At 37.7% G+C, this 1,153,433-nt stretch overlaps 23 protein-coding genes and 3 long non-coding RNA genes across 51 annotated transcripts; 13 read left to right on the top strand and 13 right to left on the bottom strand.

Annotated features, from left to right (window-relative positions):
* Positions 1–7,899: 7,899 nt before the first annotated feature.
* On the bottom strand, positions 7,900–10,785 carry LOC5575171. Its single transcript, XM_021846587.1, has 5 exons — positions 10,650–10,785; positions 8,512–8,634; positions 8,384–8,456; positions 8,114–8,330; positions 7,900–8,046 (listed from the first exon to the last, which is right to left on the bottom strand). The coding sequence occupies exons 2-5, from the start codon at positions 8,567–8,569 to the stop codon at positions 7,915–7,917; spliced, it is 480 nt and encodes a 159-aa protein (XP_021702279.1). The 5' UTR covers positions 8,570–8,634; positions 10,650–10,785; the 3' UTR covers positions 7,900–7,914.
* Positions 10,786–21,950: 11,165 nt separating this feature from the next.
* LOC5575172 lies at positions 21,951–22,889 on the top strand. The gene has a single exon (XM_001655499.2). It carries the CDS (start codon positions 21,951–21,953, stop codon positions 22,887–22,889), a length of 939 nt encoding a protein of 312 aa, XP_001655549.1.
* A 5,356-nt stretch (positions 22,890–28,245) lies between these two features.
* On the top strand, positions 28,246–29,193 carry LOC5575173. The gene has a single exon (XM_001655500.2). The coding sequence runs from the start codon at positions 28,246–28,248 to the stop codon at positions 29,191–29,193; it is 948 nt and encodes a 315-aa protein (XP_001655550.2).
* A 25,029-nt stretch (positions 29,194–54,222) lies between these two features.
* LOC5575174 (A-agglutinin anchorage subunit) lies at positions 54,223–99,818 on the bottom strand. Of its 3 annotated transcripts, none has more exons than XM_021846586.1 (6): positions 99,588–99,818; positions 56,596–56,638; positions 56,382–56,393; positions 56,164–56,289; positions 54,575–56,108; positions 54,223–54,512 (listed from the first exon to the last, which is right to left on the bottom strand). In XM_021846586.1, the coding sequence occupies exons 1-6, from the start codon at positions 99,637–99,639 to the stop codon at positions 54,357–54,359; spliced, it is 1,923 nt and encodes a 640-aa protein (XP_021702278.1). In that variant the 5' UTR covers positions 99,640–99,818; the 3' UTR covers positions 54,223–54,356. The 3 variants fall into 3 exon arrangements, with proteins under 3 accessions (XP_021702278.1, XP_021702277.1, XP_001655555.2); XM_021846585.1 differs by having other exon boundaries at positions 56,382–56,402; positions 99,588–99,817; XM_001655505.2 differs by lacking the exon at positions 56,382–56,393 and having other exon boundaries at positions 99,588–99,817.
* Positions 99,819–123,471: 23,653 nt separating this feature from the next.
* On the bottom strand, positions 123,472–153,948 carry LOC5575179 (RNA-binding protein FUS). Its single transcript, XM_021846584.1, has 7 exons — positions 153,840–153,948; positions 139,908–139,962; positions 139,812–139,841; positions 139,565–139,733; positions 131,933–132,151; positions 124,182–124,462; positions 123,472–123,782 (listed from the first exon to the last, which is right to left on the bottom strand). Exons 2-7 carry the CDS (start codon positions 139,954–139,956, stop codon positions 123,664–123,666), a joined length of 867 nt encoding a protein of 288 aa, XP_021702276.1. The 5' UTR covers positions 139,957–139,962; positions 153,840–153,948; the 3' UTR covers positions 123,472–123,663.
* Positions 153,949–159,840: 5,892 nt separating this feature from the next.
* On the bottom strand, positions 159,841–166,315 carry LOC110676905 (hormone receptor 4-like). The gene is made up of 3 exons (XM_021846582.1): positions 166,133–166,315; positions 165,802–165,996; positions 159,841–160,132 (listed from the first exon to the last, which is right to left on the bottom strand). The coding sequence occupies exons 1-3, from the start codon at positions 166,216–166,218 to the stop codon at positions 159,973–159,975; spliced, it is 441 nt and encodes a 146-aa protein (XP_021702274.1). The 5' UTR covers positions 166,219–166,315; the 3' UTR covers positions 159,841–159,972.
* A 16,213-nt stretch (positions 166,316–182,528) lies between these two features.
* Positions 182,529–184,801, top strand: LOC5575180 (lamin Dm0). Its single transcript, XM_001655511.2, has 2 exons — positions 182,529–182,720; positions 182,792–184,801. The coding sequence occupies exon 2, from the start codon at positions 182,897–182,899 to the stop codon at positions 184,577–184,579; it is 1,683 nt and encodes a 560-aa protein (XP_001655561.2). The 5' UTR covers positions 182,529–182,720; positions 182,792–182,896; the 3' UTR covers positions 184,580–184,801.
* A 17,182-nt stretch (positions 184,802–201,983) lies between these two features.
* LOC5575181 (peroxisomal acyl-coenzyme A oxidase 3) lies at positions 201,984–254,200 on the bottom strand. Of its 3 annotated transcripts, none has more exons than XM_001655512.2 (6): positions 253,885–254,200; positions 213,672–213,850; positions 212,681–213,604; positions 212,141–212,615; positions 203,443–203,620; positions 201,984–203,376 (listed from the first exon to the last, which is right to left on the bottom strand). In XM_001655512.2, the coding sequence occupies exons 2-6, from the start codon at positions 213,804–213,806 to the stop codon at positions 203,004–203,006; spliced, it is 2,085 nt and encodes a 694-aa protein (XP_001655562.1). In that variant the 5' UTR covers positions 213,807–213,850; positions 253,885–254,200; the 3' UTR covers positions 201,984–203,003. The 3 variants fall into 3 exon arrangements, with proteins under 3 accessions (XP_001655562.1, XP_021702272.1, XP_021702273.1); XM_021846580.1 differs by lacking the exon at positions 253,885–254,200 and adding an exon at positions 246,596–246,832; XM_021846581.1 differs by lacking the exon at positions 253,885–254,200 and adding an exon at positions 239,332–239,526.
* A 5,340-nt stretch (positions 254,201–259,540) lies between these two features.
* Positions 259,541–485,319, bottom strand: LOC5575182 (leupaxin). 9 transcript variants are annotated; one of them, XM_021846570.1, is made up of 10 exons: positions 403,078–403,187; positions 400,874–401,233; positions 343,816–343,934; positions 334,804–335,020; positions 334,606–334,738; positions 334,428–334,540; positions 324,245–324,342; positions 287,947–288,354; positions 287,532–287,762; positions 259,541–261,027 (listed from the first exon to the last, which is right to left on the bottom strand). In XM_021846570.1, the coding sequence occupies exons 2-10, from the start codon at positions 400,959–400,961 to the stop codon at positions 260,761–260,763; spliced, it is 1,674 nt and encodes a 557-aa protein (XP_021702262.1). In that variant the 5' UTR covers positions 400,962–401,233; positions 403,078–403,187; the 3' UTR covers positions 259,541–260,760. The 9 variants fall into 9 exon arrangements, with proteins under 9 accessions (XP_021702262.1, XP_021702266.1, XP_021702265.1 ...); XM_021846574.1 differs by lacking the exons at positions 400,874–401,233; positions 403,078–403,187 and adding exons at positions 350,458–350,771; positions 360,058–360,124; XM_021846573.1 differs by lacking the exons at positions 400,874–401,233; positions 403,078–403,187 and adding exons at positions 350,458–350,771; positions 359,906–360,051.
* LOC110676904 lies at positions 422,363–423,124 on the bottom strand. The gene is made up of 2 exons (XR_002500817.1): positions 422,758–423,124; positions 422,363–422,701 (listed from the first exon to the last, which is right to left on the bottom strand). It is a non-coding gene; the product is annotated as an uncharacterized LOC110676904 (long non-coding RNA).
* Positions 424,208–448,304, bottom strand: LOC23687579 (ubiquitin carboxyl-terminal hydrolase 7). Of its 6 annotated transcripts, none has more exons than XM_021846569.1 (5): positions 447,976–448,304; positions 447,711–447,913; positions 442,448–442,750; positions 440,508–442,095; positions 424,208–427,620 (listed from the first exon to the last, which is right to left on the bottom strand). In XM_021846569.1, exons 4-5 carry the CDS (start codon positions 442,086–442,088, stop codon positions 425,884–425,886), a joined length of 3,318 nt encoding a protein of 1,105 aa, XP_021702261.1. In that variant the 5' UTR covers positions 442,089–442,095; positions 442,448–442,750; positions 447,711–447,913; positions 447,976–448,304; the 3' UTR covers positions 424,208–425,883. The 6 variants fall into 6 exon arrangements, with proteins under 6 accessions (XP_021702261.1, XP_021702260.1, XP_021702257.1 ...); XM_021846568.1 differs by having other exon boundaries at positions 447,711–447,956; positions 448,013–448,304; XM_021846565.1 differs by having other exon boundaries at positions 442,448–442,753; positions 447,711–448,304.
* Positions 485,320–490,326: 5,007 nt separating the features above from the next.
* On the top strand, positions 490,327–490,950 carry LOC5577630 (cytochrome c oxidase subunit 6A2, mitochondrial). The gene is made up of 2 exons (XM_001656578.2): positions 490,327–490,560; positions 490,631–490,950. The coding sequence occupies exons 1-2, from the start codon at positions 490,467–490,469 to the stop codon at positions 490,864–490,866; spliced, it is 330 nt and encodes a 109-aa protein (XP_001656628.1). The 5' UTR covers positions 490,327–490,466; the 3' UTR covers positions 490,867–490,950.
* Positions 490,951–498,016: 7,066 nt separating this feature from the next.
* On the bottom strand, positions 498,017–744,886 carry LOC23687858 (CD63 antigen). The gene is made up of 6 exons (XM_021846561.1): positions 744,224–744,886; positions 547,188–547,313; positions 512,935–513,007; positions 511,746–511,861; positions 509,194–509,580; positions 498,017–499,511 (listed from the first exon to the last, which is right to left on the bottom strand). The coding sequence occupies exons 2-6, from the start codon at positions 547,248–547,250 to the stop codon at positions 499,446–499,448; spliced, it is 705 nt and encodes a 234-aa protein (XP_021702253.1). The 5' UTR covers positions 547,251–547,313; positions 744,224–744,886; the 3' UTR covers positions 498,017–499,445.
* On the top strand, positions 603,628–605,713 carry LOC5577628 (dynein light chain 1, axonemal). 2 transcript variants are annotated; one of them, XM_021846562.1, is made up of 4 exons: positions 603,628–603,917; positions 604,016–604,127; positions 604,199–604,503; positions 604,572–605,713. In XM_021846562.1, exons 1-3 carry the CDS (start codon positions 603,763–603,765, stop codon positions 604,490–604,492), a joined length of 561 nt encoding a protein of 186 aa, XP_021702254.1. In that variant the 5' UTR covers positions 603,628–603,762; the 3' UTR covers positions 604,493–604,503; positions 604,572–605,713. The 2 variants fall into 2 exon arrangements, with proteins under 2 accessions (XP_021702254.1, XP_001656626.1); XM_001656576.2 differs by having other exon boundaries at positions 603,629–603,917; positions 604,199–604,576.
* On the top strand, positions 663,538–666,531 carry LOC5577627 (uncharacterized protein PFB0145c). The gene is made up of 3 exons (XM_021846560.1): positions 663,538–664,367; positions 664,426–666,115; positions 666,389–666,531. Exons 1-3 carry the CDS (start codon positions 664,030–664,032, stop codon positions 666,410–666,412), a joined length of 2,052 nt encoding a protein of 683 aa, XP_021702252.1. The 5' UTR covers positions 663,538–664,029; the 3' UTR covers positions 666,413–666,531.
* Positions 744,887–753,300: 8,414 nt separating the features above from the next.
* LOC5577626 (CD63 antigen) lies at positions 753,301–763,010 on the top strand. Of its 4 annotated transcripts, XM_021846557.1 has the most exons (8): positions 753,301–753,465; positions 753,831–753,996; positions 755,226–755,311; positions 755,391–755,579; positions 762,168–762,344; positions 762,414–762,516; positions 762,584–762,726; positions 762,795–763,010. In XM_021846557.1, exons 3-8 carry the CDS (start codon positions 755,246–755,248, stop codon positions 762,864–762,866), a joined length of 750 nt encoding a protein of 249 aa, XP_021702249.1. In that variant the 5' UTR covers positions 753,301–753,465; positions 753,831–753,996; positions 755,226–755,245; the 3' UTR covers positions 762,867–763,010. The 4 variants fall into 4 exon arrangements, with proteins under 4 accessions (XP_021702249.1, XP_021702248.1, XP_021702250.1 ...); XM_021846556.1 differs by lacking the exon at positions 753,831–753,996; XM_021846558.1 differs by lacking the exons at positions 753,301–753,465; positions 753,831–753,996 and adding an exon at positions 754,015–754,039.
* A 6,904-nt stretch (positions 763,011–769,914) lies between these two features.
* On the bottom strand, positions 769,915–774,306 carry LOC5577625 (cell division cycle protein 23 homolog). Its single transcript, XM_001656569.2, has 2 exons — positions 773,021–774,306; positions 769,915–770,690 (listed from the first exon to the last, which is right to left on the bottom strand). Exons 1-2 carry the CDS (start codon positions 774,135–774,137, stop codon positions 769,954–769,956), a joined length of 1,854 nt encoding a protein of 617 aa, XP_001656619.1. The 5' UTR covers positions 774,138–774,306; the 3' UTR covers positions 769,915–769,953.
* Positions 774,307–779,955: 5,649 nt separating this feature from the next.
* Positions 779,956–783,998, top strand: LOC5577624 (secretion-regulating guanine nucleotide exchange factor). 2 transcript variants are annotated; one of them, XR_002500813.1, is made up of 4 exons: positions 779,956–780,135; positions 780,201–781,177; positions 781,246–781,400; positions 781,434–781,811. XR_002500813.1 is itself a non-coding variant. In XM_001656568.2 (3 exons), the coding sequence occupies exons 1-3, from the start codon at positions 780,124–780,126 to the stop codon at positions 781,331–781,333; spliced, it is 1,077 nt and encodes a 358-aa protein (XP_001656618.2). In that variant the 5' UTR covers positions 779,956–780,123; the 3' UTR covers positions 781,334–783,998. The 2 variants fall into 2 exon arrangements, 1 of the variants encoding a protein (XP_001656618.2); XM_001656568.2 differs by having other exon boundaries at positions 781,246–783,998.
* Positions 783,999–786,942: 2,944 nt separating this feature from the next.
* Positions 786,943–803,175, top strand: LOC5573509 (protein FAM92A-B). 2 transcript variants are annotated; one of them, XM_021846555.1, is made up of 4 exons: positions 786,945–787,763; positions 793,008–793,040; positions 793,119–793,412; positions 802,216–803,175. In XM_021846555.1, exons 1-4 carry the CDS (start codon positions 787,098–787,100, stop codon positions 802,393–802,395), a joined length of 1,173 nt encoding a protein of 390 aa, XP_021702247.1. In that variant the 5' UTR covers positions 786,945–787,097; the 3' UTR covers positions 802,396–803,175. The 2 variants fall into 2 exon arrangements, with proteins under 2 accessions (XP_001654648.1, XP_021702247.1); XM_001654598.2 differs by lacking the exon at positions 793,008–793,040 and having other exon boundaries at positions 786,943–787,763.
* On the bottom strand, positions 802,640–804,143 carry LOC5573510 (heat shock factor-binding protein 1). The gene is made up of 2 exons (XM_001654597.2): positions 803,734–804,143; positions 802,640–803,673 (listed from the first exon to the last, which is right to left on the bottom strand). The coding sequence occupies exons 1-2, from the start codon at positions 803,839–803,841 to the stop codon at positions 803,518–803,520; spliced, it is 264 nt and encodes an 87-aa protein (XP_001654647.1). The 5' UTR covers positions 803,842–804,143; the 3' UTR covers positions 802,640–803,517.
* A 1,103-nt stretch (positions 804,144–805,246) lies between these two features.
* On the top strand, positions 805,247–808,292 carry LOC5577621 (protein-associating with the carboxyl-terminal domain of ezrin). Its single transcript, XM_001656565.2, has 2 exons — positions 805,247–806,557; positions 807,235–808,292. Exons 1-2 carry the CDS (start codon positions 805,421–805,423, stop codon positions 808,135–808,137), a joined length of 2,040 nt encoding a protein of 679 aa, XP_001656615.2. The 5' UTR covers positions 805,247–805,420; the 3' UTR covers positions 808,138–808,292.
* A 13,899-nt stretch (positions 808,293–822,191) lies between these two features.
* Positions 822,192–833,573, top strand: LOC5577620 (inhibitor of nuclear factor kappa-B kinase subunit beta). The gene is made up of 5 exons (XM_001656564.2): positions 822,192–822,947; positions 824,390–825,852; positions 831,593–831,942; positions 832,005–832,412; positions 832,475–833,573. Exons 1-5 carry the CDS (start codon positions 822,827–822,829, stop codon positions 832,515–832,517), a joined length of 2,385 nt encoding a protein of 794 aa, XP_001656614.2. The 5' UTR covers positions 822,192–822,826; the 3' UTR covers positions 832,518–833,573.
* Positions 832,715–834,803, bottom strand: LOC5577619 (transmembrane protein 242). The gene is made up of 3 exons (XM_001656563.2): positions 834,646–834,803; positions 834,348–834,586; positions 832,715–833,726 (listed from the first exon to the last, which is right to left on the bottom strand). The coding sequence occupies exons 1-3, from the start codon at positions 834,722–834,724 to the stop codon at positions 833,589–833,591; spliced, it is 456 nt and encodes a 151-aa protein (XP_001656613.1). The 5' UTR covers positions 834,725–834,803; the 3' UTR covers positions 832,715–833,588.
* Positions 834,804–842,177: 7,374 nt separating this feature from the next.
* LOC110676903 lies at positions 842,178–843,981 on the top strand. The gene is made up of 2 exons (XR_002500812.1): positions 842,178–842,847; positions 843,448–843,981. It is a non-coding gene; the product is annotated as an uncharacterized LOC110676903 (long non-coding RNA).
* Positions 843,982–913,481: 69,500 nt separating this feature from the next.
* On the top strand, positions 913,482–914,430 carry LOC110675921. The gene is made up of 4 exons (XR_002499920.1): positions 913,482–913,741; positions 913,806–913,891; positions 913,949–914,018; positions 914,093–914,430. It is a non-coding gene; the product is annotated as an uncharacterized LOC110675921 (long non-coding RNA).
* A 79,385-nt stretch (positions 914,431–993,815) lies between these two features.
* LOC5573506 (protein vestigial) lies at positions 993,816–1,153,009 on the bottom strand. Of its 3 annotated transcripts, none has more exons than XM_001654590.2 (8): positions 1,151,750–1,153,009; positions 1,132,749–1,133,590; positions 1,073,733–1,073,988; positions 1,065,478–1,065,762; positions 1,030,139–1,030,227; positions 1,029,890–1,030,068; positions 1,029,739–1,029,812; positions 993,816–994,444 (listed from the first exon to the last, which is right to left on the bottom strand). In XM_001654590.2, exons 2-8 carry the CDS (start codon positions 1,132,842–1,132,844, stop codon positions 994,395–994,397), a joined length of 1,029 nt encoding a protein of 342 aa, XP_001654640.2. In that variant the 5' UTR covers positions 1,132,845–1,133,590; positions 1,151,750–1,153,009; the 3' UTR covers positions 993,816–994,394. The 3 variants fall into 3 exon arrangements, with proteins under 3 accessions (XP_001654640.2, XP_021702245.1, XP_021702246.1); XM_021846553.1 differs by having other exon boundaries at positions 1,030,139–1,030,230; positions 1,151,750–1,152,996; XM_021846554.1 differs by lacking the exon at positions 1,151,750–1,153,009 and adding an exon at positions 1,133,664–1,133,727 and having other exon boundaries at positions 1,030,139–1,030,230.
* Positions 1,153,010–1,153,433: the final 424 nt, after the last annotated feature.

Raw genomic sequence — 1,153,433 nt, 5'->3', positions numbered from 1 at the left:
ATCTTGCAGTAGATTTGGGATTTAGAATTTTTCCTAATTCTCTTTGAGCAGTGTTGCCAGCTACATGAACATTTGGGCATCGACTGACTATACGGTATGCAACATCAGACTTTGGCGATCATTAGATAGATCTTTAAATTTGATAGTATTGTTAAATAACCCAAATAAGGTACCGTGGGGCAAGTGGATACAGAAAAATCAATAGTCAAATTCATTACTATGTACAGCTAACGTGAATAATGTAATTAAAACTTTTTTCTGTGGATAACAAACGAGGGGCTATTATATTTCAAATCATCGATTATTTGGATTTTTCTGATTGTTATGTATTGAGTATGAGGGACTTGAAAATTTGCGCCAAATAATCCATTTGCACCACCATGGTGGGGTAAGTGGATCACCAATAGAAAAAAATCTGTTCAAAAACAAATGTTATGTAATTATGTATAGTAAGAATGATATTACTCTCGTTCTTATTATTAGTGCCAATAATGATACATTTTAATACTTTAAAATTGAAAAGTATCTTTATTATTCAAAATATATTGAAAAATATGAATACATTAGTTTACACTAATTCGCACAACGAAAAAACATTGTAACTAGAATCATTTGAAGAAAATTCGTCCATTTATACACATAAGTTATACAGAAGTATTTTAGGATTATTCCTAACGATGTTTTTGAAAATCACTCGTAGTTTGAAAATATTAGTTACATTTATTTTTGAATAACAAACTGAAATCTTTTTATTTTATTTATGAATATGTTTGTATCATCTGTCTAGAATAATTTATATGGTCAAATAAGGCACGATAATATGCTTTCAATTGAAGAGTTAGAATATTATGCTCTTTTGCAACTCACCTTAGATAAACCACGAAAAATTTCGTGTGAGTTTTGAAATAATTATTTATTTATATATTTTTTTATACCAGAGAGGTTAAAAAAACTTTAAGGTAGATTAATTCAAATTCTTTTTGGCTAATTTGACAAATTTAAGCTGGGAATGAAAAACAAATAAAGGAAAACAACATTTGCAAATATTAAAACTTATTAAAATTCCCGTACGCAGTCTGCCAATAAATGATAATAATACTTGATCCACTTACCCCACACCATTAAAAAGTAGGGGTAAGTGTACCAAGTGCAATATAGGGAAAGAGTACCAGTTATGGCCATAGTGGTTCCCTATTTGGCCATATGTGAAATTTCGATGACTTTCACATTTTTAATCTTTTTGAATGTTTTAACATCAAGATATATCCTATATCTTACTGCTAAAACACACAAAACTTTTCAAAATGTGGAGACATTTAAGTTATCACGTATGGCGAAATAGGGAACCACTATGGCCATAACTGGTACAAATACCCTATCTGTATTTATTTACAAAAATCACATATTTTTAATTGTGATTCATTCAATTAGAACTGAAATGCTCACCTTGTGTCGAAAAAACTAATAGAATTCGATTTTAGACAGAGATACAATGGATTTTTGATTGATGGAAAACAATTTTGAAATTAATTAATTTTTGCAGCTAACAAGTTTGCTTGTGTTAGTGTACGTGTAGTACCAGTTTTGCAATAGTATGAGTGTGGACGTAAGAATATATCCTAAAACAAAGCAATGGTGCGAAAAAATTCAACATATTCAAGTATTTATGCTTAATATTGACGAATGATCCACTTACCCCACTGATACACTTCCCCCACTGTACCTTAATTCATTACGCAAGAGCACCGAAAAAAACAACAAAACCTAAAATAATTATTTACTAATGGATAATCCAGTGCAACAGTTTGGGATCACCCCCTCAAAAATATACAATAGTGTTTTGAAACTCTATGGCGCATTCAAAAGGCAATGAGTTTTCCTTACTACCTACGAAGTAAACAAAACCATGAGTTTTGTTTACAAAATTTTATTTAAAGTTGTGTCGTTTTTCGAAGACCACACTTAAAACATGTTTAATTTTCTCAACATTAGATACACCAATATTTTTTACCCGTTTGTAGATTGGCAATCTTATAATCTTTGCGAAGCACTTGCAAAAGATCGGCTGCAAAATCTGATAACTATTTATTTTTAAGAAAATAGTCATTTAAGTCAGCGTGCAAAAGTTTGGGTTCACTAGAACTTTCTTGAAACGCGAAAACTCTCTGAAACCTCTTAGCAATCATGACCGTACTATTATTTACGTGTAAATAAGCTATAAACTTTAAAAATCGGTTGAAAAACGGCGGAATTATTGATTAAAATAATTTGCGAGAACCCAAATGTTTGCAAGATGACTTGAATGTATGTTTCATTGATGTTGAATATTTTTCATATTTTACCGCCAATATTTTGCAAGTGATCTTCAAAGAATAAAAGATAACAGTTCTAATGACGCATCAATAATTGTCAATTTTGGTCGATCCAATGCTGAAAAAATTAGCTATGTTTTTTTTCAGTCATGTTTTTTTTTTTTGCACAATGTCACAACTTTGAGTAAAAATGTAGCACACAATATTCAAAAAATGTTTTTGTTATAATGTTATAATACTTTTATGAAAGTTTATTTCATTGTCTTTTGAATACGCTATATAGCTTCAAATAGATTTGGAATCACAGAGTTATGGACTTTTGTATGTTTTTGAGGGGGTAAACCCTAACTTTTGCACGGGAGTGTATGTTTTTTTTTGCATGGCTCAAACCAGTAAGCTCTGTTTAATGGAATAAAATCAGAAAAGTCATGTTCAATATTATTTATTTACAGCTTATTTTTAGACTTTCACACTATGTAACCAGCCCACTGAAGTCTGCCGCATGATTTCGTTTAATAATATTTGCTCTTTTTGCTTGTGTATCGCTGCTTGTGAAACGATTCTTGATGTTCCCGTTTTTCATCGTTTATTGTCCTCAGTTCTTTACGTTAAAATGATCGTTTTTTGTATTCTCAGCTACAATATAATTTCAACTGCATCATTGTCGCATGTCATAAGTGTTTCAAGATTAGCAAATAGATTCTTTAAAAAATACCCAATAAGTACTACCCAAGTTTCAATATCGCTAGGACACCCATTTTCTACACCTGCTATAATGTACTTTGTTAGTGTAGAATTCATCGTTATCTGCTTATTGATTTCTAGGTCGTGTTTGACTCAGGGCCGAACATCTGCGGCAGGTAATATCTTAACATGAACTGGGAAGGCTGATCAAGCTGATAAATATAATCAAGTGCAAGAATTGCAGCCGAAGTGTTAACTTCGTCTGTGAAATTACATGGATTAGAAAATATATGTGTTTCTAAATTTACTGTTTAACATTGCAGATTCTATTGCATATGCTCTTCGGCTTTGTAGGTAAATCATGGAATCGATCGCAACAAAGTGGAGCAGGTTTTCACTATCTTGAAGAAAAACAAACTAGGACAAACTAGGTCAAGCTCGCAATGCTATTTTTAAAAATACACCGACACGTTAATGATTCCAGTGGACGATTATGTCCTTAGAAGGAAGCACCACACTAGACAACGGACTAGCATGGAATGCTCAGTGGCACAGCCGAAAAACCTTCCTGACGAAAAGTTTTCCGGACTGAAGCGGGAATCGAACCCAAACTCCTTGATTCGAAGCGGCTAAATGATCGGTAACACTAATCACACGGCCACGAAGCCCACTAATTTACTATTACTACTTACTACTATACACTATTTACTTTATTTAAACGTATACGGTTGCATTTAGAGACAGAAGCAGGTTCAGTTGTGTTGATGCTGAGGCAGTGCTTGATGGGGATGTGACAATGGTGTTTCTCGTGTAGTAAAACACGTGTTCTTATTGCGATATTACCTTTCACGGAATACGGAACGCTTAGGAATCAGGAACTAACAAATAGAAACGACATTCAACACTGTTGCTTAATAAAGGCTTATCTGACTTCATCGATCCTCTCTTTCTTTAATTACTTCACCAAAATAAACATATCACGTTTCTGTAACCTAACACTGGAAAGTGTTTCGTAAAATTAAATATGGAGAGAAAATAATGAAATATTAATGTTTATTTGCTCTGTCTAAGACAATGATCTTTGGCTCTCTAAATACATTTATTTATGGACAGGAGTGGATACTTGCTTCGCTTATTACTCGAATAAACTACGGCATACTCCTGTTAGCTGGTCATTTAAGGTGGTAAGCTCCATCGAAGTTAATACGCCCATCGCGTATTAACTTCGATGGAGCTTACCACCATTAGTGTGAATACCGGAAGAAAAAGATACACAATCATGTGGAGGTTAGCGGTCCCGTGAAATACATCCGTGTATATTAATTCCGATATTGATGTGAGCGTACCAGAGCACCCAAACCATCCCTGATTTGAAACAAACGGTTAATACGTTAATAATTCACTATAAGAGTAATCACAGGCACTATTTTCTTTAAATTATTGTGCTGCAATTTCTCATATTTCCTCCTTCATTTTTCAAAATAACTACACTTACAGTTTTTTGATGTCTTAACCGTTCAATCGGTCTTACATTGAAAACAACATCAAATTAAACTTACACCGATAAACTCTGCAAAAACATACTTAGGCAACTCTGGTAAATTAATTAATTAATTATTAATTAATTAATTGATTAATTGTGGCTTCGTGGCCGAGTGGTTAGTGTCGCCAGGCAGTAATCGCTTCGTGTCATGGGGTGTGGGTTGATTCCCGCTTCAGCCGTCGAAACTTTTCGTCAGGAATGTTTCTCGGCTGTGCCATTGGAGCATGCTTGTCCGTTGTCTAGTGTTAAGTTACAGTCTGTGCAGCTTAATGGCTGAAGACGGTGTCCGTGTCTTTTTAAATTATGTAGATAGTAAATATTTCTTATTATAACAACGGTATTACTTATATATTAGTTTAGAACAGCTTTGCCAACTGTTTAAGCTTTTTAAGTACTCTTGTGTAATTTTAATATGAATTGTATTGAAATCTTTATTCAAAACTTCATTTCTAGATTCCTTCTAGGGGTTTTTAACCCTTTAATACCCAAATTTTTATTTTCGATCTAAATATCATTTTTCGTTATTAAAAATAGTTCTAAACACGTTTTGGGCAATGATTTATATTTATTCACAAATTTATGAATTTTGGTTTTTGATTTTTATAATTTTTCTTTTTAAACATCCCTATCCTTTTTCATGTTTTCTTGAAGCCACTTCTGGTTACTAATTTTTAGCTACAATAACAACTTAAGATTTAACAGTATTTTTGAAATTATATTTTTCAATTTTTTCTCTGGGATATATTCAATTTTCCATGCAACTAACGGAAAAACATGTTTCAAATTATTTTAATACCACCAGGCTCTTCTTCTGTGATAGGTTGGTTGTAGGAAAATATAAAATATACGGTTTTTTACATAACACGTTGATTGAACCCAAGGCAATAGTAGCTTATGAAAAATACAATTTATCAAACATTTTTAAAAATACAGAAAAGTTTTAAAAGTCATAAAAAATATTCCTTATATGCGTGTTATAAGCCAAGGATTAAGCCAAAAATCAAATCGTTTTGATTGCCGAGCTACGAAAAAATACACAAAATGCCAAAATGTACCTCGTCTAAAGGCGGGGTTGGGTATTAAAGGGATAATTTTCCCAAATGTGCAAAATGACCTCAGGAATCGAGTTTTTCATAATAACGGTCTGTCGGGGCACCGTGATTTGAAAAAAAAATCAATTTTGTAGAATTCTCATAGGGTAAGTGTACCAGTTTTGGCCACCCTAAGGAAAAATAGTGTTTATTTATGAATCAAAAGACCTTTGGTTACTGTCAATACATCAAACGAAAGCTTTCAATCCATACTCAGCAGGGAAAATATAAAAACTAATCAGAAACTTTGTTTTTGTATTAAAAATGGTGGTGGCGAATACTGGACCACTTGCACCAGTATTCGCCACGATTTCAATTTCGGTTCCTGAATTCGCCACTTACGTTGATTTCTTATGAAGGGTGGCGAATCAGGAACAGGTGGCGAAAAATAGGTGCAAAGGAGCCAAAATTTTAAGGAAAATGATTTTTTTCTATTATTTTCTGAGAAAATTTTGCGGTTTCCAAGAAAGTTTCCGTATCATCTTAAAGCAATTTAGCGAACACTAAACAACTGGCAACCATATATGTAGTAAAACGGTATAAAATCTAGGGTGGCGAATAACTGGTACATGGCGAATACCGGTACACCTTCCCTACACGCTTCAACTTCGTCGAATTGGATCTGTATTTTGATATTTAGATAGATATGTATAGATAGATATCTATACCCTTAACCCGTATAGGCCTGAGTGAAAGCAAACATACTGAAACTCTCACCGCTCATAGAATTCTTAACGGATTCAAATGATTTGTTGTCAGTTCACTGGCCCACATATCTAGTTTCCATAAGTGGCCAGAGGAACTTTGAAATATTCCTGTGGCCGGAGTTATTGTGGTGGGTTACTGGGTCAAGTCGGGTCAAAAAGGGCTATTTTTTGGTACATGCCAAGCTACCTTTATTTATTTGCAATGACAATAATTTAAATTTGCATAAATCATTAAGATCTGATATTCAACATTATAAATGAAGAGTTTGGCACCGTTTAATCTACCGGATGTGGCCATTCGGACGTAATGCCCGGAAAAACCGGCTATAGATTTGTTGGATACTAAACCGTTTCAATTCTCGAAAAGTAGAAATAAAACATAATTGTAACCTTAAATGCGTTCCCATAAGCTTAAAACAGATGTTCAAATACAAATTGGTTTCTTTATCGTAAGTTTGAGGCGTCCCGGGACCCAAAAATGGTCATTTGTAGGATTTATCTAAAGTAAAACTCATAGTTATCCAATTCAATCGTTTCACAAAAGGTTTACACTGATGCAATTTTCTTAAAATTCCGTCATGTAGTGGCCACATTATACCCGATTCCGTAAATTATCTGTGACTTGAGATTTGCCTACCTCCAGGGGCACAAACGCACTGTACCCTGCTCACCCGACCTGACCCTGTGATCCACCTGAATAACTCCGACCACAGGAATATTTCCGCGTTCCTCTTTCCACTTCTAGAAACTAGATATGTGTGCCAGTATACTGACAATAAATCATTTGAATCCATTAAGAATTCGCTGAGCGGTGAGGGTTTTAGAATTTTTGCTTTCACTCAGGCCTATACGGGTTAACTTTTTCACAACTTTTTTTTACAATTCCCTATTACAATAGCGGACCCAACAAGTTGGAATGTATTGTATTGCTGAAAAATCATCCAACAACGCCACTGAACGAGATTCCTAAGTGGCGTTGAAATAGTTTGTCGTTCGGCGTTCGTCGCTCCATTCGTTCGGCCCTACAATGAGCCATTTCCTAAGCAGCCGAGCGCTCTGCTCTGTCTTTGATAACGATCGGAAGCAGCATGGATGAGAGTGACAACTGTTTACTAAACCGTGATTGGCCTTCGGTAGGGGCGAGTTCGACTGGAAATCAAACAGTGCGATTCAAGCTTCCGTCCGATTGGGAAGAAGTCGCGTAGTTGCTTACCTCAGCGCGTTTGAAGTTTTAAATTCGACGACGTCATACAGGCGATGAAGTTCGTTATCGGTTTGCTGTTTGTGGTGCTGATCGTGTCGTCGGTGATCGATTCAGGTGAAGTTAACTTGGAATCATTCTGAAGAAGAGTGTGGAGCTGAAATGAGGTTCTATGAATATTGCAGCACCGCAAATGGATTTCCGGGAGAATGCTCCAGCGGCTGATCAAATGAGTGTGAGCGATACGGAAATGATCGGATGCAATCATCCCCCAATGGTTGTGGTGGATAAGGATGGACACCGCGTGGACTTTTCGGAGAATCCTCAGCAAAAATTATCTACAGAGGAGGAAGATACATAATTTAGTGTGTTTTACCTAAGCCCAGATTCTCCCAAGTATATTGAAGTTTTTGTTAATGTTATATGTTATGGTAGGTTTGTTTTGCGGCTCGGGTGGTGCATCGATATTAACGAGATCATCCGGAGAAAGAAAGCTGCTTCTGGCGTACTAGAATACAGTAAAAGTATTGCACATCAGGTTGTTGAATAAATATAGTTATAGTTGAAACACTTACAATTTCAACGTTCTGTACATCATCTTCGTCCGAATCCATTTCTGTGTATTTTTGGGGATCACTTTGGAATACGTAAGGCGGTTCCGATGGAGGAATCGAAGTTTCCGTAGTTGTATACAACGGTGGTATCCACAGTATATTTGACACCTTTTCATTGATACCGTTTAGGAACTCACGTTTCCTCTCATACACTCGTTCGCCCAACTGTTGTACTTTGCTACAAAATCACAGATGTGTTTATTTCATTCAGTGCAATTATGTTGGCCATACTTCATAAAATTGGGTCGTGCTTCAGTAGTTTCTTCATTTTGTCTCCCGCCTAAGAGCCAACCGGAAAATGGGACTGTAAAGTAGAGGGTGTTACATCTAAAACATGTTGGAACGGCAATAAATCTCACCAGCGGAAGTTACACTGAAAACACAGGAAATAATTCCTAAAAGCGAAACTACATTCATCGCTATATCAGTAATTTTCAAAGTTTTCTTCAAGCTAATAAATCTTCGTCCAATAAGTAGCACTACTAATCACTGATTATATAACATTCCCCAGAAAACCATTCCCCCGAAAACCAATCCCCAGAATTCCGTTCCCCAGAATGAACCATTCCCCAGAAAATCGTTCCCCAGAATGTAACATTCCCCAGAATTCCATTCCCCAGAATGCACCATTCCCCAGAAAGGTATATGAATATCCATTTTTTTCTTTTATTAATTATTGCTTTGCGTGAGTCACTTATGTGGGGGCCCAGATAGCCGTAGCGGTAAACGCGCAGCTATTCAGCAAGACCAAGATGAGGGTTGTGGGTTCGAATCCCACCGGTCGAGGATCTTTTCGGGTTGAAAATTTTCTCGACTTCCCAGGGTATAGAGTATCTTCGTACCTGCCACACGATATACGCATTCAAAAATGGTCATTGGCATAGTAAGCTCTCAGTTAATAACTGTGGAAGTGCTCATAAGAACACTAAGCTGAGAAGCAGGCTCTGTCCCAGTAGGGACGTAACGCCAGAAAAGAGGAAGAAGAGTCACTTATGTGACAGGCTAAGGTCTGAAGTGACAAAACAAATATGTAGGTAGGAGGGTTAGGGACATAATGAACACACGGGGCGAAATGGACATCCCCTTTACTCTCTGGGAATATGCATATTTCAAAAAAACTTTATAAACTGTACGAAATCTGTATTGTACATAAACGTTTTGACGGTATAAAAGTTTACGCTTTGCTTCATTTGTCCACTGAAATTCTACTATATTTTTTTCTCAGCTTCAAATTAGTTTATAAGCAAAGCGGAGGAAGCGGTGGATTTAATTTTAGAGCAAAGAAACATATTTCCATTCTATGTAAAATAAGTATTTACCTAATGTGTCCAATATGCCCCTAATCCCCCTATTCATGAGTATTTTGCATATTATAATAATACACCCTTCTTTTAATACATTTCCATAAAATATACAGACTATATGTTTATTTTTGCATATATAGTGATGCACCCTTCTTTCAGTATTATCTCATTAATGATATAGGCCAAATATATCGATGGAGAGCCCATATAGCATAAGGTCACTTGGCATAAAATGATTTGGTATAAAGCCATTTGCCATCCAGCCATACTTATGCTCCTTCTTTACAAAAAGGATGTTCTTCATGTCATGCCAAATGGTCATTGGCCAAATAACCATTATATCAAATGGTCCTTGATCATTTAATCAATCATGCCAAATGCCTTCTTGCCATTTGGTATCCTTACGGAAAATTTTGTCTATATCGTCAACAGGATAAGACTGAAAGAAGGGTGTATCACTATTTTGTGCAAAATTAAACAAGTCATTTGTAATTTAGACTTGACGCAAAGAAGGGCGTATCATTTTAATGTGCAGAATAGTAAGTTTTTATTCTGCCGAGTTTACGTAATCATTATATCGGAAACGTATAATATGATACTAACGTCTTTATTCTAATCGGTGTAGCCCTAAAAAGTAAGAGATGATGCACCTTCTTAAAACATTGATGAAAAGCTGCATACATCACTACATTTGATAAAAATTGGACATACATGTGAAATTATACATTTGGAAATTACTATACCGAAAGAAGGGTGTAGCTCTATTTTGTGCAGAGTTGTATATTCTTTCAAATAAATATTGGATATTGTGTTTCCCCATAGACTGATCTATCAGTCTTCATAAGTGCCAATAAAAGTGAAACTACTGTGATAGTTCATTTGCAAATGAAATTTGAATTATGCGTAAAGTGTTCATAATTAGCAGCACCAATGGTAATCTCCTCATGTACTTGTAAACAACTTTGTATGGAGTTTAATTTTCAAGTTTTTTAAATAGATTATTTCAAAACTTTAAAGTAGGTATATAATTTTCTGGGGAATGGTCCATTCTGGGGATTGGTTTTCTGGGGAATGGTTCATTCTGGGGAGTGAAATTCTGGGGAATGGTACATTCTGGGGAATGAGATTCTGGGGAATGGAATTCTGGGGAATGGGTTTCGGGGGAATGGTTTTCTGGGGAATGTTATAGAATCCTAATCACTGAATGCAGTCAACGGATGACCTATATAATTCCAATAACGAGGGAGATAATTGTGTGATGTTTTGCGATGAATGTGCACAGACATGTGAATAAACTGGCAAGCTCAAGGTTTGTGGTGGGAACGGATGGCGTTATCAGGGCTCTTCTTTTCTACTGAAGATTCTTCAAGAGGTGGTTTTTTGTATTTGATGTGATGATTGAAAAGTACAATGTATTACTGAAACCTATTTGTAACCTGGATCTAATTTAAAAAATACACAAACTTCATTGTTTATCGCAACGATCGCATGGATGGAGCATGTAGTGGAGTTGCTATCATCATTCATAATCGTATAAAACATCAACTTTTTTCGTATTTGAAACCATTTTTTTTTTTTGATTTGAGATATTTATGATTAAACACAGCTTATTTCATATACTTTCATAGCTGCCTGTATGTCTTTTCAATGCTCTGCACAGCAAATACATCTGCTTCAAATTCACTAGCAGTAAGTTTAATATGTTGATCATTGAAAACATTGCTGCCATACACGTAGCATGAAGATCAATTTTCAAACAATTTCAATGACAGGAGTACATTTGATAGATACATTCAAACCACTTTTTTACGACTGAAATTCATATTAACGACACTTTCAATCAATATATTAAAAAGTTATCAAAATGAAGGGTCATGACGTTTAACGAAATTGTTCAGAAGGTCTAAGATACGAAATTCTAACACCAGGCGATGCTAGTGGGCATCGATTTTTTGTGTTTCTGATATCTCAGGATCCTGACTACTTAGGAAGATGGCGTCTTCGGCAAAGTTTTTCAGAAGCTCAAAACTATCATTATTCTAGCCGAGAAATACGAGATTGTCCCACCAGGTGGCGCTAGTGAGTATTCAACTTTTGTTTTGGAAATATCTTCGCATCTTCACTACAGGTATGTTCCGTTTTTATCAACATGACCTGAAATTTTCTGTTGACAAAAACGGAACCGTGACAGAATCGGAATAATTTACTTAAATAAAATATTTTCAAAATCTGAAAAGTTAATTTCAGTTTGAACTGGAAAACATACATTATCATTGTAAACATGTATAGCATTTATGTAGCCTTATGTTTAAGGGCTGTACATGTTTATAATGACCTTCTAGTTTAGGTCTGCTCAACGCACGGCCTGCGACTTCATTTTGTGCGGCCCGCTGAGGATTTGAAGAGTCTTCTCATATTTTGACCCGTCGATTGTTCCACGAACATGATGTTAGAGCACAGCATGCAAAGGCTAACTGTTTTGGTTTTCAATTTAGCTTGAAACTAGTGTTACATCTTGTTTATTATTTAAATTATTTCATTTAATGAATCCTAAACAAAAGTCATCGTCATAAAGCTAAACTTTAAACATAATTTAGCTGAATCATAGACTACTGTTTTCGCAGGATCCTATAAATAATTCTGTATCTGTATTTTGATATTTTAAAGGAATTTTTTTTTGTGTCAGAAGTTTGTTTGAATGTTTATATGTATCATGACCGTTGCTCGACAGTTAGAGCCACCTGATAAAAAAGCTTTTTCCGTGTATATAATTCTGAGTAAGATTTTGACAGAATGTAGAGCAAATTGATTTATAAAAATATGCTTCTGAAATCCCAGGCAGCATTTTCAAAGATTTCAAGGATTTCGATACGAATATTGGGCGAGTTTCTGAAGGAATCCTAGACATAACTCTTGCGAAATCCAAAACACAATTTTTAATTATTTCTTTCAAAAGTTTTGGCCAAAGTTCTTCCGGGTCATAAGTCCTACAAAATCTCTCGCAGGATTTCGAGAAATCATCAATCGTGGAATTTTGTCTGAATTGTGAGTATGATGCTCATAAGATTCTGGGAATTATTTTCACAGAATTCAAAAATTCTGTGGTCGACTCTCAAAATATCATGTGAAAAAAACAATATCTTTCTTAACCCTCTAATACCCAAATTTTTATTTTCGATTTAAGTATTATTTTTTGTTATCTAAAATCGTTCTAAACACGTTTTGGGCATTTATTTATTTTTATTCGCAAATTTTTAAATTTTGGTTTTTGATTTTTATAATTTTTATTTTTGAACATCCCTAGCTTTTTTCATTTTTGAAGCCTTTTCTAGTTGTTGATTTTTGGCAATAATAAAATTTTTAATTGTTACGGTATTTTGAAAAAATATTAAATTTTTAATTTTTTTCGGAGCGTATTTTATTTTCCGTGTAACTAACGGAAAAACAGGTTTGACATTATTTTAATACCACCAGGCTCTTCGTTTGTGATAGGTTAATCGTAGAAAAATATAAAAGGTACGATTTTTTATATTACACGTTAAATGAAGCCCAGGCATTTGTAGGTTATATAAGAATGCAAATTTTCAAACAATTTCTAAAAATACAAAAAAGTTTCAAAAGTCATAAAAAACTTTTCTAATATGCGTGTTATGAGTCAAGGTATAAGCCAAAAATAAAATCATTTTGATTTCCGAGCTACGAAAAAATACACAAAATTCCAAAGTGTACCCCGTCTAAAGGCGGGGTTTGGTATTAGAGGGTTAATATTCAGCAGTTTGCTTAGCAAAATTATTTGTTTTTCGATTTCTTTTGTTAAACTTCATGCGAATAATTGTATAATTGAAAAAAAATAGCCAGTCATACAAAATTGCTGCTGCAATTTGGCCCACAGTTCAAAAAGGGTTGAGCAGGCCTGTACTAGATTGTACATACGAATGTTCGTAATGAAATTTTATTGCGGACTTAATCAATAAACAAATATGAATCTGCGATATATCGTTGATAGTTTTGGTTTGGCCAGAATGTCAATATAGAATATGGAATATTAGAACGATAATCACAGTAATGTACCAGGCACTATGATTTAAGTCACATTTGTTACAAACATAAACGCGAAAGGTTTTCTATAACTTATAACTTATGAACCTTCATGGCGTTCGTTTGAGAAATTCATTGTATGACTAGGTAACAAAATTCTTCACCAAAATCAAAAGCCAAACTTGAAAGCTTCAACAGTTATCATCATTGTGGCACAAAATCATAATTATTTATTCTGAAATTATCAAGTATGTTTGCCCCAGTGTGCTTCTCAGCCGAGTATTCTGATACAATCTCGCACTGAGAAATGTTCTTTTATTTTGCATTTGTAGCTCCACGAAAATATTTTCAGCTGACCGAGATTTGAAACCGCCACTCAAAGAGAAATACCATAATAGATTAAATGTGTTTTGAAACTAAAAACCAACTAAAAATGAATCCTTATTTATTATTTTTAGTTCTATAAAACTGATATTGATTAGCTTCATCTAAAACACAAAAGTATGTGTACTCCACAACAAGCATCTGCAAATTAGCCCTTCTTGTTTAGAAATCCAAGTCAAGAAGTGATGCGTATCTATTCAAAATTCAGGATCCCAACAAATTTAGGATGACCCCTGTATCAATAGTTTCTCAAATGTACAGCCATTTCAGTCTTTTCCTTAATTGTATGGAGATTTCGAAGTTTTCAATAGATTGCTTAGTTTTGCTGGACTTATCCCTTTGAATCAGGATGTTTGGTGTACTCGTTCGACGAAAAATGGGTAGAAGATAATAAATACCTGCCAATTCTCAACCAAACGGATGCTCCTCAAATCCTTAAGGTAGTTCATACTGAATACTGAAACTTCGCTGAAGACAGTAGTTTGTTATATCTTAACTCATATGAGACATCCCACAATATCATCAAATTGATGAAATCCCATAAGGCAATATCCATTTATTACTTAACGCTATAGTTGGAAATTTTGAGTTTTATCGATTTTACTCGATCAGTGTTGCCAGCTACGACATAATTTTGTACCATTCAAAACAAATGGATGAAAGTTGAAGAGTATTCCTGTTTTGCTGAGCATTACATTTATCAATTCCTTTCAAATTTTATGATTTTGAACTATTATTATTTATTTTTAAACAGTGTTGCCAGCCACATGGACATTTATGTTTAGGCCGATTGTGTAGCATGCCACAATAATCTTTAGTTATTTTTAAAATTTATTGGTATCTGCACATAACACCCCACATGATTGGCTCTTCTTAGAGCAATCGAGCACTGTTATCATCTATTATATGAAAACATTCAAGGCCATTTTGGAAATTTCTCAATCCATGCTACAATTTTGTAAAAAAAAAGAACTTTTCTACAACTTATATGGTCTCAATCGGCTCAAGGTAGCTTTGTAACCAACTAGTTACTCTCAGTGGTGTAGCTAGGGCTTTCAAGGCCTGGTGCGGAATCAAATTTGGGGGCCCTTCCAAATAGAGGTTTGTGCCAATAGATTAGTCAATTAATCGAAACCATAATATACTTTCAATCAACATTAATATTTGAGATTTAAAATAATAAACCATGTGATCATCTATTGTTGAATTCGTTATTTATTTAAGTATTCAAAATGTCTAACAATGCAGAGTAATACACCGATACAACAAATGCAGAGCTGATAGCGACTGAGTGTATAAAAAGGGAACTACAGAGACCATATGTCTGAAAAATGAAATCAAAATGATACTGAACAGGAGTCACAATAATCCGACCAGATAACTAAAAAAGCATTTTCTTAAAAGTTTCTGTGGGATTTAAAGATTTTCCTCACAATAATCATCAGAGTGTAATTCAGGTATTTGCTTAAAGTTTGCTACGACTATTAATTCGAAGATTTCTTCAGAAGTATATTGAACGTTTCCTGCAGAGATTTCTCAGAAATTCCCAGATATTTTATTCGAGGTATCTTGAAAAACTCAATCAGAACTTTCTTCAAAGATGATCGCAGCATTTTGTTTTTCAATGATTTTTTCAGAAAGTATTATAAAAAAATCTTCAAAGAATTTTAACAATATTTCTCTAAAAATTAGCCCAAGAAGATGTCAAGGACATTTTCCGATTTTCGGATTGGAGGAGATTCCTTTAAAAATAATCAAGATATATTTCTTAAATTAAGGATTTATAAGGATATCACTGATGAAATACATAAAAATCCCCCAAGACGGAAGCCTTTCAAAGATCTCCGGATCACTTCTGGACTCTGGAGAAAGTCATGGATGAGTCTTCAGAGAAACTAACAATGAAATAATTGGAAAATTACCGAACCACAATTTGCTAGAGGTAACCCCTGGAAAATCTCAAGTGAAACTCTTTGAGAAGCTACAGGAATAATTGCTGTAGGATTTTGTGGTTTTAAACACTAAATAAATATTTTAATTGAAGAAATTAAGTAAAAATTACTTTACAAAAAATCTATAAATCTTTGACAGGAATCCTTATGTATGGAGAGATATTTGAGGAATCCCCTGGCAGAATTTATGGAATTGTTGAAGCATTGATTTTTAAAAAGGCAGAAGTATTTCGAAAAATATGTCATATGAGATTTTCTAGGAATTCTGATATGATTGCTCGAAATGATTTTTACAAGCATTGCAAGAATAATCCTTTGTCATTTTCCTGGAAAAAAAAATGTAGGAATAGTTAAGGGTATGCCAAGAAAATTTTGACTGAATAAAAATTGAACAAATAACTTTCAAGCATACTCCAGCTAAACAAACTATTATTCAGCTATGAATGTTTCTTGGGATCTGTTGCGATATAATTAATGCAGTAAATTTCATGAGTAAGTGGGAACAAAGGTTCCTGTTGACAGACGAAACAGTTTAAAGAAGAGAAGGACAAAAGTCACCTGAAGGAATCAATTCAATATTACGTATAGTGTGAGAAAGCAGAGTTGATTAGAAGTTATTATCCAGTGACGTAATTAAGATCCGGATAGCCGAAGCCAGATACCTGTCGAACGAGAGTTAGGGTTGCAGACTGACTGAGAAATTATAATTTAGTAGTAAAGAACGAAAAGAAATGAACTTAATAAACATTTTCCTAGTTTAAACTTGTCCACTAAATTGACGGTTTTCAATTTTCCAAAAGAAGCTTAGCCTCTGAATCTACAAAACCCTTCCCTTCGGCAACAGGGTCTCTGAAAAAATCTTTACAGGGATTTCTAAGAGAATTTTCTTTGCAATTCCGTTGTTGGACTGCTAATCGATTTTCATGAGCAAATTTTGAAGAAATTCTTCTTAACATATGTATTTTAAGAAATCATTTCAAGAGAAATTTCTGGGAGAATTGCTAGATGAATTTCCATAAGATTTTTTGGTGGGATCCCTGAAAAAGTCTTCCTCGAGAAGTAAGCTTTTAAGTAGAATTGATGAAAATAAAAAAAAAAAACGAAGAACCTATGGAGTAGTCGCCTAGTAATCTCTGGAGCCTCAAGAATTTGCATCTAAGTTCGATGCAATGCGAAAAAAGGAAACGATATATTAGATGTTAGATTGCGTTAAAAAAAACTCTAAAGACTTTTGTTCGCGTTATCGAAATATAATTTGGTATTTTTCAAGAATGTTTAAAATAATGTGCATAAATATTCATTTTGGCTTGGTTTAGGACATTTTTCCAAACCAATTTCTGGCTTCCTCAGGCTCAAGTTATAGAGAACCCCCTGACATTCAATGAATACCAGAACAAAGTACTTTTGAATCCAAAACCACGATATTCTGTTCAAAATCAGGAAGCCGGATCCTATTCTTGGCACTTTTGATTCACGTCGGCAGCGGAGTTTTTTCTTCTTCTTGGCATTAACATCTTCTATGGGACAGAGCCTGCTTCTCAGCTTAGCACGGTGCTCCCCTGACCGTTATTATCAGAAAAAAAATCTCCATCAAATCTGTGCTCACCAGTCGATTTCTATAGCTAAGCTGCATGTCTGGGCAAAATTTAAAAAAAATCGTAGGGCCCGTTTTGAAGTTACGCCCTTTTGAATGTGTAAGTGCCCTAGTTTTAAGCAAATCTGAGATATTTAAACGAGTTTTCATTGGCTGTGATTATTAGGATAGATATAATATTAAAATTTGAATCAAAGTTGGTTTATTAGTTATTCGTTATTTCTGGGAGGAGTTTTGAAATAGAAGATAGACCAAATTTTGAGTTGGAAGCGTAACCATTGAAATCACTTATTTTCTTTTGATTAATTAGGCATTATTATACCTTTGAGCATATTCAAATGTTTTCAAAGGCACATTGCACTTATATGCTACCAAAGTATTTCACAATCAACTGATTTTCCATAGGCTCGAGTGTTTTAAGGCATTACGGAGCTAATTTCATCATGTAACCAAATTAGTTCTTGTAGCACAATATTCTGGCTAGCCTAGTGAACCCACGTACTCTCGATTCAGTTTATTTTACTTGCAATTGATTGTTACCTGGTGTACATTGAAGCGAAGTATACGTCAAGGAATACTTTACGAGTTAAGTTTTCGGTTATGGATAGCAGTGTATGGAATAAAATAAAATTAACAACGTGGAAAGCAGCGATACAAAATGGAAGAAAACATTGCAAAGTTTAGAACAACCGTTGTTATTTTGTTTAATGGAGTTCAAATTTGTAGTATTTACAGAGCTTAATTTTAAATGCTTGTCTTTGTCAATTTGGAAAACTTTGTGAGGCTCCCAAAGTATGATTTTTTTCGTTTATGATGAGTCAAAGCAGCTGGTGAGTCTTTACTTCACAAGCACAGTCTGCGATCGAAAACAAAAGTTTGTATGGAAATCTTCAGTTTGTGTAGGATTGAAACTATATTGTGGTAGATAGACCAGCAGGTAATCAACAGGGCCACAGAACAATTTACGATTTTCCGGTAATCAAAACTGGAAGTTACGTAAAATCCATGAACAACTCTGTTTTAAGCATATTTTATATATCTTTTCAAAATCAATTTTATATATCTTTTCGAAATTATTACCCTGAATACCCGAAGACCATCCCCACAAGTTCCAGTTTCTAGAATGGCATTACTTCGAATTGCATTATCACGGGACAATGTAATTATATATTCGGGACAATAGCATTCAGTGTAATAGTGCGTTCAGGGTGATGACACTCGGGTTAATGAAATTCGGTTTTATGGTATAGAATCTTCTCAAGAGAGTTTGATTTTCAAGGGAAACATGTAACATAAAGCTCTGAAAGTGTTATGATTTTAAATTCAATGAAACCAAATAATAACGAATGTTTCTTACTTTTCTTAAGCATATTTCAAGTACTGAGGCTTTCTCTTCACGAGTTACCATGAGAATGGATTGATTGATTTATACAATTCTTTCACTATTGTATTTAAACAGAGCTCTTACGTGTTTGTGTAATCGAAAAGACCGAGAAACCCAATGGTAAAATTGTAGATTATTGAAAAATATAAATGTAGTAGGTTGCCGGTACCAATGGTTGTAATGTACCAGTAGATTGGACTATGGAATAAAACGTCCATTTTTCGATAAAAACGACATGTTCTATATTTGGTGGATAGATCGCCTCAAGTTAAGTCGGTTTGCTAAATTTCAGCTTTAAATTTTATCAAAAAGTCATATAAATAATTAAGTTTACGCAAAAATTTGCTCCCTTGCACCAGTAGTTGCCGTCGTGTTCCAGTAGTGGATAAACGGATGGAAGCAGTTTTTAAAATGGATGTATAAATATGAAGAAAACCCCAGTGATGATCTTTATGCTTCATTGGAAAGATATTAGTTGCTGTTCCGAGGGAAAAATGTTCAACCTGTATAAAAAATTTACCATTTTGTTCAAAATTCCTTGTATTATTCCCGAACGTCTACTACTGGAGCACTAGCGCAACTACTGGAACACGTGTACCAATAGTGGCTCAAGCGATTTTATGTTAAAAAAAATTAGTCTTATCACTCTTTTTATATTTTTCCCATATAGTAGAAGTTGAATTCTGACGCCAAAAGATCTCTGTTAAAGCTTTTCGTTATTTTGTTATGATTTTTTATAGCTTAGGTAGTCCACTAATGGCGCCGGCACCCTAATGTATGCTACAAATGATCACAAAAGTATTGAATTGACAGTGGTCTAGAGTTCTATAGTTTGGCCAATTGTGCATTACTCAGCATTTGAAGTTTATGTTCTGAAGCAGTACAAAATTAGCCGCAATAGTCGGTAGCTTCTGCTTCTTCTTATTGGCATTACGTCCCAACTGGGACAGAGCCTGCTTCTCTACTTGGTATTCAATGAGCACTTCCACAATTATTAACTGAGAGCTTTCTTTGCCAAAGTGGCCATTTTCGTATTCGTATATCGTGTGGCAGGTACGATGCTCAGGAAGAAGACAAGGAAATTTTCATTACGAAAAGATCGTGGATTGATCGGGAATCGAACCAAGACACCTTCAGCATGGCTTTGCTTTGTAGTGTGATATACGTAACGTTAACATCGACTACGCGCCATGAAGGTTGTCTAGAGACTCTATTCAAAATTTCAGACTTACGAGTAACTTAGGTTTAACACATCTTATTGTTCTTTTTGCAATATTGTTATTCTAATCGGTGCTTGGAGTTGTCCATCAATTGGATTGAACCAATGACAGTTCAATAAGAGATTTTCAGAAAGAGAGAGATATAGGTCAGTAGTAAGACCAACATAGTGTGAGCATGTGTGAGTAATGCGCCAACGCTTGTAGCGGGATGCACTTGATGCTAGTCCAGTAATTCGATGCATGTGCATAAAATATAGACTAAGTTCAAGTCCCTTGCATAAAAACAATGTGTCATGGTAAAGAGAGGATCGGATTACGGTTGGTTACATCATGTCATATGGGAAATTGTAAGTTAGGGTTTTCTTGAGGTTATTTGATTTATTTGAGAATAGGCAATAATTATGAAGTATGGGGACTTATGGTTCGGAATGCTGGCGTCTGACTTGTGTTAAATGTGTTTGCCTATGGGTTTGTAGACTGTGGGAAAGTCTGACTCGTAGACATGTGGTGGAGAAGGCTGGCAATGATTTGGTAAGCTACATAATGTTTCTACGCTGGATGCTACAGTAGCCGCGGACTCTAATCAGTCAGCTGCCATTTATGAATTTTATATCAAAGCTTTTAATTGCCGTTGAAATTGTAAAAATGCCCTGCTAGTGCTTTCATGTTTGGCGGAAAACCGCATAATGAAATTATCTAAACTTAATGAAAATAAGTTGATTCCGATGTTTTAATTTTTTTTGTAGGTCCAATTATCCCTAATTTCAAATAAACCATGCGTAATCTAATTAAAATAAATTCTCATACTAAATGAAAGCAAAATGTATGATCAACGTAAGTAGCTTTCAATAATACTTGAAACTTGTGTTTCCTGGTGATAATATGATTATTGATAAAATTATGTCATTTCCAGACGACACTATGCAAAGGTTGCGATTTTCAATGCAGTAAAATTACAACTGTTACACAGTTCACATGGAAGTAAAAACAACAATGTTTTTGTGCCCAATACATTTATTGTCAATTTTCATTGGTTTCAACTTTCCAAAAGATTACCTACCCACTACCTTGATGACTACATCGTAGCGTCACGCCATTGGCGGGCGTATTGTAGAGCTTCATCTTCTTCGGTCTTGAGCGATACCTACTTCTTCAGTTGCTCCGAACGTTAGGGTCACCAGGCCCTTTTTTACTGCGTACAGCTAGCGTTTATGTGGTCTTCCATGAAGTCGGCTACATCGTCTGCAATCTGAACACTTGATTTTGAGCCATCCTGCACGTATTAGCCTAATTAGTTTCGCTGGAAGTCGAGTCTAGTACACGACACTGAGGTCGAAATACGCGTATCTGTCAAAGGATACAAACTCTAGTGGAATTAAATGGTATAGTACTAAATTCGCTGTTTTCATCTACTCATGTTCAGACATTATCTGCCACAGCCATTTCTTTTCACTGAATTGTACGCCACCTCGAAATCAATAAATACATGGTGAGTCTGTAAGTTATACTCCAGGGATTTATTCAGCACCATTCGTAAGGTAAGCATTTAGTCCGTTGTCGACCGGCCCTCATGAAAACCAGCTTGGTATTCGCCGACGAAGGACTCATCGAACGGTCTCAGTCTGTTAAACAGGATGCGCGACAGTATTGTGTATGTCTGATGTCTCTGTTATTGGCACCCTCAAGGCTGTGCCCTTTGTTGTAGATTGGGTGTGAGGCTATCCAAACAGCCAGCACCTTATGTGTAGACATATGTCTAGAATGCATAACTGAAAAGAGTAATATGGACAAGAATCGCGTATGCCGTATGATGCGTGCCATCCATACGATGTGTAACGTTTGCTGTTGTACGATGACGTAATTCATAATATAAAAGCCAACTTTTTTTACTGCAACCATTATTCAAATTTCGCATCAGAGCAATGAACCACCAACTTTTTATCACCTTGGCCATACTCTCGATCATCACCTCTTTAGCAGCGCAAGACTGGAACTCACCCCAATTGAAATCGTTTTCATCTGCTCAACAGGAGTGTGCTGTCTACCTTCTGCTATCCAACGAAACAGTGCAACAGTGTGAAGTGAATGGATACCCCGATGATTTCAATTGTCGTAAGCTAGTCAACTGTATCCTTGTGCAGATATACGCTTATGACGAACGGATCGGTATCAGGGACAACGTGATCACAAATTTTTTCGAACCTCCAAAATCGTGCAGTGATTATGTTAGTCGTACTCAGGAATGTCTGCAGACCACCGTGCCGAAACAATGCGGAGGACAACCGTTTGAGAGAGCCTATCTTTCGTTCCAGTGCTACTACCGCAACTATGGAGTTCTGTTGAAGGATGCCGTTCGCTTCCTTCCGTATGATCCTTCAAGTCCGAAATACTCAGTCAAACAAATCGTGGAATCCTTTTCCATTGCGAACACATCTTGCAAAGCCATTCGAAATCTCAGCGAGGGACGAGGATTCACTGTTGAAAATGTGGCGGATGCGTTGTATGCTTTCGGCATCCGAAATGGATTCTACGATCTTCAGCATGGTCTGTACGTCGATCGCCTGTACACGCAAGTCGGCGTACCAAATTTGCTTTCCGAAGCCACCCGCCAATGTTTGGCTTGTGTCTCGCAGCAGTACAATACGGAGCCGCTTAGAATTACCCAGTTGGTTTTGCAGTGCGTTGAGAAAGACATAGCGACACAGTTGTGGTTCACGCAAACTGCACAGGCAATTTTGGCATCGAATAACTCGTACTGTAATGTATGCGAACCATTGCGCTCGTGCGTTGATCCAACTCCCAGCACTCAGTGTGGGGTGTCACTGGTGACAACGCCTAAGAATCCATATCCATCGATATAAAAGGCAGAAAATGCTTACAAATAAAACTGTTGTTCTTCTTTATTTTGATAAAACCTGAAAGATAACTTTGTACATAAAACAGCTTGGCAACAACATTTTCAAAGGACGTAACTGCTTTTGTAAAGCACCATTCTTCGAATCTGACTAGCAATTTTGACTCCTCCCATGCAATCCACCCCACTATAAGAAGATAATGATATTATCTTTGTAATAAGTAGTGTCAGTAGAGCACTCGAGAGGGCTTGAATACGCTGCAAAACGACGTAAAAACGTGTTGTTTACAAAAAGCAATAACGCCCTTTTGCAATGTTGATACCTAACTCAATGTACATTATTTAAGAATGTTACCACATCTGACACCTTGAGAAGCCGCTACAGTAGCCGCTACTTCATGCATATGAAGAGCAAAGGCTCAGTACCAAATGCCGATAGGCATCACGCCGCCAATTTTGAATTTTCACGCCATAATAATAATATTATTACAAAAACAAAAGCACCAAAGCCTTTTTTTAATGTTTTTTATTAGTATCATTCCAAACAATTACATTCATTTCTTATATCTAGGTGTTTTGTGTTAGACAACACTATCATCCTAAATTGGTAAAACATATTTAAGATTTTATCAGCATTTTGTTAACAACATATTACATGTGATTTTCCGTAACAGCTCAGATTTTTTACAAGTGAGTAGATTTCACCTGCTTATAAAAGAAAAAAACACGTTTTTAATTTACTTAACCTAACTTAACCTAAACATATAATGCATTAATCGTGGCAATAGAAGATTGTAACGATTTTTGCCTGAAATTATTATTTATTTTATTTGAAATTTGTTCCAATGTTTCAACATTGGATTTTCTATACATTACCAGGGAGGAAGCTTCGGAATCATTTTCAAAATTTTATTTTGTATTCTCTGCAGAGCTTTCTTCCTGGTATTACAACAGCTAGTACATATTGGTACGGCATACAACATGGCTGGCCTGAAAATTTGTATGAAGTTCTAAAGCTTGTTCTTCTTGATTTTCTATTAATAAGGAGATAAAGGCATTTAACATATTTGTTACATTTGGCTTGAATGTCCTCAATATGATTATTATTAGTTGAATGTTGGAAGCATTAGGAGAAATCTTCCATTTTTGCAAGTATGAACAAAAAAATATCCAGACTTTTTTGCAATCGACTACAGATGACACGCAGGCATCGTCCTTTGACAGAGAGGCCTGTGTCATCCGCAAACAAAGATTTTTGACAACCTTACCTCAGGCAGGTCAGATGTGAAAATATTGTATAATATTGGTCCCAAAATGCTGCCTTGGGGAACACCAGCTCTTACAGGAAGTCTTTTAGATCTGGAGTTCTGATAATTAACCTGAAGTGTACGATTTGACAGATAACTTTGAATCATTCTAACAATGTATGTTGGAAATTTAAAAAGGTTTTCAATTTTACGATCAAACCTTCATGCCAAACACTGTCGATCGAATGCTTTTTATATGTCTAGAAGAGCAAGACCAGTAGAATAGACTTCAGTTTTGTTGGAACGGATCAAATTTGTTACACGTAAAAGTTGATGAGTTGTTGAATGTCCATGGCGGAATCCGAACTGTTCATTGGCAAAAATTGAATTTTCGTTGATGTGGACCATCATTCTGTTCAAAATGACCTTTTCAAAAAAATAACTGATGGAGGAAAGCAAACTGATTGGACGATAGCTAGAAGCTTCTGCAAGATTTTTGTCTGGTTTTAAAATTGGAACAACCTTAGCATTTTTCCATTTATCAGGAAAATATGCTAATTGAAAACATTTGTTAAATATATCAACTAAAAATGATAAGCTACTTTCTGGAAGTTTCTTGATGAGGATGTAGAAAATTCCATCATTGCCAGGAGCTTTCATATTTTTGAATTTTTTAATAATAGTTCTCACTTCTTCCAAATCAGTCTCCCAGGCATTTTCGAAAACGTTCTCTTGATTGAGAATATTTTCGAACTCCTGAGTAACTTCATTTTCAATTGGACTAGTAAGTCCTAAATTAAAATTGTGCGCACTTTCAAACTGCATAGCAAGTTTTTGAGCTTTTTCGCAATAGTTAGTAATAATTTGTTTTCCTCTTTCAATGCCGGTATTGGCTTCTGAGGTTTTTTCAAAATTTTAGATAATTTCCAAAAGGGCTAAGAGCCAGGGTCCAATTGAGAAATTTTATTTTCAAAATTTCTGTTTCTTATTTGAGCAAAACGTTTCTTGATTTCTTTCTGCAAATCCTGCCATATAATTTTCAAAGCAGGATCGCGAGTGCGCTGAAATTGCCTTCTCCTCACGTTTTTGAGACGGATCAAGAGTTTAAGATCATCGTCTATAATCACGGATTCAAATTTTACTTCACATTTTGGAATTGCAATGCTCCGGGCTTCAACAATGGAATTTGTTAAAGTTTCAAGAGCATTGTCAATATCAAGTTTAGTTTCTAAAGAAATGTTAACATCAAGATTAAAGTCAACATACGTTTTAAATAAATTCCAGTCGGCTCGTAAATAATTGAAAGTGGAGCTGGTAGGATTGAGAATCGCTTCTTGGGATATTTGAAATGTAACAGGGACATGATCAGAATCAAAATCAGCATGAGTAATCATTTGGCTACAAAGATGACTAGAGTCGGTTAAGACCAAATCAATCGTAGATGGATTTCTAGAAGAGGAAAAACATGTAGGACTATCAGGGTATTGAATTGAGAAATATCCTGAAGAGCACTCATCAAATAAAATTCTGCTGTTGGAATTACTTTGAGAATTATTTCATGACCGAAGTTTGGCATTAAAGTCACCAATGACAAAAAATGTTGACTTATTACGAGTCCATTTGCGCAAGTCAGTTTGGAGCAAATTAACTTGCTGTCCAGAGCATTGAAAAGGCAAATAGGCAGCTAGGAAAGTATATTTGTTTGTGTTTCAACAGAAACACCTAAAGTTTCAAAAACTTTAGTTTCTAATGATGAAAACAGTTGATGTTTTATACGCCTATGAATGATGATTGCAACTCCCCCACATGCCCCATCAAGTCGATCATTACGATAAACAAAAAAGTTAGGATCTCTTTTGAGTTTAGATCCAGGTTTTAAATACGTTTCGGTAATAACTGCTATATGCACGTTATTACCCGTAAGAAATTAAACAGCTCGTCCTCGTTGCCATTCAGAGAACGAGCATTCCAATTTAAAATATTTAAATTATTATTTGGATCCATTAGGAAAACGTATTCCAATAACAATTTGATTTGTAAATTTTACACCTACTTGGACTGCTTCAGTCACAGTGGTGGCTTTGAACATTGCATCAATTATTAGATTCAATTATTCAGTTAGAAAATTAAAATCAGAGGCAGACATGTCATGTGATTTCCCATTAGAATTTCCGGTAGACGAAGAAGCGGAGTTACCTGTGGCGGTAGGGTTTTTTCCATTTGATTTGAAACAAGTAGAATGGGTACCCATGGATCGAACAGGGGAGGACTTTAAATTTCCTGCTACGATATCGGCAAAGGATTTACCGTGGGTAGATACATTCGAAATTGAAAGATTCGAACGACTACCCGTCGAATTAAAATTAGTTTGTGAATGAGCATGATTATGATCTTCCTGATGGGTATGATTCCTAATCAAGCGATCGTTAACTGAAAAATGAGCATTGTTCGATACTCTACCAGGCAAATTCAGGAAACGACCGTTATCGCAACGGATATTATCTTTCATCTGCCTGGCACGAGCCTCGACGACTCGCCTACGCGAAGGGCAAGCCCAAAAATAGAACTTATAATTGCCCTTGCAATTGGCGCATATAAACTTATCGGTATCTTTCTTCACAGGACAGACGTCCTTAGCGTGAGAAGAACCTCCGCAAATCATGCATTTAGCATCCATGCGGCAATGTTTTGTTCCATGACCTCACTTTTGGCACCGACGGCACTGAGTGGGGTTCTGGAAATTTCCTCCAGGTTTCTGGAAATGTTCCCATGTCACACGGACATTGAACATAAGTTTGATCTCTTTAGGTGTTTCAAGATGTTTGAGAAGAAGTTCTCGATTTATAACATATTTCGGCAAAATGCGACGGTCTCCTTTTTTGTGGTTTGGAAAAAAACTTTGATTTTCATAATGGAGTTCAAGATCTCCTGTGTAAATCCCCCTAATTCGGAACAAATGACCACGATTGGCGGCACTTTTCGTTTCCTCAATCAAATCAAATAGCCTGGTCCAAAGGCTGATTCGATTTCATGTTCGGAAGGAAGCGTGCCTTCCGGAGGAACGTCCTTCCTTTCAAATTTTCCACGTTTAGTGATAGTTTTAAACCCCAGTTTTTTGGAAGGAAGTTGTGAATTCAGAGATTCACCCTTCCTTTTGTTCGTGGTTGCAACAATGTTTAGTGAATAAACGAATGAAGAAGAGACCTTCTAAGAGGTTTTTTCAAAACTGTGTCCAAGAAGGATTACTGCCGCTAGCTTTCACTAACGGGTCTAACGAAAATTCGAAGGCATGGATCCTAACAAGCATCGTAAAGGGATCAATAGAAGAAAAATAGTACTGAAAAGTATTATTTTTGTAGCACTGATAACTTCTCCGTATTGCTTTAGGTAGTTTTAAAAACTTCTAAGAGCAGAGAAAATTGGTGTACGCACAGCACGAAGGTACGATGAACACTGTTGAGGAACGAACTGAACTCATCATCTAGAGCAATAAATTATGCACAGTGCACTGGAGCATTCTTCCGGTGACGTTTTTAGCAATGTTCTGGCCTGGTCCATGTGAACTTAGTTCAACGGAGTATAAGTCAATAGTCAATTATGTTATGCTAATCGTTCAAAAAAAGTTGTTATCGCAGTGCGCTGTCAAACTGTAATGCAAGATTATGAATAAGATGTGCAAATGTTCACCGTGCGAAAATTCCCTGCACAGCAATTTAATGAGGAGCAAAATGCTCAAAAATCTTGGAAATAATTCATTCATATTCCGGATACTGGCATGGAAGTATATGATTTTCAAGAGTAAAAAAATTGGGAAGTGAACTATGAAATCTGATGATATGTTTTCTAGTCGGTATGATAATAATTATATCGGCTCGCCGATTGTATATAGACTGCGAGAGAGTGAAAAAAAAAACAAGAGCCGCATCGGCGTGGTGACCAACCCATCTATATGTGTGTTAAAACAAAACATTGTTCATGAAAATTTTGGGCTACGTCTTAGGTAACTCATAAATGGAGTTCATATAAATGTTGCGTGCTGTTTACCATTACATCACTTCACCATTCATAATATAAAAGCAAGCATTTTTTATACTGCGACCACCACACAGCTAAGAGATGATCTACCAACTTTTGATCACCTTGACCACAGTCAACATCCTCACCGTTTCGGCTGTAGAAGATTGGAGATCTCCACAGCTAAAATCGTTCTCGTCCGCTCAGCAGGATTGTGCTGTCTATCTTTTGCTGTCCAATGAAACAGTGCAACAGTATGTGATTAGTGGATACCCCGATGAGCTCAGTAGCCTTAAGCTGATCAACTGTATCCTTGTGCAAATCCACGCGTTTGACGAACTCACCGGCATCAAAGATCATGTCATTACAAACTTCTTCGATCAGCCAGGGTCGTGCAGTGAATATGTCGGTCGTACCCAGGAATGTTTGCGTACCTCCGTGCCGAAACACTGCGAAGGACAACCATTCGAACGGGCTTATCGTTCGTTCCAGTGCTACTACCGCAACTACGGAAGTCTGTTGATGGACACGGTCCGGTTCATCCCATACGAACAAGTCGATCGAATCAAACATCTAACGGAGTCATTCTCCATTGTGAACACATCTTGCAAAGCTTTGAGAGAACTCAGTGTGGGACAAGGATTCATCGTCGAGAACATTGCGGATCCGATGTATACCCTGGCCGTTCGATCCGGATTTTACGATCGTGAGCACGGTCTTTACCTGGACCGCCTTTACACACAATTCGGGAAACCAGCTCTACTTTCCGATGCCACCCGCCAATGCCTCGTCCGTGTCTCGCAGCAATACCAAACGGAACCACTTCGACTCACTCAGCTGGTCTTGCAGTGCGTTGAAAGCGAAATATCGACGCAATCGCTGTTCACGGAAACGGCCAGGCAAGTTTTGGCATCGAACAGTTCGTACTGTAATGTGTGCGAGCAGTTACCATCTTGCGTAACTATGACCCCTGGAGTCACGTCTGCTGCAGTGACTACCACTAGTGCGCCGTTGTCGACTTCAACCAGGCCCCCATATCCCTCAATTTAAAATAGTGTAGAGTATAATAAGGTTTAAGTGGTACCGTGAAAAAGATGTCTCAATAAATGCTTTTTCATAGAAAGCGGATCATTGTAGAAGAAACTCTCGATTTGTTTGACGATAACAGTAAGGAAATATTGAATTAATTCAAGAACTATACAAGTCTATGAAGAATTCCGTTACTTTCTGTTGTTACGTTGCTTTAAAACGCCATTCAAGAACATACAGTCGTTCGTATAAATTTATATGTTTTTCGGCTTCACAGTCTGTGGAAAAAGTGCGTTGACTATTAAAGTATTTGATGGATTCGACCGTGTGGTGCAGACGCTCGACCAGATTATCCAACCAGCTGAAATCAAGAATTTGTTGAAGTACTTAGCTCTCGTCTTGATCCCACAACATTCGGCTACAAAACAGCGGGATATCACGTAATGATTTTTGGATTTCCGGACTCCCCCTCCCCCTCGTGGTTATGAAGTTGGCAATAGATGAGCATTGCACAATGGTCGGAATAATACGAAGTTTGGCCAAAACTAGTTTTATCGCCTTAATCAATGAAATATGTAATCTGAATATGAAACGTTTTTATTGTTTTAGAAGGGGTTTTTCACATATTACGTAACTTTTTTAATAACAATTTTTTATATTAGAGAAGCAATCAAATTTGGCTGAGAACACAAATTTTGTTTGTATTTCACCGAATTTGATAAAAATATGCATATGCAAATATATATTTAAATCAACTTTGTATGGAAAATATCGTCAAAATGTATGAAAATATTGAATTATTCAAATAGCTCTAACTTGAAAATCAGCATAAACGTTTTTTGTAAGATATAAGAATGCATTTTGACGTGCAATATTCGAAATGGCGGCGACATGACGCGACAAGAGTTGTTTTTCATGTTCAAAATCATGAAAATTACTAAAGTGTAATATTGAATAGTATTAATACTTCAACAACATATTTTTTTACACCCTCATGCTTGATAAAAGTGTTGAACCATAAGCTTTCAGATAGTGCGTAACTTTGGGGAAATATTGTATTCCTTAAATATGAATTTTGTACTTTATTTTATTGGTACATTTTTCATTTTTTTGACTTCATCCAATTTGACATTATAAAAGTCAAAGAAATTTAAATTTAAGTTCATGAGGTATATTTTGAAATGATAAAAACCATAAAATTCTCCAAAAAAGTTTTTGGTAGTTTTGGCCGCCCCTTTATATGGAGCCCGACCATTGTGCATTGTCGAAACAACGATGTCTTGGCAGGACTTGGTGAATCAAATGACATCGCTCTGAAGCAGTGGAACGAAGATTGACAAGAGGTGATCATTTTCGAAAAGCGGCTTCATGATAGACTATCTGAAGCAAGGTTGCTTGTGAGAAGAGTATGAATGCAAAAAGAAAGCAGTTTAACGATGGATACTGCCCCACCAACCATGCACTGAGAAGTCTAGTATCATTAAGAACATTAAGTGATCTTCAATGCTTCCTAGAAAACGCCTAAGGGTGTATGTTGGGCCAGCCGTTTAGCAAGATCATCGTAGTGTCACGCCATTGCCAGGCGTATTGTTGAGCTCCATCTTCGTCGGTCTTGGACGATACTTTCAGTTGCCCCGAACGTTTAGGGTCACCAGGTCCAACACTGCGTACAGCCAGTGTATTCGTGGTCTTCCACCTGTTTCCTCGCTGAATATTATTTTCTTAATTCTTTCTTCTGATAGTCGCACTAAGTGGCCAGCCCACTGAAGTCTGCCGTATTTAACACGTTTAACATTATTCACATCTTTGTACACTTGATATAACTCGTCAATCGTGCGTCTGCGCCACACATCATTTTCTAGTTTCCCAACGAGTATTGTCCACAGCACTTTACGCTCGAAAACACCGAAGGCTTTTCGGTCTGTCTTTTTCAACATCAACATGCCATTTTTTACGTGCCCGTAGAGATCCACCAGAAGAATCAATGTTTTATACAGGACAAATTTTGTTTCCGTTTGCAAGTTTCGAGACCTAAATTGGATACGTAGTCTATAAAAAGCCCTTTTCGCAGAAGTTTTACGTCTTTTCACTTCGTGGGAAACGTCGTAGTCACATGTCACAAGTGTTCCAATGCAAAAACATTCTTCAACAACTTCAAACACACCTGCATCGAATACTAACTCAGCATCTACACCACCAAACCTACCTATATCTCTACCTGCAACCGTGTACTTCGTTTTAGTAGAATTAATGGTCAGGCCTATCCTCGATGTCTCCCTATTCAGAGGCACGAAGGCTTGACTTCGAACCATCCAGCGTTTCACGAATCAGCCTAATTAGTTTCGCCGGAAAATTATGCTCAGACATTATCTGCCACAGCGCATTTCTTTTCACTGAATCGTACGCCGCTGCCTTCATCAAGGTAATTCATCAGTAATTGGCACACTCCAGCCTGTGCCCTTTCTTGAAAATTGGGCGTGTGAGACCATCCAAACATCCGGTGGGCATTTTGTTACCGTTTGTAACAATAAGCCTGTTAGTTTTTAAGTTTTTGTTTCTTCTATTGTTAGTATTTATATGTCTCCGTGAAATTTTAAATTTAAATGCTATCATGCCATAAAAACACCCCTACACCTGATATAAAAAAAAGTACACTACACTACAATAAAATTAGCCATAAATAAAAGTAGAACAGTTAGAGTTCAGTGGAAAAAAAAAAGATGAACAGACAACCCAACGGTAGAGGGAGTAGGGAACGAAGAAGGATTGAGTCGGTCTATTTCCTACGAAGATCTAATTCAAAGCGGACGTTAGAAGTGATCAGGAAGATTAAAGAAATATTACCAGGAGTTGAGAAGTTGAAGATATTTGTAGAAGGAGGATTTAAGTAAGATTAGCTGAAGCTAATAAGTGAAGTGAGGAGCATTGATGCGAATCAGGTATGCTTGTGCCTGTAACCTAAAAGGTTAGACCTTAAACAGGAATATTTATGTATTTAGGGCCCGTGTAGTTTTATCCCGCAAACTACGAACGAGTTCTAGGGCAAGTGAACCTAGTTGGTTCTTCCCCAAACCCCAAGCGACCGAATCCACAGAACTCCTTGGCCGACGTTCCGGTTCCGAAGGACAGCAAAGCCGCGTGGACGGAACCCCTAGGACGGGTAGGTCCTAGTAGTTGGGTCCAACGTACGTCCATTTCCAGTACCCGTTCGGCGTTTCCACGCTGTCACCTTTACCGAAAGAGTTCCGCAGTCTACCGTACCACCATCCCTCCAGAGATCCCGAGCATACCGGCCGGTTAAGTAAAATTATAATTAATAACCACACTACACTATACACCCACCCACACAGTTATGTACATTTAGGTCAATATAAAAGTAAAATTGTGAACCACTACAGTTTTCATTACACCCATCCCAATATCCGAGGTCTGATTAACCTACTAGAGAACTCCAGCCGACCTTGAGACCAGAGGGGTGCTCCAGATCGCGCTAGCCAAGAAAAGAGGTCCTTGACGCACCCAACCTCAAAAGGCAGGCCGTTGCTTAGCCAAGCTTGCCGAGGTCTTTGTCCTGGTAACCCACGTGTTGCCCAACCTAGCAGTAACAAATGGCGCCCAACTAAATCAATCGAAAAGCTAATCAGATCTCAAAAAAAAATAATTGGCATTATTTTTTTTTCACACGGAGAGTAGGAGAGACAAATTGAACAAATTTACAGCAATACACGGTAATTAACCCCATACTTCTGATATAACGGAACCACGCAAAGGCGGCTTACTAGTGCGCGTACGTTTTCTGAAGAGAGTATTTGAGCAGTTGTTCGGTGAATAAGTGAGCGAGTGAACGAAGTTGGAACAAGTATTTCGAGTTTAGAACAAAGTTAGAAACGGGTCTTGATTCGATGATTTCCTAGGAACAAATTTAGCTTACTGATTGAACGATTCTCAGAGGAAGTGATTGCGATATTATCCCGCGAGTGCGGTAGCTTAGAATAACAAATTTTGATTTTCTTTATTGGTCATAGTTGATAGCTCAACATGGATCTTACAGCACAGTACCATAAGATGGACGTGTCCCATTTGAGCATTGATGAAGTAGAGTATGAATTATTCATTCGGAAAATTTCGTACAATTTGAATGAGCACGAAAGCGTGAAGCGACGCAAGCTGAAGGACCAGTTGAGGAAGGAGAGAGCGTTGGATAGTCCAGTCCTGATAGGTAGTGGTACTTGGTCCACCACATCCGATGAACTTCGAGTGATTTTCTCCAAGTTGATCACTATCGGAAGCCTGTTAGAGAGTTCCAAACTGGATGCTAGAAATAGGGAGAAATTGATTACGCGATTAGTACATTTCAGAGTGCGAATCTCACGATTACACTCAGCGTCGGACTCTCACAAGTTCGTTGCAGAGATAGCGAAATTAGAGAAAGAGGTGAATCACATCTGCAAGCAGCATTTTCCGCTACTAGCATCAGTGGCCGAAGAGGAAGATGTCGAGGTAGAACTATCGAAAGTGTTAGAAGAAGTTAGGACCGAGATAGTCGATTTGAATCAATCGATTGCTCCGGCTGAGTCTGAAGAGGCTCAGAGTAATGAACGTAGGAATTTTCAAATTGCAGAGAAGGAGAAAGAACTGAATTCGTCAATCAGACGGACGGAAGAAATATTAGGTCAATTAACTAATTATGAGAATGGACAGGTGGAAGATCTCCCAAATTTACTGAGAGCTTTCAAAGATTTTGTAGTGCAGACGTCAGAGTTGGACAAAAAACGTAGACAGAGGGAAATTGAAAAAGAACAGCAGAAAATGAAGGAGGCTGAACAGCATCTTCAGAATAAAATTCGACTCGAGAAGTTGTTAGCAAATCTGAATGAGAACCTAAAAGCCGATGTGGTTGTGAAGAAATCGACCGGTGAATCGTTGTCGTTAGCATCCATCGAGCCGAGGAAATCTGAAAAAGTAAGGTTTGAGTCAAATAGGTCTAGTTCGAAGTTATATGCTACAGCTAGCGAGAATGAAAGCTCATGTTCTGAGAGCTCTGTCTTATGCGTAGAACCCCGATACACTAAACCCACCAAAACTCGATCACGAAAATTGTCTCACGCTCCACGATCTCGATCCAGTCATAAACATGGCTCAGAGAGAAAGGGTAGGAAGAAGTACGAAAGCACAGACTCTGTCACAGAGAGTGAGAGTTCTAGGTCGTCGAAAAGTAGTAGTAGATCGTCGTTGAGCTCCGAAAGCTCTTCTGACCACCACCGGCGACATCGTAGAGGAAAATCTAAGCGAGAGAGGTCTAGGTCAACTAGACGAGTCTCAGTCTCAGAATGGCGACTAAAATACGATGGTAGAGATGAGGGTAGAAAACTTTCCGAGTTTCTCAAAGAAATTAAAATGAGAGCTCGAGCCGAGGATGTGAGCGATAGGGAGCTTTTCAGATGCGCGATTCATCTGTTTTCAGGCAGAGCTAGAGACTGGTTTCTCGATGGTTATGAAAACCGTGACTTTCGGAATTGGTCTCAGTTGAAACGAGAACTCAAGAGAGAATTTTTGCCTCCAGACCTGGACTTCCAATTGGAAATCCAAGCGACAAATCGTCGCCAAGGTCGCGGTGAGAGATTTGTGGATTATTTTCATGAAATGCAGAAACTGTTTCACACGATGACGAAACCTATTTCTGAGCGTCGAAAATTCGACATAATTTGGCGAAATATGCGTCATGAATATAAAAATGCGATGACCAGTGCAAACATTCGTAGTTTGTCCAAACTCAAACGTTTCGGTCGTACTGTAGACGAAAATAACTGGTATTTATACCAGAGATCGTCTGACAACCAGAAGTCAAGAAACCCACAGGTGAATGAAATCTCCGGGTCCAAAGACCGACCCAAGAAGGAGACACCGCCAAACAATACCAGAGTGTTTCAAAATTCTAAATATGCCACTAACAAACCGCAGAAGACAGATTCTGAAAAACCAAGACAGCCAGAACCGAGTAAAGAGAGTCGGCAGGAGACACAGCCCTCCGAGGTAATGGCTGGACCCTCCAATGCTTTATTGAAAATTTCACCCGATCAATACAAGCGACCCCCAAACGGTGTCTGTTATAACTGTCGGAAATCAGGGCATCACTACAGCGAATGTAAGGAGAGGCTACAAAAATTCTGCCGAGTTTGTGGTTTCTTAGATGTATTCACGAGTGCTTGTCCAGTCTGTTCAAAAAACGCGGAGAGTTCAGCTTGAGAGGGCAAGCTGAATTTCTTCAAGAAAGTCCCTCCAATGCAGAGATTTCGCAAAGCTTACGAGATAATGGCTTTATTCCTTTCGCCGAAACGGATTCTTATAAACCACCAGAGCTGGAAGAGCTCTTCCTTTACAACGATGGAGATGCTCGACCTTTCGTTAAAGTACAGATACTGGGGAAAGAAATAATTGGCTTACTCGATAGCGGTGCAGAACGCTCTGTGTTAGGCAGAGGAGCTGAAAAATTATTGAAATCTCTCAATCTCAAAATTCACCCCTCTACTATCACACTTGTAAATGCAGCAGGCAATAACATTCCAGTTATTGGCTGTGTTGATCTACCCATATACTTTGACAAACAAATGAAAATAATTCCTATGATCGTGGCACCAAAACTCCACCGACGATTGATTCTCGGAGCAGGAGATTTTTGGAGAGCATTCAATATTCGTCCCACAGTCCAGACGACCGTGGAGATCGACGAAATTGACCAGCCAGAGAACGAGCTCGAATTAACCGATCAGCAGATCAGTGAACTTGAGACCGTGAAGCAAATGTTTAAAATTGCGATCGAAGGAGAGTATCTGGACACTACACCTTTAATCACTCACCGAATAGAGATTAAAGATGAGTTCAAGAACTCACCACCAATACGCATAAACCCATACCCAACATCTCCCCAAATGCAGACGAAGATAAATGCCGAACTGGACAAATTGATTGCTCAGCATGTAGTTGAACGAAGCCACAGCGACTGGTCACTGAGCACAGTACCGGTTGTCAAACCAAACGGAGAGGTAAGGCTCTGTCTGGATGCCCGTCGTTTAAATGATCGTACCCAACGCGATGCCTACCCACTACCTCACCAGGACCGTATATTAAGCCGTTTAGGGAAGAGTAGATATTTGTCGACTATCGATCTCACGAAAGCGTTTCTTCAAATATCGCTTGATCCCACATCGAGGAAATATACGGCTTTCTCGGTGTTGGGTAAGGGTCTGTATCAATTCACACGATTACCTTTCGGTCTTATAAATAGTCCAGCCACCCTCTCCAGGCTGATGGACGAAGTATTGGGATACGGAGAACTTGAACCGGAAGTCTTCGTTTATCTGGATGACATTGTCATCGTAAGCGAAACTTTCGAAGCGCATCTCAATAGTCTGCGAGAAGTGGCACGTCGGCTTAAAAACGCTAACTTGTCCGTTAATTTAGAAAAATCCAAATTTTGTCTCAATGAACTTCCTTATCTTGGCTACTTATTAACCCCAGGTGGCTTAAAACCGAATCCTGATCGCATCGAAGCGATCGTGAATTACGAGCGGCCCACCTCAATTCGCGCCCTTCGACGCTATTTGGGGATGGCGAATTATTACCGCCGCTTCATAAGCAATTTCAGTGAGATAACCGCGCCTCTCACTAATTTGCTTCGTAAAAAGCCAAAGACAATCGTTTGGAACGAGCAAGCTGAAAAAGCATTCATTGACATCAAAGAATGCCTAATTGCTGCTCCAGTTCTATGCAATCCTGACTTCTCTCGACCGTTTCAAATTCAGAGCGACGCGAGTGATACTGCGATTGCGGCAATACTGACGCAGCAGTATGACGAAGGAGAAAAAGTTGTCGCATACTTTTCTCAGAAGCTCACTCCTGCTCAGCAAGCGTATGCAGCTTCAGAGAAAGAAGGACTTGCTGTTCTGTCTGCAATCGAAAAGTTCCGACCTTACATAGAGGGAACTCACTTCGTTGTCATTACTGACGCATCGGCGCTCACATACATCATGCGTGGGAGGTGGCGAACTTCTTCACGTTTAAGCCGATGGAGTATCGAGCTACAGAGCTACGACCTCGAGATAAAGCATCGACGGGGGAAAGAGAACATCATTCCCGATGCACTATCAAGAGCCGTTGAGAGCATGGATGTTGAAGACTCAGGAGATACCTGGTACTCCGATTTGATGAACAAGGTGAGAGAGTCTCCCGAGGACAATCTCGACTACAAAATCGAAAATGGAAAACTCTTCAAACTTTTGCCGACTAAAACCGATGTTTTAGATTACACACATCAATGGAAATTATGTGTGCCTCATGATTTACGATCTCAGGTGCTAAAAGAAGAGCACGACGACTCATTGCATATTGGTTTCGAGAAAACATTAGACCGAGTGAGAAAATTGTATTTTTGGCCGAAGATGTCTGCTTCTGTCCAGAGGCACGTCCAGCAGTGTAGAATTTGTAAGGAAACGAAACCGGCTAATGTTTCTCAACATCCTGAAATGGGGAAACCAAGACTAGTAACCAAGCCATTCCAAATATTGTCCATTGACTATATACAATCATTGCCCAGAAGCAAATCTGGCAATGCGCATCTTCTAGTCCTTTTGGACTTGTATTCAAAGTGGACAGTGTTAGTACCCGTTCGAAAGATATCCACTAGTCTAACCATAAAAATCCTTGAAGAACAGTGGTTCCGAAGATTTTCAGTTCCGGAGATCTTGATATCGGACAATGCGTCGAGCTTTGTCAGCCACGATTTCAAAAGCTTCCTTGAGCGATTCCATGTGAAACACTGGACGAATGCTCGACACCACAGTCAAGCCAATCCTGTGGAGAGGCTAAATCGTAGCATCAATGCGTGCATCAGAACCTACGTGAAATCGGACCAGAGGTTGTGGGACACTCGCATTTCCGAGGTAGAGCATGTGATCAACACAACTCGACACTCATCGACTGGTTTCACACCATACAGGATTGTGTTTGGACATGAGATTGTCTCTTCTGGTGACCAGCACATCCGAGAAGTAGACGTGAGAGATTTGTCTCCCGAGGAACGAATTGAGCAGAAGCAAGCTGCTGATAACAAGCTCGCTGATCTCGTTCGGAGAAACCTCGAAAAGGCACATGAGCACAGTCGTCGCAATTACAATTTACGGTACAATAAACCCTCACCGGTGTACCAAGTAGGTCAGCAAGTCTATCGTCGAAATTTCACTCAGTCGTCTGCAGCAGAATCCTATAATGCTAAACTAGGTCCAACTTACATCCCTTGTACAGTAGTCGCACGTAGAGGAACTAACTCTTACGAGCTAGCTGATGATCAGGGGAAGATCGTCGGAATCTTCTCCGCTGCTGATCTTAAGCCAGGAGTCGCAATTTCTGAATGAGTTGTCTTGTATGTCCATGTCAAGTCATTGTCAGGTCAGTTGGTGAATTCTACCCAATGTAGTATAGTCGTTTTGTCCGAGATAAACAGAAACGTCCTTAGTTCCAGTCAAGTGAACCTAGTTGGTTCTTCCCCAAACCCCAAGCGACCGAATCCACAGAACTCCTTGGCCGACGTTCCGGTTCCGAAGGACAGCAAAGCCGCGTGGACGGAACCCCTAGGACGGGTAGGTCCTAGTAGTTGGGTCCAACGTACGTCCATTTCCAGTACCCGTTCGGCGTTTCCACGCTGTCACCTTTACCGAAAGAGTTCCGCAGTCTACCGTACCACCATCCCTCCAGAGATCCCGAGCATACCGGCCGGTTAAGTAAAATTATAATTAATAACCACACTACACTATACACCCACCCACACAGTTATGTACATTTAGGTCAATATAAAAGTAAAATTGTGAACCACTACAGTTTTCATTACACCCATCCCAATATCCGAGGTCTGATTAACCTACTAGAGAACTCCAGCCGACCTTGAGACCAGAGGGGTGCTCCAGATCGCGCTAGCCAAGAAAAGAGGTCCTTGACGCACCCAACCTCAAAAGGCAGGCCGTTGCTTAGCCAAGCTTGCCGAGGTCTTTGTCCTGGTAACCCACGTGTTGCCCAACCTAGCAGTAACAATTTCTCCGTCCTCCCATAGCTTCAGTAGTTACTTGAAGGATCGATTGATAAAGCTGTTCACTTCCGTGCTCGACCTGGATCTCGTTCTTCTCAGGAACCTTACAGTTCTTCAGCTCGCTAACAACCTTTTTATCCTCTCCTATAGTTGATGAGTCTATAGCTCGATCGTCAACATCAACATTCACCCTGTTTATTGCTATATTTCCATTCTCGCCGTTCAACAACTAGTAAAAGTGCTTGTTCCACTTGGCAGCTACCGCCATTTTATCGGTTAGTAAATTTACTTCTCGAGCATTGCACATGGTGGGCACTGATGTAAACGTATTGTGCCGAGCGCCATTGACCGTTGCATGAAATCTTCACATATCGTTCCGGTTCATGCTATCTTGAGCTTCAGCTACCACACATCCTTCGTGCTGCCTTTTCTTTCTGCGGTGGATTTCCTTTTCTTTGGCTCTCACTTTGGCCTTGTATCGCTTTCTGTCTTGTCGGGTACCGTCCACAAGCATACGGCTTTTGGCGATATTTTTTACGTGTGCCACTGGCACTCTTCATCGAAACAGTCGTTTCGTCTTCGTTGATTGCACAGCACCAATTATTTCCCGCGCCGTTGTTATCACAGCTTCGTGAATAGGGACTCACAGGCTGTTGACATCTCAAGAAACGTTGATTCTATCCAACTGCTCGTCTAGCTGCTGGTGGTACTGTGCAGTTACTCCATCAGTCGACAAGCGATGGATGTTAAAGAGCAGCGTTCTATTAGTTTTGGAATTCGTGATGCTGGATAACCGCGCCCGAATTCAAGCTATAAAGAGATAATGATACGAGACGATATTTGGGTCTAAAAAGGTCCTGACATCCATGACATCTGAGAAATGTCGCTCATCAATCAGCACGTGGTCTATTTGGGATCAGGCATCACCACTCGGGTGTCGCCAGGTGTGTTTGGGGATATTGTATCGGCGTGCGAAGTAGGTAGTGCTGATTGCCAGCCCTCTGGTAACAACGAAGGTTATTAACCGCTGGCTAATGACCATCGGAAGAAGTCTTCTTTCCCGATCGGATTATCTTTCGTTGGTGTTTATATGCTGATCAGGCTGTAGTTGAAGAACTTGCCCTTCATTCTCAACACACAGATTCGGTCGCTTACCGGTTTCCGCCGAATAATTCTCGTCATCTGCTTCCCAATCACAATAAAGCCAACTCCACATACTTGAATGAGGTGTTGGCGGTGGGTTCCACCACTCGAAATTCACGTCCTCCGGTTTTCGGCCAGCGTATTTCCTGGAAAGGGCCCCAGATAGCCGTAGCGGTAAGCGCACAACTATTCAGCAAGACCAAGCTGAGGGTCGTGGGTTCGAATCCCACCGGTCGAGGATCTTTTCGGGTTGGAAATTTTCTCGACTTCCCTGGGCATAGAGTATCTTCATACCTGCCACACGATATACACATGCAAAAATGGTCATTGGCATAGTAAGCTCAGTTAATAACTGAGGAAGTGCTCATTAGAACACTAAGCTGAGAAGCAGGCTCTGTCCCAGTGGGGACGAAACGCCAGAAAGAAGAAGAAGAATTTTCTGATAATTTCACGCCACAGATCAGGAGTCAAACACGCGCAAGGTTCATTTAAAGTTCTCAAGTTTCGAGATCCGGCTTTCCAATCGTTGTTCTTTATTCGTTGCAGGGTCTGTTACCGTAAAATCTAGGGTTGCGTGACCTACATCGTGCAAGGGGCTGCCTCCTCGGTGCTGACACGATATAGCATTGTCCGTTTGATCTTAACATGATGACCATGGTCATAGCCTTCACAAGCATCCATCTTTAGCAGGGCTTTGGACCTGTACCTCTGGTTCGCAATAACATGAAGTTCTTTTGGAGCAGCCATGCGCTAGCAGAGTTCAGCAAGAACTGAGGTCAATTGTTCTCCGCAGTAGGATTCGTCAGATGATGATAGTAGCTGATTTCGAGAAATTGTTTTTGCAAATATGCACGAGTTTGGAGGATACCCCGATACAATGTGTACCGATCATTCCATGAACAAATTCCGTTTTTAAAACGAAATTCGGACCCACGATGCCAGGATCTGTCTCTGTAAAAACCACTGCAGTGCATTGTTTCTCGGCTACTTCGATAGCACCAAAAGTCTTTGAAAGAGTCAAAAAGGTGATGCCTTGTGCGTCAAAGCGAACGACCCAAGGACGTACACATACATCTTTAGAGAAGTGCAAGAAGACCTAAAGCTTAAGTATTAGGGAAGGTTCGTCGTAGATCCCAGGCACTCTCGGAAAAGCGTGAAAGTCTGTGTGCTTCGACTCGAATTCGAAGAGCTTGACTTTCATGAGCTGGTCGCAAAAACTCTGAGCAACAAAGCAAACTTGACAGCCGTATCATAGGACGGATGAAATCACAACTAAAGATGTACCTAGCAGATGGTCCTGTGACCATCCGCCTGAGCAAGTCTTATGGAGTAACTCGGAGACCCCCGAGCTGTAACGTAGCTAGGGAGTGCGGTCCGCACCGGTCCCCGGGTTCTTAGAGGCCCCGAGATCATGGTGATAATTTATCATAGTATTAGAAATTGAGTTTTTCACAAATTAAAATTTATCGAGGCAAGGAAAATCAGGTTTGAAGGGGCCCCTGTATCATCTAGTATATTGATAAGGGCAGCGTTTATTTCAACACTATAGAAGAGCACTTTTTAACAGAACATCGTGGTTTTGGATTGAAACATACACTATTTTGTCATTCGTCGAATATCAGGAAACATTTCATTATGAGCCATATCCTGAGCCAAGCCGAAATGAATATTTTTACACAATACTTTATATATTCTTGAAAAGTACCAAAACATATTTCGATAACACGAACAAAGATGACAAAGGTCTCTAAAGTATCTATTCTACGTAAAACATCCTATTTATCTAAAGTTTATTGTTCCATTTTCGCAACGTAATGAATCTTGATAAAAATTCTTTAGGCTCCAGATATCATATTTTTATCTTCATAAATTCTTCTAGAAAAAGACAAAGACTTCTCCAGGGACCCCCCAAGAATTCTTAAGGACATTCCACTAACAATTCTAGCAGGAATTTGTCTTAAATGATTTCTTAAGATGTGCTAAGAGGAATTCCTTCAAAATTTGCTCCAGAAAATCCTTTAACAGTCCAACAACGGAATCACAACGAAAATTCTTTCATAAATCCTTGTAACACTAAGATATCTTAATCCTACAGATTTTTTCCACGAAAATAACAAAAGTTTGTACTACGATTGGTGTAATTTGTGTAAATTATTTCTCACGTGGCATTTTTTTTTTGGAAGAAATACTTCTAGCCATTTTCGGAACCTATCTTTTAATAATTACCACACTGGTTATTTCAGGAATTGCTCCATCAATTCTTTCAAGGATTTTCATTCCAAGGATTCTCATAAATTTGCACTAAGGATTCCTCATACATTACTTTCAAAGATTTCTGGAATTATTTTTGAAATTGAATTACAGTTGACTCTCCACATCTCGATGTTCTACATCTCGATATCTCTCCCTATGTCGATGATTTCATAAGTCCCTTCAGTCTGCATACATTTTCACTCTCCATATCTCGATATCCTCCTTATCTCGTTATCTCCATAGCTCGATGTGTATCAGTTGATTTTTCGTTCTCAATTTTCTCTCCGTAGGTCGATATGATTAATATCGAAGGTTACTAGACCAAAGTTTTGGGATTCAAAACAAATTAGGAGCGCAAAATGACGTTTGTTTGTGTATTACTTTCTTGGCAACGGAGTGTTTTTTAATCTAGTAGTCATCAAAAATTGGTTCTTTGTCTCGATCTCTCCCTATCTCGATGGTCCCTTCGATATCGAGATCAAAACCACAAAAAAACCACAAAATCCTTCAGCAATTAGTGTTGTTGCTCCTCACAGTTCAACTCGAGATTTTCCAGGGGTTTCCTCTAGCAAATTTTGGTTGGGTAATGTTTCAATTATTTTATTATTAGGTTCTCTGAAGACTCATCCAAGACATACTCAAGAAGAGATCCGGAGATCTTTTAAAGACTTCTCTCTTGTAGGAATTCATCGTATCATGTATTACATCAGTGAAATCTTTACTACCTACTTCGTTTAGAAATATATCTAGATTTTTAAGGGATTCCCTCCAATAAAAATCTGAAATATTTCCTTAGCATCTTTTTGGACCAATTCCTAAATAAATCTTGTAACAATTCTTTAATGACTAATGTTCGCCGCAACAGCCCCTCGTACCGAGAACCTCTGTGATGAGCAACAGTGAGCAACTACCTGTTCTATTCCGCTCATCTGACAACTACAAACGGTCAGAAACGGTGACGAGCAAAAACAATAGTAAACAGCGATAGTGAATAGACTCGAATTATTGATAAAGTTATTGAATTACTAAAATTATCCTACAAAAGGTGAAATATTATTTATACTTAAAATTACATGAAAACTTACAAGCTACTTACAGGCTAAAGAATAAAATTTGAATTTGTGTTGTGGATAGATTAAAATTTAGAACGGAGACCGAATTGTAGGTAAACTCATGAATTAATTTATGATCACCATATTTGGACTTATTGGTCATTGCTGGAAGAACTCCCATCACATATATCTATCCCAACAACTAATTAAGAGTTTTTTGAGGGAATCTGTGGAAAAAAATCAGTAAGTATCATTGGAAAAAGTTCTAATTGAGTTTTTCAAGGTACCTCGAACTAAAATTCTGGAGGATCCTTGGGAAGTCTGTCTTCGAATTAATAGTTAAAGCAAACTTTTATGAAATACCTGGTTTGCATTCTGATGAAATTTCTTAATAAAATCGATAAATCCCACAGAATCTTTTAGAAAGACGCTCTGAGAGTTGTCTAGCCGGATTGCTAGAGGAATCTTTACCGAAATGTAGTTGCTGTTCAGCCTAATCTTGATTTCATTTTTCTGGCATGAGGTCTCTAAAGGTCCTTTCTTTAAATACTGATCTGCTACAGCCCTGAAGTGGTTGTATCGGTATATAACTCTCCATTAACTGACATTTTGACAACTAAATAAAACTTAAAAACGATTTCAACACAAGGTCCATTATTTTCAATGTCAATCTGTTGATTAAATGTATATTATTGATTGGCACATATTTGGAAGGGTGATTTGATTCCGGAAAGTGCGATTTTGATTCCGCACCGGGCCCCGAAAACGCTAGCTACGCCACTGCCTCAAGGTAGACTGTGGAGCAGTACAGTCAGGCTATATACATACATTTTGCACGCTACCTAGTAGTACCTACCTGGTTGGTACATGCTGGACGTGGCATACTTCATACTTCGTACAGCTTTCCTGGGAAACTCTCAAGATTGATTGAAGCAACGATGGACGGTGTGCAAACTGCTTGAAGAACTCGGGCGAACACTCCAGTTCGTTCTAGTCCCTCTGGGGACTACGACAAGGTGATGGACTTTCGTGCCTGATGTTCAACATTGCGCTTGGAGGTGCCATGCTGAAAGCCGGAGATGCAACATCTCTGGAAGTCTAATAACTAAATACGAAGGCGCGTCATGTACTGAAGTCGTGCCTACTATTGGCTCCAGAAGAAACTTTGGTCAAGAAAGATTCACTCCCGCATCAAATTCACGATGTACAAAACGCTCATAAGACCGGTAGTCCTCTACGGGCATGAAACGTGGAGATACTCGAGGAGAATTTGCAAGCTCTTGAGTTTTTCGGGGTTGGTGTCAGGCCCTGCAAGCCAGCCGTAAAAAAATCAAGCAACGAATAATCAACGAGAGAATACGAACCGGAACAATCGGCGAAGACCACAGCGACGTAAAGGGACTAGCGATTGGAAGCTCGGTACGTGGAACTGTAAATCTCTCAACTTCATCGGGAGCACACGCATACTCGCCGACGTGCTGAAGGACCGTGGATTCGGCATCGTAGCATTGCAGGAAGTGTGTTGGAAGGGATCAATGGTGCGAACGTTTAGAGGTAACCATACCATCTACCAGAGCTGCGGCAATACACATGAGCTGGGAACACCTTTTATAGTGATGAGTGATATGCAGAGGCGCGTGATCGGGTGGTGGCCGATCAATGAGAGAATGTGCAAGTTGAGGATCAAAGGCCGGTTCTTCAACTTCAGCATAATAAACGTGCACAGCCCTCACTCCGGAAGCACTGATGATGATAAAGACGCTTTTTACGCGCAGCTTGAACGCGAGTACGACAGTTGCCCAAGCCACGACGTCAAAATCATCATAGGAGATCTAAACGCTCAGGTTGGCCAGGAGGAGGAATTCAGACCGACGATTGAAAAGTTCAGCGCCCACCGGCTGACGAACGAAAACGGCCTACGACTAATTGATTTTGCCGCCTCCAAGAATATGGCCATTCGTAGCACCTACTTCCAGCACAGCCTTCCGTACCGATACACCTGGAGATCACCACAGCAGACAGAATCGCAAATCAACCACGTTCTGATTGATGGTCGGCACTTCTCCGACATTATCGACGTCAGGACGTATCGTGGCGCTAACATCGACTCTGACTACTATCTGGTGATGGTCAAACTGCGCCCAAAACTCTCCGTCGTTAACAACGTACGGTACCGACGGCCGCCCCGGTACGACCTAGAGCGGCTCAAGCAACCGGATGTCGCAGCGGCATACGCGCAGCAACTCGAGGCTGCATTACCGGAAGAGGGTGAGCTGGACGAAGCCCCTCTTGAGGACTGCTGGAGAACAGTAAAAACAGCCATCAACGATGCAGCTGAGAGCAACGTCGAGTACGTGGGACGGAGTCGACGGAACGATTGGTTCGACGAGGAGTGCCAGGAGGTTTTGAAGGAGAAGAATGCAGCGCGGGCGGTCATGCTGCAGCAAGGGACCCGGTAGAACGTGGAACGCTATAAACGGAAACGGCAACAGCAGACCCGCCTCTTTCGGGAGAAAAAACGCCGCCTGGAGGAGACGGAGTGCGAGGAGATGGAACAGCTGTGCCGGTCTCAGGAAACGCGTAGGTTCTATCAGAAGCTCAACGCATCCCGCAACGGCTTCGTGCCGCGAGCCGAGATGTGCAGGGATAAGGATGGGAGCATTCTGACGGACGAGCGTGAGGTGATCGAAAGGTGGAAGCAGCACTTCGACGAGTATCTGAATGGTGCTGAGAGCACAGGCAATGAAGGACGGGACAACGGAGGAAATGCCTTCGTCAGTACTGCAGAAGATGGAAACCAACCAACCCCCACTTTGAGGGAGGTTAAGGATGCCATTCACCAGCTCAAGAACAATAAAGCTGCTGGTAAGGATGGTATCGGAGCTGAACTCATAAAGATGGGTCCGGAAAGGCTGGCCATTTGTCTGCATCGGCTGATAGGCACAATCTGGGAAGCAGAACAGCTACCGGAGGAGTGGAAGGAAGGATCTCGTGAATACCAGGTCCCAACGCATCACCTTTTCATCGATTTCAAGGCGGCATACGACAGTATCGACCGCGTAGAGCTATGGAAAATCAAGGACGAGAACAGCTTTCCCGGGAAGCTCACGAGACTGATAAGAGCGACGATGGAAGGTGTGCAAAATTGTGTGAAGGTTTCAGGCGAACACTCCAGTTCGTTTGGATCCCACCGGGGACTACGACAAGGTGATGGACTTTCGTGCCTGTTGTTCAATATTGCGCTAGAAGGTGTTATGCGGAGAGCCGGGCTTAACAGCCGGGGTACGATTTTTACGAGATCCAGTCAATTTGTTTGCTTCGCGGATGATATGGACATCGTCGGCCGAACATTTGAAAAGGTGGCAGACCTGTACACCCGCCTGAAACAAGAGGCAGCAAAAGTTGGACTGGTGGTGAATGCGGCCAAGACAAAGTACATGCTAGCTGGTGGGGCCGAGCGCGACAGGGCTCGCCTAGGTAGCAGTGTTACGATAGACGGGGATACGTTCGAGGTGGTCGACGAGTTCGTCTACCTTGGATCCTTGCTTGATCCTCCAGAAGAAGCTGCGGTCAAAAAAGATTCACGCCCGCACCAAATGTACCATGTACAAAACGCTCATAAGGCCGGTAGTCTTCTACGGGCATGAAACGTGAACGATGCTCGAGGAGGACCTGCAAGCACTTGGAGTCTTCGAACGTCGGGTGCTTAGGACGATCTTCGGCGGTGTGCAGGAGAACGGTGTGTGGCGGCGAAGGATGAACCACGAGCTTGCCCAACTCTACGGCGAACCCAGTATCCAGAAGGTGGTCAAAGCTGGAAGGATACGATGGGCAGTAGACAGTTTCACAAAAATCAAAATTTCTGGGATTCAACCAGTCGCCTCCTAGTCCTAGTTGCAATATTAAAACAAACTACCTGACAAATTTTCATCCAATTTGGAGAAGATTAGGAGGTGCCTCAAGCCGAATTTGTGTTTTTTGGCTATTTTTTACATTCAAAAAATTCTAACGAGAATTTGGAAAAACAAAAATCAAAATAAATACCACTAGTTGAACATATCATTAGTACTTTACAACTTTTGAGAACACTGTATGCCGATTAGAGATGGTTCTGACCTCATAATATTGATTTCTGTTAATTAAAGTACCTGTAAAACATACATTTTTATACAGATTTTGTTCTACGAGATCCTTAACCTCATGCCTAATCTTAAAAGTTCTACCGTAGTTTCATTTCTTTGTCATTTGTGAACATTATTGTAGTACACCATTTTTGTATCCGAATTACAGATAAATTGTAAAAAATCATCGGAAATACGACATTCTTCATTCCCCTGCATTTAGAGCTGCTGCCAAATGGCGCAATTGCTGACATCAGTGATGCATTTGAACGCGTTCAGTTCGCGTTCCAGTTCAATTTTTTGAACGCAGCGATCAAGTAGGCTTGAACATTGAGCAGTTCAAAAATATGAACCCGTGCGAGCCAAAAAACGAACCCAATTGACTTTGACTGATACACGGCAAAAATCTATGTCAAAGTTATGTTTAGAAATTTAAAACAGCAAGAGCAGTATGATTTTTCTGTTCATGAAAATTTAAGACGATCAATTCATTCATTCATCACGTTAGAGCTCCAATCTAAATTGTGAACTGAACGGGCCGTTCTTGAGCAGCGGCTGGCTCTTGCTCGGAAGTTCATTGTCTACTGCGTTCTCGTGCAAATTTGGATCGGGCTCCGTTCACTTTTGGCTCGCGTTCAGTTCATAATGCATTACTGGCTGACATGTTACAAAATTGAACATAGTAGCTTTGCTTTTTCAATGATGGATGATGATTGAAGAAAACATCTATCAAATAACATCAACGCAGTTGTGTTTCAATCAACATTCGCATTTGATGCCAAGCAATTACATATGTGATATAGCCAAGAGGCCAAGCTTCTCGACTACTGATCTTGAGGATCAGAGTTTGATTACCGGAGTTCATTTAGAGTGTTGTTTTTTGCCATTAACCAATTGACATGAGGCCAAAAAATTTCATCATGATTTGTTGTTCAAAAGTGCATCTTGTGGCTGAGTCTTAATCAATAGGACTCACAAAAATCTCCCACTCCTAAGTGAATGAAGAGAAATGTTCAAGTAATGATTCGCGCCTTTAGTCCTTTTTCTATGCTGCATATAATAAACATTGGTTTCACTCGAAAAAAAGAATCATAATTGAACTCCGATCCTCAAGATCGGTAGTCGAGAAGCTTAACCTTGGGGCTATATCACATTTGCAATTGCTTGGCATCAAATGCGAATGTTGTTTGAAGCACGACTGCGTTGATGACATTTGCTAGATGTTTTCTTCAATCATCATCCATCATTGAAAAAGCAAAGCTACTATGTTCAATTTTGTAACATGTCAGCAATTGCGCCATTTGGCAGCAGCTCTAAATGCAGGGGAATGAGGAATGTCGTACTTCCGACGATTTTTTACAATTTATCTGTAATTCGGATACAAAAATGGTGTACTACAATAATGTTCACAAATGACAAAGAAATGAAACTACGGTAGAACTTTTAAGATTAGGCATGAGGTTAAGGATCTCGTAGAACAAAAACTGTAGAGAAATGTATGTTTTACAGGTACATTAATTAACAGAAATCAATTTTATGAGGTCAGAACCATCTCTAATCGGCATACAGTGTTCTCAAAAGTTGTAAAGTACTAATGATATGTTCAACTAGTGGTATTTATTTTGATTTTCGTTTTTCCAAATTCTCGTTAGAATTTTTTGAATGTAAAAAAAAGCCAAAAAACACAAATTCGACTTGAGGCACCTCCTAACCTTCTCCGAATTGGATGAAAATTTGTCTGGTAGTTTGTTTTAATATTGCAACTAGGACTAGGGGGTGACTGGTTGAATCCCAGAAATTTTGATTTTTGTGAAACTGTCTAATGGGCAGGGCATGTTGCAAGAATGCCGGACAGCAACCCTGCAAAGATGGTGTTCGCTTCGGATCCGGTTGGTACAAGAAAGCGTGGAGCGCAGCGAGCTAGGTGGGCGGATCAAGTGCGTATCGATTTGGCGAGCGTGGGGCAGAACCGTGGATGGAGAGACGCGGCCACGAACCGAGTATTGTGGCGTGAAATTGTTGATTCAGTGTTATCTGTGTAGATGTTAACTAAATAAATGAAATGAGTTTTTCGAATGCCGAGTGCTAAGGACGATCTACGAGCTCGTCCAACTCTACGGCGAACCAAGTATCATGAAGGTAGCCAAAACTGGAAGGATACGCTGGGCAGGGCATGTTGCAAGAAAGCCGGACAACAGTCCTGTAAAGATGGAGTTCTCTTCGAATCCAGTCGGAACAGGAAGGCGGGGGGCGCAGCGAGCTAGGTGGATTGACTAGGTGCACCAGGACCTAGAGAGCGTGGGTCGCAGTCGAGGATGAAGAGAAGCGGCCATGAACCGAGTGAATTGGTGAAAAGTGTTGGCAAGGTTTTATCAAGTTAATTGATGTAGAGCCAAAAAAATAAATCAATAAATAACGTATATCGCCTCCACTTCAGTACTCTTTTGTACTATCTTATAAGAGTTTGTGTTGCTAACTTACGAACGCTAGATTGTACAGCATGCCAGAAGTTCTGACTAAGCTGAATTTTAGGTTGTGTGACGAAGGCTCCATTAGCACATTGGCTGGGAATCTATCATTGATGTGACTTTCTGCAATCCGCTACTGGGAAGGATTAGCGACAAGTATACATATAATGACCATGATGCGATTTACTCCAAAGTTGGCCGGCTCCAACCCGTGCAGCTATGCTCACAGCACGATCAAACGATGTAGCTGCCGTCACTGTTCGATGATGATGAATCAGAGGCCGCAAGAGGTTGCTAGACATTAGTGTGCTTCTTGATGTAGCCAACCTTTGCAACAGTCTGAAGGTCGATAGCCTTTGCTGATAGCGTTCCCAGATAGGTTCAGGATAGTGCTGCAAAATGTCTGGCTTCTTCCCAGACAGACGAAAGGCTCGAATGCATCTGGATCAAGCATCTTACGAGCTCATATGCCTGCTAGATACTCTTGGGAAGCTTATTGATTTATTGGAAAGGCAGTTGGTTTCCAAAAAGGAATCACGACGGTGGGTCGTCCGGAAAGTCGTCAAGAGCGTAATGATGGAGAAGACGGAAGATACGATCGATTAAGTGCCATATAGTAAAGAACGTCGCGTTCAACAGTGTTGGCGTTGCACAAAATTTGAGTCCCAGAAAACTCGCACAATAGCTGAGAACTTATTTCCAACACCGATTTCTGATCTGGGGGATTGTGGAACGATTATCAACCAAAGCCACAGCTGGAATACCACAAGCCTTCATAATTGGCATATCCCACTAGAATGTCATATATACCGTTTTGTCTCAAATTCCGAACAGACTCATATTCCTAACACTCGGGTTTTGTATGGCGATTTGGTTGAAATGCTTCGCTGAAATATGTCATCGAATTGATAGCAAATGGCAGTCAATTGCAAATCAATTTAAACATATTCCCATTTATTTTAGACCTCGGGAGTAGTGAAGATTCGTTACCCGCATAAAAAAATACAATTCGCCTTATAACCTCAACAGTTTGTTTCTTCTAACCGTTAATGTTAGTGTATCATAAACAGTCGATTAAATGTTGAACAATTTGAAACCTAAAGCTTTTCACTATTAAGAACAGTTTGAGGCAACCAAATCAAATTGTGACAATACATCATAATGCTCAGTAATTGTAAAATTGTATAAAGATAAAAAATGTTGCGAAATGGTAGAAACATACTGCCACCTTTCGTAAAATGGTTTGAGCATATATCTGAACGACACACATACAAACATGTACTTCACAATATGATACTTTTATTCAACAGTTTGGCAAACAGTTGTATGTATTGAGATTAGTGAGCACACTATATATGAAAATTTGCAACATTTTGCTGCAAACTGTCATGTTTATTTTGTTGGATCCAGTCAGAGTAATTGAGAATCAAGTTTAAGTGAAGTTATTTAGTACTATAACACGATAAAATAGATCCTGTTTCCTCTTCGGGAACACCCGAAAATCCATAAGATAAGAAAATTATGTATGTACCAAGTGCAAGGGCCTCTCTCCATCGAGCAGCGCTGAAATTCCATCGCAGAATTCTGCCAGTATTCAAAGTCAGTTTTTTTTTTGTCAAACAGATCCGCATTCCAACCGGGTTCCACATTCTGATGGATGGTGCGAATTTGCATCCGTGAGCTGTTACTACTGGAGTGCATTTGACGAATCCTTGTCAATGATCGCCTGTAAATTGAGTGACTGCAGTGTGAATGCGTAGGTTAATATTCCGCCGGAAAGAAAATGGATTCAGACCAAGGATCAAGCTCAACAGCGGATGTTTTTTGGTTGGGCTGATTTGTGTGTTGTAAAAATGTTATGAAAATGAGCATATTTTGATTGAAATGTTGTGAAAAATGGTGCTTGATTTATTTGTATAACTTTATCGCGTAATGTCTCAAATAAAATTTAATATAATACAATCCATTGCTTTTCGTGTTCTTTTCATAAGTGACGTCATTCTATATTCAAACTAAAAACTAAAACATGTGTTATTCGAATTATGCTCAATTTTTGATGTATTTCCATGGTGATACTTACAATAACATAGGTACTGTTCAGGTTTTTAGTTTGGACATACTGTTTCTATTAGTAGAGGTTCACTAGAGAGCAGTACGGCATACGGTTGAAATACCATAACGCATCACAATCCAACAACTTCACATACATTATTGTTTATTTTTCAATTAAACAGGACAACTATTTAAATACGGTTTGCTTTACAGTGAATTGGGCAAAAATGGATAATATATTGACTGTTTGATAAATTGTAAACTAAAAATTTTGTTCAGAAAAATCGGCGTTTGTAACCATTCAAACATAACTTAACCGCCTATTTCCCACATTGTTATTTTCCTGAAAACCATTTACCAAACTGTAAAACCTATTTCTGGTACAGTTGTCATATAGTTATTTTTGGTGATTTTCAAAACTGTTTACATATTGTTACAAATGGTGGTGAATAGTATAGGAAACAGTGAATGTATGGTTTATGATTATGCGGGAGGTTAGTAGAACTAGCTCAGATAAATTTATTTGCGAAATTATTCATTTGAATACGATTCATTCGTGGTGTTCGGAATTTGAATCAAGGTGTTCGGAATATGAGACAGAATGAACGCAGTTTTCGGCATTTGAATCAAAATGTGGTTTTAAACTTTTACGTAAAAACAATACCAAACAAGTTTAAATAATCATTTTCGTTGGCATACCCAGCAGCCAACAGTCAGACTTGGCGAAGAAATTGAAATTTTCACAAATATCATCTAATTTTTGCCCATAAGATGCATTTGAAGTCACGGTTAACCTTAAGTGTTCGGAATATGAGTCAAAACGGTACCTACTCTAAAACATCCCAAAAGAGTTGAGATCGCCAGTTACACGCACGATTTCGTATTGATAATAATGATGGTTGAAGTCAAGCCCCAATTGAAGCATCACAAGTCTGAGTGTTTGTTGAAGACTAACTTCATAGCGGTTAAAGGAGTCGAGGGGAACTAAAGCATCCAGGAGTCATGTGTGGACGATCGTCTGTCTAAATTTCAACACCCGGGATGATTTTGCCAGTGGCAAAGCTACAAATACGGGAAGCATCCATTTGACACAGTTCTTATTTTAGTACATCTGTTTCTGGAAGAACCTGCACTGGGTTGAACATGTAATAATTACCTTTTGTGCGGAATATAAGAACGTACACGCTCAAAAAGAATTCCGAAAAACGTGAACTGTCAAAAATAGACCGTGAACTACCGTCGCGTTATCATAAACGTTCTCGGAACCAGGCAACACATTCATCTAAACATGATCTAGTTTACGGTGTATTTTTGCTTGCTCACGTGTTTATGACAGCTGTTCACGGATGCTAGAACGGATTTTTTTTTTTCCATGTAGATGAGTCATCAAAACACGTATTGGGTAAAATGTGTCGAAGCACTAGATTTTGGTTAACAGGGTTCTGACACCAAGCTCTATACGGAGATCTGCTATGAGATCGGCCACAATCTGCTGGTAAGCTCATGGAGGAGATAGAGGTATCGAAAAAAAGGGATGCGGGAGACTTTCCTTCCTCGGGGAACCATCCTCCAGACTAAGCTTAGGCAAAGTCCACCGCCTGGACTTGTCGAACTGTTTGTGATCAAGTGGTTGAAGGTCATTGGGCCCAGAAGAGCACAAGTCGTGGATTATTAAGTAAGCAACTGCGCCGGTAGGGTTTGAACTGTTAGTTGCTCTACATATCCACAGTTGTCGTGGAAAGGATTTTGTGTTCGACTCACACTAATTCATGGAAAGCGAACTGTCAGATTCAGAAATTGTGTTCCATGATATAGATCAAGTTTTTTTTTTTTTGAATATAAATTTGGGAAGATTTCTTTGTAATGATTGAAGCTTAAAAACATTAAATGAAAAAACGCCAAACTGGTGTCGTAACATTCCTACACAGAATGTTTCAAAGACCAGCTTGAAAATATGTATTTCAGTCAACGGCTCTTAACAGAAAATTACTAAAACTAGCAAAAACTTGTTCATTCCTTACGGCGTGTGCAAACTGTAGGTGCTAACTTTTCCATCATCTTCCAGCGTGGTGGTGGCCGCTTTGTACCCGGTCTTCTGCCCGTTGATATTGTGCTGTTCGCTTTCCGCTGTCGACAACGAGCTGTACGTTTTGACTTTACCATCGTCTCCATACTAGAATTATAATTAACAGAAAATTAGGTCATGAAACTATACAATCTGCCCACAGAACTCACCTTCTGTCCCGATGCCCACTTGGAACTGCTGGACCAAGATTTTGTTCGCTTGAATCCACCACCAAGACCTCCACCGATGTCACTGCTCGTGTCGTCATTGTTTGCAGCGAACCGATTCTCCAAATCAATTGCCGAACTGCCACTGACCGCTCCGTTGTAAGCGTTCTTGGCCTGCAGTCGAGCCAAACGTTCCGATTCGCTCATGATCGAGCTCAACTCAGTACCACTGCCGCCAAATTCCATGCCCACGGCACCAAATCGCTGACCCAAGGCGTCATTCGTAATGGGGACATACCCGCCAACTCTCTGTTGATTTAGGGCACTTTGCGAATCGTAAGCCGAGTAGCGAGATCCCTGGTTTGCAGTAGCAGCAATCGATCCTGCAGCAGGATAATACCATCCACCGGCATTCGAGCGGTGTTGTTGCGAAGCAGAGTATTGCGAGGAAGATGCGCTGCTTTCTCGTTGTCTTTGTGACTCCGATGTGGCTGCCACAGGGATCGGCACGTAGGATGCTCCCGACTGGGCACGCTGCTGTTCCTGCGAGGTGTATTTGGAAGCTGTTGAGGCGGTGTTCAAGGCTACTGGAAGGTAGCTGCTGCTACCCTTCCTACTGTATTCTTCATTATGTTCCTCTGCTTCCTCGTGATTAGAGGACGATGTCACTAGGGGAACAGTAGAGAATCTAAGATTGGTTCCTGTCTCGGACGCTTGACTGTGGGCTTCCTGGGATTGCTGGGAAGATGCCAAGTGATTGTTGTAAATTGGCTGATAAGTGGGTCGAACGAATTGAGCCTGGGAGTGTTGATTGGAGTGCGCAGAGAGATCCGAGGAAACACCGTATACTGGTTGAACGCCATGGATGACGTACGTTTGTTGATCCTTGGCAGCGGAATACTGATTGGACGAGGTGCGCGCAGGATAGACTACGGGAGCTTGATAGACAGAACCCTGGTTGTTCGAGAAACGGGCAGAAGTGTCGAGACCTCCGGTGCTGAACGGACCGTAAACTGGGACGGGTTGTCTGTAGACTACGTAGGTATTGGATGGCGTGTAACGTTGTTGATTCTCCTGTCTACTGGCGGAGGCAGCAACATACTTGGAAGCCTGATCAGTAGACGAGCCGTAGACTGGAACTGTGTATACACCTTGGTTTGAGCTTCGGCTACCACTGACAAAGCTACTTTGAGAAGCTTCTTGCCCAATAGGATATGCTGAGGCAGCAATCGGCTGTACAACGGCTGCTCCATTGGATGCCCCGAAGTTTGATCGTGTTTTGATACCTTCCTCTGCACCGATATAGTTTCCGGTCTGGGCGGCATTGACACTGGATAAGCTCCGGCGCTGAGATTCACTGGAGTAGCTAGATTTCGAACTACTGTGAACTGGATAAACGGGAACTACACCGGCAACGGATTGTTGATGGGAGCTAGCTTGATACTTGGAACTGCTGGAGCTGGAACCGGCCGAACCAGCATTGGTGAAACCAACGATTCCGTGACCAAGCGTTTCAGCGTCACTATTATCTGAAAATCTGAAACAGAAGGTTTTAAAATCTGGCGAGAAACATTTATCGAGTCGGTTTTTACCCAGAATTACTATAGCAGATTGCAGTGCTGCATGGATTTGTTCCAACGCCAGAGCCAAGCCGTGTCAAACGTTCAGCAGCTCCCTTTCGCGCCGCCATCACCGATGCTTCATGGGTAGAGAAATGCCTAGAATGCAGAAGAAGAGTAAGGTATCAGCATCGCTTCGTTTCCATCTATTAAGATTATCTGAAGTATTGTACACAAGCTGTGCTACTTACGTTCCCTTAATATTGTCCAAACTAGAGAAATAGAAAGCCCAATCCACAACGGTAGCGTGGGTAATAGAGAATGATGGTGGAAATGTTTCATGCATTAATTCAAGCCGCAGCAGCAAGTGAATAAGAAAACACCGTGAATTAGTGATACTCTGAACAATTAAGTTGATAAGAGCGGGTTTTTTTTTCAGAAATAAATAATACAATCAGCACTTACTTTCTGTTAACGTGTAATCCGGTGGTATCATCCCAAGCCAAATCTGAAAGCAAAAAATAAAGTTTTATCAACAATTGTGATTATTTACAAATTCGAATGGAACATAATCATAATGGGTTGTATCTCTGTGTTGGCAACCTGAACCCTTTTTGGCGCGCTCATACAAACAATGCATGACTTAAACCATTGCACGATGACATAATTAATAATATAAAAGCTACATTTTTTTTTCTTTCCCAGCGTACTAACTTCGCTGCAGCAAGATGAGCTACCAACTGTTGATCCCCTTGGTCACTTTCATTATGGCCAGCTCTTTGGCCGCAGAAGACTGGAAGTCTCCAGAGTTAAAATCGTTTTCATCCGCTCAACAGGAATGTGCTGTCTATCTTTTGCTATCCAATCAAACAGTGCAACGATACGTGAAAAACGGATACCCCGATGAATTCAGCTGCCGTAAGCTGATCAACTGTATTTTTGTGCAAATCCACGCTTTCGACGAGATCACCGGTATCAAAGATCATGTCATTACGAACTTCTTCGAGCCCCCGGTGACGGATAGTGACTCCGTTAGTCGTACCCAGGAATGTTTGCGAACCACCGTACCGAAGCACTGCGAAGGACAACCATTCGAACGGGCTTATCGTTCGTTCCAGTGCTACTATCGCAACTACGGAAATCTGCTCAAAGACACCGTCCGCTTCATCCCATACGAACAGGTCGATCGAGTTCAACACCTGAAAGAATCCTTCTCCATTGCGAATACATCTTGTGCGGCTCTCAAGGACTTCAGCGAGGGACATGGTTTCAATGTCGCAGAATTAGCGGAAGCTCTCTACGTGTTGGGCGTACGAACTGGATTCTACGATCCTCAGCATGGTTCCTACATCGACCGGTTGTACACGCAATTTGGTTCACCAAATTTGCTCTCCGAAGCCACCCGCCAATGCGTTAATCGTGTCTCGAAGCAGTACTCAATGGAGCCGGTTCTAATCACTCAACTGTTCCTGCAGTGTGTTGAGGACGACATATCGACAGAGGCACTTTTCACCGAAACGGCAAAGGAAATTTTGGCATCGACCCAATCGTTCTGCAATGTGTGCGAAACGCTGACAAGCTCCGTCAGCAGTAGCACTACGGAAATGGTTACTACTTCAACAGCAACCATCAGTACTTCAGGTGCACCGCTGTTGACCACTACTAAAGGACCCTATCCCTATCCATCCATGTAAGTGACGTGGGAATGGAAGCTTTATGTAATACGAATAATCAAGTGGCACAGGGAGGGCTTGTAACATCAGTGATGAGATTAGAGTACAAATTGTAGCCAACCTTTTTTAATAATTAAGATGGTGAGACGTTAAAGTAAAGGATCGAAAATAAAAATTTAAAAACTTTAAATAGAAAAAAACGTAAACATCCTTACATATATTAAAAATTCGGAGAAGTATAGTTTTTTTTTTCAAATAACACGAGTACACAAGCTTATTTAACAAGATCACAATTGTTCAATGATATTTTAGGTATCCACCAAGCATCACCTCTGAAAAATGTTTTGAATATTTCAAGTAAGCAAGTAAGTAGACTTCTCTATATTGAGTACTTCAGTTATCAGCTGCAAATTTCTTAAACAAAATCTACTTTGTATTCGGGAAGCTTTTCTCAAGCACTTGAGTGGAATAAAAAATTAATTTCTCAAATCCCATCAATAGATCACCAAGAATCTTTTAAGATTTTTCAATGATCTCGCCAAAATGGGTATCTCAAGACAGTGTTGGTAGACTCTTGCTTATATTACAATCAATGAGATCTTCCGCAGCCCAGTTAGCCGTGGCGGTAAACGCGCAGCTAATCAGCAAGACCAAGCTGAGGGTCGTGGGTTCGAATCCCACCGGTCGAGGATCTTTTCGGGTTGGAAATTTTCTCGACTTCCCAGGGCATAAAGTATCTTCGTACCTGCCACACGATATACGCATGCAAAAATGGTCATTGGCACAGTAAGCTCTCAGTTAATAACTGTGGAAGTGCTCTTAAGAACACTAAGCTGAGAAGCAGGCTCTGTTCCAGTGGGGACGTAATGCCAGATAGAAGAAGAAGAAGAGATCTTCCGCAAAAGCAAAATCCTTCGAATTTTATCTCATACTTCAGATTTCCCTACAAAATGCAAGAAAAAGAAAGAAAAATACGACAAAGATATACCTCAATTACTTGAGCATATACACCACCCCCATGTTATGGAATCGCATCATCTAGTATTGCAACACCCCAGTTGCCCAGTCAACATTATGGTTGGTATAGTTTTCGTTATGTATCATTCTATATGAATCAATTCAATTATAAAGAATGCATAAATAGGCTATACCCTGCCAAAGTGGAGGCTATATGCGCACTTGGCACGGCTTTTTCAGATTTTCTGAGACCAGAAATGCCACAATGGATGAAAACAAAAAAAAAAGTTCCCACCAAGCCTCGAACGCGGGATCTCTGGGTTATAAATCGAACAATTTACCACTGTACCTCCAAGGGATACATAACAAATGAGTGATTACTTGCCAATATTAATGCATGTTTCATGTACAGCTACACTTGTGTTGTTGTTTTTTGCAGCCCATTATCAGCAAATATCATGTTTGGTTGCTAAATAATTGCTAAAACATGACCAAATTAACTGCACACTAGCGCCGCGTAGCGGAAAGATGGCCAACTAATCAGTGCTTCCTGGAATTGCTTTCAAGCTTCTGAACAACTTTGCTGAAGACACGAACTTGCACCATGCAATAGATTCAACGGATCAAACACTACTTTCAATGCAAAATGCGAGAAAACTTTTGAAAAACTAGAAAATGTGTCCAATAAACTCAAATGATTCCCAAACATGGGGTATGAGAATTGGGATTTATTTTTCTTATACTGCCCTTAGGAACGAGAGTAGATTCATCTTACAATATTAACAGAATATTATCGCAAGTATTTTATCAGTAATTGTGTAGACAAAAAAACAAAACTCAAATTTTAAAAGTATTTAATATATCAATAATTTAAACTAATTTCTTCTTCAACTTCATTCACCAATCAAAAAGTACACTTATTTAGAAATCATCGCGGACCCCCTGATAAGTCGTCATGCTTTCATCCTTTCCATTAACACTTAATTGAAAGATCTTGAACTCCATTAGAAGAATCAAGGTCTCCTCCCAAATCGCATAAAAGGAGACTGTCACATGTTGCAGGAAACTCTTAAAGATCGCGAGCTTCTTCTCAAACATCTTAAACAGGAAGCACATTTTTTTACTTATGACGACAAAACTGAACGTTTGTTCAAAGTCGTCTTGAAAGTTCTCTCAAGTGACTATAAGTCACCTGAAGAGATCAAAAATGGAATAAATGATTTACTTGGATTTTCCCCAGTCCAAGTAATCATTATGAAAAAGAGAACCCAATCTGGTATTGTTCGGAAGGGGCTTTTTCAAGAATATTATTTAGCTCACTTTAACCCTCTAATACCCAAATTTTTAATTTCGATTTAAGTATTATTTTTCGTTATCTAAAATCGTTCTAAACACGTTTTGTGCATATATTTATATTTATTCGCAAATTTTTAAATTTTGGTTTTTGATTTTTCTAATTTTTATTATTGAACATCCCTAGCTTTTTTTTATTTTTTCTTGAAGCCTTTTCTAGTTGTTGATTTTTGGCAATAACAAAAAATTAAATTGTTACGGTATTTTTAAAAATATTTTTTTTTTATTTTTTTTTTTCGGTGCGTATTTTATTTTCCGTGTAACTAACGGAAAAACAGATTTGAAATGATTTTAATACCACCAGGCTCTTCGTTTGTGATAGGTTAATCGTAGAAAAATATAAAAAGTACGATTTTTTTATATTACACGTTAAATAAAGCCGAGGCATTTGTAGGTTATATAAGAATGAAATTTTTCAAACAATTTCTAAAAATACAAAAAAAATTCAAAAGTCATAAAAAACTTTTCTTATATGCGTGTTATGAGTCAAGGTATAAGCCAAAAATAAAATCGTTTTAATTTCCGAGCTACGAAAAAATACACAAAATTCCAAAGTGTACCCCGGCGGGGTTGGGTATTAGAGGGTTAACAAAAGAGATCTAAATAATATTAAAGCTTTAGAAAAAGCTAGACTAATGTTCGATATCCGTGTGACATGGGAACATTTCGAGAAACCTAGAGGAAATTACCTGAACCCCACTCAGTGCCGTCGGTGCCAAAAGTTGGGTCATGGTACAAAAAATTGTCGCATGGATGCTAAATGTATGATTTGCGGAGGTTCTTCTCATGCCAAGGACGTCTGTCCAGTGATGAAAGATACCACCAAGTTTATAAGTCCAAATTGCGGGGGCAATCATAAGTCCAATTTTTTGACTTGCCCTTCGCGCAAAAGAGTCGTTGAGGCTCGTGCCAGGCAGATGAAAGATAATATCCGTTACGGTAACGGTAATTTCCGGAATTTGCCTGGTAAAGTACCGTAATCCGGGGTAACATTGATCATTTTTGTTAGTTTTTCTTAAATTTTTCATTTTACAATACAAATGTTACAAGTTTCATATTTTTAAAACACCGCTCCTAGCTATGTACTTTATTTTGTTTTTCGAAAGATTTAAACATGTTTAAATAAATGTTTTAAGTGTATTTTTGATTCAGCTGATATGGGGTAACATTGATCACCCAAGTAAAGAACGTTCGCTAATATTGGAAATGTCGTTACTTACTAAAATCAGGGCCCCTGAAGCCGAATATGAAGACCAAACTCTTACAAGTCATTTACTTTTTAAGTTATTTCAAAATTTAAAACACCTTGAACCGCGTAATACGCCTAAAAGTAGGCAATTTCCTCAGGAAATTCTACATTCGTAATAGTATTTAGTTAATGTTGCCTAAATGAATAAACTTATGAAAGATTTGACAACGGAATCGTTTTCGGCGATGCCATTTTTAGTAACACCCGCATTTTCCTTGATCACATCGTCTGCAGAACTCATGTGAGACATGAATTTTCGGTAGTGTCAGTGAAAATGATGGAAATCATTGTTTCAAAAAGTTGACAAATTTGCGCATGAATTAAACGCAATTTTGGCAAAAACCTTAATTATCATTAGCTTATGAATATACGAAAGAGTGGCACCATTCATGGTTCGAAAATGCTTCATTAATAAATCTTTATTTGAACGTTTAACAAGATGAGTCATCCCGATCAATGTTACCCCGCTGATCAATGTTACCCCGGATTACGGTATCGAACAATGCTCATTTTTCAGTTGACGATCGCTTGATTAGGAATCATACCTATCAGTAAGATCAGAATCATGCTTATTTACAAACTAATTTTAATCCGTCGGGTAGCCGTTCGAATCTTTCAATTTCGAATGTATCTACCCATGGAAAATCCTTTGCCGATATCGTAGCAGGTAATTTGAACTCCTCCTCATTTCGTCCTATAAGTACCCATTCTACTTGTTTTAATTCAAATGAAAAAAACCCTGCCGCCACAGGTAACAACTACTCTGCCTCTTTGTCTACCGAAAATTCTAACGGAAAATCATCAAATGTACCCACTTCTAGTGATATGTCTGCCTCTGATTTTAATTTCCTAACTGAACAATTGAATCTAATGATTGATGCAATGTTCAAAGCCACCACTATGACTGAAGCAGTCCAAGTTGGTGTAAACTTTACTAATCAAATTGTTATTGGATTACGTTTTTCTAATGGATCCAAATAATAATTTAAATATTTTAAATTGGAATGCGTGCATATAGCAGTTACTACTGAAACATATTTAAAACCTGGATCCAAACTTGAAAAAGATCCTAACTTTTTTGTTTATCGTAATGATCGACTTGATGGGGCATGTGGGGAAGTTGCAATCATCATTCATAGGCGTATAAAACATCAACTGTTTTCGTCATTTGAAACTAAAGTTTTTGAAACTTAGGTGTTTCTGTTGAAACACAACTTGGTAAACATACTTTCATAGTTGCCTATTTGCTTTTTCAATGCTCTCGACAGGAAGTTCATTTGCTCCAAACTGACTTGCGAAAATTGACTCGCAATAAGTCATTTTTTGTCATTGATGACTTTAATGCCAAACATCGGTCATGTAATAATTCTCAAAGTATTCCAACGACAGAATTTTATTTGATGAGATATTTCTCAATTCAATACCCCGATAGCCCTACGTGTTTTTCCTCTTCTAGAAATCCATCTACGATTGACTTGGTCTTAACCGACTCAAGTCATCTTTGTAGCCAATTAGTTACTCATGCTGAATTTGAGTCTGATCATGTCCCTGTTATGTTTCATATATCCCATGAAGCGATTCTCAATCCTATCAGTTCCACTTTCAATTATTTTCAAGCCGACTGGTACATAAATGGAACATATATTGATTCTAATCTTGATGTTAACATTTCCTTATAAACAAAACTTGATATTGACAATGCTCTTGAAACTTTAACAAATTCCATTGTTGAAGCCAGGAGCATTGCAATTCCAAAATGTGAAGTAAAGTTTGAATCCGTGATCATAGACGATGATCTTAAACTCTTGATCCGTCTTAAAAACGTGAGGAGAAGGCAATTTCAACGCACTCGCGATCCTGCTATGAAAATTATATGGCAGGATTTGCAGAAAGAAATCAAGAAACGTTATGCACAATTGAGAAACAAAAATTTTAAAAATTGGACCCTGGCTCCAAGCCCATTTGGAAATTATCTAAAATTAAAAAAAAAACCTCAGAAGCAAATACCGGCATTGAAAGAAGAAAACAAATTATTACTAACTAATTGCGAAAAAGCTCAAGAACTTGCTATGGAGTTTGAAAGTGCGCACAATTTTAATTTAGGACTTACTAGTCCAATTGAAAATCAAGTTACTCAGGACTTCGAAAATATTCTCAATCAAGAGAACGTTTTCGAAAATGCCAGTGAGACTGATTTGGAAGAAGTGAGAACTATTATTAAAAAATTCACAAATATGAAAGCTCCTGGCGATGATGGAATTTTCTACATCCTCATCAACAAACTTCCAGAGAGCAGCTTATCATTTTTAGTTGATATATTTAACAAATGTTTTCAATAAGCATATTTTCCTGACAAATGGAAAAATGCTAAGATTGTTCCAATTTTAAAACTAGACAAAAATCCTGCAGAAGCTTCTAGCTATCGTCCAATCAGTTTGCTTTCCTCCATCAGTAAACTTTTTGAGAAGGTCATTTTGAACACATCAACGAAAATTCAATTTTTGCCAATGAACAGTTCGGATTCTGCCATGGACGTGTAACAAATTTGATCTGTTCCAACAAATCTGAAGGCTATTCTACTGGTTTTGCTCTTCTAGACATAGAAAAGGCATTCGACAGTGTTTGGCATGAAGGCTTAGTTGTAAAATTAAAAAAAAACTTTAATTGTCCACCATATATTGTTAGAATAATTCAAAGTTATCTTTCAAATCGTACACTTCAGGTTAATTATCAGAATCCAAATCTGAAAGACTTCCTGTAAGAGCTGGTGTTCCTCAAGGCAGCATTAACCAATATTATACAATATTTTCACATTTAACTTATCTGAGTAACCTCAGGGATGTCAAAAACCATTGTTAGCTGATGACACAGGTCTCTCCGCCAAAGGACGAAGTCTGCGTATCATCTGTAGTCAATTGTAAAAAAGTTTGGATATTTTTTCTTCATACTTGCAAAAATGGAAGATTTCTCCTAATGCTTCCAAAACTCAACTAATAATATTCCCACATAAACCAAAATGTCTTTCTCTTTTTCAAGTAGACATGTTGTCACGATGAGAAGGGTTTCAATAAATTGGTGAAATGTAACAAATATGTAAAATGTCTCTATCCCCTTATCGATAGAAAATCAAAATTTGGTCTTAAAAACAAGCTTTAGATATTCAAACAATTTTTCAGGCTAGCCATGTTGTATGCTGTACCAATATGTACTAGTTGTTGTAATACCAAGAAGAAAGCTCTGCAGAGATTTCAAAATAAATTGAAAATGATTCTGAACCTTCCTCCCTGGTATAGTAACAATGAGTTACATAGAATATCGAATGTTGAAACATTGGAAGAAAGGTCAAATAAAATAATTAATAATTTCAGGAAAAAATCGTAACGATCTTCTATTGCCACGATTAATGCGTTATATATTTAGGCAAAGTTAGGTTAAGTAAATTGAAAACACATGTTTTTTTTTTTCTAATAAGCAGGTGAAATCAACTCACCTGTAAAAAATCTTAACTGCTACGGCAAATGAAATGTAATATGTTATTAACAAAATGTTAATACAATCTTAAATTTGTTTTACTAAATTAGGATGTTAGTGTTGTCTAATAACACAGAACACCTAGATATAAGAAATGAATGTAATGCTTAGAATGATAATTATAAGTAAAATAAAAAAAATTAAACCCAGACACCTTCAGCATGGCTTTGTTTTGTAGCCATTAACACTCAATTGATACATTACCAGCCTCAATAACGTTGATGATGATCATTCCCTAATATAATGGTATACTTTGAAAGCCATTTGCTGACAGGCAGAAGATGATGAAAATTGTCGTTTACCATTCAAATGTGATAATCCATTGAGAAGCTCGAAGTTAAATTTCTTACACACTAGAGAACAAGGAAAAAACTCGACAAAAACAACCAAGCGACCAAACTTAAGTAATGTGTTACATAATAAAGCATTCTACCAGCATTATGTGATGTCTCAAACCAGCTGTCGACTTCGTTTAGTGTTGCTAACAGACCTCGCCACCCAAATAAACAATCCACCTGTTCCGTGCAAGCAGGTGTAAAATAATGTGAGCTACGCTCCTACATACACATCTACGTCATACTGTACAGTCACCTATTCATACATAGAACGCATCGTTGAATAAACCCCAAACTTCATATTTATTAGCATTCCATTCGTTTCGCAACACGTCCGTTTAAGGACAGGGACCATTGTAGCACGGCTGAGTCTTTGGCGGTGGACTCGGAGGGATGACACATTCCGGTGGATTGCCCAACACGTTGCTGGCTGCTTCCCCAATGGAAATCGCTGCAGGAAGGTATTGCACCACACAGTCCAGAACAATATGCGCCAGGCGATCCGGTTCCTTGCAGTACTGTTCGACTACTCCTGCGATGCACTCCTCGGTGTCATCGTCGATCAAATCGTCGTCTCCAAACTGAATGTACATCTTCTGGAGGTCAAAGCCAGCCGATTTGTTGTAGAATCCAGCTCGCACAAAATAACAGTATGCCAGATTTGGATAATCCGGATTCGTAGCAAATCCTCCCTGACAGTACTGCAGCAGACTTTCGTTGGATGCGTTGGTGATGTAGAGACAATCTTCCAATGTTTGAATCACTTCACTGTCGTGATAGGGCACCCATTCCTCATCCTCTTTGATACCGCCATAGTTTTTGTAATAGCACTGGAACGTTTGGTATGCTCGGCCCAATCGATCACTCGGATCCAAAGTCGCCACATTTCGATCTAAACATTCTTTCGTATGTTGCTGGTATAGGCAGTCAACCGTACTCGGAAGGAAATACTGACTAAGGACGTAGTCCTTGATCTGATTGAGCTTCTCATCTGCCGCATTCAGACCAATTATGATAGCACCGATAAGCTTGCGTACACTTGGTTCATCCGGATATCCACTACTGCGGTATCGCTCGAGGGTTTCGTTCGTTATGAAAAGGTATTCCGCACTCTCCAGCTCGGCTTCACGGAAAGACTTCCATCTCGGTTCTTCGAGATGATCCAAAGCCAGCGAACCGTGCAATGCCACCAAAGGTACCAGCAATATCAGAAAACCCCTCATTTGGGCCCGAGGAGTAGGTTTCTTATAGTATCCAAAAGACAAACTAACAGCCGGTCGGACATGGCACCCAACTTATAGGCTGGTATGTCGCCGAAATGTTTCATTTGTTTTTTTCCTCCGATGGCACGTACTTGGATTTGGTGCACTTGTTCGAGGCGGAAGCATAACCAAAGGGCATAGATATTACTGTCGATGACCGAGTGCCCAGAGAAAGATGTGTGTTAGTGCCGCAAAAATTATTACTCTTTTATTTTTTTTCAGTTACTGTTTAGTCTCAAATTCAGAACATGACTTGTATTCCGAATAGCGTTGCAAATATTAGTTTTATCCTTTCAAAGCGACACTGTTCGACATGCTCGGAATTTGAGACAAACCGGTACAATTTTTTCAAGAAAATAATCAATGTTCAAACGTTTAGTACCGAATGAATGCAGCAATCAAACTAATACAATTTAACATAATAGCATGGTTTGTATTATCCGGTATTCTAAGATTTTTCAAAACATCTTCGACTGTTTAAGCCTACGGTTGTCGATGCTTTTACCCTTTCGGAGGGGCAAAAGTTCGCTGACAAAAACATTATTTTGTTTTTCTTTTTTTTTTTTCTATTTTTATTATCGAGATTTAGGCCTTGGGCTAGTTCATCTCGGTGCCAACGGAGAAAGTCGTCACTATAATTGTTACGTCATAATTGACTAGGGTAGAAGCACCGGTTTTGGACATTTGCCAATTGTAGCCATAGTGGATTATACAGCGTTTTACATGGCCAATCGGCATAAAACCTTTTGTGTTCAGTAGATCACATTCACATGATAAAGCTACATTCATTTACTCGTCCAAGTTGAGCCAAAACATATGAAAAACCATTGATTTTCCTTATAATTTTAACTCCCATACACCTAACTTGGCCAGGGCACTCCTAATTTAGCCACTCTCATAAGAAATCAATGCAATTGGCCAATTTAGGAACCGAAGTTAAATCTCTGGCCGAAACTGGTTCTGGTGGCCGGAATTTTTTAAGCGAAAAATTGGTTTTAGTTCAGTTTCGATATTGTATATACATAATATGGATTGAAAGCTTGTCTTTGCCAATTTTGTAGTATAAATACGGTCTTCAATATAATTTTAATTGACATTTTCTCTTAGGCTGGCCAAAACCGGTGCTTTTACCCTATCTCGCGGATGTGATTCGACCCCAGGTCCACGGTATGAGAAGCGTGTGCTCTATTTGTCAAAATCTCCATTAATTTTGAGTTTTCCGATGTTGTTTCGATACAGATGTTTGATATAGTAGATAATATTAATTACAAAAAAAATGCAAACATTTTTTGTAAATGCAAATTGCAAACATCTCACCGGAAGAACTTTACTTGAATTTCGAAGCAACGGTTCCAGGGAACAGATATTTCCTAAACACAAAAATCGAGTAATAATCGGTATCTTTTTTATTGGTGTACCTAGGATTTTTCTGGAACGTACCAAAACATGTCCTGATAAAAATAATACAATGTCCCTTGATTGTTAGTTGTTGAACGTTTTGATGGTTGCAGCGGATATACTTAGTTATTCAATTCTTCCTTGAAGTTTAAAGACTATCCTACAAATTATTCCGAAGATCCTCAAGAATTTTTTTTCAGATTCAGATTGAATTACCTTCAAAATAACCCTCAAAGAATGGTAGAGAAATATTCAGATTTTTTTTACAAAAAATGTTCTAGGAAATCCTAGGATTATCCCCGCAATATCTACACTAACTGTTTTTCCATCCCTTCCCCTAGGGATTCGTTCAAAAGCTCCTACCAAGGTTCAATCAGCTCTTCCGAAATTCCAAGAACAATTTTAACAGTGAATCTTCCAAAAATTTCCTAGAATTCCTACAAGAACTCTTTAAAAAAAATCCTTCAATAAGTATTTCTTTAACAACTATTAAATATGTCACTTAAGTTATTCCGGTGTTTTCTTTTTCAGAAACAAAATTTGAAGGTTTTCTACAGAATCTTAAAATCTCGTAACAACATAGGGCTACCATCCGTCCTAATTTAGTAAGGCATTTTCAGTTTTTTTTTCTACGAAATTGTTTAACAAAATGTGTGAACACAGGCATATTTAAGAAAATATATAAAGTGTCCTGATTTTCTTGACTGTCCAAATTGTATCCCTTGTAACACATCCATTCCAAAATTGGCTCAAGAAAATTATCGAACAATTTTTTAAAAGATTCTCAGTACCTAAACTGATGAAATTCCATTTTTAAATCTGTGAAAGTCACACCTATCGTTGCTGTAGGAAAAACTGCTTGAAACCTGCAAAACGCCGGCTGTTGAAGACAATTCAGAACGAGTATAGAACAAATTCAGTTTTCCCCTAGTTTTCCCGCTTTTGCAGCATATCTGGACACAATTGATTGGGAAAACTCATACCCCCAACATAGGCCACTTGATGACAATCACGCTTGTTAAACTGTTGTAGCTAAGATATCCTCGTGATTATTGCAAATTTCAGTCACCTACTTTCACTATCTCAAGCCAACGCTATGTCTGAACAAGACGATTATAAAAATCGAATGCACATCGGATTTTCTCTCGCTAGAGATCAGCATTTGATCTATATTTTTGTAATCGGAAAGTTTTACAATATTTTAGGAGTAGGTGAAATGATTTCAAACATTTTGTATGAACTGAACTGCGTCGAAATACGGGTTTTTCGTGATAAATATGAAAAATAGATTAAAAATGAAAAAAAAAATTAAACTTTCACCGATGAAATAATTTAAAACTATTCCATTTTGAAAATTTAACCTAAATACTAAACTTTAGTGAGAAAAAACCTCGATGAACATTCGCTTTTTATAATCGTATGGTTCAGACATAGCACTGTCCAAAAATATTGCCAACGAATTATCAAGCATTACTTCTAACTGTTCTTCTAAACATTCTCCTGAAACTTTCACAGAGTTTTCTCTGGAATTTCGCCCTTGGATTTTTCTGTGAATTCTACAAGTGATTCATTTAAAGAATTTTCTTAGATAACATCCGTCAGGGAATCTATAAGAATAATAATTTCATCAATTCATCCAAGGATTACTTCAGCGATTATTCTAGGGTTCACGATAACAATAGTGGCAGTTCTAAAAAGATCCTTCCAGACATTCATTTATGTCTTCAAGAAGCTCAACGGTCTTAACCAGGGAGGCTTGCAGCCATAAAAAAAATCAAGCAACAAATAATCATCGAGAGAATATGAACCGGGACAATCAGCGAAGACCACAGCGACGTAAAGGGACTAGCGATTGGAAGCTCGGTACGCGGAACTGAAAATCTCTCAACTTTATCGGGAGCATACGCATACTCGCCGATGTGCCGGATTCAGCATCGTAGCGTTGCAGGAAGTGTGTTGGAATGGATCAATGGTGCGAACGTTTAGAGGTAACCATACCATCTACCAGAGCTGCGGCAACGCACATGAGCTGGGAACAGCTTTTATAGTAATAGGTGATATATTTGGCCGATCAATGAGAGAATGTGCAAGTTGAGGATCAAAGGCAGGTTCTTCAACTTTAGCATATTAAATGTGCACAGCCCTCACTCCGGAAGCAATGATGATGATAAAGACACTTTTTACGCGTAGCTTGAACACGAGTACCGTAATTTCGGGTGAAATTGATCATTTTTCACTGTTTTCTTGGTATGCTTTCTAAAATTTCTACAATATCATACAACTAAATGCAGGAAAACAAGTACGACGGTTAACCTCATTGGCTCATGCACCGACATTTTCTAACAAATCTGATATTAGTGCCAAAAATCAGCTCTAAAATTAAAAATCGGGGAATCCCATTTCGGGGTGAAATTGATCACTTGTCAATGTGATAATTGTAAGTTTTGAAATTAACTTTACATACTTAATTTGGACCTTCTCAATTCAAATATGCTCGCCAAATTCTTAACGAGACAATATTTATGGAAATACTCAATAATTAAATTTCAAGAATACCACGAAAAACGCCTAAATGTAGGCAATTTCCAAAGCATTTCTCTACTTTGTAGCAGAAAATCAAATTTTTCAACAAAACGAGCAAATTGGTAAGAGTTTTGATAGTAAAATCTGTTTTGGAGATATAATTTTAGAATCCTCACAAACTTTTAGGTTTACACCATGTCCAAATCCTTGTTTAGAACTAGAAGTTTATGGATGTCTATCAATTTCACACCAAACTTGATTCTGGAATTTTGCATTATTTTCATAGAAATAAACATTCTGGGACACAAAAAACTTCATTATACACAAATATACACTATTGAGGACAAACACCGTTCATGTAATATAGGTTACAATGAATTTGGTGCATTATTAGTAAGAAATAAAATCGTGTGACACGGTGATCAATTTCACCCTCCTGATCAATTACACCCGAATTTACGGTACGACAGCTGCCCAAACCACGAAAAAAATATCATAAAAGATCTATACGCTCGGATTAGCCGGAAGGGGGAGTTCAGACCGACTATTGGAAAGTTCAGAGCCCACCGGCTGACGAACGAAAACGAAATACGACTAATTGATTTCGCTGCCTCCAACAATATGTCCATTCGTAGTACCTAATTCCAGCACAGCCTTCCATACCAATACACTTGGATATCACCACAGAAGTTAGAATTGCAAAACGACCACTCTCTGATTGATGGACGGCACTTCTCCGTCATTATCGACGTCAGGCTTTCCTTTACCGATTGGTTAAAGTCCCGGTCGTTCCGAGATTTTTTCATAATGGAAATTTCCTTGACTTCCCTGGGCATGAAGTATCATCGTACCTGCCACACGATTTACTGATGCGAAAATGGCAACTTTGGCAAAGAAAGCTCTCAGTTAATAACTGTGGAAGTGCTCACAAGAACACTATGCTAAGAAGCAGGCTCTGTCCCGGTGAGGACGTAATGCCAACAAGAAGAAGAAGAAGACCTATCGTGGCGCCAACACCGACTCTGTTAACTATCTGGTGATGGTTAAACTGCTTAAAACCATCCATCGTTAAAAACGTACGGTACCGGCGGCCGCCCCGGTATGACCTAGAGTGGCTCAAGCAACCGTATGTCGAAACTGCGTACACGCAGCACCTCGAGGCTGCATTACCGAAAAAGGTTGAGTTGGATAAAGCCCCTCTTGAAGACTGCTGGAGAACAGTGAAAGCAGCCTTAAAAGATACAGCTAAGAGCAACGGCAGGTACATGGGACGGAGTTGACGGAACAATTGGTTCGACGAGGAATGTCAACAGATTCTGGAGGAGAAGAATGCAGCGCGAATGGTCATGTTGCAGCAAGGGACCCGGCAGAACGTGGAGCGTTATAGACAGAAACGGCAACAGCAGACCCACCTCTTTCGGGAGAAAAAAATCCGGCTAGAGAAGAAGGAGTGCGGGGAGATGGAACAGCTGTGTCGGTCTCAAGAAACGCGTAAGTTCTATCGGAAGCTCAACGCATCCCGCAACGGCTTCGTGCCGCGAGCCGAGATGTGCAGGGATAAGGATGGGAGCATTTTGACGAACGAGCGTTAGGTGATCAAAAGGTGGAAGCAGCACTTCGACGAGCATCTGAATGGCGCTAAGAGCACAGGCAATGAAGAACGGGACAACGGTTGAAATGCCTTCATCAGTACTGCTAGCGATGGAAACAAACCAGCCCTCACTTTGAGGGAGGTTAAGGATGCCATTCACTAGCTCAAGAACAATAAAGCTGCTGGTAAGGATGGTATCGGAGCTGAACTCATAAAGATGGGTCCGGAGAAGCTGACCATATGTCTGTACCGGCTGATAGGCACAATCTGGGAAACAGAACAGCTACTGGAGGAGTGGAAGGGAGTGGAGATATGCCTCATCTACAAGAAAGGCGACAAGTTCATTGACGACCGATCAACAACGGACCAGATCTTTACTGTACGGCAAATCCACCAAAAATGTCGCGAATACCAGGTCCCAACGCATCACCTTTTCATCGATTGCAAGGCGGCATACGATAGTATCGAACGCGTGGAGCTACGGAAAATCATGGAAGCTCACCAGTGGAAGTCGGGTCTACTATGGCCTCCACAAGAAGCTCCGGTCAAAATAAATTCACACCCGCACCAAATGTACCATGTACAAAACGCACATAAGACCGGTAATTCTCTACGGGCATGAAACGTGGACGATGCTCGAGGTGGACTTGCAAGCACTTGGAGTCTCGCAGGATTCTGTCGGGTGCTAAAGACGATCTTTGGCGGTTCGCAGGAAAACGGTGTGTAGTGGCGAAGTATGAACCACTCACATTTATGATAAAGTGCAAAGTCTTTGTGTTTCCCTGTTTGCACTGAGGAGATAGCAGCCCTGCTCATAGGATCATATTACTGAATTATTCGATTGAATTGTTGAACTCTATTTACTCTTAATTTTAACAAAAATAGCTGTTAGTATGCAAGAATTAGTGGCTGAAGAGCTCAAGCAGCATTTCTTTGAGATTCGTGTAGATCACCTTAATGAGTACAAGTTGAATTTTGAACTCGAAATCAGAGAAATAGTTTTAGATGATAGTGAATCCATAACTAGGAAGTGGTGAGTTCTCAGATAATTGCTTAAGAATTGACTTTTCAGGACTCAAGATTTTGCAGGAAACCTGGTTTATAGGCTTAAATGAAATCCGTCAGAGAATTTTCAAGCAGGCATAGCTAAATTTGCAGGAATTGAAGGAACGATGAAATTATCGGCGAAAGGGGTGCCACCCAGATATCGATCTAGACTACTTCATCTAGGAAACCAATTGATTCTAATAGAGGCTTCAATATCAGAACAAGAAAGGTTAAAATTGATTAAAATGCTCTCGTATTATTTCATATATTTGTATGGAAAGCGATCGGTTGTATCTGAGGAACAGGAGACTACGGGAATCGATAGGATATTTTTTAAGTGTGAAAATCCAGTAAAACGTCAGGATGATGCGATTGGCTAAAGCATCAGGGCCAAAGTCTTTAACAGGGCAGGTGAAAAAGGTGTCACTGTAAGAAGACAAAAAGGACATCGTCAAGTCCTTACAGGATTAGGCTTGCTAAACACAAATAATTTGGCGTGGAGGTAAATAAGACATGCGTTATTGTCTCTGGAGTATGAAATTGAATATAAATTAGAGTATAAAAATAAATATATTAGGAGATTTCGAGATTTAGTCTTCTAATGGACCTACAAATCAAAGGGGAACACAAGAAGCCGAGAACTTGGCCATTTTGTATGGAAAAACGGACTTTATTCTATCCAGTACTGTACTTTGTAACCTCTCAGAGTTCTCAACCTAAAATAATTAATTTAATGATAGCTTTGCAAAAAAAAATACATATATTTAATTGTCAGTAAATGTAAATTACATGCAGAGAAATGTTTTAATAATATAAAAAGTACCGACGACAAAATTAAATTTTCTAATCTCATTGATCTCGCCTGAAATTCTACTTCCAAAACTAGATAGGAAGCTTAACTGACTCAAGTGCTCGAACGACAAAGCTTCAACCGGTACCAAAACTCAACTGCTCGATTAGCCGAATCGCGCAAAGAAACCGAGTGTTATTGGGAGGCACGTGACTATACGAGGGGTAGGAGGAGCTGATCACACGATTCTGCACTTAATTTTGATTGAAACAGCAGAACAGTTGAAGTGTGAGGCTAAACCTTAAAGAGAAGTGGTTCACATAGCTCAAGTGACCGTCAATTAAATCGTGAAAGATGAAACGACCAATTCGGAAGACAGTATTTCTATCGCGTTTACCGCCTCCATAAAGGCCGAGCCGAATCGTCCTTCACCGCACACTGTAGCCGTCGCTGAAAAAACGTGATCGAAATTGTTTTGACCTTGAAAACATGATTTTAGTACTATAGTGTCTTCGGGAAAGTTTTTCCATAAAATAATCGCTATTTTATGAAAGTGTCAATTTGGTGATTAATCCACCTAAATGTGAGAACGAAATTTTATTTTTCGTATTTATGAGTTTAAAAATAAACTTTATTCGGGAAAGTTGTAGGTAAAATTAGAAGAAACAACTTTGCTGAAGACACCGTATGCATATTTTTTTATTTTCATGTACATTTGTGGATTTTTTTGTGGAACGCCCCTAAAAATCACTTTTTTCATCATAACTTGGTTGGATGATTTTGTACAATTTTCAATTGTTCTAGTGTTATTTGTTACTTGCAAAACTTTCTGCATAACTTTCTCCAAGAGAGCATATTTTTATCTCTCATACTTTTCGAGTTATTGAAGATTTTATAAAAAATTTCGCACCTTTTTGACACTAAAAATCATTAGGTTGCGCACATTTCCGCAGTCTGAAACATGCTCATCCAATGGTTTGAAACTAATACTATGAAATGCAAAGAAAGCCACTTTTATTTCAATTCAAATATATAGATGCAAAGGATTCGAGTAAATCAATAGATTCGACAGTTCAAATGTGAATCGATTCAGTAACATCGATGCTATGGAGAAATTTACTCAACGCTTTGTACACTGAATCCTTATTCGAGGAACTGAGGTAATTTCTTTCTTGGTCTCTATTGGACAGTTGACCGAAGAGGCTCTAGAGGATGTAACAAGGATATTAAGAATTGCAGGGAGGATCTCCAGAATTGATACTGACTAAGAATTATTACACTGTTTGTTGGCAACATCAAATCCTGTGATTACATCTATTAGAGCATTCCCGAGAAAAAAAGTGTTTCTTTATCAGGATGGTAAAATCTTTTGGTTAAAAAAGATAACGAACAAACCAGTGATAGCGAAGCTAAAAATAATGATGATAATCTTAAACATTAATATTTACTGATTTATGGATTGCATATGAAATTTAAAGGAAAAAATAAATGTTTCATAGTTATATTATACATTTTAGTTTTTGCTGTGAACTCCGAAAAATTCTCAAGAAAGGACTGAGACTTCCTGCAGAAAAAATAGCAATAAGTGTTTTTCTGCAAAAAATAAACAGCTAACGTTGGAAAGGTGAACGACGAAGAGTGTGTTGGATATGTTGTCTGTTTGTCTGTGATAAACTTGTCTGAACAGATTATTCCGACCTGTTGTTAATTGATTATATTGTTGACTTTATTGCATAAAATTCGATACAGTGATGCCAGATATTCAAGTTACGCCAATACAGGGTGTAGTGAATTAGTGTGAATTATATTTGCATTAAAGTAAACATTTCTTCAGACTTTCTTTTGACCGTCAGGCTAAAGCAGGCTAAAAGCGGCTTTCTCTGCATTTCATAGTATTAGTTTCAAACCATTGGATGAACGTGTTTCAAACTGCGGAAATGTGCGCGACCTAATGATTTTTAGTGTCAAAAAGGTGCAAAATTTTATATAAACCTTCAATAACTCGAAAAGTATGAGAGTTAAAAATATGCTCTCTTGGAGAAAGTTATGCGTTTTTGCAAGTAACAAATAACACTAGAACAATTGAAAATTGTACAAAATCATCCAATCCACAAAAAACTCCACAAATGTACATGAAAATCAAAAAATATGCATACGGTGTATTCAGCGAAGTTGTTTCTTCTAATACCTACAACTTTCCCGAATAAAGTTTATTTTTAAATTCATAAAAACGAAAAATAAAATTTCGTTCTCACGTTTAGGTGGATTAATCACCAAATTGACACTTTCATAAAATAGCGATTATTTTATGGAAAAACTTTCCCGAAGACACTATAGTACTAAAATCATGTTTTCAAGGTCAAAACAATTTCGATCACGTTTTTTCAGCGACGGCTACAGTGTGCACCGTACGGTTCTAGTGAATTTGACCTTTCGTCACCATATGGTTAACTGAATCCCGTGAAGATCTCTGAGGGGCTACCATTAGGAGGCCCCGTGACGAAACGAATTTAGGCAGATTTGAAAGTCACGTTAATTATAACTCCTCCTCCTCCGTGAAGATCTTTGTCAAGCCCAGGGCTGGTTCCACGTGTCAGCTCGAGCATCCCAAATCCTCGTAGTTCCGATGTTGGCGCTGGAATCCTCATTTCCGGCTCGGTTTCATAGGAGAGCCCCCTTTCTGGCAAACACGTGCTGGAATCCCCGCAGCGACAACTGAACAGGCTGTTCGGCACTTCATGAGCCTCAAAAGCGTAAGTTGAGTGAAGTAAAAATTCAGTGAGTAATTTCAATAAAAAGTTTCTTAGTTCAAAATTATATCCATTTCTATTAGTCACGTACTTTCTTTGCACGCATCAACTTAATTTGCAGGTTGAGAATTTTTTAAACAAAAGGGTAAGTTTTAGCGCGGGTTGCTATCGACCCTGAGATGAAGATCGCTAGTGAGCTGTCTTAGAGTGTACGGACGCCTACGCCACATACGCATGGGCGTCGTCAGTAGTTGTTACAACTTCTCATCATGACCATCTAATATAATGTGAAATAATCACGTGAAACTGCCCTCGGTTTTATTCATGTAAAAGTTTCGCGTTATTTAGACATTGCAGTTGTGACCTGCAAATAGTTCAATACATTGCACAGTGGTCCAGGAATCGGTTTTACGCGGAAAGATGCATTTTGAGCTTTAGAATGAAACATTAGACAAAAACGGTCTTCTACAAAGTTGTTTGTATTAGTTAAGCCCTTTGTTTGATGTTATTGAAAATTAGGGTGGACCACATTTTCATAGAAATTGTGTAACTAACTTTCTTATTTGTAGAAATTTTATTATACATGCTTCAGCAAAGTTGTAGACCATTCAATTTCAAGCCACTTTGCCAAAAAAAGTTTTTTTGTATCTCTTAAATTGACCGATTTAGAGCTTTTTTCATACGGTGACATAGGGTGGTCCGAACAAAACTGGTTTTCTGGCTCTAGAGTTTTCAATTCAAATTTCTCATCAAAGTAGTCTAAGAAACACTTTTAGAGCTTTAAAAAATGCGTATTTTGGTGAGTGAAGAAACTCGCTATCTCCTTCCATTTAGGAGTTATTGTTGTTTTTCTCTCAAAAACATGCTTACTTTGATTGTGAATATCTCTGATTGGAGCAAACATAAAAAATATCTTTTGACGGCATTCAAAAGATAAAATAAAATTGTATATTATATCAAAAAATTACAGATGTGTTATTTTTGTAACTCTAATAAAATGCTTTGAAAAACAAAGGATTTTAGGCAGAAAAACTTTAATAACTTTTGAACTAAAATAGATATCATCAATCTTTTTGCATGAAAATTTGCGTTTTGTTAAGTTCTTGAAGTCGTTCATAGAACGCTTTGACGAGAAATCCGATATAAGAAAGATAGGGCTCTAAAACTATTTTGAAGATTTTCATAGTATGTATTTTTTTATTATTTTGCATTTTCAGCATGAAAATGAAATTTTAGACAAAAATGATCTTCTACAAAATTGTTTCTTAAAATGTAAGCTAACATACTGTGTCATGCAAACTAGGGTGGTCCACAATATCACACATATCATATAATCAACTTTTTCATTTGCAAAAATACTGGTATATGCTCTTAGGCAAAGTGGTAGAACTTGAAATTTTGATCAACTTTGCCAAAAAAGTTTTTCTGTAGCTCAAAATTTGATCAATCTAGAGCATTTTTTCCTAATCATCGCAGGGTGGTCCAACAAAAATAAGTTTTTCAACTCTAGTTTTTTTAATATTATTTTTTCATCAAAGTCGTCTATGAACGACTTTTAGAACTTAACAAAACGCAAATTTTCATGCAAAAAGATGGTTGATATCTATTTTAGCTCAAAAGTTATTAAAGTTTTTGTGATTAAAAATAGTTGGCTTTCAAGACGTTTTATTAGAGTTACAAAAATAACACATCTGTAATTTTTTGATATAATATACAATATTATTTTGTCTCTTGAATGCCGTCAAAAGATATTTTTTATGTTTGCCCCAATCAGAGATTTTCACATTCAAAGTAAGCATGTTTTTGAGAGAAAAACAACAATAACTCCTAAATGGAAGGAGATAGCGAGTTTCTTCACTCACCAAAATACGCATTTTTTAAAGCTCTAAAAGTGTTTCTTAGACTACTTTGATGTGAAATTTGAATTGAAAACTCTAGAGCCAGAAAACCAGTTTTGTTCGGACCACCCTATGTCACCGTATGAAAAAAGCTCTAAATCGGTCAATTTAAGAGATACAAAAAAACTTTTTTTGGCAAAGTGGCTTGAAATTGAATGGTCTACAACTTTGCTGAAGCATGTATAATAAAATTTCTACAAATAAGAAAGTTAGTTACACAATTTCTATGAAAATGTGGTCCACCCTAATTTTCAATAACATCAAACAAAGGGCTTAACTAATACAAACAACTTTGTAGAAGACCGTTTTTGTCTAATGTTTCATTCTAAAGCTCAAAATGCATCTTTCCGCGTAAAACTGATTCCTGGACCATAGTGCATTGACACCAACGAAAACTTCCTGGCATAGATGATGATGTACTGAAAAATCCAAATATTGAAGTTCAATTTCCGCCTCGAATCCGTGTACGTGCCATTACACGAAAAGTCAATTGGAACATTCGGTGACATAACCACATATAAGTTGAGTGTCATGTCGGACCAGCTATTATTAAACCTTTTGAATACAATACGAAACGAGCTTTAGTCCAAATGAGGTGTTGTCTGATATTGCTGGTGTCACTGGTGGCATTACACAGTTCGCTTGCTCTGAATCATCTCGAGAATCCAAGATGGAAGTCTTTCCGTGAAGCCGAGCTGGAAAGTGCGGAATACCTTTTCATAACGAACGAAACGCTTGAACGGTATCGCAGCAGTGGATATCCGGATGAACCAAGCGTACGCAAGCTTATCGGTGCCATCATGGTGGTGCTGAATGCGGCTGACGAAAAGCTCAATCTGATCAAGGACTACGTTCTTAGTCAGTACTTTCTTCCAAATACAGTCGATTGTCAGTACAAGCAACACACCAAAGAATGTTTGGATCGGAATGTAGCGACTTTGGACCCAAGTGATCGTTTGGGCCGAGCGTATCAAACGTTCCAATGTTATTACAAAAACTATGGCGGAATCAAAGAGGAAGCGGGCTGGGTGCCCTATCACAGCAGTGAAGTTGTTCAAATGTTGGAAGATTGTCTCTACATCACCAATGCATCCAATGAAAGTCTTCTTCAGTACTGTCAGGGAGGATATGCTACGATTGCTGACTACTCGAATGTGGCATATTGTTACGCCGTGCGAGCTGGATTGCTTGACAAAACAACTGGCTTCAATGTTGAAAAAATGTACCTTCAGCTAGGAGACGACAATTTGAACGATGGTGACGCCAAGAAGTGCATCGCAAAAATTGTCAATCAATACTGCCAGGAACCGTATCGAACGATGCGAATTGTTGTGGACTGTGTGTTGATATACCTTCCTGGAGTGGCTGCTAATGTGATCGCTGCCAGCAATATATTGGGCAATCCACCGGAATGTGTCATTCATCCGAGCCCACCACCAAATACTCAACCCTGCTATAATGGTCGATGCCTTTGAGGCTGTTTTTTTTTAACATGAACCGAAAGAATAAATAATGAATGGTTAACTTGAAATTGATAACGATGCGTTTTGTGATTTTAGGGTTTACTTTTAATTAATGATATTTTTTTTGTAGAATCTATTTCAAATCCATAGTGTGCCTAGTCAATCGACGGGGTTGGTGGTCGCAACTCAAAACAGTTGCATAATGAGAAAGCGTTGCATAATTAATCATTACAGCACTGGTTTCAGTTGCATAATGACTATTCCCACACTACATACTTCAGTGCAGGAAAGTAGGGTGTTTCATGACAGATTGACGTGATAAAAAACAGCCTATTACGATGAGAAATTGCAAAAAAAAACCGTTTCCCTACGCTTCCATTCTTTCATCATTATAGCATGCCTTTCATTACGCCTGATACATCGGCAGTCTGCTAACCAAGCCAGCAAGCCTCTCTGCCATAAAAATTACCCCACCCCTTTTCCCTTCCGCTTGAACTGGCGTAGACGCAGTGGTAGGAGAAGGGGTGGTAAAATGAACACCTTAAGGAAATCATTTTGTTTCTGATAGAAAAACGAGAAATTTGTATAGTTCTATCGCACAACATCAAAAATAGGGATGTAATCTATAGCCGCGACATGGATTCAGACTAGAATAGCTATATTTTTACATATTTTCATCGCTATCAAAAAGCGATGCAAATGTTCATTTTACCTGCACTATGTGGGTAAAATGAACAGCGGTTGGTAATAAAACGAACACCATGCAAAATACGTGAGCAAAACAAATATTTCTGAAAATTTGCATTGCCCCACCGAAAATACATCCAATAATGATTGTAACCCATTCAAAAAGAATTCTAAAGATATCAGATTTTACCTCATAGCATAACGATATTCACCTCACTGAAAAACCTCAAGTCTTTAGAGCTGAAAGTTACGTCAGTTCTAATTTTCAAACGTGGTTTTCTAAAATCTTAGTTTTCGTTGATATTTTCACTTCAATTGACCTACGTATAAACTCAAACACTCAGATTTATGCTCTAAATCGTCCGTGCGTGATAAAAATTCATCGAAATTTGTTTTTTCTCGGTAAAAGGCACGGTGTTCATTTTACCACCCCTGTGCATTTTACCACCACTTCCCCTATATACGCTCTACCGTGGGAGCCAGTTGAATGCATCATCAACTCAACTCCTTCCCTTTCCCCTTCCCCTTCCCCTCATTGGTCGGCATTCTGACGTGGCAGGCACCATTGTTGCCTAAAAATAGAAGATCATCAGCACATATACACTGAGGGTGTCTGTTAATCCCAAGCAGTCATCCGGTTGGTTCCTTGTGTAAGTGCAGCTGATCTGGCGATACTGGAGTAGCAACCACGGGCGGCCAATCAAGCTCAAGCTCATGCTCAAGCTCTATTTCAAATCCATAGTGAATTATTGACGAAATCTTTCACAGATTGTTGCTAGGATTCCTTGTGAAACGCTTATTAGTTTCTCGTAAGAGTAATCCAACTGTGGACGCTCCTCGTTATTTTGCATATCAATAACTGTATACATGTACTACAAGGAAATATTGCATTGATAATATTTTCAGTAATTCAAAAACCATTGTTTGCTTCAAAAGATTACCCGAAATCAGTGTACATGCCATTGCATAAAAAAATGAACCATTCGGTATAATAATCGCCTATACGTTAAGTGCAGTGCCGGACCTGGGATCGAATCCCATCCCCGACATAGTCACTTATGACGTAAAAAGTTATAGTGACGACTTCCTTCGGAAGGGAAGTAAAGCCGTTGGTCCCGAGATGAACTAGCCTAGGGCTAAAAATCTCGTTAATAAAGTCAAACCAACCAACCAAGTGCAGTGCCCGAATGGATATTAATTCACCTCTTAAATACAACTCGAAACTAACTAAGGTCCAAATGAGGTGTTGTCTGACATTGTTGGTGTCACTGGTGGCATTACACAGTTCGCATGCTCTGGATCATCTCGAGAAACCAAGATGGAAGACTTTTCGTGAAGCAGAGCTGGAAAGTGCAGAATACCTTTTCATAACGAACGAAACGCTCGAGCGATACCGCAGCAGTGGATATCCGGATGAACCAAGTGTACGCAAACTTATCGGTGCCATCATGATTGGCTTGAGCGCGGTGAACGTAAAGCTCAATATGATCAATGACTACGTTCTTAGTCAGTACTTCCTTCCAAATACAGTCGATTGTCAGTACCAGCAGCACACCAAAAAATGTTAGGATCAGAATGTGGCGACTTTGAAACCAAGTGATCGTTTGGGCCGAGCTCTGGCGGTATAAAAGAGGATGCGGGCTTCGTGCCCTCGCACTACAGTGAAGAGGTTCAAATGTTGGAAGATTGTTTCTACATCACCAATACATCCAATGAAAATCTTCTGCAATACTGTCAGGGAGCACAGTTAAAAATTATGAAGATTACACGTCATGTAAACTTCATTTATGCGATGTAAACATGACGTCATGAAATTTATGTTTGAAATCATGTAAAAATGTGTTGTATGTCATGTAACCACAGAGGATCTTGCTGGATTACATCATATATAATTGAAGTTTACATGACATATCATGTAAATATCCATGATACTCCACGCTCCAATTATGTGCATTATATGTCTCAGAAATTTACACGTTTCGTTCGAACTGTGAGGGTATGCTACGAATGCTGACTATTTAAAAGTGGCATAGGGTAGGTGTACCAGTTATGGCCATAGTGGTTCCCTATTTCGCCATATGTGATAAATTTAATGTCTCCACATTTTGAAAAGTTTGGTGTGTTTTAGCAGTAAGATAAAGAATATTTCTTGATGTTAAAACATTTGAAAACATTAAAAATGTCAAGGTTATCGAAATATCACTTATGGCCAAATAGGGAGCCACTATGACCATAACTGGTACATTTTCCCTAATGTTACGCTTTGCGAGCTGGATTGCTTGACAAAACGATTGGGTACAATGTTGAAAAGATGTACTTTCAGATAGGAAACAACAATTTGATCGATGGTGACGCCAAAAAGTGCGTCGCAAAAATTGTCAATCAATACTGCCAGGAACCATATCGAACGACGCGTATTGTTGTGGATTGTGTGTTGAAATATCTTTCTGGAGTACCTGCTAATGCGATTGCCTCTGCCAAGACCACTACCAAATACTCAACCGTGCTATAATGGTCCGTGCCTTTGAGGCAATTTAACTTAACTCTAATGAATAAGTAATAAATGTTCAACTAAAATGTTACCAAACGATGCGTTTTGTAATTTTAGGATATCCTATAAATTTATCGAAACATTCTTTGTAGTATCTATTTAAAATCCTTGGCGAATTTTCGACCAAATCTATCACATATTGTTGCTAAGATTCCCAGTTATGCGTTGATTAGTTTCTCTTAAGATAACTCCTGCTGTGGACGCTCCTCATTATTTTGAATCAATAACTGTATACATGGACTACGATAAAAACTTCCTGATATCGATGACAATATTTTCAGTAATTCAAAAGCCATTGTTTGCCTGCTGCTTCAAAAGATTGCCCAAAATCAGTGTACGTGCCATTGCGAAAAAAAATGGAACATTCGGTAAAATAATCGCCTATAAGTTAAATACAGTGCCCGAAAGGTTATTAACTTACTTCTTGGATACAATACGAAACCAACTAAGGTCCAAATGAGGTGCTGTTTAATATTCCTGCTGCCTTTTGTGGCATTGAGGAGTTCACTTGCTCTGGAGCACCTAGAAACACCGAGATGGAAGTCTTTTCGTGAAGCCGAGCTGGAAAGTGCCGAATATCTTTTCATCACTAACGAAACTCTCGAGCGGTATCGTAGCAACGGATATCCCGATGAACCAAGTGTACGCAAGCTCATCGGTGCTATCATGGTGGTTTTAAATGCGGCTGACGAAAAGCTTAATCTGATCAAGGACTACGTTATTAGTAAGTACTTCATCCCGAACATAGTCGATTGCCTGTACAAGCAGCATACGAAAGAATGTTTGGATCGGAATGTGGCAACCTTGGACCCAAGTGATCGTTTAGGCCGAGCATACCAAACGTTCCAGTGCTACTACAAAAACTATGGCGGAATCAAAGCAGATGTGGATTGGGTGCCCTATCACTACAGCGAAGTGGTCCAAATTGTGGAAGATTGTCTCTACATCACCAACGCATCCAATGAAAGTCTGCACCAGTACTGTCGCGGAGAGTATGCCACGAACGCCGACTACCAAAATGTGGTGTATTGCTACTTTGTACGAAATGGATTCTACGATAAGTCGACTGGCTTCAATGTTCAAAGGATATACAATCAGTTAGGAGCCAACAATTTGATCGATGATGGTACCGAAAAGTGCATCACCCAAGTTGTCAATCAGCACTGCAAGGAACCGTTTCGATCGATGCGAGTTTTTCAGGATTGTGTGGTGCGATACGTTCCTAGTTCGGCTGCTATTACGGAAGCAGCCAGTAATATATTGGGCAATCCTCCGGAATGTGTTGTCCCTCCGAGCCCTCCACCATAGACTCAACCGTGTTACAATTGTCCATGCCCTTGTGGCGAATATAAGTTATAGTAAAGTGATTTGAATAAATGCTATAGTTGGAAATTATCAAACTAGATGCTTTGTATTTAATATGTGACAACTGTAACAAGAGGTTTACGTAACAATATGCAGAATGATGAATTTTAAAACATGTGTCGTTCAACGAGTGCTATAAAGATCGAATTCTGTGACGAGTTGCATACAACCCTTTTTTGCAATTTTGTAAAAGGCAATGGGGGTATTAGAAGACATATCGCGATATGTTCATGAGGTTGGTTTTCGCCTAAAGTTGATTCCTCGAATATCGTTCCTCTCACGACACTTCAACGACAATTTTCGCGATAATCCATTTCGAGCATCAAATATTTAGTTAGGAATAAATAAATCACTCATTCTTGTAATTACTTAAAAATTTTTCTGTCGTACTATTTTGACTCTGAAGACTGAATCACATTTAATTTTAATACATTGTCTCAAAACATTAAAAGTATCCTAACACTATCTGGCCTTCACACTCAATCACATTTTGCTTGCTCAGTACTTTTTTATATTGCACTTTTAAAAATAATGAAAATTACTGTGGACGTAATTCACGTTAAGACTGAATGACGTATAATGTAAGTGATGGAACGACACAAAAACGTGTTCTTAAAAATGTATTGAACAAAAAATGTAATTTTACATCACAGAGGACACAAAAACGATGGCACTGTGATCGACATTCTCCAAATCAGACACTAACGTATTTGAAATTTAACATAAATTTACGTCATTTGATTCGCTTTTTTATGTGCATCCAAAAGACGTACAATCACATGATTTTTTGCCTCAATTTCTAATTGCATAAGCTTGGAATCCAAAAATGATAATGCAGAGAAATCCTTTGTATCCTTTATTGCTGCGAAAGAGAAATTACATGAAATCAACCCTTTTTGTGGGAATAATGAGTGGAATATTATCATCAGCTTACCTTAGGAATCAGAAAACAGTCTCTTTAAAAAATATACTGTCTACTAAAACTAAACAATTGGGAGCAACTCCAAACAACATAAATATTGGTAAACTCAAATTACATTTTAGTTAAAACAAATGCATGAACTCCAATGTCGTATGAAACAGGTTCGGCTCTTAGTATTTTCTTCTTCTTCTTGGCATTAACGTCCCCACTGGGAAAGAGCCAGCTTCTCAGCGTAGTGTTCTTATGAGCTTCCACAGTTGTTAACTGAGAGCTTCCTTTGTCAAAGTTGTCATTTTTGCATTCATATATCGTGTGTCAGGTACGATGATACTCCATGCCCAGGGAAGTCAAAGAAATTTCCATTACGATCCTAGACCGAGCGGGATTTGAACCCAGACACCTTCAGCATGGCTTTGCTTGGTAGCCGCGGACTCTAACCACTCGGCTAAGGAAGGGCCCAGGCTCTTAGTATGTGCTTGCTTGTATTAGTCACGAAAAAGATGTAAACAAAACGATCAGCTGATGTAGACGACAAGCCGGCTAAAAATGTTGTTCGACCGCACCTAAAACCACATCACGTCAGCCGGCGTCTATGGACACAAATCAAGAGGGCTTCATTCTAGACAAATATTTCAAAAGGGCTCAAAATGTCTTGTGCCTTTTTTTTGCTGTTGAGCCCTTTTTAGCCCGCCCACGCAAATTAACATCACTATCAAGAAGATTAGTGTTAACTCTTCCTGACAGTAGTATTGGTGAGCGTGATAGAGTTGAATTGGGCTCAAGAGTGTCTTGCAAAGCCATTGTTTACCATATGTATGTCCAGAATTGATTGTTTAATGAAAAACTTACAACGATCGAAGCGCCTAAAACTTAGTTGAAGGCGATGCTTTCACGTTTTGAAAGAAGACGTCACCTCCAAACACTAGCGATTTTGCAGGTGGATGTTGCCGTTTGATCATGAATAGCTTGTGACGAATACACCTCATTTTTTTTAAGTACGTTTTTCAAATAGAATTTTCGGCTACAATGCTAGTATGCTCTAAATAAATTTGTTCAGCGACTTTCTGGTGGATAAAATAACATTAAATGCTTGATTTCATAATATCATTGTTTGACAAAACATGGTTGTGTTTCTCTTTTTGTTTCCTTTTAAAATATGAGGTAATTTTAATTGCTCGTCTTGAAGTTTCAATCTTTGTGCCCAAATTTGCGACATTCGCATTCAGTTCCATGGTGTAAGAACTGACAGAAACTGCGCGCCATATTCGCAGGAGACCACATCAGGCGACATTCTAAATCAAGCGTTTGCTAGAATAACGGCATAAGTCGCATGATCGATTTCACTTCATCGATCCTGTCTTTTGTAAATAAAGGTGACGAAATGCAATTTTGTCAGCATTTTTTCACTTCAAACCGGTTATCAGCGATGCAATCTTGCGTCCTGAGGTGCAAAAAAGGCTGGCAAACTTACATCAGGTTTATTCACAGAAGAGAGGATCGATGTAGAGAAATCAATCATCCGACTTACGTCCTTATTCCAGCACTCGCTTGAAATCGTCCAAATCATCCACACACTGCCCGCGCTGACAAACAGTGGCCCAACGCTGGCCAAAAGTAGAAAAATAAAGTTTGCAAATTCCTTATCGGATATTTTTTTTTAATTATTCAGTATTAAATAACAATTTCCCAAAGTTTCATATCGGTCGATGTATATTTCGATTTTTCACAACATGTGATCTAAAAAGATGTCAGCTGAAATTGACGCTTTTGAATTTTTCAACTTTTGTGAAGGTTGTTCTATAGAAATTGCAGTTTATGTACTAAATCATGATCAAATCTTCCTTAACCGGTCTCATTTGAAAGAATATATCTTATGCTCTGTTTTTAAGATGTTTCAAACCATATTTGACATGATTACTATTTGAGAATGCCAAGAAATGTATAACATAGAACTCCTTAAAAATAAGACAACTTTCCAAAAGTAGTGCAAGATATCAGAGAACCGTTCTAAAATGATCATTTACCCCTCAATGTGTGGCAAATGTTCCATAGGATTCGATGTACTATGGCTTCACTTGCGCTTTTTTTGCGCCAAGGTAAGATAATTTATGTTTTGGTTACAATGTGATTACAATGTGATTATTATTTATTGTCCTTATACTTCATACCCTCGTAATATCCTAGGTAACTGAAAAATAGTTTATGCAGTTGAAAAGAGGCTGCATTAATAACATTTTTATCTAAACAAGCTTTTTTTCAGCTACCAATGTTACTTTGGATGTCCTTATATCCCCAATCTGTCAACCCTACTAATTCCTTATTTATCATTCTTCTTCCACGGCATTGACAAGGCCCATCATAGCACGGTTAAGTCTCCGATTGAATGTCACACTCCGGAGGATTGCCCAGTGCTTGACTGGCAGCGGTTCCAATGTCACGTCCAGCCGGCAAATATTGGATCAGGCAATCCAGCACAATATGCCCAAATCGTTCCGGCTCAACGAAATACTGGTTGGCCACATTTGCTACGCAGCTCTTGGTGTCATCCTCGAGCAGGCCATCGACGCCGAACTGTATAAAAAGTTTTTCCAGCTGGATCCCAGAAACTGTGTTGTAGAACCCGGCTTGAACAAAGAAGCAGTATCCCAGGCTCGGGTAATCTGGATTGGTTATGATTCGTCCTTGACAGTAATCCAAAAGCGACTGGTTGGTATGTGGGACGATCTGCATGCAGTCATAAATGGATTGAACGATTTCGCTGAAGTGGAACGGTACCCATTTCAACCCAGTACTGATTGCGGCATAGTTTTGGTAGTAGCATTGGAACGTTTGATAAGCTCGACCAAGGCGATCACTCGGGGGCAGCGGCGTCACGTTCTCAGCAATGCACTCCTCGGTATGCTGCACGTATTGGCAGTCAACGAAATTCGGGAGGAATAACTGTTTGAACACGTAGTCCTTGATCAGTACATGGTCTTCATCCCATGCGTTCAAAGTTTCTACGATACAATCGATTAGGGTACGAACTTCCGGTTCATCCGGATATCCTTGGCTTCGGTATTGTTCGATCGTTTCACTAGTGATGTGCAAATTCTCAGCACATTCTAGCTCGGCATCGCCGAAGGATTTCGCTCTGAGTTGGTCCAAAGACAGACAATGTTGTACTGACAGAGTTAGCACTAGTATTATAAGGAAGCTCATCCTCTGGAACCAGTGTGTTTCGGTTTATAATGCAAAACGTACTAGCAAAGCAGTTGAGAGGAACAGAAGTTATACAGAAGATTCCAATTGATTTTTCTCTTCAACGCGGAAGCAGACAATCTACAGCTTTCCATCATTCTCCAGTACAAAAAAAGAAACTGCGCAGGCATTCCACTGCATTTCCGTAGGTGTGTTTTATTTTTCTCCATTCTTACACGTGCCGGCACTAGACTGATAGTATTTACTATTAGTTGGCAGCTTCAACGCTTCTACACAAATGATACGCACGGTGTGTTGGGTGCTCATTCATTCGACCACCCCTTGGAAGAGCAAAGCAGGTGCTGCTTGAGGCAAAAATATTAAAAATAAAACAACCGAAACCGGGGCCCTTCCTTAGTCGAGTGGCTGGAGTCTGCGGCTACAAAGCAAAATCATGCTGAAGGTGTCTGGGTTCGATTCCCAGCCGGTCCAGGATCTTTACGTAACGTACGTATCTTTACGTACGCTGGTAAAAAGTCAAAAAAATGAAGTTTGCAAATTCCTTCTCGAATATTTTTTCTTGATTTCTTTAGTATTGAATAACAATTCCCCAAAATTTCAGATCGATCGGTGTATTTCGATTTCCCACAGCATGTGACCTGGAGAGATGTCAGCCAAATTGACCCTTTTGAATTTTTCAAATTTCGTGAAGGTTGTTCTATAGAAATTGTAGTTTCTGTACTAAATCATGACCAAATCTGTCTCTACTGGTATCATTCGAAAGAATATACCTTAGGCTTTGTTTTGAAGATGTTTCGAACCATATTTGACATGTTTATCATTTGAGAATGTCAAGAACTTTATAACATACTCCTTTAAAAATAAGGCATTTTTTCAAGGTATTGCAAGGTATCTGAGAAACGCTCTTAAATAATAATTTACCCCACAATGTGTGGCAAATGTTCCAAAACATTTAATGTACTATGGCTTCACTTGCGCATTTGTGCGCCAAGATAAGAAAAACATATTTTTAATTATGCTGCGAATCAGACCATTAAACCCTCATACTTGTTATAAATATCGCATTTTTTACCAGTCTATGCTCCCGAATAGATTTAGAAACCACCTCGAGCTTGCCCACAATATTTAACTTCAAATTGGCATCCAAATAATGATGTTTCATTAGATTTTGATCTGGAAATGGATTTCACAGATTAAATTAAAAATATGCTATTTTAAACTAATTCTGTCAAATGTACCGGAAATATCGATTTTCTGTTTCAACGACTATTTCTATCAAATCACCTCTAAAAATCACGTTTGATCAAATAATTAGCATTTTTTAACGTTTTGAGTGAGAATTGTACTTTTGGCCAGCATTGGTATGGGATGCGGCCACTGTGCGACTGTTCAGTGACACAATAGATCCACTTTATATATTTAACTTAATGATATTTTCAGTAAGCATGTACCTAGGGAAAGAAAAGCGTCTTCTCCGATTTGATCAAACCATGGTGGACTCCTGAGCTAAGCTCCGAAATGGCTTCAAAAAATGCAAAAAACAATATATTATTTTCCCTCAAAGGCTGACAGAGCTCGGCTGCGATAGCGTTAAGCTGAGTACGAACAGACTCTTGTGTCAACGTATGAGAACTACATATTTGCTGGGGATTCAGTCATCAGTAAAGCAAAATCCTTTGTACTTCTGGGACTTTTTCAAGCAACGGAAATCCAACAACCTTATTCCCGTCTAGGCCAGTTTTAACGGAGGGACATCTCGTTCGAATATGGAAGCAGACAATTGTTTTGCTTCAATTTTAAGGGCGTTTTTAGCAGAGCCTCACCCGTCCAACGTGGTTACTGTTTTGCTCAGATATCGTCTCACGACATACATCTTCCACTCTTCAAGTTTTCTCAAAACGCGGTACGAAAGGTTCTAGAAGGACTGGACACCTCAAAGGGACCTGGCACGGATGACATTTCTCCAGTGTTACTAAAGAATTGCGCCAATACACTTACATTGTCCATTGCTGCTGTGTTCAATCGTTCGCTCAGAGATGGATTTTTTCCAGATCCATGGAAATTGGCGGCAACTGTACCGATCCACAAATCCCGCAATCTCAACTGTGAAACTATCGTGGTATATCTATCATGTACAACCTTAGCAAAGTGTTTGGAAAACTGGTTCACGAAGTTCTGTATAGTGCTTCTGCTCCGTATGTCTGCATTAGTCAGCATGGCTTCATGAAGAACAGATCAACGACAACAAACTGGTATGCTATGTGTCAGAAGGTTGAATGACAAAACGTCGAATCCCAATATGTCGAATGCCAAAACGTCAAAAGTTTGAATTGCCGGGAACCTTACTTTTATGGAAGAACGAATCTCGTCCGAAAGAATAAAATATTCGACGTTTTGTCCCTTTCAACGTTTTATGATTGGGCGTTTTGGCATTTGACGTTTTGTCTTTTGACGTTTTGTCCCTGAACCGTGTCAGAAATATCCCGAAGCCTAGAAACCAAAACTTGGTAGTCGACGCAGTTCATGTGGATTTTGCAAAAGCGTTCGACACAATACCGCAGATTATCGACAAAATAAAACATCTAGGTTTCCCCGACTAGCTTACAAAGTGGCTGTACTCATACCTCTCTGGATGCAGCGTTTTTGTAAAGCTGAACTCGATAAGATCAAGAAAAATCAGCATTCCACAACGTACCCGAACAGAGTCAGATCACTGTATGATATCAACATGATAACATATTTTATTATCTCTGTTATCATTTTGATATTCTGTTATCAATGATACCCGAATGATAACTTAATTTGTTATCATTGCATCAGAGACAGAAATTTTTGATAACAGTTTGATAACAAAATAAGTTATCACACATCTATCCTACAACATTTTTATTAAGCGTGTGATTTAAACAAAGCGGACTTTCGTCAAACACAATTTTGTAAAATTACTTGAAGCATTTAGTTAATTAATTAATGAGTTTAGTTAAAAAAAACTCATCCCTCAAATGTTTTCCTTGATTTATGACCATAAAATTTAAAAATATATGATGATGCAAATTGAGCTATCAACTTGAACTCATTGATAACATAATTTACCTTTACTTTGTTATTCGACAAACAAATTTGAATTCTTATATTTGTTATGTTGGCTGTTAATTCAGCCAAGACGATAACAAAATCAGTTATCAAATGATGATAACCTGGTAACAAGATTTGTTAAAATAAATCTAAAATCGGGAAAAAAAATTCAACAGGTTTTAAGTTTTATTTTAATTTAAGGGCTTAGATTTATGATTTTGTTAATATTAACATTGTTTTTTTACTTCAATTTTCTAAGTACCATAATCCAAGGTAATATTAATCAGTTTCTTGGATAATTATGAAAAAAATCAAATTTCAAAATGTTGGTCTATAGATGATTGTATAGACGTGGCCAAGGTCATAATTGACTTTATGCCCTCAATATTGCCAGTATAGACGTGTTTACTCTGAATAATAATAAATATAAATTTAAGGCTAACAAAATCGGGTCAAAAGGGGGCTAAAATCGGGGGTAGATAAAATCGGGGGTAGACAAAACCGGGGCTGACTAAATCGGGTCATTACTGTATTTTTTTTGTTTTGTTTATCAAGGGTTTCGACGTGTTTGTGTGTATAAAAATCCCAGGATATTCACCGGTAAAGTTGGAAAAACGAGCGAAACCGAAACTGTCATTTTATATGGGACGATCAAAGGTGTTTTTCACAGCCTACTTGATGACAAGACGAAGTTTGCCGGGACCACTAGTGAATAATAAAAATGGAATGGTGTTTATATGTCACGAAATGGCTCAAGAATGGGCCAATTTAATTACGTGATTCCTTCGCAGTTGCGTTCCTCAAGGATTGCGACGTGTTCGTACGTACAAAAAATTAATATTATTATTATTATTTATCTTCATTTGATTGGCTTTTCGCCCTTGGCGAGTTCGCCACTTTTAAACGGCAAAAATGCTGGCCAGACGGGCTAGCCTAGACGGATTACATTGAAGATTTTCACAGATATCACATTACTAATTACTTTACAGGTGAAATGAAAGGAACAATACTACAAATTAAAATTGGAATTGAATAAAAAAAAATCACTAGGGTCGATGTACCAATAGCCGCATAGCTAAGAACAACTATTCGTATAAAATCGAAAAATAACGCTAGCGTCATTACTTTTACATCATCTGAAAGCTTTTTATCTTGGTTTTGTGGGAAAAATATAAAAACTACGAAAACTCATATGTTTGTATTTATTATCGCTTGTGCCACTATAGGAATACATGTGCCTATAGTAGCACTATTTCTAATTTCTGTTCCTATAGTAGTACTAGCATCACGGCGTTGGCAAAATACTAATCAAAACCGTATTTTTTTAAAGCTTTTATATTTTTGCTTCAAAGTGTGGATCAAAAGCTTTCGGTTGATGTTAAAAAAAAGTACTTAAATCATTAATTATTTCGTATAATAAAAAATAATTTCTCTCAGTAGTGCTACTATAGGAACAATAGGTTTACTAAAGGCGTAAGGGAGCTCAAATTTTAAGCAATACTAATTATTTCGATCATTTTTGAACAAAATCAAGCTGTGTATCGATGGTACTTAGATAAATAGCTCCTGACCTTCATGTCAAAAAATATTTTGAAAAGATTTATAGCAAATCGGCCGTAAAAAGCCACTAGTACGACTATAGGGGACTGTCCACTAAGGGAACACTGACCCTACAACGTATATTTTACACGTTTCCTCTTTCTCTCTTGTTTCCACCAATTTCTGGCAAACTCCGGGTCTGTCCAAAACCGCCGAGGACTGGTTAGTCCCAGTGATGGACTCGTGGATCCCGATTTCGTCGAGGTGGCATCGTATATGGGGAAAATATTTTCTCACTTCTCGTCTCTGTGTTGTGCCGCGAAGATGGCTACGACGGGTGCTAGAAGGTGTGGGAGGTGACCACCCACCAGCTCATTGAACAGTGGGCGTTGGTCGCCAGCATTCCGTTCCTCCTATGAAGATGTGCCCAGCAAAAGAGGCAACGACGGGTGCGGGAAATAACCACCCACCAGCTATTGGACCGATGAGCGACCGGTAGCAGCGGTGAGGGTTCGGAAAAAGGTACAAAAAAAAAAATAATAAAGAAAGTCTCGTAACAGATAAACGAGAGAAAACTAATCTATCATTTTGTTTGGGAGAGTGCATGCTATTTTTCAACGGCCTACTTGATGGCAAAATGACGTTTGCCGGGACCACCAGTGAATAATAAAACAATAATAAATAATATACGGAAAATATTCCATTTCATAGGGTAAACACCATTGCTCACATAATTTTTATAGCTTTCGTTTTCAGTTTTTTTTTCAGCTTTCCGATGGTGATCTCAGAATTCGAAACAAGCGGTGCACTAATGGTAAAAATCGGGTTTTCTGACGAAATTCAAGATGGTGGCCAAATTCAAAATGGCCGTCAACATTTGTTTAGCTTCAAATGAAAGTTACTTCCTTCTTCTGTACAATGCCATTAAGTTTGTTATGTGTCCCACCCTTTGGTTTAAGGCTAAGTAGCCCGTCATTCGTTTTGGCAGTCATGTTCGCAATTTCAAATTGAAAAAACTCGGTCCTCATAGTTCATATTCATCCGGAAAAGTATCACTACATGCGCTGACAGGCAGAGAGTATTCTTATACTTTTTCAGATGCATCAGTGCAATACCAACTGATTTGAAATGTATAACCAGAGTTGAGAAAAGTCATGAGATTCACACTATAGCAGCCCAGCAAAGCCAATCACAGTCGGCGAAGAAAGTGAAACTCACATATAGGCCTATTCAAATGACGTCTCAAATCAGCTGATCGGGAAGCACTTTGACAGTTCTTTTATGAAAATGACAGGCCCGTGTTAGCACCGGTCCTCCACCGATGTAAACAAATGCATAGACGGATCTGTCACATGAAAAGGCCTATGGACCTATGCACGGGTTCATTATTTGACGTTTTAGCGGTGCCGTGTTATTTATGGGACCATGGCAACCAGTGAATTCGGCACCGCTCAAACGTCAAATTAGTGAACTCGTGCATCGGTCCATACTGTAGGCAAACTACGTTGAAATAAGCAGAACACCCGTTGCTAATGGCAACCCAAAACTATCGTAGAAAAATGTTCTATTTCCCACTGCATTTCCCGCATTTACAGCCTGTGATGACACTACTGATTTAGAAAATTCATTAGGGGTATTCACTTAAAAGCGTAAATCTCTGCGTAAGCCGTGATAAACTGTGTATCCTAAATATTTCACGATGTTGTGCAAACTATGAATGAAACATTTCAAATTATGAAAATAGGGGAATATCCAATCCAAGAATGCGAAGATTATCGTAGTAATTGCCATCGTGACGATCCCAAACAAACGCTATTCAACTTTCGATACTGCATATTTAGAGAATAAGTATTGCAATTTCAGAGAAAACTTTCCGTTTTGCGGTCCAACGAAAAGCTACCGCAGCTGTCACATCACTGATTTGTACTGGTAAATCATCAGTAGGCTTTAATGATACCTTCGACACCGTCTTGATGATTATTGTTTGTTGCTATTTTCCACACCGTTTTCTCTTTCAAGCATACTATGATTGAATTGTTTGCTTCAATGATAGAATGATTTCGAAGCTTGCGGTAGAACTTTGACAGCTGCGGTAGAACTCGGCGGCTACCGCAAACCGGAAAATTTTCTTAATAACCGTAATAAATCGTGGTATTTGCTGAAAGATCATGAAGGCACAACAACACTTTGGACGGAATTCAACGGATGCTTGCTGAACCTGGTGCGCATTAGTGTGGCATGCACTGTATTAGATAAGTTTTATTCTGAGATTAGGTGAAGCTTCGTAGAAAGCAGTCAGAGAACATCTCAAATACGGATGATCTTGCCAAACTGTCGTTGTCCCCCGTGTATGATTAGTTAAGTTGGGAATTTCCCGTGAAACTTGCCAACCACCTAGCGGGTTGAACTTCAAATTGTCTGATTTATTTTTCGAAAATTAAATGAATAAAGTTTCCTGCCTGTCGCATGAATGTAGTCCAATAATATCTGATAATTCATTGAATCTTATTACACAACAAACACACAAACGAGTTTTTTTGAATATCCTGACATGTTTTAATTTCATTTAAATAACTAGTTCCATAAATAGTATGGGATCTATTGGTCTGGAAAAAAAAATCAAACGAAAAAGTACAACCATATGCTTAAACAAAACACACATTTTTACGGGGTCTGTCAATCGTTTGTTTCGGGTTATTAGATTTAATTTCCGTATGTCATTGTATCGGAAGAGGAATATTTCACTTGAAATAATTCATTACTTATTTTACGCAGCATATCAGTTACGCAACTTTAAGTGAATACTCCTATTATCTCAACATAAGCTACTTGATGAGATTCACGTTTTCCAACTACTGTAGTGAGGAGAGCCACGGTAGTTTCGCGAAATTCAAGCCTACTAATATTACCAGTCCCAGCCCTGTGTAATAGGTTACGGCAATTATGAGTGCCAGAACCTTTTCGGTGAAGTGTGCTTTTCGGGGAAAAGAGATATTCGGAGAATTGGTATTTGGGGAGCTGGCGTTCGAGGAAACGACATTCGAGGAACCGATTTTCGGGAAAAAGTAGCACAACCATATGGTGCATGTATCTTGCAAAAGTTCACATGCTTGGGTTATCACACTGACTCTATCATTTTTTTTTTATATTTGAAGAAAAACAACTTGTCGTTTCAGCTGTTTCCATTGGTGAAAATAGGCGAGGTTGCTGGTGGGGTTCAGCTATCCCTAAAATTATTTAAGACCCCCCTCCACATAGAAAATATAAACGCTCAGGCAAAGTATGCAGCTTGCTTATGCTTTTTTTTTTATCAAATGGGTCAAGCCTTCGCTAGGATTTCGAGTTCAAAAGTTTAAGTTACGCTAATGGCTAGTTCTAAAACCAAACCAAACTTTGAAAATCAGAAGATACACTTAAAACCAATGGTCATTGGACATTGTGCTCTTCGAATCTTGTTGGAACAATCTCATTCCGCAACAACAGTTTATCACAATTTGAACAGAATATGACAAAGATCGCTCACCGCGTGCGTAACAATTTTCTAGGATTTGCATTGCAATTTTCGAGAGCTTTCTCCGTGTTGGTAAACAATTTTTACATGATTGAAGAGCATCACCCAACAAATTTGATCTTGTGTTTAAGATTACTAGTTAATCACGAGTTGAAGAGATTGCAACAATGTTGCCCCTTGTGTAGCTCAATCCGCAAAAGTTAGGACAAACGATTGTGAGTACGCTTGTTTCGCGACTGTTTCGATGACAATTTGATTCACTGCTTAAATCCCGCTATGTGATGGTGTAGAAAACCAAATGAATATTTGTATTATCTATATTATCGAGAGTTTTAGCCGATGGCAGGAAAGCCTCCAAACTAAATGGATAACCTATCTCGCGTTTAGTTCCATAAGGGCGTACCTGCAGTGATCCATTTCTACTCATCTATTTTCTGTTTCAGTAATAATTTCTCCAAACGATTTATTTCGACCATTATTTTTGTTCAGTAGTAAGTTCTCATCGTCCTTCTTCGTACTGCATTGAAAAACCTAAACCTAACAAAAATAGACTGAGTTTTTGTGTATCAATCCAAAGACTAAACCACTGAAGAGAAATCGATCATTGCCGAAACGTTGGTTTGATTCTCAAAGCGAAATATGCTCTTTGTTTATCTTTAAAACTAGACAAATATTGAAAATATTGTAGAGTTATTTTAATGTCTTCTATAAAATAATGCTACTTTTATTCTTTATCCTTAAAAATGTTTTTTTCTCTTATTTTAAAAACGTGTGATTAACTGCGTCCAACAAGTAACCCGAGATCAAATTTGCGAGAGAATGATCATGCGTCATCGGTATAATTTGATTTGATTTCAAATTAAAAGGCACATAGATAATTTATAGTAACATCATATATTTTTTACTTTTATCACCAAAAAAACAATCTTTTTGTGAAATTTCTGTTAATAAATAAATACAAGTGTTGATTTTTAGTATGCTAGTTCTGTAAAATGCGATGATAATAAAAATGTTTAGATAAATAAAACCAAGATGACGAAAGTCTGTGCCATTAATCCCAAGTAATCGATTTCTAAATTCTTGTGAATCTTTAACAGTCTGTTTCTTTTTGTAGAATGAATTTTGTAAATAAAGTCAGTGAAAAAGTTAGTAATCAAATATTGTTTGTCCATATAAAATTTACCAATTAGGAGATATAAATCTCAGCTTCTGGCTGAAATTCGAATGACATGAAAAATATAGTCAACTCGCTTTGCAGTCTTTTGTCAAAGAGTTTCAGCAGTTTGTTCAAAGAGTAAAGTAAGTATCCCAGAGATTTTTTGAATTTATTCAAAAATCGTTGGTGATGGTTGGTATATTATGCAAATTAAAGTAATTTCTGAAAGTGACAGCCTTGCCGAATAAACCAACCACTTACAACATACTTTTGTTTAATTGAATAAAAAAATCTCTCGGCTACTTACTTTTGTTGAACTCTTTCAAAAATGGGCCATGTTTAGTAAATTCAGGTTAAATGTAGTTCGTCATTTCAGTCAATTCGGACTACCAGAAGCCGAGATGCAGAACTTCAAACTTGAACATTTTATACGCAAAAAACGGCATTTTATTGCTAACTTTTGTCACTGACTATACCTTTGTCTCTCCAGCTGATATTCACTACAAGAACACAGAACAAGTAATTCGATAAAACCTAATCAACGAAACTTCCCTACAGTTCATCCTACTGACAAACATCATTGTAGCAAGGCTGGGTCTTCCGTGGAGGGCTAGGAGGAGGAATACATTCCGGGGGATTTCCCAGTACACTACTGGCACCTGCACTGATGTCTCGCACAACCGGAAGGAAGTACAGCAAACAGTCGACCACAGTGTGCACAAGACGGTCTGGTTCCTTGCAGTACTGTTCGTAGACATCCCTAATGCACGCCACGGTGTCTGCTTCGAATAGATCGGTACCACTTGGACCGCCACCGTATTGCACAAACAACTTCTCCAAATCGATACCAGTTGTCTTGTTGTAGAATCCAGCTCGTACGGTGAAGCAGTATGCTGCCGGTGGATAGTCCGGATTATCAGCAAACTTGCCCTGGCAGTACTGCACCAAAGATTCATTCGTTTGCGGAACGATACGGAGACACTGCCCTATTATGTCCACAATTTCACTGGGGTAGAATGGAACCCATTTCACCTCATCACTTATTCCAGAGTAGTACAGGTAGTAACACTGGAATGACTTATAAGCCCGGCCTAGACGATCATAAGGATCCAGAGGTGCCACGGTCTGATCCAGACACTCTTGGGTATGCTGCACGTATAAACAATCCACCGTGTTGGGAATGAAGAACTGCTTGAAGGTGTAGTCCTTGATCTGATTAAGACTTTCGTCCCATGCGTTGAGATTTATTAGGATACAGTTGATCAGTTTGCGGGTACTTGGCTCATCTGGATATCCACGGCTACGGTATCGTTCGAGCGTTTCGTTCGTGATGAACAAATATTCGGCACATTCTAGCTCAGCTTCACGGAAAGACTTCCATCTGGGTTCATCCAGATTCTTCAGAGCAGAACAGCTATGCAGTGCCAAAACGGACACCAAAACTAACACGAACCCCCTCATTTGATGCTGTACCAAATCGTAAGGTATCCAAAAGTAAACTAATACTTTTTCCCAGCAAAACATCGAACTTATACCAAATGTTCGAAAATAGATAAAAGCGGAAGTGTAACAGTAATACGACACTACACCCTCAAATCGACTTCGTTAGTTCAACGCAAATATTGTTTACCTGCAACGCACGTGCCGACAACCAGCAAAACTACCACTCCAAGCCTAATCATTTCGATGCTTCTACCGTTCGCCTCACTGAACTTGTGCACAAAACTTGTTCACTTTTTTATAAACTAATGTCCAGTCTCTACAGAACGAACTTTTTCCCTCAGCTCGAAATTGACTTTCACGACCGTTCAGAATCCGATCTTTCGACTAACGCGATCCAGCACGGACTGAGGCACTTTATAAGAATTTCTCAATGGATTGATTAGCGCCGCCGGCGATGCTCGTGTCGTGCAAGGAGTCTGTTTGTTCTAGAGCTTGACCCCTCGCTGATGACCTTTTTGTCGGAAAATGAAACCGTAGCCGTGCCTGGGCTTGATTTGCGAAGCACCATTTGGCTTGAGTTTTGCGATCTGTGTGAACAGAGTTGATGGACTTTAGAAGGCTTCACACTTCACCTAGATGAAGTTCATTGGGAGGAATCATTGTATTGTGATATCAAATATAAAAAATTAAAAACATGTTTTGTGAAAATTTCAAAAGAAAAGTTTCTTCATATTTTTAGACCAAAGTGTAAAAGTACTGTATAGTACGTTAATATAACTTGCAGACTCACCATCTGTTCATTGATTAGGCGACGAACGGTTCAATGAAAAAAATGACTGTGGCATATAATGTCTGAACATGGGTTTCTAGCGAAACTAATTAGACACTAACTAACGGCAATACTAACTAAACCTCCTGAAGTATTACTGGAGAAATTTATGGAAGAACCACTGGAGGAATTTCTAAAATCTCTGCAAGACTTATGAAGGATTTTTTTTTTGAAGAAGTCCTGCAGAAATCCTCGAGAAAAAATAGAGCATCATAGAAAAAATAACTTGAAAAGTTACAGACAGCATGCTTGCAGGTACTACTTAAAGAAATATTGAAGGAATGCCTGGACGTATCTGTGGAAGACATCCCAGAAGAAATAAATAGAAAATTTTCTTGAGGAATTCCTGGAGGGATATGTGTAGCCACTTCTGATGTAATAACTATTTTTTATACAAAGTATTATTAAAATTTTTGTAGGAATCTCCGAAGAAATTCCTACAATTTTATATGGAAGAATACTTGAAGGTTTCCAAGAAAAAAAATTCATAGGAATTCCTAAAGGAATCTCATCAAAAATTCCTGGAGAAATCCCTAATATAAATCCTGGTGGATCCTAGAAGAAATTTCTTGAAAAACTGTTTTATGAAAGCCTTGATTTATATGTGGAAGAATTGCTTTAGAAATTTCTGCTGGAATTTTTAAAGCAGAATCTGGAGGAATACTTGAAGTAATCTCAAAAGCATGTTTTTAAGGCTAAGTAGCCCGTCATTCGTTTTGGCAGCAATGATGACTTTTCAGCTTGCCTTTCAAAGTGATATAACTCAGTCTTGATAGTTTATATTTACTTGAAAAAGTATCACTGTACGCGCTAACATGCATAAAGTATGCTGATACTTTTTCAGCTGTGTCAGTGCAAAACCAACTTGTTTTCTTTGATTCGAAATCGTGAGATGAATTAGCAACAATCATCAACGACGCGTACAAATTTCAATGACGGCCTACTTCGCCTTAAGGAATCCTTGTAGGCATCCATAGTTTTATATCCTGTAAATAAGAATAAAATAATATGTTAATTAGTCCACAGTGCAAGAAGTCTATCTCTTCTGCACCTACGGTAGCCAGTTTTTGTTATGGTTTCATTTATCGAATGCTGGAGGAAGTCATGGACAAAAAATGTTGTTGTTATCCTAATGAGATGAATCCTTCAAACCTGATTTTTTCATTATGAAAATCAAATCGAACTTCTCAAGTTAGATTCATTTCCAGAATAATTTCAACCGATTTTAAACTCCAATCGACAGTACCTAAGCAAGCTGCAAAATACGTAAGACTAAGAGCTTTAGAACTATTCGATGTTATTCAAATGATAAGAAAATTAAAAAAAAAAAATCAAATAAACAATGAGCTAAACTTTTAGCTCCGATCTTAATTAAAATAAAAGTTAGCTGTCGTATATTCTAGCTTCAAGTTGGTAAGAGTCAAGGGGCCGAATATGAGAAGATTCTACAAAAACTTCCGAAGGCCGTACAAAATGGAATACGTACGTTGGGTCGGCGCGGTAAATGGCTGGGCATGGCGTACCATTGGTACCTCGCGTACCTGCAGGAATAAAATAGACCCCTTTGTGCGGTCCTTAGCCTCTTGCCCAGCAACTCCTATCCCTACATCCTCGTGGTACTGGCCGGGGTACGAGTAACCTTGGGGAAGATCGGGTAACCAACCCCCGGTGGGAACTTTGGTCGTATGCTGACAGGGAAGGGGGGGTTTGCTTTTGCAAACCTGGAGCGTCTGTACTCCACGTTAGGAGCGGCTCACAACAGCGTCTGTTCCCCATGTCAGGGGCGGCTGATCATCGTCCGAGTGCCAGAGAAGGACTCTAAGCTAAACTGCGCACTATGGCCCTCCGAACATTTAGGGGGAATGGTCCTCCGGAAATCTAGGGGGTTGGTGTCAGGCCCTGCGAGCCAGCCGTAAAAACACATTAGCACAGGAACGTCAACGAGAGAATACGGACCGGAACAATCGGCAAAGACCACAGCGACGAAAATGGACTAGCAATTGGAAACTCGGTACGTGGAACTGCAAATCTCTCAACTTCATTGGAAGTACTCGCATACTCTCCGATGTACTGAAGACCCGCGGTTTCGACATCGTAGCGCTGCAGGAGGTGTGCTGGACAGGAGCATTGGTGCGAACGTTTAGAGGTAATCATACCATCTACCAGAGCTGCGGCAACACACGCGAGCTGGGAACAGCTTTTATAGTGATGGGTGATATGCAAAGGCGCGTGATCGGGTGGTGGCAGATCAATGAACGAATGTGCAAGTTAAGAATCAAAGGCCGATTCTTTAACTTCAGCATAATCAACGTGCATAGCCCACACTCCGGAAGCACTGATGATGACAAGGACGCATTTTACGCGCAGCTCGAACGCGAGTACGACCGCTGCCCAAGTCACGACGTCAAGATCATCATAGGAGATTTGAATGCTCAGGTTGGCCAGGAGGAGGAGTTCAGACCGACGATTGGAAAGTTCAGCGCCCACCGGCTGACGAACGAGAACGGCCTACGACTGATAGATTTTGCCGCCTCCAAGAACATGGCCATTCGTAGCACCTATTTCCAGCACAGCCTCCCGTATCGGTACACCTGGAGATCACCTCAGCAGACAGAATCGCAAATCGACCACGTTTTGATCGATGGACGGCACTTCTCCGACATAACCGACGTCAGAACCTATCGTGGCGCCAACATTGACTCCGACCACTACCTGGTGATGGTGAAACTGCGCCCAAAACTATCCGTCATCAACAATGTACGGTACCGACGCCCGCCCCGGTACAATCTCGAGCGGCTGAAACAACCGGATGTCGCCAATGCGTACGCGCAGCATCTTGAGGCAGCGTTGCCGGATGAGGGCGAGCTCGATAGGGCCTCTCTTGAGGACTGCTGGAGGACAGTCAAAGCAGCCATTAACGACGCTGCCGAAAGCGTTGTCGGATATGTGGAACGGAGCTCAAGAAACGATTGGTTCGACGAGGAGTGCCAAGAGGTTTTAGAGGAGAAGAATGCAGCGCGGGCTGCAATGCTGCAGCATGGTACGCGGCAAAACGTGGAACGATACAGACTGAAGCGGAAACAGCAAACCCGCCTGTTCCGGGACAAAAAGCGCCGCCTGGAAGAGGTGGAATGCCAAGAGATGGAGTTGCTGTACCGTTCTCAAGAAACGCGGAAGTTCTATCAGAAGCTCAACACATCCCGCAAAGGCTTCGTGCCGCGAGCTGAGATGTGCCGGGATAAGGATGGGAGCATCTTGACGGACGGACGCGAGGTGATCGAAAGGTGGAAGCAGCACTACGATGAACACCTGAATGGCGCAGAGAACACAGGCACAGAAGGTCAGGACAGCGAAGGCGATGGCTACGTCAGCACAGCGGATAGCGGAAATCAACCAGCTCCCACGATGGGGGAAGTTAAGGATGCCATTCAACAGCTCAAGAACAACAAAGCCGCTGGCAAGGATGGTATCGGAGCCGAGCTCATCAAGATGGGCCCGGACAGGTTGGCTGCTTGTCTGCATCGGCTGATAGTCAGAATCTGGGAAACGGAACAGCTACCGGAGGAGTGGAAGCAAGGCGTTATATGCCCTATCTACAAAAAGGGCGACAAACTGGAGTGTGAAAATTATCGTGCAATCACCATCCTAAACGCCGCCTATAAAGTGCTATCCCAGATTCTCTTCCGTCGTCTATCACCTATAGCAAACGAGTTCGTGGGAAGTTATCAGGCAGGTTTCATCGACGGCCGCTCGACAACGGACCAGATCTTTTCCGTGCGGCAAATCCTCCAGAAATGCCGTGAGTACCAGGTCCCTACGCACCATTTGTTCATCGATTTCAAGGCGGCATACGATAGTATCGACCGCATAGAGCTATGGAAAATCATGGACGAGAACAGCTTTCCCGGGAAGCTCACAAGATTGATCAGAGCAACGATGGACGGTGTGCAAAACTGCGTGAAGATCTCGGGCGAACACTCCAGTTCGTTCGAGTCTCGGCGGGGACTACGACAGGGCGATGGACTTTCGTGCCTGTTGTTCAATATTGCGCTTGAAGGTGTCATGCGGAGAGCCGGACTTAACAGTCGAGGCACGATTTTCACGAGATCCGGACAATTTGTTTGCTTCGCGGACGACATGGATATTATTGGGAGAAAATTTGAAACGGTGGCAGATTTGTTCACCCGCCTGAAACGCGAATCAACAAGAGTCGGGCTAATGGTGAATGCGTCGAAAACAAAGTACATGCTGGTTGGCGGAACTGAGCGCGACAGGACCCGCCTAGGAAGCAGTGTTACGATAGACGGGGATACCTTCGAGGTGGTGGACGAGTTCGTCTACCTCGGATCCTTGTTGACGGCTGACAACAATGTTAGTCGGGAAATACGAAGGCGCATCATCAGCGGAAGTCGTGCCTACTATGGGCTCCAGAAGAAACTGCGGTCAAGAAAGATTCACCCCCGCACCAAATGCACGATGTACAAAACGCTCATAAGACCGGTAGTCCTCTATGGGCATGAGGCGTGGACTATGCTCGAGGAGGACTTGCAAGCTCTTGGGGTTTTCGAACGCCGAGTGCTAAGGACGATCTTCGGCGGCGTGCACGAGAACGGCGTGTGGCGGCGAAGGATGAACCACGAGCTCGCTCAACTCTACGGCGAACCCAGTATCGCGAAGGTAGCTAAAGCTGGAAGGATACGCTGGGCAGGGCATGTTGCAAGAATGCCGGACAACAACCCTGTAAAGATGGTGTTCGCCACGAATCCGGTCGGAACAAGAAGGCGTGGGGCGCAGCGAGCTAGGTGGATTGATCAGGTACACCAGGACCTGGAGAGCGTGGGTCACAGGCGAGGATGGAGAGAAGCGGCCATGAACCGAGGGAATTGGCGAAATATTGTTGGCGAGGCTTTATCAAGATAATTGATGTAAAGCCAAATAAGAAGAAGAAGACGTACGTTGGGTCAGTGGCGTAGCTAGGGATTTCCGGACCCGGTGCGGAATCAAATTCGGGGGCCCTTTCGAACAGGGATGTGTGCCAATTGATTAGTCAATTAATCGAAACAATAATATACTTTTAATCAATGTTAATATTTGAGATTGATAAATAATCGACCTTGTGTTCATGTGTTGTTGAAGACGTTTTTAATTTTTATATAATAATCAAAATATAAAATAATGAAGAGCAATAAACCGATACGGCCACTCCAGGGCTGAAAGCGGCTAAGTGTCTAAAAAAGGAACTTAAGAGACCTCATGCCTAGAAAACGAAGCCAAAATGAGATTGAATAGGGACCACATTTCGATAATGATTCCTCGAGTAATCCAACCAGACAATTCTTGAAGCGTCTCTTTATAAGTTTCTGTGGAATTTGAAGATTTTTTTTTCAGAAATTTTATTAGAAAGTTATTCAGTTATTCACTAAAAGTTTGTTTCAACTTATAAATTCAAAAATTTCTTCAGGAATGCATTGAATTCCTCACAGACTTCCCAAGGAATTTCTCCAGAATTCCAGGCTTCTTGTTTTTTTTTTCATCAATTTCCTCATGAAATTTCCAAGAAGTGTCCTCAAAAATGTTACAAGGTTTTTCTAGGAATTTTTCCAAAAATGGTAAGGTAATTTTATTTGAGGGGATTCCTTTAAACAAAAACCTAGATATATTTCTAAACGAAATCTTTGATATATCACTGGTGAAATTCTTCAATAGAGAAGTCATTCGAAGATTTCCGGATCTCTTCTGGACTATTGAGAAAGTCTTGGATGAATCTTCAGACAAACTAGTCATGAAATAATTGGAAAATCACCCAACCAGAATTTGGGGTAAACTACAGGAGCTAACGGTTAAATTGCTGTAGGATTTTGTGTACAAACTAAATAATTTTTAAAATTGGAGAATCTAGCTACTAATTGCTGAAAAAACAATGCCAGAAATTTTTGAAGCAACTCTTATTTATGGAGAAATTAATGAGGAATCTTTGGTTGGATTTATTGTTAAATTTTTGAAAAGTTCCTTAAAATTTATAAGAATAATTCCAAAAAGAATTCATGGAATAACTAGTGTGGTTATTATTGAATGATTGGTATTTTCAGAACCTGGAAGTATTTTCAGCGAGTTCTTGTATGATCTATAATAAACATTTTCACACGAGTTACACCAATCGTAGAAAAATCTATGTTATTTTCCTGTTCATTTTTGTAGGAATAATTTTTAGATATCTCAGTGGTATTACACTGAAGAAATCGTTACAAGAATTTCTGACAAAATTTTCGTTGTAATTCCGTTGTTAGACTGCTGAAGGATTTTATAGAAAAAATTTTGAAGGTATTCATCTTACAATGTCTATGAACCTATGAAGAAGTCGCGTAGTAATGTTTGGAGCCTCAGGAGATTACATAAAAAATCATTGCAATGCAAAAATAAGACTTTATAAGACGTGAAGACTTTAGATAAATTTGATGCTATGCGTAAAAAAGATACTTTAGAGACCTTTGATCACCTTTGTTTATGTTATCGAAAGATGCATTGGTACTTTCAAGAATGTTTCAAATAGTGTGAACAAAATATTCATTTCGGCTTGGTCCAGGATATGGCTCATAATGAAATGTTCGAAAACCTGTTCCTGAATTCATTAGACTCAACACGGCGTGTCTGGTAGAACAATATTATCACAAAAAAATAGGCATCGCTAAATCTTTCAGCATTCGAAAATATAGGTTTTTAGCTTTCATTTGACGGGTTCCCCAAAAAAATCCACCGAGGGATCCCGAACATTTTTTTTTATTTTAAATTTTTGTTCCTTGAAGTACAATATTTTCAAATATAATCATGGTAAAAGACAGTTTTTTTTTCTCTCAAGCTCGATAGTAGCCCAAATTTTAAATGAAAGTTGATATAACATAGATATATAAGATTACATATTGTAATAGACATAATTGTCCTATGTGATCTTGGGGATACGACACTTACTCGTACAGTGGAGGACACACTCAGTTGAGTTCAACTAATTTTCATTTTTTTACTAAGATCCGCACAGCTGAGCGGTGAGCAAATTAATTTTAACTGATATGTCAGCCTAACATCAAGTTTACTTAAAACAGCACCTGTGGGTGCCGTTACCAAACGTCACTTTTACTAAGATGTCAACAAACGACCTTTTACCGAGATTTGCACAGCTGAGATCGGCATTCGGATTTAAGCGTGTATTTGATTCTAGTGTATAACTGTTTCTGTTCATATTTAGAATAGATTAATTTTCTTTTCCTTTTTTCTGGAATTACACCCCTATTGAGACAAAGCCAGGTTCTCAAATAAGAGTTCTTCGTTTACTCATTAACTGAGAATTTGATTCGCCTATCATGGTTCTTTTTTTTATATTGTGTGTTAGAAAAATATACTCGACCGATGAGATCTATGTTTATGAAAATTCCATAAACTACGTAACGCTCTAGGGGGAGGAGGGAATAGCGTTTGATTCTTCCATACAAAAAACGTTACGGAGGGGGATGGGGTAAGGTGGTCAAAAATTTCCGTAATAAATGGACGCTGCCAAACAATTGATACAAAATAGAGCTCTTTTGAACCATTTTTACAAATCAATATCACTTACTGCTGGGTTAATATTGTCATATTTTCCACAATTATGATATAAAAAACAACATGCCAAAATAGTGACTCTTTGAATTGAAAATAGTCTTGCAGTTATGTTAACTCAACTGTTATATCATTGAAAATATCGTGGTCAACAGGCACAATCTGGCTTCATAAATAAGCAAAAATACCACATTTGAGGAACAGAAAATCTATTCAAGATTCAAGAAACGCCATTCCATGACCAAGTAAGTACTAACAGTTTGGGCTAGACCAAAAGAATCATTGAGTCATTTTTTTTTTTCAAACAGTACGAAACAGTCGATAAGTTCGATATCTTTGGAAGTTTGTTCATTATGTCTCTGCAACGGAAATTCCATGGACATCTGACATAAAAAAGGGACACATGATTTGAATTTGGAGATCCTAATTTGACCCCTCCTGACTTAAGTTTATGAAGCTACTGTAAAAACAGAGACAAAGCTCAAGGCAGACTCTTGAGTCGCTATCATCGCAAAACCCCCCAAAAAGCTCCAAAAGGTAATGTAAAATGCATGTTGTATGGAGCTCATTTTGCTACGACAAATAAATGCAGCCACTTGATTGATGTTGCTTTCATGAAATAATCCCCAAAAAATTGCAAAAGTTGCACCCTGTATTCGCTGATGTCCGCACGAATGGGAAGGTATCTTTTCGAGATATTGAAAGCCTTAGAATAAAGTCATAAAAATCTACTGTAAATTGCAGTTACTCAACTCTACGGGACAAGTGGGCACATGACATTTAACTTTTTATTTTTCCTCATAATACTTACCATTGCCAATAATCACATAATTAACCACATTTCATGTTGAAAACATATATTATATGAATATGATATAGATAGGAGTATAAAATGGTAAAACTTTCTTGTTTGTAGGCTACTTACGTGTTTTAATTACTGCAGTAATTGTGAAAATTGTATTATTGTTGTTCTGCTTGTCAGAAAACCACTTTCACGGTGGAATTATTTTTATTGATTTGATTTAACAGGAAATATCTTCCACTATATTCTTATTAAAGTTTGAAATTCTAAGCTAAAAACATCAAAATAACTTCAATACTATTGAAAAAGTCTGTGTAGTGTCACTTACTCCGGGTGCCTGGATAATATTCTTAATGAGGATTTTTTACACTTTTTGCTAAGGCAGGGCGTTTAAGCATATTCCATTTACTTTCGTAGGCCGTTGTAATGTTGATCCATTCTACTTTTAATCTCTAACGGTTGATTGGCAAAGAAAATTCTCAATCAATAACTAAGTACTCAACGAATTCTAAGCTGGGAAGCAGGCTATGTCCCAGCAGAGGTGTAATGCCAGACAGAAGAAGAATAAATTTAATGTATTCTAACCATGAAAAGAAACAGTGCTCGGTTAGATATACTTTCACAGTATGAATAAGTGAACAGTCGAACTTACAACATATCTAATCGAATAAGTGTCCTATAGTTCAATGAATCCTCAAAATCACATAGGACAGTTTTGTTTTTTACAAAATGAAACTCAATATATATGTATATATATTTGTTTTGTGAACTTTTATATGGAAATAAAACTTTTATCCAACGAAGCTGTCTTTTGCAATGATTACATTTAAAAATAATGTACTCTAAAAACAAAAATTTTAAATAAAAAAAAATGTTCGAGATCCCTCGGTGGATTTTTTTGGGGAACACGTCAAATGAAAGCAAAAAACCTATATTTTCGAATGGTGAAAGATTTAGCGATGCCTATTTTTTTGTAATAAACCTTTCCCATGTACACGCCGTGTCAAGTTAAAAAGGGCCCTCTGATGTTCTAAGAGTAGCAGAAAAATGTACTTTTCAATCCAAAACCACGATGTTCTGTTCAAAAGTACTGTTCCATAGCGTTGCAATAAACGCTACCTTTATCAATATACCAGATCAGTGATTCCCAAAGTGGGCGAATTCGCCCCCTGTGGGCGATTTTCAATGCCAACGGGACGAATATTTGTAAAACTGGAATTGGGGGCGAAAATTCTAGTAAAATTTTGAGCATCGACATTCGCAGAAGTCACTCATTTTACTATAAGATTATTTTCTCATACAATTAAGCATAAGCATAGATGACCTACGATTCGTAGTTGCTACTCCCCGCAGGAGCAGGCGTCGAGGTCGAAAAATCAAACACTACTGAACGATCGCGGCACTTTTTCACTTCACTCGACCGACGCGCGACATGCTTGATCCTGCCCTCATCGCTCGTCCCCGCAGGAGCAAGCGTCAAGGTCGAAAGATCAAACACTACTCTAAAAGATTATTTTCTCATACAAATAAGAATTATTAATTCCATGCCTCTCTTTGTTAATACTTCTAAGTATTCCATTTTCAAATCATGTTAAGCAAAATGCGCGTGTTTTTTAATCTTATGTGAATTTTAAAACGTATCACGGATATTTTTCAAAAATATACATGTTCTCCTGTTTTTGAAAAAATATATCACCTTTTAATCTTATCAATCTCTCTTCACCATTTATCTTAAATTTCTGAAACTTATTTTAAAAAAATAATAAAACAGGTGATGTATAACGAAAAACTAGCGAATCTTGAAAACCAGGAAGTGGACCGTAAGAGTGTATAGGCGGTCGCAGTCAGTGGCGTAGCTAGGGTTTTTGGGGCCCGGTGCGGTGTTCGATTAAGGGGCCCTCAAAAAATAAATGTGAACGCCGTCAAAATGCGAGCGCTAATGTGAAATCAACTGTTGAAATAAACGATGACCAAATTGTTTTTAGAGAATTATGACTAATATGATGGAACTTATGTAGATATGTTGATAATGTTGTTGTAGTCGTTTAATGAAAAAAAAATCAGGTAATGATTCATCTTCTTCTTCTTTCTGGCGTTACGTCCCCACTGGGACAAAGCCTGCTTCTCAGCTTAGTGTTCTTATGAGCATTTCCACAATTATTAACTGAGAGCTTACTATGCCAATGACCATTTTTGCATGCGTATAACGTGTGGCAGGTACGAAGATACTCTATGCCCTGGGAAGTCGAGAAAATTTCCAACCCGAAAAGATCCTCGACCGGTGGGATTCGAACCCACGACCCTCAGCTTGGTCTTGCTGAATATCTGCGCGTTTACCGCTACGGCTATCTGGGCCGTAATGATTCATATACAACTTTAATCGGGAATTCTATCGAAAGGTTGACACTTCCTAAATTTAGTGTTTTGTTTGATTTTGAAATTATTGATGGAAAGAAAGCCTTAAATTAATAAATTTGCCCAAAGTTTGCTTCAACTAATTACAAAATGTATTCCAATGATTTCATTAGGTGTTCGTTTTGTGATTTTCACGAACTTCCTAAAAAATATTATACCTTTAGAAATTCAACGTAGAATTCTCCTTAGGAAAGCCATAAAAGTTACCTCAGAGATTCCAGCATGAATTCCTTCAAAAAACCTTCCAGAAATTTTTCAAGAAAATCATGAGTACTTCAGGGATGTTTACAATGATATTGCTACCATTTTCTCAAATTTTCCACCAAGATTCCCGTTTACAATATCTTTAAGATTTCAAAAAGTATTTTTTTCAAAGGATTTTCAAGAATTTCCTTCAAATAATCGTTCAGATTTCAACCAGTAAATTCTTTCAGGTATTAATCCGGAGATTGATCCTAAGATCTCTTCGGGAATTAGAGAAAAGTTTCCAAATGTGCCTTCAAATAATTTCCCCAGACATTTTTCCACTAATATCTCCAGAAAAAAGAAATATTTGATTATTTTTTTCAAAATTTCGGGAAATATTTCAAAGGTTCCCAAATTCACAAATAAATGTCTGATGAAACTTGATTAAGTTTGAAAGTAAACCATGATGAACTTTCACAAAGTGCTCTGAAAGAACTATTGGACTCTTGAGGAAATCTTGAAGGATTTCGTAGATAAATTGCTTTGCTGACTGGAATTACTACAATATTTACTATGATCTTAAGAAAAAGCCATGAAGATTTTACTTGAAAAATACACGAGAAATCGTTAGGAAGAACCGCAGAAGCAATTTCGCATAAAATGTTGGGAAGTTTTTAGAGAGGAGCTTCATGAAGAATTCCAAGTAAATTTGAAGAAGAATTCCTGGAAAAGTATTGAATATATTTCCTCGGATAATCCCTGCAGTATTTTTTTGAAGCACATTCTAGGGTAAATGTGGGTGAACCCTTAAAAAAATCCATATACAAAATATACAGTACAGTAGTATGATTTAAAAAAAAAATCCTGTAGGAAGCTCTGGAAGATCTCCTCTAGTTACATTTGGGGAAATCATAATGGTCGAGAAAAGCTTCATAATGCTCATGTATTTCAAAAAGCAAATTACGAGGCAATTCCTCTAACCATCTCTTGAAACAATGCTGGAAGGTTTTTGGGAGACTTCGTGTTGGAATCAATAGAGAAATTTCTGAACTTACAGAAGTATACCCAGGGCTGGTAGCAAAAAGTAGTGAAAAGTTATTTTAATGACCAGATTTGAAAAATAAGTGACTAAATTGTGATTTCCGATTCTCGAAAAAGTGACTTAAAGTGACTTGAAAATCAAAACGTAATTAGTTTTATTTCAGTTCTACTACACTGTTTTACGATGAAGAAGGGAATACCCAAAATGATCTACTACAGGTAGTAGGTCTAGTTGACTACCAAATTTGGAATTTTTTATTGTACCTTCAAAATTTCAAGATATTGTGAACAATTTTAAACAGAAAAGTTAGCATTTACGTAAATAATCCTCTTTTAGTAGATTTCCAACCGTTTCAAAGTTTTAGAAAGATGCTTTGAAGAAGATTACAGATTGTGTCTTTTATATCACCAAAGTATTTTATTTTGTAATGTTAATTTAAAAAAGAGTTTGGTATACATGTGACATTTTTTTTCAAACTCTCAAAAAATGATATATTAAAAACCGCTAAAATTTAATTTATTACTTCAAGCCGATAATAATTATAGCGTATAGAGAAGTTGAATCATATATAATATTCACAGAAGGATACTTTCTATTAGTTTAACTAGATCAAGATAACGGAAAATGTAATATTTGGTCATCAATCAATATCCGACTCCCCACATTTCTTTGAAGAAACCATGCATGATTTGATGGCCGATTCAACGAAAACGATAAATTCTATGAAGTATTTCTGTATTACGTATTAATCCACTACCGTTTTGATTAATATTACAGACAGCTTCAAATTCCGGACACTCAACTTTGTATAGGTGGAGACGAACCAGCCACAGGCTGAAAGTCTCGATAATAAAGATGATAATAATAATAACTTTGTATGGGAAATATTTCACACGAAATGTTTCATTTTTTGCCGCTCAAATATTCTTACTTTCGAGGATCATTTTAGTAAACATTTTACATAGATATATATGCATGAACATACAACATACTAATAATAACTTAGATACTATAACAAATTAAGTGGAATTCTATGAAAGATAAACTTTTTTTCACAAAAAAAAACATGAACATGAGTTTTCATACAGACATTAAGTTAAATTTAAACTTAGTGTAAATTGAAACAAGGCCTCTTCGTAATTTTCTCTCGTGTGACTTTTTAACGAAAAAAGTGACTCACATTTCACACGAAATGTTTCAATTTTTGTTGCTCAAAAGTTCTTATTTTCGAGGCTCGTTTTAATAAGCATTTTCCATAGATACATATGAAAATTTATAATGCCCAACTGTATAAGACGTTTCTTCGGTGATTCAACGTTTTCAATTGATGATTTCACTTTTTAGATTATGATTTTCATTAGCTGTCCGGAATTCGAATAAAAATGTACGGAATATGAAGCAAAACTAAGGGAGCGTCCGGAATAAAAATCATGAAAATTCCACATATTTCTATTTATTTAAAATTATTCATGTTATGGAATCAAAATCTTCAGTCATCGCTCGAAAGTTAAGTGTTTTGAAGTTTCGATAACACATAGGAATCATACAGAATGATTAATTTTATATGCTTTATGATGAGTTATGCTTCACTGAGGCCATAAGTGTCTGTAATATGAATCAAAATGGTATTAGAATTTCTGAAGTTTTTCCTCGAGGAATCTGAAAAGAAAAACTCCTAAAGAACCTGTGAAAAAAATTGCTTGAAATAGAAACTTTCAAGATCTTCAAAATATAGCCTAAGCTAAGCCTAAAAAAAGAGATCTTCTACCAAACAATGTGTACAAACCATGTCCCGAAGATGGTAACTGATTTCTATTCTAAATTATAATTGAAATGAAAAACGGCAAGGTCATACCTCCAAATCAGTTTCAGATACGATTATGGGTCTCGCACGTTTAGATAGATCCGTATGAATTATATAATTAAACCGAGTTATCGAGAATGAGTTTTGAGGTATTTAAGCCTTTCTAATCACTAATACAATTGATTATGGGGCCCTACACATTGACGATCAACGTCACCTTCAAACAAGTGTTCATCTGCTTTTAATCTGTTAGTTTTCTAAAAATCAAATTCATTATATTTAATGAAACTCTTACCACGATTTGGGGGCCCCTATGAACTCGGGGCCCGGTGCGGACCGCACCCACCGCACCCCCCTAGCTACGCTACTGGTCGCAGTTGAGTAAAAAATAACTCCGAATCCAGAAATAAAAGCATAATAATTGTTTATTTTTATGTTTTAAATTACTAATCAGTTGATCATTTTGATAACACTGCGGAACACGTTTTTGTCTCAAGCACCGAAATACCGCTATTCTCCCAATTAAGAGTTGCTGAATCCATTACCGTTTTCAAAAATATCATAGCACGTCTAGTTTTTGAGATATTGTCTGATAAAAATGCAAAAAATGACTATTTTAGCTAACTTGCATGCAAGTTCGCCAGCTTGTAAGTTAATTTATTTGCTGAATTTGCCACAGAGTTCAAACTTTGTGTGTATAACAATACTTATCGGCAAAGTTTATAATACTTTCGATGCGGAAAAGTTATTTTTTGATGGTTTAAAAAAGTCTTGCGGTTATTTAATACAAAAATATAAATTACATATCAGGGGAGCGATTCTAAACTCGAAAACTCAATTTCTAGTGCCGAGAAATTTTCATCATGATTTCGGAGCCCCTAAGAACCCGGGGCCCGGTGCGGACCGCTCCCACCGCACCCCCCTAGCTACGCTACTGCGTTGGGCAGGCATACTATAAAAGCAACACGCCGTATCAGCCAGCGATGAACATGATGCTATTATTTCCAACGTCTTTCAGTTGTGATGCATAACTAAATGCTAAGCTTCGCTGTGTATAGATCTGAAAGCCGAGGGCTCGATGCTGGTTGTCGACTTTTTGTTTAATTTTATTTTTCGCCGTCTGTCAGATCGTATTTTGACATTGGATTGTTAATAAACTCTATAAACTTGCCAATATTGATTTGATCTTATAACATCTTAACAAGATATGATTCAATACTTATCTATACTAATTTTTGATCTTTAGTATATTATCTCCAATAAACTGTTTTTGATATTGAGTGATTGCTCAAGAATAACAATAGCTTAGTTAGATATTAAGTTTATGCTTTAAACAAAAAATTATGATATTGTTCAGCTTTTCCCACCTGCTCTGGAATGTGCATCGTATTGAAGTGCTTCATAAGCGAATCATGGAAGTACTGCAGGGCTGTCTATTGGAATATAACGTTTTCTATGTCGAGCTGTCGAGATAGTACTAGGGATAGAAACAGCGGTTTTGGCCAGCCTAGGAGAAAATTTGTAATCCCAACATTTACTGCGAATACGCCAACTCTAAAATTCCATTACATATTGTGTCTGAAAAATATCAGAGCTGAGCAGCAACCCTTTTATGAAATAAAATTCGCGTTGGTCAATATGGCTGGGTGACAAATACGTCCAAAACGTCGAAGAGGCAAAATATCGAAATGACAAAACGTCAAAAGGAGACTTTTTTTGGAAGAATCGTAATAAATCTTCGAGCTGTTCAGTTGAATACCTATAAGTAAATCAATAACCAGATTTATTACTATACCATTCAATTCCTTAAGAGTTTGTATCCTTTGACAGATACGCGTATTTCGACTTCAACTGTAAGGCCGTCTTCTGTAAGTGTCGTGTACTAGAATCGATTAGAAGAAATCCATCGTATGCATTGTATATTTAAACTAGGAATAGTCAGAATTTTCTTCCCCTTTTGCGCCATTCACTGGATAGTGAATTGAACACGATGCGAAAAAATAAATCAGGAAAATCCCTGCTGAAAATTGTCTGTTTTCGACGTTTTGTCTTTCATAATTTTATCCCTCAACCGGTCAATATAGTCCACCAGTATTCAAACTTTTTTCACAAGCGTCGGATTGTTTCGCGGTCTTCGGCAATATTCTTCATCGTACCCATACCTATCGAGGTCTGTTCAGAATTTTTATGGAGGTCAATGGGCGACCTCTGGCGTTTTTTCATTGCAAAACTAAGTTTTCCCATAGCAAATCCCATACAAACTTTGAACGACTGGCGCTAAAATATAGTTTCACCGATCGAGCTGAATTTTTGCACAGTTATTATGGGACCCAAATGCAATCCAAAAAGTGGACTGGAGCGAGAATCAGAATTTTGTCCCACATTAATGTCATCTAAATCCATAACATGTTGTAACACTACAACAATTTGATTTAAACCGCCCATTCAATGACACGCATTGCTTTGTCGAGAGAGAGCATAGCTACCCATCTTGAGCTTCATATTCGCCCATAAGTTGACCGACTTATCAGTCACCACTGACCTAGACCTGCAAACCGAGGCAGTACACGGTTACTCACTTCCTCCGAGCATTGTCCCCGTTCAAGGCACCTTTGTATGGGAAGGAAGCCGTCACTTGTTATTGTTGGTGTTTGTTTTGAGTTGTGATTGTAACGCAATTTTTCAGCGAAAAAGATGCCCGAAGTTCTACGAAATTCTCATAATATGGTGCCCATGGAAATTCCCGATTAAATTTTGTTGACTTCGTATCAAGAGCCTGCAGAAAATGTGCTGCGAATACGTGCATAAAGAATTGAGTCATATTCTTTAAAGATTAATTTTAATGATGTGCGTGTTCGTCATCATGCTTCAGAATTGATAAGGCAAGGGTTCTCTATTGGAAAAACTGGTTGTGACGTACGTAAGATTGAATTCATTTGAAAGGTATTTTCTTACTATATTCAATAAACTGTAAGCAGTTTAAAAAAAAAACATTATACCCTGAAATTTTGAGAACAAACACTATGCGAAAGGAAGTGATAGTCAACTCTTTCTAAATCGATATTGATGGAATCATCAAGTTAGTGAGATATAAAATCCATATTTTTCAATTTCTGAACTTTTCATCATTTTGGCAAAATACATTCAAAATAGTTATTTGAACGAGAAAAAATAGTACAATTTTATTAGAAAACTGAAACATAGAATCAAATTAGAAAGGTATCGAGTAAAGAAGTGTTGATTGTATATAAAAGCTCTATTAAGTAAAGATAATAACGCAATGTATTATATCCCCACAAGGGTAGTGCTGTATTTGAAAGCTTTCAGTTTGCGTTCCAGTTCAAACTTTTGAACGAGGGATCAAGTAGGCTTGAACAATGAGCAGTTCAAAAGTTTGAATCCGTGCGAGCTGAAAATTGAACGTAAAATGAAAACTGTCGTCATGGCAGATACATGACATATATCAATGTGGAAGTTTTGCAAAGGTGTTTGGAAACATTTATGGTTCCATACATTTGTAATGATATGAATTCATTATGTTCTGATGTAGTGTTCATGAGCAAGTGCAGAATCTTACACGAGAGTTTAATGCTTACTAGGTTCTCGTGCAAAATTAGAACGCGATCCGTTCACTTTTATCCCGCGTTCAGTTCAAAATGCATCACTGCTTCAATGTTCCTTATCCTGTTCCCAACTCCGTTCTTACGATAAATTCGTTATAATACAATGTTTCACTAAAATCATCATGAACATTTAAACTCCTGTTTCTACTAAGTTAAATTTTCTTGTTTCATACGTTTCATAAATATCCCCAGTGGGGCTAGCAAGTTTGGACATAAAATATTACTTAATTGAGTAGATATTTTCTATAATTAGTAAATATAATACATAGTCAGAAAATATCAATCATATTTACTGCTTCTGAACATCATTTAGAGCTAACAAGACGTGCCAGGTAAAGTGCATAAACAAAACCAATTGCCTATCAAAAAAATTCCACTTCTTATTGGTTGTTTTGACATAGGCCTACTTCCATAACGTTGAAAAGGATTACAATAGGGCACTTTGTTGTTAGCGAAATGCTTTTGTTTTAAACCTATAACTAAGTATGCTGTTTCACTCAAGAACTTGACTGCACAAGAAATTTGCCCTTTTGAAATGACATATGACATATTTGCTCTCAACTGCGTACTGCGAGCAGAAAAATGTGATTTTATGGACCATTTCTGAAAAGAAATTTTCCATACATCGAGATTCTAAATTCTAATTTCTAAAACAGCTTGCATGCTCTATTGCACTCATTTATTCATACCTGCCACAAATCATCAAATAATGAGCCTTCATACTTTACTGACCTTTAAGTCAGGGGTTTTGGCTGGATAACAACAGGGCAGTCGCACTTGAGATGCCTCTTCCTATCCTAGATTTAATGTAAATCTCACGACAATCAGAATCATCGTTTTCTTCTTGATAAAACTGAAAAGTGTGTTCGGTCGTAAGTTTTGAAATGTCGTTTTATTAAACAGTACCGCCGATGAGGATAACAATGAGTCAGAAAGTTGATAATGGGTCAGAACATAATAACAAATATCTCAGCAAAAATTTAAACCAAAGATGTAGAGTTTGAATGGAGCATTCTTTTCAGATGTCAAAAATTACCAACAAAAATTGGTTGGTAGAGGTAGATAAATTTGAATAAATCATTGAAAAAAGCTCGAAAACAAAGCCTTTTTAAATTTCTGATATCGAGAACATTGAACTTTTAGAACATGGCACTTTTTGAAGCGCCAATACTATGTACCAATACTACACCGGCCTAACTTCCCTTCCGAAGAAAGTCGTCACTATAACTTTTAAAGTCATAAGTGACTATCTCGGGGATGAGATTCGATCCCATGCCAACACCATTTCAACATTTTATATTATTGTCCATCCATAAAACTGTCATTTCTACCTATTTCAAATGATATTCCTTATTCTACATTATGACTGTGGTACCTTTTAGCTGTTCGTACCTAAGGGATTTCTGAGCTATAAATACTGGCGTACGTGACTTTGTGGCCTTGCGGTTAGCGGCGTCAGTCGTTTAGGCGTATTGTGTGACGAAGTGTAGGGGTCGATTCTCGCTCCAGTCGGTGAAAACTTTTTGAAAAATTCAACTCTGGGCCACTAGGTATTTCATGCTATCCCGCTGCCTAATACTAGTGATCGTTCAGTCTATGCAGCCTTTTGCTGAAGACAGTGTAAATTGTTTTCTTTTTTTTAACAATGACAAAAAAGTTTGAAAATCTATTTCCCATCCTTTGTGAATCGCCTTATCTTTGATCCATAGAATTGTTCATAGTATCCTACAATTATTAATCACAGCTTCGTGGAATAGCGAAGAGAAGAAAAATATGAACAATAGTCTAACATAATTGTTTGTGGAGCTTTATAGATTACTCGAGCAAAGTTCAACATCATTGAAAGCATAACAGAAGCTACCAATATTAATATTGAAATATATAAAAAATATAAATATATTGAATATCGAAATGATACCAACAGTGTACTGAGGCAAAAATCTCGCATGATTTTCATAAAATCACACTAATGAACGCATTTTTCATTATTATTACATTTTGTCGTTTCATAAGACACTTGTGTATTCCATACAACTAGATTGAAATTTACACAACTAGGGTCCTTCTTTATAGGGGAAGGGGTGGTAAAATGAACACCTTAAGGAAATCATCTTGTTTCTAATACAAAAACGAGTAATTTGAATAATTCTATCGCACACCATCAAAAATAGGGATGTTATCTATAGCAGCGATATGAATTCAGACTAAAATAGTAAAATTTTCACATATTTTTATCACCAGCAATAAAAGATGCAAATGTTCATTTTACCTGCACTATGTGGGTAAAATGAACAGCTGTTGGTGGTAAAATGAACATCATGCATAAAACGTGAGCAAAACAAAGATTTTTGAAAATTTTCGTTGCATTTCAGAGAATATATCTATTAATGATTGTAACCCATCCAAAAAGAAATCTAAAGGTATCAGTTTTAGCATCATAATGATATGATATTCACCTCACTGAAAAACCTCAAGACCTCCGAGCTAAAAGTTACGTCAGTTCTAATTTTCAATCGTGGTTTTCTAAAATCTTAGTTTTCGTTGATATTTCCACTTCAATTGACCTCCATATCAACCCGAACACTCCGATTTATGATCTAAATCGTCCGTGCGTGATAAAAATTCATTCAAAATTGTTTTTTCTCGACAAAAGGCATGGTGTTCATTTTACCACCCCTGTTCATTTTTCCACCACTTCCCCTAATTATCAATTGTCAATGCGCATCAAATGCGACGATTCAATGCGATATGTTTAATTGACAGAAATTAGCACTAAGAGCGTATGAGCGCTATTCTCGAAAATCAGGAGCAAGTATAGGGCAAACCGACCAGAAGGTGGGTACCAAAACGATGTGAGAAGGACAGCCGTGTCATTCCCCTGAAAAAAAACACGTGAAATACATTTTCTCAGTGCAGGAACTAGCGGCTTTTTACTGCTACCACTGCTACCCCAACGTGTCACTGGTTCTAAAAAGTAAACAACCATACAAAATTCCGACCAAACAATGGTGAAGGCGTAATCAATTTTCTAGAAAACATCCATTTTGGGAATTAAGCCAAATTTGCTGATCAAATTACCATCAGCGCACTGCAGTAGCACGTAGCAAATAACTGCTTGCAAATAATATCTTCCAAGCGCATTGATAACCTGGAATTTTGCGAATAATATTTATTACTTTTCCGCGTTAAGCCCTAAAACTGGTTCTGGACTTAGGTTGGCGGCTTTTCAATTTTACTCCCATTTGACAGCCGCCCTCCACCCTTGGTGCAGGTCTTTCACTATCAGAAATTCAATATATCTTCAATCAAATCTTAAGCTGAACAAATTTCGTCTGTTATTGCTTTTGCTGCTTTCACTAAGCTGTAACTCAACACCGTAAAAGATAGCAACCTAATGATGTGGAATAAAACTCGCCATCATTAATCCGGCTGCTTCTATACAATATGATTTGTTATGCTGCTCAATATATAATTAAGAAGCGCTTTGTCGTCAGTTATACAGCGAGCATACAGCAGTAAGCTGTAATACAACAACTTCTGGCGCATCTACTCAGCTTGTTAGATGTAAACATTGCGTTTGACGTTTCGCACCCTTTTACAGTCTGATGAAGTGGTGTAAGCGTGGCTATGACATCTTTTACGATCATTATAAAATATTGTGTGAACCGTTTTGGATGTAGAACAAAACGGTGTGTTTTCTTTGCCTTTCGATATAGACTGTGGTGGCAACAATGACAGCGTCGAGACTTGTGGATGCAGAGATCGTGAGTTCGATTCCAAGCGGTGGCAGGTAACGTTGGGAACATTAAATTCAGATACTTATGATATGAATTCCGGAAGCTGTGAAACAGCTTGACAATAATATTTAATCAATAATACAGCGAAGCTGTATAAAAATTATTCAAAAGTTGCGAAATGGTTGAGAAAGCGCCGTCCGAAGATGTTACACAGCTACTTGTCGTATAACTGTCGAGATAGAGCAATGATCGGTATGAATAAGAGCTGATAACACAGCTTAAAAGTAGCCTAGTAGATTCGCCAGATTTGTTGGTAAAAGGATGGCATAGAAGCTTTCGTTCGTATGTTCAGCGCCTTTACTCAGCATAAAGCCGTATAAAGAGGGCCTAAAGAATGTTTACATTTGCACTAAATGTTAGTTGGGTATGGCTTCCGAAATTGACGTGTTTGCTGATTTTCCGCTTATTGATTCCGTTTTTGCTGCATTAAAGGGTAAATATTTTCTATTTATCATCAAACCCGCTGTTACTAACACTTTCTTTCGTTCAGATTGAGGAATTGGATCCAAACAGTCATTACTTTTCTTCGAAGAGGACTTTCCAAACGTCTTGGAGCAAGCCAAGGAGAACTGGCTTGTTCATCTTATTTGGCAGTGTACCACCTGAATATTCCTCTAGCCTACCCAAAACAAATCCAAATTTGTGCTTTGATGGATTTCGTTCTTCGGAAATCTCGGCAAGTAACCAGCACGTCGGTGATGTTCTTCTAGAATCCGAAAGAGAATATTCAGAAGATATTCAGATCGATTCATCTATCAAACAGGAGATAAATACAATTGAACAAATTTTGACATTCAAACATTCTATTTCAATGGTAAAGTTTGTAATTTATTTGCAATTCTCCTCTACCCGGGTTACCTGGCATCTTTCGCCTCTCTCAATAATAAATAAGACATCAAAACTCTGAGGGATTGTCCATTAATTACGTGAGAAAATTTTGGAGATTCTTGAACAGAGTAAGATTTTTGAATGAAAAATGAAAACAATTTGCATGACGAGTATGAAGTCATAAACTCATCTCATCCTATCCCTTACGTAATTATTGGACCGCGTCTAAAGTAAACCTACACCAATTGAAGCGTTCTTCAAAACTTTTCTTAATAATAATATTTGGATGCTTTCTCGAAAACTGTAACGTTTTCAATATTTTTGAATGTTTAAACCTCAAGATATATTTGATATTGAACTACTTAAACACAAAGAATGATTAAAAAATTTAAGATAAACAAATTATCACATATGACGAAATAGGGAACCATTATTTCCATAACTGGTACACCTACCCTATTGAAAAATTGTTCCTAATTTTGCGAACATTAGAATAATGAGAACATAACGAAAAAAATGATACCACTACATCACAGGCTACATGATTTTGGACAGTCGCTAATGATTCTTTATCCATGAAGAAGATCCAAATTGGGATCGAAACGATAGAGCCAAGAAAATAAATTCGTGTGCCCTTTATAAGACTGCAAGCCAAAAACGATTAAAAAAATGCTTCACCAATCATGTTTGCTTGACAGTCCAAAAAATTTTTGGTATATAAAATCTGAACATACTTTTTTTTATTTTGCTAAAAATGTCTTAAGTAATACGACAATCTTTTAGTATTTGTTGTCAAAAGACAGTCATTTCTGATGTTTTCCAATATTTTCAAAGGTATTTAATTTTCTATTAATTAATTTACTATTGTAGCAATATAAAGTGAATAAATGCAAGTAATAAAATGAAAAAATGGACTTTTCATTGTTATGGTTTGTCGGCCTGCTGAAAACTGCGTTTATTTTATGCTTTTGTAACGGCAAAATTCCATTTTTAATAAAAATTTGACTCAGAAACCATTGAATGTATGAAAAAAATGTTTGAAATTTAATAGTAATTGACTGATAGAACTATTTTTGGGAACATGTGACAATGTTAAACAATCGTTTCGATGTGTAAAAAAGAATTGTCAATCTAATAAAATAAATACTATACTAATTTTGTTGTAATTTTGTTTATTGTCAAAAAGTCTCGTTCGAAACATATTGCTCGTTGGGCAAGTATATTCTTAAAATGTAAGTACGTTGGACGTTTTTGTCTTTTATTGAAGAAAATGCAGCATTCTTAATACTCTTCCATTGTTAGTCATCCCAATTCCTGGTCTCGTTTATTCTGCCAGAATGGCGAACATTAATTGCGCACGTGATAAGTAGTGACCTTTCCGTTGTCATTCACCGTCGTTGACGCTTCACGATGTGACTGCCCGTTGATGTTGGAAGATGACGAGAAGCTCGATACACCGACGAATCCTAAAATTGTAACAGAATTATTACTTTGAGTTATTTGAAGTAAGGAAGGAGTTCTGTTCTTGCAAACGCTTCGCATGTTTCCATGCAAACAGTTATTTTGACTATCACCTCTCGGTAGGCAACACGCAATGCAACGGGTATACACTCTTAATATTTTACACTGGTAAACATTATATACGCTCATTGTTTGCACTTTATGTATGGTAAGAAGAGGGTGAACTAAAATGCCCATAATAGCAAGATGACTAAATGTGTTATGAAATAAGTTCTTCATTTGGCTCCAGTGTACACAGTTCAAAGGGAGATTAAGGTTCCCCAAATTCAAAAAAAGTTTACTACACGATTAGTAACGTTGCTGAAGATTCCCTTCCAATGCAAAATTGCAACAATCATTATTACCTGGTCCTCCTCCCTGTTGTGAAGTACCTCCGAATCTATTGCTGACATCAACGTTCGGAGATTGAGGGTTTTGCGGATAGATGTGGGCCGTCTGGTGAGTTCCTCCTGGTCCATAGGAAGCCGAAGCTCCTGCGTATCCGGGACCACCGTAGGTACCACCAGAACTAAATCCACCTCCGACTCCTGAAGCGGCTCCTGCACCGGCATTAGCGGCAAAGGCCTGTTGCTGACGAATCTGGTTGAACAGTGCATTCTGATGGGCTAGCTGTTGCGAATACAGACTGCGGTGGCGATCAATCGTTCCAAGATGATTCAGCATGGTGATTTACGGATCGCCGATGGTGCAACCGAGAAAGAGAACAAATTAATGACGAGTTATCGTCGTTAGCGTTGAGTTTGGACGTTGGATATACAGTATTGGACAAATTATTTGCAACTTTTTCGATTTTCCATACAAACTGATCATCTTTATAGGGTTTTATCTCAGTCATTTATGGACCGATTTGCATGAAATTTTCACAGTTCTTTAGAAATAACTTTTAAAGTGATTTTTCCAATCACGAGTCCAAAAGCATTAACGATTTGACTAGAGTGAATTTTTCGACGATTTTTTATAATTGACATAACTAAACATACTGATGAAATAGCTTCATGGTATCTTCAGCAAAGTTGTAGATTTTGACGAGATGAACAAATTTGCTGAAGATAGTTTCTATTTGGGGTATCAGATTTTGAAATAAAGAGTTCTGAAATTTTCTTCCAAAATTTCACTTTAGTTAAATCGTTATTACTTTTGACTCGTGATTGGAAAAATCATTCAAAAATATATGTTAAAATTCAAGTTATGTCTGATGTTCTGTGAAAATTAGATTCAAATCGGTCCATAAATAACTGAGATCCAGCCTACCAAAGTTGGTCATTTTGTATGGAAAATAGAAAAAGTTTCAAATGTTTTGTCCAATACTCTATGTGCCATTAACGATGAACAATTTTGTCCGAAATATGATAAATCAAAAGGTGTGATGAAACATAAAAATCACGTTCAAAACATCTAACTATGGAAGGGAACGGGGGTTAAAATAACATGTTCGTGATTAATAAACGGCACTGAGACAGTAAGTTTGTATGTTAGTGAACAATGTTATGGCTTAATTATATTCAGTAACGTTAGGTGATTTCATTCACAAATTTTATAACGCCGAAAATGACCCAAGCCACCAATAACTCAGATTTTACTCAAGCAGTTATATAAAATATCAGCAGAAAAATATCACTTTAAGTAGATTTTGAATGCCGATGAAACTATATCGCTGGTAAGCAGATCTCAACGGGTATAAACAGGAATTGTTTGTCGTAAAATTATTGCTAAGAATCCTAATGTTATCTTCGGCGGACTTATTCGTAGTAAGCCAAGGAAAAAGTGCACCAAATACGTCGAGATGAGCTGATGTTAACGTGCACTTTCACCACACTTTTTCTGTATTCTACAACTTGTGTGATAGTCCAATTTGGAGTAACGTGCACTATAATTTATATTCTTATGAACAACTAGAAAATTTAAAACAAAATCGATTTGCATTGTTTCCTTACTTGATGACAAACATCATTCTTTATAAGTAACTAAGATGAACTTTGGTTAATTTCTTAAAAAGTGAGCAACTTAAACCTAAACATGCCCTTTTATCTGAATTTTTGCTTGCTTGGGGGCTATTTTTTGACATCCACCATCCTCATAATGCTTTTTGTATAAATATTTTATAATAAAATCTGAATTGGAAAAGTCAATTGTTCGATGATGATTCATTCACATTTTTTTTATATATAAATTCTATTGACGTCAAAGGTGCTAGTTATCATTACGGAGGGCTGCTTCGGACACTCACGTTTGGGCTTATTCTCAGCTTTAATGTTTACTAAGCAACTTTGTGTCTTCAGCACATTTAGGGTTTCTATATACGTCGTCTCAAGCGCCATTATTCGTCGTGTCTTACCTACAATATAGAAAAGTTTTTCTAGTGTACCGTTTTGACTCATATCCTCTGTCACAGACTTAATAATACTCGTTGAATGCTAGTTTAGCCTGTAATAAAATCATGTTGCAATTGTCTAGGATAACAACACTTTAAAATTGAAAAAGTATTACATTGATTAGCTCTGTGAAAGCATTTCCAGATTTTCCACAGATTCTCTAACTCAAATGCTTTTCATATATTTACACTACACAGAAAAAAATATTTAATTGTCAATGTGATGTTAACTGAAGTCTACTGTAAAAATAAATCAAATTCGTGTGTTGTTACAGCATCATGTCAATTTAAATGAATATACATTCAATTTTCAACTAAAAATGGTTGAATATTACATGATCGTGTAAATTAAAAGTGAATTCGATTGAAAAATAATGGATTGGTCGTTGAAATTTAGGTTTATTTTGATGCTCCAAATATGTGCATGAAAATAAACTTAAATTTACAACATTTTTTTAACTGTGTAAGTTAGTTATCACAAACTATTTGAAGCAGTTGTGAGAATGCGTAGAGAACCGACTCGACACTACACATTTTGAGGATTAGAAACACTCTCTTGGATTGGTAAATGATCCTCGATGATCTAAATCGCTTTAACATCTTCAAAAGGAAATCGAAATTATTCCAGCATGAGTCATTTCAGCTCGCAGCCACTTTTAGCATTGGCTACCATCCATTGTACCTCATATACCTACAAAGATTAGTAAATTATTATAAGTAAATAAGAAACGTATTTCGTATTTCGAGATCCTGAAAACAAAAGTGGAAAACTCAGACATAACAATATTACAACAATGATTTTTTTTTTACTTCCACAACGCTTGCTTCGATCGAACTATAAACATTTATAGTGTAGACAAAACCTGAGAGAGACTCGCGAAGAGGAAAAATATCAACGTCATATGCAGCCCAGATTCCCCACTCACGAAACGTCAAATGCAGCCCACCGTTTTTATGGCTGAAAAAGTGAAAAGTAGTGTGTTCAAAGTAAACTGTTATTAAAAACCTCAATCGGTGGAGCAGTTTTTTACAAAGATGCTGATAAATCTAAGCAGAAGAGGTTGTCTGCTACGTTTTCTGGCATGAAATTTCACTCAAACGGCTATTTATGATTCGATGTGATGCAAACTCAATCATTTTTTGCTGAGAGGTTCATGTGAGGATTTGAACAGCATGCGCATAATTGGTATAAACACAAAGTGGAATAAGAAAAAAACTCAGCAATCACAGAAAAAGAAGACCGTCTTCGCGAGTCTCGTCTCAGGACAAAACATGTCAGAAAAGGGTGACTCAAAAAGTATGGCATGCTAGCGTTAAAAGCTGGATAGGTTGGAACTGGGAGGGAGGCACCGATACTACACACGAAATTGGATACAATTGTTTTCCAAATTGCAAGATAACTCCAGTTTGCCAACGACAATCAAGGCAGGCTTAGTGGAAATCACTAGTTTTCATTTTTTGTGTACCTTCGATCTTTCTGGACAAACATTGAAAAAGGGCCACAGTTTTCTATGCGTTTAATTTTCAGTTTTAATAAAAACAGTAAAAAGAGCCTCATTCCAATAAGTTACATTTAATTAGATAAAAACGGTGCTCTTGTGACGTTACTTTTGAATGTTCATGAATTGATTCAAATTCGATTTTTGCTACTTTTGATGAAATGCAAAAATATGCTTAGGCTAATTACGCGCTTTTTTCATGTTTATCCATTGCTTAAGATCCGGGCTCACAGTGACAATTCGTGACAGCAAAATCTCGGCTCACTGTGACGTAGAGAAATTTTGTATTGGTTTCTCCCTCCCAGGGTTGGAAGCAGGCTTGATCTTGCGTCTGTATCTCAAGATCCTTATCAGCCGCTGTTTCGCTTAGCTCCCTCGATATTATCGTATTTTCTGATGTTGTGCGTTGTGATTTGAAGTGAAACTTCTGTAGACGACGAATAGTACTCCAGAAAACCCGGAATTATTGAAAGTGACATCAATTGTGGTGTTTTAGTAGCCGAAAAATTGATAGAAATTGAGCTGTAAACAACGATCACAATAATCGTATGCTGCAACAACACGCAGTTCATCTCATTGTTATCGCCAATTCGCTGTCTTATTTACCTACTTGTGTTTGAGACCGGCAATGTCAATTCCGTCACAAATAGGGTTAACACCATTGCAATGAATAGAATCTGCAAAACTTGCAAACTTGACTGCGTTGTTGGCGAGAACGTTGTTTGCGAAGGCTTCTGCGTGGAGATGAATCGTTTTCATGCCAAATGTGTCGGTTTGTCCGAGGATCAAGGAAGAGCCTGTTCTCAACGGAATATTTTTTGGATGTTCGACGAATGCACAGAGCTCATGGGAACCATAAAGTTCCGTGCCGTGGTGAATAAAATGCGATCTCATACCAAACCGCTTGAAATAGAGATTGAACGACTAAAATCGGATGCTGCAGAAATGCGGGAAAAAATGAACACTATGCAGGACCACGTAACAAATAAACCTGTCGCATGTGTGAATGAACCTACACATGAGGAAGAATTCCGTTTTTCACCTAGTACTAGTTATGTACCTCTTTCATCAACCAGAGTCAGCGTTAATCGAGCGAATGAAGGACAGAACAACGATTCTTTGAAATTGCATATTTCGAATGTTGCAAACGACGTTACAGAGGAGGAAGTTCTGCAAATGATTAATAAGGCTATCGGAGTTGAGCAAGTTCGTTATATCAAGTGTTTGGTGCCGCCATGGAAGGATTTATCGTCTTTAGATTATATTTCTTTCAAAGTTGAAATAGAACATTATTATCGTGAAACAGCGCTGAAAACTTCAACTTGGCCGAAAGGAGTACGATGCAGAGAGTTTGTCAAATTTGGGAATAGAACCTGGAGACCAATGCGTGGATAGAGGATCGCTTCATGTTATATGTTTCAATTTGATTGAATAAAATAGTTGCTGTTATTAACTATTGTGATTGTAGTTCTTTTTTGGTTTGTACGATTGTTGTAAATCGAGTTGATGTGTATAATTTTTGTTGCCTTGTTTTGGAAATCGTAGTTATAAGTTACATCATTGGGGCAAATGCCTGTTGATGGTTATCAAATAAATAAATAAATAGAAACTCCTCTGCGATGCAAAGAGGAGGTAATTTTGCCGTTTTTCTGAGGAGAAAGAAATGAACTCAAAATATTCAACACAGATCCTCAAGCGATTCGAGTGAGAGATTTTTTCAGGTACTCTCTCTTTCTCTCTCGTTGCGATGCTCACCATTACTCACACTTCAAACGAACTCTTGAGTCTGCCACCCGAACAGACAGTCCTCGGGGAGTTGTGAGAGCAACCTTTTTTGATGGAATTTTACTCTGTTTTGTTTTGTGCTGCATCTTCCTCGCTCATTTCGGAATTTGAAAAACGGTAATTTTTTGAAAGCTGTTATGGTTCGCACACCAAAAAGGCGATAAAACTGCTGTATTTCGATAAATAACTTCAGCTCAATTATCCACTTTGCATCTTGCTTTGCACTTTTTCACCGAAATCGCATGGACGAAGACGTATCGGGCGAAATCAGACTTACGATCCACTGAGCCATGCCACATTATGCGTAGTACGCACCTGAAACGTAATGCGCTCAAGTAAAATTTCTCTTTTTTACCAAAGTAATTTTGACAGCCGATACAGTAAGAGCAACGTGTCACTTTTACTTGCGGAATAATTGAGCGGCACATTTTTCCGTACGGAAAAGTGACAGCTCCATTTGATTTGTACAGCAGGCGTTACCGACGTTATGAAATCAACTCTACTTCTCAGCAGCGTACAGCTCAAGTAATTTCGGTAGCGGAATCATTCCTTGACCGTTTCTTGTCCTATCTTTTTGCACAGTACTTATGATCAGCGTACCGGCCATTAGGATTGATATTTCTTCCCACCCCTTTGTGTGACTTACTACACCGAAAATTGCAATGCGACGCCGAGAAAATCGCTGCGCACGCGGTGAGCGATCATTGTCATATTCTGTTCAAGTGGTGATAAACTGTTGTTGCGGTATAACATTCTTGCAACGATAATAGCAGATGATTTTTTTTTTTTTGAAAAGATTAAGAGGTTTTGTGCCTTTTTGGAAAGATTTCTACACCACTCAAAGGGTTTTCCTCTTCCTAATGATTATCAAATAAATTAATTATAATTATAAAATTATTAAATTTTCTTATTATGTTTATTAACAAAAAACGTTCAAAAACATCGCAATGGACTATAATCTCTAGAACCAGTTTGAAATTAATTAGAAAAAAAATCAATATAAAATTGTATTTATTTCTTAAACTGTCTAAAGTGGCCCCTTTTTTGTTTTGAAGGACACAGGGTTTTCGCTATTTACATTTTTTTTTCTTATATATGCAAGGATTATCAAAATTTATCCATACTTCTTAGACCTACAAATTCTCAAAGTTGAAGAATGTTGAAATACTGTTAAAAGAAGCCCGGTCTGATGGTATAACATATGTATGGAAAAGGCATTCTAAGGAGGATGTTTAAAATTTTCGGATGAAATTTGTAAATGAAAACACCTTATTGATGATAGTAAATGACAAATTTCACCCCGGAATCAAAAACTATAGTTCTAAAAATTGTTTTCGCTGTTATCATAACATTTTGTCAAAATTTCGTTTAGTATATAGTTTGATGAACATCCAACCAGTACAGGTTTAAAATATATTCGGTGATGTCAAAAATCTTTGTTTGCGGACGACACAGGCCTCTCCGCCAAAGGACAAAGCCTGCGTGTCGTCTGTAGTAAATTAAAATAAATGGATATTTTTTCTTAATACTTGGAAGATTTCTCCGAATGCTTCTAAAACTCGATAATATTATAATGCAACATAAACCAAAAGCTTTTTATTTGAAACCTCCAAGTAGACATGTTGTCACGACGAGAGGGGTTCAAATTGGTCAGATGAAGTTAAGTATCTAGGGCTATAGGCCCTATAGGGCTCATGCTAGATAAAAATTTAACTTTCGAAAATCACATTGGGAACATTCATGCCCAATGTAATAAATATGGTAAATGTCAACATCCACTTATTAAACTAAAATCAAAACATTGTCTTAAAAACAAGCTTTTGATCTTCAAACAAATTTTCAGACCAGCCTTGTTGTATGCTATACTAATATGGACTAGCTGTTGTAATACTAGGAAGAAAGCACTGCAGAGAATTCAAAATAAAATTTTGAAAATGATCCTGGAGCTCTCTCCCTTGTAAAGGACTAATGAGTTACAGAGTATGTCCAATGTAACAAATGTCGAATAAAATTATTGATAGTTTTAGACAGAAATCGTTTTATTGCTACGATTGATGTGTTACACATCTAGGTTGAGTCAATAAGAAGCGATTATTTTTTCTCTTATAAACAGGTATTATCAGCTCACCTGTAAAAATTCTGAAGTGCTACGACAAAAGAAATGTAATATGTTGTTGACAAAATGTTAATAAATGAATAATTTAGTTTGACCAAATAAGGATGATAGTGTTTTCCAACAAAGAACCGCTAGATATAAGAAATTAATGTAATGTTTGGAATGATATTTATAAAGAATATAACTGACATAAATGAGTGCAACCACAACTGTAAATGCATTTTTGACAAATTTAATCCCCATGTCTAAATGTTCGAAATAGTGCAACCACATGACAAACACAACCATGCAGTTTGATGAGTCTGTTTTCATGCTGTGAATTACTTATAGGCGTTGTCGTAGTTATTGAAACCATTGCCATAGTTGGTGTTATAGTATGAATTAGATGCCGGCGAATACTGCGGGCCGCGTTGCTGTTGAGGCACCTGTTGTTGGTACTGGTGGCCGTAAAGTGGCGCCTGATGATACACCGGATAGCTAAACTGCGAAGCCGACGCAACAGCCGTAGCTCCTCCCGTTGCGTAAGCCTGAGATGCTGCAACACTAAATTTTGTTTTTTTTTTTCGAGACAAAGAAGGTTAGTAAAGTTCAATGGTTTGCTCGGGAATTTTGGAGAGCATTCCGGTGGAATGCTAATTTCCGATAATCGAAAGCACGCGGCTGTGGCCGGAATTTTGATAACCTTTAATGCGCAAGTGCAGTGCATTTCGCTAATCAAGTTGCACGAGTCACTGTGCAGGAATACACTGGAACCTCCATTTGCGTGATGGTTTGGGGGTGCGTAAATAGAAATTTACGTAAATGGAATTCTTGCTCACTTGAAAGCAAACAGACTAAAAATAAGACCATGTATGCCAAAGACAGTGAAAAATAATGTCAACCATTTCTCGTATAACTTATGGTTTCGCCCTGAAGCCATTGGTAACCGAGTGTGTAGCTCTTTGGTTTTAAGCAAATTAATGTACCTCCATAGAAACTATCACCACTGGGAGATAGAGGAGAATCTTTTCTTCATCTCAAAATTGTTGAATAACGTGTAAATACACCCGTTTGCTCAGTAACAACAATCTACACACTCGGTTGCCAAAGGCTTTTAGAGCTAGATCACAAGTTGTGCAGGATTTGACAAGTTTGAAGAATTATGTACAAAGGTGATAATCATATGGACTCGTTTAGGTTCATCCAAGAACTACTAGGAATACAGGCCGTCTGATGAACAAGCGTAACGTGCGACCTTTTACGACAGTGCTAACCATGATAATTTCCGTACAGGCTCATATAGTTGAGTTCTACCATGTGTTCTTCAGTGCCACGGCTTGATATATAACAACTCCTTAGAAAACAGGTCTTCAAATCAATAAGCGTAATCAGTAACCTTTTGAAGGATTATGAAAAACATTTATAATTGTATAGCAGGGCTGCCTAGCGTACGGCCCGTTTAGAGCATACATAAATTTCTCGTACCTATCTGGCTCGATCTACCATGAATATGAGCATGAGCATGGTTGACCGCCGGCAGTGCAAGAACAGCTATACTTACACGGGAAACCAACAGACACTACTCAGGATCAGTAACATCCTCAATGTGTAAGTACTGGTGCTCTCATTACTATTACAAACAATAACGGCGCTGGCTGGGTCTAAATGCAGGTCAATTTGGGATTGGGCGGGAAATGTTGACAAGTTACTTGTTTTCTAGAAGCCGAGGAGTCCTCTGCACTTTCACAAGGAAACAATGGTAGTTTGGACATGGAAAAAGATTCGTTTTGGTAAACGATAAAGATATAATTTGAAACGAATACGAGAGCATATACGCGAATCATCAATACCGACAGTGCAGGCCGCGAACCGGATTCTGTCGCTTGCCAAAATAGGAGCATGCAACAGATTCAACGTTTCAAACACTACTCATCTCGTATCTGGCTCGATCTACCAACTTCAAATTTGAATTTAACGACGCTAATTGTTTCATCATTTGGCTTCATGAACTTTTAACAAGAGTTGTTGCCGTATTCTCACAAATTCATGAACATAAATTTTAAAATCTTTGGAGGGATCATGTCAGAATCTTGGGCTTATGTAAATTGAATAGATTTTTCCCAAAATCTTTGGCAGGGATCTACAGTATCTTGAACATGATTTTCACGGGAAGCTCTGGTAGGATTTTCACGAAATGTTAATGTTAAAGATAATTATTCCATTTCGGAAAAATTGAAATGCATGTAATGTTTTCCATGACATTTAACAGCACTGCCACTGATGGCTTAATTCGTTTTCAATTTGATTTCTTGATAACATTATTTGATATTTTAAGGCTGGTTTACTGATGGAAAGAAAAGTAATCGCCTATCTCGATGCGTGGAAAATTTCTTCCCAGGAATTTTCAAGAAAACCACATTTCCTTTATCGCAATACGAAGTTGAGAAGAAATGTCATTTCAAAGGGGGTTGCTGAAAAATCGCTTGAACCGTTAAGGATTTTTTTTCTTGAGCGAAACAGCATACTTGGCTTTAGCCGTTAAAATGACCAAAATGATAACAAGCTTCAGAGTTTTCAAAATCTGCGACATCACAGCATCAAAATTAGTATCCAAATTATCTCAGATTTACTCGATCATTTCACATAGGTAAACTATATGATGAATAATTCTGTACTTCTTCAGACATTGATCCGTAGCGGCGGGATGACTGTACTTAAGCAATTGAAATTGGTGTCCTGTATTTTTTCCTGTCATATTAACGGGAGATACCTATTCGTAGAAAAATACTTGTAAGGATTCCCAATTTTTAAGTATTTCCAATGAAAATGTCAGAAGGAATAACTAAACCCTGGAAAAATATCTGGATTATTGGTGGCAAAATTTTTTTTTTTTTTCTAAATGAGTTTTCATGAATATTGATACAGTTAACCCTCCATGAGTCGATGTTCCATGACTCGATATCGACTTATGGAACCGTACTAAAAATCAAATTTCATGGTTACTATGATGGTCCCCTCAAACAGCTTTCCATAACATTGCTGTTCCATGAATCGATTTTTCCATGAGTCGATGGTCCCTTCAATATCGACACATGGAGGGTTGACTATAGTTTGACAGCTTTTTAAAGAGAGGACAGCAACTCACTGACTGATGGAAATATTAATGACAAAAATCAAGGAACACTGATTTTTTTAGGAGATTCCTGAAATTGTCCCTGCAAAATTTATTTGAGGAATTCTTGCATGAATCCTAGCAGAAATTAATGGAGAAATTTCTTTGAATTTTTGTTTGAAAAATTTCTTTAATAATCTCTGAAAAGGCTCATGAAATAGTTCCTATAAAGATTCTGTAAAAGTTATGGAAGAACCTGAAGAAATCATTCAGAGATTATATGGAAAAATCTTCTCAGGCACCCATGGAGAATTAAGTAAAAGCATGCTTAAAGAAAATGCTAGAGAATTTAAGGAACACAATTTTGGAAAAAAAATCTTGAAGCTCTGTAGGAATTCTTGTATGATTATTCAATAAAAACAAATCCTGAAAAATTCTAGCAGGAAACCTATGAAGAAAATATCCAAAGATTACCTTGTATGATCTTCTGGATAAATCATCCGAAAAATCCCTGAAAAAACTCCAGGAACAATAATGATATATATTGAATAATCCCTGAGAAGGTGCAAGGGGGAATTACTGAAAGAATTCCTGGAGTGGAATGCTCCAGAAATAATCTATAATAGGATTATTTAAGAAATAACCTAGAGGAATAATTTAAGAACTATATCTAGAGGAAATTTTACAGGGCCCTTTTTTGAAGAATCGAATGGCAGTAGGTTATTATTCCTCCTAGTTCATTGTGGTAATTTTTGAACGATAATTTTTCAGGTAGGTGTCTCAAAGATATTTTCGAAGAAATTAATACAGAAATCCATTCAAAAAGTTCTGGAACAATCCTTGAACGATTTTACATAGATAAGAGTGAATTCATGATAAGAATCAAGGAGGAATCGTTATCGTAGATAGAATTTTTTAGATAATTTTCTGGATGTATATCTGAACAATTTCTTGGAGGCATCCCTGAACAAATAACACTGCGGAACACGTTTTTGTCTCAAACACCAAAATACCCCCATTTACTAAATTAAAGGTTGCTGATTTCATTGACGTTCTCAAAAATATCATAGCACGACTAGTTTTTGAGATATTGACTGTTAAAAATGCAACATTTGACTATTTCAGCCAACTTGCATGCAAGCTTGCTAGCTTGTACGGCACATTATTCGCCTAATTTGCCACATAATTCAAACTTCATGTGAATTACAAAGTTAAGTTCATAATGCTTCCGAGGTTAAAAAGTTATTTTTTGATGGTTTCGAAAAGTATTGTATATTGCCATATAAAAGAAACGAAGAATTTTGTATGGGGAGTGCAAGCTTGTTGGAAAAACCGATCTAATCTAAATTTAGTCGTGCAATTTCAACCAAATTATATATTAAATGAAAGCTTAAGTCATATATTGCATGCTTGAAGGATTAGATCACAAAAAAGTTTGATAAATTATACTAGATAGAGCAACCCCAAATCTACAAGAGACACTTAAATTTTGTAATTGTAAGGATTTATGAAGAAACTCCTGAAAGAATTCAATGATAATTTTATGATTAGCTTGTGTCTCTGGAGAACTGGCTTGTTTAGGGGTGTCCAGTTTTTTATGCACATTCTGAATGTACGTAAATAATTGAACCATAATCCAAAGTTTCAAAATTGTTTGTAAACTGGAACAATTTTCAAAATGCGTTTTAAATTAGTATGGAAATCACTTTTGAATCAGCCCTCGGCAAATTTTACTTCGGGACGAGTTGTCATTAGATGAACTGAAATGTCATTGATCCTACGGGTTGAAATCTTTTTCAATCATATATTAAGCTATTAAGGGAAGATTCAAATATGACGTCAATCGTTTCTCGGGATTTCTAGACCCCCTCCCCCCTCTGTCACGCTTTTTCCAATACCTTATACATGCACTGTCACACTTTCGTAGAACCCCCCTCCCATCCCCCAAACGAAGAACGTCAAAAATATGCTCTTCGATTAAGTCAGAAAAAGCTCTACATTTTTCATCACTAAACAACAAAACTTCCTTCCACTTATCTGAAATCCTCTAAGAATTTCAAGTATCCTGAATCCTTGGTAAATTATTTTATTTATTAAAAAAAATGATTCATGGAATACTCTTGACAGGTTTGAACGATGTTTATGGTAAGGGTGGTAAGGAAGATATGGGAGATTGGATTTTCAAACATTTTTGAATCCTGAACCACCCTAGCCTGCATGATTATTGGTTATGAGATTGAGCATAAATAACAGAGAATAAAATGTCACCGACTTAGCAAAAATTGTTTTTCAGGCTGGGTATCTGCTAAAGATGGGTCTAGATCAGGGTTCTGAATTATCGTATCAATGATGCGAAATCTACGATTCGCACGTAAGGAGAATGTTTTTTCGCTTCCTCACGTGAATATCTTTTTTCGCTCACACTTATTTTCCCTAGAGTTACGATGGAGGATAACCGAAAATCTTTCCACTCCGGGGTTAATTTCTTTTTCACCCCATCATATTTTTGCTCACCAACTTCTCCCGAGAATTATCACTATGTGGATAAACAAAAACTGGCGCCGCCGACGGGATTCGAACCTACAACATTGCTAGAAACAGCCGCGATGCGTGCACGCTATCCATGCTACCACATCAACTTGACGAAAGCAGCAGTTAATTTGATGCATAAAAGCAACTGCTGCTTGTGGCGATGGACACATGAAAAGTTCTCCATGGAGAGGAGAATGATAAAATAAAATTCTCACAGCTGTGGAGTTGTGCCATTATCTATTTTCGCTTTGTTTTGTAGACGGATAATTTCGCAAGGCAGCTTTTCGCTGATAATTGTGGTGATGGAGAAATCCATTATCGTGAGAGTGAGTGAGAATTCGGAAGCTTGGTATAGATGAATAAAGCAAGTGCCGCTATATAAGAAACATGCATTTATATTCGCAAATGAGCAGGTGCTATATCATGTATCCAGAGATTCCGTGCTCGAGACTAGGTGGATATTTTAAATGTTCATCAAAAAATTGTATTTCTATCTGAAAAATCCGTGCGAAGTACGTTTATGGCCTATACTTTGCTAGGCCAATAGCCTTTCCATACATTTTCTACGAGTTTATTGATTCATAGAATGATGTATAACAACAGTTATTGTCGATGTTAAGCATCCTCAACTAATCCGTCGCCGTAACACGTCCGTTGCTCTCAAATAAAACCGACTGATTGACTCATTTTTTTCCCTGTGATCGTTGCATAGTCAGACTTCCGATCGACTCTGTTCGAAGCCGTCACTCGCGCACACACTCTCGTTCTGTTCTTCACCGAGTGAGAGAGATGACTTCTTGTAACCCAATGTCTACACAGATTTAAATAACTCTCCCACTGAAGCCTTTATCTGATGACCAACCGAACGAAGCCCAAAGCGTTATTAATGAAAAGGTCCTAATTTTTAAATGGTAATTATCGATTTCATCTATTTTAGATCAAATTTGAATATCTATTTGTTATAGCTTTAATATATCATTAAACTGTCAACATTATAAATGATATATGAATCTATTACAACAGTTATAACAACCAAAATGTTGACTAGACCTTCAAAAAGATGAGTTCAAAAATAAAATAAAGCATAGTTTGAACTAATAACAGATGACTGATTACATTTGTTGATCCGAAGTCCTGTGTTCAACAAGATTCTTGTAATAACCCTAGTCACGTATCCGGGTCTCTGGTACTTGTACGGGGCACAGAATTCTGTTCCGTGGCCTCCAGATAATTATAGTTGCTCCAAATTGTTGATAGTGCCAGATGATTTCAGTTCTGATAGGAAATTTCTACATATTCAGCCATTTGGAAACCAATACAGATAAATTTCACGTCCCCTATCGATAGGATCGTATTCTTCCGAAAATAGCCAAACTTTGATCTGTTTGGCACCGATTCTTAACGGCCAATCTTGGTCAATCTTTGTTTCTGGCAAAGATTCGTAAAGTTTATAAACTGAGCTGAGTAAAAAAATTTGGTTGGGAAATGCCTGCAAAATTACAGTGCCAAATCCGGGTCAATATGACCTGAAATGCCTTATTGAATGCAACAGGAAGGTGAACTGAATACTTTTTGTGCCAAAATTGCTATTTTTGCTTTCCTATATCATATGGAAGGCCCAATGATACTCCATGCCCAGGAAAGTCAAGGAAATTTCTATTACGAAAAGATCCTGTATCGATTGGAATTCAAACCCAGCCACCTTCAGCATGACTTTTCTACGAGAGGTCCATGGTTCCACCAGTAGATTCGAAGGCATTCACTCAAATTAGTTTTTGGATAACCACAAACATATGTTGAATTCGAAAATCGATTGGACGTAAATTATTGAATCTGTTTTGGTGTAAACCTTATTCATTAACTTCAGAAAGCTTACCGTGAAGTTCTGAAGTCCTTATAAACTTGAATAACTTTGATATGTGTTGAACTCATAGCTGTCTGATCCGGCGTGAGACTTATACTCCAAACACTTCGTGAGGTAAAGAAAACCAATTTTCTTTATCAAGAAATGTTTTACGTAAATGGAATTTAAGCAAGTAGAAGTTACGCAAATGAAGATTTCAGTGTAACAAAAGTATGACGTAAAATATGCAATCCAACCGAAACGGATGCGCTAAGAGCAACTGATGTCATCTTATTCGAAGCGGAGCATTAAGTTCTGGAAACTGCGCTAAAACAGGTTTTGCGACGAATTTCAAAAAATAATTTATGGCAAATGAAAGCAAGTCGTACAGGAAAAGAAGAAGCGTTAATCATCAAAGCCGAGCGCGGCTAGAGCGGAGAAAAAGGCAAGTCGAAGCAGCAGAAGGTAATCTGAAAGACAGGAGCATTACTTGGCAAAGTTGGATTGCAGTCCCTGGTAGAAACTGTTGAAGTCAAACGCGCTGGGGAACGCTGGCACCGGCTGGAAGGGGGCAAATCCGGGAACGAAGGCTCCAGATCCAATAGAGGCTCCTACGCCATTGGGACCGGCGTACTGCGACGCAAAACCCCCGTTGTAACCTGTATTGGTATAGGGGTATTTGTCAGCATAGGCATTTTGTCCCGTGTTGAGCTGGTTATAGACACCAGAAGACGTACCGGCTCCCGCATACTGACTGCTGGCATAACCTGAGGAATTGGAAGCACACGTTTGAATACTGACAAAGAACGAATGTGGCGATTTTTGTGACTCACCTGCTGAAGCTCCAGCCACTAGGGCAGATATTAACACAAATTTTAGCATGATTACCTACGGATAGAAGAGGGAATAATTTTAATGGGATTATAAAACCTGAGTTTCCTGCGAGATTTCCCATGATCCCATGATTTTTTCGTAAACAAGAGCTTGTAAAACCAGTTTTAATTTTTTGGTGCGGACCTCTGAAAATGACGATCCATTATCTCATTCACACGAGTTACTTCTTCACTAAAGTGGATTTTTCTTTTATTATAATAGTTTCGGTAACGAGTTGAACGCGATGAAATCTCTAGCAATACTGAGGATAGTTTACGTTTTCAAGCAAATCGCGAGAGAACAAAAATGATGTCATCAAACTGTGCTGAGAAAGCTCTTTGAATCGCACATGAAACCGCTTATACAGAGCTAGTTGGATGCGGCTGAATGATGCTCATAGCTACGAGCCAAAACAGGAAAAAATAAATAAATAGGCAGACAACTCAACTGCACCGTAACGAAACGATAGCGAAAAACTCGAAGTGGGAGCCTTGATTGTCCAAAGTGCTAATTGGAGAGTCGAATTTCGGTAATTAGCACAATCTCTGGAATTGGCCAGTGTGATTCCATTCAGCGAACGGTTTATAATACTCTTCGATTGGAAATGAGCCCAGATGTGATAGGCAATCTTCTCAATTGTATATCTCTGTAGCATGTGACTCATCAGAATTAACGGGCATGATAAACGTGATTAGTTTAGCGAATGAAAGAACAGAACAGTGATTTCTTCAATAAAAAAAAACGTCATAGGCGTCTTCTGTAATTACTGCGCTTTTACAAAACATGGGATAGTGTAGGAATTCCATACAGCTTCCGATCTCGATAAGCTGCTCTATTCCTCAGAAAATAATTGCTATGTAAACAGGAAATAGTCTACGAATACAGTCTGATTGAATTATTATTGCATGAAGGTTTTTTTTTTTTCAATTTAAATAATATTTCCTCTAGCCGAGATATGGAACCCACAATTCCAAAATATTATGACCCCACAGTTATGGACCAATCAAATATTAACAATGCGTCACATATTATTGCAAAGAATGGCAGAGTTGGAACTGAGCGAGCTGAAAACCAAATTAAAACTTCATCTTATGGATAGTAGGGAAAGGAAATAGGAACGGATCAAAAAATAATACCGCTTTGACCATACAACCAAGATAAGGTAGCGGCAGACAATTAATCGTTCCATAAAAAAATATAAAATTTCCATAGAAAATGCAAAATTTTCCAGTAAAGAAACAAGGGTAAAATCAACAGAAAAGTTAAAAATTTACATAAAAAAATAAAGAAGTGCATAGAAAAAACAAAATTTTCCATAAATAAAAAAATTTTGAGCAATAAATAGATTCAAAAGTGCAGTAGAATCGACAATAATCTCACTAAAAAATATCGAATTTTACATTTAAAAACCTCAAAATGTCCCTATTTTCTTCACAAAAAGCAAGAAATAATTATAAATTTTCCACAAAAAAAAAGCCAAAATTTGCAATAAATAAATAATAATTCGCCCACAATAAATCAAAAATTTCCATTCAAAAAATCAAAAAGAGCAATAGCAGTAAATGCAAAGTTGCAATAAACAAACCCAACTGAGCAATTCAAAATGACAATAAATACATGAAAATGTTGTAGAAAATTCCAATATTTAAGTAAAACTTTCCATAAAAATAACGTAATTTTCCAATAATGAGTAATAATGTGTGTAATGGATTTCATAAATTTTCAGTCAAACTGAAGCATTGTTTTTACAATTGGAGCTAATTAGACGTCGTATGTAGATGTAGTAATTGCATTTTAGAGTTCGATAATTAATTACGTAAGAATTTAGGGAAGGGGAGAGGGAGGGAGAGGGTTTGAAAAAATATGTCTTGCCATATAGAAAAAAATAATGTTTCATACAAAAAATCATACATGGAGGGGAGGCGAGGTTTCGAAAAATCACAAAAAAATGTTTTTCAATGCACCCTATCGTTGGGAGCTACAATTTTAATTATTTCGGCAAAGTTGAAATGAAACATGGAACATGGGATATCTAATCTTCCAATATTAGGAACACTTATGTCACTACTTGGGTTATGTCCAACTACATTGATGGTAGAAGCTTATGCTCTCATGCCTCACCAGCCAGGGAACTGGTGTTTAAAAACATGGTGGTCAAGCAGGTTTGGGTTTTGATATACAAGTTGGTCAGTATACTTGCCTGGATGGTGGCGCTCCCGATCGCTGTGCCTAAACTCATGCTCTCAATGTATGATTTTTTGTATGAAACATTATTTTTTTCTATATGGCAAGAAATATTTTTTCAAACCCGGCCAATCTCCCCGCTCTCCCCTTCCCTTACGTAATTAATTATCGAACTCTAAAATGCAATTACTACATCTACATACGAAGACTAATTAGCTCCAATTGTAAAAACAATGCTTCAGTTTGACTGAAAATTTATGAAATCCATTACACACATTATTACTCATTATTGGAAAATTACGTTATTTTTATGGAAAGTTTTACTTAAATATTGGAATTTTCTACAACATTTTCATGTATTTAATGTCATTTTGAATTGCTCAGTTGGGTTTGTTTATTGCAACTTTGCATTTACTGCTATTGCTCTTTTTGATTTTTTGAATGGAAATTTTTGATTTATTGTGGGCGAATTATTATTTATTTATTGCAAATTTTGGCTTTTTTTGTGGAAAATTTATAATTATTTCTTGCTTTTTGTGAAGAAAATAGGGACATTTTGAGGTTTTTAAATGTAAAATTCGATATTTTTTAGTGAGATTTTTGTCGATTCTACTGCACTTTTGAATCTATTTATTGCTCAATTTTTTTTATTTATGGAAAATTTTGTTTTTTCTATGCACTTCTTTATTTTTTTATGTAAATTTTTAACTTTTCTGTTGATTTTACCCTTGTTTCTTTACTGGAAAATTTTGCATTTTCTATGGAAATTTTATATTTTTTTATGGGACGTTAATATTTTAGCCATAAGGTAGCCCGGGGCAAGTGAGAATCCGGGGTAAGTGAGGCGTTTCGTCATAGCTCAACTAGGAAAAGTTTTTCGTGGGGGTATTCTTCTAGAAAGTTGAAGATGCAATGATAAGGAATGTATTTAGTACTAAACATATTGTTATTTTATTACCATGTGGTTCATGTAACAGTTGTCAGTTCAGCGCCATTTTCAACTTGTATGATAAATTGTGACACGTTTCACGTCTTGCATTGACTCGCAAAAAATAAATGTGTTTTAAATCGAATTCCATCAGTACGCTATAATTTTAAGTATTATTACAAGCTGCTAACGATAAACCAGTATTTTGTTTTCATTTCATATGACATTTTCGATGGTCTATCTTACCCCAAAATATATTTGTACCTGGGGTAAGTGGGACCTATCAAAACAAAAGCCAGAATCAAAACTTTTCGTTCACGTTTCATACATTTTCGTAGAGAGCAGCACTAAAACATTCAAACAAATGATTTTTGTCAAAAAAGATCAACCTCAAATTACGTACTTGCATAAGAGGGAGAAAAAAAGTGTTATTACTCTTTTTTTTTTTTTTTGAAATACGACATCAAAGTTGAACAAACACACAGCTGAAATTTGAAATGCATCATGAGAAAGATTACTTTTCTATTTTATTTAAACTTTATATGTTATTTCTACCAAATTAAGTAGTAATGGAAAACAATTCCACCCCATAAGGTGGTTTTCTGCCATGCATATAAATAATAAGAAAACATATTTACAATTTCGTCAATTATTGATTGTTTATGTGCTACACATCAATTAACAACTTAAAAATTTTACATTTTGAACATGTTTAATTCCTCTTTACGCTTTTATTGAGGAATTTTCAGTTAACATTAAATGTGAGGTGACATACTATTAAATAAAGGGGTTCTTCCTAAAAGGTAACGTTTTTTTATGGTTGATCCCTTATGTACATCAAATATTTACTTAAAATTAAAAATCTATGACTTATCAATCCTATTATTGTAATGGTTGACTTACTGATATGGATTGACGCATGAAACTGGATGTGTCCCACTTGCCCCGTTTAGCGAGGTAACTGCGTCCAATAACTCATTCTAAAACTTTCTTCCAAGGTTTTCACAATTTCGAAATTATTCGATTAGTTTCATGCACACACCAGCAAATATGTGGCCAAAACGTAATTGTGTTGTTGGATTTGAAAAATATTGACATTTGAAAATTTGATTGAACAATTTGTTTGAACTATCGTTTTTTTCGTTCCCACTTGCCCCGCGGTACCTTAACGTTTTTGTTTTCAAGCATGTTTGATCGCTAAATAAATTGCTGCTCCTTATCTTCTGGAGACTTTTTGGTGATACTGCACGGAAGTAATTGAGATATGATCTGGTTTCGCTCTAGCTCTAGCTGTACTTCTTGATGTTGTAAGTGTTTTATGTTAAGTGCTGTGGCCGGAAAACCTCGAATAGGGAGCCGGATCCACAAATCATCATCATCATATCCATTAGAGTGGTTCAAAAAATCGTTTTTGCTCCACACCACTCATTCGATTCTAGATCAAATTCTGAGTGTCCTCCCAAAATTTAAGCTCATTTGGATGAAAACTGAGACTGCACAAGCCCTTTAAAGTTTATATGGGAATTACTATGGGAGAAGCAAGCAATTCATTCAATCGGTCATAGTGTTTGCCCATGTGCTCTTGGGGATTAGAACTACGTTGATACTGCAAGACACATTCATCAGCTGCAACTTTGTCGAAGACCGTTTTTAAATCGGACCCCCCAGTAATTATCCAAATGAGCTCAAATTTTTGGAGGACACTCAGAATTTGATCTAGAATTGAATGAGCGGTGTGGAGCAAAAACGATTTTTTGAAACACTCTATTATCCATGCGACAACGCCACATTGGTTCCAAAGCTATAACTAAAAAGACAAAAATGTGTGCGCCCAAACCGTCAGTTTTATGTATGTCATGTCTTTGGATTTTTTATTTATATTTTGCCGACATTTTCAACATATTTTTTCTCTCAACACTTTAGATTCCAGTTATGGTGATTGATCTAATATTGTCACTTATTTATTCAGTTTCTCATGTAGCATCATCACCATCATCATCGATGCTACAACGACGATGCAACATCTCGCCCGATCGGTGATACTATTTTAAATTACAATAGCAGCCCATTTGGCTATCGTTCCTTGAATTCAACAATTGGACTTAAATTCTATAGTCTATACAAATCTATTTTTTGACCATAAGAGGCAATGCCCTCAAATGTATATATAAACAAAATTTCCACAGTTTCCGCTACCCAGACAAAAGAAAAAATATTTTTTCTAATAACTTCCAAATGTTTAGGATCGGTTTTTGCTTTTCAGAATTATAGATATTTCGAATCAACCTTATTTTGAAATAACTAAGCAACCTTAATAGGAAGAAAATCGTCTCTAGCGACAAATAACACAGTATTCGAATGATTTAAGAGGGCTGTCATTCTTGCAAAAAGCATGATTGCGGTACATCATTCTGCGCGCGTTGCAACGATATATGGATCATCAGATGAACTGTTTATCGTAGGACAAACCGTTTGTCGGATGTTGTAACATGTTGCGATTAACGTGCATTAGAACGCATTTACGATGTTAAGTTTCGCTCAAACCATTCTCGAAAGACTTTTGGATCAATAATGGTATGCTAGAAGTCATATCGCAGAATGAAAGCGTGAAAATCCTCCAAAACTAATGAAATCGGTTTGCGAACAATTGATCGTCAGCTCACAGGCTGAGCATTATTTTTTCGCGGAGCGGATTTTGTTGTGATGGCTTGACGACTAAGGGTTTATCGTTGTTGCTATGATCGCATGATAAAGAACAACCACGATGCATCATTTGTTTTATCATGATCACTAGATTTCCATCCTTGGACAGAACCTTAGTTTATTTTGGTGATTCTACCCCATCACCCCGGATGCCATTATCCCGAATTCCATCATCCCGAATACTATTTGCCCGAATTTCCAATCATCTTGACATGATGACATTGATGATATTTCCGCATGATAGGGTAAAAGCACTATATTTCGACCCATGAAACCTGCATAGGAGTGGAAAACTTCTAAAAATCCGGCAAAAATCATAAACTAATATTCAAATTTGGCAACCGAATAAAACAACATATTATTTGTTTGTGTATAGCTTCTATCAGATGATATTTCATTGTATTTTATGTAATTTTGAGGATAAATGACTTTATCTTTTTGTGCTATTTTTCGACCCATTGTTTTATTTTTCGACCCATGCATGTGCTAATTTTCGACCTGTGTCAAATTGGAACAATATAATCGGTATATTGTGTGAGGAAAACACTATTCTACGAAATTTATATCAAGTTTTTGCTTATCTGAAGGAAATGAATTTACTTTTTCTTGCTTTTATCATTCAATGACAATATGGGAAGTTTTAAACATTGATGTATGTGCGAAAATTATCAATTTATTATAGAATATTATTCGAACACTTTTCTTCTTGGAATTCCATCCCAATAGCAACAGAGTATGCTTTCCATTTCAGTAACAAACTTTAAGATAAGAAGTTCCACAATTGTTATTTGATAGAGCTAAGGAAGGCTCATAAATGCCATAAATACTGGTTTTGTATTCCACTCACATCCTTTGAAGATCTCAATGTGGATTACATGGTACATTTTACATTTAGTTAATTACGAAGCATATTCTCATTTTCATTTTTCATTTTGCAGAATTACGATGCATATTGAATGTAAAATGTTTCATCATTTGTGGTATTGCGTGATTAAGTTGTGGACTACGATATTATGATTTAAGTGGAGATGAATCGAAGCCAAACCTCAAACTTTCAAGAGAACAAATCTGGAAAACCGAACATCCGTTTGAGCTGAAAAATTAATCGATTGGTCACCACCAGCTAGTGATCAACCGATTAACACAGCTAAAAATATGTTGAAATTTTCTTTTTATTTCCATGCACATATTTGAAGCATCAAAATAAACAGAAATGTCAACAACAAATCGCTTATTTTTTAATCGAATACACTTTAAATTTACACGATCGTGTAACATTCGTGCGTCTTTAGTTGAAAATCAAACTTGATGCTTTAACAATAAATGAATTTGGTTTACTTTTACTGTCTCTTCTGTTTACGCTACATTGAAATTTAAATATTTTTATCTGTGAAGTTTTCAGTTAAAACAGATGTTTGTTTCTCCAGATTTATGCTCTTGAACATTTGAGGTTTGGCTTCGATTCATCTTCACATTGAGCACAACCTGTATGACAAAGGAAAAACGACATTCATGGACACTAATATATTATTCTATCATTGAAACGATCTTACGTGGAACAAACTGCATTGCATTCTATTGTTGCGATAGGATATAGTACAGCAATAGCATATTTTCATTTAAACATTATTATTATTGTCTTTATTAACGAGACTTTCAGCCCTTGGCTGGTTCGTCTCGAGGTCATTTAAACATGTAACACCATTTTGTTTAAAACATTTATTTCATTCCATTCTTTAGAAGTTCAAATAAAAAAATCAAATTCTTCTTTTAGCACTCGACATTGTTCTTGTTTCTTAATTTTTGATTCCCTCCTCCGCTCCATTATAACAATCTCGCGATTTTATTTATCATACTCTACCAATTCACCTGGAGCATCAAGAAACCCTTTAACATACTCCGACTTTGGGACACGTTTCGCTGGCCATCCCCGTCGCTGACTGCGGATTATCCACACTTCAAATTCTGTCTTCTCCTCCATTGTGGACTATCCAGGACAAGAAACGGACTGCAAATCTTAAATTGAATACATGTAATTGCGGAATTCCATAACCGAGTCTTGTTGACTACCTGATGCTGCTGCCGAATGTCGGTTTCTGTGTAGACTTGCCTGTATTGTTCTGAGCGCTGTGATATATTAATCCATATATTTTTGATGAAATTAAAGCAAGATCCGTGAAAACCGTTGAAGCAAGCAATTTAACTCTAACAAAGAGGCACCACCTTTATGAACGATATTTACTTTTGATGAAGGGTCGAAAACTAAAACACATCACCTGCTGAAATCATGGCATGCTTTTTCGACCGGTCGAAAATTGAAACCTGGTGTTTCAATTTTCGAACAATTCCAAAAGCTTTTTAAAATATATTTTCGCTTATAGATGCACCTAAATCTATACAATTTGCCTAAATTTGATCTCTTTTTATCAAACTGTATCTATTAGGCATTGTTCTGATCCGTTTTTATACTGAGATGAGTTTTTTTTTCAAATGTGGCAGTTTCTCATCAATGAAAGAAACAGTAATGGCATATTCCAGTGGTTTACAAATGTTTCAAAATTTTAAATAGTAATTTAAATAACGTTTGTTCTATCAATGGGTCGAAAACTAGCACTGGGTCGAAAATTAGATCCCTTACCCTATTAGACATCGAGGTTATGGGTTGTTCGGGGATCTGGAATTCAGGCTAATGGCATTCGGGTTAACGGCATGGGATAAAATATCTTTGGGTAAAAGTTGATTTTTCAAAGACTACCCTAACTTAATCTATATAAATAAAAATGGAGTGGTGTTTGTATGTCACGAAATAACTTCAGAACGGGACACCCGATTTGCACAATTCTTTTACTGTTGTCTTCTTGAAGGATTCCGACGTGTTCTTATGACGAAAAAGTTTAGGGAAGTTATCGGAAAATTTGGTAAAACGGGAGAGTACTAATGTGTCATTTTGTGTGAGAGATTGCATGACATTTTTCAACAGCCTACTTGATGGCAAGACGAAGTTTGCCGGGACCACTAGTTGTTAATAAAAATCAGAACTCGCAAATTATAAAAGACAGAAATTTGGGTTCTTCGTCAAAGTTACTCCAAATTGGATGTACCAGTTGGGTTGGGGTTTGATATCTTGAAAATAATGCTTTTCCGGAAGGAATGTTTGAATCAAATATGAGGTTGAAAAATTTATATATAGTACTCAGGTGACCAAACCGCACTTTAATTCGCCCTGCGTGCTAATACAGTGCTGTTATAGAGCTCACATGCTCTATATTAGCTGTATAATAGCCCTATAAACCCAAAACGAGGAATTTGTGGGCCAGTGGTTACTTAGATAATGATGCAATAAAGAACATTCAAATACATTTGCATGATTACGTTCAATCGCTTTTTACCTGTGTTGTACGTTAAGGTCTAAGGAGCTAGCAATCATTGCATGTAGAAACATAATTGTCCAGTATTACATAAATGGCAATCCACATAATAAAGCTTTCTTCGTAATCTTTGAAAACTGAGGAATCTCGTTTTCAAGCATGTATATCCTCCGAAGTTCGAACATTTTGGCAAAATACTGAGCCAACTGTTAAAAAGGTCCAAACATATTTTGAAGGTTGTCGAACTTCACACACAAAATGCTTCAGTTTGATTTTAGTTAAATGCAAAACAATTTCGTAATTCATTAGCCTTACAGCACTGGGCAGAATAAATACTCGAACAAATTATCAACGAAATCATTTTATGTTCAGTGTTATTTTATGGTTTGAAGTTGCAAATAATTTTGTTGCTGTGATACTCTTCAGGGGTCTAAGAATGAAATGAAAAAGATAAAAGAAAATCATAAACCATCTGAGTGTTAAAACGAACCAAACAAAATACCCCCTCCATAGTTGTAGAATGTGTAACGAACTACGGAAATATACATGTGAAGCAATATATTTTTCTTCGGCTCTGGGGTGGGGTGGGTTCTTCATTGACCCCCAAAACCCCCTCTTGGTTGCGCCACTGGGTTGTACTAAAATATTGTAGAACAGTATTGTTAGCAATCATGGTAGCCTACACGTTTTCGCTGCTATTTGGTGGCGCTTCCCTTAAACATTAACAACACCAGCGATAAAACGAATGTCGGAAAGAAAAATGTCAATTGAATGCATCTGCACACGATAGCTTTGCAAGGAAACGTTACGGTTTTGTTAGTGTCATTTTTCATAAAAGGCGCTACTTTTACTATATGTGTGTCACGTTCGACATAACATGTATGATCCGATATGTCCGAATTCCATGCAAAACTTATAATTTATGCAAATGTCATCGTGTCAGATGACATTCAATTGACAATTTTTTGTGTATGTCAATGTTTTTATTTTTAATTCTTCATTAGTATCATACCAATCATACATTCATTTATTATATCTAGGTGTTCTGTGTTAGACAACACTTTCATCCTAATTTGGTAAAACAAAATTAAGCTTTTATTAACTTTTAGTTAACAACATTTCATTTGCCGTAGCAGTTCAGAATTTCTAACTAGTGAGTTGATTTCACCTGCTTATAAAAGAGAAAAAAAGCTTTCAATTAACTTAACCCAACATGACCCAAAAATATAACGCATTATTCATGGCAATAGAAAATTGTAACAATTTTTGCCAGAAATTATTATTTATTTTATTTGAAATTTGTTCCAATGTTTCAACATTGGATATTCTATGTAACTCATTGGTACTATACCAAAAAAGAAGCCTCAGAATCTTTTTCAAAATTTTATTTTGAATTCTCTGCAGGGCTTTCTTCCTGGTATTACAACAGCTAGTCCATATTGGTACAGTTTACAACATGGCTGGCCTGAAAATTTATTTGAAGATCAAAAGCTTGTACTTAATACAATGTTTCGATTTTCCGTAAATAAGTGGATATAGACATTTTATATAGTTGTTACATTTGGCTTGAATGCCCTCAATGTGATTTTTGAAAGTTAAAGTTTCATCTAGCATGAGCCCTACATACTTGACTTCATCTGACCAATTTATCTGACCCCTCTCATCGTGACAACATGTCTACTTGGGTTCCAAATGAAGAGCTTTGGGTTTATATGCGATTATTATTAGTTGAGTTTTGGAAGCATTAGGAGAAATCTTCCATTTTTTTTAAAGTATGAAGCAAAAATATCTAAACTTGTTTACAATCTACAGCAGATGACACGCAGACTTCGTCCTTTGGCGGAGAGGCCTGTTTCATCTGCAAACAAAGATTTTTGACATCCCTGAGGTAACTCAGGTAAGTCAGATGTGAAAATATTGTATAATATTGGTCCCAAAATGCTGCCTTGAGGAACACCAGCTCTTACAGGAAGTCTTTCAGACCTGGAGTTCTGATAATTAACCTGAAGTGTACGATTTGACAGATAGCTTTGAAATATTCTAACAATGTATGTTGGAAAATTAGCGTTTTTTAATTTTACAATTATGCCACAATGCCAAACACTGTCGAATGCTTTTTCTATGCCTAGAAAAGCAGAAGAATAGCGTTCAGTTTTGTTGGAACGGATCAAATTTGTTACACGTAAAAGTTGATGAGTGGGCGAATGTCCATGGCGGAATCCGAACTGTTCATTGGAAAAAAATTAATTTTCTTCGATGTGGACCACCATTCTGTTCAAAATGACCTTTTCAAAAAGTTTACTGATGACGGAAAGCAAGCTGACTGGACGAAAGCTAGAATCTCCTGTAGGATTTTTATCTGGTTTTGAAATTGATACAACTTTGGCTTTTTGTCCATTTTTCAGGAAAATAAGCCAACTGGAAACATTTGTTAAATATATCAACTAAGAATGATAAGCAACTTTCTGGAAGTTTCTTGATGAAGATGTAAGAAAATTCCATCACCACAAAGGTCTTTCACATTCATCTTCAAAATCAGTCTCTCAGGAATTTTCTAAAACTTTCTCTTGGTTGAGAATGTATGCAAAATCCTGAGTACCTTGATTTTCTATTGGACTAGTAAGTCCTAATTTAAAATTGTGCGCGCTTTCAAACTGCATAGCAAGTTTTTGAGCTTTTTCGCCATTAGTCAGTAATAATTTGTTTTCCTCTTTCAATGCCGGCTGAAGCCAGGAATTTATTCAAAATTTAAGATAATTTGGCTTAGAGCAAAGGTCCAATTGAGAAATTTTATTTTCCTAATTTTTGTTTGTTTTTTGTGTAAATCGTTTTTTAATTTCTTTTAGCAGATACTGCTATATATAATTTTCATAGCTGGATCGCGAGTGCGTTGAAATTTTTGCGTTCTAGTCACGTTTTTAAGACGGATCAATAGTTTAAGATCATCGTCTATAATCACATATTCAAATTTGTTGTTGAAGTATCAAGTATCGTTTGTAAAGAAATGTTAACATCAAGATAACTTAACAATATATGTTTCATACATATTCCAGTCAGCTCGAAAATAATTGAAAGTGGAGCTGATAGGATTGAGAATCGCTTCATGGGATATTTTCAATGTAACAGGAACATGATCAACATCAGCGTGAGTAACCAGTTGGCTACAAAAGTGACTAGAGTCGGTTAAGACCAAACAAACGTAGAAGCGTTTCTCTATACAAAAGCATAAGTAGGGCTATCAGGGTATAGCAATGAGAAATATCCGGAAGAGGTTCTGGAAATTTTCTCCAGGTTTCTGGAAATATTCCCATGTCACACGGACATCGAACATAAGTCTTGCTTTTTCTGAAGCTTTAATTTAGATCACTTTTGTGAAAGTGAACTAACTAATATTCTTGAGAGAGCCCTTTCCGAAGAATGCCAGATTGAGTTATCTTTTTTATAATTATCACTAGGACTGGGGAAAATCCAAGTAAATCATTTATTCCATTTTTGATCTCTGCAGGTGACTCCTTGTCACTTGAGAGACCTTTCAAGACGACATTAACCAAACGTTCAGTTTTGTCGTCATAAGTAAAAAATGTCCCTCTTCTCTTCAAAATATTGGAGAAGATCGCGATCTTTAAGAGTTTCCGGCAAAACGCAACAGTTTTCTTTCTTTGCGAATAGAGTTCAAGATCTCTTGAAATCTTGAAAATTCGGAATCACTGACCACGAAAGGCGGCACTCTGTAAAACAGCGTATGATCCACTATGGCTACGACTGGCGTATTGCCAAAATCGATGCTTCTACCCTATTTCCAAATATAATTTATTCAATTTTTACTAAATGTGTGTTTTGAGATAACAGAGTTTCTGTTCGAAACATTGTGAATTTTCTGACGAGTGGGGCTCATGTAATTTTTAAGGTGCTATGAAAATTTCAGATCAATTGGAGTACTAGAAGCCGAGATCTATGCCTCCAAACGTGACCATTTTTCATGAAAAATGACGAATGCGTTTTAATTCTGTCCAGCATTCTAAGTCACCGTACTTAAAGATACAATACGTAAAACTTCCAATAAAACAATTCCAACGCTAAAACGATTTTCTTATTTTAATCCTCCAGAAAACATGTTTATCTGCAGCAAACTCTTCCCAACACTGATTATTATTCAAAACCGGTCTTCGTTCAGCTGACTCCGGTCAGCAAATTGCGGTCACATCTTTCTCCTCCACCTCCCCCAACAAACAGAGCACAGTTTCAAAATCATTTGCTCGTCTGCAAATGTTGCTTTTAGCCTATTTCACGTCGAAAACCCAAGTTGCAAATGATATCCCCATTCCAAAAATGCTAAACATCTCCAACAACGATCGGGGATTTCCGCTCAACCGGTATATGGTTAATATGGAAGACATCTTCAAGAAACTTGTTTCATTAGTAGCAAACTTCGTCATTTGGTTTGTCGTGATACCACGACTGATCGTGCTTCGGTCCCACAGGATTTTTTTTTCTTATTTCAATTTGGTGGATGCGATCACCATTTAAGCACTATTGATGGTTAATAAATAAACATTTCACAGAAGATCGATCATGTTGAATGGAGTAACCCGGCGCCAACAACCAATCCCGATTCATCATAATTATCACACTACTCCATCGCACAGAAATAGACAATCCATTTTTAGACACACTCACAAGCAACAATAAAAACAACAACTGATTCTTACTTTCAAGTTCACGGTCTCACTGATAGTTGAAATCACAAAGCACAGAATAACGCTAAAGAAGATGATCACTTGATCGTCTCCAGTGTACGAATGAATCGGAGAAGTCCATCGAGAGGGTGCTTTATATGTGATAATATAGCGTGAGAGTCGGCGCTGAGCTTGGTTGATTGCGAAAAAGCTGGTTCACGAGTTGAGATTCTTCGCCTCTTGAGGAAGGTTGATAGATGGGCAGGATGTATGAATGTGAGGCAATTTATCTGCATAATAAATTATGAGTGCAACAAATGTTTGAAAACTACTATCATTGTTTTGCAAAAATAATAAAATTGTGAAGCTAAAGGTTACTTATTTTCTAATTCATATTTTTGAAGTAGAATTTAAGTACATACGTTATACCGTAAAATCAGAAGCAAACAAATCGATAAACCGGCAAACCAAATTCAAAACAAACAAGAGATTTCCTAAAGAGAACTAACCAAACCTGAGAGAGAGACTACTGTGCTGAGAGAATGAACTATAGTCGTTGAAGTTGGTTGATGCCATTTGGACTAGTGCCAACAGAAGAAGGGATTTTTGAACTAGGTTCTGCGTTGAATATATCGGAATGTGAGAGATCAAAAAAATTATGATAATTTTTAACTTTAGAAAATTTACTCAAAATATAATTCCAAAGGCAAGATGCATTTATAACACAGCATTCTTAGCAAAAAGAAAACTAAAAGAAGTCGAGTGACACGATGGAGCATCTGGCTCAGACGCACCATAGTTTATAAACAATTCGCTAGGCGTTTAATAACTAACGCAGGGTTAACACTATTGCGGAAGTTCATTGAACTTATACGTTCATGGGTTCAAGTTACTTTATTCAGCTCTGTCAATTGTTTATTCAATTAAAATCACTATATTTTGTCCAGTTATCAATTATTGACATATTTTTACTCCCATTTTAAATTGAGGTTCTAGCACAGACAAAGAGACATAATACTGCCGATATTCCAATCTACCACTCATTTTAAGATCAATTAAAATTCGCTATGTTACAAACCTGACAACCAGAGGCGCGCGCTTCTGTTATTTCATGTTTGACGTTCCACACTACCTGCATAAGGTATTGTTCCCCAAAACTCGATTTCATGCAACATTATGAGAATATGATGATGTTGTGAACTGGGCAATAGATTTTAAAGGAATTTGTTTTAAGTGATACATCTTTTTGTCTGAAGTTCTAGCATTATCTTCTCAGATCCTCAAATGCGTTACAATCCAGCCTAGGAAATAGTAACTTACGCAAAAAAAAAGTGCAGAATGATGATTTTTACAGCAAGAGTCGTTCATTTATTCAATGAGGATTTCCGAGTTAGATAATTATAGCGATTGGTGTAAAAATCGAGTCGCGTACAACATTCTTTGGAATTTAGTAGAAGCCCTCTTGAGGATATCAGAAATCAAATAGGAGTGCATTCACCATTATTTTACAATTTCTGAAAGTTGTTGTGTAATGATTCATTACGTAACTCAAAACAGTTGGGTAATAAAAAAGTTTTACGCAATATTCTTTATATAATTAAAATTGATAGCGTTATGATTTTTTCGCAATTTCTAATCATAACAGGCTGTTTTTCATCACGCCATTCTGTCATTATACGGCCTAATATACTGCACCTAATTATTCCGTATCGTAGTAGCCATTGCGCAACTGAAGTAAGTAATTACCAAACGCCTTTTCATAAAGCAACTGTCTTTTTTTGCGTAATGAATCGTTGAACAAAAATTTTAATAAATTGCAAACTAATGGTGTATGCATCCTGATTTTTTATACCGTCATTGGGGGTAAGATTGGACCAAAACTGCGTAGGGGGACACAGTACAGTATGGACACCCTAAGGTATTTGCCAATTTTGACTGACAAGACATAATTTTATATTGTTTTTTTTTTTTTTTATATGCAGTATGCTTTTAAGAACATTTAGGATTGTGTTAAACATTGTTGCATAATTATAAACAATTTATTTTGTTTCCAGAAAAAGGGTTAAAAAAAGCTTGTATTTGGTAGTCACCATTCAGCTAGCGGGGCAAGGTGGACACCCCTGTGAGGCAGTCTACCTTAATTTTTATAAGGAGTGTGTTTTATGAAAATTCACAGGACCTCAAAAAAAGGAGTACACACTCAGGCTATCACTAAGGATAGGTCAGCGTGCCACTCAAAGACGATTAAGCCCATTCGAAATTTTTTTTTCCTTTGTGATGCTTTCATTGTGTCCTTCAGGATAATTACAATCCATAATTGACGATTTTCAACCGATTTATGGTTCCGGATCATAATCATTATATATTTTAGATTAAATTTGTATTTTAAATACAAAGGTATCGACCGTGATAATTTTTATTTTGAATTTATTTATAAGCCTAAGACCTGGCTGTCTTGGTAGTGTCATTCTCAAAACACACCCAAGCCGTTCCCATAGGGGACGTTAGCCACAAGGAAGTGACGTTTCAAGTAATACTGTTTCATATGGTATGCCCTCTTCAACATCTAATCCAATTTCTCTCGCCGTTCCCTTACGGTACCTATCCATCTAGTATTCATTGCTTTCTTCTCCATGCTCCCTCTTACTTCGAGCAAAATAGACCGATATGCCGATAAATAAATTCAAAATAATTTGTATTTTAAGTTATGTTTGTTTCATTTCAAAGTGTCAGCTCTACTCTGTCACCCGGTATCCATTTTGCCCCAACAGGAGACGATATTTTCATACGAGTTTTTTTATATATTTTTAAATAGCAGAAAAAAATTAACTGTATTTTTGAATGCAACATAAATAATTGAAGATTCAACCAAAAGCTACATTATCGGACAATTTTAAGTCATTCGCCTCTCAAACCTTATTTTATGAGACGAGAATGTTATAATTTTTGAGCCCAATATAATCATGTTTGATATTTCGATCAAATATCAATGATAAATAAAAAAAAATGAAGAATCATAATCAAAATTTTGATCTAATTCTGAGCAGTTACTTTAAACTTATTAGTACATTGAAATGGGAACTTGAATGAAAAGGCATCCGTTGATTACTATCCGTAACTACAGGAATACTTTTTGCTTCTCTAAACGAATATTCCAACCTGGCTAATGACTGTTTAAATTAAAAAAAAAAAATGCTATTAATATGAGGATTGCTCGTTTGAACCAATTCCTCACAAACCCACGCAGAACTCTTCATAACGTTTAAAGAGAGGGTTGATTAATTAGTGAAAGGATAATTTCATGCTGCCGTTTCAAATCAGTTTCTGAAAGATATCCAGGCAAAATTTTCTTTGAAATCTTCTTTTGATTTTTTGGGTATATCCTGGAAGTAAAAACTTCCTATTTTTTCACTATACTACCGTGACAAAACTATGAGTTGAGAGCTCTCAAATGACGGTTCGCCAAGGGCCTCATGAAGTCACGCTACGGCTCTGTAAACAACTTTCGCAATTTGACTTGAAATGTTTTGCTGAATATGAGAATACATTTATTGTTAATGTATTATCAAACGTTGAATGAAAAATTGAAATTTCTTTGCTTGCCATTAAATAAAAAACTTATGAAAATTGGTCCAATCTCGCCCCTTCTATGGGGTGACATCATGGACCCAATGTCACCATTCCTTCACTAGATGTTGGTCCGGATGCCATTTTATGTAAACACGACCCGAATTTACAGCGGGAAAGGAAGTGTTTATCACGCTCAATGGTATGGGTCTGGGAGGAAGAAACCAATACGAAATTTATGTACGTCAAGGTAAGCCGAGATTCTGCTGTCACGAACTGTCACTGTGAGCTCAGATCTAAAACAATGGACAAACATGATAAAAGCGCGTAATTGATTAAAACATATTTTTGCATTTTATCAAATGTGACAAAAAATCGATTGAAAAGCTATTCACGCTCATTCAAAAGTAATGTCACAATAGCACCTTTTATCCTGATTGAATATAAAGTGTTAAAATACGCATTATTTTACTTTTTCCAATTAAAACGAAAATTAAATTCACAGAAAACTTTGGCCCTTTTTCCATGTTTGTCCAGAACGAGCGAAGTAACACAATAAAAGAAAACTAGCGATTTTCATCAAGTCTGCCTTGATTGTCGTTGGAAAGCTGGAGTTTTCTTGCAATTCGAAATAACTTTATGTCACATTTCATGTGTAATATCGGTGCCTCCCTCCCAGGTATGGGTGCCTTAAGGCCCAAACGCAATGATAGCGGAACGGCAACGGAATGCGGAACCGGTTCGCCAGCATGAGGGGATTTTTTTTTATTACCGTACGGGTTTGGGCCGAAGGGTCTCAGATTTTTATGAAACAGGCAGGGCTCATGGATATATGAATAAAAAAAAATTGAGAAAAATTCAGGGTCGCCTATTTTTCCGGAAAACTCAGGTGGAAATTTTTTGTTTTCCCTTGACACTACTTACTTTGAAAAATCATAACTCAAGAACGAAGCATCGTAGAAACAAAGTTTTTATATGTAAATTTAAGCAAATTTTCTCAAAAATCTTAAAAAAATATGAACTGGAAAAAGTTTTCCACAAAATTTTCCACCGTTGGGAAAATTCGTAAAGAAAAGCCCGAAAAGCTATGCCCGAACTCGTGGAAAATTTTCAAAAAAATATTTTCGAGAAGGTAGTTATAAGCTTTAATTACTGAAATTTTTGGAATGCATTTTTTTTTGGTTTTTGAGTTATGGCCAATTTTGTGAAAAATGTCCAGATGTGCCATATAAGACTTTTCTTTGAAAAATCATAACTCAAGAACGAAACATTGTAGAAACAAAGTTTTTATATGAAAATTTAAGCAAATTTTCTCAGAAATCAAAAAAAAATATGAACTGGAAAAAGTTTTCGACAAAATTTTCCACAGTTGAGGAAATTCATAAAGAAAAGCTGGAAAATCTCGCGGAATTTTTTAATAAAATATTTTTAAGAAAGAAACTTTATAAACTTCAATTCTGGTAACTTTTAGGATGTTGTTTGTTTCTTTACCAAAACGAGCACTTTACAATGACGAACTTATAACATTTCGCATTTTCGAAAAATAAGGGACGGCCTACTGTCCAGCACACCTCCTGCAGCGCTAGGGTGCCGAAACCGCGGATCTTCAGTACATCGGAGAGTATGCGTATGCTTCCGATGAAGTTGAAAGATTTGCAGTTCCACGTACCGAGTTTCCAATCGCTAGTCCATTTCCGTCAATCAGCAAATTTTAGGCGTTGATAGTGACACCGAGCAACTCTGGTCGATACATGGGCAAAACACTTTTGTATGTTTATAAGATGGTGACTCCAACCTTTGTACAAGAATATTTTTCGAAAGATATACAATTTCAGCTGACTCATAAGTGGCTCTTGGTGCAAAAAAAAAGTTGATAGGTCCAGAAATAAAAGCCGAAGTAGGAAAAATCGATGACAAAAGTTAAAATAATGTTTTCCGAAGAATAGACCATGACCATCATTTGGACACGTGACATGCGAGCTAACGTTATTTTTGGGCTTATGACATTCGAGCTACTGGCATTTGGGCAAGTGATCTTCGGTCTAGTGATGTACAATCTGCATCGCATTGTGCACATATTCGGTCTCAATAAAACAAGACAAATGTGTTTTACTAAGAAGAAATCTCAAATGTATTTTACTGAAAATGTTCGTTTTTATTTTTAATTGAACGCATCCACTTTTCACGAATCAAATTAAAATGTAAATCACTCGTTTGTTCTAAAATAAGATGAATATGAAACGTGATATGAACGATAGAACAATTCGAGTAACAAAGCCAATGACACCATCGATAGCTATTAATTGATTGGTAATAATGATCCTTTCCCTCAATTTGTTTATCTTTTTTCTCAGTCACTTTATTCCACTAGCACTTGCTTAGCAAATTAATCAAATCACGTTTGGAATTGCTGCAAAAACAGCCACAGCATGGCAACTACTACCCCAGAAAAAGAAACCAGTTTCGGTCAGTTTTGTTACTCTTCCTTTGATCGAGGTTTTTATTGCTTCGGATAACTTTCTTCTGTGCAGATTATAACACTGGCTGCGACGGGTGTCAAATTACTTTAGTGCAAATCTTCCCCAGCAGGGAACCGGATTCATCCAATGTTCCTGAAGAACTTTTGCCACCGCTTGGAAATGATTTGGAACGTGTTGGTTCCTGTGCTGCTCGATGAACTGGAAACGAGCGAACCAGAACCGACCGTTGCCTGTGAGCCCGCGTTCGTTGTCGAGGTGGTAGAGATGGATCCGCTGTGGCTGGTGGTGAAATGAGAACATTAGATGACATACTAAAAACAGTCACATTTTATAGAACTTTGCGAAAAGCATTTTCACAAATTGCGGTCATTTTAGTAATCTAATTCAGAAATTTCCATATAACGCTACAGGCCTAGAGGTATGTAATTCCCTATAAATGTAACAAATTCTTTCAATTTTATTGGTTTTATACTCTATTATCAAAGTAACCCCAAAACAGAAAACTAACTTTCGATTATATGAAAAATTATATATCCATTCAAAATAAATCTTTTGGCAATCTATCAACTGCAATCGATAGCTAGGATGCCAGTACTCGTTTTAAAAATATAAATTATAATTCTTTGAAACAGCATGCATAACTATTCAAGTTTTCTTCGAAAACACGATCAAAGTTACCCCGTTTTACGGTACGTTATTACTCGACTTACAGGATTTTATTATTACAGCAAAAAACATTAAAAATTTAGTATTTTTAGTAAGCTATTCTACAAATATGTCATTTTTTTAATTGTCAAAACGTTTCCCACTAATCTGAACAACGCAATGAAAAACTTGAGCAATCATATAGCGCTTCAAAATTTAGTTTAGAGTGTTTTATGTTTTAATTTTGTTAGGTGTACGAATATGGAATTGGGTCAGTTTAAGACACGGACTCAATACACTTTTCCATTATTCCAAAGATGAAAATAAATGAAAATAGTTTATGATTGCAGCAAAATGGATGACACCTATTCCCTTCTTTATTGATGAAATGTTTCGAAATCAAACTTCAATTTAATAGTGTTTAACCAACTTGATGTAAAAACAGTTCTCTGTACGAATATTAGTTTGAGTCACTGTATATTATCGGTTTCATTGATACTCATTAAGCAAATGCGTGCAAATCTCCCATGTAACTACAATCACCATATTAATCAGTGGCGCAGGAAGTGGGTAGGACAAGTAGGACACATAGTACAAACACCTGGGCAGAGCAGTCATAGGATTGTCCTACCCACGATTCATTCATTTGTTAGGAAATTAGAACTACCTCACTGGTGGTAAAGGCATGCATTTTGCTCTGTGTTTGTCAAATTTGTTTAATCAAATTGATTTAAAAAAAAGAATATAAATATTATTTAATATGAATGATAACAAAAGTTGATACAATAAATGATCCTAAAGACAGGACTGGTAGTAGGTTTCTTTTTATAGACTTGGTCTCTATTTTAATGCAAATCTTTATTTCTAATGAATGGTCTCTGAAGTGTCTATTTTAACCAAAATGGTACTTGCCTTGTTTCTTGATGCAAAATTGTACAGGCTCCAAAGAAACCTTCAGAGACTTAAAGGAGTTTATCATATATATTTTATTTAAAATACCTTCAGGAGACCCTACAGGGGTCTCTCCAGAAATTCTTTCAGATATTTCTTTACCATTTTCTCCAGAAATTCTTCCTGCAAATTTTCAAAGAATGGTTAGAAAAGTCCTAGAGAAGAATATCCCCTTAATTCGCTCCAGAAAATCCTTCAGAACTCCAAAACTAGTACCTTCAGTAATTTCCTCAGGTACTTTTTTTTCCTACAACTATCATATAATTTCTTTCACATATTTTTCACTAATCCTTAAACTGAATTCGGCAGTTGTTACTCTTGGAGATTTTCCAAAAATTTCTACAGAATTTCTTCCAAGGAAACCCACACAGGTTTACTCCAGAGTGTTTGAAAAAATAGCTTGCTTGTTTTTCAAGCAACAATTGTTCCGTTTGTTCATGTGCATTTCTTTAAGAATGCATCCACAATTCCTCCCAGAAATCTAAAACTTCTTGAGGTGTTCTTCGAACAAATTTATTATTTTTTTCTATGAATATTACTCCTGAAGCTTTACCAAACTTTTTTTTTATTCCCATGCAATCTGCAAAAGTTCATTTATTTTTTGTCACCAGTTTATACTACAGCTACAAATTACAAACTTGACGTCATAAAAGTCAAATAAATTTGAATTTTAGTTCAAAATGCTATCCCAAAATTCGATTGATTTTTTTTTCGATTATCATAGCAAATTATCATGCGTATGACAAGGTATAGACCGTGATTGTTTCTTATATTATTTTTGTTATGGCTATAGCGGTCATGCGACTCAAAGGTAAAGTAAGTCTATAGAAGATTTTTGCAAATGAAGGAAATGAATAGGTGGATATGCGTCGCAAGGGAGTGACAAGATTGAAATTGTATTAGGTGGTGAAAAATTTGAGCAAGCTATTGTATAGTCAGTACCTATGTTGGTAGCAAAGCTCAAAGCTTTGAGCCAACCCTTCTCCAGTAGAAAAGCTAGATAAAATACAGGGCACTTCGATGCTTACTGACCCTACAATGACATGCCCAAAATTTCACCACCTAATAAAATTTCAATTTTGTCGCTCCCTTGCGACGCCTATCCACCTATTCATTTCCATCATTTGCAAAAAAATTCTATAGACTCTCTTCACCTTCGAGTCGCATGACCATTCATTTTGTACTCCTAATTTGTTTTGAATCCCAAAACTTTGGTCTAGTAACCTTCGATATTGGTCATATTGACACACGGAGAGAAAATTGAGAACGAAAAATCAACAGAAACACATCGAGATATGGAGATATCAAGATAAGGAGGATATCGAGATATGGAGAATGAAAATGTATGCAGACTGAAGGGACTTATGAAATCATCGACATAGGAAGAGATATCAAGTTGTAGAACATCGAGATGTGGAGAGTCGACTGTATGTCGTTTTGCATGACACTTTTCAACTACTAACACTTCCTTAGAAATTTCAACCAAATATTTGTTTTCCATCCTCATGCTCGATAAAAGTATTGAACCATAAGCTTTCAGATAGTTTGTAACTTTGGGAAAATATTAGAATTCATTTAATATGAATTTTGTACTTCATTTTATTGTCATACTTTTCAATTTTTTACCCTCAATAAACTTGACGTCATAAAAGTCAATTGAATTTAAATTTTAGTCCAATTCCAATTAAGGATCATAATCATAGATTACATGAGGTATATTGTGCTATTCCTATACCTAAAAATCAATGCGCTCTCGGGCTAGGCATTGGATATAGGGTAGGTATACCAGTTATGGCCATAGTGGTTCCCTATTTCGCCATACGTGTTAACTTGATTTTTTTTCACATTTTGAAATGTTTTGTGTGTTTTAGCAGTAAGATAAAGGATGTATCTAGATATTAACACATTAAAAAATATAAGAAATGTGAAAGTTATCGAAATTTCACATATGACCAAATAGGGAACCACTATGGCCATAACTGGTACACTTTCCCTATATAGAAAGCGTTGTGTTTGGATGGGCATCTAATTCTTCCGAAAGAGGTGCACTTTGCGAAAAAGGACCACGTGATTATTGAGCTGAAATCGAATTCAGGTTAACTTCTGCGTTCATGAGTCCTCTCATGGCGTAGTGGTTAACACGCCCCAACTAGAGATCGGGGAGTCGTGAGTTCGATTATCACTGAAAAGACGTGTAACTTTTTCGCAAATCTTCACATCAATTTGTCCATCTAATCCAATTGCAAATTATATGTAATGTTTAGCTTTTCGGTAGTTGTTAAACTTCCACTCGGCTGGTTATCCACGATTCATAATTAAAAACAAGTATTCTAAACAAGTGGTTGGCCCTTTCTATAAATCCCGATCATTGTACAATGGTCCTCATAGAGGACATCACAGAATCTTCAAAGAAATGTACACAGATTCCTTCAGAAAGGTGTCCACAAAGTTTTCCATAATAGTTTCCACAGGAGTCTCTACAGAAAAGAATAAGTTGAAAAATACCTCTGAAGCGATTCTTTGTCGAAGCTGCGATTTTCATATTCGCGGCATGTCGTGTGGCAGAGAAGTCAAAAAAATTTCCATAACGGAGAGATGCTGGTCTGACTCAGACACCTTATACGTGCTTTCAGCCGTGGACTGTACCACTAGACTTCAGAGTTTGTTTTCTTCAATGTGCATTTACTTGGAAATAAATTTAACCAGATAGAAGCTTTCCATGAATTAGAAAAGACAATTTTGTTGTGATTTTAAAACCTCCCCCTTTCTCCCATAATCAAACTTTTTGTATGGAAATTAAAAACTATTTGCCTGTTACGTAAAAAAATGGACACGATAGTGTACCCCCCTCCGCCCACCTAATCCCTTAGGTAATTAATTAACAACCCCATACTTCAGCATATGCTTAAAAGAATCATTACTCGAAATATGTCTCTAAATGTTTCTCCCGAAATCCAAAAATTTCCAAAAGACTGGAAATGTCTACGAAATAATTTCGAAATTATAACTCAATTTCTGGGAAATTTTATCAAAGATCTTTTTGAAAAATCTTTAGATGCACTGTTGCGCTAAGTTTTGAAGAAAGTCTTAGAAAAATTCCATTTTTTTAGAACCGCTGAACGAATGTGTGCAGTCAGTCTTGTAGATAATCCGAGAAGGTAGAATGTTTTCCAGAACGCATAACTACAGGTAGGTTTTTATTAATAACTTTCTTGAAAATCAGAACGATTTCTTTCAGAAATATACAGATTAATTCATGAAAACACACTGGTCAATTTCTTTGAAAAATTCCTATAAATACAATAAAAGATAAATAAGGAATAAATTTCAAAGTGATCCATAATAAAACATTTGATGTTTGATGTACAGCTTAGTGTATAAAATTGGTTCAAATTGTTTTCAAAATATATCAAAAACTATAACTACAATAAACTTGATTTTTTCAGTAGGTTTTTTACTGAAATAAGAACCCTTCTTGAAAATGAAATAAAATGATTGCCGAGTTTTTCAGCCAATCTCTAATAATTATTCATCTTTATAATTTAAAAAAAAAATGACCTTTCTTATATTAGTCGATCAAGAATTCATTAAATATATTAAAAAGATACAGTATGAACGAGGTATCCATTTTAAAAAATGAACAGGCCTTACGAATTTAGTCCAATAGATCTTTATCCAATAGATCCTTATCTGTTCGTTTTCCATAACAATGAAACAATTTCGACAATGAAGTACGTTTTATGGAAAATAAATTCTAATATGAGGACAAAATTATTATTAACTTTTTATTAACACCCAAAGTTTAAACATAAAAATATACTTGGATGTTAGGTGTACCAATAATCAGCACCCTTAGAAAAATATTTATTACAAATCGGTCAAAAGACTTCCGAATACTGTCAATACGTTTAACGAATACTTTAAATCTATCATTAGCAGAAAAATATAGGAACTGGTCTAAAACGTTGTTTTTGTGTTCAAAATTTGGGTGGCGAATACAGAACCTTTGCACCAATGTTCGCCACAAAAATCGTCAACTACAATGGTTTTTTTTTTATGGGAAGTGGTGAATTTCGGAATACCATAGAGAGGTGCAAGGGAATTTAAGGATTTTAAGGATAATTATTTTTTTTAAACTATTTTCTCTGCAAATGTTGAGTTTTCTGAGAAAGTTGCCACATCACATCATTTTAGAGTGATTTAATGAACACTAAAAGATTTAGAACCTTGTATGTCATTAAACAGCATATAATCTGGAGTGGCGAATACTGGTACTATGATGAAATCCGGCACCCTACACATAAATTGATCAGTAATAAACTAAATATGTTGAGCCTTGAATTGCAACTCACCTCACTGCAATCGGTTTATTGGCAATAGACGTAGCTACCGCTGTCGTGTGGGAAACTGAAACAGGCGGAACAGGAGGAACAGGTGGCAGTACTCCTCCACCGGCACCACCCCCAATTCCACCAATTCCGCTGATGATGGCACCAATGATAGCAGGAGCCACTTGACCTATAACAGCCGGAATTATGATCTCAGCTCTAGTGGGGGATCAAACGACGCCCGTTCGACGCAAATCACACAGAAAAAAAACGAAAGAGAAAACAAAAATAAATTAACACAAATTTAACATCAGCAAAAAATGAATCAAATCTTCAGGCCGAAACGGATTTTTACCCAGGAAACGTTTTCGTATCTTCGGTCGAAATGTCCCGAAAACAAAGAACTAGCGCGATGCAAGTTGTTAATCTCGGGATTTGCATTTTTCTCTATACGAAGTCGCGCAGGTCACCACGGGGACGATAAACGATTCACACCGGAGTCAGCCAACCGAGTGATTTCGATTGCCTGAGGCGGATTATCCATTGCTCTGGAATTATTAGGTATCACAATCATGTGTTGGGTCCACCCGCGCCACATACTTAATATCTACGACTTAATTGTAGCCGGACTTAGCCGTAATATTGTGATTGAATGAATAAATTGATGGGCAATGTAACCGTTCTGAAGGTTAATGATCAGACGGCGTACGTGTGTAGTGGGGATCGATTCCATAGATGTAGATCAGATGAGCATGAAGAAGTGGTAATCGCATTAGACTTCCTATTTCGATATTGATGGCACTTGGTCACCGATATGATTATTATAGGTTATTTTTATTTTATTCATATAAACGAATCAATGAGGCTATGTCGAAAAAAACAAAGCAAGTATTTACTCCAGCTTGGTTAATGGTAAATAAGAAGTTTGGTCTAGAAAAATTGAAGGCCTCTTGCAAAGTTTTGTAATAAAACAACAAATATACTCTAAATTTTCATGCAGTTTTATTGACCTGGAATTATATTCAATTCCAATTATTCACTCCAGCAAGAAGTCGTCGCGCGGTATCAAAATTCTAGTATTGTTGAAGTCTGATTTTTCGATGAGACTAGTCTTCCGATGGAATTTACTCATCCTTCGATAAAGTGCTCCATTCGTTACTCTCCCGCTTGGTGGCACAAGTTAGCATGTAAAATTGAAAATTTTGAGCTTGAAATCAAAGGAATCATCCCGTTTTATAACATAATCAGTATTACTGCGGTTAGACGAAGCCATTGAAACCAATCTAGATGTGGAATATCCATCCATGGATGGTTGACTGTATCTATATCTCATGATTTAGATAAGATACAGTCGCCTCTCCACATCTAAATATCAAAGGAACCATCAAGACAGGGAGAGATCGAAACAAAGAGCATGAATTTAATGAACTCTAGATTGAAAATCACTCCGTTACTAGGAAAATAATAAACAAACAAACTTCATTTCGAGTTTCCAAATTGTTCTGAATCGCTTAAATGTGGTCTAGTAACCTTTGATAATGTTCATATCGACATATAGAGAGAAAATTGGGAACAAAAAATCAACAAGAACACATCGAGATATAGAGATATCGAGATAAGGAGGATATCGAGATATGAAGAGAAAAATCGTATGCAGAATGAACACTGAAAATATCTCTTCGTATTTTATCTAAAATCTATTTCGTAAAACAGTATTTCGTACATATTACGTTATTTTCATTCACCGTACGAATTATTTGTAGTTGACAGAATTTCGCGATTAGGTTAGTTTATGAAATATTCGTAAGATGCACGAATCTCAATTCGTAGATATGCGTTCTCGATATTCTTGCTTTTGTTTCTCATTGCCGCTACTCGCACTGGATTAAAATTCTCGAATATATATTCAAACAACCTTAAGTCGAAAGAGTAATCAAACTTAGATTCCACTCTGAACCAACTTCATTATCACTTTTATAACGTTCAAGTTTCAGAATTACGACGGAACCATAAATCAAAACAAAACAATACTTGAGTCATTCTTACATTGTAGAGTGGTCCAAAAAGGGATTTACGCGGAAAGATGCATTTAGAGTTTTGGAATGCAAACAGTCTTTTACAAAGTTATTTGGATTTGTTAAGCCCTTTTGATGTTATTAAAAAAAAGGGTGGTCCACATTATCATAGAATTGAAATAGCCAACTTTCTTATTTGTAGGAATTATGGTATACATACTTCAGCAGCCATCAACCATTCAATTGAAAGAAAATTAATCAAAATAAGTTATTTTGCAGCTCTTAAATTGACCGATTTATAGCTTTTTCCTATGTTCACATAGGGTGGTCCATAGAAAACAGGTTCTCGGGCTCCAGTGTTTTCAATTCTAATATCTCATCGAAGTAGTATATGAACCAAATTATAAAAGTACTTAAATTTGGTGAGTGAAGGAACTCGGTATCTCTTTTTGTTCAAGTGTTGTAATTTTTTCCTCGCAAAAACACGTCTACTCTGATTGGGGCAAATAAACAAAATATAATTTGACGGCATTCAAAAGACGAAATGACTTTCTTTATTATATAAAAAAATGTGTTATTTCTTTTCTTTCAAATAAGTGCCACGATGTATCATTTTGTCAATAGTTTTTTGCTGATAGAAAGGAGACAGCTCACTGACAGTTGGAATGTTTTCTTCCCTTGTTTGACTTATTTGTATACACAACTCAAGTACAACGGTCAGATGAACTTATTTTGGTCAAAATCGTATTCACTTTTTGTTGTTAACTATGAAAAAGGATATGAATATGAACAAATCAAATCAGTTTGCAAAAACACAACTCTGTTTACGTATTCAATTTTTTAAAATGTGAAACTATCGAAAAACACATAGAAATTTTAAATACATTTACTTGAATTTTGACGGACTTACACGCTCCGCCCTTCGAATGTGCGGTTTTTCAGAGACAGTAGGTGACAGGTTCCCTTGACTTTTGGGAGCTCGCAATCTTCTCTCCCTCTCAAGTTTTTTGTTGGGAAAATGATAGAAAATCCGAACTGAACACGTGCTGCTTACACGTAAAGAAAAAATGGCAAAATGTAGATTTACAGTCGACTCTCCACAAATCGATGTCTCTCTATATGTCGATAATTTTTACATTTCCTTCATTTTGAATACATTTTCACTCTCCATATGTCGATATTTTCCTCATCTCGATGTGTTTTTTATTCCCAATTTTATGCATTATCATTACCAAAGGTAACTAGCCTAGATTTAAGGGATTCAAAGCAATTTACGAAGATGAAACGAAGTCTGTTAGTTTTTAATTTTACTGGCAACGGCGTGATTTTCAGAGGACCTTCCTTAGCCAAGTGGATAGAGTCCTACAAAGCAAAGCTATGCTGAAGGTGTCTGGGTTTGATTCCCGGTCGGTCCAGGATCTTTCCGTAATGGAAATTTCCTTGACTTCCCTGGGCATAGAGTATCATCGTACCTGCCACACGATATACAAATGCGAAAATGGCAACTTTGGCAAAGAAAGCTCACAGTTAATAACTGTGAAAGTGATCATAAGAACACTAAGCTAAGAAGCAGGCTTTGTCCCAGTGGGGACGTAATGCCAAGAAGAAGCAGAAGAAGAAGGAGTAATTTTTAATCTAGTGTTCATTAAAAACATTTGTTCTATGTCTCGATCTCGCCCTACCTCGATGGTCCCTTCGATATCGAAATGTTGAGAGTTGACTGTAATTTAAAATAAATTAAGAAAAAAACAAGGCTTATTTCCTCTCAATCATTTGTTTTTTTCCTCCAAACCGTGGGAAAGTAATTTATATATGTCGATCTGAAAAAGTAATCGAGAATTGTTTAGTATTACGAAACTGATCGTTTGCTCTACGAAATCATTCGTTGTTTTCTGCAACGAAATATTTCATTCCTCTGAAGTATAGTGGGCTGGTGTTTTCATGTTTATGTTTCAAGTATCTAAATAGATCAAAGTGCATGTGAAAAAAAATACAAAAAGCATTATACAGTGCCTCAAACTCATATTTGTACAAGGAACTGTTTTCACATCAAGTTGGTAGAAAGCTATCAAAAGATATATTATCTTCGAAATAATTCATCAATGATAAAACTTGATTAATGAGAATGTATTTTAAATTCGTTATATCAATTGATCGGTATTTACCAACTTGATGTGAAAACAGTGCCTTGTATGGATACTAATTTGAATAACTGTATTTCTCCCAGCCCAGCAAATCGTATGTTTTGTGAGATGCACGAATCCATTTCGTCGAATGCACTAAAGCGCTAGCTCTTTTTACGAATGATTTGTACATTGTATGTTACTGTTCATTCTTTATACGAAATAATCGATTATCGTGTACAAAATGATTGGTCAATATATCAATCGCTGTTTGTTTTGGTTTGGAGCTAGAATTTTATTACGAAGCTGGTTACATACATTTTACGGAACTGTTTCGTTGCTGAAAACAACGAATAATTTCGTAGTTCAAACGAACGGTTTCGATATATAAAACAATATTTATTTTCAGTGAAGGGACTGAAGCAATCATCGACGTAGGAAAATATATCGAGATGTGGAGAGTCGACTGTATAAAGTTCAGAAAGTCTTGGAAGTGATTAGGGTCAGAATCATATAATATTATACATTATACAGGGTGTTTGGTTCCGGGTTTTTAATAACACTGCGGAACACGGTTTTGTCTCAAGCACCAAAATACCGCTATTAACTTAATTAAGAATTGCTGAATCCATTACCATTTTCTGAAATATCATAGCACGTCTAGTTTTTGAGATATTAGCTATTGAAAATGCTAAATTTGACTATTTCAGTCAACTTGCATGCAAGTTTTCCAGCTTGCATGGCAATTTATTTGCTTAATTTGTCTCGGAACTCAAACTTCATGTATATAAGTTCATAATACTTCCGATGCTCAAAAGTTATTTTTTGTAGGTTTAAAAAAGTTTTGTATTTTGCCATATAAGAGAAACGAAGAATTTTGTATGGAGACTGTAAGCATATTGAAAAAATCGATTTAATCTAAATTTAACCGTGCAATTTCAACCAAATTATATCTGAAATGAAAGTTAAAGTCCTATTTTGCATGCTTGGTGGATTAGATCCCAAAAAATTTTGATGAATCACTGTTTAATATTTATGTAAACATTAATAAAACCAGTGTTTTATGCAACTTTGGCGACCTGTAGCTAAAAATTGTGACGTGCTGGAACATTTCTGAGAACGGCATCAGACTCAGCAGTCTCACATCTACTAGAGACACATAATTTGATCCTTGAGACACGCAAAAATGTCATTTTTGTTACGCTGTGTAATTTGATGGTTGATAGGACTCTATAAGATATGAAAAAGTGCCCATGGAACATAGGGTCGCAAATCACTGCTAAGGCTCAAATTACGAAAAGTTTGCAAAAAGTGACGGAAAAATCAGAATTTTTCGACGTATTTTCATGAATTTTATAAAAATCATCGTAGTTAATAGCATAGCATAGCATAGACTGACTGTACGTGTCAATGGTTGCTACTCTGTGATTGATCCGAACCGGTAAGAATTGCACTTCAATCCAAATGAATAAGGGATGGGATTTTCCGCATATTCTCGAAGTGCAATTTTAGCAGCTCTCATATTATTGATCAATAACGGCACCTGCCAAGTCCTTACAGTCAGTTGGGAAGGGTAAGGAACGTTATTGTGTAATGATCGTTGTTTTAAAAGACCGAGAATACCTCTGCATCTCCACAATCATTACGGGACAGGTGTGGTTAGTGAGGGAGGAAAAAGATCTGGGAGTCACCTTTGGTCAGTGATGCGATCCATGGATTAGGAGGGAAAATGCGAAACTTAAAACTAGTGTTGCATTTTTGTATCGCAGTAAAAATATATTGAAAGAAATTATTGAAAAGTCGACATTCATAATATCGAACTATTCAAAGGTTATTTTTAGTAATGGCGAAGACAGAAAGGACTGTGTATTTTAAAAGTGTATGTAACAGAAATAAGGGTATTGTCGACACATGTAATGACGAACCATTCAAAGTTTGTTTGAAAATTCAAATAAAATTCAAAAAAAAGTTACGTTGCAACAAAAAAAAAATGTCTGACGTCGACATTCATAATGTCTTACGTCGACATTCATAATGTCGAACTATTTAAAGGTTATTTTGACCAATGACGAAAACATAATGGTATATTAAGCTTAAATGAAACGCGAAAAAGTCGACACTTGTAGTGACGAACCATTCATAGCATGCTTGAAAATAATATAAAAGCTGCTTATAGCAACGATAAAAATGAATTATCACGATCTCACCAGTACTTCATCCTCGGCTGAACACGAAGCTTTTAGCACTTGATCAACACGAACCGAACACGATTGGTCTTGACTCCGTTGCGCGTCCCACCGGAACATGCAACTGAATCAAAAGGCCACGCACTATTCTTTATAAAAATCATCGTAGTTAATGGTAAAAAAAGTTCTTCTACATAATATGCATTAACTTGTTAGCTACCAAAGCGTCTTTGAGAGCAAAAGTGTATCTCTTGTAGATTCGTTACAATATCATGTTGAAAGTTGTGCTTCAAACAGCAAAAAAAACTGCTGGTTATTCTATTCGTTCGTCCGTTCGTTAGTTGATGCCTCCGCGTGTGAATGAAATGCTCGGAGACGACAGATGTCGGTCGAGCCGAAGCGAAGGGAAAATGAAATCGCTCCGCAACATGCGTCATATTCTCTTCGCTGCGGCGTATGGTTTGCGAACAGTCGCATAAATAGATTAAGTACGCTCGCCGCACGACCATCGCAGTAGCGATAGTGTGTTGATAAAGACTGATCCCTTTAAATTCCTTGCACTAGTAGCTGAGCTACGGTGCAGAGCAGATGGAGGGTGCGTGCAACGAGAACTCAATTTATGTATTTCTTGCTTATGATGTTGCACTTTTGTTGCATTTTGGAGGGTTTTAGGTCGTCTATGAATTACATAGAGGTGGACAAGGGAGAGAAGAATTTATGACGTGCCATGCACGCCGCTGTAAAAGTACAACACTACCAAGTAAACTTCGCCCGTGATACACAGTACAAGCGAGGTGAATTCTAAGGTTCAATAAAGTAATTTAGCTATCGCAACAATGCTCAGTGTGAACTGTTGGAGCAGCAGGATGAAATATCTTTCAAAATTAGTGATCCTACTACAGCTTGTTAGTCCGTATAAGGTTGCTTACAAATTTTGTTCAATAGATCAATAATCTCTAAGTTAACTATTTCTATAAAATCAAATACTAGACCTACATGTAATATTCCATATAATTTGCAGTTGCGTATCCAGAAAATTGCTCAGGGGAGACGATCGACGTATTCAAAAAAATGTTTTTACGAAAATTGGGATGGCTTAAGACGGTTCAATCAAATCATTTTGTAATTTTGTTTTTGTTTTATCCAGCAAAATAATAGAATGACTGTATAACATATAGAATTTCTTTTGAAATTGAGACTTTGGAAGTTAAGTAGGTACTTTTTGCAGTTACAACAATTAAAAGTCACAATTTGTAGATGAGAACAATTCTTGAAAAAAAAAGTCTTGCAATGTTTGTAATACGAAATAAAATAATTTGAAAAAATCGGATATAATAAAAATTTCAACATTTTTACTTTACTTTTAAAACGATGTATGATATATTGAAAGAAAACGACACAGTTTTGTCAAGCAGGTTGATGTGTTTTTTATAAAAGAAAAAGAAAATAAAAACCTTTTGTTATACTCTAAACCAAATTGTAATCAAATCAGTAACTATCAAAATATTCTTAGTCCAAATTTTTTTTCTCTGTTGAGTTACTGAGCCTTATTTCAAAACCAAGAGAAGTGATAATTTTGAACGATAACATATGAAATATTTGTTGTTTGCTCTAATAGATGGAAAATTAGTTATCATATTGAATTTAATTTTAGAATTGAATCTATTTAAATGAACTTAAAACATTATTTTGAAAATAATCGTCACAACTAGAAATTGAAGCTGTTTTCAAACTTTAGTCAAGTTTTAATCGTCAAGTTTACTGTTGCTCTAGCGATGGCAAAATCATTTGAAAATTTGGCTCATGGAACCCATTTCAGATTTCAATGCAAAATCATTCATATCTATGCCGTATTTGTAACGGCATGAATGTTAATGATTTTGCATGAATTAGATGATTAAAACAAAATACCTGCTGGAAACTCACCAAAAGCCGGAGATATAAGAATATGTGATTTTTCAAACAGAACATGTTTCATGTTATTTGGAGCCCCCGTACCAATTTACGGATGCCAATGGTCGCCACTATGGCAAGCCTGTTAGCTTTCGTGAAGGGAAATACCCTTCATCATTTTGGTAATAGAACCTCCGAAGATACAAAATCTAGTGGAATTGAATGGTATAGTAAATTATACTTATTCCATTTAACAGCTCGAAAATTTATTGCACAATATTCTTAATTTTTCTCATGATCTCAATTAAATACTTTTCATACAAATCAAAAGCATGATATCCTTTGTCGGCCAATACCAGGCTGGTTTTCGGGAGGGCCTCTCGACAACGAAGCAGATATTACCAGATACATCTTGCGAATAACACTGCGGAACATGTTTTTGTCTCATGCACCAAAATACCGCTATTTACTAAATTAAGGGTTGCTGAGTCCATAGCTGTTTTCAGAAACATCATGGCACGTATAGTTTTCGAGATATTGACAGTTGAAAATGAAAAATTTGACTGTTTCAGCCAACTTGCATGCAAGTTTGCCAGTTGTACGACAATTTATATGCTTAATATGTCACAGAATTCAAATTTCAAGTAAAAAACAATAATTATCAACAAAGTTCATAATATTTTCGATGGTAAAATGTTATTTTTTTTTGCCATATAAGAGAAACAAAAAAATGTATATGAAAACTGCAAAAAAAAATCGATTTAAGTTAAATTTTATTTTAAATTTTATTTAAATTATTATTTATATTTATTCAACAATATTGTATCTAAATTGAAAGTTCTGAAAGTTCAAGTCCTATTTAGCATGTTTGGTAGATTATATCACAAAAAAGTTTGATAAATCATAAACTTCAATAAAACCAGTGTTTTATACACTTTGGCGACCTGTAGCTAAAAATTGTGAAGTGCTGGGACATTCCTGGAAACGGCCTCAGATTTAGCGAGCCAAAATCTACTAGAGTCACATAATTTGATCCTTGAGACACAAAAAATGTCAATTTTGTTACGCTGTGTAATCTTAAATTCCTGGAGTATAACCAGCAGACTCACCATCTGTTTATTCATTTGTTTGGATTGCACACGAGGTGTCAATATAGTTTGTGAAGTGATATGGAAGCAGGAAGACGCATATTGGAATTCACTGTTTAACATTGCACTCCAGAGTGCTATTAGTAGATCATGCGTGCAAAGAAATGACACGGTCACATATGCTCCTTGGTTCTTCCTGAATACCTCCAAGAAATCGTTGAGGATTATCTCCAAAACTTCCTCCAGCAATACTTTTAGAGATTCCCCCTGATATTCCTTCAAGAATTCTTTTATGAATTTCTCCAGGCTTTTATCCAGAAATTCTTTGGTAAATTCTTGCAAAAAATTCTTCAGGGATTTCCTTTGAGATAAATCCAAGGGTTCCTTCAAGAACTCCTCAAAAGTTTCTTTCGGGGATTTCTCCTAGCACTCCTTTAGTTTTCTAAGGAATTCCACAAGTGATTAGTTCAGAATTTCCTCTAAGAATTTTTACAGGAATTCTTCCAGAAGCTTCTCCAAAGATTCTATCAGGAATACCTCCTTAAATGCCTTCAGAAAAATTTACAAGGATTTCTCGTGTAATACTCCAGGAATTCCTTAAATTACATTCCTTCAGCATTTTCTCCAGAAATACCACCAAGAGTACCAAGAGTTTCTTCAAGGATTCCTTTAAAAATATTTTCAAAGTTTCCTCCACGAACTATACATGAAATAACTTTACACATTCTACTAAGGATAGCTTCAGGAATTCTTTAGGAATAACTTCATGGTTTCTTCCAGAAATACCTCCAGTTAGAGGAATATATTTCAGGACTCCTCCATAAATTACTGCTAAGATTCCACTAGCAATAGCTCCTAAGATTCCTCCTGAAATTTCACCATGGGTTCCTCGTGGATAAACTTCATGATATTTTTATCGATTTCTCCGAGGATTTGTAAAAGAGCTGTCTAGACCTCCAGTAACTCCTCCAGTGATTCTTTCGGAGATTCCTGCAGAAATTCCTTCAGAAAAACTTTCATTTTTTCCTCCAGGAATATCTCTAAGCACGTCTCTAGAAATATCTCAAATGAAATGTTAGGAATACCGTCAGGATTTTCTCTAGGATTTTCTCTAGGAATACCCCCAAGAATTCCGTCATGGATGCCTCCTGGAAAACGTACAAAGATTTCTTCGGAAATATCTCTAAGGATACCTCCATGAATGTCTCAAAAGATTGCTCTAGGTAAACCATGGAGATTTCCTTCAGTGATTCCTTCTGGAATTCTGTTTAAACTTCTTGAGAAATTATTCTGAAAATTTCTTTGGTGACTCCTGCAGACATTCCTCTAAGGAATTTTCTAGGCGTTCCTCCAAGAATTGCTTTAGGATTTCATTCAAAAATTTCCTTAGGAATCCTTCCAAGAATTCCTTCCGGAGCTCCATCATTGGTTTCTCCAAGAATTATTAACTTCTTAGATTTCCCTTGGAATTCTCTTGGAACTTCAAAGATGCCTTCAAGAGTCCTTCTTAGAATAATTTTAGGATATTTTTCATGATCTTTTCAAGAGTTCATATGGAGATTTCTACAGGAATTATTTCAAAGAATCTTCCAGAAGTGTCTCCACGAATATCCTCAAAGGTTCTTCCACATTTATCTCCAAACATTCCTCCAATAAAATTTCCAAGTTTTTCTTCAATAATACCCGGATACTCATCTAGCAATTTTTCGTTGAACTACTCCAGGAGGTCTTTCAAATTTTTCTCTTGTGTTTTCACAGGGTTTTTTTTTATTATTTTACTAGAAGTGCATTTATTTAGTTAACATCTACACAGATAACAGTGAATCAACAATTTCACGCCACAATACTCGGTTCGTGGCCGCATCTCTCCATCCTCGGTTCTGCCCCGCGCTCGCCAAATCGATGCGCACTTGATCCGCCCACCTAGCTCGCTGCGCTCCACGCCTTCTTGTACCAGCCGGATCCGAAGCGAACACCATCTTTGCAGGGTTGCTGTCCGGCATTCTTGCAACATGCCCTGCCCATCGTATCCTTCCAGCTTTGGCCACCTTCTGGATACTGGGTTCGCCGTGGAGTTGGGAGAGCTCGTGGTTCATCCTTCGCCGCCACACACCGTTTTCCTGCACACCGCCGAAGATCGTCCTAAGCACCCGACGTTCGAAGACTCCAAGTGTTTGCAGGTCCTTCTCGAGCATCGTCCACGTTTCATGCCCGTAGAGGACTACCGGTCTTATGAGCGTTTTGTACATGGTACATTTGGTGCGGGCGTGAATCTTTTTGACCGCAGCTTCTTCTGGAGGCCATAGTAGGCCCGATTTCCACTGATGATGCGCCTCCGTATTTCACGGCTAACGTTATTGTCAGCCGTCAGCAAGGATCCAAGCTAGACGAACTCGTCGACCACCTCGAACGTATCCCCGTATATCGTAACACTGCTACCTAGGCGAGCCCTGTCGCGCTCGGCCCCACCAGCTAGCATGTACTTTGTCTTGGCCGCATTCACCACCAGTCCAACTTTTGCTGCCTCGCGTTTCAAGCAATTATTCAGGTCTGCCACCTTTTCAAATGTTCGGCCGACGATGTCCATATCATCCGCGAAGCAAGCAAATTGACTGGATCTCGTAAAAATTGTACCCCGGCTGTTAAGCCCGGCTCTCCGCATAACACATTCTAGTGCAATATTGAACAACAGGCACGAAAGTCCATCACCTTGTCGTAGTCCCCGGTGTTCGCCTGAAACCTTCACACAATTTTGCACACCTTCCATCGTCGCTCTTATAAGTCTCGTGAGCTTCCCTGGAAAGCTGTTCTCGTCCATGATTTTCCATAGCAGTACTTCTAGCAATTTCTCCGAACGACACCTCCAGGAATTCTTACAGGCATTTATCTACAAAATCCTATGTAGATACTTTCAGGAATTCTAAGAAGAGTTGCTCAGGAATTTCTACCAGCAGCTCCTCTAGACAATTTTTACAGGAATTTCTCCAGGAATTCTACAAAAGATTTCTCTATTAATTTTCCAAGATACCTAAAATTTCTAAAGTATTTCCTTCAAAGATTTCTCAATGAATTTCTCCAACTCAAGATAAATATTTCTCTAAGCATTTTTTTTTCAAATCCAACAAAGTAGTGTTAGTGAAATATTTTCAAGAATTTTTGAGGAATACATTCCAAGCAAAGACGAAATAAAGATGGAGGTCTTCGTTCGGGGTTCATTGCAGTTACCCATAATTTTATGGCAAATAAGGTAATAGAGCAAAATCTATAATGTTTTGATAAGTGTACTGCGATCTGTCAAACTTGGGTATCTTTTGAAGTACCAAGGGACCAAATGCAGTACTAGAAATGGTACCCATTCTGAACCCGACTAATATAATAATAATAATACATCTCTATTCGTCTCTGTTCAAAGTTATTTTTGGGAAAATCCCTTAACCCACCGTCGGTTGCCCTAGTGTACTGAGTACACGCACTTTGCGAAAACTCGAAAAACACGTTGAAACCCCTTCAAATTGATCCGGGTGTTGATCCTATTCCAAGATCTACTCTTCTTCTTGCTTGTAGGGAAGAAATTTTTCGAAAAAATCAACGAAAAGTATTCGAAAACTTCGTGTTTCTAACCTAAGTTTTTACGCGTGTACTCAGTACACCAGTGCGACCGCTCGTGTAACTTTTTTTTACCGGGCCCGTCACACGAGCGGTCGCATCGTGCACTGAGTACACGCGGAGCATTTTTACTATAGATCTAAAACTAGGCAAGATAGAATATTGATGTCTTCGGCAAATTTCTTCAGTTCAGCGGTACCAATCGGACAGTTCTCAAATGAAACTTTGAAAATATCCTCACCCTTCAGTGGCCTTCGGAATGTGTCCCGGGGGAACCGATGAAGTGGACATTTCGCAATGCAACATCTCGAACACAAATATCTCAGGATCTAGATTTTTTAGTAAGATGGTGTCTTCGGCAAAGCTGTTCAGTAGATCAAGGACTAACATGGGATAGGCTGCTTGTTTCGGAATTCTGTCACCAGTTGGCGCTAGTGAGCATGTAATTTTTCAAACACGGATATCTCAGGATCCTGATTACCTAGAAAGATGCGGTCTTCGACAAAGTTGATTTTTTAGAAATATGGTGTTTTTGGCAAAGTTGTTCGATAGTTCAAGGACTAATACGTGATGATCTATTTAATTCGGATTCACCAGATGGCGCAAGTGAGTATGACATTTTTTGACATTTTTTGAGATATCTGCTCAGGATCCCGATTACCTAGAAAGTTGACGTCTTCGGCAAAAGTACGTCAAGGTCTAGCATGTGATAGACCGCCCAACTAGAAATGCTACCACCAGATGGCGCTAGTGAGCATGCTGTATATTGATCGCGGCTATCTCAGGATAGCAGTACCATACCGAAATACCGTAAGGTGGGTCCGGGGAGATAAGGGTCTGAGGCCAAGAGTAAGGTCGATGCACTGTACACAACTTGAGCAATTCAACAAGAATTGCTCAAGTACAGTGCATCGGCTGGTTTTAGTGGGTTGTCGTTGGTGCGGCAACCCCATACTGCCTGAGTTAACTTCTCAGGAGTCTGTTTGCAGATTTCCCTATTGTAAAAAAAATCTCAGGATAGCGATATTATAGCAAAATGGTGTCTCTAGCAAAGCTGTTTAGTAGATAAAGGACGCAGATATCTTTGGATCCTGATTCCTAAAAAAAAATGATCTTGAGATATTCTCATTACTGAGAAATATTACATATTCGGCAAAGTTGTTCATTAGACAGAAGCCTAAATGCGAAGGACCTCAAGTTTTAAAAATCATCCAACAGGTGGCGCTAGCGAGCATGCATATTTATGATTACTAATATTGACAATTCGAGTGACAATTAGAAGTTCGGCTGTCAAAACTTCGGCGAAGTTCGGCGTCGGCATTCTAACTTAGTGCTTCGCCGACGCATAAGGAATGCCTTTGTCGGCGTAGCACTTCGGTAGAATGCCGACGCCGAACTTCGGCGAACTTTTGTTGATGATATTTCATTTCTCTTATGAACTTCGGTCTAAAGTTAATCTGAATGCCCAATATCTGAGGATCCCGATTACATCAAAATATTAAGTTTTCGGCTAAATGTTTCAGTAAATCAAGTATAAACTTGTGATGGGCCTCACTTGGTTCGGAATTCTTCCGCAAGATGGTGATACTGAGTATGCTGTATTTCCAACTTGTTTCCAACCCAAATATCTAGGATCGTGATTGCATAATCATGAAAATGATGTCTTCAACAAAGTTGTTTATTTTGTCCAAAGCAAAAGTATGTTTAACATGTTATAATCCATTTGATTCGAAAATATGCTACCAAACGGCGCTATTCAGCATGAAAATTCCATAAGTAAATACTCTTAACCACAGTCGAATTTCCAGTCGATATTCAAGGGATCATCGACTCATGGAAATATTGAGTCATGGAACAGATATTCTTTGGAAAGCTGATTGAAGGGTGCATCATAGTAACCATGATTTTTTGTTTTTGTTTCAAGTATGGTTTCATGAGTCGATATCGAGCTATGGAACATCGATTCTTGGAGGTTTGACAGTATTTAGAAATATGGCGTTTTCTGTTCTCTTTACAAACTTTGTTGGATTTTTCTTGAAACAAATATTATTCAACTGCTTCCGGGATTCTATTATTGCTGTTTGCGTTTGACGTGCAAATCCAGTCTAAGTGAGCTTCAAACGCGGTAACACAAAATAATCAAAGGATACTTAGCAACCATGATCCATATCACCGCCAACCCAGCAAAAATAACCAAATTTCGACTTCGCCTTCCTTGTTAACAATCTAGGGGTAACTTTTTCGCAAAACTTCAAATCAATTTGTCCATATAATCCAATTGCAAAGTATATGTAATGTTTAGCTTTTCGGTAGTTGTTAAGAAAGTAGGGTTTATCCACAGAATTTGATTATATAGAGAAGCGCGAATACTGGAATCAAAGAACTGTCAAACGCGGTTCCAATCGAGCAATCGGCCTTTTCACGAGATGTTTCAAATGAACCGATTCGGAAGGTTTTTGCCGAAGACGTCAACTTTCTAGGTAATCGGGATCCTGAGATATCTGTGTTCAAAAAATGTCATACTCACTAGCGTCATCTGGTGAAAGAATTCCAAATTTAAGCGCCAACTGGTGACAGAATTCCGAAACAAGCAGCCTATCACATGTTAGTCTTTGATCTACTGAACAACTTTGCCGAAGACACCATCTTACTGAAAAATCTAGATCCTGAGATATTTGTGTTCGAGATGTTGCATTGCAAAATGTCCACTTCATCGGTTCCCCCGGGACACATTCCGATGGCCACTGAAGGGTGAGGATATTTTCAAAGTTTCATTTGTGCACTGTCCGATTGGTACCACTGAACTGAAAGAATTTACCGAAGACATCAATATTCTATCTTGCCTAGCTTTATATGGACAATCAAAATTGCTCCGCGTGTACTCAGTACACGATGCGACCGCTCGTGTAATTTTTTTTTGAGCGACTGACGGAAGGTTAAAGAATGCTTAAAAATATTTTAAAATGAACCGGTGTCGCAATTCATAAAAGAATTCTTGTAGCAGTCCAAAGACGAATTCCATAAGAAAACTCTTAAGAAAATCAATAAGAATCTCTGAAAAGCTTGAAAATTTCTTGAGAGTTTATTAGGATGAATATCTGGTGAAATTTCTAGTACAAATCATTACAGAATATCTGGTGAAACATGTGTATGAACTACCCAGTAAACACACGATCGTTTATAGTAACGTATAGGAGTACAAAATTGGAGGCGATATACGTACATTTTGCATGCAACCCTATGGCACATGTACGTATATCGCCTCCACTTTTGTACTCTTATGCACTATTTTTTACGATTTTGTGTTTACTGGGTAGTAACTTATAACTTGTAGAATTTCAGAAAGAAATTGTTAGGAAAAAGTTTTGAATGGAAGCCTTGACGACACACTTGAGGAAATTTCTTGAAAAATTACTTATCCCGTTATAATCATTAAGAAATTCATCTATCATCTATCGCTAAAGAATTCTGATTTGACTTAAAATGGTCATCAATTTCAAGTTATTGTATGTGACTGCACATTTTTTAAAAGGAAAAGATTCGCAAAAACCGGTAGATACAAACAACATGAAAAAGAAACTATTCAATGCATCAGTTTCGCAACGCTTCAAACTAATAATTAACATAAACAAGTCATGCTCATGTTTTAAAAACGCGAAAAATCTGATTTTCATCCATACTGTTGACTTATTGCATCCATCGTTGGTACACCTACCCTAATTCTTGTTCTTTCAATTGGACGCAAATGGGGTAATTATGGCTGTGACGCTACCACAGTTTACTTTTGAACATTGATCGATGTCATTGTTTAACTCTCACAACACATTATCGTCCATCTCAGTTCATCTCAATAATGTATAGAAGCGCGCTACTTCAGTGCATTGTAAGCCATGAGTGAGCGAACTGTACAAGCCGTACAAACTGTATAAATGTGATTATCATTGGCTGATTAAAATTTAATAGATCGTAACGATTCACGATCCAGGAAATATTTGCTTCAACGATATCGTTGCCAATTGCCGCTTGGTACCGGTAAGCAAATCAAATTAAATTCTAGAAAATTATCACCCACTTCCACTAACGAAACAATGGCTTCCTTTCAGTTTAACAATACCGAACCATCTATCCCATACAACTTGGGTGCACGTGATTGGCGTCAGCATCGATCAGTTTTGGCGCCTGATTGTTTGGCAAACAAGCGCACCAACATGTCGAGTAAATCGAAAAAGTCCGCGGCCAAACCGACTTCGACGTCCGGTGCTCAGTCGGTGTCCTCGTCCGCTTCTTCCGTGTCCAGCATGACGGAATCCTCGGAAACCGCCCTCAGTCCATCGCGCCGCAGTCGATTACACGAGAAGAACAGTCTCATGAACCTGAACGACCGTCTTGCGTGCTACATTGAACGCGTTCGCTTTTTGGAACAAGAAAACTCAAAACTGTCGCTGGAGTTATCCTCCTGCCAGGAAACAGCCCTCCGCGAGGTGGCCAATCTCAAGGCGATCTACGAGAACGAACTTGCCGATGCGAGGAAACTTCTCGACGAAACTGCACGCGATAAGGCCAAGGTCGAAATCGACGCCAAACGGTACTGGGAAGAAAACGATCAACTGAGGGTGAAGCTGAACAAAAAGATCAAAGAACTGACTGAGGTAGATAAGGATGCCCGTGCAAACGAGGCGAGATGTATCGAGCTGACGGCAAACTACAACAGCGTTTGCTCTGAGAAGAAAAAACTTCAGGAAGAGTTACGAGAAACAGATTTGGAAGCGGCAAAGTTGCGGAAGTTATTCGAATCCATGCGAAAGGATCTTGAGCATGAAACATTGATCCGAGTAGATTTGGAAAACAACATCCAAAGTCTTCGCGAAGAGCTTACATTCAAGGATCAAGTTCACAGTCAAGAACTTTCAGAGAGTAAAATGCGGCGGCAGACCGAAATCAGCGAAATAGACGGATATCTCATGGACCAGTATGAAACTAAGATGCAACAGACTCTACAGGAGCTTCGCGATCAATACGAGACTCAACTGAGCATGAACCGTGATGAGATGTCCGAACTGTACGATACTCGCATTCAGAATTTGGAAAGCCGTCTTGCCCAAGAACGCGTCCAACACGAAGAGGAGCGTCTAAAACTCGAAAAGGAGCTGAATCGACTGCGGGATGAGATGACTGTCCAGCTCAAGGAATACCAAGATCTTATGGATATTAAGATCTCGTTGGATATGGAGATAGCAGCATACGATCGGTTGCTATCCTCGGAAGAAACTCGCCTCAACATCACTCCCAGCGTCACCAGCACCACATCTGCAGGATTGAGCACTTCCTCGCGTCTGTTCCGCACTCCATCCTACAAAAGAAAGCGCACAGCAATGGACGATTCTGTGGACTACTCCGTCACCTCTTCGGCCAAGGGAGACCTGGAGATATCCGAGTGTGACCCCGACGGAAAATTCATCAAAGTGCACAACAAGTCCAACCAAACACAGAAACTCGATGGTTGTCAGATAGTTCGCAAAACTGAATCCACGGAAGTAACGTACAAATTCCCTAAAGGAGCAAAACTTGAGGGCAGCTCAACGGTTACCGTTTGGTCGGCTTCTGCCAATCACAAAGCCGATCCACCGAGCAATTTGGTTATGAAGGGCCAATCATGGGCCACGGGGGACAACGTGAGCACCCGCCTACTGGACCAGGATGGCGAAGAGGTGGCACATGCCGAGCGGATCAAAATGAAAGCGGCGGCTGGTTCGGCTGGACCCAAGGATAAGTACTTTCTCGAAGAAGGAGGTGCCAGGCTTGGAGTCAGTCGATCCGGTAGCTTACGATCGCCAGGACCATCGCGAGTCGGTCAAGAGGATAAATACGATGAAAGGTGTGCAATGATGTAAGCTTACTAGGAAGGCGTTTATCGTTAGGATTAAACACGTATTTTTTTTTTTGTATTTTTGCAAGTTAAATGTAAAAGTGAAATGCTTCAAGGTAGCGTGTGGATGTATTTTTTTGTAAATTAAGAGAAGATTTAAAATAAAATTGCATAATTTTATGATCAGTAAATAAATGGAAACGCATATAAGCAACGAATAAAATTACTAGAGGAGCTTACAATCAAATTTCAATGTATGTCAAATAATTCTTCTGGGGGTTCCACAACGATTTTTATTCTCAAATTCTACACAAAACTACCGTTTTTGGCACTTGCCAACATTGTTTTGTGAGCACTCTTCAACGAATCCTCGAAGAAGTAGAAGTTTCATAGATTATAATACAATCCCTATTTACAACCGTTATCGGGGGGTCGTTGAATTTTTTTTGATTTTTTAAATTATTAACACTTTTTTTTGTGAAGTGTTAAAGTTCAATTAGTAGTTTCAATTTTGGTTTATGATAAATGTCCGTGTAGCTGGCAACAATTTTTAGGAAAAATTTAAGAAATTACAAGATCCTAAAATTTAAGCAAAAGAAAAAGATAGAATGCTCAGCAATGTTGAAACAAACAAACACTGTAATCTAATGTTTCATAGAGGGTTCAAAATTATTGAACAGAAGGAAACACTGCTTCAAAAATCGATAAATCTTGCAGCGCCAGTGAGCAAGTAATTTTTGTTTCGCAGTTATTTTCAAATCCTAACTTAAGGTGAAGATGAATCGAAGCCAAAGTTCAAATTTTCAAGAGCACGGCTCTGGAGAACCAAACATCCGTTAAAGCTGAAAACTTAATCGATCGGTCACTAGCTGGTGATGACCAATCGATTAGGTTTTCAACTCAAATGGGTGCTCGGTTCTCCAGATCCATGCTCTTGAAAATTTGAACTTTGGCCTCGATTCATCTTCACTTTAAAAGATCGCATCTTCGGCAAAACTGTCCTGCAGCTCATGGTCTGTTTTTATTCTGACCAATAGATTTGAAATTTTGCCAGATGGCGGCTAGTGAGCATCAAACTTCTATTCTGCGGATATCTCAAGATCCTGACCACCCATAAAGATATCGTCTTCGGCAAAGTTGTTCAGTAGGTCAAGGACAAGTATGACTTGGGTCATGAGATTCGAAGTTGTACCACTAAATGGAGCTAGTAAGTATAGAATTAGCGGATATATCGAGTGCTGACTACTTAGGGATATAGAGTGTTTATCTTTGAAAAATTAGAAATATTTTCTTCCTAAAAGTTGTTTAGTAGGTCAATTTCAGTCATTACCCAATCCAGTATTTTTGAAATTTGAAATCCAGATGCCGTCAGTGACCATAAAACTTCTATTTTGCAAATAACTCAGGATTCTGATTATTTTGTCCAGTTAAATTTCGCCACCAAGTGATGCTAATGAGAATGAACCTTTTTTTTCGCTGATATTTCAAGATCCTGACTACTTAGAATATTGACGTCTTTTAAGTAATTCAATAACTGATACGCGATCAAAAATACATCAATGAAAATTCCATGCCCAATAGCGCCGCCTATTGGGGAAATTTCTATGCTGAGTAGCGAACCTGTTAATAGCGAAAACTATCTTAAAACAGATGAGAAATCATATTAATAATTTCTAAGCTAATTTAAGGCCTTAAGTCACCAAACAAATTTACTGAAAAAACTGGACAGCATTGATGATATCTCACCTATTAGAATTTTCATGCTCATTGACGCCGCTTGGTGGCAAAAATTCAAATTTACTTGCCTGAATAATGGTAGACCATGATCTACTAATAATTTCGCCGAAGACACCATTTTTTATACTCACAACCTTGAACTTATCTTAACCCCTCTACCGGCAGCTTCATTTTTTACCGCAAGTAAAAAATTCAAATCGCAATAACTTTTTTGTTTCTCGGAGTTTTTGCACATTTTTTTCACAAGTTCTCAAAAAAACTCTTCTAGTTTTAGAATCTGTGTTAACATTGATCATTGGTCAACTGGATCCAGAGATATTCCGATTTTTTTTGGGGCACCGACGCGTAACCATAAACCCACGTATATATCTCAGGCTACAGAAATTTTATCGTATTCGGATATTTACTCTTCGAAACAATAAAGTAATGAGAGTATGTTGTGAAAAAATGAAGCAATTTGGTGCAGCCGTCTTTAATTAATGAGCATTTATGTTGCTGATACCCCACTGGCCAAATAAAGATCTTGAAAACTTCAAAAAACCTCATATTGTTATTTTCAGATATCTCTAAGAATACTTAACCAATTTGTATGTTTTTTCAGAGTAGCTCCTTATTACATGTCATTGTATAGCCCACATTTTATTTTTTCGATAAGTTGACGTAAAACAAAATGGCCGCCTAAGACATTTTATATGGAAAATGTCGACCCCCAAGGAACATTGTAATATCTTTATAATCAGATTACCAATCATCAATATCGACACGGATTCTTAAACTAGAAGAGTTTCTTGGGAAATTGTGAAACAATTGTGCAAAAACTCCGATAAACAAAAAAGTCATCATAATTTGATTTTTTCTCTTGCGGTAAAAAATTAAGCTGCCGATAGAGGGGTTATTCTAATGCCTATAACTAATCACTAGAAGATTAATACGGCTAGATAACTCCTCCCATTACCCTCACAGGACGTTTTTTCTTAGCGCTTAAATTTTGCCATCTTAGATGGTTTGGCGTGGCCTACCAGCAGCAAACGTTTCGGCATAGTTGACGAAAGTCTACTACGTCCAACCCGTCAAGGATCATCGCTGACCTCTGGCCATTTCGGTCATAACCACAAAAGAGGTCCACAGCTCGGGGTACTCACCCCTAAACGTAAAGGAGCTTTCCCTTCTCAGCACGATCACTTCGGATCCGTCCTGAGCCGAGCCGATTGACCTTATGATGACCGTACAATTCGTAATTGCTACTCCCTGAGTGACCAGAGCAATCGCAGTTGCACAGAGATTTGATGAATGGGGCTTGCAATTAGGGTTTCAATGCTAGTAATGGACCCCTTAGTAGCTGAAATTCATTCTAGACGCTTATCCGCAATGATATCTCAGACGCATATACGTTTTGTGGAGTCTAACAACTAATTCAATGTCTTTACTTTATAGTACGTCTATGAAACATACAAAATCATTCGATTTTTCCAGCGAAATATGCATTTGAAAAACTGTTGTCCGAATGGATTGTTTACAAATTTGACGTTGCGTATTATGGACCCTCCATTTGATTCCCATGCGCACTTAAATTATTTCACCGATCTAAGTTAAATTTTTCGCCGAGAACCCAACAGCTGAGAATTCGGTAATTTTCAATGCCGAATCTCGGTATTTATTTTACCGAGAACAGATTTGTTCAGAGATATTTTCAAATAATCTTTGAAAGATTCCTAGAAAAGTTTATCCGAATCAATACGATGCTACCCAATCAGAAATTTTAAGAAGGATTTCGCTTGAAACTCATGCAACCGGAGCTCGCCAAGATTTTTCCGATAAAACCCTACAAGTACTTTTGTTGTTTGTTCCAGATATTAAGCAGTGAATTTTCACAGAGATTCTACTAAAAAGAATCTTTCTACAATAATTCTAGAGGTTTTCATATATTTCATCCGGAAAAAAATTCTGGAAGATCTTCCAAGGATTATTTTAATAATTAATCTAATAAATTTTTCAGAATTTTTCCCGAAGGTGTCCCCAGGATATTCTCAAGGAATTTCATCAGTGATACTTTGAATGAGGGGCCCAGATAGCCTTAGCGTAAATGTCACATGATATACATATGCAAAAATGGTCAATTGACAAGAAAAAGTCTCAGTTAACAACTATGGAAGTGCTCATAACAACACTGCTATGAAGCAAACTCTGTCCCAGTTGGGATGTAACGCCATAAAGAAGAAGAAGACTTAAAATCATTCATAAAAGTATTCCTACATATATTACCCCAGAGCAGTGATGCATTTTGAACTGAACGCGAGCCAAAAGTGAACTGAACGCGTTCTAATTTTGCACGAGAACCTAGTAAGCATTGAACTCTCGTGCAAGATTCTGCAACTGCTCAAGAACATCCCGTTCACTTCAAAATGCACAATGAAGCTGAAAACACTACATCATAACATATTGAATTCCAATCGTTACAAATATATGGCACCTTAAATGTTTCCAAACATCTTTGCAAAACTTTGCAACATTAAAATAAGTCGTGTGTCTGCCATGTTTTCATTCCGCGTTCAATTTTCACATCGCATGGGTTCAAATTTTTGAACTGCTCAATGTTCAAGCCTACTTGATCCCTCGTTCAAAAGTTTGAACTTGAACGCAAACTGAACGCGTTCAAATACAACACTGCCCCAGAGATAATCTACGGTTTATTTTTTACAAAAATTTATAGTGAAATTCTTGCAAGCTGTTCAGAACACTTCCATATATTTCTATCAGGGGCTTCCACTAAGATTCCTTTAAGCGCCAGATATTCCTCCGAAATTCGGCAGGAGGTCTCTTAAGGAATACTGTACGAGTTCTACAGGTATTTTGCTAGGGGTTAATTCATGTCATATCCCTTTCGGGACGGACTTTAAGTGATTATTTCAAAATTTACCTCATAAACTCATCATCTCGTAGAACAAAACATTCTTTATTTTGGCTATTCTATCACTCCATGAACTTTTCAGGGTCAAATTCAGACCAGCACAATTGTGCTGGTCCGTCCCCAAGGCGGTCGATGTTCGAAAAAAAAAAAAAAAAATTATTTTTCTAGAAAATTGTTCCAGTCATGCCTTTTTACAAAATTTTGGACCCGTATTTTTTTATTTCGTCATTAGGGTGCTCTTTCGTGGGATAGGGTGACCCAAAAAATCAGAAATTATATTTTGAATTTAAAATTAAAATTTTTAAAAAATATATCCTTTAATTTATGTGATCTTTTTATAAATGGAACGAAAACAATGTACGACAGATAAAAATACTTCATGTTCTCTCTAAGATTCAAATCATAACGTGACGATGTCGTTTATCGAGATTATTCAAGAACTAGTCCACGTCATATAAAAATGGGTAAATATACATGTGTGAATAACTTGAAAATTAATTGTCTCAATCAAACCGTCTTGGTTTTGCTATGTTTGTTTACATCCTCAAACATTATATGGGATTTTTTCTCAAAAATAATTGTGGAAGAAAAATAAAAATTGAAAATAATTATAAACCACCAATTAATAAATAAATGAAAACCGAATTTAGTACTGTACCATTTAATTCCACTAGAGTTTGTATCCTTTGACAGATACGCATAATTCGACCTCCACTATAAAGCCATTATCAGAGTCGTGTACTAGTTTCGAAAATTAAGTTATTTTTAGAGACATCCTCCAACCTCTTTCACTCACTTTACCAATCACATTTGAAATCATATAGTCCTCCTTCAAATGGTGCTTAAATGATGTTTTTGTAAAGGTTGGTAACTTGGAACTGATTTATTTTAAATAAATGGAATCATTCATTTTATTCCTAGAACTTAAATGGAAACATTAAAATATTCAGTCTGCGTAAGCAGCTTCCCTAAAAATTCATGTAAATTTACGTGGTATGTGCCCGACAGCTTGGACGTTAATTACCAAAAATGACGCATTTTTAAGTGCAAATAATTACCATCAAATTTCTTCTTATTTTTTTCTGACGTTACAGAAGCCTGCTTCTTAACTTCTCATGAGCATTTCCACAGTTATAAACTGACAGCTCTCTTTGTCAATCGACCAATAGCTCGACCATACGGCGCGGTAAATGGCTGAGCATGGCGTACCATTGGTACCTCGCGTACCTGCAGGAATAAAATAGACCCCTTTGTGCGGTCCTTAGCCTCTTGCCCAGCAACTCCTATCCCTACCTCCTCGTGGTACTGGCCGGGGTACGAGTAACCTTGGGGAAGATCGGGTAACCAACCCCCGGTGGGAACTTTGGTCGTATGCTGACAGGGAAGGGGGGGTTTGCTTTTGCAAACCTGGAGCGTCTGTACTCCACGTTAGGAGCGGCTCACAACAGCGTCTGTTCCCCATGTCAGGGGCGGCTGATCATCGTCCGAGTGCCAGAGAAGGACTCTAAGCTAAACTGCTCACTATGGCCCTCCGAACATTTAGGGGGAATGGTCCTCCGGAAATCTAGGGGGTTGGTGTCAGGCCCTGCAAGCCAACCGTAAAAACACATCAGCACAGGAACGTCAACGAGAGAACACGAACCGGAACAATCGGCAAAGACCACAGCGACGAAAATGGACTAGCGATTGGAAACTCGGTACGTGGAACTGCAAATCTCTCAACTTCATTGGAAGTACTCACATACTCTCCGATGTACTGAAGACCCGCGGTTTCGACATCGTAGCGCTGCAAGAGGTGTGTTGGACAGGAGCATTGGTGCGAACGTTTAGAGGTAATCATACCATCTACAAGAGCTGCGGCAACACACGCGAGCTGGGAACAGCTTTCATAGTGATGGGTGATATACAAAGGCACGTGATCGGGTGGTGGCCGATCAATGAACGAATGTGCAAGTTAAGAATCAAAGGCCGATTCTCCAACTTCAGCATAATCAACGTGCATAGCCCACACTCCGACGCATTTTACACGCAGCTCGAACGCGAGTACGACCGCTGCCCAAGCCACGACGTCAAGATCATCATAGGAGATTTGAACGCTCAGGTTGGCCAGGAGGAGGAGTTCAGACCGACGATTGGAAAGTTCAGCGCCCACCGGCTGACGAACGAGAACGGCCTACGACTGATAGATTTTGCCGCCTCCAAGAATATGGCCATTCGTAGCACCTATTTCCAGCACAGCCTCCCGTATCGGTACACCTGGAGATCACCTCAGCAGACAGAATCGCAAATCGACCACGTTTTGATCGATGGACGGCACTTCTCCGACATAACCGACGTCAGAACCTATCGTGGCGCCAACATTGACTCCGACCACTACCTGGTGATGGTGAAACTGCGCCCAAAACTATCCGTCATCAACAATGTACGGTACCGACGCCCGCCCCGGTACAATCTCGAGCGGCTGAAACAACCGGATGTCGCCAATGCGTACGCGCAGCGTTGCCGGATGAGGGCGAGCTCGATAGGGCCCCTCTTGAGGACTGCTGGAGGACAGTCAAAGCAGCCATTAACGACGCTGCCGAAAGCGTTGTCGGATATGTGGAACGGAGCTCAAGAAACGATTGGTTCGACGAGGAGTGCCAGGAGGTTTTAGAGGAGAAGAATGCAGCGCGGGCTGCAATGCTGCAGCATGGCACGCGGCAAAACGTGGAACGATACAGACTGAAGCGGAAACAGCAAACCCGCCTATTCCGGGACAAAAAAGCGCCGCCTGGAAGAGGTGGAATGCCAAGAGATGGAGTTGCTGTACCGTTCTCAAGAAACGCGGAAGTTCTATCTGAAGCTCAACACATCCCGCAAAGGCTTCGTGCCGCGAGCTGAGATGTGCCGGGATAAGGATGGGAGCATCTTGACGGACGGACGCGAGGTGATCGAAAGGTGGAAGCAGCCCTACGATGAACACCTGAATGGCGCAGAGAACACAGGCACAGAAGGTCAGGACAACGAAGGCGATGACTACGTCAGCACAGCGGACAGCGGAAACCAACCAGCTCCCACGATGGGGGAAGTTAAGGATGCCATTCAACAGCTCAAGAACAATAAAGCCGCTGGCAAGGATGGTATCGGAGCTGAACTCATCAAGATGGGCCCGGACAGGTTGGCCGCTTGTCTGCATCGGCTGATAGTCAGAATCTGGGAAACGGAGGAGTGGAAGCAAGGCGTTATATGCCCTATCTACAAAAAGGGCGACAAACTGGAGTGTGAAAATTATCGTGCAATCACCATCCTAAACGCCGCCTATAAAGTGCTATCCCAGATTCTCTTCCGTCGTCTATCACCTATAGCAAACGAGTTCGTGGGAAGTTATCAAGCAGGTTTCATCGACGGCCGCTCGACATCGGACCAGATCTTTTCCGTGCGGCAAATCCTCCAGAAATGTCGTGAGTACCAGGTCCCTACGCACCATTTGTTCATCGATTTCAAGGCGGCATACGATAGTATCGACCGCATAGAGCTATGGAAAATCATGGACGAGAACAGCTTTCCCGGGAAGCTCACAAGATTGATCAGAGCAACGATGGACGGTGTGCAAAACTGCGTGAAGATCTCGGGCGAACACTCCAGTTCGTTCGAGTCTCGGCGGGGACTACGACAGGGCGACGGACTTTCGTGCCTGTTGTTCAATATTGCGCTTGAAGGTGTCATGCGGAGAGCCGGACTTAACAGTCGAGGCACGATTTTCACGAGATCCGGACAATTTGTTTGCTTCGTGGACGACATGGATATTATTGGGAGAAAATTTGAAACGGTGGCAGATTTGTTCACCCGCCTGAAACGCGAAGTAACAAGAGTCGGGCTAATGGTGAATGCGTCGAAAACAAAGTACATGCTGGTTGGCGGAACTGAGCGCGACAGGGCCCGCCTAGGAAGCAGTGTTACGATAGACGGGGATACCTTCGAGGTGGTGGACGAGTTCGTCTACCTCGGATCCTTGTTGACGGCTGACAACAATGTTAGTCGGGAAATACGAAGGCGCATCATCAGCGGAAGTCGTGCCTACCATGGGCTCCAGAAGAAACTGCAGTCAAGAAAGATTCACCCCCGCACCAAATGCACGATGTACAAAACGCTCATAAGACCGGTAGTCCTCTATGTGCATGAGGCGTGGACTATGCTCGAGGAGGACTTGCAAGCTCTTGGGGTTTTCGAACGCCGAGTGCTAAGGACGATCTTCGGCGGCGTGCAGGAGAACGGCGTGTGGCGGCGAAGGATGAACCACGAGCTCGCTCAACTCTACGGCGAACCCAGTATCGTGAAGGTAGCTAAAGCTGGAAGGATACGCTGGGCAGACATGTTGCAAGAATGCCGGACAACAACCCTGTAAAGATGGTGTTCGCCATGAATCCGGTCGGAACAAGAAGGCGTGGGGCGCAGCGAGCTAGGTGGATTGACCAGGTACACCCGGACCTGGAGAGCGTGGGTCACAGTCGAGGATGGAGAGAAGCAGCCATGAACCGAGGGAATTGGCGAAATATTGTTGGCGAGGCTTTATCAAGATAATTGAGGTAAAGCCAAATAAGCAGAATAAGCAGCTCGACCATACTTGTAAGTTTTGGTTTCCTTTTCGTTTCGGTTGCATGGACACTCTTAGCTGTCAATCCTACCGTGGAAAATTGCTTGGAAAGCATTATGTACGATTATGGCCTTTAAAGGTTGCATCACACGAATCAACGGACTAGCATGCAACTCCAAATGGCACAATCGTAATACGTTTCTGACGAAAAAATATTGCAGCGGAAGTTGAACCTAAACTTCTTTGATCGATACAGCTAGTTACTCTGCAACACTATACGCACGGCAATGAAGTCCAGATTTTAATTTTTAATACATCAGCTTATCTAAGTCTCAAAATTCAAGATTTGGACAATATACTTTTTGAGGCGAATAATCTAGACTCTAGAGCAGCGGTTCTCAACCGGTGGTCCACGGACCCCTTGGGGACCGTGAGGAGCTTTCAGGGGATCCGCGAAGCCATAAGCTATAATTACTATAATCAAATAATATCCAGTGAGATCTTGAAAATTAAATACAATGAATTCAATAGGAAATTTCTGAAATATTTGTGGCATAATCCTTGGTAGATTATGCCAGCTCACTGACGAGATCCAAGGTTTTCAGAGATTCCCTGACAATTTTTTTTTGTTAATTCTCCCGACGGCAGATAGTTGGCTTCTAAGCAACCAACAAAATCTGTAGTTAACTCCTGGGAATTTTTTTGACGAGTTATTAGCGGAATTAGAAATGTTTGCATGTGATGTATTTAATTCTTTGCACCTCTGATTCACTGCGAGGTTTCTTTTTGGTCACAAAATTTTATGTTTTCAAGTGCTTCTTATTGCCAAGTTTCACACGATTCGGCCGAGAAAATTCCTCCTGTCAAAGTAGATTCGGAAAATACCAAAGTTCTTTTCTTTATTCTGAACCGTACATAAATGCGGCTTTCTGTTGTTCCTACTTGCCTTGTATGAATTGTTGAATTTTGTCAAGAACCTTTATGGAAGATCGTTGTCGTATTATTGGAAAAATACTAGGTAGATTCCTAACTCAATTCAAAATGGACTCCTCCGAAGGATAACAGCAGGATTCTTGCATTGACGATTTCTTAAGATCTGTTGTGGATTACAGGCATGATTTGTAGGAGTGCCTGCTCAGTACATCGGATAACACTTCAATATTCGTATTGTGTATTTTGTAAAACACAGTTGAAAAAACCTCTCTTTTCGTTCTCAGCAATAACGTGGTGCTTCTGGCGATGGTCAACCGCGTAACGACCGGAAAGATAAATCATTTTGAGAGATTTGGATTTTCCATAAACATTGGTTTTAAGAACATCTATCTCTAGGCGTCCTCTAGATGTTTGTAAAGGTTTAAAGGGGGTCGCGGCTCCGAAAAGGTTGAGAACCACTGCTCTAGAGCTTCATACATTACCCCCAGTTTAAAGCGCATTTCATACATCAACATCTTAAACAACATTTTTGCGAGTAATACCAGCAGGGGCCTTCCTTAGCCGAGTGGTTAGAGTCCGCGGGTACAAAGCAAATGCATACTGAAGGTGTCTGGGCTCGATTCCCGGTCGATCCAGGATATTTTCGTAATGGAAATTTTCTTATCTTCCCTGGGAATGTAAAAATGGCAACTTTGGCAGTGTAAGCTCTCAAGTAATAACTATGGAAGGGCACATTGAACACTAAGCTGAGAAGCAGGATTTGTTCCAGTGAGGACGTAATGCCAAGAAGAAGAAGACTAACATGGGCTGCTTATATCAATAGTATGCCATTTATAAGACTCTGCAGTTCAGAAGCAAATAGTAAGTATAGGTTTTCAGCTCCAGTTGTCCAACTTCATACATATTATAGCATAAATTGAATGCTGGTTGTAGAACAACAAAATGGATTATCGCGTCAACATGGTATTGACAAATTGTCAAAGCAAGGAGACATTCAAATATTACGTCCATTTATTTTAAGTCTATCGAAATCCTTTCTTTGCTCACTCCCAGACAACCAAAATGTACGTATAACGAAATCACCTGGAGACTTTGTATGTGCAAAATTTCACTTATAAGATGTCGTGAAATGGCCTTCTACGCACAAAAGTGGAGGCGATATACATGCATATGTTATGTGATGAATAATAGAATACAATGCGAGTGTATAAATTTTCTTCCGAACTAACCTTTTATCTTATGCGACTTAACTTATGATAACAAATGTTGATTTGACAGCTGCTACGGATTGATTCGACTTACTTTGTACGAGTGTACGGGACAAAACAAAATGTATAAATTAACTCAGAAAAAAAGCATTTTATGCGAGGAAAACCATCAATCTGACGATTTTATCCACCGTGTTTTGTGAATTTGATGTAATTTGTGTGAATAAACGAGTTATTACGTGAACTTTCATGCGACTTCTGGTTGTCTGGGCTATTACGCTGTTAACCAAGCCCTTAGTGCATGCACTGTCACACTTTCGTACACATCCACTCCCCTAAATGATTGACGTAATTTTTGAACGTTCCCCAAAAATTATACTGTTTCTTTAACTTTGGAGATTTAAAACATTAAATGTGATTCCCAATCTTTTTCAAATACGGACGTATGAAAAATAAAAATTTTAAACCAATACTATGAGTTTTTGTTACATAGTTTTTGTACGGTACATCATTTTAATGATTTGTATGTAATCACTCATTCATGTTATAATACAATATTATGCTCTTTTGTGGTCATTAGAACCAGATACAGCCACTAAACTTGATCAAAATACTGAAAATGAAAATTGGTAGTCCACAACGAACATCGACCGGGTAAGTGCCGGCACCAGCACAATTGTGCTGGTCCCACTTTGTCCCTCCAGAAATCCTTGCTGTGTGAATCAATTCTCATTCACCATTTCAAAGAACGACTCTTTCACTCTCGATTCGTATCGGTGCATACCTAACAAAAACGAATAGTTGAAAAGTTGCGATAGATAAAACTTTTTCAATTCTTACGGTGTTTGTTTACATTTTGTTTACCCCGAGCTGTTGTTTTCTAAACTCGGTGTTTTTGTGCTTAATTACAAGTATCAATGATAATTCATTAATCAAAATCAAAAAAGTTTAGTAAAACAATGATTTATTGGCTAAAAGAATCATTCAATGTCATGGGTGCCGAACAGCACAATTGTGCTGGTTCGTCCCGAAAGGGATATATAGTAGTAGATTTGGAAACTGCTTGATGAAATTTTGGAGTAATCATTGGTAACACTCCTGAAGAAGTTTGAAGATTTATGAAGACTTCCTTAAACAATTTCAAGAATAATTATGACATCCCTGAAAAACATAATTTCTGGATTCGTTCCTGGGTATAAACCTGGTATAAAATGTTGGTGTATTTTCTTAATTTCCTAAAAAAAATACATAACAGACCAAATGGAGCGATGTCAAACTAATTTTCTAGTAAAAAACTTTGCTAAAATTTAAAAAATTTCTTAGAGAAGTCAGTGGAAAAAAAGATGTAATTAATTGATTTTTGCAGCCAACAAGTTTGCTTGTGTTAGTGTTGGTGTAGTATCAGTTTTGCATTAGTATCAGTGTGGACGTAAGAACATAACCTAAAACGAAGCAATGCTGCGAAAACATTCAACATATTCAAGTATTTATGCTCAATATAGACAAATGATCCACTTACCCCACTGATACACTTCCCCCACTGTACCTTATAGAGAAAGACGTACAAGAATTGCAAGAATTCCTGGAGTAAGTGTCGAGAGAATCCAATTTTTTTTAAATCTCAAGAGTATTACCAGAAATTAGTTTACCCATTAAACTTGATTCGTTTTCAATTTGAGATTTTCATGATGCACAATTGTAGGATTATACTATGAATTTTCTGCGAACAAGTCAGTTTGTTTTCTCTCTTCTCAAGGAAACTCAAGGAACTCTCTCTTCAAGGAAACTTCCAAGCATACCTCTAAATATTCTTTTACAATACAATTTTTGGAGATTTTTTACGTACACAAGTAATTCAAGCGTGTGCTAGAAAAAGGGCGTAAGTCGCATAATCGATTCTTCTTGGCACGTCCTCACTGGGACAGAGCCTGCTTCTCAGCTTAGTGTTGTATGAGCACTTCCACAGTTTTTAACTGAGAGCTTTCTATGGCAAATTCGCCATTATCGCATTCGTATATCGTGTGGCAGGTACGATTATACTCTCTGCCCAGGTAAGTCAAGGAAATTGTCATTCCAAAAAGATCCTGGACCGACCGGAAATCGAACCCAAACACCTTCAGCATGGCTTTGCTTGAAGGCCCCTATCATCGTTTCTCTCTTCTGTGAATAAAAGAGGCAAGACGCGGGTTTGTTAGCATTTTTTCACTTCATACCTTTTGGCAGCGATGCAATCTTGCGTCCTGAGGTGAAAAAATCCTGACTAATCTGCGTTTTGTCACCTTCAATCATAGAAGAGAGGATCGATGAAAAAGAATCGATCATGTAACTTAAGCCCTTATCCTAGCACACGCTTGAATTACAAAATTTTCCAAGAAATTCTTCAAAATATCATTATAATCTTCTCAGAGGAATACTACGAAATATTCATTGGAGAATACTAATAATGATATGTGCCATTGATTTCTCTAGATATTTTTCATATATTTCAATTTTAATAGTATTTGGGGTAAATACTTGAATAGCGTTTGAATTACCATGGCATTTATGAGTTTTGTTTTGAATTGAGCTAGAAATCAAAAATTTGAAATTGAGCGTTACATAATTTGTGTACCATCCCAAAAGTTTCTCTGCCCCACTTTACTATAAAGGATGCTCCCACGTGTCACGCATTTTGTACGAGACCTTCAAACATTTTATAATGCTTGTCACGCTTGGCTCGATCATCCCCATTTGGAACGTGAAATAATTTGAGCATGATGCCTAACAATTCTTTAAGGAATTTCTTCAGAACTCTATTATCCGTGTTTTTGGGAATACTATTATACAAATTATTACCAAAAAATATCCGTGATTAAATAAAGAATTTTTTATAATCAGATTAAGAAATTATCAAATTCTGCAACATTTCAAGAAGATATTAAAAAAATCCGACTGAAATTGGTGTTGACATTTCATAGGAGCTCCAGAAGAAGTGTTCCTAACACTAATGTATTTTTGGTGGTATATTCTAGCATCTTGGCATCGGTTTGTGTGGATATAACTGCAGAAATTCCTTAAGAAATCCCTGGACATTTCCTGAAAGAAATCACTGAGAAAAGTTTTAAATAATTTCTATTAGCAAATTCTAAAAGAAATCACCATATTCTTTGCAGTACATAATTGTTTATTTCTTCTAATGTTTATAGGTTATAGGAGTGAATTGTTAACGTGTTACTCGCTTTAAGGTAGCAGTTGAATCCTCTGCACTTCCACTTAAAAAAAAACCGGGAGTTTGGAAAATGGGGTTCGTCTTCGTAAACGATAGACTTGATTATAAGAGTTCTAGAGATCATCCAGAAATAATGCATCATTTTCACGGGTCACATAGACCCCAAACATAATAAAATCAATCACGATGCCTCAATTATAAAAGTAATCTATCCATATCCATATTATTAAAAATAAACAAACAGAGATATGATTTGAATTTAATTTATTGCTAGACTTCAAATAACTATTTGTGGGCTTCGTAGCCGTGCGGTTAGTGTCACCGAGGCATTTAGCCACATCGTACTAAGGAGTGTGGGTTCGATTCCCGCCTCAGGCCGAAAAACTTTTCGGGAGGAATGTTTTCAGACTTTGTCACTGAGCGTTGCATGCCAGTCCGTTGTCAAGTGTGGTGCTTCCTTCAAAGGGCAAATAGTCCATTGGAAGAATTAACGTGTAGTGTCTTTAAAAAAATAAGCTTTATTCCAACAGTAACCATGTATTCACTCTTATTTGAGCAACTACATAAACAAAGTGTCCTCTGCGCTTTCTCGATCACAATGTGAGCCATCATATTTGACTAATTTGCAACAAAAGCATGAAACGAGCTCACCAGTTGATATTTCATCCTCGACTGTCCAATAAAAAGCACCAAACTAAAACACGAAAATAAAAAAAATCACTCCAGTAACACGCAAAACCAGACCGCTTGCTTGAGCTTAGAGTACAATCTAGGGGTGGGACAGCTTTTGCTTTTGAGTAACCTCTCGAGTTGATTTCAGAGCAACTCAGAGTAACTCTTGTTACTCGATTTCACGTCTGCATAGCAACCAGTGTGAAAACTTGTTATTATGTGAAAACCGATTTCGCCACTAACGTGCGTTTGCGAAGACATGCCATTTTTCTTCTTGATTTACATACGGATGGTTGGCCATAGAACCGTGGAATATATTGTAATACTTTCCTTGAAATGTTTAGACTCCAAGTTGCTAGTCTACAGATAGCAGATACAAATGCAATGGGTTCGTTTTGCATTGAACAGCAAGGCTGGAATTAAGGGAGAGATACATGTATAAATTCGTTTCCAAAAATGTTCTATTCCCGAAGAGCTGAGTTAAGGTTGAATAGGGATCCCGGGATTTCCAGGATTTATTTGTCTAGGATACGGAATGAAGCCGTGTATGGCATCCATAATTACTGATTATTATTATGATTGTTATTTTTAATCAGTTTTTCACTGCAGTCCAGAAAAACGATTGTTATGAACGTTTTCCGAACCAATCGGCATTGCAAGCTAGTCCGACAAATTATAATACTGTATATGCATAAATTTTGTTAGGAATGCCCAGATAAACGCGTAAAGGCATCCATAGCGGAATTATTGGTCAGATTCTCCAAGGGCAACCCTTCGAAAAAAGGACTGCAAAGAAGAATCTTTTAGAAATTCATCAAATGCCAGGAATAATCTTAAAAACCCTTTCTCAATAAAAATCTTATAGAATCGTTGAGGAATGTATGAAGAAATGGGTGCATGTATCGATAGAAGAATTCTTTGTACTAATGGTTGGAGTAAATCCTAAAGAATGCTAAAAAAGATACTTAGTAAATTTGGACATATCCAAATATAACGTACAATTATCTCAGGAACTCACACAAACTTCTTGGAGACTTCGTAAAGAATTACTAAAAGAAAAATCCTAAAGAATTTCTTGTGGTATTGTAGGGAGTTACTGTCTGGAGGACTCAATCCTCAAAGAATGGTTCCCCTAGGAAGACTTGGAGAATCCTTGGGAATTTGTTGGTGTAATTTTGAAAGGATTTTCCGAGTTCTCTGGGGTAATGTCTTGAAAACCCTCTCAACGAATTCAATTGTTCATAGAGAAACGCCAGAAAGATTATTACAAGTCTTATTGAAGTGAGTTTTATTTCATAACAAAGAACATGCCTTTTCTAAAGCTCATGGAAAATAATTTAGGAATGCTTCGAATAAAAAGTAGGCTAATTGTTCACAAACACTGTAGAGATTTTTCAAGGAACCATGGAAGAAATTTCTTAGTGTAGTTGCTTATGTAGATTCTGTAACAATTCTAGTGAGAATGCATGCAAAAATTTCTGGGAGAACGTCAAAATTGGCATTAGAATTCATGGCATAGTTTCAAAATTTGTTGGGAGAAATTTCATCGATATTTCTTGTTGATTTGCTGAAAATAAATTTGGATTCATTTTGGTAGAAATAGGATGCAGAGCTGCTTGGACACCTTCATGATTCACTTTAGCATGAAGGGTTTTTATTGGCTGAACTCTCCGAAACTTTGCAATAGAAAGCAGTTCAATACGACGCATATTTTGGCCAAATATGAGCTCAGTAGCTTTGAAAAAACAATGCCGACGTGAATCAAAAGTGCCAAAATAGGATCCAGCTCCTACTTGGATGATTCATGAACAATTCTTAGCCATACTTCTGAAATAAACCCAAAAGAGTTCCTGAAGGAACCTGAATAGCTGGTGATATCCTTGGATTTTTTTAGAAATTTGTTTGGATGGATCAATGAATCATCAGTAATATCACTATACTTCCTAAAACAATTTGTGAAGAGTAATATTCAGATTAAAATTTATGGAATTAACCGTCAAGCAGTGCAAGAGACCACCATTCATTACCACCTAGACATTAACTTTGCTAGACGCTTCAAAAATATCGCGAATATCAAGTAACTACGAAGCATCTATTCAGAAAAATAAAATCTTCTATAGAAAAGAATGTATAGTAAACTTCAGACAAGTAAAAGGTCCCATTTCGGATAAAAAAAAACAACCAAATCAATGACATGGCTCACATCTTCGGATTTTTACTTCGGTCACAATAAATGCTCACTTGGACAATTTCTATGTTATACAAAGTTTACACCGGGAGAATTTATATTAGTCTCATGCTTCGGTTTATTATGAAACCACAACAGCAGATCACCTGCATGGTACACAGAACGGTAATCATCCGAAAGAGGGTCTGATTCATGTAACACCTAATAAAATATGCAATAAAAACTAAAAAATAGATCATCTTCATTCGGCGTAAGAATAATTATCAAGAGAAACAGAACACTCATTAAGCAATATCATGTAAGTTGTTGACGATGACATTCTTCCGATCGGAGTATAAACAGAACTTGGTTCATGTATTTCATAAATTTAATGATATTCGGTAATCCCACAAGTATGATGCTCTCATTCAAATTTGCTCACGTTTTGTAAGCAAGTAGCATCCTCACGGGTCGGATTATCGCACTGTAACTAATAACAGCAAAGTGGTATAGACCTTTCAGTATAGGTTTAGGTTCCGATTTCGTTGGGATTGGGAAACATTAACATTCGGTAAAAATATGGATAATTCAATAGTGTAGAAAATACGTTCAACGTTGTAAAGATTTCTTCATCGTGGGTGTATATAGAAAGGGATTTTCCTACTTTGATGCCTAAATTTCATACTATACCGTATAAATACCTAAGATTCATAGATAAGACACATTTTTGCTTGATTTTCAGCCATTTTTAACGCTGCAATAAACGTTGGATGATAGTTGTGTGTATGAGATTGTTGAATAGATCTGGAAAAACTTCTCCGCGTGGTAATGGTAGGTACAGCATTGTCGGTTTTCTCGGATACACTGATAATTTGCCTTTGTAGAAGGGACACACACTCCAGGGGTAGGAATCGAGATCTTCGATAGCTCTAAAATACATCAACTCTGACTGGATTGCACTATTAGACACACACATACATTCGGTTCTCGCTTTCATAAACCCGTAGTAGAAAAAAAATACGATTCCGTTTCTGTCGATCCTCTTACAGCTTGCTCTTCATCTTCGTCGGTATGATGTCCTTCCACCAGGATGCCCTTTCCATCGCTCCTGGATTGGTCATGAATTGGTTTTGTAGATTTTCGTACAGCCGCCCGTCTGATTTGGCGATCACCGAATTCAGGACCCAGTCTGGAGGGGACAAGGCATCAGCCACCGATACTGCGGAGTCCTTAAATTGTCCGCAAGCCTGGAGCAGGGTACTACGAATAGCATCGGCGAATCGTGGCCCGGAGGCAAATCCTCCGGCGTAAAACGTGGCCAGGTGACGATCAATGCACCACATACCGTAAATGCAGTACACGTTGTTCAATACTGGTTCCAGCTCCTCAGAGATGTCCGCCCGTTGACAACGGGATCTGAAATTGATATGAATGTTTGAAGTAAAGTAATTTCAATATGACAAAAAGGCATCCGAAACCCACCTGAAGCTTTGAAGTGCGTAGTATTCGGCGTAAGCTCGGCTCAGATCCCTCGCTCGATATACCTGGGAATCGTTGCGTGCCTTGAACCTATCGGCGCCATTATCACTGGATAGCTGGATTTGATCAACAGTGGAATATAGGAGCCAACACATTAGCCATTCGTAGCATTGGGTAACGACTGAAATGATGGAATGAAAATATATTCGGATTAGTATGCCAGAATTACATATACAACGTCTACTAAAAATTCAAGGTACAATTATTTCAAACTAGTCTATCTGGCATTATTGATGATAACCGTGAAACAGGGTAACTTTGATAGTTTTTTGAAAGAATGTATGAATATTTCGGCATTTAATTTAACACATTTTTATTTTAAACTAGTGGTCCCGGCAAACTTCGTCTTGCCATCAAGTAGGCTGTTGGAAAACGTCAAGAAATCCCCCATACTAAATGATACCATTATTCCGGAGACTTTCCTGAACTTTTTCCTCGCACGAACACGTCGCATCCCTTGTGGAGGGCAACATTGAAAAACTTGCGTCAATCCGTTGACCCGTTCTCGAGCCATTTCGTGACATACAAACACCACTCCATTTTTATTTATATATAGAAGATAGATAGATAGATAGATAGATATAGATAGATTTTTATAACAAGTACTGGTATCTCAGTTATCGATTGCAGTTTGAACGGACCGATAATTTTTCATGTAATGAAAAGTCGATTTTCGGTTTTGAGGTAACATTGATAATGGGTTCAGAGCCGTATTCAAAGTTTACGTAAAACACTTCATAAAACTTTCAAGAATTCTTGAAAGTTTAGGGCAACTTCTGTAAGAATCGTAAATTTAAATTCTCAAAAAGCGTCATGATAAAGCTCAAGAAATGCTTGAGCCAGGGATGGGAAATGTACTGTAGCAAACATTTACCACCTCGACATTCACATGTTTCTACACGGCCATCAAAATCCAAAGCAAACCATGACAGTTGAAAACAAAAAAATGTCATGGCTCTGCAAAACTGTAATCTTCTTCTTCCCAACGTTTTTTCAAACCCGAATGCGAAATGACTCGAGCACAGTGGTAATCCGATTTTTTCGGTTTTCGGGGTTTCGACTTTTTGCTCGGTAAAGGCGGCGTAAAATTGTACTTGTTTATATGTATCGCAACAGAATGATTGTGCTCTTGCTGTTAGTACTAATAGATTTCAATCAATTGAAAACACAAGCAAAATATTAGCGATTGAATTATTTCAAATTTTTTTCAGTCATTCGCCCGAAAACGATCATAGTGGAGAGACAAAAACAGTCAAGCAGTGTGTGAACCGTTGGCAGCGCAACGCCTGATGGTATTGATGCTGCTGCTGCTTTGTGTTTTGGTTGACTAGCAAAATCAATGAACTGTGGTAAATTGTGATCACAGTTCGCAAGCCTGGCTTGAGCATTAGTTTACATTAGTAAAACTTCTCGAAGATGGCATACAACATGTTTCAAATCTCTTATAAAGGTAAACTATCTGAATTCCCCGAGGCTCTTGAAGATTTTTAAAATAAATTTTCATTGAAAAACCACGTTATTGTTTATCAGCCCTATTTTGTGAACTTTTTTGATTAATGCTTTCAACTGTGATGACTAATTTGTTTCTGAAGTTTTATCGGCTATATCAGTCTTGAGGCAGCTAAAACGATTTTTGCTTCTACTTCTCCTACGTTTCGGCGTATATTTCGCCTTCTTTAAGGTTTATAAGGCGAAATATACGCCGAAACGTCGTTTTAGCTGTCTCATGATTGATAGAGTCGACATTTTGTGAACTTTAAAAACCGCTATGTATTTGCAGGATATGTTTAAAGTTTTTCTTGATAAATTCCTCTAAGAGGTAAAAGTATGTCGAATATCTAGGGGTGTCATGTCTATTACGGCATAAAACAGCCGACGGTGTTTTAAAAATACCTGAAGATCGTAGACACAAACTTCAATTTGGACAAATTGAGATGTAAAATTGTGAAAAATAATAGAATCGTTCTGGTGGGCTTCGATCACACGACACCCAATACGCTAGACGTGGCACGTTAACCAACTACGCCACAGAGCGGGTAACGATTCTGCAGCGCAAGCGGCCAACCTGAAACCAAAGTCCGTCACGACCCCATATTCTCCTTCACAACCCTACACGGCGGCGATCTCTCTATCGCAAAAGGGGTCGATATGACGAGATACGACCACGTCGAAAGCCGAACCCATAATAACCATCTCATTGAGCCAACGTTGGCTTATGAGTAGTGTGGTACAAAATAAGCAATAGGGCGACGCTAAAAATAAAATCTCTCACTGTTGTTCGTAGGCACGCTTAGGAGAGTAAAATTGGGCATCTCAGAGAGCCGAAGGAGGTGTAGGTTTGTGAAGGAGAATATGGGGTCGTGGGACTTTTCCGTTAAATAAATAAATAAGAATCTATATATTTGTTTTGTGGTGTTTTATAAATAACTGATGTTTTTAACGCAGACATCGTGAATAAGCTGATATGTTAAATGCTATTTTGGAAATTTATTATGGGCTCATTCACAAATTTCATAACGCTGAAGGGGTGGGTGGGTGTCCACATGATGTTACAGCTCATACAAAATTTGTAGAACATTCATACAAAAAGCGTTACGAGGGGGTGGGTGGGTGTCGAAAATGGTAGATTTCAGCGTTATGAAATATATGAATGAACCCTATATGGATTTTTTATTGACGAGTTGTAGTGATGAACTAGCCAAACGAATAAAAAATCATTCAAAACTTTCAGAAATATTTCCAAAATATTGAGTTCATATCTAGCACTATTTTTTTTCTGACATGAGAAACGCCTTTTCTAAATATCCAATACTGGCGATAATAAGGTACGCATTGATTGTTTTTCATATAAAATGCTCGTGTTTGGAGATCTGGATCTCGGCTTCTAGTGGTTCGATCGACCTGAAATTTTTTTTGTAGTTCAATATAACATAAACTTTACTAAAGTTAAAAATCATCATATTTGAAATGCAAACTTTTGATCATCTATTCTACGAAAAATGGTATAAATTTGTTTTGGAAATATTTTAAAACAAACAGTTCTACTAGAAACTGTTTATTAAAAACTTTGAATTTCCAGCATTGAAAAATTTGCTATTCAAACTATGACGAAAATTGCCACATTTTGATCCTCGTTTTATGATGATGAAATTCCTCATTTTGCGTCTCGAATCTGCGACACCCGTATAGTTAAGTTGTTGAAGTCCTGCTCCTTTGCTCCTTCGACCACATAAGGTGAAGAGTATTGGAAAGAAAAGTGACCAATTTAAACCATCATTTTCCCCGTCATAAAACCTGCAATTGTAGTATTGAGAAGATTTATGTTTGACTCCCTCTTACCACTATATGCAAACACAAAGCACGTGGTATACCTGTCAAAACACTGGATGGCATTTAAACATGTCCTGTATGCGAATATATAACCAATATAGTGTTTATTTAATGCCTGTATGCATCAGGCTAAGAAGCATTAATGATGCAGTAATAGGGTTTCTATGCAGCGGAAGTGCTGTTATAGGGTTTGTAAGCATTTGTAGTGCTATTATAATGAATGTACGCATCTATGATGCTGATTAAGGGCTTATTATTAGAGCTTATGGTTACTTAGGTACTTGGGTACCGTGCTTACAGGTTACTTGGGTAGTACGGCGTTTCATATCTTTAGGCGTTTAACATCATACGGAAATTTCTGACCTCGATTACAAAAATTGCCCTAATTTGTAAAAAAATATTTATTTAGATTTGAGTCCGGATTAATATTCTACTATAACTGGGCTTTCAGGGATAACTGACGAGTTTTTTGAAATTCCATCAAATAATGATCGTAGAACAAATTGTTTGCAAGGGTTTTTAAAAATGATAAAATCTCATCGATTTTCAATATTCGTATATTAAATTTAAAATGTTATAGATTCCAACGAAAATAGCTCTGAAATAAAGTGTCATACAAATACTCTTTACTTTAGAATTCACTTTGTTTAACCGATCAAGAGAAATTATGATATATTATGATATTTCGTTTAATATGTTGCGGGTCCGTCACTATCGAAGTTACCCGCATTATCAAATATTCTCCATTTTACGGTAATAATTACCGCGTTTCAATACAGATAATATTTTGGAATTATTTTAACTATAAACCTGATTCATTAACACAAGTAATTCCCAAGTTCGTTGTAAGCGACACGCGCATATGTCAAAATCAATCCATATCTGTTTTTAAACTTAATCAGTATTATTTGTCTTTTTAATGAGCAATATGATTAAATAAAGATCCTGAGATGTTTTGTTAACGCTCTGATATAAACAACATCCAACTCTGATTATGATCCAACATTTAGAAAAATCATTTCATGTTTAAAATATGACATTCTAGCAATTAATTATTTTACTTCATCTAGCAAGCTATTTTACGTAAGTTAAATACTACCAGTGTTTTAATTAAACGAGAAAATAAATTAGACAACACTCCAAACAAAAGAAAAACTGTATGACAATATATTGGACACAAGTAACGTTGCTTTTCCTGTCGAAAATTTAAAAAATCTTTCAGGAATTTCTCCAAAAATTTCAACAGCGCTTTTCGAGAAAGAAAATTCAAACAGATTCTCTTCAAAAGCTTCTCCAAAAAAACTTTGTTTTTGGGTTTATGAATACATTCTTTATAGAGACTAAAATGTAGATTAAAGTATTTTATACCTTTTAATTCCGCCCTAATCACTTATCTTTGACAGATACGCGTATTTCGACTACCACTTGCAGTCTTCTTCAGTGTCAGTTATTCGTACCCATGGTGCTCCCCTGACTGTTATTATCAGAAAAAAATCTCCATCAAATCTGTGCTCACCAGGTGTCTGGGCAACATTAAAAAAAAAATCGTAGAGCCCGTTTTGAAGTTACGCCCTTTTGATTGTATAAGTCTAAAAATTCAATGGAAATCTGAGATATTTGAAAGGATTTTTATTGGTCGTGATTATCAGAAGAAATATACCATCAAAATTTGATTCAAATTTCGTGTTTTTAGATATTTGTAACTTCTAGGTGGAGTATTGAATGAGAAGATCAACGAAATATGGAGTTACGCCCTTTTGGAGGTGTAACCATTAAAGACACTAATCTTAAATATATTAAATAGGCATCATAATAACGTTAGACACGTTCAAATGTTTTCAATGACACATTGCTCTTACATGCCGCATAAGTCCCTTACAATTAACTGCTTTTTCATAGGCTCAAGTGATATAAGGCATTATGGAGCCAATTTCATCATGTAACCAAATTAGTTTTCATACAACAATATTCTGGATAGTTTGGTGAAGCAATGAACTCACGATTCAGATTATTTAACATGCAATTCATGTTGTATATAGAAGCGTAAATTGACGTCAGAAAACACTTTAGGACTTCAGTTTTCGATTATGGGTAGCAGGGTATGGAATAAAATGAAATTGACAAAGTAGAGAGCAGCGATATAAAATGAAAAAAAAAATGTAAAGTATAGTACATCCGTTATCATTTTGTTAAATATAAAAATTATTTGTAAATAAAAAATAAGTTTTCTCCGACTGGGGCGGGAATCGAACCCACACTCCGTAGCACAATACGCCCAAACGACTGACGCCGCTAACTGCACGGCTATGAAGCCCACAATACGGCTTATGTTGACTTCCAACCCGATGATCTTGCTTAGGAATAGATTAAATAGTGGTAGAGAAAAAGACGATGAATTTCTTGCAATTTCTTCCTATATAAATACACGTGTTACTTTTGGTTTGATATGCTTAGGTAGCCATGTCTTTTGGGAGTTGAACATGTATTGATATTCAATGGATTTATCTCATATCGTTTATTAGTAAAATTGATTTTAAACGAGATAGAAAAATATCATCTTCTACAAATTTTGCTCACAGGTACTTGAAATACTGCAAAATCATTTGGTGAAAAGATATTTTTTTGAGGTGCTCATAGTTGAGATACAAGGCATACAAAATAGCTAATTTAAAGATGAAAAACTCAAATAACATGAAAACCATAAGAAATACAACTTTGGTACAGTGACCCCACGCAGTTGAATCACCCACAATTTAGGAATCAGCTGACTTCAAAAGACAAAATTATTATCAAACCTGTCACAAAACATCATAGAATTATTTTACACATAGTTTCTTATCAGTAAAAATAATTCTGTTATGTTTTGTGACGAGTTTGATAATAATTTTGTCTTTTGAAGTCAGCTGATTCATCAATTGTGGGTGATTCAACTGCGTGAGGTGACTGTATGTTCAGCAAAGTTGTAGCAAATGATAAGTATACAAACTTTGTAGAACATAGTAGGCCAATAAAACTAAAAAATGAAACACTTACACACTTAGATTAAATTACTGGAGTCGGTTAAATTTTACTGGGTTTTGGAACTACCGAAAAAGTCAGTAAAATGAAAACTGTCGCCACGCGTAATTGAAAAGCAAATTTCACCATGTTTTATTTTTTATCGTTATATGATATAAAAAGAAAGCTCTCTGCAAAATTTCAGTAAAAAATCTCTGTTTTTCGATTTCAGACATTTTTTCTAGTTTACTGACTTTTTCGGTAGTTCAAAACCCCAGTTATTTTTACCGAACAGATTGAGTGTGTAAGAACAAAAAACGACTTTTTATTAAAAATACTTAATTATCTCGGCTCTTAAGCAAAATCGAGAAAAAGTTTGTCGGCAAAGTTGTTTCTATGATCATTTGCTACAACTTTGCTGAACATACCAACATACGATTCGTTAAAATAAAAAAAAAGTTGGCGTATACGTCACTCTTGCAATCACCGTAAAAAAAGTTTTGATTCGTGCATTTTGTAGTACCGAAAATTCTGAACATATTCTCACAAGAAACTTTGGCATTAAAATCAATCAATCTTGACGAAAACCTCATGTCCTGGACCAGTGTGCAATGTTACGATGGTAATTTTCACAGCAAACATTATAAGAGTGCTCCGAACTCTTCTCATTAAAAGATCGTATAAAAAGATTGAATATATAAGTTGGAACAACGTAGATTACTTTGGCATCACCTGGTTACCTCACGGATTTGGTGCCCCGGGGAAGTGGCCACATTTCGACCTGGAACAAACCCTAGCATGCGACCTATCAAGTTTCATGAATTTTCAGCGGCATTTCATTGGTGATCAAAGCAACTACATTTTTACATTATTGAAACCACCCGGCCATGTCACGGATTCGAGCCATCAGGGAAGTGGCCACTTGTCGACCTGAACGAAACCCTAAGATGTAACCCATTAAATTTCATGATTTTTCAGCGCCAACTCATTGGTGACCATAGCAAACTACTAAAATCTTTTCATGTATGGAATTACCTGAACTTGTTACGGTTTCCCATGTCCAAAACTATGTTAGTACCGCAAAGGTTAAGGTGAAGGTGAATCGAAGCCAAAGCTCAAATATTCAAGAGCACGGATCTGGAGAACCAAACATCCGTTTGAGTTGAAAACCTAATCGATTGGTCACCACCAGCTAGTGACCAATCGATTAAGTTTTCAGCTTAAACGGATGTTTGGTTCTCCAGATCCGTGCTCTTGAAAATTTGAAGTTTGGCTTCGATTCATCTTCACCTTAAGGACTCCGAAGTATTCGTATACAAATTATGTTGCCCTAATAACTCCTTTACACATATTGAAAAAAATAAAGAGTATATATACAAAAGCAAAAATGGTCAAAAGGCATAGTATGATCTTAATCAAAAACTGTGGGAATACCCATAAGAACACTAAATTGAGAAGCAGGCTCTGTCTGGCTGTTTTTTTCTTGAAGAATAGAATAGCAAATGAACAACTGATGAAATAATTCATGTGTTTTCAAACCAATAATTTTGATATAATACTTTCAGGAGTTACTGAAGCAATCCTTTGAAGAAATCCTTTGGAAAACTCCTTAAGGAAAGTCTGAAAAAGTTCTTGTAAATAATTCAATAACTTCTCCAGACTCCAGACAACACCTGAGGTATTTCTCTTGGATATTACGTTGCATGTGGGTGAAACCGTACATATATCATTCAATTAATATAATCTAACATCGTGTACAATAAAGAATTTAGGTAGATCCCTTCCTTAGTCGAGTGGTTAAAGTCCACGGCTACAAAGCAAAGCCATGCTGAAGGTGTCCAGGTTCGATTCTCGGTCAGCCCAGGATCCTTTCGCAATGGAAATTTCCTTAACTTCCCTGGGCATAGAGTATCATCGTACCAGTCACTCGAAATACGAATGCAAAATTTTCCCTCCCTTATTATGGCACAGACCTATTGGTCCATATCGAATGGAAACTTTGGCAAAGAAACCTCTCAGTTAATAACTATAGAAGTGCTCATTGAGCGCTAAGTTGAGAAGCAGGCTCTGTCCTAGAGAGGACGTAACGCCAAATAGCAGAAGAAGAAAGTCGATCTCGGATCTCTAATTGAACAGAGCGTTGCAAGTTCTATTTTGCCGCTTTGGAAAAACAAAATTGTATGCAAAAATAAATTTAGAACAATCGATTTTTTTTTTGCATAAAAGTTGAAAATAAACTTTGGCGGCCTGAGATAGCAAATCGAATGTTTGAATCATATATTTTGAACCCAAGAATAAACCAATAAGTACTCACATTCCGGACTTTCCACCTTGCAACCAGTCTTCACAATAGCATCGTAGCTATTCCGCAGGACAGCCTCCCGTCGTTCTATGAAGTGCGCCGTGCCAACTGGGCTCTCCACCTTGGATCCCTTCCACTGCCGCAGCAACCAGTTGGAGGCCTGCTGTCCCAGCACGTTGTTGTCGCCCTCGTAAGTACAACTGGGATCGTGATTGTTCCTCAGTTCGCCCAAGTTCGCGGCCTTCAGATATCCGTGTCCGCCGCATGCCTCACGTGACTCCTGGATGGCATCGCGGGCTGTCCACGTTACCAGAGGCTTCGACGATGACACCAGAGCGTGGAGTTCCGAAACGATTTGCGTTAGCAGCTCAAACCCGTTGGATTCGGCTTGGGACTTTTGAACCGTTTCCAGGTAGATCTCCGTCAGTGCGTATACGGAGACCTTAAGTATGCACGCCGCAGCTAAGTACGGGAAAATTCTCCATTGCTAAAATATAGTAGAAAAATATGATGAGGTTGTTCAACGGACTTCTTATGAGTACGAGTTCTTACATGAAGCTGATATTCGATAATTGACTGTTCAGGTCCATCTCTATCGGGTCCGAATTGTTTTCTCAGTGCGGCGTAACGGGTTGCTATAACTGCAGCATGCGACAACGTGTTAGATGATTCCTGCATGATGCCAAGCCGTCCAGCGGAGAAGGATTCTAGCACGGCACCTAGAATTTTACCCGGTTCTGTAAACGTGCACTCGTAAACTCCTTCCGGTGTAACGTCGCCAGTTCGGTTCAGCAAATTTTCCCTCGGTATCCGGTAGTTATTGAACATGACGAAACCATTGTCGATTCCGTTCAGACCAATCTTTTCGCCGATGTCGCCAACGATCACACCGGGATATGGTTGTAAGGTTTTGGGATCCCTTATGGGTACCAGGAAACCCTGGAGGCCGTGATCTTCCCCTTCTCCGGTATACATTCTTGCAAATAACAATGCTATTGAGGCCGTTTTGCCCAGGTTACCAACCCAGCATTTAGCAGCCTCAAAGTCCGGTGTATTGATGACGAATTCTTGTGTCTTGGGGTCATAGGTTGCAGTTGTGCGACATCGCTTGGTGTTACTTCCGTGACTGACTTCTGTGATGGCCAAACAGGTTATGATCTCTCGGTTCCACGCCGCATTATAGACTGCTGAATGCCGTTCGGTTCCCATGGCCAACAGAGAGTTTGTGAAGAGTCCCACTCCCAGCGCAATTTTAACGGACATGCTCGGACATACGGAGTGCAGTGCTTCGTTGATGCTCATTAGGTACCGCACTCGGTATTTGTAGTCCATCGAGTAGACCTCCGCTGGGGCCAGTTCCAAATCTGCCACCCGATTCACTTGTTTAGCGGCCCGCTCTTTTTGCTGGTCTGCAGTCAAGGTGGAGGTGACGGGCGTGAAAAGCGGTTCCGATTCCAGCTTCTTCCACACATCGTACTGAGAAAGGGGTAAGAACGTTACTGGAATTACGAATGTTGGAAATTGTAAACTATGGATCGAATACCTTTATTCGTGCCAGCGTCGAATTTTCCAAAACTAATTTGAAGTCTTTCCAGTTGAATTTGGATCTACTACGGTATTCGCATAGCGGACCACGTGGTACATCCGGAATAATTCGCCGTTCTTCGTCAGTCGGCATTCTGGCAGGCGGGTGGCTTTGACTAATGGATCAGACTTGGAGAACTGAAAAGATGATGAGAATGTGGAATTTATCATTAGTATGTGTAAAATTACCTCGAAGACTTTAAATTCAATTCATGGTTTTCTATATAATCGGCAAGACACATCAGACCTGCCAAAATATTTGCAGGTTTCGGAACATTTAAGCAGTTAATTCACGATGGATATGGGATATTTTTATATGTAGTAAAAACATCAACTGTTGAAATTTTAACTAGTCTGGTTCACGTGCTTCAATCCTTAATAAACAATAGGAAAGTTTGGTCCAATCCGAACCCTGTTCTAATTTCTAATTTCTACCCATTGTCTGACTCTGTCATAACATATAAGATCAGAATTTCGTTTATTGTTTTGGAGTGCTCTAGTGCACTGCATGTGAGCACTATTTCCAAGATTTTGTAAACGACAATCATTCATCAATGTATTTGTGTTATTCTATTATCGAATCCAATCAGCCCAAATTTGAAAATAACGAAATTTGTGTTAGTCTGGTCGGACCTTCTAATAAGGTTCAATCCGGACCTTTTGTGCGTTTAATGTTTATTTTTAGCAACTGCGACAAATAAATAAAAGAGTAGGTACGGCTTATGACGGCATTTATTGTGACGAACAATCCATAGTTTGTTAAACGACTGAACAAATGAAACATTGCCAGAATACAAATTTAAGTTATCTAAAGCATGAAACGAGCTCACCAGTTCGTAATCAATCCTCGGCTAAAGTAATTTCGGCGACACATGAAAAAAAACCCGTTTGCTTGGGTTTCGCCAAGCGCACTGCCGACAAAGCGCAAAAACGAAAAAAAACATCCATCGTTGAAGTAGAAGTTTCCATGAGAATCACACAGTTCGAAAAATTCATGTAATTTTGTGTCATATAACACCGACATATTAAAGCGAGTAAAATAACACAAAATTACGTAAGATTCTATTTTCCACTCGTAGTTCTGTGAGCAAGAATACACACTAAAAAATTCTCATTTTTTAAGATGACGTAGTCATTGAAATTGACGTGATTATTTGTGACACAAATTTAAATTTGATTTATTATTGAAATTTAAAAAAATAAAAATCTTACTGTTGTCAATGTTGTGTGCTGTAAATTGCAAACATGACGTAATTGGCTTGTTTAGGGGTATCAATTTTCTTACATATTCTGAATCTACGTTAAAAATTAAACTAGAATCCAAAGTTTCACAATTTTCCGTTACCTGGAACTATTTTTAAAACACATTTGAAATTAGTATGGAAATCACTTTTGAATCACCCCTCGGCAAATTTTACTTCGGGACGAACTGTCATTGTGTAAATTGAAATGTCATTGATTCGACGGATTGAAATCTTTTTTAATCATTTATGATATCAACATTGAGATATTGAAGTGCAATAAAATCGTGTTATACTTAGAAAGATGGGCTCTTTCGATCAAGCTGGAACAAACAGTGAATTTTTCTTCACTAAACAACCCAATTAGCAAATGTATATCGACATACCCTCAACCACTCTAAGAGATTTCACGTTCATTTCTTTCAGACACTAATTGTAAATAATAAGAAACACTGGGGTAAGCCATTCCACATCTTAATTTATTACGTGCATTTATGTTTTACAATTAAAAATACTCATAAGACCTGTTTGATTATTGTATCGTCGAGCGTGGGTGCAAAAGGAACATCTTCTATAAAATCGATGCATTCAGTTGCTCCACGCAAACTCGGCTACGATGGCACTATACTCTGTCTTATAAACTTTAATTAGTATATGTTTAAAACGGATTACTTGCACTAAATCATGATGTCGAGAGTTTCAAAAAATATACACTTGCATAACATTTTTTGTTTGATTCCAACAGTGTTTGACGTTTCGCCACCCGTTGATTATGTCATCTGTCGTGTAATTTTAGGTTATTGACGTGTAAAATCAAGTGAAGTGATTGAAAAGTTCAGATCGTGTCTTAAAATGGAACTGAATTTAATGTTTTTCAAGTTTACGTCATCGTTAATTCAATAATAAATCAAATTTCAATTAGTGTCACAAATAATCACGTCAATTTCAATGACTACGTCATCTTTAAAAATGAGAATTTTTGTAGTTTGCAATTATGTCTAGGCATTGGGGAATTCGTTCTCATTTGATTTCGAAGCACGATCAAGGCAAGCGAAAAGAAACATCGCATCTGTATAGTTCGTGGTCGACAATGTTTCGCAAGCTGTAACAAGCTTGATAAAAAGCAGCATCGAACAAGAGCCTTATAGAGAGAGCGATGATAAAACTCATTTCTCTCGCCTATTTGTCATTGGGGTAGCTGTCTTATAGTCTACTGACATGATAAAGAATCCCCGAACATCTGATAGCAATAGAGTGCCCCAAGTTTGGAGCTTGTTAAGATGGGTTTTGTTATGCACTGTTGTCTCCCCGATATAAGCATAGCTGTAGCATTAGGGCAATAAACAGACTCTAATGATGTGTTGTGGATCATTGTTATAACAGAGAGCGATAAGTGAGATATTTTCAATTTTCCCAGAATTTATTCCCTGATGATGTCATTATTTCTGATATGATCGAGAATTTTCTTCAACAGAATCTAAAAAACACGGTAGACCACCAAAAAAAATAGAAGAATAAATGAATCAGCAACTAAAAAAGCATTCTTATTAATACCACAGCTCTGTCAATAATACGATCCAAAAAACTAGAATGTCCACCACGAGACATCCCGGGACAAAAACTTTCGAGATTTACATACTTTTGAGATTTTCCATTCCGGGATTCCAGAGATGAACTTAGAATTTGATGAAAACCATTAAATTTCAATGCAAAATAATACATTTTTCTCAAATACAAGCTTTGTTCGATAAAATAGGAAACAATCATGAAGGAGAAAGATTAAAGTTAGTTATGATGAAACATGAAAAACATGTCTGAATTGGCGTACTCAGAAAGTGCACCCCTGTTTAATCTAAGACGTATTCCTTTGCCAAAAACGAAATAAGTACAGTGAAATATTCATGAGTCGATGTACCATGACCCGATATCGACTAAAGCTAAGTATGCTGTTTCGCTCAAGAAAAGTAAAGAAATTCTTTGACTGAATGGGTCAAGAAATTTCCTACAGAAAGCCCCTTTTAAAATGACATTTCTTCTCAACTGCGATCAGAAAAATGTGATTTTCCGGACCATTTCTGGGAAGAACTTTTCCACACGTCGAGATAGGCGATTCCTTTTCTTGTCAGTAGCAAACCAGCCTTAATGGAATAAAATCAAAACTTCATGGTAACTACGGCCCTCTCAAACAGCTTTTCAAAGCATTCATGTTCCATGACTCTATATTTCCATGAGTTGTCGTTCCTTTCAGATATCGACTCATGGAGGTTTTTACTAGGCTGGTTTTACAGAATATTTATTGCGAATCCTTATTCCTTATTAACAATAAATAATTCATAAAAGTAATAAGTAGGATGTACTACAGTCTTTTAATGATTTTAAGACGGATCTTTTGCTCTTCAAAGTTTTAATTACTTTTCTAACTTTCAGATTGCATCAAAGTTATGAATTGAATGTTTACCATATTTTGATTTATATTACAGAGATTTTAACCAATATATCCTTCGCTAAGAATAAAAGCCTTGTTTTTTTGTTATATCTTTAGAATTAGTCATGTATAAAACGAAATATGAAATGATAACTTTTTAATTATAACTTTTGATCTAGGAAACATACTTTCTTTTCAAAATTGTAAAAACAATGTGGAGTTGAATTGAAATTTTACCTGAACTTCATCGGAAATACAATCTTTTTAATATTTTGTGTTCTATACAAGGATACCTCTCTAACACGATGATCCGTTCAAAATCGAGTTGGGAAGAGTTGATTTTACTTGAATATGAACAATACTCGGATTTTTGTTACGTTTTAAATGAAATTCACATTTTTAGAGTTAGTATTAACATTAAGTTAAAACAAGTTCAAAAAAAAAATCATGAAAATATTTGCCCTTCAACGTTGATTTGCATGCATGCTTCTATAAGAAGTTAAACAAACTTGATACTAATCAAAACCGATTTATATATTATAAGGTACTACCATAGCAAGCAACGACAAAATATGGGGTCATCCAAAAACAGGGTCGGTCCGATTGATAACTTCGTGAGAATTTTGTCAAAACAAGTCTAGTCATAAAAAGTTAATTTTTTCATGAATTCTGACGCGTTTAAAAGATGTGGCCTAAAACCTTTTACTAGGTCCGATTTGGACCATGTTCTCTTATAGTTAAGGTATATACCTCAGCTAGATGGAGTATAAAGACTTCATAATGTCTAGAATTGCACTAGAAAAGTTACCAAAATTTAACATTTTACCTTAGTTTTGCAAAAATAAACCGTTATTTATGGTTGTACATAGCTTATTCGATTTTTTTGTCAACCCCATTTTGCAAAACCTTCCATAGCTCCCCTTCAAAACATAAGCAAGTTATGAATTTTATTTTATTCCTATTGTGTACATACCCGGCTATCGGAAACAATTAAAATTGTAACATGACGGCCGATCGACAACGGACCAGATCTTTACTGTACGGCAAATCCTCCAAAAATGTCGTGAATACCAGGTCCCAACGCAACACCTTTTCATCGATTTCAAGGCGGCATACGACAGTATCGACCGCGTAGAGCTATGGAAAATCATGGATGAGAACAGCTTTCCCGGGAAGCTCACGAGACTGATAAGAGCGACGATGGAAGGTATGCAAAATTGTGTGAAGGTTTCAGGCGAACACTCCAGTTCGTTTGGATCCCACCGGGGACTACGACAAGGTGATGGACTTTCGTGCCTGTTGTTCAATATTGCGCTAGAAGGTGTTATGCGGAGAGCCGGGCTTAACAGCCGGGGTACGAATTTTACGAGATCCAGTCAATTTGTTTGCTTCGCGGATGATATGGACATCGTCGGCCGAACATTTGAAAAGGTGGCAGACCTGTACACCCGCCTGAAACGCGAGGCAGCAAAAGTTGGACTGGTGGTGAATGCGGTCAAGACAAAGTACATGCTAGCTGGTGGGGCCGAGCGCGACAGGGCTCGCCTAGGTAGCAGTGTTACGATAGACGGGGATACGTTCGAGGTGGTCGACGAGTTCGTCTACCTTGGATCCTTGCTGACGGCTGACAATAACGTTAGCCGTGAAATACGGAGGCGCATCATCAGTGGAAGTCGGGCCTACTATGGCCTCCCGAAGATGCTGCGGTCAAAAAAGATTCACGCCCGCACCAAATGTACCATGTACAAAACGCTCATAAGGCCGGTAGTCCTCTACGGGCATGAAACGTGGACGATGCTCGAGGAGGACCTGCAAGCACTTGGAGTCTTCGAACGTCGGGTGCTTAGGACGATCTTCGGCGGTGTGCAGGAGAACGGTGTGTGGCGGCGAAGGATGAACCACGAGCTCGCCCAACTCTACAGCGAACCCAGTATCCAGAAGGTGGCCAAAGCTGGAAGGATACGATGGGCAGGGCATGTTACAAGAATGCCGGACAGCAACCCTGCAAAGATGGTGTTCGCTTCGGATCCGGTTGGTACAAGAAGGCGTGGAGCGCAGCGAGCTAGGTGGGCGGATCAAGTGCGTATCGATTTGGCGAGCGTGGGGCAGAACCGAGGATGGAGAGATGCGGCCACGAACCGAGTATTGTGGCGTGAAATTGTTGATTCAGTGTTATCTGTGTAGATGTTAACTAAATAAATGAAATGAACATGATGTGTTATTTAGTTACGATAATTTTTTGTAACACCTGGACCGATCGGGAATCGAACCCAAACACCTTCAGCATGGCTTTGCTTCATCAATCCTCTATTCCGCGAATAAAGGTGACAAGATGCAACTTTCTTAGCGCTTTTCAACTGCAGTTCAGTTGACTGTAAACATCGGATGACCAGCTGGTTTTGTTGCGTACACAAGACCAGCTGATGCGTGGAGAACAAAAAGAAAATGGAAAACCCTAACCCGGCCGGAGAAAACTGTCATGAACATCAGGATAACTGTATGGGTGGCGGTGATCGAAAAGGATCAGCTAAATTGAAGGCAAAATCTGCGAAGGACGAAATTCACATCAATAAGTGGTTAAAAAATCGCAACAACAAGATTGTATTTTTTTATCGACGGAAGATAATATTAACTCAATATGATATTTTTGTGATAGAATATTGGTGTAATCTGATAGTCGGGTGTTAATAAAAACTTAAACAGGACTAAATGAGATTTAAAAAAATCAATAATGACAACAAAAAGTTTTAAGCGAAAAGGGGTTGACAAAATCAGGTCAGTACTGTACCATCATCCCTATTTTGGGTCAATTTCGATCAAAATTAAGTTATGTATCATTCAATGATTAGTAAATGGTATTCATTTTACAAAAGTATCGATATTTGGTGTTCCTGTCTGCGAGCTTTGCCCTCATTAAATTTCGTAGACAATCAATTTTAAAACTATTTCAATCAATTAAAAATGGGTACACATTTTGAAATAAGTTTGTCTGCACAAGTTGTAGTCAATATGTAGTTTTTTCCTGGCTGTACAGTCAACTTTGTTGGGAATATCAGCAAAGCGAATACATATAAACGTAGTGATCAAACTATACAAAACCGTCCCGGGATGCGTGATATGAAGAAAGTTGAAAACATACTCAAATCGCGTTTGTACTCTACAACTTTAATCGTCAACGATCTAGTACGGACTAAATAAACAAAACATACAATCATTATGCATCGGCAATTTCGCTTCGTCAACGTCTACAACACATACACATATATGGCAATTGTCATTATCAACCAGGGGGCTGCTACGTCTACCTTTTTCATTGGACCTTAACAGTGGGCTGTCACTACTTTAATCCAACACTCCTCCTTAGTGAAGCCCACATATTCCTTACAGACTCTACAAAATGTTTAACTCCTCCTAGTTCTAAAAACTGACGTCATCATTTACTGCTGCAAATAGTACAATCCACCGCTCTTTCGGCCTACAATAAGCACCGTTTCACCATCCATAATCCGGAAATCCTTCTGGCTAAACACAACAGTATAACCTTCGTCTGTGATCTGGCTGACCGATAAAATATTTCTGGACAATCCAGGCACATACAAGAGCTCCTTCAACATCACATCGACTTGCTCTCCATTCATCGTTGCTTTAATCCTTCCCTTTCCGCTTCCTCTTGCTCTCACAGTTTTTCCATCGGCTAACATCACTTCTTTGGCACATGGATTCCACCAACCAAGATTATCCGTCGAATTTGTCATGTGCTTCGTACACCCAGTATCAACAATCCATCTCTTCGCGGTAGGCTCATCACTCACAGTAGTCATTGTAAAACACACTCTACGTTCGTCATTATCTTCTTCATGATCTTTACATTGTAGAGTGGTCGTTTTGGCTTGATCTTGTTTCTTCATACTAGCTTTCACCTCTTCCAACAAAACGGGGCAATTTCTTTGAAAATGACCTTCATGTCCACAGTAATAGCACTTTCGAACATAATTTCTCCGATTTTCATCCAGTACTGTAGACCTCATGGCCTTCTCAGCAACACTCTTCTCAATTCGGTTTTCACTTCTTCTCCGCCAGTCATCCAATAGTTTTCCTTTCACGTAGTCCAACTTCAAATCCTCCTCTGGCCGGCCTTCCAAAGCGGTGACAAGCGGATTATATGACTCCGGCAAACTGGACAACAAAATCGCCACAACTAAATGCTCCTTCAGCGACTCCCCCATCCTGGCTAATCGATGTACTAACTCCGAAGCCTCCACAAGATGATCCGACATGTTCCCGTCTTCTTGTAATCGCAGTGAACAAAGTCGCCGTAACACATGGATTTTGCTTGATAACGACCCTCGCTCATGATAGCTCTTGAGCTTCTCCCACATTTCCTTCGCAGTTGCAGCTTCCATTATGTGGATCAGCTGGCTATCCTCTAGCGCTAAGCCGATCAACGCTCGTGCCTTCTCGTCCTTTCTATTCCAGGCTGACGTTATATTCTCTGGGTCCGGCTTGAGATCCCTCACCATCGACCACAAATCTTCCCGCATTAACATTAGCTCCATCCTGAATCGCCATGTCGACCAGTTGACATCATTCAACCGATCGAACATTATTTTTGCTTCTGCCATTTCAAAACAAGTCACAAAAAAAACTACTCTTTTGGACCACTGTGCGTTCTTTCAAAATCTCTCAATCACTTTCCACACAAACACACGCTGCAATCAGTTGCCGACGTCCATCCAATAACAATTGGTAAAATTGATATGATGGCTGCTCCTCCTCAATAAAACTGCCTTTCTTCTAGCGCAACTTAGAACATCTCACAAAAATACGCTTTCCATAGCCGTATATGTTTCAAACGCTGAGCAAACAGAGTTCAACTCGAACCGTAATCAAACGCACTTCAAACGAAATGTATCTTCGAACAGACACTTCACTTTCATACTTTCTTCGGGATATCTGAGCCCAAAACCTGTTGGGAATATCAGCAAAGCGAATACATATAAACGTAGTGATCAAACTATACAAAACCGTCCCGGGATGCGTGATATGAAGAAAGTTGAAAACATACTCAAATCGCGTTTGTACTCTACAACTTTAATCGTCAACGATCTAGTACGGACTAAATAAACAAAACATACAATCATTATGCATCGGCAATTTCGCTTCGTCAACGTCTACAACACATACACATATATGGCAATTGTCATTATCAACCAGGGGGCTGCTACGTCTACCTTTTTCATTGGACCTTAACAGTGGGCTGTCACTACTTTAATCCAACAAACTTTCCCCCAATATTTCGTCTCTCGATATCCAATTAGAGAACCATACTAAAATAGTTATGTATGCAACAAGTTGCAAAATGATGATTTTTTCAGCATGAGTCATACAAGCCTCGTTGGATAAATACGACGAGCGCTGAAAAATCGAGTTTTGCAACGAGTTGCATACAAATTTTTTTTGCAATTATGGAAAATGTCATTATAGCTGGATAAAAGTTGGCGCATAAACATATTTCAAGAAAATCCACAAGAGCTTTCATGGGTAGCAACAGCTCAGTTTTCTTCAATCAGGTAGGCTGTGGAATGACTTTCACATATTTTCACATTTCCATTGCCGATTCTGTTTTCAATTACTGACCAGGTAAGACGCTGCATACAATTTCCCCACAATATCTACATTATTTTTTGTGCTGCTGGCTTTTTCAAAAGTGAAGAAACCAACTCTACGTCCCTAAAGCGATTTCACACCAACTCAGAATTCATTACTTTCAACTGGCTCCTGACCCTAAATCCGTTGGACGATCCGAATTCGACTCAATTCGGATATTCAACGAATGTAGAACCAGAAACTTAGCCTTCCTTAGCCGAGTGGTTAGAGTCCACGGCTACAAAGCAAAGCCATGCTGAAGGTGTCTGGGTTCGAATCCTGGTCGGTCCAGGATCTTTTCGTAATGGAAATTTCCTTGACTTCCCTGGGCATAGAGTATCTTCGTACTTGCCACACGAGATACGAATGCGAAAATGGCAACTTTGGCAAAGAAAGCTCTCAGTTAACAACTGTGGTAGTGCTCATAAGAACACTACGCTGAGAAGCAGGCTCTGTCCCAGTAAGGACGTAATACCAAGAAGAAGAAGAAGAATAACCAGAAACTAGTGGACTAAGTTATTTAGATATTCAGAGCAAATCGATAAATTATGTATAGATGCAATCAGATATCAATTTGACAACTCCTAAAACAGTGCTTAAAAGTGCGTTGTTAGTGCTTAAAAGTAGCACTTTTCAGCACTGATCCTTTTGGCGGGAAAAGTAGGCCATTATATTGATCAACTTCTTTTTAAAAAGAAAGTTGATATACAACGGAATTGCAAAAAATAGTTTTCATGGCTACTTCTATGGTCCATTGGATCGCAGTTGCAGTGATTTTGTGTAACTGTAACTCAATTCAATATTGAGTTATGGTGAGTTGTCTGTATTAACTTTTCAATTTATGTCGAACTTTTGCCCCAACTTACTCTAAATTAAAGGAAGGTTACAAATAATGAGTAGGCCTACCCCACACTATGTAACCAAACCTAATAACTGTGCAAATTCCGTTGTGATAACGTAATTCCTCACCATTTACGAACTACTTACGTTAGATGGAGTACCGTGTACCTTTTAATTCCGCTCCTAAATGCTTATCTTTGACAGATACGCGTATTTCGACTACCACTTGCAGTCTTCTTCAGTGTCAGTTACTCGTATCCACTTAGTGGATACGAGTAACTGACACTGAAGAAGACTGCAAGTGGTAGTCGAAATACGCGTATCTGTCAAAGATAAGCATTTAGGAGCGGAATTAAAAGGTACACGGTACTCCATCTACTTTAAAGTTTCTCTATTTGAGATTCTGCTCAGAGGATTCGAACATTCATTAAAGAGTACTTACGTTAGCTACTTGCGGGTTAGCTAGGCTCAAAGTTGTTTCTGGATTTTATAATGGCCAGTCAGACAGTCCACACAACCATCGAACATCAACTCAGCTCAAAGCCGTATAGGAAGCGCAACTTACTACTAGCTGTGAATATAGAGGACAAAGAGCAAACTATAAACGACAGCGAAATTTAAAGAACTAATTAAAAATTCAAAACACGTTGCCATTTACGCCGATGAGTGAAGCTCAACTAGGTTAGGGAAAGTTTGATCAAATGAACTCCCGCCTGGATTTGTCCACAATCAAAAACAAAAATCATTCACATGCAATTATGAGTCTTTTAAAAATAAGGGGATGGGCAAAATGATAAAGATAGGCAAAATTTTGCCCAGATTCAAATGGTTTTTGAAAAATTTATGAAATTGGATACAGCTGGAAGCATTCGACGGCAGATTTGGACATATTTTAGTAGTTTGATTGGCCATGCATATTGGTCACCGGATATCCGGGAAATCCGGGAATCGTAGGTCGCGTCCAAATAACGTGTTTTCCGTTGCTTGTAATTTTGTGAGGTTTGAAGTTGCATAGATGTTAACATTTTCTCAAGAAACTAGAAACAAATGAAGATTGAATGCTAGTGGACGCATTAAGATTCATCGGAAAACTTCCGAAACATGGCCATTTTCCCAAATCATCAGCTTGAAGTTTGATTTCCTGTTGGAAATGGTTTCAAGCTAGGTTTCAAGCTAATGCTTCGGGGAACATATACAGAACCCTCTCACCATTCTATGGTAAGCCATTTAGGAAAACGTACGGTACCATATTAATATGGGTATTGAATTCCAAGATTTTTGAAGGTGATACGATTTCAAATTCTATACAACTTTAAATGACACAAAATTACAAGCGTTGGAAAAAAAATGATTTGAACATGACCTTATCAAATCCGGAACATTTCCGGTATACGGTGGCCCATATGGCCAAGCAAATTACTGAAATAAGACCAAATTTGACATCGAAAGCCCCCAAAGGCACCCAAGTTTATCTTTTTTTCAAAGAGTTATAAACATTTGAATTTGGGCAAAATTTTGCCTAACCCCTGTAAATGGGCTGAGGTTCAGAAATCTTCATTTTACGTGCTACGTTATTTGTGTACGATACCTTACATGATCTAGATGCAAGGTCCTTTAACTAAATTACACTTTGTGCTCAAAAATAAGTAATCAACGACCGCGATGATTGCTTCTGTGTGTCAACTCTACGCCATTCCCAACCGTCGGTTTCCGTTATTTGCATACGTTATCTCGCACGCCATCACAAGCGCGTTATCACATGGCGTTGTTTACCGTACTGGTAGCCACGTGTACTGAAACAAAAAAAATCCCGCTCGCTGGGTGATGGTGTCATTAATTATTGCAGCCGCAAATTTATGAAAATAAGCAACATCGGACTTTTATTGCCACCCTCCCCATTTTTTTTTTTTTTTTTTTTTTTTTTAGGAGTATCATTCCAAACATTACATTCATTTCTTATATCTAGGTGTTCTGTGTTATTTGACAACACTATCATCCTAATTTGCAGTAGCAGTTCAGTTTTTTTACAGGTGAGTTGATTTCACCTGCTTATAAGAGAAAAAAAAATGTTTTTAATATACTTAACCTAACTTAACCTAAACATATAACGCATTAATCGTGGCAATAGAAGATTGTAACGATTTTTGCCTGAAATTATTGATGATTGTATTTGACATTTGTTCCAATGTTTCAACATTGGATATTCTATGTAACTCATTGGTACTATACCAGGGAGGAAGCCTCAGAATCATTTTCAAAATTTTATTTTGAATTCTCTGCAGAGCTTTCTTCCTGGTATTACAACAGCTAGTCCATATTGGTACAGCATACAACATGGCTGGCCTGAAAATTTGTTTGAATATCAACAGCTTGTTCTTAAGACAAAGTTTTGATTTTCTATTAATAAGGGGATAGAGACATTTTACATATTTATTACATTTGGCTTGAATGCCCTCAATGTGATTTTTGAAAGTTAAATTCTTATCTAGCATGAGCCCTAGATACTTAACTTCATCTGACCAATTTATTGGAACCCCTCTCATCGTGACAACATGTCTACTTGAAGGTTTCAAATAAAGAGCTTTTGGTTTATGTGGGAATATTATTAGTTGAGTTTTGGAAGCATTAGGAGAAATCTTCCATTTTTGCAAGTATGAAGAAAAAATATCCAAACTTTTTTGCAATCGACTACAGATGACACGCAGGCTTCGTCCTTTGGCGGAGAGGCCTGTGTCATCCGCAAACAAAGATTTTTGACATCCCTGAGGTAACTCAGGTAAGTCAGATGTGAAAATATTGTATAATATTGGTCCCAAAATGCTGCCTTGAGGAACACCAGCTCTTACAGGAAGTCGTTCAGATCTGGAGTTCTGATAATTAACCTGAAGTGTACTATTTGACAGATAACTTTGAATTATTCTAACAATGTATGTTGGAAAATTAAAGTTTTTTAATTTTACAATCAAACCTTCATGCCAAACACTGTCGAATGCTTTTTCTATGTCTAGAAGAGCAAGACCAGTAGAATAGCCTTCAGATTTGTTGGAACGGATCAAATTTGTTACACGTAAAAGTTGATGAGTGGTCGAATGTCCATGGCGGAATCCGAACTGTTCATTGGCAAAAATTGAATTTTCGTTGATGTGGGCCATCATTCTGTTCAAAATAACCTTTTCAAAAAGTTTACTGATGGAGGAAAGCAAACTGATTGGACGATAGCTAGAAGCTTCTGCAGGATTTTTGTCTGGTTTTAAAATTGGAACAACCTTAGCATTTTTCCATTTGTCAGGAAAATATGCTAATTGAAAACATTTGTTAAATATATCAACTAAAAATGATAAGCTACTTTCTGGAAGTTTCTTGATGAGGATGTAGAAAATTCCATCATCGCCAGGAGCTTTCATGTTTTTGAATTTTTTAATAATAGTTCTCACTTCTTCCAAATCAGTCTCCCAGGCATTTTCGAAAACGTTCTCTTGATTGAGAATATTTTCGAACTCCTGAGTAACTTCATTTTCAATTGGACTAGTAAGTCCTAAATTAAAATTGTGCGCACTTTCAAATTGCATAGCAAGTTTTTGAGCTTTTTCGCAATTAGTTAGTAATAATTTGTTTTCCTCTTTCAATGCCGGTATTGGCTTCTGAGGTTTTTTCAAGATTTTAGATAATTTCCAAAAGGGCTTAGAGCCAGGGTCCAATTGAGAAATTTTATTTTCAAAATTTTTGTTTCTCAATTGAACAAAACGTTTCTTGATTTCTTTCTGCAAATCCTGCCATATAATTTTCATAGCAGGATCGCGAGTGCGTTGAAATTGCCTTCTCCTCACGTTTTTAAGACGGATCAAGAGTTTAAGATCATCGTCTATAATCACGGATTCAAATTTTACTTCACATTTTGGAATTGCAATGCTCCGGGCTTCAACAATGGAATTTGTTAAAGTTTCAAGAGCATTGTCAATATCAAGTTTAGTTTCTAAAGAAATGTTAACATCAAGATTGGAGTCAACATACGTTTTATATATATTCCAGTCAGCTCGTAAATAATTGAAAGTGGAGCTGATAGGATTGAGAATCGCTTCTTGGGATATTTGAAATGTAACAGGGACATGATCAGAATCAAAATCAGCATGAGTAATCAGTTGGCTACAAAGATGACTAGAGTCGGTTAAGACCAAATCAATCGTAGATGGATTTCTAGAAGAGGAAAAACATGTGGGGCTATCAGGGTATTGAATTGAGAAATATCCTGAAGAGCACTCATCAAATAAAATTCTGCCGTTGGAATTACTTTGAGAATTATTCCATGACCGATGTTTGGCATTAAAGTCACCAATGACAAAAAATTTTGACTTATTGCGAGTCAATTTACGCAAGTCAGTTTGGAGCAAATTAACTTGCTGTCCAGAGCATTGAAAAGGCAAATAGGCAGCTATGAAAGTATATTTACCAAACTGTGTTTCAACAGAAACACCTAAAGTTTCAAAAACTTTAGTTTCAAATGATGAAAACAGTTGATGTTTTATACGCCTATGAATGATGATTGCAACTCCCCCACATGCCCCATCAAGTCGATCATTACGATAAACAAAAAAGTTAGGATCTCTTTTGAGTTTAGATCCAGGTTTTAAATACGTTTCGGTAATAACTGCTATATGCAAGTTATTAACCGTAAGAAAATTAAACAGCTCGTCCTCTTTACCATTCAGAGAACGAGCATTCCAATTTAAAATATTTAAATTATTATTTGGATCCATTAGAAAAACGTAATCCAATAACAATTTGATTTGTAAATTTTACACCTACTTGGACTGCTTCAGTCATAGTGGTGGCTTTGAACATTGCATCAATCATTAGATTCAATTGTTCAGTTAGAAAATTAAAATCAGAGGCAGACATGTCATGTGATTTCCCATTGGAATTTCCGGTAGGCGAAGAAGCGGAGTTACCTGTGGCGGTAGGGTTTTTTCCATTTGATTTGAAACAAGTGGAATGGGTACCCATGGATCGAACAGGGGAGGAGTTCGAATTTCCTGCTACGATATCGGCAAAGGATTTACCGTGGGTAGATACATTCGAAATAGAAAGATTCGAACGGCTACCCGACGGATTAAAATTTGTTTGTGAATGAGCATGATTATGATCTTCCTGATGGGTATGATTCATGATCAAGCGATCGTTAACTGAAAAATGAGCATTGTTCGATACTCTACCAGGCAAATTCCGGAAACGACCGTTATCGTAACGGATATTATCTTTCATCTGCCTGGCACGAGCCTCAATGACCTTTTTGCGTGAAGGACAATTCCAAAAATTGGACTTATGGTTAGCCCCGCAATTACAACATATGAATTTGGTGGTATCTTCCTTCACTGGACAGACGTCTTTGGCGTGAGAAGAACCTCCGCAAATCATGCATTTAGCATCCATGCGACAATTTTTTGTACCATGACCCCACTTTTGGCACCGACGGCACTGAGTGGGGTTCTGGTAATTTCCTCCAGGTTTCTGGAAATGTTCCCATGTCACACGGACATCAAACAAAAGTTTTGCTTTTTCTAAAGCTTTAATATTATTTAGTTCTTTTTTGTTAAAGTGAACTAAATAAAATTCTTGAGAAAGCCCTTTCCGAACAATGCCAGATTGGGTTCTCTTTTTCATAATGATTACTTGGACTGGGGAAAATCCAAGTAATCATTTATTCCATTTTTGATCTCTTCAGGTGATTTATAGTCACTTGAGAGACCTTTCAAGACAACTTTGAACAAACGTTCAGTTTTGTCGTCATAAGTAAAAAATTTGTGCTTCTTCTCTTCAAGATGTTTGAGAAGAAGCTCACGATCTTTAAGAGTTTCCGGCAAAACGCGACAGTCTCCTTTCTTTGCGATTTGGAAGGAAACCTTGATTCCCCTAATGGAGTTCAAGATCTCCTGCCTAAATCCCCCAAATTCGGAACAACTGACCACGATAGGCGGCACTCTTTGCTTCCTCACTTGAATCAAAGAGCCTGGGCTAGAGGCTGCTTCGATTTGGTGTTCGGAAAATTTGTCTAGAGCATCGAACTGATTGCTCATTTCGATACAATTATTCATTTCACCCTTGGAAGAAAGTTCGCATTCCGGAGAAACGTCCTTTCTTCCATTCTTGCCACGTGTAGTGACAGTTTTAAAACCCACTTTTTTGGAAGGAAGTAGTGAATTCAGAGATTCACCCTTCCTTTTGTTTGTTGTTGATACCATGTTTAATTAATAAACGAAAGAAGACGTGACCTTCGAAAGGTTTTTTCCCAAGACGGTGTCCAAGAAGGATTACCACCGCTAGCTTTCGCCAACGGGTCCAACGAAAAATCGAAGGCACGGGTCCAAACAAGGATCGTAAAGGGATCAATAGTAGAAAAATAGTACTGAAAAGTACTGTTTTAGTAGCACTGAAAAGTACCGTTTTTAATTTTAGCACTGAAAAGTACTGTTTTTGTAGCACTGAAAAGTACTGTTTTATTGCTTTAGGTAGTTTTTAAGAAAACTTCCAAGAGCAGAGAGAATTCGTGTACGCACAGCACGAAGGTACGATGCGCACTGGCCACCCTCCCCATTCATCACGTGTTTGCACGATGGTTTGTTTGTCTGTCGCGAAAGCAGTCCTCCAACTCCAATACTTAATTGTTTCGTTCGGCACTCAATGAGTCACGTTCAAAAGCGCGCACGATGAATTGGATGGCACTATGGGACAGCAATCAAAATTAAGATGATGATGATGATGATGATTTGGTTCTACCATCTATTGTAGCAAGGCATCTGCCTATAGCACTGGAATAATCTGAAAAGCGATTTGATCAAGATTGTGCTGTTGTTCGTAAGCAGTCAGTCTCCTGTATGAAGGGCTAAAAACGGATGTGCGGGCCCGCAAGCAGAGACACTTGCACGAAACCCGCGGCAGGGGAAAAGAATCTCCTTCCAGAAGAAAGTTTTCACGAACAATTGTACAATCAAGCCCTCGATTGACAGAATACTCCCAATAGATGGGGTCGAAGAGCCCGCCCTCAATTCACGAAATGTTAACAACAGGGAGGAGGCAGTCCCAAGCTCCCTGTCCAAGTCGCATCATTCGGATGCCCTGGTGTTCCCTCCCAACTCAGTTATATATGATATAAAAAAATAAATAAATACAATATAAATTAGAACAATCTCACCAAGTTAGTTGGAACCCCATGCAGATTTGTAACACTTGATGAACTGGATGAACTCTCCGATGATCAATGTTGGTTTGATTTTTCTTAAGGTTTCCAATTTACACTATATGCTACACTGCACTCGCGAAACATTTCATTAATGATTGTGTTTACTTCACGCAAAATATAATAAGATTGAGATTTCTTACGCGCCATACATTTTTTTTTTTATTTTCATACAGAAAATGGTCACAATAATGTGTTACGTAAATAATGGACAGTTCCTTAATGGTAGGAAATGTATATCTTAAACTGCAAAATATTAATGTTGCATTTATTTTCTTCCGGATATCCTGTAATGTAGTTACGACCCACGCGATTCATCAAGGTGCCACAATGTCACATATATGCTTATATGCAAATCGCACGATGAACGCCTCACGCCCCGCTTGACGCGCCGCGTTACTATGTCGTCGGCTTACAGCTTTAGGTTGCTCCACTTCTAACACCACATTTCGTCGTTGTCATGACAACATAATGCTTGATGCGCTAAGTTTCACGCACACACACTTACTGATCCGAAGTACCCATTGCTTCCAGAAAATTCGATGCTCACATGATTTTACATAAATTCTTGAATAAAACGACCATATTACGAAATATTTATGAAATGCTTTAAATGCCAACTGACAGCAATTCATTCAACACCATTGAACCCCATTAAAACAACATCATTCAAGCTTCAAATAAAGTAACCCCTCACTTCACTCCACCCACACGACAACACCAATACATTGACTATGCCAGATTTTTTTTCACTTCACATCGGCCAAGCCATTACAAATTTGATCAAACACCTCGAAAAATAACATAATTCACAATTTTTTACTATACACTATGAAAGTTCATTCCTATATCTACTGACACGCACTATCCGCTACTTTTTTTTTAGAAATTTCTTCCATATTATCGAGGACGTCTTCGCTGCCTCATTTGGGACAGCAATCAAAATTAAGTGACAAAAACCCAAAAACTTTTTTCACATAATGCTTAAAAGTCGTTGGTAAGGGTTAATAAGTTTTAAAAATTTTCACAAATTTCATAACGCCAAAAATGCTCATTTTCGATACCCACCCAACCCGTCGTATGTGCCGTTACAGCACGGGGACACCCACCCACCCCCTTCAACGTTATGAAATTTGTGAATGGGCCGTAACCAAGTGTGTAGCTCATAGTTAACGAGCAAACGAATAAATTTACACGTTATTCAACAATGCTACGATTAAGAGAAGATCCTCTTCTATCATCCAGTGGTGATAGCTATTATCTTGGTTACCAATGGCTATTAGGGCGAGGTCACAAGTTATGCGAGATTTGTCATAGATAGTTGATAAAACATGCCAAACCCTTGACTTCCTGATCACATTTTTTATGCATTTCGAAATATTCTGAGTAACTTCATACAATATGTTTGAAGTACTTTAAATATGTCTTTGAAAATTGACCATGTATTTCGTAATGCGAAAAATACAAAATATATTTTTTCTAAAATTATTTATTCAAACAATGATTTTAAATTTTATTCAAAATGCATCTAAATCATTCCTTGAACAACTTTTTCATATACATTTGAGTTTGTATTACTTTAAGGATAAATTTGGTTTATCAAGAAAGTGCTTGAAGCTTTGTCGCGAAATTTTCCTTTCTGTCCCATAGTGAATTGAATGGAAGCATGTCCATCCATTGGGGAAATTACCTCCATGCACGCTGCGCCGAGTCGACGTCGACGCTATGACACAATGCAAATGTGGGTAGGTAAATAAAAGCAAAATGATACGCTTATTGATATATTTCGCCTTCGGAGGGTACCGTTTACTGCGGATGGCGTTGAAAGTGGATATTATCTTATCAGTGCCGGCCGGCCGTAGGCTCTGTTTGCAAAGCGTGATTGCCAATTCGGCGTTTCGTTATCTAGAAGTTGCTGTCGTATGGTTGTAAGGCGCGCGTTCGAGAACGATGATGGCAGTAATTAATCTTGGCACGGTCGCCAAATTGAATCATGAACCTACGCATGAATGTTGAATGTGAAATTTTTACAACAACGTGTAAAGCTTAATAACAGCTAATTTAATGGTAAAATAAAGTTAATGCACATTTTGTATTATTAACGGACTGCCCATAACTGCACATTAGTTAAATTCTATTTCTCTGTACAATTTCGTGTTAATACCGTGGAGAGCCATCAAAAGGTAAACACTTTCGATCAACTTACGAAATCTGTGAGACTGTTCTAATAAATTCGAAAGAATTCAAGTTGTTTCGTCGTCACATTGGTAATTTTAACCGCATAACAGTCACATCGAGATTATATCTAAGCCTCGTAATGTAGCAGCAATGAAATTTTTATGAGAATTATTTTATGACTTTTCACCCAGTATGCGATATTGGCTGTACACTTTTTCAACAGCCATTATCTAAAAAACTAACCGTGCTATGATATTTTTGAAAACGGCAATGGATTCAGCAACACTTAATTGAGTGAATAGCGGTATTTTGATGCTTGAGACAAAAAACATGTTCCGCAGTGTAGCTTAAGATTCTTGTTCATCCCAGTTGATAAACGAGGTTTTCTGTCATTTATTGGCAATAGAACTAAATTGTCATACACTTGCATTTTTTTCAGCAGAGTATATATCTGGTCCTTACGGTCATCGAGGAAGGGTGTTGATTTGTTGGTGTGTCATCCATTGTTACTAAAGACCGGGTATATCACTGCATCTTCATGGTTTCCACGGGAAGGAGTTTTTGTTAGTGGAAAGGATTAAGAAGCTACACAACCTGGACTACCCTTGGTTATTGATGCGATTCATGTAACCTAAATTGAAGAAGTCATCTATTAACATCGATGAAGACTCCTGAATAAAAACATAATTTCTGATTATACTAAAAAAATTATATTACCAGCAGCACAAAAAATTAAGGCGATAACATGTAGTTTTATCGCAATGAATTTACTTGTAGAAGTTACCATCAGTACACCAGTATCCACTCATGCCCCTATTTCTGCTCACTAGTGTAAAAATTGATTTTTTGTGTAAAAAAACAACATTTTTCTCACGGATATATTCTAGCAATATTAACAACTTTCAAATGAAATCGCGTGATAATATTTTCAATATTTTCATAATGAAAACACAAAACCTCGTGTGCGGTTATTGGATCACTAGGTATTTTGTGTGTTCCATTAGCCACTCATGCAAAAAATTAAACAAAATTGAACAAAGAAATGTCACTTTTAGTAACAGCCTTCGTTATTACAGTAGAAGCAATGGTTTGATCATAAAAAACATCAGAATAAATAATTCGTCACGAAACCTGTGTACCGTGAGCGGAAATAGGAAAACTTAGATACAGTTACAAATGCAAATAAATATTTTTTTTTATAAAACTTTTGCAAATTATTTTGATTTTATCACTAATTACCTTACTTAGAGGTACATTATGACATAAAAATAGTATTGATCGACAAAATAATTATTTTATAATAAACATTTGAACACAGAACTTCCCTTAAATGAGCGGAATCTGATGCACTGATGGCAATTGAACAAATTTTAGTAGAGCCAGAAAATATCATAAATTTATTTTACCCGGAAAGGTTTGATTGTTACTTACAGATATTCAAGTTTATTAAGTTTTTTACTCAAAATACATTTTAAGTGCAGTCAAGACCTTTCTTCCCAAACATGCCCATTTAATTTCTACAAGTAAATCAATATCGAAAAAACTACATGTCCAAGATTTGAATCGCAATTCGTAGAATATTGAGTCAAAGGAATTTTGAGTGTTTATAAAATTTCAATTTCTGCTCAAACATGTTCAGTTGACTTTTACAAATTGATTCGTGCCGAAAAAACTACACATTAAAGCCTTGAGTTTTGATTTACAGACGAACAAGCTCAGAACATTCAATTTTCATGTTGTTTTCTAAGTAAAAACAATTTTGAGTGTAGTCAAAAAAATATTTTTCTACTCAAACATATTTAGTTGACTTCTACTAGTGAATTTATGCCGAAAAAACTATATGTGGTTGTCTCCAATTTTAATTTACAGACAAAAAAAGCTCAGGAAGAACGAATTCTGTGCATTTTCTGGGTGAAATAAATTTTGAGTGTTATTGTTAATTTATTTTTTTTTACTCTAACAATTAATTTTACTTTCACAATCAATTTTGCATAAAAAAAACTATATGTCATTGCATTGAGTTTTAAGTACAGGCCAACTGGTCCAAAAAATTAGGTTTTTCGTAGTTTAATAAGTAAGAAAAATTTTGTGTTTGGTCAAATATTTCCATTTCTGCTCAAACAGATTCACTTGACTTCTAAAAGCAAATTTATTTCGAAAATACTACATGTCCTAGCATTGAGTTTTTATAGAAACTTAAAAGTAAATGGAGTACCGTATACCTTTTAATTCAGCTCCTTAGGAGCTTCAATTTTGTGTGTAATCAGGGTAAAATAAATGTTGAGTGTTATTGGAAATTATTGTTTTTACTTAAAAAATTTTATTTGATTTTCACAATATATTTTATGTCGGAAAAACTATATGTCATCGCATTGAATTCAAATTCGTTCAAAAAATAGTTTTTTTTTCGTACTAAATTAGGTAAAATAAATTTTGAGTGCAATCAAAAATTTATATTTCTGCTCAAACATGTTCAGTTGACTTTAACAAGTGAACTCATACCGGAAAAACTACATGTCATAATCGTTAATATTGATTTATAAACAAAAAAGCTGAGGGAATAAGTTTTCTGGGTAAAATAAAATTTGTGTGTTGATGGAAATTTATTTTTTTTACTCAAACATTTTCATTTGACTTCCACAATCAATTTTACTCTTGGAAACATTATATGTCACCGCTTTGACTTTTGAATTAAAGGAAACGGCTCCAAAAAATATTTGTATATTAAGTAAAAACCATTTTGAGTATAATCAAAAATTCGTGTTTCTTCTCAAACTTATTTACTTGACTCCTATATGTAAGTTCTTGCCAAAAAATACTATATATCATAGCCTTCAATTTTGATTAACACACAAAAATGCTCAGTAAATACGTTTTTTGAGTATTTTCTGAGTAAAATAAATTTTGAGTGTAATTGAGTTTTTTTTTATTTGATTTTCACAAACAATTTAATGTCTAAAAAACTAAATGTCATCGCATTCAATTTGGAGTTAGGTCCAAGTCATGTCAAAAAAACTAGATGTCATAGCTTTGAGTTTTTTATACAGACGAACAAACATTTTTTTTTCCTACTCTACAAAATTCACCCGACTTCTACAAGTAAATTAATGTCGAGAAAACTGCATGCAATTTTAATTTTCAGACAAAAAAGCTGAGAAAATACTTTTTTCGTGTGGTTTTCTGGGTAAAATAAATTTTGACTATCACAATTAATTTTATGTCGAAAAACTATAAGGTACAGTGGGGAAAGTGTAGCAGTGGGGTAAGTGGATCATTTGTCCATATTAAGCATAAATACTTGAATATGTTGAATGTTTTCGCACCATTGCTTCGCTTTAGGTTATATTCTTACGTCCACACTAATACTATTGCAAAACTGGTAATACACGTACACTAACACAAACAAACTTATTAGCTGCAAAAATCAAATAATTTAAAAATTGTTTTCTATCATTCAAAAATCCATTGCATCACTGTCTAAAATCGAATACTATTAGTTTTTTCAACACATGGTGAGCATTTCAGTTCTAATTGAGTGAATCACAATGAAAAATATGTGATTTTTAAAAATAAATACTGATATATTGGACATGGTACACATTCCCCTACTTTTTATTGGGATGGGGTAAGTGGATCAAGCATTGTTATCGCATATTAAAAGACTGCTAATGCGAATTTGAATTAGTTTGATTATCCTCAAATGTTGTTTTCCTTCAACTTTTTTCATTCTTAGCTTAAATTTGTCAAAGTTCCATAGAAAATTTGAATTAATCCACCTTAAAGTATTTTGAATCTTTCTTTCTGGTATGAAAAATATAAAAGAATAAATATTGCAAAATTCAAACAAAACTTTTCGTGGATTATCTGAGCTGAATTGTGAATGAGCAAAATAAACAAATTTTCCAATTTAAAGCATATTATCGTACCTTATTTGACGATATAAATTGTTCTAGATAGATGGTACAATTATATTCATGAATGGTATCAAAATATTTCAGTTTGTTAAACAAAAGTAAATGTAACTAATATTTTTAAACTACGAGTGTTTTTGAAAACATCATTAGGAATAATCCTACAATACTTCTGTATACCTTATGAAAATAAAACAGATGGATTTTCTCCAAATTATTCTAGTTACAATATTTCTTTTAGTGTGAATTGATGTTTAAAATTTTTTCATAATATTTTGATAAAATAAAGATACTTTTTTATTTTCAAAAGCATCAAAATGTAATATAATTAGCACTAATAACAAGAACGAGAGTAATATCATTCTTACTATACATAATTACACCTCATTTGTTTTGAGAATAGTTTTTTTTTATTGGTGATCCACTTACCCCACCATGGTGGGGCAAGTGGATCATTTGGCGTAAATTTTCAAGTCCTTCATACTCAATACATAACAATCAGAAAAATCAAAATAATTGACGATTTGCAGTACATTAGTCCCTTATTTGTCATACACAGAAAAAAGTTTGAATAACATTATTAACGTTAGCTGTACATAACAATGAAGTTGACAATTGTTTTTTCTGTATCCACTTACCCCACGGTACCTTATGTCATCGCTTTGAATTTTGAGTTGTCCAAAAAATAAGGCTTTTCGTAAAATTTTAAGTAAAATAATTTTTGAGTGTAATCAAAAATTTCTATTTCTACTCAAACATGTTCACTACAGGCAAACAAGAAAAATAAAGTCGAAACAACTACACTTCACCAGTTTGAATTTTGTAAAAAAATGCGCTTTTCAAAATACTAGGAAGTGCCTTTTGTTTAATAACTTTGGGTAGACGTGTCTATTTTTAAAATCACAAAATGAACATTAATCTTGAATATTGTCCGGTTCCATTGCTGAAATTTTTTTGAAAATCTCTGGTCAAAGTTCTTAAGTTAAAGCATTTTAAACTTTTTTTGAACCCTTGGTAGTTGGCGTAAGTTTTCACCCCCTTGGTAGAAGAAGAGTTAATCGATAGCCCTCTAAACCGTTTTACATCTGTCAAAATGGAGGCTAACATATAGTGGAGGTAAGATTGTTTGCCAATATAAACGCAAGCTTCGAATACAATTACACTTGCTTTGCAATTTTATTCAATTCTTTTCGGCATCGATAAATGATAAATTACAAAAGTATTATAATACCGTTTAAAAACATATTATGATGAAATACAGTCATTGTGAAGTTTAATGATTACAAGTTACGTCTTCACTGGGACAGAGCCTGCTTCTCAGCTTAGTGTTCAATGAGAACTTCCACATTTATTAACTGAAAGCTTTCTTTGCCAAAATTGCCATTCTCGCATTTGTATATCTTGTGGCTGGTACGATCATACTCTATGCCCAGGGAAGACAAGAAAATTTCCATTACGAAAAGATCCTAGACCGAGCGGGATTTGAACCCAGACACCTTTATCATGGCTTTGCTTTGTAGCCGCGGACTCTAACTACTCGGCTAAGGAAGCTGACTGGAGACCTAGAGATTCAAAATTTCCGTAACAAAGCATTCCTTTGATTATATTTGAAATTCTGTTTTGATTGTGCTCATAACTAATGTACGCTGAGCTTGCATTACGTTACTATGCTGTGTCTGACGTAATAGAACAAGTTGATTGATAATATCTGAAAACACCACTAGAACAACCCAGAAATGTTTCTGAAGCCATTTATATTTCACTTGCTCCACTTATTCAAACGCAAGTGAGACTATTCATAACTCAAAGTTTCCTTGAGGTTAATCATTCTCACCTCGGCCCTGCTATTGTTGGTGATATCACTGTACATTTTAGATGGAGCCAAGCACCTTGAATCGAACGCTCCTAGCAGTTGAAAGCCTATACACTAGAGCTATGATGTTTTGTTAGTATCATCAATTTGAAATCAATCACGCTGAAAGAAGCTTCACAAATTTTCATAGCTTTTCTTCCCAGGTTTTCAAAAGAACACGAGCTCCAACGGGAGGCAGAAACCCACGGGAATCAAGGCCGGAAGCAACCTAAGCGGAATCAATACCCCCTCATTCATTCGCTCCCGTAGAATACACAGAAACCTGGATAGATACCTATACAACTTTTTCCCTTCTCATCAATTTACACGATTCCATAAAACATGAATGAAAACTTCTTCTCCGCTGCGCCTGTTTTCTTCTTCGCTACGCTACTTTGTTGTATTGTATTCAAAACGCCACCAACCGAGCGAAGAAACAACTCTTTCCGAACTATTATACTGCAAGCCGCGCTGTTTTCTTCGCTGGCCACCACGGTTTACACGGATAATCAATCACAGAATTTTAATGAATCAACACAACAAATCCACCCACACTGACACAGCCCGACTTTAATGCTTGAATGATATGCACAGCCACACCACACTATACTCGTCCGATTTTCGGACATGCGCTTCAAGAAAGCACAAGGTTCCCACCCGCTCTCACCCGCTTCACGATAACCGAAAAACCACTTGTGGAGGTTTCAACCTCCTGGCTCTGCACCTGCATCAGCTGGAATTACGAATTTCGTTTTTGGTAAGTTTTGTTCGCGGTTCGACTTCTCCAGCAGGAAGCCTTATCAAATTCGTAATCGTCTCCGGGACGGGAGAAGAATCAATTAGGCATCACACCATCGCCAAAGAACGTGCAAATATTTGGCTCGCTTCGAATTTTTGCTCATTTCTTCCAAACGAATGGAAAACTATTAGAGGCCATCAAACTGGCAGGAGAAAGAAAAACCAAAAAAACATGTTCTGCAGGTTTTGTTTCTTTAGAAGGCTCAACGAAAAATTCTCACAGGCCAAGAATCGAAAACAGCTCCAGTTAATTACTCGAAACAGCGGGATGAGTGCAAGACGAAGCAACCGAAACCATATGTAAGATCTGAAGATTTTATTTGGATACTTTTCAATTGCTTGTGAGTTGGTTTACTTCAAATAAAGCTTGGATTGGATGGCGGAAAAAGATTCATAACTTCTAGGTTGTTCTCTAATTGCATATATTCCTATCTAAACATCTTGCTATCATCTTATCTTCATATATTCGAATCTCCCTATCTTTGTATCCTTCTATCTTCCTATTTTCCTTTCTTGCTATCTTCCTATCTTCTTATATTCATGTCTTCGTACATTCCTATCCTCCTATCTTTCTATCTTCATGTCTTCATATATTCCTATCTTCCAATCTATCTAATTTCTGAAATTTTATCTTCCTATCTTCCTATATACCTATCTTCATATCTTTCTATATTTGTGTCTTTCTATCTTCCCATCTTCCTAGACCGGTATACTTTTATCTTCCTTATCTTTTTATCTTCATATCTTTCTATCTTCTTACCTTCTAATCTTCCTTTCTTGCTATATTTCTATCTTCCTATCATCCTATCATCCCATCATCCGATCCCATCTCTCTATTTCCATGTCCTCCTTTCTTCCTATTTTCCGATTGTTTCTGGAATAGTTTGGTGGCATGTTGCTTGTATATTACTGAGGTTGTAAAGAATTTAACAAATCGTCTAAAGCAGAATTTCAGTATCCCGATCAGAGCGTTGACTGCTCACTACCGATATGGAAGATGATCAGCGTACCGTCAAACGGAATAACTTGCAACACTTTTGAAGTTCAATGCTACACGTATGAAAAATTTGAGGATTCAGATGAGCAGAACAAGCTACCCTCTGTAATTTCCGGAGGGAGGAACCGGCATATGCAAATTTAATGGTTCAATCAGCCGAATTGCATCAGGAGCAATTCCAGCGCAACTTCATCGCTCGAAGCACTGACTGACGTGTCATTCGTCTTTTCCCGTTTGCTTAGATTTTCCTTGTTAATCAAACTATATGCCCTACTGCTTAGTTTATATCTTCTCTTGTACCTCTCTCAATCCCTACATTCTCCTCCTGATCACTTTTATGATAATAAGAACGTTTTTTCTATTACCTTTCAATGACAAAATAAATTCAAATTATCTTTCATTCATCTCTTGCTTTCCTTGAGTTCTTTCATACTAAAGATTACATACATATTTTCAAAAAATGTTAGAACATTTTGTTTTAACATCATTATCATCATTCCTCATTTCTCATTACTCACTTCTCACTCCTAATTGTTTATTCCTAATTCCTCATTCCCCATGCCTTACTCTTCACACCTCACTCTTCATTCCTCATTTTTCACTCCTCACTCCTCATTCCTAACTCTTCACACCTCATTCTTCATTCCTCATTTTTCACTCCTCACTCCTCATTCCTCATTCCTAATCCCTGATTTTTCACTCCTAATTTCTTACTCCTCATTCCTCTCTCTCACTCTTCATTCCTCACCTCACACTCCTAATTTCTTACCTCTCACTCTTCATACCTCATTCCTCTTACTTCACTCCTCCTTCTTCATTCCTTATTACTTTCTCCTCAATCCTCATTCCTTATAACTTAATCTTCAATCCTCATTCCTCACTCCTCATTCTTCACTCCCCATTCCTAAATCCTCAATCTACAGATATTACTCCTCATTCCTCATTCTGCACTTCTCACTCCTCATTTTTCATTCCTCATTCCTTATTACTTACTCCTCACTCTGCAGACATCACATCTCATTCCTCACTCTTCATTTTTTACACCTCACTCCTCATTCCTCACTCCTCATTCCTCATTCCTCACTCCTCATTCCTCATCTCTCACTCCTCATTGTTCATTATTCACTCCTCATTCCTCACTTTTCATTCATCATCTCTCATTTCTCATTCCATATTCCTCATTCTTCACTCCTTTTTCCTCAATTCTCACTTATCATTTCTAATTCCTCATTCCTTACTCATCATCCCTTATTCCTCACTATTTATTCCGCACTCCTCACTTCTCATTCTTCATACCTCACTCCTCATTCCTCATTACTAGTAAGTAAGTTCATACTAGTAACTAGTAAGTTCATTCCTCATCTCTCATTTCTTATTTCGTACTCCTCATTCCTCACTCCTCATTTATCATTCCTCATTCCTCACTCCTCATCCCTAATTCCTCATTCTTCCTTCTCCACTTCTCATTTCTGATTCCTAGCTTCTCACTCTTCATCCCTCATCCCTAGTTCTTCACTGCTCACTCCTCACTCCATATTTTTCGATTCTCATTCCTCACTCCTCACCCTTCACACTTCACTCTTCATTTCTTACTTCTGAACCCTCACTCCTCATTCCGCACTCATCACTCCTCATTCCATTTTCCTCAAACCTCATTTCTCACTCCTCATTCCTCATTTCTAAATCGTCTTTGCTCATTCTTCACTCCTCATTCCTCATTCCACACTTTAAATTCATCATCTCTCATTTCTCATTCCTCATTCCTCATTCTTCACTCGTCTTTCCTCAATTCTCACTTCTCAATTATTATTTCTCATTCCTCACTTCACACTCCTCATTTAAAATTCCTCATTCCTTACTCATCATTCCTTATTTCGCACTCTTCATACCTTACTCCCCATTCCTCACTCCTCATTCGTCATTACTAGTAAGTAATAATAAAAAGAAAAATGTTTCATTCCTCAATTCTTATTCATTCCTTCTTCTTCACAAGACTGACGTGTCATTCTTCTCTTCACGTTTGCTTAGGGTTTCCTTGTAACTCAAACTATCTGCCCTTTTGCTTAGTTCATATCTTCTCTAGTACCTCTCTCAATCCCTACTCCCCTCTCTTTGAAAACTAATAATTGTTGATTGAATTATGAGTATTTAACCTATTTGATTGAAAAATCAATTGGTATTGTATTGGGAGCAGTGATGGAAACCGTCAGTGACAATAGAAGGTGTCAAGCGACTTTTACAGTGTTGCATCCTTACTGTCATCAGACGGAAGAGATTTTTTCAAATTCTCTATGACTTTCATATGACAGAAACACTATATATATTAGAAGACGCCTCACGGAGCACATCCATCCTCCGTCAGTACAGATGGTGACTGAGACAAACTGACCCTCTTCGCAGGCAGCTAGCCTCACTAATAGCAGAGCTCTCTCCTACCTGCTTGGTGTGAGAGTAAAAGAGTAGGAGAGAGTGAAACTAGATGTAAATATAGATAAGTTGAAAATAGATCTGTACCGATAAAGCAGCTACAGATCAACTGAGTCCGACACAGTAGTGGCCACGAGCACGGAGTGCCTTAAAAAAAACTCGTTGTAGAACTTGATTTTTACAGCACTCATCATAATTACAATGTAAGACTCGTGCTGTAAAAATCATCATTCTGCAACTTGTTGCAATTTCTCATCGTAATAGGCCAACCCGTCATGTAATGGCCTACCTTCCTGCATTGTCCTATGAGTCTATTACCCAACTGAAAAGCGTTCCGTAATGACTCATTACGCAATGCTTTCTAATTGCGTAATGGTTCATTACGCAACGCTGTACATTGAAAGTGAATGAAGTACATGTGATTTATATAACTATCATTCTTAGAAAAATGAAGAGGTCTATGAATTTTTCTTCTTAGGATTTGTGTGATTATTATTATTTTATTACACTTTTTTATATTAAATTTAGGGGAGGGATTATTAGAGTATGTTTAAAACTACTAATTGAACTTCAACACTTCACTTTTTGCAAAAAAATAAAATAATAAAATCACTAGTAAGGCGAGCAAATACCTTTAAATTATTATTTTATTGTTGCAAGGAAATTTCGACGCACCCTGCAGCAACAGTTGAAGATTTCCACAGACAAACAGACGTCACACTCTCATCATCGTCCATCGACCACCTTTTAAACGGTCAATTCAAAAATATGGTAGGTGGCTAATCCACCACCCGCAGCGCTCGCATCGTTTTTGTTCGCGTTTGACGTTTACACACTATCGCCATCTGTTGGCCCGTCGGCCAAACACACTAATTTTAGCATTGGGCGTACATGTCCTCGAGACTATGACTTTAATCGAGATTTGTTCTAAGTGTTACGTCTGTTTGTCTGTGAGATTTCCATCCTCCATGCCTCTTCAGAGCATAAATATCTACCCCAAAATCTGCCAGTAGAGACACGGGCGATCGACGAAAACAGTGCCTTGTGTAATCTGCTGGTGTCGGTGGCTTCAGAAATTCTAGATTGGGTTTCTCCGGTAGGTGAGCATCCAGGGCCACTTCCGCTGCCGACTCAATATTAATCGGAACATCTGAATTGGAATAGCTCATTTGAAAAATTGTGACAATTGTTCAGTACACCCTACTATGATCAGAATTTCTCAAATTTGGCTACGGACGACCATGTGCAGATTGATGAGAAATACAGTAATGATTTTGTCAGCCTCATGTTGCATTTAGGATTGACAAAATCAGGAAAGAACTAAAATCGGGATAACATTTTTCGACTGGTTTCAAGTTTAATTTTAACTTAAGGACTTAGTTTTATGATTTTGTTAATATAAACATTGTTTTTTTACTTCCATTTTCTATGTACCGTAATCCAAGGTAATATTGATAAGTTTCTCGGATAATTATTAAAAATTTTAAATTTGAAAAATTCGATCTAAAAATGATTGTATAGACGTGACCAAGGTCATAATTGACTTTATGCACCAAATATTGCCAGTATAGGCGTGTTTAGTCTAATTAAAATATATATAAATTTAAGGCTGACAAAATCGGAACAGAGGATGCTAAAATCGGTAGACAAAATCGGGTCAAAAAGGGTGCTCATATCGGGGGTAGATAAAATCGGGGTTAGACTAAATCGGGGGCTAACAAAATCGGGTCATTACTGTAGTTTTAAAATTATTCCTCAAGTAACCTTTAGTGGAATTGTTGTACGCAACTCGGTGCGTTGGATAAACGTACGAGTCGCGCTGTAAAAATCTTCATTCTGCACCTTGTTGCGTAAAATACTATTTAACCTTCAGCAAACCAACTAAAATAGAAATAATGCAATGTACTTAAATTCTCATTAAAAGTTTCTGTTTCATACCTAAGCATTGTAATAATTATAATTTTACGTCACCGAACGTCAATTCGGTTATTTTCCTTCTTCAAGAGACACCACTCAGGTGATGAAATAGGATTATCATATTGCGATGGCACAAATCTTCTAATTGGCAAGGTGCTTGCAGTGATGGTTTTCTGATACTTGATCCATTCTTCTTCTTCTTCTTCTTCTTCTTGGCATTACGTCCTCACTGGGACAACGCCTGCTTCTCAGCTCAGTGTTCTTATGAGCACTTCCACAGTTATAAACTGAGAGCTTTCTGTGCCAAAGTTGCCATTTTCGCATTCGAATATTATGTGGCAGGTACGATGATACTCTATGCCCAGGGAAGTCAAGGACATTTCCATCGCGAAAAGATCCTGGACCGACCGGGAATCGAACCCAGACACCTTCAGCTCTGTAGCCGTGGACTCTAGCCACTCGGCTCAGGAAGGCCCCTTGAACCATAATAACTTTGAATTTGCCGCACACAACAGCCCAATAGATTTTGCAATACATTCCTATTAAGCCAATTAGGTAATCATCAATCAATTAAAGGACAAAATTGTCATCGAACTCGATAGACAACTGGCATTCCAATTGACGCAATCTCGCATCTAATCATAGTTAGAGATGATTTCATTTGTAACATCTAATAACATTGTTGATTTCGAATGACCACAACACAATCGTGCTGCAATGATCGAATTGATATCAAATACCTTGACACATTATTACATATCATGTTTGATTTGAATTTGAGCAGCGTTTGATTCATATTGGTTACATTCCAGTAACGACTGGTCTTATCTTAGTGAGGCAGAAAAGCCTCTAATTTGATGAATCGTTTCTCTGACATTAACACTTCGAAATTTTCACATCACATCAATAAGTTCCACTGTGGTATCGAGTTCACTATTCCGCCCTTCTTTCCATTTATTCTAGTTGGAACAATTCCCCAAAAGCAACACTGTCGTCCAGCGATTCAATAGATTCAACCTCAAATTGCGGTCATCAGCGAAATAGATAATCCAGATGGCCTTCGATCGATGCCAGGTATGAAAGAAGTCCTTACAATACCCCGCCAGAAACCCACAACCAAACCACAAACTTCACTATCTTCACCACACCACGATATTCAATTCTATGAGCCTTAACGACTGTCACCACATCATCAGCGCACCGAAGATAGTCTCACACGTAATGCTCTGCCGAGTTTGCCTCACGTGGCTTCACCGCGTAACCAACCGTTCATCTTCTTCTCGTTGTGTCTTTGGATTGGATTGAAGACAGTACATATTGCAACTTGATATCGTTTTCCACTCTTCATCCCTGGGCTTGGATAAGTCTCGCCAGGCTGTCATTGGAATTGGCAATCGGTACAACTGTAACACAAACCTACCCGAAATGAAGCAATGCTGTTAATTTTTCTCCACCCACTCAATATGACGAATTGTCACACAGATATTTTGCGGTTTCGATAAAGCTATGATGACGACAACTATTTCCGATTCCAAAAACTGTATCACACTGGCACTTCACTTGACTTCAAATTACAGTATGCCGGTAAAGCGCCGGAGGAGACACGAACACTCACTATAGAGACTGTTGGCTGCCCGAGAGAAGACTGAATAAGCCGGGCGAGCAATAATAATAAAAGCCTCTTGATGTCTTTCATTGCTCCGAGCAATTCCATGGGAAATGAAACGAATGTTTGTCGACTTTAACCTCTTTGATTTATGAAGCTTTATATTTGATGATACACAATTTAGGGTTTCAATGCTAGTGGGGTCTATTACTAGTAGCTAAAATTCATTCTAGACGCTTTTCCGCAATGATATCTCAGACGCATAGGGTAATTCGCTAATTGTTGAACGCTACCCAAATGTTGAACGATCTGTAAAAACCATGTTAAAACAGGAAATTGAACCATTTTCAAACAGTTTCAATAAATTATACAGATTATTTCGTAAGTTAGCTGTACTATTGGACACAATAAATTTAATTAGCACATTAATTTCTTAAACGAAATATCTATTGAAAATTTTTATCGGTAGGTGAAACGAAAATTTCAATTCTCGTAGAAAAAAACTTAAGCTGGGGCTGCTATGAAATAAGCTGTGTAGTAAAACATACTACGTATATTGGGTTAAGCACCTATTCACGATATCAGTAAAAGTCTACTTTAGTTATTTTCTAGACATCCGTACAATTTACTCGTACCTTTTAATTACATAAAAACATTTCAATTGCACTTTCGTTTCACGTACATTTTCCATTTGTTGAACACTAGCATAACATCACAGGCTTGGTTTCATCAACAGTATTGCCAGTTTTTTTTATTTTCGTAGCAAATACCTATATAGTATTGTTTATTGCTTTAATTATCTGTTGAATTAAATTATTTTTAAAAAAAAATCCTATAATGGTGTCTGTTGCAATGATGAAAAACGCGATTTAGCAAAGTATAATTAATTGCATCCTTGGCTATATCCTGAATCTTTTTCGAATGTCACTAGCTTCACTATGGCATCAATGCCATCACCGTTTGTTTGTTTACATCATGATTGAAATTACGCATCGGCTGCCGATTTATCCGGAGTATAACCACAATCTCGCGATTGATGCTGTAATGTCGAAGGTAATGTACATTAGGAGAAGCCGCTAAAGTCTATGGAGCGCCGAAGAGGACGATTCACGTCCGTCTCAGCCCAGAGTGGTCAGGGAAAGTGCTTCGCGGACCTTACCCTGTCGTCACAACCGACAAGGAGCGCGAACTTGCAAGTTGAATGAATGCGGGTGTAAAGCGGTCAACATTTAGCGACAATCGTTCAACATTAGGATAAGATGGGTTATGTATGTGTTCAACAATTGGATATAGAACTATCTTTTTAAATATATATTTTTTTATTTCATAATGGACATAACAGTGCCAAAAATGTAACAGGAATAATGTTAAACAATCGCCTACGGAGTTGAATGCTTTTTTTAGCAACGTTTCTATCAGAACTACCATTAAAATCAAATAACATAAAAACGTCTTTAACCGTTCAACATTTGGCGATTTACACTATACGTTTTGTGGAGTCTAACAACAAATTCAATGTCTTTACTTCATAGTACGTCTATGAAACATACAAAATCATTCGATTTTTCCAGCGAAATATGCGTTTGAAAAACTGTTGTCCGAATGCCTATTATGGACCCTCTCGGGGTCCATAATAGCGTGTTATGGACCCTCCATTTGATTCCCATGTAATCCAGCTCGCTGCCGACGAGCCTATTATGGACCCACCTGGAAATACGTATTATGGACCCTCTTGTGTGGTTTCATTTACAAAACTGTTCAAATATCTGTATTTATGCGTCTCAAACCAAATATTTTGCCTGAAACTGCTGACTAACAATGTAATCGAAGTTCCCCCGGTGGATTTTCATAGGAATAAAGTTGCTTTGAGTGTTAATTTTATGTTTTTCTGTAGGGGGTCCATAACCGGCATCGACTCCCTATTTTCAGTTTTCATACAAAAACAATTTATTTTCAATTTTTGCCGTACAATTTTTTTTCAATATTCATACCAAATTCTTACCATTGTGAAAATTCCGAAAAAAAACACTAACCCGTATAAGCCTGAGTGAAAGCAAAAATACTAAAACCATCATCGCTCAGCGAATACATAACAGATTCAAATATTTTTTGTCAGTATACTGGCACACATATATTGCTTCTAGAAGTAACCAGAGGAACTCGAGAATATTCCTGTGGCCAGAGTTATTCCGGTCACTGGATCAAGTCAGGCAACAAAGGCCTATTATTGGACATGCCATTTTATCTTTACTTATTTGCAATGACAATCATTTTAATTTGCATAAACTATTAAGATCTGATATTGAACATCATAAATGAAGAGTTTTGCAGGGTTTAAAATGTACCCAGATGTGACCACTCGGACTAAATGCCCGGACGAACCGGCTATAGATTTGATGGATACTAAACCGTTTCAATTCTCGAAAAGTAGAGATCAAGCATAACAGTTCACCGAAAATGGTCACTTGTAGGATCAATCGAATACAGGACACATGGTTATCCAGTTCAATCGTAGCTCAAAAAGTTTACGCTAACGCGTTTTTCTTAAAATTCCATGATGCAGAGCCTGCATGAAAGCCGACTCCGGAAATTATCTATAACTCCAGGGGCACAAAAACACAATGCCCTTAGAAGGTACAAGGTAGGGTAAAAGCGCTGGTTTTGGCCAGCCTAAGAGAAAATGTCAATAAAAATTAAATGGGAAGCAGTATTTATACTACAAATATGTCAAATGCAAGCTTTCATTCCGTATTATGTGTGTAAATATCAAAACTGAGCTAAAATTATAAAGAAAATGAATTGTTTTTCTTATGTTTTGAATCAAATTGGACGAGTAAATGAATGTAGCTCTATCATATGAATGCGATCTACTGAACACAAATGATTTCATGCTGATTGGCAAAGTAAAATGGTGTATAATCCACTATGGCTACAACTGGCGTATGGCCAAAACCGGTGCTTCTACCCTACTCCAATCTACTTTTTTGTTTCTCTATTAATATTCTGCTCAGAGGATTCAAATACATTAAGAAGAGTTCGAATACATTAAAAAGAGGAACAAAAACTTAATGTACAACTTAATGGGTGCAGCTTATTTTTCAAAAATTTCTCAAAACAAAAAAAAAATCGCGTGCTCTTTTGAATTTTAATTATAGTAAAAGGGAAATATTGAGCCAATAATTTTAAGATTTAAAGGTGGCGCAAGTGACTCTTCTCACTAAAAACAATCATCTTTGTTTGACCATAACTCCATGAAGACTTAGCCGATTCCTAATCGTTTGACATGCTTTTGAAGCAAATTGTGGATACAACATATTGATTTAAAAAATAGTTTTGACTCAGTTATTTAACGAAAACTTCCCAAAATCATGAGTTTTCTACTGAAAATACTGTAATTTTCAAATTTTTGTTCGTTAAACGTTAATACTTACGTGGAAACTTTTTTTTATTTGTTAAACCTTCAAAAAGGTTTCATAATTAAATAACACACATATTTTTTGAATTTTTAAAAATTATATACATTATTCAAATTGTAGTTATAACAACATGCTTTATAAACTCTAGTTAAACAGTAAAATGTAATTTTCGGTGAAAAAAAAACAACAATTCGTAGAAGTTTGATTTTTTTATAGAAAAATCATGTTTTTGGTTGTGTTTGTAATTAACGAAGTCAAAACAATTTTTCAATTAAATTTGTTGTAAGCACAGTTTGAAAACAGCTAAATTAGCTTCAAAAGCATGTTATAAAATCCGCAATTGGATGAATATTCATGAAGTTGAAATAAATTCTCTCACTGTTGTTCGTAGGTACACTTAGAAGAGTCGAATTGGGCATCTCAGAGAGCCGTAGGAAGTGTAGGGGTCGTGTCAGACTTTGGTTTCAGGTTGGCCGATTGCGCTGCAGAATCGTTACCCGTTCTGTGGCGTAGTTGGTTAACGCGCCCAGTCTAGCGTATTGGGAGTCATGGGATCGGAGCCCACCAGAACGATTCTATTATTTTTCACAATTTTACATCTCAATTTGTCCAAACTGACTTTTGTTTCTACGACCTTCAGGTTTTTTCAAAACACCGTCGGCTAGTTTAAGCCGTAATAGACATGACAACCCTAGTTGAATAACAAAGTCATCAAGACTTCATCTTCTTCTTCTTTTTGGCGTTACGTCCCCACTGGGACAAAGCCTGCTTCTCAGCTTAGTGTTCTTATGAGCACTTCCACAGTTATTAAACTGAGAGCTTTCTTTGCCGATTGACCATTTTTGCATGTGTATATCGTGTGGCAGGTACGAAGATACTCTATGCCCTGGGAATCGAGAAAATTTCCATTACGAAAAGATCCTCGACCAGCGGGATTCGAACCCACGACCCTCAGCATGGTCATGCTGAATAGCTGCGCGTTTACCGCTACGGCTATCTGGGCCCCTAAAAAAAAAAAAACATCAAGACTTCACTGAAGGTCATATTTCATAACTTGAAAATTTACCTTAAAGTCGCTTGCGCCACCTCTTAATCTTAATATTTTTGGCTCAAAATTTGAGGTTTCTCTTTTTATGTGATTTGAATTCGGAAGAGCACACAAATTTATTTATTCACGTACTATGGGCTTATTCATAAATTTCATAACGCTGAAGGGGTGGGTGGGTGTCCTCATGATGTTACGGCTCATACAAAATTTGTAGAACATTCATACAAAAAGCGTTACGAATGGGTCAAAAATTGGCGTTATGAAATAAATGAATGAACCCTATACCCTTGACTAAAGGGGTCATAAAAGTAGAAAGTCATGTTTGAAGCATTCTTTTCAATATTTCATGCGATTGTGATGTTTACAACGTATCAATTTTGTCTAAAGTACACTTATCAGTTTTACCCCAACAGGGTGTCGATCTTACTCGCACTCTAAATATTCTTTAATATATCATCGAGCGATATCAAGAATTGATAGATTTGTAATCAATATGTAATTCAACAATGATTTTAGGTTAATTCAACAAGCAAAACAACAAATTTTCAATGAGCTAAGGACGTCGGTTTCACCACGATTTTCTCAACTTCTTCAGTAATTGTTCTGCATTTTTTCAAAAAATTACCTTAAAAATGAATCATTTTTTTCTGAAACTCCGTCAGTTTTTTTTTATGAATTCCAGAAATAGTTCATACACAGATTTCTTTATATTTTCTTTTATACATATATCACTCTTGCCCTTATATTTGTCAAAGTAGATTAAGTAATTTCTATATGAATTCCATCAAATCTCTTGAAAATTTTGAAATCACATCCATCAAATTTTGAAATCTGAAAATAATACTTTTTAGAGTTCATTTATAGAATTCTTTTATTTTTGTTTTCCAGGCAATGTTTTACATGTCAGATATTTACTAACCAAGATTTTTCCATTAAAATACTTCTACAATTGCTACACAAATTTTCCCAAGTGATTTTCAGAACACCTCCAGGAATTTCTCCTAAAACAACTGTCAAGTGATTCTAAAAATTTGTCTTAAAAATTCCTTCAGTTTTTCCTAAGCATCTCTCCTTTGTAGATTACTCCTAGACATTTCATTCAATCCTCAGAAAACACCTTCGAAATCCAAAAGCCTATGGATAACTTCTAGAATTTCCCTAAGTTTTTTTCAGAATTTACTACAGGGATTCCTTCAAGCGTTTGTATTCGAAATTTTTCATCATTTTACAAGGAGTTGTTTTAAGTTGATTGATTATTTTTACAGAAAATACCTCCATTGTTTTCAAAATCGTAAAGAATTTGTCCATAAATACATCTGAAATCTACCAAGAATAGCTCCTCAGATTCATCAAAAAATTGTTTCATGCAGTATTTGGATCAAACCCCCGATATTGATTCTAGCGAGTGACGATCTCCCCATGAGCAAAAAGCCACTTGAATAAAGATAATAACACATAATTGATTAAAGCTTCTTTTTTACTATTCTTTCAGGCGCAATTACTTCACTTTTATTATTTCTTTTTTGGACACCTCCATGATTGCACTAATTAAGTGAGTATATTGCAGCATGATATGGTCAGTGTTTAACCAAACTGGAATAAGTGCTTTTTGATGATTTCAGAAAAACGGAGCATTCGGAATAACAAAATATTGAGCACAAATCTAGAGAACCAGACAACCGTTTGTGCTGAAAATTTAACTCACTGGTCACCACCAGCGACTGACCAGAGGACTTGGACCTCATGGGTATTAACAACCATTATTATAAAACAAATAAATCGATCATTTTAAATTTTATTTTATTTGTTTTGATTATTTTGTTTATACGCTACAAGCTCTTATGGCCCAAGTAAGAAAAAACTAAAATATAAACAGTTTTCTCCGTAATAAACAACAAATCGCCAAAATAAAACCACGCAGCTTCTTTGCTTGGCAAATAAAACAGCTGAAATGTTTATTTTATTTCCAATTTGTCTATTTAATTTATAATGTTTTTCACTATTGATATTTGCTCCAATATTACTTGTGCCTCAAGTATTTTAGGAATATTTGTAGTTGTTTCAAGAAACACCTAGAATGATCCAAGATCAACAAAGGAAGAGGTCTCAAGGAAATATTCTCACTAACACTACCCTCGGAAGCGAAAACTTTTCCTGTCTCTAATATTGGTGTTAGTAAAAGAGAAATGGTACCTAGTCACCGCTATTTTTGTTTACAAAACTGCTGCTATTGACCCTCTTATAAATTGCCCGACTAACACAGAGGGATCTACGATTGAGACGTTACTGTATTCCCTTCTTCTTGAGATTCATCTCTGGACCTGAAACTAGGTCGAAAAACTTCAATTGTATTTGTCCAATGATTTTGAAATGGAAAATTTCCTGCAACAAATATTTTAAATTATAAATTGCAAATTTCGCGTTGGCATCACTGCTATCAACATCAGGAGATGTATTTTCACTATCCGCTCATCCAGAGCGCAACATATAGGTTACACATGTATAGAGAAAGGCTAACCACAGCGCCTGGGGCTTTTTCCAGAATCTACTGCCGCCCAGATGTTTCTCGGAAACCCCCACGCGAACTAAGAAGCAACAAAACCACCGTAAGTATAAAAATAACCCAAAACGATAGTTACTTTCTTCTTTCCACTGCTCGCCAAAAACGGATCCTTGTTGCACTGCTGAGTTAAAAGATATGCCGGCCTCTCTTCCGATTTTTTGCCCAAATATGCACAAGTATAGAAGGAACCACTTCACTTTCACGCAAACGAAACGAACAACATGCGGGTGGCCAAAGTTTGTAAGAAGCAAACCGAAAAGCAATGCTCCAAAGAGATCCGTTCAACCGAATAGAACACAGTTTGAACCGGGAACCGACGACGACGAGGACGAAGACTACAGTCACTGGCGATGCGAACAACCGGAGGGCACAACTCAAACTGAAGTTCTGTTCTCTGGCGAATGCTCTCGCATGGGTTCAGAAGAGGGAATTCCCTGTACCCAAACCCGGCGCGCCGAATTGGATATAAAAAACCCATACAAGCGCATAAATGATGGACCACGCATAGAGACGGGCGGTAAGCAGCATAGAATGAACGGATGTAAGCCACGGGCAGCTATACGAATGAATATGTATGGATATATGCTATCGTTGAATATGCAGAGATGACAACCGGGAGAAGCCGGCTTTTGTGGGTGTATATTTGATTGAGGGATGTTCGTGACTTACGTTACTTTTTTATCATGAGTCTAAGAGGAAGGCATTAGAATAATCTACACACAATTCAAAAAGTTCCATGAAAAGATATCCAAGATAACCAATACAACTCGGGACGTAATTGATGGATGCTGCCTTGGATATTGAAACAGCACCGTCAACGAGGGGTGATGTATCCAGAAGGTTTGCGAAGACTGGTGGTGAGCACTGTAAGCACATGTATCGAATCAAGCATGATTCACATATAGATGGCCAATTGTATGAATGGATCATTAAAATAACGCCGCTATGGAAAGCATACTAGCGCCACCGTAGCCTTGTGTTTAACAGAACAGCAATGCTGTCACAATGTTAAATCCCATATACAGAGGCGCCTTTGTTTTGATGCGGTGAGCACTTACAAAAACTACCTTCAATGATCCATTCCGTTAGAACAAGCCTGCCCAACCCTTTTGAACCGCGGGCTAAATCTCAGAAACAGTATTTGTAGGTGGGCCAATTTTTCTTGTTGCGCACAAAGAAATATTTTTTTCGTAATATCTAACAAAAATCAATCTATGCTGCTGAGCATCACAACGAGGGTTGAGTGAGAATTGTGCACATGATTGCCTTATATATTCCAGCATTTTAATAAGAATATAGCCCTGAACATTACCTGTATACAGTTTAAAATTGTATGAAAAACCTACTGAGAATTTTGTAATAATTCCTCATAAGATAATGCCCATAGAAGTTCTTTCAGATAATTGTAAAAATGCTCGTAAGATGTTTCGAGAATATTGTCTAGGATTGAACGACAATCATGCACTCAATGCGTTTAGAATATTGCATATGATTTTGGCCGAATCTTGCCTAAGATTTATTTTGTAATCGTATTTCGGAATCTGCAAAATAGCTGTGCAGCATTATGTATGAATCTTGCTCAGAATTCTACCGATGAGTATGTGATTACCCAACTCAAAAGTATGTCCCAAATCCTCACAAGCATGCTGCCAAAGATTTTGGTGAATCCTGTCCAAGGGTTCCATAGAATGCATGTGGATGATTCTGTGTGAATCCTGTCCAAGATTTTGTGACAAATCTTCATAATTTTCAGAAATTCCTGTGCAGGATTATGTGGAACCTTGCAACATATTGCCAGGATTTTGAGATAATCCAGCCTATAATTAATACTCATTTGTAGACCAATTTGATCTAGAAGTCGAGGAAGGTAAAGGTCTTGTAGTAAAACAAAATAAGCTACCAACAAATATAAACTCAAACTCGAAATAGGTTTTAGAGCTAGAAAACTATGAAAAACAGTTCTAATGATGATTCATATTCCGAAAAAGTGAGTGATCAGCATTAATTCATTTTTGAAATGTGAAATTTGTGTTTGAATTGAACTTCAAAATACTTTATATGTGCTAACTTCAAGTTGGTAAAACTTTCAACGGGCCAGAGTCTAAAGGGTGTATGGAATCAAATTGCATCACTTTCAAATTACTGTAACTTTTTACCCGTCAAGTATTTTCATTTGAAATTTTTGGGTGTAATTTGTTCAATGTGTATTTGTTCACGCTGTGTAAGTTTCACTAGTAGATGTGTAATCGTTGTGAAGATAGAGTCGGAAGAACAGTAATTTTGCGTACGTACCTCAAAAATCCGGATCTATTTCATCGTGCCATCAGCAGAAAGCTGGAAATGGTACGTTCAACGGTGGCTTGTGTTCTAAATCGGTACCACAAACGTTAGACCATCGAGCGGAAAGGAAAAAGTGGCAAAAATGGATCTACGTATAGCGTTAACCCGTATAGGCCTGAATGAAAGCAAAAATCCCAAAACCCTCACCGCTCAGCGAATCCTTAACGGATTCAAATGATTTTTTGTCAGTATACTGGCACACATATCTAGTTTCTAGAAGTGGACAGAGGAAGGCGGAAAAATTCCTGAGACCGGAGTAATTCCGGTGGGTCACTGGGTTAAGTCGGATGAAAAGGGACTGTGCGATTGTACCCCTGTAGGTGAATTCCGGTGAACAATTTCTTCGAAGAGAAGAAATTTTCTTTCATTACGCACCAGCAAGAAAAGTTTCTTTTCTTCGAAGAAAATACGCTCCGGAATTCGCCTACTGGAGGTAGGCAAATTTCAAGTCACAGAAAATTTTCGGAATCAGCTATTATGTGGCCACTATAACACGGAATTTTAAGAAAATTACATCAGTGTAAAACTTTTGAGAAACAATTGAATTGGATAACTCTGAGCCCTGCATTTGAGTGATCCAACAAATGACCGTTTCGGGTCCCCAAGACACCTCAAATTTACGATAAAGTGGCCAGTTTGTATCTGAACATCTGCTTATAGGAACGCATTTTAGTGCACAATTATGTTTGATTTCTGCTTTTCGAGAATTGAAACGGTTTAGTATCCAACAAATCTATAGCCGGTTTTTCCGGAATGACTCCGGCCACTGGAATATTTCCGAGTTCTTCTTTCTAGAAACTATATATGTGTGCCAGTATGCTGATAAAAAATCTTTTGAATTCGTTAAGAATTCGCTGAGCGGTGAGGGTTTTAGTATTTTTGCTTTCACTCAGGCCTATACGGGTTAAGGGTCACTAACGGGTAGTTCAAGCTTTCGAAAGAAATCCTAGCAGTTCAGTTCGAGATGTGGTGAAGAAACCGAATCTATCCAAAACATTCGTGTAAGATGCAAAAAAACGTGAAGGACTACATACTAGAGTTATTGTTAGCCGTCAGCAAGGATCCAAGGTAGACGACCACCTCGAACGTATCCACGTCTATCGTAACACTGCTACCTAGACAAGCCCTGTCGCGCTTGGCCCCACCAGCTAACATGTACTTTGTCTTGGCCGCATTCACCACCAGTCCAATCTTTGCTGACTCGCGTTTCAGGCGGGTGTACAGGTCTGCCACCTTTTTAAATGTTCGGCAGAAAATGTCCATATCATCCGCGAAGCAAACAAATTGACTGGATCTCGTAAAATTCGTACCCCGGCTGTTAAGCCCGGCTCTCCGCATAACACCTTCTAGCGCAATATTGAACAACAGGCTGAAAATCCATCACCTTGTCGTAGTCCTCGGCGGGATCCAAACGAACAGGAGTGTTCGCCTGAAACCTTCACACAATTTTGCACGCCTTCCATCGTCGCTCTTATCAGTCTCGTGGGCTTCCGGGGAAAACTGTTCTCGTCCATGATTTTCCATAGCTGTACGCGGTCGACACTATCGTATTCCGCCTTGGAATCAATGAAAAGGTGATGCGTTGGGACCTGGTATTCACGACATATTTGGAGGAGTACAGTAAAGATCTGGTCCGTTGTCGATCGGCCGTCAACAAAGCCGGCTTGATAACTTCCCACGAACTCGTTGACTACAGGTGACAGACGACGGAAGATGATCTGGGACAATACTTTGTAGGATTTAGAATGGTGATCGCTCGAAAGTTCTCACAATCTAACTTGTCGCCTTTCTTGTAGATGGGGCATACTACCCCTTCCTTCCACTCCTCCGGTAGCTGTTCTGTTTTCCAGATTGTGCCTATCAGCCGGTGCAGACAAATGGCCAGCCTCTCAGGGCCCATCTTTATGAGTTCAGCTACAATACCATCCTTACAAGCAGCTTTATTGTTCTTGAGCTGGTGAATGGCATCCTTAGCCTCCCTCAAAGTGGGGGTTGGTTGGTTTCCATCGCCCGCAGTACTGACGGAGGCATTTCCTACGTTGTCTCGTCCTTCATTGCCTGTGCTCTCAGCACCATTCAGGTGTTCGTCGAAGTGCTGCTTCCACCTTTCGATCACCTCACGCTCGTCCGTCAAAATGCTCCCATCCTTATTCCTACACATCTCGGCTTGCGGCACGAAGCCGTTGCGGGATGCGTTGAGATTCTAATAAAACTTACGCGTTTCTTGAGACCGGCACAGCTGTTCCATCTCCTTGCACTCCGTCTCCTCCAGGCGGCGCTTTTTACCCCGGAAGAGGGGGGTCTGCTGTTGCCGTTCCAAGTTCTGCCGGGTCCCTTGCTGCAGCATGACCGCCCGCGCTGCATTCTTCTTCTCCAGAACCTGCCTACATTACTCGTAGAACCAATCGTTCCGTCGACTCCGTCCCACGTACCCAACGTTGCTCTCAGCTGCATCTTTAATGGCTGCTTTCACTGTTCTGCAGCAGTCCTCAAGAGGGGCTTCATCCAGCTCACCCTCTTCCGGTACTGCAGCCTTGAGGTGCTGCGCGTATGCAGCTGCGACATCCGGTTGTTTAAGCCGCTCTAGGTCATACCGGGGCAGCCGTCGGTACCGTACGATGTTAACGACGGATAATTTTGGGCGCAGTTTGACCATTACCAGATAGTGGTCAGAGTCGATGTTAGCACCACGATAGCTCCTGACGTCGATAATGTCGGAGAAGTGCCGTCCATCAATCAGAACGTGGTCGATTTGCGATTCTGTCTGCTGTGGTGATCTCCAGGTGTATCGGTTTAGAACCGGCCTTTGAGCCTCAACTTGCACATTCTTTCATTGATCGGCCACCACCCGATCACGCGCCTCTGCATATCACCCATCACTATAAAAGCTGTTCCCAGCTCGTGTGTGTTGCCGCAGCTCTGGTAGATGGTATGGTTACCTCTAAACGTTCGCACCATTGATCCCTTCCTGAGAATCCCTTCCGACACACTTTCTGCAACGCTACGATGCCGAAACCGCGGTTCTTCAGTACGTCGGCGAGTATATGTACGTGTGCTCCCGATGAAGTTTAGAGATTTACAGTTCCAATCGCTAGTCCTTTTAGCTTAGAGTCCTTCTGTGGCACTCGGACGATGATCAGCCGCCCCTGACATGGGGAACAGACGCTGTTGTGAGCCGCTCCTAACATGGATTTTAATTTGATCGTTTGGACAATGGTGTCGCCTGTGCTGTATAAATCAAACGAATGAACTTAAAAGTAAAATCAATTTTCATCTACCATGGGAAAACAACCATTGAACAGGATATAAAAACTCACGCATTTTTAACTATCATACTGAATTTTAAAGATGTTAAGGGCTTTCGGATAAATAATCGAACCTTTCGCGAAAGATTATCTTTTTACGCACGTGATAACTGTTGCCGAAGCATTTAATTACTGCTTAGAATTGTATGTGTGTGTGTTTAATACAAGAGTTAGAGAATCGATCCATTTTCTAGTTTAGTTTTATTTCCCTATAATCGTTGGCAGATGCATGACGATGGATTGAACGCCATAGTCGAACTTTCGTGTCCGTTTGTGTTATGTGAATGTTTTTAATTTTCGTGTAGTTAATATTTATATACTTCGTAAAACTTTTCCGTTGCTCACTAACGTTTTCAAACATGTTATATAATTTTAGATAGACCATTTCTAGAAACTGTTAAGATCAATAATTGTTCATTCCACGTTGCCGAACGATTTTTCTTTTCAATTTCGAATAATCCTAATTTCAGTAAATATTGTATTAGTTGACAAACACTCGAATCTGGTTTGCTGTTGCAATATTCCTATCATTCAGTTAAACTACAGATTGACTTAATAGTTTTAAGTTGCGGTGCTGATTAAGTTTACAGTCCTCACTTGCACCTCCCGCCTTGACATTCGATTTAGTTAAATACTTGACTGGCCTGCACTGATGCAGCCAAACGTGTCAATATCATTATTCGCATCTTCAGTGCACTATAACTGCGTGTTACAGTTAAAATGTGTTAAAACAGCAAAACAATAAAACAATCTAATCCCGCGTCCGACAGACAGGGGCGTGGCATTTCGCAGAACATTCCTCCGCGAAAACCACATATCGATGCCGTTAAGTAAACATTTCAATCAAGTTACGCCAACAGAAAATAACGTAATCTAAATTATAATCTAAATTAGCTGGAAACGAATGGACGTCTCGCAGCGGAAGAAATACTTATACCACAGACATACAGACGTAACTCTCAGAATAAATTCCGTTCAATCCCATCGCTAATTTCACACAATCATCATCTGGTGATCGATCACGAAATCTTGCTTTGCACAACAAGGCCTGCAGAGGGCGCTAGTCTGAAACGATGCACGCAGCTCTGGTTATGAGGTTTATAATTTGAATTTGAAATTTGCGGATTTGAATTGATCGTTGAACGGGTGGTCGATGGAAATTTTTCCAGTGTTACGGCTCTATGTCTGTGCTTATACACCGTTGCACACATCGACGGATCACAAAACCCAAACAATACCACGGAATAGAACAGAGAACATAGAATGAACGTTTAGACAAGACACATAGACCTACGACCATACCCACTTTATCCGAACAGCTTATCGAAGCACTGATGGCAGTAGGGTTTGTCGTTTTGCTCCTTGAAGGTGCCCTTGTTCAGCTGCTTCAGGCAGAAGGCGCACACGAAATGCTCCGGGTGGAATTTCTTGAACATCGCCGTAATACACCGGCCGGTGATGGGCTTGGAGCACCCGGCGCACAGGGATCCCCTTTTCGCGTGGTAATGGGTCTCGCAGTAGGGCAAACCCTCATGATCGAAGAACGAACCCCCGAAAAACGGTTGACGGCAGTCCTGTGGGAAAAGATAGGGAAAATAAGGTCAGATGGTGGTTATTGTGGAAAAGCGAAACATAATGTAATCGAATGTGATATGAATTTTGGCAGATGGACGATGACATAAAGTGTCTGGCACCCGTCTTTCAATGTCGGTTGATCAACCATGAGTTGATCTTGAACGGAAAACATCTGGATGGTTATAATGGCGAGCAAAAATTGAGAACGTACACCCGGTTGATGCTGATGGAAGAGTATCAGATTAGCCATTATTAGCGATGGTTGAAAATAGATCATTTGGTCATCCGATAGCAGTGTCTGAGCAGATCCAATCTACGTGGTGGATCATTTAACTAATATTAACACCGTTGTGTTGAAGAAATTTTAAATCTGTTGACATTGGCATAGCTTAATAACGATGGTTTTCATTATTTTTTAGTCGACATGAAATTTTACAGTGTGATTCCCCCACTGGGAATTTAACTTGTCCACCCATGAAATTCATTTCGTTTTCATGTAATGAAATCCAAAAGTTCCCCTGAGTCAGTTAAGTGGTTTATGACTTCACAAAATTCATTATATTAAATACGCTGTGTTACAAACTTGCCAACATTTTCGAAATAATATCATCTGAAAATCTAACAAGAATGTATTTTTCCGCTCAAAAAGATTTTTATTATTAGGATTGTAACAATTCCGGTTGTATTACTATTTTACAGACCATTCCTGTCTTCGAGTATGTAGATTATGCAGAACATTCTTTCGAAGTTCCAAAGTCATCAACTACGTTAGTCAGTAGATCTTCCCTGAGGGACCCTGCTTAATTCTAAATCCATCAACAACGTGGTACAATTATATTTTGGCATATCTCAGAATCTGAGCTTCATGTATTCGAGAAAATTGATCTGAATTATTAGAGCTTCATCGAGGAATTCTACAAAGTTATAAATTTCTCCACTAAGTGGCGCTAGTGTACGTAAATACTTCTAGTATGATGCAATTTACGAATATTTCAGAATCCCAATGAAATAGAATTTTTTTCTCTTTCATAAAATTGTTCAAAGAAAGCTTCTCTAATGATGCCAACAAAGTTCTAAATTCATGTAGGACATGGCACTAGTGTACGTAAGTACTTCTGATATGACGCAATTAAATAATTCAGAAAAAGAAGAGCTTCTCCGATGGAATCTGCGAAGTTCCAAATTCATGGACTTAGTTTTTTTCTGAAGGAAATTCTAAAGTAATCTAGTCCTGAAAGAATCCCTGGAAGTATTTTCAAAGAAATCGATAAAATAATTCTTGAAGAAATTCTTGAAAGACTCCCAAATTATTTAGCTATGTTTAGAAACAAATTCTGCAGGAATTCCTGAGAGATTCCAATGGATTGCTAGAAGAACTACTGAAGATATATCTGGAAAGTTTCTTCAGTCAACAACAGTAGATATTTCGGAAGGTATCTCTGGAAGCATTTCTGTAGGAATCCCTGCGGAAATTCTGAAGAAATCCTTGGGGAATCCCCGGAAAGAATGCTTTGGAGAATTTCTGAAGGGATCATTAAGAGAATTACTGAAGAATAACTTATGAGATCCCCGGAGAATGTTTACAGTTTTCTAAGGAATTCTCTAGGAATCCTTGGAGGAACTACTGAAGGAAGCTAGGGAACATTCCTGAAGGAATCGCATATGGAATTCATCAAGTAATTTCTGGAGGAAAATTCCTCAAGTTCCTTCCTCAAAAAATTTTCTTTCTCCTCAAGGAAAATTCCTCAATCCCTGGGGGAATCCTTGAGGAAATTTGTGATATAATCTATTTGGAATTTTCCAGACGAAATTCCTTAGGAGACTCTTGAAATATTTTCTAAGGAATTTCGTGAAGTAATCTATAGGGACATTTTTGAAAAAAAAACCCTGGGTAAATATTTGAAGAGTTTTCGAAGATCATCCCTGAAGGAATCCATAATGGGCATTCTTGGAAGAAACTCTGCAGAAATTTTTTGAGGAAATGAATGAATCCGCTGTCGAACTTCAAGAAAAATTTCTGGAGGAATTCACTAGAAAATCCCTAAAGTTATACGCAAAAGCATCCCGAGTGATATTTCTGAATTAATCTTAGGAGGATTTAGACTAGACGAATTTCTTGAGGTATCTGTAGAGCAATTTCAAAACAAAGCTCTGAGGTTATCCTTGATGTATTCCCTGAAAAAAAAACGTGGAAGAATTCTTCAACGAATGCCTGGGAAAATTCCTTGAGCAGTTCGAAAAGAATCCCTGGAGCAACTTCCGAAAAAAATCCTTGAGGAACCAATGTAAGTATTCCTAGAAAAAAATAAGAATCCCCAGAGGAATTCTTCAAAATAATTACTACAGGGATCCCTGAAAAAAAAAAGGTCGATACATAGTAAGCAGCTCCACAAACGCGAACAGAAATTTTATAAATCCGAACCGTAAACAACGAAACGTAAAAACCCTGTACTAAATCAAAACAGTGCACCGCTCAAACGTCAACGAGTGAACTCGTGCATTGGTCCATAGTGAGCATGATTTTTTCGTCCCTGTAACAGACTGTTTTCGAAATTCATACTTATATACCATTGCACTATGGTTCAGGAATCAGTTTTACGCGGAAAGATGCATTTTGAGCTTTAGAATGAACATTAGACAAAAACGGTCTTCTACAAAGTTGTTTGTATTAGTACCCGAGGAGGAACAAATAACTCCCCAATAACTTATGCATACCATTTTTTGGTATCATACCAAAATTAGGTATTGTTCAGTTGTCAATACCTCAATTTGGTATTATAATGGTATTAAAAAAAATCTTTAAAACAATTAAAAATACTTCATTGAGGTATTAAACAGCTATTGAGGTCTGCTGGAGGTATTGAACTATTATTGAAAAATTTCATTTTTATATGAAAATCCATCAAGTATTATTGAGGTATTACAATACCTGATCTAGTTATCAGTTTGGTGTTCGTAGAATATGCTGGAGATATTATTTGAGGTATTTTACCTCTTATGCAGGGCTAATTCATACCTCATTCAGGTATGAAGTATTGGAAATTATCTGGTATGGAATACCTCAATTTGGTATTCAGTAGTTATTTTCTTCTGCTCGGGTAAGGTCCGTGTTTGGTGTTATTGAAAATTAGGGTGGACCACATTTTCATAGAAATGTCTTTTAAGGGCATTTTATTAGAATTACAAAAATATTACATCTGTAATTTTTTGGTATAATATACAATTTATTTTGTCTTTTGAATGGCGTCAAAAGATATTTTTTATGTTTGCCCCAATCAGAGATATTATCAATCAAAGTTGGCATGTTTTTGAGAGAAAATTGATTCCTGGACCACTGTGCGTTGCATCATGATCAGGCTTGGTAACTGTGACCACTATTTACAACAGTTCATCGATTCTGAAGGTCAACCAAACCACAAAGCAGCAGCAGCAGCATCAATACCATCAGGCGTTGCGCTGCCAGCGGTTCACACACTGCTTGAATGTTTTTGTCTCTTCGCTATGATCGTTTTCGGGCAGCCATCTCGAGGTGAATGATTGAAAAAAATGTTAAATAATTCAACCGCTGATATTTCGCTTGTGTTTCCAAAATAAAAAAATGAAATCTATTAGCGCTAATAGCAAGAGCACAATCATTCCGTTGCGATACATATAAACAAGTTCCAATTCATGCTGCCTTTATCGAGCAAAGCAAAAATGCAAAACTCCGAAAACCGGAAAAATCGTGTCACCACTGTGCTCGAGTCATTTCGCATTCAGGTTTGAAAACACGTTAGGAAGAAGAAGATTACAGTTTTGAAGAGCCGTGACATTTTTTTGTTTTGAACGGTCATGGTTTGCTTTGGATTTTGATGGTCGTGTAGAAAAATGTGGATGTCGAGGTGGTAAATGTTTGCGACAGTACATTTCCCATCCCTGATCATGATATTTTTGTGTGTAATTCTTGGAGTTCAACTTAAAATCGGAATTCTCCCATAATTTGGCGTTGTCTCGCCTCCTTGGCTGATTAAACAATTTTCGTCACATCAATTCATGTATTGGTTGAATTTCTCAAACAATATTTTTTGTATTTATATTAAAAAAATAGTTGCGTACTGATTTTTTGCTTAAAAAGTTTCAGGAATTCGCTAAAGTCGTTTTTAAGATTTAAAGGTTTTATCAGTAGTCAAATAAACATCTATGGAACTTAAAAGACTCGTGACAAGGATCTGCCAAGTTATCTTAAAACGAATTCATCCAGGAATTCTCCAAAGATTACGTCAAAGAATTTGACAAGACGTATCATTACATATTCCCCAGGAATACCACCTGACATTCCTCTAGATGTTTTTCATTCGATTCTTCAAAGAGTTTCTACTCCTTGCAACATAGGGTCGCATTCTATTCTATTGCTTGCAACATAGGGTCGTTTACAAGTATTTTCGAAATGTTCTGAAGGCGATTCCGGGACCCTGGAACAGCACATCAATCTGACGATTGCAAACCATATCATACGACACATTAATCTTCAAGTGTTTCTTCACTGGAAGTATAATATGATGCAAATTGAGTAATTTGTACAAAAAAAAGGTCATTTACTGGGGCCTTCCTCAGCCGAGTGGTCCACGACAAGCAAACAATTTCCTTTACTTCCCTGGGCATAGAGTATCATCGTATCTGCCACACTAACCATGGAAGTGCTCATTCAACACAAAGCTAAAAAGCAGGCTCTGTCACAGTAACGACGTAATATCAAGAAGAAGAATACGGTCATTTACAAGTACCTCCGACATGTTTTAGAGCCGATTCACCGTACCCTGAAGAAAAATCTTAAAAAATATTGTGCCGCAATCATCGGATTGATGTCCTTTTGCAGGGTTCCGGAATTGGCTCTAGGATATTCCGGCAGTACTTGTAGATGGCTATGCAGCATAGGGCCGATATGCATTATATTATACTTCTGTATAACACTGTGAAATCTTGAAGATGGATGTGTCGCGTGATATGGTTTATGCTGATCAAATTTTGATCTCTAACTGATGCCCCATGAACCGGTTCCAGGGAATCCGTAACTAACCAGAATGGTTCCAAATGAGTCGAAAGAGTTGGAATATACTAATGGCTTTATTACGAACACTTTAATTTTGTTTCATACGTGTTAAATTATTATGGAAATGTCTCAAATGACCTTCAGACAAACCCCACGGAACCGATCATCCGACTGAGGTTCCCAGCACAGGTCACGAAACTGAACAGTGTTGGGGTGTTGTGTATTTTTTTTTTTTTTTTAATCGACTGAAAATTATGGAAATTAGTCTCAAAAGATCACGAAAATGTGGTTGCAAAAATAGGTCAGGGACGCAAAGATTAACATAAATTGTTCTTCGGAGCATCTCGAATTAATCCAACGAATTGTCTGCATTACCTCAAGCAATTTGTGGTGTGCATCTCTGAAATTATGCAAGAAAGACCTTGCTGAGAAGTTTGTAGATATTATTAAAGTATTTGTCTAAACTGGCAAGTTTTCTGCAATACATTTTCTTGTACTCGGTCAGGAGTTACAACTGGAGTACCACTTTAAGAATTTTTATATAATTATATGGATCACTGTACGGGTTATCTATTTGTTGTAAAATGTGTCCATTTTTTTCGTTTTAGATATCTTTACTTATCACGTTATTACTACTTATATTTCTCTTGGGATTAATGAATAACTCTATAAACTCCTTCAAGGATCCCTCCAAAACTTCTTATCTTTTTCATTTTCTCTGAAAGTTCGTGATGAAATGTAACCTTAGACTATTGAAAAAATGTTCACGGATCCCTCTGTGAACTACTCTAAGAACTCTTTAAGTGATTCTTACATAAATTATCCTTATTTTTATTATGATTTTCTTGTCAAAATTAACACCCAGGTTACCGTTGTATCGGTATACATCCCGCCGAGTTCAGCTCAGTTTCAGGCAGCATTGAGTGAACTTCTCGAGCAGTTAGAAGGTCCGGTTCTTCTTCTCGGTGACTTTAATGCCCACCATCTTGCATGGGGGTCTCACCAGTCAACCGCACTTGGCCGATTTATAGCCGAAACAACGTTGGACAAACAACTAGTGATCCTGAATGACGGCTCCCCTACTCGTATCGATCCGACTACGGGAAATACCTCGGCAATCGATGTATCTATCTGCACTGAGAGTCTGGCATGTAGGTTCACTTGGCGTACCCTGTCAGATACACACAATAGCGACCACTTCCCGATAATCGTTTCCATACCCGGATGGTGCAGTCCACGAACGAATCGGCAAAAGTGGCTCTACGACCAAGCAGATTGATCGTTGTATGAACGTATCACAATCGATACCATCCACGCAGGTGTTGAGTGGGATGTTCCTAGTTTCACCGAAAAAATATTAGCAGCAGCGAAGAAGTCTATCCCACGAACCAGTGGCCGAAGCGGACCAAAGTCAGTGCCGTGGTGGTGCCCCGAGGCAAAGGCAGCCATTCGACGACGACGAAAGTGTCTTCGAGCACTCCGACGCCTACAGCAGACGGACCCAAACCAACCCGAGGCTTTGGCAGAATTCCAGGAAGCTAGAGCAGCAGCACGAAGAGCGGTCAAAGAAGCGAAGGAGAAATCATGGGAAGATTTCGTAGCGAAAATTTCCCCAAACAGCACGACGACCGAACTGTGGCGAACGGTCAACACATTGCGTGGCAACCGACAACAGCGACCGGTTGTACTGAAGCGGGCAAGCGGGTTTACGGACAATCCGAATGATGCAGCGGAAGAACTAGCGAAGTACTACAGCGAGAGATCGGCGACTTCAAGCTACCCTCCATCGTTCCAAATGGCGAAAGCGGCAGCTGAACTAGAGTCCACAGATTTTTCGCATAACACCGGCGATGTATATAACATCGATATCACCCTTGCCGAACTTCTGTGGGCTCTCGACAAAGGGCGAGGTGCCTCAACAGGTCCCGATTCAATAGGGTATCCCTTGCTTCAACGGCTTCCCGTGTCCGTGAAAATGACGCTATTAAATCTTCTCAACAAAATCTGGCGAAGCGGCGAATTCCCCACCAGCTGGCGAAACGCAGTCGTCGTTCCCATCCCTAAGCCAAATTGTCAAGACTCCGGACCTGCTGCATTCCGACCAATTTCACTCACAAGTTGCATGTCCAAGCTTTTCGAGCGAATTAAAAATCGTCGCTTGATTACCGAACTGGAGTCAAGTGGGCGACTTGACAAGCGTCAACATGCTTTCCGTGCTGGACGTGGCACCGACACATACTTTGCGGAGCTAGAGAGGTCACTACCGATCACTGATGAGCACTGTTTAATAGCGTCTTTGGATTTATCGAAGGCATACGATACGACCTGGCGCCACGGCATACTACGCACATTGAAGTCTTGGCGTATACGTGGCAGGATGTTCAACACGCTAAAAAGTTTCCTCTCTGAACGGACCTTCCAGGTGTCTGTGGATGGACACTTGTCTCGTGAGCACGATCTGGAAAACGGAGTACCGCAGGGCTCGGTACTGTCCGTGACGCTTTTCCTAGTCGCAATGCAACCCATTTTTCGGGTACTACCGAAAGGTGTTGAAATACTTTTGTACGCCGATGACATCCTTCTCGCAGTTCGAGGACCGAAATCTGCCAACGTCCACCGAAAACTGCAGGCCGCCGTCAAGGCTGTCGACAAATGGGCGAAAAGCGTGGGCTTCGCCATATCTGCGACGAAGTCACATACTTTTTATTGCAGCCCAAATGCACGTCGAGAACCAGCGAATGAAATCCAAATCGATCGCACATCAGTGCCTAAGACCAACCGTCTAAGAATTCTGGGTATCACTCTTGACCGAACACTATCGTTCAAACCCCATTGTCAAATGATTAAAAAATCTTGCGAGTCTCGTCTTCGGTTACTCCAAATGATTGGGGCTAAACTCCCAAGAGGGAATCGATCAACTCTTTCACAAGTTGGTTCAGCGCTAGTCACTGCGAAATTGACCTACGGAATAGGACTGGTGAGCCGAGGAGAACCTACAACGCTGCAAACCCTCGCCCCGGCATACAACAAAATGGTCAGATACGCATCCGGAGCTTTTGTGACGAGTCCGACAAGTTCGGTCATGGCCGAAGCGGGTGCTTTGCCATTTGAATTTTTGGCAACGCAATCCACAACGCGGATGGCCATTCGGATACTGGCGAAAAATCGTAACAACAGCACCCTCCCGCTGATTCAGCGAGCATCAAACCGTCTGGAAGAAATAACGGGATCAGCACTTCCCGCTGTTGACCAACTCGTAAGGCAGAGCGTCTATGGCACACACGAAAGCCATCAGTTGTATGGGATGTAAAAAATACTGTCCGTGCCGGCGATCCGCCGGAGAAAGTCCTCCCCGTGGTACAGCAACTGCTCTCTACTCGTTTTCAAAACTCGACTGTCGTATACACCGACGGCTCCAAACTAAACGACATGGTAGGGTCCGCTTTTTACTTGAATGGCCTTGTGGGAATGTATAGCCTTCCAAATCAATGTAGCGTCTTCTCTGCGGAGGCGTACGCCCTTAAGATGGCGGTTTCGATCCCAAACCTTAGTACGGAGCTTGTGGTATTAACGGACTCGGCCAGCTGTCTTTTAGCTTTAGAAGGGGGAAAATCCAAACATCCCTGGATTCAGCAAGTCGAGCATATAGCCAGGAACAAACCGGTTCGATTTTGCTGGATTCCAGGACACGCTGGTATCAGCGGAAACCTCGAAGCCGATCGACTAGCGGGTGAGGCTAGAGGACAACCAGCAAACAATATTGCAATACCAGGAGAGGACGCTCTGAGAGCGATGAAGCAAGGTATACGGCACCGATGGAATAGGCAGTGGTACGAATCCAGAGACTCGAAGTTACGAGAAATTAAGAACGATACGCACAGATGGGTAGATTACGGAAGCGCAGCCGATCAACAAATACTAACACGGCTCCGAATCGGCCACACACGGCTAACCCATACCTTCTTACTTAAGAAAGAACCACCACCAACATGCGAATGCTGCGGATCAGTGGTTGATGTACGGCATTTGATCCTTGAATGTAGAAAATTCGACAGACAACGACAAGGAAATGACATTAGCTCAACAAGTTTACAAGATGCATTATCGAATGATGAAATTAATATGAAAAAGATTTTAAAGTTCCTTCATGACACAGGATTGTATACAAAATTATAAAGTTACTGTTAAAGCTAGTGAACTGAATTGTATCAGAATGTAACACACTTTCTAAACGACACGAATGCACCCTTTTGGTGTCAAGTGTCGAAAATAAACAAACAAACAAACAAACAATTCATTTTGAACATACCGAGAAATTGCTAAAATTGTCGAAGGACTCCTAGAGAAATTATTTCAGGATTTTTTCAATTATTCGATCAGGAACTTCATTGGAAACATCTCTAACCATTGTCTTAGTTAGATATTTCACAAGAAATTGCTCAAAAGCTTTTAAAAGGAAACTTGTCAGAAATAGTTCGGTAAAGTATCTTAGCAATTTATCCTGAAATACCTTTTAAGCTTTTTTAAAAAAAAGTTCCCAGAATACGTCCGATAGTTGGAATTTGTTTAAGAAACTCCACTGTTGAAAATATGTTTTCGAGTATTAATTTCCGGATTTTCTAAGGATTACTCCAGGTAATTACATGAAAAGATCCTATGGCAATTTCTGTACAAATTAATCCAGGCAATTCTTTGGGATTCCATCAAACAGCTTTTGAATAATATAATCTGGCAATTCTCCCAGGAGTTCACTTTACGACTACCCAGCCAATTCCCCTAAAATATTTATAGAAAATTCGAAAACTTGCAAGATAATATAATCAGAAGTACTAAAAGTAATATAATAAGATTTCATACATGAATTACATCTCAAACGTACCGCAGTGGTTTGTCCTGGAATTAAATGTGATTTTCCTAGCATGAAGTAATATAATTTTTTCTCATGATTTCCCCATGTATTCAAACATGTATTCCTCCAAAGAAACATAATAAATAATAGTTTAAAAGACCATTTTAGTACTGAATCTAACCCAAGTAGCACGCCAAACATCTTCCAAAGAGATACTTTCCAAAAATGGTTTCAATCGCGTATCAATAAAAGCATCTGTAACTTAATTGATTCTAGTTCGGTTGCATATCATTATCAAGGCTCATTAAGTTTCATTGCCGTTCCAATGAACATGCATTGTTCTCCTTGTTTGACGTTCAACAATTTTGAAACGACAAGATTTGCTGAAAATGTTCTCTACAAATAGCAATGAAGTCAAATTTATCATGATGTTTTCAGCAACTTTTCAAACAAACTCTTGAAACTTCTCCCAAAATGCCGGTTTTAATGTTATGTTTCAAATTACTTTCATTAAAAGCATCCGCAACTTGCATTCATTTTTCGGTTTCAAATCCACAACTGAAGAAGATTCATCACAGTTGCGAAAAAGTTGCTCTAACTACGTGTATGACAGCTAGAAGTTTGTTTGTTTCAATCCAGTTGCAATATGGTTGAGTTGCACATCACGTATCATCTAACAACGAAAACATGGTCTAGCAACATTTTGTTTGTTTAAAAGGTGTTTCTCATGTGTTGCGAGGAAGTTTTTGCGAAAAGTTTAGATTATTTCAGGCGTGGCCTAATTTCGCCAGTAATGAACTTGTATTCCGAAGGGTGCAGTCAAGTTATAAGCATCAAGCTTTGATTAATGGGCCATGTGGTCGCTTTTATAGCGCATTGGCGAAGCAATTGTTCGAAGAGCTGGTGGAGTAGTGAGTAGAGGAGAAGATTGGTGATCTTGAGGTCGGAAGATCGATTCTGGTTCATATTTTTCTTTTTTTTTTTCTTTTAAGTATCATGCAACAAATAAGCAATTTCGATATTACTTAAATATGTTGCAAACAGACTTCACCTCTTGCGCTTTTTGCGTTGCTATTCAGTGCAATTGTAAGTCATATTTTCAACAATTGACAACTCTCATTAGTTTCAAGAGATAATTTTATTCTTAAGTTGGAACAAATTGTGCTGCTTGGGAATGCTTACTTCAGGTTTAACTATCTTTATTTATGCATGCCTATTGTAACAAAAAAACAAAACATTAAAAGAATTCAAAGGAAATTTCTCAGCATATTCCCTCTTAAGATTCCACGAATTTCTGCAAGAAATATTAGTAAAATACTTGGCAAAATCCTTGGCGGACTTCCTGAAAGAATCACTGAATTATTTCTAGCAGGAATTACTTACGAAACACCTAGATGAATTTCCGAAACATTCTTGGGAAAATAGATGTAGAAATCACTTGAGTAGTTCTTTTTGACGATCTGAAAGAATTAGTTATATTCTTAACGTAGAAAGAGAGTGAAAAAAAAACAGAGTGAAAAACAACTGTTAATGTATTCCATGTATGATTTAAATAAGAAATCTCCAGAGAAATTCCATGGAAAATATATGACAGAGTATAAATCCCATTAAATTGACGGTCAATAAGAACTCAACCAATCGAATCTTCAGACTTTTCCCAATCTTGTATTTTCCAATGCATTGAATGGACTTGTCTCTCAGCCAGACGCGTTTAGGATTCCTTTTTTTTCACTATGAAAGATAAAGGAGTACATCCGTACTTAGTTTAACATTTCATGCAACAGGGTGCAGAGTTTGTATATAATGATCGTTTTCCGTGGAATACAAGAATAATCTTTCAAGGTCGCTTGAAAAAACCCCCCCTCATGGTAAATTTTGGCTACGACCATGGCTAAGGTCATTCGGGGTAGAGAGTATTCGGATGGGATTCATATCAATGGAGTTCGGGGTAATGGAATTCGGGGGTATGTCAAAGAATCAACGGCGGAATTGCTTACCAACAACATATGTATCCATGGGGTAGGCCGTGCCCGGCCGTTGTGGCGTCGATCAGGCTATGAAAGTCTTCCCAGTTAGAGTGCATTATTTTCACAAAATCGCATCAAGGAACATCCTTAGATAGGCGACGTGGTTCTGTTTGGTGAAATGTTATACTTCATTTTCGCTCGTAGTTGATTTGTAAATCGAAGGCTTTTCATTCTAAACGTCTCCTAGAAAATAGCGTCATTTATGGATGATAGTCTTTCAAATGCATGCAAAACGTAGAAATTCCTCCGATAATTGCATGCCTGTAAACTATAAAACTTTTACGATAAAGGTGTTGCTATTACCTAGCACGGTTCCATGGCAGTGAAGTGAATTGAAGGTTGTACTTGGTCAAAGAACTTCAGTCTAACATCCAAACAGAATTTGATTAGCTTTCGTTTCCGTGTTCGATAAGCATCAAACAACAATCAGCTTTCTTTTATGATTGAATTCACCGATTAAGGTCTATTTCCGTGTGTTCTTGCCAGGATCAGACATCTAGTATAGTAATAGGGGATTTATGGGCGTAATGGACACATGCTTATTTTAAGACCATAAAATGGAAATACTTTTCAGTTACCCTCGAAAAGTAAAAAAACCAACATAGAAAATTAGGACGAAACAAGGCTGGTAAAAAGTATTGGTTTCAAAATGAAAACTTTCGTAAAATTTAGTGAATACAATATTATTAGTGAGCGTCAATCGTTCTAGGTTTGTTCCTTTGCTTGAAAATTAGATTATTCCATCCCCTTACTTATATACCAATTTGTAGCTGAGATGAACTAAAAAATAAATTTCAAACGATAATTTAGGCAAATTATAAACTTTTAGACCGCCAAACAGTTCATGCTCAATACAAATTTAATACAGGTTAAAACATTTTGATGATATAATTCATCATGTTCTCAGATAATAAGGTGGTGTCCATTTTACCCCGTGTGTTCATTTTGCCCCCAATCCCCCTAGGTGTGTGAACGTGTGAATTTCGCTACAATCTGATTTATTCAAGGTTGCAAATGCAACCAAATTGTATACGCTTCTCTTACATGCATTACACCGTTCGTCTAGGGTGACGCCTTGTTTAGCAGGGTGTTAATTTGCCACCAGTACACCGGCCGTCGACGTATATCTACGCTTTTTGCAAGTTTTATTTATTACTAGCGCAAAGAAATGAAAAGAGCACATTTGACAACTGCTCTCACAAGATCATTACTATCCAATTAAAGAACCAACCGACGTCGTCACGGTCGGCCGGTTGGCAACCCATTTTGAAGGGTTCTTCTGGTGATGGATGATGATGTTCCAAGCCGGGCGCAAATCCGCTGATTTAAGAGTCCGGGTCTGATGCATTTTACCTTTCGGCCGAAATCCAAGAATGGACATTCGAGCGGGGGTGGTTGTAAACAAGTACAACACACGCGAGTGAACGCGTACTTGGTGAGGTACACACAGGTCTATCCAATTTGTTGAAAGATATATGATCTGAGAAACAAATCCGCTGAAATTTTGCACAAGAAACGGCCTAATTCAGGCTACGTCATTTTGGATTGAAGATCCATGGTGGCTAATGTGGGTGTATTCTGTCAGCATATTAGAAAGATGTCACCTCGTACAATTCATCCAAGTTCAAGAAAGTTAGATGACAACCTTCCAACTGGGTGGTAAGTCAAGAAAGTGACGTTCCAAAATCGAACTGTTACACCGTACTTTGCTCTACTTAGCTGCTGGTGACATTTGTCCACGCAATTTTCATGTTGCTAAATATATTCCACTCACTCTCATTGCTTTCGAGTGATAAATTTCAAACAGCCGGAAAGGTGTTTGCGAGCCTTGCAACGTGCACGAAAATATGAACAAGAAGATGATATTTGTCGTGTTGCTCAGAGAATGTCCCACTTGTGCATTCCGGGGATTTTCGAACTAATGAACGGTGAGCATTCCGTGCATTTTCGACGCCTATATTCATAACGAGTTGAATTGATATGGGAATAATGATTGAAAAAAGTTGATAGTTGATTTGTATACCTGAAAATTTAAAAATGATTAAAATTCGATGATGCATCTAAAACTGCTAAGATTAAACGTGTTATTTATCATAATATTGAAAAGATTAAAAAACAATGCGATGAACAATATGACCTCAAATCATTTGTTGTGCCAATAACTTTGAAGCAATTTCCAAATAAAGAATTTAAAATATTGTTGACTTCGACCGATAACAAAAATATCACATTCTTTTCGCCAGTCTAAGCCCACCACGCGATAACACATGGCGTCTGAAGTCAGCGTGACAAAAATAAACCACCTGTCGCCCCTATGGCTTTCACCCTTTCACGGCGTCCTCGTCACCGCACACATGTTGAAGCCAAACTGTTTACATTTTTCAAGGGCATCAGTAATCCCACCCAAAAGTAAGTGGTGTGGCGTGTCAGCTTCACCGTGACACGGCACCTGTCGCGCTAGGGGGAAAAGCATCACGAACATCGCCAGGAGCGCATAAATTACCAATCACCGAAAGGACACAGTTTACCAAGCGAACACAAAAAAGTCGAAAGAACTAGTTCTACCCTGATGTTGGTCCCGCAATTATATGGGTCGGTCGGTATTAGCGTGCGATATGTCAGTCTCGTGCCTAATTTATGAGATGAAGTCGTAGCTCGAATTACGCTGCTTCGACGTTTGTGTTCATGTCTCTTTGTTGTGATAAGGTTGTAGAGTATGAAGACTAGATCTTTTGAGGACATGAGTATGCGAAGTTTGTTTTGCCTACCCATAGAAATAATTTACTGATTAAAATGTTAAAAATGATGGAGATTGTAGTATTTCTTGATTCTTACAATAATGTCGGCCATATAAAGTGTACAAACAACTAAATGTCCTGAATTGTCCAGTCTAAATGTTCAGTCAACGCTTTGATCAGGAGCCTGCATTTCTGCTTTAACAGATTTGTTAAATACTATGCCACCTCTGGAGATGACTCATTCATTTAGGGCCCATTCACAAATTTCGTAACGCTAAAGGGGGTGGGTGGGTGTTCTTAAGGTATTACAGCTCATACAAAATTCGAAAAATATTCATACTAAGTGTGGGGTGGGTGGGTGTCAAAAATGACCATTTTTGGCGTTATGAAATTTGTGAATAAACCCTTATTTAGTTAACATCTAAACAGATAACACTGAATCAACAATTTCACGCCACAATACTCGGATCGTGGCCGCATATCTCTCAATCCTCGATTCTGACCCAAGCTCGCTAAATCAATTCGCACTTGATCCGCCCACCTAGCTCGATGCGCTCCAGGTCTTCTTGTACCGACCGGATCCGAAGCGAACACCATCTTTACAGGGTTGCTGTCCGGCATTCTTGCAACATGCCCTGCCCATCGTATCCTTCCAGCTTTGGCCAGCTTCTGGATACTGGGTACGCCGTAGAATTCGGCGAGCTCGTGGTTCATCCTTCACCGCCACACACCGTTTTCCTGCACACCGCCGAAGATCGTCCTAAGCACCCGACGTTCGAAGACTCCAAGTGCTTGCAGGTCCTCCTCGAGCATCGTCCACGTTTCATGCCCGTAGAGGACTACCGGCCTTATGAGCGTTTTGTACATGGTACATTTGGTGCGGGCGTGAATCTTTTTTGACCGCAGCTTCTTCTGGAGGCCATAGTACACGCTCGAAAAAGAGTAATGGAAAACGTGAACTGTCAAAAATACACCATGAACTGACTGACAGCCGTCAGCAAGGATCCAAGGTAGACGAACTCGTCGACCACCTCGAACGTATTTCCGTCTATCGTAACACTGCTACCTAGGCGAGCCCTGTCGCGCTCGGTCCCACCAGCTAGCATGTACTTTGTCTTGGTCACATTCACCACCAGACCTACTTTTGCTGCCTCGCGTTTCAGGTGGGTGTACAGGTCTGCAACCTTTTCAAATGTACGGCCGACAATGTCCTTATCATCCGCGAAGCAAACAAATTGACTGGATCTCGTAAAAATCGCACCCCGGCTGTTAAGCCCGGCTCTTCGCATGACACCTTCTAGCGCAATATTGAACAACAGGCACGAGAGTCCATCACCTTGAAAAAAAAAAGGTGATGCGTTGGGACGTGGTATTCACATTTTTGGTAAAGATCTGGTCCGTTGTCGATCGGCCGTCAACGAAACCTGCTTGATAACTTCCCACGAACTCGTTTACTACAGGTGACAGACGACGGAAGATGATCTGGGATAACATTTTGTCGGCCGCATTTAGAATGGTGATCGCTCGGAAGTTCTCACAATCTAACCTGTCGCCTTTCTTGTAGATGGGGCATATTACCCCTTCCTTCCACTCCTCCGGTAGCTGTTCTGTTTCCCAGATTGTGCCTATCAGCCGATGCAGACAAATGGCCAGCCTCTCCGGGCCCATCTTTATGAGTTCAGCTCCGATACCATCCTTACCAGCAGCTTTATTGTTTTTGAGCTGGTGAATGGCATCCTTAACCTCCCTCAAAGTGGGGGCTATTTGGTTTCCATCGCCAGCAGTACTGACGACGGCATTTCCTCTGTTGTCCCGTCCTTCATTGCCTGTGATCTCAGAGCCATTCCGGTGTTCGTCGAAGTGCTGCTTCCACCTATCGATCACCTCAGGCTCGTCCGTCAAAATACTACCATCCTTATCCCTGCATATCTCGGCTCGCGGCACTAAGCCGTTGCGGGATGCGTTGAGCTTCTGATAGAACTTAGGTGTTTCTTGAGACCAGCTGTTCCATCTCCTCGCACTTCGTTTCCTCCCGAAAGAGGCGGGTCTGCTGTTGCCGCTTCCGTCTATAACGTTCCACGTTCTGTCGAGTCCCTTGCTGCAGCATGACCGCCCGAGCTGCATTCTTCTCCTCCAGAATCTGTCTACATTCCTATTCGAACCATCCATTCCGTCGACTCCGGCCCACATACCCGACGTTGCTCTCAGCAGCATTGTTGATCACTGCATGTGCTGTTCTCCAGCAGTCCTCAAGAGAGGCTTCATCCAGCTCACCGTCTTCCGGTAGTGCAGCCACGAGGTGCTGCGCGTACGCAGTTGCGACATCCGTTTGCTTAAGCCGTTCTAGGTCATACCGGGGCGGCCGTCGGTACCGTACGAAGTTAACGACGGAGAGTTTTTGGCGCATTTTCACCATCACCAGATAGTGGTCAGAGTCGATGTTTGCGCCACGATAGGTCCTGACGTCAATAATGTCGGAGAGGTGCTGTCCATCAATCAGAACGTGGTCGATTTGTGACTCTGTCTGCTGTGGTGATCTGCAGGTGTATCGGTATGGATGGCTGTGATGGAAGTGGGTGCTACGAATGGCCATATTCTTGAAGGCGGCGAAATCAATTAGTCATAGGCCGTTCTCGTTCGTCAGCCGGTGGGCGCTGAACTTTCCAATAGTCGGTCTGAGCTCCTTCTCCTGGCCAACCTGAGCGTGTAGATCTCCTATGACGATTTTGACGTCGTGGCTTGGGCAGCGGTCGTACTCGCGTTCGAGCTGCGTGTAAAAATCGTCTTTGTCATCATCAGTGCTTCCGTAGTGTGCACATTTATTATGCTGAAGTTATAGAACCGGCCTTTGAGCCTCAACTTGCACATTCTCTCATTGATCGGCCACCACCCGATCATGCGCCTCTGCATATCACCCATCACTATAAAAGCTGTTCCCAGCTCATGTGTGCTGCCGCAGCTCTGGTAGATGGCATGGTTACCTCTAAACGTTCGCACCATTGATGCCTTCCAACACACTTCCTGCAACGATACGATGCCGAATCCGCGGTCCTTCAGTACGTCGGGGAACAGGCGCTGTTGTGAGCCGCTCCTAACATGGAGTGCAGACGATCCAGGTTTGCAGAAACACAAGCAAAAGCAAACCGCCGTTCCCTGTCAGCATACGGCGAGAGGTTACCCGATCTTCCCTAAGGTTACTCGTACCCCGGCCAGTACCGCGAGGAGGTAGGGACAGGAGTTGCTGGGCAAGAGGCTAAGGACCACACAAAGGGGTCTATTTCATTACAGCAGGTACGTGAGGTACCAATGGTACGCCATGCCCAGCCATTTACTGTGCCAGGAGATGGTTCAGTAATGTGCAATTTGCAATTCGCTAAGCTTTCAAGGACGATGTCTAACAGCTCTGCTGTAATTACCGCAAGTTCGCGGCAGGCGTGGCGCTATCCATACTAAGGTATGGAGGACCTATCTGGTCGAAAGCACTTACAAGATCATGGTTGGAAAGCACTTACAAGATCATGGGGTTAAGAGTAGCAAGCGCATACCAAACGGTTTCATCATCAAGGAAGATATTCAATGCTTCAACCAAAGAGGTACCAGAGGAGTCCGCCACGCGTGTAAAGAGACAACGCTCAGTTGTTGGCAGCATGAATGGGATAACTCCATTAAAGGTAGATGAACCAATCGGCTAATACCAAATGTGTCAGATTGGTATAGAAGATACCATGGGGAAGTGAACTTCCCCCTAACGAAGTTTCTGTCAGGACACGGTTGCTATGGGCAGTACCTGCAAAGGTTCGGGCACTCAGAATCTCCTACGTTCCCATTTGTGCTGGTGTGGAAGAAACAGCGGAGCATGTCGTGTTAGATTGCACCCGTTTCATTGTTGTGAGAGGTTGCATGCTCGCTACATGCGGAGGGGACACGTCCCCCGACAATATAATATAAAGAATGTGTGCGGATGCCGAGTGCTGGAATGCAGTAACTAAGGCTGTCACTCAAATTATGTTAGAATTGCCAGGCCTATGGCGTTAGAGTTGGCTGCAGAGAATTAGCCCTGCCGAGGTTGGTCCCTTGTAACATTGTTTAAGTCGGCTAGGAGAAGCAGTTTGCCTAGGCTACTTCTGCTACACGTGTTGTGCTATTTGCACTGGTCCCTTCCCGAAGAAATGCCGTAAGGTGGTTCCGGGGAGATAAGGATCTGAGGCCAAGGGTAATGTGGATGCACTGTACACCACTTTGGCAATTCAACAAGAATTGCTCAAGGACAGTGCATGGGCTGGTTTTAGCGGGTCATCGTTGATACGTCATCCCCGCATTCCCTGAGATACCTTCTTAGGGTATCTGTTTGCAGATTTTCCCCTTGTAAAAAACAAAAATAAACCTCAAGCTTGAGACTGAAGAAGGGCAGCCGATTATCTAGGAGAAATACAATATCGCACCATTGCTGCGAGTAGCACAGGAAGGGCAACATACTATGTAGGACGTCCTGGTACTCCTGGTACTAGGCTCCGTTAGCGGTTAGGTTTTATTTGGACCCCCGTAACCATTCATTCTTAGGCACGGTAAGCATGAAGCCGCATCACACCATGAATTAAGGGGTGGACTTTTATTGCTGTTTGCGTTTGAGGTGCAAATCCACTCTAACTGGGCTTCAAATGCGGTAACACAAAGTAACCAAAGGATACTTAACAACCATGATCCATATCACCGCCAACCTAGCGAAGAAAACCAATCTTTGGCTTCGCCTTCCTTGTTAAGAATCTTGTCACATTTGGTGTTTCCGCATTTGATATTTGCGTTTCAAACGCAAACAGCAATACAACCGGAACAGGCAGTCCGTAGTGTTAATTCTTTGCCAATTGGAACAATCGCTACCGACTATTTAGGCTGATCAAGAAAAGGAAGTTAATATTGATGATTAACTCCTGACGTGCTCAACAAGTAAACACGCTCTTTCGTATTATTTCACAAAAACAAGATTTTTTATAGAAAAAAATGGATCCTATTGAACTCTATCTACGCAATGTCAATGTCAATTTTCATCTGATTTTAATATCAAGTGACAAAATTTGCACATTACGCACAAGATTAGATAACCGTTCGCGCAAGTTGAGTGACAACTGCACCCAAACGGAATTTTATCAACCAAGTGAAAACGGAACAAGCAGTAAACAAGTCTATTTGTAGCAATCGAAACTAGACAGTACCACTGTTAAAAGCCAAAGATAAGCACCGGCGATGACGTCACCATGTTAGAAACAAAATCGTGACTTCATCGAAGCCCAAGAAAATCTGATACAGAACGCGCACGTTCACGGTCACGGAAGGGTGATCTCATTCCACCGCCAATCGCATAGGTTTGCGACGCCTTTCCATGCCAAATTGTTATTGATGGATTGGGAAGCAAGAAGACACACAGTAAGCTTCTAAAAAGGAGATCAAACAAATTACGTATGCCGGCCGCGAGGCGCATCGTAGTCTGCGGACCAAACCACGACGCCGCCGGGCGCAACCACGCATCGTTGTATGATGAGAGGCGAGGTGACGAACGCACAGTCGGTTGAGGGTGACGCCTAGTGCGTCACTCCCACCCACAGTACGTGACGTGCGTCAACCTGCGTCCACCTCACGTCCATCGACGCCACTAGGGGACGGATTGGCGCGAGTGGTCGATTGTTGTTTTGTTTTTGTTGTTATTTTTTGTCCTTTATTTTATTTTTTTTAGTCTTCTTTATTTACACAATACTATCTTCATTTGACAATCGTTAAGTAATTTTATATAAATATTAAGATAAATCGCTGCTCTTTTAGTGGTAAAAACAATCTTAAAATAAATTTCTTCTTCGCTCTCAAACGCTCAACATTGTCCGGTTACGAGTCGTCAGGTTTTTCCTACAGAGTCAGTTCAGTCGGCACGTGTGGGTGTAGGTCTGGGCATGGTTTGTGTCTGTTTTCGTCTGTGGGGAGAAAGGGATTTTCAATCCCGTCGAGTATGGGCCCAAAACTGTTCAAGGGAGATAATTAACGAGACTTTTCGGGCGGTCCGATAGAGGTCACCTGTAAGAGAAAATTGAACATCGGGTGGGAGGGCGACAGCTGTGCGGCATATTTTTCGGATGGCATATGGCGAGACACCAGCCGTTTCTCGCGAAACAGGGGTCTCTTAAGTGGGTCAATGGGATATAGCCCGCATCCATCATGTAGCTTCGCACCCTCCGCACGGTTTCGAGTATGGGTATGTTTCTGTGATATGCAACGTCCGGATCCCTATCTGAGGAACGGGGTGTAACAAGTAGTATAACATCAACAAGTAAAAGCTGCTCTAGCCTTAAGTAGATCCAAATTTCCATCGGTTTCGGTGTGATAAGCCTATTTTTAGACGTGCGCTCTAGCAAATAGAAAGCGGTAGTACTTTTTGAGTGTGCATGAGTGTGTGTAGTTGCGGACGTGAGTTCGTTATGGATTCTCCAGTCGGGGCGGAAATTCAATTCAATCGGTCAGTGAGACAACCGTCGTCTCCACCCGTTGTTCCGCTCCGGGAAACCACTCCGACGGAGGAAAGAGACGTTCTCGGCACTAATCCTCATCGTCCGCTCCGGCACACGTTGGACAGACGGGTTTGCCTTCCATCGCGTAGAACGATTTGCCAGTGACCGGTTTTGAGCAGTCCTATAAATAGATGGGTTTTTGATTATTGACATTTAGTGCGGTGCAGTCCGACCGGAGGAAGCTGCCAAAACTCGGCAAAGACGACGTAGAAGACGATGATAACATCTGTTTTGGCCAACGTGGAGTTGCCCTCTAAGGGTGTGTTCAAAGTTTCGTACGTTGCATACAGGGAAGTAGAATTATGAGCCAATTTTTTATGGCAAGGTTACACCAAATTTGTTTGCTTTAGCCGTTGTACTTGAAAGCGCAATTGATGGGTAGTAAAACCGGGTGCAAATGTAAATATTTACGTTCGGCTGAAATGGTTTCGCGCCCCTTTGGATAGGGCTGATGCCGGGAAGTAAATCATTTATCCGACGTTCGTCGAGTTTTAGGCGGTAGTTCAATCGGCAGTTTGGCTATGAAGCGTAAACTAAACATAGGAAGGAAACTAAGCTGACCTTGAAAATTTCCTCTAGGAAGTACGGCTTTATGATAGCGAACAAAAGTTTTCTTGGCATCATTTCCAATTTGAAGTTTTTCGTTTTAATGAATTTTACGTAAGACTTGGAGCCGCATTGTTATACATTGCTTATGTTATGCTTCCTGTTCCCATTTCCATATTTATATGCTAATTATGGATTCCGTACCACATACCACATAAGACTCTTAGACAACTGAACACACTTGAAAATCTATCATAGTCTTTCAAAATATTGTGCTAGATTACTGTGATATTCGAAAACTTGTTCCTCACAACTCAAAAAACCGTACCATAGTGATAGCAAATAGAAAAGTTTATCACATTTGTCTGTGCATCTTATTAGGTGTAGAGTCTAAAGGAACAAGAAAGTCCATAATTAGCACGAAGCTTGAACAAGGGAAACTATGGATGTGGAAAAGTACAGTTTTAAGCCTAAAACAGCTCAAACTATTGTATTCCTTGATACAGTTTATAAATTATCAGTTTGAACTTTTATTCTAATACACTTAACACTTTGCTTCAAATACCAAAAATTTTGATTAAAATATTATCAGAAGCAAAAGTGTTCTATCATGTGCTAGGTGACAAATTCCGGGCAAAATTTAGCATGGGTTCCAGATGGTATCTATTGATTCATTATCATTTGCGAGGGATAACTCTGACAACATAATAATAGACGTTCAATAGAACAACACTGAAGGTCCTATACGTGACCGTAAAGTTGGACAAGATTAAACAGCAATATTTCGATTTTGTTGACACTGAAAAGCCATCCAATAATTCATATTCATACATTTAACGAACTCATTCAATTAATCTGGTTTTTCTGAAGCCATATTTGAGTTACATCTAAGCTTACTATGCAATAAAATAAGTTTTAAAGGTTATTAAATTGATTTTATTTTTGTCAACTTCATGGAATTGGGGGGTCTGTAGCCGTGAGGTTACGCTTTCGCTTCATAAGCGGAAGGTCATGCGTTCGATTCCCAGCCCCTCCACAAAAAAAACTCGTCCAGCCACCAGAAGACGCCTCACGGAGGATTGTGCTTTGTGCCATCCTCCATCAGTATCAGATGGTGACTGAGATAAACTGACCCTCTTCGCAGGCAGCTAGGCTCACTAACAGCAGAGCTCTCTCCTACCTGCTCGGTGTGAGAGTAAAAGATTAGGAGAAAGTGAAACTAGATGTAAATATAGATAAGTTGAAAATAGATCTGTATCGGTAAAGAAGCTACAAGATCAACTGAGTCCGGCACAGTAGTGGCCACGAGCACAGAGTGCCTTAAAAAAAAAGGAATATTTTAGTGCAATTGATGTCTGCAATGTTTCGTGTCCCTTGAAACATTTGATCGGTCTCATTCCAATTGCAGTCGATAAGAAAAGTTAGTACTTAAATGACGTCCCTGGTAGCCGATAAGCCAAATTTCGTGCTAAAGGGTTGATCATTTGATGAAAAAATACGACGTTATTTAGTAAACACTCATGTTTAGAAAAGTGGATCTCGGCTTCTAATGCTTCGATTGACCTGAAATTATTATCGCGCCTAGGAAATTACTCCAGAACTGAATTTACTACTGCCATATTTCTCATCTCTCATTTTAAAACAAAAGACGAATTTATAATTCTGATATAGGAGAACAAATGTATTTTCGGCCATTTTATCGACCAATATTTCTGAAATTCGGCAGTAAGATTCACTCATATGGATAAAGTATTGATGCAAATTTTTAGCACAATAACTTTCAAAAACCATACATGACTAAAAGAACAAAGCTGGCAAAAAATACAACAAGTATTTTGAAAATAATCCGAATCAACAGACATTTTTTGTTCTACAAATTGGTTTGTCTTGTCAGGAAATATTACGCCTTTTAAAAAATATTCAATGCATCAAGAGCTGAGATCTACTTGTATTTTGTTTTAAAGCAGTTTGAATAATAATGGTATAAATTACAAGAAACACAAAATATTCATTATTCATGTTCTAATAATTGAAGGTCCCGTAGAATCCGGAATGGCTACCGAATATTTTTTCTGACTAAGAAGGTTTGTAACAAAGCTATAAAATATTCATAGGGGTAGGCAGTGCAAGATGATAATAATAACATTGAATTGATATGAAGGCCAAAAAAATCAACTAAGAAATCAACATCACAATGTAAATATTTTCAGAACTACATTGTAGTCTAATACTTGAGCATTTCATGTAAGATTTGGTCATTTAAAATTGACAATTTTGCTGCGTAAACAATTTCATTCATACTTTTTGGCCGTGTAGTTATGAAACAATCTTTTGTGAATAATCTAAAGCAATGCTTTTATCAAATTTGAAAATTATCACAATTGTTTTAGTTATATAAATAAGTTTGTACCCTTGAGGCAAGATGAGCACTATATGATCAAAATTGAGTAAAAGTGTGAAACTATAAATTCGCATTTACTAGTATGCTTGGCATTGTAAAACTATTTTTCACTTATCAAAACTTCTGAAGGTTGGAAGTTGAAGATTGATTACTAATTAAAAAAAAAAAAACAAATGTTAAAGTAGGTTTGAATCAAGCTCATCCTTAGGGTGCTTATCTTGCACCGTCTGACCCTAATTGTTGTTCTAAGTGTTGAACAATCGGTGGTTGCGTTATTAGTCAAACCGTAGATATTTAGTCAAACCGCATTTCTTTTGAACTCGTTATAGAAAAAATACCCATAAATATATGTTTGAATTCAAACTATGTCTGAAGTTGTAAAAATTCCGTTTGAACATTATCATCAATAATACTATTAAGCTCTAAGGAATATAGACTTACAGGTCAATGGCATTTCCATACTCTCAAAAATCTCTATATACAAGGTGACTTTCAATCAGATATCCTTGAAAAATGAGTCAGATAGACAAGTAGTATTCATTCAGTATCTAAGTTCAAGTTTACAATACAGTATGGATCGATTTTATTTGTCCATTTTCCATTTTTGTCTTACTTAATATTTTCAAAAACATTTTATAATTCCGTAAGCTATCGCTTATACTTCAAATGAGAGATACGCACCAAGCATAATCGGATGGCAGAAAAAGATCATCACAAAAAGTAACTGAGAACACTAGTGCACAAAATCACTTTGTGTTTTTTTTTATTGAGATTTGTGGTACATTGGATACAATATTGAAATAAGATTCGAAATTGTTAAACGTTAATGATCTTTCGAAAGCAAGGAGTTTTTGCTGAAGGGGGTCCACTTCCGTCTGTTCCTAGTGTCGGAGTGACAGCTTTTATGGATTTTTGAAATACTAGTGATCCCGGCAAACGTTGTATTGCCTCGTAGTAGGCTTTGTTATATGGCTCTGCGGAATTTCCATACAAACTAACAAAAAAGTTTAGTCCCATTTTCTCGACTTTTCCTATGAATATCTATTACTTTTTGTGCACACAAACACATCGGCACACTTTAGTGAAAGAATTTTCAAAGTTTGTCAATTCATTCGCAAACCATTTCGTGACAAACAAACACCACTCCATTTTTATTAATATGGATAGATTGATAGAAGATAGAAGATATAAAGATATAGTAACCTGTAAGACTTTAATCACTTTTAAAAATAAACAATTTAACTTGGACAACGATGAACGATAATCAGTTTCACGATTTTGGAAGAACTTCTGGAAGGCTGTTTACGAACAGTCTTAATAAGGAGCTGCACTGTGAACTTTATTATTCAATGCATATTTGAACAAGGTGCATTGTATATTGTAGCAAATGCATCTGCTTATCTCTGCCTTTAATTTAGAGGCAAGAATTGATTTGAAATATGGAGTTAATTTGCGTTAAAATGTTTCCGAGTAAACCAAACTTGTTATTGAAATTGGTCAACTTTAAATCGATTGGATCAAGCGTTTTTTATGGTTTCAGGAAATTTAACCTACCATAAAAAAGCAATAGATTTATTTGCTGTAAATTTGGAATTTGTCTAGCACCGGAAGATTCAGATTTGATGTAATCCTTGTCTGATCAGATGTAAAAAATGATCTTCAGATCGCCAAAATACCATCTAGCTCAGTTCGACTGAGCACCGATCAATCAAGTGTTCTAAAAACTTACACTTTCTCTTGAAAAAGCAGTATTACATACAGTATATATACTGTATGTAATACTGCTTTTTCAAGAGAAAGTGTAAGTTTTTAGAACACTTGATTGATCGGTGCTCAGTCGAACTGAGCTAACTAACTATAGTTACCATTCGAATGGTAAACCAACAAATCTGAGTTATTGATTTGGCATTTAAACAACTAAGATCGACGTTTTATACTGTTTCAGAAGCAAACTTTAGTTATTATATTATATAATTGCAATTCTTCATTTAACCATGTCAATAACTAGTTTTGTTATTCAGTAATTCACTTCTGCTCGGTATTCTAATTAGAATTTTTTTTTCACAAAACACATGACGTCAAATTCCATTAAGAAAAAGTTTCGAACATCCTCAGCTAAAGTTGACACACTCATAGTTAATTCAATAAATTCCCATTATTTTCGAATATTCCCCCGGTGACTTGATCCACCTACAAATCGCGTACATCTCCCATATAATACCATCCCGACCACCCCCTCAATTAAATCATCCAATCAGCTCCGGGTGTCATCTCACATTACCAACCATTCACTTCACATTCGACTACAACATTCATGGTAGAAAAGATGGGGTGCGCAGCCATTCTGTATATTGCCACTTACCCTGCACACGAAACAGTCCGGATGCCACTGGCTGTTCAGTGCCGAGATGTAGTTCTCCATGATGGCCCGGTTGCACCCGTTGCACTTGGGGGCAAACATGTCGAAATAATCGTTACGGCAGTACGGCTTGCCGTCGCGCTCGTGGAACCCATCTTCGCCGAACTGCTGGCCGCACTGGGCGCAGAAAAAGTGCTCCGTGTGCCAGGTCTTCTCCAGCGCCGTTACGCATTTCTATTTTTGGGGGGGAAACGAGAGAAAAAGCGAAATTTATGACGTGGGGTGACCTTCCATTTCACCGGGGAAAGGTCCAATTTTCCTGTGGTGGCGATAGGAGATGTCTTCGTGAAACTGTAATCGACCATGCGTCTCCATTTCACGAAGAAATCCCAAACCGCCTGAACCACCCAATAATTACATCCAAAATCGGTCCATTGCAGTAGGCACAACGTGGGCTGAACAGATTGTGGTAATCGGACTCGCAGTAGGGGTTTCCATCCCTCTCGAAGAAGTTCCTGGTGCCCAACTCCTGGTTGCAGTGGTTGCAAGTGAAGTGCTCCGGGTGCCAAGTCTTGCCGAGGGCCGTTATAACCTGCCCTACGATGGGCTTATCGCATGCATTGCAGCACCCCTTCTGGGTGGTATTGACTCCCTGGCGGCTCATGTCGGCCTGTAAATTTCCGAGCATGGAATCCAACTGGTCACTTGCCGGTGGCAACTGTTCCGTCGTGGTCACTGTCGTCAAAGTGCTCTGATAGTGCGCGGTTCCCTGGTTTGGCTTCGCGTAATCCGTCACCGACTGGAGCTGATGGGATCCGGACGTGATCTGTGAACGAGACCGAAACGGAAAACTCCTATGAATTAGCGAAGATTCTTTCGATTGAGCAGTACAGTTTCAAAAAATGTCACCAACACTCGCTAGGTTTAACCGAAAAATTGATTCTCAAAAATCGCACAGCAATCGCGGTTTTAAGGGTCTTGCTACGACGCCGCTTCGAATGGAACTGACGACGCGTCCCAGTTGGTGCGAGCATCTTCCCTAGCAGTACTACTAACAGGCACCGCTACAAACAGGCAGGGGTGTGTGCAAGTAAGAGAATCGTTGCGTGTATACTAATGAATTCACCCGCGCTTTTAGAATACCCACAGCCCCCCTAGCATGGGGATATCCCCATCTCGTTACCCACCCACAGTTTGCACTTGAAAAGCGCATCCAGGACCAAGTTCATATTAACAGTTATTGACAAAATAAAGTGCCTAATTTACGCAAATTGATAGTAATCGTATATCAGAACGGGAAATGTTTGTGGTTCACAGTTAACATATGAGGTGCCCAAACGCAGAAAGGTGTAACATGTTGATAACTGAAAAATTGTACTGTTTCTAAGCTTTCTGATGTTATTTTTAGGCTATTTTTGATTTAGCTAAAAAATAACAGAATTCGAAGAACAATGGCTTGTTTTTTTCTACTCCCATACAATTTGCATTTTCTTAACACAAAATTTTTGTCACTAGCTTTTGCTCTTAACCCGCTCAGCAAAATAGTTCTTAGTTTTGAATAATATATTTATTTTCACAGAGATGAAAAAACTTTTCTACATAAAGTGTTTAAAATTAAGTCCCCACTTGACGTTTCCTTTGCTTAACAATATTTTATTATTACAGTTTTCCATCAAAAACAGACTATTTAAGCCGCGACCGACTCGAGGTTTCATTTTGTGCGGCCCATGAAGAATTTGAAGACTTTTCTCGTATCTAACTGTGTAACTGCTAACTGAATAATCAGTTACTGCAATTTCAGGCTTAATGATTCTCTCTATGACTGTTTAGAATCTTCAAAATTTTCTTGATTTTTATGAGTGATTCAGAAAACTTTATATCCAACATTAAATATACGCGAAGCTAGATTCTAAGCACGCTTCTTTGAAACGTTCAGTACTCTTGGAATTGTTTTACTCAAAAGTCTAGTTACACCCAAAACAAAGTATCGCATTTTTTCCGAGTCCAATCTTTGAAAATCGACATGTTGTTCACATGATGAAATAACAATTATTTTTGATCAACTGAATCGAATCCCGCCCAGTCTGAGATGTCTTGACACTTTAGTTTAAAGCTTAATCGGAATTTATTTTTTCCTATAAGGTAGAGTGGGGGAAGTGTATCAGTGGGGTAAGTGGATCATTTATCCATATTAAGCAAAAAAACTTGAATATGTTGAATGTTTTCGCACCATTGCTTCGTTTTAGTCTATGTCCTTACGTCCACACTGATACTAATGCAAAGCTGGTACTACACGTACACTAACACATGCAAACTTGTTTGCAGCAAAAATAAATTAATTTGAAAATTGTTTTCCGTCAACCAAAAATCCATTGTATCTCTGCCTTAAATCAAATTCTACTAGTTTTTTCAACGCATGGTGAACATTTCAGTTCTAATTGAATGAATCACAATGAAAAATATGCAATTTTTATAAATAAATACAGATATATTGAACATGGTACACTTACCCCTACTTTTTAATGGGGTGGGGTAAGTGGATCAAGTATTACAATCATATTTTGGCAGACTGCTAATGAAAATTTGAATACGTTTGAATACTCTCAAATGTTGTTTTGTTTTTACTATATCTCATTACTAGCTTGAATTTGTCTAATCGACTATAGAAAATTTGAATTCATCCACCTAAAAGTTATTTTAATCTTTCTAGTATAAGAAAATTTAAAAAAAGGAATATTGCAAAGTTCAAACTAAACTTTTCGTGGTTTCTTGAAACTGAGTATAGCAAAATATACAAATTTTCCAATTGAATCCAAATCAATCGTACATTATTTAACCATATAAATTGTTCTAGACAGATGATACAAATACATTCATAAATAGAGTAAAAGGATTTCAGTTTGTTTAACAAAAATAAATGTAACTAATATTTTTAAACTACGAGTGTTTTTCGAGACCATCGTTAGGAATAATCCTACAATACTTCAGTTTAACTGATGTGTTTCAACTGATGAATTTTCTCCAAATTATTCTAGCTATAATGTTTTTTTTTGTTCGAATTAGTGTGAACTAATTTATAAATATTTTTAATAATATTTTGATAAAATAAAGCTACTTTTCAATTTTTAAAGTATGAAAACATAACATAACTAGCATCAATAACAAGAACGAGAGTAATATCTTTCTTAGTATACATAATTACTCCATATTAGTTTTGAGAATAGAATTTTTTATTGGTGATCCACTTACCCCACCATGGTGGGGCAAGTGGATCATTTGGCGCATATTTTCAAGTCCCTCATAATCAATACAAACAAATCGGAAAAATCGTGATAAATGACGATTTGAAATATATTAGTCCCTCATTTGTTATCCACAGAAATCAGTTTGAATTACATTATTCACGTAAGCTGAACATAACAATGAAGTTGACTATTGATTTTTCTGTATCCACTTACCCCACGGTACCTTATATCAAATAGTAAGGTAAAACATCGGGAGATTTTTTTTATTTTGATCCTTTGAAAATTAATTAAATTGATTGATAACTAGATTTTGTAAACTTCGAATCGACTATATTAAATCGAAATCCGCCAAATACACCAGAACTTCGGCCGACCGAAAGGTTTTGGGTGATAATGAAGAAGATGTTGAAGAAAAGCGGAAAAACATTCAAAACCGATGAAGGTTTAAAGAAAAACTGAGGGAAATTGTGTAAGAAAGATGGGTAAAGCCTCGCCCAAGATCTCATGAGCAGTGTTAAGGAAAATGTATGAGCATTCAGCTTGGGGGAGGAAACTCAATAAAAAAAAAATTATGCCAAAACATAGCTTATATACCATTATTTAATCCCTGAGAAGTATCCGATTTAAAAAGAATTGTTCATGATCATTTTTGTGTGTACCAAGTTTTCTGAGTCTTTATTAAGCAAATTAAATACGGCAAACTTCAGTGAGCTGGTCATTTTGTGCGAATGCCGGAATAAACAGTTGTATCAATCAGGTTGAGGTCAGCGACCCTGCGGAAGACATTCGCGTATGTTCATTCTGAGCGTACCAGTGCAACCAAATCATTCCAGATTTGAGACAAACGGTTGGTACTATTATTAAGCTACATATATTCTCAGATCTTTTTTTTTAAATATTTTTAATTGTTAATTTATTTGTTTTACCTTCCGATTGATTCAACATAAAAAACAATAATCAATGAAACTTAAACCAGTAAACTATGGAAAAAAAAATACTTGAGCAACTCCGGTAAATTAAGTCAGTTGTAAATATTCTGTACTCAGATTTGATGTTTTTTTTTCATAATAACGGTCGGTCGGGGCACCGTGAATAATGAATTAATTAAATTTCAAGTAAGTGTTCATTTTGCCGTGAAACTTTGACCAGGCTTGTTTTATACCCAATTTGATACCGTCAAGCTATCACTCACCGTGCTTTAAAAAAAATCTGCACTTCAAAAATTATATATTTTTCCAAATTATTAAAAGTGAACAAGAATACCACTACAAAGCGTGCGATTATACCATAATTCAGGGAAAAATCTAAAATCAGTGATGCGTTACAAAAAATTACTCAAAAATTATGTTTACAAATATCATGTTAAGGTCGCCTCGTACCGTTCTATGTCACCATTCACCGTGCACGCTGGTGCACCATTAACCGTGCGTATAGTTTTAGTCATGATTTAATTTTGTATCTTGAAGAAAAGTTGTTGCTAGTAGTGTGCGCACAAATTGTTAAGGGTGTTAAAATCTTTTTTTACAATAAAAGCCATAGAAAGTTGAAAAAAATACTAAATCATTATTTTTTAATAAAAATCGTTATATAAGATTTGACTGTATTGTCCAAACTATTTCATATTCGCTCAAAACTAAATAGGAAGTAGTTAAATCACGATATAACAATAAATCCAATATTACCCTATAATTTCAAGCTTCTTATACTAATGCACGGTAATAGAAATCATAAATATTGAAAAGGGTCCATTCACCGTGCATTTGTGTTTCGACTGAAACACAATAAAAAAATATAATTTGCATAAATTCTCATGGTTCATACGATGAAATACATCTTACTAGAAGTATCTACAGCGAAAACATATTGAAATAATAAAAAAAATTGATACTCTAACGTTAAAATGAAAAATGTTAATTTTTGGCGTTTCTACTAAGAATATTGAAAAATCCCATCATTAAACAGAATTCACATGATTTTGAATACATAAAATAGGTTTTTCAAAATGTTTTGTGACAAGAACTACTCCATTTCATTGGTAGTGCTTCGTGAAGCCCAAGCAGGACAGTTCGGTTTTGCGTCGTCCGATTGATTTTTCTGACGGATTCGCGCGTATTTTCGTTGCCGGAGAATTTTTTTCCCCTGTTTTGGAGCGTCTTGCTGGGTAGTGCTTCGTGAAGCCCAAGCAGGACAGTTCGGTTTTGCGTCGTCCGATTGATTTTTCTGACGGATTCGCGCGTATTTTCGTTGCCGGAGAATTTTTTTCCCCTGTTTTGGAGCGTCTTGCTGGGTAGTGCTTCGTGAAGCCCAAGCAGGACAGTTCGGTTTTGCGTCGTCCGATTGATTTTTCTGACGGATTCGCGCGTATTTTCGTTGCCGGAGAATTTTTTTCCCCTGTTTTGGAGCGTCTTGCTGGGTAGTGCTTCGTGAAGCCCAAGCAGGACAGTTCGGTTTTGCGTCGTCCGATTGATTTTGCTGACGGATTCGCGCGTATTTTCGTTGCCGGAGAATTTTTTCCCCTGTTTTGGAGCGCCTTGCTGGGTAGTGCTTCGTGAAGCCCAAGCAGGACAGTTCGGTTTTGCGTCGTCCGATTGATTTTTCTGACGGATTCGCGCGTATTTTCGTTGCCGGAGAATTTTTTTCCCCTGTTTTGGAGCGTCTTGCTGGGTAGTGCTTCGTGAAGCCCAAGCAGGACAGTTCGGTTTTGCGTCGTCCGATTGATTTTTCTGACGGATTCGCGCGTATTTTCGTTGCCGGAGAATTTTTTTCCCCTGTTTTGGAGCGTCTTGCTGGGTAGTGCTTCGTGAAGCCCAAGCAGGACAGTTCGGTTTTGCGTCGTCCGATTGATTTTTCTGACGGATTCGCGCGTATTTTCGTTGCCGGAGAATTTTTCCCCTGTTTTGGAGCGCCTTGCTGGGTAGTGCTTCGTGAAGCCCAAGCAGGACAGTTCGGTTTTGCGTCGTCCGATTGATTTTTCTGACGGATTCGCGCGTATTTTCGTTGCCGGAGAATTTTTTCCCCTGTTTTGGAGCGCCTTGCTGGGTAGTGCTTCGTGAAGCCCAAGCAGGACAGTTCGGTTTTGCGTCGTCCGATTGATTTTTCTGACGGATTCGCGCGTATTTTCGTTGCTGGATTTTTTTTTCCCTGTTTTGGAGCGCCTTGCTGGGTAGTGCTTCGTGAAGCCCAAGCAGGACAGTTCGGTTTTGCGTCGTCCGATTGATTTTTCTGACGGATTCGCGCGTATTTTCGTTGCCGGAGAATTTTTTCCCCTGTTTTGCAGTAGTGTGTGTTCCTTTGACTGCGACGCTTGCTCCTGCGGGGCGGGTGATGCGGTCAGGATCGAACGTGTTACGCGTGGAGTGCAGTGAAAATGTGTATAGTGTTTTACGGAAACCCCAGTGCAGCGACGGAGAAAAACTGCTTCACATCCTGGTAAAATCGTTCTTTATTATTGTTTACTTTACTCACTTATTACCAATTCAAACTAAATACGTGCCAGGGTCGAAAATATAATTTTCGATTCGGGAAGTGTAAAAACATTGCATATATCCATTTGATATCTGGATGTTTTTATGCGGGGCTTACTGTAAATAAAAATGACCTCAGAATGTGTGTGTATTTACTGCCATTCTTGAAATGGGTCGTTGGAATTTCAGTAGAGCTATCACCTTTCATCTCCTGGGCTAAAATTGTCTGCAGATATAAAGATATCGAAGGGTATCATTAAATACATGCATACAATTTTCTTCCATAAAAGCACTGCCGGCCAGTGGGAGGTGGATTGTATCACACACACACACACACACAAGAACTACTCCATTTCATCAGTTTTATCTTATTTTGCTGACAGAAGAATAATTTGTGAAAATTGTATGAATATTCTGTAGGAATTTGTATACGTGCACGGTGAATAGAGGCCGCACGGTGACTGGTGACTTAACAGTATCTCGTTTTTCTAATATTTGATTTTTTTTTTTTTGACACAACTTTTCGACAACGATAGATCCTTTTAACGACTTATGGGCGACAGTTTTGAAACAAGTTTTGAAATAGTTTTTGGGATTTTTTTTTGTATGGTATTCAGTTGGAGCTGTCTGACAGCTTAACTTGTCAAGGCTGAACCCTCGGTCTGGCTTTTGCCAAGTTTCCTCTCTACCAGGACCAATACACTCTATACAATACCAATGAAGTGTTCAATCAAATTTGTTCAATATTCATAATTCGATCAATAATAATTAGTTTTCTTAGAATACAGTAGCTGTTTTTGATTATTGTAATACTTTTACAGTAGAAAATTATTAAATGCTCATAATAACACATATCGTGTTAAGTTAGTATAACTTCATAGTATACTTCAGGTAGCATTGTGTGTTGCATGTTACCATACATCAGGAGTTGCTTTAAAAATGTATATTTTTTGTCTCTTCTGATCCTAGAAAACCAAATACTGATAAAATTAATACCGCGTGGTGTACTTTAGGTGACGATTAGGGTACTAGATGTTTTTTTCATGCTCTCATGTGTAGCTTTAATGAGAGTTTCAAAACTTGTGATCTATCCAAAAGATTAATAAAATACGAATATTTACTCACCAAAGTCATTCAAATCCAATGGAAAACTCTCGATAATTACTTATCTCGTGAGAAACTTATTCTACATAACACGTCTACTTCAACCTATTTTATCTACTGATATAGTCATTGGCGTAGGCACAGGGGTGAGGGGTGCAGGGAGGCCTGGCCCCCTCTAGAATCATACAGCCCCCAATGTCCGCAAAAAATAAATGAAAAAATGACCGAAATTTCTAAAGTAATTTCTCAGACAATACATGGCAGGAATTTTTGTCGAAAAATATAGCTCAACTTTCAAGGAATTTCGGTACTGCCAAGTTCTTCAGATGCATGGCAGAAATTTTACCTAGTGTAAAAAAAAAATATAACAAAATCGACCACAGTGGTTTATTCTAGCAATAAATTCTATCTGTGATTTTTATTCAATTTTTAAAGTATTTTCGCATGAATAAATTTATTGCTTAAACTATGTTTTTTTTAAAGAAAATATATTGTTTCATAAATTATTTAACTAATTTTCAACAGATTTGTAGTATTTTTTTTCTAAAAACTTCGATATTCTCAATAGATTTTAGCATAACCAATTTCCTCGAGGAATATTGAAGGGTGGCTTAATAACTTTTGCAAATCTCTTGGAAATTGGTCACATACAATATTATGTCCATAATTTCAAAGCGAATTCCTCCTGGTGGACATTGTTTCCTTATATGTCTTCTTTTTATTAGCAAATTGATTTCGGAATATGTTCTCGAATTAATCCAAATTTTAATTTCTTTCATTTTTTTCCCCAAAAATGTTATTACAAATTCTTCCGCGAAGTTAATCTTAAGTTAATCCGCGAAATATGTTGAAAAAGCCCCATGAAAGCTTTTACTTCCGAAATTAGCATAGCGGTACACTGCCCATAAAAGCATAACTGTCCCATATGAATTTTCGAACCAACACCTCTTTTCATAGCAACTTGTACAGTTCAATATATAGTTAACTATGCATGCCAAAATTTACGTACTTTGTTTGAAAACGTTGCGGAAAAATATGAACTTGATGCAGTCCCATATTGGAAAATGAAGGCATAACAGTCTCTTTATGAATTTTCAACCCAAATAGTAACTGCAAAACGTGAATTGTGTTTTTATTTTTAAGTTTTTATTTTTTTCTGATCAATAGAAGTAAAATAAGTAATTTGTGCGGTGGTGCTAAATGAATACGGCGTGTAGAAATGTAATATGAAAATTATGAATTTTAGTATGAGAAAACATACTTCAAACTTTGAGCGCTATTTTCGCAATGCCTACTTTTTTTAGTTATTCCTATATGGGCAGTATAGGAATCTGTAGATAAACATGTAGCCAAATGACTGGGAAGGGGGAAAGGATTTATTAAGATGTTCATAAAGACATTTAAATTGATCTTCCATAAAACACTTTTTTTAAATAATTTTACTAATTTTAGACAGAATCCATTTCCTTAGTTTTCTTGGTTTGTGCGATATGAGGGCGGAATTTCAGAGGCTTTCTGGCAGAATTCTCTTAAACCAGAAGTCAAGAAAGGAGATTATGAATCATCTTTCATTGTATCATTGCTCATCTATTGTCCTACCTGCTCCAACATTTTGTTGTTTCTCATTCCTTCGCATGACGTTTTAAGGGACTTCGTACAAAAATCTTTTTGCAATTTCTCATCGTAATAGGCTGTTTCCTGCTCTTAAAAATACCGGCAATATTTTCGCGTTGAGCTTCTTCAGTCCTATAAAATAATCGATAATGGAATCCTCAAAAAAGTTGGTTTGGAATTTCTAAAGGTAGGAAAAAATGGATGTTTTTACATCAATACGTTCACGATCATGAAACTTCGGTGTTCATACAAAATATTATCTGAGATTTTAGTTTAGAAAGCATTTTCGGTAAACATTCCATTCGTTTTAATACCACTCATTTTCTATTATAAAAGACGAAGAAAAGAGAACAAGAATTTTTCTAGTGAATCCTACAAAGACTACTTAAGCTTTTCTGTGAGGTACATTATTCAGAAATTCCACGGTTTTATTCTTGAATTGTACGACAGGAATTTGATATGTTTTCCGAATTATATTCAGCTGCAATTGTTAAAAAAAATACGAGCAAAGTTCTTTCAAACCATTTTTGTATGTGTTTCTCTAGAAATCTGATATGGAGTGTTTCGTATAGGAATTTGTAAAACAATCCCTAAAAATATTGAATCAAAAAAGCGAACTCGCACCCCATAACACGATACGCTTAATTGCCTCACGACACTAGCCGCTTGGCCACTAGACCCACAACTTCATGGGAGTGTTAGAATTACTTAACATTTCTTAGTTAGGCATTTTTGGAAAAAAAATAAAAAAACTAATCAAGCGGGTTTTAAAAGAATTTGGGGTGTTGCTCCTTGATTTTATAGAAATCTAAAAAATATGTATCTCTGACAAACATGCAGATAGACCTGCGGAAAACTTCTTTGAGAAATCATAAATAACATTATCCCTGTAGGATTCTTTTAAAAGCTCCTGAAATTCTTGTGGAATATTACGAGGAATCCTTATTTTAACACCTGGAAGAATTATTTTTTGCACAGGAAGGCTGATTAATTTTTGCTGCGATTTTTTCAAACAATCCTGTAGAGAAACTTTAGGAAGAATTTCAAATGTAAAGTTAAAAAAAACTGTTGCAGAACTCTCTGGAGCATTCGTGGAAGGAATCTTTCCTTGGTGATCTTCAAGACATTTTTGGTGATACTCCTAGAATTTTTGTACTATTTTTTGGAGAAATCCTTAGTAATTCTTGAAAATCCTAAACAAATTACTAATTAACAACTGGAGGATACTTAAAATTAACAATGGAAATTTATGTGTAATAAGTACATAGAAGACCTTCCAGGAAAAAAAAAGAATTGCATTCTAATGCATTCTCTGGCGAAATTCTTCAAGACATTTTTGAAGCAATTTGATAGAGATTCTTCCAGAAATTTTCTGGTAAGATCAGAAAGTCTGGGAATGATTTTCCGTGAGAATCCCAGGATGAACTCAGTAAAATCTGGTAAAGGAGTTTTTAAAGAAAGCACTGAAAAGTGCAAAAGTAATTCATGCATAAATTCTCATAGGAATTTTCAGAGAAATCTCCTCAAAGCACATGGTTGAATACTTGAAAAAATCGTCGAAGTATCACAAAGGACATTCCTTGTGTTTTTTTTTGCTAGAATTCCTGAAAGATTTTTGACTGGATTACAAAAATAATGAATCTTTTCCGAACAAATATCACTGATGCGCCGCAAAATGACACAAAATAACAAATAAATAAAATTAATACAAAACTGTTTTGATACGCCTTATGTAAATGCATGTATGTGTTTTTTCTCTGTAAAAATCAAAAATTTGATTCAAAAATAAGATCTATTTTGTCATGAATCATGAATATTATTTGTTGAATGTGAAAAACAAATAGTTTATCGAAAAACTTTCCCGTTTTGATACACGATTTTCGTCCATTTTCGTGATTACAAGCTAGTAGGCATTCTATTTTGGCGGTCACTGTAGATCGCACTTCAGTGGAAACTACATGTTCGTGCCACTTTCACTAATGATAGGATATCCCAAAAAACCTAGCCAGTACAATATTATTCATCATCCTCCCAAATCGCCTACAGTAGTGTAGGAAGACAAATCCCAAGATTTTACTGTTTAATGTTTACTTTTTTCACCGCCCAAGCCAAGATCATCCTACACAGACGGATAGTGTACTTCACGCATAGATATACCAAAATCGGATCGTTCAATGAGTAAACAGATCCACTTATATTACTGTGACCGCCGTAGAGAGACAGCGATGGTGATGGGCGATCCCTGATTTGGCAATGCAGTGATTGGATTCGCCCCAAAAATGCCAATACTGGTGGATTTGAAGAGCGCCGTATGAAAAAAAAATAGGGCATTTGAAATGAAATGTAATAATCGAAAGCTGTTGATCGAAATCTGTGTTAAATAAATTTGTAAATTGGTCACTCATGAACAAGAATGGGACTGCGTAGTATTTTCAATTTTCGCTGCAATATTAACAAATTGTGAATTGAAAAACGCTTTATGCTCTTACATGAGGAGCAAATGAATTCATGTGAAATCCCCGCAGAAATCTTTAAAGAATCTAGGATTTACACTAGGAATCAATACAAGGACCCATCCATAAACCATTGCATAGTTTCAAATTGAATTACTCAAGAGAACCATAAAGGGACATCCAGGGGATTCTTCTAGTCGTTTCATTAATTATATTTTGAGAAATTTCGTAAATATCAGCAAATTATGGAAGGGTTCCCGACCAACCAGTCTTCATAATTCTTTATAGATCTTTGACCAACGATGGCGATCGCAAACGGTTCAAAACGAATCTATATCGATCGCTATCGAAAATCACTGACTGGTTGACCGGGTTTCCATCAATTAAAATTAGAATTTGTTCATTTAAAATCGCCACATATTACTTGAAAACAATCTGTAACAACAGTAAGTTTTTCAGTGATGTCTCAGAACTCAAAAAATGTTGAGCTTGAATTTGAGAGCTTGATTGGCCGCCCGTGGTTTCTACTCCAGTATCGCCAGATCATCTGCACTTACACAAGGAACCAACTAGATGACTGCTTGGGACTAACAGACACCCTCAGTGTATAAGCGTCGGTGATCTTCTATTTCTAGGCAACAATGGCGCCTGTCAAGTTAGAATGCAAACCAATGAGGTGAAGGGGGAGGGATTGATGTTGCATTTAAATCTGGCCCGCAGTAGACCGAATATAATATTATGCGGGAAGGTGTAGGGGTGGTAATTTTATGACCAAGAAGGTTTGCTTTTTGGACTGCCTATGGCGTGCTATAATGATGCTAATGTGGAAGATAGAAGTGATAGATAAAACTACAAAGTACGAGGAAGGGACGGGCTTAGAATTGGACCCATGACCTTCTGCTTACGAAGTAGAAGCGGTAGTCATTAGACCACCAACCCCTTCCACGGTGTCTTTGTGGAGTAACTTTATTACAAAAAAATAGGTTAGTCTGAAATTTCGAACTAAAAACAATTAGACTGTGCTCTTATATTTGCGACCAAAATCAAAATAATCGGTCGGGGGGTCCAGAACATTTTTTTTTATTTTGTGTGAAGTATTCATGGATATGTGTTTTTGTACCGACACACATTGCGTTGGACATAGATACGGGACAAACTGCAAGATCAAACCATTTGAACACCTTGGCTTGGAAGGTTAAGTTGTTTTTGCTCAAAAGAGCTGTAATAAGCATATATGACATATGATATACGCATAATTGCAAAACTATCTCAAACGTCATATTAGTTATTGTCCACGAAAAACCTTGAAAATCGTACTTCAATTGGTCATAATGATGTAAGAAGTTATTAGGAAATATTTTTAATAGGTGAAGATGCATCGATATCAAACCTCGAATTTTCAAGAGCTTGTTTGTAGATTTGTATCTTGAGAACCTGAAAACCTTTGGCGTTGAACATTTTATTGATTAGTCGCTACCAGCGAGTGACCAGTGAGTTACCGGTTGTCTGCTTCTCTAGACTTGTGCTTTTGAAAATTCGAGGTTTGGCTTCTATGTATATTCACCGTTAAAACCATTGATAACCGAGTGTGTAGCTCGTTGTTATTAAGCAGATAAACGGACCAAAATACAAACTTCACCGCTGGGAGACAGAGGAGGATCTTCTCTGCGTCGTAGCATTGTAAAATAAAATGGATTCGTTTGCTCAGTAATAACAAGCTATGGCTTTTAGGACGAGATCATAAATTATGCGAGATTTCTCTTTTTACTCGTAGGGGATGGTACACAAATTATGTCACGCTAAATTTCAATTTTTTCGACCCCTCCCACCCTTTGTCGCACTTTCTGTATGAGTCCTCAGATAATTTTGTAAGGCTTGTCACGCATGGCTTAACCCCCTCCCCCCGCCTTGGAGCGTGACGTAATTTGTGCATGACCCCTAGATACAAAAGTGACTTATCCGCCTTTCAAACAACACAATTTCAGTTTCAAATCTTATATTTTTTATGTTATTTTCTTAATGGCACAGTGCTTATGAAAAGATCAGAAACTAACATCATGAGGCTAAAATGGGTTTGGGATTTTTGTACTTGTTTGCAGTACTACAACCCCATATTAACCCCTCTACCCCATTTATATTCGGAGATATTCCAAAATTTCTTGGGGGACCGACGCATAGCCATAACTCTCGTAATTATCTCAGGCTACAGATTTTTTTCTCATATTCGGTTATTCGCTTTTCAAAATTAAACTTTGATGAAAGTCTATTGTGAAGAAATTCAACAAATTGGTGTAACTGTTTTTGAGCAATGAGCTTTTATATTTTTGGTACCACTCTAGCCGTAACGAGATCTTAAAAACTTCTTAAAACATCATATTGAAATTTTATATGGAAAGTGTCGGTCCCCCTAGGAACACCGAAATATTTTTAAAACCAGTTGACCAATGGTCAATACCGACATAGATTCCAAAAGTAGAAGAATTTTTTGAGAAGTTGTGAAAAAATGGTGGAAAAATATAGAGAAACAAAAAAGTTATCGCGATTCAAATATATTTTTGTGCTGAAAAAATGAAGCTGCCGGTAGAGGGGTTAAGCTAAATAATAGCAATCAAACTCATGAATATATCTTCTGCTATCTGTCGAATTGAATTTCTCTCTTCAGCAAATTTCTTTATTATGGTTTGAAGAATGAGCTTTTACAATGGGATAATAAGTTTGTACTTACATTACAGTACAAGCGTGTTTAGAACATACCTCAAAATTTCTTCATAGTAATTTCCATATAAACCTACATTGTCTTTGGGCCACCTTAAATCACCACCTAGAAAGCTGTGAATTTCACAGAAGACTATTTTTATAGTAAGGATAGTAAGCAACATATGTGGGATTGAATTCCCAAACATTTTTTAATTTTGAACCGCCCTAATGTACATAAACCCATAGATAGGCAAATTCAAACATATGTGCAAGTCTTTCGAAATCAAAAAAAAATACTCTGGACCCCCGACCGATTATTTTGGTTTTAGCAGCAAATGAACGCGAGAAACCTAGACTTTATTGTGGAGAAGTTTCAGACTTACCTATTTTTTTGTAATAAACTTGTTCTACGAAACACACCGTGGCTTCTTAAAAGTATGCGAGCTTCAAAAAGCATTGGAATTTAATTCAAAATTTTGGATTTCGTAAGGCAATGCGTACAATCAGTGTTACAATAAAAATTGAAAACCGGAAAAAGAGAAAGACATCATCAAATTTATGAGTCATTCATCATATATCCAATGAGAGTTCTTCCAATTTAGAAACGCAATAGACCAATCGATCGAACCACCTCCGATCAAGCGCGGTCATTGTGGTATCATGACGATACTTGAACGTGCACCACAGAAGATGCAACGTGCAACTGGTTATGCAATAAATTTGCAACTTTATTTACACGTTTCACGAAGCGAAACGATTTGCTCGAGTGATAATGGGACTCGATACGCGCCTATGGTGCACTTTATGGAGAAAACAACAGTAGCTGCTATCCTAATAACTGGTATTCGATCAAACAACAATCGACAGATTAGTCATCACACTGCACTGTCTTCGTCTAATTTTCGGTCCAGCAATTGAAAAAACAACCCTCGGATGAGGTAAGCTTTTCTTCGAATGTTCGATGACAATGATGACGATAATAAAACGGTAATTTTGTGCTACTTTATTATCTATGACCGTCGCGTCGTCTGGGTGGGTGGTCTGGTCGAAGAAAATTGACGCTAACACGGTTATCGATTGAACCACACTCTGTCTATTAGCAATTTTATCCCAGCCACTCGTTCTCCACACTGGTAAGGTTGGAACATACTAAAATCGTCATAAAAGCATCAAGCTTCAATAATTGATATAGATTTTTACTTCAAGATATAAATTTATTAGAGTGTTGGAGCCGACGATAGACTTTTTGATATTCTAACCCAATTTTGTGCTTTCCATATTCACATGGGTAGCCAAGGGAAAGCTAAGAAGAGGTAAAGGAGTTTGTTAAAATTTCTTGAAAATAAAATGAAATAATTGCATGTGCAATTGATAGCAATACCTTCGATGAAATATCAATTTTTTTTTTTAGAAAAGTCTATAATTTCTAAAGGAATATCTGAAAGAATCTTTATAGAAATCCTGAGAAAAAACTCTTCACATTATTCCTAACTTCATGGTCGAATGACATTTGGACGAATTACGTTTAATCGAATGGCAGTTGATCGAAAGTACATTCAGTCGAAGGGATATTTGGTCAAGAATCTTTAGAATATTTCGTCGAATGACATTTGGTGCAACGGCGTTTGGTCGAACGAGAATTTGGACGAAAACTGTTTTTTTTTAATGGCTTATTTTAAGATCATTTGGTGAAATAGATGTATAACTACAACTTGCACAATAGAATGCGTGGTCTGTACTTCATAACATTTGATCAAAATGCAATCAAATGTATTTGGATCAAATCCCACAGGCTTGTCAAAAATAACCATTTTGTGATAAATTGATGAATAATGCTTTCGAGGTAGTTCTACAGAAAATCCTAGCTACGCCCTTGAAAATTCATCCATCATCGAGTGATCCAAAAATAAGTCACGCAAAAACAGGCCCGGCATTAAACGGTATTATGTCCAGGTTCTTACGTCCGTTTGGGAGATAGAAAAATAATACTTTTATGACTGATATCCGCTGTTTGGGTTCTACCAAGAGAGAGAAATATGGGCAACCGACCGCATAAATTTGGACAACGACAAAAACAGTGATGACGAAGATGATGACATATGGGTATTTTTAAACTGGCAATGTCACGCTCGTTGTGTATTTTGTTCTAACAAGAGAAATTTACTATCCCCCACCACTCAACCCACTCGATCCTCCGTCGCAAAAAATATCCTTAAGCAAGTCGCGAGGGGCAATATTTTCTCAGATGGTGCTACCACTACCCTTGGAACGATCGAATTTGTCTAAAGTGGCGGAACTAATGTGTTTTACTAGGTGCTTCAAAACGTGGCCTGAATTACGAGACCAAGAATAAAGCATATCGGATGAGCCGGGAACGGAACATTGTGGATAGGGGAAGAACGCCCAGTACCGGGCACATAAGCCGATAAAATCATAATTTTCAAATTATTGGTTTCATGCGATCTCGTTATTAATTTATGACAGATGCTATCATTTTTGCAGCGTGCAAAAATTAGTTTGAAAATATAAACACGATTTTTGACATTGAAATTTGATTATGTATTCTAGTACGAAGTTGATCAAGCTGATCGAAACAAGAGGACAGGACATGCTAGATCAAATTTGTAGTTTGTCTACCTTTATTTCAACTTGTTATATTTGATCATGCTTAAGTGATCCATACATTGTTTCGTATTCAAAATGATTACCTATCGGTTTTCAAACCTCTCTACTTTTTTAAAAAGACGTGCACATTTCAAAGATGTGATATTCTACACAAGCATTGCTCTAGTTTTCTTTTTTCTAATACACCATCTTAATTGGACCATGATTTCTTACTATGTCCGGTATTGGGTACTGGGAGACCTACCCCTATAGCCCATTTAGTGATGGTCGCTGTCACGTTTGTTTTGCATACGTTGGCGATGGACCTTAATCGAAATGATACTCATTTGTCATGTTCCGGAGATGGTCAGCGAAGGCGAAACCCATAACGCGTGATCATAACAGTTGTTGTTAACTGTGGGACTGTTTCGGTCCCGGTGATTCAATTTGTGACTGATTGGTATCCATTGTATAAATGTTAATGAAAGAATGCTGCTTCAAAAAAGTATTCGTTTGGCTTTAGCAAAATGCGCCTCTCGGCTAAGGAAGGCCTCCAAGTTTTTATTTATTATTGAAATCGTAATCGGTTTTCTGATTCTACGATTATTTGAAAATATAAGATCTAACAAAGTCGTACTATATTAGTCGAACGATTGTGATTTCATTGATAAACTAAAAAGATTAGTTTTATATTGAGCAGACCCAAGCCAAACGTCAAATCGACCGATCCATACCAGAAAACGAGCTTGTTGGCGGCAGTTATATACTACTATACTGTACTATTAATAGTATATCATTCTTGTAGTATATAAAATAAATCTATTCTTTTATATACTTTTACATAATTCAAAGATCTTACCAGTAACCTTTCGAAGGTTTTATAAACAGTAGGCAATATATCTTACAAGAAATCTGCCAACAATCGGTGAATCGAATTGTCATAAAAAAATGCAAAACATGAGCATTAGCATGAGCATGAGCATTGATGACCGTACAATTCGTTGTTGCTACTCCGTGATTGACAAGAGTCATCGAAATTGTACAGGGAACCAACAGATGTAGCTTGAGAGTAGCATACCATCTTCAATGTACATTTTCGAGGACTCTGAAATTAGTAATGTCAATAACGGCGCCGGCTACGTCCTTACGGTCATCGGGAAAGGGAAGGAATGTCAGTGTGACATCCATTGTTACTAAAGACCGAGTATACCTCTGCATCTTCATGGTTGCCACGGAAGAGTTTTGTTAGTGGGAGGGCTTCAAAGCCACATGATCAGGATTCACCTTGGTAAGTGATGCGATTCATGTAACCTCTGTTTAAAAAGTTATCTATCAATGCGTAGACATCTTAAACACCGAACTATTCAAAGGTTTGAATCTCGAAATTTTATAACACTTAAAGTGACGAACTATTCATAGTTTGTAGTTTGTTCAACAAGTTCATAATAAAAATACGTGTGTTATTACAAGCATGAAACGAGCTCACAAATTGGTAATCCATCCTCGACTGAACAATTACAATCGCAGCGTCAACACGTAGGGTCGATGTACCAATAGCCGCATAGCTAAGAACAAATATTCATATAAAATCGAAAAATAAAGCCTGCGGATTTATTTTTAGATCATCTGAAAGCTTTTTATCTTGGCTTTGTGGAAAAATTATGAAACATAAGAAAACTCATGTTTTTGTATTTATTATCGCTTGTGCCACTATAGGAACATATGTGCCTATAGTAGCACTCTTCCTAATTTCTGTTCCTATAGTAGCACTAGCCTCACGGAATAGGCAAATCACAAATCAAAACCGTATTTTTACAAAACTTTTATATTTTTCCTATGAAGTGTGGATCAAAAGCGTTCGATTGATGTAAAATGTTCCTAATTTATCAACTATTTTGTTTAATAACAAAATAGTTTCTCTTAGTAGTGCTACTATAGGAACAATAGGTTAACTATAGGTGGAAGGGAGCTAAAATTTTAAGTAAAACTATTTATTTCGATCATTTTTTAAACAAAATCGAGCTGTGTGTCAATGGTACTTAGATAAATAGCTACTGATCTTCATGTCAAAAATTATTTTGCTACGATTACCAGCGAAACGGCCGTAAAAAGCCGCTAGTGCGACTATAGAGGACCGTCCACTAAGAGAACACCGACCTTATATACAATAACTACGATGGCGCGCGAATGAAGTGCTAACTAAAAAAAAACACTCCGAGTGCGCGAAAAATGAATCGGACAGCATGGGTCTTTGCAAAGCACTACCCAAGCGAACGAAGCCAGCGAAAAAACCAGCGATCGCGCCAAAAAAAAACGGACTGCTTGGGTCTTCGCAAAGCACTTTTGTCATAAAAAAAAAATGCAAAACAAACAATAAAGTAACCGTGCTCACAATCGTTTATCACTACTTTTGCGGATTGCGATACAACCTCAAGAATAATTTTCATGATAAAAAGTGGAGGCAACATTGTTGCAACATTTTCAACTTGTGATTTATCAGTTATATTAAACACAAAATATCTAATAACAATTCCTACAAGAATATTTCCAGGCATTTCCCTGGGATTTCAACAGGATTGTTAAAGAAATTAATAAAGAAATTCTCCCTGGAGTTATTTTAAGGATTTCTTAAAAAGTTCCTCAAAAATACATACAAAGATTTCCGAATTTGGAAATATCCAGGAATTTCAAGAATATAACTAAAAGTATCTAAAGTTTTATGTTTTGATTTCCATCATGTATTATAACAAACTTCTGGAATACATTTCCTCAAGGAATTGATACTGTGAATTCCCTAGAATTTTTTTTTCTCAGAAATACTCATAATGTTGAAACAAAAATTTCTTCCAAGGTAATGTTAAAAAATAGTTCAGTGTTCTTTTAGGACTGTTGCCAATGTTTTTGTGTTTTATTATAATTTATGAATATATCTAAGGATCTAGGGTATTGGAAAATTTCATAACATATTATTTCAAGGATTTCATAAATTTCTTTAATGGATATTTTTAGAAAAAAAAACCTATATAAATCCTTGGAGGTCCTGAAGTATTTTTAGAAGAAATTTCTGAAAAACTGCTGGATGACTCTTCAAAATATTCTTGGCAATATAATATAAATTATGCTCAATGGAATGCTAAGAAGAGCTCCGGAGAAAATAGCTTTTGGTGATCTAGAACTAATTCTTGATTCTCTGAGAAGCTATTAGTGTATATCCTAAAATAATTTCTAAGTCATATTTTTTTTTAATTTTTACAATTTTTCCTAAAGATATCCATGAAAGAAGAATATTGAATAAATCCTTAGATGTATTTTATCGAGAATCACAAAAGAAATTTCTCTTCAATGAAAGCATCTTTTACAGAATTTTGGAACAAGTATGGCAGATTCACAGAAAAATACTAGAAGTAATGTCTAAGGAAAAATCTTGAGATATCCCAAGAAACAAAAATAGATAATATTTAGAAGAAATTCTTAACAAATATTGAATTGACTCTCCAATTAACATTGACTGATCCCTGAAACCCTGAAAAAAATTTCGAAGACATCGGTTGAAATATGGAACGTATCGTTAGTGGAACTTTTAAAAAGTAACAAAGAGAAATTCAAAACAAACTACTTAAGCAGTCTTTAGAAAGCTTTACTGAAGAATCTTCCAAAACATGTTAGCACATAACTCACTTGTTTTTTTTTTTTTTTTTTAATTCAAATTTGATAGAATACATAACCAGAGAAAAAAACTTAAAACAAATCCTAGAAAATGCAGTACGCAATCCCGTACAAATTGCTGTTGAATTATTCTTTAGAGGAATACTTTGAAAAACTAATTTGGAAGTGTCTGCAGAAATTTGGGAACAACTCTTGGAAGAAATGTTGATAAAATCTATTTAGGAATCTTTGAAAGAACTATATTTACTTGTTGTATCCCGTATCATTGACTGGCCAGAGTAAAATTTCATAGCATCAGGCAATCGAATATCCGAACTTTTTAACCTTTCAGTCGTCGCGCGATGTGCCACCGTCAGAACCACCGCGCTGCTGTTATAAACGGAAAGCGAGTTTTTTTCAGCAGTGTTGTACAAAAACAACAGCGCGACGACTGAAGTGTTAAACATACAATTATCTAAACCGTCAATGGCTCTTTCACTCAGAAAATAAATTGAACCCAGACGTGATCGTAAATCTACTTTGCAGTATGGGGGAAGTATGTTCTTCATATTTTAACCCCAGAAACACAAAATCGTATACGATAGTGCATAAGAGTACAAAAGTGGAGGTGATATACGTACATGTGCCATAAGGCTGCATGCAAAATGTACATATATCGCCTCCACTCTTATACGATACCATAAACGATCGTGTGTTAACTGGGACGTGTCATTTAACAAGTTGTGTATATTGATCGTATTTGCGTAAAACTCGTGAACGAACCTTTAAGGTCACTCGCCCCTCTCAAATGGAAATCCTGGCTACGCCCATGGTGGGTTACATGGACTCACTAGAACTCTGGGAAAATTCGAAGAGATTTTATTACCGAAACGTTATCTTGACAAAACAAAAACATCAAATTCTTCATTAGCTAAAAGCATTGACATAAATTAAAGCATGCCATGCCATGAGCTCTTTTAGGATCTCACAATCCACCGATAACGGCTGATAACAATCACTGTTAATCTGCACTGTTAATCCATACAAAATATATAGGCCCTTTGCCACACATTACAGACTAATCAAACTAGTGATCCCAACAAGGCTTTTCCAGTAATCAGTATCAGAATTGCCAGGAATCCGCCAAACAATAAAATCTTATTGAATATGTCCAGATTTTCATTAGGAATCAACTAAGGCCTTCCAAGAAATTTTCCAAAAAATAATTAGCTTGTAGAAAACAATCATTAGGAATCTGATAATAATTTCAAGAAACAAGCGGACTGAAATTATCAAATTTTGCATTTTTGCATTTCCAGTCCATATCTGAACATCTAGACGTGTTATGAAATTTTGGAAAACGACAACGCAACCCTTGATTTAGAAAATAGTCGTATCTCGGGGCTTGAGACAAATACGTGTTCTGCAATGTAAATGATCTTAAAACGCTAATCAGAGAAGCTTCAAGCGTTTCAGTAAAAGCATAATGACAAGAAGAAAAAAGATTTTATCTCAAACATAATTTTCCATGTCGCAAAAAAAAAGTCAGATCATAACGGAAACATACGTCATATTGTGAATAAAAAAAACCTCTCACAAGCGTAAACATGAATCCATTCCGAAAATACAAAACAAAATATTGTTTTTAGCTCAGATGATCGGCCGCCACAAGAATAGACGTCCGATCATGCTTTTGCGCAAAGTCCCACTGAAAATATATTGCCCGACACACCGGCTGACATAATTCCCCATAAACAAAACACCCAATTTCTGCTCGGAGTGGTGTCGACTCCTCCTCATCTCTCCAGGGTGGCGTTTTCCCCTCTTAATTCACCACTCCACAGTTGCGCAGGTAGCTATCGAAGATGTCGGCGAGTGCAACATCATGCGTCGCGTTATCCTCTCCCGCCCACCTCGAGTCCATCAGAGATGGAGTAATTTTAGATTTGGTAAAAATGAGTATTCTTAGACTGTTTTATGAGGTTCGAAATTGAGTAGCGGGACGCTGCATCGACTCCCGAGAAGAGGAAAAATGCAAATGAAAATCATATTCTACCGTCAAAACGTAATTTTTGTATGTCAAAACTTGTAATTAGTTTCGGTTTTGAAATAAGAGTTAAAATTATAAAAATAATAAACAAAGGCGAATAACAGAATAAGTTGTTATTCAGATGTTTATTATAAAGTAATAACTAAACAAGCTATTTACACTAAAAATATATTTTATATAATGAAACCGTTCGTTTGAACTACGAATTCTCATTATTTTGTGCAACGAAATAGTTTCATAGCGTGTATGTAACTAGCTTCGTAAGAAAATTCAATCTCCAAGTAAGAACAAACATTTAATAATCGAAATCCATTTATTGCGTATTGAGAACGAACATTGAACAACAATGTACGTATCCTAGATCCTAGAAATCCTGATTCTACGAAATGGGTTCGTGAATTTTACAAAAGATGCGATTCGCTTATACCTGCCAATACAAGATTTTCTACGAATTGAGTCTACGAATCCATTTTGTTGCAGAAAACAACGAATGATCTCGTTGAGCATTTTTTTCATTATTTTTGCTAGTTCAATTCGTATTCGAAACGAAGAAATAACAAATTTTGACGTTCAAACTGTTTTTAATGGTATACGCAGTTTGTTATTCTGACGATAATTTATGTTATTTTTTTGTCCAAATAAAATGTTTTATCATGACAGAATATTTTGATACTTATATGATAACATACTAACAACAAATTATACTATGATTGCATGTTTTGATATTGAACTTCATATGTAAATAACAAAATAATGGTTAAAGTAGACACAATTGCAAAAATTCTTATTATTTTATCATTATTTTATTATTCATCTATACTCGGACCCCGACTTTTTTGTCCATTCCACGTGTAGTCAATGGACCGAACGAAACATCCTCTCGAACAGCAATGGCAAATGTCGAGCAAATGACAAATGGGTCACTATTAGGATGGTGGACAAAAGGAAGGCGGACCATTTCCGAAGTTGTCGTTTACCTGTGTAATTACGGTCAAATATAAGAACTAGTGCGGAAAATTCTTTGAACACAACTCACTAAGAAGAAGAATGGGAGTACAGTATTGGACAATACAAATTACTCAAACAACTGAGAGAATAGTTTTTTTTGTCAATAATTTCACTGCAGTGAAATTGTTATTATTATTTAAATCGTGATTGGAAAATTATAATCCAGAAACTATGTTGAAATTCAAGTTTTATCAGATGTGCTGTGAAAATTATTTCAAATCAGTCCATGAATAACTTTTATTTTATTTTATTTATTTTTTATAGTCCATGAATAACTGAGATCGAGCCAATAAGAAGTGATCATTTTGTATGGAAAATCGATAAAGTTGCTTATGTATTGTCCAATACTGTTGATTCTGATCCCAAACACAAAAACGAATTTCGTGCGGCTTTCACTCGTGAGCCGGAGATCTGGATGGATGTTATGCTATCTTGATTCGAGGAGATGGCTCGTTTCGCTTGGACCAGTCTGTGTGTTTGAGTTTGTGAGATAAATCGACCGCAAGTGGCAGATCTCCCGATTGTTGCACACGGCGCTTAGATTTTGGCTCAGAGATGTCTGTCCCACTATGTACGGGGAGATTTTTCAATGTATTCCAATCGGAATAAGGCAAGCACATTGATGACGGAGTAGAAATGAATTGACGATCGTGTGCGTCTAGTTGCTATGACGGTTTTAATAAGCGCCAGTAAACTTTCGTTCTAATGAAATTAGACAATAATCCATTTTACAAGACATTTAAGATAATCTGATCGTTGAATTTATGAATGAAATATTAACAGGAAGCGGTAAACTACGCAAAAGCAACATCAATATCAGCAATGTTCCAACATATATTGTTAGAATAATTCAAAGTTATCTGGCAAATCGTACAATTCAGGTTAATTATCCGAACTCCAAGTATGAAAGACTTCCTTTAAGAACTGGTGTTCCTCAAGGCAGAATTTGGAATCAATATAATACAATATTTTCGCATCTGATTTACCTGAGTTACCTCAGGGATGTCAAAAATCTTTGTTTGCGGATGACACAGGCCTCTCCGCCAAAGGACAAAGCCTGCGTGTCATCTGTAGTAGATTGAAAAAAAGATTGTCCAGTTAACTTTCCCTTACTCGATATTCCGTTTCTCGAAGTTAGAGAACCATAGTAAAAATTGGTAAAAATTGGATTGCAGTTGCATTGGTTTTGTGTTCTGTAACTCCATACCTCCCTAACACGATGGTCCCTTCAATATCGGGTAAGGGAGAGTTAACTGTAAATGTTTTCTTCATACTTGCAAACATGTTTGATTTTTTTCTAAAGCATCCAAAACTTAAACTTATAATATTGCAAAAAGACATGTTGTCACGATAAGAGGGGTTTCAATAAATTGGTTAAATAAAGTCAAATATCTAGGGCTCATGCTAGATAAAAAAATAACTTTCGAAAATCACATTGAGGGCGTCCAAGCTAAATGTAACAAATATATAATACCGTCGGACGGGGCTACTTTTGATTCCGGGGGCTACTTTGGACACTCGCCTGTTGGATTTATTTGCAGCTTAAATATTATTCTGAGTAATTTTGTGTCTTCAGCTCTTTTATTAACCAAAGTATGCTCTACAACTTGGCATGAAATTGTTTTGGAACAACATCAACAATAACAGGATAAACGAGAAAACATTTCAAAAAAGTCCATGTAAATATTCACAAGGTTGTAAAACATTGACTATGCAAACATGGTTTGAGTTTTTCCCAAGTCGTGGAAAGTTATTGGGAGCATGAAAAAACTATCGAATCGTTATGTTTCATAAAAAGTTGTGATAGTGTATTGCTAAAAATTGCTGTTTTATTAAAATTGATCAAAGGTTTAATTTTTACGACTATTATTTAATTATAACGTTTTGGTTTGTATATTTTACAACATAAAAAAATTAAAATAAATGATTGGAAAAGTGAATAGACATACAACACACATATTTCAATACATATCAACGGCAGGCCTACAGCATAATCTCTAAAAAAAATATTTTCTGTCATATTTTGCATGAATTTACAGTATAACACAATTACATCCTTATATTTCTAAAATAAACTACTCTTATGCGAGCTCTAAACTGCTAAGAAGCTTAAAGCATATTACAAAAGCAAACTTTTACTCCTTTACGATCTTGCAAAACTTTACTTCATAGATTGCGTTACAAATGAAAACTACTTTTTAGTTACAGGTATTATTGTGATACTTCTACATATCATTCATGTTATATGAAGAAGAATGGAAAATACAGTTTTTGTATATTACTCATTAATCATCGCATTATCACATTGCAGTAGTTACATTGTTCGTTCGCCAAGTAAAAATCAAGCACTCGTAATTAATAGTTCCATTTAAGAGGAAGTTGAAAGTTTAAGATCCATACTGCAAACTGAAAATTGTGAAAAGCATTTTTCGCTGAAATTAATTGCTATACATATATGTGTAATTGTTTCGAGCTTTGCAATTTTCTAAATCATGCTTATCAATGAAAAAACGTTCAAAAACATTACAATGGACAATAACCTATAGAATCAGTTTGAAATTTATAATTTATCATTTTATTTTCAATTTGTGAAAATTTCTGAAAATGTCCAAAGTAGCCCCTTTTTTGTCTTGAAAGACATACTTTTTCCGCTATTCAAGCATTTTTATTATTTCTTAATGGATTTGCCTCATATTTTGCACATTTGTTACGTACATACACAACTTAAATATATGTAAGAATTATCAATATCTATCCATAATTCTAAGAGTTACAAATCCTCAAAGTTGACGAATGTGGAAATAATGTCAAAAAAAGCCCCGTTTGACGGTATGTCTGTATTCATTTATAAACGAAAAATCAAAAAATTTCCAAGATTTTGATCTTAGAACAAATATTCAGGCCGGCCATGTTGTATACTGTACCAATATGGACTAGCTGTTGTAATACCAAGAAGAGGGCTCTGCAGAGGACTTAAAATCAAATTTTGAAAATGATTCTGCAGCTCCCTCCCTGATATAGTCGTAATCCGGGGGCAAATTGATCACTATTTTGCAACTTTTTGTTATGTTATCCTTTGGAATTCAAATATTGTGCAATAATTTTCGACAAAATCAGTGCTTCGTAGATCTCTATCAATTTACGTAATCGATTTTTTTATTAAATAACATTGACCATTTCATAAAATTAATTTTAGCATCAAATATTCAAAATTACACACTGGGGCAAAATTGATCAGCATAAAACAAAACAGGTTTTTGAATTTACAAAATCCCTATCTACTAATTTGGGTCTCCTGAATAATTATTTCAAAATTCTTATAAATCGTGTATTTGATCATTACATTGCAAAATTTGGAACAACATATTATTTTTTAACAACTTTATTAACACTACGAGACCCGCGATCGAAATTCAGTTGTACCTTAAATTTCAATCAGCCACATCTCAGAAATGGCTCTACCGATTTTCAAAATTCTTTCATGTATGTTATGTCCATATTGCATAGTTTAGAACAGTTAAAAATGTTCATAGGGGTGTTCAAATTTTCCCTAGGGCAATGAAACCAATACAATTTTTTTTGCACACTGAAGCGACATTATGTTATAAATATTAGCGACAAATGTAATAAATATTATAAATTAAGGTTTTTCAAATCCGACTGACACTAGTAATCTAGACCAATAATACATGTAAAACAATCAAATGTTTCGAGCATCCCTAATGAGGCAGTTTGGGTAGATCGCGGTTTTTGCATGCCAAACCCTTTAGTACTCTGAATATGCATGCTTCGACAAAGTACTTAAGACTAAGTTGCACTACACTTCATTCCCTTTGGATTTGATCTAAATATCTTATAACTGATCTAGATCAGTTTTGTCTCTTGGTAGGAACGTCATAGATAAAAATTTCGTTCTGCCTTGATGTTCAGTTTTTTACAGAATGGCAGAGAACATGTCTGAGCAGAACTATAATTTTGTTTACACTCAAACTTTTAATGACGGGAAATGGTCATGTAATACTTCTTTATTAACTATTTGTCTATGAACAAAAATTCAAGGCAGTGACATATAGTTTTGTCGACGCTAATTTGATTGCCTAGAAAGAGAAATTGAGATTACACTCAAATTTATTTTGATTAAAATAGATCAAAAAATCTTATTTTTTACCCAGTTTGCCAATAAACCAAATTTCAAAGAGATAACATGTAATTGTTTTCGGCATATACTGGATTTCACGTGCCAAGTAAACATGTTGAGCCAGACAAAAAATTTTGATTTACGTTCAAAATTAATTTTACTAAAAATCTACGAGAAACCCTAGATTTTCATCTCGTTCGCCTATAAAACAATGTTCAAAATAATGACGTGTAGTTATTTTTCATGAATTCTTCTATAGAAATCTACATTCACCAGGCAGAAATAGTAATTTTTGGATACACTTAAAATTTAATTTACTTAAAAACTACGGAAATGTTTATTTATAATAATCGTTTGCCCATAAGTCGAGTTTCAAAACTATTATTATTAAGGTTCTCTACATAAATTTGACTGTGCAGAAACAGAGCGAATGTTTCAGTGAAACGGTAAATGTTGGATAATTCTTAAAACTTCTTTTTTCAATACAAAAAATAGGTTTTTAACCTGATTAACAGTAAATATTAATAATAAATCTTCGAGCTGTTTAGTAGATCACCTATAAGTAGATGAAAAACCGAATTTAATACTATACCATTTAATTCCACTAGAGTTTGTATCCTTTGACAGATACGCGTATTTCGACCTCAACTGTAAGGCCGTCTTCAGTGTCGTGTACTAGACTCGACTTAGTCTAGTACACGACACTGAAGACGGCCTTACAGTTGAGTTCGAAATACGCGTATCTGTCAAAGGATACAAACTCTAGTGGAATTTAATGGTATAGTACTAAATTCGGGTTTTTCATCTACTTAGTAAATAATAATTAAAAGCAACTACATAAAAGTCAATTAGTTGAAAAAGTTCGTGAGACATGTTTGGATAAGAATGACAATTTTTTTTATTACACTCAAAATTTATTTTACTGAAAAAAAACTAAGCTCAACCCCAATTTCTACAACTGTTTGGTGTAAACCCAAATTTGGAGAAAGAACATGTATTAACATAAATTTTATTGCAGAAAACCATTGAACATGTTCGAATAGAAATAGTAATTATTGAAAACGTTCAAAATTTGTTAAACTTTTAAAACTATGAGAAACATTGTTTTTTAACTTGCCTTCGCTTTAAATTTTGATTTACTTGTAAAAGGTTAGAAAGAAGAATTTTCATTGTTTTTTAAGTAGAATAAGTTTTGGGTGTAATGAAAAATTTTGGTTTCTGCGAAAACATATATGCAAGTCTTTAAAATTCAAATTTATGAAAAAAAAACTCCATACCATCGCTTTTAATTTTAATATATAGGCAAACAGGTTTAAAAAATAGGGGTTTCGTAGTTTTTTTTTAATTAGAAGATTCAATTTTTAATCAAACATTTCTTTTTCTGCCTAAACGAGTTAACTGGGGGCTCCCATAATTGAGTTATCATAGACAAACAGGTTTGTTAAGCGAAGTTAGAGTTTAATCAACAAATTTGTTTCTTCTTGCACAAATGTTCATTAGAGTTTTAAAACTATCGAAAAGTATCATATTCCATCGTTTGGAATGGTGTTGCATTGTTGAATTTGTGCAAAAAAGTATACCTGCCTATTTTGAGAGCATTTAAGTGTGCATTCATTTTGAATAGTGTTTGGAGAATTTTGAAAGTCGCTCTACTAATATTATACTCTACTGAGATTATACTGCATTATAAAAGTTGGAGTTTGGATTTCACTGTTTTTTTTTTATCAAATAAGCTCATCAAATTTAGATTTAAATGTAAAAATAAGAGTTTAAAAGTTATTTTTAGTTGCTGAAATTTTTATTGCAATCAAAAATGTCTATTTTATCTTGAACATGTTCACAGTAATTTAACTAGAAATTTTATGCTGAAAAACTATATTTTGTCAATTGTCATTCAGGCAAACCGGTTTAAAACTAGAGATTGTTGACATTTTTTAAGCAAAAAGATGTTTTCAGTCTGATCTAGAGTTCCTCTGTCTGCTCAAACATAGGTTCTGTTCTTGCTCAATTAAATTTATGTCGAAAAACTACATGTCTTCGCTTTGATACTTGTTTTAAAAGCACATAATTGAAACAAATAAGTTTTTGCGTTGTTTTGTGACAAAAAAATGTATGAGTGTGTCCAAAAATTACTATAGTAATAAAGTAATTTTATATATTCACTAGACTTCTACAATAGAATTCATGCCACAAAAATTACAAGTCATTGCTTTGAAGATTGTTTTACAGGCAAACAGCATTAAAACTAAGGGTTCCTCGTAGGTTTTTCAATAAAGGAAATTTTGAGTGTAAACTTAAATTTCTATTTCTGCTCATAGAGACGAATGCCCGTTCTGGGTAAAGTCTCTCTAAACAAAAAAAATCTGCTCAGACATGTTCACTTAACTCATTAAATATATTTCATGTCGAAAAACTATATGTGATCACTTTGATATTTGATTTATATGCAAACAGGTAAAAAAACTAGGAATTCTTGAAGTTTTGTAAGTAAAATAAATTTTGAGTGTAATTTCTAATTTCTATTACTAATCAAAAATGTTCTCTGGAGTACTGCAATCAAATTAATGTCGAAAAAACTACATGTCGTTGCTTTATATTTCGGTTCATAGACAAACAGTTAAGAAAAACGGTATTCCTTAGTTGCTTTCAGTAATATACATTTTGAGTGTAATAAAAAAATAAATTTCTTCTCAAACATGTTCACTGCACTTATACCTACAAGCAAATTTATATCGAAAAAATGTCTAAAATGTCTCATTGAACAACATTGCAGAAGAAAGTTTTGAACTAGGACGTTCATAATAAAATATAAAAATGATCTAGATTAGTTACAAGTAATCAGATCAAACCAAAATAACCAAAATATAGTGCAACTTATTTCAAAATACTTTATCGAAGATTCCAAACCTCTAGCATACATATCCAAACCACCACTAAAGAAATAGCTGTCGTAATCAGCGATCTACCTAAATTAGCGAAATATTTGTTTTCAAATACATGTGTGATTCTTCCTATTATTAAGGATTATTACTTAAAGTAGTAACTTGACTTTTTTCGGAAAAATTTGACACGATTCTTATGCAGTTTCAGTAAAAAAAATGTATTGGTTCAATTGCTCTAGGAAAAAAAATGAAAACCCGTAGGAATAGTTTCTTCCATTCGTACAAAACTTGAGGATACGGACATGAGATACGCAAGAATTTCAAAAATCGGCTGAATAATAGCCTATAGATCGGCTATATGGATTTTGACCGGTTAAATTTAGTAGAATCGTTTTTGGTACTTCCACTATTGGAACATCTACCCTTTTGAATATATGTTATTTATTTTCAAATTTGTATTCGAGGATATATTTTTCAGTTTTCGATAGACCTCAAAAACAGATTTTTGCTTACAACCGAGGTTTCGGACACATGTACTGTGCCTTTCTCAGGGATGTAGCTCTATTCCATTTTATCGTTTTCCCATAGCAAATGCAGCATTTGTCCGTCAGCATTAAACGAATTCCCTATTTGGGTACTATAGCATGAGTCCACTAATTTGACGTTTGAGCGGTGCTAAATTCATTCGTTGCCATGATCACGTAAATGACATGACACTGCTCAAACTTCAAATAATGAACTCGTGCATTGGTCCATATGGGGCTGTCCATTAATTACGTAAGACAATTCTGAGAATGTTTCGATTCCCTCACCCCTTACGGTAAGATTTTCGTATGAAAATCGTAGACAATTTGTATGGCGCGTAAAACATTTCAAAACTCTTTGCGTAATTAATGTTCGACCCCATACGATCGTAGAAATCCAAAAACGGTCTGACCTGCAGATCTGAAATACAGTTTCCTGGAGCTACTCCTACTCATGGAGTATTATGAAACTATCATAATTTAATTCCTAAAGTGGTTTCAGAGAACGGATGATATTGAGCCGTTTAGGGTTCCTTTTCCCACTGTGTATTGATATATGTAGGTATACGAGATAATCTCGAAATATCATACTTGATCTGTCAGATCACACTTTAAGAACAACAGAGTATTCGAAAGCAAAAAACTGAAATTGGTTTATTAGTGGTATGTCTATAACGTTCTAAAGTCATTGGTATTTTTGAATCATCTGCTTCCCAAGATAGCGTAGGCTCTCCTGATTATAATAAATTATCTCCTGTCCAATCGATACTAAATGGGTGTCTATCAGTGCAAAAGGTTCCGAGACTACCACGGTCAATCACCAGCCAATCTTACTAAATTAATTACATTATACAACATTTTTTCCGCAACCAGATTTCCCGAGCAACCGGAGATGATTCTATTTTAAGATCCATTTACTCGACAAAACTTCATTCCGGATTTATCTCCTCCTCTGCACCATCTCGCGATCGACCAGATCAGCAAGATCAGCTTCTTTGTTTTGTTTCTCCATTTTCCGCAGCGCACAGTCCTAAATGTTGGTAGATTATTTAATTTAATCTTCCGAGCCATAAATTTCTAGCTTGTCTAAGTTCAAGATCACCGAACAAGCCGGCGGGACACGCGCATGACGCGTTTTTGGTTTCTTGGCGTAGGCGCCTGCCTCTGTTGGTGCAAGGAACCACTAAATCATCACATTCTCCCACCAAAAAATGCACATGTCCACTTGAACAATCGTCCAAGAATTGCATTTTCTTGCTGTCAGGGCTGGTGGTGAAAAGTGGTAAAAGACAATGTTATTTAAGCGATCTGATTTAAGAAAGTGACTAAAAGCAACTATAAAATCAAAACATTTTATTTTAATTTAGTACAATTACACTGTAGAATACTATTGAACTTGAATATGGAAATTTTCAATACATTGTATTCCCAAAAATTCAGGATATAGCGTTAGCGTAGTCACGGAATATATTGTAGATCAGAAACCAGCTATATTGCGTCCGACTGCAGGTGAATTTGGAGATGGTAGGGGAAAATTGACGTGTTACTCGCTTTAAGGAAGCCGAGGAGTCCTTTGCACTTCCACCTAGTCCTAAATTATCGGTAAAATTCCGAGTATCTGGCTTTCGAAGCAATTGCCATGCTACAATCCCATGTAGCGCCATCCGGGCATTGTTCACAGGAGGTTTTTAAACGAATGCTTTCCTAGGTAGTGTAACTATAAAAAATATCAAAATGTGTCATACAATGGCTGTATAATTTATACAGTTTTTTAATTTCAAAATATAACATCTATGTATGATTCTTCACGGTTTGCGATTTGGTGTTCAAATATTGACGAAGAAAGTGATTGGAAATGCCTTCAAACAAAAGACTTTAAGATGACTTTGACTCAACAAAGTGCTGAAGTCACTTAAAACTGACTCGCTACCAGCCCTGTACTGTTCGCCACAGGTCCTCTGCAGCGGCTCTCGGTCTGGTCGACGTTTTCGACACTTACTTTGTAGGGGTTTATTCTTGATGAAAGTAGAACAACCTCTCACCTGGTGCCGAGTGGCCGACTGTTGACAGCAATCACACTTGTTTCACTATAGGGGGAACGAGTTAATTGCATGCATTTCACGCCGCCGTCGAGGTTGTCTGTGATCTAAATTGTGCATTTCACCAACCCGAACTCAATCACCGGCACGTCAAGACGTCTCTCTTTTTTTGCAACATTAACCCATTGCACACGTCCAAAAATCACTTTGGCTTTGGCACTTTGCTCATTTGCTCGGTAAAAAGTTGACGTTTGATATTTTGGCCTGTAGCAAAATCGATTAAAGTGCGACTTGAACGGAACCGGCCCACTCAAGTGCAAACGTTAATGACTTTCACTGAACGAACCCAAGGAGCACAAGGGTGCCAAGAAAGAAACGTCGTCCTTGGCTAGAATGCAACGTTGCATACAGGATTAATTTGAGTCAATAATGACCAAAATCATTTTCTGTGCTCAATGATCTTCTTATGCCCTAAGAAAAAAAATCAATGAACAGGACTTTAAAATTCAAAGCATCGACATTTTTCAATGAAGGCTGATTCATCCCATCTTCATGTTTCACACTGCAACCTAAATTCCTAAATAAGTGTCGCATGAAGTAACTTTTCCTATATTGAAATTGTTCAAAAACGATTGAGTATTTGTTTTTTTTTAATTGCTTTTAAAATGAACAAATAGATATATTATTTGAAAAAAAATAAGAAACTATTTTTATTACAAAAAAAGCAGCAAAAAATTCACAGCAAGTTTATAAAATTAATCACCGAAAATCACAATTATTCTTTTGAAATGGAAAATGATGAACAAATCTTGAAAACCCCACATGTTTAAAGTCTTATTACAGTTATTGATAATTGTTGACGTCTCAACAAGATGTCAAGATGTGGCATAGGTTTTTGAAAAAAGTATAGTATTTAGTTACTCCTCTGTGCATCAGAACAAATGTTTCTAAGTTAAGCCATTTTATTATCGTCTTAATATTGAAATAACCCTTTATTACCCAGTTTGTCACTAAAGCACCAACAAGTGACATTTATTCAATGACGCAAACCATTTAATCTTTGGCACTGAAAGTCCTAGAAACATGTGTCCTTCGAGTCGTAACAACCCAGAGAAGGCGAACCTCTCTATATCGTGTTTCGCCTCGCAAATATGTTCAATGCCAGTGAACTCAGCCGGAAAATTCAATCAATCAGAACCCATTCGGCTCGTGTGCACTATTATTCGAGCGAGCCGCAATTGCATTTCCAGCACCGCTCAGTGAAAGTTCCATTCCGCGCGTAGCCAAACGAAAACGGCATCAGCAGCAAAATTGTATTCAAAATATTTCTAATTTTAATAACTTTCCTGCACCACCCCACACCACCTGCCGCTCAAGTGCTGGCAATAGGCGAATTTGTAAGCCGGAGATTATTTTTATATCTTTTGCGGATGCAGCGCATATACATACAGTATTGGACAATGAATTTGCAACTTTTTTGATTTCCCATACAAAATGATCAACTTTGGGGGCTGATTTATTTATGGGTCGAATTGAATGGTTTTTAACAGTATTTAAGACAAAACTTGCATTTCAATTCAACATATATTTTTGAGAAATTTTCGCTAGCATAAGATCAAAGGTAATGACGGTTCGACTAAAGTGAGTTTCTGGACGAATTTTAAAAATTGGCATCACCGAAAAAAAAGGAATATATCTATCTTCAACAAAATTGTGGAATAACATGAAGTGAACTGGTTTGCTAAAGCAAGTTTTTGGGTAGGGCTTTCCTATTTTCAGAAAGAGAGATCTAACCTACTAAAATTGATCATTTTAAATGAAAAATGAAAAAAAATCGCAAATGTGTTGTCCAACATTGTATATGTAAGGTACCACGGGGCAAGTGAGAATCCGGGGTAAGTGGGGCGTTTCGTCATAGCTCAACAAGGAAAAGTTTTTCATGGGGGTATTCTTCTAGAAAGTTGAAGACACAATGGCAAGGAATGTATTTAGTCCTAAACATATTGTTATTTTTATTACCATGTGGTTCATGTAACAGTTGTCAGTTCAGCGCCATTTTCAACTTGCATGATAAATTGTGACACGTTTCACGTCTTGCATTGACTCGCAAAAAATAAATGTGTTTTAAATCGAATTTCCATCAAAAAGCTATATTTTTAAGTATTATTACAAGCTGCTAATGATAAACCAGTATTTTGTTTTCAGTTCATATGAAATTTTCGATGGTCTATCTTACCCCACAATATATATGTACCTGGGGTAAGTGGGACCTATCTAACCAAAAATCAGAATCAAAACTTTCCGTACACGTTTCATACATTTTCCTAGAGAGTAGCGCTAAAACATTCAAACAAATGATTTTTATAAAAAAAAAAGATCAACCTCAAATTACGTAATTGCATAAGAGGGAGAAGAAAAGTGTTATTATTCTTTATTTTTAATATATTTTTTTATTTTTGAAATACGACTTCAAAATTGAACAAACACACAGCTGAAATTTGAAATGATGCATTACTTTTATATTTTAATTGAACTTTATTTATTATTTCTACCAAATTAAGTAGTGATGGAAAACAATTCCATCCCATAAGGTGGTTTTCTGCCATGCATATAAATAATAACAAAACATATTTATAATTTCGTCAATTATTGATTGTTTATGTGCTACGTTTTAATTAACAACTAATAAATGATATATTTTGAACATATTTAATTCATCTTTACGCTTTTATTGAGGAATTTTCAGTTAATATTAAATGTGAGGTAACATACTATTGAACAAAGGGTTCCTTCCTAAAACTAAAGTATTTTATGGTTGATCCCTTATGTACATCAAATATGTACTTAAAATTAAAAATCTTTGACTTATCAATCCTGTTATTGTAATGCTTGACTTACTGATGTGGATTGACGCATGAAACTGGATGTGTCCCACTTGCCCCGTTAAGCGAGGCAACTGCGTCCAATGGCTCATTCTAAAACATTCTTCCAAGGTTTTCACAATTTCGAAATTATTCGATTAGTTTCATGCACACACCAGCAAACATGTTGCCAAAACGTGACTGTGTTGTTGGATTTGAAAAATATTGACATTTGAAAATGTTATTGAACAATTTTTTTGAACTACCGTTTTTTTCGTTCCCACTTGTATGAGATTTTGGATTTACTTGACGGAGAAGCACACGCCGCCATGATGGCGGAAATTACTGAACCTTAATAAGTTATTACTCATTTTCTCGTAAAACTTACCTTGAAATCGGATAGTGAGGCCATTAGATCATCCAGCTCCTTAGTGGCCGACGAAGCGTAGTTGGACTGCTCGTTTTGAGCTACCTGTTGTTGGTACACTGCGGAAGGAAGAAGAGAATAGAGAATTTTAATCTCTGTGACAATGTCGAATACTTCAAATATTTTGAAAGATTACAATTAGGCTGGGACAAATTTTGATTAAAAAAATTGCCTTTTAAGAATTCAAATTTCGAATCATTTGACTCAAGAACTCAAATTCTCAAATTGAAGTCCTGGTGCTTCTAAATTGCGCACACACAGTTTAAATACTAAATTATCAAATTACAACATTGTTTCTCGTTGTTTTGGATTCATCTGATGTGATGAATCTGACCTTACCTGGCCCAAAACATATATTTAAATTACTTGAAATTATCAAAAGAGTTGTTTCTCACCAATTCGGAAACATTTAAAGAGATAAACCTGGAGTTCCCAATTCAGGATATATTCGTAGGCTTTAGGACATTTCGTCGAAAGACATTTGGTCGAATGACAGTTGGTCGAATGACGGTTGGTCGAATGACATTTGGTCGAATATACATTTGGTCGAAGGGACATTTGGTCGAATGTTTTTAGAACTTTTTTGTAAAAATATTATTTTGGAATGATTGATCGAAAAATCGTTTTGTTAAACATATATAAAACCGAACTAGAATTTTTGCACAATGGATCTTACGATTAGTTTGGGCAAACATATTCTTCTTCAGAAGTCATTTATTACTTACACTCTACAAGGTGGTTAGTATATGCACTAGTGTCTATATAGGTTAAATTATTGTGGTTAATCTTTCCCAGTAATTTTTGCATTGAAAAACGGGAAGAAGTGAAAAGGTTATCGTGTCCATTTATTGCTGAATGTTGCAAAAAAATGATCTCTGGAATTTATTATTCTTTCAAAATATCATCATTCTTTGATAAAAACACTCCTTAATATTTTCGTCACTAGTTGTTGGAATACTAAACATTGTTGAATTTATTATTCTTTAAAAATCTCATCGTTCTCTATATATAACTGATGATCTTTTTCCAATGCCAACTTGTAGTGTGAGTACTTGGATCCTTTATTAAATATCAATTTTAACAGCATGTAACAGTGGGTAAAAATTTGTAAAGTGGGTTGGATATAGAACAACTTGATCACTATGAACTGTCGACATATTATACGTAGAATAAAACGGTAAACTTTGGTGGCATTTAGTAAAAGATTTTCCGAAGTGCATCAAAAATTCTACCTGTAGGATACAGTGGTGAATTATTGTTGTTAATGTGAATTGCAGCTAATTTAAATTCCTTGCAAGCCTAGACTTCGGAGTCGATGGTTTTGATTGATAATAAGATGATAATTTATTCAATCGAAAATAATCCAAACAGTCACGTGAGTTTAGACGAGTTGACTTAGGGGACAAAAGTTGACTTGCTTCCATTAGAGACAATTTGTCGCGTCCGATATACAGAAACAACCGGAATGAGAAATATGACATCATGTAACTACAACAATCAAATGGGTCAATTGATTCTGTGGGAGAGTCTGTGTGATTAACTGGAATCATGAAATATCGATCGCTGAATATTGAAGTCTTGAAGTTTGTTCAAGAAATACCAGTACACCAATGCAGATTTATTGCACATTATGACACAATGACACAATTATTGTGAATCTACGTCAAAAATCTTAAGAATCTCTATTCGACTAAATTTTCGACCAAATGTCCTTTCGCCCAAATTTCATATACTCCTTCTTCTTCTTCTTCTTCTCCATGGCATCCCGTCCTCACTGGGACAGAGCCTGCTTCTCAGCTTCTAATGAGCACCTCCACAGTTATTAGCTGAGAGCTTTCTTTGCCAAAGTTGCCATATTCGCATTCGTATATCATGTGGCAGGTACGATGCTACTCTATGCTCAGGGTAGTCAAGAAAATTTCCATTACGAAAAGATCTTTGCCCGACCGGGAATCGAACCCAGACACCTTAAGCATGGCTTTGCTTTGTAGCCACGGACTCTAACCACTCGGCTAAGGAAGGCCCCATATACTCCTTAAAGCAATTTAATTCTTTTCGACCAAATGTCCATTCGACGAAATGTCCATTCGACCAAATTTACTTTCGACTAAACATCATTCGACCAAACGTCATTCGACTAAATGTCATTCGACCAAGTGTCATGGATTCATATTCGTAAACAGGATACCGATCCAATTGATTTCTCGGAGTCCGACCAACTTTCATGGGCCTGAGTCAATAAACTATCGGTTTCACACATTTCCTGTCGATTTTCATACTTCGCTGTTTGGAAAACGAATAAAATCATTCGGATCTAAGCATTAAATACTCAAGACAATTTTCTGTAGCTTAGATCACTATGCGTCCTCTTAGCAAATATTAAAGTTGACATGAGAATACTGGAATAAATTTCATTATTTACAGGGCACATTTCTTTTATATTAATTGATATTGATATTAAGATTAGAAATCGAAAGATTCCAGATTTTGGAAAGATGCTGGTATGTTTTAACCCGTAGCCTACGGGGCTGATACACAAAATTCAAATTGCGCCTGTTTTTTTCATGAAATTTTGAGGATTGATTCACTAGTAGTTGTAGTTCCATGAGTAATAGGAAAGTATACATTTGGAGTATCATTGACAAAGTTATGCCAGAATATGTCTGGGTCAGGTAGGGTAAAAATACAGAAACTGCCTTTTAGAACTCATTTATCATTTGAAAACAAAATGTTTTCATACAAAAAGTGTACAGACCAGTAATTTGTAATAAGTTACAATGTACCAGGGGATTTAGAAATACATAATTACCCTAGAATAATGCTAAGGCCTCCCGAACATTTTGAAGCTTAGAGCATAATCTACACAGGTTCGTAAATTATTTTAGGCGTGTGATGTCTACATTCAGTGCTTTATAGCACTCATTAAGCCTTAACAGACATGTCCACTAATTTTGACAAGATATTGGATATTGGAAGTCATCCAAACCACCCTGGAATTCAGGTCCTTATGATCTACAAAATCTACTACAGTCTGTTTCACGAGAATTGGGTGAGTAAAGACTGTAGTAGATTTGGTAGCTCAAAAGGACCTGAACTCCAGGACTATTTGGATGACTTTCAATATCCAATATCTTGTCAAAATTCGTGAACACGTCTGTTAAGGCTTAATAAGTGCTGTAAACCGCTAAACGTAGACATCACTCGCTTAAAATAGTTTATGAACCTGTGTAGATTATGAACAAAACTTAAGAATGTTCTGGAGGCCTTAGCATTGTTCTAGGTTAAATATACATTTCTAAGCCCCTTGGTGCATTGTAACATATGACAAATAACTAGTCTGTACACTTTTTATTTGAAAACATTTCGTTTCCAAATGATAAATGAGTTCTAAAACTACTACAACTACAAGTGAATCAATCCTCAAAATTTCATAAAAAAATATTGAGTTATACTCAAATATGAGCAATTTGAATTTCGCATGTCAGCCCCGTAACCAACGGCGGGTTAAAAGAAGTTGATGATACTATGAGCTAGCAGAAAACAAAAGGAATTATTTCCTTAGGCAAGTAAAAAGAAAGCCAAGAAGTAAATATATTACACTGTGGAACAGGTTTTTGTCTCAAGCATCAAAATACCGCTATTTACTAAATTAAAGGCTGCTGAATCCTTTGCCGTTTTCAAAAATATCATAGCACGTCTAGTTTTTGAGATATTGACTGATGAAAATGCAAAATTTGACTCTATCAGCCAACTTGCATGCAAGTTTCCAAGCTTGTATATCAAATTATTTGCTTAATTTTCCACAGAATTCAAACTTTACGTATAGGGGGAGATCCCCCAGTACCGGACACTTAAGCCACTAAATTCATAATTCGAAAAATATTGATTTTATGGGCTCGTGTTACCCATTTATGATAAATATTATCATTTTTATAGTGTTCAAAAATAAACTTGAAAATATCAATATGAATTTTGGCATTGCATTTTGATGATGTATTTTAGTACCAAATTGATCGATCTTGAAAGGTGGCACCCAATACCGGACACGATCTGGAAATGCCTCGAGTTCTGTAAATTTGAACATCATTGAATGTGTACACTATAGGAAAGTTTATAATTACCATTTCAATGCTTTTGCAACATTTACAAGAATAATTTGAGTTTTTCTTAGTTTGCAAGCATTCATACTATCAAATCAGGATTATGTTCGATCATGCTTGCGTGATCCAAAGTATTTTTTCATATTCAAAATAATTACTAAATAGGCTCAAAATTAAGGGGATACGTCAATTTTTTAAAAAAATTCGAACTTTTCTACATTTTTAAAAAGGCATGAATATTTCAAGGATGTGTTATTCTACGCAAACATTAGTCTACACAATAGCTTTCTTTTCTACTAATACACCATCTTGATTGAACAATGATTTCTCAATGTTTCGACTTTGTCCGGTATTGGGTGCTGTCCGGCACTGGGGGATCTCCCCCTACAACAATACTTATCAGCAAAATTCATTATACAATGCTCAAAAGTTGTTTTATGGTGATTTCGAAAAGTATTGTATTGTGCCATATAAGAAAAACGAAGAGTTTTGTGTGTAGACTGCAAGCATGTTGAAATAAATCAATTTAATCTAAATTTTATAGGGCAATTTCATCCAAATTATAACTGAAATAAAAGTTTAAGTCCTATTTGCATGCTTGCTGAATTAGATTACAAAAAAGTTTGATAAATCATACTTTGAATGTCATGTAAACATCAATTAAACCAGTGTTTATACAACTTTGGCGACCTGTAGCTAAAAATGACGTCCAGGGAAATTTCTGAGAACGGCATCAGATTCAGAGACCCCAAATCTTCTAGAGACACATAATTTAATCCTTGAGACACGTAAACATGTCATTTTTGTTACGCTGTGTTAGGGTTCCAGAATTTGTAATTATATTTCATTTTTATTAAATAACACGAAAGAGTAAATTGCAAGTACGCTGGCAATTTCCCCTGCTGAAATAATAGCTAATTCATAAATAAATTTTAAATTAATAAATGCGTTCATATTTCAACCTTGGCTCTTTTGACCATGTTTGGCGTTCACTTCGCTGACAATAAAAATACTGTAGTTTGGCCTTTTAACACTGGTGTTGGCGATAGAAGACGAAAAATCCCAATTTTGTGAAATGGAAGTTTATGTATTAATCCAGTTACAAAATTCCTGCAGCACAAGAAGAAGACATTAGTTTGAGATTAATAAGATCCTGACCAAAAACCTACTTCGATACATCTCTGTATCGTATGCTGTCAGCTGATGACACACATAAAGAAAAATCCATGTAGGGTAACTGGGTGTAATAAGCCCCAACGGGGCAATACGCCCCTCTTCATTTTCACGGGATTGAGGCTTCTTTCACACGTAAATATGATTACATATCTTGAATATTCGCGAAAAAATGATAATACGCATATATGTTCTTTGAAAAGTATAAACAATCGATAGAAATTCTAAAAATATCGAAAATCAGGTTTTTGGTTTAAAAATTTGCTTTTGATAAGCAAGCCTCAGGGGGGATGAAGCCCATTCTTTAATATTGTACTTAATACAAAAACTTTTACCGGAAGACGACTGCTAATGGACCCTTTTAAGCTTAGCAAGTGGTGTAATTCTCCTTGGAAACATTTCTAATACGCTGTGGACCTTTTTTCTACGGGAGGGGCATATTGCCCGGGTTGTTTTGAAACGTAAACATTGGAACCGTTTACAAAAAAACATCTTGTACACATTTTTGAAGCAACCTGGAAAGAGAAACTTGCGTGCAGAGCATGGCCAACTAAGTAAGCAACACATTGACATAGAAAACTTTAGAAGTGATGCATTTGCTATTGCGATAGGGCAGTTTTTCCTTAAGGGGGGGCGTATTACACCTTTTTACCTTAAAATGTAGCATGGAATCATGTACATAAATGGAATGCCAGATTTGTCGCATAGTTATGGTTCGCGTAATCGAGCATGAAATCTAACCAATTATGCGACAATTTGCACAAATTCATGAAGGTGCTGTTAATTTTTGAAAAAATACGCACCAAACTTTGCACAGTTAAGAAATTATCATCCTATTTTTGCTTCAAATAAGGCTACAATATGTATTTTTTTTATCCAAACTTCTGCCAACGATAGGCTTTTAACCCTTCAGTAGAACACATGATTTAAAAAGAAAAAAAATAATTCATAAAAATTTAAAAAAAAATGCAAAAGGTGATACAATACTTTGTGCCTAACATTGCACTCAAAATCTGAATTGTTCCTAACTTTGCGCATGATGTGCCTAACTTTGTTCATGCCTTAAAATGCTCGTGCAAAAAAAGTTTTAAATTAAAAATTTCAAAAACCGTGCAAAAAATAAGTAACACAATTTCTCGACGTTTTTGCACGACCGTGTAAAAAAAAAATCCGTGCAAAAACAGAATCGGGTGAACATGTATGTACATTAGACCTATTCATAATTTCAAAAATGTCTGGAAACTCCCCAGTCTACCAATTCTTTGATTTTACATGTCAAAATCAAATTCTGGTCAAAATTTCAGTCAATTTAGAGTAAATTTAGGTGCGCTTCAAATCAATTATGTGTTTTTGTGCTATTTTCAAGCTTTAAAAAATCATAACTGTCGAAAATAACACCAAAACTTATCGTAAAAACCTCTACACAGTAGTTTATCCAATTCCACGAACTTTTGTCGAACACGGTTTTATGATTAGAGCAAGTTTTAACATAGTTTAATTGAGGTTTGTGTCTCGAGTTTCTTGAAAATCTCTATTTTCGGGGAGTGTTTTCTCTGAAAAGCATACCTGTATGAAAATTTTAGATTTTATATTTCCAGAAATGATGACTTTGCATATCTAAAAGTCCATCCCGTTCAAAGTTATCATTTATCTTACGAAAATCAATTGTAAAAAATAGGTAACTATGAATCACATTTGTAAATCCGCTGTAAGTGAGCCAAAAGCACCACAGTGAGCTTCAAAGAACATAAAAAATGAACACGTTAGCACTGCCTTTTCTCAGTTGATGATGATGATTGTTTTCAATTCGTTCTAAATGGTCAGTGAAACGCAATCAAAGCAATCATCAATTGGAAAGAAAAAGCAATGCTAACTTGTTCAATTCATTCATTCGTCGGTACATCGGTTATGTTTGATTCTCGTTGACTGGGACTTGAAGAAATAATGTCAATGTGTGTTTTCTGTACCATATATATTGAAAAAAAATGTGATTTATGGGTACTGTGGCGAACAAATCTGGATCAAACAATGTTAAAACCTAATTTAATCTTATTAGCGTCTTGGACAAACTTGACCAGAATAAAATTAGCTTTCAAATAGTGGAAATAGAAAGTGGTTTGGATTTCCCACATGTACGCGCTTACATACATAAAGTATGCTGATACTTTTTTAGCTGTGTCAGTGCAAAACCAACTGATTTTCTTTGATTCGAAATCGTGAGATGAATTAGCAACAATCATCAACGACGCGTACGAATTTCAATGACGGCCTACTTCGCCTTAACTTGAACATACCGTTATCTTTATCATATGAGCTGAAAATTTGACCTGAGGTTGTTCTTAGCATGAAAATTTAGAAAACTGCTTGATCGGAAGATTTACAGACATTTTTTCAAATATGCACAGGTCATTGCATTCCGAATTGCTAAAAGTGCGCAAAAATTAAGACCCTCATGTAAACAATGGGTCCTAACATTGCGCATCGCTTTTTTTCAAATAAAAAATCGACATATTGTATGGAAAATTAATGGAATTACTAGAATATTACCTTTTTTGCAAATACACCGCAAATATACTTCTCACAACAAAAATGATGATTTTTGGCAGTGCCACTCCTTAGAGCTTGTGCTAAGACGGTGTAGAAGTTGACGTTTATACGTGTGACGATAAGGTTTTTCGTTTATTTAATAACATTAACGAGGGTTTCTAAGTGAACAAATGTATGTCAAATACTTATCTATATAAATAAAAATGGAGTGGTGTTTGTATGTCACGAAATGGCTCGAGAACGGGTCATCGGATTGACGCAAGTTTTTCACTGTTGCCCTCCACAAGGGATGCGAAGTGTTCGTGCGAGGAAAAAGTTCCGAAAAGTCTCCGGAATAATGGGGAAAACGGGAGAAGACTAAGGTATCCTTTTGTATATGTATTTCTTGACATTTTCCATCAGCCTACTTGATGGCAAGACGAAGTTTGCCGGGACCACTAGTTTCACATAAACGAACATGTTGCTGGAACAGAATTGTTGAAAAAATCAATGATTAATTATCATTTTTTCATGCTTCTTAAAAATGCGCAAAGTTTGGAGCTGCGCAAAGTTAGGTGCGTACACGGTAGTGTATATTTTTATATTTTTTTTATTTTTCCTTGGGACATTTTAAATGCTGCCTGTGAAATTTTTGTTTAAATGAATAAAATTTTCATTGAAATTTTTGAATTTGGAAAATCAATTCTTATCTAGCCAACACAGACCCTACATTTATATTTTGTTGGAATTAAACTATAATAATGAATATTTTTTCAAAATACTTCGATATGGTGAGTTCAAGTAGGGTAGGTGTACCAGTTATGGCCATAGTGGTTCCCTATTTCGCCATGCGTGATAATTTGAATGTCTCAACATTTTTAAAAGTTTTTTTGTGTTTTAGCAGTAAGATTAACGATATATCTTGATGTTAAAACATTCAAAAAGATTAAAAATGTGAAAGTTATCCGAATTTCGCATATGGCCAAATAGGGAACCACTATGTCCATAACTGGTACACTTTCCCTACATTGTGTCTAAGACGTTCCATTAGAATCATTGTTTAAAATTTTATTTCGCTTTGCTAGAAAACATTTGACAAAATGGTAAAAATCTAAAAAATCACTACTTTTTCTCTCTACATACGATAACTTCACGAAATAATAGTTTTCAGATATTTTCAATAGAAATAAAATTATTTCTTTTCAAATTTACTTATGTCAAATATCTATACATTTGCATAGGCAACAATAATTTAAGGTTCTTACTTGTTTTATTAGACACACACGGATTTGGTTTTGATCCTTTCAAAAATCGACCACAGCTGAAATCGGATTTTTAGTTTCTATTAACATGGCTTATACTTAAGTTTATAATTTTCAATAAAATAAATGATAGTCTGATTATTTATCGTATCGGCAATGATGCATATATTTTTTCAGATTTTTATTATATGTATATTATGACCCAGCGCAAAATTCTAACAACAAAGTCGCTCAGAAATAACGCGATTTGTGCAAACCTGTTAAAAAGAGCTTCCATAAATGTAACATCATCAACAAATAGGTAGCGAAAAACTTACTCAAAATTAAAAATTTGATTTTAATAAGTATTATTAAATTCAACTTTACCACATTTTGTTCATACCGTCCCGTGCCTCGGAAATTTCTACAAGAATTGTTCAACAGATTCTCCGAAAATCTATCAAGGGTTTTGCTCCTAGGAGAAAGAACAATCACATTTAGTTTTTCTATGGATTCTTTCCGTATTTCTTCTAAGGGTGCTATAATGATTTTTTGCTCTAAAACCGTTACAAAGGATTTTGAAACTTTCCTCTAAATCCATGTTTCCAAAGCAGGAGTCTCGGGCATGAAAAATTCTCACTAGAAAAAACACCTTTTACGGTACCATTTTACCGTGATTACAAAAATTGGTAAGCAATGCTCAAGAAGATTAGTGCAGAAATTTCTATTAACATCTGCTATAGGAGCTCTCCTACAATTTGTACGATATATTTCTAAGAATGGAAAGAATTCTTAGAAATATTTCGTATAAATTGTAGTAGAGCTTCTATATCAATCAAGAAATCTTTGGGGAAATTGAGAAGAATTTCAGCCTTAGGCTGGTTATTCTCAAAATCTTTGGGGAAATATCTGAAGAAATTTCATGAGGAATCCACAGAGAAGTCTCAGAAGAAACCAGCACATAAAAAAACTAAACATTTATTGTAGGATATCTAAAATATTTATCAAATCGGACATTCTTGCGCACGCATCAACCATTTATGTCGGAAACGAGCCAAAAAGGTTAAACAAGTCAGCTATACATAGAATAGCACGTTTACTCACATTGATTCTGGTAGTTGGCACTCGGAGTTCCAGTCATCTTCTCGGTAGTAGTTTCTCGCACTGTAATAGTGACCTGTCGCCCGGGGTGCGGCTGTGGATTGGGAGATTGATTCCTAAAAACGCAGAAGAATATCGTTACATTTAGATATCTGGCACAACATGAAAGTCATGTTCTTACCCATAGGGCACCGCATAGATGGGATTGGCGTTGGCCGCACTAAGTTCATCAAGCAGACTGTCCACAGAGGGCCGCTTGATGGTATCGTTGATGGCATACGGTGAAGGACTAGTTGTTCCATTGTTGGGTGTATCTGGGGAAAGAAAAGCTTAACATTTAAAAAAATGTTTTAAGTTACTCATACGAATGAAGTCTTACGTTTTTCCACAATATTTCCATAACGGGCACTACTCAGATCTTGCAACAGCGAATCCAACTCCGACAGGTTACCCGAAGTGGAAGTTTGAAGTCGCTGGGGTGTGTTGGATCGTGGCAACGAGTTCTGATGGGGCGTTGTGGATCTCGGTAGAGATCCATTGTACCCGTTGGCAGACCGGGTTTCTGTGACAGTTTTGGAAGATGTTTGATATGTTTGCTGAAATTGAACATACAAAGGCATTGAGATTAGTAACGAGTTCAAGGCGGAATCATCAACAGATTAATACGATTTATAGCATCGTTACACATATTTATCCTTGCAAATTGTACGAAAGTGTAAGGCATATATTATTGCTGTAAAATTGATTTGTCTCAACGAATTTATTGTGGCAATCAAGAAGAAAATATCAAAAATGTTGTCATAACAGATATATGTTTATGACGAAGTTATAAATAGGTTTGATGGTAGTCTTGATAACCATGATGTAAAAGCTATGTAGCTATTATCTTCGTCATGGTTTTATCATTCCTTAAAGTACAGACTGGTCAGTCAGTAACCAATCGATCGAATCTTATGCTTGATCGGCTCCAGGGTTATGCATTGAAAATTCCAAATGTGGCTTCGTTTCGTCTTCACATTCAATGCAACTTTATACAGTAAATTTGGAAACAAGTCTTACGTACAGAGACTTGGACCTCATCTTAAAATTGTTTCTGCTAATAAATAAACGATGTACGAACCATATGAGTAATGCTTTATTACAAACCCAAAAAAGAGTGCATTTGCTCCTAACCCATACTGCTGTTCAATGCCGACGACTACTAGTCTAGCGTGGCTGGCGCCTTCAGGTAGACAACCATAATAACACATGTCGCGACGAAAACTGAATCACGCTGGTTAAATACGCAAGCAAGGGATGATTCAAATATTACGTAACGCAAAATTTGCCAATTTTAGACTCCCTCCCTCCCCCACGTAACAGCTTTTGTATGAGAAATTTAAAAATTTTGTATCGACTGTAACACTACGAAAGACCCCCTCCCTCCCCCTGTTGCGCTACGTAATATTTGAACGATCCCCAACCACTTTTCATCAAAGACGACGACAAAGACGAGACGCGACACTTGTGACCGGAAGTGGTTCAACTACCAACTGCACCTTCAGGACATCACGTTGGTGTCGCTACGGTGAAGGTTTTCACGATGAATCATCCTTGCAATTCGGAGACATTGGTTCCTCAATTGATGACTCTCAACGGTTCATTCCTTCTCTTGCGTCCAAGGGTGACAATGGTTATGAGCATTGCACAGAGGACGCGATAAACATGTCATCAAATGCTATTACTCGCGGAGGTATCCCATATATCTGCTAACAAGAGAAGGTATGACATTACATCCCAGCTAAACGCTTCAATGACTGTGCTGTTTATAAACATAGATTTACATAACATAGATTTGGTAACCCGAAATGTTGTCCGACCATCATTATACAGCTAATTACAGTACACAGTATAGAGATCCATGGAATAATTCACTGACATGAAACATACAAGAGATACATAGTATTTTCAAAAAAAAAAAATGAAAACTTGTTTGTGAGCACATACTTACTTACATATTACTTAAATAATATGAATCAAAACAATACCTCAAATTTTCTAGAGATCTATTCTTGAGAATTGATATCCATCGATTGTCAACCATCAGCGAATGATCAAGTTTTACAGATTAATTGCTGCCTGGTTCTCCAGATTGGTACTCTTGAAAATTTCGCTATCTTCGCCAAATGATTCGCAGATATTTGATGTTTGAAGACGTAAGTCATTTTTTTACGATTACACAGCTTAACAAAAATTAATTTTTTGCGTGTCTCAAGGATCGAATTATGTGTCTCTAGTAGATTTGTGGTTGCTGTATCTGATGCCGTTCTCAGAAATGTTTCAGCACGTCACAATTTTTAGCTACTGGTCGCCAAAGTTGTATAAAACACTGTTTTCAATTATGTTCACATGAAATTTAAAGTATGATATATAAAACTTTTTTGTGATCTAATCCATCAAGCATGCAAAATATGACTTTAAATTTCATTTCAGATATAATTTTATTGAAATTGCACGATTAATTTGATTGATTTTTCAAACATGTTTGCAGCTCCATACAAAACTATTCATTTCTCTTATATGACAAAATACAATACTTTCCGAAACCTTAAAAACAACTTTTTAGCATCGAAAGTATTATGAACATTGTTGATAATAATTGTTATACACATGAAGTTTGAATTCTGTGGCAAATTAAGCGAATAAATTGTCATACAAGCTGAAAAACTTGGATGCAAGTAGGATAAAATAGTCAAATTTTGCATTTGCAACAGTCAATATCTCAAAAACTAGACGTGATACGATATTTTTGAAAACGGCAATGGATTCAGTAACCCTTAATAAGATAATAGTGGTTATTAGGTGCTTGAGACAAAAACGTGTTCCGCAGTGTTATAAATACCGTAATCCGGGTAACATTGATGAGTTTTTAGGATTTTTCTTAAATATTTCATCCAAAAATGTAAATGTTATGAGTTTTATATTTTTAAAACAAGTACTGCCCACCCATAGATCGGGACTATATACTATATGTTGTTTTTTGAAAGATTTAAGCATGTTTACATAAATGTTTTATGTGATTTTTTCATTTAGCTGATATGGGGTAACATTGATCATCCATGTAAACAACGTTCGATAATATTGAAAATGTCGTTACTTACATAAATCATGGCCCCTGAAGCCGAATATGGTGTCCAAACGCTTACATCTCATTTATTTTTTAAGTTATTCTAAAATTAAAAACATCTCGAATAGCGGAATACGCCGAAAGGTAGGCAATTTCCTAAGGGAATTATACATTCTTAACGGTAATTCGTTAACGTTGCCTAATCAAACATACCGTAAAACGGGGTAACTTTGATAATGCGGGTAACTTTGATAGTGCGAGACGCCCAATATACTAAACGAAATAACAAAGTTTCTGTCAATTAGTTAAGCAAAACGAATGCAAAAGTAAAGAGTATTAATATGAAATTTCATGTGAAAGCTATTTTTGTTGGAATCAAATGCATTTGAGGATTTTTATGCAAATATTAAAAATTTACAAGATTTTAGCATTTTTGCAACGCTTACAAACAATCTGTTCTACGACCACTATTTGATAAAGTCATAATGAGTTCGTCACTTACCCATGATAGCCTAGTTATAGTAGAACATGAATTCGGTCTCAAATCTCTTAGCGAAAACCATTTTTACAAACTTGGACCATTTTTGTAATCTAAGTCAGAAATTTCCATATAGCGTTAAACGCCTAGAGGTATGCAACGCCCTATAAATGTTCCGAAGTTCATTCAATCTTGTTCGATTTATACTCCACTATCAAAGTTACCCTAAAACAGAAAACCGACTTTCGATTAAACGAAAAATTATATATCCATTTAGAATAAATCTTTTGGCAATCTATCAAGTGCAATCGATAGCTAGTATGTCAGTACTTGTTTTAAAAATATAAATTGTAATTCTCTGAAACAGCATGCATAAATATTGAAGTTTTCTTCGAAAAAACTATCAAAGTTACCCCGTTTTACGGTACTTATAAAAGTTTTGACAGCGGAATCGTTTTTGGCGATGCCATTTTTAGTGAGATCCGCATTTTCCTTGCTCATATCGCTTGCAGAACTTATGTGAGACATGAATCTTCGGTAGTGTAATGCTTAACCATTGAAACCATTCTTTCGCAAACTTGACAAATTTACGCATAAAGTTAAAGTAATTTTTGAAAAAATCCTTATTTTCAATAGCTTATAAATATAAGAAAGAGAAGCAACATTCATGCTTTGGAAATGTTTCATCAATAAATGATGATACCAATTTATTACGAGATGAGTCATTCCGATCAATGTTACCCCGCTGATCAATGATACCCCGGATTACGGTACTAATAAAATACTTTCAATGTAATTCTGTGAATAAGATATTAAAAGCCATGAATTATCACTTCACGCGTATTATTTCTAATATCATGTAGTGTGAGTTTAAAAATGATTCTAAGTAATATTTCGAACAGATTTGTGACTTAATCCTTCAACCTTTTTTATGATATTTAAATACAGATGATACATCTAAAAAAAGTGAAACTCCAATATTACAACAAATAATATAAATCTTTCATTATTCCCTAAACTTGTCCAATGTTTTCCTTCATCAATAAGCACTTCATTAAATCTGGCTTGACACCGACTACATTATGTCGTAGCGATCTTCGATAGATTGCTGCATTGAATCTTAACTGAAGATGTCTTGGCAAAATTTTGAAATAATTCTTCCTGATACCTATCACATTATAAGCTCATTCACAAACCTCTTGAAATATTCAAAGCAGCATCCATTGATGTTGCTTAGTAGATATCTGCCAAAATATCTTGGAAAAAAATGTTTTCGCGAGGTCTTCACGAATTCCTTTCATTAACTTATTCCCTTATTCTTGATCCCTTGTTCGTTGATTTTTCTCAAGCTAACAAAAAAACAGGTTGCTTTTTTTTTCTCTCTGTTCGGATGCGCCACTGCGTCCAGTATTTAGATCTATTGTGGCATTACCCGTATCCTTAGTGTATAGTGCATGTCGCATTACTCCATTTCCATTGATAGGTAATGAAGCATCGATTTCTGTACAGTTTTTGTTTTGATTCCTCAGAAATTGATAAAAATCGACTATGATGAAAAGGTCCCGCTACACCCTTCATAGAAATTTACATCTCAGCGAAGGCGCGCCCCTTAGCAAACATAATCGATTAAATTTCTGAGGAACCAAATACTACTGATATTTGACCATGCAACGGAACTCTAGTCACATCCTTGTTTCGCTTTTAGTTTAGTCCCAGAAAAATACCAGAAAAAGGGGCTTTATGCTAGCAGCAAAACCGAATCAAGCTAGAAAATTTGTTTAGTAATCAGAATTCACGTGAGTCCTTGAATTACCAGTACTTACAGTCCTTGTTGAGTTAATACTCATGATTGTTATCCTGGCTTCAAGTGTAGTCTCGGGACTGACCAACTCCGAGTCTTTAACCATGTGCTAGGTAAAATAGATTAATTTTTGGAAACTGTTGCCAGTAACAAGGACTTTGTACCGCGAATCCTTGAATTACCAGAACATATTACCCTAGCCCGACAAACAAGATGAGACTAGAGTTCAAATGGGTAGATCTTACCCCGTAACGCACCACGAAAAGGTGATCTACCCGCGTTACGGGTTAACCAGGTTGCTTATTACGCGTTGTAAGAAAAATTTTGATTAACACTTCAGTCGTCGCGCTGTTGTATTTTGTACAACAGTGGTGAAAAAACCTCGCTTATCGTACACAGCATCAGCGTGGTGGTTCTGACGGCGACAAACCGCGCGACGACTGATGTACCAAATGCATTTTGTTGTTTTTGTTTATAAGCCAAACCAAGAGGCAAACACATTATTTTATTGGTACCCGTTCAACATCATACGGATAATTTATATTAGTGATCCGGATTGGCTGAACGAATCAAGTTGTTCAACAATGATTGAAAATTAATAATTTTGGTTCACTTGATCACTTAAGGTGACAATGTAGACCGTGGTATTATCTCTATGGACCTATGCACGGGTTCACTATTTGACGTTTGAGCGGTGCCCTGTTATTTATGTGACCATGGCAACCAGTGAATTCGGCACCGCTCAAACGTCAAATTAGTGAACTCTTGCATCGGTCCATATTTTGTCCCACTCAAACAATTATCGTCAAAACTTTGCAGAAGCAATTCTTGAGTTTTAATGAACCGATGCATCTAAAAATTTGATGGGCATTTGAGATTTGCTTCTTCAAATGGATAGGATGATCATGATGACGTATCTGGCGGCCTTAAACGATCCGTTTTTTTTTAAGATTTCGGATCAGATTTCCAGTTCGCTAGAATGCTCCTTCAGTTCAAAGGCTTTGAATAATCATGCCCTGATTAGGTGAATTTGCTGTTCATCGATTCCGATCTCCTTATGAAATGGTAACCCAAACTCAAGAAAAGAATTCAAATTTTCAAGTAATGGCTCACAAGAAGACATGGCTGCAATTGTATACTGCTTCGCGACTAAAAATGGATGAACCAACGTGCGAAGTTGATTTGACGTGCGATTTTTGACCAATTTCGCCGCGTCCACGAGTCACTTCGCTATAATGCGCATCTATGCCCTCCGTCGTATGCATTTTGCGCACTATTGAGAATCGAGTTGCGACGCGGCAAAGTTGGTCAAAAATCAAACTTTAACCCATTTTCTAATGCGAAGCAGTATGCTGTCGTCATTCTGCTTGTTTACTGTCAATGAAATTGATCTTTTTCTCCTAAAGAATTGCAGTGCTTGCTGTGGTTATTTCCGCGAAGCAATCCAAATTTGTAAATTTCGGCAGCTGCAATTGTTCATTGTTCACCGCAAAAAAAAAAACTATATTTCAATGCTCTTTTTGATCTTTTGTCACGAATAAACAAAACTAAAGAGAGCTCCATTTAAACGTTTGACATATTTTTGAGACTATTACTTATTAAATGGAACAAACCTAAAGTGTAGAGAAGCATTGGTTTCAAAGTTATCTTTGTTTAAATTGTACAAATTAAGTTTGTCACAGTCCTTAGAAGAGTTTTTTGAGAACTTGTGCAAAATATAAAAAAAAAAAAAAAAACAAAAAAGTTATTGCGATTTAATGATACAGCTAGTAGAGGGGTTAATAACGAAACACGATTTACCGATATTCGGTATGTTAATTTAAGCGAGTATATCTGCTAAACCATTCTGAGATCACCGACAAGTTATCATAAAAAAATATTTAAAGAATATCAAATTTAAGGGTTGCAGGACAATTTCCTAGAAAGTCAAACCCCAGAACGTCATTCTCCAGAATAGGACATTCCCCAGAATCGTTTTTATTAATTAGGAATGAAAAATTAAAATAAATTTGGTTCTGTTCAGTTTTTCTTTTTAATTTTCGTTAGAAGTAATTTGCCAAACGCTTTGAATCCCGACTCCTCAATTCAGTCAACAAATATTAGTTCGTCAATTCATTATTATGGATCCAAAGCAAAAAAAAATAGTTGAGTCCGAAAATACCGTTTAAAGGTTGAGTGTTTGCGTCCCTTGTCTCATTTTAATTCTATATTTTCATGATTGCTTGAACGTTGTCTTGTCATTCTTTGTCAGCTTTGCGTCAAATAGTTCGTTTCAGTTTTTATTTTGTTCAACAATTCTTTATTCACTCGTTTTATAATTATGACACACTGGTGGTATACGTAGTATGGTACGATTATCTTGAAATGAGTTTCATACTGATAATTGTCTTCATGATCTAATTCACGGTGTATTTTTGCTTGTTCTATAACGGGACAGCCTGTCGAGCTTACGTTTGAAATATGATGGCTTAGGCGGCATCCACAAATTACGTAACGCTCTAGGGGGACGGGGGGAGTAGGCTCAAGCGTTACGACTAATACAAAAAATTTAAATTTAAAAGCGTTACGGATGGGGGGGAGGGGCTCGAAAATTTCCAATTTTAGCGTAACGTAATAAATGGACGCTGCCTTATGCGCCACTCCGAAAGGAGACCATCCAACAAAGATTTCGTTGCCCAGCTTGAGACCTTCTTGGGTGAAGGGTCACTTTTCAGAATGTAAGCTGACTGGTTGACCCAAATAGTCCGTCGTAATTCACGATTCCGAGCGGACACGTTAACTCCAGAAAAGCTTACAAATAAATTCCTCCAATATATGACAGGGCAAGTTTTGAAGGCGGGGTTTTTCCTCACAGGCCCAGTCCAAAAATTCACCAGTTCCAGTGCACAGAAAACCCAATAATAGCACTAAGTCAGATTCCGGCTGATCACCTAGTAAATAACACAAAATCACTTAAAAAAAACTACATACGAACGCGAAGCAACATAGAGACCTTAAGAAACACTAACTAAATACATAATGCCAAAAAGAAGAAGAAGAAATACTACAATATAAATACTTGGATTTTTTAATCAAAAAGAATAACTAATTGATTTTAACTTAACAAATTAAAAAAAGGATATTTCAAATGATTTCAAACAAAAATCGGAAATTGAAAACAACGAACATTATTATTATTTCAATGTGAGCAGTATCCTATCCATGTTAGCAATACTTTGCAAACCCTTGAAAACACTCTTAAAACCCATTCGATATATTATCTAAAACCTTGTTTAAGTAACTAAATAGCCTTATTTAAGAATTGATTCCATTGAAGAACTAATTTACTTTTCTTCAGTGCTTCAGGTTATTACCGTCAGTTTAACCTAATATCTGGAGCAAAAATAATTCACTTGGCGTATCCCCACGATTTTAAAAAAATAGAGATTCTACCTGATATTCCTTTAGGCCAAACTTCCCCAACAGCCTAACGTACTTTTCAGCATAACGGCAAAACTATCTGCTGTAAACCGTCACCTTTTAATTTTGTTGGCCATTTGGCGAAATTGTCTTTTCAATCATCACTTTTTAGGCATTCTGGTTTGCACTGAGGAGTTTGGTAATTTGGTATAACGCTATTTAGCATGAAGAAAATTTGGCATAACTGTCATTTCACATAATTGTCATTTGGAATAAGATTTTTTCATCAAGACATATTTTGAAAGAAAGGTTATAATCCTGGTTATGCCAAATGACCATATGCCAAACGATCTTAAGCCAAATAGCTTTATGTCAAATGACCCGCTCTCCCTACTAAGATCTTTTGGCATAACGACCATTTCTTCGCCCGAACGACAATTTCAGTCATATCACTGTTTTTCCCTGAATCACCTTTAATCTTGATAAACTGTCTCGGGCTAACAACCCTTTTGGTCCTACGGCCTGCTTTCGTAATCACATTTGAACGATTCTCTCAAATATTTGGTGTGATCATTTAATATTCGCAAAAACTTTTTGTCACGCTTACCGGACTCGGCGTCTGTTTATTTCGCGCGCCATTCAAGCTACCATAACCGGGAACCGACGATCCGCCAACGTGTTGATTGTGTCCCGGGACGGTGTTTTGCAGATCAGCGAGTAAAGCATCTAAAAGTAGAAACAGGAAAAAATACTTCAATATTCTGGATAAATTTAAATTACTTGTGTTTCAATTTTTTTTAAATCATTTCATTCATATTTCTACAAACAATATACACTTAATTTCTAATTCAATAAATTGATTGTTTTAAACTTAATCCATTTTAACAAAGTGTCGACTTTTATTATACATAGTCGATATCAAAAGCCACAGGCTACTTTTATATAATATTATTATAGTAATGTAATGAGATAAGTTCAATTATACTAAGGCCTCAAGTGTCCGTAATATAAATCAAAACGGTATTGGTTGGTCAGTGACTAATCTTATCTTTGATACAATTTAGCGCAACAGACAAACGACTGAGTGCCGCAATCATTCGTCATTCACAACTTCTTCGGAAGCTCTACGGTAAAACTACCTAGAAAATCCTGGCAATTCTCCTGAACGCTCTCGTAGGTCAACACCTCGGATCCACCTGACATTTGTTAAACGCACTTGTTTTTTCGTAAACTTCAGATTTCCAACCACACTAATCTCAGAACGGGACCGACGCGAATGTCGTTTGCAAAAAGACTAAATTAGGGCTCGCGCTCACTCTCGCAAATGTTCCAGCAATTGGTTCAGTAAGTGTGGCCCGTAGGGTTGAGTGGTCCAAAATGGTACTTCAAGGATTTGTGGCGTTTTTTTTTTTTGTTTCGTAATAAGATCAACATTTTGATGCCATTCAAAGTAGTAGCAGTAGCTATGCAATATTTGCTAGTTACCACAATGAAAACATTTCTCAAACCTGTGCTTAATCGCGATTTTTAGTCGTGTCGAGAAGTTGGTTGAAAAATGAGCCTGATTCAAAATAATACCATTCAAATTGAATCCTTTTAGAAGTAATTCAATGATTCGGTCAATTTTACCCCATCAGTGCGAATTGGGCCATCTTCCCCTACTCCACCGGGAAGAAATCGTGAGTAAGTACCCGTACCAATATATATGGGAGATATGAAAGTGTATGATTGTGCAAGGGTAAACAAGCGATGGGGGCGTGTTCTCTCCTAGAGGTTCTCCTACCGATTGCTTCACGGTTATTGGCGAAGTTTGTTGTATGACGCGGTGGAAATCATATTTCATCGGCAGTGACAACGATGAGACACTATAGGCGTCAGAACGCGCGCAATTGATGACGAATGGGTGGCGGACAATGGACAGTTATTCAGTATGGTATTTTTAAAACTGATTTTTTCTCTTATTGATTAAGGAAGAAGTAAACATAATGTGGCTGCTCGACAAGTTCACGAAATAGAACCAGTGAGATGCCTTATCGCATAAAGTGAGAAAATTATTAGGGAACATAAGAAAGGTAGCAAAACCCGAGTGCCAATAGGTGTTTGAAAATGCCTTAAAATTGTTTGTTCGATCCCTGTTTGGAACCGAGCCTTGGAAATTTCGTAGGACCTATTCACGAAAGCTAGCGGTGGTAATGCTTCTTGGACGCCGTCTTGGGGAAAAAAACTTTAGGAAGGTCACTTCTTCTTTCGTTAATTCACTGAACATGGTTGCAGCCACGAACAAAAGGAAGGGTGTATCTCTGAACTCACAACTTCCTTACAAAAAAGTGGGTTTTAATACTGTCTCTAAACATGACAAAAATGGAAGAAGGGACGTTCTACGGAATGAGAACTTTCTTCCAAGAGTGAAACGGTTAATGTTGATAATTGCATCGAAATGAGCAATCAGTTTGATGCTCTAGACAAATTTTCTGAACATCAAATCGAAGCAGACTCTAGCCCAGGCTCTTTGAGTCAAGTGAGGAAACAAAGAGTGGTCAGTTGTCCTGAAATAGGAGGATTAAGACAGGAGATCTTGAACTCCATTAGGTAAATCAAGGTTTCTTTCCAAATCGCACAGAAAGGAATTCGTCATGTTTCGGAAACGGAAATGTTTCGCCGGATCGCGAACTCCATCTCAAACATCTTGATTAGAAGAAGCACAATATTTTACTTAGGACGACAAAATTAAATATTTGTTCAAGGTCTCCTTGAAAGGTCTCTCAAGTGACTATAAGTAACCTGAAAAGATAAAAAATGGAATGAATGATTTACTTCGATTTTCCTCATTCCAATAGATGAAAAAGAGAACCCAATCTAGCATTCGTCGGCAAGGGCTTTTCCAAAAATATTATTTAATTCACTTTAACCAAAGTGATCTAAGCAATATAAAAGCTTTCGAAAAAGCCAAACTTTTGTTCGATGTCCGTGTGACATAGGAACATTTCCAGAAACCTGGAGGAAATTTCTAGAAACCCACTCAGTGCCTTCAATGCCAAAACTAGGATCATGGAACTAAACATCGCCCCATGGATGATAAATGCATGATTTGCGAAGGTTCCTCCCAAGAAACAATTCCACAGCAATTTGGCATTCGTGTGGATTTATTAATGTTTTATGACAGTTGCGTGAATGCTATGATTGCTATAGGCGACATTTAACGTTGCTAGAAGATGATATTTTGTAAGGCAGCTCTTAGTTGTTTTCAAAACCTTTCAGAGACAAACTATAAAGTTAAAATTTTGTGGCTACAAAACCAGCTTTATTGCAGCATATAATACCTCATTTAAACTGCATATGGTGGCTGCATGACACTTATTTGTGACGGCTATGATAAAAGATTGATATAATACACCTTGTTGTCAAAAAAGCTGCTTTTAAACTGATTGACTTGCACTTGAATCTTGATAACTTACCTTATTTATACCTATTGAATCAGTATTTGGGCTCTTCAGATACATTGCGATGCATTCCGAACACTTATTCCTGACGAAAAAACGACAAACTAACGTCCTTTTTCATTGTTTCTGCGTATACTTCATAATAGCATACTTATTCTGCAAACTTTGTTGAATGCTTGGTTACCATGAAAAGCGAAAAAAAAGCTGCATAATCTTCATTCAGCATTTGTTATGGCAATTTTACATCCACAAATGCCGAATCATAACAGTGTGCCCTTTTTTGTGCATTTATGATTACAAAACAGCATTTGTCGATGACAATCAATCAATTATGGTACCGCCATATTAATTTCACTCCGGTTGCCACAATTTCACTTTTTCAAATCATATTATCACCATGAATTCGCGCATTTCATGCTATGGTGTGATGAATAAATTGACTGAATATAGTTTAAAGCACAATTAAGAAATGTTGAATATGTTTTATTCTTCACCTGGCGGTGTATTTTAGCAAATGCTAAATAACTCTAAATGTACCACTTTCAGAGGGGGCACCCGCAATTTCACTTCCTTTTTATTACATTTCACAGTAAATCTCACTCGGCTCTAAATATTTGAGCACTATATCCAAATAAACCACTATAAATATAAAGGACTATGAAATTAATTATCACAGACGTGTTTTCAATCTTGTTTTGTTTTGTTTACATTGTAATAAATCCGGCAAGATCGACGTTATGATAAAATCATTTTCAAGATGATGCGACATTCATCTAGAACAAGTGGCCTCAAAATAGCTACCATAAATGTTGTTTTGCTTTATTCGTGTGACATAATTATACACTTCATAGCCTCTTTCAGAGTGGGCCAACTAGTCACGTTCTAATCTACTAGAGGTTTTGGGGAATGCGATGAAGGCAACAGTGCCTTGACCGTGGTTTTATGGACGTTTATTTATAGCACCCTGGAAGTAATTCGTAAAACTAAAATTGTTACTTGGGCTCTCACGCTAAGGACGTCTGTCCTGTGAAGGTAGCTACCAAAAGGTTTGTATGCGCAAATTGCGGTGGCAATCATAAGTCAAACTTTTGGGATTACCCTTCGCGTAAGCGAATCGTCGAGGCTCGTACGAGGCAGATGAACGGTTATGTTTTTCGTTCCCGGAATTCCCCTGGCAGAATTTCGAATAATGCTCATTTTTCAGTTAACGATCGCTCGCTTGAGAATCATTATAATCATGCTCATTCACAATACCTAAGTAAATTCCAACGCCAATGTTGTCGCAGGTAATTCCAGCTCCTTCCATGGCGTATCCAGAGGGGGACGCTGCCCTCTTGGTCAGTGAAAAAAAATCAACTAGTTTGCTATGAAGGATGATATATTGTTTCAATATTCGAAAAATTGTTCTCAGCAGTCATAACGATAAATAATTGCGTACCTATTAAATAATAAGTAATAAATCAAAGAGTCCTTCTCAAACTCAGGCTGTCAAAGATCATTCCAGAAAATCATTTAGAGAATATGGCTTTGCCTTACCATTTCCTGGCCGATGGAAAAAAAATTTGCCACGGAAATCGAGCTTATGTTAGAATTTGTCAGAAGTTGCCTTCAGCATTCATACATCAAAAATAATTGCGTTCTGTTTGATTGATTGATTCAACTTGACTAAACAACTGAACTTCTGCTCAAGATCTCACCAGATATCATTCGTCGATTTTATCAACAGCCTTCAATATAGTTTGAGTGTAATCCGTCAACAATATTTTACTGAACTCAAAATGATCTGCCAAGTTATTTCAAAACAAATTCTTCCAGGAATTCATCGAAGAATATGTTAAAAAATTATATAAGAGATAGCCCCACATATTTCTAAGGAATTCCTCCTAAAATTTTTCTAGATATTTTTCTTTCGATAAATAATTTTTATTCCAGAAACCGCTTCTTGGAATACCTTGAATTTCTTCAATAATTTTCAGCAAAAACTCAAGGTTTTTGTTTGGGAATGTTGCCAGACACAAGGCATCATGATTGTTTCAAGAGTTCTAACAAAGAACTTACAGGGAAGTTTCAGGGGTTCCTCCAATAAGTCGCTTAATATTGCACCTTCGGATATACTTCGGCATATTTTTTAAGAAATTTTTCTTGCATTTCCTTTCGAACTCTGTCAGAAGATTAACCCAGAATTCCGCTTTAGAAATTATATATTTTTAGGAATTGCTTGAGATTTTTTTTCTTTTATTCATTAGTAAATTAAAGGTTTTCTTTTAGAAATTGCTTGAGGTTTATGAATATCTTCATGAATTCCTTCGAGCATTCCTCAAAACGTTCCAATTCTTCAGTTTTTTTTTATATATTCTAGATGAATCTCAACTTAAGACTAAAAAATTTGTTCAGGAATTTAAAAAAACTTAAAATTTCTCCAAGAACTCTTTCAAAGACTTTTCAAGAAGAAACTGACAGACTGTTCAGGAATAGCACTTAAAACTTCTCCAAGAATTCTTTCAAAGACTTTTCAGACAGAAACTGGAAATATTGTCAAAGAATTTCTGCAGGAATTAATCCTGGAAATTTCAAAGATTCGATCAGGAATTTTACTAGGAACATCTCCAAATATTGTATTGCCTAAGTCAGGGATTTCCCGAGCAATTGTTAAAGGGATTTATTATAAAGTAATTTATTTTAAATAGTTTGGATACAATCATACAAATTTCTTCAGAAATACCTTTTGAGCTTGGAGGAATTTGCAGAGTACCTCCCATAATTGAAATTTGTATAAAAATTTCTTCTTTTAGGCATTCTTCAAATAAAATTTGAATAACGATTCTTGCAAAAAGCTCTTAACGCATTTTTTTTGGAATTTCGTCAAATATTTCCAAAACCATTCCTACTGTTCTCTTAAAAGTTCTTTGATAATTCTTATTGAGATTTCGGAGTTTTTCGAACTCTTGAAAAATTATTAAAGAATTGATTGTCTAAGAATTAATCCTGTAGTTTCTCTAGAAAAATTAAATGATTTTTCAAAGGATTTCTTCAAATATCCAATCAGGATGATAGATGATACTATCTTGGAATGTTTCATACGATACTGGATGTAGAAATCATAACCACACCAAGTTTATACATTACTACTCATTTGCAGTGGGACATCAATCTCACAGTATGTCCAGCTTCATCAGGAAAGAGTAATATCCCGCCCCTCACAAAAGCACAAGCAAACGAGAACATAAACACTCGCGTAAATTGCGATCGGAAATTTTATGCCAACACTTCAAACTCAAAGCTGATCGATCACGTCGTCGTGCTCCGTGGGTCAGTTGATTGCTCTTTATCCATGCTCGCGCGCGCACAGTTTGACTCCACAAGCGTTGGAAATATTGCACCATCATCTGAATATCGCGATGGTGTCAATGAGATACGAACTCCGTGCTCGGCATCAAGATGGGACCTTAAGTGGACGGCCGGAATTTCCCAACGGGAGAAATTTTGCATAAACTATCTCGTTTGAACTTTGCAGCATTAGGACGAGTGAATTGAATATTAAACGAGACACTTCTGTTGGAAACTAGTCACGTTTTGTTCGCTGTCATAAATTAAACATTCTCGACTTAATGTAGAGAAACTGAAACTGCCACGGCTTTAATTGATATACGGCTCATTCCGCTAACGCCACTTCCAAGTTGTTCGAAACGAAGACACAATTAGCGCCATTTGGCGCCACAAATCGAAAACAAAATCCTGCAAAACATTTCAAAACAGATTCGATCCACCACTCTACATTCTTTATCTCGATTTGTCTTCACTGAACTCACTTAAGAAATCCTCGAATGGCTCCGTCTGATGGGGTTTCATTGTCGCTTGGGCCATCCCGTCTCAGCCCTTCTCCAATCTTCACCAAGATAAAAACGTTCAACGTAGAATTCTGCAAACCTCAGCGAACCGCTCTACCGTTTCGACATCCGATCTCTTCCCGTAAGTGGGATACACTTTCACTCTTCGTTACGACCGTAGCACTTGCACTATTACCGCCCAGCTTCAATCAGTGTCTGCGTCCTGTGCCGAGATAAATTACACCCAACGACGTCTCACAGAATCATCACTCCACAGTTTGACGAATGACTCTTGACTAGACATATCTCACCGAACGAAAAAGACCAACAATGTATCATCATTGGCAAAACTCAACGGTCACGGTCACGTTCGTTGCTGCACTGGCATTGTTTGGGTTCGCCATGTGTGAATGCATCGGTGGTGATCCAGAAGGGGCACATTTCGCATAAAGACGTTTCGCATAAACAATTTCAGCATAAAGACGTTTGGCATAATGGATGTTTCGCATAAATCAGTTTCATACAAGAACAGGAACAACATTTTAAAGAATTTAAACAATTACATTTATGCCAAATGTCCATTATGTGAAACGTCCTGTCCCCGATCCAGCAGACCCCAACAAAACCTCTTTATGATACCACTCGCTGCATGCAGCAGTGATGACGAATCATCCTAACGATGAAGAATGTGCAGCATTTTTTGGATGCACAGCAGTAAAAGATCAATGAGTTTCACCCTGAGCATCAATTAGGGGAAATTAACGACACCGATCGCGGGATACGATATGAGGGAAGGCGTTTTGATTGAGACATGGAGGCATCTTCGGTTGTGAAAGTGACACCAAATATGTGCTAGCTTTATTTATTGGGTGTGAAATAGTTTAACTCGGTTTCTTCAGATCATCAGACTGCATCAGATATACATATGTGTGCATTTGGATTGCATCCATGTGGATTTGGTTTGGATTTGGATTGGATTTGGATTGGATTTGGATTTGGATTGGATTTGGATTGGATTTGGATTGGATTTGGATTGGATTTGGATTGGATTTGGATTGGATTTGGATTGGATTTGGATTGGATTTGGATTGGATTTGGATTGGATTTGGATTGGATTTGGATTGGATTTGGATTGGATTTGGATTGGATTTGGATTGGATTTGGATTGGATTTGGATTGGATTTGGATTGGATTTGGATTGGATTTGGATTGGATTTGGATTGGATTTGGATTGGATTTGGATTGGATTTGGATTGGATTTGGATTGGATTTGGATTGGATTTGGATTGGATTTGGATTGGATTTGGATTGGATTTGGATTGGATTTGGATTGGATTTGGATTGGATTTGGATTGGATTTGGATTGGATTTGGATTGGATTTGGATTGGATTTGGATTGGATTTGGATTGGATTTGGATTGGATTTGGATTGGATTTGGATTGGATTTGGATTGGATTTGGATTGGATTTGGATTGGATTTGGATTGGATTTGGATTGGATTTGGATTGGATTTGGATTGGATTTGGATTGGATTTGGATTGGATTTGGATTGGATTTGGATTGGATTTGGATTGGATTTGGATTGGATTTGGATTGGATTTGGATTGGATTTGGATTGGATTTGGATTGGATTTGGATTGGATTTGGATTGGATTTGGATTGGATTGGATTTGGATTGGATTTGGATTGGATTTGGATTGGACATCCAGCATCCACGGATACCAAAAAGTGAAGCAACCTTGACAATTCGGAACTTCTTCAGACAGCGTAACGAATCTCTCCTCAAAGGAAATTGCTTCACAGGCACCCCACGCGCAGCAGCAAAAGATTCATCTTGATCTCGCACGCGTTTCACGTCACACGGCGTAAATTCTAATAACTGCTGACGCAATGTGATGTGGCGGCGTGCATCTTCACCGCAAAACGATGACGAGTGTTAGGGTAGGTGTACCAGTTTTCGGCACCCTATGGGAAATATTTTTTATGAATCAGTCAATAGACTTTAATCTTTGCTTAGTAAGGAAAATATAAGAACTGGTGGATAGCTAATACTGGTACTATGGTGAATACTAGAACATCTACCCTATTCCGTCTGCGACCAGGTTGTTTGTTTGTGCCGTTTGGCGCTCATTGCCACTGACTTGACAGGATGAGGGAAGTTAATTTTAGAATCGCGGCCAATCTAGAGCACTCTCTGGTACGGATGCAATTGGTTGCATAGAGTAGTATACGTATGGTACATCTATCGGTGGCTTTATGGATGTGAACTAGTTTTACCTGTACGCACGGGGACAAAAGTCACGTGTAATTGGTGTTCGCGAAACTAGAAGTAGAAGAAGAAGCGCAGGGGAAGCAATTTCATGCTCTAAAAACGGATTGCGTTCTTGATTGTGACTGGATGGAATACATCTGTTATTTGCAATACGTTTTAATGATGGAAGCTTGCTTGTTAAATAAACTTGCTTACCCAGATACAACGCATAAATGTGATTTAATACGGTAAGTGTTATTTAATGTTCTCTTCAGGAATTCCCAAAATAACCCTTGAGAGTTTCTTATAAAATTTTATTTCAGGAAAATTTGACACAAATTTGCATAGCTTCATAAGGGGTGGGCCATTTCGCATAAGGACGTTTGAAATAATGGACGTTTCCAATGAAGTAGCTTCATACAAAACCAGGAAGGCATACAATTCTGATTATGCCAAATGTTCATTATGCCAAAGGTTCTTATGCAAAATGTCCCACCCCCTTTTAGAGTTTAAATGTGATAAATTTTGTTATTTCCCATATCCCAGAATACAATTTATGATAACTCAAAAATTTTTTTTGTACACCTACAATGAATTATAAAAACATTGCATATGTAATAAAAAATTAACTTTCCTTTCATCAAAATCCTTAAATTTCATTGAAAAAAATGAGGTTTTCAGATTTCAAGGCCATATTTCTTTCAAGTCAAAGAAAATAGTCGGTAAATAGACAATCTACTAATTCCTCCGGTAGTATATCTTCTCACTCTTCAGTTTTTTTTTTTTTTTTTCAAGAGCTTCTTCAACTATGTGTCCAGATATTCTTTGAAGTGATTCTCAATAACTTTCTCCAAGGATCTTTCCAAAAATTCATTTGGTAATCTCTTCAAAAAACTATTCCTAGTTTTTTGAAGATTTTTCTAGGTATTTTTCTCGCAGCCCTATAGGGATTTCTTGACTTCCATAAAGAATTGCACTTTATTTTATTTTAAAAAAAAATTCTTCAAGAAAAATTCTGTACTAAAACTTTTTTTTTTTTTTAGATACCACAAATGATATAAGGTACCGTGGGGTAAGTGGATACAGAAAAATCAAAAGTCAACTTCATTGTTATGTACAGCTAACGTGAATAATGCAATTCAAACTTTTTTCTGTGGATAAAAAATGAGGGACTAATATTCTTCAAATAGTCATTTATTTCAATTTTTCTGATTGTTATGTATTCAGTACGAGGAACTTGAAAATTTGCGCCAAATGATCCACTTGCTGCACCATGGTGGGGTAAGTGGATCACCAATAACGAACTTTTGTTCTCAAAACAAATGTGATGTAATTATGTATAGTACGAATGGTATTACTATTGATCTTGTAATTGGTGCTAGTAGTGTTACATTTTAATACTTTGAAATTAAAAAGTATCTTTATTTAATCAAGATATATGTATATACATATATTGTACATTGATTCCCACTAAAAATATATTGTAGCTAGAATAATTTGAAGAAAATTCATCCATTTATACACGTAAGTTATATAGAAGTATTGTAGGATTATTCCTAAGGATGTTTTATAAAAAAAAACTTGTAGTTTAAAAATATTAGTTACAATTACTTTTGAATAACAAACTGAAATCCTTTTATTCTATTTATGAATAAATTTGTATCATCTGTCTAGAACAATTTATATGGTCAAATAAGGTATGATTATATGCTTTCAATTGGAAAATTTGTATATTTTGCTCTTCTACAACTCAGCTTAGATAAACCACGGGAAGTTTCGTGTAAATTTTGAAATTATTATTTTTATACACCAGAAAGGTTAAAAAAACTTTTAGGTGGATTAATTTAAATTTTATTTGGACAATTTGACAAATTTAAGCTAGGAATGAATGAAGTTAAGGGAAAACAACATTTGTGGATGCTAAAACTTTTTAAAATTATCGTAAGCGGTCTGCCAATAAATAATAATAATACTTGATCCACTTACCCCAACCCATTGAAAAGTAGGGGTAAGTGTACCATGTAGAATATATCTGTATTTATTTATAAAAATCACATATTGATATCACATTGTGATTCATTCAATTAGAACTGAAATGCTCACCACGTGTCGAAAAAACTAATAGCATTTGACTTTAGACAGAGATACAGTGGATTTTTGATTGATGGAAAACAATTTTAAAAATAATTAATTTTTGTAGCTAACAAGTTTGCTTGTGTTAGTGTACGTGCAGTACTAGTTTTGCAATAGTATCAGTGTGGGCATAAGAATATAACCTGAAACGAAGCAATGGTGCGAAAACATTCAACATATTCAAGTATTAATGCTTAATATTGACGAATGATCCACTTACCCCACTGATACACTTCCCCCACTGTACCTTATCCAATTCTCTAGGGCATGCTCCTGCATTATGTATCAGAAACGGATCCAGATAATTTCTCAGGAACATATACAAAAATATCTCAAAAATAAATCCTGGAGCTCTTTAAGAAAAAAATTCCAGGGAATAAACGTTGCCGATCAATTGTACCACGTATTTCGCAGTAGATCAAATGAACAGAAATTTAAGGTGTTGATTATTTTCCATGATCCATGACTTGATCACCCATTGAAGAAAAGATTTTTCATTGCAAAAATTACCTTCGTGGATTCCTGAAATCGAATGTATTGCAATTTTTTATCAATTCAATATTAATATATTAATATTTGTTCGAAAAAAAAACTTGTTGATAGCACAAAAAAGCCTTCATGTAGAAAAATTCCGTGAAACTACTAAAGAGCTCCAGAATAATGATATTTCAACAAAATAAAGAAATTATTATTGAGAAAAGTCAACATTTGTATATGGCAGTTTCTCGAATATATCAATGCTCAACTTTGCCGCGCTTCATTTTGCTACGCTCGATTTCAGCAAGGTTTTCTTTTCGATTATATCACGCCATGATAATGTTTTAGTCAGATTTTAATAAACAAAATGTACGGCAATGAAAAACTGTTTCAATATATCACGTTTCAGTATATCACAAAAAAAATCGTAGATCCGTGATATAATCGAGAAATTACTGTACAGGAATAAACATAACTTGCACTACAAAAACTTTGAAAACACAAACCTATTTATCTAAGATATTTTCCACAAGAACTATCGATTACACTGCGTAACAAAACTAACATATTTGCGTCTCTCATGGATCAAATAATGTGTCTCAAGAATATTTGGAGTTGCTGAATCTAATGCAGTTCTCAGAAATGTTCCAGCATGTCACAATTTTATCGTCGTTGCTGGTTTTATCATTGTTTATAAGCAACCGAGCATGCCAAATAGGACTTCAACTTTCATCCAAGATATAATTTGGTTTAAATTACGCGAAGTATCAATCAAAAACGTTGATTTGAGTACCTTGAACCTTTTAATTCCGCCCTAATTGTTAATCTTTGACAGATACGCGTATTTCGACTACCACTTGTAGCCTTCTCGTATCGTAGTTACTCGTATCCACTAGGGTGCGGCTTATTTTTCAAAAGTTCTCAAAACCAAAAATTCGTGTGTTCTTAAGAATTCAAATCACATAAAAAGAGAAACCTCAAGATTAAGTTAAAAATATAAAGATTTAGAGGTGGCGCAAACGTCTCGCTTTGCCTACAGCAGCGATGGATCGATGCATGAGTTCACTATCTGACGTTTGAGCGGTGTCGTGTTATTTACGTGACCATGGCAACGAGTGAATGCGGCACTGCTCAAAAGTCAAATTAGTGAACTAATGCACTGGTCGTGAGTTTCACTGGCTTCGCTGATTGCGATTGGCTTTGTTTGGTTACTGTAGAATGAATTTCAGATGTTTTTCCCAACCCTGCACAAAAGGGATATCTATATAAATGAAAATGCAATGGTGTTCGTATGTCACTAGTTGGTTTGAGGACGGGACGACCAATCTGAATAATTCTTTCACTTTTTTTACAAGGGCTCCGACGTGTTTGAGCGGATTTTTTTTAATTTTCAAGAAAATCGCGAAAATGGAAAATGAAAATTAGACATAAACTTCGAGATTTTTTTCAAAGCCTCTACGGCCCACTGGGTAATACAACGTTTGCCGTGACTGGTGATTGTTGAAGTGAAGTTCCAAAAGTACCAAGAGTAGAATCCAAGCTATTGAAGTGACAGAAACCTAGTTTTCAGTTTTATTTTTTTTTCAGTAATTTTTCATTCTATACTAATTGTACGAGAGCCAAAAAACCAAACCTTCTAAAAATATCATGATTTCTCTTATTGGAGGGGAAAATCATCTAAAAATACCGTTAAAAAGCTTGAAGTAGAATTGTTTAGTATATTTAATGAAAAAAAAACAACCATAGGGTTATTTTTTTGCGTTTAGGCCCCTCAATTAGGGACCGAAAAAATTTTGAAAAATATAGGGGGAGATCCCCAGTGCCGGACAGCACCCAATACCGGACAAAGTCGAAACATTGAGAAATCATGGTCCAATCAAGATGGTGTATTAGTAGAAAAGAAAGCCATTATGTAGACTAATGTTTGCGTAGTATAACACATCCTTGAAATATGCATGCCTTTTTTGAAAAAGTAGAAAAGTTTGAGAATCTTTAAAAAATTGACGTATCTCCTTAATTTTGAGCCTATTTAGTAATTATTTTGAATATTTAAAAATACTTTGGATCCCGCAAGCATGATCGAACATAATCGTAATTTGATAGTATGAATGTATTTTGTACCATAATTGAACTAAATATGGACAAATTACAATTTTGGTTAAACACCTCCAGTCCCTCAGTAAATGGGTAACACGAGCCCATAAAAACAATATTTTTCGAATTATGAATTTAGTGGCTTAAGTGTCCGGTATTGGGGGATCTCCCCCTACCGGGAAAACCGGGAAAACCGGGAAAGAAGGAGGAATTTCAAAATTAACTGTTTTGTTCATAATTCCTTGTATCATTCACAAACGTCTACTACTGGAGCACTAGCGCAACTACTGGAACACGTATAGGGGAAAAGCACTAATTATCGACCCACAAGACAAGCCCATAAAAGCATAACTGTCCCATATGGATTTTCGAACCAACACCTTTTTTCGTCACAACATCCATGTTTTAATATATACTTTACAATGCATATAAAAATTATCACACTATGTTTGAAAATATTGTGGAAAAATATGAAGTTGGTGTAGTCCCATATTGAAAAATAAAGGCATAAGAGTCTCTATATGAACTTTCAACCCAAATAGCAGCTGCAAAACGTAAATTGTGATCATGTTTATATTTTCTGCTGATCAATAGGAGCAATATGAGTAATCTGTGTGGTTCTGTTCAATTAAAATGGTATGCCTAAATTTGCTAGTAAATTATGAACATTTATATGAGAAGACAAAGTTCAAACTTTGAGCGCAATTTTCTCAATGCCTACTTTTTCCATATGGGACAGTTATGACTTTATGGGCAGAAGAATTATGTGCCAATTTTCAGATTTCCATACAAAGTAGACCTAAATCGTATGAATGAGTTCAAAATTAGTGCTTTACCCCTACCAATAGTGGCTTATATTAAAAAAAATAGTTTTATAACTCTTTTTATATTTTCCCATATAGTAGAGATTGAAATTTCTCCGTTGACGCCAGATCTCTGTTAAGGCTTTTCGTTATTTTGTTATGATTTGACACCCTAGGGCCCATTCACAAATTTCATAACGCTGGAGGGGGTGGGTGGGTTTCTTCGACTCATTACAACTCATACAAAATTTGTAGAACATCCATACAAAAAAGCGTTACGCATCCCCTTGTGGTGGGTGCCAAAAATAACGATTTTTAGCGTTATGAAATTTGTGAATAAACCCCTACGGCTTGAAAAATAGAAGAAAGTCTCAACAGTTAATGGTCCCATCCACCGAAGCTAACAAAAACATAATTTATTTCAAGTAGGATTCATTTCCGAACCGGCATGTAACACCTCCAAGACCTACCCACATCCATCTATTAGATCATTTGAGACGACGAACAAACCAAATGGAAACCCATAAAGATCACCTTGCAAACATACACATGTGCCGCAAATTTGAACCCAAACAACAGCGCAAGCCAATTTTCTCGAAGCCATAACCGAACCGAACGGAAAGAATTGCCCTCCGTCTGTCTGATCTCGGCAGCACTTTTCACACGGTTTTTGTTTTTGTTTCCGAAATCGCCCACAAACAGCCACGGCTAAATATAATTTTGGCGTGTACATCAAACACATTTTGCGCCGATTTCCACTACACTCCTGAACTAGACGGCTTCGTCGTCGTCCCCATGTTGATGTACAACTGGCGCTTAACAGTTGATCTTCTCAAACACGCGTATTTCACACCAGCATAGTTCGCAGCTTCTTATCACTTCCAAAGCTAGAATTTGCTAGCTTCCCTATATGTAGCACACTAGTTCACAATGTGTTACGTTAGGGTGGTTCAAAATTGAAAATAGTTTGAAAATGCTATCTCCCATATTTTTCTTACAATTTTAATGATGATAATAGAGTGTTCAGTCAAATTTTCAGCCGTTTTGATGAAAATATGCAGTTTAGTTGCAAATTTACATGAAAAACTAGAATTATATGTTCATCACCGGAGAAATAATCATATCTATAATATTTTCCTAAATGTCTCTATTGTACTTTCCATTTAATTCTACATTGTCTTTGGGCTATCGAAATTGCTCGAAATGTTACAAAACTCTATTTGTATTGCAAAGATAATAAGAAAGATATGGGAGATAGGATTTTCAAACTTTTTTGTAATTTGAACCGCCCTAGTGTTACGTGTGCTGTTATCTTGGTGACGTTCGACCCCGTTGAATTTCGTTTGTTTTCTTTCTGGTGTTTCTAACTTGGCCAAATCCCATTGATAAAATGCTACACTGCCTCGTGTAGCCTCAACAGAATGCAAATTATAGCACTACAGCACTGTTGTAACACTTTCGATTATCACTTTTACATCTAACGGCGATCACAACAAACGAAACGGCGGCGAATCTAACGATCGCCATCGAAAAAAAACTCGGGCCGCGTGACAAATCCGATGGCCTTTCACACCAATGGTCACGACGGTGGATTGCACCCAGTTCGTTTCTGAGATTTATTCAATTCACAAATGGAAAATTCGTTTCTAGCTTTTCCGCCGATTCTCGTACCGTAGACCAGGAAAACGAACTGATTATGGTCAGAAATAATCCAAAAAGACAACAGTCGCGAACGATCGCAGCTTCCACTGAACTGAATCTCCTCTTTTCACGACACGGCACAGAAACCCGTGACAACAGCGACGAAGACGATGACAACCCACCGAATCGACGAAGAGCGTCTTTGAAGAAACACTCGAGACGAACGAATGAATCTTACTACAGACCAAGCAAAGCGAGCCTCGCGTGCGTAACAGAGCGGGAGCGCAAATGTTGCAGAATTCGTGATGACGGTTGCTGCTATCGTCGTCGTGTCGTACCTAAGCGCTAAAACAGCGACGAGCTTAGCTACCGTAAAACGGAGTATCTTGCACCACTATTCAACTTTACACCTCAATTATGCACCATCTTACATACATTTTGGTTTATTGAGTTGGTAGGGACATGTGGATATTTTAATTCACTCAGCATTTGGACAATTTGCAGCACACAGTGCTACTTAAGTTTATATATCAGACTTTTCATAAATATATCTACTAATACTTTTATTATCTAATAAATTAGATTCAAGCAAATACTCAAAACTATGTACAACTGTAAACTATAATCATTGAAATTGCTTATGTTTTTTAATTTAAAAAAACAATCAAGTTCTGAAAAAAAAAGTTTGCAGCCCTACGCTGGTAAAAAAAAAATTACGATATTCCACACAATTTTTTTATAGAAACACATCGATTTTTCTATTGGGTCACCATACATAATATACCTGTTTTTTTGCCCAAATTAGAATTGAAACACCACATCTCATATATCTACATTGTATCATCGCTCAAATTCACCTCTATTGGTTCTCTCACATAGCCATCATCAAATTTATTTGATGGAAAATGTTTATAATAAGATTGTTTTTTTTATTGAATTAAAAATAAACAATCGATAGAAGGCATTCAATTCGAGTAACAGTAGTCAAATTTTCTATTGAGCATGAGCATGAGCATGATTGACCGCCCGCAGATGCTACTCCGTTATTGCAAGAAAAGCTGTACTTACACAGGGAATCAACAGACGCTACTCGGGATCAGTAGCATCCTCAATGTGTAAGTACTGGTGCTCTTATGTATATAAATAAAAATGGAATGGTGTTTGTATGTCACGAAATGGCTTACGAACGGGTCAACGGATTTGAATGATTTTTTCTCCGTTTTGTTCGTCCGACGTGTTTGTGTGTATTAAAATCCCAGGATATTCACCGGGAAAGTTGAAAAACGAGAGTGCACGGAACTGTCATTTTGTATGGGACGATCCATAGCGTTTTTCAGCAGCCTACTTGATGGCAAGACGAAGTTTGCCGGGACCACTAGTTATTATAATTAATAATAACGGCGCCAGCTGCGTCCGAATGCAGGTCAATTTGGGATGGGAGGGAAATGTTGACGAGTTACTTGCTTTATGGAAGCCGAGGAGTTCTCTGCACTTCCACAAGTAAACACTGGGAGTTTGGATATCCCTCCCCCATTTGTTTTAGTAAATGATAAATATATAATTTGAAATGAATGCTCCTAACCGGATTCGCGATATTACTCGATAAACGCATTGAACGCCGAACAAGTGTTCGTCGAAGGATCATACAACACTCAGTAGTCAAATTTTCTATGATATATTAACAACCAATAGCCACAATAAGAGATACAAAAATCTACTTTACATTAAAAGTAACAGAAATTTGGTATGTGTTACAAATTTCCCTGCCGTAGCAAGTTACCCCGTTTGACGGTAACCCAAAACTAGCCAGCTGCTGTTGGTGCTGCTGATTGGTACCCCTTTCTACACCTAGACGGTAAGATACCAAGCAAGAGCACATGCGGAACACAGCGATGGCGATCAAACCGTATCTTCTCCAGAGTTGCTCGATGTCACTATCAATGCTTAAAATTTGCTGATTTGTATAGGCCGACTGCGATACAAATCGGATCATTCCATATCACATCAACATCATGCTGTCTACTCCATCAGCAGTGCAGTGATGGCGATAGACTATGGATATCACTGATGGGTTAAGTTTAGCTTTAAATTAAGCAGATAAAATGGCAATTTATCATTACGATATTTTCGACAGTGTTGCAGATAGATTGAAACTATGTGTTGGTCACTGAAAAACATTAATAGCATGGATAATGACCACGTGATCACTCATTCTGCTGTGATTTTGATCTAGAGTGCGATGTCACATCACTGCTGTTGGTTGTCAAACCGAAGTGATATTGATAGCTCGCAAGTGATATTGATAGTTTTAGACCATCAGCCATCAGCTGATATGATTGATATTAGACAACTCTGATCTTCTCAGGAAGGTGGCTGCTATCATCAGAGATCAGTAATAGATCAAGAAGATACTTACTGCTACGATCATACCGCTATGAAGGTGGATCTTGATTTAGCAGGATTGATTCTGCAGTATATGTTCATTCATTTGTAAATTGGTGTTGAGGAGTCTTTTCAGTTTTTTTTTTATCAAGAGACTTTTGTTCGCTGCAATAAGATTCACGAGAAAAATGTGTAATGAACATGGAATTAAAGCTATAAGAAAAAAAACTCAAAAAGAATCAGAAAAATTGAATGAGAAAAAAACTCAAGAAAAAACTGCAGAGAAAAAGTCCTTTCAAGGTTGCTTGCCACATGATGTATGTAAACAAAAATTGCAACTTTGGCAAAGGAAACTATCAGTTATTTCGGTTGTTCTAGCAAATATATCTTTTTTCGTTTTCTTTACCATATAAAATTCGGTTTATGGTGAATATATCTTAAAGCGTTGATTTTTTAGGAATACTTTGTATGAAACACTTTCAGAACTTTCAGTTTTTCACATTTTTGCTGAAGGCACCAAAGAGCTACCTCGATTTTTTTTCAAGTTATGGACAATTTTCGTTTAAAAACATATTATTTTCAAAATTCTGTCAATCTTTTCAAACAAAAAACGTCCTCATAGTTTTTTCACTATAAACAGAGGAAGAGATAATCTTTCTAATGGCGACAAAAGAACAAAAGATTGAAAATCCGTTTGCGCCTTTCGGAGATATCGACATTGGAAAACAACCATTTTTTCGAAGAAAATTTCTGATAATTCTGTAACCATAAGAGATAGAACAGTAGTTTCTTGGGCAAAAAGTTGCGCAATCAAAAGTTCTAAAAGTACTTGCAACAAAGTTTTTGCGAGAAATTATTGTATAAAAAGTTATCAAGAAAAAACTGATTTTTCGGTACTACCCTAACTTTTTTGTTCAAAAAAATCATAACTCGCGAACCATAAGAGATAAAAATTTGGGTGCTTCGGCAAAGTTGCTCCAAATTGGTTGTTCTAAAACATTGTAGAACATTGTGTAGTCCTAAACGCGTCAGCAAAAAAGTTTATGTGCTGATCTCTTAAACCATGTGGGCCACCCTAATTTCACATCACTCAAAAAAATGTCTGAAAAATATGAAGAAACTTTGCCGAATACACCATATACCTAAAATTGACGGTTTAGGCGCAATCATTTTTTTCTTCCTAGATATGGCTTTGGGACCAATGTTCATTGGTTAGTTGTGAATTCCACCGCATGATGGAGCTATCACACAAAACATTATTTTCTAATGCCCGGAATTTTATAATTTAAGAAAACTATTTTTTAAGATATTTCAGAAAAAAATCATCAATGTTGCTTAGCAGCAATCGGCATCAATATGGAATCTGAGAATGAACACGAGCATCCGTTCGGGTGCTTCATTCGTTCGTGTTTCATTTTCGCATCGCTGTTTCTCCCGACTCACTCGGTAATGTGAGCGGTACGATCCACGCTGCCTGCTCTTTGCGAAGTGCAGAAAAACACTCACTTCAATCATTTTTCATGCGCGCTTGCAACAAGCTGGCGCGCATTAAAGGCGTGTTTGTTATGCGCGTCGTTAATTGAATCATTGATTTGAAAAAGATAATTTTCATCTCATCTCACTAATAATAATTGTTGTTATCGGCAAATTTTGCGATTCTTATACATGTTGCAGTTGTACCTAAGTATTACAAGAAAATTGTTGCACAATTAGCTCCAGAGCAGTTGCGTTTCAAGCCATAGCCAGCAGCACCCAGCCACGCTCGTGCTGTGTAATTCAAGTATGCTTTTGTTGGGCTGCGTGTACTCAGTACACGATGCGACTAGCAGAGAGTTTGCTTGACTGTGCGTGACGAAGCAACCTTGCAATGAATAACGAGAATGAACAGCGCGTAAACAAATGAATCCTTCGAGTAAAAGAGCTTCGCGAGCAACTTATAGGTGTGTTCATTTTGCTTCTTCTGCCTTGCATCCGTTCGCTTTTTTGCGATCCTCTTCGTGACCCATAAATGGAAAATGAATTTTGGCGAATGTTGGATCGCGCAGATGCGTAGATCAACGTTCGCGAAGAAGATCCATCGCAACACTGGATCATGTGCGAAATAAACAACTCGTACGCACCAATGTGTGAAAAAAATCACAAATCGATTCACTAACAAATAGGTTAGAGCCCTTCAAAGTTCTCTGGGATCATATTCATTCCAGAAAACAGACAGAGGGTTAAATTCTCTATGACTTATTCGAACAGCAATAAGGTAATCTTACTTAAACTTAAAAAAATATTGATAATAAATCTTCGAGCTGTTAAGTGGAATACCTATACATAAATGAAAAACCGAATTTAGTACTTATCCTAGTCGAGTCTAGTACACGACACTGAAGACGGCCTCACAGTTGCGAAAAAAATACGCGTATCTGTCATAAGGCACACACTTTAGTGGAAATAAATGGTATAGTACTTAATTCGGTTTTTCATTTATTTAGAATTTTGTTTGTTAAACTCATACCTGAATTTGAGGCAATTGTCAAAATTTGCACATAGAAAAATGGCTCAGTATTTGATCGACCAACATTTTTAATTAGGGCACGGTTAGTTGCACCATTATCCTTTATCCTTCAAAGCGCACTTGCAAAATTTTGCCTGAAAAATCTGAAAACTATTTAAATTCATTGAAAACGCCTTTCAAACTATCGTGCAAAAGTTTAGAGTCACCACACTAGCTTGTGTCTGTTCGTATCATTTACAGTAGTGGCAGAGAAAAATTGTTCAACCCAACTATGCTACATTCCATGTAAATATGAAAATATAAAAACGAAGTTTATTCGAAGGACTATAAGCCCTGTGTGAACACTATTTTATGAATGATTAGAACAAATTAAAATCATTATTTAATGGAAGATGACAATTTTTCAATGTACATATATTGGCCATACTGCACGTACAGTAGAGCGTGGTTTTTGATTCCGTTGTGTCCGACTCGCGTTGTACGAGTTCGAAAAGATATTCGTGTTCGGTCGAGGATGGATTACTAACTGGTGAGCTCGTGCAACCATCCTCCGTCAGTATCAGATGGTGACTGAGACAAACTGACCCTTTTCGCAGCTAGCCTCAAACAACTAAGGAACACGGCAAAAATGAACTACCGCATGAGCAATGGATTATGGCTTATGGAAATCGATTGAACTAACAGCAGAGCTCTCTCCTACCTGCTCGGTGTGAGAGTAAAAGAGTAGGAGAGAGTGAAAGTAGATGTAAATATCATTACTAAAAAATAACCATCGAATTGTTCGACATTATTAATGTCGACGTACTTTTTAAATCTTCTACCAATGCCTACCAATATATTTTCACCAACAAACAACAATGCAAAAGTAGTTTTAAGTAAGAGTCGTACTTTCCTGCTTATCCATGGATCGAATCATTGACCAAAGGTGACTCCCAGCTATTTTGCCTCCCTCCTTAATCAATACCCTTCCCGTGGTGATTGTAGAGATGCAAAGGTATTCTCGGTGATTCGGTGAACATTCCTTTCCAATCCTAACTAACTGAAAGGACTTGGCCGGCGTTGTTATTGATCATTTATGTAAGAACTGCAAAAAATACGCACTTCGAGGGTAGGCGGAAAATCGTACCCCTTATTAATTTTGATCGAAGTGCAAATCTTACCAGTTCCGATCAATCACGGAGTAGCAACCATTGACATGTACATGTCAATTCAACATTCTGGTTGTCTGGGATTTTATTCAGCTTATATTGATTGAACTGATTTAGTGATACTTTACAAAGAATCTTCTAAAAGATCGGCTGCGAGAAGCCACATTTTTTTTAATTAGCATAATACTGTGTCTCAGAATCAAAATTGACACCGGCCACTTCCATGCAGTCAGGTGGTTATAAGGAATATAATTTATTAATGTATCTACCATTACTTTGTTGTCTCACAAAAGTCATGTGCAGGACTTTTTTTTTTTCTAGAGAAATGGTTCGTTAGTTCGTTATTAGATCAAGTGAAAATATGTTTTTTTGTTCTACTAATTTAAAATCAAACCATAAAACAAGCTCACCAATTGCTGCTTGCAGATCGTCACAAAGCTCAGATGCCTAAAATTACGTTCGTGACCCTTTTCATAGCATCCCGCAAGAAAAAAATCTACCCTTCGGAGCCGCTTGCCCATCACAAATAGCTACGAATCCTTGAATCTTTCAGAGTGGTAAAATCTACCTACTTTTAATTCTCTTTTGATTAATATATTTCCAAATTTGGACAATAACACCAGATCCATTGAAGGTTTTTACATTTTATTTAGAACCACGAACATATTTTTTTCGTTGGATAGTTCAGTGCGACATTCCAGTAGATAAGATTCTTGGCAGGTACGAAGATACTCTATGCCCTGGGAATCGAGAAAATTTCCTTTTACGAAAAGATCCTCGACCAGCGAGATTCGAACCCACGACCCTCAGCATGGTCATGCTGAATAGCTGCGCGTTTACCGCTACGGCTATATGGGCCCCAGATGGATATATTCTGGGTGAAATTATGAAAAAAAAAAACCACGTGCTTGGCTGGGATTCGAACCCAGCACTTTTTTATGCCGGACGAGCGCTATACCAACTAAGCTACCGTGCCACTTGGTGCCCCAAAAACTCAGAAGGTTACAAGTTTCGAATTTAAATCACCACAGATCACGCAGACCCTTCCTATAACCCATATTCATCCATCTCATGTATACTTCTTCTATAGACCTTCCTGTTTGAATTTTCATAAATGAAACCATATGTCTGAAGAAACAAACCAAAATAATAAAAAGAGATCCATCAAAAAAGGAATACAGACTCAATCAGGGTCCAAAAAATACACCAAGAATTGTTTTACTATGATTTTATAGAATCAGATTTTTCATGAAAGGTACTTCTAAGAATTTCTCACGAGTAAATATGTCAGAAATTACTTTAGGGTTGTTTTACGTTGTTTATCCAAAATATTCATCAGAAATATATTCATGCATTTCTTCCGATATTACTTCCAATATCAGTTCAATCATTCATCCAATGATTATTACACGAATTTCCATAGGAACTCCTCCAAGATTTTCAAGAATACAAAAAGTTATATTTGTAAGATGTCTTCATACTCCAAATATTGAACCGAAGATTCTTCCTGTACTTACTCAAGGAAGTCCTCAGTTCCTCAGGAATGTATCTAGACATTCTTCCATAGAATTCCTTTAGAAATTTTTCAGAGATTTACATAATATTTCCCTTAGAATTTTCATTCATGATTTTTTAAATGCAACTCCGCAATGTTTTCCAATGATATTGCCAAAAATCATCTCAGAGCATCCTCTTTGACTTCTTTCAGAAAGATTTATTTGAAAATTTGAGAAGATTCTTCCGATTTTTCCCAAAAAAATATATAATACAGGAAATTTCCAAAAATCCTGCAATAATACAGGAGATACAGGAAACTCTTAAGTAATCTTTGATGAAACATCTAGAATATTCAACTGAGGGTAATAAATGACAGTGAAAAACGCCAAAAACGTATATTCAAGGAATGTTTGCGCCTTTCAAGAAGCATTCATGACAACGTGTCTAGCATTATAAATATGTTGGAAGTATAATATAAATTAGTCGAAAGAAAACTATAGCATAAAAGTGATTTGCAAAAATAAATTACACGTGTTCTGGCCATGCATTCAAAAGGAACCAGTTTAGAGGTTCTGCAAAAAGTCGAAATGGATCTTGGAGAATCGTTAGATATCCTTTGCAGTCAAACCGAAGATCTTGTCTTGTCAATCTATCACAGATCAAGCTGGAAAAGTTTAGTATGATACTATAGAGCAGTCCACCAAGCTTCTAGCCAGATGATTATTGAAAATCTTTCTCAGTATTCGCTAAGGAACTTTTCAGCATAAATGCCAAAATCCAATAAAAGTTTATGGGTCATCAATCTTGAAATGGGCTTCTTATGACCTTATTAAGGGTTGTTAGGAGAAGCCGTTGAAATCCGTCAAGAATCTTACTAGAAAACTACCAAAAATAACCATACATAGACTACCGGAAACCTCCGTAGAAACTAAGAAAAACTGTCTTGATAAAGGCCAAATGCAAAGTTCCGCTGCGTCGGGCAAAACAAAACTTTCAGTTTTGGTTTCCTAAGACTGCGGAAGCCATAAAAGCACAGTTCTAATCATTACAGTCGGGTATCCTAGACCTCCGTAGAAATATTGATAATTTCTAAAAGATTCTGCCAAGCAGATGAATCAGTGAAAAATTTAGTATTAATACCGTTGATAGTTTACAAAATTAATTCCTCAAAAACATTTCCACTGTCTCGTCAGCAATCCAGCTAAAACCTGTGACAAAATCTACTGAAGATTGGGTCAACTATATTGTAGCATATATGATAAATTATCACCGGAACAATCTTAGATTCATGCATTAGTTAGGACTAGACAATAACTACGTATACAAGTGAATTCATATTAAAGCGGCGATGTGTCAACCAAAATGTTTCGATAATGGTATTAATGGCCACAGACATGCTGTCATGTGCTGTTTCAAAATTATATTCTATGTAATTTTTAGGGCAGCATCAGAATAATCGTCAACGTTGAATTTTTTACCCGCCGAATGGTTTATATTTGCATAGGTATACAAAAAAATGAGAAATTTAAGATCAACAGTTTGATCCTAAGATCGAAACTTTACAAAACTAATACGAAACAACAACATTGACGAAATACTAACTAATACGGAACATCGGAACATTGACGATAGGAAGTATTATGTGAAAATAAGTTAATTTGAGTTTAGAAGCATTAGGACATATTTTCCATTCCTGTAAGATTGAAGAAAAATATCCATATTTTAGGCTGGTACCGTGAAGAATAAAAAGACCGTACAAAACTAACAACATCTATCGGAAACTCGAAAATTTAATAAGAAAGATTGAACAAAAAAGGTCTAATAGCTGTTAAAATGCTCATTAAAAATTCCAGTGTACAAAAATCTCGGTACCACACCGGTAGCAAAACACACAACTCTGAATCCAAGTATAGTGATTAGCTAGATTTGCGCAGCATTCTGTGCGACATGAGATTAGATTTGCGCTTCAACTTACAAAAACCGGGTGCTCATTCCAACATTACCTGTGAAAAGGTGTAACCACAAACCGGGATTTGTATGCACGGGCGGTGCGCAGAAGGCGGAGAAATCTATCCGATTAAGGTGCAAGAAAAAATGGCACAAAAGTCAGAACTGAAAAAGCAGTTTTCTCCTTTTAAAACAACAAATTGATGAAAATAAAAACACACAGACTTTTTATTTGGCAAATAAAAGAGCTGTGTGTTTCTATTTTCTTCGATTTGTTTATTTTAAAAGAGAAAACTGCTTTTTCATTTTTGACTTTTGCACCATTTTTACTTGGGCCTTAAAAGATGATTCTCACAGAAAATAAAAAACCGCGGTATAGGTAGGGTGCTTGCGAAATGGAGGCAAAAATAATGAATGGACTTTGAAGCGAACGTAATTTTGGGTACAAGGGTTCGAGCAGTATGGCACCTTACATGCTGGCCGACAGGCATAAGAAAACGGTGATAGCTAGGCATTTTAATTCGAGTTTAATTAAAACAAATGAGGTGTCTGACGATGCGGCAGAATTCTAAGGTGGATTATTAGGCTGAAATGAGAGGGCAGTTTTTTTGGATGGCAAACATATGGACAGAATCTAGGTCGATTGGAAAGCGGTTTATTTTACGCACTAAATCATCAACTGATTGCCAATGGGGGGAGTAATTGGATTGGATTGCGCACAACAAAAAATGACCTCTAATATACACACTGCTAAAGGAACCTTGTAAAGGAACTAATGTTTTTTGCTACAACAAATATTTGAATGTCTTATGATAATCGTATGAAAAAAATTCAAAAAGATTGCAAAGACTAGAAGACTAGAATCGATCCAAGAAAATTGAGATGACTAACAGCTTTGGAATATATTTCTGCTGATCGTATTGATACATTGGTAAATTTCTTTGATCAACCCTACACCGGACGCGCGCATCAATTGTAAATGCGTTTGCGGTTTAGAGGTAAGCATAACACAAAATAAGCATGTGAAAACATAAGTTTAGCTACAATGTAGTTTCATCAGTCCTGACCATCATTCCATAAATGAAGTGTTCATAATTCGATAAGGAAAGCTTGATTCATTTTGTTTTTGACATCTTCGCTTCATAGATGTAACGTGACATCATAACGGAGACAATGAAAACTTATTGACGTGTCTCACGGAAAAAAGCAGCTAATACAACAAGTGTCAGTTTTTGAAACAACAATAAACCTCATCGGACACCCACCACAAAGATGTTTACGATTCAAGATGCACTTTACGCTGTTTCGAGAGAATACTCGCGAGAAAGCAGTGTCCCCCTAAAAGAGCACAACTTCATCAGCATCTTGTTTAACGTTTCGAAAACAACCATGCTGGGAGAGCCGAGAACACAGATTGGATTCTAACGATCAATCCAAGCTTGGGGCGAGTATAGTCTTTAGTAGACCATGGGTGCCATAAAAGAAGGCGATTTCTCTGCGTTCTAGTGGACCACACAGCATTTATGGTGGCAGTATTTCGTAATTTTGTTCTTCTCGGGTCGTTTGTCACCCACACTCTTAGGTCATATGGCACCCGATTTCTCTAGATATGAAAACGGCAACCGGTTATGGTGACGTAATTGTCTTGTTAGTTGCTGTTTTTAGTTGGACGAAACTGCGTATGACACAAATTCTCCAAATTGGCACGATCCGATAGGAATCTTATAATTTATAATCATTGACCTCATCTTTGTGGTTCTTCTAATTTATTTAACTCGGTCAGCCGAAATAGGAAACCCTGATTTTCCATTAGTTATTCCAACAACTGACTGGATCGTCGAATCAAACGCCTTTACTTCCTACCAAGATGTGATATGCACTTTCTATTGACTGACAAGAGAAATTTCACATTTCCATCATCCCGAGATCGGACCAGTTCCCATCCCAGAAAAGGTTTGTAGTACATTTTCCTCACTGACGACCCGCATTCTCCCAGAAAAGGAAGAAAAGAAAAAAGGTTCACTTTCTTCGTCGCATGGACCGTATTTGGTATGTGCATAATATACCATACTGCACCAGTCACTTGATCTGGATCATGCACAACCTTGAACTTCCAACGAGATAGAAAACAGTGTGAAGAAGAACGATAGCGAGCATGTATGTTGAACATTGCAGACATATATGTAATTTATTGCACGTTGCACGCCATATTGCACTATCCGGCAAGTTGGTCACATGTTGATAAAATTGAACAATTATGACATGTCGTTCGAAAAGTAAATAGCACTACTTCCGACAATTCTTCATAAACATGTCAAATGTTCCTATTTGCAAAACAAAGACTCTCTTTGAGTACCTACGCTCTCTTCCGTAATTACTTGATTGTTTCAACAAATTTACCTAAATGTTCTTTGGCATAGGATAACAGTCGGAACTAATATTTTATGAACTGCATTACAGATATTGTCAAACATCATAATAATAAGAAGAGAACATAACCAAACAGAGACTCTCTTTAGGATCATATGACATGTTATTGGTGTGTTTTATTTATTTTCTTCAATGAATATCGTGTCAATGCGAAAAGTGCAATAATAAAACGCAGTTTCCCATTCGTACGTAAGGCAAAAACCGAACAAATATATATTTTTCTTTTTCAACGAACGCAATACATAAACATACACATAAAGCAAACAGTCCACCGATGATTAGTGTAACAATCATTCATATTTATGGCCATGCAGTGTGAATGTAGTTTATTCGTCGAATTCATTCATGAGAAATTGCTTCTGCTGTAAATGAAGGGAGCAGATAATCTATATGGTACATATAAAGTATACCCCCTAAGCCCCGGGACAGGCGTTTTATTTTCAATCGTCTGATGTTCAGAAACAGATAAGTTAAGTAAAATTCGGTTTTCATTACGATCGATGGGATGTTAGACTTCCTGTGAGTGGAGTTTTCAGACCGGAAGCACCCGGAAGTTCTAGACATGATTTTCAACCGAAAATAAGTGTTACGTAGTCACAGTTCTTACAACTTTCGCAACCAATATTCAAAGATAGGTTTAAGCCATTTTTAAATAACGAATCAATGCAAGAATTCATCATTTAATTTATTTTCCTGCCGAAACTTGGTTCCGGAAGCACTTTTAAAGTAGAAGCCAAGGCCAAGAAACAAATGTAAATTTTAATTGAACTACCAATATGACCAAGGCTAGGTTTTTGGGTCACTTCCGGTGAACCAGAAAACAAACAGGGGTAAAGCTCAATCTAGACATGCAGCAGCTCAAACTTTATGAAACAACCTCAGCATTGCTATAAGAACATGCTTCTTGTACCCTAATATCCTGGTTCTCAGGAGGCTACCTCAAAATCTCATCATTATCTGATCATCTGGTTGCAGTGCCAATATATGTAGAAAGAATATTTAAACAATAAAGCTCAGATGAAAAAGTTTGAGTAGTTGCGTAATTCGTTTGATAATTTGTGTCGCTTGATTCACCGGAAGTGGCCTCAGAATCCGGTCGTTGTCTGGTTGTCTGGCCGATGTATCGATACATGCAAGAAGCTTGTTTTCAATGTAAAACTCAAGTTATTTCATGAAGTTTGTTTCACATGCCTTGTTTTGAGCTTCATCCATATCTTTGCCCTGGTACACCGGAATTGAGTCAACAACCTTGATCATATGGAAAAATTGATAATATTGAGAGATATTGTCTTGCATTGCGTTTCTGACATGTATCATAAAGTTCAAGTAATCGAATTTTTAACATCGTTTCAAATTCGTTTCTTGGTATCGGCTCTTACCCAAAAAGTACTTCCGGAACCAAAAAGTACTTTCACCCCATGCAGGGAAATGAACCATATGATGTATTCTTGCATTTATCCTTTACTTAAAGTCTAAATATGACTAAAATCTATAGTTAAATGAGGTTTCGATACTAAAGTTGTAGAAAATGTGACGAGGGACCGCTTATTTCTAAAAATCGAGTCTAGTACACAGCATTGAAGACGGCTCTACAGTTGAGGTCAATTCAACATTCAAAAGATACAAATTATAGTGGAATTAAATGGTATACAGTTAACTCTCCCTTACTCAATATTCCGTATCTCGATATCGAGTTAGAGAACCATAGTAAAAGTTGGTTTTCATGGCTACCTCGATGGTCCCTTGAATCGCATGTGCACTAGTTTTGTATTCTGTAATATCGAGTTCAGGGGAGTGTCGACTGTAGTACTAAATTCGGTTTTTGATCTGCTTATAGGTATTGCACTGAACAGGTAGTGTTTAGTGCGCTTGCTCCTGGGCGGTGCGTCAAGAAAGCCCGAGCAGTCGTCAGTTGTTTTCCCTCTCAGGTCGCGCGCCTATTTTCTCTGAGTGCAAACGAGTGAAGCTGAAAGTGGATTGTTGCTGCTCAGTCAAGATTGACGGATCAATTGGTGAGCTCGTTTCATGCTACTTTTTCTAATCTGTAAAATATGTATGACTGCACATTTAATCGTTACAACGGTGAGACGTAAATATGATTTTTCAACAAACTATGAATGGTTCGTCACTGTGAGTGTCGACATAAACTCTGATTCATGAATTATTTAGGTTTAAATTTTTTTAGGGCTCCTTTTTCTTTTTACCTTTATTTTTGTAATTAAAAAAACTTTGAATGGTTCGACATTACAAGTGTAGACTTGCGAAAGGTTCACTTTATTCAACAAACTTTGAGAGGTTTGTCACCTAAAGTGTCGGCATAATTTTTTCTCTACATAGATATGCTCATATCAAATGAAAATATTATATTTACATATAAGCATGTTTATATCTCACAAATAATTATTTATCATGGTCTAACCGCTTATCAAAGTGAATCTTGTGACCTAACGATCCTCCCCATTAACAAACATCCCTCCCAGTAGCCTTTGTGGAGATGCAGAGGCAAACACGGTCTCCAAATAGCAAAGTTTACACACTAACATTCCTTCCTCCAATCCCACCTGACTGCAAGGACGTGGCCGGCGCCGTTATTGACCCTGTATAAATAGAGGCACTGAATTATGCACACTGAAGATGATTATGGCCAATCCCAGCCGAAGTTCTAGTTGATTCTTTGTGCATTTTCTTTGACTTCGGTCAATCACGGAATAGCAACCATTGATATGTGTAGTCAGTCTAAGCTAAGCTAAGCTACTTATAGGTATTGTACTAAACTGCTTGAAGATTTATTATCACTTATTTCTGGTTGAGAAAATATCCAGTCCTAAACTGCCGGGTTGAAAACCCCACTCGCAGGAAATCTAACTCATCTCATCATTCGTAGTCTAAACTACATTTCATTAAACTTATTTGTTTCTGCGTACCAGTCATTTAAAAATAAAAGGTCTGTCCCGGGGCTTCGAGGGTTAAGTGTTCATAGACGAATACTTTTCAAAATACAAGGCATTAGGTCATATAAGACTCTGTGAAGAACTTTTTCACTCCTTTATAAAATTTTTAAACAACAAGGTCAGTCAAAATCCTATACGAAATCCAAACATTGCAGAGCCCTATAAAAGGAAAGATCACAGCATGCTTAAAAAGTTACACAGAATTTAGTACGATTCGCACAAAATCGAGTTCTTTTGGATCAATACATCATCTTGTGTTGATTTTTTTTTTACTTTTTTGCAATGTATAGGACACCATGGGCGTAGTCAGAGGGGGCAGGAGAAAGCCATTGGGAGGGGCAACGAAAAAAATCAAAATCTACTGGAATGCTACAAAGAAGAACATTTTTTGATTTGATTTTAAAAAGATGATCTTCAGCATTAATGGTTTTGTGTCATGATAAATGTTTTGAATATTTCTTGGAGTTAAACTCCAATCCGAAATGGAGCTTGTGAATAATCTGCAAACAAAATGTTTAAAAACTCGAAAGGTTTGTGGTAACATCTGTTGAGTTATCTTGAAATGAATTCACATGGGAAATCGTCTAGGGATTTAATTAAGAATAGTTCGCCATGAATTCTTTTTAAGATTCCTCTTTATTTTGTTCAACATATTTTTCTTACGATCTTCATGTAACTTCTTCAATACCAATTCCAATAATTTATTGTATTATATTCTCGTTTTAGGGAGTAGCTTAATTTTCTCAACAAAGTCCTCAGCAATATCTCAAGATTTTTTTAGCTCCTCAATTTTTTTTTCTATTCCAGAAATGTATTTACGATTTCATTCAAGAATTTCGATAAAATCCCTACAAAAATTTCACAATTAATTTATTTCTCTATAGACACCTCCAATAATTCATATGTGGATTCCTGGCATAAGTTTTGTTTTAAATACAAGGAGTAAGATACAAACTAGATCGAAAATTACATCAATAATCACGCCTTAAAATTCCTATTATTTCGAGACTCACTTCACGAATCATTTGTTTAAGTCCCCTGTAAAATTGGACCTTTTCTGTACAGATACCTTCAGTAACCCTTCAACAAATATTTTATAGAAATTGATACCGATATTCAAAAAAAAATAGCCTTTAACTATTCCATAAAATATTCCAAAGGCCCCTTCAAAAACCATTTTTATATAATTTTCCCTGGAAATTATTGATGAGATGCAATCAAAATGTTTGTTCGGAGAAACCTATTTTATCAAGAACTCTTTTAAATATTCTTTTAGAAATTCCATTTCCCAACTGTTCACAGAATGCACATCGAAACAGGAATTTCATTAAGAACATCTTCAGCATCGTCTGTGGCAGAGACATTTCAAGAAATTATTCCAAGGATTTTTCAAGAAATTTGCTTCGCGTAGTTTTAGGAGATTATCCTAGCAATTTCTCATGAAATGCTGGTTTGGCTGCTTCAAGTAAGTTTTCAGAATTTTTCATATAATTGGAATTTTTTTAATTGTCTCTGTTATTTCTCCAAATATTCCATTTCCGATTATTCTAGTAATTACTCCAGGTATCACATAAATCAGATCTCTTCTATTTGCAATGTTTCAGACGATTTAGCCAAGAAAAACATGCCAAAGTGAATCATGGAAGAATCCAAAAAAATCTGCCCTTTATTCTAAGAACTTCTTAAAAAGTTCATCGAAAACTCATTTAGATATTTCAGAAATTTGTAAATTTCGAAGAGTTCGAACAATGCGATTAGAAGTACCTAAAATGTTATGTTTTGATTTCTTTCAAAGTTTAGCTTACAGGGAGCCGAATCGTATTCTTGGCACTTTTGATTCACTTCGGCAGTGAGGTTTTTTGAAAGCTACTAAGTTCATATTTTGCCTCGATATGCTTCGTATTGAAGTGCTTCTTATCGCAATGTTTCAGAAAATTCGGCCCATGCCAAAGTGAATAATGGAAGTGCTCAAGCAGCTTTGCACACTACTTCCCACATTAATTTCTTCAGAAATTATTCCTGTGAATTCTAGAATATGTTTTCTCAGATTTCCTCTAAATACTGCAACAGAAACTCTTCCAAAGGTACATTAAAAAAAAGTTCAGAGATTCTTTCAGGATTTCATCTAACGCTTCGGGTTGATCTTCAATGTTACTATCAATATCTTAAAGAACACTACCGAAAATTAATCTGCAGAATCCCAAGGATATTTATTAAGATATTGACTCGTAAATTCCATCCTTAAATTCTTAAAATATTCTCAGAAAACCCCTGGTATTTATTCGGCAAGTATTTTTTCATCTGAATGGATTATTTACGAATTCTCGGTGAATTCATGTAGTAGCCTTGGATAGAGTTCTGGAGGAATATTTTATATTTATGATCAACAAAATTTTATGGAGAGGTTTAGGAATTTCTAAAGAAATTCGAAGAAAAGTTCTTATATCTGAAAATATTTTTTTATTCTTAGAGTGTTGATTGGAATTAATTCTGAAAGAATCCTAGAAAGTATGGCAGGAAAAAACACATGGAAGATTTTTTATAGTTTTCTCAGAGAGAACTTTTGAGGTAATTCTCAGATATATTTCATTAAGAATCTCAAAAGAAATGCCTCTGCGTTAAAATAATTCTTTACAGTATTCTTGAACATGTATCACAGAGTCCCAAAAACAACTGGGAGTAATGTATAAGAAATATATTTCGACGATATCCCATGAAACAAAAATAGATCCAATTCGGAAGAAATTCTTGAAACAATACAGGGTGATTACTATTTCCTCTCAGTAAAATCATGGAAAAAAGATGGTTGTATGAATTTAAATTACCTGTGCATATCCAGTTTTGGACATCTATAACATTTGTCTTCACTATACATATATAACATATTTATGTTTTTACCTTAATTTTCAGCCACATGCGTTGTTTTAGAAGCATTACAGTAAACACGCACGATATTTTGAAGCATATATTTTAACCAAAAACGACAACACTAAAATGCTAAAATTTTCCATAATCAGTCTTATGCTATTCTCTAGTAAGTCTTAAAGATTGTGGGAATATGTTGTTTCAATCAGGCATATTTTTCAGCGCAGTTTAGTCAAAAAGACATATCTGTAGAAAACGTGCGTGCCAGGTGTAATGCCTTTAAAACAACACATATGACCTTAGGTTTTAGGTAAATGAAAAATATTTAATCTTTACTGTGTCAAAACAAACTTTATAGATGTACAGAACATGATGTACACTGGAAATTAAAATTCATGCATACATCTTTTATCTACGATCATTTACTTTACTGACAGGAAATAGTAATCACCCTGTATTGAACTGATTCTAGCAATAAACATTGACATTTCATGGAACATTTTAAAAAGGGATTCCGAATACAATTCATGAAGGAATTCAAGAGAAAATATTCGAAGAAATCTGCTGAGAAATTGAATGTATCTTCAATAGAATTCTTAGAAAAATACTTTGAGGAATAAATACTAGAAAAATCTTTAGAATAGTTCACGGAGGAACCTGTGCTTCAAATTTCAGTATAAAATTCATCATTAATGTTCTGACACGAATGCACCTGTCTGTTGTAAATTGTCGTTAATAAAACAACACCTGTCTGGTGTAAATTGTCGTTAATAAAACAAACAAACATCATTGATGTTTTAAACTTTTGCAGAAATTCAGTAGTAACTTTCCGAACTAATGTTGATGGAATCTATCTTAGGAATCCTTAGGAAATTTATGAACTTATCATTAGAATCTCTACTTTTAGAAATTTCAAGTCATTTCAAGTAAGACTACATATTAAACCAGGCTTTCCCTCCTCCTTCTGTCGGGTGTGAGATCACTGCGTCCATTTTTTAGAACTATTGTGATATACCCTTTTGCTTTTACAAAGACACTAAGTGGCGAGAACGCCACCGAAATACTTTGCGCGGTGACTGAACTTTTAGCCATCTGCCATTGATGGGCAAAAGTCCTAAGTTGCAGCATTGTGAATCCCCCAATCTGGTACGATCAATACCAGGCTTTGGAAAATTTAACGATCATTGACACATGTGCCATAATTTCATCCCATTTATTCACCTGCATTCGTACAACACGCACGACATTTACCGTTCGTGGAAGATAACGAGCCATGAACGAAAACAAGACAGACACATACCACTCACTGTTTGGTGCCGATTACTGCGTGTCAGCACTTATAATATTCGCTGACCCACTCTCATTCTGATCAAGAAACAGGGGAGAATATTTTTTTTATTTTTTGTGCTATGTTTGCAACGAAAGGGTTGTTCAATGGTCATGTCTTTTTTTTATAGTAGGGTACAAAAAAGCTTCAAAAACCTGGCCTGTTGTGTGTTGGCACGGTGTGGGACTCACGTTAGGCGTGCTTAACCACTAAAAAACTTTCCCTACTGCTCCTGTGCCTCGATCTCCCCCGGAACTACATCAGGCAACTTCATCGGGGGAAGGGTTGTCATGTCTATTACGGCTTAACCAGCCGACGGTGTTTTGAAAATACCTGAGGGTCGTAGACACAAAGTTGGTTAACGTGCCCAGTCTAGCGTATTGGGAGTCGTGGGATCGAAGCCCACCAGAACGATTCTATTATTTTTCACAATTTTACATCTCAATTTGTCCAAATTGACTTTTGTGTCTACGACCTTCAGGTATTTTCATGTGACAGCTGCTGCTCTTGAACGTGCCACGTACCAAGCGAGAGAGTGAATGTTTACATTCATAAGGCTCTCCGAATGCGATGTGCCACGAACTGCTATGGTTCGCTCTCCGAATATGGTTCGATCTGCTTATTCGGATCAAAATCCAAACACTGAATTAAACCTTAACTTTTTTTGTACTGCACTTTTGTACTTTGCCCACAGTGAATGATAAAGGAGGATGTTCGTAATAGTTTAACGTTTCGTGCAAAAAGTTTCAGATGTTGTGTATAGTGATCGATTTTGTGTAAAATTCGTAAATGAACTTTCAACGTTACTCGCCCCTCCCTGAACAAAATCCACATGAGCACAAATGAGGATACTTTGCAATACGAAGCATCTTAATGTGACATAAAATTTGTAAAAATGGAGCAGCAATCAGCACAAAAATGATGTTTCAGGATGTGTGAAAATTACACATGGATGTGTTGGTCCAGAAGAGCCTGATTTAGTGCAACGTTTTTTAAGAGAGAGTATACTTCAGATGATAGTTTTGATACACCTTTAAGATAAAAACAGTGCTATTTTTTATATCTATTGTTCTTTATTCGATTATTATTGATTAATGATCGCTCGAAAGTTCACACAAATTACTCCATCCTTCTATTATTGCGATAGCTGTTTTGTTTTCCAGATAGTGTCAATCTGTCGGCCAGCCTCTTCGGGCTCATCTTCATGAGTTGAGTGCTGATCTAATACCATCCTTGCCAGCAGCATTATGGCCCTCACCTAATGACTGACATCCTTAACCTGGCAGGGGTTGGTTTGTTTCCATCGTCAGCAATACTGACGAGACATTTCCTCCGTCGCCTTGACCCTCATTACCAATGTTTTAAGTATCATTCAGGTGTTCAACGAAGTTTTGCTACTACCATTCAATCAGCTCATGGTCGTCCAATAAGATTAATTATCGCCTCGCGACATAAAATCATTGCAGGATGCATTGAAATTCTGATAGAAATTTCGCGTTTCTTGAGACCGGCACAGCTGTTCCGCTGTTACCGTTTCCGTCTACGAGGTTCTTTGCAGCAACACAACCACCAGCGCTGAATTCTTCTCCTCCAGAATCTGCCTACATTCCTAGTTGAACCAATCGTTCCGTTGAGTCCATCCCACGTGTCCAACTTTGCTCTCAGCTGCATAGTAGATGGCTGTTCTTACTGTCCTCAAGAAGAGCTTTACCATCAAGCTCATCCTCTTTCGGTAAGACAACTTCGAGGTGCTGTGCATATGCAGATCTGGTTAAGCCACTCTAGGTCTTATCGTGGCGGCCGTCAGTACCGTAGCATAAAGTACCACCGATAGTACTTTACATCTAGTCTTTAAAGTTAGTCATCACAATGACTATCAGAAAATTCTTATGCAACATCTGTAGGAAAGCTTATGCCAAGGGTAAGAACTTACCATTTTAATTGACGATATAAACAAAGTTGTTTGTTTTTGTAAAAGGTCATACATCAAATTGATGGTTTACGTAGGGGGAGATCCCCCAGTACCGGACAGCACCCAATACCGGACAAAGTCAAAACATTGAGAAATCATCGTCCAATCAAGATGGTGTATTAGTAGTAAAGGAAGCTATTATGGAGACTAATGTTTGCGTAGAATAACACATCCTTGAAATATGCATGCCTTTTTAAAAAAGTACAAAAGATTGAAAATTTCAAAAAATTTGACGTATTGCCTTAATTTTGAGCCTATTTAGTAATTATTTTGAATATGAAAAAATACTTTGGATCACGCAAGCATATTCGAACATAATCCTAATTTGATAGTATGAATGTATTTTGTACCATAATTGGACTAAATATGGACAAATTACAATTTTGTTTAAGCACCTCCTGTCCCCCAGTTTCGGACAGCCTTATTTGTTATATGATATCTTTGTAATTATTGCACGAGTGTCTCAAAATACATTCATTTTTCATGGATTCCGTCGATCATGGTATCAAACATGCAATAAAATTAGGAAAAATGAACATTCAGAACAACATCGTAAAATGTGCTATTTTTCATCATATAAGAAAGAGGTTTTTGATGGACATCTTGCAAACTACGATATACTCAAATTGTTTTTGTAAATGTTGCAAATGCATTGAATTGGTAATTATATACTATTCCTAAAGTAAACACATTCAATGATGTTCAAATTTACAGAATTCGAGGCATTTCCAGATTGTGTCCGGTATTGGGTGCCACCTTTCAAGATCGATCAATTTGGTTCTAAAATACATCATCAAAATGCAATGTCAAAATTCATACTTATATTTTCAAATTTATTTTTGTACACTATAAAAATGATAATATTTATCAGAAATGGGTAACACGAGCACATAAAACCAATATTTTTCGAATTATGATTTTAGTGGCTTAAGTGTCCGGTACTGGGGGATCTCCCCCTACCTGAAAAGAATGATAAGAACAGGAGTTTAATAGAAGAAAAAATCGATAGCGATTTCTGATTGTAAAATTCTTTGAATTCAATTTGGAACGAATTTAACTATTGAATTATTGGATTTAGTTATTACCGCAATACATTTACATTTCTATTTTTACGCATTTTTCCTCATTGTCTATTTTAGTGCTTTCTTAGTGTATACTGAACCAAAACATCCCCCTTTAGACGTATATGTATGATTAATATTCAATAAATCTACACAGCTAGATATATGCAAACTTATGAATCAATTTCAACCTTTTTTTTCCTCCCCGGTGCATACCACCAGGTTTCGTATGGATTGGTTGGAAGCGAAAAGCAACATCGTTCTAAAAATAACATCCCAATTTTTTCGCCGCTCCAACTGCCTCCAAACGAACTCTGATTCACCAAATATCATTTCCACCATTTCAGCACCTCAAGCTGAAAACCGTGCAAATTCACGCAATAACAAACGACAAATGAGAAATAAGCCCTCATACACGCATTCCATTTCAAGTTAACAAACGAAAGAAATTACGGAAAACCGCAAAAAGAGAATGCTGACAGTGCACTACCCACCTCAACAAACTTCTTCAGCCCCCTTACCCGAGTCACGCTTCCAGGAGTCCAAAAGAAAAAAAAATCGCATGTGTGAGCAAAATAAACAAACCACAGCACGCGACATCTGAAGTTCACCAATACCACAGCACTAGACGCAATCTCGATCAGCAAGTCGATCTACGCCAGTGGTGCTCAACCTGCAGCCCACAAAGTACAAGTTTGCGTCCAAGTATTTTGAAAATAAAAGCATACATTTATGAATACCAGGTACCCCCGTTGGTTTGACCTTGAATCTGAACACTTTTTGATTTGTATCCCGCTAATTTGCACATCGTTCAGATTAAAAATGGTTCAAACGTCATTTAGCTCATGGAACGGAGTAAAGTGAAATGGAACGATGTGGAACGGAACGCAAAATCAAAACAAAACAGTGAAACCTAGAAACACGATTCTAGGGTGACTAGATGTTCAAATTGAAAATGAACCCCGATGGTTTGCATGAAGTACCGTTCAAACTAGCGGGGGTGTACGGTATTGAAAATATTATTTCTAATCATTAATTTGAAATTTGCACAAGAGTCCATTATTTTATTAGAACATAGATTTAACATGATGTAGAGAAAAGAAAATAAGGATTCTACAAAACGAAAAGATTACAATGTTTTGCAAGGACTACCAAAACCGTCAAATTAAATACATCAGAAAAATTTTACATTTTTTATAGATTTTGTTTGGAAATAGTGATTCTATCTCTTTTCATTTGTAGTTGAATAAAAAATAATTATACACATACCTAGGGGAATTTATTTTAATTCGGACCCTGTTCTTATTCGGACCGTTAAGCGTTTCTTAACACTGGTTCTGTTAAAACACATTTGTATTGATTTTATATCCATCTTCTGACTCGAACTTTTCACAATAAATCTGACACCTTTTAGATAAAGATGTTCACAAATGACATCCATCTTTCATCGTCATCATCGAAATTTCAAAAGCAGTTTTTCTGTTCAAAACTAAAAATTATTCGATGAAAATGAGTTCACTGTGTTTCGATTGGAGAACAGAATACAGTGAACACATTTTCCTGTAAATTTTCTTCATTTTGAACGAAAAAAACTGCTTTTGAAAATTCCGAAATCAATGCCGGACCCTGCCCCCTTAACCTGCATTCGGACTCAGCCACACCGTTATCATTTGTACAGTTCTTGTAATAACGGAGTAGCAAATGCGGGTGGTTGATCATGCTCATGCTTAAAATGGACTCTAAAGATAATATACACTGGGGCACATTGAAACGAGTGGGTAAGATGAAATGACGAAGTGTTATAATGAAATTTTATATTGACAAGAAATTTGATTGCAGAAACATTAAGTAAACAAATGAGACCATTTTTTTAGTTAACATTTTTTTTCAACTTTCCCCGGAGGCTGCAGAGACATGTTCTGAGACTGATGAACAACCGCGATTTGGCCCGCAATATGCCGCAGCTTGAGCACCACTGATCTACACACTACACGCTCGCCACCAAGAATGACGTCACTTTGTGATGATCGTCACCGCATCCGACTATGACAAATCGCTTCTCCTACAGGAATATGTCGTAACGAGATAAATCTTACCAGTCATGTTTGCTGTTTATCAATATAAATTCTGCTATTTGATACTTTGTAATATCAAGTCTGGAAATTCACTTGATTCAATATGAACCGTATCACCGGAACACCACCACCGACTATTCCGAATCACTATCCACGGTCAGGTTCAACCACAAACCGGGAACGATCTGAGCAATTTTCAAATTCACACCACCACCGACCGATTCAACCTTGTAGATTTTCCGGATCCGCACAGTTTCACGCCCAAAATTGCACTTTTCCGAACATTTGCACCGCACAACCCACCGATATTGGATACCGAATGAATCCAAACGTTTTTACTCTCAGATAGACACAATCACTAAAACGCGCCGCGCGAGACCCGACAGATTGTCGTCGCTTTCAGCTGTATGAATTACCCACAGCTCTTTGGTACTCTTCTGACGTGATCGCGATCGACCGCAATCGCAACGAAAACCGATCGTTCAATATGCTTGCTGGATACAAACTGCGCAACCGGAGCGCAAAAGGTGGCGAGTACCGAAACGACTCATACCTACCCTTCGACCGTGGTCGTCGTCGTCGCGGTTTCGATGGCTGATTGTGGAGGAGTCAGCCAGCCAATTTGGTTAGGCTCGCTGGCGCGGGGTTTGTCCGGCGGACTGTAGATATGGATGGACGATTAATAAGGCAATATTGATCCGAGGTGTTTTTAATCAGAACGGTAAGGGACGTGTTGGCGTTGATAAGTGCAGGCCCCAACGTATGTAAGTGTCACTATGCTAAATGTTGGTTTATTTGAGACATTCCAGCGAATGGCGGTGACGGTGTGTTCAAATGAAGATATTGTATGAAAACTTAGAAATATAATCTTCAAACTGTGAGAGATTATGTTTTGGTGTCTCTGGACATTTACATGTAAAGTCAAGCCACGGTACATGTAGAAGTGTCGTTAATTAATACAGGGGATAGGCAAAATGATTGAGATAGGCAAAACTTTGCCCAAATTCAAATGCTTATAACTTTATGAAAAATGGATGAAATTGGATGCATCTGGAAGCAGTCGACGGCAAATTTGGTCCAGTTTTAGGAACTTTCTGGGCCATGCATATTGGCCACTGGACACCGGAGATGTTCCGGATTTTCTGAGGTCATGTCCAAATGTCATTTTTTCTGTCGCTTGTATTTTTGTGCGGTGTAAAGTTAGATAGATGTTTGCAATTTTCCTAGAAAATAGAACTAATATGAAGTTGAATGCCACTGGACGCATTAAGATTGGTTGGAAATCTTCAGAAATATGACCATTTCCGTAAAACTGGTTCCGGAAAGCATGGTCAGTCATGTTTGTATTTCAAATCATGTAAATATTATCCGGAGCTATATCCAAGCGGACAGCAACCTTAAAAATGATGTTTCCTGCAGCGTATTCAGAACCATTAGATGCACAGACCACTCTATAGAAGGTTCCAGGTACCCCGGGGGAAGTGGTCAATTAGGAACATATCCGGAACCATATCAATATGGGCATCAAACTTCATGATTTTCAAAGGTTATGCTTTCCGAAGCATTTCCAGCATCACCGGCTGCCTTGACCACTTTATAGTAGGTTCCAGGTGCCCCGGGGAGGTGGCCAATTCAAAACATGCCCGAAAACACATCAATATGGGTATAAACATCAAGATTTTTGAAGGTGATGCTAATAGAAGTATTTACAGCGCAACTTATTTATACGACCACTGTATAGTAGGTTCCATGGGCCCTGGGGGATGAGGTCATGTTTCGAATTGGCCACATCTCTAGGATCCCCTGGAATCTACTATAGAGTGGTTATTACATCATGTGGTTCTGAAAATGATCGCCATTTTCCAAGTCCCATGGATCTTACTGTTTATGGTAGAATGTGATTCTAAACAGATGAACGGACATGTTCCGAATCGGCCACATTCCCCGGGGCACCTGGAACCTACTATAAAGTGGTCATGGCAGCCGGTGATGCTGGAAATGCTTCGGAAAGCATAACCTTTAAAAATCATGAAGTTTGATGCCCATATTGATATGGTTCCGGATATGTTCCTAATTGACCACTTCCCCCAGGGTACTTGGAACCTTCTATAGTGTAGTCTGTGCATCTAATGGTTCTGAATATGCTGCAGGAATCATCATTTTTAAGGTTAGTGTCCGCTTGGATATAGCTCCGTATAATATTAACATGATTGGAAATGCAAACATGACTGACCATGCTTTCAAGAACCAGTTTTACGGAAATGGTCATATTTCTGAAGATTTCCAACCAATCTTAATACGTCCGGTGGCATTCAACTTCCTATTAGTTCTAGTTTCTAGGAAAATTGCAAACATCTATCGAACTTTACACCGCACAAAAATAGAAGCGACAGAAAAAATGACATTTGGACATGACCTCAGAAAATCCGGAACATCTCCGGTGTCCAGTGGCCAATATGCATGGCCAAGGAAGTTCCTAAAACTGGACCAAATTTTCTGTCGACTGCTTCCAGATGCATCCAATTTCATCCATTTTTCATAAAGTTATAAGCATTTGAATTTGGGCAAAATTTTGCCTATCTCAATCATTTTGCCTATCCCCTGTGTATCCAGTGTTCGTCTTAATAAATGAATAACTGAGATGACACCAGAAACCATCCATTCCTCACAGATAACCCACTTTTTGCCACGTATCATATAAGGAAAACCTAAACACTTAATCGCAAATAGTTTTAATCGAGATGTCGGAAAGAAATTCGATGAGATCTTAGGAAATAAATGGCTAATATCAGTGTACCTAGCTTTGTTGCTAAAAGGTATGACAAAAGTATGCATTGAGTAAATGGAGTACCGTAAAACGGGGTAACTTTGATAGTTTTTTCGAAGCAAACTTCAATATTTATGCATTCTGTTTCAATGAATTACAATTTATATTTTTAAAACAAGTACTGACATCCTAGCTATCGATTGCACTTGATAAATCGCCAAAAGATTTTTTCTGAATTGATATATTATTTTTCGGTTTTCTGTTTTGGGGTAACTTTGATAATGGAGTATAAATCGAACAGCATTAAACTAATTACGGAACATTTATAGGGCGTTGCATACCTCTGGGCGTTTAACGCTATATGGAAATTTCTGACTAAGATTACAAAAATGGTCCCAGTTTGTAAAAATGGTTTTCGCTTAGAGATTTGAGTCCGAATTAATGTTCTACTATAACTAGGCTGTCATGGATAAGTGACGAACTCATTATGACTTTATCAAATAGTGCTCGTAGAACAGATTGTTTGTAAGCGTTGCAAAAATGCTAAAATTTTATATTTTTTTTAATATTTGCATATCAATCCTCAAATGCTCTTGATTCCAACGAAAATAGCTTTGACATGAAGTGTTATACTAATACTCTTTACCTTTGCATTCGGTTTGCTTAACTGATTAACAAAAACTTCGTTATCTCGTTTAATATGTTGTTAGTCTCGCACTATCAAAGTTACCCGCATTATCAATGTTACCCCGTTTTACGGTACCAAGTATGCATTTTTTGGCAGTATGAAAAGTAACTAAAATTTCTAAAAATTACCTAGGGCCCAACAATACCTATTTTAAGCTGAAAATGTGACAAATATACAGTTATGGGCAGTTCGGTTCAAATTCATAAACCGAATTTTGCAAAAGCCGAGCTTTGGAAACAAAACTAAGTTTGTAGGAACTTCTTTAAAGATACCCATTTGTCCAAGAATCTCTCTCGCGATTTCAACAGGAATTTTGGCTGAAAATGATGCATAATTTCCAAAAGGAAATACTCCAGATATTTGTTTCATAGGATTAGTTTGCGTAGAGATAGTTTAATGTGTTGGTTTTTACTCTGCGAGTTGATTTCATCAGATGCGCAAAAGTTTGCTTTGTTTTCACGTTTTTGAAATTTCCCGTGATGTTACTATTTTATTTCACGTTTTCGGGGAACTCCAATTCCTGGAATATGTCAAAACCTAGTAACAATTAATTTCCCAGAAAGTCTATAAATAATAACGGGTGTTCAGTAAAAATGATAATGATTTCATTACCTTTTTGTAATTAAAGTAAAGAGCGTATTTTTTTTTCTCTCCAAGAGATTCAATCGAAGGTGGCGTCAAAGCAGTAAGCACTCCGCGAGCGTGTTGTACGGTTTTACGAAACGCCGTACGTGCTGAAAGAAAGGTACCCGTCCAATTTGCCCCATTGAGGATTTTTTCGGCTCTCTCAGTGCTCTAGTGGACAAAAATAATTGGGCCAAGAATACAAACGTAGACGTAAGACGTAAGTTCTGTCCAGAGCTCTTGTGAGAGCATCGAGACTATGTTACGTCGTACGGCTGATCAGGGCCGCTTCTCCAATATTCATAGACATCTTTTTTTTTTTTTTTTTTGAAAAATAAACATTATGTTTGTAATAAAAAATACTGAATTCGTTGAAAAAAAAATTCTATGTGACTGGAAAAATTCTTTTTTATTGAACACCAAATTCCACCAAAAAAATTAACCAAGAATTCCCACATAAATTGTTTAAAAGATTCGTGAGAAATCTATCAAGCATTACAAATGCTTCAATGAATACTTCCAAGGGTTCACCAATCGATACCTTCAGGAAATTCTACTAAATATTCCTGCATGGATTCCTACAGTATTCAAGAATCTATTTTGACAACTTTCTGGAAATACACAAAAAAAATAGAAAATGCTTCAATAATACGCACCAGAGTTCCAATCATTTTCTCAAGCCTTAAGGATAACTCTAGACAGGGATGTTAAATATCATGAACGACTTGCGACACTGCGAAACGAGTCTATTCACTGTCACTAGACGTCGCTCACTTCGTCATATCGCAGTGACGGAGCTCTCATAAGCGCAATTTTAATGTTGTTTTGCTATTAAAATTTCTATCTTCTTCTTCTTCTTTCTGGCATTACGTCCCCACTGGGACTGCTTCTCAGCTTAGTGTTCTTATGAGCACTTCCACAGTTATTAACTGAGAGCTTACTGTGCCAATGACCATTTTTGCATGCGTATATCGTGTGGCAGGTACGAAGATACTCTATGCCCTGGGAAGTCAACAAAATTTCCAACCCGAAAAGATCCTCGACCGGTGGGATTCGAACCCGCGACCCTCAGCTTGGTCTTGCTGAATAGCTGCGCGTTTACCGCTACGGCTATCTGGCCCCCGATCAAAATCTTATATTGGATAATTTTGGAAAGTAAATGTTTTTGATTAGTGAAGTGGATATCCTTCCACGATTCCAGCAACATAAATAGCTACCATACCAGATGAACTTGAAAATCATCAAGATTACGATTCCGTCACAAGCCGTAGCATCGGAAAAATGAATGAAAATTAAAAAAAAAAAACTCTCTGTAATTGTCTCGCCAACCAATGACAGTGAGGGAAGCAACTATGTAAATGTCGCTCAACACTCTATATTCACATCGACGTTTTCCAACCCTGCTCTAGATCCTTAAAGATTTCATTTCTGACAGGGATTTAATTGTCACGAATTTTGAATTATTTTTTTAGGATTTTTCCTAGCAACAGAATTTTGTTTCTGCGAGTATCAACAAAACTCTTTAAAAAATTTCAGCAAGGATTTTTTATAAATTATAAATTGATTTAAAATATTAACAGATTTGTGCCAGATCTAACTCCAGAAATATATCCAATGATTCGGTCCGCCAATATCTCAGGGAAACCATTCTAGAATCTCCTGAAAATTCATCAGGTTTCTTTACTACTTTATAACTTTAATTTTTGACTATCTAAAACTGGTTTAATCATGTTTTGGATTATTTAGTATCATTCGCAATTCATTTTATTTCATGTTTATTTTATTTTTATCAAATTGAATTACTAATTGTCGATATTTAACGATAATAATTTTTGAAACTTTTTGGTTCTACCAATGCCTTTTTTCGTTTTTTTACAATTCAAGTACAGCAAAGATAAAATCTCTTCTCAATGGTTCCCAACTGAGAAGCAACTTTCTTACTGAACTGCATCGGCAGATATAAAACTTTTAAATTTCCAAGGCTCATTGCAGCTTGTTGGGTATATATTCGTTGATCTAACTGCAAACTTTTCCGAAAACAACAGCCTTTCATAGAAACTACATTAGCCAATGTTTTCAAATCGCGAATAACTAATAAAAATGTCCTATTTTGATATTTAAATAATATTTTTTGCATTAAACTCGATGTAATTCGAAAATGGCTACTTCTAGAGAAATTATTCATAAAGCCATTATCGTTTAGAATCATCTCAAGATTCTTATTGTATCATCAGAACGTATTTACTAAAATTTTGAAAATCGACCAAAAGTAGTTCTAAGGAAAACTTTTTTTTTTAATTTCTCCATCATGAAATTTTGTCCCAAACATCTGTTTACTATGATATCTGATTCTATGGTGAAAATTAAAAAAAAATATAAAAAATCGGGTTTTTGTGTAATTTAAAATTTAAGTTTTATTTTTATTTTTTTCGTGAAAAAACATCAAATATTGTTTCAGCGTGTATTTTTTTCTTGTAGGCCAGACGGTACACTACAACTTCTTCATAGAACATTTTTCTCTAAAATTAACAGTTTCGGAATTAGAATTTTTCAAATCGGTATTCTCGAGTCAAAATGATCGATTTATCTATGGAAAACACTTATTGTATCATACCAAAAACATTTGCAAAATTTAAGCCAAAACGAAGACTATCACGATTTTTATTTTTTTCGACTCATTCTGGATGGAATTCGTCACAATAGATTCAAATATTGTCAATTTGATTCCAATAAAATAAACACTTCATCGATCTCCATCAGTTAACATAACTGATTTTATATTAAATAACATTTTACATTGCTTGAACATGCTTGCATATTTTAAATTGATATTGGTACATTGGGACGAAATTGATCACCATATAAAAAAACAGGTATAAGCATCGAAAAAAAACCATCTTCCAAATTTTGGTCACTTGAATCTAAAGTAATGTCTAAATTCTCACAACTTATGTATTTGATCATTTTTATTGGAAAATTTAATTTCATAAATCAGCAGAGTTCCAGGAAAGGTCCCTTGAGGAAACATCAAATAATTCCTGGAAATTTCTAGATGTTTCCATGCTGAAATTACTGTAAGAATGGAAATGAGCAACCTCTATATCTACCATCTTAATCTCTAGGAAAATTTTAGGAGTATTCTTGAGAAATATAATAGGATTTATGGAAGACATTTAATACAAATATTCAAAAATAGTTACCGGTTTGTCTCAAATTCCGAACAGACTCATAATCTGAATACTCGGTTTTTATACGGCGATTTGGTTGAAATGTTTCGCTGAAATATGATCAGGTTTTATTGGTTAGAGTCCGCGGCTACAAAGCAAAGCATGCTGAAGGTGTCTGGGCTCGATTCCCGGTCGGTCCAGGATCTTTTTGTAATGGAAATTTCCTTGACTTCCCTGGGCATAGATTATCATCGTACCTGCCCCACACGAAATACGAATGTGAAAATGGCAACTTTGGCAAAGAAAGCTCTCAGTTAATAACTGGAAGTGCTCATAAGAAGCTGAGAAGCAGGCTGTGTCCCAGTGAGGACGTCAATGTCAAGAAGAAGAAGAAGAAGAAGACGAAAAACCTAGACAAGTCTAGTCTAGACAAATGATAGTTAAAAAATGTATTCTTTTGAAAACGTGACAACTTAAAAAAAATAAATACTGGAATACCAAAAATAAATAATTTTCCATGAGATTAAATAATAGCAAACAATTTGTTTTATTGCTCTGTTCATTTTTTTCTTAATAGAACAAGTGAACTAATGTTTTGTTATTGACAGACATATGAAATATGAGACAGAATGAATACAGTGTTCGGCATTTGAATCAAAATGTTGTTCCATAGTTTTACGTAAAAACAATACTGACTAAGGTTAAACAAACTTTTTTATCGGCACTAGCAATAACTAACAGTTCGAATTTACGAAGAAAATAAAATTTTCACAAAAATCATCTGTTGCTCTTAAGTGTTTGGAATATGAGTCAAAACGGTATATATTCTACAATTGTTTGGCTATCAAGGATAAGCGATTAATTTGTAAGTGTCTGACTTTCAAAAATATTTTGCCCGAACATCTTCAAAGAAGCACGCCGCGCTCTGGAGGAACTACTTAGGTCCACCGTATAGTATGTTGGTAAGGTCGCACAAACATGTTCAAACCCCAGCTGTAGCGCAAATATTTACGATTGCGATACAGTAAAATATAAGCAAAACGGGCAAATAAACAGATATGTGCAGAGAAGTAAAACGCTCAGCCCAGGTCCGTCAATACATCAGCACATTGCAAAGCTGTGAACAACACACAACTTTTACTGCATTCACTCCGATGTTGGTATGTCTCATCCGGCATCCGATTCTCTGATTTTCACCCGGTGTGTAACGATTAATCTTCTCTGCGTTAGAACGGGTTTTGCGTTGGTATCCGAATGAATAAACAAACTGCCCCACACTACAATGGAGACATTTTATTCCGACCATAAACCACACGGTCGCAAACGGAGAAGACACTTATTGGCATTCTTGTAATGATGTCATCACTCGGTAAACAGTAATCCAATATCAGAAAAACTGTGGAACGCTTGCGATTAACCCTCTAATACCCTACTTCGCATTATAAAGTGAAACTTCTGATTTTTTTTTTTTTTTGTATTTTTTCGTAGCTCAGAAATCAAAGTTATTTAAGTTTTCAGTAAATTCTTGAATCATAGCACTCATATCAGGATAGTTTTTTATGATTTTTGAATCATTTTCGTATTTAAAAAAAATCTATAACTACAAATGCCTGGGTCTCATTTAAAGTACAATTCAAAAAGTTTTAAATTATATATTTTCCACAATCCACCTGTTATAAAAGACTATTCTGATGGTAATACTTAGTTATAAGAAAAACGATATATGTTTCAGAAAAAAAGTTCGTTTTTGTATTTTCAGAAGCACCAAAACACATAGTTTTTTAATATTTTTGCCCAAAACTGATAATTACAGCTTCAAGAGAAAAAAAAAAGGATAAGGAGATTCAAAAATAACAATTAGAAAATTTAAAAAAAAAAACATAAATAAGCGGATTAAAAACTTATAAAATTAATCATTGCCCAAAACGTCTTAAGATCGATTTTACCTACCTTTATCATTGGACAGCAGGGACGAAAGTCCAGGGGCTTAACGGACCCTCAATTGCTCAAGCACAGTGCATAGGCTGGTTTTAGCGGGTCGTCGTTGGTGCATCATCCCCGCATTTCCAGAGTTACCTTCTCAGGGGATCTGTTTGCAGATTTCCCCCTTGTAAAAAAACAAAAAAAAACCCTGCCTTTATCATATTATGATCGAAAATTAGAATTGGGGTATTAGAGGGTTAACAGAGTCGTTTATATATCAAGCAGTGTGGGTTATCTATCCGGTCGGAAGCACTTCTGAGCGAAGGGCACCCGACACACATTTCTACAACAGCCAATGCAATGTGGGTGATCAATCCATCATCCTACAAGCCGATTTGAATATTTATAGATAACCCAAGAACTAAATCGCGAAATCACACGGCCACCGGACCGGGCCTTGGAGGCAATCTCGTCGAGGGTGCGTAGGAGAAAGACTTGAAGATTGGATCGACGCGCTGCCGGTTGGTGTAAAACCGAATAAATAAAATATCAGGAGAAAACAAGCTTGGACTTTCTTGACGAAAAGCGCGATCTGATGGCGAGCATTCGATGTAGGAGCATTAGTGGAGTGATAATTTTTTGAAACGATCATTGCTGCATGATCATCTATCACGCTTTTACATGGCATAAGATTTCCCTCCACCTTGCAGTGCTTCGTAATTTTTTCATTACTTCAGATAAAAAGGACAAAATTTCTATTGTTGAAAAATTGTCACATTTCAGATATGCTATTTTACCGTTAGATCTAGGGTAATTCACCAATTGTTGAACGGAGTGTTAAGTGGAATTGACCTAACACGTTTATAATTCTATTGCTAAACAAAACTGAAATCAAAATTCGAGCACTAAAATATGAACTAAATCTTTGTATACAGAATCAGTTTGTTTTTGATAACGATTTTAATAATATAAAAAGTTCTCTTTTGACTGCACACTACGGCGGTTTGAAATTTAAAAATGTTTTAAAATCAATCTCTCATGCCATTTTTACCAGCCTTACCATAAAATAGTGTTCTGTGAAATTTTCTGTTTTTTCGGTTGTGCTTTAGAAGTGGTCCAAAGACAATGTAGGTTCAAATGGAAATGGAGAATGGAGATGGACAATGGAGAAATTAAAAAAAAACAAAAACCTTAGTACTGTACTGTAAGTACAAACTTATCATCCCATAGTGAAAACTCATTCTTCAACCCTTAATGAAGGATGTTGCTTAAGAAACAAATCCCTTTTAAGCTAATTTTGTTTTGGATTCTTGTAGACGTACAGGGCTATAATCCCAAATGAAGCTAAATAGTAGCAATCGAATTCATGAATGTCTCTCTTCCCATCCGTTGGATTGAATTGCTCTCTTCAGCAACTGTCTTCATTATGAATTGAAGAATGAGTTTTCACCATGAGATGATAAGTTTGTACTAACAGTCCAGTGCCAACAGTTTTCAAAATTTCTCCATACTTCCATAGTTATTTCCATATAAACCTCCTTTGTCTTTGGGCCACCTTTAAATCATCAACGATATAACTGAAAATTTCACAGAACACTTTTTTACGATAAAGATGGTAATAAAGATATGAGAGATTGGATCTTCAAACTTTTTTTTAATTTCTGAACCAGCCTACTACACACCTTTTGACTTGTGGTTACTTTTTTCTAATTGTTCAAATGTTCAAGCATTCCGCCAGACAAAAAAAAACTTTCCGATAAAAAGCTGTCTGTTAAAAACAAAACAATTAGTTCACTTATTCTATTGATGAAAAAATGAGCAGAGCAATAAAACAAATTGCTTGCTATTATTTAATCTTACGGAAAATTATTTATCTTCGGTACTCCAGTTTCTTTTTTTTTCAAAAGTTGTCACGTTTTCAAAACAATACATTTTTTGACTATCACTTGTCTAGACTAGACTTGGCTAGGTTCTTCGTCGTCTTCTTCTTCTTGGCATTAACGTCCTCACTGGAACAGAGTCCTCACTGGGACTGAGTCTGCTTCTCAGCTTAGTGTTCTTATGAGCACTTCCACAGTTACAAACTAAGAGCTTTCTTTGCCAATGTTGCCATTTTCGCATTCGTATATCGTGTGGCAGGTACGATGATACTCTATGACCAGGGAAGTCAAGGAAATTTCCATTACGAAAAGATCTTGGACCAACCGGGAATCTAACCCAGACACCTTCAGCATGCTTTGCTTTGTAGCCGCGGACTCCAACCACTCGGCTAAGGAAGGCCCCTTGAGACTTGTCTAGGTATTGTTTTGAATTTGGCCTAATAAATTTATGTCAAAATATTTATGCATTTTTATTTATAACGATTGTCTTAAACGAACTTTTGCCCCACAGGTGGGTCAATAGTTCGCAGTCTGCACCACAAAATGCTGACATTTTTGCGACAAAAATACTTAAAACGAACTTGAAGTGATGCTTATAAAAATTTAAACATTTAATCATGATAGGATATTTACCAAACATAGGGTAATAAAGGAGTTAGAATCAACAAAAACCTAGTATAAAGAAAAAAAGTTTTGAAGTTTTTTAAGAAATTTTTCATTTTGTACGAAATGTATGGAATTAACTCAAACACGACCAAAGTGTCACTTACAGTTAATGGCTTAACAGTTTTTCGTAAAACTTGGGATTTTGATTACTTTTTTCTCGTGGACAAACTTATTTCGTTAAATGTAGAGACAATAAATACTGTTTAGCGAGAAAATAAATACTTTTTAGTAGTGTGGCTCGAATCATTTCCCCGCTATGAGCCAAAACAGTTTCCAAAGATTTGTGCAAAAACTAATAGGGTAGATGCACCAGTATTCGCCACCCTAAGATTTATTTTAAAAACCATTCAAAAGACTTTTGAACGCTGTCAATACGTTAAGGTGAAACAGTTTGAAGTCAACTTCTAAGATTGTACTAAAGCTCCAAAGGCACAAATCTCGTGAAGAAAGAAGTGCACTTTTTATTTTGGCTATGCGCACTAGCGGAAAGCTTAAAATAAGAAGATCAGAAACGTTTGTCAACTATTTCTCTACTTTAGTGCCTTTGAAAACGTGAGTAGGGGTACAAGTCGGCCATTGTGCCGGCCATCTTTGGATTCCGAGATGTTTCACCTTAAACGAATATTTTCAATCTTTGTTTAGCAGGAAAAATATAATAACTGGTCAGAAACTATGGTTCTATAATTGAATTTTGGAGTGGCGAATACTGGATCACCAGTATTTGTCATGATTTTAATTTCGGTTGCTGAATTTGTAAGTGGAATATGATGTTTTACGGAAGAAGGAGAATTCAGAAACACCATGGCAAAATCTGGTACAAGGGAGCTAAAATGTTAAGGAAAGAATTTTTGTTTTCTATTATTTTCCCAGCAAAGTTTGGGGTTAGAAGAATGTTGTCACATCATTTCAAAATTATTTAAAGGACACTAAACGATTTATGCCTCTTTGTGTCATAGAACGGTATATAATCCGGGGTGGCGAATACTGGTACCATGGCGAATACCGGTACATCTTTCCTACACATCAAAGCTTATTTACGATAAATTTTACTACGCTCTTGCATAAAAAATAGAACAAGTTTATTTTGTTCTGTGCGATGGAAGTTAGATAAAAAATTACAATGTTCACGTAAAAAAACAACAAATAGCCAAAACTTCGATAAATCTCAATCGATTATTCTATTTTTTGGAGTTAAATTCAATTACCATCATGACGTTCATAACATTCGTTTTAAATCGAGCTAGAAATCTCAAAAAGAAAAAGTTGACCCTTTAAAACGTTTGCCCCACTTTACAGAACAGAGCGTGATATAACTATTTATTTGGTAAATTTTCCCGTTCATATAACGACTATATCATATTTGAACTTTATTTTAAAAAAAATGGGTCCAAATTTGAACCTAGACCATTTTGATCATATATGACGTTCACTTAGTCGACGAAAACATCACAGGGGATTTACTTTTCAACACTGGGAGTGTTCTTATCTGACATTTCAGAAGGACACGGAAAACAAATAAACTTAAAATTTGAGTTTTAACCAAGGAGTATGGCAAAACACCAAAAAAAACGACCAATTTTTTTTATTTTAATTTCACGAATTAAAATAAATAAAATTTTTACTCAATTTCAAATTTGTTTACTCAGTTCCTTTAACTCGTTTGTTTGATTCCAAAAAAAAAATATTTGCCGGTTTCTAGACTAAACTTGAACGTTTAATACTGAAATTGGGACAGGGCTCTAGGACCTTACTAAGTCCACCGAAAGCTGTCAAATGAAAGTAAATTCGTATCCACCTCCAAACTTGAACATTTTGAAAACGTGCCAATGCGTACTTCGTTCTATCATGCACTATAGATGTTTCGTTTTGTTTTGCGTCATTTCTTCTTTTCATTTTATGTTTCATTCCTCATTTCTGAACATTGTTTGATAAATTGCATAAGTGAATTGACCAGAGATATATTTTGATAGTAAGATCCTAATAATTTACAACTTATCCATATTAAAGCATTCAGAACAAAAACATTATTCAGACTACGACTCTAAAATACCAGAAAAAATCTCTGGAAGATGCCCTGTAGAAATTTTTCTGGAGGAATAACCGTAGAAATCTCTAGAAGAATATGTGCAGGAATCGCTGAAGGAATTCCTGGAGGTGTCTCTACAGAAATTCCTGGAGTAATGGAATGGAGTTGTGTCGAACTATCCTAGAAAATAAGTTGCGATCGAAAGCTCTACCTAAAGGAAAAATTATCTGGAATTTATAGGGAAATTTCTGAAGAAATCTCTGGAAAAACCGCTGGACGTATTTCTCGACAAACCCCTATGGTATTTCAGAATAAAATCCTGAAGGAATTCTTGAAGTAATCCCTGAAGTAATTCATCTTTGGACATATTCCTAAAGGAATCTCTGGACTTTTTTTAATGCAAGGCAAGAAACAAAAACAGAACAACAGCAAGAAATATAAAAGAGTTTGGTAGAATTGGATTACTTGGGGAAATGATGGTATTCTGGAATTTCAGAAAGAGTTACCGAAATAATCGGAACAAAAAAAGTCCTCAATGAATTTCTGGAAAAATATTTGAATGAATCTGAGAGAGCTTGTGAAAAAATCCCTGAAGGAATTGATTAAAGATAATTTGGGAGAATGGCTAAAAAATCTGAGAGAATCCCTGACACAAAATTTGAATGAGTATCTGAAGAATTGCTGAGACATTTACTAGAAAAAAATCAAAAACACTTTCTTTTGTTATTTCATTTTTTAAAGAAATAATAAAATGAAAATTTTGAGGAATTTATAGTAGAAACGCAGAATAAATCACTGAAGAAAATCTTCGGAATGTTTGGAAGAGTCTTTGAAGATTCTTTGTGAATATCATTGCACTCCAAAAGAATTATGAAGTTAACTGAAGAAAGCCGAAGACGTTTCTAAAGAAAACGCGTAGAACATTCCAGAAAAATTTCAAAGTGTGTGAGAATTCTCTATCAAAAATGTTTAACTGGAGAATCTTCCAAACATTCAAAATTGTTTAGTTAGTAGATTATTAAAAGCTATAACCGAAGGTTTTAAACACCGCGTTAAAAAAGATATGCAAAAAAGAAGATTTTTATATTTTGAGTCTACAAAACAGAAGTTTATTAAAGAGTTATAATAAAAATTGATGGAAGAACTCTTAAAAGAAAACTCATACTATGTTGTTGAGAAACTCGCGTAAGAATCCTTATAATAGCATCCGAAAGCTTAGTTAGTCAAGCTGTGTAGATATTTAGCTTTTTGAAAATTATCAATTTCAATAGAAATAAATAGAAATAAGAAAAAAAAAATTTATTCAAGTGTAGCATAAGAGCAAGCAGGTCACCCCTACTTCTTAACAACGAGTAAATATTTTTCTCTTTGAATTTACCAGTAAACTAACTTATAAATCTAAGAACTATTTACAGAATATTATGAAAATTTTTAGATTTTCTACGTATTTCTATCCATTTTTGTATGTAAATAAAAAAAACTCTTTCAGTCAGTAATATTTTAAGGTACTGCTGAATTGACAAGTAGATAATTCAACAAGTGATTAAGTAAGACATGGTATAAAGCAGTCCCTTATGACGGTTAACTCAAACATATATCTAAAATTGGCATTAAGGCTCTACTTTGTGTGTTCTATAACTCGATGGACTTTTTGATCCCTTCAAATTATGTTCATGTCGTGTACAATAAATTTATCTCCATAACTCTATATCTATTTAAAAATCTTTCTTATTCAGTTAAACTTTTTTTGTGTCAGTATGTTCTATGACTCGATAATTGTACAAGTCTATGATCCCTTGAATATCGAGTTATGGAGAGACGATTGTAGTATAAATAAAACTACATCCTTTGATATTTATTCGGTGGCATACTTGCACCATAGTACCGTCAAGTTACCATTCACCGTGCATTTATGAAAAATCTGGACTTCAAAAAATTGTATGACGTTTCCTAATAATTTAAAACGTACTAGAATACCACTACGGAGCGTACATTTATACCATAATTCAGGGAAAAATCTAGAACTAGTGATGCATAACAAAAAATACTCAAACATTATGTTTACAAATATCATGTCAAGTCGTACCGTTCTATGTCACCATTCACCGTGCGTAGTTTTCGTAATGATTGCGTGCGCATTCATTTTTAATCTTTATTTACAATAAAAGCCATGCAAAGTTTAACTTATGGCTAAATCATTCATTTTTCAATTTAAATCGTTAAAGTGGGTTTGACTGTATTGTCCAAACCATTCCATATTCGCTCAAAAACTGAATATGAAGTAGTTAAATCACGACATAACAATAAATCTAATATTACCCAATAATTTCATGCCTTTTATACTTATACACGGTAACAGGAACCATACATATTGAGAGGAGTCCAATCACCGTGCATTTGGGTTTCGACTGAAACACAATAAAAAAATAATTTGCATAAAATCTCATTGCTCATACGATGAAATACATCTTGCTTGTAGTATCCACAGCGAAAACTTGTTAAAATTATGGAAAATTTTATACTCTAACGTTAAAATGAAAAATGTGAATTTTTTCGCGTTTCGACTAAGAGTGTTAAGAAATCTCATTATTAAACAGAATTCACATGATTTTGACTACATAAACTAAATTTTTCAAAAAGCATTGTGACAAGAACTACTTCATTTCATCAGTTTTGTGTTATTTTGCTAACAAAACAATAATTTGTATAATTTTTATGAGTATTCCGTAAGAATCTGTATATGTGCTCGGTGAATGGAGGCCGCACGGTGATTGGTGACTTAACGGTACAGGAAAATACGTTATTTTGGATGATATTTGAGATGCTCTAATATGAATGGTCTTAGAATTTCTTTTCATTTTAAATGACACTATGCTTAAGAAAAGATAGGATACTAACATAATGATCCTAAGCTGATAGGTTTGATAGGTTTTGGACAAAGTTAGATAACAAATTGCCCCAAATTCCGATACTTAAAAAAATAAAACCTTACGCTCAATTCGCTTCAGTACAATTAAGTATTAGTACCCACAATGAATATAATTAGTATTACAAAATCAAATCATTTGTTAACAAAAACTAACATTTTCAACTCACATCCAGGTGCGATTCCTCGCTCTCTCAGCGTACACCGGTAGGGCTGCCGTGCTCCAGGGTCCCACTTGCCGTAGCATGTCCTATCCATCACGCCCTCCAAACGGCCGAACACTCACTGAACGAACCGCCCCCACTAAAAATCGCACAAATCACCACGCGTCTCCACTTTTACCTTGTCGTTTACCGGTCGGTTTGTTTGTTGGTCACACTCAGAAACTTTCGAGTTTCACCTCTACCCGAAGGGTTTTTTTGCCTAGTAGCTGTGGCACACTAATTCACCTTTTTATCTGCCATAAATTATTTCCGCAGCGCACCGTGATCTGCGCTTAATGAATTAACTTCTGCCGCGGCACAATCAATCTAAAAATAACGCCAAAAATACATCAAAATCATCCGTTCGAAAGACGTTTGACGACGACGACGCCGGGGACGAATCACGAATGTGATGCCATGCCGCGATGTTAACCGCTTTACCACCAGCATCATTTTTTCACAAAACAAAAAATTTAATTGCTAAAACTGTTTTGTATTAGTTTTTTGCATCATATTTTTGCAAGTTTTCAAAAAAGTCTTTTTTTATAATCTGTGTCAATTGAGGTCATTGGTCAACTGGTTTGAAAGATATTCGGATATTTCTTGGGACCCGACATTCTCTATACGAAATTGCTTCAGTCGCCATCTTGAGTTATTTTTTGTCAATTTATAAACAAAAAAAAACTAAGTACAGGCTTTACAATGTCAGTTACAGTCTGACAAAAAAGCATACAAGGTTCAAGAAACCTGAAAATTACAAAATCAGGTTTTTAACGTTCAATATTTTTTGGGTATTTACCCGATATACGTAGATATACGAGCTCAAATACAAAATTTACTCCGAATAATAAAAATGCTTTTCGCTAAGAGAGTCAACACCAATTTCAACTTCTACTATAATCTATAAGTAACATCTTAGGAAAAATATATCAAATGGGTATCGTAACATACCGTTTTGACTCATATTCCGCAAAGTCTAATTGTTAGCTGTTGGATGTGACAATAAAAATGTTGATTTAATGAGTTTTAGTATTGTTTTACGTAAAAGTATGGAACAACATTTTGATTCAAATGTCGAACACTGTGTTTATTCTGTCTCATATTCCGAACACTTTGATTCAAATTCCGAACACCACTAATTAATCGTATTCAAATTAATAATTTCGCAAACAAATTAATTGACCGCCATTTCCTTGTTATTTGGTGACATATTTCAGCGAAACATTTCAACCAAATCGCCATACAAAAACTGAGTGTTCGGAATATGAGTCTGTTCGGTATTTGAGACAAAACGGTAAATTGTTTTGTGACAGTTTTGAAACGGAAAAAGGTCAGATATGTTTAAGGCGAAGTAGGCCGTCATTGAAATGTTTATGCGTCGTTGATGATTGTTGCTAATTCATCTCACGATTTCGAATTAAAGAAAACCAGTTGGTTTTGCACTGACACAGCTGAAAAAGTATCAGCATACTTTATGCATGTTCGCGCGTACAGTGATACTTTTTCAAGTCAATATGAACTACCAAGACTGAGTTTTATCACTTTGTAATGCAAGCTGAAAAGTCATCATTGTTGCCAAAACAAATGACGGGCTACTTAGCCTTAAACTTTGAATGTTCTTGATTTAAACGGAGATTAACCAGCCGTAGGGCTGAAAGTTTCGAATAAGAGTCAAACTTGTAATATTTACTCATGAATTCGTTTTTCTTATAGTTAATCTAGTTATTACTTAAAGTCTGATATGCGACTCATGCTATCTCGTCTTAAATTACTATGATTGATTTTTGATTTGATTTTCTTTATTATAGAGGCTTTCAGCCTTAGGCGGGTTCACCTCTTAAAAAAAATACTATGAATCATCCCGGACAAAAAAAAATCAAAAGGCCCAGAGTGATTTATTGAGTACGCCTCTGGCCTAATTAATTCACGTGGATTATGGATATCACCTAAGAAATTCTGGATGTCAATTGGTCTAGATGACCAATGATCTAAATCGACATAGATTCCTTAAATAGAAGAATTTTTGAGAAATAATGTTGAATAGGTAATTTTCGAAAAACAAAGAAGTAATCGCGATTAAAATAATATCTTGTAATAAAAAAAAATGATGCTGCCGGTAGAGGGGTTAATATAAATCTTGGTCTTCCGCATCGACCGCGATCGTCACCCACCTTGGTTCACAGTGCGGCTTCTTCTGTTTGATGGCTGGGTTCATTTTTCTTGCGAGAGAATCGTCACACTTTCAACGGACACCATGCGTAATTAGGCTAGAGGTTTCTATAAACACAGGAATTGTGTAAAATATATCATATTTCACAAGAAACAACGAAGACGACGACTGTGCAATCGGGTGCTGATGAGATTCACGTGATGCAACGAAGTGTGGGAAGTTAACGGGAATCCTTATGGAAACGCATGGTTGTTGAACTTTCAATCAAGAGCCAAACGCCTCCATCACTTTGTTGATTGATAAAGATTAAGATTCTTCCTCACTCAGACACTGCGCGAAGCATAACATCTAGGCAACAAAAACAAATCGGATCGATCACACCTGTATCTACTACTACCCAATACCACCTTCCCATTGAGAAACACCAAACCGATGCAGCTGTTCACTCCACTAGTGCTGCATCTTGAAACCACTTGTTTTGAAACATCTTGTTGAATCACCAACTGCGGCGACGAAAACGACGACGACCGTCTGGCAAAGTGGTTCCAATCCGACTCACCCCCAGAACCAAGATCAACTGATCATTTCCCGACTGTTGTCGCCACGCCGTCGCCTTCGCTGCCGTTGTCCGAGAGTTGCGTTTGGCGACCGTTGCTGAAACCAATGTCCGCACGTCCATTCGCCGTTCGGCGGACTTGGACGCCCAAGACTCAATGCGTTGTCACGGTGTGTTTGAAACCGATGTTAACACAAAAATGACCACCAGTTCTGCACCCAGTATCAGAAGGTTTTAACATTCATTTACATTTTTATGAAAATTTTCTTACAGTCCTTCATTTACCACTCCCAAATAAATCAGATAATCATCAAGTACCGTTTTGATTCATATTACGGACAGCTTCTAATGCCGGACACTCTACTTTGTGTGGGAAACATTTCACACGAAATGTTTCAATTTTTGCCGTTTAAAAGTTCACTATTTCAAGGCTCGTTTTAATAAGCTATTTCCATAAACATCTATGCAAATTTATAATGCCCAACTGCCTTAGACGTCTCTTTAGTGGTTTAACGATTTCAATTGATGATTTGAATTTTCTTTTAATGATTTTAATGAGATGTCCGGAATTCAAATTAAAGTGTCCGGAATATGAGGCAAAAGTTAAGAAGCGTCCGGAATAAGAATCACCACAAAGCTAAACATTTCGATTTATTTAAAATTATTCAAGTTGCGGAAGCGTATTCTTTACCCACCATTCGAAAGTTAAAGGGTTTCAGCGCTCGAGAACGCTGAGGAATCATACAGAATAATTTATTTTATATGCTCTATGCTGTGTTATACTTCCCTGAGGCCTTAAGTGTCCGTAATATGAATCAAAACGGTACACATACTCAGATTTCGATAACATTCTCTATCAAGAGCACGTTTTCGAAAATTCTATGGAGACTGATTTGGAAGAAGTGAGAACTGTTATTAATAAAATCAAAAATGTGAAAGCCCCTGGTGATGATGGAATTTTTACATACTCATCAAGAAACTTCCAGACAGTAGCTTGGTTCTTGGTTAATATATTTAACAAATGTTTTCAGTTGGTATATTTTCCTGACAAACAGAAAAATGGCAAGGTTGTACCAATTTTAAAACCGGACAAAAATTCTGCCAACGTTTCTAGCTATAGTCTAAGACGACGTCATTCCTATCCATCTCGAACACATTTTTGACAAAAAAAAAAATGAGTAGATGAAAAACCAAATTTAGTACCATACCATTTAATTCCACTAGAGTTTGTATCCTTTGACAGATACGCGTATTTCGACCTCAACTGTAAGGCCGTCTTCAGTGTCGTGTACTAGACTCGAATGATCTAGTGGTCCGGGGTGTATATGGTACGATAGGAGTGACGTCACTTGTTTACAACCACATTCGATATTTACACCAGTAAAGAGCCTGCCTTCTTAATATTTATGCCGTGCATATCACTATTACTTCTATTTTCATCGATAATACATTTTCAAATTCCCGGCCAGGATGCTAGGATACTAGATCCTTCGAAAGACGATCATTTTTTCCCGTTAATAACTGTTTCAGACACAGCGTGGTTCTCGGTCACCGCCTCCTTCTGCTCTAGCTTGCGCTTTCAAAGCCAACGCGCGTAAACCTGCTAGCGCCTACTAAGAAACAACGGCTTTTCCTCGCACCCAATTTCCCCCACAAAGTCTCTTGTATTTTCCGCTTTTTTACGATACAGCATGTGTGCGCGGCGCGCATTTTCATTCAGTCGCTCGCCATAGCGGTAACCACAAAACATTTCGGAAATATACGTTCGCTCGTTTTTGACAGTGACATAATGGTCAGGCAAGAGAAAAAAAACTGAAAAATGGTACATTTTTCCTCGAAATGTGCAAGTTTTTTTTATGAAATTTGCTGTGATTGTGCGTAACAGTATTGTTTAGATTCATCTGATCGCCAACGCAACAGCGGCAACATCTGCATAGTAGACAATATGTGGTCAAAAGTTTTTATTTTTGTAATATTGCCTACTAATAGACTATATTCCTAAATTGATACAACCAAATTATGCTATTATTAACTTTTTGTTAACAACATATTTCATTTCATTTGTCACAACAATTAAGAAGTTTACAGACGAATTGAAATCACCTTGCTTGATAAAAAAAATAATCATGTCAATAGAAGATAGCAATGATTTTTTTCTAAAATTGTTACCAATTTTAATTTACATTTGTTCTAATGTTTCACCATTGGGTTATGAATACCGTACAAGGAAGCTTCAAAATTTCATTGCAAACATTTTTATGTTATGTATGGGCTTCTTCCTCTTATGACAACAATGAGTCCATATTGGTACGGCATACGACATGGCCAGCCTGAATACTTGTTTGAATATCCGAAGACTAAGTTACGATTAGTGTTAATTAGAGTATTTATACCAAGGCTGCCCGGCCCACGACCTCATTTTGTGCGGCCCGCGGAGGATTCAAAAATTCTTCTCATGTTTGGCCCGTTGAATATTCTACCAACCCGGAGTCAGAACATACTAATTGTATTTAATTTTCAATTTAGTTTGAACCCAAAATTTTAGCATGGTAATTATTTAATTTGTTTTGTTTTGCTTTCTTAGATTTGAACTTTATGAATGATTCAAATTCTAAATATCATATTCTGGGTGTTTTAACGATGTTTCTACCATGGCTTCCTTCGACATGCATGAAATTCAGCCAGAGGCCTAATTATTATAAATAATTTCTCTGCATACGCTAATATTCCCACATAATTCCGGAAATAAACACCTAGACGTAATTTACGCAGAATACTTGACAGGATTATAAGAAAGACAAGCTTTTGACAAAATCTTTTTAAGAGTTCTGGACACAACTTTCACGGATAACATTGGCGAGATTCTTACAGAACTTTTACATGGATTCCATAGCCCGAATTTTCAATGAATTAAATAAATAATTTTCTAAAATCCTGGGCAAGAATTCAACATAAAGCTATGCAATATTTTGCCATTCATAAAAAAATTGAGCGGGTTTCTTTTGAAATACTTGTAGCATTTTCAAAGATTTCTAGGTTACATTTCAAAATGATTATTGAGTGAGATTCTGAAGGAATGCTAGGCACGATTCTTGTAAAATCCTGGACATTCTAACCAATATTTTCGTAAAAGCTTGATTAGGGTTTTAGCACATTCCGACTCATACTAATGATATAAGGTCGGATTCTGACAGAATTCGGAATACGATTAAAAAAAACCTGGGCATTATTCTCACCGAATCCATAATTTCTGGGGTGGGTTCATCAAAAAATGCTGGTCTTAATTTTGAAAGGGACTCTCACAATATCCAGCAGAATGCTTAGCAGCAATTATCTTTTTTTTCGATTTCTTCAATTTAAATTTACTCCATTCACTGATTTTTGGTCAGATTTTATGAACTTCATTTACTGACATTCGTCAGACTTCATGGCTATATTTGTGCATTCAAAAATGTGGCCCTCAACACAAAATTATTTCTGCTATTTGGCATGCGGTTAAAAAAAGTTGGGCCGGCCTGATTCATACAGACATTTTATTTATTTGTTACGTTTGGTCTGAATACCCTCAATGTGATATTTGGAATTTTTCCTTTATCTAGCACTAGTGGTCCCGGCAAACTTCGTCTTGCCATCAAGTAGGCTGTTGAAAAACGCTATGGATCGTCCCATATAAAATGGTAGTTCCGTTCATTTTCGTTTTTTCAACTTTCTCGGTGAATATCCTGGGATTTTTATACACACAAACACGTCGGAACCCTTGATGAACAAAATTGAGAAAGAATCTGCCAAATCCGTTGACCCGTTCGCAAGCCATTTCGTGACATACAAACACCATTCCATTTTTATTTATATAGATTACACTTAGATACTGGAATTTGAGGTAACAATGATCAGTTTTTCAAATATTGCTTCAAAATTTCATTTGAAAATGTAAATAGTGCACGTTTTATATTTTACCTGTACAGTAACCCTGGGTAGAATTGATCACTTTAAGTTACTCCAATTATTGTAGGGTATTTCCTATAAAAAGTAATTGAATTGTTTATGTTGCAAGTTTTATACTTCTTAAAGCAAGTACTGCCATTTATCGCTCGTGAATGTATATTGTATGTTGCTTCCTGAAAGTTTAAAGCATTAAAAAAAAAAGATTTAAGGCGATTTTGGATTTATCTGTTATGGGATATTATTGATCATTCTTTTGAACAACGAGCGGTAATGTTAAAAATGTAATTAAAGGGTGTTCAGTAAAAAACGAGAATGATTTCAATACCTTTCTATAATTCAAGTAAAGAGCGTACATATTTTTCTCTCTAAGGGCCGATTTCTTCACCTTCGCTTAGGTCTTAAACCACGTTTACCCATACGATTAAACCAGGTTTGAGGCCTAAGCGGTGGTGAAGAAACCGCTTATAAGAAAATTGCTCTCTGAACTCCCCAAAACTGGGTGGCATATTTCTTTTCGCTCGGGTGCTGTCAGTTAAATCAAAGATGGCGTCGAAACAGCAAGCACTCCACGAGCATGTTGCACGGTATGTGCCGAAAGAAAGAAACCCGACCAACTTGCTCCAGTTACGTCCCATTGATTTTTTTTCGGCTCCCTCAGTGCCTTAGTGTACAAAAAAGAACTGGCAGGCCAAGGATACGAAGCAGTTGACCACGACGATCGGGAATTGTATCCAGTGAACTTGTGAGTGCATCGCGACTAAGTTGCGTCGTACAGCTGAACAAGGCACCTTTTCCAATATCCATCGACGTTTTTCGAAGAATAAACATTATGTTTTTTAATTAAAAAAACGAATTTGTTTTACTATATGAATGGAAATATGAAAACATTCATTATGAAAACATAATGAATCGCGTAATACGCCTAAAGGTAGGCAATTTTCTAACTAAATTCTGTATTCTTTATAAAAATTCGTTAATTTCGTTAGATACCTATAAAAACTGACAACGAAATCATTGTCGGCGATTTCATTTTTAGTGAAAACAACATTTACCGATTGTACGACATTTCCCAGAATGACGTTCCCCAGAATGACATTCCCCAGAACGCCATTCCCCAGTATGGGACATTCCCCAGAAATCCATTCCCCAGAATGAGACATTCTCCAGAAAACCATTCCCCAGAATGGGACATTCCCCAGAAAAAAATAATAAGAGATTTTTGGGCTGTTAAAATCGAGGTAAATGGAAAATAGTAAATAGTGAACGCATTAAACTGAAAAACTGGAACCGTTTGGACGATTTTTATATATTTTGACGTTTTTCTCCTTACAAACTTCAAGCTCGTTTAGCCCCTCCTTAGAGTTGAAGGGTTCTGTTCAAATTTTTACAGTAGTTTATTGTATCTAACTAATATGGGCCACCCTAGTGCATACATACTACGATATTTTGTAGCAATTAAGTTTTGCTGTAAAAAGAAATTATAAAAGACAAGAGAAATTTTCTAGTGTAATTGTGATTCATTAATCTACATAAATAGAAGACAATAAACCTAGGAAGAACAGCATTTATTCAAAAAAAAAGGGAGAATATGCTATGAAAGCAAAAAAAAAAACAAATTCCTTCAATTTATTTTGTACATATGAAGAATATTAGACTAATATAAATCACCCTTCAAAAATACAGTTAGAAAGAACAGCCAATTTCGAAAGAAGGAAGAATAACTATGAAAACAAAACAAACATCAAATATTGGATTAAATTAGATCATAAAACATAGTCAGAGCAGCTTATTTTAAACGGTTGTGCTACTTTTCTCCGAATGTCAGTTCCCCGAATTACGTTTCCACGAACGCCCATAATGTCAGTGCCCCGAACACTCTGTTTCCCCGAATAGCCTAGTTTCCCGAAAGGTTTTTAGCTCTCATACTGCCCAAACTGCATATATGTAATATTCGAGAAAAGTAGGCATTGAGTAAATGGAATACCAAGTGTGCATTTTATGGCAGTATGGGACGAAACTAAAATTGCCAAGAACTCAAAAGTGCCAAGAGTGATTTGAGTATGTTGATTGAATGTTATGGGCAGTATAATTGTCATAACTGTTATAACACCGCCTTGAAGGTGAACGAACCTGTCGTCTGATATGCACCCTTCCTTGCTTGATTTGCGGTTCTTTCGAGTTTCACCATCATCGGCATTTTTGGCAAGATGTACTTACATATTTAGTCGAGAATAACCTTATAATCTGTATTATCTTCTTTTAATTGCTCATCATTTTTTCAAGTTCAGCACCCAGTCCCTAAAGACTATTCTATATTGAACTGCATTACTTTTTGGGGAAACGAGTCATTCGGGTGGCTTTTGGGGAAATGGGTCATTCGGTGAACTGGCATTCGGGGAAATGATTTTCAGGGAAACGACAATTGCGCAATCATGTTAGGCAAATGTAAAATTGTTAAACAGTATTTTTCCCTTAAGACTTTGGTTGGTGAACCACGTACTCATTTATTTTGGATTTTCAAACCCCCTCCTACCCTTTTCTTTCGTCTTTTGACCGAACAAACATTTTGAAATTTGTATGGGCCGTGGTCTTTGGCCAAACCATGCACCCCCATAGATGACCAAGTGGTTTATAAACGGTCCCTTAGATGGTTTGCCTAAGAAAAGGGAAGCAAACATTCTCCTTTTAAAATGTTTTTGGACTCCATTCCGATTTTATTTGCTTGACATCCATAATAATGATTTTGACCAAATACACGGGTAAAAATGTGTTCCTGAACCCACGAAAATTATTCACAAAATCATGAATATGCATATTCATAGCACTCTTTCCAATATAAAATCAGACCATAAACATGGATATTCATGATTCCATGGACAGATTTTTTCCGTGTAATATATTAGGTGAATTGACGCCTGTGTCCGATATTCGAAGCTTCTGGGAACTCGAATAAATTCAGAAGGTACATTTTTTCAACGACAAAATAAAACTAATATTATCATTCTCCACTCTTCTAATACGTATAAAAACGATTCTGGGGAATGTCCTATTCTGGGGAATGTCCCATTCTGAGGAATGGATTTCAGGGGAACGTCATTCTGGGGAATGTCGTTCTGGGGTTTGGCTTTCTGGGAAATGTCCTACAACCCATTTACCTTGATTATACATTTGCAGTACTCATGTGAGGCATGAGTCTTGGTACTATCATCCATAATGGTGGAAATCATTGATCCAAAAGATTTAAAAAATATGCACGAACAAAACAAAATAACAAAGTAATTTGCACAAAAACCCTATTTTTTTTATAAACTTATGAATGTAGAAAATAATATTTGAAAATATTTCATTGCAAATTGTTGATTCCAACTTTTTACGAGGAGAGCCCTTGTTACCTTGCTCATCAAAGTTACTCCGTTTTACGGTACAAGTATCCATCGCTAGTGACTATACACTGTTCTTTGTTTTCTGAAGAGATTTTGAAGACATTGCAAAATTAAAAAACACCTTCAACCACGGAACACGCCTGAGAGTAGGCAATTCAATATTCTTTACCGTAATTCGTTCGTATTTCATGGGTATTATAAATATTTTGGATTTAGTATTTTTTTACAAAAAAAATGCAATTTCTTGGCTTATACATTACCAAAACTCATGTAAGTTATTAATATCTAGAACTGTCATCCATAGTCATCGAACTAGTTGTTACGAAAAGTTTAAAAATTAGAATGAGAAAAAATCTTCCATTTTTGCAAGTATGGCGAAAATATCTACATCCAAACTTTTTTTTTGTAATCTACTACAGACGACAGGTTCACTCCTTTGACGAAGAGGCCTATGCAATCCGCAAGCACCACCAGCGAATGACCAATCGATCAAGTTTTAAGCTTTAACGGTAGTCTGGTACTCCAGATTTGTGCTCTTGAAAACATGGTGTGGCTTCAATGCACCTTAACTAAAAGTAGTTTTTTATTTTTTTTTTAATTTCTTTATCAGTATCATTCCAAACATTACATTCATTTCTTATATCTAGGTGTTCTGTGTTATTAGACAACACTATCATCCTAATTTGGTAAAACAAATTTAAGATTTAATTAACATTTTGTTAACAACATATTACATTTCATTTGCCGTAGCAGTTCAGATTTTTTACAGGTGAGTTGATTTCACCTGCTTATAAGAGAAAAAAAAAAGTTTTTAATATACTTAACCTAACTTAACCTAAACATATAACGCATTAATCGTGGCAATAGAAGATTATAACGATTTTTGCCTGAAATTATTAATTATTTTATTCAACATTTGTTCCAATGTTTCAACATTGGATATGCTATGTAACTCATTGGTACTATACCAGGGAGGAAGCTTCAGAATCATTTTCAAAATTTTATTTTGAACTCTCTGTAAAGCTTTCTTCCTGGTATTACAACAGCTAGTCCATATTGGTACAGCATACAACATGAATGGCCTGAAAATTTGTTTGAATATCAAAAGCTTGTTCTTAAGACAAAGCTTTGATTTTCTATTAATAAGGGGATAGAGACATTCTACTTATTTATTACATTTGGCTTGAATGCCCTCAATGTGATTTTTGAAAGTTAAATTCTTATCTAGCATGAGCCCTAGATACTTAACTTCATCTGACCAATTTATTGGAACCCCTCTCATCGTGACAACATGTCTGCTTGAAGGTTTCAAATAAAGAGCTTTTGGTTTATGTGGGAATATTATTAGTTGAGTTTTGGAAGCATTAGGAGAAATCTTCCATTTTTGCAAGTATGAAGAAAAAATATCCAAACTTTTTTGCAATCGACTACAGATGACACGCAAGCTTCGTCCTTTGGCGGAGAGGCCTGTGTCATCCGCAAACAAGGATTTTTGACATCCCTGAGGTAACTCAGGTAAGTCAGATGTGAAAATATTGTACAATATTGGTCCCAAAATGCTGCCTTGGGGAACACCAGCTCTTACAGGAAGTCTTTCAGATCTGGAGTTCTGATAATTAACCTGAAGTGTACGATTTGACAGATAACTTTGAATTATTCTAACAATGTATTTGGGAAAATTAAAGTTTTTTAATTTTACAATCAAACCTTCATGCCAAACACTGTCGAATGCTTTTTCTATGTCTAGAAGAGCAAGACCAGTAGAATAGCCTTCAGATTTATTGGAACGGATCAAATTTGTTACACGTAAAAGTTGATGAGTGGTCCGAACTGTTCATTGGCAAAAAATGAATTTTCGTTGATGTGGGCCATCATTCTGTTCAAAATAACCTTTTCAAAAAGTTTACTGATGGAGGATAGCAAACTTATTGGACGATAGCTAGAAGCTTCTGCAGGATTTTTGTCTGGTTTTGAAATTGGAACGCCAGGAGCTTTCATATTTTTGAATTTTTTAATAATAGTTCTCACTTCTTCCAAATCAGTCTCCCAGGCATTTACGAAAACGTTCTCTTGATTGAGAATATTTTCGAAGTCCTGAGTAACTTCATATTCAATTGGACTAGTAAGTCCTAAATTAAAATTGTGCGCACTTTCAAACTGCATAGCAAGTTTTTGAGCTTTTTCACAATTAGTTAGTAATAATTTGTTTTCCTCTTTCAATGCCGGTATTGGCTTCTGAGGTTTTTTTTTCAAAATTTTGGATAATTTCCAAAAGGGCTTAGAGCCAGGGTCCAATTGAGAAATATTATTTTCAAAATTTTTGTTTCTTAATTGAGCAAAACGTTTCTTGATTTCTTTCTGCAAATCCTGCCATATAATTTTCATAGCAGGATCACGAGTGCGTTGAAATTGCCTTCTCCTCACGTTTTTAAGACGGATCAAGAGTTTAAGATCATCGGCTATAATCACGGATTCAAATTTTACTTCACATTTTGGAATTGCAATGCTCCTGGCTTCAACAATGGAATTTGTTAAAGTTTCAAGAGCATTGTCAATATCAAGTTTTGTTTGTAAGGGAATATTAACATCAAGATTAGAGTCAATAAATGTTTCATATATATTCCAGTCGGCTCGAAAATAATTGAAAGTGGAGCTGATAGGATTGAGAATCGCTTCTTGGGATATTTTAAATGTAACAGGGACATGATCAGAATCAAAATCAGCATGAGTAATCAGTTGGCTACAAAGATGACTAGAGTCAGTTAAGACCAAATCAATCGTAGATGGATTTCTAGAAGAGGAAAAACATGTAGGGCTATCAGGGTATTGAATTGAGGAATATCCTGAAGAGCACTCATCAAATAAAATTCTGTCGTTGGGATTACTTTGAGAATTATTCCATGACCGATGTTTGTCATTAAAGTCACCAATGACAAAATTTTTTGGCTTATTGCGAGTCAATTTTGGCAAGTCAGTTTTGGAGCAAATTAACTTGCTGTCCAGAGCATTGAAAAGGCAAATAGGCAGCTATGAAAGTATATTTACCAAACTGTGTTTCAACAGAAACACCTAAAGTTTCAAAAACTTTAGTTTCAAATGACGAAAACAGTTGATGTTTTATACGTCTATGAATGATGATTGCAACTCCCTCACATGCCCCAACAAGTCGATCGTTATGATAAACAAAAAAGTTAGGATCTCTTTTGAGTTTAGATCCAGGTTTTAAATAAGTTTCGGTAATAATTGCTATATGCACGTTATTAACTCTAAGAAAATTAAACAGCTCGTCCTCTTTACCATTCAGAGAACGAGCATTCCAATTTTAACTAAAAGTAGTCATTATTCCATTCGTATATCGTGTGGCAGTTACGATGATACTCTATGCCCAAGGAAGTCAAGAAAATACCATTGCGAGAAGATTCTGTACCGATCGGAAATCAAACTCAGACACCTTCAGCATGGCTTTGCTTTGTAGCCACGGACGTCGCCACTGGGCTAAGGAATCTCTTTTTTGAATAGATTATATAAATCGAAAACAGTGCGGTATTACCTTATATATTACGTTATATATTTAAGCTAAGTAAGATTAAGTTAATTAAAAGCGTTTTTTTTTTCTCTTATAAGCAGGTGAAACCAACTCACCTGTAAAAATTCTTAACTGCTACGGCAAATGAATTGTAATATGTTGTTAACGAAATTTGATTAAAAAATTAATTAAATTAGGATGATAGTGTTGCCTAACACAAAACACATTGATATAAGAAATGAATTTTGTATTTCAAATAAAACAAATAAAGAGTCAACCAACTCTCACTAAATCCTAGACAAATGATACATTTTAACAACAATCTATCATTCGCTTGTTCTCGAAAAGCGACATGTTACCTTCTTATAAATACAGAGCACTAACAAGACCTCCGTAAAGTGCAACCGAGGAGCAAGTCGTTGGGCGTCGTTACCTATTTCTCTCGCATGTGGGAAGATACTAAGTAGGTAAGTTTTGCCTACTTGCGTCCGCACCGCGCTAGCTGGTGGATCGAACCGTGTCAATATCAACAAATAGAGAGATAAGCTAGGGCGTTAATTTACTGCTCTGTTTTTATAGCTATTTTTACCATTGGAGGACTGTGCAGTTTCGTGTGATGATGGGTTACTGTTCCGATTTTGGGCTTGGTATACGCGATTAAGGGGAGGCCTTCCTTAGCCGAGTGGTTAGAGTCCGCGGTTACAAAGCAAAGCCATGCTGAAGATGCCTGGGTTCGATTCCCGGTCGGTCCAGGATCTATTCTTATTGGACATTTCCTTGACTTCCCTGGCCATAGAGTAGCATCGAAAATGGCAACTTCGGCAAAGAAAGCTCTCAGTTGATAACTGAGGAAGTGCTCATAAGAATACTAAGCTGAGAAGCAGGCTCTGTCCCAGTGGGGGCGTAATGCCAAGAAGAAGAAGAAGAAGAAGAAAAAAACTTGTACATTTCTCTGATTTTATTATCAAATTACACATTTCATTACATAATCTATAACATCTTTTCTTATTGTTTTCATGCAAGGAAGTTTCAACCATTCTAATAAATCAAAGGACGATTTTTGTGAATCGATTCGTCCAATCTGTTGAAGTTACTTTTAAGCGTCACATATTACTAGACTCCCTTAATATATTGTTGGCACTGATTCAGCGAAGCATCGCGAGCCAAACGGAAATATCAATCTGACACATTATGTATCCACTTTTGCTTGTATTCAAAACAGTAAAATTTCCTCAGCCGTTACGCAAAATATAAAACAAATGATAGTCTACCGAAATAAAACACAGCGGTGGACAACGAATACGTCCAATAGCTTGGTTGGCTCACACTGTTATTAGTAGAGGGTCGTTTTCAATCAATACTTCAAAATACCTCTTATCGATCATCGAAAGTATTATGAACTTCGTTCACTAATACTGTCTAGAATTTTGAAACTGTTTGCTATATAGAAAATTGTGCAAAAAATAAATTGTATAAAAACTGATGAACTGGGGCCCACATAGCCGTAGCGGTAAACGCGCAGCTATTCAGCATGACCATGCTGAGGGTCGTGGGTTCGAATCCCGCTGGTCGAGGATCTTTTCGTAAAGGAAATTTTCTCGATTCCCAGGGCATAGAGTATCTTCGTACCTGCCACACGATTATACACATGCAAAAATGGTCAATCGGCAAAGAAAGCTCTCAGTTAATAACTGTGGAAGTGCTCATAAAGAACACTAATCTGAGAAGCAGGCTTTGTCCCAGTTGGGACGTAACACCAGATAGAAGAAGAAGAAGAAAAACTGATGAAATAGCATAAGTGTTTTTGAAATCGATGTAAAAATCACTCTTTGGTTTAGATTCTTGCAACATTAACATTTTTTTTTCGATAAATTTCTATTTATCGAACAAAAATGGTGGTGTTTCTTTTATTTCTGCTTTATAAGATCAAAAACGCTTTCAATTAGCTAAACAAAACCTAACCTAAATATATAACACATTAATCGTGGAAATAGAAGATTGCAAAGATTTTTGCCCAAAATTATTAATAACTAGTGGTCCCGGCAAACTTCGTCTTGTCATCAAGTAGGCTGTTGAAAAACGCCATGGAACGCTCCGTGCAAAATGGAAGTTCCGTTCACTCCTGTTTTTTTCAAATTTCCCGTTAAATATCCTTTGCTTTTCATATACACAAACACGTCGGAACACTTCAGGAACATAACTATGGAAGAATCATTCTAATCCGTCGAGCCGTTCTCAAGCCATTTCGTGACATACAAACATCACTCCATTTTTATTTATATAGATTGTATGCGACATTTGTTCCAATGTTTCAACATTGAATATTCTATATAAATTATTAGTACTATACCAGGGAAGGAGCTTCAGGATCGTTTTCAAAATTTCATTCTGTTTTTACTTCACAACAGCTAGTCCATATTGGTATGGCTGGTCTGAAAATTTGTTTGAATATCAAAAGCTTGTTCTTAAGACAAAGTTTCGATTTTTTGTTAATAAGGGGATACATACATTTTGTATAAATGAATGCCCTGAACGTGATTTTAAAATCAAAATTTTTATCTAGCTTGAGCCCTCCCTAGATACTTATCGTCAAATTTATTGGAACCCTTCTTATCGTGACAACATGTCTACTTGAAGGTTTAAAATAGCATTCTGAGAAATTTATCATTTTGCAAGTATGAAGAAAAAATATCCAAACTTTTTTGCAATCGAACACAAACAAACATTTTTGACATCTCTGAGGTAACTCAGATAAGTCAGATGTGAAAATATTGTACAATATTGGTCCCAAAATGCTACCTTGAGGAACACCAGCTCTTACAGGAAGTATTTCAGACTTCGAGTTTGGATAATCAACCTGCAGTGAACGATTTGACAGATAACTTTGAATTATTCTTACAATGTATGTTGGAAAATTAAAGTTTGTTTTTTATTTTACTAATAACGCCTTCATGCCAAACACTGTTGAATGTTTCCATGTCTGAAAGAGCAAGACCAGTTGGATAGCCTTCATATTTTTTGGAACGAATCAAATTTATTACACGTAAAAGGTGGTCGAATGTCCATGTCTGAATCCGAACTGTTCAATGGCAAAAACTGAATTTTGGTAGATGTGGACCATCATGCTGTTCAAAATGACCTTTCAAAAAGTTCACTGATGGAGGAAAGCAAGCTAGAAGCTTTGGCAGGATTATTGTTCGGTTTTACAATTGGTACATCCTTGGAATTTTTCTATTTGTCAGGAATCTATGCCAACTGAAAACGTTTGTTAAATATATCACCCAAGAATGATAAGCTACTCTCTGGAAGTTTCTTCATGAGGATTTTAATAATTTCATCATCGCCAGAGGATTTCATATTTTTATATTTTTTTTTTTATAGTTCTCACTTCTTCCAAATTAATCCAAAATGAATTGTCGAAAACTTTCTCTTGATTGAGAATGTTTCAAAACCCTAAGTAACTTGATTTTGAATTGAACTAGTGAATCCTAAATAAAAAATTTAAGGACAATCCGTTTACTCAATTGTGGTCATTTTCAACCCAAAATTCAATTAGGTTTTCGAAGTTCCGGTGAGCGCATAAGATACACCTCAGTTTGATCTCTAACCACACTTTGCACTGTCACTGACCTTGTCCTAGTATTTATTTTTATCGGCCGCTATCAACCATGATAACCCCGCATTAAGCTATCGTAGAACAAAACAAACGCTGAATAAACTTTTGCACCGACCGGTGTCCGGAATTTGTTAACGAGAAAGGCAAACGGGACGCGAAAGTAGGTATCTTCCGTTTACAACGAAAGTCAACTGGGGACTGTCATAGCACGGTAGGCCGATAAAGGCAGTTGCCGTTTGAATTCCAAGTGAAGGTTGTTCCTCCGCGACTTCGTGGGGTGTAGAATGAGGACCACATGCTAGAATCCATTAGTTCGTTCCGTTATCCTGGGCTGTGGCTTCGTGGATTAGGGATGGCTATATTCATGATAGGCTTGTCTTTGCAAAGGATAGAAAAGCGATCAAAAAAATTTACATGAGTACATGTATGTTCCGTTTTTGTCACGTTCCGATTTCTTCAACAAATTACATATTCCGTTTTTATCAACCCAAAAATATTGAAAATTTTATTTATTTATTTATTTATTTTTTTTTTTTTTTGATTGCTTGGAATAAGTACGTATAGAACTGCTGATATCGGTCAGCAAGAAAAAAAAATCCTTCTTTTTCTTATAAAACACCAGGACCAGGGAATGGACTCAAGATATTTTTCCATGAAAGTAGAAGCGGTAAACTTTAGAACAGAGACAAAATAGAGACGTTGTAATGAAGCTCAAACTGGGTACCTATTCCAGTACTTAATTCATTACAAAAATTTGACAGATAACAGTACACTTTTCTTAGTACCTCAAGTGCCATAAATGTTTGGGCAACGGCGCACGCAATGAGATTGAGTTTATTTCGTTATTGAAAAGACCTCGGTATCTTTTAGACTACAAACTATCTTTTTTAATCTCTTTCGACTCAAACATGATAAAATTTTCTAGTGGGAGGGGACAAGCATCAACAAAACTCTACAATCATTTAAAAATTTAAAATTTAAAGATTCACTCTATACAATAAGTTTACATCAATGGAGCGGGAATAGGGCTGAAATGATTGAAATTCTAAGAAGCCGTTAATACCTGACGTTACCATGACACGCACGTTCCCATTCCAAATTTTTGGGGTTCCTGATCTTCGAGTAGACACAAACCACTTCTCAACTTGAAGATCCATAGATTTATGAAGAGTGTCATAAAAACTGCCATAAGCCTATTCATGCAGCTAGTTTACTAAAACTATTAACAAAAAAATCCAACCAAAAAACTTTAATTTAGAGATCCTTGTTGTGGAGCAGGTACACTTATATGTTTTTGATGAACCTATTCAACAATAGTTTTACTGAATATACAACAACTTTATGTAGTTAAGTTTTAGATCAATAATAAATGTTATTGATTAAGATGTTTCTCGCTTGGCCGGGATTTGAAACCCACACTTCAAGTCCCATGTTTTCGAATTGGATGTTTTCTCGACTATCTTCGTGTGACTACAAATGCAAAAAAGTGTACATGTGGCCTCTCAGTTGATCTACTGAAACGTTTATAAGAACATTAAGTTGAGAAGCAGAGTCTTTCCCAGTTGGGATGTAATGTCCCAGTGGTGACGTAATGCTATAAAGAAGAAGAGGAAGGGTCATAAAGAGAAAAAATCAACAATTTGAACTTTTCTTTATAAAAAAATAGTCGTGGCTATTCTGCGCGGCGTGTGAGGTGACACGAGTCGAATGAGGTGACAATTGTCGACTCGCTCCCATTTGATTAACATTAGTCGTCTCACCAAAGCACAAGTACCACCTTGACACACTTTTGCGCTCGCGATTTTTACAAATATGACCCATCACCCATCTCATAGTGCATAGTAAATTTATTTGATTATCGTTTTAATACTCCATAAAGACTTTCTGGCAAAAGTAAATCTATAACTATTAAGGATTTATTGCAAAACCATACTTATTGATTGGAGACTGCAATCAAATTCCATTATAAACCTATACGGATGAACGATCGAATGGTTCCTCACAGCCCCTAATCACCAGTACTATGTTTGTATCTTATGAAAATGTGTACTTCCATTTAAAAATTGCCATTTTTTATACAGATTTCTAAAATATTTTGTCTAAGAAAATTATTCCGTTTTTGTCACGGTTCCGTTTTTATCAAATGAAAATAGCCGATCGTGTTGATAAAAACGGAACATACCTGTATCCGAATAATGGGGCTCTGCACATAAATCTTCCTGTCTATTTCATTCTACAATGAAATTTATAAACAAGGTCAAAAAAAAAGTCGAAATCCCATACAAAATTGGAACAGTACAGGACATTGCACGCCGCTGTTGCTAAAGTAAAAATTTCTAATAAGCGGTGTCTTTACCACCGCTTAGGCCTTAAGGCTAAGAGCCCGTCATTCGTTTTGGCAGCAATGATGACTTTTCAGCTTGCTTTTCAAAGTGATAAAACACAGGCTTAATAGTTTATATTGACTTGAAAAAGGATCACTGTACGCGCAATAGACGTATAATAAATTAGACCGCTAATATCGCTGCTAATAATAGAATTATTAGTAGTAGAACGCTAATGGCGTAGTTGTCACAAAACTGATTTCAATTTTTATTACCTTAAATTATGCTTTTTCATTGTTTGTTCTATACCATGATGTTGTTTTGGTTCTTAAAATCAATCTGACACTTTGAGACCCGGTACTCACGCTGTCAGTGCGTGGCAAACTAGATGTTGGTAACACGAACAGCAGCGACATTAGCATTCTTAGGTTAATGCTTCTACTCTGCTTATCGTGTGACCAACATCTAGTATGCGCATTTTGGAGGCAGTACACAAAGTGTCAAACTTAACCATAGTAACCAGCTTTCAATATCAAAACATTCACTCTGCCGCAATCCCACCATCGCGAGCGTCTGTTTTGTTTTAGCAATGGATTTTCCGTGTGCCTTGAAGAGCTTTTACTCTACATGCAGAAAATTGTGCCGGCTAGGTATGTTGTTCCAAAATTCAACATTATTTGTACAGATGACCATACAAATACATGGAGTGACGGCCTCAAAAGGGATGGTGACCAAAATTGAAAGAGACTTGAAGCTTGAAAAAGAAGCTATCTGTACTCCGGTACCTTTCATGAAGATATAAGTGGGAAAACGATCTTAGAATAGCAGTTCAACCGCGTATGCGTATACTTGGAACTTCAACGTAAAAAGAAATCATGAGTTTTTCGTAATTCTTTCAACAGGTCTTCATGCTTCTGATAATATGTTATGGAATTGCAAATACCTATGCTGGTCAGTTATTCCAGCTTTCAAGCTCTTTGCACTAATTTCACTTCACCTTTCCCTCCCATTTGAAGCAAAAATAAAACAAATAATTTGACCAAGGTATCTAAAAGGGAGGTAATACGATGTGTCAAATTGGTTGATCCGCCATATTGGAAAACAATATGACACCTGGCCACTTTGTTTTCGCGAAATGAACCAGCATGCCATGAAATGAAATTCACTATTTCACCGACCACTTTGTTATGTTTCGTATGTGTACTGAAATGTCATTAATAGCAGACCATGGAAAAAGAAAGAAATTTCGTTGAATGGTTCTATGGTCTTAAATATGTATGAGTAATGAACCTGGGGTGCCTCAAATCGTAAGCGTGTTTAGAACAAGACCACAAAATAGAAGACTACGAAATTGGATATATGACTAACGAACGGACCTCAGAATATCGAGGCGTTGGATTTGCAAAATTGTGATGAGATTGCGTATACTGAATCATTCAAAGCATCCTCAATTGAAACACTTGTATGAGTTCTACAGTTAATTTGTTTCAACATCGTGTCAAATGGTTTCAATTAAATATCATTCACACAGTTGAAAATCGGAATTTTCGACACGAAAAAATGGAGTTTCTCCAAATCAATCCGTAGGAACTAAGTCGAGTAAGGTGCGCTGTGTAGTACACCAGCGAACTATGCCTGGTATTATTTTTTCTTACCATTTGGAGAGCATTTTGAACTATTGCGAAAAAGAGTAAACAAAGAAAACAACGGGTTGATTCTTAAAGCATATAATAATTAATCATCTCGTATTTATAATGGTAACAAATAATAAGGACTAGAAACTATATCTTAATCTACAAACAAATCATAATAAAATTTACTTCAACTACGACTTATGCTACTTGGAGGATAGCTTTTTGTACTTTCTTATTAAATAACTCTTATTAACGGGCTTTTTCTTCTTCTCGTTAATATTCGAGCGTTTCGAGTTCTTTGAGCTACCATCATCTTCGAGTAATCGTTTTAACGTTCCAGTATCGGCAGTTGAGTTTATGGACACTAATCCTTCTGCTCTTAGATTCTCAAACCGCATCCGGGCAATTGTTCTTATTTTGATGTAGGTTTTTCACCACCACTGCATCAAAATTTGGATACTCTGCTAAAACAGATACCACAAGATTTTGTGCTGTGGTGACCAACCATCATGTTGGCCACAGAACACGACCCACGATTAGCGTCGCTCTCCATCTTTTGGAAATCGATGGAACACAATTCCACGGGTTTTTGTGTTCGCAATCGTATTCCCGCAATACTTCACTGCACAAAATGATGGCATCTGAAATTCAAAATAAATTTGACCTTTAGAAAATAACTAAACTTTATTCCACTTACCTTCACTATTGAGTCAAACGCAACAATTTTCAATAACACAAACATCTCTATGGATACGCTAGGAACCATCGGTGGAAAAAATACATAAACATATTGGCCAGCTCGCCGACTCACCAGCTGTCACTTTTCACCTCCTCGCAGCTGACCACACCGCGCACCCACTGACTGCTTAGATCACTGAACCTCCCTTCAATTAATCTTGAATTTGACACTTTGAGTACCGATGGATCGCGCTGATAGTAAATCAAGGCTACTATGGTTGATTCATCCCAATCACAACCATTGTATGGAACTAACAGCGCCTCTAGCGTTCTAAATCTAATATTTCTATTGTACGCGCTAACATGCATAAAGTATGCTGATACTTTTTCAGCTGTGTCAGTGCAAAACCAACTGATTTTCTTTGATTCGAAATCGTGAGATGAATTAGCAACAATCATCAACGACGCGTATAAATTTCACGATACGAAACGTCAAACACTTAAGTCGAATTCGTTTTTGAACCTAGGTTGGAACTGGCGCAACCCGTCCTGAATCACAGTTTCAACCCCAACCCGATTCAGGTTCGACCGAACTATAATTTGCTCGACGTTTGTTTGTTGTTGATCACCGACCCAGTTCCTAAAAACGAAAACGGCATTAGAATTTTTTTTCCCTAGCAACCGCGGCATGCATTACCCTTCGTTTGGACTCTTGAAATTTTCGAAACCACAATTTTCAGTTCCAGTATTTAACTTTCAATGAAAAAATAGGTATCCGGAAAACGGGTTATTCTTGATCATCCCTAAAATTCAAACAAAATAATGTTTCCTTGCTACTGCACAGTCGATTGCTTTATCATAGATGCCTTCGATGATAAAGCAATTTCGCCATAGATATGATGAAGAGCGTATAACATAAATATGTATCACAATTCTAATATTTTTAAAGAAGCTAATATAATTTTGATTAATAAATTTTCTTAAAACTATTATTGGAAGTTACGTGTGCAGCACATCGTTTTTATCCCGTTTACATGTATGCCTGTTTGCCTTAAGAATGTTGCATAAATTAAGTAACGTATTAAATTCACAAATTGTTGTCTCCTCCCTCTCTTTACGTAACGCGTTTTATGTTAATTCTATTATTTACGTAGGTATTTGTATTGACCTCCATCCAGCGTTACGTAATTTGTGTACGATATTATACGATTCTTTGTCTTTCGCCGTCCATCCATCAGCAAATTAATTCAATGCAACCCTCCATGATGCAACAGTAAGAACACACTCAAGTTTATATTTTTAGAACATTTTTTATTATTTTTTTATGGTTTTATAATTTTACTTGTTTTTATTACAATTACAGCACTCCTTCCGACCTCTACTAGCTCTCTACCTGCTCGTACTCATCAACACAGCTTCTATCGCCCACTCGATCATGTTTGCTTCTATTGTTCTCGTTTCAATTCTCATTTTTTCGCTCCGCGTTTTCGCCAACTCAATTGGCGCGTTCTGTTGTTCGTCAAGATATCCGGATCTTTCCAAGACCAACAACAAGTGTGTGTGTGACTTCATTTCCCTACGATTTCGTTATCCCTTCGAGAGGCAGAGAAAAGAAGTGATTCGCTGCTGTTGCCGTTTTCATTCCTCTGAGTTTTAAAACAAAAACATTTCTCTTTGAATATGTGTATGTATGTAGGTGTGGATTTGTGTACGTGTGTGTTGCGTGTGGGGATGAAAGGGGATTGGGGGCTTTGATTGGTTAGCAAAAACCAAATCTAAAACGGCTCTACTTCCGGCACAATCCAGCGCATAAGTTTTGTTTGCTTTTGTCTATTTGTTTAATAATTTTAGGTTAACAGGCTTTCTTCCACAGTCAGTGATTCTATTCTTTTTTTTTTTGTTCCTTTTTATTCAGCGAGAATTTCAAGTGATTTATAATTCCATCCTTGGATTTGCTAGCCGGGAGCTTAATGTGTGTGTGTTTTTCTTGTTCTGCTTTGCATTTAGTTTTTTATAACTATAGTCTTAATTGTTTAACTTTTTCATTCATTTCCTTTTCTTTAATTTAAATATAAATAATCGATTTGCCTTAATATGATTCCACTGTGAGTGTTTAAAAGAATTTCCCATGATTCTCTCTTTTCTCACACTTCCAGCAGGTGATAATGGGTTTTCTAGGCTATCTCTCTTGCTCTTTCGGGCGCTCGACTGAAGAGTGAAAGTTTTTTAATATATTTTTTGTTAGAACAAGTAAGAGGCTCATTATAATTCTACAATTAGCCTGGCTTGGGAGACGAAATTAGGTAAGGTGAAAACAAGCGTCATCATTCATGATTGAAGAGGGTTGCGTTGTACATAGCTGTATGACATTTCTCGAAGAAAACTTCCTGGAAAACGTGTTTCGAAGTAGGTCATACAATACAAGATTTGGCAAATTATTGATTAAACTGTTCTTTACTGCGTCAAATCTGTATTTCTTGAATGCAATCACCTCAATGATAATTTGTCATAGAATGTTTAAATGGACATTGGTTTTCCCGGAAATATCATACAATACGTGTAATGATCATGCATAAAAGCTATTTTTCCTCAGAATAAAAATAATATTCATACAATTTGCCGCGTGTTCGCAGGATGTTCGAGGGACTCCTGGATTGCTCCCTAGAATCGTTCATAATTATAAATTGTAATAATAACTATGTACCATGCACTTCACCTTAAATTCCTCAAATCTTGTTTTGTAAGCTTTCTTTTTGCGGGGGGTGTTGGCTTTAAACTTGTCGATATAAAAAACGGTAATAAAAAAATTAATAACAGCATCCATCATTCACTTTTCAACTTGTTGATTTTGTTTACTATTAGGTTTTGCTTTTCTGACAGTTTAGTGTGGCAAATCTGTTTTATTCAGCACTGCTACCTCTACGTGTAGCGGCCATTGCTATGCATGTTCTTAACATCGATCAGCGCACTCGCTTGATCTAAACTGATCGAAACCACTGGGGTAATACACAGATGTTTTATAGATTTTCTTCATGTCGAACTTTTTCACCTTTTTCTTTTATTTTTTGCCACATAAACGAAAACTAGCAGCGCGTCATCAGTGATTGTGTTACACAAAGCCAGAAAATTTGATTTCTATGGGGTTCTAATTGTAGATTTTGATCGCCTTCTCCATGTAGTTGAACCTGCTTCGCTTGGTATTTTTGTTGATGTGTTCCAGCCCAAGGTAGGTCCGCGAATTGAGATCGCCTGGATCAGGTTTGAACATTTCCAAGTTGATCTCGATCGTTTCGTCGTCGATGTAGTCCACGTGTTCGGTGATGATGGCTAGCTTGTACTTTTCCCACTCCTTGTCGGACACGTTCAGCTTCTTCTTTATGCGTTCCTTGAGCGCAGCGAACGTCTCCTGATGTACTGTTCGGATGAAGAAGGGAATTCCAAAAATGCTACCAATATCCTTGGTGAAATGCAGTACTGGTACGAGCATCTCGTTGTCCGCCAGGTTGATTTCATCTTCGGCCACCTCCTCGATGCGGTATATTTTCTGATTACTAATTGTGGATCGCTGCACAAACGTGTTGTCTGTGTAATCGTGCAGCTGATCCAGCGGGGTGTCCTTGGACGGTCCTGGCGCTAGTCGGTTTTTGGATAGTTCCGATATTCTTAAAATCTTCGTACTATTTTCACTGAACTCGATAACCTTGGCTGCCTCTGCTAAGAGACTCTGTACCGTGCCGTTCTTGTTTGGATACAATATTAACTCCTTTTCTTCCTTCAAGTTGGGCATCAGATATAAACAGCGGAACTGTTTCTTGTTTTCCAATTCGTTAATACTAATTGAAAGCTTCTGATAGAACAACTTCCTAACAGTTTTTGCCTTCGTATAGTTAAGGATGTCCTTTAACGTTCCTGTGTAGGTGTACGGAAGAGGCTGTCCCGGAATATCACTAAAATTTTTACACTTAAAAAATTGAATTTCATACGGATTAACATTGATTCTTCGGCCACAGGCCTTGGCTATTTGATCGTAGTTCGATTCCGAAGACAAGTCCAGCGTAAATCCGGTATCGTTCGGGTTCAGCGTATCTACAAACACTACCTCGATCCGACAGTACAGATCCTTCAGATATTCTTCGCACGTCGGGAACTCCAGGTGTTCCACCCCGGGATTCACCTTCTCGATTATGATGATCGAACCGTTAATTGCCCGCGACAATGCTGCATCGATTACATATGCATCCCTAATTTTCGTGGCCTTGTTGATGTCCGTTACTTCGTACAGCTGGATTTCCGTACCGGGTTCGAAGTGCGCCCTTCTAACACATTCCTCCTGGAAGTGCTGATCCGAAAGGAACTGTTTCGCTTTGAAGAACCCATGTCCACAGTAGTTTAACCGCTTTTCAATCGGGTCGTACGATTTGAAGAATATCAACAGATCATTCTCCTCGATCGGGTGCAATTGGTCGGAATCCGGTGAAGCCATCTCCAGGAAAATGGTCCACGAATTTTTCGGATCCTGATAGGCATGCTTACTGCAGGGCTCGTTGGCATTCTGGTCAATCAGCGTAAACTTGTGTATCCTCAAATCGTTCTTCGACACGGTCCACATGCGCATCTTCTCCGGGTCGACCTTGAAAGTCTTCGAAAACAGTGTGGCCAGTTCCGCGATGGTGGTCGTTTTGCGTACCTTGAAGCTTCGGTACGTGGCCGTTGCCGGATCGAATAGGTCCGATTTCTGATAGATTTCCATGTAGTCTTCCAGTAGGACATTGATGTTCATGTAACTGGTGGCTTCGGTGCGCTCCGTTCGACGACATTGCTGAATGCGCCGCTGTTCGTCCAAGCGCTCCTGCAGCTCTTCCGGAATATCGCTACACTTGACCTAGAGGTACGGGTAGGTAATACGATAATAATTAGTGCACTTTTGAAAACCCGTATTTGTTGATGTACCGAAGAAGGGTGTAGTTGTTTATCAGAAATTGTGATCAGTGGGGATTGAAGATTGCAAACATTGTACACAAATGTGGTTATGAAAGTAAATTTGAGTAGTATGATTTGAAAAGCATTGACAATATGATTATTTTCAACACTATGTTCGTCATGTGACTGCATTGTCTAGTTAATGCAAAGCAACCGTTTTTAGGATTAGAAAAAGTGTGAAAAAATCTAACCGTGACATTGCGCGAAATACAGAACACGATAGGCTCGACAGCAGATTTATGTTTCTAATACGATGCTCGGGTGCGCGAGACATGTTATGAATGAGCAACCGAACTTATCCTCGGCAAAAGATTGCACTACATGCAATGTGATCGAACTGCATGGTAGGCTGTCATGGATAGTTTATTTACAATGTTTTCGTGGGAAGCAGTTAATGACAGCCATCGAAATACTATCGTGAGGCGGTACATTTTGAAAGTCTTTTCTTTATGGCTATCTCTAAGCCGAAGGTGCATTGATTTTGCGTTCTATATCTCGTTTATCTTTTGAACTCGATGGATCCCTTCAGCATTCAATAATCCTTCCTTGGTAATTCGAGTGTAACGGTTATAACACCCTTTACTGCCAAAAACTCTTTATAATATTTACGTAAAAAAATCTCTACATATTCCCACGAAAACACATTACGTATTTTTAGAAATGATTCCGGTAACATTTTAGGAGCCTCTCTGGCAATGGGATACATACATAATCGGGTCAAATTCGATATTAGAGTGCTAAACTGAAAATTTCTGCAAAAATGTTTGTAAACAGGAGCATATTCCATGGTCTCTTGAACCGCAGCTACACTGATTATTGTTTTTTCTTGATAGTCCCTTCAACATCAAGTTACAGAGAGTTGTCTTTACAAGGATACGCCTTCTTTTAAATTTAATAACTTTGTGAAAAATTAATCAATTTCGATATTTCAGGTATTTTTATGTAATCTGAAGCTTTGCAATTTATTTGGACTAGGTATTTCAAGAAAACAACAACAATCAAGTGGCTGCATTTATGGTCAAAGCAAAATGAGCTCCTTTTGCTGCCTTTTCATTACTTTTTTGAGATTTTGGGGGGTTTTGCGATGACTTTGACAGTTGGAATTGCCTTGAATTCGTCAATGGTCCAAGATTTTCTGCCATATACTTTGCTTTTCAAATAGCTCCAAAAATTAAGTCAGGGGGAGTTTCTTTTTGACATCAGATGTCCATGGAATTTCCGTTATAGAAACTGAACAATTTGATTCGCAGGTAGGCTTGGAGCGCCGTCTACTGTAACCGCCAAACCCTTTTTCACGAATTAGCGGACAGACATAATGAGCCAACAGCCAAAGACATCGATTTCCATCGACTGTTTTGTACTGTTTGAAAAGTGGCCTTATGTTGTTTTTGGCGCGGCCCAAACAGTTACTATTTGGTCATGGAATGGCGTTTCATGAATCTCGAAGAGATTGTCTGTTCCTCAAATGTGGAATTTTTGTTTACTAATGCAGCTATCTGGTGCCTGTTGACCACGATATAACAAAGATATGAAACTTGAGTGCAAGACTACTTTGAATTTAAAGCGTCACTATTTTAGCGCGTTGTTTTAATGTAAAGTTATTCATGATTAAAACTGTACTGAATTGATGTTTCCAAAACTTGTCTAATCAAGTCGATCGGTTGATAAAATTTATTTAATGTCAAAGTTATTCTAGGGCAGTTGTTGATTACACCTATCGTTTGTCTGGTGAGTTGCAAGCTTAGTGTCAATGATGATGTCGCGCTACACGATAAGTGTTCATCTGCAACAACCAGACAGCTCACCAATCCACCCCGAGGTGGATCGTGCTGAGTTGTGGAGTTGAAGGAGAGCGAAAGAGAGAAGGCACAAAAGTCTGTTTGACAGCTCTGCAGAAAGCGCGTGCGCACGGAAAGATCGCCAGTTCGGCTCGATTTGCAATGATCGGTTGTTATTATTATTTTTCCGCTATTGGATATTCTATGGTTTGGTTGATCGATGTTAAAGTTTGTTTTAAAAGCAGCTCCACTTATTTTGAAACATGTTGTCGTGTACAATAGTAGACAACACAACTAATTTAATTAAAATAATTTGAAATTTCAATTAGCACATAAACAAAAGGGGAAGAACGTTTAGGCTGGTTGTGCATTACGATAAAATTTCTTAATATAAGCAATGCTCGTTGTTGGTTCTTGTGGAAGGATCAACATGTTCGGCTTAACGAATCTTATTTTAAATATCGAATAACACCATATGCAATTGAACAAAAAGGACGTGATTACAATAGACTTTTGATATTTTCAATTCTGAACCACCGCAAAAAAAAAATATTGGGAATCAAAATTCTCCTGAGAGGGATGATGTGGTGGAGGCTCATTCTAATTAATATTGTCGTTCAATTATGGGGATAAATTAAAATTGTTATTGTTCTATACATACTTATTTATTATAATTACCTGTAAATATTGATACAGCACAATTCAAGTATTTAAATATCAAATAGCAAACATAGATATGGTCGGTGTTCTGAACCAAGTGTTTTTTTTTTTTTCAATCGAGTAAGAAAAATGTACCCCAAACATGTGAAACATCAAAATATTATAGATATTTACTGTAATAATGGAACTTATCTATTTGATGATACATTTGTATCAAAATAACATGGAAGATTTAAAATTGATGGAGTTCTTTATATATCCTTAGAGCTCCAAAATTCATCTAGTCTGGTATGTCTAAACACCGACCATATGATCCTCAAAAACTCATGAGAATGGTATTTTACTCTTTGAACTGTTAGGGCTCATTCACAAATTTCATAACTCTAAAAGGGGTGGGTGGGTATCCTCGTGATGTTACGGATCATACAAAATTTATAAAATATTCATACAAAAAGTGTTACGAGGGGGTTGATGGGTGTCGAAAATGATCATTTTTGGCGTTATGAAATTTGTGAATAAACCCTTATTTAATTTGGATGTGCTTAAAAGATTTATAAATTAAATTTATTATTGATGTTACGAGCTGTGTCTGCAGTGAAACTTAATGCTACACAAGAAATATATTTGAATCAAAGTATTTTTATATATAAATCATATGAAAAAAAACATTGTTCCAGAAATTACTCTAGAATTCTTTGGGAGCATCTCCCGGGATTCTTCCTTAAATCACTCATGAATCCTCGCTGGGATTGTTCTGAAAATCTTGAGATTATTTCTGAATTTTTTTTCCAGATATCGCTTTGGGATTCATCCAAAAAAAAAACGTTACCATTCCGGTATTACTTCTGAGATTCTTTCGGATATCCCATTGCGATTCTTCTGGACATCTTTTTGGATTTTTTTGCAGAACTCTGTATGTGATTTTGCGTCTATCTCGTCTATCGCGTCTATCTTAAGGATGACTTTTGAAATCCAGGAAATTAAATTCTTTGAAATTCTTGAAAATTGTTTTCGAAATACTATGGAAGATTTTACCAAACATCCTGATGCAATTCATTTGGATATTTAAAGAGGATTTTATCGAAAATAAACGACTCTACTAGAAATTCTTCGAGAATTCCTCCGAAAATAACTCTAGATTTTTTTCCGGAAATACTTCTGGTATTCTTATGAGAATGCCTCTGGTATTCTTCCGGAAATGACCTGAGATGCTTTCGGAAATTCTTCAAGAAATTCCACTGAGATTTTTACGCCAATATCTTTGAAATACTTCTGGCACTCTTCCAAAAATCCTGTTGGAGATTTTTTTCGGATATCTTTCTATTCTAAATTTTTCAATAAATTTTGCTGGGATTGTGCTGTAAAACCTGCTAAGATTCATCCAAAAATACGACTGTCATTCTTCCGGATATCATTCGAGAATTCTATCGGAAGTTTTCGTGAGATTCAACCGTAAATCGTTCTGGTATTTTTCAGAAATTCCATTGAGATTCTTAAAAATATCCTTCTGAAAAATTTTCTGAGAAAAGCTTTGGGAATATAGAAGGATTTCCAAAAGAATTCCAAGGCGATTTACAGAAGCATCACTTCTGTATGAAGGATTTTCGTTAATATCTGAAATAATCCCATGAGAATTCTAAATCCAAATGACAGTGATATTCAAAAGAATCCCAGAAGTTATTTCGCCAGAATCCCAGAAAGATTTCAAGGAAATTCACAGACATCCAGATGTTTTCATGAATATTTTCCAGAATAATTCCGATGTCCAGATGAACTGCAGAAAGATTCACGGAATAATTTCAAACGGAATTTTCGGAACCATTTGAAAGTAACATTGAAAGTAACCTTTAGAAGATTCTCAGAAAAAGAAAGGGATGGTACACAAATGATGTCACGCTAAATTTCGACTTTTTCGGCCCCCTCCCCCCCTTTGTCACGTTTTTTGTATGAGTCCTTCGAAAATTTTCTATGAATTGTTACGCTTGGCTTGACCACCTCCCCCCCCCCCCTTGAAGCGTGACGTAATTTGTGCATGACCCCAAATCAGTAATCAAAGTAATCGAAAAAATCTCATTATTTCAAGCAATGCTCGTTGGTTCATGTCGAAGGATCAACATGTTCGGCTTAACGAATCTTATTTTAAATATTGAATAACACCACATACAATTAAACTAGTATGTGATTACAATTCTGAATCACTGCAAAAAAAAATATTGAGAATAACAATCCTTCTGAGAGGGATGATGTGGTGGATGCACATTCTAATTAAAATTGTCGTTCAATTATGGCGATGAATTAAAATTGTTACTGTTCTATAAATACTTATTTATTATAATTACTTGTAAATATTGATACAGCATATAAAAAAGACATTGGTCCAGAAATTTCTCCAGAATTCTTTGGAATTTCCCTCCTGGGATTCTTCCTTAAATCATTTATGAATCCTTCAAAACCTCTCTGGGATTGTTCTGGAAATCTAGAGATTATTTCTGATTTTTCTCTAAGTTCTTCTGGAAATCACAGAATACTTCCAGATATCGCTTTTGGACTCATCTAAAAAAAAATCGTTAGCATTCCGGTACTATATCTGAGATTCATTCGGATATCCTTTGTGATTCTTCTGGACATCTTATTGGAATATTTGCATAAATCTGTATGTGAGTTTGCTTTTATCTCCTTAAGGTGAAGATAAATCGAAGCCAAACTTCAAATTTTCAAGAGCACGGATCTGAAGAACCAAACACCCGATTGAGCTGAAAACCTAATCGATTGGTCACCACCAGCTAGTGACCAATCGATTAGGTTTTCAGCTTAAACGGATGTTTGGTTCTCCAGATCCGTGCTCTTGAAAATTTGAAGTTTGGCTTCGATTCATCTTCACCTTAAGGATTACTTTTGAAATCCTGGAAATTAAATTCGAATCGAAATTCTCGAAGATTCTTTCGGAAATTCAATGGAAGATTCTAACAAAAATCCTGATGCAATTCTTCTGGATATTTTTAGAGGATTTTGCCAAAAAATGTACTACGACTCTACTACAAATTCGTCGAGAATTCCTCCGAAAATAACTCTGGCCTTTTTCCGGAAATACTTCTGGGATTATTATGAGAATACCTCTGGTATTCTTCCGGAAATCACCTGAGATGCTTTCGGAATCCCTTTAGAATACTTTCGAGGATGCTTCCGAAAATCTTTCCGAAATTATTCTAGAAATGCCACTGAGATTTTTACGTCCATATTCTTGAAATTTGTCTGGGACTCTTCCAAAAATCCTGTAGGAAATCTTCCAGATATCTTTCTAGCATTCTTTCGGGAACTCTTCTGGGATTCTTTCGAAAATCTTTCTGAGGATCCTTCAAATCCTTCTGTTAAGAATTCTTGCAGAAACTCTTCCCGAATTACCTCTAGAATCTGGGAGCATCCTGAATTTTTCAAGAAAACTGTTATTCTTTCGACTATCTCTCTAGGATTGTTTCGGAAATTCTTCTAAAATACCCCCAGATTTCTTTCTGTTATCCTGCTGGAGGACTTCAAAACATCTTTCAAAGATTCTTCCAGAAATTTTACTGGAATTTTTCAAGAAATTCTGCTGGGATTCTTCCATAAAACCTGCCGAAATTCATCCGGAAATACGACTGGAATTCTGCTTGAATGATAAGCATTCAAGAATTCCACCGGAGGTTTTTGTGGGATTCAATCCTAAATTGTTCTGGTATTTTGTTTAATTATATTGAGATTCTTAGGGAAAAATATACAGGATTCTTAAAAATATCCTTCTGAAAATTCTTCTGGCAATCGCTTTGGAATTAAAGGAGGATTTCCGGAAGAATCCCAGGTCGATTTACAGAAGAACCACAGAGAAATCACTAAAATATTATCAGGGAGATTTCTAAAGGAATTATTTTAAGGATTCTCGTAAATTTCTGAAACAATCTCAGGAGAATTTCGAATGGATTTTGAATGTTTTTTACAGTGATATCCGAAAGAATCCCAGAAGTTATTTCGCAAGAATCCCTGAAGATTCAAAGAAAAGTCACAGACATCCAGACGATTTCATGAATATTTTCCAGAATAATTACGATGTCCAGAAGAGCTCCAGAAAGATTTACGGAATAATTTCAAATGGAATTTCCAGAACCATTTAAATGTTTTTTTCAAAAGATGCTCAGAGAAAGAAATCAGTAATCAAAGAATCTCATAGGTATTTTTTTTAAGTCCCAGTGGCTGTCCGGTAGATTTCTTGGAGGATTTCCATTTGAATTCAAGAGGGATTTTCAGAAAATTCTGTCAAGGATTTAAGAAAATTTCCAAGGAAAATCACTGATAAATCACGAAAAAAATCAAAGACACTTCCTTATGAATTTCCAGAAGAATCACAGTTTATTTTTCTCAAAAAATCTTAGAAAATAATTCTAAAGAATCACGAAGGAATTTCCGGAAAAATTCTGGATATACAAAATTATCTCAGGCAGAAACAATAAAATCAATAGCAATAAATCTATAAGAATATAAGAAGGATTTCTGTAAGAATATAAGGAGGATTTCCAAACAATTACAGAGGAATTTTCGGATGATTTCCATAAATATAGATTTAAAAAAAAATCCCCGTCATCTGGAAGCTTCTAAGCAGGAATTTCGGAAGTATTCCACAGGGATTTCTGGGAGAATTCCAATGGGATTTACAAAAGAATTCCAGAGGAATTTCCGAAAGAATCCCAAGAATTTGCACGGAAGAAAGTGAAGTGAAATAATAGATTTTTTTTTAATTATAGTCTCAGGCGTCTTTCCGAGAGTATTCCAGAATAATAGATACAATCTAAGACATTTTTCGGAAAGAATCTCAAAGGGATTTTCGAAGAACTTTCAAAGAGTTTCACGGAAGAAATACTGAAGGATTACGAGGAATATATCAGAATATAAATAACAATTTCGATTGGATTTCCAGAAGAAATCCCGAGAAATTTTGTGAGAATCCCCGAACCCAGATTTTTAAAATGGATTCCATTACACTGGAAAGCAATCATTAAATCATTTTCGGCAGAATTCCATAATTTTACAGCAGAATCCTGAAAGGATTTCCATAATACCCCAAGATGGGTTTCTGGGATAGTCCAATAGGAAGTCCCAAGGAGGTTATTGGAAAAATCAGAGCGATCAAAGAAATAACTACATATAATAATTTCAGAAGGGTTTCTGAAAGAATCTCAGTGGATTTTCAAGATGTCCTCTAGCACCATAACTAATATATACTAAAATATACAACTCAATACTTAATTATAAATTGCGTTAAGCTGAGTGTACGCCATCCAGTTTGGGGGCGGATTGACGGTATCGAAGTGGATTAAAAACAATTATAGGAGAACGTGTGGAAAATACATATGAACTGCGCAGAATACATCAGACCGATTTACCATTGCTGCGCACTTCTAAAAGCATTTTATTTTTATTAAAACGTTTGATAATAGTAGAACGACAATGATCATCAGTTGATTTTCCGCTACTGTTTTTATTTAATCACAATTGTTATTTCTTTCCGTGCACGCGCTCGGGAAATGAATCTGGGCATGGTGCAACAACCGCGCTACTATGCGACAAAAATTGTCGGCGCTATCCGTCAAAATCACTCACCAAAGCCATTTTAGTGGATTTACCATCACAGCTAATGTTTCAATGTTTACGCACCCTGTACCAGTGCTGTTAAATGTCAAAATTTTGTATAAATTCAAATGCTTATAGCACCCTTCCACGCGAAATGTTTTATTAGCAAATATTGCCAAGCAATAGTGATTCGGAAAAGGTCACCGGGAAAAACATTTTCCGATGACTTTTTCCACGTGGAACGATGATATTGGCAATATTCAATTGTCAAAGTCACGTGATATTCATGACATTGAACAGCCGTATCATGTACTATTCTATTGTGGGTTGTCTACGAATAATTTTAATTCTTTAAAAAATAAATACTTGGATAGTGGATTGTTGTTACAACGCGACTTTTTTATTTTAACATCATTCTTTGAAAAAAAAATATGATTAGGAACATCAAATTGCATCACTTAACAATTGGAATTGATAAATTTATAAACCTTAAGTTTATAAGGGGAAGATGAATCCAAGCCAAACCATCAGTTTTTAAGAGTAAATAGGGAGAACCAAACATAGCGGTAGTCGGGGCGGTTTGGCCAATGGGGTGGAATGAGCACCCCTTGAAAACTGCATAAATTCTTGAAATTTCATCTGAAATAATATGCGACCCCAAAGCTTATGATGAAATGAAGCAATAGGCATGTTATAAGTCAGTGTTTAAAACTCAAAGAAAAATAAATAAATGATGTACGAAAAAACTGCCCATATTACCCCGAATAGATCTTTTAAATTTCATCATTTCAGAATTATGAGGTTTGACTTTATTTATTTATTTATTTATTAAATTTATCAACAGGCTTCGTAGCCCCAATGATATTGTTAAAACTAAGGACAGCAATACAAATTAAAAAAAAAACTCAATCACGAACATAATCTTGGTCACAGTCTCAAACATAATCATAAACTTTGTCAGGCAATTAAAAAAAAAAACATTTAACATATAATCGTTGTCGTTATCCGCTTCTACCAGCAAAAAACTCCGAAAATCTTCGACGAAGCGATTCACGGGTGAGGTGGAAGTCAAATAGTAGGGCAATCCTGTTGAAGACGCGCTGGATACCGATGATCGCCCCATGCATTCCGTAGTTAGTTCTTCGTAATGGCAAGCGTAGCATAACATTGTTCCGGAGTGATCGTGACTGGGCGTGTAAATCAATTTTTTCCAGGATGAAGGCACAATCTATCCGTCCTTGTAGCGTGTCTGCAACCGTAAGAGCTCTGCAGACGTCCCTTCTGGTGCGAAGTAGCTCTAGATCAATCAGCTGGCATCGACTCTCGTAGCTTGGCAGTTGGAACGGGTTTCTCCATGGCAGTTTCCGAAGTGCAAACCGAAGAAAGCGGTGTTGTACGGACTCAATCCTTTCGGAGCCGTTGTCGTAAGCGGGGCTCCAAACCGCAGAACAGTATTCCAAAGTGGAACGCACGAGCGAGCAATATAGGGACTTTAAGCAGTAGACGTCTGTGAAGTTCTTTGCAATCCTGAAGATGAATCCCAATGTTCTGGATGCCTTGTCGACAATGTACGAAACATGCGGCTTGAATGTCAGCTTTGAATCCAGAATCACCCCGAGATCCTTTACTTGGTTCACACGATCGATTGTAGTTCCCAGCAGGCAGTAGTCAAATATTATCGGCTGTCTTTTCCTTGTAAACGTTATAATGGAACACTTCTTTGGGTTAACTACAGCTTATGCTCGATAACTGGGTTGAGAGAACCTTCCAGTTAGCGAGCAGTGCTCGATAACTGGACTGCCATTCCAACGCACACACACATTCAAATAAAAATAGAGGGGGACTTAGATGCAAAGTTTTGGTTGGCGTCGTTCGGTTTTAAATAATGCCGAAACCTTATTTTGCATTTGCACGCCCCTCGTCAGTTACGGGATGGTGAAAGTTTTTGACGTTTAACTGTTTTTTAACTGGGCTACAGCCCAGTTAGCGAACACCCAGTTAAAAAGCAGCCCAGTTAAATAGCACCCAGTTAAATAGCACCCAGTTATCGAGCATTAGCTGTACCATACGGTTCAGGAAACACCAATCGGCAAAGTGATCAAGCTGTTGTTGCAAAAACCCATAGTCGGCAATAGAGTGGATCCTAAGAAACATTTTGAGATCATCGGCATATGATAGCCGAGGACTTCTGATGGCCGAATGAACGTCATTAAAATAGATTAAGAAGATCAATGGCCCCAGGTGACTACCTTGGGGTATGCCAGACGTAGCATAAAAGCTGCCAGATCTGCAGTCTCCTATCGCCACCTTCAACAGGCGACCGGTTAAATAAGTTTTGAACCAACTAGAGAGACTGCCACAGACGCCGAGCCTTTCAAGCTTAGCGATCGCAATAGTATGGTTCAGCTTGTCAAATGCGGCGGACAGATCGGTGTAAATAACATCCGTTTGTGATAGTTCTACCATGCTGTCGGTTATAAACGATGTCAAACAGAGCAAATTGGTGGCGGTGGAACGACCGGCAGTAAACCCGTGTTGATCAGGACAAAGATGTTGCTTGCAGTGCGACAGAAGAGGTTTCATGATAACGAGTTCGAAAAGCTTCGACACGGCACATAGCGACGTAATCCCTCTGTAATTGTCAACGTTGCGCTTGCTTCCTTTTTTGTGCACCGGAAACATGTGTGCAATCTTCCAGTTAGAAGGAAATATGCCGCTAGAAAGTGACGAACGAAATAAAAAAAGAAGGGGGCTCAGCAAGCCGCCGATGTGTTTCTTTATGAGTACAGACGGTACTCCATCAGGTCCAGGATTGTTGGACGCTTTCAGTTGCTTTGCTGCTTCTGAGATCATTCCATCGTCTATTTCGATTGCACCTAATGCTTGGTCGTTCAAAGGAACATTTCTGGCTGCAAGTGAAACTTCATGGCTGCTTAAAGTCTCGCTGCTAAAAACCATAGAAAACTTTTCTGTGAATAGCTGGCAAATTTCATGAGTAGATGAACCCGTTCTACCATTCAATTCCATTGAAGATGGCAGCCCGTACGTCTTCCGCTGCTCGTTAACGTATTTCCAGAAAGATTTTGGCTTCAATTTGAATTTACGTTCGATTTCACGTTGGTATCGCAAGAAACATTGACGACTTAAGCGTTGATATTCGTGGTTCAGCCTCACGTAATGGCATCTTAGAGAGGGCGTTCGAAATTTGGTATACTTGCGGAGAGCTGCTCTTTTAATTGACTTCATTTTTCGCAGTTCTGCAGTCTGCCAAGGAAGTCGCGAAACTTGAAGCACTCTTTTTGGGACGTGCCTGTCAATAACGTATGCCAAGACATGTGAAAAGGTTAAAGCAGCAGTATCAACATCGTTACGATCCAAAACATTGTCCCAGTCAATGCTACTCAACACTTCCGCAATACTATGGTGGTCGGCGTTCTGGAAATCATAAGATACAGTTGCTGGACGATCGACGCAATTGACGAGGAGGGTTCTTTCGACGGAAATAATCAATGGAGGATGATGAGGGACATCCTTAACTAGTGGGCATGGGGCCACCGAAATAAAGGGTGCTTCATCCTGGGTACTGACGAAGCAAAGATCCAAGCTGCGTCCGTTCTCATTGACTACGTGATAGACTGTTAGAATGTTCTTAAAAAAATATGTCTTCTTGCACGGAGTGTTTATAAATACTAATAACTTTCAAGTGACAGCATAATTGAATTTTTAGACTATTTGAGATTATTTTGCAATCAAAAATGGGGTGCTCATATTACCCCATTAGTAAAAAATCGACTCGAAAAATGACAAATTTTGAAAAATCAATCATTCATACGTGAACTTTATAAGACAAAGGAAATCATGCGGATCTAGTGTAATCATCTAAAAATTGTTGGAAACCATGCACACATTCGGAAAATTCATATTATTTTCAGCACTTTTATCGACTTTTCCTTAAGGTGGCCAAAATGCCCCACTTTCCCCTACGTCCAAGCTTGGCTACTCGTTGGTGATAACCAATCGATTTGATTTGATGGTTGGGCCTTACTAAGCTTAAGTAAAGTCCGCGGCAACAAACCAAAGCCATGCTGAAAGTATCTGGGTTCGATTCCCGGCAGATTATTGCCTGGAGTATGATCGTACTCGCCATACGATATACGAATACTAGAAAGGCTTCTTTCAAAAAGAAATCTCTCAGTTAGGATGATAATAAAACAGTCAATCCTCGAAGACAAGAGCACTAGACTAGTTTCGAGGACCAAACAGCACTCTGAGCTAAACTTTAGAATCAATCGATCAAATTTTAAATGCAAAGGGTTGACAGGTTCTCTAGATCTTTGAGCAAAAGTTTGGCTTCGTCTTATAATCACATTAAGGCTAAATAGCCCGTCATTCGTTTAAGCAGCCATGTTGACTTTACAGTTCGCAATTTCAAAGTAACAAATCCCAACACAAATCCTACACACTTAACTTAGATTACTGACTATGGCATAATTTCAACAAAATTGGAATAGGAGAAGTTCAGCAAAAATCCATTGTTTACCTTTTCCTAGGAAATTTGAGAGTTTCATAATTGAACCTCAGTAAAAATCATTGCCGAACTTACCAAAATCGTTCTGCTGTTTTAATTTCGTCAAAAAATTTACGAACGAGAGAATCTAAACTGAGTGTATAGAGTAGGTAAAGAATTATATAATAAAAACCCTTCTTCGGTACCAGCATTGTCCTTCCCCAACTGAAACTAAACGCTACTCACCTCTTCCAGCACCTCGTGGATGACCGATTCCCGCACGTACACCAACATGTACGCATTGCTGCTGTGCCGGATGTTCAGGTCGTTATCGTGCCCTCCGTAGTTCTGCTCAATCGCTTCGTTCCGGGCGCAACGCGACACAACATCGTCGTCAAACTTGCACCACTTGCCGTCGTTCTTCGGGTTGATGTACACCACGTAGTGCCCGCCGTGGTTGTCCCCGGAATGGACCAACACGGCGTGCAGGATGTACGTGGCCGGGGTGTCTTCCGGCTTCTCCAGGAACGGGTCGAGGTTGATCTTCTCGTCGAATTCGAACCGATCGTTGAACTTTACCGAACTGTCCGTGATGGGATCGTACTGGAACCGCATCAGGTGCAGATGCAAGACCGGGGGGAATTTGCTGAACAGGATTCCCTTCTCGGCTTTCTGGAGGCCGTGTTCGCCCGCGTCGTACTTGTTGTCGTCGTCCAGGATCTCGGTCGCGATGTAGTCTTTGAAGGACTCGTTTATGTTCTTCTTTCCCTTGATGTTCAGCTGGATGTCGTAGAAGGTCTCCGTTCGTCGGCTGGTGTAATCCACGTTTTGACACTTGATGTAGGAGATCATTTTACCTTCGAACAGTTTCGGGATTGTTCCCTCGAGACTCGTTCCCTTCATTTTGTTTTCCAGCTTGTCGAGGAGCACACGGAGGAACTCTTGGACGTCATGCTGCATGAACGAATCGAGCGCATCCCAGCCGAAGCTTTTGGTGAGCTTTTTTGTTCCGACGGGTTTGCTCTGGGTTTGCAGGTCATGGAAAACGCGCTGGAGAGCTAGGGCAACGGATTTGCAATCGTCGTCGGCTTCCGTGGGCATTTTGTAGACCGCTTTTCTGAGTTGGTTTGTGAAATAGAGGGTTTGGAGCAACGAGTTCATGTAGCAGGTTGCTCCTTGGTTCTTGAGTCCTACGTAGCCGGTGTGTTTTTTCGAGTCCCAGAAGATGCCACGAGGAGGCTCGGCTGTGACGTGCACTTCCAAGGTAATGGCGTCGTTCTGGATGTAGCCGTTTTCCGGGTTGAGGATATCCATCCAGTTCATGAAGAACGAGAAGCCCCAATCGTTTTCGATTCGACTGAATGTGTGCCGGATCTTCCGGACGAATGGATCCCGCCCAGGAAGGACGGAGAGCAATCGCAATTCGGCCGATGCAAAGCAACTCCAGTTGGAGCTGTCGCTTTCTCCGTTGCACTGAAGGAAGAAGCCAAGGCCTTTGCTGGCCGGTGTCGTTCCTTCGTTGTTTCGCTTCATGGCCATGATCTTCCAGGGCAGATTTCGCACATAGTAGGGAGGCGACAGGATCGAGTCGTTGAATCTGCTCAGGTTCTCAACCTTAAAACTAAACGTCGCTTCCGGACGCACTTCATCGTCCAGATTGTCCTGGTCGTCCATGCTCATCTGCTCCGGACCGGTTCCAGTTCCTCCTCCTCCTCCGCCTCCGTTGGCCGGATTGTATCCGACCGGTGGATTCTTCTGCACAGTCGGCGGATCTACCTCGTTGTCGTCTTGCGTGTCCATTGCTTCGACGGTTTTGTCGTAATCCATAGCGGCGCTGGAAGTGTATTTACATCGTTTCGGTTCCGTCATCGTTCGACATTTTTTGTTGTTGTTTTTGTTGGTGTGCGGCGCGTGTATTTATTTTTTTTGCGTTCGCGATACACACAATTTCAGGTTATTTTCGTTATTTCGACAGGCGCGATCCACACGAGGAAAAAGGAATTATTGAGTTTTTTTTCAATTTCAACACAGAGACACGCAGAGAGAAACGATGGAAGGAAAAAAGGGGAGAAAAGAAAAAGAAACTTTCAGAAAAAAAACGATGGCAAATGCTAGCCGATAATCGGAAGGATTTCCCCCCTTTAACCCGACGGCGACCGACTTCAGGACAATCAGGAAATACGTACTTTAAGCCCCCGTCCGCAGTTGGAAGAAATCCCAGCTCGAGTCCTTAATATGGTCCGTCTTCCGTCCGGTAGCACTATTTTTTCGTTCCTCCTTCTTCGGGGGATGCACAAAAACTTATGACGTTCCCCTAGCTGTCAGAAAACGCGACGACAGAGCAAAATGGAAGCCTACTTTGCTCTTTGGCTCCTTCGGATGAGATGTTGGGAGGACGTGTTGTTCTGCGCCTTTCGATGTGCGAAATAATATGCTTCCGATTTGCGATCCACCAACCGGAATATTCACACGTTCCGAGATACCATCCGCTGCTGGCAGGCGCGAAAATATTCCCAAATATTGGGGGCACAACGAGAAAAATTACACAAATTAATGGAAAAATGCGAACAACTTTTACACCTGGTCTGTCGTCAGTCGCGGCTATGAAACTCACTCTGCGATGGATTTGGACGAAGTTGGCTGGCTGCCATCCATCCAGAGCAAATTAATGGTCTCTCGCTCTCTCATTTGGTGGAAATCAGTTTTGTTCACTTCTCACATTCATCTCACATGTTGCTCATTTGACAGAGATGTGAGGCACTATTGATTGCAATGCTGCCAATTTCTCAGTTTTAAAATGCTCTAATTTAAAATGTTTTTCAATATTTTCAGTAACAATGCAGAACCAAGGGTGGAGGGCGGCTGTCAAATGTGAGTAAAATTGAAAATCCACCAACCTAAGTCCAGAACCTTAAAGCCAGATTCGCTGCTGACAAGTAATTTCTTGGCCTATCTTGATGCATGGGAAATTCCTGCTAGGAATCGCAGTATGCAAAAGCCTGATTCGCTGCTATCTTGATGCATGGGAAATTTCTGGAAGATATCGCTCAACAATGCACTTTTTTCTGATCGCAGTACGCAGTTGAAAAGAAACGACAGTTCAAATGGGAGTCGCTGTAGACAATTTCTGCAAGGAATCAACGAGAAATTTCTTTAGCGATTGTTTTTTAGTAGCAAACCAGACTTAAAGACTTAACGCGGAAAAGTAAAAAGTTTGCGTAACAATAAGCCATTTTACAAGACGTTTCGGAACAGCTGATCGTCGCCACGGCGTCAATAGGGTCCTAAATCCCTGTCCCAATTTTAGTACCGAACGGTTATGTTTAGGCCAGAAACACATGTTTACACAATTTTTTAATGCTTTTCGTTAATTTACGGCTAAAAAACATTTTTTTTTTTCTGATTTTTGAGATTTTGTCACATTCCTTGGTTTAAACTCATGTTTTAGGTGTATTTTGTTTTTTTTTTTCGTGTGCCTTCCGAGATGTCAAATAGGAACAACACCAGTGTTAAAAAGATGAGCCCCTGTGACGTTTTTGCCGACTCAGTGAATGTCAAACATGATCTAAAGTGTCAAGGTTCAACAGGAAAAACTGCTAAATTGGTTTTAAGAACATGCTCTTTCGTCTTATTAAATTAAAACGAGATTTCATTAAAAATTTGAGGACCCTATTGACAGGAGACCTGGGATTTTTTTTTGATAAAGTTTAGCGTGATTTTTAACAAAGCTTACCAAACGGGGACATGGAGAAAATGGCAAAACAGAGATTCAAAAAATTGATTATATTTGCTTGCATTTATTGAAATTATTGATTATCACTAATATGCACATCCAATAGGCGAAAAAATGCATGAGTCACATGTAAACACTTAGAACATTATGATAGAACCGTCTTTTTAAGAAACCATTTAATAGATATTGAGATAACGCCCCTGTCCAAGTTATATTCACATGAGGGTGTCCAAAATGTATATTTGATGTCCGAAATGTATAACAGACAGGCCGCTCAAAACGCTATTTTGGCAGCTAATGCTACAGTTTGTAGGTTTTTTTTCTCCAGAAACTCAAATTACAATGATACATTAAGCATAGATATAAGTAACATAACGTAAAATAATAATAGCATCTAAGGCAGTTAATCGATCGCCGTTTCCAGACATATACTTAGCGTGTCCAAAATAATAATTTACCTTACCACTTTGTTACCTATTTTTCACATGAAAAAGCACTTTTGTGATCAGAAACATTTTAAAAATTATTCTCCAATCAAGTTTTCGCCTGTATGAAAAGAAATGCGCACAGTGATCAACCATCATCATCGCGAAAACTGATGACGATGATTGAAAAGGTAAACTTTAATCCCAGGTCTCCTGTCATTTGACCAGCTTCGTAAAATGGCTTATCCAAAAGGACCAAACCTCAGATCGTTGACTCTGAGAAAATTCGATTTGAATATTATTCACCACATTTTTTATATTCCAATTTCTCAGTATTCCTTGGTTTTGATCCTTTCATAAATCAACCACAGCTGAAATCCGATTTTTAGTTTCTATTCGAATTTCACATACTTAGGGGCCTAGATAGCCGTAGCGGTAAACGCGCAGCCATTCAGCAAGACCAAGCTGAGGGTCGTGGGTTCGAATCCCACCGGTCGAGGATCTTTTCGGGTTGGAAATTTTCTCGACTTCCCAGGGCATAAAGTATCATCGTACCTGCCACACGATATACGCATGCAAACATGGTCATTGGCATAGTTAGCTCTCAGTTAATAACTGTGGAAGTGCTCATAAGAACACTAAGCTGAGAAGCAGGCTCTGTCCCAGTGGGGACGTAACGCCAGAAAGAAGAAGAAGAAGAAAGAAGGGTTGTGATTTCCATTAGAGTAAGTGACAGTCTGATCATCAATCGTATCGGCAATGATTGATAGATTTTTTCAGATTTTTATTGTACGTTAATTTTGACCTAGCACAAATTTCGTACAACAAAATCGCTAAAAAAAATAACGCGATTTGTGCAAAACTTATAAAAAAAAGCTTCTAGAAATGTGCAACCATCAAAAAGCAGGAAGCGAAAAATATCGTTCAAAATTCTAAATCTGATCTTGATAAGTGCAAGAATGACATATAAGAAAATCAGATTTTTATCTGCACTAGTCTCTGAATGGCAGTATGGCAAAGTCATGCCCATACTTTCTGGGACACCCTATATTTTGTTTTATGATTATCATGTTCATGTTGGTCAATTCATTAATTTGCGCAATAATGGTGGTCAGCTCCATCATAAGTGTGTTATAATTGAATCGAAGAGCTTTGCTACTGTCAAATGTTTACTGGGGCATACTGGATTGAAATTGGAAATCACTTTTGAATCACTCCTCAGCAAATTTTATTTAGGGTCATTATGTTAATTAAAATGTCATTCAAAATTAAAATATTGAAGCGCCATCAAATTGTGTTATACTTAAAAAAAATATGCTAGCTTGATCACAAAAACACTGCAAACATTTCCTAACTCAACAACTCAATTCCAACTGGCAACAGTGATCTTCTGTGAGAAGTGAACATTCCAACGCAACCAAATTGCGAGACCCGATGAGCCAATCAACTCATCGCAATGAGATGCGATAACCGCACACGAACGAAGAAACAAACACGAAGAACACGGAGAACCGAAACAACTTAAATTTAAGTCTTTTTCACTCATCTTGACAGCTAAGTGGAATGATTCAAAATTGAGTTGTTTGTAAAGTACCTAATTATGAGTCATTCCACTAATACATTGAATTGAGTGATTTTAACTGTTTTACAAAAACTGTATTTTGGATTAAAAGTACCCAATAGCGAGAGTTGTGCAGAAGCTGATTTTTTAAAATAATTAAATAGGTGATTTCTTTATGTTGTAAATTGTTCCCTACACATATATACAACACTGACAAACTACAGTTTATTTGCTCTTAAATAAAACTGTACAAAAAAATATGTCCAACAGTCTTGATTAAATGCACAGTTGTGCGAATCTGCTCCAGGTACTCCGTGTGCTTCCGTTGTTTAGGGTCTACCGGCAGGACATTCCTTCCTTACGTCCATCGTTCGGAGGCTGTAATGCAGGGAAAAATTGAGGTTAAATATATCGTGGCGTAGATAAAATGAAATAACAAACTTACCAATGATCACTCCATACTGATCCCTAAATGATCCTTGCGTGCCAGGGTGGCAGTCTCGGTTTTGACCCATCTGTTGAATATCGATGATTAAGTGGTTATAATGGGAATTTAATTGATAAAATAGTTAAAAAAATTACGTACCCGGATCGCACCTGCATTCAACCGACGACCAAACTTACTATAACGCACAAATAAAATTTTCATCCAAAACTCAGTACTGTATCAATACTTGCGTTTGGATACTTTCTCAGAATGCGAAACCAAACAAAATAAAAATTGAACGGTTTCAGAAACAACATCTATCAAACAACTCAAAAATAAGTAGTTTCAAATGTACCTCAAGTTTAAGTTAAAAGTACTTGAAAGTCAGAATAAAATAATATCCAAAACAGTAGTGTTGGAAATGTACTTCATTTTGAGTACTTTTTATCTTATATATGAGTTGTTTCGGTTCTCCGTGAAGACTGATACAAAACATTATCGGTGATAAGTGAGTTGGTGCACCGGAATGAAATGAGGTGAAGATGAGACACAATTAGACGGCAGATTTTCGCCACTCTCTCTCGGTTTTAGGGCTCTCGCTCTCCCTCAGTATCCGTCATCTTCTTGTTTGTTTCCTCGCCGCCTCCGCTGACACCGACCTCACGTTTCATTCCGCTCGGACTCACCAGAACTCAGAATATAGCGACTCAAGCTCATATTCGTACTGGGCACTGTTCACATCAAGTTGATAAAAAAGTATCTCGCATAACTTGTGATCTTGCTCTAAAAGCCATCGGTAATCGAGTGTGTAGCTCATTGTTTCCAAGTAAATTAATGGACAAAGATAAAAACTATCACCACTGGAGATAGATGAGGATCTTCTGTTCATCGTAGCACATGTAAATCCATTCATCATTGTTTATTTTTTTCATCGAATTCTCTTCATCGTTGCTCTCTTCGTGTTATTGCAGGCCGCATTTGCGATGAATATGCTACTTAGCGGAAAATGAGATAGGGCCTTTTAGAAAAATATAATTTGAAATATAACTTTCTTGCACATTTTCTAATGACTATTGTATGTTTCAGTAAGAATAGGCTCTTATACACTAAAATCAGCAGAAACCCGATTTGTTAACATTTTATACTTGAGGCCTTTTTTAATTGTTCGTCTTGATGTTACATTCGACCTAATCGAAACACACGCTTGATATGTGCCAGTGTGAACAGTGCCCATGTATGTAGTGCCCTGTATGCCCATGAGTTCGAGTCACTGTATGATGATTCGATATAAAAGATTCCTCACCTCACCTTGTCCACTTTTGTGGGAGTCGAAGAAAAAGAAAACTTAATCCACTTTTTTCTCGCCTTTTTTCGCTGATTCGCGTTTCCTTGGCCGTCGGATGAGACTTTCTTTGTCGCTTGTTTTGCCAACCAAACTTCTCCTTCTAGTTTTCAATTATTATGCAATATCCTTCCTGGTTGGGTCGTCGTAGTTCTGCATGATCACTATCGAGAAAATCGATCCGATATACGGCAATTTTTGCATTCCCTACGGACAATTTAATTACTTTTCACTGCGTCTCACTTTGCGGGGTCGAATATTACTGGTATCGTTTTCGGAAATTTTCCAATGTACTTTTTTGCTCGCCCAAAGAGTGAGACGTGTTTCCTTTTGATCTCTCTCTTCTATCCTGGCGAAGTTGTTGAATACATCGAAAATATATCGTGACTCCGATGGACAATCGCGAATAAAATATTGGTCACTTTTGGCTCTTTTCTGCAGGATAGTCGCACTCAGCAAGACAAAAACCGAATATCGAACTCGGTCGATTGACACAAAGGCGAAATTTACGGTCAACTTTTTGCTCACGGCTCACGCGCCACGGTGAGTAGCGAAATGCGATGTGATGTTGGTATTTTCTTATTTTTATTTTCACTTTCTGAAGGCGGCTGACCGATAAAAACACACACACATGCGAACCGTTGTGCAATTTATTCACTTTGTGCTCATGAATGGAGAAGGGTGCACGCGTCATTCACACTCTCATCACTGCCGAAATTTTGCGATGACATACGAATACGCGAAGCGAAGTGTTTGACAGTAACTTTTTACGAATGCGATGAAATACAGGCAGGTCCCCTGATAATTGCTACCACCCATCCACAGCGTTTTCACACAATTCTCGCATAATCTGAGATAACGCCCTAAAAGCCATTGGTAACCACCTGTGTAGCTCGTTGTTTCTGAGTAAATGAATGAATCAGCATCCAAGCCAACACCACTGGCAGGTAGAGAATGATCCTTTATTCACCATAGAGTTGTTAAATAACGTGTAAATCCATTCAAATACTCAGAAATAACGAGCTACACACATGGTTACCAATGGCTTTAAGGGCGAGATCATAAGTTATGCGAGTAATTTTCATATCGCTGAAGTGGGTGTCCATAAATTGTTACAGATCATAGGGGTCATGAACAAATCACGCTGCAAGGGGGGCCGAGCGTGACAAGCCTTACAAAATTTTCGGAGGACTCATACAAAAAGTGTGACAAGGGAGGGTAAGGTAGAACAAATTGAATTTGTGTACCATTCCATATAAAAATTTTAGAATATTCGTACAAAAAGCTGTGCAAGGGGTGGGTGTCGAAAATGGTCATTTTCAGCGTTATGATTTTTTTTTGAATGGTGTGACAGGATTGTATAAAAGTAGTACGGGTAGTTGGGGAAGTTTCGCCAATAGGGTGGAATGAGCACCCCTCTAAAATCGCATAAATTCTTGAAATTCTATCAGAAATAGCATGCAACCATAAAGCTGACGAAGCAATGAAACAATAGACATGTCAGAAGTCAGAGTTAAAAACTCTTACAATGTTAGAAAAAACTGCTTTGCCCCGAAAGGCTCTTAAAAATATTACCATTTTAGTATGATAATGTTTAACTGTTAGAATGATTTTTTTATTAATATATGCTTTATGCACGTACTGATTAAAGAAACTATTAACTTCTAATTGTATTGAAAAAATATTAAAGTTTTAGATTATATGAGACAAATTTACAGTTATCCCCTAGCTTAGTAACAAAGACAGGGCTGATAGCAGGTTTAACAGTAGTTTTTTTGGAATGCAGTAAATTCTACTGCAATTTCTATTTGTTTCAGAGACTATTACGCGATTACTTTGCAGGAAAATCTTCCGGAATTATGTTAGTCATTTCTTCAGAGATATCTTCTGAAATACTTTTAGGGACTCCTCCAGAGATCCGTGCAGAAATTCCACCACCAAGTCACCCTGAAATTTCTACAGAATTTTCTCCAGGAAATCCTAGACCGGAGTGATCAATTCCTGTAATTTTCATTAGGAAAGTTTTCCAAGAGACTTTCTCAAGGTTTTCACCAAATATTTTTTGACTAGTACTTTTACTTCATTTACAGGAATTAATCCATAATTTCCTCCATAGATTATTCAAGAAAATGTGTTTTGCAAGAACTACTGCTGCAGTTCTTCAAAATAATTTGCTAAGTAATTTCCCAAGTAAAATTTTAATGACTTTTTCGTAAGTTCATTTAAGGTGAAGATGCATCAAAGCCAAACCTCAAATTTTCAAGAGCACAAATCTAGAGAACCAGACAGCGGTTTAAGCTGAAAACTTAATCGATTTGAGGTTTGGCTTCGATGGATCTCCACCTTAAGGTTTCACACCAGCTAATACTACAGTAATTATTTCAGCGATTTCCGTATGCATTTTTTCCCAGGGATTTTGTCCGATAAATGTCAAGGAATTCATGAAAAATATTTCTTTCGAATCAATCAATTTTTCATTGAGAAGTTGGTAAACATAACGGCCTACTTTTCCTACCGAAACAAACAGTGCTGAAAAGTGCTACTTTTCAGCACTCTTTTCGGTGCTGAAAAGTAGCACTTTTCAGTACTGTTTTGGTAGGCGTAACCGAATAACCCAGTCTCTTCATACCATTTGTGATTATTCTGCGTGGCGTGTGAGTCGAAACAAGTCGTTCTCATCACGGGTGACGTGAGGCGACTAATCAAATGGGAGCGAGTTGAAACCTCACCAACTTGTCTCGCCTTGCATGCCGCACAGCATAAGCACAATTGCATCAGATTCTTGGGTTTCTCGTACGATTGGCGTGAGATGAGAAATGTCGGTGTCGTACAGCGAAGTGACAATTCTCGTCTCCAGTTAAGTGACTTTCCATTTGGTTTACACGGCGAGTCACCTCACTCAAGTCTATATCCGCTGTGTGATCTGGTTCCGACACAGGCTGGCAATTCTGATGTATGGTCGGATCGTCTAGCATTTGTAGTCAGCTACTGTATGTGCTGTCTTACTTGTTCTTCCCTCCAATAGGGAATATAGAACTGCATGATACCGATGGGAGCGAGAAAATCTGTTACCTACGTGATTGAAAAATACTGAATGCGTAGTTTCATGCATGGCTGTATGCCCATGTGAGTTCTCTTGAAATGATTGTTTGTGCTTTAGAGTTTATCCAGCTGAAACAGCATTTTTCGAAACAGCAAAATATGTTGTATGCAACTCGTTGCAAGACTCGATATTTCAGCCCTCGTTGTATTTATCCAACTCGGCGAGCCTCGTTGGATAAATGTACAACTCGTAGTGAAAAAATCATCATTTTGCAACTTGTTGCATAAATAACTATTTCAAAAAATTCATGAAGGATTTTTTTTTAATTTTCTTACCAATGCATCTTTAAAATCCGACTACCTCAAGAGTCCAGCAGTTCTTTCAGGAAATCTTCTACGAGGGTTATTTTAAAACTCAATCAAATTTTATCAGATGTTACTTTATGATTTCCTGCTGAAATACCTACCGGATTAAAAAAAATCTCCAATAGATGTTGAAAAATTCTTGACATTTTTTTTCGAAATATTCCTGGAAAAATTGTTTGAGGACTTCTTTGAGACATTTCTCATAGATTTTTTTTGGAATACTTTCTGACGAAATATTATTGAGAATCTCAAAACGGTATAAACGGTACTCACCGTTTTGATTCATTATGGACACTTTGATTCGAATTTTGGACAGCTCATGAAAAGCATAATCAGAAAAGTCAAATAATTAATTAGGCTCACTCAGCTATTAGTTAAATGGACGTCACAATTAGTTGGACATTCGGAATTTTAATGGATATCTATGAAAATTTCTTATAAACACGCATCCGAAGTGACTTATTTTGAACGGCAAATTTTTAAAGCTTCCAAGTGAAACGTTTTCCATATAAAGTAAAATGTCTGGAATAAGAAGAAAACACAGGTTGAATTCCTGAAGATGTTTTAAACGGGAATTTTTGAAAGTGTTGAAAAAACGATGGTAAAACATTTTATAAATTTTTGGAGGTCTTTCCCGAAAAATTTCTAAAACTTTTTTTGGAGGTATTCCAGATGGAATCTCTAAGGTAATTTCTGTGTTCTCCTTGAAATTTCTAGATTGAATCTTAAACGAAACTCTAGGAGATATAAGGAAGTTCTTTAAAAAAAATAAGTTAATGAACTCCTTAAGAAATTTTTGGATTATCTGAAGTATGTTTTGGGCAAATAACTGAAATAATTTTTAAATAAAATAATAAAACAATGAAATGGTGCTGAGTTGAAAACGGTCTTCGACAAAGTTAAAGTTGACTAGTGTATCTAATAGTATCAGCGTTGTTCTAACCAGCCAAAGCACGTGGGCAAACACTATAACCGATTGATTGGATCGCTTGCTTTTCCCATAGTAATTCCCATACAATCTTTGAAAGGCTTGTGCAGTCTCAGTTTATATCCTAATGAGCTCAAATTTTGGGAAGACACTCAGAATTTTATCTCGAACCGAATGAGCGGTGTGGAGCAAAAACGATTTTTTGAACTACCTTAATGGGCATTCTCGGTTTGGTATTGGTGTCAGATTTAGCCTCGTATATAGTATACCGACGTGCATGATGTCGACCAAGGCTGGTTCATTGTACTCTGTAGCCAGAGTAAGGTTATCTGACTTGGCGAAAGTGGCTAGGAGGCCACCTTTAACTTGCTAGCCGTTTTGTTTAGGCGGCATCCATTTATTACGTAACGCTAAAATTGGAAATTCTTGACCCCTCCCCCCCCCCCTCCGTAACGCTTTTTGTATGAAAAATTTCAAATTTTTGTATGAGCCGTAACGCTGTAGCCTACTCCCCCCCTCCCCCTAGAGCGTTACGTAATTTGTGGATGCCGCCTTACAAACATTACTGCCTGGCCTGGATCACGCTCAAACTGAAACTAACCGTGCTGACAATAGTGCGAACGAAATAGTTAAAAAGATAGATAAAAGTAGAGTACGCTACGCGCAGATGCGGCTGCATTAGAATAATTTCTGACACCATTTTTTCTCCAACTAATCAGAAGTCATTGCTGCTTGGCCTGCAAGATGCTGAAACTAAAACTAACCGTGCTGTCATAAGTGTGGACGAAATTGTAGAAAGAGAGAAAGAAGTATAGAGCACACATGGAGCAGGTGCGACCATATTAGAAATATTCTTGATAACACTGTTTCTCCAACCAATCAATTTATTGTCCAACTGTTTGTAAACAAAACGGCCAGCCCTTCCTCACCTACCCTTCCTGGTTTTCTCCACAAAGTGAGCATGAGCCTCTGTACGTGCTATAAATTATTTTGTTCTTTTGACTTTTACTGTGCGCCGTCTGTTGGTGCTATCTCGCTCTCTCTCACGGGCAACTTGGAAACATGGCGCACAGTAAAAGTCAAACGTTTTATAGCATGCATAGGCTCATAATGTATCACCTTAGGAGGAACTGAACCCGCCTTGATGTCGACTTACAGTCATTTGTTATTTGTTTACGGCCGTGGTCACCAAAGTGCACCACGTGATGTCTATATCTCTTAAATCTGATAAATTTCGCAAAGTTTTTCTACGGGATGCTGTTCTACTCCCAAAGTTATCAAAATTCATGAGTTCATAAGTTTTATACTAACATTTGTTGCAGAGATACTTTCAAATATTTCCTCTTGAATTCTCAGGAATTGGGCTCGGAATTCCTCTAAGGATTGAGTGAGGGATACTGTCAATATATTTTCAGAAATCAATTCAAGAAATTATTTTAAATGTCATCTAACTTTTTTCTTTCTTCATCAAGATTTTTCTTAAAACATTACTCCTGGTATTTTTTTTTTGAACTCTGCCATCAATTTTACATGAATTTCATCATAGATATTCTATCCATCTTTTTCCTGAGGAATTTTTCTGAGAATTCTTGATGAGAATGGATTTCATTAAAAGTTATTTCAGAGATATCTCTGAGAAAAATACTATTTTTTTAGTATTTCCTGCAGAAGTTCCTTATGGCACACCATCTTAAAAAAATAAAACCAAAAATTTAAGAATATCTTTCAGATTACCAAAATTCTTACATAGGCTAACTTAACTTAACTTCTCCAAAATGGTAACCATAAATTCAGCAGGAACTCTTTTTGGAATCCCTTCCAGTGAAATTTTAAAAAACTCCAGATTTCTACATAAATTTTCCCAAGAATGCTTCGAAAATTCATTCAGGTGTGTTTAAAGGAATACCAGGAATACCTTCGAGAGTTTTTTTTTAGTATTTCATGCAGAAGTTCTGTATGACATAACTTCTTAGATTCTTGGAAAAAAACAAGAATCTAAGAATTTCTTTCAGGTTACCAAAAATCTTACATAAATTAATATACAATTACTCTCAGGAACTTCTCCAAAATGGTAACCAAAAATTCCGCAGGAGCTCTTCCTTTAAGTGTAATTTGGAAAAATTCCTTCAGAATTTCATCTTGAGATTTCTACACAGATTTTCCCAAGAATGTTTCAAAAATCCATTTAGGTGTTTCTAAGGGAATTCCTTCTAGAAATATTCCTGAAATTCTTGCAAGCATTCCACCAAGGATTCCAAGGATATGCAAAACAGGTGGATTGACAATGGAAGCTGCTTTCAGGTAATAACTGTGGAAGGGCATATATAACACTGCACCTGCAAAACAGGTTCTCAGTGGGAGCGTAACGCAATAAAAAAAGAAGAAAAAAATTCATGAAAATAAACATATTACTTTTTAACTCTTTAAGTGCAGTCGAATCACTGAAGATTGTAAGTGTTTATATTACAATATTCAGTAATTCGACTGCACTTAAAACGGGTTTCAACCCCCTAAAATTCACTTAATATGAACTAATAATCCGGCTTCAAGCACTCCTGCGATTCGTTCGCGCGTTACAATACCTTTTTTCTTCTTTCAATTCTCCCTTCTTCTTCTTGGCATTAACGTCCCCACTGGGACAGAGCCTGCTTCTCAGCTTCTAATGAGCTTCCACAGTATTTAACTGAGAGCTTTCTTTGCCAAAGTTGCCATTTTCGCATTCGTATATCATGTGGCAGGTACGATGATACTCTATCCCCAGGGAAGTCAAGAAAATTTCCATTACGAAAAGATCCAGGACCGACCGGGAATCGCACCCAGACACCTTCAGCATGGCTTTGCTTTGTAGCCGCGGACGCTAACCACTCGGCTAAGGAAGGCCCCTTCAAATCTCTTTATTTCTTATGAAATACATCTTACAGGATTACCCATTAAATCAGAAGAACTAACACACTGTGGTTAGTCTGAGTGGTAATTACCATAGAAGTACTATGGTAATTACCACTCAGACGAATTCCAACGTTGCTGAAATTCCTTAAATTAACTGCGCAACAGCCATTTCTACGCTAAGTCACATGAGATTCTGCTCTGCTATGCATATTATTACGATATAACATAAGCAAATAATAAGAAATAATTTAAAAAGCTTTTTATGACAAATCCAATGATTTAAAGTCCACATAATGCTCCATCCAGGAAGTCGCCGCAGAAAGATCCAATCTGAAGGTTGATCGCACCGACCGACCACAGAAAAAGGGCCACCAAAAACCACGCGAACAATTTGCGCCAAATAAGGAATTCATCCTTCACTGCTCGGCTCTAGATCATCAAAAGCACGAATCAACAGCCTGGGATGGTTGTTTCTTTCTGCGGCTGATGCCGCCTAGCAGTGTCCGTAAACTTGAGATTGAGAAAGGTCAGGCACACGCAGCAAGTGTATCGTGATTATGTATTTACCTACTGCGAGAGATGTACTAAGTCGCAGTCGCAGCAGAATTGCCGCGATCGAACTCGGTGGCGTCATCGCCGTTCATCAAAAGCGTGACGATGGCGCCGCAACGCAAAGCTCAGCTCATTGTAACGCTCTTCTTGTCGGTAGTTTGATCGTAGAATTGTGGGTTTGAGTTGAATTTATTCATGCAGTCACAACTATGCTACCGTAAAACGGGGTAACTTCGATTTTTTTGTGAAGTATTGATGCTTCATATATTGATTAATGCTTCATATATGTATTAAGGTTAAGTTAGAATAAGTTCATTGAAATGTGATTTTTTTCTTTTATAAGTAGGTTAATTTAATTCAATTATAAAAAATCTGAACTGCTACGGCAGATGAAATACAATATTTTGTTAACAAAATGTTAATAATAACTTAATTTAGTTTTACCAAATTAGTATGATAATGTTGCCTAACACAGAACGTCTGTTTGAAAAAAAATAAATACAATACAGACAGGACTAAAATTGAGCGACAAACAAATCAAATTCCCTCTACTTTACAGTACACCATTGAAACTCGAACAACAAGTGTCGATGGTCGGATTTTCCTCAAAACAGATGTTTTCATTGCACATTATTGCACATCCCATCGTCCAGCTGAGAATGAATGGCCTTTGCCATCGTATCCGTCAGCTGGTAAGTATGTTCCTAACGTTTATACATAGCTACAAGCAGTGAAACTAATTTCGAACAAATCCTTCCACTTAAAAAGGAATGGGGCGGATGGCGGAGAGATCACCGACATGCAAAACGTGATCGCTATAGTTGCTGGTTGATGACTATTTATAGTTCGTAACATGCGCCTGACCGAGCGTTTTTGGCGTAATATAAGATCGGCTGCTTTGGATTGAAGTGGTATGTTTTGAAGGAGAGATAGGAAATTCCTGGGACAATGACAATGCTGACTAAGATCTTACTGAGCTTAACCAAATGTAACCTGTTTTTTTAAATGAAACCTTTGATTCATAAAAAAATAAATTGTAATACCTGTGAGAACTTTTGCAAAAATTTTTGAAGAGATTCTTCAAATTTATTCAATTTTTTCATCTGAAATTTCAGAGCTTTCTGAGCAATACAATAGGAAAATCTCAAGACGATCAAACGATTTCTGTAGAAATCACTCAAAGATTGTTTTAGAAATTTGACCAGGAGTTTCACAAGGAACAACTCTAAGTAGGGATTTGCACATGAATGTCTTTAAGAACCTTTTCATGATATTCAACTACTGAACCCTAAGAATTACAAAATCCACAAATTATTGCAATAGTTATTCTTAGAAAATGTCCCAAACAAATGCTTGGAGGAGTTTCTGAAACTCCTGGAGAAATTTTCGGGGGAACTTTTCAAACTTCTACTTATTGGAATTAGTAATTATTGAACTTTTTATAGATGTTTATTAAAAAAATCCTTCGAGATTTTGAGGTGAAATTTTTAATGAATTTTTTAAATGATATGAAAGCATCTTTTAAGGCTTACAAGAAAGAAATTTTGTTTGAAGGATTCTGGAAAAATAGTTTCATGCAATGATACCCCTGAAACAACCTCTATATCAATTTCGAGTGGGTGATTTCAAGATAAAATGTGATAAGCAATCTGTTGACAAATTTCTGTGCGGAGGCGACTGTAATTTTAATCTTCACCCATCTTAAATTTCTTCTTTCTGGCGTTACGGGATAAAGACTGCTTTTCAGCTAAATGTTATGAGCATTTGAACAGTTATTAACTGAGAGCTTTCTACGCCAATTTCTGAAGAGCCTAGGGAATTACGAAACACTTTTTGGAGTATACCAGTTTACCGGTACTTTACTAAAGTACTAGAAACTCTAAAAATTGTGTTATACCGTTTTGTCTTAAATTACGAACATGACTCATATTCCGAACAGTGGTGATTTTAAAGGTAAGAATCGATGTTTTCACAACTTCAATCATAGAAGAATTGATATTCTTGTGAATAAATTTGAGTGGTTTTCTTAGAAAATCGCTATTAAAAGCCGAGTGTTTCGATTGTTCTTGGGCTTCAACAAGTTTTTATTTCGCGACATTTTTCATGGTTACTCGTATTTTACAAGTATAATTAGTTCAATAACGCATATTTATACTACTACCGTTGATCTACTTTCAAAATTGCCATTTTACGCCATAGTTTTCTAAACTTGATTTTCGCGATTCCCCTACCTGGTTGCGGCTTATTTTGTATATAGCATAACATTGATTGACTGTACATGTCAATGATTTCTATTCCGTGATTGATCGGAACTGTTAAGAATTGCAATTCGATTCAAATAAATAAAGAATGGGACTTTTCGCTCACTCTCGAAGTGAACACTTTAGCAGATCTCATATGATTGATCAATAACGACGCCGGCCAAGTCCTTACAGTCAGTTGGGATAAGGAAGGGATGTTAGAGTGTAATAATTGTTGCTTCTAGAGACCGACAAACCTCTGCATCTCCACAATCACCACGAGAAGAGTGTTTATTAGTGAGGTAAAAAAGATCAACTTTGGTCAGTGATACGATCCATGGAAAAGGAGGAAAATAAGACTCTTACTTAAGGTAATTATAAAGCGAAGCCAAATTTTGAATTTTCAAGTGCACAAGACGAGAGTATCTGACAACAGTTCGCGTTCAAAACCAATCAAATTGCTTGCTTGCTGGTGGTGACCAATGGGATAGATTTCTAACGCGGAGCACTGTTTGGTTCAAATGTCTTGTTCTCTTGAAAATTTGAGGTGTGGCATCGTTCTATAATCACCTTAAAACTAGTTTTGCATTCATGTCTCGAACTGAAAAGTTATTGGTAGAAGATTTAAAAAAATATGTCAACATTAACAGTGTCGAACTATTCAAAAGATATGTTTGGTAATGAGGAAAAAAGAAAGGGAGAATATACACATTGAAATTAATAAAACAGGAATAATGCCGACACTTGTAATGACGAACCATACATAGTTTGTTTGAAAATAACATAAAAATAAAGCTGCCACGAAAAACGTGTTAACATAAGCATGAAACGAGCTCACCATATGGTGATCAATCCTCGACTGATTACTAGTATCTTTTCGCACTCTTCTTCTTCTTCTTCTTTCTGGCGTTGCGTCCCAACTGGGACAAAGCCTGCTTCTCAGCTTAGTGTTCTTATGAGCACTTCCACAGTTATTAACTGAGAGCTTTCTATGCCAATTGACCATTTTTGCATGTGTATATCGTGTGGCAGGTACGAAGATACTCTATGCCCTGGGAAGTCGAGAAAATTTCCAACCCGAAAAGATCCTCGACCGGTGGGATTCGAACCCACGACCCTCAGCTTGGTCTTGCTGAATAGCTGCGCGTTTACCGCTACGGCTATCTGGGCCCTTTTCGCACTCGCACAACGCGAATCGGACACGATTGATTCTGATTCCGTTGCTCGCTTCACAGGAGCATGCAGCAGAATCAACGGATCAAACACAACCAAACAAAACGTGCCAAAACGAACTGTCAGCTCCTCGCTTTATATGTACTTTAGACGAGTTACGAAAACAAAATTTGGGAAATGATTTTTTATACAATAAACTAGATGTTGATTATCGGGAAGTTCCAAATTTTTTCTTAATGACGCCTACATTTGTATTAGTATTTAATACTACCACTTAATGAAGTTTAAAGACGTTCTCAATGTTTTTAAATAAACTTTTTATCAAGTTTTCATGAGAATGTTTGATGAAGACAAGACAAAGACAAGACAAAGACCGACCGGGTTTGCAACGGTTTGCTTTTGAAAACATGAAATGTTTTAACGTGCTGATACTATATGAAGATAACATCTGAAAGAAATTAATTAATTCTCGGCAGATATGTTAGATTTAAATCTTTCAATAAATAATAATTATCAGATGTTAGGAACTGTTGTGTCCAATTTTTAGTTTAATAACCCTTTTACTAGGATGTTCGGCTCTTTTAAATTTCTCATCTTTACCCCCTCGGTCTGGATTTCGCATTCGATCCTTTTTGTATTTCACAGGGAACTAGGAGGAGACAGGCATAAAAGGCTACATTTCACGAATATATCGTTAGACGATCAATTACCATTGATTTGTCAATCGCCAAACACCACACATTTTTCTTCTATTCGTACCTTCATCAATGACTCATTGTTGACTAGGTGATAATTATGAATGACAGCAAGCCACAACGTAACCTTCCGCTAATCCATCTTTCTTTCTCTCACTGAACAAAATATATTCAACCTAATCACGACACAAACCATCCTTTCTTGCATCCTATCCCGTGTTATCTCAAACTCACGTACCAACTCATTAACCTTCTCTGCTGCGAATGTCCACAACGAGACGATGCGATGTAATCTGACCAATCGACAAATAACATTAAGCGGCCATGTAAATAAGCGGCGTACTACTGCTGGCCAATCACCATGTCGCGGCACAGTTTCACGCCTAATGCATTTGATCGTGTTTAGGTTCAGTTAGAGCCATTCCCAATCAACTCCAAAAAAGCACTTGACACATTGTGACATCTCGTCAAACGTTTCAAACCAGGAAGGTGTATACAGTATTGGATAAAACTTTTGTATTTTTCGATTTTCCATACAAAATGGTCGGCTTTAGAGGAAAGATCTAAGATATTTATAAACCTATTCTTCACAGTTCTTCAGACATAACTTGAATATCAACATATATTAAGTGATTTTTCTAGCCACTAGTTTAACTCAAGAGCCGTCGCGCATTCAACCATTGCCGACACCACCTCGCTCGTGCTGTGTATGAAAAGCGAACTTTTTTCAGTGTGCGTGTACTCAGTACACGCATGCGACCGATCTTGGGTTAAAAGCAAATCAATTTAGACTGAACTGAACTTTTGACAAATTTTAAACATTAACGTAGACCTAAAAATATATGGAAAAACTTCATGGTATCTTCAGAAAAGTTGTAGATTCAGATTTGAACAAGTTTGCTAAAGACAATTTTGTGTAGGGCTTTCATATTTTCAGATAAATCGTATTTTTTCGTCAGAAAATTTCATTTAAAAATGTCTGTGAATAACTGAGATAAAGCATACTAAAGTGGATCATTATGTATGGAAAAAAAAAGTTTCAAATATACCGTCCAATACTGTAGGTACGCCCCGTTGAGTAGGACTAAATGGCTCTGAACCAAAGAAGTGAACCGACAACATACAGTGGCAGCACCAAAACAGCATAATCCGGAAAAGCACTCTCCACTCAATCAATTTTAATTAACTAATTAGATCACGTCACTCTCATCAGCCACTAATCGCACAACATTTCAAAGGAGGCGTCGTCGTCGTCTCCGTCGTTGGTTTTAAGAATTACCCCGCGCGCAATTAGACGCACTATTTGCTTGCAACCGGCTTGTAAGCATTCCCGAAAAAAAAAACGTCGTCCAGTAATATCGCGAAGAAGCCAAAATAGTTAAGTCAGGCGTTCTTTTGGGCACCGACGTGATCGCGATCGTACACAAGACTAATCGGAGCTAGGCAATGCAGTTTGCTCTCAGCTCAGCCAACCCCAGAAGCGAAGAGTTGTAGGTTGGATGTGCGTCTCTGATGGTGCAGCATAGTCATAGTCATCATAGCAGGGCTGGTAGCGACTAAGTGCAGGGCAGTTACAAAAACTTCAAAATCGTATCCGCGAAAATCGCGACTTCTGAAATTTAGTCCGCGCCTGAAAGCACCAATACGCGCCAAATTTTTTTTTTTTTTCAATTGTCACTGAAATCTTTAATCATGTCTCAAACAAACATGAACATATACAAAACTTCATATCACAATACCCAATTAGTTTTTCGTAAAAAATATCTTAACATTGTTGTAAACACTTAAGTGTTCTAACAAATTTCTGTGTTTTATAATTGATGGACTTTTCTTTGGACCGTAATCTAGGAGCAAACAAATCACTATTTTATAACTTGCTGTTACATTGTCCTTTGGAACAGAGATATTGTCAACCTCAATTCGGCAGAACTAGTACTTCGTTGATCTCTGTCAGTGTATGTTACTGTTTTTTTAGGAAATAATATTAGAAGTATCATAAAACTAGCTTGTTTATCAAAAACCAAGCCAAAAACTAAAAATGACCCACTAGGGCGAAATTGATCATAATACAAACAAATAAATTTAACCCAGTTTTTTTTTTTATTTTCGATCTAAATTGTTCGTTTTCTAAAATCGTTTCAAACACGATTTGAATAACGATAATTTTTTTTCGCGAATTTATGAATTTTGGTTTTTGATTTTTATAAATTTAATTTTTGAGCTTCTTTATCCTTTTATTTTTTCTTGAAGATTACTGATTTTTGGAAATAATAAAAATTTTAATTTATAACAGTACATTTTAAAACATTTTTTATTTTACATGTAATCAACAAAAACACAGGTTTGAAGGTGGTTTGAAGAAGCCTGGTGGTATGGCTCTTCTTCTGTGATAGGGTGATTGTAGAAAAATATAAAAAGTACGTTTTTTTGTATTACACATTAAATAAGCTCCATACATTTGTAGGTTATAAAAAATACAATTTTTAAAACATTTTTCAAAAATACGAAAAAGTTTCAAAAGTCATAAAAAACTTTCCTCATATGCGCGTTATAGTTTAAAGTTTAATCCCAAAATAAAATCATTTTAATTTCCGAGCCACGAAAATATATACAAAATTCCAAAGTTTACCCGTCTCAAGGCGGCGTTGGGTGCTAGAGGGTTAAGAATAATTAATTTCCTTATATACTAAATTAGGGTCTAAACATCCAACATCCTAGGAAGCTATTGCATTTTGGTACCCATCAAATACGCCAAGTGATCAATTTGACCCTGGATTACGGTGATATTTCCTTAGTCCGTCAGTAATACAGTACATTAGATTACCCAGACAACCAGAAATCGCATGAAAGTTCACGTTACAACTCGCCCAGACAACCAGAAATCGCATGAAAGTTCACGTTACAACTCGTTTATTCATACTAATTACATCAAACTCGCAAAACACCGTGGATAAACTCGTCAGTTTGATGAGTTTCCTCGCATAAAACACTTCTTTTCTGAGTTCATTTATACATTTTGTTTCGTCTCGTACACTCGTACAAAGTAAGTCGCATCAATCCGTAGCAGCTGTCAAATCAACATTTGTTATCATATGTTAAGTCGCATAAGATCACATGTTGGTTCGGTAGAATATTTATACACTCGCATTGTATGTTATTATTCATCACATAATATATGCACGCATATCGCCTCCACTTTTGTACGTAGAAAGCCTTTTCGCGACATCTTATAAGTGAAATTTTGCACATATAAAGCCTCCAGGTGATTTCGTTATACGTACATTTTGGTTGTCTGGGCGTTTATTCATACTAATTACATCATACCCGCAGAAAACCGTGGATAAACTCGTCAGATTGATGAATTTCCTCGCATAAAACACTTCTTTTCTGAGTTCATTTGTACATTTTGTTTCGTCTCGTACACTCGTACAATGTAAGTCGAATCAATTCGTAACAGCTGTCAAATCAACATTTGTTATCAAAAGTTAAGTCACATAAGATCACAGGTTAGTTCGGTAGAATATTTATACACTCGCATTGTATGTTGTTATTCATCACAAAATATATGCACGCATATCGCCTCCACTTTTGTACGTAGAAGGCCTTTTCGCGACATCTTATAAGTGAAATTTTGCACATATAAAGCCTCCAGGTGATTTCGTTATACGTACATTTTGGTTGTCTGGGTATACATTTAAAACTATTTAGAAATTCCATACAAGATGCCCAACTTTCTAGGTCCAGATCTGAGCAATCCTTCTAAGCAATTGAGCAATTCATCCCAATAACCTTTCCTACTGAGATGCAGAGGTATACTCGGTTTCTACACCCAAAATAATTCGGATGGCGGATTTCCCTCCTAACGTATTAGGTGCTAAATCCACCTATTGATGGTAAGATTCGCCTCCTAAGCGTAGACGGGCAAACCCGTCAATTGAAATCGAGCACATTGGACTTGAAAATTCGAGCAATCTAAATGTTTACGCCCGACTCACACAATTGCACAACCAATCCGAAGCCGAATGATGGCATCGGAAACGCACACTTAGGCAAATGGTCACGCGGCAAATGGATGGTGGACATGTCAGAGGAATGGAATGAATATTGCAATATAAAACGCTTTATATATTGCTTTTGTCACTTCTCCCATCATGCCGTTGATAGGTTCGTGGAGTTAGTACTGGTTTATGAATCGGGAGGTCCTTGGTACGATGCTGAATAAGCGCGAGTGTTTATTTTGTTTTTATTTTTTGGTTCTTCAGGCAAATTTATGAAATTCAACCCGATTTCTTGTGGCAAATTATCATAATAGATTCCGGTCCCTGTATTTAGATAATCATTTTGCTTGAGTGACTATCGAAATAAGGTACCGTGTGACAAATGGGTAAAGGAAATCGTATAGAGAGGGTTCTTAAAAAAAATAAAATGAATAAGATCTACTATATTTTTCAGATTGTTTCCTACTAAATCTATGCTATATTTAAATTTAATGTTTGTACCAAAGTTCAAGGTAAATATTGAAAATTTTGGAAACTAGTGGGACAAGTGAAAATATTGTCGTTTTAAATGACTGAACTGAAACTAAAAAAATAACAGTTAGATCTGTGATTTCAAATGGCCTCATTTGTTAGTGTATGAATACACAAAAAATCACACATAAATAATAAACATTTTGTTCTTTTTAAAACAATTTTCTTGAGTAAAGTTATTTATTTAGCAACAATGTTACTTTTATTGAAAGTAATAACATCATCGAAAATCAAACACCATTCTATTTTACCGATTTTCTACTACTCATTTTATATAAAGTTAAGTTATCTCTTTTCTAAGTAATGTATATATTGCCTTTATCGAGCGGATTTAACCCGGTCAAAAGTGTTAACATTATTGTACCTACTGAATAAGTCATTATTTGAACCTAGTATCCAAATTCATGCGTCATCCGTTGAAGCCATTCAGAACATTACGATGCACATGTTTTTTTTTAATTTCTTTATTAGTATCATTCCAAACATTACATTCATTTCTTATATCTAGGTGATCTGTGTTAGACAACACTATCATCCTAATTTGGTAAAACAAATTTAAGATTTTATTAACATTTTGTTAACAACATACTACATCACCCTGGCTCTTCACCCTAAAGGCTTTGGGGTTTCACATATTTCGACATGTTGAATCCAACAAAAATAGTCCGGTTGAAAACCCCGTGTAACACATCGTGACCTTCCCTTGTTAGCTACCCCATATACACGATTGCCCCAAGGCTCCGCCACAAGAAATTTGCCTGACACCAAAATATGAAAAACAAAAAAATAATAACAGTAACTGGATTCGAAACCGCAACCTTCGGATCCATTAACATAAACCCACACCACTCGCCTATCACAAATTCTCATGTGTGGAGTTCTCTACATCACACAACATGGAACCATCTTGTCACGGAGGACAACCTGCAAGAGGAGCAAAATACAACACCCGTTGGACAGCCAAGTGCGAGAAGGGGTGAGATGATATGTTCTATAAATATATTTAAAGTACCAACGCGGTGCTGCGGGAATTTCTTACTTATACCAGAGTCAAAATCTATATGTTTGTATATCTTTATTATCGGCAATGACTTATACATTTGCAGTGGAAATAGAATTTCATGCCGTGCGTGTTGGATTGGGTAATATATTAGGGAGAAACAAATAAACACACTTGACTATAACAGTCGGGCGCTTTATAAGCAGAATTTTATCGTTGACGTTTGCTGATTGATTTACTTTTCATTTATTTACATTTTGGTCTCCTATTAGTCGCATGGTTGGGGACGGTATGAGACTCCTCGAAGTAGGAGACCCAGGGTTTGTGGGATTCGATTCGTTTGACGATGTAATATTGTAATCAAACATCTAAGTGTGCATACAGCAAACTGGATTACCGTAATTCTTTTAACAATTACTTATCAAAATAGAGGCCGTTGATAAACTATGTTATCATTTAGCGGGGAGGGGGTATCTAGCCAAAGACCACGGTCCACCCATTTGTGTTTCAAAGAAAATTCCACCATCAACTAAACCTGAAAGGTTTCATTAGCAGTCGGATGGTTCAAATTTAAAAAAAAAGTTTTAAAATTTAATATTTAATATCTTCTTTACCAACAACGATTAGAAGACGATTAAGATTTCTATGGAAATTACTATGACAAAATTTGAAAAAAAAAAAATGTTCCCCGCATGTTAGTACTGTAATGTTAATACAAAATTATCTCTAAGTGAAAACTAATTCCTCAAACAATAATAAGGAACACTGCAGTAGAAACAAATCTTTTTGAGCTAATTTTGTTAGGGATTTTTGCAGAAGTTTGTCACACTATAATCTCACATTTCGCTTAGTAATAGCAAACCAATTCATAAATATCTCTTCTCCCATTTTTCAAATTTCTGTTTCATTCATGAACAAATGAAACACATGATCATTGGGCGAGCGGGGGGTTATTCGTCAAAACCACACAAAAGCACGAGGGGGGAGGAGGTGACTGAAAAGTCAGGAAAAATGTTCACGTGGTTTATGGACGACCCCTAAGAAAGATATGGGGATTGGAATTTCAAACTTTTTTTAAATTTAAAACCGCTCTTATTAGCCGTCATTTACATTTACCGTTATATTTTTTTTTTGTAAAGAAGATGCAATAGTACCTAACTGGAATTTACAGAAATTACAATAAGGTTTAATTATCGCACTCAACATTTTACACCAAAGCCAGATTTTCCATATTTTTGGAATTAATATACATTAATAATAATTCTCAAAAAAAACTTATGGGCACAACATAATCGCAAAATAATGGTGAACGCGTCACGAAATGATTTCTTCAACCCTTAAGTGGATTTTTTGGTGTTGGTGTTCGTTCAGAGGTTTGCCAAGCCGCATAACTATATAAAACTCGTGAAGATCTTTTCCGAACAATATTTTTTCTACATCCCAGAAAATTTACTTATAATAATAATGCTCAACATATTGTCGATTTAAAGTCATGCTTTAGAGCATTCATGATGTCAAAACTATGTATCATTGCTTGACAGTTATCGAATGAGTGCAATAAAACTTATTTTAATCTGCATTTTATTATGCATATAAAAATAAACACACATTGTTTGAAAATGTATTGGAAAATATGAAGTTGGTGCAGTCCCATATTGAAAAATAAAGGCATACCAGTCTCCATATGAACTTTTAATTTAAATTTCAGCTGCAAACGTGAATTGTGTTCAAGTTTATTATTTTTTGCTGATCATTAGAAGCAAAATTAGTAAGCTATGCGGTTGTGTTAAATATGTCAGGAAGAAATGTAAGGGGTCATCCATAAATGACGTAGCTATTTAGGGGGGAGGGGGATCTTTACGGGGCCCATATAGCCGTAGTGGTAAACGCGGAGCTATTCAGCATGATCAAGCTGAGGGTCGTGGGTTCGAATCCCACCGGTCGAGGATCTTTTCGGGTTGGAAATTTTCTCAACTTCCCAGAGCATAGAGTATCTTCGTTCCTGCCACACGATATACGCAAGCAAAAATGGTCATTGGTACAGTAAGCTTTCAGTTAATAACTGTGGAAGTGCTCATAAGAACACTGAGATGCAGGCTCTGTCCTCTGTTTTGTTTGACTTATAAACTTGGTTTATAAAATGATGATTCAGCTTCAAAACATTCATCAAGATTGAAAAGAAATCTGAGAAATTTTAGATTTTCTTGATAAATGCAATCAAACAGATTTTTCAAAGCTTTAAATGGTTATGTAAATATTATATTATATTCGTGTCTTAATTGATAAATTTATAAATAAACAAAATCAAAGTTTAATAAATAAATTAAAAATCAATGCTTTAACTACTTGGAGTACATTGTTTTCTCATTTGTTAACAAGTCATAAAGTCAGCCGTTTTCAAGACAATAAAATATGCTCTTTTCGGCAAATATTACATGAAACAAGATATTTATACCGTGTATTATGCATTCAATTTTACAGGACTCACTCAATCAACTCATCGATTTGTTTTGATGTATCAATGCTCTTGATGGAATAGCCTGAATATTAATGAGGACAACAGATTCGAGTGATATCGAAATTGTCCTATCATTCAATTTTATTGATAACTTGGTAATTTGATAATTTTTTATTATTTAACTGTTTCATTATAGGTTGTGTAGGTTTATTTTATTTTGAAGAAAGATAATGAAGTTCAGCTGAAATATTAATAGAGATAAATAATTTGTATAATAATCGCTAAAATTTTCTAAACATTCCAAATATATCAAGTGTAATCTTTTCTATATCTGGCCACTGATTGCCAAATGGATTTGAATTTGGATAATAATTCATTTCGAATTAATATATTGTATTGTTCATTTTCATTGAAATCTATTTCCTAACAAAGAATAATTAAAAAAAAAACAATCCTTTAATAACGAAATTTTTGTTCTAACTAAAAATAAACTTAAAATATATTGTACCCTAACTCAACAATAACGAGCTTCATCAATCCAATCAATTTTTTCACATTTATATAGTAAACTTGTTTGGATTGGTGACAACAGCAAAAGTAATACAATTTAGCCTATATGAAACTAGATACCAAAATTATGTAACAGGAACTGTGTTTATTTGAAACTGTTTTCCAAATTACTTTCGAGGGGGCCTTCCTTAGCCGAGTGGTTAGAGTCCGCGGCTACAAAGCAAAGCCATGCTGAAGGTGTCTGGGTTCGATTCCCGGTCGGTCCAGGATCTTTTCGGGTTGGAAATTTTCTCGACTTCCCTGGGCATAGAGTATCATCGTACCTGCCACACGATATACGAATGCGAAAATGGCAACTTTGGCATAGAAAGCTCTCAGTTAATAACTGTGGGAGTGCTCATAAGAACACTAAGCTGAGAAGCAGGCTCTGTCCCAGTGAGGACGTCAATGCCAAGAAGAAGAAGAAGAAGAAGAAGAAGAAGGGGGGGGGGCTTGATATGCTACGTATTTTCCAAGGGGAAGCATCAGCATTTGTGACGAAACATTACGAGAGGGAGGGGGGGGGGAATCAGTGAAAAATGCTACGTTATTTATGGACGGCCCCTAATAGAAAATTATAAACATTTGTATGAAAGAAAAACTTCAAAGTTTGAGCGCTATTTTCTCAGTGCCTACTTTTTTCAATATGGGCCTTTATGGACAGCATAAGTTGTTCTTAGAAAAACTTTCTTATCGAAAATGTCTCTGAAATTTTGTCCTGAACAACTTATTCTTATCACAATTCATGGATAGTCAAAATTAAAAATGATAAAAAAAAAAGATTATTGCGTTATAAAAAAATGAAATTTTGTTTTCATATTTTTCATGATAAAAAAAATCAGTATATATCGTCCCCTTGATGCTACAACTAGATAACTCGAAATTTGAAATTTTTGACTTCAATATGTCAAAACATTTTTCTTAATTAGATCTGCAAAATATCCACAGGTCTTAAGCGTGTGATTAAAAATACACAAGTTAAAGATTATTTTTCAATCATAATCTCTGCGATTAACCATCACCTTGTTAAACAGTCATACTTTCAAAGTTGCACATCTCAAAATTTTGATTTTCGAGTTATCTAGTTGTAGCATTAAGGGGACGATATGTTCCCTTGACTTCTCCAAACGGTTTACTACAATCTCCCCACTGAACGTTCTGTTCTAAAATCAACATATCGGTGCAATAATTCTTAAAATAAATTGCTTGCAAAAACTAATAGCCAATTTGCAGAAGTTGTTCTTGAGTCAAAATGATCGATTCATCTATAGAAAACTCTTTTACTATTATACTAAAACCATGGTTAAAATTTAATCCCATATATGGGGCACGGTTTCTTATAATCGACTCATTCTGGGTAGCATTATCAATGTGGAAGTAGAACCGTGATATTGTTTTCTTTGAATAGCACCAGCAAAAGATTCCACAGAGTTTTCATGTTTTAAAGACTATTCATTTTATAAAGAGGACACCTTGTTTATGCTTTATCTTTTTTATCATGTATATAAAATGTGGGCTTCGTAGCCGTACGGGTAGTGTCACCGAGGCATTAAGCCGCATCGTGCTAAGGAGTGTGGGTTCGGGTCCCGCCTCAGGTCGAAAAACTTTTCGAGAGGAATTTTTTCCGACTGTGCCACTGGGCGTTGCATGCTAGTTCGTTGTCTAGTGTGGTGCTTCCTTCAAAGGGCAAATAGCCCACTGGAAGCATTAACGTGTAGTGTCTTTAAATCCCAGAGTTTTCTGTCTGTCAGTAACGCTTTGAAAGGTTTCATTGAGCAGCATACAACAGCAATTTAAGAGCACAACAACAGTCAAATTAAGAGCACTGCAAAAGTCCATTTGAATGTAACAACATTACAATAGGGTCCTAAAGCCCTGTCCCAATTTTAGTGCCAAACGCTTACGTTCAGGCCAAAAACAAATGTTTACTCAATTTTTTAATGTTTTTCATTTGTTTAAGAACAAAAAACATTTTTTCATGTTTTTATAGATTTTGTCACACTCCTTGATTTGAATTCAAATTTCGGGTGTATTTTGTTTTCCGTGTCCCTTCCGAAATGTCAGATAGCAACAACCCCAGTGTTAAAACTAAAACCCCTGTGATATTTTTGTCGACTAAGCGAACGTCAAACATGATCTCAAGTGTCAAGGTTCATTTATGGATCCAATTTTGAAATTAAAGTTTAAATATGATATATCCGTTATTTGAGCGAGAAAAATTGCTAAAGTAGTTGCAGTAATATGATCTTTCGTGTTATTAAATGAAAACAAGATTTAATTAACAATTTTAGGACCCTATTGCAAATTGTGGAGCACTATAACAGCTATTGCACAGGGTGTTCTAGAGTTTTCCGGAGCTTTGTCCTTCCTAATTCGTATAAAAGTCACGATCTTTTTATCATTGTAGTTTTCCGGTTTTATGAACTTGGACGGTAATCAAAATGTAAACAAACCAACTTTATGCTGTTCGACCGCACTTAAATTCCGATGCAAGTTGAAAATGTGATTCATTACGGGTTTCATCATTTCAATATAAAGTTCAAAAACAAATAAGATATTTGCAAAGGAAAGATAAACATGATTGTGGGCCGAATATTCAAGTTTTTTTTTATTTACACAACCTTCTTGAGTCGATGTTCCATGGTTCGATATCGACTTATGAAGGCAAAATAAAAATATTTTTTTATGATAACTATAATGGTCCCCTAAAAGAGCTTTCCAAAGCATTCCTGTTCGATGACTCGATATATTCATTAGTCGATAGTCCCCTAATTACAATTCGATTCGTAGTATATCGTTGACGATCGCCATCGCAGCACAAAGATCTATACAGAAATTGTAGCACTGGTTAATCGGGATTCAATAGAATATTCTAGAATTTTCAGTCAGACTCTTCTCTCTAATTTATAGAAGCTTCTGGAACTTTTGAAATATTTCACAACAGCATTTAAGGCTGTAATTATTTCAGATCAGAATAACGGCACTATAACAATGGAGTATGGTTAGAGCATAAATTTGGGCGATTTTGCGTTCATAAATATCATGCGTGTCTCAGCTTATTATTCATACACCAATGGCATATTAATCAACAGAGAAATTTCTCTGTCCATGTTATCATTTTGCAATTAAACATAAACATTATTAATCTTTGAAAGAGGTTTTTGCTTGAAAATTCTTATGGAACGTGACTAGCCACGCTGGGTTAGCTAGTTTATCAATGAAATCATAATCGGTTTTCTGTGCATCGTAATACTATTATTTTCCTCTTATATGGAAATATAAGATCTTACAAAGAAGAACAAAGAAGTTTCGACAAAAACTTCCTAGAAAAGATGTTCTTCAAACTTAAACAATATTTTTCACATACCAAAAATCCGAATTTTTATGAATGAATTGTGTTTTGGTATACTCAACTATTATACTAGGCTCCAGACCTACCAATCTTTGACCATTCTAAACATTGTTCCTTATTCGTGTGAATTATAATTATTTTGATGGCTTTTTTGTTATAACACCATCGTGCAATAATATAATAGTCTAACGATACTGTATACAGAAAACCGATTACGATTCTATTGATATATTATAAAGATATAGCATGCACAAGGTGTCCACTTTATAAAATGAACAGTCCTTAAGTAAGTTCTACAATAGAGAATGTGGCTACTCTGGTAGGTGATAAATTATTATGAATATACATTAAACTTGTTCAACATACGATGATTAACGCTTTAAAGGAGACTTGACTGTATATCTTTATTTTGCTGGGGATAACACATGTTCACATGTTTATCAACAGCATGAGCAATCATGCATATGAAACGTAAAACCACATCGACTTTGGTTACTCTTCACCTCAGTAGTAAGTTTGGAGCAGTAGATACACAGTGTGCTAGTCGATCCGATGATTATGGTTCGAATTTGGTTTGCACCCTCTCGGTTTTTTGCGTATCTCCATACTTCCAATACATGCACTTAAAAGAGGCATATGTGTGGAAGTTTTATTTTTTAATACATGTGTTGGTGATGCACGCACATGAAAAAAAATACACATGCGACATCAACCAGGATCGATCCATGGTCATGAGCGTGAGAACCCAATACTATACCACAGCACTAAACCCGCTTGTTGGTATGCGTGGTGCAAAAAGCATATCAAGTTGTACTTCCCCATTTGTACCGTAAAAACTGCTCGACTCAATGACCGGATTATCTGCCTATCAATAGACGCTCAAAAACGTCATGTCGCTCAGAAGAACACTTTTCCGCCATCAATAGACGCAGAAAACGCCTATAATGACGGTTTCAACTTTTGGGTGTAGTAACAATAGTTGTCTAACTAACATTCTTTCCCTTCCCCGATGACAAGGACGTGGCCTCCGTCATTAATAACTTTTAAATTATGAGCTCTCGGTTTGTGCACATTAAGAATTGTAGAATTCAAAATTGTTAAACGACATTTTTTTCGATATTGTATCTAGATCAAATCATGTCAAATCATAGATGAGACGTCATCATTTAAACTTCAAAAGCAGTTCTCCTGAAAGCTGAAACTTATTCTATGAAATTGTGTTCACTGTGTTTCAGTTGGAGAATTGAATATAGTGAACACATTTCATGTAAAATTCTTGACTTTTAACGGAAACACTGCTTTAGAAAATTCTCAATTCAGTGACGGATTCTGCTTCCTTAATATTCCAAATGTTTCAAACTATTGAAGGAAAACAAATAAATACCTGCAAAAACTGAAACCAGCAAAACTGGGCACCTAGTGACTATACTTTAAAGAGCACTTCACAGCACTCAATGAGAAGGCGAGAGTTTACATTTTTGAATATACATTTTCCTAATGATGTAATGCACAATTGTTCGTATCAAAATAATTTGTTGTTGATTTTCCTGGCATGATTTGGGAAATCCGCGAAAATCGCGACAGAATTATATTGACTCGCGATTTTCGCGCCTGGCCCACCAAATCCGCTACAAATCCGCGAAAATCGCGAAATCCGCGAGAATCGCGAAATTCGCGACTGTTGTAACAGCCCTGTAAGTGTATTAAAAGTAGGGAATTTAGAGAGCTCATGCTGGAAAAAGAGACCAAACAGGAACCAAAAGGAAATTGAATGAACACCAGACAGGAACCAAGAAACCAAATTGAATCAGGAGATAATTCATGAAAGTTCATAAAGATTATAAGATAATCCTACCGGGAATTTTAGCAAAAGTTTGAGCGGGACAAGAGTTTTGTTTTTTTTTTTCAATTTTTGCAGCTCATTTCAAATCTAATGTTTTAAATATCATGCTGGTTCGAAAGTTATTCAAGTAAGGGATTTTCATTCTAAATATCATAGAAATCAATTGAAAATTGGAAAAGTTATGGCAATCTTTCGTACGCAAAAATTGTAAGTTTCGGTCGAACTTTCATTGCATCAAACAAAATAAAATTAAGATGTTCTTGACATTTTCTGGAAGGGCGTTTCTTGACCTATCATAACGATGCGTTGAGTTGTGTTTGTTTTTGCATAAATGCTTGGAAACCATTTTTGATTCGATTTTTAAAAGACATTCTTTACCAATGGTGCTCAGGATAGAGTATATTACGTGTCATAATAAGATTTTTAAGTAAGTATTCAGGCTGCATAAAAAATCGAAATTTTGGAGATCCTTAGCTGGAATTAATAAATTTTAAACTAGATTCTGAAAAATATTTGCAGGATCCTAGGTTTTTTGATGGGCTTCTGAGAAAACTGATTCTTGAGGATAATGAGTGCAATCTGGAGATTACTAGCGGACATTAGGGAGTTTCTTGCGAGATTCTGAAAATGTATGATGGAAATGGAATGCCGCTTAAAAAAGCTGTCGATTCCTAGTAGCTTCGTAAGATTTTAGCAGATTTCGCAATAAATTGTGGATTTTTATAGGTACTTTGAGTATTTGTGGCAAAGTCTTGAGATTGCTGAACTGAATAGGTTCCCATCGGAATTTGGAAATTGTTAGCGATTGTCTTGATACGTGAGAATATTCAGCAATATGCTACGTAATCTTAAGCGCCTAACCGGTATCGTCGAAACTCCTGAAATTTGGATTTCTAACGACAACCTGAAGATTTCTATCAGGCTCTTGAGATATCATAGCGAAAACCTGCGAATTTCCTCCGATTTTAGATGATTTGCTTCAAAATCAAAAGGTTATAAGTAACCATTGAAGGTTGAAGGCTTTTGATCAATTTGAAGTATGTGAAACATCTGCCACAATTAACAATATGGGTCTACAGATTCATAGAATACTCATACCCTACAAATATCTTCAGTGAAATGGATCGTTCCGATGTCTAGTATCATAGAATTAAATAACAAGATCTCCGTTTCCGTTTCTGGCAACTGAAAATTTCGACCTTGTTGCCAAAAACGGAATCCCATTGTATCTTAAAAATAGAAACTCTAGAGGCCTCATTCCAGAAAAATAGACACCAAACGGGAAAAAGGGAATAAACACGAATCAGAAGATAGGAGCAATCATTATAAAAATCATAGATGTTTCCTTCAGCTATTACTCCAAATATATTTTCAAGAGTTTCTTAAGTGATTCTTTTAGGACCTTCCAATCCCTCCAAAGATTATTTCATAGGAATTCTTCCAGTGATTCTTCCATCGATTTATCTAGGATTTGGCGAAGATTTTCGATTAGGACATCATCAGGGATTCAAGCAGTAATTTCTCCAGAAATGGTTCCACTGGCTTTTTAAAGTTTACTCTAAAACTTTCGTTAAGGATTTCAGCCAGGAATATCTCTAAGCTTACCTTCAGAAATCACTCCAGAAATCTCTCCTAAGTTTCCTTAATGAAATTCTTCCGAAATTATTTGAGAAAGTTTTCAAAGAATTTATCTAGGGTTTTTAGGAGATGTCTCCAGACAATTTTCAAGCAATTTTTAGAAGCTGTTGATGAACTGCTACAAGGGTCATTGAGAGGTTTTGGAAAACTCTCCTGGACTCTTTAAAATGTCTTAATAGATTTCCTAGATAACATTTTAGAAAAAAAAATCAGTCAATCCCAGAATGAAAAAAAATTCGGAATTCTTGAACAAAATCGTATAGGAATGATTGGAAGAATTACTGGTTTCATTGCTGGTGTAGAACCTTAGAGGAAATTCTGAGAAAACCTTGGATTTTTTTATTTTGAGAATGACACGAAAATGTTTGGAAGAACTACAGGAGTAATCCCTTGATGATATGCTGGAGGGAGTCCTAGTTAAATTTCATGAGGACTCCCTGGACGAATTTATTGAGGAATTCCTGAAGGATTTTATTATAAACTTCCTGGAATAGCTAGGAAAACCCGTAAATTAATTTTTGAAGGAATCGTTATGAAAATGACTGGAAAAATTTGCGAAGCAGTGTCCTGGAAGAAAAAAATACTTTGAAAAATCGTTAATATCTACTTTTGTAATAAAGTTTATAGGATTTCTGAAAAAAAGATTTCTTTGGAATATCTGCTAGCATAATAACTGGAGAAATCGAATTAGTGGAAAAATCTATAGAGGACACGGAAGGATCACATGAAGGAATTTCTGGAGTTTTCAGGTGTAGAATCTGAATAAGTTTTGCAAAATACATGGAACAATAACCTAGTTGAGAAGTTAGTCCAGAAATCTTTGAGGAAGACTGCAGGATCAATCGACGGATGGAATGCTGGAGAAATCCCTAAAGGAAATTTGTGCAGAAACTTCTTGGGAAAAACCCGTAATCTATTTTTTTGAATTCTTCAAATATTTCGTGGAATAAAGATAGGAAGAGTTCATGGTGAAAGTCCTGTCAGATTAAGTGGAGGAATTCTTAAAGAAAACTTCGAGCAAGATTTTCTGGAATAACTACTAAAGCTTAACGAAAATTCCTCAAATCTTGTTTAAACCTTTGTGAGTTTTTCCGAAAGAATGCCTGTAACCGCAAGTAACCACTGAAATCGGTAGAAGAATTACTCGAATAATTTCAGAAGGAAATCCTTAGAAAATCCCTGGGAGATTTTTAGAGTAATCTCTTTTGGATCAACTAGATGTATCAGGTCTTCGGCAAAGTTGTAGCTGGAAAGTTTTCAAATGAGGTGAGTGTATTCACTTTTCCATAAAATGTTATGACGAAGAGATAGAGGGCTGAACACAAAAGATTGGCGTTTTCCATAGTAATCTCCATATAAACTTCAAATGGCGTGTGCACAGTCAAATTTCTTCCGAATCACTGCAAACTTTGGAAGGATGCTATTTACCATAATAAAAATCGTTTAAGCATAGGGGAGCTAAAATTTCAACATTTGCATCACTCTAATGCCCATCCATACACAACGCTTTCTATTTATATCCAATGCCTAGCCCGAGAGCGCATTATTTTTTAGGTACAGAATTAGCACACAACACTACTGCCGTTATACGCATAATTGTCCCATGTTCCAAAATATGCAATCGAGAAAAACGCGTTTAAAGATTTTAACACATTTAGGCCTCGTATTGACCAGGTGTGTTGTAAATTAAATTAAAATCTTTACAACAGTATAAAGAATAGCGTGTTCATTAGAGTCAAGAGTTTTTATTATGGGAATAAAGTAAATTTAGCTAAGAAATTCAAAGTGGGACTCTTATGCCTAGAAATACGGGGTTTTTGGTGAATTTCTACGCATAACAGTCCCACTTATGTGCTAAGCGTAATGCTGTAGATGACCCTTCTTACGTATAGATTGTACTGAATGTAGCGGACGTATATCCTCAAGACTATCTTAAGGCACCTAATGACGGCTCAAGTGACATGAGCCAAACGGAGCCACGTGTGGGGAAGTGAAGAAATACGATTTTATAGTTTGAGATGGAAAGCAAAGTTTTCTGTATGTGTGATAATGAGACAATGTTGTTGTACTGTGTAATCCACCCCTCGTTGTCAGCACTCATAACAATAATACTGGCAACACTATCCACACTTCCTATAACGTATTTGTTTGATTTACATTCCATTGTCAGTTCATTCCAAAATAAATCGGCAAGAAGTGCAGACGCGTTTGATCCGTTTGATTTAACAAAAATTGTTCCATGTGTTATTCCGCTTAATCCGTTTCCATCCGATTCCGTCCCGACTAGTTTCCACCTCTGCCAACAAATGTATGAGTTAGTGAAAGAAAGAGTGGATGAGTAAGTTAGAGAGTTTATAAGATGTTATAAATTAATATATCGACTCTTCCAGCTGCAGGCTTGACAGAAATTCAAGGTTATTTTGCGGAGTAAATATTTAACTCAAAATTCACGACACATATCTTCACACGATTTGACATTTCTTTGGACTTGGTTAGCAAAATCATGATTTTTGATACATCGCAAATAAAGCTTCAGAACCATCAACATATTTGCCACTTGCATCGAAGAACCAATTACCCAGAATAACCCAGTATGTGGCCAGGTCACCCAAAACCTCTTGAACTATTCTTCTTTTGACATGATTTTGACTTCTTCTTGACTTCATCAAGTTTGATGTGTCGCAAGATAGGTCTCAGAATCGCCAATATAATAACCACCTCTTCTGGAGAACAGGGTACCCAAAACAACCTGGCATGTTATCAAGTTTTCCAAGAACCTTTGAATTACCCTTCCTTAGCCTTGATTTGGGAATTTATGTAGTTTGATGTTGTCAGCTAGGTTTCAGAAACGATGGTTTAGAGGCCATTTCCCCCAGGAAACCGGGAATTCGGAACAATCCGACATGTGGTCAAGTTATTGAAATACATTTGAACGACCTTTAGACTTGATTTGCAAATTCATGAAAATTGATATGTCGCAAGCCATGTAGACTTGGTTTGCTAAATCATGAAGTTGATTTGTCGCAAGCCATAGACTCGAAAATAAAAAATAAAACAGGTTGTGTTCCACATGGGATGTAAAGCCAACGTAAGAAGGTGTTCAAAACGATTTACAAAAACACCAGCTAATTCAAAACTGCCTACTGACTATTTTGTTCGAGATCAGCGCAGCGAATTGTATAGTGTGACAGTTATGCGTAGAAATACAGTAGTGGGACAGTTATGCGTGGAAATTCTACAATGGGACAAATTGACTTGGCTTGCTTTTCATTGAGTTTCCGAACAAAGTTAATTTTTGGTGTGTGTTTTCTAAAACTATACGTAAAAATAAACTGTTTAATGACAAAAAGTCAAAATGCACAAAAAGTAACATGGGACAATTATGCGTATAACGGCAGACTAGCCAGCAACTGTACTGGCTGAGGTTTCTATTGTGTGGGCTTCTAATGTCGCGACGTTCTCAAACAACCGGTTACGGAACATGAGTCCGTTCAATTCAAATGCCATTTGGAAAGATAGGACTATTTCGCACATGCATCAACCGTTTGTACACAGAAAATGCGTTTATTTTATCTGAAATTAATTTAATAAAGTCGGTTCATCCTTGCCACCGTTACAACACGTTACACACAGAAATTGAAGCCGTCATAAATTTTACAATTGTAAACAACAACTTTTTTCAGATTTCTGAACTAAAAGCGAAGAATTTCTTCGGTTTTCTATTGTCAACCGATTGATTAGACTATGGGCAAGCATATTATACAACCAGTGCCACCAAACGATAAAAAATGCCGAGAAGATTTTGGGTTGAATGTATAATCGATGTACACCCGATTCTGTTTTTGCACGGATTTTTTTTACACGGCCGTGCAAAAAAAGTTTCTATACATTTTTTTCGCCAAAACCTTATTTTTGCATGGAACGTCGAGAAATGGTGTTACTTTTTTTGCACGGTTTTTGAAATTTTGAACTGAAAACTTTTTTTGCACGGTACGCAGCCCCCGTGCAAAAACAGATTTGGGTGTACTTAATGAAGTAAACTTAAAACACATGGGAAATTTAGTAGATTTACGAGTATTGGAAATCAAAATCAACTGTTCAATCGTACATATCAAAAGAAAACATTACAATTTAATGAAGGGCAACGGAATTTCTCTGTTTTTTATTGGATTTATCGCATATTTTTGTTATGCATCGGTACGGTTTATGTTTGCAAGGGATGACGGTGTTGCCAGGTGAATGGTGACAGATTTTTCTAGCAATTGTTATATGCTTGTTTTCGGAACATTTGCTGCATATTATAAAAACTTTTCATTTTGAAAATAGTTTTCCATCACAAGATCACTGATTCAATAAAATTTTAATGATTTTTGTGATCAATCCACATTAAATGCTATGATTTTACAGATAGAAACTCTGACATCACTGCGCTCAACGATCGCGATGATTGTGCACACACGATAGACGCGTCCCGACGTATCCCGACGCATCGCACTGTGGAGCTTTTCAATTATTTTGGATGGTCCAAATTGATAAGCACTTGGTATGATTTTATGCTTTGTAGAGATGGTTTCTGTAATTTGAAAGAATTGAAAAACAAACAACGTATGAGTTTCAAATTTCTATGCTTTACCCAACCTTTCCGCACTGACAATTGATACATCAGAAAAAAAGTTGGATATTTTAGACTATAAACACAGGCATGTCTCAGTGTGCGGTGGCGGCGTCGATTCGCAGCAAGTGAAAACCATCGCCATAATAGTTTTGAGTGATGCGGTTGATAAAACTTTATAAATATTTGATTCCCGTTTGAAATGTGTTCCTTTAAGGAAAGTGAATGAAAGATTTGTTTAGTGGAAGTGTAGTGAACGCAATAAGAAATCCAAAAAACAAATGCTTGCTGCAGAATTACAATGGAAAAGGTAAGCACCTTCTATTTACAAGTGTAGTTGTGTGAGGCAATGAAATGCGGCATGAAATCGGAGATTTTTTTTGAGAATATAAATCTCATGTATATTGTCGCTAAATTGATAATGCTATATCTGAAAGTGTTGATTAAATATTGAAATACCACCTGAAGCATTTTTCTTCGCATAAATTATCCATTAAATCAGGTGATAAGCAGTTATATTTCATCGATGTTGTAAATACCAATACCATCATAACAATATGTCAATGATGACGCACCAAAAGGCCTTAAGGTAGAATTTTTTCCCCGTGTAGAAAAAGAAAAAAAAGTGGCTTTAGAGATATTTTATAAAATTGCATTAAGATAGTAACCAAGCATCTTTAAAGAGACCTGCTACCAGCCCTGCCACAGTGAATAGTGTGGTGCGCTTAGCCGGGCTTATGCTTCATCGAAGCAAGCAACCGCTGCGATCACGAAGGGACTTTACTAGTCCAACTCCAAATAGTAGTAGGCGCTGGTGGGCCTGGTCTAGTGCCATTACAGCATGCGGTGCAGACAACCGGCTGGTTTCGATGTTAGATACGACATCGAACCAAACAAGACGACATCCACAGAAGCGAGGGACGGTGAGCTAGTAGGCTGTCGTCATCGTGGTCGTATGATGTGAGGAAGCTGAGAAAGGGGATTGCATGAAGCATGTGTCACTTACCCATAAATACCTAACTTTTAGTGGAAGCAAAACCGATGGCATCTTATGTAGCTATTAGAGCTAGTATTGAATGGTTTGTGTTGTTGTTACATGATGTTCTATGTGTGTTCGAAACCGTCAACTACATCTATAACAAGATCGATGGTTTTGGATGCTTAAACGGAAGCGTCGGAATCATAATTGAGCGGCCCAAACAAAACCACACGGTGGGTTAGAATGCGAACTTAATTTTGAAAATTGAATACCGTTTTGTCTAATTCCGAACAGACTCATATTCCGAACAATCGGTTTTTGAATGACGACTTGGTTTAAATGTTTCGCTGAAATATGTCATCAAATAACGAGGAAATGACAGTCAATTGAAATTTATTTTTAACGTCTTTAAATCTGTTTTGTACTTCGGAAGAAGTGATGATTCTCTAATTCGAGGCCAGTAAAACAAGCTCAAAAAATTTTAGTTGCTATATTATTTATTTGATTACGATTTATTCGTGCCGTTCGGAATTTGAGTCAAAGTGTTCGGAATATGAGACAGAATGAACACAGTGTTCGGCATTTGAATCAAAATGTTATTCCATACTTTCACGTAAAAAATATACTAAACAAGTTTAAATAAACCTTTTTATCGGCACAACCAACAGTTAACGGTTAGACTTTGTGAAGAAATTAAAATTTTCACAAATGACTGCTAAATTATGCCTATCAGAATTTTTTAGAAGCATTCCGATTTCGATTTTAATGCCTTAGATAGAAACACGACCGATTGTGTCCAAAGGGACATTGTAGTCATGAAGAGTTCTAAAACATTTTACAAAGCAAATTCCTTTACGAAAATACCATCGACCGGTGAGATTCGAACCCACGCTTAGTCTTACTGAACAGCTGCGCGTTTACCGCTACGACTATAAGAGTCTTTACCGGTAATGTAAAACTCGAAACTATTAGTTGCCGGTGTAGACTCCGTTCAAGTCTCTGCGGAAAGCACCGCGCCGTTGAAAGCATGATTGACAAGTTGTCATCGTATACATGAGCATCAAGGCAACGGAACCGATGTATAGGAAACAAAGACGAAAAAGCGTGCATGGTAAAGCAGATGTGAGTGGGATTGCGTTAAGCTCATCCGATAAGGTCATATTCAGAGAAATCCGGAAGACGAGTTGTGATGAGTGTAAACATTTTTACAGTTGTATGCTGAATCAATTATGTAGCGGTGTTATTATGGTACATTGAAGCCACAAATTGATGAGATTGATTGGCTGATCGATTATCTAAAATTATCTAATAGATTGTTTACTTCTTTTTTTTATTTCTTTATTAGTATCATTCCAAACATTACATTAATTTCTTATATCTAGGTGTTCTGCGTTACTAGACAACAATATCATCCTAATTTGGTAAAACAAATTTATGATTTTATTAACATTTCATTTGCCGTAGCAGTTCAGATTTTTTACAGGTGAGTTGATTTAACCTGCTTATAAGAGAAAAAACACGTTTTCAATTTACTTAACTTAACTTAACCTAAATATATAACCCATTAATCGTGGCAATAGAAGATTGTAACGATTTTTGCGATTTTTTTAATTATTTTATTTGACATTTGTTCCAATGTTTCAAAATTGGATATTCTATGTAACTCATTGGTACTATACCAGGGAGGAAGCCTCAGAATCATTTTCAAAATTTTATTTTGAATTCTCTGCAGAGTTTTCTTTCTGGTATTACAACAGCTAGGCCAAATTGGTACAGCATACAACATAGCTGGCCTGAAAATTTGTTTGAATATCAAAAGTTTGTTCTTAAGACAAAGCTTTGATTTTCTATTAATAAGGCGATAGAGACATTTTACATATTTGTTACATTTGGCTTGAATGCCCTCAATGTGATTTTTGAAAGTTAAATTCTTATCTAGCATGAGCCCTAGATACTTAGCTTCATCTGGTCAATTTATTGGAACCCCTCTCATCGTGACAACATGTCTACTGGAAGGTTTTGAGTAAAGAGCTTTTGGTTTATGTGGCAATATTATTAGTTGAGTTTTGGAAGCATTAGGAGAAATCTTCCATTTTTTCAAGTATGAAGAAAAAATATCCAAACTTTTTTGCAATCGACTACAGATGACACGCAGACTTCGTCCTTTGACGGATAGGCCTGTGTCATTCGCAAACAAGGATTTTTGACATCCCTGAGGTAACTCAGGTAAGTCAGCTGTGAAAATATTGTATATATTGGTCCCAAAATGCTGCCTTGGGGAACACCAGCTCTTACAGGAAGTCTTTCAGATCTGGAGTTCTGATAATTAATCTGAAGTGTACGATTTGACAGAAAACTATGAATTATTTAATTTGCCAAACAATGTCAAATGCTTTTTCTATGTCTAGAAGAGCAAGACCAGTAGAATAGCCTTCAGATTTGTTGGAACGAATCAAATTTGTTACACGCAAAATCTGATGAGTGGTCGAATGGCGGAATTTATACTGTTCATTGGCAAAAATTGAATTTTCGTTGATGTGGACCATCATTCTGTTCAAAATGACCTTTTCAAAAAGTTTACTGATGGAGGAAAGCAAACTGATTGGACGATAGCTAGAAGCTTCTGCAGGATTTTTGTCTGGTTTTAAAATTGATACAACCTTAGCATTTTTCCATTTGTCAGGAAAATATACTAATTGAAAACATTTATTAAATATATCAACTAAGAATGATAAGTAACTTTCTGGAAGTTTCTTGATGAGGATGTAGAAAATTCCATCATCGCCAGGAGCTTTAATTTTTTTTTTCATGATAGTTCTCACTTCTTCCAAATCAGTCTCCCAGGAATTTTTGAAAACGTTCTCTTGATTGAGAATATTTTCGAAGTTCTGAGTAACTTGATTTTCTATTGAACTAGTAAGTCCTAAATTAAAATTGTGTGCGCTTTTAAACTGCACAGCAAGTTTTTGAGCTTTTTCGCAATTGGTAAGTAATAATTTGTTTTCCTCTTTCAATACCGGTATTGGCTTCTGACGTTTGGCATTAAAGTCACCAATGACAAAAAAAATTGACTTATTGCGAGTCAATTTCCGCAAGTCAGTTTGGAGTAAATTATCTTGCTGTCCAGAGCATTGAAAAGGCAAACAGGCAGCTATGGAAGTATATTTACCAGGCCTAAAGAAACACCTAAAGTTTCAAACACTTTAGTTTCAAATTACGAAAACAGTTGTTGTTTTATACGCCTATGAATGATGATTGCAACTCCCCCACATGCCCCATTTTCGGTAGACGAAGAGATGGAGTAGAGGTTTCCTGTGGCGGCAGGGTTTTTTTCCATTTGATTTGAAACAATTAGAACGGGTACTCGTAGTATAAAAAGGGGAGGAGTTCAAATTACCTGCTACGATATCGGCAAAGGATTTTCCTTGGGTAGATACATTCGAAATTGAAAGATTCGAACGGCTACCCGACGGATTAAAATTAGTTTGTGAATGAGCATGATTATAATCTTCCTGATGGGTATGATTCTTAACCAAGCGATCGTTACCTGAAAAATGAGCATTGTTCGAAACTCTACCAGGGAGATTCCGGAAACGATCCTTATCGTGACGGACATTATCGTTCATCTGCCTGTCACGAGCCTCGACGACTCGCCTACGCAAAGGGCAAGCCCAAAAATTTGACTTATTATTGCCCCCGCAATCAGCGCATATGAACTTATCGGTATCTTCCTTCACTGGACAGGCGTCCTTGGCCTGAGAACCTCCGCAAATTATGCATTTAGCATCCATGCGGCAATTTTTTGTACCATGACCCCACTTTGGCACCGATGGGATAATCGCTTATCAAAGTGAATTCTGTGATCCATCGATCCTCCCCATTAGCAACCATCCCTCCTAGTAATCTATGTGGAGATGCAGAGATAAACACGATCTCCAAATAGCAAAGGTTACCCACTAACAATCCACTCCCCAACCCCACCTGATTGCAAGGACATTATAAAGAACCATCAAAACTATTATTTTCAAAATTTACCAAGATTTACCGACTAAACTGCCTTTAAGCATATCCAAATTTACTTCGTTCGTTTCCTTGACCTGAGATATAGTTTGTAAACTGATAGGGTATCGTAACGTTAATAAATTACAATTACAATAGACATAAAAGTGTGAAATGAAAATTTTAAAATGGGGTTCTCCAACAAAGTTGGTTGTACAGACAGCAATGTAATCCTGATGTTTTGTGATATTATACTGTTTATGTTCATAAAACTAAATATAAAATAAAAAGTTTAAATTTACTCACCAAGATCATCCATGACGACTGCTTCTGGATATGTCGACCTGTATGACTAAACAAGATAGGAAGTGCTTCCTTGTCGTCCCTGAATCACACAAAAGTAACACTAGTTTCACACAGTATTCACTAATTCACTTTCTTTGATTTTGATTATTTTACCATTCAAACTTATCACTTAATCACTATGAATAACGCAGTAAACAACCACTTGTGTATCAAAACTGCTTTATTCAACAACGAAACACTGTTATCCGAATGCACCGCTGGAATTTACTGTCGTCAAAATCTAACACTCCCGACGCGCAGAACTCCGATTCGCTAATCCACGACGATTGATTTAATCCACTCCGTATAAAGTAAACATAAAACTAATCCGTTTCAATTCCGACCAGAAGACGACGACGTTGGTGAGAACGAAATTTTATTTTGAGATATTTTATGTTGATATGGATTGGTAGAAGTCAAAACATAAAAGGGTGTTCTTTGACATTACTCTGCATCCGCTATTTCGCGATATTTTCGCACACAACCGTAATGTGAAGCAGTGAATGGCGCGATGTTTTTTAGTTGCATTGAATGGGACGGCTTGTGCCATTCATTCGTCACTCTTTCGCAGCTCATCAGTGAGCAACGAAACTGTGAGTTATGTGAGAGAAGAATGAATGCTGGTGAACTACACGTTAAAACGATTTCCTGCTTTTTCCCAACATTTTAGTTTAGCGGGATGCGAGGCGGTATAGCAGGGTTGAAGCACAGAAAAAAAATGTATTTGTGGAATGTAATTTTTCCTGTGTGCACAACAGTGTCAACAACAGCTGTTTTGGAAATCTGACTCGACGCCCACTCTGCTGTCCTTGTTGCTCTATTTGAAAGAGTAGAGGAGCTAGTTTGCGCGCGAAAATCTTCTCGCTCGTTGTTGCTGCCAAATCTGACAGCGACTGTTTCACCGACCGTTTAGAACGACGACTGTTTCAAACGGTCGCGAACAGTTAGGAACTGAACGGTCAATACAATTTAAAATAAATTTAATATTATGTCAATGAATACTGTATTGTTTTCTTTTTATAATTTTATATGTTACAATTTTGGTCAAATTCATACTCTCGTGCGAAACAACTGTTACATTTGTCTGTGCAGCTTAAAGGTCCAAACGCAATTGTAACGGAACGACAACGGTTCTCCAGTATGAACTATAACATGCTTGAAAGAGATTCTAAGGCTTCCTCCCTGGTATAGTACCAATGAGTTACATAGAATATCCAATGTTGAAACATTGGAACAAATGTCATACCGGGTACCCCCGTTGGTTTGACCACATTTAATCTGAACACTTTTTAATTTGTACCCCGCTAATTTGCACATCGTTCAGATTAAAAATGGTTCAAACGTCATTTAGCTCATGGAACGGAGTAAAGTGAAATGGAACGCTGTGGAACGGAGCGCAGAATCAAAACAAAACAGAGAAAGAGGTAACCAGAAACACGTTTCTAGGGTGACTAGATGTTCAAATTAAAAATGAACCCCGATGGTTTGCATGAGGTACCGTTCAAATTAACGGGGGTGCACGGTATAAAATAATTAATAATTTCAGGCAAAAATCGTTACAATCTTCTATTGGTACGATTAATGCGTTATATATTTAGGTTATGTTAGGTTAAGTAAATTGGAAACGTGTTTTTTTTCTCTTAAAAGCAGGTGAAATCTCGCGTAACTTTTCAAAACGACCTATCTAACAATTCACACATTTCGAGAAAATCGAGCTTGAAGGAATTAAAAACATATTTTTAAACTGTATCAAACTGAAACATTTTTTCTCCATTGTGTTGCCTTCAGAGGAAAGCAGTGTAATAGAGTTCAACGTAAGGATGGATATTTTGACAATTTGTTAGCAAATTGCAGTGAAATCTGCAAAAACATCAGATAGGACGTTTCGACCAAAAAAATGTACATAGGATGAATTACATAGGTCGTTTTGTTCCAACAATTGTTACATTGGACATTCACTTTGGTCATTTTGTTTCAGTTGTAGGTACATCGGACATTTTAGATTGTTCACAAAACAATCTTGTTTTATAGAATTTGATATTGATTACCGTTAGAATTGAGTACCCGATCAACCAATGTTACAATTTCTTTATAGATCTTTGTGCAGCGATGACGATCGCCAACGATTCAAAACGAATCGATATCGAAATCACTGACTGGTTGACCGGGTATCCACATGCTCAATTATACAAGTTGAAGTGCACATTTTGTTGCAGTGTGGTAATCGCAGACACCAGCTGTGCTTTGTTTTGATTCATTCGATACTTCGGCGTCGCTATTTCCCCTCCGTCTATATGTCCCATGTAGCAACAGAAGGAGGGGAAACGTTGAGCTGTATATAGGACGTTTTGCTCTCTCGCTAGTTTTCTCTCATTCTTCCCATCGTTTGGATGCCAGATTCACTCACACTTGCTCGGAATGGAAGTAGAGTTTCCTTCTGCATGGCGGGTTGTGCTGCTTTGCTGTCATCGGTGTAGAGTGAAAAGAGCACAACAAATAACAGCAAGCGAGTGTCAGTGCAGAAGGTTCAGAAAAGCTGTTTTTGCAAGGTTCCCTGTCTGTGGCCTGAGAAAAAGTTTGTGTTGCGGAAAATGTCTTTCAATTTGACAAAAGGACATGCCCTCGGTGCAAGAGAAAAATGGATCTATCGGCAGCAATTTTAACGCCAGCTCAACGAACGTCTTGCCGCCAGAAGCCGTCGGTTTCGAACGGCTAGCAAACGATTCCGTCCGGGACACTTAGCGGGAAGACCCCGAGTTAGAAACCCGGAGGTGGATCCAGCAACAAGAAGGCAGGTAAATCGCAAACGCCCAGCCAAAAGAAACTTTCCGGCGTGGACAGATTCATTCCGAACCGAGCGACAACGGATTTTGATCTGGGTCATGGTGAAGCATTACGATGCCATGAAATAAACCGATGGGTGGAAGCTGGAGGAAGGACAGGAGCAGCAGAACGGAACGAATCCAAGCCCCAAGAATGCCGAGCGCATCAATATTTTGTCGGAAGTGCTGTGATCAAGGTAAGTGATATCACCAACTAGTGGATTTGGACCGGAATCTCCGGAACGGCACATGAGCTCACCCAAATGTGTCTGCTTGGTGAAAACGCCAATGTTCACGAAGAACGGTTTCCGCATCATTCCGAATACACCGGAGCGAATTCTGAACCCACCGAACGTCGTCAAAAACCACTATTTGAAAATGTCCTATGTAACTTTTTAGCATTGTTTTTATTCATTGCGTTACTTAGGACCTATGGCTGATTTTCTGATCAAAGGTCCAAAGTAACAATTGATTAAAAGCCAGGCTGATTTGTACTTTGGTTATTTCGTCAAGCTTTTAACAGATTAATTACTTGTGTATGTATCAATACGAGTGTTTCAATGTGATATTAAGTGGTTCACAACGAATGCTTTGTAATGATAATCTCGATTTGTTTACATTTGTTACTTAGGACGTTTTGAAAAGTTACGCGAGAAATCAACTCACCTGTAAAAAATCTGAGCTGCTACGGCAAATGAAATGTAATATGTTGTTAACAAAATGTTAATTTAATCTTAAATTTGTTTTACCAAATTAGGATGATAGTGTTGTCTAACATAGAACACCTAGATATAAGAAATGAATGTAATGTTTCTCTTTTTTCTTTGATCTCAGTACGCAGCTGAAAAAAACATGTCACATCAACCCGGATAAAAACGTATCATTCAGTGAATGGAATAAACCATTATTGTACAATATAACGTATTCGATACAATACAGCGTATTGTAATTGAATGTTGAAGCAACATCATTCTTGTTTGAATATACAATTCAAAAACAATATAATATGTTGTAACAGAACACTGTATTGTTTTTTATTGGTTTTATACCTTACAATTTTAGTCAAATTCCTATTTTCGCGTAAAACAACTATTGCTTTTTTCTGTGTAGCTTGGTTAAAAGAAGTAAACAAAACAAGTTCAGAAAGCAAGAAATGTCGGTGAAAAATATTCAAATAGTAAAATTAAGTAGTTTTGTAGAAGTCACTTGACATTAGCTGTAACGACGAATGCAACCATGGTAAATATCTTTACTTCTATAGGAGTTAAAATTATTTCGCTACCGTTGGCACGAATATCTGGTAAGTTGGGAGACAATCCATATAAAATACAAATTCTATACTTTTCACCACTAATAAATACAGTTTATTGAATTGTTTTTGTATTTTACAACAATACACGAATTGCTAATCAAGACAATACATGAACAATATATGGTATTGTATTTTCAAAATGTATGTATGAGAAAATATCTATATTTGTATTGTTACGATACTTAACCACCCATACATTATATTGCAAAAATCTCATAAACCATACAGTGAACTGTTCAAAATAATATATTGTACTGTAATTGTATTGTCATTTTACAATAGGGCCCATTCATAAATTTCATAACGCTGAAGGGGGTCGGTGGGTATCCTGAATATGTTACAGCCTATACAAAATTTGGATAATATTCATATAAAAAGCGTCACTAGGGGGTAGGTGGGTGTCGAAAATAGATATTTTTAGCGTTATGAAATTTGTGAATAAACCCATACAGTATATTGTATTTCCAATATATTGAATATTACTGTTACAATATGTTATATTGTTTTTGTATTGTATTTTTTATCCGGGAAATGGGACTCTCAGTAGGAAATTTTGGCAAAGTGTGTACTGATAGCTTAATTAAAGTTAAATATTTCTCGAAAACTTATTCTAACAGACTCAAGTCAAAAAAGTATACAAACTTACGTTATCGATTCTACGTGTTTCGCAGACGAAATTCTACCCGTTGCGCTCTGAACCAACCCGATTTTTCACTTTTAAAACGTTTAATTTCCGGATTTACAAAACGACGAAAGTAAGGTTTTCAACTTTCTCTACCTAACCACTACTTTCGTCGCTCCGCTGTATGGAGAGACAAAGTGACTTAACCACGAATCGAAACAAAACACTACTTGAGCCGATTTTACACTGGTAGAAAAACGTCGAAAGTAACTGAATAAATCGGCTTATCATTTTGTAATATTTTTTTTGTGGGAAATAACAGGAACTCCCTAGTTTTTGAACGCGAGCTAAATGTATGCAAAATTTAAGCGATGTACACGGCGAAAAAAGTTTAAAAAGTTGATTAATTTTAAAACAGTTTTAAAAGACAGGTTGTGATTCTTCTGAATTAATTTTCTCAAAACCATATGAAAGTTACTTACGTCGATTTGAAAAAGTAATCGAGATTTATTGATTTCGGTATAAATCAGGGTACTGGAATTTTTGCCGTGTGGTAAAAACAAGTTTTACGCCATCAGTGGACGTCCCCTTTTTGCGAACTGTCAACAAAAACTGTCAACCGACATCAGCTGTCAATGGTTTCTCACGCAGAACTCACCCGAAAACATTGGGAAATCTCACGTCTCACCAATCGATTACGAAACGACACACGAGCAGCAGCAGCCAGAGTCAAGACGGAAAAAAGTGTTCTTGGTTTTCATTGTTGGAAAAAATGTCGCTCGTAAATCACGTCTTGCTGCGTGCAATTTCCCAATCGGCTGCCCGTAATGCCGTGACCGGACCATCCGCAGTTGCTGGACATGGAGGTAAGCGATTTTCGGTGGTTGACAAGAATTTTTATGGAGATGCTCACGAGTTGACATTTTCTTTTTCAAGGTGGTGGCTACAAGACCTGGAAGAAACTTTCCTTCTTCGTTGCCTTGCCGGCCGTGGGTTTGTGCATGTTGAATGCGTACCTGAAGCACCAGGAACACCACGGACATCCCCGCCCGGAGTTCATTCCGTACGAGCATATGCGTATCCGCAACAAGCGTTTCCCATGGGGAGAGGGCCAGCGCAGTCTGTTTCATAACCCCCATGTTAACCCACTGCCGTCCGGATATGAGGATTAGGAATTCAATTGTGGAACATTAGTCCCGGTGGTATAGATGATTGAAGTTTTGGTCGTCTAACAATAAAGCAAGTTTGAAATCGTATTTTGTTGTATTGGCTGAGCTTATTGTTCTACTGTTGACAATCCATACAACTGGACTGGTAATCCATCTACGATTGACTTGGTCTTAAGGCGAAGTAGGCCGTCATTGAAATTTTTACGCGTCGTTGATGATTGTTGCTAATTCATCTCACGATTTCTAATCAAAGAAAATCAGTTGGTTTTGCACTGACGCAGCTGAAAAAGTATCAGCCTACTTTATACATGTAAGTGCTTACAGTGATACTTTTTCAAGTCAATATAAACTATCAAGACTGAGTTTTATCACTTTGAAATGCAAGCTGAAAAGTCATCATTGTTGCCAAAACGAATGACGGGCTACTTAGCCTTAACCGACTCTAGTCATCTTTGTAGTCAATTGATTAATCATGCTGATTTCGATTCTGATCATGTCCCTGTTACATTTCAAATATCCCATGAAGCGATTCTCAATCCTATCAGCTCCACTTTCAATTATTTTCGAGCCGACTAGAATATATATGAAACGTATATTGACTAATCTTGATGTTAACATTTCTTTACAAACAAAACCTGATATTGACAATGCTCTTGAAACTTTAAACAAATTCCATTGTTTAAGCCAGGAGCATTGCAATTCCGAAATGTGAAAATTTGAATCCGTGATTATAGACGATGATCCGCCTTAAAAACGTGAGGAGAATGCAATTTCAACGCACTCGCGATCCTGCTATGAAATTATATGGCAGGATTTGCAGAAAGAAATCAAGAAAGAATAATTAAGAAACAAAAAATTTGAAAATTAAGATTTCAGAATTGGACCATGGTTCTAAGCCCTTTTGGAAATTATCTAAAATTTTGAAAAAAAACCTCAGAAGCCAATACCGGCATTGAAAGAGGAAAACAAATTATTACTAACTACCTAGTTCAGAAAAAGCTCAAAAACTTGCTATGCAGTTTGAAAGCATGCACAATTTTAATTTAGGACTTACTAGTCCAATTGAAAATCAAGTTACTTAGGACTTCGAAAATATTCTCAATCAAGAGAACGTTTTCGAATATACCTGGAAGACTGATTTGGAAGAAGTGAGTACTATTATAAAAAAAATCAAAAATTTGAAAGCACCTGGCGATGATCCCTGGCCACGATCACAGGGTTTGACGGTGCCATAGTAGAAGGTGCACCATGATAATATTCGTCTGTGAAACATATCACCTTCCCAATACTTTGGCACACCTCTAACGATTCATGATTTTCATGAAACGGCTGCATTCAGGCGGAGGATCTGTTAATATGTTCGGCATATTATCAGGTTCTCTTCGAACTGAGGGACGGCCAGGGCTCAGTAGTTACTTATAAACCAGTGCTGGTTGTTGATGGTTCAGTTCGTTTTACACGAGCTGTAGCATCCTTTGTACTAATCAGTAATGGTGGTTAAGTTTCAAAGCTAACGTGTGATCAATCGTTTTATTATGCAACATAAGAATAGGTGTTTGGTTAATTGTGCGTTGCATTCGTCATTATAAAATTGGTGATTGTGAGGGTGCTAATAATGATATTTGAGGAAATGTGTGGTGATGAAAATATTTGTACATTGCATTGAAAGTGATGGTGATAGTTTTGTTGAAACTACATAATATGACTCCTCAGTGGTACGTCTGTTTGTAGATTATTGATGGCTATAATACATTCTGCAATCATTTCTCTGAATATAAAAACTATTGCCTAGTTCTTAACACATTCATGATAAGAGTGTTCATAATGACAGTGAGTGCAGTAAAATTAATCAAAGTGATTTTATTTTTCTACTGTAACTTTATTGAACGTAGTGCTAAATTGTAGTTTGATTTGTTTTTAATTATTTAGTTATGATGGTTAGATGGAATACTAGACTTCAAAACTACGGCAGTTGATTGCTGCTGGGGTACACAGTGACCATTTGAGCAACAATGCTTAGGAAAGTCTGTGTGATGAATGTAATAGAGGCTTATAAAAGCAAATGTTGGGCAGGAGCTTAGGGCAAATTAAAAGTCCCAGTATTACCCCTATCGCTACTGACCAAAAAAAAAAAAAATTAAAGCTCCTGACGATGATGGAATTTTCTACATCCTCATCAAGAAACTTCCAGACAGTAGCTTATCATTCTTAGTTGAAATATTCAACAAATGCTTTCAAGTAGCATATTTTCCTGACAAATGGAAAAATGCTAAGGTTGTACCAATTTTAAAACCAGACAACAATCCCGCAGAATTTTCTAGCTATCGTCCAACCAGTTTGCTTTCCTCCATCAGTAAACTTTTTGAAAATGTCATTTTGAACAGAATGATGGCCCACATCAACGAAACTTCAATTTTTTCCAATGAACAGTTCGGATTCCGCCATGGACATTCGACCACTCATCAACTTTTACGTGTAACAAATTTGATTCGTTCCAACAAATCTGAAGGTCTTGCTCTTCTAGACATAGAAAAAGCATTCGACAGTGTTTGGCATGAAAGCTTGATTGTAAAATTGAAAAACTTTAATTTTCCAACATACATTGTTAGAATAATTCAAAGTTATCTGTCAAATTGTACACTCCAGGTTAATTATCAGAACTCCAGATCTGAAAGACTTCCTGTAAGAGCTGGTGTTCCCCAAGGCAGCATTTTGGGACCAATATTATACAATATTTTCACATCTGACTTACCTGAGTTACCTCAGGGATGTCAAAAATCCTTGTTTGTGGATGACACAGGCCTTTCTGCCAAAGGATGAAGTCTCCGTATCATCTGTAGTAGATTGCAAAAAAGTTTGGATATTTTTTCTTCATACTTGCAAAAATGGAAGATTTCTCCTAATGCTTCCAAAACTCAACTTATAATATTCCCACATAAACCAAAAGCTCTTTATTTGAAACCTTCAAGTAGACATGTTGTTACGATGAGGAAGGTTCTAATAAATTGGTCATATGAAGTATCTTTGGTTCATGCTAGATAAAAATGTACCTTTAAGAATCACATTGAGGGTGTTCAAGCCAAATGTAACAAATGACCATGAGCATAGATGACCGTACAATTCGTAGTTGCTACTCCGTGATTGACCAGAACAATCAAATTTGTACAAAGATTTAATGAATGGGGCTTGGGATTACTCAACTAGGGTTTTCATGTCTATTACGACTTAAACCAGCCGACGGTGTTTTGAAAATACCTGAAGGTCGTAGACACAAAAGTCAATTTGGACAAATTGAGATGTAAAATTGTGAAAAATAATAGAATCAGAACGGTGGGCTTCGATCCCACGATTCCCAATACGCTAGACTGGGCGCGTTAACCAACTACGCCACAGAACGGGTAACGATTCTGCAACGCAATCGGCCAACCTGAAACCAAAGTCCGTCACGACCCCATATTCTCCTTCAAAACCCTACACCTCCTTCGGCGCTCTGAGATGCCCAATTCGACTCTCCTAAGCGTTTGAAGGATTTGAATTCTAAACTTGTAATTAACTGAGTTATTGGGTCACCAAGTGGCTAGGTAGCTCGTCTAGCATACAAGAGTCCTGGGCTCGAATACCACCCATAATTTGTCCATCTTTATCACGCTTAATGAGTTAATTTAATTTAATAACCATGCGGATTGGATTACCGAACAGCCAGTGATGCATTTGAACGCGTTCAGTTCGCGTTCCAGTTCAATTTGTTGAACGGAGTGATCAAGTAGGCTTGCTCATTGTTCAGTTCAAAAATTTGAACTCTAGTGAGCAGAAAATTGATCGCAGATTGTTCTGACAGGATTCACGGCATCTTACCGTTCGAAAGTTGTTTAAAATGCGCTCAAAGCAAGACATAATATATTTATTTGTAACCAAATTGAATTTACTATTGATTCAGGCAATCTTTTCCTGGTGAAACCTAAATCTATGCTTTGATTACCATTGTGATTCATTGAGATCTGAACGGGGCGTTCGAGTTCAGCAGTGTGCTCTGGCTCTGGAGTTCACTGTCTACTGCGTTCTCGAGCAAAATTTGAACTTGCTCCGTTCAGTTTTGGCTCGCGTTCAGTTCAAAATGCATCACTGCGAACAGCTCAATATAAGCATCAATTTACATTTAAATTTGCATTTGCCACCATTTCAAACTAGAGGAGAATGATCACGAGATGATTAAAACCTCTCTAATAAAATAAAAAAAAAAAAAAAAACATTTCAATAACCGCGCTATTGTATTTGCACAGCACTGGAAAAATAACCTCGCGTTTCGTTTACAGCATTAGCGCGGTGCTTCTGGCGGTCGTCAACAACCGGATACTTAAATAATGCGTTTTGTTTTATTTTTCGTTGAAGTTTTTTACTTTCTTTTGTTTTTTCCCACAACAATATAAAACCCGATGACCTTAGAGGGATCGGTTCTGTTTTTATATATGATTGAACAGAGAACAACGCACTGTGTATTATTTTCTCGATTTCATGCGCTTTTTGAATAGCGCAAAAACCGTTGATTTTAGCGATATAGTTTGTTCGGAGAAGTTTCTTGGTGTATTAAAGCGCAACTTTTGACGAAAAAAGTTTTGTGATCAATCCACCTAGCAGTGAGATAGAAAAACTATTTTTTTCAAAACATTTAGATAGACATATGGTGTCTTCGGCAAAGTTGTAGAATTGGCAATTTGAAATAACTTTGTCGAAGACACGATTTTTCTATCTCTTATACTTCTTGAGATATATGCCGTTGTATGTGAATGGCCCCTAAGAATCATACTTTTTATCATAACATTTTTGCAAGATTTTTAACAATTTTTGTGTTTTCTACACAGTTATTTGTCATGAAAAAACTCGTTTTTTTGCTGCACATATCATTACTCTATCTTTTGAAGTAACAAAGTTATTCATGAATTACTCTTTTTTCAAGGGGTAGTTCAGGCCTCTACAACTGGCTTCGGCGCAAAATGGTGCAGACAACTCTTACAAATCATGAAAGTACCATATCTTCCCTTTCGGCATTTGATAAAATCTTTTGTCTATAAGCGTCTTTGCATGGGTTTTTACTTTCAAACAAATAAGCTTTATTAAAACGAATTCGACTGATAATTCTTTTACTTTAAGAGATAGAGAGGTGCGATGTTCAGCAAAAACACGCGTATTAAGATGTTGAACAACTTTGTAGAAGACATGAAAAATGTTAAAAAACTTGTAAAAGAGTTACGAATTTTTTAAAACAAAGTACACAAATTTGTATGAAAAAACTCGTACAAAATCATTTTTTCTCATAACTTTTTACTTGAATTTTTAACATTTTTCATGTCTTCTACAAAGTTTTTAAACATGTTAAAACACGTGTTTTTGCTGAACATCGCACCTCTCTATCTCTTAAAATAAAAGAATTATCAGTCGAATTCGTTTTATTAAAGCTTACTTGTTCGATAGTAAAAACCCATGGAAAGACGCTTATAGACAAAAGTTTTTATCAAATGCCGAAAGGGAAAATATGGACTTTCATTATTTGTAAGAGTTGTCTGCGCCATTTTGCGCCGAAGCCAGTTATAGAGGCCTAAACTACCCCTTAAAAAAAAGTAATTCATGAATAACTTTGTTACTTCAAAAGATAGAGTGATGATATGTTTAGAAAAAACACGAGTTTTGAGGTATATTTTCGACAACAACTATATTCTTCACTGCCTGGGAGGTTATTTTCTTTTCTACAACGTCACTATGGTTTTTAATCATATTTTGTTCTGAAAAATCCTAGTTGTTAAGGGATTTAAGTTCCAAGTTCGAGCTTTATTCCCCTATGGCTGAAACATGCTTCTCAACATTGATTATCTAATTAGGTTGCAGAACTACTTGGGCACTTCCATGATTAACTTGAGCATATTTTTTTTTTCTCGGTCGAATTGTCTGAAACATTGCAGTACGATGCATTACTGTTGCGAAATATGAGATCTGTAGCTTTCAAAAAACCGCACTGCCGAAGTGAATCAGAAATGCCAAGAATAGGATCCGGCTCCCTGTTAAATTGATTTTCTCTTAAGGCCGCACGGGACGTCATCATAATCACCCTATCCATTTCAAGAAGCAAATCCCAAGAAGCACTCCATATATCAATGCGAAAATGTATCACTATGATTCTATATATGTAGTGCACAACCTGATAAATTTTCAGCTTCATCGGTTCACTAAAACTCGAGATTTGCTTCCACAAAGTTTTGATGATTATTGTTAGAGTGAGACGAAAGATAGGGAAAATAACACGGTCTCCCGTGTCCCCTTAATTGATAAAGCGCTGAAGACATTGATTTAAGCAAAGTTCTTTATTCCAGACTTAAACGATAAAAATACATTTATAAAAATATCAACACGTTTTCCATGCTGCATGATGGCGATTTCTGACAGGATGCTGCGTGCAGTACACTTTTCTTGTCTTTCTTCTTTGTGAATTTATTACGTTCTGTGACAGAAAAAGGTGATTACAATCCATGGATATGCGGGGTGCCTATTGTTGTTCAACTGTTTACGTTAAATTCCTATGAGGGGTGTATTCATGTAAACAAAACACTATCAGGCAAATATTGAGATTTTTTATTATTCTACTAGCTTAATCATTGGCTCACATTTGTATCGATACAATACGAATTTGCTGCACTCCACGTGGTCGGAGTTTACTTCTCTGTCGTTACTAGTGTATAGGTTGATTTGATTAGGACTCTCCGGGTCTGATGAAGATAACAAAGAAAAAATCCTAAAAAGGAGAGTCCAGTACTCTTTTTGGCTACTTTTGACACGACTGTTTTCCATGGATCTGAGAATAAATCTCGCGTAACATTACTAAAGGACCTATCTAACATTGAGAGGCTCTCTTTGTTTACTTTCTCTTTCATTAATAACTGAGTCACATTAATCTCTTCTGTTGCTTTTTTTGTATGAAACGCTAGTCAAGGAAATTGACTTTCGATCTATAGTGAAAAACTTCCCAAAATCTTTAGTATTCCACTGTTATAATCAAAAGAGAACGAGAGAGGAGAGAATCTCTCATTTGTACATAGGTCCTTTAGTAATGTTCCGCGAGAAATGATCTACAGTACATTCTTGTTGTATATGTAATCTATTGAGCATCTTTCGGATTTTGGTGGGTTGATGGTGGGGGGTTTGTGTGGATAAAGCCAACATCATGTAAATTTCTGTGCTTTTTGTGTGCCACTTGCGGCGCAACTTGTTTCGTGGTTATTGTGGTTTCACAGTCTGCCTATCTGGATAGGTGTTCATATGAATAACGGTCGTACACAGGGCGAAATCAAACGTGGCATACAAAACGTAAATCTATGAATAAAGAAATTTAAAGATGATGCGCCAACACTTCAACCGTTTTTTCTATGCATATTTATATTCACGCAAATATGGATGGATTAATTTTATTTTCTGTTTCGTTCAAAATTATTAATCCTAGTTCTAAAATATTTGTTCAAACTAAAATATAAACTGAGATTCCTCAAATATAAATCGATTTATTTTAATTAAAATGAAGTATTATAATATGTGTATCGAGAAACACTTTTCATCAAAAGCTGGCAATGCTCGATGCACTATGGTTTGAGGTGCGTTAGATTTACGATAGAAGGGCATCTAAGGGTGATTTGCATATGTTTTTAAAAAGCACAGTTTTCTGCTACCTTTTCTGTATTTAACTCCATCAGTTTTCTATGATGTATCAATTGATTGTAATCTTAAAAGATTTTACTTTTTCACGAGAAAAACTCCTCTTACGATTTTTGATTTGTGTTTATCTAATTCACTTGAATTGTATCAACGATATATCGTTTCTCGGTTTGACGCATTTTCGTCCTACAAACTACAAATATTATTGTGTGATTGAGTGACTCACTAGCTCTCTGATATTTCGATACTTATTATTCTCTTTCTATCACTGATTCAAATGTGCCGACAAAAGTGCTCACACCCAAACTTCGCTATACTTCTATTGCCTTTCTCCATCGAAGGAATATTAACTTAAATGTGAGTTTGGTCTCAGATAACCTTAGTCACTCAAAAACCGATGTGATCCCTTCTGTAATGTGAGGAGAATCTGGGGGGAGTGACTGCTTACTGCCTGTTGTCTTCTTTACTCTCTGGACTTAATACTATCAATTACATCGAAAGAACGAGCTGGAATGTGAATGTGGTTGAATTCTGGATATTTTCCTACTCTCCGCATGTCGATTTCGATTCGAATAACGACCCGGAATGATTTTTATGGGTTCGATAGTGAAGCAGCGAATGGCTTTCCCCTAGTTGTTGTAAATGCTCGAATGCTTATCACTTTCCATAGTGGATTATTACTCGTTTAACTTTTTTGCTCTTTCCTCTTCGTATCGTTCTGATGTAAGCATTTATGTTAAATCCAACAAGAGCTTAGCGATGGGTAATTTTCATTTCGGATGATTTCCTTTACACGGTAAATAATCGATATCGAATTATCGGTCTTCTTTTTTCAGCAAATAGGCATTAAACGATATTCATTCCCTCACACTTCACGATGTAACAGCTTAGACGGTTTCGTATTGTCGCCGGAATGATCCGTACAGGCAGCAAGCGAGCAGGACGGCCACGAGCTGTAACAGAAGAAATATGTTATTATTTATCATTAACTCGAGTAAGTTATATCTACACCAGTGTTTCCCAAACTTTTTCGGACTATTGCCCCCTTAAGAACAATTAACTCTGAAATCGCCCCCTGGCATATAAATCTATGCTGAAATTTTGACATACATTTTGGCATTAGAAAAAGAGACAAATAACCGATCAAATTATCTTTAATAACTCTATAGATTTGATCGGGGGTGACCCATTTCGCATAAAGACGTTTCGCATAAGGGATGGTACACAAATTATGTCACGCTAAATTTCAACTTTTTCGAGCTACTACCCCCCCCCCCCCACTATGTCACACTTTTTGTATGAGTGCTCCGGAAATTTTGTAAGGCTTGTCACGCTTGGCTCGACCCCCTCCCCCCCCTTGGGGCGTGACGTAATTTGTGCATGACCCCTAAGGACGTTTCGCATACGGACGTTTGGCATAATGGACGTTTCGCATAAAGCAGTTTTATATAAGAACAGGTAGCATTTTAAAGAAGGCATATAATTCTCTTTATGCCAAATGTCCATTATGCGAAACGTCCACCCAAAAAAATATGCGAAACGTCCTTATGCGAAACGTCTTTATGCGAAACGTCTCTCCCCCGATTTGATCAATTATGTGAATGTTTGCAGTATATCTGGAAACTGAACAAAAATATAACCTATATGTCTATAAAACAGTCAGTTAATAGGGTCCTAAAATGTTTAATGAAATCTTGTTTTCATTTAATATCACGAAAGAGCATGTTACTGCAACTACTTTAGCATTTTTTCCCGCTCAAATAACGGATACATCATATTAAAACTTTAATTCAAAAATTGGATCCATAAATGATCCTTGACATTTGAGATCATGTTTGACGTTCGCTTAGTCGACAAAAATGCCACAGGGGTTCAACTTTTTAACACCGGGGTTGTTCCTTTCTGACATTTCGGAAGGGACACGGAAAACAAAATACACCCAAAATTTGAGTTTAAACCAGGGGGTGTGACAAAATTAAAAAAAAACTTAAAAAAATGTTTTTTGGACTTAAACTATCGGAAAACATTAGAAAATTGAGTAAACATATGTTTTTGACCTAAACTTAAGCGTTTGGCACCAAAATTGGGACAGGGCTTTAGGACCCTATTCTCCTGCGGGAAATTTTGCTATTATTTTCTATGGAAAAGGGAAAATAATTGAATGAAAACCAATATTTTCATAATTTCTAAATACGATGAAACTAGTTACTAATATAAATAATTGCAAGGTTTAGTACAAAACCGTGTAGAAATGTATTAAAATCCAAAACAATCGAAAACCTTTTGTTCAACTCGAAACATGGTATCCGTCATTAATTTAAATACGCATTTTTAAAAGCAGTTCGTTCGTATAAAATCAAAGAATTTTACATGAAAAAGTAAACATTTATTCTCTGTAAGCTATTTTTCCATCGAAACACAATGCACATATTTTCATCGAAAGTTTCAAACAGAAAAACTGCTTTTGAAGTTTCAATGATGGATTTGTGAACGGCTTTACCTAGGAATCCTAGATAGTCGTAGTGGTAAACGTGGAGCTATTCAGCAAGAACAAGCTGAGGGTTGTGGGTTTGAATCCCACTGGTAGAGGATCTTTTCGAAAAGGAAATTTCCTCCACTTGCCAGAGTATAGAGTATCTTCATGCTCGCCTCATGCCACACATGGAAAAAATGGTCAATTGGTCAAAAAAACCCTCAGGTAATAACTGTAAAAGTGCGGTACGTAACGCCAGAAACAATAAGGAGAATGCTAAGCCAAATGTAATAAATATGTAAATTGTCTCTATCCCCTTATTAATAGAAAATCAAAACTTTGTCTTAAGAACAAGCTTTTGATATTGAAACAAATTTTCAGGCCAGCCATGTTGTATACTATAGCAATATGGACTAGCTGTTGTAATACCAGGAAAAAAGCTCTGCAGAGAATTCAAAATAAAATTTTGCAAATGATTCTGAGGCTTCCTCCTTGGTATAGTACCAATGAGTTACATAGAATATCCAATGTTGAAACATGGTAACAAATGTCAAATAAAATAATTAATAATTTCAGGCAAAAATCGTTACAATCTTCTATTGCCACGATTAATGCGTTATATGTTTAGGTTATGTTAGGTTAAGTAAATTGAAAACGTGTTTTTTTCTCTTATAAGCAGGTGAAATCAACTCACCTGTAAAAAATCTGAACTGCTACGGCAAATGAAATATAATATGTTGTTTACGAAATGTTAATAAAATCATAAATTTGTCTTACCAAATTAGGATGATAGTGTTGTTTAATAACACAGAACACCTAGATATAAGAAATGAATGTAATGTTTGAAATGATACTATTAAATAAAAAAAATAAATATAAGTAGAATGCTTAAGAATCCATAATTCAATCACTAACAATAATCAAAAAGTGAAAACCAAATGAATGACCATGAAAATATTTTATCTGGTTTCCATATAGTATTTATTTAATTTTTACAACATTACGAGGCACGTGTATAATCTCTATGTGACTGTTATGCGGTTACAACTACTAATATTACAAAATAATTGTTTTTCAAATTTTCTAGAATCGCCTCACAAATTTCAGTAAGCTGATCGAAAGTTTTAATAACTTTTCAAGTATTAACTCGAAATTGTCAAAAAATGTCGAATGTGACAAACATGCAGTGCAGGGAAAGTCATAGGAAAATCATCGGATAAATTCCTACAGGACTTAAGACCTTCTTAAAAACAACTCTTTAAAAAACTTCAATATAATCCTTACGATTCTTATGGAAAATGTTTTGATTTTGAGCGATAAGAACAATTAAGATCGTTTTTTGAATAATGATAATTGTTTGTTTTCCATTTTATGGGGAATTTTTGATTTATTTTAAATTGACGATCATTTTTGCATGCAATTTTAAAAACCTTTTGTTGTTTTTTTAGACCCGAAAACTTTCTAGAGGTCCAGACTTTTGAGAGAACTCGAATATTGCTTACTATATACTTGATTCATGGTACAAATTTGTTCATGTATTTTTATTTAGATTCACAATTTCAAGGATACGAACATTCCATCTTTTCATGCTAAAAGGATTCAATGAAAAAGAGTTAATTGAAATTGTTTATTATCGTTATTTTGCATATTATAATGAATAAATAATGATAGTTAATTTTTCACACTTCAAATACATCACAACAATCGTAAATCGTGACCACACCCAAGGTATCTAAAAGAGAGGTAGTTCAATCAGTCTGAATACTGCATCCGCCATGTTGAAATAATAGGTGACAGCTGGTGAGTTTGTTTTGGCTAGAGGATGCTAGAAAATGTTATGCCTCACAATCATTTATACACTTTGCTTTAACGTTTTTGGTTGGATTTGAACATTAATTTTTGGACCTGCGTTCAATGAGGCCGGTAAAGCACTCCCCGTATTTCCTTAGCGAAATACGAAATACTTTGAGTGCTCTATCGAATCAATCATATACCATCACCTTGGTCTGGGTCCCTTCTCATTGCTCTATACCGGGCAATGAGAAAGCGGACTCGCTCGCCAAGGTGGGCGCTATGGAAGGCGACATTTATGACAGACAAATCGCCTTCAACGAATTTTTCACAATTGCTCGTCAGCACGCTTTGATCAACTGGCAACAAAAATGGGATGTAGGAGACATGGGCAGGTGGTTACATTCCATTCTCCCGCAGGTATCGAAGAAACCGTGGTTTAAGGGTTTGGACATAAGTCGAGAATTTATGAAGGTAATGTGTCGCCTTATGTCCAATCACTATTCCCTAGGCTCACATTTTTATCGAATAGGGCTCACAGAAAGCAATCGCTGCAGCTGTGGTGCAGACTATCAAGACGCCAACCATATGGTATGGGATTGCCCCGAACATGGTATTGCCAGATCCGATTTATGTGCATCCTTCAGGGCCCAAGGGATACCAGAAAAGGAAGACATTAGAGATGTTCTGGGTAAGCTTGATCTTGGTTATAAGAAGCTCGTTTTCGATTTTTTGAAGCAAGCTGGGATATCTATTTGACGCCAACATTGTTTAGGTTTGCCGATCATATTTACTTGTCTTTTGTCCACCTCGTCCGCCTCAAAAATATGTTTGTATCGTTGAAGCAACAGGAATATTTGTTATTTACATTACCCATTAGTCCTCCCTATTGTCGATTGTCCACCTCGTCCCACCCTCCCCCCGTAAACTAGTTTCGTTGTATCGTTACAGTTGATCATCTTATTCACCATTCGTTACTGAGCAGCTACAATTACATCAACAGAATGCTGCTGAATGGCTAAACGCCAACGAAAAATACCTCAAATCCAATCCCATCCACTATTTTTTTTTTCATGTAACCCGTAACCTCGGCCAAACCGCGAGTACTTCGGTTCCCCAAACTAACATAGACTACTAAGTTACAAAGATAATATTGTAAACAATCATAAAATGAATTCGGCTCCGTAATGCCTAATGGCGCATGAGCCTTAAATAAAGAGTTAATAAAAAAAATTATTGGACCAAGTTCTTTGAACAGGCTTGTATCCAAAATTCGTTTTAAAAAAGGACACTACACGTTAACAGTCTTCTTTCGTCAGCCTCGTACGGAGACACAGACAACTTTCCCTAGCCACACTCCAGATAAATATGCCATAGCCACACTCCATTTATATTTGATCGTTTGAATCATCCATCCATATTGTGGGATAAATTAAGCAAATTGAGCAAACTTCTTCAAACTAAGCATCAAAACACTTGCTTTTTAAATAATTTCGAACACAAAAAGAAGGCAAATTTCACTCAGCAATGCGGAAAAAAAATTTCACTCCACCGGTCGGATTTGTTTTCTGCGGTAAAACGATACGTTAAAACAGCTGTCATTTCCGCCTTCCTTGCAGTTGGCCTCACCTCGCACCAACTGATTGCTTAGATTGCTGAACCACCCTTCAAGAAATCTTGACCACACCGTAATATGACCGCAAATATACCAGCGTGAATACACGGAGAAATGTTTTTACCTAATTTTTGAGTTAACTTTACCCAAAATTAAGTATATCGATTATAGTTTCAACCCAAAATCTCTCGGTTTTCTCTTTCTCCCACACGAATGTTGTCAAAAATAGAGAGAGCTGCATCTACCCAATAAGCCCCCTTTGGTCCAATAAGCCATATTTGGGTAAATGCAAATTTTCTTATGTTTGGGTCGAAAGAACTCAATTTTGCGTTAAATCAACCCAAAATTGAGTATATTTTTCTAATGGAATTAAAGCCAAACTACCTAGTGAGGACCTTGGAAATTTAGTCAAAACTGAATTATTGGGCTCAACTACGGAATTGCGTTGAAAAACCCGAAATTGAGTTGAATTCCGTCTCCGTGCAGAAAAACATTCATGTTTATATGTTTTGTGTAGAACCAGTTCAGTTTTCAATGATGCAAAAACTATCAATAAAGGTGGTTGCGAAGACTTCAGATTTTCCGATAAAATCCAACATGGCCACCAAATATAAAATGAAGCTCCTATGTTTTCTTTTTTCAAATACATGTTTATGTGAAGGGGTTGTCAAATACATTTTTGAGTGATGGCAGATTGTGTGAGCCAAGAATCGTCTAAAATGGAGAGGTATTTAAAAACTGTGTTAATTATAACTCGACAGGAGCTTTCAAATGAGTATAAATTTGAACATTTTGAAAAACCAAGTGTAAATAGTAGGCCGTTCCAGCGAGATTTATTCATTATAAAAATAAAATTGGAATCTGTTCTAGATGAAATTTCAGAAATGTATTTATTTTTAAATAAAATCTTGAATCTTTAATTTGTTGAAGATAAATACCATCAGATATTCAAGATAATATCTTCGGATATTACAAGAATTAAAAAAAATAAAAAGTAGATGAAAATTCGAGTCTAGTACACGAAGACGGCCTTACAGTTGAGGTCGAAATACGCGTATCTGTCAAAGGATACAAACTCTAGTGGAATTAAATAGTATAGTACTAAATTCGGTTTTTTCATCTACTTATAGGTATTCTAGTAAACAGCTCGAAGATTTATTATGAAAAATAATAGTTTTCTTTAAAAAAAAAATGCATATGTTGGATGCACAACCTGCCGCGAAGTATTTTTGATTGAGGATAAAACATCTATTTTTTACTTTTCAAAACTTTTAATGATTAAAGGTTAAACTAATAATGTCTAATATAAGGATGGTTACGAATTTTACCAAAATAAGAACGGCTTAAATTGAGCTTATCCTTAGGGTGCTCATCTGGCCTATCTACTCCTATATTACAATAGGGTCCTAAAATGTTTAATGAAATCTTGTTTTCATTTAATATCACGAAAGAGCATGTTACTGCAACTACTTTAGCATTTTTTCCCGCTCAAATAACGGATACATCATATTAAAACTTTAATTCAAAAATTGGATCCATAAATGATCCTTGACATTTGAGATCATGTTTGACGTTCGCTTAGTCGACAAAAATGCCACAGGGGTTCAACTTTTTAACACCGGGGTTGTTCCTTTCTGACATTTCGGAAGGGACACGGAAAACAAAATACACCCAAAATTTGAGTTTAAACCAGGGGGTGTGACAAAATTAAAAAAAAACTTAAAAAAATGTTTTTTGGACTTAAACTATCGGAAAACATTAGAAAATTGAGTAAACATATGTTTTTGACCTAAACTTAAGCGTTTGGCACCAAAATTGGGACAGGGCTTTAGGACCCTATTGCTAAGTTATGGTATTTTAATAATATTGGTATTTTTCATAATTTCAACCAGGAACTTTGTCAGATTTTTTTTCACTTAGGGTTTTCTTCTTCTTGGCATTACGTCCCCACTGGGACAGAGCCTGCTTCTCAGATTAGTGTTGTTATGAGCACTTCCACAGTTATTAACTGAGAGCTTACTTTGCCAAAGTTGCCATATTCACATTCGTATATCGTGTGGCAGGTACGATGATACTCTATGCCCAGGGAAGTCAAGGAAATTTCCTTTACGAAAAGATCCTGGACCGACCGAGAATTGAACTCATACACCTTCAGAATGGCTTTGCTTGGTAGCCGCGGACTGTAACCACACGGCTAAGGAAGGCTTCTTTTTTCATTTAGGTATTTGCCCGTAATTTCCTCAGTACTTTATATAGTGATTCCTTCACGGACTTCATAAGAAATTACTTAGATAAATTTGTTTAGGATACATTCAAGAATTCTACTTTTCTAGGGATAACTCCAAATATTGTCTCGAATATCTCACCAAGAATTTCAATAAAGATTTTTTTTGAAAATTTGTCAAGAAGGTCTTAGGTCCTTCAGGATCTCATGCAGTGATTTTTTTTTTCGAATTTCCCAGTATGTTATCTGAGACTTCCGTATAGACCATCTTGGAAAATTCAACCAGAAATATTTCCAGAGATAAGTAAATGAACACAGAATTTAGTACTATACCATTTAAATCCACTAGAGTTTGTATCATTTGACAGACACGCGTATGGACCGATGCACGAGTTCACTAATTTGACGTTTGAGCGGTGCCAAATTCACTCGTTGCCATAGTCACTTTAATAACACGGCACCGCTCAAACGTCAAATAGTGAATTCGTGCATCGGTCCATTGCGACCTAGGCTATCTCCAGTGTGCATTAGATTCGGTTTTATTAACTTATCCCTTTCGGGACGGACCATTTTTCACCTTTGTGATCAAATCTTCCTTACGAAGTGGTAATACCCTAAAACTTATTGTACTCTACTAGCATTGGGCAAATTTTTCTGCAACATCGAAGTTATTGAATCGATCAACATTTGAGCTGCGGAATTGATTCACCGATTTAATCGAATCCTGTGAATCGATTCGAATCGAATTTGAATTACATTTATGAGATTTAAAACAACACCAAATGCATTTACATTTGATTTATACATTATTTTTACAAATTCAGATATAACATTTCATGACTAGTTAAAAAAAAAAAGATTCGTTTTCGTCAATTCATTGAAAAATGTACATCGATTTCAACAAACTGAATCAAATAAAAAAATCGAATGAAGAAAATCCTGAATCCTAAAAAAGATACTTCAAACATCGATTCAAAAAATCGATTAATCTGAATAAAAAAAAAAACGATTTTCGGAACATCGATTCAAAATCGCCCAACACTATACTCTACATGATATGTGAATGTAACTCATTGGCTATAGAGAGTTGAAGACGGAGTGAGATTTACCTAAAGAAATCATGAGCAACAATCATGAAGGAAATTCTTAGAAATCTAGAGATAGTAATCTGAGCTGTTTAGTTGAATATCCATAACTCTTTCTGGACGAAGCAGCACAATTGTGCTAGACACACTTTTTTGAAAAGTCTCATGCAGAGCGGGATTCACATATCAAGCGTGTGCTAGAATAAGGGCGTAAAGATAAAGATAAAGATGACAAGACGCAAGTTAGTCAGCATTTTTTCACCTCGGGACGCAAGATTGCATCGCTGCCTAGTGTCTTGAAGTAAAAAACGCTTACAAACCAGCATCTTGTCACCTTTATTCACAGAAGAGAGAATCGATGAGAAATCGATCATGTGACTTACGCCCTTATTCTACCACACGCTTGATATGTGAATCCCGCTCTGCATGAGACTTTTCAAAAAAGTGTGTCTAGCACAATTGTGCTGCTTCGTCCAGAAAGAGTTATGGATATTCAACTAAACAGCTCAGATTACTATCTCTAGATTTCTAAGAATTTCCTTCATGATTGTTGCTCATGATTTCTTTAGGTAAATCTTTCAGAAAATTCTTAAGGAAATCATCATAGAACTCAAACGAATTTGTTCAGCCAAGTCTTCTATAGAAATCCATGATGGTACCCTGTAAAGATCTTTGAAATAACTGGGACCTTGAGAAAATCTTGGACGATTTCCTTGATAAATGGTGAAGAAAATAATTGAAAAAAATAATCGATCAATTCCCTAGGTAACATTATGAATCATTGAAATAAATTTCATTTGAGAAATTACACGTGAAATAATTGAAAAAAAAAATACAAATATAATTCTATGAGCAAATGTTGGAGAAATTCCTAGAAAATTTTTAAGACAATTTGATTAGGAATCCCCAGAGGAATTAGACGAAGTAGTACTGAAAAAATCAAAAAGCCTGCCTAATAGTCACGAAAGAGGTTTCTCTGAATCATTGAGAATTTCGCCCCAAGTTACTTTGCAAGCATAAAAATGAAAACAAGTGACTTTTGTTTAAAATAGAGACTTCAGCGACCTTACATTAAAAGTATAGACTTGGATTAAAATCATGACGAGTTTTTGACTTGAATTTTTCACATACTATAGCCCCCTTGTAAAGGTTTTCATGCCCCTTGAGCTGTAAATCACCCCAATGGGGATGATTTCACCTACTTTGGGATCACTGATCTACCGTTCTGCCTCAAATTCCGAAATGACTCATATCCCAAACAGTGTCGATTTCGAAGGTAAGAATTGATATTTTCACATTTTCTACATGCAAAGGACTTGTATAATAGAAGAATTGATCATCCTGTTAAAAATTTCTAGTGGATTTCTTCAAAAATCATTATAAAAAGTCGAGTGTGCGGAATATGAGCCAAATTTGAGACAAAACGGTACACACTTAGACCACCTACCTGAATAGCGGCCAATCCAACGCCGATTCCAGCCATCAAGAGGGACTTGGATCCGAGAAAAGCGGACAGCTTCGGGAAGCACCCTTCCGGGTCGGCGTATTTCCGAGTACACCTGTTCACTCCGATCGGCAACTCGTGGCAGCACGATTTCGGTACGGTATCGTTCTTAAAAATTGGCTGCCAGTCTTCCGGTCCGTTGACGCCGCAGCACTTCATCTCCGATTGGACCAGATTCCAGGCCTCTTGGGCGGCCAAATTTGTCTTATAGTTGTCCAGCGTTTCGTTGAATCCCTTCTCCAAAATGCCGCTCAGTTCTTCGTGTTTGTAATAGCCGGCGACGCCAATGCCGATTTCAGCCAGGAACACCAACCCCAAGAAGACCGAAAACTGTGAAGACAAAAAAGCGACAATATTTAATCAGACTTAGTGAAACATAGGATGAAATTGATTAATTTTTGATCTACTTTTTTCAAAGTGATATTCTTACGGTCATTGTAAGCGGTACTGTCGGCAGACACGTGCTTATCGTCCATCGTCAGGGGGAATAGTCATTCGTAATCGTGAAAGTAAACCGTTCTCTATATGGAACTTTTCGTTGTCTCTGGTTATCTAATTAATAAATCACATGTGGAATAAGACTAATTGAAGATATTAACTCGAAAGCTGATCCTCTAAGAGGACATTGTCATATAATATTATTTGATGAAGCCTCATTAGTTTTATTTTATTAACCAAATTATTCAGATTTGATACACTTCATGCCGTCAAGGAATTCTGTTCAGTGAATACTTAACGGATTTAAATTATTTTTGTCAGTATACTCGTACACATAACTGGTTTATGGACAAAAGGTCGAAAGACAAAAGGTCGAAAGGACAAAAGGTCGAAAGACAAAAGGTCGAAAGGACAGAAGGTCTAAAATTATTTGCTTGGTGGGAAATTTTTCCTTCTTTGAATAAAGATTTTCGACCTTTTGTTCTTCGACCTTTTGTCCTTTCGACTTTTTGTCATAGATTCCCGGAATCTGTTATAATGTAGCCACTAGGGTAATTCGCCAATTGTTAAATAGCTAAAATGCTCGCTAATTGTTATTTCATACGAAATACACGGACTGTCCAACAATACTCGCTTAATTTATGTTCTGGCCACCAAAGCCATTGGCAATGAAGTGTGTAGCTTGTTGCTTGTGAGTCCGTTTTTTGGAAATGCAAACATGTGCGTGTTTCGAATGGATTCGCTAGTTAGTAACTCATTTCATATCAGAGATGTTGGAGAGGACTTGGCTCTGATGGTAAGCAATCTGGCTCTCCGAAAAATTCGGAACATTCGAGAAAATGGTCATTTCGTGAAAATCATCCTAGACCAATGTGATTTTGTCCAAACTTGTCAGAATTCATAATTATCGAACAAAACGGATGATACGGATTGTTCATGGAAAAAGGTGGCCACTAGTACGCTTTCTGAAAGATCTGGAACACCCGTAAAGATTGCCATCGGGTGAAAATCAATCTAGATAACCGCATTATAAGGTGCAGAACCACTTGGGCACTTCCACAATTCACTTTGGCATGGCGGTTTTTCTCGACCGGATTGTCTGATACTTTGCAATAAGTACGACGAATCCGCGTCTACTCTGGTGGTCATCAAATCATTCGAATCAGTTGAAGAAAAAAGTGTTTATGCATTTTAAAAACTGAAATCCAATTAGCATCTACAAAACTGAAAAAAGCAAGTAGGCTATTGAAGACGGCGCTGCCGTAATTTTTTTGGGTTTTCAAGTGGTTTTATATCAAAAATTTGTTTCAAAATTTTCGGCTCTAGGGGGGGGGGGGGAGTTGTAGTGGTTTTACCCTAGCCCCCCTCCCCCTGATCACGCCACAGGAGCCATGTAGTCCCTAACATTTTGCGAAAGGATTTTTGAAAACTATTGCTTCGTCCCGGTATTTTAGGGTTAAACCTACCTGTTTGCTCTCAAGTTTATTATTATTATCGATTCTTCTCTATTACTTTCGTAATCTGTTATTAGAATGTAATGGTACGGCACACATTAGAAACTGGAAAAGTTCATGAATTGGAAATTAAATGGGTATGGTACTTGATATTGTTCGACTTTTAAAAGCAATTGACGTTCTCATTTGCTTCTTCTTTCAATTATATAAAAATACGGATGGTATAAAATACATTAGATTTATCGTATAATACGGTAAAGATTAAAACAAAATTAAGTACAAATATAGAACATCTAAGTATCTAAGGTATCTTTGCTTACAATGAACATTAAAAAAATCTCAAAAAAAAACTTTGGATTACAATTTTAGAGCTACAGCATTATTTTTTACAAAGTCATAAATCAGTGTATAAAATTTTCAGTCACAGTCCTCTCGTCTCAACCTAATCATAAACGGTGCAATTGTTTAGCTTTGCCATTTCGTTCGGGTCACTGCGTAAAATGAGTTCATCTACATATGTATGACTTTCTGCTGACCCGATAGCCCCCATTGTAGTGGTTAACTTCCGGGTTTCCGCATCTCCCACAAGTCGCCAATACTCACCGTTATGATCATACATGGGCTCTCCTTTGCGGCGCCACAGCATCCAAAACAGGCAACGACGAATATGACGGATCCAATGACGATTAGCACTATAGGGGCTGTCCAGAAGCTCTCACCTGCATGACCAGAGCAGAACATTGTGTTATTCGTAGATTTTATCGTTGCACAGTGGTCTAGCAAGCAGCTTTACGCAGTAAGATGCAGTAAGAGCTTTAGAATGAAACTTTAGACGAAAATGGTTAAGCCCTTGGTTTGGTATTATTCAAAATTCATGGAAACTAAATCACCAGCTTTCTTACTTTCAGAAATGATGGTATACATATTTTTGCAAGTTGTAGCCTATTCAATTTGAACTTTGCTAAAACAAGTTGTTTGTAGCACTACTGATTTAGTGCTGTTTTCCTATGTTGACATAGGGTGGTCCATAGAGAACTGGTTCTCTGGTTCCAGCGTTCTCAATTCTAATATATCATCAAAGTAGTCAATGAACTACTTTAAGAGCTTAGAAAAACGCGTTATTTGATGTGTGATAGATATCATTATCCCTTTCCGTTTGGGAATTATTGTGTCTTTTTGTTGCAAAAAAAAGGCTTACTTCGGAAATACAGTTAAGGCGAAGCAGGCCGTCATTGAAATTTGTACGCGTCGTTGATGATTGTTGCTAATTCATGTCACGATTTTGAATCAAAGAAAATCAGTTGGTTTTGCACTGACACAGCTGAAAATGTATCAGCATACTTTATGCATGTTAGCGCGTACAGTGATACTTTTTCAAATCAATATAAACTATAAATATTGAGTTTCATCACTTTGAGATGCAAGCTGAAAAGTAATCATTGTTGCTAAAACGAATGACGGGCTACTTAGCCTTAACTCTCCCTTACTCGACATTCGGTATCTCGATATCGAGTTAGAGAACCATACTGCCCATAACTGCAAAACAGTCACATTCGACATTTTCGACAAATTGGAGTTAATACCATGGAGAGTCATCAAATGACAAATACTTTCGATCAACTTACTGATTGATTGATTGATGATTGATCTTTTCACGTAAATCTGCTTGCTGGACCACTCTGCATTGATGAACGCCCCCCTCGGCACAGAGAGGTGTTGTGAAAAGTTATCGAAGCGGGTGGAATTGATTAATGAAAATGTGTGCACGGAGGCGAATTATAATGGTACTTACCGAGAAAGTTCGAGTAGTGGTGATAGGACGACTGAATGATGGCTCCCGTCACTACGACGACCAGCCCGGTGATCTGGAAGAGAAATGCGCAAACACACAGGAAATATCGTCAGTTATAACATTTTGATATTATAAAATTGAATTTGCATAGCGAACAGACCACGAGAAGGAGGAATGGCGAACACAAAGTAGCCTCTAGACACCGGCAGTGTGAGGTATATAGGTACACACCATCATCCATTTTTGGTATTTCGAATGCAACCAATCGTGCGAAATGAACTTTCAATTGAAATTGATTCAATTAATTGACCTCGATGTGGTTTGGAGAATTGCCAAAAAAAAAACAATTCAAAGTGGAAATAAATTCATTTAAATTATTGGTAATAAAAGGTGCATACGAAATTATTGCAACGCAATTAAAATGCTTGTTTGTTTTGGGCATAGAGCATGAGAGAGAAAAAATAGAAGATTAAATTAACACAAATATCTGGTCATTTGTGAATATGTAAAGTATTTGCACACATGCAACTGTTTCCTACAATCATTTTTTAAATTTTAATCATTCTCAGGATTTACTTAGAAAAGTAGTATAATGTCTTCATACATGTCAACTTCTGCTTTTTAATACTTTGTTAATGGGGAGCTCAGTATACAGTTTATGGAGAGTTTTCTTGTAAACTAAGTATTTTTGCAATAGTATATTGTAATTACGAATCCCGCACTAAATTAGACTCTCAAACAAATTTGCACACTTAAGATGAAGATGCATCGAAGCCAAACCTCGAACAAATCTAGAGAACCTGGCAACCGTTCGCGCTGAAAAACTGATCGATTTGTCACCACCTGCGGGGGTTGGGTGACAAAACGTCGATAGACAAAACACCGAAAGGAAAAAACGTCGAAAAGACAACACGACGAAAGGACAGAACGTCGAAAGACAAAATGTCGAATGTCAAAACGTCGAAACGATAAAACGTTTAGAAGAAAACAAAAAATACGAGTAATGTCTAAAAATACGTCGGCATATTCGAATGATAAGGAACAAAAAAAAATAAAACGTATAATCCAAATACTAAATAATATGTTGAATAATTAAAGCAATGAAAAATACAAAGCTGGACAGAGTAATGTTCACATTTGCCATTTTTCATACGAAATAGCGGCTTTTAGTGATCCAAATGACTTGAAATTTTCACCGCAGCTCTGAAAAAATATGAATGTATCTCAACTGTTAAATCACAAAATTTTAGGTTATTGATTATCACCCATTTTGCCATTTTCAGCATATTTTTTTTTTTGAAAACAATTAGCTTATCTTAAACATTGTTTTTCAGTAGGGCATAAGTGTTTCCATTGAGGATTTTTTTAAATTCAAAACATTATTATTTTTCTCAAAATCACAAGTTTGTGCGAAAGTTTGTTTATAGAAAGCTCTGAATTTCTAACCTAGCAAATTTTAAGTTTCCTTAAAGCTGCGGTGAAAATGTTAGATCAATCTGAGCACTAGCTGAGATCCATGTTTCCAAACTTGATTATTTTGTATAGGAAAACAGCCAATGTATACTTTATTTTGTCCAGTACTGTTATTCATTTTCAATATTATCAACGTGATATTGTAATTTTTGGCTGGTCTAGGAAGAGATAATAAATAAATTAAAATTATTCAAAACTTGTCGGAATTGCTTAAGTTTTTTTCAAGTTGTTTTCAGGTTATAAAATAATTATTGGAGTCTCTCATCGACATGATACTTTCAGTTAAACATTGAAAGGGAGATACGAGGGGTATGTTTTGAATTAAAATTATTCATTGAGGCTTGCAATACTACGTGGTGTTCATACGATAGGACTTCATTCTCTACACAAAATAAATCAATGCAAATATATAGAAGTATATACAATAGTTCATATCAAACAAATTGCTGGATATCCTGATAAAGGATTTCTGTTTCCGAAAAGCAAAATAAAAAATCATTTTGATTGTTCCTATTCGATAGAAGAATTAGTAATTTTTTAAAGAATAAAGAATCAACTCATGAACAAAAATACAGTAATAAATTTGATGGAATTCATATCACTTACTTATTGAAAGAATGAGTGTAATATAAATAATAAATAATACACAATGCACCAACAGATAGTTAATTGATATCAAATCCAATTCACCTTTAATTAATTGCTGCATCGGTTTCTGAGAATTTTTCAACTAAAAATTTTAATGTTCAAACCCAAACCCGACCCGAAACCAGAAAAATGTTTATAGAAAAAAAAACCGAACAAAACCAGAGTTTAAAAAGCAAATTCATCGTTTCTGATGAATAAGGACGCTTTCAGAATGCAGTTCTGTTCATAATGCTCACCATACCCGACCCAATCCGACTCAAATCCGGCATGTTTCAAGCTCAAACCCGACCAGTACCCGATATTTTTCAGCCTTTCAAGCACGACTCGAACCTAAACCTGAAAAAAAAAATGAAATATTCAAACCCGAACCTGTCAAGCCTTTTCTTCTATTAATTTCCATATGAATTTAAAATGGTGTGTGCACAGCCAAATTTCTTCGGAATCATTCAAAACTTTGAAAGGATAATATTTACCATAAATAATATCGTTCACGCATAGGGGAGCCAAAATTTGCATCAGTCTACTGTACACTTTATTTGGCCATCGTATTACTTATTTGGCCAGTCCAATAAGAAATCCATGTGATTGGCCAATTTAGGAATTTATGATAGAAATTTGACCAAAACTGGATCTGGTTTCACCAAAACTGGACCTGGTTGCCAAATCGTGTTGGTCAATTTTTAAAGCGACAAATTGTTATTTTTTTATATATAAGTATTAAAGATTGAAAACTTTCATTTGACGTATTTGCAGTACACATAGGAGATCCCATTTTCTAAGTACTTTTCTTAGACTATCATATGAATGTGTTAAATTAAACACAAAATGATTTATGTCAATTTGCTTTAAAAAATCCGTGTGTTATCTAATTTGGCAACATTTGGCACTATGGCTAGAACCGGTGCTCTTACCCTAATAAAATTTGAAAATATGTTTTAGAAAACTTGGAGAATCCATTAGTTATAATTTTTGTATTGAAATACCTAATTAAATGTTCGAAGAATATGTATAATACAATTTAATTGGTATTTAGCCGCTGAAACAGCCCTTGTACATGTAGTGAAAATAGGAAATTATCAAGTATGAAACTCTATAGTTTGTGCAGCAATTTTCTTCTACTCCGGAGTCCTACCGAAATTTATCGAACTTGTTATCTTTTCTCGATGTTTTTGCTATGAGAGAAACATCTAGACATTTCTTAGATAAAGCTCCTGCAATTTATAAAATTCTAAAGGAATAGAGTAAGGTGGGGCAAAAGCTCGACCATAGTAGTATAATCATAGTTTTCGATAAAAAACAATAGCAGTTGAAAATAAATTAATACCACCCATATTGGCTATAATTTTACTGAACAAAATTGTGTCTGAATATTTACCAATTTTTAGTTATAACAGTTTCAAAATTGATTGTTTTAAACGAACTATGGCCCACCAGTAAGGCAAGAGTTTGAATCTAGTGTGGCGCAACAGTTCGCTGGTCTAAAATATCGATACTTTTAAGACAGACATACTTTATAACAGCCATAAACTTGTGTTTACAAATAAACACACACTAAATTTTCAGCAAAAAATTGCCCAAAACAGGGTTAATTGAAATATATTAAAAATAGTAGTGTTTCGCAAAACTAAGTAAATATGTGAAACTTTGGTCGTTTTGTCGCACGATAAGGCAAATTTCGCTAAATTTGATAATACAGTCAACTTTCGTTCGTTGCACTAAACCGGTAGCCCACCTAGTGAAAGACTTTCACTAATCGGGCTGAGTTTTCAGCTATAAAAAAATCGAATACAATAGAAATTCAGGGCTACCAACATTTATAAATCGAGTATTATGTCAAAAGTGATGTTTGTCTTCGTTTTAAGTGGGCTATATAGCCCACCTAACTGGAGCCCAATTAAAACATAGCTCACGTAAAGATAGTGCAACGAACGATATTCGACTCTAGTATGTGGATTTAAGGCAATCTGTAAATTTTTCTGCGAGTTTATATATGGGTCGAAATTTTGCCCCGTTGATTCGAACTTTTACCCCAGTATGGGCCTAAAATTGATTTCAAAACTAATACACCTCAAAGCATCCTTATGGTAGGTCTAGAAACACCCCCACATATAAAAATATAAATTTTATTTATATTTGGTTCCAAGCATTGGAGGTTTGACTAAAAATTTCAATTTTCACGTCAAAAAACGACAAGCAGCCATAACTTTTCCAAATCTCGATCAATTCTTATGATATTGGTAGAGAAAGTCTCTTACTTGAATAGTATTCAAACCACCATGACATACATACGTTTTGTTTTGAAGTGAGCTAGAAATCTTATAAAGAAACTCTTACACCACTCGTTTTTTGCCCCACTTTACTATACTCTAAAATTTTGCAGAAATACCTAAGAGAACTTTCACTCAGGATATTTTTTGTTTTAACAAACTATTAACAGGGTTTCTACAAGGAACACATTGAGAGATCTCTATTAGACCACTGCTAAGGGGCATTTTCCAGGTATTTTTTTTTCTAAGATGCCACCTCTTCCAATGAGTTTTGCAGAAATCTCTTTAAAGATTAAAGAATTCCTAGGAAATTACTTCACATATTCAGTGAAATATTGTTTTTTTGAATTAGTACAGAAAATAACCCAAACATTTTTCTGAACTTATTTTCATATATTACTCTATGAATTTCCAGATCATTATTGAAAATCCCCGACAAAATAGCCCTGATGAAATGCATGGAGGGGGAATAATTATAAAAAAATACTGGAGATACTTAGAAAGCAAACCGAAAAGAATCCTTGTAGTAATTACTCGTGGGATACTTTTAGGAAGTTTTAGAAGATCTAAATGAGGCCCTTCAGACTGGCCCAATTTTGGGAAGGGCGTGCCAAGGGGGACCCAGATTAAGAGAGCTCCCGAGAAGTGAAAAAAAAGATGAAACGCAATTCAATGAATTGTTTTTTTACATTAATGTTTTTAAATTTAAAATACAAATCCGATACGATTTTTAATAATATCTCTTTGACATGAGATTATGCTAATATACAGTTAGTCGCAAATTCCATTCCATGATCTGAATTCTTCTATTTGCTATTACAACCATCAAGGTTTTATTCAAAACGGTCACAGCTTTCTGGAATGATACTATCAAAATTACAGTGCTCTATGTCCTGGAATAATTTTGAAAACTAAAGATACTCGATAATGCATACATTTTCTTGATTAGAATTTACTATAATTTTAATCCACATCCACACCATTTGTTTAAATATTACAATTATTAGTAAAAAAGCTTAGAATTCACCATAATTTTGGCCGAAATACAATTATATGTTTCCATATCCCTAAATAACTAGTCCAAGTGGATAGAATAAGGTTGTGGGCTTCGTGGCCTTAGCGTCAGTCGTCTAGGCGTATTGTACCACGAAGTGTGAGATCGATTCCCGCTCCAGTCGGTGGAAATCTTTCGTCAAACGGAAAATCCATCACTGAACTACTGGGTGTTTCGTGTTGCCCTTTGCCTAATGTTAGTGATAGTTCAGTCTGTGCAGCCTATGTGCTGAAGACGGTGTAAATTGTCTTTTTTTTTATTAAGGTAATTTTGCTATGGCCTCTTTAAGAGATCTTACCCGAGCCCCCGAAGCCCAAATCCGGCACTGCTTTCAGAAGGAATTGCGGAAAAATTCATGAGAGGATTCCTGCTGATAATTCTAGATAACTCGAAAATCCAAATTTCGAATTATTCAACATTGCATAATTACTGCAGTAAATTCATTCTTAATGACTGCTGTAAATTCAATGTTTTTAAACATTTTCAGAAAAAAATATGATTTTTGGGACAACTGTTGGAATAATCACTAGCAGCGTCCATGAAGGATTTGGTGACGAATACTGGGTGTAAATATTAGAGATGGTCGGGTTTCGGGTTTTTGAACCCGAAACCCGACCCGAACCCGAACCCGACGGGTTTGGGTCGGGTTCGGGTTTGAAAATTTAAAATAACTCGGGTTGGGTTTTAAGGCTATAAAATTATCGGGTACGGGTCGGGTTCGGGCTTGAAAAAAGTCGGGTTTAGTCGGGTTTGGGTCGGGTTTGGTGAGAATTGTGAAAAGAGTAACAACCCGAAAACATCCCTATGCATCAGAAACGATGAATTTATCAAGCCGGGTTTGATTCGGGTTTTTCTTGAAAAAAACTTTCGGGTTTCGGGTCGGGTTCGGGTTTGAACAGCGCCAATTTTTCGGGTTCGGGTCGGGTCCGGGTTTGCTTTTCAATTTTAGACTCGGGTTCGGGTCGGGTCCGGGTGTAAAGAAATAAAATAAGTCGGGTCGGGTCGGGTTCGGGTTTGAGAAAAGTGAAACCCAACCATCTCTAGTAAATATTAAAATTGGGGTTTCAATCTCTTTGGGGCAAACCACACTTAAAACATGGCTGGGCACGAATTCAATTTTTGTGACATGACATTTTCATCTTTGAACTTCGATGGAACATTAAAAAAGGGGTTGCACCATCATACTCCAACGTTCATCGTTTGTTATCTTTGCCCTAGTAGGGGAAGACGGGGTAAGACCGCCCGCCTAAGCAATTTAATACGTATGTCAAAATCAAGAATCCATAAGTACTTTTTCGATGCAGTATGTCGTTTTTTCAAGCCTTAGGCATGATCAAAAAATATCACAAGTGTTGTACTTGTAAAAAATTATTTATATCTTGAGACTTGAAAAAGTGATGTCTTATCACGATTATTTTTAGCGACGGGGTAAAACTGCCCACCCACGGGGTAAAAGCGACCACCCCGATTTTCGTACACAAGTTTGCGAAAAAATATATCAGTTCACTATGATTCTAAAAAGTATATTGTTTTATGAATTCTACATTGATTAACATGGGTATTGAATCATTTTTAGGGTTATTTTATTAAAAACACTTAGATATATACTTATTATCACCATGAGTCACCCATATTTTGGAAAAAAAATTGCAGATTTGGCTTATATTTTTAATAAAATTGATTTCATTTTACTTGAATAGTAACGTACAATGTAGGTACAACATTTGAATGTTTTAAACATTTTATTTGGCATAAATTAGGGGTGGCGGTCTTACCCCATCAACAGTGGTCGGTTTTACCCCGCTTGCGCAATTTTCACAACTAGGGCCCTTTTTTAAGGCTAAATATTTACAATTGAGATTTCACTTTAATAAACCATATTTTACATTTCTGTTAAAGCATGGACGGGTAATTTGTTATGTTTTCATAAAAAAATCCCTTCCGAAATCCGAAAGTGAGCATCTGTTAAAATTAGGTCAAATACAATATCGACGAACAAAAACTTTGTTCATTTACAATACACGACGCGAGACTGGACACAACACTTATTGTTCTTACAAACATAAAAAGGAATTAAAATTTACCTTTTCCGTCGACCGGTTTCGGGCTCGATGTTGCCCATCTACAGGACGATGTCCAACTGATTACACGAAGAAAACAACACAGCTTCGTACTTTCTCCAGTACTCGTCAGAAAGAGAAAGCATCAACGAATATTTCGTTTCGTCAAGAGGAAAAGTGGCGAAGTTACCGTATGCGTGAAAATGTTTGCACCATTGCGCTGCGTCAAAATTAAAAAAAATCTGAAAAATTTCGGTTTTTATGTTTTTTATTTATTTAAAGGGGGGATGTTTTTTTGAGTCTTAAACTATGTTAATCATCGATCCAGTTTCCGTTTGCTGCAATTACGGCCTCCACCCGCTTTCGGAACGCACGGCAGGTCCTAATAATGTAGCGGGGGTCCATTTCTCTCCAGGTATGGGTCAATGTTTGTCGGAGGCTTGCTGCACTTGGGTGGCGTTTAGAACAGGCCTTGACCTTCATGACGCGCCATATTGAATAATCCAGCGGATTAAGATCGGGGCTGGATGGCGGCCACATATCCTTTACCCAGAACGGCAGATGTTCTTGCAACCACTTCTGAGTGCGGTTTGAAGTGTGGCACGGAGCCCCATCTTGTTGAAACACAACATTTGGATTCGGGCCGTATTATTCTTTGATCCACGGAAGGACATGCTTACTTAAAATCCAGATGTAAACCTCCGTGTTCACCTTGTCGCCTTCTGGAATGAACATCGGGTCCATTTGTTTGCCATCAGAAGCCACCAATTCAAATACCATAACGCTGGCAGGATGCTTGGTCAGAAACACGTTTTTATGTTCGTCGGGCACGTCTTTTACCGGGAGAGAACTAATATAGCGGTCGGTTCTGGAATTTGATACGGGATCGACGGTAAACATGCTCTCGTCGGTGAACAGGATTACCGTTTTCTTTCGCTTGAGGTAGTTCATGATCTTCTTACATCGCTCGACTCGTAGCTCCCGGATGCGGTTGGTAATCATGTGAGTTTTTTTTCGTGCTCTCGACTTCGTCCCGCAATCGTCCTTCACGATCTTCCGTACCGAAAAATCACTGATACCGTGTTCCTTCGCCATTTTCCGCATTGAACGCACTGGATTTGCCCGAATCTTCCGTTTGATGGCAGCGACAATCCTAGGGACCCGCGCTGACCTCGGACGACCTGTGGCCACCTTTGCGGATAGTTGTCCTTTCTTTTCTCGGTCTAAAACCCTCTTCACGGTCCACCGGGACACTCCCACGGCGATTGAAATGTCTTTTTGCGACATTTGCGCGTGGGATAAATCACGAATCCGCTGCCACTTCGTCATGGTGGAACTGTCAAACTAGAGAAATCGATTTCTTTTACTCGCAGCCTACTATGGTATGAGTTATAGCTTACGTGCATGCAAAGAAAACTAAGGCATTGTATGCACAGGTGCAACGAGCGCCTTATTTGTGCGAGGGTGCAAACATTTTCACGCATACGGTATTGGAGCATCGTCATCATTCATCAGTGGTTGTTCTGCAGTGGCGATGAACATTGATTCCCAAGCATTCAGGTGGGAAACTTTTCTGATGCTCTTTTTAAGCTTCGCGTGTTCCCAGTCTATGGTGTGGTTAAGCTCTGTAGAGTGTGCTGCCACACTTGATTCGTGGACTTTTTCGTTGTCCACGGCGTTTTTATGCTCCCTCAAACGAACTCTAAATTTCCGACGGGTTTGTCCAATGTATACCGATGGACAACTTTTGCAGGGAATCTCGTAGATTCCAGACAATTCGTCTGCTGGAATTTTATCCTTGAGGGCACATAAATATTCCTTCAACGTGTGACCGCTCTTATAAACTGCATGCAGTCCGTGTTGTTTGAGAACAGTTTGCATGGAGTTTGTGATTTTCGGATAGAACGGTAAGCTTATCCGAACAGCTTTTTCTTTTTGTGGTTGGAGTGTGGTTGCGTTTTGGCGATGTTTTTTCCGTTCATGTTTCCTGAGGATTCTTTTTACAAATTCTGCACTGTAACCATTCAAGGTCGCGGCTTCGTGAATTTTCTTCTTCTCCGCCACGAATTCTTGGTTCTCCATAGGAATCCACTCCAATCCAACCACAAAAAGAAAAAGCTGTTCGGATAAGCTTACCGTTCTATCCGAAAATCACAAACTCCATGCAAACTGTTCTCAAACAACACGGACTGCATGCAGTTTATAAGAGCGGTCACACGTTGAAGGAATATTTATGTGCCCTCAAGGATAAAATTCCAGCAGACGAATTGTCTGGAATCTACGAGATTCCCTGCAAAAGTTGTCCATCGGTATACATTGGACAAACCCGTCGGAAATTTAGAGTTCGTTTGAGGGAGCATAAAAACGCCGTGGACAACGAAAAAGTCCACGAATCAAGTGTGGCAGCACACTCTACAGAGCTTAACCACACCATAGACTGGGAACACGCGAAGCTTAAAAAGAGCATCAGAAAAGTTTCCCACCTGAATGCTTGGGAATCAATGTTCATCGCCACTGCAGAACAACCACTGATGAATGATGACGATGCTCCAATAACTTCGCCACTTTTCCTCTTGACGAAACGAAATATTCGTTGATGCTTTCTCTTTCTGACGAGTACTGGAGAAAGTACGAAGCTGTGTTGTTTTCTGCGTGTAATCAGTTGGACATCGTCCTGTAGATGGGCAACATCGAGCCCGAAACCGGTCGACGGAAAAGGTAAATTTTAATTCCTTTTTATGTTAGTAAGAACAATAAGTGTTGTGTCCAGTCTCGCGTCGTGTATTGTAAATGTACGATAGTTCTTACGTTAGCACAAACCAAGAATTATGAGTGAAAAACTTTGTTATTGATATTTGTTATGAAAAATTTAAAGTAAACATCATCCTAAATAGTACGGAATGTCAAAAATCTTGTGTTTATGGAAAGTGCTTGGTAAACTTTTAACACTTCAGTCGTCGCGCTGTTGTATTTTGTACAACACAGCTGAAAAAACCTCGCTTTTCGTTCAAAACAGCAGCGCGGTGGTTCTGACGGTGGCAAACCGCGCGACGACTGGAAGGTTAAGGAAACCGCCATTTTCATGCCAAACTGAAGGTGGTCCGTCTTACCCCGAAGGGCGCTCTTACCCCGTCTTCCCCTACAGGAAGAGGCCAACAACGGCGGAAGCAACCAACATTAAACGGGAACAAAGTGGAAACTAAATTAGAAAAACCGAGATCGATGTGCACGTCGGTAGAAAGCAGGAAGCCAGATTGAAATTGTCGGAAAAAAATTGCTGACAGTGGCGTATGTGTGCCCTTGCCCTTGAGCAAACGTGGCCTGGCGGTTATGATGATAGGTATGCTATAGGGATGCCTTCGCCACAAAACGTTAACTGGTAGAGTAAGCTGGGGCAAATGTTCGACTTTAGTGCAAAAAAGTGTATTTCCCGGAAAAACCTATAACAACTGAAAATGAGTAAATACCGCTCATAGGACCTTCAATCTATTGGAAACAGTGATGTTGTATAAATCAACGTAACATATTTACCCATAATATAGTTATTAAAGTTTTAAAATTGCTTGTCGAAAACGGACTTTTGTCCAACCAAAGGGGCGTGAGTTCAAAATAAGTGGAGGGCAAAAGTTTGCTGATTGAAACATAAAATATTAATATATCAGTGGCATCAATAATTCATACCACCCGTAAAGTGATGTTCACATAAAAATACAACCAAATTTCGTTCGATGCGATGGAAACTTGATAAAGAAAGAATATAATTTTAAAGTCCAAAAACCACAAATAGCCATAACTTTTTCAACCCTCAATCGATTTGTGAAATATTTGGAGTAAAATTTTCACACTTTAACAGCATTCGAACCACCAGGCCATTTAACATATATGTTTTGAATTGGACAGAAAATCTCAAAAAGAAACTTTTGCCCCACTTGAACGTTTGACCCACTTTACACTACCATCCAGACAGATACGCCACACATGCTAACGGAATGCTTTTAGGAAAACTCATTATGGGGTATGCAATTAATCAATAATTCTTAATTAAAATTTTCACTGTGATCTAGCGTAAGGCAGTCGCTGTGGGGAGTATTGCACATCTGCAAGGACAAGTTTCGAAGGAAAGGCGTACACTCGAAACAGCAATTCCGGCGAGCAAGCTGGCGAATAATGTTGTTGGTACAAGAGCTTGGTAAAGTTTTGTCGTCCCACCGTGACGGTACTAGAACTGGAAAAACCAAGTGTGGACTTTTAAAAGTTGAAGTTTTTTACCGACACTGTTGCCACCTTTTTGCTGCGTGGAGTTCTTTTAAGTAATAAAAGTTTTATTATCGCGACGTTCCAGAGTTCCTTGTGTACACTTGTCATAAAGCTGTTCAGTGTGTGACACTAGAAGACTCTAGAATATTTTACACCTTCTTCAATCAGAAGTTGTACGAACTGAACGAAACTTCAATTAGGTGTCAATCTTTCATTAGGTAATTTCAGGTAGATCGGTAGATAAGTTTATGTTCGTGGAAAGTTTTTCCTCACTGCAGTGGAAAGCGAAGCCTGGTTTCGTTGCACACACAATTCGCCGATACGATCGACACATCTTATACATTACTAAGACATCAAACTTAAAGTTTGACAACGTGAATTCGAATATGTGGAATATCGGTAGTGTGCCATATTGAAAAAAAAGATAGCCATTTCGTTTTATATTTGCAGGGCTAACTTAAATATTCGAAATTTCTCATAAGAAAATAGGCAAAGTAACATGGTATTCAACAGTTGAAACCAGTGTCAGACAAAGCGAATACATAAAAGGAAAAAAGTTCTTCGAAAAAACGTTCACATAAAACTTATCACTTGCTTCAAATATTTCCTACCGCTCTACTCAGAAGATCAACATCAACATCCAATAAAAGAGATTCCAAAACAGGGTATCTCTTTCGCCAACTCTCCATACCATGAAGTGTAGGCGTTATACCCCCGGATACGAACCGCAGCGTGCAGCTTGGGTTTTACCCGGAGGTCATTTTGAATTTTCGACTATGGCTTCCTACTAGAGTGGTGCAAGAAACCGTTTTTGTTCGGCTCCTAGTTTTTCTGAATTCTGAGTTAACTGTCAACATTTGAGCTTATTTTGATGCAAAATAAGATTGGACAAACTCTTTTTGAATGTTGGATTTGAATGTGAATAACTATGAAAAAAAAGTGTGCCGTTCTACTGTCTGTAGTTTTGATACATGAGCTTCTGAAAGTTAACATCCCTAACCTTTTTCATTTTTTCTTGAAGCCTGCTCTGGTTGTATAGAAAACTTTTTTTACCTATTGTGTTTTCAAAATCAGTTCAAATCATGTTGCTCTTTCAGATGCTGACTAAAGATTAAATGAATGGTGTGCCGATGTTTTGAACCACCCTAACCGGAAGCCATGGAAGAAAATTCGCAGTGACCTCCGGCTAAAACCCAGGCCGGAAATTGATATGGCACATTCCTTTGGTTTTCCACACACATAGTCCACTGAGCGATGACGATGATGATGATGATGGTGATGTTTGGGGATTGCTCCTCCAGTGATTGCTCAATTTGACGAATTGGGGGATAACAACAGCTGCTGCCGGGCTCATACATATAGTGGACCGTTTGATTCTGCCTGGCTGTTTGATAGGGGCGTGTGTGCATGTGACAGATAGGCATCGGCTGGACGCCTTCCATATCCGGAGGCAAGTTCGGAAAATAATTTTCTGAAAATAATTTATCAGGAAGATGGATATCCTATGTTGGGTGGAGCAATCTGTTGCATGGCACAAGGAGGGTTTCCAAAAAAATAGTTATTTTGAATTTTTTTTGTCGGATTTAAGTTGTTTGATATGTTTAAAACAACTAAATACTTTCTTTCTCTAACGTTTTAATCATTATTGAATACTTCAAGTATCTCAATCTGGTGTTGAATTGATCACCGGTGCGCATTTGATCAGGTCGGCATCAAATAACATTTTTGCTTCCAAGGATGCAGAATGTTTTGTCGGCAGCAAAGACATTCCACGTCTTCTAGATTTTAGATGTCTTAAGATGATTTTAAACATTTTTTTGATATCATCAGTATTGCATAGAAATATTTACAGCTTTTGAAGGTGTAAGAAATAAGTACTGTTGGAACAGTCAGAACTGAACAATACACTGGTGCTAAGCCTACATACAAACTTTGAGTGTTTGCAATTTTGTTTTAGTTCAAGTCTTAATTTAGAACTCATGCATCACTATGATGTTATTACAAGCATAGTGTTTCACATGTAAAATCTTTATTCTCAAAAAAACGCACATATTTCAAGGGAAACTGCTTACATTTAGGTAGTATTACGCTCATTGGCAAAGTTTAATTTTGCAAAATATGATCAAATATACGGTTGTAAGAGTTATCATTTTTGACATCATTATCAAATTCAAGAGACCCAAATTTAGTAGAAAAGGAAATATTTTATTTTAATGCTTTTTCTGTTATTTGACGATCAATTTCAACCCACTATTTTCAACTTTTAATATTCAATCTAACTTTATGAAATGTTATTTCACAAAAAAAATCAATTACGTAGAGTGATTGAAATCCAAGAAGTACTTATTCTGCCGAAATTAATCTCACAATATTCGAAATCCTTAGAATAATGTAACAAAAAGTTATGAATCAATGATAAATGTTCGCCCATTTTACAGTACCGTCATCGGGGGTGACATTGGGCCTAGGAAGTGACATTAGGCCATATCATAATCTGACATATCTCAGAAAGTATAGGGAATATTATTACAACATTTTAATGTAGTATTCTTTGCAGTAATCTACAGCTTCCTAAAAAAATAGATTCATAAAACAAGTAGTTTATTTATAATAAATCATTGACAATGTGACTTTTTTTAAACAGGGTAACGGCTGTTTGCATCGTTCTAAAATGTTAACAGATGGCGCCAGCGACAAAAGTTTAGACAACAACGTTTCGAGCATGCAGTTTCTCTCACTGGCCGCCGAGCGGCGACACTGATGTTTGTATTCCACTCACTGATCGTGCTACGCTCGTTTCTCAAATTTCTCAAACTTCCAACACAAGCGCATGGAAGAATCAAAGACAAATTAAAGACCCCCATGTACCTTGCAGTTGCCCAAAATTGTATGGCTCATAAGGTAATCTAGAATGCCGTTCAAAGTGTACTGCAATCTGTCAAACTTGGGTACCTTTTGCACTACCGAGGGACCAAATGCAGTACTAGAAGTGGTACCCAATCTGAGCCCGAGTGGGACGGACCTGGAAGAATGGTAGTCGAGAACTGAGAGAGATGCTCGCGAAGAGTAGGGTGACCACCATCTCCTGGAGATTCAAATTTCGAACATAACTCATATTCCGAACAGCTGCGATAGTTTATTTAAATTATTATTGTTGAGGATTTGTGATGTAAAGAAATTGATCATCTTGTACAGAAATTTTAATGAATTTCTTGAAAAAATACTTTTTAAAATTAAGCGCAATTTGGGAAAAAATGTTTTCATTTTTATTTTTAAGACTGTATTTTGTTATTAATAACCCATGAAAGAGATATTTGCCTTCTATTAAAGTAAACATATAGGGTAGGTGTACCAGTTATGGACATAGTGGTTCCTACTATGTTTTCGGATCACGTGGGTTGGGTTTAAACACTGGTTTAGGATTCTACTTACTATTTATTCCGTGCTGATGTTGTATGCTCGAGGAGTGAGCGAATAAAGAGACAGATACAATGGTTGATCGATCTTTTATATGGGTAACAATTACATGGTCAGGGGATTGTTAGCTTTAACCTTTGCCATACCTACTGACGAGTAAACGATATAATTAGCAAAGATACTATCTAGAAGGTACACTACAAATTTCCCCTTTTTTGATTCTGAACTACATACTTATCTAATTACAATTCATCAAATCCAAATCTTACTGGAGGTCTACTTTCCCTAGCTGATCTTCTAAGCATTAGTTCATCACTCATTGATTCACTTCTTCTTTTCAAATATTTTGGTGTTGGTGCATGAATTCCGTTTCCTGAATCACTTCTTCTACGCTTACATCTAGACTGATCTTCAAACTTTTCTGGCAATTTAGTCAAATTTGATTCGATAAAAGAATTCTTGTGCCGCAATTGATTTACATGTACAATTCTGATGTTCCCATTCTCAATAAATTTAATTTTATACAAAAATTTCCCTATCTTATCGATAACAACTACTGGAATCCATCTAACAACTTCCTTCAAATGATTCCTATACATTACTCTTTCCCCTTTTTTAAATTTTTTCTCGAAAATCTCTTTATCAGTTGCGATCTTTCTGTTGCCTGCATCATACACAATTGTCTCATTTTTGGACTCATCAAATCTTACCTGTTTGGTGTTTCGGTTCGATTGTTCAACCGAAGAATTAGCTTTCGGGTTAATCCCAGTTAAAACTGTACGGGGTCTGTAACGCAAAATCAATTCACTAGGTGATAAGGATGTGACGGTTGTTGGAGAGCTATTGTACCAAGCGAGTATTTCATTCAACTTCCGCGACAAATTTTTAGAATTCAATTGTTGATCCAACAGGCGTTTTTTCAAGAAATTTTTAACCGTTTGTACACCACGCTCAGCTGTACCATTGGACTGAGGATGGTACACTGGCGATTTAGTCACTTTCACGTTTCGCGTCTCCCAGTGATTAACGAAATCAAACGAATTAAACGGAGGTCCGTTGTCGGAAACTATCTCCTTTGGCAGTCCAAAAAATTTAAAGAAATCCTCTAGTTTTCCATTAACCTGATCTGCATTAGTACTACTCATTAACTTTGCTTCGATGAACTTAGAAAAAGAATCTACTATTATCAAAAATGTTTTACCCTCGAACGCAAAGAAATCAATGTGGATCCTATCCATCGGACAACTCGTTTTCGGCCACTTTGATGTAACCTTTTCAGTTGGTACATTTCGCCTCTGATCACAAATCTCGCAATTTTTGAAATAATTTTCGATGTCACCTTGCATATTTTTCCACCAGAACAAACTTCTACCTAGCATTTTACCACGCACGATACCATCATGATTCGCATGTAACATCTTCAAAACGATTGACTGTAGCAATTTCGGTATTACTACACGATCACCGTAAAACAAACATCCGTCCTGCGAATTTAACGAATTTCGAAGGTTATAATAATATTTCAAATGTTCCGGTACACTTCGCGGCCAACCGCGCATCACGAATCCGTAAACATGAGAAAGAACTTGATCCTTAGTAGTAAAATCTGCAACGTCTCGCGTTTTCAACGGCAGATCTGGACAACGTTCCAGTCTGTTGATCGAAAGTTCTTCAATTTCCGTACCTCCCGGAACCGGTAATCTCGATAACGCGTCCGCGTTCGCCAAACACCGATTTGACCTGTATTCGAATTCGTATTCATACATTGATAAAATAACCGCCCATCTCTGTAACCGCGATGTCGCTACAATCGACGTACCTTTTCGTGGATGGTAAATTTCTTTTAACGCTTCACAATCCGAAACTAGCTTGAACTTATGACCGTAAATATATTTGTGAAACCGTTTCACCGCAAAAATAATCGCTAAACCTTCTCGATGAAGTTGTGAATAGTTCTTCTCCGCTGGAGATAATGTACACGACGCAAATAATACCGGCTTTTCTTCGCCATCAACGATATGCGATAAAACTGCTCCCACACCGTAGGGGCTAGCATCTGCCGCGACGACTATCGGTTTTCGCGGATCGTACAACTGTAACACGTTATTGTTCAAAATTAGTTGCTTGCTCTTCGCGAAACTGTCCTCACATTCTTGAGTCCAGACAAAACGTTCATCTTTCCGTAGTAGACGATACAAAACTCGCAATTCCGACGAAATATTCGGTATGAACTTCGCATAATAGTTCAGTAAACCAAGATACGACTGCAATTCAGTCACGTTTTTAGGCGCAGGCGCGTTCACGATCGCGTCGACTTTACTTTTATTCGGCTTTAATCCATCTCCGGAAACCGTATGCCCTAAATAATCAACGGAACTCGCAAAGAATCGACTCTTATCAAGGTTGATTTTCACATTGTAATGGTTCAAACGTGCTAAGACGACATCCAAAATTTGCTTACATTTCTCTAAGCTTTCGGCACCAATCAAAGCATCATCCAAATAACACCCACAACCTTCAATATCACCCAATATCTGGTCCATTATGCTCTGGAATATGGATGGCGCGCTTGCCACTCCAAAAGGCAATCTCAAATACTGAAACAATCCAACATGTGTGTTAATTGTTAAGAATTGCTGAGAGTTCTCTGAGACTCTGAGCTGTTGGTATGCACCCCGAAGGTCAATCACGCAAAACACTTTACAATTCGCTAACTTAGCGAACAGATCATCTATCCTCGGTAGCGGATAGTGCTCTGACCGTAAAAACGGATTAATCGTTACCTTACAATCGATGCATAACCTCAATTTGCCAATTGCCTTTGGAACAACTACAATCGGAGAGGCCCATCTACTGTGTTGCACTCTCTTCAATATATTCTCATCACAGAGACGATTCAGCTCAGCTTCTATCGCTGGTCGCTGTTGGAATGGGGGAGAGTATGCCGCATGAAAAATAGGAGTCACATTGTTTTCAATGACGATCTCGGCTTCGAAATCACGGATGGGAGAATTTACATCTGAGACGGTATTGGGGTACTTAACGCGTATTGAATCAAAAATTGAGCGATTAAAAGAGTTTATACTCACATTACCTTGCTTAAGCGACGATCTCCAACTTGGCCATATCACGTCCATCCAGGTCCGTCCAAGAAGCGGTCTGAAGGATTTTTCGCTCTCGATCACCACAAGCACTAATTTTTTGCTCGGACCACTTCTATCCTTAGACACCTGTGCACTGATTCCACCGATAATTTTTAACCCTTCACCGGTTACGGTTGAAAAATCATTTCTCACACCAAACAATTGCAAATGAGAAAATTGCTTCCGATACAAGCTACTACTAATTACTGTTGCACAAGCACCACTATCTACCTCAAAATCTACTGGCTGGCCCTCAACATACAAGGTTTCTACCATCACACCACTACGTTCTAACAAAAACGACTTATCCTGGAGAGAATTCAGCTGCATCCGCAAATTGGCTAACTCCATTGCCAACTCGTCTCCGGAACCAACCGTCCCCACGGTTTGGATCTTCCGGGGCTCCTGACTCGAACTACGATTCTGCTTCGACACTTTCGCATAGCACATGCTCGCCGCATGGCCCTGTTTTCCGCATGAATAGCACTTCCAGTTCTTGGCCGGACACTTTCCTGGCTCGTGTTCACGACCGCACTTATCGCACAATTTGTTTCTTTTCGGCTGCATCTTCTTGTCATCATGAAACCGCGATCGACTTTTGCTTCTTGCTCGCCACGGTTTGTTCGATCTCACCACGTGGGCACTAAAGTTACCTTCGCGCACTTTGTTGTCTTTTTCGGCCAACTCCCACGTCAATGCCTCTTCAACAGCCTTGTCAAAGGACACATCTTTTTGTTTCAGCAGGTGTGTACGTAACCTACCGTCGAAAATCCCGAACACAAATCTGTCCCGCAACGCTTCTTTCAAAAATTCACCATACTCACACTTTTCTACCAACGCTTTCAATTCCACTACATATTCAGTCACCGATTGTCCAGCTTTCTGGTCGGCTTGGTGAAAGCGATAACGTTCGGACACTTTGTTCACTTCTGGCCTGAAATGCCGTTTCAAGGTCAACACTAGCTCTTCATACCGTTTCGTACTCGGATTCACTGGTTGAAGCAACTTTTTCAGGATTGCGTACGTGTCCATTCCCAAATGTGTGAGCAAAAATGCCACCTTTCTCTCTTCCGGCACATCATGAAGGAGAAAATGCTGGGTCATCCGTTCTTCATACACTTCGAAATCATCACCCGCGACGTAATTCTCGAACACTCCGAAATTTAACGTTTTCGGTGTTCCCGCTTGCACTCCGGCACTCGAAATACTCGGATTCATCTTCGCATCAGCTGTAGCCATCCTAACCTCAAACCAATCACGTGTTCACTTCACTCGCGCCGAACTAACGATCGTTTTCCTAACGCCGCTACTATCTTCCGTACGCGTCACACCACGTGTTCGACTATTGCGCTTCACTGCAGCACTCACTGTTTCCACAAACTCGTCGCCAAAATTTACTATGTTTTCGGATCACGTGGGTTGGGTTTAAACACTGGTTTAGGATTCTACTTACTATTTATTCCGTGCTGATGTTGTATGCTCGAGGAGTGAGCGAATAAAGAGACAGATACAATGGTTGATCGATCTTTTATATGGGTAACAATTACATGGTCAGGGGATTGTTAGCTTTAACCTTTGCCATACCTACTGACGAGTAAACGATATAATTAGCAAAGATACTATCTAGAAGGTACACTACAGTTCCCTATTCCGCTATACGTGATAACTTTAATGTCTTCAAATTTTGAAAAGTTTTGTGTGTTGTAGAAGTTAGATTTAAGATATATCTTGATGTTAAAACATTCAAAAAGATTTAAGATGTGAAAGTTGTCAACATTTCTCATATGGCCAAATAGGGAATTACTATGGCCATAACTGGTACACTTTCCCTAGTAGTATTATTGATCGTAATTCCTGCTCCTAAAATTATTTATCGCATTTTTAGAAAAATCTCGTGGTACATCTAATTAGTGGGTATGAGTAAAAATTCAAATATAACTAGTCTTCACTAAGACAACAATTGGTAACTTATTCAAGACACTTGTGTGTTTCGACTACGCAAGGTTCCTATAATTCGCCAAACACTCGCCAAAGGTTTACAATGGTATGGCTGGATCTCTTATAATAAATTTCTGTAAGATAATTGTCTGAAGTCTGCCAAAATCTACAGTAAGAACCCTCCTTACCAAACTGTAGTTAAATTGTAAACTCAAGGATCCTGCCAGGAAACCACCAACAGAAATTCTTTATCAATTTGCCATATGTTTGGTAAAGTGTCATTAATAAATAATAATAATAATAATAATAATAATTTGCCAAGGGTATCAAAATATCTATTTACACTACCCCCCATAAGTATGGAATCGTTGCAATACTGAGTATCGCAGCACTTTTAAGTTTAGCATCACCCAAAATCCAGTGATAAAAGTTGTTTAAACAAAAATAAAAAATCGCAGGGTTCAAAGGCGTTTTTTTTAGAATACCTCAAAAATACATTGATCTAGCACTTCAAAATCACGAGATAATATTCATTTTAGGTGATGCTAAACTTTTCAAGGTGCTGCAATATTCAGTATGAGTGTTGCAATATGCGATTCCATACTTATGGTGGCTAGTGTAGATGTCCTGCAACCATCTCGCCAGCAATTTACCGATAATTTTCAACGAAATCTGCTTAGTGTCTGATCAAGATATCGCTAGAAAATTCTTAAGAACGTCAGAAAATAATCAATCACTTCTCATATAATCTAAAAAATATATTATAAAATCCACTTGTAGTGGTTATGGAAAAAAGGTGGAATAAATTTGTATGATTTTGTTAAGTATGTATAGTCATATTCAAAGATTAATTGAAGATGCAAGGAATTGTCACTAGAATTCATCAAATCATGGTTTTACAAAGTATCTGCTAAGAATCTTGTTAGGAATTTATTAGGTTTTGGGAGACCTCATGATTCTGATAAGCATTTGTGTAGAATCTCTCCTAAAATTTATAGTAAGCTATGTGGAGTGTGAGATGTTCGGCAGTCGTGCATCCCTGGTAAAATTTAGTGGTTTCGGCCGTGGTTTCTATTTATTCAGGGCAATCCTTGCGATGCTTAAAAATGTTAAACGACGATAAGAAACATTTTAATGTTCCCATGATTGCTACACTAGTGCTAAACTCCGATTATTAGAAGTTTCGAAGATCTCTTTCAATCTGAAAGCGATATAATATTTTTTTCCATTTGAATTATTTTTAACATTTCATGAAAAAGCAGGACAAAACTTCAAATATTAAAAATAAATCAGGACACCTCAATAGAATCTCAAAATCAGGACATGTCCTGCTAAATCAGGACGGATGATAATCCTAGCGAAGAGGAAAAATATTAACGTCAAATACAGCCCAGATTCCGCTGTTAGGAAACGTCAAATATACAACAAATTCAAATTTAATACGCACTTAACGCCAGAATGGTAGGTAAATCATGAATGTCGCGTTTCAAAACTAGTGTGTCTCATGCCTAAAACGGTATTTTTGGGCGAGCTGTCACCTTCTTCAGTACCGTCAGCAGCAAATTCTTGGCTTCACTCCACTTGTTCGTGGATGACAGTCGTTTCAATCCTGTGCAAATCGTGCAAATACAGCCAGTCGTTTTATGGCCTAAAAAGTGAAAAGTATTGTATTCAAAATAAACTGTTATTGAAAACCTTAGTCACCTTAGTCATTGAAATCTACGTTTGCTGGCATGAAATTTTACTCAAAAGATTATTTATACTTCGGTGTGAGACAAACGCAATAGTTGTTGTTTGCGTGAGATGTTCATGTAAGGGTTTGAACGGCTTGCGCATGATTGATGTAAACTAGAGATGGTCGGGTTTCACATTTTTCAAACCCGAACCCGACCCGTACCCGACTTATTTTATTTCTAAAAAACCCGGACCCGACCCGAACCCGAGACAATAATTGAAAAGCAAACCCGGGTTGTGTGAACCCGAACCCGACCCGAAACCCGAAAAAAAATTGTAAGAAAAACCCGAATAAAACCCGAGTTTGAAAAGATGGTAAATTCATCGTTTCTGATGCATAGGGAAGCTTTTAGGTTGTTACTCTGTTCACATTTCTCATCAAACCCGACTCAAACCCGACTTTTTGTAAGCCCGAACCCGATCCGTACCCGATAATTTTGTAACTTTCAAAACCGACCCGAGCCCGAACCCGAAAAAATTTAAATTTTCAGACCCGATTTTTTTCAGGGTTTTTTCAGGGTTTGAAAACCAGAGATCCGACCATCTCTAATGTAAACGCAAGGTGGAATAAGAAAAAAATCAGCAATCCAAAAAAAGAAGACCATCTTCGCGAGTCTCGTCTCAGATCGAGAACTGTCAAAACGAAAAATAATGAAAAACGTAAATTACTTGCAATTAGGAAATTGAATCGAAAAAGTAATCATTATAAATCAAGCGTAATATGAATAGGTAGGTTTATATGTTTAGTTCGATTCTACCCCATTACCCCGAATGCCATCTCCCAGAATGCCACTACTCCGAATGTTCCACTACCCAGAATTCCATTCCGAATGCTATTTTCTCGAATCTACAATCAACTTGAATGACAATTCCCCGTAATATTGGGATTCGGGGTAATGGGTCATTCGAGGTAATGGCATTCGGGGGAATGTCATTCGGGGTGATGGCATTTGAGGTAATGGGGTAGAATCGTTTAGTTCATCTTCCGGTGCTTCCTTTGCTTCAGGATTTCGTTATAACTACCACTGAAAAAGAGCCATATGTTGCCTTTTCAGTTTTGAACGTAGCCTTATTGTCACACTATTAAGATTTAAGTTTTGTAGAAAATCTCACTATTAGGAGGATGAATACCATTTTGAAATCCCACACTTATGCCCATCATATAAATTGTTATTGGAAAGCTTTAGAAAATGGAAGCCGAAGACGATACTTTGATTTATGCATGTTGCGTATCAATTTTAGTTTGCCTCGCCCTCCCTTCCTCAAAGGGACTAATTTTCTTACGTTTCTTATTCAAAGGAAACTAAATGAATTGGAATTATTTGTTCAGCTTTTGAATATAAGAACAGAGCAGATTATTTCAAGTCAAAAAGCAAAATTGTATTAAAAATAAAACAGGACTTACGCATTTTTAGTCCAATCTCACTTAATTAGGAAATGCTTAAGGAAGATAAGAACATTCATTAATGAATTTATCAGAACTAATGAATTCTAGTGAAATTCTATGAAAGTAAAACAATCAATAACAATAATTCTGCTATAAATCCCATTTATATGTACAGTGCAGTTCTGAATAATATCAGCGCAAGTCGATTTTCATTCAAAATGTTAAACTTCGGCATCTTCTACACAGTTCGAACGAAACGTGTAAATTTCTGAGACATATAATGCACATAATTGGAGCGTGGAATATCATGGATATTTACATGATATGTCATGTAAACTTCAATTATATTTCATGTAATCTAGAAGGATTCTGAGTGATTACATGACATATAACACATTTTTACATGTTTTCAAACTGAAATTTATATGAAGTCATGTTTACATCGCATAAATGAAGTTTACATGACGTGTAATCTTCATTATTTTTAACTGTGTAGTTTTGTTCTCTTTCAAGCAGTCGAGCAGATTTTTTCCGAACGTTTGTCCCATCTTAATTTCAGTAAATTGTATCATATGACATACCGCAACGTACATGTCAACTGTACAATCATACCATTTTGGACTACAAATGTAGCATGAACATGTAATTGAAATTTTATCCGCCACCGCTTTTAAAACAATTTTGAATCGATTTGTGTGAAAGGTGAAACTCCATCAACAGACAAACCACGTTTCAACCAAAGCTCCCTTCTGTAGGAGTAGCGAATTCGAGTTGATAGTCAGTAGTGGTGGCACGTGTACGGTATAAGCTTTAATATGTAGAGCATTAGGGCCACGCCGTCGCCAGGATTCTATCATCATCGAGGATTCCGGATCCATGCACAGGTGATTCGAATGTGGAACAAGATTGAGACGTTCGCACTCTAGGCCACGCGTTAAATCTTTCACCTGCTTGTGCTTTCCCGGGGCGAGGACGTGTCTTATCCACTCGACTGTGATAGAAAGTCACATTTTAAGACAGGGGCAGAAGAAAGTTGGAATCGATGGAAAATCTAAGGTGCTTGAAAACTTAAAGCAAGATTAAATCAATAACTTATTTATCTGAAATTCTAGAAAAATAGGACATAATGGTACAGTTTTTTTCTTCCAAATATTGAGTAGATAACATCCTGAATAAGACATATGTAGTATGATATTTTAAATTTATTAATTTGGATTGTACAAATGTGAAAATGTTGTGACACTGCCAAGGAGCGAAATGAATATTCAAAGAAAGATACATTTGCTTGCTGTCAACTTACGATACAAACTTCATATCACATCATGTTGTAGGAGTTTTGTAATTCAAATTTATATAAAAGTTTGCTCAATAATGTTCTGGTTTCAAATATGTAAGCCTTGAGTGTTGTTGTACATGCACAAAAATTATATTCACGCCACGGAAAATCGTCCTTTCCATGCTCTGTGTTTTAAGTATTTTGATGGGCCAATAAAAAATTCGGCTTACTTTTAGATCCTTAGGCCTCAATGATCAAAAGTTCTTCATGCATCATAACATAAGCCTCCTTCGCTTTTTGGGGTGAGTTAGCATACAGTGCTATTGTGTCTGCAAAAATTTACAGTCTGCAAAAAATAACAGCTAAAGAAGTGTTATTAGGATACTTCACTGTGAAGCAGGCTCTGGTGCAATAGGGTGTAATGCCAAGAAGAAGATGAAGAAAAAGAGTACAACTTCTTCAATATTACAGAAAAAGTATGGTTTCAGCAGCGAAAAAGAATTCTTTAAAACCCTTGCTCTTTTTTTCTTTGAACCAAACCGTTCGGAAAATAACAACGGTGTCACTGCCGTTAAAAGCCAAAAAAAAGAGCCATCGTTTTCAATTTTGGTCGCCGGCACCATCGGAACTAAAGTGACCGGAAAGAGCATCGAAGCATGAACGGATGGTCTCTTCCGTTCAGTGGACGCAAGGATATGAACTTTTAACCGGTTTTTTTGTTGCTCACCAACATATATTGTAGCTACACGTAGATCCGAACGCTTTTATTGAGATTTTCCGATAGGCATGAATCTGCTGGTGGTTGTATCAACTGGATTAGGTTTCGTTTTTTATTCGTACTCGAAAAGGATACGATGCAATTTATACTGGCAAAGTTTCATTCCAATGATGTCTGAGCGAAGACGTTAAGCCGATTATTGGAATTTTCTCTTTCGTTCTCTGATCGGCAAAAAATATTTGCAAGGATTCCAGTTTTTCTGCTTGCAATTCAAATAGCGAGCCGAGGTGGTGCTGCCGCTTTGTTGCTCGTGAAAATTTATTGAAAGCTTAAAAAATACACTCTAGATCTATAATTGATACTCAGTTGATACATTTATTGATTGATGAAATGAACAGAATTGAGTAAATTTCAAATGCCTCCACGTGCGATTGGCATGCGGTTGTGGTTCGTTACACGCTCAGGCTAGGGCCTGGAAAAATCACATTTAGCCGCGGAAATGTGGTTTTCACACATGACGCGTTCCATTCCACATCAAAATGAAAAACGCTTACATGTTTTCGCCACCGAAATTGGTTTCCTCAATTGAAAGCTTTGGGATGTGTGCGATTAGAGCCCAACTATAAACGACTTTCGGAGTCGTGTCTATTACAAGGGCTTTTAAAAATGAAGATCGATTTATTGTGTATCTGAAAAAAGTCAGCCCTACATACAAAGTGTTGCAATAAAACAGAACAAAGCAGAGAAGACTCATTTGCTTTAAGAATTTTGTGAAAACTTTGTTCTAATAATATTTATGATTGTAATTTGTTAAAACATGCTTTTAATGTTCAAAGACTCATGAGTCACGACTTCTGAAAAATATCTTCATATGGATGATAAGGATCGTTTTTATTAATGTTTTCCTTCAAAATAAATCGTATAAATCTATAACTATCAGGCATTAACGAAATTCAAATTAATGTCCAGCAAGCCTCTCGTTAAACAATTCGGCATGGAATTATTCGTCCACATTGTGGTATCAGAAGCGTTACTCTGAAAACCACAAATAATGAAATTTATGTGGCTTGTTTGGAAACAAGCTTTGATTGAAACACATAGTGGTTGGTGCTGCCGATTGATGGGTTTATGCAGGGTATAACAACAGAGTAGTTAAATACATATGATTTTTATTGACAAAAGCTATGCGTTTAAAAATGAATTGATGTTCATTCTTAGCCATAATCATAGAGATAAAAGTCTTAGCTTCGTGCTGAAGGGGTCTGGGTTCGATTCAAGGACGGTTCAGGTTTCTTAATAGAAATTTTCTTTATATTCTTGGGAATAACGTCATCATGTCTGCCACGCTAAACAATTCGTGGGGTACCGTGTGGGATCGAAATCCGTACAGAACTGAAATTCGTACACTTAAATATTTTCTTCTTCTTTCTGGCGTTACGTCCCCACTGGGACAGAGCCTGCTTCTCAGCTTAGTGTTCTTATGAGCACTTCCAAAGTTATTAACTGAGAGCTTACTATGCCAATGACCATTTTTGCATGGGTATATCGTGTGGCAGGTACGAAGATACGCTATGCCCTGGGAAGTCGAGAAAATTTCCAACCCGAAAAGATCCTCGACCGGTGGGATTCGAACCCACGACCCTCAGCTTGGTCTTGCTGAATAGCTGCGCGTTTACCGCTACGGCTATCTGGGCCCTTAAATATACAGTTTTAAAATTACACAGCTAATTACAACAAGTTATAAGCTGTAGTTCATGCTAATTTGATACAAGTAGGCCATGATTTGAAAATTGTAAAAATCAAAATGTGACCGCTCATCATTGTGATGATTGGTTTGTGTGCCTTCTTAGTGATTTGCTAAGAAGAGTGAACATAGTTTCCAACATATTAATAGTCAAATTCGCACTTTTCTGAACCAACTGTTGATCATTATGACTCCTCATAGTGAGTATTTGTAATTCCGCAGGAGTAAATGCTATTTCTGAGCAGCACAATAGCTGTTTGGGAGAATTATTGTTCTGTACGGATTTTGATTCATAATTCCAAATTGAATTTTAATCCGTACAGTGCAAAACTTCAACATATTTCATCACGTTTTAACCAATAATGAAGCTGAAATATAACGCTGATGATTCAAGAAAAAGCGTTGAAGCATTGTACAATGGCCAATAATTCCCTAGACCTGCGAATGCTTTAGGTATTTTGTAAATCACCGTCAGAGATGCGGTAATACAGGGAATAGGCAAAATTTTGTCTAAACTCAAATGCTGTTATAAGCAATACGGAAAATGGATGAAATTGGATGCATCCAGAAGCAGTCGACGACAAATTTGTTCTAGTTCCAGGAACTTGCTTGGCCATGCAAATTGGCCTTCGGACACCGGAGATGTTCCGAATATTCCGAGATCATGCCCAAATGAAATTTTTTCCTGTCGCTTGTATTTTTGGGCTTCACATCGCGTGTTGTGTAGATGTTTAAATTTTTTCTTGAAACTAGAACTAATTGGAAGTTGAATGCCGGTGAACGCATTAAGATTCGTTAGAAATCTTCATATATATGACCAAAACTGGTGAAACTGGTTCCCTAAAATATGGTCAGTCATGTTTGTATTTCTAATCATGTAAATATAATCCAGAGCTATATCCAAGTTGGCATTAAACTTCAAAATTATGCTTTCGGCAGCAGAAGAATGTCTGGAACCATATCAATATGGGAGTCAAACTTTAAGATTAGAGTGTACATATTTCGATCCAAGACAAGTGAGTTTAATTCATGTTTTTTTTAAGGTTTCTACTCAACTTCACACTGATTTTGAGATTAATTATGTGTTAAAAAATGTGCCTTTTACAAATTCAAATATTTTTAGGAAAGGTTTTGATTTGGCTTAGTGCTTAGGTGTATGGATTTCGGTCCACACAATAATATGTACTGTCGTGACATGTCGGGCAAAATGTGCCTTGTCGATTGCATAGGGATAGACAGCATTTGAGTGAAAAATGCTACGGCGAGAGCTTTACACAATTTGAAAAATTCAACAGGGAAATAAACAATCAGGAAAACACGGTTTTGATATAACTTTATCGAAAACTTCTACTGTCGTTTTGAAAGTGATAATTTAATATCTTTTACAAGTCCAATTAAACTGATGTTTAGAGAATGATCAATTGCTCATGAGATAACTTCTCGAAATACATCATAATTTTTATTTACTGACAAATTTCTGTCGAGCTCTCTAGTCAATTAGGACAATACGCATATCATTGGTTAGGGCAGAACGATACGAAACTCACAGAGTAAGGTGTGGGCAAAAGTTCCACCTTAGTGATATGAATTAGACTCAAGAATCCATCATTCAATCATCAGCAATCATAAAAATGAAAAACCAGTTTTTCGTTCAAATTCAAAGAAATTCTCATAAAAATCTATTACCGCAAACCGGATAGCAAATTTGATGCAATGATAGATTTTATTGAGCATGGCTTAAATTTTGAGCCAAAAAAAAGGTTTTGAAAATTTGTAAAACGATGATGGTTATTTTCCTATTTATTTTCAGAAAACTATAATAATAATAAGCATTTTTCATAGATATCTGTTTAAAATGCCCAGCTGTCTTAGACGTCTCTTTAGACGATTTCAATCTATGATTTGCCTTTTCTATAACTAGTGGTCCCGGCCTGAGAGAGAATAGACAGGTGGCTTAGATTGCGATCCTTCAAAAGTCAAGGGAACCTGTCACGAACTGTCACTGCAAAACCGCTCATTTGAAATGCAGAACGCGAAAAACCGTCAAAATTCAAATGAACGTAATTAAAATTTCTAGGTGTATTTTTAAAATTTCACATTTTAAAAAGTTGAATACCTAAATATAGTTGTCCCCCTTACAAAATGTCACACTTTTTTCCGTTTCTTCGATTATTCTGAAAACTTTCCCAAACTTTTCTCTCGCACTAATTGTGAAAAATCTACGTCAATCCGTTTATCCGTTCTCAAGCCATTTCGTGACATACATATAAGAAGAAGATTTTCATGAGTTGTCCGTAATTCGAATCAAAGTATCCGTAATATGAGGCAAAAGTAAGGAAGCGTCCGGAATAAGAATCATGATAAGTCAACCAATTTGTAGTTATTTAAAATTATTCATTATAGGGAATCAAAATATTCACTCGCCATTCGAAAATTGAATGTTTTGAAGGCCCGACTGGAGCAATTATACAGAATGAATTATTTTATATGCTTTTAGTTGAGTAAAGGGGGTTAAAGTTCGAGAGGGGCAAGAGATTCTTTTTAAGATTTATAGCTCAATTCAAAACAAAAATTATAAATGTCATGGAAGTTCGAAAACTTTTCAAGTGAGAAACTTTCACTCCAAATATCAAAAAAATGATTGAGGTTTGGTTATGGCTGTTTGTTGTTTTTTGACGTGAAAATTGTAATATTCGGTCGAACTTTCATTGCATGACAAAAAAAAAAACAAATGAAAACAAAATCTCTTTTGATTTTTTTTGGGCGTCTCTAGGCCTAATGTAAAGATGCTTCGAGATGTACCGTAATCCGGGGTAACATTGATCAGCGGGGTAACATTGATCGGAATGACTCATCTCGTTAAAAGTTCAAATAAAGATTTATTGATGAAACATTTTCGAATAATGAATAGTGCCTCTCTTTCTTATACTCATAAGCTAATGAAAATTAAGGTTTTTGCCAAAACTGCGTTTACTCCATGCGTAAATTTGTCAACTTTTTGAATCAATGATTTCTAGCACTTTCACTGACACTACCAACAATTCATGTCTCACATGAGTTCTGCAGACGATGTGATCAAGAAAAATGCGGTTGTTACTAAGTATGACATCGACGAAAACGATTCCGTTGTCAAATCTTTTATAAGTTTATTCAATTAGGCAACATTAACTAATTACAATTAGGAATGTAGAATTCCCTTAGGAAATTGCCTACTTTTAGGCGTATTCCGCGGTTCAAGGTGTTTTTAATTTTGAAATAGCTCAAAAAGTAAATGACTTGTAAGAGTTTGGTCATCATATTCGGCTTCAGGGGCCATGATTTTAGTATGTAACGACATTTCTAACATTACCGAACGTTGTTTACTTGGGTGATCAATGTTACCCCATATCAGCTGAATCAAAAAATCACTTAAAACATTTATTTAAACATGTTTAAATCTTTCGAAAAACAAAATAAAGTATAAAGTTAGGAGCGGTGGGTGCCAGTACTTGTTTTAAAAATATAAAACTTGTAACTTTTGTAATGTGAAATGAAAAATTTGAGAAAAACTCAAAAAAATTATCAATGTTACCCCGGATTACGGTATTAGTTTTTGCATAAATTCTTGGAAACTATTTGTGACCTACACATTATGGGGCCCGATCGATCATAAATCGAAAAAGTTTTATGTCCCAAATCAATTTTGATTATTTTTGTGTTATTACTAACAGATTTATTAAGAAAAATCCAAAATTTGAAGATCCTACTTGCTTTAGTTTCTGAGATATACACCATCAAAGTCAGATATTGATGCAAAATCAACAGTTTTCGGCAAAGGAAATCTTTTTCTTCAAATTCATTAAACAATTACATTTTTTATTAAAGCTCTTCATCCAAATACGTTCCCATTAAGGTTTTTACATAAGCTTTCTGTTAGACTATTAAAATAATGTCATATCATTTTTAGATAATAAATAAAAAATGAGTTTAACTGAAAATTTTAGAAAATAATGACAAATTTGAACTTTGATAGTCAAGAAATTTTTTTCCTCGCATTTCCCCACACTTCTGCTAAGATAGAAATCAAGCTTGAAACTTCAACAAACATGTCCCGTAGAAAAATCTTGCAATGATTTGCAACTTTGAAAGTTTTTTTCATTTTTCATTAGTTTTGTCATTAGATTTTTTTTACCGTGCATGCTTTAAATGAGTTTCCTTCCACATTAACAAATTTCAGTGGGGCAAAAGTTCGAGCCATATACCGTTTTGCCTCAAATTCCGAACACCCGGTTTTTGTATGGCGATTTGGTTGAAATATTTCGCTGAAATATATCACCAAATAACCTAGAAATGGCAGTCAATTGCAAACCAATTTTAACGTCCTAAAATCTATTTAATACCTCGGGAATAGTGATGATTCTCTAATTCAAGGTCAGTAGAACTAGCTCAGATGAATTTAATTACGAAATTATCCATTTGAATACGATTTGTTCGTGCTGTTCGGAATTTGAATCGAAGTGTTCGGAATATAAGACAGAATGAACACAGTGTTCGCCGTTTGAGTTTTAAATGAACGTTTTTATCGGCACACCCAACTGTTAGCTGTCTTAGACACAGCGAAGAAATTGAAATTTTCACAAATATCAGCAAATTTATGCCTATCAGACGCAGTTGAAATCTCTTTCGGCCTTAAGTGTTCGGAATATGAGTCAAAACGGTATAATCTCGCGGAAAAAATGCAAATTGTCTAAGATCCACATATTACCTTTCGTTTTAGCTAAATATGCCTGATTGTGCGAAAAAAGATACTGTTTTCAGTTGGTTTTGTCAAAAACTGCTATTTTTGGGTACGTTATAATTAACACTGTTCTGGGCAGTTTTTTTTAATGAAAATTTAGAGTGTATTTATCTGCAAACATAAGTTTACAACTTTTTCAAAGTATGCCTGTCATAAAAGTATAGACATTTTGTATTTCAGCCAGAGAACTTTTGCACATCACCCCTTTCTTTTTTCCTTTTATTGTTCCTCTCTTTTGTAGATTACTTCGCCAAATTGAAGAAATCTGTAATGTTTTTCATTCATGATGCAACATATAGTGATTATTTACCCTAAAGCACGAAAACATGTTACACACATTGTATCAAGTTTCTACAATAATGCAAAGAGAACAGCGGCGAAGCGAAAACGATGAATGCAGATAAGTTCTTCTGAAAAATCAATGACGAAATGTGGAAGCCCTCTTGGAGCACTACGTTGAGATGCAGGTCCTGTCCCACTGGGGACGTAATTTCAAAAGATGAAGATAAATCAAGTTTCAACACCTTAATCTATCATAATTTGTCTATTTTATTTTGTTGAGGGTAAAATAAAATGCTTACATTTTCAAGTAGTTGTTTTCCATACATAACAAATTTTGAAATTCCGAATTAAAATTCTTACCACAAATTTCAAACATAACTTCCCGGAAAACTTTATCACTATAGTGCTAACCGAAAGAGATCAAAGAACTTAGCATTCAGAGTAAACAAACAAGTAAACTGAGATAAGAAACGAAGAGACTTAACATTGTTAACAAGAATACGACAGAAAAAAAGTATTCAGGTTTTCGCGCTCATCCTTTAAATGATGGAGGGAGATGTCTCAAAAAGGCCTCTGAAGAATACAAAGTTTTCAACTTTTAATTGAGATAATATAATTTGTGTGACGCTCACTCTTTGGAAAATCCTATTTATTTTATAAGGTACAATGCGTCTCCTTCCTTCTAAAAAAGAATAATCGTTTAAAGCTCAAAGCGGAAATTGCAACCGGATGATTAACCTAATCACAAATAGCTTACCAACTTTTCCAAGAACCAAAGTATTATTATTCTTTCAAATATGTTTCAAATTGAAACAAAAAAACGACAAAATATACTGATGAAATCTGCATAATTCAAAGCAAAAAACAATTGCAAAGATGCGGTACGCTCCACTTTCTCCCAGTCTAAATCCAGTTTCCCTTCCAGAAACGTGCCAGGAAAAACTTCACCGGCTCGCAGCATCCGCTTCCTGCTGGTAGAAAAGCGTTGTCATCTCACCTCCTGCCAGCGTGTTCTGACTCTGCGCTCATCCGAGCCTTCCCAGTGTTAATAAATTGAATTAATTTAGTTTCCCGGCTGTTGCTTTTGAGTTCTGTTGGTGGCGGCGCGATACTGCGAAAATCGCTGTGAAACCGTCACGTAGGTTTGGTGAAGCCTTTATGTGGAAACTGGTGGCGGCATATCGTAATGTTATGGTTTTATTGTGCAGATTGCACATGTTCACCTTAGTTAAATTGATACGTTGGAGCTAGATTCGATAAAGAGAGGAGTGTGTGGGGAGGTATTTCTTAAGTACCGTAATTTCGGGTGAACTTGATCATTGCAGTTAACTATGCCTGGTTTTTACAACGTTATCAATTTAAATCAACTAATCGCAGTAGTACAACGATGAACCTCATAGACTGAAGTACACCAATTTTCTAAGAAGAGTAAATTTAGTGCTGAAAATTATTTTCAACATTTCAAATTTGTTTTCTCAAATCAAAGAGAGTAGATGGCGAGATATGAGAAAAAAATCTTGTGAAACCAGTTTAATAAATGCGTAAAATTCGTTGAAATCTTATCTAGTACTTCGAGAATGTACCTCAATTATGTACGTACCAGGATTCTCAGTGAGCATAATAAGGTACAAAAACTGACTTTGAAGATATTTTTGTTTAAAATGGAAGTCTCCCTTAAAAATTGAGATATTTTAGAGATTTGTCTTAAAATAGACTAATCTCTAAAAGGGACCTAATATCAGCTCTGCTATGTGTTAAATATGGTCCTTGATTTCCAATATGCTTGCCTTCGTGTTTTTTCGATAATTGTGACATAATTGTACAATTAAATTTATAGAATATCGCGATAAACGCTTATATGTAGACAATTTCTTAAGGAATTTCTATACAATAAACTTTACAAACTACAAACCAATAATATTGAAGACAAACTACGTTCATATATCATAAGATATATTGAAATTTGTAAGAAATTAAATTGTGTGATAGATTGATCAATTTCACCTGATTTTACGGTACCCACTCTGAATATGTATTCACATAAGTGTGTTTGCTAGCACCAGAAAAAAAAAACTTACCGCGAACAGGAAATTGAAGAAAAACACCAGGTATCTGACACACGCTACTCCCACGGACGGCATTTTGGCGGTTTCTCGAAGAGACAATTTTATTGATGTGTGAATGGGAACTCAACGCTGGAACTCCTGGAAAAAAGACGAAACAAGATATGGGTTGATGTGAGTGGAAAAGTTTAACTGGTTTTACGGTAAGCCAAAAGTTTTATGTGGATTGGTTGGAGGAGCCATCATATCAATCATTTTAAACTTACACGTATAGCAAATTTCTCATTGTTCTTGTTCATGATTGTTTTTTTTTACACTAAAGAAGCGTTGTAAGGATTGTTAATGCTAATTTCCGTATAAAACCACATATTAAACACATTATAACCCAATTAAATACAATATGCGCGTATTTTGGGCTCTGCCTAACCTGAAGCCGTCTTCAGTGCTGTCAGCTATGTACTAGTCTACTTCTGGGCGGGGTTCTATGAAAATTCGTGAACAAATTTCTGATTTGGTAGGTGTTCCTGGAAGAATCCAAAATTAAATTCAATCATAGGATGTTCTGCCACAATGCCTGCCAGGGGCATTTATTGAAATTTCTTGTAATATTCCTGAAGTTATTTCTTAGAATTAACCGAAGATTACCCTACAAACTTTACTAGTAATGCACTTAGAAAGTCTTTCGTCCTGATCTTATAAATATTACAAACGTGTGCTAGAGTAAGGGCGTAAGTCGCATGATCGATTTCTCTTTATCGATCCTCTCTTCTGTGAATAAAGGTGACAATATGCGGGTTTGTCAGCTTTTTTTCACTTCAGGACGCAAGATTACATCACTGCATAGCGTCCTGAAGTAAAAAATCCTCGCTATGTCCATGACTATGAAGGGATTTTAAATTAGTTTAAGAGCCAGTTCGCGAGAGCCGCAACCCCTTCTTGTATTGATGTTCTTCGATCAGGCTGAAATTTTCAGGAATTGTTCTACTATATAAAAGATGATGTTTTGCAAAATTTTAGATTTTTATATTAGGGGGAAGTGGGACAAAACGACCCCCAATGATTTCATGTCACTAAACATGCAAAATCACAAAAACTGAAATAACTATAGTAAAACTGCACGGATTACGTTAAAACTTGGCTTGATTACTCTACGTTATATAAACTTTGAGATAAGCATGGTATGTGAATTTTAAAAGTACTTCAAATCGAGAAAAATGAGTTTTTCATAAAAAAATTAGTGATTTTCAAATCGATTTTTTTCTTACCAACCGAACTAGGTCAAAAAACTAAATATGACGTTTTGTAGGGTAACTCATGGGCTTTCATTTGAGGTGTAATCCAGATATGCCTTTTTCTAAAATTTTCGAAAAAAAATTTTTTTTCGGGGTAGTGTTTGAACTTGAGCCATTTTGCAAGTACCGCAGCCGCCTTGTCTGGAGAGGTTGTATTGATGTTCTCCGATCGAGCTGAAATTTGCAGGAATTGTTTTCCTATATAAAAGAAGATATTCCGCAAAATTTCAGATTTTTATATTAGGGAGAAGTGGTACAAAATAATCACTAATGATTTAATATATAAAAACATACTAAATCAATTAAAGTGCTATAATAGCGATAGTAAAAATGCACGAATTTGCATGAAATTTGGCATGATTACTTAACGTAATATGAACTTCAAAATTGACATGGTATTTGGATTAGAAAAATGTTTCAAATTGATAAAAAAAATCTGTTTTATTTTTTTTAATATTTTTTTTTTCAAATCGACTTATATTTTTTTCAACCGAACTAGGTCAAACAACTAAATATGAAGTTTTGTAGGGAAACTCGGGAGCTTTCATTCGCGGTGTACCGTAGTGAATCAAAATTCGGACGGTACCAATATCCGGATAGAGATAATCGTATAGCATATTTTTATTACTTACATTTGGTCTCTTACTAGGCAAAAAAAAAATCAAATTTTTAAATTTAATATAGGGTAGTACAGGGCGCTATCTTTAATTATTCAGTTTTAATAAGCATATAGTAATAATATATGAATTATAATTCACTTAATAAACGATTTTGCATTCACATCGATCAATCAACAATGAGAAGGTATTTTTTCAATTCTCATTCCCCCACTTGACATTTCCCCCAGAGTGGATCTAGATAAGAGTGGCGTCAATGTCAAAATTGGAACAGCGGCGAACTGTCATTTCCATACAAATCCGCGTTCCAATTGAGCAGGAGACTTGTCAAAACTGGAACATGACGTCACTCTTGTTTACAGGCACTCTAATTTCCCCCACTCATTCGCATGGATGGTATATATGCATTCGAGGGGCGCTTAGATGGAGGCAATCGTCGCAGCAGTAGTGATTGTAACATAATAATACACAAAGTTGTAGTTTAAAAGTTTAGTGACACCACATTGAAGAAAAACATGCTGTAAATATAGTTTAAAATAGTAGAAAAAGGCTTTCCGGAATTGGAGCCCAATGTTTTTGAATCCGGACATTGTATTGGAATTGTATGTTTCGATGCCGTAAGTACAAAATTTTAAAATAAAACTGGAATAATACTTTGAACATCATTAAAACATGAGTAATATGTAATCAGAACAATACTGTGCGTCGTTCATTGAACCGATCAGTGATGATTGCAGTTTAAAGCACCAACATGTCTGTCCAAACAACTAAATCACAAACATTGCTTACACAATATGTGTTCATTACTATTCAAAAAGAAACCCATTTGGCAGAACTACACTTTTTATAAGGGAAAAGTGGGTCAAAATGACCCCCAATATATTTGTGTCGGAAAACACACAACATCACAAGAACTACTGTAACGTTTAAACGAATTGTTTTGAAAAATATGTTTTTTTTTTGTAGAAAATACACAATCTTCCGTGGAAAAATGCAATTTTTAACAATCTTCGTCTCTCTTTTACTCTTTCGAGAAATTGGCAAACATCAAGGCTAGTAAAAGTCAAAATTCCATTCAAGATTTAAACAGTACAGTGTCTCATAGCAGCCATATGAACAGTCAGTCTAAACTAAGCTAAACTCAATTATTTACAAATTGATCTCTAGCAAACATACCATCATACACACATACATGTGACCCTCCTAATCAAACCCATCAAACATTATCCAAATTAAAAAAATGCGGTAGTTGATTCCCATCCAAACAGCGTGAGAACAAACAACGCTTACTACTGAACCGCCGAAGCTGCTAACGAAAACATTGGGGCAATGACTTATTGTTATCCACATCATCACTTTTGCAAGAAAGTGACATGTCTTTCAGATATGGCAGCGGCAACACGGTATGATATATTCGGTATTACAACTACCGACAAGAGGCCTGCTGCTCATACCGCCCGGATTTTGATTCACCACGGTACACCGCGAATGAAAGCCCTTGAGTTGTCCTACAAAACTTCAACCTAGTTCGGTTGACCAAAAATAAGTCGATTTGAAAAAAAAACTAATTTTACAAAAAAACAGGTTTCTATCGATTTGAAACATTTTTTTATCCAAAATATATCGTAAAGTAAACATTCCAAATTTCATACAAATTCGTGCATTTTTACTATCGCTATTCTTCTTCTTCTTTCTGGCGTTACGTCCCAACTGGGACAAAACCTGCTTCTCAGCTTATGAGCACTTCCCCAGTTATTAACTGAGAGCTTTCTATGCAGATTGACCATTTTTGCACATGTATATCGTGTGGCAGGTACGAAGATACTCTATGCCCTGGGATGTCGCAAAAATTTCCAACCCGAAAAGATACTCGACCGGTGGGATTCGAATCCACGACCCTCAGCTTGGTCTTGCTGAATAGCTGCGCGTTTACCGCTACGGCTATCTGGGCCCCTACTATCGCTATTATAGCAGTTTAATTAATTTTGTATTTTATTATATATATTAAATCATTAGTGGTTATTTTGTACCACTTCTCCCTAATATATAAATCTGAAATTTTGCGAAATATCTTCTTTTATATAGGAAAACAACTCCTGTAAATTTCAGCTCGATCGGAGAACATCAATACTACCTCTCTAGACAAGGCGGTTGCGGTACTCGCAAAATGGCTCAAGTTCAAACACTACCCCGAAAAAAAAAAAATTTTCGAAAATTTTTGAAACGGCATATCTGGATTACACCTCAAATGAAAGCTCATGAGTTACCCTACAAAACGTCATATTTAGTTTTTTGACCTAGTTCGGTTGGTAAGAAAAAAATCGATTTGAAAATCACTAAATTTTTCATGAAAAACTCATTTTTCTCGATTTGAATTACTTTCAAAATCCATATACCATGCCAATCTCAAAGTTTATATAACGTAGAATATTCATGCCAAATTTCAACATAATCCGTGCAGTTTTACTATAGTTATTTCAGTTTTTGTGATTTTGCATGTTTAGTGACATGAAATCATTGGGGGTCGTTTTGTCCCACTTCCCCCTAATATAAAAATCTAAAATTTTGCAAAACATCATCTTTTATATAGAAAAACAATCCCTGAAAATTTCAGCCTGATCGGAGAACATCGATACAACTTCCCTTGGAAAGTTGCGGTTCTCGCGAATTGGCTCTTAAACTGTATAGAGTAAGGTGGGGCAAAAGTTCGACCTTAGTGGTATAATCAAAGTTTCCAGGAAAACAATAGCAGTTAAAACATAACAAATACCATACAGTGAACCTTCAACATATTGGCTATAATTTTGCTGAACAAACTTGTGTCAAAATGTTTACTCATTATTAGTTATAACAGTTTCAAAACTGGTTGTCTTATTCGAACTTTTGCCCCACCGGTGGGGCAAGAGTTCGAATCTAGTGTGGGGCAAAAGTTCGCTGGCTTAAACACAAAATATCGATCCTTTTATGACAAGCATGCCTTACACCAGCCGTAAACTTAAGTTTAACGAAAAATACACACTAAATTTTCTTCAAAAAATTGCCCAAAACTGAGTTAATTGTAATATACTCAAAAATAGCAGTTTTTCGCAAAACTAAGTGGAAATGTAAAATTTTAGTGACAATTTTCACACGATCAGACAAATTTAACTAAATTTGAAGATAATGTGTGGATTTTAGGCAATTTGCAAATTTTTCCGTGATTTTATACAGGGGTCGAACTTTTGCCCCGCTGATTCGAACTTTTGCCCCACTATGGGCCAAAAGTTGTTTTCAAGCATTTATGCAAAAACTAATACACCTCAAAGCAACCTTATGATAGGCCTAGAAACGCCCTTACATAAAATATTGAAAAAGATTTTATCTTCAATTGGTTCCATGCAACGAAAGTTTGACCAAAAATTACAATATTCACGTTGAAAAACAACAAATAGCCATAACTTTTCCAAATCTCAATCGATTTATATGATATTTGGAGTGAAAGTCTCTTACTTAAATAGCATTCGAACCACCATGACATTTATAAGATTTGTTTTGAATTGAGCTAGAAATCTTAAAAAGAAACTCTTACCCCACTCGAACTTTTGCCCCACTTTACTCTATACCTACACTGCACATAACTGCATAACAGTCACATTCGACATTTTTGTCGATTTCGAGTTAATAGCGTGGCGAGTCATCAAATGATAAATCCTTTCGATCAACATACTGAAATCATCAGTGAGATTGTTCTATAACATTCGAAAAAAATACCAAGTTGTTTTGTCACATTGGTAATCATAACCGTATAACAGTCACATTGAGATTATAGATGAGTCTCGTAATGTAATAACAATGAAATTGCTATCAGAAATATTTTCTGACAATTCACCTAGTATGCGATATGAGTTGTACAAAATATCAGCCTCAAATCAGCACTTTTGAGTTCCTGGTAATTTTTAGAAATTTTAGTTTCCTCCCATACTGCCATAAAATGCACACTTTGTATTCAATTTACTCAATGCCTACTTTTGTCGAATGTTACAAATATGCAGTTATGGGCAGTACATAGGTTCGTCTGAATTGGACCATTCTTGTGCTCTTCACTTGGATTGGTCGAAGCTTCGATGTTAAAGCTAGATCTCTTTCGATATTGATTGCCAGCAATGACTTCAATCCATTGTTTGTGAACGCTTTATCCAGTATGTAAATGTTTGCCTTCGGTTTTTCATTCCTATGGTTATGTAGGATTCTGGCATTGACCTTGAGGAATGAACATATATTCTTTGGATATATACCAAATCATGGAACAATCAGTTAGTAGAACGAGAAACAATTATAGAGGGTATAAATTGATTGTTAATCAACCACATTCTGTATGTGAAGAGGTACCTGTAGCTTACGATACATAAAATACCTACAGCATTGCAATGAACATGCGCTTATCTTGGAGCTGGAAGTTTTACATATGTACATTTCCTTTTTATATTAGGATTTTGTTCTTAAATAACCGTAAAAATAAAAAAAAAAAAAAAAAGAAATCTGAATTGTTAAGTTACTTTTTAAATATTTAAGGTACATTACAAAGGATAAATCCGAACATACAGTATTGGACAAAACATTTGCAACTTTTTCGATTTTCCATACAAATGATCAACTTTGATAAACTATATCTCAGTTATTTATGGACCGATTTGAATGAAATTTTCACAGAATATCAGACATAACTTGAATTTTAACATATATTTTTGAGTGATTTTTCCAATCACAAGTTGAAAAGCAGTAACGGTTTGACTAAAGTGAATTTTTTTACGATTTTTTATAATTTACATAACTAAACGTATTAAAGGAATAGCTTCATGGTATCTTCAGCAAAGTTGTAGTTTTTGACGAGATGAATAAGTTTGCTGGAGACAGTTTTTGTGTAGGGCTATCAGATTTTGAGATAAAAAGTTTTGAATTTTTCATCGAAAATTACACTTTAGTCAAACCGTTATTACTTATAAACTCGTGATTGGAAAAAATATTCAAAAATATATAAGTTATATCTGATGTTCTGAGAAAGTTTCATTCGAATCGGTCCATAAATAACTCAGATCTAGCTCACCAAAGTTGCTCATTTTGTATGGAAAATCGAAAAAGTTGCAAATGTTTTGTCCAATACTGTAATTCAGAATGTGCAAATGACGTATTTAGTGCCAAGATGAAAGCGTTTCACCGCATTAGGAATATGTGCGAATCCCAAGGCATAAACCAACGCCCGTAGGCGTACATTCCGCGCTGAAGAGCACAATTCATTTTGCATGAACAATGCACCACATTTCTCGCATAACTTTTGATCTCGCCCTAAAAGCCATTGGTAACCATGTGTGTAGCTCGTTGTTACTGAGCATCTGAATGGATTTTCATGTTATTTAATAACGCTGTGGGGAAGAAAGGATCAATATCTACCTGCCCGTGATGTTGGTTTGGATGCTTATTCCTTCATTTTTTTTTTTTTTTTTTTTTTTTTTTTTTTTTTTTTTTTTTTTTTTTTTTTAATTTCTTTATTAGTATCATTTCAAACATTACATTCATTATTTCTTATATCTAGGTGTTCTGTGTTATTAGACAACACTATCATCCTAATTTGGTAAAACAAATCTAAGATTTTATTAACATTTTGTTAACAACATATTACATTTCATTTGCCGTAGCAGTTCAGATTTTTTTACAGGTGAGTTGATTTCACCTGCTTATAAGAGAAAAAAAAAGTTTTTAATATACTTAACCTAACTTAACCTAAACATATAACGCATTAATCGTGGCAATAGAAGATTGTAACGATTTTTGCCTGAAATTATTGATTATTTTATTTGACATTTGTTCCAATGTTTCAACATTGGATATCCTATGTAACTCATTGGTACTATACCAGGGAGGAAGCCTCAGAATCATTTTCAAAATTTTATTTTGAATTCTCTGCAGAGCTTTCTTCCTGGTATTACAACAGCTAGTCCATATTGGTACAGCATACAACATGGCTGGCCTGAAAATTTGTTTGAATATCAAAAGCTTGTTCTTAAGACAAAGTTTTGATTTTCTATTAATAAGGGGATAGAGACATTTTACATATTTGTTACATTTGGCTTGAATGCCCTCAATGTGATTTTTGAAAGTTAAATTCTTATCTAGCATGAGTCCTAGATACTTAACTTCATCTGACCAATTTATTGGAACCCCTCTCATCGTGACAACATGTCTACTTGAAGGTTTCAAATAAAGAGCTTTTGGTTTATGTGGGAATATTATTAGTTGAGTTTTGGAAGCATTAGGAGAAATCTTCCATTTTTGCAAGTATGAAGAAAAAATATCCAAACTTTTTTGCAATCGACTACAGATGACACGCAGGCTTCGTCCTTTGGCGGAGAGGCCTGTGTCATCCGCAAACAAAGATTTTTGACATCCCTGAGGTAACTCAGGTAAGTCAGATGTGAAAATATTGTATAATATTGGTCCCAAAATGCTGCCTTGAGGAACACCAGCTCTTACAGGAAGTCTTTCAGATCTGGAGTTCTGATAATTAACCTGAAGTGTACGATTTGACAGATAACTTTGAATTATTCTAACAATGTATGTTGGAAAATTAAAATTTTTCAATTTTACAATCAAACCTTCATGCCAAACACTGTCGAATGCTTTTTCTATGTCTAGAAGAGCAAGACCAGTAGAATAGCCTTCAGATTTGTTGGAACGGATCAAATTTGTTACACGTAAAAGTTGATGAGTGGTCGAATGTCCATGGCGGAATCCGAACTGTTCATTGGCAAAAATTGAATTCTCGTTGATGTGGGCCATCATTCTGTTCAAAATAACCTTTTCAAAAAGTTTACTGATGGAGGAAAGCAAACTGATTGGACGATAGCTAGAAGCTTCTGCAGGATTTTTGTCTGGTTTTAAAATTGGAACAACCTTAGCATTTTTCCATTTGTCAGGAAAATATGTTAATTGAAAACATTTGTTAAATATATCAACTAAAAATGATAAGCTACTTTCTGGAAGTTTCTTGATGAGGATGTAGAAAATTCCATCATCGCCAGGAGCTTTCATATTTTTGAATTTTTTAATAATAGTTCTCACTTCTTCCAAATCAGTCTCCCAGGCACTTTCGAAAACGTTCTCTTGATTGAGAATATTTTCGAACTCCTGAGTAACTTCATTTTCAATTGGACTAGTAAGTCCTAAATTAAAATTGTGCGCACTTTCAAACTGCATAGCAAGTTTTTGAGCTTTTTCGCAATTAGTTAGTAATAATTTGTTTTCCTCTTTCAATGCCGGTATAGGCTTCTGAGGTTTTTTCAAGATTTTAGATAATTTCCAAAAGGGCTTAGAGCCGGGGTCCAATTGAGAAATTTTATTTTCAAAATTTTTGTTTCTTAAATCTGCAAAACGTTTCTTGATTTCTTTCTGCAAATCCTGCCATATAATTTTCATAGCAGGATCACGAGTGCGTTGAAATTGCCTTCTCCTCACGTTTTTAAGACGGATCAAGAGTTTAAGATCATCGTCTATAATCACGGATTCAAATTTTACTTCACATTTTGGAATTGCAATGCTTCTGGCTTCAACAATGGAATTTGTTAAAGTTTCAAGAGCATTGTCAATATCAATTTTAGTTTCTAAAGAAATGTTAACATCAAGATTAGAGTCAACATACGTTTCATATATATTCCAGTCGGCTCGTAAATAATTGAAAGTGGAGCTGATAGGATTGAGAATCGCTTCATGCGATATTTGAAATGTAACAGGGACATGATCAGAATCAAAATCAGCATGAGTAACTAATTGGCTACAAAGATGACTAGAGTCGGTTAAGACCAAGTCAATCGTAGATGGATTTCTAGAAGAGGAAAAACATGTAGGGCTATCAGGGTATTTAATTGAGAAATATCCTGAAGAGCACTCATCGAATAAAATTCTGCCGTTGGAATTACTTTGAGAATTATTCCATGACCGATGTTTGGCATTAAAGTCACCAATGACAAAAAATTTTGACTTATTGCGAGTTAATTTTCGCAAGTCAGTTTGAAGCCAATTAACTTGCTGTCCAGAGCATTGAAAAGGCAAATAGGCAGCTATGAAAGTATATTTACCAAACTGTGTTTCAACAGAAACACCTAAAGTTTCAAAAACTTTAGTTTCAAATGACGAAAACAGTTGATGTTTTATACGCCTATGAATGATGATTGCAACTCCCCCACATGCCCCATCAAGTCGATCATTACGATAAACAAAAAAGTTAGGATCTTTTTTAAATTTGGATCCAGGTTTTAAATAAGTTTCGGTAATAACTGCTATATGCACGTTATTAGCTGTAAGAAAATTAAACAGCTCGTCCTCTTTACCATTCAGAGAACGAGCATTCCAATTTAAAATATTTAAATTATTATTTGGATCCATTAGAAAAACGTAATCCAATAACAATTTTATTTGTAAATTTTACACCTACTTGGACTGCTTCAGTCATAGTGGTGGCTTTGAACATTGCATCAATCATTAGATTCAATTGTTCAGTTAGAAAATTAAAATCAGAGGCAGACATATCATCTGATGATTTCCCATTGGAATTTTCGGTAGACGAAGAAGCGGGGTAGGAGTTACCTGTGGCGGTAGGGTTTTTTCCATTTGATTTGAAACAAGTAGAATGGGTACTCATGGAACGAACAGGGGAAGAGTTCAAATTACCTGCTACGATATCGGCAAAGGATTTACCGTGGGTAGATACTTTCGAAATTGAAAGATTCGAACGGCTACCCGACGGATTAAAGTTTGTTTGTGAATGAGCATGATTATGATCTTCCTGGTGGGTATGATTCCTAATCAAGCGATCGTTAACTGAAAAATGAGCATTGTTCGATACTCTACCAGGCAAATTCCGGAAACGACCGTTATCGTAACGGATATTATCCTTCATCTGCTTGGCACGAGCCTCAACGACTCTTTTGCGTGAAATGCATTCCCAAAAGTTAGCTTTGTGAGGGCCCTTGCAATTGGCGCATTGAAATTTTCTGGTATCTTCTTTCACAGGACAGTCGTCCTTAGCGTGAGAAGAACCTCCGCAAATCATGCATTTAGCATCCATGCGACAATTTTTTGTACCATGACCCCACTTTTGGCACCGACGGCACTGAGTGGGGTTCTGGTAATTTCCTCCAGGTTTCTGGAAATGTTCCCACGTCACACGGACATCGAACATAAGTTTAGCTTTTTCTAAAGCTTTAATATTATTTAGTTCTTTTTTGTTAAAGTGAACTAAATAATATTCTTGAGAAAGCCCTTTCCGAACAATGCCAGATTGGGTTCTCTTTTTCATAATGATTACTTGGACTGGGGAAAATCCAAGTAAATCATTTATTCCATTTTTGATCTCTTCAGGTGACTTATAGTCACTTGAGAGACCTTTCAAGACGACTTTGAACAAACGTTCAGTTTTGTCGTCATAAGTAAAAAATTTGTGCTTCTTCTCTTCAAGATATCTGAGAAGAAGTTCGCGATCTTCAAGAGTTTCCGGCAAAACGCGACAGTCTCCTTTCTTTGCGATTTGGAAGGAAACCTTGATTCCCCTAATGGAGTTCAAGATCTCCTGCCTAAATCCCCCAAATTCGGAACAACTGACCACGATAGGCGGCACTCTTTGCTTCCTCACTTGAATCAAAGAGCCTGGGCTAGAGGCTGCTTCGATTTGGTGTTCGGAAAATTTGTCTAGAGCATCGAACTGATTGCTCATTTCAATACAATTATTCATTTCACCCTTGGAAGAAACTTCGCATTCCGGGGAAGCGTCCTTTCTTCCATACTTGCCACGTGTAGTGACAGTTTTAAAACCCACTTTTTTGGAAGGAAGTAGTGAATTCAGAGATTCACCCTTCCTTTTGTTAGTTGTTGATACCATGTTTAGTTAATAAACGAGAAAGACGTGACCTTCGAGAGGTTTTTTCCCTAGACGGTGTCCAAGAAGGATTACCACCGCTAGCTTTCGCCAACGGGTCCAACGAAAAATCGAAGGCACGGGTCCAAACAAGGATCGTAAAGGGATCAATAGTAGAAAAAATAGTACTGAAAAGTACTGTTTAAGTAGCACTGAAAAGTACCGTTTTTAATTTTAGCACTGAAAAGTACTGTTTGTGTAGCACTGAAAAGTACTGTTTTATTGCTTTAGGTAGTTTTTAAGAAAACTTCCAAGAGCAGAGAGAATTCGTGTACGCACAGCACGAAGGTACGATGCGCACTGTTTATTCCTTCATTTGCTCAGAAATAACGAGCTACGCTCGTGGTTACCAATGGCTTTTAGGGCGTTATCTCAGAGTATGCGAGATTTCACTTTCAGATGGTTGGTAACTGTCGGCGAATTGTCGTTAATTGAATCCATGTAATATGCGGCTTCCACGAAGCCATCAAACAAATAGCCAGAATGCAACCTTTGCGAAAGGTAATACCTCGGCTAATGGCATTACTGTTCGAGCCTACCGAACCAGACAGTTAACCTGCAGCAAATGGGTTTATAGGCTTGACTTGACACAACAAAGGTACCGAAGAAGATGGTCTGCCTACCTGGAAAATTGATACATTGGGCACAAGCCCCCATCCCCAATTGGAGTAGCTGCATAATTATCGTTAAACACTTCTAAAGGATGCTTTACTTTGGAGTAGATATGATAGAAGGGTTTGCATTTCATTTTTTCACTACATTGTGATAAATATTTTATTCGGATACAAGCCACGAATTTTAAAATTTGGTAATAAACTCTTTGACAGAATACCTATCTGTAAATCATATGAAATGCGTTAAATGTGGCATTCGTTTCGGTTTCCAGAACAATCGGTTTGAAAATTGATTCCTATGACAAAGGAATCGATAGACTGTATTTATTAACGTTGTTGGTTTTGTTTGCGAACGTTGAGAGAATAATTTAACATATTTTATGCCACGGTTCAGCATAGAATCAGCAGACGTATAATAGGCTAGAAAGTATCGATTGATTGGATAGGAAAGGGAATTGAAATGCTTGAAAAAAAAAGTTGTTTCTGATGATCCTTTGGACCTGGAGTTATGGAAATGTAAAAGAATCAGATGATAGTCGAAGGAGCATACAGCGCTGTATCTAAAATTGCAACTATGCTGCTTTTGAAATTAAAAATATTTACGTCCAATAATCTCGAGTTTCCACGAAGAACTTTTCGTAATAAATTTGATGCTGAAGAATTTCAATATTTGTACAAAAATACAAAAACATGAATTTTGATTCTATTAAGCGTTACAAGCAATTGGGGAATTGTTAAATACCTATTTCATAGTTTTGCGATTGTTGAATACTTCATTTTATTTTCTTTCAAACATCAGCTGTTATTTTGAGTTACTCAGTTATATAGTTTATATTGGTATTTAGGTGTGCTATTTTTTATATGATGGATTTTAATTCCTTCGTATCATCGATTTCTTTGTGATAATTATGGCATCCAACCTCATAAGTTTTTCAACATATATATCATACTTGTTTTTAATTATGAATCGTGGTTTTACGGCTAACCAGCCGAGTGGAAGTTTAACAACTACCGAAAGCTAAACATTACATATATTTTGCAATTGGATTAAATGGAAAAATTGATGTGAAGTTTTGCGAAAAAGTTACACGTCTTCTCAGTGAGAATCGAGCTCACGACTCCCTGATATATATCATATTTATTCCCTGATACATCAAATTTATTGCTTCAAATATTGACTGGTTTTAACGAGGAAAATTATTGTGAGACATTTGAACTGTCAACATTTTTATCAAAGATTTTTCCATCTTTTATACTTTGTATATTCTTTAGGAGTATAGCCATCATTTATGTCGTATTTTTTTGTTTTTGTTTAGAGAGACTTTACCCAGAAGGGGCATTCGTCTCTACAGTTGTACTTGAGTGACTAGTTTTTTCCTAAATAAAACCTTAATCTTCTTTACTGCAGAATAATTTACAATGCGGCAATACAACTTTTCAGCCTATCAACTCTATCAACCCGTTCAACCCATCGACTTTTTATGTTTTACAATTTTTTCGTAGTATCGAATGTTTTAGTTAGCTCAGCTTGCTTAGCTTGGACTGACTACACGTATCAATGCACAATGGACCGAAACGACAATTTAGTGTTCTCTGTTCTCGACGATTTTAAACGTTCGATGTCTTCAGAGAAGTTATACGCAATTGAGTTTTGCATCTTTTAAGAAAAAAGTTGAATAGGGTGGCCCTTATTCAAGTTAAAATTTTGAATCAAACTTTTTTGTTTGATGAAATTTGTTGCTGCGCTTTTCGGCAAACTTTTAGAAAATGTTATTTTGAACAACTTTGTCGAAGACACTTTTGATCTAACTCTTCATTTGACCTAAGTAAATTGATTTTGAAAGTTTTAACTTAGGGTTGACCGAAAGAAATCAGTTATTTTGGTCTAACTTTTTTATTTTTAATTTTACGTGAAGGTGGTCTTGAGAATAGTTGCAGAGGAAGTAAAGATACACATTTTTGCTGAACATCGCATGTTTGTAATTCTTGTGATTTTGAAGTTATAAGCAAATTTAAGTGAAAAATTATGAAATCTTTAGAAGCTCATAACTCATGGAGTTGGTACGATAAAATTTTTCTTTTAGTGGTATTCAAAAGGCCATACAATAGGCAACTTTTGCTGCAAAAATTGTTAGAATGTGGGAAAATTCAATTCAAAAAAAAAATTGAAAAAGCTTAAAATTCGCCTGTAACTCACAAGATTTCGAAACCCTATTCAACTGTTTTCTTACAAGATGCAAAACTCAATTACCAATAACTTTTCTGAAGAAATCAAACGTTTAAAATCGACAAGTAACAGAGAAAACACTTTTTTCCGGCTAAATTGTCGATTCGATCCATTGTGCAATGGTTGCTATTCCGTGATTGACCGAAGTCAGTGAAAATGCACAAAGAATCAACTAGAAGCTCAGCTGGGATTGGCCATAATCTTTTTCAGTGTGCATAATCCAATGCCTCTATTTATACAGGGTCAATAACGGCGCCGGCCACGTCCTTGCAGTCAGGTGGGATTGGGGGAAGAAATGTTAGTGCGTAACCTTTGCTATTCAGAGACCATGTTCTCCTCTGCATCTCCACACAAATTACTGGGAGGAATGTTTGTTAATGGGGAGGATCGTTGGGTCACAGGATTCACTTTGATAAGCGATTAGACCATGATAAATAATTATTTTTGAGATATTAACATGCTTATATGTAAATATAATATTTTTATTTCATATGAACAATTTCTATGTAGAGGAAAATAATGTCGACACTTGAAGTGACGAACTATTCAAAGTTTGTTGAACAAATACCCAAATGTAACATTCATACAGCTGTCAGGACGAAAGCATGTGTTATTATATTTTACTATATGAAAAGAGAAAAAACTCGATTGGCTGGAACATCATAGAAAGTGTTCTATGATGTTCCAGCCAATCGAGTTTTTTCTCTTTTCATATAGTAAAATATAATAACACATGCTTCGGTCCTGACAGCTGATGCCGACACTTACAGTGGCAAACCATTCAAAGTTTATTGAATAAAGTGAACCTTTCGAAAGTCTACACTTATAGTGTCGAACCATTCAAAGTTTTGTTTTTTTTAATTACACATATAAAGCTGAATGCACCCCTTGCATAAAAACGAGCTCACCAATTGATCCATCATCCTTGACTGAACAGCCACAATCAGCTTTACACGTTTGCACGGCTATATAAAAGAACTCAGAAAAAAGGTGCGCGATCCGAGAAAAAACAAACTGAGATAGCTCGGACTTTCTCCACGCACTGCCCGGCAAAAAGAACGCGCAACTCGAGAGGGAAAAAAACTGACGATTGCTCAGGCTTTCTCGACGTACTGCCCGGCAAAAAGAACGCGCAACCCGAGAGGGAAGAAAAAAACTGACAATTGCTCGGGCTTTCTCGACGCACTGCCCGGCAGAAAAGAATGCGCAAGCCGAGAGGGAGAAAAACAGATGACTGCTCGGGCTTTCTAGATGCACTCTTTTTGTAGTATCGAATGTTTTGGATCAATAACTCTTTTAGCTTAACAACCTTTTCGTATTTTTTTTAAAATATAAATGGATCTAGGGGATAAGGCTTTCGACCTTATGACCTAAATAACCCTTCCGGAAAACTTCTCTTAATCAGCCTATTCTGTTTCAGCCCAGAACTGACCTGCTCCATATTTTTCCATTTTTTTAATGCACAAATATCCCCATGGAATCTTACAAAAGTCAGTAAATTAAGCGAATTTCTGTTGGAGAATTCGAAAACAGATAAATGCTTATAAGGTTAATGAGACAACCCCTTTTGAAATCAAGCAATAATCTTACACAGGATATTTTTGAGAGTTTCCCTCAGAGATTTTGAACAAGGAAATTTCCATTACGAAAATATCCTGGACCGGCCGGGACCTGTCTGTTTCATATAATCCTGCTGTTGCCACCACTGGTAGCACTGATTTGAATTGAAAGAATACGCGATACCCCTCGACGAGACTATAGGCTTATTCACATGACGTCTCAAATCAGCTGATCGGGAAGCACTTTGACAGTTCTTCTATGAAAATGACAGGCCCGTGTTAGCACCGGTCCTCGACCGATGTAAACAAATGCATAGACGGATCTGTCACATGAAAAGGTCTATGCTCGCAACGGGTGATATGTACCGATGCGTAAGAAACGTCAGGGAGACCAACGCAGCCAAAGGGTTAACATACATTAATGTAGTCCTTCTGGCGCAGTTGGTCGTAGAGCGTGCGACCGCACTGAGAGCTCAACGCATACTGAATTTCGTGCCGGCAAGTATAAGGCTTAGGGCCGATTTCTTCACCATCGCTTAGGCCTTAAACCTAGTTAAACTATATGGGTAAGTGTAATTTACGGCTTAAGCCATGGTGAAGAAATCGACCCTTATAGGTTTGCGGCTGTAGAGCGTAAGAAGTCAGTATCCATAAGCAATTCGCTCTCAGTTGTAATCGGAAGATACACACGCAAGCATGTTGGGGGTTTGGCATCTAAGTCCGAAAGAGGCATGAATTTACGAAAAGAGACGTGATAATAGTAAGTAGGTAGGCTGGGGCAAGAAGGACACCTTAAGATATATAGGTTCAAATCATGGTTGATTAGCACAATTTTTGAAGATTATTCCAGTGTAGGGGCAAGCTCAGCTCTTGTTCTAAATGATGTTATCGATAGATTACAAAAAAATAAGAAACACATGATGATTTGAGATTTTTGAAAATGTCCCTTCTTATGAGGTTTTTAAACGAGGCACGGGGCAAGAGTGCCACTCGTATGGGGCAAGAAGACCACCAGAGCAAAATCCCACAAATTTTGTATATTTTTATTTCCCCGCCTAAAGGATAAATTGTAGAGTAAGTAAAGATAAAAACTGAGGGATAAAAGTTGACTTATAGTTAAACAGAAATTTTACGAAATTAATTTAGTTTTCATCTCATTTGACTGTAACAATAATGGTAAACATTTTCAGAAACCGTTTTGAATGTGCAAGATGGTTTATTTTGATTTTATTTAGTAGGAAACATTGATTGAATGCAATATTAAACGAGAAAAATAAAAGTTCATTTGATTTTATATGAGAAAATTGCGGTGTCCCTCTTGCCCCATAAGACATACTTTTATTATATATGTAAAATTTAATGTCAAAAAGACTTTTTCGAAAAAAAAAATCCTCACAGCTATATTAAACAATTGAAAATCATCAATACTGTGCGGAAAAATCAATATGTTTTGTATTTATTAGGAGTCAAACCTTGTTTTCCAGTCTTACATTCTTATAATATTTCGCATATTTTGCGTTGGTGAGTTAAAGACATTTTTCTAATTTTTTGTACTAAACATTTTAAACTGTAATATTTACACAACCCTCAATTAGTACTCAGTTTATACTTATCCTGCGTTAAATATCAAAAAATTGATTTGAACTACGTGAAATTAAAGGTGGCACTCTTGCCTCGGGTGTCCTTCTTGCCCCATGTCCCCCTACTCGGATTCAGTTTGGCTTTTTATTCCGCAGAATCATAAGGTGTTCTGTGGCTTGGTTAAAGCGCCGGTCTAGCGTATACGGAGTCGTGAGTTCGAGTCTCACCAGAATGCGTATTTTTTCGCTAATTCATGTCTCAATTTGTCAAACAAACACACTGTGTCTTATGACTACATGTTGACAAAAGTATCATTCTGTCATTCTCAGATTTCTAGAAGACAACTCAACCGTTTCCATGATGTTTTCAGAGAAGCTCCTTATAACCTTTACGGTACTCCCTATTTTCCTCGTTACGGAAAAATCAGCACCGCATATTTCTACACTGGGAAAACTTTTCACATAAGTTTTATTTGAAATCATGAGTAAAATTTTTCCATCTAGTTTAGCATACCTCCCGGATGAGCTGCAGAGAACCGTAAACCCAATCCTTACCATGTCCTTCCTTTAAAATTGTGACCACTAACTTCGAGTTGCCACGAGTGCCCTGGCTCCATCCCGTACTAATTCTGGTACTGAAAAAGTCAATACATTGTAAATCAAATAAAAATGAATGTCAGCTCCGTAAAGCGTTAAACGCTTTTTAACCTCAAATAAACGAACTAGATAAAAAAATATAGTTCAGCATTTGAATTTTTTTTTTATTAGTGAACATTTTTCACTACAAATTTTTATAAAAATGAAGTGAAATTCCACTACAAAATATACCCAATACATTTTAAGTGACCCGAAAAAGCAATTTATGTATTCTTTTTCACAAATATTTCCCCTATAACCTTCTTTTCCAAAAATTGTGATTCTATTCATGGATCACATATAGAATCATAACGTTTCCACATGGGAAACATAAAGAACACAGCCTATGTTTCTACATACCTTTTCATGATCAGATTTTTAGGGATGACAACAACAGGATGATTGCTTTATTTCTACCTCCAAAAGAATTACAGTTCACTCGGAAAACTTATAGGAATTTCCAGTGAGAGTTGCTGGACCCTAAAATATTCAATTTTATAAGATTACAAACATTTTCCAGTGAACTTTACGTTGAAGTTTTTCTGAGTGTGGTAGGTAGATCATTTTCTGTGATGGGCCGCCACACATTACTTGGTCTCGAATAGACATCGTTTTCTTCCTTCACACTTGTCACTTCTTTTTTCGACAAGTAGCGCTTGGGTCGCCTCAGGAAAGTACAGCATTACCATATGGATTACTTTTTTCCGTATCAACAACCCCCCAAGCTCGGAAATCACATTATAACGATTCCAATTCTGTAGATATCTCAGAGCTCCTTATGCCTCTTACCAACGAAATGGAGAATACTGCAACTGGTGGTAAATCAATATCCGGGAAAATATTTTCCTTGAGAAATTAACAGCCATGTGTCGGTCAAGCTTCATTGTAGGCACAATACAATGTTGCACAGTGAATGTATGGCCGATGCCGAAAATGCTGTGCAAATTCAACAGATAGCCTTTCGTTTCCCCGTGGTTCGTAAAGTAAGCATAGAAACATGTAAGTGTTTTGATACAAAGTTAGTCGGGATTAAATTGGATTCCGGCCCTCCATCATTCCGACGGTCCCAGCTGAAGCATGACAGACGATGTTGATAGCTTCTTAAGTGTTCCTTGATGTCACAGTCATGCTGAGCTCACTGGAGGCCAATATCTATTCTATATGTGCGAACAACTTGTTAGCAGATTTGTCCTTCTAGTGGAGAAACTTTAACCTCGTCGACGTATGTTTCCTTACATGACAAAGTAACACGGAATCCTCAAATGGATGTACTATGCGTCGTGTTCTTAATGAATTTCTTACGTGATGTGCTCACTGCTTATCAGACTAATTCCATGGATTCCAGTACATAATCATTAGATACCCGCTTACACCATTGGTTTCCCACGAACCAAAAGTATCCTGGTTTGCGTTGAATTTTCCTTAAACTACTATCACGGAAGCGAAGTGAAGTGAAATTACACGGCTGTTAAGCACGAAATCTTACACCGTAAAGATGATGACGATGAATTTGTCATACCCACGTGGAAGCAATATCGGGAACGGTAATGGCAGCGATGGAAGCGATGTGGCAGAATAATTTCTCAAGTGGCGTGCTTCTCTTGGACTGAACGGGTTGGGGTTTTGTGGAAAACTTACGATAAGTATCTTGTAATCTTAGCTGAGCATTTTCCATGTCGTGAGCGGATGGAAGCCTCCTTTATGATGCAAGCGGAAGATTAGATAATTGAGAACTAATGAAAATTGAACGATTCTTTGGAGAGATGGCATAATTCGTTAATTCAAGGTTTCTTAGATGCTTCTTCCATAAAAAGAATTATGCAAAAATTGTAGGTGGTACAAATTTCCGAGAGTAAAATGCATTCTTCAGATGAAGAAACCATGTTTGTCTAGTACAGTCAACTCTTCCTACCGTGTCTCGATATCGAGTTAGAGATGGTTTTCATGGCTAACTCGATGGTTCCTTGGATAACAATTGCACTGATTTTGTGCTCTGTAACTCGATACCTCCCTAACTCGGTGGTCCCTTCAATACCTATCAAGTTATTTCCAAAGTTAAATCACCGCATGACTTTATCATAATCAGGATTTTATTGCTTTTTTTCGGTGAACGCGATTCTACTCAAAGTGATGGATAAAATCACATCATGGTCGGGATGCGACTCGACTACAAATCGAAATAAAATCGATTACCAATCAAAATTCTAAAGTAATTGAATGCTTGCAGCGGTTGTTCAAACAACAAACAACCTATTAGAAAATTTATTTTCGATGACGTTGATTAGACTGATTCGTGCTAGAATTGACAGACATGGTTGATATCATCAGGAGTGGGAGAGACGTCGTTGCTTTTCTAATGAAAAATAACAATGATCGGATCCACGATCTACGCCACAAAATCGAATTGAAGTAATGTGGGACAAAAGTTCACACTTTACTGTTCTTATAAGATAACTATTGAACTGAAAGCATTTTAAGTTTGTGGATGCTGAATCCGTTGCTGCTTTAAAAATGTCCCACCATATCACAACTTTGTGCTACAGTTCGTCATAGTTGTAAAAATACTGATTGATATTAGAATGAAATTCTAATTGAGCTTTGTTAGTTTTTTGGTAGTTCAACCCTTTGAACACACAAACTATGAATTATGTTATTGTATAAGACGATATTTTATAGAAATCGCGTGATTTAATCGCATTGTAAAACATGCTTATAGCCACTGTTATTACATTACATTTCATTAGAAAGTTCCTGAGTAACAAAATATGAATAACTTCGTTGATTCCTAGTGTTTGGCGCCACAAAACTGAATTCTGTAGTAAATTACCTACAGGGCTTCGTAGCCGTGCGGTTAGCGGCGTCAGTCATTTAGGCGTATTGTGCTACGGAGTGTGGGTTCGATTCCCGCCCCAGCCGAAGAAAACTTTTCGTCAAACGAAAAATTCTTCACTGGTCCACTGGTCGTTCCGTGTGTCCGTTGTCTAATGTTAGTTATGTTCAGTCTGTGCAGCCTATGGCTGAAGACGGTGTAAATTGTCTTTTTATAATAAATTAAGCACACAGCATACAAACTGATAAACTTGTATGCAAGTTAACTGAAATAGATGAATAATGCATTATTGACAACCACTCAAAAACCTCACGTGCTACAACATTCTTGAAAACGGCAATAGATTCAGCGATCCCAAATAATATAAATAGTTGTACTGTGGTGCTTAACTAAAATAACTTGTTCCGCAGTGTGTGGAGCCAAAGTTAGAACTGAATAAATAATAAACTTAACAACACTTTCTACATTCATCTTCTTCCCATGATCACGAAATGCCATTACGTTCTAGCAGTGACGCATGCTTTTTTCCGGCTCAGTGTTCCAAAAATAATGATTATAAATTATGATTCCAGTGCATTATACTACAATGGGTTTTTATTTTATGAAAAAACACCATGATTTTAAATCATGATTGAATTTGCCGTAACGCAATAGACGAGTTATATTTTTGATGTTAATTGCTCGGTAATATGTGTGGAATGCATGAAATCATGACTCGTGCATACATTCTCGGTTTTTGCATTTTTTGGTGACCGACCAAATGAAAAAAAAAAACAAATTGCGAAAACGAGACTCGAATCAAGAACCATGATTCAAGAATCACAATTTTATTTGTGTTGTTTATGTTTGAGTATTTTTCCTCCCGATTTCAACCAAGCCATCGCTTTACTGCGTTAATATCCTAACCTGAAGTTCATAGTTGTAGATATTTTAGTGGTTTTGGTTGGAAAATCTGGTGTGGAATATTTACCCATGGCGACTGCGAAGTTTTACCACAAAGCCAATATAGGGGAAGACGGGGTAAGACCGCCCGCCTAAGCAATTTAATTCATATGTCAAAATCAAGAAACAATAAATCCTTTTTCGTTGCAGCATGTCGTATTTTGAAGCCTTAGGCATGATCAAAAAATATCACAGGTGTTGTATTTCTAAAAAATATTTATTTTTTGAAGCTTTAAAAAAGTGATGTCTTATTACGATTATTTTTAGCGACGGGGTAAAACCGCCCACCCACGGGGTAAGAGCGACCACCACGATTTTCGTACACAATTTTGCGAAAAAATATATCAGTTCCCTGTGATTCTAAAAAGCATAATGTTTTATGAATTCTACATTGATAAACGTGGATATTGAATCATTTTTAGGATTAATTATTCCTAAAAACTTGAATATATACTTATTAGTACCTTGACACACCCATATTTTGGAAAAACTATGCGGATTTAGCTTGTATTTTTCACAAAATTGATGTCATTTCACTTGAACAGTAATGTACAACGTAGTTACAACTTCTAAAATGGTTTACACAGTTATTTGGTATAAATCAGGGGTGGCGGTCTTACCCCGTCAACAGTGATCGGTTTTACCCCGCTTGCGCAATTTCCACAACTATGGCCTTATTTCAAAGCTTAATATTTACAATTCATATATCACTTCACCGAAGCATATTTCACATTTCTGTCAAAGCATACACAGGTAATTTGTTATGTTTTAACAAAAAAAAATCCCTTTCGAAATCCTTAGGTGAGCATCTGTTAAATTTAGATCAAATTCACTATCGACAAGCAGAAACTTTGTTTTTGACATTTGTTATGAAAAATTTGATGTAAATATCACACTAAATGCTCCGGAATGTCAAAAATCTTGTGTTCATTGAAAGTGCTTGATGAACTTTTAAGAAAATTGTCATTTTAATGACAAACTGAAGGTGGTCCGTCTTACCCCGGCGGGCGCTCTTACCCCGTCTTCCCCTACCGCTAAAACTGATTTTTGAAAAATACACGCCAAATCAAATGCATTCTACAAACAATCATAAAACAACACATCGAACATTACAAGGTTTTCGCATTTTTTTTTCAATATTTGCTATCATTAAAAGCTCTAATTGAACATATATTTTTTGATATTACTTCAAGACGTTTCAGAACACAACGTCATTCAATAAATTGTGGTAAATTGATAAAATTGTGTGGAATCAATGATCATCTAACCCAATATGGCGTCAAACCCATGCAGTTTTGCCAGGGTCTCTGTCTTGTTTGTTGAAAAAGATCCAATGCGAACTTTTGCTCCATGCGAACTCGAATTACTATATCAGGCATTGCAGAATCCGTTCTCAATAGATTTCAAGCATAATTCTTCAATCCGACGTATCTGCAAAAATAAACAAACCAAGATTTGCTTTGCATGGGCTTGACAAACGCATAATCTACATATTAAACCTACAAAAGTATTTTTCGATTTTTTAAAATAAATTTCAATTCTGCCCTATGTGTACTTTACTCAGTGTTTTTTATTTGGCTTCATACACCCTACGTTTGTGAAGCGACTCAACTGTGAACATTTTTCATGCTAGCACATACACCGTACATATGCTCATAGTAAAGCGACCTATATGCAGAATCAAAACATAAAATGTGAATCAGCAGATACGTTTTACCGTTTCCGAATCACTAAACATGTTGGAAATCGAGAAATTCGGATTTCTACAGCTGCAGCTGATGTGGAACGTCATCAGTATTCGGCTCTAGACAGTTCTTTTGTTCCTCACGGCTCTAGACTAGTTCTTTTGTTCCTCGCGGCTCCGTCCTGTGTTCCTGTTCGCCTAGTTGAAATTGGAAACATTCGGAAACCAATATTCGTTGTAGTTGAACGTAGAAATTGCCGAATTGACTAACGTTATTAGGTTTTATCGGAATTTGAAAACCGGTGTATGTGCAACTTCAAAACAATACTGGTGTAGGGTGGCTGATCCAACGGTAGTGTGTGTACCAATAATAGTGGTAGTGCAGTTTCAAGCGTGTTATATGCAATTTTTATTTTTAACATTGGTAAGGAGATAGTAGAAAATAATTAAAAAGCATAACTTTTTTGCTCCTTTGCACCAGTAATAGTGGGACGTTCCTATAATAGTGGGTTTCAATGGGAAATCAATGTAAACCACTATTATAGGAACAGCCGTTAGCAAATACCACTATTACTGGAACATGTTCAACTAAACGAGCTTTCGTTATTTTCTGGCGATTTTTTATTCCTCAACCCGTCACTAGTGCCACTATCACTGGTACAGACGCGCTATATGACGTGACGCATGTGAAAAACGAACTGCCAAACTGACGCATCAAGCAAGGTGTACGTATCAATCAAGGTATGGTATCGACGAGTCATCATGGTGTATGTGAGCAGCACAAAGCAAAAGGGTTTATTCAATATTTTCATTAGTTTTTCAATCTAATTCAAAACAAACCGGAATTGTTTAATAGTGGTTAGAAACAGTGTTCTTTTTTTCAACTTGTAGAAGACATAGCAATAGAAAAAATGCAAACATTTTAAATAGGATTTAAAATGCTTTATAATATATTGCATAGTATTGTTCTCGAATCTATCCAAATGTTAGATACGTCGATTTGAAAAATTATGCTTGATTTCGAACATATGCCATATGCGAGGATTTTTTTATAGACTTCGTATGGGATTGTAAATAGTTTTTATTCAAATAAAGAGATTAATTTTTTGGGTTCTTTAAGAACAAAATGAATTGAACCATGAAGCATTATGAAGTCATATGTCGGAATTTCCATGATTTCATTGATTCCTTGAACTTTTGATTTCATGACCCGAGTTAAAATATAAAAAAATGATACAACTTGGATTAAAATATGACGTTTGAACTATTAAACATCGCCATTTGAGGATATTTAGAAGTATTTTTGTAAATCTAAACTTCCTTTTTAATTATTTTAAATGTATTTGAACTTTCTGAGCAGAATCTCAATAGAGAATCAAAAAAAGTAGATTGGAGTAGTTTGTACCTTTTAATTCTACCTTAAGTGCTTATCTGTGACAGATACGCCTATTTCGACTACCACTTGCAGCATTCTTCAGTGTCAGTTACTCGTATCCACTAGGCTGCAAGTGGTAGTAGAAATACGCGTATCTTTCAAGGTTAAGCAATTAGGGCGGAATTAAAAGGTACAATGTACTGCAATCTACTTTTTTGATTCTCTATCAAGATAAATACCTACTAGATTTGAAGAAACTAATGATCTTGAAGCAAATGTGAGATGTTCTAGAGCTTATAACAAATAGCAGTATTTTGTATAATTACAGATAGTTATTCGAGTGACCAACATGAAGAAACACAGACAAATTGACCAAGATTTTAATTATCGGTTGCAATAACGAAGAGATCTGAACCTTGTCAGCAAGAATTTACAGCATGAACGGACCACATGACATCAACATTAAAAATCCTTTCGCGGGCCGCACAAAATCCTTTCTCATTTTGGAGACCACTGCTTTAGAGGTTTGTTAGAACTATTCCTGTGAGAGTTTATGTATCACAGGTGGATTTTTGAAGAAACCCTACTGGAATTCCTGAAGGAATATCTAAAAGAAAAAAAAAGGATCTCTGAAATAATCATTGATGCAAATATTAGAAGAATTTAGAATCCTGAAAGTATCAGCATTACCTGGAGAGCTCGTTACAGAATCTCAAGATCAATCTCAGAAGAAATTCGGGGCAGAGTTCATGGGAGAACTCTTGTTAGGATCTCTGAAGAAAATTTTAAGGTTTCTCTTGGAAAAGTCTTGGAGGACTACCTAGAAAATTGCTTTAGTAATTGCGGTAGGATTTTCTTCGCAGGGTTGTTGACATGATAACTGAGAATTCTTAAAAAAAAAAAATTGGAAAAATTCTTGTAGAAGTATGCTGGTCTGATTATTATATGAATCTCAGAAATATTTTTTTTTTCAAAGCTTCTGGAGAAATCCTTTTAGAACTACTGCAGGAAGCATTTTCGTATTTTATTATAATTATGGGACAAAGCACTGATGGTTTAATTGGAATAATTACAAAATAATTACAGATATTGTTGAAAAAAAAAAAAACTGCTGGTAAGGCTTAATTAATTGCTGGAGGAATAACTGGAAAGATATTTTAAAAGTATAAATTCGCTGATCAAACTTTAAAAAGATTCCTAGAATTAATTCCTTCAAGGAAGCCTTTACGAATTCAATAAAATACCTAAAACTAAAAAAAAAGATTTGGTACTAGGGAAAGTCTGAAGGAACTTTTTAGAGATCTGAAAAAAATCTGAAATTATTTGTGAAACATTCAGGAGCTAATCATGGATAATCTGCAAAGATTGTTCTAAGAATTCGATAATTTCGTAAGGAATTACTCCAGGAATTTACCACGGATTTCTTCAAGATTTCGAGTAGCAATATCTTTAATCAAATTTTAAGGATTTTTTTACAGGGATCCTGAAGAATTTACTTCAGATACTACTTCTACTAGAAATCACTCAACGAATTCGTTCGAGGATTAACAGAATATCTGCAGCCATTTCTCCAAGGGTTTCATTGGAAAATCATCTAAAACATTGAAATATTGTTTTCCTAAAAAATATTTTTTGAATTCCAGAAATGACACCACCTGTAAGAAATTTTACCACAACTTTTTTAGTATTCATCAACAATTCATCCAGTTCAGATATTTTCTGAGAAAGCCTATCAAAAACTTCCGGAGAAAAACCTCCGCCGTTGCAAAACTCTGAAAATAAAAAGTTTTTTGATAAGTTGTCATAGCAATGGTTCAAATATACTGAAAGACAAAAAATGTTATAGTAAATTTAACGATTTTCTGGGATGTGAAATTATTGAGAGAATTTGTTCCATTCGTGGTCCACCGAAATTCCCTTAAAAAAAAGTACAAGCAATTGCTTCATGAAGCCGTGCGAATTGAAAGCAAATGATTCCCATGAAAACAAATACCGACTACAGGTTTTACTATAAACCATCGTAGTTCATTCCGAAGCACGTGCAATGCCGGAAGCTTTTGATGTAGGTATTTGCAACTGAGTGGGAAAAAATCCTAAATTGCAGGACGCGCTCGGCAGCGGAATTGAAATCCTGCAAAACTGTTTGCGTTAGATGTTTACTCAAGGGATCCTTTCGGCGTCCCATAGCGCCGCACTTTTCATCGGAATGCGTGGAATCATTACACATCCAGATTTCACCGACTGAGTGATTCATGGCTCTGCGGAAAAGCAATTTATGGATGGAATCACGTACCGAAAAGAGTCGTTCAAAAGTAGAAACAATAACAAACCCACAAAAAGTGGATCCCATTTTTCAAATCAGCAAATCTAGAACAAAGGCAGCCACTCTTTCTTTGCTGGTGTTGGAAAAAAAATCCAAGGAGGAAAAACTTTGTAGGCCATCAGAAGAAAACTTCAATCGTTTTACAACGTACTCGTGTGAATGTATAGGCTGTAGTTTGATACATAATGTATAAAGTTCGCCTTTGTAGTCTATTTCTTTCCGCTTTCTGCGTTTTATTGTATCACAGTTCTGAGGCTTTGACTCAAAAGGAAGTAGTTCCAGAGAGCAAAGGAAGAGTTGTTAGCTTGATTAATTACGATTGGGTCACCTACTGCACTCTGGTTAGCATAAAAATTGGGTTAATTCGACTTAGTGTTCTTAGAGAGAGTTCATTTCCTCTATTTGAAAGCTTTCCAGACCTGCCATTGCAACGATTTATAGGGTAAGATGCCAATTGTTGATACACTGAAAATATCTCTTCGTATTTTACCCAAAATCCGTTTCGTAAAACAATATTTCGTACATATCACGCTATTTTCATTCACCGTACGAATTATTTGTACTAGAAAGAATTTCGCAATTCAGTTATCTTAAAGCTCGTCTATTGTTGAGCAATGTAGTGAAAAAGCATGATATTCATGTATTGCCCAGACAACCAGAAGTCGCATCGCAGTTTACGTAATGACTCGTTTATACATATAAATTTCCTGTCGTCCTCGCATAAAAAGCTACTTTTAGAGTTCGTTTGTACATTTTGGTTTTGTCCCGTATACTCGTAAAAAGTAAGTCGAATCAATCCGCAGCATCTGTCAAATCAACATTTGTTATCATAAATGAAATCGCATAAGATTACAGATTATTTCGCAAGAAAAAATATATTCTCTTATTGTATGTCATTTTTCATCATATAAAATATGCACGTATATCACCTCCACTTTTGTACGTATAAGACCTTTTCGCGACATGTTATACGTGGAAATTTGCACATGTAAGCATCGTATACTGCAAACGGTGATTCCGTTATGCGTACATTTTGGTGGTGAATTACACTATATTATACTGTTAACAGTTGTTGAGATTCAGTCCTTAACGTTGGCTTCCTCAAGAGCTTAACTTTCAGACGACTGCAAGCGATTGGCCCAGGAGCGGGTCCAATGGAGAAGGCTTCAAAGCAACAGCAAGGAATTTTGGCCCATCATGTAAAGTAAGTAGGGGAACTTACGTTTTCTCGGCAGTCTAAGCCGATGCCGCGCTTCTTTTGTAATTTTCTCGGACATCAGCATATAAATTCCGTGTTTGTCTGTTCACATTTATGCGTTGCTCATTCCTTTATCCATTCACACCGACAGAATTGACAAAACGTTTTTAAAAACGTTTTTACAACGCTGCGAACATCTCTTGTCAGTGTGAATATTGTCGGCAGCCTCATTCTCTTCGGCAACTTTCTCATAAGAACTGCTGGTAAATCTCTTCGGCAGCTCCAAATCAGTCGCATTTTGGGGCGTGTTCATTTAAATTGATGGCATTTCAGGCGTTACTGTTTGTTCAGTCTCGGAAATCTTGTCAGTGGGAAGCAGGCAGAACAAAGAATCATCTGAATGTTTTCATAGATATGTTTTGATATTATCATACTGTGTATTTGGCGTTTGAAATTTGGTTGCCGATAATAGTCGAATGGTACCGAAGCCGTAAGTCTCCCTATCTTCAAACATAATCAAAAAGTATCTTTGGTAAATCTTATCCTACCTTTTCAATGATAAATAAGTATATAAGCGATAAGTTTGATGCTGGAGCGCGGTCTACCACGGAGGCAACAACCTCTCCCTGGTTCTTAGCTGAATATTAGTTTAGCTTGACGTTCCTCCAACATACGAGCTACATACCCAGCCCATCGTGTTATATACGCTCAACAGTATCCTTTTTTCAATAGTTTGTTATTTATGCGACGCCGCCAGATGCCATTGCCCAATTTACCGCCGAGTATTGTTTGCAGCACTTTACGATCAATGGCCCCAAAAGCTCTCCGATCGACCTCTTTTAACGTCCAAGATGGCCGTGGCCGTATATAGTAACCGGAAGAATTAGAATCTTGTACAACGCGAGTTTGGTCTTCGTCTGTAAACTGCTGGACTTCATTATGATGGACTGATTATGAGGACCGTAAACTGCCCTAGTCGTAGATGCAATTCGCGTTTCTACCTCGCTGGTAACATCATTATCCCAAGTCACTAGAATTACAAGACATACCAATTCTTCAACTAGGGTAGAAGCACCAGTTTTGGCCATACGCCAGTTGTAGCCATAGTGGAATATACACCGTTTTACATAGTCAATCAGCGTGAAACCTTTTGTGTTCAGTAGATTACATTCACATGATAGAGCCACATTCATTTATTCAACGAATTAATTCAACACATAAGAAAAATAATTAATTTTCCTTATTATTTTAGCTCCCATATGCCTAATCTGGCCAGCGCACTCCTAATTTGGCCACTCTCATAAGAAATCAATGTGACTGGCCAATTAAGGAACCGAAGTTAAATATATGATCGAAACTGGTTATGGTGGCCTATATTAGCCAACGAGATTTTCAATGCGAAAAAACGGTTGAGGCTCAGTTCCGGCATTTTTCACACATAATATGGATTGAAAGCTTGTATTTGACATATTTGTAGTATAAATAGGGCTTCCCATATAATTTTTAAAGACATTTTCTCTTAGGGTTGCCAAATCCGGTGCTTTTACCCTACTTCAAAAGGATCACCACCTAACACGATCTCACTACCAACATCACCTATGGGTCCACGATGTCTGCCAACGAGCATGTACTTTGTCTCTATGGTATTATTAATGAGCCCATTTTGAGTTGTCTCTTTTTTTGAAGGCACCTTATGCATCTTTCACGGTTCGACCATCAATTCCGATTATGTCAATTTCATCCGCAACGAAGGAGCCTGTCCACGTTAAATTTCGGACACCCAAATAATGGCAGCAAAAAAAAGTTACTCATAATTCAACAAAAACAATTGTTTATTTCAGAATAAAAGAGTTATATCTACAAAATAAACAGTTGACAAGGATGTTAATCCTTCTTTCTGTAAAATTCTCGAACTTTCTGTGGTACACCCGCCATCCGTGTCCGAAATTTATCGTGGACAGGCTTTATGATTCATATATTCATTTTTTTTTTTAATTTCTTTATTAGTATCATTGCAAACATTACATTCATTATTTCTTATGTCTAGGTGTTCTGTGTTATTAGACAACACTATCATCCTAATTTGGTAAAACAAATCTAAGATTTTATTAACATTTTGTTAACAACATATTACATTTCATTTGCCGTAGCAGTTCAGATTTTTTACAGGTGAGTTGATTTCACCTGCTTATAAGAGAAAAAAAAAACGCTTTGAATATACTTAACCTAACTTAACCTAAACATATAACGCATTAATCGTGGCAATAGAAGATTGTAACGATTTTTGCCTGAAATTATTGATTATTTTATTTGACATTTGTTCCAATGTTTCAACATTGGATATCCTATGTAACTCATTGGTACTATACCAGGGAGGAAGCCTCAGAATCATTTTCAAAATTTTATTTTGAATTCTCTGCAGAGCTTTCTTCCTGGTATTACAACAGCTAGTCCATATTGGTACAGCATACAACATGGCTGGCCTGAAAATTTGTTTGAATATCAAAAGCTTGTTCTTAAGACAAAGTTTTGATTTTCTATTAATAAGGGGATAGAGACATTTTAAATATTTATTACATTTGGCTTGAATGCCCTCAATGTGATTTTTGAAAGTTAAATTCTTATCTAGCATGAGCCCTAGATACTTAACTTCATCTGACCAATTTATTGGAACCCCTCTCATCGTGACAACATGTCTACTTGAAGGTTTCAAATAAAGAGCTTTTGGTTTATGTGGGAATATTATTAGTTGAGTTTTGGAAGCATTAGGAAAAATCTTCCATTTTTGCAAGTATGAAGAAAAAATATCCAAACTTTTTTGCAATCGACTACAGATGACACGCAGGCTTCGTCCTTTGGCGGAGAGGCCTGTGTCATCCGCAAACAAAGATTTTTGACATCCCTGAGGTAACTCAGGTAAGTCAGATGTGAAAATATTGTATAATATTGGTCCCAAAATGCTGCCTTGGGGAACACCAGCTCTTGCAGGAAGTCTTTCAGATCTGGAGTTCTGTTCTGATAATTAACCTGAAGTGTACGATTTGACAGTTAACTTTGAATTATTCTAACAATGTATGTTGGAAAATTAAAGTTTTTCAATTTTACAATCAAACCTTCATGCCAAACACTGTCGAATGCTTTTTCTGTGTCTAGAAGAGCAAGACCAGTAGAGTAGCCTTCAGATTTGTTGGAACGGATCAAATTTGTTACACGTAAAAGTTGATGAGTGGTCGAATGTCCATGGCGGAATCCGAACTGTTCATTGGCAAAAATTGAATTTTCGTTGATGTGGGCCATCATTCTGTTCAAAATAACCTTTTCAAAAAGTTTACTGATGGAGGAAAGCAAACTGATTGGACGATAGCTAGAAGCTTCTGCAGGATTTTTGTCTGGTTTTAAAATTGGAACAACCTTAGCATTTTTCCATTTGTCAGGAAAATATGCTAATTGAAAACATTTGTTAAATATATCAACTAAAAATGATAAGCTACTTTCTGGAAGCTTCTTGATGAGGATGTAGAAAATTCCATCATCGCCAGGAGCTTTCATATTTTTGAATTTTTTAATAATAGTTCTCACTTCTTCCAAATCAGTCTCCCAGGCATTTTCGAAAACGTTCTCTTGATTGAGAATATTTTCGAACTCCTGAGTAACTTCATTTTCAATTGGACTAGTAAGTCCTAAATTAAAATTGTGCGCACTTTCAAACTGCATAGCAAGTTTTTGAGCTTTTTCGCAATTAGTTAGTAATAATTTGTTTTCCTCTTTCAATGCCGGTATTGGCTTCTGAGGTTTTTTCAAGATTTTAGATAATTTCCAAAAGGGCTTAGAGCCGGGGTCCAATTGAGAAATTTTATTTTCAAAATTTTTGTTTCTTAATTGAGCAAAACGTTTCTTGATTTCTTTCTGCAAATCCTGCCATATAATTTTCATAGCAGGATCACGAGTGCGTTGAAATTGCCTTCTCCTCACGTTTTTAAGACGGATCAAGAGTTTAAGATCATCGTCTATAATCACGGATTCAAATTTTACTTCACATTTTGGAATTGCAATGTTCCTGGCTTCAACAATGGAATTTGTTAAAGTTTCAAGAGCATTGTCAATATCAATTTTAGTTTCTAAAGAAATGTTAACATCAAGATTAGAGTCAACATACGTTTCATATATATTCCAGTCGGCTCGTAAATAATTGAAAGTGGAGCTGGTAGGATTGAGAATCGCTTCATGCGATATTTGAAATGTAACAGGGACATGATCAGAATCAAAATCAGCATGAGTAACTAATTGGCTACAAAGATGACTAGAGTCGGTTAAGACCAAGTCAATCGTAGATGGATTTCTAGAAGAGGAAAAACATGTAGGGCTATCAGGGTATTGAATTGAGAAATATCATGAAGAGCACTGCCCATAACTGCATATTTGTAACATTCGACAAAAGTAGGCATTGAGTAAATGGGGTACCAAGTTTGAATTTTACTGCAGTATGGGAGGAAACTAAAATTTCAAAAAATCATTAAGAATTCAAAAGAGCTTATTTGAGGCTAAAATTTTGCACAACTCATACCGCATATTGGGTGAATAGACAGAAAATTATTCTGATATAAATTTCGTTGCTACTACATTATGAGGCTCATGTATAATCTCAATGTGACTGTTATGCGGTTACATTTGCCAGTGTGACAAAACAACTTGGTATTTTTTTCGAATTTTCTAGAACAAACTCACAGATTTTAGTAAGTTGATCGAAAGTATTTATCATTTGATGACTCTCCCCGGTATTAACTCCAATTTGTCAAAAATGTCGAATGTGACTGTTATGCAGTTATGGGCAGAGCACTCATCAAATAAAATTCTGCCGTTGGAATTACTTTGAGAATTATTCCATGACCGATGTTTGGCATTAAAGTCACCAATGACAAAAAGTTTTGACTTATTGCGAGTCAATTTCCGCAAGTCAGTTTGGAGCAAATTAACTTGCTGTCCAGAGCATTGAAAAGGCAAATAGGCAGCTATGAAAGTATATTTACCAAACTGTGTTTCAACAGAAACACCTAAAGTTTCAAAAACTTTAGTTTCAAATGACGAAAACAGTTGATGTTTTATACGCCTATGAATGATGATAACAACTCCCCCACATGCCCCATCAAGTCGATCATTACGATAAACAAAAAAGTTAGGATCTTTTTTTAGTTTGGATCCAGGTTTTAAATAAGTTTCGGTAATAGCTGCTATATGCACGTTATTAGCTGTAAGAAAATTAAACAGCTCGTCCTCTTTACCATTCAGAGAACGAGCATTCCAATTTAAAATATTTAAATTATTATTCGGATCCATTAGAAAAACGTAATCCAATAACAATTTGATTTGTAAATTTTACACCTACTTGGACTGCTTCAGTCATAGTGGTGGCTTTGAACATTGCATCAATCATTAGATTCAATTGTTCAGTTAGAAAATTAAAATCATAGTCAGACATATCTTTCGATGATTTCCCATTGGAATTTTCGGTAGACGAAGAAGCGGGGTAGGAGTTACCTGTGGCGGTAGGGTTTTTTTCCATTTGATTTGAAACAAGTAGAATGGGTACTCATGGAACGAATAGGGGAAGAGTTCAAATTACCTGCTACGATATCGGCAAAGGATTTACCGTGGGTAGATACATTCGAAATTGAAAGATTCGAACGGCTACCCGACGGATTAAAATTTGTTTGTGAATGAGCATGATTATGATCTTCCTGGTGGGTATGATTCCTAATCAAGCGATCGTTAACTGAAAAATGAGCATTGTTCGATACTCTACCAGGCAAATTCCGGAAACGACCGTTATCGTAACGGATATTATCCTTCATCTGCCTGGCACGAGCCTCAACGACTCTTTTGCGTGAAATGCATTCCCAAAAGTTAGCTTTGTGAGGGCCCTTGCAATTGGCGCATTCAAACTTTCTGGTATCAGTGCGCATCGTACCTTCGTGCTGTGCGTACACGAATTCTCTGTGCTCTTGGAAGTTTTCTTGAAAACTACCTAAAGCAATAAAACAGTACTTTTCAGTGCTACAAAAACAGTACTTTTCAGTGCTAAAATTAAAAACGGTACTTTTCAGTGCTACTAAAACAGTACTTTTCAGTACTATTTTTTCTACTATTGATCCCTTTACGATCCTTGTTTGGACCCGTGCCTTCGATTTTTCGTTGGACCCGTTGGCGAAAGCTAGCGGTGGTAATCCTTCTTGGACACCGTCTTGGGAAAAAAACCTTTCGAAGGTCACGTCTTCTTTCGTTCATTAATTAAACATGGTATCAACAACAAACAAAAGGAAGGGTGAATCTCTGAATTCACTACTTCCTTCCAAAAAAGTGGGTTTTAAAACTGTCACTACACGTGGCAAGAATGGAAGAAAGGACGCTTCCCCGGAATGCGAAGTTTCTTCCAAGGGTGAAATGAATAATTGTATCGAAATGAGCAATCAATTCGATGCTCTAGACAAATTTTCCGAACACCAAATCGAAGCAGCCTCTAGCCCAGGCTCTTTGATTCAAGTGAGGAAGCAAAGAGTGCCGCCTATCGTGGTCAGTTGTTCCGAATTTGGGGGATTTAGGCAGGAGATCTTGAACTCCATTAGGGGAATCAAGGTTTCCTTCCAAATCGCAAAGAAAGGAGACTGTCGCGTTTTGCCGGAAACTCTTAAAGATCGTGAGCTTCTTCTCAAACATCTTGAAGAGAAGAAGCACAAATTTTTTACTTATGACGACAAAACTGAACGTTTGTTCAAAGTTGTCTTGAAAGGTCTCTCAAGTGACTATAAATCACCTGAAGAGATCAAAAATGGAATAAATGATATACTTGGATTTTCCCCTGTTCAAGTAATCATTATGAAAAAGAGAACCCAATCTGACATTGTTCGGAAAGGGCTTTCTCAAGAATTTTATTTAGTTCACTTTAACAAAAAAGAACTAAATAATATTAAAGCTTTAGAAAAAGCAAAACTTTTGTTTGATGTCCGTGTGACATGGGAACATTTCCAGAAACCTGGAGGAAATTACCAGAACCCCACTCAGTGCCGTCGGTGCCAAAAGTGGGGTCATGGTACAAAAAATTGTCGCATGGATGCTAAATGCATGATTTGCGGAGGTTCTTCTCACGCTAAGGACGTCTGTCCAGTGAAGGAAGATACCACCAAATTCATATGCTGTAATTGCGGGGCTAACCATAAGTCCAATTTTTGGAATTGTCCTTCACGCAAAAGGGTCATTGAGGCTCGTGCCAGACAGATGAAAGATAATATCCGTTACGATAACGGTCGTTTCCGGAATTTGCCTGGTAGAGTATCGAACAATGCTCATTTTTCAGTTAACGATCGCTTGATCATGAATCATACCCATCAGGAAGATCATAATCATGCTCATTCACTAACTAATTTTAATCCGTCGGGTAGCCGTTCGAATCTTTCTATTTCGAATGTATCTACCCACGGTAAATCCTTTGCCGAAATCGTAGCAGGAAATTCGAACTCCTCCCCTGTTCGATCCATGGGTACCCATTCTACTTGTTTCAAATTAAATGGAAAAAACCCTACCGCCACAGGTAACTCCGCTTCTTCGTCTACCGGAAATTCCAATGGGAAATCACATGACATGTCTGCCTCTGATTTTAATTTTCTAACTGAACAATTGAATCTAATGATTGATGCAATGTTCAAAGCCACCACTATGACTGAAGCAGTCCAAGTAGGTGTAAAATTTACAAATCAAATTGTTATTGGATTACGTTTTTCTAATGGATCCAAATAATAATTTAAATATTTTAAATTGGAATGCTCGTTCTCTGAATGGTAAAGAGGACGAGCTGTTTAATTTTCTTACGGTTAATAACGTGCATATAGCAGTTATTACCGAAACGTATTTAAAACCTGGATCTAAACTCAAAAGAGATCCTAACTTTTTTGTTTATCGTAATGATCGACTTGATGGGGCATGTGGGGGAGTTGCAATCATCATTCATAGGCGTATAAAGCATCAACTGTTTTCATCATTTGAAACTAAAGTTTTTGAAACTTTAGGTGTTTCTGTTGAAACACAGTTTGGTAAATATACTTTCATAGCTGCCTATTTGCCTTTTCAATGCTCTGGACAGCAAGTTAATTTGCTCCAAACTGACTTGCGTAAATTGACTCGCAATAAGTCAAATTTTTTTGTCATTGGTGACTTTAATGCCAAACATCGGTCATGGAATAATTCTCAAAGTAATTCCAACGGCAGAATTTTATTTGATGAGTGCTCTTCAGGATATTTCTCAATTCAATACCCTGATAGCCACACATGTTTTTCCTCTTCTAGAAATCCATCTACGATTGATTTGGTCTTAACCGACTCTAGTCATCTTTGTAGCCAACTGATTACTCATGCTGATTTTGATTCTGATCATGTCCCTGTTACATTTAAAATATCCCAAGAAGCGATTCTCAATCCTATCAGCTCCACTTTCAATTATTTACGAGCCGACTGGAATATATATAAAACGTATGTTGACTCCAATCTTGATGTTAACATTTCTTTAGAAACTAAACTTGATATTGACAATGCTCTTGAAACTTTAACAAATTCCATTGTTGAAGCCCGGAGCATTGCAATTCCAAAATGTGAAGTAAAATTTGAATCCGTGATTATAGACGATGATCTTAAACTCTTGATCCGTCTTAAAAACGTGAGGAGAAGGCAATTTCAACGCACTCGCGATCCTGCTATGAAAATTATATATATCAGTCGAGGCACGATTTTCACGAGATCCGGACAATTTGTTTGCTTCGCGGACGACATGGATATTATTGGGAGAAAATTTGAAACGGTGGCAGATTTGTTCACCCGCCTGAAACGCGAAGCAACAAGAGTCGGGCTAATGGTGAATGCGTCGAAAACAAAGTACATGCTGGTTGGCGGAACTGAGCGCGACAGGACCCGCCTAGGAAGCAGTGTTACGATAGATGGGGATACCTTCGAGGTGGTGGACGAGTTCGTCTACCTCGGATCCTTGTTGACGGCTGACAACAATGTTAGTCGGGAAATACGAAGGCGCATCATCAGCGGAAGTCGTGCCTACTATGGGCTCCAGAAGAAACTGCGGTCAAGAAAGATTCACCCCCGCACCAAATGCACGATGTACAAAACGCTCATAAGACCGGTAGTCCTCTATGGGCATGAGGCGTGGACTATGCTCGAGGAGGACTTGCAAGCTCTTGGGGTTTTCGAACGCCGAGTGCTAAGGACGATCTTCGGCGGCGTGCAGGAGAACGGCGTGTGGCGGCGAAGGATGAACCACGAGCTCGCTCAACTCTACGGCGAACCCAGTATCGTGAAGGTAGCTAAAGCTGGAAGGATACGCTGGGCAGGGCATGTTGCAAGAATGCCGGACAACAACCCTGTAAAGATGGTTTTCGCCACGAATCCGGTCGGAACAAGAAGGCGTGGGGCGCAGCGAGCTAGGTGGATTGATCAGGTACACCAGGACCTGGAGAGCGTGGGTCACAGGCGAGGATGGAGAGAAGCGGCCATGAACCGAGGGAATTGGCGAAATATTGTTGGCGAGGCTTTATCAAGATAATTGATGTAAAGCCAAATAAGTAAGTAAGTATGGCAGGATTTGCAGAAAGAAATCAAGAAACGTTTTGCTCTATTAAGAAACAAAAATTTTGAAAATAAAATTTCTCAATTGGACCCTGGCTCTAAGCCCTTTTGGAAATTATCTAAAATTTTGAAAAAACCTCAGAAGCCAATACCGGCATTGAAAGAGGAAAACAAATTATTACTAACTAATTGCGAAAAAGCTCAAAAACTTGCTATGCAGTTTGAAAGTGCGCACAATTTTAATTTAGGACTTACTAGTCCAATTGAAAATGAAGTTACTCAGGAGTTCGAAAATATTCTCAATCAAGAGAACGTTTTCGAAAATGCCTGTGAGACTGATTTGGAAGAAGTGAGAACTATTATTAAAAAATTCAAAAACATGAAAGCTCCTGGCGATGATGGAATTTTCTACATCCTCATCAAGAAACTTCCAGAAAGTAGCTTATCATTTTTAGTTGATATATTTAACAAATGTTTTCAATTAGCATATTTTCCTGACAAATGGAAAAATGCTAAGGTTGTTCCAATTTTAAAACCAGACAAAAATCCTGCAGAAGCTTCTAGCTATCGTCCAATCAGTTTGCTTTCCTCCATCAGTAAACTTTTTGAAAAGGTTATTTTGAACAGAATGATGGCCCACATCAACGAAAATTCAATTTTTGCCAATGAACAGTTCGGATTCCGCCATGGACATTCGACCACTCATCAACTTTTACGTGTAACAAATTTGATCCGTTCCAACAAATCTGAAGGCTATTCTACTGGTCTTGCTCTTCTAGACATAGAAAAAGCATTCGACAGTGTTTGGCATGAAGGTTTGATTGTAAAATTAAAAAACTTTAATTTTCCAACATACATTGTTAGAATAATTCAAAGTTATCTGTCAAATCGTACACTTCAGGTTAATTATCAGAACTCCAGATCTGAAAGACTTCCTGTAAGAGCTGGTGTTCCTCAAGGCAGCATTTTGGGACCAATATTATACAATATTTTCACTTCTGACTTACCTGAGCTACCTCAGGGATGTCAAAAATCTTTGTTTGCGGATGACACAGGCCTCTCCGCCAAAGGACGAAGCCTGCGTGTCATCTGTAGTCGATTGCAAAAAAGTTTGGATATTTTTTCTTCGTACTTGCAAAAATGGAAGATTTCTCCTAATGCTTCCAAAACTCAACTAATTATATTCCCACATAAACCAAAAGCTCTTTATTTGAAACCTTCAAGTAGACATGTTGTCACGATGAGAGGGGTTCCAATAAATTGGTCAGATGAAGTTAAGTATCTAGGGCTCATGCTAGATAAGAATTTAACTTTCAAAAATCACATTGAGGGCATTCAAGCCAAATGTAATAAATATTTAAAATGTCTCTATCCCCTTATTAATAGAAAATCAAAACTTTGTCTTAAGAACAAGCTGTTGATATTCAAACAAATTTTCAGGCCAGCCATGTTGTATGCTGTACCAATATGGACTAGCTGTTGTAATACCAGGAAGAAAGCTCTGCAGAGAATTCAAAATAAATTTTTGAAAATGATTCTGAGGCTTCCTCCCTGGTATAGTACCAATGAGTTACATAGAATATCCAATGTTGAAACATTGGAACAAATGTCAAATACAATCATTAATAATTTCAGGCAAAAATCGTTACAATCTTCTATTGCCACGATTAATGCGTTATATGTTTAGGTTAAGTTAGGTTAAGTATATTAAAAACTTTTTTTTTCTCTTATAAGCAGGTGAAATCAACTCACCTGTAAAAAAAAACTGAACTGCTACGGCAAATGAAATGTAATATGTTGTTAACAAAATGTTAATTAAATCTTAAATTTGTTTTACCAAATTAGGATGATAGTGTTGTCTAATAACACAGAACACCTAGATATAAGAAATGAATGTAATGTTTGGAATGATACTAATAAAGAAATTTAAAAAAAAAAAAAAAAAAAAAAAAAAAAAACTTTCTGGTATCTTCTTTCACAGGACAGTCGCCCTTAGCGTGAGAAAAACCTCCGCAAATCATGCATTTAGCCTCCATGCGACAATTTTTTGTACCATGACCCCACTTTTGGCACCGACGGCACTGAGTGGGGTTCTGGTAATTTCCTCCAGGTTTCTGGAAATGTTCCCACGTCACACGAACATCGAACATAAGTTTAGCTTTTTCTAAAGCTTTAATATTATTTAGTTCTTTTTTGTTAAAGTGAACTAAATAATATTCTTGAGGAAGCCCTTTCCGAACAATGCCAGATTGGGTTCTCTTTTTCATAATGATTACTTGGACTGGGGAAAATCCAAGTAAATCATTTATTCCATTTTTGATCTCTTCAGGTGACTTATAGTCACTTGAGAGACCTTTCAAGACGACTTTGAACAAACGTTCAGTTTTGTCGGTGCTTCTTCTCTTCAAGATGTTTGAGAAGAATTTCGTGATCGTTAAGAGTTTCCGGCAAAACGCGACAGTCTCCTTTCTTTGCGATTTGGAAGGAAACCTCAATTCCCCTAATGGAGTTCAAGATCTCCTGCCTAAATCCCCCAAATTCGAAACAACTGACCACGATAGGCGGCACTCTTTGCTTCCTCACTTGAATCAAAGAGCCTGGGCTAGAGGCTGCTTCGATTTGGTGTTCGGGAAATTTGTCTAGAGCATCGAACTGATTGCTCATTTCGATACAATTATTCATTTCACCCTTGGAAGAAAGTTTGCATTCCGGGGAAGCGTCCTTTCTTCCATTCTTGCCACGTGTAGTGACAGTTTTAAAACCAAGGCACGGGTCCAAACAAGGATCGTAAAGGGATCAATAGTAGAAAAAATAGTACTGAAAAGTACTGTTTAAGTAGTACTGAAAAGTACTGTTTTTAATTTTAGCACTGAAAAGTACTGTTTGTGTAGCACTGAAAAGTACTGTTTTATTGCTTTAGGTAGTTTTTAAGAAAACTTCCAAGAGCAGAGAGAATTTGTGTACGCACAGCACGAAGGTACGATGCGCACTGATATATTCATTTAATATGAGCATTTGTGGATAGTGCCGTTCCTATGCATTCAAGCTCGCCTCATTGCGCCTTCTACCACTATGTTGAACAACAGGTCCACATCATAACGCGTTTCATCTGCTTCCCTATCACTATGAAACTGTGGTAGATGTTATGTTAACGTAGTGTTGGCGATGGGATCAGCCGTCCAGAATTCACGTTCTCCAGATATAGGCAATCGCACCTTTTGAATGGCGGCCACGCCAACTCTAACCTTCTGCAGTTTACGGCATTCGGAGTCATTTAACATCCTGATATTCCAGGTACCAAGTCTTCATTTAAGGGCCTTTTTTTGTTGTCATATCGGTTGCCAAACATATCGTTCTCTTTTTCTTCTTTCTCTGTTTTTCGTGGTAACTTGAAGATTCGGTAGGCTGGCCCTGCTACCTACATCGCGTTGATGGGGCTACCATCTAGGTATAGCTGATACAGTGATACAGCAGATACTCAGCCACTGGATGCCAGAAAAGGCGCTGTTTGAGCCGCACCTAATGGTGGACACACGCACGGAATTACTCTAGCTAATGCCAGTACCCAGGTTACACTACCAGCCAAGTACACAACCCTTAGCTGGCGGTCTTTGTCATCGTTTGTATCGTAAAGCATGATGTAGGGGCTTGTGAGGACCAAGACTATGTTGGACGCTCCTTGCTGGTTGTCTGCAAAGTCTAAGATGCCGAAGATACACTTTTAGAAAAAAATATATGTAAATTTACGTTATATGTACCCGACATATTGAAGCGTAAAAAAGACAAGGAATAAATAACATAATTTTCCGTAACATTATATTTAACATGGTTCGTTTCACAGGAAAAAAATCAGTCATTTTTGACGTAATTCTAATATAATATACGCTTAACATGAAATTTACATTATGTGTATTTTTTTTCTTTTTCGTAGTAAAATGTCATTTCTCAGTTAGAATTTCCTCGTACAAAACTTAAGTTGTCCATCCATTTGTAAGTTTCTGAGGAAAGTGAAATTTTTGGAAACTCTACAGTGAGAAATGAATTATTTCTATCTTTAAGATGACGAAAAGAACATTACTGAATCAAATTCCATATTCCTTCAACAATGTAAAAACGAAAAATAATTCTGAAACCAATTTCTGATACAATTTCTGGGATAGAATCTGATTTCGGATTGTGTGTATCTTTAAAAATTCTGTCATTAATTGCATGAATTACAAGACCATCAACTGATCATTCCATCATTCAAAATTACTATTCTGTCATACCTACCATCCAGCGCTAGCTATGCAACGTGAAAGCTATCCTGGAGACCAACTTTCACACGTCTATTCATTACATGCCATCCTCCCCTTTCGCAAACACGTCATAATTTGCACACATGACATTATCTTCTTCAAACGTGTCTGCTTCGTGTGTTTGCTTACTAATATCATCCTGGATACAGATCCCTGATCCCAGATCGCAGGCAAGCATCGTTCGTATGGTAACGGGACACATAGACTGACCAGCTCCGGACAATAACGTTACTTTAGCGGTCGCAGATATGTACACTCCTGTGTAAAAGTTTGGGGACTCCAAACTTTGGCACCATACATCATACTAAAACATATGGCACGTTGACTTGAATGATTGTTATATTAATTTTTAATAGCTTTCAGATTTTTCCGCTAAATTTTTGCAAATGCTTTTCGAAGAATATGAGATCACCGTTCTATTGCCGAATTATTTTGGTTAATCCAATGCTGAGAAAATTTGCCAAAACTCGTTTGTATGTTTTTTAGGTGGAGACTCCAAATTTTTGCAAAGAAGTGTAGATTATTAAATTAACATACCAACTTTGTAAGAATCACTGATTTAATTTCAAATAAAACGAAAAACGGTGGAGATATTAACAAGAACGTTTGGTATCGCAGATGGCTCCAAACTTTTGCACAATACACTAAGGCGTGACCCCGAACTTTCGTACGATGACTTGAATAATTTTCTCAATTATTTAAAGATTTTTTTTTATTTTTTTATGCCAATATTTTGCAACTGGTCTTCAAATAGTACAGAGTTAGAGTGCTAGTGCCGCACCTAATGAATTTGTTGTCGATCCAACGCTGAGAAAACTAGCCAAATATTTGTAGTTTTAGTTTTGGAAAGTGTTACAACTTGATGTAAACTTTTTGTAAACAAATTAAAAAAAAAAACAAGTTTGTTTCAAAATACCTTCGAAGTAACACCAACTCGTTGTCTCTTGAATTAACTATAGAGAGTTTCAACAAGACGTGTTACCACGAAGATATGGACAAAATAATTTGGTATTTTTTTAGGTGACCTCAAACTTTTGCATAGATGTGTATCGTAACTGAGCTCGAATCCTCATATTGTACGATGTGCCTTTCATTGTCAGAAAGTCACGTTTATCGCGTTTTGCCGGTCACTGAGTGATAAGCAAGGACATTACCATTTTGTATTGTTAGGCAAACTGAAACATATTCAACTCGATTCGTAATTTGAGAAGGAAAAGAATATGTTAATTGAACCATTTGTCGCATTTGTTTGAGTAAAAGTTAATGAAAATTGAAAGTCTGTACTAGAAACCGATGGCACGATCGAGTCCATCGATAAGCTTCGTTTTATTGCGTGGGATAGAGAAAAATATATACCCAACGTCCACCATTACGAATAAACAGTTTTTCCTCGAAATCGTTACAGGACTTAGGAAGCAATCTGCAGAACGCCATTTCCTGCGGCGCGAAATTGAAAACAAGCTCCTGAAACTGTGTAGCTCTGTAGCTGAACTGAATAGGAATCGCAACGAACAAAAACAAGACTGGTAAACAGCGAGAGAAGACCTTGTTTGTTGGAGTGATCCCACGCGAATGGGGCACTGTCCAGAAAACAGTGGGTGGCAATAGGGATGGACAACCATATGATAGTTGAATTCTGTGTAGCAAAAAAAAATCTATACCGTTTAGTTACAAGCAACAAGTGCCTTGTCGAAAGCAATTTGTCATTCCTTGGTGGGGTGGATTTCAGCCCACACTGGTGAAAGCGGTCGATGTGGGTAAGAAAGGGATGATTGTGCATAAATCTGAAACAGAATTGTGACGTTAAGTTGATAGGCCAATTTATCATGCATGTTATGGGGGAAATATCCTTGCATGTTTCTGAAGAAGCTTCTCTCTAGGATGGAATGGCAATAAAATCACAGTTAGACCGTGTTAGCCATAATTTCCTTTTCTATGACAAATGCATATATCTACTACACTATAGAAGTAAAATAAATATCACAGCAGCGTTTACCCGTAAAACGTAAGTACTACATTTCATTCCCAAAAATAAATTAAATTGCGCTTTTACTTCTTTGTTTTAGCATATTTTTGTCCCACTTTTTGATAAGTGAGCAAAAATCTTCAATTTTCCCTGATTAAGATTTTTGGTCATTTGATTCCAGAGATATTCCGACATTCCTTGGAAGACAATCACGTGGTCTAAGCTGTCGTAAATATCTCAAGCTACTGCAATTTTCTGCATGTTTAATCATTTCCTTTTAGGAAAGGTTTAGGGTCTGTTGTAGAAAAAGCATAACATACATATCGGTACAACTGTTTTTGAATAATGAGCATTTATGCTTGTGATACCACTATGGCTGTATATGTATTCGTTTTCTGGATTGATCATCCGGAATAGAACCGAACAGTTAAGTATAACAAAAAAACTAAACACCGTTTTGTTTCTAACTAAACGTAGTTTGAACTGTTTTCAAATGTGTTTGATTAATTCGATTGTTTGAAGCAGAGCTTTCTTCGTCACCCACAATAAATTTTGTTTGTAACAATAAGAAATCTTTGGTAGGAAACGAAAATTTGCTCCTGATTTTCAGTAGCAATCAGATTTGCAATAGAAGGTACTAACAGAATGAAAATTGGTAAATTTAGAATAAGTATGACTCTTTAATTGATCAGGGTTACTGTTGAATTAAAACAAACTGTATTCGCCGTCACAACTTATGCAGAGTCAGTAAAATAACCAGTAGGGAAATTCGGGGCATAATGGACACATCAAGCAAGTTTGATATTAGTACGACGTGCTACATTCATTCATGGTAATAAAACTCATATCATATGTCTGAAAAATGAGATAGAAAATTAGGTCCAAAACAAGGCTGGTAAAAAGGTATCGGGGCAAAATGAACACTTGCATGAAATTTAATGATTCCAAAATATTTAATGTCTGTCAGTTGTTCCGATGTGTAAAAGGGCTCTCCCTCTATCATAAGAGCTAAAAAGAACATCTCTGGGTTCGTTGTTTTTCTCAAAAAATAGATTGTCCCGCCGCCTTGCTTATATGCCAATTTGAAACAGAGAAAAACTTAAAGTCAAAATGCATAGCACAATTGAAGCAAAACATAAACTTTTTTACCGCCAAACATTTCAAATGCAATACATTTTCAGTGAATGAACTTTTGATGAATTATACATATTCTCAGAGATTGAGGGGGTGTCCATTTCGCCCAGGGTATTTATTATGCCCCTAATCCCCCTAACTGTTAATTCAACCAGCTCTACGTTCGTTTTAAAACCCGTAATTCATCATTTATTTACCAGGATTGGTAAATGCACGGAAAGTGAAAACAAAAAAAAATATTTGTGCTCACGACTATCTTCTTGATAAATTTTGAAGCATGAATTGAGAAACGGTGATCACTAAAATAAATAATTGTTTCTACTTCAGATACAATTCCAAGAGATGCATGCGAAAAGTGCAGACTAACTGCAGCATCACAAAACTTTTCATTTTGCGGGAGCTGAAGCGCATCATAAATATTTAAGTTGCTATTTTTCGTCGAGAACGCTAGGTCGAGCCAAGAGCCAGGCTCAATATTGTATGAGTGACTACTAATGGTTTGCGAGATACACGAGGCACAACAGCGCACAATTAATGAGTTGAAAAACTATATTCCTTTCAAAAGCACAGAGTCCAAATTAAAATCTCAACTTTACCAAAATTTACCCATGGTTAATAACATGACATGGGATTGCAATAATGATCTTACACTAAGCCTAAAAGACTTACATTTTCAACAAATGATGACCTGTGAGCTATGAATTATGTGAAATTTCATTGAACGCTTTTTTTTTTAAGAATAATAATACGAAATAATTTTGAAATCAATTACTAATACAACTGCTCCGGTATTTATGGTAGGTACAATCTCAAAAAAGGTTGATCACATGTTGTTTGAACCAAGGCACTGTGTTTTATTTTGTCGATTTCATGCGCTTTTTGAATAGCGCCCAAACCGTTGATTTTAGCGATATAGCTTGTTCAGTGAAGTTTCTTGGTATATTAAAGCGCATCTTTTGATGCAAAAAGTTTTGTGACCAATTCACCTAGCAGTGAGATAGAAAAACTATTTTTTCAAAACATTAGGATAGACATATGGTGCATCAATAGAATGGATAATTTGAAACAACTTTGTCGAAGACATGATTTTTCTATCTCTTATACTTTTTGAGCTATATACTGTTGTATGTGAATGGCCACTAAAAATCATATTTTTTATCAAAACACGTTATCTTTTGAAGTAACAAAGTTATTGATGAATTACTCTTTTTTAAGGGGTAGTTTAGGTCTCTATAACTGTCTTCGGCGCAAAATGGCGCAGACAACTCTTACAAATCATGAAAGTACCATATGCTCCCTTTCGGCAGATGATAAAAACATTTGTCTATAAGCGTCTTTTCATGGGTTCTTACTATTAAATAAATAAGCCTAATTAAAACGATTTCTACCGATAACTATTTTACTCTAAGAGATAGAGAGGTGCGATGTTCAGCGCGTTTTAAGATATTTAACAACTTTGTGGAAGACATGGAAAATGTTAAAAATCTTGTAAAAGAGTTACGAACATTTTAACAGATTGTACACATGACAGATTGTATGCCGTATGAAAAAAAGCGTTTAAAATCATTATTGCTCATAAATTTTTACTAAGATTTTTTAACATTTTTCATGACTTATACAAAGTTGTTAAATATCTTAAAACGCGTGTTTTTTTGCTGAACATCGCACCTCTCTATCTCTTAAAGTAAAGGAGTTATCGGTAGAAATCGTTTTAATTAGGCTTATTTGTTTGATAGTAAGAACCCATGAAAAGACGCTTATAGACAAATGTTTTTATCATCTGCCGAAAGGGAAGCCGACCGAGCGGCGGGCTGGAAGTGGAAGAAAATTGAATACATCTGACCCTGTGAAGGCCCGGAAGGTGTTGAATTGTTTCAAGCGTAATCCGAACCTTTCGATTCGCGACGCGGCTCGGAAGGCCAAGTGATCCACCTGGGCTTCGTGTATTCAAGGTCCGGAAGGCACCAAACCACGGCGGTCAAATCCCGCGCAAGGATGCTGTATCGAGATTAGTCAACGAAACCGAAATGTGAGGTTATGGATGATGAAACCTACATCAAGGCAGACGCAAAGCAAATACAGGGGCTACAGTTCTACGTTGCCAAAAAATACTTGCTTTGGCAGGCCATATGCCAATGAGGTAAACTGAGTAAACCGTACATTACAAGGGGTACCATCAACAGCGAAATTTACCGCAAAGAGTGCCTCCAGAAGCGTCTGTTGCCCTTTCTGCGGTCTCACGGAGACATTATTTTAGCCGAATCTGGCATCATGCCATTACGCGCGATCGACATTGGATTGGTACATGGACAATAACGTTGTTTTTGTACAATTCACCAAAAATTCGTCTGGTGGAAAGACGAATGAAGGCCAAAGCTCGAAAATCGTTCAAGGTGTTTAAAAACGAGCTGTAATTGAAGAAAGCATGGATGAAAGTGACCGAGAAGGTTGACTCCACCATTGCACAAAATGTAATGAGCGGTCTTAAAAGAAAGCTGCGGGCTTTCAGCGAAGAAAAGTAATTATGCCGCAACATAGAAGCCGACTTAAAATAAATTTTTGACAAACATTTTTGACTGGTGCATTTATTTTTCGAGTACAGGTCTTAATGTAAAACATACATTAAATTTGACTATATTTCTCGATTACTTTTTCAAATCGACGTAAGTAACTTCCATACGGTTTTGAGAAAATTAATTCAGAAGAATCACAACCTGTCTTCTAAAACTGTTTTAAAAAGAATCACCTTTTTAACATTTTTTCGGCGTGTACATTGCTTAAATTTTGCATACAATGAGCTCACGTTCAAAAACTATAGAGTTCCTATTATTTCACACAAGAATTTTATGACAAAATGATAAGACGTTTTATTCAGTTACTTGCGACGTTTTTCTACGAGTGTAAAATCGACTCAAGAAGTGTTTTGTTTTGATTCGTGGTTGAGTCATTTTGTCTCTCCATGCAGTGGGGCGGCGAAAGTAGTGGTTAGGTTGCGAAAGTAGGGTAACGGTCGTATTTTGGACCCTTTAAGGAAGTGATTTTAGTGTTTTGTCCCAATTAATTAATTGCACAGCGTAACCAAGTCAAAGAACATGCCAAAATGTAAAGAAAAAATTCCTCTACGAGATAAAAATGCCTATACGGTCATGTAGAGTTCAAAAAACGTCGAAAATAATTAAATTGTGAAGCACTGTTTTTCATTATTTTGGACACACTAATACATTTTGGACCCTCAAAGTATATATTTTGGACCCCCGGCATTTTTTTATCGTATGGCGACAAATTTCACGACAAAGATTGTATAATATGCTTCCTCATAGTGTAATCAATCGATTGACAATGGGAAACAAAAGAAATTCTACGCTTTTAGTTCAGAAACCTGAAATAAGTTTTTGTTTACAATTGAAAAAATTCTGACGGCTTCAATTTCTGTGTGTAACGTGTTGTAACAGTTGCATGGATGAACTGATTAAATTTAATTAATTTCAGATAAAATAAACACATTTTCTATGTACAAGCGGTTGATGCAAGTACGGAATAGTCCTATCTTTCCAAATGTCATGCGAATTGCGTTGGTTTTTCGATTTAAACTGGCAAATTTCCAGGAAAATGGGCCAGGGGGTCCAAAATATATAGGGGTCCAAATTATATTGGTTACCCTAGTGGTTAGGTTGCGAAAGTTGAAAATTTTACTTTTGACGTTTTGTAAATCCGAAAATTAAACGTTCTAAAAGTGAAAAATCGAGTTGGTTCAGAGCAAAACATGTAGAATTTCCTCTGCGAAACACGTAGGATCGATAAAGTAAGTTTGTATACTTTTTTGACTTGACTCAATATGAATAAGTTTGCGAGATTTATTTTTTTTATAAAAAAAATGTATATATAATTTTCTTCAGCTTATTTTTATTTCAATCAAAAAATTATCATTTGCTGAGTTTCGGTAGTGCTATGCCGAGATTTTCTGCAACGGATTACCGATCCTTTCGTCAAATTTTGACAGCAGGGTTGATTTAACATTTCGCAGCTCAATTGACACTTTGAATTTTTACCGAGCAATTATTTTCGCCGCAATCGGCGAAACAAATTAAGTGTGTACTGTTTGACCCTTTGAGAGATTTGGAACAACTGTAAATGTGGACAATCCATCAATACTTTATTTTTCTAAAAAAAATCATTTGCATGATTGAAAGATAACTAATGCTGTTTTTCATTTATAAACATTAGTGATCATTTGGTGAAGTACTGGAGGATCCGAACATCCTTTATAGTAATAAATACCTACAATTTAACCATAGACGCCGCAGTTTTTTTAAATTTAATTACGAAATTCAAATTGATCAATTATGTGCTGAGTATACTACTGAAGACGATTGTTCTTATGTATACATTATACTGAATGTGGAGGATGTATATCTTCAAAATTGAGGCACTTAATGAAAGCTCAAACGGCATGTGCCAAACGGAGCCACATGTGGGGGAAGTGAAGAAATATGATTTTATAGTTTTGGGATGAAAAGCATAGTTTTCTGCATGTGAGATAATGAGAAAATATATATTTTAGTGAAAGAAAGAGTGGATGAGTAAGTTAAAAAATTTAAAAGATTCAATGAAAGTAATACTTTGCTACATCGACTCTTGGCAGAAACTTATCTGCGATGTTCTGCGGAGTAAATATTTAACTCAGAAAACACGTCACAAATCTTTACACAAACTGATCTTCCTTTGAGCTTGGTTTGCAAAATAATTATCCGAAATCCCGAATCCCCAGTATGTGACCAGGTCATCCAAAAACTCTTGAACTATTCTTTTATTGTAGACCTGATTTACAAATTCATTAAGTTTGAAATGCGCCTTTCCATGGGGAACAGCGTATCCAAAACAACCTGGCATGTGATCAAGTTATCCAAAAACGTTTGAATCATTTAGCCATGATATGGGAATTTATGAGGCTTGATATGCCACCACCTACATGGGATGTTAAGCCAATGTGTGAAAAACATATTCAAAACGATTTTCAAAACCACAGCCAATCAAAAACTGACCAAAATCCCTAATATTGTCATATATTGCAATGTAAGGTGCTCATTCATCTAGAGTATACTGAAGTATACTGAAATTAAACGTACATTTTTTCACTTTGGACTTTCCTTATTATTGCGGAATTGCGTTCCGCGTATATAGGAAATGCGTTCCTATTTATGCGGAATATTAAAAAACACATATTTTAGTATATTAAATCTGAATTCAATGTCGCGCAATGTACGGAAATCATAATAATGCTCCCCCCATGTAATTCACACTATACCGTCAGTTGGTGTGTCATATGGCATACATTTGTATATTAAAACGAAAGAACAAAAAAGAATAATTTAATGAAATTTTAATTAAAAGTATAGCTGTCCAGCTATATATCGTTTACTCGATTACAAGTTATGTAAACGATGAAAAGATTCGACAATAACACAAATAAACGAAATAAAAATCATAAAAATTCAAGTTGTATGCAATTTACTCGCAAAACGGTTCTAAATGAAAACCATCATAGACAAAGAACCGTCGTGTATGGTAATAATACTAAATTTTACGTGAACTCCATTCATATGGAAGCCGCACATTAATTCTAAATAAAGCGACATATTTTAGTTCGTAACGGAAATTTTGTCAAATTTCTCCGAAACCCCCAAATAACAAACTACCTAATTGGCTGACACGGATGTTTCTCCTCGTTTACCAACCAGAATTTTCCGATAAACATTCCAGCTCCGCTGCTCGTTTGTTCAGCTGAAGTTATTTACTGCGTGTTCCCATGAAAACAGGTATATCACCGTAAATTGTACTCCATTATTTAAAATCCAGTGACAGTTGAAGTGGGTGGTTCCACTTAAAGGAGCAACATAAGGCAAGGGAACGTTTCACATTTGATTTCCTGGGGGTGGTTCTGCGTGAGTGGCAGGTAAGGTAAAACAATCGAATGCATTGTGGCATTCCGTTACCTTTAGATTGCTGCCGGGAACAGATATACCGTTAAACGGGGTGACATTGATAGGATCTCATGAATAGTTCAAATACGTACTCTCTCGTGCAAAAGCTTAAGGTCATCTCCTAAAAAACATGGTTTATTTTTTCACCATTGGATCGACCAAATTTTTAAATCAAAAGAACTATAATCTTTTTCGCTCTAACGAAGGTACGGTGCTGCCATCTGGAAAAAGTTTACTCTATGCGTGAAGCGTCGAAAATTTCACCCGGCAAAGTATAGGAAGGGAAATTTCAAGTGCTTATATAAAGTTATTTACAATAGCTATTTAAATTCTTTTCAGTACATGTTGATAGACTTTTAATGGGCTACATTATAGACACATTATTCTGATTTTTATATTTTTTCCTCAATATTCTGCGGATTTTATAGCTTATCATAAATCCAACCCCGTACACTTAACAGAATTAAATTAAATAATATTTTGATTTTTTTAGAAACATTTGAAAATTGACTTCCTATGCTTTGCCATGTAAAGAAATCGGAGCTTCACGCATACGGTCAACTGTTGTAATTGCCTTCGTCATCGCGAATATTCAGTGGAGAACAGGCTTGGGAACTGTGACCACTATTTACCACAGTTCATCGATTCTGCCAGTCAACCTAATCACAAAGCAGCAGCAGCATCAATACCATCAGGCGTTGCGCTGCCAACGGTTCACACACTGCTTGAACGGAAGTGTATAACATTTTTGATTCCATGGATGGATTTTCTTATTCTTTTATTGTTTAGTTTTCAAAACGTAAGGATTTTGTGATAATTGAGTTTTATATAGCTATGTGCAAATTTTGTTAGTTAGACGACCTTAACATTCCTGCCGAACTGAATTAAAAAATTCTCAAATTCTATACCTAACTATCTATAACTAACGAGTATAAGGGACTCAAAGAACATGAGATTAGTTAGTAACAACAGAACTTTCAACACAGCCAAACATTCTTTACAAAGGTAAACAATGTTACCAGAAATCAGCAAAACTAAGTACTGTTGAAATAAACAGTCTCCATTCCGTATCTTGATATCGAGTTCAATAAACATAATAAAAGTTGGTTTTGATGGCTACTTCGATTGCATTTGCACTGGTTTTGTGTTCATCCCTGGTCCCATGGTCACTTTAATATCGAGCTTTTGGAGAGTTCACTGTATATTAAACCCTTCTTAAGTTTTTCACAAAATTAAAAACGTCCAAAGAATGTAAAACTTTGCGTAACAAAAAAGTAAGAGAGAACGAAAAAAGGGAATAATTCTACCCCTTTCACGGTACTTTCTACGCATCGCTTGAGCCAGGATATACTTATAGAGGTAAAAATTCACCAAACAACCCGACAACATACCAGAAGAAAGAAAGCTCCTTGTTTCGATTCGATTTGTGCCTGGAAGCGATAGCAGATTGTCAAGTGCAGAACGATTCTGTGCCCTTTATATTGAATCTAGTATGTAAAACCTGTCTTTGTCACAAGGTAATGCCGGGCTTCTGCTACGCTGCAGGGAATTGTGGTGGTTTACCAAGAAGAGAGCTCTTGAGGAAATGATTTAGTACTCATATTTTCCGCAACATTAAGTAAGAGTAGACTTCGAAGAAAAGGATGGAATTACATTTGATCTTGCCAGCATGTTTCAGTGACTGAGTTAATTAACGATTCAAGGCATCTTGGGGTGTGTGACAGTTGACTTCTTAATCTTTAAACTCTATATATAAATCGTAGTGGTTGACTGAATGATGATAAGTTTATGCTGTTTTTAACATTTGTTTTTTTTTTTTTTTAATTTCTAAGCATTCTGCTATTGCAGTTGAACTTACTGATAAATCAAAAGGAAATTTGCTGAGGTCGTTTCTGTAATTTATTTTACTGTAACAAAATCCAAAATTTGGAGTGTAGTTGTTGAATATATAATTACATTTCCGATATATTCTGTTTAAAACACGAGCATTCAAAAATAACTATAATCCAGAAAAAAAAGTCTGAAAAAATCCACGTTGTTTACTAACAGCCTCTCACTGTTTCGAAGCTTTCACATTATATAGCGGTAATGAAATTTTGATGAAAATTTTCCTTCTTCGAGACGTTTTATTCCGTTACTTTGTTTTAAGAATTTGCAATCTCCTGCGATCAATGTTTGTTCAATTTGTAATGCCAATAACATTTTAGGTCAACCAAAGCTGATACGAATCAACATACGGTACCGTTACATTTTACTCTTACCATTTAGACTGCCCCACTATAACTTACGCGAGAACCTGTAGTATTAGTATTAGTATTGAAGCTGTATTATTTGCTTATTGGCAATTATGTTTTATTCCAAACTTTATCGTCAAAGGATTTGCGAGATATGAAAAAAGGCTTTCTTTGTTCGTAGTTCGATCTGTCTGTGTGACTGTTTCGAGCTGCATCAGGTGCATCCATATTGGTAGGTACGTGCCGTAAGTTTGCTATTGGAAACTTTTCTTTGTTGACCGAGGGAAAAGTTAAAACAAAGGAGAAATGTTTCGAAAAGGATACAATGGAAACATCAATGTTTTTCGAGCACAGCACTGCTCATGTTCGTATAGTTGACGGAGTCACATTGACATTTTCAGCATGTTATGCAGAGTACTGATTCGAATGCGGTGTGATATAGGAAGAGTTCTAACCCGCACACACCTGCCACACGATATACTAATGCGAGGCATGGTTCGGATCTTGAATAAAATATTTTAAATCGTTTAAAATAACAGTGACGCAAATGTAGACTCAACGAACATGGGCAGAACAGGGTTAGGGCACTGCCCAGAAAACATTTTTTTAAATATGAGTTGAACAAAACAGTTTTCAACTGAATAGATAATAAATAAGCTGGATAAGCTTTTATTTAGGCCAAGAAACTACTTGTCAGCAGCAAACCAGGCTTTTCTCTATGAAAAGGTGCCAAATAGTCAAATGTGCTATGCTTTTCCCATAAACTACAAACAGTAGGTTCCTTACTAATATATTCAGTTATGCATATGTAGTATGATGCACTATACCCTAGAAATTCTGGAGTATTGTGTCAATTTTTGTTGTAAATCATATGATACGAATTTAATATCACGTCATGAATGAAAGATTGTTACTTTTTGTTAGCAAAATTGTACAACAGTTTGTCCAAGATTTCCACCACGAATTTTTCAGAGGATATCATTAAAAATTACTCCAGAGATTACTCCTCCTTCAGAAAGTCTAGCATAAATTCTATGAAAATGTTTCACAAAGATTTTCTCAAACAATTCATTCCGGATTTGTTCCAGGGATGTTTCCTGGAAATTATCAAAAACATTTTTAAGATATTTTTAGAGAAATCCCTGAACAATTTTCTGGAAATTATTGCTAAATCAAAGAATCAATTGAGCCCATCTTCTTCTTCTTGGTATTATTTCGTCACTGGAATAGAGCCTGCTTCTCAGCATAGTGTTCAATGAACGCTTCCACAGTTATTAACTGAGAGCTTTCTTTGCCTAAGTTGCCATTTTCGCATTAGTATATCGTGTGGCAGGTACGATGATACTCTATGCCCAGGGAAGTCAAGGAAATTTCCATTACGGAAAGATCATGGAACAACCAGGAATCGAACCCAGAAACCTTCAGTAGTTCATGCATGCTCGGAATAATTTATAAAGTGTGTGTGAAACCTCAAATGCTGGCGTGAAACCTCAAATGAAATTATGAAGAATCCTTGAAAATTTTGCTTGAAAAAATACTCACACATTGCCTGAAAAAGCAATCGTGGATAAAACGTTAAAAAACATGAAGAAATTTCTGATAAATCGCTCGTAAATGTATTGGAAAGTTTGTGAAAGAATTCATATCCAAATATCATCTCTGGGAGAATTTTAGAGTAATTTCTGAGATAATTCGTAAATGAATTTACGAAGGAGTTTATGTGAAAATGGCTGGAAAAATAACTGAAAAAAAAATCGACGTAGGAACTCATTGAGAAATTCTGGTTGGAATTCCTGAAAAACCTTTAACGAATTTCTTCAAAAAAATACTCAAATAAACCCTTGGAGATTTTCTTGGAAGAACTCCTGTATGAGTCGGAAAAAGCAACTACTGAAAAACTGAAAGTTGTGGAAAAATCTCTGAAGGAAATCCTGGAAAATTGTTTTGAAGATTTTTTAGAGTTATCCATGTAGAAATTTCTTGGTAAGGTATATCGCATCAGAATTCGGAAAAGGTGAAGGAAAATAGTGATTTTAGAGAACATTGAGGTTTAAAAAAGATTTTAGAGACTTTTCAGAGCCTTGCTCTGAAATAGAGTTCAAGTCGCTAAAAAAAGACCTGCTACCAATCCTGATTTATTGGTTTGGCGGAACCACTAAACGATTTTTTGAAAGCAGATGTGCTCAACAAAAAATGATTTAAATAAACGTATCTTTCATTCCATGTAGCACAATGATTTTTCGATCATCAAATCAAATTTTCAAACGTGATTTTCCTGAGTTTTTTTCTGTTTATCATTGATAGCTTTTTTTAAATGACCTCCATATCAACATGAACACTAGAATGTATGCTCCGAAATGTCCGTGCATTATAAAAATACAATAAAGTTTGTTTTCTCTCTGTATTCAGCAAGGTGTTCATTTTACCATCCCGATTCATTTTACCACCACTTCCCCTACCACCTACCTAAATTTATTTTGCCCACCCTAGTGGCGAAACCACAGTAGCCTTTCGTTTCTAACCAACGAACGTGTCAAACATGGCCCGTGCAACAACCATCAAGGAAGCCCTGCAACGTTGGTCCACGGAACGAGCTGGAGAAGACCCGACTACGGCAAAAGATATTCAACTGCAGTTCCAATGGCCCCCAATAGAAAAGATGGATGGCACATTGTCTACATTGGTAGAATGCGAGTAAGATTTTGAATTCCGTTTGCATTACCGGCTTGAATAGCTTATCGTTGAAACAAATCCGTTTTTCATTTGTCACAAATTCAATCAAATTTACATAGAAAGCTCAGTTTATCATCAAACATGATCGACAAAATCGTCGGACTGAATGGGATGAAAAACCTTCGTATCCTATCCCTGGGACGAAATTACATTAAAACGTTGACCGGACTTGTAAGCTGCTTTAGAACCATTCTCTCAAACGAACTTTTCACCACCCCACAAAATGCAAATCATTCTTCCAGGAAGTGGTCGGTGAAACACTGGAAGAGCTGTGGGTCAGCTACAATCTCATCGACAAGCTGAAGGGTGTCGAAAATCTGAAGCGTCTCAAAGTGCTCTACATTGGGAACAACTCGATCCGTGAGTGGGGAGAATTCAACAAGCTGCAGGCGGTCCCCACTCTGGAGGAACTACTGTTCGTTGGGAACCCTCTGGTCGAGAACATCGATGGGGTCGCCTATCAGCGAGAGGTGTTGAAAAGGTTACCGTTCCTGAAAAAGCTGGACGGGGAAGCTCTGCTAGCGGATGAAGATTGACAGCTTTCCGGGTTTGTGTTACATGGTTTATTTTATGTTTTTATTTCAATGTGAATATAAATATTCCGAGTATTTCCAGCGTGATATATGTTTGCATGGCGGTTAGGGTTACCAGACGTACATGATGTGAACATGGTGTCAGCTCAAATTTTTGTGAGAATACTAAAAAATATATTTCCAAAACTCTATTCTAAAGAATTGAAAAAAGTTCTCTTTCCGGTGAAAGCAAATATGGTAACCCTTGTGGATGTCGCTTGAATTTAAAACAGACAGCAGCGGATCAACGATGGTTTACCTTTTTTTTCATATCTTGCGAAATCAGGAAGATATGACAAGTCTTTTTTTAACAGATTCCAAACGATGGTGTAAAAACCGTCATAAATCTGTCATTCAAGCTTTTGTACATTTTTCTGCCATTGAATGTCTGTATGCAGCAAACGATGTAATTTCTTGTGGAAGGGGAAGCAGAAAGTCTGAATATGGGAAGCGGAAACATTGAGTTTGAAAAGACCTCGTAGGATAAAACAAGTTAAGGTTTCTCGCAGGACTCTGTCATCGTTAGTGACATCAACTTGACAACACTGAACTGATGAACTTTACATACCATCATTTTTTTTTTTCAATGAAACAAATAAATCCCTCATTCATACATACATAAAACTTGAAAGTTCTCTCTTTAACCGACCGGCATGAAGAGGAAGAATTCTAATATTATTTCTTTCAAAATTCATATAAAGTTGAGCAATTCGATTAACTACAGCATTCAACGGAAATTTTACTGATAGGGTGCCTGTACTAATGGTTGAGGGTGTACCATTAGTTAAAACCTCGACGGGAGAAACCGACATGGAATTTCTGTATGTCAGAGTGAGCCCGGCTCACAGTGACAGCTCTTAAAAAATGAACAAACATGCGATAAAAGCGCGTAATTGAGCGAAACATATTTTCGCATTTCATCAATCGTGACAAAAATCTAATGAGAATCAATTCATGCTTATTTACCTTGCTCACTTTTATTCTGATTGTAAATTAAGTATTAAAATACGCATCTTTTCAATTTTACCACCAAAAATGAAAATGAAATGCATAGAATACTATGGTCCTTTTCCCACATTTTTTACGGAAAGATCGATTGTACGTAACAAAAGAAAACTAGTGATTTTCATCAAGTCTGCCTTGACTTGAGTCATTGACTCATCATGTATAATCTATATAAATAAAAATGGAATGATGTTTGTATGTCACGAAATAACTTGAGTCAACGGATTTACCTGATTCTTTCACTGTTGCATTCGTCTAGGGTTCCAACGTATTCGTACGTAGAAAAAGTTTATGAAAGTCTTTGGAATAGTCTTAAACGCCAGAGAAAACTAATGTGTCATTTTGTATAGGAGATTGCATGCCAATTTTTCAACAGCCTACTTGATGGCAAGACGAAGTTTGCCGGGCTCACTAATTCTATTATAAATTAAAAATTAGTCCTGGACTCAAGGCATCGCTAAGTGCCCCAGGGAAACCTCGTTTGTAACACCAAACCATATCAAGCGATGTCTTATCGTGAATAGGGCAACTGCCAGAACTTATTGAAGAATTAAAATCGGTCAATGTTTGGCAAAGTTACACCGTTCCGAAATTGACCACATTTTTGCCCATCTCAGTTATTTTAAGAACCCCCTGTAAAAAATCTATAAATCAAGTTTGCATAAAATTTCAACTCTGTTGATTAGGTTTATTTCTAAGTGCTTCTCTATTGATACCGGAACCTTAACACACTGATATAAAAAAGAGCTCTGCATGTATGGCTTATGCAGGGGATTTTAACCTTCACTGCCCTTGATTTTAATAATGAATGACAGATGGGAAATGAGTCTTACAAATATTTATGAAAAACTAGTGGTCTCGGTTAACTTCACCTCGCCATCAAATAGGGGAAAAGCACTAATTTAAGATATACAAGAATTTAGTGTCAATTTTCATACAAAGTAAACCAAAGTCGTATGAATGAGTCGAAATTTGTGCTGGGTTGAAAATTGTTGCTTTTCCCCTATGCTGTTGAAAAATGCCGGTTCAAATATGTTCATGTCTGTTTCAGGACATTTTCCAGATAATATAGACCAATTGGCATTTTTTTTATGAAAATATCTAATTATATCAATAATTCGACACAGCATTTAATGGCAGGATTTGTGAGGTGAAACCTCCATTAGTCGATGTTTCATGATTCGATATCGACTCATGGAACCATACTAGAAACAAAAATTAAGGTTTACTATGCTGCCCATTACTGCATATTTGTAATATTCGACAATAGGGGACGGACCTGGTGTAGTGGTTAGAACACTCGCCTCTCACGCCGAGGACCTGGGATCGAATCCCATCCCCGACATAGTCACTTATGACGTAAAAAGTTATAGTGACGACTTCCTTCGGAAGGGAAGTAAAGCCGTTGGTCCCGAGATGAACTAGCCCAGGGCTAAAAATCTCGTTAATAAAGTCAAACCAATATTCGACAAAAGTAGGCATTGAGTAAATGGGATACCATATGTGCATGTCATTACAGTATGGGAGAAAACTAAAATTTCTAAGAATCACTAAGAACTCAAAAGTGCTTATTTGAGGCTGAAATTGTGTACAATTCATATTGAATATTAGGTGAATAGTCAGTAAACAATTCTGATAGAAATTTCATTGAACTACATTAGGAGTTTTTAGTTATAATAGTTTCAAAATTTATTGTCTTAAACGATCTTTTGCCCCACTGGTGGGGCAAGAGTTCGAATCTAGTGTGGGGCAAAAGTTAGCCGCCCGAAACACAAAATATCGACACTTTTATGACAGGCATACTTTATACCAGCCATAAACTCTCGAAAACTTATTCAAATAGTCTCAAGTCAGAAAAGTGAACAAAGTTAGTTTATCGATCCAAGAGTAATTACTCTTGAGTTTGATGATCACTACAAAAACATGACTACTTAGCAGTGGGCTGGGTTAATTGCAATGTTGCACGATGAATTTTCCTAGGTATTAAAACAAAATCTGCGAATGAATACGAAAAACCGTTCGGGATTGATTTTTGGATCGCTGTATCTCCCGACGCTATCATTGGGTGATTTTCTATCGCTCGGTAATGTGAGCGGTACGGTCCACGCTGCCTGCTCTTCGCGAAGAGTAGAAAAACATTCACTTCGACCATCTTCATGCTAGCTTGTAACAAGCTAGTGCACCATGCGGGGCGTGTTTGTCATGCGCGTCTGTAATGGACCAGTGCACGAGTTCACTAATTTGACGTTTGAGCGGTGTCGAATTCACTCGTTGCCATGGTTACGTTAATAGCACGGCACCGCTAAAACGTCAAATAGTGAACTCGTGCATCGGTCCATAGAATGATTAATTTGAAGATAATAAAATATTTGAATGTACCCGAGATGAACTAGCCCAGGGCTAAAAATCTCGTTAATAAAGATAGAAAAAAAAAAAATATTTGAATGTAGGGTGCCGGTGCCAATGGTTGTAATGTACCAGTAGATTGGACTATGGAATAAAACGTTCATATTTCGATAAAAACGACATGTGTTATTTTTGGTGGAAAGATCGCTTCTAGTTTAGTCGATTTGCCAAATTTCAGCTTTTTATTCTATCATAAAGTCATATAAATAATTAAGTTTACGCAAAAGATTTGCTCTCTCGCACCAATAGTTGCCGTCGTGTTCCAGTAGTGGATCAACGGATGGAAGCAGTTTTAAAATGGACGTATAAAAATTAAGAAAAGTCCCAGAGATGATCTTTATGCTTCATTCGAAAGGTATTAGTTGCTGTTCCGAGGAAAAAATGTTAAACCTATGTAAAAATTTGCCATTTTGTTCAAAATTCCTAGTATCATTCCCGAACGTTTACTACTGGAGCACTAGCGCAACTACTGGAACACATGTACCAATAGTGGCTCAAGCGATTTTAGTTTAAAAAATTAGGTTTATCACTCTTCTTATATTTTTCCCATATAGTAGAGGTTGAAATCTTTCTGTTGACGCCAAAAGATCTCTGTTAAGGCTTTCCGTTATTTTGTTATGATTTTTCATAGCTTAGGTAGTCCACTAATGGCACCGGCACCCTACCTATAGGGGTTTATTTAAATGGTAGAAAGCCTGCCTTTTTCTCAACCACATTTTGGTAAATTAAATTTGACTCAACAACAAAATAACAATAGCAATTATTGTTTTTATAGTGCGATACTATACTTTTACATCTTATATAAAAAGTGCTAATCGTTCGCGCAACGCTGGTTAATTGTAATATACTCAAAAATAACGGTTTTTCGCAAAACTATGTGTAAATGTGAAATTTTTGTGAGATTTTTCGCACGATCAGGCAAATTGCGCTAAATTTGAAAATTATATGTGGATTTGAGGTAATTTGCAAATTTATCCGTAAGTTTTTACTTCGGTTGAACTTTTACCCCGCTGATTCGAACTTTTGCCGCACTATGGGCCTTTCGCCGAACTTTTGTCACATAGATTATTTCGAAGCTTTCAAGCAAAAACTAATACTCCTCAAAGCATCCCTATTATATGCCTAGAAACGCTCCTACATGAAAAATTGAATAATATTTAATCTTCGTATGGTCTAATGCAGTGATAGCTTGAGCAAAAATTACAATTTTTACGTTGAAAACCAACAAACAGCCATAACTTTTCAAACCCTCAATCGATTTTTAAGATATGATATTTAGAATGAAAGTCTCTTACTAGAAAAACATTCGAACCACCATGACATTTAAAAGTTTTGTTTTGAATTTGAGTTTTGATGTGAAGAGTTATACTAAAATTTGTATGGACATGCCGATTCTTCATACCCTCCCCTATTTTAAAGTGTCAAAAATTGTGATATATTTGATTGGTTGCCTCAATAACAATCGAAGGAAAAGTTCAAAAATGATGTCTGTCATTTTAGGATTACCTTGCTTTTTTACATTAAATCAAGATTAAGAATATAAAATTTGACGGTTTAAATTTTCTCATGAAGTATAAAAACTAGAACACATATCAAACCTTCAGCTCAAGTTGAGAGATATTGGCAACGACAAATTTCTGTTTTATTTGTGAAATCGTTTCTCAAAATACCTGTAAGTAAAATAAATGAAAGATTGAAATTAGTATTGGTTTATCGAAAAATCTGAATCAATATTTGGAAGGTCAATGTTACAGTGATACCTCCATGAGTCGATGTTCCATGACTCGATATCGACTCATGGAACCATACTAGAAACAAAATTTCATGGTTACTATGATGGTCCATCGAAACTGCTTTCCAAAGGATTTCTGTTCCATGACTCGATATTTCCATGAATCGATGGTCCCTTCAATATTGACTCATGGAGGTTTCACTGTATATTTAAAGTAAATATTTTATATTATATTTCTTAGCTTAACGATAACGTCTGCGACTGTGCTGAAGATGTTATTGTTCTATTTCCGATAAACAGTAAAAACATAGTAATATCCCATTTATTTATCATTTTTTATGCACACGCTTCGTTGTTATTGCGTAACATTGCACTCGAATCAGTGTAATAATAAAGATTTAGCAACGTAAATCGACCAGTTACGTATTATTACATCAATTTGCACATAAATTAACGTTATATTTACGACGCTATTGATGTACATTGAATATCACGTGATATTAAAATTTATTTTCTACTGCGTTCCAGTTCCAGTATCATTTTATCCCAGACATCTCCTTAACTTCTCTGTTCACGAAGAATCTTAGTGCCTGTCATTATATAAGAATAAAAATATGCTTTTTCAAAGATATCTGTCGCTTAGTAACACAAGTACAAGTGCACTTAGATTACAAAACAGAAAAGTAGGCTCTGTTCCAGTTAAGATGTAATGCCAAAAAGAGAAATGTATTTGTTAAGATTTGGATTATTGTAAATAATAAAGCAGATTTTTATTTTTGGACTTTTTCAAAAATTGAAAAGCTATCTATCATAGAGACTGTATGACAACAAATAATAAGCTATCATCAAGATCCATCGTGTTCAATTCACGTCGTGCGCGTGTGAAAAGATATTCGTGTTTAGTCGAGGACGAATTGTCAACTGGTGAGGTCGTTTCATGTTTAGGATCAACAAAGAAACTATGAATGCTTCGTCACTACAATTGTCTACATAAATCCTTATTCCTGTTTCATATAATGTGAATAATAACATACCTTTCATTTTTCATCATTACTAAAAACAATTTTTGTGAATGTCTACGTACTTTTATAATCTTTTACCAATATCTACCGTTTTGCTTCGAATTGCTGGACGCTTCGAAATGTGTCCGGAATATGAAACAACCCTAAATCAGTGTCCGGATTTCGAAGCAAGAGACATGGACAAATTTTACTTATTTTTACAATTTTGATGATCAATAGCTATATTATGTGAAAAATCGTCAATGAGACACATTAACTTTAAGTTTCATAAAAATATTTTACCTTTATTCATAAATTTGTTAGTAAAATTTCGCTTTGAATTTACCTTTGTGCTTAGGTGTCCAGATTTCTAGTCAAAACGGTACTAATATATTTTCATCACGAGACTATAATGCAAACTACCGTCGATGGGGGTGACAATGGGTCTAGGGGGTAAGATTTGGTTAAAACGGAAAATTATGAAATATTTCAGCTAATAATGCTGATATAAAATTAATAATTCATATGTTAGGGAACATATTCTTACACATAATAATTCACAATATACATTTTTAGAAATAGTAGGTTTTGTTTACTGTATCAATAAACTTGTATGTTGAAACTAGAGAAAATTTACAACATTAAATTTCTCCTGCACAAAGTATCACGCATGTACTTTAACCTCTATCGTTGTATTAGTAGAAGGTTGAAAGTCTTTTCATTACACTTAACACGTATTTTCCGGAATCTATTTAAGTTTTCCACAAAAAAATATTTTTTTTCGGTACTGTGTCTAAAACATTAAAAATGGGGGTGAGATTGGGTCAAGCAAGAACGATAGTAAAAGAAATTGCAATTCCACTTTTTCGAGATTTTACGGTACCGGGTGTTCTCTTTTTTCATTAAGATTTGTTTATTTTTTCTAAATACAGCATCTCTGAAACATCAAACAAATCTACTTGAGGATTCAGTGCATTGAAAAACAATGCAACCCATTTAACAACTTCTCAAACCAGCAACTGTGTTCCGTGCGCAGCACCATCGTAAAATTTTAAAATAGATAGACAAATAGATTTTTTTTTAAATTTAATTATTTATCAGTGTTTTTATGTTATAGAAAAATCTCACGGAAGTACAAATGAGTTGGATCCAAGGGGTGGATCACTTCTGATGCATTGAAATATTTTTATGCATTCAAATGCATTTAAATACTCACTCGACAGATTTTCAGTTCATGGCTTGCTCCAAAAATGAACTGTTGACTTTTTTGAAGTGTCAAACTCGTTTTTTCACAAACTCAAGAGGAGTTGCCACCTCACCCAAATACAGATTCAAAGTGGGATTGAGACATTATTTACAGCCCCTGTCATATCTAGGACTCTTGCAGATTCGGGAATCGGCCGGCACTTGGGTCATACCAAGAGGCTTCAAATTTCTCCCTAGACAGTAAATCTAGTGAAGCATCGTAAAGGTGGCATTTTAACGAAAAAGCAAACCTGTCCACAATAGCTTTATTCGTTTGGCGAAATTGTTGTTTCATTGACAGTAGGAGCAGTCTGTATAGGAAGGAATTCGAAATAGTCTGTACTGCGTTTTTTTTATTTAATTCCAACATCCTGCCTTTCTGGCAACAACCGTAATGCAACTCCGACATTCAGCGAAATGACAACGATATGGGTGCATTGTAGCTCACATTTTTGATAAAAAGACACCGATTACCACTAATTCCATATGTCATGGGTATTCCATCCACATGGAAACCACGCAGATGAAGTATGTCCTACCTCGGAGGATAGCTGTAACCGTGTTCACTAAAATGAATAGATATATCAACCTCAGGAGTTAGTTGTTCCCAATTTGTTCCAAACCCAACCCGAAACTGAAGAGAAAAAAAAAACAATTTATTTGAATAAATAATTTCCGAAAAATTTCCTTTCATGTTTGGATTTTCAAATTCGATGCGGATTTATAACCGCCACCAGTAATGAGACCAGTAAGGCTGTCCGTTTCTCGGGGAGGAAGTTCCGATGGATCGGGGAAATCAGGCAATGTATTCCCCATTATGTTCACTGTGTGCTCACTGAGATCACTGAGCCGCATTAATCATGCTTCTAATACGAGTTAAATGTATCCTCAGTTTTGAAATTCAGCTTAATAATCTAAAATGAACGAAGTTTGTGATTAGTGGCAGAACATCAAAAAAAGTTAAGAGTTGTGTTTGATCTTCCGACCTTGACGCTTGTTCTTGCGGGGGCCGGCGATGAGGGCAGGATCAAACATGTCGCGCTTCGGTCGAGTGAGAGTGAAAAAGTGGCGTGATCCGTTAGTTGTGTTTGATCCTTTGACCTTGACGCTTGCTTCTGCGGGGCAGGCGATGAGGGCAGGATCAAACATGTCGCGCGTCGGTCGAGTGGAAGTGAAAAAAAAACCGCGATCGCTCAGTTGTGTTTGATCTTCCGACCTTGACGCTTGTTCCTGCGGGGGCCGGCGATGAGGGCAGGATCAAACATGTCGCGCTTCGGTCGAGTGAGAGTGAAAAAGTGGCGTGATCCGTTAGTTGTGTTTGATCCTTTGACCTTGACGCTTGCTTCTGCGGGGCCGGCGATGAGGGCAGGATCAAACATGTCGCGCGTCGGTCGAGTGAAAGTGAAAAAAAAACCACGATCGCTAAGTTGTGTTTGATCTTCCGACCTTGACGCTTGTTCTTGCGGGGGCCGGCGATGAGGGCAGGATCAAACATGTCGCGCTTCGGTCGAGTGAGAGTGAAAAAGTGGCGTGATCCGTTAGTTGTGTTTGATCCTTTGACCTTGACGCTTGCTTCTGCGGGGCCGGCGATGAGGGCAGGATCAAACATGTCGCGCGTCGGTCGAGTGAGAGTGAAAAAGTGGTGTGATCCGTTAGTTGTGTTTCATCCTTCGACCTTGACGCTTGCTCCTGCCGTGGCCGGCGATGAGGACAGGATCAAACATGTCGCGCGTCGATCGAGTAAAGTGAAAAAGTGCCGCGTCGATCGAGTAAAGTGAAAAAGTGCCGCTTACGATTAGTTCTTTTTGATCTTCCGACATTGACGCTTGCTCCTGGGGAGTGCGTCAAGAAAGCCCCAGCAGTCGTCAGTTGTTTTCCCTCACGGGTTGCGCGCCTATTTTCTCTGAGTGCTTTTATATAGCTGAGCAAACGAGTGAAGCTGAAAGAGGATTGTTGCTGCTCAAGGATGACGGATCAATTGGTGAGCTCGTTTCATGCTATTGTTTCTAATCCATAAAATATGTATGACTGCACCATTAATCGTTAAAACAGTGAGACGTAAATATGATTTTTCAAAAAAATATGAATGGTTCGTCACTGTAAGTGTCGACATAAACTCTGATTCACAAATTATTTCTGCCTAAATTTTTTTTTATTAAAAACACCTTCTTCTTTTTACCTTTAATAGCCATGTATAGGCATATTTATATCTCACAAATAATTATTTATCATGGTCTAATCCCTTATCAAAGTGAATCCTGTGACCCAACGATCCTTCCCATTAACAAACATCCCTCCCAGTAACCTTTGTGGAGATGCAGAGGCAAACACGGTCTCCAAATAGCAAAGATTACACACTAACAGTCCTTCCCCCAATCCCACCTGACTGTAAGGACGTGGCCGGCGCCGTTATTGACCATGTATAAATAGAGGCACTGAATTATGCACACTGAAGAAGATTATGGCCAATCCCGGCCAAACTTCTAGTTGATTCTTTGTGCATTTTCACTGACTTCGGTCAATCACGGAATAGCAACCATTGATATGTGCAGTCAGTCTAAGCTAAGCTAAGCTAAGTGGCAGAACATCAAAAAAAAGTTAATTCTTGTTTGGAAAAATTGAACCTTCAGATGACAGTTTTAAAATTAACAACAAACAATGACTCGTTGCTATAGCTCAATACGCTGGTACAGGTCAAAGGTAAGTTGATGTGTACGTCTAAAAAATGCATTTAATGCAAATCGATGTGCATTTGATGTACACCGAGCAAGTGATCCACCCCTTGGTTGGATCGCTGAAATACCGGGATTATGACGTCAACATCTGCCTGAAATATATTGATCGTGGAATGTCGCACGAAAATTTAACTATTTGCGAAGATTTGAAATAATCACTGTTTCAGTACATCTTTGGGGAAACTGAATAGGCTTTAGGACAATGGGGATGAGACTTTGAAGACAATTTGAGGGAAAAAACAGAATAACTTATGTAAACTTGACGATAAATGTTGGGTTTACATTGTTTTTATCTCATAGCTCTTCAGTTTTTTTTTGTATAATCGTTCGTTTAAGTGGATTTATCATACATCATACATACATTATACATCATAGATGCATCGTAATTCATCAACATTTTTCAGCTGTGAATGGTTTTGCAATCATATTCTCAAAAACAAGTTATTTCAATTACAGTGATCTAATGTCACCCCCTGTTTGGGATGAGATTGGGTCATTTTTCATTCATTTATGGTGCCGCTGTTAGTAATTATTTTTCTTTAGTTTTTTGAACAGTTGGTAATGTACAGTTGTGTTCATAATAATAGTAGTGAAAGCCGATTTTCATACAAAATACTCAACTTTGGCATGCTGTTACTTTGTTTCCATATGAGCAATCGGCATGAAATTTTGGCAGTGAACTACAAATATAGTCAATTTCATCATCACAAGATTTGAAAATTTTCACACTACCGGTAAGAAGGTTAAGCACCAGGTGAAATCGCTCAAAATAATAGTAGTTTTCATAATTTAAATATCAGCTGTATTTTGAGTTTTTGAATTTTTCTTTATTCATCGTTTCAATCATTTCCACCCAAGCTATGAATGTGTGAACAAGCCAAATTTTAACAAAATTGTTGCTGAACAAAAATTTACAATAGAAAAACTACTATTATTTTGAGCGATTTCACCTGGTGCTTAACTTTTAAGCTGGTAGTGTGAAATTTTTCAACTTTTGTTATAATGAACTTGAGTATATTTGTAGTTCACTGCCAAAATTACATGCCGATTGCTCATATGGAAGCAAAGTTACAGCATGCCAAAGTTGAGCATTTTGTTTGAAAATCGGCTTTCACTACTATTATTATGAACACAACTGTACCATCAAAGTACATACACACCAAATTTGAAGTTTATTAGAGTTAAATTGCGATAGTTATTCAATAAATAAATCATACATATCCCTTTTTGACCCATTCTCACCCCCAACGACGACGGTAGTTTAAAGTAAGAATCGTATTTCCCTCCTTATCCATGGATTGCATCACCGACCAAAGATACTGCGCATTTCTTTTGCCACTGGACTATCGCAGAATTTTTTACAAGTGCGGGAACGCTAATAAAAGCGCGCGATTAAATCAAATCCAGTCGGTGTCTTCGGCGGGGTTATTCATCGCAGTCCAAAGAATATGTGCTCTGAAGACACCAACATGATTCAATGCAATCTCAATGCACTTTTATTCGCATTTTTGCACTTATGAAGCCGCACGTCGCAATCCTGTAGTGAAAGAAATACACAATAACAAAGATAACAGATCTCTTTCCACCCTCACTTGCCAATATCAACAATCATTACACACTAACATTCCTCTACCATTCCAACTGACTGTAAGGACTGTAAGGCCGGAGCCATCATTGATCAATAATTTGAGAGCTGCTAAAATGTGCATTTCGAGAGTACGCGGAAAGTCCTATTTCTTATTAATTTGGATCGAAGTGCAATTCTTACCAGTTCTGATCAATTACGGAGTACCAACCATTGACATGTATAGTCAGTCTATGCTATGCTATTCTAATGAAAATGCAGTATATTTTTTAAAGTAACATATTATCTATTCTATATCTATCTATATAAATAAAAATGGAATGGTGTGTGTATGTCACGAAATGGTATCCGAATGGGTCAACAGATTTGTGTAATCTATCTATCTATATAAATAAAAATGGAACGGTGTTTGTATGTCACGAAATGGCATCCGAATGGGTCAACAGATTTGCACAATTCTATCATTGTTGTATTCATCTAGGGTTCCGTGTTCGAATAGTCGAATAGTTTGAATAGTCCCCGCAATAGTTGGAAAAAATGGAGATAATAAACTAGTGGTCCCGGCAAACTTCGTCTTGCCATCAAGTAGGCTGTTGAAAAATGGCACGCACTCTCCCATAAAAATTGACAGATTTTTTTTCTCCATTTCTTTTTTCAAATATTCTGGGATTATTCAAAACTTTTTCTTTGCACGAACACGTTGGAACCCTGATAGAATTGTGCAAATCTGTTGACCGGTTCAGATGCCATTTCGTGACATACATTCAATTTTGATTTATATAGGGGAAGTGGTGGTAAAATGAACAGGGGTGGTGAAATGAACACCGTTCCTTTTACCAAGAAAAAACAAATCTCGCTGAATTTTTATCACGCACGGACGATTTATTTAGAGCATAAATCTGAGTGTTCGAGGTGATACGGAGGTCAATTGAAGTGAAAATACCAACGAAAACTAATATTTTAGAAAACCAAGTTTGAAAATTAGAACTGACGTAACTTTTAGCTCGGAAGACTTGAGGTTTTTCAGTGAGGTGAATATCGTTATGATATGATGTCAAATCTGATACCTTTAGAATTCTTTTTCAATGGGTTACAATCATTAATTGATGTATTTTCGGTGAGGCAATGAAAATTTTCAGAAATATTTGTTTTGCTCACGTTTTTTGCGTGGTGTTCATTTTACCACCAACTGCTGTTTATTTTACCCACATAGTGCAGGTAAAATGAAAATTTGCATCGCTTATTGATAGCGATGAAAATATGTGAAAATTTAGCTACTTTAGTCTGAATTAATGTCGCTGCTATAGATTACATCCCTATTTTTGATATTGTGCGAAAGAACTATACAAATTCCTCGTTTTTCTATCAGAAACAAGATGATTTCTTTAAGGTGTTCATTTTACCACCCCTTCCCCTAGATTAAACCTTTTTTCAATTCTTCATTAAGGCAAATTTCAGTACATTAACATCTGACTAGTTCATCACCTAAACAGAAGAATATGATTTACTCATGAAATCGACTTGTATGAGTCTGATTTCAATTATTCACATAATTTTTATAGCATATCATATGCAATGCGCTGAAAACTTGATCGATTGATTTCTGCCTTGTAGTGAACATTCGATCTAATTTTCAGCATGGAGCGTTGTCTGGTTTTCCAGATTTGTGTTCTTGTAAATTTGAAGTGTGGCTTCAATTCATCTTCACCTTAAAACCTGAATCTAAATCGAAGTTTCACTGCAGTATGCACCCATTTCAAAAACATAGTCTCAGGCTTAGAATAATCTAATTTTATTTAATCCTACTAACATGATCATTGTCATCCCGTTCCTAGAAGTTCTAGTATAGAACCCACCACATGATACGCAAACGAAATATTATTAATAAAATTATGCTTTCTGACATCTACAATTTCAATTTCAATCTGTCATTTACTTATGTTTGCTTTTCATTCCTGGCACCGCAACCTTTCACGTTTATTTGCTTTTCAACGAGGCTAAATAAAACAGTGTATTTAGCTGCACGAGCCAATTCAATTTATTTTATTCTCTCCAGGAAAAGTATCATCACGAGTTTTTTGGATCCAGTGCAGTTGCAACTATATATGTGCACTAGGGTGGTCCAGAATTACCAAACTGCAAACATCTTCAGTTACATCTGCCACGTTTGATTGATATGACGCTCAGGAGCTACTGTAAAAGTTAGTGCAGAATCCGTCAAGTAAGAGGGAGGCTTAACGAGTCCGAAGTTTGTGTGAGAAATTTGGCCATACACCTTTATGTGCTAAATACATTTCGACCATTTTCTCCATACAAACTTCAAGCTCGTTGCGTCCCTCCTTTGACTGGTGTATGTGAGAATTTTACATTTCGACTTTGTTCATATCAAAATGGGCCAGCCTCATGTACATTATACACTCGTCCGACAATAGTGTAAAGCTTCCATTGTAATCTCGACAGTGTACCATCAGGGAACAAGCTGTTCGTCCAAACTGCAAATCTTGCAATGGACACAAAACGATTACTTTGGCATAGCCACGATTTACTAACGGCCGGGTGTCAAGTTCACGTAAAATATTCATGAAGTGTTTATACAACGACGAGCTTATTCGCACAACCCCCTGACGGAGCCACAAGCCTCATCGCGTTTAAAAGCTTCCTGTGCTTTGCTTTTCATACGTTTCCACTCCGAGAGGGTATGAACCAACATCCGCTCTGAGCTTCAGACCTAGACAACTCGTTGAATCTGTGTGAAAGTTCGCAACAAAGGAGCTGGTCTGGCTGGCATCTGGCAGACTATAGATCCTTGCACGAAACGTAGCAACTGCATGCATGCCACCGGCAACAATTAGTCCACTTCTCCCAGCCTCTTTTGGCTTGGCACCGTCTATAGCAGTCTATAAGTTAGGAAATATTCAGGGTATTATTTAAAAAGAGCTTAAATGCAATATCTATTCACGTAAATTACCTTTACACATTCTGATGGACACAAAAACGCGTTGCATTGTTTTTTTTGGTTAATTCTAAAAATGCCTATCTGATCATTAGATGCCTGAAAGGGCCTAACTGGACATATAAGTGCCTAAACTTTCATCAAAACCAGATTTTTCCTTTTGAAAATTTTCAAATTTGTTTCATTTTCCCAGATATTTTGCCGTTATTTTGTGTTTTTCTCAAACACGTTTAGTGTTATTCATCAGGAATGATACAATCAATTACCAATTCAATTGATTGATCACAGAAGACCCTAACTGGAATCAAACCGGTGGGGCCTAACTGGTTTGGAGAGTCGTCAAAGAGCCAATCTCGCAATGATATTTGACTTGACGTGTTGTCGTGTTATGTGCCATAAGTGTATAGTAGATTATCATAAGTGTCGGAAACAAGTACATATTTTAAGTCTGATTTGGTTTGAATTAATAATGAAGCATATGGGACAAAACCTTCGCACGCTGTTTTCTCAATGTTTACGTTTTGCAGTTAGGCCCATTTCAAAAGTTATGCTACAGATCTCTTCTCTCACTTGAGCAGTCACATACGGTATCGCTGTATGGCTCACTTCACACCAAATCGGAGTGGCAGGAGAGGTGAAATATGCCTTAAGTGTGACAGCAATGCAGGTTTACGCGTGATGGATGGCGTCTCGCCAGTGTCACTTGATAGATGCATGAAATGCAAAGGAAAACTGTCGGCATTTAGTAGTTTCACAGCTTTCCGTACTCCCTAGCGCTATGTATGCAATCCAAAAGAAGCAACTTTGCATTTTTATTTTTCTTGAGATATATGATATTGAGATTTGGAAAATATTCATAGACAGCTTGAAACATCGCATAAGTACTCCTTTTTATTTAAAAAGTACTAATCATGAGAAACACTTTGAAACTTTAATTGAAAATCGAAATTTAAATTTTGAAGGCACCCTTTTTTTAATTTCTTTATTAGTATCATTCCAAACATTATATTCATTTCTTATATCTAGGTGTTCTGTGTTATTAGACAACACTATCATCCTAATTTGGTAAAACAAATTTAAGATTTTATTAACATTTTGTTAACAACATATTACATTTCATTTGCCGTAGCAGTTCAGATTTTTTACAGGTGAGTTGATTTCACCTGCTTATAAGAGAAAAAAAAAACGCTTTGAATATACTTAACCTAACTTAACCTAAACATATAACGCATTAATCGTGGCAATAGAAGGTTGTAACGATTTTTGCCTGAAATTATTTATTATTTTATTTGACATTTGTTCCAATGTTTCAACATTGGATATTCTACGTAACTCATTGGTACTATACCAGGGAGGAAGTCTCAGAATCATTTTCAAAATTTTATTTTGAATTATCTGCAGAGCTTTCTTCCTGGTATTACAACAGCTAGTCCATATTGGTACAGCATACAACATGGCTGGCCTGAAAATTTGTTTGAATATCAAAAGCTTGTTCTTAAGACAAAGTTTTGATTTTCTGTTAATAAGGGGATAGAGACATTTTACATATTTATTACATTTGGCTTGAATACCCTCAATGTGATTTTTGAAAGTTAAATTCTTATCTAGCATGAGCCCTAGATACTTAACTTCATCTGACCAATTTATTGGAACCCCTCCCATAGTGACAACATGTCTACTTGAAGGTTTCAAATAAAGAGCTTTTGGTTTATGTGGGAATATTATTAGTTGAGTTTTGGAAGCATTAGGAGAAATCTTCCATTTTTGCAAGTATGAAGAAAATATATCCAAAGTTTTTTGCAATCGACTACAGATGACACGCAGGCTTCGTCCTTTGGCGGAGAGGCCTGTGTCATCCGCAAACAAAGATTTTTGACATCCCTGAGGTAACTCAGGTAAGTCAGATGTGAAAATATTGTATAATATTGGTCCCAAAATTGGTTGGTAAATGGCTGGGCATGGCGTACCATTGGTACCTCGCGTACCTGAAGGAATAAAATAGACCCCTCTGTGCGGTCCTTAGCCTCTTGCCCAGCAACTCCTATCCCTACCTCCTCGCGGTACTGGCCGGGGTACGAGTAACCTTAGGGAAGATCGGGTAACCAACCCCCGGTGGGAACTTTGGTCGTATGCTGACAGGGAAGGGGGGGTTTGCTTTTGCTTTTGCTTCTGCAAACCTTGAGCGTCTGTACTCCATGTTAGGAGCGGCTCACAACAGCGTCTGTTCCCCATGTCAGGGGCGGCTGATCATCGTCCGAGTGCCAGAGAAGGACTCTAAACTAAACTGCGCACTATGGCCCTCCGAACATTTAGGGGGAATGGTCCTCCGGAAATCTAGGGGGTTGGTGTCAGGCCCTGCAAGCCAGCCGTAAAAACACATCAGCACAGGAACGTCAACGAGAGAATACGGACCGGAACAATCGGCAAAGACCACAGCGACGGAAATGGACTAGCGATTGGAAACTCGGTACGTGGAACTGCAAATCTCTCAACTTCATCGGAAGCACACGCATACTCTCCGATGTACTGAAGATCCGCGGTTTCGACATCGTAGCGCTGCAGGAGGTGTGCTGGACAGGTTCGATGGTGCGAACGTTTAGAGGTAATCATACCATCTACCAGAGCTGCGGCAACACACGTGAGCTGGGAACAGCTTTTATAGTGATGGGTGATATGCAAAGGCGTGTGATCGGGTGGTGGCCGATCAATGAAAGAATGTGCAAGTTGAGGCTCAAAGGCCGGTTCTTCAACTTCAGCATCATAAACGTGCATAGCCCTCACTCCGGAAGCACTGATGATGACAAGGACGCATTTTACGCGCAGCTCGAACGCGAGTACGATCGCTGCCCAAGCCACGACGTCAAGATCATCATAGGTGATTTGAACGCTCAGGTTGGCCAGGAGGAGGAGTTCAGACCGACGATTGGAAGGTTCAGCGCCCACCGGCTGACGAACGAGAACGGCCTACGACTGATAGATTTTGCCGCCTCCAAGAACATGGCCATTCGCAGCACCTACTTCCAGCACAGCCTCCCGTATCGATACACCTGGAGATCACCACTGCAGACGGAATCACAAATCGACCACGTTTTGATCGATGGACGGCACTTCTCCGATATTACCGACGTCAGAACCTATCGTGGCGCTAACATCGACTCTGATCACTATCTAGTGATGGTGAAACTGCGCCAAAAACTATCCGTCATCAACAATGTACGGTATCGACGCCCGCCTCGGTATAACCTAGCGCGACTGGCCCAACCGAACGTCGCTGCCGCATACGCGCAGCATCTCGAGGTAGCGTTGCCGGAAGAGGGCGAGCTTGACGAAGCCCCTCTTGAGGACTGCTGGAGCAACATAAAAGCAGCCATCAACAACGCAGCCGAGAGCATCGTCGGGTACGTGGAAAGGAGGACATGTAACGATTGGTTCGACGAAGAATGCAGGCAGGTTTTGGAGGAGAAGGATGCAGCGCGGGCTGCAATGCTGCAGCAAGGAACGCGACAAAACGTGGAGCGATATAAAAGAAAACGGAAGCAGCAAACCCGCCTATTCCGGGACAAAAAGCGCCGCCTGGAAGAAGCGGAATGTGAAGAAATGGAACAGCTGCATCGTTCACAAGAAACGCGAAAGTTCTACGAGAAGCTTAACGCATCCCGAAAAGGCTTCGTGCCGCGAGCCGAAATGTGTAGGGATAAGGACGGAAGCATCTTGACGGACGGACGTGAGGTGATTGAAAGGTGGAAGCAGCACTACGATGAACACCTGAATGGCACGGAGAACACAGGCGACGAGGGTCGCGACAGCGGAGGAAGTGACTACGTCAGCACGGCGGATGAAGGAAACCAACCTGCCCCCACATTGAGGGAAGTTAAGGATGCCATCAGCCAGCTCAAGAATAATAAGGCCGCTGGTAAAGATGGTATTGGAGCTGAACTCATCAAAATGGGCCCGGAGAGGTTGGCCGCCTGTCTGCACCGGCTGATTGTCAGAATCTGGGAAACCGAACAGCTGCCGGAGGAGTGGAAGCAAGGGGTCATATGCCCCATCTACAAGAAGGGCGACAAACTGGAATGTGAAAACTATCGTGCGATCACTATCCTGAATGCCGCCTACAAAGTGCTATCCCAGATTATCTTCCGTCGTCTATCACCAATAACAAATGAGTTTGTGGGAAGTTATCAAGCTGGTTTTATCAACGGCCGCTCGACAACGGACCAAATCTTCACTGTACGGCAAATCCTCCAGAAATGTCGTGAATACCAAGTCCCAACGCATCACCTGTTCATCGATTTCAAAGCGGCTTATGATAGCATCGACCGCGAAGAGCTATGGAAAATCATGGACGAGTACAGCTTTCCCGGGAAGCTCACAAGACTAATAAGAGCAACGATGGACGGTGTGCAGAATAGCGTGAAGATTTCGGGCGAACATTCCAGTTCGTTCGAATCCCGCCGGGGACTTCGACAGGGTGATGGACTTTCGTGCCTGCTGTTCAACATCGCGCTAGAAGGTGTCATGCGGAGAGCCGGGTTCAATAACCGAGGTACGATTTTCACAAGATCCAGCCAATTTGTTTGCTTCGCGGATGATATGGATATTGTCGGCAGAACATTTGGAACGGTGGCAGACCTCTACACCCGCCTGAAAAGTGAAGCAACAAAAATCGGCCTGGTGGTGAATGCGTCAAAAACAAAGTACATGCTGATAGGCGGAACCGAGCGCGACAGAGCCCGCCTGGGAAGCAGTGTTACGATAGACGGGGATACTTTTGAGGTGGTTGATGAGTTCGTCTACCTCGGATCCTTGTTAACGGCTGATAACAACGTTAGTCGTGAAATACGGAGACGCATCATCAGTGGAAGTCGCGCCTACTATGGGCTCCAGAAGAAGCTGCGGTCGAGAAAGATTCACCCCCGCACCAAATGTACCATGTACAAAACGCTTATAAGACCGGTGGTCCTCTATGGACATGAAGCATGGACCATGCTGGAAGAGGACCTGCAAGCACTTGGAGTGTTCGAACGAAGGGTGCTTAGGACGATCTTTGGCGGAGTGCAGGAGAACGGTGTGTGGCGGCGGAGAATGAACCACGAGCTCGCTAGTCTCTACGGCGAACCAAGTATCCAGAAGGTTGCGAAAGCCGGAAGGGTGCGCTGGGCAGGGCATGTTGCAAGACTACTGGACAACAATCCTGCAAAGATGGTGTTCGCGTCGAATCCGGTTGGCACAAGAAGGCGGGGAGCACAGCGAGCGAGGTGGCTTGATCAGGTGCAACAAGATCTGGAGAACGTGGGCCAAAATCGAAGTTGGAGAGACACAGCCTTGGACCGAGTAAATTGGCGTAACATCGTTAACGAGGTTTTATCAAATTAATTGATGTAACACCAACTAAATAAATAAATAATTGGTCCCAAAATGCTGCCTTGAGGAACACCAGCTCTTACAGGAAGTCTTTCAGATCTGGAGTTCTGATAATTAACCTGAAGTGTACGATTTGACAGATAACTTTGAATTATTCTAACAATGTATGTTGGAAAATTAAAGTTTTTTAGTTTTATAATCAAACCTTCATGCCAAACACTGTCGAATGCTTTTTCTATGTCTAGAAGAGCAAGACCAGTAGAATAGCCTTCAGATTTGTTGGAACGGATCAAATTTGTTACACGTAAAAGTTGATGAGTGGTCGAATGTCCATGGCGGAATTCGAACTGTTCATTGGCAAAAATTGAATTTTCGTTGATGTGGGCCATCATTCTGTTCAAAATAACCTTTTCAAAAAGTTTACTGATGGAGGAAAGCAAACTGATTGGACGATAGCTAGAAGCTTCTGCAGGATTTTTGTCTGGTTTTAAAATTGGAACAACCTTAGCATTTTTCCATTTGTCAGGAAAATATGCTAATTGAAAACATTTGTTAAATATATCAACTAAAAATGATAAGCTACTTTCTGGAAGTTTCTTGATGAGGATGTAGAAAATTCCATCATCGCCAGGAGCTTTCATATTTTTGAATTTTTTAATAATAGTTCTCACTTCTTCCAAATCAGTCTCCCAGGCATTTTCAAGACGTTCTCTTGATTGAGAATATTTTCGAACTCCTGAGTAACTTCATTTTCAATTGGACTAGTAAGTCCTAAATTAAAATTGTGCGCACTTTCAAACTGCATAGCAAGTTTTTGAGCTTTTTCGCAATTAGTTAGTAATAATTTGTTTTCCTCTTTCAATGCCGGTATTGGCTTCTGAGGTTTTTTCAAGATTTTAGATAATTTCCAAAAGTTGAAGGCATCTTTAAGTATGAGCATGACATAATTGTGATTCAAAATTTAAATATTCATTCTCCTTTCTTATTCTTCTTGGCATTTACGTCCTCACTGGGATAGAGCCTGCTTCGCAGCGTAGTGTTCTTATGAGCATTTCTACAGTTATTTACTGAGAGCTTTCTTTACCAATATTGCCATTTTCGCATTCGTATATCGTGTGGCAGGTACGATGATACTCTATGCCCAGGGAAATCAAGGAAATTTCCTTTACGAAAAGATCCTAGACCGACCGGGATTCGAAGCCAGACACCTTCATCACGGCTTTACTTTGTAACCGCGGACTCTAACCACTCGGCTAAGGAAGACCCATCTTTGTCCCGTTTTTTCTTAGAATCCTTGGTTTTGGTGTGGATTTGAAAGGGACGTTGAAGGTTTATATGAAAATTTATAGGGAGAAAATAAAAAAATAAAATGTTTGAACCGATGATTTTGTTGCAAGCTCCTTTGTGAGCGAGTGACGGAATCCGGATCATGTCCGGTTCGCGTATTGCAATTACGAATAATCATCTATGTTTCTGCTCATGTTCAATATCTTTATCGTTTACCAAAACAAATGCATTCCCATATCTAAACTCCCAGTGAATTCTTGTGGAATGCATAGGACTCCTCGGCTTCCATAAATCAAGTAAAACGTCAACATTTCACTCCCATCCCCAAATTACCCTGCATTCGGGCGCCATTATTGTTTGTTTAATAATGAGAGCACCTGTACTTACATATTGAGGATGCTACTGATCCCGACTAGCGCCTGTTGGTTCTCTGTGTAAGTACAGCTGTTCTTTCAATAACGCAGTAGCGACTGCGGACGATCAATCATGGTCATGCATTGCTCTCGTTCATATCATAGGGTAAAAATGATTGCTAATAAAGAAGTCCCGTGAAATATCAAAAATAACCTTTCTGAATCTGAATTTATTTCAACCAGCAAAAAACTAGCATTAAGTGTAAAAACTCACTTTATTCAACAAACTGTAAAGAGTTAAATCCATTACTTGGATAGCATTTCAACAACCACAGTACTTCATCTAAACATCTTCAAAACAAACTTTTGCCCTACTCGAACTTCAGCTCCACGTTACTTTTCACTTGATGGACTCCTACCGAAACAGAAGTGATTCAACTTTTAAAACAAAATCTTTCGACTGCCAAGAGCCGCTCATTTTCCGGATTATAGTCTTCCATTAGCCTTCCTTCTCACCCATTGAACCGACTCGACTGCTCGAATAAAAGGTCCAACGTGCTGATTAAATTGTATTAGTTCAACAAGATTGAATTTGAGCGATTTCCTTTTCATGTCCTTCCGCATTATCATACAGCTTTATGATGTCCAATGAGTGTGCGAATTCCAGTGATGATGAAGATTACACCGAGAAGGATAATGGTCAGTCGAAATTGTCAAGGCCGACTGAAAAGGATACCTTCAACTAGCGCTCTATGCAGACCCGTAGCTGGTCCGTTTGATGGGGTGAACGATAACTCTAGAGTTGAGAAAAAGTCATTCAATATTTGTAGTCCTTGTATCAAGAAAAGAAAAGTTAACCTTTTCGTGCAATGATTTGCTCTCACAGATTTTGACATAATTAAAATGGTCATTACAGTCAACCCAATGGCAATGAGTCGATATTGCCGACTCATGGAAATATCGAGTCATTGAACACATTTTTGTTGGAAACCTGTTCGAAGGGACCATCAGAGTAGTATGGTCAGGGTTGGGAAAAAATCTGAAATTCACTCTACAGTAGCCAAGCATAGCCAATCACAGTCAGCGAAGCCAGTGAAACTCACGCCCATCGCTGCTGTAGGCAAACTGCCTTGAAAATAGCAAAACACCCGTTGCTAAGGGCAACCAAAAACTACTGTAGAAAAATGTTCTATTTCCCGCTGCATTTCCCGCATTTAGAGCCTTCAATGACACTCATGATTTTGAAAATTCGTGCACCCAACATAGGCTACTTGATGAGATTCACGTTTTTGAACTACTGTACTGGAAAGCCACGTGATTTTCGCGAAAATTCGAGCCTACTACTATTACCATTCCCAGCACTGAGTATGGTTTCATGAGTCGATATCGAGTAAGCGAACATCGATTCATGGATTGTTGACTGTATATATCATTCAAGCACCTACCTTTTCATTTGAAACAAGAACATTAAAATGATAAAAAAGAACAAATCCAATATAGGGCCATCATTGTAATTAAAGTTAGAAATGGTATGACCAGGGCTGGAAAGCGTCAATGTAAATAGAGAGTGTCGTGCGACTTTTACATAGATGCTTCCCTCACTGTTATCGGACGGCGAGACAATGACAGAGATTTTTTTCAAATTCTCTTTCATTTTTCCGTCGCTACGGCTCGTGACGGAATCGTAAACTTGATCATTTTTAGTTCATTATCTGGTATGATTGTTATTTATATTGCTTCCTTAGAAATTCATTAAAATTAGATAGAAATTTTAATAGCAAAACACCATTAAAGTTGCTCTCATGAGAGCTCCGTCATTGCGACGTGACGCAGTGAGCGCATGAAATATAGTTTCGTGTAGTGACGGTGAGAAGACTCGTTTCGTCAGTGTCGCAAGTCGGCCATGATACTTAACAGCCCTGGGTGTGACCAACTCCGGCTGTCCGAAAGTTGGTTATCGTTTATCTGAACTGAGAGTAATGACACAATGTATAATTCTCATTTTAATTCCAATCACCGAGAAGAGTGCATTGGGGATTATTCAAAAACCGAAAAACATATACACTATTTTGGAATTTAAAGATCTACGCTGATGGTGTTAAACTTAAAAATATGACATCCAGAACACTTCAAAGCTATGATATAGCTTATGAACGACATTCGCATTGTCCCACTTCAGAGAAATAAGCATTGGAACCAATCGAACTCAAGAAGGATATCTATTCCGTTCGCTCGTTTAATAGAGTGAGTTTACCATCAGGCGCAGTAGTTACCAATCAATGTAATTATGTAGAGGCTTAACAAGTTTTAAAGAAACTGATCGGAACTGTTTGGACTGTGTTTAGTCGGTGTTTAGAATGAACTAGATGGTATTTTGGCGTTTTAATTATACATTAAGGACTCCAACAACTCTGATATATACGATACTATTTTGATACAAATGTATTATGAAATAGGTAACTTCCATTATTATAGCAAGTAATGCAAATTTCGAATGCTTTGGATACACATTTAGAAAAAAATAATTGAAATTTACGTCATATGTACCCGACATATTAAAGCAAGTAAAATTACGTAGGATCGTTGTTCTCGAGGACCACTAGCCATTCCAATGTGTCAAATTGATGTATTTGAGGGTATAGTTTAAGAGTAATGCAGGCAAAATCATACAAAAAATATCAAAATTCATCCGACTCCATATCACCCCATCATCCTCCATAAATGGGTTGTAAATTTCTATTTAGGCTCAAAATTCTACTTAATTTATAAATTCGTAGTACTTCAATATAATTGTTTTGGTCAAATGTTCATTAACTTGGAACACGCAAAAAGCCAAATTTCCATGTCAATCAGACCACACTTCATCTCATGGGACAACCCCATAAATTTAAAAAAAGCAATGATTTTGTTTACTTTCTTCAATTTATAGCTGCAAAACTGTTAGACATAGAGAAAAATGTTCTTTGGATTTTTAAAGGAAATTGTTGCGGCGTGCAACTGGGACTTTGGCTCGGGTGAGCGGGAACGGAAAGATCTGTTGATCTTCCGTTCACCTGTTGCCGGGAGCAACAGGGCACAGGACCGATAGCTCGACTGGAGGGGGCTCTTGCAACTCTAGCCTTCAAAAAGGCTGATTGGCTTCCACTGGTGGAGGGAAAGGCGGTTTGGTAACTTTAACTTAACTTCTATATTATTCCTCTTGATGTTTACAGAATGGTGGTTGAAAGAAAACTGAATGAATATCTTGCGCATGCAAGCTCCTTTTATAATTGACAGGTAGCCAAAAGCGTTGCATGCGCAACGGTGTGGGGACGATGGTGGAAAATTCCACTGCCTGTTATTTACTGCATACTGGATGCTGCAATCAGTCCGCTCGATGGTGTTGGTTGTGGTGGTGGTAGTAGAAACTTGTTTGGGTGCTGCTTCACGCTTTACATAGCTGGATGGTACATGCTTGATCATGTCACTCGGAAAGATGAAAAAGGGAAGCAAACAAAACTAACGACTGTGGCATGTGTGTGTGGGTCAATTGGGATGTTTGTTAGTTGTCGGGATGAGAGGCCGAAATACTCGCGGCGGCTCGAGGTTATATGGAACAGGGGTGGGAAGGACTCATAGACAAACTCATCATAAACTTCGCGTTGGCGCGAACATACTCCCCGGCCAAAAGAGGTAAAGGGATGGAAGGAACTGCTTGTTTCACAGGAGATCACAAAACGGAATCATCAACTGGCGACACACTTGAAGCAGAAGAAACTCTTTCCACACTTCTGGAATAGGTCAACTTTGGTGGCTGTATGTCACAAAGGGAAATAATCGAGATAAAAGGGAATTGTACTTAAGGCACTGCAAGGAACCTTTAATTACACAAAGGGCACAGGTGTTGAAGAAAACATTGGTGGGCAGTTTATGGTAGACTGCCATACTAACTCAAATGTTGGGATTTACACGGATGTATCAATACTTGTAGACTGTATTTGGATAACTGGATACTATTAGGCATTGTAGGTACATAAGCTTCAATAAGGATTGGCGAACTATCTTGACTCGGTGAAAGGGCTAAACAAACACTGGATAAGGAATCGAGGCAAAATAAGGAGGACACAACTTTCAGATGTAAAATTCATGGTTGGATAAAAGGTTGGTTACGACGCTATCTAACTGTCACGAAATGGAACACTAGTAACTTGAGGGAATCGGCTACACTCTCTTAGTGGGCACGGTATCATACATCATACAACTTGGTAGGGAAGGATTCAACGATAAAAAACTCAATGGGAGGAAAATTCACTTGGACTTAATGGGCAAACACTTCACAGGGATTCGTATGTTACTTGTTGCAATACTAGATACTCATATTAGGATAAGGAATCAACATAAGGGAAACAAACTCGGTAAGGCACAAAACTTGAAAGATCGTTTGATGGAATTATCATTTCTTGTAGGACTCGTCAAGTGGACTGTATTGTGGGTGGAAATCTTACATGGATACACATCTTACTCAATGGAACAAAACTTCAAGTTGGCAATGGAAACTCAACAACACTAATGTTTCTATGGGATTCTTCAAAGGTGGACTGGGGAAACCACTTTGAGCCAGGATAGGGAATAGGCACACACCACAAACCGAAAGCTTGCTTACCACTTGATGAACATCTTTGGGTGGATGCGCTCGGGACACGCACTCCGGGATGGCTTCGCTGGCTCGACGTCGCATGGGGGCTTCATCTGGTGGTTTCTCCGGCCTGGACTTGGTAAGGGGTTGATTGTAATCACCAGTCGGGTTGACCGGCGGCATCATCTTCTTGGTCAATCTCTGGTTTCGGGCTTTGCTTAATACCGGACGTTTTCCGGTGGGCATCGGGGTTGACTCCTTTACCGGATGGATTCCGGCTGTTGTTAGGAATGGCATCGCTATCGGTGGAATCGTGGTTGAACACCGCAACCACTTGGATACCGCATGGCTTCCGGTTGACACTGGACACGGGTGCTTTGCTGGACATATCTCGCTCATCTTCAGGATTGGCTTGCTGATCGGAGGGATGCCGGCTGACATCCGAATCGGCTTGAATCTCGCAGGCATTTCTGTAGACGGCATGGCTAGCTTGGATACCGGAGGGATACCGGTCACACCTGGAGGCTTGGGAACCGGAGGAGGGATACCGGTCACATCTGGAGGCTTCTTTGGTGCCGGATGGGATCCGACACTAGGCGGGAATTGTTTCAGAACCGAACGAGGTCCGGTCGCACAAGATGGCTGCTCACGAATCAGATGGATGCTGGCCAAACATTGGAACTTCTTGGCCACCAAATGGAACACGCTTGCAGCTGGAAATCTCTGGGACACCGGCTGGTATCCGATTACACTGGACGGCTGCTTCATAACCAGAGGGAATCCGGCCACATCCGGGAACACACGCTGGAAAGGCTTCACTACCGAATTGGATTCGGTCAAGTTGGAGGAATGCTTCAATGCCGGAATGGATCCGGCCACACACGGGAATCGCTGCGGCGTTGGATGGAATCCGGCCAACCGGGATGGAATCGCTGGACGGAATCTGGTTCTACATGGGAATCGCTTTGCAACCGGACACAATCCGATCACACTCGGGAACTTGACGGGAATTGTGCGGAATCCACTCACACAAGGGAACCGCTGGAGCACCGGACGGGAACCGGTTGCGCACTGGAACGACTGGGAACTTGCTGCTGGATTCTGGAGTATCTTGGGCACGTCAGTTGGCATCGATGCCAACCTGGGCGGTGGATGGAAACCGGGTGGCATAAGAAACGACTTCGGTAAAGCACCACATTCGGTAGTTCTCTGGAACGACGTCAGCTTCGGATGGATTCCAACCAGGTTGATTGGAATCGGGTTCGTCACTTCACAGGATGGAATGTTGTTCACGTTGTTGACAAATTGGGTTGATGCATTGCCGACATGGAATTCCTCTAGGTTGGTCTTTGCTGGATTAGCAGAATACTCACTCTGCTTGCACGGAGGATTGGGCTCGTCTTCGTAGGCAACGGTTGTCACCTCTTCACACGTCGTTGGCATTTTTCCACTGTGGGTGGAATCTTCTTCACGATGGCACTTCTGAGCTATTGGAGCAACAGAAGGCGGGACAATCGGCATTGGTGCCGACTTGCTCTTGATGACCTCGGCGAGATCACCCTCGGAACGGACCAGGGCTGCTCCACACACAGGATTTAACTTCATGGCTGAAGTTTCAGCGCTTGGTGGCTGCAAGGAGTGGATTGGGTTGATGGCAAACTGGCTCACCTTCAACTCGTTCGCTTGGGCTGGGAACAGCTGCTCTGGGGACAACTCTTTCGGTGGCGACGTGTTTGGCTTCTCCATCACGTCTGGAATCGGAACGGACTGTTCCATCGGTGGATTCGGTGATCGGCTTCGTATGATCGGGGTGCGCCAGCGTGGCGCAGTGGTCGCAGCGAAATAGTTGTATGATAACGCTCGACTGTGCTGGTACTTGTTACCGGTGGTCGGAAAGGATAGCAACAACGTTTCCACCAGTAAGCAGGCATCAAAATGGAGGTCCTCGAAGCGCTCATAATTCTCGTCAAGATCTGCATACCGCTCGGCTGGGAATGCAGACAGCAACTCGCCATACACTCTCTGGTATTCTTGGTACAGAAACTGGAGCTCACTTACATAAAGCTTTACTCGTGTAAAGCTTGGTCGGTTGGTACCATCCCTGTCAACCAACTGTTCCTGGAGCCGCTTCACTTTTGCCTCGACGAGGCTACGTTGGGCGAACAGCCTTTTCACTTCGGCCATTCTGGAACCACTTCACACGCGCGCGACTTACTTTCGGGGTGGAAATGATTCGGACTTCGGGACTTTTTCACTGTCTCTGTTCACTTCACTTGGAGAATTTCGTCTCCTCTCCGCCAATGGAAACCAGGAATATTCTTTTCGCTCTTGTGTCGAGCTACCGGGCAGGAACAACAGCAATCCTTTGGTAGGAAAGCTGATTGCTATCAGCGATAGCAATTGGAATGAATTTGTCTCAATCTGTTGATTGACGACTGACTCTGCTGCTGTTGCAGCCTTCAAGGAACTGGCTCCTCTATCCGGCTCGATTGGACCATATGTTGCGGCGTGCAACTGGGACTTTGGCTCGGGTGAGCGGGAACGGAAAGATCTGTTGATCTTCCGTTCACCTGTTGCCGGGAGCAACAGGGCACAGGACCGATAGCTCGACTGGAGGGGGCTCTTGCAACTCTAGCCTTCAAAAAGGCTGATTGGCTTCCACTGGTGGAGGGAAAGGCGGTTTGGTAACTTTAACTTAACTTCTATATTATTCCTCTTGATGTTTACAGAATGGTGGTTGAAAGAAAACTGAATGAATATCTTGCGCATGCAAGCTCCTTTTATAATTGACAGGTAGCCAAAAGCGTTGCATGCGCAACGGTGTGGGGACGATGGTGGAAAATTCCACTGCCTGTTATTTACTGCATACTGGATTCTGCAATCAGTCCGCTCGATGGTGTTGGTTGTGGTGGTGGTAGTAGAAACTTGTTTGGGTGCTGCTTCACGCTTTACATAGCTGGATGGTACATGCTTGATCATGTCACTCGGAAAGATGAAAAAGGGAAGCAAACAAAACTAACGACTGTGGCATGTGTGTGTGGGTCAATTGGGATGTTTGTTAGTTGTCGGGATGAGAGGCCGAAATACTCGCGGCGGCTCGAGGTTATATGGAACAGGGGTGGGAAGGACTCATAGACAAACTCATCATAAACTTCGCGTTGGCGCGAACAGAAATCTTTCATGGAATATAGTAAAACATTATACGACGCTTGTTATAACGACATCGCAAGGGACCGTCGTAAAAGAGAAAAGTCGTTATAGAGAATAGCAGGCTTTGAAAAATTTAACGATCATTGACAAACGAGCCATAATTTTATCCCATTTATCCGCCTGCATTCATACAACGCGCATGACATTTATAATTTGCTGACATACTCTCATTCTGATCAAGAAACAAAGGCGAATATTTTCTATTTTCTGTGCTATGGTTACAACTAAAGAGGTGTTTGACGATCCAATAGATTATAAGTAGGTTGTAGAAGGCTGCATTATCAGGAAATATGTAATTACCAGTTTTATGCAAAACATAAATCAACCGATTGGCACGATACTGCTGTAGTCTGTGAGAGTTGCTGTTTTTGAACGCTCTCGCGCCACGTATCAAAATGTAAGTGAATGTTTACATTCATAGGGCTCTCCGATTGCGATGTGCCACGAACTATTATGGTTCATGAACTGTTACAATCTCTGAATATGGTTCGATCGGCTCGTTCGGATCAATATCCAAACACTGGAGAATAGTTATAACATTGAAATATATTTCGAGGGACCGAAACATATCGTTATAAAGAGCTTTTGTCGCTATAAAAGTTGTTGTTATAACTTTGGATACAGTGTTACCAAATATTTTTTTTTAATTGAACCATGAAAACCTTAAATCCATTCTTCGTCAAATGAGAACTTTTTTTAAATTTCGAATGTTTCGGTTCCATTATGTTCATAACGCATTTTACAGTCGAAAACATGTAACTTCTCGAGATGTTTTGAGCAGAGTTAGGAAAAATTCTGAAATTCACACTACAGTAGGCAAGCGCAGCAAATCACAGTCAGCGGAGCGAGTGAAACTCACGCTTATTGCTGCTGTAGGCTAAATGCTTGAAAATAGCAAAACACCTGTTGCTAAGGGCAACCCAAAATTACTGTAGCAAAATGTTCTATTTCCCGCTGCATTTCCCGCATTTACAGCCTTCAATGACACTACTGATTTAGAAAATTCATGTACCCAACACAGGCTACTTGATGAGATTCACAATTTTAAACTACTGTATTAGAAGAGCCACGTGATTTTCGCAAAAACTCAAGCCACCTACTATTACCATTTCCAACTCTGGTTTTGAGTCAATCTTCAAAAATGAAAAGTCCTAATTTACCCAAGCAATCATGGATTTTGACAAAAAACTTATTGTTCAATGTAATATTAAGGTATTTTGGATTGATTATGAATCAAACAAATAATAGACAATAAAAAAAATCATAACAGTGTTGCCATATTATCTTCTCAAAATTCCGCTCAAAAGCTTGACAGATTTACAACAATTTAAAGAAAACTGTAGGATACTGTAAGATCAACAGAGCTTATAGTTTTTTCTTGCAGAATTCTGAAATTTCTCTCAAACATATTTGCAGGGAAAACAAAACGCGTCAGTAGTGTTTGGTCCGTTGAATCTGTTGCATGCTCCTTTGGGGTGAGCGACGGAATCCGGATCAATTGTGTCCGGTGCGCGTTGCGCTGCAGAAAAAAAAACGAAGTGTGCGGAGAAAACAAAACAAACAAAACGCGTCAGTAGTGTTTGGTCCGTTGAATCTGTTGCTTGCTCCTTTGTGGGCGAGCGACGGAATCCGGATCAATTGTGTCCGGTTCACGTAATAATCGCACTATCGATATCGGTCACTCGTGTATATGCTCACGAATTCATTTCAAACTTTTTCTTTATCGTTCACCAAAATGAATTCTTTCCCATATCCAAACTCCCAGTGTTATCTTGTAGAAGTGCAGAGGACTCCTCGGCTTCTGTAAAGCAAGTAACACGTCAACATTTCTCTCCCATCCCTAAATTGACCTGCATTTGGACGCAGCCGGCGCCGGTATTGTTTGTTATAATAATGAGAGCACCAGTACTTACACGTTGAAGATGCTACTGATACTGAGTAGCATCTGTTGGTTCCCTGTGTAAGTACAGCTGTTCTTGCAATAACGGAGTAGCAACTCAAATTCCGAACAGACTCATATTCCGAACGCTCAGTTTTTGTATGGCGATTTGGTTGAAATGTTTTACTGAAATATGTCATTTGTTGGCGTTATTTCGGATTTCTTTGAGCAACTCGCTTTTTTCCGCAGAGTATCGCTAAAGCTGCAATATTTATTATTTAGTTAAGTGCAAATCCAGTTAAATTCAGTTACTTACAACTTAGTGTCCGAATAATATATAACAACTAACAGAAAACAATATAAATGTAGAATATGTAGGGTGTCTAAAACTAAATAATTGTTGCATTAAATGTTATCAAGGGGGAATTCAATTAATTTACTTCGAGAAATAACTTCTGCTTCACTACAGTACAATTTGTTTACAGCTACTTCAGTTTTGCCTATCATCCTGCCTGACAATTCATTAACGTCAACTTCAAATTGACATCTCTTATCTCGCCCCCATAAGGGGTTACATTGCACCGAGCCGAGGGGTATTCGCTGTCCTCAACATCCTCCCCCACGTGTCGCTAGAACTTCCGGTTCGGCGTCATCCTTTGAACAAACATCCAGCAAAGCCAACTTGGTTACTGGTCGATCCCTCATAACCGATCCATCTGAAATTCGCACGTCTGCACGTCTTGGAACACCGTCTCTTCCCGGATATGTCCGAACTATGCGACCCCTTAGCCATCTATTTCTCACCCCCTCATCCATGATCACAACCAAGTCACCCTCCTGAACATGACGAACATCATGGAACCATTTAGTTCGTCGCGTTATTGTCGGCTGATACTCTCGCAACCATCGTCGCCAGAAGTTGTCCAACGTGTACTGTATTTTGTTCCAACTTCCCTTCAGTGCCATGCCTTCATCCACAGGTGTCTTCTCTGGTTGCTTCACCCCACTCGAGTTCAACATTAAAAAGTGGTTCGGTGTAAGCGATTCGTCATCGTCACTTTCAATCGGCACAAAGGTCAAGGGACGAGAGTTTATCATGTGCTCGGCTTCAGCTAGAAAAGTTGCCAAAGACTCTTCGTCTAGTTTCCGTTCAAAAGGCAGCACACCCATAGCTATTTTGACAGATCGGACCATCCTTTCCCAGCAGCCCCCCATGTGTGGAGCAGCAGGTGGGTTAAACTTCCACTGAGTCTGATGATCCGTGAAGGTGCTGCTAAGTTGAACGTTGATACGCTTGATTTCCTCTACCAATTCACGACTGGCCCCAACGAAGTTGGTTCCACGGTCCGAGTAGAACTCCACTGGCGCTCCCCTGCGCGCAATAAACCTCCGTATCGCCTTCTTGCACGAGTCAGTTGACAAACTACTCACGACCTCCAAATGAATTGCCCGTGTTACCAAACACGTAAACAGAGCGACCCATCTTTTCACCGCAGATCGTCCGACTTTGATGAAATACGGCCCAAAATAGTCAACTCCGGTATAGGTAAACGGTCGCTTAAAGGGTGTCAGTCTCGCTTGTGGTAACGGACCCATTTTAGGTGCTGCGGGTACGGCTTTATACACCTTGCACCATGTGCATCTCTTTCTCGCTGCTCGAACTTGAACTCTTAAGCGTGGTACGTGAAATCTCTGACGAACTTCGTTGACCACGGTCTCGTTGTTCGCATGACGGAATTTGCGATGGTACCAATCCAATAGCAATGTTGTAACGACGTGTTCTTTTGCCAGAATGATGGGATATTTTGCGTCGTATGCTGCATAGTCACTGTGAGTTATACGACCATCTATACGAAGAATCCCATCTGTGTCCATCACCGGCGTTAATTTCAGTAATGGGCTTCTTTTCTCCAATCTCTTCAGCTTCGTTATGTCTGTTTGCGTGTTGTACTTCAAGGTAGCTACCTCGTCCGGAAATGCATCAGACTGCACCAGTTTCCAAAGGGTACGTTCCGCTTGCTGCAGTTCTACCATCAGAAGTTCTCCTTGCGTTGCTGGTCCTCTTTTGTAGCGTTGCTTCAAGTTAGCTACAAAACGATGTACGTACGCGATGCACCGTAGTAGTCGTTCCCACTTCGAGAAGTTTTCGAAATTTATGAAAGGTTTTGTGAGCGAATGTTTGAAAATGTACGCAGGCCTGAGTTCTTCTTCGGTTCCATCAACGTTGGATCGGCAATCCTTCGGCCAATTCTGTTGATCGTCGTACAGGAACAGCGGTCCAGAAATGATTCGGCTATTTGGTTCGAACGATGGACCTCTTCCCCACTTCGTGGCCTCATCGGCCACATTAAGCTTTGTTGGGACCCAGCGCCATTCTTCCACCGTCGTCAAACTCAAAATTTCACTCACGCGAAACGCAACAAATTGGCGATAACGACGTGGATCAGCCCGGATCCAAGACAGGACTGTTGTATTTATTTATTTATTTTTATTTATTTATTTTATTTCATAATTCATCGAACAAAAATGTCTACATGAATATTCTTAATTTTAACATTAAACATCACAAATTTCTAGAATATAAACGATTACGGAAGACATCAATACTCATATTAAAATCAAACAGGTCATACACACAGTTAAAAACTTCGCACATTCTTCGAATTGGCTCATGCTGAGCGTAGTCAGTTCGTTGGAAATCCAGCCTAAGGAAATTTCGAGTACGTAGGGGTCTGGGTACTACATTCAAATTGATTCTGGATAGAATAAAAGGAGCATCAATGTTCGCGGTAATGATTTTTCCAGCGAAAACGGCTATCATCATCTTTCTCCGTTTTTCAAGTGTGTCCAGTTCCAACAAGCGGCATCGGTTCTCATATGGAGGAAGCTCATCAGGGTTGCTCCATGGAAGAAACCGCAATGCGTACCGGATAAATTTAGCCTGTATTGACTCGATTCGCTTTATCCAGACGTCGTGGTACGGACTCCACACAGTTGAAGCGGTTTCAAGTGTTGAACGTACCAAAGAACAGTAGAGAGCCTTTAAACAATGTGGATCGGTGAACTCCTTAGACAGACGAAAGATAAATCCTAAGCTCCTGTTGGCTTTAGCAATAATGTACGAGTAGTGTTCTCTGAATGTAAGCTGACTATCAAGAATCACCCCGAGGTCTCTAAAGCTTGCAACTCTTTCAATCGTATTTCCTCTGATTGTGTAAGGCCATATCAAAAGATTCCTACATCGTGAGAATGATATCACAGCACATTTTCCAACGCTTATGCACATAAAGTTGGCCTCGCACCACTGGGAAAACAAATCTAAGAGTCTCTGTAGTTGCCTACAGTCGTCTGCAGATTTAACGATAAGAAATATTTTCAAATCATCCGCATATACTAATCGGCATCCAGCAGGTATAACAAGGCACACATCATTGAAATACAATGAGAAGAGTAACGGTCCAAGGTTGCTTCCTTGAGGAACGCCTGAATGGTTAGTGAACGCAACTGACTGACAATTGCCCAGCTTCACACACAACTGTCGATTCACGAGGTACGATTTCAACCATTGCACAAAATCCGTCGGTGATCCCAGTCGATGTATTTTTCGGAGCAGTAGCTGATGGTTGACTCGATCAAATGCAGCTTTCAGATCCGTATAAACCGTATCAATTTGAGCACCTTCTCCCATATTGGTGATACAGAAAGAAGTAAATTGTACTAGATTCGTTGAAATAGATCTTCTAGGATAGAAACCATGCTGGTCCGGCGAAATATAAGCTTTTGATGCGCGCAGAAGGTCTTGGCTTACTAGAGTTTCCAACAACTTAGATCCAGCACAGAGTGAAGTTATTCCTCTATAGTTCGCCACGTCCCTCTTATCGCCCTTTTTAAACACAGGAAACATCACAGAGTCCTTCCACTGGTTAGGAAACGTAGATTGCCGGATAGAGCTGTTGCAAATGTAGCGTAGTGGTTCGCATAGTGCATTTGAACATTTTTTCAGCACAATCGTCGGAATTCCGTCTGGACCGACCGCAGTTGAGGACTTTATTTTGCGCAATGCTGATAAAATATCGTTAGCTGAAAAATCGCAAGTGTGGAAATCAAGTATATTTTCAGGTACATATCTGATTGCGTCATCAAGTTGTTCAGTAGTAGCAGTGGTGTCGTCAAAAACACTTGAAAAGTGTTTAGCAAATAAATTGCAGATACCATCAAGAGAGTCTGAAGAATCGTTTTCGTAAAACATGGAGGTTGGCAATCCACATTCCTTACGTTTCTCATTCACGAATGACCAAAATCGTTTTGGGTTCTGCCTAAGGTTCGTTTGCGTACGTCTAGCGTGTCTTTCGTATAATGTGCGGTTGTAACATTTATACTTGGTGCTCGCAACAATAAATGATCTTCTCGTAAATGGGTTCCGGTGTCTTGAATACTTTCGTAAAGCTGCCGCCCTCTGACGTTTCAATCTTCTAAGAGTTCCATTTGACCACACCGGCTTACGAGGTGATCGGCGTAGTGGAACATGGAGTCTAAACAGTTCAGTCAGTGTACTGACAAAGTAATCCAACGCAGCGTTAACGTTTTCTGCCGCATACAAAGGAGTCCAATCAGTTATCTGAAATGCTTGATTAAGCTCTTCAAAATCGGTTCGGTTAAAATCGTACGCAGCAAGCTCAACGATATCTCTGAATTGTGTAACAGATTGACAATGATAGACGACTAAAAACGGCGGGTGGTGCGGATCCACACGAGTCAATGGTTCAGGCGGATCATATAGGATACACTTTTCCGCGATATCATCGTTTACGAGCAAAAGATCCAGAGTTCTGTTGAGAGCATTTTTAAAGGGGTTGACTTGCGTCATATTCAGCAATGAAAGTCCATCTAGCAGGATTGCGCTAGTCACGGTGGTAGTCGAAAGCTGATGATCCACAATCAAACCGTGTCCGGAGGAAAGGCACCATGTCAAGCTCGGTTGATTGAAGTCACCAAACAGCATATGTGAATCATGTAGCCCAGATGCATTAACAATTGTTTCGAGAGAGTTGACCAAAGTGCTAATAGTACATGAGTCAGATGCAACATCTGGTGGTATATAGACGACTCCGACATAAGTTGTACTAGCAGACACTTCAATTTTGATCCATAGATGCTCAATTGTATCAATGCGAGCGATATCGATACGTGAAGAAGCAAGCCTGTTGTTGACGGCAATAAGAACGCCACCACCTCTAGACTTTCCACAGCGCGATGAATCGCGATCCTGTCGGTAGACAGTATACAGCTGTCCAAATAATTGTGGGGATTGAATTTCCAAGTTCAACCATGTTTCTGTCAGTACAACAATATCATACTCGGCGTCCATTACGGTCAGGTAAAAGTCTTCGATGATCGTACGCAACCCTCTGACGTTCTGATAATAGAAAGTTATCGAATGATCAGATGGCGATGAAGACGATGCATGAGCGGCAGCAGGTGAATCGTCAGGTGTGTTGGTTTCACAGTTGTTGATTTCGTCGGTTCTTGCTTGTTGATTTGTATCCTGAAAGCCATGGAAGTCTCTTGAGCTGTGTGTAGTATCTTGCCACGCTTCGGCGCGACATATACTAAGCATAGATTTACCTGCACGAGCAGAGTGTTGCTCATCGTAGTTATTCACTTGGTGGGCGACGGGATGATGTCGCTCTTGCTCGTCAATTATGGTCGTACATTGGTAGGGCCGCGTTGAGTTACTCTGAAACCGGTCGCCACAATTTGAATGGGGTGCAGTATCCACGGTAACTTCGGCAAGACATATACTGCCGGCTAAATTACCTGGACAAACAGTTTGCTGATTCCATTGGTCGATGATTTTTACACGTTGGGATGGCCCTTGCTGGTCGTCTAATGGTAGATCGTGATAGATCCGTATTGTCGAAGGCTTCTGAAAACGGTGACCATCGTTTGATTTGGGTGCAGTATCTACGGTAACTTCGGCAAGACATATACTGTCAGCTAAATTACCTGAACAAGCATTATGTTGCTCCTGTCGTTTCATTGATCTATCCATTAATTGCTAGGAATAATCGATTCGTTCTTTGGCCAACTTATAGCGCCTTTGGTAGATTGGACAGTCAGTTCCCCATGCCGAATGGTTAGTATCGAGGAGTTCATCATTTTTTGATTTTCGATCCTTGTTTAACCGCTCACAGTTAGCACATTTTTCGTATTCTGCTTCACATTCATCAGCATTATGGTCACCTGAACATCTAGGACAGCATACACTATTACTGCATGAAGACGCCTTGTGGCCGTAAGCTGAACAATTATAACACCGAAGAACATTAACCATCTCCATGGCTCGACAGCGGTTCCATCCAATGTTGACCCGCTCCAATTTAATCAGGTAATCAAACGATTTCGCATCAACCTCCAAAACGGCATCGACAGGATTTGATTTTCTGGATTTGGCTTTCTGCAGTTTAACTATCTTAACATCGGAGGATTCGGGAAGGTTGTTCTGTTTACGAATCTTGGTGAGTATTTCTTCAGCAGTAAAATCTTCAGATATTCCAAAAATTTTGATGCGAGGCTTGAGAGGTTTCTGTACGGATATATCGTATTTTTCGGACAGCATCTTGGTAGCAGCATTAACAAACTTGAGAGCATTTTCGCTGGTTTCACATCTAATCACAGCTTCGCCATCTTCTTTAAAAAACGCTGATTTGACTAAGAATTCTGCTGGGTCTAACTTACGATGAACATCTTTCTGTGTGATTTCTGATGTTTGTTTGCGCTTCGGTCTAAGCAGGACTGTCTGTTCTATTCTGGCGACAGTGGCAGACTTTCGAGGGGTACACGGTGTTGCTGACTCAGTGCTCATAGTTGCTCTCTCTTTTCTTGATGGGTCAAGATTTCGTCGTTTTCCAGACCTAAGCAGGCCTCCGCCGAGATCAGAGATAACCGGTGTGCAATTAGAATTATTCATTGCGATCTGCTTGTTGGTGTTAGCGGTGTTTGGTACATTTACTGTAGGCAATGCACTTACAACGGCAGCGTATGAATCATTCGATGCTACAACGCAAGTGTTGCAATCAGAAGCAGACGATTTTGTTGCATGGATCGCAGAGAGCAAACGCGGCAGTAGCATTGCTTCAACCTTCTCGCAGAGCTGTTTATCCAAATTTTCGAAAGCAGTGTCATGTTTTGATACAAGATCACTTATTACGTTCACTCGATTCAACAAATCAGTACACTTTTTGTTGATCTCGTTGATACATGTTTGTTGCTTTCTGCAACCGAAGCAGAAATATTTCAGTGCGACATTCCCTCTAGCAGCAGCCATAGCCGACGAGCTAAGCTCTGAGCATCGTGTGTGGAGAATTTGATCACAACCGCCGAAACAATATACTCTGTCGCTCTCAGAGCCTATACTCTGGGTACATGCACTACAAATCACCGACGTCATTGTAGAGCCATGAAGCCCCTCGCGAAGCCCCGCACCACCAAACTGATGTTTTGTTGCTGGTGGTAGATCTCAATTCTTCAAAAAAAGATATGCCGTATATTCGTCGTATGCTCAACCGAAGATCTTTTCGACAGTAGATATTGGAAAACAGCTTCCCACGCTTTACACAGCTATAACATACGCGATATAAAACTCACGGAAACACTTTAAAATCACGAAAAACTATGCAAACATTATCACGCACAACTGACAATAACGATGTTTTGCATGTTGTTCCAGCATCGCTGTGGATGAACGTCTGTCGAATCTCCAAGGAATGATTCTCCATTATTGTTTTCTTCAAACGAGCACCTATCACTGCTGCCATCAACTCGAGGCGTGGAATCGATAGCGGTTTAAGCGGTGCTACCTTCGTTTTTGATGCAACCAGGCAGCAACGGACACTTCCTCTATCGACGATGCGGAAATAGGCACAAGCCGCGAAGGCCTGTTCACTCGCGTCTACGAAAATGTGTAGTTGCAGCGAGCGATAGCTGTCCGGGTCGTATCCCGGAAAGTAACATCTGGGAATCCTGACGCTGCTCATTTCGAGGAGTACAGCTAACCACAACTTCCATCGACTGAATACATCCAAAGGAACCTTTTGATCCCAATCGATCCGAGCCCTCCAAACGTCTTGAATTAAAATCTTCCCGTGGATAACGAAAGTCGAAACGATGCCCAGCGGGTCGTAGATGCTCATTACGACACGTAGCATTTCTCGCTTAGTTGGCACCAGAATGCCTTCAATCAGATCACGAATGCCTTGGTGAAAGTTCAGCGAAAAGGTAAAAACATCCTCATCTGGTAGCCAGACTATTCCCAAAAGGCGTTCAGCTTTGCCTTCTCCGATGAAACTTTTCACTGCTGTCGGGTTAGATTCCCCGATTCTCTCCAATACGGTGCGATCGTTCGAAATCCAGTTTCGGATAAAGAAACCTCCAGCGGCGTGTATCTTAGCTACTTCCAGCGCTATCTCCGATGCTTCTTGCGCTGTATCGAAGCTATCGAGATAATCATCGACGTAATGTTTCTTCTTAATCGCTTTTGCTGCTCTGGGATACGAGATCTCGTGTTCGTCGGCATTCTTGTTCTTCACGAACTGCGAGTGCGCCGGAGAACACGTCGCACCGAAGATTGCAACGTCCATTACCATGTTTTCCATCGGTAGATCTGGCGAGTGTCTCCACTTGTACAATTGTGCGCTGCGATCCTCCTTCCGAATTAATATTTGGTGGAACATTTCCATGATATCCGCACATATAGCCACCTCTCTCTCACGAAATCCAAACATCACTCCCAGTAACGGCGCGAGTAGATCCGGGCCGCTCAACAACTCCGTATTCAATGAAACACCGTTGACCTTGGCTGCCGCATCCCAGATGAGTCTTACTTTTCCTGGTTTCTTCTGGTTAAGTACTACCCCCAGTGGGAGAAACCACAGACGTTCACGCTCGAAAGCTGCCAACTCCGCAGTGGTAGCTTTATGTGTATAGCCTTTCTCCTGCATTTCAGCTATTTGTCGACGGACGGTGTCGTACAACTCCGGGTTCTTACTGAGGCGCTTTTCGAGGCACATTAACCGCTTTTTAGCCATTGGTTCGCTATCTGGAAATTGAACTTCATCCTTTTTCCACAACAAGCCTGTTTGAAATCTTCCGCTATCAGTGCGGTTTGTAGTTTCCTCAAGGATTTTCCAGGCCCGTTGTTCTTCAGCCGATTTCATTTCCGGTACTACAGAAATCCCCAGGCTTTCTAACGCAAAAAAATCCTGTACACAGGAGTGCAGATCTTCATCAGATGTTTTCCCGTTGATGTGCATTTGACGATGCGGCAGCTGATCGGCTCCCCCACATAGAGTTCCGTAAACGGCCCATCCAATACGCGTTTTTGTGGCAATTGGCTCGCCGATACGTCCTGTTGGCGCGTTAACCCGTGGCCAACTCCGGTCGGGTCGGGGTGGACTGTATTACGGTTCGAATGAAAGAAAAACACCACTACTTTTCACACTACTACACACTACACTACTTTATTTTACTCTTCACTGCACTTTTACACTTTACTTTTACTTTACTTTTCACTTTCACTTTTCACGACGATGTAAATTCCGCGACGGTTGAAATAAAACTGATTCGCAAGCGATTCCCTCCGTGTATTTATACTCATCTTGAGTACTTCCAGAACGTTCTCACGCAAACGCGACACGTGTTCCAGAATGTTCGCGAATCGCGATGCGCACGCTGCTGCAGTGGTGAGAGCCATGATGATGACGATGATGACGGCGGGAATCGCTCAACGGCACTCGCGGATGACACTCACAGTCATGGATGTAACTCACACTCTCAGCGGCGTCGTTAGGGTGGGACTCATCGGGGGCTTAAACTGTGTGAGTTCTGCATTTCGGCTATGTTTCCGATTGTTGTTGGTTCTTTTACTGATGCGGGTTGTGCTCCATTGGGTTTTTATTTTTGTAGGAGTTTCCGCACGTTTCGTACGGAACATACTCCCCCCGGTTGACACGAAGTTCAACAGCTTGTTTGTAGTACTCAACGGTGCTGCTTTTCTAAGGGTAATCTCTGAATCGGTTGTTCGGGTGTCGAAACCTTTGTGACGCATTCGTGGGTAAAAGACCAGCCTTGGATGGCGGCGCATAAAATCCTTGTTTCCTCGGGTTTGATTGGTTAGTGATGGCTTGTCTATGGCTGGATGATACTCACTCTTGTTCCGTGCGATGTTTCGGAGAGGTCGTCGGTTGATGTTTGTCGGTTCTCGGGTTGAAATCACATGTAAGTTGGTCTCTCTTTTAACGTGTGTGGTTGGATTCGAAACTCTTTTGGGGTTCGAATAGCGTTGATTCGATCGGTTGGTAATGTCTACAACAGCGGTGAATGCATGTTGAGCTTCCTCAAGGATAGATCTGTCTCGGAACACACCAGAGACAACCCATCCCAGTCGTGTCTCTCGTAGTTCGGGGTAGTCCTCATCTAGTTTGATGTTTCCTGGTCGCAGAAGGTCGAAGAATAATTCGATTCCCAAGAGCATATCTACCTTGGCGGGTTTATGGAATTCTGGATCAGCAAGGCAGACTCCAACTGGAAAGCTCCACGTTGAAATATCAACTGATGTTGACGGAATGTAGCTTGTCACGGTAGGCGCGACTAAACACTCCACTCTAGCTCGGTAGTCGGTTATTCGGGATCGAAATTCTATCATAGCCTTCTCCTGAGTATTGGTTCGGACGTTGCTAATACCTCGAATCGGGATGCTGACACGTTGCCTTTCTACGCCTAGACGGTTCGCTAAATCGGTCGAGATAAAGTTCACTTGTGAACCACTGTCTAGCAAAACACGGCATGGCAGCGGTCGGCCGTGCTGGTCTATAACATTGACGACTGCGGTTTGTAGAAACACGGTTTTGGAGGAATCGACGTAGTTGCATTGAAGCGATGGTCTTGAGTCTTCACTCGACACTGCTGGACTGGTGGACACCGTGTTCTGGTTCGGGACTAGTCGGGTTTCCATCGTTGGATTGGACACGTTGTTTCTCAGGCCTTGCGTTGGTTCGTCGTTGTGGAGTTGTGTATGATGCCGCTTCTGGCATTTCTGACACACCTTTGGAGAAGAGCACTCGCTGGAAGTGTGCCCTTTTTGAAGACAGTTGAAGCAGGCACCAGTCGTCCATACCTTTTCCATCCTCTTAACTATTGGCAGTTTCGCAAGCGTACTGCATTGGTAGTTGCGATGAGGTCCTTGGCAAAAATCGCAAACACTTCTTCGGGGAGGTTCGTTTGGTTCTGCTCGTAGGGTCGAATCGGATGCAATCTTTTTGGAAGCCTTCGGTGCTGATTGGTTGGGTGAGCGCTCTGTGTCTGGGTTGAATACCATCTCACAGTTCTCCAGCATTTGGCATCTGGTCTGAAGAAATGAGACGGTCTGCGCATACGTCGGCAACTCACCTTTCTTCTGTGTGGACTCCCATGCCATCCTCGTTGGTTGATCCATCGCGGACGTCAGAATGTGGACCAGGAACAGGTCGGAAACACCCAAGAACTCCTGCTCGAGGTATTTCAGGCTTTCGACATGGCGGGTACATTCGTCGTGAAGCCGTCGAAGCTCCTTACAGGATCCTGAAGCCATGTTTTGGATGTTGAATAGGCCACGAATGTGCGTCTCTACGATGATCCTCTTGTTCTCGAATCGTTCGGTGAGGATGGCCCATGCTTGCTGGTAGTTCCCTTCGCTTATCACTTTGGCATCGAGAACCCCTGCCGCTTCGCCAACAAGCGCCTTATCAAGGTGATACAGCTTGATGGCATCGGAGTCTCCAGAGTTTGCCATCAAGTCCTGGAATATGGCCTTAAACTTGGGCCAGTTGGCATACGATCCATCGAAGGTGGGGATCGGAACCTTCAATGGTTGCTGCTGCACGATTACTTGTGGCTGTGGCACTGGAGTTCTGACGGAGTTTATCTCGGTTGTCAGCATCAGCTCGTCGATAGTCGTGCGGACGTAGTTGTATCGCTCTTCAAACGACACATAAACCTCCTCTTGTTGGCGAAAGGCTTCGTCGGGAATGATGGCGATCAGTTTGCTGTGCACTGTGCTGAATTCACTGTAGGCGTCGTCGATGTTCTTCAAGAATGTCCTCAGCTGGGAAGGACTAACCTGGTTGCGAGCGGCGACAAGTGCCCTTTCCACTCTCGTTAGTTTCAGGCTCACTTGGTCACGTTGGCGGGACAGCGACGAAAGCTCCTTTAGTGTCTCAGCATCGGCGGTGACTTCCCAGTTGGAAGCGGCTTCAGCTGCTGCCTTAGCAGCCGATCTGGTCTTCGGGGGTGTCATAGTAGACGATATTCAGTTGGAACACACAGCGTTGCGGGTAACGACAGCGTGTCGGGTCGGAACGGCGGTGTAGAATTCTCCTTGGGCGACGAGTGCTCGGTAATCCACAAACGGTGGCGGCGGTAGCAGTAGTAGCTTCTCCTATCCTAGGGCGGTACACGTTCTGGCTAGAGTGCCACGCAAACGTGTCGGGTAGCGGTGGTGCGTAATCCTTTCCTAAGGGCGGGGGCGGCACTGGATCCGGTTCGAAGGACCACTATGTTGGCGCGTTAACCCGTGGCCAACTCCGGTCGGGTCGGGGTGGACTGTATTACGGTTCGAATGAAAGAAAAACACCACTACTTTTCACACTACTACACACTACACTACTTTATTTTACTCTTCACTGCACTTTTACACTTTACTTTTACTTTACTTTTCACTTTCACTTTTCACGACGATGTAAATTCCGCGACGGTTGAAATAAAACTGATTCGCAAGCGATTCCTTCCGTGTATTTATACTCATCTTGAGTACTTCCAGAACGTTCTCACGCAAACGCGACACGTGTTCCAGAATGTTCGCGAATCGCGATGCGCACGCTGCTGCAGTGGTGAGAGCCATGATGATGACGATGATGACGGCGGGAATCGCTCAACGGCACTCGCGGATGACACTCACAGTCATGGATGTAACTCACACTCTCAGCGGCGTCGTTAGGGTGGGACTCATCGGGGGCTTAAACTGTGTGAGTTCTGCATTTCGGCTATGTTTCCGATTGTTGTTGGTTCTTTTACTGATGCGGGTTGTGCTCCATTGGGTTTTTATTTTTGTAGGAGTTTCCGCACGTTTCGTACGGAACACGTCCTTCGCGTAGCTTTAGAGTGGCTAGCAAGTGTACGTTGCTCAATCCTATCATCAGCCCTGGAACAGCTGCTGTAAAACTTTTTACAGGTAGTCCCTTGAGGTAGGCGAAACGTTGTTCCATTTCCTGGAAATCCATTGTTTGTTCGGGTAAGCCCAGATTTTCGACTACGTAAACTTCCGATGCCTTGAACCGCTTGTCATTGTCAACTGCTGAAATTTCAACCGCTACCTGCTGCGCGCACAATTTCTTCTGGATTCCACCGGTCCAGTGGATACACAAACTTTCGGTGCTTCCTTCAAGCCCAAGTGCTTCCGCTATCGATTGATCCACCATAGTAACGGAAGAACCGTCGTCCAGAAAGGCGTAAGTGTCGATTTGTCCATTGCTCCCATAAAGCGTCACAGGGAGCACCCGAAAAAGTGTTGTCGACGTAAGCTGGCGATGAACATTGACGGTAGCATTTTTCGTTTCTCCAACAGGCATTTTCTCTTCGACAGGCAAGTCGCTGTGCAGCAACCGATGGTGTCGTTTCTGGCATCCATTTATTCCACAAACTTCTCCGCGACATGGCCAACGACTGTGTGCCGTCAAGCAACGGCCGCAAAGTTGTTTCTCCTTTACTTCTTTCCAGCGAGCATCAACACACAGTTTTTTGAATGTCGGACAGTTCGCTGTCTGATGACCTCCTCCGCCACAAGTTGAGCAGGTCGTTGGTGGCTCCGCTCTCTTTGTTGGAGCGTACTTGGGTTGCGTGTATTCTAGACGAGAAACATCCGATTCGGCTTTCCTTTGATTTGATGCTGCATGGGCATTCACAAAGGCCTTATCCTTGCACTTAGATCGATCATCCTTGTTCGTCTTCGGTTGGCTAATTAGAGGCGTAGCAACGCTACTAGTGGCAGCAGCAACCTTCTCCATGTAATCGCCGAAACTGCGGAGATCCACAATGGGCAGGCCTTGTTGGTAAAGTGCCCAGTTAAATTTGATAGTAGGAGGCAGCTTTTCCACTAGCTCTTGCAACAGGATAGGATTGGACAAATGGTTCTCCAGTCCGACCGCTTTAAGATGACCGCACAAGTTCTGCACCATTAAGCCAAAGGTGACCCTTGTGTCCAAACGATCTGCTCTCGGGGCAGGAGTATTGCGAACCTTCGAAACCATGTTGTTCACGATTTGCTCAGGTCGCCCATACAAAGTTTGCAATGTCGAAATGATCTGAGGAACTGATGACGGATGCAGAAGAAGACTGCTGACTGCCTCCTTAGCTGCGCCTTTGAGGCACCGCTGAAGTCGCAATAGATTTTCGGAGTCCGAGTACCCACATGCGTTTGTTGAATATAGGTAGTTACTGATGAACAGCGGCCACTCGATTGGGTCCCCAGTGAACGAAGGAAGTTCTCTAGAGATTACTTGTCGTGCCACAACTTGCTGCTGCGTTGGGCCATATTGAGCCTGTAGTGGTCCGTAGTTCGCAAAGGGGGGGCTTGGCTGAACGAAATTCTGTCGAGGTTCATTTTGGGGCATGACATGGGAGTGGAAAACGGGCAAATCTGATGATGGTTCATGTAGAGTGGATGTATAAGGGGCATTTATTGGCACTGATTGGTTTAAGGGAGTCGAGTATTGAGATCGCCCTCCCACTGGGGTGATCATCGAAAGCTCATCCATTTCATTTTGGTGGTGAGGGGGACTTAGAGGGGAGTAGTTCATTGGTCGCAAGGGATTGGCAGATAGATGGGTTTCACTTACCGAGGGTGCATTCTGACAACGAATATTGTTACCATCTCTTACTTGCGTGGGGTCTTGCAATCTCATTCCGACGAGGTTCTCTTCCGGTATTGGTAGATCCGGTAGCTGGACTACCGCCTGCGCACGAACCGCTGGGTCACTCGTGCCGATTTGCTTCTGCTGTGCCGACATCTGCATTTCTAGGAACGCTCGCTCAATCCCTCTCAAACGTTGTAACTCCACGTCCCGTTGTTCCAGTTCTTTCTGCCGCTGTCTCTTGAACTCTGCATCTTCTTCTTCCCAACGCCGCAGTTGACGCACGAGGTCGGCTTCCCGCCGACACTGTAATTCGAACTGCTCTTCTTTGCTGCCTTTCAGCTCGTTGATTTTACTAATCAAGTCCAGTTCACGCTTGCGACGCATCTCGATTTCCTGTTCGTGCTGTTTCTGCTGCCGATCGTGTTCTTTCCGAAGGTCTTCGGTATCTCTCCGCCACTTCTCGTACAAAGGTAACGTATTCTTTGGACGAGCGCCTTTCTCAGGGATTTTGGGTGCGGTGTATTCCAGTAGATTCGCTAGAGGCTGTACATCTACTAGCGGCAAGATGTTCTCTCTGCCGGCTGCTTTCACTACGTTATCATCGATGGTTATGCTTCCAAAGGTCTTCTCCATGTCGCTGTCAGCGACGCCATCGATGCTGGACGTCAGATGACTATCATCGCTCTTCTGATTTGCGTGGATAGCACCAACCCCCGTCTTCAATGGAGTGGACGTAATCTTCACGTTGTTCCGGTCAACTGAAGTTCCAGCGTGTGTGTGACTGCTCTCAACACTTACACCAGGTATCTCAGCAATATCGCTGGCAGATCCGACAGCACTGTTCTGCTCATGGACCCATTCCTTCACCCTGCTTGTTCGATTGGACCGCCCACTATTCAAGCTTGACGTATCAGCTTCATCCTGCTGTTCCAGAAGTTCGTATTTTCGTGTAATGTATTCCTTCTCGCGCTCCAGATTCTCTAGGGTAGCTTGCTGGATCTTTTCTTGCAAAAGGCGTTCTTCCTCGAGGCGCTGCATCTCACGAGCCAATCTTGCTCTACGTGAGCTAGATGAGCTCGTCCTTCCAGCAATTGAGTTCGGTTGAGAGATTCGAGTGCGGGAAATACAGATCGCACAACAAAACGACTTTGAGTGAACTGTTTTCTGGGTCACTCCGGCGCAGGAAAAGTGATACCACTTCTTACAACCTTCGCACTGCACCATGAACCACTTGGCCTTGTTTGGACGATCGCAGGCACCACAATCCCTTTCATTCGCACGCTCCTCATCAACTATGGATGGTTCGAAATTGGCCTCAGATGACTTCACGGATGCATTCTCACGATGAACGTCATCATTTTGGAGGTTAGCCGCACCTTCTGCTCTAGCTCGAGTCCGCGACCGCGTCTGCCGTACAGCCGATCTCCGATTCATGGTACCTCACAATCCGTAAGTTCTTTAGTTTTCTGTTGGCGTTATTTCGGATTTCTTTGAGCAACTCGCTTTTTTCCGCAGAGTATCGCTAAAGCTGCAATATTTATTATTTAGTTAAGTGCAAATCCAGTTAAATTCAGTTACTTACAACTTAGTGTCCGAATAATATATAACAACTAACAGAAAACAATATAAATGTAGAATATGTAGGGTGTCTAAAACTAAATAATTGTTGCATTAAATGTTATCAAGGGGGAATTCAATTAATTTACTTCGAGAAATAACTTCTGCTTCACTACAGTACAATTTGTTTACAGCTACTTCAGTTTTGCCTATCATCCTGCCTGACAATTCATTAACGTCAACTTCAAATTGACATCTCTTATCTCGCCCCCATAAGGGGTTACATTGCACCGAGCCGAGGGGTATTCGCTGTCCTCAACATCATTAAATAACCAGGAAATGGCAGTCAATTGCAATTCAGTTTTAACGCCATCAAATGTATTTTTTCAGCTCGGGAGAAGTGATGATTATCTAGTTCGAGGTCAGTTAAACTAGCACGGATAATTTTTTTGCGAATTTATTTATTTGAATACCACTTATTCGTGCTGTTTGGAATTTTAATCAAGATGTTCGGAATATGAGACAGAATGAACACAGTGTTCGGCATTTGAATGTAAATGTTGTTCCATTTTACGTAAAAACAATACTAAACAGATTTAATTTTTTTTATCAGCACACCACACTGCTCACAGTTAGGCTTTGCGAAAAATATTTTTTTTAACAAATATCACCTAGTTTATTCCTGCCAGAGTCATTTAAAGTAACTGTTGGCCTTAAGTGTTCGGAATATGAGTCAAAACGGTATTATTAGATCAACTTAAATGATGATTGATTACTTGGTCAAAATTTATGTCCTTTTTCGAACCTGTACAATTGAATGATTTGAAAAAAAAAATAGAACAAACTGTAAAATTTTACTACTGATGTGTTGAAAATGCATAAATAGTAAAATGCTGAGAATTTCTCTATTTTTTGGACTCTTTAAAGAATTGTGATATATAGATTTCAGAGGTAGCTCAACAGATATTACTGACAAAAACAAATAATAGTTGGCCTGCCGTGAATTGCAATACCATGTGTAAACAGTCAGCATTGAGAAAATGGTCTAAGTAATTCGCCAATTTTGATTTTTATACGAATATTTAAACAATTCCAGGATGAATGATTTAATTTAATACAATTTGCGTTTCATTTGCCGAAAACTTATATCAATTCAAATTTAGAGAAATTTCAAATGACTTGCGATTTACCTACAGTTGTAGAAGAAATTATCACTGAAGTAAGCTAGAATCTCAAGAGCTAACTTTTAAAACACTTAAAATACGCTGCAGATTCTTGTTAAAAGGCCCAGCGTGTAGAAACTCCTAAATATCAATGGAAATTTGATCCAATGGTTTTTCAAGGACTAATCAGGGATAACTCACAAAAATTCCTACAAATTTCAGAAAAGAAAACCTACTGAGTGTAGTTTGAGAGTTCTTTGGAAATTGTGTGAAAAATTGTCAAAACATTCTTAAATGGATGCCTTGGCCCTTGAACTATCAAGACCATCGCCAGCAGCACAACGGTCGTGCTTTGAATAACAAGCGAGCTTTGTTTAAGATGCGTCTACTCAGAACAAGATGCGACCGATCTTGTGCACTAAATTCATGGATATTTCAGAAATTTGTCTATAGATACTTCCAAAAATGTTCATGGCCATTAATCCAAAAACACCTACAGAGTTGTCTGTAAACATTCTGATAAATAATCAACTTTCCTTTACTCTATATTCCGTATCTCGATATCGAGATAGAGAACCATAGTAAACGTTGGTTTTCATTGCTAACTCGATGGTCCCTTGGATCGCAGTTAGACTGTTTTTTATATATGTATCTCGATGGTCCCTTCAATATCAAGTTAGGGAGAATTGACTGTATGTCAGTTCTTGTAGAATCATCTTTTGAAAAATCTTTTGACTGTCCTACTCGGGAGTTTCCGTGGGTAGGACATGTCCTACATGTGATGCTTGCATAAGGCTATTCAATTCATTCGTTTCGCAAAAGGTTTACACTGACGCGTTTTTCTAAAATATCTTTCCTTAAAGTAGCCCAATTGTTGGCGATTCTGGACTACTCTCTATCTTACCTACAAGGGTATGGCTGTGTGCGTTTGAAATGCAAATATCAAATGCGGAAACACCAAACGCGGTAAGATTTTTAACTAGGAAGGCGGAGTCAAAGATGGTTTTCTTTGCTAGGTTGGCGGTGATATGGATCATGGTTGCTAAGAATCCTTTGGTTACTTTGTGTTACCGTAATCCGGGGTACCATTGATCAGCGGGGTAACATTGATCGGAATGACTCATCTCGTAAAAAGTTCGTATTATCATTTATTGATTGTACATTTCCAAATCATGAATGGTGCTACTCTTTTTTATATTCATGAGTTAATAAAAGTGAATATTTTTGCGAAAATTGCGTTTACCAAATATAAAATTTGAAACATATGCATTTTCAAACGAAATATCAAAGAAACATTCAGAAAAATGATCAATGTTACACCGGATTACGGTACCGCATTTGAAGCCCAGTTGAACTGAATTTGCTCGTCAAACGCAAACAGCAATACAAATCACATAAAAAAGCTGACCTGACCCAGTGACTACCAGAATAATTGCGGCCTATGGAACATGTCCATAGTTTTTTTTCTGGAGAATTTTAGAAACCAGATATGTGTACGAGTATACTGACAAAATATATTTAAATCGGGTTGTATTCGCTGATTCATGAGAGTTTTAGTTTCATCCTTCAGGCCAATATGGGTTAAGTATGTACTTTTCGCTTTCTTTATGTTGTAATCCGTTATGTCGAATGCGTTCAGTTAAGTTGAAAAAAAAACGTCCTATTGAGCTGTGACAAACAACATGATTAGCGGAATTTTCTTGTTTTCAAAGTGATTCGAAACCATTGGTTTGAGAAACACTGCATAGCAAACAAAACAAAACAAAGCAGACCTCTATCGAACCGTAGATAGAAATAATGCCACTCAGGAAAAACTCATTATAAAGCTAAATCTATGGGAATGCTTCTTTTTCCGTATTCCTCCGGAAATGGTTGACCGTCCGGGAAAACGACAGCCTCAATTCCAACAAGCAATGAGGCAGGATTTCTAATGCGATTAAAAACAGTTTCCTGATGTCCATCTTCCACTCGACTTGGAACCCTCGCAATGCGCATCACGATGTTCTGGTTGCGGATTTCGTTTATATTCTCCGTGCCAATGAGAACAACAGCATCTGGCCTTGGGGAAGGTTCAAAAAATTACGTCCATCAATTTTCGAGATTTCTGGATCCCTCTCCCCCGCTGTTATATTTCATCCAAAACCTTTTACATGCACTGTCACAATTTCGTACATCCCCTTCCCCAAATGTTGAACGTTATTTTTGATCGTTCCCTTGCTGCTTCGGTCGGTGGCAGCCCCAACTGTTGCGTTGACTTCCCACGCCCGACACCCTGTTCTAGTTAGTCCAACGGTAGCCGCTAGGGGATTTGGCACGCGAATGAGTTTCTGAGCATAATAAGACTGAGACTGTTTTCTCCCCGGGCATTTTATGGACGTTCTCGGAATTGCTAGGGCTGGCTAATGTTCTGACGGTGTAATTAATTATCGCTACGGGTGATTAAAAATTATCCTTAAAATAATTAACAAGTGCCTGCAGTCTTCGCCTTAACTTCTACAATTTAAAACCTAAATTGCTTAGTGATAAATGGGTGTATTGGGAACTTGCTGTCACCTTCCAGAAACAGAAAACATTTTGATTGAGTGTTCCTCAAAGAGTGACTTGTTTTTTTAGATGTGATGTTCCAGTTTCGCAAGAAAATGGCAATCAATTCCATCATCTTTGCGAAGTGGACCGAGGCTTGTTTTGCTAGCGATTTGTATTTGTTCAGTGTTTTCTAGATGCTTTCAAAAGAGATTTATCGGCGTTGTACTTATTGGTGGATGGTGTGAAAATCTGAGCTTTGAAAAGCTGAGGACAAACTGTTCCAGGACATCCCAAACTGCAATAACAGCTTCAAGGAGGCCAATATAAATTCCATCAATTTAAATTAGAAGACACTTATAGATTTTCAACACAGTAAGACATAAATGATTATAGACGAACGTGATTTTTGTCTATGTCCATCGTTGGTGGAAATAAAATTTCGTCAGAGGTGATAATCTTTCTTGAACAGCTTGTTAAAAAAAAATACAAATCTAAATATTCACTAAATATGATTTTTACCACGAACAAAATAAAGATTTTTCTGAATTCACAATTTCCTTCCTGAAAAATAGTTTCAAAACTGTCACTGAGGATGACCAAATTGGAAAATGGAATGCGTGCTTCTTTCCAAAGGTTGAAATAGATAGCGGAATTTGGGGCAAATGTGCCACCTTAAGCAAATTGTTCTCTAACTTTGTCTAAAGCTCATAGAATCCACCAATTTATCCTCATGATGTTAGTTTTACATCTTTTCATAACCACTGTGCCATTTAAAAAGAAAATAATTTCAAAAAGTATTAGTTTTGGAGCTTCTCAAATATCATCCAAAATAACCTATTTTTCGACACTATGGGGCAAGTGTGCCACCCATATGGGGCAAGACGGCCACCATATGAAAATCGTATATAATTCCACTTGTAATAAAATTTTCTTTATTTCCTATTAATAATACTTACAAAGCAGACGCTAATCGATAATTAAAACAAGAATTAAGTTTACCGTGATAAGGGGATGCTTTATAACAGGATTCAAAACATGCGTAACTCCCTATTACTCAATCCGAATAACTAAAATGGTTATTTTTGTCTCCATTCCATACAATATATGTATTACCCTTATATTACGGCGAATATGTATAATATTAGTCTAGATCAACACTAAATAACGGTAAAATATTGATGTTGATATGTAAAACTGTACTTAATAAGCCGAAAAACGTATTGAATATTGAATATTCTGAGAAAAAATCACTTTAGGGGGCAAACATGTCAGTTATTCCCCTACTATACTTCAGAAATTACTACTGGTGCCTCATTTTGGTTTATTATTATGATTCTGTTGAAGATGTTTACATTTTTTATAAATTTCACTCCAACAATTTTTGTTTACCAAATAGGTGGCACACTTGCTCCAATAGGTATACATTTCAACCAAACTGGATTTCGTTGGTAAAACTAAATACTTTTTTGATTAAAATGCCACAATAACTTACACATTTGAATAGTTTCACGATGTACAGTACGTTAGAAAAATCTGTTAATAATTGACCTTTCACCATGCTATTTAGAAACAACAAAATCTTATAAAATTCCACTCAAATTTGGTTGTCTTAGCACAAGTCGCTGTAAATACGTGAAAAATAGAGCAATTTTCATCATATTTTGATCATTGTATTGTGAACTATAAGGGAACATATTGTTAAGCTCAAAATGAAAATATTTATTGTAGTTTTTATAAAAAGCAGGGGTGGCACACTTGCCCCTATGGCACACTTGCCCCAAAGTCCGCTAATGTTGAAAAGTACACTCCCGTGCAAAAAATTGGGTTCCCCCCTAAAAAAAACATACAAAAGTGATTTGTTCATATCTCTGTAATTACACGTCTTATTGAAACTCTCTATGGCGCATTCGAAAGGCAATAAGTCTTACTTCGTAAGTATTTTAACAAAAACCAACATTCAATTTTGTATACTAAATACCAACAAAAATTGTGACATTTTTAAAAAAACACACTGAAAAAACATGGCTAATTTTCTCAGGATTGGATAGACCAAAAATTTAAATCAATATGTCATTAGAATAGTAATCTTATATTCTTTGAAGAGCGCTCACAAAATTATAGCGGAAAAATCTATCAATGAAACAGTTATTCAAGTCATCGTGCAGAAATTCGGGCCCACCCCTCAGTATGATGTATCATGCAAAAGTTTGGGTTTACTTGTCCACTTAAACCTACTTAAAACACCAAAATCTGTAAAATCTCAAACCTATCATGCGCACACATACTATTTGCGTTTGAAAAAGCTATGAGCTATTAAAATCGGTTGAAAATGGCAGAGATATTGACAAATTGATTTGTGTGCGACTCAGGTGGACCCAAACTTTTGCACGATACATACATCATACTAAGAGGTGAACCCGAACTTTTTCACGATGTCTTGAATGACTATTTAATTGATTTTGAATAATTTTTATATATATCACGCCAAAATTTTGTGATCGCTCTTCAAAGAATATAAGATTACGATTCTAATGGCACATTGATTTAAAAGATTGGTCGATCCAATGCTGAGGAAAGTACCCATGTTTTTTAGCGTGTTTTTAGAAAAATATAACAATTTTAATTAAAAATTTAGTGTGCAAAATTCAAAAAATGTTTTTGGAAAAAATACCTACGGAGCAAAAATAACTGATTGCTCGTCGAATATACCATAGAGAGTTTCAATTGGGCATGTTATCACAAAGATATTGACAAAAAGCTTTTGAATGTTTTTAAGGGGATGAACCCAAACTTTTGCACGGAAGTGTACTTTCATCGGCTTCAACTTTGCATGAAATAGTTTTTATGAGAAATGACACATGATATGTCATCACATCAGATTTTACTAAACTTGTATTATATATATGCAACATCAAAACAACGGCAATAATCAATCTCAGCTACAAAAGGATCCAACAATGAAACTTTAGAGTCACCAGCTATATTTTCATTTTTTTTATTATTATTTTTATAACTTGTTTCTTTGTAATTTGTTTTCCAGTACAGTCTTCTTTCAGTAACTTCTACAGCCATAATCTAGAAAAACCTTTCAGGTCAGCAAATCACGTAATTTCTGATTATGTGTACTCAGCAGAATCCAAACAAGTCCGTTTACTGAGTACTGCGCTATTCATCATAGTCATCAATAAATTAGTGGCTCATTTCCACAACTGCGTTGAGCAGTATTGACTTTTACTTCTGGAGTTAGAAAAAGTCAAACAAGAAACAGTCCAGCCACAATCTCGCACCCTTCCACAATTTGGTGCCCAGCTCTTCTCTATCCGAAAAATGGAATGTCGCCGGATGCGACAGCTGTTACATCGAATTTGGTCAGAGCTCACAATGAAATATCAGTGGCTTCCGGTGGGTGAGCTGCGCGGCAGACAGATGGTACAGTTTGGGTTGGATTAAAATTCCGATCCCGTTTCCTGCCCCTTCGAAACGAGCTAGTTGTCACTAGGATGGCAACTCGTCAGTCAATCTGAAACTCGCTGAACCAACCGATGGATGAGTGACGGTGTTGGACCGGGCGAGCGTCCTCGGTTTGTTATCGTCAAATTTGCGCTAGGGCGGAGAAATCGGGACAATCAAATTATGGACTTGATTTCATTTGAATAGGGCTGCAAATGCTAAATTCAGCATGATTTGATGTATGTTACATATTTCGTAATCAATCTAAAGGAGGTTAAAATTGGTATTCACAGATATAACGTCCGTTTTATATATCATTTGAAAAGTGCATAGTGACAATCAGAGCTGTTAAATTTAAGAAAAAAAAAAAAATAAATGCTTTTGTAGAATATGCTATTAGCTAGATGACCAAGTGTAAGTAATTCAAAATTGGTATCGGAATCCGACATTATCCACGGGGATTCAAATTCAAAGTCATGAGATATTCATGTCCTTAAACAGCATCGGTCCCAATATACTTTAATAAGAACCCATTCTAAATATCTACCAACTTTGCTCTCTTAAAAATATACCTTCAACCGTGAAATGATGTGTATCAGCTAACAGAAAAGACGTTGACAATATCCATCAGTCAGCGTGCGTTAAATATTTATGAGCTCATTTTTCCGCTCCATGTAGGATTCGCTTCATCACTTCACTAGAAGCGGGCAGCTACCTATTTGTCTGAGTGACTAACTGAAGAAGCAGCGGAAAATTGACGCTGAAAGTTTTTGGACAAGTGCGTCTGGGCTGGGTGATGTAGGGTGGCAGATTCTTCTTCGTTTATTTTTCGGGAGAATTTTCCAACGCAAGTGAAATCAACGACGAGGACGACAAATGTTGAACGCATTTGTTGGGTGGTCGTACTCAAGTAGTAACAGTTTGTCAGCTTGGCAATGTTGATGATGGTGATGGGTATGGCAAAGGGCAGCTGAAGTCAATCAGTGAGTTTTGGAAACATTTTTCACAGATGACGTCGCCGTTTCGGGGCGTGATGATGAATTAAGTTAGACGTGGTGGCAATTTATGTGGTGAGGAGATTTGTTATTGGAAAGTTGCTCAGATGATGTGAAACAATTTTCATATCAGATGGTGATTTGTTCTATGGTTCCCTAGCGACTTTATGTGGTGCCATTCAAAACCATACAATATAGGTCTTCAGCTTCCAAAGTGAGCGAAATGACGGTGGTTTCTGTTCTACATCATGTTAAGAATTCTTTTGTAAAGACTTGGCCAAAAATATTCACAAGTTTTTTGCAAAGAGAACGTAAAAAATGTGCAAAGTAGACCTTCGGTATGGATAGTTGAGAAAAAAAAAGATGACCAGGACTAATTATCCAAAGCACAATAAATAGAAAATTATTAGTTGCATCGTAAATTCTCCCTTCTTTTGTAAGATTATAGACCTTTTGTTCCTTTTTAACTATCTATTTCATCTTTTGTCTTCTGATCTTGAACAAACTGCCCTGAAAAGTTTGGCGTCAACTAATGTGTCGACCTTTCATCATAGGTTTATTTTAGCAATATTTACAATCTCGTTCCAGTGTAAATCTATCAAGATTCTACGTAGGAAAATGGCAGTTCAAAACGTTTGAATTTTTAATTATTATTATTTTTAATTGTAACTTAAATCCCATAACTTCTTTGTTTTAAAGCACACAATTTTTTAACTTCCGTACGTACGCTTCTAATTAAATAACCTATGCCACATGTTAACCCACCTGGTTCCGTAGCGACTTATAAGTTCCATTTAGCTTAATCTTCCTTGTGCATTGGGGTCATTTGGCCAATCGGCACGGAAAAGGAGTTGTTACTTTGTAGAGAAAAGAGATAAAAATCTGAATAAAAATAAAAATTTTCTGGCTTTTCCTAACTTTTAAAAATTAATATTTTTGTGCCCAAAGAAGCTATCAGCAACCAGGATAGGGGCTACTTCTCAGCTTAGTGTTGTTATGAGAACTTCCGCAGTTATTTATTGAGAGCTTCCTTTGCTGATTGACCATTTTTGCAAGTGTCTATCGTGTGGCAGGTACGAAGTATGCTCTTGTAAGTCGAGAACATTTCCAATCTAAAAATATCCTCGACCGGTGAGATTCAAACCCATGCCCCTCAGCTTGGTATTGCTGAAAAGCTGCACGTTTACTGCTACGGCTGTATTGGCCTACCAAACATAAAATTATCATACTCGAATACCATTTCCGTTACGGCCAAACTAGAAAAAAATGTCATATGTCGGAAAGTCATTATTCTTGTTTTTCGCCCGTGAGTAAAACAAAATATCGCTGATGAAGTATAACTTTTGACTGAAATAAAACCTTGGGACCAATTCAATTAGGGCTCCAGGAAAACCCGTAGAGATTCCTTCAAGAATTTATTTTAAAGTATCTTCAAAGACGATGGAGGAATCTTCGTCCAGGGCTTTTACCAGAAGATCTTCCAAGATAATCTCTACCGTCTCTGGCGGTTTTGTCAGAGATTCCTCAAGGAAAAAACTGTTGTTAGCTCTCAGATGTTCTAAACCAGTTCCGAAAGGGCTTCAGAAATACCTACAAGAATTTGTTCAGGAATTTGGCCATGAGTTCCTCCAGAATATTTTTCAAGGATTAATCCTGGAATTTTTGCAGGGATATTTCTATTCTAAGGATTTTTCCAAATAATCCTCCAGGGGTTTCCCTAAAAATTTCTCCAGAAATTCGTTTTAAGCCTCCTAAAAATCCTCCGGAGGTTCCTTCAAAAATTTCTCTACAAATTCCTACAGAGATTCACCCATGAACTCCTCCAGAAATTTTATCGAAAAAAAAGGAAGATTTCCTACAGGGTTTTTTTTAGAGATTCCTACTGGAACTCCTTTCCTGAAGTAGTTTTTTTTAGAAATCCCTGGATAAATTCTATGAGGGATTCTTGTAGCAATCCTTGGAATGACCTCTAGAAAAAAATGTGGAAAAGTATATAACAATTCCAAGAAGAAACCCGGGTTCAAATCCTGGATGAATCCCTTGAGAAATTCTTGAAGGAGCCTATGGAGGGAATCCCGAGGAAATCTCTGATGGAATTCCTGAAGAAATCCCTGGAACATCAAATATGTTTTTTGGTTACTTTCCAACGTTCTTTTTTTTGTTTTCATTTTTTATTATTTATTAGTGGTCCCGGCAAACTTCGTCTTGCCATCAAGTAGGCTGTTGAAAAACGCTTTTGATCGTCCCATATAAAATGACAGTTTCTTTTGCACTCGTTTTTTCAACTTTCCCGGTGAATATCCTGGGATATTTATACACACAAACACGTCGGAACCCTTGACGAACAACACTGAGAAAGAATCATTCAAATCCGTTGACCCGTTCGTAAGCCATTTCGTGACATACAAACACCATTTCATTTTTATTTATATAGATAGATATATAGATATATAGATAGATAGATAGATAGATTCTCCTATCAATAGAGAAAAGACTTCTATAAACCGGAAGTCTTTCCATTTAGCAACAAAATAATTCGTGATCAAACGTCAACATCCCACCGCAAAATCGCTAGTGTTTGGAGGTGATGTTAACCTCCAAATTGCGAAATCATCACCTCCAAGTTAGTTCTTATACCCTCCGTTATATGAATTATGGTGGCGCGTCGATCGTCGCAAGTTTATCGTTAAACAGTCAATATACCCAAGGAAACTGTGATTTGGTACTCCCCTAGGGTTGCAAAATACACTTTCTGAAACACCGTAACCAAAACAAGGACACCTTAATAAATAAAATACAGTTCGAATATTTTTGTATAACACCAAATTTTGATTGAAATTGGATAACTTTTGAAACACAACCACCATAATAATTATGTTCATTCCATTCCAGGGGAAACCCAAAATATAGTTCCCTTAATTTAATATGCCGAATCTCGGCTAAATTCAACCAAGATGTGGACAGCCGAGTAGTTGGCAAACAAAGTTTATGAGATCTCAGGAAATAAAATAAAAAAAAATTGTTGCTAAACGTACATACTGTTTTTTTTTTACAGTATCTTTCCTATTGATTGTATATTCTACGAATCACTAGTGAAAGCTATTCTTCGACCACAGCGTTACATATGGTCGAAAACGTTAATCAATTTTCAATCAAAATGTTCCGAGTATGCCTAGGAGTGTGCGGTCATTAGTTCGTCACGCTAAAAACTGCTATACAATTTATGTTTATACTGTTGAAAAAACATTTACTTGGTCTTATTGATGCGTAAGTTTTTCAGAACTTTTGTTTTAACTAACATACGATCAGAAACTATCTAATTCAGCTGATTTATTGTACTTATTGCCTGCATCAAACTGCAGAAGCTTTGTGTGAAGCACTGGTAGAAAAAATTGTATTCAAATTGAATGACCAAAATGTTGGAGACCGCACCCTTAGGTATAATCTAGTCATCTACGCTAAAACTAATCATTGTTACCGGCTTGACAGCAGACAATGAGCAGCAGCCTTCTGGACAAGTTGCACCAAAAAATATCTCAATACATTTTGTTGAAAAATCGACAGCTTCGGCGGTTTAGCCGACTCGTGTTGGATTGCGAATTTCTGCGGTTTGCCGAGGTTATCGAAGACACGGAACACTTCTTGGAAGATTTTATCCGCAATCTAGCACTATTTCCAACTGGAAACGTTTTCATCACTAGTATCGGTCATCGGATAAAGCGCCTCTGTGGCGCCAGGGATCACTGTTTACGGAAGCTAGAAGGTTTTGAACGGGTCATCGTGGATTGCGAGGACGCCTTGGTCAAAAAGATCTTCTACCAACGGTTGCATAGGTTAGTTCTTTTTTATAAGTAACTTTGAGAAATGGAACTTAACTTTTTCGATTTTCAGGACCAAGCACGCTTTCCAACAACAGTTTCGTACCTATCGGAAGGAAGTGGAAGATTTTCTACTGCAACTTCTTGATATCAACCAAATCGCTCAGTACCAAAACCAATTCAACCGCACTTGTTTTCTTTATTTGACTGTCCTCAAGAATCACGACAATATTCGTCATTTATTCAGAGAAGAATTTCTGAGGTTCCACGCGATCTACAACATTTCAAATCTGAAACTACAAACACACGAACTTTTGCTCGATATCCTCGTCCGTCACCTGCATCTTTTTGACGAAATGGCTAGCTCCGAAGGGTCCTCAATTGAATCGATCCGTGATCGGCTGAATCAGGAAATAATTAAATCTCGCACCGATATCGTTATCCAAGAAGCGGAACTGACCGAACTCCGGCAGGAGCTGTTTCCTTCGGAGGTCAGTTTGAAGGAACAGCGACATGCGGCGATCGACCGATTGGAAGTTCGGGAATTGGATTTGGAGCATCGTATCCGCTCAATCGATGTGTTGCAATCCGATATCCAAGGTCTGGAAGCTCAAGTGGCTCGGTTAATCGAGGAGCGTGAAAGGGTGCACGAACAATTGATGGAAAAACGCGACGCTTTGCGTTGCGGAATACGGGAAGTTGTTCGTTTGGAGAAACTGATCCAACAAATCGAGAAAGAAATATCCGATAGAATGGTGGCATTTCAAAAGCATTTGGAAGAACTGGAACTGAAAAGAATAGCTATTTTGGAAGATGAAACACTGACGGAGGAGGAAAGAGCAAGACTACTGGCTGAACTGGATCAGGAAATCGCAATGATACGAGAGAAGCACGATGAAGATCAGAGGCTGCTGAAAGACAGGTGTGAAGAGCTAAAGGCCATGTCGAGGAGTGTAATTGAAGGTTTGGATGGACTCCGAGATGAGTTGATGCAGAAACACTTGGATGAAATCAGGGAACTGGAGGAGCAAAAGAAGAACGCGACTCCTTCGGAATTGGAATTGATTAATGCAAGAATTGCAGAGTTGCAACGAGAGTTTGACGAGAATATGGCAATGTTGGACATGGCACAGGCAAGACGACAGTATTTCCAAGATGAACACGGAAGATACTACATTAGTGAATTTGGACAGAAGGTTTACCAGAGGGAATCGGGAGCTTCGGAGTACATTCTGACTGAGGATGGTCAATGGGAAAAGATCAGGAATGCTGTGGAACTGGAAACAGATGAAAAAGGGGAATTTTATATTGACAATTTTGGAAGAAAGATTTATACTAAACGATACTATGAGGATGAATACGGGAAATATTACATTGACAGCGAAGGAAAGAGGGTCTATCTGGAACCTTCTCTTGTCAGTGAGATTGAGAACAGCTTACAGCCAGAGGTAGAAGAACTTCAGGAAACTTTGGTGCTCCCAAGTGAAGATGAACAATCTACCGTTGAATCCGATTTGGGTGACACAGAGGAAGCGAAAATTAAACGTGCTGATGACATTAAATATGTGCAAGAAACTGTTGGTGTACCGCTGAGGAAAGGCCTTGCACTGACGTTCCTTCACCAACCGGAAGATCCGATTGAATTTCTAGCTAAATTTTTGGAAAAATACCACAATGATCAGCAAAAGGAACCCGAGAGGACAAGGTTGGTTGATGATGTTACAAAAATGAGAGAAGCTGCTAACTTTCCATTGGATCCAAAGGTCTGTAGTAAAATTTGGGAATCTAATGTAATACACCCGATTCTGTTTTTGCACGAATTTTTTTTTTACACGACAGTGCAAAAAAAAATGTCATATATTTTTTTCCGCCAAAACCTTATTTTTGCATGAGACGTCGAGAAATGGTGTTACTTTTTTGTAAGGTTTTTGAAATTTTGAACTGAAAAACTTTTTGCACGGTACGCATCCCCCGTGCAAAAACAGAATCGGGTGTAACTTGCTTGAATCGTATACATTTGATTTTTTGTTTTCTAGATCTCAACTGAAGATATGTGTTAAGCCCTTTAATCTGAAGAGTTATCCTGTTTTGACTTTCGCGCCAGCATTGAAATAATCATATCCGAATTTTGACTTTGTTCCATAGTAAATGATTCCTGGAACACTCGTATTGTCATATATCTATTTGTTTTTATTTGACTTATACAGAATCACGCAACGTACCTAGTAAATGCACCTACTTTCAATCATACTACCTATCAGGATAGATATGTTTTAAGGCTAGTAACTGAAGCATTGGTATCTGAGATTTAATCTTTACGCTTTTTTTTGTAATGGTATAGATGGATATACGGTTTGCAACGCCTGTAAGAAAGTTTCATGTCTTTACTACAGAATATGCCCTTCAGACATACAATTTCATTCGGGTTTTTCTAACCAAATATTAATTTGAACAACTGTAATTATTTATTTATTTAGTTGGTGTTACATCAATTAATTTGATAAAACCTCGTTAACGATGTTACGCCAATTTATGCTTAGCCAATGCTTAGTCCTGTTACCTATGGCCCGCCTGTGTCCATAATAGAAACGTTTTCAAGCACTGTTTCATTCAGTAGGAAAAGTAGGCCGTTATGTTGATCAACTTCTCAATGAAAAGTTGATTGGTTTGCAATCGAATTGCAAAAAAATTGTTTTTTACTTTACTTGCAATGAATGTATTTTAATTATCTTATGTTGGGGTAAAGCTATCAACTAAGCTAAGGCCCTCTCTTGTAGCTTAGGAAAAGTGATATGAAAAAACGAAACACTCAGGTCCATTCATTTACTTTTATTCAACAAAGAACTGAAAGAGATAAAAATCCGTTTTAGATGATTCCTATGGAATTTTCTTCAAGGAGCAACAATATAAATTTTTGCCCTGGTGTGATAAATTTTTGAAATGTCCTCCTTTGTCAAAGCCAGTAAAGCGATATGTCCTCCTTTCTGAAATATTCTTCTGGTAAGCGATGCCTCATGATATACTAATGTGAAAATGGCAGTTAATAACTGTGGAAGCGCTTATTGAACAAGAAGCTGAGAAGCAGGCTCTGTCCCAGTTGAGACATTACGCTAGAGAGAAGAATAATGTGTCATAATATTAAAACCCGTTAGAGTAACTGTTTTCCAGCTTCAAGAACCAAATAGTTATCTTGGAACTGCTACTTAGGATAGCAAATGAAGTACCCCCGGTAGATGTTGTGAGGACAAAGGTTATTTTGGATGTTATTTTTGGACTTTTTTTTGCACAAGGTCCATAATACGAGAAGCATCAATAACCGGCATCGACTCCCCAATCCTTTTCAATCAATGCTCGAAACATGTTACGAATACAAGAAACGATTTTTTGTCGTTGTCTATCAGGAACCTTTAGGTTGAGCTTGAGCTTGAGCTTGATTGGCCGCCCGTAGTTACTACTCCAGTATCGCCAGATCAGCTGCACTTACAGAAGGAACCAACCAGATGACTGCTTGGGATTAACAGACACCCTCAGTGTATAAGTGCTGGTGATCTTCTATTTTTAGGCAACAATGGTGCCTGCCACGTCAGAATGCAGACCAATGAGAGGAAGGGGAAGGAATTGATGATGCATTCAACTGGCGGTCAACGCCAGTTCATGCGGGAAGGGTTAGAGGGTGGGGTAATTTTTATGGCAGAGGGGCTTGCTGGTTTGGTTAGCATACTGACTATGTACCAGGCGTAAAGGAAGGCATGCTATAATGATGAACGAATGGAAGCGTAGGGAAACGGTTTATTTCTGTCCGTCACGGGTTCGAGCAAATGCTATGAACTGTGATAGATACATCAACTGTGATATATTGAGAGTGGTAGATATAAACAAGTGAAATATACAACTACAAAGTACGAGGAAAGGGACGGGCCTGGGATTGAACCCATGACATCCTGCTTATAAAGCAGAAGCGGTAGCCTTTAGACCACCAACCCCGTCATTGTCTATCAGAAACCTTTGAATTCAAAAATTCTAAAGCTACAAAGACAACTTTGTAGAAGATAATATCATGGGCGTAGCCAAAGTGGGCAGGGGAATGGTCACTGCTCCATTCCACCCCTCCTCTCAACTAATTGATAAAAATGTCAATAGGGTAGGTGTACCAGTTATGGACATAGTGGTTCCCTATTTCGCCATACGTGATTACTTTAATGTCATCAAATTTTGAAAATTTTTGTGCGTCATAGTAGTTAGATTAAAGATATATCTTGATGTTTAAACATTCAAAAAGATTCAAAATGTGAAATTTCTCAAAATTTCCCCTCTGGCCAAATAGGGAACCACTATGGCCATAACTGGTACACTTTCCCTATATTGTTTAAATTTTTCAAATAAAACTTCTGCCCGAGATTTTTTTAGTAACCAGTCTGAAAATGTTATGGTGTCACGCTCCTGGCCGTTGGGTTTGTTGAAGAATGTTGGGAGTCCATTAAAGATCTAGCGAGAAATCAATCAAAGATTTTATCAACACGAAAAAAAAATCGGTTGCCGGATTCATGAACAAAAAGTCATGAATTCATAAAATTTTATGTTTCATGATATCATGACTAAAAGTCATGAAATCGTGAGTATTATGCCAGAATTTGTATGCTCAGGGCGTTACACAAATCTAACTGTCACTTTCTTCATCTTAGTCAACGCGTCTCATGGCGATCGGTGATTTTGTCTAGTAGTTTTGTTTTTGAAAAAGTTTAAATTGAAGACACTGCTCTTCGGAACCTTGCCATCGTATCGTATTGGCGAGATTTCCGTAAGTTCCCACGTTGTGTCACGACACAATCAATCTGCCGGAGCTGTTAGATGTTCAAAAATATACTTACAAGCCTTCATCATGATTTTGCAGATCCGGGCAATGTTTGACTTTGAGCGAAGTTTTCGCTTCACAAACTCGTCGGCGATTTTGACTGTTCGGATGTGATGCCTTCCCTATGTCCTATAGCAGAGCAGCTCAAAAAAAGCCTTCGGCAGCCGGATGTTCCAGTTCTGTTTCCATATCCACAGTATTGTTAAGGAGTGTTCCATTACTCATGCAATCCACCAGCATTTTGTGAGCCCAGGGACCATTTGTCAAATCAATTGATGTTCGAAACAATATTTTGCGTACAAACCTAACCACTGAATGTTCGCGTTCCTGCTAAAGATTTGGCACTCGTTAGGTTGACAATTGTGGAATGTGTTCGTGGTTTATTACGAAACTACCGGCGCAAAAATCGCAACGATTTTAATTTTCATTGCATTTGTTTACCAATAGCAAATATAAACTGGGATCTAAATTGACGTATAATGTTCCGTTTTCATGAAATTAGTTCATGATTCAGGGATTCTGCTTCATGATTTCATGACTCAACTTTCCACTTTTCAGCACCAAAATCGGAATCATAAATGAAAGCCATCTAAATACATGAATAGTGCTTATGTTTTCATGAACTTTGTTCATGATATCAGATCCTGCTTCATGATATCATGACCGAAATTGCCACTTTTCGTATCAAAAATAGGAATCATAAATGACAGATGACTAAATCCATGAATAGCGCTTATGTTTCCATGAATTTTATTCATGGTTCCAGCACACATGCTTCACGATTTGAGGATTCCAGCTGACATTTTTCTTCGCTTTAAATTGAAAACGTAACGTACAGCCGGCGTTACGGTAAAATGCTTCATGATTTCATGACTTTTGGTCATGGTGTATTTTCATAACATGTGTTCCGTAGAACAAGGACTCTTCACCGATTCTATCAGCAGATCGCAAACACGTTACTTTGTGCGAAACAGCTATAAGCTATAAATTTTATTCAATTAGTTTTAGTTCATAATAGTACACATATTTCGGTAGCTTACATATTTCGGTCTAGAGCGTAATTTAAGTTCCTTGATGATGCCCTATTGTTCCTCAAGCACGTTTACTACAGTCTGTGATTTAGTTTTTAGGTTAGGAATAGTGTGACAATTCAATTTAGTGTAACTTACTTCTTCTGTGATATAAACTGTGATACTTTTAGATTTAGGCCGAATTTTACGATAGCGTGATTAGATTTTTTAGCAACTATAGAAATAAAGAATAAATTTTATCAACAAATTCAATTAACAATCAATTGTTCTCCTTACGCAACTCCTGATCGATTTTAGTGCACAAATGATAATGAGTGCAGTTTCACATTTGACAGGTTTCGCTGACAACTCTGTCAGTATGCGTTCACCCAGCAGTGCTCCCAGTTGGTAACATCCTCCCCCCCGTAATACGCAGTCTGTATTATCGCTTGACGGATTCTACGATCATTTCCTACTATGACTTCTCTTACACGGCCGCGGACCCATTCGTTTCGGGGCCCACCATCTATCACCAGAACTAAGTCTCCTACAGTAATCGCTCTTTGCTCTCCGAACCACTTCGTGCGTTTCGTCAATGTCGGCAGATATTCTGCAATCCAACGCTTCCAAAACATATCCAAATGCTGTTGCGTAGCGTTCCAGGTTGCCTCTACAATCGCCGCTGCTTCTCTGTGGTCCACCTTCGTAGTTTTTTCGTCGGATGATCGCTGCAGTATGTCGCCGGAGCTTCCCAATGGCAACAAAAAGTGATTTGGTGTGAGTGCCTCACATTCTGCTGATTCTAGCGGCATGTATGTTAAGGGTCGGCTGTTTACGATAGCTTCCGCTTCGGTTATTAAGGTTAGCAGCCCTTCATCAGTCAGTTTGCGATTGCCTTCATAGGCAGCAAACATCGCGGTTTTTACGGAACGCACCATGCGTTCCCACGCTCCACCCATATGGGGTGACGCAGGTGGTATGAACAGCCATTTCGTTGTAGTGCTAGTGAAGGTACCGGCCAAGTTTTCATTTATTTCTCGAATCATCTCTTGTTGTTCCTTCATCAATCGGGCGGCTCCCTTAAAGTTGGTTCCGTTATCAGTATAGATTTCGTTAGGAACACCTCGTCTACAGATGAAGCGACGTATGCACTCAATGCAAGATTTCGTAGTTAAGCTGAACACTACTTCAACGTGAACTGCCCGAATCGTAAGGCAGGTGAACAATGCAATCCATCTCTTCAAGTAGCTCCGTCCAACCTTCACCAAAAAAGGGCCGAAGAAGTCCAGCCCCACATAAGAAAATGGACGAACACAAGCGGCAAGTCGTGCTAGTGGTAATGGTGCCATCCGTGGAGTATATGGCCTAGCCCTTATGATTTTGCACACTTGACAGTCCTTGGTTACCTTCTTGACAGCTGGTCGTAGGCGGGAAACATGATAACGTTGCCGAATTTCGTTCACGACTGTTTCAAAATTGGCATGATGGAACTTACGATGGCAGTCGTCAATTATAAGGAGTGTTAGTCGATGTGTACGTGGAAGAATTATTGGGAATTTCATCGATTGCGTCGCCTTATCAGCAGCTTTTATTCGGCTATCAACTCTCAGAACTCCTTCATCGTCCATGAAAGGGCTCAAAGAGTGGAGAGGGCTTGATGTTTTCAAAGGGTTCTGGCGATTAACCGTCAGAAGTGCCATCTCATCGGGATAAGTTTGCCATTGTACCGATTTGTATAATGTTGTTCGCGCCAAACGTAGCTCATCCCTCGTGAGTATCCCATGTTCAGTATTCGTACCAGCTCGTTTCAACTTGAGGTTGTTGATAAATCGCAGCACGTAGGCCATAGTTCTCAGTAAACGTTCCCACTTTGAAAATCGTTGATAGTCGGCTACTGCGCCGGGTATGATGATTTCTCGATGCGAATGACAAGGACGCAATTCTTCTTCTGCTACTGCTGTTAGCTGCACACTTCGTGGACGCGGCCATTCTTCTTCGGGTTTCCTTAGAAATTGTGGACCTTCAAACCAGCTCTTCTCCGTTTCCTCAAAGGGCCCTTTTCCCCATTTCGTTGCAGTATCCGCTGGGTTCATCTTCGAAGGCACCCACTTCCAGTCGTCAATGTCGGTTAACGTGAGGAGCTCCCCAATTCTGCATGCCACATATTGTTTGTAGCGTCGATGGTCTGAACGTATCCAGGCCAAAACAGTTGAAGAATCGCTCCAGAGGAATCGCTTGGAAATTTCTACGGTGTGGCTTTCTGTAATGAAACGCATCAACCGCGCTCCCAGCACTGCTGCTTGCAGTTCTAGTCTTGGTATCGAGAGTGGTTTAAGTGGAGCAACCTTTGCTTTACCCGCAACCAAAGCGCAAACCGGTATCCCCTCGGAGTTGAGTGTGCGAAAGTAGGCCACTGCTGAGTAGGCGACCTCACTCGCGTCTACGAACACGTGGAGTTGTAATCCTCTGTAACTGACGGACGTTGCTTGTTGAAAATAGCATCTGGGAACGTGTATGTTGTTGATCCTTTTTAACGCCTCGACCCATCTAATCCATCGCTCCCATATGTCATCAGTAACAGGTTCGTCCCACTGAGTTCCAGCTCGCCAAACGTCCTGTAGAAGAATTCTGCCATGTATCAGGACTGCGCTGAGCAACCCCAGCGGATCAAAAAAACTCATGAGGCATCGTAGCATCTGTCGTTTGGTAGGCCGCCTGCTGGATTCCATTACTTCTCGCACTTCTTCTTTGATTTGGGTGGAAAAACAAAGAACGTCATCCTTCGTGTTCCACAGCATCCCCAAAACGCGCTCACAATCGGAAGTCTTATCCATGAACAAACTTTTCGTTTCCGTCGCTGCATGCGCTCCCAGACTTTCCAGTACTTTTTGCTCGTTAGACAACCAGTTTCTCAAATGAAATCCTCCACGGCTGTGGACCATTTTCACTTCTTGCGATACCCGTGAAGCGTCTTCAGCGTTCTCGAAACTGTCGAGGTAGTCGTCTACATAATGGTTATGTATGATTGCTTGTGCTGCCTCCGGATACAAATCGGCGAACTCTTCCGCGTTTTTATTCTTCACGAACTGTGCGGATGCTGGCGAGCAGGACGAGCCGAATGTCGCGACGTTCATGAGAAACACCGAAGGCTGTTCAGATGAATTCTTGCGCCATAAAAATCGTTGGGAATGTCTATCAGATTCTCGTATTCCAATCTGGTGGAACATTTCCTGCAAATCCGCTGAAACTCCAACTGAGAATTGTCGGAATCGTGATAGTATAGCTGGTAGTGATGTTAGCTGATCTGGTCCTTTAAGAAGCAAGGAATTAAGCGAAATCCCATTCACAGTAGCAGCCGCATCCCATATAAGCCTTACTTTTCCGGGCTTCTTTGGATTGACCACTGCTCCCAGCGGCAAATACCAGATCCGCCTAGGATCTGCTTGATCGAGCTCTTCCTGTGTAGCTAGTTTTGCGTATGCTTTTGTTTGATAGTCCTTTATCTGCTGATGAATGTTCAGTTTAAGGTTTTCATCCCTATTCATCCTCTTCTCAAGGCATTCAAGGCGTTTCAGTGCCATGTTATAGCTATCCGGAAACTCGATGGAATCATATTTCCATAAAAGCCCCGTTTGGTATCTATCGCCCACGCGTTCAGTAGTTTCCTGAAGAATCACTCGTGCTCTTTTATCATCTGTCGATTCCAGCTCCACTTCAGCTTTTGTTCCCATATCTTCTAAGGAGAAGTAATCTTTCACAATATTGTGTAAATCACGATCAATCGTGCAAGCACACACATGTAGATTAAGTGAGTTCGACGATGAAGTGTAGTCTGTTCCGCCGTATATACACCAACCTAATCGGGTCTTTACTGCAACCGGATCATGACGGCGCCCTTCCTTCATTTTCAGCGGCACCGTCAAATTCAAATTGTCAACGCCGATCAGTAATCGTGGTACTGCATTCTTGTAGCTGGCTATCGGCAGTCCCTCCAAGTGCTGGAACGTCTTCACAAGATCATCATAGCACAAAGTCTGGCTAGAGAGACCTAGCTTTTGCACGGTGTGTGCTACCATACCCATTCGTTTTTTGTTGCCTGCGCCAGACACGGATAGCTGTACTTCCATTGAACTCGATTCCGTTCGCGACATGTTTGCTGTCCAGGTCAAGCAGAGTGGCATTGACGTCCCGCTAACTCCCAATTCTTCAATCAAATCTTCCTCGATCAATGTGAAGGAGGATCCATCATCCAGGAATGCAAACGTCGTCACAGAAGTTCTTGGTCCATGCAATGTGACGGGAACGACGCGGAACAAGGTAGATTGCGTGGTCGGACGATGTGTGTTGTTGCTAGCGGTCCCTTTTGGTGTACTCTCGTTCGACGGTCGGTTACTTCTGTTTGAATGTAGCAATGGATGATGATAAAATTCACAGCCTCCTACGCCACAACGTCTGGCGTAGCGGCAGCTCCTTCTCCCATGGGCATTCAAACAATTGCGGCACAATCCTTTGGACTGGACACATTTCCATCGACCGTCCACTGAAAACGACTTGAACAAAGCGCATTCCAATACACGATGGCCTGATTCTTCACACACACAACACATTTTATCTTCTCGCACCTTTTCTTCACCATCCGCATCATGCGCATTGATGTATTCTTTCTGCTTGCCTTTGAGCCTATCCGTTGAACTAGACTTGAAGCTCCCAGCATAAGAAGTCACCTTGCTCGCTGACACCACAATAGACGACATAAATACGCCAAAGCTTTGAAGATTTACCTCCGGACACTTCTGAAGAAACGTTGCCCATTCCATCTTGGTGTGAGCGGGAAGCTTCTCAACCAGTTCCATTAGCAGTGTTGGGTTTGAAAGATGGGTGTGTTGACCAGCAGCTTCTAGATGGTCACACAGACTTTGTACCGCCATCCCAAACTCGATGAGCGTTTCCAACTTCTCCGCTCTCGGAGCTGGTACGGACCGTACCTTATGTAGAAGAGCGCTTATCAGAAGCTCCGGACGTCCATAAAGCAACTGCAGTGTGTTCAGCACTTGCGGAACGGTATCTGGAAGAAGCAGACGGCTTCGAACAGCTTCATACGCATCACCTTTGAGGCACCGTTGCAATCGCGCGAGGTTCTCAGCACTAGTATATCCACACGCGAGCGTTGTATTGACAAAACTACTAATAAACATGGGCCAATCGGCGGGGTCGCCATCGAACGGAGGTAAGTCGCGAGGCATCACCTGCCTGGCGGCTAACTGCGAGGGGGTGGGAACATAAGTGGGCATACCCGAGGATCCCAAGACATTGATTGATCCCGGATACACGTTTGACTGAACGTTATTATTGGAATTATTGACATTTTGGCCCACTCCCAAGGCAATATCAATGTTGGGCAAAATATGTTGTACATTGTTGCAATCGGAAGCAGAATGCTGCTGAGAATGCTGTACAGTTCTAGTTGAAAGTGCCGGTCGCAAAGGGGCGCTTTTGACGTGTGGTGGCACTGTAGTGGCCGTAGCATGATCCAAATTTGTATTACAAAACTTCTTGGATAATTCTTGGATCCATTGATTGTAGTTGGAGGAAATGGTTTGATTTTCGAGTGGCTTACCTGGTGGCTTTTCGGGGGGAGGTGGGAGATCTTGTTTACCTTTCTGCCGTTCACTACCTCTTTCGGTCCCGATCCTGGTAGACGTTAGGTCTTTCGGTGCTGTTTTGGGAATCGCGCCTGTATTTCGAAAAGGTATCTCAGCTCCGGTGGTATGCTGGACACCTTTCGACGAGTTTGTTGCTTGAAGAGCTGCCTGGACTGCCGCCTGCACTGCTGTGTTGATAGCGGCTTGCAACGAAGATGACAATATATGCGATCCTTCCTGCACAGTTGTACGCCCCCTGAGTTCATCATCACGTGGGTTTGTGGCTGCAGCTGCTTCCCGGTCGACACCTTGACCATCGGCGCTATTCGCATTTCCCGCGTGCCTATCAACCCATTCAGCGGTTCGTTGTTTACCTTGTTGCTGTAATTGATTATTCCGTTGTTGTAACGTCTTTCTTTCTGCTTCAAATGCCAGTCGTTCGTTTTCAAGTTCCTGTCGGGCCAATTTGCACTGGGCTTCCATTTCCCGTAAACGGAGTTGCATTGCGGCCACCCTGCTACTTGAAGATGACACGTGAGATGACACGCTAACGTGTAGACAGGCCTCGCATGTGAACGATCGGTTTGCAATAGAGTCGGAGACTCCAGCGCATAAATAATGCCACCATGCGCTGCACCGATCACACTGGACGTAGTTATCGTATGAATCGGGTCTGTTGCAGTGAACGCAACTACCCTGCTTCTCCTTATCCACTGTTGTTTTCTGGGCTCCGTCGTCCGAAGGTGGCATGGCGAAATATCTTATAGAATTGTTCCGTAGAACAAGGACTCTTCACCGATTCTATCAGCAGATCGCAAACACGTTACTTTGTGCGAAACAGCTATAAGCTATAAATTTTATTCAATTAGTTTTAGTTCATAATAGTACACATATTTCGGTAGCTTACATATTTCGGTCTAGAGCGTAATTTAAGTTCCTTGATGATGCCCTATTGTTCCTCAAGCACGTTTACTACAGTCTGTGATTTAGTTTTTAGGTTAGGAATAGTGTGACAATTCAATTTAGTGTAACTTACTTCTTCTGTGATATAAACTGTGATACTTTTAGATTTAGGCCGAATTTTACGATAGCGTGATTAGATTTTTTAGCAACTATAGAAATAAAGAATAAATTTTATCAACAAATTCAATTAACAATCAATTGTTCTCCTTACGCAACTCCTGATCGATTTTAGTGCACAAATGATAATGAGTGCAGTTTCACATTTGACAGGTTTCGCTGACAACTCTGTCAGTATGCGTTCACCCAGCAGTGCTCCCAGTTGGTAACAACATGAAAACACACTTTCCTCCCGAAATCATGACTCATTCTCCTTATTTTGAGTGCCGCATTTTTACCCGTGAATAGTCCGCAATTATAACAAATTAGAGGTTCATGCAACTCACCTTTAAGGTGAAACATCTCGGAATCCAAAGATGGCCGGCACAATGACCGACTTCTCCCCCTACTCACGTTTTAAAAGGCACAAAACTGAAGAAATAGTTGGCAAACGATCCTGATCTTCTTATTTTAAGCTTTCTGCTAGTGCACAAAGACAAAATAAAAAGTGCACTGTTGTGGGATGCTTTTTTCGCGAGATTTGTGCCTTTGAAGTTTTAGTGCAATCTTAGAAGTTGATTCTAAACTGTTTCACCTTAACCTCAGGGGTTGCCTACTCTGCCACTCGTGAGCACATTTAGGTTGGGCCCTCGCCGCCGCTCCGCTCACAGCGATGTCGCTTCCGCCGGTGGGGAGGGAATGGGCGTCGGATGATAGCTCTGGGGACGCTGCTTCGGCGTCACAGCACTTTTAAGGGGCACTCGCGTCGAAACGGTCTTGGCGGGAAACCGACGTCGGTTTCCGGATTTCTCACTCGTGACGCGTTAAAATGGGTGCACGCTTTTAGGGTATCGGCCCGTATTATCTTCTCCCACACCAAAGGTTCCGTAGTTGTTTTCGGACACACTTTCAATATTCGCCAGTTATCAAGGCTCACACCCGGTTTCTTCACTCCGGCACAAAACTTCGCGGGCACAATTAGGACTACTACGCTCGATCCGTACTCTTTGCGAGCTCAAACTTAACAGGCCCGTGCTGAAACTCTATCGCTCTAGCAAGCCTCAACTATCTGCCCCCTCTCTCTCGTTCTCTCCCGTGGTAGCCAACGGTTTCCTCCAGGCTTGAGAACTGTGATCACAATTTGCCACAGTTCATCGATTCTGCCAGTCAACCAAAACACAAAGCAGTAGCAGCATCAATATCATCAGGCGTTGCGCTGCCAACGGTTCACACACTGCTTGACTGTTTTTGTCTATCCACTATGACCGTTTTCGGGCAGCCATCTCGAGGTGAATGATTGAAAAAAATGTTAAATCATTCAATCGCTAATATTTCGCTTGTGTTTTCAACTAATTGAAATCTATTAGCGCTAACAGCAAGAGCACAATGATTCCGTTGCGATACATATAAACAAGTTCAATTTCATGCTGCCTTTATCGAGCAAAAATGCAAAACCCCGAAAACCGGAAAAATCGTGTCACCACTGTGCTCGAGTCATTTCGCATTCGGGTTTGAAAAAACGTTGCGAAGAAGAAGATTACAGTTTTGAAGAGCCATGACATTTTTTTTGTTTTGAACGGTCATGGTTTGCTTTGGATTTTGATGGTCGTGTAGAAAAATGTGAATGACGAGGTGGTAAATGTTTGCTACAGTACATTTCCCATCCCTGCCTGGTACCACGCTTATCAACCGTATGGTGGTCATGGTAACTGGTAGCGGACGGCGTGTTGATGGGCGGGTGAAAATGGAATATTCTAATATAAAGACAAAATCCTATCTCCTAACCATGCAATGCAAATACAATATTTATTTTAATAATTTAATTTATTCAATGGGACATGGACTCATCTTACACAATATATTTTGAGAAGAATCTACCAAAAATCGATTATGGAACCTGAAAGATTCATGCTAAAGATCTGCCAAGTAATCATTAAGGCTAAGTAGCCCGTCATTCGTTTTGGCAACAATGATGACTTTTCAGCTTGCATTTCAAAGTGATAAAACTCAGTCTTGATAGTTTGTATTGACTTGAAAAAGTATCACTGTACGCGCTTACATGCATAAAGTATGCTGATACTTTTTCAGCTGTGTCAGTGCAAAACCAAGTGATTTTCATTGATTCGAAATCTTTAGATGAATTAGCAACAATCATCAACGACGCGTACAAATTTCAATGACGGCCTACTTCGCCTTAAGGTGAAGATGAATCGAAGCCAAACCTCAAATTTTCAAAAGCACGAATCTGGAGAATCAAACATCCGTTTAAATTAAAAACTTAATTGATCAATTATCAACTGCTGATGATCAATCGATTAAGTTTTCAGCTCGGTTGTGTTCGGTTCTTCAGATTCGTGCTCTTGAAAATTTAAGGTTTGGTTCGATTTATCTTCACCTTAAGGCTAAGTATCCCGTCATTCGTTTGGCAGCCATGATGACTATGCAGCTTGCAATTTCAAAGTGATAAAACTCAGTCTTGAAAGTTTATATTGACTTGAAAAAGTAGCACTGTACGCGTTAACATGCATAAAATATGCTGATACTTTTTCAGTTGTGTCAGTGTAGAGTGTCCATCCCGGGACATCCCGGGACAAAAGTCCCGGGATTTGACAAATTTCGGGATTTCCCGTTTCCCGGGATTTTATTTTTGACATTCCGGGAATCCCGGGATTCCCGAAATGTACGTAAAATTTGATGAAAATCACTAAATTTCAACGAAAAACAATGGCAATTTTCCTCACTATCAACCTTATTTGATATAGTAGAAAATCAAAATGAGAAAGAGAATAAACGAGTTATTCCTTTCAAGAAAAGATCAATTTATCAAGCAGGAACAAATATTTTTATCTGTTAAGTAGCAAAGTTTAAATGCTTTTTTTTTCAACATTAGCCGTTTTAACAAGCCTATGATGAGATTACAAATTAGAAATTACACCTAAAAAGCCGCAAACCGCAAGTCAGTAGCATCTGTAACAAGTAGACATTGAGAAAGTTGACTGAGAAGTTTTTAATCTCGTTTTACATACAAATATTCAAAATATTCCAAAGGAGATTGGAACATGTTTCCGATCTCAATGAATCTTTCATAATTTGCTTTTCACTCCGTTACCTGTCCAAGAAAAATTTAAAGATGACCAAATAAAGATTCATTTCTGTGTTACACGATGCGAATATCTGCAGTGGGACTGACATGCGTTTACTTTTCATTATGGGGCAATTCGGCTTGGTGTTTTCCCTAATGTTACTGAGCAAAAAGGACACTTAGTAACCATGATCCATATCACCGCCAACCTAGCAAAGAAAAACGATATTTGACTTCGCCTTCCTTGTTAAATATCTTAACGCTTTGGTGTTCCCGCATTTGATATTTGCATTTCAAACGCACACAGCAAAAATAAAAATTGATATCAACTCAATTTTGACAGATAGGCCAATTTCGTCTGCAACTAACAGACTTCTTCAGTGTCGAGCATTTCAACCGAAATGCTGGTTTTATTAAAAATTTGATAAATCCCGAGATTTCCCGGGACAAGCATAGATTTTTGTCCCGAATCCCGGGACGAGCAAAACGGTCGGGAAATGGACACTCTATGTCAGTGCAAAACCAACTGATTTTCTTTGATTCACAATTGTGAGATGAATTAGCTACAATCATCAACGACGCGTACAAATTTCAATGACGGCCTACTTCGCCTTAAACAAAGTTGTCCAGGATTTTTTCTAGGAATAAATCAAAGAATTTGATAAGATCCCCAGGGATTCGTCTAGATCAGGCCTGCCCAACCTTTTTGGCTCTTTTTCGACATAAATTTTTGGTGCGTTCGCAAGAATAGACCGATATTAACAAATTTAGTTTCAAATAAAAGCTTGCTAATATATCTGTCTAATTCATGCTGAAAATTTTATATTTATGTCAAACTCTTCGCTAGCATTGCAAGCATAGGTAAAAATCAGTCCGGCCCGCGGGCCGGATCATTTTTAGCCTTAATTGCATCGGTAGCAAAGAGAATGATATGAATTTAAAATTTGCAGCATGGATTAGATAAATATACGACCAAGCTTTCATCTAAGACTAATTTTGTTCATATCGGTCTATTATTGCGAACACCAACCATTTATGTCAAAAAAGAGCCAAAAATGTTGGGCAGGCCTGGTCTAGATGATTTTTGTTTCCGTTCTCAAAGCAACTTTTAACAATCACTCCCAAATTTATATCCTGAAATCGTTTCTCGAAATACTTTCACATTCTTTAACAAATATCTTAAAGTATTTTTGAATGCATATTAGGAATCCTACCGAAAATGTGTTCGAAACGTAAAGCATTCCTTCATTGATTGTTTCAAGAATTCTACCAAATAACTTACTGGGAAATTATAGGGATTCCTCCATGTATTTGTTTAAGATGAATTCTATTGCATATTATTAAAATAATTTCTTTCATTCATTCATTCGGAAAAGTTTTCCGAGCAAAAGAGGGAAACGAACCCATACTCCTTGATTTGATGCGACTAAATGCTTAGTAACACTAACCGCACGGCCACGAAGCCCACAGATTAAAAAAAAAAAGATAAAACTAATATTACAGTAATGAAAAACATATTAATACTATAATTACACAAAAGGGGGGTTGCTTTTGTCACTAATATTCACATTATCATCAAATGTTATCACTCTAATAATCACCATTCATAAAACCCAGTCTAGCTAAATCCCGGGCTATACTGAGTCTTAATAAAGGAAATCTTAGGATAATAACTGGCCTGATGACTGGACACTGCCCAAGTAGGTATCATCGTAAAAAGATAGGAAAAATACAATCCTCTGAGTGTCGTTTTTGTCAAGCTGAAAACGAAACTGCTGAACATTTACTCTGCAACTGCGGAGCATTGCTTGATCAAAGAATGTTAGCATTTGGAAAAAGGTTATTAGAGGCTCTAATTTAGAGCCCTTGGAAATTTTGCAAGGTAGTCCTAATAGGGTAATAGACTTTATAAAACGAGTTGTGCCCAGTGTGACACATCAACCAATGTCTATCACATCTCAATTGTGAAAGGATATTTGATGAGCACCAAATAAAATAAGGGTCATACCACAATATTCCTAAACAATGGAAGCAGTGGTTGAAAGGCTCTACAGATGATAAAGGGATTTGAAGAAGAGGTCCTGTGAAATTTGATGTTACTTTTTTGGATATGTTTCTGTGAAGAAATTCTTGTATGAATGTTAGGAATGGTGATCTGAAAGAAATCCTTAAATTTTTGCTGTAGCTGTTGTCACTAATTTTAAAAGAATTCTAGAAGATATGCCATAAATAATGTTGGTAAGAAATACTTAAAAAGCATTCCTCAAGGACATATTCCGAGAAGAGTTTTATTGAAATTTCGTTGTAGAAAATCCTCAGGAAAGAGCTCGATGGAAGAGTTCTAAATATAAAGTTTATGGCACAGTCACAAAAATATTACCGGGAGTAATGTCTGAAGAAATATCTTGATAATAACACAATGGAGCGAGATCTGAAATAACTCCGTGAAAAATATATTGAATAGGTTCCAGAAAATTCAGTATTGTCGAATCAATCCTTAGATAAATTCTCAGCTTGATTTCCAATGAAATTCAAGAGGACATACTTCATAAAATCTGTTGATGCAAATCAAATTCTACCCGATTCTGTTTTTGCACGGTTTTTTTTACACGGCCGTGCAAAAAAAGTTTCCATATATTTTTCTCGCCTAAACCTTATTTTTGAATGAAACGTAGAGAAATGGTGTTATTTTTTTACACGGTACGCATCCCCCGTGCAAAAACAAAATTGTTTTTCCCAATAGACAATAACATTCTCTTTTCACATTTTCTAATCATGTTTGAACTGTCAAAAACTACTTTAAATATGCATTCTTTTCCCTACAAATGATAACTGACATAGCAGTACTTATTTCAAAAATATGATATGGAAAACATCAAGAGTGAATGAAAAAATCATTAGAAAATGTGCTTTTGGCAGGGGATTGAAAACAAAAGCTACCGTAATCCAAAACCAACAACATCAATTGCTTGATCAAAACTTCCGGGACATTTTTCTCCCGCATCTTTTAAGAGCACAGTTTACGTGATTCGCAGAACAGAGAGAGATAAAAATGTTACTTAACGTGTGTACCAAGTTGGCATTTTTACAAGATGGGTTTCCATCTCAGTGCTTTTTGTGGATCACACAAACCGTACTCTTGGAAATGCGAGTAGTTATTCAGGCAATTATTGTGGCGGTCGTTCTTTGGATTTGACTCGCCCCCTAAAAAGTGTACGGGCTAAGGCAAATCGTTGCAAAGGTGTATTATACCCTCTTTAGACGAAAGGGATTCCCGCATACAATGTATCGCAAATGAGTGACAGTTCAACTGCTCTCAATATCAAACCCGCAACCTTTTCCAATCAAAATCGCTTCATCCCAGGTGAACCTCTCAGCTCAGCTGGCATGTCACATAAAACTCGAAACTGACTTTTCTCCAAATTTGTATCCATTCTGTATCCGAAGGCAAATATGTACCCAGTCTATTAGATCTTTCACATTTTGATGGCACACTTTGGCACGTTCCTAACGGAGCGACGGTATCACATGGATTGTTCAATATACACAAGCTTGTATCCGATGGAGTGTGGGAAAGTGGTGGTATACTCCAGCAAGTCATCCCGAGCAGCAGAAAATTGCTGTAGAATTCCAAATTAAGATGTTTAATATCGGATAAGTATCCCAAGCAGGAACGAATAACTTACTACAGTAGAAGCATTAGCCTAAGAATGCTGTTGTCGCTACTGTTCGTGTTACCAACATCTAGTTTGCCACGTGCTGACAGCTTGAGTACCGGTCCTCAAAGTGTCAAATAAATTTTAAAATCATCTATGAGCCTCTGTACGTGCCATAAATTATTTTGTTCTCCTGACTTTTACTGTGCGCCGTGTGTAGGTGCTGTCTCGCTCTCTCTCACGGGCAACTTGAAAACAGGGCGCACAGTAAAAGTCAAACGTTTTATAGCATGCATAGGCTCATTACAACATGAAACTAATTCAGTTTTGTGAGAACAGCGCCATTAGCGTTCTATTACTAATATTTCTATTCTTACTACAGTCAACTCTCCCTTCCTTGATAGTTGGTTTTCATGGCTAACTCAATGGTTCCTTCACGCAGCGAACTGGACTATCGAATTTCATACATTTTGCCTTATGAAAGGTGGAACGATTATTGCAATACGAACGCTTTATGTATCGTTTTAGCATCACTCCACATCAAGGCGTCGATTGGCGCGTGATGTACGCTCGGGCCTATCGATCGCAAGGTTCTTGGTTCGATTCCAGGTTGCCGCGTTAAACGTTTTTTGTTTTCAAATTCTGGTTTCATAAGGCAAATTTATGAATTTCAACCCGATTTCTTGTGGCGAATTTTCATAAGGGGTTCCTATGTTTATCGATAGTCCATTTGCCTGAGTGTTGGATAGCAGTTGCACTAGTGTTGTGTTCTGTAACTCGATATTGTCTGTTTCATGGCCAACAAAACGCGCCACCAATTTTTCAACGGACCGACACATTCGTCGCCAGAAAACGAATCAAAGGAGGTGATTTTCCGTTATGTTGGTAAGACTGGTGAAACGTCAAATTCGCAGCGGCTGGTTGGCTGGCGACGATTTTGGCAACGGTTTCATCGGCGACGATTACAAATCGTCGCGTCCGATAAGATGCAAAATTTACAATATCTACCTAACTCGATGATCTTTTCAATATCAAGTGATGGAGTCATTAAAGAGCCCTGCATAAGAGGTTAAATATCTCGAATAATATCTCGTTTATATTCTATGAACACCAAACCGGATTGGATTGAATAGGAACCATAATTGGATTAGGTATTGCAATATCTAAACATGGTGATGAATCTGTTTTTATAAAAGTGTTTTTTAACAGTAGTTCAAACATTCAAGAAGTCCTGAATAGTTTATCAGTACTTCATTAAGATACAGTCATCTCTCTCTTACTCGATATTGAAGGGACCATCGAGTTAGGGAGGTATCGAGTTACAGAACACAAAAGCAGTGCAACTGCGTTCCAAGGGACCATCGAGTTAGCCATGAAAACTAACTTTTACTATGGTTCTCTAACTCGATATCGAGATACGGAATATCGAGTAAGGGAGAGTTAACTGTATTATTAATTGTTATAAACAATTAACTCAATACCATAAAAATATCAATTTGGGATGTTACCAACACGTGCATTACTGAAAAATACCTAATTATGTTATAATGCCATCATAGATAGGTGCGAGTTATTCGTTCCTGCTCGGGATCCCGAGAGCTACTGTTTGATAACTGTCTAGCGAGAACGAACCATAATAGGGTTGAGGGTTTGGCGTAGGTGTTTATTTATTCATTTGGCGTCGATGGCAACCGGTTTGTTGTGTCCTCGGCGTAACCCGAGCCCAAGACCGAAGGATGGGAACCGCAACGGGTGTGATTGGTGGGTCTTGTTCTGAACTGATACCGGGCTTAACCAACTGCCCCGTCAGGGCTATTTGGTCGAATCGAATGCTGATGGTACCATAATTTGCGGGTAAATGTCTACGAAGATGGAATTGTGGCCATTCCGGGTTTGACAGATCGTGCGGAAGGAGAGCAATTGACTGTTAAACGAGAAACTTGCGACGATCGACGCGCCACCATAATTCATATAACGGTGGGAATTAGAACTAAGTTGGAGGTGATGTTTTCGCATTTTGGAGGTTAACATCACCTCCAAACACTAGCGATTTTGCGGTGAGATGTTGACGTTTGATCACGAATAACTTTCCCTTCCGGGAAACAAAGTTTTGACTTTTTAAGATTGTTGTAATATCTTTGGCTTTGGAGCAAAATTGTTCCCTTGAAGAAGTCTCTTATTTCTCTTTTTGCAGCAAAATGGCACCTTAATCAGGGGGCAATCAAAAGAGATTGTTCAAATATTACGTAACGCAACAGGGAGAGAGGGGGTCTGAAATTGGCTAATTTTGCGTTACGTAATATTTGAATGACCCCAAAGATTATTTCCTCGTAGCTTACAACAAAAGCACGTTGAAAATAGTTTCTCCTTTTATTTAGTGGCTTACACAATTGTTTACTCATTTACCTACTTGCGTATTTCTAGCAATCGTGTAATTTTTGAGCAATAGCACGCTAAAATCAATTCCGTCATTATGCATCTTACCCAGCTTAAACCCACGTTAATGAGTAGTTATAAGTTAACGTGAACAACCCAAAACTGTCAGATTTCCCAAAAATGTCAAAATCACGTTGGCCACGATTCATATACATGTGGTTGACAAGCTTGGAGTGATCTTAATACATGATTTTGTCTTTTCCCTTTGCAGTGAATTCTTTTGCAAATTCTTGAAGATTTCTACTCGACTATTCCATAGGTTCTTCAGCAATTCCTTCAGTCTTCAAGTTGTGTCTAGTACATGACACTTAAGACGGATAACTGTAAGATGTAGGAATTAGCGTGTCTGTCGAAGGATGCAAATCCTAGTTGGAATTAAATAGTGTAGTACCTAAATGCTACTTTTTATTTGGATATTCTTCTTCAAAGATTTATTGATAATAGTCAGAAATTCCTCCAGAGACTCCTCCATAAATTTCTCTATTAGTTTTTCCAGTTACTCTTTCAGGTATTTGTCCTGAGATTCCTCCTATGATTTCTCAAGGAGTGCTTAGAGGAATTCCTGCAGCTTTCTAAGGGATCACTCCGAAAATGCTTGCATAATTTCTTTCTGAGAATTTTCTAGGTGTTTTCTATCCACTCTAGAATGTCTTCCAATGATTTCTACAGGAACTCCTCTAGGAAAATATACAAAGGTTAATTATAGAGATAAAGAAATTCGTTCAGGAATCACCCAAGGATATCCTACATGATTTCCTCAAAGAGTTCTTACACCTTCGTTCATAATTCTTTTCAGAATTCCTTCTCAGGTTCTCACAAGGATTGGTCTATGACATTTAGAGATTATTGCACGAAACATATTATGAAAATTTCAACGATTTGCCATATCGACCAATGATTTCTTATGAAGTTTTTTTTCATAAATTTTATCCAGGAGTTCTCTTTCCATTTCGCAAGCTTCTTTAGCGTTTAATTTCTCAAGTAAATTTCCTCCTATAGTTTCTTCATGTTTACACTACAGGTTTCACACGAAAAAAAGCTACAACAGTTATATCTTCAATTCCTCCGATCCTAGAAAAACCCTGGTTGAACTCTTGAAGGTATCCTAAACTAAAATCTTGGTTGTCTACTTCGGGAATCTGTGGAAAAAATATTGAATGAAATTCTAAAGAAATTTCCGGAATTCTACATGAAGAAATTATTGAGCGAATATCTTATTTGCATTTTAATGAAATTTGTGGAGAAGATCTCGAAAAATGCATATAATTTAGTAATAACATCTGTAATGTCACGAGGAATTCCAAAATAAATTGTGAGAAATTTTTCTTCTATTCTTCAGCATATGAAGCACATATATCTGAAGTAAATTGAGCACATAAGTTCGTATTAAAACTGATACAATTTTGGATAAATTGATAAAATTTGTTTGGATTTCTGTAAACCATGTTCTAATAAAGTAATAAGAAAAAAGTGTCTCAAAACAAAAGGGGCCTTCCTTAGCCGAGTGGTTAGCGTCTGCGGCTACAAAGCAAAGCCATACTGAAAATGTCTGGGTTCGATTCCCGGCCGATTAAGGATCTTTTCGTAATATAAACTTCCTTGACTTCCCTAGGCATAGAGGCTTAACCAACTGCCCCGTCAGGGCTATTTGGTCGAATCGAATGCTGATGGTACCATAATTTGCGGGTAAATGTCTACGAAGATGGAATTGTGGCCATTCCGGGTTTGACAGATCGTGCGGAAGGAGAGCAATAACTTTCCCTTCCGGGAAACAAAGTTTTGACTTTTTAAGATTGTTGTAATATCTTTGGCTTTGGAGCAAAATTGTTCCCTTGAAGAAGTCTCTTATTTCTCTTTTTGCAGCAAAATGGCACCTTAATCAGGGGGCAATCAAAAGAGATTGTTCAAATATTACGTAACGCAACAGGGAGAGAGGGGGTCTGAAATTGGCTAATTTTGCGTTACGTAATATTTGAATGACCCCAAAGATTATTTCCTCGTAGCTTACAACAAAAGCACGTTGAAAATAGTTTCTCCTTTTATTTAGTGGCTTACACAATTGTTTACTCATTTACCTACTTGCGTATTTCTAGCAATCGTGTAATTTTTGAGCAATAGCACGCTAAAATCAATTCCGTCATTATGCATCTTACCCAGCTTAAACCCACGTTAATGAGTAGTTATAAGTTAACGTGAACAACCCAAAACTGTCAGATTTCCCAAAAATGTCAAAATCACGTTGGCCACGATTCATATACATGTGGTTGACAAGCTTGGAGTGATCTTAATACATGATTTTGTCTTTTCCCTTTGCAGTGAATTCTTTTGCAAATTCTTGAAGATTTCTACTCGACTATTCCATAGGTTCTTCAGCAATTCCTTCAGTCTTCAAGTTGTGTCTAGTACATGACACTTAAGACGGATAACTGTAAGATGTAGGAATTAGCGTGTCTGTCGAAGGATGCAAATCCTAGTTGGAATTAAATAGTGTAGTACCTAAATGCTACTTTTTATTTGGATATTCTTCTTCAAAGATTTATTGATAATAGTCAGAAATTCCTCCAGAGACTCCTCCATAAATTTCTCTATTAGTTTTTCCAGTTACTCTTTCAGGTATTTGTCCTGAGATTCCTCCTATGATTTCTCAAGGAGTGCTTAGAGGAATTCCTGCAGCTTTCTAAGGGATCACTCCGAAAATGCTTGCATAATTTCTTTCAGAGAATTTTCTAGGTGTTTTCTATCCACTCTAGAATGTCTTCCAATGATTTCTACAGGAACTCCTCTAGGAAAATATACAAAGGTTAATTATAGAGATAAAGAAATTCGTTCAGGAATCACCCAAGGATATCCTACATGATTTCCTCAAAGAGTTCTTACACCTTCGTTCATAATTCTTTTCAGAATTCCTTCTCAGGTTCTCACAAGGATTGGTCTATGACATTTAGAGATTATTGCACGAAACATATTATGAAAATTTCAACGATTTGCCATATCGACCAATGATTTCTTATGAAGTTTTTTTCATAAATTTTATCCAGGAGTTCTCTTTCCATTTCGCAAGCTTCTTTAGCGTTTAATTTCTCAAGTAAATTTCCTCCTATAGTTTCTTCATGTTTACACTACAGGTTTCACACGAAAAAATGCTACAACAGTTATATCTTCAATTCCTCCGATCCTAGAAAAACCCTGGTTGAACTCTTGAAGGTATCCTAAACTAAAATCTTGGTTGTCTACTTCGGGAATCTGTGGAAAAAATATTGAATGAAATTCTAAAGAAATTTCCGGAATTCTACATGAAGAAATTATTGAGCGAATATCTTATTTGCATTTTAATGAAATTTGTGGAGAAGATCTCGAAAAATGCATATAATTTAGTAATAACATCTGTAATGTCACGAGGAATTCCAAAATAAATTGTGAGAAATTTTTCTTCTATTCTTCAGCATATGAAGCACATATATCTGAAGTAAATTGAGCACATAAGTTCGTATTAAAACTGATACAATTTTGGATAAATTGATAAAATTTGTTTGGATTTCTGTAAACCATGTCCTAATAAAGTAATAAGAAAAAAGTGTCTCAAAACAAAAGGGGCCTTCCTTAGCCGAGTGGTTAGCGTCTGCGGCTACAAAGCAAAGCCATACTGAAAATGTCTGGGTTCGATTCCCGGCCGATTAAGGATCTTTTCGTAATATAAACTTCCTTGACTTCCCTAGGCATAGAGTATCATCGTACTTGCCACACGATATACGAATGCGAAAATGGCAACTTTGGCAAAGAAAGCTTTCAGTAAATAACTGTGGAAGTGCTCATTAAACACTAACAAAAAGTTACGGATTTGCTCATTTTTTTGCAATAAAGATTTTTAGAACACTTCAAAATTAACGCTGAGTGTTTGCTTACTACAAATACTTTTCAATAAAACTCTCATTTCGAATAACACCTGTTGCTGTTTAACTACAGATATACCCACTTGACAATCCCATTCGATTTTCTCTGTGTCATCAACTGCCATCCCATCGATGATGGGAATTTAACGCATAATAGCATTTGTAACAATGACGTAAGCATTCTTGAGCCAAGTCATTCAACAGGAAGGTTAGAGGGTTTGGTATTTACAGAATGATAAAGGCTCGAGTGCATGCCACTCATACCACAAAGTCGGATGGGTTTCAATTAATTTGAAGTCCTCGTCACATTCATTGAAGTGGGCGACAATAGCTTTCGATTTAGTTTTCCCATGAGTGACACAATATAATGAAATGATAATTGTAAGAAAAGTAGGGAAACACTGTAAACAGCTCGACGGTTATAACTATGAAACAGAAACATCTGGGCGATTATTGAACTTGATTAATAAAACATCGATTAATATCGACATCAATATGCTATAGAAATCTGTCAAATCCACAAATAATCTCTATGGTTTTTTGACCATTTTGAAAGGAAGTGTATTGCAGAAAAGTGAAAAACTAGATCATAGATTCGATTGGTACCGACATCACGTAGGAGAAACCGTTTTAAAACGAACTGACGAGGTAAATTGACCCAATTTCCACAATGCATATCTTTCTTTACTTATTTTTCGATACTCATACACTTGTTATTTGATAGTATAATGACTTTATACTTGAATACCATGCGAAAAATGAAAATATTTTCCATGTATCTTCAAAATTCCCCAGAAAACTTGTAATTGTGTAACAATTTGTAAGAATTTCTATTACTTGCGGTGCGATGTTTGTACAGTTATTTCTTGATTTTATAACGGATCCACAAAGTTTTGGTGTGGTATGCTGAAGCGTAATATAAAAAATCAGAGTTTTCTTGCTATAAAATTTGCATTAAAATCTGACTAGAACATTGCAGAGTTCGAGCGAATCGAATGAAAAGCACATATATAATGCATCAAATAAGAAAGTATGAATTGTTTTAGGATCATGTAATGTAAAATGTATGAAAATTATATGGTAGTCATATACGTGATATAATCTAAAAAAAATTTTGCTTAAATCGAGCGTGACAAAATGAAGCACCATGAAACTTACCAGTGATACAATCGAGAAACTGCACTGCCGTGAATCGCAAGTCAGTCCCATCTGTAAAAAGTAGGCATTGAGAAAATGGGCTGAAAAGTTTCCAAACTCGTTTTCCATACGAATATTCAAAAAATTCCAGATGATTGGAACATGTTCCAATCTTAATGAAACTTTCACAATTGGCTTTTTACTACGATATCTTTCCGAGAAAAATATAAAGATGATCGAAACACGGTTCATTTTTGTGTTACACAGTGCGGAAATCTGTAGTGGGACTGACATGCGGTTACTTTTCATTATGGGACAATTTGACTTGCTGTTTTTTCCTCATTTTTCCGAACAAATAATATAATCTCATTAGTGCAGCTGAAAGAGCATTGAAAGATATGTTGAAAACTGAGCTCAACTCGATTTTGACGAAAATGCAGATGGGACTGACTTGCGATCCACGGCAGTGCAGTATTCATGAAAACCGCTAATTTGTTTTACGTATACTACCGTGAATTCGGATGAAATTGATCAGTAGGGTGAATTTGATCACCGTGTTACAAGACTTCATTTCTTACTAATAGAGCACCAATAGCAAGTAAAACTGTGATGAATGAACGTTGTTTGTCGTATCTATTGTCGAGTTATATATAGTAAAGTTTTTTGCGTTAAAGAATGTTCATACCTATGAAAATAATGAAAAATTCTAAAATCATGTTTGGTGTGGTATTGGCAGACATCTATAAACTTTTAGTTCGAAACAAGGATTTGGACATGGTGTCAGGCTGAAAGTTTGTAAGGCTGTCTTAAATATATCCCCAAAACAGAATGTATCATCAAAATTCGTACCGTAATCCGGGGGAAAATTGATCACTAGGGTGAATTTGATCAGGTCGGTATCGAATAGCATTTCCTTTCAAGGATGTTTAATGCTTCGTTGCCATCACAGACATTCCATGTTTTCTAGTTTACAGATGTCTAATGATGATTTTAAGCTATTTCATTTTTATTAAGAATTTGCATAGAAATATTCACAGTTTTTGAAGGTGTTAGCAATACTGTTGGAAATGTCGGTACTAAACAATCCGTTGGTGCTAAGCCAGCATGTAAACTTTGAGTGTCAAAAATGTTGTGTAAGCTGTAGTGTGAACTGCTGAACTCATTTTTGAAATAGTACAGCATTAAAAAAATAGTTTTTTGCTCATAAAACCGTTTTTTGTCGACTAAAGTGCTTATTTCAAGGGAAATTGCATACATTTAATCATTAATGATCAATTTCGCCCCAATGTGTCATTTTCAATTTTTGATATTAAAACTAATTTTATGAAATGTTAAATTTTATTTCATAAAAAATTGATTACGTTAACTGATAGAGATCAATGAAGTAATGATTTTACCGAAATAAATTTGACAACTTTTGGATTCCAAAGGAAAACATGACAAAAAGTTGTGAAATAGTGATCAATTTGCCCTCGGATTACGGTACCAACTTGGTCATTTTTTTGAAATAATTGTATTTCTGTTAGATGATAGGAAATTCCATTGGAAATTGCCTACATTTAGGCGTTTTCCGCGATATTCTTCAAGATTAGTTATTGGATATGTCCGTAAATTTTGTATTGTTAAGAATTTAGACAGCATAATTGGATTCAGGGACCCCAAATTAGTTATGTAGAGTGGTTCTCAAAACTAACAATAATTGCATTAACAAGGAATCAATATCACCCCGAAATGGAATCTCAAGATTTTTTTATTTTAGACCTAATATTTAGCACATAAATCACGTTTGTTAGAAAACTTCAGTACATGGGTCATTGAGGTTCACCGTCGTACTTGTTTTCCTGCATTCAGTTGTTTGACATTGACAACATTTTAGAAAACACACCTGAAAAACTGAGAACAATCATCAATTTCATCCGAAATTACGGTACATTATTCAATAATATCATTGATTTATTTAAATTAGATAGATAGATAGATAGAGATTAGATTTAAATAAATCAATGATATTATTGAATAATGTACCGTAATTTCGGATGAAATTGATGATTGTTCTCAGTTTTTCAGGTGTGTTTTCTAAAATGTTGTCAATGTCAAACAACTGAATGCAGGAAAACAAGTACGACGGTGAACCTCAATGACCCATGTACTGAAGTTTTCTAACAAATGTGATTTTTGTGCTAAATATTATGTCTAAAATAAAAAAATCTTGAGATTCCATTTTGGGGTGATATGTGACTATGTGACTATGTGACTCAAATTATGTTAACCAAGACTAGTAGCGGTTTAGCTCAAAATTAATAGGACCTGTAGAGAACAACAGTCTAAAAAGAGATTAGAACAAGACCAGAAACAGAGAAATCAGAACCCAAAATAAAAGAAAAAAAATCAGCCAAACAGGGATCCGAGAATACTTCAAGAATAATTTTAGAAGCATTTTATTAAGATTTCTTAGAGAATCCATGCAGATTTCTAATAATTTTCTTGGAAACTTCTTGTGACATCATCCTAAGTATATATCTAGGATTTGTTCAAGATAGCTTCAGGAATTACAGTTGATAGAACCTTAGCAGGGGCCCAGATAGCCGTAGCGGTAAACGCGCAGCTATTCAGCAAGACCAAGCTGAGGGTCGTGGGTTCGAATCCCACTGGTCGAGGATCTTTTCGGGTTGGAAATTTTCTCAACATCCCAGGGCATAGAGCATCTTCGTACCTGCCACACGATATACACATAAAAATGGTCAATTGGCATAGAAAGCTCTCAGTTAATAACTGTGGAAGTGCTCATAAGAACACTAAGCTGAGGCGCAGGATTTGTCCCAGTTGGGACGTAACGCCAGAAAGAAAAAGAAGAAGAACCTTAGCCTAAAATATTCTCAAGGTGTTACTCTTCAGTTTTGTTCAGATCTCTAGGGATTCCTTAAAGACTTTTGTTTGGGATACCATCAACAATACAATTACAGTAATGACCCGTTTTTGTCAGCCTCCGAATATGTCTATCCCCAATTTTATCTATCCCCGATTTTGGCTCCCTTTTTGACCCGATTTGTCTTCCCCCGATTTTAGCATCCTTTTTTGCTCGATTTTGTCAATCTTAAATATATGTTTTTTTATCAGACTATACACGTCTTTACTGGTAATATTGGGTGCATAATGTCAATTATAACCTTGACCACGTCTATACAATCTCATCTAAAGTGCGAAATTTTGATTTTTTTTTTATTAATTATCCAAGAAACTGATCAATGTTACCTTAGATTACGGCACATAGAAAATGGAAATAAAAAATATTTTTATTAACAAAATCATAAAACTAAGTCTTAAGGTGAAGATGAATCGAAGCCAAACCTCAAATTTTCAAAAACACAAATTTGGAGAACCGAACACTCGTTTGAGTTGAAAACTTGATCACCAGCGTGTGACCAATTGATTAAGTTTTCAGCTCAAACGAATATTTGGTTCTCCAGATTCGTGCTCTTGAAAATTTGATGTTTGGCTTCGATTTATCTTCACCTTAAAGTTAAAATAAAACTTGAAATAAGTCGAAAAAAAAATTCCCCGATTTTAGCTCTTTCCCGATTTTGTCAACTCAAAATGCAGCATGGGGCAGAAAAAATGGGGACATTACTGTAGTATTTTTCTCAAAGGTTGGCCGGGTTACTTCTTCAAAGACTATTCCTGTATTTTTCTAGGAAATTTTGAGTTCTTCAGCGATGTTTCTAATAATTTATTCTTGAAATTTATCTAAGAACTTTCTGAAGAATACGTGAAAAATCAGCTTTAATATTATTCGAAAAACCTTTGGAGGAGTTTGCTTGTATGCCGGAAAATCCCAGGATGAAAAAAATCCTGCATGAACATCAACGGGGAATCATAAATGAGGTAATTGAGACCTCTTTGAGGAATTTCAGTAGGAATCCTTGGAAGACTTTCTGGTGCTTATCAGCCGAAATCTCATACTGTTTTCACTGCAAAAAAAAAAATGGAGTCACTCAAAAACTATGAAAAAGCTTGTCAATCCTGACAATGCATCGCGCCTCTTGCAAAATAACTAATATTACAAAGGCTATCTAAAATCGATCCACGCTTTGGACATTGATTTATTTATTAATTTTGGATTTTCATTATTCAAATTTTTATTTTTGAACATCGAATCCTTTTTCATCTTTTCCTGAAGCCTCTTAAAGGTACTGCTTTTTACAATAAAAAAAAAATAATTTTTGCGGTACTTTTGAAAACATAAAATTTCTTATTTTTTCTAGATTGAGACTCGAAAAATTATCTAACGTAATAATCGGTTTGAAATTATTTCAATTCCACCAGGCTTTTCTTCTGTGATAGATTGATTGTAGGAAAATATAAAATGTACATTTTTTGTATTAGGGCAAGTGTTAGTCCCGCTACGTCTATAGTTCGTCGAGCTCCACATTCCCCAACATCGACCACGCCTGATGACATTTAGAAGGATTGTTTCGTCCATGAGAAACGATTGTGATGACATGCAAATCGCCCTTAAAGCTATTTTTGTGTAAATTACTAAATTGAGAACAAGTGAATTATTTACAACTATCTTGATTACCTTAAATGCTATTAAATACTAGTGAAATGATTAAGCTACTTATAAGTACATGCAAGTAACTTAAACAACTAAAGGCTAAAGTAATATCTCTATCAATGTTAATTTTCTTTACAGTATCGATAATGAATTATTGGTATAGTAACATGCATAAAATTTTATTCGTATACAATAATCAAAACTATTACAAATAAGGGTGAGATGAACAAATTAATTAATTGATTGCAAGAACTGAAACTTATTCAATTTGATATTTCCTCCTTAATAGAAAAAACTAGGATATCTAAATTTAACATAATAAGCAAGATAAAAGGTGAGCAGATAAATTATTTCGTGCATATTAGATATATGAAATCAATTCCTGTTATAGGACGAATTCGTCTATAGACAGAAAAAGTCATGCTTCAAAATTGATGAAATACCACCAAAACTTCTAAAACATTTCTCACTTGTACCAATAGTTGTGGTGAAGTGTTCCTATAATGGAGGAGCCCATAAGAAAACAACGGATATCGCAACTGTAAACAAATTAAAATTATACCGCAACTAAAGGAACAGCGTGCCAATAGTGGAGCTATTATTTTTCACTGACATGCCGCTGGTTATTGCGATGAAATAATTTTTCTCATTAAGAAAATGAGCGTTACTTCCCGTTATAACAATAAAATGTGGATTTATTCCTTGATTTATTTCCATATTTGATGTTTTAGCGGTTAAATGAAGTTTGATCTTGCTTAGTACCTCCACTATTGGAACATTTACCCTACACATTAAATTATACCCAAGCATTTGTAGGTTATAAAAATACATTTTTTTAAAAATACAAAAATGTTTCAACAGTCACATAAAACTTTTCTAGTATGCGTGTTATGGCCCAAGGTTTAAGCCAAAAATAAAATCATTTTGATTTCCAAGCGAAGAAAAAACACACACAAATTCCAAAATTAACCCCGTCTAAAGGGGGTATTAGAGGGTTAATATTTATTTGAACTTTATGCATTTCACAACTTCTACCTCCAACATTCCTCTTGGTGTACGGCAACTATCGCACTACGGCAACATCGTTCTGCCACGAAGGAAACCCACATTTAATAGAAAAAGTTACGACCAACCCAAGCAGACGACCTAATCAAGGCAGTAATTCCTTTTGCGGCTTTGACTGGAATTGCTACCCCGTCTTATAGCTATATATATTGATTATTAGAATGACTGCAACGGTCATCGCAAATACTTACTACTCTGAATTTTCTTTCTTTTTTATTTAAGATTATTCTTTAACGTTCAACGCTCCGTCATCGTAATCATCGTCATCGTCAAAACTTCAAAAGCAGTTTTTCTGTTCAAAACTGAAAATTATTCGATGAAAATGTGTTCATTGTGTTTCGGTTGGAGAATAGAATACAGTGAACACATTTTCCTGTAAATTTTCTTGTTTTTGAAAGAAAAAACTGCTTTTGGAAAATCCGAAATCAATGACGGATCCAGACCACTTAAAATATGCTTCTGGCATCATTATCATCATGGCACTTTTGATTTATCATATTTATTTTTAAAGAGGTTATTACCAAGTTTTTGTTAAAATTACGTTAAAAAAGAGTATTTCTGAACCGAATTGTGCCAAAACCAAGTGTTTTTGAAATAGATGCGATCTTTTTTTGAAATACTACATATTAAAGATCTGGTGTTATAATTTCTCAATGTTTAGAACTAAAATATAATTGTAAAATGTTCGAGATGACAATTCATATGGCACATAATTTAGCAAACCAACTATCTCATGAAGATTGAAGTCTGTATTCCGTTCAAGAATGGGATGCACCATGGTTCTATCTCAGACCCTCTGCTGACAAAGGACACAGAACGAATCGGTTGGAACGTGCTAATAGGTACCTGTCACATAATTTTCGTTGTGAGAGAAAAGCTCACTATTATGCAAAATGGTTCATCCATGCAGATGCGCGCACCTTTTCCGGAATTATAACTAATGAAATACATTCACGAACCAATGCGATGACGGTGGGAACTGCTTGCTTGTCTTACCTGAAAAGATAGAGAAAATAAACGTGACAATAGATGAGCTTCAAAATTTCATGGGACAATTAGGATGGTGAATGGCTTGCATGGAGTCAAGGTTGATCGGGAAATTTATCCTAGGTTTTATTACTTGTTACATGAAGTCTTAGTTCATCAATCATTGATCTTTTTTTCATTTAAAAGAAACACTTATAATTTGCGAATAAGATCTGCAAAATGGAACTATGAAATAGATATTGAAACTTTGCAAAAGTTTCATAATCTTAACGCAGTAGGTGACACAATTATATCTACTACTTTAACTTCCTTGGTCATTATCGCAGTGAATATTTTCATAATTCATAAGCCCAGCGGCAGTTTCCGCAAAACAAAAAGGGAAACTGCAAAACTTTTCTTCATCATCTATAAGTAGGTACCGTGGAATTATTGTACTCTATCAGCTCATGATCACTGCTCTGATGGTAGGACTAAGAAAAATCACAACTTCCATAGTGAGGACAAGCAGACCGGAAACTAAAACGGGTGGCCTGGCCGAGGATGGGCCATAAAATAGGATTTATTTTAATGCAGTTATAACATGTCTCCTTCATGAGACACTCTAGCGTGCCTTCAAGTTCTCCCATCATTAAATTCCGCCAGTTAAGATAACGCTCTCGGGTAAAATTTATGGGTATACTAGTGACGCAGAATTAAATATGGTGTGTCCATTCATTAGATTTGATATAGCAAGAGTATAAAAGCGGTATATAGATGGGAAAAAAATCTCTCCAGCGGTAATGATTGATTAAAAAAAATAAATGCTCATCGGAATTCGGTTTCGGCATTTTTCCACTTCGAGTAATTTATGTACCGGTGAAGATGATAGACCAAAATGCTCTTACGGTGAGAATATCTGTCTGATGCATTAGAAAATACAGTTGACTCTCCACATCTCGATGTTCTACATCACGATATCTCTCCCTATGTCGATGATTTCTTCTGTCCCTTCATTCTGTATGCAATTACCCTCTCCATATCTCGATATCCTCTTTATATCAATATCTCCATGTCTCGATGTGATTTTCATTCCCGATTTTCTCTCCGTATATCGATATACCATTATCAAATGATACTAGACCAGAATTTCGTGATTCTGAATAAAAATGTAGGAACACAAAATGACGTCTGCTTGTTTATTATTTTCCCTATTTTCTTGACAACGGGGCGATTTGAAATCTAGTATTCATAAAAGGTATGTTCTTTATCTCGATCTCTCCCTATCTCGATGGTCCCTTCGATATCGAGATGTGGAGAGTCGACTGTAGGTACAAAATACAGTGGGATTCCGTTTTTGGCATGCTCCGTTTTTTGGCATGCTCCGATTTTGGCACCCCCCGATTTTGGCAACAAAATGGATCCGTTTTTGGCAACATTTTTCAATACCATTAAAATTTGTAAATTTTTGTAAATATTATCGTGTCTGTTGCTTTAGTCACTTGAAAAGCATGTCAACTCCACACCGATTACATTCCAGATCTCCATTTTCGTCGATGTTTCCCCAAATCTCACCAACTACTAAGGACTCGCGTACGCGCTTATTTACTTCAGAATGGTCATTGGTCATACATAGGCAACTTTTCATGACACCAATAATCTCCACCAGTATCTCAACTTAAGGCCAACTTCTTTTCAAAGGCATTCATATTAAGTGACCAGCCCGCTTGAGTCTGCCAGTAGATGATACAATAAAAAAACACTGTTCTTCAGATTTGGAACAGCTTGTTCGAACAAAGCACCAGCACCGACATAAGAGCAATGAAAAATCTATGACTCGCACAGAGTTAAAATCATAAATTTTGTCTCGCTGTCTTTATTATTATGGATTTACATACATTGCGTATGTAAAAACACACCGCAATAATAGATACAAATATGTACAGCAAAATGTCGTGTATCATAACTTTTTTTAATTTCATTAAATAAAATGACAAATGTGAATACAGTCCAAACTTTGTTTTCAATAATACCATTGAAGCGTGCGATAAATACGACTAAGAGTGTTTTTACTTTTTGTTTGTGGTATTGGTGTGTATATTGATCTTTCTGCGTCAACTATTTAAAATTACGTTCTCTCTTTTCTATAGACTCTATAAGGCGTTAGATTTGTTAAGAGATTCTTCGTTCTTGTGGGACTTTTCAGAAATTTTAACGAATCCATGAGGATATCTGCAAATTCCAAGTGGACACTAAGAGCATCTTGAGGAATCTTTAGTGTGTATAACTGGTTATGGATGATTATGTCCAAAATCTGATGATTCCTAATAAACTCTAGGGTTTCCTGTTTATTTTAAGCGGGATAACGTGAATTTCTAGTAGTATTTTTCATATTGTCGGCGAAAGCTTGAGGATTTTGAAAAGGTTCCCAGAGGAATTTGAGGTGTGCTAGTGGTAGCCTAATAATAATTAACTTTTGAGTTTTTTCATCGGAGACTTGAGAATTTTCGGCAACATCGCAGCGGAATTCTAGATGTTAACTCATAGCAAAATCCTTAGCAAGATCCTGAGAACGCTCTGCGAGATCCTTGGCAAGATGCTTCAGAGCTCAAGCGTTTTTTCTGTAGATTTCTTATGAGAGCCTGAAGATTCCTATAAGGTTCTTGAGGTTTCATAACAGGATCCTGTAAATTTATTAAAAATTATTTCAAGTAAAAATTAAGGTGAAGATGAATCGAAGCCAAACTTCAAATTTTCAAGAGCACGGATCTGGAGTACACGCAGCGAACTGGACTATCGAAATTCATACTTTTTGCCTTATGAAAGATGGAACGATTATCGCAATACGAACGCTTTATGTATCGTTTTAGCATCACTCCACACCAAGGCGTCGATAGGCGCGGGGTGTACGTACGAGTCTATCGATAGCAAGGTCCTTGGTTCGACTCCAGGTTGCCGTGAAAACTATTTTTGTTTTCAAATTTCGGTTTCATAAGGCAAATTTATGAATTTCAACCCGATTCCTTGTGGCGAATTTTCATAAGGGGTTCCTATGTTTATCGATAGTCCATTTGCCTGAGTGTAGCAAACATCCGTTTAAGCTGAAAACTTAATCGATTGATCACTAGCTGGTAGTAAGCATTCGATTAGGTTTTCAACTCAAACGGATGTTTGCTACTCCAGATCCGTGCTCTTGAAAATTTGAACTTTGGCTTCGATTCATCTTCACCTTAAATTCTACACAAGTACAAGATATGTATGCATCTTCTCATGTTTATGTTTGCCCTTTTGATACTGTCAACCATTCATTATAAAATGCTTCACTTTATTAGAAACACAAATTGAAGGAGCAATTCTAAACTCACCGAATTTTTCAATTTTTTTTTCTCTCATAGTTTTAAGAAAATGTCCAGTTCTTCAATAAAAGTCACTTATGCGATTATTGGTTTTATAAGACCCTCTTATACAAAAAATATGCATAAAGCTTCTAAAAAAAAATTGAAGACGTTGAGGCGTAAAATCGCAACCAGAAAATCGTTTGCCAGATTTAATATTACGGAGCTATAGATTCATAGCATAGTATAACCCTCCGGGAAAATGCTTCGAAGTGAACCTTTTCGATGTCTCAACGCCTTATGATTCCATAAAAATGATGTATTTACATTGTAATGATGCTTTCAAAACCAATATTTGAAAAATAAAATTTGAAATATGGGTTCCGATTTTGGCACGGTTTCGTTTTTGGCAACTGAAAATTTCAACTTTGTAGCCAACGAAATCCCACTGTATCAGTGATAAACCATATGGGAAAGTGACCTCAAGCTATCTGTAGATAATTTTAACAAGTACGACTGTAAATTTACTAGAATGAACAAATACACAGTTAATTAACTGAAAAATACCCATCGTGACATTGTGCATAATTTAGAGACTATTCTTTAAGAATATGTAACTGCGGCCAATGAATGGAAGTAAATTTAACTGAGAACAACGTTGCGGTTAAAAATACTATATCAGAGGGTTAAGTTCAATACACAATGCCACTTGATTTGTGATGACTAAATTCGCATTTATTCTAAATATTTTGTGCATTAAATTTTACCATGGCACAAATTCGATAGTAAAAATTACTATACCATGGATCTCGCGATTGTCAAGCGCGAACGCTTACCGCACGACTATCGATACGGTTCGAATAAGAGGGAACAAAACGGAAATAAAAAGCGTCCATGACAGCTGAATTGTTATGATAATAGTAAATTTAAAAATTTGTTCATTGTTCTCATTACTTTAAAGCTTGTTTCTGTGTATTGCTATAGATTTTGCAATAACATTTGCTATAGCTTTTTCCATAGCGATTGCTGTAGCTATTACTATAGGTATTGCTATAGCTAATGACGCATTTAGTGCCAACTCAAACAGATGTTGGCAGCTCCATCTCTCCATGAAGCTTTCTAGCTGCGTAGACCTTGACTAAGTAAGCCACTATATATACTTGGTTTCTTCCTAAGTCAAGACCCGTCAGGTCAATGTACAAAAACGAAATTCATTGCCTGTCAAAAAAGACCACTTCCCATTGCCCATTGCACGGTGACGTCATCAGAAAATCGCTCTCTTTCTCTCCTTCGGGAAATCTGAAAACAACGGTGCCAGTACCTGTCAAAGTTGACAGGTACTGGCACCATTGTTTTCAAGTTTTGTTGAAGAGCGAAAGAATTAGAATTTCGCCGTGCAATGCCTAATTGGTCCTTTTGGCAAAGGCCTACTTTCACATCGTTGAGTTGGATTGTTACAGGGCCTTTTGTTGCTAGTCCGGCCGTGTTGCTTGTTGATAAATTAGAGTTTTCACCAAAAGTTTGGAAATTTTTCATAAAACCTTTTTATTTTGAATCTATTTATATTCGATGGCAAGTTCACCGCATGAGCTCCTGCATTGCTAAATTAAATAAAAATACTCAAATAACAACTATATAATGCAAATTGTGTTAATTTTCTCTAAATATATCATCGGTATAAAACACTTCTTTTCTGAGTTGATTTATACATTTTGTTTCGTCTCGTACACTCGTACAAAGTAAGTCGAATCAATCCGCAGCAGCTGTCAAATCAACATTTGTTATCATAAGTTAAGTCGCATAAGATCACAGGTTAGTTCGGTAGAATATTTATGCATTATTATTGTATGCAGGCATATCGCCTCCACTTTTGTACGAAGAGGGGCTTTTCGCGACATCTTATAAGTGAAATTTTGCACATATTAAGCCTCCAGGTGATTTCGTTATACGTACATTTAGGTTGTCTGGGTAGTAAGCATTGCGGTTAACAGCACTATTCAAACCATTGGCAATTTGCACCAAATGGTATGTGATGTGTGGAATGTCGTTAGACCAACATTTTTCAACAGCATTCTCTAACAGATTCTACAAAATTCTTGTAAATTACGATACGGCATGTATATGGTTTACCCATGGTTAAACCATATACATGCCGTATTAAAATTTACAAAAACGTTCGATACCAACGTAGTTAGAAACCGCACTTAACAAACAAATAAAACTCCAAAATACTGTCATTTTCGAAGTTTTTGGCCGATACAATTAACTACGAATAGTGTACTTTGTACCCATCTCCCCTAAGCTACCGCTTTTATTATGATTTGCAGTGTGCTGGTGGATACTCTTGCTTTACGATGATCCATATTGAAGCACCCAACCAGGCTGCGAATCCCAATCATAACGAGGGTTTTGAAATGAAGCTTCCATTTCCGCTAGCTAAACGAAATGCTTCTGGGCGAGTATTTAATGTCCATGCTATGCAGTATTTGATAGCATTCAGTATGCGAAAGGCATAATGGAAATGTGCGTTCTCAATTCAATATGCTGTGCTAGAGGAGGTCAGAATTGGCATCTGCGTGATTTCGCATGTGATTTCAATCTTGAAATTGTTTTGAGAAGATATTATCCGAAGAACTTGCTCATGTTTAAAAGAAGACGGTGTATAAAATGAGCACATAGCTTATTCCCATCATATAATGGAAATGTTTATATATCTAGACTCATTCGAGAATCGAGAATCTTGTTGCTTTTATACAATAACTGAAATTTCCGACAAATTTTCATCCAAAATCTGCTATGAATGACGAAAAGCCGAGTGAGTAGAGTCCGCGGCTACAAAGCAAAGCCATGCTGAAGGTGTCTGGGTTCGATTTCCGGTCGGTCCAGGATCTTTTCGTAATGGAAATTTCCTTGTTTTCCTGGGGCATAAAGTATCATCGAACCTGCCACACGATATACGAATGCGAAAATGGCAACTTTGGCAAGGAAAGCTCTCAGTTAATAACTGTGGAAGTGCTCATAAGAACACTAAGCTGAGAAGCAGGCTCTGTCCCAGTAAGGACGAGATGCCACCAAGAAGAAGAAGAAGAAGAAGATTCGATTACCAGACTGATAGTTTGATCTGTAGATATAGTGAAATATGCTTTTCTTCAAACGTTCAGCCAGTTAAGAGTATGAAATGACTGGAATGGGGGGTAGGGTAGATGTACCAATAGTGGAGGTACTAAGCACGATTGAACTTCATTTAACCGCCTAAATTCAAGAAGCGCAATAAATGTACATGCTAATGTCGTAATGGGAAGTAACGACCATTGACTTAATGAGAAAAATAATTTCATCGCAGTAATCCACGGCTTGTCAGTGAAAAATAATACCTCCACTATTGATTCAATGTTTCTTTAGTTGCGGTATATTTTTAATTTGTGTTCCTATAGTTGCGGTATCCGTTGTTTCCTTATGGGATCCTCCATTATAGGAACACTTTACCGCAACTATTGGTACAAGTGAGAAAAGTTTTAGCAATGCATATCATCAGTTTTGAAGCAATTTGAACGCTCTTTTCAACTATTCCGTGTATCAACAAGCCAATACGTCGATTGACAGTGTCGGTTCTGTCGCTAATATAATACAATCAATGAAAACGGCACTACCACAACTAAAGGAACACCCACAACTAAGAGAACACTTACCCTACACATTTCACATCAAGAAGTTTCGAATGAGGCAGTAGGGTGGGGCTTATTTCCAAAAATCTTCCGTAGTCAGGATTTACAAAGTGGAAAATGATCATCGGTCCCAAAATAACATCCTGTGAAAAAATGAGAATTTTCGGTGAAGGTTTAGAGGTGGCGCAAAGGGCGTAAGTGCAGTTTTCCCATTTTAGAGAACTCGGAAAAATTTTGGTATGCAAAACAAGGTGATTTTAGGACCCTTAAGGGCAAAAATCACCTCAAAATTGCGATATCTCCACTCCTTTAGATGATATTTGACGAAATATATTTTATGCATGCGATATTTGGCCCTTGAATAGGTTACGCTGACTGATTACTATGAACGCGAATAAGCATATGAATAGCTGAGGGGGATTCCTATGCTAGTAGAATAGAACAAAAAGCAAAGAAGAATGAGAGAAAGAACAAAGAACACAGAAGAGTGTAAGGTGGGATGTGTTAAACAGGTGGAAGGGTGAAACTAGTGATATCATGAGTGTAACTGAGAAATCTTGAAAAATCTCGATTTTACGCAACGGAGAAAAGTTCCAGTAGAAAACAATGATTATATTGACTTCTTTTTAATATTACCTACTTTAGAAATATTTCGAAATATTTTTTTTCTTCAAGTTGGGGAAGAGCACCAATTTTTTACCCATCTCTAGTTTTCGACCCATGCACACGATTTAAGATTACTCTTTATGGAAAAATTGTAGTAACGGCTAAAATGTCCTCAACTCCATGCGAAGATTCAACATTATTCTGCTGGTAGATATAGATAAATGCATGTCCATAAATACACTCTACTGCTTTAGTTCAATAATCGTTCGGTTGTTTTTTTTTCCTGAATGTTGTGAGCAATTTATCGAAAGAGACCGTTGTCAAATATAGATCCTGGAAATTCAGCCTCACGCAGTATTTATTAAATTTATTAGAGAGGTTTTCTATCTGAAGTGCTTTATCTCTTGCACCCTATAGAAGCTCGTGCACTAATTCGAATTTTGACTACCGATTTTTTCCTTCTGATGTTGTTTATATACATCGATTTCAAATGCAGGTGTTGAAAGATGTATTGAACTTCTACTGCATTTTCGTTTGTCCGAAGTTATGTTGAAGGTGTTGTGGCGAAAGTGAAGTATTGGAAGCCCAAACGTAATTAATTCCTGAAATGGCATTATAATCAAAAAATTCCTGTGGAATTCTAAAAGGAAGTGTTAATGCTAGAGAGCAGAAATCGCTTATGGATTTACCTAATAACGATAAGCGGGATCAAAATCCGTATACCTAAGAAATGAATCTAAAATGCCTTCTATTTGTATGAAGTGTTAGGATTTTGAGCCTGTATGGATTTAGGACACCCTCTGCAATTTCTTTCAGATTATAAAAGCAATTAATGGAGTTATATCAACCGAATATTCTAAAATGCTAAATTAGTGTTAAACTTGCATATAGTCACATCTCATACATCCAACCGAGAAATTTTCACGGTTCCGCAGTTCATTCTAATTTTAATATCATTAGTTTCACCCTCCCACCTGTTTAACACATTCCACCTTACACTCTTCTGTGTTCTTTGTTTTTCTCTCATTCTTCTTTGCTTTTTGTTCCATTCTACTAGCATAGGAATCCTCCTCAGCTATTCCTATGCTTATTCGCTTTCATAGTAATCAGTCAGCGTAACCTATTCAAGGGCCAAAAATCGCATGCATAAAATATATTTCGTCAAATATCATCTAAAGGAGTGGAGATATCGCAATTTTGAGGTGATTTTTTGCCCTTAAGGGTCATAAAATCACCAAAACAAGCTGAAAAGCATACCAAAATTTTTCAGAGTTCTCTAAAATGAGAAAACTGCACTTACGCCCTTTGCGCCACCTCTAAACCTTCACCGAAAATTCTCATTTTTTCACAGGATGTTATTTTGTGACCGATGATCATTTTCCACTTTGTAAATCCTGGCTACGGAAGATTTTTGGAAATAAGCCCCACCCTAATGAGGCAGTTTCATGCAAAAAGACAACATTTAAGGTAAGGTATATAATTCGCTTTATGCCAAACGTCCATAATGCGAAATGTCCTTACGCAGAACATTCCTTTCCGATTTGGATGCAAAAAAATACTTTCGCTGTTTACACTCTTTACGTTATTTCGGCACAGACTTTTGTAACACTTGGAAAAAAAATTCTACAAATTCCATCACCCAGTTTACACCGTCATCATCAGGGTATAGAATATCTTCGTGCTCGCCACACGATGTAAAAATGAAAAATTACAATTGCCAAAGAAAACCAAAGGGGACGTAATGTCAGAAAGAAAGAATAAGCAAAACAATCAGTACCTTCAGAGCCATCATATTATTGTACAGAGCATAATTTGAAGAATTAACATCCATCTCAATTAATCAGAAACTAATTCAATCAACTTAATGCCTCCTGACCTCTTGCTGCTTTCAAATAGTACTACCATGCATAATGTACGAATGGTTCTAGTTATCACGAGAACCAATTGCGACCAATGATTGTCTTCTGATTCGAACGAATTGCTTGTGAAGATATTCCACCCAGCTTAATGCGTCACCATTCTGTCCGTTAGACTGTTTTTCGCATCATTTTGTGCCCCGGTGTTTGTCACGAGACTTTGTCGGTTTCGATTCGTTGGTAGCTTGTCAGTCGCAATCTTATCGCAGACTACCGATCGACATGGAGTACAACCTTCTCATCAATGATTTACACCCTAATCATACGCTATCTGGTGGCGAGTTGTCAATCATTACGTCCGCTGATTGACTGGGCCGTTCTTGTCGTAAGATGAGTTTGACATCAGTTTCGAAATTAAACTCGGCAGAGCTAGTAGCAAATGAGGGTTTGAAAAATATGACAAACAAGAACCAGGAAGAAAAAAAACATGACCATACATTTCACTGAAGGTACTTCTAAGAATTTCTTTGGCGTATATATCATGACATAACGCCAGGTATTACTTTCAAATATTTTTTCATGATTTCCTTCAAGAATGTCATCAGAAATTGATTCAAGTATTTGTCCAAAGTTTCCTTTAGATGTTACTCCGAAGATAGTTTCATCAATTCATTCATTTCCCCAGATGTCAAACAGAAAACATTCAAGTAATTCCTCTAAGAATTTATCCAGTGGTTTTTCATAGGTCTTCCTCTAAGATTGTTGTTCAGGATTTTCAAGAATTTAAGTTGTTCTCTAAGGATATCTCTAGGAAATACTCCTGATTACTTCATAATCAACATGCATGATCAAAACATACATATTGAAATTATTTATCGCACTCTCGATGATACATCTATATTGTAATCTATTCAAAAGATTCCACCCCATTACCCAGAAAATAACAAAATTCATTGACCATTTTTTTATCCGTAATAAGCGCGGTGTTCATGGTAACAACCCTTGTCATTTTTCCTCCTCTTCCTTACTGAAACTTATTCCTGAAATTTCCGAAGGAATCTCTGTAAAAAAAAGTTCAACAACTACTGGATAAATTGATATAAGAACTACTGAAAAACTACTTTAAAAACTCCGGATAAACCATTGTATTTTTTCAGGGAGAACTTTTTATAATTCTCCTGTTTCCAAGGGAAGAAATCGGTGCAAGATTTACTGGCAGAAACCCCTGGAGAGTAGAGTGATGCAAATTTTGAAATGTTTTCTCCCCTTGTGCTTAAACGATTTTGATTATGGTAAATAGCATCCTCCCAAAGTTTAAAGTGATTCGGAAGAAATTTGACTGTGCACACACCATTTGAAGTTTATATGGAGATTACTATGGAAAATGAGAATCTTTTGTGTGCAGCCCTCTATCTTTTCGTCATAATATTTTATGGAAAAGTGAACAAATTCTTCTAATGTGAAATCCTCCCAGCTACAACTTTGCCGAAGACGACTTTTTGATTAGACCTCAGGGTAAATTGTTATTCAACATCATAAAGTTGGTTTGCATGTAGTATGCTTCATCAACTGTTTAGCAGGCAACAGTGGTGCTCCTGGCGGGAAGAATAGATCAAAGTAATCCAGGCTACTATGTTCTGCAGCAAAAAAGCAGTGTTGCTCTGAAAGTAATTGAATGATCATCTCAACATGATTTAGACTTTGTTATCAAAAATAACAAACTATCCTTACGTCCCATCGAAATGTGGTCTTCGGCAAAGTTGTAGCTGAGAAGTTTTCACATGAGATGAGTGTGTTCACTTCTCCATAGATTATTATGACGAGCAGTTAGAGGACTGAACACAAAAAATTTTCTTTTTCCATAGTAATTTCCATATAAACTTCAAATAGCGTGTGTACAACCAAATTTCTTCCGAATCACTTAAAATTTTGCGAGGATCATTTTCATCATAAATAACATCGTTTAAGCATAGGGGAGCTCTATAAGCTTTTATTAAGGCTAAGCAGCTCGTTGACTTTACAGCTCTCATTTTCAAAGTAATAAAACTCAATCCTCATAATTAATATCCATTAAAAACTGTATCGCTATATGAGTTTACATGCAGTTGATACTTTTTCAGCAGAGTCAGTAAAAAAACAACTAAATTTCATAACTTCAAAATCTTGAGATGGGTTGGCAGCAATTATCATTGACGCTTAAACATTTCAATGATGGCTCATTTCACCTCAAAAACAGCTGAAGGAAATTTCTAGACAAATCTTTGGGAGAATTGCTGAAGGGACTTTGGAGAAAGTTCTGGAGGAATCATTGAATGAATCGCTAAAAGAATCAATGGAAAGATTCGTGAATCTTTTCCTCAAGGAAGATCTACAAATTTCTAAGAAAGTATTCATGGAATACTTTTTGCCTTTCTACAAAGATAAAAAAGTATTCATGAAGAACTGGTAGTGAACGAGTCGCGTAGAAATCTCTGGGTCTTCTAGGATTTGCACCGGGAATCTCTGCAAAGAGATTTTCTTCCAATTCTTAAATCTTGATTAATCAAGGTGTTTTTAGAGAAATTTTCACGGAAATTTTTGACAAATTTCTCCAAAATTTATCGCAGATACTGGTTATGTTATACAAATAATGAAAGTAACACATTCAATTATATTAACGGATTTTTTTCATTTCATTTCTCGATAAATTATCTTGAGAAATTTCTATTGAATAATAACAGTGCATCTTGTAACTCTGTAGATGGTATCATCTAGGATTAATCTCTGACATTTCGTCCAAATCGTCGTGTAAATTTGTTTGCAATATTTTCAGACATGACTTTAGTAATATTTACAGAACTTCTTCCAGTTGCATTTGAATATGTTCAAAATATCTTTAGACATTTTTAAAATGATTCATTGATGTTTATTCAGAACAGGAGGAATCTGGAGGAATAAACCAAAACACTCTATGAGAAAAATAGACGGATCTTTGGTGGTTGGATACTGAAAATCCAACAAACGCATATCATGTTCAGATAGATCTCGAATCATCAGCCAATTGAAAGATCCGAGCCAATAACTTTTCTGTTATCCAACAGTGAAATTCAAGAGTTATGTTAAGGATTTAAGTTTGTCCATTGTGCCAAAAACGAAAATTTGGCAAAATCCTAAAACCACTGTTGGTTAGGAACATAACAAAAATAATGGTTTTTCGTGTAATTTGTGTAAAAATGTAACAAACATTATTTTGCCAACCAGATATCAGAAAACATTTCAATCGAGACCATAAAAAAAGTCATATAGAACGTCTTCCATTGGAAAAAGGGAATATTTAGAGACTTGCGTTGAAATAAAAAGAGATTCGCTACTAATCATGCATTCTGGGACAATAGAACTGGATCTTCCGTCTAGAGCAAAATAAGTGAAACTGAAATTTAAATTATATACAGGAAGTGATAATCGTCTTTATCAATTGTTTGGTCATCTCTGGTAACAACTATAATCCATAGCCTAATAGTCAAGCATACATACAAATAGAACCTCGGTCACTCATATAAAAAGGTTCTGACTGTACGAAAGACGATGTTCCATTTTCACCACATACCAGCACATTATCCACATTCTTTCGTCGAGTAATTGCTCTTGACCATCCGCCAGAGAATGTTATGCTAGGAGCAAGACTCTGCTGTTAATCGATATAATAGAAGATGACAAATTATGTCATAATTCATCCCAGCTCTTCATAGAAAATTCTGACGACTTCTCCGGCATGACATCACCACCACGCATACCCTTTCACACGATTCTTTGTTCGTTCTGCGATCTGCTCTAACCTATTTATGTAGCATATTCCCCTCAATAGGGAACGTTTAATCGCAACTTGTGTGAGTGTTCCAGATCTGCCCTACGCCACATGTAGCCCCCCAAAAATTATGCAGCCAACAGCCGTCGACTCACTCCCGCCACATTTCGTGACTTGGAGTACCCCTCAACGGAATCAAGCACAAACTTCTGCGTCGTCAAAATAAAACCCCCCTTTGCTTTCGCTACTGTTATAAAAAAGCGAAGTCCAAATAAAGAATCACACTAGGGCAGTGGTTTTCAGATCGTGCTTACCGGAGCACTTGGTGCTACGCGGTGATTCTTAACGAACAGGGTAACTTGCAACACTTTCCAACTTCAAAGCTTTATAGACGATTAATAAAAATAAAATGGGCCACATCAAAAATAACAAGTTTAAGCGTCTTAATGACTAAATCATGTGCCTCTAGTAAATTTGTGATGGCTCAATCTGATGTCGCTCTCAGAAATGTTTCAGCGCGTCAGGGTTTTTAGCTACAGGTCGCCAAAGTTGTATAAAAAACTGGTTTTATTAATGTAATTGACGAATAAATAAATAAATGTTCAAATGGAAGTTAAACTGCAACGTTTTAGTGATCTAATCCACCAAGAATGCAAAATAGAACTTCAACTATCATATAGGATACAGTTTGGTTTGAGTTGTACAACCAAATTCCGATTAAATCGATTTTTTATCATGTTTACGGCCTCCATACAATATACAATACTTTTCGAAAGCATCAAAAATAACTTTTTGCAATTCCGCATCATATTAGCCTATTTTTTATGAATAGTTTGAATAGCAAAACGGCCTACTTTTCCTAACAAAACAAACAGTGCTGAAAAGTGCTAGTTTTCAGCACTCAAAACGGTGCTGAAAGTAGCACTTTTCAGTACTATTTTAAAAGCTGTCTCTTCATACGCGGTCATAGTCATACACAGCAAAAAATTCTCAAATTTACATGGCACGTATTTTTTTATGATAATCATGTAAAACGAGTTGCAACTGAACATTCAACGATAATTAATGTAAACTGTCTCATTGCATTCGATAATGCTTGCAAACTTGAGTGAAACTGAAACATTTCATGATCTTCCATCCAACATTCGCCAATGTTGCATGCTTTCTTGCATCTTGAAAGTGAAATTGCAAACAAGAATTCTCGGTTTACATGATTCTACGCTGAATATTCTGTCAAAAATAATGCACAAGGATGGATCGACGGCTTGTCATTCCATGTGCATTATTTATGATTGAATTTTCAGCGTGGAATTCATGTAACCCGTGCCGTTTTGCATGCAACATTCTTCGAAAGAAGACGTTTCGCGTTCAATATTAAGGATTTTGGTAACAATGTTGTATATAATAGCTGTGTTTATAGGTTTTATCATTGAATAATACATGAGAAAAGGCTTTGCATGATTGAGGCTAATATTACGTTACGTGTAAATCTAAGATTTTTTTGGTGTGTAGACACTATTGCATCACAGCTTACCTGATTGAAAATACCCGAGTGGCTTCTACGCATGGCTGTTCATGTGGATTTTCTTTTGAATTTTGATTGTGCTCCAAGAAATAATCCAACTGAAACTGCATTTTTCGTAATAGCAAAAAATGTTGTATGCAACTCGTTGCAAAACTATATTTTTTCAGCACTCGTCGTATTTATCCAACTCGGCAAGCCTTGTCGGATAAATGTACGACTCGTGCTGAAAAAATCATTATTTTGCAACTCGTTGCATAAATAGCTATTTGAGCATCGAAAGTATTACGAACATTGTGGATAAGTGTTCTTAATTACATAAAGTTTTAATTCTGTGGCAAATTAAGCAAATAAACCATCATAAAAGCTGATAAACTTGCATGCAAGTGACTGAAATTGTTATTATTGTATTTTTAACAGCCAATACCCCAAAAACTAAACGTGATATGATATTTTTGAAAACGACAATAAATTCAGCAATCTTAAATTAAGTACTTTGCGGTATTTGAGCGTTATCGAATATTCAATAAGATATTTAGTTTTAAACAGCTTATATTTCATGACTTGAAAATTCAGAACAGGTGCTCCACGTAACAAATTTATTTCTACAAAGTGCTCCGCCTGAAAAAGGCATCTGAAAAACTCTGCACTAGGGAAAATTTGTGCTGAAATTGAAATTGTACCTCCACCAGCACTCTTAGCTATCGTATACTCCCACTTCAGCACGGTGGATTCCGATGGTTCTTTCTTGCACAATCGTTACTCACAAGGGCACGGCCTGAAAAGCAGTCTAATTTCCCCCGTGCCCCGACCTGCGGTGCCTCGGTTTCGTGTTCTTTTGGGTTATTACCCTTCAAAATTCTACGTAGGAAAGAGCTTGGTGCTGCTTAGGTATGCTGGATTCTCGTTTGTTTGACTTTGAATGGAACTACGTGGCTTCTTTTCACTCGGGAAGTGAGATTTTGATAACGTGGTATGATTGCGGAAAAGATCCATTCATTGCTTTCATAGCTATTCTAGGTGAAATTGGAAGCATTCGAATGAGTTGCAATTAGCCTACTTCAGCTGGAGAATTTATGATTGGAAGGAATTCTTTCCATGACTATGAATTGTAGATTAACACAACTCAAACAGTTTGACCAGTTTGACCATTTTAACTACTGTGCCATGATTTTAGAGCAACTTTCGAAAAAATGAGACTGGATACAACTAGACTAACAGCAATAATAGAGGTTTTTGGAGTTAGGGGTCATGCTCAAATTACGTCACGCTCCAAAAAGGGGAAGGGGCTCGGGCATGGCGTAGCAAGCCTTACAAAAATTTTGAAGATCTCATACACAAAGTGTGAAAAGGGGGTAACATGATAATTGTTACCTACACTTTAGAGCATGGTAAGTATATGTACTAGTGTCTATATAGGAAAAATTATTCTTGTAAATGTTCTTATTCTTCACCCATTTTGGATTGGAAGACGCGACGTTTTATTTTGTATCCAATTTTGTAGAAGTCCAAAGGTGATTGTGTCTATTCATTGCTCAACGTCGTAAATTTATTGTTTTTTTTTCTTTTTTAATTTATTTTTCATTCGAAATTTCATCATTCTTTCACCTTGAATGTACTTTTATGCGTAGAATAAAGGGGCAATTTTAATGACCATGGCTTTTAAGATATGATTTTGAAGAAGTGCATCAAAAGTTTCATCTGTATGATAAGTTTTCCTACTCGTAGTGAATTATTGTTGTGACTTTCAGCTAATTCACATTCCTTGGCTTTGATAACGGAGTCGATGACTCCGATCGATAATAAGCTGATATTTAATTCAATCGAAAATAATCAAACAAGAGAATTGTGTTTATCATGTGTATCGCGTGAGGTGAGACGAGTTGACTTAGGTGACAAAAGATGACATCAAGTAACGTCAACAACGCATGGGGTCAATCGATTACACCAATGCAGATTTCTTACACTCTATCATGTTGTTCTAGCATATGCAACCTCCAGTAACATACATGCTTTACTTTTTTTCAATCACCCAATCACTGTGTATTGGCTGAGTAGCCCGTCATTCGTTTTGGCAGCCATGTTGATTTTGCAGCTTAATTTCAAAGGGATAAAATTCAGTCATCATAAGTAATATTGATTCAGAAAAGTATCACTACTTGCGCTTAAATTCAGAAAGTATACTGATATTTTTCAGCTATGGTAGTGTAAAGCCGAGTGATTTTCTTCAATTTCCAATCGTGAGACAAATTAGTAACAATCATCGATGCCCAGTACAAATTTCAATGACAGCCTACTTCACCTTAACACTTCAGTCGTCGCGCTGTTGTATTTAGTACAACAGTGGTGAAACAACCTCGCTTATCGTACACAGCATCAGCGTGGTGGTTCTGACGGTGGCTAACCGCTCGACGACTGAAGGGTTAAGGTGAAGATGAATCGAAGCCAAATATCAAATTTTCAAGAGCACAAATCTGGAGTACCGAACATCCATTTGAGCTGAAAACCTTATCGATTAATCACCACCTGTTAGTGACCAATCGATTATGTTTTCAGGTTAAACGCATGTTTGGTTTTCTAGATTTGTGCTCTTGAAAATTTGATGTCTGGCTTCGATTCATCTTCACCTTAACGTCAAAAAGTCACTCTTCAAAACAATCTGACAAATCTCTACTCGACTAGCAACTAAATTATTTTCGACCGAATGTCTATTCGGCGAAATGTCCGTTTGACCAAATGTACTTTCGACTCTAAACGTGATTCGAGCAAATGTCATAGATTCATGTCATTTGGTCGAACGTAACTTGGCCGAATGGGTCGTTTGACCGAATGCCATTTGTTCATGGTGATATTTTGATTAAAAAAACATTTCTTACGACCGGTAGTTAAGTCTCAATGAAACCGACAGATAAGAACTGATTTACAATTGAATATAGAACAAGCTGTGTCATGAAAATATCGTTGAGTAAATTATTCAGAATAAGGCAATTCATTTTTGGTGATAAATAATCCGAAAAATATCGGAGACCTTGACTAAGGTCTATTAACCATAGTTTGACCATTTTTGCCAGCTCAATTGTACTTTACAATGAATCAACAGCTGAGCATGCTTGAAGCTAACAGTGTATAACAACAGCACGAAAGTTTTAATTAATATTCTGAATATGAAATGAAAGGACCTACCACAAAGCGATAAATAAAGGTATAATTTACGTTTACCTCTACCAACAACTAAAGCCTGCTCACGATGAACATCATATTCCTACGGGTTGATTATAGGAATAATGAAAATAGAATGTAAATTTGGTTCGGCCATTTGTTCCCTGATGGAAATGATGCCCTCAGAGCTTCGACTGGATTCGCACATAAGGCGGCCCAATGTCGGAAGCGGATGAAGAGTGAAGTGCTTCGAACACGGAATAAAATCGTTCCACTTTTTGCCAATGAGTGGGCAACCCCCTGTTGTTTGCCGTGTGACGGGTAGGTGTGAGTTTTTGCACGTGAAATATATGTTGATTATGAATCAACAATGTACTTCATAATAAAGCTTTAACAATAATCTCAACAAACGATGGGTTCTTTTCATATGACGTACGAATTGGAAAAAAATGCAAATGGAAAGGACGTTGTTGGATTTTAGCGTTAAAAACAAAAAACACTGTTTGGAAGTAGTTAGAGAGCTTGATGACAAGTTAGGTGGCCTTCGTTAGCCTTGTCGTAAAGTCCAGGTCCCAGACGGTTCAAGAACTAAGAACTAAACTAAGAAAGCCTAAAAACTGCTATAAAGTTACAACGCCGACCAGTATCTTGGAGTCAAAATACTTGTTATCTCTTCTTCTCAAATTTACGTGCTTACTGAAACAGAGCACGCTTCCCATCTTTTCTATACTTGTACACTAGCCTTGACATAGTTAGATAGTGATCCTGTCGACGGCTGCTCAGTACTGTGTGCACAACTAAAATGACTTCCCATAACAAGTTGGATTTTCGTGAATACGGATGAGTACAGTAAGCTAGCAAATCAAGGTTGATTTGAAAGTCTTCGACCTCTATTAGTTCGGACGCTCTGTATGATTTCTTAAACAGTTTAATGCTTACTCGTGATCATGGTCGTAGCCAGAATTTTCGTCAGGGTAGGGCAAGCGATCCTAAAGATTCATTCATGAATTTTGCGCGAATTGATCATTATCTACAATATATGCACCATTTTTGTATATAACATTAAACTATGAAGGACATCCTTCATACTTTCTCATTCACAGCTATGGACCATCCATAAATTACGTAGCACTTTAGGGGAAGGGGGGAGTCTACAACTTTGCTACGCACCATGTATTAGGTATGGGAAAATTGGCCAAAGCAAAGTGAAGTTCAAAAACCCTTGGTTCATCTATTAACGGTTTGGTAAATTCAATATTTTTTTCGAAAATTTGATTGCTAGAGAGCCTGGCCAGTTATTGACACAGGATATATTGTGAATCGTCGCCGGTGAAACCTTCGACAGCCCATCAGTTGCTCCTATTTTAACGTTTCACTAGTCTTACTAACACAACGGCAAATCATCTCCTTCGATTCGTTTGCTGGTGACAGACGATGGGTGGTATGAATAAAAACCGTTGAACTTTACTACAAGTACCATCTACTCAAAAACAAAATCCACAAAGTTTACTACACTTTTGGTATGAATAAAAAACCTTCCGAACATGTAGTACGTACTACTTTCGAACATGAGCAGTGACTGATGCTGCACTTTAAGAAAAGTCCATTCAGAGTGCAGCGTAAACTCAATAAAATCATGCATATAAAGGGGATGCCAAATTTGTCACTTGTTCACACGACAAATCATGTGAAAATACGAATATTACTACATTCCCGCTATACATCGCGTAATCGATCATGAACACAAATTCATGTAGGTTATATAATTTTACACGATTTGAAGGGTAAATTTAACTCAGGTATTCTCTTTATGTGCATGTGAATTTCATAATGATTTGACAACAAAGATTTTTCTGAGAATTGTTAGTTAGAAATCTGTAACCTATGAAGGAAGCTTGAGATAAGAGCAATTATGAAATAATAAAGTTTCTAGCATTTTCAAGATTCCAGTACTGAGAATTTGATGAAATAGCTGTAGAATTTTGAGCTTCTTCTGTGAATTTAAAAAAAAACGGCATGTTGAACTCCAATGATGGATATGGGATTATTAGTATTTCTGTGGTATTCTCTGTGGTACCGATACAACTTTTGATTTTTATGCAATCCTATGTAAATATTACACTCAAAACAATTTACTAATCGAAGTTCTGATTTGAAATGATTCAATTCGTGCTTTTAAATTACAATTTTACGTTTTCCATGTCGTTTTATTGAATTTTATAGGTTGTACTGCACACTATTTGATCCATAACTGTGGGGTCATGGTATCTTTTGTTTCATGCGACACCTGGGATAATTGTTAGAATAATCCTAACAGGAATGCTTGGAAAATATATAGGGATAATTCTTAAAGTTTAAAGTTTGAAATCTGGAAATAATGCTTGAATCTTACTTGATAGATCATTCCTAGATACTACAGAATGTATTATTGATCCTGTAATATTTCTGAAAATTTGGAGTGTTCAATATCTTCTAAATACCACGACAAGTCTGCGACAAGTTTTTTCGTTCAAATTCAATTAATTCCTTTTGAAAATCTATCATTGCATTGCAGGTAACAAATGTAGTGCGATGATAGATCGTCTTGAACATTGCTTCAATTTTGAGCAAACAAACTGGTTTTGAACATTTGTAAAATGATGATGATTATTTTCCTCTTAACAGTTCTAGAACGTGACAAGATTGGCCTATTGTATGACCTTTGAAATAGTTTTTCGTGACTCTCTGGGTTCATATAGGTTCAAAAAGCCTGTCGAACTATCGTAATGACGACTATTGATTCCGTAAGTCTTCCTCTGGTCTGTCTGAAAACCGATGAATCGATTTTTCGCCATAAAAGGCACAAGGCCATAAAATTGACGAGAGCGTCATTTAGCTTGAGATTACCTTTTGGTTCCGCTCTATTTGTATGAAGTAAATCAAAGCATGTTCCTTACACTGTTTCAATTCATAGAATACTGTTCTAATGAAAAGAAAGCTACAGCCAAATAAGTTGTGGAATCACCTCCCATATAAGCAAACAGGAAGGAGATTTTCATTTCTTGTTACTTTGTTGAACGTGCGTGGTACGTGGTGCCAATATATAAGAAGAAAGTTTCCCCCTCGTAATAAATTTGATGAAGCTTCTCGATACTTAGTGGCTTATATTTCTTCGCAATAATGCTAACGATTCCCAGAACCATCGGGTAGTGCATTCTGGAAACGGAATTAAACGTGATTTCCTTTCCTACACTCCCGCGTGCAGAGACCCAAGCAAATAGAAAAGAATTAAACTTGAATTAGCCTAGCAAATGGAGACGCAATCAACGATAAACCGCTTTGTGATGCTAACTATAGCGTTACGATGTTGTGTAATCATTCATATCGTCGTCGTTGTCCAGAAATACACGTGCTACACCGTGGAAACGGACAACCTGTCGGTCGACAGGAATAAAATATTACCAAGCAAATTATAGGGCAAAGCATACGATAGAAAAAAAATCTTCATACGTATAAGCATGCAAAGCTGGTGCAGGGGAAGTGATGGTAAAATGAACACCTTGCTGATTACTAAGGAAAAACAAATTTATGAATTTATATCAAGCAGGGCGATTCAATAGCATACAGTCATCGCCAAAATAAAGTGCACACTTACTTAGATTCACGCAAATTGGCGAAAATCGTATATTGAAACGCAAAATTGTTGTGTTAAAGTGTATCATTTATTTATCCTTTAAAACAAATGGTTTCTTTTATAAGTTCTTGGGGGATGGGCCTGGGTGTAGTGGTTAGAACAAACGCCTCTCACGCCGAGGACCTGGGATCGAATCCTATCCCCTAGGTAGTCACTAATGACGTAAGTTTTAAAGTGACGACTTCCTTCTGATGGGAAGTAAAGCGTTTGGCCCCGAGATGAACTAGCCCAAGGCTAAAAATCTCTTTAATAAAAATATATTAAAAAAGGTCTCATTTATAAATAAAATGTTGTATTTTGCAGACAAAAAGAATGTGTCCAAAAGAGATATGTAAAAATCAATGTCCACTTTCGCACTTTCGTCCCATCAAAATGTGGTTTTCGGCAAAGTTGGAAAGATTTCACATGAAAAAAAAATGTTCACTTTTTCATAGATTATTATGACAAGCAGTTAGAGAACTGATCACAAAAAGTTTGCCTTTTCCATAGTAATTTCCAAATAAACATCAAATGGCGTATGCAAAACCATTTTTTTTTCAAAATACATTAAATTTGGGATAACGGTTTTCATCATAATTGACATCGTTTAAGCATATGGGAGCAAAAATTACAAAATTTAGCATTTTACCACCGCTTCCCCTACCAGAAGACCGACGACAATGTACCTTTATGGAACAGTCCCATTTCCCGTCCGATTCCAACCGGGTTTATTGAAAATGATAGCCGTCGGCGGGGAACGAGGGAATATCCGAAGTAAGTACCCGGCGGCAATAAAAAAAAGACCCTTCAAACAACCTGGCGCACTTGCATGGAAAAGCGAAAGAAAAAAACACTGTGTGAAAAGACAAACGACAATAGGAGGTATAAATTACGCCGATTAATGGTCGAAATTGCGCGTGAATACAATGCAGCAGGGAGATACATTATACACGGGTTTGGCGTACGCTTTATGTTACGTACATGTACCGCTATGTCACGATGGGACTACAGATACCTAGGCATGCTTGAGATCAATTTCTTGAATATAAAAAAAAATGTTCATGATGTAGGATAAGAAACCGTATGACTAAACTTTTTATACAAAATCCATTTAAAAAATGAGAACTGATTTGTTTAGCTTGGATGGTTATGGCAGTTGTTGCAGTGCCAATTTCATCTTTTAAGACTAATGAATTATTGAATCTCATAGGTATTCATTAACATACATAAATGATGTGATACATCATCCTTTCTAACTATCTTTCTATCGCTCTATATGTAATGCTTGCATAGAAGATGTCTTGCATTCAAGTTGCTATAGCAACTTCCTATAACCCTCTATAGAGAATAATAGGAAGTGGAAAATGTTTGAAGATAGTAGGCATGGGAAGTGATTAAGAAAAATTAAAGACAAAGAATAAAAAGAAGAAACAGAGTAAGAAAAATATTCAAAAAAGGCTATGGGCTTCAAAGCGTTCACATACCAACTAGTACTGGATAAAACAAAAGGTTTAGTCGGAAAAGCACAAACTGTAGAACATTTTTTATGGTTTCAAACCGACCAACAATTTGTCAATTATACTAATAGTATGCTAAATAAAACGAAACAACACATACAGAGGCACGTCAAAACAACAGCCGGCGTATCAGGGTAGTGTGCTTTCAAACACTGAAACCGACCGGTTTGAACTTACCCAGCCATAAAGCGTCCGTATATGCAAATGAGGAATCATTATTCCCCCTAGAATTACTGGAAGGCTGGAGAAAGCATACATAGAGGGCTCACCTGTACATTAAGCACCAGTGTCCGCGCCCGGTCTTTGGAGAGATGTTTATTTGTTGATATGAAGTTGTGTCCCTACATTGATAAGCCTTTACGGCAGAGTTTCCCAAACGGTAGTCCACGAACCCCTAGGGGGCTGTGATGATATTTCAGGTGGGTCACGGGACCATTGCACATGCTTGTGCCTTCTATTTATTGGTGAATGAATTTATATGTGGTATATTTTGTTTTAGAGGATTTTGAAAGGATGTCGAAGAGAAGCAAATACCGTGCTCATTCGAACTGCCCGGTCGCATCGAATCCCGGGCACCGGCCTTTTTTAGCCAAAAATTGTTTTTTAGTCAGCTTTTGTTAATGGAGAATGTAGAAGATGTGAAAGTTATAAATCCTAAGTGAAGAACAAGAATTTACTCAAAAATACAGTTAAAAAGGCAAGTGTCCGGCTTTCAAAGTGTCTGGCAATTCGAAGCAGCACAGTAAATGTTTATCATCAAGTTGAAGATTTTTGAAATGTATATTCAATGAATTATTTTTAAACTAAATAAATTTTGTTATGTCAATTTGAGGTTCCTTGATCGGTAAAATTACTGACATATGTACAAAAAAAAGTCGGTGGAAATATCCATTCGTAATTCCTGGTATATTTTTGGCTCAGCCCTATGCAGATTTTACCATTTGAATTCTTGTAAATTTATTAAATATCCCATAGTGAAATTTTTGCGCTATTTTTGATCAATTCCTTTCAAATTTATTGACTGATTCTCGTGAAGTTATCAGCAGATATGATACTAGATAATTATTGCGGAATTCCGTATATGTTCTGGCGAGATGTATATCAGATCTCTGTAATAGCGATTAATTTTGTTTTCTTCCATCAATAAATTTTTGAGAACTCTTTTGGTGGCATTTTGAAAAGATTTTTAATTTTGATGAGATCTTGAATGAAAGTTTTTTAGCAGACTCGTGTGTAAATGTAAATGTAAACGTGTACTCGTTCAACTTTTTCCAAGATTATTCTTGAACTTCTCCAGAGAATTGTGGCAAGTTTTATATAATCTGACGCATTGATTTTCCCAAAGTTTGTGGAATTTTTTGCCTGAGCAACGTTTTGGATGCGTGTTGATAATTTGAGATATTTGTCAAATTCATAGACAGTACTTTGCCGAATATTTGGCAAGATGATATGATATAATATCAGACCGGACGATGATGGTACACAAATTATGCCACGCTAAAATGGGACTTTTCCGAAAACCTACCCCCTCCGGTTGTCACGCTTTTTTGTATGAGATCACCAAAACTTGTGTATGGCTTGTCACGCTGGACCTGACCCCTCCCCCCTTACAGGAAACGTGATATAACAAAATGATCGCATATTTCTGTTTTTTTTTCTTTCCGTCAAACCATCTGTATACCATTGGAAATATATGTATGTGTTAATGGAATTAATTGTTTATCTTTGCAAAGAAAAATCCCAAGTAGCACGCGAAACATCTTCCAAAGAAATGCTTTTCAAAATAGTTTCAATCGCGTATCAGTAACATCATCTGCAACTTACCTGGTTCTAATCCAGTTGCATATCAATATCAAGGCTCTTTCATTGCCGTTCCAATGAACATTCATTTCACTCGTTGTTTGACGTTCAACATTTTTGAAACGACAATATTTGCTGCAAATGTCCCTTGCAAATAGCAATAAAATCAAATTCATCAAGATGTTTTCAGCAACTTTTCAAAAAAACTCTTGAAACTTCTCCCAAAATGCCGGTTTTAATGTTATGTTTCAAATTACTCTCATTTAAATCATCCGCAACCTGCATTCAATTTTCGTTTCCATACCCACAACTCAAGAAGATTCCTCCCAGTTGCGTGAAAGTTGCACTAAACTATGTGTATGGCAGCTAGAAGTTTGTTTGTTTCAATCCAGTTGCAATATGTTTGAGTTGCACAATACGTATCATCTAACAAGGAAAACATGGTCTAGCAACAGTTTGTTTGTTTATAAGGTGTTTCTCATGTGTTGCGCGGAAGTTTTTGCGAAAAGTTTAGATTATATCAGGCGTGGCCTAATTTCGTCAGTAATGTACTTGGATTCCGAAGGGTGCAGTCAAGTTATAAGCAACAAGCTTTGATAAATGGGCCATGTGGTCGTTTTTATAGTGTATTGGCGAAGCAATTGCTCGAAGAGCTGGTGGAGTAGTGAGTAGAGGAGAAGATTGGTGATCTTGAGGTCGGAAGTTTGATGAAAGTCTCGTTAATAAAGACATTTTCATTCATTCATTCTTGATCATATTTTTGTTTTCATTTTTTTTTTCTTTTAAGTATTTTACAACAAATAATATCGAAATTGCTATAACTTAAAACAGACTCTGCCTCTTGCGATTTTTGCGTTGCCATTCAGTGCAATTGTAAGTCATATTTCCAAAAATTAAAAAAATATCAATACATTTTGATTTTGAGTTGTACTGAACCAATCCAACTCAATGTTAAGCATTTGGTAGAATTCTCCGATTCCGTTAATTCATTGGAGCCTGCGAAAGGTTTGTAATTTAAAGACACAGTAGCTTCGAAAATGTTGGGAACCACTGATATACGTCTAATATAGGTGGGTGTGATCACGTTCAGTTTCAGCGATTACTCAAAACGATAAGCTTTAAGCGAAATATCAACCAAGGCTTGAAAAGTTCGTGAAGCAATAACTATATGTGGTTTTTAGGAATGGTGAACGTTCGTGTATTTAAACACGCAATAATTGATTGTTTGTGCATGCTTCAAAAATAGGTTATGGGTATGTAATATCTTTCCGGAAGAAAATGTACCAGCTCATATTTTAAATGCTAGAAGACACGTATGCAAATTTCAACACAATAATATGCAATAGTTCTACAAAATGAACATTTGAACTTGTAAAAAAAAACGATTGATTAGAGCCAATTTTAAAGTATTTCGAGCTATCCTCCAGGAACAAAGATTCCCAGGTAACCAATAAGCACTTAAAAAAGCATTTATTTAGCAGTATATGCGCCTTTACTGCAGGTCATTTAATGCTGGCAAGCCGTATATGCGCCTTAAATGCTACCAAAATGCAGGTTTTGGCCCGATATACGGCTGCTTAAATGCTTGGCCTTCAGTAATTTCTTATTCGGCTGTCAAAAATGATAACGTATAGAACGTAACGCTCACGTGGAACAAAAACAAAAATAATCTCGCTCTCCTCTCTTTACCCAACCACCCCCCGCGTTCCATCTTTCGTACCTCTCTGGCTTCTATTAATACTGTACTGTGGTGTCTTCGGTCTCACATCACTGCTGTTTCCATATTCTATTCTAACATGCTTTCGTAGATGAATGTTGATACTCAAAATCTTTTTGTCAATCTACTGGGATTCGAACCCACAAACTCTAAGATTTTTGGGAAGTGATTGATGGTGCGCCGCGCTACACGATAAGCTATAGATGACGTTGTGATGCGCGTGGAATTTTTGCGATACTTAAACTACGCTTCTGCAGGATTTCATTCCTGCTTCGCAAACATTTGCAGTTAGGGCGAAAAATAGGTATTTACATAAGAAGCATTTTTCTTCTGTTGGTTTGATCCATCGTTCGTGGATCGAAAAAGAGAGAAGGAATGGTGTTGGGTATGAACTTGTCAGTCATGTAGGCCACCGGCATACCCTTTCCTGTCATTCCAGAGAATCGTAAAAAATGGACGTATGAAAAGTTACGTTTTTTTCTTGCTTTTGCTATAGAAATAAGGACACCAATGTACCAATGATACAAATCAATTTTAATGTATTACACTGAACATCACATAAATTCACTACATACCGCATTTCAAAGCAATTAAAATAATTTTGACGATTCTCTCTATATGATTTTGAGTTTACGTGAACATATGAATCAGATAAAAATGTGATTCAATACTCATAATATACATTTCAATATTCAATATTAATTTGTCATCTAGAATATCATCATGTTCTCTTGATGTCTATTGAAAGGCATGAAAGGGTGTTCTGTTGGCCAGCGAGAAAGATGGCAGTTTGGTAGATTACGAAAATATTCGTCTCTCTTTGCAGTTTCATGGCAGTATACAAGCAATTGAGATGCTCGGAAATCAAAACATGTTGTGCATTCGAAATGCTGATTAAAATTTGAAAACCTTTAAATGGCAGTGCATTTGCTATTCTAAGGCAGCTAAGCAACCAGTCTGCTATATTAGGGCAGTGAGCATATAGAATGCAATTAGAAGACTGATTTACGGCCTATTCAAATGCTTATTGGTTACCTGGGTTGCGCATTCAATCGAGAATCTGCAGAGAAAGATTCCTGGAATTTTTCCAGGGATTTCACCAACAATTTCTTCATTAACCCGTATCCGCCCAGCAAATGGGAAAAGTTCAAATTGCTGCCATTTGGGCAATTCTTGACGGATTGCCTTCGTTCGTTAAGAATTGCCGAAATGGCGGCATATTGATTTTTTTCTCATTTGCTGGGCGGATATTAACCCGTATCCGCCCAGCAAATGAGAAAAAAATCAATATTCTGGATTATTCTTAATTATTCTGGAATATAATTTTCATCCATGAACGAAAACATCTTTCTTCTGAAATTTCTTTAAGAATGCCTACGATTCCGTCAGTAAATTTCATACAGACTTCTCGATGAATTTCAAAAAAATTGTCCAGGAGCTACTACCAACGTTACCATTAGAGGTTCCTCCAAAAAAAATATTCAAGTTTTCGTACAAGTATGTTTCCAAGAATAGCAGCAGGTTTATGTTTATGTGTGAACTTTCCCAATGAATTCTTCAGGTTTGAAAATAAATCAACTAAAAATTCGTCGAGTAAGTAATTAAACCAGGCTCTAAGACTCCCCTCCATAAATTATTCTAGAGATTTTTCGAGAGGTGCATTCAGAAAGCAATTCAGGAATTTCTCTGGAAACTTCCCAAAAAAACTGCTGATAGAACTTCTTCAAAAGTTTGCCAAAACATATTTCAGGGACGCCCCAGATTTTTTGAGAAATTTTTCGAAGAACTACTCCAAAATTGTCATCCAGGTTTTACTCTATAAGAACCGGTTTCTTCCAGATATATATCTAAGAAAGCCTTCATTGAAATTCAAATGATTCATCGCGAAACCTTCCGGTGATTTTGCAGGGTTTTCCACAGATTTATTTTGGAATTTCTTACATAAAACCCTCCAAGGACTTTTTTTGCAAGAAGCAAGATTATCGATTCGAATTTTACCACGGTATCGCTTGGAATACTGAGATGAGAACTAAGGTAAGGTAAAGAATTACTTGGACACTTCCATTATTCACTTTGGCATGGAGGGTATAACTCGGCCGAATTGTCTAGAACTTTTTTTTTTAAATGACGCATAACGTATCCAAATATGAGCCTAGTAACTTGCAAAAAAAAAACCCTTGACGAAATGGCAAAAATTCCAAGAATAGAATCCAGCTTTCTATTTTGCCTGAAAAGTCAAAATTAATTGTAAGACTGTTCAATTTATAAAGTGGACACCTTGTGCATGCTGTATCTTTTCAATTTATCAATCAAATTTCAATCAGTTTTCTGCGCATCGTTCGACTAGTATTGTACAACGTTGTGATAATAAAAATTCTATAAAATAATCAAATTTCACACGAATATGGAACAACGATTTAAACGGTCGATTTTTGGAAGTTATCAAAATCGATGATTGTTAGAAACTAGCTGGGAAATTCGGCTATTTATATTTTTAATTTTCAAAAAAGACTTGTTCTTCTAAACCATCATCAATCAGAAGTCTGATGGAAAACATCAAGTTATTTTCGGAGCAACAATTTTACAGATATAATAAAATCATTTTTCCCCTATATATTTTAGAGAAAAATATTTTAAATTTAAAGGGGATTGATATGAGTAGAATTTTTTGGTTAAAAGTAAGTCCTGGGGGGAGTGCTAATATAGTATTAATATGAAAAATAACTTACACCTTCATAGAGTTACTTATTTAGTCCCCACGTCACATTTAAAGCACAATAGAAACAAAATTGCTTTATTCTTAGAAGACCTTTCAAAGTACATTGACAATCATCAAAATTGGCAACACTGCTGTAACAAAATCGATTTTATTTTCCACATATTATTTTCATAATATTTTATTCTGAGATTACCAATTGAAATATTCGGAGAAAACCATTTACAATTTGCTGTAGATCGATAAATGTGCGTACATGATTTTAAAAGTATGAGACTTTTTAGTAAACTTACAATAAAGAGTAAAATTTATACTTAGGGATCATTCAAATATTACGTAACGTAACAGGAGGAGAGAGGGGGTCTTGCATAGTGTTACGGTCCACAAAAATTTAAAATTTTCCATACAAAAGCTGTTACGTGGGGGGAGGGAGGGGGTCTAAAAATGACAACTTTTGCGTTACGTAATATTTGAATGAACCCTTAAGACTGTGGTTTAAACTCACGATTTAGCTCTCGTTTATAAAAATATAAATGGATGTCATAAATGGATAAATCACTAAAGTTACCTAATGTCTGAGAATGGTGGAATATAATTGACTTTTCTAAAGCTATATCTTTAGTAGAATAGTAAAGGATATAAACATACAATTTGTTCATTAAAATGAGGATTTTTGTTTTGCGAAAAATATTGTTAAACTCTAACGAACAGCTTTCCTTAGGAGTTTTTGGAAAAACTATTTAGCTCTTCAACCAAAAGCATTTTCTAAGATTTTATATTTTCATAGCATTGTAGAATAATAGTTGAACGATATACAGAAAACTGATTACGATTTTATCAATAAATTAAAGTGATATACCATAAACAAAGTATCCACTTTATCAAATGAAAAGTCCTTATGGCGCATGGAAAATTTTGATAATAAATGAATGAAAAACCACTGTGTACAAGTAGAGATAAAAAAAACATCGAGCACTATAGTTTGATGTTTCGTAGCGTTCAATAAATAATGCGTTAATAATACGACAGGCAAAACTCTCCCACAGCAAGCGGTAGGTATCTAAAGTCAGCTAAACATACAGAAAACTGGTGACACCTGTAGCAAATCAATTGAGTCTACCTTAGCTTATTAAAGTGAGAATCTATATGAACCAATGCACGAATTCACAAATTAGGCGTTTGAGCGGTGCCAAATTCATTCGTTACCATGGCCACATAAATAACACGGCACCGCTCAAACGTCAAATAATGAACTCGTGCACCGGTCCATGGACCGATGCACGAGTTCACTAATTTGACGTTTGAGCGGTGCCGTATTCACTAGTTGCCATGGTCACATAAATAACACGGCACCGCTCAAAAGTCAAATAATGAACTCGTGCATTGGTCCATGGACCGATGCACGAGTTCTCTAATTTGACATTTGAGCGGTGCCGAATTCACTCGTTGTCATGGTCACGTAAATAACACGGCACCGCTCAAACGTCAAATAGTGAACTCGTGCATCGGTCCATAGAGTGACCATAGTTCATTATTTGGATGTGCCATCATCATTTGAAAAAATGTTATTGGAATGAAAGGATTTTCCGAGTAACTCAAGCATGAATTCTTCCAATTGTGAAAAGCATAGAGGCGAATCAGATAAGGCGGCATCCACAAATTACGTAACGCTCTAGGAGGAGGGGGGGAGTAGGCTCAAGCGTTACGGCTCATACAAAAATTTGAAAATTTTCATACAAAAAGCGTTACGGGGGGGAGGTGTTCAAAAATTTCCAATTTTAGCGTTACGTAATAAATGGACGCTGCCTAATACAGTTTTGTTTTGAATTTCAGGGTAAAACCCATTAACCTGCTGCACTTGCATACTTGCCAACATTATCCTGTTAGTTTTTTTCTTCTCCTTATTGACATTACGTCCTGGAACTGGGGCATAGTCTGCTTCCCAGCCTTGTGTTCTAAGAGCACTTTCACTTTCATTAACTGAGAGCTTTCTTTGCCATTACGAAGAGATCATGGATGAACCCAGACCATCAGCATGGCATTGTTTTGTAGCCGCTGACCTTACAACTAGCCTAAAGAAGGCCCCTTATCCTGTTACATGCAACTAAAATAAAACTTTTCCATTATCGCACATCCAGCCGGCACAAGCAAGTTGTCTCCCCTCTTAACTTTCAGCCCGCATTGCTACCGCCAGGAAAATCCGATCGTCCGTTTCCCAACTAATTACCGGCTCGACGGACGGCGCTCATTAGGTTGTTTTTATCATCGTCGGTCGGTGGCAGCAGCCGGATGGACTCGGTATACGCTCGTAGATATTAACCCTCGAATACCCAACTTTCTTTTGGGGCCTTCCTTAGCCTAGTGGTAAAGTCCACGGCTACAAGGCAAAGCCATGCTGAAGATGTCTGGATTCGATTCACGGTCGGTTCAGGGTCCAGGATCTTTTTGTAATGGAAATATTCATGTCGTGTAGGTACGATATTATATTATATGCTAAATTTAACGAAGATAGCACTCAGTTAAAATTTCCAATAATTTCAAAGGTATCGTTTTTTTTTCGATATCAGATAAGAAGCTCAAAGAAAAAAAAATGGGGGATAGGAATGTTCAACAAAATTATAATATAAAATATATCATAAATTTTCGTAGAAAGAAAATTATTGCCCAAAACGAGCTTAGATTGCTTATAGTTAGATTTTAGATAGCGGTAAATCATATTTAGATCGAAAACAAAAATATGGATATTGGAGGGTTAATGGACGTGTAAGCTCACACTTTAATCCCTCCACAGAGGTGTGAGATTGAGATGGGATCTCACCGGCGAAACACAAACGGACTAAAATAATTAGATCTGTGCAGTGTACGTTTGGGGAAGATTTGATATCATTATCGTTGTTTGGGAGTAGGGCGATCCAGCCAAAATAGGGTCGTGAGTTCGTTCCCTGCTGATTTGTAACGAGAGATTATGAGAGCTGACATTAGCTCGGCGATACAGATCGAATAAAATGTAATAGTATTTAGATTAATGTGGAACTCTTTGATGAAGATTTAGAGCTCAAGGACTATCTATTACATAATTTGTGAAGAAATGCGGTCTACTTAAGAATTGTACCACAATATTTGGCTAATGGAATAGAATGTTGTACGTACCTCGACTCTATAACAACTTCAGCTTAAAATTTCAGCTAATCAACAGCCCCATTATTTATGAAAACGTATTACCAGCTACCTAGTAGCAATCATTATGAGTGATATTTTATTCTTACTGAATGTTTATGCCAATCATACATGTTTGGGTCAATTCTTCGAGTAGCGTGAGGTGAGAATTGTCGGTCTCGCATAGCGAGGTGACAATTCTCGACTCGAGTGAAGTGACTCTCCATTTGATTTACACGGCTAGTCACTGCAATTCAAGAATGAATTGCAAAATTTCTTAAAGAATCCTACGATGACATCCCAGCGGAAACAAGAATATAATTCTATGAAGTAATCCCGGCAAATTCGTGAGTATTTTTGTGGCAGAGTTTTTGAAAACAGTAGAACATATGCCGCAAAAAACTTAACAGGAATGTTTGAACATTTTAATTTTTTTTAAGGGGAGCATTTATGAAGAAATTTTAAAATATTATTTTATGATTTTGATAGAGAAATTTCAGCAAGTAGAGAATTTTCAGTGAAAAAAGCGGATAGATTTACGGAGAACTTTTCTATAAATTTCCTCTATTGAATCCTGTTTAGTTGCCTTTGAAATCTTGTGGAAAATTAAGAGGAATCCTTAGAATAACACCTGGAAGAACCATTTTATCGTCGTTTGAGAACGTCGCGACCCATTGGAAGCCCACACAATAGAAACCTCAGCCAGCGCAGTTGCTGGCTAGTGTAGTGTGCTATTCCTATATCTAAAAAAAACAATGCGCTCTCGGGCTAGGCATTGGATATATATAGAAAGCGTTGTGTTTGGATGGGCATCTAATTCTTCCGAAAGAGGTGCACTTTGCGAAAGAGGACCACGTGATTATTGAGCTGAAATCGAATTCAGGTTAACTTCTGCGTTCATGAGTCCTCTCATGGCGTAGTGGTTAACGCGCCCCAACTAGAGATCGGGGAGTCGTGAGTTCGATTCTCACTGAGAAGACGTGTAACTTTTTCGCAAATCTTCACATCAATTTGTCCATCTAATCCAATTGCAAATTATATGTAATGTTTAGCTTTTCGGTAGTTGTTAAACTTCCACTCGGCTGGTTGGCCGTAAACCACGATTCATAATTAAAACAAGTATTTATCGAGCAACGGACTCATGTTCCGTAACCGGTCGTTTGAGAACGTCGCGACCCATTGGAAGCCCACACAATAGAAACCTCAGCCAGCGCAGTTGCTGGCTAGTGTAGTGTGCTATTCCTATATCTAAAAAAAACAATGCGCTCTCGGGCTAGGCATTGGATATATATAGAAAGCGTTGTGTTTGGATGGGCATCTAATTCTTCCGAAAGAGGTGCACTTTGCGAAAGAGGACCACGTGATTATTGAGCTGAAATCGAATTCAGGTTAACTTCTGCGTTCATGAGTCCTCTCATGGCGTAGTGGTTAACGCGCCCCAACTAGAGATCGGGGAGTCGTGAGTTCGATTCTCACTGAGAAGACGTGTAACTTTTTCGCAAATCTTCACATCAATTTGTCCATCTAATCCAATTGCAAATTATATGTAATGTTTAGCTTTTCGGTAGTTGTTAAACTTCCACTCGGCTGGTTGGCCGTAAACCACGATTCATAATTAAAACAAGTATTTATCGAGCAACGGACTCATGTTCCGTAACCGGTCGTTTGAGAACGTCGCGACCCATTGGAAGCCCACACAATAGAAACCTCAGCCAGCGCAGTTGCTGGCTAGTGTAGTGTGCTATTCCTATATCTAAAAAAAAACAATGCGCTCTCGGGCTAGGCATTGGATATATATAGAAAGCGTTGTGTTTGGATGGGCATCTAATTCTTCCGAAAGAGGTGCACTTTGCGAAAGAGGACCACGTGATTATTGAGCTGAAATCGAATTCAGGTTAACTTCTGCGTTCATGAGTCCTCTCATGGCGTAGTGGTTAACGCGCCCCAACTAGAGATCGGGGAGTCGTGAGTTCGATTCTCACTGAGAAGACGTGTAACTTTTTCGCAAATCTTCACATCAATTTGTCCATCTAATCCAATTGCAAATTATATGTAATGTTTAGCTTTTCGGTAGTTGTTAAACTTCCACTCGGCTGGTTGGCCGTAAACCACGATTCATAATTAAAACAAGAACCATTTTATGTTTTTTTTTTTTTTTTTTGTAACAAGTCCTGGATAATTTTAACTGCAAATTTTTCAAGCAATTCTTGAAGAATTTCCGTGAGATTTTCTGAAAGATGTGTTGAAGGAATCTGAAGAAAAACTTTAGGGAGAACCTCATAGGCAAAGAAGGAAAACCCGTTTATGAAATTTACTGAAAATTTAGTGAAAAATATCCTAGCTGAGCGATCTTGAATTCATTTTTGGTGAGATTTCTAGAATTTCTTGTAGTATTTTTTTGAAGAAATTCTCAGTTATTAATGAACAACTGGAATATAATAAAAACCAAACATAGGAATTTATATGTAATAAGTATGTAGAGATCCTTCCTGAACAAATGTTTTCCGTGGGAATTCAAGGAGGAGCTGAAACCAGATAAAGACGTTTTTGTAGGAAGCACTGAAAAAGTGCGGAAATAATTCATAAAGAAATCTCCGTGGGAATTCTCAGAGGAATCTCTTTAAAGCACATAGGTGAATAATTGAAAATTTCGTTGAAGAATCACAAGAGATGTTCCTCGTGATTTCATTGGAAAAAAATCTTGACAATTTTTTTACTATTTTACAAATGTTACTGATGCGGAGCGATATGAGACAAAATCACAAACTAAAAAATAAAACCAATACTAATATATTCAAACTACAAAATTTGTGAAAATCGTGATTATTGCGACTGACATTACTTCTACAAAACAAGAATTTGCAAGGCTCCCTCAAGCAAAAATCCAAGCTACGCCAATGCATGCTGCTCAAGCTCCTATCTGTATATAAATACAGTGTATATAAAGGTAGCATTACTGTATAATCATAATGGATGTTTATTTAAAGTGAAAAACTGCTACTGCTACTCCTAGCAGAGAAGTGAATAGCTGCTAAACAGCATATGATATTCTTATTTCAGCACTGGCTATTTCTTTAACTACACTGAAGATCTGGTTATGCGTATGTATGCAGTCACATTCGTCATTTTCGACAAATTGGAGTTAATACCATGAAGAGTCATCAAATGCTAAATACTTTCGATCAACTTACTGAAATCTGTGAGATTGTTCTGGAAAATTCGAAAAAAATATAAAGTTGTTTTGTCACATTGGTAATTATTGCCGATTGCACGGTGACGTCATCACAAAATCGCTCTCTTTCCATCCTTCGGGAAATCTGAAAACAACGGTGCCTATACCTGTCAAAGTTGAGAGGTACTGGCCCCATTGTTTTCCAAGTTTTGTCGAAGAGCGAAAAAGAGAGAATTTCGCCGTGAAATGCATAATGATTGCATAACAGTCACATTGAGATTATAAGTGAGCCTCGTAATGTAATAGCAATGAAATTTCTGTCAGAATTATTTTCTGACTATTCAACTAGTATGCGATATGAGTTGTACAAAATATCAGCCTCAAATAAGCATTTTTGAGTTTCTGGTAATTTTTAGAAGTTTTAGTTTCCTCCCATACTGCCATAAAATGCACACTTGATATTCCATTTACTCAATGCTACTGTTCGATCTCATACCGACAACGGCAGAATCATCCAAGCCAAGCGCAAATTGAACCATTCAATTTGTTGCCCATTGTTTGGTTCTTTTGCTTCATCGCATCGTCAGCCCAACGCAACGATAGGCAGCATCCAGTGCACTGCTGTGCGCACGGTTTAAATTGTTCGTCTCCGTACTGTGTCACCTATAAAAGGCGACAGTATTTTTGTATGCTCTGTATACAGTTTCTCTCGTTCCCCACCGAGTAGGCACGCTGCCTCTCGGTGGCAATAAAGTTTCAATTAGTTTGAAATCGAGTTTGTCCTTCATCGTCGTCGTTCCCGCTATCGTTCCACCACACAACGTAGGGCTCCATCTCCAATCAAACATTGGTGCCGTGACCAGGATTCGCGGCCCATTTCATCCCCGGTCAAACATTGGTGCCGTGACCAGGATTGGCCGCCAAGGAGCGACCACGAACCGACCAAGACCAGGATTGGCCGCCAAGGAGCGACCACGGATCGACCAAACCCAGGAGTGATCGCACTTCCAGCGATCACGAACCAATAGAACAACGGGATCCAAGACGACGACAGAGACAAACGGACCTACAATTTCCTCCTTCCGGACCAGCGTGTCCACCTACGGATTAAACGAAAAGATCTCTGGACCAGCGTTTCAAGCCATGGACCAGAGAAGCCTCCTCCGGACCGGCGTGTCCATGTTATAGCAAGAACTGGTGTCCTTCCGAGCTGGCGTGCTCTCCATCAAAAGTGGTACGTCCAAATATCACACCGGTAACCATCCAATCCTTCGAACCGGCGCGTTCTTCATCAGTGTCCAAATTCCAAACCGGCATGTTCATCTCCAAACCGCTACATCCATCCTCCGGACCGGCGCGTCCACTTTCGGGCTATGATGGCATCTAGTCCGACGGCAAATCCATCTTCCAAATGGTCGAATCAATTGGCTGCTTCTTCCACCGGCGTTGTGGAAATTCCGAAGGTGTTCCTTCTCATCCGATTCGACCAACGGCCGTATCCGCTGGAACCCGGAAATTCTGGCCTTCAACTCGGCGAAGTCAGGCCAAGTTGTCGCTCGAGATAACAAGAATCTTCCATCGACCAGCCCCAGTGATATCATCCCAATCCACCAAACTACCCGGACTATCAATCATATCCAATCAACCCAATTCGAACGGACCGCAACGTGAACGAATATCATCCATGCTACCTACAGCAGTCATCCAACGATCATCGTTTCAACGGCAGGCATCGATCGAGCAAGGCAAAATAAAAAAACGAATTTTCAATTTCGTTTTGAGGCGCCGGGATGTTCGATCTCATACCGACAACGGCAGAATCATCCAAGCCAAGCGCAAATTGAACCATTCAATTTGTTGCCCATTGTTTGGTTCTTTTGCTTCATCGCATCGTCAGCCCAACGCAACGATAGGCAGCATCCAGTGCACTGCTGTGCGCACGGTTTAAATTGTTCGTCTCCGTACTGTGTCACCTATAAAAGGCGACAGTATTTTTGTATGCTCTGTATATAGTTTCTCTCGTTCCCCACCGAGTAGGCACGCTGCCTCTCGGTGGCAATAAAGTTTCAATTAGTTTGAAATCGAGTTTGTCCTTCATCGTCGTCGTTCCCGCTATCGTTCCACCACACAACGTAGGGCTCCATCTCCAATCAAACATTGGTGCCGTGACCAGGATTGGCCGCCACGGAGCGACCACGGATAGACCGAACCAAGGACTGATCGCACTGCCAGCGATCATGAACCAACAGTACCACGGGATCCAAGACGACGGCAGAGACAAACGGACCTACAACTTCCTCCTTCCGGACCAGCGTGTCCACCTACGGATTAAACGAAAAGATCTCTGGACCAGCGTTTCAAGCCATGGACCAGAGAAGCCTCCTCCGGACCGGCGTGTCCATGTTATAGCAAGAACTGGTGTCCTTCCGAGCTGGCGTGCTCTCCATCAAAAGTGGTACGTCCAAATATCACACCGGTAACCATCCAATCCTTCGAACCGGCGCGTTCTTCATCAGTGTCCAAATTCCAAACCGGCATGTTCATCTCCAAACCGCTACATCCATCCTCCGGACCGGCGCGTCCACTTTCGGGCTATGATGGCATCTAGTCCGACGACAAATCCATCTCCCAAATGGTCGAATCAATTAGCTGCTCCTTCCACCGGCGTTGTGGAAATTCCGAAGGTGTTCCTTCTCATCCGATTCGACCAACGGCCGCATCCGCTGGCACTCGGAAATTCTGGCCTTCAACTCGGCGAAGTCAGGCCAAGTTGTTGCTCGAGACAACAAGAATCTTCCATCGACCAGCCCCAGTGATATCATCCCAATCCACCAAACTACCCGGACTATCAATCAAATCCAATCAACCCAATTCGAACGGACCGCAACGTGAACGAATATCATCCATGCTACCTACAGCAGTCATCCAACGATCATCGTTTCAACGGCAGGCATCGATCGAGCAAGGCAAAATAAAAAAAACGAATTTTCAATTTCGTTTTGAGGCGCCGGGATGTTCGATCTCACACCGACAACGGCATCATCATAGCAGCACCCAAGCCAAGCGCAAATTGAACCATTCAATTTTTGCCCATTGTTTGGTTCTTTTGCTTCATCGCATCGTCAGCCCAACGCAACGATAGGCAGCATCCAGTGCACTGCTGTGCGCACGGTTTAAATTGTTCGTCTCCGTACTGTGTCACCTATAAAAGGCGACAGTATTTTTGTATGCTCTGTATATAGTTTCTCTCGTTCCCCACCGAGTAGGCACGCTGCCTCTCGGTGGCAATAAAGTTTCAATTAGTTTGAAATCGAGTTTGTCCTTCATCGTCGTCGTTCCCGCTATCGTTCCACCACACAACGTAGGGCTCCATCTCCAATCAAACAGCTACTTTTGTCGAATGTTACAAATAAGCAGTTATGGGCAGTGCAATATCGTAGTAGTTTGTGCAAGTGCGGAAATGCTAATAAAAGTGCGCGATTGCATCAAATCGATTCGGTGTCTTCAGCGGGCTTATTCTTCGCAAACCAAAGAAAAAGTGCTCTGAAGACGCCAACATGATTCAATGCAATCCGGCACTTTATTCGCATGTCCGCACTTCGCAGCCCAGTAGTTAGAGAAATACATAATATTGACAGAATCGCCATCTCGAATCAGTCTGGCAGCGAGGCTGTGCAGGAAAATAGATAAGAGCCGGGTTTCAAGGGCATGCACTATCGACACTGGTCTTCTAGCAAGCTTCAGTAGCTATAAATAAATTATAGGATCCTCATAATTCCAGTGCACTGTACCGGCTTCATTGGTTACGCTCTGATTATTATCAGCAATGAGATGGATTGTGTGTACATGCAAATATATAGAGCTCAGCTCAATTCCAAATTGAAATTTTGAGCCAGAATGAGAACAAAAACATATGACACAGATGTTTCTACGACGAACAAAAAAAACGAAATTGTGGGTCTTCATTAAGACTGGCTTAAAACTTAACGAGTGGGATGCAACGAACACAAAACATTGAAACTCATAATCTTTTTTAATTCTCGTCTGACGTCGTCGACAGAGTTTCCAGAGTAGGCGACTTGTGGTTTTTATATCTCGCTCGAGCATGATGAAAAAAAACTGTAGCACAGTTTGATGATGAAAAATCAACACAAATGATGTTTTATATTTAATTCCACTCATACAGAGGTCGTACGGAAGAACGTGAACCGCCTTTCCAATGCAGAATCTTGCTGATAAATAGTTTTTACTTGTATTCTGTTTATACCTCTCTACTAGTTCAAGATTTAATCTTCAGTCAGTTGAAGACATGGTTCATTGCAGAAATTTCCAAATTTTGCACAGTTGTTTTGATTTACAAATTGATCCGAAAAAAAATGTCACAATTACCCGCCCTACTGTGTATCCACCTTCAAAACTAATTGAAGCTAGTTAAAAGTAGTTATTTCATGATCCAAAAATACGTATTCGTCATAGTTCGTTATGTCCCCGATGTCCCTGATAGCACAACAAAAAGCTTCAACTTGAGTTGCAGCTGCAGATGCGTCCAATACACAAAGATATTTTCGCAGCTTCAGCAGAAACTCGATGCAACAACGGGTTGGCAACGTCAGACAGATAAATATATTATATTATCTGTTGTGGCAGCTTCTGCAGCGTAACGAGATAAAGGCGGTCACGTGGTAAGAGCTTGTCGACTGATAAATGATGACAAATTGAGCGCGTTGGTGAAAATTGGCTGCATGAAGCCTAACAATTTATCTCCTTCGAAGGAACTATATTGCGCACTCATTCAAAGCACCTGGCTAAACAAGAATTTAATGAAGTTTGATGTTTTCGATTGCGGTAAATCCCTACTCCTGGGAAGACTATGCAAAGTTCAACAGAATTCTAGGCTCTTTTAGGTTGTCCCGGGAAAAAAATCAATGTTCGGAAAATCAATTCCCAGTCTACGTAAAAAAAATCAAGCTAATCTAAACATAAATTTGATTCAAAGAGATTAACTAATTGGAATCTTTCTTGGCACACAATGGTGTAGGAACGGTGGGATTTGTAGCAAAATATATCAAAAAACTTTTCGATATTTTTGATAGAAATTTAGTACAATCAAATTCCTAAAGGAATATTAAAGGGTGGCTTCAGAACTTTTGCAAATCTCTTGGAAAATAGCCAAATGATATTGTGGGGCATACATTCAACGCGAATTCCTCCTGGTGGACATCCATTCCTTCTATGTCTACTGTTTATTCAGGCCCGGATTTGGGGGGGTGCCAAGGGGCAAATGCCCCAGGCCCCCTGATCAAGGGGGGCCCCATAGAAGTCAAAAAAGTGAAACACAATACAAAGAATTATGTTTTCATTGATGATTTCAAATTCAGAATAAAAATCCATACGATTTTTATCTGAATTTTCAGGTTTCAATGGAAATATTTCTGTTCGCTTATGTACATCGTCAAGGTTATATCAACAACTGTAATATTTAGCTTGGTTTCATATACATCAAATTATCATAGCATTCTGGGAAGATGCTGTCAAAATTACAGTGCTCTATGTGCTGGAAATACCTTGTAAAGATGAAAATACTTCATAATTCATACATTTTCCTGATTTTACTATCAGGGTAAAAAAAAACCTGATATTCTACCGGAAATTCGATATTTTCATATTCTACTATATTCATTTTCATTTGCGCCAATTTTTTATAATTTTGTGATAATAGTTTCATTGGTTTTGTTTGGATATTGTAATTTCTACTAAGAGCTAAGAATTTACTATAGTTTAGACTCAAATACACTAAATTTGTTTAAATTTTGCAATTTTTACTATGAACTTAGCATTTAAAAGTATTTTTTGTAAAATCTACAGAATTTACATTCAATTATATTTTCCGCGAACCCAAAATGACTAGCCCAAGCGGATACATTATCACGATAATTTAGCTATGGTTTTTGCAAGATTTCCACTCGAGGATTATTTACAGAGACTACAGCATCGTCTGCATATTGTTAAAGTCTGCGTAGTTCATCCAAACTGTTGTCAATATTTAGAAAGCAAACATTAGTTGAATATCTGGTTAAAGCGACCCTAGACAATCGTTTGTTCCTTTACAATTACAAAAATCCATTTAAGCATTTAAAATAATATTATTCAATCTAGCCAATAATTTTATGTTTCAATAATTAAAGTAAGAAGTCTGAAAATTTGTACATAGTAAAATAAAGTAGTTTACCAAATTTGCTTATTGCTTTAATAATGACTGTCGTTCTAGTGCATTAAATAGAAATATCTGCAGCAAATTTGGCTAAACTTTTCTGTGCATAGCGTTTCCCGCTCATATTTTACCAAAGGCTCCCGTCGAGAGATCTGACCCGGGCTTCCCAAAGCCCAAAACCGGCACTGTATATATCAGCAAATTGATTCCGGAATATGTTCCCGGATTTACCTAAAAAATATTAATTAATCTTACAGAGGTAATCTTTCAAAAGTTCAATTTTCCCTCGCATTTTCTTCATAAAATCATTGATTCTGTCAAATCTAATACTGAGATATTTCGTTGAAAGTTCTATTAGAAATTTTTCTGTGAATTTCTTTGAACGGTTTTCCAAAAAAAAATATTACAAATTTTTCTACAAAGTTCATCAAAAATCCTTAAGAAATATTTCCAGAATACATCACAAATTTCGTCAAAAATTCTTCTATGTTATTTTCTAGAAATTTTGCTTCAAATTTCCAGATAATTCACAAATTGGAATAAAAATTTAAATGAATGTTTTTGAAATGTCTCTTGCCTTCGAATCTTCAGAGGAAATTTATTGAAAAACTCCAGGAAAAATTTTGCTACCGAAATTAGCATAGCGATAAAGAAATCTGTAGAGAAACATGTTGCAAAATAATTGGGAAGGGGGAAGGATTTATTGGGATATTCAAAAAGAAATTTGTATTGATCTTCCTTAAAACACTTCTCTAGATATAATTTTGCCAACTATTGTCAGAATCCATATTCTTGGTTTAATTTTTTTGTGCGATACGAGGGCGGAATTTCTAGAAAATTCTAGAAAACCAGAAGTCAAGGAAATATACATTTCAAGGATAATTTCTAAAGAAGAGTCTGATGGAACGGATAAATTTGTTTTAATTGTAAATCCATTAGAGAGGTTTTAGCTATGGAGTCATTCAAAAATGACGTCCATGATTTGTGGGAGGGGGAGGGGGGTCTACGGAATTGTGACGGTGCATGTAACAGGTATTGGAAAAGGCGTGACAGAGGGGGGAAGGGGGGTCTAGAAATCCTGAAAAATTTACCTCTAGAGAAAAGACTATAAATTATCTTTCATTGTACCATTGCCCATCTATTGTTCTACCTGCTTCAACATTTTTTTATTTCTTCTTCCTTCGCAGACGCAAAGCAACATTTAAAAATAAATAGATGTTGGTAATTTAGATTAGGATAAATTGTAGGAGTTTTCAAAAATTACAGAATTCTTATACGTATGGTTCCTGATTTCTGAACGCCCATAAGGAATTCCTCAACAAATTTTCAAAGTAATACAAAACTTTCCCCTAAGATATGAATTCTATAAAATCTTACACTACGAATTTTACCAAAATCTTTGCTAATGTTCTTAAAAAATACCGGCAATACAAAATAATCGATAATAGACCCTTCAAAAAAGTAATCTTAGAATTTCTAAAGGTAGGAAAAAATGGGTTCTTTCTACATAAATATGTTCACCACAGTATCATGAAACTTCAAAATTCATACAAAGTATTATCTTAGATTTAAGTTACAAATACTTACAGTAAAAATTCCATCTGTTTTTAACGTTTTTTTTTTTCATTTTCTATTATAAAAGACGAAGAAAAAAGATCAAGAACTTTTTTAGTAAATCCTGCAAGGACCACTTAAGCTTTTCTGTAAGGTATATTGTCAACAAGTTTCAGAAATTCTACTATTTAATTCTAGAACTTTACGACAAGAACTCTGTATTTTTTTTTTCGAATTATATGTAAGTTGTAATTATTCAAAAACTTACCAAAAAAGTTCTGCTAAACCTTTTTTGTATGTGTTTCTCTAAAAATCTCTCAAAAAGTGACTCAAAGAGGGATTTATAAAACAATTCCTTACAATATTGAGATATTCCTAGAGTAGTTTTTGAACCAAAAAAATGGAAAGTGAATAAATTTGTAAATATTATTTATGGAAGAACCCTGAGATCACCATTCGGAAAAAACTGGAGTTATTTCTAGAACCTGAAAGAATACCTTATGGAGAATTTTTTTGAGAAGTTCAAGAATAAATGGCAACATCTTAGTAAATCTGATGAAACCATTATTCAAAAAAGTTCCCTAAAGAATTGTTAGTGCGCTTTAAAGAAAAGAAAAATCTCTGGAAAATACTTAGATGAATCTCTGGTAATTTTTTTCGGGAGAATATTAGAGAAACAATTATATAATTCTCTAAGAAATTTCTGAACAAATTACTCGGGAAATCTTTGAGTATTCTCGCGTATGAGTTTTTGAAAGAACAGTTGGTTTTATTCCGCTAGGAACTTTATAGAAATGTTAGAATTTTTGAAATGTGTGTATGTTAGATACTTTTGGAAAAAAAATAGAACATCGTAAAAATTTTGAAGAAATGCGGAGCATTGCTCCTTAATTTTAGAAAAAAAAAAAACAAATCTAAAAAAATAATCATTTGGGAAAAAAAATCAGATAGATCTGCATTCTTTGAGAAATCATGAATGACATTTTTCTAATTGTATTCTTTCTAATTGCTCATGAAATTCTTGTATAATGTTACGAGGAATCCTTAGAGAAAAACCTGGAAAATTCATTTTTTTTATTGCAGGAAGTCGGGATAATTTTTGCTGCGACATACAATCCTGTAGAGAAACTTTAGGAAGAACTTCAAAAGAAAAGTTGGACAAACTGTTGGTGGGAATTCATGGAATTAATCCATGCTTGATGATCCTGAAGACATTTTTGTTGAAACTCCTACATTTTTTGTACTGTTTTTTTGATAAATCCTCAGTAATTCCTGAAAATCCTAAACATATTATTAATGAACAACTGGAGGATACTTTAAACTAACAATTCAATTTTATATGTAATAAGTACGTAGAGGACTCCAAGCGAAATGATTGAAAACAATCTAAAGCATTCTCTGGCGGGATCTTACAAGAGATCTTAAGCAATTCGATACAGATTCTTAGAAAAAAATTCTGGTAAGATCAGAAAGTCTAGGAATGATTTACCGTAGAAATCCCAGGACGAACCCAGAACAGGTAAAGGAGTTCTTGGAGAAAGCACTGAAAAGTACGAAAATAATTCCCGTAAAAATACCCAGAGGAATCTCTTTAAAGCGCACTTTAGAATTCTTGAAGCAATTTTACTGAATTACTAAAAGAATGATTTTTTTTTTCGTAGCGAAAATTGAAATTTACAAACATCACTGATGTGCCGGGAAATGTGACATAATAACATATAAATAAAATCATTACAAATCTTTTGAAACTATGAAATTTGTGAAAATCTTGAATTTGCGACCGACATAACTTCTGTAAACAAGTATTGGCCCCCTCCAGAAAAAAAAAACTTAGCGACGCCAATGGCACATGAGCGATACTTGAATATATTTATTTAATAAAGGTCACATATCTATATAAGATCTGGAAGACCAAGCATCTTTTTAGAAACTTTAACAACCTCTCAACGATTTGTCAGAACTAATAATTTGCTTAAGTTATCCTGGTCTATAAGATTTTTGATTTTTCAGATATATAATTCCAACATTTTTGTTAAAAAAAATCGTTCATAATTTTCGAATCCGTAGTAGAAAATATTTGGCATGCTAAAAATAACCTTCTAGTACCTATTTATTTTCAATGAAACCAGGAATCCATCTAAGATTTTATCAAAAATGTTGTCAAGGACTAAACAAACATCTACCCAAGAATATCAAATGGACCTTGTCATTAACTCAGCCATCAAATATCTCGCTATGAATTCATAATGATCTCACACGAAATTCGCTAACATCTCGTCAGAGACCTCATAAGCACTTTGTCATGGATCACGGACTAGTAAAGTTAGTAATCCAAACAGGAATTCCTAATTGGTCTGTTTAGGATTTTATTTAGAAAACCACTAAGACCTCTTTTAGCTCAGCTACAGTTCAGCTCAGCATTTTCAGAAAAATCAGCCAAAGATCGTCCGCTAAAATTCTTATTCAACTGATATCTTATCAAAAAATTAAAAAAAAAAAAAACAAGTAACTAGTAAATTATTCCCGGCCATTTGGAATTCCCAGTGATTTCCCGATTTCCTGGATGGATGGACACCCTGATTAAAGGAATATAACAATGATGTCTTCAGTTTATAAAGATTTAATCGAGATGAACAAGTCTGCCAAAGACAGTTCTTGTGTAGGGCTTTCATATTTTTATTGTTTATAATATTTCGTCAAAAATTTTACTTCATACAAATTGGTTTTATCTTTAATCTCTTGATTGGAAATAAAATACTGAAACAAATATGTTAAAATCCAAAACCGATGTACCATACAAATTAAATCCAAATCGGTCTATTAATAACTGAGACCAAAGTTACCAAAGTTGATTTTTTTGTATGGAAAATCGAAAAAATTACAAATGTACTTTCCAATGCTATGTAAGGTCAAGTAAAAGCTAATGAAATATTGAGAAAAGTTAAACACTGTAAATGGTTCGAGCAGAAATTATGTTGATTTCACCTAAAAGTAATAGTTAAGAATTCCTTCAAAGAAAACATCAGAAAAGTTGTTGAAATATCGGTGTGAATCCAAGCCCTTCTGATCTCGATGTAATCTGCAACATAATACAGTACTAACCTTGTCCAGTAACTCCCACAAACGAATACACGCGAACAATGACTCACGCCTAGTACCTGATGAAACCAGACGACAATAACGACTCCGACAAGTGCAGACACAATATGTTTGCTTCCAAAAAATATGACGAGCAGCAACGTAATCCTTCGTTCAACGATACACACAAATACCGATTCTAGAACCGAAATCCTATTCGTTGCTCGTTCTGATTTGGAGATAGAAACACTTCTTCGCTTTGCTCTTCTTGATCGACACAAATAGGAATACGTTCGATGCTCAAACTTTATCCACTAAAGCACTCTTTAAAGTAGAATTTAAACTGCAATAGCTCACTTCTTGGTACTTATTATTATCTGTTGAACACTCAGCACTAAACACTGTTTAACCAGAAATTGAACCGTAGCACAGTATGGTAAACAATAGACGAGCGGGATAATGGTGTCTATATGCTAGACAAACACCATCGACTTCAATACCTAGAATGGTGCCTTCCAAAATATAATGGTTTCTGCTTCAGCTTCCACTAGAATGCACTATTCCGTACTTTCACCTTTCCCTTCCAAGTTGAGATGATGCCCCACTAGAAATCACCAGACGATTAACCGTGCACAACCGTACGTGACCAAGGTTCTTTATGGACTAGCAACTGTACTTGTACGCGCTTTACGTTACGCCTCAGTAGCAAGTAGCGAAAGAAAGCACAGTGCTTCTGGTCGGTTCTCGGCGTCACACGGTATGTCCAAAGGGAGTTATTAGGCAACTACTACATTTCAAATATTCCATGAAGCGATTCTCCATCCTATCAATTTCACATTCAATTATTTTCGAGAAGACTGGAATACATATTAAACATATACCGATTATGTTAAGTAAATTGGAAGCGTTTATTTTCCTTTTTTATAATCAGGTAAAATCAACTCACTTGTAAAAAATCTGAACTGCTCTGCAAATAAAATGTAATAAGTTATTAACTAAATGTTAATAAAAGCTTGATTTTGTTTTACCTAACTAACCCGTATAGGCCTGAGTGAAAGAAAACACACTAAAACTCTCACTGCTCGGCGAATACTAAACGGATTTCAACATTTTTTTTGTCAGTATACTCGTACACATGTCTAGTTTATAAAAGTGGTCAAAGAATCTCGGGAATGTTATTCCGGTGAGTCACTGGGTCAGGTCGGGTGAAAAGGGTGGTGTCCTATTGTGCCCCTGAAGGTAGGAAAATTTCAAGTCACATATTATACCGGAATTGGCTATAATGTGGCAACTATATCATGAAATTTTAAGAAAAACGCATCAGCGTAAACCTTTTGAGAAACGATTGAATTGGATAACCATGTGTCCTGCATTTGTTTGACCCTACAAATGACCATGTTCGGGTCCCGGGACGCCTCAAATTTACGATAAAGTGGCCAATTTGTATTTAATCATCTGTGCCAAGCTTATGGGAACGCATTTCAGTGAAGCATTATGTTTTATCTCTAGTTTTCGAGAATTGAAACGGTTCAGTATCCATCACAACTATAGCCGGTTCTTCAGGGATCACATCCGGTACATTCTAAATGGTGCAAACCTCTTCATTTATAATGTTGATCTCAATGATTTATGCAAATTAAAATTAATGTAATTGCGAATAAATTAAGATAACTTGGCATGTCCTAAAAATAGCGCTTTTTTACCCGATTTGATCCAGTGACTCACCGGAATTACTCCGGCCACAGGAGTATTCCCGAGTTTCTCTGGCCACTTTTACAAACTAGATATGTGTGCCAGTATACCCACGAAAATAATATTTGAATCCGTTTAGTATCCGCTGAGCAGTAAGGGTCTTAGCATTTTTGCTTTCACTCAGGCCTATACGGGTTAAGATGATAGTCTTTTCTAACACAGAGCACCTATATATAAGAAATTAATGTAATGTTTAAAATGATAGGTAGGACTAATAAAAAAATTAAAAATAAAAATCGTCATATCGCCAAACTGTAAAAGTTAAGTTTTTAGATTTGAAAGAAAGAGACTAGGTTGAATATTTATTGATTTCTATATACCTATAAGCAATCATGAAAAGGTAGAATATTGTGCTGTTTCATTAGCTTGTTTCATTATCAAGAGCAACTTCCTGTGGAAGAAGATCCGAGGTGCATGAAAGTTGCATAACAGCCCCCTTTGGACATAGCGTGTTTCGGTCGTTGTCGACGCGCGTCGGCGTCGCGTCTAGCTTCGGTTCGGCCCGGTCGTCGGCAGTGTCTGGATTGCCAGCCAGACGACGCTTTTATTTTGGTTTCTCTTTTTGTTTGTTGTAGAACATCCAGTTTCCTTGGTGATGCTGCGTTGGAATGGAGCATAGCGATGTTATGTGTATTATGGTGTCGCGACGCTTGTGCTTTCGTGAGTATGGGAGAGCCATTCACAACACGTTGAAAAACAATTAAACCACAACACTGAACTTTAACTCAAGTGAAGCAAAGCCATTCTGAAATTGTCTGGGTTCGATTCGGGGTTGGTCCAAGATCATTTCGTAATAGAATTTTCCTTTACTTCACTGGGCATAGAGTATCATTGTGTCTGCATACGATATACGAATGCGAAATCTGCAACTTGGCAAAGAATGCTCTCAGTTAACAACTATGGAAGTACTCTTAGAACACTAAGCTGACAAGCAGGTTTTGTCTCAGTGGGGACGTAGAGCCAACAAGCTCAAAATGCTCATAAGAATCGTAAATTGAATTTCGTACCCAACAAGTAAAGAAAGAATATTCTAAACCTTTTCTCAATGAATTAATGGTGGAAATTTCGGTACTATGTCTCAAACATACTTAGCGTGCGTCGCGACGCAACAAAAAAAAATGGTGCGGAGAATGAAATAAAGAGAGGTGGCTCTCTGCCGACAGTGAGAGAGCGCCTTTAAAGATGATAACGCCAACATATATTAGACTGGACCAAAAACTGTTGAACCAGTAGTAAATATACCATACATTTGATTTTGTTTTTTCATTGTTCAGTCATCCAACGGTTTTATTTTTATTACATATCTCACGGTGACCGGTCCTCAGAAATATCAGTAAGCAAGCAATTTGATAGAGTAATATCAAATTTTACGAAGATAAGTAATTTTGAATATTTTGTACCCTGATTGGGGCGAAACCAATGGTACCAAAACATGTACTCAAATCTATATTTTATTCTCTTTATTTAGGTTTTTGCTTGGAGAGTTGGAATTCTTCTATTCTATTCTTATTCTTAGTGCTTGCACAGCCAATATTGAAAGCATCCTGGAAATACCGGAAATTATTCTAGTATTTTCTTGTCAATATTAAAATTTGCAGCATATCGTAAATATGTTACAAATATTAAAATGGCCAGGCCCACTGTGCAGACTTGGGTTTGAAGATAATCAAAAAAATTACGGCGATCAGATTACACTGCGGAACACGTTTTTGTCTCAAGCACCAAAATACCACTATTTACTCAATTAGGGGTTGCTGAATACATTGTCATTTTCAAAAATATCATAGCACGTCTAGTTTTTGAGATATTGACTGCTGAAAATGCTAAATTTGACGATTTCAGCAAACTTGCATGTTTTCCAACTTGTATGGCACATTATTTGCCTAATTTGCCGCATAATTCAAACTTCATGAGTTAAAAAATACTTGTCAACAAAGTTTATAATACTTCTGCTGGTAAAATGTTATTTTTTAATGGTTCTGAAAAATATTGTATTATGCCATATAAGTGAAATGAAGAATTTCGTATGGAGACGGCAAGCATGTTGAAAAAATCGATTTAAGCTAAATCTAATCGTGAAATTTTCGATCAAATTATATCTAAATTGGAAGATCAAGTCTTGTTTCGCATGCTTGGTGGATTAATTCACAAAAAAGTTTGGTAAATCATAATTTAAATTTCATGTAAACATTAATAAAACCTGTGTTTTATACAACTTTGGCGACCTGTAGCTAAAAATTGTGACGTGCTGGAACATTTCTGAGAACGGCATCAAATTCAGCGACCCAAAATCTACTAGAAACACATAATTTGATTCTTGAGACACGCAAAGATGTCATTTTTGTTACGCTGTGTTATTCACGTATGAATAACGTGATAGACGGAAGTTTTTCAATTTTATGATTGAAGAAACGGGGACAACCGTACCAACCGTTTCATTTAAGGGGAGGTGAGTAAAATCGTTGGAAGTGGCGTTGCTAAGAATGTTAATGCACACTCCTTTATTGCTTCTTTCCAGGGATGGGACATAGGTATTTCACCCTTACCCCCTGGCTGAAAAAGCCTTGGCTATAGCGCCATTGCTCGCTCTCTGAAACGAAAAGAAATTGATCCTTCGCCCGTTACACAGCAATTATTTACCCCCTTAATACATCAATGAGCTTCAAATTTTTACACAACTAGTTAAATAAAATTAAAAATTAGTATCAATCTATTTCGGAGGGATCTCCCCATTTATCTAATGCTTGCAAATTCCTTATTCCTGTGTGTTCAGCTCCTGTTGATTGATGATTGTCGCACTTTGAAAAAATATACTACACTATATCGAGCACAACTGGTAGAATTTTCATTTTTTTCTGCTATACACACGTTGCGTTTTTCTTTTCCTGTCAATTCTTTCAAATAACACTTCTTTTCTTCACATCTCCACACGAACAAATTATAAAACTGAGTGTTCTTTGTTTCAATAATGAATAACTCACAGTAAATTTTGGCACCTAGACTAATGCCAATTTCCCGGAATTGCACAGCTGAACCACAGGAATCACTTCGTTGCTTTTTTTTGTATCTTCTGGGTGGCATAACACCACCACCAGCCGTTTCAAAATTTCACGAACGTGACAGCAAACGAGAAAAAGCAGCCATCCGCGCGCATGGCCTGCTGCGATCGCACTCCTTTTTGCTTGGAGAGTTGGAATGCGTAAAAAAGTCAAATTTATGGTAAGGCAGCTTCCATTTATTATGTAACGCTAAATTAGAAAATTTTCGACCCCCTTCCGCCCGTCCATAGCGCTTTTTGTACAAACAAAATTCAAATTTACTGCCCCTCCCCCTAGAGCGTTACGATATTTGTGAACGGCGCCTAATCAACAGTAGTTAACATCTAGAAACGTGTCACTTTTCCATGCTTTTAAAATAATTCTCGATATGTATAGCATTAGGCCCCTTGGGCATACATAAAATAGGGACTGAACCAAAAGCCGCCGAGTTAGTGGACCTACCCTCCCTTTTCCGTGGGTCAAAACCAAAAACAAGTGCTATGCAACCAATTGTTTACATACTTCTGGCCTCGTTTAGGTCTGGAGTTTATTGACAGAATATGACTAGTATACAACTTTTTTGAGAACTTGTGAAAAAATTGTTCAAAAATATTAAGAAACAAACAAAAGCATCGCGATTTTTTTTTGCGTAAAAAATTAAGCTGCTGATAGAAGAGTTAACGATTATTGGATATGATGCAAAACTCAATTGATTGAAATCGGTTATGAAGTCATAAATTTCATCTGACTTGAATTTGCATTTTATAAAATTCCAATTTAATGTGACCAAATACGTAACTTCATACTGCCATTCCGTTATGATTTCTTTTTCACTGACTCTATTATAATCATCAATGTGAAATTACATATGAGTTCATCTGATGAAGATATAAAATCATACAAGACTTGAACCCAACAACCCAACAGAAAAAGTGAAATTCATATATATAGGTATTGACTTACCGGTTAAGATAACATCACCGTTCAACAGAAAAACGATGAAATTACTTTGCATCAGTATTTTCGTACAATGTCTATAACAAATTGCTGCACTGCGTTCCAACTGCAAACGTTGCACTGGTTTGGTCATCTGCCAAATGACAATTAAGATCGGTAGCATTCACAAACGATGCTCTACAATGTTTCATTTATGTTTGCTAAAATACTAGATCTTGCAACAACGATTGTGTGACATAATGGTTCCGTGACAGATTGGTGATCTAATGATCAGAGATTCGAGGCTTGTTTCGCAATATTTTATTTATTTTCTTTTTATTTTTTGTAAAAATTAAGTCATATAAGCTGCAATACACAATCATACATCAAATTATAGTGAACGTCAAATCAAATTGTCTTAAGTTGTATTGACCATGATAAATTCTTTAAAATGTACCTATATGGCCTCCAGATTTGTGTGAATAGAGGGAATGTGTGCATTTTAAAAAATCTGTTTTCACCGAATAAATGTTCATTTTATTCGCTTGCATTGCAGTCTCAGTTATGTGGCTGGGAATCGCATCACGCACACTTTTGCGTTTGTTCATTCATTCAAACGGATAACCTGCACTAATCGTTATTCATTATTTTCGAATCAACTTTAGCCATTTGTTTTTCCACGACATTTTCGATTAATTGTTTTTAGTACTATAGCTGTCTATTTGAAAATATCGTACTATTTTTGTCCAAAAATTGACGATTAAATTATCGACCCAAGCAGACGATTATTATCAAAATGATACCAACTAATGTTATCAATACCATGTTCTTGTTATTATTCTTCCAAAATGATTTTATTTTTTGAAGTTGCAACCAAGCCTTAGTTTATCTTTTTGTGTTCTAACACTTAAAAAAATGAGGTGTAGTGCTTCGTGAAGCCCAAGCAGGACAGTTCTGTTTCGCGTCGTCCGATAGATTTTGCTCACGGTCTCGCGCGTGTTTTCGTCACCGGAGATTTTTTTCTTTTCCTGTTTCGGAGCGTCTTGCTGGGTAGTGCTTCGTGAAGCCCAAGCAGGACGGTTCGATTTTGCGCCGTCGGATAGATTTTGCTCACGGTTTCGCGCGTGGTTTCGTCGCCGCAGATTTTTTTTTTTCTGTCTTGGAGCGTCTTGCTGGGTAGGTGTTTGGGAAAGCACAAGCAAGACGGTTTGTTTTCGGGACGCCAAGAAGTTTTTCTGTCAGTGTCAGTTTTGTGTTCAGTCGAGGATGGATTACCAGCTGGTGAGTTCGTTTCATGCTTGTGATAACACATTTTTTCTTGAAAGCGTAACTTTTAAGCAATATTAAAACAAACTTTATATGAATCGTCACTATAAGTGTCGGTATTAAGTTTTTTTCTTATACAATTTCTATATACATATATTTTTCTCTTTTTGACATTATTAAAAATTATCTTTTGAATTGTTCGACATTGTGAATGTTGACGTATTTTTTAAAACTTCTACCATATCAAGACAAAATGCACAGTAATACTCATATGTAATTTTCAGACAAACTATGTATAGTTCGTCACTACAAGTGTCGGCATTATTCCTGTTTCATATACTTTAAAATATATACATGTAATTTTCAGTTTTCGTCATTAATAAAAACATCTTTTGAATTGTTCGACATTATAGATGTTGACGTATTTTTCAAAGCTTCTACCAAAAACTTCTTGAGACAAAAATACAAAACTAGCTTTAAATATAAGTCGTATATTTCCCCCTAGTCCATGGATCGCATCATCGACCAGAGGTGACTCCCAGATCTTTTCCTCCCTCACTAATAAACACCCTTCCCGTGGTGATTGTGGAGATGCAGAGGTATTCTCGGTCTATAGAAGCAACAATCATTACACCCTAATATTCCTTCCCCATCCCAACTGACTGTAAGGACTTGGCCGGCGCCGTTATTGATCAATAATATTAGATCTGCTAAAATTGCACTTCGAGAGTAAGCGGAAACTCCCATCCCTTATTCATTTGGATCGTAGTGCAATTCTTACCAGTTCCGATCAATCACGGAGTAGCAACCATTGACATGTACAGTCAGTCTATGCTATGCTATGCTATGTTTGTGTTCTAACATAAAAAAATTGATTACTGATCCTATTCATAAAGCCAAACAATAACTAAGTCAGATATAACATAAAAAATAAAAACTTTTGATTTTTAATTCTAGAAAGCTATTTTATCTAATGATATTCGACTAGGTTTATGCATATAGACAAAGTTTATGGCTTGCAGTCTTATAAAAAGCTCACGAATTTATTTTCTTGGCACCAACGTTTCGATCCCTATTTGGATCTTCTTCAGGGATAAAGAATTATTCGCGACTAAAATGTTTTGAACAGTCGCAAATAATTATTTATCCATGATGACGATTCAACTAGTGATCGAAACGTTGGCGCCAAAAAAATAAATTAGTGAGCTCTTCATAGGTTTGAGAGCAAGCAAATATTTTTTTAAAACTTTTTTCAAACTTTCAGACATAACCATGAGCAAATTCTACTCAGGAACTAAACGTTTTTGCGTGACTGTTACTACCATACGGAACTGATGTGTTAAATTTAATAACTCAACCCAAATTTACAGTACATTTGATTACTGTAGCACCAAATTAATGATCACAGAGAAGTCTAGTGAGAAGTACATAATTTTGGTTTTGGCATTGGATGTCGAGTAGCTGAAAAATCCCATAATGTTTAAGTAAATTTTTAAGTAGAGACGGTCCACTTGGTACATGATTAACCCCTCTACCAGCAGCTTATTTTTTTTACCATAAAAATATAATCAAATCGCTATAACTTATTTGTTTCTCAACATTTTTGCACCAGTTTTTCAAAAGTTCTCAAAAAAATCTTGTATTTTCAGAATCTTAAAGTTGCTTATAAAAGTTAAAAATTGCCTATAGACTTACTCAGAAATACACCCATATGTCAAATTGACCAGTTTCACCCAAATTAACGGTACGGTTGATTACCATAGCAGCAAAGTAAAGATCATAGAGAAGTCCAGTGAGAAGTAAATAATTTTGTTTTTGATATTAGATGTCACGTAGCTTTTAATAATTGTGGAGAAAAATACTATAAAAAATTCCATAAATTTTTACCAAAAATCTTCAGGTGGAAACGGTTTACGCGATAAATGATTAATTAGGGTGATCCCGCTATTTAAAAAAAATAATATTTGACTTACAAAGAAAAATAAGCATTGCCTTACTCAGTGACAAGACATGCCCATACTTACTATACAATGACAATAACCAATGAAGCTACATATATCTCGATGTTATCGAGGGCCGGTGGAGCACCGAGCTTCTGTGGCTTCAACATTCAGTTCAGTAGTATTGTATCGCTTCATCGGAGAGGACGTAAAACGTGACATTCGGGCGGCAAACAAGCGTTTTAGATTCTCAGTAGAGCTCATTTGTTCACCTGTGGCGCAGTGTTATCGGGCGGTGGATGTTGTTATATTCACTTGTTTTTATCGGAAAAAGGTACATGTAGACCGCGAAAGTGGTATGTTCATTACATTGAGAACGATATTTTGGGACACCCGCACACAGGTTGCCACTTGGGCACCTGATTACATGTGTGGAACTGTACCGTAGGGGTTGATATCGTTTTCTAGAGATGATTAGAACCATTGTGTGCATTTACCATATTATCGTGAATAATTTACACGTACCTGTGAGGTTCTTCCGTTCTAGTGTGTGGGTATCACTTTCGCAAATAAGATAGATTAGTGTGAAGATAAGGGAAATATACGCTTTGCCTTCTGATCGTCTGTAACAAATAGCGAACCCACACTTTTCAATATCTTCGAGAATAAATTCAAAATTGGTAACAATTATCTCCATAGTGCTACTTTGCAACGCAACTCAAACATAGTTCAAGGTCGTTTGGGATATTGGATCAATCATCTGCGTTGTGCTCGGTGCAAGTAAAGAGAGCATAAAGTAGCAGTCAACGCATGGTTATAACCATCGACCAACCTGAACTGGATTCAACCTACAAAACGTGAACCGGTTAGTGTCAAAAGTGTTCGATACGTTGTGAAGGTGAATGCAGGTGAAGCATAAAAAATTGCCACCGTCGATTAGGTACTACGAAAACTGGAATTTAAAACATTAAGAGTATGCCAAAAGGGTAGATTGAAAGTATATGTGGTCAAGAAAGCAGTCTTAAAGTGCCACGAAGTTACAGCTTTTACTGCGTAGGCAGAGTAACTGATAAGGACCGATAAGGCGTATGTATACCTATTAAATAGTAATGTTTACTAAGCATCAGAAAATCAGTTCGATTTAATCAATCTTTTCTCCGGATCTACATTCATTCATCGCACGTACATTGAGTTTTATTATAGCTTTCATTAGCAAGGGGTGGGAATATTGTAGCAGGAAATGTACTCCCAACTGTCTTTCTAATGATTTATAACTTCTGTGCGCATAGCTTAGTTTAACTAGGGTAGATGTACCAATAGTGGAGGTACTAAGCACTATTGAACTTCATTTAACCGCCTAAATTCAAGAAGCGCAATTAATGTACATGTTAGTGTTGTAACGGGAAGTAACGACCATTGGCTTAATGAGAAAAAATATTTCATCGCAGTAATCCACGGCATGTCAGTGAAAAATAATACCTCCACTATTGGTACACTGTTCCTTTAGTTGCGGTATATTTTTAATGTGTGTTCCTATAGTTGCGGAATCCGTGGTTTTCTTATGGGATCCTCCACTATAGGAACACTTTACCGCAACTATTGGTACAAGCAATAACAGTTTTAGCAATTTTAGTGATATTTCATCAGTTTTAAAGCAATTTGAACGCTCTTTTAAACTATTTCGTGTATCAACAAGCCAATACGTCGATTGGCAGTGTCGGTTCTGTAGCTAGTTTAATGAAATCAGTGAAAACGGCACTACCGCAACTATAGGAACACCCACAACTAAGGGAACACTTACCCTACAAACTCAAACTCGATCACAACGAAAAAAAAAATGTTGATAGGAATAAGCTTACTTTAAATTGGGGTTGTTACAAAGAAAATCATTGATAAGATTGTACACATTTTTACACGTCTCCGACATACGATAAAGGAGAGATGTGTGGGATCGAAACTTGTACACATGAGAAATTAATCATACTCTGAACATTTCTTAAAAAAACGCCCTGTTTTACGGATTTCAGTTTCATATGGTACCTACACATATGGTCAGACATTCATAACACGTCGTTTTGATCTTCATTCCAACAGGAACCATCGCAACCGACAAGATGTCGCTCAGTACCAGCGCAAACCTGGTGAAATATCTCCTATTTCTATTTAACTTTCTTTTTGTGGTAAGATAACGACAGAAAAAAAAACATATTTGCAACATCCATTATGGGCTGTCGTCTGATTCTTAACGTTCTATTGCAGATAACGGGTATCACAATTATGGCCATTGGCCTCACCGTGCAAGGTGCATATCACAACTTCAGGGAGATTTTGGATCCACAGTTCTTCAGCGTGCCAACCTTCCTGGTCGTAATTGGCAGTTTCATCTTCATCATTGCATTCTTCGGATGCTGCGGGGCCTACAAAGAGAACTACTGCATGACGTTGACGGTGAGTGGAAGTTTTGAAGATACTTTTGCCTCAAAAAATATTCACAAAACAAACTAAACTGAAACCAAAAAAAAAAACAAAAAGAAATCTGACAGGTTTTAAATGATAAGAGAATAGAATATGACCGTCAAGAATTTGATCTGAAATTTTTCAAAGGATTCACAGAAATTACCTCAGAGATTTCGTCAGGAATTCTTCCAAAATTCCTGTCAGAAATGCTTATCCTCGAAAATTTAACCAGTAATTTCTTCAGTGAGTTAATGGGATCTCCACAGCTTTGTCATTAGAGACTTCTTAAAGATTATAACCACAAGTTTCTCTAAGTATATATTCAGGTATTACTTCAGAGATTCATCCTCAGATTTCCACAGATTTTTTTTCCCAGAAAGTTTTCCAGTAATTTCTCAAGAAAGTTTTCAAAGAATTAATCCAGCATTATTCCGAGTATGCCTCCAGTGAAATGTCGAGGAAACGTTACAAGATATTTTTTTAACAATCCGGAAGATTTTTTTAAGTAATCTCAGATGAAACAGTAGCAAATTATGAAGTAACCCTCGATTAAGTCCTACAGGATCTCTGAAAGAACTACTGAGCTCTTGAGGAAGTCTTAGTAATTTTCTAACGAAAATTGCTTAGATAACTAAAAAATAACCAATCTAATCTCTTAGTAATACCCCACATGGTTCTCTGATGATATTTCTTGAAAACTGTCTAGTGGGAAATTTTTGAAGCAATTCCTTGGAGCAACCGTGGATTAATACTTCAAGAAATCTATATAAAAATGTGTGGACGAATAGTTACAAAAATCAAGGTATAAATTCTTGAAAAAAAAGTTGGACGAATTTCTTCAAAAATGAATGAACCGTTTGGAATTTTATTTGGAAACTTCTGTAGGAATTGTTGAAAGATATCTGTTCAGACTAACTGCCATTTCAAAAAGTAGCATACTTTCTTTTATTTTTGCATATTTCTACATTGAAGTGTATTTTTGAATTTTCTTCGCAACCTTGACTGTATCTCTCTGTAATCGAAAGTTCGCCGCGCTATGAACACGCAACTCGCGACGCTAATAAAAAACTGTTAATTTTCGTTAATAAATACAGTCCATTTCTCGAATTCCAGTCCGAAACCGTACAATATCATTGAGAAACAAATCTAGAAATTGATGCAAAAATTAGTAGAAAATATGTGGATAGTCTCTGGAAAAAAATATCAAAAATGTTTGTGGATATTAGTTAGAGTGCTCCAAGATTTCGTGGAGCAAATTCTAGGAGAATTAGTAGGAAATCTATACAGTAATTTCTAAACGGATTCCTGGAGAATTCCTTAAAAATATTCAAGATTTTTTTAGAAATCATTAGAATAAATCCTGCAGCTTTCCCTTGATGAATCTGAAAAGAAATTTCTGGAGAACTTCGCATAATCATATCTGAAGCTTTCTCTGGAGACTCTAGAATGTTGAACCAGGATTTACTGCAAGCACAATAAGGACAACAGAGTCTTCATATGCCATTTTGGTTAAAATAGAGATTTGAAGACCTCCCACTAAAAATAGAGACCTTCAAATACTTGTAAATGTAGTGATCATGTGAAATATGTCCATGTTTTCCATCAGAGAGTGCGAACGACCTTAAAAGTATTATTCAACAATTTTTAAAGAATTACCATTCAAGTGACAAAATGAAGTCAAAAATGCGTTTCATTTTAATTAAATCTAATGTGCTAACCTGTTCTAGCTATTCAGAAACAATCAACTATTTATGTTTCACTACTTTTTAAAGTTAGTAATTTAGTATATTTGCAACAGCTTTTGTAAAAGCACTTTTTTAAGAAACATCGTTTTGACAGTCAAACTGAATCAAGAATCCATAAATAATACCATGGGATTTTATTTCCGGATTCCTATAGAGTTTTTTTCAGAACTGCCTCCAGAAGCTCTTCTAGGGAAAACTCAAGTTATTCCATGAATACTAGGGTAGGTGCGAAACTATGTTTTTGTATGTTATCAGGGAAGATGATTACTGGATCATATTCGCCACTATTCGCCATATTTTAAAATTTATTTATTTATTGATCTAAAAATTTTGAAAGAAGGAAACCCCCTTTGAGTGATATCAATTCGAAATCGTTCTCAAAAGGCCACAAAACTTCTTTATCTTTTCTTATTACGTTACAAAAATAAATCCATACCAGAGCCGAATTCTTTAAATAGAAGTAACCAAAAATGGGGATGATTGCAGGGTACAAGGGTAGGCCATTTTCTTCACTGAATCACTCTATTATGTTTATCACTAGAATCCCAATCAGCTTGCCAAGAATCCAAAGCATTTTTTTTTATTTTAGCATAACATTCCGAATGAAAAATATTTCGTTTATAAATAATTCCGCGATTAGTTCCTAATTTAGTTAAATAATCAGTTTGTTCATTATCAAATATATGACTATGGGATGGAACCCAAACAAATTTAATCATAAATATGAAATTAAAATTATGAAATTAAAATATTGAGTTTTTAAATTAAATTTAGAAGATTCGACAGAATTAGTACAACTCAAACTATCAGTTCAAATAACGAACAAATTTTGAGGATGATCCTTTATTATATTACATGTAAAGTAAAATGCTATCATTCAGCTACAAAAATAGAACAAGGAGATTTCAATTTGTAAAAATGGACTGCATCAATATTATAAACTCCAAAACTTGCACTATTTTGAATTAATGATCCATCTGTGTAATAAACAAATGTTTGGTTAAAGCCACAAAATTTCCGTTCAAAAAATAGTTTGGCATATCGAACACACAAATTACTTGGTATTTGATTTAATTCCCAATGTAAAAATTTATCAACAAAGGTCTGAAAAGAATGTACATTAATATCACAATTATAAAATGTATTTGGAAAACCAGGTAATATGTTTTCGGTAGAACAATGATTAAATGAGTTTAACATTTTACTAGTAGGATTTATTCCGTGTAAATCACTTGAAATTTGAATAAGAACATGCTGATTTGTGAAATATTGAATAATAAATTTACAATTTTATTCATGGAAATGAATTTTGAGTGGAACCACTCCTGCCAAAATTTCAACAGATTTAGTATAATTTTAAACAAATTCTTAAACAACGAAATCGAATTTTTTGAGCTTGAGCTTGATTGGCCGCCCGTGGTTGCTACTCCAGTATAGCCAGATCAGTTGCACTTACACAAGGAACCAACCAGGTGACTGCTTTGGATTAACAGACACCCTCAGTGTATAAGTGCTGGTGATCTTCTATTTTTAGGCAATAATGGTGCCTGCCACGTCTGAATGCAGACCAATGAGGGGAAGGGGAAGGAGTTGATGATGCATTCAACTGGCTCCCACGGTAGACCGTATATAACACTGCGTCTATGCCAGTTCATGCGGGAAGGGTGAAGGGGTAGGGTATTTTTTTAATGGCAGAGAGGCTTGCTGATTTGGTTAGCAGACTGCCTATGTATCAGGCGCAAGGAAAGGCGTGCTATAATGGTGAAATAATGGAAGTGTAGGGAAACGGTTTATTTCTGTCCGTCTCGGCTATGCAAAGTGATAGATCAAATGTGATATATTAAGAGTGGTAGACAGAAGCAAGTGAAAGATACAACTACAAAGAATTTTACCAAGTTTAGAAAAATTGAGCTTGAGTAACACAACCAAAGTAAAACAACCATATTCTAAAACTGAGCGTATTGTTGTTTTATAAAGAATAATCATATGGGAAGGATGAGCACCCCACCAAGTACCAGTAATATGCAGTACGAAGAAAATTAATCCTTTTAGAACAAATTTTCTAAATGTATTTAATTTGGAAGTTCTAATTTAATTTTGAATCATACCAAATACCAAGATACTTGTATTCAAATACATGTTAAGAAATAAATCTACACTTACTGCGGAAAATATAATATATTTTGTATTTTGCACTGAAAACGTAAAACCATTCTCGTAAGCCCACGAGCCAATATTATCTAAACAAATTTGCATATTTGTGGGCTTCGTGGCCGTGTGGTTAGCGGCGTCAGTCGTCTAGGCGTATTGTGCCACGAGGTGTGGGTTCGATTCCCACTCCAGTCGGTGAAAACTTTTCGTCGAACGAAGAATTCATCACTGGGCTACTGGGTGTTCCGTGTTGTCCGTTGCCTAATGTTCGTGATTGTTCAGTCTGTGCAGCCTTTGGCTGAAGACGGTGTAAATTGTCTTTTTAATGACGTATGATTTCTCTATTATGTCCACTTAAGGAAATAACCTTATCATCAGCGAATTGAACTAAAAAACAATCATTTGGATGAAAAATCATATGTGAATAAATTGTACAAAAAAGGATTCAAACAAAATCCTTGAGGAAGGCCAAAATAACTATTACGAGTAATTTTAGACGATCCATTGTGATAAAAATGCATAATTTTGAATGAGAATAAGTTGTTTCATAGGGAATTTTATAAGTTTTCATTTTATTGAAAAGCAAATGAATCATAAGCCCCAGACACTTCTAAGAAAGTAGAAATAGTATCCTATTTTTTATTAAAAGCAAGTTCAATTTGTGAAGCCAAAAGTGCTGTACAATCACGAGTACCACGTCCTTTTCTGAAACCAAATTGACATGGAGATAAAATATTGTTATGTTCAGCCCATATCTCACGACGATTTAATACCATTCCTTCCATAAGTTTACGAAGACATGATAATAAACTGATTGGTCTATGACTAACAGCCAAAGAAGCATCTTTTCCTGGTTTAAGTATACTAACTACTTTAACTGAACGCCAATCTAATAGAATAACATTTTGTAAGAGAAATGAATTGTAGATTGCAAGTAGATAAACTTTCCCTTCATAGGGTAAATTTTTGAGTTCTATAAATTTAATATTGTCAATACCTAGTGCAGTATTATTTGTAATAGATAATACCAAATCTAATTCTTCTAATTAAACTGGTGAACAAAGCTCCGGAAAATAATTAATCGATTGCTTTGTTCTAAAATTTATAGATTGAACCATATTTTAAATTAAGGTTCATAAATTCGGCATCTACATTGATTGCTTATGGAAGGCGAGCTCAAAAACATCATGACGAAACAAGAAGCAAGGGAGTAATAATATTAGGGATAATGGATGGTTTTCATAAATTTTTCAAAAAATTTTGAGTTGTCTGGTAATGTTGTCACATTATTTTGAAGTGATTGAATGAACTTGAACACTAAACGATTTATGTTTATTTGCATTGTAAAGTGGTATATGATCTGGGGTGACGAATATCAGTACTATGGTGAAAACGGGTACATCCACTCTATGATTTTTAAAAACACAAGGAATCACAATTTTGGAAAATATTTCTCCACAAATTTCATCAAGGATTTCTCCAGCATTCTCTACTTCAGGAAGCAGAACCGGCGTTCCTTTATGGATAAAAGTAATTCTAAACAAATTCCTGTAGGGTAAAAGCACCGGTTTTTGCCAGCCTAAGAGAAAATATCAATTAAAATTATATGGAAAGCCGTATTTATACTGCAAATATGTCAAATGCAAGCTTTTAATCCATATAATGTGTGTAAAATATCAAAACTGAGCTAAAACCATTTTTTCGCTTTAAAAATCCCGTTGGTCAATATAGGCTACCAGAACCAGTTTCGGCCAGACATATAACTTCGGTTCCTAAATTGGCCAATCGCATTGATTACTCATAAGATTGGCCAAATTAAGAGTGCCCTGGCTGAATTAGGTGTATGGGAGTTAAAATTTTAAGGAAAATTAATTGTTTTTGTTATGTTTTGAATCAACTTGGACAAGTAAATGCATGTAGATCTATCATGTGAATGTGATCTACTGAACCGGTACTTCTACTCTATTGTTTCCTCTTCAAACAAACCCTGAATAAAAGTTAACCGAAGCAAATGTCTGAGATCTCCACTTAAAGAATCCTCCGAAGCAATTCAAAAAAAGTTCTAATGCCAAAACGAATTTCTGGAATTCCGTGATAACATTTGGTAGTGTCCTTAGATAAGTTCTATGTTTATTTGAGCAAACTTTATACATTTCAAGTACAATTCATGTATGATTTCCTTAAAGTATTCTTAGTGGAATATTTAAGAAAACACCAGGAGGAATTCTCTGAAAGAATGAAAATATTTTCTGATATTTTTTGGGAAAATATCAGAAGGAATATCTGCAGGAACTCCTGAATAAATTGTATCAAATACATTGTTCATCTTTTGTGAATGAATTTATTTGGATATCCAAATTAGTGTTAGAGACTCAATGATTAATGTTTTTTTTTAGGCCAACTGAAATCCAGATCCACAACGAATGTGGCAAAGAATCTGCCAAACATTATTTTGAAATTCCCTAGAATTTTGCCAAGGATCTTGCCAGAAGAACTACTAAAATTCTAGGGAATTTCAAAATAATATTTGGCAGATTCTTTGCCACATTCGTTGTGGATCCGGATTTCAGTTGGGCATAAAAAAATCGTTAATCATTGAGTCTCTAACACTAATTTGGATTTGGAAGTCAGTTAATTTACTTTGGATGCAGTACCCCTTCTTAACAGCATTTTTTCTCAATAGTTTTCGATCCTGTTGGTGTTCATCTTTATCTTGGAACTGGCGGCCGGCATCAGTGGCTACGTGTTAAGAAATGACACCTACAATTTGGTTTCCAACACCTTGCAAAGCTCCATGGGCAAGTACGGTGGCAACACGAGCAATGAGATCACCTACATTTGGGACGAGATCCAAGTTGATGTGAGTATGAAACTCGAATCAGATAGTATTCAACTCAAGTTTTATTTTGTACGCCTATGAATCTTTCAGTTCGACTGCTGTGGAGTCAATAATGCTTCCGACTGGGGTAAAACTAACGACAAGCTGTTCAATGACACATTTTTGCCAATGAGTTGCTGTCGAACCACCACGGGTAAGTCCGATATATGAATTACCACTGAATTAACAGAATCGCAGAAACGGAATCTTCTATCAACCAGGTGCCATCGGAACGGTTCGTTGCATGGACCCCGACCACAAGGAAACACTACGCACGACAGGCTGCCTTAACTCGTTTGGAAGCTTTATCAAGGCGCACGCGGTAAGCTTGGGAGCGGCCGGAATTGCTATTGCGGTTATACAGGTAAGGAAACATTTTAATATTTTCAAAAAAATGAATCCGCAGATCTCTAAGTCTATTTTTTTTTCCAGTTCTTCGGAGTGCTTTTTGCATGCTATCTATCGAAGCAAATCAAACTGCAGCAAGGCCATACTGGATTCTAGTGCAATATTAGAGGAAAGACTGTGCAATTGAGCGTGACTGGCAATCGCGCATGTTACTGATGGTGTGAATGAAATCATTATCCAATGTGATCTTACCGCAACCGAATATAATATATGTATAAATACAGTTAACATCATATCAGGCTTTTACTAGTTTGATTATTAACGCTTCGAACATTAAAACAAACAATAACGGCACCGGCTGCATCCGAATGCAGGTCAATTTGGGAATGGGAGGGGAATTTTGACGAATTATTGGCAGGGTTGGGAAATAACCTGAAATTCACTCTACAGTAGTCAAACAAAGCCAATCACAGTCAGCGACGCCAGTGAAACTCACGCCCATCGCAGCTGTATGCAAAGAGCCTTGAAAATTGCAAAACACCCGTTGCTAAGGGCAACCCAAAATTACTGTAGAAAAATGTTCTATTTCCCGCTGCATTTCCCGCATTTAGAGCCTTCAATGACACTACTGATTTAAAGAAATTCATGTACCCAATATAGGTTACTTGATGAGAGTTACGATTTTAAACTACTGTAGTGAGAGTGCCACGTTATTTTGGCGAAATTATTACCATTCCCAGCACTGATTATTTGCTTTATGGAAGCCAAGGAGTCCTCTGCACTTCCATAAGAAAACACTGGGAATTTGGATATGGAAAATGATTCGTTTTAGTAAACGATAAAGATATGTTTTGAAATGAATACGTGTGCACATGACCGATACTCTTTTCGTAACCGCAATACCCGAACCGGACACTACTCGGTATGACTTGCCGTATAAAGATTTTGAAAACTTAGAAAATATCATTTCGTGTTTTACAGATGTTTTGGAGACAACTCAACTAATGTGTATGATCAACTCAACCGATTTATATAATTATTTTTAAAGAACAGGGAATTTCCTCAATGTCTGACATTGTATAGTCCATATTTTACTTCAACAAAAAATACTAATAACCAAATGACGGAAATTGAGAAGAAATTGTATATGGGAGATGTCGATTCCTCAAATATTTCTCAAAGGAATTAGTCAAAATTTTCTTAAAATTTTAACTCAGAATACTTGTAGCACAGAGAAACAGACGTAACACTTAGAACAAATCTCGATCAAAATCATAGTCGCGAAAACATGTACGCCCAATGCTAAAACCACTGTAGTTGGCCGATGGACCAACAGGTGCCGGTAGTGTGCAAATGTTAAACACGAACAAAAACGACGCGAGCGCTGCGGGTGGTCGATTGACCACCTACCATATATTCGAATCGATCGTTAAAAAGTTGGTCGATGGGCAGCGATGAGAGTGAGACGTCTGTTTATTTGTGCTTATAGGTTTTTCAAGGCATTCTTCAAGAACTTGAGACTTTTCTAGGAAAAACAACCCTCAAAATGTTTCTACATGAAGCTATAAAAGTCAGAATCATAGAACAAAACCATAAGGAGTAATTAAAAATGTCTTAAGCAGTCCTCCAAAACGAACACCGAACACGTTAGTTCAGGCGGTTTTCTACTCTCCTTGTACTCGTGTGCAAACCGAAACGCTTGAACTTGAACCTAAGTCCAAACATGTGTAAAGTGAACATCGGTTCAAACGCCGGTTTGAAAACCGTTCCATTTGTATCTCAATTGCAACCGCGGATCAAATTTTCGTGCAAATTTTCGGTTGCATCCGAGGTTCAAAACGATGAGAACAAATCTCGATAAAAATCATAGTCGCGAAAACATGTACGCCCAATGCTAAAACTACTGTAGTTGACCAACAGGTGGCGGTAGTGTGCAAATGTTAAACACGAACAAAAACGACGCGAGCGCTGCGGGTGGTCGATTGACCACCTACCATATATTCGAATCGATCGTTAAAAAGTTGGTCGATGGACAGCGATGAGAGTGTGACGTCTGTTTATTTGTGCTTGTAGGTTTTTCAAGGCATTCTTCAAGAACTTGAGACTTTTCTAGGAAAAACAACCCTCAAAATTTTTCTACATGAATCTATAAAAGTCAGAATCATAGAACAAAACCATAAGGAGTAATCAAAAATGTCTTAAGCAGTCCTCCAAAACGAACACCGAACACGTTAGTTCAGGCGGTTTTCTACTCTCCTTGTACTCGTGTGCAAACCGAAACGCTTGAACTTGAACCTAAGTCCAAACATGTGTAAAGTGAACATCGGTTCAAACGCCGGTTTGAAAACCGTTCCATTTGTATCTCAATTGCAACCGGGGATCAAATTTTCGGTTGCATCCGAGGTTCAAAACGATGGTACAAAACGGACATACAGAAAACAGTTGAAATCCACGCTTATAAATTTCTACTTATCGTGTCTTATTTATTTATTTATTTATTTATTTATTTGTTACATCAACAGGCAAAGTGAGGCCCCAATGATGTTGGTAGTTAAAAACATACAAATCGAGACAAGAAAGGTCAAATCTACAAATAACACATATGGATGTCAAGAGGTAAAACTTAATCTAAAGCACATTCAAAGCCGTTGTCAGTTGTTTCGTCCAGCAAAAAAGGATGAAAATCTTCGACGTAAGAACTCACGAGTGAGATGAAAGTCGAAGATTGATGCGACTCGGTTGAAAAGTTTCAGTAATCCGTTGATCCCACCGTTAGTACTGTAGTTCGTCCGTCGGAGAGGAAGCCTTAGGAGCGAACTATTGCGGAGCAGTCGTGGTCGAGCATTCAAGTCGATTTGTTCGAGGATTGATGCGCAGTCTATTCGTCCCTGAAGCGTATCGGCGATCGTCAAAGCTCTGATTGTGTCTCTTCGCGTGCGGAGTAGCTCGAGATCTATTAGTTGGCATCTGCCTTCGTAACTAGGTAGGCGGAACGGATTCGTCCACGGTAGTTTGCGAAGCGCAAAACGTAGAAAGCGGCGTTGAACCGACTCGATTCGCTCGGCGCCGTTGTTGTATGCAGGACACCAGACTGCAGAACAATATTCCAGAGTGGAACGAACGAGGGAGCAATAAAGCGACTTTAGGCAGTAGATGTCCGTGAAGTTTTTGGCGATCCTGAAGATAAATCCAAGGGTTCTGGACGCCTTGTCTACGGTGTACGACACATGCTGCCTGAAAGACAATTGTGAGTCCATGATGACACCCAGATCTTTCACGTGGTTAACGCGTTCGATAATCGTCCCATACAGACTGTAGGCGAATAGGGTCGGCTGCTTCAGTCGTGAGAACGTTATAATTGAACATTTGACTGGGTTAACTACCATCCTATTAAGAGAGCACCAGTTAGCGAAAGCGTCAATCTGTTGTTGCAAAAAGTGGCAGTCGGTTGTAGAGCGGATCTGTAGGAACATTTTTAGGTCGTCGGCGTAAGACAAACGAGGACCTTTGATTAGCAGATGAACATCGTTGAAATACAACAGAAAGATCAACGGACCCAAATGGCTACCTTGTGGGATGCCAGAAGAAGCAGAAAAGCTACTGGATTTGAAATCGCCAATTGAAACCAATAATTGACGACCGGTGAGGTACGTCCGGAACCAACATAACAAATTGCCGCTGACACCAAGTCTGTCGAGTTTTGCGATCGCGATAGCGTGGTCCAGCTTGTCGAATGCAGCAGAGAGATCGGTGTATATGACATCCGTCTGCGTACGTTCCGTCATGCTATTAGTGATGTAGGATGTGAGGCACAGTAAATTAGTGGTAGTTGACCGGCCCGCAGTGAAACCATGCTGGTCGGGGCTGAGATACTGCTGACAGTGTGAGAGCAAAGGTTCCATAACGACAAGCTCGAAAAGTTTCGAGACGGAACACAGCGCCGCAATTCCTCGGTAGTTATTCACGTCGTGTTTACTTCCTTTTTTATGTACTGGGAACATGTACGCGGTTTTCCAGCAGGACGGAAAAGTGCCACTGGAAAGCGACATTTGAAAAAGATGACGGAGAGGAACTAGCAAGTTGTCGATGTGTTTTTTCAGGAGTGCGGAGGGGACACCGTCTGGCCCCGGATTATTTGAGGATTTGAGCTTTGAAGTGGCCTTGGTGATCGTGTCGAATTGTACGTCGATAGCACTCAACGATTCACCATTCAGAGGAACATAACTGGCTGCGCGGCTTACTTGGTCCTCGGTGATGCCCTCATCGTTGAAAACGTTGGCAAATTTTTCAGCGAACAGCTGACAGATTTCTTGCGTGGTAGATGCGATTTCTCCGTTCAGCTCCATAGACGACGGAAGGCCAGATTCCTTACGTTGTTCATTTACAAATTTCCAGAAGGATTTGGGCTTATTTTTAAGTTTAAGCTCTATATCTCGCTGGTGCTGAGAGTAACATAAGCAACTTAATCTTTTATATTCGTTATTGATCCTCACATAATCGTCCCTTAGAGGAAGCGTTCGATGCTTTGTTAGTTTCCTTAAAGCGGCTCTCTTCTGCGACTTAAGTTGGCGAAGCTCTTTTGTTTGCCAGGGAGGATGTGCGTCTTGAAGATGTATGCGCTTTGGTACATGCCTGTCGATGACATATGAGAGAACATTTGAAAAAGTAGTTGCAGCGACTTCAACATCGTGGGGGTCAAGAATAGTTGCCCAATCGATACTTGACAGGACATCTGCAATGCTACGATGATCGGCTTTCACAAAGTTGTACGAAACAGAGGATCGTCGAATTCGGATATCTGGTAGCCTTCAATAGATATCATCAACGCAGGATGATGAGCGACATCTTTTACTAAGGCGCACGGAGCCTCGGAAATTATTGGTGCTTTTTCTTGGAAACTCACGAAACATAGATCCAGACTACGGTTATTTTCATTGACAACGTGATTGATTTGAGTCAATGTGGCGGCACTGTAGCTATCCAACAGATTAATCGCACAGGCATGGAACGACGAGCACTCGGGGTCCGGGTAGAGGAAACCGCTGTGAGACGGTTTCCACGAAACACCAGCAAGATTGAAGTCACCGACAATGATTATTTCGTCCGTCGGAGATGCTGACTCCATCATAGAGAACACAGATTGACAGTGAGCATTAATAAGTTCGACGTCGCGCACCCGATCGGGTGCAATGTACAAGGCGCACAAAAACAATGTACGACCGTCGAACTGGATAGATACCCAGACTTGTTCCAAGCACCTCCACAGGCCGTTGTCAAGAGCTTTCACTCTCAGTCCAGAGCGAACCGCCACAAGAACACCGCCTCCGGTGCGTTTGCAGCTATTGTTTGGATTCCGATCGCAACGAAATACCTCGTAACCGGATCCGAATACCTGATTAGAAAGCGTTTTAGAGTCAAGCCAAGTCTCGGTTAAGACGATAATATCGTAGCAGGCATCCGAGACGGCTAAGCGATAATCGTCGATACTTGTATTCATGCCGCCGACATTTTGGTAGTACAGAACGATGTCTAGTTTCGAAGTCGCTGCCGAAGGTTCGCTTATTCTGGAATGCAATAGTGCGTCAGGTGTCGAATGAGTGCATGTTGAAACAGGTGAATACTCGCCAGAGTCGGGTTGTTGGAAGACCCTCTCTCCGTTACCGACTACAGGACCAGAACGACTGTGATGAACGTGGGCAGCAAGAGGCAGGACTGTAGCGGAGGGATCGAGGGCTTCCATGAAGCTTTCTACGATGCGTTCTGGTTGTCCAGCAGCAGATGAAGTTGAAATATCGTCGTTGATACTAAAAATTGAGGGCGCATCAGGCGACGAAGGAACAGAGGCTTGAATGTACTTGCCTGTGAGTGCGCGATGGAAGACCCCTGATCCGCATCTAGCTAAAGGACCAGGACGACTGTGCTGAGCGATGGCGGGAGATGGCACGACTTCGCTAGAGGAATCAGGGGCTTCCAAAAAGCTGTATACAGTGCGTCCTGGTTGTGAAGATAGCTGGGTTGCGCAGTGAGCTTCTATTGAAGGGCCGTCGATGGAAATGAGATAATTGTCGGCGGACTCCAGATATGAGGAGGCCATGGTCGCAGCGATTTGACTATACAAGCGATTACTCGTGGTGGCAGAGGGATCCACAGCGCTAGAACGTGAGAACTGATCAAGCGGAGAAGAGCTACTAAACGATGAATACTTGCCTGTGTGAGAGGGTTGGGAGACCCTGTTACCATACTCGACAACAGGACCAGAACGGCTGAGATGGCGGGAAGCAGCTTGCGCGACTGTGTCGAGAGGTTCGAGGGCTCCCATAATGCGACAGACAGTGCGTTCTGGTTTACAGCATTCAGGTGTTAACAGCTCGGTACAATGCCGGATACCGGAGTTGAAAATGGCGAGCTGGCTGGATCTGGGGAAATCAGGATAGCAGGCGTGTTTTGGCGTGGCAGCCACAAGTTTTTTGATGTGCTGTCTTCAAACTCGCGAAACAGTATTCCTTTCGGCCATGTGTCCGCGTTGAGCGCACATATGATATAGTATATTCTTGTTTTTTTTTTTCATTAAGTTACCGCAAAATGTTACCTAAAATATTAATCTTTGTTGATTTGCTTACATAAAACGTTTATGCAAGCCTCAAGGGTATTGTGATTTAAACCAAGAAGTTCCGTATGATCGTAGAAACTTATCTGCGTGTATTTCAACCGTTCTCTGTCTGTCTGCTACCTAAGCTTGAACCGAAGTACACATGTACACCCGATTTTGTTTTTGCACGGGGGATGCGTACCGTGCAAAAAAAGTTTTCAGTTCAAAATATCAAAAACCGTGAAAAAAAAGTAACACAATTTGTCAACGATTCATGCAAAAATAAGATTTGGGCAAAAAAAATGTATGGAAACTTTTTTTGCACGGCCGTGTAAAATAAATCCGTGCAAAAACAGAATCGGGTGTACCGGGTTTGGCGTGATACACTGGTACAGGAACGAAGCGTTGCAAGGTTCAAACCAAAGTTGCACATCGGTTCTGTTCATTAGAAGACTGGTCTTAAGATATTATCATCGACAACAACAATTGTAACAATTGATTTCTTATTGTTTCGTCTGCCAGGAGAGCGGGGTTCAGGCTACGCCCCGATAATGGCTCAATTAAATTGTATTATTGTTTTAGAAAATTTCGGAAAAATCAAATCCACATGCAGTGTTTACACAAAATGTACCTGCATATTGTTAATTCACCGCTTTATTCATTTCCTTCGGAACCATGCTCCATTATGATCGATAGCGCCGATATATCATCCACTCCTTGTTCCAACTGGAACTCCGGTTCATCGTTCTCCACCAGCATGTCATCCTGAGCCATCACCATGTGCACCATCCGCCCCACGTTGCTCTCATCCATCTCGACCTCCTCCAGATCCATGTCGGTGGATTTCTCTTTATCTGCTGAAGAGGGAGTCTCTTTTGCCGCAGCGGCTGCGGCAGCCTTTTGCGACCTCTTGTTGGCGATGGTCTTCAACAGCGCTTCCGCCTCACGTTTGGACTCCTCGTGTTCCAAGCATTTGTACGCAAAGTGTGAGGCTTTATCAAATTGATCGTTCTTCTCGTAGAAATTGCCTAGCGTCATGTACGCGTGGCAAAGAGAGCTCTTATCTGCAACAGCCTTTTCGTCTGAGCAAAATCTCAAAAACGCCGGAATGGCCTTTTCGATCTCCTCGCGCCGCTCGTACAAACGAGCCAAGTTGTACAGCGCCACGCCCTCGATATCACCTACATTGTAAGCCTTCTGGTAGCATTTCAGCGCATTTTCGCCCTTTTCAAGTTTTTCGTAAGTCTCTCCCAGCGCTACCAACATTCGACTATCGTAAGGGCGCAGTTGTTGAGCTGCCTTGTAATAATGTAGACTGTAGAAGGGCATCTTCAGAATTTCGTATGCCTGTCCCAAACCGTACCAGGCTCGGAAATCTCGTCGGTTCACCTCTGCGAAGGAAAGTGTGTAAGCATTATTCAAATAGTTTCACGGTATGTCCGAAACATTTATTACGAATTACGATTTGATTCGATACCCGACATTCGAAAGATATGGTATCCTAAAATCGTTACCACGAGTTTGAAGTAGTGATTTGAATATTGAGGTCCATGATCAGGGGATACTTTCATGTTAAAAAAAAAAACAATCAGTGCATCATTTACCATGACCCCACAGTTATGGATCAAATAGTGTGGAGTCCAACCTATAAAATTCAATAGAACGGCATGGAAAACGTAAAATTGTAATTCAAAAACACGAATTGAATCGTTTCAAGTTGGAACCTCGGTTAGCAAACTGTTTTGAGTGTAATATTTACATAGAATTGCATAAAAATTAAAAATTGTATCGGTTCCTGAAAACATAATATGGATCAATTTTCATATTATGGATCAAAAAGTGACATATTACGGATCAGTGCGCAAAATCAAGAGATTTTCAACTCAATGCATCTGTATTGCATGGTATAGCGAAAGTTAACAATGTGTCATATATTACTGCAAAAAATAGCAGTGTTAGAGCTGGAAACAAGGGTAAAATGGCCTTTTTTTGTGATACTGCATTGTAGTAACTGAGACATGAACTGTTTTCGCTATACACCAAGTTTACCACCCATTTTTGTCTGCTAAAAAATGAAATTTACAAACCTTGATGTTTTATTAGTGTTATCCTTAGTGCTATTGTCTGAAAATGTCGAATCCAATGCACAGAATAGCAGAAATCTACATTCTTTGGAAGTGATCCATAACCGTGGTAAACGATCATTTCCTGGTCCATATTATGGATCACTAGTTAGAAGTGCTAATATTCAATATTTAGAATCAACAATCAAGAAAAATGTTTTCCAAAGATGAATTCATACTAAATCGAAGCGAACGAGCATAAAATATGTTATAACATTTGTATTTTACCACCTGTGGAAGCTTATGAATGCTGACGGCACTTCTTACAGAAAACGACCATATAATGATAGCTGTGTGGTACCAACTAAACATTTGTCAAATATACCGTTATTTAGCGGTCGAATGTTGTGCTTAACATTACAAATGGTAGAAGACAAATAGTATAACATGGGAAAAATATGTTTTACGTCAAAGTTTATGTTTTGAGCGAGTTATCCGATGTTGAACGCCAAAGTGATCCGTCACTGTGGGTGATCCGTAACTGTGTGGGTATGGTACCATTCAAAAACTAATCAAACAACCATCGGCCTTACATTAAAAATCAAAGAGATAGAGTTGTGATAATTAACCTGAAGTATACGATTTGACAGATAACTTTGGATTATTCTTACAATGTATGTTGTAAAATAAAAGTTTTTTTTATTTTACGATCAACCCTTCATGCCAAACATTGTCGAATGCTCCTGTCCATGTCGGAATCCGGAATTCGTTGATGTGGACAATCATTCTGTTTAAAATGACCTTTTCAAATGTTAGAGGAAAGCAAACTGATTGGACGATAGTTGAAAGCTTCTGCAGGATTTTTGTCTGTTTTTAAAATTTGTACAACCTTGGCATTTTTCCATTTGTCAGGAAAATATGCCAACAGTAAACATTTGTTAAATATATCAACCAAAAATGATATGCTACCTCTGGGAGTTTCTTGATAAGGATGTAGAAAATTCCATCATCGCCAGGGACTTTCATATTTTTGATTTTTTTAATAATATTTCTCACTTTTCCAAACCAGTCTCCCAGGATCTTTCGGATCCGTTCTCTTAATTGAGAATGTTTTCGAAGTCCTGAGTAATTTGATTTTCAATTGGACTATTTTTTTTTCTATCTTTATTAACGAGATTTTTAACCCTGGGTTAGTTCATCTCGGGATCAACGGCCTTACTTCCCTTCCGAAGGAAGTCGGCACTATAACTCTTACGATATAAATGACTATGTCGGGGATGGGATTCGATCCCAGGTCCTCGGCGTGAGAAGCGTGTGTTCTAACCCCCACACCAGGTCCGTCCCCACATCAATTGGACTAGTGTGTCCTAAATTAAAATTATGCGCGCTTTGAAACTGCACAGCAAGTTTTGAGATTTTTCACAGATAGTAATTATTTGTTTTCCTATTTCAAGGCCAGAGTTGGCCACTTCCCTCTGGCATTGAAACAGGAAAACAATCAGGGATGAAGCTTGAATATCCCGCCATTTTAAACACACGGAGAGGATATACCATATCTATTGAATAGTGGTTGCCGAAGTGCAGTTTTTTTAAGAAAAAAAAATCGGTTTCAGACACATCCTTTCGATCAGTTCAACATAAACAATTTTCAAACTCACCAACAGCTTGCCGGTAGCTCTGAATCGCCGCATTGGTGTTCTTCATCTCCATGAACTCGTGCCCCATCAGCGTCCACGCCGACAGATAGCGCGGATTCAGCTTCAACGCCCGCTGGAAGTACACCACGGCCTTGTGGTGGTCGGCCCGGATGCTGTAGTAGTTCCCCACCACGCAACACGTCTCCGGACTGTACTTATTGATGTCGACGGCTTTGTGCGCCAGATGAGCCATCTCAGTCTTCATATCTTTGACGAACAGGAGATTGGAGTAGGAGTCTAGATTATCCAGGCGGAAGGGATCCACCTCGTGCAGATGACGGAATATCTCTATCGATTTGTCCACGTCTCGCTTGTTGGAGAACGCAATCGCCAGCTGGGTGGGGATGAATATGCATTTTCCGAATCCCGCGCTTTGGAGATGCTCAAAGATCTTGATTCCCTCGTCATTCAAGAACAGTTCAATGTACGTGTATCCGACGAATATCTGCTTCATCCAATGGTTCGGCAATTTGAGATTCTGAAGCATATTCTTATCCGTTACCAGCGGAGCGAGTTCCAGCCAAGCTCCCCACAAAGTCGGTTCTGCATTGATGGCATCCACAAAGATCTGGACCGCCATCTGATTTAGATCCAGCTTCTTCAGTATGACCCCATAAAGCCACATACAGTATCCATCCAGCTTGCGCTGTCCATGATCCGCGCGAAGCGTGGCCAGCAGCTCCGAAAAATCCTTCACGTGGCTATTGGAATTCACTATCGAATTGTCGCTCATATTATCCAGCCGCTTCTTTTCCTTGGACATGTAAGTGGCGTACATGTTCAGAAAGCGGGGAACCGGCGATTGGCAATTCCGCGTAAAGTACGCCGACCGATCATACTCTCGCACGTCAAAGTAACTCTTTGCCAGCACGTAGTCATCGTACTCTTCCTCTGCGATGCCGGTGTGCAGATTTTCGAAGGATTTCCCCGAGAAACTCACCGAAACATCCGTCAGTCCGTGGCTTAGCTCCGACAGCCATTTGGCGCTTTGGACCAGGCCGCGCTTGTTGCACTCGATGATTCCGAGCAACAGGTCTTGCTTCACGTCTTTCAGGTTAATGGAGAATGTTTCGTTCATTATTGAACCCAGTGATAATTTTAAAGCACGATTTACAGCAAAAACCTTTTTAATTTCCACGAAAAACTCGCGATTTGTTTTGAATCCCACCAAGAATTCGTTTAGAGTAGAGTGACTGTAAACAAGAGTGACGTCACGTTCCAATTTTGACAGGTCTCCTGCTCAATTGGAACGCGGATTTGTATGGGAATGACAGTTCACCGCTGTTCCAATTTTGACATTGACGCCACTCTTATCTAAATCCACTCTGGTTTATGGCCGGTACGCTGATCATAAGTACTGTGCAAAAGGATAGGACAAGAAACGGTCAAGGAATGATTCCGCTACCGAAATTACTTTAGCTGTACGCAGCTGAGAAGTAGAGCTAATTTCATAACGTCGGTAACGCCTGCCATACAAATCAAAGGGAGCTGTCACTTTTCCGAACGGAAAAATGTGGCGCTCAATTATTCCGCAAGTAAAAGTGACATTTCGCTCAAACTGAATCAGCTGTCAAAATTACTTTGGTAAAAAGGAGAAATTTTACTTGATTGATTTACGTTTCAGGTCCGTACTTGGCTTTAGAGTTGTTGATAAACACGTTACACAAAACTTCGAGTACGAGCCGAAAGTGTTACATTCGTTACCATCTAGGCTCAACGCGGATGAAATATTTCTAGAGTTATTTTCGGACAAATCAAGCATATTTTCTCAAAATGTCATATCTAACATAGGAAGGATTCGAGAAAAATGTGATGTAATATATTTGTACAGCTTTTTTAATCCTATTGCAATGTTTTGCATTTCTTTTTATTGCTGTGTCTATCTGTGCAACAAAATAGTCAAGCTGTGTGTAAAAAAAGAATGAAATTTTTGGGAACATACATATAGAGTGACTGTAAACAAGAGTGACGTCACGTTCCAATTTTGACAGGTCTCCTGCTCAATTGGAACGCGGATTTGTATGGGAATGACAGTTCACCGCTGTTCCAATTTTGACATTGACGCCACTCTTATCTAAATCCACTCTGCATACATAGTTAGTGTTATTTTTTTGAAGTGTATAAATTGATATCGATAACAAATGCAAATGCATTCTACAGTTTGTCAAATTGTTAAATTTTGGTTCCGTATAGTAAAATGCATGTTGCCATTTTTATTTATTTATTTAGGTTTACATCAACAGACTATGTATAGTCCCAATGATATTAAAAATAAAAACAAAAATACATAGTATACAACAAAACAAACGTGACAAAACATTGAATATAAAAAAGTCAAGATCGTAAAACATTTCAAACTTAAAACATGTCTTCAGTTCCTCCGGCCAGCGAAAAAACTAGAAAATTTACGGCGAAGCATATTTTGTGTCAGGTGCAGGCGTTGCAGAATTCGCTCTCATTTGAGAATGAAGCACGATCAAAGCAAGCAAAGAAAAACATCCCATCTGTTGCGGTCGTCATTGTATCGCAAGGTGTAACAAGTCTGATAAATGGAAGCAGCGAGCGAGAGCCCCAACGAGAGAGCGATGATAAAATCCATTTTTCTCGCTTGTTTACCATTGGGGATAGGTGTTTTTCTTTACTGGCACGATAAACAATCCACGAACTTCCAATAACAACAGTGTCCCCCAGGCTTGGAGCATGTTTAGAGGGGTTTTATCATGCACTACTATCCCCCCAATCTGATCAAACTTGTAGAAGTACGATAAACAGTCTCTCATAATGTGCAGCATGTTATGATAGTTACAGAGAGCGATACGTGAGAGATTCTCTAAATTTTCTCAGGATTCAATCCCTGGTCAGGTGGAAATCGAAGATCGACGCCACTCGATTAAAAACACGTTGCAGACCATGAACTGCATTGCTCAATCCATAATTGGTGCGACGAAATGGAAGCCTCATCATCGAACTATTCCGCAGTGGACGAGGTTGCATGCTGAGATGCATTTGTTGCAGGATAGCTTCGCAATCGATTCTTCCGTTTAGAGTATCGACAACGGTTAAGGCTCTACAAACGTCTCTTCGAATTCGCAAAGCTTGCAAGTCGATCAGTTGGCAGCGGCTCTCGACTTGGCAGCGGTAACTCGAAAGGCGTCTCTCCAAGGTAGCCTCCGAAGTGCAAAACGATGAAATCTCCGTTGAACTGATTCGATTCGCTCACACCCGTTGTTGTAGTTCGGACTCCAGACCGCAGACCCATATTCCAATGTTGCTCGAACGAGGGAACAGTATAACGCTTTCAGGCAATAGATGTCAGTAAAGTTCTTTGCAGTTCTAAAGACGAAGCCAAGCGTTATTGATGCTTTATCGACTATATAAGCGATATGATGGGAGAATGTCAGTTGCGGATCCAACAGAATACCCAAATCCTTAACGCAATGCACTCGTTCGATTGGCGTACAAAAAATGCTATACTCGAAGATTATCGGCTGTTTCTTCCGTGAAAAAGTGATTACGGAGCACTTTGCTGGATTGACGACTTGTCGATTGAGATCACACCATCCAGCGAAGACGTTTATCTGGTCCTGGAGATAACGGCAATCGGCAATTCAGCAAATTCGCAGAAAAATATTTAGGTCTTCTGCGAACGTCAGTCGACGCCCTTCCACAAAAAGTGCACGTCGTTAAAATACAAAAGGAAAATCAACGGACCCAGGTGACTGCCTTGCGGTATGCCTGATGACGCGTAAAAGCAGGGTGATCGATATTCTCCTAAAGCTACCACTAATTGACGATCAGTGAGGTAAGAGCGGAACCATCTCAAAAGGCTACCTTCAACTACAAGCCTATCGAGCTTGGCGATTGAAATATCGTGGTTTAGCTTATCGAATGCCGCAGATAGATCGGTGTAAATCATGTCTGTCTGGGCGCAAACATTCATACCAGGTCCGTCACACTCGGGCTCAGATTGGGTACCACTTCTAGTACTGCATTTGGTCCCTCGGTAGTACAAAAGGTACCCAAGTTTGACAGATCGCAGTACACTTTTCACGGCATTCTAGATTACCTTATGAGCCATAAAATTTTGGGCAACTGCAAGAGACATGGAGGTCTTTAATTTGTCTTTGTTCATACTCTCAATGATGTACGACGTAAGGTAGAGCGGCCGATAGTGAATCCATGTTGATCAGCACTCAAATACTGTCTGCAGTGTGCGCTTAGCAGTGACCACCAGCTCGAACAGCTTAGCTACAGCATTCAACGATGTGATCCCACGATAGTTGTTAACGTCACGCTTGGTTCCTTTCTTATACACGGGAAACATTTCGGCTGTTTTCCAGCAAGTCGGAAATGTACCGCTGGTAAGCGAAAGCTTTTCACAAAAGCAGCTGCAACACCTTCTGGCCCCGGCTTGAACGAAATTTTGAGCTGTGATGCCGCTTTCGAGATCGTTTCTTGAGTAAGGGCCCATTCACAAATTTCATAACGCTAGAGGGGGTGGGTGGGTGTCGTGAGGCTGTTACGGCTCATACAAAATTTGCAAAATATTCATACAAAATGCGTTACAAGGGGGTAGGTGAGTATCGAAAATGACCATTTTCAGCGTTATGAAATTTGTGAATAAACCCTCGTATGCTGCTAAGCGTTTGTTTAACCAAAGGCACATTGTTGGCCGCGGTATTGATGAGATCGACGGAAAGCTGTTCGTTTACGAACACACTTGCAAATTTGTTTGAGAACAGATTGCAGATTTCCTCTCGGTTAGACTCAGTAGTGCCGTTGAATGTCATGGATGATGGCAAACCAACTTCCTTCCGCTGTTCGTTCACATAATTCCAGAAAGATTTGGGTGCAATTTTAGTCGGCGTTGTATTTTATTCTGATGACGATAAAAACAGAAACGACTAAAACGCTTGTATTCATAGATAAGTCTAACTTAGTAGCATTTTGATGACCATTTGCGAAATTTGGTAAACCGTCTGAAAATGCTCCAGACTAACGCATCTGGAGGGCAAATCGTCACGAAACGCATATTGTCGCGCGCCCACTAAATCATAATGCGCGTGTGGGACACGCGACATGTGACTCGTTCCCGACATAACTGTCATAATGACAGGTGTGGCGCTGCATTCTTACGATGTTTATAAACACAGCTCACTATTGACAATTCAAGTGACAATTAGAAGTTCGGCAATCAAAACTTCGGCGAAGTTCGGCGTCGGCATTCTAATTAGGTGCTTCGCCGACACATGTGTTATGCATAAGGATTGCCTTTGTCGGCGTAGCACTGCGGTAGAATGCCGACACCGAACTTCGGCGAACTTTTGTCGGTGATATTTATTTCATTCCTTTTATGAACTTCGGTCTAAAATTAATCTGAATGCACAATATTCAAATATTAGTCGCGACGCTTGGAGATTGAGAAAAAATATATTAAAAAAAAGTTTGTGCTTCTTTCTATCGGATCCATAATATATACAAACACATTTGTTTTATATATGGGGAATTCAATGCGACGGTGCTCAGACGTCAAAGTCAGTTTTACATCTTCTATTGCCATTCGAGTGCTTTTTAGTTGGATTTTTATCCAACCAGCGAACATCCAACCATCGAGTTATTCAATGTACACGGAGAGTTTTGGAAATACTAGATAGTGTATAAATTATCCCATTTTTTGCATATCAGGATTTTATTCAGTGCAAAGTATATGAATAATGCACCGCCAATATGATTTTTATGCTATGCTGTGCATGTCCAAAAATTATTGTTGTCAAGGGATTTTGGCAACCCTGTGTTATACTAAGGACTTTGTGATTTTTCATTTACAGTTGACGATAGTCTTTTTGCACGCGTTCGCGATGAAGAACAACGGTTTTTTTAGCGCTACGATTAAAATTAGGAAAAAATCGTATCCCAAGTGTAACGATTAAACATGTTTCTATCTAAGAGGAGTTAATGAAGTGTAAACAATTTAATTAGCTGTGAGATTGAATACAAAAAAGGCAAATTTCCCGGAAAAAAAAACCTCAATTGCGTTGGATGGGAGAACGAGGATTATTGACTATAAAGACGACGACGGATGGTAAAATCAGCAGTACTGATCATCCACGATCCCAGATATTAAAAGTTTGAAATTTTTTCCAGCGGATTCCTGTTTTTACCCAAGTTGACGCAAACTGAATTCCTGCCCACCAACGCATTTTGTCCATTTCGTGGTTGACCCACCAGTACCCCAAAAAGGTTAGCATGCCACCGGAATACCGAGTGTATGGAGGTCGCAGGGAGGATGATTTCATCGAGCAATCTCCACCACGTTATACGATCTGCAATACTTTCTGCATCGATACAGATGGATTGAATATACATGAATTCTACCAGGATGTAATCGAAATCGAATGGTATTATTAATTTAGTGATAAATGGATATTTTTGTTAATAAAATCATATTCATCGCATAAATTTGCATTTTGATATTAAAAAATAAATAATAAACAAAGAAAACAAAACACTCTTTAAAATCGAAATGATGAATTAAACCGTTTTATGCATGCCGTAAATAATCACAGAATATACATGGTGAGATATAAATGCTATTTATACTAGAGAATCATAATGTTCGAAAATGCATGGCAAGGGGTGAATAGACCGAATATTGTTATAGTATGACTTTTATACTGTTTAGCATATTATTTTTTAACCGTGTAGCGGACCCCCAACGAGCGAATTCCCACTAATACTTAATTTTGGGTAAAACTAAAAATATAAGTAAAAAATTGTCTTCGTGCAGAAGCAGAACATTCATCTGGGTCTGAAATAGTTCAATCATTCTTGGTTGGCTAGCAGCACTGGTGCGTACAGTGTTTGGTGGGTCATTTGGGTGAAATGAGAGGGTGGTGGGTAATTTTATTCAAAATAAACACTCAGTCAGAGTCAGACGAGCCAGACTAAACATTGAAATATCGTGTTTAAAATTTGAATTTCTTAAGTTTATTTAGGTATAACGATAACCAATTAGTTAAACTTTACATCGGGTCAAGGAACCGAAATCAGTTAAAATTTGCAGAATGTATTGTTGGGTATTGAAATTCTAATATGCAGGTAAGGTAGGTGATTATGTTCTAAAACCATCACATATTTACAGGGCGCCAACAGCCACGGTCAGCTGGGACTTGGATTCAGTTCGGAATTGTGTGAAACGCCGCACGAGGTGGAATCGCTTCCGTTCGATCCGAGCCGCATCGGAGGGATAAGTGCCGGTGGTGGTCACACCTTGCTTACGCTTGACCAAACCGGTGAGGTTTATTGCACTGGATGGAACAACCGCGGCCAGCTGGGTCTCGGTCACCTGGAAGATGTGTGCCATTTCACACTGGTAGGTCGGTTTGGATTTCGTTCGATTGCTTGCGGATGGGATGTTTCCGGGGCAGTTTCCCATGAAGGCGACCTCTTTTTGTGGGGTTCAAATGTGTGGCACCAAGTGGCAGACCAAGGAGTGAAATGCCTGACGGTTCCGACCATGTTACAGTTGCCTAACGGAGCAAGGGCGCGAAAAGTTTGTTTCGGATTGAAGCACACTTGTGTGCTAACGGACCAAGGAAAATTATTGGTGTTTGGGAAAGCCAAATGGTTACAGCAAGAAGGGACAACGCAATCGAGTGTGTTGCATGGAGGCGTGCAGTTTTATGAGCTGGGATTCCCGGAACCCGTTGCGGATGTTGCGAGTGGAGAAAACCATCTGGTTATTCTTTTGGGCCAGCAGCGAATTGCTTGCGTGGGGGACAATAAATTTGGGCAGAGCCCTAAAGCTATCATGGAGTGCAATCAAGAGCAACGACAAGACGTTGTAAAGCAATTGGAATCAGGATGGTCCCACTCGGGATATCTAATGAGCGACGGTCGGGTTTACCTGTGGGGTAGGAATAACTACGGGCAGCTGGGCGTGGCGAAGACTGATGACGATCGGATAGAGAATGGGCCCGCAAAGGTGTTGGACGTCGAAAGCGAGGTGGTTAAATTCTGCTTGGGATCACAGCACGGGATGGCCCTCACGAGAGAAGGCGTTTACACTTGGGGATGGAACGAACATGGAAACTGCGGAACGGGAGGCGTACAGAATGTGTAAGATTTTTTTGGCTTTTGTTGAATAAGAACCAATTAAGATGTTCACTTCTTTTTCGTCTTTACAGGTGGTCACCAACTAGAATAGAGGGTATGGTCAATATCAAAGACATAGCTGCTGGTGCTGGGTTTTGTTGGGCACTAAAGAAACTGTGATGAAGTTTAGACGCGAATAGAAATAAGTATATTGCGCTTTTGAATGATTAGGAACTATCGGTAAAAGGGAAAGCCATTTGGAAAATAGTCAAAAATTAAGGGATTGAATCAATGAAGCCTAGTGACGCAGTAACTAATGACATTTACAATATTTTCACACTATAAATTTAACATTTTTGGATGACCCAATCGCAAAAAAAAATAATACGCAGGGCTGGTAGCAACTAAGTATAACAATACTAGGAACTTTAGATACCCCATTCTTATCAAGAGACTAAACAAGAACCAAGAAACCAAACGGAACCAGGAAAAAAGAGCTTTGATAACAATTTATCAAATAATTCGAACCGATATTTCACTAAGTTTATTCATGTGAGCTCATGTTTTTAAATCTCTTGTTACATTTTTTCATATTTTGTCCCAAGCATTTCGTCAGAAATTGTTTCAGATGTTCAAATGACTCAAGCTGTTCTTCGGATATTATTCCAAAATTTTTATCAGGAATTCATTGAGAAATTTATGGGCTTCCAAAAAATTTCCTTGCGAATTTCGCTCAAGATACCTTCAAAAAATCAAACTTGAATAGTTTTAAGGATAACCCCAGAAATTAATCCTAATATTTTTCACAAAAGTTTCTTAAGGAAGTCCTCCATGACTAGCATCGATTTCTCTAGGATTTTCTCCAAGATCTTTGTTTAGAACATTTTAAGAATTCAACCAGTAATTTCTTCAGAGATGTCTCCAGGGATTTCTTAGAATTTGCTTCATATTTTTTAAGTAATATTGTGCAGCGGGCCATATACTTTTAATAAACTAGCAATTTCAACATTTCCCTGAAATCGAACGAAAATCAGTCACCGAAAATAGGTTTCCTTTAGACAAATTGAAAATAATTGCTGCTGAAAGTCCTGAACACGATTCGAAGAATATCCTTTCCTTGGTTCTGTTGGAGTTGTGTTCAGGACTACATCAGAACCATGGCCAGGTTCTTTTAAAAATCCTGTTTTTAACTCAATTCTTTTCAAATCTTGCCAAGGATTATTTGTGAATCATGTTTCGGATTTTACGAAAATGCTGCGCAGATTTTTTTTAGAATGTGAATTGTTCCTGAATTGTTGCTTATAATCATGTTTTGAAGGACTTCAATCCGCTGTTCACACAATAAAAAGAATTGAATATTGTGCTCATAATACTGTCAGAAATTTACCAGGAAATATTTGAAAATCCCAAAATTAATTCACTCGATGTTAACGTAATCTCTTCCTAGGTATTTACCTTATCTTAGAGAAATGTTTTGAATTCCTGTGTAACATTGAGCTTCTGATTCAGTAAAATTATATTCGATAAATTTTGTCATTGGCAACAACTTCAAGCTTAGAAGATTTTTTTTTCCAAAAACAGGGTAAAATATATGGGAGAGAAGTTTGTCTTGTTCTTGCCTAATCCGATAAATTGAGTTTCATTCTTTTGAAATGAGTAATTAAAGCAAATTGCGAAAAATCAAACTAAAAACTGTTTAAAAATCAACAAATTGAAATATGGACATGGAGTTTAATTTGAATATAAAAATGTCATTTTGAAGTGTTATAATTTATAGATGGTAGTGCAGCCAACGCGTCAGGTTTGAAAAGAGTCTTCAAACACTTCACGTACCGCACAAAATGAAATCGCGGGTCTGATGTGGGCTGGGCATGGGCAGTCATGTTCTAAGGATACCTTCAGAAGTTTTTCCGTATTTTCGTTATAAGATTCCTTCAGGAATTTTCCCAGAACTTCTTTACAAAACTCCTCAAGCATGCAAAATTTCTCCAGGAATACTTTCAGGGATGTCTCCACGACATTTTCAAGAGATTTTGTTTAATTTTTAGATGAATACCACTTCTTAGGATTTACATAAGCAGTATAGTCCGGAGTTTCTTCTTATGTAAATCCTAAGAACTGCTGCAAGAATCTTTGAAAGAATTCCTGGACTTTCGGGAAAGTCTTGGAGGATTTTATAAATAAATTTCCATGATAATTAATGAAAAGTAAATAATTAAACCTCTGGTTAATATCCTGCAGATTTTTTGAAGGTTTTTCTTGAAAAAACATCCTTGAATGGAAAACTTGAGAAAATTTATGAGTGATCTGAAGAATAGCTGGGATAATCCCTGTAGTGTTTTTGAGCCAATAATGGAAGGAACTATGGTTGAATTCATATAGTAGAGAAGAGTTCTGAAAATAATCCAGTGATAACCCCTGCAAAAATCGTTTCCTGAAGCTTTTTCTCGAGGAGTCTGAGAAGAAATTGCGGAAGAACCAGTGGATTAATCGCATGAGAGTCTCTAAAGGTTTCTCTAGAGCCTCTGCAATTGTGCACTACAAAGAAAAAGAAATAAAATGACTTAAGAGATTATTTTGGTTAAAAAAAAAATTTAACCATTTATCGAAAATAGAGACTTTGTAGAGATTTGCATTAAAACAGTTATCAAGACTCTAAAAGAGATCTGCTACCATACCTGCCTACGAGCAACATATCTTATACTGAGTAACTAGGGCAGCTTGAATTCGATCCCAGTTTTTACCCGTTATCTAGAGAGTTAAACTAGGTATATTGTTTATTGAAAAAATGAAGGATCAGTTACACACAAAGCAGACAAGCAGGTAGTTAGTTGTTTTAATTATGCTTTGCTGCCATAAAAAGAAGAGGAAAGGCAAATTGGCTTTGCAAATATTTGCTGTTTGAAAAATCTACCTCTTGAAGTTTGCAATCGATGGCATAGTGCAAAAAACCAAATCAACTTAAGTTACACGGTGTAGGTAAAACATGCACAAGATCAAGGCTCCGTATATAAAGGTAGATCATGTAGGGAAGAAAAATCAGTTCGTGTTTGTCCCCCCAGTGTATAGACTATTTTGTAAGATTTTTTATATTCATGGGGGCAAGGTGCTGTGGGTCTAAGAAAAAGGGTAGGAAGCAGCCTGAGCCCAAGATGCCTAGTCCGCGTACATCCGTTGAGCAGTACTACAGCGTGGATATTCATCATCTGCTACCGAATGTGCAGTATTCTCGTCCGTTGTATAGATTCAGCAATGGCAACCAGCCTGGTATGGTTGATTTGAACGCGCGTATTGTCGATATTCGAGACGTTGAGGATGATTTGCGTATGGAAAGCATGTTCTTGAAGCAGAACAAGAACATTCCACTAGGTCGAAGCTCGACACCAGATCCATCGTACTGCTGCCACTGTGATCACAAGCATCGTGAAAGATGTTGTCTGTATTTGGGTGACAAAATGGATGACCTCAACCGTTATTCGGCATGGACCGAAGATTTCAAGAACACACCAGTCAAACCACAAAACGTAAAGTGTATTCCGGAAGCTGTCTCGTACAATACCACGCCACATTGGTTCCCTCGTTATACTTCGGTCAAACCGGATCGGGCTAAAGGTGCTACACCAAAAGCGCCACACAAACCACTCATAAAACCGTTCCAGACTACAGAAAGTTCGCAAGATTTGCTGAATCCAAATCGACGAACAACGCTGGCGCCCTATCATCAATACTTAGTGCACTTGCGTCAGTTGACCGAGGATTCACCATTTCAAATCGACCTTACCAATCCTTACTTCGCCCATACGGATATAAATCGCATGTTCGCGTATGCTCAACAGATGAACAATCAGCATATTTACAACGGACCAGTGTACATGCAACAGAACAATCATTCGCCTTATTCGAATCACCATACGTTTCCTTACGGTCCCTATCAACACCCATCGCATCAACAGCATCCTTCCCCGTGTTCGGTCCATCCGTATTGTGCCCAAAGAGCCGCATCTCATCCCCAACGTGCCTCGCAGCTGCCTCCACCTCCTGGATTCGCAAATCCAGCCGCTCAAGTGCATTCTGGCGGAGTTTCGTTTCCGTTGTGGATGTTGTTCAGTTACAATCAGAGCAAAGCAACTGCCCAAGCCAGTGATGGCAGGAGATGTGCTCGAAGGCTATACGGATTCAATGGTGGACGTCAGCAGCAGCAGCAACAACAACAAGTTGACCATAATTGTAATCTCGTGTGCATGAAAGGCTGCGTAAAACCTGTTCGTATGGACGTGGAAGAAGCCGTTGGGGGTACGATTTAGCAATAAGATTCTAATGCATAGAAAAGTCGATTTTATTTTACGAATTTGGATAAATCTAAAATGCCTTCTAGTTTATACGCTAAGATCGTTTTTCAAGCAAGAATAAATACTGAATTGTACAAAACTCCATTTTCATCCTCCTGCTTTTATTGTTTTTGAAGTCCTTTCCAAAATATTCCTATTCCTATTGGAATATTTGATCTCTTACCAAACAAATAATAAAATACTTTACAAATTTCCCTCACTAATTAGCAAAAACTATGGATCAGAAGGAGACAATTTTGACTTAAAGCATATTAATCTTTGTTATATCAGCAAAACATTCTTACTTTTATAAAAATGTTCTATAGAACAAATTGGGGCCTTCCTTAGCCGAGTGGTTAGAGTCCGCGGCTACAAAGCAAAGCCATGCTGAAGGTGTCTGAGTTCGATTCAGGACCTTTCGTAATGGAAATTTACTTGACTTCCCTGGGCATAAAGTATCACCGAACCTGCCACAAGACGGGATACGAATGCAAAAATGGCAACTTTGGCAAAGAAAGCTCTCAGTTAAGGCGACACGGGAGACCGTGTTATTTTCCCTATCTTTTGTCTCACTCTAACAATTATCATCAAAACTTTGTGGAAGCAAATCTCGAGTTTTAGTGAACCGATGAAGCTGAAAATTTATCGGGTTAAGCACTACACATATAGAATCATAACGATACATTTTTCGCATCGATATATGGAGTAGTTCTTGAGATTTGCATCTTGAAATTGATAGGGTGATTATGATGACGTCCCGTGCGGCCTTAATAACTGGGGAAGTGCTCATAACAACACTAAGCTGAGAAGCACGCTTTGTCCTAGTGAGGGCGTCAATGCCAAGAAGTAGAAACTTCATAGAAATTGAGAAATAGTATGAATCACACTCGAGGATATGAGATTCACAAAAATAGATCTTCATAGGCAAAAAAAAAACCCACAATCGTTTTTAAAATTTTCAAAACTGGTTTTTTCGCTCAAAATCAAAGCAATGTTCATGAAAATCTATCATTGCATTACTATCAATAATTCGACGATATATTTTCATGAGGGTTCCTTTAAATTTGAACGAAAAAACTGGTTTTTAGTTTTCGATGATTGCTGATGATTGAATGATGGATTCTTATTTAAGGCTAAGTAGCCCGTCATTCGTTTTGGCAACAATGATGACTTTTCAGCTTGCCTTTCAAAGTGATAATACTCAGCCTTGATAGTTTATATTGACTTGAAAAAGTATCACTGTACGCGCTAACATGCATAAAAGGTGCTGATACTTTCTCAGGTGTGTCAGTGCAAAATCAACTGATTTTCTTTGATTCGAAATCGTGAGATGAATTAGCAACAATCATCAACGGCTCGTACAAATTTCAATGACGGCCTACTTCGCCTTAAGCCTTCATGTAGAACATGTGATTAATGATGCCAGCAAAATTGTTTGATAACAATGTGTTTCCTAGCAACCGCCAGGCATAAACACAATCCCCTCAAGCATTCCTAATATTTGTTGCACCCTCATATAAAATCTTTCGATTTAGTAATCATTCTCTCATCGCACGAACAAAACATTTTTCTGCTTTATAACCTGCTGTAATAGCCGGAACACCCCCTTAAAAAGGATGTTACGAAGCGCCAACACCGGCACCATCCTGTGTGAGGAGCAATCGAAATTTATCCTGGATCGAATCAGCTCCGTCGAGAAGCATTTCAGTGAGCTTTGCGGAGCGTTCGCCGAGTTCACCCGGAAGATTGCTCGCCTGCGGGACAAATCGGACGAGCTGGCCCATGTGACGCAGGATTACTCCTCTTCGGAAAAGTACAACAAAACCCTGGCCAGTGGCCTGTCCAGTCTGTCGAAAGCCATCACGCTAATCGGCGATTTTCAGGATCTGGAAGTAAAACGCCTGGAGAACCGAATTGTTTCCGAGCTGTCTCAGTACGAGATTGTGTGCAAGCACTGCAAGGAGAGCGTCAAGGATGCCATCATGGTGCGAGACAAGGAACTGGCCAAACGGAAACAGCTGGACCAGGCTAGGGCACGGAATGCAAGGGGCAAAAAGACGGCCAAGGATGCCGAGCTTATCAAGTCCAATCTGGAGGTATCGAAGAGTTTGAAGGAAATGGAGGAGATTGTGGGCAAGTTCGAGAGACAGAAACTGATCGATTTCAAGAGTTTGCTGTTGGATTTCGTGATGATTGAGCTGAAGTTCCACACCAATGCGGTGGAGGTGCTGTCCGCAACGTATCAGGACATTTCCGAAATCGACGAGAACAAGGATTATCAGGTAAGGGATTGGATGCGGATGATATTGCGTAAGCTACTTGTTGGTTGAAAATCTCTAACACAGACATCAACTCAGATTAAGGATTGATAGAATGGTAAAATTAATGGTGTTGTTAAAACTTTAGATAGGTATTTAATCTTAATTATCCTCTCACTTTAATATTATATCAATAATATATGCAGTACCAGCCCACTTTTTAGTGACTTGGTCACTTTTTTCGACCTGGTCACTTAAAAGTCACTATTTCCAACAAGAAGTCACTAAAGTCACTTTTTTCAGGAAAATGGTCACTAAAGTCACTTTTTTGTGTTCTGATGATAATTAATTTAATATTCTGGGCTGGGTTAGCTTTTCAAACACAATCAGAAATAGATATTTGTTATTATAAAGACAACTATAGTGTGATTTGGGAATCAGAGCGTCAAGATTCTTGACTTAAGAAAAATAGGGACTCCCGGCTAACTTTCTGGAAGATTTCAAGTCAATATTCCGTAGACTTTTCCAACAGAAAATGTAAAAATTTCCTGGAAAAAGTTTTGGAGAAGATTCTAGCAAAATTTAAAAAGCAACTCTGGGATGATTTTTTTTGTCCGAAATATTTTATAAAATTTTGGCAAAAACCAGGACCAATATCTGATCTGAATAATCTACGGCTTTAGAAGAAATCCTAGACCAGCTTTCTGAAAGAGCATCATCAAAACTACTCCGTAAGATAAGCCAGAGACGGCTAAGAGGATTTGTCAACTATTTCTATACAAAAACACGTTTCTATAATGAATTCTTGAACATTGTTGGAAGATAATAATTATTCAATAGTGATATCAGTGGCGATTTCGTCAAATATATCTGTTCATTCTTTTCAGCCACAAATATGCGATTTCCATCGGTTACTGTTTGCATTATAATCTAAGCATGAAATAATAGTAAGTTTCAAGGTCGTAGATCAGATAAAACGTGAGATTATGAGTCACCACTGAGTGATGATTATTTTCAGTAATTCATTTATTGAAACGTTGAGTTAAAATATAGATACTTGAAGTACGCATGGAATCATATTCTAGTTCTTTATGCGCAACATTCTTCTAATTCGGTTTGTCTCGAGTTCGCCAATAATCTATTGTGTTCTGGATTAATTGTTTATTTGGGAGAAATGGTTTAATTTTACAGAAATTATACCACAAATTTAGCATGAGATTCTATTTTAATTTTAATTTAATGATTAACTCCTCTAGAAGCAGCTTGTTTGTTACCATTAAAACATTCAAATAACTTTTTTGTTTCTCAATATTTTTGTACCATTTTTTAACAAGTTCTCAAAAACTCTTCTATTTTCAGAATCTGCGTCGATATTGTTCATTAATGATTTGGGTTTGAAGATATACCGATGTTCCTTGGGGAACCGACATTGCCTATATAAAATTTCTTTGGCCACTATTTTGTTTTGGACAATTTATCAAAAAAAAAATATGAGCTGTACAATGATAGATAATGAGAGTTTCTCTGAAAAAAAACAGTTGAGTCGTTTTCAAGAATTTTAAAATTAGAATATGGTGTTTTTTTTTTAATTTTCAAGTTCCTTCTTCGGCCAGACAGAAATGCTCAAATCTCAAAAACACAACCAAATCGTTTGATTTCTTCAGTCGTCATCATCATCATCATCAGACATCTTCAACAGATTCTCAACAAATTGTTTCAAAAAATGAACAACCGAACGCGAGAAAAAGATCTGTAGTCTAAGATACAGGGTGGCCACCGAACCGGGAAAAACGGGAAAAGCGGGAAAAAGACGGGAATTTGAATCCATCGGGAAAAAGACGGGAAAAACCGGGAATTTAAGATGATCACCGGGAAAATAATTTCGAATGAAGATCTTTAAGCTCTAAATCTACAAAATCACCAAAATTAGTCGTAGAAAGTTGTTACGGTTGATGATAGTGCATGTTTAACTATGCACAAATAACTTTTAAACAATAATGATTCAATTTCTTGTAGAAATAATCTACTTTGCTACACAATAATACTACAGAAATAATCTACTTTGCTACACTTCTTAGAACTGTTTCACTTCACTCATTGGTTAGCAATGTTTCGAAATATTTTATATTTTATAATATTTTAGATTTTTTTCCTCTTACTATTGACTTGATTTTTCTCTAAGTTATCTGACTCGAAGTTTTGAATCAGAGTTTCAAAACTTCTTGCAGACAGTTTTAGCACTCAAAATGTTGTTTGGTTGCTTTGAATAAATCGATAAATCCAAATGTTCTTGAAAACTTGTTCTTGAAAAACATTCTAATGTGTCATTCGTTATCTAATTGACCAAATGTTTTATAAGAAAGGTGAGATACATGGTTCAACACCGTTAGCTTTGTTTGCTTTATTTCATTCTTACCTTTAACTTATTTGCTTTAGTAAACTCTTCATTTCTATAAAGATAAAAAAAAGATTATGAGTTGAAATACTTTTAAATATTGTAGTAAGATGCACAAAATGGGCATATCTATATACATAAAAATGGAATGGTATTTTTATGTCACGAGTTGGATTGAGAACAAGACGATAGATTTGAACAATTCCTTCACTTTTGATTTCATCAAGGGCTCCGACGTGTTTGTGCAGAACAATATTTCTCAAACTCCTCCGAAAAAGTTGAGAAAACGAATAATATAAATTTGACACAAATTTAGAGTTTTTTTAACGCCTGGTGTACGGCCTACTGAAAAATACAAAGTTTGCCGTGAAACTAGTTGTTGGTAAACATGAGCTTGATAGCTTTCAAAACAAATCCCTGTCAAAGTGAATTGAAAGTGCCAAGAATAGAATAACACAATTGAAACCGTTTCCCTAACGCTTCCATTCGTCCATCATTATATAACACGCCTTTCCTTACGCCTGATACATAGGCAATCTGTTAACCACAAAAGCAAACCTCTCTGCCATGCCTTTCCCCCAATCCATACACTCCCGCATGTATTGGCGTAGATACAGTCGGACTCCACGGTCTACAGTGGGCTAGCTAAATGAGGGTATAAATGAAAGAAACTTAGTTTTGGAAATAGACTTTTAAGCTTTTCAGTAATTTTTCAGTCTATACTAATTGTGTAAAGCCAAAAACAAGCCAATCTTCTACGAATAATATTATATTCCGAGTGGTTGTAAAAATTTCCTTGAAACGCCATTGAAAAGCTTGAAGTCGATTTTTTTCAGTATATTCACCTCAAAAACCGACCAAAGGGGCACCTGTTTACGTTTGGGCCCATCAATAAAAAAACGGGAAAATATTGAAATTTGTACCGGGAAAACCGGGAAAAAAGCGGGAATTTCAAAATGAATATTTGGTGGCCACCCTGAAGATATTATAGTGGGCTATGGCTACGCGTCAGTCCCCCAAGGAATTTGGGAATATCTCCGGATTCAGACGACCAATGAATAAAATCGACACTTATTCTAAAAATAGAAGTGTTGGAGAACAAAAAAAAAACAAAAAAACTTATCGCAATGTTAACACATTTTGTTGTAAGAAATTGATGGTGCTAGTAGAGGGGTAAATATACATGTAGAACGTATTTTCATTTCTACAGTATGGCCCATAAAAAAATGCGAAAATTGTTTGCACGTGAATATAGTATCCACAGGCGTTATTTTCATTGTTTTTAATAGTGAATGTAATTTCTGATTATTGTAGTATATTCTGACACAACTTCGCTATCCAGGACAATTTTTGTCATATTTTTCTTACTGTCCTAAATAATGTAATAAAGCAGATAAGTTCAAAGGGTTTTTCCGCCCAAAGCCAGAAACAGCGTCTGATTGTCGTATACTCTGGTGATGAACTTCAAAAATCACACTTCATTGTTGAAAATTTTAGTTCATTAGGTATCAGCGGTTGGAGGAGTTCTTAGAGAACGTGTTCTTCATGATCACAATAAAATATTTTGCCATGGTCATAGTTTTGAGGGCATTTGCGTCTTGTAAGTTTGATATGCCTTTATTTTTTGTTAAAGTTGAATAAAAAATAAATACGGAGGCCTATAATAGATTTTTGAGGATAAAATTTGTTCCTTCGGCGAGAGACAACTTATATCAATACTAGCTCATAGGTTTTGAGCAAAACGAAGCCGCTTATCACACTTATATGAAGGTTCAATCAAAGCTTTCCAAAATGAGCTGTTTTTTCGATAATATGTTTAAGACTCCAATTACCCAGGTATGAACTGATTCTATCATTTGATATGGGCGTATGCTGGAGACAAGGTCTGTGAAGAATCTCACGCAATCGTTGATGTTTTAGAAGCTTTCATCACACAGATATTGAACGCGACGTCCTCATGATAAAATTTGAAGGTATACTTCCAATTCTTCTCTAGTAATGTAAAAGTAACAGATAAAAACCATGTCCAAAGCGAAAAACTAAGTCTAAATAGATTAAAGAATACGAGTAATGAATCATATTTATGTTTAATTCACATTTTCTATGTAAAAACTACCATAAAACATGATATGACGATTTACGCATTTTTTTATGGGCCATACTGTAGTCACTTTTATGTTTAATACTTGTAGTTTTCAAGTCACTTTTTGGTCACTATTTGGTCACTTTTTTGATCATTTTGGTCACTAAAGTCACTACTATTTTGCTGTCTGACTGCTACCAGCCCTGTATATGTTATTTAGTTCTAAATTTTAAAGTGAAACAGCTTGCAATCCAACTTCAATGTTGCACCAAAACTTTATCTGCGCAAATCTAGTACTGGTAGCGATTGAGCGTCTTGAAACCTTGGATGAATACTTGAAGAAATCCATACGAGAATAACTGAAATATCAGCGTAGGAATTATCTTGTGGGGTTTCCTGAAAACCACCATAAACGAAGATTGTTAACAACTCTGGAATAAACTTTTTGGAATTTTGTTGGGTGAACTTCTGTAGGAATCTTGGGAAGATATCCTCTTAGAGTAACATATGAAGAAATCGATGGGAGAATTACTAGAAAAATCTCTGGGAGAACTTCTTTGGAGAAACTTTAAATAAAATCAGGAACGTTTTTTTACTATTTCTTCAGATTAGTGTCTTTGAAAACGTGAGTAAGGGCACAGGTCAGTCATCTTTGGATTTCAAGATATTTCAATTTAAATATGCCACAACTTTTAAGTTTACTTTCGAGTTAGCTACTCTCATTATTTCTCAAATTACTTTTTGAAATGTATAAATATATTCCTCTTGTTTGCTCCATGCTTGCTTCAAGGGAGTCCACAAAGAAATCAAAAGGCAAAACAGGGTAATTTATTCTCACGCATAGTTGCCATTTAACATACATATACAAAACCTCTAATCAATCGTCTCACGTGTTTCACAGCAATTTAAAAAATTCCTCCAACAAGACGAACTATCCGACCGATACTTCCTGCAGCGCATCAAATCCCAATCGATGGGTGCGTTAAGTTCGATGTTTGCGGCCACCGGCACAAACAGGAAGCACAAGAGTCTTAGTTCCAACTCGCTGAACTCTTCCCAAGAGCAAGAACCATCGCCGGAAGCGGAAGCAACCCATCTCACGCCGGATCCCGTGCAGATGCTGGCCGTGAAGCGGAAGGGCGGTCAACGTCACGGTTCAACTCTCGATACCGCTAGGCGATCAATAGAATCATTGGTGAGTAAGGTGGCCCAATTTTATATGAACAAAAAATCAAATGGTAAAAATCTTCACTGTGAAAATTTAAGCGGAATCTGTCAGCTCTTAGGGGGACCAACACGAGCTTGAAATGTATGTGGAGAAAATCGACCAAGTATATGGGTAAACTGTTCCAACTACGCTTTTGAATATGGGATTCGTTGTATAAATATTTGTCTATTAAAAGAGAAGAGACTGGTAGTCTTTTTTAAGAAATAAATAATTTATCATCTACGGACTGGAATTCGCCTAAATAATAATAATGATTCGACTCACAAAATTTGGACGAGATCGGAGCGTTTTAAGGAAACTAATCAGGGGAGTTGCTCGTTCCACCTTGGAGGAAAATCGAACGTCAGTTTCCCTAGATAAAATTTATTTTTGGTTCCAATTTTTCCCATATAGAGTAAAAGGACCTTCCTTAGCCGGGTGGTTAGAGTCCGCGGCAACAAAGCAAAGTCATGCTGAAGGTGTCTGGGTTCGATTCCCGGTCGGTCCAGCATCTTTTCGTAATGGAAATATCCTTGAATTCCCTGGGCATATAGTATCATCGCGAACACTAAGTTTGAGAGGGGCAAAAATTTATTTTTAAGATTTATAGCTCAATTCAAAACAAATGTTACAAACAATTTGAATGCAATTCAACTAAGAAACTCACTACAAATGCTATAGAACTCGATAGAGATTTGAGAAAGATATGACTATTGTTTTTTTTGACGTGAAAATTGTTATTTTCGGTCGAACTTTCATTGCATGGAACATAACAAAAATAATATCTCGCTAGTTTTTTTTGTGTGGGCGTTTCTAGGCCTATCATAAGGATACTTTGAGGTGTATTAGATTTTCCCCATAGCGGGTGTAGTTCGAATCAGCAGGACAAAAGTTCAAGACATATGCTATCTCGCGGAAAAAATGCGGATTAAATTTAGCAAAATTTGCCTGATCGTGCGGAAAAAGTCATCAAAATTTCACGGTTTTACTTAGTTGTACGAAAAACTGCCATTTTTGAGTATTTTGCAATTGAAGAGATGGATAAAATGGTTCAATTATGTGAGTGAATCGTTGGTGACCCACTCACAAAAGTGAATCGATTCAGTGACATTTCGTTTTACAAAATCAAAAATGAATCATGTTTTGCGCATAAGACACGAAAACTGTAATATTATTCTAATTCTTCTTGATTGGGGACATTTTTCATATACTGTCGAAACTTTAAAACGAAATCGCAAGGGCCCGTCGTTATGTGGAAATGTTGCTAGAAAAATGTGTCGTTATAATAAAGTGACCAGACGAGGGACAGTCCCGCGTTGTGACTATTTGTCCCGCACTGAAGAGTGTCCCGCATTTCACTCAAATCAATAAAATGTCCCGCATTTCAAAAGCGGTTATCTCATTTGCTTACCAAACATGAATTATGATTTCAATTATACAACAGGCAAATAAATTATGTTCACAAGTTACAATTATAGAGATCAGGCATCAGTTGCCTTTTAAATGTTCGTTTGATGCTATAGATTGTTTTAAGCGGTAATTTTCTTACACTTTCAAGCATTTCTGTGAACCATAAAATTTAAGGCTTACTTGTCCAACATTTTAGATAGACGGATCAAGTCTCAAAATCAATATTGTCGGATATATCAAGATTTTAAGTGCACAAGCAATTTAACTTAAAACAACGGTGTTGAATCAATATGACTCACTCTGTTGTTAAAATTTTAGATAGGCTATAAATTGTTTTCATTTCACTGTTATAAAATTCTTTAAGAATTCTGCTCATGTTCCGTAAGAATCGCATCTAAGAATCTCTAATTATCTTGCTCTGGATTCTGTTCAATTAGAATTTTGCTCAGGATCCTTTGAAAATCTTGCGAAGGATTACGCGAAATCATCGAAAATAGATAATAGAGATTAAGATTTTCTTATGGAATATGTTTTATAAAAAATTATCTCTCGCACTGTTGACACAATTGACAGAAAAGTTTAAATGTCGGAATGCTCATTAGAGTGGTTCAAAAAATCGTTTTTGTTCCAAACCGCTCATTCGATTTTATGTCAAATTCAGAGTGTGCTCCCAAAATTTGAGCTCATTCGGATGAAAACTGAGACTGCACAAGCTCTTTAAAGTTTATATGGGAATTACTTTGGGAAAAGCAATCAATTCATTCAATCGGTCACAGTGTTTGTGCTCTTGGGGGTTGGAGCTACGTTTAGGCGGCTGATTTGAAAACGGCCTTCGGCAAAGTTGCAGCTGATGAATGTATCTCACAGTACCGGTACCAACATAGCTCTAAGTCTAACCCCTAAGAGCACATGGGCAAACTTTATGACCGATTGAATTAATTATTGATTGTTTTTCCCATAGTAATTCCCATACAAAATTTGAGAGGCTTGTGCAGTCTCAGTATTCATCCGAATGAGCTCAAATTTTGGGAGGACACTTGGAATTTAATGTAATGAGCGGGGTGGAGCCAAAACGATTTTTCGAATGGTTCAATCAAAAAGCATTGAATGACAGAAATCGGATGTGACTTGTTCAGAGCTTCAGTAGCTTGAAAACAACAACATCGTCACCGGTTACTTCACTTGTGTAGTTGAGGTGGCAACTTTATAGAAAATCTTTGAACTTTAAATCATTTGAAATACCATCGTCGGGGATGACATTAGGAATACTTTTTTTTTGTATGGTATTCATTCGGAGCTGTCTGACAGCTTAACTTGTCAAGGCTGAACCCTCGGTCTGGCTTTTGCCAAGTTTCCCCTCTACCAGGACCATATTCCCTTGCTTCTGAGAAAAGGAAGCATTGTGAAAATCAGCAGCTCCATCAGAATTTGTTTGAAATAGTAAGGCAGTAGTGTCATTACTTATACTGTCAAGTCGAAATGGCTTTGAATAATTTGTCATTTAAGTGCTATTCTGATTACTCCTGTCTTTTTCGTAAGATTAGAGTCTTAAATGTCAATTGTCGTCAAGTATCAACAAAATTAGGCTGTTCAGTAGTAGTTCTAGTTAATTTCAGGTCTTTACGTTCATACATCCTTAAAGAAAAAAGTCACTTTCCTTGTCTGTTCAATTTCTCTAAACCAGCAAGTGTACTCTAATGATCGATCTCAGCGTCTTACTTTCCATAGTCATTTTAATAGTGAATATTTAAGGGTAAAGTTACCACAGGCTTCTATTACAGTCTTCTACAAGATTCACTTTTCGGTGGCAAATGCAATGCTTCACAACGCCGATTTTCTACTTGTAAATTTTGCGAAAATGAAGCTGGAATTAGATTATTTATACCGTTGTCACAAAAGAGGTATTTCTTATTATGGCAATGTAAAAACCATATTAAAATGAGATTGTCGCCACTTATTTCTATTCAGTGAATCTACTAGTCATTTTCCTCAGAGTAATATTCCCTACGTCGTATATGATAACGATGTGTCTAGCTAGCTAATAGTAAGAGTGGCTACGGATCATTCTGGTTAGCAAAAGGCAAACTGATCGTCACCAATAGTATTAATGTCCACTTCGAATAGATTAATTATTTGAAATGGGCATCACTTCTATCAATGACGCAGAATGTCCGTTGGATCACACCCGAGATATTATTGCGTCTGAATTATGACGCGACTTTAAGCAAAAAATGCCAAAATGTGATACCACCACTACAGGTTACGCCTTTTGTTTCCATCATATGGGCTAATGGATTATGCCCTCCCATCGCGGCAAGGTCGCATAACCAAGGGGAGGGATGTGTTTATCTCAGCAAATATTAATACAATATTTTAATGTAGTAGTCCTTGCGGTTATCTACAGCTACCGTAAGAAAATTGGTTTTCTGGAACTAGTAGTTTATTTCAAATAAATCATTGATAAAGCTTGAAAATAAGACTAACTTTCAAGGTTTCATATAAAATCTCACTTTCAGGTGAATGAACACTATTGTTAAATTTCACATTCATGTCCATAATATTGCTGTTTGCGTTTGACGTGCAAACCTTGTTCAAATGCGTTCCAAACGTGGTAACACAAACTAATCAAAGGACTCTTGGCAACCGCGATACATATTACTGCCAACCTAGCAATAAAAAACTATCTTTGACTTCGCCTTCCTTGTGAAAATTCTTCCCGCGTTTGGTGTTCCCGCATTTGATATTTGCATTTCAAACGCACACAGCAGTATCAATTGTTATTGGAAAGCTTTAGAAAACGGTACACGATTTTGTTGATTTGTTCTTCTTGCTTATCAATTATAGTTTGTTTAGCCTTAAAGGGGTGATTTTGGGCCAATTTTTATACGTTTCCTATTCAAAGGAAAATAAACGAATTTTAATTATTTGTTTAACATTTGCAAGTACATTAACCATGGACGTATTCTCATAACATCCAGAACCTTTCAAGTACAGTAAACTCTCCATAACTCGATATCGAAGGGATCATCGAGTTAGGGAGGTATCGAGTTATAGATCACAAAATCAATGCAAATGCGAACCAAGGGGCCATCGAAGTAGCCATGAAAAAGCACTACTATGGTTCACTAACTCTATATAGAGATGCGAAACATCGAGTAAGGGAGAGTTGACTGTATAATTGCAAAAGTTGTTTGAAAATGAACAATAACTTACGCATTTTTTCTCAATCTCACCTCCAACGACGGTCATTGTTTGTATTTTTTTTAAGTTTTTTTCTTTTACGACATATTTTTTACTGTAGATCATTGATATGTGCAAAAACTGCTGATGTTATCAATACGTGCAATTTTGTATCGCTTCGGAGCAAAATACATCTGATCACTTTACATTATAATACACTACGATGTCGTTATAAACGGCAAAGGTTAAAATTCAATTTGCATAGCTGTTTCTTTCATAATCAGGTTAGTTACAGTTGACTTATCCAATCTTCTCTATCACACCACGAAAAGACAAAGTACGAAGCGTCCTCGAATCCCAGGGACTCTAGGTTCCTTAGAAGATCATCAACTATATTCAGACCACACAACTAAAAAAGTCTAGTCTAGTGCATGACACTGAAGACAGCCTTGAAAATATCAACATTTTTATTATTGCGAGTTGTAATACCCTCACAGCTGACAAACCGAATGACGGGTTACTTAGCCATAAGGGGAAGAATTATTGAAGCCAAACCTCAAATTTTCAAGCGCACAAATTTTTGTAAATTTTTGGTGGGGCTTCGATTCATCTTCACCTTAAGATTTTTTCCACGCAGGTATCTAGATGAGGGTTAGTACAAACGCCATATTATCATATTATTTGCAATTATACGTGTCATAATTATTTAACAAGTTGGCGGCGTGCAATTTTATTTTAATGTTTTCAGTGTAAAAAAGTTTCGGAAAATAATTTTCTGTACCACTTCTGAGTTGTCCTCTATGACAGTTTCAAACTGACATAAAAAAAGTTTTAGAATTAATTCGACGTAGACCTAAATATGATCAAATTAAAACACCGTCAATTTTCTAATCACGTGGGGCAAGTGAAAAGTTTCTAATTAGAGATTAAATTTGTGTTTGCTCTTTAGGTAGTTAAAATTAAACAAGGTTAGCAACATCACAAAAAAACAGAACATTTTTCACTCAGGCTATAAATGTATAAACAAGCCAATTTGTTACAAAATTGTTGCCCAACAACAATTATTTTGAGCGATTTCACCTGGTGCTAAATTTTTTAACCGGTAGTGTTAAAAATGTCATATTTCGTGATAATGAAATTGATCATATTTGTAGTTCTCTGCCAAAATTTCATGCCGATTGCTCATAAGGAAACGAAGTTACAGCATGCCAAAGTTGAGCATTCTGTATGAAAATCGGCTTTCACTACTATTATTCGGAACACAACTGCAGGTCTATCCATATAAAAAAGAATCTAAATATTGTATTGAAGGATTCCGTTCTAAGAAATGATTTCTCCTGAAGAGTCATTTGACGTCATATCCGACTTTCTTAAAAACAAATAACGAGCGACGGAAATTATACAGAGCAGAAATGTAATTGCTGTCCCATGATGTAAGAACTAACAATGAAAATGTTGTAGTTATAATGTTGTCGAATCATTTCAACAAACATAACACAGCGTAACAAAAATGACATTTTTGCGTGTCTCAAGGATCAAATTATGTGTCTCTAGTAGAGATGGTCAGGTCTCGGGTTTTCAAACCCGAAACCCGACCCGAACCTGAACCCGACGGGTTCTTATGTTTTCGGGTTCGGGTTCGGGTTCGGGTCGGGTTTGAAGGCTAAACAATTATCGGGTACGGGTCGGGTTTGGACTTGAAAACATTCGGGTTTACTCGGGTTTGGGTCGGGTTTGATGAGAATTGTTCACAAAGTAACAACCAGAAAGCTTCCTTGTGCATCAGAAACGATGAATTTATCATCTTTTTGAACTCGGGTTCCATTCGGGTTTTTCTTTGAAAACTTTTTCGGGTTTCGGGTCGGGTTCGGGTTTGAACAGCGAAAATTTTTCGGGTTCGGGTCGGGTCCGGGTTTGCTTCTCAATTTTTGTCTCGGGTTCGGGTGAAGGAATAAAATAATTCGGGTACGGGTTGGGTTCGGGTCTGAAAAATATGAAACCCGACCATCTCTAGTCTCTAGTAGATTTGGAGTTGCTGAATCTGGTGCAATTCTCAGAAATGTTCCAGCACGTCACAATTTTTAGTAGAGATGTACCGAATACCACTATTCGGCTTTCGGCCGAATACCGAATAGTTGATATATTATTATTCGGCCGAATAATGGCTCAATATTCGGCCGAATAAAACCTTGAAATTCAGCCAAATAACACCCATATGTTCGTGTAATTTCTTGAAAACTACATTTTTAATCCATAAATAAAACAAAAGAGCTAGTTTTTTTAAATAGGAAAAACTCCAATGGTGAGGAACTGATCGGAATGATTGTGTAGAGCCTTTGAAACTTGGTGAAAAAAATTAACACAAATCGTAAGTTTTAAGGTATTGTATTTCCTATGTTAGGGAGTTGTATCTTAAAGATGGCATTTTTTATCCATTTTTTTTTTAAGAAACTAGGTTGATATGTCACTAGCAGGTCACTGAATTGCATAATAAAGAAAAACGTGATCAGTAGGTGTCGCAAAAAATATCAAAATATGGAAAGGCCTGACAATTAATGTGGTTTAAAAGAGAAAAAAAAATCCAATCCGTGCCTCACAATCCATGCACGATGAGTGAAATATTGATTTACAGAGAATGGCTTGTGTATTAAGCTGCATCGTATTTGCCGTAAAGCCGTAGAACGGAAAAATATTACCATTTTTAAACATTAGGCATCAAACTCAAATCAAAAATTGAAAACATTTTTTTTTTAATTTTCACTCGTGTGAAACATGTTTTATTACAATTAAGTTCATTTTGCTATTATTCGGTCACTATTCGGCCTATCTGGCCGAATAACGGATTTCATTATTCGGCAGACTGAATATTCGGCAATATCAAAATTATCGAGATATTCGGTACATGTCTAATTTTTAGCTAAAGTTCGCCAAAGTTGTATAAAACACTGGTTTTATTGATGTTTACATGAAATTTAAAATACAATTTATCTAACTTTTTTGAAATCTAATCTACGAAACATGCGAAAGAGAACCTTAACTTTCATTTCAGATATAATTTGATTGAAATTGCACGATTAAATTTCGAATGAACCGATTTTTTTTAACATGCTTGCTGTCTCCATAGAAAATTCTTCGTTTCTCTTATACAAAAATATTCTAAACCATCAAAAAAAAACTTTCCTGCATCGAAAGTATAATAAACTTTGATGAAAAGTATTGCTATACACATAAATTTTGAATTCTGTGACAAATTAAGCAAACAAGCTACGTACAAGCTGGTAAACTTGTATGCAAGTTGGCTTAAATAGTCAATTTTCGCATTTTCAAAGTCAATATCTCAAAAACTAGACGTGCTATGATATTTCTGAAAACAACAATGGATTCAGCAAGTCTTAATTAAGTGAATAGCGGTATTTTGGTGCTGGAGACAAAAACGTGTTCCGCAGTGTAACTGAACAGAAGAAAATTGTATTGACAAGAATAATTTTTTCTTTGTTTACATGTTACTTATGTTATTGTTCATTGAAACACCTTAACTACATGGAATTCAAACTACAACCAACATTAGCTTCATTAAAAACCTTTATCAAAAATATTGTCTAGCCTTGTATTTTGAGTTTACCCTTGCTTTTTTCTTTAGGTTGGCTCTGTAATTTAGTTTTCAATTCACAACTATTTTGTACGTTCTATTTGCATATCCTACATATAAATTTCAAAATCAGCTTCCTTGACCTTGTAAAAGTTTAAAACTAATAGGTTATCGTCACAAATAAATAAACATACATACATACATACTTAACGAAAGTTAAAACTGTTAGTTTTTCAATTTATTGGTCAAAACGACAAACTTTTTCCATGCCCCACTTGTGGGGATACATTTTTCTAAAACTTGTTCTGTATTTTTTCTTCAATTTTACATAAAAATCAATAACAGCATACCGCTTATATTTGGTTGGAGTCAAGCCTAAAAAAAGCTTAAAAAAATCCACTAGCGTCGATTTTTTGCTCAAGCTTATTATATTTGGACCCCCTTATAGTTGACGGAATCCGCTCAAATCGTCAAAGTAGCTGCTGGGGTTCCAAATGAACAAATATGGAGGGTGTAACTAAAGAGCTTAGTGCATTTTTTATTTAGGCCGCCCTTTTGGTGAGACATAATTCCTAATTGGGCCTTCTTTCAAATGTCTATCGTTGAAACTAGGATTCCCTGAAGCGAGACCTCTCAGAGGATTCCAAAACGAGCACCGAAGATAGCGACGACGACAGTGACGACGACGAGAGCGAAACGGGAACAGATTTTGACGAGCAAGCACCGCAGAAGCAACCGACAAAGGTGACCAAGGTTGATTCAAAGTTTACCATTATTAAACTGAAAGATTGAAATTGCCATTGAAAGGCACGAAATAAATGACCTACTCTATACTCCCTTCTCGCAGACCAAGTCTCAAGATTATTTCGAGAAAGCCCTTATCGATCAAACTAACCGCAACCAGAGGACAACTTTCGTTATTAAATCGATCAACGGAATCGTTCGGAACATGAAGCTATGAGACAGCCCGCCAACCGGAGAGTTATTACTGCGTGCTCTATATTTAAATTTGTATCCTTGCTTTTTGGCTTACTTCGTACCGATTGTTTGATTGTGTGATCTCTTCCTCCCTTCGTTTTTTGTATAAGGTGGATTCAATAAAACTAATGGATGAATTTTGTCGATAATGCCATGACTCCCAATCATACCCGCGGTGTGTCTAAAAGCTTTACTGACGAAATAAAATAACCATCAATTCTGCACTCACCATTCGAAAGATATGGTATCCAAGCATACTCTTCGTAGATTCTAACATTTTCACAAGTTACAGCGATTTGAAGATTTCAAAACCATTTTCAAGGGATATTTACATGTTTGATAAAAAAAAAATCCCACACGCTATCATAAATATTATTTATTAATTTATCATCAGGTCACATTCAACAATAAAAATGTGGTATCTAAACATCTCCCTTGTGTTTTTGAAGACATTCCGTTTGTGGAATCATTAAATTATCATGGTTATTTTGATTCCGTCAACGAAATGTCTTCAATTTACAAGGAAGATGCTAAGATACCACAACTTTTGAATGTGAACTTGATGGTTTGATTAATTCTGAAAAAATAAATGATGCAGTAAATATATTTTATCCAACATAGAAATATTTATTTTGAAAATGGCCCTCTATCTTTAAATCACTGGATACCATATCTTTCGAATGGTCGATACTGATTGATGGCCATTTTATTCGTTAACAACGGTTCAAGACACACCGTGATACCCTAACCAGCAGAAAAACTTGGTTTTTTCGCAAATATGACACTGTCACACGTTCTGATACGGGACGAGAGGGAAACTTATCCCGAAACTAAATCATGCTTGCGATAAATCTAATCATAAACCTATAAGTTAGCTGATTACAGATCACTTCCAGTACAATATACCTTTTGTTCCCATCCGAATCCTGGCAGTCCTCACTTCTCGGCACCTTCAACGCCGGCTTGTTGCATCAGATCGGCAATGCTCTTCTCGAGGTCGTCTATCCTAGTGCCCATGTCGTCGATGCGGGAGATAATCTGGTCCGACATGGTCTGGAACTTATCCTGCACATTCTGGAGGAGATTCTGAACCTGCAATAGAATTATTCTCCATTATAGAAGATACGACACTTCGAAACGACAATCACTTACGTAGATGGTCAACTCTTGCATGTTCTTCGGATCAACGTTACTGCCGAGGGAATAGTTCTGTTCAGCATCGCTGTCGATTTCCCCGAGTTCCGGCTTTATCTCTGCCATTGCTTTGTTCGGAATATGGAAACGCTTCTCACTCAAGGAATGGAAGTTAACAATGCTGTTAGAGTTGTGTCAACACAGCACTACTGGATTTCGAGCCACTAAAGGATGATCTATGAATTTGTGATGCGACTCCTCCCAGTTTTCACTCGACACACACTTTTGCCTTGGTTCGTGGAATGCTAATGCAGGAATAAACGACGTTCAGAACTGAGGGACGACCAGTTCAGGACGACGATCGCACTTTTTTTTGTCCTTTTTTTGAAGCTTTTTTGAGGGGGAGGATTAAACGTCAACATCTGACGTGCGTGTCGGAGCTGGATTCTGTACTTTAAAAGCACCCGTTACATATGTTACAATTACAGTGTGGTACCAATCTGAGAGCAGGGATGCCAAGTCAATTTTTCAATAATCTGGAAGATTTTGAAAATTTGTCTGGAAAAGTCTGGATCGCTTATCTCGTACATGGAGAACCTTACAAATTATTTACTAAACCTTACAAATTCGTTTCAAATTTTATCTGGATCTTTTTTTTTTTTTTTTTAAATCTTTATTTGAGTGTATTTTAACGCACGAGGGCTAGTTCTACACTTATTATCTGGATCTTCCAGATTTTTGTAAAGCGGAATATTCCAGACAAATCTGGAAGGTTGGCAACGCTGTCTGAGAGAGACTCGCGAAAAGGAAAAATATCAACGTCATATGCAGCCCAGATTCCCCTCTCACGAAACGTCAAATGCAGCCCACCGTTTTTATGGCTGAAAAAGTGAAAAGTATTGTGTTCAAAGTAAACTGTTATTGAAAACCTCAGTCGGCGGAGCAGTTTTTTCCAAAGTTGCTGATAAATCTAAGCAAAAGATTAATTATTTCTTATGTCTGCTACGTTTGCTGGCATGAAATCTCACTCAAACGGCTATTTATGATTCGATGTGATGCAAACTCAATCATTTTTTGCTGAGAGGTTCATGTGAGGATTTGAACAGCATGCGCATAAAGTGGAATAAGAAAAAAAAACTCAGCAATCACAGAAAAAGAAGACCGTCTTCGCGAGTCTCGTCTCAGGTACCAATAACTTTTAGTTCAGTGCATGCATTATTTTGGGTCTTGAAATATTGCACTAACGCTATCTTTGACATTTTGCTGCATCGATTGCATTTTTTGTCTCAAGCGTGTGCTAGAATAAGGGCGTAAGTCGCATCATCGATTTCTCTTCATCGATCCTCTCCTCCGTTAATAAAAGTGACAAGACACAATTTTGTTACCATTTTTTGACCTCAGGACGCAAGATTGCATCGCTGCCTAGCGTACTGAAGTGAAAAAATGCTATCAAACCCGCATCTTGTCACCTTTATTGACTGAAGAGAGGATCGATGAAGAGAAATCGATCATGCGACTTACGCCCTTATTCTAGCACACGCTCGGTCTGTCGTGTTTCGTGTTGCGGGTGGTTTCGGTGCAATTTGTTGTCCTAATTTTATCCTGTGCGAAAAAAGTGTTCTACCAAAAACTGCAAATCAATCGGAATCCCAATAGTTACAGTCCCTGAATTTCCCTGGAAATAGTACGAAATGAACAGCTAAACATGGGCAACGATCAGTCGCAGCAGCTGAAAGGGCTGGAGATCAGCCGCAAGGCCATCCAGGTGACGGACTACTGGTCCCTGTATAATGGGGAAATCCCCACGGAATCGTCCGTGTCGGTCATTTCCATCTTCCAAGGGGAAACCCTGGTAACGGGGCAGTTCTGGACCAATCAGAATCCGCTGGAGCGCGCCATCCGGAACCTGAAGATCTATCGACACCCGAACATTCTGAAGTACATCGCATCATGGAACAAGGGATCGCTGAAGATGTTGGCCACGGAACGGTGTCGTCCGCTGGCCACTTGCTTGAATGTGACGAGTGACGTGCAGATCTGTTTGGGGTTGAGGAATATTCTGTGCGCGTTGATCTTCCTGATGGAGCAGGCCAATGTAAGGCACTTGAGTATTAGCATATCCTCTATCTACGTAACGGAAGATGGAGCCTGGAGATTGGCGGGTTTTGAACATCTTTGGTCGGGCAAAGAGTTCAATATGACTCTGTTGGAAAAGTCTAAAAACTATCGTTATCCAAAGGCGATCGATTCCGATGAGCTAAAGAACAAAGGCCAAGGAGTGGAGCAATACGCATTCGCCGTAATGTGCGAGGAAATCCTCCACAATAAAAACGATAGCAACATTCCCGCCGTGGAGGATTTCAAATCCTACTGCGCAACCCATCTGAAGCACTCAAACGTGGCCATGCGCCCAAAGCTGTCTGCAATCCTGCTGCATCCCCTATTCAATCACGATTTCATTCTGATACATTCCTTCCTGACGGAACTCCCCCTGAAAAGCCCCCAGGCAAAAATGGAATTCTTCACCGGTCTGGTGGATCGCCTGCGGACATTCGATCCGGAAACCGTCGCCGAACAGATGGGATCGCTTCTGTTGTCCCGAATAGTTCTACTGGATACCACAGCTCAACTTTGCGTCACGCCGTACGTGCTGAGACCGAAAGCGGATGACCTCTCGCCGGGTCTGTTCGCGGCGAGGATTTTCTCCGGGTACATTATTCCCAGAATTCAGCAGGTCTTTTGCGTACAGGACGCGCAAATTCGGCTCACGCTGCTGGAACACTTTCCCGACTATGTGCCCTACTTCAGCAAAGAGGACCTCAAGGAGCAGATTCTTCCGCAGGTTGGTTTTCAGGATGTTTAAATAACTATTGGAGTAATATTGGTAATGTGAAGCGTTTTGGTCAACTCATTTGGGCTTATTATACGAGCGCAGGCTTGATAAAAGGTCTTTTTCAGAGACTTATTCACTATTTCAATGCAAGTATCTAAAAAGTCTCTATTTTCAATGCAATGCAGGGAGGCTTTTCTTAGTCGAGTAGTAGTAAATCATTTCACTTTTTAAGTTCATTATATTTGTAGAACCTACTTCTTCTTCTTCTTTTTAGCATTACGTTCTCACTGGGGACAGCGGCTGCTTCTCAGCTTAGCGTTCAATGAGCAATTCCACAGTTATTTACTGAGAGCTTTCTTTGCCAAAGTTGCCATTTTTCCATTCGTATATTGTGTGTACTCTATGCCCAGGGAAGTCAAGGAAATTTTCAATACGAAAATACATCTTCAGCATGGCTTTGCTTTGAAGCCGCGACTCTAACAACTCGGCTAAGGAAGGTACCTACCTAAAACTGAATTGAATTTTCTTTTCAAAACAGTAACAAATCGAATATTTGTTCAAATTTAGGCAAGCTTTGATTTTGGGTTCAAATGACCCCAAGACATAGACAACGTAACCTGTTTTAGCACATTAGAGGAAGTCTAGACTATTAAGCAGTTATTCTTGACCGAGAAATTCTCTTTCAGTTACTTCTAGGTATCAAGGACACCAACGACGTGCTGGTGGCCAAGACCCTGCTGTGTCTAGCAGACGTAATTCCAATTCTAGGATCGGCTGTCGTAATAGGAGGCAACCGAAGTAAAATCTTCGCTGACGGTCGACCGCAGGGAGTTCCAGACCAAAGCCATCCATGGAGCGGAGTGCGATCTATTACTCCCGTGATTGGATCTGGGGAATTTCTTTCTGGTAGTCCCGTTCCTGGCGGCGGTGGTAGAACCATTATTGATCCCGAAGAGAACTTTTCATCTATAGTTCATGGGGAAATGCCGGAACGACCATCTCCCGAAGGTGAAGATCCTTGTCCAACCAATAGCGATGTGGAACTGGAGGTGGATGAATGGAGCGACTGGGAGAACGATGCAAACGAGCATACCACAAGTCACCATATCAATGTAGAACAGCAGGGAGAAGCAGCCAAGTCAGACACAACTACTGCCACTGCCACCGCCGTGGGCGATTCCCTTACAGATCAAGTTGCTTCTTCATCTAGTCGCACAGACCAGGATGAACCTAACAAATTGAAACGTTCCGTTTCATCTCAAGCAGAGAGCATAGAAACATTGGACATTAAAACACAAACTTTTAAAAAATTGGAATCTTCGGCAGAAGAGGAAATGGATTTCTTCAAGGACATGGAACCCGTTATACAAAGAGCCAACGTGTTGCTCATAAACGACGGTGACGATACGGAAAGCAGTGAGAGTGCCCCTTTGACCGTTGTTGAAGCGCCATCAACGGCCAAATCCAAAGCGATAAAGGAGGAACAGGAGCAACCACTGGTGAAGGTTGACACGAGCAGGTTCGACATAAAAGTAGAGGACTTGGAGGTCAACGAGGACGGTTGGGGCGATGAAGAAAACGAATGGTAAGTAGACAGCGAGAGCTTTAAATCGCATATTATGGTTGATGTACCGATAGAATGTAACTGCTTGATTTGAATCCTACTTGTGTTTAGTGTTCAAAACCATCGTTATGCCACTTTTACCAGGTAAAATAAAATTGTGAAACAATGTGGGATAGGTGACTTGATTGAGACATTGCTGAGCTGAAACATATCCGTATTCATTTTTGATGGATCTAGTAGTAGAGTTGATAGCGACACCTGAGGAAATTGTCTTGAAAATCATTAAAAAAACAACGCAAATTAATCATCCTATAAAAAAGTTAATTGATAGTTTGAAGTGTATCTTTCGATATCATGGGCAACGGCTGTATTTTGTAAAAAAAAGTTGCCTAAAACATTTTTCGTGTCGTCTACACCAAGACAATATGTAGAAGTAGACAATACATGTACCAGTTTAGTATAGTAGCGCTAGACGTGGGTAAGGCTAGTAGGACATTTACTACGCACAGAAACACCTGATTAGGACACTAAAGAGTGGCGGCACCGAATATTCGGCCGATCAAATAAACATGACTATTTTGATTTCGAATAATGCAATCTGGTATTCGCCCGACTAGGCCAAATAGTGATCCAATAACAACATGGATTAAATTATATTGAAATGGGGAAGGTGTACCGGTATTTGCCATGTACCAGTTATTTGCCACCCCGGATTATATACCGTTTTACGACATATGGTTGCTAATTGTTTATTGTTCGCTAAATTGCTTCAAGATGATACGAAAACATGATTAAAACCTCAAAATTTGCTCAGAAAATAAAAGAAAAAAAATCTTTCAATTTTTTGCTTCTTTGCACCATGTTTCGCTATTAAAACGAAATTAAAAACGTATCGAATACTGGTGCAAGTGGTCCAGTATTCGCCACCTCAACTTTTAATACAAAAACACAGTTTCTGATCAGTTTTTATATTTTTCCTGCTGAGCATGGATTAACGTATTACCAGTAATCAATGGTCTTTTTATTTATGTTGTATAAACGGGTACACCTCCACTATTATTTTTCCACCAAGGAAAATAAAAAAAAAGTGAAATGAATTAAAAGTGCCCACAGTATGATACAGCCTCATAACTTCAGAAATAAAGAAATCCTCAGAGCTTACGAATTTGTAATTTTTCGAACGGTTCCATAAGCTGAAAAATAGGACCATTCATTTCCGTTCATGCCCCGTTCAATTTTTCACCGTTTCCCTACTAACAAACTTGCTTTTTTTTTGTTTTAAGCGAGTACCGTGGACGTACCATATTTGACGCCAGTTTCGAGTGTTCGGGTTACGTCGTACATCAACACGTGCCAGTAGCTCGTATGTTTTTTGCACGGTTTTCTCCGAACTTCGCGCAATTAATTTTCAAAACCATCATTACGCGATTGGTCTCGCCGGTGCTGCCACGGTCATCGTGAAGTCGTGGTGAAATCTCTAAGGACTCACAGTACAAATCATTAAAAAGTGTCTCACGGTGGTGCAGTTGTTTTTCCTACCCACACAAACGCTGTAACAATAGACTATACTGATCGGTGAATCCCGAATAGAAGTTGGTGTCAAAAACTGATCAAAATCGACACTTAGTTATTCGTCGCGATAAATCGAAAATAGAAATCTATCCGAATTAGTGCTTCCGACGCTCGGCCTAATGGCCGGCGAACCCCCCGCCGTATTGGCGGGGGCCCCCGGTGACCCAGCTGGGTCTCAGCGCGGTGGAAGAGTGCCGGGATGGATGCTTAATAAGGATGATTTGGGTCAACCCATGGTTTTAGTTCTGCGATGCAAAGTGCCCGACGGTGTAACGGACGATCCTCAACTTCCTGAACCGTTTGTCATCGGCCTATCTGTAGAATCGGCAATCGGTATTAAAGAAGCCAGAAGCGTAAAAGCTACCCGCGAAGGTCGTGGTTCACGATACCTACTTCGCACTACCTCCAGAAATATCGTTAATAAGCTAACGCAGTTGACTGAGCTCTCCGATGGTACGGAGATAGAAATATTCCCACACCCAACCCTAAACACGGTGCAGGGCATCGTATATGAGCCGGACTCAATCAATACGGACGAACAAGTGATCCACAAGCATCTGATCTCCCAAGAAGTACAAGCAGTCCGTCGCATCAAAAAGCGAGTAAATGGCAAGCTCCAGAACACCCCGCTGCTGATCCTAGCTTTTCACGGTACAACGCTTCCAGATCATGTCTTCTTTGGGTTGTTGCGTATTCCAGTGCGGACATACTACCCATCTCCGCTACTGTGCTACAACTGTGGATCATACGGCCACCCCCGAAAAGCCTGTCAAAAGCCCGGCATTTGCCTACGTTGCTCACAACCGCTCCATTTAGCAGAAGGAGAACAATGCAACAACACCCCACACTGTTACCATTGCGAAAAAGAGCACCCCATTAGTTCACGGGACTGCGCTAAATTCAAAGAAGAAGACAAAATCATCCACATAAAAGTGGATCAAAACATCTCGTTTGGTGAAGCTAGGCGCCTCTTCAACGAAGAAAATAGGAGAGAAACTATTGCCCGCACGATCCAAAACCAGCTCAAACAAGAACTAGCAGTAAAGGACAAATTAATAGCGACACTCCAAAAACAAGTAGCCGACTTGACTAAAAAGCTTGCTGCCCTCACACCAACTCCTCGAGAATCACTGCGGCCAAGTTCTCAACCCAGCCCATTCATGGACAACCAGACCACTTCATCAAACCCAGTCCCCAACATCCCCCACAAGACAACACATCAATCGAGAAAAGATAAGACATTTGTCTCACCACCAGCTAAAAGGAAAGACAACCGCGACATCGGGACCGATGTGGGCGCCCGCACTCGGAGCCGAAGTGGCAAACGTATATTTGAAATCTCTCCAACAAGTTCCAGTGCCAATCGTGGAAAGCGTGTACAGAATCTCCCTGGTACGTCTAGCAGTGCAACCACAGTGGATAATGACTCGTAAAACCCCTCAAAACTCCTCACCGAATCTCAATATTGACCTGGCATCGAAAACGGACACGATAACGGTAGAACGACGACTATCCACCGACGCAAGATTAGACCCCTGCAAATATACCCCTGGACCCGATCATGGACAACAATTCTGCACCACGCTAGACTATACCAACCAAGATGACAAGCTCTTTGTTGCTGAGGAAAGTAGAGTGTCCTCAGCAACCCCTACACCTCCGAAAGAGAAGCAGAAAAATGAGACGATTCAGGTATCCAACCCTCTATACGCGGACCTCCAAGCTCCAATGTCCATCAATTGGAAACTTCTAGCGCTACCATGCGCTGTCGTATCTGATTCTGTTGCCTACGACCACTACAACAACCTGAAACCTGTGCCATCGTCAAGTTCTACAAACCCTGATTCGCCAAGTGCGAGGCTCACCACGTCGACCCTGACCAGGGATGTTCCGGATATTTCCGATGAGCCTCTGGCGGCAGTCGACGTGGTCAATTTTCTCTCTAAGGCAAGTATTCCTGCATCACTTTCCCTAACTGTGAACCAGTATACTCCCTCGAACTCTCCCATCCTTATAGGACTTAAATCAACTACCACGCCAGAGAGTAACAACATCAACACAAACAACAACAGCAAACCAAGTACCTCCAGCCCAGTTCGCGGGCGTCCTCGACGAGGGGAGGGAGAGCGTGTAGTAACCTCCCCCCTCCCAAACTTGGGAGTGGATGTCTGGGGGGACTTGAATGAGGCCTGTCACGAGCGCCTTGCATTCTCGCCTTCCTCCTGGAATCCAGTCGAGTCGAGCAACACCACATTCGGCCCTGATAGCAACAGATACCAACAGTATCCCAGGCCACCGCATTCCAACTCTAGACCCTCCACCCCTTCATCGGCTTCGGACGTCGCTGAACGATTCCCTCCGCCTTCATTCGCTATGCAGTGGAACATATGCGGTCTTCGGTCGCACCGTAGCGAATTGCAGATTTTAGTCACGAAACACCAACCGGTTGTGATTTGTCTGCAAGAAACAAACGTAGATGGGCACAAACTTCCGAACAAATTCCTTGGAAACGGATACGAGTTTTTGTTCAGCAAATGCTCAACGCATGGGAGACAAGGTGCTGGCATGGCAATTAAGACCGGAACACCTTTCCAACGGATCTTGCTTAAAACCAATATTCAAGCTGTCGCCATCGAACTTTTGGCGCCCCTGAAAATTACCGTCGTCTCGATTTACTTGCCACCGAAGGACAAGGAAGCAGTACTCCTACTGAAAAATCTGTTAGAAGAACTTCCCAAACCCTTCCTACTATTGGGTGACGTGAACGCACACCACGCCGCTTGGGGAAGTCGTACCGGTACAGGAACTACAGAAGCAAGTCGAAGAGGTGAAAAAATCCTCGAGCTCGTGGTCGAAAACGACATGATTGTATTAAACAACGGTTCCCATACTCGAATAGATCCAGTAACTGGTAACTCGCAAGCGCTCGACATCTCTATGTGTTCCACATCTATGGCAGGAAAGTTCAACTGGAAAATTCTGACGGATTCCTCGGATAGCGACCATCTACCGATCCTAATCAACACGCTCGACGTCTCAAACGAACCACTAACCCGGGCAAAATGGATTTATACCAAAGCCGATTGGAAATTCTTCGAAGAACTCACAAGCAACACTCTACGCCCAGGACACTTGCTGACAGTGGAGGAGTTTTCAGACTATATCATTTCGGCGGCGGCAGCATCCATTCCAAAAACTTCCGGAAGAAGGGGAACGAAATCTGTCGCATGGTGGAACGAAGACGTCAAATCAGCAGTGAAGCAAAGACGGAAGCGGTTACGTGCTCTCCGGCGGTTAAGTGACGAAGATCCCCAAAAGCTCGATGCACTTCGACAATTTCAAATTGCCCGGTCTAAAGCTCGAAAAATCGTCAAAGAAGCAAAGCAAAAATGCTGGGAAGATTTCGTCGAAAGCATTAATCCTAATAGTCCAGCCAGCGAAGTGTGGAGTAAGATTAACAGACTCCAAGGCAAAAAATCCACCACCACAATCACACTTAATCTACCAACTGGCCTCACTAACAATGGTAGGGACGTATCGGAAGCTTTAGCCGATGAATATGAAAGTAAATCCTCCAATGCTACTTACCCTGATAAGTTTAGACGGCAACATAAATCTGACTGGAATGCGTTCAGGCAAACTCAGCGACCGCATCTCTATAAAAAATACAACCAAGACTTTACTTTGGAGGAACTCTTATGGGCCTTAGAGCGCAAAGCAGGTTCATCAATAGGCGCAGACAACATTGGATACCCAATGCTGCAACGGCTACCAATATCATCGAAAGTTGCAATGCTGGAGCTTTTTAATCGTATCTGGGACAACGGTACATTCCCCGATCAGTGGAAGCTAGGAACAATAATGCCAATTCCCAAACCTGGTTCGGACCGTAGCAGAGCGGATGGCTATAGACCAATAGCTCTTCTGAGCTGCATGGGTAAAGTTTTCGAGAGAATGGTCAACCGTCGGCTTATCACTGAGCTCGAAACAAACCAAAGACTGGACCCACGTCAACACGCCTTCCGGTCGGGAAAAGGTGTTGATTCCCACTTGGCTGCACTCGAATCTTTGCTCAGCTTTGAAAACGACGAGCATGTTGAGATTGTGACTCTGGACATATCCAAGGCCTACGACACCACCTGGAAACCTGGCATCCTCCACACACTGAAAGAATGGAAAATCTCTGGTCGAATGATGAACATGCTATCCAGTTTCCTTGCAAACAGACGTTTCCAGGTGTTCGCCAATGGATCTACATCAAGCCTCAGAAAAGCGGACAACGGCGTGCCACAAGGATCTATTTTGTCAGTTACGCTGTTCTTGGTAGCCATGCAGCCTATTTTCAAAAAAATTCCGTCGAGTGCTGAAATTCTTTTATACGCTGATGATGTTCTTCTCGTAGTGAAGGGAAACAACCGTCGATTAGTTCGCCAGAGCATGAGGAAAACCGTCGGAATCGTAACGGAATGGGCAGCCAGCGTAGGTTTCTCCATTGCTCCAGCTAAATCCAAGCTTATGCACTGTTGTCGTCAACGCCATCGTAAACGAGGTCGAGCGATCAATATCAACAGCATTCCCATCCCACAAGTGCGGAAAATTAAAATCCTGGGAATTATGGTTGACTCGAAACTAAATTTCAAACAGCACCTAGCAACTATCAAGAAAAGCTGTAGCAGTAGAATCAATATCCTCCGAATTCTAGGGTCTCGGTTGAAGAGAAGTAACAGATCAACCCTACTGAGCGCAGGTTCAGCACTGATATTTTCGAAATTATTTTACGGCCTAGGGCTAACAAGTACTAACACCGAGGATATGGAGCAGATGCTAGGGCCAACATACAACGAAGTTGTGCGCCTATCTTCTGGAGCATTTGTATCTAGCCCCACTACATCTATTATGGCTGAAGCCGGCTGCCTACCTTTCCGCCTTGCACTAACTCTACGACTAGCGAAATTAGCTGTACGACTTCTGGAGAAAGATCTGTTATCTTCCAAATACCCAGTGGTATCAAGGGCAAAGGACATCTTCCAGCAAACAACAGGCTACTCCCTACCGAACATTTGCATTACTCTCAGAAACACCGACCGAGAATGGTACACCCTTCCTCCACGCATTGATAACTTTATTAGAAATAGCGTTAAAGCTGGCACGAATAGCAGGATCGTGATACCAATGTTCCAGGACTTCACAACAAATCGTTACCGGCACTACGTGAAATCCTTTACTGACGGCTCGAAAGATGGCTCCTTTACTGGGGTTGGGGTTGTCATGGATGAAGAAGAAGAAAACTATTCCCTACCAGACGAATGCAGCATATTTTCAGCAGAGGCCCATGCTCTGCTTACTGCTGTGTCCAAAGTAAATGGAAATCACAGCACCATCATCTTCACTGACTCCGCCAGCTGCATAGATGCTCTACGAGGAGGGCGATCCAAACACCCATGGATTCAATCAGTAGAAAGACTATCTAAGGACAGGAACATCACCTTCTGTTGGATCCCAGGTCACTGTGGTATTACAGGGAACGAACGAGCAGACAGCCTAGCTAAATCAGCGCGAAACAAGCACAAGCTGAACACTCCTCTACCCTCTCAAGACGTAAAAATGGCTCTGAAGCGAAGTGTTTGGTCCACATGGGAATCTGAATGGCGTCAAGTCCAGTCTCAACTTCGACTGATCAAGTGTTCTCCAGTTAAATATCCAGACCGTAACAATACTTCCGAACAACGGACTCTGACAAGGCTTCGCATAGGGCACACTCGTCTCACCCATTCACATTTCATCGACAAAACCTTACCGCCTATATGTCGATTTTGTGGAACCCAAATAACAATCCCACACATCCTGATCGACTGCAGAGGATATTCTCAACAACGGGTCAGATGCGAAATCACCGGATCACTTGCTGAAATACTAGCGCACGATGCAAAAAAAGAAGCAAACATTTTGCAATTTCTCAAAGATTGTAATATCTATAATCAAATCTAGTTTTAAACGATGTTATGTAATTGAAAAATGAATACGACCATTTCGACACGAATGCCACACGTATGGTAAAGTGTCCTAAATAAATATTAATAATAATAATAATAATATTTGACGCGGTTAAGAAAATTCTAAATTCAAACATTTGTCAAATCGTCAAAATCTGTCCGATTTTGTTGAAATTTGAAGCTATGCTAGCTCAACTATTATAGAATTAGGGAAAAATCAGTAAAAATATATTAAACGTTTTTTTCTTCATGTTTTAATGACTTTATGTGGAACACATTAGGTTCCTTAATTGACGCATCAATTCTTCAATGTGCCTAATTTGACGCATTATGTTCCTTATTTGACGCACTAAAAATAATTGCTAAAGTTTAAAATTATTAAGAGTGTTATTATTCAATAGTTCAATTAATTGAAAAAGCGCTTTAGAATGAACATAAAAGTTAGAAATTTTGAAAAAAAAAAAACAAATGACTGACGTAATCCGGTAGTACTTTTGCTGTGCGTTCAGTTAAGGTGTAGAAAATAAAACCGGCGATTGGGTTCAATCCTTAGTCAAGAATTATTGTTTAGTTTAATGTATTTTCGTCGTGATATCAAACAAGGGAATGTTTTGAAAACTACGTTGCGCTGGAGCAGGGAAGGAAGTTGCAAAAAAAAAAAAGAAAAAAAGTTCGAAAACTAGAACGAAAACAACCGTTTCCAAGTGTGGCCGTTTGAGAATCTTCATTACTTATAACACGTAAACTATGCCTATTTGTTCCATGTTCTATGTAAACCTTATGGACCGCGGGACAAATATGCGTAGAACCAACGGCAGTATGGGCCTCGAAAACGATCGAGAGCCATATATGGGGTAATCCATCGCATGTTATTAGGAGGAAGGAGGTGTTCTGCAAGATGTGACGAATCATACAAATTTTTTGAAGGTTCCATATAAAAGTGTGACGGTGGGCGGATGGGCGGGGTTGTTGTAGAAAATTGTATGTTTTTGTAACACGTATCTCATGGACACCCCCTATTGTATAAATTTTACTAAACCAACCCCTCACCTCCTGACCACGTGATTTATTGAAGTTTCCTTGAAACAATAGGGGACGTCCATAAACCGCGCTAAATCTTACCATTTTTAACCTCTCTCCACCTTGGCCACATTTTTTGTATGGAAAGTGCGAATATTTTATATGAATCGTTGCGTTTCCCTGAACCCCCTCATATCCATAAAAACGTTACATAATCTATGGATGACCCTTCACATGTAATTACATAGAGGATTGGGATGTTTCGCGGACGGATTTTTTGAGTACAAGCACCATCAATATTTATTTTCCTACTTTCGATCCAACAAAACATGCTGAACAAAATAGCAAATAATAAGGAACATTGTGTGCCTAACTTGACGCACAAGATTTTCATACAAAAATATGTCTTAAAGCTTAAAAGTAGAAAAATTTCGACGTCATTCCATGAATAAAATAATATTACTGACTGTTGTTGATGATATTGCTGTAAAACAGCACAATATTTTCACGAAAATTGATCAACAATAGTTAGCACATTCAGTAAGGAAAGAAAAAATTGACGCACTTGTCGGATGCATTTTCAAATAAATTTTATTTTTTCCCTATTATTAATCAAAAATAAACTTTTTTCGATTAGAATCCTTCATTAACATGTAAATAAATGTTAAGCAATAAATGTTCGAGTGCTAGTCTGATCTAGAATTAATTTATGATAACATTAATTAGAAAATGCGTCAAGTTTGGACCCGCGTCAAATATGGTACGTTCACGGTATTCGTTTGAAACATCTATTAAACTATTTATTATCTGTTCAATATACATTCAAATTCAATCAAGGTCGTATTCCCTCCTCGCCTTGGTTATGCGACCTGGCCGCTATAGGAGGGCCTGATCCATTTGCCTATTAGATGGAAACCAAAGAAATAGCCTGTAGTAATTGTATCACGTTTTAGCACTTTTGCTTGAAGTCGCATCATCATTTATTTGGCATAGACGCACGAATTTCTCTGATGTTATCTAATGGACGTTCTGCATCCGTGTTAAATGGGCATTGATTCCCATTTAAAATACTCAACCCACTAGCGAAGTTTAGTTTGCATTTTGCTAACCAGAATGATCTACCATGACCCCACAGTTATGGATCAATTAGTGTGGAGTCCAACCTATAAAATTCAATAAAACGACATGGAAAACGTAAAATTGTAATTGAAAAGCACGAATTGAATCGTTTCAAATTGGAACTTCGGTTAGTAAACTGTTTTGAGTGTAATATTTACATAGGATTACATAAAAATTAAAAATTGCATCGGTTTCTGAAAAGCATAATATTATGGATCAATTTTCATATTATGGATCAAATTGTGACATATTACGGATCAGTGCGCAAAATCAAGAGATTTTAAACTCAATGCATCTGTATTGCATGATTTGGTGAAAGTTAACAATGTGTCACATATTACTGCAAAAAATAGCATTGTTAGAGCTGGAAACAAGGGTAAAATGTCCTTTTTTGTATTTGTATTTGTATTTGTATTTGTATTGAAGATTCATCCGACATCATGGTCTTAATGAATAAAAATAAAACTAAACTAAACTAAGCATCAACTCTTGGACAACACTTAATAACAGGATACATTAGACCTGGCGATTGCGTAACCGATTTTTGAAGGTATTAGTTGAGATGTTAAAATCGAACAAATTGTAATTATCTTGGAATCTCCGGCTTATCGTGTCAATGGGATTATTGGATCCATACATAGTTCGCCTCGGTGGTTGATACAGTAGTTGTCTAGAACGCAGCACACGTTGAGAAGCGTATATATTAAGCTGGCGAAGCAATGCTGGGCTGTCTATTTCGGAGCGAAGAACTTTAGCACCAAAGACGGCTTGGTTAATCTTTCGCCTCTCCTCTAGCGTTTCGATACCCAGCAGTGCGCATCGATGCTCGTAGGGCCGTAGCCGTAATGGGTCAGACCAGGGTAAGCTACGTAATGCGCATCTCACGAATCTACGGTGAATCGATTCGATTCTAGCAATGCACATTGCATCATATGGCGACCAGATTACAGAAGCAAACTCTAGAATTGATCTGACTAACGAGCAGTACAATGATTTTAGACACAAAGGGTCATCGAATTCACTTGCTATTTTGAAGATGAATCCAAGTTGACGATTGGCTTTGTCGACTGTTTCTGAATAGTGCATTTTGAATGTCAATTGATGGTCTAGTAAAACACCCAAATCTTTAACATTATCCACACGATTCAGTATGGTACCATTAATGGCATAATTGTACAAAACAGGACTTTTCGTTCTACGAAAGAATGTGATGCAGCACTTAGACACACTAATACTCAAATGATTCAACGTACACCAACTCACAAAGAGGTCCAACTGTTCTTGCAACTGGCGGCAATCATTGACGCTTCTTCCTTTTTGTGATATACTGCATTGTTGTAACTGAGGCATGAACTGTTTTCGCTCCACACCAAGTTTTCCACCCATCTTTGTCTGCTAAAAAATGAAATTTACCAACCTTGATGTTGTATTAGTTTTATCCTTAGTGCTATTGTCTGAAAATGTCGAATCCAATGCTTAGAATGGTAGAAATCTACATTCTTTGGTAGTGATCCATAACCGTGGTAAACAGTCATTTCCTGGTCCATATTATGGATCACTAGTTAGAAGTGCTAAAATTCGGAATTTAGAATCAACAATCAAGAAAACTGTTTTCTTAAGATGAATTGGGTCCTAAAATTTTTAATGAAATCTTGTTTTAATTTAATAACACGAAAAAGCATGTCATTTTAACTACTTTAGCAATTTTCCCGTTCAAATAATGGCTATAACATGTTTAAACTTTAATTTAAAAATTTGGTCCATAAATGAACCTTGACACTTTTGATCATGTTTGACGTTCGCTTAGTCGACAAAAACACCACAGGGGTTTTAGTTCGACCACTGGGGTTGTTCCTATCTGACATTTCGTAAGGGACACGGAAAACAAAATACAACCAAAATTTGAGTTTAAGCCAAAGGATGTGACCAAATCTAAAAAAATGTTTTTTGGGCTTAAACCAACGGAAAACATTAGACAATTGAGTAAACATGTGTTTTTGGACTAAACTTAAGCGTTTGGCACTAAAATTGGGACAGGGCTTTAGGATTCTATTCACACTAAATCGAAGCGAACGAGCATGTTTTATGCTATAACATATGAATTTTACCACTTGTGGGAGCCTATGAATGCTGACGGCACTTCTTACAGAAAACGACCATATAATGATAGCTGTGTTTTACCAACTAAACATTTGTCAAATACGATTTTTAGTCATTTATTTGTTTTCAATTAATTTTGTGGCAGTTGAATAAAAGCTGAGATAAATGCTTATAAAGCGATTTTGAAATTATAGAATAAAATCAATAATACAACGACACGCTTTATAACTACTCCAAATTTGTGTGAACAACGCCTGTACAAAGGTTTCACATGCAAATAATTAAAATGTTGTTAAACATGATGCTGAATTAAACTGCAATAATGTTACTCTTTAATGAATGTTCGAACCCTCTGAGCAGAATCTCAAATAGAGAAACTTAAAAGTAGATGGAGTACCGTGTACCTTTTAATTCCGCTCCTAAATGCTTATCTTTGACAGATACGCGTATTTCGACTACCACTTGCAGTCTTCTTCAGTAGAAATACGCGTATCTGTCAAAGATAAGCATTTAGGAGCGGAATTAAAAGGTACACGGTACTCCATCTACTTTTAAGTTTCTCTGCAATAATGTTGTTTGTTAAATTAGCGTTGTTAAATCATCAATCCTTATTAGGCTAAGTGAAACCCTGAATAAACATCATTTCAATATATTATTACAGTCACTATATGATTTGTAGCCTAATAATTTCGTCAGATTTGCTTGAACAATGTGTGCGTAGCAGCTTCAAAGTAATATAATAAAGCAACTAATCAGTATGTAGTTGTGAAAAATTGCTTAATGAATGATTATAAAATAGGCAAATGTTTTTTGGGATATGAATAATTCCGTTACTGGTTTTGATCTTGTTAATAAGAAAATAGTGATAATGTGATAAAATAGTGAGATGACGTTATTGTGTCGAATAATTTTGTGTGGTTAATGGTTGTAAGTTACTAAGATTGTGATTATTAGAGTGATGATAGTTTGTGATATTGTGAATATTAGTGATATAAGCAACAAGAATCGTGCTTTTATTTTAATGAAGATAATGATAGTGAATGTTGATGTGATTTATTTATTACAGTGATTATTTTTAATGAGAAGTTTTATACTTTAAACTTGATGAAGCAGTAGTATTGTGTTGTGGCTGGATTATAGATGTGATGTTAATAACAAAATTGGTATAGATAATGGTGAAGTTGTTAGTAGAAATTCTGTTGATAATAAAAAAGGTGATATCAATACCAGTGAATAGTGCTATGAAGTAATCTTAGTTATCAAGTGAAGTGATAGTGTGAAAAGAACGTTTCCCACCTTCTACCGTAACCTTCTGAGACAGATCGCAACAATGTCTTCTTGGAAGCCATCTTTCCTATCTAAAGTCTAGTTTAGAGCTTCGGACAGTATTCACTGTACGAAATAGTTGCAAATGTTTTGTCCAATACTGTATATTAAAGTTAGCAAATATAACCAACCGAAAAAACAGTAAAGATTTGTTTGTCGTTCCCTCAGTAAAAAAAAATTTCGGTAATTTTAAACAGCTGAGAACTTCTTTGATTTACTGAGTTTTCAATAATCGCACAAATTAAAGAGGAACGCCGCAGTCCAACATCCAGTAAAATTGTAGCGACTTCACGGAGAACAAAATATAGTGTTCGCCATAAATTGTCCGGGAGCCTTCCTTAGCCGATTGGTAGAATCCGCGGCTACAAAGCAAAGCCATGCTGACTGAAGGTGTCTGGATTCGATTCTTGGTAGGTCCAGGATCTTTTTGTAATGGAAATTTCCATGACTTCCCTGGGCATAAGAGTATCATCGAATCTGCCACACGATATTCGTGATCAAACGTCAACATCCCACCGCAAAATCGCTAGTGTTTGGAGGGGATTTTAACCTCCAAATTTCCAAATAACCTCCAAATCATCACCTCCAAGTTAGTTCTAAAAACCTCCGTTATATGAAATATGGTGGCGCGTCGATCGTCGCAAGTTTATCGTTAGACAGACAATACGAATGCGAAAATGGCAACTTTGGCAAAGAATGCTCTCAGTTAATAAATAACTGTGGAAGTGCTCATAAGAACACTAAGCTGAGAAAAGCTGGCTCTGACCCAATGGCAAGACGAAGAAGAAGAAGCTAAAATTTAGTAACAAAAGTATTGATTTTCGTTGCGTTTGTGCCTATTTATGATTTTTCAAATTTTAGATGTAAGCCAAAAGTAGAAAAATGATTTTGATCATTATCACATGTTTTACTAGACACATGCCGATGCACACGCAGTCTCTTACCCATCCAAACGATCCAAACCCCACCCACAACACCTTTTGGCTTTCTCTGTTTTGCTCCGTGTCTTCCAGTCTTATTTTGTTTTGTTTTTTATTCCGTCAGTGTTCTTTGTTACGTACAACAAACTGTGCGGTGTTATCCCTGTTATCAATGTGAGAGTGTTGAACTGTTGAATAATAATATTCGCGAAGAATAATCCAATTTTTCACCTATGGAATAAAATCGCCTAAGCTTCAAATAATCATCTCTTGATAGAACTTGTGCCAGACTCCATATTCCTGGCAAGTGAACAGTGAAAACGTAACACAATAGTGTGGATTTTTGGATGGAAAGTGCACATCGACCGGTTTAAATCGCCAGCAGAGCGCATACATAAAATTAGAACGCAGATTCTCACGCATCGAAACCAGACACAGGAAAATTGGCTCCCGCTTGGCTAAAAATAGCCCATTCTTTCACACTGCGTCAGGTCGAAAAGTTGTGGCGATTTCCTCATAACTCGCGGAAGAATTTCGTTGTTCTTTACTTGGCGAAGGTGCCCATTTCTCCGGGTGAAGTTTCTTGGAACTTATTAAGAAGCGATAAGGGCTTGGCGTTTGTATGACTCACGGAGATCGACGACAGTGATCATTTACCAACACGATGATGGCCCAAAGCGAGGATCCTCCCTTTATTGGGGACTGGCATCGGGAAAAGCGACTGGGAAGTGGCGGATTTGGGTTTGTAACCCTTTGGAAAAACCACAAAACCAACGAGATGGTTGGTAAGTATGGATATTGTTAAGCACAGGGCTGGTAGCAGGTCTTCTTCTAGAGACTCGGTCACTGTTTCAATGCAAGTACATAAAGTCTCTACTAATGGAAGATCTCTGAAATCTTCATTTTAAACAAATTGATCTCGTTAAGTCACTTTTTCCTGGTTCTGCTTGTAGTGAATCCCGGTGAAAAATTCCAGTGGTTGTAAGAAACCTTTATGTCAATAGGTCTTCCGTGAATTGTGTAACTGTTCGTGGGGAACCAATCTGACAGCAGGTTAATTTTTAAAGACTTGGTTACTACTTTATTGCTTGTCTTAAAAAAAAAACGCTGTTGGGAATGGGAAGTCTCTGGAGTCTTTTTTCAATCAAAATGATCTGTAAAATAACTTTTTCCTCTCTCTGCTTGCAGTGAATCCTAATTCAATTTTTAAGAGAATCCAGAGATCATTCTCATGCAATTATTCCTTAGATTTTACTGGATGTTCTTGTCAGAGCATTTTTTTTTTTAATTTGTCGAGAATTTGCTTTATGAAATCCTTATGCTCTCAAACGCTACTACTAACACAGAGTTTCTAAATATTTTTAAAAAATTCCCAGGGACTATCCCAGAATTTCCTCTATTTTTTCCTTCAATTTATACAGTTGTTACTTTTGAAGATTTTTACAGCTTCTCCCACGAATTGCTCCAGAAATTCCTTAAAGAATTATTATAGCAAATTAATTGAGAACTCTCGCAGATATTCTTTAACAGCTCCTTCTGAAATGTCTCTACGAATATCTCTGCATTTTATCCAGATTTATGTTAGGGTTTCACACCAGCAAATACTACGAAAACTATTCCAGTAATCCCTCCAATCATTCTTACACTAATTTCTTCAGCGGTGCCGTTCGTTGTTTTTCAAGGTTTTTTTTTTGTTTCAGAAAACCCTACAGTATATTATCCAGAGTTTATTTTGATTATTTAGAACTACAATTTTGGAGGAAACCTTTTGAAATTGCACGAGGCATTGTGGAGAAATCGATGGTTGAATTATCCTAACAGAAAATCTTGGAAAAATATCTATGCCGCTTTAGAAAACAAACATACATGTAGTATGTAATGTCGTAATGTCACTAAAAATTCTAAACAAATGTCATCATGCATGTTATTGAAATATGTATTCTTAGAAAAATGGCTTGTCGTAATTTCACGAGAAAATCTCAACAATTGTCTTTGATATTTTCTAATCTTAGAGAAATGTCTAGTCAAACTTCTGTGTCCTGGTTTATCTTAGGTTAACTTTTGTTATCCCAATTCATGTATGGTCCTTTTGCTTCCTTTTGCTCTCTTTTTTCAGACAAGAGGTTCTCAAAGTTTCTATGTTCTAGACATTCAGTCGCCACCAGCCCTATAATTATCAAATCTTTGCCACTGATGTAATCACTTTTTTTTGTTCCTATTTTGGTAGCTATCAAAAAGTGCCACATTCTGCTCGATAAAAGCGAGATGACTGATAAGAACTGCGAACGATGGTGCAACGAGGTGTCCCTGATGATGAACAAGGTGCGCAACGAGAACATCGTTCGCACGGTGCGGGTTCAACCGGAGACGTTCCTGCAGGAATTGATAAAACATTCGACGAACAAGTTGCCCATCCTGTGCATGGAATACTGCGAGGGTGGTGATTTGAGGAGGGTGCTCAATCGAGTCTCCAGCTGTAGCGGGTTGAAGGAATTGGAAGTAAGGGAAATTCTGCGATCGCTCAGGAACGCCATTTCCTATTTGCACAATTTGAGAATCACGCACCGGGATATTAAGCCGGAGAACATAGTGCTTAAGCAGATGGGAGATCGAATGGTGTACAAGCTGACCGATTTGGGTTATGCCAAAGCCTTGGATAAGCAGAGTTTAAATGCAAGTCTGGTTGGAACGGTGGAGTATATTGCTCCGGATTTAATCTACTGCGATCGATACAATTGTTCCGTCGATTACTGGTCCATGGGGATCATTGCTTTTGAAATCATCTGTGGAATACGTCCCTTTAGTCCGCATTCAATCGTTGCTAAATGGATGATGCTCGTCCAGCAGAAGAAATCTAACCACATCGCAATCACTGAAGATAACCGGGAGAATTACACATATCACAGTGAACTATTTCCTGAGAATCACATTTCTAGCGTGCTTAAAACATATCTAGAGAAATGGCTTACCCTCGCATTGGAATGGAATCCGAAACAGCGAGGACATGTCTTCCAAATTGGCGACAAAGAAGTCACTGAACAGCAGCTAAAATCAGCCAAAGAGCCTTCAAACGGTCAACCAGTTCAGGTGCTGAAAATTTTCTCCATGCTAGATTCCATCCTCAGCAAGAAGATTCTTACCATGTTCTGCTTGTACGATTTCCGCTTCCTAAGTATCGAAATCGATGAAACAACGGTCCTGGAAACGCTATGCTCTGCAATCACATCCCAAACTGGCATCGCTCGAGAGGCGATCGAGTTCGTTCTACCGCTGGATCAGAAGTTGGACCGCGTGACGGCGACCACCAAACCGATCGATCTCTATCTGGACGGTTTCCACGACAAACCGATGCTTTTCATCATCAAACAAGGTGCCATCATCCAGGCGGATCTCAAACCGCAAATCCCAAAGAGTGTGACGGACGTGTTCCAAAACATCAAAGTGAAACTGAAGCCGCACATGCTGAGGCAGTTTGTGTCCAATGCGTGGTACTTTGTCACCAACGAGCAGCGGATTTACGGCACGGCACTGGACGGCATCAAGAATTACGGCTTGATGCTGAACGATCAGATTGTCAAGGGCAGGGACGACGTGTCCAAGTTGAACAAGGTGTCGTACGGAATCAGCGGAGGACTGGAGTACCACAAGCTGTCGCTGATCCAGGCTAAGGAGATGGCGATGGTCAAGCAGGTGAGAGATTTTATTGCGCTTCCAAGATAAACCATATACCTTCATAAGTTTATAGATCTCTCAACTTCAACATGCGTTATGTATATGCATATGGTTTTTGACAATGCAATTTTGTCGTGCATACATTAGATTCTGAATTACAGTGCAGATTGATTTCTTATAGCACCACCAATATGCAAGGTCTTAAACAATCAGTTGGTTGCATACATTTTATCTATTACTCGTAGTAACTACAGTGTACATCATGGGCGCAGCTAGAAGAACAAGAGGATGGACGATGGGTTTGTCAAGAACTTCTCATGGAGTTTCTGTAGAGATATTCCACAAATATTTTTCTTGTGGTTTTTCCATGAATTTCAAAAAATTTTAATACAATTTTCCTGATTTTTTTTTCTTAGGAAATATATCGAATTTTATTAAACAGTCCTAGTTGAACCCTCCAGGTATTTTTACAGGAACTCAGGAAGAATACTGTTGGAAAATCTTACATGAATGGAGTCTCTTTTACCAACCAAAATGACCTCCAAAGTAAGTTGTTGCCTTCTTCTACTTGAATCCTGGTGCAACATAAACGACTATTCCACAGTTTTTTTTCGTTATTTTGTCAGAATTCAGCTTTTTTCAAGAAAGTTGGAAATAATTTTGTATAGGGAATTTTTCTCCCCAATTTTTTCCCAATTCTATTCATTTTTATGTATTTCTTCAAGAATACATCCATAGTTTCTCCGAGGAAATGCTCCTAAAATTCATCCGATATTATTCCAGAAAATCTATTTAGAACTCTTCCAAGAACTGCAAGAGTAATCCGTGTATGAACTGCTGGGGTAATACCTCAAGCAATTTGTGGGCTTCGTAGCCGTGCGGTTAGTGTCACCAGGCATTTAGCCGCATCGTGCTAGGGAGTGTGGGTTCGATTCCCGCCTCAGGCCGGTAAACTTTTCGTGAGGACTGTTTTCCGACTGTGCCACTGGGCGTTGCATGCTAGTCCGTTGTCTAGTGTGGTGCTTCCTTCAAAGGGCATAAATGCCCACTGGAAGCATTAACGTGTCAGTGTCTTTAATTTCAAAAGCTAAAATTGTTTGAGGTATTACTCCAGCAGTTCATACACGGATTACTCTTGCAATTTTTCCAAACATTTGGCGTGTAATTTCTCAATTGAAATAACCAACGATATTTAAAGTTTCACATCAGCAAATTCCAGTTATTCATCCGAACAAAACTGTTTAGATGTTTGGATCATGGTGGTATCTTTGGAGTTTTCCTTATAAAAGATATATCTGAAGAAATGTTTGTAGGAAGTTCTTAAAAGAAACACTGAACGAACTCTTGTAGAAATTATTAAAATAATATCTGAAGTAAACTTAAGAGGATTATAAAAAATCAATCTTAGCTATAAGTAATACATAAATGGATGTTGCCATACCAAACCAATTATTCCGACGATTTATACACAAGTTCTCAAGGATAAAGACTGGAACGCGCAAAAATTGGTCGACAAAAAATCTTGTCTCTCAGTCATAATACGACAACCTTATTTTTTATTTTGGTTGCTTAATTCATATATTTAGACGAAAAAAATGTTCGTTTATTATTTTGGTTTGTCAAATCCGAACTATATATTTTTTAATTGCTTTGATTTGCTATATATTTTTTTAATTCCATCTGACCAAGGTCCAATACAGGGCGGATTTGTGGACTGTTGCATCGTACCACTCGATTGTCTTTTTCCCATAGTGACAGTTCGCCAAGTCTGGCCAGAACAGCACAGTTCTACTCGTCAACAAACGTCAACATTCCACCGCAAAATCGCTAGTGTTTGGAGGGGATTTTAACCTCCAAATTTCCAAATAACCTTCAAATCATCACCTCCAAGTTAGTTCTAATATCCTCCGTTATATGAAATATGGTGGCGCGTCGATCGTCGCAAGTTTATCGTTAAACAGTCAATTATGTTGATCATGATTGATGGTTCCCGTAGTGATGAAAATGTCACTTTTTAGACCAAACAAACATATGGCATGCCGGACGAGGTATTGTTTCGGGAATTTCGATAGTTTGATGGTTTTGAAAACTTCGGCCACCTTCCCTTTTCTTGAAGCGGTATAAAACTCCTGTCTCGGTAGTTGCTTGAAAACCGCCTTTACATATGTTTCGTGGAAGAATATCAGATTGCTATCCCGATGCATGAAAAATTTATTCCCATAAATGGTCGGTGCTTAGTCAGACCTAAGACGAAATAAAGATCTTCACTACCCACACTCGCATAACAGTCCCATATTCAGGGCTGGTAGCAGTCAGACAGTAAAATAATTGTGACTCTAGTGACCAAAATGATAAAAATAGTGACCAAAAAGTGACTTCAAAACTACATATAATAGTCATGAAAATGACTATAAATGAAAATACGGTATCAACCAATCTACATTTCGGGTGAATTTAGAGTGTAGAGAACTGCACTGCCCATGTTCGCATAGTCGACGTAAGCGCCAATATGATCAAAATTCATATTTTCGTTGCTAGGCATTCTTTGCCGAATAACACACTGTTGGATATGCGAACAGCACTTACTTGTTAGCACATACACCACCTTATAAGAATATTCACACGGTTTGTCTAGTGTTTGTTCGGATAGTTTAGCGTATAAACCAGTCTGCTATGATCATGATTGAAACTTACTGTTTGGTCGCATAAAATACCATGCGAATATGGGAAATGCAGTAGTTAGGGTGTTCATTCAAAATCAGTTTTTCAAATTCCCGAATGTCCAAAAAAATTAAAAAAAACTTGATATTTTATTTTTTTTTAACAAAGTAGTCAAAATCGGAAGACCTGAGATTATGAATTAAATTAAAATCGTAAAAACTGCAAACATTCTAAGACTGTCTTCGAAATTATGCGTTAGCCATGATTGATTCCTGGAAAAAAAATTGATCTGGTGAAACTTATGTCGGATCTTTTTAACAGAAACGGTATCTTTGAAAACATTTTATTTTTCTTCTTTGAAGCTGGCTAAATTTTTGACATAAATCTAAAATTGCATGTTACAAGCAATCTATCAAAAATATGGCTAAGAATTGCGTAAAAAACTTAACAAAAATCTGACCAAGATTATCTAAAGGACCTCGCATTTTATTTGCGTTAAAAGATTTTTCCATGAATTTATGAACAATTTTACATGAAATTTGTTGGGAATGATTGGAAAAATACACTGTAAATCTGCAGAAATCAATGCAAAATCTCGTCAGGGGCCTCATGAGAACTTTGTCATAGATCAAGGAATAACTAATAGGTAATCCAGACAAGGCTTCATCGAAAATCAGTATCATCTCAGAAATCCGACAATCGTAATTCTGAATTAATCTGTCCAAGATTTCAGTGAATCTCCCAAGAAATTTGCCATATATTCATTTAGCTCAGGTTTTCATAAATGGCAATATCATCAACCATAACAACTTACTACAACTTATTTTGGTGGTTTGTAGGTTTAGTGCTTGGAGATGTTCGTTCCAAATTATTTTCCCGGTGACCATCTCAAATTTCCGGTTTTCCCGTATTTTTCCCTGGTCCAGTAGCCACCCTGGAATTATTGCAAACTAATCGTATCACTTAGTCACGACTCGTACGTTTTATATGTTTTACGACCCGTTTTGTATAGAAATAGTTGACCTAAGATGAAGTGATTCCTATCAAAATTAGTACTCGCTTTTGAAGTCCTGGACGAGTTTCTAACAAACTCTTTGATATTTTGTTTGTTATTAAAATCCGTCTCTGGCTTATCTCTGGAAGGAATTTTGATGAGGATCTTTCAAATAATAGGTTAAAGATTCCTTATACAGTCACATATTATTGCAGAAAGTTCACTAGTAATTTATTCAGCAGATCTGTCAGATAGGGCCAAAGTATTCGCCAAAATTTATTAAAATATTACGACTACAAAATTCAGCCCAAATGTTTTGCCAGCATATTCTCCAAAACCTTTCCCAGATTTTTTTTATATTTTCCGTTGCAAATGTCTACGACATATTCAGGAATACCTATCTTTTTTGAACCTTAAATTTTCAAATCATACTTATTTGTCTTTATAATAATACATATATATTTCTTGCTGTTTGTGTTTGAAAAGATAACCCAGCCTTAAATTTCAATACCGTTAGATCACGAAAATAGTGACTTTAGTGACCAATTTTCTGAAAAAAGTGATTTTAGTGACTTTTTGTTGGAAATAGTGACTTTTTAGTGACTTGCTACCAGCCCTGCATATTTTGTGGGATTTCCTATATAAATGGGACTGTTACGCGAGTATGCGCAGTTCATGCCCCTTGCAGTTGTCCAAAATTTTATGGCACATAAAGTTATAGAGCAAAATCTAGAATGCCGTGAAAAGTGTACTGCGATCTGTCAAACTTGGGTACTTTTGCAGTACCAAGGGACCAAATGCAGTACTAGAAGTGGTACACAATCTGAACCCGAGTGGGACGCACCTGGTCGTCCAGTCTCACCAGTGTTTTTTAATGTCTTCAGAAAAACGTACCCCAACCGTTCAAAATAACAAAATACATACATTGTTTGCTTTAATATTGCAGCTTACTTGTTTAATGAAGCAGCTGTAATCAAAATTGACGAATCCGTTGACTTATCTTTACAAGACCAGAATATCATCTAGTCCGGTATGTCTGAACACCGACCATTTGGTCCCGAAAATCAAATGTTTCTGATCGCAGTACGGAGTTGAGAAGATGTCATCCTCAAGGGGACTTGTAGGAATTTTCTTGACCCATTCAGTCAAGGAATTTCTTTACTTTTCTTGAGCGGAACAGCATACTTAGCTTTTATCTTGAACTAATTTAATGGAGGAATTGCTTAAGGAAGCAATACATTGAATTCCGAATTAATACCTGAATTAGTTTCTGATAGAATTCGTGGAAACAATCTTGAAATAAAAATGCTATTACTACAAGCAGTAACACTTGTGATTCCGAAATATTTAAAAATATTGATAGAAAAATGTTTGGCCGGATTTTCTGAAAAATTGTTACTTAAATCTCCTGATTTCTGTTTGAACTATTTTTGTTTTCTTGTTCCTCTATGGTCTCCTAAAATATTCTTAGTAACCTGGTGGATTCTCTGATAAATTCTTATGAAAAGGATTAACCCTTGATTCCGTTTGGTTTCAGGCATGAGGTCTCTAAAGTTCAGCTTAACTTAGTTCTTACTAGCCCGTGGATCGAAGATTTTGATCAAGTTCATCCGCAGATTCCTCTAAACATTACGAAAGATATTTTTAATTGGATTTTTCCAATAATGCATCCAGATGCCATAGATGCTTCAGATGACTCATCCAGAAATTACTTTAGTCATTCCAAAAATTTCTTGAAATGGAATCTTTGGAATGATTGGAGGAGAATTAATTGTAAAACTTTAGAGGATTTCTTGGATAATCTTTGCAATAAAATTCATTCAAGCCATAAACCCATGAATCTCTGTTGGCATACATGCAGAGACTACTGGCAATATGTTTATAAAAAAATAATAGGAAGTTTTCATCAATTTTACGAAACGTTTTCTATAAGAATTTTTAAGTTTCTGATTACACAGAAAGAGTTAAAAAAAGTTTATAGTTATCTAGATATATATTTTTCCGAAGAGAGAAGGCACACTCGTCTTGTTGCCACCATTGGAAGAAAATTCAAAATTATAAAAAAGTTGTTTTCAAAATCTAACCGTCTCTCTCCAATTCCAGTTACCTCCTGGTACCATTCAGCAGTGCTTCTCCGTGCTAGAGGAACGCTGCACCCGGATGGAGGCTACCATTGGCAAACTGGCGGAAGTGGCCGACAAGATTACCACCCGTTACGAGTCGGTGCTGAAGCGAAGTCGTGAAGCCGTGGCCCATCAGCTGCTGCGTGGCTATGACCAACAGGATCCCTTCAATCTAAAAAGCCTGGACAACCGGTACGAAATCGCTCGGGTGCAGATTTTGGAAAAGAACACCCACGAAAAATCACACATCGATATGCTTCAGGCGGTCTACGAGTGCCTGAAGAAGCGGGATATTCTGCTGAGGGACTACAGTTTTAAGGAGTTGCAACAGTGGGTTTGAAAAATATTCATTGGAGTTGAATTGTGTTTAATTGGCTTTTTTACAATTTTAGGCAACTAATCGACATTCGTCGCGAAATGCAAGAGATTAGAAAAGCTTTGGATAAGGCTCAGGAGCATGCAGAGAAGTTCAAAAAGGACTTGGCTAAGATGATAGTGGAACATAACAACAGCGTGTGGAGTTTGTTGAATCAGGGATCTACGAGCAACACATCAAATCCAACAGTTTCAACGTACAACGGAAATGCTGCAATCATTCCGGACATCGACCGAATAATGGGATCTAGCAGTGGAACTGCCAATGGAGATTTACCGGGTGCGCCAAAGTTTGTTGTCGGAGGTACCGTTACCACACTGCAGAATTCGTTGGGCGGCGAGCCAATCAGCAAAAGTTTACTCTGCTATGGCGAGGGACCAGATGTGGAGTCGTTGTTAACAGCTAATCAGTCGCTTATTATGACGTACGGAAGTAGAATTGATTCGGCTAAGGATTATTAATAATTAGACTTTTTCAACTTTTCAGAACCGAAGATCTTTTAAAGGACGGATTCGACTGGATGAAGTGATGTCACCAGCACAACATGCACAGAGTCAATTAGAAGGGTGCCTCCGGAAACGGTCATTTTACTATTATTAACAACATTTGAATGTGATATGCCATTGGCAGGGTTAGTAGCATATCCCTTTTTAGTTTCTATTTTAATGCAAGCCTTTAAAAAGTCTTTATTTTCATTGGAAGATCTCTAATGTCTCTTTTATCATCAAAATGGTCTCTGAATTCAACTTTTTTTCTCCTTGCGAATGGAACCTAGTGCAAAATTATAGAGGTTTCATTCATACGTGAGTATTCCACAGGTTCTTCACCAATTTCTTACAACGATGTTACCAAAATGTGGAAACAATATTTTAGAATATTTTTCAGGAACTCCCCTGGGGATCTTTCCAGCAATACTTCCAGGAGTTTCTTTGAAGAATTCGTTCATAAATTCCCCTAGCGATTTCTCAAGTAATGCTTAGAGTAATTTATTCGGATGTTTCTACAGAAATTCATCAGCGCTCCACAATACCTTTAGTAATTTCTTAAGAAAATACTCATCAATTTTCCACGAATTATTCGAGGGGACTTCCTTGAGAAATTTCTGAAAGAAACTTTGGAGAATTTGCTGAAGAAAGTTCTGATGCATTCTCTGGAGCTATTCCTTCAATGATCCTTGGAAAATTCAGATTGAGTTCTTGTTATTATATGAACTATTGAAAAATTCTTCGGAGTATTTTCTGGAAGAAACCAATACTTGAATTAAATTTTGATGAAATTCCTGGGAAAAATATGAAAATCTGCATATACAGTAATACTTGTAATGTCAGGAATAATTTTCATAAACTTTATGTTTGATTCGCGTCATGTCTATTTTTTCATGCATGAAGTTCATTAAGTTCCTATTTCTAAAAAACTTTGTCGCTACCAGCCCTGCCTTGGCCAAAAATTGAGCAAGCATTTTCAACTACATTCAAGCACAATTTTCGTATTCGTTCATTGTTTTAATATTAAATGTTTATTACTACCTATATATTTACATGAAAGCATAATAAACCTAACTGAAGTCTTATGGTCTTATGTTAAATCAGGAGGGCTACGCTTATTTTTCCTTCCTATCCCAAGTGCTCAAATATTTCATAAGATCCGTCAGACCGTCAAATTCGGTTCTACTCCTGGGAGGGTCATTTTTCGGTATCCTTGGAAAAATGTTTCCAATCGACTCCCGGAATTCCTGCATCTAAAATATTTTACAAAAATGTTTCACTGCATAATTTACTTCACCGCCACCAGCAAAACTAAGAACTGTTCATTTTGTGAAGTGGGCAGCTTGTTTATGTGATATCTTTTTATTTTATGTCCTAATGAAATCGTAATCGGGTATCGTACATCGGTACATCGTTCTCTGTTGTGTAAGATCCATGAAAATGCTTTTGGTTGATAAGCTAAATAGTTCTTGAATAAACATCGCAAGAAAAGCTTTTGAGCAAAGTTGATCCTCTCATTTTTCTCACAAAAAATATGTGGAAATTACTTTTATTTTATGTTAAAAATTGTTGCATCAATAAACTTGATTTTTTCTTGTTTATGATGGCATCGAAAGACAAGATTTTTTTTTAATTTAACAGAGAATGTTTTAAGAAGTTTTTCAGCCCATCTCTAATAACGTTTTATTTTGTTAACCTTCAAAAATCAAAGTTTTTTTTTATTCGCAAGAAATTTAATTATTTTGAAGGCTCTTGTATTTCTACAATATGGTTCAATATTAGTCGAACGATGTACAGAAGCCCGATTGCGATTTCACATATAGCATGCACAAGGTGCCCACTTTATAAAATGAACAATCCTTATCGTTACTTACATTCGAAGCCCCCGTAAGCTTCCAGATCCCGTAGCAAATGGTACCGGTTCCGAGAAACGCATACAACGTACCCCAACCGAGGGCACGCATCGCCAGACTGGCGCCGGTTTCCTGCATGGCAATACTGCCCTGGACACCCCGCTCGAAAAACTGCGGGTCGGACTTCTTCGCCGTCATAATCGTTTTGCTGAATCCGGCTACGGCTGCTATTCCCGCTACTCCGGCAAGGAAAGCGGATGCTGAAATCGGATAATACCGTGTTAAATTGCCTTCTATCTTCGTACACTCTTGAACTCACCTCGATAGCGAAATTTTCTCTCTTCGTCGGACATTTCCGTGCGGTGTAATCCTGGTTCTGATCCCGCTGGGTGTTCCATGCTTGCGATTTATTTTCCTTTCGGCGAAGAATCTGCCGATCGCTCTTTTACATAACCGAATCAAAACAAAGCGCTGTCAAAACGGTTCTTTTATTTACTCGAGGTACCGTTAGCCACAAATCGCGAACGTCTGGTTGTACTTTGCCTGTAGTGGTGAAGGCGTTTGATATTGATGAGGCTTGCATTACCATCCACTACTAGCTATTCTGGCGCTATGAATCGGAAAGATTCACGGTAAGAATTTTCTACTTGCATTCAATGCGCTGGGAGACGATTGTTTCTTTCTCGCGTAACAATTCTAAAGGGCCAATGATCAAATTCTAAACAAATCGGGTTTTGATACCATTCGATAGCATCTCCCAACATCCACAAACTATGCATACATTGTCAACATAATCATAAAACTTACCATTATAAACTCGGTTTTCAAAACGGCCAATAATCGCTTTTTTCCAAATCATTCATTGGTCCCCGCTCGAAAAGGCCAATGATTGGTTCTCGCTCCATCAAGAGGGCCTACAATCGGAATATTTCGTAAACTGTCATTGGCCTTAGCATGGTGAGAGGCCAATGACTCTCTCTTGCTCATTCATTGAAAACCGAAAAGGCCTAGCCTTGGGCCAAGCACACTAATAAAATTCTATTTTGGCCAATAAAAAAGGCCCATGCCTTGATGAAAATCGAAAATGGGCCAAGCATTTAAACTCATCATATTTTCCAAATTTTTGTCAGTTTTCAGAATAACATGGATTATTAGCGTGTAGTAATAGAAAATCGTCACTCAACTAGCACAGAGAACAGACGTTCATCTTTAACCGTCAGCGTGTGTAAAGCTTTGTACTGGTCATTTCAAAGTATGTCGTTATGCTCCTGTTACGCGGCGCTGTCATCAGAATATAGGAGCTTCAATTTCGCCGCTTTTTACACTTTGGCGCTAGTGTTACCATAAAAATTGCCACTTGTCGCTAGCGTTGCTTTGTATGCCGATGTATGTTGACGTTCGCTAGTGCCATCGTGTGGTCGAAACGAGTTTGTATGTCGCGCTCTCTGCGTTGGCGGCGCTGATGATTGATTCTAACCCTTACACATGATTTTGATGGAATTTTGTTCGAACCTGCATGTCTGTTCTCTGTGCAACTAGCAAGAAATCACATTGATTGATTTGAATACTGAGAAATAGGAATAGACCATTTCCGTCAGATCTAACCCCCAGTTTTTGTATTTTTCTTTGAAAGGCAATCATTTTTAATGAATGTTAACGCTTTCAGATTTTGTTTATATGCACTCCTGATTTTCTTACAAATTTTTGAAAACATGGATACTCACCACATTTTGAAAAATAATTCAAGATGCGGCACAGTTTGTTCAACCCTATGGGAATCAGCGTGGTGATTTTGCAACAGTTTTTCGATTCCACCCCTGCATTGGGATGCTTGTTTACATTTGGAAACGTCAAATCAGGTGCGCGCTCAAACTGACCGTGATCCCAGTCAGGGCGCCCCAAACAGGAGCACCAACGAAACTAACTTGAAAGTACTCAAACAAACGTTTTTAAACCAGGTTGGAACTGGCGCAATCCGTTCTGAATCACAGTTTCAACTCCAACCCGATTCAGATTTAGGAAAATATGTTTTCCTCCACATATTCAATGTTCAAAACCAACCCCTAACAACAAATCTCTCATCCACCCAACAGTTACGGTACCGGTAGTTCTATTAGAGACGTTTTCTGCTGTTCATGCCGACAAAGCCCAAATCTATCTGTTGGATGTTGATCCGGAAGATTTCCGCCTTGAGGCAGCAACAGCCGTGCAAGGAAATTTTGAGCGGTTGTTGTTGATTCAAGTCGAAAATCTTCCGGCTTATTGAATCCTCGTCGGCACAAAACATCTGTTGACTACAATCCTTGCGTTACAGTGCGTTGCGTGTAGTGTTCGGCGGGTGTAGTCATAACCGGCCGAAGCGGTGAAGGTGGTTTCCGCGGTGATAACGGAGATTTCAGGAACCGTGAAGGAAGGAGGTAGTGGAACCAGCGGAGCCCATTATGATAAATGAAAACATAAACAAAAATCATATGTTCCTCCAGCTGATCATAAATTCACCACAACGTGGGGGCAAAACCATAGGAGAAAAAGGGGTCCGCATTTTTTTCGAGGTGAAACAAATTGGGTCCTAAAATGTTTAATGAATTCTTGTTTTTATTTAATAATACGAAAGAGCATGTTTTTGCAACTACTTTAGCATTTTTTCTAACTCAAATAACGGCTATAACATTTTTAAACTTCAATTTTAAAAATGATTCCAAATATGAACCTTGACACTTGTGATCAAGTTTGACATTCACAGTTTCGACAAAAATGCCTCAGGGCATATAGTTTTAACACTGGGGTTGTTCCTACCTGACATTTCAGCAGGGACACGGAAAACAAAATATACCCAAAATTTGAGTTTAAATCAAAGGGTGGGACAAAATCTCAAAGATCATGAAAAAATGTTTTTTTGGACTTAAACAAATGAAAATCATTTAAAAATTGAGTAAACATGTGTTTTTGTCCTAAACTTAAGCGTTTGATACTAAAATTGGGACAGGGCTTTAGGACCCAATTGTAGGGGACCGAGGGGAGAACTAACGTGCCGCCAGTTTTTCATTGTTTTCGAATAGTTAGAGGCTTCAAAACACATTGGTTTCTTAGGAAAGTTTGTTCAGTAAAATGACAGGAAGCATATAAGCCAATAAAAAAAATTGACGGAAATGGTCTATTGAAAATGTGGTGAATAATATTCACATCGAATTTTCTCAGAGTCAACGATCTGAGGATTGGCCCTTTTGAATTGTTACGCGAGCCAGAGTCTATGAATGAAGAGTTGCGCGAAGAGTGAAACCAAATCTACCTATCGAACTGTCAAACCGTCTACCTATCGAGCAGCCCAGCAAAACAGATAGGGGCTGTTTTCGAAGACGAAGAAGAGCAGGCATTCGAAGAAGTCTCTTCGCGCAACTCTGTGTATATAAACTCTGACGCGAGCTTTCTTCCTCAATCTCAATCAGCACAGAGAACACTCGCGTAACAATTCTAAAGGGCCAATGATCAAATTGTAAACAAATCGGGTTTTGATACAATTCGATAGCATCTCCCAACACCCACAAACTATACAAACATTGTCAACATAATCATAAAACTTACGCGTTGCATATTGACTGTTTAACAATAAACATGCGACGATCGACGTGCCACCCTGTTTCATATAACGGAGGTTATTAGAACTAACTTGGAGGTGATGTTTTGGAGGTTATTTGGCAATTTGGAGGTTAAAATCACCTCCAAACGCTATAGCGATTTTGTGGTGGGATGTTGACGTTTGATCACGAATTGGGTCCTAAAATGTTTAATGAATTCTTGTTTTTATTTAATAATACGAAAGAGCATGTTTTTGCAACTACTTTAGCATTGTTTCTAACTCAAATAACGGCTATAACATTTTTAAACTTCAATTTTAAAAATGATTCCAAATATGAACCTTGACACTTGTGATCAAGTTTGACATTCACAGTTTCGACAAAAATGCCTCAGGGCATATAGTTTTAACACTGGGGTTGTTCCTACCTGACATTTCAGCAGGGACACGGAAAACAAAATATACCCAAAATTTGAGTTTAAATCAAAGGGTGGGACAAAATCTCAAAGATCATGAAAAAATGTTTTTTTGGACTTAAACAAATGAAAATCATTTAAAAATTGAGTAAACATGTGTTTTTGTCCTAAACTTAAGCGTTTGATACTAAAATTGGGACAGGGCTTTAGGACCCAATTGAACCCGGTAGGGGAAGGGGTGGTAAAATGAACACCTTAAGGAAATCATCGTGTTTCTGATAGAAAAACGAGGAATTTGTATAGTTCTATCCCACAACATCCAAAATAGAGATGGTATCTATAGCAGCGACATGAATTCAGACTAAAATAGCTGAATTTTCACATATTTTTGGCGATAGCAAAAAACGATGTAAATGTTCATTTTACCTGCACTGTGTGGGTAAAATGAACAGCTGTTTGTGGTAAAATGAACATCATTCAAAAGTCGTGAGCAAAATAAATATATATGAACATTTCTATTGCCCTACCGAAAATATATCCATTAATGATTGTAACCCATTCAAAAAGAATTCTAAAAGTATCAGATTTGACATCATATGACAACGACTTTCACCTCACTGAAAAACCTCCAGTCTTCCGAGCTAAAAGTTACACTGAAACAAGCGGTGAAGTAATGAGAACCATGAACAAGTTCTTAAATTTACCATTCCAATCACGATTCAGCTATCAAGAACGCTTTTTATTTGCGTTTTGGTCCCTCTCTATCCAACCGCATCGATAGCCGAGCGGTAAGCGTTCGCGCTTGACAATCGCAAGATCCTCGGTTCGATTCTGGCCTGCTGCGAGTTTATAACCATGATATAGTAATTTTTACTGTCAAAATGGTGCCATGGTAAAACTGAATGCACAAAATATTTGAAATAAATGCAAATTTAGTTTGCACAAATCAAGTGGCGTAGTGTATTTAATTTAACCCTCTAATAATTTCAACTGTAACGCTGTTCTCAGTGTACGTCAGTTCTAATTTTCAAACGTGGTTTTCTTAAATCTCAGTTTTCGATGATTTTTTCACTTTAATTGACTTACGTATCAACTTGAACACTCCGATTTATGGTCTAAATCGTTCGTGCGTGATGAAAATTCATCGAAATTTGTTTTTTCTCGGTAAAAGGCGTGGTGTTCATTTTACCACCCCTGTTCATTTTACCACCCCTGTTCATTTTACCACCACTTCCCCTACATTTGAACTTCGGTTGAACCAAGGTTTGAAACATTGGTTGGTATTGTCAGTTTTATTCACAACAAAACGCGCCGCCAACTTTCAAACAGACTGAAAAAATCGTCGCCAGCAAACCAATCAAAGGAGGTGCTTTGCCTTCGTGTTGGCAAGACTGGTGAAATGTCAAATGCCAGAAAATAAATCAAAGGAGGTGATTTGCCATTGTGTTGGTGAGACTGGTGAAACGTCAAATTCGCAGCGGTTGCTTGGCTGGCGACGATTTTGGCGACGGTTTCACTGGCGACGATTACAAATCGTCGCGTCCGATAGGGTGCAAAATTTACAATACAAAACAAACCGAAAGAAAGCAGTTCGAATGCACGCTGATAAAATTTAACTTGAACATTATCATACTTCTCGTGACGAGAATCTCGTCATAGATCAAAGCTTGAGGTAGAAATTTAAATGGGTGCGTACGAACTAACTGTATAGTAAACTGAGCAAACAACGCGTTGCGTATACGGGAGAAAAAAAAATACAAAACATAAGGGTTTATTCACAAATTTCATAACGCCAAAAACGGCCATTTTCGACACCCACCCACCCCCTCGTAACGCTTTTTGTATGAACATTTTACAAGTTTTGTATGAGCCGTAACAGTACAAGGGCACCCACCCACCCCCTTCAGCGTTATGAAATTTGTGATTGGGCCTAACACACTGATGATGCTGCGTACTCGTGACGGTGTACTGTGTCAGATCTCGTTCTCAATTAAACAATATTCGTATTGTATGTGTATTCTACAAACATTTTAGGTCTAAATCATGAGTTAATTGCTCACTTTAACCTTTAAACAACCAAAACGGCCGCTATGGAAAGCATAGATAGCGCCACCGTAGCCTTGTGTGTTTGACAGAAAAGCAATGCTGTCACAATGTTAAATCCCATATACAGTGGCGCCTTTGTTTTGATGCGGTGAGCACTGACAAAATCTACATTCAATGATCCATTTGATTTGAAGCAGTAATATCACAGAGAACAGACGTTCAAAATTGCCACTTGTTGCTAGCGTTGCTTTGTATGCCAATGTATGTTGACGTTCACTACCCGCATAGAAAAATACAGTTCGTCTTATTTTCCAAACAGTAAACTTCTTTTATCTGTTGCGGTTAATGTATAACATACGGTTGCTTTTCAGTTCAACAATATAAAATCTAAGGCTTTAAACTATTAATAACGGTTTCAGTAAGCTATCTGAAACAGTGACAATACATCAAATTGTACATAAATTATCGAACAATATGGGGCCTAAAACTCGTGATAAATAGTAGAATTATTACGCCACCTTATGTGGAATGATTTTTGTGCTACACACAAACACATGTGCATTTAACCATATGTTACCTATATTAAACAGTTTGGTGAACAGTTGCATGCCTTGGTGTTAGTGATCTAATTGCCGTTGCAAATTTTTCGTTGTGTTACTGTCAAATTTATTTTTTTCGGAGTCAGCCACCATCCTTTCATATAATTTTGGAGCATTAAAACTGTGATAGACACTTAATAAGTTTTCATATGTGATTATTTTTTGTCTCTGCAGTGCAGTAAAAAGTAAATAAGAACGTACATTGCCGATTTTCTTTTTTTCAGCAACTCGAGCAAAAAGCATTCCATTATGAACCAATGCACGAGTTCACTAATTTGAAGTTTAAGCGGTGCCGAATTCACTCGTTGCCATGGCCACATAAATAACGCGGCACCGCTCAAACGTCAAATAATGAACTCGTGCACTGGTCCATACACTGTAAACCCTCCATTACCCTTTAATGTGCAAAAAGTACCCATTTTATGCAAGTATATGGAGCTGTCAAAATAAAGGGTACTTGTCAATTTCAAATAGTGGGTAAATTATGCCCATTTCGAAATACCAACCGTGTACCCGTTAATGGGTGAAAATAGTCATATGAAGTTATCTACTTCGTGAATACGTTTAAACGGAGCTGACTTAAATAATCGCTTTAACTAAAGACAAGCAGATCTTCCGATACTTTTCAACAAAGGTAATTTATTCAATGTTGCTATTATTACTTTTAGTTTATCCTGTTCATTATTTTCAGGTTTTATGATGAAACTGTTTATAAAAACTCGAAAGCGACATCAGATCTACATAGCATCCCCAAACAGAACAAATATGCTGCATGCTCAAGAGCCACTTCACTTATAACATAGTAAAATAAATGTTATTTTTTGTGTTAACTTATTTACGACTTTTTTTTTCAACAATATAATGAAAGAAAATTTCAAATTTTAGAAACAATAATATGATTGATAATACAGAGTGAAATTTACCCATTTTCATTAAAAATCTGTCGGCAATAATGGGTAAAATTCACTCGTTGATTTGACGTACAAGCCGTTTACTCTTTAAAGAGTAAAGGCCCTTTACTCTTTTTATGAGTTAAACTAGTTTCTCTCAAAGTGGGTACTTTTTTACCCTTTAAAGGGTACTTTGACCTTACAGTGTAGGCCTTTTCATGTGACAGATCCGTCTAAGCATTTGTTTACATCGGTGGAGGACCAGTGCTAACACGAGCCTGTCATTTTCATAGAAGAACTGTCAAAGTGCTTCCCGATCAGCTGATTTGAGACGTCATGTGAATATGCCTATACCGCTACTTCTCAGTTTCAGCAAAGTGGAGAAAGTGTTCTGCTGACAGCTGTAGTTTTCTTATCCGATCGACAGAGAGGTGCCAAATGGCATCAAATAGAAATATGGCCTTGCTCGCTAACTCATCGCTACTGTAAAAAAATGTGTTGTTCCCAAGTAGCATCTGCAATGCTGGTTGTTTCCCGAAAAAAGTACCCAGCTTCTCAACCAATCTTTGCTAAACAACCCACAACCCACATTATCCGGATGTACGCGTGGATTGGCTGGGACTCGTATGGATGGACCCAAGGAAAAGTTGACGACCAACGAAGGAACCAACTCCAGTGCATCATATTTTCCGTTCAAGTAATGGTAGCAACGACTGCGAAAAAGTGGCCTCCGGCAGGTGCCTCTTATGAAGGATCTGGCAAACCATATCTGAGGTATAGACCAACGCAGACGATCGCACCCAGAGCTGTCGAGTGTACGGAGCACAAAGCATCCAATGGAATACCCAGTTATGTTCAAATATCTCCTGCCAGGAAAAAAACGGAGCAGAAAAATATGATAAAGGATGAAAACACCGTTGTCAATGGGTTATTTTGGTCGTTACCAGGCCGTTCCTTGTTTGACGATTCCACGCGTGGGCAATAAAATATTCACCGGTGAGTATTGTCAGATTATGTTAATAGTAAACGCCGCGCGGCGATAGATTTTTTCACCCTTCCAGAAAACACCGCTATTCTCCCATTAGGGATCGTTCAAACATTACGTAACGCAACAGGGGAGGGAGGGGGTCTCACATAGTTTACGGTCCATACACAAATTTAAAATTTTCCATACAAAAGCTGTTACGTGGGGGAGGGAGGGGGTCTAAAATTGCCAAATTTTGCGTTACGTAATCTTTGAAAGAACCCTAAGAATCATATACTGCTTCGCGTCGAAAAAGGGTTTAACCGACGTGCTAAGTTCGTTTTTTGCCCAATTTCATCGCGTCATGACACTTTTCGCTATAGTGCGCCTCCGCCGTTTATGCACACTATTGAGAATCGAATTGCGACGCGGCGAAGTTGGTCAAAATACGAACTCCGCATGTTCGTTAACCCATTTTCAACACGAATCAATATATCTTTAAACAGGAAGTAAAAAGTGTGACTCGTAGTTCCCTCAGAGGGAGGCCGCGTGAATTTTAGGGCAAATACGCCAATATTTATAGCTAAAGATCATCAACTCAATTAATGTATTTTTTTTGTTTCTTGTTGCAGGTACGGTACCGGTATCACTGACTACAATGGCAATCGAAAGGTGGATGTTGGAATCCATTTAGTAGAACGTTATGAAAAAATACTCTAAATGTTATTCCACGATGCAGCGAAGTTCAAGACAAACAACGAGAACAGTATCTAACATGAAAGCCAATCTATATTTTAAGAATGATACTTCCGTTTTCAATTTTCAAAGTCCATTCATTTTGCATGTTAGATTGACTAACAGGTTTTTTTTTATATTCTAATTCGACGGTCTTGGAGAAGATTCATGGATAGGTAACGAAGCTGGACGCTATTAAGTTCATGATTTATTTAGTGATTAATCTTCAAAGATTAGATGTATGTTACGAAGATTTTGTTTATATTGGGTGTCTATTTAGTTCATATAAACCTATCCAGTCTTTTGTATATTTTAGAATTAGACGTAAATGTGTATACAAATGCGTTACATATAAAATCATTTTGTTTTCCATGTACAACTATGTTCACTTGCCTAAATAAATGATAAAGGGACAATTGAAGTAAGATGTATTTAGTTATTTGACTTTTATTATTTCATTTTATTATTAAATCATTTCTTCTCATATGGCATGACTACAATGGAACAGTACCGTATAGGGTAAAAAAACTGTTATGCACTATAAACAGATCATTACACATACATTATATATTTTCTTATTTCCTTATTGTGCAACCAAACCAGTACTGTTTGCTTAATAGTAAAATTGGCATAAAATGGATGGTATGTCAACTATTTGCCGAACTGTAAATGAAAAATTGTGTTCGCGAAAATCGGCGTTTTAAAATGGTTACATAACTTAACCGCCTATTTCCCACATTGTTATTTATCCAATCACTATTTCACAAACTGTCAAAACCGTTTGCGATTAAGTGAGCTTATTGTTATTTTGGATGTTAAGCGAAATTATTTGAATACTGTCGTAAATTGTTGTAGATAATTTGGGAAACAGTACAAGTATGGTTCTTAGTTATGCGGGTAGTGCCATCGTGTGGTCGAAACGAGTTTGTATGTCGCGCTGTCTGCGTTGGCGGCGCTGACGATTGATCCTTATACTTATGACACACTTGTGGTATACGTACCATGGTACAATTATCTTGAAATGGGTTCCATACTGATAATTGTCTTTATTCAAGATAGCCTTGGAATAATTTTCTTGACAAATTGTACCATGGTATATATCAGATGTCTGTCCAAAGTATTACCTTTACCTTACCTTCTGTAAAAATAAAATTTTTCATACAAGTAGCGTTACGGATAGTGGGCGGAAGGGGTCGAAAATTTTAAATTTTAGCGTTACGTAATAAATGGATGCTGTTTAAGTTGCATATAATATTTTTGGTTGATTCCTCACCAGCTCTGATAGGAGCTGTTCCATTCCATACACGCAAAACTTCATCCGCTCAAAAATGAGTGCAGCGCGCACAAAATCGGCCTCTCCTCATGCAGCACATATTCTGTGCAAAGAGGGCTGTACACAGTTTTGTGCAAACGGTGGTAAACAAACCGAATGAGGAGGAACGTTTGGAATGCGGAATTCGCTTCCATTTTTGTTTTACTTCTGAAAACATTAAAATAACATTCAAATTTTCAAGTTTATCAGAGATTTTTTCATTCGAATGGCCAAAGCGGAAGCAAATTGGGAAAAAAACTTTCGCATTTGCGACCAACTTCCGGCTTTTCGCTGGAAAAAATCCCAGAAAACTCCCCAACCCCATCTTACCAAAGGCCAACTGTTTGCTACCGCGCGGAAGATGATTGACAGTTCCGTTTCCATCGATCCGCGCACAGCCAAAGGCCAACACGTCGGTTACTCACAGAATGAGTGCGACCTATACAGAATTTTCACTCAGTCAGCCAGTTCTGCATTGGTTGCCTCATTCTGTGTAGTTTTAACACATGCACTGCGTGGAGCAGTCTTAGCATGTAAGCACCCACCGTTCAAAAACTCCGTGTGCTTGCAGGTCCTCCTCGAGCATCGTCCACGTTTCATGCCCGTGGAGAACCACCGGTCTAATAATCGTTTTGTACATTGTACATTTGGTGCGGGGACGAATAGTTTTTGATCGCAGGTTCTTCTGAGGCCCATAGTAATCACTGATCACTGATCACTGATAGGAACTAGGGATCCTTCAAATGAGAGATTAGCGGAAGTAAAATGGAATGATTGGCAACTGACCTGCAATGCTGAGTTTGCTCACATCGAGAATAAAATTGTAACACGAACATGACTTGCTCGTTGGTAAAAATGAATAGGTGTATTTGAGCTACATTTCCAAATTAATAAACAGCAAAAAAATAATAACTTAAGATCCCATCACTCAAATATTTCACATTTTTCTCTATGCAAAAGAATTTAAACCTAATAATTTCAAGCGGATTACATTACTCCACAAGAAAAAGCTCAAAACAAACAGAACACATGTTCGTTTGGCTCACGTTTTGACCTCTCTCGGTGCTTTTTTGTACCTTTTTCAACTACCCTGGGCTAGTACATCTCGGGACCAACTTCTTTACTTCCCTTCCGAAGGAAGTCGTCACTATAACTTTAATGTCATAAGTGACTATCTGGGGATGAGATGTTACCTCTACACCAGGTCCATCTCCGCTCTCGCTGCTCGATTGGCTCACACTTTGACATAAATATCAGTTTCCGCGAATCTCTCTTATAAAGGATCACTAATGATGAAACTTTTAAATGATTTCTGGTTAGATCTTTTTTTGGTTAGATTCTTGTTGTACATTTATTAACTTGAATGCCATTGACAATACTTCTATATTATTGTGTTTTTTTTTGTAGTAACCCGTTGATTTTAAATTTATTTTTCATTGACCAGAGGGATAACGATTTATTAAATTTACTTTTTAACGATCAGAGGGATGAAGACCTCTTCTGTACCGTAGCCAGTAGAAATTGTCTCGTTTGTTCCAAGTGTTAACTGCAAGCTGCTAATGCTGATTTTCTACGATTTTCTTGGATTTTATAATCAAACAATATTTGTTTTAGTTGAATGAGATTGCGATTTTATTTCAGGCATAAACTGTGACAATTAAGCATCGTAAAGGAACTTTATTTCGAAATTTATTGGAAACGGCAAAACTGCTTTGGTAAGGAATTTTTCGAATTTTTGTCTAAGCTTTTAATCCATGTCCAACTTTGCTTTTTTTTTGTATTGAAAACTAGAATAACGAATGCTGGACCACTTGGACCAGTATTCGCCATGTTTTTAATTTCGGTTGCTGAATTCATTGATTTCTTATGGAGAGAGACAAATCCAGGAACACCGTGAAGAAAGAAAGTGCAAAAAAGTAAAACACTAAACAGTTTTGTGTCGTAAAACGGTATATAAAACGGTGTGGCGCATATGAGTTCCATAGCGAATACAGGTACATCTACCCTATTGAAACATGTAATTTTACATTGTTCATAATATCGATCGTAATTTTTTTTATTGCTTGACGGATTTTTCTGGAGCATGGCAATCTTCATACAAAACAAGTTACCAAAATCAGGTATATATTGCTTTAAGAAATATATTGGGAGGCACGAAGCTTAAATTTAAATTTTATCCATAAAAGAATGTTGAAAAAAATGTATTCTAAATTCTTAAAAGAACTCTAAATTTTCAAAGGAAGAATATCAATGCTCAGAATTTGATACTGTAATTTCATTACGGAACAACATATTCGGTTTAATGACTTTGGTTTTTAATGTTTGTTCTTTTTGCGCTTGAGCTTGAGCTTGATTGGCCGCCCGTGGATGCACTCCAGTATCGCCAGATCAGCTGCACTTACACTAGGAACCAACCGAATGACTGCTTGGGACTAACAGGCATCCTCAGTGTATAAGTGCTGGTGATCTTCTATTTTTAGGCAACAATGGCACCTGCCACGTCAGAATGCAGACCAATGAGGGGAAGGGGGAGGAATTGATGATGCATTGAACTGACTCCCACGTAGACCGTATATTCCACTGCATCCACGTCAGTTCATGCGGGAGTGTTTTGGATTGCGGGAAAGGCATGGCAGAGAGATTTGCTTTTGTGGTTAGCAGACTGCCTATGTATCAGGCGTAAGAAAGGCGAGCGCGTGGAAGTAGAAAGCGTTAGGGAAACGGTTTCTTGTCCGTCTCTGGTTCTAGCGTTTGCTATGAACGAATAGTTTGAGTGTGATATATTTAGAATGGAAGATAGAAGCAAGTGAGAGATATACAACTACAAAGTACGAGGAAATGGACGGGCCTGGGATTGAACCCATGACCTTCTGCATATGAAGCAGAAGCGGTAGCCATCAGACCACCAACCCCGTCTTTAATGTTTGTTCTTTTTGCGCTATTGAAAAAAGGGCTTAATAAGTATTGTTAAGCATTGTATGGGATTGTAATCCAAATTAGGTATTAAATATGGAAAATAGCAACTAATTTGACAGAAAAAGTTACTCTTCTATTTATTATAGAAGAATCTCAACAAAATAAAATAAACGTTGTCCAAACTTTTGTTCAATAAACTATCATTATAAAATGGGACTCTATAAATACGCGCAACCATATACTAATATGTACAAGGTCAAGCTTAAGGCTAAGTAGCCCGTCATTCGTTCGGCAACAATGATGACTTTTCAGCCCAATGTTGAAACATTGGAACAAATGTCAAATGAAACAATCAATAATTTCAGGCAAAAATCGTTACAATCTTCTATTGCCACGATTAATGCGTTATATGTTTAGGTTAAGTTAGGTTAACTATATTAAAACTTTTTTTTCTCTTATAAGCAAGTGAAATAAACTCACCTGTAAAAAATCTGAACTGCTACGGCAAGTGAAATGTAATATGTTGTTAACAAAATGGATCGATGGACAATCGATGGACAATGATGAGAGTGTGACGTCTGTTTGTCTGTCCATAAAGTATGCTGAAACTTTTTCAGCTGTGTCAGTGCAAAACCAACTGATTTTCTTTGATTCGAAATCATGAGATGAATTAGATACAATCATCAACGACGCGTACAAATTTCAATAACGGCCTACTTCGCCTTAAGGGGGCAGGATCCGTCATTGATTTCGGAATTTTCAAAAGCAGTTTTTTCTTTCAAAATCAAGAATATTTACAGGAAAATGCGTTCACTGTATTCTATCATCCATAACATAGTGAACACATTTTCATCGAATATTTTTTAGTTTTGGACAAAAAAAATTGTTTTTGAAGTTTTGATGATGACGATGATTACGACTACGGAGCGTTGAACGTTAACCTCACAGAAACAAAAACCAGAGTCTATGAATGGAGAATTGCGCGAAGACTGAAACCAAGTCTACCTATTGAACTGTCAAATCGTCTACCTATCGAGCAAAATAAACAAACACGTTTCGGGGCGAGAGGGGTATTGTTATCGTGACGAAGTTAAATTTTGATGCTATGGTTCAAGTTGCGGTGTAATACGATAATGTAATGAAATAATTGCTTTTTAGGGCCTATAATTTGTGAATGAACCCCTTTCTTGTTACATGTAATGTAACGTTAATGTAAGCAATCTTCATCCATCAATCAATGGAAATATATAAATCCGTTTCATAGTTGAAATGTAACTGAAATTAAATAGACTATACAAACATAGTTAGTTGGAAACTATATAATAGTTATTCGAACTAGACTTACGCTACAAATGCGGCTATTTTCGATCAATTCTCAGTGGGACGGCAAAAAGAAATTCACTGTATTTTAAGTTTCTTGTGGAAACCGAAAAAGATCAAGTTTTTAAGTTCATGCTGTTTGTCGTATGTGTTGTTGCAATTTTCTACCAAACACTTCATTGTGATTACTTTATCAGAGATCAATTTCAGTTTTGTTCTTTCTAAACAAACATTCGAGCTCATAGTGCATTTGAGTGAAGTCACTGGAAAACGCACACAGTAAAATAGGTGGCCAGAATAATTAAATTATTTGTGATTGGGAAACTTGTTGCCAGTTCTTTTTGCGTAACTCTCCATTCATAGACTATGACAAAAACCTTACCTGTTGCCAGGTAATCGAAATCAGCAAAGCCAGGAAACATATGCGACCACGTGATGATAGCGCTGTTTCTCTGCACGCTAGATCTCATAATCCGCCCCTTGCCTCGAACTCATCCAACCTGTTAGATCCGCTCAAGGTTCTTGATATTATAATAATTATATCCGCTGCAGACATCAATAAAGTGAACCAGTTTTTCAAATTGTCGGCACACTTGTCCAATCTCTTGTTTGTACATTTATTAGTTTTTATTAGAAAAGGCCTCTTGTGCCGGCCGTCAACCGAATCGCAATAAGAACAGAGAAACGCACCCCTATTTATATTGCAGTCGAAGAGGGTGTCAATTTCAATCTAAACACTCTCTGCTGCGCTGCCTGCCTATCCATTGCATTGTGCAGATCATTGAAATCTTCGTCACACCAGTCTCGTCTAGAGCCAAGACACAGTGGCGCATGGCAGGACAAAAGTTTAGGTGTAACAAATTTGATTCATTCCAACAAATCTGAAGGCTATTCTACTGGTCTTGCTCTTATAGACGTAGAAAAAGCATTTGACAGTGTTGAAGTCAAACATCAATGAAAAAAAAATGTAAAAAATTCATTAAAAATCGAATTTTTAGTAAGACGTTTATTTCCAACAGGCTGTTGGTAATGTTCGGTTATCGAGGAAAGTTAATAGATTATCATTTTCAATTATTTTGAGATTTTGTTCGACCTCTGTAGAAAGACGCACCACTGTGAAAGGCAGCAAGGAGTGAAAACTAATATAAAAACCATAAAGCGATTTGTCCTACTGATTATCCTCTGTATCATAGCACCTATTGCAGACTCTCTACAGGAGAGGGGAAAATCAAATATTTGCACCCTTCTCGGGCATGACGACGTCGGGCTCTTCTAAACGATGTTTGGTGCGGTTGCCATTCGGAGCCCAGATCCGAGGGATCATCCATCCACGTGCTTTTCCAGTGGTGATGGTTCGATTCACTTGCTTTCGCCTCAGACAATTTATTGCCATTTGTCAACTTATGAAGTTATTATTATTGAAATGAAGAGTGATTAATGTTTGATAATAATTGTCATCACAATGCTTAGGAAAATTATTGCTGATATTAAGATGGGAAATGGTCGGTGGATGATACCAGAAGTGTGACTTGTTAGATTTTTATTACTGTGGAAAAGAGAAGGATTTCCATTAGATTTTTGGGATCTACATGCATACAAATACTTGAAATACAAGAGCCCTAAAATGCAACTCTGAACACGTAGTTAATGAATGTGAAATAATGCTGAAGTGAATCGAGAGTGCCTAGCACAGGATCTGTCTCCCTATCCAGCGTTCCACCCCACTTAAAATACAATGCACCTGCATACGTGAGCATTCTTAAAAACCATAAAGCGAATCCTTTTGTCCATTGCTAATCTGATTTTTATTAAAAAAGCAAACAAAAAAGACTCACTTGAAAAGGGTAATCGAGCATCAATAAATTCACCCCTACCCGACAAGAACAGAACGAGTGTTTCTTCGGTGTAATGGTGCTAGTGATAATTGTGATTCCGGTTGGAAATTGTTTCCTCACAATAGTATAAGTGAATCTGGGGTAATATGTACCCTTGAGAAAAAAACGACCCACGGTACTCTCTTAGGCTGTTTGAGAAGTAATTTTGAACAATTTTTCATCAGGGGCTGATAGTAAGGAACCCCAAAATACGATTTGACAAGCAAAAATCCGCGGAAAATATTTCAATTTTTCCAAAATATTCATAGAAATCCCAAAAAGTCGTTTTACCCCGGGGGTGCATATTACCCCAGATGCCCCTACGTCTTGAACACTGACAGACATAAATTACTTCTCGACTGGGAAATTTGGGAATTTGGAGACGTATGAGTAGCGCTTTTAAATAAGAGCGATGTCTCGTTCCAGTTTTGACAGCTCTCCTGCTCGATTGGAAAGCGAATTTCTATGGAAATGATAGTTCGCCGCTGTTCCAATTTTGAAATATTAAAAGCGTTTAATCTAAAAGCTAAATTAATCATTTTGTTTCACAATTACCTATATAATGTTTATGATAGGTCAATAAGTTTCTTAACTCCTTTTGTAACACAAATATATATAAATCGCTTTTACTGTTTTTTTTCGATATTTTTGGATCATTTAAGTTTTTTTTTTCAAGTTCAAAACTTTTGTTTTTCAAATCTGTTTTGATATTGATCATCTGGATCCGGAGATATTCCTAAATTTCTTGAGGGACCGACATGTGTCATAACTCACGTAAATATTGCATGCTATAGAACTTTTTCATCTTCATTTATTCGTTGTTCAAAACAAGACTTCAATGAGAGTCTGTTGTGAGAAAATGAAACAAATTGGTGCAACTGTTTCGGAGTAATGAACATTTTTTTCCTTGTATTATTCTGGGCGATCCTAAAAACTTCAGAAAACATCATTTGGTATTTTATAGATTTCTTCGAGACAACTCAACCGATTTCTATGATTTTTCAAGAGAACCTTCTTATAAACTGACATTGTATAGCCCATATTTTATTTTCTTGATAAAATGTCCTAAAACAAAATGGTGACCAAAAAAATTTTATATTGGATATGTCGGTCCCCCAAGAAACGTCTGAACATCTTCAAAATCAGATAACCAATGTTAGATGTTGATACAGATTCTGAAAATATCGAAAAAAAAAGTTATCGCTGTTTGAATATTCATTCTGAAGAAAAGAATAAGCTAAGGAAAATAAATTATGGTTTGATTTAATGATAATGACATATCAATTAACATAATATGAGAGTTTGACTAGTAGTACAATTTATTGAGAGGTGATTCAAATTTGATTTCCATGCTTATTTCAATTGAGCCTTAAAACGGTACTTGAAAATTGAAGTTTTGGTTCATTATTTAGAGCTGGTTTGCCGTTGTAACGCCTATGCGTGGAAAATTTCTTCCCATAAAAATGGTCGGTGTTCAGACAAACCGGACTAGCTGATATTTTGGTTTGCCAAATATACGTTAAGAACCCCATCAATTCTGATTTTACCGATAGTATTTTGATATAGATGTATCATGAATTAGAAAAGTTTCATTATCACAGCAAATAATACAAGTATTTTGGTATTTCCAATGACTGAGATACGTTTTCTTGAAACCATTAAAAAGCACTTGGTCCAGTTTGTTCGAACACCGACCAACACCGGTCAAGAAAATCACATATCTTTGATCGCAGTAGGGAGCTGAGAAGAAATGTTATTTCTAAAGGGACTCTCTGTGACCTATTTAGAAAAGGAATTTCTTTACTTTTCTTGGGCGAAATAGCATTGTATATGGGATTTTTATTGTCAAATCGTATTTTTGGGATCTTTGCTGTGGTAGAAAATTTATTCAAATTCAAGCTAAGTATGCTGTTTCGCTCAAGAAAAGTAAAGAAATTCCTTGACTTAATGGGTCAAGAAATTTCCTACAGAAAACTCCATTTGAAATGACATTTTTTTTTGAATTTTTTTATTAGTATCATTGCAAACATTTCATTCATTTATTATATCTAGGTGTTCTGTGTTATTAGACAACACTATCATTCTAATTTGGTAAAACAAATTTAAGATTTGATTAACATTTTGTTCACAACATATTGAATTTCATTTGTCATAGCAGTTCAGATTTTTTACAGGTGAGTTGATTTCACCTGCTTATAAGAGAAAAAAAACACGTTTTCAATTTACTTAACCTAATTTAACCTAAACATATAACGCATTAATCGTGGCAATAGAAGATTGTAACGATTTTTGCCTGAAATTATTAATTATTTTATTTGACATTTGTTCCAATGTTTCAACATTGGATATTCTATGTAACCCATTGCTACTATACCAGGAAGGAAGCTTCAGAATAATTTTCAAAATGTTATTTTGAATTCTCTGCAGAGTTTTCTTTCTGGTATTACAACAGCTAGTCCATATTGGTACAGCATACAACATGGCTGGCCTGAAAATTTGTTCGAATATCAAAAGCTTGTTCTTAAGACAAAGTTTTGATTTTCTATTAATAAGGGGATAGAGACATTTTACATATTTGTTACATTTGGCTTGAATGCCCTCAATGTGATTTTTGAAAGTTAAATTCTTATCTAGCATGAGCCCTAGATACTTAACTTCATCTGACCAATTTATTGGAACCGCTTTCATCGTGACAACATGTCTACTTGAAGGTTTCAAATAAATAGCTTTTGGCTTATGTAGGAATATTATTAGTTGAGTTTTGGAAGCATTAGGAGAATTCTTCCATTTTTGCAAGTATAAAGAAAAAATATCCAAACTTTTTTGCAATCTACTACAGATGATACGGAGACTTCATCCTTTGGCAGAAAGGCCTGTGTCATCCGCAAACAAGGATTTTTGACATCTCTGAGGTAACTTAGGTAAGGCAGATGTGAAAATATTGTATAATTTTGGTCCCAAATAGCTGCCTTGGGGAACACCAGCTCTTACAGAAAGTATTTCAGATCTGAAGTTCTGATAATTAACCTGAAGTGTACGATTTGACAGATAACTTTGAATTATTCTAACAATGTATGTTGGAAAATTAAAGTACTTCAATTTTACAATCAAACCTTTATGCCAAACACTGTCGAATGCTTTTTCTATGTCTATTTCTATCAGAGCCAGGAGTTTTCATATTTTTTAATTTTTTAATAATAGTTCTCACTTCTTCCAAATCAGTCCCAGGCATTTTCGAAAACGTTCTCTTGATTGAGAATATTTTCGAACTCCTGAGTAACTTAATTTTCAATTGGACTAGTAAGTCCTAAATTAAAATTGTGTTCACTTTCAAACTGTATAGCAAGTTTTTGAGCATTTTCGCAATTAGTTAGTTATAATTTGTTTTCCTCTTTCAATGCTGGTATTGGCTTCTGAGGTTTTTTTTTTTTTGAAATTTTAGATAATTTCCAAAAGGGCTTAGAGCCAGGGTCCAATTGAGAGATCTTATTTTTAAAGTTTTTTGTTTTTTATTGTGAAAAACGTTTCTTGATTTCTTTCTGCAAATCCTGCCATATAATTTCCATAGCAGGATCGCGGGTGCGTTAAAATTGCCTTCTCCTCACGTTTTTAAGACGGATCAAGAGTTTAAGATCATCGTCTATAATTGTACTTCACATTTTGGAATTACAATGCTCCTGGCTTCAACAATGGAATTTGTTAAAGTTTCAAGAGCATTGTCAACATCAAGTTTAGTTTGTAAATAAATGTTAACATCAGTGCGCATCGTACCTTCGTGCTGTGCGTACACGAATTCTCTCTGCTCTTGGAAGTTTTCTTAAAAACTACCTAAAGCAATAAAACAGTACTTTTCAGTGCTACACAAACAGTACTTTTCAGTGCTAAAATTAAAAACGGTACTTTTCAGTGCTACTTAAACAGTACTTTTCAGTACTATTTTTTCTACTATTGATCCCTTTACGATCCTTGTTTGGACCCGTGCCTTCGATTTTTCGTTGGACCCGTTGGCGAAAGCTAGCGGTGGTAATCCTTCTTGGACACCGTCTAGGGAAAAAACCTCTCGAAGGTCACGTCTTTCTCGTTTATTAACTAAACATGGTATCAACAACTAACAAAAGGATGGGTGAATCTCTGAATTCACTACTTCCTTCCAAAAAAGTGGGTTTTAAAACTGTCACTACACGTGGCAAGAATGGAAGAAAGGACGAAGTTTCTTCCAAGGGTGAAATGAATAATTGTATCGAAATGAGCAATCAATTCGATGCTCTAGACAAATTTTCCGAACACCAAATCGAAGCAGCCTCTAGCCCAGGCTCTTTGATTCAAGTGAGGAAGCAAAGAGTGCCGCCTATCGTGGTCAGTTGTTCCGAATTTGGGGGATTTAGGCAGGAGATCTTGAACTCCATTAGGGGAATCAAGGTTTCCTTCCAAATCGCAAAGAAAGGAGACTGTCGCGTTTTGCCGGAAACTCTTAAAGATCGCGAACTTCTTCTCAGATATCTTGAAGAGAAGAAGCACAAATTTTTTACTTATGACGACAAAACTGAACGTTTGTTCAAAGTCGTCTTGAAAGGTCTCTCAAGTGACTATAAGTCACCTGAAGAGATCAAAAATGGAATAAATGATTTACTTGGATTTTCCCCAGTCCAAGTAATCATTATGAAAAAGAGAACCCAATCTGGCATTGTTCGGAAAGGGCTTTCTCAAGAATATTATTTAGTTCACTTTAACAAAAAAGAACTAAATAATATTAAAGCTTTAGAAAAAGCTAAACTTATGTTCGATGTCCGTGTGACGTGGGAACATTTCCAGAAACCTGGAGGAAATTACCAGAACCCCACTCAGTGCCGTCGGTGCCAAAAGTGGGGTCATGGTACAAAAAATTGTCGCATGGATGCTAAATGCATGATTTGCGGAGGTTCTTCTGACGCTAAGGACGACTGTCCTGTGAAAGAAGATACCAGAAAATTTCAATGCGCCAATTGCAAGGGCCCTCACAAAGCTAACTTTTGGGAATGCATTTCACGCAAAAGAGTCGTTGAGGCTCGTGCCAAGCAGATGAAGGATAATATCCGTTACGATAACGGTCGTTTCCGGAATTTGCCTGGTAGAGTATCGAACAATGCTCATTTTTCAGTTAACGATCGCTTGATTAGGAATCATACCCACCAGGAAGATCATAATCATGCTCATTCACAAACAAATTTTAATCCGTCGGGTAGCCGTTCGAATCTTTCAAATTCGAATGTATCTACCCACGGTAAATCCTTTGCCGATATCGTAGTAGGTAATTTGAACTCTTCCCCTGTTCGTTCCATGAGTACCCATTCTACTTGTTTCAAATCGAATGGAAAAATCCCTACCGCCACAGGTAACTCCTACCCCGCTTCTTCGTCTACCGAAAATTCCAATGGGAAATCACATGACATGTCTGCCTCTGATTTTAATTTTCTAACTGAACAATTGAATCTAATGATTGATGCAATGTTCAAAGCCACCACTATGACTGAAGCAGTCCAAGTAGGTGTAAAATTTACAAATAAAATTGTTATTGGATTACGTTTTTCTAATGGATCCAAATAATAATTTAAATATTTTAAATTGGAATGCTCGTTCTCTGAATGGTAAAGAGGACGAGCTGTTTAATTTTCTTACAGCTAATAACGTGCATATAGCAGTTATTACCGAAACTTATTTAAAACCTGGATCCAAATTTAAAAAAGATCCTAACTTTTTTGTTTATCGTAATGATCGACTTGATGGGGCATGTGGGGGAGTTGCAATCATCATTCATAGGCGTATAAAACATCAACTGTTTTCGTCATTTGAAACTAAAGTTTTTGAAACTTTAGGTGTTTCCGTTGAAACACAGTTTGGTAAATATACTTTCATAGCTGCCTATTTGCCTTTTCAATGCTCTGGGCAGCAAGTTAATTTGCTCCAAACTGACTTGCGAAAATTGACTCGCAATAAGTCAAAATTTTTTGTCATTGGTGACTTTAATGCCAAACATCGGTCATGGAATAATTCTCAAAGTAATTCCAACGGCAGAATTTTATTTGATGAGTGCTCTTCAGGATATTTCTCAATTCAATACCCTGATAGCCCTACATGTTTTTCCTCTTCTAGAAATCCATCTATGATTGACTTGGTCTTAACCGACTCTAGTCATCTTTGTAGCCAATTAGTTACTCATGCTGATTTTGATTCTGATCATGTCCCTGTTACATTTCAAATATCGCATGAAGCGATTCTCAATCCTATCAGCTCCACTTTCAATTATTTACGAGCCGACTGGAATATATATGAAACGTATGTTGACTCTAATCTTGATGTTAACATTTCTTTAGAAACTAAAATTGATATTGACAATGCTCTTGAAACTTTAACAAATTCCATTGTTGAAGCCAGAAACATTGCAATTCCAAAATGTGAAGTAAAATTTGAATCCGTGATTATAGACGATGATCTTAAACTCTTGATCCGTCTTAAAAACGTGAGGAGAAGGCAATTTCAACGCACTCGTGATCCTGCTATGAAAATTATATGGCAGGATTTGCAGAAAGAAATCAAGAAACGTTTTGCAGATTTAAGAAACAAAAATTTTGAAAATAAAATTTCTCAATTGGACCCCGGCTCTAAGCCCTTTTGGAAATTATCTAAAATCTTGAAAAAACCTCAGAAGCCTATACCGGCATTGAAAGAGGAAAACAAATTATTACTAACTAATTGCGAAAAAGCTCAAAAACTTGCTATGCAATTTGAAAGTGCGCACAATTTTAATTTAGGACTTACTAGTCCAATTGAAAATGAAGTTACTCAGGAGTTCGAAAATATTCTCAATCAAGAGAACGTTTTCGAAAATGCCTGGGAGACTGATTTGGAAGAAGTGAGAACTATTATTAAAAAATTCAAAAATATGAAAGCTCCTGGCGATGATGGAATTTTCTACATCCTCATCAAGAAACTTCCAGAAAGTAGCTTATCATTTTTAGTTGATATATTTAACAAATGTTTTCAATTAGCATATTTTCCTGACAAATGGAAAAATGCTAAGGTTGTTCCAATTTTAAAACCAGACAAAAATCCTGCAGAAGCTTCTAGCTATCGTCCAATCAGTTTGCTTTCCTCCATCAGTAAACTTTTTGAAAAGGTTATTTTGAACAGAATGATGGCCCACATCAACGAGAATTCAATTTTTGCCAATAAACAGTTCGGATTCCGCCATGGACATTCGACCACTCATCAACTTTTACGTGTAACAAATTTGATCCGTTCTAACAAATCTGAAGGCTACTCTACTGGTCTTGCTCTTCTAGACATAGAAAAAGCATTCGACAGTGTTTGGCATGAAGGTTTGATTGTAAAATTGAAAAATTTTAATTTTCCAACATACATTGTTAGAATAATTCAATGTTATCTGTCAAATCGTACACTTCAGGTTAATTATCAGAACTCCAGATCTGAAAGACTTCCTGTAAGAGCTGGTGTTCCCCAAGGCAGCATTTTGGGACCAATATTATACAATATTTTCACATCTGACTTACCTGAGTTACCTCAGGGATGTCAAAAATCTTTGTTTGCGGATGACACAGGCCTCTCCGCCAAAGGACGAAGCCTGCGTGTCATCTGTAGTCGATTGCAAAAAAGTTTGGATATTTTTTCTTCATACTTGCAAAAATGGAAGATTTCTCCTAATGCTTCCAAAACTCAACTAATAATATTCCCACATAAACCAAAAGCTCTTTATTTGAAACCTTCAAGTAGACATGTTGTCACGATGAGAGGGGTTCCAATAAATTGGTCAGATGAAGTTAAGTATCTAGGACTCATGCTAGATAAGAATTTAACTTTCAAAAATCACATTGAGGGCATTCAAGCCAAATGTAACAAATATGTAAAATGTCTCTATCCCCTTATTAATAGAAAATCAAAACTTTGTCTTAAGAACAAGCTTTTGATATTCAAACAAATTTTCAGGCCAGCCATGTTGTATGCTGTACCAATATGGACTAGCTGTTGTAATACCAGGAAGAAAGCTCTGCAGAGAATTCAAAATAAAATTTTGAAAATGATTCTGAGGCTTCCTCCCTGGTATAGTACCAATGAGTTACATAGGATATCCAATGTTGAAACATTGGAACAAATGTCAAATAAAATAATCGATAATTTCAGGCAAAAATCGTTACAATCTACTATTGCCACGATTAATGCGTTATATGTTTAGGTTAAGTTAGGTTAAGTATATTAAAAACTTTTTTTTTCTCTTATAAGCAGGTGAAATCAACTCACCTGTAAAAAATCTGAACTGCTACGGCAAATGAAATGTAATATGTTGTTAACAAAATGTTAATAAAATCTTAGATTTGTTTTACCAAATTAGGATGATAGTGTTGTCTAATAACACAGAACACCTAGATATAAGAAATAATGAATGTAATGTTTGGAATGATACTAATAAAGAAATTAAAAAAAAAAAAAAAAAAAAAAAAAAAAAAAAAAAAAAAAAAATGTTAACATCAAGGTGAGAGTCAATATACGTTTCATATATATTCCAGTCGGCTCAAAAATAATTGAAAGTGGAGCTGATAGGATTGACAATCACTTCATGGGATATTTGGTCGGCGTTAAGTCAGAGTGGACCAACTACTAAATTTGAGAAAATTGGACTATTCTTCCATTGGATGGGAAATTACCTTACCTCCATATCACTTTGATCAGATTTGATGAATGTTGTAAACTGCAAGAGGTATGTAAAAAATTTACATTGGATGATCAATAAAAATTCATAAAAGTGTGCAGTCAGAGTGGACCAAGTGCTTATTACCATCACAGCGAAAATGATCAGCGCGCTGATGAATACGAGGCAATGAAAGACATTTCAAGTGATTTGTCAGATTTTTTCACATCGAATGATTTATCTTCTCATCCCTCAATAGAAATTTATAAATATTACTTTGACCATTTACCATATTTGGATGGGTGGTCAGAAATTGCAACAATTTCTGTGCAGACAGAGCGAACCAAGTGTCAAAAAGCAATATACTGGTTGATTATTGCATTTTTTGAGTCGATTTTAGTATGTGATAGAAGGTTTGGGTAGTTTTATGGTGTCTGTATGGAATGTCCTGGAACCCGCTCATTGGACCAGTATATTTTGGCCGGCATGGGTTATTGAAGCATTTACGATACTGATGTCGAAGGGTCTTGACAATCTGTTCATCTTAGAGATATGCACCCAGGTTGACCATGCAAGCATTATATGATTGTTATTTTCATAGAAATTGTTCAGTCAGAGTGAACCAAATCACTGAACGGTGTTCTTTAGTTCAATCAGAGTGGACCAAGTACACATAGTCCATCAAAAAATCGTTCTATCAGAAGTTTGGATTATGATTTTTCATGATCATCACTTCACATTATATTGAATGGAAGTTATACAAAGATGTGTTGAAATATTGAACCAAAATTTGACCGAGTTAAAAAATTACAACGCGTTCGACTTTAAGCCCATTTTTCTCCAAATATGAGAAATGTCACTTGGTCCACTCTGACTTTACGCCGACCATATATCCTACAAATGCATGGAGTTTATTTAAGGTGTAATATAAAAAATCGTGCCTTTTATATTTTTTTACTATCAACCTATAACAGAAAAGCTTGGAGATACTAAAATAATTTCAAACCTGGTTTTCCGTTAATTACATGCAAAATAAAAATATTTCTAAAATAAAATTTATAAAAATCAAAAATCGAAGTTCATAGATTTGCGTATAAAAATAAATCATTGCCCAAAACGTGTTTGGAACGATTTTAGATAACTAAAAATGATATTTAAATCGAAAATAAAAATTTGGGTATTAGAGGGTTAAGATTACGATGATAAAATGTGATTTTGTTTTATATAAAATAAAATATAAAAAAAACCTTGCACAATGAAAGAGAAGTAGGTATAAAATGTCATAAATTACTAAAAATTAGTAATTCTGTGACTACCCCTGTTCCCGAATGTTTATTTTATACTCAAAAACAATAGACTTACCGCTAGATACTCATACAAATTGTGTAGCCCTATATGAGAGACGAATGAGTAAAGAATTGAACTTGTATTCAATAACACAATCCGGACTCGTCGTCGGTGACAACGATCACATAGCCGACAGTCAGTGCGCCTGACTACGTATAATATGCTGGGTCATCTCCTATTTATTTTTGCAATTCCTCATCTCGGTACGGTCTTGGCGCAAGAGGGTTCACGTCACACTCCAGAAGAGATGAAATAATGCAAATCGATTAAATCCAAGAGGAGGGTAGGTCGGAAAAGGTTCCGATCCCTCTACACCAGGACAGGACACGTGTTCGGTGTCCGAGAACATATTGCCTTCGTTGCGTCAAGTGTGTGCAATAATAGGAAAGGGGAATCCGGCAGTGACTGAGGGTGAAGTGATATCCCGAGGAGACTCGATTTAATTTTATGACCTTTTAAACTTTTAATATGATGCCATGGAGATGGTTATTAATTTTTGCAGTCTGGAGAAGTCACGATATGGGTTGTTTAGTGGATTAATAATAGCTGTGAATCTAACATAGCGGTTTGGGTGAAGATAAATGACTTTTTTTATCATTCTTGAGATTTTTCTTTTGGAATTAAAAATGGGAAACTATAAACAGAAGAGTTGGAGTAGGAAGAATTAGTTACTACGGACATCTTCTTCTTCTTCTTCTTCTTCTTGGCATTTTTTTTCCAGTGTCGGGGACATATTACCACTGCGACCATTTATTTGATCTTTTGTGGTGTCATCCTCTTTGTTTTTGCCGCGATGAGAGGACTCATCACTATAAGAAGTGACTATCCACCCATCAGTTGGCGTGTATCCCAATCAGGTACTGCATTTCGTATGAAACTTAGTACCTGTTTGGGATGGGAGTTCCAGATTTCCCAAGGCTCTAATAAGCCTTTTTCAAGATATCTACAACGCTTACGGTAAAGTGCAACACACTCGCACATTAAATGTTCAGAGCTCTCACTCTCCAACTTGCAGAAGCGACACTTATCCTCCTGCAACTTTCCAATTATTTTTAAGTGGTATTTACTAGGACAGTGACCTGTGATTAGTCCAGTATAAGTACTTAACTCATGTTTATTCAAGTTTATTAACCTTAGTGTTTTTCTGGCGTCCGGTTCTATGAATCGTTTCGCCTGACGGGAATCGGATGTATTGGTCCAGGTAAGTTTTATCTTTGTCCTTTCTAAATTCTTTAATTCTAGTTTATAACCACATGGAGCTATTCCAAAATAAGGCTCAGGTCCAATAAATTGAGTGGATGACCCTATTTTAGCTAGCTGATCAGCTTTCTCGTTCCCTTCTATTCCGCAATGACCAGGAACCCAATAAAGATTGACCTTATTGCGACAGGACAACTGCTGCAGTAGCATGGTGCATTCCCAGACCAGTTTAGATGTATAAACGTTCGACTTTAAAGCATTGAGAGCTGCCTTACTGTCCGAACAAATACAGATATTAGCATTTTTATAGCGCCTTTTTAGACAGATGTCGGCACATTCTAAGATGGCAAAAATTTCCGCCTGAAAAACTGTTGGCCAACAACCTAGTGATAGTGAAACGTTTACTCCCGGGCCAGATATTCCCGCACCAACAAGGTTATCTTGCTTCGAGCCATCTGTAAAAAAGATTGTTGAGCCAGAACGGAAGTTCGGTTGTCCCACTTCCCAGTCCTGACGAGTTATATCAGGAACACAAAAGAGATGATCGAAAAAGTTTCGCTTCATCATGCAATCTTCGCTTATTGAAAATATTGGATTTATATTTAATGTTTTTACGATGCTCATATGTCCTTTGAGATCGCTATCATAAATAGTAGAGGACCTTCTGAGTCGTGAAGCATTTTTAACAGCATCCATTTGTATAAAATCTTGCAAAGGAGGTAGATTCAACATTGCGTCCAAAGCTTTAGAAGGAGTGCTACGCATCGCCCCAGTTAATGCAGCTGTAGCCAATCTTTGCAGCTTGTTCAATTTGGATTGAGTTGAGATTTGTTTGGTTTTTTCCCACCAAATAACAGATGCATATGTAATAGTCGGTCTCACAATGGCTGTATAAATCCAAAGTATCATCCTTGGTTTTAGTCCCCATTTTCTACCAAAAGTTCTTTTGCAGCCCCAGAAAGCATTTCTTGCTTTTTCTATCTGTTGTTCAACATGTCTGTTAAAACTGAGCTTACTATCTAAGATAACTCCAAGAAATTTTACTTCTGAAGACAGAGACAGTCTAACATCTCCTAGTTTTAGACTCGATATGGAGATTTTGCGTCTTTTAGTAAACGGTACAATTGTGGTTTTGTTAGGGTTAACGTTTAACCCTTCATTTTGGCACCACCTTAAAGTGTAGCTCAACGCAGATTGCATTCGATCAGAAACGATTGCATCATATTTTCCACGAACAATAATGATGATATCATCCGCGAATCCAATTACTTCAAACCCTTGATGCTGCAGTTTTATAAGAAGATCATCAACAACTAGGGACCAGAGGAGGGGAGAGATAACTCCGCCTTGGGGACAGCCTTGAACAGCTCTTACCCTTACAACTGAATCACCAAGATATGCTGATATCTCTCTTTTTGACAGCATCTCTTCTATCCAATCAATAATACTTTTTGAAAAACCCCGACTTCTCATGGCTCGTCTCATCGATGTGAAGCTAGCGTTGTCAAACGCACCTTCAACATCAAGGAAAGCTGCCAAAAGTAGTTCTTTGTAATCAAAAGTTTTCTCTATTTTTGTAACTAAGGAATGGAGAGCCGTTGTCGTGGATTTGCCAGTCTGATAGGCAAATTGAGCTCTATTTAACGGTTTATGCTTAATTATATCTGATTTAATATACTCATCAATTAATTTCTCCATTAATTTTAAAAATGTGGACGTAAGACTTATTGGCCTAAATGATTTCGGCAATGTTTTATCCTTTTTATTTACTTTGGGTATAAACACCACTCGGACTTGTCTCCATTTGGTTGGAATATACCTTAATAGAAAGCTGCACTTGAATAGGGTCAGCAGGGTAGGAATATTTTTTTCCTTGCACTTCTGCAAGTGTATTGGAAAAATTCCATCTAATCCTGGGGTTTTAAATGGATCAAAAGTGTCCAATGCCCATTCTATCTTAGAATATGTAAATATATGATCCGCTAGATCTGAAGCTTCTTCATTGGACATATCCGATCCATTTGATAAGCTAAATGTGCTAGTTTGATCAGATGAACATGGTAGTGACCCTGGGAAATGAGTTTCCATCATTAATTCTAGAGTTTCTTGTGTATTTTTAGTAAAAGACCCGTCGTTCTTTTTAAGTGTTCCGAGACCGTTGGTATGGTCTTTAGAAAGAACCTTTTGAAGTCTTGCAGTCTCAGGAGTACTATCTATGCTTTCACACATGTGTCTCCAATTTTTCCGCTTTGATCTTCTTATCTCTATGTTGTAATTGGTTAAGGCCTCTCTATACTGAGACCAGTTCGATGTACGTTTTGCCCGATTGAATAGTTTACGAGCATTTCTTCTTAGTTTATCTAATCTATCATTCCACCAAGGAACATCTCTACTAGTAGAGCGTACCTTTATTGGACAGCTTTCATTATAAGCCACCATAATAGAAGTAGTAAGGCAGTCAGCTGCCTTTTCAATACTTGTTTTAATTATGAATCGTGGTTTACGGCCAACCAGCCGAGTGGAAGTTTAACAACTACCGAAAAGCTAAACATTACATATAATTTGCAATTGGATTAGATGGACAAATTGATGTGAAGATTTGCGAAAAAGTTACACGTCTTCTCAGTGAGAATCGAACTCACGACTCCCCGATCTCTAGTTGGGGCGCGTTAACCACTACGCCATGAGAGGACTCATGAACGCAGAAGTTAACCTGAATTCGATTTCAGCTCAATAATCACGTGGTCCTCTTTCGCAAAGTGCACCTCTTTCGGAAGAATTAGATGCCCATCCAAACACAACGCTTTCTATATATATCCAATGCCTAGCCCGAGAGCGCATTGTTTTTTAGATATAGGAATAGCACACTACACTAGCCAGCAACTGCGCTGGCTGAGGTTTCTATTGTGTGGGCTTCCAATGGGTCGCGACGTTCTCAAACGACCGGTTACGGAACATGAGTCCGTTGCTCGATAAATACTTGTTTTAATTATGAATCGTGGTTTACGGCCAACCAGCCGAGTGGAAGTTTAACAACTACCGAAAAGCTAAACATTACATATAATTTGCAATTGGATTAGATGGACAAATTGATGTGAAGATTTGCGAAAAAGTTACACGTCTTCTCAGTGAGAATCGAACTCACGACTCCCCGATCTCTAGTTGGGGCGCGTTAACCACTACGCCATGAGAGGACTCATGAACGCAGAAGTTAACCTGAATTCGATTTCAGCTCAATAATCACGTGGTCCTCTTTCGCAAAGTGCACCTCTTTCGGAAGAATTAGATGCCCATCCAAACACAACGCTTTCTATATATATCCAATGCCTAGCCCGAGAGCGCATTGTTTTTTAGATATAGGAATAGCACACTACACTAGCCAGCAACTGCGCTGGCTGAGGTTTCTATTGTGTGGGCTTCCAATGGGTCGCGACGTTCTCAAACGACCGGTTACGGAACATGAGTCCGTTGCTCGATAAATACTTGTTTTAATTATGAATCGTGGTTTACGGCCAACCAGAAGTAGTAAGTAGCCAGTAAGCCAGTAAGCCAGTAAGCCAGAAGTAGTAAGGCAGTCAGCTGCCTTTTCAAGTTCAACGGATGTATTAATGATGTTAGAAGTTGACTCATTTTGTAATCGTAACCGAGAATCATAAAGTTCCCAATTGGTTTTTCGGGGATTTCTAAACGTTTCCCTCACTATATCTTTGGTAGCAAATTCGAATAAAATTTGCCTATGATCTGATAGCGATATTTCATCAGATACCCGCCATTTTTCAATGCTACCCGATATTGTTGAATTGCAGAGAGTTAAGTCTAACACTTCTTCCCTCACAGCATTAATAAAAGTAGGGGCGTTACCCCTATTACAAATGTCAATATCATTTTGAGATATAAAACTGAAAAGAGACTCACCTCTACTGTTGATATCGGTGCTGCTCCAGATAGTGTGGTGGGCGTTAGCGTCACATCCGATGATGAACCCTTTGTTTTGTCTCCTGCAGTGGGACACGAAAGCTGCAACTTCTGGAGGAGGTACTTCTTCAACATCGCCAGGAAAATAGGCGGACGCAACGTATATTAGCGTATTTCCTTTCGCGGTTGGCACCTCTAAAGAAATTGCAGCAATGTCCTTTCCGATAAATTCTGTAATTGGTGTAAATTTAGCATTGCAGTTAACTAGAATTGCAGCTCTCGGGACGAGCTGAGTATTATCATAGATTAACTTACATCCTAATATATTGATTCCTAAAATTTTGTGGTTTTTCGTCCATGGCTCTTGTAAAAGCGCCACGTCTATTTTGTCCTTTGTAAAAGTTCTAGATAAGATTGCTGAAGCTGCCTTTGCATGGTGAAGGTTCTCTTGAATGAATTTTATGCTTCTCTGTGTCATTTTATTCGTGTTTATTTGTTTCTAATGTTTTGCAGGCAGATTGTTCAGCCTTTGTTGACTGTTTTGGTCTGTCGGGTAGTATTTGCCCTCGTATTTGCCGGTATGGCAGAGAGTTGTTTCCACCCTTGCTGGAACCCAGTAGAGGACTAATGGATCTGTTTAGGTTTTTGTCGCTCCTATCTTTATGGGTTTTTGAAGAGCCTTCACAACCATTTTCCATGATAATTGTTTTGACGTAGAAGTACGTCTCTCTTCTCTATACAGGAGTGAAATTGGAATTTCAAAACCAAGAGCGTTACGTTGGCATGAAATATCTTAAACGTTTATAACTTTTCGCTGGCTTAACGAAATTTCTTGATTAGCATCTCAATCGAAAGCCAAGACATCAAAGCTTCATGTCGTTTACTTACTGAATCCCACATACCTGTCCAAATAGTTTAATAACTGTTTTAAAAGAGAACGTTGATTTCCATCAAATCTATAAATAGGGGTGACTAGAGAAAATTTGACGTCATTTGCTTTTCACTCTCCGATTGGCTCGCATCTCAGCAGGCGACTTTTATATCCTGCAAATAAAGAATAAAATAATATGTTAATCAGTCCACAGTCCGGGAAGTCTCTCACTTCTGCACCTACGGCAGCCAGTATATATAGCATAGAAATCCAGTAGGTACGAACTAGTAAGATGTACCAGAATAGTAAAGTGGTGTAAAAAGCTTTCTTAAGATAGGTAGATACAACAGTCCTTTCCCCTTTAGAAACTTTCTAATAACTCTTCAAAAAGGTAGTTACGCGTTAAAACAACTCATACAATGAACAACCGGAAATTTATCCAGAAAATTCCATCATTTTATCTTCAAAAAGTGCCTTTTTGTTCATTTCATGGCTACAATAAAGCATTCAAATCTTTGGATATTACTCTCAGCATTACATTTGACAACTTCATCAACACTAAAGAACAATTTCATTCAACTCATGATACAGCAATCGCTTCTTAAAAGAACAACTATGTTCACAATACGACAATTTCGTCAGCTCTAAAGAACCATTTAGTTCAACTCAAATTGGCAATTTCACCATACTTTCCACAAACAAATAAAATTGGCAATTTCACCATACTCAGATAAATAAAATTGGCTAACTCGCCACCTCAAAGAAAAACAATAATCGTCAACGCACGTTTCCATGATCCTCGTCGCCACTTTTATATCCTGCAAATAAAGAATAAAATAATATGTTAATCAGTCCACAGTCCGGGAAGTCTCTCCTTCTGCACCTACGGCAGCCAGTATATATAGCATAGAAATCCAGTAGGTACGAACTAGTAAGATGTACCAGAATAGTAAAGTGGTGTAAAAAGCTTTCTTAAGATAGGTAGATACAACAGCGACAGATCGGCTTGTTCTGACCGGGCGTGCTTCTCAGGCACAGACATCGATAGCGAAGGACGCCCCCGTTTGTCTTGCTTCGTTCAAATCAAACTGTCGAGCGAGCGAGAGAAGATGCCGTCCGAAGCTAAAGCCATCACCGCTGCCGCCGCCTAGAAGAAGAAGAGGAAGCAGTCCACAGGAGAAATTGCGGTCGAACTGTGAACACGGTCGGGCGAGTCATTCTCGCTTTGTGGTTCACCGCTTGTTTGCGTTCACCCAGCCATCGTCATCGCCGCCGCTAATTTCATCGGCCGAGGAGCTGTTGACCCGCGCTTCAAAATTTCGACTCGTGATGAAATCATCATTGGTGGTCAAGAAGCAATCCCGTTAGGAGCAAATACCAGAAGCCCCCTGAGTTTTGCTGGTCCGAGCAGTGTTATTTATCCGTAACAACATCGAAGCTAACAAAGCCATCGGTTCTTTTCAGAGCCATCAAATTTGTGGAAAAGAGTTAAAAGAGAAATATTTCCGACTTTATTTATAACTTCTAGTATTCCTAAATCAATTTCACGGCCTCATACAAAATTTCATTTGTCGTGAATAATTTATGACTCAACCATTTGAGATTGTACTCACGGACGCTGCTGCAGTGCCGTCGGGGTGAGTGCTCACAACGATTGCAAAACAGAGTGGCTTTTCCAACAGCGCCTTTTATGTTCCATATTTTATGGGAACACTTTGATTAGGAAAATTATCCCATGTAACAAAATTGCGACATATTTAGAATGCTTTTGAAAAGACATTCTCATTGAACAATTGTAATAATTTTGGCACCCATGGGTCAGGAATTTACCGTCATAATAAAGAAAACTATTAATTATCAATAGCTCGTATTGAATATCATTCCAACAATTCATGTTCGACCAATTTCTCACGTATTAGTATTCTCCGCAATTTTCAAGTAATTCCAAGCAAAACACATATTGGCACATACCCATTTCCCAGATTGGTCGATCAGAAAGCGAAGAGCACAAAAGGGAGGAGCATCATCTGCTATTCCAATGTTATAAAACATGCTGTCTTCGTTGGATTCAGTTTCATTCCATTTCCGCTTTCGAGCTGGTAAGAGCTCCTCCGAACTTGCTTAGCGAGAAGTACCTCGCTGCTAGAAGCCTGCTGAGCTGTTAATCCAGAATCTGGTTTGTGAAATCGCTCGAGATTTCAAGATTGAGCTACGTTTCCAGATTTCAACTAAATCCCTGTGTACGCTACTCTGTTGCTGTTGTGTACCCATGAAATATTAAGCTTGTTTGTCGAATAAACTGAGAACTTATTCACATCTTCTTATTCTTCTTCTTCTTGGCATTAACGTCCTCACTGGGACAGAGCCTGCTTCTCAGCTTAGTGTTCTTATGACACTTCCACAGTTATTAACTGAGAGCTTTCTTTGCCAAAGTTTCCCTTTTTGCATTCGTATATCGTGTGGCAGGTACGATTATACTCTATGCCCAGGGAAGTCAAGAAAATTTCCATTACGAAAAAAAAAATCACAGAACATCAGATGTAACTTGAATTTTAACATATATTTTTTAAAATTTTTCCAATCACAAGTTTATAAGTAATAACGGTTTGACTTAACTGTAATTTTCGACGAAAAATTCAAAACTTTTTATCTTAAAATCTGATAGCCTCACACAAAAACTGTCTTCAGCAAACTTATTCATCTCGTCAAAATCTACAACTTTTCTGAAGATACCATGAAGCTATTCCTTCAATATGTTTAGTTATGTCAATCATAAAAAATCGTCAAAAAATCACTTTAGTCAAACCATTACTGCTTTTCAACGCGTGATTGGAAAAATCACTCAAAAACATATGTTAAAATTTATGTTATGTCTGATATTCTGTTAAAATTTCATTCAAATCAGTCCATAAATAACTGAAATATAGTTTATCAAAGTTGGTCATTTTGCATGAAAAATCAAAAGAGTTTCAGTTTTTATTTCTCAGCGAAGAATCACACCATCAACGAAAATAGCGCGAAAGCAATAACCAATCGCGTGCGAGTAGCGAACGGAGTGACGAAACAACCAAGCGAGAGCCCCACCACTCGCCATCGGTGAACGGAGCTCGAGCAAATAAAACCACTGGTTGTTCTGCTCCCAGCTCATTCACAAATCGAACGGCATAACGAACGGATCAAGCAGCGGAGCAGCAAAGAAGAGTGCGTGAAAGCCACAGCAGTGTGCGAGTAGCGAACGGAACCAGAGAGCGAAAGCAACAACTGAAAATCATTCAGTGGACGGATTAGTAGTCAGCGCCAACCGGCGACCTGTTGGAAAGTAACGCCAGCAAAATATACACCATCTGCCTCTCCTTACCATTCATATTCTTGTACTTGATGAATTGAATTGAATGGTTTGGTTTGGCGATGGAGCAAAGAGTTATTAAGGATGATTTTACTTAACAAAGAGTTGTTGATAAATATTCCAATCAATAAGAGTTGTTTTGAAAAAGTTCACTTTTATCAGAAATTTCTGCTTTACCAAAGAGTTGTTAATGAAATTCCTGCATCAAAGGGTCGAGTTTCTCCCCACGAATATTTCCAGCCAGGACCAGTCATGGAGGACAATCCATCCCGAGCATCACGGCCCCCGCTTCCAAAATTCTTAATTCAAGTTGCTTATTACAATTGGTCAGGAAACAGTTTATTGAACAGTATTTAAAATCTGTCGCAATTTTAATACATTTTCCAATTTAATACTCGAGAATTTAGGAAGTGTTCCCCCATTATATGATAAATCAACGATGCTGTTAGAAATACCATACAATGCTGAGTAGCATGATGTTATTACGGTCCGACGGCGCTGCAGTGGTAAATTCTCAAATACATGTAATTATGTGGGGTAAATTATGTGAACCAAATTGTAGTATACCGCGATATATAGATCATTATAGATAAATCAGTAAATATTATCCAATAAACCCTTTTATGAACGTATGTTGGCCCTGAAAAGGGCCGATTGAGCTTGGATGCTGTGACCACGAGTTTACCACGAGGCGAAATCTAGAAGCGCGGATCGGTCAACCTAGAAATCTTGAGCGATTTCACAGACCAGATGCTGGATTGGCAGCTTGAAGAATAACAGCTCAGCAGATTTCTAGCAGCGAAGTACTTCTCGCTGAGCAAGTTCGGAGGAGCTCTTACCAGCTCGAAAGCGGAATTAGAATGAAACTGAATCCGACGAAGGAAGCATGTTTTATAACCTCAGAATAGCAGATGATGCTCCTCCCTTTTGTGCTCTTCGCTGATCAACCAATCTGGGAAATGAGTATGTGCCAATAATGTGTTGGGCTTAGAATTACTTGAAAATTGCGGAGAATGCTAATGCGTGAGAAATTGGGCAAACATGAATTGCTGGAAGGGTTGACATTAACTAAATATTCAATACGAGATATTGATAATCAAAAGTTTTCTTTATTAGGACGGTAAATTTCTGATCCATGGGTGCCAAAATTATTACAATTGTTCAATGAGAATGTCTTTTCAAAAGCATTCTTAATATGTCGCAATTTTGTTACATGTGATAATTTTGCTAATCAAAGTGTTCCCACAAAATATGGAACATCAAAGACGCTGTTGGAAATGCCACTCTATTTTACAATTGTTGTGGAATGTTGAGCACTCACCCCGATGGCACTGCAGCAGCGTCCGCGATTACAGTCTCAAAATGTTGAGTCATAAATTATTCATGACAAATGAAATTTTGTATGAAACTGTGAAATTGATTTAGGAATATAAGAAGTCATATATGAAGTCGGAAATATTTCTCTTTTAACTCTTTTCTACTAATTTGATGACCCTGAAAAGGGTCGATGGCTTTGTTAGCTTCGATGCTCTTACAGATAAATAACACTGCGGGATGTTATCAGTTGATTGCCATGGTCAAACGGGGAATCCTCAACTCAAATGTATAAATTTGAGCAAGTTATTTGCTTATACGACGAACCGAAAGTTTCGTGACGTGGATGGCGCACAACAGTAACAGGTAGTGGATCACCGGGCTTAAGTCAAAATCTGATGATGGCGGCGATGACGATGGCTGGGTGAACGCAAACAAGCGGTGAACCACAAAGCGAGAATGACTTGCCCGACCGTGTTCACAGTTCGACCGCAAATTTTCCTGTGGACTGCTTCCTCTTCTTCTTCTTCTTCTTGGCGGCGGCAGCGGTGATGACTTTGGCTTCTGACGGCATCTTCTCTCGCTCGCTCGACAGTTTGACAGCGAAGCAAGACAAACGGGGAGGTCCCTCGCTATCGATGTCTGTGCCTGAGAAGCACGCCCAGTCAGAGCAAGACGATCTGTTGCCTGCTGAGATGCGATCGAAGCGGTGAATTGAAAGCAAATGACGTCAAATTTTCTCTAGCACCCCTATTTATAAATTTGCTTGAAATCAACGTTCTCTTTTAAAACAGTTATTAAACTATTTGGACAGTTATGTGGGATTCCGTAAGTGTGTCTTTCAATTGAGGTGCCATTCAATGAATTTCGTTAAACCAGCAAACAGTTATAAGAGTTCAAAATATTTCATGCCAACGTAAGGCTCTTGGTTTTGAAATTCCAATTTCACTCCTGTATGGAGAATTTTTATTTTACTTTCAAACTGTGCGGTATAATCAAATGCAAACGCATTCAGTTCCCGATGGTTAGTGCCTGTGCTTTAACTGTTCATAAGTCGCAAGGTGGAACTTTCCCCGAGGTCGTGTACGACTATGACAAAAGTCTGGATCAGCAATTGGTATATGTTGGTTTGTCACGGGTTACTTCACTGCAAGGACTATTTTTGACAAACTCTACCAATTCTTCCCAGTTCCATCACGCCAAAGGCAGCAATTCCAAGGGTTGACTTGAAGAATGAGCTGCAGCGCTTAGGCAATCATCGATTAGTGACGCTTTGAGACGTGAAATACTGGATCATAGTGGCCCAGCCTGCATATTGATGAGTATCAATGTACAGAGCCTAAATGCTCATGCAATGGATATTGCTACAGACCAAAGCACTGGACCGATTCAATCGATTATCACGATCGAAGCACTCGAGCTATCAAACATCTAATCTACTGGAGGAGTTTGGTGAACTACAGCTGGAGCCAGAAACCGATCACCCAACCAAGCAACACAAGGAAGCAACGATCAAACAAACAAATTCAATCATCTGGCATTATTCCTGGAACACCAAACACTGGTTCTCGAAACCACAGAACGACAAATGGTTCTTTTCAGGACTACCAAAATGAGTCCAAAAAGAGTTAACTTCTGAAAAATTCATCCGATCAATAACAACACAAAACTAGTACACTTACAAATTCATACACATGACAAATCAAATTATTAATCATCGTAGTTCTACGTCAACCCCGCGGTAATGTAATAGACATTACCCACCCCATTTTTTCGAGTTCAAGTCCATCAGCTTCATCTTTTTGAGTAGGATCGGCCATTTGTGCATCCTCTACAGCTCCGCTGAATTGAGGATCTTCTCTGGTATATCCTACACTGTCTGAAGCCGTTTTTTCACCTCTCGTTATTTCGTTATGACTACCTTCAGTACTCTCCGTATTAGTGTTTCGGTGCCTTATATAGGCTACTCCAAATTTGTAGTCGATTATGAACTTGTTGGATTCTAGAGACTTCATGGAAACGTTATCAACGGTGAACATAAGTTCCACGTGATGTTGCTTTACCGTGTATCTCTTGAGGACCCTCCAAGAATCAACTAGCAAGCCTTCATTCTGACTTTCCACTAGAGCAAAGATTTCTTCATTTGAGTCTTGTTCACTTAGTGGAAAAAATCCCATCAAAATTTCAGGCCTGGGTATGTCCTTTTCATCCACTGCAATTAGGCATGCGTTCTCCCAAGGTAGAATTTGGGAAATTGTTTCCTTTAACCAGTTAGCAGTATCTTGGTTTTTGCAGGTGACAATCATATGCCCTGGCCTAAACACGCGGCTGCCGAACTTAGGCTTGATTGGTTCCTTTCTTTGTTCAGCAACTTTTTTAAGAATTTCATTTTGCGTCGCAGTAAGTTGTTGGGTAGAAAGTTCTATATTAGGGAAGCCTTCGGGAAGAATGCCAATCCTTATATAGTTCGCTACTTCCGAGTATAATGGTTTATGAGGCCCACTGTTTCCAGCAGCCTCTTTGCGTACAGACGACCCTTCCCCCTTCCTAGCTTGTTCCAGTCTGTTTTCAACTCAGGACCTAACTTGTAAAGTTCTTGGCATTACGTCCTCACTAGAACAGAGCCGGCTGCTCAGCCTAGTGTTCTTATGAGCATTTCCACAGTTATTAACTGAGAGTTTTCTTTGCCAAAATTGCCATTTTCGCATTCGTATATCGTGTGGCAGGTACGATTATACTCTATGCTCAGGAAAGTCAAGGAAGTTTCCATTACGAAAAGATCCTGAACTGACCGGGAATCGGACCCAGACATCTTCAGCATGGCTTTGCTTTGTAGCCGTGGACTCTAACCACTCAGCTAAGGAAGGCCCCTAAAAAATGTATTAGTGTGTCCAAAATAATTTAAAACAGTGCTTCACAATTCAATTATTTTCAACGTTTTTTGGATCCTTCATGACCGTATGGGCATTTTTATCTCGTAGAGGAAGTTTTTCTCTTCATTTTTGTATGTTCTTTGACTTTATTTATTTATTTGTTCCATCAACAGGCTAATACTAAAACTTGGTTACTCTGTGCAATTAATAATTGAGGACAAAAAACTAAAATCACTTCCTTAGGGGGACCAAAATACGACCGTTACCCTACATATCTCGTAACAATTTCGCTGCGGTTAGTTCATGAAAGAATGACATTATTTTTACAGTACGTTTCTAACCTACATGAAGCATACAACTTATACCGTCAATGTATTTTCACATCCTACAAGTACTCATAATTAATTAATATGGTAATGTTACTGATAATCAACTGCCCGTTCATTTCCATGCTAGGGGAGATATTTCTGCTTCCAGGTATTTTTTATATCTTGTAGCAGAGCAATAAAACTAGTTTTTATCTACAAACGTATACACAATGATAAATTTCTGACAAACGAAACAAAAGTTTAATCGCTCGTTTTTAATTTAATTGCTTAATTTACAATGATAACCATATTAGTCTCGGTACAGACAGTAAACTGATATAAATGGATTAATTAGCAGCAGTACTATTTTTGACTTTCTTAATGACATCGAATATAACGGGTATCCTTCATATATGCAACTAGACGTACTCAAATTAAATGCATTTTATTTCTAAAATTCGATTCCGGCTTATTACAATCCGCTCGTTAAATGCATAGAAATCGACTTAGACTGATTGTCATCGTGTATTTTCTGTGTAAGCTTATCAGAAACCGCACTTTTCTTCATTAGCCGGCCAAAGTAGAATTTCAAAGGATTCTTTCGTTATAAGAAAACACATCAAAGAAAGAAATAGTAGGAGTCTATGGTTACGGCCAGCAGCAGCATGATGCTTAAACAATCTCCTTGTTATGATACCTCGTCCTTGTTTCGGCGTCTTCTAGCCATATCCTTGTCAACGAGCATTGGCGTTCTTTAACCCTCTAATACCCAAATTTTTATTTTCGGTCTAAATATCATTTTTCGTTATCCAAAATCGATCTAAACACGTTATGGGCAATTATTTATTTTTATTCGCGAATTTGTGAATTTTGGTTTTTGATTTTTATAATTTTTATTTTTGGACATCCCTATCCTTTTTAATTTTTTCTTGAGGCCTCTTCTGGTAACTGATTTTTGACAATAATAAAAATTTAAGTTTTCAAGGTATTTTTTAAAATATTAAATTTTGAGTTTTTTTCTGTAATATTTTTTATTTTCAGTGTAATTAACGGAAAAATAGATTTTAAATTATTTTAATACCACCAAGCTCTTCTTCTGTAATAGGTTGGTCGTAGAAAAATATAAAAGGTTCGATTTTTTATATTACACGTTAAATGAACCCCAGGCATTTGTAGGTTATATAGGAAAACAATTTTTCAAACAATTTTCAAAAATAGAAAAAAGTTTCAAAAGTCATAAAAAACTTTTCTTATATGCATGTTATGAGTCAAGGTTCAAGCCACAAATAAAATCATTTTGATTTCTGAGCTACGAAAAAATACACAAAATTCCAAAGTGTACCCCGTCTAAAGGCGGGGTTGGGTATTAGAGGGTTAACCGATATCTTGGCAGCGCCCAACGACCGAGGAAAATTTATAAAGATGACGAGTCAGGATAAACGAAAAGGGTTGATTTCGGTTTATTGCTTGAGTTTTTGTTTTAATTATTGTTAATAAAAAAGGGAGTCGAGGGTCAAAGCAGGGCGCTTGTCTTGAAGGTATAGCCAGTTTCTTGCTGGCTGATAAAAAAGGGTGCAGTTGTGAGGTGGCTGCTTCGACGAACACGGTTCAGTCGGTAAATTAGGGGCGGTTGGCTGACACGGCACAGTTTATTATAGCAGCACTACGAGCTTCTGGGTAGAAGTGCTTAAATTAATTAAATTTGTAGGTAGTAATATAGCTGCGACAGAGAATTAAGGTTTTATGGAAATGCTTGTAACTGCTGCCATAAAAAATCCATTTTTGTGTGACTTTGAGATGTGACACAGTATATTCGAGTTTTATTCAAATGTAAATATTTCAAAACATATCACACAAATTCCAATAAACTAAGTAAAAAAAAGAGCTTTATTTATAGAACTTGAAAAAAGAAAGATTCGGCCATATTTGTTCACATTTAATTTAAAAGGAAGAAACTCGTTTCACTACGATTTTCAACATTAGTTGCTTCACTCTTGGAAGAAAGCACGCATTCCGGAGAAACGTCATTTTTCCATTTTTGTAGTATTTAGACAGTATTAAATCTCACTTTTATAAAGAAAGTTGTGAATTCAGAAAATTATCCTACTTTATTTAGGTAGTTTCAAAACATCCGCCTTACAAATAATTTGTGTACGCCTAGTACGAGAGTAGGGGGACATGGGGCAAGAAGGACACCCGGGGCAATAGTGCCACTTCTAATTTCACGTAGTACAAATCAACTTTTTGATGTTTAACGCAGGATAAGTATAAATTGAGTACTAATTGAGGGTTGTGTAAATATTACAGTTAAAAATGTTTTGTACAAAACAATAGAAAAATGTCTTTAACTCACCAACGCAAAATATGCGAAATATTATAAGAATGTAAGACTGGAAAACAAGGTTTGACTCTCAATAAATACAAAACATATTGATTTTTCCGCACAGTATTGATGATTTTCAATTGTTTAATATAGCTGTGAGGAATTTTTTTTCAAAAAAGTCCTTTTGACATTATATTTTACATATATAATAACAGTATGTCTTATGGGGCAAGAGGGACACCGCAATTTTCTCATATAAAATCAAATGAACTTTTATTTTTCTTGTTTAATATTGCATTAAATCAATGTTTCTTACTAAATAAAATCAAAATAAACCATCTTGGACATTCGAAATGGTTTCTGATTTTTTTACTATTATTGTTACAGTCAAATATGGGGCCCAGTTAGCCGTAGCGGTAAACGCGCAGCTATTCAGCAAGACCAAGCTGAGGGTCGTGGGTTCAAATCCCACCGGTCGAGGATCTTTTCGGGTTGGAAATTTTCTCGACTTCCCAGGGCATAGAGTATCTTCGTACCTGCCACACGATATACACATGCAAAAATGGTCACTGGCATAGTAAGCTCTCAGTTAATAACTGTGGAAGTGCTCATAAGAACACTAAGCTGAGAAGCAGGCTCTATCCCAGTGGGGACGTAACGCCTGAAAGAAGAAGAAGTTACAGTCAAATAAGATGAAAACTAAATTAATTTCGTTAAATTACTTTTTAACTATAAGTCAACTTTTATCCCTCAGTTTTTAACTTTACTTACTCTACAATTTATCGTTTAGGCGGGGAAATAATAATATACAAAATTTGTGGCATTTTGCTCTGGTGGTCTTCTTGCCCCATACGAGTGGCACTCTTGCCCCGTGCCTCGTTTAAAAACCTCATAAGAAGGGACATTTTCAAAAATCTCAAATCATCATGTGTTTCTTATATTTTTGAAATCTATCGACAACATCCTTTAGAACAAGAGGTGAGCTTGCCCCTACACTGGAATAATCTTCAAAAATTGTGCTAATCAACCATGATATGAACCTATATATCTTAAGGTGTCCTTCTTGCCCCCAGCCCCCCTACTATGTGCATTTACGAGCTCATTGCAATTCTTAGCAACAGTTAGTTACAGTTGCAATTCTTAGCAATAGTTACTAACATAAAATTTAATTCGTCACGCTTTTTCCTACTTTTTTTTAATTTCTTTATTAGTATCATTCCAAACAATACATTCATTTCTAGGTGTTCTGTGTTATTAGACAACACTATCATCCTAATTTGGTAAAACTTATTTAAGATTTAATTAACATTTTGTTAACAACATATTACATTTCATTTGCCGTAGCAGTTCAGATTTTTTATAGGTGAGCTGATTTCACCTGCTTATAAGAGAAAAAAAACGTTTTCAATTTACTCAACCTAACTTAACCTAAACATATAACGCATTAATCGTGGCAATAGAAGATTGTAACGATTTTTGCCTGAAATGATTAATTATTTTATTTGAAATTTGTTCCAATGTTTCAACATTGGATATTCTATGTAGTTCATTGGTACTATATCATGGAGGAAGCTTCAGAATCATTTTAATGTTTTATTTTGAATTCTCTGCAGAGCTTTCTTTCTGGTATTACAACAGCTAGTCCATATTGGTACAGCATACAACATGGCTGGCCTGAAAATTTGTTTGAATATCAAAAGCTTGTTCTTAAGACAAAGTTTTGATTTTCTATTGATAAGGGGATAAAGACATTTTACATATTTATTAAATTTGGCTTGAATGCCCTCAATGCGATTTTTGGAAGTTAAATTCTATCTAGCATGAGCCCTAGATACTTAACTTCATCTGACCAATTTATTGGAACCCCTCTCATCGTGACAATATGTCTACTTGAAGGTTTCAAATAAAATGCTTTTGGTTTATGTGAGAATATTTTTAGTTGAGTTTTGGAAGCATTAGGAGAAATCTTCCATTTTTGCAAGTATAAAGAAAAAATATCCAAACTTTTTTGCAATCGACTACAGATGACACGCAGACTTCGTCCTTTGGCGGAGAGGCCTGTGTCATCCGCAAACAAGGATTTTTGACATCCCTGAGGTAACTCAGGTAAGTCAGATGTGAAAATATTGTATAATATTGGTCCCAAAATGCTGCTTTGGGGAGCAACAGCTCCTACAGGAAGTCTTTCAGATCTGGAATTCTGATAATTAACCTGAAGCGTACGATATGACAGATAACTTTGAATTATTTTGACAATGTATGTTGGAAAATAAAGGTTTTTTGATTTTTCGATCAAACCTTCATGCCAAACACTGTCGAATGCTTTTTCTATGTCTAGAAGAGCAAGACCAGTAGAATAGCCTTCAGATATGTTGGAACGGATCAAATTTGTTACACGTAAAAGTTGATGAGTGGTCCAATGTCCATTGCGGAATCCGAACTGTTCATTAGCAAAAATTGAATTTTCGTTGATGTGGACCATCATTCTGCTCAAAATGACCTTTTCAAAAAGTTCACTGATGGAGGAAAGCAAAGTGATGGTTTTAAAATTGGAGCAACCATTCGTCAGGAAAATATGCTAATTGAAAACATTTGTTAAATATATCAACTAAAAATGATAAGCTACTTTCTGGAAGTTTCTTGATGAGGATGTAGAAAATTCCATCATCGCCAGGAGCTTTCATATTTTTGATTTTTTTTAATAATAGTTCTCACTTCTTCCAAATCAGTCTCCCAGGCATTTTCGAAAATGATCTCTTGATTGGAATTTTTTCGAAGTACTGAGTAACTTCATTTTCAATTCGACTAGTAAGTCCTAAATTAAAATTGTGCGCGCTTTCAAACTGCATAGCAAGTTTTTGAGCTTTTTCGCAATTAGTTAGTTATAATTTGTTTTCCTCTTTCAATGCCGGTATTGGCTTCTGAGGTTTTTTCAAAATTTTAGATAATTTCCATAAGGGCTTAGAGCCAGAGTCCATTTGAGAAATTTTATTTTCAAAATTTTTGTTTCTTTATTGTGCAAAACGTTTCTTGATTTCTTTCTGCAAGTTCTGCCATATAATTTTCATAGCAGGATCGCGAGTGCGTTGAAATTGCCTTTTCCTCACGTTCTCAAGGCGGATCAAGAGTTTAAGATCATCGTCTATAATCACGGATTAAAATTTACTTCACATTTTGGAATTGCAATGCTCCTGGCTTCAACAATGGAATTTGTTAAAGTTTCAAGAGCATTGTCAATATCAAGTTTAGTTTGTAAATAAATGTTAACATCAAAGTGAGAGTCAATATACGTTTCATATATATTCCAGTCGGCTCGAAAATAATTGAAAGTGGAGCTGATAGGATTGAGAATCGCTTCATGGGATATTTGAAATGTAACAGGGACATGATCAGAATCAAAATCAGCATAAATAACTAATTGGCTACAAAGATGATTAGAGTCGGTTAAGACCAAATCAATCGTAGATGGATTTCTAGAAGAGGAAAAACATGTAGGGCTATCAGGGTATTGAATTGAGAAATATCCTGAAGAGCGCTCATCAAATAAAATTCTGTCGTTGGAATTACTTTGAGAATTATTCCATGACCGATGTTTGGCATTAAAGTAACTAATGACAAAAAAATTGACTTATTGCAAGTCAATTTTTGCCAGTCAGTTTGGAGCAAATTAACTTGCTGTCCAGAGCATTGAAAGGGCAAATAGGCAGCTATGAAAGTATACTTACCAAGCTGTGTTTCAACAGAAATACCTAAAGTTTCGAAAATTTTAGTTTCAAATGACAAAAACAGTTGATGTTTTATATGCCTATGAATGATGATTGCAACTCCCCCACATGCCCCATCAAGACGATCAACGATTAACATAAAAGTTTGGATCTCTTTTGAGTTTAGATCCAGGTTTAAAATATGTTTCAGTAATAACTGCTATATGCACGTTATTAACTGTAAGAAAATTAAACAGCTCGTCCTCTTTACCATTCAGAGAACGAGCATTCCAATTTAAAATAATTAAATTATTATTTGGATCCTTTATCTTTATCTTTATCTTTATTGGAGCAGGGAAAAGCCCGTTTGAGTAGAGCTTTCTTAAAAGCTCTTTCTCAAATGGGCATAAAACCTCCTCTTCTTTTCATATCAACAGAATACAAATTCCCAATGATACAATTCTTAACGCTAAAGTACACTATACAACAATACAGATCTTAAAGCTAATCGTTTACATCTACTAACTTAATCATAATGTTACAACAAAATTTTACGGAAGTGGTTTTTGTTGGAGACACGGGACAAATGAAAATCGAACGCATGAAAACATTGATTAAAAATGCGACACATACCACTTATAGGCTCATTATAGCCATAGTTTGTACGAAATATTGGAAGACGGAAGAACTGATGAGAACGAAGATCAGTTTGGACGTTGCACACAAGGAAGCAATTCCTCTGTAATTCGAAACTTCCCCTTTAGCGCCTTTTTTGAAGACTGGGAAAATATACGAATTTTTCCATGCACTCGGAAAACAGCCAGAAGAGAGCGAACGGTTAAATATAGTTGACAATGGCTTCGAAAGGGATGAGCTGCAACTTTTAAGAACAACAGCTGGAATTCCATCAGGACCAGGGTTTGTTGAGCACTTCAACCTGTCACAAGCTAACTCAACTGTGAGTGACGAAATCCTTGGGTGAGGGCCAATAGCGGAACGTTGAGGTACCATAGCTGCGGCTTCTTGAACATGATGGGGTGTCAATGTTGTAGAAGTGAAAACTGATGAGAAATGTTGTCTGAATAAAGCAGTAATCGAAGAGAGACTTGAAGCCTTCTTTTCTCGAAGCGTCATAGTTGACGGTAATCCTGACTCCTTTTTTTGATCATCGATATACGACCAAAACTTCTTAGGGTTCAATTTGAGGTTGCGCTGGGTGCGGCGGATGTAACTGTGATATAGTCTATCATTCAGACGTTTGTATTCACTATTGCAGGTCAGATATTGTGTTTTGGTAAGAGCATTACGTTTTTTTGAGAATTTTTTCAGAGCTGACTTTTTAGTTGTTTTTAATCTTTTAAGAGCTTTGGTGGACCAAGGCGGGAAAGAAGGATCTTTATGAGAAGTTTTAGGCGTGAACAAACCTATCGCGTGAGTTACAGCGAAACTTACTACTTCGACGGTTGTATCCACGCTTAGACCTCGTAGCATGTCATCCCAATCAATTGAACTCAAAAACTGATTCATTTTGATAAAATCAGTTTTTCTGAAATTGTAGTGGATACCGCTAGAAATGGGTTTGAATTCATACGGGACTCTGTTTTTCAAATAAAGTTGTATAGGTGGATGATGTCGACAATCCTTAACGAGAGGAGCGGCCGCTTTTACAACAGCCGCTTTTTAACAGTCCATTAGTAAAACGCAATCACATAACAATTTGATTAGAAAATTTTACACCTATTTGGACTGCTTGAGTCATAGTGGTGGCTTTGAACATTGCATCAATCATTAGATTCAATAGTTCTGTTAGAAAATTAAAATCAGAGGCAGACATATCATTTGAAGTTTTGTCGTCATAAGTAAAAAATTTGTGCTTCTTCTCTTCAAGATGTTTGAGAAGAAGTTCGCGATCGTTAAGAGTTTCCGGCAAAACGCGACAGTCTCCTTTCTTTGCGATTTGGAAGGAAACCTTGATCCCCTAATGGAGTTCAAGATCTCCTGCCTAAATTTCCCAAATTCGGAACAACTGACCACGATAGGCGGCACTCTTTGCTTCATCACTTGAATCAAAGAGTCTGGGCTAGAGGCTGCTGCGATTTGATGTTCGGAAAATTTGTCTAGAGCATCGAACTGATTGCTCATTTCGATACAATCATCATATTATTCATTTCATTATTGGAAGAAAGTTCGCATTCCGGAGAAACGTCCTTTCTTCCATTCTTGCCACGTTTAGTGACAGTTTTAAATCCCACTTTTTTTTTGAAGGAAGTTGTGAATTCAGAGATTCACCCTTCCTTTTGTTTGTAGTTGCAACCATGTTTAGTGAATAAACGAAAGAAGATGTGACCTACTAAGAGGTTTTTTTTTTCTCAAGACGGTGTCCAAGAAGGATTACCACCGCTAGCTTTCTCCAACGGGTCCAACTAAAAATCGATGGCACGGGTTCAAACAAGGATCGTAAAGGGTTCAATAGTAGAAAAAATAGTACTGAAAAGTACTGTTTTAGTAGCACTGAAAAGTACCGTTTTCAATTTTAGCACTGAAAAGATCTGTTTTTGTAGCACTGAAAAGTACTGTTTTATTGCTTTAGGTACCTAGTTTTTAAGAAAATTTCCAAGAGCAGAGAGTATATGTGTACGCACAGCACGAAGGTACGATGCGCACTTACGTTTTTTAATATTGTTGTGCCTACAGTGAAGCAGTAAGTTCAAGGAAAAAATCATCAACTTTGCTCTGTAACTGCACATACATAATTACTTAACTAAGCATCATCACGAATGCCAATCCAAAATGGCTCGAATCACACAGCATCAATTGTAATTAAAATTTTCCACCGAAAAGAGTAGTTGAGGAACATCCAGCTATGCTCTTCAAATTGTGCCAAATGGGGAAGCGATCCGAGGTGCAGTCCATGGTTGCACCCATCTGATTAATTAATTAACTTTCTAACGGGCTATTATGGAACCATAAGTGTCACCTTGCAGAATAGTGTACGAGCGTGGAGATGCCGTTGGCCTGTGGCTTCCGTTGACTGGTTTGGGGACCTTTGGCTTGGTTGTTGTCCATCATGTGAGTTGCATTTTCAATATGATTAACCATTTTAAGGGTTTGGAATGACCACGACCAAGTTGTATAAAGTGCAGTGAAATCAGGAATTTGACTAGAGGCACTACTGGTAGGTTTCTTGATAAACACCCAACACCTGGCAGCAGAAATATGTAACACATAACACCTGAAAAATGCATCCAACTTACCAACCTCGGATCGCTTTCCAGCGGGTAGGTATATCACTTTGGAGCGAGTTATGCCTCGAGCTGAGATACATAAAGTTGTACTAACGTCATTTTTCAAAATCCATTTACATAACATTCATTTCATATATAGAGTAAATTAAAATATTTGTGTTTTTGAAACGTATTCATTTCGTTTCAACAGTCTATTTGTTATAGAGTATCGCACTCCAGTGGACGTGGTTGGAATGCGCGCGCGCTTCGAGAGGGCTTCACCGGCAACGTGGAGAGGCCCTGTTATGGAGTATTAGGGCGGTTCAAATCACAAGAAAAGTTTGAAAGTTACACCTCTCATATCTTCCTTGCAACCCTTATGTTAAAAATAGAGTTAAAATTTGAGCATTTTCGGAAGTGATTTGAAACTGACACCTAGATAATGTAGCTTTATGTGGAAATCACTACGGTAAAATTTTGAAAAAAGTCACCAAAATTTAAGTATCTAATCATCTTTAAATGAAAATACACGCTTCGCACCATAAAAAATAAAGTTGCAGAAGACAGCAATTAAATCCAGAGGACTGGCACGACTGTCATCCTGCATACATTTCGGCTCTTCCTCGCATCGGTTTTGGTAATTCGCATTTTGGTACCCACTTTCTGGTCGGTTTGCCCTAACGTGCTCCTGATTTTCGAGTATACGGCTCATGTGCTGTTGGTGCTAGTTTCTGGCAATTAGATATATTTCGTTGAATCGTCGAATTTGATGACGCTTTTCCTCTTTTCAACATTTTGTTGAATGTTTTACGCATCAGTGAGGTATCATTGATGTCTCCTATCAAAAAAATCATATGTTTTGTCAGTCCCAAAAGAATTAAAACAAAGGCACTGGACGCCATGTTGAATCAATGTTGGGTAGCTAATTATTGGCTCATTTCACCCCCTGATTAAATCTAACGAATTGGAGAAGAGGTATGAATCAATTGGTTTGTTATTATTTAGCTGGGGGGGATTATAGTCCTGTAAGTATTTGCAAAAAATCCCAAACTCAAAAACCCCCAAAAAGAATTTGCTTTTTTAGCAACTTTATTAAATAAGGCTTCAGCAATAACGTTTAATAATTAATACTGCATGCATATGATAGTTCTACCGTTCCTTAATATAAACTTTCACACTATTTGGACCACCTTCAAATCCCCACCTAAATCGTTGAAATGTGCACAGAACTTTTTTTTTTATACGGATTATAAAGAGCATATGAGAAGTTTGATTTTTTAACATTTTTTGTAATTTGAGCCGCCCTAAAAGTGCGTTGCATTCGTTAGGAGGCAGCGAGGGAAAAGGATTCCTGTTCTGCCTATAATGGCGGGTGACTGATGCCAATGCGTCTGTAGGTACGACGACTGACTGAACGAAACGTACAGAAATGACGAACCACATCGACCACCGCACACGGAGAAGGGGTGGCTTCAGGGCTGTACTACCTTTACGCTTGGTTTGCTGCTCCAACAGCAGTGATCGTCATCGTCCTGATGTAACACACCTGCCAGGACCGGATTTAATTATCTGTGAGGTAAATTTGAAAAGGTGCAAAATGGGATGTGATTGAAAAGTGAGATTTCTGACCCATCAATTACGAATGTATTCAAAATATTGAACAAAATATAATGATCTTCAGTGTAATCTGAAGACCTTGAAATTTACAGTATTTGTAACAGTACACTTCTTGATGCTTGAAGCTCTACAAAATAAGCAGCAAGTAGCATAAGTATAGACTATAGTAGGATCGGTAAATCATTAGAACCCAAACTCTAGATCGATTTGTTTGGCCTCTAATATCTGAAACATTTGTCACGGCTTTGCAAATTCTGTAATTCACTAAGGGTCTGTCTCAATTGCGTTATTAAAATTAGTTTCAACCCTAAATGCAACTAGGTTAACACAAAATATTGTCACACCGCACAGTGGTACCGCCTATAGGTCATAAATCGAAAATCGAAAAATCAATTATGATCTCAAGATTGTAAAAACATAAATATTATAGGAGTTCCTGTAAAGTATTCATAGTAGGGTCATGAATTATGTAGTGTATTTTTCATGTGTTAAAAATACGTTAAAAAATAAGCAATTTCAGAACATTGTTTATTGTCTTCGCAAACCAGAATCAATTGATTTTTCAATCATTTTAGATTACATAACCTTAGTACCGATGCATATCTATCACATCTGATACATTTTAGAGTGTTATGTGACATCTAGGAGTCAGTATTGATGTGAGTAATGAGGATATAAATATATTCACTTCGTAGATACATCACTTTATTTGAAGTACGTTTTGAATATGTTCTTAATCACATTTAATCAAACTTCTGCCACCACATGATCGTGTTTGAGTAGAAAAATGAACCTGTGAAGGTTTTAGCTGCAAATATTTGCAAATAAGTTAGCAGCGTGCCTTCAAAGTTGTTAGTTTTTACTAATAAAGGCAATGATAAAAATATTCATAGAATTTATTACATGCCAGCATAATTGTAGCTAACTGGAATGAATGTACAAAATAATAAAATTTTCACTTCTATACTTCAATTCAACATGAATACAATTGCCACATTGTACAATGACTTAATGAGTAGTTTTAGTGAGGTTGCTGAGACAATAAAATCTCAAAAAAATAGTAATAGTAAGTCAGCCATTCTAATATATATGACATGACTTCCCAAAGTGTGGAAGGAACAACATGAAAATGTTATTTATTTTGAGCATCAAACAAGATCTTCAACAAAATTCCAGTATCTATAGATCCAGCGCTAAAAAAAATAAAATTGTGAGAATAAAAAATATATTGAGCAGGGAATCTTCTCAAGCCAAAAAAAAAAAAAAAGTCCTGATATATTGCTTTCAATGTAAAGATTTCATTGTCCTTTTCAAAAAATATTTAATACTTTAGTTGATTTTGGACACGGAAGGTGAGATAATTGCAAAGTCGGTTTTATGCACATATAATCATTCATATAAAAGAGCCTTCGGATTATGATCTCCACACCCTAATAAGAGTTTTCTAAGTGATATGAATTACTCTGTCACCTATAGTAAGCAAGTTCGTGGGAAGTTATCAAGCCGGCTTCGTAGACGGCCGATCGACAACGGACCAGATCTTTACTGTACCGCAAATCCTCCAAAAATGTCGTGAATACCAGGTCCCAACGCATCACCTTTTCATCGATTTCAAGGCGGCATACGACAGTATCGACCGCCTAGAGCTATGGAAAATCATGGACGAGAACAGCTGTCCCGGGAAGCTCACGAGACTGATAAGAGCGACGATGGAAGGTGTGCAAAATTGTGTGAAGGTTTCAGGCGAACACTCCAGTTTGTTTGGATCCCACCAGCGACTTCGACAAGGTGATGGACTTTCGTGCCTGTTGTTCAATATTGCACTAGAAGGTGTTATGCGGAGAGCCGGGTTTAACAGCCGGGGTACGATTTTTACGAGATCCAGTCAATTTGTTTGCTTCGCGGTTGATATGGACATCGTCGGCCGAACATTTGAAAAATTGGCAGACCTGTACTTACACCCGCCTGAAACGCGAGGCTGCAAAAGTTGGATTGGTGGTGAATGCGACCAAGACAAAGTACATGCTAGCTGGTGGAGCCGAGCGCGTCAGGGCTCGCCAAGGTAGCAGTGTTACGATAGACGGGGATAGGTTTGAGGTGGTCGGCGAGTTCGTCTACCTTGGATCCTTGCTGACGGCAGACAATAACGTTAGGCGTGAAATACGGAGGCGCATCATCAGTGGAAGTCGGGCCTACTATGGCCTTCAGAAGAAGCTGCGGTCAAAAAAGATTCACACCCGCACCAAATGTAACATGTACAAAACGCTCATAAGGCCGGTAGTCCTCTACGGGCATGAAACGTGGACGATGCTCGAGGAGGACCTGCAAGCACTTGGAGTCTTCGAACGTCGGGTGCTTAGGACGATCTTTGGCGGTGTGTAGGAAAACGGTGTGTGGCGGTGAAGGATGAACCACGAGCTCGCCCAACTCTACGGTGAACCCAGCATCCAGAAGGTGGCCAAAGCTGGAAGGATACGATGTGCAGGGCATGTTGCAAGAATGCCGGACAACAACCCTGCAAAGATGATGTTTGCGTCGGATCCGGTTGGTACAAGAAGGCGTGGAGCGCAGCGAGCTAGGTGGGCTGATCAAGTGCGTATCGATTTGGCGAGCGTGGGGCAGAACCGAGGATGGAGAGATGCGGCCACGAACCGAGTATCGTGGCGTGAAATTGTTGATTCAGTTCATTATCTGTTTAGATGTTAACTAAATAAATGAATGAATTACGACATCAACCTCGGCGGAATTTTAACAGTCAAAAATAATTAATTTGGCAATTTCTGATGGTATTTGATATCCGAAATTGAGTTATATGATTTATGACCGCTTCGTAGAACAAATGGAACCACTGTGCACCGTCACCAAACCGGATAGCAAACAACTCACTCGCGCCGCGCTTCAAAATTATTTTTCAAGGGTGGCGCTGCATTTTTACGTATTTATTAACACTGTGTACAGCCAGCGTATTCGTAGTCTTCCCCGCTGACCTCTACCTGGTTCCCTGCTGAATATTATTTTCGCAATTCTTTCTTCCGACATTCGCACTAAGTGACCAGCCCACTGAAGTCTGCCGTATTTTACACGCTTGATAATACTCGTATCTTTGTACATTTGATACAACTCGTGATTCATGCGTCTGCGCCACACACCAGTTTCTAGTTTCCCACCGATTATTGTCCGCAGCACTTTACGCTCGAAAACACCGAGAGCTTTCTGGTCTGACTCTTTCATCGCTTCGTGCCCGTAGAGAGCCACCGGAAGAATCAATGTTTTATTCAGGGTGAATTTTGTTTCCGTTTGCAAGATGTGGGACCTAAGCTGGTTACGTAGTCCGTAAAAGGCCCTATTCGCAGCCGCAACACTTCTTTTCACTTCGCGGGAAACGTCGTTGTCACATGTCACAAGTGTTCCAAGGTAAAAAAATTCTTCAACAATTTCAAACAAATCACAATCAAACACTACCTCAGCACCTACACCACCATGCCTTACTCTATCTCTACCTGCAACCATGTACTTAGTTTTGGTAGAATTAATGATCAGGCTATCCTTGCTGTCTCCCTTTTCAAAGGCACGAACTGCCACTGACCTGCGATTGATTCCAATAAGGTCTATATCGTTCGCAAAGCCAAGGAACATGTGCGACCTTGTGATAATAGTGCTATTTCTCTGCACGCCAGATCTCCTAATAGCATCCTCGAGTGCAATGTTGAACAGTAAATTCGATAGTGCGTCTCCCTGCTTCAATCCGTCTAATGTCACGAACGAGGTTGACACCTCGTCTGCGATCCGAACACTTGATTTCGAACTATCCAGCGTAGCACATATAAGCCTAATTAGTTTCGCCGGAAAACCATTTTCAGACATTATCTGCCAAAGCTCATTTCTTTTCACTGAGTCGTACGCCGCCTTGAAATCAATAAACAGATGGTGAGTCTACAAGTTATACTCCCGGAATTTGTCTAGGATCATTCGCAAGCTAAACATCTGGTCCGTTGTCGAACGGCCCTCACGAAAACCAGCTTGGTATTCGCTGACGAAGCACTCCTCTAGCGGTCTCAGTCTGTTAAACAGGATGCGCGTCAGAATTTTGTACGCCGAATTCAGCAGGGTAATTCCTCTGTAATTGGCACACTCGAGTTTTTGCCCTTTCTTGTAGATAGGGCGAATGAGGCCATCCAACCAGCCGGTGGGCGATTCTTCGTCCTCCCATATCTTCAGAAGTACTCGGTGAATCGACTGGTAAAGCTGCTCACTTCCGTGCTTGAGAAGCTCGACCAGGATCTCGTCCTTCCCAGCAGCCATACAGTTCTCAGCTCGCTGATAGCCTTTTTAACCTCTCTTATGGTCGGTGGGTCCACAGCTTGATCGTCATCATCTATGTTTATCTTGTTCCTCGCTACATTTCCATTTCCACCGTTCAACAATTGCTGAAAGTGCTCCTTCCTCCTGGCAGCGAGATAATGATCCGGGTCGATATTAGGGCGTCTGAAGGTCCTGACATCCATGATATCTTAGAAATGTCAGAAGTGCCCGGTATACAAAAGGCGCATTCGAAATGAGAGTCGCTCAATTGACTCTCCAAGAAGACGTATGCGGAAATGTTGAAATCTTTAAATCCGTCAGCTAAAGAGTCTCCATCAATCATCCCAGTTGGTAACTCTTTTCAAAAGTTGTCTTCAGATGAAGCGAACGACGACGAAACCGATGGGGGAGATTCTTCAGTGGCATACCTGAAAAAAAAGTCTCCATCTTCTCCGGGATTGCGTCGTAAGGTATTGAAATCTTCCCTCAAAAGTTTGCCTAATTTCAAAGGAGGTGGGGAAAATTTATAAATGTCGAAGAAACTGGTATTTGATGCTTCCGTTGGAGCATATTTGGAGCATAAAAAAACTTGAATTTCAACGACGAAACTATTATTTTTTATTTGAATTCACTTTAAATTTACATGATTACGTGACATTCAAACATGCTTAGTTGAAAATGAAATTAATATTCATATAGAATTACCTGATGCTGTAAAAGTACATGAATTTGGTTTATTTTTACAGTACGATCAATTATAATAAGGTCGTTGGAAAGCTACACAGCTAAAAATATGTTGTGAATTTAAATGTATTTCCGTGGACATATTTTGAGCATCAACATTAAGTGAAATTTCAACGATCAACCTATTATTTTTCAATCAAATGCACTCTAAATTTACACGATCGTGTAAAATTCAAGCATCTTTAATTAAAAAAATTGATGCTGTAATAATAGATTAATATGATTTAGTTTTATTATATTCCTTATCCCAGTTTACACTACATTGAAATTTAAACATTTTTATCTGTGTAAGGACAGGGAATATCTGAAAAATCAGTGGTGTGCAAAAAACAAGTGTGCCACTCCGAAATTTATTGTGCGTCTCCCATTATTTGCGAGTAATTTTAAAGCAAGGTGCTGGTTACAATTTGTTTTTGTGCGAGACAAAGCAAAGCACAATCTCTACTCTTTCAAGGTCTTTCGTGCCAGAACAAAAATTCACTCTTCGAAAATTTCAGCAAGGTATGCTTTGGAAGCGCTCTGCAAAAATGTATAATTGTGAATCTTAATATATTTGATAAAGTCAGAAACATTAGGTGGTAATAAATTATGTTCATTCTGTTGAAGAGTTTTGACAGTCAAATATTAGTGGAATGAATTTGATGCTAAGAGTAAGGATGAGACAATACCAGTCCAAAGTATAAATATTCTCCACGATGAAATTGCTACACACAAAATTGATTCGCAAAATTCGAGTTTTCATCCGATTGCCATCAAATTTTCAGGGATTGAAAAATAACTATTAAACTTCATTTTACCATTTTACTCGTATTTTATTTTCAGTCCATACGCAAATGCCCGCACCTTGGCCTTAACCCCGGCCATAAGATTCTGCACAACCTGTGAATCAACCGTATTTTGGATGTAAGCCCATACTTTCTTCAGTTCCTCGACTGTCATCACTACCTTAGGTCGTTTAAGAAGGTGCTGCTTCATAATCGCCCAGTACTTCTCGATGGGGCGGAGCTCCGGACCGTTGGGAGTGTTGAACATTTTCGGCACGAAATTGACCTTATTGTCCGCATACCACTTCAGCACGTCCTTGGAGTAGTGGCAAGAGGCCAAATCCGGCCAGAAGATTGTTGGGACGTTGTGGGCCTTCAGGAGAGTAAGCAGCTGCTTCTGGAGGCACTCTTTCATGTACACCTGTCCGTTCATCGTGTCCTGGGTCACGAAAGGTGCACTCCGCTTCCGGCACGTGCCGATGGCTTGCCAAACCAGGAATTTCTTCTCAAATTTGGACATCTTCTGAGTGCGGACAAGCTCCGGAACGCTGAACTTATACTTGGCTGCGAAAAAAAGGTTGCCGGGGATCTGTTTGAAGTCAGCCTTCACATATGCTTCGTCGTTCATGATGCAGCATTCAAATTTCGTCAGCATGTTGAGTACAACTTCCTGGCACGGGTTTTGGCGGACTTGTTCTGCTTCTCGTCGCGATTAGGGGCCTTTTGTACCTTGAACGTCTGAAGCCCAACCTTAGTTTTGGCCTTCTGGACAAAACTTCGACTTAGGTGCAGGTTCTTAGCCACATCCCGAACGGAGGCGTTCGGGTTTCGGTTGAAGGCCCCAACTACGCGGTTGTGATTTTTGGTGTTGTACGGAATACTTTTTCCTTCATTTCTGGACTTCCGATCGTTGGTCAATCGTTCCTCGAACCGCTTAATCACTCGCGACACCGTGGAATTCGCGATTCCCAACGTTTTAGCGATGGAGTGATGCGAGAGATCCTTGTTCTCGTGATGAATGCGCAAGATTTTATCACGCACGAGCTGTTCTTTTGACTCCATTTCCGCGAGTTTTGATCACAGGACTTATAGTGCAAATTATACTCTCGGAATTGATCTAGGATCATTCGCAAGGGTAACACCTGGTCCGTTGTTGAGCGGCCCTCACGAAAACCAGCTTGGAAAGAAAGCCAGCACGAAGGACTCCTAGAGCGGTCTCAATCTGTTAAACAGGATGCGCGACAGAATTTTGTAAGCCGAATTCAGCAGGGTAATTCCTCTGTAATTGGCACACTCCAGTTTGTAGCATTTCTTGTAGATTGGATCTAACTGTTGAAATACCAGAAAAAAAGGCTCTACAGAGGATTCAAAACAAATTTTTGGAGATGGTTCTGAAGCTGCCCCCGTTTTATTGAATGTCGAATTAAATCATCAATCATTTTAGACTAAAATCATGAAATTCTCTCTATTGGCACGATGATTGCTCTTATTTAGGTTAGGTTAGGATAAGGTTATAAAAATTACGTTTTTTATGTTACAAGCAGGTGGATTCATTTCAGTTGGATGGACTTATTGCATGTTCAGAATTCACACTCAGGATACGCAACTGAAACCAGATGTCTCTGGGCCTGCCCTGAGCTCAACCACAGGGAAATGTGAAAGACAACAGAGCTGGAAGGAGGGGGAAATATTAGTAACGCTGAAATATTTGATAAGTTTCATTAAAAATACCAACATACATTCCCCACGAGACGAAAGCCGAGCCCTGGCAGAGTGAGACGTTATAGATCCAGTTTACACAGGGAGAGAGTGATATACAATAACGAGAAAGAAAGAAAAAAGTTAAATGAAACGATATACTCACACCTTGGAACAGCGCACGCGGCCTGGGCTGGGTGTGATTCCGTAAGCCCCCTTAACCGACAGCAAAAGATCGGGGGATGAAATATTATTAGGAACGAGAGACATACCGGCCAGACTTGGATTGTCAAATTTTTAGGATATGCGCCTGTGCCGCCAAGGGGAGAGGCAGCTCGTGCTGATGAAGATTTCAACCACGAACGAACCGGAGAGAAACAAAGCTCGGTATCATAAATAAATCCACGTGAGTAATGCCCAACTGTTGGAGACGAAATAGTCGGGGGATGGAATTTTTTGAATTTAACTGCCAAACTGAAATGTATCCAAATGAGTCATGAACATTCACCATGATATGGAGATGCTGTGTTTGAGCTAGGAGGGCAGTTAACATACGAAATGTTGAACCAAATTAGGGTTTATCTGATACTGGTGCTATAGAGCCTACGGTAATGCGCTGCAGAAAAACGCAATAATTAACATTTCTTCATATAAAAATTTGTAGATGGACTTTCATTTGCTTTTTAAACAGTAGTAACATATGTTTGACTATATATTTTAAGGAAAAACATATTAAAAGGTCCAAACCAAGGATTTTCTGATGGGTCGGGGGTGAGGCGGATAACATGGAAGACAAATATTGAATGAATGAATTTTCTTTATTTGAGAGACTTTCAGCCCTTGGCTGGTTCGTCTCTTCCAGACAAATATTAAATTTTGCGTACTCAAATTATTTCTTCTGACGAAAGTTTTCATACTAACGTGTAGATTCGAATGGCCCCGACGCTTTACCCAAACATTATTATTTCGTCAACTTTTTTGAATGCAGCACGTAGAAGACGTCATAATTGTGGATCCCAAGCGAAAAAAAAATCGGAATTATTAGTCCAATATACCATTAAAAGGGCTAGTGTCCGGCTTTTAAAGTGTTTTGCAATTCGAAGCAGCATGGTACGTAAAACAATTAAACGGTACTTTCTCTAAGAATACCTTACCGATTTGCGTATTTTTGTTTGCAGAGGAGCTCCTTATTACCTGACAATATATAGCCCACATTTTATTTATTTTTTATTATATTGACTAACAACAAAATGACAACCAAAGAAATTTTCTATGGGAAGTGTCGGTCTCCCAAAGAGTATCGGAATATCTTCAAAACCAGATGACTGATGGCCAATATTGACGCAGATTCTGAAAATAGAAGAGGTTTTCGAGAACTTGTAAAAAAATGGTTCAAAAGTATTGAAATACAAAAAACTTATCGTAATTTGAATATTTTTATTTGGGTGAAAAAATGAAGCTGCCGGTAGAGGAGTTAATGTCATTTTATGATATCATCAGCTTATTCTAATCTAAACTACACACCTCCAAAAACGATGTACCGGTTAACATCATGCCAACGTCATGTTGGTATTTAAACAATTTCTCTAGTTTCAAACTATGGGCTTTTTTCTACCTGCAAGACTAATGTGACCATCCTCAAGTCAAATTATTTAAATATCCCAAAAATGAACTCGTTAAAAATTATCCAAGAATGTCGTTGAAGATGCGTTGAAAGGACGCGAACGAGAATAGAGACACAGTAACTGCCACCTGCAGCCTGTCTCTTAACCGACCACAGCGTGCCTGTTGGTTGGTCTATTTCATCATTAAATTGGACTTAATTTTCGAGCCTTTTCGTTTATCATCTGATTCCGGCGAGAAAAAAGACTCAATTGATTCGTACCGCGCTCTTAAGACTAGGTTAGATGTCGTTATCAATGTGGAATCACAAAGGGTCCGTTCCTCGTCGAGCATCTCTTATCTCAACGACTCCGAAGGTTTACTATTAGAGTTTTGTCAATAAAGCACAACAGCCGATCTTCCGAAGTCTGTTCTGATCTTGGCTAGGGTCAACGTACATAATATGATCGACCACCCCGACGAAGATCCTCGGTCCGGTAGCCGGTATCAACACAAGTAGGCACATAAAATTTATCGCTTTCGGAAAACCAAAAACAAAACCTTTGCTTCACTTTTGTCGGATTGTGAATAAACGAAGCCGGCGAGCGATATCGAAATTTTAACACGCTACCACTTTTTCCCGATACAGGGGTTGTGGCTTCTTGGGTGGTACGCAAATCAGTTGGTCTCACAATGTGTTGGTCTGCACCAAATAATCGAATGTAGTTACGTCGAATTTTTTAATAGAAATCTTCGAATAATATATGATTGTTCTGTAAGGATTATGCAATTGAATAAATTTCGGCTCTCGGAAATTTATAAAACTACCTAAAGCAAAAAAAAAAACAATACTCTTCAGTGCTATACAATCGTTCAGTACTTTGCTACTTTTTTCAACCTATTGATCCCTTTTCGATCCTTGTTTGGATCCGCGCGTTAGATTTTTCGTTGGACCCGTTAGCGTAAGCTAGCGGTGGTAATCGTTCTTGGACACCGTCTTGGAAAAAAAACCTCTTAAAAGGTAACTTCTTCTATCGTTTATTCACTGAACATGGTTAGAATCACGCACCAAAAGAAAGGGTGAATTAACAACTTCCTTAAAAAAGTTAATTTAAAACTGTCACTAAACGTGGCAAAAATGGAAGAAAGAACGTTTCTCCGGTATGCGTGCTTTCTTCCAAGGATGAAATGGTATTGTTTATAGTTTCATCGAAATGAGCAAACAGTTCGATGCTTTACACCAATCTTCTGAACATCAAATCGATGCAGCCTCTAGTCCAGGCTCTTTGATTCAAGTGAGAAAATAAAGGGTGCCGCCTATCCTGAGCAGTTGTTCCGAATTTGGATGATTTAGGTTGGAAATTTCTACTCTATAGTTTTCGACCACATAACTCGAACCCACGTTTGGAAAGACCTCTGAATCTTTGCTTCACACAAAGTTCCTCATCTCACAGGTCGCATCTTACCAACAGCGAAGTGAACGTAAAATAAAATTGTTATCAACTCAATTATGATAACAACCTAGTTTTCAACTCCCATTCAGCTCGGTCTGACGATCAGCACCGCAAGGGAAAATCAAGAACAGAACAGAACGAAAGTGATATTGGCGAATGCCATTATAATATTAATTCGAAATAAAATTCGAATAAAACCAATATCAGAGTGGTAAGGAATTGATAAGCATGAATATTTATTGGCGCTCTGCTGTTGGCGGCGGCATTGGATCTGCTTCTCCTTCTTCCGTTGACGAGATTTCGACTGTAAACTCGGGAGTCGGGGCTTCCTTGGAGGCCCTCGACTCTGACTGACTGGTAGGTGGTAGAAACCCACGGTTTGCTGGTTGTTTGGATTGGTTGACTCGTCCCAGATGGTTACTGCTTTATTTATTGCTTTGAAGAACTTTTTTTCTCTGGAGTGGTGTGAGACCTCCACAAAAACCCTAACAAGAACCACGGCTCATTTGAATTTTAAATGTTTATTCCTGGTCGCGTTCGCCACGAAGGGTTTGAGGTTTTTCAGACGGTGGGAGAGCATTCCTTATAGGTGTGTTGTGCATATCGGTTAGGTGAATTCAATTTGTATTTTGCATGCCGACTGCCAGGAATTTGAACCGACCATCTTCGGAGCTGGCAAGTGGGGCAATTTCGCGATTTATATAAATTTATCGTATTTGGCGGAGCTTGTTCGAAGAGAGGAAGGAGCTTGATTTGTTGGCGTTTTCAGAAGCAGTATGGCGATGATAGGTTATCGACGGTAGCAAATTTTTGCAATTAGTCGCGGTAGATTGGAAAAAGTTTTTGTCTGAGGTTTTCTGACGAAAGCTGTCTTATGCAGTGAATGCCAAGAGAGCTTTCTGGTTCGTTTAGGAAAAAAAACCTTGATCAGCGATTTGGTTCACTGAGCCACTGCGACCATTATTTTGATTCGTTGTGACATTTTTACCCATATCCTTAGTGTATAGTGAATGTCGTATTACTATATACCCATGAAGTACCAATTTTTGAACAGTTATTTATTTGATTGCTTAGAGATTTATGGAAAAATCGAATGTGATGAAAAGGTTCCGCTATTTATACTCTTCATATAGGCTCACACCTCAGTAAAGGTGCGCCCGATTGATTTGTTTTCTGATGAAGTATCAAATCGGTACTATTGATATTTGCACTCTATTCATATTCTTGTTTCGCTTTTAGAAAAAGGGGCTTTATACTAGTATCGAGACCGAATAGTCCTTGTTGAATTAATACTCATGATAGTTATCCTGGCTTCAAGTATAGGCTTGGGACTGACAAACACCGAGTCTTTAACCATCTGCTAGATAGAATGGATCCAATTTCAGAAACTGTTGCCAATAACAAGGACTTTGTATGAGATGAACCAGCCTAGGGCTGAAAGTCTCAATAATAAAGAAAAAAAAAAGGACTTTGTTTTGCGAATCCTTGAATCACCAGTACATATTATCCTAGTTCGACAAACAAGATGAAACTAGGGATCAGATTGATAGGTCTAATCCCGTAACGCACTACGAAAATGTGATCATCTCCCGTTACGGATAAGTAAATTGGTGAAATCCAAAAAGTCGCAATTTAGCGTGACATTAATTGTGTACCATCCCTTACTTATGTACTATTGCAGTTTTGATTTGTATGTGAAGCACTTTGATTTCCTCGGTAATCACTTTTTATTACGGAACCAGGTTGCCAGAAAACCATATTCAATTGCGGTGTATATATTATTCAAGATTCAAATTCACAGAAAAAAAACGAACATGACTAATTAATTTATTGGAATTAGGCAACAAAGCATGCATTGGTAACAATTGAGCCTTTTAATACTTTCTTATTTGAAGATTGTAGTGCATAATCTTCAATATACTAAGAAACATATAAAATATACGTCTTTTAATAGTTGAACTATTTTGGCAACACTCCAGTTGTTCTACAGGCAATCAGAGGATGATGTTTTTGTGTCAAGCCATAAGTGAATTGATTTCCAAAGGGCCTATTCTGATTTTCTCATACACTGAGAATAATAGGAACGCAAATTAATTTTACTGGCAAAGTTTGGATTCCGATCTGAATGAGCCGATCGAACAATATTCATAAACCAAAAAATCGTGGAACATCGCAATCGTAATTTTTTTTAATGTTACCGTTTATTCTCTCGGTAATAACTTGATGATAGAGCGTTCAAGAGCAACAACCTTTACAGACCACAACCATATCGAGCCATTCAGCGTGTCAGCGAATAGTTCAATTCTCGGTGAAACCATTTACCTTTCGAATTTAAATAAACATGGTGAGATTTGGCCAAAAATGCGTAAGTCCTCATTTATTTTTGAAGAAATTTGACTTAATGTGTTCGGCTTAACATGAGAATACATTGCAAATTCTGAACAAATAATTGAAATATGATTATTTGATCATGTCTATCTGATAATTTTGATGCCTGAAACTGGAATCGAACCAAGAACCAGTGCGCACTCTCCTCGTCTATTGACGCCTTGATGTGGGGTGATGCTAAAACGATACATAAAGCTTTCGCAATTCAATAATCGTTCCATCTTTCTTAAGGCAAAATGTTTGAATTTCCATAGTCCAGTTGGTGAATTCGGCGAAAAATTTCTTCGAAGAGCAAGAAAAATTTCTTTTCTTCGAAGAAAATACGCGCCGGAATTCGCCTACAGATCGCCGCGTGTGGAATTGATACACAATAAGAACAAATCAAGAGAATCGTGTTCGACGACCATTTCCCCCTCCGCAACGGTCTTTGTATGAAAAAAATAAATTTTGTGTTTGAGCCGCAACGTTTGAGCCTGCTCCCCCTTCCACTAGAGCGTTACGTAATTTGTGGACGGCGCCTTAGTCTGCATAAATTTAGTGACGTTGTGTATTGAATATGACTCTCAGCTATTCTATTTATAACTGCAATGCTGTTCTCAGTGTAGTCTGTATTTTTCTGCATTGGCCCTTTCAACGAGTAAAACATAATGAGTGACGTTTAAATTCAGGTATTGTCAACAAATACGATAAGTTACCAATACATAACCTAGTTTTTGTACAGTTTTGGATTGTCGATGAGAACAATTTAGCTGCCGACAATGGTTTTTGCACTGCCAATAAAAGAACAAGTGCCTCGTGACTTTGGTGAGGAAAAATAGAAGACTAAGAGATCAAAATAGTGTTTTGTGTATAATAATTAATAAACGAAGTGTGCTCAAGTGTAGTTAAGTTGTCTCCTGCTAATTTTTGTGCTTCATTGTTCTGTATAATTGCCTTCTTCAAAGTTCAGCTACTTACGCTGCCGACGATACGTAAGTTCCTCTATATTATTTTGAAAATAAAAAATCAGTCATTTTACATCGGCACACACTGTAGGTCTCAGTGGAATAGATAATTTATTTAAAAAAATATCATATCTTTTGAACAGTTCAACCGATTTCCAATCTTTTTTTTTATGTAATAAAAGCATAAAATTTCAACTTTTCAGAAAAAAAATAAAACTGGATTTTTTTTTACATTTACTCGCTCTCTACGCTCAACATTTCTTACTGACAACCATGCTGCCTATGTTGAATTCATGGTGAATGGATGTGCGGTTGTCGCGTCTCTTCGTACACGCAAACAAATTTTGTTGTATAATCTACCGAATCCATGGTAGAATTAAGAACTGCACCAACGATTTTCAACCGACTATAAAAATCTGTTAAGTTCACTATAATCTGGTCAAAATCACTGAGCAGTGCAGTAAATTTGACTATGTCCATAGTAGCATCCACTATAAAGCATTGTATTTCAATCCGTGACACCCACCGTACAACACAGTGTGGTCAAAAGTATGATGCTAAACTTCTCAAATCAAGAATGTTTCTAGTCAAAAATACTACAACTCTGGTTAAATCAACAGAAGAAATTTTCTTGTGTTGTGATGTTGACTATGTTTTGGTAGAGTTAACAGATTAATGTAGTCGGTTGAAAATCGTTGGTGCAGTTCTTAATTTTACCATGGATTCAGTAGTTTCTAGGGGAACTGGGGGTAAAATGAACACCCTAAGCATTTTTCATGTTTTCTTGCTTATAAAGCTGTCAGATTATTTTTCAATTGCTCAGAATTGAAGAAGGATGTTTATGAAATGTAACAAGTTGAAATATTGTGATGGAAATAGAATTTTATCAACATTATTATTATTTTGAAAATTGCTTTCCACAGAGTCGATGTTCCAAACATGTGGGTAAAATGAACATGTAACGGGGGTAATATGAACATACACTTGGGGGTAAAATGAACATACAATGGGAGTAATATGAACACATACTGGGGGTAAAATGAACACATGCTGGGGGTAAAATGAACACCATTCAAATTGAACGGGTTGTGGCATGATTCTCGGCATCTGGTAGGTACATGATCAATGCATATTTCATAGATATTCTGAAATCGATGGAACGTTCAGCCACGACCATTTGGATGGCTCCATTACTGTCTTTGTATTTCCTCCGGAAAACTTTCGGTATCTGATATAAAATCCGGTAGTATTCGTCCTGCCATGGTGTTCATATTACCCCCATCCCGAGTGGTTCATTTTACCCCCAAAGAATCAACTTTTTCAAATCATTAGTTCTAAGAATTTAGAAGATAAAAATGCTTCCTATTTCCGTTTACTTATCATAAATACTTTAAAGTTGCACATGATCAACGCAGTTCCATAGATTTTTGATTATTATAGTCATAAAAACTTTAAATTCTACGATTGAAAATTTACATCATATAAGAAAACGGAGAGGCGTACTTTGTTTTTGTTTACTTTTACAACTTTTGATAGTTCAGGATCGCGCTAGAGATGTCGAAATAGCTCCTTTATCTGAGCATTAAGGATGGTGCTATGTCTTGCATAGATTTATAGCATATTTACCGTAAAACACTAACCTGTTCATTTTACCCCCCCCCCCCCCCTGTTCATTTTACCCACGGTTCCCCTACGATAAAATTCATTTCAGTGTACTTTACTGCGGGGTGGTACGCAGCTGTGTCAACATACCCCCTCCACGTAATTCTGGTTAAGGCTCCTCGGCGGCTGCACTTGATTTTTTACCACCTGAACTTCTAGACGGTGCACTTCCGTCTCTGACGACTCGAAGAACCACTTTATTCGATGTTTTTTTTTTGTTTTTTACAAGGGGGAAATCTGCAAACAGATCCCCTGAGAAGGTAATTCAGGGAATGCGGGGATGACGCACCAACGACGACCCGCTAAAACCAGCCTATGCCTTTTAGAATTGCTCAAGTGGTGAACAGTGTATCTACATTACCCTTGGCCTCAGATCCTCATCTCCCCGGAACCACCTTACGGTATTTCTTCGGGGAGCATATAGCATAACACGTGTAGCAGAAGTAGCCTAGACAAACTGCTTCTCCTAGCCGACTGAAACAATATTACAAGGGACCAGCCTCGGCAGGGCTAATCTTCTGCAGCCAACTCTTGGTCTGCGCGGCATAGGCGCTGAAATTCTAACATAATGTGAGTGACAGCCGTAGTTACTACATTCCAGCACTCGGCATCCGCCCACATTCTCTCTATTATATTGTCGGGGGACGTGCATGCGACCTCTCACAACAACGAAATGGGGGCAATCGAACACGACATGCTCCGCTGTTTCCTCCACACCAGCACAATTGGGGCACGCAGGAGATTCTAAGTGCCCGAACCTATGCAGGTACTGTCTATAGCAACCATGTCCTGACAGAAACTGCGTCAGGTAGAAGTTCACTTTCCCATGGTTTCTACTATACCAATCTGACATATTTGGTATTAGCGGATCCTGGGAGGGAGGCACAGATACTACACACGAAATATGGAACAACACTTTTTCAAATTGCAAGATAACTCCCGCTCACCAACGACAAACAAAGCAGGCTTGTGAAAAAATGCTAGTTTTATTTTGTTGTGTACCTTCGATTTTTCTGGACAAACATGCAAAAAGGGCCATAGTTCTATGTACATTCAATTTTCATTTTGTTTGAAAAAGAGTGAAAAGATGCGTGTTTCAATACTTCATCTTTGATCAAATCAAAATGTGCTATCGTGACATTGGTTTTGGTGTGCAGGAATCGATTTTCAACCGATTGTTGTCAACTTTGTTGAAATGCAAAAATATGTTTTGATCAATTACGCGCTTTCATCATGTTTGTCCACTCTTTAAGATCCGGGCTCACAGTGACAGTTCGTGACAGCAGAATCTCGGCTCACCTTGACGTACATTAATTTTGTATCGGTTTCTCCCTCCCAGGGTCCATCTACCCTTAGTGGAGCTATCCAATTCCTGCTGCCAGCTTCTGAGGAAACTTTACACGTGTCGCGAACTCCTTTGGTACCCCTTTGGTTGAAGCATTGAACATTTTCCTTGATGATGAGCCCGATGGGCGTCATCCCGGCTATGATGCACACGGCCTCTTTAGATACCGTCCGGTAGGCACTTGCTACTCTTAAGCGCATTATCCTGTACGTGCTTCCCAACCGTTTATTTGATGGTTGATCGATAGCAGACGCTCGAACATCCACCGAGCCAACTGTTTACCCGCCAGTCTCTTGTATCGGTCTTGCAGTGCTTTCGTCCCTGCGAAGATTCGGCGTTAAGGGGTCGTACACAAATTATGTCACGCTCCAAGGGGGGTCAGGCATAGCTTGACAAGTCTTACAAAATTTTTATTGAGCTCATGCAAAAAGCGTGACCAGAGGGTGGTCGAAAAAATCCAAATTTAGCGTGACATAATTTGTGTACCATCTCTAACGCTTCCTCCTGTTTCACTCAATAGCCCTTCGACTAACAATGGAACTCCACTTTTAGAAAATCCTTGCAATTCGTGAACGCGTTGGCCATGTTGCACTTATTCGACACCCAACGCCATTCTGCAAGCCTCTCCAGGTTATGGAGTTCGATGATCCTGAACGCCACGTATTCAACGATAGTCAACACCGTTATTGGATGCTGGCTCGTATACTTCTCACGTATCGTACAAAGCACGACGAATCCATAGATCTGAACGTTACCTCGTCCATAACGTACACCGTTGCCACCTCCGACTGACCGTTCCGGAAAAAGAACCTGCATAGCTCCACCGTCAAGGTAGTTAGCACATCCGGTCCCGTGAGTGGCTTGAACATCAGCGACACTCCTCGAACTTCTACACTTGCGTCCCACACCAGACGAAACTTCTTTCTCTTCTTTGGTCATGTGTGCGTTCACGTAGCCATCGTGTGTTATTCTCCTCATTTTCCCTTTCTTCGGCCAGGAATCTCCGGATCGAGTTCCTTCTCCGTAAGCCACTTCTTCGCTAGTATCCTATTCAACAGGAAGTTAGACAACGTGCGAAGTGTTACCACTTTGTGCTTCCTGCGATATCGCACACATTCTAGCTGTGTTCCTGCCGGCAGCTTTTCCGTTAGCTCTTGTATGAGCATCGGGTTCGCCAGATGAGTGGTTAATCCAATAACCTCAAGATGATTGGTTAGCTGTTGGACTACCACTCCGAATCCAATGAATCTCGTTAAGCGATTCGCTTTTTTTTGGTAATGCATTGCGAACCTTCGACAGCAACATGTTAAGAAGTTGCTCAGTATCCGTAGCATCTCAATGATCTTCGGAACCGATTTTGGTAGAAGCAATCTACTCCTAACTACCTCCAGCACCTCTACTTTCAGGCATTCTTGCAGCTGTGCCAGATTCTCCACGTCGGAAAAGCCGCACGCCTTCGTCGACGGCTCATAGCTGCTGATAATTGAGGATTGAGAATGTGTGTGGGTTCCCGAGTGGAATGGGGATTTGATCTCCCAATAACTTTTATCAGTTTTGTTGTGAAGTTTAAATTTTAAAATATATTTGGTTATATAGCCGGAAGAGCAAGAATTAGAATACTGTTAAAAGTGTATGGTTCGAATGAACAACAATTTCAGTGTCCACATATCACACGAATTTCTTATGGTTTGTATAACAACCCGATCAAGGTAAGCCATTTGCATTTTTTAATACACATATATGATGTACGATTGCCAACACAAGTTGATAACTCTATTCCTAAGTGAGTACCAAAAACAAATGCATGCTGATATGCATACATCACTTCGAATCAGTGATGAGTTCTCTTGCTATAAAATCTAACACATCACTCAATTGTATAGAAATATCTATCGCCGCTTCTGATGAAGCACGGCAGACAAAGCATTCACTGTGTGACTTGCAGTTGCCACTGTGTCGTGTTTTTGCATACTATTGTTTTACTCTCAAAGTGATCAAGTAGAATCATTTTGTTTCAAACGGACGAAGTTTGAGACAGTTGTATTGATAATATTTTCTCCTACGCTTGGTATCAAACTTAAAGGTAAGTAAATGAAATTTAGTACCACAATTTGAACTAATATGTTCGGAACCTACAGGAATGGATTCGGAAGATGATCTATTGATGTTCACCGCGAGTGGAAAGGCTACCCAAACCAATGCTGCGGACCCTTTGCCTGTGCTTTCCAGCAAGCGTGTCGCCAATTCACCAGCTTCTAATAATGACAAAAAGTCTCGCACTAAGCAGGATCTATCAACTTCTTTGAAATTGGTGGTCAAGCTTTCGAGAGGCTATGTCGATGAGATTTTCTTCAATGATTTGATGACCCAGCTCTTCACCATTCAACAAAAGCATGCAGATGATGCAGTTCAGCCAACTTTTACTGGCTCAGGATACTCTCAAGGAATGGCATGGTTTTCGGCAAACGATGTCTATAGCAAAGAGTGGCTTGTAGGTTCCCTTAAGCAAATAGCAGACAAAATGGTTCTTCCAGAATATGATGTTCAAGCTTTTGTTCCAATTCAACCGTTGAGAAAAATAATTTTTTCGGCTCCATTGGTACCGAAACTCGATCGAAATTCTCACAAAATTGTGATGAACATGATTACCAAATTGAACAAAAATTTGGATACCAGATTCTGGAAGGTATCTCGTATATGTCCACCAATCAATGGTAAACATTCAATTATTTTGATGATTGACGAAGCTTCGGTCAACTTGCTTGCACAACAAGCGAATCGCATCTTCTATTCATTCACCCAGCTGTATGTGAAAGTCTATCCAAAAGCTTGAAAAACACATTTGTAAGTCGAAAATATGAAGAAAAGGAAAAGAATTACAATAAATCATATATTTTGCAATGAGTCACTACTCCAAATGTAATACATTATAAGAAAGAAGTGTGTAAAAATGCAGATTGCAATATAATTGAAATGAAATAATTGACGCTGTAATTTATTTTTAAAATATGTTGCTTGTCCTATCTGAATTAGTTTTTCTAACAATCATGTCTAGAACATTTGTAACAATGCCATGTGCAAGTTCATTTTGAACAATCGAAACACGATAAGCATTCTTGCCCAAGTAACAATCTTAGAATATTCGTGAAATATGTTCAACTATGGACAATTGAACTGCAATAAATTATTCGGTCAAATTACGGTTCAAAACTCTACGATAGACAAAAACTCTATATCATGTCACTATTCGTTCAAATATGACGTTGAAGGTCAGTTATCATATGTATTCAGTTTTGAATTATGGAAAATATTTCAAAAGCGATGAGCTAGTGACCTGCAATGCCCTTATGGTGTCAAATGTTTCTTTTGCATCAGGTAAATGATGAAAAAGGCTTTATAAGTCGCGAGGCACAAATCTCCCATTTTGAGGGGAATGTGCCGCTTGAGCCAAAGTTCTGATACCTGATCCTATTCAACAGGAAGTTAGACAACGTGCGAAGTGTTACCACTTTGTGCTTCCTGCGATATCGCACACATTCTAGCTGTGTTCCTGCCGGCAGCTTTTCCGTTAGCTCTTGTATGAGCATCGGGTTCGCCAGATGAGTGGTTAATCCAATAACCTCAAGATGATTGGTTAGCTGTTGGACTACCACTCCGAATCCAATGAATCTCGTTAAGCGATTCGCTTTTTTTTGGTAATGCATTGCGAACCTTCGACAGCAACATGTTAAGAAGTTGCTCAGTATCCGTAGCATCTCAATGATCTTCGGAACCGATTTTGGTAGAAGCAATCTACTCCTAACTACCTCCAGCACCTCTACTTTCAGGCATTCTTGCAGCTGTGCCAGATTCTCCACGTCGGAAAAGCCGCACGCCTTCGTCGACGGCTCATAGCTGCTGATAAACATCGGCCATTCCTCAAGTTTGCCAGAAAACATAGGGAACTGAACCTTTGTCGGCTCTCGATGCCGATATTGTCGACTTCGTTCGGTTTCTCCATGCTTCCGACGCCAGTTCTTCACTCTCTGTTTTTCTTCGGATGTATCCGTTCTCTCCACTTCACGTACTATGGGACTTTCCATCCCTCCATTCCTCTTTGTTGTCGCTGGAGCAATCTCCTTCATCCTCGCATCTTCTACGGACGACTCTTCATCGGTTGTTGTTGCACCTTCCGACTCTTGCTCGACTATTTTCCGCTTCGCCTTATTGCGCCTCTTTTGGACCGACTTGGGAACCCCTGGATGACCGAACGGCGTTGAATCTCCATTTCGCCCGATCAAGAAACTTTCCGGCATACTCGATGGACTTCTTACTGACTTCTCAGAGAGCTTCTGAGCAACTTTTGACGTCGAATGCTTACGGCAGGCTGCTCTAGAATCGGGTCTACTTTTCCAGGCTGTGCGGATGTCGCGTCTCTCCGTACTTTAATGCGGGGTGGTACGCAATTTGTCAGTCGAACATAGGAATAATACAATTCGTAGAAGATTAGCTTGTTTTTTCTGACTTCCGTATAATTTGTATGGAATGAAAAACTGTCGATTTTCTCAAATCTTGGTTTTTGTCACTTACACAAATCTAAAACCCTCAATTGGGTTGTTTAGGAATGAAACATTCACAGTTTTTTGTAGCTTGATCGAAAGAGCACATTTTTCTAAGTGTAACACGATTTTATTGCGCTTCAACATCTAAATTTTGATATAGTGAATGATTAAAAAAGATTTCATTCCGTCGACTCAATGACATTTCAATTTACATAATGACAGCTCGTCCCGAAGTAAAACTTTCCGAGGGGTGATTCAAACGCGATTTCCATACTAAATTCAAACATGTCTCAAAAATAGTTCCAGGGCACGGAAAATTATGAAACTTTGGATTCTGGCTCAGTTTTTAACGTAGAATTAGAATATGGCGGCATCCATTTATTACGTAACGCTAAAATTTGAAATTTTCAACCCCCTCCCCCCCTCCGTAACGCTTTTTGTATGGATTTTTTTTAATTTTGTGTGAGTCGTAACGCTCGAGCTTACCCCCTCTCACCCTTCGAGCGTTACGTAATTTGTGGATACCGCCTATGTAAAAACAGGATATATTTGCAATATGTATGGGGTATTAGGTGTTTAAAAATTTAAATAGATCATCCTTTTACCGTTTCAGTGCTCGAGTATTTCAATGATTAAATTTTCAGAACGATATTTCGATCTATTACTGAAACGTGATCCAGTAGTTTCTTTGTTTTGTATATAAACTTGACGCCAACTGGAGCTGCTTCAGCTGTAGTTAAGGATTTGGACATTGGATCAATCGTTTGTTGCAATTATTCAGATAAGAAATCGAACATACATTTCAGGTATTTTTCGTTGATGAAGAGGCGGAATTGAAATATCATATCATAATAAAGGTTTTGTAAGAAAATTTTATATGAAAAATATTGACGAGAAAAAAAAAGAAAGGGTCCCTTATTTTATTTTGAGGGAAAGTTTTTCCAAATTCATTGTTATAAAACTTTTTAGAGCATTGTACAGATCAAAATGTATCAGCAAAAAGTTTATGTTCTGATACTGTAATTTATTAGAGCTACCCTTATTTTCACTAGAAACTGCCTACAAAATATAAATTAAATTTCCCGAAGACACCATATATCTTAAATTGACGGTTTAATATAGCGCTTGAAACCGTGAGAACTTTCCTCGGATTTGTGGACAATACCAACATCATGGGCATTGAGCATCAAGCAGTGGAAGTTTTGTAAGTGCTAATTCAAGAGGGAAACAGCAAGAACTGGACTCGGTATTGAAAGTACCATTGAGCTAGGGAGAAAAGAACACTAAACCAGTTCTACAGTGGCTCAAGAGATTGTCGAGGTAGCAATGACAACCAACTTTAACTAGGTGGTGATAAACTGGGAACATGGCAGAAGACTCATAGTTCTTCTGTTTCTCATAACGTACGATTATGATGTTTCTTGCGATTTGCAAAAAAACACGTTGCAGTTGCGAGTCGAGTTTTCTACGGGCTTCGTAACCAGCAGTCTTGTACTCTGCCGACGAAAACAAAAATACTGATCCTTTTGGTTGTTTATTATAGCCGTAAAATCATCATCCTCTTCTTGGCATTACGTCCTCACTGGGACAGAGCCTGATTCTCAGTTTATTGTTATTAAGAGCACTTTCACAGTTATTAACTGAGAGCCTTCTATGTCAAAGTTTTGAAATTTTTATTACGAAAAGATCCTGGACCGACTGGGAATCAAACCCAGACACCTTCAGCATGGCTTTGCTTTGTACAGGGTGTCCGCAAATTATCCGAACAGCAAAATATTGGAAACACGATCTCGCCTTGAAAACAATGAAAAATCAACTTCCATGTATCTTTTATAATACATCTATATGTTGGCACAAAATACAACTTCAAATAATTTCGAAATGATTTTTTGTTACTGAGATAGGCAATTTTAAATTTTTCGGAGACGTTTTTCCTGAGGGCCGCTAGTTATACTGCAGATGTGTTATTCCTTAAATCTTAAAGAGATGAAACCAAATGTCCTATTATTATTAGAAGTTACCTGCAGTTCAGTGGCTTCAAGTTAGACTGGAAATAGAAAATTTTCCGGTTAAAATTCAGTTAGTCCTCAGTTAGTCTTCCGTCATAAAGCTCGAAAAACAGCTCATTTTAAGACACCTCAACACATTTGGTTTGGTTTTGCAAATATTTGAGATCGCAAATGTGTCAAACTTACTGTCATGTCTACCTATCTCAAGTGATATTAACCTTCCGCGGATGTTAAGAAAAACAACTTAATAAGATACTGGGGTCATTATGACCCAGAAATGTATACCCCTATAAATCAGGGAAATATCAACCGAATAATGAAATTTATGCCGCATTCGAAAGATACACTCCTCAAGATTCTAATCACTACCTGGAATACCGGTTCCGGATCCAGTGGCCACCGGGAATCGGCTACGAAGGGGACCATGTTGGCCACGTGGAATTTCAGTACACTCAGCCCAGAAATCTGCAGTCATCACCAAATTGTATAAGATGCAGGCCATATAGGAATGTACTGTCTTCAGCAAACTTGCTTCGGGGACCAAGAACTTTCACATGGGATACAATTTAGTTCAGAACTTGACCACCGCGTGGCGCTAGCGTCGATACGAACTTCCGGTAGAGGCTAATTATGCGATAACTCGAGAATGCGAACACATAGAAGGATGGTGTCTTCGGCAAAGTTGCTCAGGAGGATAAGCACTTTCACATAAGATACAATTTAGTTCAGAACTCGACCGCTGCGTGGCGCTAGCGTCGATATGAACTTCCGGTAGGAGCTAATCATGCGATAACTCGAGATTGCGAGCACATAGAAAGATGCAGTCTTCGGCAAAGTTGTTCAGGAGGATAAGGACTTCCACATAAGATACAATTTAGTTTAGAAATCGACCACTGAGTGGCGCTAGCGTCGATATGAACTTCTGGTAGGGGCTAATTATGTGATAACTCGAGATTGCGAGCACATAGAAGGATGCTGTCTTCGGCAAAGTTGCTCAGGAGGATAAGGACTTCCAAATGAGATGCAATTTAGTTCAGAACTCGACCGCTGCGTGGCGCTAGCGTCGATATGAACTTTCGGTAGGTGCTAATTATGCGATAACTCGAGATTGCGAGCACATAGAAGGATGCAGTCTTCAGCAAAGTTGCTCAGGAGGATAAGCACTTCCACATGAGATACAATTTAGTTCAGAACTCTACCACTGAGTGGCGCTAGCGTCGATATGAACTTCTGGTAGGGGCTAATTATGTGATAACTCGAGATTGCGCACACATAGAAAGATGCAGTCTTCGGCAAAGTTGTTCAGGAGGATAAGGACTTCCAAATGAGATACAATTTAGTATAGAACTCGACCACCGCGTGGCGCTAGCGTCGATATGGACTTTCGGTAGAAATTACAATTTTCCTTGTCTCGATTATTGTCAGATGATTCTCTGCAATTGGGAAAACCGAGACTTGTCACTTTCAACGAGGTTTAATATGTAACAAGGAGTAATAAGTGTTCCTTTCATTACTCGAACATCCTGTTCTCTTCGTTTGAAGCAGTCAGGACTAGGGTTCACTGGTATATCTTTTCTCCATAACGCACCACGAAACTGTGACGTACCCGCGTTATGGGTCATTTAGAAGGATGCTGTCTTCCACAAAGTTGTTCGACCACCCGGTGGATTGGACGTCGATTTGTATTTCCGATAGAGGTTAATTATTAGAGGGGGGTTTCACATTTTTGAGCCCAAACACGTCCCGTACCCGACTTACTTTATGTTTTTTTAAACCCGGACCCGACCCGTACTCAGACCTGACTCGAACCTGAAAAAAAAATCCGCCGTTCAAATCCGAATCTGACTCTAAACCTAAATATTGTTTGTAAGAAAAGATCGAGTTTTAAAAATAGAAAAATTCATCGTTTCTGATGCATAAGGAAGCTTTCTGGTTGTTACTCTTACCATAGCTCTTACTAAAGTCTACCTAAATCTGAATTTTTACAAGCCCGATTCCGACGTACTCGAAAAAAATGTCTGGAGAATGCACTGTGGAAATATTTTAAGTTATCCTTGAAGAAATGTTACTTAGAGAAACCTCTGACATTATGCAAAAATCTCTGTAGAGATCTTCTTGGAGGAATCCTTAGGAGAATCTCTTATTTTTTATTAGAGGAATGTCAGGAGAAATCGCTTGAAGAATCTTTGGAAGAATCGCTGTAGAAGTGCTTGAAGTAATCTATGCAATAATTCCTGGAAAAGTTCCCTGAGGATGGATCAATTCCCGAAGAAATCTATCTGGAGTGAATTCTTCAGAGTTTTTGCAATTCCCTCACAGGTCTTTTTTTATTGAATTCTTCTACGATCTGATTTTAAAATTGTTTTCGGTATTTCTCAAGTTATTATTTTTGGATTTGACGGAATAATAGTCTGATTTTTTTTTCTAAAGGATGATTTTGAATTTTCTCAAGAGGATTTTTTTAAAACACTTCAGAGTACTTTTTAATAATGCGTCCCAATGAAGTTATTTCTGGATTTCCTCCAGCTGTTCTTTCGAGTATTAGTCCATAAGATATTTCCAACATTCGTTCGAGTTAATGTATGAATTCGTTCACGGTCATTTATTCAATTGTTCCAGAAATCTACTGAAGGCCTCCTCGAAGTTCTACATGAGTCTAATTTGATTCTTTTAATCCTATATTAAAGAATTCTACGAGAAATTTGGATTTTTGAGATTTTTTCATTGGTGTTTGCGAAATTGCTTAATTTTTTTTACAAATCTTTTTTTCAAGGTAATCTGACGAAGTTTTTCTGAGTTCTTCCTGTTATAATACAAAACCTTTATGCAAATTCTTGTTGAAATTTCTGCAGAAGCTGATTCTAAAGAAATGTCCAGAAGTTAACGGAGAAGAATGTTTTATGTTGGCGTTACTATCCTGTTAATTATTTTTACTCACGCAAAAATAATTGATTCTGAATCAAGTCAACTACTTCAGCACTAAATTTTACGTCAAATCAAATTCACACACTCTATTGATTTTACAGTGATACCTCCATGAGTCGATGCTCCATGACTCGATATCGAATCATGGGACCATAGTAAAAACAAACTTTCATGGTTACTATGATGGTCCCTAGAAGCAGCTATCCAAAGGAATGCTGTTCCATGACTCGATATTTCCATGAGTTGATGGTCCGTTCAATATCAATTCAATATCCCTTCAATTGAAAATTAGCCACGTGGTGGTCGAGCTCTAAACTAAATTGTGTTTTATGTGGAAGTCCTCATCCTCCTGAGCAACTTTGCCGAAGACAGCATCCTTCTATGTACTCGCAATCTCATGTTATCGCATAGCCCTTACCGAAAGTCCATATCAACGCTAGCGCCACGCGGTGGTCGAGTTCTAAACTAAATTGTATCTTATGTGGAAGTCCTTATCCTCCTGAGCAACTTTGCCGAAGACTGCATCTTTCTATATGTTCGCATTCTTGTATTATCGCAAAATTAGCCCCTACCGGGAGGCCACATCAACGTTAGCGTCACGCGGTGGTCGAGTTCTGAACTAAGTTTTATCTCATGTGGAAGTGCTTGTCCTCCTGAACAACTTTGCCGAAGACAGCATCCTTCTATGTGCTCGCAATCTCGAGTTATCGCATAATAAGCCCTTACCAAAAGTCCATATCGACGCTAGCGCCACGCGGTGGTCGAGTTCTAAACTAAATTGTATCTTATGTGGAAGTGCTTATCCTTCTGAGCAACCGAAGACAGCATCCTTCTATGTGCTCGCAATCTCGAGTTATCGCATAATTAGCCTCCACCGGAAGTTCGTATCGACGCTAGCGCCACGCGGTGGTCGAGTTCTAAACTAAATTGTATCTCATGTGGAAGTGCTTATCCTTCTGAGCAACTTTGCCGAAGACAGCATCCTTCTATGTGCTCGCAATCTCGAGTTATCGCATAATAAGCCCTTACCAAAAGTCCATATCGACGCTAGCGCCACGCGGTGGTCGAGTTCTAAACTAAATTGTATCTTATGTGGAAGTCCTTATCCTCCTGAGCAACTTTGCCGAAGACTGCATCTTTCTATGTGTTCGCATTCTTGTATTATCGCACAATTAGCACCTACCGGAAGTTCATATCGACGCTAACGCCACGCAGCGGTCGAGTTCTGAACTAAATTGTATCTCATGTTGTAACCGTTCGGTTCCAAGATTAACTTGTTGGCTCCACCAAAAGGTTTATTCCTTCTATTTCCTTAATGAGACCTTTTCAAATGTTGAACTTTCACACTCGCAGGTTGACGAAAATGTCATGAGTGAGTGCGTGTTCCCATTTCATAACCATACCAAGTAGACAAGATGTGATATACATTCGAGCAGTTTGAGTTCGGGCAAAATAATCACAGCCCTGTTAGCCTTGTTTTCACACACAGAGGGTGCTGAATATAACAGGATGTGCAAACATGAAAGCATAAAACATAGATGTCAAATACACAATTATGCGAAACGGCATTCTATATAAGAAGCCGTTTTACAGAAATTCGGTCTCTTTTAACAAATAGTGATCCAAGTAGGAAGTAGAGTGCGCGCGCCTGTAAATATTATATTTAATGGTGATAGTTTTTCTTTATTGGTGAAATTCCTTTTAATTCTGTGTTGCTTCTTTTCTTAAATTAGGTTACGTGAAAATGTTATTGGTTAAAATTAGTAAAGTTATGTTATACTTGTTAGAAGAAACAGTGTGTTGAAACATAATTAGTATGGTTAGTATTGTAGTGTCTGAAATCTAACCTAAAATAATAATCAATTAAAAATTATAGTTAAGCTAGCTACGAACAGTGATACAAACAAATAACGAATACAACAAACAAGCGAAAACAATAGAAAAAGGTAATTATCAGTGAAACAGTGGAAAAGTAGAGGTTAGGTAGTGACGTCGCAGGGTGCTAATTCTTGGTGTCCAGGTCCACGTCAAGGGACCTTTTTCTTTTGTACTCTAGTCCAAGATCTTCAGTGCAGTGCCGTCGGTGTGCCTTCCGGGAAGATCAAGCCAGCTCTCGTTGCCCTGGTTCCGTTGATGTCGATGATGTGACCGTTGGGAAGTGTTACAACCCGAGTGCGTACCGCCATTGTCTTTGGCCGCCAAGAATAGCGTCACCGGCGTCGGCCATCGCGATCCTGCCACCCTTCTACCATGCACCAACCCATCAACACCATCAGCAAAACTCCGGATCCGTGAGAACACCTAAAAGCTAAGTACCCAATATGTGACGTCACAAATAAATTGTTGTAAAATGTTGAAGCCTCAGGTGTAGCTAAATCCGTAGAGAGACCAGCCCTGAATTCTAAAGGCCTTTCACCAAGTTCTCTTTGTGTCGTTCTCCGGGTTCAAAAGGAACCATCAAGCCTTGTCCTTTGTTGATCACTAAGCATTCAAGACCCCCCCTTTTCTAATATGTAATATGTTTGCCTATTCTGTATTCATCCTTTTTGTGAAGAGTTGAAATTTGACTCCTGCTTGAATCAATCATCCCCTGCTTGCGTATTGGGTGAATTGAATGTCCATACGACCCTGAAGATTCCAATCCCATAAGCCGGTGAGATAGCGAGTTACAATGTGGAAGTCCTTATCCTCCTGAGCAACTTTGTCGAAGACAGCATCCTTTTATGTGCTTGCAATCTCGTGTTATCGCATAATAAGCCCTTCCCAAGCAACCAAAAGTTCAGATTGTAGGATATTATTGTGCCTAATCAGCTTTACAAAGAATACTGAGAAGAACTCTAAACAGCTTACTTTTTAAGTAATTATCTGAACTTTAAAGTCCTGATAGGATGATCAAGCTTCTAACAAAATACTGTTCAGCTTCGAAAGGAAACTTAAAAGTTTACAAATAGTACGATTTGACTCTCGTGGAGAATGCTATTCAACTCCAAATAGAACTTAAAAGAACTTAAGGAAAATTTAAAAAAAAATCCGAATGGGATTAATTTTACTGCTCATGTTCTATTTTCGTATTATTGAATTGGTATTTTAATCTTTTTTATTTTATTTTTTTGTAATGAGAGTATGATATATATGTATATATATGTTTTTTCTTTTTATATGTTTCAGGACTACTTACCCCAAGTTTCGAACTCGAGTCCTGCTCTTTGAAGTTCAGATTCATTCCACGGCTCCATACGCACAATGTACAATATTGGATGCTTTTACTTAATGTGCTGATTTCAAAATGACGAAAGACTAGAAAGAATTATTAAGCAGTGCGCGAACTTTCTCTGAACTTCAAATGCACATTCAAGTAGCTTTTAGTTCATGCCGAACTGAATCCACACTTGAAAGTTCGATTAAAGTTCACGCGCAACTTCTCATATACTTGAGCCGTTTGACGTTTCTCACTTGTTTTGATTTTGCAACAGTGTTTTAATCTGTGTTAAAGCCGAACCAGAAGAAATCGCATCATTTTAATTATTGCTGTTTAAAAATAATAATGGTAAGTTAGTGAAGTGCCCTCTGAAAGTACTAAATATTCATATGATTCATCATTATTGCAGATAATGCCATTCGCCGTTGTTCAAACAACTAACGCACGGGGTTGCAATGAGCTGTCGGTCGTACCTGCGTCGTGGCTGCGGGGATCAAGGAGCGGAAACATTCTGCTGTGGCCAAATGTGAAGAGTGTCGCAGAACAGGAAAGATTACTCCGCGACGAAAACAGCTCCCCGAAGAAGTCCTGGGTGAAATATAAATGCAAGGTGAAACGGAATCCCATCGCATCATTTAATGCCGCGAAGCGTATGTTGGATGATTTATCCGGAGAATCCTCATCGGAAGTCAGCAATCTAGTTCGACGTAAACGAAAACCCAAAAACAATGAGGCTAATAACTTTCAAGAATTGCTCATTTTAAACGATACGCCTTGCTCATCTGCTGCAGAAACAACCTCGTCATCGGTTCCCATTGTCATTGAAGTAAGAGGAAAGGTTCAAGGCGAGATTCAGGATGAATTTCCTCGAGGAACAACATCATCCCCTCGACAACCACCCGCCACCGTTTTGACAAACGTTGAGGATAATGTTCAAAACGCCCAGGGTGAAATCCTCCAACAGCCACTACCTGTACTTCCAGTCAATGGCATCACGACGCTGTCTGAAGATAATATCCCGGAAATTCAGGCTTTTCAGTATGTGGCGTACGATACTGCAGATACTGTGGTGGAGCCGGGAACACAACAGTGTTTTGATACGGTTATCAAACAACTGCAAGAAACAAACAGCAGACTGGAACGACTGGAGAAGCGTATAGCAAGTATTGGGACTCAAAACGAATTTATGTTAGACGCGGTCCGAAAGTTCATCTCCCATACGACGAACATCGAACAGCCATCGTCTTTCTGTTTCGACCCTATCAAAGATGAGAATGAATTGGCTGATTTGGAAAATAAGCTGACGGACAACGACTTCAAGTTGAAGATGGTAAATCTGTTTTACTTCAATCTAATATAATCTAATTAATTCGACTTCAATATAATCTAATTTATTCTAATAACTGTCTATTTTCAATTATTATCATTTTAGATTAATTGGTTGCGTTGAATGTCAGTGGCGACTGTGCGGATAATCGCATGCTTGGAGTACTCGATTTGTTATTCAGCAAGGAATTCCAAACGAAATGCACGTGGACTGGAGCCAGTCGTAAAGGACCAAAAACTGCTATAATGCCAAATCGACATGTTCTGCAATTATTTTAGCAAGTTGGAACTGATGAGTCTGAAACGGTAACTCAACATAAACTGGCCAGCTTTTTCATGAAAAAGCTAAAAAATTCTCTCAAACGATTACTCACAACCGGCATGCGTCGTGGGACAAGGCATGTGAGACGGCGAAAGCAGCAATGTGCTACTAAAGATGGTATGAAACTCGAGCCAGAGTTCACACCTGAAGATCATGAGGAGAATCACAGTGATCATGAGTCCGATGAACATGTTTCTTCGGTCGTTGATTCGTCTGATGCCATTGAAGCTGTAGATATCGAGTCAGACTGGAACGATCCAGCTTTTGATGATTCCAGTGAATAACATCTTGCAACGTTGTACTTGATTAGGAGCCGACTGATACTTAATGTATCTGAAGAGATATTGTAGGGGAGCTAGGGGCAAAATAAAACATAGTAACCAATTATAACTTTTACTTTTTTTTTTTTGTTTTTTTTTATGTTTTTATGTATGTGTAGAAATTTTTCAGTTTAATTACGTTAGACTTATTGTTTATTTGGTTACTTATGTTTATTTGCATTGGAGAGAAGAAGAAAAGTGACTTAACCATTAATTGGTACTCGGTCATGAAGTGGATTTTTATTGCATTTATTTTTTAACCATGCCTCTAAATTTAAGTTTTATAATTGATTCGATTTGGTATAAGTATGTATCAATGGAATAAATACACGGTTATCCTTAAAGTCAACTGACACTAATTTGCATTTTATGTCGCTACAACTGAACTGAGAATTTACCCCAGATAAACCTTTTTTATTTCCGAGGTATATATTCAAAAACGACGATTTTACTGGATACATAAAGAAATCCATTTTTGATGATAAAACCTTTCCAAAAATTAGCATCTGAGGAGATTCTGAAACATGATCATAGCGTACAATTTGATTTGTATGGGTGAGAAACCAAGCGTTTCTATCTGCATCGCTTAGGAAACAGTCTTCAGTTACGTTGATAACTTTTTTGCTACCACAAGTTCTAACACACGGATAGTTACTCTGATATTTTTTGTATTTTTGAATCGTGTAATATTCTCTAGCATTGATTTCGGAAAGCCTATTGATGGCTTGTTCAAGGCTTTTCCACCCACTTCTAAGCAGGTGTTTTATTCGCTGCAGTGCGTTTTCGAAAGGGTATGTAAGAAACTGCTGAATTCGGAAGCTTTCCAATATGACAAATGATCCATCCCCCGTAGCTTACGGTGGATCTCGGAGGGTAGCTGTATACCATACAGTATCTGCGATAACTTTTCGGTTTGTTGCGATGATAGTTTCGTTTCGTAACCTAATGTTCCATCTCTCCATCCTAACAACAATCGCTTCATGACTCCTAAATCAATCAAGTGCAAACGATCTCCTACGATAATATCTTCAATTAGATTTAAACCTGGTACATTAAGTAAGGGTGTTGCAGTTTTCTGATGATGACTGTATGCATTTTGCCTGAACTTTTGATCAGTACGTTTTGCATTATTGATCGATGTGAACACAACGGTTCTTGATTCATGAGAGTACTCGCCTTCACACTCGCACTTTAGGCAACCGTTTTTAGAGTTAAAACCAGCGACACCTGAAAACCAATCGTAAATTGTAATGCAAGCTACAGTACATATATGACAAAATAAACCTTTAAGAAACGCGCGTGCGGGTGAATCACAAATAAAGCATCTTAGTTGTACATCGATCTTGCTGCCGTTGATTATGACTCCATGATTTAACACTTCAACCAATTGTTTCAAAAAATCTTCAAGACTAGTTGGTTTGCATTTTCCATAAAATATGGCAATCGTCATCGGCGCTATTTCAGGCATTTCCGTAATATTGAACAATATGGGCCAAAACTGTGATTTGCTACTTTTGAATAATGGAATGCCATCAATATTGATGTTGATGGAAATCCGAAGTGGCTTTTCAATTTGTCTATGAATGAAAAAAAAAGTTTTAATAATTTACTAATAAGCAAATGGTTTCAAACAATATTTTGGTCTTACTGAAAAAAATCACTGAGGCACTGCTTGATACCCTTGTACCAGAATTGTCCACCAGCGATTTCAACGATGTTGCAAGTAGCTTGCCTGGATGTTCTTAGTAAGGTTCTTGCAGAACGTGGCAATTTTTTTTCATTAGTTTTTCTTCTGATTATTTCCATAATTAAATTTATGGATTCGTGTGACTGATTCGTTTTCAGAGCCCAATATGTGATGCATTCACTCAAATCCATTTTATCTAATGTATCAGAATATTGATCTGTTTCGATTGATGAATAAGATTCATCACAAGATTCGTCGTCATTGGGCCAGTTATTGTCGGATTCGGTGCCATCGTCTTCAAGCATATCTTCTCGTGATGGGTCGTCACCAGTGGACCAAAAATCCTCTGATTCGGATAAACCGTCTTCAACTTTATTTTCTCTGGGTGCAGATGAATGCTTTTGAAGATCTAATTCATTTTCTCTTTCGTTTAATACGCAATCAGTTGGTAATGGCCTTTCATTTCCTAAAAAAAATAACTAGGTAATGTGAATTTTGTTTGAGGAAAAATATCAAAATGTTTTATACCAGAATGCGTGGCTTCTTTGTTTTCCTCTTCCCATTTGGCTAATAGTTTTTTACGGTGATAATAGAACAATCCGCTCTTTTTAATTGTTTTTGAAAACTCCATTGTACACTCGTTTAGATTTGCAAATAAAACTCAACTATAACATTAAACGCCTTCAAAAAGTAAACATTCTCAAGTTGCCGTAATTCTTTATCAGAACCTAAACTGAACTAGAGCCAAGTTGTAAAGAAGTAAAATTTAGCTTTATTATAAACTTTCACGTTTAGCTTTTTTCGTCGTCAGTACTTTGTATTGAAAGTTCAACTGAAGGCACCTTACAACTACTTCGGAACTTTATGGTTGAATTAGAATAACTTCTCTCAAACTTTCAAGTTCCTTATAAGTATTAGGAATACTTCGTAGATAATCAAGTTCGTCTGCACTTGTTGTATCCATCTAATCAGCTAGAAAGTTTTACGAAACCTATTGTGAACTTAATGTGAACTTGTGAGTTCGTCTCTTAAGCAATATCCGAACTTTTGGTTGCTTGGGTTACCAAAAGTCCATATCGACGCTAGCGCCACGCGGTGGTCGAGTTCTAAACTAAATTGTATCTTATGTGGAAGTCCTTATCCTCCTGAGCAACTTTGCCGAAGACTGCATCTTTCTATGTGTTCGCATTCTTGTATTATCGCAAAATTAGCCCCTACCGGGAGGCCACATCAACGTTAGCGTCACGCGGTGGTCGAGTTCCGAACTAAGTTTTATCTCATGTGGAAGTGCTTGTCCTCCTGAACAACTTTGCCGAAGACAGCATCCTTCTATGTGCTCGCAATCTCGAGTTATCGCATAATAAGCCCTTACCAAAAGTCCATATCGACGCTAGCGCCACGCGGTGGTCGAGTTCTAAACTAAATTGTATCTTATGTGGAAGTGCTTATCCTTCTGAGCAACCGAAGACAGCATCCTTCTATGTGCTCGCAATCTCGAGTTATCGCATAATTAGCCTCCACCGGAAGTTCGTATCGACGCTAGCGCCACGCGGTGGTCGAGTTCTAAACTAAATTGTATCTCATGTGGAAGTGCTTATCCTTCTGAGCAACTTTGCCGAAGACAGCATCCTTCTATGTGCTCGCAATCTCGAGTTATCGCATAATTAGCCCTTACCAAAAGTCCATATCGACGCTAGCGCCACGCGGTGGTCGAGTTCTAAACTAAATTGTATCTTATGTGGAAGTCCTTATCTTCCTGAACAACTTTGCCGAAGACTGCATCTTTCTATGTGCTCGCAATCTCGAGTTATCGCATAATTAGCTCCTACCGGAAGTTCATATCGACGCTAGCGCCACGCAGCGGTCGAGTTCTGAACTAAATTGTATCTCATGTGAAAGTGCTTATCCTTCTGAGCAACTTTGCCGAAGACAGCATCCTTTTATGTGTTCGCAATCTCGAGTTATCGCATAATTAGCCTCCACCGGAAGTTCGTATCGACGCTAGCGCCACGCGGTGGTTGAGTTCTAAACTAAATTGTATCTCATGTGGAAGTGCTTATCCTTCTGAGCAACTTTGCCGAAGACAGCATCCTTCTATGTGTTCGCAATCTCGAGTTATCGCACAATTAGCCTCCACCGGAAGTTCGTATCGACGCTAGCGCCACGCGGTGGTCAAGTTCTGAACTAAATTGTATCCCATGTGGAAGTCCTTATCCTCCTGAGCAACTTTGCCGAAGACAGCATCCTTCTATGTGTTCGCATTCTCGAGTTATCGCATAATTAGCCTCCACCGGAAGTTCGTATCGACGCTAGCGCCACGCGGTGGTCGAGTTCTAAACTAAATTGTATCTCATGTGAAAGTGCTTATCCTTCTGAGCAACTTTGCCGAAGACAGCATCCTTTTATGTGTTTGCAATCTCGAGTTATCGCATAATTAGCCTCCACCGGAAGTTCGTATCGACGCTAGCGCCACGCAGCGGTCGAGTTCTGAACAAAATTGTATCTCATGTGAAAGTGCTTATCCTTCTGAGCAACTTTGCCGAAGACAGCATCCTTCTATGTGTTCGCAATCTCGAGTTATCGCACAATTAGCCTCCACCGGAAGTTCGTATCGACGCTAGCGCCACGCGGTGGTCAAGTTCTGAACTAAATTGTATCCCATGTGGAAGTCCTTATCCTCCTGAGCAACTTTGCCGAAGACAGCATCCTTCTATGTGTTCGCATTCTCGAGTTATCGCATAATTAGCCTCCACCGGAAGTTCGTATCGACGCTAGCGCCACGCGGTGGTCGAGTTCTAAACTAAATTGTATCTCATGTGAAAGTGCTTATCTTTCTGAGCAACTTTGCCGAAGACAGCATCCTTTTATGTGTTTGCAATCTCGAGTTATCGCACAATTAGCCTCCACCGGAAGTTCGTATCGACGCTAGCGCCACGCGGTGGTCAAGTTCTGAACTAAATTGTATCCCATGTGGAAGTCCTTATCCTCCTGAGCAACTTTGCCGAAGACAGCATCTTTCTATGTGCTCGCAATCTCGAGTTATCGCATGATTAGCTCCTACCGGAAGTTCATATCGACGCTAGCGCCACGCAGCGGTCGAGTTCTGAACTAAATTGTATCTTATGTGAAAGTGCTTATCCTCCTGAGCAACTTTGCCGAAGACACCATCCTTCTATGTGTTCGCATTCTCGAGTTATCGCATAATTAGCCTCTACCGGAAGTTCGTATCGACGCTAGCGCCACGCGGTGGTCAAGTTCTGAACTAAATTGTATCCCATGTGGAAGTTCTTGGTCCCCGAAGCAAGTTTGCTGAAGACAGTACATTCCTATATGGCCTGCATCTTATACAATTTGGTGATGACTGCAGATTTCTGGGCTGAGTGTACTGAAATTCCACGTGGCCAACATGGTCCCCTTCGTAGCCGATTCCCGGTGGCCACTGGATCCGGAACCGGTATTCCAGGTAGTGATCAGAATATTGAGGAGTATATCTTTCAAATGCGGCATAAATTTCATTATTCGGTTGATATTTCGCTGATTTATAGGGGTATACATTTCTGGGTCATAATGACCCCAGTATCTTATTAAGTTGTTTTTTTGTGGCGCCATCTTAGAATCACCTTAAGAAAAAAATTTTTTGGTCTTGCGCTTCGTTTCCACAAAATATTAAAAGTCAGGGAATTTCAGAAAGATCCGTTTGATAACGACAGAGATATTGCAGGTTGAAATTCGATTTTGGGTCATTATGACCCCAGTATCTAACTAAGGTTAATTTATCTGCCTTTTGGCTTGGTACCTCGTATCTGGTCGTACCTACGGTATTTCTGAGCTATAAGTACTGGCTGCAGTTGGCGCAGAAAAAAAAACTTCCCGGACTGTGGACTGAATAACATATTATTTTATTCTTTATTTACAGGATATAAAACTTACGTCTGAAAAATATAATAGGCCAATGTTTAAAACCATGCGAGAATATTGAATTTATTATGCTTGATTGTGTAGAGCCATGTCTTCAAAGTTTGTACGGATAATTTGCGGACACCCTGTAGCCGTGGACTCTATCCATTTGGCTACTCAGCCGTAAATCATGAACATTGGATAAAATCAATCGAAGACCTGGGGCCTGGTGGTAAATTCGAAAAATACATGAGTTATGATTTCTACCTTGGGTATGAAGAGTTGGGTAGGGTATTGTCAAGCGTATGAAATGCGGCAGACTGCGCTGAACTGGTCTCGTTGTCGATATACTGGAAGAACGTCAAACAAAATCAATACTCAAGTATAACCATCGAGCTGAAGCAGTACGTAAATGTGTAATACGTACAACATCAGGTCGATGGCTACTTGTGTTTGAACAGAGAATCAACGTTTATGGCAATATGAAGCGATTAGATCGAGAAAGATCATCCATAGCGAATTGGGGTCCGTCATTTTTGAAGTAAGTATTCCCTCCCAAGACTTCTCGTTGCATAACTGTAGTTATACACATGTTCCATTTGACTGCTGAAACAAACGCAGTTTATTTACTGCAATATTTTGCAACTGTCATAATATAGTGACAGCGGCTGTTTCCCACTCTCCCGGTCGAGCATAATTTATTTGCATTTTTATTTGCACGAATGCGTTCATAAATAATTGATTGTCTACACACGTGCTCCTGTTAGAGCTCCCGCGCCGACAAACGTAACATGCATCGGCCCAGTTTCGGTTTTTGTGAATCGATACTTTCCAAACGGATCCCCAAGTGGGCAAGTTTTGCCTGACACGAAAAAAAAAAAGAAACAAGACGTATCGTAAAGATGTTCGATGTTACGATGTTCGATTCTGATATACCTGGTGGTGACATCCGCATGTCAGTACCTTAACCATAGTACTGGCTGGCTGTGTTGTTGACAGCTTGAGCTATTGATGCGCGTGGCCAAATGGTTCCACATTTGTAATTCCAATTGTTTCATTGTACACTGGGATGGATTGGACGTTTTTGCTGGTTGCAGTTTCTCAGGGCAGCAGGTGGAAAAAGTGCATTAGGTCGTCTAAAGGGGGCAGACGGTACAGGTTTGATGACGGTGGAATGGGGAAACCCATTGCAATGCATAGCAAGGTTAACCAGTCTGACAATATGGGTTGTAAAATAGAATATTAACGGTTTTGTTATGCTGTTTTCTAGCAGGCCCTTCATACTTAAGATAACAGTGAGTTAAGTAGGACTGTGTGACATTACCTTGAAAGCCACTACCCCAATACCATGACCCCGAACGAAAATAAAAATTTAGGAAAAAAAAATCGTTATTATGACGTTTGGGATTATGGGTTGGAGCCGTAATGTAGGCGTAAAGCTCTTTGGTAATTGGAAAGAAATAGTAAAGTTACTCTGTAGTTGAGATCTTCAAATTTTATAGGGTTCAACGCAGTACACGTCGATCAATATTGTTTGTGAGATAACTACTTAATTTTACGGTCCAATATTCGTTACCGAATCTATTTTTAAGCTAAATCGAACCAAATTCCTTTCAAAAATAGCTTTTGCCTAGAAAAGAAAGACAGTAACCAAAGTTGGAAAGAAAAACAAACAATAGACGGTGTCTTTACGTGGCCCGATATAACAACCATTGCATCGAGATGCGATTTATGTTGAACCAACAGCATTGCGATCACTTCTGCCCGGGCGCAAAAGGAAGGTATACGTCTAATGCACTGTTGGGAATGCATCTTCCAAGCCACACGTCTCGTCTTCATCTATCTAAGAAGCGATACGCGATCCGGTCGGAAGGAACACCGGACTACCACCAGGCTGAATTACACTGCGAACGTGCGTGTGGCAGTTCCAGAGAAAAACAGACATAATAGTTAGAACAATTTTCAATGTGAAACGAAGTACCGCAAATATTAACGCCCAATGCTAAAGATACTGATTTTGGCCATCTGGAAACTAAGTTGCGGTGGTTCACAAACACGCAGCGAACTGGACTATCGAAATTCATACATTTTGCCTTATGAAAGATGGAACGATTATCGCAATGGTCTAATCCACCGATGTACTAAATTCACTCGATCTAAGAATTGTGACACTTGAGCGGGGCACGCTCCCGTATGATCCCCACGTGATCTGGACCCGCTCTAGTGTCAAAATTCTACGACCGAGTTAGTTTAGTACACCAGTGGATAAGACCATACGAACGCTTTATGTATCGTTTTAGCAGCAATCCACACCAAGGCGTCAATAGGCGCGGGGTGTACGCACGAGCCTATCGATCGCAAGATCCTTGGTTCGATTCCAGGTTGCCGCGAACACTATTTTTGTTTTCAAATTTCGGTTTCATAAGGCAAATTTATGAATTTTGAACCCGATTCCTTGTGGCGAATTTTCATAAGGGGTTCCTATGTTTATCGATAGTCCATTTGCCTGAGTGAACGTTAAACTCGGAACAAAAGCGATACGAGCGTCACGAGTGAGCGGTTTGCCAACTATCAAATATTAGAAATGAGTGCTATTCAGCTATACCTTGAAGTTAATTCGAGTGTCATGTCAGTTTGTCTGTGACAGTGACACGATCATGGTTTGTGCTGTTAGACGAGAGCGCATTGAGGACGGCACCCGTCGTGCGCCTTGTCGCAACATAATATGTTTTCTTTGGACTAGTGGTTTAAGATCGCACGTTTCAATGGGGCGCAGAAGAAACGCAACCCACAGCGAGAGAAGAGATCACTTTAGCAGTAAATTATGACGACGACGGCACCGACGGCGACACATTAGCCGGAAACGTACGACCCCAGGGGACTATAAAATTAACACAATTACCTATCACATTCAAATTAGTCGGTAATTTTCTACGGAAAAAAGTTTGTGGTTCGCCGCATGAGGCTGTATTGAATCAACAGCTTGTCCTTATAGCTAGATAGCTTGATTAACTGTGCACTTTGAACAACTCGGTAATTGTATGAGTTGTGTTACGTATTGATGCACAACGCAACACTAGATTTTTACATAACTCATTAGAGTTGCGTAATTAATGATCACAAAACAATTGCCTGACATATAAAAATAAAAAGGTTGTACGCAACGACGAAAAAAGTTGATGTTTTATATACGCCTATGAATTATGAGAGATCTTTCAAGACGACCTTGAACAAATCTTCAGTTTTGTCGTCATAAGTAAAAATTTGTGCTTTTATTTCTTCAAGATGTTTGAGAAGAAGTTCACGATATTTAAGAGTTTCCGGCAAAACACGACAGTCTCCTTTCTTCGTGATTTGGAAGGAAATCTTGATTCCTCCAAAGGTGTAGGAGATCTCCCGATTAAATCCTCCAAATTTGCAACAACTGGCCTTCATTGGCGATACGCTCTGTTTCCACACTTGAATCAAAGAGCCTGGGATAGAGGCTGCTTCGATTTGATGTTCGGAAAATTTGCCTAAAGCATCGAACTGTTTGCTCATTTTGATGCAATTATCGACGCTAACCATTTCATTTTTGGAAGAAAGCGCGCACTTCGGAGAAACATCCTTTCGTCCATTTTTGACATGTTTAGCGACAGTTTTAAATCCACTTTTTTGGAAGGAAGTTGTGAATCAAGAGATTCACTTTCCTTCTTTTCGTAGTTGCAGCAAGTTTGGTGAATAAACGAAAGAAGAAGTAATCTTGTAAGGGTTTTTTTTTTCAAGACGGTGTCCAGAAATGATTATCTCCACTAGTTTTTGCTAATGGGTCCTACGAAAAATCTTAGACACGGGTCCAAACAAGGATTGAAAAGTGATCTATACGTAAAAACAAGTAGCACTGAAAAGTACTGTTTTTGTAGCACTGAGAAGTACTGTTTGTTTTACTGCTTGGTAGTTTTAAAAACTTCCGAGAGCAAACAGAATTTGCGAATCCATCAGGCTAAGGTGTCGGCCAGGGTAGACGCGTCACGCGACGCGACGCGAAAATCCTTTGGAGTTTGACATTTCATTATTAATAATTGTTATTCCTTCCCAGGCAATTTTCGCGTCGCTTCGCGTGACGCGTCTACCCTGGCCGACACCTAAGCCTGGTCTTGCGTCTAGTAGTAAGGCTATTTGGGCCCACTGGACTTAGTATCCAGTCGGATATTGATCTTTCAGTGATCAATATTGTAATATAGGTATCATTAATTAGAACCCATATTTTCCTAAGTGGGCAAAACTCTCCCGATCAGGTACGGACCAATAAATTAAGGCAACCCGAACAGCGACAAAGCATTCAGCAAACTGTCGAAACAATAAAAGAGTGGCATCACTCGGAATGCGAACAAGCTGCTGCTGTTGTTGGATGGGATGCATCGTACATATATCCGAAGACAGACCGAACCTCTACCGACGATGTGCGGCTGTTTGGGGCATCCGAAATATTTGCGAAGCACTTTCCCACAATTTTAACTTCTTTGAGATTTAAATTTTTCGCGAACCGCAAAATCAATTGGGTATATCGTTGCTTCCCGGGTTCTCTCGAGCTATTAATGTTTGTGTTTTATCCTTGAAAGCCCGAATGCTGCACCCAGTCGTCGTCGATGTTCTTTTTGTCGTCAGATGTGCGATCATCCCGTCAGAAGAATGGAACGGTTCACGACCAATTGTTACGGAAAGGCCAACCGATCCGTTTTTGGGATTCCGAGTCGGTTCTCAGGGATTTAAACGAGACAAGACATCGAGCAAGAGATAAGTTATGTGCGAAACACTTTGTCTTTCGTGGGGATCAATTGCTGAGGATGTGGCGGAGGTTCGGAGCAATCGATTGATTTCTTGGGAAAGTTTGACCGATATATTAGTCATCGTATTCTGTGGCGATTTTCTTCATAATCTTGATCCTTTGAGCTTCTTTGCTGCAGCATACTTTGTAGCATTTCCGAGAGTGTAATCGTTACGGTTAAATGCCGCTCTACAGTTAGCTTCAATCTAGCTGTAATTTCAATCATTTCTGCAACATTGCAACATGTCGCTTGATCGCTAATTGCTTTATTGGTGTTTACCACTGTTGCCACTTTGAGCCTTCGATACGCTTTCATTCCTGCGGTGATAATTCCGAAACTCGCACGAAAGTATATAAATCGATATCGGTATGATAAGAGTAAAATAATCGGCTCTATTGACCACTACTACCATCGGCCATTCCGTAATTCCTGGAATTGGCAATGCATCGCCGGCGGCGATCATCAATCGAACCCTCTGCGCCGGCCATTCCACTATGGGACAGAAATTAGAATTTCGTATTATTTCGTCCAACTGTTAGTTGAAGTATTCGTTTTTATTTCATACTACGAAACGGTAACTTTCAAAATTATATTTATTGCATTCTAAAGTTATTTAAAAAATGCTTTGTTGATCAGTGAATGTTTTGAATGTTTCTATTTATACTATTTATAACTATTTAAATTGTTTATCATTTTTTTACAGTACATTTTCATTTCATTCTTCAAAGCAACTATCAAAACTAATTGTTAGTAAACGGATTGTCGTGAATTCAAAAGCTAAGATCTCGACAACTATTTGCCGAATCTCGATAAAAAAATAATCGAGATCTTAGTAAATGTTTGTTGACTCTAGGCAGAGCAGGCAGATACAAACATGTCCTCAAAACGAGAAATTCATCTTACATATTTGATTTTATAAAATATGAGACTTTTGTCGAGAAATTTTAATTTCCAGCCCATAGTGAATTCGCGAAAGAACAGAAAAAGTGCGGACACGGGTTTCTTTGAAGTTGCATGAGTCTATCCACCAGTGGCTAGGCAACGAGAGCAGCAGCAGAAGAGATCTACGAACGCGTCTCAGGGATAATCGAACAAATGGAAAATGATGAAAACTATGTAACCGTGTAGACCCTTGGAATGTCACATCTGCTTGCAACTAGTGTGCCTGCCCGTATGGTGGGAAGTATGCTTCATTTAACCTGGCTGAGCTCTATCGTAGAAGTCGGTGATTGTTGGGGTACCAACACGCACTGATAAATGGATGTTGTGATTTTTTGCTTCCTCTGCCCCATCACGACTTCTTAGGGATTATTTTTCATTAACTAGCATTCTCTTATTAACTAATTAATTTGAGGCCGCGTTTGTATTTGTACACTTTTTGTCAAAGTTGATGGAAATGATTGATGATGGCGGATTGGTTTGTACTGTTGCTCAGTCGGTGGATGTACTTAATTACTACAACTTGCATCCGGATCCGACTGGCGGATGTCCTCTGACAGTACAATTGCTTAAGTGCTTTAATGATATTTGCCGAGTTTTACCGTTGTTTTCAAATGCATAAATAGAAATACATCAGTTAATGGCTAGCATGTCAATATTTGAAAATGATGCATGAAAATTTAATTTTTAACAAATTTATTAAAAAAATTTTCTTTCCGAAAAACGGAAAAAAATTAGAGTTTTCGAAAAAGTTAAACCGACCGGGCCTTTTTGAGCCTAGTGGTAACGTCCGCTGCTACAAAGCAAAGTCATACTGAAGGGTACGATTTCCGGTCGGATCTTTTAGTAATGGAAATTTCCTTGACTTCCCTGGACATAAGTATATCATTGTGTTTGGCAACTTCGTCAAAGAAAGCTTTCAGTTGATAATTGTGGAAGTACTGATTGAAAACTTAGCTGATAAGCTGGTTTTGTTCCAGTAGGGACATAATGACAAAGAAAAAAATGAAGAACAAAAGAAATAATCCTACGCTTCACAAGGGGACAAATCGTCTGTCACATGTAGTAAACGAGTTCGTGGGAAGTCATCTAGCAGGCTTCATTGACGGCCGAACGACAACGGACCAGATCTTTACTATACGACCAATCTTTCAAAAATATGAATATCACGTCCAATCACCTGTTCATCAATTTAAAATTGGCATACGATAATTTCGACCGGTGGGGTAAAGCTATGGAAAATAATGGACGAGAACAGCTTTCCCGGGAAGTTCACATTACCGATTAGAGCGACGTGCAAGATTGTGTGAAGATTTCAGGTGAAAATTCCAGCTCGTTTGTGTCCCGCCGATGACTACGACAACTTATGCGAGCTATGTTCGATTTTCAACAGATCCAGTCAATTTATTTGCTTCACGGATGATATGGGCAATGTGCTCGAGATACGTTCGATGTGATGAACGAGTTTGTCTAACTGGGATCCTTAATGATGACTGGTAATAACGTTAACCATGAAATACGGAGGCGTTTCATAATATAATGATATAATGTTTTGTTGAATTTCCCCAATTTTGGCTGTGTAGTTTGGTAGTACACCAAACTTCAAATATTGTCAAATCATATTCAGCAAAATCAATACTTCATCTACCTCAATCAGTTTATGCAATGGAGTATTAATGAAATAACATATAACAACTTGAATATCGAATATTGAAGACGATACACTGGGCGAAATTGATCACCGTATAACAAAAAAGCACAGCAAAAAATTAAGTGTAATTCCACGTCTCAATTGTGATGCAATATCAAATCCCATTAACGTAATATTTTTGTATTGAGATAATAAAATGAAATGTAAACTGAATGTAAAAAAGTCGATGTAATGAAGGACATACGTATTGACTTGTGCCGGATGTTTTAATTCATATTTAATGTTCTAAAATTAAATTTTGTGTGTTTTTGTATTTTTGCACTTTTTTAACTATTAAATCACTTATGTTAGAAGGTGATAATAACAATAAGGGTTTAAAATTTGAAAAATACCTACCTACTAAATTTGGGTAGAATAATATCGAATGTGTATAGGGTGTCCCAGTATGTATGGGCACGACTTTGATAACGAGAATCGTAATAATTTTACGAACAATCAAATATTTTCATATTTTGTCTTTTTCTTTAAGTCATTTTGAATGTTCCCTGTGTTAATTCGTTCGATCAAATACCCTTTTAACTTGAATATTATAGTTTTAGAAAATCAATGTCCAGCACAGACCTCATATTTTTGTTTTGTGGAAACTTTGATAGTACAACTATTTTTATTAAAATCTTTCTTTGTTGTGAATTTATATATATTGTATTTCAGACGTTCCACATACAATTTTCCTTAAAACTTGATTTGCCTTTGCTAGAGAACACTTGACAAAATTGTAAAATTTACTAAAATCACTTGTTTTGCTCTACACATAAAACAACATCACGAAGATATAACTTTTCAGGTCTCTACTTTTGGGGAGGATTCATGATTTTTATGTATACATGTTTTAACGTAAATAAAAGAGATTGTTTTCAATCAATTTCAAATCGACCACAGCTGGATTCGGCTTCAAATATTGTACCCTCAAGTTTCAAGTTTTGGTTCAAATAATTGTTAGTCTGATAAGTAATCATATCGGAATTGAAGAATATAGCTCCAAAGTGTAATCACCGAATGACTTTATTATAATGAGCATTTTATATGATTTTTTCCGTGAATGCAATGCTATTCAAAGTAGAAAGGAGTAATGAAAGAATATGATAGATATAGCGAGCGATGAGAGGAATGTTTTTTAGTTAATAGGTCGAGGCGACAAATGTTTGCCTGTCTAGTGTTAGTAGTGACCAACGCTACAACATTTAGCCGTTCAAAACCAGGACGTTAGGCAACAGTTTGTCGTTTCGATTTTGTTAGTTTTCAGCTTTCTTCTATTCTATCCACCATATTATTTCATTACTTTCCTTACTCCCTTCCACTTTGAGTAGTATCACGTTCACGGAAAAAAGCCAATAAAATGCTGATTATGATATTGATTCCTTTTTTTTTAGATTTTTATTGTACTTTTCTGATCTAACACAAATTTCATAAAATAAAGTCGGTCAGAAATAACGCGATTTGTGCAAAACTAGTACGCCATCTTATAATTGATTGTAAAATAAATCGCTAAATTTTAGGAATTTACTCTTGATTAAAATTCACATTCAGATTTTTGAAATGGCAGTATGGTAAAATAGTGCCCATACTCTCTGGGCACCTTTTTTGTTGTGTAGGTACATAGCACTGTAAAATGGCGATAAGTGAGGTAACACTGAATGGTATAATGCTACACTGTGGTCTCTTTTGAGACGCTACCACCCACTTTGCTGATTTTTCGTATGTGTCGGAGGCATGAGCTTATTACCTACTAAATTTCATCAGATTATATAGGACAGTAGCTGATAAATTGCGGTGGGCGTAAAGTGGATGGCAACGACTAATAAAAGACCTGACTGTATAATAATCTTATTAAGTATTAAAGCATCACTTTCGTGAAGGAGTTTTTACTAAATTAGGTTTGCCTGAGACGGTTTGGTAATTTCTCTGTTATTTCAGCATAACAATACTTACAACATTGCTTTCATCCAAGTGATCTTCAAAATGTGAAATATATCGTGTAGTAACATTATTTCGAAATCAACAATTGTTTAAAAAATAGTAGACTACCAATGCACCTGAAAAGAAAAGTATTCGCATAGCTCGATGCGTACTTTTTTTTTTACAGAAATGGTCATGAAGGACATTTTTCTATGATAGCAGTACGGAGTTGAAAATAAATGTCACTACAAATGGACTCTCTGTAGTAAATTTCTTGACCGTTTGTTTTGAAGAAAATGTTTACTTTTCTTGAGCGGAATAGCATACTTATAATGAAATAGTTTTCAAGAATCGAAATTCGAACAATGTTTCTTTAGATAAGAACAATTATAACATATAAATTTTACTTTTGAAACAATTTATGATAAACTTATTTTATTTATGAATTCCTTTTACGGTACAAACTTGGGCTTGAAGCCAATCAATTGTATGAAAACGCACGCAATTTGACACAAGAAAAAAAAAATGAGAATAACATTTCCTTACTGTCTATTCATTTAAAGGATAACATATCATAATGAGAACCATGTGATCAAATGATTAGCACCTCTCTTAATATTATTATTTATAATTCGTGGGATATTATCATCGAACTATTTTTTTCAGCAAGGAAAGTTTTACACATTAGCCGTTTTTGCAATTTGCTCTAAAAGATGAAATATTCGAAAGGACACGTTTTTGTGTGGTTCCATCACTTACATCATGAGTCATTCAGTCATAACCAGAATTACTTCTACAGTAATTTCCATTATCTTTAAGAGTGTGGTGTTTGTAAGAGACTGTAAGAGTTTTTCATAAAATATAATTAGGGAAAAGCTTTAAATTTTCATATGTTTAAGATACATAACAATGGATTGATGGAACGATTGTTGCATTCAAATTCACATTACGTTAACATTCTTAAATAATAGTTCAGCAAAAAATTGTGTTCTGCCGTGGGTACGCCACTGTTCCAGACCAATTAGAGAAAAAGAAAGAAATTGCTGTTTTAAAACCGCGGGAAGGTATAGGGTTAAAGTAATTTAACGGCAGAGAGGCTTGTTTTTGGTTAGCTGACTGAGTATGTAGCAGGCGTAAGGAGAGGCGTGCTATAGGGTGTTCCAGAAAGTATGGGTACGACTTTACCATCCTGTCATTTCAAGACCAATGCAGATAAAAATCTGATTTTCACACGTTTTATTCTTTTACTTACCAAGAGTAGATTTGGAAGTTTGAGCGATTTTTACATTTCTGGAAGCTTTTCTCATAAGGTTTGCAAAAATCGCTTTATTTCTTAGCGAGTTTGTTTTACGAAATTTGTGCTAAAAACTGAAAAAAATATAATTATTAAATTTTTGTTGCCTGTCTATAAGTATAGATATTTGAATAAAAAATTCAAATTAAATAATTTTATTTATATTAAAAATACCTGAAAAACTATGATATCGTGCGGCTATCGTATGTAGAGAGAAAAACTTGCGATTTTTTAGATTTTTGAAATTTTGTCAAATGTTTTCTAGCAAAGCCGAATAAAGTTTTAAACATAAATTCTTGTGGAACGTCTTTGATACAATGTACTTGAATTCATCACATCCAAAAATCTTGAAAAAAAAAAATCGTTACTAGATAAGTTTTAACAAAACATAAAAGTAGGGTTTAAGCTGGCTAAATAAGAATTGATTTTGTTAAATAAAAAAACAATGGAAAAGTTTTATATTCAAACAAAATTTTTCACAGACAGCATTTAAAATGCCCCAAGGAAAAATACAAATATATAAAAATATTTATATGTTTGAAAATATATTGTGATTCTCGTTATCAAAGTCGTGCTCATACTTTCTTGGACATCTTATATAATGCCGCAAGAGTGGAATCGTTGGGAAACGGGGTTTTAGTCCACCTCTGGTTCTAGCAAATGCTATAAATGAATAGATCAAGTGTGATAGATTAAGAGTGGAAGATAGAAGCAAGTGAAAGATACAACTACGCTAGGTGGATTGACCAGGTGCACCAGGACCTGGAGAGCGTGGATCGAAGTCGAGGATGGAGAGAGGCGACCATGAACCGAGTGGATTGGCGAAATATGGTTGGCGAGGTTTTATCAAGTTAATTGATGTAGAACTAAATAAATAAAATTATAATAGCTACTCATCGTCCAAAATATTAATCCACAAAGATCGATCATAAAAATAAAATAACAATTATCAAATCCATGAAGGGAAATAGATCTTTACAGATACGCCTGTATGTACACGGATAAAAATCTGATCCCCACACCATGATTTACAAATCATGAAATTCATAAATTGGTTAGGTCATGATATCAGGATCACAAATCATGGTTCCTGGAGTCATAATCATGATTCCTCATAAGCGTAACATCCAGTGTGAAAACACTAAGCGGCGCACTTTGCTTCATCACATTCGTATCGATCACTCACAATTCAAGATGACGAAGCGGTTGAGTGGTAGAGTACGTGACTCACAATCGGAAGGTTCTTGGATCGAATCCCAATGTATGCTATTTTTGACTTTTTTTTATTTTTCTCGATTATAAACGGATGCGCGACTCAGCATTTTTGGAATTTGAATCATGATTCCGAGCAATCAGCTACAAAAACCTAACGCGTGTGTTGCGTTACGGCAATCTGACTCATGATATCATGAGTCCAAATCATGGTGTATTTTCATAAGACGAAAACACGCTGGAATCATGATATCATGAGTCATAATCTTGTTTTTGGGTTCTGATTTCTACCCGTGTATAAAGGACACGGATATACCTCAAAAGAACTAGGAACTGGTCGCAGTGATTCATTCCGAACAGAAACAGTAGTTGAAATGGCAAACATGTTTTTGAAGCATTATTCATATTACATTTGACAATAGTGGGAACAGAAAGTGATTCATGTTATTGTCCGCTGGAATATAACCGCTAATAGTCACAGGAACTATTATCCTTTTTATGTCTGATGATTATTATACCTTGATAAAAACATTTGTGCATTACTCTTCAAAAAAAAAAAAAAAAAAAAATCATTTCGAAACAGTACATCAATGCAGATTTCTTGCACTCTCATCATGTTGCCCTAGCATAGCTCCAGTCATAACTCCTTCCATACATGCTTTCCCATTTTTCAATGACTCAATCACTGTGTATGACCGTCAAAATGACACTCTGTAAAATTATCTCATAAATGCCCATTCGACTGAATTTTCGACTAAAATCACTATCAAATTTCATATGCTTCTTAAAGCAATTGGTACTCCTACTCTACATTACAATTTTCTGCAGGAGTTGCATAATATGTAATGTTATTTGATTTTATTTAGCTGAGTTTAGTAATTTTATTGCTTTTTTTGCACAGGTGTGTCAATGACAGTTATAACATAATTGCACTTTGATAATGTATGCATATTGTAGGTTAGTTTGAATATCTTCCGCTGTGACACACTTTTTTTTATATAACAGAAATAAACGTTTACGAAGAACTGGCTCGATGTCGAAAAATAAATGTTTTTAATTAAATTTGTATAAACCTTGAACAACTTAATAACGACGTTTATCCAGTTTCCCGTACGGATTAACACCGTTCATTGTCATCCACATCCCGAGAACAATAGCATCAGATAAGCACCGATCGTGTTAGATCTGAAATATTGCCCTTCACCTCGAATTTCTCCCGAACGCATCGCCTGCATAAAAATACAAATCGCTCCTATCGGTGTCCCGTGATCTGCGACCGTGAATTGTTCGATGGGTTCGAATCGCCAGTAGTTTCCTCCTCGTGTATGGTATCCTCAATCCTCATTGTTTCATCCTTTTCTCCCTCTCACTCTCACACTCGCTCTGACCATCCAAATCCGGAGCAAGATTCCGGATTTTGCACACCGCAAGACACCAAAAACAAGATAATTACACCGGTTCACCTCGATATGCTCCAAGATCTTGGTACAAAGACAGGCGGGACCGGCGAAGACCAGACCGACAACCGCCAGAGCGCACACAGAGAAAGCGAAAAGGCGACCGACTCGAAAAATATTTTAATAAGGCACACAGTTATTTTCCAACCCTTATTCTCCCACCGGCGGCAAAAGCAGTCCCAACTGCACGGATATTGCACTGTAATTATCTCCAACTATTTTCCTGCCACAACAAGCGCAGTGCCTGAAGTTGGTGGAGCATCTTCTTCTCGGCAGTTGGAGCCTTTCCTTGAGAAGGGCAGATGATGCGGCGAGGCTCTCTATCTTCTCATATGTGGCTTACGTGGGGTTTGTGCGTGCAATATAGGAACGTCTGACCAAGCCAACTGTAATTCAGTTCAAAATCTTTGTGCTCTTCTAGATCCAGTGTGAGCCATAGCTCCTTAAGGTACGAGGGACAAAACAAAAGATTATAAAGTTATTATCGGATGGTGAGTGTACTGGAAGAGGCAGTAGCGGTAGGACACTACAAAGTAGAATCTGAAGGAGATCCCGATGCCCTTGCATTGTGCTTGTAAGGCGCATCGGAGAACATGTGGTACCGTCAGACGGGGCTTGTTTGGACACTCTTTGTACGTCCTTAAAGCATTTTCCAAAATGTGGGTTTTTATACACCCCGCAGTACAATCTTTGTTTGTATGATCTTTGTTAGGATAAACATAATCCTTTACAGTAGGTAACTAAAGAACATACCTAATTACTATTTGTATTTCATTTTGAGTTCTTCTAACACCAATGAAATTCAGTAAGTGCTTTAAGATTTCATCAACACAAACAAAAGCCACACTACAGGTCCCATATCAGCGATTCTGCAAGCACTCTTGCGTACCGAACTGAACTGAGAAGTTATTCGATATTGACAAAGAGAATGCCTTTACATATAATATGGTTTTCTCAGTGCCCTCGTCCCGCAGCATCCATGATCCAAGACCGAACGGCCTCTCCAAGGAAAACGCGTCGAAGAAATCTTTATTGAAATTGTGTGGAAATTATTTCTTTGCTCCACACGTTCCCGGGTTTATGGTGTCTTGAGTAGGATTGCATTTGCGAATTCAAAGCAGTAGGTTGGTACATACATTCTTCGCTCCTGGCTTTCAGTAGAATATCGGTGGCAACAAAATCTAGCTTTCATGCTTACCGCCTTCGGGTGATTGCAATTCAGTACCATGGAAGTAAAAGCATCGACAGTCGTTCATCGACACAAGGATGTATGGAGTGAATATTTTAATTTATTGACTCCAACAAGAGTCCAACATATCTGCAGATGGAATCCTTGCGGAATACAATGCGTTCCCACAGAACCAAGATGTGGCACGCTTGATGGAAACCCTTCCCCAATGGATAAAGCTTCAGTGAAACATCAAATGGATAGTTTCAGTGAAAGACGATCAAAGACAAAATAAATTTTCCATCGAACGGATAATCTTCATTTCGTTGGTATTTGCCGATGCCAAGGCCAATGCTGATGGAATAGTAAGGTGATTGGAAGATCCTAATAATGGTACACAATACTGTGCAGTGCGAATCGTATTCAGGAACTGTACTTAGCTTAGCTTAGCTTAGCTTAGACTGACTACACATATCAATGGTTGCTATTCCGTGATTGACCGAAGTCAGTGAAAATGCACAAAGAATCAACTAGAAGTTCGGCTGGGATTGGCCATAATCTTCTTCAGTGTGCATAATTCAGTGCCTCTATTTATACAGGGTCAATAACGGCGCCGGCCACGTCCTTGCAGTCAGGTGGGATTGGGGGAAGGAATGTTAGCGTGTAACCTTTGCTATTTGGAGACCGTGTTTGCCTCTGCATCTCCACACAGGTTACTGGGAAGGATGTTTGTTAATGGGGAGGATCGTTGGGTCAAAGGATTCACTTTGATAAGTGATTAGACCATGATAAATAGTTTTTTGCTAAATATAAATATGCTTTTATGAAAATATAATATTTTCATTTGATATGAACAATTTCTATGTAAAGGAAAATTATGCCGACACTTGAGGTGACGAACCATTCAAAGTTTGTTGAACAAATATCTAAATGTAACATTCCTACAGCTGTCATGACGAAAGCATGTGTTATTATATTTTACTTATTTGAAAAGAAACAAAAACTCGATTGGCTGGAACATCATAGAACACTCTTATTCTTATGCCAGCACTTACAGTGGCGAACCATCCAAAGTTTGTTGAATAAAGTGAACCTTTCGCAAGTCTACACTTGTAGTGTCGAACCATTCAAAGTTTTTTTTTAAATTACAAAAATAAAGATAAAAAGAAAGAAGTGTTTTGAAAACAAAAAAATGTTAAACATAAATAATTCATGAATTAGAGTTTATGTCGACACTCACAGTGACGAACCATTCATAGTTTGTTGAAAAATCATATTTACGTCCTACCATTGTATCGATTAAATGTGCAGTCATACATATTTTATAGATTAGAAATAGTAGCATGAAACGAGCTCACCAATTGATCCGTCATCCTTGAGGTCGGAAGATCAAACAGAACTCCGAATCGTATTCAGGAACTGTACGCATAAAAACAGGAAAGGCCAGGGGGACCAGGCCGCCCCCAGTGTCATCCAGGCCATCCAGAATTTTGGATGATAAATAATATAAAAATTAGAAAAAAATGACATCATTCCAACATGAAGCAAAATCTTTTGAATCAATTTACGCGATTATTATTGACAAAAGAAAAACTTTTCAATAATTACGTTCTTTCATTTTGTACAACAATTGTGGGAAAACCTCACATGTTGTACACATTATCAGCGGGGTGGTCCTGACTTTGGCGAATCGCGCACCAAACGTCTCGCTGTCGTTCGATTGGTTAGCGCTAGAATCAGCTAGCTTTTGTGGGCGATAAGTGCATTTTTTCTGCATCTCCATTTCAACAAATTCCTTGGTACATAAAAGCGTCAACATTCTGGAAATTTTGCTCCCAAAATTCGTACTAATGCAAACAATACTGTTTTAAATGTTTTAGCCTAAAGTAGCATATTCACTGCATTATGATTTCCCATGTTTTTGAGGCTGCTCTACTCGGAGTGTTCCATGATGATGATTTCCCGTATATTTAAGAATTCACTACAGAAATCCAAACATTAGTATAGTGTCCGATAAAATTAATTGTAAAAAATAGATAACATTTTTAATGGAATTTCTTCGATAATAGAAAGCGTAAATTTTCGGCAAATACCTAGTAAGTCTCAATTCATAAGATCGGTTCATTAAGTTTGAACCTAACTAATTTTACATCAGATAGATGACAGAAATTCAATCTAGTGTGGAAAAGTCTAACAAAATCGACAGTTCAGATTTTTTACTCACCTGTATTCACCTGTTTTCACCTGCTTATAAGAGAAAAAAAAACACGTTTTCAATTTACTTAACCTGACTTAACCTAAATATATAACGCATTAATCGTGGCAACAGAAATTGTAACGATTTTTGCCTGAAATTATTATTATTTTTATTTGACATTTGTTCCAATGTTTCAACATTGGATATTCTTTGTATGTAATTCATTGGTACTATACCAGGAAGGAAGCTTCAGAATCATTTTCAAAATTTTATTTTGTATTCTCTGCAGAGCTTTCTTCCTGGTATTACAACAGCTAGTCCATATTGCATACAACATGGCTGGCCTGAAAATTTGTTTGAATATCAAATGCTTGTTCTTAAGACAAAGCTTTGATTTTCTATTAATAAGGGAATGGAGACATTTTTCATATTTGTTGCATTTGGCTTGAATGCCCTCAATGTGGTTTTTGAAAGTTAAATTCTTATCTAGCATTAGTCCTAGATTCTTAACTTCATCTGACCAATTTATTGGAACCCCTCTCATCGTGACAACATGTCTACTTGAAGGTTTCAAATAAATAGCTTTTGGTTCATGTGGGAATATTATTAGTTGAGTTTTGGAAGCATTAGGAGAAATCTTCCATTTTTGCAAGTATGGAGAAAAAATATCCAAACTTTTTTGCAATCGACTACAGATGACACGCAGACTTCGTCCTTTCGTGGAGAGGCCTGTGTCATCCGCAAACAAAGGTTTTTGACATTCTTGAGGTAACTCAGGTAAATCAGATGTGAAAATATTGTATAATATTGGTCCCAAAATGCTGCCTTGAGGAACACCAGCTCTTACAGGAAGTCTTTCAGACCTGGAGTTCTGATAATTAACCTGAAGTGTACGATTTGACAGATAACTTTGAATTATTCTAACAATGTATGTTGGAAAATTAAAGTTTTTTAATTTTACAATCAAGCCTATATGCCAAACACTATCGAATGCTTTTTCTATGTCTAGAAGAGCAAGACCAGTGGAATAGCTTTCAGGTTTGTTGGAACGGATCAAATTTGTTACACGTAAAAGTTGATGAGTGGTCGAATGTCCATGGCGGAATCCGAACTGCTCATTGACAAAAAATGAATTTTCGTTGATGTGGACCATCGTTCTGTTTAAAATAACCTTTTCAAAAAGTTTACTGATGGAGGAAAGCAAACTGATTGGACGATAGCTAGAAGCTTCTGCAGGATTTATGTCTGGTTTCGAAATTGGTTCAACCTTAGCATTATTTCATTTGTCAGGAAAATATGTTAATTGAAAACATTTGTTGAATATATCAACTAAAAATGATACGCTACTTTCTGGAAGTTTCTTGATGAGGATGTAGAAAATTCCATCATCGCCAGGAGCTTTCATATTTTTGAATTTTTTAATAATAGTTCTCACTTCTTCCAAATCAGTCTCCCAGGAATTTTCGAAAACGTTCTGATTGAGAATATTTTCAAAGTCCTGAGTAACTTGATTTTCAATTGGAATAGTAAGTCCTAAATTAAAATTGTGCACGATTTCAAACGGCATAGCAAGTTTTCGAGCTTTTTCGCAATTAATTAGTAATAATTTGTTTTCCTATTTCAATGCCGGTATTGGCTTCTGAGGTTTTTTTTCTTTTTTAATTTTAGATAATTTCCAAAAAAGCATAGAGCCAGGGTCCAATTGAGAAATCTTATTTTCAAAATGTTTGTTTCTTAATTGTGAAAAACGTTTTTTGATTTCTTTCTGCATATCCTGCTATATAATTTTCATAGCAGGATAGAAATTGTTTTCTCCTCACGTTTTTAAGACGGAGAGTTTAAGATCATCGTCTATAATCACGGATTGAAATTTTACATCAAGATTAGAGTCAATATATGTTTCATATATATATATTCCTGTCGGCTCGAAAATAATTGAAACTAGAGCAGATAGGAACAATCGCTTCATGGGATATTTGAAACGTAACAGGGACATGATCAGAATCAAAATCAGCATGAGTTATAATTTGGCTAGAGTCTGTTAAGACCAAATCAATCGTAGATCGATTTCTAGGAGAGGAAAAACATGTAGGGCTATCAGGGTATTGAATTGAGAAATATCCTGAAGAGCACTCATCAAATAAAATTCTGCCGTTGGAATTACTTTGAGAATTATTCCATGACCGACGTTTGGCATTAATGTCACCAATGACAAAAATTTTTGACTTATTGTGAGTCAATTTTCGCAATTCAGTTTGGAGCAAATTAATTTGCTGTCCAGAACATTGAAAAGGCAAATAGGCAGCTATGAAAGTATACTTACCAAGTTGTGTTTCAACTGAAACACCTAAAGTTTCAAAAACTTTAGTTCCAAATGACGAAAACAGTTGATGTTTTACACGCCTATGAATGATGATTGCAACTCCCCCACATGCCCCATCAAGTCGATCATTACGATAAACAAAAAAAGTTAGGATTTTCCTTGAGTAGGTACATTCGAAATTAAAAGGTTCGAACGGCTACCCGACGGATTAAAATTAGTTTGTGAATGAGCGTGACTATAATCCTGATGGGTATGATACTTATTCAAGCGATCGTTAACTGAAAAATGAGCATTGTTCGTTGCTCTACCAGGAAAATTCCGGAAAAAACCGTTATTGTAACGGATATTACTGTTCATCTGCCCGGTACGAGCCTCGACGACTCGCCTACGCGAAGGGCAAGCCCAAAAATTTGACTTATGATTACCCCCGCAATTGGCGCATATGAACTTATCGGTATCGTTCTTCACTGGACAGACGTCCTTAGCGTGAAAAGAACCTCCGCAAATCATGCATTTAGCATCCATGCGGAAATTTTTTGTACCATGTCCCCACTTTTGACACCGGCGGCACTGAGTGGAGCTCTGGTAATTTCCTCCAGGTTTCTGGAAATGTTCCCATGTCACACGGACATCGAACATAAATCCAGCTTTTTTCTAAAGCTTTAATATTATTTAGATCTTTTTTGTTAATGTAAACTAAATAAAATTCTTGAGAAAGCCCTTTCCGAACAATGCCAGATTGGGCTCTCCTTTTCATAATGATTACTTGGACTGGGGAAAATCCAAATAAATCATTTATTCCATTTTTGATCTCTTCAGGTGACTTATAGTCACTTGAGAGACCTTTCAAGACGACTTTGAACAACGTTCAGTTTTGTCGTCATGAGTAAACAATGTGTGCTACTTCTCTTCAAGATGTTTGAGAAGAAGTTCGCGATCTCTAAGAATTTTCGTCAAAACGCTCTTTTCTTTGCGATTTGGAAGTAGACCTTGATTCCCCAAATGGAGATCAAGATCTCCTGCTTAAATCCCCCAAATTCGGAACAACTGACCACGATAGGTGGCACTCTTTGCTTCCTCACTTGAATCAAAGAACCAGGGCTAGAGACTGCTTCGATTTGGTGTTCGGAAATTTGTATAGAGCATCGAACTGATTGCTCATATCGTGCAATTAACAGCATTATGAATTTCACCCTTCGAAGAAAGTTCGCATTCCGGAGAAACGTCCTTTCTTCCACTCTTGCCACGTTTAGTGACAGTTTTAAATCACACTTCTTTGGAAGTAAGTTGTGAATTCAGAGATGCACCCTTCCTTTTGTTTGTTGTTGCAACCATGTTTAATGAATAAACGAAAGAAGACGTGACCTTCGAGAGTTTTTTTTTTTTTCCAAGACGGTGTCCAAGAAGGATTACCACCGCTAGCTTTCACCAACGGGTCCAACGAAAAACCGAAGGCACGGGTCTAAACAAGGATCGTAAAGAGATCAATACTTAGTACAAAAAATAGTACTGAAAAGTACTGTATTAGTAGCACTGAAAAGTACGGTTTTTAATTTTAGCACTGAAAAGTACTGTTTTTGTAGCACTGAAAAGTACTTTTTATTGCTCTAGGTAGTTTTTAAAAAACTTCCAAGAGCAGAGAGAATTCGTGTAAGCACAGCACGAAGGTACGATGCGCACTGAATATTCTCACAATAGTACACAGTACTGTGTAGTGCACATGCCTTATCTTAAGAACAAATTTTATTCTACATATACTGTACCCAATCGTCAAAATCGATAAAGATTATGATAATCGATTTTTTATGTTTTTGCCAAAGGCAACGCAAGAGGAGATAAATTTCGTTACACAAATCTTTGATTGTTAGGATGTTGATGAGTTCCTACTCACAAAGAAGTGACCCTATACCATGGCGCCCCATTCACAGTAGCTACAAATGAGTCTCATTTGGAAACGACGATCTAGCTCTGTTGATCTTGTTAATTTTAATCGGAATTGATGTTCGCTACTTAAGTTAAACGAGCTGTGTTCCTCCCAACCAAAAATCGTCGTAGAGAAAACGACTCAACCGCACGCGGCTTTGATGGCTTTTCGGTACTTTTAGTCACCTCATCAGTATGTTACAACCAACTGAGAATATAGTGTACGGGATTTTGTTTCACTCCCTCCACGTTTGAGCAGTATTATGTTCCGTGGCTCCGTAGCTTGTTCTTTGGAGAACTCTCACGAGCACGTTCCGTTGTCGTCTTTTCCCCGGACATAAATGGTTCCGCGTTTGTCGCTGTCGTGTGGCGCTCTATCGACACCATTTAATCTCTCACACCTCGTTGACTTTTGGTCGCTTTGGGACTTAAACGTGAGGTTTATGTGATGCGGTAGTTAAATGGTAAATCTTTAATGATTGGATTATTAACACTAGATTCATTTTATCTTATACAATCAAAGATTAGATACCTTCTTATTCTTTTTCTTTTCATTCTTATTTTTCTTCTTTCTGACGTTACGTCTCAGTTCCACCTGAAATGAATCAGAAATATATTCGACGTAAAACAATCCTCGTTTGAATTCACGACCCACAGCATGGTCATGCTGAAAAACTGTGCGTTTACTGCTAGGGCTCTTTGGGCCTTATAATATCTGCCTTACCTAGGTAATTTAGGAAGCTAATTATCTGCAATGTGCGAAAGTTTCAAAAACAATCTTACCAATCAAGCACCGCTAACCATGAAGACGTTCTATCCAAGCTACAAACGACTCTGCCACCGGTAATGGTGGGTGACAAATGGCTGTGACGCCGCGTGTGTTTCCATCATCCAACGTATCATACTATTTTATTGTTTGGGGATAATTTGAGCCGGGCGCTAAGCCGTGTTGATGTTTGTTTAATCTTTGGCTTACAAATACATCATGTTCTGGAAGGTATACCTATATCTATTTTCGACTGGGTCTCGTTAGAAAGTTGTAGAGACAATTTCGATCTATTGTGGCAGTATACAGTAGAAATGCAAGATATGTATTGCTTTTCAACGGCAAATTGGATGAGTGGAACATATTTGAAATTATAGAACAGAATACATTTAATGTATTACAGCTCGTAATTTACATACTGAAAACTGTTCATGGTCATGCTGCCAAAAAGTGTCCAACGTGCTGAATGATGTAATAGGGAAAGTCTACCAGTAATGGCCATAGTGGTTCCCTATTTGGCAATACATGAAATTTTAATAACTTTCACATTTTAAATCTTTATGAATGTTTAAATATCAAGATATATCTTAAATCTTAAATGTACTACAACACACAAAATTTTTCAAAATGTGAAAAAAAAATAAACAAGAAATCCCGTATGGCGAAATAGGAAACCACTATGTCCATAACTGGTACACATACCCTATTAGTTTAAAATTCGTTATAAAATCAATTTTTAACTTCATGTCCTTTAACCGGAAGTTCAAAATAAAGTGTCACGTGCATTAAACTCAAAACAACTTAATGTTCGTTGTTGATAGCCTTACATGAAAAAGTGAGCATATGATAGACAGTTTCATTGGTATCGGTATGCTTGGCTTATGAACATTTGGCCGAATAGACGTATGGTTGAGTCTGCCTTCTTATTATAATAGGCTTTTCTTCAAATTCATACTGTTCCACTAATTATTGTCACTTCACTGATAATATTTCAGTTTGAACTTTTGCTTTTTTTATTGGTCCAATTTTTTTTTCCAATTGTTTAGCATTATTTCATAAAGGGTAGGGACCGTCCATTAAATACATAAGGGATTATGAGGGGAGGGGGGTTTGCGACTTCTCACTTGCCATATAAATTATTTTTAATTTTCATACAAAAATCGCACCATGAGCGGAGGAAAACCGCCAAAATTGTCTTACGTAATTAGTGGGCAGTCCCTTAGGTGAAAAGTATTTTTTATATACTTAGTGTCACATAGAGGACTGTTACTAAAATAAGTCCAATAAGGCCTTAGTACGTTAGGCTTGAGATAGAATCCGTTTTATCTTGCCCTAATTGAACCTCGAGTTTACTATCTAGAAAAAGTTGCTTCTATATTAATATTCTGACAATCAATATCAGATTCCCAGATAAATGTCTTTTACCGAACGTATTTTTTCCAAATGAGTCACGAAAACGTCAAATTGAAAATGTCAGTAATGAACACTCGAAATGCTTTCCTATTTGAAAAAACATCTATTTGAGAAGTAGATCTAATAATATATGTAGAATCGAAACATCAAAATCTGTAGTAAAAATTTCTATTATGAAATCGTTTCTATTATTGAAAAGAATATCATAACAACCATACCATACAATTACAAAACCAAAAATCTGATTAAAGTTTCAGTAGCTCTATTGCTTTTTTATATGTTTATATATGAAAATCAGCCAACTAATAAAAAAAGGAAAATTATGTTAAAATCAGTAGGTGCTGCAAGCAGAACACTATTAAGACAGTAAAGCCTCGAGGAACTGCCTACTATTGAAAGAAGGCGAGACTAGCTTCAAAATTTTCATATATGTGTACGCTAACAATTTAAAACCCAATAAAATAAGGAAGAATAAATTTTTGATCTAAAGAAGGGATATTTATACAATTGTGAACAAGCAAGTTTAACGTTATCAATTATTGTTACGAAAAATAAACAAAATATCTGCTTATGTTTCATGAAACAATAACTAATAATACGAAAGAAATGATCGAATAATAGCCTCGACATGATGTGCTGAATTGTTAGATGCATCACAAATAAACTTATCAACTCATTATTATGCAGTTAACATCAAGATATCCCATTTGAGCACGCCTTTGAATTCTACAATCTGTTTTCAACCCGTCAAACTTTGTTTCCCTATTCTATCGTTGCCCGTTCACCAGGATGTCATTGAGATGAATTAAGCCCGGAGAAACGACATTAGGCATCAGAAAGGTGAACATTTTGAAAATTCTTTCAAAACCTACCTTTAACATTTTATGCATTTTTATAACAATTCTTTGCTCTATACAATTTTAATACTGAATTTAACTTTTCAATATATTTTGAAAAGCCGAGCTACCAATAAAAACTGTTGTCGATTTCCAATACAAATATCTCGTCTGTCGTTTTTCGCTTCAAATAATTAATAAGAGAATCATTCATTTGAAGCTACTGTCTAAAATGCTGAATTCAGTCTAGCGTTAGCGTTTGCGTAGTTACGGTATACATCGTAGATTGGATATTAGCAACATTCGTGTTTCTCTTTGATAACCTCATCCTGATTGCTTTCAGGAACAAGGCCAGGGAATAAACCTTGATCCAATCTTGAACAAGAATACCAAAACCATGAATATCGCTATTCCCGGCCACGCACATCTTTACCGTAAATTGGGATAGGGGAAGGAAGTGTTGATATAGCACTTACTTAACACTTCAGTCGTCGCGCTGTTGTATTTTGTACAACACTGTTGAAAAACCTCGCTTTTCGTTCACATCAATAGCGTGGTGGTTCTGACGGTGGCAAACCGTACGACGACTGGAAGGTTAAGGTGAAGATAAATCGAAGCCAAACCTCAAATTTTCAAGAGCACAAATCTGGAGAACGAAACATTTGTTAGAGCTGAAAACTTAGTCGATTGGTCACTAGCTGGTGGTGACCAATCGATTAAGTTTTCAGATCAAACGAGTGTTCGGTTCATCAGATTTGTGCTCTTGAAAATTTAAAGTTTGGCTTCGATTCATCTTCACCTTAACCTTCCTAATGCATTAAGAAAAAGTTACACATTATGCATTAAGGGTCAAAAATGACCCATGACTTTAAAACGCTCTCAAAAAACCATTATTGAACCGATTTTGGTTCTTTTAGCTTTATATGAAAGATATGGAACTCAAGAATGGAACCCTGGAAATTGTTTGTCAGTATGGCCATTCTGGGCACAAGGGCACAAGGGAACCTGGAACCTGTTTCAGAAGGAACTGGCGTATATCATATTCAGCAGTTCATACACATGTATATAACGACGGTTCAAATTTCATGGTTTTTCATTCCGATTTACAAGAGCACCAAGAGGACCAACAATTAGATTTGGCCGGTATTTCGGAGTATTCCGGAACCGGTTCCACTAGGGTGTGATGTGGACATTTTCAAACCATCATATAGTACCATCATGCGACGGCTCAAAATACATGATTTTTCATCCAGATGTTAATGGACACCATGCCATATACCTGGCGTTACGCACCTACTGGAACAGAGCCTACTTCTCAGCATTTATAAACGGAGAGGTTTGCCATCTGACTATTTTTGCCTATGTATGTATGCCAAGGCATGATGATATTGTATGCCTGGGAAGTCGAAAAAATTTCCAACCCGAAAGGATCCTCGACCGGTGGGAATTGAACACATGCCCATTAGTTTTATCTTACTGAGAAGCTGCGCGTTTACCGCTGAAGTTATATGGGTCTCTTAAACATAAAATTATCATACTTGAATTTTATTTCCGTTATTACCAAATTAGTAAAAAAATGTAATATAAGGAATCGAACTATATAACTTTTGACATCAATCGCAATTTTGAGACCTGCTCAAATAGGGCACCAGACATCCTTTTAAGAAAACCTTCAGATATTCCTTCAAGAATCACTCTCTAAATAACTCCAGAGGTTCTTCCAAAGAATTCTCCAGGAATTATTTCGAAAATTCCTTCACGAATAATCTCTACCGTAATTCTTACAGCAATTTCTTCACTAGGGCTTTTGCCAGAGATTGCTCCAGGAAGAAATATTGTTTTCCATGATACATTTTAGACCAGTTTTGATAGGGCTCTTGATAGGCTGAATATCTTAGCAATTCCTCCTGTAGTTTCTCCAGGGATTCGATAAGCAATTCGTCCTAGGATTCCTGCAAACAATATTTACAGGCATTTAATTTGGTTACCGGCATATCGGTCTATTTTACTTGAAGTAAGAGGGAGCATGGAGAAGAAAGCAATGAATACTAGATGGATAGGTACCGTAAGGGAACGGCGAGAGAATTAGATGTTGAAGAGGGCATACCATATACAACAGTATTACTTGAAACGTCCTTCTTTTTGGCTTACGTCCCCTATGGGAACGGCTTGGCGTGTTATTCGAATAACACTACCAAGACAGCCAAGACATTTACAGGGATTCCTTTAGAGATTTCGCAAGGAGTTTCTGCAAGAATGTCTCTAGTGATTACTGAAGTGATTTTTTTACTGGGATTCTTCCAGGAGTTTCTCCCAGAAATCCTTCAAGATCTGTTCCAGGAATTCTTTCAGGAAAGCTGCGGAATTTCTCCAGATAATTTATAAGCGATTTTTTCTGGTATTCTTTCAGAGATTCCACTAGAAAATCAAGCATTCTTGCAGAGAACCTTCAAGGCAACACTTTTTTTATGAAGGGATTGTTAGAGTATGTTAATGTTCATATCTTCAAGGTTTCCCCCAGGAATTTTTCTAAGAGTTACACTAGGACATTTTGTTTCAATGGTTACTCAAAATATATATCTAGTGATTTCTTCAGAATTTTCTCTGATGATTCCTCCACGGAAACATACAAAGATATCTCTAAGTAGTCCTCTCAAGATGCTTTCAGGAATTATTCCGAATTTTTTTTCTTGGATTCCTCCCGAAATTACTCTAGGGATTCTACCAGGATTTTTAACAGGTGTTTCTCAACTTACAAATTCCTCAAGAATTTCTTGGAGGAATTCTCCCAGAGTTACCACAAGGAAAATCGTGACATGAATTATTTTAATAATTTCTCCAGACTGACTGGGACTCGTTCTGAACCACTAACAGGGATTCCTCTAAGAGTTCTTCTTGAAATTCCTTCAGTGATTCTCCTATGAATTCCTGCAAGAATTAAGTCATACATAATGCTAAGAACTACTTCAAAGATTACTTTACGAAAATCTCTACAAATATTCCTCCAGTAAATGCTTTGATTTTTTTGTTAAATCTCTTCATGTAATCATGGATTTCTCTAGTAAAACCTCTACAGCGATTCCTGCAGGGATTTGTTCAGCCTTTTTATCAGGAATATCACAAACGATTGTTTAAAAAAAAATCTTAATGATTTCCTCTAGAAATTGTTCAAGGATGGGCTGGTAGACAATCAACTGCACATTTTAATTATGCTTTTCGTCTACGCAGTCTTTATTATAAAAAAGCCGTTAAAAAATAAACAGTGGACCCAAAAAGCATATTTTTTGTTCCAGGGACTTTTTAATGAATTCCTCTAGAGAATTCTTATAAGAATTCCTCGATTGGCTCTTGCAAGAATTACTTCAGACATTTTTCCAGGAATTCAACCGGGGATTACTCTATTTTTTCTAGAATAACAACGCATTTATCCGCATCGACCAAGGAGTGTGGGTTTGATTCCCGCTTCAGGTAGGAAAACTTTTCGTCAGGTACGTGTTTCGATTGTGAAATTGGGCGTTGCATGCTAGTCCGTGGTCTAGTGTGATGCTTCTTTCAAAGGACAAAAGGTCCACTGGAAGCATTTACGTGAAGGTGTTTTTTTTTAAGGTTTCTCCAGGGATTGCTCTAGGAATATTTTCAGGACCTCATCTATTTTCTTTCAAACATCTTCTGGAGAAAAGGAGTTCCTAGCGGAACCTTTAAAAAAATCGCAGATGAAATTCAGGATGAATTATTATTCATTTTGATGAAATCTCTGGAGAAATTCATGGGTAAATCTATGTAGGAATTTATAGAGGATTCTCGAAGAATTGCCAGGAGGAGTTTTTGGAGGCCCACAACGAGTCTCTAAAGAAATTTGAAGGGGAATTCCTGGAAGATTACCTGAAAAAATCCTTAGAAGAATTCATGTAGCGATTTCCTGGATGCATGCCTGAGGGAATTCCTAAAGTAATCTTTTGAGGAATCCCTATAGGAATTCAAGAAGTTATTTATTGTAGAATCCCTAAATGAATTTCTCCAGGAGAATTTCTGGAGCGATCCCGGGGGAAGTCTCAGGAATAATTCGTAGAAGAATCTCGAGAAGACTACCCGAGAAGTTTCTGGAGAAACAAATGGAGAAATATCTGGAGTAATGCTTCAACAAATCGTTGTATTGTAACTTGGAGGAAGCCTTGAAGACATCACTGCATAAAACCTTGTAGAAATATTCCTGGAGGAATGCTAAGAAGAGTCCCCGACTAGATAGAAGAAACAAGATTATAACAGTTTTGCTCTTATATGATTTTATTATAAGACCAGTTGTAATAAAACATATACCGTTAGTAGTTGGAATAACAAATTTAACCCCAAATAAATATAAAATATAACAAATCCTATTAAAATTATACCAATATGATTACAAAACGTGTTACCGGTCTGTCACAACAAAACAACATTATTGCAAATTTTGTTATTGTTCATAACTTTAGATGTTATTTACAACCAACTTACACATGCAATGTAAGAAATATAACAAATGTCATGTAATTATTCTGATACAAAAACATGTGACAAGTAAAGAACAAAGCCATCTTGACAAAGTTATATGAACTTCTGTTAATTTAACAGCTTTTGTTACAATATATCATAATCTTGTTATGTGATTCTAGACGGGTGTCTGAGAAGCCTGAGTGGCTTCTAAGTCTAAGTCTTGGCGAAATCCCTGTACAAATATGCCTGCAGAAATTCCTGGAAAAATCCCTGGAGGAACTTCTGGCAATATTCCTGATGGAATTGCTGGTATTTATGGAGTTCTATCGGAAACGGTCTGGTAGCAAACAACATTTGTTTCTTGGAGAAATCTCAGGGTAACCGCTTGTGGAGCCCATGGAAAAATCGCTGTAAGGATTACAGTAGATATTATCTTGAATCTTATGGCTCCTGCACATAAGGCTGCAGCACGTGCACATAATGCAATCAGTGGAATACAACAAAATTGTATCACAATTATATCAAGATTTGTTACAAATATCAAATTTCGCTATAATTCAGTAATGGAAAATAACAAAATGAGTTATATTTAGGTTTGATTTGAAACATAATGAGTTACACTTTTGTTTGAATTATAACATTTTGTTTCAGTTTAGTTTAGTTTAGAGTAAATTGAGTTATAACAGGTCCGTCGCACTCGGGCTCAGATTGGGTACCACTTCTAGTACTGCATTTGGTCCCTCGGTAGTGCAAAAGGTACCCAAGTTTGACACATCGCAGTACACTTTTCACGGCATTCTAGATTACCTTATGAGCCATAAAATTTTGGGCAACTGCAAGGGACATGAAGGTCTTTAATTTGTCTTTGGTTATAATTTTTATTATTTTAACTACTAAACATTAAAAATTATAACATACTTTTTTAGATAAAACGCGCTAACGGAATAGCAAAATCTGTTTCAACTCTGTTGTAATCCACTGGTAAGGTTACTCTAGCTTTTACTATATACCTGCCTTGTTCTCTGGTCAGTTCAAATTACAGTTTTGCTGAGTTGACTGTATAATTTCTGTATTTTTCTAATTTGGCCGTAACGGAAATGATATTCTTATATAATGTTTTTATGTTTGGGAAGCCCAGCGGTAAACACGCAGCTTCTCCGCTAGACCAAACTAAGGAGCATGGGTTCGAGTCCCACCGGACGAGGATCTTTCCGGGTTGGAAATTTTTTCGACTTCCCAGGCATACAATATCATCGTGCTTGCCAAGCGATAAACATAGGCAGAAATAGTCAGATGGCAAACCTCTCCGTTTGTAAATACTGAGAAGCAGGCTCTGTTCCACTAGGTGCGTAACGCCAGGTATATGGCATGGTGTCCATTTACATCTGGATGAAAAATCATGTATTTTGAGCCGTCGCATGATGGTACTATATGATGGTCTGAAAATGTCCACATCACACCCTAGCGGAACCGGTTCCGGAATACTTCGAAATACCGGCCAAATCTGAATGTTGGTCCTCTTGGTGCTCTTGTAAATCGGAATAAAAAAACCATGAAATTCGAACCGTCGTTATATACATGTGTATGAACTGCTGAATATGATATACGCCAGTTCTTTCTGAAACAGGTTCCAGGTTCCCTTGTGCCCTTGTGCCCAGAATGGCCATACTGACAAACAATTTCCAGGGTTCCATTCTTGAGTTCCATATCTTTCATATAAAGCTAAAAGAACGAAAATCGGTTAAGAAATGGATTTTTGAGAGCGTTTTAAAGCCATGGGTCATTTTTGACCCTTAATGCATAATGTGTCACTTTTTTTGTAGTGCCGCTCCTAGAGGTCGCTGGAAGCTTCTTTTAGCACGAAAATGTTCGTTTTCAAAAGTTAGGAAAAGTCAGAAAATTTCAGATTTATATCTCTTTTCTCTACAAAGTTACAGCTTATATACCGTGCCGATTGGCCAAAAATGACCCCAATGCACAAGGAAGGTTAATGAGAGGCCACCGACTCAGCGACACCCTCATAAGTGCTACGGAGGTGGATGTTGGGATAGGCATATGGTCAGGATTTGCCTGAAAAGCTGGCGATAGACCGGGGCAGTTGTTGTTTTATGTTTTTCAAGTTTAATCTTTTGAATGCCGGCAATCAAAAGAGAAGTTATTTTTTTCTATTTATTTTGTACATTATTTCGTTTCCTGTAGTAATATGAAACGGAACAAAAAAAAAAAGAAAAAGTCGCGAGAATAAGTTGAGTTGAATAAGCAGGAAAGTGATTTTCTGATTTCCAAGCAAAACCAATTTCTAGGGTCATTCGAAAAAAACGCCGTCAGGACAAAAAAAACATGGAACTACTAAACATTCAAAACAAATCGCGAACAATGATCCCCGATAGTCTTTATGTCAAAACTTCAAAGGCAAAAACCAATTACGCATCTCCGCGGTAAAGTTTAAATGTACCGTACACGTGATAAAAAAGGGGCCCAGTTAGCCGTAGCGGTAAATGCGCAGCTAATCAGCAAGACCAAACTGAGGATCGTGGGTTCGAATCCCACCGGTCGAGGATCTTTTCGAGTTGGAAATTTTCTCGACTTCCCAGGGCATAGAGTATCTTCGTACCTGCCACACGATATACGCATGCAAAAATGGTCATTGGCACAGTAAGCTCTCAGTTAATGACTGTGGAAGTGCTCTTAAGAACACTAAGCTGGCTCTGTTCCAGTGGGGACGTAATGCCTGAAAGAAGAGTGATAAAAAAGAAAAAAAGAAGAAAAAACGCTGAATACTCGTTTATTTGTTAAACCGAACCGACGATAGACAAATTTACAAATAAAAAAACGAATCACTACCGTAGCAATTATTACTATTTAACTATGTTCTTTGAAACGAAATTCGAAGAGTATTATGGAACAAACTCACCGGATCACCAAACCAGGTATCTGTTGTTAAAGTTCTGGTTCCAGTGGAAGCATTCGCTAGCTTCATTGAAAATTGATCGATCATTTATCACTCACTAGGCCCTTGCTTTAGATACCAAGATTCTAAACGATATTAGTTTGCAGTTAGTTCACACTCATTTATGACACAAATCTTCCGAATTTGTACGAAAATAAGATGTTCCAGCTGAATACTCTAAGTCTGCAAATTATTGCAAGCGAAAAAAAAAACGCGCTGTCACTAAAAACACGTTCACTCGCGAGTGATCTCAAAGTTGCTGAATTCAGTCTAACACACTAATAATTAAAAAAATGGAAAATGTCTTTGGAAAAAGCATCCGGGGAAACAGTGCATTCAGGAAAATGGTTGTCGGGAGAAAATCCTTCGGGAAAAATTATTCGGGGAAATGTCGGACAATCGCGTAGAGTATCTTCGTACTCGTCACATGATATACACATACAAAAATGATCAATTGGCAAAGAAAGCTCTCAGTAAATAACTGTGGAAGTGCTCATGAGAACCCTAAGCTCAGAAGCAGGCGCTGCCCTAGATGGAACGTAACGCCAGAATGAAGAAGTAATCGAATGATCCTTGAGAAACTTCAATAGATTCCAAAGGTGAACTCTTAGCAGAATAACTGGAAAGATTCCAAAATGAATCTCAGGATGAATCCATGGGGTAATTTTCGGTTCAATCGCTAGAGGAACGTATTGAGCAATTCCTGAAGTAATAATTCTAGTGGTTCTAGGACAAAGATTTGGGAAAATTTTGGCAAGAATTTTTTGAACAAATCAAAATCATTTTTGGAAGAAATCTTTTGAGAAATCCTAGAACATAATTAATGTTGTGTAGGCTGTGCTGTTGTGAGTTTTATGTACGTATTCTAACAGCAATAGAGGGTGTCCACGATGAAATTGCCAAACACAAAATTGATTCGCAAAATTCGAGTTTTCTTCCGATTGCCATAAAATTTTCAGGGATTGAAAAATAACTATTGAACTTCATTTTACCATTTTACTCGTATTTTATTTACAGTCCATACGCAAATGTCCGAACCTTGGCCTTAACCCCGTCCATAAGATTCTGCATAACCTGTGAATCAACCGTTTTTTGCATGTAAACCCATCAGTTCCTCGACTTTCTTCACTACCTTAGGTCGTTTTAGCACCTTCTTGCTGCTTCATAATCGCCCAGTACTTCTCGATGGGGCGGAGCTCCGGAGTGTTGGGAGGGTTGAACATTTTCGGCACGAAATTGAGCTTATTGTCCGCATACCACTTCAGCACGTCCTTGGAGTAGTGGCATGAGGCCAAATCCGGCCAGAAGATTGTTGGGACGTTGTGGGCCTTCAGGAGAGTAAGCAGCCGCTTCTGGAGGCACTCTTTCATGTACACCTGTCCGTTCATCGTGTCTTGGGTCACGAAAGGTGCACTCCGCTTCCCGCACGTGCAGATGGCTTGCCAAACCAGGAATTTCTTGGCAAATTTGGACATCTTCTGAGTGCGGACATGCTCCGGAACGCTGAACTTATCCTTGGCCGTGAAAAACAGGTTGCCGGGGATCTGTTTGAAGTCAGCCTTCACATATGTTTCGTCGTCCATGATGCAGCATTCAACTTTCGTCAGTATGTTGAGGTACAACTTCCTGGCACGGGTTTTGGCGGACTTGTTCTGCTTCTCGTGGCGATTAAAGGCCTTTTGTACCTTGAACGTCCGAAGCCCAACCTTAGTTTTGGCCTTCTGGACAAAACTTCGGCTTAGGTGCAGGTTCTTAGCCACATCCCGAACGGGTTGTTTCGGTTGAAGGCCCCATTCGTTCGGGTTTCGGTTGAAGGCCCCAACTACGCGGTTGTGATTTTTGGTGTTATACGGAATACTTTTTTCTTCACTTCTGGACTTCCGATCGGTGGTCAATCGTTCCTCGAACCGCTTAATCACTCGCGACACCGTGGAATTCGCGATTCCCAACGTTTTAGCGATGGAACGATGCGAAAGATCCTTGTTCTCGTGATGATTGCGCAATATTTTATCACGCACGAGCTGTTCTTCGACTTCATTTCCGCGAGTTTTGATCACAGGACTTTGAAACTTGCAGGATGTAAATAATGCACTATGAACTAAATCCACCCAAATTTTCATTAAACTCTACCCAACGGTTAAAAAGTTAGAGCAATTTCATAGTGTGGCAATTTCATCGTGGACACTCTTTATTAGGAATGAATTGAATTACTTTTTTATTGAAGGGATTTTCTGCCGTAGGCCTTTTATTAGGGATATTTTATGGATGATGCTAGGTTTCTGATGCATGGCGAAATATTAATACTAGTGTATTGCTTTTTCTCAGTAAATGAATCAATAATGGAAAAGATGCGGTTGCAATTCACACAGTGTCCTCGGTACACAAGATGGAGTTCAGTTTTTGGTTTGAGTGTTTCAGTTTCAACTCAAGAACAGATTATTTTAAAGAGAGCACAAAACTGTACCCAACGTGCTCGTCTGGGAAGACTGCACACTGTAGGAATTTCTAATGATATATACTGAGTAACTCATTGGGGAATCCGTAAAGGAATCTCTGTAAAGATATGAAAATATTAATTCTTACCCTTAAAATCGTCACTGTTTGAAATATGAGCCTTGTTCGGAATTCGAGACAAAACGGTAGTTCAATTTCATCTCTTTTACTTATTCGAAGCCACTGGGCAGGATCTCAATAAAGCGCTTCAAAAAGGTAGATTTCAGTATGTTCAATAATTAAAAGGTATAACTCATAATTGCTTATCTTTTCACAGATACATGTTTATCGACTGTTTATTTGCAGTATTATTCAGTGTCAGCTACTCGCATCCAGATAGTGAGTAACTGGTACTGAAAAAGACTGCAATTGGTAGTTGAAATACGCGTATCTGCTGATGGACGGAATTAAAAGATATAATACTCAAATTCAGTCAAACCTCAATGAGTTGAAATCTGAAGGGATTATATCAACTCATGGAAATATCGAGTCATGGAACAGCAATGCTTTGGAAAGCTGATTGAGGGGAGCATCATAGTAACCATGAAACTGTGTTTTTAGTATACTAATATATGGTTCCATGATTCGATATTGAGTCATGGAACCTTGACCCATGGAGGTTTAGCTGTGTACCTATTTTTATATAGTTTTTAGTATAATTTGGTTGCCAACAGATTATTGAAATTGAGGTACTTACTGCTTTATAACTACAAGTTCTGAAACAAATAATTTTCCTAATAATTGATCTCTAAGCGCACCCGTTTTTATGTGTATGTTCTTATATTATTCCTAGTTCCACAACCAGCTCTCCTCTTCTGAAATCCAACGCTGCAACGATCCGAAACCTAACGTAACCGTGTGGAAATATTCGAAAAATGCCATCCTGCTGTGCTTCTCCGCACTCATTGTCGTGTCTCGATTATTGATATTTACAAGCGGAGATTCCTTCTCCGCTTGTCTTCTCAACTTTGCGTCTTTTGTTTTTATCCCACAAGCCTTTCGGTTCGGGACGAAACGGTTAACCCTCTATTGTTAAACCCTGTGTTTAAAAGGAGTATCGTTCGGGATAATTTTTATTTTTTTTGCCCTGAAATTAAAATCTTTTTATTTTTAACTAATTGCTAGAAATATAACGCGCACATCAGAGAAAAAGTATTCAATAATTTTTTAAACATTTTGGTATCATATTTGTGTTTTAGAAAATGTGTGTGCTTTACAATCCAAAATCAACCTATCAAAGAAGAAGAGCATGGTGGTATTAAATTTACGTCACACTTGTTTTTTTGTTAGTAACACGGAAAATAAAATATGCTTCAGAAAAATTCATGTTTAATTTTTCATATTCTCAAACGTTTCCTAAAAAAACAAATTTTTATTATTGTCAAAATTGGTGAGGTTGAAGTGGAAGGGGCAAAATGAAATTTAAAATTTAAAAAACTAACAGATTTTTCTTAGCTAATAGTCAACCCGGTATATGTTAACCAACAGAGAATTCAAAAAAGTAATTAAAAAGAATAGGGATGTATAAAATAAAATAATAAAAATCATATCCCAATACAAAAAAAAAAAAAATACGGAAGCAGATAAATTTATGCCCAAAACGTGCACAGATCAATTCTTAATATTTGATTGAAAATTTTATTTTAATTAAATATAAATATTTGGGTATTAGAGGGTTAAGTATTCCTCCTCCTTGTAGCTGCAGAACGGGCAGAGATCTCATTTTGGGAGACGTGAGCATAATCAATCAATATCTCGCTCGATGCGGAGTGCGTTGTGCTGCTGGCCTGCGATTAATCTCCGAACGCGGCAAGAGAACCGCCTTGCCGCCGGGATGTCACGGGCAATCTCAAAGCTCATTTTTCCACCCAGCAAGAAATCGTATTCGTTTCTGTTCCACGCAGCTAATCGGTCGTGTTAAAACCCAATCCGATCGATGTTGTTTCAATTATTAACATGGATTGATACATGAGTCTTATGGCGGTTGGGACCACGGGAACGAGCCGACTCTTTAAATTGATACAATCAATATGCGCTACAATTGGTAACTGGTTCAAAAACTCCCATAAAACTAATGGCGAACGATTAGCGCAGGAAACCTGTTTGTCTCATCGCACCTTACTAATTGAATTCTTCGGCACCACTTCCCAGGTTGGCTTGGTTCTGCCGCAGCCCAAGATGAAGAACATTCAAATTTTCTGTTTTGCGATGATTAAACATGATTCATTATATTTCTCTCGCTTGTTATAGGGCAAAGAAAAGGTATCTGGGGTAATATGCACCCCCGAGACGAAACGACTTTTTGGGGTTTCTATGAATATTTTGGAAAATGCATCAATTCCGTAGATTTTTTCTTGACAAATCGTAAGTTGGGAATCCTTACTATCAGTCCCTGATGAAAAATTGTTCCCAAAACGCAAATAGCCTAAAAGAGCACCTTTTACTGGAAATTTTTGACCATTGAATAATGAATCTATTATTAACTAAAAATATTGAATTTTCTTTTTTAATCGATTGATTCTATTTAGGATTCATCACAAATTTTATAACCAACCCACTCCCATATAACACATTTTATATGCAATTTTTGAATAGGTACTGAGTACAAGTTTCCAGGTTTTTTCTGGCTGCCGCATTTCTTTTTAAAACTCTCAATCCCTAACGTAATTAATACCGGATTTCAGTAGGGGCATGAATTACATGGGTTTTTATTATTGTAGTGGTTTTGAAATGAGGATACATAGATTTTTTCATTCTATCGCATCTTCTTAGATATCGAAAAATCGGAAAATTCAGAGCACTCCTACAACACGAAAACCATATAACAGTGCATTCTATCCATAATATGTTGATGCATTTTATCCTAATATTTTGACTCGTCCTATCCATTGGCGTAGCTAGGATTTTTTTCTGGAGGGGGCCTAGCAAATACTTGTTTTACAGAAGTAATGTCGGTCGCAATAATCACGATTTTCACAAATTTCGTAGTTTTTACAGATTAGTATCGATTTCATTTATTTCTTACTAGTGGTCCCGGCAAACTTCGTCTTGCCATCAAGTAGGCTTTTGTTAAACGTCATGTCCATTCTCCATACAAAATTACAGATTAGTTTTCTCCCGTTTTCCCGACTACTCCGAAGACTTTCCTAAGTTTTTCTTTCACACGAACACGTCGTGACATACAAACACCATTTCATTTTTATTTATATAGATTTTGTCTCATTTCGCGGCATATCAGTGATATTTGTAAATTACAATTATCGCTACGAAAAAGATTCACTCTTGTTGAATCCAGTCAAAAATCTTTAAAGAATTCTAGCGAAAAGTTCACAAGGATTGTCTTTTGTGTTTCTTCTTTGATCTTTTCAGGTATTCAAGCATGTGTTTTAAAGAGTTTCTTCTGAGAATTCCTACAGGAATTTATTCATGAATTATGTTCGTACTTTTCAGCGTTTTTTTCAAGAACTCCTTACTAGTTTTCATTGAGTTCGTCCTGAGATTCCCCAAGAGAATCATTCTCAGACTTTTTGATCTCAGAAAATTTCTCGAAGAATCTCTATCGAATTTTTTGATTTCTAAAATCAAGGTGCAGCATCTCGCATACTTTAAAAGTCTCTTGAAAATTTTTATTTGTTTTTTATTTTTTCAAAAATTTCTAACTAAGCAATACTTCCAAAAACTTTTCCGTGAAAATAATCAAAAATCCACGAGTAATTTGTTCAGAGATTTCTTAGAGAAATAATCTCGTAGATTTATCTAAAAAAAATACCAAAGGTTCATCTAGGCATTTTCTTTTTTTCTTAAAACCACACTAACGAATGTTTTGGGATTTTAATTGAAGAAATTTTTCATCAGATTCACTAAGCACTTGCAATTCATTCTTAAACTTCTAAAAAAATCTCCAGAAGTTCCACCAAGTTTTTTTTTCATGTTCTCGATATAATTCATTTTTTGCGATTATAAATCTCAGGACTCTTCCATAAAAAAAACAAATAAAAATTTAAACACTCCAGTTTTTGGTTCAAAAACTACTCCTGGAATAACTTAATATTTTTTAGGGATTGCTTTATGAATTCCTCCATGAAGCACTCCACATCAGATTTCTAAAGAAACGAAAGGTTTGAAATAACTTGGTTGGTAAGTTTTGAAATAATTGCAGCTTAAATATAATTCGGAAAAAAATCATTCAATTACTGCCGTAAAATTTAAGAATTTCTGAAACATGATAAAAATGTACTTCACAGAAAAGCTTAAGTGGTTGTTATAGGAATTAACTACATAAAATCGTGTTCTTTTTCGACGTCTTTTATAATAGAAAATGATCCGTGTTAAAACGTATGGAATTTTTACTGAAAGTATTTGTAACTAGAATTTTATATAATATTTAGTATGAACTTTTAAGATTCATGATAGTATGGTGAACATATTGATGTAGAAACCATTTTTTTGACTATTTTTTATTACTGTAGAAGTTCAATGCGAAAATGTGAGATTCTTTTTTAAATCTTAGTGTAAACTTTTGCATTACTTTTAAAATTTGTTGAGGAATTCCTAATAGATTTTCATGAATCAGAAACCATGCGCATAAAAATTCTGTAATTTTTCAAAGCTTGTATAATTTACCTTTTTTAGATTCTTTAAAACGTTGCTTTTTGGAGTATGGACAGATTTTTGTATCAGGTTCCTCAAAGCGTTATGCGATGGAGAAACAGCAAAATGTTGAAGCAAGTCGAACAATAGGTGGGCAATGGTACAATGAATGATAGTTTATAATATTTTTTTCTACTGATAAATTACAGGATAGTAAAAAGTTCTATAATGAATTAACAAATAAAACAAAATTCTAAAGGTACACCAGAATCTTCTTTAGAAATTATCCTTAAAAGCCACCCTTTCTTGATTGAAACCAGAAGGTTTTCTAGAATTCTGCCAGAAAGCCTTTAGAAATTCAGCTTTTTTATCGCACAAAAATTCAAATTAAGAACCAATTTCTAAAGAAGTGGTTTAAGGAAAATCAATAAAAATTTGTTTATGAATATCTTCATAAATATTCCCCTTCCCAGTTATTTTGCTACAGACTCTTCTACCGCTATGCTAATTTCAGAATTATCCGGGGATTTGAACCAAAATTCCAAAAAAAGAAAACAAATAAGACATTTTGACGCAATATGTGCAATATTTTGGAAATATTTCTTAAGGACTTTTGATGAAATTTGCGGAAGAATTTGTAATAAAATTTTTGGGAAAACTATTTAAAGGAATTCAAAGAAGAATTTGTAATAGAACTTTCAGCGAAATATCTCTGTATTAGATTTGACAGAATTAATGATACCGTCATCCGGGGTAACATTAATCATTTTTCTGAAAGTTTCTTTAATAATTCGTTTGAAAATGCAAATATTGCAAATTTTATATTTTTAAAACAAGTACTGCCACCCATAGCTCGAGACTATGTACTGTATTTTGTTTATTGAAAGATTTAAGCATGTTAAAAAAATGTTTTATGTTATTTTTTTGTTTTAGCTGATATGGGGTAACATTGATCACCTATGTAAACAACGTTCGGTAATATTCAAAATGTCGTTACTTTCTTAAATTATGGCCCCTGAAGCGAATTCTTTTGGGAATATGAAGGCCAAACGCTTACAAGTAATTTACTTTTTGAGTTATTTTAAAATTAAAAACACCTCGAACCACAGAATACGCCTAAAGGTAGGCAATTTCCTAAGGGAATTTTTACATTCTTAACAGTAGTTCGATAATGTTGCCTAATTGAGCATACTTATAAAAGTTTTGACAACGGAATCATTTTCGGCGATGCCGTTTTTAGTAAGAATCGCATTTTCCTTACTTACATCGTTTGCAGAACTTATGTGAGACATGAATCTTCTATAGTGTCATCCCTAACCATTAAAATCATTCTTTCGAAAAGTTGACAAATTTACGCATAAGTTAAACGCAATTTTCGCAAAAATATTCACTTTTCTTAGCTCATGAATATTAGAAAGAGAAGCACCATTCATAATTTGGATATGTTCCATCAATAAATGATAATACGAACTTTTTACGAGATGAGTCATTCCGATCAATGTTACCCCGCTGATCAATGATACCCCGGATTACGGTACTTGTTTTTAATTATGAATCGTGGTTTACGGCTAACCAGCCGAGTGGAAGTTTAACAACTACCGAAAGCTAAACATTACATATATTTTGCAATTGGATTAAATGGACAAATTGATGTGAAGTTTTGCGAAAAAGTTACACGTCTTCTCAGTGAGAATCGAACTCACGACTCCCTGATTTCTAGTTAGGGTGCGTTATCCCTACACCATGAGAGGACTAATGAACGCAGAAGTTAACCTGGCTTCAGGTCTTTTTCGCAAAGTGCACCTCTTTCAGAAGAATTAGATGCCCATCCAAACACAACGCTTTCTATATATATCCAATGCCAAGCCCGAGAGCGCATTATTTTTTAGGTATGGAAATAGCACACTACACTAGCCAGCAACTGCGCTGGCTGAGGTTTCTATTGTGTGGGCTTCCAATGGGTCGCGACGTAGGGGTAACGCGCCCTAACTAGAGATCAGGGAGTCGTGAGTTCGATTCTCACTGAGAAGACGTGTAACTTTTTCGCAAAACTTCACATCAATTTGTCCATTTAATCCAATTGCAAAATATATGTAATGTTTAGCTTTCGGTAGTTGTTTCCGACAAGAATTCCCGCTTTGTATAGCCTGAGAAATTCCTATAGTAACTTTGTCTATTTTTTCAATTATTTTTTTCGGACATGAAACGAGTCCAGGCCGCGCCGCCCCTTCCGTAATAGGAAATATTGTAAACTACTGCGACATTTCACAAGTTTCTTGTAAAACTTTCTTATATCTCTGTAAGTTGGCATATTAAACCATCTTCCCCTACTCCAAAGGAATCACGATTCCTCACTGCAGCGGATGTGTTCATATCGACCTGGGCATCCTCCTCCTCCGATTGCTTGGCGAGACTTCATCGGATCAGCAATATCACGTTCTTCGGACGCGCATTTTAAGCCTTAGCCGCCGGCCGGCCGTCCCATGTCGGAATGGTCGGCATCTTTTACGTTCCATACCGTGACGCGGCCGGTGATCTTTTATCGCGCTCCTCAAAGGCCACAATCCCCCTTCCTTCATCGCTGGGCTTTAATCTTCGGAAAACGGCGAATAGTTTCTGGGGTTATATTTATTTTTAATATCGCTCCAGCCACGCCGCCGGGTGAAGCCTTTTATCGCTGAGGATTTTGTCAACGCCGCTCGAAATCCATCGCGCTTATTTAATTAGATCCAATTAATGACTGAATTATTGCAGCGATCTGAAAAACTCGTGTTATGCCAAATGTTTATGTATTATAAAAATTTGAAGTGGAATTTTTCTCACGGATTCATTTTGCTGCTCCGCAGCAGCGGGATTAATGCTCTGGATGCTGCCAGTCGTAGGTGAGTGATTTGTGTGAATATCTATTCATATAGCGAACAACATTGGTGGCATTCTGCAAATTCTATCTGCAAGAAGGACGATGAGAGAATATCACGAAATTTATTGAAAGCAGCTTTTGAAACATATAGTTTTGGAGATTAATAATTTGATTCCACATATGGGACATGTTTCAGACTCTTGAGAAAATGGTGTCGATAATGATTAGAGAGGTTTCCCCTTCACAGACATGTTATTGCTGTATTTGTTGGGTTGTTTTCCGGGTAGATGAGAATTACGAATGAATATCAAATTTCACCATTACAACATAATGCTTGAATGTTAAAATGTGTTGTTGGTTTATTTGAAATAAGAGTTAAAACAACATAAAATATAGTCAACTCTCCATAACTAGATATTGAAGGGATCATCGAGTTAGGGAGGTATCGAGTTTTCCAATACAAAACCAGTGCAGATCAGCGAGTTAGCCATGAAAACCAATTTTTATTATAGTTCTCTATCTCTTTATTGAGATACGGAATATCGAGTAAGGGAGAGTTGAATTTTACTCAGTTCGTATGGCGTAAAAGCTAATGAATATTTTGTTTTACCATTCTAATAACAAACCAATGGCAAAAAAATCGCTATTTCCTCTAGCGATACTTTTGCCATTGGTTTGTTCAGATATATTACTCTGTAATTTATTGTTGTCTTCATTTATGATTTCATTCATTTATTCCTTGTCACAGGCACAGTTGTTCCATCTCCTCGCACTCCGTCTCCTCCAGGCGGCGTTTTTTTCTCCAGAAAGAGGCGGGTCTGCTGTAGCCGTTTCCGTTTATAACCTTCCACGGTCTGCCGAGTCCCTTGCTGCCTTATGACCACCCGTGCTGCATTCTTCTCCTCCAAAATCTGCCTACTTTCTTCGTCGAACCAATCGTTCTGTCGACTCCGTTCCACGTACTCGATGTTGCTCTCAGCTGCATTGTTGATAGCTGCTTTCACTGTTCTCCAGCAGTCCTCAAGAGGGGCTTCATCCAGCTCACCCTCTTCCGGTAATGTAGCCTCGAAGTGCTGCGCGTACGCTATTACGATATCCGGTTGCTTAAGCCGCTCTAGGTCATACCGAGGCGGCCGTCGGTACCGTACGTTGATGACGACGGAGAGTTTTGGGCGCAGTTCAACCATCACTAGATAGTGGTCAGAGTTGATGTTAGCGCCACGATAGGTCCTGACGTAGATAATGTCGGAGAAGTGCCTTTCATCAATCTGAACGTGGTCGATTTGTGATTCTGTCTGCTGTGGTGATCTCCAGGTGTATCGGTATGGAAAGCTGTGCTGGAAGTAGGTACTACGAATGGTCTTCTTGGAAGCGGCGAAATCAATTAGTCGTAAGCCTTTTTCGTTCGTCAGCCGGTGGGCGCTGAACTTTCCAATAGTCGGTCTGAACTCCTCCTCCTGGCCAACCTGAACGTTTAGATCTCCTATGATGATTTTGACGTCGTGGCTTGGGCAGCCGTCCTACTCGCGTTCGAGCTGCGCGTTCAAAGCGTCGTAGTCATCAATAGTGCTTTCGAAGTGAGGGCTGTGCACGTATATTATGCTGAAGTCAATGAACCTGCCTTTGAGCCTCAACTTGCACATTCTCCATTGATCGGCCACCACCCGATCACGCACCTCTGCATATCACCCATCACTTAAAAGCTATTCCCAGTTCGTGTGTGTTACCGCAGCTCTGGTAGATGGTATGGTTACCTCTAAACGTTCGCACCATTGATCCCTTCCAACACACTTCCTGCAACGCTACGATGCCAAATCCACGGTCCTTCAGCACGTCGGCGAGTATGCGTGTGCTCCCGAATAAGTTGATAGATTTACGTCCTTTTAAGTTGGCTAAAATAGTCAATTTTTGCATTTTCAACATCCAATATCTCAAAAACTAGATGTGCTATGATATTTTTGAAAACGGCAATGGATTCAACAACCCTTAATTGAGTGAATAGCGGTGTGTTGGTGCTTGAGACAAAAACGTGTTCCACAGTGTTATTCGTTGCTTAATTTTTTACCGGCTCTCTTGCAGGGCCTGAAACCAACCCCCTAGATTTCCGGAGGACCATTCCCCACTAACTGTTCGGAGGGCCATAGTGCATCTAACGTGCAGACAGTTTAGCTTAAAGTAATTCTCTTGAACTCGGACAATGATCAGCCGCCCCCGACATACGGAACAGACGCTGTTGTGAGCCGCTCCTAACATGGAGTACAGACGCTCAAGGTTTGCAGAAGCAAAAGCAATCCCCCCCCCCTGCCCTGTCAGCATACGACCAGAGTCTCAGAGTTGCTTATTTAATTCCCACGTCACATTTAAAGCACAATAGAAAAGCAAATACTTTATTTTCAGAAGACCTCTCAAAGCACAATGACAATCATCAAAATTGACAACACTTCTTCAATGAAATTTATTTACCTAACTTAACGTTTACCTAACGTTAAGGTTTTTTAACCCATCTCGGAGACTTCGAAAGCTAACGCTGGGTAGATTTTTTTTTGCACTGAATTGTTTTTTTTTGCCGCTGTTAAATGAAAACAACCCAACGATAGGTATATATCAGTTAACCCATATTTTGGGTTATCCCACGGGAGAGCCGAATTGCGTCAAAAGAAGTCAAAGTTGGGTTGATTTGCGGCTCCGTGTATGTTATTTGACTGCTCGAAACTCAGCCCGATTAGTGAAAGTCTTTTACTTAGTGAGCTACAGATTTAGTGCAACGAACGAAAGTTAACTGTACCATCAAAATATTAGATTCATGGAACTAGTAGTTTAAAAAGGCCTTTTTAAATTGTCACTTTTCAGGTTGTATAAATAATCATTTAGGCGCACGAATATTATTTTGAAATCTCACATTCATGTCTATCATATCAATTGTTATTGGTAAACTTTAGAAAGGTTGAGAGGAACACGATTCTCTTAAGTAGATGAAAAAAAAAACCGAATTTAGTACTATACCATTTAATTCCACTACAGTTTGTATCCTTTGACAGATACGCGTATTTAAAAAAAAAATCAAGTCAAATTGCGAAAGTTGTTTACAAATAAATGAAGACTTACGCAGTTTTTGGCCAAATCTCACAGATGCACAGTTGTTATCAAATTTCTTTAAGTGCGAAAGGTAAAGTATTTCACCGTGAATATTCGCTGACACACTGATTGGCTCGATATGGTTGTGGTCTGTAATAGTTGCTGCTATTGAACGTTCTATCGCCAAGTTATTAAAGAGAGAATGAATAGTAACATTAAAAACATCCGATTGCGATGTTCCACGATTTTTTTGGTTTATGAATGTGGTTCGATCGGCTCACTCGTATCAAAATCCAAACTTTGCCAGTAAAATTTGTTTAGGTTCGTATTATTCTCAGTTTGTGAGAAAATTGGTATAGACCCTTTGCAAATCCATTCACTTATGACTTGACACAAGTACATCACCCTTGAAAAAAATTACTTATGGCCTTGACCTTGAACTTATGACTTGACACAAATACATCATCCTCTGATTACCTGTAGAATAACAGGAGTGTTACCAAAATTGTAAGCCTATTAAAAGACGTATATTTTATGTGTTTCTCAGTATATAGAAGTTTATGTGCTACAATCTTCAGATAAGGAAAGTATCGAAAGGCTCAATTATTACCAATTGGTAATCATGCAATGATGCATGATCTGTTGCCTAATTTGATAAATAGTTGTAATCGATTTTTTCTATGAATTTAAGTTGTGAATAAAAAATACACCGCAATTGAATGTAGTTTTCTGGCAACCTCCTCCAGTAATAAAAAGTGATTGCCGAGGAAAACAAAGTGCAATAATTTTAATTGGTGATTCGAAGCATAAAAATTAAGTATTTATGAGTGCTTTATAGACAAATCTAAAGTTTAATAGTGCATTAGTGATTAGTGTGTAGCTTGTGTGACAAATTGGCATTGCACCGGAGAATTGAACCTTTCAAAGTGGTGTGTTTTTTTTAAGCTGTTCTTGTGTTGTTTAATTCGGCAGCTCACGAATGATGATAATTTCGTAAGCATACATTTCATTTCATGATAAAATTCATTTCACTTTTGGTAAAACATGAGATTTACATGGAAGATTATAGTTCAAGGAATATGTTGAGTACATTGAAGGTAACTCTTGGTCTGTAGATAAATTTTTACAAGGACGATATGTAAGTGCTTTCGAAGCCATCATTTACCCTATTTGATCATTTTCGACTATACACATATTGCCAAAAATGCTGAGGACGGTAAAACTCGAAAAAATCACCATTCAAATAAAGAAAGGTATATATTCGATGACCGGTTCGTTCACCACTTTGAAATACAAAAAGTTATTGCAATTATGCAACTTACATTCGGGGAAACGACATTCGGGGAACGAACATTCAGAGAAAGCACCACCCGTAAAATTGACAATATTGATATTTGGTTTCTTCTTTTGGGTTTTGAGAGATGATAGAATGTATAATTCCTGGTGAAGCCGTATTTCAATATTCTCAAATTCATTTTAATAAAAAAGTATTGTTACTTTTGGACTTTTTGATTTACGAACTCTTTATAATGGTTTTTTGATCGGTAACTTTCAGTTTTGGAAACATTTTGGAATTCATAAATCTCCGTTCCAATAGAGAGATATATCGAGAGCTTTGACCCAAGTTGAACCTGCTGGCTTTGGAGTTTGAAGAACGGTTTCTTACAACTGCTACTTGGAAGTCGATTAAATGTGTAAAAATAAATATATTTGTTTCATGAAAATAGAATCGTGAATTGTATTATAGTTATAAATTATATCTCTTACTACCATCATAATGCTTGATTCAGTTATAGAATCAGGCATTATTATGGTAGTAAGAGATATAATTTATAACTATAATACATTTCACGATTCCATTTTCATGAAACAAATATATTTATTTTTACACATTTTATCGACTTCCAAGTAGCAGTTGGAAGAAACCGTTCTTCAAACTCCAAAGCCAGCAGGTTCAACTTGGGTCAAAGCTCTCGATATATCTCTCTATTGGGACGGAGATTTATGAATTCCAAAATGTTTCCAAAACACTGCTACTCGCCTCCCAGCACATAAATATCAATTAATAACCGATCGGGAAGCCAAACGGCAATTCTCGAAGACATCGATTATTTGTTTTTCCCATTCAGTTTCGTTTATTCGAGGGCTCCCTAAGGGTTCGATCAATTCGTGTCGGATTGGGTCCGATAGCTACCAGCAAGCACTGACCGCAGGCAACTTCGGTTTCTAGGACCCCTGATCCAATAAACAGCACGGGGCAACCTCTCGAAGAAAAGAAGCCACCAAAAGCATAGATAATAGAAAGATTTATAACCTTCACACTGGCGATTCCTGTCGTCGTTTAAGCTTTACGGTTTTCGAATGAGGCTCTTTTAGCCACGGTCGTCCAGCTAGCCAGTATCTAAACCGAATGGCAACTGACTCCAACGGCAGCAGCTCTTCTGGCGATTGGATGATTTATGACCCCGACTGTGTTCTGCTGCTTGACTTTGGCTCTAGATATTGGTCTCATTTTCTGTCGATAGCGCCTTCGCTACATAGACTTATGCGGGACGGCTCGTTTCCACGGTTGTTCCTGATTAGCATTGAGCTTTTGTCAGCCTCTTATGATAATGAAAACGAAACTTATTGGGGACATGCGCCTGTAAATTAAATGGTCATTGGGAACTAATAAATTGGATTCGGGTACGAGCTGTCGAGTGACTCGCTCTTGTATCAAAAGATCCTACGATGTGGCCGAAGACAATGCTTGCTTATGAATGACCATACCAGTTCGGCTAGTTCTCACAGTCAGTCGATCGATTTTCCTGGTAAAGGTGGCGACATCATTTATTACTCTTCCACCATCCGCCCCGATGAGATCTTGTGTTGTGGACTTTGCATCTATTTTCCAGATTAAATAGATCAGATAGCGTTCGCCGGGGTGCTGTGGAATATAGCCGTATCGACGCTCCAGCCCGGATGGATGGCCTACAGCCCCACAGGGATTTCGGCGGAAAATTATACTGCCGAACAACAGAGAAATATTCAAATTATGTAATTAATGATGTTTATAAATTTATTGACAATTTGGTCAGTATTTATTAGGAAATCGATCAGAGCCTAGGTACACGCGTTTGGTCGATTCTTCGTGGTGGTAGGAAACAGTTAGCGTCTGGGTCTTCGTTGGGGGAGATTCTCATGGAACTTTAAGAGTTGTTCCTTGTAGAATGACATCCCAAACGTTCGGAGCCCATCCAATTGCTTCTCGTTTAATTTCGTTTGATTTATTCCGGCTCTTTTGGACCCGCACAGCCATTGTCACGAACTTGGTGGATCCGTTTGATATATTGGCTTGATAATTAAAAAGTATAAACAAAAACATATCTAATGCCCCGGATCCTACAAGGGCGAAACATATGTGAGGAGATTTATCTTGCAGCGCTGTGCGGTTTTCTTCCTGTCTCTCTGGCGAATGGAGCGATGAATGCTCCGAAACTGTTCGCCTTTCCCATCCCATTTCAAAATCTTCTACATATTGCGTGTACTAACTAGCTAAGAGGTTACGTCGGCTGGCCGGGAAGAAGGACAAAAATAGAAGCTCCCGAAAAACCGAACACCACTCTGCGTCTAATTTCCGTCTGGTCGATTCGTCGCTGGAGATTTTTTTTTATTTCACTGATGTCTTCCATTTCGAGAGGATAAGGTCTACGATTCGAACCACCTACAGTAATTCGTCATTCTGCTCCGTGGAATTGATTTATAGTTTTAGGCTACATTTACTAGTTTAATTGAAAAGACTTTCTCGCTAGGGTCGACGACTTAGGAAGTGATACGCTAACAGAAATGCCTAATGAAAGCCAAATGTGACAAAACAACTTCCTATCTATGCGCATTAGTTGTAGAGGAATTGTAATAAATCTGAAACAGATTCAATGAAGTAGTAATACGATTCTAAATTATGTTTGATTTTACTGTTGCTATGTCGTTCATCTTTCGAAAGAATAGAATAAATGCATTTCGTTGACTAATTGTTGTCTTAATCAGAGTTTAAAGTTTAAGCCGGTCGCATTTTATGATTCTGTGTGACGTTGAAGTACAGTTGAATATTCAAGGAGAAACCAAACATGTTTGTGTTCCGCTTTTAAGTTTGAAAAGAATCAGATAGGGTAGGAAACGCCTTGCTTCCACTCCTCCGGTAGTTGTTCCGTTTCCCAAATTCTGACTATCAGCCGATGCAGACAAGCGGCCAACCTGTCCGGGCCCATCTTGATGAGTTCGGCTCCGATACCATCCTTGCCAGCGGCCTTGTTGTTCTTGAGCTGTTGAATGGCATCCTTAACTTCCCCCATCGTGGGAGCTGGTTGGTTTCCGCTGTCCGCTGTGCTGACGTAGCCATCGCCTTCGTTGTCCTGACCTTCTGTGCCTGTGTTCTCTGCGCCATTCAGGTGTTCATCGTAGTGCTGCTTCCACCTTTCGATCACCTCGCGTCCGTCCGTCAAGATGCTCCCATCCTTATCGCGGCACATCTCGGCTCGCGACACGAAGCCTTTGCGGGATGTGTTGAGCTTCTGATAGAACTTCCGCGATTCTTGAGAACGGTACAGCAACTCCATCTCTTGGCATTCCACCTCTTCCAGGCGGCGCTTTTTGTTTTTGAATAGGCGGGTTTGCTGTTTCCGCTTCAGTCTGTATCGTTCCACGTTTTGCCGCGTACCATATTGCAGCATTGCAGCCCGCGCTGCATTCTTTTCCTCTCGAACCTCCTGGCACTCCTCGTCGAACCAATCGTTTCTTGAGCTCCGTTCCACATATCCGACAATGCTTACGGCAGCGTCGTTAATGGCTGCTTTGACTGTCCTCCAGCAGTCCTCAAGAGGGGCCCTATCGAGCTCGCCCTCATCCGGCAACGCTGCCTCAAGATGCTGCGCGTACGAATTTGCGACATCCGGTTGTTTCAGCCGCTCGAGATTGTACCGGGGCGGGCGTCGGTATCGTACATTGTTGATGACGGACAGTTTTGGGCGCAGTTTCACCATCACCAGGTAGTGGTCGGAGTCAATGTTAGCGCCACGATAGGTTCTGACTTTGGTTATGTCGGAGAAGTACCGTCCATCGATCAAAACGTGGTCGATTTGCGATTCTGTCTGCTGAGGTAATCTCCAGGTGTACCGATACGGGAGGCTGTGCTGAAAATAGGTGCTACGAATGGCCATGTTCTTGGAGGCGGCAAAATCTATCAGTCGTAAGCCGTTCTCGTTCGTCAGCCGGTGGGCGCTGAACTTTCCAATCGTCGGTCTGAACTCCTCCTCCTGGGCAACCTGAGCGTTCAAATCTCCTATGATGATCTTGACGTCGTGGCTTGGGCAGCGGTCGTACTCGCGTTCGAGCTGCGCGTAAAATGCGTCCTTGTCATCATCAGTGCTTCCGGAGTGAGGGCTGTGCACGTTGATTATGCTGAGCTTAAAGAATCGGCCTTTGATGCTTTACTTGCACATTCGTTCATTGATCGGCCACCACCCGATCACGCGCCTTTGCATATCACCCATCACTATGAAAGCTGTTCCCAGCTCGCGTGTGTTGCCGCAGCTCTGGTAGATGGTATGATTACCTATAAACGTTCGCACCAATGCTCCTGTCCAGCACACCTCCTGCAGCGCTATGATTTCGAAACCGCGGATCTTCAGTACAGTATGTATGCGGAGTAGTATGCGTGTGCTTCCGATGAAGTTGAGAGATTTGCAGTTCCACGTACCGAGTTTCCAATCGCTAGTCCATTTCCGTCGCTGTGGTGCCGATTGTTCCGGTCCGTATTCTCTCGTTGACGTTCCTGTGCTGATGTGTTTTTACGGTTGGCTTGCAGGGCCTGACACCAACCCCCTAGATTTCCGGAGGACCATTCCCCCTAAATGTTCGGAGGGCCATAGTGCGCAGTTTAGCTTAGAGTCCTTCTCTGGCACTCGGACTTTGATCAGCCGCCCCTGACATGGGGAACAGACGCTGTTGTGAGCCGCTCCTAACATGGAGTACAGACGCTCAAGGTTTGCAGAAGCAAACCCCCCATTCCCTGTCAGCATACGACCAAAGTTCCCACCGGGGGTTGGTTACCCGATCTTCCCCAAGGTTACTCGTACCCCGGCCAGTACCACGAGGAGGTAGGGATAGGAGTTGCTGGCAAGAGGCTAAGGACCGCGTTCCTGCAGGTACGCGAGGTACCAATGGTACGCCATGCCCAGCCATTTACCGCGCCAGCTAAACCGGCCAACCGGCATACGGCCAAATTCGACCCGGAACCGTTGCGGGACCTAATCTGGTTACGTAATTCGTAAAAGGCCTTATTCGTAGCCGCAATTCTTCTTTTCATTTCGCGGGAAACATCATTGTCACGTGTCACAAGTAGTGTTCCAAGATAGGCAAACTCTTCAAAAACTTTGACAAATCCCCATCTAACACTACGTCAGCACCAACACCACTAGGCCTACCTCTATATTTACATCAAATCAAGTACTCCATTTTGGTTTAATTTATGGTCAGGCCCTGAGAGAGACTCGTGAAGAGGAAAAATATCAACGTCAGATGCAGCCCAGATTCAGTTGTTACGAAACGTCAAATGCAGCCCGTCGTTTTTACGGCTGAAAAAGTGAAAAGTATTGTATTCTAAATAAACTATTGTTAAAAATCTCAGTCAGCGGAGCAGTTTTTCCGAGGATGTTGATAAATCTAAACACAAGACTTGTTATTAAAACGTTAACGTTAACGTATACGTTTGCTTGCATGAAATTTCACTCAAAATGCCGTTTATGCTTCGGTGTGATGCAAACGCAACAGTTTTTTTTGCTGAGTTGGACATGTGAGAGCTTGAATGGCTTGTGCAAGATTGATGTAAACACTGAGTGGAATAAGAAAAAAAACTCAGCAATCGCAGAAAAAGAAGACCGTCTCCGCGAGTCTCATCTCAGGTCAGGCCTATCCTCGCTGTCTCCCATTGGCGTAGCTAGGATTTTTCTCTGGAGGGGGCCTAGGGGGGGCCTAGCAAATACTTGTTTTACCGAAGTAATGTCGGTCGTAATAATCACGATTTTCACAAATTTCGTATTTTGTATAGATATGTATTGATTTCATTCATTTCTTATTTTATCTCATTTTGCGGCACATCAGTGATTTTTGTAATTCTCAATTATCGATACGAAAAAGATTTATTCTTTTGATAATCTTTCCAGAATTCTAGCAAAAGAACACACAAGGAATGTCTTGTGTTTCTTCTTTGATCTCTTAAGGTATTTAATTCCTCTGAGAACTCCTACGAGAATTTCTTCATGTATTATGTTCGTACTTTTCAGTGCTTTCTCCAAGAACTTCTTTAACAGTTTTCACTGGGATTCCCACGGAAAATTTTCTCAGACTATCTGATCTCACCAGAAAATTTCTCGAAGAATCTCTATCGAATTGCTTAAAAAATATATTAAACAATTCAACCTGAGAATGCATTACGAATTGTTTTAATCATTTCTCCTGGAACGTCTTCTAAGTACACATTTTATATAAATTTAAATTGTTAGTTTTGAGTATCCTCCTGTGTTCATATTTAATTTGTTTAGGATTTTCAGGAATTTCTGAGGATTTCTCCAAAATGTAGTAAAAAAAATTCTAGGAGTCTCACCAAAAATGTCTTCAAAATCACCAAGCAAGGATTCATTTCACGAATTCTTCAGAGAGTTCGCCAACAGTTTTTCCAACTTTGCTTTTAAAGTTCTTTCTAAAGTTTCTCTACAGGACAGTTTGAAAAAATCGCAGCAAAAATTATCCAGACTGCAAAAAAATAATTGACTCTTCCAGATGTTACTTTGAATTTTGAAAATTCCTCGTTATATTCCACAAAAAAAATCACGAGCAATTAAAAAAATCAATTGGGAAAATGTTATTTATGATTTCTCAATGAAGTTCTTCGCAAATCAATCTGTATTTTTTCACAGATAATTATTTTTTACTTTTTTTTGTAGACCAAGGAGCAACATCGCGCATTCCTTCAAACCTCTTTTGAAAATATTTTTCTTTCTCAAAAATGCCTAACTTAGAACTATTGAAAAATTCTTATATTCCTATAAACTTTCTAGCGGAATACGTTCAACTGTTCTTTCAAAAATTTTTCCTCGAAAATATTCAAAGATTTCCCGAGGAATTTGTTTAGGGATTTCTAAGAGAGTAATAATATTTTTTCCCTGAGATTCTTCCGAAAAAATGACCAGAGATCCATCTAAGCATTTTCCCGAGATTTTTTTTAAACCGCACCAATGATTTTTTTAGGATTTTTTTAAGAATTCATTTATCAGATTCACTAAGAATTTGCAATTTATTCTTGAACTTTTCAAAAAAAAAATCTCCAGAAGCTCCATCAAGTATTCTGTCAGGTTCTAGAAATAACTCCATGTTTTACGAATAGAAATCTCAGGATTCTTTCATAAACAACATTTAAAAATTCATCCACCCTCCATTTTTTTGGTAAAAAACTACTCGAGGAATATTTTAATATTTTTAGGGATTGCATCAGATTTCTAAAGAAAGGCTTGAAATAACTTTATTAGTAAGTTTTAGAATAGTTGCAGCTTAAATATGATTGGGAAATTTTTTATTGAATTCCTGTCGTAAAATTCAAGAATTGAAACTTAGAATTTTTGTTTGTTGATAATATACCTTACAGAAAAGCTTAAGTGGTTCTTGTAGGATTTACTACTACTCTTGTTATTTTTCAACGTCTTTTCTGATGGAAAATAAAAAATAAACGAATGGAATTTATACTGAAAGTATTCATAACTAAAATCTAACATAATATTTTGTATGAACGAAGTTTCATAATACTATGTTAAACATATTGATGTAGAACCATTTTTTTCCTACCTCTAGGAATTCTACACAAGCTTTTTTGAAGGGTATATTTTAGACTATTTTGTAGTACTGTAGAAGTTTAACGCGAAAATGTAATTTTTTATGAATTGAAATCTTAGTAGAAGCTTTAGAATTACTTTGAAAATTTGTTGAGAAATTCCTGATGGACTTTCAGGAATCAGAAACCATAAATATAAAAATTGTGTAATTATATAAAACTCCCATAATATTTTTTTTATATTCTATAAAATGTTGCTTTTTGGAGTATGGCAAGATTTTTGTACAAAGTTCCTCAAAGCGTCATGCGAGGGAAAGAAAAACAATTAAATGTTGAAGCAAGTAGATACGATACATGGGCGATGGTAGAATGGAAAAAAAATTAAAATATTTTCTCTAGAGATAAATTACAGGGTAGTTAAAACCTCTCTAATGAATTAACAAATAAAACAAATTTCTCAAAAAGGTCCATCAGAATCTTCTTTAAAAAATTGGTAAAATTATTTCTAAAGAAGTGTTTCAAGGAAGATCAAAACAAATTTCTTTTGAATATCGTAATGAATTTTCTCCTTCCCAGTTATTTTTCTACATGTTTCTCTACAGATTCCTTCACCGCTATGCTTATTTCGGAAGCAAAAGTTATCCTAGGGGTTGGAAATATCTTAAAGGACATTTTATGAACTTTGCGGAAGAATTTGTAATATTTTTTTTGAGAAAACTATTTAAAAAAATCCGGGCCTCGGATCAAAAGTCGGTTTTTCAAGCGATCTTTATAGCCTTCTTATGGTTGTAAGAAGGTTAAAACCAGTTTTTGTAAAAAACTCATTAATCATCGCAGTACCTAGTAGTTACATTGTTCGTTTATGTCAACTTAAAAATCAAGCATTCGTAACTGATAGTTCCTACTAAGAGGAAGTTGCAAGTTTAAGTTTCATACTGCAAGCTGAGAATATTGAATGGCATGTTTCGTTGAAATTTGTTATATATGTGTAATTGTTTGTAGCTTTGCAATTTTCTAAATTATGATTATCAATAACAATCAATAACAATCAATAACATCACAGTGGACGATAATCTATAGAATCAGTTTGAAAGCTATAAGAAAAAAATGATTTCATTATCAAATAGTGAAAATGTCCAAAGTAGCCCCTTTTTTGTCTTGAAGGACACACTTTTTTTTGCTATTCAAGCATTTTTGTTATTCCGTGATGGATTTGCCTCATATTTTGCACATTTGTTACGTACATATACAACTTAAATATAGGCAAGAATTATCAATATCTATCAATAATTCTAATAGTTACAATTCCTCAAAGTTAAATAATGTGGAAATAATGTCAAAAGAAGCCCCGTTTGACGGTACCTAAAAAATTTAATCCAAATCAAAGAGAGCTGAAATACAACACTATGGTTGATTTTGTTACATTTTTTCAGACCAGTTTTTTGTTTTTTCAGACCAATTTTAAATTTCTACCATTCATCTGAAGAAAACTTGACCATGCCGAAATTCCTTGAAAGTTATGCCTTATTTTTCCCCAAAAATTCCCACTATATATTGTCTGAAAAATTCCTACAGTAACTTTGTCTATTTTTTGCAATTCTTTTTCTCATAATATACGAGTCGAAGTTAACCCCTCTACCGGAAGCATTTTTTACAGCTAAAATATATTCAAACCGCGATAACTTTATTGTTTCTCGATATTTTTGCACCATTTTTTCACAAGATATCAAAAAACTCTTCTAGTTTAAGAATTCGTGTCGATATTAATCACTGGTGCTCTTGTTTTGAAGATATTCCGATGTTCCTTGGGGGACCAACATTCTCCATATAAAATGTCTATGGCAGACAGTTGGACATCTTCCTGTAGATGGGCAACATCGAGCCCGAAACCGGTCGACGAAAAAGGTAAATGTTTAAATCCTTTTTATGTTTGTAGGAACAATAAGTGTTGTGTTCAGTCTCGCGTCGCATCTTGTGAGTGTCTATGTTGACCATTTTGTTTTTGGTAGATTTATCAAAAATAAAATAAAATGTGTACTATACAATGGCAGGTAATAAGGAGTTACTCTGAAAAAATTATACAAATCGGTTCAGTATTCTTGGAGAAATCAGAAAATTACGATATGAGATTTTTTAGAGTTTTAAAGATTTTTATTTGTCTATCATGGTACCATAAACATAAATGTTTATTACTCAAAGACGGCTGCACCAAATTGCGTCATATTTTCATAACAAACTCGCATTAATGTATCATTCCGAGGAATGAACATCCGAATACGATAAAAATTTTGTAGTGTGAGATATTTACGTGGGTCATGGCTACGCGTCGGTCCCCCAAGAAATTTTGGAATATCTCCGGATCCATATGACCAATTATCAATAACAACACATATTCTAAAACTAGAAGAGTTTTTTGAGAGATTGTGAAAAAATGGAGCGAAAATATCAAGATACAAAAAAGTTATCGTGATTTGAATATTATTAGTGGTAAAATAAAGCTGCCGGTAGAGGGGTAATGTATGGATTTCTTAAGTGAATTTTTAAAAGGGAAATCATCATCATCACCACATACCTCGGGCAGGGTATCCTCCAAAAACATGAGAAATCAGAATGCAGTAAATATGCTGCTTTATGCTGAAACATTATTTGGATTATTCTGAAAAAAAAAACAAACGAATTTTTGGAATCAAACTTCCGCTTTTTTTGTACCACGGTATTTTTGGCAACGGAGATGTCGAAAAATTGCGCTTATCGAATACAACAAGAAGCTAGTTCTACTAGTAACTAATCGATCTACAGTCGGACGGATAAACTTTCCGTTGCCGCGTGATTCACCGTAGTCAGAACCGTCACGCTGATGCTGTATAAGACAAGCGAGGTTTTCTCGTTACTGTGTTGTTCAACATAAAATAATGTTACTACTGAAGAAATTTAAGTGAATAACAATAGTCATGTATGTGCATTGATTCAGAAGATTTTGCTTTATGTTAAATTGTTTGTTTGTTTTAATTTTTTTTTATTGTCATCAAAAATTTCTGGGGGGGGGGGGGCCTGGATGATTCTGGAGGGGGCCAGGCCACCCTGGCCCCCCCTGTTCCTACGCCAATGCTGTCTCCACGAAGGCCTCCTCCACTGACCTGCGATCGATTCCATTGAGGTCGATATCGTCCGCAAAGCCACGGACCATTTGCGCGACCGTGTGATGATAGCGCCGTTTCTCTGCACGCCTCGAGTGCAATGCTAAGAAAAGCTTCTCCTTGGTTCAATCCGTGTAACGTCACGAACGAAGTTGATCATCTGCAATCCGAACACTAGATTTCGAACCATCTAGCGTAGCACGTATCAGTCATATTAGTTTCGCCAGAAAACCATATTCATACATTATTGGTCACAGCTCATCTCTTTTCATTAAATCATGTGCTGCTTAAAAAGCAATGAACAAATGTTAGGTCTGTAAGTTATACACCCGGAATTTATCTGAGATCATTCGCAAAGTAAACATCTTATCCGTTTCTGAGCGGCCTCACGAAAACCAGCGACGAAACCGACTGGTCTCAGTTATTATGGTCAACACTTCAGAATGTTCTGGTGGCCTTAGCATATTCTAGGTTAACTATGCGTTTCTTAATCCTCTGGTGTATCGTAACTTATTACAATTAACTGCTCTGTTCACTTTTTGTATTAAAATATTTCGTTTCCAAATGATAAATGAGCTCCAAAAAGGAAGTTTATATGATTTTTACCCTACCTGACTCAGAGAATTTCTGGATTAACTTTGTCATCAATACTCGAAGACTAGACTGTAGACTGCCCAGTCAACATTTTGGTTGGTATAACTTTTGTTATACATAATTCTAAATGAACCAATTCAATCGTATAGAATGCATGAAAAGGCTATATACCTACCAAAGTGGAGGCTATATGCGTACTTGGCACGAATTTTTCAGACTTTTTGCGATCAGATATACGATGCCACAAAATTTGGATGAAAATAAAAAAAGTCTCCAGCGAGTCTCGAACACGGTACCTCTGGATCAGGAAACGAACACCTTACCACTATACCATCAAGGGTTATATATGCGATGAGTGATTAGTTGCCAATTTTAAAACATGTTTCATGTACAGCGATACTTGCATTGCCGTTCTTTGGGACCCGTCGTCAGCAGATACAAAGTTTGGGTGGCAATTTTTGCTAAGTTATTGCGATTTCATATGATGCTTTCTGGATTGATAATCTGTCAGTTTATACAACTTAAGCCGATTCCATGTTGCACTATTTATGACATGTTTTGTTGTCAACACAGATTGTTGTTAGTGAATCGTATTGGGGATTTATATACAACTTGTATTGACATTGATAACGCTTAATTTGGCCTCTTGTGCGATACTGATTTTGGACGCATGAATATGTGATTTTGGATGCACATTCTTATACGATACGTGGTTGACTGGGTGTAGGCTGTAGACTTTCCCATTACTTATGACGTTACAACTAATAGTGAAACAATCCTCAAAATTTCATAAAAATATTGAGTTGTGCTCAAACACGAGCAAATTGAATTTTGTATGTCAGCCCCGTTGCCTACGGGTTAATTGAAGCTATATGGAAGGCCGAATAAAGATCTAGCATGCGCTTATTGAAGTCCCTTTCATTAACGTCATTTATATTTTTAGAACAGATGACAACCTTCGAAAGCTTAACGATCGCTTATTCATCCATTATTCAACAATAAACCAAGAAATGTTAAAATATTTACAGGTTCATAGTTTTGGGTTCTATTATTGCTACAATCAATCATTCAGGTTGGCTGAACAAAAGTAAAAACTGTTGATGGAAAATAGTTTGTTCAACTTGAGTTCAGCTTTGAATGTAATGCTGAAAAAGAGTGTTTAATACGCTTTTCTTCAAATTGTTGTTCGGTTGACACGGTGTTCAGCCTTGGACACCATTATTCAGCCAATGTTCAGATATTACTCTTGCGGTTCAGCTATAATTGTTACTTCGGACGGCTTCTGGCGACATTATTCACATCTGTCACTCTCTGGCACATTTCATCGAACCAGTCGTTTCGCCTTGTTGCGGTCACAGCTTCACGGATAGGGTCCCATAGGCTGCCCAGATAACCAGAAGTCGCATAAAAGTTAACGCAATAACTCATTTATTCATACAAATTACATCAAACTCGTAAAACATGGTGGATAAAATCGTCAGATTGATGAGTTTCCTCACATAAAACGCTTTTTTCCTGAGTTCATTTGTACATTTGGTTTCGTCCCGTATACTCGTACAAAGTAAGTTGAATCAATCCGTTGCAGTTGTCCAATCAACATTTGTTATCATAAGTAAAGTCGCATAAGATCACAGGTTAGTTCGGTAGAAAATTTATACACTTGCAGTGTATGCTATTAATTATCACTTAATATGTGCACGTATATCGCCTCCACTTTTGTACGTAGAAGGCCTTTTTGCGACATCTCATAAGTGAAATTTTGCACATGCAAAGCCTGCAGATGATTTCTTTGTACGTACAGTCGAAGCTTGTTATAACGACATCGCAAGTGACCGTCGTAATAGAGCAAAGTCGTTGGAGAGAATGATTACAATACTGAAATATACTTCCAGGGACCGGGAAATGTCGTTAGAAAGAGCTTTTGTCGCATTAAAAGTTGTCGTTATAACGAGCTTCGACTGTATATTTTTGTTGCCTGGGGCAACAACGGATCAGATATTCGCCATCCGCCAGGAGTTGCAGAAATACCGCGAATACAATGTACTCACACATCACATAATACTGACATCAGCTATGGCAGATTATGCACTAATACAGTTTCTCGGACAAACTGATAAGATTGATCAAGGCATTGCACAGTGGCCGCATCCCATACAAAAGTACAATTCTCATTCAAAACGTTCAAAAATGCTAATTATTTGATTAAACATGATTTTTAGAGGTAATTTGATAGATATAGTTGCTGAAACAGAAAATCTATATTTCCGGTACATTTGACAGAATTAGTTTAAAATAGCACATTTTTGTAATTCAATCAATGAAATCCGTATCCAGATCAAAATCAAATGAAACGTTATTATTTTGATACCAATTTGAAGTTAAATGTCGTGGGCAAGGTCGAGGTGGTTTTTGGATCTATTCCGGAAGCTTATAAAGGTAAAAAATGCGATATTATTATCAAGCATGATGGTCTAATCGGCTGATTCGTAGTGTAACTAAACAATATTTTTTCATATCTTGGCGCAAAAAAGCGCAGGGTAAGGCATAGTACATCGGATACTATGGAATATTTGCCACACATTGAGGGGTAAATGTTAATTTTAGAGCGTTTCCCAGATATCTTGCACTACCTTTGAAAAAATGCCTTATTTTTGAAGGAGCTCTATGTTATACACTTCTTGACATTCTCAAATGGTAAACATATCAAATATGGTTTGAAAAATCTTCAAAAAAAAAGCCTAAGGTATATTCTTTCCATAGAATAACCATGCAATTTCCATAGAATAGCCTTCACGAAATTTGAATAATTCAAAAGGGTCAATTTCAGCTGACATCTCTCCAGGTCACATGTTGTAAAAAATCGAAATATACACCGATCGATCTGAAACTTTGGGGAATTGTTATTCAAAACTGAAGAAATCAAGAAAATATATTCGAGAAGGGATGTGCAAACTTAATTTTTTTGACTTTTGGCCAGCTTTGGGCCACTGTGCGTCGCGACGATGGAGCAAGTGTTGTGTGTAGTCCGAGTATCAGGGAAACTCTCGAGTCCTTGCGAATCTCGTTACGGCAAGCCATTACTTTTCGTGTTTACTGTTCAACATTGTGTTACAGGGTGTGATAAGAAGAGCGGGGTTAGATACGAGTCGCAAGATCTACAGAAAGTCCGTTCAGCTACTTAATTTCGCCAACGACATAGATGTTGTAACACGGAACTTTGAGACAATGGCGGATACGTACGTCCGACTGAGGGCTAGAGCTAGGCGAATTGGACTGAACATAAATGTGTCGAAGACAAAGTTCATGATAGCAAGGGGCTCAAGAGAGGACATGTCATGCCCCTTATCTTGAGTTCATATTGACGGTAATGAAATCGAGGTTGTCCAAGAATTCGTGTACTTGAGCTTACTGGTAACACAGACACCAGCAGAGAAATCCAGATACGTATCGTTGCTGGAAATCGTGCACAGAAAAAAATCCGTTCTCGTATCCGTGAACAGCAGACGTGAACTCGTAAAAAAGCAAAAATACACCATTAACAAGATCATGTTTATGCGTAAACATGATGGTAGTACATGGTGTATTTTTGACAGTTCACGTTTTCCAGAATACTTTTCTGATCGTGTGCCTACTCTGGACTCCGCAGAACTCTTCGATCGAACAAAGTTCGTCATCGCGCGAAGTTAACCATCTACAAAACGCTGATTACACTGCACTGGTACTCCTCAATGGGCACGATACATGAACCCAATATGCAGAGGATGGTGTTGCAGACCATCTACGGTGGAGTATGGAAGGAAGACGGAACGCGGAGAAGGCTGATGTACCATGAGTTGCACCAGTTGCTGGTAGAACCAACCATCGTCCATCTCTTAAAAATTGGAAGGTTGCGTTGGGCTGGACATGTCACAAGAATCGGATAACAATCCGAAAATGGTTTCAGAAAATAATCCGACCGGCACAAGACGACGTGGTGCGAAGCGAGCAAGATGGGTTGTGATCGACCGCGGACGATCTGCGGACCCTTTGTGGAATGCGTGGCTGGCGAATGACAGCAATGAATCTAGTCGAATGCAGACGTCTTCTACGTACAGCAGTGGCCACCCAGAACTTAGCATAACTGGTAAGTAAGTTAAAAAATACGACGAAAATCAGCTTTTTAGCTACTCCGACAATTTCCACTTTCACGCATTCGTATTCTTCTGCACCCAAAAATGTAAATCTGTACCTAGGGCAGTTCAAAATATAAAAAAAGTTTGGAAATACAATCTCCCATAGTCTCCTCACCATCCTTACCATAAAAATAGTGTTCTGTGAAATTTACAGCTTTCTAGGTGGTGATTTAAAGGTAGCTCAAATACGATATAGGTTTATATGCTAATTATTATGGAGAAATTTTGAAAAATGTTCCAAACACGTTAGTACTGGAATATAGGTACAAACTTATCATCCTATAGTAAAAACTCATTCTTCGAACCATAATAAAGAAATTTGCTGAAGAAAGCAATTCAATCTGATGGATAGGAAAAGAGATATTCATGAGTTTGTTTACCATTATTCAGCTTCATATGGGATTATAGCCCTGCAAACATCTACAAACATCGCAAAAAAAATTACCTCAAAAGAGATTTGTTTCTTCAGCAACATCCTTCATTAAGGTTTAAAGAAAGAGTTTTAACTACAGGATGATAAGTTTTTATTTACATTACAGTACTGATGTGTTAGAAACATTTTTCAAATGTTCTCCATAGTAATTTCCATATAAACCTACTTTGTCTTTGGGCCACCTTTAAGTCACCTCCGAAAAAGCTGAAAATTTCACAAAACACTATTTCCATGGTTATGATGGTAAGGAAGATATGGGAGATTGTATTTTCAAACATTTATAAACATTGAACTGCCCTACTGTATACAGTAAGGCAGTTCAATGTTTAAAAAATTATTATGATATTAATTATAATAGATTGAGCACAAAAATCACCATACAAGCTGACAAACTTGCATGAAAGTTGACTTGTCGTTAAATAATTAATTTTCAAGAGTATATCACGAAAACAAAAACTCGTATTCTACGTGTTGCATTTAAAAAAGTTGACGGAATAATAATTAAAGGATGAACTAAAGCCGAAAAAAACCTGAGGTTCGTAGACACAATAGTCAAATTGGGCAAATTGAGATGTAAAATTGTAAAAAATAATGGAGTCGTTCTGGTGGACTTCGACCCCACGACTCCCAATCGATCAAAGTCCACCAGAACGATTCCATTATTTTTCAAAATTTTACATCTCATTTTGTCCAAATTGACTTTTGTGTCCACGAACTTTTTTTCAAAACACCGTTGGCTGGATTAAGCCGTAAGAGACATTGACCACCCTAGTTGCGGAATTAGAACCAGTGTCCGGGATTCAAAGTGTTCGGGCAATCCGAATCAACACGGTAATAACGATAAATGAAGTAGGGTAAAAGCAACGGTTTTGGCCAGTCTAAGAGAGAGTGTCAATAAAAATTATATGGAAAACCGTATTTAAACAACAAATACGTCAAATGTAGAAGTACTCTGGCCAAATTAGGTGTATGGGAGTTAGAATTATAAGGAAAATAATTGTTTTTCTTATGTTTTGAATCAATTCGGACGAGTAAATGAATGTTGCTCTATCTTGTGAACTTGATCTACTAAACACAAAAGGTTTCATGCTTATTGGTTAGATAAAACGGTGTTTAATTTCAATCCACTATGGCTAAAACTGGCGTATGGCCAAAACCGGTGATTCTACCCTACCGTTTACAATTGAGTTAGGTACACTTTGGAACAGTTAACCTACATTATCGAATCCTGGATAGTCAGGATTCTCTGTTGTCTTACAATGAATATCAACTAGTTTCCTGAGTTCAGTCCCAAAAACCGAAGTTCCCACATAAACTAATTGATAAAACCGTAATACGCTGTCGGATGTCACTAGAAACTGATTTATTACCCAAAACATTTTAATTATTAGATCTCTCTCTTTCCAGTCATTCTTCATTTCCCTTCCTGCCATGCCTGCACCGGCCTAATCAACAATCACGTGTATCCATCTGACATCGGTCGGTTCGGTACTGCTACCAAAACAAGACCCCGGAAAGATGTCGCACTCACTTTACAAATGTTCCAGTATCCAATTGCACAGTAGTGAAGATTTTGCCTCTTCGACAAAAACGAACAACATTATTACATATGCAAATGCAGTCTAGGTATTTCATCGTTTAACAGTTTTTCTTTACTCGCGTTGTTTTTGTCATTCAAAGGATCACTGCAAAGTAAAATCACTTGGTTGATTTAAGCTTGCAACATACGACCAAACCAAACCAAACCATATTTTTTCAGCGTCCCTAATAAACTCATAAGCATAATCGTGATATTGAATGTTCCTCGACGGTACGAAAACGTCCCAAAGGACAACAGATATTCCCAGCTGAACAACACAGGTTACAAAAGGAAGTGCAGTGCACGCTTGGGAAAGCCATATTGCAGGAACTGGAAAGGAAGCGAATGCAAGAATCGACATAAGAAAACAAAAAACTGACAGATAAGAATGCATCGCTTTTAGCGGGTCTGTTTCGTGGGCTGTCAGCCCTGCGGACGCGAACTGCAATACCATCATAATCAGAGACGTTTTGCATATATCATTTGAGGGCTTACCGAAGGATTCCACACACTTGAGACGACAGGGAACATGTGTTTCGGGGCGTGACTGCTATTAATCAGCTTGCTAATGAAGTTTTAATAAATTAACGATGACACATTGGTGGAATACCCACCCGAAGGAGGTGTTTTTGTCACCACGGCAGATAAGTGCTGGGACTAATTTTGCAATTTGAAGCATTACTTAAGAACAGGGCAATTATGGTGGCTTTCCCACGGTTGGAAGGGATATTTTTTTCTATCTTTATTGACAAGACATTTGGTCCGATGCTAGTTTATCGTGGGACCAACGCATAGTGATACTGGTCCAAAGTAATACGGTCAAATCCTTTCACCACATTGTATCGTTTTGATTTATATTAAGGATTCTTCCAGCTCCATTGCAGTATAACTCGTCAAATGCATTTAAAATATATCAATATACATAATTCCTTCGCGTTATAGAGCCTTCGTAACTCTTAACATTTGAATGGTGGGTGAAGATTTTGTTTCCGACACATGAGCAATTTTGAATAAATAGAAATGTGTGAACTTTTCATGATTCATATTCCGCTACCCCACTTTTGTCTCACTTCTGTACACTTTGGTTGGAATTCCAGACAGCTCATGAAAATCATAAATAGAAAAGTAAAATCATCAATTAAAATCACCAAACCACTAAATAGACATCTTAGGCAGTTGAGCATTATAAATTTGCATAGATATCTATGGGAAATTAATCTTAAAACGGGCCTCGATAATGAGAATTTTTGAACGGTGAAAATTTAAAAATTTTGTGTAAAATGTTTTCCATACAAAGAAGAGTGTCCGGAATTTGAAGCTGTCCGTAATATGAACTAAAAACGGTATTAGTGTTTTTGATGGATTTGCATAGAATGGTTTTCCATATTAGTTTTAGAAAACCTTCAAGGTTTCAACTTTCGGTCACCTCCGACCATTGGTATTACTTGGTATGGCTTCCATTAAAAATGTAGAAGAATTTAACTTTATGCAATACAGTATATTTTGACTAACGTAGCTTATCCGTTGTAAAATATGGCAATGTCGTAAAAGTTGTTGAAAGATCTAGTTTTCTTGATTTTGGTTCAAATCACGGCACATTTTATTCCACAATCACGGATGTCCGGGTTTCGAAGCAGCTGATTATCATGCTCCGTAATCCGGACACTGGCATTTAACTATAAATAACGACATTTTATCGCGTTTATCAAGTAAATGTGGCTAGTTTTCGACGAAAATACACATTCTTCGTTATGTATTACGGTTCTTTTGAAAATTTTTCGTTCTGCGGTAGCCGCCAAGTTCTACCACAGCTGTCAAAGTTCTACCGCAGCTGTCAAAGTTCTACCGCAGCCTTGAGAATCATTGTATCATTGAATGCAACCATCTAATCAAAGTATGCTAGTATTGTCTGTTTCATTCGCAGCAAAACGCGCCGCCAACTATCAAATAGACTGAAAAAATCGTCGCCAGCAAACCAATCAAAGGATGTGATTTGCCTTTGTGTTGAAGACTGGTAAAACGTCAAATGCCAGATAATCAATCATAGGAGGTGATTTGTCATTGTGTTGGTAACACTGGTAAAACGTCAAATTCACAGTGGTTGCTTGGCTGGCGACAATTTTGGCGACGGTTTCACCGGCGACGATTACAAATCGTCGCGTCCGATAGGGTGCAAAATTTACAATAAAGTCCAAAGCTTTGAAAAACAGCCGAAAACAACCATCATCAGTTTGGTTTCCAAGGTATCATCGCAGCCGACGGTGATGCTTTGTGAAAATCAGTAATGTGACTGCTGCGGTAGCTTTCTGTTCAACCGCAGAACGGAAAGTTATCTCTAAAATTGCAATATATCACTTATTATGGAAACGAAATACATACTGGCTATTAAAACACTGGGCACATATCCAAGCACCATTCTTAGGAAACTGTTTACCAGACTAGTAAATAAGCAGACGACTTCACACGAAATTCATTTTTATTTCAATTTGAACGTTTTTGAACCCACTACGATGAATTGGTATTTACAATAAACTTTAAAAATAAAAGAATCGATCTGTGAAATAATATCACAGTTACATTAACTGAAATATTACAAAAAAATAAGAAAATGTGCAAGGTGTCCGGCTTTCGAAGCGTCCGGAAATTCGAAGCAAAACGGTATGTTCTACAGCAGAAGGTCAGTGTTGCTCTGAAAGTAATTGAAGGATCATCTCAGCATGATTTAGACTTTGGAATCAATAATAACAAACTATCCTTACATCCCATCAAAATGTGGTCTTATTTTCATACAAATTTCAAATGGCGTGTGCACAACCAAATTTCTTCCAAATCACTTTAAATTTTGGGAGATTGATTTTCATCATAATTGACGACAATTAAGCATAGGGGAGCAAAAACTTCAAAATTTGCATCAGTCTACTGGTCACACCGCACCGCTTGGGGTTAAATATTAGTAATTATTTATGTTCTTAGACCAGTTTATATATAACTCCAAGAATTCCCTCAGGAAAATCTCCAGAGATATAATCAAGAGTTCCTCCCGAAATATCTCTAATATTTCCACCAGCCATTTCTTCAGACACACTTCTTGTGATTTCTCCAGGGATTTCTCCAAAGATTCCTCCAGAAATTCCTCCAAAATAATCCTTATAGCGATTTCTCCAGGAATTCCATTATGGATTAAGTCATCGATTCCTCCGCGAATTCCTCCAAGAAGAACTTTTAATCGTTACTAGATTTTCAAACCGGTTCTGATATGGCTCCAGGAATAACTTCTTCAATTCCTCCAGGAATTCTGTCAGGTTTTCCCCTAGGGGTTCCTCCAAATATTATTACAGGAATTTCTGTAGGAAAACCACTACAAGGATGCTTCTAGAGATTTTGATAGTGATTCCTCCGAAGGTTTCTCCAGTATAATATTTACTGAGATTCCTCTAGGCATTTCTCCGGGAACTTTTCAAGAAATTATTTCAGAGATTTCTTCAAGAATGCTTCGAACTTTTTCTCCTGATATTTCTATGGAGCTTTCTCCAGAAATTTTATCAGAGACTCCTCCAAAGATTACAGCAGAAATATCTCTACAAAAATTCTTGCCTTTAACTAGAAATTCCTCTAGGGATCTTAAAGAATTACTCCTGTTGTTTCTCCAGTTTTTTTCTGCTGAAAAAAGCATACTTGCAGAAATATCCCCAGGTAGACCTCTCGAGCTTCCTCCTAGAATTATTCCGAAGATTTCTCACGAAGTCTTTTTCTACCAGGAATTTCTTCAGAAAAAGATAACTTCAAGATTTTCCTACAAAAAATTCTCCCAGGGCATATCTCCAAGAAAATCGCTACATGAATCGCTTCAAAGACTTTTCCGATTAATTCTCAAAGAATGGGGTACTGAAACGTTTAATGAAATCTTGTTTTTATTTAATAACAAGAAAGAGCATGTTACTGCAACAACTATACCAATTTTGCCTGCTCAAATAACGGCTGTAACATATTTAAACTTTAATTAAAATAATGGGTCCATAAATGAACCTTGACACTTTTGATTATGTTTGACGTTCGGTTTGTCGAGAAAAACACCAAAGGGCTTTTGATTTTAACACTGGGGTTGTTCGTATCTGACATTTCTAAAGGGACACGGAAAACAAAATGCACCCAAAATTTGAATTTAAACCAAGGGGTATGACAAAATCTAAAAAAAAAAACAAAAAATGTTTTTTTGGACTTAAACAAAGGAAAAACATAAAAAAATTGAGTACACATGTGTTTCTAGTCTAAACTTAATCGTTTAGCACTAAAATTGGAACAGGGTTTTAGGACCTTATTCCCCGAGAATTTTTCCCAGAGACTCATTAAATGGTATAGTACTAAATTCGGTCTTTGTCATCTACTTATAGGTATTTCACTAAACAGCTCGAAGATTTATTATTAGCTGAAGGAGTCTCTGGATGAATACCCGAGGAAATCTTTAGAAGAACAATTGTAGAGATTTTTCTGGAGTAATTCTTGAAGGAATTCCTGAAAAAATTGATGGGAAGATCTCTGGAGTAATCCTGTAAGAATCTCTGAAGGATTACGTAGGTAAACTGGTGAATGAAACTCTGAATGATTACCTGGGTGAACTGCTGAACGAATCTCTGTAGGCATCTCAGGAGGAATCCCTGTAGAAATCACTGTAAAGATTATGCGGGAGGAATCCCTGAAAAAAATATTTCTGGAGAAATCTCTGGATAAACCTTGCAGAAATCCTTGGACTAATTTCTAGAAAGGAGGAATCCATGACGGGATTTTCCTATAGGAATCTTAGAAGAGATTTTCTTCATGTTTTCCCAGGATAAATAGAGTATTTTCTGATAAAATTCCTGGAGAACGATGCCATGGTTATTCTTTAGATAAGTTTGTAGAGGAATTCTCGAAGAAATCCCCGGAGAAAATTTTAGAAGGCCAATCTCTGAATCTCTGAAAATAGCTGCGGTAGATTACCTTCAAAATTTCTTGGAGTAATTCTCGTAGCAATTTTCCGAATTCCTTGAGGAATTAAGGGAGGAATCGCTCAAAACATTCCTGAAGAAATTTTTGATGCGACCCTTAGACTAATCCATGGAGCCCTGAAGAGGACTATCTGGAAAAATCCCTGCAAACATCCTTGGATTATTCCATTCAAGAATTTATGAGGTTAAATAATTGAAAAGATTGTTCTAGTGTAACTTCTGCAGAAATACTTGGAGACACCTCTGCAAGTATCCCTATGGAGTTTTTCCTGGATGAATCTTTGAACAGGATAAATCGTTTAAAGGATTCCTTGAAGAATGCTTGGAGAAATTCCTGGATAAATCCCAGTAACAATTTTACTTTAGAAAGCTGTGAAAGATTCACTGGAGGAATCCCTGCAGGAACTGACAGAATATCTGAAAGTATATCTGGAGCCCTATTGGAGCTGGTCATAAAAATCATGGTAATCAAAACTTCTACTCGGATGAATCCCTAGAGTAATCACTGATGACATCCCTAGTGGAATACCCGGAGAAATCGCTGTAGAGATTACTGTAGATTATCTCGGAGGAATTTCTTGAAAAATTCCTTGAGAAATCTTCGAAGTAATTCCTGGATAAATCACATGAACAGATTCTTGAAAAATTTTTGAAGATATATTGGGAGGAATATTTTAAATAATAATTGGAGATTTTCCTGAAGAAAATTCTCCGGTTTCATATCTTTCTTATGAAGCTAAAAGAACGAAAATTCTTTCAAAAATGGATTTTTGAGAGCGTTTCAAAGTCATGGGTCATTTTTAACACTTAATGCATAATGTGTAACGTTTCCTTTATTCATTAGGAAGGTTGAGCTGCTTTGGTAGGCGAGATTCCGGACGAGCTTCTCAAGCACGGAAGTGAGCGATTCGTTGAGAACTTCTGACGGGTGCACGAAGCAATGCTTGCCGGCTGGTTGGATGGCATCATACGCCAAATCTACAAGAATGGGTACAGATTGGAGTTTGACAATTACGGAGGGATTACCCTGCTAAGTTCGGCGTACAAAATTCTGTTTAACAGACTGAGACCGCTCGAGGAGTCCTTCGTCGGCGAATACCAAGCTGATTTTCGTGAGGACCGTTTCGACAATGGACCAGATTTTTAGCTTGCGAATGATCCTAGATAAATTCCGGGAGTATAACTTGCAGACTCACCATCTGTTTATTGATTTCAAGGCGGCGTACGACTCAGTGAAAAGAAATGAGCTGTGGCAGACGTTAGACTGATTGAAGTAAGGAAATTACTTCAACATTGCACTCGATGGTGCTGAGATGCAGAGAAACGGCACTATCACGCATATGCTCCAGTTCTATTAAGGTCGATATTGAAATCGATCACCGGTCAGTTGAGGCTTTCGTACCTGTAAAGAGGGAGACAGCGAGGATAAGGCAGAACAGTAATTCTACCAAAATGAAGTTCATAGTTGCAGGTAGAGATAGAGGGGGCTTGGTGGTATACATAGGTGCTGAGGTAGTGTTTGTTAGGGATGTGTTTGAAGTTGTTGATGAGTTTGTTTACCTTAGAACACTAGTGACACATGACAAAAACATTTCCCATGAAGTGAAAAAACGTGTTTTGACTGTTAATAGTGACTTATACGGATTACGTAACAAACTAAGGTTCGGTTACCTATAAGCGGAAACAAAATTCGCCTTACATAACACGGTGATATTTCCGGTGGCTTTCTACGGGCACGAATCACGTACGTTTATAGAGGTAGACCATACAATCACACAAAATAAGTGGAACTCGAGCTCAAAAATTGGTACCCACTTTTATATTTGCATGCTGGTATAAGGACATCGAAATGTCAAACGATTTATATCACCAATACATTAATTGACATTGTATTGAAGTGAATCAAAGATAACATATATCCAGAGTGGCAAAAAAAAAGAACCATACTAGAAAATGGTGTGTGGCGCAGACGCATGAATCAATCAAATACGGCAGATTTCTATGGGCTGGTCAATTAGTATCAATGTCGGAAGAAAAGTTACAAAAACAATATTCGTCAGGGAACCAGATAGAGGCCAGCTGCTTCTTGGAAGGTTACGAACACGCTGCTGTAGTGTGTGAGTGATTTCACAATTGATTTCTTACAGTGAATTTTTGAGAGCCGAGATATGCAGAGATGAGGGTAAGAGTATCTTGTCGGACGGATTCAAAGTAGCTATCCATAAACCGCGTAGACCATAGCATTGTTTATACAAGATTTTGAAGGACTTAATGTTAGTTAGTTAGTTCAATGGACACTGAAACCGATAAGCCGGCAAGGATGGCCTGAGAGCTGTTCGTTTGTGTGCCGGATGACTGTGCAAATCTAGACTGAGATGAAAAAAAAAACATTTCCAGTGGTGAGGTGATCATCATTTAGACAGTCAAAGATCTGAAAGACTTTCGGATTGCAATCGATCAAATGACAACACATTGCAAAACATTTTTTTCATTTACAGAATTTTTATTATATACCACCCGGGAGGTGGCTTCATGTATAAGGGCTTGTTTTGTTGCATATAATGCTCATACGCTAAACTCTGATAGTACAGTACGTCAGTGCGATCTTTGCTTGTATCCATCACACCAGAAGAGATATACCTACGTGTAGTAATCATATTGCAATAAAATAACTATTTATATAAGAACTGTACGCAGCACAGCGTTCTTCGGTTGGCGGTTTCTCCTAGTGTTGAATTATGTAAAATAGATAGAATTCACACCTTTTCATGTGTAAAGGTATCCTCGAACGGTAGTTGAATGATTGAATTGAATATATGCACAAACTGTTTGCCAATTTTGAATGTTTAACACACTTACTTAACTGCTGGTTACTATTGTATATGGGTGATGTCGTGTACGAACTGGATTGTGGCCTGACTATAACGTATTTGTGTACTCGCTGCCTGATTTTGATCTATCAATTTTCGCCAAACAACATTCTTACTAGATATATGATACATGTTGTAACGTTGAGAAAGAGATAGGTTTGAAAACGAAAAGAAGTACGGTTTTACATGAATCGTTTATGGTCTTGCTGTCTAGAGCGTGCAAATTTAAACGAGGTTCCGTGCCTCCGAACAAAAGTTCTGTTGATGGTGCCTTACTTAAACTAGATTTGAACAAAGAGTACGATTAGATAAATTAGATTACAATATCACTAAAATCACTTTCAAGTGCTTTTTGCCATTCGTTTAGTTTAGTTTGTCTTTTGATTTATGCAGATTCACGCCTTCCAAATTTTTGAGTGCTCCTTTGATTTAGTGATGCAGTGTGGATCGTTCTTTGTAGTGCTGCTCTGCTCACCAGTCGCAGAAGGGAGGAGAATCGTCCGCTGTGTGATCCTGATTCGATCCAATAACGCCTTCACGGGAGAAATTCGTCTAACTATCTAAAACCAGTACAAATCCTTGGATGATTCCTGAACTTGGGCTTCGAGACCTGAAAAGAGCGAAGAAAAAAATAAAAATTATTTATTTTAGTTATTTGGGCCCATGTCATTTATTTGGGTTATCTCCTCAGAAAAACTATAAGACTCAAGTAAGTACAATCTATGCAGAAACAGTAACAAACGGAACACATACAGTTTTGAATCAGTTTGGTGTGTTTTATCTGGTTTTACCCTTCTAAATTGTTTTTTTTTGTCTAATCCATAGACCCTTGGAAAGTATAGGAAACTGGTCTGTAGATTGAAGTACTTTAATATTTTCCATTTGTTCGAGGATTGTTTATCATGTTAAAGTAAAACACTTACTTAATTTGTTATTATCGATAACAAAGTCTAAATCTTGCTGAGATGATCATTTAATCACTTTCAGAGCAACACTGCTTTTTGCTGTGGAACATAGTAGGCCGGATTATTTTGATCTATTCTTCCCGCCAAAAGCATCACTGTTGCCTACGTCTTCGTCAAAGTTGTGGCTGAGAAGATTTCACATGAGAAGAGTTTGTTCAATTTTCCATAAAATAATATGGCGAAGGGACAGGTGGGCTGAACACAAAAGGTTGGCGTAGAAACGGCGTGTGCACAGTCAATTTTCATCCAAATCATTTCAAACTTTACTAAGACGCTATTTACCATAATAAAAGCATAGATGAGCCAAAGTTTTAAAATTTGCATCACTTTAATGAACAAGGTGTCAACTATATAAAAGTCGATTGATAAAAATCCTATGCTCTCAAGGATCCGACATAATACAAAACTTATGGCAGGCGACACATATTAAAGTTTCGTGTTTTCAACCTTCAGCAAAGTCAACGAGCAGAGATCAGTGAACACAATTCATTTCCATCCTGTCGTTTAACAGTTCTTCAATGGCGGTGATACTCAACAACACACATGACGACAAAAACGTGGCCAGCAATAATGGCAGTAAGGAGCTGTGAGCTAGTCCAAACAGGGGACGAGTGAGAATGAAATATATCCTCACTCGGTTGAACTGTCCTGTCCCCAGACTGTTGTGTTCAGAAGCTAGAAAACCCCCTCTCTACACCGACGAGCTATTGCTTCTTGTCTGATGCTTGCATGAGATTAAAAGGGACAACCCCCTCCGTCGCATAGCAAAACGCCCAGACCGGAGCCGAAAGGTCGACTTTTGGTACGTGTGTCCTCGATGAAAAGTTGTCCTTTTGAACAACGGCATACAATAAAGGATCTCCCTCTCATGGTTGGCTCCTGTCTGGGGGCATGAAGAGGCAAAGTGTTATTTCATATGTCACATAAATTTAGCAAACGCTCACGGTAGCTGCTTTGATATTAGTTTTTGTAATGGACGTCCTTCTTGAAAGGGGCGACTTGTATAGGCTAAGTTGCCAGCATAGGACTTCAGAAACGGTTTGTTTTGGGTAGAAGTGGCAAAAGTTTGATCAAAGAGAAAATGCAATTATTTATTGCGATCTGCATCCGACAACCTGACAAAAAGGACTTGAACGGCCTTTAATCGTAGCATATCTTCTTTCTGGCGTTACGTCCCCACTGGGACAGAGACTGCTTCTCAGCTTAGTGTTCTTATGAGCACTTCCACAGTTATTCACTGAGAGCTTACTATGCCAATGACCATTTTTTGCATGTGTATATCGTGTGGCAGGTACGAAGATACTCTATGCCCTGGGAAGTCGAGAAAATTTCCAACCCGAAAAGATCCTCGACCGGTGGGATTCGAACCCACGACCCTCAGCTTGGTCATGCTGAATAGCTGCGCGTTTACCGCTACGGCTATCTGGGCCCCTAATCGTAGCATATGTCAGCACGATTATTGTTGCAATAAGTGTGTAGGGTAAAAGCACCGGTTTTGGCCAGCCTAAGAGAAAATGTCAATACAAATATATGATATGATATATTCAACCCACATTATGTGTAAAACAAGGCGTTGTTCACACAAATTTGGAGAAGCTTTAAAGCATGTCGTTGAATACCAACTTTATATTTCAGCTTTTAGGTGAAACATCTCAGAATCCAAAAATGGCCGGCACAATGGCCGACTTGTGCCCCTACTCACGATTTCAAAGGCACAAAACTGGAGAAATTGTTGGCAAACGTTTCTGATCTTCTTATTTTAAGCTTTCTGCTAGTGCACAAAGCCAAAATAAAAAGTGCACGGTTGTTGGATGCTTTCTTTGTGAGATTTGTGCCTTTGAAGTTTAAGTGCAATTTTAGAAGTTGATTCAAAACTGTTTCACCTTAAGCTGAAGCAGCGTGTAACTCAAAGAATCATTAGAATCATCATTGATGTAATAGTAGTAGTGTCGCCTTTCCATGTACAGTTACAAAACAAACAAACAAAATGTATAACATTTGTGTTAAGCATATTTTTAAGTAAACACATGGGAAATTTAGTAGATTGACGATTATTGGAAATCAAAATCAACTCTTCAATCGTACTTATCAAAAGAAAACATTTTAATTCAATAAACGGAAACGGAATTTCTCTGTTTTATATTGGATTTATCGCATATTTTTGTTGCATCGGTACGGTTTATGTTTGCAAGAGATGACGGTGTTGCCAGATGGTTGGTGACAGATTTTTCTACCAATTGTTATATGCTTGTTTTCGGAACATTTGCTGCATATTATCAAAACTTATCATTTTGCAAATAATTTTCCATCACAAGATCACTGATTTAATCAAATTTTAATGATTTTTGTGATCAATTCACATTAAATGCTATGATTTTACAGTTAGCAACTCTGACATCAGTGAAGGAGCCTATGGCCACTCCCAGCCGAACTTCTTGTTGATTCTTTGTGCATTTTCACTGACTTCGGACAATCACGGAATAGCAACCATTTATATGCATAGTCAGTATAAGCTAGCAAAGCTAGCTAGCTAGAATTAGCATACCATAGACTGACTGTACATGTCAATGGTTGCTACTCCGTGATTGATCGGAACTGGTAAGAATTGCACTAGGATTCAAATTAATAAGGGATGGGAGTTTCCGCTTACTCTCGAAGTGCAATTATAGCATATCTAATATTATTGATCAATAACGGCGCCGGCCAAGTCCTTACAGTCAGTTGGGATGGGGAAGGAACATTAGGGTGTAATGATTGTTGCTTCTAGAGACCGAGAATACCTCTGCATCTCTACAATCACCACGGGAAGGGTGATTATTAGTATGGGAGGAAAAGATCAGTGCGCATCGTACCTTCGTGCTGTGCGTACACGAATTCTCTCTGCTCTTGGAAGTTTTCTTAAAAACTACCTAAAGCAATAAAACAGTACTTTTTAGTGCTACAAAAACAGTACTTTTCAGTGCTAAAATTAAAAACGGTACTTTTCAGTGCTACCAAAACAGTACTTTTCAGTACCATTTTTTCTACTATTGATCCCTTTACGATCCTTTTTTGGACCCGTGCCTTCGATTTTTCGTTGGACCCGTTGGCGAAAGCTAGCGGTGGTAATCCTTCTTGGACACCGTCTTGGGAAAAAACCTTTCGAAGGTCACGTCTTCTTTCGTTTATTAGCTAAACATGGTATCAACAACAAACAAAAGGAAGGGTGAATCTCTGAATTCACTACTTCCTTCCAAAAAAGTGGGTTTTAAAACTGTCACTACACGTGGCAAGAATGGAAGAAAGGACGTTTCCCCGGAATGCGAACTTTCTTCCAAGGGTGAAATGAATAATTGTATCGAAATGAGCAATCAGTTCGATGTTCTAGACAAATTTTCCGAACATCAAATCGAAGCAGCCTCTAGCCCAGGCTCCTTGATTCAAGTGAGGAAGCAAAGAGTGCCGCCTATCGTGGTCAATTGTTCCGAATTTGCGGGATTTAGGCAGGAGATCTTGAACTCCATTAGGGGAATCAAGGTTTCCTTTCAAATCGCAAAGAAAGGAGACTGTCGCGTTTTGCCGGAAACTCTTAAAGATCGTGAACTTCTTCTCAAACATCTTGAAGAGAAGAAGCACAAATTTTTTACTTATGACGACAAAACTGAACGTTTGTTCAAAGTTGTCTTGAAAGGTCTCTCAAGTGACTATAAATCACCTGAAGAGATCAAAAATGGAATAAATGATATACTTGGATTTTCCCCAGTCCAAGTAATCATTATGAAAAAGAGAACCCAATCTGGCATTGTTCGGAAAGGGCTTTCTCAAGAATTTTATTTAGTTCACTTTAACAAAAAAGAACTAAATGATATTAAAGCTTTAGAAAAAGCAAAACTTATGTTTGATGTCCGTGTGACATGGGAACATTTCCAGAAACCTGGAGGAAATTACCAGAACCCCACTCAGTGCCGTCAGTGCCAAAAGTGGGGTCATGGTCAGTGCCGTAGCGTGCGGTTGGCCAGGTTGGCACCCGCCAAGGGCGCCAGCCATTGGGGGGCGCCAAAGTATTTTGTTAATTTTGAAAGGCATTTATTAAATAAGGGCGCCTCCTAAAACAAATTTCCAACTAAATTTTTTTAACATAATAATGGAAAATTTGAACAATTCCTTAATCGCTTTCAAATACCTTTCAGTATTTTGGATGATTCCCATACATTTATTTCAAATTTTAACATTATGGTTACTTGCCTAATCTCTAATGGTTTTTAATAGCCATTAAAACTGGTTTGAGCAAAAATCAAGTTTGTGGTATTTATTTGGAGGTTCTATTGGAAATAAAAAAAAAATATTCAAATAAACTTGATAAGAATTAAACAGTCTCTTTGAAAGCCTAAGAGCATCTTGAACAGGGTTCTCAGAGTACGGTAGATCATTATGACAGATAATCTTGAACAGGCCTTTCATTACAGCTTACAGTGATTTATCTCCATACAAATGGTATAGAAAGTCTTGAAATGGATTGTTCATGCCCAAATGAAAAGCCCTTACTATGAATGACCAGATAATTGCCGTCTGAAACTATTTATCTTCATCGCATGATAGACTCTTCTCTGATCATGATAACCTCATCATCATCATGATCATCATATCTGTCAAGTTATATGACGCATCAGCCAAGCAACAACAAAACATGATACAAAGACCTTCAACTTATTTGCATTAGAATTTTTCAAATGATTTGTAAATGTTGTTTCAACATTTAAACAAGAATGTTCATTGGATCCATTTAAACATTTTGGCCATACAGATTTTTAACACCTAAATTCTTCAACCAACCGAAAATTATGGTGTGCAAGTTTGCTCAAGATGAACCTTTGATTTTCTGAAGGTTGGTATAAAAATGTATAGTTTAAGCGGAGCATGTATTCGAGTGTGTGCTCACATTTGAAAATTTAGTCGAAGTTGATTATAATTCCCCATACATTTTACTAGGGAGCACAAACATAAGAATTTTGATAACGTTCTTAGAGGAAATATAAAAAAAATCAGTTTTTATTTAAACTTCAAAAAATTCTGGGTTTGAATTTAGAAGAGAAATACAAAAATACTTTCAGAATTGTTAGTGAAAGTTATTTTTAACTTTTCCCCGCCTTGACATCACTGTGCAGCTGGGCAGAATATTCAAAAATTTCTACACGTGGTAGGAACTCTTACAGAATTCTGAATAACATTTTCAGAGAATTTCGTGTCAGTGATAAGCAAACATGAGTTATAAAGATTGAATTTATTTTTTCCCTAGTATGAACATATTCCACGCTGACTGACTATAGTTTTTTTTTTAATTTTTGATTTGCTGGAGATGATTTAGCATGAATAAATTTTAGATCACATTAAATACCATTTCTGAAATTCAACCAAGAAGGGGAAGTGTTGGAGATTCTAGAACAGTTGGAATTTTCTTTAAGTAAATTACTAACACGAGTATCACAGAAACAAGGCTATTGAGTAAGAGATGCTTATAAATTCGTTGCAAATTCCATGAACTTTTAATTAACTAATAAAACAAATTCATATTTTTCCATGTTACTTTTAAGGTATTAAACTTCTAAATGGTATAACGAAACACATATTACCTCATTATTTCCTCTGATTCAATTAAACAATTGATAAAAAGTTTTTTATTGCATTTTATTCTAATAATTTGACGAATTTGCTTCCACTTATTGGAAGACTCTTGCGAAAACAACTAAAAAAATGTTTTCTTAAGGAGTTGTTAGGCAAAATCATTACAAAATATTTAGAAGCCTTAGCATTTTTTAACAAATGAAAATATAATTAACAATGTCAAGAAATAAAAAAAATGTATTTAAGAAATAAAAAATAAAAACTATTGATTTTAAGAAGAGTTTTTTCAATGCTATGCTCAATTGTTTCCGCAAAAGTGCCTCATGAACAGTAGATTTCTTACAAATTTCTTCAAAACATATTTTATAAAATCTTACACAGTTTTCAAGAAGAACTGTGTAGTACACGTTTCATTGATATTTACTAATTATATTAATGAACTCTAAATTACTGAATGCTTGAGTCGCAATTTAATATATGCATTCATTTAAGAGTTGTCCTATTATTTTAAAAAGGATCTTTATGGAAATTGTCTAGTATCCCAAGCAAAAACTGCAATATATGCATATAAACGGTATACGTTTAGCTAGCAATACTGTATAACTACAATTAAAGTTTATTTAAAGTGGAAAAGGGCCCCTCTACAGGCATTTTTGTGTTATATTTTATAAAATTTACTCGACCTTTGTGAAGCCTTTTGACACCTTACAGTAGCTATACAGTAGATGCTAGCTTTATGTACACCATATATATGCATGAATAATAGCTTGAGCCACATGGTTACTTGGGATGTTCAACGAAAACTTCAATCACATACAAAATTGCATCAGAGGGGCGCCCAACGGGAAGTTTGCCAAGGGCGCTGTGAGGCCACGCTACGGCTCTGGTCATGGTACAGAAAATTGTCGCATGGATGCTAAATGCATGATTTGCGGAGGTTCTTCTCACGCTAAGGACGTCTGTCCAGTGAAGGAAGATACCACCAAATTCATATGCTGTAATTGCGGGGCTAACCATAAGTCCAATTTTTGGAATTGTCCTTCACGCAAAAGGGTCATTGAGGCTCGTGCCAGGCAGATGAAAGATAATATCCGTTACGATAACGGTCGTTTCCGGAATTTGCCTGGTAGAGTATCGAACAATGCTCATTTTTCAGTTAACGATCGCTTGATCATGAATCATACCCATCAGGAAGATCATAATCATGCTCATTCACAAACTAATTTTAATCCGTCGGGTAGCCGTTCGAATCTTTCAATTTCGAATGTATCTACCCACGGTAAATCCTTTGCCGATATCGTAGCAGGAAATTTGAACTCCTCCCCTGTTCGATCCATGGGTACCCATTCTACTTATTTCAAATCAAATAGAAAAAACCCTACCGCCACAGGTAACTCCGCTTCTTCGTCTACCGGAAATTCTAATGGGAAATCACATGACATGTCTGCCTCTGATTTTAATTTTCTAACTGAACAATTGAATCTAATGATTGATGCAATGTTCAAAGCCACCACTATGACTGAAGCAGTCCAAGTAGGTGTAAAATTTACAAAGCAAATTGTTATTGGATTACGTTTTTCTAATGGATCCAAATAATAATTTAAATATTTTGAATTGGAACGCTCGTTCTCTGAATGGTAAAGAGGACGAGCTGTTTAATTTTCTTACGGTTAATAACGTGCATATAGCAGTTATTACCGAAACGTATTTAAAACCTGGATCTAAACTCAAAAGAGATCCTAACTTTTTTGTTTATCGTAATGATAGACTTGATGGGGCATGTGGGGGAGTTGCAATCATCATTCATAGGCGTATAAAACATCAACTGTTTTCATCATTTGAAACTAAAGTTTTTGAAACTTTAGGTGTTTCTGTTGAAACACAGTTTGGTAAATATATTTTCATAGCTGCCTATTTGCCTTTTCAATGCTCTGGACAGCAAGTTAATTTGCTCCAAACTGACTTGCGTAAATTGACTCGCAATAAGTCAAATTTTTTTGTCATTGGTGACATTAATGCCAAACATCGGTCATGGAATAATTCTCAAAGTAATTCCAACGGCAGAATTTTATTTGATGAGTGCTCTTCAGGATATTTCTCAATTCAATACCCTGATAGCCCCACATGTTTTTCCTCTTCTAGAAATCCATCTACGATTGATTTGGTCTTAACCGACTCTAGACATCTTTGTAGCCAACTGATTACTCATGCTGATTTTGATTCTGATCATGTCCCTGTTACATTTCAAATATCCCAAGAAGCGATTCTCAATCCTATCAGCTCCACTTTCAATTATTTACGAGCCGACTGGAATATATATGAAACGTATGTTGACTCTAATCTTGATGTTAACATTTCTTTAGAAACTAAACTTGATATTGACAATGCTCTTGAAACTTTAACAAATTCCATTGTTGAAGCCCGGAGCATTGCAATTCCAAAATGTGAAGTAAAATTTGAATCCGTGATTATAGACGATGATCTTAAACTCTTGATCCGTCTTAAAAACGTGAGGAGAAGGCAATTTCAACGCACTCGCGATCCTGCTATGAAAATTATATGGCAGGATTTGCAGAAAGAAATCAAGAAACGTTTTGCTCAATTAAGAAACAAAAATTTTGAAAATAAAATTTCTCAATTGGACCCTGGCTCTAAGCCCTTTTGGAAATTATCTAAAATCTTGAAAAAACCTCAGAAGCCAATACCGGCATTGAAAGAGGAAAACAAATTATTACTAACTAATTGCGAAAAAGCTCAAAAACTTGCTATGCAGTTTGAAAGTGCGCACAATTTTAATTTAGGACTTACTAGTCCAATTGAAAATGAAGTTACTCAGGAGTTCGAAAATATTCTCAATCAAGAGAACGTTTTCGAAAATGCCTGGGAGACTGATTTGGAAGAAGTGAGAACTATTATTAAAAAAATCAAAAACATGAAAGCTCCTGGCGATGATGGAATTTTCTACATCCTCATCAAGAAACTTCCAGAAAGTAGCTTATCATTTTTAGTTGATATATTTAACAAATGTTTTCAATTAGCATATTTCCCTGACAAATGGAAAAATGCTAAGGTTGTTCCAATTTTAAAACCAGACAAAAATCCTGCAGAAGCTTCTAGCTATCGTCCAATCAGTTTGCTTTCCTCCATCAGTAAACTTTTTAAAAGGTTATTTTGAACAGAATGATGGCCCACATCAACGAAAATTCAATTTTTGCCAATGAACAGTTCGGATTCCGCCATGGACATTCGACCACTCATCAACTTTTACGAGTAACAAATTTGATCCGTTCCAACAAATCTGAAGGCTATTCTACTGGTCTTGCTCTTCTAGACATAGAAAAAGCATTCGACAGTGTTTGGCATGAAGGTTTGATTGTAAAATTAAACTTTAATTTTCCAACATACATTGTTAGAATAATTCAAAGTTATCTGTCAAATCGTACACTTCAGGTTAATTATCAAAACTCCAGATCTGAAAGACTTCCTGTAAGAGCTGGTGTTCCTCATGGCAGCATTTTGAGACCAATATTATACAATATTTTCACATCTGACTTACCTGAGTTACCTCAGGGATGTCAAAAATCTTTATTTGCGGATGACACAGGCCTCTCCGCCAAAGGACGAAGCCTGCGTGTCATCTGTAGTCGATTGCAAAAAAGTTTGGATATTTTTTCTTCATACTCGCAAAAATGGAAGATTTCTCCTAATGCTTCCAAAACTCAACTAATAATATTCCCACATAAACCAAAAGCTCTTTATTTGAAACCTTCAAGTAGACATGTTGTCACGATGAGAGGGGTTCCAATAAATTAGTCAGATGAAGTTAAGTATCTAGGGCTCATGCTAGATAAGAATTTAACTTTCAAAAATCACATTGAGGGCATTCAAGCCAAATGTAATAAATATGTAAAATGTCTCTATCCCCTTATTAATAGAAAATCAAAACTTTGTCTTAAGAACAAGCTTTTGATATTCAAACAAATTTTCAGGCCAGCCATGTTGTATGCTGTACCAATATGGACTAGCTGTTGTAATACCAGGAAGAAAGCTCTGCAGAGAATTCAAAATAAAATTTTGAAAATGATTCTGAGACTTCCTCCCTGGTATAGTACCAATGAGTTACATAGAATATCCAATGTTGAAACATTGGAACAAATGTCAAATAAAATAATAAATAATTTCAGGCAAAAATCGTTACAATCTTCTATTGCCACGATTAATGCGTTATATGTTTAGGTTAAGTTGGGTTAAGTATATTAAAAACTTTATTTTTCTCTTATAAGCAGGTGAAATCAACTCACCTGTAAAAAAACTGAACTGCTACGGCAACTGAAATGTAATATGTTGTTAACAAAATGTTAATTAAATCTTAAATTTGTTTTACCAAATTAGGATGATAGTGTTGTCTAATAACACAGAACACCTAGATATAAGAAATGAATGTAATGTTTGGAATGATACTAATAAAGAAATTTAAAAAAAAAAAAGGAAAAGATCTGGGGGTCACCTTTGGTTGGTGATGCGATCCATGGACAAGGAGCAAAATACGACTTATACTTAAAGCTAGTTTTGTATTTTTGTCTCGAGAAGTTTTTGGTACAAGATTCGAACCATTCTGCAGTTTCGAACCATTCAAAAGAATATTTTATTAATGGCGAACAATTCAAAAGATATTTTTAGAAATGTCAAATAGAGAAAAATATATGTATCTCGATGCCGACACTTGTAATGACGAACCATACAAAGTTTGTTTGAATACACCATAAAAGTAATGCATTCTTGAAAAATTTGTTATCATAAGCATGAAACGAGCTCACCAGTTGATAATCCGTCCTCGACTGAACACGAATATATTTTCGCACTCACACAGCGCGAACACTTCTAGGCGTCCCGAATACGAACCGTCTTGCTTTGGCTTTTCGAAGCACTGCCCAGCAAAACGCGCGAAACGAAAAGCAAACTCCCGGCGATCCGAAAACGAACCGTCTTGCTTGGGCTTTCCAAAACACTGACCGAGGAAAAAAAATCATTCCGGCGACGCACACACCGAACTCGTTTGCTTGGGCTCTCGGAAGAACGCTGCCCAGTATATCTAAAACCGAGAAAAATAAATCATTCCGACGACGCACAAACTGAACTCGCTCGCTTGGGCTTTCGGAAGCACACTCTATGAGCTAGCTAAGCTAGCTAGCTAGAATTACACAAGACATTCAAGGAAATATCAATTATTTGTAACTAAAATGCGGAATTGTCACGCCTTAGCCTGAATTTTAAGTTTTTCAAAAATATGTATTTTCAGTTTTGCCCAAAAATCTGTATAATTTATACAGAATCTTTAAATTTGTATTAAAATAACAGATCTGTATATACAGATTCTTAGTAACAAAATTATCGAGAAAATTTGTAAAATTCATGATGATAATAAATCTTCGAGCTGTTTAGTAGAATACCTATAAGTAGATGAAATAACCGAATTTAGTACAATACCATTTAATTCCACTAGAGTTTGTATCCTTTGACAGATACGCGTATTTCGACCTCAACTGTAAGGCCGTCTTCAGTGTCGTGTACTAGACTCGACTCGAAATCGAGTCTAGTACACGACACTGAAGACGGCCTTACAGTTGAGGTCGAAATACGCGTATCTGTCAAAGGATACAAACTCTAGTGGAATTAAATGGTATTGTACTAAATTCGGTTTTATCATCTACTTGTAAAATTCAGATAAATTTGTAAATTTGTATATGTGGTAACCCTGATTGTACCAGATTGCACACATTTCGATCATCATAAAAGTCTTTAGGCATTGCTGCTGCATCTGTCCATTCGTAACCGCAACATTACAGTTCTCGTTTGGTAGCGGAAAAACTGCCCACTCTCAGTGCTAATGTCTCAGCACCTCCGACCTGAGACTGTGTAGGTACGATCTGTGTACAGAGAGTGTGTGCGAATGCGTGGCGGCAATAAAAAGGCGTGTCTTGGGCGAACCCTCAGAGCTGGCCGTGCGATTGGCCGCGAACGATGGCTACCCGATGCCATAAATTATATTTAATTATAATATTATACATGTGCTGACAACGATTGTGGCCGTTCTCGGGTTCGTTCATCAACTGACGGGTGTCCAGCTTGCAACGTTGATGGTGAAGTAGTGGTGTTGCCGAAGCGTAAGCAGGAGGAAAAGCGAAATGCTCATTTAGTAAATTAATTGCACACTGGCGTGGTTCTTGTAATCTATGCTCGCTGGGTGCGCCTGAAGGCGACTACCACCATCACTATGGGCAGCTTTCATGTAGACTGTCGGCCAAAAAGGTTTTGTCATCTTAAGTCATATCCGTAAGTTTAAGACAAATCAAGTTTTCGAGGCAAACTTTTGAAAAGGGCCCAATACTATGACTTAAATAGTTATGATGGCATGAATCATTTTGCGAGATATAATTATCCGCTAGAGTGAACTTTATCTGTAATTGAAGGATTTTTTAAAAACATTGAAAATAGTCGAAATTTCCTAAAATAAGTGCAGCAAAATTGATCCTTTAGTCACATTTTAGAGCGGCACTACTTGGGATAAAAATGTATGGAATGTGTAAAGTATCCATAAGAATCGATTTTTTTTTCAGTGCGCACCTTACATTCATACGAAGCAAAGCATGGATATTTTTTTCATTTTATTTCACCAGTGAATAAGCTTTCGAACTGTAGAAAATATTACCAATATGCAGTATTATGAATTGAACGTAAACCGTGTGTTTGCATGGATTTGTTTTATAAACTTTAATTTTGACACACTGTATCAGTGATATTCTACAAGATCTTGCTTTGATATTCCAGGAATGTCGAACAAAAGTGTTTACTATGAAACAATGTACAAGAAAAACCTATGAGAACAAGTCATTTTCCCGATTATTGACCACCTGATCGTCCATAGTGCCACCAGCGCCGAAAACGTAAAGGCCCCATGTAATGTCCAGGGCTGGTAATTGCTCGGTAATTTTAGCTTTTCTTCCCTCCGAAAGGCGATGCGAAACCTTGTGGACGCGAAAAACCGGAGAGGGCGGCAAAAATCGACAGGAAGCATTTTTATGTTCCCATTACGGGAGGAGGAATGGGAATGGGGTTACTGTTTTATTTCAAGTTTTTTTTTCGCTGAACATTAATTAGATTCAGTCTAAGCATTTATGTTTCGTATCAATTATGTGTTGGGCCTGGCGGCGTTAGATCAAAGAAGAGCGGTTTGTGACAATTGGGGCAGTTAGGCTGTTTTCAGCGGAATATCAGTGAGTTGGTCTCCGCAGAAATGGTGGTTCATGCTCAGTGGAATTAATTTTCTTTAATTGCTTGTAATTATTTTGACGGATTGGTGACGATATATTCTGGGAAAAGTTTAGTATCGCTACATTCCACTGGCAACTTGGGTCTCTTCTAAGCTCGATTGGGATGCGGAATTTTAATGCTGAATGTAGAATAGATTTTTATAGTTAAGAAAATGACAAATGCCAACCTAGTTATCGAAGAAATTTTGAATGTCTGTCTGATAAATAGAAATAATAAACCATAGAAGAATAATGTCGCTGGTGTTCCCTTTGTTCTCGCTCAGAAACATGTTGGCTACATAAGTGTCAAACTGCATACATTTTCGCGTTGACATTTATAGCCCCGCCTATCTCTGCCAGCAAAGGATGATCCGACAGCGACGCCAGCGACACCCTTCTTCTATGGTTTATTACTTCTATTGTCTGATATCTTTCGAAGTGCTGGCGTCACCTGTTGGCAAAATTTAGAATCAAATAGCTTGATCAATGATTGCGCTTGGCTTATCTAAAATCTTTGCAGAAGACGCCATCGTTATAAGTGATCAGGATTCTGGAATATTTCCAAACGTTTCATGTACACTAGCACCGCTTGGTGGCAAAATCTCGATTTTTTTTGGCTAGAATGGTGATAGCCCTTGAGCTAATGAACAACTCTGCCGAAGACGCCATCTATCTAACTGGCTCCGGCGTTAATCGCAAAACAAATGTTTCGTGCTCACTGGCGAAACTTCTTCTTCTTCTTCTTGGCACTGGGACAGATCCCGCTTCTCAGCTTAGTGTTCTTATGAGCACTTCCACAGTTGTTTACTGAGAGCTTTTTTGCCAAAGTTTAATTCAATATTTCCATCATTGTATACTCTCAAGAAATATAATGTGAAGTGAAAGTGATCGGAAATCTTGAACCCCTAAACAATTTTTTGATGGACTTAGTGCACTTGGTCCACTCTGACTGAACCAAAAAACATCGTTCAGTGATTTAATTGACTCTGACTGAACATTTTTTTGAAAAAAAAAAAAAAAAAACAATCATTTAATGTTTGCATGGTCGAACTCGGTTCATATCTCTAAGATTAACGGATTAGCAACATCTTTCGACAGCAGTATCGTATTTTATTTTTAAATAAAATCCTCATTTTCAATCCAGAAATCAGTGACATTACAAAGCTTTAATGTTGTTGGCTGAGGCCATTGAAGATCACAAATATTCAAATATGCGTTCAATCTGAGTGGACCAAGTGATAATTTTGGTCCATAGAAGTTGTGTCAATATCTGACTAACAGTTCAAATATTGTAAATGATCAGAAATCAAAATAAAATGTATCGAATTATGTAACATTTATGTATCTATTGACGGATGAGAAGTAGAATCATTGCAAACAATTTGAGAAATTACTTGAAATGTATCATTTTCTCAAATTACTCAACGGGCGTATCGTTTTCTTGGTGATGGTAAAAAAGCACTTGGTCTACTCTGACTGCATACTTTTATGGATTTTTATTGATCATTCAAAGTAAATTTATTACTTATCTCTCGCAGTTTACGACATTCATCAAATACGATCAAAGTGAAATGGAGGTAACATAATTTTGCATCTAATGACAGAATAATCACATTTTCCAAAGTTTTATACTTCGTCCCCTCTTACTTAACGCCGACCAGTTGAAGTGCGCCAAAGACTTTCCGTAGTAAATAACAAACGATGCTCGTTACTAGTTGCGTGTCTAGATGCAGCGTTTTTTGGACGAGGGTGAGCTGATAAAAGCCCCTCTTGAGGATTGTTGGGGTAGCAGCAGAGGAAGACATCGGTGAAACGATTGGTTGGACGAGAAACGTCAAACGATTTTAGAAGAGAAGAATGCAGCGCGAGATTTGCAAACAGATGAGGAGACCGCAAACTTATCTTTTCCGGGATAAGAAGCAACACTTCAAAGAGACGGGGTGTGAAGAAATGCAGTAACTGTGTCGCTCTAAGGAAACCCGCTTATTTTACGAGGATCTCAACGCATCCCGTAAATGCTTCATGACGCGAGCCGAAATGTATCGGATGTAGTATCTTGACGGAAGAGCGTGAGGAGATTGAAAGATGGAAACAGCATTACGTTGAGCACCTGCATGCCGTGGAGCCAGAACACCAAGACGGCAGGAGGTATAACAATAACGGTTCGGTGGACGAGGGCGATGTACCAACTCCCAAGTAAAGTACAGCCAAGTATCCTATCAACAGATCAAAAACAATATGGTTGTAGGAAATATCATGGAGTAGAGCTTATTGAGATTGGCCTAGTTAAATTGGCTACTTGTCTGCACCAGTTCATAGTCAAGATACAGAACAGCTACTGAAGGAGTGAAAAGAAGGTTAACGTGCCCAATTTCTAAGAAAGGTTACTAGTTCGCATGTCAGAACTATCCTGCGATCACTATTCTCAGCGCAGCCTACGGGCATGAGACGTGGACAATGCAATGCTCGAAGAGGACCTGCAAGCGCTAAGAGTTTCTAAGGTGAACCCAGTATCCAAAAAGCGCCAAAACTGGAAGGGTGCGATGGTCGGGGCACGTTGTGAGAATACCGGAAAACAATCCCGCAAAAAATGTGTTCACCTCCGATCCGGCCGGTACTAGACGAAGAGGAGCGCAAGAGGCTAGGTGCTTTGACCAAGTGGAGCAAGATCTTGGAAGTGTGGGGCGATTGAGAAACTGATTGCAGCCATGGAATGAGTTTGGTGACGCAGGTCATGTCTCGAAGGACGTAACACGTTCAAAAGTAAAGTAAAGTAAGTGTGACGAGTTCTTATATCTAGGAACATTTGTGATGTCGGATAGCGTTTGGAGGAGAACAATGAACAATGGCGCAACTCTTTGGCGACCCTAGTATCCTAGTATCCGGAAAGTCTAAGGGTGGCAGGGTGCAATGGGCGGGATATATTGTAGGAATTCTGAACAACTATTCTGCAAAAAAATATGTTTGCATTCCGGCATATACAAAACGCAGATGAGCGCCGCGAGCTAGGTTAATCGAAGTGGAGCAAGACCTAGGAAACGGGAACATTCGAGTATTGCGGGATGTTGGATCAGCTAATGTAAGTGAGTAATGTTGATAATTCCATGGTTGTCTAGTCTATGGTTACCCAAGAACTTCGTTCAGTACAGCGCTCCACATCAAAAAACGTAACCAGCAATATTTGGATGGTAAATGAATAAGGCTTACACTAAGGCAGGTTCATAAAATCATGTAACATCAAGCATTGGCTTTGACTAAGCTCTCAGGTTATTATTGAGCAGCTTAGTCAGTGATCTCGAGGAAGAATTACAGATTCATATCGAGTTTAGGGTAAAACAGTTTTGTACGGGTTAACTATAAACTCTTTTTTTGCACTCTGAGACTCGTACAGAATGTTAATCTGAGATTCAATTTAAGATTCGAACAAAATTCTTCAAATCGAGCTCTTTAAATTTATTTCTGTGATTCATTACACCATTTCATTCAAACGAACTCGCCTTATAACCCGCCAATTCGCACCAAATTTTGAAACATGATATAAGTTATCAATCTGACGCAAATCATCACTCATCATTTTTCGGATTGGTATCGAAGTGGTGCTACCTGTGTTTGCCAAGTTTCATCACATCACACCGCTACTTGAAATTCCATTCCCGGACAAGGCCAAACGCTCAAACGTCAGGAATTCGCATTCTGTCCACCGCTTAAATACCGGCCAGCCGTACGTCTCGCAGTAACATGTGATCTGAAGCGACATTTTTTCCTCTGTTATCATCATTCATGTTTCCCCAGTTGTGACGGCCCAGTCGGTTGACGGTAGACGTTAGCGTTTTAGGGGGCTTCTTTCTCTTCCCGATGTGCGATTGTCGCGCGCGCTTCAAAATCAAATTCCGCACATTCCATTCTTCTGCGCAGAATTTGGCTGAGCTCGAAGGCTGAATTCACGCGTTGTTCTAACCTACTAATATGGTGTTTAGGAGGAAATTGACGAATGAAAAATCCACACACAACCGTCTTTTAAGAAATTTCAAACCGAAATCTTCGTGGTTGTTGGAAGCTCTCCTCTGAAAACACATTCGACTACATGATGAATTTCATGAAATGAAAACAACCTAGCCGCATGATGAATCAGCCATATCACATCTCGTGAAACTCCTAAATAACCGAGGAGAAACACGTTCTTGAATCACACAGTGGCGCATGACCGGCGAAAACCTTAAAACCTTATGTGAAACAATTTTTAGCGAGGAACATTTATGTGTTTGGTACCGATCTGGCTGTATTTGGATGCTATAAACTTAACCCGTTAACGCCCAAGGTATCTCACAATTGGAATTCAGCTCCGTTTTTTTATTCATTGTCGTATTTCCATAAATTAAAACCAATTTCACCAAAAAATGTCAAGTCCATGGTGGAGATCCAAAAAAAATCTTGAAAGTGTGTCGTGCATATCTAGCTGTTCGATAAGTTTATTTTCGAAATTATTCAAAAATATTTTCATGCAGTTCGACCCATTACAATGTAAACAAGTTGGAAAAAAATGCTGGTGAGGGGTAATTCATAAATTACGTCACGTACAGAAGAGGAAGGAGGGGGTTACAATGAAACGTGACTACCCATATAAGAATTGGAATCCATACAAAAAGTGAGATACAGAGGAAAATTGTGGAGGATGAATATGGCAAAACTTTGCGTGACGTAATTTATGGACGTACCCTGATAGATAAATTGCAACATAAAGAATGATAATTTCAGAGGCGAAAGGTGCATGCCAGAACTAAATCATTTAGTGATTTCAATTCAATTTTCTGCTCTACCACGTAAGTAAGATACACTTACTTACCCGTAACGCGGGTAGATCACCTTTTCGTGGTGCGTTACGGGGTAAGATCTACCAATTTGAACCCTAGTCTCATCTTGTTTGTCGGGCTAGGGTAATATGTTCTGGTAATTCAAGGATTCGCGGTACAAAGTCCTTGTTACTGGCAACAGTTTCTGAAAATTAATTTATTTTACCTAGCAGATGGTTAAAGACTCGGAGTTGGTCAGTCCCGAGACTACACTTGAAGCCAGGATACTTACTTACTTATTTGGCTTTACATCAATTATCTTGATAAAGCCTCGCCAACAATATTTCGCCAATTCCCTCGGTTCATGGCCGCTTCTCTCCATCCTCGACTGTGACCCACGCTCTCCAGGTCCTGGTGTACCTGGTCCATCCACCTAGCTCGCTGCGCCCCACGCCTTCTTGTTCCGACCGGATTCGTGGCGAACACCATCTTTACAGGGTTGTTGTCCGGCATTCTTGCAACATGCCCTGCCCAGCGTATCCTTCCAGCTTTAGCTACCTTCACGATACTGGGTTCGCCGTAGAGTTGAGCGAGCTCGTGGTTCATCCTTCGCCGCCACACGCCGTTCTCCTGCACGCCGCCGAAGATCGTCCTTAGCACTCGGCGTTCGAAAACCCCAAGAGCTTGCAAGTCCTCCTCGAGCATAGTCCACGCCTCATGCCCATAGAGGACTACCGGTCTTATGAGCGTTTTGTACATCGTGCATTTGGTGCGGGGGTGAATCTTTCTTGACCGCAGTTTCTTCTGGAGTCCATAGTAGGCACGACTTCCGCTGATGATGCGCCTTCGTATTTCCCGACTAACATTGTTGTCAGCCGTCAGCAAGGATCCAAGGTAGACGAACTCGTCCACCACCTCGAAGGTATCCCCGTCTATCGTAACACTGCTTTCTAGGCGGGCCCTGTCGCGCTCAGTTCCGCCAACCAGCATGTACTTTGTTTTCGACGCATTCACCATTAGCCCGACTCTTGTTGCTTCGCGTTTCAGGCGGGTGAACAAATCTGCCACCGTTTCAAATTTTCTTCCAATAATATCCATGTCGTCCGCGAAGCAAACAAATTGTCCGGATCTCGTAAAAATCGTGCCTCGACTGTTAAGTCCGGCTCTCCGCATGACACCTTCAAGCGCAATATTGAACAACAGGCAAGAAAGTCCGTCGCCCTGTCGTAGTCCCCGCCGAGACTCGAACGAACTGGAGTGTTCGCCCGAGATCTTCACGCAGTTTTGCACACCGTCCATCGTTGCTCTGATCAATCTTGTGAGCTTCCCGGGAAAGCTGTTCTCGTCCATGATTTTCCATAGTTCTATGCGGTCGATACTATCGTATGCCGCCTTGAAATCGATGAACAAATGGTGCGTAGGGACCTGGTACTCACGGCATTTCTGGAGGATTTGCCGCACGGAAAAGATCTGGTCCGTTGTCGAGCGGCCGTCGATGAAACCTGCTTGATAACTTCCCACGAACTCGTTTGCTATAGGTGATAGACGACGGAAGAGAATCTGGGATAGCACTTTATAGGCGGCGTTTAGGATGGTGATTGCACGATAATTTTCACACTCCAGTTTGTCGCCCTTTTTGTAGATAGGGCATATAACGCCTTGCTTCCACTCCTCCGGTAGCTGTTCCGTTTCCCAGATTCTGACTATCAGCCGATGCAGACAAGCGGCCAACCTGTCCGGGCCCATCTTGATGAGTTCGGCTCCGATACCATCCTTGCCAGCGGCTTTGTTGTTCTTGAGCTGTTGAATGGCATCCTTAACTTCCCCCATCGTGGGAGCTGGTTGATTTCCGCTGTCCGCTGTGCTGACGTAGCCATCGCCTTCGCTGTCCTGACCTTCTGTGCCTGTGTTCTCTGCGCCATTCAGGTGTTCATCGTAGTGCTGCTTCCACCTTTCGATCACCTCGCGTCCGTCCGTCAAGATGCTCCCATCCTTATCCCGGCACATCTCAGCTCGCGGCACGAAGCCTTTGCGGGATGTGTTGAGCTTCTGATAGAACTTCCGCGTTTCTTGAGAACGGTACAGCAACTCCATCTCTTGGCATTCCACCTCTTCCAGGCGGCGCTTTTTGTTTTTGAATAGGCGGGTTTGCTGTTTCCGCTTCAGTCTGTATCGTTCCACGTTTTGCCGCGTACCATGCTGCAGCATTGCAGCCCGCGCTGCATTCTTCTCCTCTAAAACCTCCTGGCACTCCTCGTCGAACCAATCGTTTCTTGAGCTCCGTTCCACATATCCGACAACGCTTTCGGCAGCGTCGTTAATGGCTGCTTTGACTGTCCTCCAGCAGTCCTCAAGAGGGGCCCTATCGAGCTCGCCCTCATCCGGCAACGCTGCCTCAAGATGCTGCGCGTACGCATTGGCGACATCCGGTTGTTTCAGCCGCTCGAGATTGTACCGGGGCGGGCGTCGGTACCGTACATTGTTGATGACGGATAGTTTTGGGCGCAGTTTCACCATCACCAGGTAGTGGTCGGAGTCAATGTTGGCGCCACGATAGGTTCTGACGTCGGTTATGTCGGAGAAGTGCCGTCCATCGATCAAAACGTGGTCGATTTGCGATTCTGTCTGCTGAGGTGATCTCCAGGTGTACCGATACGGGAGGCTGTGCTGGAAATAGGTGCTACGAATGGCCATGTTCTTGGAGGCGGCAAAATCTATCAGTCGTAGGCCGTTCTCGTTCGTCAGCCGGTGGGCGCTGAACTTTCCAATCGTCGGTCTGAACTCCTCCTCCTGGCCAACCTGAGCGTTCAAATCTCCTATGATGATCTTGACGTCGTGGCTTGGGCAGCGGTCGTACTCGCGTTCGAGCTGCGCGTAAAATGCGTCCTTGTCATCATCAGTGCTTCCGGAGTGTGGGCTATGCACGTTGATTATGCTGAAGTTAAAGAATCGGCCTTTGATTCTTAACTTGCACATTCGTTCATTGATCGGCCACCACCCGATCACGCGCCTTTGCATATCACCCATCACTATGAAAGCTGTTCCCAGCTCGCGTGTGTTGCCGCAGCTCTGGTAGATGGTATGATTACCTCTAAACGTTCGCACCAATGCTCCTGTCCAGCACACCTCCTGCAGCGCTACGATGTCGAAACCGCGGGTCTTCAGTACATCGGAGAGTATGCGAGTACTTCCAATGAAGTTGAGAGATTTGCAGTTCCACGTACCGAGTTTCCAATCGCTAGTCCATTTTCGTCGCTGTGGTCTTTGCCGATTGTTCCGGTCCGTATTCTCTCGTTGACGTTCCTGTGCTGATGTGTTTTTACGGTTGGCTTGCAGGGCCTGACACCAACCCCCTAGATTTCCGGAGGACCATTCCCCCTAAATGTTCGGAGGGCCATAGTGCGCAGTTTAGCTTAGAGTCCTTCTCTGGCACTCGGACGATGATCAGCCGCCCCTGACATGGGGAACAGACGCTGTTGTGAGCCGCTCCTAACGTGGAGTACAGACGCTCCAGGTTTGCAAAAGCAAACCCCCCCTTCCCTGTCAGCATACGACCAAAGTTCTCACCGGGGGTTGGTTACCCGATCTTCCCCAAGGTTACTCGTACCCCGGCCAGTACCACGAGGAGGTAGGGATAGGAGTTGCTGGGCAAGAGGCTAAGGACCGCACAAAGGGGTCTATTTTATTCCTGCAGGTACACGAGGTACCAATGGTACGCCATGCCCAGCCATTTACCGCGCCTGAAGCCAGGATAACAATCATGAGTATTAACTCAACAAAAACTGTTAAGTACTAGTAATTCAAGGACTCACGTGAATTCTGATTTCTAAACAAATTTTCTAGCTTGATTCGGTTTTGCTGCTAGCATAAAGCCCCTTTTTTCTAGTATTTTTCTGGGACTAAACTAAAAGCGAAACAAGGATGGGACTAGAGTTCCGTTGCATGGTCAAATATCAGTAGTACCGATTTGGTTTCTCAGAAATTTAACCGATTATGTTATGCCTTCGCTGAGATGTAAATTTCAATGAAGCGTGTAAAAAGCGGGACCTTTTCATCGTAGTCGATTTGCATCAATATCTGAGGAATCAAAACAAGAACTGTACAGAAATCGATGCTCCATTACCTATCAATGGAAATGGAGTAATGCGACATGCACTATACACTAAGGATACGGGTAATGCCACAATAAATCTAAATACTGGTCGCAGTGGCGCATCCGTACAGAGAAAAAAAAAAGATACAGACATACATACATTTCCATACATGTACTGTACAATTGTGCACACTTAAACCATTTATACCAAAAACAAAATAAAATCTTACATCAAATATTTTGATTTAGAAAAAAAACAACAGATGTTTCAGAATAGTCTTCAAAAAGATTATATAAAACTTGCCAGCTGATAATGGAAACATAACTATCAAAATATTTTTCTGGGTCAAGTTATTAGTATACAATGTGACTTGGATCTGACAGTGATCGAAATACATATTTGGCAATATCAGAATTTCGTTAGTGCTGATCAAAAGCTAGTCCGTCAGTCCAATGACAGTCAAATATTGGACTCCAACTATTACATGCTTTACAGATGTGAATATTTGAAGCCAACATTATTTGATAAAACGTTGAAGTTAGTGCAGTTAGTCTTGTTCTCCGATAGAACCGAATCCACGTGGTCCAAGGTTTTTGACACTAGAGCTGGCCAGAATACCTGGGGAGCATACTGAAGCGTGCCCACTCAAATGTCACAATTCTTGGACCGAGTGAGTTCAGCAAGGAAGGCTCTTTACTGCTACCTCAACGCGTCGCTGGTTCTAAAAAGTAAACAGCCATATAAAACTACGACCAAACAATGGTGAAGGCGTAATCAATTCTCTCGAAAACATTCATTTTGGGAATTAAGTAGAAATTTCTGATTAAATTGGCAAACAACGCACTGCAGTAGCGCGTAGCAAATAACTGCTTGCAAACAATATCTTTCAAGCGCATTTATTACCAGTAATTTTGCGAATAATTATTTTTACTTTTCCACGTTTAAGTCATAAAACTGGTTCTGGACTTAGGTTGGCGGCTATTCAATTTTACTCTCATTTGACAGCCGCCCTTCACCATTGGAGTTCAATTCATGGATGGATAAGTCAATTTGTCGGTTTTTTCGTTCTTCACTCCCTTCAAAAGATTAAAAGATCTAAATGGTGTCAAGGTTCATCTAAAAATGTAAGGAGCATTGCATCCAAAATAAGCGATTGTTGCTCGAATCGATAGTAATTATCCATTGTTTTGATCTAGGCAGACCAATTTCTTATTGGTTGTTTCCTTGATGTTTCGCACATAAAAGCAATTCCCAGCTAATATGTTTTTTTTTTTGCGAAAATATCTCCTTTAGTTGATCATCGTTCTCGAAGGTACCAAATTTTTCATCACTGGACTTCAATATAGGCGAATAAATCATTTGTCGACTAGCGCCATCATGAGAATGACTTCCGAACTAAGAAGGTTTTAGGCGAATAGCATTCTTTGGATTTAATCAGTGGAGTGACATATAAGCGAATAAAATGTGTGCCCAGTAATGCCATTTAGGTGATTTCCGAAGTAATAAGTTTCCAGGCGAATGGGTTTAATTCAGTTCTCCAACTTTGTCAAAAACACTAACTTTGTATGCAATCTCTAGATTGAGATAAAAGCAAATAATATATTTGTCTACTAGCGCCACATTGGAAGAATTTTCCAAACTATTATGTTTCTGGGCGAATAGATCCAATTTAGTTGAACACTTTTGTCGAAGATACCAATTTCGAGAGTTCGATTTTTTTCAGTCTCATCGCTGGACTGATATAAAAAAAAAATAAATATTTGACCACTAGCGCCACCTTGTGAGTGTTTTCCGAACTAATATGGTTTTAGGCGAATAGGATTCATTTAGTTGTTCAACATTGTCCATGACACAAACTTTGTATCTAATCACTTGACTATGATATTAGCAAATAAAATCTTTGCCCACTAGCGCCATCTTGTGAGTGTTATAAGCTTTACTAACTAAAAAGGTTTTAGGCGAATACTGCCGTTATACGCATAATTGTCCCATGTTCCAAAATATGCAATCGAGAAAAACGCGTTTAAAGGTTTTAACACATTTAGGCCGTGTATTGACCAGGTGTGTGATAAATTAAATTAAAACCTTTACAACAGTTTAAAGAATAGCGTGTTCATTAGAGTCAAGAGTCTTTATTATGGGAATAAAGTAAATTTAGCTACGAAATTCAAAGTAGGACTGTTATGCCTAGAAATACGGGGTTTTGGTGAATTTCTACGCATAACAGTCCCACTGATATTAGTGACCAATTATGTGCTACGCATAATGCTGTAGATGACCGTTCTCATGTATAGATTGTACCGAATGTAGCGGACGTATATCCTCAAGACTATCATAAGGCGCCTAATGACGGCTTAAGTGACATGTGCCAAACGGAGCCACGTGTGGGGAAGTGAATAATACGATTTTATAGTTTGAGGTGGAAACAAAGTTTTCTGTATGTGTGATAATGAGACAATGTATGAGTTAGTGAAGGAAAGAGTGGATGAGTAAGTTAGAGAGTTTATAAGATGTTATAAATTAATATATCGACTCTTCCAGCTGCAGGCTTGACAGAAACTCATCTGCGAATTCAAGGTTATTTTGCGGAGTAAATGTTTAACTCAAAATTCACGACACAAATCTTCACACGATTTGACATTTCTTTGGACTTGGTTTGCAAAATCATGATTTTTGATACAAGATAGGTCTCAGAATCGCCAATATAATAACCACCTCTTCTGGAGAACAGGGTACCCAAAACAACCTGGTATGTTATCAAGTTATCCAAGAACCTTTGAATTACCCTTCTTTAGCCTTGATTTGGGAATTTATGTAGTTTGATGTCGCCAGCTAGGTTTCAGAACCGATGGTTTAGAGGCCATTCCCCCAGGGAACCGGGAATTCGGAACAATCCGACATGTGGTCAAGTTATTCAAATACATTTGAACCACCTTTAGACATGATTTGCAAATTCATGAAAATTGATATGTCACAAGCCAGGTTTCAGATTCGCCAATATAATATGGCCACTTCCACCAATGAACCGGTATTCGGAACAACCCAGCATGCGGCCAAGTCATCCAAAAACATTCGAACTATTTTTATTTAGACTTGGTTTGCTAAATCATGAAGTTGATTTGTCGCAAGCCATGGACTCGAAAATCTATATAAATAAAAATGGAGTGGTGAATGTATGTCACGAAATGGCTTGAGAACGGGTCAACGGATTAACGCAAGCTTTTCACAGTTGCACTCCGCAAGGGATGCGACGTGTTCGTGTGAAGAAAAAGTTCGGGAAAGTCTCCGGATTAATCAGGAAAATGGGAGAAGACTAAGGTGTCATTTTGTATGAGGGACTTCATGACGTTTTTCAACAGCCTACTTGATGGCAAGACGAAGTTTGTCGGGACCACTAGTAAAAAATAAAACAGGTTGTGTTCCACATGGGATGTAAAGCCAACGTAAGAAGGTGTTCAAAACGATTTTCCCAAATACCAGCTAATTCAAAACTACCTACTGACTATTTTGTTCTAGATCAGCGCAGCGAATTGTATAGTGTGCCAGTTATGCGTAGAAATACAGTAGTGGGACAGTTATGCGTGGAAATTCAACAATGGGACAAATTGACTTGGCTTGCTTTTCATTGAGTTTCCGAACAAAGTAAATTTTTGGTGTGTGTTTCCTAAAACTATACGTAAAAATAAACTGTTTAATGACAAAAAGTCAAAATTCACAAAAAGTAACATGGGACAATTATGCGTATAACGGCAGAATAGGTCTCATTTAGTTGATCAACTTTGTCGAAGACATCAATTTTGTATCTAATAACTGGACTGAGATACAAGCAAATAAAATCTCTGCTCACTAGCGCCATCTAGTGAGTGTTTTCCCAACTAATAAGTTTTCGGGTGACTAGATCTCATTCAGTTAAACACATTTGTCGAAGACACCAATGTTGTATATTATCACTGAACTGAGATATAAACAATCAAAATGTTCGACCATTAGCACCATCTTTTGAGTGTTTTTCGAACAAATAAGGTTTTAGACGAATAGTTCTCATTTAGTTGATCAACTTTATCGAAGACACCAATTTTGTATTCATAACTGGACTAAGATAAAGATAAAGTTTTGGCTCACTAGCGCCATCTTGGGAATGTTTTCCGAATTTATAAGGTTCTATGCGAATAGGTATTATTTGGTTGTTCAACTTTGTCGAAGACGCCATTTTTGTATCTCATAACTGGACTAAGATATAAGCAAATAAAGTTTTGGCTCACTAGCGCCATCTTGGGAGTGTTTTCCGAATTTGTAAGGTTCTATGCGAATAGGTATTATTTACTTATTCAACTTTGTCGAAGACACCAATTTTGTATCTCATCGCTGGACTGAGATATAAACGAAGCAAATATCTGTACGCTGGAAAGTTGTTTCATATGTTGCTTATATATGCGACATTTGTTGGCGTCTGTGCGCCACCTGGTGAGTTAATTCTGAATTAAAATAGTTACCAAGTGGAAGTCAGCAGTCCTGTGATCAACTTTGCAGAAGACAGTTTTCTCCTAAACCTCTTTATTTTCAAGATATTTGCACTACAAGTACTGTCCTATTTATAGGACGCTGGGCGTTCGGGGCTTCTGTCCTATTTTTAGGACGCTGGGCGGATATGGGTTAAAAAAACCATCATATCATAGTTTTAGGATAAGATGACCCGATTTTGTCAGCCCAATTCAACAAAGTTTTTAATCTCCTATTCGGAATGTAAACATTTTATCAATGATCTTTCGGTCCTATGCTATACACTTTCATTTTAACTTTAACAGGACCAAGAAATATTTGGAAAAAAATGATTATGAGGTGACAACAAAAAAAAATCCGTAAAGAGGAGCTGACAAAATCGTGATAGTACTGTATCTAAATAAACAACCTGACTGATTTGTATGTTTTTTTCAGCGAAACTTCTTAATAAGTGACATTGTGCCAACATTTCTTTTTTTGGCAATTTGACTTGAAAACAAAGTGTTGACTAAAGAAATTTAATATGAGGAATGTCCTTAGAACCAAACGACTAATGATCAATATCGGTACAGTTTCTGAAAATAGACGTGTTTTTGAGACATAATATCTAGTATCGACAAAAGTTAGTAGATCAAATTTGTTGATTCGTCCGACCATTGTTCAAGAGCGCGCCACTGTGATTCGACTCCAGAACATGAGTTGATGTGATTCTTCAAAAATATGTATTGTCAAATCTACATTCCACCGGCGAGCGGCGCGGCGCGATTACGGACGGCGTCACAATCATCGTCGATCTTCGTCTGCTGGCGGCCGAGAAAGCGGCAAAACCATGTGCTGACCGAAGCGATGACAGCGACCACGATGACTGTCGGACGATAGCCGTTCGTTGGACTGTGGAATGTACAGCGTGCTGGGAATGGTTCGTTTGTTGAAAAACCGACAGATCATCAAACATGCTTCAAAAAATTATGTGGGATATTGTCACGGAAGGGCACAGTACAAGGTTGGGATCTTCATTTGACCTATGTATTCCAATGCTATCGGGTATCATTAGATAACAACATTATGTGTCAGTTTAAAATGTGGCTATTATTCTGCTAAGGGACAGTACACTATGGCCCAGAAAAATGCTAAAATAGAAATTGAAATCATTTTATTTATTGGTTGATTTGTTTAGTCTGTTTGGAATCTGTTTTTCATTCAGGAGAAAAAAAAATGTGTCCTTTTTTCTCTTACAAGGGAGGATTTAGAAGCATATCTTCTAAATTTAAGATGTAGTAATCGAGTTCAATAAAATGGTGATGAATGCTTTTAAAACGTAAACGATCTGGTGATATTCTCTTTTTAGACCTTGAAACGTGGTAAAGATTGTATTTGATTGTGATAAGCGTATTGCTGAAAACATATGAACCGCTGTTAAACTAATTTGTCTTTAACCAAAGGAACAAATTCCTTTTTCGAAAAGTTTGTATAAACCTTTGACTTTACGTTTTATGAAACTATGAAAATTATTAAGACACTTTAAACCTATATGACGAAATTGCTTAAAAAACCATGACTCTAGCAAAATATTTGATAGTGGCCATGAAAAATTAGTTCTCTAATGCCTCCTTCATCCTCTGAGACCGATCAAACTGACATTTCAAACCATTAGATATGATTTGTGAAAGAGTAAAATTTATCACCTGAGTATGCGACAAAGGGGGTTTCTTACTCTTAGAAATCCTTTGATCTTGAACCTTGATTGTTTTAGCACAATAACTAGGTTAGTAAAAAAATGTGACAAAAATTATACTGCATGGCAAAGTCATGATTGAATGTACTACACTAATCAGAAATTATATTTATCTACGAAATTTATAAAAAACAAGGCTTAATTCTCGTTTGGAAAATTTTCGCGTTAATCATGGGCCATACTGTATCTAAGAGCTCGATTTTGTCCGTCCATTTTTTCTTACAATGTTCTTGTTGCTGCCATAATTTTCTAATCAACTGCATCTATCAATTCTGTCTATTTTCCCTTTTTTAATTCTTCATTAGTATCGTTCCAAACATTACATTATTTTTTTGTATCTAGGTGTTCTGTGTTAGACAACAATACAGTCAGTGACATAAGTTAGTAACCAAATGCTGTTTTTCCATACAAAATGCCCAAGTTTGGGGTACTGTATCTCAGCTTCTAGTAGTCCAAATTGGCTGAAATTTGGATGACGAACTACAAATAACTTGAAGTTTTGCCTGTAAGGGAATTATTACATTGCAGTCATTTTACATAGAGTTCAGAGGGTTGTTCAAAGACAAAAGTAAGTAACCGAGAGACTTTTTAATTTAATTCGAAAACTGTAAGTCGTGGAAAGTTGGTCTGTTGCGCAAAGTTGTTCAATTTCAGAAGTCACACAAATTTGCAGAACACCCCAACTTTCCACGGCTTACCGTTTTCGAATTAAATTAAAAAGTCTCTCGGTTACTTACTTTTGTCTTTGAACAACCCTCTGAAACTCTATGTAAAATAACTGCAATGTAATAATTCCCTTACAGGCAAAACTTCAAGTTATTTGTAGTTCGTCATCCAAATTTCAGCCAATTCTGACTACTAGAAGCTGAGATACAGTACCCCAAACTTGGGCATTTTGTATGGAAAAACAGCATTTGGTTACTAACGTATGTCACTGACTGTATATTACTAATTTGGTAAACTATATTAAGCATTTATAAACATTTTGTTAACACCATATTGCATTTCATTAGCCGTAGCAGTTCAGAATTTTTATAGGTGAGTTGATTTCACATGCTAATAAGAGAAAATACGCTTTCGATTAACTTTTTTACTTATATCGTTTATTTGGCAGGCTCGGGCGCCGTATGGCATAACAGAGACGAAATCTTTTCTTTTTTTACATTTTTTTACATTTACAAACTATTTTAAAACCTAACTTAATTTAGATCATTTATCGTGGCAATGGAAGATTGCAATGATTTTTGTTTAAAATTATTAATTATTTTATTCGACATTTGTTTCAATGTTTCAACAGAGGTTTCTTTCTGGTATTACAACAGCTAGTCCATATTGGTACAGCATATAACATGGCTGGCCTGAAAATTTGTTTGAAGATCAAAATCTTGTTCTTAAGACCAAGTTTCGATTTTCGGTTAATAAGTGGATACAGACATTTTATATGTTTTGTTTCATTTGGCTGGAATGCCCTCTATGTGTTTTTTTGAAAGTTAATTTTTTATCTGGCATGAGCCTTAACTTAACTTCATCTGACCAATTTATTGGAATCCCTCTCATCGTGACAGCATGTCTACTTGAAGGTTTAAAATAAAGGGGTTTTGGTATATGTGGGATTATTTTTAGTTGAAGAGAAATGTTCTATTTTACGAGTACGAAAAAAAATATCCATTTTTTTTGCAATCTACTACAGATGGCAGGCAGGCTTCATCCTTTGGCGGAGCGGACTGTGTCATTCGCAAACACAGATTATTGCCATCCATGAGGTAACTCAGGAAAGTCCGATGTAAAAATATTGTATAATATGACCCCTGGAATGCTGCCTTGAGGAACACCAGCTCTAGAAGGAAGTCCTTCAGACTTGGAGTTCTGATAACTAATCTGAAGTGTATGATTTGACAGATTACTTTGGGTTATTCCAACAATGTATGTTTGAAAATTAAAGTTTTTTTTTTAATTTTTCGATCAAGTTTTCATGCCAAACACTGTCGAGTGCTTTTTATATGTCTAGAAGAGCAAGATCAGTAGAATAGCCTTCAGATTTGTTGGAACGTATCAAATTTGTTACACGTAAAAGTTGATGGGTGTCGAATCCCAACTTACATTTAGTGCAGATGTAAACACTCTCGAAATAATTGTACGGCCTTATGCTGAGTAAATGCGCTGTACATACGAACGAAAGCTTTAATACGATATTTTTATTAACAAATCTGGTGAATCTATTCATCTATTTTTAAGCTGTGTTGGCAGCTCTTATGCATACCGATCATTAATTTGTCTCGACTGTTACAGAACAAGTAGCTGTTTAACATCTTTGGAAGGGGCTTTTTCAACCATTTCGCAACTGTTGAATAATTTTTATACCGCTTCACTGCATTATCGATTAAATATTATTTTTAAGCTGTTACTCAGCAACCGGAACTCAATTCATAAGTACAGTCGGGTCTCCTATTAAACGCATTCCTATAACGCGCATTCCTATTACGCGCACTCCTATACGACACACTAGAGCGTTATAGGAGGCCTAGGGCTTATGGGATTTCATCACTTTGGGGGTGCTGTTGAATGTCTCGTAAGTCATAAGAAATAGCACAGTACTGTCTTCGACGATGTTTCAGTGCTAAATACGATTTACCTTTAGGAGTTGAGGATCATCCTTTTAGTTGAGAACTTGGCCGGCTTTTTCAGACTTGCACTTTATGCACATTGAAGGATAAGAATGTGAACTTTGTAACATATATGGTCGGAGTTAAGTCAGACTGGACCAAGTGACATTTTTCATATAGTCTAACACATTGTAATTTTTCAACTCGTTAAAATTTTGCTTCAATATTTCTACACATCTTTGTGTTACTTTCAAACAATATAATGTGAAGTCATAAAAACCATAAATCATAAAAATGAAAAAAAAACCAAACATCTAATAGAACGATTTTTGGGTGGAGCTTGAGCTTGCTTCTTGCTTTAATAGAACGATTTTTGGGTGGACTATATAAACTTGGTCCACTCTGGCTGAACTAAAGACCTCCGTTTGGTGATTTAGTTCACTCAGACTGAACAATTTCTAGGAAAATAACAACCATTTAATGTTTCCATGGTCAAACTAGGTGCATATCTCTAAGATAAACAGATTATCAACATCTTTCGACATCAAAATCTTAAATTATGCAATAATCCATATATTCAATCCCGATATCAGTGGCATGACGATAACTCAAAAAGTAAAGTTTTGTAGGTTCAGGGCGTTGAAGACCAGAAATTTTCAATGGGCGGTACGAATAAAATGTAGTAAATTTGAGTTTACTACATTCTCGGTAGTAAACGCTATATATGGGACACGATTGGACATGTTTGTGTCATTTTCCTTTCTGCACCTTTCGAACATACTACAAACAAGGCGTTGTTATGAATGATAAGGTGCTTTGAGATTGCGGAATTGAATGGATAGCTTACTTTTGAGTAAAATCATTGGAAACGATATGAGTTTTGATATTTCGGAAGGTATTTTTTTTAGTTTTCTTAGAAATTCTGAGGTTACGATAACATTCGCCCCGACAATTCTGAGATTCCGGTAAGATTGCCGGCTGTAGCAATTTGTAATATCAGATTCTCAGATTTCCTTTGGAATTCCGGAATTCCCGTAGGAACTTTGGGATTCCGATAGGGATATCGGATTTTTAATGATAATTCTGGAATTTTAAAAGTCATTTTACGAAATATTAGATATCCGGTAAAAACACTAGAATTAGGGTGGGAATGGGATTCCGGTTATTAATCTCTTGGAATTTTGTGGGTATCTTTGAGACGGAATTTCTGTAAGAATCTATGAGATTTCGGGGGGATTCCTGCGAATTATTGTGTGAATATTTGGAACTCAGAAAATCAATATTTGTAATTATTGTAAAACCTCCAAGATTGATCTCCAGTGACCGTTGATCTCCAGTTCCATTGAAATTTCAAAGTAAAGCTTCGATATAAACCTTTTGATAGTCGGAAAATATTTTGTAGATTTCAATGAGACTTTTTGTGGAATGGATAAGAATTTTTATAATTTCAAAGATATCCTTGGTGTTTTAGGGGAGATTCTCATTGAATTCTAACGACTACCAGTACAGAGTCACTACAATTCCCATAAAAATCTCTACATTCTAAAGTCTAGAAATTCCAAGGATACTATCAGAAACCACACTCAAATAACAAGAGTACATTGAAACACTTAGAATTTCCGGAATTCAACATGTTGTTAGGAAAACACACGGGAAGCATCACAACTCTACGGTTATTTCGCCCGAATCTCAGTACTGGTGCTAGGAAACATGTGTTTTCTAATATGATAGCTGTTATCTTAAGACCTCTTCATAGATTTTAAGCTAAAATTTAAAAATCGTCAATCACTGGCGTTAATAAAGACCGAAAACCACCCAGAAAATTCATGGATGTATCATAATCATAAAATCTTACACATAAAAAGAATACCAGACCAATCGCAAAATTACACTACAAATCTTGTCAAATTACAGCACCTTACCTACAGTGATCCACGTAATTGATTAGATTCCATGCATTTCCTTCATATGCATAATTGTATTAATTTTAAGCGTCACTCTGAATAGATTTTTCTTTATGTGCAGAATCACTCTGCACTCTGAATGGAATGTTCTTAACATGCAGCATCTGTCAATGCCCATGTTCGAAAGAAGTAGGTACTACATGTTCGAAAGGTTTTTTATTCATACCAAAAGTGTAGTAAACTTTGAGGATTTTATTTTTGAGTAGATGCTACATATAGTAAAATTCACCGCTTTTATTCATATCACCCAATATGTGTTCAATCAAAGTGGGCCAAGTGAAAGTCTTGGATACCGGCCAAAATATCCTGGTTCAAAAAGCGGAGTCTAGGATATTTTATACAGACAAAATAGACCAAAAACTTCAATCGGACTCTGAAATCGACTTGACTGGTTTTTGACACTTGGTCCATTCTGTCTGCACAGAAATTGTTGCAATTTCTGACCACCCATCCAAATATGGTAAATGGTCAAAACCAAAATCAAATGCATCGAATTGAGTAATATTTATGAATTTCTATTGATGGATGATTCATGCGTCAATATCGAATAATCTGATAAATCATTTGAAATGTTTTTCATTTCCTAGCATTCCTTAGCGTGCTGGAAATTTTCGCTGTTATGGTAATGAGCACTTAGTCCACTCTGACTGCATACTTTTATCGATTTTTATTGATCATCGAAAGTAAATTTGTTACATATCTCTGGCAGTTTACAGCATTCATCTATGCTGGACAAAGTGAAATTAATTCTGCATCTAATGGAAGAATAATCCAAGTTTTGTACTTGGTTCATTCTGACTTATCGCCAACCACATGATATCTTTGGATCCTGATGTTTTGGAAGAGTTGTTCAGTAGCACAAAGGCTGACATGCGGTGGTCATTCTGATATGAAATTACGCCATCAGGCATGAGCATGGAACCTTTGTTTTGCGGATAGCACAATAGGTAAATTTATATGTGGTCGGTCCGCAAAACGAAATTTCCATGCTCACCAGCACTGCCTGGCGGCAACATCTCAAAACTTTTGGTTCAAATAATGGTAGCCCTTGTGCTACTGAACAACTTTGCCGAAGACGACACCTTTTTAAGTGGTCAGGCTGTTGGGCTATCCACAGAACAAAAGTTTCATGCTCATTAGCGCCACCTGGTTCGAAACTTTTGGCTCAAATAATGTTAGCCCATGTGCCTCTGAACAACTTTGCCGAAGACGCTATTCTAAGAGGTCAGGTTATCCACAAAACAAAAGTTCCATGCTCACTAGCGCCATCTGGTGGCGTAATTCCATATCAAAATGACCGTATATCAGCCCTTGAGCTACGGAACAACCTTCCAAAACATCAGGATCAAGAGATATCATATGTTACAAAGTTAGCATTCTTATCCCTCATCCCAGACAACCAAAATGTACGTATAATGAAATCACTGGAGGCGTTGCACGTGCATCATTTCGCTTATAAGATGTCGCGGAAATGCCTGCTACGTACAAATGTGGAGGCGATATACGTGCATATATTATGTGATGAATAATAGCATACAATGCGAATGTATAAATTTTCTGCCGCACTAACCTGTGATATTATGCAACTCAACTTATGATAACAAATGTTGATTTGACAGCTGCTTTGGATTGATTCGACTTACTTTGTACGAGTGGACGGGACGAAACAAAATGTACGAATGAACTCAGAATAAAAACATTTTATGTGATGAAACTCATCAATCCGACTATTGTGCTCTTATACTTTGAGCCAACCCTTTTCCAGTAGAGAAGCTAGGCAAAATACAGGACGTTTCGATTCTTACTGACTTTAAAATGGCTTGCTCGACTTTCACCACCTAATTAAATTTCAATCTTGTCGCTCCCTTGCGACGCCTATCCACCTATTCATTTCCATCATTTGCTTCTATAGACACCCTTTAGCTTTGAGTCGCATGACCGCTACATCCATAAAACAAAATAAAATAAAACAATCACGGTCGATACCTTCTCCTATTACATAACACCTTTGGTAAAATTGAAAGAGTGACCAAAGTGAATTATCAATGTGACAATTTTTGAAACAAAACGTTCGTACATATTTTGGATATAAACGCCCTATCTGATGTTTTGTAGATTTCATTATAATTTCCTAATAAGACGTCAAATTTTCAATCCTTGAATTCTTTAACACTGTTTCTTTCTAAAGGCAACACAGTGGTAAAGTTTTAATTTGATATAATTCGAAAATATATATTCCTAACGTTCAAACTCGCTTTTCTTGAAATTTTGTGAATTGTTGGACAAATCTTTTTTAAAAATTAGCGAGATATTGATAATCAATCTGCTAAATAATGACGTACCTGCCATCGTGGGATAACTAGAATACGCTGCTGCACTTTCCAGTGCATGTGCTGCCTGCTGCTCGTGGTGTAACCTGTTGAAAAAAATAGATTTACATATTAGACATTGATCCTTTTCGTAAAACTGTCCCAGGTAAAGGCTGAGAATTACCTCGACGTGTGCCCGTACTGCTGGGGTAACCTCAATAAGCTGCCGTACTGCGCCATGTTGTGGTGGTAGGCGTGCGCATGTGCTGCATGTGCGTGGGCAGCATGGGCGTACGAACCGTAGTGGGCCGCATGCCACGGGTCCGTCGAATAGCCTCCGTCGGTCGAGTAGAGATCAGAAACCTGCGTCAGATGAAATAAAGGAAAACTGTGAAGTCCAATATGTAAAACGAGTTGATTGAGTTTGACGAACCTGATGGTGTGTAGGCGCTGGTGTAGGATGCACGTAGTTGCTATTCCAGAAAGAGGGAGGGAAATTTCTACTCGACATGGAACTGTAACCTTCTGGAACGAAAAAAAAAACGGAGAAAATGTTGACTCTATGTTGGTTTCGAACCGACAACTTATCCACTTTTGTTACTGGCAACAACGGCAACAGAGTCAGTGACTGACATTCTACAAAAATCTTGTACCCAAACCCCCATTATGTTACCATTTTTATGTAATCTTCTCCGCCGATGAAAATTCGACATAAGTCACGAAATGAAGACAGTAAAATGTAAAAAGCCATTCGCGATCTCTGCAGTTGATTTTCCCCCGAAACAGATCGTTTCTTGTAAAACTCAACAGATCAGCAGTTCGCTGAGAAACCAAAGGCAATAACAATAACGTTTAATCGATTTCGGTGAAGTTGAAAGACGTGTGTTCTGCAACCGTACAATCGGGAGCGACTTCAGGTCTGGGCCCAGGTACCATGTGGCGGCTCCGAAACCCTGCATAATAGTACCTTCGGATTGGTGCTTGGTTTCGGGAAAAAGTGGCCTCCACGGCTACAAGCCGAAGACGAAAGTAAAACAAAATTCCAATGAAAACGGAGAATCACAGAAATTGACCAAAGTTGTAGGAATTGTGGCCGGCGAGAGATGGCGGAAAAACTTTCTGTTTCGGGGCACGGGGTGAGGTTTGAAGTGGGAGGAAACATGCCCGGTCGTTGCAGTGGTGGTTGTTTTGGTTGGCAAGAAAAAGGTAAAGTTCACCGAGAGAGAGAGAGATCGGCATAGATCAAAGGAGATTTGAGTTGCAATTTAGCTAAAATCATGGCGGCTGATGTCGTGAAAAAAAGAAACGGTGACCGGGTGACCAGTGAGTGATTGGAGTTGAGTCAAAAGATTTGGGGGTTTGTTCAAGTCTAAGTATTCGATCGGAGGAATGGAGGGTTGGGTTCTCACGAAAGCTGAATTGAAAGTGACGATCATTGAATTTTTGACATCGATTGCACAACAATGTTACAAGTTTACTCTTTCGCCATAAATCATTTACAAACGTTCCTATTTAGGTATATATTTTTGGAAAATGGAAAAACATCATAGCTTTGGTTGCGACAGAATTTTAACAGAGGTTGCTACTTAATTAGTATATTTTTTATAAAAATTTTGGCAAGATAGTAGTTGAAATTTTTTTTAACAAGATTCACTCTACATTAACCAAAATTGAGGAGTGTATCAAAAAGTAGTCGCAAACATTCAAAACGATATACCTCAGAGCATAGTTGATCTTTTCAAAAACTTCTTTCAAGCAAATCTTTATCATGTTATCAAATATTGAAAAAAAAAACTAAAAAATATCGAACAATATGCAGTCATAATGTAAATACAAGAATTTTGTGCATCTTGCACAAAATTACATTTTTCAAGTGTCTTTTGAAGATTCGATGATGAGTACTGAACAAAATTTATTTCAAACGAAACAGGATGAAAATGTAATTCTATCAAAAAATATTTTACACCATGCAGCACGTAAAATGGACTTCGATTAAAATAAATTATTATTTTTTTTTTTTTAAATCTTTATTAGAGTGTATTTTAACGCACGAGGGCTAGTTCTACACTTATAAATTATTACTCTACGAAAGCACGATTAAGATCGGTTTTAAGAAGTCAGTTTTCTATAATCAATTTCTTCAAGCTTCGTTGTATACAGCAGCAATTGTTGTGTATTTCTTTCACTACTGAACTGCCCTCATGAGTGCGAAAGCGTGAATAAAAAACGGGATTATATCGAATCATGTTCGTATCTTCAGAGCACTTATTGTTATGTATAGAAACTTTAATTATGTTATAAAGCATCCAGCCTCGGTATTATTTTCCAAAACGACCTTGAGTTGGACTCACACATTGATTCCTAGTATGGAAATTTTTTTAGAGGTTTGAGACACTTGAAACAAACAGGAAGCATGTTACCAACTCATGTCAAGCTTCGACTCTTTAAGGCCTTACTTTTACTTCATTTTACATACGGTGTAGAATTAATTCTCAACGCCTCAGCAAGAGCTATCGACAGATTACGGATAGCTTTAAACTGTTGCGTTCGTTGGGTCTTCAATCTATCGTTCTACTCCAGAGTCACACACCTTCAACCAGAGTTACTCGGATGCAGTTTTTATGAATTCTTCAAACATTACACTGCGGAACACGTTTTTGTCTCAAGCACCAAAATACCGCTATTTACTAAATTAAGGGTTGCTGAGTCCATTGCCGTTTTCAGAAATATCACAGCACGTCTAGTTTTCGAGATATTGACTGTTAAAAATGCGAAGTTTGTTTCAGCCAACTTGCATGATTATCAACAAAGTTCATAATATTTTCGATGGTAAAATGTTAATTTTTGATGGTTCAGAAAAGTATTGTATTTTGCCATACAAGAGAAACGAAGAATTTTATATGAAGACTGCAAGCATGTTGAAAGAAATCGATTTAAACTATATTCTATCGTGAAATTTCAACTATATTGTATCTAAACTGAAAGTTCAAGTCCTATTTTGCATGTTTGGTAGATTTTATAACAAAAAAGATTGATAAATCATACCTTAAATTTCATGGAAACATCAGTTTTACCAGGTTTTACCAGTGTTTTATACAACTTCGGCGACCTGTAGCTAAAAATTGTGACGTGCTAAAACATTTCTGAGAACGGCATCAGATTCAGCGACCCAAAATCTACTAGAGACACATAATTTGATCCTTGAGTCACGCAAAAATGTCATTTTTGTTACGCTGTGTTATGGAGCATCGTTTTTCGTTCGTGGTATTGTATACTAGAATCAGCTTCGTGAGTTCGGCATTTCAAATTGCTGAACTCTCTCGGCATCTATACTCATTGCTGATAAATCAGCTGAAAACTTGTCGTAACCGAGTTTCGGAAATCCATTAAACTGATATTTCGGATAATTTGATTTTTAACCCGTAACTCAGAAACTCCGCATTCCGAGCACCAACGTTTACTATCCTTTCACCGAATACAGTTGTCGAAAGAGCCGACATATCGGTTTACTCATAAGATTACTGAGATTCTCAGTATTTTGTTCTACCGCCATATTGTTTTGTCTTATGTAAACGAAAACATTCATCGGTATTAGGTTTACCATTAAAAAGTGTAAAAATGTTGTGATTTGGTTGCGAAAACATTGATAATTCAGAAATGGGATTATAGAAGCTTGCACCAAATTATACGGTAAGTATTGTATAGGTACATTTTTTATATTTTATTTTAAAAGACAATAACTTGTTCTTCTATCGCATCCGGAACAGGCAATTCAATTGGATATCAAAGTGAAGATGCATTATTTCAAATCTATGAAATGGCATTTTAACGAACTACACCATTGGCCACTTCCTTCTGAAATACCGAGGACACTAGGATACTTAGAAGACACGGTTACCAAAAAAATAAATGAAGTGAAATCATTAGCTCAGAAAAGATTGTTTTGTTTTTTTTCTCTGATTTTTCAGTTTTGAGAATACCGAGATTGTCAGTTTTCATCAGTAGTTGAACACTTAAACGCAAACCGAGTTTATTAGTTTCAACTTGTAAACCGAGATCAATGCCGACCGACTGTGCGTATCTCGGTTTCAGAAAGCCGAGATTCGGCATTTAATTCTAAGTGTGTAATATATCAGAGTTCCGTAGGCAAAGCACACACCACTTTTCAGGAAGGAATTAAAGTTAATGTTTAAGCATAGATGTAGTATAATTATAATGTTAATAATATAATAATTTGAAAGTTGAATACTGATTTTAAAAGGATTGTCCTTACTTAGCAACTATATGTAATGAATAAATAAATAAAATAAATATTTGATCTTAAAATAAGTTCCAGCTCTGATTTTATATTTTAAGAGAGCTTTTTGGTGATAATGCACTAAAGTAATTGATACTTGCATTGTTTTCGCACTACAAGAAGCTTTTCAACCTTTTGTGTTCGTTTAAAAGTGAAATTTACAACTTTTGTTGCAACTATTTATCCTTAGTGCTAGTATCTGAAAATGTCAAGTCCAGTGCTGAAATTCACAGATGTCTACTTTCTTTGGGAGTTTTATTATTCTGACAAGCAATCAGCTATCACTAGTTGGAACTTCAGTATTAAGAATCAGGAATCAGGGTCAACCCACAAGATATATGATAGTGAGGCGGAATTTATTCGTATTTGACAGCCGTATAACCTCCCTGGAATATGTCAAAGAGCGTTGCAAACACGGGACTGTCATTTCTGAAGAAGAACTGTCAAACAGCTTCCGAATCATGATTTGAAACGTTTTGTGAAAAAGCTTATGACCCATAGGCCTTTTCACGAGACGTTTGAACTCAGCTGATTTTGTAGCACTTTGACAGTTCTTTTATGGAGATGACAGTCCCGTGTTTGCACCGGTTCTTCACCGACGTAAACATATGCATAGACGGTCCTGTCACATAAAAAAGCCAACACGGAGAAAATATAAAACTCAAGAGAAAAACAATCGAAAAACCAAACCTTAGAGCGTTACATCAAATGTTAGTAAATTGCGTAGTACTGAGAGTTGAGTAAATTGATCTGCCGGTTTAGTGGAAAAAATTTAGCCGGTATTTTTTTTTCGCATGGCTATAAATGAAAACAACTTCAACCCAATTAACTCAACATTATGTTAACGCATTGAGTGGAATAAACGGAGAGTGTAATGATTCGTGGACCATAACATTTCGTGCCTCATCGCAATAGGTGAACCCTATTTCACGATAAAATTTTCTCTCTTTCGCTCTTCAAAAAAACTTGAAAACAACGGTGCCAGTACCTGTCAGCTTTGACAAGTACTGACACCATTGTTTTCAGGTTTCTCAAAGGAGATAAAGGGTTCCATTTTCTGATTACGTCGCCGTGCAATGTGCAATGAATGTTGATTTTCACTCTCTCGCTTAGTACGTGACGAGAGAGTGTTCAAGAGCAGCAACTCTCATAGACGACAACGATATCGAATCATTCGGGATGTTTATGGTTTGCTTAAAATTGATGAAAACTTTTTCTGAATCATGTTGCTAAGGGTAGAGCAACTGACTCATAAACTATCATCAAACATCGCTTTGGTTACGAACATAGTACAGAAAATTATACATATTCGCTTCTGTTTCTTGATCAGAATGAGAGATTTTCAGCGAATGTTGCATGTGGTGACACACAATGATCGACGCCAAACAGAAGCTGGTGTGTGTCTTTCCTTTTTTCTTTCGTGATTCGTTATTTTCCACGAACGATAAAAGTCATGCGTGTTGTGTGAATACAGGCGGATACAAAAGATAACATAATGGATGGTATGAATAGAAAGCGTTGAACTTTACTAAATGTAGCATAATCTCAAAAACAATATACACAAAGTTTGGTTTAGTTTGGTATGAATTAAAAGCCTTCCGAACATGTAGTATGTACTGCTTTCGAACACGGGTAGAAGTGACTGATGCTGCACATAAAGAAAAATCCATTCAGAGTGACGTTTAAAATTAATACAATCATGCATATGAAGCAAATGCAAGGAATATAATCGATTACGCGACAATTCACACAAATTCATGAAGGTGCTGTAATATGACATGATTTGTAGCTTAGTTTTGTGATTAGTCTGGTACTCTTTTTATGTGTATGATTTTATGATGATGGTACATTAAAGAACGGTGGGTGTCGGTCTTCAACATCACCAGTGTTTGACGGATTTTTGAATTTTAGCTTAAAATCTATGAAGAGATCTTGAGATTACAACTATCAAACTCTGAACCACATATTTCCTAGCACCAGTACTGAGATTCTGGTGAAATTGCAGTTGAATTTTGAAGCTCCCCGTATATTTTCTTAATAGCATGTTGAATTCCGGAAATTCTAAGTGTTTCTGTGATATTCTCGTTATTTCGGTGGGGTTCCTGATAGTATATACTTGTAATTTCTAGAATGTAGAATGTACAGATCTTTATGGGAATTGTAGTGACTCCGATGGTAGTCGTTAGAATGAGGATCTCCCCTAAACACCCCATTTCCCTTTAAAATTATTAAAATTCTTATCGATTTCACAAAAAAAATCCATGGAATCTAGAAAATATTTACTGACATTCTAAAGGTTTACATTAAAGCTTTGCATTGAAATTCCAACGGAACTGGAGATCAACGGAATTATAAGGTGAAGATGAATCGAAGCCAAACCTCAAATTTTCAAGAGCATAAATCTTGAGAACCAAACTACTGTTTCAGCTGAAAACTTAATCGATTGGTCACTAACTGGTGGTGACCAATCGATTAAGTTTTCAGCTCCAACGGGTGTTCGATTCCCCAGATGTGTGAAAATTTTAAGTTTGGCTTCGTTTTATCTTCACCTTAAAGGTTTCTACAATACTTCCAAAGATTGATTTTCAGAATTCCAAATGTTCACACAATAATTCGCAAGAATTCCACCGAAATCTCAAGGATTCTTACTCGAATCTTACCCGAATTCTAAACCGTTCGAGTGATTGCCGTCAGTATATGGGCACATTGAAGCCTCCTGTATTTTGTCTGTGTTGGTAACAAAGCTCAAAGCTTCGAACCAACCCTTCTCCAGTAGAGAAGCTAAGTAGAATACAGGACGCTTCGATGCTTCTTCTTATTCTTCTCTCTGGCGTTACGTCCCAACTGGAACAAAGCCTGCATCTCAGATTAGTGTTCTTATGAGCATTTCCACAGTTATTAACTGAGAGCTTTCTTTGCCGATTAACCATTTTTGCATGTGTATATCGTGTGGCAGGTACGAAGATACTCTATGCGCTGGGAGTCGAGAAAATTTCCAACCCGAAAGACCCCTCGACCGGTGGGATTCGAACCCACGACCCTCAGCTTGGTCTTGCTGAATAGCTGCGCGTTTACCGCTACGGCTATCTGAGCCCCCTATCAATTATAATCTATAATAATTGATGATTAAAAAAAAATCAGGTTGGTTTAGACAGTTAGTATGTGAAAAAAAATATGTAAGTATTTAAAATTTGTCAGAATAAGTTTTCCAATAAATTTGCCAGATAACGTTAAGTATTGAGGACTAATGCTAGATTAAATTATAACTTTCAAAACTCAATTTAAATTAATTCATGTCTAGTTTAACGAATTTAAGAAAATCTGTAACTATTCATCAACTGATTTTCTGTTTTATGAACTATCTCTTGATTTTCAAACATAATTCTAGGCTGGCCATGATGTTTGCTGTACCAATATGGATTTGCCATATAATACCAGGTAGAGCATTCTGCAGAGGATTAAAAAAAAAAAAGAAAACTTAAACTTAAGATGATTTTGAAGCTGCTTATTGGAGTAGAATGAATGAAATTCAAAGAACTATATCACATTGAAACACATATCAAACAATAATATCAATTGTTTATATCTAAAGCGTTGTTACATACAAGGAAGCAATATATTTTTTATATCTTGATTACCGAGATTTTTAGCCCTGGGCTAGGTCATCTCGGGACCAACTGCTTTACTTCCCTTTACGTCATAAGTGACTATCTAGTGGATGGGATTTGATCCCGGCAATGTTCTTGTGTAGTTTAGAAACAAGATTGGATCATTGGATGCGTTGAAGAATTTGAGGATGATAAGGTCGGCGTTTAGTTAGAGTGGACCATGTGACATTTTTCATATTTGACAAAAATGGCCTCCAGTTTTTGCTTCCTTTAGAGCTCGTACAAAAAATGCGCTTAAAGTTTATACCCTGAAATGTTTGAACTCGAGAAAAATGTTGGTTCAGTAATTCCACACATCTTTGTGTTACTTTCACACAATATAATGTGAAGAGATAATCATGGAAAAATCATAACCCAAACCTCTAAAAGAACAATTTTTATTACAAAATAACAATAATTTAATGTCTGAATGGTTAAATAGGGCTCTTAATTCCAAAATCAATGACACTACGATAGTTTAAAAACTAAAGTTTTGTTTGGACTAGAAGACTTGAAATATTTAAATATGTATTCAAACGAAGTGAACCAAGCGAAAAGCTTGAGTACTGGCCAAAATGTACTGGTCCAAGAAGCGGGTTCGAGAATATTCCTTAATTATCAAGAACTTCCATCGGAATTAGTAATAGACTAGAAAAATGCGAGAATCAATCAGTTTATTGCTTTCTGACACTTGGTTCACTTTGTCTGCATAGAAATTATTTCAATTTCTGACTAGCTATCCAAATACGGTAAATAACTAGAAATCAAATGCATCGAATGTACAGCGCCTTGATCGTTTTCACTGCTATGGTAAAAAGCACTTTGTTAGCTCTGACTGCATACTTTTATCGATTTATATTGATCAGTAGTAAATTTGTTGCATATCTCGCGCAAACAACAACACTCATCAAATCTGACCAAAGTTATATGAAGCTAAGGTAACTTAGTATATAATGACAGAATAATACGTTTTTCCCAAGTTTTGTATTTTATCCATTGTGACTTCACACCAATCATACTTTTAAATAGCTAAGATTGGAAAATCCTCAGATAATCCTGGTGTTGCAAATGCGGACTTTCTGGCTGAGAATTATGAAACATCTGATTTTGTTCATTGACGTTTGAAAATATTGAAAAGTAAGTAAGCCACATAACTTTCACAAGTTTATAGACCATGTGACCCAATTTCTAATACCCTCGAGGAAATTATCCCGTTTTCAAAAAAAAGCAAAGAAAAAAGTAAAAATTCATTCGAAAATTCCCCCCAATTATCTGGTCAAGTACACCCAGGGGTCGCATACGGCGTCGATTCTGCCCCAAAAATCATAAATCGCGCTAAAGTTCATAAATCTTGGGAGGTGGATTTGTCGCAACATTTAGGACAAACAAATTTAAATTCATTTCATTGCTATCTTATTGTCATTTCTGTTTTAAAATATGCGTTAAAAATGCGCACACGAGCAGTTCGAATCGACGATGAACGCAGAGAAATGTATGCTTGCGGGTTTCGGGAAGTGGTTGTATCGCGACGAAGCAACATATTTCCCGTCATCGAGCTGTGAAACCGAAAAATAAACACTTTTATTACCGTGAGTAATTCGAATAGTTTGAGTGCTACTTCTGGCTGAACCGGGGAATCAACCCCACGCAGCCTTGAATGAGAAATTTCAATCAGATCCACGACGCAAACCACGCATTCAAGGCACATGTGTTTGTTTTACAAAACATAAAAATACTTTACAAACAGATGCTATTTCGCTATAAATTAAAATTAAATTGTTCGTTGAACATGGCGCGCCGAAAATTTTCTATTTCAATGCTAAGCATTCACCTCGGTGAGGCAACAACGGGTGCTCGAGAAAACGAAGAATACGCCGCAAAAAGCCATTGCCGGCTGCCCGTCCATCCAACCGGAAAGAACTCATCTGTTTCGTTAAATGCCACAAAGTTTACCGATTTCAATCTGCGGCTGATGAATGTGGAGCATCTCACACACTCGATTTGAATACTCAAGCCCTGCTGGACTAAGCAAATTTTCATAACTGATCTTGGTTCTTCAGGGTTCATGCATCATCTCAAGTATTTTCCGCACATTTGCCGAACATCATCGCCTTAATGAAGAGCTCAGTCATATTGAAAATCGTAGTCTTTGATCGCCGTGCAACATAATAAATTTAATCAGCTAGCAATTTTACGCTTCAGGTGGCTTGTCGAGCAACAACTCGAGCAAGTATCTTCCAAGGAACGGTCTCTTGGAAGAATCGACTCCATAAGAAAATTCCAGTCTTTCGGTAGCTGGGAAAATCTTACATTCAGTCGGTGCAAGAAGTAGGTACGAAACCAAGAGCGAAGGAACACTGCTGTACACGTGTGGGATTTTTGAACTTTCAACTTTCTTACGATACGGGTTTCTGCCAGCCAGCAATCTGGAAAATCAACTCTTTTCGTCCTGTTAATTACACCCAGAAGTTGTAAGTGAAGTCGATCTTGAGTCGGTGCATTTCATTCTAAGTTGGTGTGAGCTGCGTTGCCGCACTGTCGTCAATAAACAGTAACTTGTGCATGCCATAGAATGTGAGTTCGATTCCCACTCTCATGGTAGGAAACTTTTTGTGATTTGCATTAGAATTTTATGCTCAAACAGAGGGGGAACAAATAACTCGTAATAACTGATGCATTGCATAATTAGGTATTGTTTATTAGTCAATACCTCAATTTGGTATTATAATGGTATTGGAAAAAAAGTACAAAACAATTAAAAAAAGCACAGAAGGTATTATTTGAGGTATTTTACCACTTATGCAGGGCTCATTCATACCTCATTCGGGTTGTAAGTATTGAAAATTATCTGGTATGGAATACTAGGGCCACAGACAAACAGACGTCACACTCTCATCATTGTCCATCAACCGCCTTTTAAACGGTCGATTCAAAAATATAGTAGGTGGCTAATCCACCACCCGCAGCTCTCGCATCGTCTTTGTTCGTGTTTGACGTTTGCACACTACCGCCATCTGTTGGCCTGTCGGCCAAACACACTATTTTTAGCATTGGCGTACATGTCCTCGTGACTATGATTTTGCTTTCGATTTGTTCTAAGTGTTACGTCTGTTTGTCTGTGCTAACGCGGTTCAAATTTTAAAAATGTTTGAAAATCCAATCTCCCATATGTTTCTTACCATCCTTACCATAAAAATAGCGTTCTGTGAAATTTTCAGCTTTCTAGGTAATTATTTATAGGTGGCCCGAAGACAATGTATGAAACAGAATCATAAGAAAATTTCATTATGGGATGAAAAGTTTCTACTTACATTACTGTACTAGCGTGTTTGGAACATTTCTTAAAATGTCTCCATAGTAATTTCCATATAAACATACCAAAGATGGTAAGGAGCATACGGGAGATTGGATTTTCAAACATTTATAAACTTTGAATCGCCCTAATGGACTACCTTAGTTTGGTATTCGGTAGCTATTTTCTTCTGCTGGGGAAGTCCCTATTTTAATCTGATGGAACGGCTTGCCTCATTTTCAATCGATGATCAAACATAATGATTTGAGAATATACTTGTGTGGACTTTGTGACATAAAAAATGGGTCATAAATCACCGATGCCTGGAGCAGTTGCATTACCTAATGGCGCCCTTTGCGAACTTTTATTTGTTTGTCTCTAGTCAAAGTCGTAGCCAAAACTTATCATTGTTTTTCTTATATATGTTTTTTTAAATACATTTTTCTAGGTAAGCTCTTAGGTGACGAGCCGAAAAAGTATCGTGCAAAACACTTATAGCATCTGAGCAGAATCTCAATAAAAATAATAAAAAAGAAGATTTGAGCATTGTACCGTTTTGATTCATACCATGGACTCTTTGATTAGATTTGAATTTCGGATAGCTCATGAAATCATAATTAGAAAGGTCAATTCAGTCATTGAGCTCACCAAGCTAAGAGAGTCGTTTAAGGAATTTGGAGTTATTATATTTGTTTTCGTCGCTGGAGATTTTTTTTCCTGTTTTGGAGCGTCTTGCTGGGTAGTGCTTCGTGAAGCCCAAGCAGGACGGTTCGGTTTTGCGTCGTCGGATGGATTTTGCTCACGGTTTCGCGCGTGTTTTCGTCTCCGAAGAATTTTTTTTTCTGTTTTGGAGCGTCTTGCTGGGTAGGTATTTGGGAAGGCACAAGCAAGACGGTTTGTTGTCGAGACGCCAAGAAGTTTTGCTGTCAGTGTCAGTTTTGTGTTCAGTCGAGGATGGATTACCAACTGGTGAGTTCGTTTCATGCTTGTGATAACACATATTTTCGCGAAAGCGTAACTTGTATGCAATACTAAAACAAACTTTGTATGGTTCGTCACTATAAGTGTCGGCATTATGCTTTTTTCTTATACAATTCCAATAAATTTATATTTTTCTCTTTTTGACATTATTAAAAATTATCTTTTGAATCGTTCGACATTGTGAATGTTGACGTATTTTTTAAAGCTGCTACCATATCGAGACAAAATGCACAGTAATACTCGATTATAATTTTCAAACAAACTATGTATAGTTCGTCACTACAAGTGTCGGCATTATTCCTGTTTCATATAATTTAAAATATATACATGTAATTTTCAGTTTTCGTCATTAATAAAAACATCTCTTAAATTGTTCGAAATTATAGATGTTGACGTATTTTTTAAAGCTTCTACCAAAAACTTCTCGAGACAAAAATACAAAACTAGCTTTAAATATAAGTCTTATATTCCCCCTTGTCCATGGATCGCATCATCGACCAGAGCTGACACCCAGATCTATTCCTCCCTCACTAATAAACACCCTTCCCGTGGTGATTGTGGAGATGCAGAGGCATTCTCGGTTTCTAGAAGCAACAATCATTACACCCTAACATTCCTTCCCCATCCCTTATTCATTTAGATCGTAGTGCAATTGTTACCAGTTCCGATCAATCACGGAGTAGCAACCATTGACATGTACAGTCAGTCTATGCTATCCTATGCTTAAACGAAAGTGGTGGTGAAATGAAATGGTGTTAGTATGTTTTAAAACAAGATGACGGATTTGGAAAATTCTTCTATAGTCATGATCCTGAAATGTTCCGACGTGTATGTGCCCATATGGCACGACTCAGTTTGCCGGGACCAATAGTTTTTTTTTTTAATAAGGTTTTTGTTCTAAACTTTATGAGAAATTGTTACCTCATTGAAAGTTGTAGACCTCATTGAAAGTTTAAAACTCAGTTTCAGCTTCAGTTGGGGACAATGTAAATATCCATCCATGTAATAATCCTTTTGTTCGCGTTAAGAATGATTCATGATTAATGAATGTATTATTAAATATTCGAATGTTATTGAAATATAATCTCAAGAAGTCAAAAAAATGTTTTCTAAGTGAAATTGAGGAATAATTCAAAATGCATTTATTAGAGAAAATCAAAAGATACCTTCACCAAAGTTTCTTAAAATACACTTCAAGATATGCTTATTCAAGTGGCAGAAAAAGTTTGTGATTTCATCTGCGCCATTTTGAAATGTACGCTTGAAAAAATGGATGGAGAAACTGCAAAAACGTTCATAAGAAAATTTTAGCGATATGACGTCTTCAGAGAAAATGTATACTATTATCGAAAAATGATGTTCTAAAATGATGCCATATTTACAATAATCGACAATATAGAACATTTTATTATGCTATCTTGAAATAAAAAAAAAGTTTTTGGAGCGAATTTCGAAAACTATGAAATTTAACGCTTGGGACAATTTTGCATATAACGCGCCTACAAGCTGAGAAGCAAGCTCTGTCCTCGTTAATGGCAAGGAGAATTAGAAAGGACAAAAAAAAAACAATTTAAAATACACAATTACAAACATAAATTCGGAATTTGATCTCTGGAAAACAGATTGCTGAAAATCCTATGACTGAGATCATGGTAATTATTTGTCGAATCTCGGTTAATCTTTTACCGAGATTACGGCAAATGATTACCGAATTTCCGTAGCGTAGTTTAAATTTAAAGTTTAAATTTCAGTGCCCACATTTCAAGCGAAACTGAACGACGGCGGCATTCGCATTCAGTTCTACTGTGTGCGAAGTGACAGAGACTGAATGCCGTATTCGCGAGGGACCATTCCAAGCGACATTCCAAATCATCCACATACTGTCCGTGCTGACAAGCCACTTGTGTCAAGCGTTGGCTCTTTAATGTAAGCGTCCGAAATTAAACCGTGGTAGTTTCTCTCATTTACAGGAAATTGAGAGGAAATTTAGAGCTTTAGTGAGTGAGTGCTCTTGATCATCTCTCTTCCACTCTTGCGAATCCATGGCTCCCCCAGATCTAAGCGACGTTTTACGGCGACAGTGACAAACAATCGCCACGATTTCGCTGATGTTTCGCTGCATGCACTGTTTGATTAGCGCGTCTAAGCCACAGCGACGCGATTTCGCAGCTATTCGCGTCGTGTTAGTCAATATGGTTTCATGGAAGAGTGCTTGCAGCGACGCAACAACGAAATCGCGACGATTTTTTGTCGCTGTTGCCGTAAAAAGTCGCGTAGATTTGGGGGAGCCTATAATCGGAAAGAACGTGGAAAATGAGAAAAAATTAAATAAAAATAATAATAACAATTCCCCGTCACAAAGTGCTGTCGAAATTTTGCGGCTATGGCGTAGAGTCGACTCTTTTCAATGGTTCGTGAGTGAGTGGCCTATCTCTACTAGTTATGCATTGTTTTTGATGTATATCGCCTTGTGATTTGTAGATTCTCAGTACTCATTCCAGAATATAATGTGCTTCCGAAATATGCAATAATCTTAAGGGACCTTGAAAGTTTCACAAGAGCAAGAATGTCTTGTCACAATACTTGGTTTCTGTTAGAATTCCAAATATTCAAGCATAATATTGTCGCGCCGCCACCAAACCGGATCACGCCAGTGTGACTCGCGACGCGCCCCAACTCGCCGCATTTTGAAGTCAGTTTTTGAGTGTGGCGCTGCATTCTTACGATGTTTATGAATACAGCGCACTATTCAAATATTAGTCGCGATGCTTGGAGATTGAAACACAAATAAATAAAAAAAAAAACTAGTTTGTCCTTATTTCTGCCGGATCCATAATACTTGAGATAGAATGAGATATCGTTCATGCAACTAAACTGTCAAAATATCATGATGCATGATTTGGCTGTCTTGTACTTTCTCAATTTTCTTACAAAATTGCATTGCATTGCATTCTCTTGTACTTTTTCAATTTTCTTTACTTAAAGCAATAATTTTTGATGACTGATTACTTGACGATACATTTTTACAAAGGGTTAAACTGCAATCAGAGCCCTGAGTGTAATTGAGTGGTTTTGCATCAATATTGATCATTGGAGGTAACTCATTTGACACTCACAGTATCAAAACAAAGACGCCACCGTTTAAAAAAAATCAATACCTGTTTTTTGCTCAATATCGAAGCAATGCTCATGGAAATCTATCATTGTATTGCTCTTGCTATCTGAAATGCGATGATAGATTTTTATGAGGATTGCCTTAAATTTGAATGAAAAAACTGCTGATGATTGAATGATGGATTCTTGAACCTTAACATTGTGATAGCATTTCTGTTCTGACTACTGTGGCGCTATCTATGCATTTCATAGCGAACGTTTTGGTTATTTTAATGATCCATTTCAAGCAAAAGCGCCCTCAATAGGTCCTCAAAGCTTAAATCCGACACTTCTAACAAACAATAATGCCTACAAAGTACAAAACGTACGAAATACTCAATCTCTTGTTAAGCTTGATACACTATCAGAAACGTTTGGCATTACTATTAAAACAATAACAGTTTTAACGTCTGTTAATCTCTCTGTTGTTTAAGATGGTTCAAATTTTAAACCACTGCTTGACACATAAACAACATCCACGAAATTATCTCGAGAGCCCTGACAAGCTGTAATATACGTCGTGATAATGGTTATGATGCCACCCCATCGACCGTGTCGCCTTCAGCTACCGATACTGTACAAGATCTCGACGGCATTCTTCAGCTAAGCTTTGCCATTCGGTGACCGGCACGCTATCATCACCGCGCTCTCGTTGACTGAATTCGAGTAGGTGAGATGGATATACCTAGCTACGGGTGCGCCATTCCTTCAAGACGCTCTATATTTGTGTAGCAAATGCTTGAAATAGTTTACACGGATAATTTAAACAACGCTAGTCCATTCATGAAATTAACTGGCATCAAAAACCACTGAATCCTATCGTTCAGGGGCAACATCATTGTACAACGTGCCACTCATACCTATGGCGAGAGGTCGATAAAATGAAAAGAAAAGGGCAAGTAATCGAAAAAATCAGACCCAGATATTTTGGCTATTTCATGCATTTGAGCAGTGCAAATATTTCAAATAACAGTATGACATTATCGTATGCGGATCCACAGCTTCCAACACAAACACATCATCCTCCGGCTTGATGACTATTTTTTCCACCGCGCAGTTTCGTAATTGATCTCTTCGAGAGTGACATTAAATTTAGCGAATAAATTCGTCGAATAAACGATAGCAGTGTTGGGATTTTTCGGGGCACACTCAAAACGGCACATTCCAACCCACTCGCGTGTGATATGCAAACTCTGCCGACACAAAACAGTTCACCACACTTGGTTGAGAGGATTTTGAACGCATCGCCGAATCACGCTTGTAAGCTCCCGAAATGCACTGTTGTGATGTTTGCTGAGCTCTTTTGAGTCGGAGAGGTGGTGAAATGACAGCCATTTTCTGCATTTTTCGATACGGCTCATTCACGTCCGCTCGCTTGGCTTGTCAACGCTGCACGAGCTCGCTTGTTTGCATTAGGTGTTCCACACGAGGCAGGATCTAAATATATCTGCCAGTGAAAGTTGTAACCAACGTCATTACGACAAATTCTCTACTTGTTTGTAATTGTTCTGTGGATTAAGAATAGTAAACATGCTCCGGAATTGATTCAAATGTTTCTTCAGAATGCATGAGCATACTCTTCAGTGCATGACTCAACTTAGAAACAGATATAATAAGAGTTTATACCTAATATGGTAGATTATAACCTCGTAACGTGATACACTACTAAAGATAAGGCAATTGTATTTGCAGATGTCATTTTTTCTGGCAAATGGAAAAATGCTAAGGTTGTACCAATTTTGAAACCAGACAAAAATCCTACATGAGCTTCCAGCTATCGTCCAATCAGCTTGCTTTCCTCCATCAGTAAACTTTTTGAAAAGGTCATTTTGAACAGAATGAATGTCCACATCAACGAATATTTAGTTTTTTTTTTCAATAAACAATTCGGATTCCGACATGGACATTCCGTCAATTACCAACTTTTACGTGTAACAAATTTGATTCGTTCCAAAAAATCGGAAGGCTATTCTACTGGTCTTGATCTTCTAGACATAGAAAAAACATTCGACAGTGTTTGGCATAAAGGCTTGATTGTAGAACTAAAAAACTTTTATTTTCCATCACACATTGTTATAATAATCCAAAATAATCTGTCATATCGTACATTTCAGGTTAATTATAAGAACTCCTAGTTTGAAAGACTTCCTGTAAGAGCTGGTGTTCCTCAAGGCAGCATTTTGGGGCCAATATTATACAATACTTTTACACCTGACTTACCTGAGTTACCTCAGGGATGTAAAAAATCTTTGTTTGTGGATGACACAGGCCTCTCCGCTAAAGAACGCAGCCTGTATGTCATATGTAGTAGATTTCAAAAAAAGTATGGATAGTTTTTCCACATACTTGCAAAAATGTATGATTTCTCCTAATGTTTCCAAAACTCAACTAATAATATGCCCACATAAACCCAAAACACTTTATTTGAAACCTTCAAGTAGACATGTTGTCACGATGAGAGGAGTTCCAATAAAGTGGTCAGATGAAGTTACGTATCTAGGGCTCATACTAGATCAACATCTAACTTTCAAAAATCATATTTAGGGCAACTAAATGTCACAAATATATAAATGGTCTGTATCCACTTATTAACAGAAAATGAAACTTTGTTTTAAGAACAAGCTTTTGATCTTCAAAATTTTTTTAAGGCCAGCCATGTTGTATACTGACCAATATGGACTAGCTGTTGTAATACAAGGAAGAGAGCTCTGCAGAGGATTCAAAATATAATTTTGAAAATGATTCTGAAGCTCCCTATAGTACAAATTAGTTATAAATAGTCTATCCAATGTTGAAACAAGGGGACGGACCTGGTGTAGTGGTTAGAACACACGCCTTTCACGCCGAGGACCTGGGATCGAATCCCATCCCCGAGATAGTCACTAAAAATTTCATTGAATACTTCCTTCGAAAGGGAAGTAAAGCCGTTGGTCCCGAGATGAACTAGCCTTTGGTTAAAAATCTCGTTAATAAAGACAGAAAAAAAAATGTTTTTTTGAAACATTAGAACAAATGACGAATACAATTATTTATAATTTTAGACAAAAATCGCAGCAATTTTCTCTTTTAAGCAGGTGAAATCAACTCACAAAAAATGGTTCATACGTCTTTCAGCGAATTTCTGGCAATATTCTGAAAAGATCTTCTTAAAGCTATTGGGTACTGTCCATAATAAAGGGATGACTATTTTGACGATTATCAACCCCCCTTCCGCAGGATTCTCCCAGAAGAAAACTTTTCCCAGAAGCTTGGATGGCTTCTCTCAGAAGCTTGGAAGGCTTCCCTCAGAAGCTTGGAAGGCTTTTCCCAGAAGCTTGGAAGGCTTCTCCCAGAAGCTTGGAAGATTCCAGAAGCTTGGAAGGTTCCAGAAGCTTGGAAAGCTTCCCCCAGAAGCTTGGAAGGCTTCTCTCAGAAGCTTGGAAGGCTTCTCTCAGAAGCTTGGATGGCTTCTGTCAAAAGCATGGAAGGCTTCTTTCAGAAGCTTGGAAAGCTTCTCTCAGAAGCTTGGAAGGCTTCTCTCAGAATCTTGGAAGGCTTCTACCAGAAGCTTGGAAGACTTTTCCTAGGAGCTTAAGAAGCTTGCCCCACAAACTTTTGAGAGAAAGTCTTTGAGGCTTTTGGAAAATGCCGTTCATACTTCTAGTAGATGTTTACACAGCATGTAGGAAATACCTTCAAAGTTTATGGGAGAAATCTTCCCAATTTCCCAGTTTATTTTATTAGATTTGTTGTATTAATTTCTGCGGTGATTTGTTGAAAAATAAAGTTAATAAAATTCCAGAATAAATCATAGAGAAATACTCTAACAATTTATCCTCAAGTTTGTTTCCATAAGTATTCCTCCAGAAATTCCTTCAAGATCTCATACGGAACTTCCTAAACTTTTCCGGTCAGGAAGCTCATAGAAAATCACCAATTGGCTTCCTTACTTCAGGGATTGCAACGAGGTCTAGGGAATCTTGAAAAGAAAATCCACAGGGAAATTTCATCGAGTCGATTTTTTGGACAAACATATAAGAGATAACTCATTGGATTTCTGCGATTCTAGGATAAGATTTTGGAAAAACTTTTTGATAAATCTAAAAACAGTTTTTTCGCCTCCTGAAACTCTATGTTTTGGCTTCAATAGCTTCAGATCAGTTTCACTAACCTTAGATTGCCTTCAGCTTTTGCACCCTTTTGGCCAGAAACGTTAAACTATTCGTTAAACACTGTCAATGTCACGCGCACTCGAGCAAAAAAGTCTATAAGAAATAGGCCTATCTGTCAAGATAAGCAACATATTAGTTTAAAGGTATTTGTTCGCCTGACTAGTGATTTTTAGTATTTTCTTTTTCTCTTTGCAAAAGTGAATTGAAGTGTAAAAGTTCAATTAGTGTTTTTTAACCTTCCATAAATGTAAAACAAACTTCAATGTTTTTTTTCTAAAAATATTTCTTGAAGATGTTTATGAAATCCAAAAAGTAATATCTTGAGAAATTTGTTTCCATTCTGAAGATTAGTTGTTGCTAATGTTCTTAGGGGTATTCACAGGTGAAATTAAAATTAAGCCCAAAGGAAGCATTGGACGAACTTCTGAAAATCTCTGACCGTTTTGTATATATTCTTGGAAGAATTTCTCTTTCAAAATTTTGACGAGTTTAAAAAAAATGTGCTAGGCAAGTTACAAGATAAATGGACAAACCTTGGTATAATGTCTGGAGCAAATCATAACATACCTCTTTAGGTACTACTGGTTTCATCGTTGGAACTCTTGGAAATTTTCAAATTTCGGAAATCTGTATATGAATTCTTGAGGAACGATTCAAAATATCTCCAAAATAACTCCAGTGAGCATTACTAGATAAAACTCTTGGAAAATTTTCTAATGAAATCTCAGAGAAAAAAAGATGAGAGATTCTAGCTACTGCAAGGAACGTTTTATAGAATAAATAATTGGAATGGCTATTGAAGAATCTAAATACAAATATATAAAGGAAAATAGCGATGAATCCCAGAACGAATTCCAGATCGAAATCCAGATAGGAGCCTTCTTTAGCCGAGTGGTTAGAGTCCGCGGCTACAAAGCAAAGCCATGCTGAAGGTGTCTGGGCTTCATTCCCGGTCAGTCCACGATCTTTCCGTTATGGAAATTTTCTTGACTTCGTTTTATTACTTTGAATCATATAATATAGTTGATTGGGGATCAACTCAAAGCTTAGTGAAATTATTTCACTAAAACCAGCTTGAGATATTGCCTGATATAGGCGATTCTCGTTCTCTGGATAACATCATTCCAAATGTGGCCCCAAAACTCTTACGTTCACGTCCGTACCTACATGCTAGACTGCATGTCATTGTCATTTTCGGTTAAAACGTGCTATAATTTATTATTTTTGTACGCATTTTCATTAACTCGTTTATGTGTGACGGGAACCCGACCGCCTTGCGCTGTACATCACGGCCACGTTGTCAGTTTTCCCATTACGATACGACTTCTTGTTTTGAATCCGTGTGTGGGGAAGCGACATCTTTTGGGACGTCGTCCTCGTCTGACATTAAATCGCTGCGCAGCCGAGCGTTGAGCAGTTCAGCTGGAGGACCGCTATTATGGAACCAGTAGCTGCTGCGGTAGCACTAAAGTGCGGGGAACGTGTGGTAATTTATGACGACTTCCCACAATGTCGCACACCGTCCTGTCTGCTCGCCAAGTAGAATCCATGTGGATGAGGGATTTCACACTGATCAAACAAATTTCATTGAAGATGTTGCTCTGGAGCAACTTAAAGTCTGGATCCCAAAGCCGACTGCCATGAATCACCATACAACACGGAAGGATAGAAGCCCAGCGCCCGTCATTAGTGTTTTATGTACGTTTACAAGATCCGCCTTCATCTTCAATTAAACGCCCCACTATTTTCAGCTGGGTGCACATCAGCGTTGTGAAATATATACATCATTAGCGTCATTATAATCGCATTTAATTAAAACGAAAGTGCAATTCATACGGCGCAAAATTGCATTGGCCGAGGCTTGAACGGCGTCGGCGGCGGCGTCGATGCCAAAGAAGCCGGCATATCTCCACCGAATGGGAGAATGATAATTAAAATATTAATTAGCATAAGCATAATTTACAGTGACACCCCACGTCAGTTAGGGCTTGCGGCTGATGGAGGTGGTAATTGGTTACCGAGAGTCTGTGATGTGTGCTCCCCTCTTCAGTCGTCAGGTGTCGAGCTGATCTGCGTCGAAAACAGTGCTAGAAGTGTGACACGAGTGAAGATGTTTCCACGTTATGACGACTTCTTGAAAGGTGACACGATCAGACAGCCGTCGTTTGTTAACACTCAACTCGAGAGTTGTAACTTGTCAAAGTTGTACCAATGTGGAGTGATTTCAGTATAGTACAAATTACTTGAGTGGATATCCAAAGACTATTAATTTGCCATGTTCTGTGGTAACGTTAGTGATTTATCGGTGTGGTGGAATGATGTAGGATTTATAAAATCTGTTGGAAATAAAAAATAAATAAAGCTTTTCTAGGTTTATGATAGGAATTGGTGAAATTATGCAAAACTGTTACAGAAATTGGGCGAAACAAAAATTGGCACTTTTTTTAATTTAATTTCAAGTTTCAATCTTCAAGGCTGCACACAATCTAAAGAGATACAATTTCTTTCTATTTATCACAATGTGCAGTTCTCAATGATCTGTAAAATCAGAAATTTTATTATTTTCCTTACATGCCGATGCCGTAGCTCATATTCAAACATTTTAGAAGATTTTATTTGGTTTTTCATGCTTGGCAAGTTCAGAATAATTTGGTCTACGTTGCATGCATTTGTTCTGTCAAAAGTAACTGTGCTCATATTATTTTAACAAATAATGTTTACAGACCGAATTTTGTTTGCACTTATGCTGTTTAAGTAAATTGTATCGTTAAAGCCAATTTGTTTTTACAAGTTCGTTTGCCAAGTGCCACATTTCCCACGATCGATGAGTGAATCACGGACCTACAGAAAACCCTGCTAACGACCTTGCAAAAATCTTCATTTTCCTTCCCCATGTTTTGCAGTATAAAAAAAAGCTTAAACAAAAAATCAACTTCTTTCTCACACCGTATTGATCGATCCATCCTGCACCGTCTAACTTGGGGAACTTACAGGCAGGTCACGACGACAGAGAGGAGGGTCAACAAATTATTTCCCAACACTAAACTGGACAACGCGCTTCAACGATAGTGGATCTCCGCCGCCACTGCTCGAATCTGTACCCATACCAACAGCCGCAGTGCTGCTAATCCTTCAACGAATTCCGACTCGACTGAACTTTTTCGGCCCGATATCCATGGGAATCGCTCCACTCTGCGGTCAACTGGCCTCCGAACAGTTGACAATGACTTTTCTTGTTCACGCAATAATCTCGATTTGTGATTTACTACGTCCGAATCGTTCCATCTTCTCCCGGGTTTGTAGGATTTGGAGGGGTGCTGAGGGAGTTCGATCTGGGGGAAGACTGCCATCGAAGATTGGCCAAAAGGAGCCGCCATTATTGCAGCAGGGCACAAAAACCGGAGAACGATGCCAACACAGAGGAGGCAAAAAGTTCCTTTACCTACAACCGATCTCTGAAGTAGCAATAAGGGAATACTGGGCTAAAGCGCTCGTTGGATTAAGTCGGACCTCCAGTTTAGCATGAAAGTGTCGTTTTTCTTAGAATTCTGTCTAGCGCTCTGCCTAAGTACAAGATTTTTGTTATGTAGTAGCATTTTCGGAGATATATATATTAAAATTATCATAACAAATAACATCAACAAAGTTTTTACTTGGCATTATTGAATTTGATCTAAGTTTAGTAGGTACTGACCCTTCTTTAGCCGAGTGGTTAGAGTCCGCGGCTACAAAGCAAAGTCATGCTGTAGGTGTCTGGGTTCGATACCCGGTCGGTCCAGGATCTTTTCGACTTCCCTGAGCATAGAGTATCACTGTACCTGGCACACGATGTACGAATGCGAAAATAGCAACTTTGGTATAGAAAGCTCTCAGTTAATAACTGTGGAAGTGCTGCTCATAAGAACACTAAGCTGAGAAGCAGGCTCTGTCCCAGTGAGGACGTTAATGCCAAGAAGAAGAAGAAGAAGAAGAAGAAGAAGAAGAAGAAGAAGAAGAAAAATAAGAAGAATAAGAAGAAGAAGAAGAACAAGGATTCCGCTAGGGAAATTGTTGTAAAGACACAACAAATTACGCGTCGTGAACAGGGATTGATTTCTGAGAATATTGATAGTATCTCTCACTAATCGCTCTCTAAAACAATCATGATCCACTACACATCATCGGGGGTATAACAGTGTATGATAAAACTCATCTAAACAAGCTTCAAACCGGGGGGACACTATTGCTATCAGATGTTCGAGAATTGTTTATCATGCCAGTAGAGTAAAACACTCATACCCAATGATAAATAAGCGGGAAAATGGGTTTTATCATCGCTCTCTCTCTTTGGGACTCTCCTTTGCTGCGAAGCTTGTTACAACTTGCGGAACATTGTCGATCATTGACCGATAAGGATGCGATAATTTTCTTCGCTTGCTTTGATCGTGCTTCGAAATTAATTGAGAACGAATTCTTCAATGTCTGTAAATCACACATGCAAAATGGCAGTTTTGAAACGGTAAGAATTCTGAACGTCCCGTTGTTGGTAGGACCAAGCAGCTGAAAACATCAATTAATGTAGCTAGTCGAAACTTTACCATGTAATGGTAATCATTTCGAATGTGGTTTTAACTAGAATATGCACCGTTTCAGAATTCTTCTCGTACGGTCATGATCTATACGGGATTTAGTGACAGCGAGATCTGGGCAGCGAAATCTGTTGAGAAAAACCGTGGTTTATGAACTACCCTTTGAATATACGGTTAGGTATCCTATCAGACGGTATGCACCACTTTACACGCACTGCAATTTTTCAGCTGTCGTCCAATCGATTTAGGTGAAATTCGGTAGGTAATAAGCTTATAGTATGTGTAAGTCACCAATAAAAAACAGCTGCATCCCATTAAAATCTGCTGAGAAATTGTCGTGGGAGGAAAGTAGGTGACTGCGTTTAATGGGAGACTTGGCTATACTGTGAAGGTGTTCATAAATTGAGTGTTCATTTTGAGGTATGAGGGATTTCGGTCTGTCAAAATAAATAGGGGTGAAAAGAAGTAGAAGGGATGAATAATGACAAAACTGGAATTACGTGGTTTATGAGGGACCTCATCATGTTTCTTTTCAACTATTCTTACAGAGCTACGAACTTTGCACTAATTTTTAAGTGATGACCATATCATCTGTACATGATTGCCTCTCCATATGGGTCGGATATGTTTATATAAACAATACAATGGTCACAAAAGTTGCCTTGTAATTGGACATTTCATAATTTTCACAATAATAAAAATCTTCACAATCAAAAAACTAATTGATCTAGGTATTGTTTGTTTTTCAGAAATTTGTCATTCCATACAAATTGGTAGCAAATCTTTCACAAATTGTGTTTTTTTTGACTTTAGGACATTTTGTCTAATGACTTTTGGTCGACTGACGTTTGGTGAATGACATTTGGTCGAAAGGACGTATGGTCGAATGAACATTCGGTCGAATAGACCATTTCCGTCAGATCTAACCCCCAGTTTTTGTATTTTTCTTCGAAAGACAATCATTTCCAATGAATATTAACGCTTTCAGATTTTGTTTATATGCACTCCTGATTTTCTTACAAATTTTTGAAAACATGGATACTCACCACATTTTGAAAAATAATTCGAGATGCGGAACAGTTTGTTTAACCCTATGGGTATCAGCGTGGTGATTTTGCAACAGTTTTTCGATTCCACCCCTGCATTGGGATGCTTGTTTACATTTGGAAACGTCAAATCGTCGCGCGCTCAAACTGACCATGATCCCGATCAGAGCGCCCCAAACAGGAGCGTCAACGAAACTAACCTGAAATTACGTTTCGCAAGTTTTTCATTGTTTTCTAATTGTTAAAGGCTCCAAAACATATCGGTTCCTTGGGAAAGTTTGTTCAGTAAATTGACAGAAAGCATATAAGCCAATAAAAAATTTCACGGAAATGGTCTATTGCTTTGGAACATTTATTTTGGTCGAATGATTTTTCGTTGAACGGAAGTTTTGTTGAAAACTTATTTTCAAATGGTTTATTTAAGGATCATTTGGCCAAATTGATTATTGTTTTCTGAGTTTTGCAAAGTTGGTAAGATAACGTAATATTTTGAATAATCTGAATCATTCGCAAGACATACATACAAGTATTTTTAAATTCCGTATATTTTTTTATTTGTAATCTGAAGTTATGTCAGAATTGATGATATTGATGATCATTCATATGAAATTTTTAGAAGTAGGTTTGTTATATATTGACTGAAATATTTAACTCTAGTGAATTTATTATTCTTCGAAAACATCATCATTCTTCGGGACAGTGTGACACTACAACCAATGTCTATCACATCTCAATTGTGAAAGGATATTTGATGAGCACCAAATAAAATAAGGGTCATATCACAATATTCCTAAATAACGGAAGCACTGGTTAAAAGGCTCTAAAGATGAGAAAAAAAATCATTCTTTGAAAAACTGCTCAACAAGTTATTTTATTGCTCAACGATGTGAACATAATGTTTTTATTATTTATTATTCTTTTGAAATGTCATCGTTCTTTGTAATGAACTGCTGATCTTCATCTGATGGAAGCATTCGGAGATAGTGCTCGGGATATTTCTTTGAATTTCGAGTCTTGAAGCTTATGGCCGTGGGTAAGATTTTTAAATGCGGAAATCAGAATTGGCGAAGTAAATTTTAGGTGTCGGTAGCTCTACTTATGGCCAATTCGCTTATTGTGACTTCCTGCTTAGTAACATTCCTCAAGCAAATATATGGCTTTGCTGACAGTGTTGATGACCTCGGGTGTAAAACATAGTTTGCAGTCAAACTTTGAATTATTAAAAAAATCAAGTTGACCTAATTCTATGTATCGGGGAAGGAGAGACGAGTTGACTGAGGTGACAAAAGTTGGTAAAATGGCTGATACTTTTTCAATTATTCAATTACTCTTGCGTTAGCGAAAAAATGCTACTCTCGATGACAGTCAGACTAAACGTAAACCTCTGTTTTCATACTATTTAGATTTGACCACTATCCTTTCCACGAAATGTCGGTTCGACCTAATATCATATGCTATCTGTTGCAACTAAACCTTTTCGACCAAATGTCCATTCGACGAAATGTCCGTTCGACCAAATGTACTTTCAACCAAACGTCATTCGACTAAATATCATTCGAAAAAATGTCGTTCGACCAAATGACATAGATTGTTTTTTTTTCTGTTGGGCGAAAAAAATCAATTTAAAATACAGTTGAAAAGCTTGGAAACAGTACAATTGGTGTACTTAACTCAAAACCGACCAAAATGCCACTTACACCCCTTTGCGTTTGGGCCCCTCACTTGTAATTAAGCTTTTTCTACAAGCTTACGTCTGTACATAAACGACGGTTTTTTTTAGAGAGTAAGCTGGTGGATTGTACCTAAGTCATCATTAAACACTCAAATCCAGCATGATATGCGTTACCACGCTGCCAGTAGTGCAGGTTTTGGAGAAATATTGGGCTGCTTCAATGCTACTCCTTCAGGAACGTTGTAATTAACTGTCAAAAAGAGTGACGCCTTAGTGGATATCAAAAACAAAATGTTGACCTTCTCTCTAGACCAATCAAATTGCCTGCGTAGTAGCGCAATATTGACAAAATTTGCTTTGTTTACTGTGAGAACTGTCACAATATTGTTTTTTTTTTTTGCTGTGAGAAAGAAAGCATAAACATAAATCTTGCAGAGCATTAACTTCCTTGTTGGACTTACGTTGACCGAAACCTCAAATTACGTCAAACAAACATCGATCTGTTTTTATTCTGAGAAAATCGACTTGTGTAAGATTGTTCATCTTGCGATTCGTGATGAAGACCTGGTGATTGGTAGATATTTTATGCTCCGCGAAGCAGGAAATGCTAAGGCAGGTTGAGTATCGACAAATTTGTGTCTTACTTAAGCTTGCTTATTTAGGTGATTTAGTTGACTTGCTAGTACATGACCAATAAATCAGTGTAAAAGGAAACAGAAAGAATATGATTGATATTGGCACACGTTATTTCATGTATTCCAAAACCTTTTGAATCAAATATAAACAAAAATATGTTTGCCCAAATAAAAAATCGAATAACAAACGCTCAACATGGCTTTCTCAAAGGTCGTTCGAACTTAACGAACCTTTTGGAATTTGTCACTTACTCACTGAGTGCAATAATAGTTAAAGGTTACTTCGTAGGAGCTCTTTACACTTTAGTGAAAGCATTTGAAAAACTTTATTATGTTAAGTTTCAAGCTTGTAAAAAATGGAAATCGAATTGAGTCTCCTTGGGTGGATTAAGCCCTATTTAAATGGCCGTCAGCAAATAGTAAAATTTAATGAAAAAAAAAATCCAATACATGTTACTTCTGGAGTAGCTGAAGGCTCACACTTAAATAAGACCTCTTCTTTTTATTAATTATATTTAATGATGTTCCTTATATTCTAAATAAACAAATGGTCCTTATATATACTCACGACATGAAGCTATTTTTAGAAATAAAGAACGATGACGATCATTATGTTTTAAGAATGAGATACACATTTTTACATGTGGTGCTGAAAAAACTTATGGGAAGTGAATATAAAAAAATGTTACCTCATAAGCTATGGTAGAAAACGAACCATAGACTCAAAACTATCAGCATAGCATATGAATAAGAGATGGGACTTCCCACTTATTTTCGAAGTGCTCATTGTAGCAGATCATATACTATTGATAAAGACAGTTCTTATAGTTAGTTGAGATGTTAGTGTGTAAAGATCTGACATGTACATGAGTACATCTGAATCTCCATAATCACCACGAGTAGAGTGTTTCTTAGTGAGGTAGGAAAAGAATGGGAGTCACCTTTGGTCGGTGATCGATCCATGGATAAGGAGGACAATACGACTCTTCTTCAAAAATGTTTAGCATTTTTGTCTCGCAATGAAAAATTATTGGTAGAAGAATAAAAAAATACGTGGAAATTTATAATGTCAAACTATTCAAAAGTTGCTGAAAAAAGAAAGTTATTTGTATATTAACATTATATAAAACAAGAATAAGGGGTTTTGCCGAGACTTGTAGTGACGAACCATTCATAGTTTGTTTGAAAATTACATAAAAGTAACGCTGTCAGGATAAAAATGTGTTATCAAAAGCATGAAACAAGCCCTGGGTTAGCTCATCTCGGAACCAACGTCTTTACCGCCCTTCCGAAGGAAGTCGTCACTATAATTTTTTACGTTGTGAGTGACTATCTCGGTAATCCCAGATCATCGGCGTGAGAGGCGTGAGTCCTAACCACTACACCAGGCTTGTCGCCTTGCTTAGGCTTTCCTAAGCACTCTCTACGAGAAAAAAGAGGATGCTGCTACTGCACTGAAGAACATACCATCCGAAGATTGCATTAAGAAATTACCAATAGCTCATAAGATATCGTACGAAGAAAAATCAAGCGGAAAAGGGCGTAACTCCGAATTTGGAAGTATTCTTTCAAAACCCAAAAACGGTTTCGATAATAAGGTTGTGTCTAAATGTTCTTTACATTTTGTGTGAACTAATGTATTTTATTTAGAAAAACATCAGGCGTTTTTACTCCATCGCTTAACACTTCATTCGTCGCGCTGTTGTACTTTGTACAACACTGTTCAAAAAAACCTCGCTTTTCGTTCACAACAGCAGCGTGGTAGTTCTGACGGTGGCAAACCGCGCGATGACTGGAAGGTTAAAATAATCGTGATTTTTAATCGCTTTTCGAGGTCTTAATAAGGCTGATACAAATATTAAATTTCTTTTATGTCCGAGACCACTTGGAAGGTACCAGGGGGAGGGGGATAAAAATAAATAAGGAACAAAAAAATAAAATGAAAAAAAGTATTTTTTTCGAATATTTATTTTTAACGATAATTGTTCAACTTTTTTCAAACGTCCTCTGGATCATTATGTTACTTGTTTTTTACCTTAAAAATTGAGAAAAAAACCTATCTATCGTCAAAAAATGATGAATAGTTTATTTCTCCCCTTCAACATTTTCGGATTTGAAGGGGGGGGGGGGGTGACATAAAAGAAAATTAATATTTGTATCAGCCTAACTGTATACATTTTTAACAAACATAACTCATTTTTCCATCATGTCCAACGTATCTAAAAGGTGATTTTTGATTTACCCCATCTTCCCCTAACCGATTTCTGCGCGAGATTTCCCCCGGCAAATGATTGCTCGAGATGCAAAGGAAAGCGAGCGAGAAGCAAAAAAAAGCAACGACGTTTATATTGGTAGTAATCGAACGAGGAATCCCAACTCGAAGTGGATTCCTCCGATGCAAAAGGAGCAGCAGCAGCGTCGGTGGACACCCGACGGAGATTCATATTGCCAATAAGGTGGCAGGGAAATGAGCTGGAAGTGAAAAGGGCAGTTCCGAAAATAGGAACATGGCATTTTTAAACGCGGCCCTGAAGGGCAGAAAAACGAGCGATGGTTAGGATAAAGGAGGCTTCTGGGAAGAAAGAGCTGCAGTAGTTGACCGGGCAGCTATCAATAAATGGGAATGACCACTGCTTTGCTGAGCCAATAGTGGGTTCAAACTGCTGACGTCCATGGGAAAAGCTTTACCGATCGTGATTCAATGGCGTTAACAATAATTTTCTCTTTTTCAATATATTCTTATACTGTTCAAAATCTGTGCCATATCTTATAACTTGATAACTCACCTTTAATCGGCAAAAATGAAAAATGATACCTTATATTTCCTTACATTTCTTTTTAAATTAGTCTTTTTAAATCTCAAAAGGGAACTTTCATCCGAGATTTGCGCCATACAAAAGTTTATTTTATATCAGCTGCCATTTGTAGGTTTAGCACTGAGGTTTTCTGACAAAGTGAAACTTTGGGATAAAGTAAAGTGTATATAACGCCAATAAGAAAAAAAATGATATTCTAGTTTTGATATGAATTTTAGATTCAAAAAAAAAAAAAATAATAATTTCTTTGATCAATTACCGAAAAATAACATTACCTCAAAATTGCTTAACAATATTATTTTTCAACAAACAAAAAACAAACTCACCTCTGAATGATTTACAGTGACAGGCGCCAGCTTTGTTTTTGTCAAATTTTTCATAAAAGTGTTTTTTTTTTTTCTAAAGACTAGACATGTTGCAGACAAAAATTTCCACTTCAAAGCATCTACAAGCCGCCCTTTTACGGCAAAAATGCAGACTAATGTTTGCCGTCGGCCCGAAAGTGATAAATTAATTTGCAGCTAACGAGTTCATTGCCGCAAATGAAACAATTTTAAACGAAAATAAAAATCTGAGACTGACTGATCTAAAAAAAATCATGCTAAATGAAGAGTTTGCTGACGGTACGATTTCACGAGATGCTGATTCATTGTTTTGAGTTGATTCGTTGTTGAGAAAAGACAAAAAATTTCAAAGGAAAGGTGGAAAAATTTAGGACAGTGACTTGAATGCAAATTTAAATCACAAAAAGAGCTGGAGAAATCATGAATATAATCGAATGTGTATGAGATTTGATCGATTACTGCTTGGGATCTCATAATGGTTTCACTGTACTTCTTTTCTAAATATCAATTACTGTACCTTCATTACTGTGAAGTTTTAAAATTGGCCTAAATAAAAAAATGAAATTTAAGCTTGATGTTTTGAATGCCTTATATTTTGCAATAAACATGTTCAAATTTATGAGGTTTTGAAGGAAACTATGTAGAATCGTTAGAATCTTAATTTCCAAAGCCAAACCGCTGCGATCGAAACCGGAGCAAGATGCCTCGTGTGTGTGCGGCAGAAACACATGCTTCTTATGATTTGTGCCGTAAATCATAGCGCACTTAATGCTGTCACCTCGTCGTGCAACGTTCTTCCCGACCCACCACGATAACTAGCAAAGATTCGTCCACACATTAATCATCTTAATTTAAATTTAAATGACGCTATTTTATCCAGTGTTTGGTTGCGGCTGAACGCAGTGGCAGTAGTGATGACATCCCGTGAGCATCAAAAGATGTGGTTTTCTCGTTTCACTACGACTGATGTTTGTGTAACAAACAAACAAACAAAAACCAACAATGCTTTATGGTGGTAATATTTCATGTAATTGCAACAATGGTTTTATAAATTAAAATACTTGTTTCAGATAAAGTGTTGTTCGTTTTGCCATGGCTTGTGGCCGTGTTACAAAGAATTTTGATTTTGTTGAAGCTTATTACAAAAAAAAATATGTTTGTATTTATCTTGATTTGACTACGATTAACTTCGCTGAAAATTCAAGGTAACGTTTTTGATAAATCTGATTTGAGTTTGATGCTGACATTTAGTTTGATGCTGACTATTTGCTTCAAACTGATGACACGAAATTTGTTAATCAAGCAAAATAATCTGTTTCACCAGTCGTCTCCAATAGTCATAATTTTCGGATCAGTGCAGAAGTATGATTACAAATGTACACCATGAATAGATATGACAGATTAGTATTTCCATACGGTGGATATTTGAAATGGTTCGTGTTATGGTTCGTCCAATTTTGCACCAAAATGCAATAAAACTGCTGTATAAACAACATCAGTTTAATGATCCATTTTGCACTTTTTCACCGGAAACGCATGGACGAATACGTACTGAGCGAAATCTGATTAGCGATCGACTGAGCCATGCTACATTGTTATACAAATGTCTTCCCGCCCCTTGTGTGACTTACTTAATTACACTAATATCTTGGTATATCCTTACTGAAGGATTTTATTCCAATCACAGAATGATCTGAACGACCGTATATAATTAAGAACGTAAACAAAGTTTTTTATCTGTCCGGACTGGGAAAAAAACTTGCACATATGCCTCAATGTGTGCGTGATGTGCGGCGTATAAAACGGTGTCTTTGATTGTCATTGTTTACGCTGCACTATGAGCCGTCATGCATTTGTTCGGCCAAAAGCAATTGTGCTTATATATTTGGGCTGTATTGTGATGGGGTCAACGAATTTCAAGAGAAATCCCCATATTTCATCATGCCGTGAGAATGGAGTGGGATGCCTGAATATCTATTATTTTTATTTATAACATTTTATTATAACGTTGAGGTGGCGTATTTTCACCACTCACTATTCCACAATGAGCCGTTAGTTGTAAGACGAATCGAAACTTCTTGCAACCGATAGTAATAATTTCATTGTATTATTTCCAATAAATGATCATGATTCATCAAAATCTTATTGCACAATGCGAAAGCCGTCTAGGGAAAGAATAGTTTGGTGTCGGCAATATCGCAAAACATAGCTGATATCGGGCATAAGAGGTGGAAAATTAACCGGGTTGGTAAAATAAACACCGAACTTATTGTTGATGAAAAACAATCACCAAACGTTCAAAAATCAGAATTGATCTAATTCTAAGCTCGGTGTCATTGAGGTTTTTCAGTGAAGTAAACATCGTAATGCCTATAGACGTCATGTCTGCCGTTATGATCATAGATGTTAAATCAGAAACCTTTAGACTTGTTTTAAATGGATTACAATCATTTATAGATGTTTTTACAGACGCGCATTAGACATTTTTAGAAATATTAGTTTTCTTCACATGTTTTATATGATGTTAATTTTAACACCAGCAACTGTTCGATTCACCCGCATAGTGTAGGTTAAATTAACATTTCGATCATTTTGTTTGGTGATGAAGTTCTAAATATCTTAATATTGAAATAACAAGCGATAACTGTAATGTCACAAGAAGCCAATAAAACGTTTCCCACAAATCGCCTACAGTGAAACATTTACCTTTCCAAGCCACTTGATAGACTGATGGGACTCCCGTTTCAACTAATTTTCCACCACCGCTAATTTGTAGCTCAATAAATCATTTCCCGCGGCGGCTGTGTCGACATCATAAATAATAATACACAATTTTATAAACCTTTATCTCTTTGGATCATCATCATCATCGTTATTGTCGTAGCTGTCTCCTACCACCACAAGCCGTGTCGTCGCCGTTTTGTAGTTTTACCTCTTTGGCTACCCTCTTTTCCCATTCCTTGGCTTGCTTCCCTCAGTCCTGGATCGACACCCAAACGAACTGAGCGGGGACATATACAATCCCAATCAATAAATAAATAATGGACTGCGGCACCCGTGGCCGATTCTCCCGCGGGATGCACAGGGGATAAACGGAGATCGGGAATAAGCAGTAGGGTGCAGCTTATTTTTTGAAAGAGAACCTCAGAGTTTGATACAAATATGCTAAGATTTAGAGGTATTTATAAATATTTAGAGAATTAGTTTAAGAATCTAAAGAATCTAGAGAAAAAAAAAGGAATCGGAGAAGTTATTCCAGGCGAATACGTTGAGCCATTCCTTATCGAGTTTTTTTGACGACTTCTACGAAAAACATCTTGAATCATCTTGATTCTTGATATATTCATTTTAAGATAACTTAATAAATGTCTGGCAAACGAATTATGAACTATGTATATATTTCACTAATTTACACGGGTTCGAAACATTTTTTTTAAATAAGCATGCTTAAAGCACCGGTGAATTATTCATAAAATCAAAACAATTTTATTTTTTCAATAATATGAAGAAAATTATTTTTCAGTAAACTAAAGAAAAATTTGGAAAAAATGATATATCTACCACTAGTTACAGTTCTAGACAAAGGTGATGTTTTGAATTCAAAATAGATTTTGAAATGTCTAAATTATGTAAACTCTACTGAATGTTATATTTGATAATTTGAAATTTCACGTTCAAATCACTTGCGCCGCCAATCTTAGCATTTCTTAAATTTTAAAAAAATAAGCCGCACCCTAGTGTAAGCAGGAAAAAGTGAGTAATCGCTGAGCCCGATCAATTTATGAAGCTGTTCAACAGCCGCAGCAGCATGGCATTGCATTGTCTTGCAGCCCTTTCGATGGCCCTCTAACCTTTGTTTTGTCAGCGGAGCGGAGTTGACGGAAGGTACCAACCTGAGAGAGAGGAGACAGCTGGCTTAGATTGCGAGCTCCCAAAAGTCATGGAAACCTGTCATCAACTGTCACTGGAAAACCGCACATTCGAAGGGCAGAACGTGAAAAACCGTCAAAATTTAACCGAACTAAAACTGGATGTAATTGAAAATTTAGGTTGTTTTCCTGTGCTATCGAATATAAAATAGTTGAATATTTAAATATTGTCGATTGGACTCCATTTGCTATTGCAAATTTTAAATTTTATGATCTTTTTGATATCAAATGGAATGTGAAAATGGTTTTGACCCAGTTTGTACTCTCCGAACCATTGTGCATAGCCCAAACATGAGAAGAAGAAATCAAAGAAGCCAAGAAAACAAGCCAGTTGTCAGTGAGCTGTCTCCTCTCTCTCAGGTACCAACCATTGCCACCGCTAATACATATTTATGCTGCGGGTTGTGTTTTTCGAGTGAACTACAACCTTGGGTGAGTATTAATAGGATTTCCGAAAATAAACCTCTAAAGATGTCACATAAAACAAGGGAATGCAACGCGCGTACGATGCGATGCAACTGTCTTCTGCATCATGTATATTAAGATGTTGAAAAGGTAATCAGCTTCGGTTATGACATTATGTTAATTAAGATCCTTAAAAGCAGATCCTTAGGTTTTCATCTTCTCAATCGATTAGGTTTCCAAATTCTCATAAACTGTATGTTTCCAGTGGGTATGCTGCTGATTATTCGCACAAGAAATTGTAAAAATCATATTACATTGTGTGAAGATTTAGGGACGAAATGTCGAAAGAGCAAACGCTGAAAGGACAAAATGTCAAATTATTTATTCGATCAGAAGTTTTCAACATTTAGCGTTTTGAAACTCGAAGTTTTGTTACCCAACTCCTGATGAAATCCTGTCTAAGCTCACGCTTTCTTCATCTTCTAACTCATGATGGACTCCTCTTTGTAAAACAGCAGGGGTGAAATTTTATGCCTTTTTTGATTTATTTTTATGGCTTTCGGGTTAAGAAGGCATAAACAGCTAATTACCATGGTTAGGCATTATGATGGCCTCTCGCAATCCGTGGCTTTAAACTCATCTCCCGGAACGCATAAACGAGTGTAAACGTCTCTTTACGCACTCGTGCCAAACTACATCATCATCAACCCGTGTTATTGCTGCTGTTCTGTTGCCGTCGACGCCCCAGTTGTGGAAAATATCGCTCAACCAATTTTACGATGTGATTTTACAATGGGCCTATTGGCACATACCTGAGCTGTTCTGTATCGACTTACCTTTATTATTTTTATCGCTAAAATTTAACGCCCTAGAAAAGTGCTCGTCCACCACGCTGGCCGCATCACCGGAATAATGGGTAAATACTACACACGTGGCGGACACGTACTGGGCTCGGCCTCCGCCACCGCCACCACCGGAGGTCTCGCCACTACTGCTGCCACCCGTCGCCCCACTGGCACCGCCTGACGCTCCACCCCCGCTGCCGTCCTGGTGGTGCAGATTGTTGGGCGACTCGGGACCAGACGAACAGGAACTGTCATTGTGCGCTCCCGGGATGGTTCCTGGAAATTGGGATAGTAACATGATATACATGATAATGTAACACTCAAATGAAAATAATATTAAAAGAGCGCATGTCCTAAGTAGATTGTCTGCATTTAGCAGCCTTTATCATTTGAGTTAAATCTCAATTCAAAGAATCAATAATAGATTTGAGTTGCGTTTTTTAAGGCGAAGATAATCTAAGCCATACCTCAATTCATCAAAAGTAAAACTCTACGAATCGGACAGCATTTCTAGCTGAAAACTTGATCGATTGATCACCTCCAGAAGCCGCCAATTGATCAAGTTTTTAGCTTAAATGGCTATTTGATTCTTTAGATTTGTACTCCTGAAAATTTTAGGTTTGGCTTCATGTGAACCCTAATGCCGTCCAGCATATTCTCTGAGCAACTCTTTAAAAGCCTATAGGGTAAAAGCACCGGTTTTGGCCAGCCTAAGAGAAAATGTCAATAAAAATTAATTGGGAAGCCGTGTTTATACTAAAAATATGTCAAATGCAAGCTTTCAATCCATATTATGTGTGTAAGATATCAAAACTGTGCTATAATAAATGTTTCGCTTTGAAAATTCCGTTGGTCAATATAGGCCACCGGAACCAGTTTCAGCCAGAGATTTAACTTCGGCTCCTAAATTGGCCAATCGCATTGATTTCTCAATAGAGTGGCCAAATTAGGAGTGTCCTGGCGAAATAGGGAGTTAAAATTATAAGGAAAATGAATTGTTTTTCTAATGTTTTGAATCAATTTGGACGAGTAAATGAATGTAGCTCTGTCATGTGAATGTGCTGTACTGAACACAAAAGGTTTAATGCTGATTGGCTATGTAAAATGTTGTATAATCCCCATGGCTACAACTGGCGTATGGCCAAAACCGGTGCTTCTACCCTATACGAAACTGTCAGTTAAGCGTCAACTCTTGTAACGTCAGCATCATTTTGTTTTGCTCCACAGATATCTTGCAATAACTATTTTGTCCTGAGGCCTTATTTTCACTCGTGTTTCTCATCAGGCATTTCACCAGGAATTCCTCCAGGTAAAGCTGCAGGAAATCCTTTAGGAATTCTACTAAAATTACTTCAAAGATTTTATTGGTAACTCTTTCATGATTCCAACGGTGTTCTCCAGAAATTCAATAAAGATTTTGTCCAGTGTTGTAACTAGGAATTTATGTAAGAACTCCTTTCGAAAGTTCAGCGGGTTCCATCAGGAGTTCCTCAAGAATTTCATCAAAATCGGAAATTTCTCTAGGGATTTCATCGGAAGCTTCTGTAGGGATTCCATCAAGAGTTTTTTCACCAGGACTTCCTATAGAGATTACATAACTCCTGATGTTTCCATTAGAAACTCTAGGGTTTCCATTAGAAGTTCCTTCAGAGATTCCATCTGGAATTCCTGCAGCGTATACATCTGGAGTTCTTTAAGGATATGCATGATTTTTTAGGGATTACATCATAAGTTCTTTCAGAGGTTCCTCCTAGAATTCCTCCAGAGGATTCCATTAGGAATTCCTCTAGAGACTCCATCCGAAGTTCTTTCAGAGATTCTAGCTGCAATTCCTCCAGAGAATTTATCAAGAGTTCTTCAAGGATGTTCATCAGGATTTCTTTTAGGAATTACATCAGAAGTTCCTTCAGAGATTCCTCCTGGGATTCTTCTAGAGGATTCTACTAGGAGTTCCTCTAGGGATTCCATCAGGAGTTTCTTCAAAGAATTTACCTGGAATTCCTTCACGCATTTTATCAGGAGTTCCTCTACACAGCTCAAATATGTTGTAAATTTTAGTTTATTTTCATGCACATATTTGGAGCATCAAAGTAAACTGAAATTTTAGCGATCAATCTCTTAATTTTTCAATCGAATCTACTTCAAATTTACACGATCATGTAACATTCAAGCATCTTTAGTTGAATATTAAATGTGATGGTGTTACAATAGATTAATTTCGTTTATTGTTACTTTGTTCTTCTATGAACACTACTTTTAGCATCAAATATTTTTATCTGTGTAGGGATTCCATCAGGAGATTTCTAGGGATTGCCCATAGAGATCCCACCAGGATTTCCTACAGGTATTCCATTGGAAGTTCCTCCGGAAATTACATCATAAGTTCTTATAGGGATTACAGCAGGAGTTCTTCTAGTATTTTTTCTACAGATTTTTTCAAGAGTTCCTCCAGGAATTACATCAGAAGTTCTTCCAAGGATTCCACCAAAAGTTCCTCTAGGAATTTCATCAGAAGTTCTTCTATAGATTTCATTTTGTGTTTCAGTAGGGATTCCATCAGAAGTCTCAGATGATTAGAAATTAGTCAACGCAATTAATTAGACTGAAAGCCGAAACTCCGAAAATATCTACCACCTATCCAGTCGAAACATACTACTTCCATCAGAAGTTTTTCCATTAGGAATTTTCATTTCATTATGGAACACTTCTGGGATCCTGAACATCCTGAACACATTCCAGAAATTCTTCAAGGAAATCCTCAAGGAATTCCTCATGAGATTTCTCCCGGAATTAATCAAGGGATGCCTCCCGAAATTCTTCAAGTAATTAGTCTTGGAATTTCTTAAGGGATTCCTCTTGGAATTCCTTCCGGAATATCTCCAATGATTCACAAGAGTTATCTAGAATACCTGAAGGAATTTTACCAACAATTTCTTATAAGGATTTCACCACCGGCAATTTTCGAGGGATTCAATGCGAAATTAATCAAGGGATTCCTCATCCCGAAATTTCTTAAGGAATTAATCTCAGAGTTCCTCAAGGGAATTTTCCAGGAATTTCTCGTCGAATATTTCCAGGAATTCGAGGGGGTTATAAAGAATTCCTTCTGGGATTTTACCAGGAATTTCTCATAACGTTTTTACCAGTAATTAGGGAATCCAGCAGTGTATCCTCCAGAAGCTCCATCAAGAGTTCCTCCTGGGATTCAAAAAAGGAATTCCTTCAGGGATTCTTTTAACCCTTCAGTCGTCACGTGGTTTGCCCCCGTCAGAACCACCACGCTAATGCTGTGTACGATAAGCGAGGTTTTTCTCCACTGTTGTACAAAATACAACAGCGCGACGACTGAAGTGATAAGAATTCCTTCAGTGATTCTACCAGGAATTCCTTCAAAAACTCCGCTTGTTTTTTCTCTGAAGATTTTTCTAAGGATTCCACCAGAGGTTCCTCCATTGATTTCATCTGGAACTCGCCCAGGTATTTCTCCAGGATTTCCATTAGAATAAGCTCCAAGGATTTCAGCTGAAATTCTTATAGCGATCCCATTTAAAAATCATTCAGAAACTCCTCCCATTTTTTTTCGGATATATTACCGGAGATACAAGTAAACTTCCGAAGGTTCTTCCAAAACAAAAAACCTTCAAGGTTTCCACGAAGATAATTTCTAAGAATCTCATAACGAATTGCTCAAGGGATTCGACCACAATTCCCCATAAATATTCAACCAGTTATTCCTTCAGAGACTTCATCAGCTTCTCTTATTATTTTACAAGTTATTTTTTAAGAGAAGAGTATTTTAAGGAATTTTCCCAGGTGTTCCTTCAGGGTTACAACTGCGTATATTACCAGATTTTTGCCAGAAGTTGAATCAGAAAAATCATCTAAAGTTTCATCAGAGGTTTTACCAGGAAATACTTCAAAGGTTTTACTTGTATTTCTCTTCTTAGAATATATTCAGGGTTATCATAAAGTCCTTCAAAGAATTAAATAAAAAAAATCCAAAGAGTCCACAAGATTTTTTTCTGAACAACCCCCAATATTTCTGCGCGTGAATCTACCAGTAGGGTAGAAGCACCGGTTTTGGGCATACGGCAGTTATAGCCATAGTGTATTACCCACCGTTTTACATAGCCAATCAGCATGAAACCTTTTGTGATCAGTAGTTCACATTCACATGATAGAGCTACATTTATTTACTCGTCCAAATTGATTCAAAACATAAGAAAAACAATAAATTTTCCTTATAATTTTAACTCCCATACACCTAATTTAGCCAGGGCACTCCTAATTTAGCCACTCTCATGAGAAATCAATGCGATTGGCCAATTATGAATCGAAGTTAAATCTCTGGCCGGAACTGGTTCCGTTGGCCTATATTGACCAACTGGATTTTCAAAGCGAAAAATTGGTTTTAGCTCAGTTTTGATAGTTTACACACATAATATGGATTGAAAGCTTGCATTTGACATATTTGTAGTATAAATACGGCTTCCCATTTAATTTTTAATGACATTTTCTCTTAGGCTGGCCAAAACTGGTGATTTTACCCTAATTGCACGAAGAAATAGAAATTTTTCCTTTCTATACTCCAGGTATTCCATTTTAAAGCTTCTAAAAAAATCCGAAAGATGCCAGGGATTACAATGATATTTACTCAGAGGATTGGGCAAAGCATTTCTCTGAATGCCTCCAGGTTGAATCCCTGAAGTAATCTAGAAGAATTTTTGGAAAATTTCTGCAAGCAATTTCTTGAAAAATCCTTGAAGGAATGACCAAAGAAATCGCTGGAGAATTGCCCAGAGAATTCCCTGATGAAATTCTTAAACAAATCTCTGGGTTAACTTTTAAAGCAATTCCTGATGGTTTTTTCAAGATAATTCTTAATGGATTCCATGAAACAAAAAAAAAACCTGCAAGAAATACTGGAATTAATTAATGGATAAATATCTTTAGGAATCTTGGGAGGAATTTCTGGTGGTCCCTTCAGAGATACCAGCAAGGATCGTTGAAGGAAACACTGGAGAAATTTATAAAAAATATATTAAAGATTCCCTAGAAGAACCCCCGGAAGATAACCTGGGCGAACTTTAAAAAAAAAATGTAAGCGGAATCTCTATGTAAATTCCTAATGATTTTATTTTTAGAGAGTGGAAGTTGAGGTGAATTATTTTGCAGTATTTTGGAATTTCTGATGGCTTTCTGGTGAAATTTTTGGTGGAATTCCTGAAGTAAATCTCTGCATGTAATTCTGTAGGAATTTTTGAAGGAATATCTGAGGAAAATCGTGCAGAATAGTCATTTCTGGAAGAATATTAGGATCAAACGCTGAAGGATTTTTTGGAAGAAACTGTAGAGGAATTCATAGGAAAAAACACTAGAAGAATCACTGGAATATTTTTGATAGGAGGAATTGCTTATGGATTTTTTTGATGGAAACCCTGTAGTTATTTCATGGGAGAGATTCCTTGAGCAATCCCTTTACGAATTTCTAGAGGAATTCTTGGTGGAATCGCATGAAAATAATCCTGAAGGAATCTGTTTAGGAATTCCTGAAGTTTCGCTGGAGGAATTCTCAAATTAATCTTTTTTGGGGGAATTCTTGAAGGAAGAATTTGAAGAATCACTGACGAAATACCTAAGAGAGTATTTGGATAAATCTCTGGAGGAATCTGTAGAAAAATTACTAGAAAGAGTCGCTGATTCGTTCTGTGATTCCTGGGTAATGCGTAATGGAATCCTTGCAACTGACCTCTTTGGGAATTAGTAAAGTATCGGATTTTTTGGAGAAATTGTTATAGCTATCTCTGAAGGAGTTCTCCGAGGCAGTCTTGGAGTAAGCCCTGAAGAATTACTGAAGAAATCACTAGAGGATTGTTTTGGAGTGATCGTTGTAGAATCAGAAATCCTGAATAATTTGTGGAAAACCTTTGAAGGAATCTCTGGAAGAATGCCAGGATGAATTCCTGAAAGGTTACCCCCGGAGGCATTTCTGGTTGAATCTGTAGATAATTTCTTAGAAACATTATTGATAAAGTTCCTGGTAGAATCCCAGGCAGAATTTCTGGTGAAATGGTTTCCTGGAAAACTCAAAAGTAGAATAACTAGAGGAAACCACTAAAAGATTCTAGATGGAATCTTTGGAGAAATTCTCATTGCCATTCATATCGATGACTGTTCAGAATAATCCTCGTCAGAGATCCCTCATAATATTATCATCCATTTTTACCGATACTTAAATTTCAAAAGCTCCGCTCTCCCTTGCTACAATTATTGCCAAAAAATCATAGAAATATTCCCCCCACAGCCACATAATTCATAGTATAGTGTTACTGCAACGAACTTTGACAGTCGATCAAACGGTTGCATCAACATAAATCGGTTTGACCTACTTGGGGCAGAGTCAATATTGGTCAAACCGTCTGAGCGTCTGTGGGCTGCATAAGAGATAATCAATAAAGCCAAACGCAAAGTGGAGAGTTTAAAGAAGGGTTTTCAAACCATCAGTAATCGGTTAAGATTCCTGTCAAGAAAGTGACGTACATTGGGCTCATCATCAAGAAAGGTATCTAATGCCCTGAAAGCTTGAACAATAGGTATACGAAGAGTTTAAGGCATATAAAAATACAACGTTTAGAAATTGAACTTCGCTAACACTACGCTAAAAAGACAAGAGTCGACAAGGTGGTCGTCTAAGGGCTGCTTCAGAGGATCAGCGGTTGTGCATTATCCCCACACTTCATCTGTTTGCGAATTCCCCGTTTGTTAAAAATAAATGAATGTATTTGTATGATTCTCTAAAGATTGTATCTTTGAGACATTCTACAAATGTGTCAAAAACTGCAAGACGATTACAGCAGTGACATCATACTCTACAAATTATGATCTATTATGCAACGATTCATCATTTAATGCTATACCTTAAAATCCTAATGTATCTTGGACAGGCTTGGAGTTTATGCCAACACGGTTGAAAAGTTCAAATTTTTGATATATGTAGTTTATAGATTCGTTTGAGTTTTCACATTTGAAACAATTTCAATACCTGAAATATTGCATCCCACCTTTAGAAACCAATAAACGATAATTTAATTAAGCAGCATAATTTGAATTGAACCATAACATCAAAAATTTACGATCAGATCTGGAAGAAGGCTACCGGAATTACCACCGAGAACCGCGAGCACGCAACATAATTTATGTTCGCTGTCATCTTTATCTGGTCGTTTGTTTCTCGGCTTGCGGTTGATTGTTAATATAAATGTGCATCGACAACATCTCGCGTCATCACCCATTCACCAAAAAAAAAAAAAACGAGCTATGTAACAAAACGTTCCTGCTACAGATGTTTTAACGATCACCCACGGAACAAAGTGGACGCAGATAACGTCGCGGATGGGGGTTAATATTTTAAACATTTATGAGCTTCCGAGTGGCTTTTCCGTGTTTCAGGTTGCAGTCAATGAAAGGGTTTTTATTTATTTTATTGAATTGCTCCGGGAAGCAGACGCCCATAGAGAAAGGATCCACCTGCACGTCAGAATGGCAGCCAGTGACATATCTACTGACAGTTTTCAATCGAAACAAAAACGGCCAAGGTAATAAATAAATTGTTCTGAAGGTGAAATCAATCATCGATCGATCGAAAGACTCACGCTTTGTACAAATGGGATTATTATTCAACTTTCTTGCACTTCAATTTTTTTTTCATGAGAGCTTGCTTGCTATTTTAAGGAGCAAGCTAGTGAAAACCGCAAAATATTCTACCTTGAATTTTCTGAGAAAAATCGTCTTTTAAAGTTTTCATAGTTGACGAATTCCATCTAGAATGAGTGGAAATTATTAGAAATCGTGCTCGAAAATCATCGGTTTGGTTTGGATTTCATACATGTTTTTGGTATGGTAGATTAAGTGTTTTCCAAAGATAAATGGGTCATTTTGACTTAAGAATGTCTTTTGAAAACAGCCTAAGAATTTTTGTATGCAATCTATTTTATGAAGAATTCAAAAACAAGAATATTATTCTATATTACAGTAAACCCCCATTTCAAATACTTTCTACATTAACTCCATAGATTCTAAATAAGTAATAAATATTTATTTTGAAATTTAATAATGGAAACTATTTTAATAAAAAAGCTTTTCTAAGAACATATTTTATCGATTTTCAAAGTTTTGCTTTTTTGTCCTCGCGCAGATAGCGTGCAACCTTAGGCTGTTGAGCATAAATTTGGGGGACCATTTCATACCCTCGTTATCACTTCGTGCCGTGCTGATGTCTTCCTCTTTGGTTATGTGCCTCTGGAGTGCGCCCAGTGGTATCGTTGGTATCGTTGTGTTCGAGGTGGAAGAGGAAAGGGCTGAGGTCTGGGCTGCTGCCGCTGCTGCTACGTTCGATGATAGCGAAGGAGGAAGCAAGGGGCTGCAGGGCGAGTGGGATCCGGCTGACGTGCTGGAGGACGCTGCCAGCGGGACGCCCGTCGATGGGTACAGGTCCTGGTTGAACTGGAATGGAGGATAAAAAAGTTTTGTATTAGAATATGTAGCTGTAGAAATAGAGATTTGTTGGACAGTGAATAAAAATATATTTGCGCCTTTATCTGAGAGAAACAGATTTCGTGAACTGTTAAAATTGTTGATCAACTGCTAAATACTGAGAAGCAGGCTACGTCCCAATAGGGAAGTCATGCCAAGAAGAAATATACGATAACTCTAAGAGACAGACAATGTGACTATTTTTTATCACAGCCAGAAGACTGACTCTTCTCACCGCAGCACTATTTCTCAAAAAGCAGTAATTCTTTTCCGCGAATTCTTCATTTATGCATCAATCTTCTTCCAACTGCTGAAGCGACAAAATAATGGCAATAGACACTTCAAGTAAGCCCCATATTGCAAGGAAACTGCTCATTATTTTGCCCCTCTGAGGTTTTCCTGTGATTCTTCGCCGAAACCATTTCACACCTCGCACAAATCAGCAAACCTGGAGTTACTCATGTTGAGAATGTAAGCATCGGTAGTTCCGACCAGAATAAATGGTCTGAACGCATTAAAATAATTCAACTTATTTCTAAAGATCACTTGAAGCATCTTATGAATCGCATTCCACGACACATACTTGATACCTTCCTGCGCCGCGCCGTCTCACCCGTTGAGGGACGCTACCATACTCGCAGCTCATCGTCGTCGTCGCGTTACATTGATGAAGGTGGTCGACTCGACGCGACGCAACTCGGCGGGACATTGACTGATGCTGGTGCCGTTGTTGTTTGTAGGTACCGTAAAATGGGGTTACATTGATCGGAACGTCACTCCAAGTAAGAAGTTCGAATCAACGTTTATCGATAGAATATTTTCAATGCATGAATGCTGCTTCTCTTTTTCGTATTCATGAGCTTAAAAAGGGGTCTAAGGGACATCGTACTTTGGCAAAGAAAGCTCACAGTGAATAACTGGGGAAGTGCTCATGAGAACACTAAGCTAAAAAGCAGGCTTTGTCCCAGTGAAGACATAATGCCAAAAAGAAAACGAGCTAGAACTTTTAGGTTTTTGTTAAAATTGAGTTTTGATTCTGCATAATTCTTTCAACTGTTTGAAAGATTGATTCCCATAATTAGAGATGACACTCTCAAAGATTCATATCGCACATGAGTTCTGAAATAGCATGAAAAATACTTGTAAGAATTTGGATTTTCCATATGGTTTCAGGGATAGTGATTTTAGAGAGTAAAAACAATTTCAGTATTACCGATTATCGTCAACATGGATGATCAATGTTATGCCATATCAGCCTTGAAAATAAATTGCATAATTTATTCTTAACATGATTAAAACTTTCGAAAAAACAAAACAACTGATCCTTTCCACCACTGCTTACGGTAGTCACTCACTGATGTGTGTGCGACGATTTTTGTTTTGCTTGAGTAGATTGCAGGTATCGCCTATTCGGGTCGAATAACCCCGCGCAATGCAATGTGTTACTACAGTTGATGAAAGGTGTCAACGAATGTGAATAGCTGCCCCCACATAGTTTAGTTTTGAAGTGACCAAGTGACTTAATCGTGCTCAACAATGCTCAACAGACTATCGACCCTGCCTAATACTTGCATATTTTGATGATTAGTACTACCACCTACTGTAGCACAAAGCATCTGTCAAGTGCGTATAGCATTGGCATTGAAAACTGAAACACTACAACAACCAATACCAAACTATTGTTTTTGAATAGTCAGTATCCTGTATGAATGGCCAAAAATGGATGAGCCAATACGCAAGCACTAGCACAAAGCTCGAGGAAGAGGAAGAGAATTTCCTTCCAGTAGAAAGCTTTTGAACAACTGTGAAATCGAGCCTTTGATTGATAGCAAACTCTGAAAATATGAAATATTGTAGAACATGACAAAACGCTAAGCTTAATCATTTCAGCGCAAACACAGATGACCCTTTTTTATTTCGTTCCACTATGGGGCGGGCTCTTCGACCCCATCTAGTGGTAGTATCAGTAGCGTAGCTAGGGGGGTGCGGTGGGTGCGGTCCGCACCGGGCCCCGAGTTTCTAGGGGCCCCAAAATCGCAGTACGGATATCTCATAGCATTAAAAGTTCGACATAGCTTGTGAGAAACTGACAATTTGTAAGATCCCAAAAAGAAAATGAGCATAACAAGCATAAGTTTCGAAGAAGACTTGGATCTGCGATGCTCAGGGGCCCCTTGATTATCCCTTATTTTTAATATTTTAGAGATAGATTTAGAGTGGGCTGAGGGCCCCGGGAGGACCGTGACTATGAGACACTAAAATGTGGGGCCCACAGGCACGGTCCTCGCGGGGCCCTCAGCCCACTCTAAATCCATCCCACATTTTAGGGGCTTCTGCAAAATTTTGTGAAGGTTTGAGGCGAACACTCCAGTTCGTTTGGATCCCGCCGGGGACTACGACAAGGTGATGGACTTTCGTGCCTGTTTTTTAATATTGCGCTAGTAGGTGTTACGCGGAGAGCCGGGCTCAACAGCCGGGGTACGATTTTTACGAGATCCGGACAATTTGTATGCTTCGCGGATGATATGGACATTGTCAGCCGAACATTTGAAAAGGTGGCACTGTGTATACACCCGCCTGAAACGCGAGGCAGCGAAAGTTGAACTGGTGGTGAATGCGTCCAAGACAAAGTACATGCTAGCTGGTGGGGCCGAGCGCGCCAGGGCTCGGCTAGGTAGCAGTGTTACGATAGACGGGGATACGTTCGAGGTGGTCGATGAGTTCGTCTACCTTGGATCCTTGCTGACGGCTGACAATAACGTTAGCCGTGAAATACGGAGACGCGTCATCAGTAGAAGTCGGGCCTACTATGGCCTCCACAAGAAGCTGAGGTCAAAAAAGATTCACACCCGCACCAAATGTACCATGTACAAAACGCTCATAAGGCCGGGAGTTCTCTACGGGCATGAAACGTGGACGATGCTCGAGGAGGACTTGCAAGCACTTGGAGTCTTCGAACGTCGGGTGCTTAGGACGATCTTTGGCGGTGTGCAGGAAAACGGTGTGTGGCGGCGAAGGATGAACCACGAGCTAAGTAACAAAGTTACAGCATGCCAAAGCTGAGCATTTTGTATGAAAATCGGCCTTCACTACTATTATTCTGAACACAACTGTAGATACTGAATTAGGCACAAATACCTATGTTGACGATGTTGAGTCTAATTACGGCTTTGGATTCATAGTTATTTATATTTAGATAATACTTCATGAATTCTGATTTTCAATCAAATCTACCCAAGTTTGTAGGCCTCTAGAAATCTGGAGCATTGGTTAAATTTTAACCTGTATATATTTTCTTACGATTTTAACCATTCTCATTGTCACTCATATTAGAAATTTGACAGATACCTTCTTAATGGTATTTACATGAGTTAAATGCTAAAGGTGTACATTTTGTTCAAATTTTAAAGTTTGAGATATTCTCATAGGCATGAATTTTGTAGAATGAGTAAGCCAACGTCTTTAAGTCGACTATTGAGGCAGATACAAATATTAATTTTCTTTTACATCCGAGACCACGAAGGAGAGGCGCGAAAAAATATAAAGGGCACCAACTTGAGTACAAACAGAAAAAATACAAAAAGTCAATTTTACAAATTTTAATTTATTTTTTTGTTTTAAACATTGACTGTATATAGAAAATTTTTCAGATTTCATTTTTTAAATCGTCCGATAATACCTACCAAAAATCATCCAAATCTATTCTCGAGTGGCCTTGAATAATTCATCAGGACATTTCTTTAAAAATATATATAAAATTATGACATGGATTTATTTTTATTTTTTATTAAACGTATCCAGAGATTCCTTTATAATTACGTTGAAAAAACGAGAAAATATTTCCAATTATTCATTTTGGAGTTCTTGCAGGAATTTTTGTATTTTTGGAATAATTTTCGGAATAAACATAAGCAACATATCCAGTGCTTTCTAGTGCTTTCATGTTAAAACTGTACAGAATATTCTAAACAATGTCAGTAGGATTTTTTTTAATATTTTTTGAAATAAATACACTATAATATTGCTAGTAATAATCTATCTGGCGTTCCTATATGTTTGTAAATTCGCTAAGGGATGTTCAACGAAATTGCCAGAGAAAATCCGAAAATGTATACCCGGATTTTCTCAAGGATCGTTCAAGAACTCCTACAGAAATCATTCTAGGAATTTATCAAGGTTTTAACCACAAATTCCACTGAGGAGGCCTCTGAAAACCACTGAAGGGATTTCTTGGCGTACCGTTGGCCAATAAATCCCGTGGTTTTCCTAAGTATTCCTTTACCACTAGCTTCAGGGTTTCTTTGATTTATTTATTTCAAACACTTTCTGAAATTTATTTAAGGATTTTTTTTTCTGGTATTTATCTGAGAAGTTTGAATACCTTTTAGATACGTCTCTCATTTTTTCCAGGGAGCTCTTCATGGATTCATCCATTACAACAATGAGTTCTTGAAGTGATAAAAGCAGTATTATTATCAAATGTCAAAAATCAAAAATGTCTTTCGAACATTGTGTGTGTCGCTTCGCTGCCGACGGTCGTTTGCGCTCGCTCTCGATAAAAAAGCATTATTGTGGAAATTTAACGTTAAATACGGTATATTTGCTGTGTTCCATCCATCAAGTTAACTGAGTTGTGTTAATTTGCCTACGAATATCGCAGTGGAAATTCATATTTTCGCCAATAAACGCATAACAAAAATTTCATCACGACGCGAATTCTACAAACTACAGTTGGTGCATAATTCAAAGGCTGTCTCCGTTGTGGACTGTTACCATTGTGTTAGGATTGCGGATCGTACAGCCATCTCTATTCGAACGAGGCCACTCTACGTTGTCAACGGGTTCGAAGTATGGCATAAGAACGAGACTGTGTCAAATGTAAAAGCGAGTGTCTAACATCCGAAACAATCGTTGTGTGTGAAGGGTTCTGCGTCGGTATTAAGCGATTTCATGCAAGATGCGTTGGACTCTCAGATGATGAAGGGGGCGTTTGTTTGCATCGAAACGTACTGTGGATGTGCGATAGTTGTCGTGATTTGATCGAAAAAATCAGATTTCGTGACACTGTTAATGCAGTTCGATCGCTTAGTCAGCCAGTTGAACAAGCCTGTCTGAAAAAGTTATGAATGTGACAAACGAGTGTTCTGCAACTTCGATGACCACGTCTCGACCACCATCTGTTGTTCATTCTCCCCCGTTGAGTTCTACAAGACATGGTTCTACTTGCTCGGATGATGCTACCGTCAAACTATACTTGTCGAACATCGCCAACGATGTAACAACAGATGAAATAGTGAAAATGATGTCTGATTCTATCGGAGTTGATGAAGTTGTGAACATCAAATGCTTGAAGCCTGCTTGGAGGGATGCAGCTACCATGGACTTCATCTCATTCAAAGTGGAAATACCCGGCTGCCATCGTACAAACGCATTGAATCTATCGAAGTGGCCGAAAGGAATCCGATGCCGAGATTTTAGGGAGTTTGCGAATGCGACATGGAGACCTGCGCGTTGATAGATTGTTTATATGTTTCAAATTTTGTTTCGAGTCTTTGTTATTCTTTATCGCTCTTAGTATTTCTTAAGTTTTAAATGCTTGAATGGATTTTCAAATGTTTGTCTATTTTGAAATGTGCTTGTAGTTGTGTTCTCAATTATATTGATTATTTCTGTCAGTGTATTAGAATAAGATATTATCAATCAGTCTGTACAGTTTATCTGAAGATGTAGTAAAAAAATAAATAAAAATAAAAAAATATCTTTATTAGTGAGATTTTTAGCCCACGGCTGGTTCATCTCCATAAAAGCAGTAATATTCCCAAAAACTTCTAAGCGATTCTACCAATTTATTCAAGATTTTCTTATATATTCTTACAAGACTTGTTATATGAAATTTCTCAAAAATAAAAAAGAATCCATAAACTTCAGGAATTTTGAGTTCTAGGAAAATATTTTTACTTCAAAAGAATTCCTACATGTTTTTAAAGTATATTCCAAAATTTTATAACAGGATGCTTCTATTAGTTTCGCAGAAATTCTCATAAAATAATATTAATAATAATATCAAACATTTCATCTTGATTGCCTCCTAGATCTGCATCAAAAACCACAAACAAAATTCAATTATTTGCGCAATACTAAAATAGAGTGATTTCATCAGCTATTTTCCTATGAATGGAGATATTTTTCCACGAGCCTTCAAAGCATCATAACATCATACAGAAAGTTATCCAAGAATTTCTTCAAAGATCCTTCAAAACAGAAATTTGTAGGAACTTCTGCTGCAATTGCTTCATAGATATTTTTTGATTCTACAAGACATAACATCAAAAACTACTTCCTGACGGAAATCCTGGCTAAGTCCTCGAATGGGTTAATTTTTACTAGCAGATTATATGTTGACCTTCAAATCACTTTTTTTAAATAATAAAGTATAATCAATATTTGGTCAAAAAAATGTAGGTATGTGTAAGCTAATAAGACATATTTTGCAAACCTTAATTTGAGGGCCCCCAAATCTACCTCCGCACCGGGCCCCCAAAACCCTAGCTACGCCACTGGGTAGTATTCTGTCAATCGAGAGTTTGATTTTACAGTTGTTTGTTAAAAACTTTCTTCTGGAGGGCATTTATCTAAATCAACAAGATTGTCTTCGTAAGCTAATGGAAATAATGATACACAACTGAGCAATTCCACCGAACATGACGAATTTTTTTTTAAATTTAATTTTTGTATATTTTGAATCGCCCGAAAATTTGCATACAGATTCTTTATGACCAAAAATGCTATTTTGCACCTTCAGACCGCCATTTTGAACCTCGCCTTATTTTTGAGAAGGGCGTATCGGAAAATGCATAGCAAATCTTTAAAAAACTGTAACTCGAAAACGGTTTATCCGATCGATTTGAGATCTTCTACAAAGATGTAGGTATTGCTTAGGACTATATGGAGAAAAATTTGCACGGTAAAAAAAAAATACAGATTATTTTTTATTTGAAAAACAAAATTTTAAAATCGATTTTCTCCAGAAACGCAGTTTTGATTTTTTTTTTATTTTTGGATATGTTTTAGGGGACAACTTATGTGATTTATTGCACAATGTTTCAAAATGGAAGAATTATGGACAAAAAAGTTATGATTTTTTAAAAAAATACAAATTTGAAAAAAAAAATCGAAATAGAGGAAAACAATAATTTTTATGTGATTATTTGAAAGTACAGAAAAATTGCAATCGAAAAGTACTTAAGTAAATTTTTTCTAGGTTGCATCAATTTCGAGATATACTCATATTTATATACAATTTTCAAATAAAAAAAGTAAAATAGGCCCTTTTCAAACATGTTTCGTGTTTCTCCATTCCAGAAATATTTTATTTTGGTTGAGTGAATCGTAGCTGAATTGTTTATTGTTTGATCAAAACCTATATACTAAAGTATTCAAAAAAGTATGCACGGTAAAAAATATAAACGTTGTTTTCAAATGAAAATTTGAAGCTAATAGTTCTTAAAAACCGCAACATTGATGTTTTTGATTTTTGGATATATTTTGCGGTTGTTGTAGGTATTGTTAAGGACTATTTGGAAAAAAATATGCACGGTAAGAAATAATGCCAGGTTTTTTTCAATTAAAAAATTAAAATCGATTTTCTATGAAAATGCATCTGTGATTTTTATTATTTTTGGACATGTAATCACATAAGTTGTCCCCTAAAACATATCCAAAAATAAAAAAAAATCAAAACTGCGTTTCTGGAGAAAATCGATTTTAAAATTTTGCTTTTGAAATAAAAAATAATCTGTAACTTTTTTTACCGTGCAAATTTTTCTCCATATAGTCCTAAGCAATACCTACATCTTTGTAGAAGATCTCAAATCGATTGGATAAACCGTTTTCGAGTTACAGTTTTTTAAAGATTTGCTATGCATTTTCCGATACGCCCTTCTCAAAAATAAGGCGAGGTTCAAAATGGCGGTCTGAAAGTGCATAATGGCATTTTTGGTCATAAAGAATCTGTATGCAAATTTTCAGGCGATTCAAAAAATACAAAAATAAACGGGTTTGCGAAACGGCGTGGAACCGCTCAACTGTCTTGAATTGTGGGCTGAGAAAAGTAATGTTCTTTTATTTTCATAATTTGGATTTGAGTAAAAGGTCGTGGAACTCATGAATCAGTGTTAGGATTTCGATCCGAATAAGCCGATCGAACCATATTCAAAGAGTGAAACAGTTCTTGAACCATAATAGTTCGTGACACATCGCATTCGGAGAGCCCTATGAATGCAAACATTCATTCTCTAGTTTGGTACGTGGCGCGAAAGCAGCAACTCTCACGGACTACAACAGTATCGAGCCATTCGGGTGATTTATGTTTTGCATAAAATTGGTAATATCTTCCATATTTTCTGGTAATATATCCTAAAACAACCTAATTGTAATCTATTGGATCATCAAACACCCCTTTGTGTCAGCGAATATTACAAGTGATTACACACAGCAATCGACACCAAGTAGTGGGTGGGGTGTGTCTGTCTTGTTTTCGTTCATGGCTTATTATCTTCCACGAACGATAAATGTCATGCGTGTAGTATGAATGCAGGCGGATAAATGAAATGAAATTATGGCTCGTGTGTCAAAAATCGTTAAATTTTTCAAAGCCTGTCCGTGATTGTGTTGATATTCTAGCTTCAATTAATAAACAAAATGTAGTATTAGGGTGGTTCAAAATTTAAAAATGTTTGAGAATCCAATCTCCCATGTGTTCCTTACCATCCTTACCATGAAACTAGTGTTCTGTGAAATTTTCAGCTTTCTGAGTGGTGATTTAAAGGTGGCCCAAAGACAATATAGGTTTATATGGAAATTACTATAGGGAAATATTTCTCAAAATTTCCAAACACGCTAGTACTGTAATGTAAGTATTAAAGATGGTCGGGTCTTGGGTTTTCAAACCCGTTTCCAACCCGTCGGATTTAAATTTTTCGGGTTCGGGTTCAGGTCGGGTTTTGGAAGCTTCAGAATTATCGGGTACGGGTCGCGTTCGGGTTTGAAAAAAGTCGGGTTTTGTCGGGTTTTGTCGGGTTTGGGTCGGGTTTGGTGAGAATTGTGAACAGAGTAACAACATGAAAGTTTCCATATGCACCAAAAACGATGAATTCATCATCTTTTTCAACTCGGGGTTTATTCGGGTTTTTCTAACAAACATTTTTCGGGTTTCGGGTCGGGTTCGGGTTTGCGTTTCAATTATCGTCTCGGGTTTGGGTCGGGTCCGTGTTTAAAGAAATAAAATAAGTCGGGTACGGGTCGGGTTCGGGTTTGGAAAATGTTAAACCCGACCATCTCTAGTAAGTATATCCCATAGTAAAAACTCATTCTTCAAACCATAACAAAGAAATTTGCTGAAGAGAGAAATTCAATCCGACGAATAGCAGAAGAGATATTCATGAGTTTGTTTGCTATTATTTAGCTTGATATGGGATTGCAAACATGTACAAAATCTCAAACAAAATTAGCCCAAAAGGGATTTGTTTCTTCAGCAACATCTTTTATTAAGGTTTGAAGAATGAGTTTAGAATATGTGATGATATGTTTCTACTTATATTACAGTACTAGCGTGTTTGGAACATTTTTCCAAATTTCTCTATAGTTATTTCCATATAAACCTATATTGTCCTTGGGTCACCTTTAAATCACCTCCTAGAAAGCTGGAAATTTCACAGAACACTATATTTATGGTAAGGATTGCAAGAAGCATATGGGAGATTAAATTTTCAAACATTTTCTAAATTTGAATCGCCCTAATGTAGTATCTAACTATCTTGATGTTTATGGTGCATATGGTTCTGCTTCAATAGATTTGCTTTTGACCATAATGATTGATTGCGAAATTCTGATAATCCTTCCGATTTTTTATGCAATTTGTTTTCTTTCAAAATAATGCGCGGATTTTCGAGAATGAATCGTTATAGGGTACCGGTGCCATTAGTGGACTATCTAAGCCAGTGCTTCCCAAACTTCTTTAACTTTCGCCCCTTTGAGGCCAATATTTATTTGGAATCACCCCCCTGATATGTGATTTATATATTTTGTTTAATTAAGCACTGTACGTCAAAAAATATCTTCGACTCACATAGCCACAGAATCATAATACAATAACTATTATGTACATTTAAACATATTTTCTCAAATATCGATGACCCACAATTATTAGACATGATTTACTGGATCGCAATTTATAAAAGAAGTTTTAACAATATTATGCGAGCATTACAGGCTTCTGAATCAGTTTTCGATACAAGTTCGGCTCAGTTCGAACTATTTGAATGTAATATATGCGCAAACTTGTGACGTAATTGGGGGATGATTCGTTAATAATGATTTCATACTTATTTATCATTTATTTCTAAAATTACTGCTTCCATTCGTTGATCCACTACTGGAACACGACGGCAACTACTGGTGCAAGGGAGCAAATATTTTGCGTTATCTTAATTATTTCTATGACTTTTTGATAAAATAGAAAGCTGAAATTTGGCAAATCCACTAAACTAGAGACGATCATCCACCAAAAAAAGCGCATGTCATTTTTATCGAGAAATGTATGTTTTATTCCATAGTCCAATCTACTGGTACATTACAACCATTGTTACCGGCACCCTAGTTTTTTTTGGATTACCATAGGGTTCATGTTTAAACCCATTTTTATACAATGGATTCGTCATATTCATTATTCCAAATGGATATTATTTTATTGGTTACAATACAAGGTGTCCGTATATTATTCGAACAATAACATTTGGACAAGATTATCTCCCATTGATAACAATGAAAAAAAAGCCCATGTTCCTTTTCTGATACCTCTATATGTTAACAAAAAATAGAATTCATAGTAATTTTGAAATTATTTCTTCATAATATACGCCCATTTTAATGTTTCGGAGTGATTTTCCCCGACAACTGCTAGTCAATCAAGAGATTTTCTTCTTGAATTCTTCATGAGATGAATCAAAATTACCTACTGATATTTACGACGATGTAAAGGGGCTTGGCTTAGAGATAAACTGTAAATAGAAAATTATTCGGTTCAAATCTAATGAGTTTGGAGGATATTTCTCTTCCGGTAAAAAGCTTCAAAATGGCACACATTAAGGCAGCTCAACATATTTGGCTTCATGATATTAACAAATATTTTAAATCATTAATGCGTCAAACTTACTGCCTCTAAATATAAAAAACTCAAGATATCAAACCATGAAGGGATGTTGAATTTATTTGGCTTCATTACATAAAGACATGCATTCGAAGTTTGTACGGATAATATGTGGTCATCCTGTTGCAAAACACAAAACAAAATTTAAATTTTTTTCTTGTAAACATTCTACAGTTATCATTGAATTTTAAATTTTAAATATCTTGGTTTATGGTTTAGTTATGAATTGGAATGTAATAGTCAAAGAGAATCAAGTTTCTTCGTATGATTATTAAAACATGGAGGGATGCTCGTCGTCATTCGTGCCTCTGAAGAGACAGCGAGGATAGGCATGATCATTAATTCTACCCTAAGATAAAGATAGGACAACTGGGAATAAAATTGAATCCAGTTTGTGATCCAGTCGCTGATTGGTTGAATTTTATGTCTGCGAGTGTGTAGCTGCGTGTGGAAAGTTACCATCGGATGCGTTTGTTTTGGTTTTGCCCGTGTTGCCGGATTACTATATTTGGTCGTTATTTTTTTGCGGTTATGCATAAAAGTTCGTAGCCGACTGATGTAAACCTTACAAAAAAGTGAAACGAAATCAGATCGGAATGAATAAAAAATTTGAAACTGTATGTTGCAAAACTACAAGTAATAGTAACATTTCCAGGAGAAGACGGCACAAGGCGAAGTGACAGAACTTTTGTCTTCGATAGATATGCCCTTTTTTTCGTCTTCTTTTTGGCATTACGTCCTCACTAGGACAGAGCCTACTTTTCAGCTTAGTGTTCACTGAACACTTCCACAGTTATTAATTAAGAGCTTTCTATGCCAAAGTTGCCATTTTCGCATTCGTATATCGTGTGGCAGATAAGATGATACTCTATGCTCAGGGAAGTCAAGAAAATTTCGATTACGAAAAGATCCTGGACCGACCGGGAATCGAACCCAGAACCCTTCAGCATGGCTTTGTTTTGTAGCCGTGGACTCTAACCACTTGGCTAAGGAAGGCCCTATAAATATGTCTAAAGAAAATATATGAAAAACTGAATCGATTGAAATTATTCAAATTGAAAAACAAATTGAAAAAAAAAAAACAAATTTTAGTGTCCGCGGCTACACAGCAAAGCCATGTTGAAGGTGTCTGGGTTCGATTCCCGGTCGGTCCAGGATCTTTTCACAATGGAAATTTCCTTTCCCTGGGCATAAAGTATTATCGCACCTGCCACACGATATACGTATGCGAAAATGGCCACTTTGGCAATAAAAGCTCTCAGTTAATAACTGTGGAAGTGCTCATTGAACTCTAAGCTGAAAAGCAGGCTCTGTCCCAGTGAGGACGTAATGCCAAGAAGAAGAATACACTATAATTCACCTAATCAATACAATTAAAAAATATATAATAATTAGGAATATTTTTATGTGAAATAGTGTACCGTCTTCCTTACAAATGGCAACACTGTTTTTACGTAACATGCAAGGGTGGAAAATTCACAAAAGGGCTCATGGATGAAAAGAATAACAACTAAAAGAAGCCAGGTGTCCGATCTTATCTTAGATTCTACCAAAACGAAGTACATGGTTGCAGGTAGAGATAGAGTCAGGCTTGGTAGTGTAGGTGCTGAGGTAGTGTTTAATGGGGATGTGTGTGAAGTTGTTGAAGAATTTTATTTAGCTTGGAACACTTGTGACATGTGACAACGACGTTTCCCACGTAGTGAAAAGACGTGTTGTGGCTGCGAATAGGGCCTTTTACGGACTATGTAACCAGCTTAGGTCCTGCAGCTAGCAAACGGAAACAAAATTCGCCCTGTATAAAACATTGATTCTTCCCGTGGCTATCTACGGGCACGAAGCGTGGACGTTGAAAGAGTCAGACTGGAAAGCTCTTGGTGTCTTCGAGCGTAAAGTGCTGCGGACGATACTTGGTGGGAAACTGGAAAATTGTGTGTGGCGCAGACGCATGAATCACGAGTTGTATCAAGTGTACAAAGATGCGAATATTATCAAACGTGTAAAATACGGCAGACTTTAGTGCGCTGGTCACTTAGTGGGATTGTCGAAAGAAGGAATTGCGAAAATAATATTCAGCAGGGAACCAGGTAGATGTCGGCAGCTTCGGGAAAGACCACGAATACGCTGGCTGTACGCAGTGGAAGAGGACCTGGCGACTCTAAACGTTCGGGGCAACAGGAGAAGTTTCGCCCAAGACCGACGAAGATGGAGCTCTACAATACGCCCGACAACGGCGTCACGCTATGCTGTAGCCATCAAGGTATCAAGGTAGGTAATAACTGCTATTATAGCACCCCTCAGCTGCTACACGATATACGAATGCGAAAATAGCAACTTTGGCATAGAAAGCTCTCAGTTAATAACTGTGGAAGTGCTCATAAGAACACTAAGCTGAGAAGCAGGCTCTGTCCCAGTGGGGACGTTAATGCCTAGAAGAAGAAGGTTACTTAAAGTCAATCGAGAGACATTTCAAGACGACTTTGTACAAATGTTCACTTTTATCGTCATAATTAAAAAATATGCTTTTTCTCTTCGAAATGTTTAAAAAGAAGTTTGCGATCTTCAAGAGTTTCCGGCCAGGCAGTCTTCTTTCTTTGCGATTTGGAAGGAAACCTTGATTCGCCTTATGGAGTTCAAGATCACTTGTCTAAATCCTCCAAATTCGGAACATCTGATAACAATAGGCACCACCCAAGTAACAATTTCAGTGCTTTTCGATCTTAGATGTTATTTATGGAGGTTTTATTAGAGATGTATTCATTCCTAACAGATTTAATAAAGCAATGCAACGCGCCAAACGTTCTTTTCGGTAAAACTCACTTTAAAATGCTTTGTAGATATCTACAAGAGCTCCCGTTAAAACTTATTTGCTGGCCACATTTTTTGATAATAAATTGTACTTCGTGTGTGTCTATTAAAACCTATACTTAAAACCTCATCTTGTTTGTCTTGTCAAGGCATAAGTAAAACTTCTAAGACTACGCTAAGTCATGTTAAAGCCTTCTTAAATCTCAACTTCTGATGCATGTTATTGAAATGCAGTCTGCATGTGGTTATCAATATCATTATGTTGATAATGATAATCACGTAGTGAATTATGGATTTATTAGAACGCAAACATAGAAATGACAAATATTCCTCTCGAAGAATTAACAGACTATCGCATATTTTTTCCCATACTTGCCTGAACTTCCCGTTCTAGTGGGACAACTATGCTGGACACAACAGCTGAGCTACACGAAAAAAGCTTTCATTTTTCAGGCACTTATCACTTACCGTTTTCTGCATCAATACAACCGATCAAGCACGACGGGCTTTATTATAACAATTCATTCCAATTAAACATTTAGACACATAACGACACAAATTTAATAAAATGAATCGCATCACAAAATTGAATCTTCCGATTTGTTTACCTTTTTGACAGCACTAGCTTTCCTGAGTGCATTAAGTTTATGTCAAGGCTCCCAAAAAACCAATTCGTCTTAGTGCAGAACAAATCTCGCGTTCAGTATCATAAGGGCGTAACTGCAATGATCGATTTCTCTTCATCGATTTTCTCTTTGACTTATTTCTCGGCCGGGTGATTGTTTTCTATTGCTATTTTTGGTTCAGTAGAAAGTACTCATCGTCCTTCGTCTTGCTACATCGTAAAATGTTACGAAAATCTATTGATTTTCTCGTATTATTGCAAAGAGAAAATCGATGAAGAGAAATCGATCACTGCAGATACGCCTGTATGATACTCAACGCGAGAAATATTCTGATTTAGGAATATTTTAGCCAGTGAGGGTTTTGCGCACGGGTTCTTAAGATCAAAAGCGTTTATGAATGATTATATTGTTCGGAATAATAACTAGAGATGGTCGGGTCTCGGGTTTTCAAACCCGAAACCCGACCCGAACCCGAACCCGACGGGTTCGGGTCGGGTTCGGGTTCGAAAATTTTTATTTTTTCGGGTTCGGGTTCGGGTCGGGTTTGAAGGCTAAAAAATTATCGGGTACGGGTCGGGTTCGGGCTTGAAAAATGTCGGGTTTAGTCGGGTTTGGTTCGGGTTTGGTAAGAATTGTTCACAAAGTAACAACCTGAAAGCTTCCCAATGCATCAGAAACGATGAATTTATCATCTTTTCGAACCCGGGTTCTATTCGGGTTTTTCTTGGAAAACTTTTTCGGGTTTCGGGTCGGGTTCGGGTTTGAACAGCGAAAAATTTTCGGGTTCGGGTCGGGTCCGGGTTTGTTTTTCAATTTTTGTCTCGGGTTCGGGTCGGGTCCGGGTTTGAAGGAATAAAATAAGTCGGGTACGGGTCGGGTTCGGGTTTGTGAAAATGTGAAACCCGACCATCTCTAATAATAACCAATTGATCTTAAACCATCTCAGACAAGACCAGCAAGATTTAACTGGATGGAATCCATTTTTATTGTCGCCGTTTTGGATTGATAATTACAATATGCGTATGAATTTCTATTTATGATTGAGATGAGCATGAAATCATTCTAAAAATGGAATGGAGTAAAATATTGGATAGCCAATAATGATGTCGTAATTGTGGCGCGTTGCTGTAAATCGAAAATTTTTATGTCATTCCACCAGTAAATTTTTATTGGCAGGAATTTCACGCGATCGTAAGGAAATTTTCTGCCACGCAAAAAATGATTATTTTAATTGATTCTTATGAGTAGGCAGACATCATGATGGTTTCAGTATCAAAAAAAGGTTATGGTTTATAAACAAATTATTGGTTGATGTTTGTTCAATCATAAGCTCTTAACATTGGTTTTATTCCGTGTTTTAGGATATCGTAAAAGATTTACTACCGCCAGTGGAGCTCTATAAGGCTATACAATAGCTCTTATGAATGTTTTATAGCATACTACAAGGGTAGATGTATTCATACGATATAAAACTTAGAGGTTTAGAAACGGTTTTAAGGTATAGTCTTAACAACCTCCTGTAGTGTGGGCCTTTTCGGGCTTAACGGAGTTTCTTCTAAGGTTTATTAAGGTTATTAAGACTAATAAGTTCTAAAATGAATTTTAACGATATGGTGGTAACAACAGCTTGTAGTAAATGAAAAAACTAAAAATTTTACTTGGGGCATTTGTTTCCTAAACTCGAATCATAGTACTTGATTGTCGCACACAAATATGAAATTTGTTTTAATTTTACGCCTACTTCGGCTTATAACTTTTTACAATCTCTTCGATATTATTAAAATCTGTGATCAAAACCTGTCCAGCATCGGTTGACCCTCCCTTACTGCCTCACTTTTGCCGTTAAGATATCAGTTGTGCGCACACTCGACGGGAGTTCATCCATTTCAGATGCTGTATGATGAATTACAAATATTGCCTTTTGCTCGCGCTTAGTCAAGGGTAAGCAGCAGCACGCATCATCGGAAGGGTGATGGTGGGGGGTCATTTACCAGCAGTGTGGGCACGAGCTACCCGAACGGCTTGGCCGTGTATGTAGAGCATTTCAACTCGCAAATACTCTAGCATTCCGATCGTTCTCCAGGTCCGCGCCCGGCGTCTCGTCTCCGCGTCGAATTCCACGCAGCAGCGTTCACCATATGTGGTGGGTACCACCACCAAGTCGCGCGATTGGACTTCATCGATCGATATCAATCACGCATCGCCAGCGTATTTGCTACTCACTCCGCAGCATCCGAACGTTAACAATGTATTAATCACCCCGAACCATTATAAGAGGGCCAGCGAGATGCAGAAGGCGAGATACACGCACACATGTTGGGGTACGATTCTAGGAATCCTAATCAGTTTGGGTAGCGCACATAGGAGTAATTTGAGCCAATCATGACCAAAATTATTTTCCGCCCTTAATAATCTTCTTATGCCCGATTTTTGACTACAAACGGTTAATCATGAACCTTTCCCGGAAATAAATCCACTAGTGTGGGACAATCAGAATCCCGCTCCAGTCCACTTTTTGGATTCTGTTACCCATAAGAACTTTGCAAAATTTCAACTCGATCGGTGAAATTATAACATGCTGATTCGAATTCCGGACACTATGGGAATCATTTCACATGAAATGTTTCAATATATGGTGATGTTGAGAAACTAAGTAATCGATGACTGATTAGAAGTCTTGCGTAGCAACCAGTTTGTTACTGGGGACCTAGAAGCTAATTTGTAATTCACTCATGTACTAACCACCAACCAATCAAGACGTTTTTCAATAAAAACTTGTTCCTTGTTCTTCGAAACCACTCCGTATTTTCTCTGAACACAAGAGGTTATGGACCCTGCACGGCGAGAATCAGTCTATGGTATCCCACAATTTTCTGGAACTGGCTACGAAAACTGGAAGTTTCGCGTTGAAAAGTTCCTGAAGTCGGTTGGTTTACTGGAAGTCCTGAGTCAAGATGTTCCTGAAGCCGCTCCAGAAGCAGTCAAGTTCATCGAAAAGGATAGCAAGGCATCGAATTGGATTATCGCTTTCGTTCATGATGACCTAATCGACCTGATTCGTGACAAAGAAACTGCGAAGGAAATCTGGACTACTTTGGGTAACGTGTATGCGAAGAAATCTGTTTCATCGCAAACGCTAATCCGGAAGCAACTGGCGAAGCTGAAAATGACTGAAGGATCGTCGGTGAAGGACCACCTGAAGACTTTCGACGAACTAATTCGGCAGTTAAGATCGGCTGGCGCTAAATTGGAAGAGGGTGATCTAGTTTCGCAACTGTTCGTCACACTTCCGGAGTCCTTTGATCCCCTGGTGACCGCATTAGAGAATCTTGAGGAGGACAAGCTGACGCTGGATGTAGTGCGAGAACGTTTACTAGCAGAAGAGCTGAAGAAGAATGATCGGATGACAGATGGCGAAGAAACGCCTGCAGCATTCGTTGGATCCAAGCAGAAGATCTGGAAATTTAATGGAAAATGTAACAAATGCTTGAAACCAGGACATATGGCCAAGGACTGCAAGCTGAGGAAATCGTTGGACGATTCTGACATGATTTGCGATGGAGAAGCGATTGTGTTTATGGCAGAATCTAAAGCGAATGAAAGCAGCAGACAGAAAATTAGTTTCAAGCTGGATTCAGGAGCTACAGATCACCTTGCTAATTCAAAGGATTGTTTCACGACGTTGGAGAAACTACAGCGACCTGTGAAGATTTGCGTTGCTAAGAATAATCAGTCGATTGTTGCCTGGCACAAAGGAGCGATTGTTGGAGTGAATCGGAATGGTGTTAAGATGGTAATAAACGATGTTTTCTACGTGCCGGAGCTAAGGGAAAATCTACTGTCGGTGAAGAAAATGACTGCTTCAGATGTCAATGTAATTTTCAAGAAATCGGCGGCTGAAATACAACACCAAGATACAATCGTCGCTGTTTGTCCGTTGATAGGAAGCTTCTACGAATTGGAACTGATCACCAGCATTGCATATTGTGAGAAGAAACGTTTGAGCGCTGACGATGCATTCGAACCAGAGGAGGAAGAAACGATGGATAATTCTGCGATCGAATCCTGCGATGAAGCTGAGGCAGAATATTTCCTGGAAAAGATATCTTCGATACCACGTCCTTATCAAAACTTAGAAGCGAGAAACAAGAGCCGCAAGAAGCAGAGGTATGTCAATTCCAATAAGATAATCAACATTGGATCCGGCCATCGGTTAAATCTTACAAGCATGAGCGCAGTAGATGAGAATCATGACTTCGAAGGCAAACTTTTGAAATCTTCAAGTGTGATCGACCGATATGTGGAAGATAAACGCAAGACTGTCCGATTAAGAGGGGGTGTTGAGAAACTAAGTAATCGATGACTGATTAGAAGTCTTGCGTAGCAACCAGTTTGTTACTGGGGACCTAGAAGCTAATTTGTAATTCACTCATGTACTAACCACCAACCAATCAAGACGTTTTTCAATAAAAACTTGTTCCTTGTTCTTCGAAACCACTCCGTATTTTCTCTGAACACAAGAGGTGATTAAAACATCTCACTTTGGTGACCCGTTATAATATATAAACTTGACTGAAATTTTGTTTTGTTGCCATGAAAATGATCAAATAAAATATATTTTTTGGAAGGTTTTGTGCAGAATTTATTCTTACATTCAAAAACAAATAGTGTTGCAAAAATGTATAGCAATTTTGTGGCCACAACAAAATTATAAGCTGTGGTAAAAATATATAGTGAGATCAAAGATCTCATTTTTTTTTTTCAAATTAGAAATTATGCCCATGAATTTATTCTAGTTACTTCTCTGTGCAGCGGGTCATAACTAAGGTGAACCGTATTACGCTTGAACTTCCCTGCATGTGTACGATCTTGAGAGGTTGGCTGAAGTACGCGTAGATACGTACGTGGCGAAAAAGCTTCACCAGCTGCGGAATTTGAATTCGCTTATTACCGACCCAACCAACGGCGAGCAATGTCCGATGCGGCGATGGTTCTAGTATTAATTGATGCAGGAATTTTGATGAATTTTATGAAGCCTTGTTCCGAGGAGCTAATGAGAGCGAACCTGTGGAATTGCATCTCAAATATGAATCTATTACGGTAAATTGAAATGTCGCGACAAGCCGAATGAATTTTGTTCTGCAATTAGATAATTGAAACGGAATTGTAGAACCCTTTCAGGACAGTTGGAGCATATTGATCCAGCCTCTATATTTGGCAGTATGAGATCTTTGTTTTTTAATTAAATTTCATATATCCATAAAATGCCACATTCATTTTCGAAAATTGATCCAACAGTTTTTCTTGGGCCACATTTCTGGTATCCTAGAGTCACATGCAATTTGAACTCCAAAACAATAAGGAGCACTTGTACTATCTTGCCCAGCAACTCCTATCCCTACCTCCTCGTGGTACTGGCCGGGGTACGAGTAACCTTGGGGAAGATCGGGTAACCAACCCCCGGTGGGAACTTTGGTCGTATGCTGACAGGGAAGGGGGGGGGTTTGCTTCTGCAAACCTTGAGCGTCTGTACTCCATGTTAGGAGCGGCTCACAACAGCGTCTGTTCCCCATGTCAGGGGCGGCTGATCGTCGTCCGAGTGCCAGAGAAGGACTCTAAGCTAAACTGCGCACTATGGCCCTCCGAACATTTAGGGGGAATGGTCCTCCGGAAATCTAGGGGGTTGGTGTCAGGCCGTGCAAGCCAACCGTAAAAACACATCAGCACAGGAACGTCAACGAGAGAATACGGACCGGAACAATCGGCAAAGACCACAGCGACGAAAATGGACTAGCGATTGGAAACTCGGTACGTGGAACTGCAAATCTCTCAACTTCATTGGAAGTACTCGCATACTCTCCGATGTACTGAAGACCCGCGGTTTCGACATCGTAGCGCTGCAGGAGGTGTGCTGGACAGGAACATTGGTGCGAACGTTTAGAGGTAATCATACCATCTACCAGAGCTGCGGCAACACACGCGAGCTGGGAACAGCTTTCATAGTGATGGGTGATATGCAAAGGCGCGTGATCGGGTGGTGGCCGATCAATGAACGAATGTGCAAGTTAAGAATCAAAGGCCGATTCTTTAACTTCAGCATAATCAACGTGCATAGCCCACACTCCGGAAGCACTGATGATGACAAGGACGCATTTTACGCGCAGCTCGAACGCGAGTACGACCGCTGCCCAAGCCACGACGTCAAGATCATCATAGGAGATTTGAACGCTCAGGTTGGCCAGGAGGAGGAGTTCAGACCGACGATTGGAAAGTTCAGCGCCCACCGGCTGACGAACGAGAACGGCCTACGACTGATAGATTTTGCCGCCTCCAAGAACATGGCCATTCGTAGCACCTATTTCCAGCACAGCCTCCCGTATCGGTACACCTGGAGATCACCTCAGCAGACAGAATCGCAAATCGACCACGTTTTGATCGATGGACGGCACTTCTCCGACATAACCGACGTCAGAACCTATCGTGGCGCCAACATTGACTCCGACCACTACCTGGTGATGGTGAAACTGCGCCCAAAACTATCCGTCATCAACAATGTACGGTACCGACGCCCGCCCCGGTACAATCTCGAGCGGCTGAAACAACCGGATGTCGCCAATGCGTACGCGCAGCATCTTGAGGCAGCGTTGCCGGATGAGGGCGAGCTCGATAGGGCCCCTCTTGAGGACTGCTGGAGGACAGTCAAAGCTGCCATTAACGACGCTGCCGAAAGCTTTGTCGGATATGTGGAACGGAGCTCAAGAAACGATTGGTTCGACGAGGAGTGCCAGGAGGTTTTAGAGGAGAAGAATGCAGCGCGGGCTGCAATGCTGCAGCATGGTACGCGGCAAAACGTGGAACGATACAGACTGAAGCGGAAACAGCAAACCCGCCTATTCCGGGACAAAAAGCGCCGCCTGGAAGAGGTGGAATGCCAAGAGATGGAGTTGCTGTACCGTTCTCAAGAAACGCGGAAGTTCTATCAGAAGCTAAACACATCCCGCAAAGGCTTCGTGCCGCGAGCTGAGATGTGCCGGGATAAGGATGGGAGCATCTTGACGGACGGACGCGAGGTGATCGAAAGGTGGAAGCAGCACTACGATGAACACCTGAATAGCGCAGAGAACACAGGCACAGAAGGTCAGGACAGCGAAGGCGATGGCTACGTCAGCACAGCGGACAGCGGAAATCAACCAGCTCCCACGATGGGGGAAGTTAAGGATGCCATTCAACAGCTCAAGAACAACAAAGCCGCTGGCAAGGATGGTATCGGAGCCGAACTCATCAAGATGGGCCCGGACAGGTTGGCCGCTTGTCTGCATTGGCTGATAGTCAGAATCTGGGAAACGGAACAGCTACCGGAGGAGTGGAAGCAAGGCGTTATATGCCCTATCTACAAAAAGGGCGACAAACTGGAGTGTGAAAATTATTGTGCTATCACCATCCTAAACGCCGCCTATAAAGTGCTATCCCAGATTCTCTTCCGTCGTCTATCACCTATAGCAAACGAGTTCGTGGGAAGTTATCAAGCAGGTTTCATCGACGGCCGCTCGACAACGGACCAGATCTTTTCCGTGCGGCAAATCCTCCAGAAATGCCGTGAGTACCAGGTCCCTACGCACCATTTGTTCATCGATTTCAAGGCGGCATACGATAGTATCGACCGCATAGAGCTATGGAAAATCATGGACGAGAACAGCTTTCCCGGGAAGCTCACAAGATTGATCAGAGCAACGATGGACGGTGTGCAAAACTGCGTGAAGATCTCGGGCGAACACTCCAGTTCGTTCGAGTCTCGGCGGGGACTACGACAGGGCGACGGACTTTCGTGCCTGTTGTTCAATATTGCGCTTGAAGGTGTCATGCGGAGAGCCGGACTTAACAGTCGAGGCACGATTTTTACGAGATCCGGACAATTTGTTTGCTTCGCGGACGACATGGATATTATTGGGAGAAAATTTGAAACGGTGGCAGATTTGTTCACCCGCCTGAAACGCGAAGCAACAAGAGTCGGGCTAATGGTGAATGCGTCGAAAACAAAGTACATGCTGGTTGGCGGAACTGAGCGCGACAGGGCCCGCCTAGGAAGCAGCGTTACGATAGACGGGGATACCTTCGAGGTGGTGGACGAGTTCGTCTACCTTGGATCCTTGCTGACGGCTGACAACAATGTTAGTCGGGAAATACGAAGGCGCATCATCAGCGGAAGTCGTGCCTACTATGGGCTCCAAAAGAAACTGCGGTCAAGAAAGATTCACCCCCGCACCAAATGCACGATGTACAAAACGCTCATAAGACCGGTAGTCCTCTATGGGCATGAGGCGTGGACTATGCTCGAGGAGGACTTGCAAGCTCTTGGGGTTTTCGAACGCCGAGTGCTAAGGACGATCTTCGGCGGCGTGCAGGAGAACGGCGTGTGGCGGCGAAGGATGAACCACGAGCTCGCTCAACTCTACGGCGAACCCAGTATCATGAAGGTAGCTAAAGCTGGAAGGATACGCTGGGCAGGGCATGTTGCAAGAATGCCGGACAACAACCCTGTAAAGATGGTGTTCGCCACGAATCCGGTCGGAACAAGAAGGCGTGGGGCGCAGCGAGCTAGGTGGATGGACCAGGTACACCAGGACCTGGAGAGCGTGGGTCACAGTCGAGGATGGAGAGAAGCGGCCATGAACCGAGGGAATTGGCGAAATATTGTTGGCGAGGCTTTATCAAGATAATTGATGTAAAGCCAAATAAGTAAGTAAGTAGTTGTACTATCTTGATTACATTTTATGCTTCTTAAATGTAACATATGATATGCTAGTGATTCAATGTGACTTATTACTGGAAATACTTCGGTTAAAAATTAAATTGTTAAAACACACTTTATGGTATAAAGGTGTTTTTTTTTTACAAAATCGTGGGTAATAAGGAACATGCCGAAAAAATATTATTCGATATACTTCAGTTTTCTGTGATTTTTTTTTACTAGTTCGTCTCTGTGACTATCAAAATACATCCGAACAGAAACATTCAAATCAGAATATAAAATGTATGTAGAAAAAAGTCTCCCGTAAAAGGGTTAAATAAGCTGGGAAAATAGGTTGAGCAATTGTTGTTTGTTTCGAAAGAGACTTTCGTTCGAAACCAGTCCACAATATTACGTTACCGAACAAAGTTGACTATTCCCAAATGGAAACCTACCTGGGACTTGGATTCCTTTTGTGACCACCGTTTTAGCAGTAAACAACATCTGACCAAACAATTACTCTGTTTTATTTAATTTACGCCACTTTAGCCGTCAAAGGAAATCTCACACAGAGAGTAACCCATACTACTGGTTGACAGACCAAAAAGCTAGACTAGCTCCGACCGCAGCTCGGCAATCATCCCATCATGTCGTAGTTTTATAATTTTTATTAATTTAATAAGCTACTGACAATTTGTTTTTCTGCCGATCTTCACTGCAAAAGCCAATGCCGTGAGGACCCCATGCGACGTTCGATGTAACAGAGCCCAGTTGATTTCGCTCGTCACCCCTGCCGTCAGTCTTGGTGACTGATTTTCCCAAATGGACACATTGGATCTTGCGTTGCGTTTGCGATGGTTTGGACCTAAAGATTCTGAGAAGTGTTTTCTCAATGGATATCAGCAGCACAGTCATTTCCTTCATAACCCACACGTAGGCCAGGCAGGCTGATTTCGCTGGAAAAGCGACGAACCTGTTTTCTGGTTAGAGCTTCTGTTTTTTTTTCTCCCTGAGCGCAGCTAGGGCAAAGTTGTTTAAATTCACTCATGAGATAAAATGTCCCATTTTATATTTTAATGAAATAAGCCAGAAATTTTCAACTCGTCTATTAAAAAATTGTATCAATGGCTTGATATATCTTATTTTTTGCTTTGAAAGTGAAACAGTTTGAAATCAAACTTCAGAGATTGAACTAAAACTTCAAAAGCACTCATCTCGCGAAGAAACCATCCAACAACAGTGTAACTTTTATTTTGACTTTGTGCACAAGCAGAAAAGCTAAAACAAGAAAATCAGAAATGTTTGCTAACTATTTCTCCAGTTTAGTGCCTTTCAAAACGAGGGTACGAGCACTAGTTGGCCATTGTGACGACCATCTTTGGATTCCGAAACGTTTCACCCTACATACGCTTATAATAAACTAACTAGAGTTTTCAAGAGAACAAATTTAAAGAACAAAATAACCTATCGTGCTGTAAATTTGATCAATAAGTAAGTCATTGTTTGCGACCTATTGATCATACTTTCATATGAGACACCACTGGTTTGTTATTAAATTTGTGGGTTTGAAAATTTAGAGGTAGTTTTTATCGACTGATGATGTATATGATGTTATTTTAAATAATGAAACACATTTTACTACGATTTTTATACACAAGGTGTCAACAAGTCGCTTTTAATCGAATTTTTATGTACCGTACATTAGTTACATTACAAGTTATTCACATTACAAGATTCAGGTTAAACTTTGTTGTTTCTTTGTGCAATGCGATTGAGCTCATGTTGACATTTTGAACCATCTTCCCCTATTTTACAATGAACAACCTTCAGCGAGGCTCGACCGGACGAAAGTCGTTGCACCGCAGAATCGCGGAATCGTTGCAGTCGATGTGTCAGGTCGGGCAGGTGGTGGTTTATGTATGCCGTCACAGTCTCTCCCGTACGATAAGACCTGTTTCCGATGTAAATAACTTACGAGGAATTAATCCTCAATGAACGTAGCAAACGCAAGAAAAACGCATTCACGTACGCGCACATATAGAAAGAGAGCCGGGCTTGTTGCGATTAGCTCCAAGACGTGTACCTACACAGCGATTTGCGATAGATAGCGGAACTCAAATGTGGAACAAAACAACAACCTGCTGCGTGAGCTCTGAAGGGACTCCGAGTAAACTTGAATCTCGATATTTAATAATTCACGGCTGCTGCCGTCCGTCGGCAAAGATGTTATCTCGCGCGTGTGTTGCAGTTATACCTCATTAGAAATTGTGATTTCACTGCACGTAAGTGCGTTGAAATTGATTTGTGCTAGACAACTGATTGCGAAATAGCTTAATTTCACTCGGGACAGCACCTGCACTGTCTAGACAAAATGTCAACCTGGAGTTGAGCGGTGGATATTGGCAGGTTCATTCAGTATTTTGTGGTGGCGGTCCCTCATTTTTGCATCTTCTTCTTCTTCATGGCGTTACGTCCTTATTGGGACAGAGCCTGCTTCTCAGCTTAGTGTTCTTATGAGCACTTTCACAGTTATTAACTGAGAGCTTTCTTTGCCAAAGTTGCCATTTTCGCATTCGTATTCGTGGCAGGTACGATGATACTATATACCCAGGGAAATCAAGGAAATTTCCATTACGAAAAGATCCTGTTCCATACAAAATATCGAGAAAGTGAGAGTTGACTTTAGTATAATATTATTACTCTTGTCTCTTGCTTATCAATTCTGAGGGGAAATTGTTACAGAAATAGAACAGAATCACAACCGATGTTTGTAACAGATGGCAGCACCACATTTGAAGTAACATCAATTTTCTAGTATGGAAAAATGCAAGATCTCCGCTGTCTCGCAACACCAAGATATGCGTTAAGGGCAAAACAATGCAAACTAAATCAGTAATCAATAAACCTAAAAAAAAAATCAATGTAGTGTATATTTAAGAGAGAGAGCTGTCCCTCAAAGGCAGTTTTCATTTTTTCATGTCTTCTTTAATTTATTACTTAAATGTTTGAATTGTGGACAACGATTAAACAAGAATAATCTGGGTCAAATTATTGACCCATCTCACTCACTATGAAAAAGCTCGGGAATATAAAAGATATATTCAATGCCAGTTTGGTAACACCCAATAACATTTAAGTACTCAAAAGTTTGAAATGTAAGATCTTCAAAAGCCACCTTTAAATGTGCAGACAATTTATCTGATATTTTACCAAATTTGCCGGCAGACATTGAAAAAATCTTTGAAATTTACGTCATGTGTGCCCAACAAATTACTGTTGCTCGAATCACCAAAAAAAAAAACGATTGAAAGTAACCTTCAAGTGCACAGTTTTTAGTGACAGTTGGTGACAGGTGCATCTTAACTATTGGGAGTTCGTAATCTAAGCCAGCTTTCCTGACAGGTGTACACTGAAGAATATGTTAAAAATAAACCAAATATTATTACAGTATTACGTTTAATTTTCAATTGAGAATGCTCGAATTTTACATGATCGTGTAAATTTAAAGTGTATTCAACTACTAAATAGGAGACCGATCGTTAACATTTCATTTACATTTTTACATTTACATTTTTTTTACTTGTATTTTTGTTGTAAGTAGCAACTCGAGATCAAACGTCATCATCCCACCGCAAAATCGCTACACGGAGCCGGGATTCAACTCAATTTTGGGTTGTTTCAACGCAATTCCGTAGTTGAGATCTATTACTCAAATTTGGCTACATTCACAAGATCCCCACTAGGTACTTTGCCTTTGATATCATTTGAAAAATATACTCAATTTTGGGTTGATTTAACGAAAAATCAAGTTTTTGAAATCTAAGCATGAAATAAGTTACTTTTACTCAAATTTGGCTTATTCGGCCAAAGTACCCCCATAGGGTGAATGCAGCTCTTTCTATTTTTGACGAATGTTGTGAAAGAAAGAAAATACCGAGAGATTTTAGGTTGATAGTATTATAACTTAAAATTTAGATTAAAAAATTCTCCCTGTAGAGTTTGGAAGTACAGTGGGATTCCGTTTTTGGCAGCAAAATCGAAATTTTCAGTTGCCAAAAACGGAACCGTGCCAAAATCGGAACCTATTTTTTTCAATTTCAAGAATATTATTTGGACTTTATGTCATCATCATTATGGATCCAAGTGATGGCCGGACTTCCAAATGGTCCATTTCGTAGCGGATTTCCATAGGAAAAGGCTATGCTATAAATTTATAGACCTGTTATGTGAATTGTACCATATGCTCCACATACTTTTGGTTGCTGAAGCATCTTCAATGATATTCTATAAGCTTCATATATACTATTTGTATACATAGGCCGTGTAAAAACAATAATCGCATAAGTGGCCTTTATTCTAGAATTGGACAATTCCGTGAGATAGTTAAAAATACAGAAATACAATACTTTTCATTAGAAACGTATTTACATCACTTTAATTTGAAAGGAGTTTTAGAAGTTGAGCTTGCATATTATAAATCAACCATATGAATCCAACAGGTATTCGCAGGATCCCGCTAAGAAACCCGTAAATCCCGATAAAAATCTTCACGTGTCCGTTAAGAATCCACAGAAATCCGCTAACACTCTGAAGTAGCTGGCTAGAAAGCGACAGGATCTTGCCTAGAAGTCATATAGGAATTGAATCATTTATTTATCCTGGTATTGTCAAAGAAGTTCTATAAAAAGCTAAGAGACCCGACTTTTTGCTTGGTTTGCTTCTATTGTTACGGATGTTTTCACATACGCTATGCATGTAATTCCACAATAACAGGAACAGTGCGATGAAGAGGCGAGACGAAACTCATAGACTTTTTATTGCTCTTATGTCGATGCTTGTGCTTTGTTCAAAAGAGCTTTTCCAAATTCGAAGAAGAATGTGTATCACCTACCGGCATACTCAAGTGGGCTAGTCATTCAGTGTGAATGCCTGAGAAAAAATATTGGAACTCTAGTTGAGATACTCATAGAAATTAATTACTTTATGAAACGTTGCAAACACACGACCTTTTAGAAGTAAAGAGGCACGTACGGTTATATTAGCAGTTGGTGCAATTTTGGGGAATATCAACGAAAATTGAGCTCTGGAAGGCAATAAGCGTGAAGCTGACTTGCTTTTTAAATGACTAACACAAAAAACACACAGATATTTGCAAAAGTTTACCAATTGCAATGGTTTTCAAAAATGTTGCCAAAACGGATCCATTTTGTTGCCAAAATCGGGGGGTGCCAAAAATGGAGCATGCTAAAAACGGAGCATGCCAAAAACGGAATTCCACTGTAATGTTTACTTCCAAATAGCGAAATCAACACCTCCAACTTAGTTCTGATACCCTCCGTTATATGAGTGATGGAGGTGCACCGATCGTCGCAAGCTACTCGTTAAAGAGAAAATGAAAAAGAAATAATTTATCGATCGTTCTAAAATTGAGCCGAATACTACAAAAATCAAGTATTGAGCCACTGCGGAGGAACTTATTTATTAGTTTTGTGTACCGATTTGCAGTTGTCGCTACGTGCAATCATGGTCATCTTAGTGCCATCTGTATTTGAGCAGACATCAGAACAGACCAGTATCGACATTTGATGATTCCATGATGAAACTTCAAATTTTCATCATGCAATCATTAGATGGCGATACTGTCTGTTTATTTCTTGAAATGTTGCCTCAACCGTCAATCTGGTTTCAGTATAGGCGATTTTTTTCTTAGTAATTGAAAAAAGTTTGATTTTTTTTTAAGTGAGCATGAAAAAAGTTGGCTGTAGCATACAATTCTGTGCAGAAAGCACAAAAATATGGAAACACTTGATCAATTTAATGATGAAAATCCTGCATGCTTGTTGCATCACGTATAATTTTGTTTCTAAGTATCGCTGATATCGAAAAATTTCAGCTCACGGCTCATGTTCTGAACACACACTGTGTTCTGTTTAAGAGCCAAGCTCGTGTTCTGTTCAAAATGCATCCTGACGCTAGCAAGTATTAATGTTCGAACATTTTCTTGCACTGCACCTAGCAATGAATTCTGAGATAATTGAGAATATATTTCACTTATCGCTCTCTGTAACCATCAAGATCCGCAACACATCATGAGAGTCTGTTTTTCGTGTTCTGTTACTGCTCTGATTTGATCAAAAGAATGATAGTGCATGGTAAAATCAATCTAAACCAATTCCAAACCTGGTAGCACTATTACCATAGGATATTCGGAAATTGTTTATTGCATCAGCGAGAAAAACGGGTTTTATCACCGCCTTCTATATGGGGTCTCATTCGCTGCTCTTATTTGTCAAGCTTGTTACCTTGCGATACCTACATTGATGATCGTCAACCAATAGAGATATGATGTTTTCTTCGATTACTTTGATCGAGCTTCAAAGTCAAATGAGAACGATTTCTGCAATCCCTGTACTGCACTATTTTGCTCTAATAAGTCTCTCTAATGAGGTGAGGAGATAGTCGGTATTTGATTGTGTAAGTGTAGTACAAAATCAAAACAAACATTGCAATGCATGAAGTGACGTCATACGAGTTCATGTTTCGTGCGAACATAAAGCGTTCCACAATTGCAGAACTAAATTAGAGCAACACTGGTAACATCTACGGCAGCCATCTAGAGGTGAAAGATGTATAACACATTCAGAACCGTTTTATCATACAAAACATTCTTTAAACTTATTTCAATTATGAATAATTTAACCCATTTCATCACATTCAATTTCATCCATTCCACTTGAACCATTTCACTCGAAATATCCGTGATTTGAGAAGTTATTGCCGAGATTTTCCAGATTATTTATCAATTGCTGGTCTTCTAAGCGTTTATAGTATCCATGGGGTGTTCTTACGTTGAAGATACAGTCGACTCTCCTAATCTCGATGTTCTATCAGATATTCTATATACTCTCCATATCTCGATATCCTCCTTATCTCGATATCTCCTTATCTCAATGTGATTTTCGTTCCCGATTTTCTCTCCGTATGTCGATATGCCCATAATCAAAGGTTACTAGACTAGATTTTAGGGATTCAAAACAATTTGCGAAAACGAAATGATGTCTGTTTGTTTTTGATTTTCCTGGTAAAAGAGTGATTTTTAACCTAGTATTCATTATACATTTGTTCTATGTCTCGATCTCTCCCTATCTCGATGGTCCAATCGATATCGAGATGTGGAGAGTCGACTGTATCTTCCTAAAATTAATAAAAACCAGGAAAATTGATTTGGTCACCTGAAGGCCATCTTTCCCTGCTGCAATTTTATTAATGTTTTTGTTTGAATAACAGCATACAGGACAACCCTGGCAACGGCAGGGTGGCTAGCAACGAAAGCCTCGAAACTGGCATTAACAAACTGTATGACGTCACGCCCCGTCATGTTGCGAAGGATTGTTGTGTGAAATCAAAAGCAGTTCACTAACACATGTAAACGATTGAGTATTATAGAGAAACATCTCTTCACCTCTATTAAAGCACATTGCTAATAAGTGACTCTAATAAATACTAATTTTGCTCAGTTTAGTCGGCGTTTGCATAGAAATCATTAAATAAATAAAATAAATCATCCACGATTAGTCAGCAATCTTAAGCTCGCTGTGAATTCGAATAAATCTACTAAAAAAATACGTTAGGGATGATTCAATATTTTCATTACAGTTGACTCTTTGCATCACGATACCAAAGGGACCATCGAGATAGGGAGAGATCGAGAAAAAGAACATACTTCAAATGAATACTAGATTGAAAACCACTCCGTTGTCAGGAAAATAGAGAAAATAATAAACACGCAGAGGATATCGAGATATATACAGAGTTGCTCGCTGTCACTATCAACGCTTAAAATTTGTTGATTTGGACAGGCCAACTGCGATACGATTTGGATTAATTTATATCACATCAACATCATGCTGCCTACTCCATCACCAGTGCATTGATGGCGATAGATTATGGATATCACTGATGGGTTAAGTTTAGCTTTAAATAATGCAAATAAAATGGTAATTTATCAGTACGATATTCTTGGTAGTGCTGCAAATGGATTGAAACTGTAAGTTGGTCACTGGAAAACATTAATAGCATGGATAATTACCACGTGATCACTCATTCTGCAGGGATTATGATCTAGAGTGCGATGTCCCATCACAAGTGATATTGATAGTTGTAGAGTATCAGCCATCAGCTGAACATCGAGATGTAAATTTGAAATGCATTTTTTTATTTTTCATACTTATGGAATCAAACTTGAAGTTGATGGAATCAAGTTTCTTTTTTCTGTCAGGGGGATTTTACAGGGGGAAAATTATTCCAGTTTTTTCTATATCCTCCTACCATCCCTCACTATATAATTTCACACTCTTACTTAAATATCCTTAATACTTAAATATTTAAATTTAATATTACTCCCCATACTTTCATTACTTCCATTTGAAGTTTTTGTTTTCGTAGAAGAAATATCAGATTCCAGTGGGAGCTTACGGGAACTATTCGTGCATACGTACTTTTCTAAATTATTACTACATCCCGCATCATTAACAATTCGAATTATGTTTCAAAACTCTTTAAATCCTCTCAAACTCTAGCATATATTAGAAACGTTAATAGCATGTGCACTGAGTTTTGCACTGATTTTTTGAAATTTTTTTCTCGAATAATGTTGGTTTACATAGATTTTATAATTTTTTCACATAAACTGATCGAAATATTCATTACATCAGTGCACCAACACTCTAATAATTTAAGTATGTGATCTATTCCCATTTTTCAATTCGTATTACTGATATGATTTGGTGCGTTCAGTCCCGTTCATTTTGCATTTTGGATTACTACTGTTCTTTAATGTTGCATAAAACTAAACAATCGAATAAACTGTTTTTTTTTTTTTGGCAAAAATATTCAATTGTGCAACACGAAATGTTGTTAAGTACTGTGATACTTTAAACATTTGATATGTTCTTCAAAGCTCTGAAAGTAGTTCATAAACTGCTTTTATGAGATAATAGAATTGCGAACGTAGGAGACAGAAAACCGGTTGTCTATGAGGCACCCTATATCAATATAAGAAAAACGCATCAAGTTGATCAGTTTAAGAGGTACTGAAAAACTTTTTGGTATGGTTTGCTGAAGCATGTATATCCCCATTTCTACAATTGAGAAAACTGTCTGTCATATCGATGGATATGTGATACTTTAATATTTAAATGCACCAATCAATGCATGGGAACGTACCTGGTGTAGGTGTTAATATACTCACCTCTCACGCCGGGGATCTGGGATATAATGCCATGCCCGGACGGGATCTCAAGATTAACCACCCAAGATCAAGATCAATGTGACCCCAGACCACTTGAAGGGCCGTACATTTTTTGTTAGTGAATCGATTTGTGAATTTTTCTCACACGTTGGTGCGTTTCCACGAGATGTTTGTTCCTCACATATTTTATTTTATATATCTTGAAAAATAGTTTTCCAGAATTATAGAAATCGGGGGGTCTGAAAACAATATTTTCTGAGATATCAACATAGCAGCCCTACCCCCGTTGCAAGTCTTTACCGAATAAAGTATAGTTTTATGTAGAACTGCTTTTGAGATACACGCGTCCAATGTTTCCAATTTTTGCTTTTTTTACCTTTTTGTACAATAATCGCTCCCGCAATGAACTATCTTCCTTTAGAATTTTCTTTTATTATTAAGTGAAACTAAATTAAATTTTCTATTAAAAAATAGAAAAATCTAAAACTTGTTAATTCATGTGGAGTTATCATGATTTTAATATGGGATCAATATGATCCCAGGGCACAGTCAGAAGGTTAATAAAGAGAAAAAAACACCAATAAATGAGTCTTAGTTTTTTAAAAGACAATTTTTGTTTTTGAATGTTTATTCTAGAGCTCCAAATTCATTTTTCCTTGTTATTTGATTGTTGGACCCCTGAGAAATGGTCGCACGTAAAACTGCCCAGATGCGCAGCCCTGTATAATCAATGACATGCGTTTTACCTTCTTACTTCATTCTTCATCTCTACCTTTACAGTTAGCAGCATATTCGCCTCAAACTGATGCCGACTCTGCTGATCGCATCGGATTACACACCGCAAAGACCCCGGATGGGAAACGATGGTTTGGTGTTGAGTCGGCGATTTAAGCTCCAGTGACCGCCCTCTCTCCACCTTCGCCACGGAACTGCAGCCATCTTATTCGAGAAGGGGTTCAACGCGCAAACGATCGAGGAGCCGCAATGACTGCGGATAGAGGCTACGTGAACCTGGACGACCATCCAACTGGACCCGTACCGCCACCAAACCGCAAAACGCGCTGGATAATTGGGCGTTAAGACAATTGGAATTCCTTTATAAATAACCGCGCGCGCGTTTAAGATAAATCATCAGTCGATTATTAGTTTATTTTATTCTCGGTCATTAATTCTGCGCTTTTCAGCGCGTTTGGCTCTGGGGATGCGATTAGGGAGGGGATCAGGGAAAGCGGGACGTGTGGGAGCTGCAAGCTCTCCTTTTCGGCCATTCTTCCGAGCAGTGATATCCGCAAGCTGTCTGATATGTCGATTAGTTAGCTACAGTGCCTTCGGCAAACGCTTACATCCAGGTGTTGGATCCTTCGATAGGTGTTAATAAAGTATAAAGAAAGATTTATGGGCCTATTTTATAACTACTGAAGGTTGGCACTTGTCTCTGGTGGTGTTATTATGTGCCACTTGTGTTATTGAGAAAATCAATGCATGGCAAACACAATATGCATGTGGATCATGTCATTAGAATAGGTGCTCTAAGGAGAAATATTTGCAGTCATGGCTGTTCACTAGCTAGGAACTACAACCTAATCAGCATATATGCTCCAACGAACGATAAGCCGACGGTATATAGGAAGAGTTCTATGAGGGCCTATATAAGGCCTTGGTAATGCCAAATTCGTTCTTATTTGATTTTGAAGCATGATCAATGCAAGATAAGAAAAACATCCCATCTGTATCGACCCATAATTGGAAATGTTTTGCAAGTTGTAAATAAAAAACTTGATAAATAACAGCGTGAAGAAGAGGGCGATGATAAACCTCTTAATTTACTGACATAATAAACAATCCCTGAACATCTGATACCAATAGTGTCCCCATGTTTGGAGCTGTTTTAGATGGATTTTATGATGTACTGTTATGCCTCCGATGTAATCAGAGCTGTAGCAGTAGACAATAAACAAGCTTTCATGATGTGTTGCGGATCATGATTGTTACAGAGAGCGATAAGTGAGAGATAGTCTCAATTTTCTCAGAAATCAACTCCTGTAAAAGCTATTGGCTGCACTTGTTATATTTGTTTCATGGTTTCAAAATTCTGATAATGAATAGCATTTATGATGGTGCTTTGTACTTGTTGCTTCAATACAGTCAGGTCTCCTATTAGACGTTGCCACCCACTTTACGTCCATTGCATTTTCTCTGCCGTCGTTCAACAGATTAAAGTGAAATTCGATAGACAATAAGTACATAGTATGTGCCATCTACAAACTAAAAATCAGCTTCAACCCATCAGAAACGGCTGAGAAATTGGCGTGGGTGGCACTGTCTTATGAGAGACCTGACTGTATATGATTTTATAAAAATTGTTTCTCTGAGCAATGCTACTATTATTCACAAGACAGTGGTAGTTCTAGTTACCTACACCCTCTATCTGCCAAGAAGTGCAATAATTCTTCGGAGGTGGTGATAAATTGAACATAAATTAATAAGTTCGCTGCAGACACGCTGTCTTGACATGATTATGGCCACAGTAGCTCCAACTGGCAAAAACATCCATAACGGATAAAAAATTACGAATAAAATTAATTTTCTACCCCGCAACGCGAGCACCATCGCATCGTTTCCCACCCAGCAGCAACGTCTTGGGTGATATCTAATGGCATTCGTAAAATAGCCCCATAAATTATTCGCTTCATGTTTTTTTTCCTTCCATACTTAGCTAGAAACAGCAGGCTCATATACCTACGCATGGTAGTGATGAAGTTGGGAACTGGGGCTGTGTGGACTCCAAGATCTGTAAGCGAGGGACCGAGCTTCAATGTTATACTAATAAGTGACTAACGCTGGTTGGGGTATCACATGACTAAGTTGATAGATCATGCTGAGAAATTATGCTACATCCCGATCTTTGCGTACAATTTACAGTACAATTCTAGTTTTCAGATATCAAAATGTTCATTTTTTTTAATATAAGAATTGTACACGGGAAAGAATAATCCTAGGGAATGTGGAAAAGAGTACCCATCCAGTAATATTTAATACTTTTTGGTTATCGAGTATTTTTTTTAAATTCAATTGTTTCGCGGAGTATCTGTTATTTATCTCGACTCTGTTTAAAATCCGAAAGTTTTCACATGTGACAAGAGATTCTAATCATAAGGCAAGTGGTTACGCTTGTTGATCTGAAGGACTTTTTCCCTCAAAGTTCATGACTGATCTAGAACACCAAAGCAAATTTTACGAGCTCTGTCACACAAGTGTTAGTTTTAGTTTAATTGATATCAACCAACAAAATTATAATTCAAATCGAACTTCGAAAGCGAGAATTCTATTTACGCAAACTCTATTTACGGAGGTTCCACTGTACCATGCATTTGTTTTAGATTTCGAACATCGGCGGGTGCAATAATCCTCTTGTGGTGCAATACGGCAACCGGCAACTGCAATGCACTGTTCGTGTGTTACTACAACAGCCGCATCATCGGCGATACTCTATTTGCAGCCACCCGTGGTAGGTATTTTTATTGGAATACCAACTATATCGAAACGAAATATTTCATAAATGTTGTTTCACTGAGTGTGTGGTCTATAGCGAACATCATCGGATGCCGCACCTGGTTGTTTGCTACCACCACATTCCCTGTCCTGGAGTTATAACTGATGCACGCAGTAATTATTTTATCTATAAACGTCAATTGACTGCACCAACAACAGTACGGCACTGAAGTGTGATGGGAAATTCATTATAACCGTTTTGGCTCATGGCGAAGTTCACCCGCGTGCAAATACAATTTTCCTTTCCTGCACAGTAATACTTCGATACGACGCAACTATTTTTTTCCCCATTTGAGGGATTCCACGGAGGCATGCAAGTCGATTCTGATCGACCATTTCAAAAATATCTGAAACTTTGCACAGTTTTTCAGTTCCATCTAAATCGTCATTTTCCGATATCAAATCTTCAAGTTGAGTCACGACTAACTTTTCAAAAGGGTGTATGTGAAAATGGTTCAAAAATATTCAAAAAGCTGCACAGCAAAAACGGTTCGTTCGATTGTTAGACAACTAAAGAAACAAAGTTAGACAACTAAATAAAGATTCAAAAAAAATACACACTGTAAAAAAAAAAAAATTTTTGCATTAAAAAACATCATTTTTGTCACAAAAACTCAAATATCTCAAAACCCTATCGGAATACCGTTTTGATTCATATTACGGACATTTAAGGCCTCAGTGAAGTATAACTCACCAAAAAGCATGTCAAATAGATCACTCCGTATGATTCCTCCGCGTTATCGAACCTTTAAACCCCTTAACTTTCGAATGGTGAGTGAAGATTTCGATTCCGAAACATGATTAATTTTAAACAAATAGAAATGTGTGGACTTTTCATGATTCTTATTCCGGACGCTGCCTTACTTTTGCTTCATATTCCGGACACTTCGATTCAAATTCCGGACAGGTCAAACAAATCATGAAAAGAAAAGTCAAATCATCAAATGAAATCGTCAAACCACTAGAGAGACGCATAAGGTAGTTGAGCATTACAAATTTTCACAGATATTTATGGAAAATGCTTATTAAAACGAGCCTTGAAAGTGAGAACTTTTGACCGGCAAGAATTGAAACATTTCGTGTGAAATGTTTCCCATACAAAGTAGAATGTCCGGAATTTGAAGCTGTCCGTAATATGAATCAAAACGGTACCAACGTAATTTTTTGAGGGAAAACGGTCCATTATATTAGCTATCTACCATAAAAATTTGGTGATAATAAGCCAATAAACAAAAAAGTTATGACATTTCAAATATTTCACAAATTTGACACTTAGTGAATTTTTTTTTTCATTGTTAATTTTTTTTAGGAACGCAGTTTGTTGCTGAATTTTTTGTTAAGGGTACCACATGAGGTTAACAAGTTGTTTTCATGATATTTTATTTAATTATTCATAACTATTATAGCATGTATTAGAAAGTTAGACGCGATCCAGTGTTGTGATCTAAAGTCTTGATAGTGTCATATTTTTTATTGTACGTAACTGAAGAAAAATTCTCTCAATAGTGTTGAAACCTTTTGATAAAAGAAACCTATAAGAAATCTAATATTGAAGACAAAAGCTACAAAAAAAAGTTTGCTATACAGGTATACGACTAGTTTACCTGCAAAAAGTTTACCTCGTAGAGAACAAGGCGGGTCTATACCCAGGTGATCTAGTATACGTAAAGCAGGTCGGTTTTCTCGGCGCTGGTTTTCTCCACAAAGTTAAAATCTGATTACACCTGGGTATAGACCCGCCTTGGTAGAGAATATACTTTGTTAATCATATTTGGGAGAAAGCGAGTAACTTCAACAACACCAAAAACATGATAGGTACATACCATGAACATACTCACGAAAAAGCTAAAAATATACTACCACTATGGTTATAAAAGATTTGATTGTTAAATTTTTCTTCAGTCAAGCAAACGACACCAAACTAGTCAGTAAAAACTTAAAAGTGATTTTGTTTATTAAAATCTAACGAGCAACATGAGTAGTCGCTTTCTCAACTGTTGCAGGCCGTTTGCAGAAAAAAAGTGTTCGAAAGAGCTACGAAATCTCACCGAAAGCACCATAGATAAACTGAAAGCGGCTGGTTATGCTCCAATGTCTACATTGAATACAAATTTACGCATTTGTACGTCCTGCCGTTTAAACGTTGACAAACGGGCAATCTGTACATCATCGGTGGATCAGGTTGCAGGAAGTTCGAAAACAACAACAACTGAGGAATCACTAGATGCACCGACAACAACTGAGGAGTTACCAGAAGTACCAAGTGCAGATAGTCTTGCCACGGTACCATCAGCGACATCTGTTTCAACAAATCAATCAGAAGATGAGTGCATCCAGAAGGTCAACATCGAACGCTTCAACGAAGGGATAGCTGGAATAAAAGTGATTCCGATTAAATGGACGAAGATGGGTTACGTCAATTATCCCGAGAAAAAATACCGTGAAATCAACGAAGCTGTACGAAGAAACCTCTTCAAATTAGGACCTGAGGATGTGGAAAATACAGACTACGATGAGGTAATTATGAATATGAAGGAAAGGTTCTCGAATCTAGCCACGACAAGGAAAGAAAAATTATTGATTTTGTCGATGCTGCCAAGCTCGTGGTCTATTCAAGACGCCATTGATGAGTTCAAAACCAATAGAAATACAGCAAAAGAGGCAAAACAATTCAAAAATAACTGTCTTGCAACCAAAAATGCTAGGTCGAGTACTTCATTAACAGATGAGACAAAAGAAAAAATAATTCAATATTTTGAAGACGATGAAGTAAGTAGAGCTATGCCTGGCCAAAAAGATTATGTGTCTGTAAAAAAAGATGGAAAGCGTCAAGCAATCCAAAAACGATTAATGATGACTACTTTGAAAGAAGCGTATACACGCTTCAAGGAAATTAACGAAAATATTAAGGTAGGTTTTTCCTCATTTGCAAGCCTTCGTCCAAGGCAATGCAAGCTTCTATCCAATTCAGGAACACATAATGTTTGTGTGTGCACAACACACGAAAATATTAACCTAATCTTACATAGTTTGAAAAGAATCAATTTATCAAAGGATATTAAAATGTTAACTGGTAGTCTTTTGTGTGAAAATACAACATCAAATTGCTATCTACGATCTTGTTCGAATTGTCCAGATTCTTCATCATTGGAAAATACTTTATTCGCTGAGTTTGAAGAAAATAATATTGATCAGTTATAATTTGAGCAATGGTGTGACCTAGAAACTATTGTAAAACCTGTAGATGAGTTTGTGTCATTTTTTTGCTTGAAATTAGAAAGTTTAATTCCTCACGACTTTATTAAAACAGAGCATTCCCGCTTTTTAAAAAATACGAAAAATACATTACAAGATGGTGAATTTTTAGTCATTTGTGATTTTTCTGAAAACTATAGCTTTGTATTGCAAAATGAAGTGCAGTCCCATCACTGGAACGTACAACAAGCTACAATTCATCCATTCGTTATTTATTTCAATGGAAGTACGCAAATTAAACATTTTAGTTTTATTGTAATTTCCGAAGATTTAAGACACGACTCAGTATCTGTAAATTTGTTCATTGCCAAAATGATTAACTTTTTACGCGTTGATAAGGATAAAGAAATCAGAAAGATATATTGTAAATTTTGCACCCTATCGGACGCGACGATTTGTAATCGTCGCCGGTGAAACCGTCGCCAAAATTGTCGCCAGCCAAGCAACCACTGTGAATTTGACGTTTTACCAGTGTTACCAACACAATGACAAATCACCTCCTATGATTGATTATCTGGCATTTGACGTTTTACCAGTCTTCAACACAAAGGCAAATCACATCCTTTGATTGGTTTGCTGGCGACGATTTTTTCAGTCTATTTGATAGTTGGCGGCGCGTTTTGCTGCGAATGAAACAGACAATATTTCATGTCTGATGGAGCAGCATCGCAGTACAAAAACCGTAAGAATTTTTCGAGCCTATGTCAATTTAAATCAAAGTACGGAATTGATGCAGAATGGCATTTCTTTGCTACGTCACATGGCAAAGGTCCTTGTGATGCTATTGGAGGAACCATAAAGCGCATGGCCACAAGAGCAAGTTTAGCCAAAGAACGTGAGCATCCAATTAAAACTGCAAAAGAACTATTTGATTGGGCGAATCGCAGAAAAAAAGAAGATTTAACAAAATTATCATTTTGTTTTACTACTACTGAAGAGTACGAATTAACGGCATCAGAGCTCAGCGAGCAATATAATAACGCGAAAACGATCCAAGGAACCCAAAAATTTCACTGTTTCATTCCATTGTCGAACTGTACTGATAATGATGCAAAAATGTTCGATATTGTAAAAAAATTGAATAACAATAAATAAATAAATAACTATTATTTAAATGTTTTCATGATCTCATAACGCATACCCAAATCCAAAACTTTTAAAGTTTATATATAACATTTAGAAACTCATCGATCATACTCTAAAAAAAATATCCTGGTAAAAAAAAAAATATTTTCGTGTAAGCTGTTAATTCATTTTAATTTATACATATATACATATACATATAATATTTATACATATACATAATATTTATACATATAATATACATAATACTAATGAATACATGAAAACGACTTGTTTAATTCACGCAAGGCCCTTAACAATAAAATCAGCAACAAACTGCGGTTCCCGTAATAATTTACACAAAAAAAAGTTTTTTTTCTACTAAATGTGAAAATTGTGACATGTTTGAAATGTCATAACTTTTTTGTTTATTGATTTACCATCACCAAATTTGTATGGTAGATAGCTAATATAATGGACCGTTTTCCCTCAAAAAATTACGTTGGTATTCCGATAGGGTTTTGAGATATTTGAGTTTTTGTGACAAAAATGATGTTTTTTAATGCAAAAAAAATAATTTTTTTTACTGTGTGTATTTTTTTGGAATCTTTATTTAGTTGTCTAACTTTTTTCTTTAGTTGTCTAACAATCGAACGAACCGTTTTTGCTGTGCAGCTTTTTGAATATTTTTGAACCATTTTCACATACACCCTTTTAAAAAGTTAGTCGTGACTCAACTTGAAGATTTGATATCGGAAAATGACGATTTAGATGGAACTGGAAAACTGTGCAAAGTTTCAGTTCAATAGAAAAAAATGAATTAAAAATTTACCAAATATTGGTGCTGTTGCTTGGAATCACTCATTTTATTGATGAAATTGCTGCAGGAATCCTGGAAACAATTATAAAGGAGCCCTATGAGGAATTCCTTCAAGAATTTTTGAATTCTTGAGAAATTTCATTGCATATTGCAAAAAAATTTTGGTAGGTCATTTGGTATAAAGTCGTTTGGCATAATGGTCGTTTGGCATAATGATCGTTTGGCATAATAGTCGTTTGGCATAAAGAGTCTGAAACCAAGAATTTCTTAAGCTGACATTCGTTTTTACGTTTCTATTGAATCTTCCTGATGATAACAGGCTTCTTTGGAGCAGACATCATGCATACGCGCTTCACATCAAGAGCTTGAGATCAGCTTGCCATGAGCGCACAAAAATAACCGAGGGCTTGAGCACGTGCTATTGTGAGTCACATTCTTTTAGATCTCATGTAGCAATGTACTAACTCAAACAATCACATCAGCACTGGCTGTTGCGTCGTCTCATTAAAAAAAAAATTCAATGTGACAGTGCATTTGGCCAAGGTTTTAAAATCAATGAAAAGGGATTAAATTATGAATTGAACTGCCTGTAGGCAGTTTGAAAGGACTGACGCGGTTCAACGCTGTTGAGATCAGGGTCTGGAAAAGTCTTGAAAATCACTCTATAGTAATCCAAGCAAAGGAAATCACAGTCAGCGAAGCCAGTGAAACTCACGCTCATCGCTGCTGTAGACTTCTTCTTCTTCTTTCTGGCGTTACGTCCTCACTGGGACAGAGCCTGCTTCGCAGCTTAGTGTTCTTATGAGCACTTCCACAGTTATTAACTGAGAGCTTACTATGCCAATGACCATTTTTGCATGTGTATATCGTGTGCTCAGCTTGGTCTTGCCGAATAGTTGCGCGTTTACCGCTACGGCTATCTGGGCCCCCGCTGCTGTAGACAAAAGCCTTGAAAATTGCAAAACACCCGTTGCTAAGGGCAACCCCAAATTACTGTAGAAAAATGTTCCATTTCCCGCTGCATTTCCCGCATTTACAGCCTATGATGACACTACAGATTTAGAAAATTCACGCACCTAAAATAAGCTACTTGATGAGATTCACAAATTTTTAGCTACTGTAGTGAGAGCCACGTGATTTTCTCGAAATTCAAGCCTACTACTATTTATTACCATTCCCAGAACTGGTTGAGATTCTCGCATTTGAATGGAAAAACCTGTGCTGGCCACCGAAGAAGCATAGACATAGACCGAAGTCGTATGCTTCCGTTGGGTTTTTGTACTAGGCAAACATAACTGCGTAAAAGTACTCCTAGTAAGCGCATGTGACGAGCCTCACGAGATGTCTCATGAGAATCGCTCACTGAGATATATTTTTTGGCGTCCAATCTTCTAGTGGTTTAATAATAATTTTTGCCTTCTTTTAAAAATAGGCTGTTCTTTATATTTATACTATTTTATAAGCTAAATGTTAACAATTTTTATATTTTGCTTTTTCATCAATTCTTGAAAGACGTGCGGTTTGAATGATAATTACTTTAGAACCTGCCAATACTCAACATATTTTGTTTTGGCAATCGCATGATTTTTTTTCCAGATATGTTGGAAAAAATATTATTTCAAACACAAATTTTCGATTGTACTCCGTTTGGCATAAAGTCGTTTGGCATAAAGCCGTTTGGAATAATGGTCGTTTGGCATAATGGCCGTTTAGCATAATGGTCATTTGGCATAATGGCCGTTTGGCATAATGATTGACTTAAAATAAATATCGACATTTTTTAAGCTTTTATTGAAATCAACACCACCGAATTTGGTAGGTTCGAAACAAGCGTGAGGTTCTTTCAGAGATTTTCCAAGCTAAGAATTTCAAAAATTGTTTTGACATTAGAGAGCATTACTAAATAAACCTCGTGACGGATCTCTACATCTTAGAACATAGAGTATCTTTGAGCTTGTTGCGATATACATATTTGAAAACAGTAAATTGGCAAAGAAAGTTCGCAGTTATCCATCAAGGTAACGCTCATAGAATATTTCGCTGCAGATCAAGCTCTGTCCCAGTTTGGACGTAACACTCGATGAAAATTACTTGATAAAAGAATGGAATTTATTGTACAAAATATCAAAAGCTCTAATCCAAAGGTCTATCAATGCGACCTAATGCAAAAATAGCCTATATACAAGAGCCCAAAAAATCCCAAAAAACTTTTCACAGCATAGCTCAAACGAACAACACATTTTTAAAAGAAAATATTTGTGGCAAAACTTTTCAACGGTTCAATATAAATTATAATTTTGGAAGTGTACATCAAAAACATCGTCTATTATCGAGAGAAGGGAAAAGTTGTGATTGAAATAATATTTTTTCCAGCATATCTCGGAAGGAGATCACGAGTTTGCCCCAAAAAAGTATATGTTGAATATTGACAGGTTCTAAAGTTATTATCATTCTAACAACACATCTGGCAAGAATTGATGAAACAGAAAAATATATAAATGGTTTACATTTAGCTTTACTAAATAATAAAATTTAAGACAGTATATATATAAAGAACAGCCTATTTTTAAAGAAGGCAAAATTAATAATTAAAACAATACAAGAAAAATTATTGCGGCATAATAAAACGAAAAGATATAAAAAGTGCGTTCTCGATGATTCTCGAAGTGATTGTGCTATTTTCCCTGAATACGTTTTCCCGAATGACTGGTTACCTCGAAAAGTGGTGACGAGAAAGAACGATAAATAGTCAAACGAAGGAAGTGTTCTGTCATTCTCGGCTATACACATGTTGGCAAAAATGCTGAGGACGGTAAAACTCGAATGAACCGCCAATTAAATAAAGAAGGGTGCATATTAAATGGTCAGTTCGTTCATCACCCTGAAATGTATAAAGTTACGACAATTATGAGTGCTAAAAACTTTTCGGGGAAGTGGGCTTGTCGGGGAAACGGGATATTCGGGGAACTGGCATTCGAGGAACTGGCGTTCGGAGAAACGAATTTTGGGGAACCGACATTCGGGGAAAAGTAGCACAACCCATCGAAGGAACTGCAGTAATCGATTTCTCTTTTCCCTGATAATTTGAGCAGATCAATGTTGTCGATTGCCACCCTTTTGTCAGTTGGAAACAAAAAATACATAATAAATATACCTCCAATGAACAGCCTATGCATACAAGAAGGCGAAATTTATTAAAATTTTAAATCAACACTTTTCATCCCGATAATTATGGTTACATCATATTTAGAAAAAAAAATTAGAACAATTAAAAGAAGGTTAAATTTGTGCTAAATATATAAAAATCTTCAGTGCAAAAATTTGTTCCAATAGCGAAACTCAAAAATAGAATGAATATTTGAAAGAAGGGTAATTTCTGGAGAAATAATAAAGTACTTTTGGCAATAACTTTCCAAATATGCATAAATTTATTCAAGAACAAATGATTGTTGAATAAAGTGTCATTTTGTATCAATTGACTCCAAAACAAGCCTGACGTCTTAAGAAAGATTGAATAGAAATGTAAAAACGAAAATTGAGAAATTCTTGGTTTCAGGCTCATTATGCCAAACGACTATTATGTCAAAAGACTTTATGCCAAATGACCATTATGCCAAACAACCTTATGACAAACGGCTTTATGCCTAACGACTTTATGCCAAATGACCTACCACCCAAATTTTCCCTTCTTTCGATAAGAGATGGTGTTTTTGATGATAAATAAAAAAAAAATAACTATCCAATATAAATAAAAATTTATATTGAATACTTCAAAAGCTTTTCCACAAATATTTTCTTTTAAAACTGTGTTGTTCATTTGAGTTATGCTGTGAGAAGATTATTGTGAGAAAAATAATCTGCTTTCGTATATAGGCTATTTTTGCATTAGATTTTTGGATTAAAGCTCTTAATATGAGGGATTCCACGGAGGCATGCAAGTCGATTCTGATCGACCATTTCAAAAATATCTGAAACTTTGCACAGTTTTTCAGTTCCATCTAAATCGTCATTTTCCGATATCAAATCTTCAAGTTGAGTCACGACTAACTTTTCAAAAGGGTGTATGTGAAAATGGTTCAAAAATATTCAAAAAGCTGCACAGCAAAAACGGTTCGTTCGATTGTTAGACAACTAAATAAAGATTCCAAAAAAAATACACACAGTAAAAAAATTTTTTTTTGCGTTAAAAAACATCATTTTTGTCACAAAAACTCAAATATCTCAAAACCCTATCGGAATACCAACGTAATTTTTTGAGGGAAAACGGTCCATTATATTAGCTATCTACCATAAAAATTTGGTGATAGTAAGCCAATAAACAAAAAAGTTATGACATTTCAAATATTTCACAAATTTGACACTTAGTGAAATTTTTTTTTTTTCATTGTTAATATTTTTAGGACCGCAGCTTGTTGCTGAATTTTTTGTTAAGGGTACCACATGAGGTTAACAAGTTGTTTTCATGATATTTTATTTAATTATTCATAACTATTATAGCATCTATTAGAAAGTTAGACGCGATCCAGTGTTGTGATCTAAAGTCTTGATAGTGTCATATTTTTTATTGTACGTAACTGAAGAAAATTTCTCTCAATAGTGTTGAATCCTTTTGATAAAAGAAACCTATAAGAAATCTAATATTGAAGACAAAAGCTACAAAAAAAGTTTTCTATACAGGTATACGACTAGTTTACCTGCAAAAAGTTTACCTCGTAGAGAACAAGGCGGGTCTTGTGAAGCTCAGAATCGTTGTTGGCAAGCGGGAGCACCTCGAAGAACCTTGCATTCCATTCTGACATTACTATAGGAGTGAGGCGTCGAAGTTGTGCCATGCCTACTAGATCGTTTGATGTCCGATCCGATGTTACATTCTCGGAGTTCTTTCAACAGGCTTTTGATTGTCAACCATCATAACAGGGTTGGAAGACAAGATCTATGACAATGTTCATTCAGTAGCACACATCCTCCCTCTTCTCAGGAAAAAAAAGTTTGAAGTGATGAGTTTTCACATCGTTTCCGTCATCACGAAAGCTTTCAGGAATTCAGGATGTATATTTCACATCGCTAAGAACTTCACCGATGTATACTGTTTCATATTTCAACTGTTCACTTGTACATGCGACTTTGAAAAATTTTTCCGCTGTAGGATACCCACGCAATCAGAACGGCGTTGAAATTATTGATCGGTTGAATGTCGTTCCATACATTAGAAACGGCAAGCTAATTATATGAAATGACATATCTAAGATGAATTTTGGACAAAATATTGCTATTAATAAACTGACATATATGCGTTCAACAGAGTAGCATCAGTGTTTGACTTTCATCTTGTTGTACATTCAATCCACCGTACTTTCACGGAAATACACACTCAAAGACTTGTTTGACTGTTGTTACTTGTTTTGATATAACATATCTACTAAGTTACTAGCCATCATTGGGCTTACATATCTTATTCTATAGATACAGTTGCGCATGTATGTGAACATCACTTTTATTAGGAACCAATTTGTGACCACTAGTCGCGATAGCAAGTGTACACCACCATTACTTAGAGCAAATATACGACCACCAGTCGAGTTAACAACATCAATAATACTTGCTAGGAACAAGTATACGACCACCAGTCGAGTGAACAACATCAATAGCAGTTACTATGAACAAGTATGCGACCACCAGTCGCGGTAGCAAGTGTACACCACCATTGCTTAGAACAAATATACGACCACCAGTCGAGCTTACAACATCAATAATACTTGCTAGGAACAAGTATACGACCACCAGTCGAGTGAACAACATCAATAGCAGTTACTATGAACAAGTATGCGACCACCAGTCGCGGTAGCAAGTGTACACCACCATTGCTTAGAACAAATATACGACCACCAGTCGAGCTTACAACATCAATAATACTTGCTAGGAACAAGTATACGACCACCAGTCGAGTGAACAACATCAATAGCAGTTACTATGAACAAGTATGCGACCACCAGCCGCGGTAGCAAGTGTACACCACCATTGCTAAGAACAAATATACGACCACTAGTCGAGCTTACAACATCAATAATACTTGCTAGGAACAAGTATACGACCACCAGTCGAGTTAATAACATCAATAGCAGCTACTATGAACAAGTAGGCGACCACCAGTCGCGGTAGCAAGTGTACACCACCATTGCATAGAACAAATATACGACCACCAGTCGAGCTTACAACACCAATATTACTTGCTAGGAACAAGTATACGACCACCAGTCGAGTGAACAACATCAATAGCAGTTACTATGAACAAGTATGCGACCACCAGCCGCGGTAGCAAGTGTACACCACCATTGCTAAGAACAAATATACGACCACTAGTCGAGCTTACAACATCAATAATACTTGCTAGGAACAAGTATACGACCACCAGTCGAGTTAATAACATCAATAGCAGCTATTATGAACAAGTAGGCGACCACCAGTCGCGGTAGCAAGTGTACACCACCATTGCATAGAACAAATATACGACCACCAGTCGAGCTTACAACACCAATATTACTTGCTAGGAACAAGTATACGACCACCAGTCGAGTTAATAACATCAATAGCAGTTACTATGAACAAGTATGCGACCACCAGTCGCGGTAGCAAGTGTACACCACCATTGCTGAGAACAAATATACGACCACTAGTCGAGCTTACAACATCAATAATACTTGCTAGGAACAAGTATACGACCACCAGTCGAGTTAATAACATCAATAGCAGTTACTATGAACAAGTATGCGACCACCAGTCGCGGTAGCAAGTGTACACCACCATTGCATAGAACAAATATACGACCACCAGTCGAGCTTACAACACCAATAATACTTGCTAGGAACAAGTATACGACCACCAGTCGAGTTAATAACATCAATAGCAGTTACTATGAACAAGTATGCGACCACCAGTCGCGGTAGCAAGTGTACACCACCATTGCTTAGAACAAATATACGACCACTAGTCGAGCTTACAACATCAATAATACTTGCTAGGAACAAGTATACGACCACCAGTCGAGTTAATAACATCAATAGCAGTTACTATGAACAAGTATGCGACCACCAGTCGCGGTAGCAAGTGTACACCACCATTGCATAGAACAAATATACGACCACCAGTCGAGCTTACAACACCAATAATACTTGCTAGGAACAAGTATACGACCACCAGTCGAGTTAATAACATCAATAGCAGTTACTATGAACAAGTATGCGACCACCAGTCGCGGTAGCAAGTGTACACCACCATTGCTTAGAACAAATATACGACCACTAGTCGAGCTTACAACATCAATAATACTTGCTAGGAACAAGTATACGACCACCAGTCGAGTTAATAACATCAATAGCAGTTACTATGAACAAGTATGCGACCACCAGTCGCGGTAGCAAGTGTACACCACCATTGCTTAGAACAAATATACGACCACTAGTCGAGCTTACAACATCAATAATACTTGCTAGGAACAAGTATACGACCACCAGTCGAGTTAATAACATCAATAGCAGTTACTATGAACAAGTATGCGACCACCAGTCGAGTTAATAACATATTCATTGCAACCATCCGTCGCGTTAAAGACAACCAAATACCAAACCAAATGCAACCACCAATCACGGCAATAATATTTTTTTTTAATTGCAACCACCAGTCACGTTAAGGACATTTTTTTTGCATTGCATACACCAATTGTGTTAAGGGCATTTTTTCATAGCAACCACCAGTCGCGTTAAGGATATTTTTTTATTATAATTTTTTTTAACATGGCATTTATTTAGAAATAATAATGCATTAAGTAGATTTGAATAGTTTGGATCTCACCGGTTATCGACACAAAATTCACAAATTTCACCGATTCAGTATGCTTCACACTTAACTTGTTTGTTAAACATTACGGGATACACAATGTACTGAAGCAAATAGGAAAGAAAACAATCATGTGCATTATAGGTCAAATTTGACCAAAACATCGATAATACTGAATCGCTTAAAATTCGATTCGTCCTTTGTATCGATTTTATTCAAATCGATTCGATTTCCTCACTCGTAAGCAAATTTACAAGAACAACGACTCAAAATAAGATCAAATCCCTTGTATTAGGATTTCATGTTGTTTCAACGTCAAAAAATCGATTAATTGGAACGAAAAATCTAATTTTGGAACACCAATTCAAAATCGCCCATGGTTAGGAATATTTGCACACACTTACATTCATTTTTCACTCTATTTTATTTTATTGAAATTATTTTGTTTTTATTTGAAAGCAGGAGCGATAAGATATAGAAATGTGTGTATCATCACAGAAGAAACGATGAAATGATCACATACAACCAAAGCGAAGTTTTATTATTATTTATATAGAAATTTGCACAGTTGATAAATGTTACGGGAGTTTTTTTTTCGATTGAAATTACTAATTGATAAGTTATACAAATTGATTTATATTCATGAAAACCACTAATAACTTTAACACTTCACTTCTCTTTTGCAAAATCACATTATTTTACAAATTATACTTAATTGTACGATATTTTTTATACACGTTTTGTACGGATATGTTCAATTGACTTCTGCAAAAAAAATAGTTCAGTTTCTAACGTTATTCTTTTTTCCGTTCAATCTATGCAGAAAATAGGTCCCTGATAAAAGCAGAATGCGCACTTCATAACTTAGATCAATCAGCTCGAAATGATCATAATCTTTGAATCGGATAAAATAGATGAAACACTTTCTATTACATTCAAATATTTCCATCGAAGCAATCTGTTTGAATTCAAATGCAAAACAAAATATTCACTTCAAAGCCTGCATCGCGCAACTCAAATAGTTGAGGTGATGCTGGTGTTCAATAAGAGCAACAACAAGAACAGAGAGAAACATTGCTGCTTCAGCGAGTAGTGAAGCGGCTAATGCATATTAATGTCATATTTCCTCTTCAATCAGTTTTCTATTATTCATAGAAAATACCACATTGTTGTTTACTTACAGATGCCTTTTTATCAGATTCAAACTTCACTCCACAATCACTCTGAATACATATTTTCACACGCGGTTTAAGAAGCACTCGACACAAACACATTTCCTAGTGGACACTCCCGCTTGCTATCGAATCCAGGCTCTCCAGGAAAAACGAAAATTTATTTAAAACTCCTGGCAGGATCGCCAAATGTGAAGCTCAGAATCGTTGTTGGCAAGCGGGAGCACCACGAAGAACCTTGCATTCCATTCTGACATTACTATAGGAGTGAGGCGTCGAAGTTGTGCCATGCCTACTAGATCGTTTGATGTCCGATCCGATGTTACATTCTCGGAGTTCTTTCAACAGGCTTTTGATTGTCAACCATCATAACAGGGTTGGAAGACAAGATCTATGACAATGTTCATTCAGTACCACACAGGTCTATACCCAGGTGATCTAGTATACGTAAAGCAGGTCGGTTTTCTCGGCGCTGGTTTTCTCCACAAAGTTAAAATCTGATTACACCTGGGTATAGACCCGCCTTGGTAGAGAATAGACTTTGTTAATCATATTTGGGAGAAAGCGAGTAACTTCAACAACATCAAAAACATGATAGGTACATACCATGAACATACTCACGAAAAAGCTAAAAATATACTACCACTATGGTTATAAAAGATTTAATTGTAAAATTTTTCTTCAGTCAAGCAAACGACACCAAACTAGTCAGTAAAAACTTAAAAGTGATTTTGTTTATTAAAATCTAAAGAGCTACGAAATCTCACCGAAAGCACCATAGATAAACTGAAAGCGGCTGGTTATGCTCCAATGTCTACATTGAATACAAATTTACGCATTTGTACGTCCTGCCGTTTAAACGTTGACAAACGGGCAATCTGTACATCATCGGTGGATCAGGTTGCAGGAAGTTCGAAAACAACAACAACTGAGGAATCACTAGATGCACCGACAACAACTGAGGAGCTACCAGAAGTACCAAGTGCAGATAGTCTTGCCACGGTACCATCAGCGACATCTGTTTCAATAAATCAATCAGAAGATGAGTGCATCCAGAAGGTCAACATCGAACGCTTCAACGAAGGGATAGCTGGAATAAAAGTGACTCCGATTAAATGGACGAAGATGGGTTACGTCAATTATCCCGAGAAAAAATACCGTGAAATCAACGAAGCTGTACGAAGAAACCTCTTCAAATTAGGACCTGAGGATGTGGAAAATACAGACTACGATGAGGTAATTATGAATATGAAGGAAAGGTTCTCGAATCTAGCCACGACAAGGAAAGAAAAAATATTGATTTTGTCGATGCTGCCAAGCTCGTGGTCTATTCAAGACGCCATTGATGAGTTCAAAACCAATAGAAATACAGCAAAAGAGGCAAAACAATTCAAAAATAACTGTCTTGCAACCAAAAATGCTAGGTCGAGTACTTCATTAACAGATGAGACAAAAGAAAAAATAATACAATATTTCAGTGATGCATTTTGAACTGAACGCGAGCCAAAAGTGAACTGAACGCGTTCTAATTTTGCACGAGAACCTAGTAAGCATTGAACTCTCGTGCAAGATTCTGCACCTGCTCAAGAACGGCCCGTTCACTTCAAAATGCACAATGAAGCTGAAAACACGAAAAACACTACATCATAACATATTGAATTCCAATCGTTACAAATATATGGCACCTTAAATGTTTCCTAACATCTTTGCAAAACTTTGCAACATTGAAATAAGTCGTGTGTCTCCCATGACGACAGTTTTCATTCCACGTTCAATTTTCAGCTCGCATGGGTTCAAATTTTTGAACTGCTCAATGTTCAAGACTACTTGATCCCCCGTTCAAAAGTTTGAACTGGAACGCAAACTGAACGCGTTCAAATGCAACACTGCAATATTTTGAAGACGATGAAGTAAGTAGAGCTATGCCTGGCCAAAAAGATTATGTATCTGTAAAAAAAGATGGAAAGCGTCAAGCAATCCAAAAACGATTAATGATGACTACTTTGAAAGAAGCGTATACACGCTTCAAGGAAATTAACGAAAATATTAAGGTAGGTTTTTCCTCATTTGCAAACCTTCGTCCAAGGCAATGCAAGCTTCTATCCAATTCAGGAACACATAATGTTTGTGTGTGCACAACACACGAAAATATTAACCTAATCTTACATAGTTTGAAAAGAATCAATTTATCAAAGGATATTAAAATGTTAACTGGTAGTCTTTTGTGTGAAAATACAACATCAAATTGCTATCTACGATCTTGTTCGGATTGTCCAGATTCTTCATCATTGGAAAATACTTTATTCGCTGAGTTTGAAGAAAATTATATTGATCAGTTATCATTTGAGCAATGGGTGACCACGGATAGGTGTGACCTAGAAACTATTGTAAAACCTGTAGATGAGTTTGTGTCATTTTTTTTTGCTTGAAATTAGAAAGTTTAATTCCTCACGACTTTATTAAAACAGAGCATTCCCGCTTTTTAAAAAATACGAAAAATACATTACAAGATGGTGAATTTTTAGTCATTTGTGATTTTTCTGAAAACTATAGCTTTGTATTGCAAGATGAAGTGCAGTCCCATCGCTGGAACGTACAACAAGCTACAATTCATCCATTCGTTATTTATTTCAATGGAAGTACGCAAATTGAACATTTTAGTTTTATTGTAATTTCCGAAGATTTAAGACAGTATCTGTAAATTTGTTCATTGCTAAAATGATTAACTTTTTACGCGTTGATAAGGATAAAGAAATCAGAAAGATATATTTCATGTCTGATGGAGCAGCATCGCAGTACAAAAACCGTAAGAATTTTTCGAGCCTATGTCAATTTAAATCAAAGTACGGAATTGATGCAGAATGACATTTCTTTGCTACGTCACATGGCAAAGGTCCTTGTGATGCTATTGGAGGAACCATAAAGCGCATGGCCACAAGAGCAAGTTTAGCCAAAGAACGTGAGCATCCAATTAAAACTGCAAAAGAACTATTTGATTGGGCGAATCGCAGAAAAGAAGAAGATTTAACAAAATTATCATTTTGTTTTACTACTACTGAAGAGTACGAATTAACGGCATCAGAGCTCAGCGAGCAATATAATAACGCGAAAACGATCCAAGGAACCCAAAAATTTCACTGTTTCATTCCATTGTCAGAAAATAAAATTAAAGCAAAACTATACTCGAACTGTACTGATAATGATGCAAAAATGTTCGATATTGTAAAAAAATTGAATAACAATAAATAAATAAATAAGTATTAATAAAATGTTTTCATGATCTCATAACGCATACCCAAATCCAAAACTTTTAAAGTTTATATATAACATTTAGAAGCTCATCGATGATACTCTAAAAAAAAATATCCTGGTAAAAAAAAAAAAATATTTTCGTGTAATCTGTTAATTCATTTTAATTTATACATATATACATATACATATAATATTTATACATATACATAATATTTATACATATAATATACATAATACTAATGAATACACGAAAACGACTTGTTTAATTCACGCAAGGCTCTTAACAATAAAATCAGCAACAAACTGCGGTTCCCGTAATAATTTACACCGAAAAAAAAAAAATTTGTTCTACTAAATGTGAAAATTGTGACATGTTTGAAATGTCATAACTTTTTTGTTTATTGGTTTACCATCACCAAATTTGTATGGTAGATAGCTAATATAATGGACCGTTTTCCCTCCTACGTTGGTATTCCGATAGGGTTTTGAGATATGTGAGTTTTTGTGTCAAAAAATATGTTTTTTAATGCAAAAAATTTTTTTTTACTGTGTGTATTTTTTTTGGAATCTTTATTTAGTTGTCTAACTTTGTTTCTTTAGTTGTCTAACAATCGAACGAACTGTTTTTGCTGTGCAGATTTTTGAATATTTTTGAACCATTTTCACATACACCCTTTTGAAAAGTTAGTCGTGACTCAACTTGAAGATTTGATATCGGAAAATGACGATTTAGATGGAACTGGAAAACTGTGCAAAGTTTCAGCTCAATAGAAAAAAATGAATTAAAAAATTTACCAAATTTTGGTGCTGTTGCTTGGAATCACTCATATTTTGAAAATAAATTTTCCATTTTTTATCAAGTAATTTTCATCAAGCATTACGTCCAAACTGGGACAGAGCTTCATTTGCAGCAAAATATTCTATGAGGAATTCTTAGGATTTTTTTAAAGGAACTATTGGATAAATCACAACAAACCTCCATTGAAAACTAGAATTCTAACTTGAAGGACTTTCCATGGAGAAGTTCTTGAAGGAACATCTGTTAGAATTACTGGCGGTATTCTAGGAGAAATCTCTACTGCTTCCTCTTCTTCTTGGTGGCGGCAGCGATGATGGCTTTGGCATCGGACGGCATCTTTTCTCGGTCGGTCGACGGTCAGTTTGATTTGAGCGAAATAAGACAAACGGTGAGGTCCTTCGCTTTCGATGTCTGTGCCTGAGGCTTGCGTCCTGGCCGATCTGTACGGTATATTCGTTCGATTTACGCGCTATGGCCTGTCGTATGTCGTAAAATTGGTCGTACGTATCTCGGTCGTTCTTTATTCTTTTTTGTCTTTGTCTTCGTTTTTAACTTGTCGATTCAAACGCACCTGATATTGTCTTGTATTCAATGCAAGCTTTTTTTTTTTATTAACATGATTACCCTGGAGGGATTGGTTCTGATTGTTATGGTTTTCTGAGCAGAAAATCACAACCGGTTTCGAAGTATAATCAACTAAACTGTAAATAAAACACTTGTTTCCCTCATTTGAATGCCGGCATTTAAATCATTAAATTATTAACATCTAACCATAAATGCTCTGGGTTCATCGCCAGCTTTTCAGGCGAATCCTGACCTGACCTTATACCCCTCATAACCCCCACCTCCGTAGCACTTATGAGGGCGTCGCTGAGTCGGTGGTCTCTCATTAAGTAAGTGCTGCATCAACAATTCCTTCCCCTATCCCAAGTTACGGTAAAGATGGGCGTGGCCAGGAATAGCAATATTCGTGATTTTGGTAATGTTGTTTAAGATTGGGCCAAGTTTTACTCCCGAGCCTTGTTCCTGAAAGGGGTCTGGATGAGATTATAAAATGACACATTAGTATTGCTAGTATTCAATCTACGAAGCATACCGTAACTACGCTAACACTAACGCTAGCGTCAACTGTTAGCATCTAAGAACGATGTATCAGGAGTCATATTGAGATACGTCCACCATTATTTTGCAATTTCTAAAAACTATTGTATCGATTGAATCATTTGAATCGTTATAAAAAAGCGTTGCGTAATAAGCCTTTGCGTAAGGACTGTGAAAAATCAAACTTGAAAAATTCAAAATACTATATTGCTAATAAAGCTACAAATAGGAGTAATTTGAATTTAATTCATCAAAAAAGAATTCTGTTTCAACTCAAATGTTACATTGCTTGTAAGCTTCAAAGGAAAAATAATAAAAAAAAAATCATCCCCTTTTGTAAGATATTGTCGGACTTTTCCCGGAACACGTAAAAAAATTTGCGCACACTATTTTTATCTGTATTTTTGACAAGTTCATCCCATTTAGTTTACAGTTCATCGATATTTTGGCGATACTTTCATTCGCTCTTAGCTTCCGCTTCATTATAGTCTAAAATCTCTTTTTTGGGCTGAGTTGGGATCAATTACGTTCACCTATCATGAAAAAAATCCTTAAACTTCGTCATCAGTTGATCAAACAACTTCATGGTACGGAATTTGGCCACATTTCTTCAATTTAGGTTCCCTACTTGGTTGTCTGCAGACATTGTATGATCAGAGGCTTCTATATCTGAAGTCGAATTCATTGCACGGCACTTCACGGCAGCACAGAACTTTTTGCCCGAATCGCGGTCTGAAACGTTTGGATTTGAATCAATGGTCCTGACTTTAATTCACAGCTGACGGTGCACATTAACTGCCTGACGCTTCCTTTGTGGCTTGCGATCTGAAAAAATAGTTACTTCGTACTTATTCAGTACTAGTCACACAGTATTTATAGGAAAACCTAACACTTTTACAATTTCTATTCCTGATCAAGACGGTTTTGTCAAATTTTTGAGCGCAATTATTTCCCTTCTCCATGTTGAATTTCTCAGAAGTGCGTTCGAATTAAGCTGCAAAAAAAAATCATGTGATGTTATTATTGTTACACAGCACACATGGACGGTTCAGCTTCTTAATTTGACTGCTAGAGTCGTTGTAAGAACCAAAGATGCTTGCTCTAATTCTAAGTGGGCCACACCTTATTATCGAAGATAAACAAAACTATGACGAGCTTTGTAGACACGCTATAAAGAAATGGCTATAAATTTTGTCTATAAATTTTATAGACATATTTTTGAGACTCTTCCATATTAAACAGAACAAAGTTTATTGATGCATTGGTATTAAAGTAACTGTTGTTTGAATTTTAAAAATCCAGTTCGTCACAGTTCTTAACTGAAATCAGTTGCGTAATGACATGTTCCGTTCATGAAACTATGCCATTTCACCATAGATAGACATTATAGGTTGTTTTCATCACTTCAATGAGAAAGATTAAAACAATGTTTTTTTAATGTATTAAATCAAAAGATGGGAGCCAAAAAAGTGACTAGGTAAAAGTTACGTTATATCGAGGTTACGCTACATCGAGGTATGACTGTATATTCAATCCAATATGCGGTTTCAGAAGGGATGCCAAACGTTACAACCACCACTGTTGAGAGTTGTTCATTAAGTTTAATTAATTTCACTCGCAGCCCTTCGAGATGAGAAATTGAACGAGTTCAATTAATTCTGGTAGTTCATAATTTTATGCAGCCATGTTGAATTAATGCGATTAAAAATGGAAGTTGGGTAGACTTATTCAAACGGTAATCATTATCCTAGACATCGTCACCGCGCCGCCGACGTAACTAATTGACGAAGAGGAGGAAGAATAAGTGAACGTTTTTGCATTTCTCACCTTGTGTTTACTTAAGCCTACGCACCTACAAACCCATCCCATCATAGCCCCCTGTAATTAATAATTAATGAGCAAATTAAATATTAATATTACCCACCAGCCCAAGTGAACGCAGTGTATTGGAAGAAGCGACGACTGCCAGCTTGGAATCGCCATTTTGACTGATGGAAGCCATTTTTACCTCCAGCACTCGCGGGGTATACAATTGAGATTAATTATGCTCTCATTACGTCGATAAACGGCCACTGCATCGAAGGTTGGTGCCGCTCTGAACAGCATAATTGTTGGTGATAATGAGCGAACGAAGAGGCTTCCGAACGAACGAACGCACGAAATAAACCGTGCAGCTATGCAATGCATCATAAAACCTAAACTTCTCGCTTACAATGGGTATATTGTTTGCTAATTTGTCCATTATGGGCGTTGGTCGATGTGCCCTCGGCTGGAAAATTACAAGCGAGCCTGAATGAGGTGTTTAGTTTTTCCAGGAATCGTGTTACAGTGGAAAGCTTGCAGTTGTGGTTACTGACAAGAGCAAAAACGATGAATTTGCCGTGTTCGAAACCCCTTTGTACATAGGTGAGCAATGCTTCGTATCTACTGGCCGGTTGGATCGAGACCTTCAACTTTCAACAAACGAATGGCATTTTTTTGCTGTGAAGCAGTGTAAAGCAGTGGAAAACGCATCCTAATAACTAAAACTTTATTTTACAGCAAGCTTTTTGCACAACAAAACTATATGATAAGATATACCTCGAAGCTACGAGTGATTTTAGTCTTTGGGGAATGGACCTCATTCACAATGCCGTAAAAACTTAGGTTTTTTCGTATTTCTCACTAAAACATCATGCCGACACGAATGCACCCCCTGCTGGTGTAAAGTGTCCTAAATACACAAACAACCAAAAACATCATGAAGTCTAAGTTAAACTTGAAGTGTATGTATGTAACACAGAGAAGCAAAAATAACCTTTTTGCGTGTCTCAGAGGGGGCATTCCTTAGCCAAGTGGTTAGAGTCCGCGGCTACAAAGCAAAGCCATGTCATATTCTAAAATAAAAATTTTAATGTAAAAGATTATTGTGTCAAACAAAATTGTCACAGACAGCATTTATAATACCCCAACGAAAAATACATATATATGAAAATATGTACTTGCCTGGAAAAATATTGTGCTTTTCGTTATCAAAGTCATGTCCATATTTTCTGGGACACCCTTTATGCCTACTTGTTTCATGTTTTTTTGACCGCGGGACAAATATGCATAGAACGGCAGCACATCTCTCGTGCTAAAAAGAATCGGGCATATTTCGTCTGCGACTCTGTCGAATTCGATAGAAAGTATTTCGTTGAAATTTAGTTATTTTGAGCAAAGTTGTACCAAGTTGTGAAAACTTAAAACCATTTAATGATGATGGAATCTCATGCTTCTCAACTTACCCGCTCATACTGGTAGAAGGGTCGACTGGGTCCGGCGCGGCCGTACAGGTAAGGGTAGTATGCTCCGTACATAACTTCCGGGCAGGACACTGCCATTGTCGCGATCCGAACGGAACCGAGCAACCGAACTGAGCCTGCTAAGCTTCAGTTGGTTGCAGGGGGCTGGCACACCCTTTCTCTCACGTGGACACTACCACTACACTACTGAGACCTAGAGTCCTGGGAGACCCTCACACTCACCGGTCACACTTTTTTTCCGTTCCCAACCGAACACAGCTGTCACCGATTCTGGGTCTCTCCCGCTTCAAATCACTCAAATCACGCCTTCCACAGAGTGACGTTGTTGGCAGTTTTATTTATTCACACTTTTCTGCACACTACTCATAAAGCTGCTGGCGGGCAGCCGTAAAGACACACTGACGATCCATAAAGCAAATATAGTGCAGGGCCGAGAGTTTGAAAAACGAGTTCTGATTTTAAATTTTAAATCGCTTCTTCATGTTCTCCCATCACTACCAACTGCGGCTTCTGCGGACATACGATGGCAAGCAAGAGGCAGGGTTCTCGGCGTCGGTTCGTTAATTTCTGCTCGTTTTTCTTGACGCTGCTCGCCTTCTGTCTGACGGGTTCACTAAAATGCAGCGAGCGAATCACGCGTGTTCTCACAACTCTATATTATTTCTTTTCTTGATTAATGAAGCACTGGTAGGACTTTTTGTTTCGCCTAATAAGAAATGATTAATTTAAACACTTTTTTTGGGGGGAAGGCGTTCTTCTGGCTTCCAGATCAGCGCACTCACTTGCTCGAGGTTCCAGCTTCACTGAGCTGAAGTTACAGAAATCTGAAAAAAATATAGAAGTTGTTTGTAAATTGCACTCGATTCTAATCTCCGGTCCGGGATCACTTGTTTCCACCTGCAATGAATGAAGCGCCATGTCCTCACTGTAATTGGCCAAACGGAAGATCGATGAGTGATGATCTAACAATGTTAGCTTAAGATACATTGGCGTAGCTATGATTTTTTCATTGGAGGGGGCTTAGAGGGTATCCAGAAACATTCGGTTTCAAAACACGGCGAGTTCGGGCACGTTGCGAGTGAGTTGTGCGCTGCCCGGTTTGGTGGCGGTGCGACAATAATTTCCGTCGCAGAAATCACGATTTTTGAGGATTAACATAGTTTTTGTGGACTAACGGCTCCCCCAAATCAGCGCGATTTTTTACGGCGATAGCGACAAACAATCGCCGCGATTTCGCTGATGTTTTGCTGGTGTAGTGAATTGTATCCCTGAGGTAGTGCGAAATATGTTTTAATGACGACTTTCTTCGGAAGGGAAGTTAAACCGTTGGTCCCGAGATGAACTACACAGTTCGAACGAAAGGTGTAATTTCCTGAGACATATATTGCACATAACTGGAGCTTGGAATATCATGGACAATGTCATTGTCAATGTCATTGGACATTTACATTATATGTCATGTAAACTTCAATTGGTCGGTGTTCAGACAGACTGAACCAAGTGCTTTTTCATGGTTTCAGCAAAACAAACCACAGGCATTCGAAATGTAGAAATATTTGCATCATTTGCTGTAATAATGTAACTTATCTATTTGATGACACATCTGTATCAAAACAGCATCGGAAAAATCAAAATTGATGGAGTTCTTAACGTATCTTTTGAACTCCAAAATATCATCTAGTCCGGTCTGTCTGAACACCGACCAATTATATGTCATGTAATCCAGCAGGATCCTGTGTAATTACATGACATATAACAAATTTTTACATTATTTCAGACTTGAATTTACATGACGTCATGTTTACATCGCATAAATGAAGTTTACATGACGTGTGATCTTTATTATTTTTAACTGTGTAGCCCAGGACTAATAATCTCGTTAACAAAGATAAAAATGAAATAGTGAAGGAATTTCAGAAGATTTATTATTGTTTTTTCAAATTTATTTCCAGGAACTCCTTCATTTTTTTTTGCTCGAAAGTGCTTCACGAATTCAGCAGAAAAATTTGAAAATTCACAGGTTTTCCACAGGTTGCACATTCTGAAGCTTTGCTAAGCTTCTTCCTTACGTTTTCCCCGATTTAGAATATGAATATCTCTAACAAATCTCCCACAAATGCCTCAACAATTTTATGAGGGGTTAACCAGAGCTAGGGACGGACCTGGTGTAGTGGTTAGAACACAGGCCAAGGACTTGGGATCGAATCTCATCCCCGACATAGTCACGAAAAATTTCAGTGATGACTTCCTTAAAATAAAGGGAAATAAAGCCGTTGGTCCAGAAGATGAACTAGCCTGGGGCTGAAAATCTCGTTAATAAAAATAGAAAAAAAAAAATCCACCAAAACAGTTTGATAGATTTGTCCAGGAATTATCGAAGTGATATGTCTACAAAATATTCCTCAATAATCTTACAGAATTTTTTTATAGCAATCTTGCACTGAATGGCTCTATATCGTTAGGCCGAATGCCGTTAGAGACCGAAAAGAGTGTTAGGCCGAAAGGTTCATAAGGCAGAAATTGTTAATCGATTGTTACTTCTGATGGGTCGTAAATCCGAATTAATGTTTAAAGTTTATTAGGAGTTTTTTTACCAAAATTTTGGTCTAGTAACCTTCGATATTGGTCATATCGACATACGGAGAGAAAATTGAGAACGAAAAATCAACAGAAACACATCGAGATATGGAGATATCGAGATAAGGAGGATATCGAGATATGGAGAGTGAAAATGTATGCAGACTGAAGGGACTTATGAAATCATCGACATAGGGAGAGATATCGAGATGTAGAACATCGAGATGTGGAAAGTCGACTGTAAATGTGTCATGTGAATCAGTAGTTTGTATTTTTTTTTCACCTTAAGGTGAAGATGAATCGAAGCCAAACCTCAAAATTTTAAGAGCACGAATCTGGAGAACCGAACATCCGTTTAAGCTGAAAACTTAATCGATTGGTCACGAGCTGGTGGTGTCTAATCGATTAAGTTTTCAGCTCAAACGGGTGTTATGTTCTCCAGATTCGTGCTCTTGAAAATTTTAGGTTTGGCTTCGATTCATCGTCACATTAAATAGTTAAATGTTATATCAGCCATTTCGGCCTAACAACCTTTACGGTCTAACGGCATTAGGCCTAATAGTCTTCGGCCCAACGACCTGCTCCCGCAATAGATTTGTTTCATTGCGTTACTCCAATGTTATCTTTATGTATTGATCTTTCAATTCACTCAGTGGGAGGAATCACTTTATTATTCTAGAAATTATAAAAAATCAGCAAAAAATTCTTTCAAATATTTCACTGAAATGTTTCCAGAGGTTTTTCTAGGATTTTTTTCAGAAATTCCACAAGAGATTTATCCAATATATTTTCAATGGATTTTTCTCAAAAAGTCATTGACGATGCTTCTGAAATTAAACGGCACTTCTTTTTAAAAACAAAATCAAGTTTATTACAGAACTTCATGAGAAAATACCGTAAAACGGGGTTTCTTTGATAATGCGAGTAACTCTGATAGTGAGGAACTTACAACATTTTCAACAAAATAACATAATTTCTGTTAATCAGTAAAGCAAAACGAATGCAAACGTAAAGAGTATCATGACACTTCATGTTAGAGCTATTTACATTGGAATCGATAACATATGAAGCTTTATATTCGAATATTAAAATTCGATGAGATTTTAGTATTTTTGAAACACTTATAACCAATCTGTTCTATGATCATTATTTGATAAACATTTTAAGAGTTCGTCTGATATCCCTGATGGGCTAGATATAGCAGAACATGAATCCTGCCTCAAATGTCTTAATAGAAATCATTTTTACAAATTGGAGGCAGTTTTTATAATCAAAGTAAAAAATTTCCATATGATGGTAAACGCCCAAATGTGTGCAATGCCCTATTTGCTCTAAGTAATTTATTCAATTTTGTTAGAAGAAAACATTCGATTTATGTTGAATTGTAATGTAAAATGTAAAAGTGATTATCAATCGATGTAAAAAAGTGATTTTCAATCGATAACGTTTCAGAAATATTTTGTTATACCAATTCATGCGGACTTATAATGGTGTTTTTTATGTATATTTAACCTTAAAACATTCTCCAATCAATTACATTACATACCCATTATTATAGTTACCTCAAACCGAAATCCTACCTTCAATTATATGGAAAATGATCAATCCAATCAATCGTTATGCAGTCTATCAACTGTAATCGATAACTGAGATACCAGTACTTGTTTTAAAAATATAAAATGAAATACTTTTGTATTTTACGTGCAGCTCGAACGCGAGTACGACCGCTGCCCAAACCACGACGTCAAGATCATCATAGGAGATTTGAACGCTCAGGTTGGTCAGGAGGAGGAGTTCAGACCAACGATTGGAAAGTTCAGCGCCCACCGGCTGACGAACGAGAACGGCCTACGACTGATAGATTTTGCCGCCTCCAAGAGCATGGCCATTCGTAGCACCTATTTCCAGCACAGCCTCCCGTATCGGTACACCTGGAGATCACCTCAGCAGACAGAATCGCAAATCGACCACGTTTTGATCGATGGACGGCACTTCTCCGACATAACCGACGTCAGAACCTATCGTGGCGCTAACATTGACTCCGACCACTACCTGGTGATAGTGAAACTGCGCCCCCGTCATCAATGATGTACGGTACCGACGCCCGCCTCGGTACAATCTCGAGCGGCTGAAACAACCGGATGTCGCCAATGCGTACACGCAACATCTTGAGGCAGCGTTGCCGGATGAGGGCGAGCTCGATAGGGCCCCTCTTGAGGACTGCTGGAGGACAGTCAAAGCAGCCATTAACGACGCTGCCGAAAGTGTTGTCGGATATGTGGAACGGAGCTCAAGAAACGATTGGTTCGACGAGGAGTGCCAGGAGGTTTTAGAGGAGAAGAATGCAGCGCGGGCTGCAATGCTGCAGCATGGTACGCGGCAAAACGTGGAACGATACAGACTGAAGCGGAATCAGAAAACCCCCCTATTCCGGAACAAAAGGCGCCGCCTGGAAGAGGTGGAATGCCAAGAGATGGAGTTGCTGTACCGTTCTCAAGAAACGCGGAAGTTCTATCAGAAGCTCAACACATCCCGCAAAGGCTTCGTGCCGCGTGCTGAGATGTGCCGGGATAAGGATGGGAGCATCTTGACGGACGGACGCGAGGTGATCGAAAGGTGGAAGCAGCAATACGATGAACACCTGAATGGCGCAGAGAACACAGGCACAGAAGGTCAGGACAGCGAAAGCGATGGCTACGTCAGCACAGCGGACAGCGGAAATCAACCAGCTCCCACGATGGGGGAAGTTAAGGATGCCATTCAACAGCTCAAGAACAACAAAGCCGCTGGCAAGGATGGTATCGGAGCCGAACTCATCAAGATGGGCCCGGACAGGTTGGCCGCTTGTCTGCATCGGCTGATAGACAGAATCTGGGAAACGGAACAGCTACCGGAGGAGTGGAAGCAAGGCGTTATATGCCCTATCTACAAAAAGGGCGACAAACTGGAGTGTGAAAATTATCGTGCAATCACCATCCTAAACGCCGCCTATAAAGTGCTATCCTAGATTCTCTTCCGTCGTCTATCACCTATAGCAAACGAGTTCGTGGGAAGTTATCAAGCAGGTTTCATCGACGGCCGCTCGACAACGGACCAGATCTTTTCCGTGCGACAAAATCCTCCAGAAATGCCGTGAGTACCAGGTCCCTACGCACCATTGGTTCATCGATTTCAAGGCGGCATACGATAGTATCGACCGCATAGAGCTATGGAACATCATGGACGAGAACAGCTTTCCCGGGAAGCTCACAAGATTGATCAGAGCAACGATGGACGGTGTGCAAAACTGCGTGAAGATCTCGGGCGAACACTCCAGTTCGTTCGAGTCTCGGCGGGGACTACGACAGGGCGACGGACTTTCGTGCCTGTTGTTCAATATTGCGCTTGAAGGTGTCATGCGGAGAGCCGGACTTAACAGTCGAGGCACGATTTTCACGAGATCCGGACAATTTGTTTGTTTCGCGGACGACATGGATATTATTGGGAGAAAATTTGAAACGGTGGCAGATTTGTTCACCCGCCTGAAACGCGAAGCAACAAGAGTCGGGCTAATGGTGAATGCGTCGAAAATAAAGTAGAGTAAAGTGGGGCAAAAGTTCGAGTGGGGTAAAAGTTTCTTTTTAAGATTTCTAGCTCAATTCAAAACAAAGCTTATAAATGTCATGGTGGTTCGAATGCTATTCAAGTAAGAGACTTTCACTCCAAATATCATAAAAATCGATTGAGATTTGGAAAAGTTATGGCTATTTGTTGTATTTCGACGTAAATATTGTAATATTTGGTCAAACTTTCGATGCATGGAACCAAATGAAGATAAAATATTTTTCAATATTTTATGTAAGGGCGTTTCTAGGTCTATCATAAGGATGCTTTGACTTGTATTAGTTTTTCCATAAATAGTTGGAATCAATTTTTGGCCCATAGCGGGGCAAAAGTTCGAATCATCGGGGCAAAAGTTCGACCCATGTATAAAATCACGGATAAATTTGCAAATTGCCCAAAAACCCACATACTATCTTCAAATTTAGTTAAATTTGTCTGATCGTGTGAAAATTGTCACCAAAATTTTACATTTCCACTTAGTTTTGCGAAAAACTGCTATTTTTGAGTATATTACAATTAACTCGGTTTTGGGCAATTTTTTGATGAAAATTTAGTATGTATTTTTCGTTAAACTTAAGTTTACGGCTGGTATAAAGTATGCCTGTCATAAAAGAATCAATATTTTGTGTTTTAGCCAGCGAACTTTTGCCCCACACTAGATTCGAACTCTTGCCCCACCGGTGGGGCAAAAGTTCGAATAAGACAATCAATTTTGAAACTGTTATAACTAAAAATGAGTAAATATTTTGACACAAGTTTGTTCAGCAAAATTATAGCCAATATGTTGAAGGTTCACTGTATGGTATTTGTTTTGTTAAATCTGCTATTGTTTTCCTGGAAACTTTGATTATACCACTAAGGTCGAACTTTTGCCCCACCTTACTCTACATGCTGGTTGGCGGAACTGAGCGCGACAAGGCCCGCCTAGGAAGCAGTGTTACGATAGACGGGGATACCTTCGAGGTGGTGGACGAGTTCGTCTACCTCGGATCCTTGTTGACGGCTGACAACAATGTTAGTCGGGAAATACGAAGGCGCATCATCAGCGGAAGAAACTGCGGTCAAGAAAGATTCACCCCCGCACCAAATGCACGATGTACAAAACGCTCATAAGACCGGTAGTCCTCTATGGGCATGAGGCGTGGACTATGCTCGAGGAGGACTTGCAAGCTCTTGGGGTTTTTGAACGCCGAGTGCTAAGGACGATCTTCGGCGGCGTGCAGGAGAACGGCGTGTGGCGGCGAAGGATGAACCACGAGCTCACTCAACTCTACGGCGAACCCAGTATCGTGAAGGTAGCTAAAGCTGGAAGGATACGCTGGGCAGGGCATGTTGCAAGAATGCCGGACAACAACCCTGTAAAGATGGTGTACGCCACGAATCCAGTCGGAACAAGAAGGCGTGGGGCGCAGCGAACTAGGTGGATTGACCAGGTACATCAGGACCTGGAGAGCGTGGGTCACAGTCGAGGATGGAGAGAAGCGGCCATGAACCGAGGGAATTAGCGAAATATTGTTGGCGAGGCTTTATCACGATAATTGATGTAAAGCCAAATAAGTAAGTACTTTTGTATTGAATGCAGAAATATGCAGATTTTCTCCCAAAAATCTATCAAAGTTACCCCGTTTTACGGTACTTCAGAAACTTAAGAAAATTTTATGTTGTGTAGCGTTTTCTGGAAAAGCATCTAAAATAACCTCTTGCAGAATTTAGAGGACAATTTTCTTAAATTACTATTGAAGCTTTTGAAAGAAGTACTTTCGCAGTTTTTGACAGAGGATTTAATGGCAAAATGTTTGCCAGAATAATTGCAGGTTCTCCACAAAATTTCTGAAAGCTCTTCTGCCATTTCACGCATATTTATCTCGCATTAGGTAGAGCCCTTTAACCACTGCTTCCATTTTTTAGGAATATTGTAGTATAACCCTGATTCATATGAGTAGTATGACCCATATTTTATTTGGTGCTCATCAAATATCCTTTGACAATTGAGATGTGATAGACATTGGTAAAATGGCAACTATGGCAAAAAAAGCTCTCAGTTAATAACTGTGGAAGTGCTCATAAGAACACTAAGCTAAGAAGCAGGCTTTGTCCCAGTTAGGACGTCACGCCAGAAAGAAGCAGAAGACTCCAAATTTATATTTTATCTGGATCAGAAGATAAGAACTTATTTGAAATCTTCAATTTTATTTGCTCATTAGCGGCACCAAACGACTTTTTTTAACCTTCCAGTCGTCGCGCGGTTTGCCACCGTCAGAACCACCACGCTGCAGTTGTGAACGAGAAACGAGGTTTTTTCGACACTGTTGTACAAAATACAACAGCACGACGACTGAAGTGTTAAATAAAATGTGTGCCTTCCGGATTTCCATGACCTAGCGGCAATACTAAACATGCATACTAGCGCCACCTAACGGCAACATTCTGAACCAAACTATCTATTTCCCGAACGTTCTTGACATTCCGAGCAACTTTGCCGAAGACTTCAACTCTCTGTCTTATGTGGATCACAAGATAGAACGCCACCTAGCGGCAAGATTTCTAAACAAACTGTTTGCCTTCCAGGTGTCCTTGATCCGTTGAAAAACTTTGCTAAATACCACTATTTTGCAAATCATAAGGATATCGAAATGACATCATGTGGCGATGTCCCTTCTATAGCCTGATTTGCTATTGAAAAGGAATCGCTAAAGAAATTTCTCGCCGATTCGTTGCAGAAATTTTCTACAGCTACTCACGTTTATTTCGTTCAATAAACTTTGAATGGTTCGTCACTTCGACATTATTTTCTATTATTTGGAAATTGGTCATATCAATTGAAATTTTATTTATAGGTATTTTATCTAACAAATAATTGTCTAATCGTCTTATGAACCCTGTGCATCTTCACTGACTTCGGTCAATCACGGAATAGCAACCATTGATATGTGTAGTCAGGCTAAGCTAAGTTAAGTTTTTACTTATTCGCCTTGTGTAATTTGCTCTCTGGAATAATCTCCCGGATCACTTGTTCCCACCTGCAAGAATGGATCACCGTGTCTTTGCAGTAATTAGCCAGACGGAAGATCGACAAGTGCCGAGCCAAACATAACTCATTCTTTTTCTCATAAATAGAACAATTAAACTCACATAAAACCAATTCACCAGTTCAGCTGCGTTCTTGTATATGCTAATTAGTGCGGGATCCGCAATCATGTTTCATGGCTTTCTTAATGGCAGAGGAATCTCGGTGAAAGAAATTGTTGAATTTTCATTCGGAGTTGTGGCAAACAAACAGCAACAAAAAAAAGTCTGCAACACGGTAGCAGAAAACAAAAACGCGCGACATTCGACGAGGAGGAAAAACAGTTTCCAGACAACGCTTTGTGCCATAAGCTATAGAGTTCGAGAAGCTTGTACGTATAGGAAGAGGCGCATATTACACAGCAATTACAAGAGCCAGAGCCAGCGTGGAACGGTTTGTAGCAAAGATAGTGTCTTGTTTTGAACGGAAATCGGAAGGCGACTGGAGGTGAATACTAATTAGCAGTAATCGTCATTATCGGGAAAGTCTCCGTTGGGTATTGTGCTGGAGGAAATGGTTTGTGGTGATCAGCGGATTCGGTCGACAACAGTTAGTGGCGTTTGTTTCATTGCAGATGTCTTGATACATCTTCAGATAATTGGCATTGACTTGGGTCTTTGTTGGATTTGATGCAAGTTCTATGCAGTGCAGTAGTGGTAAGAAGTTATCCATTTTTCACAATTTTTCCTAGATATGACCTCTTTTCTATTTTATACGTCATTTCTCGCGTAACAATTCTAAACGGCCAATGATCAAATTGTAAACAAATCGGGTTTTGATACCATTCGATAGCATCTCCCAACATCCACAAACTATGCAAACATTGTCAACATAATCATAAAACTTACCGTTATAAACTCGATTTTCAAAACGGCCAATAACCGCTTATTTCCAAATTATTCATTGGCCCACTGTTTGAAACGGCCAATGATCGGTTCTCACTCTATCAAGAGGGCCTACAATCGGAAAATTTCGCAAACTGTCATTGGCCTTAGCATGGTGAGAGGCCAAAGACTCTTGCTCTGTCATTAAAAACCGAAAAGGCCTAGCCTTGGGCCAAGCACGCTTATAAAATTCAATTTTGGCTAATAAAAAGGCCCATGCCTTGTTGAAAATCGAAAATTTGCCAAGCATTTAAACTCATCATTTTTTCCACATTTTTGTCAGTTTTCAGAAAAAAAAAATCGATTATTAGCGTGTAGTAATAGTAAATTATCACTCAACTAGCAAGAGATCACAATGATTGATTTGAATACTGAGAAATAGGAATTGAAAATGTGGTGAACAATATTGAAATCGAATTTTCTCAGAGTCAACGATCTGAGGATTGGCCCTTTTGAATTGTTACGCGAGATATTATACAAAATGGTAATCTTTTTCAAAACTGGGTGTATTAATAGGGCAGTTCAAAATTAAAAAAAAAATGAAAATCCAATCTCCCATATGTTCCACATGACCCTTATCATAAAAATAGTGCTCTGTGAAATTTTCAGTTTTCTAGGTAGTGTTTTAAAGGCGATTAGATTAGATTAGATTTTCAAACATTTTAAAATTTTGAACCGCCCTAGTGTACTAACTTTTAAGGTTCTAATTAATTTAACAATGTTCGTTTCCGAAACTAACTTTGAAAGAAGTTTATGGTGTTCTCACTTAGTCACCTATTTGAGATGAATGTTATTTAAATCCTTATTCACAAATCACTATCAACTATCGCGGTTCTGTCAGGAATCCTCTCACTCACCGACCAATACCGATAAAAATGTTTGCCATTTTAAACCCCGTCGACTTATTTGTGAGGGGGTGCACTGTGGTCACCTAGTTGACATTTTTGTATCAACTGTCACAACACACCACTTGGCTACCGTAGCTAGTCTCCTCAGTAGAATCCAATTATCTTAATTGAGTTATGATCCGTCGTCTACGTCGCGAACTTCTTCACCGAACCAAATCGTTCACATCGCTAAAGTATTTTGAATTGCATCGTTTTTTGGCTACTGACTGACTGCACTGAGCGGCGGTCACAGAATCCGTAGAATATTTCGTCGAACACTCACGAAAAATGGATCACGAGACAGAAATACGCAACATTGCTGAGGAACTCACTAGAAGTATGTGGCGTCGGTGATCCCCTCTTTGCCCCTCCCCATGTGAGGTAGGTAGCATCTCACAAATGTAACCGCATGTCTGTGCAATGCATTATGTAATCGTGCATGGCTCCTCAACGCTATTCGATCACGTCGTGCACTGACGATCGACGTACGCACGGTGCTCTCCAGATCGTTATTATCAGAAAAAAATCTTTCTTTCAATCAGTGCTCATCTGCTGTTTTTTTTTATAGCTAAGCTACACGTCTAAAATTGTAGGCCTGTTTTAAAGTTACGCTTTTTATTGATTTAAGTCCATAAACTCAATAACTCTTCACATACCGTATTCATCAAAATGAAAATTACATTAAACTTGATTCAAAGTTGGTTTGTTTAGTTATTTGTAAACCGTGGGCTAAGTTTTGCGAAAAGGGCCGAAAAAAAGAGTTACGTCTTTTTTTGGAGGCATAACCACCCAAAGCAGTTATTTTTAGTGAAATAATGAACCCTTATACTGCCGTGAATCGCAACCCATCTGCATTTTCGTCAAAATTGAGTTGAGTTCAGATTTAAACATCTCTTTCAATGCTCTTTCAGCTGCACTAATGAGATAATAAGATTTGTTCGGAAAAAGTAGGAAAAAAACAGCAAGTCAAATTGTCCCATAATGAAAAGTAACCGCATATCAGTCCCACTACAGATTTTCGCACCGTGGAACACAAAAATGTAACTAGTTTTGATCATTTTTATATTTTTCTCGGATAGATATCGTAGTTAAAAGCAAGTTGTGAAAGTTTCATTAATATTGAAACATGTTCCAATCCCCTGGAATTTTTGGAATATACGTATGGTAAACGAGTTTGAAAACTTCACAGCCCATTTTCTCAATGCCTACTTTTTACAGATGGGACTGACTTGCGATTCACGGCAGTATAGTACCGCAGTAGTCCATATTTCAAAAAATCATGGCTAAAATAACGCATTTATAATGTTTTACAAGTTTAATTCACGACAAGTGATATGAAACATGCTTTGGCGTAACCAACCTTATTTTGGGCATAGTCACCATTTTTTGGTTTTCATAGAACAAAAATGGCTTAATCAGCCAAGTTGTTAGAGTCCGTGGCTACAAACCAAAGCCATGCTGAAAGGTGTCTGGATTCGATTCTCGGTCGATCCAGGATCTTTCTGTAATGGAAATTTCCTTAACTTCCCTGGGCAGAAAGTATCATCGTACTTGCCACACGATATACGAATGCGAAAATGGCAACTTTGGCAAAGAGAATTTTTAGTTAATAACTATGGAAGTTCTCATTGAACACTAAGCTGAAAAGCAGGCTCTGTTCCAGTGAGAACGTAATAACTCTTTTTCATACATTTTAGAACTCCCAATTTTTCAAAAAAACAAATGTTTTTGCAAACTTATGCAAAAGGATTCTTCTCTAATCACTTTCTTAGACTTAAAAGAGCATTTCTCGCGTAACTTTTCAAAGAGAGCTATGTAACAATGAGAGACTATATCCTCTCTCTCTCAGTGCAATACTGAAGCACAGATAACAGATGTTTGAGTCCGATTGTAAAACTGTGTAAAAGGCAATTTACGGTCATTTTAAATGGCAAGCAACATCGTGGAGGCGCTGTTATAGCTAAGTTTCCAATACGACGTCAGTGGTGAATATGCAATATTTCAAGATACTGATATTCACCACTGTTTGACGCAACACGCTGTGTGGTGGCGCTAGTGTTTTCAACGTGTTTCAGTTTGAATATTCACACAGATTTTCAGAAGATTTTTATTCTAGCATAAAAATTTGTTATCTGTGACTGAAGGCTTTGGGAAATATTTCACCAAATATCGAAACCAGCGTTTCGTATAGAAAACGCAACAGAAGATGTTAATGGTTCAAAAGAAGGTAAACAAAATGATCCTGTCAATTTTTGATAAGCCCATTTGGAAAGTCACGCGAGATTTGAGCAAGCTATCTTCTCGGGTTGCGATTTATACGATATGACGGAGCTATCATTTGAATATTTAACATACCTACAATTATAGTTGTTATTTTAATAGGGTTAACGATAAATGAAAAATAAATTGGCATCCAGGAAGTTAGAATCTGGGTTAAAATAAGCTTGCCAAAGTTTTGGTAAAACTATATAGGGTCAAAATACGACGAAAAACCTTTTTTTCGTAATCGACAATTGTTCTCAACTATCTAGTATTGTAGATGAACTACAACTACAACTTTATAGAAAATCTCTGAGTACCGTCAATCATGCTAAAGGTGAAAATGCATCATAGCCAAACCTCGGATTTCCAAAAGCGCAAATCTAGAGAACCAGATAATCGTTTAGGTTGAAAATGATCTGGTTGTGACCAAGCGATCAAATTTTCAGCACGAACGGCTGCCAGCTTCTCTAGATTTGTGCTCTTGAAAAAATGAAGCTAAGCAATGACAAATCGCAATTACTGACCGTAAGAGATTTTACAATTAATTCAATTTTAATAGGCTCAAGGATAAAAGGCACAACGGAGCCGATTGTCTAATACTATTCTAACTATTTTCACAATTGTTTTTATAGTACCATAGTCTGTACAGCTTGAAATGCTTTAGTATTTTCATTTTATTATTTCTGTACTTCAAAGATTACTTCTGGAATTTTAGCTTAATCTGATCCTTTCGTTCAAGTCTATCTCTGGTAAACAGTTAAAACGAAATCAATGCAATTTCAGTGGAAGGCCTATGTGAACGGAAAATGAAGAGAGGGCAGCAATGTCTTAGAGATGTTTAGGAAAAGTAAGGAGCTGAGACGAGACTCACGGGGACGGTCTTCTTTTTCTGCGATTACTAAGTTTTTTGCTTATTCCACTTAGTGGGTACATCAATCATGAGCAAGCCGTTCAAACTCTCACATGAACATCTCAGCTCCGTTTTCTTCACACCGAAGCATAAACGGCCTTTTAGGTAAAATTTCATGCCAGCAAACGTATTAGACAATATAAATAAGTAATACTGTTTTTAGATCTATCAGCATCTTTGCTCCGCTAACCGAAGTTTTTAATACTGTGCATAGCGCAATTATTAATCGCGACGGCGATCTTGTAGATTGCTACAGTTACTTCAAATCTTTATGATGTCTCCTGCGCGATTATTCCTATCCAAGGCATGATTGCACAGAAGACACCAAAACGATTTGCAATAACTGCGACGATCTACAAGCGTTTTTCCAGATCAACGGCGCGAAAATTTTTCGCGCTGCGCATATTAATAGTTTATTTCGAATACAATACTTGTCATTTTTGCAGACATAAAAACGACGGGCTGCATTTGCCGTTTCGTGACAGCGGAATCTAGGCTGACGATGATATTTTTCCTCTTCGGTAGTCTCTCTCAGGTAAGGAGTATTCGTTACTATTTGGTTTCATGGTATGGAAAATCCACATGGTTCGTGGATTCTGTTCAACTTTTAGTTTTGATTTCTGGAGAATCGTAACTTTTTCAGCTGTGGGATATTTGGTCCGTAAAAAGAGAGAAATGATTTATGCAGGTTACTTCGGCACCTTCTGTGCACAGCCCTTCTTTTCATTAGGAACCTAAAACACTGTCCCATTTTTATTACCAAACGCTTAAGTTTAGGTCAGGGATACGTGTTTACTCAATATTTAAATGTTTTTCGTTGATCTTATTCCAAAACATTTATTTCCTGTTTTTGAGATTTTTTCACACTTCTTGGTTCAAACTCAGAGAAGAACAAACCCAGTGTTGAAAAGTAAAAACCCTGTGACGTTTTTGCCGATAAAGTTAACGTAAAACATGATCAAAAGTGTCAAGGTTCGAATTTGGAACCATTTTTAAATTTAAAGTTTTACTATAAAATAGCCGTTATTTAAATGAGAAAAAAATGGCAAAATAGTAACACGCTATATCGTATTATTTAATGAAAACAAGATTTTATCTAAAGTTTTGGGACTTTATATTAACCGATGCGCATCAGATTTCTGGCAACACAAAGATTTAACAATAGGAGACAAAAATTAACAAGTAATGTTATTTTGAAAAATAATAGTTCCACATTGTTTGACGTGTTTCAATCAAATTGACTTTCAAAACAATATGGCCAGAAAAAACTTTAGCTGCAAAAGGGTCGTTACTCGATGTGGTGTAACATCAGATGCTCTGTTTCAAAACATGCTGGTAAATTTTAAATGAAGATCTAGAATTTTTGCCCACAACTCGCAAATGTTTGAATTTAAAGTGAAATGAATCAAGTTTTTAGTGTCTAATTTTCTTTCAACGAAATAAGATGATTAATTTATACAGAATCTAATAGTTCATATATTTAAACTACTTACGTTTTCTCAACAACAACACGCTTATGTTGTTGAATCTTCTGGCAGTAATTTGGAACGATTCAAACAAAACAATTTTTTTTTCAATTGTCTATATTGATAGTTTCTGACCAAACCATTAGATGCCTTTTTATTTACTTTTATTTTCTTTCAACCGTTTACCCTGTATTTTTCTGATATTCCAAAGTGAAGATACGTTGATAATACAGGAGATTGATAAATTCATTTAAATTCTATTGAAAAATAACAATTTACTCTTACTGGACTATCGGTTCTAACAACGGGAAGGCTTTCTGTATTTCTATTTGATTTTTCAAACTTTTGCAATATGTTATACCGATGATTCAATCTTTATTATAAAAGAAGCAACAGGTTTGCTATTATATTTTTAAAATAAAATTTCTACTAAACGTTTAGTGTAAATTACCATTGCGTTTGTACAGAAAAACTTATGGGTATACAAGAATTCCTGTCGGAAAATATTTTTTCAAAAGTCTGCCAATTTTATCTGAAGTTTGTCCAGAAACCCCGTGTAAATGGTATTTTTGATGACCACAAACGGATCCCTATATTAAAGTTATACAGTCAACTCTCCCTAACTCGATATTGAAAAGACCATCGAGTTAGGAAGGTGTCGTCGAGTTACAGAATACAAAACCAGTGCAACTGTGATCCAAAGGACCATCGAGTTAGCCATGAAAACCAACTTTCACTATGGTTCGCTAACTCGATATCGAAATACAGAATATCGAGTAAGGGAGAGTTAACTGTATAACATATTATATATATAATATTTATAAATTAGATTAGTATGAAATTAGAAAAAAATAATGTTTCATGTTATTTTTAAACAGACCCAACATAGACTTCTGAAAGTTATTTAGCCCACGAACGGGTCCTTGTTTAAAAGTAGTTGAAGATTTTTTTTACTCAAATAGTTTGATTAATTCAATAGTTGTTGAAATAGGCAATGTTAAAAATATAGAAAATTGTATGTAAAAAAATCAACTAAAATAGAACACGTACTGGAACCGATATGGCTCGTCGATCCGCAATATATTCAAAAAATGCTGGGAGCACATGAAAGAGGAGTGTCTAGGCTACCACCTCAAACTGATTGCAAACCAAATATTGCGGAATACTTTATCTCTCTAGGCGAATTAGTAAAATCATAATATAAATTACGTATGAGTAAATTGCAAAGTCATTGGCAAAATTTGAAATTTACGTTCCTTCCATATCGGATATGTAAAATACGATTGTGCTACTTTTCCCCAAATGTCATTACCCCGAATGTCATTTCTCCGAATGCCAGTTCTCCGAATGACCCGTTACCTCGAAAGCCATTTCCCCGAATGACCCGTTTACCCGAAAAGTGATGCAGTTCAAAAAGGTACAATAATTGTCTTTAGTGACGGGATACAGATCTATGAAGAATGATGAGCGACCAAAAAAAGGACTCGACTGAACATATTTTGTCAAAAATGCTGAGGACGGTGAAAATTGAGAGAACCGCCAATCAAGTAAAGAAGGGTATATATTAGATTACCAGCCCATTCATTACATTGAAATGCCAAAAATTATGATAATTATGGTGCTGAACACTTTTCGGGGAAACGGGGTATTCGGAGATTTGGCATTCGGGTAACTGGCTTTCGGGGAAAAGTAACACAACCTTAAAATTCACTAACTTTGCTTTCCAAATATCTATACACAATAATTCATCTTGCCATGTCTTGCCATTTATCAAACCATTTTTTTAGATAGGCTGAAAATAAAGTTTTCCATTTGAACAAAATTTAACTCCGTAAAGTGCAATTTAATTTTGCAATAAATCAAACAAAATGGTCGGTATGCAATTACACTTGTCATCAATAATGATAAATTTATCTCTACAATTTAACATATTGAAAAAAAGTTTTTGGACTTTTGTCGCAAACTTAGATTTCTGGCCCATAGTCGAGAAACTTTAAATTGATTGTATATTGTATATATGTATTGCATATCGTAAATAACACTGCGGAATACTGTTTTGCCTCATGCACCAAAATATCGCTATTTACTAAATTTAGAGTTGCTGAATCCATTGCTGTTTTCAAAGATATCATAGCATGTCTATTCTTTGAAATGGTACACACTTAATTGACTGTTTAACGATAAACTTGCAACGATCGACGCGCCACCATATTTCATATAACGGAGGGTATTAGAACTAACTTGGAGGTGATGCTTTGGAGGTTATTTGACAATTTGGAGGTTAAAATCCCCTCCAAACACTAGCGATTTTGCGGTGGGATGTTGGCGTTTGATGACAAATAGTAGTTTACGGAACAAGTTGCAGAATGATGATTTTGACAGCACGAGTCGTAAATTTATCCTACGAGGCTTGCCGAGTAGGATAATTACGACGAGTGCTGTAAAAATCGAGTTCTGCAACGAGTTACGTACAACATTTTTTGCAATTTCGTAGAAGACAACTTAAGGGTATTAGAAATTATATCGGAATGCATTCACCATCATTGTACAATTTCTAAAAAAATGGTATGTAATGATTCATTACGCAACTCAAAACAGTTGCGTAATGAGAAAGCGTTGCGTAATGAATCATTACAGCACTGGTTTCAGTTGCGTTATGACTATTCTTGCACTGCATACTTCAGTGTAGGAAAGTAGGCTGTTTCATGACAGATTGGCGGGATGAAAACCAGCCTTATAACGATGAGAAATTGTAAAAATTATGTTTTGCGATTCCCCCTTGAAAAACTTTTCCTAAATGAGCTATGACTGAAGGTCCTACTTACCCCGGATTCTCACTTGCCCCGGAGTACCTTACCTCAAACACACTTTGAATCAAGTTTTGATGGAATATTTCTTCTGATAGTAACGGTACATCGTTTCATTATAACTGATTTCCTTTGAACTTGTGGACGTATAAACGGTTTCTACCCCTTTTTAAGTTTTGCTCAGATATACAGCTACACCATATTCAACGGCTATTGAGCACAGATCTTATGGAGATTTTTTTCTGATGATAACGGTCTGGAGAGCACCGCGAAACGTGCATTGCACAGACTGGCCCGGTTCTAAATATAATCGTCAATTACTCTAGTCGGATGCACTCAATCACTCCGCGATGGAAAGTGTTTGACTTTGCCAAGATCACTCGATAACTATTTTGTAGAAGCCATATTTAAAGGTGCATTACTGAGGCTTATGAGTCGTCGTCGTCATCAACATGATTCCGTTGGAAAGAGGCAACGCGAGATTCATGCAGGTGGAAACACAGCTATTCAAACAACTGACCATAAATCACTGGTTTTACGTTCCGACATACGATGGAGAGACACTTCAGGGGAGTGCGCGCGAACGTTTGCTGGAAAATTTCTAGAGCTTGTACTTTATCACCTCTGAGGTAGCCCGAAGTGACTCAATGTCAAACACACTATCAATCACTCAACTCGACCTGGAGCAGAAGTTTTGTTTTATGGTCAAATTTTTCACGAGTTTTCTTCACTGCAATTTCCTTGCACCGTAGCACTATTCCGCTTCCAGTGTCACCAGTTTCTACAGGAGCCCGAAGCACATGTTATCCCGAAACCCTATTTCCGGCAGTCCGTAACTTTGCATCCAACACAAAACCGTCGCGAAAAGCACTTCGCATCAGTCTTTCGCAATACCGACGCTGACGCAATACATCGCATCAACAAAAACAACGACCGCAACAACGGCGCAATATGATTGCACTCTCGGCTACGCACCTTCACGTAAGCAGTACGCAATGCTTGCACAGAGACACACAGCGTGCTTGAGGAACGCGCGCGTATCAAAACCGAAAAATCAACTGAAACAGAAGAATTTCGAGCTGTTTGCTTTAGGTTGGGAATTCTCCGGCCAGAAACCTGTTCGTGTCGTGGTGGATCGCGACAACCAACACTGACGACGGCGCGGACCAATCAACTGTTGAGCCCCGGGTGAGGATATTCGAGCGAACGCTGTCAGCGTGGTGGTACAATGGGAACCGGTTTTGACGGTGTGCGGCGATGGGAGTGGCTTGGCGAAAGCATAAATGCATCAGCAGCAGCAATACACGGTGGATTGACTCCGCCCATCTTTAACGATACGCGATAATGCTTGCTGTGATGATGTGTGTTGGCGTTAATCCGCCGGCAGTGTAGTAGGCCGAGGTGGAAGCTAAAGATAAAAGAGCTGATTATTCAACTAGCGACAGCTACTGAATTTTACCAATACAGTGAAGCGAACGGTGTGCTCGATGGAGTCCATAGTGCACTCTCTGATTGCAGGCTGCAAGTTGATTGAAAAGTGCATTTGCGGGACTTCATAAGAGTGGACTAGGGTGAATGTGATTTTTTTTTTGCTTTTTAATAAATTGCATTTATTTCAAATGGCAAAGTAGACACATGCGTGAAGCATTAATCTTAATGTTTATAGAAAATGTTAACTAATGTTTACTTATAGGACTCCTAAACTATGAATACACATTCCGGTAAGCGTGCACTGAAAATATATTTTAGCATTGTTCTAATATTCCCTTTTTAAAACAAATATTTGCACTTCACACAAGCTGGCGGTTTAGTATCTCTATGATATATTCGTTACACGTTTTACAAATCGTATACAAACGTTTTCGTACGTTTAAGCGTTTATTTTTATTGACGTTACTTGCACTGTATAGAAATACTAGACATTACGAAAATGATCGTTTGATAAACAATATCATTCGTAGTTTTTCTGCAAGAAATGGTTTCAAAGACTCAGATCTTGTATTTTATCCCAGTCTAACGTATCTTGGCCCCTGGGCCCCCACAAAAAATTTGTATTTGTAATTAAACATCCAAGAACAATAAGAAATAAGAAGTGCTGCCACGTTTTTCGACTCTTTGTCTTCTTTCTGATGTTACACCTGCTGCTCAGCTTAATGTTTTTATGGATACTTTTACAGTTACTAACTGAGAGTTTTATTTGCGTA

The sequence above is a fragment of the Aedes aegypti genome, chromosome 2, assembly GCF_002204515.2.
Source record: "Aedes aegypti strain LVP_AGWG chromosome 2, AaegL5.0 Primary Assembly, whole genome shotgun sequence".
NCBI classification, from domain to species: domain Eukaryota; kingdom Metazoa; phylum Arthropoda; class Insecta; order Diptera; family Culicidae; genus Aedes; species Aedes aegypti.
This window is presented reverse-complemented; position numbering and strand designations above follow the sequence as displayed.

Excerpts from the sequence above, each read along its gene's own strand:
- LOC5573506 (XM_021846553.1), bottom strand. The coding sequence starts at position 1,132,844 with ATGGCAGTGTCCTGCCCGGAAGTTATGTACGGAGCATACTACCCTTAC. Across the intron at positions 1,065,763-1,073,732 it reads GGCACGAAGTGATAACGAGG|GAACCATCCCGGGAGCGCAC; the intron begins GTATGAAATGGT and ends CCCAATTTCCAG. Across the intron at positions 994,445-1,029,738 it reads TAGTTATCCCACGATGGCAG|GTCTCGAAGCCCAAGTTCAG; the intron begins GTACGTCATTAT and ends CGCTCTTTTCAG.
- LOC5573510 (XM_001654597.2), bottom strand. The coding sequence starts at position 803,841 with ATGGCAGAGATAAAGCCGGAACTCGGGGAAATCGACAGCGATGCTGAA. Across the intron at positions 803,674-803,733 it reads TGCAAGAGTTGACCATCTAC|GTTCAGAATCTCCTCCAGAA; the intron begins GTAAGTGATTGT and ends ATTCTATTGCAG.
- LOC110676905 (XM_021846582.1), bottom strand. The coding sequence starts at position 166,218 with ATGCAAATCCCGAGATTAACAACTTGCATCGCGCTAGTTCTTTGTTTT. Across the intron at positions 165,997-166,132 it reads GATACGAAAACGTTTCCTGG|AGCTGAGATCATAATTCCGG; the intron begins GTAAAAATCCGT and ends ATCCCCCACTAG. Across the intron at positions 160,133-165,801 it reads AATAAACCGATTGCAGTGAG|CCACAGCGGATCCATCTCTA; the intron begins GTGAGTTGCAAT and ends TTTCACCACCAG.
- LOC5577627 (XM_021846560.1), top strand. The coding sequence starts at position 664,030 with ATGAGCAGCAGCCTTCTGGACAAGTTGCACCAAAAAATATCTCAATAC. Across the intron at positions 664,368-664,425 it reads TTCTACCAACGGTTGCATAG|GACCAAGCACGCTTTCCAAC; the intron begins GTTAGTTCTTTT and ends TTCGATTTTCAG. Across the intron at positions 666,116-666,388 it reads ACTTTCCATTGGATCCAAAG|ATCTCAACTGAAGATATGTG; the intron begins GTCTGTAGTAAA and ends TTTGTTTTCTAG.
- LOC5575173 (XM_001655500.2), top strand. The coding sequence starts at position 28,246 with ATGATCTACCAACTTTTGATCACCTTGACCACAGTCAACATCCTCACC.
- LOC5577621 (XM_001656565.2), top strand. The coding sequence starts at position 805,421 with ATGGGCAACGATCAGTCGCAGCAGCTGAAAGGGCTGGAGATCAGCCGC. Across the intron at positions 806,558-807,234 it reads AGGAGCAGATTCTTCCGCAG|TTACTTCTAGGTATCAAGGA; the intron begins GTTGGTTTTCAG and ends ATTCTCTTTCAG.
- LOC5575182 (XM_021846570.1), bottom strand. The coding sequence starts at position 400,961 with ATGGATAGGACATGCTACGGCAAGTGGGACCCTGGAGCACGGCAGCCC. Across the intron at positions 343,935-400,873 it reads GCGAGGAATCGCACCTGGAT|ATGCTTTACTCGCTGATCTG; the intron begins GTGAGTTGAAAA and ends TTCTACTTTTAG. Across the intron at positions 287,763-287,946 it reads GCAATGGACCGATTTTGGAT|AAATGCGTAACGGCGCTGGA; the intron begins GTAATTATTGGG and ends CCCCAAAAATAG.
- LOC5577630 (XM_001656578.2), top strand. The coding sequence starts at position 490,467 with ATGTCGCTCGTAAATCACGTCTTGCTGCGTGCAATTTCCCAATCGGCT. Across the intron at positions 490,561-490,630 it reads CGCAGTTGCTGGACATGGAG|GTGGTGGCTACAAGACCTGG; the intron begins GTAAGCGATTTT and ends TTCTTTTTCAAG.
- LOC5577625 (XM_001656569.2), bottom strand. The coding sequence starts at position 774,137 with ATGAACGAAACATTCTCCATTAACCTGAAAGACGTGAAGCAAGACCTG. Across the intron at positions 770,691-773,020 it reads GAGCTACCGGCAAGCTGTTG|AGGTGAACCGACGAGATTTC; the intron begins GTGAGTTTGAAA and ends TTTCCTTCGCAG.
- LOC5577619 (XM_001656563.2), bottom strand. The coding sequence starts at position 834,724 with ATGGAACACCCAGCGGGATCAGAACCAGGATTACACCGCACGGAAATG. Across the intron at positions 834,587-834,645 it reads GAGAAAATTTCGCTATCGAG|CATCCGCTTTCCTTGCCGGA; the intron begins GTGAGTTCAAGA and ends ATCCGATTTCAG. Across the intron at positions 833,727-834,347 it reads AGCTTACGGGGGCTTCGAAT|ATGCAGGAATTCCGGGAGTC; the intron begins GTAAGTAACGAT and ends AAAATATTTTAG.
- LOC5575174 (XM_021846585.1), bottom strand. The coding sequence starts at position 99,639 with ATGATTAGGCTTGGAGTGGTAGTTTTGCTGGTTGTCGGCACGTGCGTT. Across the intron at positions 56,403-56,595 it reads GGATTACACGTTAACAGAAA|TTTGGACAATATTAAGGGAA; the intron begins GTAAGTGCTGAT and ends CTATTTCTCTAG. Across the intron at positions 56,109-56,163 it reads ATCTGCTATAGTAATTCTGG|ATTTTCAGATAATAGTGACG; the intron begins GTAAAAACCGAC and ends CTTCTGTTTCAG.
- LOC5577626 (XM_021846556.1), top strand. The coding sequence starts at position 755,246 with ATGTCGCTCAGTACCAGCGCAAACCTGGTGAAATATCTCCTATTTCTA. Across the intron at positions 755,312-755,390 it reads TATTTAACTTTCTTTTTGTG|ATAACGGGTATCACAATTAT; the intron begins GTAAGATAACGA and ends GTTCTATTGCAG. Across the intron at positions 755,580-762,167 it reads ACTACTGCATGACGTTGACG|TTTTCGATCCTGTTGGTGTT; the intron begins GTGAGTGGAAGT and ends TTTTCTCAATAG.
- LOC5577628 (XM_021846562.1), top strand. The coding sequence starts at position 603,763 with ATGGCCCGTGCAACAACCATCAAGGAAGCCCTGCAACGTTGGTCCACG. Across the intron at positions 603,918-604,015 it reads TCTACATTGGTAGAATGCGA|AAAGCTCAGTTTATCATCAA; the intron begins GTAAGATTTTGA and ends AAATTTACATAG. Across the intron at positions 604,128-604,198 it reads TTAAAACGTTGACCGGACTT|GAAGTGGTCGGTGAAACACT; the intron begins GTAAGCTGCTTT and ends TCATTCTTCCAG.
- LOC5575179 (XM_021846584.1), bottom strand. The coding sequence starts at position 139,956 with ATGCTAAAATTTGTGTTAATATCTGCCCTAGTGGCTGGAGCTTCAGCA. Across the intron at positions 132,152-139,564 it reads CTGCAATCCAACTTTGCCAA|TGTTGCAGCATCTCAGGCTT; the intron begins GTAATGCTCCTG and ends AACAAAATTTAG. Across the intron at positions 123,783-124,181 it reads ACAACAGGGAGGAGGACCAG|GATTCGTCGGTGTATCGAGC; the intron begins GTAATAATGATT and ends TTACAATTTTAG.
- LOC5573509 (XM_021846555.1), top strand. The coding sequence starts at position 787,098 with ATGTTACGAAGCGCCAACACCGGCACCATCCTGTGTGAGGAGCAATCG. Across the intron at positions 787,764-793,007 it reads ACGAGAACAAGGATTATCAG|GGAGTCCACAAAGAAATCAA; the intron begins GTAAGGGATTGG and ends GCTTGCTTCAAG. Across the intron at positions 793,413-802,215 it reads GGCGATCAATAGAATCATTG|GATTCCCTGAAGCGAGACCT; the intron begins GTGAGTAAGGTG and ends CGTTGAAACTAG.
- LOC5577620 (XM_001656564.2), top strand. The coding sequence starts at position 822,827 with ATGATGGCCCAAAGCGAGGATCCTCCCTTTATTGGGGACTGGCATCGG. Across the intron at positions 822,948-824,389 it reads CAAAACCAACGAGATGGTTG|CTATCAAAAAGTGCCACATT; the intron begins GTAAGTATGGAT and ends CTATTTTGGTAG. Across the intron at positions 832,413-832,474 it reads AATCAGTCGCTTATTATGAC|AACCGAAGATCTTTTAAAGG; the intron begins GTACGGAAGTAG and ends TCAACTTTTCAG.
- LOC5577624 (XM_001656568.2), top strand. Across the intron at positions 781,178-781,245 it reads ACGGGAGGCGTACAGAATGT|GTGGTCACCAACTAGAATAG; the intron begins GTAAGATTTTTT and ends TCGTCTTTACAG.
- LOC5575171 (XM_021846587.1), bottom strand. The coding sequence starts at position 8,569 with ATGAATGTAGTTTCGCTTTTAGGAATTATTTCCTGTGTTTTCAGTGTA. Across the intron at positions 8,457-8,511 it reads TTTCAGTGTAACTTCCGCTG|TCCCATTTTCCGGTTGGCTC; the intron begins GTGAGATTTATT and ends TCTACTTTACAG. Across the intron at positions 8,047-8,113 it reads ATGTACAGAACGTTGAAATT|TACGCCAGAAGCAGCTTTCT; the intron begins GTAAGTGTTTCA and ends ACTGTATTCTAG.
- LOC5575172 (XM_001655499.2), top strand. The coding sequence starts at position 21,951 with ATGAACCACCAACTTTTTATCACCTTGGCCATACTCTCGATCATCACC.
- LOC5575181 (XM_001655512.2), bottom strand. The coding sequence starts at position 213,806 with ATGCCGACTGACGAAGAACGGCGAATTATTCCGGATGTACCACGTGGT. Across the intron at positions 213,605-213,671 it reads CGACGCTGGCACGAATAAAG|TACGATGTGTGGAAGAAGCT; the intron begins GTATTCGATCCA and ends CCCCTTTCTCAG. Across the intron at positions 212,616-212,680 it reads TTATCGAATATCAGCTTCAT|CAATGGAGAATTTTCCCGTA; the intron begins GTAAGAACTCGT and ends ACTATATTTTAG.
- LOC23687858 (XM_021846561.1), bottom strand. The coding sequence starts at position 547,250 with ATGCCGTCCGTGGGAGTAGCGTGTGTCAGATACCTGGTGTTTTTCTTC. Across the intron at positions 511,862-512,934 it reads CCACTACTCGAACTTTCTCG|GTGAGAGCTTCTGGACAGCC; the intron begins GTAAGTACCATT and ends CTGGTCATGCAG. Across the intron at positions 509,581-511,745 it reads GCCCATGTATGATCATAACG|TTTTCGGTCTTCTTGGGGTT; the intron begins GTGAGTATTGGC and ends TTGTCTTCACAG.
- LOC5575180 (XM_001655511.2), top strand. The coding sequence starts at position 182,897 with ATGTCGAGTAAATCGAAAAAGTCCGCGGCCAAACCGACTTCGACGTCC.
- LOC23687579 (XM_021846565.1), bottom strand. The coding sequence starts at position 442,088 with ATGGATTACGACAAAACCGTCGAAGCAATGGACACGCAAGACGACAAC. Across the intron at positions 427,621-440,507 it reads TCCACGAGGTGCTGGAAGAG|GTCAAGTGTAGCGATATTCC; the intron begins GTGAGTAGCGTT and ends CCGTACCTCTAG.